At 40.1% G+C, this 1,063,281-nt stretch overlaps 13 protein-coding genes, 3 long non-coding RNA genes, 2 other non-coding genes and 6 pseudogenes across 57 annotated transcripts; 15 read left to right on the forward strand and 9 right to left on the reverse strand.

Annotated features, from left to right (window-relative positions):
- Positions 1-70,140: 70,140 nt before the first annotated feature.
- On the reverse strand, positions 70,141-89,815 carry LOC100430391 (beta-1,3-galactosyl-O-glycosyl-glycoprotein beta-1,6-N-acetylglucosaminyltransferase-like; annotated as a pseudogene).
- Positions 89,816-112,755: 22,940 nt separating this feature from the next.
- LOC114677265 (small nucleolar RNA U13) lies at positions 112,756-112,861 on the forward strand. Its single transcript, XR_003728552.1, has one exon. It is a non-coding gene; the product is annotated as a small nucleolar RNA U13 (small nucleolar RNA).
- Positions 112,862-120,361: 7,500 nt separating this feature from the next.
- GSAP (gamma-secretase activating protein) lies at positions 120,362-225,452 on the forward strand. Of its 6 annotated transcripts, none has more exons than XM_001083448.5 (31): positions 120,362-120,707; positions 130,787-130,863; positions 132,288-132,344; positions 139,441-139,510; positions 139,819-139,872; positions 148,439-148,527; positions 153,998-154,067; positions 155,275-155,324; positions 159,875-159,979; positions 160,396-160,455; positions 162,531-162,574; positions 163,476-163,561; positions 175,687-175,764; positions 177,418-177,495; positions 183,185-183,277; positions 183,404-183,621; positions 185,503-185,572; positions 186,116-186,198; positions 189,232-189,285; positions 206,127-206,255; positions 207,097-207,155; positions 207,858-207,889; positions 210,218-210,279; positions 212,737-212,832; positions 215,074-215,144; positions 215,659-215,753; positions 221,787-221,906; positions 222,722-222,783; positions 223,973-224,074; positions 224,235-224,334; positions 224,764-225,452. In XM_001083448.5, exons 1-31 carry the CDS (start codon positions 120,599-120,601, stop codon positions 224,853-224,855), a joined length of 2,565 nt encoding a protein of 854 aa, XP_001083448.1. In that variant the 5' UTR covers positions 120,362-120,598; the 3' UTR covers positions 224,856-225,452. The 6 variants fall into 6 exon arrangements, with proteins under 6 accessions (XP_001083448.1, XP_028701974.1, XP_077853251.1 ...); XM_077997127.1 differs by having other exon boundaries at positions 120,679-121,415; XM_028846141.2 differs by lacking the exon at positions 175,687-175,764.
- LOC144339902 (small ribosomal subunit protein uS5 pseudogene) lies at positions 173,274-174,267 on the forward strand (annotated as a pseudogene).
- CCDC146 (coiled-coil domain containing 146) lies at positions 184,275-436,041 on the reverse strand. 14 transcript variants are annotated; one of them, XM_015134198.3, is made up of 19 exons: positions 435,941-436,041; positions 393,882-394,048; positions 298,321-298,403; positions 293,863-294,072; positions 280,056-280,113; positions 278,116-278,292; positions 275,574-275,647; positions 274,435-274,662; positions 272,665-272,851; positions 261,467-261,562; positions 260,600-260,770; positions 256,586-256,674; positions 256,330-256,494; positions 254,793-255,017; positions 252,678-252,906; positions 247,935-248,063; positions 247,283-247,420; positions 242,407-242,655; positions 184,275-184,442 (listed from the first exon to the last, which is right to left on the reverse strand). In XM_015134198.3, exons 2-19 carry the CDS (start codon positions 394,035-394,037, stop codon positions 184,347-184,349), a joined length of 2,760 nt encoding a protein of 919 aa, XP_014989684.1. In that variant the 5' UTR covers positions 394,038-394,048; positions 435,941-436,041; the 3' UTR covers positions 184,275-184,346. The 14 variants fall into 14 exon arrangements, with proteins under 14 accessions (XP_014989684.1, XP_077853245.1, XP_077853248.1 ...); XM_015134196.3 differs by lacking the exon at positions 184,275-184,442 and adding an exon at positions 240,494-241,046; XM_077997115.1 differs by lacking the exons at positions 184,275-184,442; positions 435,941-436,041 and adding exons at positions 240,494-241,046; positions 401,535-401,629.
- On the forward strand, positions 351,670-355,604 carry FGL2 (fibrinogen like 2). Its single transcript, NM_001260674.2, is given in 2 exon segments — positions 351,670-352,306; positions 354,485-355,604. Coding segments are annotated over 2 exon segments (1,320 nt in total). The 5' UTR covers positions 351,670-351,693; the 3' UTR covers positions 355,192-355,604.
- Positions 436,042-436,331: 290 nt separating the features above from the next.
- Positions 436,332-502,003, forward strand: FAM185A (family with sequence similarity 185 member A). 5 transcript variants are annotated; one of them, XM_028846143.2, is made up of 9 exons: positions 436,332-436,998; positions 439,038-439,147; positions 446,423-446,515; positions 449,824-449,962; positions 462,280-462,321; positions 467,549-467,644; positions 477,554-477,688; positions 500,932-500,993; positions 501,097-502,003. In XM_028846143.2, the coding sequence occupies exons 1-9, from the start codon at positions 436,548-436,550 to the stop codon at positions 501,358-501,360; spliced, it is 1,392 nt and encodes a 463-aa protein (XP_028701976.1). In that variant the 5' UTR covers positions 436,332-436,547; the 3' UTR covers positions 501,361-502,003. The 5 variants fall into 5 exon arrangements, with proteins under 5 accessions (XP_028701976.1, XP_001084177.2, XP_077853263.1 ...); XM_001084177.5 differs by lacking the exon at positions 501,097-502,003 and having other exon boundaries at positions 500,932-501,090; XM_077997137.1 differs by lacking the exons at positions 500,932-500,993; positions 501,097-502,003 and adding an exon at positions 478,212-479,329.
- Positions 502,004-503,942: 1,939 nt separating this feature from the next.
- Positions 503,943-776,521, reverse strand: FBXL13 (F-box and leucine rich repeat protein 13). The gene is made up of 21 exons (XM_015134552.3): positions 776,384-776,521; positions 755,929-756,032; positions 755,378-755,468; positions 730,728-730,795; positions 729,975-730,123; positions 728,811-728,920; positions 726,440-726,607; positions 670,880-670,975; positions 664,731-664,863; positions 625,816-625,868; positions 620,171-620,271; positions 606,967-607,096; positions 578,222-578,320; positions 577,576-577,693; positions 577,312-577,474; positions 567,930-568,049; positions 567,066-567,192; positions 543,952-544,035; positions 524,669-524,803; positions 514,827-514,990; positions 503,943-506,286 (listed from the first exon to the last, which is right to left on the reverse strand). Exons 1-21 carry the CDS (start codon positions 776,456-776,458, stop codon positions 506,097-506,099), a joined length of 2,478 nt encoding a protein of 825 aa, XP_014990038.3. The 5' UTR covers positions 776,459-776,521; the 3' UTR covers positions 503,943-506,096.
- LOC114677171 (U6 spliceosomal RNA) lies at positions 526,678-526,783 on the forward strand. The gene has a single exon (XR_003728475.1). It is a non-coding gene; the product is annotated as a U6 spliceosomal RNA (small nuclear RNA).
- LRRC17 (leucine rich repeat containing 17) lies at positions 606,872-663,965 on the forward strand. Of its 3 annotated transcripts, XM_015134565.3 has the most exons (5): positions 606,872-607,026; positions 628,691-629,597; positions 634,239-634,394; positions 647,833-647,910; positions 662,555-663,965. In XM_015134565.3, the coding sequence occupies exons 2-4, from the start codon at positions 628,826-628,828 to the stop codon at positions 647,883-647,885; spliced, it is 981 nt and encodes a 326-aa protein (XP_014990051.3). In that variant the 5' UTR covers positions 606,872-607,026; positions 628,691-628,825; the 3' UTR covers positions 647,886-647,910; positions 662,555-663,965. The 3 variants fall into 3 exon arrangements, with proteins under 3 accessions (XP_014990051.3, XP_077853266.1, XP_014990050.1); XM_077997140.1 differs by lacking the exon at positions 647,833-647,910; XM_015134564.3 differs by lacking the exons at positions 647,833-647,910; positions 662,555-663,965 and adding an exon at positions 639,092-639,832.
- LOC144340114 (transcription factor NF-E4-like) lies at positions 671,705-679,036 on the forward strand. Its single transcript, XM_077997896.1, is given in 5 exon segments — positions 671,705-671,794; positions 676,314-676,371; positions 676,374-676,557; positions 676,813-676,822; positions 678,722-679,036. Coding segments are annotated over 5 exon segments (657 nt in total).
- A 310-nt stretch (positions 776,522-776,831) lies between the features above and the next one.
- ARMC10 (armadillo repeat containing 10) lies at positions 776,832-801,472 on the forward strand. The gene is made up of 6 exons (XM_001086049.5): positions 776,832-777,094; positions 786,024-786,172; positions 788,963-789,097; positions 794,573-794,749; positions 798,937-799,008; positions 799,969-801,472. The coding sequence occupies exons 1-6, from the start codon at positions 776,956-776,958 to the stop codon at positions 800,221-800,223; spliced, it is 927 nt and encodes a 308-aa protein (XP_001086049.4). The 5' UTR covers positions 776,832-776,955; the 3' UTR covers positions 800,224-801,472.
- Positions 790,862-791,989, reverse strand: LOC100430574 (quinone oxidoreductase pseudogene; annotated as a pseudogene).
- Positions 801,473-801,476: 4 nt separating the features above from the next.
- NAPEPLD (N-acyl phosphatidylethanolamine phospholipase D) lies at positions 801,477-850,645 on the reverse strand. 12 transcript variants are annotated; one of them, XM_015134572.3, is made up of 6 exons: positions 850,602-850,645; positions 843,950-844,055; positions 828,974-829,283; positions 820,116-820,762; positions 815,617-815,731; positions 803,267-805,571 (listed from the first exon to the last, which is right to left on the reverse strand). In XM_015134572.3, the coding sequence occupies exons 3-6, from the start codon at positions 829,265-829,267 to the stop codon at positions 805,446-805,448; spliced, it is 1,182 nt and encodes a 393-aa protein (XP_014990058.1). In that variant the 5' UTR covers positions 829,268-829,283; positions 843,950-844,055; positions 850,602-850,645; the 3' UTR covers positions 803,267-805,445. The 12 variants fall into 12 exon arrangements, with proteins under 12 accessions (XP_014990056.1, XP_014990058.1, XP_001086505.4 ...); XM_077997133.1 differs by lacking the exon at positions 803,267-805,571 and adding an exon at positions 813,157-813,486; XM_015134570.3 differs by lacking the exon at positions 843,950-844,055 and having other exon boundaries at positions 801,477-805,571; positions 850,134-850,645.
- Positions 825,208-851,539, forward strand: LOC144339906 (uncharacterized). The gene is made up of 2 exons (XR_013415479.1): positions 825,208-825,347; positions 849,683-851,539. It is a non-coding gene; the product is annotated as an uncharacterized LOC144339906 (long non-coding RNA).
- On the forward strand, positions 841,647-842,041 carry LOC144339905 (uncharacterized). The gene is made up of 2 exons (XR_013415478.1): positions 841,647-841,783; positions 841,913-842,041. It is a non-coding gene; the product is annotated as an uncharacterized LOC144339905 (long non-coding RNA).
- On the reverse strand, positions 842,099-842,886 carry LOC144339903 (large ribosomal subunit protein eL19 pseudogene; annotated as a pseudogene).
- Positions 851,540-853,235: 1,696 nt separating the features above from the next.
- Positions 853,236-853,963, reverse strand: LOC695773 (large ribosomal subunit protein uL23 pseudogene; annotated as a pseudogene).
- Positions 853,964-897,839: 43,876 nt separating this feature from the next.
- On the forward strand, positions 897,840-913,443 carry PMPCB (peptidase, mitochondrial processing subunit beta). 2 transcript variants are annotated; one of them, XM_028846146.2, is made up of 13 exons: positions 897,840-897,963; positions 899,011-899,151; positions 899,886-899,972; positions 901,026-901,155; positions 904,707-904,905; positions 905,295-905,374; positions 908,521-908,633; positions 909,839-909,982; positions 911,184-911,344; positions 912,497-912,582; positions 912,663-912,751; positions 912,908-912,983; positions 913,061-913,443. In XM_028846146.2, exons 1-13 carry the CDS (start codon positions 897,865-897,867, stop codon positions 913,123-913,125), a joined length of 1,470 nt encoding a protein of 489 aa, XP_028701979.1. In that variant the 5' UTR covers positions 897,840-897,864; the 3' UTR covers positions 913,126-913,443. The 2 variants fall into 2 exon arrangements, with proteins under 2 accessions (XP_028701979.1, XP_014990062.2); XM_015134576.3 differs by having other exon boundaries at positions 912,908-913,080.
- Positions 913,235-947,142, reverse strand: DNAJC2 (DnaJ heat shock protein family (Hsp40) member C2). Of its 4 annotated transcripts, none has more exons than XM_077994662.1 (18): positions 946,864-947,071; positions 944,369-944,470; positions 940,357-940,432; positions 931,818-931,916; positions 931,494-931,540; positions 930,705-930,846; positions 928,627-928,707; positions 927,739-927,804; positions 927,020-927,111; positions 926,820-926,941; positions 925,746-925,895; positions 920,656-920,744; positions 920,495-920,564; positions 917,715-917,899; positions 916,879-916,979; positions 916,653-916,760; positions 913,824-913,978; positions 913,399-913,531 (listed from the first exon to the last, which is right to left on the reverse strand). In XM_077994662.1, exons 6-18 carry the CDS (start codon positions 930,836-930,838, stop codon positions 913,457-913,459), a joined length of 1,428 nt encoding a protein of 475 aa, XP_077850788.1. In that variant the 5' UTR covers positions 930,839-930,846; positions 931,494-931,540; positions 931,818-931,916; positions 940,357-940,432; positions 944,369-944,470; positions 946,864-947,071; the 3' UTR covers positions 913,399-913,456. The 4 variants fall into 4 exon arrangements, with proteins under 4 accessions (NP_001247727.1, XP_077850788.1, XP_028700644.1 ...); XM_028844811.2 differs by having other exon boundaries at positions 944,369-944,559; NM_001260798.1 differs by lacking the exon at positions 931,494-931,540 and having other exon boundaries at positions 913,235-913,531; positions 944,369-944,559; positions 946,864-947,142.
- LOC144339907 (uncharacterized) lies at positions 928,021-931,791 on the forward strand. The gene is made up of 2 exons (XR_013415480.1): positions 928,021-928,152; positions 930,161-931,791. It is a non-coding gene; the product is annotated as an uncharacterized LOC144339907 (long non-coding RNA).
- A 3,422-nt stretch (positions 947,143-950,564) lies between the features above and the next one.
- On the forward strand, positions 950,565-972,152 carry PSMC2 (proteasome 26S subunit, ATPase 2). Its single transcript, XM_015134575.3, has 12 exons — positions 950,565-950,703; positions 956,863-956,900; positions 957,789-957,870; positions 958,607-958,706; positions 965,832-965,963; positions 966,738-966,810; positions 967,403-967,498; positions 968,197-968,361; positions 970,117-970,204; positions 971,411-971,613; positions 971,712-971,808; positions 971,896-972,152. The coding sequence occupies exons 1-12, from the start codon at positions 950,634-950,636 to the stop codon at positions 972,051-972,053; spliced, it is 1,302 nt and encodes a 433-aa protein (XP_014990061.1). The 5' UTR covers positions 950,565-950,633; the 3' UTR covers positions 972,054-972,152.
- Positions 951,498-951,817, forward strand: LOC144339908 (small ribosomal subunit protein uS14 pseudogene; annotated as a pseudogene).
- A 4,071-nt stretch (positions 972,153-976,223) lies between the features above and the next one.
- Positions 976,224-1,046,585, reverse strand: SLC26A5 (solute carrier family 26 member 5). The gene is made up of 20 exons (XM_015134577.3): positions 1,045,408-1,046,585; positions 1,043,294-1,043,422; positions 1,023,923-1,024,127; positions 1,023,298-1,023,437; positions 1,015,865-1,015,975; positions 1,014,263-1,014,429; positions 1,013,223-1,013,387; positions 1,010,368-1,010,520; positions 1,000,100-1,000,182; positions 995,195-995,342; positions 994,191-994,304; positions 992,698-992,775; positions 991,288-991,383; positions 990,966-991,072; positions 984,433-984,502; positions 983,193-983,285; positions 982,420-982,527; positions 981,568-981,768; positions 980,760-980,814; positions 976,224-978,602 (listed from the first exon to the last, which is right to left on the reverse strand). The coding sequence occupies exons 3-20, from the start codon at positions 1,024,072-1,024,074 to the stop codon at positions 978,409-978,411; spliced, it is 2,235 nt and encodes a 744-aa protein (XP_014990063.2). The 5' UTR covers positions 1,024,075-1,024,127; positions 1,043,294-1,043,422; positions 1,045,408-1,046,585; the 3' UTR covers positions 976,224-978,408.
- Between the last annotated feature and the right edge of the window lie 16,696 nt (positions 1,046,586-1,063,281).

The raw sequence follows: 1,063,281 nt of genomic DNA on the forward strand, positions 1-1,063,281 counted from the left end.
TTCCGAAAGCGTTGGGATTCTAGGCGTGAGCCACCGTGCCTGGCCTATAAATCTTTATTCATCTTTGTAAACTTCTATCAGAGAATTTATTCTGGTCTAACTCATCATTTTACAAATAAAGCGACTTCCTGACATCCCCCAGAGTATTCTTAGCAGAGCCGTAACTAGAACACAAGTTATTTTACTTTCACAACAGTGGCCTCTCACAATGTGACAGAACTGAAGGATTTGATCCGTGAACTGAATTTCATCATTTATACCCACAAACGTTTTTGTACAGAGCAGGGAATTTGGTTATAATAGGAAATATCAGTGGTAGAATACTTTATTAGATGAAAGTTAGGAGCACTATGGAATTTAGTGAAAAACTCATAGAAGAAAACAGGTGTAGGCCGGGCGTGGTGGCTCATGCCTGTAATTCCATCACTTTGGGAGGCCGAGATGGGAAGATCACCAGGAGGCGGAGGTTGCAGTGTGCCGTGATCACACCACTGCACACCAACCTGGGCGACGAGACTGAGGCCCTGTCTCATAAAAAAAGAAAAAGAAAGAAAATAGGTGTAACAGGATACAGTTTATTTACTTCTTCAAAAAAAGGAAAATATTTCTCTTAAAATAATCCAACTAATATATCCACCCCAGAAATAGGCACGTCAGACCGGGTGCAGTGGCTCACGCCTGTAATCCTAGCACTTTGGGAGGCCGAGGTGGGCGGATCACTTGAGGTCAGGAGCTCCAGACCAACCTGGCGGATATGGTGAAACTCTGTCTCTACTAAAAATACAAAGCCGGGTGTGGTGATGCACGCCTGCAGTCCTAGGTACTCCAGAGGCTGAGGCAGGAGAATCGCTTGAACCTGGGAGGTGGAGGTTGCAGTGAGCCGAGATCGTGCCACCACACTGCAGCCTGGGTGAAAGAGCGAGACTCCGTCTCGGGGAGGGAGGAGGGGAAAGCCAGGCGCGATGGCTCATGCCTGTAATCCCAACACTGGGAGGCCGAGGTGGGAGGATCACCTGAGGTCAAGAGTTCGAGACCAGCCTGGCCAACATGCTGAAACCCCGTTTTTACTAAAAATACAAAAAAATTAGCCGGGCGTGGTGACGCATGCCTGTAATCCCAGCTAGTCAGGAGGCTGAGGCAGGAGAATCGCTTGAACCCGGGAGGGGGAGGTTGCATTGAACGAGATCGCACCATTGCACTCCAGCCTGGGCAACAAGATCGAAACTCCGTCTCCAAAAAAAAAAAAAAAGAAAAGAAAAGAAAAAAAATGCACTTCAAGTTATGCCCTTCCAAATTTTTTCCTATGCATTTATATACGTGTGTGCATGCAAAGAGATACAGTTGTGCTCTGTATTTCAAAAATTCACTTAGAGGAATAATTTAATTTCTAAGGTAAACTTTATTTGATAAAAGGGCCTGCAGTATTTTACTTTAACCAGTTACTGAGACTCAGTTTCACCAGATGTGAGGAAATGCCAGAATCACGGCTTGATCATGCTCACTGTAAATGGCCCTTTCCCCCTCAGAAATGGGAGAGAAATTCGACTGTAAGCAGAGAAATGGAAAGATGATCAGGAGTACCTCCGCTTTTGATGGTTCAAAACAATGTACCAACCAGACAGTGATCGGTAAAGATGATATGCTGGACAAGTTGTGTAACAGTCTACTACCGTGTGGTATAGTGTTGGGTAAGAAGTGTTACTTGTTTAAGGTATTGAGTCCCATTTTGGCTGGTGTTTTTAGTCTTTTTAAACATGTTTCCTCTTACTGGCAAGCTTCTCTCTCTTTCTTGCAACACTTGAGAGTTTCTTCAGTTCTCAGCGGCTACTTTTGGCATCTACTGCTAGGTTTGGGAAAATTTGTGTAAACTATCTCCAAGGATTTCAATTCTTTTTTTTTTTTTTTTTTTTTTTTTTTGAGACGGAGTCTCCTTTAGTCGCCCAGGCTGGAGTGTAGTGGTGCGATCTTGGCTCACTGCAACCTCCGCCTCCTGGGTTCAAGCGATTCTCCTGCCTCAGCCTCCCAGTAGCTGGGATTACAGGCGCCTGCCACCACGCCCGGGTAATTTTTTTGAATTTTTAGTAGAGATGGTCGGGCTGGGCTTGAACTCCTGACCTCAAATGATTAACCCGCCTCGGCCTCCCAAAGTGCTGGGATTACAGGCGTGAGCCACCAAGCCCAGCCAGGATTGCAGTTCTTTGGAAAGGCCTTAGCAGTCTCGCTCTGTCGCCCAGGCTGGAGTGCAGTGGCGCAATCTCAGCTCACTCCAAGCTCCGCCTCCCGGGTTCCACTTCATTCTCCTGCCTCAGCCTCCCGAATAGCTGGGACTACAGGCGCCCGCCACCATGCCCGACTAATTTTTTTGTATTTTTAGTAGAGACAGGGTTTAACCGTGTTTGCCAGGATGGTCTCTATCTCCTGACCTCGTGATCCACCCGCCCCGCCTTCTCAAAGTGGCTTTTTTTCTTTTTAATACATTTAGGTCTTGTTTCAATCTACATATGGCTTTTTAACATATCAACATATGAGGGTTTATGCCGTGTGTGTCAGATACAAAAATGTCTTAGAGACGGCTCCTACTCCTAAGGAATGAACATCTTAGTTCAGGAGACAGGAAAAACAATAAACTCTTAGTTACTTTAAGTTAATAAATGTGAAAGAGTGATACAGATAATGAGTGGTTTAACAGTTCCAAGGAGAGAGAATTGTGGACCGGGCTGTCAGGATGAGGTGGTCACAGAGGTAGACCTTGAAGGGTAAGTTAAATTAGGTTTGAACAGGAAGTAGAACGCCCAGGCAAGAGAAGTGATAAGCATGAAGACGGCAAAGCAGAAGTTTGAAGGAGAACGTTTGTATAGATGTGAAAGCTCCAAAGTAGACTAGGCTCTGGAGAATGTTGATACTGTAGGCATGGGAGCCACAAGAGGTTTCTGAGGATAGAAGCAAAATTATGGAAATGAGGAAAATAGTAATCTGGTACTTTTTTTGATAAATTGTGAATGAGAGAGAAGGGAATGAGAGATATTAGGAGCCAATACATGAAGCAACAAAAATAAAAGTAAGCAGTGGCCGGGCGCGGTGGCTCACGCCTGTAATCCCAGCACTTTGGGAGGCCAAGGCGGGCAGATCACGAGGTCAGCAGATCAAGACCATCCTGGCTAACATGGTGGAACCCCGTCTCCACTTAAAAAAAAAAAAAAAAAAAAAAAAAAAGCCAGGTGTGGTGGCGGCCGTCTGTAGTCCCAGCTACTCAGGAGGCTGAGGCAGGAGAATGGCATGAACCCAGGAGGCGGAGCTTGCAGTGAGCCGAGATCGTGCCACTGCACTCCAGCCTGGGTGACAGAGCAAGACTCCGTATCAAAAAAAAAAAAAAAAAAGAAAAAGTAAGAAGTGCAGGCTGGGTGCCCTGGTTCACGCCTGTAATCCCAACACTTTGGGAGGCCGAGGCAGGCAGATCACTTGAGGTCAGGAGTTCGAGACCAGCCTGGTCAACATGGTGAAACCCCATCTCTACTAAAAATACGAAAATTACCCGGGCGTGGTGATGGGTGCCTGTAATCCCAGCTACTTGGGAGGCTGAGGCAGGAGAGTCACTTGAACCTAGGAGGCAGAGGTTGCAGTGAGCATAGATTGTGCCACTGCACTCCAGCCTGGGCATCAGAGCGAGACACTATGTCAAAAAAAAAAAAAAAGTAACAAGTGCAAAATACAAAGACACAGATGGAGGTGAGAGAGACTTTAAAGAACTCATAGAACTGGGGGGTGACTGATTTACAGAACAGGAAAGAAGGTTGAAGTCCCAACACCGTGGCTCACACCTGTAAACCCAACACTTTGGGAGGTTGAGGCAGGAGGACCACCTTGAACCCAGGAGTTTAAGACCAGCCTGGGCAACACAGTGAGACCTCATCTCTACAAAAATGAAAAATTAGCCAGGCATGGTGGCATGTGCCTGTGGTCCCAGCTGCTTGGGAGGTTGGGGTGGTAGGATCACTTGAGCCCAGGAGGTCAAGGCTGCAATGACCCATGATCGCACCACTACATTTCAGCCTGGATGACAGAGGGAGACCTTGTCTCAAAAAAAACAAAAAACAAAAAGGCAGTGGTTAAAAAACAAAATTACATATATGCAATGAAGTTCTATGAAGCCATTAAAAAAAAGAAGGAAAAATCTATATGTGCTAACATGGACTAGGACCGAAGATATGCTTATTGTAAATGAGAAAAGCAAGGCACACATTGTGTTTATAGTATTCTTCCAGTTATATAATATTTAAATTGAACATATATAGACTTTTTCTGAAGAATACTTTAAAAACTGTTAGCTATGGTTGCCTCTAGGAGGATCTTGAGAATCTTTGGTAGAAAGGAAACAATTTCCAACCTGTATACTGATTTATATTATGAATATTTTACCATGTGCATGCATTACTTTTCCAACAAAATTAAGTCTATTGAATTTTAAAATTCTTTTAGAATTTCAACCCCAGATTGTGGGAAGAATGGCAATATCTTTAATAGAAACAGGCAAATCAAAGGAAAAGGAGGCTGGGTGCAGTGGCTCTTACCTGTAATCCCAGCACTTTCAAGAGGCCAAGGCTGGAGAATTACTTGAGCCTGGGAGTTCAAGACCAGACTGGGCAACATAGGGAGACCCTGTCACTATGAAATAAAATAATTAGCCAGGTGTGATGGGATGCACCTATAGTCCCAGCTACTCAGGAGGCTGAGGCAGGAGGATTGCTTAAGCCCAGGAGTTCCAAGCTGCAGTGAGCCATGATTGTACCACTGCACTGTAGCTTGGGCAACAGAGCAAGACCCTATCTCAGGAAAAAAAGCTGGTTGGAAGGAGGCAGATCTTGTTTGGGAGATTTTTAAAAATGGCACATGGTAGGTCCAGCTTTAGAAAGCTCACCTACCTACACTATAGTCTCAAGGAAATTTACTGCTCTGTCTATCCTCCGTCACAGCTAAGTGGGCACTTGAGAAGTTAATCAGCCCATAGAGACTGGCCAGCAACTATGTCCTGGTATAAGAAGATGGTCTGGGCCAATCAGTTCTCACTCTTAGGAATCTGAATTTGGAAACCTAGAGTCAGTCATTATGCAGCAAGGGCAGAAGATGAATGTATGCCATGGAGTAGAATTAGCGATCTGAAGCTTTGAGAGAGAGTAGAAAGTATAAAGAATCTGATTAAGACAAGAACATTGGGACGCACTCAGTGGCTGACACCTGTAAGCCCAGCACTTCCGGAGGCCGAGACAGGTGGATCACTTGAGGCCAGGAGTTCAAGACCAGCCTGGCCAACATGGCGAAACCCCATATCTATAAAATTAAAAAAAGAAAAATTAAAGGAAAGAACATTAAGCAGACATGCAGCAATATGTGGGTATGTCACAACATAACCCATATGGCCATGGGGGAGTTGGGGAGAATCTCCAGAGTAATCTGACTTCCAATAAACTTTCAGGGGAAGTTCAGTTGACATTTATTCCATAAGTAAATTTTGCTTTTCTTGAAACAGAGTAGGGCCGTAATAAAGAGCATGGGCTCTGAGGTCAGAGAAATGAAGGTTCAAAAACCTGTTCCATTTCTTGTTCAGGGTAAGTCGCTTAACCTGTCTAAGCATCAGTTTCCTCTTCTAGGAAAGCCACCTGGTGCTGGCTTAATGAGATAATGTTTCAGCGGTGGTGTACTATATACTTACTCATAGAAAACACAAAATAGGCCAGGCGCGATGGCTCACACCTGCAATCCCAGCACTGTGGGAGGCTGAGACAGGAGAATTGCTTGAGCCCAGGAGTTTGAGAACAACCTGGGCAACACAGTGAGACCCAATCTCTACAAAAAAAATTTAAAAATTACCCAGGCATGGTGGTGCATACCTGTAGTCCCAGCTACTCGGGAGGCTTGCTTGAACCTGGAAGGTTGAGGCTGCAGTGAGCTCTGATCCCACTGCATTCCACCCTGGGCAACAAAGCAAGACTGTCTCAAAAAGAAAAGGAAAACAAAACTCAAAATAAGAACTGGTTAAAGACAGTTAATGATTTCTGGGTTTTGTGCTTTTTTACCTCCTGCGTCATCTCTTTAGGCACTTTTCCTACTCAGTAGCTACATCACTCTGGGTAAATACAGGAGGAATGAGAAGAAAGCTAAATTTCATATTTTTAAAAAAATCTCTCTTCTTATTACTTTTGTGAAGGTCTGAGTGGGAAGGAATTTAAAACTAATAATCCAAAAGAGGTTTCAGGATGATCTACTTGTCTAATGTTCATAGTACCTTTTTTTCCCGTTAGCTCAGGTAAAATTAATGCTGTAAATGTGTGGAAATTTTAACTTTTGGGGTGTTTTCACATCTATACTCATAAAAGCTACCTTTGTTATGGCTTTCACAGCATTTTATAGCTCTTTGTGAGTTCTGTTCTTTTTTTTTTTTTTTTTTTTACAACCCTGGGAAGTAATTTCATATCATTTTCTTCATTAATAGATAAAAGCTAAATGAAGCACAGTGAGTGAACATGATTAGCTCACTTGTGGAAAACAAATGTCAGACACATGGCCAAAGCTTACAGGTCCTGAGTTTCCTGATTGTTGCGTAAACCACTGAGTCACAATGATTCTATACCTGGTGTGATTTAAGTGAAACTGCAGGTGAAGGTTGAAACCATTCCTGAGAGTCTCCCATAGTGGCACTTCTAATATTAACCTGTGATTTCATTCTACATTCCTCAGTCCTCTCCATACTCTGAAACTGTATTTAAGATGGACTTTTGGGTGGGAGGTTATGAAAGAGTGAATGAGAAGCTAGGGAAATTCTTGTTTATCCTGGTATCCTTTTTATTCCTTCTTCCTAGCCATAGTCCCAGCAAATGTTGACCATTTTTTAATCTAAGTTTTTTGTTGAAATGTGTCATCTAATAAATAGGAAACTGGCAGTAAGGGAGCATAACTTTTTAGTTTCCTACGGTAACATAAAATTTTCAGAAGAAAGACACATAAAAATGGAGAGAAGTTTAGAAGGGATGAAATTTCTCTAATATTTAATATATATTTCAAAGCTTAATATTTCAGAGCTTTTTCATGTATCACATCCTGTTTATCCTTATGACTCTACCCTCAAGTGGGTAGGTCAGGTATTATTGTATTCTTTTTTTTTTTTTTGAGAAGGAGTCTGTCTTTTTCCCCAGGCTGGAGTGCAGTGGTATAATCTTGGCTCACTGCAACCTCCACCTCTGGGGTTCAAGTGATTCTCCAGCCTCAGCCTCCTGAGTAGCTGAGATTACAGGTGTGCACTGCCATGCCTGGCTCTTTTTTTTTTTTTTTTTTTTTGTAGAGATGGGGTTTCACCATGTTGGCCAGGCTGGTCTCTAACTCCTCACCTTAGGTGATCCACCCACCTCAGCCTCCCAAAGTGTTGGGATTACAGGCATGAGCCACGGCACCCAACCCTATATTCTTTTTATGCATTAGAAAACTAGTAAGGATAATAATGCATAACTTTAGAGAAATTAAATTATTTGCCCAAGATCACATAGATGGCAGAACTAGAACTAAAACCCAGGTAATTCTCCACTCAATGAAAACTTAAGAGTGTTACACAACAAAGGCTACATACAGTAATAATTAATGCTAACTGCAAGAGAATACAGTCATTAAATCCACCCTGTTCTCTAACCTTTCTATTTCATACTTCTTGTGCTGTTTCATTTAACATTCAAAGAAAAATTAAAATTTTATAAATAACTTCGAAGTCAAATACTATCTGACCATCTAATTAGTGGTTTTTCAACATGATGACATTTGGTTTCTGTATTCAGGAATGGATCATTAACAAAGCTTATGAAATATAATTGTGCCATATAAAATTCATTCACTTTATTGATTGAGGTCGAGCCAAACTGCCAGCAAAACAAAACAAGCAAAAAATCCCTTTTCTTCAGTGACCGCTAATATTTTAGATTTAAAAAATGTGCTTCCACTTATTTGAGGTATCTAAAGTAGTTAAATTCATAGAAACAAAATAGAATGGTAGTTACCAGGGGTTGGGGGCAGAAGGGAAAAGGGGAGTTTAATGGGTATAGATTTTCAGATTTACAAGATAAAAACGTTCTGGAGATCTGTTCACAACAATGTGAATACAGGTATACTTAACACTAGTAAACTATACACATAAAAATGGTTAATATGGCAAATCTATGTGTTTTTCACCACAATATAAATAAATAAAATATATAGTTTGAGATGATAAAAAAAATGGTTAGTGGTGATAGTTGCACAACAATGTGAATGTACTTAATGTTACTGAGCTATACGCTTAAAAATGGTTAAAATGATAAATTTTATGTTAGATATATTGTACTGCAGTTAAAAAATTGTATTTAAAGTTCCAATATGATTTTATATTTTTATCATATTCACTATTCTGTGAAAATCTTGCACTTGATGTTTCTGTGTTGCCAACTAGAAAGAAGAGATTTCTTTCAACTCTGTTATTTAGCCTATAGTCAAACAAATAATTGGTGTTGTTAGCAGCTATGCAAGTCTAAACTAAAATCTATAGAGGGAAATTTCATTTCCAAGATTCACTATAATATTATGCAAAAATCTTCTAATGCCCATAGAATTCTACAAGGCACCTAATGTGCATATTATATTTCATCATTTGATGGTTACCTTACCTTGTCAGTGAATATCATATTTCAAGAGGCCCATTTTTTAGTCATGTTCACATTCATTCAATAGTTGAAACTTTGGTTTTTGTTTTGTTTTAAGACAGGGTCTCCCTGTCACCCAGGTTGAAATGCAGTGGCACAGTCATGGCTCACTGCAACCTTGACCTCTGGGACTCAACTGATCCACCCACCTCAGCCTCCCAAGTAGCCAAGACCAAAGGCGCATGCCACCACACCCAGCTAATTTTTGTATTTTTTGTAGAGTTTCACCATGTTGCCCAGGCTGGTTTCAAACTCCTGAGCTCAAGCAATCTGTCTGCCTTGGCCTCCCAAAGTGCTGGGATTACGGGCATGAGCCACTGCACCTGGCTCAGTAGTTGAAAATTTGTTAAAAGGTATTCACCGTTAATAGCTAGTTATGATTAATCTCAGTTTTCAATTAGCAAAGCATTTTATGGTTTAAAAATTATTTTAAATTTCCATTTAATATGCTCTACCAGTTGCTTTTTAAAAGTATACTTTTAAAATAGTTTATTTTAAACTTTAGGGTGTATCCTTTTTTTTTTTTTTCCCCAAAGAAATTAGCTATGTAGGCTGGGCGCAGTGGCTCACGCCAGTAATCCCAGCACTTTGGGAGGTCAAGACGGTGGATCACGAGGTCAGGAGATCGAGACCATCCTGGCCAATACGGTGAAACCCCGTCTCTACTAAAAATACAAAAAAAATTAGTCGGGCATAGTGGCGGGCGCCTGTAGTCCCAACTACTCAGGAGGCTGAGGCAGGAGAATGGTGTGAACCCGGGAGGCGGAGCTTGCAGTGAGCTGAGATCAGCCACTGCACTCCAGCCTGGGTGACAGAGCGAGACTCCATCTCGAAAAAAAAAAAAAAAGGAAATTAGCTGTGTAATTTATCAAGGCAATCATTAACTGCCCTTTCCTTGTCAATTTTTAAATAATTCAATTATTTCAAAATTCTGGTGAAATATTTACTTATATCTTTCTTCAGTAGTAAGTTGTCTCCTAGAGATTTTTTCATTTCTTTTTCTAGCTGAATGTTTGGTATTTAATATTTCTTCAGTAGATTCCAATTTGCTCTCTTTCCGTAGTTCTCACTGAGTGATCTTTCTATTATGTGTTACATGAATACTATTTTTAAGTATATTCATAATATTTCACAAATCCAGTATCATGTGTCATACAGCTGAGTCTAAGCAGTGGTTTTATTTTTAATGAGCAATTTGTGAGACATACTATTAATCATGCAATGCCTTTAACAGTTGAACTTTTTAATTGTGGGTTTGTGTGTGCAAGGGAGATATTTATGATTTCCACTAAAGCCCTCAAAGCTGCTCAGACAGCCCTTTTATCCATTTTTGGTCAGCTCCCATGGCTTTATCACTCTCTTCAAGCCCTACACCCTGCTTCTTCATTCTTAGAAAAAATAAGAGTTATTAAGTTTTAACTCATTTTCTCCTTTCCAAGTGAAATTGGAAAATCACACAAATTTATCCCTATAATTTACTCGTTTCCCTCCACTATTAGGATTCTGTTGATCCTCTCTACCCTTTTATGTCTCTTCCTACTCTTGCTGTAGAAATATCTCCTCTCCTTTATCGTCAGTCTTTTTCCCTTCAGTGACTCTCCTTATCCTACAAAATGCTGAGGACTCCCACAAACTGCTGCCCATCTCATGCAACCCGCAACAGTCTGACTACTGGCACATTTCTCCTAAAGGACTTCCTACTTGCCAAATCTCATGACCTCTTAGTGTACATCCTTCTTAACTCTTGTGCAGCATTTGACCCTTTTCAGTGAATACCATTCCTCCTTGAAATTCTCCCTTTCCTTATTTTTTTAATTGAAGCGAAATTTATATAATATGTAATTAACCATTTTAAAGTTAACAATTTAGTGCCATTTAGTACATTCACAATATTGTGCAACTACCACATCTATCTAGTTCTAAGACATTTTCATGTCCCCAAAAGGAAGCCCTATTCCCAGTAAACAGTTACTCCCTACTCCTTCCTCCGCCTAACATCCTGGCAATCACCAATCTGCATTCTGTCTATATGGATTTACCTATTCTGTATATTTCATATAAATGGAATCATATATAATAGTATGTGACCGCTTGTGTCTGGCTTCTTTCACTTGCATAATGTTTTGTTTCAAATCTTAATATTTGCATATTTGCCTCAGATGTTCAGTAAGAAAACAGTATGGATAGAGTTGAGATGCCTATAGAGTTCTTCCCTTCTCTCCCCAGAAATAACCATTATCTTGTATTTAGAATTTTTATTGTTCCAGTGCATGTATAACCTTATGTTAAGCAGTATCTTGCCTTTAAAAAATTCTGGTAAAATCACATGACAAAATTTACTATCTTAACCATTTTTAAGTGTTCATTAGGGTTAAATATATTTGCATTGTTGTGCAACAGATCTCTGGAACCTTTTCATCTTGCAAAACTGAACATTTATACTCATTAAACAATGTTCTTCGATTTCCCTCTCCTTTTAGCTCCCAGTAACTACCATTCTACTTTGTTTCTATGACTATAACTATTTTAGATACCTCATATAGGTGGACTCACACTTTGTTGTCTTTTTGTGACCAATTTCATTTAGTGTAATGTCTTGAAGTTTCATCCATGTTATAGCTTATGAAAGGATTTTCTGCCTTTTTAAAGCTGAATAATATTGCATTATATGTATATACTACATTTTGTTTATCCTTTCATCCATCGATGGACTTTTGGGCAGTGTTCACTTTTGGGGAGTTGTGAATAGTGTTCCTATGATCATGGTTTTCTGTAGAGAACCAAACTATTTTCTACAGAAGCTGCATTTTACATTCTCACCAGAAATTGTACAAGGGTTCTAATTTATTCTCATCCTTACCAACACTTGTTATTTTCCTTTAAAAATTTTTTAGCCATCCTACTGGATGCGAAGTGGTACCTCATTATGGTTTTGATATGCATTTCCCTAATGATTAATGATGTTGAACATCTTTTGATGTGCTTCTTGGCTATTTGTATATCTTTGGAGGAATGTCTACTCAGCCCTTTGCCTATTTCTGTCTTTCTTTGCTCCTGTAACACTTCATACATTTAACACAATATTTTAGCCCTTACATTGCCTTATAATGGTTTGTTTATATATCTAGGTTGTGAGCTCCTTAATGTAGAGATCTATCCTTGTAGCTAATAAATCTCTCCCAAGTTCATAGTAAATGTCTGGTACATGGTAGTTTCTCAAAAAATACTAAATCTCAGACCTTGCATTTAATTTTTTTTTTTTTTTTTTTTTTTTTTTTTTTTTTTTTTGAGACAGGGTCACACTCTGCCACCCAGGCTGGAGTGCAGTAATGCGATCTTGGCTCACTTCAGCCTCAACCTCCCAAACTCAGACAATCCTCCAGTCTCAGCCTCCCAAGTAGTTGAGACCATAGGCACATGCCACCAAGCCCAGCTAATTTTTTGTGTATTTTTGTAGAGACAGGGTTTCATCATGTTGCCCAGGCTGGCCTCGAACTCCTAGACTCAAGCAATCCAACTGCCTGGGCCTCCCAAAGTGCTGGGATTATAAGTGTAAGCCACTGTGCCTGGCCACAATTTCTACATATATTTGTGATGAACAAAATAACTAAAGTAAAATACACTAACTATAAAACAAAACAAAACAAAAAACAAAAAAACTTTTAAAGAATGTGAAGACGAGGCATGGTGGCTCATGCCTGTAATTTCAGCACTTTGGGAGTCTGAGGCATGTGGATCGCTTGAGTCTAGGAGTTCGAGACCAGCCTGGGCAACATGGTGAAACCCCATCTCTACAAAAAATTAGCTGGGCTTGGTAGCATGCGCCCATAGTCCAGCTACTTGGGAGGCTGAGGTAGGAGGATCGCCTGAGCCTGGGGAGGTTGAGGCTGTAGTGAGCCTTGATCACGCCACTGCACACCAGCCTGGGCAACAGAGTAAGACCCTGTCTCAAAAACAACAACAATAACAACAAAACAACACTTTTTATTGTGGAAAATATCAAATGTGTAAAAGTAAAGAGGATCGTAAAATTAACACCCTTTGATAATTATTGATCCAGCATCAGTCTGGTTTCATCTAAATCCCTTCTACTTTCTCCCCACTGGATTATTTTAAAGCAAACCTCAGAAATCATTTTATTCATACATAAATACTTTTGACATTTTTAAAGGAAAGATTTGAAGCACTAAACATAGAACTTTAGTTCACCTGAGGTTAACTAACTGGAACCCTCAATTAACTATCCTCCAATTTTAAGAGAACAGGACAAATTGGAAGAAATTATCTGCCATCTCAGAGCTTAAAAAAATTCTACGTAATAGGTTCTAGTCTTAAAACAAATCCAACATAATTTTCTGAACTTCTACATTTTGAAAAACTCAAATGATGAACTGATATCATTACACTGAACTCAAGGTATTACAAGAGCTAAATTATCACAGAAATAGCCAAGATAAAGTATTTCATCAGAACCTTCCTATGTTGCAGCCCTGCTTATTAAGTTTGAATTTAAGTGTGGAAAGTATATTTTTCCATGGTAACTTTTTATTTTTGTTTTATTTTATTTTATTTTTTGAGACGGAATTTCACTATTGTCACCCAAGCTGGAGTGCAGTGGTGCGATCTCGGCTCACTGCAACATCCACCTCCAGGGTTAAAGTGATTCTCCTGCCTCAGCCTCCCAAGTAGCTGGGATTACAGGCACTCACCACCATGCCCAGCTAATTTTTGTATGTTCAGTAGAGATGGGGTTTCACCATATTGGCCAGGCTGGTCTCAAACTCCTAACCTCAGGCAGTTCACCCGCCTCAGCCTTCCAAAGTGCTGGGATTACAGGCATGAGCCATCGCGCCCGGCCAATTTCTGTTGTATTCTTTTCTTCATTAAGAGAATCGATAGCTGTAACCCAGTGTTATTTATAAGCCATACCCATAAGTCACACTGATATGTCTCCTACATATGGTATAATAGCCTAAATTATAACATTATTTATCAATCATATTGCCCCCAGGTATTAGGGGCAATATATGATATATTTCTTTTTTTCTTTTTTTTTTTTTTTGAGACGGAGTCTGGCTCTGTCGCCCGGGCTAGAGTGCAGTGGCCGGATCTCAGCTCACTGCAAGCTCCGCCCCCCGGGTTTACGCCATTCTCCTGCCTCAGCCTCCCGAGTAGCTAGGACTACAGGCGCCCGCCGCCTCGCCCGGCTAGTTTTTTGTATTTTTTTAGTAGAGACGGGGTTTCACCGTGTTCGCCAGGATGGTCTCGATCTCCTGACCTCGTGATCCGCCCGTCTCGGCCTCCCAAAGTGCTGGGATTACAGGCTTGAGCCACCGCGCCCGGCCAGATATATTTCTTAAGAATAAAACTGGGGAAACATTGTTAATACAAATATATGTCATTGATTTGAACTCCTACCTTTTCAAAAATTGAGTTAATTTGCTTGAACTGAGCTAAAATATTTACCCTTGTGTAATCCCTGAGTAAAAGCAGATCAGTGATATAGTATAAACATGATTACAGAAAAATGATCAACCTACTTAAGACAATAACTGACTTGCAAGTAATCATTTGAAGTAATCCTTAATTCATTCAGGCAATATCTATTAAGCAGCTATATGCACTAAACATGGATCTAGAAATATAAGGATATATAAGGGATAGCCACTACTTTTAAGGAAGTTGCATTCTAATAGGTATACAAACAAGTAACAAGTAGATACAATGATATGTTATAGTCGCCAGGATAGCAGTCTTACAGGGGACGAGGGTGGTGGGGAGATGGATGTGGGAGCGTAATGGTCATTTTACCTATGGGATTGGGAATGAGGTAGAAAAGTCTTTAAAGAGAAAGTAACACTTGAACCGAATATCTGAAGTTAAGATGGTGGTTGTGTGGGCCAAGTGGGTGGTAGGTAGCATTAAGATATTTTTTTAAGGCATAAAGAGCAACATGATTTGGAGGTTTGAAATAATCCACCTGGCTAGCAGAATTGTTTGGCAGGGGTAAAGCATAGACTACCTACTGTGGGAGTGAAGTGAGATAAGGCTGGAGTGGTGGGCAGGGGTCAGGGCATGGATGGCCTGGTACCATGTACTAGAGGAATTTGAACTTTATCGTGTAGGTAGTAGAGAACCAGTGAAGGCCTTCAGGCAGGATAATAACATCACTTCATTTTACTGGTTTATCAGCAATGGATTAGTGATGGAGTTAGAGGTAGACTGTTACATGCTGCATATAAGCAAAGTCAAGATCCTGAACTAAGAATGTAGCAATCAAGATGAAGAGGAGGAAGACAGATTAGAGAAGTGCTAGAATCTGTAGGGCTTCCTAACCAATTGTAGAGGGAGGTATGGTGAGAGGTATGAGTAAGGAGAGAAGTCACAATCTCAGATATATTCAACAGCCAGGCAAACGTATATAAATGAATGAAAGGAGCTTCAGCATCCTTTGTGGTCACTATGAAGACTATGTGAACCACGAGCTCATCTGCTACTCATCTCTAGCCAGTTGTTCCATGCAGGCAGGGTGTAGTGTAGTGTTGCCTCATCATCTTCTGTTTTTTAAAGAGAAGCCTAAATCTGTATTCTTCTGTGAAATCTCCCAAATCTTAAATGTTGGCCTGAAGTTTTTTAAAGTACTTCCTGGACCAAATAAAAACAAGTTTAGTCAATAAGCAGGCGTTGCAGCCTCTGTTCTGGGTGATTCCTGGTTTCTACCTTAAATGATTAGAAGCATGGTGCCTGCTAAGAGAGTAGATCTCTCCATGGATCTATGGATATTAACATATCTGTGGAATTTAATTAGCTTGATTGTGGAAATCATTTCACAATGTATACATATATCAAAACATCACATTGTACACTTTGAATATACACAATTTTTGTCAATTATATCTCTATAAAGCTAGGGGGGAAAACAAAGCAAATAAAACCATCAGGTTAAAAAATAAGAAGTATTGTGCTATTTAGTAAGATATGAATTAAAGGAGGAGAAGCATGTCAAGAGGTGGTGTGGAGAACCTGGAGGAGCATTCAGGGTTTGAGGTAACTTAATTAACAGGAAGCTACAAATGCAGGTCTGGAACACAAGAAAAGTATTGACTGGAAAATAAAGATCTGGGAGTTTCAGTAAATAGATGGTAGATGGAACTGCTGGGAGTGAGTTTTGCCCATGGAAAACAATATAGAATGGGATCAAAAGAGAATAAGGAACAGAATCTTAGGGAACACTATCATTTAAGAGGCAGGTAGAGAAAGAGAAGCTAGCAAAAGACAATAAGAAGTTGTCAGAGAAATAGGGAAAGAACTAGAGATAGGTCTTGTAGGTCCAGGGAAATAAATATATTTTAAGTGTCAGATGCCTTAAAGAAGTCAAGTAAGAATACAATAAAAGAGGGGGAGGCATGGAGGTGTGTGTGTGTGAGACAGAAAGAGAGAGAGATTATGAGATTATAGTTGATGCACAAGGCTTAAGTGTTGACTAGTTGCTGAAGATGATAGGGACAAAAGGCAGAGTTGCTTTATGTTAGAGAATACAATGCCAACTGAGATGCCCTTGGTTCTGTTTTATTTGTTTATTTTTAGCAAAGTTTAGCTTTTGCTCCGCTCTCTCAAGTAGAATGTTACTGACAAGTGTTTCTAGTGTTTATGAAGAAAACAATCCCAGACAGTTGTAGTGAGAATGAGCCAGCTTCCTATATGGCGAGCTCCTGATAGAATCATAGATGTTTGAAGTAGCAAGAAGGTCTTGAATTTGCATAAGGCATTGGATCCCAATCTTGGTTACATATTAGAATCACCCATGGGGCTTAAAAAAATACTGATGCCCAGGCCCTGCTCCAAATTAGTTAAATCGGAAGCTCCATGGCTCTGCTCCAAATCAATTAAATCAGAAGCTATTCCCAGTTGATTCTACTATATTTGCAAGATTGAGAATTACTGACCTAGTGGAACTGGTGTCACCCTGAACCACTTGGGAAAAATGATGCAAAAATACAGTTACTCCTTCATTTATTATAATAATGATAATTGCTACCATTATTCATAAACTTAAATGTGCAAGAAACAAGACATTACTTTCTCTAATTGTTTAGATTCTGTTTTGTGCCTATAATCCCACCAGACTGACAAAAAAAGAGCAATCCTTTACGCCTTCTCTCTTCCCCTAGTTATTCTAGGTTCTGGTCCCTTACACATGGCCAAGTTGTCAGGTATTATTGTGGCATCTTGTTCAGCTAATTAAGCAGTAGAACTGAGACAATTGCCACCCCATTTGTCATGTGTGGTGCCTTCCAAGATAGCCCCAATGATTCTTACCTCCTGATATTCACGCCCTTGTGTTGTCTCCTGCCATGTCATACCAATGTTGGTCTTTGTGATAAAATTCAGGGAAGTGGCCGGGCGCGGTGGCTCAAGCCTGTAATCCCAGCACTTTGGGAGGCCGAGACGGGCGGATCACGAGGTCAGGAGATCGAAACCATCCTGGCTGACAGGTGAAATCCCGTCTCTACTAAAAAATACAAAAAACTAGCCGGGCAAGGTGGCGGGCGCGTGTAGTCCCAGCTACTCAGGAGGCTGAGGCAGGAGAATGGTGTAAACCCAGGAGGCGGAGCTTGCAGTGAGCTGAGATCCGGCCACTGCACTCTAGCCTGGGCGACAGAGCGAGACTCCATCTCAAAAAAAAAAAAAAAAATTCAGGGAAGTGATGGTGTGTGACTTGTGACACTAGATCCGAAAAGACATGGTGATGTCTGACTTGTTCTCTTGGATGTCTCTCAGTGGGTGAACCCAGCTACCTTTCATGAGGATACTCAAGGATTCCTATGAGAAAATGAAGCCTCTTACCAAGAGCCAGCACCAACTTGCCAGCCACATGAATGTGCCATCTTAGAAGTGGGCTCCCGAGCCCCAGTCAAGCCTTCATATGACTGCAGCCAGGGCTGATATTTTGACTACAACCTCATGAGAGACTCTGAGCCAGAACAACCTAGCTAAGACGCTCCTGAATTCCCTACCCACAGAAAGCATGTGAGATGTTTCTTGTTTTAACTAAGTTTTCAAGTGGTAATTTGTTATACAGAATATATAACTAATAAAGCATGGCTCCATTAGGTCTAAACATTGTCTTTTGCTTACATAGTACCCCAGAAGCACAGGAATCCTGCTGTTTCATGAGGCACTTGAGTATGGAAATTCTTGTGAGGTTGCTTCTGTCCCTGTTTGCCCCAACATACCATGTAGCTATTCCTTCACTGGGCTTGCACCTTTCCACTAGTCTCTGCTCAGGAAGCAAAGCCTAACTTTCCTCTTTTCCTAGAAATACAGACCTATTTGTCGACCTCCTATCCTTCATCTTCAGCCTGCGGATATTTTGTTTTTGTCTTGGGGAAATTCTCCTCATTTTTGGCCATGATACTTTGTACTTGAATCTTCTCAACCTCTCCAGGACTTTCAGAAATAAAAGGCAGAAAACTTACAAGCTTGTCTTCTTTCTACCATATTGTAATGCCTCCCCTGAGACAGTGAACAAATGACTAGCTCTTTGAATTTTGTGAGATGTAGAAAGAAAGGGGAAAATGAAGGGAGAAAAAAATGTGAATATCTCAAAATACTATCCTACCAGAATTATCAATATGTGTCGAGTGCTTACTATGTGCCAGATACTATACCAAATGCTTTACATATTTTCTCTCATTTAATCCTTATAATAACCTATGAAGTAAGTACTATTATCATGCTTATTTTATAAACAAGATGATCAGATTTAGAGAGATTAAGTAACTTGCCTGAAATTTCACTGTTTTTAGATGGTAATGCTGAAATTCTACTGGGAATCTGTGACTCCCAGCTCCAACTTTTGACCATTAGCATGCAAGTTCTTTCCATGTGGCTGGGGAAGGAAGAAGGTTGGTCTAAGGGTGCTTTCCTTTGGCTTCATTTGTTCACATAAATGAGTATGCCAATCACACCTAAGACTTGTCTGTCATTAATACATTTCTGACAGTGGCTTCCACTTGGCAACACTTTGTCGGTGGGTGGACCTACTCTGTACACTTGAAATGTTGAAAACTGCACTTCTTCTAAAATACTGTTTGGATCAGTCATTTCATTTAGTTAAGCAGGCCATCTGTCTATCCAGCATGTTTTCCAAGTGCCTGTGCGTAGGTACTATGTAAAATGCTGGGGACACCAAGATGAATGCAACACTCACCATGAGCTATGTGTGTGGTGTTTAGATGAAACAGACATAAAAGCTAATTATAGCAGTGAGATAAGTTGTATATCTAAACAGCATATGAATATGTGTTCTGGAATGCAGAAGACAAATACTAATCTCAGCTTAGGTATATCAAATAAAACTTCTCAGAAGTAAGAAGCCTTCAAGGATGAGTAGAAATTCACCAGTAGGACATTCTGGACAGAGGAAGTGGCATGGGCAAAAATGCTTGGCAATTTTGGAGAGCAGCACACCGTTGACAATAATTGGAGGGGATGATGTATGTTTATAGGAGCCAGATAATGAAGATACTTGTTCTACCATGCTAACAAGTTAAAATAATTGAAACTCTCACCCCACAGGAGGAATCTTGCCCACAAATATTCTTTGTTTGGTGTCGGTTTTTCTTCTTGAATTTGAATGTCTTTAAAAAGATATACATTCTCTAGTCTTCTGTCTCCTCAGGCTCACCCCTCCATATTTAGGTTACCTAGCTATCCCTGCAGACATTTGAGCTTACTCCCGCTACTGCAGCAATGGGAAGTCACGGAAGATTATCTTAAGGCAGAGATAACACAAATGTATTTGCTCTTTCAGAGACCATTCCGGCTTACTGTGGAGGATAAATGGTGAGGCCAATTGGGAAGGGATGGTACAAGATATAGAAATGTCTTAGCTCAGGCTGCTATAACAAAATACCATAGACTGAGTGGCTTAAACACAGATATTTATTTCTCATTATTCTGGAGGCTGGTAAGTCCAAGATCAAGGTACAAGAAGATTCAATTCTTGGTGAGGACTTTCTTCCTGGCTTGTAGATGGCCACCTTCTTATTGTATCCTTAACGAGAGAGACGGAGCTCTGATTTTCCTTCCTCTTCTTATAAGGGCACTAATCCTATCATGGGGCCTCCACCCTAATGACTTCATCTAAACCTAATTTCTTGCCAAAGGCCCCACCTCCTAATACCATCACAATGGGGGTTGGAGCTTCAGCATATGAATTTTGAGGGGAATACAAACATTCAATCCATAATAAGCGACTTACTGGGTGAAGAGGCTGAGAGGGAGGACTCATGATTCTCAGTTTCCCACTGAATGAATGGTGGTTCCATTAACCCCAAATAGATAGCACAAGAGATTTTATTCTATACATTTATATGAAGTTGTAAAATTTCTTAGGAAGGGTTGTGGATCAATTGCTAAAGTCCACTTAATGTCTCTTGGAAGTACCTGGATGAAGTTCACCAGGAGACTTTTCAAAAGTGTCTTAAATGTTCCTATAAATATTGTGACATATTTATGTCATAAATCAGGATACATGGTAGGACATGTTGGGCACTAAAAACAGACATAATATTTAAAATGGGAACTGTTATGAAAAATCAGGAGTGTATAGTCACCGGATATAAAAATTACTTTGTTGTCTCATCTAGGTTCTCTTTTATCAAAGGTCTCTCTGAATAAAAATACTATCATTAGAATGTACATGTTTAAATAAACATGTCTCAGGTACAGCTAATCAGTCTATGGGTATTTCCTCATTTTCATCTTCAATAATAATTTCAAACTCCCTACTATACTTTTCTACAGAGCTATTAATAGGAAGCCTCCATCAGCTGACTTGAGTTTCCTCTCATTTTCCCAGTTGACATTCACTGGAGGTATTAATTGGAAATATAATGTCTAAAAGACATACGTAGTCTTCAAATTGAATACTCAGGCATTGAATAATCTTAACTTCCTGAAAATCAGCCCTGCAATCTGTAAAGTATCTAGCACACTCAAAATGTAGAGTACATACAGGAAGGAAAACCATAGCATGGCAATATCTTCCTGTTATTCCATACATGTTAGTGTGTTCTATTTTTTACAATGCTTGCTAAACTGGTTTTATGCTTGAAATAATTGTCACAAAGTTTCACAAAACTTTGGAAACACAATTAACCTAACAATATTGAGTGGGATACTATGGAGAATGCAAAGATGTATAAGACATGATTTCCTTCAGGCATTTAATACTGATTAGAGGAAATAAGGCACATTCATGAAAAAGATAATAACATAAGCTACTATGTGATGTCAAACAATAGTTCTTTTTTTCATGTCTATGAATTCATTAGAGACAAGAAAAAAAGAAAAAATTTCACAAAAAATTGGCATTTTCTATGTAATGAAAGAAACTTTACCTCTAAAATACAAGCACAGAAAACAAAAAATATAAGTAAATGAAATATTTCAAGACTTACAATGTAAGAGTAAATTTTTTTTTTCAAACTTTTCTTTCAGATGCCGGGGGTACACGTGCAGGTTTGTTACATGGGTAAATTGTGTGTCACTGGGGTTTAGGGTACAAATGATTTCATAACCCACGTGGTGAGCATAGTACCTGACAGTTTTTCACTTCTCACCCTCCTCCCATACTTCACCCTCAAGTAAAACCCAGTGCCTTGTTTTTCCCCTCTGTGTCCATGTGTACTCATTGTTAACTCCCACTTATAAGTTAGAACATTTGGGGTTTGGTTTTCTGTTCCTGCATTTATTTGCTTAGGACAATGGCCTCCAGTTGCATCCATGCTGCAAAGAACATGATTTCATTCTTTTTTATGGCTCTGTAATATTCCTTGGTGTATATGTACCACATTTTTTTAATCCAGTCCACTGTTGATGGACATAGGTTGATTCCATGTCTTTGCTATTGTGAAAATTGCTCGTTTGAATGGTCGTTCTGTTTTAAGTTCTTTGAGAAATCTCCAAACTATTTTCCACAGTGGCAGAACTAATTTACATTCCCACTAGCAGTGTATAAGCATTCTCTTTTCTTAACAACCTCACCAACATGTTATTTTTTTACTTTTTAAAAATAGCCATTTTGACTGGTGTGAGATGGTATCTCACCATGGTTTTGATTTTGATTTGCATTTCTCTATTAACTAGTGATACTGAGTGTTTTTCATATGCTTGTTGGCCACATGTGTGTATTCTTTTGAGAAGTCTCAGTTCATGTCCTTTGACCATTTTTTAATGGGTTGTTTTTTTTTGTTTGTTTGTTTTTTTGAGACGGAGTCTGGCTCTGTCTCCCAGGCTGGAGTGCAGTGGCCCTATCTCGGCTAATTGCAAGCTCCGCCTCCCAGGTTCACGCCATTCTCCTGCCTCAGCCTCCTGAGTAACTGCGACTATAGGAGCCTGCCACTACGCCCAGATAATTTTTTGTATTTTTAGTAGAATCGGGGTTTCACCATGTTAACCAGGGGTCTCAATCTCCTGACCTCGTGATTCGCCCGCCTCCGCCTCCCAAAGTGCTGGGATTACAGCCGTGAGCCACTGCTCCTGGCTGGGGTTGTTTGGTTTTTGCTTGTTGATTTAAGTTCCTTGTAGATTCTGGATGTCAGGCCTTTGTTGCATGCATAGTTTGTAAATATTTTCTACCATTTTGTAGGTTGTCTGTTTACTCTGGCGAATAGTTCTAATGATAAGTATATACTTATACGCATAGTATGACAAATAGTACCAATAATAAGGAAGTAATATTTTTTCCATCAATGGGGTCAAAACGGCATTTGTTAATAAAATGGACTAAGAGTATTTACAGTATTTTTGTTCCTTTTTTTTTTTTTTTTTTGATACAGGGTCTCACTGTGTGGTGGAGGCTGGAATTCAGTGGCATGATCATGGCCTCACTGCAGTCTCAACCTCCTGGCTCAAGCCATTCTCCCCAATAGGTAGGACTGTAAGCATGCCCCACCACACCCTGCTAGCATTATAGCTTTTATAATAACTTGATTATTTTCTTATTCAAAAAGTAATACATGTATGTACTTGCAGAAAATTTAGAAAAAACAAATAAGCAAAAAATAATGAGTTTTAGTATTATAAAGTAAATATTTTGACTGATAATGGTAGGCCAAGTTATCTGAACCAATCTTCCTACTAAAAGTAATTAGAAATGCTGGAAAAAATATAAAGAAGTAGTTTAAAAACATTGAAGACCTGGGAAAACTGGAACTCCGAGAAGTTGGTGAGGACAGAAGCCATTTGCTAAAGGCATGTGCTGATCCCTAGTAAATTTGAACTATCATTTTGATAGCCTTGTGGGACCAGGGACAGAGAAATCAAAGTGCCTGGCGAACAGAACAGGCACTTTAATCGGCAATTTAGACTCACATAGTAAATTGAGATTCAAAAAAATACCCTTTTTTGGGCAAGGTAAACCAGAGATAAACCACTGCTCCGTACACCAGTTAGGTTTACATCAAATGGAATCTCAGGCCTTGAACTTGAATTAAGATGGTCTCCAATCGGCAGGAGCCTTAGGCCCTACCAGAAATAAACAGAAATCCTCTCTAGAGGAAGATACCTTTGTCCTTGGCCTCAAATTATTACTTTAAATATTTTTTTTCAGGGAGCGTTCATTCTGGTTTTTGTTTTGTTTTGCTTTGTTTTTAGATGGAGTCTTGTGCTGTCACCCAGGTTGGAGTGCAGTGGTGTGATCTCAGCTCACTGTAACCTCCAACTCCCGTGTTCAAGCAATTCTCCTGCCTCAGGCTGCTGAGTAGCTGGCAAGTGCCACCACACCCGGCTAATTTTTTGTATTTTTAGTAGTGATGGGGTTTCACCATGTTAGCCAGGATGGTCTCGATCTTCTGACCTCGTGGTCCGCCCGCCTTAGCCTCCCAAAGTGCTGGGATTACAGGTGTGAGCCACTGTGCCCGGCAGGGGTTGGTTTTTTGTTTTTGTTTTTTTTGTTTGAGATGGAGTCTTGCTTTTGTCGCCCAGGCTGGAGTGCAGTGGTGTGATCTCTGTTCACTGCAACCTCCGCCTCCTGGGTTCAAGTGATTCTCCTGCCTCAGCCTTCAGAGTAGCTGGGATTATAGGTGCCTGCCACCATGCCTGGCTAATTTTTGTATTTTTAGTAGAGATGGAGTTTCACCATGTTGGCCAGGCTAGTCTCAAACTTCTGACCTCAGGTAGTTTGCCCCTCTTGGCCTTTTCATTCTGTTTTGTAGAATGGAGCCTAACCCCCACAAAATAAAAATAAAACAAATTTTCAAGTACAATGAGCAATGCACAAAGATATTCAGGCACATAAGGAAATCTGGTCCTGTGAGCAAGATTCAAAGGAAACAGCAGATATTAGAAACAGATCCACAGACTATAAAACAACTATGTATGTCTGTAATTAAAAAAATAAAAAGACAACTTGAAAATATCTTCAGGTAACAGAAAACTATCAAGGGATATAGCAGATTTAAAACAGACATTTTGACCAAATTGAGTAAATTTAACTAGTTTGTTTTTTCTCATATTTAAACTTATTAATTAAATTAATTTTTTTAGTCTTTTTAGTGTCATGTTTTAAAACCTAAATCAATATACTATGGCCAAAAGTGTTAGTCTCAACCGCCATGGAGAATAAAAGTGGCATTACTGTTATTATCATTACATATTAGAAAAGTCACAGTATCTCAGCAAATAGTCATCATCAAGTCATAGTATTTTAACTTACAATGATACAGATTTATGACGTCCTTCCATTTGTACAAAGGTAATTAGTTCTGACACTTAAGTCAGTTATCTGACAATCTATCCAGCTTAAAGATACGAAACCAACCTTAAACCCACTGAAAAAAGAACTTACCACTAGATCCCTGTATCAGTCAGGAATAGCTTCAGCTGTGAGTAAAAAAGCCGAAATAACAATGGCTTAGTCTAGAGCTGAGGTGGCCCAGGACTCTTGTAGCTTCCATTCCCAAAGTCACCTCATGTTTCAACTGGACTACTCCAGTCATCACAACCACATTCCAGTCTGTCTGAAGGAAAAAAAGGATAATCAGGGGCAAAGGACCCATCAGCTGTCTTATAAAGAAGGTTTCCATGAACTGCCATACTCTGCTTACCTGTAAGAAAGAGAAAAGCATGGCCAGGCATGGTGGCTCACCATGCTCATCCCAGCACTTTGGGAGGCCAAGGTGAGCAGATCACTTGAACCCAGGAGTTCAAGGCCAGCCTGGGTAACATAGTGAAACCTTGTCTCTACAAAAAATACAAAAATTAGCTCGGTGTAGTGGCACATACCTGTAGTCCCAGCTACTGGGGAGGCTGAAATATGAGGATCACTTGAGCCCAGAAGATCGAGGCTGCAGTGAGCTATGAGTGTGCCACTGCACTCCAGGCTGGGTGACAGAGCGAGACCCTGTCTCAAAAAATGAATGAGGAAACAGCATCTGACATCTAAGAGCTGCCCGAGCAGTCACAGTAAAACTTGGTGTTTTCCTATTAAATATATGCAACTGCAAAGAATACCAACATTTGACAAAGCCATTCTGTGATCATGATGGATCAATATAAACACAAAACTACACCATAATTATACCTGAATACAGACAAAAACATGAACATTGTCCAAACTGCAAAGTGACCAAATATCTCCCTGTTCTGCCTAATATGGTTTGTTACCAATTATAGCTCTAACTATGTTTCATTTCATATCAAATGTTTTAACATACCCAATCATAGAATTGCCTTTGCTTCCTGATGGCATCCAATCCAGAGTAAAGCTCTGGTTCCTTCAGCCCTTCCTAAAATCGTCTAAAGCAAGGCAAATCTTATTTAAAGCCTTTCTAATACCCTCTTTACTGAGACACCCATAGTTCCCCATGGTGTGTGTTCTCTCTTATAACAACAAGCAGTAAACCCACCTTATTCAACCACTAGCATAGTCCTGTGGTTTTTGGGTGGAGGGCATTGACACACATCTATCATTGGCAATAAATTAGTTATAGGGTCATACTCATTTGCAGGAGTTGCTGAGAAATGTAGTCTTTTCCTTGGGTCATCATGTGCTCACTGAAAATTGGGGTTTCTATTGTCATATAAAGGAGGGAGTGTAAGAGTCAACTAACCATCTCTTCCTCAATTTCCAAACTAAAGAAAGCCAAGAGGCTTTTAAAAATGTCACCATCAGGCCAGGCGTGGTGGCTCACACTTGTAATCCCAGCACTTTGGGAGGCTGAAGTGGGTGGGTTGCCTGAGCCCAGGAATTTGAGAACAGCCTGGGCAACAAAATGAAACCCATCTCTACAAAAAAATAAAAAATAAAAAATTAGCCAGGCATGGTGGCATATGCCTGTAGTCCTAGCTACTCAAGGAGGCTGAGGTGGGAAGACTGCTTAAGCCCAGGAGGCCGGGGCTGCAGTGAGCTGCAACACCAGTGCATTCCAGCTTGGGCAACACAACAAGACCCTGTCTCAAAAAAAAAAAAAAGTCACCATCTAAAGTAAATGTGTGCTAAGAAGCCAGAAGAGCAAGAAGAGTTGAAAATGAATAAATAAGCCGTGTAATTGACAGAGTCAAGAAGCCAAATTGTAGGTTCAATCTCTTTCAAAATAGGGAAAGATGTCCCAAATGAGAAAAGCATAGACTCTACAAAGGAGGGCAGGCCAAGCACAAAACAGAAATTAGTTGGGCCAAAACTAAACACAAAGAATATGCTGCAGAATAAGACCTTTGTAAGCTCCATCCCAACAGGAGAAAACAAACAAACAAGGAAATGATTGTTGGTGTTAAGTGCTGTATAAATAAACACTGCTAATTCTGAGTTACCATTTAAGCAAAAATGGAGGGAAGGACTGGTTCTTTCTGGGAAATGGAAGAAATGTTGGTGCCAGTCTCGCAGGGGAGATATTATCTTAGTTATGCTTTGAAAAATGGGTAGGAATCTACTAACATAATATAGGTTGTAAAAAGAGAATAATAAATGAATGGATTATTCTACATTTGGTGTACAGAAAGGTTATCATTTTTGAAAAAGAATGCTGCCAATATGATGAGGTTTTTAAATTAATTAGAGTGAGGCCAGGAGCAGTGGTTCACACCTGTGCTCCCAGCATTTTGGGAGGCCAAGACAGGTGGATTGCCTGAGTCCAGGAGTTTGAGACCAGCCTGGCCAAAGTGGTGAGACCCCGTTTCTGTAAAAAAATTTTTTTTAATTAGCTGAGTGTGTGGTGCTTGCCTGTAGTCCCAGCTACTGGGGAGGGTGAGGTGGGAGAATCATCCGAGCCTGGGAGGCAGAGAATGCAGTGAGCCTAAATTGCACCACTATACTCCAGCCTGGGCAACAGTGAGACCCTGTCTCAATAATAATAATAATAATAACAGTGATTTTTGTCTAGATTTTCCTGTTGAGAAGTTGCCTTCGATGGCCTTGGGTCAGCTCTTTGTGTTTCTATTTGCTACAGGTAAGCTCATTAGACTTTTTAAAAAGGCAGCAAAACAGATATTCCTGGGTTCATCACTTAACAAAAAAAGTCATTGTTATAAACTTAGTTTCATGAGTGTTTCTTCAAGGATGCTTGTTAAAGTCCCATCAAAGAAAGGATCCCATGGCCTAATGAAGATGTACCTCCACCTTGGGATGGCCTAATGAAGATGTACCTCCACCTTGGGATATTTTGCAGACCAAAATAAGGCAGGAGTGATGAAGAAGTAGAAAGAGAACAATGTTCTCTTGTATGTTGGTCTGCCACTAAATGCAATATTAGATGATTGATTTCTATAGCTAATGAATGGTAACAGTAGCTAACATTTTTGATCATTTATATGCATTATTTCATTTGAATTAATACATTTAACAATTCTATGAATTAGTTATCATTCATCCTAATTTACAGATATCCAAGGTCACATAGTATGCAAGTGGCAGATTTGACGTTTGGACACAGGCATTTAAATTTTAGAATTTGCACTGTTAATCATAAAGCCTATGATACTTTCGATTTACAACATATACCAAACAATATACCAGTATATTATTTGTAAGTGAAGAGTCGAGTAAATATTGTGTTTAAGGACAAAAAAAAAAAGAAAGAAATCAGCTGTTTTGAGCAAACATTATATGCCAAACACTGTACTGTGTGCTTTCCTTATATTATCTCATTTATTTATTTATTATTTGAGGCAGAGTCTTGCTCTGTTGCCCAGGTTGGAGTGAAGTGGTGAGATCTCAGCTCTCTGTAGCCTCCGCCTCCCAAGTTCAAGTGATTCTCCTGCCTCAGCCTCCCAAGTAGCTGGGACTACAGGTGTGTGCCACTGTGCCTGGCTAATTTTTGTATTTTTGGTAGGACAGGGTTTCACCATGTTGGCCAGGCTGGTCTCCAACTCCCAAACCTCAGATGATCTGCCCACCTCGGCCTCTCAAAGTGCTGAGGTTACAGTGGTGAGCCACTGCACCCAGCCTTATAATTTAATTTAATTTAATTTTCAAATCACCTGTTACAAATCACCTCCTACAAACAGGTATAATTTTTCAGTCCCCTTTTACAGAAATGGCAACTAAAATCCAAACAGCTTAGATAACTTACATGAGGTAACTTCAGGTCTGTCTGACAGTAGCATTGATGCTGTTAATCACCATGAAGCGCTACCTATATATTCACAGTGGTGTTTCAACACTGAACAAGGTATTTGCAATTTTTGGTAATAACATTTCTAGGTTAAGTCAACTTTTAACTTTCTACATTTTTTTCTTTTATTCAAAAACATTTACAGGTTTATCATATTGCCTACAAATGTCACTTAGAGAATGGAGAATCATTTTAATATTAAAATAAAATACAACAAAAATTATTATATTTGCTCAGAAATTATCTGATACTTTAAGATATTCTAAAGCTAACCGTAAATGACTTTTAAATTATGCTATTCTGGATGATTCACAATACTATTCCCTTCTGTTAATGGAAATGTAAAATTAATAGCATCTTTAAAATTCAGAATTTATGTAAAGTGCATTCACAAATCACAATTAATACTCATGCCCCTCTAACTAATGTTTTCCTCATTTAAGTTTTGGATGTCGCAAAATACCAGAATTACAGAATCTGAAAGCAGGGCGAAACTTCTTAAAATTATGTAGTCCAACATCATTTTACAGATGAGGAAACTGAGGCTTCAAGAGATTAAAATAATTTGTCCGATGTGATGAAACAGGTAGTGCCAAGGAGGGGCTGGAGGAGGCCTTCCTACTGCCAGCCCTCACCCGGCCGTATTAAACATAATACCGTCTAAATAAGTAAACACACGATCTAAATAGAAATGAACTTGCTATGTAATAAAACTTGAAGACCCTAAAATCTATTAGAAGCCCCCCAAATCACTTTAGATTTACTTAGATAAAAACAGTGTGTTTGTGTGCAGTCGTAGATCATATTGCGCTTTTTTTTTTTTTTTTTTTTTAGACGAAGTCTCGCTGTCGCCCAGGCTGGAGCGCAGTGGGGTGATCTCAGTTCACTGCAACCTCCACCTCCTGGATTCAAGCAATTCTCCTGTCTCAGCCTCCTGAGTAGCTGGGACTACAGTTGCACACCACCACACCCGGCTCAGATCATGCCAGTGGTCATTCACTTTCTACATATATTTTCAATGAACAAAATAAAGTAAAATACACTCAATATAAATAGTTTTTTAAATAATGTAAAGACTGAGCATGGTGTCTAGTGCCTGTAATCCAAACACTTTGGGAAGTTGAGGAAGGAGCCCAGGAATTTGAAAACAACCTGGGCAAAATAGGGAAACCCCGCCTATAAAATTTTTTTTTTTTTTTTAAGTAGCCAGGCACAGTGGTGCACACCTGTAGTCCCAGCTACTTGAGAGGCTGAGCTGGGAGTATCCCTTGAGTCCAGAGGTCGAGGCTGCAGCGAGCTGTGGTTGGGCTACTGCACTCCAGCCTGGGTGGCAGAGCGAGACTCTGTCTCAAAAATAAATAAATAAAATTAAAACAACGTAAAATACATAGTGAACATCTCTCTTAACCTCCCCTTCAATTCTGCTTTAATATGATTTTTCCAGACACTATTTAATCTGTTTTCAAAACATTTATAAATGTTATATGTATGTCTTTCTGTACATATATATGTATGTGTATTTATCTATACACGCACACATATGTATATATATGTAAACACACATTTATGTAAATATAGGGAAATCATACAGGTTTTAAAAATGTTTCAGCACATATAAATCTACATCTTTTCAAAATAATAGACCATACAGTATTTCACAATACGAATGTACCATAACTTATTATTATTATTTTTTTTTTTTTTTTTGAGATGGAGTCTTGCTCTGTTGCCCGGGCTGGAGTGCAATGGCCGGATCTCAGCTCACTGCAACCTCTGCCTCCCGGGTTTACGCCATTCTCCTGCCTCAGCCTCCTAAGTGACTGGGACTACAGGCGCCTGCCACCACGCCCGGCTAATTTTTTGTATTTTTTAGTAGAGACAGGGTTTCACCGTGTTAGCCAGGTTGGTCTCGATCTCCTGACCTCGTGATCCGCCCGTCTCGGCCTCCCAAAGTGCTGGGATTACAGGCTTGAGCCACCGCGCCCGGCCCATAACTTATTAAACCATACTCTTATTGAAAGACATTTAAATCTTTTCATTTCGGTGAATATCCTTACTTACAGATGTTTGAATAAATGTAAAAGTGTTTCTATAGAATAAATTTCTATAATTTATGTTAAATAATATCTATAAAAATTCTTTTAAATACTACCAAATTGCCTTCCACAAAAGCCATATCAACTTACCCTGAAATTCACTTTTGATTATAGTTGCTCACATGTAAACATTCTAACATCCCAGAACTAAGCAAAAATCCCTCTATGCCATATCCTGTTCATGAAACAGTGGAAACAAAAGAATATATAAGCCGTTTCCAAAGCATAATGACAATTCCATCTTTAGCCTATAAACAGGAAGTGACACCAGGATAAAAGCATGACTTCCTTTATTTTCTCAATGAGAAAAGCGTAGCAGACACCCTCACCTCACACTCCTGTTCCTTTTCCACCCAAAAAAAGTCAAGCAACTGAATAACCAGGCTGCCACCAATGGATAACCACATTTGCAAGTGAAATCAAGGTTGACATTTTAACCAAATGAAAACAAGAGAGCTGGTAGAAACTCACAATGTCTTATAAACTACTGCTCAGACATTTTGTGTATCATGTCTGCTCACACTCCATTGGCCAATGCATGACATATGGTCACACTCTACATAATCCTCTTTTAGGAAACCTGTACTTGGGAACACTCACTGCAGCCTACTGTAGGTGACTGTTCTTTTTATGTTGTGGATGTGATGAGGAGGTAAGAAGAAAGGAATTGCCACAGTTGAGATCTTACTCTTCTGATAGGACAAATGCTTTAAAGATAATTAGATATCAGCACAGAAGAGTAGAGAAAAAAAGACAGATGACAATGCAGTGATACTGCAATCAAATTGCAGTGCTGGGCTACTAGTGAGCATGGGGTTTCTGGGTTGATGAAAATGTTCTAAAATTAGATTGTGGTGACGGTTGCCTAACTCTGTAAATACTAAAAACCACTGGAGATACATTTGAAAAGGGTGCATTTTTCATGGTATGTGAATTACAGTTCGACAAAACTGTTATTAAAAAATTGCATTCTGGGGCCGGGCATGGTGGCTCATGCCTGTAAGCCCAGCACTTGGGGAAGCCGAGGCGGGTGAATCGCGAGGTCAGGAGATCGAGACTATCCTGGCTAACACGGTGAAACCTGGTCTCTACTAAAAATACAAAAAATTAGCCGGGTGCGGTTGCGGGGGCCTGGAGTCTCCGCTACTCGGGGGGCTGAGGCGGGAGAATGGCGTGAACTCAGGAGGCGGAGCTTGCAGTGAGCCAAGATGGTGCCACTGCACTCCAGCCAGGGCAAGAGTGAGGCGCCGTCTCAAAAAATAAATAAATAAATAAATTGCTTTCTGGATTGTAAACTAGTACCTTCTATAACTTGAAAATTTTTTTTCTTGGATACTGTGAAAAATATACATTCAGAGAAGTTATAGGTGATATTTTAAGAACTCTATTTTATCACATTTCAAATAAATGTAATATACCTATGAAGTTTTTAAGCTTTCTATTGTGGAAGATTTCAAACACATACTCTGCTAGAACAGTATAATAAAGCCCATATATGTATTGTTCTGCTTCAACAATTATCAACTAATTTTGTTTTCTCTGTACTTCAGATTATTTGAAGTCCTAAGTAGCATATTTTATCTGAAAATATTTAGTACATTTATCTAAAAGATAAGGACTCCACCACTGAAACATAATCATAGTGCCATTTTGCACATCCAAAAAACAAGTTACTTTTTAGTATTATCAAATATTCTTATTTTCCTAATTGTCCTATAAATAATATTTTTGTGAAATCTTTTTTCACTTGAAAGAAAATCTGGTAATGTGAATTATAAAATAATTACAATATTCAGAGCAAGAAAATAGCATTCCTAAAAATAGACCTAAACTATTTCCCATAAAAGGCTAAACATTTGAAAGGGAACTTCTTTTGCTCCCTTGATGATATATCTATACTTTGATATGTAAATAGAAGTGTGTGTGTGTGTGTGTGTGTGTGTGTCTGCAGGTGGTTACCTTTGAGAAAGAGGAACAGAGGGGAGGGGGAAGATTTTTAATTTATTCTCTATACTATTTGAATCTTCTAACTATTGCTATGTATTACTTTTCTTTAAAAACTAAACAGTAAAATGAATTCTCTAGGTTTTTCATTTTTTGCTGTCTTTTTAATTTCCTCTATTAAAATATGATGTTGCTTTTTAAATACAGTGAGAGAAAAGACTGAAGTGAAGAACAAGAGTTGGTTGGTATAAGATGCAGCCAAGAGTTCACATATACCATTGAGCCCTATATACTTGCTAAGAATAGGCTGCAAATTAGCATCTAGACTTTCTAGCAATCTGTAAGAAGAGACTAAGCTGATGAGATACGCAAGATACACATTTTATGAGAGAAAAGCAAACAAATTGCTCTGGACAAGCGTAACTAGTACTCTTAATAAAGCCAGAAGAAAATTTCTCCTAAAGGTTCTCACAGAAGATACTGCTTAGTAAAGAACATGCAGTCTACACTAACTATAGCTGAATACAGAGGTTTTAAGGTTGTCTTCTAACATCCCTAAATATAGGCTGATGAAAACCACCAGAGTGAAACTGGTAAAAATAATACACAAACGGCAGCAGCATGATGTGAGCCTGGCATGCAGTTCTCTGCTGATCTGACTGACTAGGATATTTATAGGAATCACAAATGCCGATGACTACACGAGCCAGGTAGGTAATTTAGTGAGTAAAGCCTGCTGCCTATGAGATGATGGTGTGCATGTGTGTGCACGTGTGTGTGTGCGCGCACGCGTATGTGGACTGTGACCACTGAAAAACCCTGGCCCTAACTAAATGGAGCAGCAGCCATTTTTTAGCTCCAGCAGATGTTGCCATGTGGGGATACCATTATATTGTTGCCAGATCTTCTATATCTGACACCTCAATTTTTCAGTGTTGGCTAAATTATTTTTAAATATTGTGTGGGTCAAACAAAATAATTCCATGGGCTATATTGATCCGAGTTTGTGACTGCTTATCTAAAGGAATGAATTGATATCATATCTTTCAGGTATTCCTCACCAGCATACTTCTCTCAGCACATATATGTGTTTTAATTATTTTCTAAGTCAGGGGTATGATTGACTTTCTTTTGCAAGAATAGAGTTGCTTAAGTAACATGGGTTCCTGAATAGAAAATCAAAAAGAAAATGAAGGTAATTTATTGTATTTATTTATTTATTTATTTATTTTTGTATTTTTGGAGATGGAGTCTCGCTCTGTCACCTAGGCTGGAGTGCAGTGGCGCGATCTCGGTTCACTGCAAGCTCCGCCTCCTGGGTTCACGCCATTCTCCTGCCTCAGTCTCCGGAGTAGCTGGGACTACAGGCACCCGCCACAACGCTCAGCTGATTTTTTGTATTTTTTTGTAGAGACGGGTTACACCATGTTAGCCAGGATGGTCTTGATCTTCTGACCTCGTGATCTGCCTGCCTTGGCCTCCCAAAGTGCTGGGATTACAGGAGTGAGCCACCGCGTCCTGCCCATTTATTTTCAATCACTTGATGATTCAATTTTTATGAAATGATTAAATGATTAGCAGAGTATTAATTTTAGAACTGGCCTTCTTTCATGGTGCTCTTGGAACTGACCCCGAAGAGGCTTAGCTTATTTAAGAGAGGCCAAAAATGATCTAGTGTCAGCACTCAGAGGGCACTTTCTTCTCATTTTTGTTCTTGCATTTATACTTCCCACCAGTGATATTAATGCTGATATTCTCTTATTCATATGTAGCCAGTTCAGAGTTCACAGATGATGTGATTGGAAGATTTGACTTCTAATTTTATTACAACCAACCAGTATCATAGAAATGTCTATGTGTGACTGCACAGGTGCTCTAGTTCTTACACAGTGGCTTCTGTACCTAAAGCCCTTCTGATGCATGCATGTCACTAAGGCTGAGTCGAGGAAAATGCTCCAATAAAGTGATCATTAGGGTGTTCCTGAGGACAACAAAAATTTACATAGCTCTTGGACCGACAAGGATCATATTTCAAGATGGCTTCAAATATTCAGTTAATCAAAATCAACCTCACAAGACTACATCCAGATAAAAACTTCAGAGACCATGCCCAGAAATATGTCAGATTTATTTTTTTCTACTATAAATCCAGGGAAGATTTAAGATTTTTAAAAATTTTGCTGTAAAATAAAATGATTTATAGTAATAACTAAAGAAATTTTCTAGAGTATGTGGAATACGTGGCATCGCGTTAATGGTGTACATATTTCCATTTAGAGCTGTTTGATATGTTTGAAGTTAACAACCATTATACTGTCACTACAGTATGGCAGTAAATTACTAAATAAACACACATTCCCAGCATTTACCTCTTCTGTTAGAGTATTGTTTATCAAGAGTTTTCTTCAAATTTAAGCTTTAACATTATGTACCCAGACATAATTTTAGCTTTTATTATAAGAATTGCTAAATTAAGAAGATTTTAATTTGGATTAAGTTTCACAATGTATAATTATTTATCTGTATTCATTCTAAAAAGATTTGAAGTAGTTTATAATAAAGTATAGAGGCATATATTTTTTTAAAAACACACGAGAAAAAGAACAACATTCAGTTTAGGAATAGAGTGGTAGGACTGGAAGGCGTAGGGATAGTGAATTATTAACCTGAAAACTTAAGCATGAATAGCTGCTAAAATTTAGTAGAAAACCTTGGGAGGCTGAGGCAGGCAGATCACCTGAGGTCAGGAGTTCAAGACCAGCCTGGCCAACATGGCAAAACCCTGTCTCTACTAAAAATACAAAAATTAGCTGGGCATGGTGGCAGGTGCCTGTAATCCCAGCTACTTCGGAGACTGAGGCAGGGAGAATTGCTTGAACCCGGGAGGCAGAGATTGCAGTGAGCCGAGGTCGTGCCATTGCACTCCAGCCTAGGCGACAGAGCAAGATTCTGTCTCAAAAAAAAAAAAAAAAGAAGAAGAAGAAATAAATATTGCCTAGCATTCAACTCTACGAATTTACCTCACGGATCTTGTTAAGGACATTGAAGAAACACAATTATCATCAAATTACAATTTTATAAAAAATACCAAAACATCCCTCATGTGGTCATTTCCACATAGGCTTTTGGCAAAAGTTTAAGAACATAATGTTAAATAGATTTCTGTGAAAGCTGAAGAAATGCAGATTGACTGTCATTTTGGGGTAATGGTAATGTGAACGGTAATAGACTTAGTAATTTCTATGCCTCTTGGAGTATCCCATGTAGTAAACAACAACAACGATATTGAATACAACACATTTTTAAGACTCACAAACCTTCTGAGATCTCTTATTTTCATTTATTCAGGCAGTACTTACTGATGTTATGACATATATGCCTGTTCTGTACAGGCCTTAGAATTTTCATGAACATATCTCATCTTTAGATGGTCCTTAAGTATTTATATATAACATGCACATTCACCTGGCCTAAGGAAGGGTTATACTTACTATTAATTCTCTCTCTGATATGTATACACATTAAATTCTATATTCAACTAAAATTTTCATGAAATCTATAGATAATTTTTACCTATAGCAAGGTGAAGATATGCACTTACAAAGTAAAAAGCTTCAACAAAACTACATGAGTCATAAATCCCACCACCATCCAGTCATCCAATTCAGTCGTGCTTAATTCTTCCATTTCCTGTAGACTTCCTTACTCCCAGCAAATCAGTGATTAGAATATCTTTATTTCCTCACTTCCTGTATCATTCAGGATCCAGAGAGTAGAACTACGAGGAGAGATACATACATACATACATATAATATGTATTATATATATACACATAAATATTCCCTCTCCCTCCCCATCTTCTATTCCTGTCCCCCCTACACTCCTCTCTCCCTCTTCTATTTATTAAGAAAGGGATATATTAAAGGGATCTGACCTGTAATTGTGGGAGCTGGTTGAATATTCTCTATAAGGCTGTTTGCTGTCTTTGCCTCAGATGCTAAAGATTGAAGTCCACTGCCTGCTACCTCCACTGCCACTCCCAGCTCCAAATCTTCATCACCTCTTGATTATACCATTTTTTGCTTGATCTTCTTGTTCCTGCCTTTGCTTCAGTACTATTATCCACAGAGCATACAGCGATCCTTTTATAAGTCAGATCATTTCATTTCTCTACTTGAACCCTCTAATGCTTCCTCTTTCACTCACATTAAAAATCAAAGTATGTTCATTTGAATGATGCAGGAGGCTCTACACAGCACTCTTAATCATTATGATAGGCTGCTGTATTAATCTGTTTTCATGCTGCTGATAAAGACATACCCAAGACTGGGCAATTTACAAAATAAAGAGGTTAATTGGACTTACAGTTCCACATGGCTTTGGATACCTCACAATCATGGCAGAAGGCAAGGAGGAGCAAGTCATATCTTATGTGGATGGTGGCAGGCAAAGAGAGAGCTTATGCAGGCAAACTCCCATTTTTAAAGTTATTAGATCTCATGAGACTTATTCACTATCACAAGAACAGCATGGGAAAGACTTGCCCCTGTGATTCAATTACCTCCCAAAAGGTTCCTCACACAACACATTGGAATTGTGGGAGTTGCCATTCAAGATGAGGTTTGGGTGGTGACACAGCCAAACCATACCATTCTGCCCCTGGCCCCTTCCAAATCTCATGTCCTCACATTTCAAAACCAATCATGGGGTCCCAACAGTCCTCCAAAGTCTAAGCTCATTTCATCATTACCTCAAAAGTCCACAGTTCAAAGTCTCATCTGAGACAAGACAAGTCCCTTCTGCCTATGAGCCCGTAAAAAATCAAAAGCAAGTTAGTTACTTCCTAGATACAATGGAGGTGCAGTCATTGGGTAAATGCAGCCATTCCAAATGGGAGAAATTGGCCAAAACAAAGGAACTACTGGCCCCACGCAAGTCCATAGTCCAGTGGGGCAGTCATATCTTAAAGTTCCAAAATGGTACCCTTTGACTCCATGTCTCACATCCAGGTCATGTTAATGCAAGACATGGGTTTCCATGGCGTTGGGCAGCTCCGCCCCTGTGGCTTTGCAGGGTACAGTCTCCCTCTTGGCTGCTTTCATGGACTGGTGTTGAGTATCTGCTGCTTTTCCAGGTGCACAGTGCAATCTATCAGTAGATCTACCATTCTAGGGTCTGGAGGATGGTGGCCCCAGTAGGGACTCTGTGCAGGGGCTCTGACCCTGCATTTCCCTTCCGCACTGCCCTAGCAGAGGTCCTCCATGAGGGCCCCACCCCTGCAGCAAACTTCTGCATGGACAGCCAGGCATTTCCATACATCTTCTGAAATCTAGTTGGAGGTTCCCAAGCCCCAGTTCTTGGCTTCTCTGCACTTGTAAGCTAAACACCACATGGAAGCTGCCAAGGCTTGGGGCTTGCACCCTCTGAAGCCATGACCTGAGCTCTACATTGGTCCCTTTCAGCCATGGCTGGAGCAGCTGGGACACAGGGCACAAAGTCCCCAGGCTGCACACAGCCCAGCCTATGAAACCACTTTTTCCTCCTAGATCTCCAGGCCTGTGATGGGAGAGACTGCCATGAAGACCTCTGACATGCCCTGGAGACATTTTCCCCATTGTCTTGGGGAATAACATTCGGCTCCTTGTTACTTATGCAAATTTCTGCAGCTGGCTTGAATTTCTCCTCAGAAAATGGGATTTTATTTTCTGTCGTATTTTCAGGCTGCAAATTTTCTGAACTTTTATGCTCTGCTTCCCTTATAAAACTGAATGCCTTTAAAGCACTCAAGTCACCTCTTGAATGCTTTGCTGCTCAGAAATTTCTTCTGCCAGATACCCTAAATCATCTCTCTCAAGTTCAAAGTTCCACAAATCTCTAGGGCAGGGGCAAAATGCTGCCAGTCTCTTTGCCAAAACATAACAAGAGTCACCTTTGCTCCAGGACCCAACAAGTTCCTCATCTCCATCTGAGACCACCTCAGCCTGGATTTCATTGTCCATATGATTATCAGCATTTTGGTCAAAGCCATTCAACAAGTCTCTAGGGAGTTCCAAATTTTCCCACATTTTCCTGTCTTCTTCTGAGCCCTCCAAACTGTTCCAGCCTCTGCCTATTACCCAGTTCCAAAGTTGCTTCCACATTTTCAGGTATCTTTTCAGCAGCACCCCACTCTACTGGTACCAATTTACCTTATTAGTCTGTTTTCATGCTACTGATAAAGACATACCCGAGACTGGGCAATTTACAAAAGAAAGAGGTTTATTGGACTTAGAGTTCCACACGGCTGGGGATGCCTCACAATCATGGTGGAAGGCAAGGAGGAGCAAGTCACATCTTACGTGGATGGCAGCAGGCAAAGAGAGAACTTGTGCAGGCAAAGTCCCGTTTTTACAGCCATCAGATCTTGTGAGACTTATTCACTATCACAAGAATAGCATGGGAAAGACCTGCCCCCATGATTCAATTACTTCCCACCAGGTTCCTCCTGCAACACATTGGAATTGTGGGAGTTACAATACAAGATGAGATTTGGGTCAGGGCACAGCCAAACCATATCAGCTGCCATATGTATTATGACAGCTGTGGTAAATTTTATGGAGAAAATTAAAACATGGTAGTGAAAGTGAGAATTTTGTGGGATAGCTTAGGTTACCATTTCAGTAGAATAACTCTTCCTGCAGAGATTCTAATAGAGAACTTGAGAGCTCTACGAAGTCTCTTCTTTACTTTGCCTCTTTGTTTTAGCACTTTAAAACATTATTATTTTGTTTTGAAAACATAATTAACTTTGGGGCAGATTTTTTTTTTTTTTACTATATATTCAGATATCTATTAAGAAAGTTTTTTTTGTGAAGTGTAGTACTCACTTGTATGTTTTCTAAATTATTATTTAAAATTATTTCTGTAACTAGCATGGAGTGAATGCATGTTTGGCTAGTATCCATCCATGCTTTTCAGATAGAGAACTGCACAGCATTCATTGTAAGATGCAACATGAATAAATGCAGTTTGTAAAGTTATAGGGATGAATTAGTCACATTTTCCGTAACTGCTCATCTCAGAATTATTCACACATATGTTATTCCTTTAAACACACATCCTAATTCCAAAATAATTGGTCACAATAATTGGTCACAAAATGACCTTTCCTTTTTTTTGCATGCTCGTTCATAATGAGGTCTTCAAAGGGAAATAACCATGTGCATCTTTGTTTTCATTGTTTTCATATTATAGTTATTTAATAAATATTTGTTGTCTAAATAAAAAAAAGAAAATTATGTAAGTCTAGTTTGGGAAGAACATTTTATATTGCTAAGAATACAAACAATTAAAATAATAATAGGCAAGGGATTTAAAATATCCAGAAAAAGGCTGGGCACAGCAGCTCATGCCTGTATTCCCAGCACTTTGAGAGGCCGAGGAAGGCTGATCACAAGGTTAGGAGATCAAGACAATCCTGGCCAATATGGTGTAACCCTGTCTCTACTAAAAATACAAAAATTAGTTGGGTGTGGTGGTGTGTGCTTGTAATCCCAGCTACTCGGGAGGCTGAGGCAGGAGAATCACTTAAACCAGGGGGTTGGAGGTTGCAGTGAGCTGAGATCGCACCACTGCATTCCAGTCTGGTGACACAGCAAGACTCCATCTCAAAAAAAAAAAAAAAAAAAAAAAATTTCAGGAAAAGTTTCAGACTCTCATAAAATGTATCTGGCTATTTAAACCAGCCATTTGTATTTCTGATAAAAGCAGGTGATTCTGGTCAAGTTCATATGTATTTATTTTGAACATTGGCTTTGGGAATTCAGACAGCTAACTCCATAGTCCATAGTTTTATACATGCCAGGTAGTCCATATGGATCTAACTCCATAGTCCATAGTTTTATACATGCCAGGTAGTTTTGATCATAATGGGTAATAAAAGATGAAAAATAAAATGTTGAAATGCAAGACCTATATTTAACTCCAAAGCATAGACCCAACAATTTTCTCAACTCCTGTCCCTTGCTTTTGTGGTAAATTTTGTGTGATGTTACTTTGAAATAGATGAGGAGCCTCTCCAAAGACAGTCAGCAAAAAGGATGATATTAACTTTTTTTTTTTTTTTTTTTGAGACGGAGTCTCGCTCTGTCACCCAGGCTGGAGTACAGTGGCCGGATCTCAGCTCACTGCAAGCTCCGCCTCCCGGGTTTACGCCATTCTCCTGCCTCAGCCTCCCGAGTAGCTGGGACTACAGGCGCCCGCCACCACGCCCGGCTAATTTTTTGTATTTTTTTAGTAGAGACGGGGTTTCACCGTGTTAGCCCGGATGGTCTTGATCTCCTGACCTCGTGATCCGCCCGTCTCGGCCTCCCAAAGTGCTGGGATTACAGGCTTGAGCCACCGCGCCCGGCCGATATTAACTTTATTGAGTCTCTCCTACAAGAGACTTGTATGAGGCATTATGGTGGACATTTTTAATTTTTTTTTTTTGTTTTTTTGTTTTTTTGAGACAGAATTTCACTCTGTCTTCAAGACTAGAGTGCAGTGGCATGATCTCGGCTGACTGCAACCTCTGCCTCCCGGGTTCAAGTGATTCTCCTGCCTCAGCCTCCCGAGTAGCTGGGATTACAGGTGCCCACCCCCACGCCCTCTTAATTTTTATATTTTTAGTAGAGACGGGGTTTCACCATGTTGGCCAGGCTGGTCTTGAACTCCTGACCTCAGGTGATCCGCCTGCCTCAGCCTCCCAACATTTTTGATAGATTTTACATGTTGAATATCCCTTATCCAAAATGCTTAGGACCGGAAGTGTTTCAGATTTTGTATTTTTTCAGATTTTTGAATACTTGCATATACATAATTGGGATATTTTGGGGATGGACCCAAGTTTAAACGCGAAATTCATTTATGTTTCATAAACACCTTATATATATATATAGCCTTAAGGTACTTTTGCACAATATTTTAAATAGTTTTGTGCATGAACAAAGTTTGTATACATTAAACAATGTGAAAGCAAAGGTGTCACCGTCTCAGCCACTCATGTGGAAATACATGGTTGTTTGGCATCACTATTGTTCCTCTGAATTTATATGCTACCAAAAACCCATCATTTTCTTATACTTATTCACATATAAATATTAACAGTCAAATAAAATGACCTACCATTAATACAGTGAAAAATAATGTGTTCAGGATAACTAAGCAGCACAGTAGCATCACCAGAATACCTGCACTGGCTGCTAAATGACAGCAACTACAAACAACAGCAGGCTTGCTGTCTCCACCTATGACGCTGTGTTTTGATTAAAAGGTCACTGTAGGCTGGGCGCAGTGGCTCACGCCTGTAATCCCAGCACTTTGGGAGGCCGAGGCGGGCAGATCTCGAGGTCAGGAGATTGAGACCATCCTGGCCAACATGGTGAAACCCTGTCTCTATAAAAAATACAAAAATTAGCAGGGTGTGGTGGTGTGCACCTGTAGTCCCAGCTACTCAGGAGGCTGAGGCAGGAGAATCGCTTGAACCCAGGAGGCAGAGGCTGCAGTGAGCCAAGATCATGCCACTGCACTCCAGCATGAGCGAGACTCTGTCTCAAAACAAAAAACAAAACAAACAAACAAAAAGTGACTGTACACTGTATTTTATTTTATTTTTTTTTAGGTGAGAAGAAACATCAGAAGCACTTGAAGGACCAGGGAGGTGGGTGCTCCAGAGATGGGGAGGCAATCTGCTAAATGGCTTTTTAGAAAATTTCCTCCAGAGTTATCTGTCTCATTAATAATGGTTTTTGTCTTAGAATTTTCTCTTTCATTTTATAAACTGACATGATTTCTTGTTCAATTATGAATGTACACTGATCTAGTCCTTCAATAATTCATCACACATTTTAACCATGTCTTCTATAGGCGCCTTTTCTTTGGTGTTAATGACTTCATCTTCATCGTCACTATCTGGATCATCTTGATTCAGAACCATTTCAGCTATTTCAGCTATTTCACCATTGGTCAATGAATGAACAACTGGAGGCTCATTATCAATGTTAAAAGCTTCTTTGATATCTACTTCTTGCAGCTTACTGATGCATTCTGAAGGTATATTATTTTGCATATATAAAGAGGTCAGACATTCATGTTTTCCTCACTTGACATATGTAATCCTTCAAAGCCATTACTTTGCTCATCATCATCACTGCACATAGTCACAGGTTAGAGGTTGCAGGCATGAAAACTGTATCTTCAGTCACTGTCTTCCAAGCATTGGCAACAGCATGTATGGCATCTTTCATGCTAAATTTGCAAACCTTCCACACCCACACCTCTCGTCACTACTGCTAGCATGCTGTTCAGGAAAGTGCTTTTATATTTACTCTTCATTGATCTAAGGATACCCTGGCCACATGGCTGAATTAATAAAGTTACATGTTGGGGAAAGTAGATGGCATAAACATTTTTTAATGAGAATTTCAGCAGGAAGATGAAAAAAACAGTTATCATGTATAACAAAATCTTGCAGTCATCATCCAGTTCAGCTTCCCTGCAGTGAGCATGAACTTCTGGTACAAAATATCTGGAACACCAATCAGAAAATATGTCCCTGGTGATCTGTGAACTTTTGTTAGCATAATAATGGTCTGGTAAGAAATCCACTCCTTTAAAATAGTGAGGACATAAGCTTTTGCCTGCCACAGTATCTTCCTGGGGCAGTAATGCAAAACAGTGATGTTTTATAAGCATTATAGACTTGTTCTGGTGTCAGATTCTCATCAGCGATAACTTGGGCACGCCCGTCAATCATTGCTGCTTTATGATCAGCAGATGCTTTATCACCTCGAATTGTAAAAAAATTAGTGTTGTGTCTTTTCTTCAATGTATGCAGCCAGATATATTGAATATTCACAGTTCCCTCCAATTTCCAGTTCATCATGATAAGTCTTTGCTCATTTCATTATCAGCATGACATTAAGTGGCAAGTGTTCACTGCATCCTGACTGATCCAATTTTTCAATACATGATCAAGATCATTATTTTTAGTTTTGTGCAGTGTTTTTCTGTTTTTACTAATTTTTACTCATCATTTTTAGCATAGAACTCCAACTGTTTATCCTGACATATATGGTAGTCATTCTGACACCATACTCTTCTATTAAGATGTTTCACATTTGCACCACTGTCCAGTTTCTCCAACAGCTTGATTTTCTGTGGTATCCTATAAACATAAATGCTTCCTCTTTTTTTGGTAACTGCAGGCCTTTTGAACATTTTTTCAACAATATCTTTACACCACAGAGCAGAAAATAAACAAGAAAACACAAGGAGTAATGCATGTAGGTCTTTACCACATGTAGGGCATTTTGGGGAACCTGCTGTTGGCACATCTGGCCTGCACATGTGCCATTTTATTACATTTTATGGGTGTGCTTTCATGGAGGAATATGGTCATGCACAGAAAATATATATTGCAGCCGAAGTGGGGTGGAAGGTTCTTTTTCCCCTTGGAGATGTTGAATAAACTCTGTGTTGTATGCCTGCATTTTTACTGTGATCCATCTCTTGGGGTCAGGTGTATCAGACTTTGGAGAATTTTGGATTTCAAGTTAGGGATGCTCAACCTTTATGTGTTCTTTCTTTTTTTTTTTTTTTGAGATGGAGTCTGGCTCTGTTGCCCTGGCTGGAGTGCAGTGGCACGATCTTGGCTCACTGCAAGCTCTGCCTCCCTGGTTCACGCCATTCTCCTGCCTCAGCTTCCTGAGTAGCTGGGACTACAGGCACCTGCCACCATGCCTGGCTAATTTTTTTTTGTATTTTTAGTAGAGATGGGGTTTCACTGTGTTAGCCAGGATGGTCTTGATCTCCTGACCTTGTGATCCGCCCGCCTCCTCCTCCCAAAGTGCTGGGATTACAGGCGTGAGCCACCGCGCCGGGCCAACCTTTATGTGTTCTTAATCCCATCCACAGCATCTCGTATATGAGGAAACAGACTCAAGTTAAGTAACTTGGCCAACAAAGTGCACCACATGAGTGTGATAATGATAGCAATGACATGAGGAAGCTGTTTCCAAAGGGGATTAGGCAACTTCCCCAAAGTCGCTCACTAAGAAAGTGGCAGGGCCAGATCTAACTCGATAGTCCAAAAGCAGCACTGTCAGCCTGGAGAGACTACAGAAACTTATGATCTTGGCTAGGCGTGGTGGCTCACGCCTGTAATCCCAGCACTTTCGGAGGCCAAGGCGGGTGGATCATGAGGTCAGGAGTTCACGATCAGCATGGCCAAGATGGTGAAACCCCCTCTCTACTAAAAATACAAAAATTACCTGGGCGAGGTGGTGGGCGCTTGTAATCCCAGCTACTTGGGAGGCTGTGGCAGAGAACTGCTTGAACCCGCAAGGCATAGGCTGCAGTGAGCCGAGATCGTGCCACTGCACTCCAGCCTGGGCGACAGAGCGAGACTCTGTCTCAAAGAAAAAAGAAAAAGAAATTTATAATCTTAGAATTGAAAGAGACTTCACAGATCATCTAGTTTGTTCAAACTCCTCCAGCACACCAATTTTACATATGTAGAAACTGAAATACAATATATTAATGTGCTTTCAAATGAGAATAAGATGTGAAATTATTTGTTCAATTGAATTCTTTGCTGAGTGTGTTGTAGGTATTCACATTTTAGTAAGTAAAGAAGAGGATGCTGTGATAATACCTGGAGAGAAGGATGTTGCTGGCAGTGGGCTAATCATCAGTGAATGAAGTGAACAAGATCCAGGTGTTTGTGCTTTACTGGGCTCCCCACCCACATCTCTCGTAGTTCCCCTATTTTCCTGTCACATGCTTATAAACTGTTGAGGGCAACATGGGAGTTTAGAGAAATCATAAAGGTATATTTTAGGAGTATGAAGTTCCCCCAAAGTAGCCTGTTCTTTATCAGTTTCCATTGGAAGTACCTTTGTTATCGAAAACAATTACAAGAACTTGCCCATTAAAAGGAAATATTAGCAGATCTGTAGGCCTGAACTGTAAGGTTCTCTGGATAGTCTGTTTACTAGATCTCTTGCAGAATAAAAATCATGTGTAATGTGATAGGGTCTTTTTTTGCTTTGGACAGAAATGAATACTCATGGTATTTCATTTTTAACAACTCCTGGCCTGGCGCAGTGGCTCACGCCTGTAATCCCAACACTTTGAGAGGCTGAGGCGGGCAGATCACCTGAGGTCGGGAGTTTGAGACCACCCTGACCAACATGGAGAAACCGTCTCTACTAAAAATACAAAATTAGCTGGGCGTGGTGGTGCATGCCTGTAATCCCAGCCACTCAGGAGGCTGAGACAGGAGAATCACTTGAATCCAGGAGGTGGAAGTTGCGGTGAGCCGAGGTCGCGCCATTGCACTCTAGCCTGGGCAACAAGAGCAAAACTCCGTCTCAAAAAAAAAAAAAAAAAAAAAGGCAACTCCTTTGCTTCTCATTCAAAGCAAAGGTCATCCTCCCCTACTATCTTCGGTCATGTCCAGTTAAGTGTACACACTCCACAAAGCTGCCTTCTATCAAATAACTTTTTCCTATGAGAGAGCCACTTCTTCTAGGATGCAGATTCTACAAGCTCTCTCTCTCTAAGGAGCTGGTTCCAGTGTTTCTCATCCTTATAATCAGGAAGTTCATCTTTGCATTTACCATATACAATCCACCACATTTCTCCTGGCTCTGCTTGCTGTGCCACTGGGACAAGCTACACAAAATTCGGTCACGAGGGAGCCTTACCGAGCTCTCAAGGGAATGGCTACCGCCATGTGAAGTACTAGAACAAATTGTAATGTGCTCACCATGCTCTTTAAGTGACAGTAATCCCACTCTGATGCCCAGCTCAGCCTGGTCACTCCTGGAAATTTTAGTACTCCCAATTTATTCTATCCCTCTTCTTCACATTCCCCATCAAAACAACTACTTTTGAGCTATTAAGAGTGGAGAAAAGTGATTATCGAATTAAATATTTTTCATTTAAGTATGAATAATTTTAAAAAGACTTTTTTCTCCTCAAGTATTTACTTTTTAGAGTAAGCACCTATTGATTAAGGAATAAAATGCTTCTTACTGAATAATATTAGCAGTTGGGGCTAGTATTATCTCCTTTCAGGCCTGCTTAGAAGTAAGTTTAGAATAAGCACAATCAGAAACGACAAAGGTGCCATTACAACTGATCCCAAAGAAATACAAAAGATCCTCATCTCTACACATATAAACTAGAAAACCTAGAAGAAATAGATAAATTTTTGGAAACGCACAACCTCCCAAGATTGAATCAGGAAGAAATTGAAACCCCAAACAGATCAATATTGAGTTCCAATATTGAAACAGTAACACAAAAGTCTACCAATCAAAAAAGCCCAGGACCACATGTATTCACAGCTGAATTCTCCAGATGTACAAAGAAGGGCTGGTATCAATTCTACTGAAACTATTCCAAAACATTGAGGAAGAGGGACTCCCTCCTAACACATTCTATGAAGCCAGCACCACCCTGATACCAAAACCTGGCAAAGACACAAGGAAACAAGACAACTACAGGCCAGTATTCCTAATGAATACAGATGCAAAAATCCTCAACAAAATATGAGCAAACCGAATCCAATAGCACATCAAAAAGTTAATTCACCATGATCAAGTAGGCTTCATTCCTGTGATGCAATGTTAGCTCAACATACACAAATCAATAAATGTGATTCACCACATAAACAGAATTGAAAACAAAAACCATATGATCATCTCATTAGACATGGAAAAAGCTTTTGATAAAATCTAACATCGTTTCATGATTTAAAAAACCCTCAACAGGCTAGAGCCATCAAAGGAACATACGTTAAAGTAATGAGCCATCTCTGAGAAACCCACAGCCAACATCACGCTGAACAGGCAAAAACTGGAAGCATACCCCTTGAGAACTGGAACAAGACAAGGATACCCACTCTCACCAAGGATACCCACTCTCACCACTCCTATTCAACTTAGTACTGGAAATACTAGCCAGAGCAGTCAGGCAAGAGAAAGAAAGACAGACATTCAGATAGGAAAAGAAAAAGCCAAACTATCTCTCTTTACAGATGATGTGATTCTATACCTAGAAAACTCTAAAGACTCTGCTAAAAGACTCCTGGAACTGAAAAATGGCTTTAGTAAAGTTTCAGGATATAAGATTAAATGTACAAAAATCAGTAGCATTTCTATATAACAATTATTTTAAAAATTAGAGCCAACTCAAGAATACAATCCCATTTACAATATCCACAAAAGGATAAAATACCTGGGAATACGTCCAAGGAGGTGAAAGATCTCTACAGGGAGAACTACAAAACACTGCTATAAGAAATCGCAGGGCCGGGAGCCATGGCTCATGCCTGTACTCCCAGCACTTTGGGAGGCCAAGGCGGGTGGATCAGCTGAGGTCAGGAGTTCCAGACCATGCTGGCCAACACCGTGAAACCCTGTCTCTACTAAAAAATATACAAAAAAATTAGCCAGGCGTGGTGGCGTGAGCCTGTAGTCCCAGCTATTCAGGAGGCTGAGGCAGGAGAATAGCTTGAACCCGGGAGGTGGAGGTTGCAGTGAGCCGAGATCGCGCCATTGAACACTCCAGGCTGGGCGACAGAGCAAGACTTAGTCTTAAAAAAAAAAAAAAAAAAAAAAAAAAAGCCGGGCGCGGTGGCTCACGCCTGAAATCCCAGCAATTTGGGAGGCCGAGACGGGCGGATCACGAGGTCAGGAGATTGAGACCATCCTGGCTAACACGGTGAAACCCCGTCTCTACTAAAAATAAAAAATAAATTAGCCGGGCGTGGAGGCGGGCGCCTGTAGTCCCAGCTACTCGGGAGACAGAAGCAGGAGAATGACCAGAACCCAGGAGGCAGAGGTTGCAGTGAGCCGAGACTGCACCACTGCGCTCCAGCCTGGGTGACAGAACGAGACTCCCTCTCAAAAAAAAAAAAAAAAAAAAAGTAATAATAAAGTGTTTAGCAGATTACATTCATAAAGCAAATAATATCTATTATTACTATTAGATACTATAGTCCAAATTATCTTTGATTCCATAAATGATATTTGCATGGCTTCATCTGAAATGCTTTCTGTTTCATTACAGTTCATGCTAACAGTTCTGAAATGCAGAGTAGAGAAGTAAGCTCAGTTTTAAAAATTTGTTCTTATAGGTCTGATTATATGTCCTTTAAACATTTTGGTTGCTTTTCCTGGAATCTCCAATTAATCTGTACCGTATCCATAAGCATTTATTTTTCTTATATTTCTGTAAAATGTGTACATTTTTTAATGTGAAAAGTCAAAGCAGAAACATTGCTATAACTAAGCCCTAACCAACACTGAGAACCAAGGAAGGATAACCTCATGATTAGTAAATTTTATATTATTTCTACATAACACTATTAGACTCATTTTTAAATGTGCTACTTTCCAGACTCTTCTCTCTTTTCTTTTCTTTTCAATGGAGTCTCACTGTCTCCCAGGCTGGAGTGCAGCGGCATGATCTCGGCTTACTCTGAGATTCTGGTTCTGGCGGTTCTCCTGCCTCAGCCTCCCGAGTGGCTGGGACTATGGACGTGAGTCACCACGCCCAGCTAATTTTCGTATTTTCAGTAGAGAAGGGGTTTCACTGGCAGGGCACGGTGGCTCAGCCTGTAATCCCAGCACTTTAGGAGGCTAAGGCAGGCATATCACCTGAGGTCAGGAGTTTGAGACTAGCCTGGCCAACATGGTGAAACCCCGTCTCTACTAAAAAAAAAAAGATACAGAAAAACTAGCCGGGCGAGGTGGCGGGCGCCTGTAGTCCTAGCTACTCGGGAGGCTGAGGCAGGAGAATGGCGTGAACCCGGGAGGCGGAGCTTGCAGTGAGCTGAGATCCGGCCGCTGCACTCCAGCTTGGGCGACAGAGCGAGACTCCGTCTCAAAAAAAACCAAAAAAAACAAAAAACAAAAAATTAGCCGGGCGTGGTGGCCGGCGCCTGTAATCCCAGCTATTTGGGAGCCATAGGCAGGAGAATCGCTTGACCTCGGGAGGCGGAAGTTGCAGTAAGCTGAGACCACGCCTTTGCATTCCAGCCTGGGCAACAAGAATGAAACTCTGTCTCAAAAAAATTAAAAAATTAGCTGGGTGTGGTGGCATCTGCATGTAGTTCCAGCTACTTGGAAGGCTGAGGTGGAAGGATTGCTTGAGCCTGGGAGATTGAGGCTGCAGTGAGCTGTGATCATGCCACTGCACTCCAGCGTGTGCGAAAGAGCAAGAGACCCTTCTCCAAAAGAGAAAAAAAGGTAAAAGGGGGCCTTGAATGTTTCACTTTTACTCTCTTTATTAGGAATGTGATATTTTTTATATGTGATAATTAAAATATGCTATTTTTTACAACAAAATAAAATGGTACTGTTACTTGTTGCATCACTTCTATGTTCTCAACTTCGTGTGCATGCATTCATTTTTTTTTTTTTTTTTTTTTTTTTTTTGAGACGAGTCTCGCTCTGTCGCCCAGGCTGGAGTGCAGTGGCTGGATCTCAGCTCACTGCAAGCTCCGCCTCCCGGGTTCACGCCATTCTCCTGCCTCAGCCTCCCGAGTAGCTGGGACTACAGGCGCCCGCCACCTCGCCCGGCTAGTTTTTCTGTATCTTTTTTTTTTTAGTAGAGACGGGGTTTCACCGTGTTAGCCAGGATGGTCTCGATCTCCTGACCTCATGATCCGCCCGTCTCGGCTTCCCAAAGTGCTGGGATTACAGGCTTGAGCCACCGCGCCCGCCTGCATGCATTCATTTTAAGCTATGATTTTGGATTCTGTTTTTATTTTTAAAAAACCAATAAATTTTCTTTATGAAACTATCAAAAAGCAAGTGCTAATTTATTTAATATATTCTCCAGTTGAGAAATGGTCACAGGATCCAAGAGGCCACGTGTCATGAAATCAGAGAAATCATTCTTATGTTGTGGAGGCTGAACTGCTTTTGTAAGTACCTGGGTGGTCCGGCCGGATTTCCGGGTTGAATTATAACAATCTTTTGTGTTATGGGATGCCTTGCCCAGGTTGTGCAATGTAACCATGAGAACCAAGCAAACCTGTTGCTCAACTAATTCAATTCTGTTTCTTGTATATACAAATCAGGTTATTTCCGTACAAACACGGTTTAATAGAATATTTACCACCTGACAAGAAGAATTGTAAAAATTTCTGTGGATTCAGTGATTAAAAAAAAAAACAACAAACTAGTTTGAAAATATGTTGTGAGCCAGCTAGGGCTCAGAGGACTTTATGGTCTTGATAAAATTCAGGTTCAGCCAAGAACGGGTGACTTCAGATGCAATTGTTCTTTACAGGTGGCTCTTTCTATCTCCTTTCTACCCACATGGGCTACCCACAAACTTCTTCCTCATCCTAAGACTATGCTGCAGGTGTGTTAGGTGCGGCACATACCACTGATACAACCCCGGAAGAGACGCTTTTACTTCCTACTAAGGCCAAAGGCCAGGTTGGTCATTTGATTCGGAATCAATGGGTTTGTTCTCGATCTGGGGCAGAAGGTGGGAGAGAAAGAGGAGTATATGAATGGTCCTGACAAGAGAGCATATTAAGTGTTAGTTTGAACTGTATCAAATTTCTGCAGTTTTCACACAATGACTGATAGTCATCTATTTCCTCTGAAGTAGATGATTTATTTATTTATTTATTTTTATTTATTTTTTTGAGATGGAGTTTTGCTCTTTGTCACCCAGGCTGGAGTGCAGTGGCATGATCTCCGCTCACTGCAACCTCCACCTCCCCGGTTCAAGCGATTCTCCTGTCTCAGTCTCCCAAGTAGCTGGGATTACAGGTGCCTGCCACCAAGCCCGGCTAATTTTTGTATGTGTAATAGAGATGGGGTTTCACCATGTTGACCAGGCTGGTCTCGAACTCCTGACTTCAGGCAATCCTCCCGCCTTGGCCTCCCAAAGTGCTGGGATTACAGGCATGAGTCACCACACTCGGCCAGATGATTTATTTTTATGCTTTGTGTTCTGCCTTCTAAATCTATTTTGAGAAAAATGTGAATCAACTAAGTTTGAACTCAATTTCAATTTGTACTTAATTCAATAACTTTCCTTTTTTTTTTTTTTTTTTTTTTGAGATGGAGTCTTGTTCTTGTCACCCAGGCTGGAGTGCAATGGCACAATCTCGGCTCACTTCAACCTGCGCCCCCCAGGTTCAAGTGATTCTCCTGCCTCAGCCTCCCCAGTACCTGGGATTACAGGTGCCCGCCACCATGCCTGGCTAATTTTTGTATTTTTAGTAGAGATGGGATTTCGCCATGTTGTCCAGGCTGGTCTGGAACTCCTGACCTCGTGATCCACCCACCTTGGCCTCCCAAAGTGCTGAGATTTCAGGTGTGAGCCACCACACCCGGCCTTAATTCACTAACTTTTCAAACATTAATCCCTCAAAGAAAAATAAAATAAGTCTAATCTCAAAAAACGGGTTTGGAAAATGTGTTTTTAAAAAGAGAGGGAAAGGGCCAGGCGTGATGGCTCATGCTTGTAATTCCAGCACTTTAGGAGGCCGAGGTAGGAAGATCACGAAGTCAGGAGTTCTGGACCAGCCTGACCAGCACAGTGAAACCCTGTCTCTACTAAAAATACAAAAATTATCTGGGCGTGGTGGCAGGTACCTGTAATCCCAGCTACTTGGGAGGCTGAGGCAGGAGAATTGCTCGAACCCGGGAGGTGGAGGTTGCAGTGAGCCGAGATCATGCCACTACACTACAGCCTGGGCGACAGAGCTAGACTCCATCACAAAAAAAAAAAAAAAAAAAAAAAAAGAAAGGGAATGAAATTTCCAGCATATCTTTGGGCAGTTCTGTGCTGTAATTTTCCACCGTGAAGATCTGAAACTTCTAGGGATTCTGTTGCAAAAACTGCTCTTACATAAGGTTTTTCTTCTTTACCTTGTTCTATGATGTTTAGAGCCCACAATTGCTTTGTTATATTATGAGGATATTTCAGGGTCTAACCCATATAAAGATATGCAGATTATTAATCATATCTATGTAATAAATGATTACTGAAGCTCCACTATGTGCCAGTCCCTGTCTATATGCCAAAGATACAAAAATGAAACTCCCAGTCTTATTGGGGGACTATATACGTATCTGAATAATACGAAACAGTCACAGAGATGTTAAAAGAGCCACCTACAAAGTACAACTGGGCCAGAAAGTAGAACAACTCACTGCACCAGAGAGAGTCAAATAATGTGATAATAATTTGATCAAGATCTTAAAGGATGACTAAAGATTCATCCAGTGGGTCCACCCAGTAGGAGTAGGCATTCCAATCACAGGGAACATTGTTTGCAAAAGGAAGGAGGCCTGAAATGCAAGATAAACCCAGAAAGGGGCCTGGAATCATTGGAATTTAGGGTACAAAGATAAAGCATAACTCCCTCTTGCCAGTTGGCTGGTTCTCTCAGCTGCCTCTCACATTCTCCTCTTATGATCCACTCCTGCCTCAGCTCCTGATGCAATAGAGTTCCTCTTTCTCTAGTCTAGCATCTCTGGTCATCCAGTAGGTAATTTTTGAGCTAGTTTACAAGCATCAGACTCCTTTCATGAAATGGACACACCTCGTGCCTCTGTGTGTATTACTCTAACAAAACCAGTTTGATTACTCCAACCGCTCATTAGGGTTTATTCCTAAAGACTTTTCAGCTATTTTCAAGTCAAATCTATCCTTGAAGAGTGAAGATTTGTCACCATTCGGGATACTTAAAAGAATATATTGCTAGTCCTGAAAGTAATCCTGAGAGGTATCCAAAAATGTTTTGAGAAATTATAGCCTTTTAAGATGATTCTTTGAAGAGAACCCTCCTTTGGATGTGCAAGCTCTAGGGTATTTTAAAATAGTCACATATTGTTAATGTTTTAGGTATGATAATGTTGTGGTTATGTTTTTTAGAAAGTCACTTTTTGGAGATATATACTAAAATAATAAGGATTAAAATGATGATGTGAGATTTGCTTTAATATAATCCAGTGAGGGGAGGAGAGGGCAATGCGGGGAGTACAGATGAAATAATATTAGGCATATATAGACTTTCCAGCATATAACTAGAAATGCTGGATAAAATATAACAAACAAAAATGTATACACAGCTGAATTTGGAAAAAAAAAAAAGAAAGAAAGAAAGAAAAAAAGAAAGAAAGAAAGAAAGAAAGAAAGAAAGAAAGAAAGAAAGAAAGAAAGAAAGAAAAAATCCCCAGCGTCAGAAGTAAATTAAGGATTGAAAACCAGAACAGTTTCAAAAAGTACTAGTATATTTTTGCATATGTTTGGAATGTTTAAGAACAAAATGTTTTTAAAAAAATCACCTAGGCTGGGTGCAGTGGCTCACGCATATAATCCCAACACTTTGGGAGGTCTAGGTGGAAGAATCGCTTGAGCGCAGAAGTTCGAGACCAGCTTGGGCAACATAGTGGGACGCCCAAATTAGCTGGGCATGGTGACACATGCCTGTAGTCCCTGCTACTCAGGAGGCTGAGGCCTGAGGGTTGCTTGAGTTCAGGAGACTGAAGCTGCAGTGAACTGTGATCATGCCACTGCACTCTAGCCTGGACAACAAAGAAAGACCCCACCTCTAAAAAACAAAACAAAACACAATAATCAGTTTATTATCCACTCCATAGGTTAGGGGAATTTGAATGTTTATAAAGACCTTATACCTTTCCTGTAAAAAAAATTTTAATATATATTTATATGTAGATAAATAATATTTTAGTAATTCTAAAGGTAAGTACACAATTGAACACATACTACAAATCTAATAAGTGAATGTTTACCAGAAATTCTTTTACGCCAAATAGTTCATCACTTCTTATTTCAGCCTGTTGCTGTTTTTCATTTTACAGCACAACTATAGTACGAACACTAGTGAATAAATACTACCAAATGTGGCTGGGCCCAGTGGCTGACGCCTGTAATCCCAGCACTTTGGGAGGCCGAGGCAGGTGGATTACCTGGGGTCAGGAGTTCAAGACCAGCCTGGTCAACATGGTGAAACCCCGTCTCTACTAAAATACAAAAATTAGCTGAGCATGCTGGTGAATGCCTGTAATCCCAGTTACTTGGGAGGCTGAGGCAGGAGAATTGCTTGAACCCGGGAGGCGGAGGTTGCAGTGAGCCGAGATCGTACCACTGCACTCCAGCCTGGGTGACAGAGCAAGACTCCGTTCCCCTGCCCCACCAAAAAACCCAAAACGATAGATACTAACAAATGTAAATGTAGAGATATTTTTCTCTCTGTTACAGTGTGTCACTTTATATTGATTTATCTTCTTTATAGCACCCCCACTCCACCTGTTTAAAAAAAAATTTTTTTTAAAGAACTCCAGGCATTCTTGGACAGTAAAGATCTTGCTAAAACCAGGTTCCTCTTTAATCAAATTGTTTAGCCTGTAAAGTAGCTTATATAGTGTGATGTCTTTAGCCCTGCTTTCGTATATAAAATGTTTTGTTACAAGAATGGTAAGGCAACTCAGTGGGTCCTCTTTTTCCCCGGGAGAGCACACAGACTCAAGGGTGTAGCGTGAGCTCACCTTTGGACCTCAGAGATCCCTTGGAGATGAATTAATTACCATAGGCAAGGTTGTGCTGTTTAAATCGACACTGAATTCATATATATGCATTTTGTAGTGGTTCTCCTTGCCCCAAATCCAGCTTAATTAACACACCCTAGTTGTTAATATTTTCGTTTTATAAATCACCTCTGCAAGTTTCAACTTATATATTTTCCAGGATACTTCCCCTTTAGGTGAATGTTTCCCAAAGTAGAACCTAAGGACCACCTGCATCTGAATCAGTTGGAGTGCTTGTTAAAACTGTAGATTCCTTGAGATACTGTCATTTGCAACAACATGGATGGAACTGGAGGTCATTATGTTAAGTGAAATAAGCCAGGCACAGAAAGACAAACTTTGCATGGTCTCATTCAATTGTGGGAGCTAAAAAATTAAAACAATTGAACTCATGGAGATAGAGAGCAGAATGATGGTTACCAGAGGCTGAGAAGGGTAGTGGGGGCCGCAGAGGTTGGGGAAATGGAGATGGTTAATGGCTACAAAAATATAGTTAGAATGAATAATATCTGGTACTTGATAGTGCAACAGGGTGACCACAGTCAACAATAATTTAATGTACATTTAAAAATAACTAAAAGAGTGTAATTGGAATGTTTGTAACACAAAGAAAGGATAAAGCTTGAAGTGATGGATACCTCATTACCCTGTTGGTTATTACCAGTAGGTAATAACCCTTATCCTCGTCCCACCCTCCCACCTTTGGTAGTCTCCAATGCCTATTGTTCCACTCCATATGTCCATGTGTACCCAGTGTTTAGCTCGCACTTATAACTGAGAACATGAATATTTAACTTTCTGTTTCTGAGTTATTTCACTTAGGATAATTGCTTCCAATTCCATCTATGTTTGGTGTCACATTAATAAATGCATAACAAATTCTTTTGCAATGATGGTTTCCTAGTTTGCTATTAATAAGCAATTTATAGAACTTTGTAGGAAGGTCTGCAATTGAGTTGCCACCTAATAGATAATTAAAAAATAATTTTTGATGCTAGATTGCCCCAAGATTTTTGACATGATTCTGACAGAGTGCAAAGAATTAAGAGCATTGTTTCTATTCCTACCTACTTATTTATGCAAACAAATTTTCTCAGTATTTACATTAATAATAAAACAGAAAAAGGTGGGGGAATGAAACAGATTGTCTCAATATAGTAAGTAATTTTTATCTAAGATACCTGACCCAATTTTAGCAAAACCATCCAGGCTCCATCTAGCTAGTTAAGAGATAGATTTAAATTAAAATTTACTTTTCTGTTTAATAATTACTTATCAACAGTTGTAATATATTCATGTTGTTTCGTCAGTAGTATTATAATAATAATTGAGATGATATCTCAATCCAGGATAATTCTTTAACATAGCTTCATGGTCACAGGAAGTAATTTCAACATATATACTTTTATTGTGATAAGATAATTGATAAAAAGACTTTTAGGAATAAAAACGTTATACTAGGATACAATTTTTTGGTGGAAGCAGAATAGAAATATGAGTTCAAGGAGAAAAAGGAAAGATACAACATTTCTGATTATTAAAGAACAGCTTGTTCATGTATTTTTAAAAAAGGGATGATGTGGTATTTAGATTATATTAGATATATTTTTTAAAGTGCTATAATATTTTTATTTTAAAATGACAATATTTACAGAACATTGGAAGTTACATCCTTTGCAACTATTTTAACATGGAATGAAGAATTTTAGATGTCAGCTTAAAAATGTGCAAGAGGACACAAGCTTTACAAAATTCTTTTAGAGGTGTTTGCAAGTAAAATGTTGGAAGACCATGTTTTAGGAAACCCCGTCCAGAGATTGGTGTGTGGAATGGACTAGAATGGGGACGAATGGGGATAAATTGGGCAAGGTACCAGTTAGGAGACAATTGATGTTTTCCAGACTTAAGGAATTTCAACTGTGTTAAGTTCACCAGCATGGAAATGAAGAGAAACAGACTAAAAGCAAACACTACTAGGAAATAAGAATTATTAGTGTCCGTTGCTGCTTCATTTCATTTTAGGTTTTAAATACCATCAAAACTGAGTTTCCTGTTTTCTGCCTGTAGACTCTGCCCTGACCTAATCTTGAACTTCTTTCCTTCCTTGCTTCCTTCTTTCCTTCTCCACCCCCACAACACTTCAACTATTCATCAGACATTCTGTGAAGTACTGGGGCCCCTAAAATGGTAAACAATAGGTCCCTGGTTTCTGATAACTTTCATTCTAGTGGAGAAGCTTATAGCTGACTAGATGCCTAGAGAGATATCACATATGGCCTATACAGCTCTACCCCTCTTTCCTTTGTAGTGTGCTACAGGACAGAGAGTTGCAGCCTTCATTTCTCAGACTCTGTCAGATTCCATATGTGACCCAGCCTCTGCCAAACAGATGTATGAATGTGGTATTTGGACAAGAGAAGTGGTACAAAGGTGACATTGTCAGAGTTGTTTGAACCAGAGTGACTCCATCTTGAAGAGATGCTGGGTAAAATAAGACTGAGACCTACAGGGCTGCATTCCCAGGAGGTTAGGCATTTTTTTGTTTTTGTTTTTGTTTTTGTTTTGAGACGAGTCTTGCTCTTGTTGCCAGGCTGGAGTGATTTCTGATCAGTCCTCAGTTTTCTGAGGATGGCACAGGAAATAGCTACCTTGGTAGGCACTTCTGGCAATCATTCTTGGAAGCTCAGCCTGGGCCTGTTTCCCCAGCCTTTCCAGTAATTTTGAAAGCTCCTAGTTCATTATATTAAATCTCTATAAGTTTAAAATAGCTAAAATGGTTTCTTTTATTGGCAACCAAATCCTGGCTGATACAGATGAAACCCTCAATGATTCCTTCTAGCCCCCTGCCTCCTGTATTGTTCCCTAAGTCTCTTTCTTGTCAAAGGGAGCTGGGATCCAACCAGCCAGTGATAACCCTGGAATGCCACATTGTTACCTGAGTTGCTACTATTCCTCCCCTGTGTGCTTCAATGCTTAGAACTAGGCTCTGGCATGACTTGTTCTGATTGGTCCAACTTTTGGGGAACTAGAATCTCTCCTGCCCTACCCTGGTGAAGGCTATTCACAAACAGATGTAAATGTGAGCTTAGAAGTACTGACCCTGGCCCCAGGCGTGGTGGCTCATGCCTGTAATCCCAGCATTTAGGGAGGCTGAGGCGGGCAGGATCACCTGAGGGCAGGAGTTCGAGACCAGCCTGGCCAACATGGTGAAACTCTGTCTCTACAAAAAAATAAAAAATTAGCCAGGTGTGGTGGCACATGCCTGTAGTCCCAGCTACTTAGGAGGTTGAGGAAGGAGAATCACTTGAACCCGGGAGGCGAAGGTTGCAGTGAGCTGAGATCCTGCTACTGCACTCCAGCCTGGGTGACAGAGAAAAAAAAAAAAGAAAAAAGGGCTGACCCCTTACCTACCAATTTTCTGCTTCTATGTTTCATCCACCTGCTTAGGACTCGAGGGCTTCCCCTTGAATCTTTATTGTGCCCTTTGGACAGGGTGCCTTGTTGACCTTGCTGCTCTTCCACGTGTGTCTCTCTATAACTGGGTCATTTCCTCTAGAGCACTGATTCTCTCGAGTTGGCCTTAAAAGTTTCCTGGGAATCTAATTTAAAATATCAATTCCACAACCCAACCTTGATTGAGTAGGTTTGAGGTATGGTGGGAAGTCTGCATTTTTAACAAGAGCCACAGGGCATTCTGGCCCACAAGGACCTTGGTCTACACCTTGACAACTCTCTGATGTCAGTGTCTGGCCCATGTTAGTGGGTAGAACAGACAGCAGGTCGTAATTCCTTCCCTCTTCCTGTACTGTGAGAATGAGAAAAGAGAGAGGTTAAAGATAGCCCTAGGTTGTAAGCTTGCCTGACTGGGATTATGACTGTAGCACTAGCTCACACAGGGAAATTAAGAAGTGAAACCAGTCTGTGGAGTAAGATAATGAGTTCCCTTTGAGACATGTTGGGTTTGATATCCAAGTGAAGATGTTATATTGTTGGTAGCTAGTAATGGATCTGATGACTCAGGTCTGGAAGTTGATTAGTAATAGATTCTCTGTCGAGACTTCAGAGAATCACTGCTGTAGCTAAATTATTTCATTAATGTGATTCAAACCACGGTCGTCCTGAAGATGACATAAATACTAGTATCATGGCTAGGCGCGGTGGCTCACGCCTGTAATCCCAGCACTTTGGGAGGCCAAGGTGGGCTGATCACGAGGTCAGGAGTTCCAGACCAGCCTGTCCAACATGGTGAAACCCTGTCTCTACTAAAAATACAAAAATTAGCAAGGCGTGATGGCACGTGCCTGTAATCCCAGCTACTGGGGAGGCTGAGGCAGGAGAGTTGCTTGAACCTGGGAGGTGGAGGTTGCAGTGAGCCAAGATCGTGCCGTTGCACTCCAGCCTGGGTGACAGAGCGAGACTCGGTTAAAAACAACAACAACAAACAAATCTAGTATCATTTCCAATATGACATGGAGTCAAATATACTTATATTTCTTACTGGGTTGTAAAGCAGAAAAGTGAAAAGATTTGTGGCAGACAAATCTGTGTTATAAGTTGCGTAGGAGATGCTTGTGGCCCAGCTCTTTCCCTTAGGGCTCTCCTTCCCCCTCCCTTAATCCTTCTCCTCCTTTCCTCCAGCCCACTGAGAAATTTATCTTGGTTGTGTAAATTGGAGAAGGAAAGATTATGTGGGATAAGGGCAATAGAGAAGAATAAAAACCAAGACTAGGAGTATTATTGTAAATGTTTCAGCTGGTCACAAACCAGCTCAGGTAAGATAATGATGCTCCTGCAGGTGTCTCACAGGTCTTTGTGTAAAGGAGAACTCTAGATTCTTCTTCCAACTTTATTGTAAAAGTCCTGTTTCTGCTTTCTCTAGGAGTTAAAGCCACTGTTTAAAGTAGCTTTCAAGCTCTGTTTTCAAGTGAAATCTTATGCAGAAATAGTATTTCATTACTGTAACGCTACTTGATCAAGTTCAAATATATACCATTTGTTTATTCTAAAGTTGTTGCCTGAATTCCATGAGAACAATGAGACTGTTCTGATAGAGATGAAAATGTAAAACTAGGGTATATGGGCAATGGTTATATGTAAGCAAACAGGTTTATTCCTGATTTGTATTGTTTGCATAATATTGTTAAAATTCTGATCCATTCAGGATAATTTGCATTTGCAACTTTTTTTAAACAACATATTTTGCAATCTTAGGATACTGCAGATAAGCAGATATGGTGTGAGAACCCTAATTCTGAAATCTAAACAAAAATAATTTAACCTTGGTGTCAGTCATAGATACTGAACACAGTATGTTTTAGACACTGAGATTATTTTAGAGAACAAAACAGACACGTGGAATTTATAGCTTAAGTTCCATGAGACATAGGCAGATAGACATTAAACAAATAATTGTAAGTAATAATAAGTACATAAATTAAAGGTTGAAAGAAATTCTAAGTATGCTGGGAATGTTTGACAGGGGACCTCATCTTATATAAATGTGGTCGAAGATGTTCTTCCTAAGGAAATGATATTTAGATGAAGACGTGGAGAGTGAACAGGCAGAGGTAAGGGGAAAAAAAGTCTTCCAGGTAGATGGGTCAGTATGTGTGAAGGCCAAAAGGTGGCAGAGAGCACAGTCTATTCAAGGAACTAAAAGTCCACATGGCTTTCCCCCAACAAAGCCGAAGAGAGTGGTGAGCTATACATAGAGGTCAAATAGTATAGGACATTTTAGCCAATGCATTAAGGTAATTTGCAGAGTACTAACTGACGGGTTTTTTTAGAGTCAGAGTCTCAATCTATTGCCCAGGCTAAAGTGCAGTGGCTCACTGCATAGCTCATTGCAGCCTCAGACTTCTAGGCTCAAGCAATCCGCTCACCTCAGCCTCTCGCGTAGCTCAGACTATAGGCTGCCACCATGGCCAGCTAATTTTTTTTTAACTTTTTTTTTTTAACAACTTTTATTTTAGATTCAAGGGGTACATGTGCAGGTTTGTCACAAGAGTATATTGCATGTTGCTGACGTTTGGGGTATGATTGAATCTGTCACCTAGGTAGTGAGCACAGTACCGAACAGGTAGTTTTTCAGCCCTTGCCACCCTTCCTCCCCACTCTTGTCATCCCCAGTGTCTGTTGTTTCTGTCTTTATGTCCATAGACACCCGATGTTTAGTTCTCACGTATGAGTGAGAACATAGGGTATTTAGTTTTCTGTTTCTGCATTAATTTGCTTAGGATAATGGCCTCCAACTGAATCCATGTTGTTGCAAAGAACATGATTTTGTTCCTTTTTTTTTTCTTTTGAGACAGAGTCTCGCTCTGTCACCTAGGCTGAAGTGCAGTGGCACGATCTTGCTTCACTGCAACCTCTGCCTCCCGGGTTCAAGTGATTCTTCTGCCTCAGTCTCCCAAGTAGCTGAGATTACAGGCATGTACCACTATGCCAGGCTAATTTTTGTGTTTTTAGTAGAGATGGGGTTTCACCATGTTGACCAGGCTGGTCTTGAACTCCTGATCTCAAGTGATCCACCTGCCTCGGCCTCTCAAAGTGCTGGGATTACAGGTGTAATACACCACACCCAGCCAATTTGTGTGTGTGTGTGTGTGTGTGTGTGTGTTTGTATGGCTGTGTAGTACTCCACAGTATACATGTACCATTTTTTTAATCCTACCCACTATGGATGGGTACCAAGGTTGATTCCCTGTCTTTGCTACTATGAATAGTTAATTTTTAAATTTTTTGTAGATATAGAGTCTTGTTATGTTGCTGGCTTCAAGTGATCCTCCTGCCTCAGCCTCCCAAAGCACTGGTATTACAGGCATGAGTCACTGTGCCCAGCCCTAATTGATGTCTTTTTAATCCTAGAACTTTGTCAACCTTAAACCCTCCGCCACTTGGGCTGTAAGCCAAGGAGTATTTTTCCCTAGGAGACAAAGGAAGTATCCCAAAGAAAGTCAAGAACAGAAACTTAAAAGTTTTGGCTTTTAAGTTTAAAACAAAAAATTAACAAGCTAGGCATTAGAAAAATTTGGACAGCATACTCACTGAGTAAGAGTATATTACAGGGCCTGCATGGGGTGCCTGAGAGTTGGACCTGAGCACAGTCTCACAGATAAAGATGATTCCAAGTGGGCTGGGGAGAGGAGTCATGTATTTTCCAACTTAGAGCAGGCTGACCAGGATGGTGGTGGTGAAATGATGCAAATACCAAGGGCAGCAAGTGTTTAGAGGAAGAGACAGAAGGGATCAGTGTACTAGAATGGGGTTGGGGACCACCACTTAATATTTCTTACAGCATCCTGACATATCTATGTCAAGTATTTGGGCCATATTTAAAAGACAGTGGAAAGCCACTGGAGGATTTTAAACAGAAACCTGACTTGACGATATCCCTCTAGCTGGGTATAGAGAATGATTTGAAGAGTGTGAGACTGATCTAGAGGGAAACTGTGGAGTTTCCATCTATAGGATGGTAGCAGCAGAGATGAACAGAAATGGACAGCTTATAGATATTTGTCTTAGTCTTCTTAGGTTGCCATAATAAATACCATAGACTGGTGGCAAAACTATAGAAATTTGTTTTCTCCTAGTCTGGAAGTCCCAGATTAACATCTGGCAGGGTCAGTCTTTGATGAGGGCTCTCTTCTTGGCTTTCAGATATCTTCTTGCTGTGGCCACGTATGGCAGGGAGAAAGCAAAACAGACAGAGAAATCTCTTCGTCTTCTTATAAGGTCACAGTCCTATGGGATTAGGGCCCCACCCTTTGACCTAATTATATAATGTCCTAAAGACCCCCAACAGAGTTATATTAGGGGTTAGGGCTTCAATATATGAATTTGGGAAGAACACAATTCAATGCATAGTAATATCTTAACCTTTAGGAGACTGTGCTTGATTGGATTTAGGGATGAGGTGGAAGAAAGGGAGAGGAGTCAAGGATAAACTGAGGTTTCTGACTTGGGCAGAATTGATAGTGCCATTTGTGGAGAATGGGATCATTGGAGGTAGAGAAGATTTTAGGGAGAAATATCTGAACTTAATGTTAAAAATGTTTATTTTGAAATATTTATGACATATCAAATAGAAATATCAAGTGGGTAGTTGGTTATTTGGGCCTGGAATTCAGAAAAAATATGTGGTATACAGACGTTGATTTAGGATCCATTAGCCTAGAGATGGTATCTTAGTCTGTTCATGCTGCCATAAGAGAATACCATAGACTGGCTGGCTTATGATCAACAGAAATCTATTTCTTGCAGTTCTGGACACTGGGAAGTCCAAGATCAAGGCACCAGCAGATTTGGTGTCTAGTGAGAGCCTGCCTTTTGGTTCATAGACTGTGCCCTCTCACTGTAATCTCACATCATGGAAGGGATACGGGAGCTCTCTGAGGTTCCTTTTATAAGAGATTAGTGATATGAGGGCTCCACCATGATGACCTAATCACCTCCCTAAGTCCCCACATCTAAATAACATCACATTGGGGATTAGGTTTCAATATATAAATTTTGGGGGAACATAAACATTCAATCTATAGCAGATAGCCATTAAGCCATGGGACTGGGTGAGAGTCCCTAGGGCAGTGGTTCTCAAACCTAAGTGTGCATAAAAATCGCTTGGATAGTTTGTTAAAACACAGGTTGCTTGGACCCACCCCAGAGTTTCTAATACCGTTGTACTTTCAGAGGCAGTATGAACATTTTAAGGCTTTTGAAATGCACTGGTAAATTTCCTTCCGGAGAGCTCATAGAATTTATATTTTTACCAGTTGAGTATAAGGAAGTCTATCCTCATCGTACCCTTTCCTGCATTGAATACTGTAAATTTTTAAATATTAGAAGCAAAAAAAATCTCATTCCAATTTTGTTTTGCCCATCTTTTTTATTATTATTTTTTTTTTATCAGTGTGATGGTGAACATTTTTTTCCCCATGTAAAAATGCTGTTTGCGCGTCCTTTGGTTTTTGGTAGAAACTTCTCAGTTTTTACATATTTATATTTTAACACATTTATTGGAAGACCCTTTAATACATCACTGTATTTCATAACAGGCTTATTTTGCAGATAATTCCCACTGGTAAAATGTACCTAATGTGTATGAATCTTCACAATTAGACAGGTCTGTGATATTTACCTTTGTGACTATGATGAAAAAATACCCTGCTACTGTTATTCCAAGTTTAGTAATATAAAAATGTGGCCTATGAGCTAGGAGTGGTGACTCATGCCTGTAATCCCAGCACTTTGGGAGGCCGAGGTGGGTGGATCACCTGAGGTCAGGAGTTCGAAACCAGCCTGACCAACATGGTGAAACCCCGTTTCTGCTAAAAATACAAAATTAGCCAGGCATGGTGGTGGGCACCTGTAATCCCAGCTACTCGGGAGGTTGAGGCAGGAGAATCGCTTGAACCTGGGAGGCAGAGGTTGCAGTGAGCCGAGTTCACGCCATTGCACTCCAGCCTGGGCGACAAGAGCAAAATTCCGTCTCAAAAAAAAAAAAAAAAGGGGGGCCTATGTAGTGCCAGAGACGTTTCCTGGTGTATGTGGGGTAAACAAAAACAAGACACTGTCATTCTAATTGACCCAAGGCTGGCTGTTCTGTGGTCTTTTAAGGGGGTGGGGGCCCAGAGATTCTTCCTCTTTTTCTAAAAGTAGAACACACTTGACTGGCTCTAGTAAACTGGACATGACCTAATGTTCCATCTTACACGATCCCATTGCATGGGAAAGCCAGCCTAAACGCTTAGCCAGACAGCAGTGAAGCTACTGATGATAAAGCCAGATACTGCTGGGAGCTCAGCTGTCTTGTCTCTGTGGCTCTTTACTTTCTGACAGCCTTTTTTAGTCAACAAGGTCAGAGGACTTGAACGTATGCCTCAAACACTTACAACTCTTTCTTGGCCTGTATCATCCCTTGTTAATTTGTTATAACATCTGTGTTGGCCCCTTATTGTCACTACTTTTGGCATCTGACAATCTCAATACAATGAAACTGGGATTAGGTCTGGTTGGATGGCTGTGAAACAAATGTTCCCAGCATCATCAAATTGCGTGTCTTTTCTTTTTTTTTCTCTTTCTTTTCTTTACTTTTTTTGAGACGAAGTCTTGCTGTGCTGCCCAGGCTGGAGTGCAGTGGTGGGATCTGGGCTCACTGCAACCTCTGCCTCCCAAGTTCAAGCAATTCTGCTGCCTCAGCCTCCTGAGTAACTGGGATTACAGGCATGTGCCATCACACCCAGCTAATTTTTGTATTTTTAGTAGAGATGGGGTTTCACCATGTTGGTCAGGCTGGTCTTGAACTTGTGGCCTTGTGATCCACCTGCCTCAGCCTCCCAAACTGCTAGGATTACAAGCGTGAGCCACCGCACCCAGCAATTAAATTGCATTTCTTAAGCACCTACCCTAGAGTTACTTAATCATAGCTGGAGATATTTTCTGGCTCTTTGAAGTCAGGATAGCCAGCAGATTTTGCAGATAAAATGCACAGGGCATAATATGGCATCATAGCAAGGCCAACTGTCTTCATACCCAAAGGATATGGGATTTTACAATATATTTTCACTCTGAATGAAGGTTTTGGGATCCTCTGGCTCTTCTTATATCAGGTAAAGAGCAGAGCATGGTGGAAAGGACTTTAACTCTGAGTTTAGACAGATCAATCTTCTGATTTGGAGTTCAGACAGATCAGTCTTCTGAAAGTGACCTGGAGTCACTTTCTTCCTTTCTTAGAATTTGTTCCTTCATTTGCGAAGTGGGGTAATGCATGTCTGACAGAGCTATTGTGAAAATGAGGAAATATGCAAAACATACTGCAGGTGCACAAATGTCAGTTCCCTTCTGTTATTGACAAGGAGTTGCCTCCACTTTAATGAAAAGGATTTTTAGTGTGACTAAGATTCAGAAGGTAAGTTTTTCTTTAATGAATAGCCTGATTCTTGAACGATAATGACTCAGCCACAAAGGCTTGAGTAATTGTTTTATGGCTTAGACTTCCCTTGGCATGAGGACCCCACCCAGCCCATATGAAAATGAATACCATTAAGCAGCCAAATGTTTCTCCATTTTAATTGAATATTGTGTGTGGAGACCAAGACTCTCAATAAGTCCAAGGACTCTTGTACGTCATGTCCTTAGCATGATCATCTCCCCTCTTCTTTTTACAGTCCATGATGGTGGAAGAAGATGAGACAAGGAATGTTCCTGTTTGGGGCTCCACTGAAAGCCTCTGGTGCAATTTCCTGTAAGGCCTCCACTTTCCGTTTGCTGGAAATTTTTAATAATTGAAGTAATACCATAATTAGAACTTCCAAAATCACATATTAGAAGTGGCTGGGCTTTAGACCCCCTTGAGTCAGGATGAGATAGAACAACTCAGTTTAGACATCTGATTGATTACCCATTACCCCCATTCAGTTATTAAAATGGGATCTCTAAGTCTATGAGCCACAAGACATGGTCAGCTTAGTCTCATTGATATTTCCAAAAAAAAAAAAAAAAACTTCCAAATTATTTTTAGTTTAGCTCTTTTGATCAACTCAGGTTATGTCCTCACACAACCTCCAAACCCTTTTAATTCAAACTTGATGGATGAATTGCTTGAATAAATTTTCCCATGGGTATACTAAATAGAGGTATTATTGTCAGAATTTATAGGAAATGTAGTATAATTTTTATACTTTTTAATAGTATAATTTTATAAAGTTAGTATGATTACTAACTTTATTTAAAAAAAGTATTTCTTCTCTAGGAGGAATTCTCTGGCTTAGCTAAGTTGGTTATAAGATCATGGAAAAGAAGGCAGGGAGGTTTGGGAAGACTTCTGTCCCAGATTCTAGGGCAGTTACCAATAAGTTTTGTCACACTGGTTGCATCAGAAAATTCTCTAGTCTTCACTTCCTCAATATCAGGGAGTTAAGCAAAATAATCTCCAGGAGTTCTCCTATAAATTCAAATTACAGGAACTCATCTATTATATAACCCAAGGCCCAAATTTCTGTCTTGGAAATTCTGAATCTCTCCTTATGAAGTTGTTAGTGGAGTGGGGAATTTTCAAAACTCTATTTCTCATCATTTCTTAGTTTAACCATTAAGTGCCACTGGTAATAGACTTACAGATATTTATTAGGACAACAGTAATTTAGCATTACATTCAAGGCATATGGAGAAAACAAAAGGTTCAAGTTAAAAGCATGCCTAAATATGTCTCATTTAACGAACTTAATAGACTTGCAGAAGCTTCCCACTAATGCAGTATTGTTTACAACTTATCTCCATAAAGTCTATTGAGTTGTGCTTTTCCCATTTGATTCAAACTTACGCAAATTAACATTTGTGAGTACATTTTACTTCAAATCACACCTATCATAGTACAGAACTCAAGTCCTAAATTTGAATTAATATTGGGTTAAAATTCCTTGCCTTCTTCTGATATGCTTAAGAAGGTGGATGATACGACGTAATTACATTTTTGGACACTTAGGATAACTCTTACTATTTAAAAACAAAACTGAGAACTGAAATTCTACTAACCATAAGAATTGACTGTAAAAGTGACTCACCCAATTTGGTGGTCACCCTAGTTTTTAAAAATGAGGTTTGAATGGAAAATTGTAAAAGCAAAAGACTATTAATAATGGCAGAAGGTGGGTGTATGAACAGGTGTAGTACATTGTGGTGCAGATATGTGAAATTGCTGTAATTTTAAAGAACCACATCCCCATTTTTTTGTTACCTTCTTAACAAATGGTGATTTTATAATTCAGAAAAAGAGGTACTAAATGTTGAGATGAGACTATTAGAATCTTTTGCTTTCAAGAGAGTGGGAAGAGTTCAACTTAAAATGTTAGGACTCAAAAATAAGAATGAGTATTATTTGTTTTAATCTGAATTTTACCCCAGTGAAGGAGATTAAACATTTTCACAAGCATTTACAATGACCATGACCAGAAAGACCTAGCCATTGTGATTTCTTACCTGAGTTTCTGCACCAGCTTGCTAATTGGTTTCCCTGTTTCCAATATTGATTCTCTATTCTGCCAACAAATTGACCTTCTAAAACACAAATCTGATCATGACCTTCTTCTTTTAAAACACCTTTAGTGAATTCCCATTGCCTTCAGAACAAAATTCAAATCTTTAGCATGACATAAAAGGTTCTTCATTATCTGACATCTGCCCTTCTGTTCAGCCTTATCTGCCAGCATGCTTCCTTGCTCCAATATAACCGCTTTTTTTTGTTTTTGTTTTTGTTGAGACAGAGTCTCACTCTGTCACCCAGGCTGGAGTGCAGTGGCGTGATCTCAGCTCCCTGCAACTTCCTGGGTTCAAGCGAGTCTTGTGCCTTAGCCTCCCGAGTAGCTGAGACTACAGGCGTTCACCACCATGCCTGGCTAAATTTTGTATTTTTAGTAGAGACAAGGTTTCACTATGTTGCCAGGCTGGTCTCAAACTTCTGATCTCAGGTGATCCGCCTGCCTTGGCCTCCCAAAGTTCTGGGATTACAGGCGTGGGCCACTGTGCCGGCCCAATATAACTTCTTGGTCATGCTGAACCAATTTTACTTCCCTAAACTCACCTCACTTTGTCATCACACTTTCCTAACTCTGCAGATACTGCACCTCTTTCTTGAACTGACTTTCCTCACTTCTTCATGTGGGAAACTCTTATTCGTCCTTTACTCAGCAACCATCTCCTTTCTTGATTTGTACCCACTCCTCCAGTTTGGTGTTAAGCCTTTGTGCCTGTTGCATATTCTGATGCATACACCATTGCATACTTCATCTTACTCTAAATCTTACTTCATCACTCCTCTACAATGCAATTGTCTGTCTTTCTCTAGACTGAGACCTTCCAGAGGAAAGATCTGTGTCTTCTTTATCTTTTTCCCTCAGCACTTACTATAACGCCTGGCACATAGTAGGCATTCTGTAAATGTATGCTAAAATAATCAATGCGTAAATAATCCAGAAAAGTTCAACATGGACTGACTTTAAAATGAGATTAATTGTGACAATTGTTAGTTCAGATTTTTTTAATTAAAAAATTCTTTACCTTTAAATCTAGCCAATTTTAAGCCAATGTTATAGCAGAAAAGAAATTATTTACAAGGATCATTTAGAGTAAAATCAAGTCTCTATTTTAATAAATATATGAGATAAATTGTATCTTTATGATAATTTGTTGCTGTAAATGTATTCATACCAGGACAATTGTCACATTTAAAATTCTCTAAATAATTTTGGCACAGGTGAAATCTTCTAACTTTGTTAAGTCCCTAAGCTCTTTTTCTTTCTTTCTTTTTTTTTTTTTGAGACAGAGTCTTTGCTCTTTTTGCCCAGGCTGGAGTGCAATGGCGCAATTTCAGCTCACCGCAACCTCTGCCTCCTGGGTTCAAGCGATTCTCTTGTCTCAGCCTCCTGAGTAGCTGGAATTACAGACATGCGCCTCCACGCCCAGCTAATTTTGTATTTTTAGTAGAGATGGGGTTTCTCCATGTTGGTCAGGCTGGTTTCGAACTCCCGAGCTCAGGTGATCTGCCTGCCTCAGCCTGCCAAAGTGCTAGGATTACAGGTGTGAGCCACCACGCCTGGCCTTTTCTTTTTATTAGACAGGGTTTCTGTCACCCAGGCTGGAGTGCCATGGCATGATCACTGCTCACTGGGGGCTCAACCTGCTGGGCTCAAGCAATTCTCCCCTCTCAGCCTCCTGAGTAGCTGGGACTACAGGCACAGCAACTAGAACTCCTGGGCTCAAGCAATCTTCCTGCTTCAGCCTCCCAAAATTCTGGGATTACAAGGGTGAGCCACTGCATCCAGCCCCTGAGCTCTTTCAACAGGCTGATTGTTTTGTGTCAGCCTCTTCTCCAGCCGCCTCAGCCCATTCTCTTCAGAAGAGAATGTGAAGACCTGTGAAGCCCTGGCTTCACGGCTACTTTTATGATACTTCCCCCTCACGTTAACTCCAGATGAACACTTAATGCTCCAACCTTTCTAGCCAATTGTGCTCTGCAAAAACTAGGCAGCTTCTCTGACACGATGACTTAGAGTCCTTGCTCCAAAGAGGGCCCTATACAATTTTCCTGGTGCTTATTGACAAAGAAGAGGAAACAGATAGTGTCAATTTTGTGCATTCTTCTTCTTATTCCTAAAATTGCCTATAGTGGCCAGTGTTTTAAAGTCTTCAAAGCTTTATATCTCAGATGCTCATCTAAACACTGGATGGCAAAGAGGTCACCGTCCGTGTCAAGCTTATTGGCAAACAAATGGTGCTTGCGTAGCATCCAGTTCAAGGTGCCAGCTCTGAAAATCACACTGAGTGCACATGGACCCTACTGCAGGTGGGTGAGGAGGGCCTCAAAGTGCCGCCACTTGGCAAACCTACAAGCTGCGTGCATATCAGACAAGTCATAATTATAGCTTAAGGAGAGTGAGCTGGGGACTTCAGGAATCCTTTGGACAGTGGCCTAGAGATACTTGCTGTATGTGTCTTGGGCCTACTCCATAAACTTTAAAATTTTTTTCATTCTCTAGCATATACCCCACATCCTCCCTACTGACCACAAAATAGGCACTGCCTGAAAAAAGAGATGTTTCGAGTGGAGGACACATTTTGACAGTCCCCATGTTTGTCAGCTTTCCATTAATAACTGCATACCCCCTTTTCCACCTTTCTTCCTTACTGACTAGCATCCTCTCAGTTCCCAGGTTGTTTCTACCCATTAATGACTTGAGCTTCCTGCAAATTTCCAGGTTGGTTTGAATAGCAAAATCCACACCACAAAGATTTGTCAAGTACCCTAGTCTGTACTCATTGTGTAGAGGTCCTTCATGCAGTTGCAATCAGCCTGAACCACTCCACAGAGATGCAAAAACCTCACCCTCCGCCCCTCAAGGCTCTGTCTGGCAGAAGTAGCACAGTAGGGCACCTTCTTGCACCTCCAGGGCCAGACTTTCACTCCAGCACTTTCTCTCCATGCAGAGTAAAGCACAGGTACCACAATGGGTGCCGGATGTCGCCTGGAATCAGAGCACTAAATGATCCAGACTTTCCTTGATTCTAAATGTGCTGTTCTTTATTTTAATATATCTTGGCACTTCCGATAAATGCAAACTGACAACCTTCAAGGCCATGAAGGAGGGAAAATCTGTTGGTGCTTGAAGCCTAGAAGACCACCCTTAACAAAAAAAAGTCCCTGATCATTGTTTGAAATGCTGAGGAAGTTGCTGTGGAGGAGACTTTGTTTCTTTTTTCTTTTTTTCCTTTTTTTTTTTTGAGAAGAAGTCTCACTCTGTCGCCCAGGTTGGAGGGCAGTGGTGTGATCTTGGCTCACTGCAACCTTTGCCTCTCAGGTTCAAGCACCATGCTTGGCTAATTTTTGTGTTTTTCGTAGAGACGGTGTTTCACCATGTTGGCCAGGCTGTTCTCGAACTCCTGACCTCAGGTGATCTATTTGCCTCAACCTCCCCAAATGTTGGGATTACAGGTGTGAGCCACCACGCCCGGCCAGGATCGATTCTATTTTCTAAGCTCTGGAGCATTTGATATGCCTTTAGAGAAGTTCACACCAATTCCAAACAAGTTAAAAATGTTATACGAAGTTAGTGCATGTAATGAGTTCTAAATAAATTTAAGTGTTATATAAGGTTCAATATATGTAATATTGTATTGAACAATACAATTAGAAGTAGATGATTTTTATTTATAGGAAATCATTTTACTGCATTGATTATTCTAGGTTTATCTAGAAGAATGTTGGCAAAGGTCACATTAGTAACTGAAATCCAGAAAGACTCCAAAGCCTAAATTAAGATAATGACATAAGTTTTCTTATTGCAACTTTTTGATCAAACCGGTTACACATGCTTCTCTTCCTGTTCTTCCTGCCCTCTGGTGGAGGTGCTAACGAGCAGGCCAGGAGATAAGCAAGAACCATAAAGGAGAATAGTGAAAAAGATCAAGGTAAGCCTAAATGGCAAACCACTCCTGAATAATTGAAGAGCCACTGTTCACCTAGAACAAACCTCTGCTCCTTGTTTTTTTTCCAGCATTAAATGGGGACAACAGTATTTACCATAAGACTATTATTCCCAAGCTGGTACCTTTCCATAGGTACTGCTTTCTACCTTTAGTCTTGCAGATCTGGCTAATTCCCACACAAAGAAAACCATTCTCCTACTGTGGCCTCTTCTATACCTGGAAAAGAATGCAGGTTGGTACAGTATAAAAAGCAGTGGACTCCAGCGTGTTGGGTGTTTGGGTCACCATTCCATCACTTTACTCTTCAGAGTCCTTTCGATCCTATTCCTTAGATTGACAATGTACTTTTAGTTTGCGACAAATCCTTCCTAAGCTGGAACTTGGCATAGGAAGCTTTGTTTCATTTGAAGGAGATAATGACTTTGAAAGAATACTATAATTTTACTGGGTTTGTATATGATTTAATGCATTCATGACATTTGTTTTATTTATGTTGTTAATTGCTAAATAATAGCAATCTTAAATACTTCTGAAATGCCTTTTATCTTGATCCTGAAAGACCGTTGCTATAGCATTAAAACACACTTACTGAAGAAAAAAGAAAAAACAGTGGACTAGGAAGTGAGGGTTCTGTTTCCAGCTCTGGCCCTTGCTAGTGACTTGGATGCCCTTGGGTAAGTCTCTTAACCTCCCTGAGACTAGTTTTCTTAATCTGTAAGTTAAGAATTATGATATTAATGGGTCTATTGTGAGGTTCAAATGAAATAATGGTAGTTAAAGTGCTTTGTAAACAATAAAGCACCCTACAGAACTAGGGTAATGTTAATGTAGTGTTGACAACTCTTCTCTGAATCAACATTTAACTTGACTTGGTTGTCTGTGTACTTTAAAATGATAAATAATGGTTTATCCTTTTAATCTTTAGCAAATAAATGAAGCCTTTGGTCTTGGATCCATAGAAGAAACAAATTCTGTGTCCTGATGTAATCCAAGTCTGTGTGTGGACTCTCTAGATTCTGCTTCATTTTTGTTTTAATTATAGCATTGAAAGAGTGGAAGGTTTAAAATTATACCTTTCAGAACTACTCATTATTTAGTGACTCTACATTTCAAATATATTGCTCATGTCTTTAAAATAAATGATCAGGTTCTTTTATTGTTACCTTGGCCTAACTATACATTTATTGACATAGTGATAATAATGGTTTTTAGTTTTTGTTTTTAACATTTCCTTGAAGCTGTAATAATTTAGAAGATTTAAATATTTAGACATATTAAATGTTTAAGTTGCTTACACATTTTATTCTGTGGCTGAGGATGATTGTGAAATACATAGAAATTATGTAACTAGAAGAGTTGAGAGTTCTGCACTTCTTTCTCTGCTACACACACAGTCTCTCATCCCTCTTCCCATCCCACTTTCTTAGGATATACTAGAAGAAAAACAAAAATGGTACCTATCTGAAAAACACAAAACTGTCAAAGGTACCTGGTCCAAGTCACCATTATTCTTGGCTAGGTATTTACAATAGCCTCCTATCTGGTTTTCCTACTTCAATCTGTTCTTAAAATAGCAACCAGTGGGCACAGTGGCTCACACCTGAAATCCCAGCACTTTGGGAGGCTGAGGTGGGAGGATTGCTTGAGCCTGGGACGTTGAGGCTGCAGTGAGCCAAGATTACCCCACTGCACTCAGCCTGGGCAAAAGAGTAAGACCCTGTCTCAAAAAAAATGCATCTATATCTATATAAATACAGGTATAGATATATCATTCATAGATAGACAGACAGACAGATAGATAGATAGATAGATAGATGAATAGATTCAGCCAGAATGATAAAATCCGTGTCAGATAATGTCATTTACCTGCTCAAAAACCTCTGAAGGCCTTTACTCCTCTGTCCTCTTTTCCTGCCCACTCCTCGCTCCCTCAGTCCAGCCACATTGGCCTCCTTGACCACACCAGGGCCACATCAGCCTCAGAGCCTTGCTGTGCAATACTCTTTCCTCAGACACTTGAATAAGTGGCTTCTTCACCTCCTTCAGGTCTATTCATCTCCCCAGTGGTCTTCTCTGTCCCATCTTTTAAAATGGCAGCTCTTATCCCACCTTTTATCCCTTTCTCTATAGTGCTTATCACCATCTGACCCACAATATGTTAACTTATTTCTTTTGTTTATTGCCTGTCTGTCCCTCTAGAATGTAAGCCCATGATGGCAAGGGGACTTGTCTGTTTTGTTAACTGCTGTATCCTCAACACCCCAAAGACTGCCTGGTTCATAGCAAGTACGCGATAAATGTCAGCTGAATGAATGAATGAAACAAAGATAAGTCATGGTCTTATTTGATTTGCAACACTATAAAAACTGTGAAATTTTCATCAAAACAAAGTAAAAGCTATGAAATTTTTGATATCTTCCAATGACGAGAACTAGTATAACATCCAAGGCATTAGTGTCCTTCTCTTCCATATCCTCCCCCTCCCAAGTATTTTGGCCATTCTGTGTTTCTAGAATTGAGATCTCTTTTAATCCATTACTGTCCTTTTAAGTGTAAGTATAATTGTGTAAACCACTCATAATTTGTCATGAAAGGAGGAAAGAATTGAATAATAATGAAATACTTGTCCTTTGTTTTCTTTGATACTTTAATCTCTTGATGATGTTAGTTTTGGCCATTCATTTTCTGACTTCTCTTTCTCCCTGTCTCCAAAATTTACATATTACCGAAGGATCTTGCTTGGATTTCTTATCTTGCTTTGCATGTTCTCCGTTAGAAGTTATATCCACTGTTACGGCTTCTGTTATCTCCTTGTCTTAGATTACGCTCATTTTTATAAGCCTAATTTTGACATTTCTTTTTGGCCCTAATTTTATGTTTCCCTCACTGGGCCATCTTTTGAGTTCTCAATGTCTAAACCAACTGGGCACAGTGGTTCACGCCTGTAATCCCAGGGCTTTGGAAGTATCATTTGAGCTCAGGAGTTTGAGACCAGCCTGGGCAATATAGGGAGACCCGGTCTTTACAAAAAATTGAAAAATTAGCTGGGCATTGTGGTGCGTGCCTGTGTTCTCAGCTACTTGGGAGGCTGAGGTGGGAGGGTCACTTGAGCCCAGGAGGTCGAGGATGCAGTGAGCTGTGATCGTGTCATGACACTCCAGAGTGGGAGACAGACTGAGACCTTGTCATAAAAACACAACAAAAAATTGGCTCTTGTTCCAGTAATTCGTCTCTGTTAATGACCCTGCCTACTTCTAAATTTGGAAATGTTTTTAAGGCTTGTAATCTTTTATGAGTTTCTTCACATTGTCAAGTCTTGTTGCTTATACTTCTCGAATATCTGCTGATTCATTTCCTTCTTTGCTTTCATTAGATTTGGGATGGGGCCTGAGATTCTGCATTTCTAATATGTTTCTGTGTCAAGCTAATGTTTCTGGTCCATCGACTATACTTGGAGTAGCAAGGTCCTGCTCTGAGATAACAATGTCCATCTGAATCTAGTCTTCCACTTTCTAGTCCATAGCTATATCTAAGAAAGACTCAATTCTCTTTCAAAAATAGAGATCTGATATTGCTCAGTCTTGTTTTTTTTCTATGTCACAAAAGATTTGGAAAGTTACAGACAGAAGATGAAACATTCAAATCAGCCATAATGGTCAATTCAGGATTAATCATGAACAGTTTGATGTGTATCCTTTTACTCCTTTCTTTATTTGCATGAAAATACACATTCCAGTTATATCTGTATTTTTAAAACCAAAAAAGATCATTTATCTTTTTTTATTACCTAAAGTATAAATTTGCTTTCTAAGTTTGTTGACTCCCCCATGTCATAAAGAAAAATCCCTTCTTTCTTTCTTTCTTTCTTTCTTTCTTTCTTTCTTTCTTTCTTTCTTTCTTTCTTTCTTTCTTTCTTTCTTTCTCTCTCTCTTTCTTTCCTTTCTTTCTTTCCTTTCCTTTCTTTTTCTTTCTTTCTCTCTCTCTCTCTCTCTTTTCTCTCTTTCTTTTTCTTTCTCTTTTTTTATTTTATCTCGCTTTGATTCCCAGCCTGGTGTACAATGCTGCAATCATGGTTCATTGCAGTCTCAATCTCCCAGGCTCAAGCAATCCCCCGACTTCAGCCCCCTGAGTAGCTGGGACTACATGTGTGTACCACCACACCCGGCTGATTTTTTTTTTATTTATTTATTTTTTAATTTTTTTTTGAGACCAACTCTTGTACTGTCGCCCGTGCTGGAGTGAAGTGGTGTGATCTTGGCTCACTGCAACCTCCACCTCCTGGATTCAAGCGATTCTCTTGCCTCAGCCTCCCGAGTAGCTGGGATTACAGGCACACACCACCATGCCCAGCTAATTTTTGTATTTTTAGTAGAGACGGGGTTTCACCATGTTGGCCAGGATGGTCTCAATCTCTTGACCTCGTGATCCGCCTGCCTTGGCCTCCCAAGTGGTGGGATTACAGGCATGAGCCACTGCGTCCAGCCAATTTTTGTATTTTTTAGAGATGGAGTTGCACCATGTTTCCTAGGCTGTCTTGAATTCCTCAGCTCAAACCTGCCTCAGCTTCCCAGTGTGCTAGGATTTCAGGCATGAACCTGTATGCCCAGCCAGAAGTTGCCTTTTCTATAGAATAAAAACGCCCAATTCTGTTTTTTCTCAACTTCTTTGGCTGCTTTTGGGGACTTGGTGCAGTCAAGCAGATGAATCCTCTGTTGACTTTGGTTCAGGGGCTGGTGACTCAAAGCAGCAGGGATGATGCAGAATCCGCTCTGGCCAGGGCCACAGCAGCAACAGCAGCTGCATCCGGTTTCCAGTGGCAGCAGACACAGCTGTTCTGAGGCAATATGCAGTGTCCAGCTCCCAAAGACTTGGCAGTGCAAGCTATGGGGTCAGTGCTTGGCAGCTGGAGTGGTGACTTCATGGACCAGCTCTGCAGAATGCTTTGGGTATGGTTCTTGCCTTGATGGTTCTGTTCCCACCTTTGCTTCTTAAATTAGCTTCAAAGTTGACTTAATATACAGGTAACAAATATTAATGATATTAATAATAACTGACTCTTAGGTAGTGCTTAATATGTGCCAGGCAAATTTCTAAGGACTTTATGTGTATTAACTCATTTAATCATTTACAAAACTCCAATGAGTTATGGACTGATGTTATCCCCATTTTAGAGATAAAACTGAGTTACAGGGAGATTAGGTTACTTGTCCAAGGTCCTGTGACTATAAATGGTAGCTCTGAAACTCAAACCTAGTCAGTCTGATCTATTTCTTAAGAGCCTTGACTGATACACATACTGTTTCATAACCTAATTTTTTCATGTAACAAAATTTCATGTCATTAAATATTTATTTAAGCATTTAAAGTAGCTGTATAATGTTCAATTATAAGGATGATTCATGTTTTATTTACACAACTCTCTACTTTAGAACATCAAGGAAATCCTGGTGGCTGAACTTCCTTTTCTTTTTTTTTGAGACAGAGTCTTGCTCTGTCGCTCAGGCTGGAGTGCAATGGTGTGATTTCAGCTCACTGCAACCTCTGCCTCCCGGATTCAAGCAAGTCTTCTGCCACAGCCTCCCAAGTAGCTGAGACTACAGGTACACGCCACCACACCCGGCTAACTTTTGTATTTTTAGTAGCGATAGGGTTTTGCCATTTGGGGCAGGCTGGTCTTGAACTCCTGGCCTCAAACGATCCACCCACCTTGGCCTCCAAGTTGTTTTGTTTGTTAGTTTTTAATATCCATGACTTTTTCTTTGGGATAAAGTCTTCAAAGTGGAATGCTAGGTCACGGTGTATTCAGATCGCCTTCCTGAAAGTTTATTCTAATTTACACACCCAGCCATAGAAGGAAACATCCTGTTTTCTTGAGTCCTTATTGACATTGAATGTTAACATTAGATTGTTTTCCTTCGTGGCACTGAAAATCATACATAGTTTTCTTTAAACTTGAAATTATTTAAACATTTAAACATACATTTATTGGCTATTTGTTCAAAGTTATTTTGTGAATTGCCTTCTCCATCACCTATAGAATAAAGGTGAAACTACTTCAGTTCAAAGCTCTTCCAACTCTGACTCAAACTACTTTTCTAACTAATTCTCCTACAGGTTTTAACATTCACTTGGCATACTCAAGGGGATTATTTTGTTTTGGATTGAACCATATGAATATGTATTTTTGTAGGCCAAAAAATTGTTGACTATTGATAGTTTCATATGGTGAAAACTTATAAATCTCCAAAACCTTTGCTGTGACACTACAATATGTTACACAAATGCCTGTTGCCCATCTCTGCTTGGTGAAATCCTGCTAGTTCTTTACAAGATGGAGTTCATGAATCAGGCCCTCTCCCTCCAATTCCCTTGCCACCCCTCTCCAGGTTCTCCTCTCACCCCCAGCTTAGGTAACTGTAGATCGTTTCTTTTCACAATTTCAACTCTCATTCTTTCCTATCATAGCTGTAGAATGATCTCAGGGAATTGCAGCTGAATAACAAGTTTTCATTTGCCTGGCAGAGGGTGAGCCCTCTGTTGCTCTTCTCTGGCAGAGGCTGTCTTATTTATTTTGGCAGCCTTAGAGACAAGCAAAGTTCCCGGCTTATAGTGGGTGCACAAAAAATGTCTGTTTAATTGAAAAACTGGTAACTTTAGGCCCCAGGAAGTGCCTTATTAGTGCAATACTACTTGCAGTTTCCTTCCATGTTAAATAAGGAAGAGCATGTGTAACACCTTCTAGTATCTTCTGATTTGGTTGCTTGGTATTTTGTTTGGAATTGGTCCTCCTTATTTTGAATCCTCCATCTTTCTAATTCATCTTTTCCTATATTTTCAGATGTTTTAATTATATTGCAGTTCAACAAAATTATTTTATTCCATGGTACAATTCCCAAGAGCAAAACAGCACAATTCTCTAGCTGGCTAAATAACAAATCAGCGTACTTTCCAAGGACTATATTCTGTATTTTTTTCCTTTTAATCAAATCCATCTTTTCTGTCAGTTGGACTTTCAGGAGCTTTTAGTGACTTTTGGGAAATACCAGTGCTATAGACAGTGTAGCTTCAGGAAACATTAAAAGTAAAAATATTTTTAAAAATGCATTAAAAACATTTAAAAGGAATCTTATTGAGACAGTCTTCTGTTCATATAAGGGATACACTGCACAATTAACTTAAGGTATACTTACCGGAAGAAAATGATGAAATTATAGAACTTTAAAGGTAGAAGAGACCCCCAAAGGGTTCCAGTATGTGCTCTTTGGTGAAAAAATACCAAATAGGAGTTGGGGAGAGAATAGTTTGAGCCCAACTTTGGCTCCATATTTCCTCTCCAGTTAATTTGAGTGATGTTCCAACTCTTGCTCATCTTTTCTTACCTACATATCCTGCCCTAGCCATTCCTGGAATGAGTTCAGGTAGAAGCAGCTGCAATGCCAGGCCTCTTTTGTGTTTATATTCAGAGGAGACTGGGCATTGCTTTATGTATTCTTCATCCCCCCTTTTCCCCTAGACATTTTGCCAGCTCTGGCCTTTTCTTTCCTGCTTGACCATTAGGCAAGAATGTGCTCAGTATTTTGCCTTTTTTAAGTGGGTTTCTCTAACCAGGAAATTAGTTCAATGAACAGGTCCAAAGAGCCAGAAGAACTGCATAAGATTTTGTAAAAGGTGGATGGGGTATTATAATTTAAAAGACAGATTATAACAAGTGTTGATGAGAATATGGAGAAACTGGAACCCTCATACACTGCTGGTGGGGTAAAAAATGGTGCAGCCACTTTGGGAAACAGTCTGGCAGTTCTTTAAATAGTTAAGCATAGAGTTGCCGTATGATCAAGCAATTCTCCTCTTAGATACACTCACGAGAAATTAAAACATATGTCCAGGCCAGGCATGGTGGCTTATGCCTGTAATCCCAGCACTTTGGGAGGCTGAGGCGGGCAGATCACGAGGTCAAGAGATCGAGACCATCCTGGCTAACATGGTGAAACCCCGTCTCTACTAAAAATACAAAAAAAATTAGCTAGGCATGGTGGCATATGCCTGTAGTCCCAGCTATTCAGGAAGCTGAGGTAGGAGAATCGCTTGAACCCGGGAGGCAGAGGTTGCAGTGAGCCAAGATCGCGCCATTGCACTCCAGCCTGGCGACAGAGCGAGACTCTGTCTCAAAACAAAAACAACAACAACAGCAACAACAACAACAACAATAATCATATGTCCAAATAAGAGTTTGTACATGAATGCCCACAGTAGTGATATTCGTAATAGTCAAAGAGTAGAAGTGACATAAATTTCCATCAACTGATGGATGGATGTTGTATGTCCATAAAATAGAATACTATTCATGAATTAAAAGAAATGAAATGCTGATACATGCTACAATATGGATGAACCTTGAAAACAAGCTAAGTAAAAGAAACTAGTCACAAAGGACCATATGTTGTGTGATTCTGTTTATACGAAATGCCCAGATAGGTAACTCTATACAGACAGAAAACAGATTAGCAGTTGCCTGCAATGATGGTGGGGGGAGCGGAGCTTCTTTTTGGGGTAATGAAAATGTCCTAAAATTGATTGTGGTGATAGATGTATAAATCTATGAATATACTAAAAACCATCAGATTTTACACTTTAAGTGGGTGAATCGTACAGTCTGTGAATTATATCGCAATAAAGCTATAAAAAACAAAAGGATGGATTTTTTTTTATATGTAATTTTGTCTCCTGGTACTTTTCTGGCTAGCTGGAGATTCCCATGCCAAATTTCAAACTTACTTTGTTCTTTGATTCTACTTGAAGTCCAGCCAATAGCTCATTAGCTATTAGTAGGGTGGGAATTTGACTCATAATGCAACTTAGACATGAAGATAAAATATAAGTTCTTTATTTAGTTTATAACCAATCTGGCTTTCCTCCTGAGTCCTTAACTGTGGATAGTGGGAAAAATAAATGGCATATGTTGTTCCCAATGTCTGGGAAGACCACTATGATGGAAGGAATGGCTGGGACTAATTTATCTGCAGCTAACACACACTATTCTTGCTGCAGCTATATTCACTCAAATGACTAATGGACAGGACAGTCAGTGTGGGGCTTCATATGTATGGTTCTGAATTCTTGTCTTTTTTTTTTTTTTTTTTGTGATGGAGTCTCCCACTGTCACCTGGGCTGGAATGCAGTGGCGCGATCTCGGCTCACTGCAACCTCCAGCTGTTCAAGCAATTCTCCTGCCTCAGCATCCTGAAGAGCTGGGATTACAGGCACCTGCCACCACGTCCAGCTAATTTTTTGTATTATTAGTAGGGACGGGGTTTCACCACGTTGGCCAGGCTGGCCTCGAACTCCTGACCTTGTGATTCACCCGTCTCGGCCTCCCAAAGTGCTGGGATTACAGGCGTGAGCCACTGCGCCTGGCCCTTCTTGTCTTGATTCTATGCTTTGTTTTGGCCTTCGTTATCCATGTGATTCAAGACTCGCTTTGAATTCCTGGATATGTGTGATCCATAACTCATGAAGGCTCTTTTGATTTCTAACTACTGGCTCTGTCTTGAGCACTGGTTTCCCGGCAATGTCAGTGTCTCTGGGTTTGTTGTATTCCTGTAACTGGTCACAAAGGTTCATTGTTTTGGTCTCTATCATGGCATCTGATCCCATCTCTATGATCAGTAGCTGGCTAGGGTGATAAAATAATTGTTTTGTGGGTTCCTGAAGCATTAGAGCTTAGCAGAATACATACGCTTATTTCCTTCTTCTGAAACAATATTTAAAAGCACTCTAAAATGTTTGAAATAAAATTTGCCTTGTTTTCATAATTTTGTATTGATGATGCTATGAGTACTTGTTTTACTTTTTAAGCTGCATTTGTTCGTACGTTTGTTCTTTTGGAAAGAGCACTGTCTGGCTATTGGTGCTTTGAATGGAGGGAGTTACAAAATCATATTACATTGTTGGCTGAAGGATGAGATAAATTGAGACATGTATTTGTTCCTCCAATTGTTTTATTCTTGGTCTAACTAAATCAGTGATGTGACAGTTCAGAAAGGAATTCAGAGCACTTACTGGTGACTTATATTCTGAAGGACTGTGACTTCTACAGTGAAAAATATTTCAAAATTGGCATTCATTCAGGAATGAATCTTAGCATTCATATAGTGTCTGATATAGTCCCAATGTCTAGGAGTTAATTTTTATTACAAAGAATACTTTATTTTGGAAAAAATAGAAATGTTAAGAATATTTAACATAATCTGAATGCATATTGAGTTTACAAAGGAACCAACTTGATTAAAACATATTTGACTATTAAATGCGTAAGAATGTGAGCCTGTATCTATTATATAAGATTTTTTATTCAATAAAAATCATCTGTGTCTATTATATACATATGTATACAAATATAAAATTTCAGGGATACACACACACACATACACAAATGTATTTATTTATTTATTCTTAGGTATGTTGGTCCAAGATTCTACTGGATATAATTTTTGCATTATTACCTTAATCAAATCCATACCTGTTAATTCATAAATGTTAACCTTAGAAGTGAAAGGTTGATAATGAAAATCTTTTAAAAGTGTACTATTTTGGCTGGGCACGGTGACTCATGCCTGTAATTCCAGCACTTTGGGAGGCCGAGGTGGACAGACCACGAGGTCAGGAGATCGAGACCATCTTGGCTAACACGGTGAAACCCCGTCTCTACTAAAAATACAAAAAATTAGCCAGGCGTGGCGGCGGGCACCTGTAGTCCCAGCTACTTGGGAGGCTGAGGCACGAGAATGGCGTGAACCTGGGAGGCGGAGCTTGTAGTGAGCCGAGATTGCGCCACTGCACTCCAGCCTGGGCAACAGAGCGAGACTCCATCTCAAAAAAAAAAAAAAAAGGTACTATTTTGATTATTTATTGACTTATTCTGATATTTCAAAGTATTAACAGCTGTAAAAAAATGTGTAAGTTATTTGTAACGACTCTTAAGGCAGTTGTAGAAGAAATGCTACTAAAACATGAGGTAAAATTACACAGATCACTAGACTCAAGAAAATGCAATGATGATAGACAAACAATAGTCAAGAAAGAAAAGGAAGAATAATTGGAAATGAGAAGAAAAGTGAAACATCAAAGGACTAATCTAGCCGAAGCCCTGGAGAGATCACTGACCATCAGTGAATAAGAGTATGATTTAGGAAGGTCAGGTGCGGCAGTCACACCTGTAATCCCAGTACCTTGGGAGGTCAAGGCGGGCAGATCACCTGAGGTCAGGAGTTTGAGACCATCCTGGCTGACATGGTAAAACCCTGTCTCCACCAAAAATACAAAAATTAGCCGGGTGTGGTGGTGCATGCCTGTAATCCCAGCTACTCAGGAGGATGAGGCAGGAATATCGCTTCAACCCGGGAGGCGGAGGCTGCAGTGAGCTGAGCTTGTGCCACTGCACTCCAGCCTGGGTGACAGAGTGAGAGTCCGTCTCAAAAAAATAAAAGAGTATAACATAGGGAAAGGATGTTATAATTGTAAGCACTGCAATGACTTCATGCATTAGTCTCACATCACTTATGCCTCTCATTCCATTTGACCTGACTGACATACAGATTAGACTGCTGTATCAAATGGGCCCAACATACAATGACAAACAAGTAAAAGTCCAAGGTCTGTAAGGTGGCTTGGCAGTGTCTAGACCCAAGGCTTGTTCCACATCTAACTTGTGGTGTTACCATTTGGAAGGTGTTGTCTTCATCATCCACACTGCTGAAGATGGCTCACTACCATGTCAACTGGGTTTATCGGAGGCATTTGAACTGGAGCAACTCCATCTTGAGTAGGAACTGTGTAAAATAAGGCTGAAACCTACTGGGCTGCATTTCCAGACGGTCAGGCATTCTAAGTCATAGGATGAGATAGGAGGTCAGCACAAGATACAGGTCATAAAGACCTTCCTGATAAAACAGGTTGCAGTAAAGGAGCAGGCCAAAACCCACCAAAACCAAGATGGTGACGAGAGGGACCTCTGGTCATCCTCACTGCTACACTCCCACCAGCACCATGACAGTTCACAAATGCCATGGCAACGTCAGGAAGTTACCCTATATGGTCTAAAAAGGGGAGGCATAAACAATCCACCCCTTGTTTAGCATATAATCAAGAAATAACCATAAAAATGGACAACCAGCAGCCCTGAGGGCTGCTCTGTCTTGGAATACCCATTCTTTTATTCCTTTATCTTCTTAATAAACTTGTCTTCACTTTACTCTATGGACTTGCCCTGAACTACTTTTTGCGCAAGATCCAAGAACCCTCTCTTGGGGTCTGGATTCGAACCTCTTTCCTGTAACAGGTTCACATTGCAGTCTGTGAGAAAGGGAAGAGGCAATCAGGAGGCCTTATGAAACCTGACACGGGGAATGAAGGATAAAGAAACTTGACCAGCTGTCCAATGTTTTAAGAGTTGTTAGATTTTGGGACTGAAACAGTCTCCTAGGGAATGCTGTGTCTTTCTAGGAAAAAAATGGTCAATCTCTGAGATGCCCTCATCCATCCTGTTTCTGTCCTTAAGAAGATGCCCTGGTGTAAAGGGAAGAGGGTTGTGGTTTATGTCCCCACTGATGTGGGATGAGTTGGGGAGATTTGGCTGCTCAGCAGGTTTGAGCATGGGTCAGTTGTAGAGATGATCTCTTTCCTGAGCATTACATGAAAATCAAGGGGGGGAAAAAATAAAAAAAATCAAGGACAAGAGAATCCTTTAACCTTGGCATTATTTGGATTTCTTCAACACAGTGGTTCTCAAAGCATAGTCCGTGGGTCAGCAGCATTAGCAATATCTGGGAACTTGTGACAAATGCAAGTCCTACTTCAGATGTAATGAATCAATAATTCTGGAGGGGGGTTCGGACAACTGTGTTTTAAAAAGCACTCTCGGTGATTTGAGGCCCATTGAAGTTTGAGAACCACAGATTTAATCCAATTCACTGAGAGGGGAACTCAGAATATGTGTCTGACTAACTCTTCTTTTCTTTTGCTCTCTTGCTACTTCTTTTTCTTTCTTTTTCTTTTTTTTTTTTTTGAGACGGAGTCTTGCTCTGTCGCCCGGGCTGGAGTGCAGTGGCCGGATCTCAGCTCACTGCAACCTCCGCCTCCCAGGTTTACGCCATTCTCCTGCCTCAGCCTCCCAAGTAGCTGGGACTACAGGCGCCCGCCACCTCGCCCGGCTAGTTTTTTGTATTTTTTAGTAGAGACGGGGTTTCGCTGTGTTAGCCAGGATGGTCTAGATCTCCTGACCTCGTGATCCGCCCGTCTCGGCCTCCCAAAGTGCTGGGATTACAGGCTTGAGCCACTGCGCCCGGCCGCTACTTCTTTTTCTTCTTTTCACAATTTCCTGGGACTCGAGGGGAGCAAACTTTTCCTTTGCTTCCCCTAAAGTAGCATCCTACTTCCATAAAGGGTGAACCCTCATATCAACATGTAAAACAAGTCAACAAACAAAAAGGTGCTGAGAATGAGCCTTGTGGGTTTGGTCAGGAAGAGGGGAGGAAATTAGGAATTTGGAAGATAACTTAGATTGTTACATGATCCTATTTTGAATGCAAGAAGCTGAGTATTTCTTTTGTCTTTGTATTTCTTAAGATATGCTTCTATTCTGCCCTCTGCCCTGAAAAAAATAGCATGAAATAGCATGTTGAGGAGCTTGTTCTCAGAGCAGTAAGAGAACTCCATAATATTTTCAAAGTATTGGAGGCCGGGTGTGGTGGCTCATGCCTGTAATTCCAGCTCTTAGGGAGGCAGAAATGGGAGGATAGCTTAAGTCCAGGAGTTCAAGACCTGCCTGGGCAATATAGCAATACCCTGTTCTCCGCAAAAAGGGGAAAAAAAGTATTGTATCACCCAGTTACACACTTACTCACTTTTGCCAGGAGCCTACATTCAAATTTGATGAGAATGATGAAAAGGACTCGCTGCTGCTCTTATGTGTTCCACAGGAGGAAGTGGTACTGGGCAACAAAAACAGAATAAAGTCAAGAATGCAGAACATCTATTTCTGGCTGTTTCTGTCCCAGCATCTTCAATGAAATGCAGAGTTTCCTCTGATTATAAAATAGAGATAATATTCTGAACGCAATAGCACATAAAAGGCATTTATTTTTACCTCTTCCTCTGCCTTGAATGGTAACTTACCTTCATTCTCAATGTATATTAGAATTTATATTGCCCAAATAGAAAGTACTTCAGTTTTCACTCATTTAGTGGTAGTATATTTCCTTGGGAGAGAGTTGCCTAGTAAGCAAAAAATGTGTGGGAGGTTAAACTTTTATAATTATTTAAAAGAAATAACTTTAAGTATACTACATTAACATGGCTGTAAATTGGAAGTTGTCATTTTTCGAAATGGGGAGCTTACAGAGAAAGAGACATGACTCTTACCTCCATTTAATCCATTCTCCACATCCGGCCTTTTGAAAGATGGTTTTAAGAATGTAAATGGTATCACTCCCTCTTTTTGGGCTCCCCATTGCATTTATTAGAACCTGCAGTTTCCTTAACATGTTCTCCAAAGTTCTGTAGAGTCTGCCCCTGCCTTTTCCGCCAACATCATCTTGGGCTTCTCCTCTTTGCTCAGATTGGCTTTCTTTCAACTCTTTTTTTTTTTTTTTTTTGAGATGGAGTTTGGCTCTTGTTGCCCAGGCTGGAGTGCAATGGCGCGATCTCCACTCACTGCACCTCTGCCTCCTGGGTTCAAGAGATTCTCCTGCCTCAGCCTCCCGACTAGCTGGGATTACAGGCATGCGCTACCACGCCCAGCTAATTTTTGTATTTTTAGTAGATACAAGGTTTCTCCATGTTGGTCAGGCTGGTCTTGAACTCCCGACCTCAGGTTATCCACCTGCCTTGGCCTCCTAAAGTGCTGGGATTACAGGCATGAGCCACCATGCCCAGCCTTTCTTTCGACTCTTGAACGAATGACATGCTTTCCTGCTGCAAGGCTTTGGGAAACATTCCTTTGTCAGGAACGTCTTTTTCCTAACCCTTCCTGAGGTTAATTCTCACTTACTCTTAATTTCTCAGCTAAATGTCTTCTCAGAAAAGCCTGCTATGATTTTAGGAGTCCCTCTTATTGACCATTTCCCCTCATTATCAGTTGTCATAATTTCTAATTATGTATTAATTTGGTGCTTATTTTATCTAGATTAGATAATAAATCCTATAACATTAGAGATCATGTCCATTTTGTTTACTTCCCTATACGTAGTGCCTAGCATAGTGCTTGACACATAGTAAATGCTCAACAAACATTTAATGATTAGATTACCAAATATCATACAGCAAAATGGACACTGGTTTGAAATATAAGTGATAATCTTTCCTGTAATTTTAACATTACAATTTATCGAATTAGAGTGTTCACAGATGGGTTGTATTCCAAAATATGCAAGCTGGTTATTTGACAATCAGATTATATTTCTCCACAGAAAAGCTGTTGTTGTTGGTTCAGGCCTGCACCTGCTAAATGTAACAATTTATAGATCTTGTGCAAGCTCACCTCCATCCAAATATTGGCCACATGAGACCTTAGTTTCCAGATCAGGATTCCTAGTTTTCAGCCTCCACATAATTTTTAAGGCTTTTGTTTGTGTGAGTTTAAGATAGAAATAATGTATTAAAAAGGTGATTTTTAGTTTTCTTCTCTTTCAATGTCCTTTTGATTATCGGACTTGTATGTGGAGAGAGAAATACTGCTGTAAAGTTGTTCTCCTCATCAGGGGTAGCGTTCAGTAGCTGGGAAAAGGGACAGCTTTCAATTGCAGTATGGAAGGAGATCTTTCAGCACACACTGAGATCTCAGCAGACAGCAGCAGCTCCCAGTGTACAGATGTGTTTGTGTTTATGTGTACTGGAGGTTGGTTGGGGGGTGTCTGCTTGGAGGAGGGGGAATGACCCTGAAATTGCTCCCTTGTACGTTGGAGTGTTCTCTGCTGTTTAGTCACAGTGGCAGCTGCACAGCCCTAACTCCATTGGAATGCTGCCTCTCAAAGACCTCATCAACAGGCACAGAAGTGGACACTCACAAACGCAGGCATATTTTTAAAGAGCCCAGTGTTAGCTGGGCATCATAAGAACGATTATTCATTGCAGCTCTCTCTCCATGAGGTCACTTCAAATCAAATTAAATTTTGCTTTCAAGTCCCTCCCAGACCTAGAGAAGCCTATTAGGCTTGGAAAGGCCTACGTGGCTAACAATTTCCTGATCAGAACAGGAATTTCCTCTACAACACCCCTGACAGGTGTTCCTCCAGCTTTTGTTTACTCACCTCCTTAACAGACGGCCCACTTCATACTTGGACAGGTCTCATTGTTACATTTTTCACTTTATACTACAATGAAATCTGCCTCCCTGGACTTTCACCCCATTTGTCTTTTGCTCTCTGCAGCTATGCAGAATATGTCTAATCCTTCTTCAACATGACAGTTTTTCAAATATTTAAAGACAGCTGTCATATCCTCTCCCCTAATTTTTCTTTTTCCAGGTAATATAGCCTCAGATATTTCAATTGTACCTTTTGAAGATAGTATATTCATGTGGAAAACATGAGCAACAGCCCTAGGCAAACCTGGGTTCTGTTAATTTGTTTATTCAATTATTTATTCTTCTTGATTTATTCCCACTAATAAATAGAATAATACAGTCATGATACATGCTACAAAGGAGAGGTACATGGTTCAATGAGTGTATACACTAGGCAGGGATTTCACCCAGAGAAGAGAAGTCAGCTAAAGCTCTCTTAGCAGGTCAAAGTTGAATTGAGAGCTGATGGATAGGCAGTAGTTAATAAGGTGAAGAGGAGGGGAAGCGCTTTCAAGGCAGAAGGAGCAAATGTCTAAAAGCCTCGTTCTGGGAGGGACATGTGATGGAGGTATCACTTATCATCTTAGATCTTTAATTTCTGCATATGCAAATAGGCATTATAATACCTTTTCTCTTATTAAAAGGATTATTCTGGTCACCCATGAGATGGATAGGAATGGGCTTTAAGTTCTGTGGTGTTACTCATCATAGAATAAATCCAATAACCCAGTCAGGTCTGTTCTCTTACTGTTCCACCAAGAAGCATTCCTGCTTTTGTCCTTTTGCTTCTGCTCTTCCCTTCCTAGAAAGCTCTCCCCTTTGCTGGGTGTTTAGCCAATCTTTACTACTTTTACTACCCATCCTAAGTTCTAATCCCTCTGGGACGTTTTCCTAGGCATTCAGGCTCAAGTCCATTTCTGTAGTGTAAAGGCTAAATGCAGGGCTTTGTGGTCTTGAGTTTGAGTTCAGGTTCCGCTACTGACTTCCTGGTGGTCTTAGGCAAATTACTTAGTTTCTCTAACATTCAACTTCCTTATCTGTGCAAAAGGGGTAATAAAAGTAACTACTTCGTAAAGTGGTTGTGACTATTGAGATGAATGTGTACATAAAACAGTGCCCTTCCTAATAGCTGTTTTCTCAGTCTGCTGGTCCTGCACCTCCTCTGTGACTTGAGGCCTCTGACCTCTCACCCCTTGCCTGCCCCCAACCCCTTTACTAGGAAAAAAAACATTCTTTGTGCAGCTGTCACTGAAGCCCGAGTGACCAGGTAAAGCCAGACCAACGCCACTGGTAACTGAAAGATATGCTTTCATTCGGTTTGGAAATATCGTCTTCCTTCCTACACCCACTCCCTGATACCAAGTGGCTCAGTAATTCTTTCCAATGCATACTCTAAGGGTAGAGGGGTGGCGAGAAAGCCATCCACTGTTGCCTGAGATGTTTGAAGCCTCTGAACCCCGCTCGCAGCTGCATATCCCGCGGAAGCCACTGAGCAGTCAGCCCGCAAGCGCATGTGCACGCGATCAGGGCCTCTGAGCCACCCACAGGCAAGCCCGGTTACCTTCCAGCTGCCCAGGCCGGCTCCAGGTCCGCGTCACCGTGAAGGGCCAGTCCAGCCCAGGGAGAGTGCAGAAGGCAAGTTATATTCATGTTTTAGGTGGCAAGTAAAATCACTTTTCAGATCCTCATGTCCGACGCTTTTCTAAATTAAAAAAAAATTTTTTTTTAATTCTGTTCCATATTTTGACAATTTTGTATATGTGTGTGTGAAGAGTCTCGCTTTTTCACCCAGGCTGGAGTGCAGCGGCACGATCTCAGCTCACTGCAACCCCTGCCTCCCAGGTTCAAGTGATTTTCCTGCCTCACCCTCCCGAGTGGCTGGGATTACAGGCGCTTGCCACCATACCCTGCTAATTTTTGTATTTTTAGTAGAGACGGAGCTTCACCACGTTGGTCAGGCTGGTTTTGAACTCCTGACTTCAAGTGATCCGCCCGCTTTGGCCTCCCAAAGTGCTGGGATTACAGGCGTGAGCCAACACACCCGAATGACAATTTTTAATAACATGAACAATTAATTCAGCAATTAAAAAATTTAAATACTTACATTCAAAATGAGGTTAACTAGGTGAAATTCTAGCATTGCCTTTTAAAAGATTGCAGCCTATATGTCAAGACTGCAGTCAAATAATTGTAGCAGTGGGATATTGAGTTTCCATCTTGAAAAAGGAATGGAAATGTACTGAATTGATTAAGTCCTTTGATTTAAGATTCCTTATGTTTACAGACTGCAGACAATTGTGGTTCAAATATATTGCAAGCCATTTTCTTTGTAGAATTAATAGAATCTGCAAAATAGAAACTAAACCAATCTTGCACTTGTGATTTAAACCCCTTACCAGCGGCACTCTGCATTTATTTCGTACTTCAGATACTTCTCATGCTCTGGTAGGTCAGGGGCAATAAAAGACATATTAATACATGTCTAGTTCTGCAATCAATAAAACTAATTTAAATTATCCTCTAACAGGTGAGAGAAAAGATTAGTATTTAGGTCTGAGATTAACTAGTAAAAATAGGCCATTCTGTGATATCCTAAGGGACATAGCATAGTTCAGGGTTTAAGGCTCAAAGAAAATCTCTTCTGAGAAATGTATGAGACAAATACATCATTATGGACAGGTGTATATTTCACTAATGATTATATCTTTATTCTTAGTCTTCCAGGCATCATTCCTCTCTATTAAGCTTTAACACTTTTTTTCTCCACCAACCTCAATCCTATCAATTGATTTTTAAAAAATTTCCTCCCCTTTGGTCTGCAATTACATTCACCTTGCTTACTGTTTCAACAGATACTAAAAATGAAAATCAGTGTACTTATTTGTCTGTTGCAACCATTTTGATTAGAAGTATTCAAATAGTACATCTCAGGCCTGGCGTGATGGTTCAGGCCTGTAATCCCAGCACTTTGGGAGGCTGAGGTGGGAAGATTGCTTTGAGGCCAGGAGTTCAAGCCAAATAGTACAGGTCACTGAAACACTTAATTAGGAACCAAAAATGTGTGTACAAAAACACCACTCCCATGATTCTATGAAGTTCAAAATTGGCCATTCTGCTTTCTTAAGAAATTGGTCAAAATGAAAATGTACATTTTGTTCTTTTTCTCCATTCCCTTTAATTCAGTTTTATTTCCTTTGTTCTTTTTTGTAGTTTTCTCCACCTGCCCCCACACTGACTTTCTTTTGACAAATCCCTTGAATGGTGGATATCTGACATCAGTGTCCACATTTTAACACCTTCATTAAATTTAATATTTTTCACAAAAAGCCAGTGGCACCTTAGGGAATCAGGAGCTTAATAAATGTCAGCTAACCCCATTTTATGTCCAAATCCCTCTTTTCCTGTTGTTCTAACATTTATTTTATTAATTGTTATCTTCTGATCAAGCATCATAAGAAATACAACTGAAGATATCCCATTTTTTCCTTACACTCCTCAATATTTTATTTTTGATAGATTTCAAACATACAGAAAGGTCAAAATAATTGTACAATGAATATCCACATACCCACCCATACATATTCTACAATGAGCATTTTGCTATATTTGTTTTATTGCCCAACTATTTATTTATCCATCCTTCAATCCATTTTAATTTTTTGATGCAATAAGTTGCAGATAGTAGTATAATCTCCAAAGGCTTCAGTATGTGTATTAACTAGATTTTTTTTTTTTTTTTTTTTGAGACAGAGTCTTTCTCTGTCACCCAGGCTGGAGTGCAGTGGTACGATCTCAGCTCACTGCAACCTCTGCCTCCCGGGTTCAAATGATTCTCCTGCCTCAGCCTCCTTAGTAGCTGGGATTACACGTGCGTGCCACCACGCCTGGCAAATTTCTGTATTTTAGTACAGACAAGGTTTCACCATGTTGGCCAGGCTGGTCTTAAACTCCTAACCTCAAGCAATCTGCCCGCCTCAGCTTCCCAAAGTGCTGGGATTATAGGTGTGAGCCACCGCGCCCAGCCTTTAAGTAGATTTTTGTATTGCTCTTTTTCTTCTTCAAGTAATATGATCTCTTAGCCTCCCCTAGCCCCAGGCAAACAGTGTTGTAATTTTTTCCCATGATAGATTAGCTGTGCCTGTTCTAGAACTTCATGTAAAGTGTGCCTGTTCTAGAACTTCATGTAAAGTCATAAAGTGTGCACTTTTATGGGTAAGACTATTCATTCAGCACAATGTTTTTGCAATTCATCCATGTTTTTGTGTGCATCAATAGTTCCTTTTTGTCATTGAGTAATATTCTGTTATCTGACTATATCACAGTTGGTTTATCCGTCTTCCTATTGGTGAACACCTGAGTGGTTCCTGGATTTCGGCTGTGATGAATAAAGCTTCTGAGAACATTACCATACAAGTATTTGTGTGGACATTATGTTTTAATTTCTCTTGAATATTTAGGAGTGAAATTGCTGGGTCATAGAATGTGTGTGTGCTTAGTATTATAAGAAGCTACCAGGCCTGTCTCCAAAATGAATATGCCACTTTACACTTCTGCCAGCAATGTCTGAACATTCTGGTTGCTTCACATTCTTGCCAACATTTGGTGCTGTCAGTCTTGAATTTTCGCTGTTTTGGTGGATGCATAATGGTGTCTCATTGTGGTAGTAACTGGCATTTCCTGATGACAAACGATGTTCAGTACTTTTTATATGCTTATCAACCATTCTTTGTGAAGTGTCTGTTCAAAATATTTGCCCACTTTTTAGTGGATGTTTTACGTTTTTGTTATTGAGTTATAGAAGTTCTTTATATACCCCAGATACCAGTCTCTTGTCTGATATATGTTTGTGAACCTATTTCTCCTTTGATTTCATCCATGTTGATCTTCATTCTGTAGTATAATTGAACCCGTGTCTAACACTGTCTATATAGCTTGTCTAAAGATCCTTATAAGTTTGTGAAATACATACCGGCTAGGTGGTATCTTTCTTAGATACATGGCAAGGCAATGGTGGAGTACTAGAAAACTATTGAGTGTCAGAGACTGTACTTTCTATTTGCCCTTAGTAGTAGTTATTTTCAGGATGGAAAGTAGTGCTCACTTTCTTAGTTTACTTTTAAAAACAGTTTCATCTAGGGGTCTGTTTATAAAGTAATACAAAATGAAACAAGCCTAAGAGTAATTGTAAAAAAGAAAACTAAAACTTTTTTTTGTTTTGAGACGGGGTCTTGCTGTCACCCAGGCTGAAGTGCAGTGGTGTGATCTTAGACCACTGCAGCCTCAACCTCCTGGGGTCAAGCGATCCTCCCACTTCAGTCTTCTGAGTAGCTGGGACTACAGGTGCATGTCACCATGCTTGGCTAATTTGTGCATTTTTTTTTTTTTTTTTTTTGTGGAGACAGAATTTTGATATGTTGCACAGGCTGGTCTCAAACTCCTGGGCTCAAGCCATCCACTTGCCTCGGCCTCCAAAAGTGCTGGGATTATAGGAATGAGCCACTGTGCCCACCCTAAAACACATTTTAAAGCTACTTTATACATAGTTATCTAGGGAAAAAAGTAGCTAGTGTTATCTGTGCTTGATGGTAATAACAAAGTTGATGTTAATACTTTATATTTGCAAAGTCTTCATTTTTCCCCCAAATACTTTCACATTTTTAAATCTTTATAATTAGGAAATAAACTTTAGTTATCTTCATCTCTAAGAGGGGAGGGAATTAATACTGCATCTAGTGTAACTGTTGTGGCAAGTTATCATATTCAGGATTTAGTTTTTAGTTTTAGTTTTAATTTTTGTTTTGAGACAGGGTCTCACTCTGTCACCCACAGATCACAGTTCACTGCAGCCTTGACCTCCCAGGCTCAGGTGATCCTCCCATCTCAGCCTGCAGGGTACCTGGGGCTACAGGCACATGACACAATGCCTGGCCAATTTTTTGTATTTTTTGTACAGATGGGGTCTCATTGTATTAACCAGGCTGGCCTCTAACTCCTGGGCTCAAGCAATCTTCCCACCTTGGTCTCCCAAAGTACTGGGATTACACGTGTGAGCCACCTTGCCCAGCTCATGATGTAGTTCTTAAAACCAAGGTGTAATTGAAAATCTAGGAAAGTTAAAGTACTTTTGTTTGTAATACAAAAGCTTGGTAACAATTCAAACATCCAGTATAGAGGACCAGTTCCAGTTCAAATAAACTATGTTTCAATCATACATTGGTATACTCCCCCTTCTTTGCCTCCTACTACTGAATATGTCATTTACTCTTTTTTTTTTTTTTTTTTTTTTTCAACTCATGACTTTATAGCCATAGGCTTTTACAGGTGAAAAGAACTTTCGGGTCATTTGGTTCTTTCCTCTCATTTGACAGAAGACACAAACTCAACGAGATTAAATAATACCCAAAATAATAGAACTCACAATTTTGGGCGTTAGAACTAGACACACTTCTGGTTTAATAAATGTTAGAGTTCGTGTTTTTTTCTCTGTTGTCAATCCCTGTGGATTTGTTCTTTAAGATGATGATCACATTCACCCTTCCTTTCTACTGAGTTTGCCAATGTGGTCTCTAATTATATCAAAACTGGATTGTTGCAACATCCTCTTAGCTAGTCATGTAGCCTAATCTTTTTTTCTCTCAGGTCCATCTCCTTTATTTTGTCTCACGGATGTTGCTAATATAGGCCTTTCATAAATCATCCTTTTACTCCAAAAGCTTCATCCTTTTAATTCAGAAGTGGTTGTCACTGAATCAGATCCTGAATTCCTAAGAATCTCCATGCTCTTGATTCCATCCTGCCTCTTCATCCTTACTTCCCTTGTTCCCCAACTGCACCTACTCATCAAGATGGTCTCACTCTCCTCTAGCTGCATGTGAATTACTGCCGTGGTTCCTATGTTGGTTCCTTATCCTGGTACCTGCCCACTCTCCGTCCTCTCCATTTAGTCACTTTCAACTCATTGTTCGAAATCCAGCTCAAGGCCAGGTGTGCCAGCTCATGCCTGTAATCCCAGCACTTTGGGAGGCCGAGGTGGGCGGATCACTTGAGGTCTGGAGTTTGAGACTGGCCTGGGCAACATGGTGAAACCCCATCTCTACTAAAAATACAAAACTTAGTTGAGCATGGTGGTGCATGCCTGTAGTCTCAGCTACTCAGGAGACTGAGATGTGAGAATCACTTGAACCTGGGAGGCAGAGGCTGCAGTGAGCTGAGCTGAGTTCGCACCACTGCACTCCAGCCTAGGCTACAGAGCAAGACCCTGTCTCAAAAAAAAAAAAAAAAAAAAAAGGAAAAGAAAAAAAAAAAAATTCCGGCTCAAGCTCCACCTTCCCCATGAAACATTTTGTGATTACAGTGATTTCTTAATCTCCGAATATACACTGTAACATCCCACTTGGCAACTGACACATGAACTAACCTCTATAAGAGATAAAAACCCAAAATCTCAGTGGCTTAACACCGTAGAAGTTATACTTGCTATTCACAGGTGAGAGTGTATAATTAATGGTGCATCAGGGGCAGGGATGGGGAAAAGGAGCACTGTGCTTTTTGCAGCCGTTTGGAGACTCAGGGTGATGGAGGCTTTACCATCTTCAACACAAAACTCCCAGAGTTGCCCCAGGCATTGGTATTTGCTGAAAGTTGGAAAGGACAGTCTATCTGCTTCTTTGCCACCTCAGTCCAGAAGTGGCATAACACTTCTGCTGGTGAGAACCAGGCACAGGGCTCCACCTTGTGCTGGGAAATGTACCCCCTGGCTGGGTGTCTGTATCCCTGGAACTACTTTTCTCTATGGAAGAGAAGCACAAATCTGGGGAGTAGCTAGCTGTCTTTGTTACAGTATTGTCCTGTTCTGATTTCTAATTGCTTTGTGGGTGTTGTCTTGGCATCTCCAGCTGGATTTCACACAGTAACTAAAATTCATCAAATGTATACAGTAAGACAAGAGTCTGGCATTTAGTGTGTGCTCAGGGAATATCTTTGTTAAATAATAGATTTATGTAGACTTTTTAAAAAAAAATTCCTGATTCCTAAATTAAACAAAGAAAGGGAAACAAAATTGACAAATCCCTAATGGTTCTGTCTTTTTTTAAAGAGTACTTTGCAATGCAATTTCTCACTTCACCTACAGAAAGTGAAATTTAGCTGCAGTATCTTCAATTTCAAAATAATAATATTCTTTTCTGCTTCTATGGACTATTTTTAACCATTTCATCTTGTCTTTATATTCTAGTCTTTTTATTATAGAAAAATTAACATATATATGAAAATGGACAGGGTATTATAATGAAATCTCATGCACATATTACCTAGCTTTAACAATAATTAACTCATGCCCAGTCTTTTAAAATCTATGTATTCACTTCCTTCCCACACTAAATTTCTTGAAGCTAAACATAAATACATTATTTTGTATGTAAATATGTCTGTTTGTAACACCAATAGGTAAGGCCTTGCCCAAAAATACCCCACAATACTATATATCATTTTAAAATAACAATAATTCCTTAGTATCACTAAATAATCCAGTTAGTACTTACATTTCCCATAGTTTTTTAAATAATTGGTTTGTTCAAATCAAGATCCAAACAAGGTCTAAGTGTTTTTATCTCTCTCACACACACACACACACACACACACACACTCACACACTCTAAATAAATAAATAAGGAAGGCAGGAGGAAACTTGGAGGTGATGGATATGTGTATGGCATAGGTTGTGCTGATGGTTTCACAGATATATACTTATCTCCAGGCTCATCAAGTTGTATGCATTAATTATGTACAGTATTTTGTATGCCAATCATACCCCCAATAAAGTGATTTACAACATTCAGAAAACACCATTAAGAAACTTAAAAATGAAAAGATCCAAAGAAGGGCTACACACAATACATTTTAGACATGCCTCTCAAATATTTTTAAAACAACAAGTCTTTTCTCCCCTCCTTCCCCCTCCCCGGAATTTATTTGTTGAAGAAACAAGGACATTTGTCCTATAATGATTCTCATATTCTGGATTTGGCTGATTCTTTTCTCTAGTTTGTACAACAGTTTCGTGTACTTTTGTCCCCAGTATTTCCTAGGATCTTGATCAGATTCAGGTTTTAGTTTTTCACCAAAGGGTGCAGTTGCGTATCTCCCTCAGAAGGCATCATGTCTGGTTATCTCTCTTTTTGATGTTAACATTTATTAGTGGGTTTAAGAGTTTTCGCCAGATACATTCATCATGAAGTTTGCCTTTGGCTTTTCGCCTAGTTATCTTGGCTGCCATTGATGATCATTGCCTAGTCTATTATTTCATTAGGCATGTCTTGTCTCTTTTTGCAATGAGATTTTCCAATGTTTTAAAAATATTTTACTATTTTTTCATCTTATATTATTAAACATATGTAAAACATTTAAACTTCCGCCTAATTCTAATAATGGTAATTAACACCTGTTTGGCATTTAAAATGTTTGTCACTTTACAAAGCTTTTTTTTTTTTTTAAGGGACATGGTCTTGCTATGTTGCCTCGGCTGGATTGCAGTGGTTATTCACAGATTCGATCATAGCTCATGATGGCCTCAACCTCCTGGCCTCAAGTGATCCTCCTGCCTTAGCCTCCCAGGTAGCTGGGACTACAGGCACGTGCTATCACGTCCAGCTTACAAAGCATTTTCATATACACTACTTCACAAATATTACCTGATACTCACAGAACACCCTACAGGTAAACTGACTCTATAACTTTGGGCAAGGGTCCTCACTTTAGAGATGAAGACAATAATAATAACCGCTCCTAAGATCATTATGAAAATTAAACAAGTCAAATGTATGCAAACTGCTTAAAATAGTGCCTACTATATTACAGCAAGAGTGAAATAAAAATTTGCTACCACAATTATTAATATTGTTAATGCTGCTATCATCATTTCTTTCAGTTTTAACCATTATGTTGTTGGTTTATTTTAAAAAATGTTTCCTTGACTTTTTTCTAGTGTTTATGGAGATTAATAAGAATAATTTAATTTCTATGTTCCCATATAATTTCACAGTCTTGAAATCCTAGTCATAACCCTGATTAACTTACAGTGTGATATGAACTGAACTTTTACTGTCATTTGTGGTTAAATATTATTTATTCTGTTTATTTATAGAAGACTAAGAATCACTTTCTACCAAAATAAAAACAAAAATGAATATATTTAACTTATGCTCTTCAGGCTATCTATCTATATATACACCATGTTCTTCTTTATGAGCAAAAAAGCAATGTATTTTATATGATAAGCTTTTATAATATTCTGTAATAAAATTTAATGAATCATGGAGTACTGGAGCCTAAAGGACCTTGGAGAGCAGGCTCAACACTTCATTTACAGGTAAAGAAACTGAGAACTAACCAAGTTAAAGGAGCTGTTCAACTTGCACCTTCACATGACCGACCAATGGCTGAGCCAGGACTAATAACAGATATTAAACCAGCTCTAGTCCCTAACATCCTTCTAGTATACTGCATAATGCTAAACTACTTTAAATGTTCCATCACCAGTTCTCCCAATACCACCCCAAAAGCAGACAACATCACCATTTGGAGTTAAAAGTGAGAAACATGAACTACATGCTTGAAGACACACAAATATGGAAGCAGTAAAGCGGAACCCGGGAACCTAGGTCCGTTGAATGACACTGGACTGATGACAGGCAGTAAGTGTATGTAAGACTAAATATATATGTGTGTATATATTAATACATAGTCATAAAGAAAAATGACAACTATTTTCCACTGACACAACGTGCCTAGTGGTACTTGTCTATTCACATGGTCATGTATGAAGAGGAGAATTACAAGGCAGATTTTAGTTTTGGCTTTTATGTTTTTAAATTTTTAATTGTGGTGGATTTTAAATACACAGAAAAGTAGATAGAATAGCATAATTAATTCCTATGTAGCCACCACTCAGCCCAATATCCATCAACCTGAGGCCAATCCTCTCCTATCCATCTCCTCATCCACTCTGTCATTGGTATTATTTTGATGCAACTTACAGACATCATAACATTTCATGTTTACATATTTGAAGCATATTCTCTCTCTCTCTCTCTCTCTCTCTTTTTTTTTTTTTTTCGAGACACAGTCTCGCTCTGTCGCCCAGGCTGGAGTGCAGTGACCTGATCTCGGCCGATCTCCGCTCACTGCAACCTCCGCCTCCCAGGTTCAAGCGATTCTCTTGCTTCAGCTTCCTGAGTACCTAGGATTACAGGCACCCGCCACAGTGAAGGCTAATATTTGTAATTTTTTTTTTTTTTGAGACGGTGTCTCACTCTGTTGCCCAGGCTGGAGTGCAATGGTGTGATCTCAGCTCACTGCAACCTCCGTCTCCTGGGTTCAAGTGATCTTCCTGCTTCAGCCTCCCAAGTAGCTGGGACTACAGGTGCACGCTGCCACGCCTGGCTAATTTTTTATATTTTAGTAGAGATAGGGTTTCACTGTTGTTGCCCAGGCTGGTCTCAAACTCCTGCACTCAGGCAATCTGCCCACCTCGGCCTCCCAAAGTGCTAGGATTATAGGCGTGAGCCACCACGCCCGGCCTAATATTTGTATTTTTAGAAGAGATGGCCTAATATTTGTATTTTTAGTTTCACCATGTTGGCCAGGCTGGTCTCAAACTCCTGAGCTCGAGCAATCTGCCCACCCTGGCCTCTCAAAGTGCTGGGATTACAGGCGTGAGCCACTGTGCCTGGTCGTTGAAGCATATTTCTCTAGAAGATTAAAAAACTTTCAGAAAAACATAACCACAAGATTAATTATCATACCCAAAATTGTAACACAAATTCCATACAATCATCAAATAGGCCATCAGTATTCAATTTTCCCATTGTTTTAAAAACAGCAACCTTTAAAGTTACTTTAAAGAAAATCAGGCTCCAGTGCCACACACTGTGATGATTTCTCTTTGATCTGCATGTTACTTCTCTCTCTCTATTCTCCTTGTAATTTATTTGTTGAAGAAAACAGATATTTGAGCTGTAGCTTTACTTGCAGTCTGGATTTTGCTGCTTTCATGCCCATGGTGTAGTTACAAGCCAGCTTGAAACATTAAAGGAAATGTTCATGCATATTATTATCAGATTTCACTTAATTTTGCTGGTTAATTTTGGACACTAGTGATAGCAACTGGAAGTCGGAGAAACCAGCATTTCTGGTGGATCCCAGCTGCCTGTGGGCGCTGTGACTGGGTTAGCTGCTATCAGGCTGAGAAAGTTTGTCTCTCTTGTGCCAGTCCCTTCCTGTTCTCTAATCTAAATTGGACCTCTTGCTGTATCTTTTCAGAATACCCTCTACTTTTCCTTCCCAGAAATTGTCAGGATGAAACTGTAGCAGACTTTGACATTTTTATAGTTAGAAAAGTCAGGAGTGCATGAATGTAACTTTGAGCACAAGGGAGTTCTTTTTTGTTTGTTTGTTTTGTTTTTGTTTTTGAGACGGAGTCTCACTCTCTCGCCCAGGCTGGAGTGCAGTGTCTGGATCTCGGCTCACTGCAAGCTCCGCCTCCTGAGTTCATGCCATTCTCCTGCCTCAGCCTCCCCAGTAGCTGGGACTACAGGCACCCGCCACCACGCCCAGCTAATTTTTTGTATTTTTTTTTTTTTTTTTAGTAGAAACGGGGTTTCACCGTGTTAGCCAGGATGGTCTCGATCTCCTGACCTCATGATCTGCCTGCCTCGGCTTCCCAAAGTGCTGGGATTACAGGTGTGAGTCACTGTGCCTGGCCAGGAGTTCTGTGTAACACCACAAGCATGGTTTCCAGCTAGGAATAGGAAAATATACATTTGATAATTTGTGATATTCATTTCTAGATGGGAACTTTTTCTCTTGTGACTAAGCACCAAGTCAAATTCAATTCTTCCTTCCCCTTTTCTCCTCCCCTGGGAAGAAGAACTAGGTTCCTGGGCCAAGGTTATCCCATATGTATGCCATTCTTTACTTGATTCTCACCCTTAACTGAGGTTTGGGCTATTTCTTCATTTCATAGGCTTGTCGTATTAACAGTGTGGTCAGTCCTCCAAATAGACAGGAAGAAGAGATTCAGAAGAGGTGAGAGTATAGATGCTAGTAGATACTGAAGAGAAGCCCCTGGCACCCTGTTTCCTGTTGGGGCAAAACCAAGGGAGGTAACTATAATAACTGCACTTATTTAGGAGCATCTCAAGTTTGAAATGCAGATGGGCCAAGGACAGCGTTACAGAACCCTGCACATTCCAGGATAGTGTGGGGAAATTGTTGAAAGGGTCTGAGTTCTGAGGGATTTGAGGGTAGTGGAAAAATGTCAGGGTGTCCATGGAACCAGGAAAGACGGCATGTGTGAACTTTGGGACTGGAAGCAATGGCAGGGAGCATGAACACCAGCAATGAACGCCAGATACCACTTTTGATAAAGAGCACCTCAGCGGATGCATGTATGTGACCCAGCAAGGGCCATGTGGACAACCACACCACAGAAGCCCCCCGTGCCCTGATGCTGGAGGATAGTTAAGGCTTTCTGGAGGAAATTGGGCCATCCTCATGAAAAAGAAACAGAAGAAGGAAGAGGAGAACTTTGAATACTGACTAATTTTATACTGAAAGAGGCTAAGTTATCTTCAAATGACAAGATTGAGTTAATTTTCCTTTCATTAGCAGAAAGGGGATGCAAGAGTTAAGTTGAACGCCATCAGAAAAGTTAAAAGTATATTCCAGCACATCTGGGATATGGCTACCCATTTTAAACCCGCCACACAACTCACATTTATGTGTTTTAGTTATTTTTATTTTTATTGCCGCTTGAGATCTCCTATGTGTTTATTTTAAATGTCTGTCTTCCCTAGATTGTAAGTTTCATGAAGGCACAGACCATCCCTTTCTTGTTCTGTATTCTTAGTACCTAATCCAGTGCTTAGCACCTGATAGATCCTTGAGAAGAATTCGTGGAATGAATATCAGACCCATACATCAGAGTACCTTCCACAGTACTTGACATAGAACAAGTACATAATAAAGAATATTTTCTTCCTTCCTAGGGGAATGTATATTTCTTTGGGGACAGTCCATCTTGCTTTTTTGATAACCAATTATGTCTTACGTGGCTCTGAAAATAAGTCTGCTTTGGTTGTTTTTAGGGAAGGAACTTAAGAAACTGAAGACATGGTGTTTGTCTTCTCTAACCCTATTCTGTATCCAAAGGGTATGCTGGATAAATGACAGTCGTCACGACTTCAGAGTGTATATTCTGTGGAAGGTGGTGAATACCTAGGGGTGATTGCACCACCACCACCAACACATTCTTAGCCCCTTCCTTAATTTTGACATGTTTTATCCCTTTCCCTCTCAGATGCCTGGGATCCAATCTGTTTTTATTCTCCTATCCTTTTTTCTGTGCCACCGTTCTGGCCTGCTCTTCCGAGTCATGCCCCCAGCCCCACACCCCCTTGCTCAGGATTGACTGTCTCCCCTACTAGTATCCAGCTGCCCTGGGGAGTTCTGAGCATTGACCCCTGCTGCTTCAGAACTCGTGGCTAGAAAGGGGCCATACATTCAAGATGGTTCTCATTTCAGGTAGAGCCATCTTTTTTCTTTCTTTCTTTCTTTCTCTTTCTTTCTTTCTTCCTTCCTTCCTTCCTTCCTTCCTTCCTTCCTTCCTTCCTTCCTTCCTTCCTTCCTTCCTTCCTTTCTTTCTTTCTTTCTTTCTTTCTTTCTTTCTTTCTTTCTTTCTTTCTTTCTTTCTTTCTTTCTTTCTTTCTTTCTTTCTTTCTTTCTTTCTTTCTTTCTTTCTTTCTTTCTTTCTTTCTTTCTTTCTTTCTTTCTTTCTTTCTTTCTTTCTTTCTTTCTTTCTTTCTTTCCTTCTTTCCTTCTTTCCTTCTTTCCTTCTTTCCTTCTTTCCTTCTTTCTTTCTTTCTTTCTGATGGAGTCTCGCTCTGTCGCCCAGGCTGGAGTGCAGTGGCGCAATCTCTGCTCACTGCAAGCTCTGCCTCCCGGGCTCTCGCCATCTCCTGCCTCAGCCTCCCGAGTAGCTGGGACTACAGGCTCCCACTGCCACGCCCGGCTAATTGTTTGTATTTTTAGTAGAGACGGGGTTTCACTGTGTTAGCCAGGATGGTCTTGATCTCCTGACCTTGCGATCTGCCCGTCTCGGCCTCCCAAAGTGCTGGGATTACAGGCGTGAGCCACCACACCCAGCTGCCATCTTCTGGGGGGAATAAAAAATTTTATAAAATATGCCAAAATGCAATTTAATATCTATCATTTTAAACCATGTATTTGTATTCCATCTCATTTATAAAAGTATTTGAGGTAAGTATATCTCAGGAGATCGTTTTGTAAATAAGTTCACTAACCAGTTAAAAAAAAATCCATGAGCTCTGATTTTGACTTGGAAAATATGGACCCTATAATAGCGTATTGCCCAAACTCACTTAATAAGAATTACCTGTGCTGCTTGTTAAATATACAGATTCTAAGCCTTTCTCTCGGAGATTCTGATTTAGCTAATTGAAGGGCCCTGAAAGTTTTTTGTTTGTTTTTCCTCGGAGTGCAGTGGCACGATCTCGGCTCACCACAACCTCCACCTCCCGGATTCAAGCGATTCTTCTGCCTCAGCCTGCCATGTAGCTAGGACTACAGGCGCGCGCCACCATGCCCATCTGATTTTTGTATTTTTAGTAGAGACGGGGTTTCATCATATTGGCCAGGCTGGTCTCGAACTCTTCACCTCATGATCTGCCCACCCCGGCCTCCCAAAATGTTGGGATTACAGGCGTGAGCCACCACGCCCAGCCTGTTTTTTATTTGGATGATTTTTTTTGACCTGACAACTTTAAGAAAAATTGCTAACGTACATAGTGAGAGCTGGCACAATGAAGACACACGAGGCACATGGACAGAAGTTGTGGGGGAAGAACAAGGAAATCTCTGGGTGAAAAGAAATTGGATCCAGTCCTGTTTTTCCCCACCCCCCAGTGTGAATATATCTGTGTGAATGATGATAATCAAAAAAATTTATGGTATTATAGAAAGCTGGTAATATTGATTGATGGACTAATAATATTGCTGGTGTAAAGATTCTCAACTATCAAGGTAACAACAACAACAAAACTCCTGAAAAAACCTAAAGCAGTGTAAAATAGCCCTAATTCCAGTCATTTCTGTGATCTCCTTACTGCTCTTATTACCATGTAACACAAACAACTAAGTATAACATCAGATGTGTCTGATTAAGCTGTAAGTTTTATTTTATTAGAACAGTGACCCCTCCCTCTAAATACCTATTTGTATCTTTACATACTCAGTCTTCGTGGGTAGTTGTGTATGTATTATGTTACCTTATCCACCTCAAAATATTAGAAGGAACTGCATAAATAAGACCCTTCCTTTATTTTTATTGTTTGAATTTTAAGGCTAATACTTTTTATAATTTTTTATTTATTTATTTATTTTTTTGAGACAGAGTCTTGCTCTGTCGCCCAGGCTGGAGAGGAGTGGCGTGATCTGGGCTCACTGCCACCTTGGTCTCCCAGGCTCAAGCGATCCTCCCACCTCAGCCTCCCGAGTAGCTGGGACTACAGGTGCGCACCACCCCGCTGGGCTCATTTATTGTAGTTTTGTAGAGATGGGTTTCACCATATTGCCCAGGCTGGTCTCAAACTCCTGGACTCAAGTGATCTACCCACCTCGGCCTCCCAAAGTGTTGGGATTACAGTCATGAGCCACCATGCCTGGACCCTAATACCTTTTAGAATAATAGTTTACCCATATTATAATCTCTGGCTCTCTCAAGAATTTTGTGTATTTCTGTCCTATCCTTGAATTGAATTCTGCATTTCAAAATGTACTCCACTTGGTAAAGAACAGTATTATAGAAAAGGAAAACCCCAAACCATTGTATTTTGAGGCCTCTCCCTGCTGCAGCCTTTCATTTCCTGCAGTCTCACGATCTCTGGGATGGAGGCATCTGGGCAGGGGAGTTTTCATGGAGGTCACTGGCCTTGAGGAAGTTACTGTGTCTGAGGGACAGGAACAATGAGGTCTCTGGTAAGTTGGGGCTTTTGCTGCCAGACGACCTCAGATGCTGGGGTATGTGGAGGCGCCTGGCGGAAGGCAGCAGTGTGTAGACTCTTCCAGGCCTTCTGGTTGATGATCCTGTCAATGTGTCCATTGCTTAAAAGGTGAGATCATTAAAACTTATAATTCCTAAACGACCCTGTTTTTGTAGTATGAATTTCTTCTTAACAAAATAGCGTCATACGAAACAGGGTTAGTAGTGCCAGTTTTGGGGCTGCTGTTATTCTCCCCTTACTGGGGTCTGTGGCTCTGCTGTTTTGTGTCGGCAATCTGGCTTCTGGCCAGAGACAGCAGATTTCTAAGCCTGTTGCACTGAAAACTATTGTCATTGAAAAAATTTCCAGTTGCTCAGTACTTCCCAAATGTTGAATTGTTTTAGAGGTTTGCAGCCATACGATAATGTCTATTAGTTTAATATTACCCCTTCTCTGCCTGCTTTTATGTAAATAACAGCATGCTGCTGGCTGATCAGATGCTGATGGAATCCAGCCTTGAAGGACCTTGATCATATTATCCAGCAAAATTAAATTTGGTTTTTATAGACTTGCCCTGCTGCCACCCATATTTACCAGTCCCATCCCTTGCTCTCTTTAGATGGTCATACAGAGTTTTGTTTCTTACATCACTGAAGAATACAAAAACAATGCCTTCAGAGTTTCCCACAACACAGATTTTCATGCATCAAAGGAAAGCAGCACTGAGAAGACAGGCAGATTGTATTAGAATTATTTGGGTCCTTAGCTTGATTCCCTTCCTGGCTGATTCAGTCCATTCCTTTGTGTCTGCCTGTCCATCTGTGAAGAGAAGATAATTACACCGGTTCCTCATTTACCTCAGAGGGATGTTACAGACATTCATTTTGAAAGCCTATAAAGCTTTTTGAGCATGGAGAAGTATAGTTGCAAGAATATATATTGTCGTTGCAGTGATCCTTGCAAATCTTAATTCCAGTTATCGATATGTTGATGAATATGCATTATTCAGTTTCATTAAATAAAAGCTGGCTTTGCCAGGCGCGGTGGCTTAGGCCTGTAATCCCAGCACTTTGGGAGGCCGAGGCGGGCGGATCACTTGAAGCCAGGAGTTTGAGATCAGCCTGGCCAACATGGCAAAACCCCATCTCTACTAAAAATACAAAAATTAGCCAGGCGTGGTGGGGTGCGCCTATAATCCCAGCTACTGGGGAGACTGAGGCACAAGAATCATTTGAACCTGAGAGGTGGATGTTGCCGTGAGCTGAGATCCCGCCACTGCACTGCACTCCAGCCTGGGTGACAGATCAGAGCAAGACTGTCTCCAAAAAAAAAAAAAAAAAAAAAAAAAGAAAGAAAGAGCTGGCTCTTCATGCTCTGTGAGGTTTTCCCAAAGTGTGTATGTCTAAGAGGAAGAAGAAGAGAGTTTGGTGAATGGAAAATGAGCCACAAATGTAGGTTTTAAGTAATCCATTTCCATTTAACTCATTTGTGTTCAGCCTTGAAGCTAAAGGAGATGGGCTGAAGAAATGGCATGAAGTAAGCAGCAATCCTAAACTCCACATTGCCCCAATATTTTTCTGACTTATGATCAAAAGTGATCACTTCAGTCAGAAAAAAAAAATTCAGGTCAGAAATGTATGTTTCTGACCAAAAAAAAGTTTTTGTGTAAAGCTTGGCAAGTTACTTAGACCTCTTTAATTGATAAGTCTTCCTAAAGATTTAAAAGAAAATCAAGTCAATTTACATAATCCCTACAATGTCTACTGTCAATTATGTAAGAGGCAAGGCTGTCCCAGATATATAAGGTACATCAGTTTCTTCCAAAATATCATTTTACCTATTATTAAGTTTTCATTGTCTTTCAAGGTGGAAAGAAACAGCTGTTCCCTGAAAATAGCTAAAATTGCATGAGCAGTATGGGAAACAGGAAACATACAACAAATACTTATAAACTCAGAGATCCAGAATGAGATGATTCCTATTTTCTTCCGTTCCACAGCACTCATCCTTGACTTCCCATTGTGAAGATGAACAACAAATGTTTGTTAAATGCCTATTATGTGCTGGGCTAGTGGTTCTCAAGTGTGGTTCCCCAGACCAGCAACATCAGCATCACGTGGGAACTTGTTAGAGACGCAAATCAGAAGCTGTGGGGTCGAGCCCATTAATCAGTGTTTTAACAAGCCCTCCATACAGGTGCCTTTTAGAATTGGCATTCCCCAGGGTGATAGCAAGGTTGGGATGGGCTGGCCAGCCTATGGGCTGTATGGGGAGTGGCTGATCACAAAGAGCACAAAGCTTATCCCACCAACTCATTAGAGGGTGCTCCTCTTTCTGAGCCAGTTCAGGACTTGTATTTTGGAGGAGAAACTCCTCCTCTGGGATTCAGAGCTCATTCCAGATAAAATGCTCAAACAGGAGATATTCTAACTTGTGATTCATATTTTGTGCCAGTCATGAAAACAAAGCTTCTCTCTGTTGCTCTTGTAGCCCTCAATTTTGGAGCTTGAGCTTTTGTCCAAGATGGAAAAACAAGGGACAGGAGGCCTAAAAAGGATTTGATCCCTATCATTACCCTCTCTCATCTCACCTACCCTTCCCACTACTTTCCCCCCTTTGCCTCTTGACCTCCCTGTGCCCAGAATGCTCACTCATGAACTTGGGAGAGGTGAACAAGGGAGGGTGAGAAATGTGCTAGAGATGGTTGAGAGACAAGATGCTCCAGGGCAGTCCCCAACATTCCCCATTAACCTGTGTGCTTCCCATTCCAAGGGATGAGCTGCACCTTAGCCACCCTTAACTACACCCCAATCACTCCCTCTCCTCAGATAAAAAGCAATTCCAGGAAATAGAAGTTGGCTTTCTCTTAAACAGGATGTGACTATGATGTATGTTTCAATTTCAGCTGGTGGTGACCTGGCTTCTAATTGGAACCCACATCCCCCAGTCCTTGGCGGAGAATGCCTGACAGTGTGGCCAGCTTCCTGAGGTTTATGACCTTGTGACCCACAGAGCATTTTAGTCCTCTTCACTCAGCCTAGCAGGCAGATTTGGGGACTAATCATACTTGGAGTCACTATTTCCTGCAAGAAACCTTCCCTTAGGAAGCTTTGTAACATTTCTTTGCAATATCAAAGAGAGACTGGGAGAGAGCAGGCTTTAATTTTCACCCGTGACTTAAAATTAATATGTAAATATAGGAAGGAGAAGGAGGAAACTGCGTGGATGGGACAACCTGAGACATCTGGGTCTTTATTCATTCCAATATTATTTTATGAGATTACTATTCAGCTACATACATGAAAGAGACTTCTGAATGGCAGACAGGGTGGAAGGCTTGGCTTACCTAGATTGCATATAATCAGTATGTAAGGAGTTCGGATTTTTCTGACAGTAAAAGCAATCTTGACTAAGATGTTTGAAGCAAAAGTTAACACGAGCTGAATCTTAGATCGAATAGAAGAGTTTACCCCAGAGAACTATCAAGCATTTTTTCCAGTGATCTGTGGGGAAACCTACAATTTGATTTTTGAGGGTGAGTTGGGGAGTAGAAGAGAGTTTCTGAAAACTCTCCCTACTATTTCTTTTGTTTTTCCTTTTCTTTTTCTCTTTTTTTTTTTTTTGAGACGGAGTCTTGTTTTGTCACCAGGCTGGAGTGCAGTAGTACAATCTTGGCTCACGGCAACCTCTACCTCCTGGGTTCAAGCAATTCTCCTGCCTCAGCCTCCCAAGTAGCTGGGATTACAGGCACCCGCCAACACACCCAGCTAATTTTTGTGTTTTTAGTAGAGATATGGTTTCACCTTGTTGGCCAGGATGGTCTCGATCTCTTGACCTCCTGTCTCAGCCTTCCAAAGTGCTGGGATTACAGACGTGAGCCACCGCGCCCGGCCTATTTCTTAATCCTTAATTCTATTTTCCTGGTTTACTTTGTAGAGTTTGCTACACAGGATGTCTTTCACTGTTAAAATTTTCATGTTTCCTTGGTTACTAGGTTGCAGTTTTCTCCTAAGCCCGTTTCTGTCTCCGCATATGAACTTGGTGACAGGGATTGGGAAGTGAATTTGATGATCTTATTGCTACTATAGTTAAGAATCAGCACTGTTGATAAGCAAAAGGGGCCTTGGGGATCATAGTTCAACTTCTTTTATTTTACAAACGAGAAAACCAAGTTCAGAGAAGTTAAGCAACTTGCCTAAAGTCTTGGAGCCTGTTCATGCCCGGGGCCGCCTGGAGAATCCAGGCCTCTTAACTCTGAGTCAAGTACTAAATACATGACTCTATTGCTGGCCTTTTTTCTTTTCTTCCTTTTTTTTTTTTTTAATGCCTGAAATTCTTTACCCTCTTGAGACTTAGCTGAGCATTTGGCCAACCTGGTGTAAATATCAGGCTTTTTCTTAAGTGACAAAGTTTTGATACTATCAAAGAACACCCTGACGGGAAACTGTACTATCTGCTCCCGGGGGTGGACACAGATTAGATGGACATTTGGAAAGCTGGAGGCCCTGAGGAGAAAGGTGACACATTATGGGGTTCAAGTTGCGATTAATACTAAGCATTCTGATGGCATGCTGCTTCCACGCAGGGGACAGAGGTATCGCTTTCCCATGGGCTCTAATTTGTCTTCATAGTCTCTCTTCCAGCAGACCCAGAGATGGATCTTGACTAAAAAGATAAACATGCTGATTGTCTTTTTAAAGAAAAATTCTGTGGTGGAGGAGGTAGTCTCTTTTAAAATCTGGTAAAGATATAGATTTTTGAGAATGAAGACAGTTTAAATTAAACATAGTTCAAAAAATTAAACATAAGAGGGAAACGAATGGAATCCTTCATAAAATGTTTAAAAGATTACCTACGAATCTCAATACTTCTGCAGATTATTTTCAGAAAACAACGGGTTTTAAGAGGGCTGAGCTGTGGCCGTTTTGGTGATGAATTGCTTGGATCCCCTTTCGAACAGGCTGGGCTAGTTTCAATTTCTCTAAAGTTGTCTGTATTATTAGCATTCATGTAAAGAAAGATTCAGAGGTTTACTTTGTTTTTTTTTTTTTTTTTTGCGCAGTAAAATCTTTTTCAAAACAATTTTCTATGATATGGTAATTCTTTTATACCCCATGTTAAGTCAGGTTTCTTTTGTATATTGTGATTCATGCTAAGATAAATAAAAAATAAACCACGATTGAAATTTTAAAGAAGAAGCTGCTTAACGAAGATCTTTAAGTAGCTAATGAGTCAGTGTGTATTCACAGAACTTTGATCAATGCTAGCAGGGACTATTTTGTGCTGGGAACAAAGACACCAAAGAGATAGCCACTGGGAGGAGACCGGAGGGAGGGAAGAGGCTCCCGTGGAGCACTGGAATCAGGAAAAATTTCCCAGCCCTCATTATCAAAGCCGGCTGGAGGGAACAGCAGTGAAAAAAACAACATGCAGAGCCACAAACAGGTGAAAAATGCAGAAAGATGTAACGTTCTTAGCAAGGAGACACATCCTTCATTTATGATCACCTACAGCATATTTTCAAAGTAAAATCCTATCAAAGAAAATAAGCTCTTGTGATTCAACAGCCATAGGACAGCTGGCATTTCCCTCCTCCCCCAACAACTGACACTCTCCAGAGGGACACCAGAATCCCCTGAATTTGAGCATTACATCTTACAACAAAATATTTAATTTTAATCAAATTTATTTTCCTAGGGGGCATTCAAAAGAGCACACTAACCCATCACTTTCGAAATGATAATTTATTTACTTAGTTCTTGCTTATTCAGGACTCTCGATTGGCTGACTTGGTTCCTCCAGGAATTGCCTCTTCAGAGGTGGTGACAGTAGGTCTTCTGTGGAGTGAATTGCTGGGACACGGTTCAGCTTCATTAAAGGGAGCTTTCAGGGAAAGCGGGAGCTGGGGTCTGGCTGCCAAGATTTTAATGAATTGCTTCAGATATTCTTTTTGGTGGCTTCCACTGTGTTTAGAAATTTGAGAAAAAAAATCTATGTACAGAACACATGGCAGTTGGAAATTAAAAATCTGCCACACACACAAATATCTGTCATACATTTCTTTTAAAATGGCTAAGTGCTACTCATGAAATTCACAAAGGATTTCAGGAAGTCAATGTGTATATTTCAATGAAAATATTTCTGTAATAGATATTATTTATTACTTGTCATCAATTTCCCTGTGCAATTAAGTCATATGATTATTTTGCAAAAAAAGTTTGATTTTAGTAATTTTTTTCCTGAGACCAGTTAATGGAAGTTTCTTATTATAGAGGAAAGGACAGTCATTTAAAAGGTAAACATAACACTTTTCATTAAGCTTCTCCTGTTATTTGACTATGGCTTATTTCAGCCAGTTTTGGAGAATTCATACAACACAAGGCCAATAAATGGGGTTAATTTCATTAGGGGTTTGCAGTACAGTGGGGGGAAATGCAATCTAATGTAAAGCCCTTGCATCTTTTAATTCAGTGTTTTAAATCAAACTTACCCATGTCACTAAAGTTTGCCTACAGCACGATAGGAGATGATAGTTCCTTATGCGGGGGAAAAAGAAAAAAACTTCATGAGACTTCAGAAATACCAGTCCTTCTGATAACATTTATGATTTTTAAAAATATTTTTTGGCCGCGCGGTAGCTCACGCCTGTAATCCCAGCACTTTGGGAGGTTGAGGCGGGGGAATTGCGAGGTCAGGAGATCGAGATCATCTTGGCTAACACGGTGAAACTCTGTCTCTACTAAAAATACAAAAAATTAACCAGACACGGTGGCACGTGCCTGTAGTCCCAGCTACTCAGGAGGCTAAGGCAGGAGAATTGCTTGAACCTGGGAGGCGGAGGTTGCAGTGAGCCAAGATTGCGCCACTGCACTCCAGCCTGGACAACAAGAGCGAAACACTGTCTCAAAAAAAAAAAAAAAGTATATATATATTTATTTCAGGGAAGGCATGGTGGCTTTTGCCTGTAATTCCAACACTTTGTGAGGACCTGGTGGGAGGATCAGTTGAGCTCAGGAGTTCAAGACTAGCTTGCCAAGATAGTGAGACCCTGTCTCTACAAAAAAATTAAAAAATCATCCGAGTATGATGGTACACACCTGTAGTCCTAACTACTCTGGAGGCTGAGGTGGGAAAATTGCTTGAGCCCAGGAGGTGGAGGTTGCAGTTAGCTGTGATCATGTCACTGCACTCCAGCCTGGCTGACAGACAGAGACACTGTCTCAAAAAAAAAATTTTTGTTTTTCCATTTTGAAACAATCACAAACTTACAGAAAAGTTGGGAGTTCAATATAGGAAACATTTTTTTTCTGAACTATTTTAGAGTAACTGCTGATCTGATGTCCCATTACTCCCAGATAATTTAGGATGTATTTTGTACAAACAGGAATATTCTCTGATCCTTTCGTAGTTCATAAGCATGATGATTGGGTGTTCACATGCTCACATGTGACATGTGCCACCCTCGAATCTTGGTACAGTGTTGGGACATTACCCATCTGACATAAAAAAACTATTTTTTTTAAAAAAGAACATTCTCCTATGTCCCGTCCCGCGGGATCGTCAATGTAGGCCCTAGAAGAGGGAGTGGGAACTCGGGGGGACAAGAGACACGAGAAATGGAGACAAGACAGTATCCTGATCAAGTCTCGTTTATTGGTGGCAGTGTAATGCATTATATAGACCGGCAGGGGCGGAGGTTGGGCCAGGGCGATGATGGTGGCCCTGCGGTGGGCGTGGACAGGTAGGCCTCGGTTTCTTCGGTCGGACGTCATGTTGCGCCTGCGCCGTCGGTTGGTAATTTTCCCGGGCGCGGGATGGCGCCTGCGCTGTAAGTTGATCATTTTTCCCGGCGCGGGAAAATGGGTTATGAAGAACCAGGAAGAGCGCCATTTTGTACCGGCGTATGAGACAGCAGAACAGGGAAGAAAGTAAATCTAGGGAGGAGGCATAAAGTGGAAATGTATAGAGCTCAGGCGTCAGTCGTCAGTTATAATCGCTATGGCCGGGCCACGCAGCTCCGGACACTCCTATATAACCACAGGCAAGAAGGGGGTATGTTTTGGGAAAAGGCTGTTATCATCTTTGTTTCAAAGTTAAAGTTCCTCCCAAAGTTAGTTTGGCCTACATCCAGGAATGAACAACGACAGCTTGCAGGTTGGAAGCAAGATGGAGTCGATTAGGTCAGATCTCTTTCACTGTCATAATTTTCTCACTGTTACAATTTTTGCAACAGGGGTTTCATTCACTCTGGCTCCTGTGTCCTTCTGACATATCCTCATGGTTCTTTCAGCATGTTCTTGCTTTCTGGCACTAGAAGGTGTTCCAGGTTCATCTTTCTTTGTGCCAGGTGTGTCGATTGATATAGGGGCATTGCTGCTCCCCCATGTTCAGAGGACAGAACTAGAGAATATATGCGTGTATGTGCATATATGCATAGGCATATTTATTATGATATCTACCCCTCTATCTCCCTATCATCATCTATGTATTAAAAACTATGTTGGCTGGGCATGGTGGCTCACGCCTGTAATCCCAGCACTTTGGGAGGCCGAGGTGGGCGGATCATGAGGTCAAGAGATCGAGACCATCCTGGCCAACATGGTGAAACCCTGTCTCTACTAAAAATACAAAAATTAGCCAGGTGTGGTGGCGCGTGCCTGTAGTCCCCACTACTCAGGAGGCTGAGGCAGGAGAATCGCTTGAACCCGGGAGGTAGAGGTTGTAGTGCACCGAGATCACGCCACTGCACTACAGCCTGGTGACAGAGCGAGACTCCGTCTAAAAAATAAATAAATAAATAATAAATAAATAAAAACTATGTTTACCCAATACTTATAATTCCAATCCAACCCTACAGCTTTTTTTTTTTCTTTTTTGTGACTCTTTTGCCTGCCAGTGAGAAACATGGGTCACATTATTCTTAATATATTCTCTTAAATCATTCAACCTCATCTTAGCTACCACTCCCCTCCTTGGCAGATGCCCTAAGCCACGTGAAATTTGATACTCCAGGCTGAAAAACCACTCCTTGCCCACTCATCCAGCCACATGGCCCACATGGACACCCTTCTCACTCTACTTAGACTCTGACATCTCATGCTGGGTGACCATTCCCTAGTCCCCACACCATCCCCCAAGGATAACCTCTTCTCCCTGCTTGAGTTCTGACATTCAAATTTTGGTCAACACCTTGCTCCAAACCCCTGTGCAGAGGCTTGCTTTTCTTTGTCTACTCTGGTAGTTTTAGGATGGAATTGTTTAGAAGGGGCAGGGGAAGGAATAAACGGTGAAAAGTAGGAAGGAAAAGGAGGAAAGGGGAAGAACATTTGTGTGGAAATCACAAGATTAAGTTTCTGTTTGAAAATGATACAGTTTCAATAAGAGAAGAATCAAGCCACTTAAAATGGAGTGTTTTCTGACTGATACAGAATATAATATCCTTTCCTTCTTGGCCATTACAAATGATACTAAAATCCATGTATTCATTTATTCTATGAAATGAGTTATCATAGATGGGAACATAAATTTCATATTATATATTTCTCAGATGATCTCTTCATATTTTGTACATTCCATTGTTCTATTTGAGATATAGTAATTCCATACAGTTAATATTTGTTCATCAACAAAACTTTAAAAGGAACTTGGTGAAGCATTCTTGCCCTCAGAAGTGTTTAGTACTCTATTGTCACCTCAATTCTGCCCTGTCCTTTGATTAAATCAGATATAGTTCCTTTAGAATATTTGAACTGTCGTCTAGCCCATCTTGTTAAATGGCAGTTCTTTATTTCCTGCCAAGTCATAGGGCTATCATTCCATAGAACATTTCCTTAAAAAAAATCTGTGTCAGTCTTCTTTTCAACATATTTCAGGATGAGTGCTAACATCATAAATAATAGCCAAGCAGATTTAAAGAGTTATTCTATTAATCATTGCTAAACTCAGTGTCAGCTTTCTAAGAAAACAAAAACAATATACGAGTTTGTGACCAGCCTGACCAACATGGCGAAACCCTGTCTCTACTAAAAATACAAAAATTAATTGGGTGTGGTGGTGCGTGCTCATAATCCCAGCTACTCAGGTGGCTGAGGCAGGAGAATCGCTTGAACCCGGGAGGCGGGAGGTTACAGTGAGCTGAGGTCGCATCAGTGCACTCCAGCCTGGGCAACTGAGTGAGATCCTGTCTCAAAAAAAAAAAAAAAAAAACAAAGAAAAACCACAACAAACAATATATGATGGCCCTGAGCATGTAGCCATCTATGCAACTACACAGGACAAAAATGAGCACAAGTTGTCAGGAAGATGATCCCTTAAAGGCTGAACAATAATTTTATAGTCAAAATCAGAGTGAAGATACATTTTTAAAAATTAAGCTAGTTTTTAAAATTGAAAAGCTAACATGTGCCTAAGGGTAAAACAAAAACAAAAACAAACAAACAAACAAAAAAACAACCTTCACTGAGTTACATTCCCCACAGAAAACTATTGTTAACAGGAGTTGGGATAGTCCTTGGAATTCCATTTGTAACTCTTAAGAAATGGGACTATATCTTCTATTTTAAAACATATCTAAACAAAACTGTTAGATGAAAAAAATATGTAGGGTGCCAATGTGCTTCATTTTTAGGACAGAATTAAAAACTGCTATGAAATGACTGCAAAGACATCTGTATTATAACAGCACTTGGAATTGGCGATTCGGGAATTATTCATCTTGAACATCTTATGTAGTTTTAAAAATTCTCTAGAAAAACCACATCTGTTTTCATCTTCTCTTGTGCAAATCTTTAATACTGTTCTTGAAATTATACTAAGGAGAACACTGAAAAGTTAGCGAACGTATGTAAAGTAGATCACCTTGCTTTAGGATGCCCATTTATTTTATTAGGATCGCTATGTTGTGCTGTGCACAGAGTAAGTATGTTTTGGAGGACTCATATTCCTCTACCCCCTTGCCTACTGCATCTTGGTGAGGTCTCTGCTCTGCAACAAATCAACACAGGTTTAAAACTCAGTAATCCAGTCACAAAGAGAAAGAAAGAAAACAACCCCCATTTAAAGCGCCAGTGCTTCCCAAACTTCAGTGTGCACAAGAATCATCACCTTGAAGATTCTGATTCACTGCACTGCTTCACCTCTTTTCCTGCCTTGTGCTTGCATATCTACTATAGTGTAAGCACCTTTATCTCCTCCCTTTAGCTTACTGATTCTCTGTGGCTTGCCACTAGAACTTGTGACCCATGACATGGTTCAAACTTCTGGAATCAGTATTTACCTCCATTTTAGATTTCTCCCCAGATACAGACCTTTAGCTCTGGTGTATCTTCAAAGCTAGCCCTTCCATGCACATCCTCACCTGGCCCTCTCTATGGTGGACAGTAAGGCAGCAATACCGAGGTGGAAAGATCCTCACATTAAGTAGCAGAATGTTGCTATTCAAAATGTCATCTGTGGACCAGCAGCTTTGGCATGACCTGGAAACTTGTTAAAATGTAGACTCTTTGGCACCACCTCACCCTGCTGAATCAGAATCTACCTTTTATCAAGATCCTTAGGTGTGGCCGGGCGCGGTGGCTCACGCCTGTAATCCCAGCACTTTGGGAGGCCGAGGCGGGCGGATCACAAGGTCAGGAGATCGAGACCACGGTGAAACCCTGTCTCTACTAAAAATACCCTGTCTCTACTAAAGCTACTCAGGAGGCTGAGGCAGGAGAATGGCGTGAACCTGGGAGGCGGAGCTTGCAGTGAGCCGAGATCGCGCCGCTGCACTCCAGCCTGGGCGACAGAGGGAGACTCTGTCTCAAAAAAAAAAAAAAAAAAAAAAAGATCCTTACGTGATTTGAATGCTCATTAAAGTTTGAAAATCCCTGATTTAAGATGCTTTTGGCACAAGTAACAGAAAACTCAACTCAAACTGGCTTACATAATACATAGAATGACTTTCAGGTGATCTAATCCAGAGGCCCTTAGGTTATCAGGGTTTTACAACAAACTCTTTTTGCTTATCTGAGCTTTTTCCTGTAAGCCTACTCCCTCAGCATAACTTCACTTTATGTTAATAAAACAATACAAAATATAGAATGACTCTAATAAGTGTTCAAGCAAAAACCTGTTATTATAGTGCTCTTTGGCCTGTGTCCTAAAGTTTGAAATGATCACTCCTTAAAATAGAAACCCTTGGTTGCAAGTAAAAATCTGACTCAATATCATTTAAATAATAGGAAATTCATCATCTCTAATATCAGAAAGGGCAGAGGATGGCTCCAAAAATAATATACCAAGGTTTCTCTTCTCTGTAGTTCTCTGGAGTCTTCTGACTCCAATGACTCCATTTTCAGTGTGCTAGGTATCGGAAATTCCAGCAATCATATCCAGACCCCAAAATATCTAAAGACTGAAAGGGACCATCTTTTCCCATGTCTCTTGTTTTAAGAATAGAGAGATCTGTCATAGCAGAGGTTTCCTTACAACTCAGTGGCCAGAATTGGGCATCATACTCTGACAGAGATCTCTAATTGCTTCTGAACATTTACTTTCCCCACCTTCTTTAGTAACACTGTCCTGAGTTTTATCTGGGCACATCACTGGCCAGGTATATTTCCTTGCCTCCCTTGAAAGCCACATTTGGCCATGTGACTAAATTCTGGTGAGTGAAACATATATAGAAATGTTGTGTAGACCTTCTGGGAAGTATACTTAAAAGAGAGGTAGCATCCTCTTTTTATTCCTCTTCTCCCATTGTGATTTCTGGAATGCAGACATGAAGGCTGAAGCTTCTGCAACCCTCTTGGATCATGAGGACAAGGGTACACTCAAGATCAGGTGGAGCAAAGAACTGGAAGGAGCCTGGGTCCCTGATAAATTCAGGAACCTGTCCTAAGAGCTTTATTCTGCCTACCTCCAGATAGGTGACAGAATAAAACTTGTGTGTTTAATTTACTGTTAATCTGAGTTCTTATTAACTTCTGGAGAATCTAATCCTAACTGATACACGTGCCTTCATATAGCACCCTCATGACTTTGGTCACATCTTTCTTTTTTTATTTTTATTTTTATTTTATTTTTTTATTTTTTGAGACGGAGTCTCGCTCTGTCGCCCAGGCTGGAGTGCAGTGGCGCGATCTAGGCTCACTGCAAGCTCCGCCTCCCGGGTTCACGCCATTCTCCTGCCTCAGCCTCCCGAGTAGCTGGGACTACAGGCGCCCACAACCGCGCCCGGCTAATATTTTTTTGGATTTTTAGTAGAGACGGGGTTTCACCGTGGTCTCGATCTCCTGACCTTGTGATCCGCCCGCCTCGGCCTCCCAAAGTGCTGGGATTACAGGCGTGAGCCACCGCGCCCGGCCACATCTTTCTTTTATTATCTTATTATTTCTCACCTTCTTTACATTGGCTTTTTCACTTAATTTGAAGAGAATTTTTTATATCATCATTGCTTGACTATAAAATATAAAATATAAAGTTAACTGCAAAAATAAAAACAATGGAAATGTATTGAATTTAAAAAATTGGCAAACAATATTCCTGTATGACAAAGGCAACAAGCTTATTTGATATGAAATAGTAGTTGCATTAGCTCCTCAGGGGCTCCAGTGGTCTTCCTTTTATTCACTGACAATATTAGTAGCTTCATTAGGCATTTATCTTAACATGTCTCTAGGGGGTAAAAAATTCAAGACTTTTACATTTAGTTGGAGTAGTTTTCAAACTTAGCCTAAGAATCACCTGAGGCTCTGGGTAAAATGCACATTTCTGGGTCTTGCCTAGGTGTAGACTCGAGACCAGGAGTCTGCATTGTAAAACAGTGCCCCAGATGACGTCAATACAAGTAGTTTTCAGACCTTAACTTCGGGAAACATGTGAAAAAGCATTCTTTATTACTGTATTCACTCATTCTTCAGTAATTGTCGAGCACCTTCTAGAGTGCTCTGTTAGCCCCTGGTGGGAGGCAAAGGGCAGAGGGTTTGCATGGAGACTTAAGATTCAGTTTTCATGTTTCAAGGGAGTACTGTATCAAATGAGATGCACTAGCAACGTTACCCTAGGAGGTTAGGGTTGGAGAGGTCCCTGTGGGCTGCTGTTGGGAGGAGAAGGCTCTGTGGCCAGGCTGGAAGGACCTGGAGGTTTTTCTGTAAGGAAGGAGGCTGGAGTCAGAAGTTCCTTAAGCCAAGTGAGCCTGGACTTGAGCTTCTAAATGAAAAGGAGTGAAGGCTCTGGTAAAGAGAAGACACATTATCTCGGGGCAGTGAGCTGTTACTCAAGGTCTTCTGCATAGAGATAGGAGGAAGCCCGGTTTGGAGGAGAGTAATAACCTGGCATCGATGTTCAGGATGAATGGGATGTAGCAGTAACCCAACCAATGAGTGTACCAGTGGTGTGCACCTGAACGAAGAGAACGCTGAGGAGTGGTGAGATTATGAAAACACTGAACTTATTTGTAGGGAGTAGGAAGGAGGTGAGAAGGCACCCAAGATGACATGTGCCCCTGTAAGAATGAGAGCACTTTTTAAAGATATCTCCGCAGGGGGAATCCTAGGTAATTCAGCTTCCTCGAACCAATGCAGGGAGTTAAAAGACAAAAAGGACACTGTTTGTATCAAGCGGATTAACCCTTTTTAGCGTTTCTCTTACAATGGGATCACCTTCGTCACCTGCTCCCAGTTGCTACTCATTACCTTAATAACACTAATAAAGCACCACCACCTCGAAGCTGGGGCGAATAGGCCTAAGAGACGGCCTACTTCTGTGGTGACCCTGAACTGCTCCAGGGGACCCAGCTCTCTGAAGCCAAGTGGTTTCCACACTTTGCTGCACAGTGGTCACTCGGGGAATAAAGAAAATAGGCCTACCCTCCAGCTTTGGAAGCCACTGGGCTAGCGGCCTCGCCAGGGCCCTGAAGCGCCCACGTCCTTGCGCCCTCTATCCTCGGCCCCCAGGGTGCGCGCGGAGGCCTCCCGCCCCGGCGGGCCTGGTCCTGGCGCCCGGTCCTCCCCGCTCCACCCCTACCCGCCATGCCCGGCTCAGGGGCAGGTGCGGGCCGCCAGCGGCTGAGGGCCTCGGGCCAGGAGGAGGTGGTGCCGGGGCTTCTCAGGCCAGGGCGCCGCGGAACCGAAAGCAGCGGGGGGCGGGGGAGAGGAAGGAGGGGGCGGGCGCGGGGACGCTAGGGCGAGGCGGCCACGCGGGGCCGGGAATGCCCGCGGCGCGGGGCCCCAGAGCCGCCCGGTGGCCGTGTCCGGGCGATGGCTCTCCGCCTCGTCGCCGACTTCGACCTCGGGAAGGACGTGCTCCCGTGGCTGCGGGCGCAGCGGGCGGTGTCCGAGGCCAGCGAGGCCGGAAGCGGCGGCGCAGGTGCTGGAGGCGCGCGTCGGGGCGGGGTGGGGGCGGGGAGTGGGAGTCCCTCATAGCCTCCGGGCTCCGACCCGGCGGGGAGCAACTCGGAGCCCTGCCGCCCTGTGGAGGCTGGTGCGAGGGCGCCGCTCCCCTCCTCAGAGGGCTGTTTTGGCTTTGCCACCCTCACCCGGCCACAGCGGAAGGTCTGGGGGCAGAGCCCGGGCCAGGTGGCGGCGGGGCCTGAGGCGCCTGGCTCGCTGCCGGCCCGCGGCAATTCTCCGTTGGCCGAGGGGCCGGGACGCTGGCGGTTCCCTCAGCATCACCTCACGGCGAGGGCAGAGGGTCGTGCTCAGCCCAGCGGTCGCATCCCACCTCCCGCGGGGTTCATCGGCCGCGCAGGGGCTTTGCCGAGACAGGGGTGCTCCTGGAAGCTTCACGTTTTGAGAAAGAATCCGTGACCACCAAGGAAACCACCCTATATCCAACAGTGGAACAGTTTGTCCCCACATTTGCGAGACGTGTTTCTGCCTCTGTTGAACCGTGTCCGTGGCTCAGGGGACACGGGGCTCGGCGCTAGAGGCGCGAGAGGGCAGGGGCCGCCTCCGGGCTGCGGGCTGCGGAGCGAGAGCCCCCAGGCGCCCCCGAGCTCCGCACCTGTGCAGGCTGGGGCTGCGCGCGAGATGCTCGGCTCCCGGTCCAGCCACCTCGGGGCTTTTTGATGATTCGGTAAGGGAGTGAAAGTGACTTTTGAGCCTTCCCAGCACTGATCTACTTTAAAGAAGGAGAACGTTGTGATTTCTCACAAAGTTTTTAAAGTCTTCTGTAAATGTTGGAGCTTCAGAGCTTACATGCAGCTTCAAAGCAGCGATGCCTGTGGGTCTCACCTTGCGTGTAGGGCGTTGTCCACTTCGGTAAATTTGGAAGTGGGTTTTTCGGAAGTGGTTATTAAATGACCCACATATACAACTCCTTTCCCTAAACGCTGGTGAAATTTTTATTGATGTAAGTTACATATCCAACGTTGCTATCTTGTATCTTCACACTCTCCTGTGACTATAGCGGAATTATTTGTAGGTTTCCTTGGCTTGGAATATTATTAGTTCCAAATAAGGAGTTACATGTTTGTGTAGCGTATGCGTTGAGTTTGCATTAGTGTCATGATTAGTAAGGTTTACTTTTTTTCGAGGTGGGGAGGGTGGTCAAAGAAGAATTTTATACAAAAATTAGCTGGGCGTGGTGGCACGCGCCTGTAATCCCGGCTACTCGGGAGGGCTGAGGCGGAAGAATCGCTTGAACCTGAGAGGCAGAGGTTACAGTGAGCCGAGATCGCGCCACTGCACTCCAGCCTGGGCAACAGTTAAGTCTCCATCTCAAAAAAAAAAAAAAAAAAAAAAAAAGTCGCCCAAATGTCTGAAAAGTTTTTGAAGGCTTAACTTTTTGAAATACAACAGGCAGCTCTGTCTTTTACCACGAAGTACTCCTTTTTCTGGACTCCCACTTTATTTTGCTAAATGGCAGGTGTCTGCAAATGAGAAGTTAGATGAAGTGTGAAATGCCAGTCTTACGTTTCAGTAATGTGTGTTGTGCTTGAAAAGCTGTGTGTGATCCACTTGGACCTGGCTTCCTTGTATCTTTCGCTCATCTCTGAAGAAATATAAACTTGTGTATTGACCTTCCACTAAACAACAGATAGCTCTAGGTCCTCAGAAGGTACTTTCTGAAAATACTAGCTTTTCTGATACTGGTAGTATTTTGCTCTTTCAGAGCAAATATCTTGGCAAGATATTAGCCCTGTTATACTAAGATAATTATCACCTCTGATAATCACCAGTGGGTGGTAGCTCAAAAATACCCCCACACAAATTAATTCCTGTTCTGTAATTTATAGCAGTGGCAGGGAAATCTGAGATTCTGTCTCATTTCTAGCACAGCAGTTACTACATACATTTGTGCAAATCATTATCCTTTCAAAGTTCCAGCTTTTCAAATGTAAATTATGAATAATTGTACCATTGTAATGCCTCCTCTATGCACACTTGCTTTCTAAATTTGAAGCCTTAATATTTTTACATCAACAAATACAATTGAAGTTTTCTTAGAGATGCTAAGTAATTCTCATGAAATATGTATGACATATTCCTGACAAAACAGAGAGCTGGGCTAAGTCAGCCATGGAAATTCTGTGCCTATAAGATAGCATTTTGGTCAAAAAGGGGTCAAGGAGGAAAGAGACCAGATTTGGTTACTGCATTTGCTCCTGGTTCTGGGTTGAACTTTTGAGAAAATGGTTTCTCCTGTTAAAAATCAAAACAGCTGCATAAAAGAATATTTTAACATGTAGCTGTAAATAATAAAAAACCAAAGCAAAACCATGTACCCACTACCCAGCTTAAAAATACAGCAATGTCAAGATTCTTGAAGGCTCTTATGTGCTCCTTTCTGATTCTCTTTCTTTCTCTCATCCCCACCTCCTAGGTTAGCAACCATTTAAATTTTTATATTTTAACATTACTTTGACTTTGTAGTTTAGCCCATATGTATATCTCCCTCGGCAAAATATTTCATTTTGCTTGCCTGTGAACTTTAAAGCATACTGTATGTATTCCTTTTGCTTATTTTCCTTCTCAATATTGTGAGATGTACTCATATTGACTGGGTAGCTGCAAGTTATTAATTTGTATTATTTAATGCCATATAGTGTTCCATCGTGTGAATTCAACATGATGGTGGACATGGAGATGCACCCCTTAGATTTTCCTTTCAAAGAAGAGTTTGTCCCAGATGCTGTGAGTATGGTCAGCAGGCGGTCTTCAACTGTCAGCCCCTTCAGGGATTGCCTGGCAAGAGGGCTGCCCTACCCAACTTCACTTCCTTTTGGGTATGGACCACATGAGATTGAGTGGGCTTTAAAGGCCTGGCCATTTTGATTGAACATGGGACAACTCCATTTCGGTTCTGAAGCTTCCTCTGTGGTAGGCCCAAGGTCACCTGAGGATATTGGGCCTGCATTGCTGCTGGACTTCTCACCCTACCAGGACTTGCTTCCTTCTCCTTCCTCTTACGGGTGTTAATCCCACTTTCCTGAGCACTCCCTGATGAATATACTGGGTAGTAAACTCTGTCTCAGAGTGCCACCTAGGAAACCCAACTTATTTTTCCAGTGGGTGGCTTTTGGGGGGTTTCTGGGGTTTGCTATATGGTCAGTACTCTTACCACCTGGTGCACACAGGCGTAGGTTTCTCTAGAATGTATATCTAAAAGCGGAGTTGCTGAGTTATAGGCTGTGCACATCTTCATCTTTCCTGGGCAGTGCCAAATTGTTTTCCAAAGTGTTGTACTTATTAACACTCCAATTTGTGGTGTGGAAATGTTTCTGATACTCACTATCCTCACAAGCCCTTGACAGTTCAGGATTAAAAAAATTTTTTTTTGTCAAACTGGTAGGACTAATTGTTTCATTGTGCTCCGTGGTTGAGCATCTCTATGTATTTACCGGCTATTTGAATTTCCCCGCCTGTGAAATGTCTATTCATCCTTTTGTCCACTTTCCTATTTTTTTTAATTGGTTGTTTTTAGGAGTTATGTTTTTGGGATTCTAGTTCTTTGTTTATCACATATGTTGCAGATATTTTTCTCTCAATCTATCACTTTTGTTTCAGTTTGTGATGGTGCCTTTGATAAACAGGAGTTCTTAATTTTAATGTAGTCTAAATTAGGAGTTTTTCTTTATAGTTTGTACCTTTTAGGATCTCTTAAGTCCTCCCTGTTTTGAAGTCGTGAAGACATTTTTAATATTAACTTTTAGAAGCTTTATGACTTTTTTACATTTTGATTTTAATCCACCTAGAATTTATTTTTATGTGATATGTAGGAGTCCAATTAAAAAAAATATTAATAGCTAATTGTTTCAATATTATCAACCAAATAGTCCTTTTAGTTCTCACAACAAAGCCTCTTCTGTCACATCAAGCTGCCTTATGTAGGTCTCCTTTTCTGAGTTTATTTTGTTCCATTATCTCAACTTGATAACTTTTTTTTTTTTTTTTTTTTGAGAGTCTGGCTCTGTCGCCAAGCTGGAGTACAGTGGCACGATCTCAGCTCACTGCAACCTCCGCCTCCCAGGTTCAAGCAATTCTCCTGCCTCAACCTCCCAAGTAGCTGGGATTACAGGCATGCGCTGCCACTCCCAGCAAATTTTTGTATTTTTGGTAGAGACAGAGTTTCACCATATTGGTCAGGCTGATCTTAAACTCCTGACCTCAAGTGATCTGCCCGCCTCGGCCTCCCAAAGTGCTGGGATTACAGGCGTAAGCCACCATGCCAGGCCATGACAGCATCTTAATAACTATGCTATATGATAAGTATTGAGAACTGGTAGGGTAACTCCCCTCACCTTAGTATTCTTCATGTCTTAGCTGTTGTATGCCCTTTGCTTTTTCATATATATTTTTTTGAATCTGCCTGTCAGATTTCACAAAAGAGTTGATTTGGATTTCCTTTAGTCACATTGCCTCTATAGATCAGCTTGGGGAGAATTGGCATCTTTACGATATTGGATCTTCCTAACTATGAATAAAGTATAGCTCATTATTTATTTAGATCTTTTTAAATGACTCTTAATAAGTCTTAGAATTTTCTCCATGAAGGTTCTGCACATGTTTTGCTAGATTTCATCCTAGGTTATTTTTTGTTGCTCTCATAACTAGCACACTTAAAAACATGGCATGTTGTAACTATTGCTGGTATACAGCACTGTAACAGATCTTACATGTTGATTTTTGCATCCAGTGCTCAATCCTTTGTTGGGATTGATCACATCTTCAAGAAAATAAGATCCACAATATGTAAGTTTTCTAACATTTAAATGTCAATATTGAAGACTGGAAAGGATGTAGATTTTCTTGCCTGCTTTTATTAGTCTTGGATTTATGAAACACCAGATTGACTTGTCTTTCAAATATTGTAATCTTTGCCAGGGAAGTGGTATATTTTACCAAGTGACTGATTCAAGAATAGTACTTTTTTTATGTTGCCTCCTATATATTCCTAGATTGATTTGGGGGCCAGAAGGTTACCTTAGTCACATTGTTTTCACTTTTTTTTTTTTTTAAACTATTTTCTTGCCACTATCTGTCCTTTTTACTTTTATTTCTGCTAATTCTTTCCTGGTCTCCTTTTCTAATTCTCATTTCTCTCTTAACTTCATTTTACTCAGAATATGAAATATAAATCACATGATGTTTACTGCATAGGTTTAGGAATTGTAATAACTGGTCATCTTGAGCCTGAGGATTTATATGAATTATTTACAGAATAATAATGTTATAGGCATAATCATATTTGATCACCTCTTGATGTATGTATTAGGAACTAGTTCAAAATTTTGTATGAGGCTGCATGACATTTTTTTCCTTAAGTATGGTTACTGGAAAGACAAATACTTTGATTTTTGTCTCATAGCAGTTTGGGATAAAACGTACACATTTGACAAACCCTCTTCCTGTAAAGTGAAATCACTTTTGTTTGACAAAGAATAGATTGAAACTAATGAGAATATCTGGCCAACCAGCTTTTGTTTTACAAGAGCTATGCCTTGCCAATACCTTCAATATCTAGGTACTCTCCTTTCTTTTATAGGTTTACCTATGCAAGTATCTATCAAAATGCTACATTGTTTTCTTCATGAGCACTGAGTACACTAAACTGTGAAAATAAACCACATTTCCTCATTTGAAATTGCAAAACTTCTTCCTCTGGACTTTCCAGTGATGTACTACTGGGAGAAGAGTCAGAATGAATAAGCAAAGAGGTTACTGAATACTTCTTTTAAAAGGGTGTGTTAAGACATGGGCAACTAGTCCAGGGAGGAAGAGCTGATGGCTTAATAGTATGTGGTGAGACATTGGTCTCTGGATTTGCAACATTACCAAATTTGTCTATTTCAAATGTCCTTGAAATGTGAACCATGTACTTAACTGCAGGGTTATTCAGCCCTGCAGTTATTACCTAATGCTCCCATGACAACATTATTTTTATTTCTTTCAACTCTCTGTCTGTCATGGTTATAAGATGGTCCAAGTTATGCCCTCTAACGAATACTGCTTAATATGTAATGTACATTTGTAGTTCAGTGGTTCTTAACCCTGGCTGCCCGTTAGAATCACCCAGGGAACCTAAAACAAACACATACATATACATCAGAGAGTGGGCTCCACACCAGCTCAATAAAATCAGACTGTCCTGGGTATGGCTTGGGGCATCAGTGTTCTTTTAAAAGCTCCCCAATGATTTTAAGACAGCCAGAGTTGAGAACCACTAGTTTAATGGGATAAGCATGTGTCATTTATTGTAATCTGCGTTTGTTGGAGAATTTTTTCCTCTTAATGTTATAGTAATCTGAAAATAGATATGCCTTTGCAAGTAAATTGGATTTAGCAAGATTTCTTGTAAAGAAGTTTCTTATCTTAGCTGAAACCTTTTAAGTGTACTTTTGAGACGGTCTCTCCCAGCATACTTATAATCTTGAAAGAAAAAAAATACTTCTCAAAATATTGACACATTGCATTCCAGAAGTTTGGAGTCATGTACAGGATGAAAAAGAACTCACTGAAGTTCTCTTTAGATGTCTACAGTATCTACCTTTCAAAGGACTTTTGAGTAATTACCCATTTTCTCATTGTAAGCTTGATAGAACACTCAGCTCATTGTTCTGTTTACCTTTTTCTAGGTTTGAGTTCAGTCTATGCCACCTTTTCACTGTATATGGGTCAAGTATTATCTCATTGAAAAGTGTAGTAGGCCTGGAATACCTTGTACAGTGCAGATGAGATAGAAATGAGAACTCTCTAAATTGTGAAGGGCTACTTAGCCATAAGCATTATTATTATTATTAAGAGACGGGGTTTTGCTATGTTGCCCAGGTTGGTCTTGAACTCCTGAGCTCAAGCCATCCTCCCACCTTGGCCTCCCAAAGTGCTGAGATTACAAGCATGAGTCATCATGCTCGGCCCATAAACTGATTATTTAAATCCTAGTCCCCTAAGAGACCAAATTATTATCCTTATTATCCTTCGGTGTGAAGTGAGTCTGACATCTCAATATACATGTCAATATACTGACAAACGTTTATACCCATGTGTAGAAAACACTTTGCCCTATCCTTTTGCCCTGCCCCTAGGAGATGCACAAAGCTGCTGCTTGTGAGGGGAAGGGAAGAGAGATCTCAGGATGATGTCTAAGTTCTCAGTGAAACCTGCTCTTCCTCTCTCTAAATGTTTCCCACGTCCAGCTCCAGTGCCGGTATCCAGCTCACCAATATCCAGCTCACCAATTATCCTTATTTTTTATCTTGTCTTTTCCTTTTAGGAATATAGATAGAAATTTGCTGAGTTACAGATATTTTGCATATGTTTTGTCTTAATATTAGAATTTGTCATAATTAATGTAAAAACGAGTCAAATTTAAGCAATTTTATTTATTTATTTATGTATTTATGTGTTTATTTATTTATTTATTGAGACAGAGTCTTGCTCTGAAGTGCAATGGCTCGATCCCAGCTCATTGCAACCTCCACCTTCTGGGTTCAGGTGATTCTCCTGTCTCAGCCTCCTGAGTAGCTGGGATTAAGGTGTGCACCACCATGCCCAGCTAATTTTTTGTATTTTTTAGTAGAGATTGGATTTCACCACGTTGACTAGGCTGGTCTTGAATTCCTGGCCTCAAGTGATCCGTCTGCTTCAGCCTTCCAAAGTGCTGGCATTACAGGCATGAGCCACTGTGCCTGGCCATAATTTTGGATAACTTTTGAGGAAATTGGAAAAATACACACTTCTGCCCAATTAGTGATAATTACAATGCTGAATCTACCAATGTTTAAATCCTTTAACTGTAGAATTAGGAGAAATATCCTAAAATTTTAGAAGAAAGATGGTCAGTTAACTTATAAGTTAAATGTTTTGTGTAAAGAGTCTGTATGTCCTTCTGCAAAATATGGCTTTCATATAGAGAAGGACACAAGTTATAAGTTCACAGCTTAGTTAATTTTCACAAAGTGAAGCACACTCATGCAACTAGGGCTCAGAACAGCAAGGAAAACATTAACAGAACCTCAGAAGTCCTTCATGGTCCTTTCTAGTAGTCACTTACCTAACACTGTAGATTAGTTGTGCCTATTATCGAAAACTTGTGTATGAATTGAAACATACAATTTGTACCTTCTTTTGGTGGTGGGGAAGGTTCTTTTGCTCAGTTTTATATGTATTATTGCAGAATGTTAATTCATTGTTTTGTGCTATTGTTTGGATATAACACAATTTATTCATTCTTCACTTAATGGATAGTTTGGGTTTCTGGTTTGGGCAATAATGTACCACAGTACTATAGACATTCTTATGGGTCCCTTGCTAAATATATGTATGTATTTCTTTTGAGGATATATGTACAAGTGTAGTTGCTGAGTCATGTGTTCGGATTCACTAGGTACTGCCAGTTTTCCAATTTATACTCCTATTAACAATGTATGAGAGTTTCAGTTGCTTCAGATTTTTTTTTGCATCACGTAATACTAAAACATAAGTCAAGGATGCATGTTATAACTTTTAGTATAACTAATAAAAGAATAGCAAAAACATGTAACTGACAAGTTAATAGGTAATAGAATGAAATCATAAACTTAGTCCAGAAGAGTAGTACAACAGGTGAGACACATAGAAAACAAATAGTAATATGACAAATATCAACCCAATATGTTAGTAATTACATTAGATGTAAATGGACTACATACCCCAATTAAAAGATTAAGAACGTCAGATTGGAGGAAAAAATCCCAAGTAGATACTGCTTATAAAACATATCTTCAATATAAGGACACAGGAATATTAATAACAGAAAGTTATGCAAGCACTAACCAAGCTGATGTAGTTATATTAATATCAGACAAAGTAGACCTTAAAGTAAAAATAATTATTAGAAATAAAGGACGTTGTATAATGAATAAAGGGTTGCTAATCCAGCTCCTATTTTAAAAATTTATGTGTAATTTTTCAGACCCAACCATGTGTAGTTACAAAGACTTTATCTGACAGGCCTTACGGGAGAAAGCTGCCCTCCTCAAATCCGACTCGGTGTGTGGCCAATGCACCGTAGTCCCTGAAATGAGTTATGGGTGTGATTCAGGCCCTGCTGGCCAGCCATACTGTTACAGATAGCTGCATTCCTAGCCCAGGTTCTTCATTTAGAGGCCTCTTTATCAGAGGCCTTTAGCAGAGAACTTTCTCAGGTGCCTCTAAACCACTAAAACCACCTTAGCAGGTGGAAGAGGGAAGCTTTGAAGACTGCTTTTTCTCTACTCCAGTGAAATATTTTTCCACTCCTAGCTCTTCTCCCTCTCCCTACCCTTGGCACCTGGATCCATGATACTGCAGGAACCTTTTTGGGAGGGTCCCTCGATAGTGAAGAGAGCTCCATATCTGTGTTGATTCACTTGACCCTTGGCTAACGGCACCATTCCATGGGGAGAAAATAGACCAGGGACATTAGCACTTTCTCTTGTTGAGCCTCTTGCTTTATAGCATCACAGTAAGTGATTAAAAGCTTGACTGTTAAAAAGTTAATATTAACTTTTTAATCTTGTTTTAATTGAGTACTCAGACAGCTGGCACTCAGCTTAGAGCCTAACAGTGGTTAATCCACCAGGAGGCTATAACAATTCTAAATTTGTATGCCCTTAATGATGTATCCTCAAAATGCATAAAGCAAAAACTAACAGATACTTGAAATTTATTGTATAACATTCACACAGAAAAGAGCATACAGCTCAGTGAGTTATCATAGAGTATATCAGTATACCCAAGACATTTAACATTACCAACACCTAACAAGGCTCACTTGAGATACCTCTCAATGACTATGGCTTTCTCCTTCCTTAAAGGTCACTACTGTTTGTACTTCTAATAAAAGAGATTCGTTTCGCCTGTTTTTAAGTTTTATATAATAGAATTATTAGTATATATTTATATTTGGTTTCCTTTACTAATATATTGGTTAGATATGTTTCTAACCATCTTCTGCTGAGTATTAACCTGCTATTATCATTTCAGATGTTTTAGAAAATGATTATGAGAGCTTACGTGTATTAAATGTTGAAAGAAATGGAAATATTATTTATACATATAAGGTATGTCTATATTATTTTTTATTGTGGTAAGATGTAAAATATACTGTTTTTAATCATTTATATTCTCTTTTTACAGAATTCTATACTGTATCTTATTGAGGGGTAATGGATAAACTTGTTGGCATTTAATCTTAACTTATGGCTTTGTGTGTGTGAGATTGAATAAAGTGATTGAAATTTAGTAGTATAAGGTTGGGCATGGTGGCTCACATTGTAATTCTAGCACTTTGGAAGGCTGTGGCGGGCAGATCACTTGAGGTCACGAGTTTGAGACCAGCCTTGCCAACATGGCAAAACCCTGTTTCTACCAAAAAAATACAAAAATGAGCTGGGCGTGGTGGCGCACACCTGTAGTTTCAGTTACTCAGGAGGCTGAGGCAGGAGAATCACTTGAACCCAGGAGGTGGAGGTTGCAGTCAGCTGAGATTGTGCCATTGCACTCCAGCCTGGGTGACAGAGCGAGATCCTGTCTCAAAAAAAAAAAAAAAAAAAATTAGTATTAAATGTTTCTTCATTTTAAAATAAAACTAAATGGGCATATCTGACATAATAACTCAAATTTTGAATCAATGAACAATTTCATTTTCTAGACAAAAAATGCCAAGTAAAAATGTTTAAACCTAATTAATATGTTAACATTTTATTATTGGAGAAAATATTAAATATGATTAGTCTCTTCAGACGTAGATATGTTAGGACTTGCCTTTTGAAGCATTGTTATTATTTTGTTTTTAGAAACAGGGTCTTACCCTGTCACCCAGGCTGGGGTGTAGTGGCATAATCATAGCTCACTGCAGCCTCAAACTCATGGGCTCAAGTAGGTTCCTTGAGCTCCTGCCTCAACCTCCCCAGTAGCTAGGACTACAGGCATGTGCAGCATTGTTATTTAACAATGTGTTTTCAATGTCAAGTGTTCTAAGGAAAATTTAGCTTTACTATAATAAGCACACATGAATAATTCAAGTGGCCAGTTTGCTTTGCACAGTTACATCACTGTACTTTTATTTAAGTAAAAATAATTATTGTAAGTTGTGTCTTAGAATGGTACCTTTAAGGAATTGTGTGATTCACAATGTTTTACTTATAAGAATGCTATGGACTTGTCCTAGGCATCCCTATTATCTATCATATGTGTATATTTTCAAAGACATAAGTGGAAGTATAAAAAGATTTACTCCTTCACCATGCTCAGTCCTACTAGACAGTTCCCCAAATTCACTGAGCTCTACACTATTGATGCATTTCATTCTTTGAGCCCAAATGACTAGCTAAACTGGATTCAGTGCCCCTCTGACAGGCACAGAAAGCTTCTTTTAAAGTACTTACTGCTAAGATTGAGCTATTGCAGGTTGGTTTTAAAACTAGTAACATTCTAACTTCCTAAACAATGACATTTAATAAACATCTGTTTAATTTTTTTTTAGGATGATAAGGGAAATGTCATCTTTGGATTATATGATTGTCAAACCAGACAAAATGAGGTAAAAATCACCATAAATCATAGATTACTCGTTGGTTACTTTACTGCCTTTAGAGTTTTCTTCTTTGTCTCCTCCTTTTTCTAGACATAAATTCCAACTTTATTTTCTTTTTTCTCTAAACATTTTATTTGAAAAAACAGAATTGCAATTTAAGACATGCACACAGGCCAGGGTGGTCTTTGGTATGTCCAAAGAACTAAGAAAGTTTGGGGGTTTTTATCAGAAAGAGCAATGTTACATATGGCTTTGAAAGAAAACTCACTGGCAATAGGAAAGTTTCTAGGACCTGGCAAGATCTCACTGGTGTGTGAAAGCAGTAGGTAAAACTAGTTTCAGAGCCATGGCAGTTTGTTTCAGTAGCTACTAGGTGAAGCTATTCTTAAGTTTATGGCATTTGGTCATTTTGGCACCTGGCTTGCAAGACACCTGGCCAGGCACTTGTGCCCCGTGTGCTTCTCTTTTCCTCTCCTGATCTCTTGATTTAACTCAATTGAGTATGACAGAATAACACCAATTCATGCAATCAATTATCACAGTATATGCAACAGTTTTATTCTTTTATTTGTTGATGGGCACCTGTTTCTAACATTTATCTGTTATGAACACTATTGTATACGTGGCTATTTTAAAATTCTTTTGTATGCATATCTAAGAGTGGGAATACCAACTTTATTTTCTAAAAATTTGTATTTCTTTGCTTTCCTTCTCTTATCCCTTAATGATCTCTTGGTCCTATTATCTTAAACAAAAAACACAAGGACTATTGAACCAAATAGTAAGGTGAAGTCTCTTAGACCTTTGAGATTTAAGTAAAATTGGCTCAAACAAATTATTCAGTATCCTGTAAGAAAGTAGGAGGTCCAGTGTCCTCCTTGAGATTTGTGTACTTCCACATCATCGTATAATGACCTCTGACTCTTTCTGCTTCTGCTTAACCTTCACGTGTCTTGTTTCTCATTATTTCTTAATGATTCAGACAAGGAACCCCTTTCCTTATTTTTTCCCCCAGATTACTCACATAAGGCATTGGTTGATGTGACCGGCGACTTTGTCTAATTCTGGGAGCAAATGAGAGGGAGTAATTTTGTGCCTATGTAAAAACAATTTAGAATTGAGTATTGGACATTTTTTAACTTAAATGTCCTTTATCCGTTAGAAATTTCTTACAGGTCGCCTTACTCTTCAGGGTTCTAATATGCTGCTTGGTTAATTCTCTCTTCCTTCTTCCACCCCTTTCACATTCATTCATTCATTCATTCACTCACTCATTCACTGATCCGACAAATAAACATTGAGTGTTTTCCCTGTCAGGTGCTGGAGACACAGTGATAATCAACGTAAAGTCTTTCACAATACACAGTCTAGGGAAAGAGAATAAAATATCAAGTTTTCAGTGCAATTGTTGCTTAATTTCTGTGTGGCATGTATTCTAAAAAAATGGATTGAGAGGAGACACCATAGTCTGTCTTCTCCCAATCCAGTTGTGGTGACTGCTGTTATCTTTTGTGGTCATATTCTGCTCACATTTCCCAAGACTGTGAGCACTGACAGTAGGAGCACTTTGCATACCAATGTGTTTCATCCCGGTTACCTTTAGCTTACTGCCTGTGAGTGGTAGGAGTGCAGTGAATATTTTTCAATGGATTGATAGTAATAGGTTCCCTCCAGAGTGGCTGTTTTTCAAAAATTTTCCGGTGACAAAGCTGCTTTGAATTCCAAAATGTGAAAATTAGTCCAGAAAATAAATTGGCCAAAGGATACATTAATAGGAAATTTAAACTAGCTTTGTAAACAGGCAAATTTTGCTTCTGAACCATAGTTGCTAAACAAACCCTCCCGTTCTCCCATCTCTTCTCCACATAAGCACAACCCTTACAGCCCATATGTGTTTTTGACTGACCTTTCGATGGTTTTGTTGAAGGAATGGATTTGTATGCCAAATCTAGATGGGCTTTAAAATTCTTTTTTTTTTTTTTTTTTTTTTTTTTTTGAGATGGAGTCTCTGTTGCCAGGCTGGAGTGCAGTAGTGCCATCTCAGCTTACTGTAACCTCCGCCTCCGGGGTTCAAGCAATTTTCCTGCCTCAGACTCCCAAGTAGCTGGAACTACAGGTGTGTGCCACCACGCCCAGCTAATTTTTGTTGTTGTTGTTGTTGTTTTAGTAGAGATAGGGTTTCACCATGTTGGCCAGTGATCTGCCTGCCTCAGCCTCCAAAGTGCTGAGCTCGTGATCTGCCTGCCTCAGCCTCCAAAGTGCTGAGATTACTGTGTGAGCCACCACACCCAGCCTAAAATTCTTTTCAAGCACTATATTTTTCCTTGCAAAGGTGCCACCGTGAGAAAGATGGTGCCATCAAGAGGAAAAAAAAGTCTTGGTGATTAAGCTTCAGGATGGGATAATGGTTTCTCAGTCTTAATGCTTACCCATCCTTCTCTAAAAGTTTTTAGTTTTTAAATTTGAAAAACAAGTACAGCAATGTCCTGTGTACTCTTCACTCAGTTTCTCTCAATTGTTACATCTTGTGTAACTATAGGATAATATATTAAAACCAATAAATTAATGTCAGCAGAATGTGTGCATATAGTTCTATGCCATTTCATCACTTGTGTAGATTCCTGTAATTATCACTGCAATCAAGAAAGAGTTATTCCGTCACCACCAGATCTATTGGTGTTGAAATTTTACCAGTTCAAATGAAGTGTAGAACTCTTATCTCCTTTTAAGTCTCTTTGCCTTCCCGTGTTTTTGTCTTTGATATTTCCTATACATTCTTTAAGATCCACATCAGGCAATGTTATACTTTTTGCCCCGATTGTCGAACATAATTTAGAAAACACAAGAGGAGAAGGAAAGTCTATTGTGTTTACCTGTATATTTGCTCTTTCCATGGTTCTTTCTGATGTTCTAACATTCCTTTTATCATTTCTTTTCTCTTTCAAGAACTTTTTTTAGCTATTTTTTTTAGGGTAAGTATGCTGATGACAAGTTCTCATAGTTTTCTTCATCTGAGAATGTCTTTTTTTCCCTTTCATTACTGAAGGATAATTTTGCCAAGTATAGAATTCAGGATTCATAGTTCTTTTTGTTCCTCTCTTGAAAAACGTGCCATTTCCTTCTGGGTTCTCTGGTTTCTCATGAGAAATCTGCTGTCTTTTGAATTTTTTCCCCCCATTAGATGTCACTTTTTTCTTTGCCGTTTTTGAAAAAAATTTTTTCTTTCTCCTTAGTTTTCTGAAGTTTGATTATGCTGTGTCTTAGTATGGATTTGTTTGGATTTTCCCTGTTTGAGGTTCACTCCACTTATTGAATCTGTAGTTTCTTGCCAAATTTGGGACATTTTTAGTCATTAGCCAATATTTCTTCAAATATTTTTTCTTAATGTTCCAATCTGTTTCTCTTCGCTTTTTGTGGACTCTGATTACAAGAATGGTAGATCTTTTGTTATAGTCTCACGGATCTCTGAGGTTCTGTTTCTTTTATTTTTCGGTTTTCTGTCTATCATTTAAATTAGGTAACTTCTGTTGTTTTCAAGTTCACTGATTCTTATGTCCTCTCCACTATGTTGTTGAGCCTAAAAAAAAAAATTGGTAATTGTATTTTTCAGCTGTGAAATTTCCATTTGTATTTTTCTTTACATATTCCATTTCTTGCTGAGACTTTTTTCATTTGTTTCGCGCATACTTGTTATTACTTATTGAAGCATTTTTATGACCATTTTTAAAATCTTTGTCAGAAAATCCCAATATCTTTGTTATCTCAGTGCTTGTGCCTATTGTTTTCTCATTCAGTTTGAGATTTTCCTGGTTCTTGGTATGACATGAGATTTTCTATTGTATGCTAAACATTTCGAGGACTACATTATGGAACTCTGGATCTTATTTAAGTCTTCTCTTTAGCATGCCACCTCTGATAATTTACCTGTTGGGGAATTAGTGGGGTTGGTGGTACAACCTACTACTGCTAGGTTGTGCCAGGTGAAGGTCCAGGTTCCCCACTTGGCCTACTTGGATACCCTAGTGGAGAGAAGTGTCTTGTTATGGCCAGACAGAAATGGGATTTCAGTCTCCCCACTTGGCCTCCACTGATACCACTGCAGAGGAGCAGGATGGGGGAAAGGTAGGTGAAGGCCTCATTATCACTGGGTGGTAGTGAAAGTTCTGGCTTCCCATTCAGCCACCTCAGACACCATCCCAGTGAGGAGGTAGAAAGGGACTTCTTTACTACTGGAGTCTGGGTGGGAGTCCAGGATCCATGTGGCTTTTCTGGCACTTTTAGTGGGGGAAGGCTTATTTAACACTGGGAATGGATGAAAGTTCTGATTTCCTTTTTGGTCTTCTTTGATACTCATCTTGCAGAAGGGGGAAGGGTGCCTTGTTATAGCTGGGCAAAGGTGGGAGTCTAAGCTCCCCATGCAGACTTTGCTGATAGAGATGGGAGTGGGGTTTCATTTACTTTCGTGGTGTTTAGCTGCAGTTAGGGTGGTTATAGTAAAAAGTTTCTCTCTTGCTATGTTTCCCCTTTCCAGTTCCTTTGGCTAGAGAGCATGGATGTGTGTGTGTTTTCGTCTGCTCCCATCAGTATTTCTGTTGTTTTCACCCCTTTAGCTCCGAGTCTAGGCTGTATGACACAAAAGGAAAACCCAGGGAACTCGCCACTATGTCATTCATCAGGATCTGGGGTCCCTAAAGAGTCTGCTGCCTTCTCTCTGCATTTCAGAGTCGTCTTTGAAACTTAAAAAAATATATGTCCAGGGTTTTAAAACTGTACTTGGTGGGAGCAATAGGGATAAGTGGGTTGACTCCACTTTGCCCCGCCCCACCTCTAGTTTTGAGTTAATGGTCTTACCCTGGAATCGGCAAAAGAGAAGCAATGTATTACTTATGCTTCCCATTAGCATAAGTAATGGGATAAGCATAAGCACAGTGCCAATAGCTTTCCTTCCTCACCCTCTTCCACCTCTTTCTCCTACCTTCTGTCATGTAGGACTTCCCTGGTAGTGCATACAAGAGTGAACATGACCTAAACTGGTTGGATAAAAGAGAATACTTTGCTGGGAATTTGGGACATGGATTCTTCTCTTTTCCATTGGATTTGGTGATAAGTGAATTCACTGGGTTGGAATTGCTGTGACTTTGGGGAATAGAACTTGGAGCTCTATTGTGTGGAGACTGACAAATGTATTGAACCCAGAAAGCTAGGAGAATGGGTATTTCCAGCTCTAGATCAAGCCAATACTGAAGTAACACCCCATTCTGTTCAATTTCATGAGCCACTAATTGTCTTTTTGCCTAAGCTAGATTGGGGAAGATTTTTTGATGCTTGGAGTTAAAGACTTCTGATACTTGCACACCTATTGACCTAGAAATTCCACTTTGAGGTTTTGATTCTACAGAAATATCTGCACAGATTCACACAGGTTTATGTAAAAGGTTCATTGGATTATTATATTACCTAAATGTAGGAGGCATACTAAATGCCCATCAGTAAGTTTTGGAAATTGATACAGCTATTAAAGGATTAAGACTTCTGTACTGGTACAGAAGGCTCTCCAAAACATGTTGTTACATGAAAAAAGCAAGTTGTCAGAATAATACATTTAATACATTCCATTTATGTTTTTTAAAAACTTGCAATGTAACTGTGTAACATAAGTGCATAAATATAGACAATTTATAAACGTGCTTCCTTTTGGAAGAGAGTTGGGATTGGCTGAGTATGAAGGACTGCTATTTCTTTTGACCTTTTATTTTTGTTTGAGACAGGGTCTCCCTCTGTCACTTGGGCTGGAGTGCAGTGACACAATCATGGCTCATAGCAGTCTTGACCTCCTGGGCTGAAGTGATCCTCCTATCTCAGCCTCCCAAGTAGCTAGGACTACAGGCATACCACCATGCCTGACATATTTTTAAAAAAACTTTTTTAGAGATAGGATTTTGTCATGTTGTCCAGGCTGGCTTTGACTTTTTATTTGATAGCGTTTCCATCTTTTAAACATTGAGACTATACTTATGTTATCTTTGTAATTAAAAGATAACACATTAAAAATTATGTGTATGTACCCATTCTTCTTAGTAATAATTTAGAATTAGATTCTTCTTAGTAATAATTTAGAATTCCTCAGTTAGAGCAAGAGTCAAAGGAAACCAAAAATTCTCACATGAATTCAGTACCTGATTAACTGGAAGTTCACTTTCCGTAATCAGTTGTCCCCTAGCATTGCTAGCTTTTCCCATCGACTTCTAGCTATAGCGGTCTTGTGTGTTCTCGATACTTTTTTAGGGTGCAGGTACTAGTAACCTTCTTAATACTTATACTATTTACTGTTTCTCTTAGGCTGTTGTCTTCTGAGATCTAAGACTGTCTCTTTCCCTTATCCTCTGGGTGTTCTTTAAGACAGCCTGCCTAATAGAACTGGTGTTCTCTAGTTCCTCAATCTCCACATCACGTCCTCCTACATGGGCATTTTCATTTTCTTTAATATTCAAGAAAATGGAATCTTGCAACATTTGGAACATTTTAAACAACAACAAGGAAAAAAATTAAAGAAGACTACCTTCCCGGTCCTCTAAATATGAAAGGCCTATGGGAGATGCACTTGTGACAGTGGCTAAGAAAACTAATGATTATTTTGTAATTAATTACCTCAGTAATTACAATAGCTAACATTTGAGTGTTTATTGCACTAAGTGCTTCATAGAGATTATCTCACTTGATCCTCCTAACAATCCTAGAGTAGATGTGTTTTACTGATGGCGGGATAGAGAAGCTGAATAATTTATCCAAGGTCATACAGCTAGCAAGTGACAGAGTCAGGATTTGAACCTGGTTCTTGCTGGGCTCCAACGTCTATGCTCTTAACCACTATACTTGGTTGTCTCATGGCTAAATATCAGTGCCAAACATGGCTTACAATAGCAAACTTTTTTTTTGGTAAAGAGTAGTCTGGAATGTGTCAGCATAGCTAAATTAGTTTCATTCTTTACTGAAATATTTTGCCCCAGTAATACTTAGCACAGAGCTCAATGGGAATTTATGTTCATATAATTGTTGTTTAATGTATGAAACTTCAAACTAAAAAATACTTTTGTTTTAATAGCTTCTGTATACCTTTGAGAAAGACTTGCAAGTTTTCAGTTGCTCTGTCAACAGTGAAAGAACTTTGCTTGGTAAGTTGAGCTCTTACTGCTACATGTCAAGAACTGAACTACATCTTTTAAGAGTTTCAAAGTATTAGATTTTTTCAGTATTATTCTATAACAATGATTTTCTGAGAAAGAAATGTTCTTGACAAGTTAAGTTTGAAATAAAGAATATGGAGGGTATACCTACAAAAAAGAATGCTTTGTGTTCTGCCCTTATCTTCCGTTGACATATCTCTTTGAGCCCTCATCTATTTGAGGTATAAAATGGTAAGCTTTAACAAGCCACCATATGGATCAATTGCTAATGGAATTTTTTTTTCTTTTTCCATTAGCTGCAAGTTTAGTTCAGTCTACTAAAGAACGAAAAAGGAACGAACTTCAACCAGGTAATGAAATTACACTTTTTAGTACCTATGGGTAGATGAAGGTTATTGGTAGATGATTTATTATACTACTAAATAAGATTTCAAGCATCTTTAGAAATAGCCTTATTGTATCTCAGAATAAAAGACAAAGGTCATGTCAAGCATGAACAAGACTTCTAAAAAATATATATTTTTTTCAAGCAAACAGAAAAGTACAGACAATGATCTAACAGTGATTTAACAGAAGTATTAAGATGGTAATTATTACCTGCAGGCTAAATAAATGCTGAAGTAGAAACCTATGGTCAGATGTTGGTGTAAAAGATTGGGAAAGTCAAGAATGCATCTTTTCTTATATCTGGTTAAGTATCGATTAGTACCTAACACATTGTAAGTAGTATACCAATACTGAAGATCAATTCTGCTCATTTGCCAAGGCCCACTTTATAGTTTTGTAGCTGTGTGATGCTCCCTGGCCCCTCCCCACCACCTTTTAAAAAGTGCTGTAAGTCATCCCTCTGTCTATAACTCAACAGTATTGAGTGCCTGCTGTGGGTCAGACACTATGCATGGTGCTGGGGATACAATGGTGTGTAAGAGAGGTATAGCATCTACTCTCATGGGGCTTTCAGTCTGGTCTAGGGTTTCAACTGCAAATGCATACATTGGCCAGAGAGACCATGTAAATATGTGAAGTAGATTGAATGTAAGAAAAAAAATCAAGTGACCAGCAGAATGTCTTTGTGTTTTTTTGTTTTTGTTTTTTTTCCCATTTTTAACATAGAAACCAAGAAATATTTTTTTTTATTTAATGGAAAAAAAAAAGTTCAAGAGCTATAGGGTCTAGTAGTGGGGTGGGGATGCCCCGTGGGGGACTTTCAAGAGGGGGAGCCACTACTCAGCTCTAGCTTTTTGTTGTCACTAGCAAGTCCAGTGGAACTGGCTTTTCAATTTATCAATGGAAGTCTGGAGCTTTTTGTAAAGATCGAATTTGTAAATGTTGGCTTGAATATATTTAAAAATGCTACTTGGGACAATAGTAACCACCTGTGGGCTGGAGCCAGCCTGTGACTACCATTGGTCAACAGCTGGCCTAGTGGGTCTCCTATCAATCTCATACTATTCTGCTCCCAGGTGCTTTCCATCTGTTCTGTTTATTTGACGCTTAAATTCCTTCTTAAATTACTTCTTTTGTTAGCATAGTTACCACTCAGATGGATTTTCCTGTCATTGCATGTGATGGAAAAACCCTTTGTACTTACTTTCCACATGAGGCTTGTGAGGCACTCCTGGGCTTCTTATGACACACATTTCCCCAGAGCTGAGTCTGGGTGGGACTTCTTGGGGGCCTCAGTAAAATTGTTTTATTTGGTGGGCGGGAGGCTCACCTGAAATCTCATAATTTGTATTGCTCATCCTTACCCTCCTCTTGCCATGATATACTGAGAACAACAACCCCTTCCTTCTTCAGTGCCATGTCCTCCTTTTCCCAGTACTGTCAGCACTCTCTGCTCCTTTTAGAATTAAGCACAGGGCTTGCTTCAGAGGAGACGGAACTGGAATGGGTTAAGTAAAATATGATCTGGCACATTGGTGTGCTGACCCTTAAAACAAGGGTATGGGCAGAACCCCAGGATATGGCCCTGACCTTTGGGCTAATAGACCCCTTTCTCCAAGAAGAGGAGAGGCCTAGCTGCTGTGTTCCTGGAGGTGGTGAGGGTGGGTCTCTGTATAGAACCTTGGGTTGTCTTCTGTGCCTCCCAGTTCTTCTTGAGCCTTATTTTTTTGGCCTTAAAAATTCTTTATTATGTTGGGAAACTGAGTAGTAACTATATTTTTACATCTATCTATTGTGCACCATATATGCCTGACTGTCACACAGAACAGTGGTCATTTATGATTATGTAGAATATAAAATTTACTTTCAGGCCAATTTTAAACTTTACTTGATTACAACATTAAAGTCTATTCAGGGATGCTTGCTCAGTCTTGTAAATTTGATGCACTTATAGTGAGATTATCTGCTTGCATCTTTAAAAACAGTGCAATGAACATTATTAGTTGTTGTATTGGATACCTCAAAACTTTACCATGTTGGCCAGCTCTGCCTAGGTGTAGTCTGACAGTGCCTCGCCTCAGCTGCCCTACCTGTGTCTTGCTTTCTGCCCAGGGCGCTTGGGAAAATCTATTTACTGCCTACACATGTACAGCTTGGAAGTATGGTTGGGCATGATGCCCAGGAGAATAATCCATGACCAATGGTGGCAAGGAGCTGAAAGATAAATGATCTTCCTTTCTGTCTCCAAAGTGGGTAATTGTGAGGTGCACTCTAAGCAGCTTAAAATCCAAGGTGGTCACTAATTTGATAATGCCCCATTTACTGGTATACTTTTCTTCCCTGTTTCATTCTTCCCAGTCCCTTATGCCAACTCTGGCTAGAGTGATCCTAGAGTTATATTGCTGCCTGAGATAAGTTCTTATCTGAGTGTGAATTTCCCCATACACTGTGTCTGAAGCAGAGATTTGAGTGCAATTAATTTATTTGGGGAAGGATACTAGGAAAGGCCATTAGGGGAGTGTTTAAACAGAGACCTGAAGGTGGGGAGGGAACAAGCATGAGGCTATGGGGAAAGCACATTTCTGGAAGATTAAACAGTCATCACAGACTATACTTAGTAGACTCACTGTTCAAGGATAGTGAGGAGGTCAGTGAGACAAGTGGAGTGAACAAGGGGCAGAGTGATAGGAACTGAGGGCAAAGGAAAAAGGAGGTGAGGTGCAGACAGATCACATAGACCCAAGGAGGCCATTGTAAAGATTGTGGCCCTCATTCATAGTAAAATGGGAAGCGATATGCATATTGAGCAGGGGCGTGATCTAACTTGCTTCATAAAAGGATTGCTGTAGCTGCTGTGTGGAAGATGGACTGCAGCAGGGCAAGGGGAGAACTATTATAATCTAATGGCTTGGACTGGTGAAATGGAGCAAGGGCTAAGTGACTGTGTTTGGATGTATTCTCAACTTTTCAAGATTGGCTGCTTGGCCAGGCACAGTGGCTCACGCCTGTAATCCTAGCACTTTGGGAGGCTGAGGCAGGTGGATCACCTGAGGTCAGGAGTTTGAGACCAGCCTGGCCAACATGGTGAAACCCTGTCTCTACTAAAAATACAAAAATTAGCCAGGTGTGGTGGCACATACCTGTAATCCCAGCTACTAGGGAAGCTGAGGCAGGATAATTGCTTGATCCCAGGAAATAAAGGTTGCAGTGAGCAGAGATCACACCACTGTACTCCAGCCTGGGTGATGGAGTAAGACTCCATCTCAAAAAAAATATATATATATATATCTATATATATATATATGTATGTATATATATGTATACACGCACACACACACACATATGCATGCTGCCGGATTTGATGGGAATATGAGAAAAAGAGACAAGTCAAGGGTGACTCACTGTAAGGTTTTTTGGCTAGAACAGGTAGAAGGGCATGTGGGTGTGTATGTATGCATGGGAGGGGCAGGAAAGAAGAGTTTCATTTGGACGTGCTCGGTTTGACATGCCTAATAGGCATCCCAGTGGAGCTGTGAGGTGGAGTTTGGAGATGAGTCAGAAGGCCAGGTAAGAGGTCGGGGCTGGAGAGACACATTTAGGAGTCATCAGTATATGATAGATATTGCTCATCATGGGAAGATTTCATTTTGTTCAGTAAAGATTTCAGATGATGTAATCAGAAAGCACTATAGGATTTATTAGAATATTTTATTTGAATGAATATTTGGAAAGGTTATTTTGTCTGTCCATCAAATGGCCTTACAAGCCATTAGATTATAAGATGTGGTTTGTCTCAGGTGGGGTTTAACACTGTTGCTTAAAATGAGATTTTTCCACAGTAGATGAGACAAATTGCACCATCTTTTATGTAAACAGGCTTCTTTGATCCACATACTTTACAGTGCAGTTTTTTTTTCTTTTTTTAAATCAGTAGTGCTCCTTTTCTTGGCTGTAGAGATGGCAGAGTTAATATTTTACTGAGAAAATAGTCTTCCATAGCAAACCAGGTTCTGGCTGTCCCCTTCATCCTCCCCTGTGGAGTTGCATTTGCTACAAGTCACAGCAGATCCTCACTGGGCAGCAATTGGGGTGACCACATGGGTCAGGGGCCCCATTGCTACTGAGATTTTCCAGAGCTCCCTCTCACCATCATAGACAGTCAAGTGTCACAGATGCTCTGTGAAGCTGTGATTTGGTTCAAGAGCTTGAATAACCAGAGCTCCTTCAGAACCAGGCCATACTGAACTCTTCCATCTTTGTCACCATTTCACAGCGTGTGCCTGGATCACACCACGGTCTTTGGCTCACCTCCGTTCTCCTCATGTCATGTCTATCCCTCTGCCTGATCCTGTTGTCTCTCCTTGTGGTATCCAGACATTGCCTGGTCCTGTCTTCCCCTTCAGTGATGGTCTCCCAGTCTCCACTGATAATCTTTTTTTTTTTTTTTTTTTTTTTTGAGACAGTGCCTTGCTCTGTCACCCAGGCTGGAGTGCAGTGTCATGATCTCGGCTCACTGCAACCTCCGCCTCCTGTGTTCAAATGATACTCCCGCCTCAGTCTCCTGAATAGCTGGGATTACAAGTGTGCACCACCATGCCTGGCTAATTTTTTGTGTTTTCAGCAGAGAGGGGATGGACAGGCTGGTCTTGAACTCCTGAGCTCAGGCAATCTGCCCACTTCAGCCACCCAACATGTTAGGATTACAGGTGTGAGCCACTGTGTCCAGTCTCCACTGATATCTTGATTCTCAAAATTCTTTTTTTTTTTTTTTTTCTGAGATGGAGTCTTGCTCTATTGCCCAGGCTGGAGTGCAATGGTGCGATCTAGGCTCGCTGCAACCTCTGCCTCCCAGGTTCAAGCAATTCTCCTGCCTCAGCCTCCTGAGTAGCCGGCACCACAGGCATCCACCACCATGCCTGGCTAATTTTTGTATTTTTAGTAGAGACAGGGTTTCCCTGTGTTGGCCAGGCTAGTCTTGAACTCCTGACCTCAGGTGATCCACCTGCCTCGGCCTCCCAAAGTGCTGGGATTACAGGTGTGAGCCACCTCTCCCGGCCATCAAAATTCTTAATTTAGCACCTCATAGAATAATGGGATTTTATGGCTGAAAGGGATTGTAGAAGTAATCTGGTTCTTTGGTCTTTCATTTTATTCTGATTATTATTTTTGAGACAGGGTCTTGCCCTGTTGCCCAGGCTGGGGTGCACTGACACTCTTATGGCTCACTGCAGCCTCGAACTCCCTGGCCCAAGTGATCTTTCTACCTCAACATTCTGAGTAGCTGGGGCTACAGGCACACACCACCATGCCCAGCTAGTTCTTAATATTTTTTTCATTTTTTTGTAGAGATGGGGTTTCACTATGTTGCCCAGGTGGGTCTCAAACTCCTGGCCTCAAGTGATCCTCCTGCCTTGGCCTCCAAAAGTGTTGGAATTACAGGTATGAGCACCTTGCCCCACATGTTTTATTATGTTTAATAATGAGGCATTGAGGCCTAGGAAAGCTTGGTGATTTGCTGTGAAGTAAATACCAGGATAATGCAGAACTGAAACTAGAACTGATGTCTCTAGAATCTTAATTCACAATGCTTCCTTTCTCACTGTGAAAGCACATGGTATGTTATCGAGAGCACAAGGTATGTTGCAAACCTATCTACAAAGGTTTACTCTTATTAGGCTAGTAATATTAGTCAAATGTCTAGGTTGTACTCCAGAAGGGAAAAATTAGTGTAGAAAGATTTTTTTTGCCTTGAAAGATCTTCCCATTTTAAAGATAAGAAAATCTAGCTGATAGCTGGCTATCTCATTTGGGTACAAATTCCTGCTTAAAAAAAAAAAAAGACCAAATATATGGTGATTCTTTTTCTTTTTTTTCTTTTCTTTTTTTTGAGATGGAGCCTTGTCTGTTGCCCAGGCTGGAGTGCAGTGGCGCAATCTCAGCTCACTGCAACCTGCGCTTCCTGGGTTCAAGTGATTCTCCTGCCTCAGCCTCCCGAGTAGCTACAGATGCGTGCCACCACGCCCAGCTAATTTTTTTGTTTGTTTAGATGGAGTCTCGCTCTGTCACCAGGCTGGAGTGAAGTGGCGCAACCTTGGCTTACTGCAACTTCCGCCTCCTGGTTTCAAGAGATTCTCCTGCCTTAGCCTCCCGAGTAGCTGGGACTACAGGCGTGTGCCACCATGCCCAGCTAATTTTTTTTTTTTTTTGGTATTTTTAGTAGAGATGGCGTTTCACTGTGTTAGCCAGGATGGTCTCAATATTCTAACCTCATGATCTGCCTGCCTCAGCCTCCCAAATTGCTGGGATTTCAGGTGTGAGCCACTATGCCCGGCTGTGATTATTTTTCTAATGAGAAAATTTCCTCTTTCTCCCCCAAAAGGTTCCCCCTCCCCCCGCCCAGTTAAAATACATAAAGTTTTGGCCTGGTGCGGTGGCTTACAACTGTAATCTCAGCACTTTGGGAGGCTGAGGCAGACGGATCACGAGGTCAGGAGTTCGAGACCAGCCTGGCCAACATGGTGAAACCACATCTCTACTAAAAATACAAAAAAATTAGCCAAGTGTGGTGGCGGATGCCTATAATCCTAGCTACTCAGGAGGCTGAGGCAGGAGGATTGCTTGAACCCAGGAGGCGAAGGTTGCAGTGAGCCGAGATCATGCCACTGCACTCCAGCCTGGGTGACAGAGTGAGACTCAATCTCATTTAAAAAAAAATTATATATATATATATTTATATATACACATACATACATACACATACACACACACACACTTTTAGGTCAAAAAATGTCAGCTTGTACTATTTAATATGCTAATTTAGTCATATACATTTAAAATAACAATAAGAGAAATTCATTTTCCCCCCCCTCATACTCACCGCTCAACAGAGCATTTCTATTCTATTTTTCTTCACAAATATCTTTGACACCAATGTCTTTCTTATTCCTGGAGCCATTTTTTGAGTCATGAAGCAGATTCCCAAAGTAACTCATCCATACCTTTGGTTGTAAGATCTGTCACTAGGATTTTCATCCTAAGCCACAAGCATCCATTTACCAAACACTGGATTTTCATTTGTTCTGTAGTGTGTATATTATGTGATTCAATGTAATAACTCACTGTCTTGCTTTTTCAAGTAATATTTAAAAGGCATGTTTATAGATAGATCCAGACCTTCCAATTGTTAGGACATAGCGCAGAAATTGTTTTACATTCTTGGTTTTTTTCAAAAAATAAAGCAGTGCTCTCAGGTTGCTTTCTTAAATATTGAAAACTAACACTGATTAAATTCCACGCTTCTGTGCCCTCCCCAAATTGTATGTTATTTTTCACAGTGAAGTCACTGAGAGACACTGGATCATATGAGAATCTCAATAAAAGCTCAAATATAAGGCCAGTCCTTCTTTTCTACAGTTTAATCTTGGGGGAGGGAGAACCTTGACCTAAATTTAGATATCTTTGGTAACTCCATGTGGGGAAGCCCGTGTCCATGGACTTCCTCCTGATTGCTGTCTTTTATGGCATTTGCTAGATGTGACAGTGAAGAAATAAGTGGGTCATTATCAGTGCTGTACCACTGTCCCCGAGGGAAACCCAGCCTATGTCCTACTGATAGATACTGTCGGCCTTAACATGTTCATGTATCAGAAATCATTTTATTTTCCTACACAAACAATATTTGCCATTGTGCTGCCGAATTGGAGTGACACAGAATCACACTGTGTTTATTTAGACTTAAAAGCCTAGAGGGCTTGTGGAGCTATGCTAAAAATGGCATGGAATGAGCGCAAACAACTTCTTCACTCCGTGTATATTGATTTCTCCCTTGAGATCTTTTCTGTGTCCCTCTTGGATTTGTAGAAGTGTCAAACTTTAAAGTCAAACTTTAAGAAAATTACCTTTTATTTTCCCCCGGTAGAATAGTTAATACAATAGTTAACATATTTATATTTTTGGAAAGTTCAGATATGTCTGCTTTTGCAAATCATAGAATTGTGATAATTGGGAAAAATGATATCCATTAGAAACCTGTTTGTTAGGCCCTTTTACACGTTGCTGGTGAGAGTGCAAAGTAATATACAGTGATCTTTGATTTCAGAGGCCGCTTGTGTTTTAATTGTGATGCTTTTCTGTAAATGCAAAATTATTATAACCTGAAATTTGTCTCCCTTGTATCTACTGTTGTTTCCAGGGCTGTTCAAAGACTTCCCTTTTCACATTTGCATTTCTTGAGTATCTTGTGGTTTTCATAATAAAAAGCAGCTTCTTCAGGGCTCCTGAGGATGTGGAAGGCAGGTCCTTTGCTGGGCTGATTGCTCTTTTGGGGTCCTGGAGCTACCACACATCCTAGAGAGTAAAACTAGGAACAGGTGTACAGTTTCATTCTCCTCACAGGACTTTAGGATGATAGAATGGTTTAATAGTTTATAGTCACCGTAGTAGGATTTATCAGAAATTGCTCTTCCTTCTTGCTTTGGAAAAAATAATGTGTGATAATCTTTGTTACTAAAACCCTTCTTTTCTCTGTAGGATCAAAGTGCTTGACTTTGTTGGTTGAAATCCACCCTGTTAACAATGTGAAGGTTCTGAAAGCTGTGGATAGCTATATTTGGGTTCAGGTAAGTAAGCATGCTATTCATCACTTACCTCATTAATCAAAAGGTATGCAGCCTGGAAGAATTGGGGTTTACAAAGTACTTTCACTCTATCATTATCATATTTACTCCTCAGAACAGTCTTGTAGACTACTGCGGCTGGAAGTATCCGCTCTTTCTTTGCAAGCATGGAAATTAAGAACTCGAAGCTAGCTCCACCAACTCTGTCATACTATCATTTGTTTCATAGTAATGTAATATTTTCTCATGATAAAATATCAAATATTGAATATTTTCTCATAAAATATCAAATATTAAATATAATTAATATTTTCTCATGGTAAAATATCAAATATTATAAATTATTAAACACATTTAAGGGAAGCTTTAAAATGGTCTATGTAATGTATTTACATGGTTGACAGATTAAATATCTATGATTAAATGGCTTAATCCCTGAATTTATCAACTTCATGGGTTGATGCAGAAACTGCATGTATAGTGTAGATGGCATAGATATAGTCAGTCCTCATTATTTGGAGATTCCATATTTGCAAATTCTACTATTCCTAAAATTTATTTGGAATGCCTAAATTAAACACTCATAGTACTTGGCCAGTTATTTGCAGATATATGCTGAATGGTGAAAGAATTTGTCACCCAACATGCACATTCGCAATTGAGGTTGAACATGGCGATGCCCTGCCTTTTTTGTTTTAGCTCTCATACTAAAATGACGGTTGTTTTCATGGCCTAGTTCCATCTTTTGTGCTTTTTCCTGGCGATTTCACTGTTTAAACGGCTTCCAGGCATAGTGCTGAGGCACTGTCTAGTGTTCCTAAGTGCAAGAAGACTGTCAGATGCCTTAGGGAGAAAATATGTGTTTCAGATAAGCTTCATTCAGGCATGAGTTACTGTGCTGTTGGCCATGAGGTTAAGGAGTGTCTTTAAATAGAAACACACAAAACAAAGTTATATACTGATCTATTGACAAACATATTGTGACTAGAGGCTTCCAAGAATTTATCCTTGTTTGGGTTTGGATCATAATCCCAAAAGACAATCCTGAACAACATAATCCTAAATGTTGAAATCCTGAAAGGTGAAAATCCCTGATGTCTAAAGTCCCAAAAGTCATGATCACAGGATAGTTAGGATACACGAGTGTCTATACCTTCAAAACTGTGTATGTTATTATTGCCTATTTTATTGTATACAGTGGACTATGAAGTGTTCTTTTGTGTTTTGCTTCTCAGATAATTCTTCTTTTAAAAAAGTCAGTACATCTTTTTTTTTTTTTTTTTTTTTTTTGAGATGGAGTCTCGCTCTGTCTCCCAGGCTGGAGTGCAGTGGCACGATCTCCACTCACTGCAAGCTCCACCTCCCAGGTTCACGCCATTCTCCTGTCTCAGCCTCCCGTGTAGCTGGGGCTACAGGTGCCTGCCACCGTGCCTGGCTAATTTTTGTATTTTTAGTAGAGACGGGGTTTTGCAGTGTTAGCCAGGATGATCTCAATCTCCTGACCTCGTGATCCGCCCGTCTCGGCCTCCGAAAGTGCTGGGATTACAGGCGTGAGCCACCGCACCTGGCCATCAGTACATCTTTTAAATAATTTTTAAAATTATTATCTTCCAGAATTATATTTTTGGGATTTTGATCTTTTGGGATTTCAATATTTAGAATATGGCATTTGGGACTGTGTCTTTCAGAATTGTGATCAATTCCCTTTGTATTTTCCGTAGAAACAATGGTTCAGTATTCAGTATACAGCATTTGTGGTGATGTTACAGAACATAACTACTACAAATAATTTGAATCAACTGTATGTGTTCATGCGGTGCTACAGCATAATTTCCTTTCGCCTAATTTCACGTTTTGTTACAGGGTCAAAATATCATTTCTTTTGGTCTAGCTGGAGTCAATCTGCACCACTCAAAGTGTCTGCCTTTCTGTCCCCCAAGCTACTACCAGCCTCCAGCCTATGGGCCTCCCTATTCCAGTGGGTTAGGGGAGAGGGTTGTCTCTGTCTGCCCAGGGTCCTCCCCTGTCAGCCAGTCCTTTCAGCTGCACATTTCCCAGCCACTCCTGACAGCACTGTGGGTCACTCCTCAATTCCAGACATGGCCTAGCCTGAAGCTCCCAAGCTGCATTCCCCTACCCTCAGGAAGCTACTCTGTCTACACTGTCAGTGTGGGGCGGCTGGGGGACAGAGCACACTTCCCTTTTCTGGTCTGTTCTTTGGCTTCCTCAGCATCTTCTTAGGGCCATATAGATGGTGGAGACATGACTGAAGGATTGGGGTAACTAAAGGGAATTGGAACATAGAAAGGGGAAAAGTTTTTAAAAGCAAGTGGTTGTATACATTGCAAATATATTAAAAACTACCAGAAATTGTATATACTAAAGTGGTTAAAATGGTAAATTTTATGTTATGTGAACTCAGTTTAAAAAAAAAAAGTGGCTGGGTGCGGCGGCTCATGCCTGTGATCCTAGCACTTTGGGAGGCTAAGGAGGGCGGATTGCCGGAGCTCAGGAGTTTGAGACCAGCCTGGCCAACATGGCGAAACCCCATCTCTACTAAAAATATAAAAATTAGCCAGGCATTGTGGTGCACTACTGTAATCCCATCTACTCAGAAGGCTGAGGTGGGAGAATTGCTTGAACCTGGGAGGCGGAGGTTGCAGTGAGCCAAGATTGTGTGCCATTGCACTCCAGCCTGGGCAACAGAGCAAAACTCCATCTCAAAAAAAAAAAAAAAACCAAAACAAAAAAGTTAAAAGTACGTGGAACGGGACAGCATCTGTAGGGCCAAAGGAAAGGTCCCCACCCAAATAAAGTAAAACTTGTACTCATTCTGTGGACCCATCTCAGTCCCTAGCCCTGCCTCCTGCCCCTGTGTCTATGCCTTTGGAGAGAGAAGCTCCTCCAAACCCCAGTGGCAAATCCCCACCTTCTCCCTCCTGCCTCTAGAGAAATGACATCTACTGTCCATTGAGTTGGTCTTGCCCTGGGATCAATTTCCTTTTTCTTATAAAAACATCCATGGTGATTTCCAGTAGCACATTTCCCTAACTCTGCATGCGTAGTCTTGACCACCTACACAGAGGAGGACAGTGGCAGGTGGGCTTGGATCCCAATCCGGGACCCTTTGAGTGTTCCCTTTCAGCACGAGGTGTGTCTTCAAGATAGTTCCAGTGGGTAATTCCACACCCTCTACACACCTAGACTACAGACCTCCAAAGACCAATATTCATTCTAAGTCTAGCTCCTTATTTGTGAAGGTAAATTTTCCTAAGTAAATATAATCTGCTGATTCCCGAAGTAACTCATCCATACTCTTGGTTGTAAGATCCTGTCACTAGGATTTTCATCCTAAGCCACAAGCATCCATTTACCAAACACTGGATTTTCATTTGTTCTGTAGTGTGTATATTATGTGATTCAATATAATAACTCACTGTCTTGCTTTTTCAAGTAATATTTAAAAGGCATGTTTATAGATAGATCCAGACCTTCCAATTGTTAGGACATAGCCCAGAAATTGTTTTACGTTCTTGGCTTTTTTCAAAAAATAAAGCAGTGCTCTCAGGTTGCTTTCTTAAATATTGAAAACTAACACTGATTAAATTCCATGCTTCTGTGCCCTCCCCGAATTGTATGTTATCACCTTGAGTGCTTTTGTAGAGCTGTGTCTGAAGCCTGTCTGCTTTTGGTTTCCAGGCCTTACTCTAGGAACACCTTATAATAGAAAGAAAAACACCACCTACCTAAATGAGACTTTAAAAATAACATTCTCCCTGATTGTCACAGGAAACCCAGGCAGAGGTTTAGAGGTTGGCAGTTACACCTCTTCAGCACCTCAGTCCATGTCACGTTCCTAAGCAGGCATGCCCTGGCCACCTCTGTAGAGCTGGAGGCAATACCATCTTCTGTAGGAGCAGATATCTCCATATTTTGAGGCACTGAACATTTGTTCTCCTATCCTGTATGTGGTGTCATTCATCTCTGCTTTTCCTCAACTCCGGTATACAAAGTATCTTGTTTGATGTGAGACATTTTCCAAATTATGAGACAGTTAGTTCTGTATTATTTTTGTAGCTGAATTTTGCATTGCTATTTTATAAATTTGACTTTATTGCTCTGAAGCATATGTTTTGCTTTTCATTTCCAAAAGGGAACTCAACTATAAATGTTCCAAAAATTGACTAGTACTATTTTTAATCTGATATTATGCAAAGTTAGGGCACTAGGAAATAACAAAAAATTGTCCTAAGTTTAGTCTGACTAATGACTGAGAGATTGGGACATAAAAGTTATGCCCTTTTATATTATTTTCAAGTTTTGGGTGAGGAAAAGAACAAAATTCACGGGTCTTTCATGCCGCAAAATAAAACGACTGGTTTACAGTTGCCCTTTTGAGTCATCCTGTGACCAGTTTTTCCTCATTATCACAGCTGACGGGGTCAGGACTTGTGTTGCTGGCAGCCTGCTTTGTCCTGCAAACAGACACATAGTGGTGGGCTCATATGGGAGAGCACAGAGGAAGAGGAATGGGGTGTACTTAAGCCTTTTCTTCCTGTTGACAGTCGTTCTGTGCTTTCAGGCTTGTAAATCCTCAACTCGTGTGACACCATGACTCACTGTTCTTTCTTGACAAGTTCTGGTTATGTTGTGCTTTGTCTCTCGGATGTGGGACTTTGGAAGTTGTCGTGGGGAATATGTTTACTTGGCTCTCAAATTATATACTAGGTTTAGTTGCACAAAGACTATGTTGATGTGTGTGTGTGTGTGTGTGTATGTGTGTGTGTGTGTGTGTGAAATAGAACATTCTGTATAAATGTTGTTTGCATTATTTCTGATTGGTTTCAGAATCAGATATTCCAGATAGGAAGCACCATCCCTAGAAATAGCTTCAACTTTAACATTTACTGTTTATTTTACTTTATTTTTAGCAGAGTCTTGCTCTCTTATCACCCAGGCTAGAGTATAGTGGCATGATCTTGGCTCACTCCAACTTCCACCTCCTGGGTTCAAGTGATCCTCACACCTCAATCTCCTGAGTGGCTGGGACTACAGGCACATGCCACCACACTTGGCTAATCTTTTGTATTTTTTGTAGAGATGGGGTCTTGCCATGTTGCCCAGGCTGGTCTTGAACTCCTGAGGTCAAGTGATCTGCCTGTCTTGGCTTTCTAAAGTGCTGGGGATACAGGTGTGAGCCACTGTGCCCAGCCAGAAGCCTTACTGTTTAAATAAGTGAAGATAGTGTTGTATTTGAGATCAATTCCCCTCTCGAAAGCTGAGGTCCTGACAGTGTTCTGTTTTCTTGCTTGCTTTGACCTGCAATGTGTGTGTGCAGGTGATTTCCCTAAATTCTTCTGTGATTCCCAGTTTCTTCAATGGTCTTTAATAGTACAGTCATCAAGCACAACCTTGGAAATACTTGTTCAAGCAAGATAGTTGCTTACAATTATGATTAATTTCTTTTTTACAGTTTCTCTACCCACATGTTGAAAGTCATCCTCTTCCAGAGAACCATCTGTTACTGATTTCAGAAGAGAAATGTAAGTGTATCTTTAGGTGGAATATAGGAATTTCATGAATGACATATCGTCTCCTAGTGTGGGACATGATTGAATCTTCTAGATATCCACCTGCCATTGCCGAGGGTCCACTGAACTTTGATGTCCATATGAGACCTGAAATTCCTTGGGAAGGGCTTTTCCTTTGGCCCCCAAGTGTTGTTCCCTTTGGCTCTGTTCAGCTTTCTCATCCTGGGAATGATGGGCTCTTGCATACATGGATTTGAAATTTTGTCCCATGGTAGAATGTTTGTAGAACAGGTCATTTTTGTCATTTTTAGTTCATCTGTCTTTTGGGTGTCTGTCACAGTGGATAACTATAATATGGAGATGCTTGGATGGAGAGAGGGGAAGTTTATGGTAGCTAGAAGAATCCCATGTCAGAACTTGAGAAGACCTACTAACTTAGACAAATTCAGGTAGAGGCAAATAAGTTTAGGACATAAAAGGTTATGTCCTTCCATGATGATTTCAAGTTAGGAGAGGGAGAGGAAGGACAAAATTTACTAGTGGAGCTTGTAAGCTGTCTTTCGCATTACAAGATGAAACTGCTAGTTTATAGTTGGAAGGACAGGCTTGAGGGGTAAGGCTTTGTTCAGTGTCTAAGCTCGTGTTCAGTTTTGTAACTAGGACCAGCAGAAGGTAAATATGGCTGAATTCAAATTGTTACCAATAGAAAGGGACCATCTACACAGACTGTCTTTAGTGTTCAGGGTTTTGTTCAAGTGAAATTGACCTCTATTAAAATGCTTCCCCAAAATGTCTCGTATAATGAGTTTTTTATCTGGTATGTTCATAAAAACAACTGTTTGGTATTTGGGAATTGGAGATAAACTCTGCTAAGTAAGCCCTTGTTAGCCCTAGACAACACTGATGGTATAGGGGAGCCAAGTACTTGCTGAGGGAACCCAGGGAAGCAGGTGGGCTAAATGCTTCATGTATTGTTGATATTGAGGAGCAGAATAAATGCAGGACTTGAAATTAACTGTAAAGGGAGGATGGAGAAAAATGGGTTTTAAAAAGTTTTTGAACCTCTATTGTGAGATTACAGTTTGTGATAATGTTGTTTTTATGACCAGTTGTTTAATCTGCATTGCTTTTATAACAATGTTTTTACAAGTGTTAGGCAAAAATAGTACTCATATGTTTCCTTAATGTTAAATTATCTTTCTCTGTTTTTCTTTTAAAGATATTGAGCAATTACGTATCCATGTTGCCCAAGAAGATGGAAATAGAGTGGTAAAGATTTGAAATTCTTTTCGCCTCATAGTTTTTGATCCACAAAGAACTACATTACTAGACTGCTAAAGAAAATTAATGTTATTGATATATGATGTTTTCTTTATTTGATAACTTTTGAAGTATAGACTTGCTGTTCTAATGTATGAAATGATACAAATATATATGAAGTTAATTATCCCATTTTTCTCTATCTCAACCCTCAATCTCAGTATCCTGAAGAAGCTGATAACAGCCTGTGTATCTTTCCACAGCTTTTACCTTGCTCGTGCAAACCTGTGTAAGGTTGTATGTGGGGATTTAATTGTTTTTACCAAAGTAGAATCATAATACATAAATTTACCTGCTGCTTTTGTGTTTGCTTTTGCTTAGCAGGTAAAAAGATCAGGAGTATCCCTATGGGTTACTAAAATAGAGATGTAACTAATTGGTTATTTACTCTAGTTTTTGTATGTACATATATGCATATCATGGGATCATACCACATATTTATACCATATATACAATCATACTGTATATCATACCATATATGGGTTTCATAGAGTGTAATTTTTTTGCTTGTTTTCCACATGTACCTTTTTTTTTTTAATCTCTTTTGTTCACAACATGGTATGTATCATACTTTTCTCCATACTAATACTAATCTCCTACCCCCACCTCTGACCCACCCAGGGGTTTATTATCCATTTCTTACTCATTCAGCTTTGTGGAATTACCTGCAAGTAAACTAGAATAGCTCCAATTCATTCTCTTTAGAAGCAGATAATGGTCTCTGCTATGGATAGACATTCACTAAATTGCCAGTTTTTTGTTTTTGCTTTTGAGTTATAAATCATCTTAAACTTTTTTTTCCTATAGCCTTATGTATTGGTACATATGTTTATTTGAGCTAAATCCTCAGGGATGGAGTGTTTGATGGGTACATCCATTTAATAAATTCCAACAGATTTTTCCAGGTTGCTTTCCAAAAAAATTCTAACAATTGACAATGTTTGAAGCAAAATTTAAGAGTACGTTTTCCCTCAATTCATATCACGAAAAGGTATACTTACCTTTTAAAAAATTTCCAATTTGATGAGTTTAGGTTGATATCTCAGTCTGTATCTCCCTTAATATTGATGCATTTCACCATCTTTTCCTCAGCGTACTGGCTATTTGATTTGCTTTTTTGAAAATTGTTTAGTTGTATCCTTATCTATTTTTCTACTGGGCTTTTTCTTGATAATTTATATAGGATCTTAATATGTTACTGATATTAAAAATGATTTTCTTCAATATTTAGTCTGCATCAAAATTGTCTCTGAAAATTTTAATGTTTCTCTGAAGATTTTAAAGTTAAATGAACAAATTGAAACAGAAAATGGCACTTACAAATTGTGTATCAGCTATTGAAAGCCTTGAATCAAGAAGCCTGGCTGGAAAATTGCCAGGAGAAAGTGTGTCACTGAAGCTCTGGGCTACCATTGTCCTGCAGGGGCTAAGTGGATGGGAGCACAAGGACAGACAGGGCCAGGGGTCAGAAGAGGGTCAAGCCCAGGAGGAAAGATCAAGGCCGAATCCCAAAGCCAGTGATGAGAATTTAGAAGAGAAATAAATAAGCAAGTTGGGGTCAGGAACTGGGAATGAGCATAGACAGGGGACTGACTGGTTAGAAGAGGGCTTGAGAGCAGAGAGAGAGAGGCGGACAGACACATACTGGAAAGAGTGATGGAGGGGACACCTGTCAGCAGCCCAGAAAAGATTCTGCTATTCAGGATGGTACAGCTTTAGCATTCCTTAATTCACATGTGTTCTTCCAAGAAGTACTTCTGCCCTCATTTTTAAAGGCTTAGATGACAGCTTCATACAGCGTAAGTATAAGACCATCTCTATCATGCAGGGATGTTGCAAAGAATATGCAATTCCACATATTCTTCGCAACATCCCTACATGATAGAGATGGTATTAGGCTTATCTCTGTTTTTACAGAGAAGACAGCAGCCAAGACTCACAGAGATGAGGTGACTCTAGAGAGAAACAACATTGAGATTTGAACCTGGGTATGCCACAATCTGACATTCATGTTCTTGTTAGTACATACCTTTACCTGGAACGGTTCTCAAATCTACTCCAGCTCAACAAATTTCAGAAAAATGATTGCCCAAAGTTTAGAGACAGACAGGTCCTCTTGGATCTTTTCTCTGGCATCACTTTCCTCTTGTCTAAATGTAATGGACAGGGTAAGCAGGAAATAGTGGTTTACAACTCTTTATGCCACATGGTTCCCCTCAAGTTCCAAGTTACCATGGGTGGAGAAATCCCTGTGAGGATTAGGGAGGGTTTAGGCATGAACATGGACCAGTCTGGTGTTTCTTTTTTCTTCATTTCTTCTACCCCAACCTGTCTTTATTCTTTACTCATCTATCTCAATGTAGGTTACTTTTGCTTAATAAGCATTTTGAGGAAAGTTAATTCTTAACTGCTTCTGTTAAATTATTTTGAGGTCAGCTGATGCACTGAAAGGGCACTGGGAGGATTCCAGGACATAGATTCCAGACCTTGCTGAACTAACTATGCGGCCTAATCTAAGTGCTGAGAGCCTCAGTTTTCTTACCTGTTAAGGGATTGAATTGGATGGTTTCTAGAATCTCCTGATTTTAAAGTTCCATAGTTCTGACTTTGTTACTTAGTAAACAAATATTTTATACTTATAATATCTTTGGCAATTTACTCTTGTACACCTTATTTCATTTTCTGCCTTTTGTGTTTTTGTTTTGTTTTTTTTTTTAATATTATACTTCATGTTCTAGGGTACATGTGCACAACGTGCAGGTTTGTTACATATGTATACATGTGCCATGTTGGTGTGCTGCACCCATTAACTCGTCATTTACATTAGGTATATCTCCTAATGCTATCCTTCCCCTCTCCCTCCACCCCACATCAGACCCTGGTGTGTGATGTTCCCCTTCCTGTGTCCAAGTGTTCTCATTGTTCATTTCCCACCTATGAGTGAGAACATGTGGCATTTGGTTTTCTGTTCTTGCGATAGTTTGCTGAGAATGATGGTTTCCAGCTGCATCCATGTCCCTACAAAGGACATGAACTCATCCTTTTTTATGGCTGCATAGTATTCCATGAAGGCATAAAAAAGGATTTTTTTCTTTTTTTGAGATGGAGTCTTGCTCTGTCACCCAGGCTGGAATGCAGTGGTATAATCTCGGCTCACTGTAACCTCCATCTCTTGGGTTCAAGTGATTCTCTGGCCTCAGCCTCCCGGTTAGCTGGGATTACAGGTGTGCACCCCCATGCCTGGCTAATATTTGTATTTTTTTAGTAGAGATGGGGTTTCACCATGTTGACCAAGCTGGTCTCGAACTCCTGACCTCAGGTGATCCACCTACCTCAGCCTCCCAAAGTATTGGGATTACAGACGTGAGCCACTGTGCCCGGCCCATTTTCCGCCTTCTGAACAAACATTCCTTGAGCACTGTTACATGCTAGAAACAATCAATGCATTGGTAATAGAAAGGTGTTGTAGAGGCCGGGCGCGGTGGCTCAAGCCTGTAATCCCAGCACTTTGGGAGGCCGAGATGGGCAGATCACGAGGTCAGGAGGTCGAGACCATCCTGGTTAACACAGTGAAACCCCTTCTCTACTAAAAAATACAAAAAAATAGCTGGGCGAGGTGGCGGGCGCCTGTAGTCCCAGCTACTCGGGAGGCTGAGGCAGGAGAATGGCGCAAACCTGGGAGGCGGAGCTTGCAGTGAGCTGAGATCAGGCCACTGCACTCCAGCCTGGGCGACAGTGCGAGACTCCCTCTAAAAAAAAAAAAAGAAAAGAAACGTGTTGTAGAAGAGTGTGTACTCATTGCGGGAGGCTTATAGCATTAATTAAAATGTAATTGTCATAGAAGCATGCCAATGCACCATGGGAAAACAGGTGAGGATTATATTACATCTTGGGGATGTGAGGGAAGGCTTTGTGTAGGACACAATGTGTAAGTCAGGCCTTGAAGAATGAGTAGTTAGGTATTGCTGAGAGATGGGCAATATCATCGTACTCATCATGGGAGACATAAAGGTGAGAGGCATGCCCAAAGCTGCATGGTTGGTTTATGGCCAAACTGGGGTCATTGTCTACTACTTTCCACTGCCAGGCCTGAGTTTTTCCTTGGCATCACAGCCTTTGTCTTTGGTAGTGGAGGGTTCTTGTCTGCAGAGGCTTGACTTGAGAGAGTTAGGTACAGAACAGTAAGTTCTGAATCTTCTATTAATGCAGCTATTGATTTGTGGGAGGTGTGGTGTTGTCTTCAACAGCCTCAGCCTGTCTGCTAAACTAAGAGCAATAATACAATCATATATTATAAGTGGGAAGAAGAGGAGGCAATGAAATGATGTCTTAAAACATTTCTGGAAAGACTGTGTGTGCTAGGGGTGGGGAGCTTCTAACAGTGAACTGTGGAAATATTTACATGTATCGTAAAGATAGACATGGAAAATAATTATGAATTCCAGATATGTTCTCCTTAAAAGTTATTCATACCTTTTTTTTTTTTTTTTCATTTTTAGGTGATTAAAAATTCTGGCCATCTCCCGAGAGACAGAATAGCTGAGGATTTCGTTTGGGCTCAGTGGGATATGTCAGAACAGAGATTATACTACATTGACCTGAAGGTAAAAAAACTAGTGCATGGGCACTCCTTTTTTTTTTTTTTTAACAAAAATATTAATTTTTTTAGAGACAGGGTCTTGCTCTCTTGCTGAGGCTGGAGTGCAGTGGTGTGATCATAGCTCACTGCAGCCTTGAACTCCAGGGCTCAAGTGATCCTCCCGCCTCAGGCTCCTAAAACATGGATTACAGGCATGAGCCATAGTGCTTGGCCCCAGCACTTTTTTTTATAAGAACAATTTGATTTTGACATTATTACTGCAGTTCACTAATTACTACATTTTCATTGATGTGAAATAGTCAGTGAAGTTTTATTAAACATAATGATGAAAAGATTTTCATAATTGTTTGCTTCTTGACTGCTTCCTTTTCTTTTTTTCCTAGTTTTTAAATAAATATGCCATTCTGTTTTCTCTTTTAGAAATCAAGGAGTATCTTAAAATGTATCCAGTTTTATGCTGATGAGAGCTATAACTTAATGGTAAGTCCAGAAAATGATCACACTACAGGAAAGTTTATGATACATTACTCTTTTTTTTTTTTTTTTTTTTTTTTTTTGAGATGGAGTCTTGCTCTGTCCCCCAGGCTGGAGTGCAGTGGTATGATCTTGGCTCACTGCAAGCTCCACCTCCTGGGTTCACGCCATTCTTCCGCCTCAGCCTCCCGAGTAGCTGGGACTACAGGCGCCCGCCACCCTGCCTGGCTAATTTTTTTGTATTTTTAGTAGAGATGGGGTTTCGCCGTAATATCCAGGATTGTCTGGATCTCCTGACCTCGTGATCCGCCTGCCTTGGCCTCCTAAAGTGCTGGGATTACAGGCGTGAGCCACCGCCGATACATTACCCTCTTTTAAGAGAATTGTTGGCCGGGCGCGGTGGCTCAAGCCTGTAATCCCAGCACTTTGGGAGGCCGAGACGGGCGGATCACGAGGTCAGGAGATCGAGACCATCCTGGCGAACACGGTGAAACCCCGTCTCTACTAAAAAAATACAAAAAACTAGCCGGGCGAGGTGGCGGGCGCCTGTAGTCCCAGCTACACAGGAGGCTGAGGCAGGAGAATGGCGTAAACCCGGGAGGCGGAGCTTGCAGTGAGCTGAGATCCGGCCACTGCGCTCCAGCCCCGGCGACAGAGCGAGACTCCGTCTCAAAAAAAAAAAAAAAAAAAAAAAAAAGAGAATTGTTATTATGAGCAGCGCTTTAGCATTCCTGATGTTTGTGTTAGTCACTTGTATGAGCAAGTAAAATTAGTTCTTGCCATCTCCAGGCTTCCACTCCATAACAAATCCAGTTCATTAGGTCACTAGAAGAACACACACCAGAAATGTCCGCTAACTGAATGCTTCATATCAAAGAAACACGTGTAAGTGAGGATTAGTAGAAGGTATTAGGTTGACGCAAAAGTAATTGCGGTTTCTAATCATTTAAAAGTAATGGCAAGAACTGCAGTTACTTTTACACCAACCTAATAATTTTTGGGGTCTGTAAGAGATAGCTTTAAGGGGTTACAAGTTATTTGACCCAAAAGGACTTGTGAGGATGGTGGATTTGAGAATAAAGAGACAAGTCAATCAGAGGGTATAGTTTAACCAAAATCTAGCATTACCCCTGAAAAAGCTATTTGGAACGTTAGCATTTGTTGCATCAATGGAAAAAAAAGAAAAAACTTCTAAAAATAGGAAAATGTGAATTTAAGAATTTGAATTTTTTAAAAGATTTTTAAAAAGTTAGCATTGTGGTGAAGAGTCTTTAATATCTTTGTGATGGGCAATACAGTGTTGTTTTTTTTGTTTTGTTTTTTTGTTTTTTTCTTTTTTAGACAGAGTCTCACTCTGTTGCCTTGACTGGAGTGCCGTGGCATGATCTCTTCTCACTGCACCCTCTGCCTCCTGGATTCAATCAATTATCCTGTCTCAGCCTCCCTAGTACCTGGGATTACAGGCACCTGTCACCATGACCAGCTAATTTTTGTATTTTAGTAGGGATGGGATTTTACTATGTTGGCCAGGCTGGTATTGAACTCCTGACCTCAAGCAATCCACTTGCCTTGGCCTCCCAAGGTTCTGGAATTACAGGTGTGAGCCACCGTGCTGGCCTATTCTTGAGTAGGACTAGTGTTGCTGTCTAATACACATTGTTATGCCATTGCAAGAATTACACTTACCCATCCTGCGCTTCTGTTGGCTCATCTACTCTCCTTTTAAAGACACCCAGTCCTTCCTTTCTTACTCAGTCATCTATGTCTTGTAAAAGATGGTTGCTTCCAATTGGTCTATTGTACAACCTGTTTTTGATATTCAAATCTAAGACAAAGTTTGTCAAGCATTAACCCTTTAAGAAATAAATAAACATCAAGCTCATGATTGTATGTAAACTCCAGAGTATTTTCAATGGACTTTCTATGCAATGGATTTGGAGTACAACCTCTGAAGATAATGATGGTTACATTTCATTATTAGGCAAGCACAATATTTTTCTGGTTTACTTGGGCTTGCTCTGGTTTTCAGAACTGTCATCACTTTCATTGTGGGTTCATTTCCTTCTGATTTTTTTTGACAGTTTGAAGTACCCTTGGACGTATCATTAAGCAACTCAGGATTTAAGTAAGTTATTCATAGGTCGTTACTAATTTTTATAGATACTTGTGGGCAAAATGATTATATTTATTCCTACTTTATGCTATGCAGATAAAAAGAGAGTTTGATATACTGTGTCCATCTTTTTTTGTATTCCCATTCTCCATAGCAAATATAAACAACTTTATCAAACATGAACCCAGGATTTTACATATAAAGTCAATTGTATTGATTTCCTTAGCCATTTATTTCTGTAGTGCATCTCCATTTATTTTGATATATGGATATACCCTTCTCCCTGTGATTAAATAGAAGGATTCGATGGGTCAGAGAGCTACATTGGGAATCAAACATCGAAACCCTTTTTATTGCCATCAAAGAGGATGTCACAGGTCAATCCACTTGTAGCTCAGCTGAGTTTATTGTTTTTTTTTTTTCTGTTTTCCTTTTTACACAAAAGACAAGGTTTTTTCCTTTTTCCACTCTATTTTACATGTGGCGGAAACATGAGCTGCTTCTGAAAAAATAAGCATAAGGCCATCAATATGTAGAAGACATGAAAATCTTTCTAAATTGGAGTAATGATAATCCTGAACTGTTAAGTATTTCACTAGCTTTATTTCGTCATGTATGAACATTTAGCTTTGCTTACTTTGAAACTAGTGTGTGCATTACTCTATATCAGAAAAGTTATAAAAATGTAAGATGAAAGTAATATTTTTTCCTTATTATTAGGCTAATGCCATTTATATACCGTGTATTTTGAAAAAACTACATAATTTATTAACCAAAAAAAAGTTATCTACTTAAATTTCTCAGGAATGTGTTTCTATTTCTGTGGGTATATTATTTAGTGGTTACTCACATCCTTTATGAAGGGATGTATTTTTAAATGCATACAATAATTTCTCATTCTTTGTGTTCTTAGACTTGTCAACTTTGGATGTGATTACCATCAAGACCGAGAAAAATTATCCAAACACCTGACTCTGTGTGTTTTTACCAACCGTACAGGTAAACTAGAGTTATATTTATCAGTTTATTCAACTGTACTTGAGTTCTAGACAAAATTTACTCATCCTTTAGCTATATGGAGTCTGAATATAGAACAGAGCTACATTTTTATGTTGGTGATCATATGGATTGTCATATATCAAATCATCTTCATTAATTTTAAATATACACTGTCTGTATTGAGGAAGCCACAGTTATTCTTAACAGCAGAATTTTTCTTCTAGTAGTTATTATTTGTATGGTTCTAACAGAGAAGATGGATTTGTATTTAACCAATCTACGTTTTCTCACCTGCTTCATCTTTTAACAAATGGCAAACAGCGATAGCTGTGCTTTCTGGGTCAGGCTTACTGATGTGTTTGGTTCTAAACTTGTGTACCTGGCTTTAAGAGCCATGCTGCAGCCTACTGATGTTAACAATCAGAGCTTGACATAAAGTTATTAATGTGAAATATTTTGTTTCTTAATACCAGTTTTTATAGATAGAAAAAAAGCAGAGGGAAAAGAAGAATACCTAAAGATGAGAGAAGATGAATATGATTACATTCAATAAATCTGGTGAAAAACTGCTCATTAACCTTAATAATCATCTAAATCATCAGCTCTGATAACTACATGTAGTAGCCATTTTTAATATCTCAACTTTAATGGACATTTACTACTTGAGTTAAGTAGCATTTGACTAAAATTGTATTCCTTTGAAGTCAAATTATTGTGGGATATTCACCCATTAGGCCAACATTTATTGAGCACTTACTGTTTGCTAGGTGTTGGGGATATGATAAGTAAAACTGCCCTAATCTTTATTAGCGTAAAGGTTACTATTTGGCGCAGATTTTAGACATTACACAAGTGTACACTTAGTATTTAAATAAAATCATATTATGAATGAGTGTTATAGAAAGTCATGAAAACTTATGATGGAGGTTTAATAGAAGATACTAGTATCTTCAGCCATGTTCTAGTTCAGCCAGTCCATCTTTGTTTCTGCCTCCTTCCAAGTTATTCCATCCCATTCCATTCTTAGTCCTGAAAATTGCCCCCTTTACCACTTCATTCCTGCATAATCCATTCCCCCTTTTCCTGTCCACCTCAGGTATCCCTCAGCTGTACTCATCCCTTCATACACCAGTCCTAGAGAGCTCAAGGAGGTGGTATTTCAGTGGAGACTTGAAGGTTATGTATGAACTAAGACCATGTCACTGAAGTAGAGTGAGTGAGAGAGAGAAAGCTGGAGAGGTAGGCAGGGGCCAGGCCATATGGGACCTTGTGGATCATGGGAGGATTTTAGACTTTATCCTAAGAATGATGAGAAGTCATTGAAGGGTATGTTTTGTTACTATACAATTTATTTTGAGAATGCACAAGCTCACTGTAAAGTTCAAAAATATAATGAACATCCATGTACCTTTTACTTATACAATCATATTTATAGTATTTGCTTTATCATTCTCACTATATATAGGTATCGTTTTATTTTTTGACCAAGTCCATTCAAAAGGAGGTTGCAGACATCGTAACACCTAACCACTAGATAATTTAGCACACACCTCCTTTGATTAAGGACACTTCTACATTATCTCTGTTCCCTTATTACTGAAATAAATTATCACATTAGTCAATAAACTTTATTTTCTATTCAAATTTTCATAATTTCTTCAAAAATGTCATGTGCATATATATGTGTGTATATATAAATAAATATGTATGTATATAACTTTTAAAGTCAGGATTCCATCAAGATTCATGCATTACATTTGGCTGTTTAAATCTTCATAGTCTGTTAATGTACAACAATTCTTACATCGTACTCCCTGCCTTTCTTTTCATTGACATATTGAAGAGTCCAGCCCATTTGTCTTGTGGAATGATCCACATTCTGGATTTATCCAATTGTTTACTTACATAGGCATTTAACTTTTTCCTCTATACATTTCCTGTAAATTGGAAGCTCCGCACAACTGAGTAAAGGCACAGTTAGACATAAGTTAAGCATTTTTAGTGAGAATACTTCATAGGTGATGTTGTGAACTTTGCTTTTATCAGATCAGGAGGCCTATAATGTCAAGATGTCCTACTGTTAGTGATGCTAAGTCTGGTCATTTGGTTAAGTGGTAACCACTGTATGTCTCCCTTATGAAGGCACATTTTAACCTCTGAATTAGTAATTTGTAGGAGGGTACTTTGTCACCATGTGACTATTCTATTCTCAGCCTTTCACCTGTCAGTTTTAGGATTCACTGATACTCCTTCACCAAAGCATCTGTGCAGGCAATGACATGATTAGATACATATTTTCAAAAGATCACTGTGGCTGCTGTATGGAGGATGGATTGGGTCGGGTACGGTGGCTTATGCCTGTAATCCCAGCACTTTGGGAGGCCAAGGCAGGTGGATCACCTGAGGTCAGGAGTTTGAGAGCAGCCTGGCCAACATGGCGAAACCCCATCTGTAGTAAAAATACAAAAAATTAGCTGGGTGTGGTGGTTCATGCCTGTAGTCCCAGCTACTCAGAGGCTGAGGCAGGAGAATCACTTGAACCCAAGAGGCAGAGGTTGCAATAAGCTGAGGTCATACCACTGCACTCCAGCATGGGCAATAGAGTGAGACTCCGTCAAAAAAAAAAAAAAAAAAAATGACAAAAGATGGAGGATGGGTTGGAGGAGGCAAGAGAAAAAGTGGGAAGATAAGCAGTTAAGTCTAGTCCTACATTTGAAATAAGGATGAACTAGGATGGGCAGGATGGGCAGTACAGGTGAAAAGAACTAGATGGGATTGGGATGCATTTTAGAGATGAAATTAAGATAATTTGCTATAAATTACACGGAAGAGGAATGGTTCTCAGGTTTCTGGCATCGGTAAATGAGTGAACAGTAGTGTAGTTTACTGAGGTATAGGGGTTTTGATGGAGCTTAGGAAGATTGTGAGTTTTGTTTTGGACATGTTGACTAAAAGATCTGGAGCTTAGAAGAGGGGTCAGGACTGGCAATGAATAAATGTGGAAACTGTTAGAATATAGCTGGCATTTGAAGCCATGGGGGGAGTATTTGGTCAGGAGGGAAGACACTTATGAATAAGATCTGGGAACATAAATATATAAAGGTTAGGTGGAACATCCAAAGGAAAAGGAAAAAAGAATGGAGAGAGAGAAAGCAAAAACCAAAACAAGTGTGGTATTGTAGTAGCTGAAGGCACAGGGTAGTTTCACAAAGAAATGACTGAATAGGTAGTGAGAGGTGGAGTCCACTGTGTCTAGTAGCATGAAGATTACTGTGAGCTGTTTGTGTTGTGGAATTGAGGTGAAATCTTGACTATGCTGGGTTAAGTGGCATATGAGAATTGAAAAAAGTCATAGCAGTATGTGTAGACATAAGAGAGGCAGCAGCTGGACAGGGAAATAGGATTTAGGGAATATTTTAAGACAGTAGAGACTCTAGGATGTTTGAATGCTTACAGCATATATTGAGTGGAGAGGAAACAGGACAATACATAGCAGAGAGGAATAACTGGTACAATGAATTTGCTTAGAAGGTGGAATGGGATCCAGAGCTCACATGGAGGGATCAGGGTGGGTTCTTCCCTGGTACTTTGCTTTATTTATTTATGAATGAGGCGGAGTCTTGTTCTGCTCTGTTGCCCAGGCTGGAGTGCAATGGAGCAATCTCAGCTTACTGCAACCTCCGCCTCCTGGGTTCAAGTGATTCTCTTGCCTCAGCCTTCTGAGTAGCTGGGATTACAGGCACACACCACCATGACGGGCTAATTTTTTATATTTTTTTAGTGGAGACAGGGTTTCGCCATGTTGGCCACGCTGGTCTCGAACTCCTGACCTCAGATGATCCGCCCACCGCAGCCTCCCAAAGTGCTGGGATTACAGGCGTGAGCCACCACGCCCGGCCCCTGGTACTTTACTTTAAATCTGTTGGTTATGAACGATCATTTTAGGCTTTACTCCTGTGTGGCTTTTTATTCCTTTTTATATTTCCACAGGCATTTCTCATGACCATTACCAGCTGTAAGTTATAAATGGGGCTAATTATGACGTATTTAATAAAATGTTAGGTTTATCTGACATAAAATGTGGAAGAGTCTGTTTTTTCCCCTTCTCAGCAGTGTGTGGAAGGGTAGAAAACAAACTTCACTCTTCACAATCAGCTTTGAAAAAATTTTAAAAAAAAGCCTGTTTCAAATGAGATGCTTCCAGATTTAAGATGAAACAAGCCAGAGAAGCAACCTTTTGTTTTTTGACTAATAAATTGTTCATGTGTTTCCCATATTACTCTTCAAAAGTGGTTTTTTTTTGTTTTTTTGGTTTTTTTTTTTAAACCTTTGTTGTTAAACAAAATCTATTCCAGCAAAATAGTATTGGAGAAGGAAGCAAAGAGTCTAAGCTATATGTGACTCCCTCTATAGTAGAAAGCTGAATTCTCCAGTGCCATGGAGGCCAGAAACTGTGGTTCAGGAGAGGAATGCTGATAAACTTAGGCCCTTATACAAACTTACTTCAACTATTTACATTAATGATGATGATATAATAATATTTGACATTTTGCTGTCACATTTTGGTCATCAGAAGCTATTTTGTCCTTTCAGCATTACTTTTTATATTCTTGAAAACATTTGTCCTGAATTTCCCAGCACTAAGAAATAAAGACGGCTGTCTTCCAAGGAACCTAGAGGTTACGATCTGGGTGATGGGCGTGCCCATGAGATTGGTGGTGGGCAAAAGTGCTGCTGCCACTGCTGCTGTCAGGCCACTTGTGTATTATTTAACATGAGTTTATATAGATTTTTCGAATAAAAAGGATAAATCAGACTTTCTAAGCATTGAAAGCATATCTTACTATTTCCCTGTCTAATAGTCAGCTCTGAAGCTGTAGTGCTCTTGTGTGTTCTAAGTCAGTGGCTATAATTCTTTCTCGTGCACCACGTATTGGGAGGGTAGTGAGTAGGGAAGTGTGTAAATTCTCCTTCCTATTCATATAACTGCAAGAGTTGCTCTTCACAAGTTCCCATATTAGGCCTATGTTTTAGCATTTTATAGAGCCTTTTAATAATTGCTCCAATGAGATAATTTCCCTTGGAAAACTTTGTCCATGATAGTTTTCATTGTCCAAATGATTTCCCCAAGGCTAGCCAACGTTGAGATGTTATCTTCATCATTGATGAATTTCATTAAAAATCTTTGGATACACCCTTAAGAGCATGCTTTATTTTTTTCAAACTGTGACTTCCTCCAGCTTGTAAATAGCAGCAAGACTGTTATGGAATAATAATACCAGCTAACCTTTATAGCCAGATATAACTTCTTTGCAACTAACAATCTAACAATAACAATCTCTTTATACACAATATCTTATTTAATTATCTCACAAGAACCCTATGAAATAAGTTCTATATTTTCTTTATTTACAGATGAGGAAACTGAGGCTTAGATAATTTAATTAACTTGCCTGAGGCAATAGACTTAGTAAACCAAAAGCAGGATTCACATCCAAATCTGCTGATTTCAAAAGTGGTTCTCAACCTGGGTTCGCGTTAGAATCATTTAGTGAGCTTTAAAAAATACAAATACCTGAGTCTCACACCCCCAGAGATTCTGACTTAATTCTTCTGAGGTGGAACCTGGGCATCTGTGATCCCGAGTAAGTTTAATGTGCTGTCAGGGTTAAGAACCAGTGCTCTAGAGCTGTGTTGTCCAGTATGGCAGCCACTAGCCACATACGGCTATTTAAATTTACATTAATTAAAATTAAAGAAAAAAATCCTGGACTGACTAGAAGCAGCTAATGTGAGCCACTGTCACAAGGAAGAACAAAAGGGGGGAGTAAATGCAGGACCTTCAACTGAATCATCCAGATGTTCACATTGGGACTAATCAAGGAAACAGCTTGACCCATGGAGAATGGCGAAAAGCAAGGCAGGATGACAGCCCACCTAGGAGTGACACAGGGCCAGGGGAACCTCTGCCACTCAGGGAAGTGGTGAGTAAATGTACAACTCCAGGAACCCATGCTAGACTAAGAAGATGAGAGAAGATCCGAATAAACACAATTAGAAATGACGAATAGGATGTTACCACTGACCCCTCAGAAATAAAAATAATCAGAAACTACTAAGAATACCTCTATACACACAAACTAGAAAACCTAGAAGAGACAGATAAATTCCTGGACACATACAGCCTCCCAAGTCTGAACCAGGAAGAAATTGATTCCCTGAACAGACCAATAGTAAGCTCCCAAATTGAATCAGTAATACATAGCCTACCAACCGAAAAAAGCTCAGGACCTGATGGATTCACAACTGAATTCTACCAGATGTACAAAGAAAAGCTGGTACCATTCCTACTGAAACCCTTTCAAAAAATTGAGGAAGATGGACTCTTCCCCAGTTCATTCTATGAGGCCAGCATCATCCTGATACCAAAAACCTGTCAGAGACATAAGAACAAAAGAAAACTTCAGGCCAATATCCTTGATGAGTGCTGATGCAAAAATCAACAAAATACATGGAAACTGAATCCAATAACATGTCAAAAAGTTAATCTACCACAATCAAGTAGATTTCATCCCTGGGAGGCAAGGTTGGTTCAACATATACAATTCAATAAATGTGATTCATCACATAAACAGAATTAAAGACAAAAACCACATGTTTATCTCAATAGATGCAGAAAAGGCTTTTGATAAAACACAATACCCCTTCATGTTAAAAACTCTCAGTAAACTAGGTATTGAAGGAAAACCTCAAAATAATAGCCATCTACGACAAACCCATAGCCAGCATCATACTGAATGGGCCAAAACTGGTAGCATTTCCCTTGAAAACTGGCACAAGACAAGGATGCCCCCTCTCACCACTCCTATCCAACATAGTATTGGGAGTCCTAGCCAGAGCAATCAGGCAAGTGAGCATCCTAAATAGGAAGAGAGGAAGTCAGGCTATCCCTGTTTGCAGATGGCATGATGCTACAGAAAACCCCATAGTCTCAGCCCAAAAGCTCCTTCAACTGATGAACAACATCAACAAACTTTCAGGATACAAAATCAATGTACAGAAATCTGTAGCATTTCTTTACACCAACAAAAGTGAAGTCAAGAGCCAAATCAGAAAGGCAATCCCATTCACAATTGCCACAGAAAGAATAAAATACCTAGGAATACAGCTAACCGGCGAGGGGAATTTAAAGCGGTCTACAATGAGAATTACAAAATACTGCTCAAAGAAATCAGAAGTTACAAATGGAAAAACATGCTCATGGATAGGAAGAATCAATATCATTAAAATGGCCATACTGCCCAAAGCAATGTACAGATTCAATGCTATTCCTATCAAACTACCAACAACATTCTTCACAGAACTAGAAAAAACTATCTTAAGATTCATATGGAACCAAAAAAGCCTGAATAGCCAAGGCACACTTAAGCAAAAAGAACAAAGCTGGAGGTATCACATTACCCAACTGTAAACTATACTACAGGGCTACAGTAACCAAAACAGTTTGGTACTGGTACCAAAACAGGCATATAGACCAATAGAACAGAATAGCAAAACCAGAAATAAGGCTGCACACCTATGACTACCTGATCTTCCACAAAGCTGACAAAAGCAATGGGGAAAAGACTCCCTACTCAATAAATGGTGGTGGGATAACTGGCTAGCCATATATAGAAAATTGAAACTGGAACCCTTCCTTACAACATATACAAATATCAAATCAAGATCGATTAAAGACTTAAATGTAAAACCCCAAGTTCATAAAAATCCTGAAAGAAAACCTACGCAATACCATCCTAGACATAGGAATGGGCAAATATTTCATAACAAAGACATCAAAAGCAATCACAGAAGAAACAAAAATTGACAAATGGGATCTAATTAAACTTAAGAGCTTCTGCACAGCAAAAGAAACTGATGGAGTAAACCAAACGACCTACAGAATTGGGAGAAAATATTTGCAAACTATGCATCTGACAAAGGCCTAGTATCCAGCATCTACAAGGTACTTAAATTTATAAGACAAAAACAACTCCATTAAAACGTGGGCAAAGGACATGAACAGATACTTTACAGAAGAAGACAGGTGGCCAGCAAGCATATGAAAAAATATTACTGAGGATTAGAGAAATGCAAATACATATTACAATGAGATACCATCTCATACCAGTCGGAATGGCTATTAAAAAGTAAAACAAATAAACAAAAAACAGATGCTGGCAAGGTTTCAGAGAAAAGGGAAGACTTATACACTGTTGATGAGAGTGTGAATTAGTTCTGCCATTGTGGAAAGCAGTATGGCGATTCCTCAAAGGTTAACAGCAGAACTACCATTGGACCCAGCAATCTGACTACTGGGTATATGCCTAGAGGAATAAAAATCATTCTACCATAAAGACATATGTATGCAAATGTTAACTGCAGTGTTTTTCACAATGGCAAAGACATGGAATCAACCTAAATGCCCATCAATGACAGATTGGATAAAGAATATGTGGTGCATATATACCATGAATTACTGTGCAGCTATAAAAAAGAATGAGATCATGTCTTTTGTGGGAACGTGGATAGAGATGGATGGAGGCTGTTATCCTTAGCAAACTAATGCAGGAACGGTAAAATGAAATACCTCATGTTCTTACTTACAGGTAGGAGCTAAATGATGAGAACTCATGAACACGGGAACAACAGACACTGGTGTCTTCTTGAAGGTGGAGGGTGGGAGGAGGGAGTGGAGCAGAAAAAATAACTATTGAGTGCCAGGCTTAATAGCTGGGTGATGAAATTATCTGTAAAAATAAACCCCTATGATAGGAGTTTATCTATATAACAAACCTTCACATGTACCCCTGAATCTAAAATAGAATTTAAAAAAAAATCCTGAAATCCCAGCTCTTTGGGAGGCCAACGTAGGAAGATCACATGAGCCTGGGAGTTCAAGACCACCCTGGACAACCTAGACTCCATCTCTTAAAAAAAAATTAGCCAGGCATGGTGACACACGCCTGTAGTCCCAGCTATTTGGAAGGCTGAGGTGGGAGGATTGCTTGAGCCCGGGAGGTCAGTGCTGCAGTGAGCCATGTTTGTGTCACTGCACTCTAGCCCGGGCAACAGAGTGAGACTTCGTCTCAAATAAATAGTGCATCAGTTGTACTATCCACATTTTGAGTGTTCAATGACTACATGTGGCTAGTTGCCACCATATTGGACTATACGGGTATATAACGTTTCCATTGTCAAAGAAAGTTCTGTTGGATAGCTTCACAGAGCCTGAGTACATACCATTTCACCTTGCTGTGTCTGTTTTTCCCTTTGGGATTGGGTGGGGCAAGTAAGCATGGCCTAACAATTTGGAAATATTTGCTTGTAAGTTCTGGATATGGTTCTTAGAATATATAATTAGGTACATTTATTCTACATCTCACTTTTTTTTCCAAATGAGAAAAAACAACTTTCATTCTCTAAAGGATGGAGTGCAGATAATTTCTTAGAGTGGAGGTTATGATCTATGTTGTCATGTTCATTTCCCAGGATAGAATCCTAAAAGAACTACTAGGTGAATGCAAGGTATGAATATATTTAATCCTCTGTGAAACAATTTTTCTGAGATATTGTATTAGTTCACTCATTCACTACTATTTGAGAATTGTGTAAGAAGCACATACTCCCTTGACAGTATTCATTATCATTTAAAAAACTACTTCTGCTTCTCCGAGAGAACACCAAATGGCGGATGACGCCGGTGCAGCGGGGGGGCGGGGCCCGGAGGCCCTGGTGGCCCTGGGGTGGGGAACCGCGGTGGCTTCTGCGGAGGTTTCGGCAGTGGCATCCGGGGCGGGGTCGCGGCCGTGGACGGGGCCGGGGCCGAGGCCGCAGAGCTCGCGGAGGCAAGGCCAAGGATAAGGAGTGGATGCTCGTCACCAAGCTGGGCCGCTTGGTCAAGGACATGAAGATCAAGTCCCTGGAGGAGATCTACCTCTTCTCCCTGCCCATTAAGGAATCTGAGATCATTGACTTTTTCTTGGGGCCCTCTCTCAAAGACGAGGTTTTGAAGATTATGCCGGTGCAGAAGCAGACCTGTGCTGGCCAGCACACCAGGTTCAAGGCGTTTGTTGCTATGGGGGACTACAATGGCCACGTCGGCCTGGGTGTTAAGTGCTCCAAGGAGGTGGCCACTGCCATCCGTGGGGCCATCATCCTGGCCAAACTCTCCATTGTCCCGGTGCGCAGAGGCTACTGGGGGAACAAGATCAGCAAGCCCCACACCGTCCCTTGCAAGGTGACAGGCCGCTGGGCTCTGTGCTGGTGCGCCTCATCCCTGCACCCAGGGGCACTGGCATCGTCTCAGCGCCTGTGCCCAAGAAGCTGCTCATGACGGCTGGTATCGATGACTGCTACACCTCAGCCCGGGCTGCACTGCCACCCTGGGCAACTTCGCCAAGGCCACCTTTGATGCCATCTCTAAGACCTACAGCTACCTGACCCCTGACCTCTGGAAGGAGACTGTGTTTACCAAGTCTCCCTATCAGGAATTCACTGACCACCTTGTCAAGACCCACACCAGAGTCTCTGCGCAGCGGACCCAGGCTCCAGCTGTGGCTACAACATACGGTTTTTATACAAGAAAAATAAAGTGAATTAAGCCTGTTACTAAAAAACAACAACAACAAAAAAACTACTTCTAAAGGAAAATTATGGTGCCTTGTTTTAATTTTTATTTATTACTAGAGAGTCTATAGTCTGTCTTTTTAAAAGCAATTTCATGTTCCTTGTGATTATAGTATATAAAACAATGGATAAACCAGTAGTTTTTTGCTGATAATGTTTACTGTATGAAAGCAGTCCAAGTGGTATATGAGACTTTTGTAACTCTCATAATTATTATTTTGTTTATACTTTAGTGATAGATTACTTTTATTCTCAGTGAGTTGGCTGTAATTGTAAAGAAAAGTTGTTATTGTGTGCTCAGTAAGGTAACGGTCATTTTACATCTAATAGAATTGTTACCATGTTATCTGATGAAGTAATTATTTTTTGCTATTTTGTGTTTAAGATCATTGCAATAAAATGTACTACTGACAATACTGTGCAGTGTTAAATGTCATTAAAAAGTCACAATTGACAAATATTATAACAGAATGCTTATAAACGTCCTTAAATAGCCCTCTTAGAGGAAATTGACTTTTTTTCTACCATGATTCTTTGATAAAGAAACTAATGGAGTAAAGTAGAGGAAATACTGAAATCCACTGAAGTAGAGTAGCGATTGAGTTCACACAGCTAGTTAACATTAGCTCTGGGGCTAGAACTCAGGTTTCCTGACTCCTTTTCGAGTTACTTTCTACCTGTCAATCTCCTATTTCAGTTAATCAAATAAACACATTAGAATAGACATATGTGTTTAAGCATATTGTCCTCATTTGTATGTCGGTCACTGATGGACATTAGTCCATACAGCAGCAGCTGCTAGAGATAATGTACAGTTTCACACATTGAGAGAGGTGGGGAAAGCTGAGGGTGTTCTGGAGTGATGGGGTAAGTGAAGGGGGTCAAGACTTACCTGGAAAGGCCGTTCTATACTAAGAGCTCTCCTTTGGCCTTGGGCCAATGCCTTCAGTGACTCAATTATGGATGGATATGGACTCATATGCCACATTTGTTTTTACTGACCCATAAGATAGATCACACTTTTCCTTTCAATCAAGATAAACGAGAGACTGGAAACTTTCTGTGAAATGAACACAGTTTTTGATAAACTGGTGTTCATAGCTGTTAGTAATAATTAGAAGGTGACAAACTAGATAAGGAAGGACAATGCATGCATATTAGGAGAATCTCATGAGGCTTTGGAAACTGTCTAGAACCCCATGATTTCATATGCAGGAGTATATCTGTGTTCATTTTCCTATCCTTCAATAGCCTGCCACAATACATTGCTTATAGTGTGCGCTAAAAAATTACTGCTTTGAAATTTCTTAGCAACTTGTTAATAGACCACTTCTAGGACTTGGGAATAATCTGTGAGGTAAGATGAGGCAGGACATCTAAAGGAATAGAAGTAAGTTTAAGTGGTTTAGGAAACTTTATTTATGACATAGATTAAACTCTACTATACTTTCTTCTAGGAAGTTTGTGTGTATGTTACAGCCCGAAGTGTGCCTCTTGGGAACAAATCACATATTCAGTGTTTTACATTCATAAAGGTACTTTTCATGTCTTCTTTGTTACTTTTACATGATAACTTTTTCCAAATAGTAGCAAATTAGATAGCTCTTAACAGTGTTATTAGTAATTTTTTGGAGACAGGGTCTCCCTTTGTCACATGTGGTGGCATGAATACTGCTCACTGCAGCTTCAACCTCATGGTCTCAGGTGATCCTTCCTCCTCAGCCCACCAAGTAGCTGGGACTACAGGCGTGTTCCATCATGCCTAGCTAATTTGTGTATTTTTTTAGAGATGGGGTTTCACCATGTTGCCCAGGGTAGTCTTGAACTTCTGAGCTCAAGCGATCCACCCGCCTCAGCTTCCCAAAGTGTGGGAATTATAGGTGTGAGCTACCATGCCCGGCTGAGATTACCATTGAATCAATTTTTATTAGTTCATTCTATATCTGTATACTTACAGGATATATATTTCCTGAAGAAAGTTGCCAATGGTGAATATCAAGTTAGCTAGTTATTTTTATATATTGTATATTTTTATCCTGGCCTATATATTTTTCTAAGCTTGTGGACCAATCCTGAGGGAGGTATTTACCCAAAGTGTGTTTATTTGCTTTTTAGTTATTGCTAATTGGAAAGTATCTATAGATTTAACTTACAGAGTTACATAGGGTTTTAGTTAAAAGCATCCATGATCTCAGACCTCAACAGGTTTTAGATCTAAGATACATTTATTCCATTGCACACATCTATGGCCCAAGATATTGATAAACAGTCTAGGGAGCAGCAGTCAAATGCCTGTTTTCTCCTGGTTCTGTAGTTGATCACAGTGTGCCCTGTAATAGTTTTTAGTTTGAACTAAGGAGTAATTGTTTTGCTTGTTTAGTTCCTTAAAATGAGTATTTGTGCAGTATATAGTATGGGTGTATTTAAAGTTTTTTAAAGATGAAAATTTTTCCAATATTTAAAAAAATTATGCCAAGCCACACCAGAGCTGCTTATTCTATAGATGGACCTAATATTACCTCCTTAGGTTAGAGATCAGGGTAAAAAAGTTTAAGAACTTAATGGAAAAACTAAAGTAACTTCAGAACTAGACATATATACTATTCATACTTAAGTCGTATAAGTTTGAGATTTTTGTGGAAAATTTTCATGCATTTTTCTAATCGTTAATCTATTGATCAAAGCCAGTAAATAAAACTTTTCTGAAGATTAAGAGTTAGAAAGTAGAGAGGAAAGGCCAATATACTGAGGTTGTTAGCTCGACTAATTCCCTTCCTACCTAAAAGTGGGATTTGTAAGTGATTTGGAGAAGTCTCAGAGGGTCTTAATGACTGCATGTGTGTGGCAGTGAGCCTTGAGGAATGAGGGCCAATGAGCCATGTGGTCATCTCTATCTCTTGGATCTTTAAGTAAATTCCTTCAGATCCTCCCCTCCCTGAACAATCCACCTGTCATGGTCTAAGATTATAATAAGCCTAGAACAACTACTGGAGTGTGACTGCCCTCAGATTATCCGCCTTCAGTGCTGGGTTTTGGAGAATGAGGAGAACCATGAAATCTAGAAGTCTGAAGATGCCCACTTACCAGTTTCAGGTCACTGAAAATTTAGTGTGTTACATAGTCACTGCCTTGGGTGGAGTTCCAGTTCTTTGTTTAACATTCTCTGGCTTCTTGTTCTCTCTTTGCAGGACACAGCAAGACCTTCACTACTTCTCTTGAGAATGTTGGCTCACACGTGACAAAGGGCATTACTTTTCTCAACCTTGGTGAGTGATGGAGAGATCACACCCCCTGCTCTGAACACTTCTTCCTGGGCATGATATACCTCGGCCTTCTATACTATCCCATTTCTCATGCGTCTTTGAGACTTGGATTGTGATGACAGTCAATGACCCACTTGAAGTCTGACAAGAGAAGATTTTCTCTGGAACACACCCCTCCCTCTCAACTCCTTAGCCTTTGGCTTGAAAGGGTTGGGGGATGTATCTTCCCTTTTTAGAGAACCTAGGCTGTGAGCTTTCTTATGTTTTTTGGTAGCAGCCTAAAAAGCCATTTGTTAGCATAAAAATGATGACTTGTATGAGATATTCCCAAATAGCCCATGAGAAATAATGCATCATATTATCCCTTGATTATAGAGAGGACAGGGGCCCCTGGGAAATTGTCTATTTCCTGTTGCTAATCTTGAAAAGCTTCCAAGTCCCATTAATGATTTATGGATCAGCTTGAGTTGTTTTCACTGAGTAAATATGGTGAAGGGAACCTGAGTATAATGAAGAAAATAAAGAAAGGGTTTGTTGTACCTCCCGCCTGAAAGCTGCTTTTCCATGCCAGTTGGGATGTGGGGCACAAAGTTTAGCACAAGACTAAGTAATGCTTTACTTGCTTGCATATGGAACATGGCATATGGAACATTTCCTTTAAAAAAGGAGCTTCAGGTTTAGAGCATGTAATTCTTTGATATCTTTTTCCATCCCTATTCCACAGTCCATCTACTGTCATGACGCATGTTTGGGAGAGTGCAATGTGAGGAAACTGAGCAAAGTGATTTTTATTTTGAATGCTACTATTGATGAGGTTGGATACTTACGCTGAGTGGGCCAGTATGGGCAAATTTTAAACATGATGTCTGAATTTGTGGGAAATTGCCTTAGGGAAGCCTGGTTCTACTGCTTTCTGTGATGAGAGAGATAAATATTATAGAAGGTTTCCTGGGTCTGGGACTTGATTCTTATCAGCAATGCTTTATCAGCATCCCATCTCAAGAGTGATGTGGGAAACTTTCCACTAAGAAAACAGCACTTTGGGAGGGCAAAGGTATCCTTCCTTTTTTCACCCCTGGGAATGACTTGCAAAGGGCAGGCAAGATTTAATCTGTGGTCTTCAGCATGTGGAGAGGCCAGAAATACAAGCTTGTAAAAATAGGCTATTTTTCACATGTTGTCTTTCCTTCTTAAGCACGTTTTATAGGCACAAAATCATAGCCCAGTTTAAAACTGCTCTACAGGTAATTTTTATGACAACAATATTGTTTTTTTTGAGTAATATATTTTTGGCTACTAACTACATGCAATTTCCCTGGACTGTCACCCTATTAAAATGGGCTAATATTGATGAAAATATTAAAGAATAACTTTTTGAAATTTTCCATGAACCCCAAACACTTCTATATAAGAAAGATATATTTATAAGTAAGGAGCTACTATTTATTTAATGAGTACTATATGTTAAGTATTTTAGTTGTTATCTTGTTCCCTACAGCAATTCTGATTGGTGATATTATCCCCATTTTACAGATAACGAAACTGAGGCTCAGAAGGAGTGAGCTCTGTGCTCAGGCTTACTTCAGTGTCTTTTATCAGGGACCCTAGATTATTCTTAGTTTTTTTTTTTTTTGAGATGGAGTCTTGTTCTGTCGCCCAGGGTGGGGTGCAGTGGCGCGATTTCGGCTCACTGCAACCTCTGCCTCCCGGGTTCAAGCAATTCTCTGCCTCAGCTTCCCAAGTAGCTGGGATTACAGGTGTGCGCCACCATGCCTGGCTAATTATTTTGTATTTTTAGTAGAGACAGGCTGGTCTTGAACTCCTGACCTCGTGATCCACCAGCCTTGGCCTCCCAAAGTGCTGGGATTACAGGTGTGAGCCAGTGCGCTTGGCCTATTAATAGTTTCTTTAAACATTTTGTTATTTTGTTTTCTTAGCATTTTATTTCAACTAAAACTTTATCAAGTATTTTGTTTAGAGGTGTTGTTTTAGTATTTTTCTCTAATGCAATCCAGAATAAACTGAGAGAAAATGAAGTGAAATGATCCCATCAGTCACCCACATGGTATGCAACATAACTGCCCAAACTAGAAAAGATAATTAGTGTTGTCAGTGTTACAATCCTAGAGTACTTAATTTAAACATATTTATTCATAGAATTTGATTTTTATCTTATAGCATTTTTGATATATTTTTAAAAATGTAAAACTTTAGTCTAAATGTTTTCAAACATTAAAGTTTTAACTAAATATAGGTGATTAAATTATTTTCTTGAAATTATAAGAATTAAAGTGTCCATTTTACATGTGGCGTATGAGTGTACATATAGCTTCTGCTTATGTGTGGTACATTTTCTTCTCCATATAAGATCTTTATTAGAAAAGTCAGCAAATAAAATATAATAAATTGATACAGAGTTCTTTCATCAAATCTTCCTAGCAAACTTTTTGTTTGTTTGTTTGAGACAGGATCTTGCTGTGTTTCCCAGGCTGGAGTACAGTGGTATGATCTTGGCTCACTTCAACCTCTGGCTTCTGGGCTCAAACTATCCTCCCTCCTCAGCCTCCTGAGTAGCTGGGATTACAGGCACATGCCGCCATGCCCAGCTAATTTTTTGTATTTTTCCTAGAGATGGGGTTTTGCCAGGCTATCCAGGCTGGTCTTGAACTCCTGACCTCAAGTAATCCACCTGCCTCAGCCTCCCAAAGTGCTGGGATTACAGGCATGAGCCACCGTGCCCAGCCAATAAAAATAATACCCTACCTTATTTTGTTTTTAACTGACAAATAGTAATTGTATATATTTATGGAGTACAATGTGGTGTTTTGATACCTGTATACATTGTGGAATGATCAAATCGGGCTAGTTAGCATATCCTGTATTCGTTTATTGTTGCTGTAACAAATTTTTTATTTTTTATTTTTTATTTTTTATTTTATTTTATTTTTTTTGAGACGGAGTCTCGCTCTGTCGCCCAGGCTGGAGTGCAGTGGCCGGATCTCCGCTCACTGCAAGCTCCACCTCCTGGGTTCGCGCAATTCTCCTGCCTCAGCCTCCTGAGCAGCTGGGACTACAGGCGCCTGCCACCTCGCCCGGCTTATTTTTTTTGTATTTTTAGTAGAGACGGGGTTTCACCGTGTTAGCCAGGATGGTCTCGATCTCCTGACCTCGTGATCCGCCCGTCTCAGCCTCCCAAAGTGCTGGGATTACAGGCTTGAGAGTTTCAGACACCACAGACGTTCTCTTAAAGTTCTGTAAAGTTGGAAGTTTGAAATGAGTCTTGAAGGGGCTAAACCAAAGTGTGGGCAGGACTGGTGCCTTCTGGAGGCTCCAGGGAAGAATTTGTTCCTTGCGTCTTCCCTCCAGCCTCTAGTGCAAGCTTGTCCAACCCTTGGTCCATGGGCTGCACATAACCCAGTATGGCTTGAATGTGGCCCAACACAGATCTGTAAACTTTCTTAAAACATTGTTTTTGAGATTTTAATTTTTAAATTTTTTTAGCTTATCAGTTGTCAGTGTATTTTATGTGTGACCCAAGGCAGTTCTTCTCCCCAGTGTGGCCCAGGGAAGTCAAAAGTTTGGACACCCCTGACTAGAGGCTAGTATTTCTTGGCTTGTGGCCCCTTCATTCCAACTACTTTCCTCATCGTATGGTCGTCTTCTCTTCTCTAGTCAAATCTCCATCTCATAAGGATTTTTGTGCCTACCTGTGTCTACCTGGATATTCCAGGATAGTCTCCCCATCTCGAGATCCTAGTCACATCTGCAAGGTCTCTTTTACCCTATTCACAGGTTCTGGGGATTAGCACGTGCATATCTTCAGGAGCCATCATTCAGCCTACCACAGATACTACTGACCCTTTTGGTGAGACAATAATTCCCTGATCATTGAGGGACTGAACATCCATCACTGGAGCCCACTCACCAAATGCCAAATAGGAATCTCCCTCTCCCTGCCTCAGTGATGTGGCAACCCAAATCAGGGTCATATATTTTCAAATGCCACCTCCCCACGGATATAGTGCCATCCTAATTAACTAGTTAAGTGGTACAGCTGGGAGGTAACTAGGTCATTTGATGCCGATACCTTTTCATTATGTCCCACTATATTCTTGTTTGTGTTTTTGCTGGTAAAGTGTTGCCATAATAAGATGATTGCCACCATTCGTGCTAGGCGCTTTAGCATCATTTAATCCACGTTGACTGAAAGGACACTTCTAAGTCAACTGGTTTGAGTTCTGTATCCTCTTTCCTTTCCACAGAACGCCTTCTATGCAAATGATTAGCATGTGTTCCTTCACTTCTCAGGAAAAGGAGTCTAGCTGGCTCACTTATAATCTAAATGTTCCATCTATATAAAATTACTACTGTGTGAATTTCTGTTTTTTAAGATCCTAGAAAAAGTATTGGCAAGGGCTACTTCCACCCTTCCATTCTCCAGAAACCTGTTTTTTTATACCTTGTCTCCATCTGAGTACAAATGTTCTTGGTACAAAAATATCTAGTGCAGGGATCGAAGGTGTGAATTCTAGTCAGCTTGATATGCGAGGAAATAAATTAGTACTTCACAAAGTGTCAGTGTGTCTGCAGAGATTGTTCTGATGAATATTGATTTAAAGGTTTTCTAAACAAAATGCTCCTGCTGCTGCTGCTGATGATGATGATCAGTGGACGAACATGGGCAACAAAATTTTAGAGCTTCCCCAAACTGGCAGAAATTATGAAGAAAATTCCCAATATAAGCTATTTCCAGCCTACCAGATTAAGGAATAATTCATGTTGCTTGATATTTTTTATTCTAATTTGCTCTGAGGTCATTTAGATTCACATAAAGCCACAAATCACTTAGAAACAAAACTGCAGGTATAAATTAAGATAACCATGGCTAAATATCTGAAGAAAATTAGCCGAAGATAGAAATAAATGAGGTTTACCTAGTAAGAGAAATGTGGCTGGTCGTGGTAGCTCATGCCTGTAATCCCAGCACTCTGGGAGGCTGAAGCAGGAGGGTTGCTTGAGCCCAGGATCAAGACCAGCCTGGGCAATATGGTGAGACTCCATCTCTATAAAAATAGAAAATATTAGTGGGGTGTTGGGGGCACAGGCCTGTAGTCCCAGCTACTTGGGAGGCTGAGGTGGGGAGGATCACTTGAGCCCAGGAGTTTGAGGCTGCAGTGGGCCGACATCACGCCACCGCAACTCCAGCCTGGGTGACAGAGTGAGACTCTGTCTCAAAAAAAATAAAAAATAAAAAGGCCGGGCGCGGTGGCTCAAGCCTGTAATCCCAGCACTTTGGGAGGCTGAGACGGGTGGATCACGAGGTCAGGAGATCAAGACCATCCTGGCTAACACGGTGAAACCCCGTCTCTAAAAAAAAAATACAAAAATAGTCCCAGCTACTTGGGAGGCTGAGGCAGGAGAATGGCATAAACCCAGGAGGCGGAACTTGCAATGAGCCGAGATCCGGTCACTGCACTCCAGCCTGGGCGACACAGCGAGACTCTGCCTCAAAAAAAAAAAAAAAAAAAAAAAAAAAAAAAAAAAAAAAAAAAAGGACTGTCATTAGATAGCTTATTAAATTGGTAAAACTTTTGCCTTTTGAAATATTCAGAGAAAGGCAGGGATAATGTGACGTTCTGTACCTGTGCAGCTCTTACCACATGTAGATGATGTAAATCTTTCTCTTCTATAGACTATTATGTGGCTGTTTACTTACCTGGTCATTTCTTCCACCTACTTAATGTTCAACATCCAGACCTGATCTGCCACAGTCTTTTTCTGACAGGTACGGTTATAGTTTTTCTCTTGTAGAGATGGCCTATTTGAGTTTGTTTTGACTTTAATAATTTATGTTTGGGTGAAAGGAGGTTCTTTTGTTTGCTGATCTACTTTTTTTTTTTTTTTTGGCCAGGAAATAATGAAATGATTGATATGCTACCTCATTGCCCTTTACAGTCATTGTCAGGGTCCCTGGTACTGGATTGTTGTTCTGGAAAGCTCTATAGAGCACTGCTCAGCCAGTCATCTTTATTACAGCTTCTGCAGAACACCCGCTTAGACTGTGAGAAGATGGCCGCGTTGCACTGTGCGCTCTACTGCGGTCAAGGCACGCGGTTCCTGGAAGGCCAGGTGAGAAGATAGCTCATGTTTTAAAATGTACAGATAGACGACACTGAACCTATTTATTTTGTGGTTGAAAATGGTCACCGGGCGCAGTGTCTCATGCCTGTAATCCCAGCACTTTGGGAGGCTGAGGCGGGCGGATCACCTGAGGTCAGGAGTTCGAGACCAGCCTCAACATGGAGAAACCCTCTCTCTACTAAAAATACAAAATTAGCCAGGCATGGTGGTGCATGCCTGTAATCCCAGCTACTTGGGAGGCTGAGGCAGGAGAATTGCTTGAACCTGGGAGGTGGAGGTTGCAGTGAGCCGAGATCGCGCCATTGCACTCCAGCCTGGGCGACAAGAACGAAACTCTGTCTCAAAAAAAAAAAAAGAAAGAAAATGGTCAGGAGTTATTTTTATTTAGTTACAATTAATTGAGGTGTATGGCCTTTCTGCTGACATCATCGTCTTTTGTGTTGCTTTTTTATGGATCCCTACCAGGTCTCAGACTCAGGGTGTTTCTGTTCTTTTGGGTACTCCCTTTTCCATATTGGGAATAAATGTTTAGCTGTGTCAGTAACATTTCAATGAAGAGCTCCATAAATAATGCGCTTCTTAAATATCTACTTTTTTTCTTGGTCTGTATTTGATCTATAATTATCAAAAGGACTAAAATCTGTGGCAGATTATTTATTACATTTATAATAAAAATAGCTTACATTTGTATTTCACATTAGAGTTTATTAAGTTTATCCACACACTTTCTGTGTTATTTTACAGCTATCCTGTGAAGTCAGAGAAATCTCCTTATCAGATGTAGTTAAGATCAATGAGTGGCTGGTTAACTACAAAAAAAAAAAAAAAAAGAGAGACATTAGACATTTTATTTTAACCTAAAACATTAAAATGTACATTATTCACCTATGCTTTGACTCAAGCCTTTCTTCGTGCATCTGCTAATTGAAGTGCAACATCATTTTTCTTGCATAAAAGCACTAGTAATGAGTTACCTCTAACTTCTTGTTACTTTTTAAAAATTTTTATGTCTAAGGATATAGTGATTTAAAGACCCTTACAAAGCAATCTGTGTATACCAGGCATTTTTTAACCCAATCTTTTTAGTTGTTTCCCCTGAACCTAGTTTTCTAGTGTTTTAGAGACATGCCTTTGACTCTTTCCAAAACATTCAACTTTTACTGCCCCAATGACACTCTCTGCATCCACATTTTACTTGTCTGTAGTAATATTGTATTACCTAATTTTGAAAATAAGTACAATAGCATAAACAGGTTTTGAATAAAACAGCTTACTGGTAGGAGCAGAAGTGCAAGTGTGCACCATAGCTAGGTGTGTCTTATATTATCTGTCAGTGCTGAGATGGCAAACATTCCTCCAGCAGGTGAGGATGATTATGGAGATGAGAGAGTTGATGGTAGAGCAAGAATTATCCCTCCTCGGAAGACAGTACAGTGATGCTCACAAAGGTTAACTGGTATGTCCGTATTCACACTGAGGACCCAGCTGGAATTCACACCCAGCTCTGCTGCCTCCAAGCCTAGTGGTTTTGTTTTGCTTTTTTTCCTGGATCCCACAGCTCTTTCCACTGGTGCTTTGCTATAACATAACCTATTCTTGCGCAAACGTTAGGTTGAAGAACGTTTATTTGGTTCCCAGCCAAGGAGATTTATTTAAAAGATGTATGAAAAGGATCTCACTTATAATATGCTGTTTTACCTACCCAGAATTGCATTATGTATCTTGAAGATAGTGTAGAAGTGAGTATATTCTTAGGCAATTCTAAAATAGGTATAGAATGCAAAAGCTTCATGTATATTTGTACTTCTTTGGTAGTGGAGGCAGAGAGCAGATTTAAATACCAACAGAGTTTTGTCTGACTTTTTAAAGATTATTCAATGGATTTCTGAGAATGTCTCTGCCTGCCATTCATTTGACCTCATTCAGGAATTTATAATTGGTAAGTGTTGCTGATATTGCACCTTAAGTTGAATACTTGACCTTTTTGCTTGAGGGAAAGCAGTAAGTTGATAATGAATGCCTCAACCTGTCCAAATGCTGCTTAGGAGCACATTAAAAAAAAAGAAAAAAACTCTATCGGAGTCAGCAGCTAATTAAATTTCATTCTCTTGTGGTTTTCTAAGAAGCTATGGCTGTACAGAGATTGATGAGATACAAGATAGGATCTTGATTCTATAACCTTATTAGTGATTTTTTTTTCCAGTAAGATGTAACTTTCTTAGCCCAGTTTTTTGTTGGCTGGTTTCGTATGAAGTGACATAATGTCATTTGGGTAGATATAGTACTAAGTTATTGTTCTCATTGTAAAAAGCAGAACCTGAAAATTTTAGTCAGTAGATAAAATCATAATGGTTACCATTTTGAGGATGAGGGATAAGACAATGAAAACTTTGTTGGTTTGCTTGTTTTGGTTGAATTACAATGCTGTCATCATCTTATTAAACCACATCTTTTTTCCCCCATTTAAAAAAAATCTACTCAGCTTCTTCATATTGGAGTGTATATTCAGAGACAAGTAACATGGACAAACTATTGCCACATTCCTCAGTGCTCACTTGGAATACAGTAAGTTAACACTGTGTATGCTGTGTGCAAATAAAATCAACTCCCAGTTGTGGGTCAGTTGTTGGACACCCCTCTTATAGTCATCAGGGTCGTGATTTCACTACTGTTTTGACTGATAAAGAACCGAGTTGTTTTTTTTTTTCTTTTTTTGGCAGAAAAGTAATAGCCAATCCCTGCTATTGGCCAAAAGTATTTGTATAAAAACAGTAAAACCGAAGGAGCAGGTAAACAGGGTATTTATTATTCTTCCTGTTACCAGGCAGAACTAAACCTCTATCATGGTATTTTTATTTTCTAAGTGACTAGAGTGGATTACGATATGTACTAGGTTTATGTAAGTGAGGAATGGGTGCATTGCTGCTATTATACTTGGTAGATAAGGACCTTCATGACCTCTTTTTCCTGCCCCATTAAAAAATCTGTAATAACTCTAGAGCTTCAGGATCAGTAAAAGTCAGCAATCTTAGGCACACTCACCCCAATTGACTTTTTCTCCCTGTCGGTTCAGACTCCCTCCTTTTAAATTAGGATGTGTTGAGCTAAAACACTGCTCATTTTCTCTTGAATATGGTACAGTAGACAGAGCTTTGCTGGCCCAGCAAGTGAAAACCATGCATAGGCTGTGCCTGAAAAAGTTCTGCCTCTTGTTTCTTATTTAGATATTAGAACTACATGTTTGCTTTTGAGGCAGAAGTTTATATCAAAAAGGTATTTAGAAAAATAAGTCAAATTTAACACAGTCATAGGAAAAGATGTACTAGGATAAATGGTGACACTTTATGTTTAGACCCTGTCTAAGTATAGTCCTTAAAAAAGATGTATCAAGTGTGTTTGATTACTTTCCAAAGTTTTGGTATGCACAGTGGCAGTACTTTCCTAAAGGCCTTTTCTTTGTCTTTTACTGTCATAGTTATTAGATTTTTATGCCTCACCTTAGAATTTAAGGGAAAGGCCTGAGCTTGTTCCCGCTCTAGGTGCCCACTTTTTTCTTTCGGAACACATGTGAATAGACATGCAGACCCTGTGGTCATACGACAGGAAGTCTGCAGGTTACACCACCCTGGAGTCAGGAAATGCACATCTCCGCTCCCTCCCTTACCAACCCCCCACTGTTATGTCCTGTGTTCAAAGTGTCCAGGAGGCAGTTGGGACCACTGGTTCCCAGGGTTGTGTTAAAAGACTGAGCCACATGTTAACTGGATGTGGTGTGAGAATATCACCTTGAGGGTAACGCTTCTCTTTTGCACTTCTCAAGATTGTGTAGGGCGGAGCAGCTATTGTGGACACGCACAGGGTGACATCAGTAAGTCCCACAAGAAGAGCGATATAAAGAAACCTGTGGTTATAACCTCCCTGTACTGAACTAATCTTGGAGTTTGCCATGTTGCTTTAAACTTCTTGTGATTGGACTAGGTTACCTTAAAGATCTCTTCTAATCTTGAAAAATCTATGAGTCTATGCTTATCATTAGCTATGATGTAAATCATTTATTTTTCTCTAATCTGCAAATGTTCTTAATGCTACAACCTTAATAAAAAGCTGCCACAGGAGAAAACATGGACTTCACACTTTTGTAGGAGACAACTGACTTGGATTTTTTAAGATAATAGAAAATATGATGCCCTTACAAATAGATAATCCTGAATTATGTTTTGCAAACAACTATACCTCTTTTAAAATGCCATTTATAACCTAAAACCATAATGAAATTTTAATGTTTTTTTTTGAGGTATCCTCTGTAGTGATAAATGAAGCTCACAATAGATTCTTATCACAGCTTTCAACTGTCACAATGAAGAACTTAGTTGTTTGCATGTTCTGAAAATGTATTTCTCTGTCACTGTGATACCTTTTTTTACAGGGATATTCTGTATCAGTAAAATCTCGATCATTTAAATTCTAGACAAATATCAACTTTTATTTCTACATTACATCTCGTAAAATATTTTCTTATATACTTACCTACTTTTTTTAAGGAAATGGAAGCTGATTTGACCAGATGAGAGGCTACTTACATAATTAACATACAGATACACTTTTCAAAGTAATAGTGAATAAAGGGCAATCTTGAAAGTTTATCATTTCATTAAATTTCTGTTTTAACGCTCACTAGTTAGCAGAATGCTATCATTTGCCCTTCTTGAAATGAATTGTTCACTTTTCAGATTTGCCATGATGATAGCGCTGCACAAACTTTTTTTTTTCTTTAGAGATGGAGTCTTGCTCTGTCATCCAGGCTGGAGTGCAATGGCACAATCTCAGCTCATTGCAACCTCCACCTCCCAGGCTCAAGTGATTCTCCTGCCTCAGCCTCCTGAGTTGCTGGAAATACAGGCACCCGCCACCATGCCTGGCTAATTTTTTTGTTTTTTAGTAGAGACGGGGTTTCACCATGTTGGCCAGGCTGGTCTCCAACTCCTGATCTAAAGTGATCTGCCAGCCTTGGCCTCCCAAAGTTCTGGGATTACAGGTGCGAGCCACTGCACCTGGCTGCTGCAAAAACTTTTTTATGGGGAGCTCTTACCTCTGAAATTACAGAGGACAGTGAGGTACAGAACAATTATCCAGCCAAGTCATGCAAGAATTCCGTTAGTCTTGGTTCCTTCTAGTGAGGTAGGGGCCAACTATAATACATTTAAGTGAAAGAAGAGAGGAAGGAGTATTGATAATGAAACATTTCCTCTTTATCATTACATTTGGTGCAAACATAATTTGCCTCATTTGTTCTTTAATAGAAATGTATAAAAATACCCTATTTGCTCTCTATTTCTTTGTAATTGTCTTTTCCTTTCGTTTAGAGACCCTGTCAACTATTACAATTGTGACTTTAAAGAATACGTTCCTTCTGGAGGCAAGAGATAGGCTAGGCTATATTCACTGTTATTTATGTGCTCCAAGGTTTATTTAAAGTAGAGGTTAGAAACTGGAAGCTGCCCTTAGCTTCTTTCTGTGCAGAAAACACTCCCTGAAAGCTTGAGCTAGTGGTACCTCATACACTGAGCAGTGGTGTGTGTGTTTTTTTCCCCACTATAGGAAATTCCTGGAATAACTCTTGTGACAGAAGACATTGCATTGCCTTTTATGAAGGTAGGTCCCTTAGAGCAAGAAACGAAAGTACAGACACATGATTAAAGCTCTGCTGCCTGAGTATTATGGTGGTTCCAAAAGGGATTGCAAATTGGCTGGGGCGGGGAGGGCGAGGCACTAGGGTGGGTTTTCTGGAGAATCCTTCCTACATGGGTGAGTGATCACTGAGTATGATAGTATGGCAATTCTCAGGAATGCTCTTTGAAGAAGGAAGTTTCCTGAAGATAGAAGAGAATTACGGTGCTCAACTTAAACCTTCCAAAACTGTGCCTCAGGCCAGGCTGTACTAGGGAGGTCTGGTAGATGATCTTTAGAGAGGCTGGTAGCTGCTTTTACTTTATTTGCACAACTATTACTCCCTCAAAATGAGTGCGTGCGCGCGCGCGCACACACACACACACACACACACACACACACACACACACACACAGAATTTCCAGTCTTAAAACCATTAAGTAATGTGGGCTAGGATTATCTAATTTCCTTCTGGTTCTAAAAACAGCTTTTTTGTTTCTCAAGAGTGATCTGTATTGGCCCACTACGTGGTCTCCATCAACCTCTGAACATTAAGCTGTAGCTGTTAGTGTCTTTCTGCAACCTGGTGGCTTCAGAATAGTTTCGGAGTACCATATGAGAATGGGGTGCAGTGAGTAGAAAATAATATGTATGTCGTTAAAACTAGGGGGAGTATTTTAGTGCAGTTTCCTTGAAGCTCCTTTGTTGTTTTTGGCATTTGGCATTGCCTCCTGTTAATCATAGCTTGATGTAGACTGGGAAATCTCAACTTCTGGCAGCAGGGAGCTCCGGGTGCTGATGCCTTTTATTTCCATTTGATTCTTTTGTATCTGTGAAGGGCAAGCTAGGCCTGGGCAGCTGGGGGAAGGCTGTGGCATTTGAGGTCACAGTGATTCACTGCGGGCGAGAGAGCGCAGATCGGGGCCCAGGTTAGTGGTTCTAGGTTTTGGTCTTAAGAAGAATCCCTTAAAAATAGACTGATGATCTGTGTTTCCAGGCAAAAGCATGGGACTGCTGTGAAGTCCTACTAACACGTGAAGATGAAGAGAAAAGAAAGGTTTTGTTAATAGTTTAAAAGGTGTTTTAAAAGATTCCACCCTTTCATTTTATTTATTGTTTATTGTTTCTGCCCTTTCCACTAGTCTTACCAAATCCATAATGTGTTTTTATTTTATTTTTAGAGATGGGGTCTCCTTTTGTTGCCCAGGCTGGAGTGCAGTGGCATGATCATAGCTCACTAAAATCTCTAATTCCTGGGCTCAAGCAATCCTTCCATCTCAGCCTCCTGAGTAGTTGGACTATAGTCATGAGTCACCACACCCATCCAGTTTCTTATTTTTTCTTATTTTTTTGGTAGAGATGGGATCTTGCTATGTTGCCAGGCTGATCTCAATCTACTGGCCTCAAGTCATCCTCCTGCCTTAGCCTCTCAGAGTGCTAGGATTATAGGTGTGAACCACCATGCCAGACCATAATTTTTTTAATGGACAACAAACCAGTGAAGAAAAATTTTGAAAGAAATATCATCCACAATTCTATAGTGCCTAATGTACCAACTGTCTCTTCTCCCCCATTTCCTCTTGGCTTTTGTTATAGGTATGCATATTTTACCCAGTAGTAATTGTGATCTAGAGATATTAGATAAATTTTAGAAATTATGTTATTGTAAACATTTTTTCATGTTGCTATGTAAACTTATTATAATTTCTAATGACTGTATGGGATTCCACTGGATGGCAGTGTCTTTTTATTTTTATTATTTTAAATTAATAAGTGTGTGAGGAAAAACTCTGTCCAAACTGTGTTTTCTCTCTCTCGCACTGCAACAATAATCAACACAGAAAAACACTTCTGTTACCAAATGTGTGGGAATTCTTTCCTCACGCACCAAGCAGCAGACAGCAGCTGGGTGTCCTCTAATTCAGTTCTGACGCTACCTACCCAGAGACAGTGTCAGATCCCACAGGTTGGGGGGCATAGTCCCCAAGACTACCTTCCATACCCTCAGATACCAGGTGCAAGTCCAGGCCTCTGGAACTTCTGACCAACTGTCTTCAAGTTGGGGTTCCCACGAAACCTCTTTAGGTTTGGTTAATTAGCTGGGGTGGCTCACAGAACTCAGGGAAACATGTTTAGTGGCCTATTATAAAGGATATTGCAAAGGATACAGATGAAGAGATGCATAGAGTAAGGTCTGGAGGAAGGGGCGTGGAGCTTCCAGGCCCTCGTTGGACTCACCACCCTCCAGGAACCTCCACCTGTTCAGCTATGGGGAAACTTCCCCAACCCAGTCCTCTGGGATTTTTATGGAAGCATTCCTTTCCTCCAGGGTATAAGGTGGGGCCCTCTTAGGGGAGGGTCTTAAGATCCACAATCAGAAAGGTAGGGGGGTGGGGCAGGGGTGGTGGTGGGGAGTGGTGGTGGGGGGAGAGTCCTGCCTTAGGGCAGGTGAAAGGAAAGCAGGAGAGAGAGTTTCCTGAGACTAGTCCTGGTTCCGAAGCCTAAAACACCCAATATTATAACAGTAGGCTGTAACAAAGGCTATGGGCATTATGAACCAGGGGTGGGTGGATGAAAATTAATACATACAAAACACCACAATAAGTATGTCATATTTTATTTTGAGGTAGGGTCTCACTCTGTTACCCAGGCTAGAGTGCAGTGACACAGTCATAGCTCACTGCAACCTTGAACTCCTGGGCTCAAGCAGTCCTCCTCCTTCAGCCTCCTGAGTAGCTAGAACTACATGTGCATGTCATCATGTCTGGTTAATTAAAACTTTTTTTTTTTTTGTAGAGACAGGGAATTACTATGTTGTCCAAGCTAGTTTCGAACTCCTAGGCTAAAGCCATCCTCCCAACTCGGCCTCCCAAAGTGTTGGTATTACAGGTATGAGCCACCATGCCCTGCTGGGTTGCAGTGCCTTAACTCAATTGTTCTTCTGTTTTGTTCTACTCAGTCTCCTGAGTAGCTGAGATTACAGGCGTGCACCACCATGCCCAGATAATTTTTGTATTTTTAGTAGAGGTGGGGTTTCACCATGTTGGTCAGGCTGGTCTTGAACTCCTGACCTCAGGTGATCTGCCCACCTTGGCCTCCCAAAGTGAATATTTTTATACATACAGTTTTTCTTTTGATCTATTCCCCTAAGGTTAAGAGCCCAGAAGTAATATTGGGTGAAAGGCTATGACGATTTTTATAGCATTTGATTCTTATGATAAATTGATATTCAGTGAAAGGGATGTCACACGGGTCCGTGTGAAGAGACCACCAAACGGGCTTTGTGTGAACAATAAAGCTTTTTAATCACCTGGGTGCAGGTGGGCTGAGTCTGAAAAGAGAGTCAGCAAAGGGAGATAGGGGTGGGGCCATTTTATAGGATTTGGGTGGGTAGTGGAAAATTACAGTCAAAGGGGGTTGTTCTCTTTCGGGCAGGGGTCAAAAGGTGCTCAGCTGGGGAGCTACTGAGCCAGAAGAAGGAATTTCACAAGGTTAATCACTCAGTTAAGGTGGGGAAGAAACATATCACAATGGTGGAATGTCATCAGTTAAGGCAGGAACCAGCCATTTTCACTTCTTTTGTGATTCTTCACTTGCTTCAGGCCATCTGGATGTGTACGTGCAGGTCACAGGGGATATGATGGCTTAGCTTGGGTTCAGAGGCCTGATATTCAGAGGCCTGAGCAGGATTAGGGGAGGCATGGGAATCTAGAGTGGGAGAGATTAAGCTGAAGGAAGATTTTGTGGTAAGGGGTGATATTGTGGGGTTGTTAGAAGGAGCATTTGTTGTATAGAATGATTGGTGATGGCCTGGATATGGTTTTGGATGAATTGAGAAACTAAACACAAGGTCCGAATAAGAGAATGAGAAAAACAGATACTAAAGGACTAAATTGGGAGGACATCCAATTAGAGAGGACCCAAGGGGGTTCAATGTAATTACTTGCTTGGTTGGCAAGTTTAGGCTCTATCCTTGAGTTTTTTTATGTTGTCATATACCAGGCCAGATTGATTTAGGTAAAAACAACACTTTTCATTTAAAAATATAGAGTCTTTTTTTTTTTTTTTTTTTTGCAGTGAGTAAGTTGAGGCCTCAGAGATTTTGGAGGAAAGAGAAATGCAAAGCCAGCAATTATTTGTTAAAGATGGATTAGAAATGGCTAGGAGAGAGTGAGTGAGATTGGTAGTGTGGTGGACATAGCTGGGGGGAGGAAGAGGGTGGCATAAGAACAGGAACAAGAATAAGAATGAATATAAAGGTAAAGAATAGGACTTCATCAGAGTGAAAGTATTGGAGTGTACCCTGTCAGCAAAGATCATCTATCCACTCTAAAAGGGAGTTAAGAGTGGTGGTTTGGGGATAGCATGAGGAGATATTAGCTGTGATGACTTGGAGAAATAGTGTAAACCGGCAGTGTAAACAAGAGCAGGACATTTATGAGTAGTAGAGAACAGTGAATAGGAGTATGACTAGACAGAACATAGTAGGGATGACAAGTTTTTGGGGTGCAGTTCAAGTTGGGCTGGTGTCTGGAATGAGACTGGGCCCTAATAAAACAGAGCATCCATACAGGAGCTCAAATGGGCTGTACCCCGTAGCATCCCGAGGACAGGCCTGAATTCTGAGAAGGGCAAGTGGGAAAAGTATTGTTCAGTCCTTTTTAAGTTGGTGGCTGAACTTGGTAAGGTGTGTTTTTTTTAAGACCATTGGTCCATTTTACCTTTCCTGCAGATTGAGAATGATAGGGGTCTGAAGGTTCCACTGAATACCAAGAGCCTGAGAAACTGCTTGGGTGATTTGACTAGTAAAGGCCTGTCCATTATTGGACTGTATAGAGGTGGGAAGGCCAAACTGAGGAATTATGTCTGACAGAAGGGAAGAAATGACTGTGGTGGCCTTCTTAGACCCTGTGGGAAAGGCCTCTACCCATCCAGTGAATGTGTCTACCCAGACCAAGAGGTATTTAAGTTTCCTGACTTGGGGCATGTGAGTAAAATTGATTTTCCAGTCCTGGGCAGGGGCAAATCCCTGAGCTTGAATGTATAGGGAAGGGAGGGGGCCTGAACAATCCCTGAGGAGTAGTAGAATAGCAGATGGAACACTGAGAAGTGATTTCCTTGAGAATAGATTTCCATGATGGAAAGGAAATGAGAGGTTCTAAGAGATGGGCTAGTGGCTTGTAACCTACATGGAAGAGGTTATGAAATGACGACAGAATAGAATGGGCCTGTGAGGCTGGAAGGAGATATTTTCCTTGGTCTAAGAACCATTTGCCTTGTGTGGGAAGAGATTGATAGGTGGAAGTTTCAGTGGGGAAGTAGGTGGAAGTGACCGATGAGAAGGAGGAAAACTGGCAGTGAGGGACAGAAGTTGGAACACTAGCTGCTGCTTTAGCTACCTTATCAGCATAAGCGTTGCCTTGAGTGATGGGATCTGACACATTTTGATGGCCTTTGCAGGGAATGACTCCAGCTTCCTTTGGAAGTAAAGTGGCCTTGAGAAGAGTTTTTATTAAAGAGGCATTAATGATGGAGGACCCTTGCATAGTGAGGAAACCTCTTTTTGCCCATATAACAGCATGGTGGTGAGGATATGGAAGGCATATTTAGAGTCGTATAAATATTGACATGTAATCCTTTTGCAAGAGTGAGGGCTGGAGTTAAGGCAATGAGTTTGGCTTGCTGAGAGGTAGTGGAAGGGGGGCAGAAAGTATATGCATCAGATGTGAGGAAGAAAATAGATTTTGGAAGTTATGAGAATTGTAGAGAGTGAGTTGAGCACATAGTTTGTGATTTTGAGGGCCTCTAAAAGTATTAAAGCAGCGGCAGCTGCCGCATGCAGACATGAAGGCTAGGCTAAAATAGTAAGATCAAGTCGTTTGGACAGAAAAGCTACAGGGTGCTGTCCTGGCTCTTGTGTAAGAACTCCTACCACACAGCCCTGCACTTCAGCTGTGTGTAATGAAAAGGGAGTGATGAGTTAGGGAGAGCTAGTGTGGGAGCTGTTTTTTAAGGTAATGGAAAGGGAAGTGGGGAAAGGATTTAGGATCTATGGGGTCAACTAGGTTTATTTAGAATAGAATAATGGGTTGTGGAGAGAGGTATTGAGGATAGGAGAGTATATGGGTTTGGCACCATGGGGTGGATAGGCAAAACAATTTGGTTGATAGGTGCAGATCCTGAACTAACCTATAAGGCTTGTCTGTTTTTGGGACAGGCAAAATGGGGGAATTGTAAGGAGAGTTTATAGGCTTTAAAAGGCCATGCTGTAACAGGTGAGTGATAACAGGCTTTAATCCTTTTAAAGTGTGCTGAGGAATGGGATATTGGCATTGAGCAGGGTAAGGGTAATTAGGTTTTAATAGGATGGTAAGGGGTGCGTGATCTGTCACCAAGGAGGTAGTAGAGGTATCCTATACTTGTGGATTGAGGTGGGGAGATATAAGGAGAGAATGTGAAGGAGGCTTTGAACTGGGGAAAAGGCGGCAATGAGGTGTGACTATAGCCTAGGAATAGTCAGGGAAGCGGATAATTTAGTTAAAATGTCTTGACCTAATCAGGGAACTGGGCAGGTGGGGATAACTAAAAAGGAGTGCATACAAGAATACTGTCCAAGTTGGCACCAGAGTCGGGGAGTTTTAAGGGGTTTTGAAGCCTGGCCGTCAATACCCACAACAGTTATGGAGGCAAGGGAAATATGCCCTTGGAAAGAAGGTAATGTGGAGTGAGTAGCCTCTGTATTGATTAAGAAGGGGACAGGCTTACCTTCCACTGTAAGAGTTACTGAAAGCATCTGTGATGGTCCAGGAAGCTTCTGAGGCAATCGGGCAGCATCAGTCTTCAGCTGCTAAGCTGAGAAGATCTGGGAATGAGTCAGCCTTGGGTCAGAGTTCCAGGGGCTCCGGGAGTGGCTGCCAGGCGAGTTGGACAGTCTGATTTCCAGTGGGGTCCCGCACAGATGGGACACAGCTTAGGAGGAATCCTGGGCTGTGGGCATTCCTTGGCCCAGTGGCCAGATTTCCGGCACTGAAGTAAGATCCTAGGGGAGGAGGTCCTGAAGTAATGCTTGACCGCTGCGGCTTAGGCATTTTGAAGTTCTTGTGTGCTGGAGATGTGGCTGGGGTTTCTCTCACAGTGGAGGCAAGGAATTGCAACTCAGAAATATGTTGCTACTTGGCTGCCTCTACTCTATTATTGTACACTTTGAAGGTGAGGTTAATTAAGTCCTGTTGTGGGGTTTGAGGGCTGGAATCTGATTTTTGGAGCTTTATGTAATGTCAGGAGCGGATTGGGTAATAAAATGCATATTGAAAATAAGACAGCCTTCTGGCCCTTCTGGGTCTAGGGCGGTAAAGCGTCTAAGGGTTGTTGCCAAATGGACCATGAACTGGGCTGGGTTTTTATATTTGATGAAAAAGAGCCTAAATGCTAACTGATTTGGGAGAGGTTGGATAAATAAAAAGGAGCATTAACCTTGACTGTGCCTTTAGCTCCAGCCACCTCTTTAAGAGGAAATTGTTGGGCAGGTAGGGGAGGGCTAGTCGCGGAAGGAAACTGTAAGCCAGACCAGGTGTGAGGAGGGGAGGTGATAAAAGGATTATAGGGTGGGGGAGTAGAGGCTGAAGAAGAATTGGGACCTGGCTTGGCCTCACGAGGAGCAGCCTGGGGAGGAGGGGAGAGGTCAGATGGGTCTGCAGAAAAGGAGGATTCAGAGGACTCAGAGCTTGGGGTGGAGACTGAAGGAACAGACAAGAGAGAAAGAAGACAGATTTGGAATGAGTCGCATGGGAGCAGAGACTAGGGAGGGACCAATGTGTAAAAGAATGCCTGGACGTCAGGTACCTCAGACCCAAATTTGCCCATTTTTCGACAAAAATCATCCAGGTCTTGTAAAATGGAGAAATCAAAAGTGCTGTTTTCTGGCTATTTAGAACCATTATTGAGTTTGTACTGGGGCCAAGCAGTGTTGCAGAAGAAAATAAGGTGCTTAGGTTTTAGGTCAGGTGAGAGTTGAAGAGGTTTTAAGTCTTTGAGAACACAGGCTGAGGGAGAAGAAGAGGGAATGGAGGGTGAAAGGTTGCTATAGTGAAGGAGGCAAGCCCAGATAAAAGAGAGGGTAGAGACACAGAGAGAAGTGGGGTGTAGTGAGCAGCCCTGGGCTGCAATGTGGGTGAGCAGCCAAAGCAAGTGTCCCTGTAATTGACTTGCCACCAAGGGAATGTGGGTGAATGACCCCAGGACCACAGGCACATGCCACCAAGCCTGGGTGAATGTGGGCAGGTGTCCCCATGGTGATCAGACACCAATGGAGTGTGAGTGAATAATCAGGCAGGCCTCCCTGCAGTGATTAAAACACCAAGGGAAGACTGTCTTCCAGAGTCTGTGACTGACACCGGAGTTTTGGGTCCACAGATAATATGTGTCTCCTTTGTCTCTACTTCAGAGGAAAAAGAACTGGAATTGGAAGGACAGGGAGATTGAAGGGTAGCAAGAGAGGCTGGAGAAGAGAGTGAAAAGACCGCCCACCCGATTTGAAAGTGGTGAGATGTTCCTTGGGCTGGTCGGTCTGAGGACCTGAGGTCATAGGTGGATCTCCTCACGGAAGTGAGGGCGAGGACAGGGGACCGGTCTCCCGAAGGAGTCCTCCTGTTCCAGGTCTTTGGTACCAAATGTCACTTGCGTCTGTGTGAAGAGACCACCAAACAGGCTTTGTGTGAGCAATAAAGCTTTTTAATCACCTGGGTGAAGGTGGGCTGAGTCCGAAGAGAGTCTGCGAAGGGAGGTAGGGGTGGGGCCATTTTATAGGATTTGGGTGGGTAGTGGAAAATTACAGTCAAAGGGGGTTCTCTTTCAGGTAGGGGCAGGGGTCACAAGGTGCTCAGTAGGGGAGCTTCTGAGCCAGGAGAAGGAATTTCACAAGGTTAATCGCTCAGTTAAGGTGGGGTAGGAACAAATCACAATGGTAGAATGTCATCAGTTCAGGCAGGAACTGGCCATTTTCACTTCTTTTGTGATTCTTCACTTCCTTTAGGCCATCTGGATGTATACTGTAGGTCACAGGGGATATGATGGCTTAGCTTGGGCTCAGAGGCCTGACAAGGGCTAATTTACATTTACAAGGGATTTATGAGTTTACCAGTTTTACTACAACCTTATCAACATTGTGCCTTTGGGAGGTCATTAGTTCATGAGGGCAGAGCCCTGGCGATTGCAATTAGTACCCTCATAGAAGAGACCCTACAGAGCCAACTTGCCCTCCCACCACATGAGGTTACAGTGAACACATGGAGGTCTAGGAAGTGGGCCCTTATCAGACACCACATCTGACCACAACCTGATTTTGGGCACTCCAGTCTGAAGAACTGTGAGAAATAAATTTGCTGATAAGCCATCTGGTTTATAGTATTTTGGTGTAGCTGCTGTAACAGACTAAGACCTATATGAACATCTTGGGCAGGATAAACCAGTTAAATCAGAAAATCTTCCTTAGAGAGACAAAGGACTTCCTCATCTTATAAATAGTTCTCAAAGTCATTTTAAAAATGACTGGTGTCATTTAAAAACACTAAACAGGAAATATATTGAAACAAGGTGCTTGCCTTAAAAGGAATGTCATTAACAGTGTCCTTCCTAAGAATGATTTTATCCCTTTGTAAACTATGGATTGCTCTAGGGAAACGGCAACTTTCATAAAAGGCTAAAAATTGCCCTTGATTTTATTTTTATTTTTTAAAAATTTTGATTGATTGATTGATTGATTGATTGAGATAGGGTCTCCGTCTGTCACCCAGGCTGGAGTGCAGTGGTGCCATAGTGGCTCACTGCAGCCTTGACTTCCTGGGCGTAAGCAGTCCTCCCACATCAGACTCCCAAGTAGTTGGGACCACAGGCACACGCCACCAAGCCTGGCTAATTTTTTTTTTTTTTTTTCCTGTGGAGACAGGGTCTTAGTATGTTGCTGGGGCTGATCTCAAATTCCTGGCCTCGAGGGATCATCCCACCTCAGCCTCACAAAGTGCTGGGATTACACACATGAGCCACCACACTTGGCCTGCCCTTCATTTTATGAGAAGAAAAACCATTAAAACTATTCAACCACAGGAAGCATGTATGAGTTTTTAAAACTGGAAAATAAATATAAGTATAAAGATGAGCATGATACAAATGGAGAAATGGGATATTTTTACCACAGTCTTTAAGTTGGACATCTGTATTTAGTCACTTGTTAGAGATTGTTGATTACCTGACTCGGAGACTGGGAAGGACAAAAACTTACTGCTCCTTTCTACTTATGGCCACTCAGATGTGAGGGTGTTACTGCCAATGTCTATCAGTCATCTGATGTCCCTGAGCAACTGGGAGAAGAGTAGTTTATACCTGGGCTGCTCTTCATTCAGAGACTTATCTGCTTTTTCACTGGTGTTAAACTGTTTTAGGCTGAGTGCGCTGGCTCACACCTGTAATCCCAGCACTTTGGGAGGCCGAGGTGGGTGGATCACTTGAGGCCAGGAGTTCGAGACCAGCCTGGCCAACATGGTGAAACCCTGTCTCTATAGAAAATATAAAAATTAGCAGAGTATGGTGGTGCACGCCTGTAACCCCCAGTACTTGGGAGGCTGAGGCAAGAGAATTCCTTGAACCTGGGAGGTGGAGGTTGCAGTGAGCCAAGATCACGCCACTGCACTCCAGCCTGGGTGACAGAGCAAGACTCCACCTCACAAACAAAACACGAAGTTTTAATTGGGCAGAGCGTGAGTGTAATTAATTGCTTAGTGAAGCACAAAAGACACAAAAGCATAAAAGACTTGACCCCCACAATACAGACAACCATGATCACTTAAATAAAAAGATTTTTAGTGGTCTGAAGTATTGGTATAATTACAATGTAATAGTTTACAATTTTTAAAAATTGTTGCTTTGACAAAGATGTAGCATCAATAGCCGTGTTAGTTGGTTATGTGGGAAATACTGATTTCCCAAAGTTCAGTTTGCACATATTTTCTGGAACAGTTAATTATAGTGAGGCCAGTGGATACCATAAACCTTAATTTTATGATGCAACAAAAAAATACTAATTAGAGGTAGATTAGCATAGATTAAAAAAATAAGATGATACTGGCTGGGCACGGTGGCTCATGCCTATAATCCCATCATTTTGGGAGGCCTAGGCGGGTGGATCACCTGAGGTCAGCAGTTCGAGACTGGCTTGGCCAACATGGTGAAACCCCTGTCTCTACTAAAAATGCAAAAATTAGCTGGGCATGGTGGTGGGCGCCTGTAGTCCCAGCTACCCGGGAAGCTGAGGCAGGAGAATTGCTTGAACCTGGGAGGTGGAGGTTGCAGTGAGCCAAGATTGTGCCATTGCACTCCAGCCTGGGCGACAGAGGGAGACTGCATCTCAAAAAAACAAAAACAAAAAGAAGAGCTTGAGGCTAGTGATTTCATTCCTGTTGTTTCTGTACCAATGGGGGTGTCTTCAGGCTACTTCCTAGATGATGAAATTGAGGAACAGACCCAGGATGGAGGATTCTTGTTTTTGTTCCTCTTCTACCAGCTACTACACTGTGCTGGTCTTATTCATAGTTTTGGTTGGGGACAAGTGTTTTTAATTCTCAAGACTGAGAGGAGGGAAAGAGCTAAGCATTGACTTTCTCAGGGCATAAACTGATTGTGAGATGGAATAGTTTAGAGCCATATTTAGTGATTTCATTTTTAGAAAAAAATTCAACCCATTGAAAATAATAGAAACTACCCAGATGGGCAAGTAAGTGGAAATTTTTGCGAGATAAGGAGCGAGTCCATTTATATTCAGGAGACCTTGAAATTGCAGAATGCATTTCCCTAAGTGGGCAGCCTTAGGAGTTCTGGTCACTTACCCTGTGAATGAGTGTTCCTGTTTAGAGCATCTTAGTTTAGTGCCTTCCTAGCTTTATGTATACACAAACATTTTCTATTTATTCTGTCAGTGCTTAGAGGTAGTGGGTCACTGTGTTTCTCTGGGCTGTAAGTAAAAGCTGATACTGAGATGGGATCCACTGAAGAGCCAAATTGGATGATGCTTTAGCTGTGCTAGTTGAGTCCTGGCACACAGAGGAAATGGTTCTCTTTGAGCTGGCCGACTCCTCTGTAAGAAGATGCTGGTTAATCAGCAGAAGTAGGACCAAAGCCAGAGGGCCTTTTAGAAATGAAAGACAGATTTTTTTTTTTTTTTTTTTCTGGCAGTAATTTGCAGATGAACCAGTACCACAGAGTTTTTTTGTTTGTTTGTTTTTTGATTAATCAGCAATCCAAATAATAAATGGGAAACAATTCCTTAATGTAACCCACTGGTTCTTTTGTTCAGTGAATAGTTGTGATGGGCTGTGTTTGGCAATTATTTCAGGTCATCCTACGAGAAAAAACTCCCCTTTATGTAGGAAAATGCTTCTAGGTCATTCCTTGAGGATCTGATTGCTTCTAACATTGTCTCTAATTCAGGGGTATTTTTCTTTGCTTTGGTTTTTTTTTTAAGACAGTCTCATTCTGTCATCCAGGCTGGAATGCAGTGGCATGATCTTGGCTCACTGCAACCTCTGCCTCCCCAGGTTCAGGTGATCCTCCCATCTCAGCCTTCCAAGTAGCTGGGACTACAAGTACACGCCACCATGCCCAGCTAATTTTTTGCATTTTTAGTAGAGCCAGGTTTTCACCATGTTGCCCAGGTCTCGAACTCCTGAGCTCAAGTAATCCACCCATCTTGGCCTCCCAAAGTGCTGGAATTGCAGGTGTGAGCCACTGCACCTGGCATGGGTATGTTTCTTATACAGCATTTTTGTGTTTTATTTTTAAAGCTTTATTAGCTCTTTTCAAGTAGCTGGTGATGGGCTTTTTGGGCGGTTGTGGCTTTCATTTTGTGGTGCTGTTGTTCCTGATGAGTACAGTATTTGCTTTGTTGGATAAGTGCTAGCTGATTGACAGTGATTTCCTGTGCTCCCAGGTTCATCCTTTTTTTTTTTTTTTTTTTTAATTTTAAGTTCCAGGATACATGTGCAGGACATGCAGGTTTGTTACATAGGTAAATGTATGCCACGGTGGTTTGCTGCACCTATCAACCCATCACCTAGGTATTAAGCCCAGCATGCATTAGCTATTTACTCTGATGCTTTCCTTCCCCCAAACCCCCAAGAGGCCCGAGTGTGTGTTGTTCCCCTCCCTGTGTCCATGTGTTCTCATTGTTCAGCTCCCACTTATAAGTGAGAACAAGTGGCATTCGGTTTTCTCTCCCTGTGTTAGTTTGCTGAGGATAATGGCTTCCAGCTCCATCTGTGTCCCTGCAAAGGACATGATCTTGTTCCTTTTTGTGGCTGCATAGTATTCCATGGTGTATATGTACCACATTTTCTTTATCCAGTCTATCATTAATGGGCATTTGGATTGATTCCATTTCTTCACTATTGTGAATAGTGCTGCAGTGAACATACATGTGCATGTAGCTTTATAATAGAAGGATTTGTATCCCTTTGGGTATATACCCAGCAATGGGATTGCTGGGTCAAATGGTATAATACTTCTGGTTCTAGGTCTTTGAGAAATCGCCATACTGTCCTCCACAATGGTTGAACTAGTTTACATTCCCACCAACAGTGTAAAAGCATTTCTATTTCTCCACAGTCTCACCAGCATCTGTTGTTTCTTGACCAGGCTCAGCCTAGAGCATAGGTGGTGCAATGGTGTGTCTTGGCTCTTAGGATGGGATTGTGCAGATTCAAATCTCCCTTCCCCTCCCCTCCATTCTGGGTTACAGCATCTAAAATGTTATGTGGGAGATCCTTTTATTCTCTGGGATAATGAGCATGCTGGCGTCACCTTGGCATTTAGAATCCCTCAAAGATTTGGCCCTAACTACCTCTTCAACTATATCTCCTATTTTAAAACCACACAATAAGCTAGAAGTGTATAGATTGAATTAAGTGTTTGAGGGTGGGGTGCCCAGGATTACTTGAACATGCTCACTGTTCTCAGTCGTGGCTGAATGTTAGGATCACTTGGGGGAACTTGTAAAACTCATAAGGCTCAGGCACACCCCAGGCCAATTAAATCAAATTGGGGATGGGACCCAGGTGGTTCCAATGGGCAGCTGAGGCTGGGAGTTGCCCATGCTGGAGGGTATTGTCTTCACCATAGAGAATGAAGTGCTGTTGGCTCTAATGCTCTGGCTCAGATCTGAGCCCCGAATCCAGGTTATAGTCTCTGTCTTTGCTCACACCTAAGAGTCTCACCTGGAACATCCTTTCCTTGTCCTTCACTGTCTCAAATAGACTTTCCAACTTACAATGATCTCTGTGCATTTCTTTTTTTTGGAGACAGAGTCTCGCTCTGTCGCCAGGCTGGAGTGCAGTGGTGCCATCTTGGCTCACTGCAACCTCCGCCTCCCGGGTTCAAGTGATTCTTCTGCCTCAGCCTCCCAAGTAGCTGGGACTACAGGTGCATGCAAGCACACCCAGCTAATTTTTGTATTTTTAGTAGAGATGGGGTTTCATCATGTTGGCCAGGGTGGTCTTGATCTCTTGACCTTGTGATCTGCCTGCCTCTGCCTCCCAAAGTGCTGGGATTACAGGCATGACCCATCGCACCAGGCTGCATTTCTTAACTGAGAAAAATTATCACTTCTCTAGTGGATACCAAATAGTGACATAGTTTTTTTTTCTGTATCATCTTAATATCTGTAAGATATTATAGATATTCTAATATCTATATTAGGTCAGTGACCTCTCTGAAAACGATGTAAGTTCATGTGAAAATATTTTTGGGATGTTTGGCTAACAGTATTTCTTACTTAAATGTAAGTTTTAATTTTTGTTTTATTTTAAATTCAGATCCTTTTCCTTCTAACTCTAGTCTATTTTAGGCCATGGATTTCTTTGAAAATCTGGTGCAAGCTATAGACTGTCTCCCCAGAAGAGCACTCATACAAACACATGCTCTGTTTTACATTTAGGCAGTGGGTGCTGGAGCCCCTCAAAAGCCTGTCCACGGACATGTGGCGAGCTCTGTTTGATCTGTTTCTTCTTAGCAGACAGATGGCTATGCTAATTAGCCTGATTTGATAATTCCACAATGTATGCATGTATTGAAACACCACATTGCAACCCATAAATGTATACAATTATTTGTTAATTTAAAATAAAACAAAACTACGAAAAATGTGCCTACCTCCCCAAAAGGTTATGAGGAAAGGGATTTTTAAAAATGGAGTAAGAAGGAAGGTAATTTGGGCGAGATCTTTTCTTAGGAGCTGCAGGGAGTGGGGACTTCTAACAACAGGATAGCATTTGACTTGAGGGGATGGGGCCAGATGACAGGTAGAGGGCACCTGACTTTCTCCCCTTCCATATCCTGTCCTGGGCAACATCTGGGTGAACTGCGTGGGTGGTGGGACTCCTGTGGCCAAGCAGGAGGAGTTAATAGCTCAACAGAACGCTAGATGTCACCACAACACCAATTAGTGTTCTGGCTTTTGGCACTCCTGTGCCTGAGCCCAGATTAGGACAGCAAGAAATCTTTAGAGACTTCCAGTCAGGGACCTAATTCTGTCAAACGTCTACAGGATTTGTCTTGTCTTTTTTTTTTTTTTTTTTTTCTTAAATACAAAGAAGAACCAAAGGGTGGATAAGTGTACATTCATTATAACTAAATGGAAAGGGAAAGAAAAGATGAGTGAGGTGAGTCAAGTGAGGAGTGGGATCTGATTCATGTTTTCCCCTGGAAATGAGACTTTCTTGGCAAGAGTTTTTTCTGTCTCTGGGAGGAGGGATGTTGGCTGGATGGGCATTTCAGGCTTCTGAAACAGCAAGTTTTAATGTTATGTTATTCACTTTACTGATACTCCAAAATACATTTCAAACCAATTATGACTGTCTTTTGAATAAAAATGGTAATAATGTGCTATAATTTAACATGAGGGCATTTTTCTTGATCGAGGTTTGTTTTTGTTTTTGTTTTTTGTTTTTTGTTTTTTAAGTTTTCTTATTTTTCTTGCAGTTCAGCCAAGTCTGTCACCTTGGCAGGCAATAGCTCACTTAGTTTTATGACCACACATTACATCTCTGGCCCCAATCAAATCATTTGTAAATGCACATATTTTGGCAAAAAGTATCATAAGTCTACCTTTTTTGGTTTGTGTCAGAATATCCTTCAACACTAAGAATGTATTAACATTGCATTTTATTATTTAAAAATGAATATAATGGATACATTCTTGCTTCAGGGTAGTACAATTATATCAATAATTCAAAGATCTAGATAGAATGCTGACTAATTCTGTTTTGGTGTATGTGACAATGTAAAATTAGTTCATTTTATCTGTTTTTGATTCCTAGGTTTTGAAAAATGTCCTTGGGAGTAAATAAGTTTAGCAGGAAAGTACGCCTACTCTACTTATCCAAATGTTAATGAACTTTGTCTTAGTGAATATGGCACTGTTGACACCACCTAAGTCATAAAAACAGGGCTCTAGGGAGGAAATGACTCAATGTGTTTAATACAGGTTTCCCTGCTAAGCCTCAACCCAGGGAAGTCCTGTTGGTTTTGAGAAGTGAGCAGCAATTCTCTATGTGGTTAAAAAAAAAAAAAAAAACCAAAAAGATAGAAAATGAAGTGGGGAAACAAGATCCTTTAAGTCTATTTGAGAATCCCTATTGGGTCTAGAATGCCATCCTCTGTGGAATGTATTCACTCAGAAACGTGGGCCATGAGAGCTGGGGAAATAAGGCGTGCGTGATACTCGCTGGGTGGTTTGGGCCACTGGGCCTGCCTCTGAAGGCCACTGATGTTTTTGTCTCCTACAGGTGCTCAACTTTAAGGGCTACTGGGAAAAACTGAACTCCAACCTAGAATATGTTAAGTATGCCAAGCCACACTTCCACTATAACAACATTGTGGTCAGGAGAGAGTGGCACAACCTGATCTCTGAAGAGGTATGAGTGGGTCAGTGAGAACAAAGCCAGCTGCCAGGCATAGTGGACTGGATCCAGGCGATGCCTTTAAATCATAAGGCTGGCTTCCATGTGCAGCACTGTTCTCAATTGCCAGGCACTCGAACGTTGTCATTACTGATCTCAGTAGGCAGAGATGCTTCTATGATCTCTGTTCTCCTGGGGAGGAAACTGAAGAGCAGAAAGTTTAAGGGACACACAGCACATTCATAGTAGAGTACGATTAATATCCACGTCTCAGATGTGTTCTCAGGTTACTTACGTAGTTAAAAATTGATTTTAAAAAATCTAGGTGTTCCCAAATTAGTGGTCATTAGGGGTTGGGGTAGTTGGAGGGAGAATAGTGGATGTGACTCACTGTCCAGGGGCGACCTAGGGAAATCTTTAGGGGTGATCGAAGAGTTCTCTATCTTGATTGTGGTGGTATCTTGTGGGACATGAATCTAAACATGATAAGATGACATAGAATGACACACATTGTACCAATGTCAATTTTTGATTTTGATATTGTGCTCTAGTTATGTAAGATATAAGCACTGAGGAGACTGGGTGGAGGGTACATTGGATCTCTCTCTAGTATCGCTGCACATAGATTAGTGTTGTTGTATGTAGTATATAGTTGACTTGCAGTTTCCTGTGAATCTGTAATTGTTTCAGAATAAAATGTTTCTTAAAACTTTTTGAAAAATCTAGGTGTTCTGATTACCTGGAAAATATATTTCTTCTATCTGATGCTCTTAACTGTATTGCATTATGTCCTTGATGTGAAAAGTCACCAATAAAACCTTTACCTTCCATACTCCTGATGTGTTCTCACTCCTAGAAAACAGGAAAAAGAAGGTCCACGGCATACGTGAGGACTATTCTTGATAATGCAATAAAGTAAGTGAAATTAGAGGTTATCGTATCTGTAAGATGGTTAACATTTACAATTACTTTGTTTTGTTGGCTACCTTTTATAGAAGTAGTTTACTTTTGTTGCATATCCCCAGCAAAATGATATTGTCAGCTTCACAAATGCATCCACTTGGACCCTAGTCTGGAATTTGTTGCTGGAATTTCTAGTGGGAAAAGCTTATATGTTGAACCTTATAGACTTGTAACCTGTGGATAGATGTTTACAATGGATAAGTGGTAAAGAAATTTCCTATTAGTGAGCATTTTAGGAGAAAAAGGCAAATACTCGTTTGATTTTTTTTTTTTTTTAAGTGTCAATGGGCTAGTGAGCTTGCTTTTATTTTGAAAGCCTATTTTCTGGATATATGAGTCATCTCAGAGTACTAAAAGTATAGGCCCCATTCCAACCTCTGTTCTATTTTCTGTCCCCATTATTTTCAATAACTGAGAGCTACAATTGTTTTAAATTATTGCCGTTGTTGGCACTAAAGGGTTTTGAGATTTTATAATTGCCTAATGTGGCTTTCACTACATTGATCAAATGTAGTGAAATGATTTTCAGCAGCCTAAGAATAGTTTCTACAGTGGTTTTTATGCATTTTTAAAGGAGGATATCTTTGTATAATGTGGCTTTAAATTTTTTAAAAGCAATGCTGTCTATGAATAACATGGCTAATTTCTTCGTAGGGTGATTTCTAACCTAGAAGCAAGAAATTTGGGTAAGAAAAGATCTGTAATAAAGCCTTCTGGGTTTCAGTCAGTGTTTTGTTTGTAGCACTGTTCTTCCTACCACTGTGGGTTGGCAAGAAAATCACTTCCAGTAGTGTGGTGCAGGCAGCACCTTTTAATATCTTGTTGTTAGAGTGGCTGCACAGCTCTTCCCATGTCTGTCTAGGCACCAGGACCTCTGGGGACAGCTGCTGAATGTGCTTTTGCTGTGGGAGTCCCTGGGTGATGCATTAACTTGCGGTTCTCCTTATTTCCTGTCATACAGAGCTGCCCTCTGGCTGTGCCCACAAGGATGCATTTTGGCAATTCCCTTGGCTTGGCGCTGCTTGCTTTCTAGCTATCTGATCCTACCAGGTCTTGCCTTGTATGTGCCTCTCATTTTGGTTAAAAATTGGGCACAGAGGTCCTAGAGGTATAAAGATGAGGAGCTTCCAGGTAAGCAGTGTGGAAAGAGCATAGGCTTGAGAGCTAGACAGAGCTGGACTTATATTCCAGCATGGCCTCATGTGAACCAAGTGCTCCTGGGCAAGTCACTTAACCATTTGTGCACTGTCCTCCTCAGGGGAATGAGGAGAAAATGAGACTAACTGGGGTAATGCAGATAGCACCTAGCATAGTGCTTAGCGCATGTGGGTACCTGAGGTGGCTCCTTTATCCTTAGTGTGTAAGGAAGAAATGTTAACGTGTGGCTTCTAAACCAAATGACAGGTATTATGTAATCTGTAGGTGTAGGGAGTGAGAGGATAGGTCAGGAGCGGGGATGGCTGGAGAGGGAGGGAGGTTGGAAGAGGCTCCCCAAAGGGCTGACATGTGAGTTAAGTCTTGATAAACAAAGGGGACTTGGCCAGGTGAAACGAGGGGAGGGGAATGCTGAGCATATTCAGCCATAGGCTTGTTTGTAGTTGCCAGAAGAACACTTCCATGCCTCATGAAGGTCAGCGTTCATTAAATAAGCTTTTGTTTTTATATCCCAATCCTGTTTTATGGGCTTGGATGTTGGGTGACTCTAATGGAAACTATTTTATACTGTGCATTGCTGCACCTCCTGCAACTGTGCACACAGCACAGTGAACTGTGACAGTGCACTTGTCATCCAGCTTAGGCTGACAGAGCCTGGGCTCACTGACCAGACCAGGAGGAACCAGCCCCTGCCTTACCAGGCCATCAATGCCTGAAGCCAGGGGATCTGCCCTGCCAGACAGGGGCATGCGTGTGTGTGTTTCAGGCATACCATCCTTGCATTGCTGGGGGTTTTGCAACGGGGAATGTTGCTAGTCTGGTCGAGGTTTCTGTCATGCCACCCCTCCTGCCCTGCTTATGGAGCTACTCTATGTGTCAAGGCCGTTTGCATCCTGCTACTAGTCAGTCTCTCTTAATGCACTTTAGGAAACTCTTCCCTTTCCTCGCATATGCTTTGCATATACTAGTTCCCCATAAAGAATGTCACTGCCTGAAACAGAACATTCTGTGAAATGCAGGGCTGTTGGATCCACATGTTAAATTGTTTCATATCAATCAGAAGGGTTGTGTGGGATCCAGGGAAGATTTATCCCAGGGGGTCAAGAGATATCTATGCCCTCCCAGAAGGAGTTGCCAGCCCACTGAGCAGGGTGGTTCTACCCTCTTGCCTGGCACTGGATCTCAAGTATTTAAGAAGAAAAGAATGGAATACAAAGATGTTAGAAGTGCTTTGGGGCAGATTTTCCAGCAAAACTGGGTTTGTCTGCCCCTAGGGCTACTACACTGTAGTGTGCATTGCAAATCACGGTGGAGAAAGTACCATTTCATTTAACATATCACCTTTCCACCTTTTCCTAGCTACCTTTGTAGTCTGATAACTTGTGCCAGTTAGTAGTATTTGCTGCAGTAATTGACTGGCCCCCTCAGCTCAGTAACTCCCAAGGCTACTGAACTACAGGGTTCAGAAAGTAGAAAGGAGCCATGCAGTCCTTCCACTGAGCCCTGTTCCCTCAGTTTATGATCCCAGAAGGGTTAAGAGAAGGCCCAAGTCCCTCTGTTTTCAGTGGAGCAGAGGTTCTTAGCAGTGAGTTTTAGTGTTAAACAAAAATCAAAGCTAGAGCCTGCTGGGGTTGAGGAATGTGTTTTCTTCCTTTCTTGGTCATTCCCTGTTTCACATGGCTCTGATAAGTTCACCTTGTAGGAGTAGGTCACACTTAGGTGATGAAAAATTTTCATCCTGTCAGGGAAGTGTTATGTTTTCCCAATGACTCAGAACGGAAACCCAGGCTGATTCTTCTTCCTCTAACCCATCTCATGAAAACTGCTCAGAGCCTAACTATTGCTCTATTTCATTTCAGGGCCAAGATTAACACCCCTCTTGCAGGAGGAAGACAGCCACCAGCGGCTGCTCATGGGGCTGGTAAGTGGTATGTGGGTTCTTTAGGGACTGACCCTAAGACAAGGGGAAAGGGTTACAGTGGGCTTCTCATTCTGATCTTATTCTTTATTCTTTACACAAGTATGTTTTGCCAGCATTACGGACCCTGTGTGTCCAGTGGTAAGCAACCCATATGATTTCTGCCCTCTTGGAATATGTACTCAGGAGGGAAGACACACATGAATCACACCAATACATATGTAATTTACAACATGATAAGGAGTGTATAGTGTTGAGAGTGCTTTAAAAAAGGAAAGAGCTGCATCTTTGTGGCATTTGTATTTGGGATTTCAAATACAACATAACAGGCTGGGCACAGTGGCTCATGCCTCTAATCCTAGCACTTTGGGAGGCCAAGGCGGGCGAATCACCTGAGGTCAGGAGTTTGAGACCAGCCTGGCCAACATGGTGAAACCCTGTCTGTACTAAAAATACAAAAATTAGCTGGGCATGATGGTGCATACCTGTAATCTCAGCTACTCAGGAGACTGAGGCAGGAGAATCGCTGGAACCCAGGAAGTGGAGGTTGCAGTGAGCCAAGATTTGCACCACTGCACTCCATCCTGGGCGACAGAGGGAGACTGTCTCAAAAAACAAAACAAAACAACAACAAAAAAACAACAGAACAAAGTACTTTTTCTCAAGAAGTCATAATACTAGGATGACCAAAGAAATATAAATCAAAATAAATTAATTGAAAAGCAGAATTTGTAAATAAATCCAAAACCTTTAAAAAGCTGATTAAAGAGACATCTGGACAGCCTAATAACATATTTTTAATACCATATGGACTTAAGAATGGGATAATCTATTTATTAGTTTAGGTTTAATTTTCAACTTTTCTGCCTTTATTGCAGTCATTAGTGTTGTTTCTACATAATATATTTGAATTTCTATAGTAAGGTTTGAGTTTCATAGTTTTTAATATATTAGGAGAGGTTAGTTTAGATATGGCAACAATAGTAAAAGAAAAATCTCACATATACAAGAAGGAAATAATTATGGTACTTTTATAAAATTAAATATTGCGCAGCCATTAAAATAGTATGGCAAACATGGCTGGGCACTGTAGCTCACGCCTATTATCCCAGCACTTTGGGAGGCCGAGGTAGGTGGATCACCTGAGGTCAGGAGTTCGAGACCAGCCTGGCCAACATGGCGAAATCCTGTCTCTACTAAAAATACAAAAATTAGCTGGACATGGTAGCACACACCTGTAATCTCAGCTACTGGGAGGCCTGAGACATGAGAATCGTTTGAACCTGGGAGGTGGAGATTGCAGTGAGCTGAGATCGCACCACTGCACTCCAGCCTGGGTGACAGAGCAAAAAAAAAAAAAAAAAAAAAAAAAAGTATGGCAAACAATGTTTATACGACAAACATGCAACATTAGAATGGGTGTGCACACCAGGGAAAAGAAAAAAATAACCCTCAATTATTAATGTGGGTGTTAGGATTATGGGCGATTTTAATTTTTATCTTCATGGAAAAATTGAAAAGCACAAAGAAGTATGCACTATGTATTACACAGAAAACATCTTTTATTTAAAGCCAAATTAATTGGCACATGCATGAGACTGAATTGAAATAATATACCACTATGTCTTGGCCTGGAAGGTTGTCGACTCGGTTTTACTCAGGGTATTGTAATGTGAATCTGCTAAAATAGAAGATGTGTGCATGGGTGATATAAGCTGTACAACTCCCTTGTGCTGTTTATTGGCACAAACATGGCCCTGGCATCCTGCTCTTGCTGAGCGTGTTGTCTAGGCAAAAGGCAGAGGAGGAAGGAGGAGAAAAGCAAAAGGTGGGGAGGGCTGCAATGTTAATGGTTGGGGGAGTGGGGAGGCCCAAGGATGATCAGACAAAGTGAGTTTAGAAACAAACCTATTTGGAGGCACCAGAATGAATATTTCATTACCTTTGCATGTCAAGGGGCTGTGTTGAGTGTCTGTGGCCACTGTGGAGAGGGAAGTACTTGATTATTTCCCGTTTATTCCTGCCTCTCTCCTTCCAAAACACCCAAAGCTGTTGTCCCCATTGGCTCAGTCATTCTATGTATAGAGTTGTTCCTGTTAATCCCCCAGGACTCTAGGAGCAGTAGACTTCCATCGTTTGGTAGATCCCAAAGCCTGTGACTTCTAAGTTGGTGACTTTCACTGTCTTCTTTGGAGGATTCTCATCAGAGTTAGAGCCTTACTCACAGTCGCTCACTGGGCTTTGGGTGAATCATAAGTAATTCATTTTGAGGCAAATGTTGGGGACCCCTTATTTATGCGCACCAGAGAAATATTGACAGTTATGCATTTCCGTTGATGGGACCTTCAGATCCAATATTTTTTATATTGATGAGGAATGTTAATAAGTGGATCTAATTCAAACCAGTTGCAGGTATGTGTGGGTAGGCTGTGACTTATCTAATGCATATCCTGTTTTCAGATGGTGTCTGAGCTAAAAGACCATTTTTTGAGACACCTACAGGGTGTAGAAAAGAAGAAAATTGAACAGATGGTTCTGGACTACATTTCAAAACTGGTTGGTCTTGCTTTTTATTCTCCTCATATCCCCCTTCACCCCACTCCCCATATAGTTCTGAAAATGTGGTTCAGTGAACCCATTTATGTGTGTTTCAAATTAGATTTTTGGAGATCTCCCGTTCTTAAACCAGCACTTGGTGCTATAGATTGAGAAAAGGGAAACAAGGACCATAAACAAAAGAGCATTTGGTGTGGAAAGTGGGTTCTTGCCCTCCCTTCAAATACTGATTATACACCCATGGAAGCATAGGACAGTGAATTTAGTATGCTTGCCAAATGTTGATATCTCGTCTTGGCAACTTCCAGCTCCTTATTAAACAGTAAGGAATGACTTCTCTACATGGAGGTTTATGCAGACATGAGAGAACTTGAACTTCAAATCTTAATTAGTTCCAGTGGCCTAACTAGGCCAGATTCTAGCTCACTTGTATGAATACTGCCATGTGAGACTGAGATTGGCAGTTCCTTACCTGGTAGCCACTTACTGAAATTTTGTGATCCAGATTTGTAACACCACTCTATGTGTGAATAGTAGTGATATGACTAGATGGAATTTTAAGGTTGTCTTGAGTCTTTCAAAAAGCATATAGAGTTGAGGCCTGATCTTGCTTAGAATCTAGAAATAATGTTGGACAAATTCAAAAAAACATATTTGCACAGAAAGAGAAAACACTCCATTATTTCTCCAAATTTGTATAAGATCAGTATGCAAATAAGTCAGTGTGTGAACATATATTTTTCCACTGAACTCTGGAAGATTTATTAAATTTATTAGACATAATCCTCATTTAATCATTTCATGTTTAATTTTCAAGTTTTCTGCCTTTATTGCAGTCATTAGTGTTGTTTCTTCATAATATATCTGAATTTCTATAGTAAGGTTTGAGTTTTATAGTTTTTAATATATTTGGAGAAGTTAGTATTCTCATGTAGTGATATTTATAATCAGAGATTTGAATATTTCTTAAGTCTTCCTCTCAATAGAACTGTACCAAGGAACTCACTTTATGAATGTGTTACTGATCCTCCCCATGTTGACATTAACTTGCTTTTTTTAAAAACTCACAACACACAGTAATTTAACACATCCACCTATCACCTTTATTTCTGTTGACTTGAAATCTTTTCTCCCAAAGTGCTAAGAAGGTTTTCCATTCAATCGTCATTTTTCTCCATAGTTAATAACATAAGTTTTAACACCAGTTTGTGTTAACAGCCTGTAGAACCAACAGACCCAGAAACGATACATATGAAGTCTCAGAAAACTCAAGGTCCCTGACATTGATTCAGCAGTCACTGATTGAGGCCACATCTCCCTGCCCCTGCCCAGCAGCCACTAGTCATGCCTTCTGCTCCCCTCTAAGGAGAGTGGCGGGCATCCTTTCTAAAACATATCCAAGAAAGTTGCTGCAGAACCTGATTATATTGGTTACAACTTACTTGATTTCAGCCAAAGAGAAACTGAGGATCTGTATCACTGAGGATAGCGTTTGCCTGTGAGTCTATGGAGATCCTTCTGCTTTGCCCCCTGTTTTTAACCCACACAATGTGTGGATTCATGGCCGATAACAGCTCCATAGGGACTGCTTTTCTGCTGGCAAACTCATTGCAGAGTTAGAATGGGTTTCTGGATAGAGCTCTAAGACAAAGAAGGCTACCTACTTTGGTTGATTAGTTCCAGTCAGTGTGCTAACCAATTCTTACAACAACCCTATGAAATATTTCCCCTTACTTTACAGATGAGGACACTGCAATCTGGAGAGGGTGGGTAACCTCTATAGGGTTCCACAACTAGTAATGTTAGAATCTGGACTTGATACCAGTCTTACTCCACAGCTCATGATCATGACCTCCATTCTGTGTCTCTTTTCTTCTGACTGACCACTGTTCACTCTTGCATTGTGACAGGCCTAGAGCAAACCCTGTAGCACTTTACCTTCACCGATGGATGAGGGTCTGGAAGTGTGAGTGGTGGGGCCAGTTAGCTGGGCTGGGGAGGCTGAGCTGGGGCACCACTCGCACAGACAGAGGATGCTCTGTTAGATTCTGGTGCACATTTTCAGTCTTTCCATTTTGGGTTCAGTGCATTAGAATTGACCTCAGAAAAGCTAGTTCTGTGTCTGGGTGCAGCCTGAATGCCAGCTGCCCTGAAATGCTTATCTGAGTTATGGAGGCCTAGCTGTGGAGCCCTTGAGGGAAGGAATGGAGCAATGGTTAATGGACTGTCTTCACCCTCCAGCTGGATCTCATTTGCCACATCCTAGAAACCAGTTGGAGGAAACATAATCTTCATTCCTGCATTCTCCACTTGTACGCAAGTATTTCTCACTTTTATCATGGTGTACAAAGAGTGGAAACAACTCTGTTTTAGCAGAACCCTTTTGAAATGTACTAGTTCAAATCAGTTCTCACCAGCTCCAACACCATCTAGCTTAATTCTATACTCAGCATTTAAAGTTATGCCCCCCTGCATGTGTACCCTTTAATATATAATAAAAGCTAAAATTTAAAAAAATGTTATGCCCCTGTTACTTTACCCATCCTCTTTCCCTGGCACATGGTTGGTGACAGGGGAGGGACAAATAAGCCCAGTACTGCCAAGAAGGGGAATTTTACTTAATACAATGTGTAACATATGTGCCTACTCTGATTAAATTCTAGGCATTAGGATGACGGTCACAGTCATATTTATGGGGCTTTCTACAAGGCACAGCATTTCATGATTAGCATGAACCCTTGTGTAGTACTCAAAGCCCCTGCTTAGGACAAATGGGGTGTCACAGATGAGCTCCTTGGCTAACATGCTTTGTTTTTTTTAACCCAGCAACAGTCGTGGCAGTGCTGCTGAATTTGCAGTTTTTCACATCATGACCAGGATTCTCGAAGCTACAAAGAGTTTGTTTTTACCTCTGCCTCCTGGTAAGTGTTGGCTCTTTTGTCCTTTGGTGTAATAAATTTATTTCTTCTTCATATGGGCCCTTGCCTTTGGTACTTTGTAAGTTTGATGATGAGACTTGTGTATGAGAAATTGTGTGTCTGGTGTCACTGTGAGTGATGGGCCCTTAGGTTGGTCTCTGCTGACCAGAGCTCCTCTGACTACTAAACTATGCTGTAGCTTATTACTAACTTTAGGGAACCTAGGCTTACCCCATGCAGCTTTCTAGGGTAATTTGAACCAGTGGAGCTAATTCAGGGAGCTCTGTCTCTGATGTCGCCAGGCCTAGTTTATCTGATTGAGATGTCTGAAGAGTAACACTGGGAAGTGGGTCTGGCTTAGTGCCAAGAATTGAACTGATTCTTATGCTCTTGGAGGCTAAAAAATTCCCTTCGAATTTTTAAATAGGATCAAGTCAGGCCACAAAACATCCTTGAGAGATGTATATGCAGTCATTCATTTAATTGATCATTTGTTCATTTAGTCAACAGACATTTGTTGAGTAACTATGACATGACAGGTAATGTGCTAGAAATTAGAGCAGTGACAAAGATTAGTAAGAGTCTAGTTGGGAAGATGTACATAGACATCAGTATCTATTATGAGAAATAAGCCCCTGTTAGCTACAAACTCTCTTGTGCTCATTACATATCAGTTCATTTTTTTATTGTGTAAGAACACTTAGCATGAGACCTACCCTCTTAACAAATTTTTAAATGCACAATACAGTATTGTTAAATATAGGTACAATGTTGGATAGCAGGTCTCTAGAACTTACTCATCTTTCATAGCTGAAACTTTATACCTGGTGAACAGCAATTACCCATCCCCTCCTCCCCAGTTCCTGGCAAGCACCGTTCTACCTTCTGTAGTTTCTATGAGTTTGACTACTTTAGATACTGCATGTAAGTGGAATCATGCAGTATCTGTCCTTCTGTGACTGGCTTGTTTCACTTAGCATAATGACCTGAAGTTTCATCCATGTTGTCACATGGAACAGGATTTCATTTTTTAAGGCTGAGTAATCCTCCACTGTACATTCTACACTTTCTTCATCTGTCAATGGACATTTAGGTCGTTTCTCTATCTTGGCTATTGTGAATATGTTACGATAAACATGGGAGTATATACATATCTCTTCAAGATCCTGATTTCAATTCTTATGAATGTTTATCCAGAAATGAGATTACTGGATCATATATTGATTCTTTTTTTGAATTTTTTGAGGAACCTCCATACTGTTTGCCACAGTGGCTGTACCACTTTACATTCCCACCAACAGTGTATAAGGATTCCAATTTCTCCACATTCTTGGCAACACTTAGATTGTGGTTTTTTGAGAGTAGCCAACCTGAGAGATGTGAGGTGATATCTCATTGTGGTTTTGATGTACATTTCCCTGATGATTAGTGATATCGAGCATATTTTCATATAAGTGTTGGCCATTTGTCTGTAATCTTTGGAGAAATGTCTGTTCAAGTCCCTTGCCCATTTTTCAATCTGGTTGTTTTCTTGGTATTGAGGTTTGAATTCCTTATATGTTCTAGATACTAACTCTTTATTAGATATATGGTTTGCAAACACTTTTTGTCATCCTGTTGGTTTTGCCTTTACTCTTTGGATTGTTTCCTTTGCTGTGCAGAAGCTTTTTTGTTCGGTGTAGTCCCACTTACATATTTTTGTTTTCATTGTTTGTGCTTTGGATGTCATATTCAAGGAATCATTGCCAAGACCAATGTTGAGAAGCTTTCCCTCTATGTTTCTTCTAGGGTTTTTTTCAGTTTCAGGTTTTACGTTTAACTTTCTAATGCATTTTGAGTTGACTTTTGTTTATGGTAAAGATAAGGGTCCCATTTCATTCCTTTGCCTGTGGACAGTTTTTCCAACGCCACTTATCAGAGATACACAATCCTTTCCCCATTGTGTGTTCTTGGTGCTTTTGAAGATTAGTTGCCTGTATATGAATGGGTTTATTATTGCATATAAGTTCTAATGAGTGTTAAACTTTATGATTGCTGTAACTGCATATCAGCTGATTTTTAGTTACTTCATTCATATATATTCATCCATTCATCATTTGTTCATTTCTTCATTTTAGGTCAACATATATATGATACCCATTTTGTGCCAGGTACCGTTGAAAGTACACACAAATTAGTACACTTAATTTTCATAAAATTTGTAACTGGTAGAAACTTAAATTGGACCACATTAAATTGTCAGTGTCCAACCATTTTTTGGCCAACAAAAATGGCACTTTCATGTGGTTCCACTTAATATTATTCCCATTTTATAGATGGTGAAACTGAGGCCATAAAGGTTAAGTAATTTGCCTAAAGTTACATAGCTATTAAGTGACAGAGCCAATATTCAAATCCAGGCAGTCTGGCTCCAAAATCCATGCTGCTGCTTGAATTTTATATTCCAGTTGAATTAGTTGATATTGAAACATGGGCTATTTATGGGCCTAAAGAATCCCTACAGCGTGTGCTTCTCTGAATTTATGAAACATCTGATACGGTTTGGAATCCTTCATTCTTCATCCACCTTATTTAATGTCTGTCTGTAGAGGCAGTACAAAAGGAGTTGAAAGTGACCATTCATGAGGGGAATGGATGGTTTAAAATTATCCCAGTGGAATATGAGTTACGAGGTACACCTTAGAAAGAGTGAAGGATTTCAGGAAAACTACCTTTGTGACTTAAATTCTTAATTGTTTGTTGTTAACACAAAAAATTTGGTAGGGAAATGGATTGACAGTTTCAGGTTGGTTCATTACAGATATTCAAGCTTCTTTTGAAAATAAATGAAACTTATGGGGGACATTGTTATGCCTGGAGATGATAAAAATCCACTTTCTACCCAACTCACATTCCTTCACAGGGATAAGGGAAAACATAGAAAAATGTTATCCATAGCGGTCGAGAATTATAAGTAGACATATGGCTTGTGTCTGGGTCAGGTAAGGAAAAGGTGTTTCTCCTTTTTTTTAAAATTATAAAGTTCTAGGGTACATGTGCACAATGTGCAGGTTTGTAACATAGGTATACATGTGCCATGTTGGTTTGCTGCACCTATTAACTTGTCATTTACATTAGGTATATCTCCTAATGCTATCCCTCCCCCAGCTCCCCATCCCACAACAGGCCCCAGTGTGTGATGTTCCCCCACCCCTTGTCCAAGTGTTCTCATTGTTCAGTTCCCACCTATGAGTGAGAACATGTGGTGTTTGGTTTTCTGTCCTTGAGATAGTTTGCTGAGAATGATGGTTTCCAGCTTCACCCATGTCCCTGCAAAGGACATGAACTCATCCTTTCTTATGGCTGCATAGTATTCCATGCTCTCTCCTTTTCTCTTAAATGTTTATTTCCATCATGTGACATGGAAATAGATGGGCGGGAAGTGACACTGGATCATGTGTGTGTGTGTACACGTGCATGCTTGTATGAATTCAGGGTGTTTCTACATGCACATGTGTAAGTGCTTGCTTTCCAGGCCTACTGGACTAATGAGGACTATTTGAGTTAAACAATTGTCAGAAACTTGTAACATGAATTGGTTAAAGTTCAGAAGGGAATAATGGGGACCACAAGAAGGAAGTCAGGGTTTAGAGCTAGGGCATTTGCTTTTAAAAAAAGGAACTATATTGCACTTGCTGGCCAGAGGCGGCCAGGAGCCCTGGAAGATGAAGACTAAAGTTGGGTGGAGCTGATGACTAATTATAGCCAATTTGCTCTGTTGCTCAGAGCTGATGTACAGAGGCCAAGAACAGGTCCCTGAACTTGGGACTGTGCCCTGGGGATAGAGGATGAAGGGTCATCAGGGATCTTTAGGATATGAACACAGGGCTGGAGAGGGAAATTTGAATCCAGAAAATCAATAGGATCAATAATGTAGTGTAAACTTTTCTTCAGAAATAATTTTGTAACTTTTTTTTTTTTTTACTAATAGTTTTGTGAAGAATTTCCAAATCCATTTGAAAAACTTTGTTGTTAATTAGTAAAATAGTGGAGTTTTTTTGGACTCAAGGAAGCTAGTGGACTTATCCTGTTAGCCCATTAACACATGCTTGTGGGCAGAGCCTGTACTTCATCTGACCCTTGATGTTACAAGGACTTAGGACTGTGCCCCATGGCTTGTGATTCATGTTTAGAGAGAGAAAATCCCATGATTTCTCTGAATCTAAGCCCTGCTCATTGGACATCATCCTTTTGCCAGGTACCTTCCCAAGAGCAGGCTATGATTCTTCTGTCATTCCCACATTCAATCAGTTGCGAAGCCTGTGCCTGTTACCGTGCCTCTCTGATTCAGTGCCTCCATTACCTCTGATCCATGTTCAGGCAATAGCTTCTCTATAGGTCTTCATAACTTCTGTAGCAAACTGTTACTCCAACTCATTCTTTCCTGTTGCCATATTAATATCCCAATGGTAAATCTTCTTTCTGTCCCTCTTAAAAACTTTCATTGCCTCCTCAGTCTCTCAAATTAATACATCTCTGTCATTCAGCATTCAACCTCTGTCACCTGCACTCACAAGCATAGAACTGGTCACATTTTTTTAAATGTCTGTTTTTTGTAATTGTCTCCCCCACCAGACTGTAAGGTGTATGGGAGCAGCAATTGTGTCTGTTTTGCTTATTTTTGTACTTTTAGCCCCTTGCCAGGTGTGTGGAAGGGAAGTGCTGAATAAATTAGCTTTTCCAACCTTACCTCTTAATCATTCTCCTAATATGATTCCAACCCACCTGGACCATTTACTATTTTCTGAATATGCCCTATGCTTTCTCATCTTCCCTCTGTTCATGTTCTATTAACACAGCTGCCAGTTATTGAGTAACAGTGATATTATGGTTGAAAGCCTACACTACACTCACACAGTTGATGCAATTTCAACTTACACATTATTATTTATAGGATCCTGGGCAAGTTTCCTAGCTCCTGTGAATCTTGCCTTTTGGCTTTTCCACTTATGAAGTGGGAATCTAGTAATTCCCACCCCATAGTTTTGTATGAGGATCAGATGAGCCAGTACACAGTTTGAAAGCCTTGGTACATGCCCAGTATGGGTTGCGATTGTTATATTGCATGCTAGGCTCTTCATAGACCTGGCTGTAGTTCTCAAAGCAGCCTGTGGGAAAGGTACTGGTGGTTTCATTTTAGAGATGAAGAAATGGAGGCTCAGAAAGGCTTAGTTGCCTGCAGCTGGTGAGTAATAGAGCAGGATTCTGGCCTAGGGCTGCTCATGCCAAACCTGGCTTTTTCTACTGTCCCCACTCATTTCCACTCATAGGAATTGCATCTATCCTTTGAAGCTCCCCACAAATGCCATCACTTCCAAGAGAGCTGTTTTGATTCTCTCCTGGTCTGATACCTTCTCCCATGCATGATGTTCTTATCTTTGTCAATAGTAGCATACTTAGAGATCTGGGTTTTTGTGGGTAGCTCTACCCATGAGACAGGCTTGAGAATGCCTGCCTCTCCACTGAATTCCTATAAATTTGCTATCTGGCCATATTGTTTTAATTCTTTCTTTACTATTCTTTAGTCCAAGTAGACTCTAAAAGCCTTTCTCTGGGGCATACCCAGAGATCAGCCATATAAACTATTCTCTTCTGGTCCAAATTTGTTTCCCTTCAGCAAAAAGGTCCTCATCCCAACAACCTTTTAGTCTGGACGTATGAAGTCTGAAGTGCTTCTGTACGCTTTCGCTACCTTACTGTAGAATCACAAACATATCAAACTGTGAAACCATTGAGCAGGCCTTGCTCTCTTTTTGCATAGGAATGGACCCAAGGAGCAGGGAATGTATAGTTACCAGAAACTTAGTATAGACCCAGCATGATATTTAGTTATGAATAATACAGAGAAGGAAACTTGGACCTTGTTTTCAAGAAATTTAGTTGGTTCCAGGCACCAAGCACTGAACTAAGTGCTTTATTAACATGATCTAATCCATTCCCTGGGGGCTGCTGGAGCTGTTGGCTGACTGCGTTTACCCTCCGGATCTCTCATCCTAGGTTTTCATACTCTGCACACCATCCTCGGGGTCCACTGTCTCCCTTTGCATAACCTGCTGCATTGCATTGACAGTGGAGTGTTGCTTCTCACTGAAACAGCTGTCGTAAGGCTCATGAAAGGTAAGAGGCCCTGAGTTTGCCAGAGTGCTAGTTCCAGTCAGAGCACCGCCAAGGCTAGCTTCTTGGGCGTGCAACCTGTGCAGTCACAAAGAGCCTGGCTGCACTAAGAGTCCCCTTTTCAGTTTAATGCTGCATTACATCTTGAAATTCTTAGTAATATTTGAACAAGGGCTTGCTCATGTTCATTTTATGCTGAGCCCCACAAATTATACAGCTGGTCCTGTGAGCACAATCCATTCCCTGTAATCATCTTTTGGGCCCATTTAAAGTGTCTTAGCCCTTCAAGAGGTCCTAAGGGACTTTACAATCCACATACAACTATTAGATTCCTTTTCTGTGCAAGAGGGCACTTGAGGCTAGGAGCCTCTGCAGGCTCGTTTCTCAAGAAAATGTCACGAAATGGCTTACTTTCAGCTATTAACGCTGTCGTTTCAAAGTTAGACTAGAAATGCAAGGAAAATTATTGAAAGGGGCAATGCTTATATGGATTTGAACTTTAAATTCTGTAGTATAATCACTCAATTCAATTGTATTTTAAGATGATTTTTGTTTATATGAAAGCATTTGTCATTCCTCAAGGTACCTTCTGTTTTAAGTTAGTCAATAAAATTGCTTTGTATCTGGCAGCCTGTTACAGAAAAATCCCTTTTTATTCAGAGAGTCAGAGTAAAATTTCCAAAATGCTGTTAGATTAGCTTCAGACTACACAGTTGGGATATGTCTTATCAAGATGAACCACTCAAGTATTAATATTAACTTGCTGAAGTATCAAAACAGGTATTTGTTTCATTTGCCAATCTCTAACTTTTTTGTAGATCTGGACAATACAGAGAAAAATGAAAAACTGAAATTCAGTATCATTTTGCGGCTTCCTCCGGTAATCCTGAGTTACATTTTATTTTCTCCCTAAGTTTTGGCATGACCCTCCTTCAATTTCTTCTTGCAAGAAGAGCATTTACTTGCTTTGGGTTAAAGTCAATTGAATCGTTTCACTTTTCAATGCTTCCAAGAAATCCCACCCGTCCCCAGCCCTCTGTCAGCTGTTTCCCACTGGGCCTACAAAGCACTTGCTCCTCTGGCTCTGCACTGCCTTGGCACAGTCCAGTGAGAACATTAAGCCATTTTCGCCTCTTAGGAAACCACACTAATATTTACATCTGAGTCTGAGAGGGAGGGAGAGGGGAAACGTGCTTTTGCATTTAAACAGATTTAAATTGGATACATTTGAACACAGGTGAGGACAGAAGGTTCTAGAACGGTATTTCCCCTTACTGCATTTCTACCATGGTAGGAAGACATTCCCGGGTGAAAGGAAGAATGAGAAACACAAGGGAATATCAACACTCAGAGTCAGAGATACTATGAAAATATGAAATTCCACAGCAGGGTCTTTTGAGCCTCTAACTCTGCAAACTTCCTGACCTGAAGCCAGCTCCATCTGCTGTGTACACACCTTGCACACTTGCACCTCTGGCACTGTCCTCTCACGAACGGCTGTCTGTTGTCTTTCTGGACCTAATCGCCCTTCTCTGTAGTAGCCCTTCCCCCTCACTCACAGGCTTACTGAAGCAAAGGCAAGAATAGAAAACAAAGCATATTTTCCATAGCTAGATCTCTCTGGGGAACATTGCTGAATATTTAGTTTGGTCTCCAAATCTGTTTATTTCCCCAGTACTCTTAGGGAATTAAAATTTTCTAGGTGAGACAATGGCAGAGAAGTTGATATAAACATGCGTACACCCCTTAGTTTCCTGTCAAAACATCAGAGTTGGCATGCCCGTCTCTGGTTTTGAAGAGCAGCGGATAAACTCCATTTCAGTAAAAGGGTTTGGCAACATCAGTGTATAAACCACTTTCCTCAATGTAGCATTTGAGAGAGTATTTACTCCCTCATTGAAACTTCATAGGAACATGGCATTTCTCCAAGGGTCCTTATCATCAAGGGCCTGTCTTAGGCTAACCAGCTACTTTGGAATAATGCTTTTATAATTATGAATAGATATAAGGTATGTTTACTTAATATAGTGTGCTGTATATTCTCTACTTTTTTTCAATTTGCATAATAGCTTATTGGTCAGAAGATTTGTAGACTTTGGGATCATCCTATGAGTTCTAACATCATTTCACGGAACCACGTGACGCGACTGCTTCAGAACTATAAGAAACAGGTGAGTTTCTCTGAAAGCACAGCCAACTAAATGTTTTTAGGATCCTGTTTGCCCGTGACAACATATCTATATGGACAGCAATTATAGTTCTTATCACTTTATTTTAAAATTGTGCTTATTGTGGAGAACCAACTTACACCTGAAGTGGTTTCCCTTTTAGCCTCGGAATTCTATGATTGACAAGTCATCGTTCAGTGTAGAATTTCTGCCTCTGAACTACTTCATTGAAATTCTGACAGATATAGAGTCCTCCAATCAAGGTAATTTACTCCCTGTTCTCAGGGTCTTTCCACTTTTCCCTTGACACATCAGTCCTTCCCTATTCACTTCTGTGAACTGACACATCAGTCCTTCCCTATTCACTTCTGTGAACTGTTTTCTTTCCAAAATCCTTTTACATACAAGTAGGCCCTTATAGCAGTTGGTTTACATTAGCAGTACACAATTTACTACCTAAATTACCAAATAATCACCTCTGAAGTTTTAAAAGAGTCAAGAGGTTTAAAGTCCATTTGGTTGATGCAAATGTTCTTGGTGCTGAAGTTTAATAAAATTTAAAAACACATTCTCAAAAAAATCATTTTACTAAAATATAATTATGATTTTAATGAGCTGTGAGCACAAAGTTATAAATGTTTCATGGCCCCATAGTAACTCTTTTTCCCTGCCCCCTCCCCATGTTTTTCCAGCCCTGTATCCTTTTGAAGGACATGACAATGTGGATGCAGAATTTGTAGAGGAAGCAGCTCTGAAACACACCACAATGCTTTTAGGCTTATGAAAAAGAAAACGCAATTGGATCTGCTGCTGCCATTTTAATCTTGCTCATTAACCTTACTCCTGTTGAGAATCCTTTAGCAATATTTAAAATTGGTAACAAAACTAAGAAATTGTTCAGCCATTTGAGTTTCAGGTTGGTACACGTTCAGACAGAACTATAACTGCTGTATCACATTCCAATTTTGAATAGTCATTGAGCAACCAAGTGTAGAGAAATGATAAATGGTCTAAGAAGGCATACAGTGGCATAAACTATGCTCTTCCTAGTAGCTTAATAGGCCACAAGCTAGTTGCACTCTGAAATAAAATATGCTTTAAAAATGTAGGGAACAGTGCTTAGAAAAGCAAAAACGAGGTGTGTCATTGAAATAAGAAGAAGAAAATTAAATGTTATGTAAGAACACTATTTGGAAAGAGATTCCTTTTAAAAACTGAGTTTGTACTAAATCAGATTTGCCATGTCCAGCACAGAATAATTTGTACTTAGTATTTACAGCAGGGTTTGTCTTTGTGAATTCAGATGAAATGTATTTAATTTTTTTATATTTATAAAACGTTGATTTAGGAATATTTTGTCATTAAAAAACCTGAAAACAAAGTTTTGGCCTGACTTTCCCTGTTGTTTGAATGTAGCCTTTTTATTGAAGCCAAGAATCATGAGTCTATGAACTTTTTTTTTTTCAAAGGCCACCATGTGACACCTAACTCATTCTACCATTTCCTTTTTTCACTTTTCTATAGTGATTTCATTCTAACCCACAAATACAGTTGCAGCCCAAGGTCAGCCCACAACCCTTTGCTTTTCTGTCTTCAGACTGAACTTGAGATTTTAATGATTATAAATATCATTAGCTGGTATGATCATTCAACTTCCTGTCTAAAATAATTTTGTTCTAAAAATTGTCCTCTCTTATAGAATTACCCTTTTTGGTCAAATACTTCATGGTCACCAATGACTAGGCTCAAAATCTTGGAGCCTAGTCAATGCAATGCTGATTCTTTCTCTTGATAAGGTCATTATCTTTCAATCCCTGCTTTCATTCATTTCTTTGCATACCTGGATTGTTCTAGCTGCTCCCTAAGGTCTAAATTTATCTTAAATATATTTGAGAAAAACACTAGTTTGATCTGGTCACTCTGCTCATAATCTTTTAATAACTTGCCATTCATTATAGGATAAAATTCAAACTCCTTGACATGCAAAGTATCCCAAATTCCTGCCTTATACAATATGAACATTTTCTTCCAGCCAGGTCAGTTCATTGGGCCTTGAACACAATTCTTGTCTTAGTTCCAAGCCTTGCTTTAGGTTATTTCGCACACCTGGATTCCCTTCTCGTCTGTTAAAATCTTATTCATGCTTACGAGTCAGATAAACAGTTCTGTGATCCAGGCCATTCTAGCACCTGGTGGCATCTTCCTTCTGAGCCAGTATCATGCATTGTAATATTTAAGTATCCCTCCCTTTGTGATGTTATTTTTCTATTCTTAGGTTGCTCAAACTTCCTATGTGTGTATTTTTGAATCCCTAATGAGGTTACTAATTCCTACAATACAGGAACTATGTTTAAATATGCAGTATTTCTTATTTTCAAAGGCAATTCCAAGTAATTGCTTTATGACTCACCAAGCAGGTTAGATTTAGGCTGAGAGAGATTAAATTTCTTTTAAATCTGGCAGGATTAGGACCTTGTACAGATGAATTTAGTAAAATAAAGGGATGGAATATTTCTCACTCCCAGAGTTGCAAAATAAAATTCATAACGCTACCAGTATGAAATAAAGATACTTTCACCCCCTTCCCTCCAGAAACACCGCTGGCCCAGCTAAACAGTCATGCAGCCATGTCATGGGCTTGAGAAACAGCCCTGTGCCCACCCCTGGCAGACATACCCCCCAAGCCTGCTGAGCAGCTGTGTGCCCATGAACTGGACCTGAGAAATGGCCCCATGGGCTACCCCTAATAGACATGATCCCAGGCTAGCTGAGCAGCCTTGCACCCACATACTGGGCTTGAGAAGCAGCTCCATGGGCTGCTCCCAGGCTGGCTGAGCACCTATGTGCCTGTGTCCTGAGCCAGAGAAACAGTCCTGTGGACCACCCTCAGCAGACACATACCCAGGCTAGCTGAGATGCTGTATGACCATGTCCCAGGCCTGAGAAACAGCCCTGTGAGGTGTCCCTACCAAACATGCCTCCAGGCCAGCTGACCAGCTGTGCGTCTGCATACCAGGCCTGAAAAACAGCCCCATAGGATGCTCCTTATAGGCACATGTTCTGGCCTGCCAAGCAGACTTGCACCTGTGCCCTAGGCCTGATGATAAACAGCCCTGTGGGCCACTATCAGCAAATGTGCCCCTAGGCCAGCCATGCAGCCTTGTGCCTGCATTCTGGGCGTGAGAAACAGCACCATGGGCTGCCCTTGGCAGACACGTCCCTAGGCTGAGCAACCACATGCCCATGTTCCTAGCCAAAGTAAAAGCTCCGTGGCTCCAACTCCAGCAAGCCAGACTCCAAGCTGACTGATCCACCATGTGCAGGCATCTGCCCTCAACTTGAAAAATAGCCTGGTGAGCCCACCCCAGTTGCCACATACTTTCTCAATCTAGGCCACTGAGAAACATCACTAGTGTGGATTGCAGCTGAAGAAACTTTAAAGATAGCACACTAGTCTCCTTCCAGCTAGAATGAAGGCCAATGCACTCCACTGAACTGACACCCCACAACTCATTTATACAAATAAGTCTTTCCCTATGAAACCTCCATAAAATTGGAAGAGCTGACTTTTCCACCAGATGCGTAGAAATCAATGTAAGGACATATCAAACATGAAAAAGTAAAGAAACATGACACCTTCAAAGGAAAACAATAATTCTCCAGTAACAGACCCCAATTATAACAAAATATAGGAAATGCCAAAAAATCAAAATAATAATCCTAAGGAAACTCAGATTCAAGAGAATACAGATACATAATTCAACAAAATCAGGAAAACAGTTCATGATTTGAATGAGAAATCCAACAAAGAACCAAACAAATCCTACAGTTGAAGGATTCAATGAATGAAAAACACAATTGAGGGCTGCAACAAGACTAAACCAAGCAGAAGAAAGAATCTCTAAACTTCAAGTATTTTGAAATAATATAGGCAGACAAAGTAAAAAGAATAAAAAGGAATGAAGAAAGCCTATAGGATTTATGGAAAACTATTAAGTGAACAAGTAATCATATTATGGGCATTCCAAAAGGAGAAGAGAAGGGAAAAGATGAGGGAAACATATGTAATGAATAGAAAACTTCACAAGTCATGAGGGAGGGGTGGACATCCAGGTCCAGGAAGCTAAAAGAACCACAAATAGATTCAAGCCAAACAAGTCATCTCCAAGGCACATTGTAGTCAAATTATCAAAAGGCAACAATAAAGAATGCTAAAAGCAGCAAGAAAAAAATGTCAAGTCACATATAAGGTAAACCCCATTAGATTAATAGCAGATTGCTCAGCATAAAACTTACAGACTAGGAGAGAATGGGTTGATATCATCAAAGTACTGAAAGGAAAAAAAAAAGCCAACAATATTATATCTAGAAAAGCTATCCTCCACAAATGAAGGAGAAATAAAATATTTCACAGACAAACTAAAACTAAGGACATCTATCACCACTAGACAGCCCTTACATGAAATCCCATAAGAAATACTCAAGGGAGTCTTACATCTGGAAGTGAAAAGACAATCACCATCCTCATGAAAATATGTGAAACTGGCTGGACATGGTTGCTCACACCTGTAATCTTAGCACTTTGAAAGCCTGAGGTGGGGAGGATCGCTTGAAGCCACAAGTTCAAGGCTGGCCTGCAAAACATAGTGAGACTCTGTCTCTACAGAAAAAAAAAAAAAAATTAAAAACATGCAAAACTGGCAAACTCATCCGTAGAGCCAATACACAAAAATAAAGGACTCAAACCTTATTACTACAGAAAACCATCTACCCACAAAAGTAAATAAGAGGAAGGGACAAAGAATAAATAAAACAACCAGAAAACAATCAATAAAATGACAGGAGTAAGTCCTCACCTGTCAATAATAACCTAAAATGTAAATGGATTAAATCCCCCATTTAAAATATGTAGACTCAGTGGGTGGATCATGGCAGATGGGATGCAGGACTAGATTGCAGCTCCAGAAGAGAAGCATGCAGAGGCTTGCATTATGAATATTAGCTTCAGATCGACTACAAGAACAGACCATCAATCCTGAGAGGACCCACAGATCCTCTGAAGGAAGCAGACTGCTCCTGCAGGACCTGGGAGACACCCCAAATACTGTGAGTGCCCCAATCGTGGAAGTGGGAAACGGAGACCCTCCTCTCCCAGACACACACCCCCATGGAGAAGCTGAATGTCTGTTTGTGGGAGAAGTTCCCGACCTTACCTGGAACTGAGACAAGTTAGAGTCGCGCTGAGTGAAATACAGGGGTAGAGGAAGTAGCAGAAAGGCACTGGGAGCTCGCTGGATCCCCAAGCAGCCCATTCCTGCCTGGCACCACAGGGATCCATCAGGAGGGCGGCCAGAGGAGCAGGGGGTAAGACTCCACAGGGAGAAGGACTTCTCTAGCTGAACTTTGTAACAATTTGAACGGGGCCAGAAGCCTCCTGGCCAGAATTTGGGGAGAGTGCGAAACCGGCTTGCAGACTTCACAGGCGGGGAAAGAACTAAAGCCCTTTTCTTTTGCAGCTGGGAGGCGGAAAGCCTTGGGCAAGTTTTCAAGCCCAACTTGCCCTCCGCCTGGAAACAGACTTTGGGCTATTGTGGGTGGCACCGTGGGAGTGAGACTAGCCTTTCAGTTTGTATGGGAGCTGGGTGAGGCCTGTGACTGCTGGCTTTCCTTCACTTCCCTGACAACCTGCATGACTCAGCAGAGGCAGCCGTAATCCTCCTAGGTACGCAAATCCAGTGACCTGGGAATCTCAACCCCCTCCACCACAGCAGCTGCAGCAAGACCTGCCCAAGGAGAGTCTGAGCTTAGACACACCTAGCCCCATCCCCATCTGATAGTCCTTCCCTACCCACCCTGGTAGTGGAAGGCAAAGGACATATAATCTTGGGAGTTCTAGGGCCACAGCCACCTCTGGTTCCTCTCCACACTACTATAGCTAATGCTTTCTGGAAAGTGCTATCTCTTTCTGGTGGGAGGAGGCCAACCAGCACAAAAATAGAGCATTAAGCCACCAAAGCTAAGGACCCCCATAGAGTCCACTGCACCCTATGCCACCTCCACCAGAACAGGCACTGGTAACCATGGCTAAGAGACCCATAGATGGTTCACATCACAGGACTCTGTAGACAACCCTCAGTACCAGCCTGGAGCCAGGTAGATTAGCTGGGTGGCTAGACCCAAGAGAGAGACAACAGTCACTGTGGTTCGGCTCACAGGAAGCCACATCCACAGGAAAAGGCAGAGAGTACTACATCAAGGGAACACCCTGTGGGACAAAAAAAATTTGAACAATAGCCTTCAGCCTTAGACCTTCTCTCTGACAGAGCCTACCCAAATGAGAAGGAACCAGAAAACCAACCCTAGTAATATGACAAAACAAGACTGGTCAACACCCCCCCAAAATCACATTAGTTCACCAGCAATGGATCCAGACCAAGAAGAAATACCTGATTTACCTGAAAAAGAATTCAGGAGGTTAGTTATTAAGCTAATCAGGGAAGGATCAGAGAAAGGTGAAGTCCAATGCAAGGAAATCCAAAAAATGATACAAGAAGTGAAGGGAGAAATATTCAAAGAAATAGACAGCTTAAAGAAAAAACAAAATTCAGGAAACTTTGGACACACTTTCAGAAATGCAAAATGCTTTGGAAAGTCTCAGCAATAGAATTGAACAAGTAGAAGAAAGAAATTCAGAGCTCAAAGACAAGGTTTTCAAATTAACCCAATCCAATGAAGACAAAAAAATAAAATATGAACAAAGCCTCCAAGAAGTCTGGAATGATGTTAAACAACCAAACTTAAGAATGATCAGTGTTCCTGAGAAAGAAGACAATTCTAAAAGCTTGGAAAACGTATTTGGGGGAATAATCGAGGAAAATTTCCCTGACCTTGCTAGAGACCTAGACAGGCAAACACAAGAAGCACAACGAACACCTGGGAATACATCACAAAAAGATCTTTGCCTAGGCACATTGTCATCAGGTTATCCAAAGTTAAGACAAAGGAAAGAATCTTAAGAGCTGTGAGAGAGAAGCACCAGGTAACCTAGAAAGGAAAACCTATCAGATTTAACAGCAGACTTCTCAGCAGAAACCCCACAAGCTAGAAGGGATTGGGGGTCTTGTCTTCAACCTCCTCAAGCAAAACAAATGTCAGCCAAGAATTTGGTATCCAGCAAACCTAAGCATCACATATGAAGGAAAGATATTTTCAGACAAACAAATGCTGATCAAATTCACCATTACCAAGCCACCACTACCAGAACTGCTAAAAGGAGCTCTAAATCTTGAAACAAATCCTAGAAACACATCAAAACACAATCTCATTAAAGCATAAATCCCACAAGACTTATAAAACAAAAATACAAGTTAAAAAAAATAACAAAAAAATTCCAAAAGTACACAGGCAACAAAGAGCATGATACCTCACATGGTACCTCACATTTCAATACTAACATTGAATCTAAATGGCCTAAATGCTCCACTTCCTAAACATATATGCACCTAACACTGGAGCTCCCAAATTTATAAAACAATTACTAATAGGCCTAAGAAATGAGATAGACAGAAACACCATAATAGTGGGGGACTTGCAAAACTCCACTGACAGCACTTAGGGAGGTCAACAAGACAGAAGGTCAACAAAGTAACAATGCGTTTTAACTATACCCTGGAACAAATGGACTTAACAGATACATACAGAACATTTCGTCTAACAGCCACAGAATACACATTCTATTCAATAGTGCATGGAACTTTCTCCAAGATAGACCATATGATAGGCCATAAAACAAGCCTCAATACATTTAAGAAAATTTAAGTTATATCAAGCACTCTCTTAGACCACAGTGAAATAAAACTGGAAATCAGTTCCAAAAGGAACCTTCAAAACCATGCAAATACATGGAAATTAAATAACCTGCTCCTGAATGAGCATTGGGTCAAAAACAATCAACATGGAAAATAAAAAATTCTTCGAACTGAATGACAATAAATGACACAACCTATCAAAACCTCTGGAATACACCTAAGGTATAGTAAGAGGAAAGTTCATAGCCCTAAACGCCTATATCAGAAAGTCTGAAAGAGCACAGACAATCTAAGTTCACACTTCAAAGATCTAGAGAAACAAGAACAAGCCAAACCCAAATCCAGCAGAAGAAAGGAAATAACCAAGATCAGAGCAGAACTAAACAAATTGAAACAAACAAAAATACAAAAGATAAATGAAACAAAAAGTTGTTTCTTTGAAAAGGTAAATAAAATTGATAGGCCATTAGCAAGATTAACCAAGAAAAGAAGAGAGAAAATCCAAATAACCTCACACTGAGAAACGAAAAGGAGATATTACAACTTACACCACTGAAGTACAAAAGATCGTTCAAGGCTAATATGAACGCCTTTATGCACATAAACTAGAAAACATAGAAGAGATGGATAAATTCTTGGAAAAATACAACCTTCTTAGCTTAAATCAGGAAGAATTAGACACCCTGAACAGACCAATAACAAGCAGCAAGATTGAAACGGTAGTTTAAACATTACCAACAAAAGGCCGGGCGCGGTGGCTCATGCCTGTAATCCCAGCACTTTGGGAGGCCGAGGTGGGTGGATCACTTGAGGTCAGGAGTTTGAGACCAGCCTGGCCAATGTGGCAAAACTCTGTCTCTACTAAATACACAAACATTAACCAAGTGTGGTGGTGCATGCCTGTAGTCCCAGCTACTCTGGAGGCTCAGGCAGGAGAATCACTTGAACCCAGGAGGCGGAAGTTGCAGTGAGCTGAGATCACACCACTGCACTCCAGCCTGGACAAGAGTGAAACTCTGTCAAAAAAATTACCCCCACAAAAAAGTCCAGTACCAGATGGATTCACAGCAGAATTCTACCAGACATTCAGAGAAGAATTGGTACCAATCCTTTTGACACTATTCCATAGGCTAGAGAAAGAAGGAACCCTCCCTAATCCATTCTATGAAGCCAACATCGCCCTAATACCAAAACCAGGAAAAGACACAACCAAAACAGAAAACTACAGACCAATATCCTTGATGAACATAGATGCTAAAATCCTTAACAAAATACTAGCTAACTGAATCCACAAGATATCAAAAAGAGAATCCACCATAATCAAGTAGGTTTCATACCAGGGTTGCAGGGATGGTTTAACATACGCAAGCCAGTAAATGTGATAAACCACATAAACAGAATTAAAAACAAAAATTACATGATCATCTCAATAGGTGCAGAAAAAGCATTTGACAAAATCCAACATCGCTTTATGATTAATATCCTTAGCAAAATCGGCATACAAGGGACATACCTTAATGTAATAAAAGCCATCTATGACAAACCCACAACCAACATAATACTGAATGGGGAAAAGTTGAAAGCATTCCCTCTGAGAACTGGAACAAGACAAGGATGCCCACTCTCACCACTCCTCTTCAACACAGTACTGGAAGTCCTAGCCAGAGCAATCAGGCAAAAGAAATAAAGGATATCCAAATCGATAAAGAGGTAGTCAAATTGTCCCTGTTTGCTGACAATATGATTGTTTACCTTGAAAACCCTAAAGACTCCTCCAGAAAGCTCCTAGAACTGATAAAAGAATTCAGCAAAGTTTCCAGATACAAGATTAATGTACACAAATCAGTAACTCTTCTATACACCAATGGTGACCCAGCTGAGAATCAAATTGAGAACTCAATCCCTTTTATAATAGCTGCAAAAAAAAAACAAAAAACAAAAACGTAGGAATATACCTAACAAAGGAGTCGAAAGACTTCTACAAGGAAAACTGCAAAACACTGCTGAAAGAGATCATAGACAATACAAACAAATGGAAACACATCCCATGCTCATGGATGGGTAGAATCAATATTGTGAAAATGACCATACTGCCAAAAGCAATCCACAAATTCAATGCAATCCCCATCAAAAAACTACCATCATTGTTCACAGACTTAGAAAAGACAATTCTAAAATTCATCTAGAACCAAAAAAGAGCCTGCATAGCCAAAGCAAGACTAAGCAAAAAGAGCAAATCTGAAGGCATCATATTACCTGATTTCAAACTATATTATAAGGCCATAGTCACCAAAACACCATGGTACTGGCATAAAAATAGGCACATAGACCAATAGAACAGAACAGAGAACACAGAAATAAACCCAAATACTTACAGCTAACTGATCTTTGATAAAGCAAACAAAAACATAAAGTGGGGAAAGGACACCCTTTTCAACAAATAGTGCTGGAATAATTGGCTAGCCACATGTAGGAGAATAAAAGTGGATCTTCATTTCTCACCTTATACAAAAATCAACTCAAAGTGGATTAAGGACTTAAGACCTGAAACTATAAAAATTCTAAAACATAACATTGGAAAAACACTTCTAGACATTGGCTTAGGCAAGGATTTCATGACCAAAACCCCAAAAGAAAATGCAATAAAATCAAAGATAAATAACTGGGACCTAATTAAACTAAAGAGCTTTTGCACAGCAAAAGGAACAGTCAGCAGAGTAAACAGACAACCCACAGAGTGGGAGAAAATCTTCATAATCTATACATCTGACAAAGGACTAATAACTAGAATCTACAACAAACTCAAACAAATCAGTAAGAAAAAAAAATCCCATCAAAAAGCAGGCTAAGGACATGAACAGACAATTCTCAAAAGAAGATATACAAATGGCCAACAAACATATGAAAAAATGCTCAACATCACTAATAATGAGAGAAATCCAAATCAAAACCACAATGCGATACCACCTTACTGCTGAAAGAATGGCCATAATCAAAAAAAGAAAAAAACAGTAGACGCTGGCATGGATTCGGCAATCAGGGAATCCCACTTACACTGCTGGTGGGAATGTAAACTAGTACAACCACTATGGAAAACAGTGTGGAGATTCCTTAAAGAATTAAAAGCAGAACTACCATTTGATCCAACAATCCCACTACTGGGTATCTATGTAGAGGAAACAAAGTCATTATTCAAAAAGATACTTGCACATGCATTTTTATAGCAGCACAATTCACAATGGCAAAATCATGGAACCAACCCAAATGCCCATCAATCAATGAGTGGATAAAGAAACTGTGATACATATATATAGACACACACACACACACACACACACACACACACACACGGAATACTACTCAGTCATAAAAGGGAATGAATTAACAGCATTTGCAATGACCTGGATGAGACTTGAGACTATTATTCTAAGTGAAGTTACTCAGGAATGGAAAACCAAACATCATATGTTCTCAATGATATGTGGGAACTAAGCTATGAGGACACAAAGGCATAAGAATGATACAATGGACTTAGGTGACTTCGGGGGGGAGTGGGAGGGGGCAAGGAATAAAAGTCAACATATATGGTGCAGTGTATACTGCTTGGGTGATGGGTGCACCAGGATCTCACAAATCACCACTAAAGAACTTATTCCTATAACCAAATACCATTTGTAACCCAATAACTTATGGAAAAATTAAATAAAATTATACTTAAAAAATAAATTATATCAAGTGGCTGATTGGATTAAAGAAAACTAAGACCTAACTGTATGCTGCCTACAAGAAACTCACCTCACTTGTAAAGTCACACATAGACTGAAAGTGAAGGGATAGAAAAAGATATTTCAAGCACATGAAAACCAAAAGTGAGCAGGAGTAGCTATATTTATATGAGACAAGACAAACTTCAAGTCAAAAGCTCTAAAAAGAGACAGAGAAGACCATTATATACTAATAAAGGGATCAACTCAGCAATAAAACAATTATAAATATATATGCACCCAACACCAGAGCACTCAGATATATAAAGCAAATATTAGAGCTAAAGGGAGTGATAGACCTCAGTGCAAAAATAGTTGCAGATTTCAACACCTCATTCTCAGCACTAAACAAATAATCTATATAGAAAATCAACAAAGAAAAATTGGATTTAAACCATACCATGCACCAAATGGACCTAACAGACATTTACAGAACATTTCACCCAACAGGTGAAATGCAGGATACATGTTCTTTTCATCAGCACATGAAACATTCTTCAGGACTGACCATAGGTTAGAAATAAAACAAGTCTCAAAAAAAAATTTTTTTTTTTTCAGATGGAGTCTCACTCTGTTGCCCAGGCTGGAGTGCAATAGTGCAATCTTGGCTCACTGCAACCTTTGCCACCTGGGTTCAAGCCATTCTCCTGCCTCAGCCTCCCAAGTAGCTGAAACTACAGGCATGTGCCACCATGGCCAGCAAATTTTTATATTTTTAGTAGAGACAGGGTTTCACCATGTTGGCCAGGCTGGTCTCAAACTCTTGACCTCAAGTGATCCGCCCGCCTCGGCCTCCCAAAGTGCTGGGATTACAGGCATGAGTCACTGCGCTCGGCCTCCAAATTTATTTTTTAAATCAAAATCTATCAAATATCTGACCATAATGGAATAAAATTAGAAATAAATAATGAGAACATTTGAAACTATACAAATACATGGAAATTAAACAACATGCTCCTGAATGACCAAAATGAATAAGAAATTAAGGAAGAAATTAAAAAATTCCTTGGAACAAATGAAAATGGAAACACAACATGCCAAAACGTATGGGACACAGCAAAAGCAGTAGTGAGAGGCAAGTTTATAGCAACAAATGCTTACATGAAAAAACTAGATTTCAGATAACCTAATGATATACCTCAAGCAATTAGAAAATCAAGAACAAATCAAAGTCAAAATTGTAGGAGACACAAATAATAAAGATTACAGCAGAAATAAATGAAATTGAGAGTAAAAAAATACAAAAGATCAACAAAACAAAAAGTGGGTTTTCTGAAAAAAAAAATAAACACATTCAACAAACCATTAACTAGACTAAGGAAAAAAGAGAGAAGACCCAAATAAATGAAATCAAGAGCAAAAAAGGGGATGTCCCAACAGATACAAAAAATAATTCCAGGGTACTTTGAATTACTATATGTCAAGTTAGAAAACCTAGAGGAAGTGAATAAACTCTTTGACATATACAATCTGCCAAGGTTGAATAGGGAAGAACTAGAAAACCTGAACAGATCAATACAAAGCAATTAGATTAAATCAGTAATAAAACGTCTTCCACACCTGTAATCCAGCACCTTGGGAGGCCAAGGCAGGTGGATCATTCAGGGCCAGGAGTTTGAGAACAGCCTGGCAAAACCCCGTCTCTACTAAAAATTCCAAAAATTAGCCAGGCATGGTAGTGCATGCTTATAATCCCAGCTACTTGGGAGGCTGAGGCAGGAGAATCACTTGAACCTGGGAGGCAGAGGTTACAGTGAGCCAAGATTTGGCCACTGCACTACAGTCTAGGTGACAGAGCAAGACTCTGTCTCAAAACAATAAAATAAAATAAAATATATAAAATAAAATGTAAAATAAAATAAAGTAGTCTTCCAACAAAGAAAAATCCAGATGGTATCATTGCTGAATTCTACTGAACCTTTAAAGAAGATTTTTTTCTTACATGGGTAAATCATGTAATGCTGAAGTTTGAGGTACAAATGATCCTGTCATCCAGGTAGTGGGCATAGTACCCAACAGGTAGTTTTTCAACTCTCCCCACCTCCCTCCCTCTTCTCCCTAATAGTCTGTTGCTTCCACCTTTATATCCATGTGTACTCATTGTTTAGCTGCCACTTTTAAGTGAGAACATATAGTATTTGGTTTTCTGCTCCTGTGTCAATTTGCTTAGGTCAGTGGCCTCCAATTGTATCCATGTTGCTGCAAAGAATGTGATTTTATTCCTTTTTTATGGCTGTATTCTATGGTGTATATGTATCACATTTTCTTTATCCAGTCCAGTGTTAATGGGCATCTAGGTTGATTCCATGTCTTTGCTATTGTGAATAGTGCTTTGATGAATGTACAAGTGCACATGTGCTTTTAGTAGAACAATTTATTTTCCTTGGGTATATACCCAGTAATGGGATTGCTGGGTTAAATGGTAGTTCTGTTTTTAATTCTTTCCGAAGTGGCTGAACTAATTTGACATTCCCACCAGCAGTGTTAAGCATTCCCTTTTTCCTGCAACCTTACCAACATCTTTTTTGTGTGTGTGACTTTTTAATAATAGCCATTCTGGCTTGGTGTGGTGGCTCATACTTATAATCCTAGCACATTTTGGAGGCTGAGGCAGGAGGATTGCGTGAGGCCAGGAGTTTGAAAGCAGCCTAGGTCATACAGTGAGACTCCATCTCTACAACAAATAAAAGTATTAGCTGGGTGTGGTGGTGTGCACCTGTAGTCCCAGCTACTCAGGAGGCTGAGGTGGGAGGATCACTTGAGCCCTGGAGGTGGAGGCTGTAGTGAGCCAAGATCATGTCACTGCACTCCAGCCTGGGTGATAGAGTGAGACTCTGTCTCCCAAAATAAATAAAATAAAATAAAACAAAACAACAATACTACCCAAAGCAATCAACAGATAGATTGCAGTCACTATCAAAAAACTAATGGCATTCTTCAAATAAGAAAAACAATCCTAAAATTTGTATATAACCCCAAAAGACCCCAAATCGCCAAAGCAATCCTGAACAAAATGAACAAAGCTGGAGGTATCACACTACCACATTTCAAATATACTACAAAGCTCTAGTAACCAAAACAGCATGACACTGGGATAAAAACAGATACATAGACCAATGGAACAAAATAGAGAATCAAGAAATTCATCCACATATCTATAGACAACTGATTTTTGACAAAGGTGCCAAGAATACTCATTGGGAAAAGGACAGTGTCTACAATAAATGGTACTGGGGAAACTGGAGGTCCTTATACAGAAGAATGAAACTAGTCCCCTACCTCTGACCCTATTTAAAAATCAACTCAAAATTATCAAAGACCTAAATATAGGACCCAAAACCATAAAACTACTGGAAGAAAGAATAGGAGAAATGCTTCAGGACATTGGCCTGGGAAAATATTTTATGAATAAGACCTCAAAACACAGGCAACAAAAGCAAAACTAAACAAATGAGATTACATCAAACTTTAACCTTCTGCACAGCAAAGGAAACAACAGAGTGAAGACAACCTACAGAATCAGAGAAAATAGTTGCACACTAATCATCCAATAGGGGATTCATATCCAGAATAAATAAGGAACTCAAATATCTTAACACCAAAAAAACACTACAAAAACAACAATCTGATTTAAAAATGGGTAAATGACCTGAACAGACATTTCTCAAAAGACATACAGATGGCCAACAGGTATATGAAGAAATGCTCAACATCACTAATCATCAGGGAAATCAGGGAAATAGAAATAAAAAAAAAATGAGGTATCATCTCACCCCAACTATGATAGCTATTACCAAAAAGTTAAAAAATAACAAATGCTGGTAAAGATACAGAGAAAAGGAGCTCTTATATACACTGTTGGTAAGAATGTAAACTAGAGAAGTCACTATGAAGAATGATATGGAAGTTCCTCAGAAAACTACAAATAGAACTAACATATGATCCAGCAATCTCCCTACTGGAAATTTATCCAAAGGAAAGAAAATCAGAATACTGAAGAGACATCTGCACCCCCATATTTACTGCAGTGCTATTCACAATAGGCAAGATATGAAATCAACCTAGGTGTCCAACAACAGATAAACACATAAAAGAAAATGGGAGTTACACACACACACACATACATATCATATACATAATGGAATACTATTCAGCCACAAAAAAGAACAAAATCCTGTAATTCGTGGCATCGTGAAAGGAACTGGAGGATATTATGTTCATTGAAATAAGCCAGGTACAGAAAGTTAAACACCACATGTTCTCACTCATTTGTGTAAGCAAAAAACTGTTCTCACTCATGTGGAAGCTAAAAGTAGAACAGCGGATACAAGAGGCTGGGAAGGTTAGGGGAAAGGATGAGGAAAGGAAGGAATGGGGTAGATTTGTTAATAGACACAAAATTACAGTGAAATAGGTGGAATAAGTCCTATGTTCTATACCACTGTAGGATGACTATAGGTAACAATAATATATAGTTTCAAACAGCTAGGAGGATACTGAATATTCCCAACACAAAGAAATGATAAAGTTTGAATGTATACGCTAATTACCCTGATCTGATCACTATACATTATATGTACTGAAACTTCACTATGTACCCCATGAGTAGGTACAATTATTATTAGTCAAAAAAGTAAAATGAAAAAAAATGCAAACAGCCATGACAAGTTTCACTACTTTACATAATTTAGATTTACCAAGATTAAGTGCTACTTCTTATTCGACAAAGTGAGTTATGCCTTTGCAATACTTGAGATATTTTCCTTTTCAAATAGCCATTGTTTCTTTTTAAAGTGTGTAGATTGAACGGTATTTGTTTTTTCTTTAATAAACAAAGACTACTCTGCCAATTTCTGTACTTCATTGAAAAGAGATTTATTTTTAGTGCATTTTTATAGCACCTTGCCAACTACAAATTTCTGGAATGTACTCAACATAAAGAGTGAAAAAGAAAATATAAGCAATTCAAATATATACTTTGACATATAAATGTAGGACAGTTCTGTGTCCTATTCAATGTCATGAAAGGTATAGTAGTTGGTAGGTAAAAAGAAACCATGTTGTACTCTGTTGTTGACTAATTGTGGTTACCTTACTTATCAATAAAATTGCAAGTATTATGCTCACATTTTTCACCTGTGGGTACAAGGAAGCCTGGTTGAAGTCCTCTCCTTGAGAGGCCTGGATTTGTTCACCTACTCAGATTTCAATTGGCTTTATAATAGGTTTCCTTATGTGCCTCATATTGGCTCCAGGTTCACTGGGTTTAAAAGGAGCCAAAGCACCATAAGGTTTTGGCAAAGGAAGAGTGGCCTCTGCTTCTGGGATGTAGGCATTTGGACGCTGCTCTGCAGTCGTGTAAACACCATTGGGCATCTGGCGATTATCTGCTTCCAAGAACTCCTGCAAAGAATGATTTTTCCTTTTCAGTTCTCTGAAAACTCTGGTGAAGTCACTTTATCCTTAGGTCCCAAAAGACGCAGCTGGCCTGGACAGTCTTTGACTGTGCTAGCTGATACTCCCCAAAGGGATGGGAGGAGTAGGAGGGTGGAATCACACCACACACACACACACACACACACACACACACACACACCCACCCCTCATTGGAATGGGCTGTATTGCTTCAGCATCACATTATTCCTGGAGTTTAGGGTTTTTCAAAGACTGCTTCGTGGGTCCTAACTATGTTTCCACCTCAATATCTGTCATCAAGCACTAATTATTTCCCTGTTTTTGACAAAGGCAGAGCAACATATTTCCTTTGGTAAGTCATTGGTGAGCAAATATTACAATGGAAGAGATAGAGGAGTAAAGTGCAACCAGAGGAGGAAAACGGTCACCAGCTTGCTCTGAGCCGCAACGTTTTCGAGATTTTGCCTGTGCCTCTGGAAAACAGAGTAATCACTTACTGCACTAAAAAGCCCTCTGATAAATGACAGTGGGACACCACAGGTAAAATCTGAATGCCCTAAAAGGAACAGTCCCAAGTGGTGCGGAAATTATAAATCATGTAATTTATACCTGTGCTCAGGCATTCCTAGTGTGTTTTGAATGCAGTTTTGTCTTGGGTTCAGGAGCAAATAGGGACCCTTTTGGTGACATCCACTGGACAGTTTGAGTGAGTTGTACATCTGGAGGATGTAGACTCCTTGGAAAGAGATGCCTAATTCCAGTCTGAGAATACTGACAGGTCATGGGGGTAGGCAGAAGATCTGGTATCTAACTTGCAGGGGGAGTCAGTGATAGACCTAGCCTTAGGCCAGAGGACTAAGGTGGGAAAATAAAGGGGGGCCGCTGAGGCCTATGATGTACATCGAGCATCTGCAGAAGGCATGGCAACTATAATGTGGGTGGAGGCCTCACTGTATGCTGTGGAGGCCACAGCAGATGAACATGGAACAGTCAGGTGTGGTCTGAGCAGAGGTGCCAAGACAGAGATTGGAGACTTAGAGACAAGACCGATGCCAGCCTGGTCGTCACTATGCTGGTGGAAGGCCATGATGTTCAGCCTCGGCAGCCCAGGATGTAAGGCTGTGGGGTGGGACCTGTGCTTGCTAAGTGTTCTTCATTGAGTATTGTGGCACTCTGGATTACTGCACTTTGACTTATCTATAGAATATCTTTAAACACACTTCTGATGACTGTTGGGACTGTGTGTGGTAGAGTGGGGAAATTTTTCTTATACTGTGGGATGAATGACCCCCTGAAAGCAGCCCCTGCTGGCACCCTTTAGAAAAGCAATACAGGAGCCAAAGCCTACCTGAGACTTTTCAGCGAGGGCCAAGGCATGCATTTCTTCATCTCGAAGGACCTTCAACCATTCTTTCTCAATTTCCTTATTGAGTGGCAGACCTTTTTCTATCCTGGAATTGCAAGTGAAGATGAAGTCTTCTTTCTCCCTGACTTCCTTTTGGAGTTCAATGGTTAGGGCTTGTTTCATGGACAGCTCAGCAACAACAGCCATCATTTTCTCAGTGGCATTTTTTATCCTTCTTTGATAGCCATTCATCTAGAATTAAAGAGCCCAAGGCTTAGTCTATGTATGCGGTCCACGAAGACTTAAAATGGCAGGCTGCTGGCCGTCTATAATGGTGGGGTGCATTTTTGCCTGAAGGAAGGAGGGTCTAACTTGGAATTCACAGAAATTAAGAACTGGAAGAGACTGCAGAGATTGAGCCGAACGCCCTGGTTGTGTAAGGACAAGGAGAGAACAAGAAAAGGATTTGTTTATCTAGTTACTAGATTTCAAGGTGGATAACATTAAGGAGAATAGGTTAGTGCCCATTTTTAAGCATTTTTAAGAGGTGAGAAGGAGAGGTGGAAGGATGTGTTTTTTTGTTTGTTTTTGAGACGGAGTCTCGCTCTGTCGCCGGGGCTGGAGTGCGGTGGCGTGATCTTGGCTCACTGCAAGTTCTGCCTCCTGGGTTCACGCCATTCTCCTGCCTCAGCCTCCCGAGTAGCTGGGACTACAAGCGCCCAACACTACACCTGGCTTTTTTTATTTTTAGTAGAGATGGCGTTTCACCATGTTAGCCAGGATGGTCTCGATCTCCTGACCTTGTGATCCATCTGCCTTGGCCTCCCAAAGTGCTGGGATTACATGCGGGAGCCACTGCGCCCAGCCAGGGATGTTCTTTTTTTTTTAAATTAAAATAAAGACAAGGTCTTGTTCTGTTGCTCACACTGGAGTATAGTAGTGTGATCACAGCTTACTGCATCCTGGAACTCCTGGACTCAACCGCTTCTCCTGCCTCAGCCTCCTAAGTAGATAGGACTATAGCCATGCACCACCACACTTGGCTAATTTATTATTTTTGTAGCCATGGGGACTTGCTGTGCTGACAAGGCTGGTTTTTAACTCCTGGGCTCAAGCAGTCTTCCTGCCTTGGCCTCCCAAAGTGCTGGGATTGCACGCATGACCCACTGTGCCCAGCCAAGAGTGTTCTTGATGCCTAAATTCTAGCTTAATTTGACGTTATTAGTTTGTCACTTATCCAGGGGCAAAAATCTGGTAGAACTAACGTTCCTCTTTGCTTATGTAAGATGATCAGCAGAAGTTCTGCATCTGAAATGACTTTTTAAATGAAAACCGTCACACTGACATGTTGGCGTTATTGATAATTCCTGGTGTGCATCATTACTAGGTCAGAAACATGCATGAGCCGAGCTGGGGAAAACTTAGTCAATAACTTAGAATGAGAGCTGTTCCTGGAGTGTTTTGTCTGTTTGTTTTGAGACAGGGTCTCACTCTGTCACTCAGGCTGGAGCACAGTGGTGTGGTATCAGCTCACTACAACCTCTGTCCCTGAGGCTCAAGTGATCCTCCCACTTCAGCCTCCCAAGTAGCTGGGACCACAGGTGTGCACCATCACGCCTGGCTATTTGTTTTTGTATTTTTCATAGAGATGGGGTCTCACTATGTTTCCTAGGCAGGTCTTGAACTCCTGAGCTCATGTGATCTACCCGCCTTGGCCTCCCAAAGTGCTGGGATTACAGGCGTGAGCCACTGCGACCAGATCTTTTTTTTTTTTTAAACTTATTAATATCAGCTATTTAGCATTAATACAGTTAAAAGGTAGCACTAATTGGAAAAAAAAAATCTCAAAAGGCAGGAAAGAAGTAAAACTGGAATTAGGGGTTCCTGTAATCTCTCTGTCTTATAAATGGTAGAATCCTTTAGTGTGATAGCCATAGGGGGCAGTTCAGTGGTGATACCTTCTACCTGGCAACACTCACCAGTTCCGCCTACCTTGCCTTATTTTTTCTTCACATCATGTCTCACTGCTGATATGATACATGTTTTTCTCTATTTGATTAGTCTGTTATCCTGTAAGAATGTACTCTTCATGAGGACAAGGACTATTTGTTTTACTCATCATCATAGTCCCAGTGCTCAGGACAGTGCTTGGAATATAAGAGGCACCCCTGCCCCCAAATTAAAGTTGAATATTTTCTGAATGAAGGAATGAATGAACTCTTAGTCTGTTTCATTCTTTGTTCTTGGACCAGGATAAATTGGGACATGCAAATGAGCTTCCAAATACTACACCTAATGTTGAATACCTTCCTCTCCTAAAGAGCATATCCGGTCACATCTGTACCTCTGCTTAGAGGAATGTTACGGCTAGTGATTTACCTGCCTCTGAAAATGTAATAACTGATTATTATATACAAATTTTGCCTCCTTAATGGTAGGTAATATAAATTTTTATGACTTCTATACTGAACTAAGTTTTAGGAAGCATGTATCGAATAAAAATGACTACCACTAAAAACTTCAATGAGTTATAAGTTTTGCCATTTTTATTTGGCTTTGACAACTTCCACTAACAGACTGATCAGTCCAGCAGCACTGGTGCAATTCACAACTTTAAGTCATAAAATAAGAAATGCTAAGACTTAGATAAGCTAATGCACTTTGAGTGAATTATCATGTCTGATGTGTCTTTAAATGTTGCTGCCTTTCCTTTTTTAAATGAATTTCCTTTTCTTTGGGGGGAGTCATTTTCCACTCAACCACTGCACACTTGAGTGTGTATGTCCGTCTGTGTAACTAGCCAACTTCCCTTCTCTTCCATAAATTAGAAAACAAAGCTTCGTATTATTCTGGGTTGCTCCAAGTCTTAACTGAGATTTCCCACTTTCTGCTCCCACTTCTGTTGGGAAATTTGCAAGAGGAGCCATAAGCTATCTAGGAGGAGTGAGGACTTGATGAGATGTGCAATCTTGTTTAATGTGGCTAGGCCACTTATGTGTTCGACTGTGTAATACTTGCAACAACTTTGGCTATCACACCCATTACACAGATGAGAAAACTGAGTTTTAAGATCATTTGTCCGTCTTTCTCAAGGCCATTTGCTAGTTTTGATAAATCATAGATCTGGAATCTGAATGTCTTTCTACTTTCCAGTTCTGCCTACTATGAGATTATCATTTCAAATGGAGGGGGGCAGTGAAATCTGGGGAGGAGGAAGAAGCCAATGGAGAGCATGGAAGGTAGGGAAAGGAAAGGGGAGAATGATTGTTAGACTAGGACTCAGCTGTGCTGGAGCTTTCCTGGCTATGGAAAGTGGCCGCTATGTACATTTCCCTAGCATTACTGTTGCCTTCCAGGCAACTCTGCCATCAGCTTTGATAAGTCAGGCCTCAGTGAAAATGACTTCCCCCAAGGAAAGGGAAATTCATTTTGCAAAAGGCAGGCAGGCAACATTTATTTAAAGGAATATCAGACATGCTAATTCAGGCAAAGTGCCTGAACTTAACTAAGCCTTAGCATCAGTCCAGTGGCAGACGTGTGACTCACAACTTTACCTTAGTTTATGAGGCAAAGTTGTGATTTGCATACCTGCCACTGGCCTGATCAGTCTATTCATGGAAGTCATCAGAGCAGAAGCATAAGAGTCAAATAAAAATGGCAAAGGTAGTCTAAGATTTACAATCATTTCTTGTTTAGTGTGCCACATGTGCTTCTGAAACAGAACTGGTTATTCATCTTGTAAGTGTTTTTCTAGAGCCTGGTATATGCTAGGCATTGGGGAAATTAAGAACAAGGAACAATTGCTGCCCTCAGGAGCCCACAGTCTCTGGTGTGGGTATTACCATTATCTGTTTTCATCTGTCTCTCCCTACTAGACCCTGTGAGCTTCCTATGGTGTAAACAATGTGTCCCTTCCTCTTTGTTTCTGAACTCATGCCTAGCATAAGTGTAGCACATAGCAGGTGTTCAGTAATTACTGTTGACTGGCTGAACTCTGTACTGGCGGGATGCTCCAGAGGACCCCAGAGGCCAGGTGAGTGGCCAAGCCTCTGATGGCTCTATAGTACGTGTGAAAGGCCTTGCATGAATGGTCTTGTGTAGGGGTAGACTGAGGAAGGAGGGAGTCCCACGCGTGCACAGACATGACGCAGAAATGGAACAGGCACTGGGTGTACAGGCTGATGGGGCAATTCCCCAAATGAATCTTTGTTGGAAGCAGGACTCAGAGCCACAGGAAGCCTGGCGAGACCTGTGGGAGTCTAGGGGGACTTCTAGGAGCTCTGCTGGCTACTCCTTTCAGTGCAGCTTCTAGCAGTCCCACCCCCACCCTGAGGCTTTGGATCTGCCATCCTAGCCTCTTATGCTTATTAAATTAAGGGGTTCTGTGTTCCTGGCCTTTCCTCACCAGTGGTGCCTGGTGGGCACCTCCGTGGTGCAGTTGGTCTGGGTGTTGTGTGACTGCATTTCTCTTAACAGTCCCTTTCTATTTCTGGGTTCTGGCTGAGTTCTGGATTGGAGCAGTCCCTACTAAGATCACTGGATAAGTGAGGCGCTCCGCTTAAAAGGAACTAGAAAGGATTTCACTTTGTGCATGGGATACAAAGATAATAACGGTCATAGTTGGATAGTTGCCCTGCTAAGTGAAACTTGAATACTGTCATTTAAAAGCTTAAGTTTTGCCACTGCGAAGTGAATTCGTTCAGGGAGTAAGATTGAAACATTTTGGACAATTCTGAGTCATCCTTCTGTTTTTCTAAGTTTCCCTAGTCATAAAGCCTAATCTCTCCAGTGCTTCCCTCAATAAATCTATCAGTCTGTGGAAAATAAAAAGTAATAAAGGAGCAGGGGCAGAAGGGAAAAGGCAGGGTCTCAGGCCTACCTTCTTGGCTAAGAGCAGCGTGTCCTGCTTGCAGTCCTGAGTTTTGCTGCAGAGCCTGTCTGTGAGCCGGGAGACCTGTTCATAGATGAAATCCTTCTCCAGCAGCTTCTCCTCCTTCTTGGCCAGTTGTAGTTCCAGCTATGTTTGAAAATAGTTTCAAGAGGAAGAAAAAATGTCATCCAAGACAAAATCCTATTTCCTAATTAGAGCACTATTTCCCCCTACCCCTACAAAATACCTCTGGAAAGTGTTTAGAGCTGGGTTAAGTCAAGACTTCCCCTGCCCCAGCCCCTGTAGATACCTCTGGGAGTTACAGTAGGGCCCCCTCAGCTCTATCTAGCATCCACATCACCATTCTTCTGATGTGTTCCCATCAGGAAGACAAATTAATCCATTTAAGATGCCAGAATTACTCCTTTGGGCCATGAGAGAAAGGTGCCTTCGGAATCTCAAAACCACTGGTTTGGAACTTCTTTTGTCAAGTGTCTAAATCAAGCTTAGAATGTATGACTAGATTACAACGAAAGGACTATATTAGTGACTCGAATAACGAAGGATAGGTCTGTCAGCATAACATGAAACAGTACCGTAGGTATCTGTGAACTACATCAACAAGGGGCTACCAGATGCAATTTTAAGCAAGAATGTTTACCTTGTCTAATTTTTTGATCATTTCCTTTTCGGTCAGATCTTTCCCTGGAAGGAAGCGAGCTCTGTTCTCACCGTCAGGCTTTATGAACTGTTTCTCCAGGTCTTTAATTCTGTCTGTACACTGTGAAAACTATTAAGAAAAAAACATTAACTTTAAAATGAATTCTCTAGCTCAGTAAATTTGAAAATCACATTGCCTAGGGTCTTCAGAGTTTTTCAGGAGGACCAACCCAGACAAGGGTAGAAGAGAACTCTGTTTTCTTAACACCCCATCAGATGGGACCTGCTTAAGTGACGTTTACTGCTCATTTATGGTACTGCAATGATGATGTCTACAATTGACCATACAAGGTGAGGCAGTGCCTTCTGGGTCATAGAAAAAGCTGATTTCACAAGCAACCCTTGATTGCTTCCCATTTGTGTCATGTTCATGGGATGCTGCGTGGTTGCAGGGCTCCAAGTATACAGCCTAATATGGTTGGATGTGCCCCCTCCAAATCCCATGTTGAGTGAAATGTGATCCCCAATGTTGGAGGTGGGGCCTGGTGGGAGGTGTCTGGGTCATGGGGGCAGGGTGGGGCCTTCATGAACGGCTTGGTGCTGTCCTTATGATAATGAGTGAGTTCTCACTCTGTGAGTTCAAGTGACATCTGGTTGTTTAAAAACAGCCTGGCTCAGCCAGGCGCGGTGGCTCAAGCCTGTATTCCCAGCACTTTGGGAGGCTGAAGCAGGCGGATGGTGAGGTCAGGAGATCGAGACCATCCTGGCTAACATGGTGAAACCCCGTCTCTACTAAAAATACAAAAAATTAGCCAGGCGTGGTGGCGGGCGCCTGTAGTCCCAGCTACTCGGGAGGCTGAGGCAGGAGAATGGCGTGAACCCGGGAGGCGGAGCTTGCAGTGAGCCGAGATTGCACCACTGCACTCCAGCCTAGGTAACAGAGGGAGACTCCGTCTCAAAAAACAAAAAGCCTGGCTCCTCGGCTTCTTTCTTTTGCTTCCTCTCGCTACACAACGTGCCTGCTCCCCCTTCACTTTCCACCATGATTGGAAGCTTCCTGAGGCCCTCACCAGATGCAGATGCTGGCACCATGCTTCCTGCACAGCCTGCAGAATCATGAGCCAAAATAAACCTCTTTTCGTTATGTTACCCAGCCTCAGGTATTCCTTTACAGCAATGCAAATGAACTAATACACAACCTTCACCTCTTCATTGCAGGTTGTTACAAAGACCAGGGTAACTAGCATACAACACGCTGGACTTCATTTTGAAACACTTGGTTGGCAATGGGTTTAATGGCTTCCCAAAGAAGGAGAAAAACATTCTTACTCATTGAACCTACCTAATGTATGCTCTGTGAGGAACAGCCTGGGCTATTTGTATTTTTTCTGCTAAATCCCTAATATAGTGTCATATGTATTAACTGTATTTGTTGAATCAGTGAGATTTTGGAGGTGAATGAAGAAACATGGCTACTCCTAAATAGGCAGGGTAGCCACACCTAGTTCTTGTTTTATAGGGAGAGAGAGGTGACAATCAAGAAGCATTATTTTTCAGTTTTCCTACTGAATACCTGTGTAATCTCAGGTAAATCATTTGTCTTCTCTAAACTTTAGTTTCCTCACTTGTCAAATAGGAAGAAAAAGCTCAGTCCCACGGGGTTGATCCATCATGTGAGATAATGTATTTATGGTATTTTACAACATGTCTAAGACTGACACAGGTAGGCCGGGCGCGGTGGCTCACGCCTGTAATCCCAGCACTTTGGGAGGCCGAGGCAGGCGGATCACAAGGTCAGGAGATCGAGACCATCCTGGTGAACATGGTAAAACCCCGTTTCTACTAAAAATACAAAAAATTAGCCGGGCATGGTGGCGGGCGCCTGTAGTCCCAGCTACTTTAGAGGCTGAGGCAGGAGAATGGTGTGAACCTGGGAGGTGGAGGTTGCAGTGAGCTGAGATCGAGCCACTGCACTCCAGCCTGGGCGACAGAGCCAGACTTTGTCTCAAAAAAAAGACGGATACAGGTAGCATTTTTAAAATTTATGCTCCTCCTCCCTACAGAAAGAATTATAAATGGTGATCAATAATTTAACATTGTCCTTTTTCCGGTATCTACATTCCTTAAATGTCCTTAATACAGAATTGAAGTATACATACATATGTAATCAAGCATTTGTTGTATTTATTATTAACAATACTTAATGTTCCCTTTTCTTAATTAGGAAACTAAATAAGAAACAAAAATACAGTGCTTGCTTATAAAGGGGTGTCTCAATTTTAGTTTTCCTTTGGCATTTGAGGAAAAACTGTTCATGCTGTTTATGTAAAATAGTGTCTTCGTGTCCCAAAGTAATTCATGTGACTTCCAAGGTGCCTAAAATTGAGCTATCATTACAGAACCAGGAGAACAGACTCATGATAATCCTTGGATTAGACTGTTGGACAATTAAAAACTGTTTTGGACAACTGAAAAAAATGCAAACCTTAAGAGAATTCTGAAAATGATGCAAAAAAGGGGGAAGACTTAAAAAAAAAAAAAAAAAAAAAGACACTGTGGCTGTAAAAAACAACAGGATATGACCGGGATCTGGCACTGCAGAGCAGGGCACAGAAACGGCTTGCCTGAAGCTAGAAATTTCACAGCACATCCTTCAAGGGTACACATGATTGGTGCTGAGCAGATAATCAGAATTCACTCCGGTAGAGCAGATAACTGATAACTCATAGTCTGCATGTCTCAGGTGATGTGCAATCAAAATGATCAAAGTTCACCATCAGGTAGGGAGTGTAGTGTTATGAAATGTATAATATTTCCTTCTTGGGTAAAAGTGAATTTACATTTCACAGTAGATAATTGGTTTTATATAACAAAATGACATTTTTTTTTCTAAGAACAATTTATCCACTGAATGGAAGTATTGATTTGCAGTGAACACAAAGAATATGCTTATACAATAGAGAGGAAATTATTCTGTTGCAGATTTTATTGAATTTAAAGTTCTTTTATGTTGCTCTGCATCTTGATAGTGTAGGATGGGAAAAGATAGACCTGAAGCTTCATTTTGGGAAAAAGCCGGAGAGAGCCAAATTCTTCTGTAAAATGAAGTGGGGGCAAGTATGGAGTTCCTGGGGGCCGTCTGGGATGATGAGGCTGTGGAGGGAGAGGAGAGGTGAAAGACAAGCCAGTGAAATTGAGCTAGGCAAGGGTGCAGTACAGAGTATTAGCACTCAGGGAAGTGTCTCCAGTGATAGAGTGCCCCCAAGAAGAGCATGGATGTCTGATATCTAATTGAAGGGCTTTGCATTTCTGTAATGTAACCCCACATACCATTGCCCCACATCTTTAATAAAGTCTGTCCACAGAGGTCTCACATGAATGGTCTTGTGTAGGTATAGCCTGAGGAAGGGGTCAGTCCTGTGCCTTTGTGGACATGGCACAGAAGTGGCACAGGCACTATGTATGCAGGCTGATGGGCGATCCCTCAAATGAACCTTTGTTGGAAGCAGAAGTCAGAGCTCCAGGAAGCCTGGGGAGGCCTGTGGGAGTTTAGGGGGACTTTCTGGCCAATTGATCTGAATCTGGCTACACTTACTGAAGAAATGAATGGAAGAACTCATGGCTCAATTAAAAAAAAAAAAAAACACTTGAAATCAGAACATTGGCATATTTGTGCAAACTGAAAGAGGCTATTATCTATACAGCATATGCACATTCAAATGGCATAAAATATGAAAGCAGATCTATCATATAGTCCCATGAAATCCTATGAATCCCCTTGACATGATTAAAAAAAAAAAGAGGGGGGCCCAAAACTGTCCAGGGCATGAGCTAATGAAAACATTTACTTGTATGCCTAGAAAACAAATGAAAGGATTTCTCCCAGATTTCTGATAATTTTAACAGTAATTGTATCTTGGGGGTACAATTTTATTTTCTTCTTTATAATTTTTATACTTTTACAAAATTTCATTCACCACATATCTTAACTTTATTATCAGGAAAAAAAATCCAAATGCAAACCTGACATTTTAGAAAAAATGTTATAGGTTAGAATTTGTTCCTGCTACATTGAGTTAATGGGAACAAGTTTAGGCTACACAGTTTTCAGTTTAATTTTTAAAAGTTTCTATGAAGAATAACCCCCTAGTAACACATGTGAAGAAAGTAGCTTTATATTCATATTTTATTTTGTTTTTTCATGTTTTAGTTTTTTGGATTTATCCACTTTAAAAAAGGCCATGTCAGAGGCCAAGTTACTAAGCTATCATAGAACTACAGTGGTTAATAAAGAGTCAAGTTATATGTGACTGCCAACTACTAATAAGCAACAATCTCCAGACAATCTCTTGCTCTGGGGGCCAGAGTATCAAAAGAGTGCTGGCTCATCCTCAAGATCTATCCAGCAAGCAGCAACGACATGAGTATGCTGAGGGTAGTGAGAGTCTAGATCAGTGAAGTTTGAGCTATGAGGAAACTGAGCTAGAGATAAGTCCTGGGAGACTTTAAATTCTAAGAAAGGCAGAAAATGCCTCATGAGAAAAAAAAAGACAATGTGGAGTCTGGATGCCTGAAGCGCAGATTCCACCCTAGAGCAGCATTCATGTGCATTTTTAAACAAGATGGATTCTTACAGGTCCTAGAAATAGTATGGCTTGGTTTACATGCAAGAACTCATCTACAAACTAATAAAGGTGGAAAAAAATAAATGGTCTGAGGAAGTGTCCTGTGATCACTCACCCACCTGAATCTGGAGCACAGCTAGGTCGGCATCCAGGGACCTCTTGGCTGGCAGTAATTTCTGGGTAACACAAATTTGTCTTTGCTTCTCAGCAATCTTCAGTTTCAGGAATCGGATCTTTTCTTCCAGTAGATGTATTTCAATTTCTCCGTTTAGTTTCATCTTCTCTTGGATATTTATTTTTTCATAAAAAATGCATACTTCTTCTTCCCGCTCTATCAGCTGAACGCCACTGTGGTCAAATTCAGAGGTAGAGGTTAAGCGGGCATTGAGACCACCGTTTTACTAGTCATTGTGATTCCCTCTGGCTTTGGATGCAAGATATACATCAACACAGCATATACTTCCAGAGGATGACAGATAGTCACCAATGGCTTTCTAGTTAAATTACATCCACACTTTGGATTTCTCTAGGGATAGGAGGGTTACTGAGCCTCTCAAGTTTGAGGCCGACCATGTGGTTGGCTAGCCACAGTGTCTCTGAAAGTCCCAAAGGTTTTCCCGGGGTGGGAAAGAATGTCATTCCCAATGCACAAACAAAGTGATCCCATAGTCTGATTTTCTGCAGATCCTTTTCTCGGGTCAAACTTGCCAACTAAGGCCTGGCCAGAAGCACACAGGCAGGGGGCCAGGGAATGTAGTTCTGGTGTGAGTCTGCTCTACATTAAGTTGCTAGGCCCATTAGTTTCTTCTCAAGTTGAATATTTCTGATTGTAATTTCCCCATAAACAGACAAAAATCTATCCTTTGTAATCATGCCAGGAGAAAGACCCCTCCTTGAACGAAGAATATGGGGAGGAAACAAAGTAAGAATGTTCTAACCCTAGCAGCTTTGGTCTGCATGGCTGATCATGCCCCACTGATCTGAGTAGCACCTGGGTGTACACTGTTTGTCCAAAAGCTTTGGTTTGTGCCAGGAGCCAAATAGTATTTTTTTTCTCCCCTGGAGAAAAACCTACCAGCCCTTTGAAAATCTGCTGTTCTTCAAAGGACCCTAAAGGTCTTCCCACACACTATGCATATCTGTTATTTCAGAGTTCCTCCTTTAATTGCTTCTATCTATGACTCCCCTTCCTCAAAACATGCATGCACGTGGTTGTACTTGGCTAATCCCAGCTCTATATTTTGTCTGTTTTCCTTTCAAAGGCTCAGGATCAAGTTCTCTTGATAACCGAAGCCAGGAGCAATGTTGTACCACATTTTTGTACTCTCAAGTTCTAGCACTCTAATGCCTTATACAGAAAAGCACACAATCAAAGTTTGATTAAAAAATTCTGATACCAGATGTCATTATCACAGGGCTCTGCAAATTTCACATTCCTATTTCTCAGAGCATAAGTAACTTGGGGGAACTGCTGAAGTAAACATTGATTAATGATATAATTACAGCCTGGAAGAAATAATGCTACTCCTAAAGGTCTTACTAACTTGCTGAGCAAATGAACTAGGAGAATGGCTGAGTAAATATAATAAGACCAAACCTACCACAAAAATGGGTACAAGTTCCACGCTTATTTATGTCAATTATGTTGAAAGAATCTGATGTTATAAGAGGCGCCCTGAATGACCACCTAGGAAAGGACATTGATCTTCAAGCAAGCAACTTCCCCAAACCCCTCCTCTTTGCCTGTTTATGAGGATGGTATTTCTATTTTTTTTTTTTTTTTTGGAGACAGAGTCTCACTCTGTGGCCCAGGCTGGAGTGTAATGGTGCGAACTCGGCTCACTGCAACCTCTGCCTCCCAGGTTCAAGTGATTCTCATGCCACAGCCTCCCAGTAGCTAGGATTACAGGCACCCGCCACCACACCTGGCTAATTTTTTGTATTTTATTAGTAGGGATAGGGTTTCACCATGTTGCCCAGGCTGGTCTCGAACTCCTGAGCTCAAGTGATCCCCCGCCTCGGCCTCCCAAAGTGCTGGGATCACTCCACTGTGCCCGGCATGAGGACAGCATTTCTTATTTTCAAGGGAAGCAACACACAGTCCCTTCTCTCCAAAGGCTAATGAAACCTGAATATCACATTTCCCTCACTATTCACTGTCAAGTCTAGGTAGAAAAAGAGGTGACATTCCTCAATTGGATCCCTGGTGCTCTGTTCTCACACCTGGTTTTTACCTTTCATTTCGATGCTGAACAGCTTTTTCATATCTTTTGCGAAGCTGCACCATCTCCTCTTCGATCATTGTGATCATATTGGCAAGTCTGTCAATGTTATTTAACTGGGCTTCCTTCTTTTCTTTCATTTCCTGAAGTTTTGATGCAATTTTGCGCACATCGTTTTGCATGCTCTCTCTGATGGTAACATTGTTGGCGTGTTTCAGCATGGAATTTTGTAGCTTTCTTTTAAAATAATAAGACAATGGGTAAGATGATAATTTTCTTTATTTAAAAGGAATGAAGGCTTCTGAAACACAAGCACTATCAAAGCAGACCTTGCTTTAGTGTAGCCCTTGAAATGATGATGCTAGTAATAATGATATTCATCTTATAATACTCTTCAGGAATTTTCATAATCCTTCCAGGTCTCAGATTTTCTCTCCTCCAGATTAGAAAATCTTTACTTTGTGCCCCAGCATTCTGCTGCCCCGCTTTATGAAAGCAAGAGACTGCAGTCATTCATTTATTGTCATTCTCAGGAGACTGCTGTCTTGAGGACAGAGATGGTTATATCCAATAATATCCATTGGACATAAGGTGGTACCTGACTCAGTCTATGGCCACAATAAATGCTGAATGAATGCATGGCCTCCATAAATGTATTTCATTTTCAAGTTGGATGAGAACCTGATTGGGAAATTATATTTTTCTTTTCATCCACCCCCGACCCCTGAAATGAGGCCACTTTATAATCGCTTTGTTGAAGGAAACTGGGCAATAATGGCCACCAGAAAATTAGATTATACCCTGATCGTGTACTGTTTACTAACATAGGTGAAAGAGTCCAGCAGATCTTGGCATAGGGTAAATAATAAATGAAGAAAACAACCATTTGCCAGACATTCTTCTGAGTGGTTTTTATATGGATTAGCTCATTTCATAGTAAAATGTCATATGAAATAAGGACTATTTGTATGGATAAGGAAGGTGAGCTCAGAGAGACAAGGCAGCTTGTCCAAGGTGACACAGGTAGGAAGTGGCAGGGGTGGTATTTGAGTCTGGACACCACCTCTTTCACCAATCTGCTATAATGTATTGCCTCCCACAACACATTAGACGCTTTAAATCTACAACCAGGGGATGTTGGTTAACAAACGATTTGATTGTTTTCTAACTTCCCAATCCCAATTATTAGATTTGTGCTTTTCTTTCTAATTTCTTTTCTTTCTAAAATCATCGTAGTAAGCACAGTTATATGTTACAGTTTTTCATTCGTTAAAAAAATGACTCCCAAACAGTAGAAGCATGATAGATTATCATCTATAAAACAAGATGCTTGAACAAGCACTTTCTCTGGCTTTCTAAAATACTATTATTTTTATTTTTTTATTTTTTTGAGACAGGGTCTTATTCTGTCACCCAGGCTGGAGGGCAGTGGCACCATCTTGGCTCATTGCAGCCTCTGCCTCTTTTCTATTGTATTATCCCCAGGATTTTCAGAGTTCAAATGAACCAGAAAACAGGCCTTTGAAAGGCCAGTAGTTATAACACTTACCTTTCTTGACTAACAGCACTATTTCTCAGAATTTCAAGTTCATTTAATGACATTTTATGCCTTTCTTTTATTTCATTTACTTTCTGATGAGCTTTGTGGAGTAAGTTAACAAATTTGTTTCTTTCATTTCGAATGGTGTCATACAGTTTAGCAAACTCTTTGAGTCTGTAAATACAAAGCGTTTACTGAAACTTATGAAATAAACATCAGGTTTTTTTCTCACCTAAATAGGTAAAACACCATATAATTACTTTACCTCCGATAAATTTCACATTTTTTCTTCTTGTGTATCCTGATTTCAAGATCCTTTGCTTTGATTTCTTTAACAATGTTGGTATATTTTTGCTGAAATGTAAAAAAAAAATGTCAAATAAATAACAACATATGAACACTCCCAGCTCTATTCCATATCATTCCCTTCCATTAAAGACAATTCTCCAGCCTAGGCAACATAGAGAGACCTCATCTCTACAAAAATAAAAAAATTATCTGGGTATGGTGGTATGCACCTGTAGTCCCAGCTACTCAGGAGGCTGAGGTGGGAGGACCACTTGAGCCCAAGAATTTGAGGCTGCAGTGAGCCATCGCATCACTCCGCTTCAGCCTGGGTGATAGAGTAAGACTCTGTCCCTCAAAAGTCTTTCTTGGCTTGCTGGGTTGTATAGATCAGGGTGAAGGTCTGAAAATCCCCTGGCTAGCTGAACTGATTCACATTGGCTAAGACAAACTGTTAACTGTTACCTAAGGAAGACAACAAACAAGAGAAGGGAAAAATCAAAAAGCCTGCATGGGTTGGGTTTGAGGAAAAGTTTGGAGGACTTTTGAGAGAGAGGAAGAGTGATTTTGAACTACACAGCTGGAATGGGTGAGCATAGAGTTTATGGAAGATAGATGAAGAAAGAGGATTCCTAGTAAGATTTGGTGGTATTATAAAGTGAACTCTCTGTGGTGCTTTGTCAGAGACTGAAGAAATGATTTGAAAGTGCTTTGCAGTATTTTGTATGTGGGGTGTTTTCCTACACAATAAAGCATCATATTGAGACCAGCTGTAAGGAGGTGTTACACATAAATATTTTAAAAGAAAGCAGTTACATTTCTAAAATTCTAAAAAATATATCAAGTGCTAAATACATTAGTTATGTTCTTTAAATCTAAAGATACTGGTTCTTGCATCTGGGATAAGAAACGTATTCAAAAATGAAGGACTTGCTGGTAGAAACCAGAGGAAATAGTTTGTCAGCCTTCTCTCAAGGACCGAGAGCAAAGCCCATTTGGTATGAGTGATTCGAAAGAAACTAGCTGTAGAGCCAAGATTGATGTGTAGCATTTTTCTAATGTTGTTCTCCATGAGAATAGGGGTCAGGAAGAAACAAATATTTAAATAACTGTACACATGAATAATAAAACAGATGAGAAAATGTAGTGTCATCTATTCTGTCTTGGGAGTGATAGCGACATTGTTTTTTTTTCTTCACCTTGGTCTTTAGGGATGTGGATGCCATGTGAACGTAAAATAGTAAGACTGACTGCCTTCTTATGAAAATCGCAGCTGAGTACAGGTAATGTTTCATGCACTAATTCCTAAGGCTACAAATACTCAAGGGATAAACATTTGTCCCTTATCAATTTCCATATCTCAAGAAGAATTGTCTTTTGTGGTTTAATATGAATTAACTCATTTAATAATGAGGTTTGCTTTACATAGATTAGTCACACGTAGATAACATGTACATCAGTTTTTGAGATTAATTGAAAATTATCTAATTCGTAAAACAGATCAGTGTTTATTTTAACAAATCAGTATACCTCTAGTGTTTCTATAATTTCTAAAGAGAAAAGGGAGGAAGTTTCTAACTAGGAAAGACTCACTTGAGTGGGATCTTCCCAGCCAACACCAAGTTGTCTTGAAAATGTTATTCTGGACCAGTCCCATCCCAGACCCTGACCTGGTGAAGATGGCTTTCTCCTTCCTTCTTTTCCTTCCTTCCCTTCTTCCCTCTCTTCCTTCCTTCCTTCCTTTTATTTTTCATTTTTGAGATGGCGTCTCATACCGTCACCCAGGCTGGAGTGCAGTGGTGCAATCTCGGCTCACTGCAACCTCCGCCTCCCGGGTTCAAGTGATTCTTCTGCTCCACTTCCTCAGTAGCTGGGATTATAGGTCCGCCAACATGCCAGGATAATTTTTTGTATTTTTAGTAGAGATGGGGTTTCACCATGTTGGCCAGGCTGGTCTCGAACTCCTGACCTCAGGTGATCCACCCGCCTTGGCTTCCCAATGTGCTGGGATTACAGGCATGAGCCACCGCTCCTGGCCCAAGATGGCCTTCTCACATCTCTCCTCTCTCCTCTCCTTGTCCTACTCCTGCATCTTACCCCCTCAACCACCATGTGCTCTCAAGCTGCCTTTCTTTCATCCTGTCCTCCCTGACCATTTCTTTACCTGGTGAAATCCAACTACCCCATGAACTTCACTGTTGCTGCAGCCTTCATGGTGGAGTCTCAACTGTTTAACGTGGATTAAGTAACTTTCATCATCTGACTTCTCCTGCTCTCTGGTCTCACTATTTGACATCTTTTCTCCCCATCTTCCCATGTGCCAGCCATGCTGAACTTTTTAGTTTCTTAAATATTAAAGTGGAAAAATAAACAGTGAAAGGGGGATGTGAAGTGCCTGCAGTGGGCTGTGCAATGTAGATCTTCTCAAGTCTTCTTTGCAAAAATGTACTTCATACCTCATTGCTCACTAATGCTTTGGTGTAAGTGAGCTCTTGCTGCAGAGTGAGAAGAAATGCCATTCCATGTAAATACTTACTTAGAATGAGAACAAAGGGTGTGCTTGGAAACAGACCACATCTGGGTCATGTGATAAACTCCTTCCTTCCTTCCTTCCTTCCTTCCTTCCTTCCTTCCTTCCTTCCTTCCTTCCTCCCTCCCTCCCTCCCTCCCTCCCTCCCTCCCTTCCTTCCTTCCTTCCTTCCTTCCTTCCTTCCTTCCTTCCTTCCCTCCTTCCCTCCTTCCCTCCTTCCCTCCTTCCCTCCTTCCCTCCTTCCCTCCTTCCCTCCTTCCCTCCTTCCTCCCTAGAGGGAGTCTCGCTGTGTCGCCCAGGCTGGAGTGCAGTGGTGCGATTTCGGCTCACTACAACCTCCACCTCCTAGGTTCAAATGATTCTCCTGCCTTAGTCTCCCAAGTAGCTGGGATTACAGGCACCTGCCACCATGCCGGGATAATTTTTGTATTTTAGTAGAGATGGGGTTTCACCATGTTGGTCAGGCTGGTCTCAAACTCCTGACCTCAAGTGATCCACCTGCCTTGGCCTCCCAAAGTGCTGGGATTACAGGCATGAGCCACCACACCTGGCCTGATAAATTCTTCTATTTTAGTAATATGTAATATCCTGTTCATTTTTAACAGGGAGCTTCTGGGCATGATCTGGACATAATCCTTATATGGAATAAATGGTTAATGGTAGAATTTTAGCTGGCGTGACAGGAGGGCTGTTTTACCATTTGTTGTATTGTTGATTTTAGGGGGGAATGTTGCACTGGCACTTTTTTGGAGGCCCAGGAAAATCACAGCGTGATGCAGCAACTAAGGGTATCTGGCATTCGATTAAATGATGCCATCTTGATGAAGTTGGGAGGGACAGCTATCTAATGCTACCACTCTTGAGTTGTTCCTGGACAAATCACAGTGGAGTCTGAGATGGGAGTGAAAACTAAATGATATCTGCAGCCTATGCAGCTGCCAGCCCTGTCCACTGGAGGCACCCATTCTTACTGAAACTGCCATCTGTTCAAATCCTCTGCTCATTGTCAATGATCTCCTTTCCCCCTCTAAATTGTTGACTACTGTGAATTGAATCCTGGGACTATCTTTCAGTGCGTGATGGAATCTCATGTAGGGAAGATTTATAGTCACTGGTACTTGAAGGAGAGGCACAGTTATAGCAATCCCTTGGCATACATAGGGAACTGGTTCCAGGTCCCTTTGAGAATACAAAAATCCAAGCATATTCAAGTCCCAAAGTTGACCCTGTGGAATTCACCGATAAGAAAAGTGAGCCTTCCATATATGCAGGTTTTGTATTCTGAGTACTGTACTTTTGATCTGCATTTGGTTGAAAAAAAATCTGTGTATAAATGGGCCCATGCAGTTCAAATCCATGTTGTTCAAGGGTCAATTGTATAGCTTTCTAATGCACACTGCATTCAAATGAGGCTACCCCGAACTCTTGTAGTTATCAATAAATGGTTTTAAAAAATGCAGTTACCTGAGCTTTCAGGAAATCCTTGGACTTTTGTTCCTTTTCATCAATTTTGATTTGAGTCATGCGGACAAGGTTGAATACCAGCTCTTTCATGTTTTCTTGCTCCTTTAAAAGCTTGTTTTCTTCTGCAAGTTGTTGTTCTACTAACTTAGACTCCATTTCAGATATAATTTTCTTTTGAAAAAAGCACAGATAATATTATAACTTAATTGAAGGAATACAATAAAGCTAGTATCTCAGACTACCTTTTTATTTCCTATACAAAATGTATTTTATTAAAACAAACAGGCCAGGTGTGATGGCTCATGCCTGTAATTCAAGCCTTTGGGAGGTTGAGGCAGGAGGATGACTTGAGGCCAGTAGTTCAAGACCAGCCTGGGAAACATAGCAAGATCCCTCTCAATAAAAAAATAAAAATAAAAAATAAAGTAATGCTGTTTTAGCTTCATTTTTTTCCTTTATTTTGTAATATAATGTAAAAATCAGTGGGTTAACATGATAGAACCTTTTCTTATTCAGACTGTATTTTCAAGTGACTAAGAAAAAGAAGAGACATAAAAACAAAAGAAAATTTGAAATTAGACATTGGTGAAATAAAACATCTGTGACTTACTTTTAATGTAATCAATAACCCATAATTTAAAAATCTCATTCCTTTGAATACTTTTTTCTGGTTCAAACATATTCTTTTTTCTCAAATTTAATGTAGGATTGGAGTGGACTTTGAGTTGAAGAAATATACCCACATTAAGCAGGATCATACTCTCTTTGATGACTCTCTTACTGATAAGGTTTTGTGAAGCACTGTTAAAAACACAACTTTGTACCAACCCTTCTTAGATAGAAGCTTAAATGAATGTTGATATTAACCTGTTGGGCCAAATTCCTCTTAGCTACTTCAACTTCCTTGTGAAGCTCTCGCCTTCTCTCAGATAATGTAGAATCATCTTTAGGGATAGCTTCAATCTGGAAATCAAAATTTAAAAACACGCATTTATGTAAGAAATAAATCTTCGGGATCCTGAGGCAGAGAATTGCTCGAGCCCGGGAGGTGGAGGTTGCAGTGAGCCGAGATCATGCCACTGCACTACAGCCTGGGCGACAGTGCGAGACTGTCTAAAAAAAAATCTTCACTGCCATGTAGTCAACTTCATCACACACTTTTTGAAAATGCTGGGCAAATCATGAGTCTCAATCTTACAGGAACTTCCCTTTATGCCAAATATTCTTTATAAGCCATGGCAAATTAAAATAGAAAGACCTGCCAAAAATCGATAATTTGCCAGCTGCAAATGTTTTATTATTTAGAAATAAATCTTAATAGCTAACATTTATTGAACATAAACTAAGTGTCCAGCAAGGTTCTAAATGCCTATATATATGATCTTACTTCATCCTTACAATACCCCTCACAAAGTGGGGAATATTTTCTCCAATTGTGCAGATGAGGAGAATGAGGCACAAACACATTTAAGTAACTTGCCTCAGTGGTGCAGGTGCAAACCCAGGGAGGTAGACTTGGAACCCATGATCTGCCTACCTCATGACCCAGCACTTTGGAGACATGAATATAGTATGACTATTCAAATTATAGTTACTATAAAATGTGAGTACATTTATGAAATCTTACAGGATAAAGAAAAATATGTGATTTATTAATAATAGTGGGGATAGTTTGCTACTTATATGTAGTCATTTGATTAGTAGCTGGAAATTTCTTACACGAAAGAAAAGCCTCAACTTTTTGGTTGATACCTAAAATTTCACCATTACCTTTCTGTACACGTAGCAGCTGATGGGGAAAGGGTACCATTCAAGGCTACAGGGAGGGTCATCTTGGGGTGCTTACAGCCTACTTGACTTAGAGCAAGTTTAGAGTTGGCTATTTACACTGTGAAGGCACATGACTCCAATCTGATGTGGTTCAGTTCCTACTGTGACAGCACACACTTGTAGGCCCTAAGGTTGAATACTGGCCAAAATTTGACCCAAGAAAGGAATATCACACTGTCTAGTGATTTGAAGGTTACTTAACAGGATCTTTCTGAGGATCATGCTGCTACATTAGAGTCACTAAAGTGTGTCTTTGGATGCCCCATCATCCATGAGCCAGGGTATCTTCAGTAGCACCTTCTGTACCCTCAGTTGTCCATGTCCTGCTTTTCCATCGGGTCTCCTACCCTGGAGCACCAGCTCTTGAGATGCACACACTGGACTTGGGAAAATGAGACATGGTCTTGTGAAACATGTCTAACAATATACAGAGTTTTGTGGGCTTAACAAACATAAAATTGCTACAGCAGATCGGAAAAGGGAGAACTCAGTATAGAATTGAACAATCGGGAAAGCCTTCCTGGAAGAGGTGAGTATTCATCAAAGAAGAGTTGATTTCTCCTTTAGGAAAGTCGAGTTAAGACCTCCCGGATAGAGGAACTCCAGCAAACATCCTGGGTCCCTGTCTGATTCTCTGCTACAGGTGTGCCTGGAGTGGGCTGTCCTCATGCTCTGCTCCCGGCTGTAGGCAGATCTAAATGTGAATGATAACAGGGACCAGGAACCCTTATAAGGTTTTGACAGAAAATATGATGAGAGCACACTCACTAGCTACTACATCAACCAAAGGCAGATTTTTCCGGCTTGAGGTCTCAGACACGTTGGTTATTTCCAGTATTTTGAAACACAAATACTGCAATAAATTGTATTCATTTTTGAACTCGCAACTGCTTCTCTGATACCATTTTCAATTCTCCATAAAGCCCAGCCCTCTAGTTTCAGGCAGGAGTTAGGTAGGCTTGGCTTGTGGAAGAGGTGACATGATAAGCCATTGGTAGCAGAGCGTCCTGCTACCCTCCACCTTGATCTTAGCAACTGTGTTAGTCAGGGTTCTTTATATCTCCTGACATATATCTATATCTATCAATCTATCTACTTTGTGTCTCTCTCTCTGTGTGTGTATGTGTGTGTGTGTGTGTGTGTGTGTGTGTGTATATATATATATGGAGTGGAGTTTATTAAGTATTAACTCACAGGATCACAGGGTCCCGCAATAGGCCATCTGCAAGCTGAGGAGGAAGGAAAGCCAGTCGGAGTCCCAAAACTGAAGAAACTTTGAGTCTGATGTTCAAGGGCAGGAAGGGTCCAGCACAGGACAAAGATGTAGGCTGGGAGGCTACATCAGTCTCTGTTCACATTTTTCTGCCTGCTTATATTCTAGCCACACCGACAGCTGATTAGATTGTGCCCACCCAGATTAAGGGTGGGTCAGCCTTTCCCAGCCCACTGACTCAAATGTTAATCTCCTTTGGCAACACCCTCATAAATACTTTGTATCCTTCAATCCAATCAAATTGGCATTTAGTATTAACCATGACAGCAACAGAATGACATTTTTTTCAGAGTTGCAATGTATCCAGGAGTACTCAGACTTCTTTGCAGCTGGGTGTGCCCATATGAGCTAAGACAAGCCAATGAAATGTAAGTGGAAGTCTGTGAGGAGGGGTCCTGGGAAAGTGGCTGTTTTCCTGTTAAAAGGAACAGCCAAGCCAGCAATCATGCATGTCTTTTGCTCTTTGCCCTTTCTCCTCCTTGTGCGAGTTTATGCTTAAAGGTGAAATAGCCATTTTCTGACTATGGAGAAACAAATGTACACACAAAGGTTGACTGAAGAGCTAAAAGGATCCTAGACTTTTCATTATGTGAAATAACCTGTTGTGCCTACCTGTGTTCTTTTTATTAAGTGAGTAAAGCAACTCCCTATTTAGCAAAATCATTACAGTTGAGTTTCTGTTAACTTGTTGAGGCCAAATTGCAAACCTAACCTAATAGGTGTTTCTTTTGAAAGGAAACCTTCCTAAGGTAATCTGGAAAATAGGCTGGAGTTAGACTGAAGTCTCCAATAATGTGGGAAGAAAATAACTATCAAGTGTCAAAGTTCTAATTACATGGCCTGGAGTTACTTGAGATATTTACCATTTCTTTTGAGCCCCAAATTGCATATATCAAGTTTTATAAGCTTATGTTCGTTCTTTTAGTTTTTATAGTGTAGCATTTCACACTTAAAAATGCATTTATTGTTACCAAACAATAGAAATGTGTAAAGTAAAAAAAAAAAAAAAAAAAAAAACTACTTCCTACCTCTGCTACTTCAAGTACTACTCCCCCAGGAGTCGCTATTAATAGTTTTGGTGTCTGTTCTTCCAGGCATTTTCAATGCATGAATAATCATCGGTAACTTTCATTGAAGTTAAGGAATTAGACATTATTTGTTGTTGTAAATATCCCAATTATTTGATATCAGTGAACCTCAGTTTAACACTTTGATATTTTTCTAAAGCATTCCAACCTTTCGTGAGGCTTGTACCTTGAGTTTCTGGGAGAGTCTCCACGTACAAGTCAAATGCCATAGGAGAATCAAACAACTGTCTCCGGGGGGAAATACATTCTGAAGAATAGCCAGAGCTCTTCATGTTCACCTTTTATCTCTTTTAGTTTTGGATTGCATGCAAGTCTGAAAAAATGTTCACTTGGGCTGGGAGTGCCGGGCCTGACCCACTCCTGTTTTCAAGTGCTGTCAGCTGTGGGCAGTGGCTGGGCTAATTATAAATCACAGGGTCAAAGAGGAAGTTCGTCTCTCACTGAAACTGTACTAGAACAAAAACAGATTTTCCTTAAAATCAACAAAGGAAAAGGATTTTAATACATTTTAATTTCTCTTAGTTTTATATTCTATGGGTGCTATTTTGTGGACTTCATAGCTAGTAGTGTCATAATATAAATAGCTTTTATAATATTTGTTAAAATCTGAACAACTTGTGTGCATTCCACTGCAAACTCCTCTTCGGTCAAAGGCCATGCCTTACATATTTTGTGTCCAGTCAGATTAAACTACAGTGACAAGCCTCACCATCACAGACAGCTTCCAAATAGATTTATAGCATCCCATGCTTAAATATAAGCAGATAGCCAAGAATTACCATATATTGGAGGAAAGTTTCTAATAACAAAGAGACAAAAAACAAACAAAAAAAGAAAAATACAGAAAAAACATGAAGAAAAGTCTTATTTAGGACAAGTATAACAAAAAAGAAACTATCATTAATAGCCTCAATGAGATAAGAGATTAAAGACACTATGAAAAAGAAACATTCAGAGAACAAAGAGAGCACAGGGAAATATAAAATATGATAGCATAATGAAAGAATAGAAGGGTTGAAAGGAACTGAGGAAATTTCTCTTTTAGCAAGTCAAATGACAAAAAAGAATGGAAAATAAAAGAAAAAAGACAAGAAAATTAGAGGACTATTTTAGAAGGTCCAACATCTGCGTAAAAGGAATCCAAGACAGAACAGAGAAAATCAAATGGACAAAATTAAATAATTATAGACAAAGTATCAAAACTTTGGAAGGACATACATTTCCATTGAAAGAGAACCCACTGAGTGCCCCACACAATGGATACAATGGGAACATCATTGTAAAATGTAAAAATTCTGGAGGCAAATAAGTGATCCTACAAATTCCCAGCATGGAAAAAAATGGTTTCAAATAAAGGATCAGTAATTAGAATGACATGAAGAAGACAGTTAATGAATGCCTTCTTCCTGAGGGAAAATGATTTGCAATGTAAAATTCCATATCCAATTAAAGTATTAATTGTCTGTGGCTAGTGTGAGGGTAAAATATTTTTTAGCATGCAAGGTCTTCTGATATATACTTTCCAACACACAAAGTCTTAAACAATTACTTTTTCACTAGCATTTTTCTCATGAAGCTACTGGAAGGCATGTCCCCTCCTCCAAAAGGGGGTAAGCTAAGAGAATAAAATAGATGAGACCCATGAAATAGAGTCCGAAGAGAAGTGAAGGGCATCACCAAGATGACGGCGTAAGGCTCCTATGATGAGAGTAGTGCAGTAAGCACATAGAGAAATGGGACTACTTTGGAACAAGTCAGAAGGCTGAGAAAGAAAAAGGCAGCCCCTGATATCCAGGAACAGAACTGGTACTCATACATAGGCCTTGATATTCTCCTGTTGAACATAAACAATTGCCCAAAACATCAACTTCAGACAAAGCCACTCTGTAATCATGATGGATCAGGACAAAAACAAGGCCACTCCATAACTGTATTTGAACATAGACAAAAACATGAACATGATCCAAGCCACAAAATACCATACATTCTCCATGTACAGCTTTGTTTAACAATCATAGCTTTAGCCTCCATCTAATCTTTTCTTTTTCTAAGTAACATTGAAGATACTTGACCACAGAATTACTCTCATTTCCTGAGAACATCCAAATTCAGGGCAAAGTCCCATTTCTTTAAACCGTTCCTCAAGTCACATGACACAAATCCTGTACGTCCTTTCTAATACCCTCTATTGAGACTCCCTACAATTCTCCATGGCGTGTGTTCTCCCTTGCTGCAATGTGTAATAAACTCAGCTCATTCAACTACTGGTATATTCCTGTTAGTCTTTGGCTAGAGGTCATTGATGAGGCTTAGCAGAGACTTCTTCAAGAAGAGTAAATGAATAGGCCATCAAATGTGTTTTAACATACTGAGAGGAGATTTATATAATTGGAGAAGAATTTGGGATTGAACTAATAAGCACAGCAAAAACTATAAAAGTGTAAAAACAGGGTGTTTATAAATTCCTGGGAACAAAAAATTTTGTAAGGAAGGGTAATTATATAATATCACATGGCTCAGGCATGAATAGCCTTTATATATTCATAATAATGTGAATACTAAATTCTGAACTAATCAAAATTATATGAGGATACTGTGTATACAGAGGGACAAGAAACGTATGTGTGGTGAACAGGGGTCTAAAGAGGGCTGAATCCTCATCTTTTATAGTGATAAGTACAAAGATCAAGTCTACAACTGAAAACTCAAGTAGCAGCATCATAAGCATGTTACTTGGGGTATGAAGATATACCAAAAGAATTGGTTGAAGAAACTGCACTTGATTAGGAAGATGACTTGATTAGGAATGGGAAATACATGGACAATCTTTCTTTCTATGCCTGGGGCAGACATCACCAATCAACTACAGAGCTCCTATCTAACAAGTCAGCACTGGGCCTCAGAATCCTTTGCAATATTGGGCCAGGCACGGTGGCCCACGCCTGTAATCCCAGCACTTTGGGAGGCCAAGGCGGGTGGATCACCTGAGGTCAGGAGTTCGAGACCAGCCTGGCCAACATGGTGAAACCCCATCTCTACTAAAAATATAAAAACTAGCCAGGCGTGGTGGTGGGTGCATGTAATCCCAGCTACTCGGGAGGCTGAGGCAGGAGAATTGCTTGAACCCAGGAGACAGAGGTTGCAGTGAACTGAGACAGTGCCACTGTACTTCAGCCTCGGCGACAGAGTGAGACTCTGTTTCAAAAAAAAAAAAAAAAAAATCCTTTGCAATATCATCACTTAGGGAGCTACCCCCAAATGGAGGGAGCTTGCATTTGAGATGAAACCTATTTGCTTTTATAGTATGATCTTTAAGATTCCTCTTGGTTCCTTCATTCTGTGATTATGTGAATTAAGGATCCATTGAATGTCTTGAGCAGGTGAGTGACACATGAACGTGTCACTTAAGAATATAAATTTGTTAGCAAAATGGAAGAAAAATTGGACATGAAAGGAGCTGGACCTAAGGAAAACAGCTGGTGTACAGGCGCAGTCATTCAGGTAATGTAGAGTGGGTACCGAGAGGCATTTCCGGGGTTCATCAGTAGGGTCTGAGGATGATGCCATCTTCTCCATAGGAATCAAATAGCCATATTCACAGTCTCATCCTGACTATCATTTACTTTAGCCTTTCAAAGAGTTCATATGTATAAAGGAAGGATGGCAATATTTACTGAGTATCTTCTCTGTACCACACATTTTCCCATTTGTAATCACTCATTTTTTGCAATAATCCCAGTTCAAAGGTTTGGAAACAACTAACATAGGAAGGAATTCAATGGATCTAGAATCTGAACTTGACTCTGCCTGACTCAAAGGTGAAGCTCTCCTCAGTATAGCATGTTATCATTGCCTTGAACACTGAAATGAGTCATGAAGAGAGAAAAATGCAGAACCACTTTTAAATCAGAGCAAAGGGAGATGAAATTGCTAGAAAACTACAATTAAAGAAAAATTATAGTATATAGAAAGTGTCATCATCACTTGGTAAGATGACTTTGTCATTGTCACCATTTTGGACATGATCTTATGTTTAGAAAGCGAATAACTTTACAGACTCACAATATTTTAACCCCTACAATATGATGGTGAGTGTCAGAGCAAAATCCCAGGAATCATGGTTTTATTTCTTTTCAATGCCAAGTGGAAGTCAATCAGAGCCGTGTTTAAATGCAGAGGTATACTGTAATGTGTGCGATGACATGAGAATATGATGTTTTTGCTGAAGGAATTCCAGTTTGTTATGCCAATGCACATAGTCATTAAAAGCTCTGATGGTTTTGCCTAATCCCAGCAAAGTCTCTCTGCCAATAGCAGGCAAATCTTCCACATGCCCAGGCCTAGACTTGGCAAATGTCTCAGGGAGGCAAAAAGCCACCTGTTTCTGCTCACCAGGAAGTGATGATGCCTTTGTGGAATTTACTTCCTATTTGCATATGTCTCCTAAAAATATATGATTTTCAGTTTATTGATTTTTTTCTGGCTGTCAGCAGAGACCATGGTCCGTCACAATTTTCTATTGTAACTAGAAGTGGAACTAGTAGGATGACATTGTGTATTATGTTTATGTGTCCCTTCTATGGTACTTAATCTAGATTTTCTGGTAGAAGTGAACCTAAGTCTGTTTTGTGTGTGTAGTCTTTTAGAACCAATCTTGTGATTTTTACCAATGTATAACCCTTTTTGAGCTAAGAACTATTAATTTATGAGACGAATTATTTCTTCTATTTAGGTTACCTTACTCTTCAATATTAAAAAGAATGCTTTGATGACTCAGCATTAGAAACATATTGAATGGATTAACTTTACTTACTACCATAACTACCAAAATTGTTATTAAAGGCAATTATACATTTTATCCCATTGTTTAAAGAAATCTTACCAAACAGTTATTTGATCAAAAAACAGGAATTGTTTTATTAGTACAAGCAACACTTGCTGGTTTTAAGAGTTTCCTACTCATCACATTGAAGTTTCCATTAGTACTTTGAATGGACATTATACCTGCTGTCTACTATAAATATTACTATGACTGAGGTGGGGTGGCCACAGGGTCTGTGTTTGTCCAAAGTTCCAATTTAACATCCTAACATGCTATGCTTTGGGCTAAGATGGAGTAGCTTGCAGTAAACCAATGCTTCCAACAAGAATAACTTGGGAAGTTGGAATAAAAATATGTTTGAGGGCATGAGAGTTGCAAAGGTAAGCCAGAGTTAAAATCATCAAAGGTATTAGTGCTGTCTTAGAAGGAGTAAAAATACAAATAATTTATATTGGATTCTAGTAAGTCAAAGATGACTGTTGTAATCTTCAGGGTAACTACCTGAAGAATAGAAACATAATGTAAAACTAACAGAGGCATATCTAAAACAAAGATAGCAGAACAATATGAAATGTTGATTAATCCCAAGGAAGGAAATATGGGAGAGAAAGTGGAACATAAAGCAGATGGGACACAGAGAAAGCAAAAGTAATATCACAGAATAAGGTCAAATATATCCACAATTACATTAAATATTAATTTTTAGACTAAATACAAGAATTGAAAGGCAGAATTTATCAGACTAGATTTTGAAAAGTATGTGCTGTGTATATGAGACACACCAAAATAAGGACACAGAAAGAGTGACAGTAAATAGGGCTGGGCGCGGTGGCTCGCACTTGTAATCCCAGCACTTTGGGGAGGCGAAGGCAGATAGATCACTTGAGGTCAGGAGTTTGAGACCTGCCTGGCCAACATAGTGAAAGCCCGTCTCTACTAAAAATACAAAAATCAGCCGGGTATGGTGGCACATGCCTGTAATCCCAGCTTTCTGGGAGGCTGAGGTATGAGAATTGCTTAAACCCGGGAGGTGGAGGTTGCAGTGAGCTGAGACGGTGCCTGCACTCCAGCCTGGGCAGAAAAGCAAGACTGTCTCCAAAAAGGAAAAACAAAATGAAAGTAAATAATACCATGCAGACTCTAACAGGCCAAAAGATAGTATAACTGATATTATTATACTAAGATCAGACAAACAATCTTTTAAGGCAAAAAGCACTACTACAGTTAAAGAGATTTCAGAGTGATACAAATAAATCTACCTGTTGGAACTGCAATAAAATGATTAAGAAGTATATATATATCATAAATATACTATGTATAACAGTTATATAAAATAATATTTATAAAAACACATATATAGTAGAACATACATGTTTTATTTGTTTTGCAAAAGACTATAAAAGTACATTTTGCCTCACAGATACAGAAAACTTCTTTTTTTTGTTTGAGATGGAATCTGGCTCTGTCATCTAGGCTGCAGTGCAGTGGCACAATCTCAGCTCACTGCAACCTTCGCCTCCCGGGTTCAAGCGATTTTCCCGCCTCAGCCTCCCAAGTAGCTAGGATCATGGGCATGCACCACCACACCCAGCCAATTTTTGTATTTTTAGTAGAGACGGGGTTTCACCATGTTGGCCAGGCTGGTCTTGAACTCCTGACCTCAGTGATCTGCCCACCTCAGCCTCCCAAAATGCTGAGATTACAGGTAGCAGCCACCGCACCCGGCCAGAAAACTTCTTGAAGATTTTAAGTGCCATCTGACAGCAAGACCAAGTCCAAGTCCTAGCTGTTTGTAACACTTATAACCCTAACCAATTTTTTCACACATGTTCCTTAAGGTTGGTCTTTCAGTTAGGACAGGCTAAGTTATGCTACAGAAATAACCCCCAAATATCATGGCTTCGAACTACCAAAGCTGTTTCCTACAAAGCCTGTGGGCAATCAAGAGGACTCTGAGACCACTGTTGGCTCAGCATTCCTGGCTGCTCCCATTTTATAGCACCTCCATGGCGTCATGCACTTCCACAGTTACCACAGGAGAGGGAAAAACAGCTAGAGGGTCTCACACTGGTAACTAGATGTAATAGGCTGGAAGTGATGTGTGTCACTTTTGTCTACAATCCTCTGGCCAGAATGAGTTATGTGACCCTGCTCAACGGCAAAGGGTGCAAGGAAGTATAAACTTTCTATGTGCCCAGGAGGAAAGGAGAACTAGGCGTAGGTTAGGATCAGAGGTGTCTACCACAGCTGGAAACTCCTGTTCACATTTCTGAGGTCGTGACCCTCCATAAGTTTCTGGAGCATGACAGTCCTGAAGAGAATCAGAAAGGTTTCTATATACCTAGCTGCTTCATCTCAGAGGCTGACCCCTTTTTCGCTCAAGGAAGGCTCTAGCACAAGGCTGCAGCCCTCTCAAGCATCCTCTGCCCTTTCAGTGGTGCTTGGTCATTTACCACAGGGAGTGCCCTCTGAGAGAGGAGACAACCAGGGGCAACAGGACCCCTCACTTGGGAACACAGAGGCAGGTAACAGTTGTCTTGAGCATTTTCTGACTGGAACACCTCCGACTCTGCACAGAAATAGCCAGGAGCCTGGCACTGGGTTCTGGATTGCCCTTGGCTAGTTGGAAGTGCAGGCTGCTGATCATCTATATCCACATAATTTGACCTAGTCCTTCACTGTTATAGTCTGCCATGACACCATGCTGGATCTGACTCTTTCAACTGGTGAAAATAATGATCCACTTGGCCCCACTCTGCAGTGAACCCTCTAGCTCTTCTAGAATTGGATGACCCAGTCACTTCCCCAGGTCAGGCTGATGAACAACTGATCCAAACAAGACATTTCCCTAATCTTGGGTTAGCAAAATGAGATTACAAAACATTATAGGACTATAGATTTCATAATAGGCTTGATGCATTTGAAAATTACCTTTTCTCTGTTACTTGTATTTCCTTCTTCTCTATTGGCAGCAAAAACGGCTTCCTAAAATATTTTTACTTCAAAAGTTAGCACCGAGCTTAAAAATCAGATGATAGTTTACAGCCCTCACCTCTAATAGAAGCCTTTGATGCATTGCTTGAGTTTGCGTAAGCGCATCCCAGGACACTTTCAAGAGCAGTTCCATCTTTCTTAAATTGCGAAAATCCCGTTCTTTCTCTCTTTGCTTACGAGAAAGTTCATCATGGTAGTTCTGCTTGTCAATGAGACTGTTGCGTAAATTCAGATCCAATATCCCTCTGTTCCAGGTAAAGGAAGAATATGAAAGTGATTTGTTATCAGCTGTCCTAAATGTATTTCAAAACTTATCAAGACAGCATGTTGAATATTGGCTCCCAATCTCTTCTGGCAAAGACCTAAAAACAGAACTACCATTCGACCCAGTAATCCTATTACTGGGTATATACTCAAAGGAATATAAACTGTTCTATCATAAAGACACATGCACACGTTTGCTCATCACAGTGCTATTCACAATAGCAAAGAGATAGAACCAACCTAAATGTCCATCAATGGTAGACCAGTTAAAGAAAATGTGGTACATATGTCATGGACTATTATGCAGCCATAAAAAAGAATGAGATCATATCCTTTGCAGGAATGTAGATGGAGTTGGAGGTCATTATCCTTAGCAAACCAGTGCAGGGACAGAAAACCAAATATTACATGTTCTCACTTATAAGTGGTAGCAAAATGATGAGGATACATGGACACATAGAGAGGAACATGCACTGGAGCCTTTCGAAGGGTGGAGGGTGGGAGGAGGGAGGGAAAGAATCAGGAAAAATAGCTAATAGGTACTAGGCTTAATACCTGGATGACAAAATAATCTGTACGACAACCCCCCATGACACAAGTTTACCTGTAACAAACCTGTATGTGTAACCTTGAATTTAAAATAAAAGTTTAATAAAAGACAGCATGCTCAGTATATACATACACAACTATTCTGATATTGGAATCATAAATTGTAAATAATGCCAAAGGCAACTAGGTTTGTGAGTTGGTATCATTTAGAACTGCAGTCTTATAACCCTCACTCCCCCAAAAATAACAGATTAGCAGAGATAGAAGCCTCCAGTGTCCTTGAAATTCTACTTAAAAGCAGGACATAGGCTGGGTGCAGTGGCTCACGTCTGTAATCCCAGCACTTTGGGAGGCCAAAGTGGGAAATCATGAGGTCAAGAGATCGAGACCACCTGGCCAACATGGTGAAACCCTGTCTCTACTTAAAAAAAAAAAAAAAAAATTAGCCCAGCATGGTGGTGTGCACCTGTAGTCCCAACTACCTGGGAGGCCGAGGCAGGAGAATCACTTGAACTCAGGAGGTGGAGCTTGCAATGAGCTGAGATCGCACCACTGCATTTCAGCCTGGGCAAGACTCCATCTCAAAAATAAAATAAAATAAAATAAAAAAGCAGGACATAAAACTCTCCTAGAGAATTACACCATGAAATTACTTCTATTAGAAAAAAGTCAAGATGGCCTAAGAAATATCATTGATTTGTTGGCAAAATCCCTGAACTAAACATAACATACTCCAGTCACATAATTTTCCAAAGGCACATTCAGAAACATACAACATATAGCAGATTTTGTCCTGAAAATTTGGTAACAGAAAATTGAGAAAAATGTATGAGTAAAATATCAAAAAATACTTCAAAGTGCTTTATCTGATAATATATTAATGGTGAAAGTTGACTTAAAATCATTTAAAAATATTAATGACTCAACACCAAAGTAAGATTATGTTTTGAATTCTCAAGTATAAATTGAAGAAAAATTTAGATGACAGAACATAACATACATAAATATAACTAACCTTTCAGTTAATGAAGTTGCTTCATTCTCTCTGGCTAATTCCAATAGCTTGACCAATTGGTTATGTTCTCGTTCTTTGATTTCAAGTAAGGCTCGTTTGCCTTCAACTTCCTTTATTACATTTTCCTTCTCTTCCACTATAGCACTAACCTTGTTTTCAACTTTCTTTAGGGAGTCATTTAGGTTTTTGACTTCTTGTTCCAAGAGAATTTTTTTCTTTTCCATTTCTCTGTAGGGGATACACACACACACACACACACGTTTGCCTTATTTTGAGGCCATGCTGGCCTTACCTATTCTTGCTTTCTAACCAGGCAGCAGAAGAGATAATCATAAATTCAATGATCTCAGCAGTGGGTAAAGACCACAGATGGATGGGACTTAGACGGCATCTCCACTGAGTGCCACGGAAGGCAGGAATTTGCCCAGCCTCCCTACTTTCTCTGCAGATCCCAATTTGCTACCATCTCCTGTGATTCAGCCCCCATCCTGACCAGCCTCCTGGAATTGATCTGAGTTTCTCAACTTTGGTGTTGGTGAGCTTAGTTTTTAGAACAGTTACTAGTGCCTGCCTAATTTTTCCCTTTCCTCTTAAGATTAGTCACCAGAGTAATCATATTGTTTTCCCAGAATTTTTGCATCTTCACTTAAAATCTTTTATCTTTTTTGGTTCCTCTAAACACTGAGAATTTCCTCAATGACCTCTGCCTCCAAATCTACTCTGAACATCTGAGGGATGTTACACACATGAATGGGTGGCAAAGTGGGGAGTTACTATTATTTGGTCTTTGGGCTGCTGCCTGGCTGATATACTTCTAGACCATGAAATTCTAACCAGTTCACATAATCTATCCCATGTACAGCCCTGTTAAAGTCAATTGAATTTCTCCATAAAAATATGATTTATAAATTGGCAACAGAATCTTGACCCGTAATTAAGCCATAAATATTATGAATGATAGTAATTTGGTGCATTACTTTCTTTTAAAGAACTTGATATAAACAACCTAGACACGGCCAAAAGCAGACATTTCTAAAATTATCATAGTAATTTAACATGTCAGTTGTTAGTACTCTCGTTTCAGTGTGCACACATAACTTGGACTGGGAGGGATTCAAAGTAAAAATATTGAATCATACACTTTTTTGCGTGTTATTTTTTCTATCTCTTTTCCAATTTGTACTGGAATGGTTTGATGGTGGGCCACTTCATCCTAGCAAAGAAATGAAATCATGTTAAATTATGTGGTCTTCGAGTAGAAGCAATTAAGACAAGAAAATTAAATATGAGGGAGAAAGGAACTACGATATGTAGATACTTACCATCTGCCCTGTGTGCTTTAATTATCCCATTTAATACTCACAATGACCTTGTAAGATAGCTGTATTTGTTATCCTTTTGAAGAGGAGGTAGCTGAGTGTAGCAAATACTGTTGGTCTTCTGCCCAGATTCCCTTTACGGAGGTACAGATGGTCCTCCACATTCATGCAGTTACATCCCAATAAACCCATTGTAAGTTGAAACTATGTTAAGTCGAAAATGTATTTAATACACCTAACCTACTGAAATCATAGCTTAGCCTAGCCTACATTCTCAGGACACTTTTATTAGTCTATAATCCACCTAACACAAAGCTTATTATATAATAAAGTGTTGAGTGCCACGCAGTAAATACACATAACTTATTGAATACTGTATAATAAATGTAATTTATTCAATACTGAAAGTGAAAAATGGAATGGTTGCATGGCTACTTGAAGCATGGTTTCTACTAAATGCATACTGCTTTCACACCACTGTAAAGTAGAAAAATCATAAGCTGAACCATCATTAAGCCAGGGCCCATCTGCCCGCCCACCCACCCCCCAGATGCTGCAGGGATGACTGCTAATGGTTCATGCTTAATTTCCTCTCCATCAGATTGTCACTGGCTGAGCAGAGCTGCCTTGTGAAGGAATGGGAGCCAGGGGGTGGAGGGAGGAGGGGAGCAAGCTGCAACCAATGACTAACTGATGCGGTGATCTAATAGACACCCCCCACCCCCACCTCTGGGTGCAACAGCCTCCATGATGTAACTTATGACTTCGTGAGTTCTCCATGGGATCAGGCTGAGACTAGAGTTCTCCTGAAGCAGCTGTATTCTGGCCCATCTTCTTCCCCAGCTCTATCCTGCTTTCCTCCATCTCCTATAGGATTCTCCTTAGAACTCTCCTTCCATTAGTAGTTGTCTTAGGCTCTGTTTCTGGGGAGCCCTGCCTAAGACTCATGCTACAAGAACTTAAATAAGTTTCCCGAAGTCACACAGCTAGTAAGTGGCAAGGCCGAGCTCAGAAGCTAAGTTCGTCTAACACCACACCTCCCACTATGCTCTGTGGATTCACGGGAGGTTCAGTTGAAGTCTCAAGAGTCTTACGTACATGGCAAGGGTTATAGACAAGCACCTTCCTGCCCAAGGATGTCATTGGACTTTGGAGCCGGGGTAACACACATGCAGGGAGGTTGAATCCGTCACTGCAGTGTGGTGGGCGAGACATTTCTCTGTGGGATCTTGCTCAGTCCTGGGGCAGATCACATTTTGTGGGGCTGAAACTTGTACCATCTGGAGGGCCCTCGTTAAGAAAAAGAGTAAAAATTACAAATGCTAACTTAGGTACAGCATCTCGGAAGAGGTTCATGCAAGTGAGGGGCCTGAAGCTTAAGCTTCACTGGGTTCCTGTTAAATCCATCTCTGCTAGGGTCCTGTGCTCTGTTCAGCAGCTGGGTACATCTTGGCTGACTGCTCTAGGACTGTTACAGAAAAATAGGTCAAAGTGTATCACCATGATCCCCTAGGCCAATGAGTTTCAGATGTTGTTTTTAAAACAGCTCTAGGTTAAACTGTTTTGAGAGTTATTTATACATCTTTCAAAGTAAAATGAATTTTAATTCATTATCTCCTAAAACATAAATACAGGCCTCTCATCCCTTTTATAGTGAGAGGAAGTGGAATGCAATCAAACAGACAAGGATAAGGTAATACAAATATATGTGAGAGGTTAGGACAATTTGATTGTGTGTGTGTGTGTGTGTGTGTGTGTGTGTGTGTTGTTGTTGTTGTTTTTGAGACAGAGTCTCACTCTATCACCTAGGCTGGGGTGCAGTGGTGCGATCTCAGCTCACTGCAATCTCCACCTCCCGGGTTCAAGCAATTCTCCTGCCTCAGCCTCCCGAGTAGCTGGGATTACAGGCGTCCATCATCACACACCCGGCTAATTTTTGTATTTTTAGTAGAGATGGGTTTCACCATGTTCGCCAGGCTGGTCTCAAACTCCTCACCTCAGGTGATCCACCCGCCTTGGCCTCACAAAGTGCTGGGATTATAGGTGTGAGCCACTGCACCTGGCCATGGTTGTTCTTCAAGGAAACAATTGTTTGTGACACTCGTTTCTAACGTCCAAAAATGTCTGGTGAGGTCAGGAGAGACCTTTTCACAGGGTGAGGCTCCAAATTAGAGTGATACTCCCAAATACCCAAGGTCTTTTGTGAATTCCCAGAGCCTAGATTTAGTTTGATAGGATCAATCGCAATACAGACATTTCAGTTTGTGAGACAGTAATTCAACCTGCTGGTTACTCTTAATACCCACACACTTTTATATCCATGCAAGGCACAATGTTTAAGTATTAACGGCAAGTAGCACACCTTTAAGACGACCTGATGTTCCAACAATTCTTCTAGTTCCTTCTGCTCCTTTAGTAACTGCTTTTGTTTAGATGCCAAATCTTCTCGTAAATTTTTAATTTCTAATTTCTTCTGCATTATTTCTTTACGTAATTCTTCAGTGCTTTCTCTCAATATTTTCATCTTCTTCTCCATTTCCTTTAAAAGTCATGAGATGATTAGGTTATATAGTCTGAACAAACATTTATCTACCTAAAAACTGAATTAAAACTAATTTCACTCACCATTTTGATTATATTTGTTTTGAGGTTCATGAATGATTTCTCACAAAGTTAAATGATTTCTCACAAAGCTAAATGCAACTTGTGATTGCCAACATCTTTAACAAAGGCATGATAATGATACTGCATGTATAATTAAACACGTTAGATTTGAATTCTTTTTTTATTAGTGCTCTTTTCTATTCTCCTACTTTAAAAATGCTTCATTTTTCGTGTTAATTTTTATTTCATACCAAGGACGTGAAAAAAAATGTACAGTCTGTTTTCTAGTAGCTTTGTGATCTGACAAAATCAGATGCAAATAATCTTTGAATATCTGACTTATGGTTAACCTGAGTCACATGGGAACTAAAGATAAAGGTGTTCATATTTGGATACCCAACACTTTGCACTCCTTAATCCCCCACTTTCTTATTGATATTACTTCTCTAGCTCATGCACATTCTCCCCAAATACCATCTACCCTAGAATCATCGAAGATCTTTGTCTCATGTCTGATTACCTGTGGAGTGTTTGACTTATCGGAGAGAAGCCTTCTCACACTGAGAAGGTCTACAGTTACTGTTACTGATGACTCAGTGCTGGGTCTATTTAGCCTGCCCTGGGCTTTCTGTATAGCTCCCTCCTCCCACTGCTGCTGGGTGAGAGCATCACTGGTGATCCTAGGATCTGAATGAAATTTCAAAATGTTTTTCCCATAAAATCTGTGTTGTAAATGATGGTTTGGCATACTTATTTAGAATTAATAGTATTTTACTCTATGCTAAACAGGTTTTTGGTGAGCTGGCCTTGGAATTAAACCACCACCAACACACTTTTGGATTATCAGAAGGTGGAAGGAGTGCAAAGTATGGTGATCATTCTATTTACTTTCTATAATAGATTGTAAAAAGTGGCCACAAATTCCTCCTATCTCCGGGGTATGCATGTCCCTTTGCATTTACTTGATCATTCTTCCCATTAAGAGGTACGGCCAACTTGATTCTAGACTTGGTCATGTTATAATACTTGCATTGGCCAATGGGATATCACGAAAAATGATTTTAGCAGAGACCCAAAAAGGTCTTACATATTGGAGTTTGCTCCTTCTTGAGGCTGGAAACCCTTCCATCATCATGTGACCAACTAGTGACATGTGACCTTAGACCAAATAGCCTGCCAAATGGCTGGTATATGAATGGAGCTATCCTAGTTTACCCAGCCCCAATTTGGCCAGCTAAGACCAGAAGAATTCAGAACTGTGAAAAATACGAAATGGTGGTTGTTTTAAGCCACTAAGTTCTGGGATGGTTTGTTAGGCAGGAATAGACAAGTGATACATTTTCTTTGTAAAAATGTATTGTAATAACTTGAGATGTTCAGAGAACTATGACCGTAATAGCTACAGCAAAATAATACTTTTAGTGTCAACCACAGAATCTTTTTTTCTTCTGGAAACAAAGCAGACATTGTCCAACTAAATACAGCCTAAATTAGATGCCAAGTTGCTAAGGTCTATAATAGGCATCACTTATATTTACTCCAGAAGTTATGTAGCTAGTCTTTTCAGCATCATTCACAGTTAAGACTTTAGAATCTTTAAATTGTTTCAGGATATGGTTGTTGTGATAAACAATATTTATAAAAAGGGATGATTGAATCCAGCTGTATTTAAGAAACTCTATATCATCTAAGACTTACTCCTGGCTTTGGTATCTTCTCAAATTCTTTCATTATGATGATTTTTTCTTCCTTTAAGCTACAAAAAAAAAAAAAAATCAAGTTTGAAAAAGTACAAAGAAATAAGTTCTTTCTGTAAAAGGTACAAAGAAATAAATTCTTTCTGTAATAACAACTTTCTATCTTCTCATCCCAGAATGCCATTCCCATGCTTGTCTGCCAGGCAACCTGGTGTCCATTCTTTATGATGGTTTTCCTGAATCACAGGTGCATTGGGGTGCTCCCTCCTCCCCAGGACTCCCATAACTTTGTGAACACACACTCACTTAGAGGAATTACCTCAGCACATTATAAATGTTGGGGACCATGGGCCTACCCCTGGGACACAGGGTCCTTCCTGGCAAGCTCTGGGCTTTTTCTTCTTTATGTCACTTGGACTGGGCTAGTGCCTGCCTGGATTCCTACTACAGCCTCCCAATTGATCTCCTACTTTGCCTGCCTCCACCTTTGCCCATTAAAGTCAATTCTCCACCCACACCACAGTGATTTTTTGACATGTAAATAGATCACCTCGTTTCCCTGTTTGGTAAATTCCCATCACACCTGGACCAAAATTTGAACTCCTTTCCCACACCTACATGGCCCTGCCTCATCTGCCTCTGTAGTCTCATGGCCTGCCACTCTCTGGCACCAGTCACACTGGCTTTCTTGCCAAGCTTGTTTCTACCTCAGGGCCTTTGCCCTATCTCATCCCTCCAGCGGGTATGCTCTCGCCACAGATCTTTGCATAGCTCACTTCTTGCTTCATGCAGACCTGTACCGATATCACCTTCTCATAGAGGTGCCTGGCCATCTAAAACAGTACCAACAGTCCTCAAACTCTTTCCTCGTTTTGCTTTACTTTTCTATATAGTATTCATCATGACCTGACATTGTGTTACACATTTCCCCACTAGAAAACCTAGCTCCCAATTTACCACTGCATCATCGTCTTAACAAGTGCTTGCATATAGTTGCCATCCAGTAAAAATTAATATGAATAAATGGAACTGAAATTAGTTTTGTTCCCATCTTCATTATTTAAAATGATGTATGTGCTGAATGAGATACGGGCATGCATATGCAAATAGATCATCACTCAGAATGACCTGTTGCACCACATTCTTCTACATCCAGATTGCAGAAAACCCTCACAGAAATCACAGAAGGGAAGAGTCCACAGTTGTTCAAAGGTGTGAAGAAGGGTTATTTGAAGAGCTCAGTTTCAGTTGTGTGTGACAATTGCATTCCTGAGGTATAACGAATGCTAGAGCCAGAGGAAACTTCAGAGATCCAGATGCGATAGGGACATGGATACACAAGAGACTGAATGAGTATTTCAGGTGAAGGGCAGATTTAGACCAGGAGCCAAGTCTAAGTGGTTATTAGATATGGGTATTTGAGGACAACTATTTTTACTTTTGTTTCCACTACAAGCTATTAAAACTGTGACATGAACTCATAAGCAGTCCAGGTGGGCACACCTTGTCTACACTTCTATCCTGTCACTTCTATCCTGACCCATTGCCATGTGTTTGCTGCACCATTTTCCCTTCCTGGACACACAGGGTGACTATATTTCACAGTCTCCCTTGCATTTGGATTGGGGCCATTGGACTAATTTGCCCAAGGAAGGTGAGTGGAAGTAACAAATGTCTTCCCCAGCCATGTTGAACTTGGAAGGCACATGCTCCAGCTGGCAAAGCTTAGGATCGAGGTGGCTGCATGACTTGCACTGGACTGTGCTATGAGCCAGAAACAAAATTTCATTCAGTTCTTCCGCTGAGATTTTAAGATTTGTTCTTACTGCATAGCCTAGTTGAAGCCTAACTTCTCCTTTTCTTATTCTGTATACCGTTTCCACAGTGCCAGTTACAGTGATGAGTTAAACATCCTTATTTCCAGTTCAGAATTTCCCTGGAGCTCCAAATTTTTATGTTCAGTTTCTTACTGGGCAATTCCAGTTGTGTATATCAAAGGGCCCTCAAATTAAACCTCATTATCTTCCCACCTGAAACCTACTGTTTTTCTATTCCTTCTTTTGGTAATGGCATTTCAATTCACTTAATTTTCAAAATTATAAATATGAGCATCATTCTTGAAACCTGTTTCTTGCTTCTTTCAAGATTTTTTCTTCATTTTTCAGTTTCGAGTTTTACTGTGATGCATTTGGAACACATTTCTTTGAGTTTACCCTGTTTGGGGCTCATTGAGCTTTTTGAATCTATGGGCTTTTCTTTCACCAAACTTGGGGAGTTTTCAGCCATTGCTACTTCAAATTTTTTTCATAATCATATACCTTCTCTTTCTGCAACTCCAGTGACATGAATGAGATGTTTTGCTGTTGTCTCATGGATGCCTATAGATCTGTTGTTGTTATTGCTTGTTTGTTTGAGATGGAGTCTCGCTCTGTCGCCCAGGCTGGAGTGCAGTGCAGTGGCGTGATCTTGGCTCGCTGCAACCTCCACCCTCATGGGTTCCAGCAATTCTCCTGCCTCAGCCTCCCGGGTAGCTGGGACTATAGGCGCGTGCCACCATGCCCGGCTAATATTTGTATTTTTAGTAAAGACGGGGTTTCTCCATGTTAGCTAGCCTTGTTTCAATCTCCTGACCTCAGGTGATCTGCCTGCCTCGGCCTCTCAAAGTGCTGGGATTACAGGTGTGAGCCACCGCACCTGGCCATGGATCTGTTCATTTTTATTCAATTTTTTTTCTCTGTTCAGATTGGACAATTTTTATTTATCTTCAAATTTACTGACATCTGTATGAGAGAAAGAGCACAAGAGCAAGCAAGCAAAAGGACTTTTTAATTCTCTTGAGAATCACAGCTCCAAAGGTTCCCTTCCCCAGTATTTTGGCTCCTGTGGGCTCCCATCACATATGACTCTGCCACTGCTGCCTCAGTGTTGCTTGGAAGCTGAGGTATGAGAGAGTGGAGAGGAATTAAAAGCTAAACAGGGGTCTGGACTCTCTCTGAGCATCATGAGTTCCTTGCTTGTTCCTTGAGCCAGAATTAAAGGGCTTTTCCTGGAGCTCTCTCTCTCCAGGTCAGTGTTCGTCTCTGGATTTCATGCAGGTTAGCATTCAGGTTAGGGGATACCAGAGGGGAAAACATAATAACTTAACCACAGCTCAATGCTACTTTTAATCCTGACCTTCTTCCCCAACCTGCCTGTACGTGATTTACTTTTCAGGGTCCTCAAATAGACGCTCATGCATTCCACTCGATTTTATAGCTGTGTTTAGTGAGAGAGACAGGATGAAGTGGGCTTACTCCATCTTACCTGGAATCACAGCCCATGAGATGATGTTTAAGATCATAGGACTGGATGGGATGGATCACTTTGGGATAAATTGTAGATAGAAACAGGAAGAGAACTAAGGACTGATTTCTGGGATTTCAAAATTTAGAAATCCAGAAAATGAGAGACTAGTAAAGGAAAAGCAAAATATTTCTGGTTTCCATTCCTGTATGTAAGGAGCTTAAAGGCTCCACTCTACCTTAACAGGTAAAAAACTGAACAAACTGAAAAATCAACAGCTCTTCTCATATCCATAAGAGAAGTGAGGTCACACACAGGGCAAACTACTCTCCCCAAAATTGGAGACACAGAAAGTGAATACAGAGAATCACAACTTATTGGAGTAGACACCCATAAGCAGAAACTTGGGCAGGAACCAGTGCTGGGTAGAAAAATCTAAATTGTAATTGATGAATTGCTGGAGGTTTGGCGTGGACATGTCTGAGAGTAAAAATCCCCAGTGGGACACAGTTTTGTGAGTTTTACCTCCAGGAGCTTAACCAAGTCTTCTCAGTGAGTATCAGAAAAATCTCCTTGTGTTCCAGCAGGGGAGGGAAACAGAAGTACTTTGACATGCCAGAGTATTCTGCTCTTTTTAACAGGCCCGCCCTGAGCAACTATAATTAACCTGCTGGGGTTTGATCGGAGTCTAACTGACCTAGGGAAGTGAAACACCCAACTCCAGCTGGCTGTAGCCTTCCACAGGGAGAAAGGGTTCCACTGATTCCAGCCCACTCTAGCCATCCTGTCTTTCCTAAGGGGGTTTGGAGGGTGGTGGGAAGTATTGATGAAGTTCACAGTTCAGAGTCACAGACTCACTAGAAGACTGAGACCTAATCATAGCACCGTGGAATGCTCCCCTCCCTCCACACCTCACCACCATGTTCCTGCAGTCCTCTTTAAAGCAGTTCCTTTTATCCAGTACATCATGTCTGGCTATCAAGAAAAAAACTGCAAGGCACACTAAAAGGCAAAAAACACAGTCTGAAGAGACAGAGCAAGCATCAGAACCAGATATGGCAAGGATGTGTGAATTACCAGGAATTTAAAACAACTATGACTCATATGCTAAGAACGCTAACAGATAAACTTAATCACAAAATGGGCAGCGTAAGTAGAGAGATGGAAATTCTAAGAAATAACAAAGAAATACTCAGCCAGGAGTGGTGGTTCATGCCTGTAATCCCAGCACTTTGGGAGGCCCAGGCGGGCAGATAACTTGAGGTCAGGAGTTCAAGACCAGCCTGGCCAATATGGTGAAATAATCCCATCTACAAAAAATACAAAAATTATCTGGGCACGTTGGCGGCCGCCTGTAATCCCAGCTACTCAGGAGGCTGATGCAGGAGAATCTCTTGAACCCGGGAGGCAGAGGTTGCAGTGAGCTGAGATTGTGCCACTGAACTCCAGCCTGGGCGATGGAGTGAGACTCTGTCTCAAAAACAAACAACAACAACAACAACAACAAAAAGAAAAGAATAAAAGAAAAGAACTACTAGAGATCAAAAGCACTTATCAGAAATGAAGAATGCTTGTAACAGGCTTACTAACAGAATGAACTTGGGTGAGGAAGGAATCTCTTAGCTTGAAGATATCTTACTAGACACTACCCAAACTAAAAAGAAAAAAAAAAAAAAAGACTAGGAAAAAACCAGAATATTCAAGAACTCTGGGACAACTAACTATAAAAGGCATACATACTCATAACAAGAATACCAGGAGAAGAAAGAAAGGAATACAAGAAATTCCTTCAAATTAATGCAGGAAAATAAACTACAGATCCAGGAAGCTCAAAGAACATCTAGGCATATCATATGTAAATTACAGAAAGTCAACGATAATGAAAATTCCTGAGAGAAGTTAGAGGAAAACCACACTTACCTATGGAGGAACAAAGAATTACATCCGATTTCTCCTCAGAAGCCATACATGCAAGAAGAGAGTAGAGTGAAATATTTAAAGTATTGAGAGAAAAAACTACCAACCTAAAGCTCTGTACCTCGTGATATTATTCTCCAAAGTAAGGAGAAATAAAGACTTTCTCAGATAAAAATTGAGGACATTTGTTTGTCAATAGACTGCTTTGCAAGAAATGTTAAAGGAAGCTCTTTAGAGGGAAGGAAAATTACGTAGGTCACAAACTCAGTTCTGCACAAATGAAGCGCATTAGAGATGGAATCAGTGAAGGGAAAAGAAAAGCTTTTGTCTTATTCTTGAGATAACAGATAACACTGTTCAAATTTATAACAGCAGCAATGTATTCAATTATATATGCATATATATTTATGTATGTCCATGTGTAAGTGAAATAACAGCAATGATACAAGGGATAGGAAGGAAGAATAGGACTATTTTGTTAAAAAGTACTTGAAGTGGTATAGTGTTATTTGAAAATGGTCTTAGATTAGTAAATGTATACTGCAAACTCCATGGCAACCACTTGAAGTAAAAAAAAGATGTACAACTGATATACTAAGAAAGGACAGAAAATTGAATTACATTAAATGCTTAGTTAAAACCACAAAAGGCATAAAAAGAGGGAACAAAAACAGGAATGAAGAACAAGCACAATAAATACAGAACAGTAAAAATACGGTAGAAGATACTAACCCAACTACAACAGTAATCATGTTAAATGTCAGTTAAAAGATTGTCACAATGGATCCAAAAAGAAAAAAAAAAAAAAAGACCCAAATTATATGCTGTGTCTGCTAATAATCCAGTTTAAATATAAAGACCCATATATATTAAAAGTAAATGGATAAAGATATGCCACACTAACATTAAAAAATGATGAGTCACTAAATTAATTTCAGACAGAACAGACTTCAGAATAAGAAAAGTTATCAGAGACAAAGAGAGGCTTTATATAATGATAAAAGAGTCAATTCTTCAAGACGACTTAATTTTTTTTGGTTCGTTTGTTTGTTTTTTTTTAGCAGAGTCTTGCTCTGTCACCAAGCTGGAGTGCAGTGGTACAATCTCGACTCACTGCAACCTCTGCCTCCTGGGTTCAAGCGAATCTCCTGCCTCAGCCTCCTGAGTAGTTGGGACTACAGGTGTGCACCACCACACCCAGCCAATTTTTTTGTATTTTTAGTAGAGACGGGGTTTTACCATGTTGGCCAGGATGGTCTCGATCTGTTGACCTTGTGATCTGCCTGCTTTGGCCTTTCAAAGTGCTGGGATTACAGGTGAGAGCCACAGCGCCCGGCCAATGAATTCTTAATGTATATGCACCTAACAACAGAACATCAAAATACATGAGGCAAAACTGATAGAAGTGCAAGGAGAAGTAGATGAATCCACTCTCACAATTGGAGACTTCAACATCCCTCTATCAAAAGTGCACAGATGCAGAAGTCAGAAGATCAGTTAAGGACATAGTCAAACTCAATAATCCCATCAATCAATTGGATATACTTGGCATCCTAGAAAGAAATGTCAGTTTTTCTAAAAGCCAGTCATCATTATAAATTGAGATTAACAAACAAAATAAAAACATTAGAAAGTACAGACAATGAATGGGAACATATGGTTTTGTTCACTTGTTCATGAGAAAATACAAAAAAGTTCATAATTTTAACTAATAAGATGACATGATGCTAGAATGACATTTTAGAAACTGCTTCAAATAGCTTGAATGTTCTAAACAAAATGAGTTTGATATAATTGCATATTTCTTCCAATAACTGTATTTTGAACTGTTTTATCAACTAGATTTCCTGAAGAAGTCTAAGAGAAATATTTTTCATTTTTCTTGCTAGTCTGCATTTAATGGCTATTAAGTGCCAAAGAAGTCATATGATTTTCCAATATAGAAAGATTTTGAAGTTTGTATTGATCACACTTGAAAAATCATATGAAATAATAGAATACACAGACAATTATGTTCACTGGTTATAGCAAATAAGCAGATCCCACTAGCCCGTAGATCTAGGAAAATGAGCTAAAAGCACATGCACCCCAGGTTTTCTCATTTGTATGCATTTAAAGGATACAAATGCAGTTTTGTTACATGGATATATTGCAGTATGGTGAAGTCAGGGCTTTTGGTACAACCATCACTTAAATTATATACATGTATACCCATTAAGTAATTTCTCACCTTCACCCTCCTTCTGTCCTCCCGTCCTTCTAAGACTCCAGTATCTACTACTCCACACTCTATGTCCACGTGTACACATTACTTAGCTCCCACTTATGAGAATGTGTGCTATTTGGCTGTTTGTGAGTTTTGTTTCACTTAATGGCCTTGGTTCCATCCATGTTACTACAAAAGAAATAATTTCATTTTTTTATGACTGAATAGTATTCCATTGTATATATATGTCACATTTTCTTTATCCAGTCTCTTGACAGACACTCAGGTTGACTCCATATCTTTGCTATTGTGAATAGAGTTGCAATAAACATCTGAGTGCAGGTATCTTTTGGATATGATTTCTTTTTCTTGGGTATATAGCCAGTAGTAGGATTGCCCGATGGACTAGCAGTACTATTTTTAGTTATTTGAGAAATATCCATACTGTTTTCCATAGAGCTTCTAGCAATCACATTCCTAGCAACAATATATAAGTATTCCCCTTACTCAGCACTCCGCCAACATCTTATTATTGTTTTTTTTAATCATAGCCATTCTGACTGGTTTAAAATGATATATCATGGTGGTTTTAGTTTGTATTTCTTTGATTAGTGATGAACATTTTTTCATTTGCTTCTTAGCCATTTGTCTTCTTTTGAAAAATGTCTATTCATGTCCTTTGCCCACTTTTTAATGGGATTATGTTATTTTTATGACATTTTATTTGCAATAATGTAGATGAATTTTGTAATAAATGTGTCACATTGAATTTAATGTAGGTTAGTTGTCTAGACCACAAATTGAGTTTTTTAGATCTTTAAATAGTTATGCCTTTGCTTTTAGAGTTTGCATATATACATTAGTGATATTTTACTTCCCAGGTATTGATCCTACACCTTGGGCATGCTGCCACCAGGGGGTGGTAGTGTGCTACTATCGTTTGGTTACAAAGGCAACCTGAGTATTTCTGAGTTTCAAAATGGTTGACAGCAAGCTCTTTCACAAGATGTGACTTATGGTCTTTTCTTTAAATATATTTTTATGTTTAAACAAACATAAAATGACTAATTCTTTAGGACATTTAAAACTTACATTTCTATCATACATTTTTCTTTTTTTAATTAAGAAATACTGACTTATTTCCTCTAAAAGGAATGTACTTTTCTACTTTTAAAGATTATAATCCTACTCCATCACACATGGTTGATCATTTTTATTTTCCCTGTTATCTTTGAATAAACTTATTTTAAATGTATATGTGTGGTTGAATCCATTTTTACCTAACATTTAATTAAAATATTTTCCCAAGTTGCTAAACACACTTTATAATAATAGCTATTTTCAAGGCTTTCTACTGGGTGGATGTACCATAATAAAATAATCTTAAATATTATTTATCATATACTAAGCATACTGTGTGCCAGGTGTTTTAAATGCATAACATCTAAAATTCACAACCTTGCTAAGTAGGAATTGTTATTTTTGTTGCACAAATGAAGAAACTGAGGAGTTAAGCAACTTTTCCAAAGTCACACAGTCAAAGCTAAACTGACACACAAATACAGCTCTGACTACAGAGGTTCAGTATCAAGAATGCATTTCTGGAATGCATTATTTTAAATATTCCACACTTTTTTAGAATTCAGATTGCTTCCAATATTTCACTTTCATAAATATCAATATCTTTATGCATTATATCTTTTTCTCTCCTTTTGGATTATCACTTTTGCATGGGATTACTGGAGCAAAAACATGTTTTTGTTTCTGTGCCTCCTGGTATGTATTAACTCCTAACCTTTCAAACTTGCGTTAAAACTTAAATCTGACATTTTTAGTCAGCTTTCCTGACTAAGGGGTGCTTTGACATCAAAGCTCCTTAGGATTTACTTCCTTTCTAAAGCAAGGTCAAAAGGCTTTTGGTTTTAAGGATCTATGGGTGAAGAGATAATGCAGGAAGCCTGATATGCTGACATGTGTGAGAGGCATTACTCACCACAGGAGTAGAACCAGCATGGATGGGTGAAAGTTGCAAGAAGGTAGGTTTATAAACAAATCCAACAACCATTTAAGTGCAGGAGCATTTCCAAAGTTGGTATGAGCCTCCGTGGGGGGCTGAGAGCTTCCTGTCACTGGAAGTGTTTACGCGTAGACTGAATGATCACCGAGAGGAGACTCAGGTGACTGACCTGCAGTCAGGGCTGAGAACCACCTTTGGAACGCATGGTCCTCTAACTGTAATGTGAGTCAGAGTCACATAAGCAAATGTCACTTTGGGTGGCGGCGGTGGGCTTGGGCAAAAATCATAATCATTACTTTTTGGATGGGATCTACCTTTCAAACAAGTGTCTCAGGTGCTTCTCTTTGAGTTATGAGAAACACATTCGGAGAAATCTGTTCTAAGCTAGTTCTTTTAAGATAGTTGTTGCCACAGAAGAGCAAAGATTTTTTTTTTTTTAAGTTAAGGTAAAATCTGTTCTAGCTATGAGTTTTTCCTTGTGACTACTCCTAAGTACCTACATGCCTGTCACATTCTAATTTTCTGGAATTCCAGATGCATTGCTAAGATCATTCCTCCTTTCCTTTCTTACCAGATCTGTTTTTTCTTGTTTCCAACTTTGCTATCATCACTGGACCAAGAACGGAAAACAACTAATAAACCCTGAATGTGCAACAAGGACCACAGGAACCAGCCACAGGAGAGTCAACAGTCACTAAAGTCAGGGTCACGTCAGGACAACCCTGCACGTGTGTGGCCTGAGTGTTCTCACTCTTCGTGTTCACAGCGCAATGGACAGTGCCAGCTCACCACAGCCTTGTTTCCCCCAGCTGACCAAGACTGGTCAGAATGCGTCAGATGTAGCACGAAAGACGCAATGTATTTGCTGTTCAAAGTTTAGGAATTACTAGAAAACAGGGAAGCTCCAAAAGGTAACACAGTCAAGGCAAGGAAAAGGTTGAACAGAGTACTGAAAAATCTTTTCAAACTGTTCAGAAAGGTAAGTACTCCTGTTTTGTTTCAAAAAATAAGTTCAGCAGCATTTCATTACTTTATTATTATTTATAATGTATTAATTTAACTTTAAATAGACTACATATTATTTCCTGAACTGCATGCTTATCAAGTCATAAATATTAATGCAGAACCAGAAACTACTGCAACATAGATTTAATTATTAACCAACCAACCACATAATTAGATTTATTAACATTTATTAAAAGGTTTATGTTATGTGAACATACACAAAAAAATCGACAAAATTACACAGCAAAATCCTTTCTCTAGAGTATTGGAACAATATGTTGTTCTTAGTAGTTGCCAGTGATTCAGAAGTTCCTGAAGATATTGGGTGGAGGAGTGCTAGTTTTTTGGCTTCTATTATCTAGACACTCAATGAGAGTCTGTTGTGCTGTTCTGACAAATGTCATCTGTACATGTAGATGAATAGTTTTCTCTCATTAGCTTCATCTCTTTATTTTTATGTGGGGATGGAAATATCTACTTTTTCCAGGGGGACGGAGGTCAGTGGGAGGGTGTTGAGGGAACTGGTTTCTGTATCATGTGCAGTCATGTGTCGCTTAACGAAGGGAATATATTCTGAGAGATGCGTCATTAGGCAGCTTCATCACTGTGTGAACACATGGAGCGCACTTACACAAACCTACATGGTGTGGCCGGCTACACATCTAGGCTGTGTGGTAAAGCCTGTCGCACCTAGGCTATAGACCTGCATAGCAGGTTACCGGACTGAGTACTGTAGGCAATTGTAATACAATAAGTATTTGTGTATCTAAACAAAGAACACACACAGTAAAAATATGACATAAAAGATAAAAAATGGTACACCTGTCTAGGGCACTTACCATAAATGGAGGCTGCAGGACTGGAAGTTGCTCAGGGTGAGTCAGTGGCTGGGTGAGTGAGTGGTGAGTGAATGTGAAGACCTAGGACGTTATTTACACTCCTGTGGACTTTATAAACACTGTACACTTAGGCTACACTACATTTATAAAACATATTATTCTTTGATAATAAATGTACTGTAACTTTTTTACTTTACAAAATTTACTTTTTTTTAGCTTTTGACTCATAACACAGCTTAAAATACACATTGTAGAGCTGTGTAAAAATATATTCTTCCTTTGTATTCTTATTCTACAAGGTTTTTAATTAAATTTTTTACTTTTACAACATTTTTTGTTAAAAACAAAGACATACACGAGTTCAAGACCACCCTGACCAAGATGGTGAAATACCATCTCTACTAAAAATACAAAAATTAGTCGGGCGTGGTGATGGGTGCCTGTAATCCCAGCTACTCGGGAGGCTGAGGCAGAGAATTGCTTGAACCCGGGAAGCAGAGGTTGCAGTGAGCCGAAATCATGCCACTGCTCTCCAGCCTGGGCGACAGAGCACAACTCTGTCTCAAAACAAACAAACAAACAACAAAACAGACATAAACACACACATTAGCCTAGGCCTACACAGCGTCAGCATCAAAGCCGTTGTTTTCTGCCCCCACATCTTGTCCCACTGGAAGGTATTTAGGAGCTGTTATCTCCTATAACAATGCCTTTTCCTGGAATACTTCCTGAAGGACCTGCCTGAGGCTGTTTTACAGTTAATATATATTTTTTAAGAAGTAGAAAGAGTACACTCCAAAATAAAATGTATCAAATAGTAAATACTAGGCAAAAGTACATTTGCAGCTTCATTGCAATCTTATGGGACCATCATCATATAGACAGTCCATTGTTGACTGAAACACCATTATGAGGTGCATGACTGTGATACTAAATATGGTAAGGCAATGAAATGCAGAGCCTATCATTCTTTACTGCTATTTCTTTTAGCATCACCATTATTTTTAGGAAAATAAGCTTGTTAGTTCTTGAGCCGTTAATATTTGAGAATGCAAGGGAATCTTCTCAAGCTTAAGAATGATACATTATAAATTCAAAAAGAATACATACTAAACATTTCTGCAAATGTGCATTTTGAATGTTCTTATTCACCGCAGGTCACTAGGCATTGTCTCCTTCCCATCTCAGTGAATAATCTGCCTGTCTATACCTAAAGGGCAACAGTTCTGGTTTTTGTTTTTGTTTTTTTTTCTCTTGGCAGGAATAGTTGGAAATTCTAAACAATTTAAATATCAACTGACTTATGTTCTTCTTACTCTTTCACGGAAATGTCAAGCATTCACATTTTCAATACTAATGAACAACCACCAATTGTTTTAATTTCAGTATTTTCTCAACTGAAAGAGCGCTTACAGAGCACAGAAATAGCTGGGCTTTCTTTTTATAGATGTCACTGGAAAGCCTGAAACAAGTTTAGATTGAAAGACAAAAAACCTCCCATTTCCCCCCCGAATAGGATGTCTTGATTAAACTGACCTTCTTTATTCACACCCCACCCACACCCACCACCAGTGAAAAAATAGGCCCCAAAGAGAAGATTTTAAACCCAGGGCTTCTAAGGTCTTCGAGAGGTTGCTCAAGTCATTTGCTTATCTCTAGGAAGGACTGAATTATATTTGCACTGTCAGAAGTCCACCTCTTAAAAATAGCCAGAGAAAGTTCTGCCACCTTAAATGGTAACAAACTCTAGGAGAAATGGTTTTGCTTTCTCCCCTGTACCCAGGCACAGCACACAGCACACCACAGCAGAAAACTTGAATTGCCATCATTTTCAAATTCAATCTAAATAGTATGACTTGCTGAACAAACCCTTCCACTGACTTGCTACTCCCTGGGAGGAAAGTTAGAAGAGATTTTGAAAATAACACTTCCCCTTTTAGCACTTAATGTCTGCTTTAGTTCACTAAATGACGTCCTCTAAATTTGGATAAGTAAATGTGTCTTCCAAAAGGATATACCTTTTCTCCTTGATCCTGAGGAATAGCCTAGTAGTAGGAGATGAAGTTTGCGTATGTGGTCCTGTTGCTGTTCTCTTAGAAGAATAGAGTGGGCCAGATGAGATGTGAACCTCAGCTCACGGAGGCTTGTTTGGAAAACGCATGTGGGGAGAAGCGCCCACCATGCAGATGCGTGCTCTGGTACTGCACGCATGAGGGGCCACTGCCAGGGCAGGGGGAGGGCAAGGGAGCGCTAAGAACTTGTTTGATGGAGTGTGTTCTTTGGCTGCAGCTGTCAATGAGATGGCTTTCCTGACATGAAAAACACAGCAGGCATCTCTGTCACCTGAGCTTTTATTCGAGAAGTGTAATTTTCTTGTTCAGGGACTTCTCATTCCATTCTGAGGATTCAAGAGAACTAGGCTTGCAATCATCATCATATTGCTGTCTCCTACTCCTTCAGTTACCTCCAACTTCATCTCATTTTTTTTTTCTATTTATGAGGAAATGACTTTTCAGTGTGCTGGAGAGCATTGTTCACTTACCTATTTAATCTGTACTGATTATGGAACTCTCTTTCCTTCACTGCATTATATTCATTTTGATACTTGAGAAGTTGTTCTCTCATTTTGGAGACCTCCGTGGAGAATGCTTCTGGAAAATTATCAGCTTGCTGCAGGTGAAACTGCTGCTGTTGTACTTGCTCAGTGAAACGTTTGGCATTCTGTAGCAGTTGGACCTCTGACTCTTGTGTGCTGAGTTACATGAAAAACAGAGACTCATGTAATGAGACATGTACACCCTCGGTTCCCTTTGTGGCTCCTGTGGGGGTCTAGTGAGGATAGCTGCTCCCCACTCCTGGGCTCAGCTCAACTCTGACATTTTTGTGCCAAGTCAGTTGACCCTTCATGTCCGTGGGTCCACATCTGTGGATTCAATCAACTACAAGGGAAAATTTTTGTTAAAAAATCGAGTCTGCTTCACCTTTGTGGTATTCTCCTCCAAAACACCTAACTCTGGTCTAAATATGAGAAAAATCCCAAACTGAGAAACATTCTATAGAATACCCGACTAGCACTCTTAAAACTGTCAACGTGATTTTAAAAAAACAAGGAAACACTGAGAAATTGTCACAGAGATCAAGCAGACATGAGGACTAAATATAGTGGGGTATACTGCATTGGGTCCTGGAACAGAAAAAGAACATTAGTGGAAAAACTGTTGAGAATCTGGAGTTCAATTAATAGTCATATACAAATGTTAACTTCCTAGTTTTGACCGACCATGGTTATGTAAGATGCTCCCAGCCGGGCGCGGTGGCTCAAGCCTGTAATCCCAGCACTTTGGGAGGCTGAGACAGGTGGATCACGAGGTCAGGAGATCGAGACCATCCTGGCTAATATGGTGAAACCCTGTCTCTACTAAAAAATACAAAAAACTAGCCGGGCGAGGTGGCAGGCGCCTGTAGTCCCAGCTACTCGGGAGGCTGAGGCAGGAGAATGGCGTAAACCCAGGAGGTGGAGCTTGCAGTGAGCTGAGATCCGGCCACTGTACTCCAGGCTGGGCGACAGAGTGAGACTCTGTCTCAAAAAAAAAAAAAAAAAAAAAAAAAAAAATGCTCCCATTAGAGGAAAATGGGTGAAGGATATATGGGAACTTCATATATTATTTTTGCAACTTTTCTATGAATCTAAAATTATTCCAAAATAAAATGTTTACTTAAAAATTGTTTCTTTACTGAACATGTACAGACTTTTGTTGTCATGATTCCCTAAACAATACAGCATAACCACCATTTACATAGCATTTACATTGTATTAGTATCGCAAGTAATCTAGAAATGATTTAAAGTATACAGGAGGATGTGATTAGGTTACATGCAAATACTATACCATTTTATATCAGGGACTTGAGTATCCATGGATTTTGGTATCTGCGGGAGCTCCTGGAATCAATCCCCCATGGATACCAAGAGATGACTGTACTAGGCTAGGTGCAAGAGGTGAATAAGGCTTAGCTCCTAGCTTCAAGAATCTTACAATCTGGCAGATAGGGAGGAATACCAGATGACAAGTACTACTGCTGGTGTCCAGATCACAACAGCAGGAGACAACAGAAAAAGGATCACTCAATGGGAATGTGACATTTGCACTTGACTTTGAAGAATGATTATGACTTACTAGAAGGGGATAATTGATAGGGAAAGAGGAGATTTCCCCTTGGACTCCCCAAACAACCCTAGCTCCCTTGAATTCTTGTAACGTAATTGTAGGAAAATCTCTCCCCACTTAGTGAAATAAGACAGAAACTTTTCTAAAGACACTTTATTAGGAAACTAGAAAGAGAAATTCCTATACACAATTATGAATATAAATAAATTTATAGATTTCTGATTCTAAGATGGACACTGGTTAGAGCTGGACTTGAAGGTCACAGTAGAGGGAGATTCCTACAATCCCAGTTATGTTCTATGGCCTTGGCCCTATGTAGGGAAAAGGACTAAACATCTGTCAGAGGATGTAGAAAAAGGACATGGTGTAATCTCCAGTATCTTGTAGAACTCCTCTATGCTGCAAGCTAGCATCAGCTAGCAACAGCCCCAACCTTACCAGTAGATAGGATTCGTATATCCCAGAAACCCTTATATTAGCTACCTCTCCTATTTGAAGTAAGCCCTCACCACTTCCTGTTTTAGAACCAGAGCTCTCTTTTGATGTGTGCTCCCCACCAACTGTCCTCACCAAGAGAAATCTTCAAGTTCCAGCTCATTTGCAGAGACGCCCAATGACTTGATCAAGCCAGTCTCAACTGAAGTTACCTTGTGCCTGCCTCACCTTTGTGATATTCTCAATTCAGTACAGATACATCCATTGTCCCAGGTTTTACAATGTTATTTGCTCAACAGTATCTAGCAAAACATTTACTGAGACATAACACGTTCCAGGCATGATGTTAGGTACCAAACAGCAATAACAATAGCTACAATGAAACCTCAAATAATTTTCACTAATGAAAGCTGCAATTATTCTCCTATAATTCAATTTCCATGTATACTAATAAACTTTGCAAATCTAAAGTTATCTGATCTCCTTAATAAGTCAGGCTTCAGCTAGTGAAATTGTAAGCTGTTGGCCCAGGCTACAGTGCCTGTTTCTCCACAGAAAGGACAGGATGGTAGGGTTCCAGCCAGAACACAAATGGCAACTTACCCACATGTACTTAAAACATGACACCAGTAGAAGAGACTTTAACAACTCTTATAACACGGTTTCTATGGAAGACTCCTTCAGTTTCAGTTCAATATTTCCAGGCTATATCTGCCCAGCTGCAGTCCTAGCAGCACGAATGTTAACGTCTGCTTCATATCTTTCCCACCCACCAGGCATTGGGAGTAGGAGAGAATGGTGAGTGTTTGCAATGGCAATAGAGGGAACTAAGTGGTCAAGAGGTAAAATGTGGGTAGCAGAAGGGAAGTTAACTGTTTTGCAACACAACCTGGAAGAGGAAGAAATAACGCCATAGCTGAGGTCCTGTATTGCTACTTGTCACTAGGGGCCAGGGAGCTGAGTTGCGGGCCAGGGGAGGAGGAAGTTAAGTCAAAGCACCCTGCAAATCTCCACTGGGCTCTAGAGAAGAGCTATCCAGAGGGCAGGAAACACTGATATTCCTTGTGTTTGCAAAGAGGATTGGAGGGATGCCCAGAGAACTGCATGGCATTTCCTCTCAGTTAAGCAGTGTGAAGTATGCTGTAAAAGGTGACTCCAGACTTTCCACTTAAAGTCTCAAAATTCCTGAGTATTGAGGACTCTGAGAACACACTGGCAGGCGTGACCAGCTATAGGGGAATGGAACCTCCATTAGGTGTGAGGGTGAGGACTTGGCTTGGGCTTGAGGACAAGGAACGAAGGCTGGGGGCTCTGGAGGGGTGTGAGGAACCTGGGTGCACCTGAAGTTTGCATAGGAATGCAGTTCTCCTCTTCTCAAAGTTGTTCACTCTTCCCTCATGCTTTCACCCTCAAAGTAGCCAAATATCTCTGGGCAAGATAAGAAGGAGGGGCAGTGATTAGGAATTGCGGGGAGAGGACGGCTGGGGAGTGGCAGCATGGAGTTTCTATCTGCTGCTGTTGCTCCTTGGCTTTTGATGAAGACACCATGCAAGGCCATGAGACAAGACGGGGGAAAAGGAAAGAAAGAGGCTTTGGAGTGGTAAAGAATCACAGCACATTAGGGTTTTTCTTCACTCCCCTGCCCTCTTAATTCCCAGTGGCTAATAGCCAGTGCTCACTCTTCTGCGATAGCCTGTTCTTCTGACCTGTTGCTGACTGGGACTTGCAAGGTAAGTAGCTTGTGATTTGGGGAGGAGGTGAGAAGTAAAGACAGGGTCTCAGCAGACTTAGGCTGGGGTTGTTGGAGAATCTACACCTCTGAGTGATGAACAGACATGGGAGAAGGGTCCTGCAGGTGTGGCCTATGCAGAGACTGTCAGTGTCCCACCAGAATCCTCTTGCCCACTGGCAGCTTTGGTGGACAGTTGCCATATGTCAGCAGCACCTGTGTCCCTCTGCCTGAGAGCTGTCTCTGGCCATCAAAGTTTGCTTCGTTTGTCAAAGGGCAAGCTAGAAGTGTCAAGAGCTAATCTCCCTGGGAGTAATTTGTAATAAAATGAATGGTGGAAACTGGTGGGCAAATATTCCAGTTTCTTCACTCTTCAGGGGGAGAGTGCTGAGGTGAGCCACTCAGAGGCTCCTCTGTGAGGCTGAGCCCCAGTAGCCCATCATATAAACTCGCAGATGAACATGGCCCGTTCAAGGCTGGATTCCTTCCTTCCCAGTTGCACTTCGCCACTTGCTCATGATGCTTTCTCGTATCACTTCTCAAACTATCTGAACGCAAATCCTTGCCTCAGGGTCTGCTTATGGGGGAATGCAAATGAAGACAGGTCTCATCACCAGTAAGAAATTTAAAGATGATTAATCATGTCTCCATACTGGTAAACTGCGTACCTCATCACGGCGTCATGCAGCAAGGTATACTTGGCTTTTAACTCTGCCATTCTGGTTCCAGGAAGTTTTCCCATAGCATGTAACTAGCAAAGAGAACAAAGGGTCACTATTAATCACCACCCTCTTTAGTCTCTTAAGCAGGCGATGGAATGGATATACGGATATCTTATAAAATCCTCCATTCAACATTAGAGGAGACGCATGAGGCAATGTAGTGTACTGGAAACATGCCAGGTGTTTGGAGAAAATAGTGCTGGTTCTATTCTGCCCCCAGTACATTCTGTGTCCTCAGGCAAGTCTCTTCATCTCCCTAGGCTGTTATTTCTTTGTCTGGAAATTAAGAGAATTGAGTTAAATTCTTGTAATTCTAAAAAAAAATTCAAGGTTTAACAAATAATCTGAATAGTGTAGATTATAGGAAAGGCTATTTGTAAATTGAGAAAATGAATGGTTATTGAACAGCTATTAGAGTATGTGTTGCCCATCAGTTATTTCATTCTTAAAAATATTGTGAAATAAAGATTATCTTCTCCATTTGAAACTAAAGTTTAGAAAAATGATTTGTTCAAAATTGTAGAGCTGGTTGAGCTCCAAAAACCCACAATCACTCCCTTGTACCATGATGCCTTTGCCTCTGCTGTCAAAGAAGCATGGAAAGTTTTCCAATGCATAAAGAGGTACTAATTATTCCCATTTTATTTCTAGTTAAAATGACTTTTGATCTGTTCTCTGAGTTAGGTGATAATTAGTTAACAGACATCATAAAACATCGTCAAACACTAAAGTTTTACCATCCTAAAATCGTAATGCAATGAGCATTTGTATTAGGTTTGACTTCAACTGCTAGCGACAGTATCAAAATAGAACTAAAGAGAATATTTGTGTTTTTCAACCCAGTTGTTCTTACGTTCATTTATTTATTTATTATGGAGTCTCACTCTGTTGCCCAGGTCGGAGTGCAATGGTGCAATCTCGGCTCACTGTAACCTCTGCCTCCTGGGTTTAAGCGATTCTCATACCTCAGCCTCCCGAGTAGCTGGGACCACAAGGGTGCACCACCATGCCCAGCTAATTTTTTGTATTTTTTTGTAGGGATGGGGGTTCACCATGTTAGCCAGGCTGGTCTTGAACTCCTGACCTCAGGTGATCCACCTGCCTTGGCCTCCCAAAGTGCTGAAATTACAGGCGTGAACCACTGCGCCTGGCCCTTACCTCTAAAGTATTTATTGAATCCATCCACTTTCCTCTCCCTTCCCCGATCTCACTGGCCCAAGTCTCATCATCTTTCAGTTGGACGATTACAAAACCTCCTAATTGCCCTTCTGCCAGGGAGATTTTTCAGGGAGATCTTTTTAAAAATCAGTCAAGGTTATGTTATGCTGGGTGCTCAAAACACTTCAAATGGAATAAAATTCAAGACCCTTGGTATTCAAGACCTTGAGGTCCTGCCTGACTCCAACACCCCCACAGCCTCCTTACACAAAACCCTCTTCAGGCTCCCAGTGCTTCAGTGCTTCTGCCACACTGGCTGCCTTTGATTTCCACAAGTGTGTGAGTCTCTCTTTTTCTCCAGGGCCTCTGATTAGTCATTCCTCACTCCCTCCGCTTCACTCCAACTCTTTCTTCATGCCTCAGCTTAAATATCAGTTCATAAGAAGGCCTTCTCTAACTTACAAATCTAAGGAAGATTACCACATGTACTTACTCCTTCCCCTAAAGAACGCTGTGCTTCATAACATTACAATCTGCAAGAATAAATTTACTTACATTATTAAAAACATTTTTATACTTCCCCAGCTAGTATATAAGATCTATGAGGAAAGGGCCCAGATTACCTTGTCCTTCACTGTATCCTCAGCCAAAGTATTACTAGAATCCCAGGCACAGTATAGGTGCTAGGTAAATTGCTTATATTTGTTAGCAAATGAATGAATGAAGCTATCAAAATGCAAAAGTCTGAGTGTATACAGTGGGGTTTCACGGTCTTTCTACCCACATCAGGGTAGAAAATGTTAAATACATTATGAAACCCTCTCTTCTTTGTGAAAGTGTTGGGGATCTTTCCTGAGGGCCATATTAGCTGGTACCAGGCCTGGCTTCCAATCCCTACAGTCCTCATTTTTTTCTTTAATCTATGGGTGAAATATGGTGAACAAGATCTTTAAGACCTTTGAGGATACTCTACCTATATCAAATATCTTAAAATCTACTCATATGCCACCTTAAATATAATTTATTTATAACTTTTTTTTTCCCCCAGAGATGGATTCTCACTCTGTTGCCCAGGCTGGAGTACGGTGGTGCAATCTCGGCTCACTGCAACCTCTGCCTCCCGGGTTCTGGCAATTCTCCTGCCTCAGCCTCCCAAGTAGGTGGGACTACAGGCGCATGCCACCACGCCCGGCTAATTTTTTGTATTTTAGTAGAGATGGGGTTTCACCATGTTGCCCAGGCTAGTCTCGAACTCCTGAGCTCAGGCAACCCACCCACCTTGGCCTCCCGAAGTGCTAGGATTACAGGTGTGAGCCACTGCGCCCGGCCTATTTGTAACTTTTTAACTGTTGAATTGCTGTTGGTAAGTAGACTTAATGTCACATTTTACAGACATTTATTTTGGTTCTGCAGTATTTTTTAGCCAATATAGAATTTATTTCATGTTTCAAATATTTTCATTGGTTTCCCAAAGTGTACAGACCATAGTTACTATGCCTTTAAAATCTAATAAGTTAAAAAAAAAAAAAAAAGCCTTTACAAGTAGACACACTTAAAGGAGAAAAGTTGCTGGGAAAAGATTATGAAAAGGTAAATATGTGAGTGTGTGTTTGTATGTATATGTGTACAATGAAGACCAACTAGGGGCTAGCCTAGTAACTAGCTAATCACTCAGCTTCTGAAGGTAAACTACTGGGTAAAGTAATTGTGGATTCATATATTCAAAAAACAGATAGTATTTAGCTTTTTTCTTAAGCTGAAAAGACCATTACTTCCTACTTAATGCTCCCTGCATAATACAAACAGAAATGAATGTAACATAGGCCCTGCCTTAAAGTAGGCCAAAGTTTGAAGAGATAGATACAAAAGAAATGACAGAATACTGAAACTATATTCTGTAGTTTTATTTTAAGTAAATGATTGTATCTGGCATTTTGCAATGTTTTAATATTGCAAGTTAAAGCAGGGGTTCCCAGGCCCTGGGCTTTAGGAACTAGGCTGCACAGCAGGAGATGAGCAGTGGGTAAGTGAGCATTACCACCTGAGCTCTGCATCTGACTGATCAGTGGTGGCATTCGATTCTCACAGGAGCATAAACCCCACTGCGAAATGCGCATGTGAGGGATCTAGGTTGTGCGCTCCTTATGAGAATGTAACGCCTGATGATCTATGGTAGAACAGTTTCATCCCAAAAGCGTTCCTTCCACTCCATGGAAAAATTGTCTTCCAAGAAACTGATCCCTGGTGTCAAAAAAGTTGGGGACTCCTGATTTAAAGCAAATAAGTAAAATTATAAATTACAGACCAATCCAGGGGGTGGGTGGGACTTCCAAAATGGTGCAATGAAGAGCTTGATGAATTCTCTCCCTCAAAGAAACATTGATTTGGCCAGGCGCAGTGGCTTATGCCTGTAATCCCAGAACTTTGGGAGGCCGAGGCAGGCAGATCATCTGAGGTCAAGAGTTCGAGACCAGCCTGGTCAACATGATGAAACCCCATTTCTACTAAAAACACAAAAAATTAGCCGGGCGTGGTGGCACATGCCTGTACTACCAGCTACTCGGGAGGCTGAGGCAGGAGAATCGCTTGAACCACAGAGGCAGAGGTTGCAGTGAGCTGAGATCACTCCACTGCACTCCAGCCTGGGTGACAGCATGAGATTCTGTCTCAAAAAAAGAAAAGAGAAGAAAAGAAACACTGATTTAACTGGTCAAAATAATCTAAGACTACCATTTAAAATATCTGGAAATTGACCTAAGGGTATATAATAAATTGAGAAACACTTATTCAATAAAATCTACTGAAGCTCAGCAAGAAACTGCCATTTGAACCATGGGCTGCATCCATCCCTCTAGCTCCAGGTTTCAGAACTATTCTGGGCAGGCTTGCAGCCAGTGAGGTGCCCATGTACCCCACTTTCCTATTGCTGAAGATCAAGATCTATCCCAGATGAAGATCTAGGAAACGGTAGCACTCAGCACTCATCCTCCCCTTCTTCCGCATGGGCAGCTGTCGCTGTTTGGTAGTGCCAGTACTCACACCCTAATGTCCTGCTCTACAGGCAGACCCTTGGCAGGGCAAACAAAACAGAGTTTCCCATATCCCCAGCTCCTGCTCAGTAACACAGAGGCCCTAACCAGGCTGGGGGCTGAGCAAGCTGTGAGGACTTGCAGCTCTGCAGCCCTGCCTTTGACTTTATTTGGAACAGAGTGTAGTACATTCATGTCCCAGAGCAATGCAAAAAATAATAGACATAGAAAAATAGATATCATAAGGGCTAACAGAGTAGGCCAATAGCTCTGTGATACTAATAGATGCAGACCAGCAGAAGTTTAACAGATAAATTGGGATGAGGGACAGTAAAAAAATTCACACTTGATACTGGTGGTCCAGGAGACTGTGGAAAAGCCCACGGCTGTGGCCACCCAAGATCAACTAGACAGGGTACTTCCAAGCTGTCAGTCCCTGAGTTGAAAGTGGCAGGTATATAAACTCCTTGAACTTCAAAAGTTGCTCCCAAGTCACACACAGACCCAATGGAAAAGGATGAAAACCTTACTGGCCCAGGGGGCTTAAGCGTGACCTCTGACCAATCAGTGACTGACCCAGGGCAACCCCTAGGAACTCAAATTTAAAAACAAAAAAACAAGGGACAACTATCTAAGCAGAGACATCAGAGGCTGCCTACTGTGGGGGAAAAATATACTTCATAGTATTAGTCCAGCCAAGTCACTAAACAAATAAATAAATGAACAACAAGAACAAGAACAAAACAGCATCCATAAGCCTGGGAAGGATCAGAATCCAGAGTTGTTACAATATATGACCTAAAATGTCCAATTTTCAATGAAAAATTGTGAGACATGCAAGGAAACAAGAAAGTGTGACCCCCATCCCACATAGTGAGATCCCTAGCCCTTTTTTACACAGGAAAAAAAACCAAAAAAAACAAAAAACAGGCAGAAACTTTCTTGGGGAGGATGCAGATGTTAGATTTAACAAAGACTTCAAAGAAGATATTATAAATATGTTTGAAGAATGAAGGAAACCATGTTTAGAAAATTAAAGGAGAGTATGATGACAATGCATCAAATAGAGATTGTCAATAAGAAGAAATTTTTAAGGAGCTACACTGAAATTCCTAAGTAGAAAATCATAATTGAAAAATTCACTGGAGGAATTCAACAGTAGATTTGAGCAAGCAGAAGAATCAGTAAACGTGTAGATAAGTTGAGAAGGCAGACGTGCCCACTTATTCATGTGGGATGTGCTTCAAGACCCCAAAAGGATCCCTGAATGGATAGTACCTAACCAATATATGCTAGGCACAAATTTATTTTCCCTTCTTCACAATTCACAGATAAGATGTATTCTTACTGTAGATCTTAGCAACCTCAGCAAACTTTTTTTTTCTTTCCTTAGTAAGTTGAGAACTTTCACTTTTTCACTTAAGGAAGCACTTTATGGCTTCTCTTTGGCATATCCAAATTGCCACTAACACTGTTCTTGTGCTTTTGGGCCATTATTAAGTAAAATAAGGGTTACTTGACACAAGCACAGCAATCCTGCAACAGTGGACCTGATAACTAAGACAGCCACTAAGTGACCAATGGGTGGGTAGTATACATAGTGTGTACATGCTGGACAAAGGGATGATTCACATTCCAGGTGGGATGGAGTGAGACCATGAGATATTTTATCACACTACTCAGAATAGCATGCAATTAACACTTATGAATTGTTTACTTCTGGAATTTTCCACTTAATATTTTTGGACCATAGTTGACCACGGATACCCGAAATGGCAGAACATAAAATTGCAGATGGGGTGGTGGGGACTACTGTATATAATTTGAAGAACAGAGAGAAAAAGTATGAAGACACACGAACAGATTGTCACAGAAATGGAGGACATTAAGTCCACTAAATTACATGTAATAGGAGAACCAGAGGAAAAAAGAACAGAAAAAATACTTGAAGAAATAAAAACTTTGCAAATGGGATAAAAACATATTCAAGAGCTCAAAGAATCCCTGGTAGAATCAACAACAAGATATTCACAGGGGGGCACCCAACATGGCCGAATAGGAACAGCTCCAGCCTCCAGCTCCCAGTGTGAGCGACAAAGAAGATGGGTGATTTCTGCATTTTCAACTGAGGTACCAGGTTCATCTCACTGGGGCGTGTTGGACAGTCGGTACTGGTCAGTGGGTACAGCCCAACCAGCGAGAGCTGAAGCAGAGCTGTGAAGCACAAGGGGGAAGGGAATTCCTTTTGCTAGCCAAGGGAAACAGACACACAACACCTGGAAAATCAGGTAACTCCCACCCTAATACTGCACTTTACCAAGGGTCTTAGCAAATGGCACACCAGGAAATTACATCCCGCACCTGGCCCAGAGGGTCCCACACCCACAAGCCTCCCTCATTGCTAGCACAGCAGTCTGAGATCTAACTGCAAGGCAGCAGCAAGGCTGGGGGAGGGGCGCCCACCATTGTGGAGGCTTAAGTAGGTAAACAAAGCCACCAGGAAGCTCAAATTGGGTGGAGCCCAACACAGCTCAAGGAGGCCTGCCTGCCTCTGTGGACTCCAACTCTGGGGACAGGGCATAGCTAAAGAAAAAGCAGCAGAAACCTCTGCAGATGTAAATGTCCCTGTCTGACAGCTTTGAAGAGAGCAGTGGTTCTCCCAGCACAGAGGGTTGAGATCTGAGAATGGACAGACTGCCTGCTCAAGTGGATCACTGATACCTGAGTAGCCTAACTGGGAGACATGCCCCACTGGGTGCAGACCGACACCTCACACCTCACATGGCTGGGTACACCCCCTGAGATGAAGCTTCCAGAGCAAGAATCAGACAGAAACACTCGCTGTTCAGCAATATTCTATCTTCTGCAGCCTCCGCTGCTGATACCCAGGCAAACAGGGTCTGGAGTGGACCTCCAGCAAACTCCAACAGACCTGCAGCTGAGGGTCCTGACTGTTAGAAGGAAAACTAACAAACAGAAAGGACACCCACACCAAAACCCCATCAGTATATCACCATCAAAGACCAAAGACAAAACCACAAAGATGGGGAAAAAGTAGTGCAAAAAAGCTGGAAATTCAAAAAATCAGAGCACACCTCCCCCTCCAAAGGAATGCAGCTCATCGCCAGCAATGGAACAAAGCTGGATGGAGAATGACTTTGACAAGTTGAGAGAAGAAGGCTTCAGTCAATCAAATTTCTCAGAGCTAAAGGAGGAACTACGTACCCAGTGCAAAGAAACTAAAAACCTTGAAAAAACAATGGATGAATGGATAACTAGAATAATCAATGCAGAGAAGACCATAAAAGAACTGATAGAGATGAAAACCATGACACGAAAACTACGTGACAAATGCACAAGCTTCAGTAACTGACTTGATCAACTGGAAGAAAGAGTATCAGTGACTGAAGATCAAATGAATGAAATGAAGTGAGAACAGAGGTGTAGAGAAAAAAGAGTAAAAATAAATTAACAAAGCCTCCAAGAACTATGGGACTATGTGAAAAGACCAAATCTACGTCTGATTGGTGTGCCTCAAAGTGACGGGGCAAATGGAACGAAGTTGGAAAACACTCTGCAGGATATCATCCAGGAGAACTTCCCCAACCTAGTAAGGCAGGCCAACATTCAAATTCAGGAAATACAGAGAATGCCACCAAGATAATCCTCGAAAAGAGCAACTCGAAGACACATAATTGTCAGATTCACCAAAGTTTAAATGAAGGAAAAAATGTTAAGGGCAGCCAGAGAGAAAGGTCGGGTTACCCACAAAGGGAAGCCCATCAGACTAACAGAAGATCTCTCGGCAGAAACTCTCCAAGCCAGAAGAAAGTGGGGGCCAATATTCAGCATTCTTAAAGGAAAGAATTTTCAACCCAGAATTTCATATCCAGCCAAACTAAGTTTCATAAGTGAAGGAGAAATAAAATCCTTTACAGACAAGCAAATGCTTAGAGATTCTGTCACCACCAGCCCTGCCCTACAAGAGATCCTGAAGGAAGCACTAAACATAGAAAGGAACAACAGGTACCAGCCATTGCAAAAACATACCAAAATGTAAAGTCCATCGATGCTAGGAAGAAACCGCAACTAACGAGCAAAATAACCAGCTAATATCATAATGACAGGATCAAGTTCACACATAACAATATTAACCTTAAATGTAAATGGACTAAATGGTCCAATTAAAAGACACAGACTGGTAAATTGGATAAAGAGTCAAGACCCATCAATTTGCTGTATTCAGGAGACCCATCTCACATGCAGAGACACACATACACTCAAAATAAAGGGATGGAGGAACATCTACCAAGCAAATGGAAAACAAAAAAAAAAAAAGCAGGGGTTGCAATCCTAGTCTATGATAAAACAGACTTTAAACTATCAAAGATCAAAAGAGACAAATAAGGCCATTACATAATGGTAAAGGAATCAATTCATCAGGAAGAGCTATCCTAAATATATATGCACCCAATACAGGAGCACCCAGATTCTTTTTTTTTTTTTTTTTCTTTGAGACGGAGTCTCGCTCTGTCGCCCAGGCTGGAGTGCAGTGGCCAGATCTCAGTTCACTGCAAGCTCCGCCTCCCGGGTTCCCGCCATTCTCCTGCCTCAGCCTCCCGAGTAGCTGGGACCACAGACGCCCACCACCTCGCCCGGCTAGTTTTTTGTATCTTTTTTTTTTAGTAGAGACGGGGTTTCACCATGTTAGCCAGGATGGTCTCGATCTCCTGACCTCGTGATCCGCCCGTCTCGGCCTCCCAAAGTGCTGGGATTACAGGCTTGAGCCACCGCGCCCGGCCGAGCACCCAGATTCTTAAAGCAAGTCCTTAAAGACTTACAAAGAGACTTAGACTCCCATACAATAATAATGGGAGACTTCAACACCCCACTGTCAACATTTGACAGATCAATGAGACAGAAAGTTAACAAGGATATCTAGGAATTGAACTCAACTCTGCACCAAGCAGACCTAATAGACATCTACAGAACTCTCCACCCCAAATCAACAGAATATACATTCTTCTCAGCACCACATCGCACATATTCTAAAATTGACCACAGAATTGGAAGTAAAGTACTCCTCAGCAAATGTAAAAGAACAAAAATCACAACAAACTGCCTCTCAGACCACAGTGCAATCAAATTAGAACTCAAGATTAAGAAACTCACTCAAAACTGCACAACTACATGGAAACTGAACAACTTGCTCCTGAATGACTACTGGGAAAATAACGAAATGAAGCCAGAAATAAACATGTTCTTTGAAACCAATGAGAACAAAGATACAACATACCAGAATCTCTGGGACACATTTAAAGCAGTGTGTAGAGGGAAATTTATAGCACTAAATGCCCACAAGAGAAAGCAGAAAAGATCTAAAATTGATACCCTAACATCACAATTAAAAGAACTAGAGAAGCAAGAGCAAACACATTCAAAAGCTAGCAGAAGGCAAGAAAAAACTAAGATCAGAGCAGAACTGAAAGAGATAGAGACACAAAAAACCCTTCAAAAAATCAATGAATCCAGGAGTTGGTTTTTTGAAAAGATCAACAAAATTGATAGACCGCTAGCAAGACTAATAAAGAAGAGAGAAGAATCAAAGAGATGCAATAAAAAATGATAAAGGGGATATCACCACCAACCCCACAGAAATACAAACTACCATCAGAGAATACTATAAACACCTCAATGCAAATAAACTAGAAATCCTAGAAGAAATGGATAATTTCCTGGACACTTTCACTCTCCCAAGACTAAACCAGGAAGAAGTTGAATCCCTGAATAGACCAATAGCAGGCTCTGAAATTGAGGCAATAATTAATAGCCTATCAAACAAAAAAAGTTCAGGACCAGACAGATTCACAGCCAAATTCTACCAGAGGTACAAGAAGGAGCTGGTACCATTCCTTCTGAAACTATTTCAATCAATAGAAAAAGAGAGAATCCTCCCTAACTCATTTTATGAGGCCAGCATCATCCTGATACCAAAACCTGGCAGAGACACAACAAAAAAAGAGAATTTTAGACCAGTATCCCTGATGAACATCGATGCAAAAATCCTCAATAAAATACTGGCAAACCAAATCCAGGAGCACATCAAAAAGCTTATGCATCATGATCAAGTGGGCTTCATCCCTGGGGTGCAAGGCTGGTTGAACATACGCAAATCAATAAACATAATCCAGCCTATCAACAGAACCAAAGACAAAAACCACGTAATTACCTCAATAGATGCAGAAAAGGCCTTTGACAAAATTCAACAGCCCTTCATGCTAAAAACTCTCAATAAATTTGGTATTCATGGAACATATCTCAAAATAATAAGAGCTATTTATGACAAACCCACAGCCAATATCATACTGAATGGGCAAAAACTGGAAGTATTCCCTTTGAAAACTGGCACAAGACAGGGATGCCCTCTCTCACCATTCCTATTCAACAAGTGTTGGAAGTTCTGGCTAGGGCAATTAGGCAAGAGAAAGAAAGAAAGGGTATACAGTTAGGAAAAGAAGAAGTCAAATTGTCCCTGTTTGCAGATGACATGATTGTATATTTAGAAAACCCCATTGTCTCAGCCCAAAATCTCCTTAAGCTGATAAACAACTTCAGCAAAGTCTCAGTATACAAAATTAATGTGCAAAAATCACAAGCATTCTTATACACCAATAACAGACAAACAGAGAGCCAAATCATGAATGAACTCCCATTCACGATAGCTTCAAAGAGAACAAAATACATAGGAATCCAACTTACAAGGGATGTAAAGGATCTCTTCAAGGAGAACTACAAACTACTGCTCAGTGAAATAAAAGAGGACACAAACAAATGGAAGAACATACCATGCTCATGGATAGGAAGAATCAATATTGTGAAAATGGCCATACTGCCCAAGGTAATTTATAGATTCAATGCCATCCCCATTAAGCTACCAAAGACTTTCTTCATAGAATTTGAAAAAACTGCTTTAAAGTTCATATGGAACCCAAAAAGACCCCCACATTGCCAAGAAAATCCTAAGTCAAAAGAACAAAGCTGGAGGCATCACGCTACCTGACTTCAAACTATACTACAAGGCTACAGTAACCAAAACAGCATGGTACTGGTACCAAAACAGAGATATAGACCAATGGAACAGAACAGAGTCCTCAGAAATAATACCACACATCTACAACCATTTGATCTTTGACAAACCTGAGAGAAACAAGAAATGGGGAAAGGATTCCCTATTTAATAAATGGTGCTGGGAAAATTGGCTAGCCATAAGTAGAAAGCTGAAACTGGATCCTTTCCTTACTCCTTATACGAACATTAATTCAAGATGGATTAGAGACTTAAATGTTAGACCTAAAACTATAAAAACCCTAGAAGAAAACCTAGGTAATACCATTTAGGACATAGGCTTGGGCAAGGACTTCATGTCTAAAACACCAAAAGCAATGGCAACAAAAGCCAAAATTGACAACTGGGATCTAATTAAACTAAACAGCTTCTGCACAGCAAAAGAAACTACCATCAGAGTGAACAGGCAACCTACAGAATGGGAGAAAATTTCTGCAATCTACTCATCTGACAAAGGGCTAATATCCAGAACCTACAAAGAACTCAAACAAATTTACAAGAAAAAAACAAACAACCCCATCAAAAAGTTGGCAAAGGGTATGAACAGACACTTCTCAAAAGAAGACATTTATACAGCCAACAGACACATGAAAAAATGCTCATCATTGCTTGCCATCAGAGACATGCAAACCAAAATCACAATGAGATATCATCTCACACCAGTTAGAATAGCAATCATGAAAAAATTAGGAAACAACAGGTACTGGAGAGGATGTGGAGAAATAGGAATACTTTTACACTGTTGGTGGGCCTGTCAACTAGTTCAACCATTGTGGAAAACACTGTGGTGATTCCTCAAGGATCTAGAACTAGAAATACCATTTGACCCAGCCATCCCATTACTGGGTATATACTCAAAGGATTATAAACCATGCTGCTATAAAGACACATGCACACGTATGTTTATTGCGGCACTATTCACAATAGCAAAGACTTGGCATCGACCCAAATGTCCATCAGTGACAGACTGAATTAAGAAAATGTGGCACACATACACCATGGAATACTATGCACCCATAAAAAAGGATGAGTTCATGTTCTTTGTAGGGACATGGATGCAGCTGGAAACCATCGTTCTCAGTAAACTATCGCAAGAACAGAAAACCAAACACTGCATGTTCTCACTTATAGGTGGGAACTGAACAATGAGATCACTTCGACACGGTAAGGGGAACACCACACACCGGGGCCTGTTGTGCAGAGCAGGGAGTGGGGAGGGATAGCACTAGGAGATATACCTAATGTAAATGATGAGTTAATGGGTACAGCACACCAACATGGCACATATATACATATGTAACAAACCTGCACGTTGTGCACACGTACCCTAGAACTTAAAGTATAATAATAATAAAAAAAAGATATTCACATTTGGATACATCACAAACTGCTGAAAGCTAAAGATAAAGATAAATCTCTAAAGTGGCCAAAAACCAAAAACAAACAAAAAAACCCCCAGCTTATTATGTACAAGGGAATCACAGTAAGAGTGACTCGTCATCTAAAATAATGGAGGACAGAAGGCAGTGACTTGACACATTCAAAGTGAAGAAAACACACACACACACACACACACACACACACCTGTCAGCCAAGAATCCTATATCCATCAAAAACATCTTTCAAATAGGAAGGGAAAATAAAGACATTCCAATATAAACCAAACTAGAGAAAATCATTGCTGGCACACCTGCCTTATAAGAAATAATAAAATAAGTTCTTCATGCTGGAAAGAAGGGACAATAACTCAAATCCACATGAAAAAACAAAGAGTGTACTCAAGTTGAAAACATGCTCATATAAAAGCTTGGACACGAACGTTTATAGCAGCATCCTTCATAATAGTAAAAAAAAGAAAAAACCTTCATGTCCATCAATTGACAAATGGACAAACAAAATATATATCCATAGGATGGAATATTCAGCCATAAAAAGGAATGGAGTTTTCACGCCTACTATAACATGGGTGAACTTTGAAATCTATATGCTAAGTGAAAGAGGCCAGATACCAAAGGCCACATATTGTGTTATTCATTTATATGAAATATCCAGAGTGGGCAGATCTTTGGAGACAGAAAGTCGATTTAGTGGTTTCCTACATGTAAGGCAACTGGTGGGAGGGGAATGACTTTTAATGGGCACAAGGTTTCTTTGGTGTCATGAAAATATTCTACAATTAGGCCATGACTATAACACTCTGTGTATACACTAAAGGCCATTAAAAACACTTTAAAAGAGTGAATTTTATGGTAGAACTCAAGAAAAGTTAATTTTAATGTAAATTATATTAGAAATCAATTTTCTGTGTAAAAGAGATACAACTGTAAAATCAAATTAGTGAAAACACTACAAAATTAAAATTAAATTGCAAATACCAAGGATGAACTCATGCTTAAAATTTTTTTTCCTAGCTTTGTCCATTAAATAGCCTAGACTGCACACCTACAACTATCTGATCTTTGACCAACCTGACAAAAACAAGCAATAGGGAAAGGACTACCTATATTCAATAAATGGTGCTGGGATAACCGGATAACCATATGCAGAAGATTGAAACTGGACCCCTTCCTTACACCATACATAAAAATTAACTCAAGATGGATTAAAGACTTAAATGTAAAACCTACAACTATAATAACCCTGGAAGACAGCCTAGGCAATACCATTCAGGACACAGACATAGGCAAAGATTTAATGATGAGGACACCAAAAGCAATTGCAACAAAAACAAAAATTGGCAAACGGGATCTAATTAAACTAAAGAGTTTCTGCACAGCAAAAGAAACTATCAACAGAGTAAACAATCTACAGGATGTAAAAAATTTTTGCAAACTATGTATCCAACAAAGGCCTAATATCCAGCATCTATGAGGAATGTAAATTTATAAGAAAAAGCCAAACAACCCTACTAAAAAGTGAGCAAAGGACATGAACACTTTTCAAAAGAAGACATACATGTGGCCAATGCCAACAATTTTATGAAAAAAAGCTCAACATCACTGACCATTAGAGAAATGCAAATCAAAACCACACTGAGACACCATCTCACACCAGTCAGAATGACTACTATTAGTTGGCGGAGGGAGAGCTTTAGGAAAAATAGCTAATGTATGCTGGGCTTAACACCTAGGTGATGGGTTGACAGGTGCAGCAAACCACCATGGCACACATTTACCTATGTAACAAACCTGCATATCCTGCACATGTGCCCCAGAACTAAAAATAAAAATTTTTTAAAAAGTCAAAAAATAACAGATGTTGGTGAGGTTGTGGAGAAAAAGGAACGCTTATACACTGTTGGTGGGAATGTAAATATTTCAGCCATTGTGGAAGACAGTAGTGATTCCTCAAATATCTAAAGACAGAAATACCATTCGATCCAGCAACCCCATTAATGGGTATATACCCAAAGGAATATAAATTATTCTATTATAAAGAGACATCCATGCATATGTTCATTGCAGCACTATTCACAATAGCAAAGACATGGAATCAACCTAAATGGCCATCAATGATAGACTGGATGAAGAAAATATGGTACACATACACCATGGAATACTATGCAGCCATAAAAAAGAATGAGATCATGTCCTTTGCAGGGACATGGATGGAACTGGAGGCCATTATCCTTAGCAAACTAACACAGGGACAGAAAACCAAATACTACATGTTCTCACTTATAAGTCGGAGCTAAATGATGAAAACACATGGACACATAGAGGGAAACAACACACACTGGGGCCTGTCACAGGGTGGACGGGAGGAGAAGGGAGAGGATCAAGAAAAACTACTAATAGGTACTAGGCTTAATACTTGGGTGATGAAATAATCTGTACAACAAACCCCCATGACACAAGTTTACCTATGTAACAAACCTGCACTTGTACCACTAAACTTAAAGGTTAAAAAATATATAATGGTCTAGAAACAATGCCACATTAACAACGAGTACCCCGCTAATACGTTTTGGTCTTTAATCTTATTTCCCACTAAAAGCAAGCAGCAAGGGTTAGAAATGGTTGATTACAGGTCTGGTATAGGGAAGACACAAAGTGAAGCTGAGACACCTTGTTAAGCCAGAAAGCAAGAACCATCCATAGAAGATGATCTTATTTTACATATGAGTATGTAAATATAGAGAGATCCAGAAGGATAAGAACTAAGATGTTAAAATGATATGCTCTGGGTAGTAAGAATGTGCTGCTTTTATGTTTTTATTTTTGCCTGCCTGTGTTTTCTAATTTTTCCAATATGTATTACTTTTAATAGCAAAAGGCTATTAAAAATGTGCTTGCAGACTATTGCTGTAAACAAGAGGGAATTAGAACAGAATTTTAAGCTAGAGAGTACTGTGATCAGGTCCTAGTGGCAGATAAAGCCAGATTCTAGCTCTGACTCAGTGAATGCTCAACTGTATTTTCCCTAAGTTGAGTCCCATATTTAACAGCAATGGTTTGAAGCCTAATTGTAGGTGGGCCAAGGATGCATGTTGGCTAGTTTTAGGGGCACAGAAAAGCAGGAATATTACAGAGGTTTCTTTTCCTGTTTTCTGTCTCTATCATTCTGCTGACCTTTGGTGCCTTACGAACCAGAAAAAAGAAAGCTGACAGGGTACAACACGTGATATGTCCTTGCAGTTTCTACATAAATTGGAGAAGGTCAAGTCATAGATGTTCAGAATGTTAGGTGATAAACTTTGTTATATTGGTCTCCTCTAAAAAAACAAGTATCTCTTAAAAAGACTAAAGTGTGGAGAATAGATTTTAGCCACCTTAAACATAAAAAATCATAATCTAGATGTCAACATCCATCAAAAAGAGACTTTTCTGTGAAATTATGAACTTTTTAAGCAGGTCGATCCCTGGTTAGAAACTTCACACTAAGTTTTAGCGGATAAAAATGCTTCACTCATAAACAGTATCAGACATGGAAAATGGTTGCATTTTCACATTGCATGATACAAATGGGTACAGAACTCAAGTTTGTCATGTTTCAAAAATGCAGAATCTAAGAAATACAGCACAAAGGTCAATCTTAAATTGTCAAAGAGTATACACAATGAAAGGTTAGCTATAATGTCATAAGTTCACAAATATGATTTCACAATAGATTCTGTGTTACTGAATTGCCCTGCTGGCAATTATGCGACTGGAAGGAAACATTTACTCTAGAGATAAAGTTTAAAAAGAGTTCATGATTCACGGATGACATGTAATAATATGGAAAAAATTTCAAAAATTGAAATTCTAGGACATTCCAAGGAAAGTAATAGCTCAGTAAGAGCTTTTACCAAGTGAGTTTATCTGGAAGGGGGTCAGCATGAGGAAACAATTAGGTGTTTGCGTGGGTGTGTGCAGGGAACCTGGATTTGTCCAAGGTGGTCATAGCTATTTGCCTACCCTGTTCTTGTGACTTTGACATTACCTAGCGGGTTGGCTTCATTCTGGGGAATGGCTGGCATGCTTTGGAAGGTAATATAAATGCGAAAGTATAAATGGTTACCACTCTCATCTCCCTTTCGCCTGCTCCCCTCTCACTGCTGGAAATAAACAACATAGCCATTTGAAGTTGTTTCCAAATGCAGCTGAGCTCTCAGCACTGCTTCCTTTGACTTTTCCCATAGGTTGTTATCTCAAGCTTTAGCTTTCTCACACGTCTAACTCGTTCACAGAAAATATTAGGCCACATATTCCTTTCCTTCTCCACCTGTGCTTTCAAATATATGCTCTCCTACCTTTTCCTAGGCATTGAGTCATCAGTGATAGCTTCTCTCCTTTTAATCTCTACTTCTTCCTCTTTTTTTTTTTTTTTTTGAGATGAAGTTTCACTCTTGTTGGCTAGGCCAGAGCGCAATGGCGCGATCTCAGCTCACTGCAACCTCCACCTCCCGGGTTCAAGCAATTCTCCTGCCTCAGCCTTCCCGAGTAGCTGGGATTACAGGTGCCCGCCACCATGCCCAGCTAATTTTTGTATATTAATAGAGACGGGGTTTCACCATGCTGAACAGGCTGGTCTTGAGCTTCTGACTTCAGATGATCCACCCACCTTGGCCTCCCGAAGTATTGGGATTACAGGTATAAGCCACTGCACCCGGCCCTACTTCTTCTTTACTGGCTAGCATAGTCTAGTAGTCAAGTACATCATTGCTTCAGACCCTTCAAAGGATCTTACCACAAGTGATCCACATCACTTGTGGATCTTATTTTGAATTATAGCTCTGCAAGGTTTTTTTTTTTTTTTTGGCAAGATCTTGCTCTGTTGCCCAGGCTGGGGTACAGTGGTGTAATCATAACTCACTGCAGCCTCGAACTCCTCTGGCTCAAGCGATACTCCTGCCTCAGCCTCCCAAGTAGTTAGGACTACAAGTGTGCATCACCATGCCCCGCTAGGTTTTCTTAAAATGTTTTGTAGAGATGGAGTCTTGCTATGTCGCCCAGGCTGATCTCGAACTTCTGGTCTCAGGTAATCCTTCTGCTTTGGTCTCCCCAAAAGTGATGGGATTACAGGTGTGAGCCACCATGCCTGGCCAGCTTTGCTGTTTTTTTAAATTATGCAACTTGAAGTGATATTTCTAGTCCTTGCCTTGGTTTCTTCAGTTGTAAGAGACAAAAAATGAATCAATGTACACATGTAGTTTAGTATCTTAGTGCACAAATAAAGTCTTAATCAGTGTTAGCTAGTTTATTATAATCATTATTATCTTAAACCTATAAATTTGCTCATCTCTCTCATTTCAAAAACCAACAAGACAAAATCCACCTCGGGCGTTGTGCTCCCATTTAATTACCTTCTTTCTCTCCTTGACTTTTCACTTCAATTCTTCTCAAAAGAGTAGTCTCTGCTCTGTCCCTTCATTCCCTCCCCTTTCATCACTTACCAACCTGTAGTAACCAGACTCCCAGTACACTATCAAATTAGTAAACTGACTGAGGACTTCCTCACTTGTCCTCCTTGCGTCTGTCCTGTATGCTGCCAGCAGACTGCTCCATCGAAACACAATTCTCACCTTGCTTCAGACCCTTCAAAGGATCTTACCACCTTCAGAATTAAGTCTAGGCTCCTTAACATGGTGTACAAAGGTCTTCATTATCTGGTAGCTGCCGCCTTCTCCAAACCTGTCTCCTCCTTCTATCTCCTATGATGATTTCAGTTCTGTAATAGCAACTACAGTTCCTATGGTAGGTAGAACAATCCCCCGCATTCCCCAGGATGTGCATGTCCTAATCCACGGAACCTGTGGATGGCTCTCTTTACATGACAAAAGAGACTTTGCAAATTTGATTAAGAATGGCCCCTTGAGATGGGGAGATTATTGTGGATTAACCAGGTGAGCCCAATCCAATCATGTGAGTACTTCAAAGCAGAGAATCATTCCTGGCTGGATTTCAGACATGAAATGAAAGGAGGAGGAGGAAAGATCTGAAATATGAGAAGGACTTGACCCACTGTTGCTGACTATGAAGGAAGGTGGTCATGAGTCAAGGAACATAGGTGGCTTCCAGAAGCTGGAAAAGGCAAGGAACTAAATGCTTCCCTGGAGCCTCCAGAAATGAATGTAGCCATGGTTATACCTTGATTTTAGCCAACTGAGGCTCAGCTTGGACTTCTGATCTACAGAATTATTAGATGATAAATTTGTGTTTAAGCCACTAAGTTTGTGGTAATTTGTTATGGCAGCACAGAAAACTAATACAATTCCTAAACAACACCACGTTTTGTTTTGTTTGTTTTTTTAATTATACTTTAAGTTCTAGGGTCCATGTGCACAGCATGCAGGTTTGTTACATATGTATACATGTGCCATGATGGTGTGCTGCACCCATTAACTTGTCATTTACATTAGGTATATCTCCTAATGCTATCCCTCCCCCCTCCCCCCACCCACAACAGGCCCCAGTGTGTGATGTTCCCCTTCCTGTATCCAAGTGTTCTCATCATTCAATTCCCACCTATGAGTGTGAACATGTGGTGTTTGGTTTTCTGTTCTTGTGATAGTTTGCTGAGAATGATGATTTCCAGCTGCATCCATGTCCCTACAAAGGACATGAACTCATCCTTTTTTATGGCTGCATAGTATTCCATGGTGTATATGTGCCACATTTTCTTTATCAGTCTATCATTGATGGGCATTTGGGTTGATTCCAAGTCTTTGCTATTGTGAATAGTGCCACAATAAACATACGTGTGCATGTGTCTTTATAGCAGCATGATTTATAATCCTTTGAGAATATACCCAGTAATGGGATGGCTGGGTCAAATGGTATTTCTAGTTCTAGATCCTTGAGGAATCGCCACACTGTTTTCCACAATGGTTGAAGTAGTTGACAGTCCCACCAATGGTGTAAAAGTTTCACAGCCTGTTATTGGTCTATTCAGGGATTCAACTTCTTCCTGGTTTAGTCTTGGGACAGTGTATGTGTCCAGGAATTTATCCATTTTTTTTCTAGGCTTTCTAGTTTATTTGTGTAGAGGTGTTTATAGTATTCTATGATGATAGTTTGTATTTCTGTGGGATCGGTGGTGATATCCCCTTTTTCATTTTTTATTGCATCTCCTTGATTCTTCTCTCTTTTCTTCTTTATTAGTCTTGCTAGTGGACTGTCAATTTTGTTGATCTTTTCAAAAAACCAGCTCCTGGATTCACTGATTTTTTGGAGGGTTTTTCATGTCTCTATCTCCTTCAGTTCTGCTCTTAGTTATTTCTTGCCTTCCGCTAGCTTTTGAATGTGTTTGCTCTGGCTTCTGTAGTTCTTTTGTGATGTTAGGGTGTCAATTCTAGATCTTTCCTGCTTTCTCTTGTGGGCATTTGTGCTATAAATTTCCCTCTACACACTGCTTTAAATGTGTCCCAGAGATTCTGGTATGTTGTATCTTTGTTCTCATTGATTTCAAAGAACATGTTTATTTCTGCCTTCATTTTGTTATGTACCCAGTAGTCATTCAGGAGCAGGTTGTTCAGTTTCCATGTAGTTGAGTTGTTTTGAGTGGGTTTCTTAATGCTGAGTTCTAGTTTGATTGCACTGTGGTCTGAGAGACAGTTTGTTATAATTTCTGTTCTTTTACATTTGCTGAGGAGTGCTTTACTTCCAACTGTGTGGTCAGTTTTGGAATATGTGTGATGTGGTGCTGAGAAGAATGGGTATTCTGTTGATTTGGGGTGGAGAGTTCTATTGGTGTCTATTAGGTCTGCTTGGTGCAGAGATGAGTTCAAGTCCTGGATATCCTTGTTAACTTTCTGTCTTATTGATCTGTCAAATGTTGACAGTGGGGTGTTAGAGTCTCCTATTATTATTGTGTGGGACTCTAAGTCTCTTCGTAAATCTCTAAGGACTTGCTTTATGAATCTGGGTGCTCCTGTATTGGGTGCATATATATTTAGGATAGTTAGCTCTTCTTGTCGAATTGATCCCTTTACCATTATGTAATGGCCTTCTTTGTCTCTTTTGATCTTTGTTGGTTTAAAGTCTGTTTTATCAGAGACTAGGGTTGCAACCACTGCCTTTTTTTGTTTTCCATTTGTTTGGTAGATGTTCCTCCATTCCTTCATTTTGAGCCTGTGTGTGTCACTGCACTTGAGATGGGTCTCCTGAATACAGCACACTGATGGGTCTTGACTCTTTATCCAATTTGCCAGTCTGTCTTTTAATTGGACCATTTAGTCCATTTACATTTAAGGTTAATATTGTTATGTGTGAACTTGATCCTGTCATTATGATATTAGCTGGTTATTTTGCTCGTTAGTTGATGCGGTTTCTTCCTAGCATCGATGGACTTTACATTTTGGTATGTTTTTGCAATGGCTGGTACCTGTTGTTCCTTTCTATGTTTAGTGCTTCCTTCAGGATCTCTTGTAGGGCAGGCCTGGTGGTGACAAAATCTCTCAGCATTTGCTTGTCTGTAAAGGATTTTATTTCTCCTTCACTTATGAAACTTAGTTTGGCTGGATATGAAATTCTGGGTTGAATATTCTTTTAAGAATGTTGAATATTGGCCCCCCACTCTTTTCTGGCTTGTAGAATTTCTGCCGAGAGATCTTCTGTTAGTCTGATGGGCTTCCCTTTGTGGGTAACCCGATCTTTCTCTCTGGCTGCCCTTAACATTTTTTCCTTCATTTAAACTTTGGTGAATCTGACAATTGTGTGTCTTGGACTTGGTCTTCTCGAGGATTATCTTGGTGGCGTTCTCTGTATTTCCTGAATTTGAATGTTGGCCTGCCTTGCTAGGTTGGGTAAGTTCTCCTGGATAATATCCTGCAGAGTGTTTTCCATCTTGCTTCCATTCTCCCCGTCACTTTCAGGTACACCAATGAGACATAGATTTGGTCTTTTCACATAGTCCCATATTTCTTGGAGGCTTTATTCATTTATTTTTACTCTTTTCTCTCTAAGCTTCTGTTCTCACTTCATTTCATTCAGTTGATTTTCTATCACTGATACCCTTTCTTCCAGTTGATCAAATCGGTTACTGAAGCTTATGCATTCATCACGTAGTTCTCATGCCATGGTTTTCAGTTCCATCAGGTCATTTAAGGACTTCTCCACATTAGTTATTATAGTTAGCCGTTTGTCAAATCTTTTTTCAAGATTTTTAGCTTCTTTGCGATGGGTTTTTACCTCCTCTTTTAGCTAGGAGAAGTTTGATCGCCTGAAGCCTTCTTCTCTCAACTCGTCAAAGTCATTCTCTGTCCAGCTTTGTTCCGTTGCTGGCGAGGAGCTGCATTCCTTTGGAGTGGGAGAGGCATTCTGATTTTTAGAATTTTCAGCTCTTCTGCTGTTTTTTTTTCCCCATCTTTGTGGTTTTATTTACCTTTGGTCTTTGATGATGGTGACGTACAGATGGGGTTTTAGTGTGGATGTCCTTTCTGTTTGTTAGTTTTCCTTCTAACAGTCAGGACCCTCAGCTGCAGGTCCGTTGGAGTTTGCTGGAGGTTCACTCCAGACCCTGTTTGCCTGGGTATCAGCAGCGGAGGCTGCAGAAGAGTGAATATTGCTGAACAGCAAATGTTACTGCCTGATCGTTCCTCTGGCTGCTTCGTCTCAGAGGGGTACCCGGCCATGTGAGGTGTCAGTCTGCCCCTACTGGGGGGTGCCTCCTAGTTAGGCTACTTGGGGGTCAGGGACCCACTTAAGGAGGCAGTCTGTCCGTTCTCAGATCTCAAACTCCGTGCTGGGAGAACCACTACTCTCTTCAAAGCTGTCAGACAGAGACATTTACATCTGCAGAGGTTTCTGCTGCCTTTTGTTTGGCTATACCCTGACCCCAGAGGTGGAGTCTACAGAGGCAGGCTGGCCTCCTTGAGCTGCAGTGGGCTCCACCCAGCTCGAGCTTCCAGGCTGCTTTGTTTACCTACTCAAGCCTCAGCAATGGTGGGCGCCCCTCCCCCAGCCTCGCTGCCACCTTGCAGTTAGATCTCAGACTGCTGTGCTAGCAATGAGGGAGGCTCCATGGTCGTGGGACCCTCTAAGCCAGGTGCAGGATATAATCTTCTGGTGTGCCATTTGCTAAGATCCTTGGAAAAGGGCAGTATTAGGGTGGGAGTGTCCCAATTTTCCAGGTGCTGTCTATCACGGTTTCCTTGGGCTAGGAAAGGGAATTTCCTGACCCCTTCCGCTTCCCAGGTGAGGCGATGCCTTGCCTTGCTTCGGCTCTTGCTCGGTGGGCTGCACCCACTGTCCTGCACCCACTCTCTGACACACCCTAGTGAGATGAACCTGGTACGTCAGTTGGAAATGCAGAAATCACCCGTCTTCTGTGTCGCTCACGCTGGGAGCTGTAGACTGGAGCTTTTCCTATTCGGCCATCTACCATACCATGTTTTTACATGTTATTTCTACCTATCTGCAATTTCTTTTCTCTCTTATCTACTCAAAACACTCCAATTACCCCTATTCTTCCTTTAAAGCAACTCAGTGGTCACCACCTGTGGCTCCTTCAAGTGACACCTCCAGGCAGAATCGATTAGTTCTCCCTACTGCTGCTGTATTTTCAGATGCCTCTATTATTGCACACATTGTACACTGTGGTCAACATGTTTAAACATCTACCCCCCCATTAGACTGTGCACTCCTTGATGACAGGAACCCTGCTCTGTTAATCCTTGAGGCCTCACACATAATTTGACATCTTGTAAGTGCTTAATAATTTCCATTAAACTGTTGTTGATCTAAGCTTATCTTAAAACCAACAACGCAGTTAAAAGAATTCATGTTTATTCACCACTTCCACTGCAACTTATCTGTCACAGAAGGCAAATGTAAGAGATGGAGCATAGCAAGGTAATTTGGCCTGTCCATAGGCCTGGAAGAGCAAAGTGTGCCTTACAAAACTAGCTGCCTTGCTCACAACTCTTCTCCCTTCTGTGTGGTTGGCAAGGTTCACAGGATGAGCAGAGAATTCTGGGACTGTTCTCTCACAGCTGTTTGTTCCTTCTTTGGTGGCCACCACAGGAATGTGAGGGGGAGGTCAAAGAGGGCAAACAGGGCCTCCCAAGAGTTAAGACAGCAAATGCGGTGGGCATGGTGGGTGAGTAATGCAGGTGCTTAGCCACATGTATGACTTCAAAGTTGCAATAATTTTAAGATAAACATATGGTCAAATAAATTAAAAGCATGCCTAAACACATCCATGCCAATAAGTGTCATTCCCTTTAAAGCACCCACATTTATCCTAGTGAAACTGCAGTTGCTTAGACCTTTAATAATCATTTAACCCATGTTTAAAATTATTTCCTCTCTACCTCCAAGGATCCTGGGGGGAGATGGTAGCAGGTTGGAGTGGCTGTGAGCCCGAGAGGCAGGAAATGAGCCAGACTGAAACCCATATGCCTCTGTCAGAACTTCAAAGACTGCACCAATGGTAAGAGGAAAGAACCTAACAGGGCCAAAGCCGTGAAGCATATTCACTTAAGGATCAGAACACAGTCGGAGTCAGGAAACAGAGCCAGGATAAAACCACTAGAATAAAGTCACAAAACATTAACCAGAAGAGGCAGGGAGTGACCTGGCTACCAGAAGGAATTCTGTTGCAGGATATGACAGACTAATCAGTGTTTAATCCTTCCTAGGCAGAGGCTCCACCACTAGTGCACCTTTAAAGGCCTGGAGTGGGCTCAGGCAGTGAGAAACTAGAAATGGAGCCTGGGCCTTTAGAGATCAGAGCATCTCTCATACAAGGGCTACACATGTATGAAGAACATGTCCATAGCTGGTCATTTGTTACCTCACTTTGTTGATCACAGACAAAAACCACTTCCCTGACCTTGTCCTATGTGTTGTCATTGTAAATGTGGGTGAGCCCAGAGAACAGTGGGCTGAATCTCTGGGTTTGGCTGCTTTCTATGCTGCCAAGTAGTAGTGGACACCCACCTTTCAAGCCCCCTTTTATGTGCTGAGAGCACCTCCCTTCTTAGCTGTCTGTCAGTCAGTATACCCCAGCTCTAGGCTGCAAGGCTTCAGTGTGGGGACAGAGGTGCTCTCCCACAACAAAGTCTGGGACCTCTGGTGCCCCACCTTCAAGTTTTGAAGATGCTGTTTCACCCAGTGTTCTTTCTGGTATTCGTCAATAATAGTGCATTTAGCATGGAGGCATCCCCAAGTGCCCTTCACTTCCCCTTCTGCCAGGCAGATTGTGATGAACAGTGAAGTCTTTCACAGCTACTCACAGAAGTAGTCTTTAAAAAAAGAACAAAAACTCAAAATTGCAACTTGAACTTCCCCATTAATACCATAAAATGGAACTTGGGAGCAGAATATAAGGATGTTTGAGTTCTACTCTTGCTAATTCACTGGTAAGGGGGCTTGAAATCCTGGCCACATATTTAGGCAAGTCTACTCTTTGTTAAATCATTTCCCAAGTAAGTTATTCTTTTTGATTCTGTTGAAAATGAAATTTTCCCCTCACTTTCATTTTTTGGCTCATTTATTGCTAGTGTATAGAAGCCATTCAGTTTTGTTCACTAAAATTCTCATTTGTCATGTAAATACAGAGCAAACCTCAGAACTCAGGTATGAGCCCTTTTATGTTTTCTGCAAGTGTTGTGTTTTGGGCAGAATATCTTTGTCTCTTTTGTTCACTTGATAGATCCTGAGCATTTAGAACACTCCCTGACACGCAGGTACTCGAAAATGTTGAACGAATCAGGCCACCATCTCTCATGCATTCCTCCATGAGAGCACTTATCTTTATGTGTTGAAATCATGTGCACATGTCTGTCCATCAGATGAGAAGTACTCTGAAACCAGGGATCATTCTAGTGTCCTAGGAACCCTGCATGGTACATGTCACACACCGGGTGCTCAGCACATGCCTGAAGACTCTATGGCTATGTATCAGGGTGGGGTTGCAGCATGAAGGGTTGCACATATCACCAAAGGAAATCACAATGTGTGGTGCTCCCTTTCCATATCCACATGTGATTTGGACCAGTCATAGAACTAACACCAGCAAATTAAACAGTGTGTATATGTGCATGCCTGTGTATGAAGGAAGAAGAACATAAATTTGATATTTGTCATGAATGACATGACAAATACTGTATGTTGACTGTATGTAGAATACACACTCACTATACAGTTTGGAATGGATATTAAAAGCCTTTGAATCGAAAACCTGTCACACATTTCCTCCTGACACTGCTATCCAGGCAAAGTCAGTGATGTGGTTTGGATCTGTGTCCCTATAAAAAAATCTCATGTTGAATTGTAATACCCAGTGTTGGAGGTGGAGTCTGATGGGAGGTGACTGGATCATGGGGGTGGATCCTTTATGAATGGTATAGCACTATCCCCTTGGTGCTGTGTCATTATAGAGTTCTCATGAGATCTGGTTGCTTTAAACTGTGCAGCACCTCCCTCTCCTCTCTCTCGCTCATGCTCCTGCCTTGTAAGATGTCTGTTCCTGCTTTGCCTTCCACCATGAGTAAAAGCTCCCTGAGGCTTTCCCAGAAGCAGATGCCTCCATGCTTCCTGTACAGCCTGTGGAACCACGAGCCAATTAAACCACTTTTCTTTGTAAGTTAGCCAGTCTCACATATTTCCTTATAGCAATGGAGACTGGATTAACACAGTCTTCAACTCAATGTGATCTGCCTCCAACAACACACAACTCAGCCTATAGCTACTCAATGGAAATCACTTCAGTAGATTGGTGGGCCAAATTTAAATATCAAAGAGATTCAAATCCCTGAGTAAAGCAGAAAATTCAACATCTGAGTATTTGAATCCTAACACTTTTTGGTGAGCAAAAGAACGGAAGTTTAAAAATAACTAAATGGGTATTATCAAGTGTTGTGGGAAGTCAGGGACCCCGAACGGAGGGACCAGATGAAGCCACGACAGAAGAATATAAATTGTGAAGATTTCACGGACGTTTATCACTTCCCCAATCAATACTCTTATAATTTCCTATGCCTGTCTTTACTTTAATCTCTTAAACCCATCATCTTTGTAAACTGAGGATGTATGTCGCCTCAGGACCCTGTGATAATTGCGTTATCTGTACAAATTGTTTGTAAAACATGTGTGTTTGAACAATATGAAATATGGGCATCCTAAAAGAACAGGATAACAGCAATTTCCAGGGAACAAGGGAGATAATCATAAGGCCTGACTGCCTGCAGGGCCGGGCAGAACAGAGTCATATTTCTCTTCTTGCAAAAATGAATGGGAGAATTATCACTGAATTCTTTTTCTCAGCAAAGAACAGTCCTGGGAAAATAATGCATTCCCAGGGGAGGCCTCTAAAATGGCTGCTCTGGGAGTGTCTGTCTTATGCAGTTGTAGATAAGTTAAGAAATACGCTCTGGTCTCCTGCAGCACCCCCAGGCTTGCTAGGGTTAGGAAATTCCAGCCTGGCAAATTCTAGTCAGACCGGTTGTCTGCTCTTGAACACTGTTTCCTGTTAAGATGTTTATCAGTGACAATGTGTGCCCAGCAGGACATGGACCTTCATCAGTAATTCTAGTTTCACCCTGGCCTTGTGATCTCACTCTGCCTCTCTGCCCTTGTGATATTTTATTGCCTTTGAAGCATGTGATCTCTGTGACCCACACCTTATTCATACACTCCCTCCCCTTTTGAAATCCATAATAAAAACTTGCTGGTTTTGCAGCTCAGGGGGCATCACAGAGCCTGCCAACGTGTGATGTCACCCCCCGGAGACCTAGCTGTAAAATTTCTTTTGTACTCTTTCTCTTTATTTCTCAGACTAGCTGACACTTAGGGAAAATAGAAAAGAACCTATGTTTAAATATTGGGGGCTGGCTCTCCCAATAATAAAGTGTTACATTTAAAAGTTCTAAAGTTAGAGCCTCAGAATCTTTTAGTTTATGTACTAATGTGAACCAGTTAGCTACCAAATAAATTTCTTCAAATGCTATAATTGACTTGTAACAGAAAATAGCTATTTCCCATCATAATTTCATAACAGATTATCCTGGAATTTCCTTGGAAAAGGGTGGAATATTCAGAAATTAACAGTCTTCCAAGAAATCTGTTTTGTATTATATTTAGAGACACAGTTCTTCAGTTTATCTTAGTTTTTTAAAAAGCCAATAGAACCATACATAAGTATAATTTGAACTTTTTTCATTTGATACCAAACTTTGATACCTAAACAAAGTAGAAAGGAAACTTTAAGTTTAAAAAATAGATTCTAACAAACATTTCACCAAACACAGCTGTTTCTAGTTCACAAAATTGACCATTACAAAATATTTTAATGTGTTTTCTGGCAAACAAATTGCCTCATTTCATGGAAAGGCCACATTTCCAGTTATTACTGATAGTTTATAAGAGTTTAAGGATATATAAACAATTTCTATGATTTCTATATCAGAAAAAGAAGGTAAGATAGTATTTAAATCTCTTAAAATATGTAAGATAGACCTTACTCATGTCATGGTAGTGTATTTCACGCCACAGATTGCAAATTAACAACCAACAGTATAACTACACTCTGCAGGTGTTTTTAGTGTGCACAAGTTTTTTTTAAAAAAATAGAGAATTCATTGGCAACACTTAAAAATTGGGGCCAGTCATGGTGGCTGATGCCTATAATGCTAGCTCTTTGGGAGGCTGAGGAGGCAGGATCACTTGAGCCCAACAGTGAAGGACCAGCCTAGGCAACATAGTGAGACCCCATCTCTACCAAAAAAAAAAAAAAAAAAAAAAAAAAAAAAGCAGTTATTCAGAAGGCTGATATGGGAGGATTGCTTGAGCCTGGGAGATGGAGGCTGCAGTGAGTTGTGATTATGCCACTGGACTCCAACCTGGGTGACAGGGTGAGACCCTAATAAAAAAAAGAGAGAGAAGGAGAGAATTGGTAGGTTTTACCATAAAAATCAGAATTTTTCACTTTTCTTCAAAAATTATTACACTTGATGACACTGGATTCATATTCCACTGGATTCACTGTTGCAAATGCAGCAATCAAGTGGCATTTAGCAGAGACTGGCTTTCAGAGCTACCATAAGAGTACACTTTTAAAAAGGGGCACAGTCTGACCCATTCATTCAATGTGTGCACACATACCAAGACAACTATTTGACTCACTCATGATAGATTTATGGGCCTTGTGGGCATTTGAGATTGGTATCTTGCTTTATAATTTATATATACATACATATGTATCTATTACATATAATATTTAATACATAAAATTTATATATAAATTATAACCTTATAAATTACAAAGGTTATAATTTATATATAGGTATATAAATATACACACATATGTACATACAGTCATGTTCTGCAAAATGACATTTCAGTCAATGATGGACCACATATGCAATGGTGGTTCCATAAAATTATAATGGAGCTGAAAAATTCCTATTGCTTACTGACACTGTAGTTGTCCTGACATTGTAGCATAACACATTAGTCATGTGGTTGTGGCCATGTTGGTGTAAACAAACTTATTACACTGTCAGTTACATAAAACTATAGCACAGTACAGTGATGTCCTAGGCCTTCACATTCACTCACCACTCACTGACTTACCCCAAGCAACTTCCAGTCCTGCAAGCTCCATTCACAGTAAGTGCCCTATACAGGTATGTCTTTTTCTTTTATACCATATTTTTACTGTACCTTTTCTATGTTTAGATACATTTAGATACTTAAATACTTACCATTGTATCACAGTTGCCTATAATATCAGCACAGTAACATTCTGTACAGACTTGTATCCTAGGAGCTATAGACTACACCATATAACCTAACGGTGTAGTAGGCTATACCACCTAGGTTTGTGTAAGGTACCCTCTATGATGTTTGCACAATGATTAAATAGCCTAACAATGTTTTTCTCAGAACATATCCCTCTTAAGTGACACATGACAACACCCATATAGAACTATATATTTATATAACTCTCTCTCTATATATATGTGTGTGTGTGTGTGTGTATATAGTTAACAAGGATATATATGTAGAAAATATTTTGAACTTGTAGTTGACTTTTTCCACAAATATGTATATATTTTCATATATATTTATAATGCCATGGCTCTTTGTTTCTAAAACAAATGAGTATGTAGCTGAATTTCTATTTTATATATGCATACATGTATATATATACACACATGTGTATACACACACATGTATATGTGTATGTACATACACACATATACATGTATATACATATGTATACATATACGTATATACATATGCATGCACATATACACATACGTATATATGTATACATATATGTATACATACATATATACATATGTATACATATGTGTATACGTGTGTGTGTGTGTGTAGAAAATGTCATTCACTTGGTTGAAAGAATGGCTCCCTGGTTCTAAAACTGTTGCACAAACTTTTTGGAATGTCTTATTCCTTGGGATTGTGTCTGTCTCTCTTGCCTATCTCTGTACCTATCTGAGTATAAGGCTATATGACTGTATCATTTGATGTTTAGAACTTAATACTTTAAAATTCTAGAGATTTTCTTACTGTTTCCCTATTAACCTTTGATAATTTAATGAAAAGATCATATAAATGTGTCCGGAGCTGCACGCCTCGGCCATAGCGAATAATAATTAAAGATTAAACGCCTGAGCTGTTTTCATTTCCACCCCACACCTTCTCCCTAGATTTACCTTCTTCCCTGTATTAATACCGCCATTAAAAGATGGCGCTCTTCCTGCTTCTTCATTCATTTTTCCCGCGCCCGTGAAAAGACTACCTGACTGCGCAGGCGCAACATGACGTCCGACCGGAGAAACCGAAGCCTATCTGGCCACGCCTTCCACAATGAGGTCATTTCCGCCTTAGCCCAACCCCTTCCCCTCCAAATGTATATAAGGCATTGCATTACCGCCATTAAATGAGACTTGATCAGAGCACTGAGCACTGTCTTGTCTCCATTTCTCGTGTCTCTTGTTCCCCAAATTCCCACTCCCTCCTCCAGGGCCTACACTGACTATCCCGCGGGCCGGGATACGTGGCGCCCGAACAGGGACCTGGAAACGAGGGACTCCGTGAGGAAGAGGACGCCAAAGGACGGTCGACCGCTAACGAAGACAAAAGGAGTCAAACTCTTCCGATCACCGCTGGAACCTGCCGCGTCAGAATCGAAGGTAAGTGACGTGTCCGAAATGGGACAAGAATTAAGCCAACATCAAATATATGTAGGACAATTAAAAGAGGCTTTAAAGATACGAGGAGTAAAGGTTAAAGGTAATGATTTGTTTAAATTTTTTGATTTTGTAAAAGACACTTGCCCTTGGTTCCCACAGGAAGGAACTATTGATATTAAAAGATGGCGTAGAGTAGGGGATTGTTTTCAGGACTATTATAATACTTTTGGGCCAGAAAAAATTCCTGTAACCGCCTTCTCTCATTGGAACCTCATTAAAGATTTAATAGATAAGAAGGAGGCCAATCCGCAAGTCATGGCTGCGGTCGCTCAGACAGAGCATATTTTAAAGGTTAGCTCCCGCTCTAACCTCACAAAGCCTCCGCAAGATACGGAGGAAGATCTCATTTCCCTCGAAAGTGATCATGAGGAAATCAAGTCTCCTTCTGTAACAGATAAAGAAATACCACACGAAAACAAACCAAAAAAATACCCAATTTTACAGATGCTTCAAAAGGAGGAGGAAATTAATAAGCCTAATCAATTGGATATAAATTGGGATGATTTAGAGGAAGAGGCGGCTAAATATCACAACCCTGATTTGCCTCCCTGTTCTTCATACCCACCCCCATATAATAAGACACATAATGAGGCTTCTGTGCCCATTGTTATGGCAGCAATAGATCCCAAAGAAGAATTAAAGCAAAAAATTGCTCAACTAGAAGAACAGATTAAACTTGAAGAGTTACATCAATCATTGATAATTAGGCTCCAAAAGCTAAAAACAGGAAATGAAAAAATACCTAACTCAGACGCTATGGAGGGTTCCTTGCACCCACTTCAGCGGCCTGGACAACATGTTCCAAGAGGGGGGTTAGTTGCTAGCCGACATAAAGAAGACTCCTCCCCCAAAGACGTTTTTCCGGTCACTGAAACCATAGATGAACAGGGACAGGCTTGGAGGCATCATACTGGATTTGATTTTACTATTATAAAAGAGTTAAAGACTGCTGCCTCTCAGTATGGGGCTACTGCTCCATATACTCTTGCTATAGTGGAATCTGTAGCTGAGAATTGGCTCACTCCTACAGACTGGAATACCTTAGTTAGGGCAGTTCTTTCTGGGGGAGACCACTTGATTTGGAAGTCAGAGTTCTTTGAAAATTGTAGAGATACAGCTAAAAGAAATCAACAGGCAGGAAACGGTTGGGATTTTGATATGTTAACTGGTTCAGGTAATTATGCAGACACTCAGGCCCAAATGCAACATGACCCTGGACTGTTCTCACAAATCCAGGCTGCTGCTACAAAAGCCTGGAGAAAACTTCCCGTTAAAGGAGATCCAGGGGCCTCACTCACAGCGGTTAAACAAGGACCCGATGAGCCATTTTCAGACTTTGTGCATAGACTTATGACCACGGCAGGTAGAATCTTTGGAAATGCAGAAACGGGTGTAGATTATGTTAAACAGTTAGCTTATGAAAATGCTAACCCCGCCTGCCAAGCGGCAATCAGACCTTATCGAAAGAAAACAGATTTAACAGGATACATTCGCCTTTGTTCAGATATTGGGCCCTCATATCAACAAGGCCTAGTAATGGCCGCCGCTTTTAGCGGCCAAACAGTAAGAGATTTCCTCATTAACAAAGGTAAAGATAAAGGGGGATGTTTTAGATGCGGTAAAAGGGGACACTTTGCAAAGGATTGCTGTGAAAACCAAAATAAGAGTCCAGAAGCAAAAATCCCAGGCCTTTGCCCAAGGTGTAAAAGAGGAAGGCACTGGGCAAACGAATGTAAATCTAAAACTGACTGTCAAGGAAATCCTTTACCCCCCAGGCAGGGAAACAGGATGAGGGGCCAGCCTCAGGCCCCGAAACAAGCATATGGGGCAGTCAGCTTTGTTCCAGCCAGCAACAGCAATTCATTTCAAAACTTAGTAGAGCAACCCCAGGAAGTGCAGGATTGGACCTCAGTTCCACCTCCCACACAATACTAACACCTGAAATGGGACCGCAAACCTTAAATACCGGAATATATGGACCCTTACCACCTAACACTTTTGGGCTACTTTTAGGAAGAAGTAGTGTCACCATGAGAGGCTTACAAGTCCTCCCTGGAGTTATCGATAATGATTATGAGAAATTAAAATTATGGCCAGAGCTATTGATAGTATTATTACTGTCCCTCAAGGAGTTAGAATAGCTCAGTTACTCCTGCTACCTTTGGTTAAAACAGATAATAATATCCAATACTCTAATAGAAATATAAAAGGTTTCGGATCATCAGATATATATTGGGTGCAACCAATTACAAATCAAAAACCCTCTCTAACCTTATGGTTAGACGGGAAGGCATTCACTGGACTAATAGACACAGGGGCTGATGTAACTATCATTAAACAGGAAGATTGGCCCTCTCATTGGTCTACCACAGAAACTTTAACTCACTTGAGAGGAATTGGACAAAGCAGTAATCCTAAACAAAGTTCTAAATACCTAACATGGACAGATAAAGAAAACAATTCAGGCCTCATTAAGCCATTTGTCATCCCTTACCTACCTGTTAACCTTTGGGGGCGAGATCTACTCTCTCAAATGAAAATTATAATGTGTAGTCCAAATGATATAGTTACTGCACAAATGTTAACTCAAGGATACACCCCTGGTAAAGGTCTTGGAAAAGGAGAGAATGGTATCCCCCACACCCTATACTGGTTTCAGGACAACTTGATAAAAAGGGGTTTGGAAATTTTTAGCTCAGGCCACTGACATACCTGCACCCCAAAGGTGCGCTGACCCCATTACTTGGAAGTCAGATGAGCCCGTTTGGGTTGATCAGTGGCCTTTACTCAATGATAAACTAAGTGCTGCCCAACAGTTAGTGCAGGAACAACTAGCAGCAGGACATATTGAGGAAAGTAATTCCCCTTGGAATACACCTATTTTTGTTATTAAAAATAAGTCTGGTAAATGGAGACTCTTACAAGATTTAAGAGCAGTAAATATCACTATGGTCCTTATGGGTGCCTTACAACCAGGATTGCCTTCACCGGTTGCAATTCATCAAAAATATTTTAAAATCATTATTGACCTTAAAGATTGCTTTTTTACAATTCCCCTTCACCCTGCTGACCAGAAAAGATTTGCCTTTAGTCTTCCATCTACAAATTTTAAACAACCAATGAAGCGCTATCAATGGAAAGTCTTACCTCAGGGTATGGCCAATAGTCCTACCTTGTGTCAAAAATATGTAGCTGCCGCTATAGAGCCAGTCAGAAAAACATGGGCACAAATGTATATTATACATTATATGGATGATATTTTAATAGCAGGAGAAATTGGCGAACAAGTCTTACAGTGCTTCGCCCAACTCAAACAAGAGTTAACAGCACCGGACTACAAATAGCCCCAGAAAAAGTACAATTACAAGATCCATACACTTATCTTGGTTTCCAGATTAATGGACCCAAAATCATTAATCAAAAGGCCGTTATACGTCGTGATCATTTAAAAACTTTAAATGATTTCCAAAAATTACTGGGAGACATAAACTGGCTTCGACCGTACTTAAAGCTCACCACAGGAGAGTTAAAACCTCTTTTCGATATATTAAAAGGAGACTCTAATCCAAAATCCCCCAGGTCCATTACTAAAGAAGCATTAATAACACTCCAACAGGTAGAACATGCCATTGCAACACAATTTGTTACCAGTATTGATTATTCTCAGCCATTAATATTCCTTATTTTTAACACAACTATAACCCCTACTGGCCTATTTTGGCAGAACAATCCCATTATGTGGGTACACCTGCCCTCCTCCCCTAAAAAGGTTTTGTTGCCTTATTATGATGCCATAGCTGATCTAATTATCTTGGGAAGAGAAAACAGTAGAAAATACTTTGGAATAGAACCCTCTACCATTATACAGCCCTACACTCAATCACGCATCCATTGGCTGTTACAAAATACGGAAGCCTGGCCCACGATTGTTGGCTTTGTCTTAAAATGGGCCCCCCTATTCCTCTAGCCATACCTAAACTTTCATTGCCCTATGTCAATTACTCAAATGAATCCTTAGTAAATAATTCCTGTCCTATTACCCCCCCCCTTAGTTCAACCGATGACGTTTTCTAATTCCTCTTGCCTCTTTTCACCATCATATAATAACACTAAAGAAATTGATTTAGGCTATGTTGTGTTTGGCAACTGTACTTCCATAATCAATGCCACCAACCCTTTGTGTGCTATAAATGGCTCGGTTTTCGTTTGTGGAAACAACATGGCATATACGTATCTACCTACAAATTGGACAGGGCTTTGTGTTCTGGCCACTCTTCTCCCCGACATTGATATCATCCCTGGAGATGAACCTATCCCCATCCCCGCTATTGAACATTTTATTTATAGGCCGAAACGAGCCATACAATTTATTCCCTTGTTGGCTGGACTAGGAATCACCACTGCTTTTACTATAGGAGCCACAGGCCTAGGAGTTTCACTAACCCAATATACCAAATTATCCAATCAATTAATTTCCGACCTACAAACCTTATCTAGTACTATACAGGATCTACAAGATCAAGTAGACTCGTTAGCTGAAGTAGTTCTCCAGAATAGAAGAGGTCTAGATTTGTTAACGGCAGAACAGGGAGGGATATGTTTGGCTTTACAGGAAAAGTGCTGTTTTTACGCCAACAAATCCGGAATCGTCAGAGATAAGATAAAAACTTTGCAAGAAGAACTAGAAAAGCGCAGAAAAGGCCTGGCTGCCAATCCACTATGGACTGGACTCGATGGACTTCTCCCCTATCTCCTGCCATTTCTTGGTCCTTTACTCACTCTTCTACTCTTCCTCACTCTCGGGCCTATAATCCTTAATAAGCTTATGGCATTTGTCAGACAACAAATTGAGGCCTTCCAGGCCAAACCTATACAGGTCCATTATCATCGCCTTGAGATGACTGAAAATGGTGAGTCTTATTTACCTTAATAAGACCACCTCCCCTGTGTGCTGAACTGGACAGTCAATGACGGGTAAGAGGACACTATCTCCATCGGAGCCTAAGACAGGAGGGCCGCCCTTGCTGCTGCCTTATCCCATGACGGGCCTAGAAGGTGGGGGTGAGTTGACCCAACCTAAGACAGGCGCAGTTCCCGAGGGGTTTTCTTATCATAAAAATATAAAAAGGGGGACCTGTCCGGAGCTGCATGCCCCAGCCATAGCGAATAATAATTAAAGATTAAACGCCTGAGCTGTTTTCATTTCCACCCCACACCTTCTCCCTAGATTTACCTTCTTCCCTGTATTAATACCGCCATTAAAAGATGGCGCTCTTCCTGCTTCTTCTTCATTCATTTTTCCCGTGCCCGCGAAAAGACTACCTGACTGCGCAGGCGCAACATGACGTCCGACCGGAGAAACCGAAGCCTATCTGGCCACGCCTTCCACAATGAGGTCATTTCCACCTTAGCCCAACCCCTTCCCCTCCAAATGTATATAAGGCATTGCATTACCGCCATTAAATGAGACTTTATCAGAGCACTGTCTTGTCTCCATTTCTCGTGTCTCTTGTTCCCCAAATTCCCACTCCCTCCTCCAGGGCCTACACTGACTATCCCGCGGGCCGGGATATAAATGTGAATTTGATCCTTTGTTCACTAATCAAAATATTTTAAAATTATAGTAAAAGATTTTGCTACTTGGATATTAATGTGTACTTTCAATACAACAAAACATACATCATAGAACAAAAAATGGTTAAAAAGATTATGAAGACACTGTGAGAAAATGTGTTGGTCAGCTAAATGTTGTTAGGGCTGAAAAACAGGAAACATTCAATTAACATGAAAACCTTTCTCTTATCTGTTATCCTTGCAGTTAATGATCCCTTTGGCACCGTACTTTATGAGCTTTGACAAAAAAGCAAATTATAATTTGTGAGGGAAATGCAGACAAATTCTGAAAAACTTGCCCCAGCAGTTATTTTAGCAAAGGTTTGAGCCAAATAGGAAGTAAACATCCAGTAATGTAGGCAAATGAGAAAATTATTTCCAGGGAAGTTAAGCACCAGCAGACTAGGGATTCTAAGAGAAGAGTTATCCAGACAAAAATAAACTTGAGAAATTGCATAATTTCTAGCTTCCAGTGAGATAAAAGACTGACAATTCCATTAAGAGGGGTCCATTTCCATCTTTTTTTCACCAGTATATTCCCAAACTCAAGATGGTTGAGAAACTTGAGCAAGGTCACAAAGCTGGCCTGAGGCTTTGTAGGGACTTGATCCTATAACTGATTCACTTACTAGTTTTTATAAATGAATAACATAATCTTGCTGATGGCATAGAGACAGTGTGAAGCACATTTAGAAAACTTTAGGTAGCCCAGTTTGGCAGGCATAAAAGACCATCTGGAGGTGGACACTATCCAAAGAAGAATACTATGTCAAATTAATGCTGTGAGGAATGGAGGGTGACGAAGCTAATTGCACTATAACTTATTGTATAAAAGTAAGAGATAATGGTCAAAATTACAAAAAAAGAGGGGACAAAGTCATTATATAATGGTATGAATATAAAAATAACCATTATAACAAAAGCACAAATCTTCCTAAATTACAGAAGCTATACTATGAATTCAAAAATGACATTTACAAATATAATGAAAGGATAAACCTTAAAATGAGTTATTATAGGAAGAAGGAGGAAACAGGGTGGGGGGGTGGTTAGGGATACAAGCTGGAATTCTTTAAATATACTTTGTTTTGTAGATATGATCTAGAACAATGTAGTACTTTATTAAATTAAGAAGCAATTATTAGAATTTGAAAAAATAAACCAATTGAATATAACTATGTATCAAAGTATAACTTCATGGAAAGGAACCATTCCGATTTGAATAGGAATCCTAAGTAGACTTTACCCTAAGGACAAAAAGACCTGCAACTATTTTTTTATAATCACATTGTTGGTAGTAGTATTATTCTGAAACAGTTATGTGTACACTGTGTGATAAAGTCAATGAATAATTACATAATGTCATTGAAAACTAGTATTTTGATGTGGAGAAAAGAGACATCTGTAAGACTGAAGAGGTAAAATAAATTCCCTGTGTAATTATTGACTTTGAATTGGCAATATTATGATGTATTTTATATATACATTATCTTTCCTAGTTCTGTCATTAAAAAGGCATAGAAACAGAGATTAACCTAGCAGTAATGAGTGCCTCTTATTCCGAGATTCTAGTCTCTAAATACCATTTCCCACTTAAAGAAAAAGGGGAGGCTCCTTTGGAGAAATGACTGATTCCAAGTTTTCAGCATGGAAACAAATAAGCCTCCAATGCTTCTATCACATCAGAAAGCAAGAAATCTACCCAAGACTACTAGAATCATGTCAAAGCGATTTGGAGTCATGTCAAAAGGCTCCTACTACCCCAAAAATGGGCCAGGAGGACTGGCAATGAGCTAACAATTACAAAGGATGGGAATAACTATGTTTAAGTAAATGAGTTCACAGTAATACTTAAAAAAAAACTCCAAAAAAACAAAAACACCCCCCAACACCTCTCACCTTTGAAGGATACTGGGGAATCAATTAATCATTCTGAAAACTTGAAAATCAAGCATTTATCATGCCTCTACAACAGGGTAACCAAATAACTGAGTGGAAGTTTCTCTTTTTAGAAGGATTCTAATTAATAAATGAAGAGAAAATAATAGTATTCTAATATTGTCATTTAAAATCCCTAATGAATTAATAGACCCAGGCAAGGATTATCAATAGCAGGTAACATCACTAAAAGGGAGACAACCAATATCATGTGCCTCCTGATGAAAGTTCATGTAACCAAGAGGCATCACATTTTCTGAATTCGAACTATACTACAAGGCTATAGTAACCAAAATAGCATGGTACTGATGCAAAAATGACACACAGATCAATGAAACAGAACAGAGAACTCAGAAATAAAGCCATATACTACAACCAACTGATCTCCAACAAAGCTGACAAAAAGAAAGAATTGGGAAAGGACATCCTACTCAAAAAATGGTACTGGAAAAAGTGGCTAGCCATATGAAGAAGAATGAAACTGTACCCCTAGCTCTCACCATATATAAAAATTAACTCAAGAGAGATTAAAGACTTAAATGTAAGACCTCAAACTATATAAATCCTAAAAGAAAACTCTTAAACATTAGACTAGAAAAAAAATTTATGACTAAGACCTCAAAGGCAAATGCAACAAAAACAAAAACTGACAAATGAAATTTAATTAAACTAAAGAGCTTCAGCACAGCAAAGAAACAATCAATGGAGCAGACAGACAATCTACAGAACGGGAAAAAATATTTGCAAACTATCAGGCTGACAAAGGACAAATATCCAGAATCTGCAAGGAACTTAAATCAACAAGCAAAACACAAAAAAACTCATTAAAAAGTGGGCAAAGGACGTGAACAGACGCTTCCCAAAAGAAGACATATGAGTGACCAATCATATGAAAAAATGCTTGTCATCATTAGATAAATGCAAATGAAAGCCACAATGGGATACCATCTCACACCAATCAGAATGGCTATTATTAAAAAGTCAAAATATAGTATGCTGGCAAGGATGTGGAAAAAAAGGAATCCTTATATACTGTTGGTTGGAATTAGTTCAGTCCCTATGGAAAACAGCATGGAAATTTTTCAAAGAACTAAAAATAGAACCACCATTTGACCCAGCACTCCTACTACTGGGATTCTCAAAGGAAAAGAAATCATTCTATCAAAAAGACACCTGCACTGCTATATTTATTGCAGCACTATTCACCATAGCAGTCATGGAATCAATCTAAGTGTCCATCAATTAAGACTGACTAAAGAAAATATGGTACATATACACCATGGAATACTATGCAGTCATAAAAAAGAATGAAATCATGTCCTTTGCAGCAACATGAATGCAGCTGGAGGCCATTGTCCTAGGTGAATTAATGCAGAAACACAATCAAAGTCTGCATTTTCTAACTTATAAGTGGGAGCTAAACAATGGGTACACATGGACATAAAGATGGAAACAATAGACACTGGGGACTTCAGAATGGGAGGGAGGGCAGCGACGGTCTAAAAACTGCCTACTGGGTACTATATTCACTATTTAGGTGATGGGTCCAATAGAAGGCTAAACCCAGCATTATGCTATATCAATATACCTGTGTAACAAACCTGTACATATAGCCTCTGAATTTAAAATAATTAAAAAGAAATGATAAATGTTTGAGATGACAGCTATGCTAATTAACCTGATCTGATTACTATACATTATATGTATCAAAATATCACTATGGGTAGGGCAAGGTGGCTCATGTCTGTAATCCCAGTAATTTGGGAGGCTGAGGTGGGAGAATTGATTGAAACCAGGAGTTGAAGACCAGCCTGGGAAAAGTGGTGAGACCTTGATTCTACTAAAGGTTTAAAAAAAAATTAGTTAAGCATAGTGGTGCACACCTGTGGACTCAGCTACTTGGGAGGCTGAGGTGGAAGGATGCTTGAGCCCAGGAAGTCAAGGCTGCAGTGAGCTCTGATTGTGCCACTGCACTCTAGCCTGGGTAACCAAGTGAGATCTTGCCTCAAACCACCACCACCAGCACCACCACCACACAAAAAGCCATCACTATGTAAACCATAAATGTGTACATGTGACAACAAAATTTAATAAAAGCCTGAACAACAACAACAAAGTTCATGGCACCACCTAGAAAGCAGCCTTGGCAAAAAAAAAAAAAAAAAGAAAAAAATGTAAATGTGACCTGGATAAAACATTTATGCACTAAGGCTCTATGAATATAATGGAAATACAGGCTTACTAATAAGCAAAATCCAGATTATGGAAAAATTTATGGGACAAATGGTCCAGCTTCTTAAACACAATTTTCTATTACATTGCCACATTACCTTACCTCTCGCCCTGTAGGCTAGAATCTGCTAATGACACTTACAGGCTTAGCCAATAACCATGGAGAATTTACTCTTTTTTTCTTTTTTGTTTATTATTGTTTGTTTACTTATTTGAGACATATCACTGTGAATGCGATTTTTTCTTCAATATGTTTTTTAACTTGTTATTATTAAATAGGAAAGCTATATATTTGTATATTTATATTGTAACTGGTCATCTTATTGTACTACAATATTATTTTGTATTTTTATGTAGGCATTTTGTCAGCTACAGATAATGGTCATTTGTTCTTTCCCATATGTATGCATCATTTTCTAAGTGCCTTGGTAAACATTTTCTGAATTATATGCAATGATCATGCTCATATCAGGCACCCTTTCCTTATTTCTGATTTTAATGGGAACACTCCTGGAGTTTCACAATTAAGCATGACATTGGCTATTTGTTTGAAGTGAGTGTTTAAAAGAGTAAATAGGCTGGGCACGGCAGCTCACATCTGTAATCTCAGCACTTTGGGAGGCTGGGGCAGGCAGATCACTTGAGGTCAGGAGTTCAATACCAGCCTGGCCAACATGGTGAAACCCATCTTTACTAAAGATACAAAAATTAGCCAGGCGTGAAAAAGCATGCCTGTAGTCCCAGCTACTGGGGAGGCTGAGGCAGGAGAATCACTTGAATCCGGGAGGTGGAGGTTGCAGTGAGCCGAGATCATGCCACTGTACTCCAGCCTGGGTGACACCCAGGCTGTCTCAAAATAAATAAATAAAAATAAAAAAATAAAGTAGAAGCAGCACAAACCTTGTAACAAAGCAATTCCATTCCTTGGTGAATAACCCTTCAAGGTGCATGTACAAGTATATGGAGAGACATGTACAAGAATGCTCAAGTAGCATTATGTGTAACAGTTGAAAACTGGAAACAATCCTAATGTCAATTAGAGATACAACAGATAGAGGACTAAACATACAATAGAAAAATACATGCAATAATATTGATGGCTCTCACAAATATAACATTGAGTTAAATAATCCAGACACAAAAAAATATATTTTGTATGATTCTATTTACACCAAGTTTAAAAAACAGGCACAGCAAAAGGAGGGTGTTTAGAAATTCATGCTTAGATGGTAAAACTGAGGAGTCACAAGAAAAAAATGATAATAAAAGTTAGGATAGTTGCTATGTTAGAGTGGGTGAGGGGGCATAAGAGGAATTACTGAGAGCTAATGTTTCATTTTTTGTCCTGGGTGGTGGTTACTTGGGTATTTGATCTGAATTATACACTTATAGATACCTTAATGTATATCTAATATATTTCACAATTTTAAAAGATTAAAAACTATTACAAGATTGATATAGTTTAGTTTTGTGTCCCTGACAAAATCTCATGCTGAATTGTAATCCCCACTGTTGGGAGAGGGACCTGGTGGAAGCTGATCATGGGGGCAGATTTCCCCCTTGCTGTTCTCAAGATAGTGAGTTCTCATGAGATCTGGTTGTTTGGAATTGTGTAGCACTTCCCCTTTCGTACTCTCTCCCTCCTGCCCCAGCCATATAGGACATGCTGGCTTCCCCTTTGCTTCGGTCATAATTGTAAGTTTCCTGAGGCCTCCCTACCCATGCTTCCTGTACAGCCTATGGAACTGTGAGCCAAATAAACCTCTTTTCTTTATAAATTACCCAGTCTCAAGTAGTTCTTCACAGCAATGTGAGAATGGACTAATACAGAAAATTGGTACCAGAGAAGTGGGGCATTTCTATAATGATACCTAAAAATGTGGAAGCAGCTTTGGAACTGGGTAATGGACAGAGGTTGGAACAGTTTGGAGGGTTTAGAAGAAGACAGGAAGATGAGGAAAATTTTGGAACTTCCTAGAGACATGTTGAATGGTTGTGACCAAAATGCTGATAGTGATACGGACAGTGAAGTCCAGGCTGAGGAGGTCTCAGATGGAGATGAGAAACTTATTGGGAACTGGAGTAAAGGTCACTCTGGCTATGGTTTAGCAAAGAGACTGGTGGTATTGTGCCCCTGCTCTAGGGATCTGTGGAACTTTGAACTTGAGAGAGATGATTTAGGGTATCTGGTGGAAGAAACTTTTAAGCACCAAAACATGTAAGATGTGCCCTGGCTGCTTCTAACAGCATGCACTCATATGTGTACACAAAGAGATTATCTGAAACTGGAACTTATATTTAAAAGGGAAGCAGTACATAAAGGTTTAGAAAATTTGCAACCTGACCATGTGGTAGAAAAGAACTTCCAGTTTATGGGGAGAGATTAAAAGTCAGCTGTGGGAATTTGCATAAAAGGAGCTGAATGTTAATGGTCAGGACAATGAAGAAAATGTCTCCAGGGCATTTTACAGACCTTCACAGCAGCCCCTCTCATCACAGGCCTGGAGGCATAGGAGGGAAAAATGGTTTTGTGGGCCAGGCCCAGGGTCCCACTGCTCTGTGCAGCCTTGAGACATGGCACCCTGTGTCCCAGTTGCTCCAGCTCCAGCCATGGCTAAAAGGGGCCAAGGTACAGCATGGGCTGTTGTTTCAGAGGGTACAAGCCCCAAGCCTTGATGGCTTCCATATGATGTTGAGCCTGTGGGTATGCAGAGGGCAAGAGTTGAGGTTTTGGAGCCTCTGGCTAGCTTTCAAGGGATGTATGGAAAAGCCCGAATGTCCAGGCAGAAGTCTGATGCAAGGGTGGAGCCCTTATGGAGAACCTCTACTAGGGCAGTTCAGTGCGAAAATGTGGGGTTGGAACCTCCACACAGAGTCCCCACTGGGCACTGCCTAGTGGAGCTGTGAGAAGAGGGTCATTGTCCTCCAGGCCCCAGAATGGTAGATCCACCAACAGCTTGCACTGTGCACCTGGAAAAGCCACAGGCACTCAATGCTAGCCCATGAAAGCAGGTGCAGGGGCTGTACTCTGCAGAGCCACAGGGGTGGTGCTATCCAAGGCCTTGGGAACCCACCCCTGTGTCAGTGTAGCTTGGGTGTGAGACATGAAGTCAAAGGAGATTTTTTTGGAGCTTTAAGATGTAATGACTGCCCTGCTGGGTTTTGGATTTGCATGGGGCCTGTACCTACTTTGTTTTGGCTGATTTCTCCTTCTTGGAATGGGTGTGTTTATTCAATGTCTGTACTCCCATGTATCTTGGAAGTAACTACCTTGTTCTTTATTTCACAGGGTCATAGGTGGAAGGAACTTGCCTTGTCTCAGATGGGTCTTTGAATTTGAACTTTTGAGTTAATGCTGGAATGAGTTAAGGACTTTGGGGAACTGTTGGGGAGGCATAATTTTGTTTTGAAATGTGAGAAAGACATGAGATTTGGGAGTGGCCAGAGGTGAAATGATGTGGTTTGGCTTTGTGTCCCTGCCCAGATATCATGCCTGTAATCCTAGCACTTTGGGAGGTAAGGCAGGAGGATTCCTTTGGCCCAAGAGTTGTAGACTAGCCTGGGCAACATAGTGAGACCCCATCTCTTAAAAAGATTAGCTGGGCATGCTGGCATATGCCTGCAGTGCCAGCTACTTGGGCAGCTGAGGTGGGAGGACTGTTTGAGCCCAAGAGGTTAAGGCCACAGGGAGCTGCTGTGATCATGGCACTGCACTCCAGCCTGGGTGACAGAGTGAGACCCTTCATTTCTCTGATTTGTAAATGAGAGATTTTGGAGTGGCAGTAGTTAGGGAAGTATGTTAAAAGACAAAGAGAAACAGAATGAAGGACAGAAAGAGGAAGCTATCTTCTCTGTCCAGGCAGCATATATCTACAATAGCAGTAGTTATAGTCATGTGCTGCAGAAAGATGTTTTAGTCAACAGTGAACCACATATAGGATAGTGGTGCCATAAGATTATATTTTTACTGTACCTTTTCTGTTTAGATACACAAATACCATTGTGTTACACTTGTATACAGTATTCAGTATAATAACATGCTGTACAGATTTGCAGCCTGGGAGCAACAGGCTATACCACATAGCCTATGTGTGTAGTAGGCTATACCATCTAGGTTTAAGTGCACTCTGTGATATTAGCACAACAAAGAAATTGCCTAACACTGCATTTCTCAGAACACATTCCTGTCATTAGCAGACTCATGACCGTAGATACTGTGCCAACTTTGTGGTCTAATTTGGAATTAATGACTCTAAAAATGTCCATTTTGGAGTTAGCAAAAGGAGAACCTAATGATGTGACAAAGTGAAAGGGAACTGAGGGGTTCAGAAAAGGTGTCCTTACTGAACCCCACATAAGGTGTTGCCTGTGCCCAAGGCTGGGTCTGGCTTGAAATGCCTTCATCTGCAACTTAAAGCACCACAAAGTCAGGGATGTGTCTGTTTTTCACCCTTATTATTCTCAGGGCTAGTATACAGCCTAGTCCAATAAATGCAAAATAAGTGTTTGTTGAATGGATGAGTAGCTAAAAAGAAGTAGATCTGTACATTTTCTAGTGGAATTAATGATTTAAAGTACAGTATGAATTTATATCTTGATGATCTGCTTTGCTATATTGCTTCTAATTAATAACATTTAGAATCATAAAATGTTACACCTGAAAAGGACCTTATAGATCTCTAATCAGACCATCTCATATTACAGATAAGAAACTTAAGGCCTAGCTTGTTAAGGCTTAGTTCAGTGGCAAGAAAGTTACTGGAAGGCTTTTCACTAAGAACATATATTCAATGACTATCACCCTAAGGCTCTTTTTTTCTATTATATCTTTCTATTTTTTGAGATGATCACAGTAATAAATGATTTATTTTAAATCTCTATTTGTATATGACTGACACAATTTATGTGTCTATTTTGCTGTTTTCTTGTGCAATAGCAATTGTTACAGCTGAACTTTGTATCAATTGTCAAAATACTGCCTACAAATAAACACTATCAAAATAATTTTGTGTTAAATACACAAGCAGAAAAAGTTGTGTCAAATAATGGTGGGTAGTTTCATATAAAATAAGGGTCAAGCAATTTTACACCTGTTGATAATAATCATGAAGTAGTTTTTCTACCCTGAAAAGTTTTCACTGCAAATAACAGAAAATGACTTAAATCATACAAAATATCAAACTAGAAGTAGAACAAGAAAAAATAAATAAGATAATGCTATACCTCAGAATGCTATACTTTAAATCATGTTTTAAAAGACTTCCTTAGAAGAACTTAGATGAGGAGATACCCATGTATTCCAATGTTTACTGTTAAAACTACAACATTTACTCCATTTAATAAATTTTCTTTAGTTATCAGCACAGTGGAAATGGCCTTTCAATTAACATTTATTGAGAGTTCACATGATGACATCTATGTCTCATAAGATAAACTTAAGAATCTTTAAAAAAAAGAATTTCAAAGAATGCAATGACCAGCATTTAAAAGACATGCATTGGCATGAAATTATTTAGTTAGCGGGAAATTCGTAGTTTAATATTTTCACTTTGCCACAGTAGTTTAATTGTTTCAGCAACACTATTATTTATGAATAAACTGAAATATTAAATTTCTAAGCTATATTTTATGACTAAACTTATATTTAATGGATTATATAACATATCTCACAATGTTATATATGGCATGACATTATATAACACACAATACATAAATATGTAATAGGTTATATATTATATAAATTCATGTTTATATATGTATGTTTCTTTTTTGGAGATGGAGTTTCACTTTGTCACCCAGGCTGGAGTGCAGTGGTGCAATCTCAGCTCACTGCAACCTCCGCCTCCTGGGTTCAAGCAATTCTCCTGCCTCAGCCTCCCATGTAGCTGGGATTACAGGCACACACCACACTGCCTGACTAATTTTTATGTTTTTAGTAGAGATGGGGTTTCACCACATTGGCCTGGCTGGTTGAACTCCTTACCTCAAGTGATCTGCCTGTCTTGGCCTCCCAAAATGTTGGAATTACGGGTGTGAGCCAGTGCCCCTGGCTATATATTATTTCAAAATGCCAAAGAAAGACAAATAAACAAAACCCCCAAAAAACACAAGTGATAAGCAGGTAAAATCAAATTAAGCATCTTAGAATAAATATATAGACAGTTTCAAGAATTTAAAGCCCTGGATTTTGTAACAATATATGGTCAATCGTTATTATTCATGGATCTTGTCTTTGTGATTTGCCTACTGTCTAAAATTTATTTGTAACCCTAGAATTAATACTTGTGGGACCTCTGGATCATCTATGGGCATGCACAGGGTGGCAAATATGTTGATCTGCCAAATACATATATACCCAGCTGAAGTCAAAGAAGGCAACTTTCTGCCTTCTTTTAGATCTCATACTGCAAACTGGTATCCACTATGCAGTCTATTTAATTAGTGTCATGTTTTTCACATTCTTGTGCTTTTTGTTGGTGATTTCACTGTTTAAAATGGCCTCTGACTTATCTGGAGAATGTGGCTGAAATAAAAGACATTTTAAGAAATAATAAAACAAAACGGCCCCTGAGTGTAGTGTTGAAGTACTGCCTAGAGGGGTTTTTGTTGTTGTTGTTTGTTTGTTTGTTTTTGGGACAAGGTCTCACTGTATTGCTCAGGCTGGAGTACAGTGGCATGATCTTAGCTCATGCAACCTGTGCCTCCTGGGCTCAAGTGATCTTCCTGCTTCAGCCTGCCAAGTAGCTGGGATCATAGGTGTGCACCACCATGCCTGGCTAATTTTTTGTGTTTTTGGTAGAGATGGGGTTTCACCATGTTGCTCAGACAGGTCTCAAGCTCCTGAGCTCAAGTGATTCACCCACCTCAGCCTTCCAAAGTGTTGGAATTACAGGCATGAACCAGCATGCCCAAGTTCTTAAGCTCAAGATGGCTGTGATGTGTCTGATGGAAAAAACACATATGTTAGATTAACTTCTTTCAGGTTTGAATTATAGTTCTGCTGGCCATGAGTTAGTTATACATTAATGAATAACATATATTAAATAGGGTGTCTTTAAACAGAAACGCACTTAAAATAAGGTTATATATTGATTGGTTAACAAAAATAAACCTAACGTTAGGAGCAATGGTTCAGTATTTGCTAATTCAGTATTCACAATGACTTTATAGGAAACAACTACCATGAATATGAGAAATGAAGGCAAGATATAGAAAGCCACATTGGATTCTCCTAATTTCTTTACTTTGATTTTATTATTTGTTTTGTTTTGGGAATATAAGCAGCAGCTTAAGATCAATCTCCAATACAAGAAATAAAAATTCCTGGGCTCAAGCGATCTTTCTCCTTAGCCTCCTGAGCAGCTGGGACTACAGGTGCACGCCAGCATGCCTGTCTAATTTTTAATTTTTTTGTAGAGACAGGGTCTCACTATGTTGCCCAAGCTGGTCTTGAATTTTTGGCCTCAAGTGGTTCTCCTACCTCAGCTTCCCAAAGTGCTAGGATTACAGGTGTGAGCTACGGCACCTGGCTGGTTATACGAAACTTCCTAAGTCTCTGGAAATTTAGGGAAATTACAGTAAATTAGATGTCATATCTCATGAACCTTTTGGATCCTTCATGATCCCTGGCTTGGTGTGGAGTACGTAAGAATTGATTTTGTTGATAAGTATTGACTAATGAACTTTCCAAGACTCTTGTGGAATATTCCAGTTCCATAAAATTTCAATCTGAGAGGCCCTGGATACTCCCACTTAAGACCTGTGCCATCAGCATATTGGATAACTATGTTCTGTAGTTTCATTAATAGTGGATATCTGTATGTTTCTGCCCTATACTTCAGTTGATCCAGAAATCTGAAGGATTCCCATAATAGATATTTCATTGTAGGTCCATACTGGAAGATTTCTAGTCTGAATCTCTCATCTATGCCAGAATGAAGTACCTGCAAGTCATACACAGAGCCTACCAACTATTATTCTAGCTTTAACCAAAATCAGGCAATTCTTGTTCTGTGGGTTGTGGAAATCATTTTTTAAAATTATTTTCACGAAATTTATAATGAACAAGGACTAAGACCTCTAAGGAATATTAAAATAAATATTTACTGTTGACATTTCAAATTAAGTAGTTTAAAAAGTGAATGTTTTAATTTTCTTATCAGAAAAGCACATATTCTTTAAAGAGCAATTAAAGGTTTCTGAGTTTAATAAATCAGAAACTACAAATGTTAAATTAATAAGCTTAATATCAATGAAAGGCTCTCAATACTATAAACATGACTATCATTAAATTTACTTTCTTCTTTTGGTACAAGTAGAAACACAAAGGGTTTCCTTCAAAAAAAAAAAAAAAAAACTATATTAGGGGAAACAAAAATTTACTTTAGGAATCTGATCCAGGTATAGAAAATGCAGATCCTCTCTTAAATATACTTTGTGAAAGCAAAAAGGAAGTCTAAACATGTGAATATAGGCTAATGAAAGTAAAATTTCATATGTGGCTTATAGAAATAAATCTTGCTACTTTAAAATCCCACCATGTGTTGGTGTTAAATAATTTGTTTAAATCTAAAAAACAAGTCTATAAGTGAGTATGTGTCAGTGCTGGGTCAAGGATGGATTCGGGGTAGAAAGGAAGATTCTGACACTGCCATGAGGAACAAACAGCCGACACTAGGAGTCAGGGTAGGCTCAGCATGAGAGAATCCAGAAGGGCTTTCAGCAAGAGGGAGGAGGCAGAAGGTCAAGTCACAGGGTGGTAACTCCTAGTAGTGAAGGACAAGTCAGCTCTTCAGGTTTCGATTTTCTGATGGCCTAGTCCTGCTTGAAACCCTCTCTTTTCCTGGTATTCATGATGCTCCTGTACTGTCCTGGTTCTCATCCTATTTCTTTGGCCATCCTTTTGATTCCTGTGATTTCAAATTGACATCCACATCTATTCTGTGTCAATATTCATACCTAGATGTCCACTCTTTGCTTGATATTTCCATTTGGTGGCTTGTCAATACTTAAAACCCAATGTACTGAAAAGAGAAATACTACTACAATCTCTCCAACTTACTGCTACCTCTGTCATTAGAATGCTATCATTTAACTGCAATCAGAGGCAAATTTCAGAGTTCTCCCTCTCCGTCTAGTTCTCACCACTTATCAGATCCCATGGCTTCTATCACGCCTTGGCAATAATGCCTCCATCTCCTTTCCTACCCCTCCTGCCTCCACACTGGTTCACCTCTTATCTAGTGCCTGCTACCACACTACTAGCTCTCACCTAAAATGCCATTTGCCACTGATTTCTAGCAGAAGATTCATTCCCAAAAGTAATCCTAGGGGTGGGGGAAAGGTTTTATTTTCCTTGCTCAAAAACCTTCAGTGGCTCCCCATTATCCAAGCATTGCTTTAAGCACAGGCTTTCCACGTAGTTCTAACATACCCTCCCCATGTTATCTTTCCTCCTACGTGGCAATGTGGCAAAGAGAAAAGATATGAACTTTGAATCGCATACAAGTTCAAATTCCAGCTGTCTCTTAAAAACTCTAAAACCAGAACTGAAAACTGTAAAATGACCAGGCAAGTCATTTATTGCTTTGAGCCCTTTCTTTGCTCATCTGCAAGTGCAGGTAGGAACTGTCGAGGCAGCACAACACCCTGCCACCATGAGCTATACACTTATTAGGGGAGTCGAGCCTCTTTCACGTGGTAGTCACTTAGCATCTGCCTTCCAGTCAGTGGCCAAATGACTTTCTAAACCGAGAACCTAGCAGATCACCTATCAGTGTCAATGAAACTGGTCAATAGAGCAGTTCTGTACCCATATGTCGGGGAATTTTTATGGATCCTGAAGGGACAGAAGCCAGTTCTGAAAGCGCATCCAAGCTTTTTAGGTGGAACTGTGCCATTGGCCCTTGGTTAACTGGGGTGTGACTAGCCAAAAACCAGCAGCAGTGCTTGACATGCAAATTTCTGATTCAAACAGATGAACCAAAAGCCCACTACAAGAGTCCAAAAGCTATACTTCTGTTAGGTTTAGAAACTTTAAAAAGTACTTAAGATTTCATTTGAAAGTCCAACGTGAAGAAAATACCAGGTCCTTAATGCCCCTTTTTAAGAAGGAAAAAGGGATTTTTGTCTGATTTGTTCACCAGCGTGGACCAAGTGCCTGGAATAGTGGCTTTGCATGCAGAGGGCGCAGAGTTAATTTATAATGAATAAATATGTAGGATATCAATATATGTATGAGGAATGAATGAGTGAATGAAAGTGCCTATGGCATGCATCTTATATATGCTCTAGCATAGTGCTGAGTACACAGAAGATCCTTAATAAATACTTTACTAACTCAATGTAGGGATTTATACTCTAGTCAGTGAAGGACATTTAACAATGCCCTTAAGGACTAGAAACTAAATATCTTTCCTATATATTTCTACTTGACAAAATGTTTTTTTAAACCTATGTTGTCACCATTTCTCCTTTTTTAAATTATCTATTGTTTCATTTCTTACTTCCCAAAAGGGAAGTGTCACAGCTTGAAAATAGGTGAGGAGAGAGAAATGAGGTTAGGTGTTAGGGGATTAAATAGATATTTTTAGCTAAAAAGTTTTTGTCTAAAATTGAATATATTGAATGGAATGAAGATAAAAACAATTTTTGAAAGAGCTGTATGAAGATGGAAGAAAATAAGTCATAAGGTGTGTAGAACATGTTTGACCAATTTGTTTGGGAAGAATGTTACATTTATACACTGCATTTTTTTTTCTTAAGTGCTCCAAGTTTTTTTTTTTTTTCTTTTTTGGGGGGTGGGGTGGGGGTGGGGGGATGGAGTTTCACTCTTATTGTCCAGGCTGGAGTGCAGTGCTATGATCTAGGCTCACTGCAACCTCTACCTCCTGGGTTCAAGCAATTCTCCTGCCTCAGCCTCCTGAGTAGCTGGGATTACAGGCACACGCCACCACACCCAGCTAACTTTTTTTTTTTTTTTTTTTAATAGAGATGGGGTTTCACCATGTTGGTCAGGTTCGTCTCGAACTCCTGATCTCAGGTTATCCACCTGCCTCGGCCTCCCAATGTGCTGGGATTACAGGCGTGAACCACCACGCCCAGCCAAGTGCTCCAAGTTTGCGTAACTATCATTCCTGTACGAGGGAAGACATAGCTAAATTCCTCCGCCACAGCTACAGGAACAAAGGCTCAGTAACGTTGATGATCTGTTTATACCATCAGGGGTAGATCTAGGGTTGGAAGCCAGGTCTCCTGAGTATGCGAGAATAAATACAGTCACGGAAGTGTAAAGAGAGTCTGCCAACATTTTGAGAACGTGAATAGGATTTGGCTAAAATTAAGAGGATATATAGAAAAGTCACAGGAAATCAGGTTAAAGAAACAAATATGATGTAGGCTACAGAGTGTTTTAAGTAATACAATAAAACATTTAGATTTTTGCCCATGTCAGTCATTTTGTCAGTCATTTTGAAATTATTTTTGAAGCAAAAAAACCCTTTTTAAACAAGAAATCTTATGAGATGTCAACATGCAAAACAAATTAAAAGGAGGTGGTTTCTCTAATTGAAGCTGTTCCTCTTTCCTGACTTCAGCCTCTGAAGAGAAAGTTACAAAATGATTATCATTAGTACTGCATGTTTTGAACAAGCTGATATACCAAGTGGCCCAGAGAGCAGATGGAGGAACCAGCGTGGAGACAGAAGCAAGAGGCCGGCCTGCCAGGGCTACCTGCAGAAAGAAAGGGCAAAGATGTTATAGGCAAGAGAAGTTCAGGACGGAGACTGGCACAGCTCAAAGATTCACATTTGAGCAGCTGTGGAAGATGACAGTACAATTACCAAAATGTCCAAGGGCAAAGGAGGCAGCTATTGGTTTTGATGAAAGACAATGATGTCCTTTTAAATGGGTCTTAGGCACTTAAGACATTTATATACACTATGCTACAAAGGAATAGAAAGTAGCACTTTTTTCTCTACCAGTTTTCTTCTCTTTTTCAAGTAGATGAAGCAAAAGTCAATTACAATAGTCAGAAAGCTGTACTTTGTTATACTTAGAAACTTCTAAAGGTGCTTAAGGTGTCACCTGAAAATCCAACATGAAGAAAATACAGGCTCTCCCATGCCCCATTCTAAGAAGAAAAAAGGACCATTTTCATTTTAGTAACGTTTCTGTTCTGCAGACAGTTTGGATAACTAGCTCTTACTTCTTATCTTTAAAAACTGTTTTTCCAGTGAAGTATAATTATTTACTTCAAGCGTAAGTATACCAAATTATTTTAGAAATGTAAGACTTTTCTTATGCTTGATAAAATATAGTATGAAAGTGATTCTTGTTGACTATGTACATTTGACTATAATAATTTCAATGCATGTTATTTCTATTGAGAGTAAGTTACAGTTTTTGGCAAACTGCCTTTGATGAGGGCTATCTCCTCTTCCTGTGCGTTTCTAAAACTTGTGATGCAAACGCTCCCACCCTTTTCTGGGAACACAGAAAGCCTGACTCAGGCAGCTGCCGCTATTAAAGCAGCTCCAGTCCTGCACACTCCCTGCTGGGGTGAGCAGCACTGTGAAGATGAAGCTGGCTAACTGGTACTGGCTGAGCTCAGCTGTTCTTGCCACTTACAGTTTTTTGGTTGTGGCAAACAATGAAACAGAAGAAATTCAAGATGAAAGAGCAAAGGACATCTGCCCAGTGAGACTAGAAAGCAGAGGGAAATGCGAAGAGGCAGGGGAGTGCCCCTACCAGGTAAGCCTGCCCCCCTTGACTATTCAGCTCCCGAAGCAATTCAGCAGGATCGAGGAGGTGTTCAAAGAAGTCCAGAACCTCAAGGAAATCGTAAACAGTCTAAAGAAATCTTGCCAAGACTGCAAGCTGCAGGCTGATGACAACGGAGACCCAGGCAGAAATGGACTGCTGTTACCCAGTACAGGAGCCCCGGGAGAGGTTGGTGATAACAGAGTTAGAGAATTAGAGAGTGAGGTTAACAAGCTGTCCTCTGAGCTAAAGAATGCCAAAGAGGAGATCAATGTACTTCATGGTCGCCTAGAGAAGCTGAATCTTGTAAATATGAACAACATAGAAAATTATGTTGACAGCAAAGTGGCAAATCTAACATTTGTTGTCAATAGTTTGGATGGCAAATGTTCAAAGTGTCCCAGCCAAGAACAAATACAGTCACGTCCAGGTATGTATAATAATGTTTTCTTATCATATGTTCATAAATGTTATATAGAGAGTATCTATAAACATTAATCTAAGTTAAATAGATGACAGATTAAGTCTTTTATTTATCAAGGTGCACAGGAAAAGTAATTATCTTCTCAAATATGACCACATAAATAATATATGACCTAATTATAAAAATCATAGTTTTGTATCCACTAGAAGTCACTTTCAATTTTAAGATCTTATTTGCTAATGCCAGACCTACATGCAAGCGGAAGTACAGAGAATTTCTTGATGTTTTAGTGCATTTAACTTGTCTCTTCAATGAGGTGTTTGAAAACAATAAAGATAAGATTCACAATTGTGCCTTGTTTGTTGGAAATCAGTTTTTCTTGTGATTGGCTCACTGCCACTTCTCATGGCTAAAGAGGTCTTTGAAAGATTTTAGCAATTAATCTGTAGTTCTTAATCCCAACTATCTGGAGAAAATGGGAGAGTTTACAGATGGAATAAAAGCAGTTTCATACATGTGCAAACATTTTTGCTTTGAGACCTACTGGCACAAAAAATGTTTTAAGGGGAGAGTTTTGGCATGCCACTAAGGGAAGGAATATATTCTTATTTCTTTCTCTTTTACCTGAAGTTAGAATTCAAGCAGATAAAAGTAGAACCCATCCTCATCATCCAAATTACTTGAATTAACTTTAATAAACACATGCGAAATTCCACAGACTTAATCGCCTACTCCACCCATGAACTAACAGTGGCATTGGCTCCCCAAACCTTGGCTTTTCACCTGAGTCACTGGGACCACTGTTGCTGTCTCCTTATACTTGGGAAAGCCATCTCTGCATTTGGAGCTCTACTTACCGTGAATGTGAGGTTGAAGGGACAGGGCGGAGATCACTTTCATTTAGAGACAGTATCTCAGGCATGCTCCATCCCCAGGGCATCTGCCAGTGAAGGAGGGAAGGGTCATATTTTCAAGGACCTCTGTTGCTAATACTCCTGGCAACCTGCATCTGAATGTATGTGGCACACTGCGAATCTGAGGTTCACCTCTTAGGTGACATCTGTGGGTATACATTAGATTAGATGCTGCATGGCAACTTGTCATGATATGAACAAGACTCTATTGTCTATTTTTCTTCTAAATGTTTTGGGGGAAATAACTGAATATTCTGAGCTCTAAATATACAGGGATAGATTTGTATGCCTTAGGGTATCTCATATTAAATTTACCTTATTTGTCACACATTTTAACAAAAACTATCTAGGAGTAAATATGTCTTTGATTCATACAGAACTTTGTTACTGATTATTATGCTTATCCTCAAAATAGTCACCTGTTGTTTCTTTCTAGAAACCCAACATGTGAAATAGTGGCTACTTTCCTAGATAATACAGAATAAGAATATTGGTATATTATTGAAAAAGATATTTCTTTTTCACTTGAGCTTCTTTATATAGCTGTCAAGTAAAATAAACATGAATTTATGATCAACGCTATCCATTAGGATTTTAACACATCATTTGGAATATATCCTATAAAACCTTCTGACAGTAGAGGCTATCAGCCCCTTTAGGTGAAAGACAATAGAAGCCTATGCTTCCTCTGTATGCATGGAATACAGTTCTGGGAGAGTAGGAATCATCTGATTTTTAGGACCAAGGAATGCAATGATTTTGAACAAAGCTTTGCTGCCAGCCAGATCTGAGTTAGTGTCCTGGCTTTGCCACTTAAAGCTTGTGTGAAGTTGGGCAAGCCACTGACCTTTATGCCTAAATATCCTCACATACAGACTGGCAGTAATGCCTACATCATAAGGTCAATGTTCAGATTCAGTATGAAAATGTTATCCAGTCTGGCAGCATGCCTAGAACATATAGGTAGGCCTCACTAAATAACATTAAATTATTAAAACTGTAATTTATTATTTTCTTATTGTTGTTTGCTATTGATGCTGTCATTATTACTACCAACCAAGAGTATATTAGAGGTCCTTTCTGCTTCATAACATCAGGTTCTTTTTCTGAGGCCTTAACAAGCATTTGCTAAACAGGTTCAAGTAAGTTTAGTAAAGTTTCATTACTGCCATTGATTGAATTATCAAACTGCTTTTGTACATATAAAGAATTCTTCAGATGCATGGTTTCTATTAACAAGATCCAATGCCTTCCTTTTCTTCCTCTTCAGTTCAACATCTAATATATAAAGATTGCTCTGACTACTATGCAATAGGCAAAAGAAGCAGTGAGACCTACAGAGTTACACCTGATCCCAAAAATCGTAGCTTTGAAGTTTACTGTGACATGGAGACCATGGGGGGAGGCTGGACAGTGCTGCAGGCACGTCTCGATGGGAGCACCAACTTCACCAGAACATGGCAAGACTACAAAGCAGGCTTTGGAAACCTCAGAAGGGAATTTTGGCTGGGGAACGATAAAATTCATCTTCTGACCAAGAGTAAGGAAATGATTCTGAGAATAGATCTTGAAGACTTTAATGGTGTCAAACTATATGCCTTGTATGATCAGTTTTACGTGGCCAATGAGTTTCTCAAATACCGTTTACACGTTGGTAACTATAATGGCACAGCTGGAGATGCGTTACGTTTCAACAAACATTACAACCATGATCTGAAGTTTTTCACCACCCCGGATAAAGACAATGATCGATATCCTTCTGGGAACTGTGGGCTGTACTACAGTTCAGGCTGGTGGTTTGACGCATGTCTTTCTGCAAACTTAAATGGCAAATATTATCACCAAAAATACAGAGGTGTCCGTAATGGGATTTTCTGGGGCACCTGGCCTGGTGTAAGTGAGGCACACCCTGGTGGCTACAAGTCCTCCTTCAAAGAGGCTAAGATGATGATCAGACCCAAGCACTTTAAGCCATAAATCACTCTGTTCATTCCTCCAGGTATTCGTTATCTAACAGGACAATTAATTCCTTCAGCATTTTAGAATATGCCTTGTTTCATATTTTTCATAGCTAAAAAATGATGTCTGACTGCTAGGTTCTTATGCTACACAGCATTTGAAATAAAGCTGAAAAACAATGCATTTTAAAGGGGTCCTTTGTTGTTATGCTGTTATCCACTGGACACTTGCAAGCAATTAGGAATATTGAGAATTATACATTAGATTTATTTATAATTCTCTTAATTTCTATTAATTGAAACATTTTCTATTGCTTGTATTACTTGCTATATTTAAAAAATAATTGTTGGCTGGGTGTGGTAGCTCACGCCTGTAATCCCAGCACTTTGGAATGTCAAGGCGGGCAGATCAGTTGAGGTCAGGAGTTTGAGGCCAGCCTGGCCAACATGTGAAACGCTGTCTCTATTAAAAATACAAAAATTAGCTGGGCATGGTGGTACATGCCTGTAATCCTAGCTATTCGGGAGGCTGAGGCAGGATAATCACTTGAACCTGAGAGGAAGAGGTTGCAGTGAGCCAAGACTGAGCCACTGCACTCCAGTCTGGGTGACAGAGCGAAACTCTGTCTCAAACAAAAAAATAATAAATTTTATTCAGTAGGCTAGATTCTACACTAAGTTATCTTTATTTGGGCCATGATTTAAGCTCATCTGAAGGTATATCACCCTTTTCAGGCTATAATTATTTGGGTAATCTTCATTCTGAGATAAACTTTATTTAGCATTTACTTTGCAACAGAACAACCCTACAGCATTTTAGTTCGCAGACTAAGGGAACTAATACATATATAATTAAACTTGTTCATCTATCATTCATGAAATGTAAAATAATTATCATTTAAACCGTTTAAAAATGTGGTAGCATAATGTCACATTATGCTACATTCAGAAAGCAATGTAACTGTGAAGACCAGGTTTAAAGGTAATTCATTTACAGTTTAGAACTCCTTAGATGTTTGATGTTGAAAACTGCTTTAACATGAAAATTGTCTTCCTCTGCTCTGTGTAAACAATAGCTTTTAATTTAAGATTGCTCACTACTGTACTAGACTACTGGTAGGTTTTTTTTGTTTGTTTTTTGTTTTTTTCTGGCAGGTTAGGGGTATGTGGGGAATGAAGCATTTACTTATAGGCTATAATACTCTGAGGCCAATTTTATATCCAAAGCAATATCATTAAGTGATTCACTTCATAGAAGGCTAAGTTTTCCTAGGACAAATAGAAAACATGAATTTTGAAATATATAGAACAGTAGTTCAAATACTATATATTTCAACCCTGACTGGTAGATTGCTTATTTTACTATTAGAAATTAAGAGAGAGATTTTTATCCAAACAGAAATATCTGTAATTTTTATAATTCATTCAGTAATTCTGGAATGCTATATATAATATTTAAAAGACTTTTTAAATGTGTTTAATTTCATCATTGTAAAAAAGGGATCATCTCAGAGAGAACAGCAATATTCTTCATATTTTAAAAAATGCTCTAGAGTAACATTTGAAGTAATTCGCTGTAGTGTATGCCAGTCCTAGAAATAAATTTTTAAGTTTCTGATGTCTGTTTCTAATACACTAACCAAGTTTTCAAAATATATTTACAAAGATGCATCTTTACCCATTATTTTAAAATGATTAGGGAGGATAATTGCTTCAGGTAACAAGTTAATTTTTCAAATATTAGGCCCTTACAGAACTATTTAGTCAAAAAGAGATATTCCTTTAAAATACATAACCCAAAGCTTTCAGTTAAACATGATATATCACAAATGCTATTAAAATGTTAAAGCAAGAGGAATGCAAATAGCATTAAATGATGACCAAAATGTAAAATATTGTAGATTTCAAAAGCTGTGTATCTATTAGGTGGGATACCAAATGTAAATGATGTAACTAATGTTGTTTTTTCACTTTTTGCTTTTTAAAAAAGACTAAAAACGTTTTGATATTATACAATGTATTTGTTTCAGATAAGGTCGTTTTCATTTAGTATATATAATTAATGTGTGTATAAGTTTAAGTAAATTCCTGTAAGTAAAAATGGATTTATCACAAAATACAGTTCTAAAGAAAGGTATATATGCTCATATCCAGAGTGTCCACTGATTTAATGGGAACTAGGTATAACTTCAGGAGAATTTTGCACCTAATTCACTAATCTATGTAAATATCCAAAAGCTTGTCCTATCTTTCCGCATTATTTCAAGGGATCATTTTATTTTTCATTCTACTTTCACAGCACTTTTCTAGTAAATTCTGTAACACAGAAATTCCGTCTTGGAATCATTTCATGTTACCAATAATTCTAGACTTTTATAACATTTAACATGTTGATGGAAATAGCTATCTGCTAGAGTCTTTTGCCTTAACTGTTCACTAACATATGCTAATGTTCACAAATATGGATTGACTATTTACAAACATTAGAATCTTGTCTTGGTTCCATTTTGATGGCTAATATTTGTTATTTTAATTAAGACTGTATTTCTGATGTTATCATTCCTTGAAAATATTGACTAAAACTGGGTCCTTAGAAATTCCAGGTGGAGCTGATTTACCGATGACTGAGGGAAAAAATCAAATTTTACTAATAGTAATGCTCCAAATCAATTAATGACACATCTGTTCAATAAATAAAGAGCTTAAATATACAAAACATAAGAAATATCTGAGCAACAAAATTTGCGGTCTTTACTTTTGAATAGCTACTCAAGAAAAGGTTTTAAAGGTAAAAGTTATGAGTAATATCATCACAATAAGCTCTTGTTTAAAATTCTTTTATGTATAATTAGGTTTATGTTTCATGTCTTTTTAAAACTTTATAAAAGATTTAATTATCACATCTATTCTTCAATTTGGAAACATTAAATATTTTTGGTTGTAAAATAATATTTATGTACTTGTGTCTGAAAAGTTGTAAAATGCTTACCTAAGCTAAACAATATCTGTGACTCCCAAGACTTTAATGAGTACTATTTCATTAACAAGAAGTCAGAGGCAAATAGAGGAACACCATTATCTTACTTCTCTCTAGAATACTGTTGAAACATTTGAAATACAAAAGTTTCGGTTTCATTTTGTGGCATTCAACTTCCTCTCCTCTTTTTCCGTTATTAGTGTTGCTGCTCTGGTTAGCCCTCATCATATCCTCAGGACAACACAAACACATCTGAATAGTCTGCACCTCTGGTTTCAGTCTATTCCAGTCCAACTTTCATCCCTACCAGGGGGATTGTTCAAAAGTACAATTCTGATCATGTTATCGTCCCACTTAAAACTTTCAACAATGCCTTATTTTCCATAAGATAAAATCTGGCAAATAAGTCCCTTCATGAACTGATTTTTACTACTTATACTTCTGCCATACTAAATGCCTTGTTGTACTCAAACAAACCATGTTTTCTAATGTTTTCACTGCCTTTAGTATACTGTTTCCTTGGTCTAGATAAAATGCCATCCTCTTTCTTCACTGGGTTTTGTCTTATCACCCATGATTAACAGCAGGAACTCAGGAGCTGGCCTTCCTGGTTTGAATTTCAGTTCCACTATTTGCAAGCTGTATGATCCTGGGCAAGTCACTTAATGTTCTTTGGTTCCTTCAATTATAAAATAGGACTAGTAATAGAATCTGCCTGTTAGAGTTACTGAGAGGATTAAACAATATATATAAAGCACCTAGAACACATATAAATATATTTTAAAAATCATCATCACCAGCTGGGTGTAGTGGCGCATGCCTGTAATCCCAGCACTTTGGGAGGTCGAGGTGGGCGGATCATGTGAGGTCAGGAATTCAAGATCAGCCTGGCCAACATGGTGAAACCCCATCTCTACTAAAAATACAAAAATTAGCGAAGTGTGGTGGCTCACGCCTGTAGTCCTAGCTACTCAGGAAACTGAGGCTGGAGAATTGCTTGAACCTGGGAGACAGAGGTTGCAGTGAGCCAAGATTGTGCCACTGCACTCCAACCTGGGTGACAGATACAAAAAATCATCCTCAATTTTTTTTTTTTTTTTTTTTTTTTGAGACGGAGTCTCGCTCTGTTTCACCGTGTTAGCCAGGATGGTCTCGATCTCCTGACCTCGTGATCTGCCCGCCTCGGCCTCCCAAAGTGCTGGGATTACAGGCGTGAGCCACCGCGCCCGGCCCTAAATAGTTATCTCTTATTGGCAGAGTTCTCTGATGACAGTAGGTGGGGTCCTGGCACCTCGCCTTGATCCTATGCCAGCCTATATATTCCTTATTATCTATTATTCAATATTGTCTAAGTTCTATCCTGAAATCAATCTGTTTGAATAGGAGTAAAGGAAATTTGAGATATGAGTATTGTTATTCAAAGTGATTAATAATATGTTGCCACAGAGAAGGAGTTGTAGTCTAAAGAGGCCACAGTTATGACTGGGGAAGTAATGGGTAGGGTCAAATCTGAGGATCTGAGAGATTGTGAACATAGGTGAGAAGCAATCACAGCCAGGGAGAATATGGCAAGACAGGATCAAATACAGTAAGTCTTCACTTCATGCTGTTGATAGGTTCTCAGAAACAGTGACGTTAAAACAAAATACCATGTAAGAAAACCAATTTTACCATAAGCTAACTGACATAAACAAGAATGAAGTTCCTATGGCATACAATATGTTGTTTTTGCTTAAAGTTGCTGTTTCCAAGAACCTATCCATGATGTTAAGTGAGGACTTACTGTATACCATGGGACTGGGAACATAACAGTGGCAAATTTTTAGAAGGGGTCCTAGGAACATGCCTGTGGGGACATGTCACACAGAGCCATATTGCTGTGCCTGCCCAATAGTGATTGTTCCAGCCTACTGAATTCCTGAAGAAAAAAGCACTATTTTTCATACTACTTATACTACAATTTTGAAATTAATTTTAATATAAAATGCATGAATCCTTTAATTTTTTAAGAAGCTACAGATTAAAATAAAGACTCCTTCACAAACCACTTCAATTTCAATCCTGTCCCTCTCCCCAGAGGTAACAAGCCGAGGTGGCCAATTCCCAACTTCAATTTCATTCTGTGCATTTCCAGATCACAATGTCTACGAAGTCTTAATTTTGCCAGGTCTCTTTTGTTGATTGACTGGAAAGAGGTGGAAATGAGAGGAAATGGGTATACTTTGAAAACCTGGAATATCCCGAGTTCCCAAACATGACTGGGCCCTCCTTGCTTTTTGAAGTAGTCCCTCCCCTGACATTGATAAAGATGTCCTCTTGCAGGAGGGCACTGCTGCTTTCTTTCCTGGGGGAACACTCCAAATTCTCCCTTAGGCTCCTTCATCCCACTCATCAGCATCTCCAGATGTGCCATCAGGACATGCCCCAATATCAATCCTAAAGTCTAATGGAAAGAGAAGGCTTTGCACAACTTTGCTAACTTATATCAGCAGAAGGCCGGACAAGACATGTAGAGAGAGACTGAGGTTGCTAAGAAGAAACAATTTTAGATGTGACTGAATTTACTGGTATAGGTATATTTACCAGAAATTATAGATTAAATAGGCTATCTTGAGAAGACATGTTTGAGTCTGTTTGCTTGCTTAGTTAATACAAACCTACATTCAATAGCAGCTCATGGTTAGTCAAATTGAGAAGCCAGAAATGTTTTAGAACTCAGACTTATGGAGATGGAAATGCTGGGGTAAAGTTAGCCTTAGTTCATTCATCGAGTGCACACCACGTGTCAGTCTTCTAGGAGGCTGCAGATTCATCAGTGACCAACATAGATAAAAAATCTTATACTCGTGCAGTGGGTAGTAGAGACAAATATATGGTAAATATTTATCAGAGGAGACAAATACATGATAAATACCATCATACATTAATAAGGGAGTGCTAGAAAAGGGGGTGCTGTTTCATATAGGGCAGTCAGAAGAGGCCTGTCTGTGGAGGTGAAATCTGAACTCATAAAGATATGAGTGCGCAAGCCAGGCAGATGTCAGGGATAAGTGTGTTTCAAACAAAGGGAATATTAGGTGCAAAAGCCCCAAGTCTGGGAGAGTGGATACCATGTTTGAAGGTCAGCAAAGGCTCTGGGGTGGTGAGGAGATGAGATCAGAGACAGCTTGGGTGGTTGGGGATGAACAAGGGATGGGAGTGGTATACCGGATCACCTAGGCCTTTAAGCCATGGTAAGGACTGTGCCTTTTATTCTGAGTAGATAAGAGCCATTTAGGGTTTTGAGCAGAGGAAAGACATGATCTCAACCAGTTTTAAAGGAGTCACTTTTGTAGCCAAGTAGTAATAGTCTGTAGGGAAACAAGGATTGAAGCAAGGACATCAGTTTGATAATGTTTGCAATATTCTTGGTAAGTGATGATGAAAGCATGATGAAAGGTTGCAGTGAGATACATCTATTTTGAAGGTAGAGGTGACAAAATTTGGTGATCAAAGGTCAGTCAGTGGTAGATAATAACAATTAGAGGCATTACAGAAAACTACAAGATTTTAGTCTGAGCAACTGTGAAGGATGGAGCTGCCATGAACAGAAATGGGGAAATCTGCAGGGGAAGCCTGTCTGAAAAGTGTGTGAGGAGTGGAATGGAGTGGGGTGGGAGGCTGGAATCCGAAGTTTTGAATATTGTAAGTTCAAAGATATCCAAGTGGATATAGGCATTTGAATATTACTCTGAAGATCAGGAAAGACATCTAGGGCTCAGAAACACATTTGAGAAATGCTGGAATGCAGATGGTAATGAATCCATGGGATTAGATAACCTAGTAAATAAGTTTATGTGCAGCAGACTTTTACAGAAACAGCCCTGGCACAAGCTGGCCTTGTAGAAGTTGGAGATGAAGCGGCAGCCCAGTTGCATCCCACCCATCCACCCTGTAATGATGTCATTTGAGAGGTACCAGTGACACTTTATGGAGAAGGCAGATATTCATTCCCATTGCAATAGACACTTATTTTAGATTATGTTAGATATAGATTTGCTTTTCCTTGCTTCTGCCAGCAACAGTATTTTTGTTGAGTTACTAGATGTCTTAAAAAATCATCATGGTATTACACAATGGTATTCTACAAAATTTTTCTTTTGACTTAGGAAGACACTTGACAGCGAAATGAGGGGGTGATGACTGATTGAAGCCTCAAATACTGCATCTTCTTGGAGATACCACCTTATGAGAGTGGGGTGTTGTGATGTAACTACAGTGCGTGTGTACGTACTTGTGCATATGTAGATACACATATGCATATAGCAAAAGAAAATGAACTAGGCCACAGATCAAAAAACTTTTCATTTGTTAGCAGTGTGCTGCCCAAGTTTGAGGAATCATTTGTGGTCATTTAAATTCATTAGAGTACTAGTTTGCTAGGATTATAAACCTTTAGTTGGGCAGAGACTAGTTTTACTCCCCTTTTCCTTATTTTAGAGACACTAATGATCTTTTTAAAAATTGTGGGTACATAGTAGGTGTACATATTTATGGGCTACATGAGATTTTGATAGAGGCATGCAATGCATAATAATCACACCAGGGTAACTGGGGTGATAAAAGAAAAACTTCATCTGAATTAAATTTAAAGCAGTTTAATTGAGCAATGAACAATTTGCGAATCAGGCAGCCCCCAGAATCACAGCAGATTCACAGAGACTCCAGGGGTACCTCGTGGTCAGAACAAATTTATAGACAAAAAAGGTAAAGTGATGTACAGAAATCGGAAGTGAGGTACAGAAACTAGTACTCTAAGACTAGTTACAGCTCGGCATTTGCCTTATTTTGAACGCAGTTTGAACACTCAGCATCTATGAGTGGTTGAAGTATGGCCACTGGGATTGGCCAACACTCAGCTATTGTTACGGGTCCATACTATCGTTAGGTATACATCAAATGTAGATTATAAAAATTCAGTTCTAGAGGATTCATTAAAAGGCCATTTAGTCAAGCAAGTAGATTCTTCCTCTAGCTCATTTTTTAATTTACTTTTTTATGGTTTGGTTTATGGGGACCCTGAGTAAGAAGCATAGTCTAAACTCTTGGCATTATCCTCCCAATAGTCATAGTAATAGTCTCCCTGGTGTGCTGTATTCTCTCAAAGGTTTTAAATGCTTGCATGCAGCCATCTCTAGAATGTCAAATGGTCTGTCTTCAACTGGAATGACAGATGCTGAAAAATGGGTGACCATGAGAGCGCCGTAACCTATGAATGACATGCTGAGACCAGAAACCCAAAATGATGGTAACTGAGAATGGTGCTAAGGCCCTAAGTTTTGGTCACACTCTCACCTAAGTGAGAACCTGGCCAAAAAGGGGGAATTTTTTAAAACAAAATGGAAGGCCATTATTTTGGACTGAGCTTATATACTAGGCCCCAACAAACCAAACCAAACTAAAATGGAGTCATTTGTGCCAAATGTGACATAATCAAACTAAGGCTTTAAGAAAACACATAGATCCTAGAACAGACCAGGTTTTGTTTCTTCTCCTGTAAACAGGATGTTCCAGCATAAGGAGGTACCCTCTACTCAGTCCTTATTCCCTCCTTGCAAAACCTACTGTTCTGTTTCCCAGTGGGTTTCAAAACTATGTAAGTACATTTATGATAGTCATAGCAACATCTATGACTAAGGTTTTGGTCAATCTCTCAAAAGTGAGAAAATGACCAAAAGGGGGGAATTGTTAAAGCAAACTAAATATGGCCTGAGAAGGACTCCATACTTCTACATTTGAGTCCTTGTGGATAAACACTAACCTAGCTTAACAGACAAAACTGAAAACCTAACTTAATAGCATGCACCTGTAACAATAGCCGAGTGTTGGCCAATCCCAACAGCCATACTTCAACCACTCAGACTGCTGAGTGTTCAAATTGCATTCAAATAAGACAAACAGTGAGCTGTAACCAATCTTGCTGTTTATGTTACCTCACTTCCAATTCCTATACATCACTTTATCTTTTTTGTCTATAAATTTGTTCTGATCCCACAAGGCACCCCTGGAGTCTCCGTGAATCTGCTCTGATTTTGGGGGCTGCCCAATTCGTGAGTTGTTCATTGCTCAATTAAACTCCTTTAAATTTAATTCAGATGAAGTATTTATCAGGCACATTCATCCCCTCAAGCATTTATCCTTTGTGTTACAAACAATCCAATTATACTATTTTAGTTATTTTAAGGTGTACAATTAAATTATTTTTGACTGTAGTCCCCATTGTAGGTCTCATTATTTTTATTTTGTACTCATTAACCATCCTTACTTACCCCCTGCCCTCCCCACTACCCTCTCCAGCCTCTTGTAAACATCCTTCTACTTGCTATGTCCATGATTTCAATTATTTTAATTTTTATCTCCCATAAATAAGTGAGAACATGCAAAGTTTGTCTTTCTATGCTTGGCTTATTTCACTTAACATAATGACCTCCAGTTCCATCCATGTTGTTGCAAATGATGGGATCTCATTCTTTTTTATGGCTGTATAGTACTCCATAGTGTATATGTACTACATTTTCTTTATTCATTCATCTGTTGGATGCTTAGGTTGTATCCAAACCTGGGCTATTGTGAATAGTGCTACAATAAACATGGGAGTGCAGATATATCTTTGATATACTGATTTCCTTTCTTTTGGGTATATACCCAGCAGTGGAATTGCTTGGTCATATGGTAGCTCTAGCTTTAGTTTCTTGAGGAACCTGGAAACTGTTCTCCATAGTGGTTATACCAATTTACATTCCCACCAACAGGGTATGAGGCTTCCCTTTTCTTCATATCCTCACAGCATTTGTTATTACCTGTTGTTTGGATAAAAGCCATTTAAACCCAGGATGAGATGATATCTCATTGGAGTTTTGACTTGCACATCTCTCATCAATAGATTCTTAATTATTTCAATCTCTCTGTTAAATTTATCTGATAGAATTCCAAGTTCCATCTCTGTGTCATCTTGAATTTCCTTAAAACAGCTATTCTGAATTGTCTCTCTGAAAGGTTACATGTCTCTGTTTCTTTAGGATTGGTCCCTGGTACTTTATTTAGTTCATTTGGTGAGGTCATGTTTTCCTGGATGGTCTTGACACTTGTGGATGTCTGTCTGTAACTAGACATTGAAGAGTTAGGCATTTATTGTAGTCTTTGCAGTCTGGGCTTGTTTGTACCTGTCCTTCTTGGGAAGGTTTTCCAGATATTTGAAACAGAACTTGGGTATTGTGATCTAAGCCATATCTGCTTTAGGGGCACCTCAAGAACAGAAACACTGTGGTTCTTGCAGACTCACTGAGATACTACCTTGATTGTCTTGGATAAGATCTGGAAGAATTCTCAGGATTATGAGGAAGAAATTATTGTTTTCTTCTTTTACTTTCTCCCAAACAAATAAAGTATCTTTCTATATTCTGAGACACCTAGAACAGAACACAAGGGTGTTCACAAGCATCCCTGTGGCTAACACCACTGGGAATGCACTGGGTCTTACCCAAAGCCCACTGTGACCACTACCTGACTACCACCTATGTTCTGTCAAGGCCCTAGGTCTCTACAAACAGAAGATGGTAAAACCAGCCAGGTTTGTGTTCTTCCTTCAGGGCAGTGAGTTCCCCAGGCCCTGGGTGGGTGGGTCCAGGGGTACTGTCCAGGAGCCAGGGACTACAGTCAAAAACCTTAGAAGTCTACCTGGTGTTCTTCTCTACAGAGGCTGAGCTGGCATGCAAATCATGAGATGCTGTCCTTCCTACTCTTCCCTTCCCTTTCCATAGGCAGAGGAGCCTCACCCCATGGCCACCACCATCACAGGTCCGTGAGGAGTACTGTCAGGCTACCACGGATGTTCCCTGAAGGCCCCAAATCTCTTCAGTCAGCTTGTGCTCAATGCTGCCTGGCTTGGGAGTCACCTTTCATGGCAGGCGGCTCCTCTCTGGCCCAGGACAGGTCCAGAAATGCCACCCAAGAACCAAGGCCTGGAATTGGGGACCCCAAGAGCCTGCTTGTTGCTCTCCTCACCTGTGGCCAAGCTGGTACCTGAAGCCAGCAAGTCTCAGAGTCTCACTGAAGGTCCATGGTGTACTACCTGGGTATCACTGCTGGTTATTCAAGGCCCAGAGGCTCTTTAGTCAGCAGGCAAGGTCCTGCCAAGTCTCAGTCCTTCCCTTCAAGGCAGCAGTTTCTCTTCTGGCCCAGGGTATGTCTAGAAATGTCATCCAGGAGCTAGGGCCTGGAAAGAGGGCCATGCCACTCTGACTGCTGCCCCATCCTACTGTGGCTGAGCTGGTATCTAAGATGCAAGACTAAGTCCTCTTTGTTCTTCCCTCTCATCTCCTCAAGTGGAAGGAAAGGGTCTCTTCTGGAGCCACAAGCCATGCAGCCTGGGCTTGAGGGAGGAGTGGTGCAAGCACTCCCTTAGCCACCCTGGCTGGTGTCTCAGTAGGTCACATGCCCCACAAGTCCCCTGGCTCTGAGCCCAGTTCAGCACTAGGACTCACCCAAGGGTTGCAGTCCTTGTGGCCTAGACTGCCTTTCAAGTTTCTGTACGGCCCCAGAGCACTTTAGCCTGTGGTGGCAAGGCTTGCTGGAGCTCAAGTTCCAACCACTGGGATGTGTAACTCCCCTCTGGCTAGGGCTGCTTTAAATACTCCCTTCTTGGGCAGGTGTCAGCTGAGTTCAGCCTGGTTTTGCTTTCTGTTGTGACAGACTGAGTTCAATCCAGTGTCTCACCATCCCTGTAATCTCCCCCTCTTTCAAGTGTACAGACTCTCTCTCTGTGCCACGTGGCCGCTGCTCAGGGGTTGGGGAGGGGTGGTATTGGTGATTCAAGACTGTCTTTCCTATTCTCTCAGTGCCTCTTTCAGCAATATGAAGTTAAAACCAGGTACTGCGAGAACTCATCTGATTGGGGTAATTATGAAGGTTTCCTTTTCGTAGATAGTTGTTACATTGACATCCCTGTCGGGGAAACTATTGGTGGAGCCTTCTATTTGGCAATCTTGTTCCACCCTTCAACATTAATGATCTTAAAACTTAGTCTTTCATAAATGTTTTCAAAAAGTTATCCAAGTTAGAAGTAACCTATATCTCATATTTTTAATAGCTTTCAAAGTCTTAACATGGAATGGCTACAAATGAATCTGGCAATTTTCACTAAATGTTAGGTCCAGCTGCAGATTGAAGTGAATGTAACTCTCTGTATACGGGTAGGTTTCCCTTGTGGATGAGGCACATACATGCTTACACATGTTATTTCATGTTATTTCATGTTATTTATAACATAATTGCTATAATATGTAACATATAACGTGTGCCCACCAAAAGAAAGTAGATATGCAGCTCTTACATGTAGTCAAAAGTCAGTACAGGCCAGGTGCGGTGGCTCATGCCTGTAACCTCAGCACTTTAGGAGGCCGAGGTGTGCGGAACACCTGAGGTCAGGAGTTCGCGACCAGCCTGGCCAATATGGTGAAACCCTGTCTCTACTAAAAATACAAAAATTAGCTGGGTGTGGTGGCATGCACCTGTAGTCCCAGCTACTCATGAGGCTGAGGCAAGAGAATTGCTTGAACCTGGGAGGCAGAGGTTGCAGTGAGCTGAAATTGCACCACTGTACTGCAGCCTGGCGACAGAGCGAGACTCTGTCTCAAAAAAAAAAAAAAAAGTCAGGTCAGTACAACAAAAATCGCTATGGGCCAATAACTAGCTAGTTTTAAGCAATGTTATATAAAATAACTTGCCGTAATAAAATTTTAATTTAATTCCCCTACAACAAATTCTGTTATCAGTGCTGCTGTTATTCCTTTAATTGTTCCTTCTTTACTGCCTTTCTTCTTTTCCACACTCTCACAGAATGGTTCCTCTTCACCTATTCAGACTTTGCTCTTTCTACTTCTTGACAAATTCTCTATCAGGTCAGCAGCCAGCCTGCTGTCCCCATGCCCATATCCAATCCTGCCTCTGCATCTTTACTCATCTCAACTCTCAGAGGTAAATAAATTAAAATCATACTCTGGCTAACTGTTGCTCTGCATCTTCTTAGACATAGCATGGTCTCTCAAGATCGGTATTATCTTATTAGTCATGTCACAAAGAAATCTACACTAATCTCTGAGAATAGATACTCTTTTTGTTATTGTTGTTGTTTGGTTTTGAGACAGGGTCTCACTTTGTTGCCCAGGCTGGGGTGCAGTGGTATGAACACAGCTCACTGCAGCCTTGACCTCCTAGATTCAAGCGATATTCCTGCCTCAGCCTCCTGAGTAGCTGGGACTACAGCCATGTGCCACCATGGTCGACTAATTTTTTATAGAGATGGGGTCTCCCTGTATTGCCCAGGCTGATCTCGAACTCCTAGGCTTAAGCAATTTGCTCATGTTGGCCTCCTAATGTATTGGGATTATAGGCATGAGCCACTGCGCCTGGCCTATACTCTCCTTTTAAAATGAAATAATCACATTTCAAAATACACACGCAAGACTTTGTCTTACCTCCTCAAAATAACTGATATTACTATTGGAATCCAATTAATATTTACCAGTTGCTTACTCTGTGCATGAATAGCATGGTGCTATATGCATAGTATTTTGAGTAAGATTTTTTCAAAGTAATAACTTTCTAAGCTCGCAATCTGAGAGTTTCATCTCTGGTTTTCAACATTTTCTCTGAGTAATTAAGGGGAATGATACTGTTTATGATGAATTGCTTCTCTATTACAAAAGACCCCCTTTATACAAAGTGCAGCATACCTGTGAACACATAAGATCTGCTTGGTTTTTATCTCTGAAAATTGGCTTGCTTTAGGTATTAGTCTGTTCTCACGCTACTAATACATATCAGAGACTGGGTAATTTATAAAGGAAAGAGGTTTAACTGACTCACAGTTCCACATGGCTGGGGAGACCTCACAATCATGGAAGATGAAAGAAGAGCAAAGGGACTTCTTACATGGCGGCAGGCAAGAGAGCGCTTGTGCAGGGGACTCCCATTTATAAAACCATCAGATCTTATGGGACTGATTCACTGCCACGAGAACAGCAGGGGAAAGACCACCCCCCACCCCGACCACCACCAGATTCAATTACCTCCCACCCGGTTCCTCCTGCAACATGTGGGAATTATGGGAGCCACAGCTGAAGATGAGATTTGGGTGGGGTCACAGCCAAACCCTACCACTTTCCCATTTGCTACAAGAGGCAAGCAATCTGTGCTCATGTTTAAAAGTTTATCAAAGGGTCCACAAAATTATTTGCTTATATTTCTGTCCCATTCGGTAATGTAATATCATATTTTTTTCCAGTGACTCTAACCTGTTTTAATTTTATTTAGAGATTCTTGTTTCTGCATACTAATAATGATAAACAGCTGTCACTTGCTGAGCGCCAACTATGTGCTGGACACTTCCCTAGGAGCATTTCCAGTGTCATCTCTGTTTGCTATGATTAATGCTGGAATAAGGAGGCAATGCTTTATGCTCACTAAAAGTCTTCCCTGGGGGAGCGGGGGGAAGCCTCTGTTATCTACAAACTGTTTATCACTTGTAGATAATTATCCATTTTCAGCTGTCCTGACCTTCTTGGTCAGGAAGTGGACTAATTTTCCATGGGTAATAGATACATATAGTAAACTTCAGTTTCATCCCCCCTAGACTTTCTGTGTGAATCCAGGAAGTGGAAAATGATTCCAGTTGTATCTCTTCTTAAGGTGAAACATCTCTTTCTGTATTTTATCAAAACAACTATACAATATTTTGCTAACAGGAGATATTTCAAAAATTAATATATCTCCAAGTGTGTTAATGTCCCTACTTAACCTAGTGGTTAAAAATTATTTTCTTCCTGCAGCTAAGTCAAAATTTACAACAACCCTGACAGAAAGGGCAAACAAGTTTCTATGCTCTCCAAACACTATTTTACTCCCATGGTTACATGGCAGAATTTGCTGAACAAATTCTGCTTAAGTACAAAGACTTTGTGAGTTCTTTGGAAGCCAAAGACTTTTTGTGTAAACAGCAAAGTCCTTATTTTCATTTGTTAGATAAAATAATTCTTTCAGAATGTGTCATTTACAAGTAAATTGTGTTGGTGATGGTGACTTTTAAATTTCTGTCCTATATGGAATAAATTTATTCAACCTGATCAAGCCAACTATTAGAAACCTGGAAAGGCCCTGATATCATGGATAACTATGAAAGTTGGATAGGAAAGACCCAATACTTTCATGATGAAAGCAGGGTTGGTATTTAACATTCTGAGTTGCTAGAGTCGAGACCCTACTGTGTCCCCAGAGGCCCTAAGCTCCTGCAGACATATTTTCAAAACACTGAAGAAAGGGATTGGGAAAGAAGCCAGCAGAATGTATAATGTGTGAAACACTATTTAGCTGGAACAGTTCTGCTTTTATTCCGTATCATGAGGTTTCATTTCTAATTTCACTTGAAGCAAAGTATTTTTTATCTTTCAAAAAATATTTGAAAATCATTGCCTCCCTATCACATATCCCTTTGAGGGCTCAGCTGGAAAAATAAAACTGGAAGAGATGTATGATGGTTCTAAACATTTAAATCACGAGAACTTAGGTTGGCTTGATATAGGAAACACATTCAGAAATCCAGAATAAATTTCTTAAGTTTGCTTTAAAATAGTGATGCAGTAATGTGATTATTTTAGCAAGGGGCTTTACTAATTACTAGGTATATTTGCTCTTTTGAAAAATCTTAGCATAACTATATGCAAAACAGTGAGCTAAGAGTTCACAAGGAGCATCAAAAAGAATACTATGTGCTTCCTGCTCTCAGTGTTCCTAAAGCTACTACAGATTAGCTTGAAAAACAAGAAAGAAAATAAGTGACATGAAGTCAGAGCAAGCACTATGCGGAGAGGATGCAGAAGCAGAAGTGATCACATTTTGTCAGGAAGGGAGATGCTTCGGGAGAAAAGATGAGATCTCAGCTATCCTTGAAAGATAGGTAGAATTCTGAAGCACAGACACGGGAAAGCAAGCACTCCTGGCCTGGGTGCAGGATGAGCAAAGACATCAGCAGGGTGGAAAACCAGGCGCTAGTTAAGAAAACAATAATACGTCTAATTTGGCTGGAGCATGGGAGAAAAATGATGGATCAGATTGTAGAGGGATTTGACTATGAGGTCAAGATGGTGACACTTAATCCTTATAATAAGGCAGAGAAAAAGTCAAGAGTATCTACAGTCTCCCTCTGCCACCTATTAATTGCTCAGTTCTGTGTCTGTACTTATGAGGTGATGATGGGATACTGGGTGGGAAGAAAAAGTAGAAGGAACTCTGAAGACTGCTTTCCAAAATAATGAAATGGCCAAAGAGATCAAGGAGAAGATGGACAAAAATACAGAGAAGAAATACATAGCCTGAGGGTGGGAAGGCCTGTTTCTGAGGAGATTTTAAAAGAGAGAAGAAAGAGGTGTGGGAGAGGTTGCTGTGATGAGGAATTTGGGGAGGTTTTGCTGCTTGATATGCTGTGGAAGTCATGCCTCCATTTCCTGAAGGAGACTTCAGCACAGCCATATTGCTTTCCAAGGCTCGTTTCCTTTAGGCTGTGTTGAGATGGGTTTTAAGGTTGGAGGGAGAAGGTTCGGTTTTATTCAGTTCACGAATTATCTGTACAGAGCAGGGGTTTCTCCGGTGGTTCCTTAAGGTGGGGGGCCTGGGAGTGGTGGGGTTGGTGGCGATGATAGGGTGAAGGGGAGAACAAGGAGCCTTCACTTTACATCCCTCACCTCTATATCCACCACATCCGAATTTTTTCTACTTTGAGACAGGGTCTGGCCTTGCCACCCAGGCTAGAGTGCAGAGGTCTGATCTCAGCTCATGCAATCTCTGCCTCCCAGGCTCAAGTCATCCCACCTCGGCCTCCCTAGTATCTGAGACTACAGGTGTGCACCACACCATGCCATCTGTAGTCTTTTTACTTTTTTTTTTGGTAGTTTTTTGTTTGTTTGTTTTGGGTAGAGATGGAGTCTCACTGTGCTGCCCAGGCTGGTCTCAAACTCCTGAGCTCAAGCCATCCACCTGCCTTGGCCTCCCAAAGTGCTGGGATTACAAGCCTGAGCCACCACGTCCGGCCTCAAATCTATTTTATGTATAGTGCTTCTGTGTAAGACTGCCACGGGGAAAAAGTGATAAAAGCAATTTTAAAAGATGTAAAACAATCATGGTAGGCAGTGAGGTATCCCTGAAGTATTATAAGCTGAAAAATGTTTTACTAGTATAAAGTGAGGTTCAGAGAACTTAAATGACTTGAAGTTTGCACAGCTAGAACATACAAAGCTAGACCTAAGACCCATTTTTACTCAATCACTCTCCCACCCCTCAGGGATCAGGGTTTTTTTCTTTCCAAACCATTAAGATTTAAGATATTTTGAGCCTGTCCATTCTTAGTTGTAGCCTTTATAGATAGTAAAATTCCTATCTTCCTAATCTGAGGTTTAATGTCAGGTAATTCTTGTGCCTCTCTATTTTGTATTTTGCTACTCAGATGTATCTGTTTGCCTCCACCTGGATTGTACAGGCTGAAAAGAGGTAAAGAAATTTTGCCTCAGAAGGTAATAACTTGGCATTAGGTTCTAACCTTGTTGCTTGTATCTCCTTTTTGTTTCCCCGGCACCAACATACTACCTTCAACAAAGGTGAAACTATGATTACATAAACCATCAAGATACTAGGAAAAAACACAGGAAACATATTTATAACCTCAGAAAAACAAGTCTTTAAGGTATGTCACAAAATCCTGAAGCTGCAAAGGAAAAGGTCAATACATTCAAGCACATAAAAAAATTAATTTCCACATGGGGGAAAAACTATCATAAGCAAACTCAAAATACAATAAGCTCACGGGAAGATTTTTGCAGTGTGTGTTGTACACAAAGGCCTACTGTATTCAAATGTATAACGAGTTCCTATGAATGTATGAGAAAAAACTAAATTTCTCAATGGAAAAAATGGAAAAAAAATGTGAGCAGAATTCACACAAAAAATAATTACAAGTGGGTCTTTGTACTAAAACCCTACATGTACTAAGGCTCTACATTTCTTGCTTCAGCATAGTTGCTGCTTTAACATTTGCCCTACATACGTCACCTGCATACACCTTGTTCTGGAAAACCTGATATTATATTATGTCTGAGTCACCTGCCTTCACCTCCTCCTCCCTCCTGAGGGCACACTTTTCAAATGCCAACTGACTAATCCAGAACCTACACCCCCACTGACCTTTATCACCCCAGTGCCAGGTTTCAGACAACTAGGAACAGCCCTTATGAATGGGCCCAAAGCCCAATGAAAGTATTCAAACTAGCCAATCCTAGGCCTGCTTACCCCCACCTCATCTCTTCCTTATCTTGAAAACCACAGTAAAAGCTCTTGCCCACAATTCAGCCCCCTCCCTATGTCTTGTGACCAACCGCACTTTCGCATGTGACACCCTACTCACCACTGTGACATGATGTGTCCCTTCCTTCAGGAACTGTGAGTAATAAACTATCATTTCAATGACAATTATCCCCTGATCTGTGTGCCTTCCTATATCTCAAATTTCCTATTAATATACATTTTAAACAGTAAACATATGAAAAACTCCATTCCACTTATTTTAATAAAAATATTTTAAAAGACTATGATGAAATAACATTTTTTTTTCCTTATCAGAGTGACAATGGTCAGAAAGTCAGATGGCACACAGTGCTGGTATGAGGAAAGAGACACTCATTTATTACTGGTAGGAACACAAATTGCTATAACCTCTATGAAGAGTACCTTGGCAATAAAAACAAAATTTTTAAATACACAAACCCATAACCCATCATTCAGCCATTCCACTTATAGGTATATATCCAAAAATTTTTAAAGCAGGATTTTTTTTTTTTTTTTTTTTTTTTTTTTGAGACAAGGTCTCACTTTCACCCAGGCTGGAGTGCAATGGAATGATCTTTGCTCACTGCAACCGCTGCCTCCTAGGCTCAAGCCATCTTCTGACCTCAGCCTCCCAAGTAGCTGGGACCACAGGCATGAGCCATTACATCCAGCTAATTTTTGTATTTTTGTAAAAGCTGCGGTCTCACTTTGTTTCCCAAACTGGTCATGAACTCCTGAGATCAAGCAATCCACCCGCCTCACCCTCCCAAAGTGTTGGGATTACAGGTGTGAGCCACCATACCTCATCTTAAAGCAAGATCTTAAAGACTTATTTGCGATAGTGAATGCGAAGATGGCCGAATAGGAACAGCTCCAGTCTCCAACTCCCAGCGCGAGCGACACAGAAGACCGGTGATTTCTGCATTTTCAACTGAGGTACTGGGTTCATCTCACTGGGGAGTGCCGGACGATCGATGCTGGTCAGCTGCTGCAGCCCGACCAGAGAGAGCTGAAGCAGGGCGAGGCATTGCCTCACCTGGGAAGCGCAAGGGGGAAGGGAATCCCTTTTCCTAGCCAGGGGAACTGAGACACACAACACCTGGAAAATCGGGTAACTCCCACCCCAATACTGCGCTTTAAGCAAACAGGCTCACCAGGAGATCATATCCCACACCTGGCCGGGAGGGTCCCACACCCACGGAGCCTCCCTCATTGCTAGCACAGCAGTCTGTGATCTACCGGCAAGGCAGCAGCGAGGCTCGGGGAGGGGCGCCCGCCATTGCTGAGGCTTAAGTAGGTAAACAAAGCCGCTGGGAAGCTCGAACTGGGTGGAGCTCACAGCAGCTCAAGGAAACCTGCCTGTCTCTGTAGACTCCACCTCTGGGGACAGGGCAATAACAAACACAGCCGAAACCTCTGCAGACGCAAACGACTCTGTCTGACAGCTTTGAAGAGAGCAGTGGATCTCCCAACACGGAGGTTGAGATCTGAGAAGGGACAGACTCCCTGCTCAAGTGGGTCCCTGACCCCTGAGTAGCCTAACTGGGAGACATCCCCCACTAGGGGCAGTCTGACACCCCACACCTCACAGGGTGGAGTACACCCCTGAGAGGAAGCTTCCAAAGCAAGAATCAGACAGGTACACTCGCTGTTCAGAAATATTCTATCTTCTGCAGCCTCTGCTGCTGATACCCAGGCAAACAGGGTCTGGAGTGGACCTCAAGCAATCTCCAACAGACCTACAGCTGAGGGTCCTGACTGTTAGAAGGAAAACTATCAAACAGGAAGGACACCTACACCAAAACCCCATCAGTACATCACCATCATCAAAGACCAGAGGCAGATAAAACCACAAAGATGGGGAAAAAGCAGGGCAGAAAAGCTGGAAATTCAAAAAATAAGAGCGCATCTCCTCCGGCAAAGGAGCGCAGCTCATCGCCAGCAACGGATCAAAGCTGGACAGAGAATGTCTTTGACGAGATGAGAGAAGAAGGCTTCAGTCCATCAAATTTCTCAGAGCTAAAGGAGGAATTACGTACCCAGCGCAAAGAAACTAAAAATCTTGAAAAAAAAGTGGAAGAATTGATGGCTAGAGTAATTAATGCAGAGAAGGTCATAAACGAAATGAAAGAGATGAAAACCATGACACGAGAAATACGTGACAAATGCACAAGCTTCAGTAACCGACTCGATCAACTGGAAGAAAGAGTATCTGCGATTGAGGATCAAATGAATGAAATGAAGCGAGAAGAGAAACCAAAAGAAAAAAGAAGAAAAAGAAATGAACAAAGCCTGCAAGAAGTATGGGATTATGTAAAAAGACCAAATCTACGTCTGATTGGGGTGCCTGAAAGTGAGGGGGAAAATGGAACCAAGTTGGAAAACACTCTGCAGGATATCATCCAGGAGAACTTCCCCAACCTAGTAGGGCAGGCCAACATTCAAATCCAGGAAATACAGAGAACGCCACAAAGATACTCCTCGAGAAGAGCAACTCCAAGACACATAATTGCCAGATTCACCAAAGTTGAAATGAAGGAAAAAATCTTAAGGGCAGCCAGAGAGAAAGGTCGGGTTACCCACAAAGGGAAGCCCATCAGACTAACAGCAGATCTCTCGGCAGAAACTCTCCAAGCCAGAAGAGAGTGGGGGCCAATATTCAACATTCTTAAAGAATTTTAAACCCAGAATTTCATATCCAGCCAAACTAAGTTTCATAAGTGAAGGAGAAATAAAATCCTTTACAGATAAGCAAATGCTTAGAGATTTTGTCACCACTAGGCCTGCCTTACAAGAGACCCTGAAGGAAGCACTAAACATGGAAAGGAACAACCGGTACCAGCCATTGCAAAAACATGCCAAAATGTAAAGACCATCAAGGCTAGGAAGAAACTGCATCAACTAACGAGCAAAATAACCAGTTAATATCATAATGGCAGGATCAAGTTCACACATAACAATCTTAACCTTAAATGTAAATGGACTAAATGCTCCAATTAAAAGACACAGACTGGCAAACTGGATAAAGAGTCAAGACCCATCAGTCTGCTGTATTCAGGAGACCCATCTCACACGCAGAGACATACATAGGCTCAAAATAAAGGGATGGAGGAAGATTTACCAAGCAAATGGAGAACAAAAAAAGCGGGGGTTGCAATACTAGTCTCTGATAAAACAGACTTTAAACCATCAAAGATCAAAAGAGACAAAGAAGGCCATTACATAATGGTAAAGGGATCAATTCAACAGGAAGAGCTAACTATCCTAAATATATATGCACCCAATACAGGAGCACCCAGATTCATAAACCAGACTTAGAGACTTACAAAGAGACTTAGACTCCCATACAATAATAATGGGAGACTTCAACACTCCACTGTCAACATTAGACAGATCAACGAGACAGAAAGTTAACAAGGATATCCAGGAATTGAACTCATCTCTGCAGCAAGCAGACCTAATAGACATCTGTAGAACACTCCACCCCAAATCAACAGAATATACATTCTTCTCAGCACCACATCGTACTTACTCCAAAATCGACCACGTAATTGGAAGTAAAGCACTCCTCAGCAAATGTACAAGAACAGAAATTATAACAAACTGTCTCTCAGACCACAGTGCAATCAAACTAGAACTCAGGACTAAGAAACTCAATCAAAACCGCTCAACTACATGGAAACTGAACAACCTGCTCCTGAATGACTACTGGGTACATAACGAAATGAAGGCAGAAATAAAGATGTTCTTTGAAACCAATGAGAACAAAGATACAACATACCAGAATCTCTGGGACACATTTAAAGCAGTGTGTAGAGGGAAATTTATAGCACTAAATGCCCACAAGAGAAAGCAGGAAAGATCTAAAATTGACACTCTAACATCGCAATTAAAAGAACTAGAGAAGCAAGAGCAAACACATTCGAAAGCTAGCAGAAGGCAAGAAATAACTAAGATCAGAGCAGAACTGAAGGAGATAGAGACACAAAAAACTCTCCAAAAAATCAATGAATCCAGGAGTTGGTTTTTTGAAAAGATCAACAAAATTGACAGACCACTAACAAGACTAATAAAGAAGAAAAGAGAGAAGAATCAAATCGACGCAATTAAAAATGAAAAAGGGGATATCACCACCGACCCCACAGAAATACAAACTACCATCAGAGAATACTATAAACACCTCTACGCAAATAAACTGGAAAATCTAGAAGAAATGGATAATTTCCTGGACACTTACACTCTTCCAAGACTAAACCAGGAAGAAGTTGAATCCCTGAATAGACCAATAGCAGGCTCTGAAATTGAGGCAATTATTAATAGCCTACCAACCAAAAAAAGTCCAGGACCAGATGGATTCACAGCTGAATTCTACCAGAGGTACAAGGAGGAGTTGGTACCATTCCTTCTGAAACTATTCCAATCAATAGAAAAAGAGGGAATCCTCCCTAACTCATTTTATGAGGCCAACATCATCCTGATACCAAAGCCTGGCAGAGACACAACAAAAAAAGAGAATTTTAGACCAATATCCCTGATGAACATCGATGCAAAAATCCTCAATAAAATACTGGCAAACCGGATTCAGCAACACATCAAAAAGCTTATCCACCATGATCAAGTGGGCTTCATCCCTGGGATGCAAGGCTGGTTCAACATTCGCAAATCAATAAACATAATCCAGCATATAAACAGAACCAAAGACAAGAACCACATGATTATCTCAATAGATGCAGAAAAGGCTTTTGACAAAATTCAACAGCCCTTCATGCTAAAAACGCTCAATAAATTCGGTATTGATGGAACGTACCTCAAAATAATAAGAGCTATTTATGACAAACCCACAGCCAATATCATACTGAATGGGCAAAAACTGGAAAAATTCCCTTTGAAAACTGGCACAAGACAGGGATGCCCTCTCTCACCACTCCTATTCAACATAGTGTTGGAAGTTCTGGCTAGGGCAATTAGGCAAGAGAAAGAAAGAAAGTGTATTCAGTTAGGAAAAGAAGAAGTCAAACTGTCCCTGTTTGCAGATGACATGATTGTATATTTAGAAAACCCCATTGTCTCAGCCTAAAATCTCCTTAAGCTGATAAGCAACTTCAGCAAAGTCTCAGGATACAAAATTAATGTGCAAAAATCACAAGCATTCTTATACACCAGTAACAGACAAACAGAGAGCCAAATCAGGAATGAACTTCCATTCACAATTGCTTCAAAGAGAATAAAATACCTAGGAATCCAACTTACAAGGGATGTAAAGGACCTCTTCAAGGAGAACTACAAACCACTGCTCAGTGAAATAAAAGAGGATACAAACAAATGGAAGAACATACCATGCTCATGGATAGGAAGAATCAATATTGTGAAAATGGCCATACTGCCCAAGGTAATTTATAGATTCAATGCCATCCCCATCAAGCTACCAATGAGTTTCTTCACAGAATTGGAAAAAACTGCTTTAAAGTTCATATGGAACCAAAAAAGAGCCCGCATCTCCAAGACAATCCTAAGTCAAAAGAACAAAGCTGGAGGCATCACACTACCTGACTTCAAACTATACTACAAGGCTACAGTAACCAAAACAGCATGGTACTGGTACCAAAACAGAGATATAGACCAATGGAACAGAACAGAGTCCTCAGAAATAATACCACACATCTACAGCCATCTGATCTTTGACAAACCTGAGAGAAACAAGAAATGGGGAAAGGATTCCCTATTTAATAAATGGTGCTGGGAAAATTGGCTAGCCAGAAATAGAAAGCTGAAACTGGATCCTTTCCTTACTCCTTATACGAAAATTAATTCAAGATGGATTAGAGACTTAAATGTTAGACCTAATACCATAAAAATCCTAGAGGAAAACCTAGGTAGTACCATTCAGGACATAGGCATGGGCAAAGACTTCATGTCTAAAACACCTAAAGCAACGGCAGCAAAAGTCAAAATTGACTAATGGGATCTCATTAAACTAAAGAGCTTCTGCACAGCAAAAGAAACTACCATCAGAGTCAACAGGCAACCTACAGAATGGGAGAAAATTTTTGCAATCTACTCATCTGACAAAGGGCTAATATCCAGAACCTACAAAGAACTCAAACAAATTTACAAGAAAAAAACAAACAACCCCATCAAAAAGTGGGCAAAGGATATGAACAGACATTTCTCAAAAGAAGACATTCATACAGCCAACAGACACATGAAAAAATGCTCATCATCACTGGCCATCAGAGAAATGCAAATCAAAACCACAATGAGATACCATCTCACACCAGTTAGAATGGCGATCATTAAAAAGTCAGGAAACAACAGGTGCTGGAGAGGATGTGGAGAAATAGGAACAGTTTTACACTGTTGGTGGGATTGTAAACTAGTTCAACCATTATGGAAAACAGTATGGCGATTCCTCAAGGATCTAGAACTAGATGTACCATATGACCCAGCCATCCCATTACTGGGTATATACCCAAAGGATTATAAATTATGCTGCTATAAAGACACATGCACTCGTATGTTTATTGCAGCACTATTCACAATAGCAAAGACTTGGAATCAACCCAAATGTCCATCAGTGACAGATTGGATTAAGAAAATGTGGCACATATACACCATGGAATACTAAGCAGCCATCAAAAAGGATGAGTTTGTGTCCTTTGTAGGGACATGGATGCAGCTGGAAACCATCATTCTTAGCAATCTATCACAAGAACAGAAAACCAAACACCGCATGTTCTCACTCATAGGTGGGAACTGAACAATGAGATCACTTGGACTCAGGAAGGGGAACATCACACACAGGGGCCTGTCATGGGGAGGGGGGAGGGGGGAGGGATTGCATTGGGAGTTATACCTGATGTAAATGACAAGTTGATGGGTGCAGCACAGCAACATGGCACAAGTATACATATGTAACAAACCTGCACGTTATGCACATGTACCCTACAACTTAAAGTATAATAATAATAAATTTAAAAAAAAAGACTTATTTGCATGCCTATCATAATAGCAGCACTATTCACAATAGCCAAGAGGTAGAAGCAACCCAAGTGTCCATCAGTGGATGAATGGATAAACAAAATATGGGGGGGGGGTTGTCTGTGTATGGTGGTACATATTTATGGTACATATATATGGGTGCATATATATTGTATATTGTATCTATATGGTATGTGTATATATATGTATACACACACAATGAATTATTATTCCATCTTAGGAGAGGAATTCTGACACAGGCTACAACATGAATGAACCTTGATGACATTATGCTAAGTGAAATAACCCATTCATAAAAAAACAAATACTGTATGATTCTCCTTACAGGAGGTTTATCTAAAGTAGACACATTCATGGAAACAAAGTAGGAGAAAAGGGGAACTGGGGAGTTGTTTAATTATTATTCCATCTTAGGAGAGGAATTCTGACACAGGCTACAACATGAATGAACCTTGATGACATTATGCTAAGTGAAATAACCCATTCATAAAAAAACAAATACTGTATGATTCTCCTTACAGGAGGTATATCTAAAGTAGACACATTCATGGAAACAAAGTAGGAGAAAAGGGGAACTGGGGAGTTGTTTAATGGGTGTAGAATTTCAGTTTTGCATATGAAAAAGTTCTAGAGATTAGCTGAACAACAATGTGAATATACTTAACACAAATGGTACACTTAAAAACAGTTAAAATAGTATAATTTTATCACAAAGGTTTTTTTGAATGAGCAAATCCACTGACCCAGCAATCCCACTATTAGGAATTTGACCTTTTAACATGATTGCTCCAGTATAAAATGATGCATGTATAAAGTTAGTCACTCTATCATTATCTGTAATAGCAGACGATTGGAAATGACCTAAATGTCTCATAAGGAACTAGTTTTAAAAAGTATGTTCCATTCATGCCTTGAAATACTAGGCAATGAAAAAAAATAAAAATTGTATATATAGGTGAAAAAAAGTGTGTATATTATACTACCACTTCTTTATGCATAGATGTTCTATAAGGCTATATAAAAGATTGCTAATTATGGTTGCCTTTTGGGAGGGGCAGTTTAGATCGTAGAATGGGGTGGAAGGCTGACTTTTCACTGTTTACTATTCTGCACCTTCTGGATTTTGTACTATGTATATATTTTATATATTAAAATAGCTTTATATAAATAAAACTAGCCCCATGGCTGAACAAATTTTATTACAATTTTATTATGATTCCCTGATACTCTGTTCCTTAACTTCCCAGTCTGGCTTGCATCTCACTGCTTGACCATTGAGAACCTAATCTTGCTTGCCTAATGAACACTTTAGTAATTGCCTTGTCTTAGCTAACTTTTCTGGGTTGACTACTGCTAACTCATTTAACTGATTTACCTGTAAGTCTGGTTACCAGATGGACAAATTCCCAGTCCTACTCCCTTCTGTTGATTTGCCAAGGAATCTACCCAACAGACAACAGTACCCTCTCTCTGTCTACCTATATATTAATACTTCTTTTTGTTGAAAAAGGTATTTTATTTTAATCCTTAAGCTTCCATCTTTAGTCCCCAATGTATTAAAATAGTGATTGCATTACTAAAGGCACTGTTTTGCAAGATGCACATTCACTACTAAGAGCCACGAGCTTTCCGAAGCCAACCTTCTCTCAAAGGAAAAAATACTATTATTTCTCCTAATATTTATTTTGAAGAGCAACATCTGGTCAGTGACTATTTAAAAAGCCAGTATCAAAGTTTAGATTATTATTTTTTAATATTTAATCAAGTTGCTACAACAGTGGTAAACAATGAAAAATAAAGAGGTGATTAAAACTGTATTAACTATATAATTAAACAAACATGCACATACACATACAAACTAGGATCTCATTATGTCAGTAAAGAACTAGAAAAGGATAAAGGAAATGAGAGGCAAATAAACCACACAAACAGAGGGACAGATGGGCCACTGAGGGTAGGGCCAGTGCTGCGTTTTCCTCCCATTCCTAGCTTTGGGTCAGGCATATTGTAGACGCTCAGGAAAGATTTTTCAGAATGAGTAAAGGAAGATAATCTCACAGATTGTTTGTGAGGAGGTAAAGGACCAATTTTTCTTTATCTTTCTTCTTCTCTGTGCCCGATTTTCAGCACCCTTCTGACTCCCTCTTACCGCTAAGCACAGCTTGTTCAAATAGAGTTGTTCTGACAATACCCCAGATTCCTGGCCAAAATCAATCTCCACGTTTATCATTTTAAAGGTGCCAAGAGGAGGACACCCTAACACAGTGCCTTCTTTCCTCTTACCCTGACTGCTTCTGCAGTGTGCAATTTAACTGAATTGAGGGGTATTAGTCTACTTAGGAAAATGGAATATGGCCTGTATTCTTATAATCTTAGCATCAATATTAAATCTTTGTAAATGGATTTAAGGTATGTTGGTATCTCAAATATTTAAGTGCATTACAAGGTCTTCTTCCATACTGGAAAGATTTTTAAATTTCCACCCCACTGTCAGAGTAAAAACAATAATAACAAAAATATGGGAACAATAGAACTTATCTGTACTGTTCAATAAACTATCCGTCTCTTTAAAGATTCTTGACAGCCAAAGAAAATCTTGAAAAATTATTCTTGCAAGGGTGCCTGGATGTCTGAAGGAAAAGTGAAAACATGCCAATAATAGCAAGATTTGCAGGAAGGTTTATAAAATAAACTTAGTCATTTTTTAAAGCACAGCCTATAAGTACAGCTGTTAGTGAGGGGTGATAACTAAGGAGAGGATGGGAAACATACTAGAAATATTTAAACAGAGTGTTACATATTTATCTTTGTTTTCATACACAGTCTACTTTAAAAGTCAAATTGTAAAGCCTAAAATAGCAGTGTTTAAATGTGTGAATGTCAAGTGAACAATGTCAAGTGAAATGTGTGCTAAAGCAGGAAATGGAAGATTGGGTTCCAAATTCCAACCAGATGTGTAACCCAGGGCAGTCTCAATCTTCCAGAATCTTTAAGATGGAAATAGCAATATCTCAAAACTCCTATTACAAAATCATTCTGAAAAGTAAATTTACATACTTGAAACTACTTCGTAAGCTCCTTGAGGGTGGGGTTCTTATCTTTTCATCTTTGTAACCAGTTAAATAAGGTATAAAAAAATAGAAAATATTTAATTCCTTAAAAAATTTTTGAAATATCATTAGGCATTATCTCAAGAAGCTCATTAGTAACTCTATAGAAAGTCCAACCTACAAAATAAATTAAGCTTTTATTAATTTATCAGCAGAGCACCAATACTTTCAGTAATTAAAATTTTAGGCCAGGTGCAGGGGTTCACACCTGTAATCCCAGCATTTTGAGAGGCCAAGGTGGGTAGATCACTTGAGCCTAGGAGTTTGAGACCAGCCTGGACAACATGGTGAAACCCTATCTCTACATAAAATATGAAAATTAGCCAGGCCTGGTGTTATGTGCCTGTGGTACCAGCTACTCCAGAGGCTGAGGTGGGAGGATTGCTTGAGCACAGAAGGTAGAGGTTGCAGTGAGCTGAGATTCTGTCACTGCACTTCAGTCTGGGCAACACAGACAGACCTTATCTCAAAAACAATTATTTAAAAAATCCAGCATTTATTTACCTAGTACCAGCCTTAAGAGAACAAAATATATAGAAAATAAAGCATCTTTTGAAAATGTGAATATCCTTGTAAAAAAGATAATTTTACAAGTATGAAATTAGGTAAACAATGGCAGCATCTTTTTTTAAATACAGTAGTAGACTGTGTTGTTAAATATACATAGGTATCAAGCTGCAAGTCTTTCAGAACGCATTCTGAATACTATATCAAGAACCTACTGTGTCTACACCTGTAGCCAGAGACGTGCCCCATAAGCTCAGATCCACGTACTGGACATTCCCTTCAGACCTGTTGCTTCTTCTGAACTCTCATGTATGGTGCCATAATTTGGCTGATTTCCTAAATCAGAATGCCAAGCATCAATTTAGATTCTTTTTCTCACCCATTCCATCCACTCAGACACTAAGTATATAGACACTAAGTCTATATCAGTCTAAAAGACACTAAGTCTTTTTTACTTCCCTAATATCTCTCCTAAATGTATTCACTCCTTTTTCCTCATTGCCACTGCCACTGTGCAGTCTCTCTTCACATCTTCATCACGAAATGGCATTCTAACTGGTGAGGTGGTAGGAATGGAGAAACACAAATTCAAGAGATATTAACAGAGAACCAACTGACAGAACCGAGGAGCAGAGTTAGGTTTGGGAGAAGGATAATGGATTTAGTTGTGAGTATGTTTAGTTTGAGGTACTTTGGGGTCATCTACATGAAGATATTCCAAGTATGTGCATATATGGGTATGGACAAAAAAAAACCAGATTCATAGTGGACCCTGTGTATGTGGATAAAATATCCCCTTTCATGTCTTACTGCCCTAAAAATCTTTCTAGACCATCTCATCCCACAGCGATCAAGCTTCTGGTAACACTACTTGTATCTTCTGGGTCCACAATCATATGTCTTTTGTTGACATTTAATATTTCAATCTTCTTGTTCACAAATAATGCTTCTAAAGAATAGGAACCTTTTTATGCTTTATGTCCATAAATTCTCATGGTATCTAACACAATCCAGCACACAGGAGGTGCTCAAAACCAAGGAGGAGTTGAAGGGATGAATTTAATTTCAGTAGCTTTAGCAATAATAATTATAAACATCTAGCACAGTGCCTGGCACATAGTGAATGCTGTATCTTTTATCTTTTAAATAGATTGACTTAATGTCCAAAATTATTGTTCACAAGGTTCTTGACATCTTAATACTCATCAAATCTGATATGCAACTGAAACTTGGACACAAATGCTGCCATTACATATTTTGTAAGAAGTACAACAGTTCATAGTTTTATATATAACATGTTTTCGTGAAAAGGTTATATATCAACAAACTTAATCCATCTTCGTCACTGCCCATGATGATCTGTATACCTCCACACTCTACTTTTAGTTTCGTATTCTATTTTGATTCATAGTTTTACTTTCTTGGTGTTTCCCTACAATGTTGGCTCTCCCTTTTATGCCTCCCAAATGCAATGCTCCTATGCCTCCTTTTCTCCACCCCTTGGCTAAGTCAGGTCAAAGACTTACTTAACAATGATTGGCACAAGAATTATTTTCAGGAAATGAAGGGAGGAAATGCCTGGTTCTTGGTAAAAAGCAAAGAGCCAATTATTTCGCTTAGGCGAAATAATATAATGTTTTGATTTTGACTCATAGCATTAAGACAAAAATGATTTTACAGACTCCAAGTCTTGGAAAAGTTCAACATCAGACACACTGACCCATGACAACTGAGGTCACATTTACGTAAGCACACACAGATAGAAGTAGACATCCTAACTAGAGAATACCATGAAAGCTATCACTTATATTAACCCTGGACGTGTGAGAGCATCTAACAAAATACCCATCCGAGTGTATGCTGGTTCAGCCTCTTTGGAAAAACTGATTGAAGGTCTTTACTAAAGTTGCATAACCTAAACTATGACAGAGTAACCCCACTCCTGTGTATACACCCAAGACAAGTTCATTCTTAAGTACAAGGCCTGCATAAGAATGATCACAGAATCTTATTCATAATCTTCAAAACAGGAATACTTTTGTAAACAAAATAGAATGAATCAACAAATTAGGGTATATTTACATAGTAGTGAGGTAGGAGGCAGAACTCGACTTCGGAGGCGGGGCTTGGACCTCACACCAAATTGAGGACTAGCTAAAACAGGTCTGAGGCAGAAGCACCTCCCCCATTAGACACATTCACCAGTGTGCCATGTCGGTTTACCATTGCCATGGTAACACCGGGAAGTTACTGCCCCTTTCCATGGCATCAACTCGACAACCTGCAAATTACCACCCTCATTCTAGAGATTTCTGCATAAACCAGTCCTTCATTTGCATCTAATTAAAAGTGGATTATAAATATGAGTGCAGAACTGCCTCTGAGCTGCTATTCCAGATACACTGCCTATGGGGTAGCCCTGCTCCACAAGGATCAGAACCTCTCTGCTGCAGTTCACTGCCACTTCAATAAAAGCTGCTGTTTAACACCACCAGCTTGCCCTTGAATTCTACATGGTTGAAGCCAAGAACCAACAATCCTCCCAAGCTAAGCCTCAATTTGGGGGCTTGACTGTCCTATATCATCAGGACACTAAGAAGCAATAAAAAAAAGAATGGAATTACTGCCTCACATAATGCTATTAATGAATCTCACAACTATAAAAGTGAGCAAAAACAGCCAGACACAAAGAAAAACATACTATATGACTCCATTTATATGATGTTCAAGAAGAGGCAAACTAATATATAAGCCAATATAGTGGTTATCTTGGGTGGGAGCAAAGACCGGGAAGGTCTCAAAGGAGACCTCAGGTTCCTGAAAGTAGATCCTGATCAGACTGAGAATATGGTGGGAGAAGAGTTAAATCAATGAGATACATATTTAAAGGAGATATTTAACTCTCAAACTGACAAAGAACATAGATGATTGGGAGAAGAATGATAAATTCAGTTATGGACATGTTGGTTATAGGCAAATGTGAAAAATCTGATCTGGCCAGGCGCCATGGCTCACGCCTGTAATCCCAGCACTTTGGGAGGCCGAGGCGGGCGGATTACGAGGTCAGGAGACTGAGACCATCCTGGCTGACACAGTGAAACCCCGTCTCTACTAAAAATACAAAAAATTAGCCGGGCGTGGAGGCGGGCGCCTGTAGTCCCAGCTACTCGGGAGGCTGAGGCAGGAGAATGGCGTGAACCCGGAAGGCGGAGTTTGCAGTGAGCCGAGATAGCGCCACTGCGCTCCAGTCTGGGCAACAGAGCAAGCCTCCGTCTCAAAAAATAAAAATAAAAATAAAAAATAAACCTGGCCTGTACACTTAATATTTGTGAGGTTTACTCTATATGTTATACCGTAACAAAAAAATTAACAATATAAAGAAAATGGGACAGGATTAAATACTCAGTAGGACAAAAAACGTCTGGAGTACCAGCCCTCATAGTTAGGCAGCACTGGCCAATTTGGGAAGCAGGTGTCCCACATTAACCCACACAGATGGGAGTTGTGTGGCTTGGTTTCCAAGCATCACTTAATCACCCTTTTTTTTTTTTTGAGACATAGTTTCACTCTTGTTGTCTAGGCTGGAGTGCAATGATGTGATCCCGGCTCACTGCAACCTCCGCCTCCCAGGTTCAAGCAATTCTCCTGCCTCAGCCTCCTGAGTAGCTGGGATTACAGGCATGCACCACCACACCTGGTTAATTTTTGTATTTGTAGTAGAGACGGGGTTTCGCCAATGTTGGCCAGGCTGGTCTGGAACTCCTGACCTCAGGTGATTTGCTCACCTCGGCCTCCCAAAGTGCTGGATTACAGGCATGAGCCACTGCGCCCAGTCCCAAGCATCACTTTGAACATTCATCCCAAGGAGTGAATTAACACAGTGTAGTTCCTGCCCTGTTAGGTCTTACTGCTTAATGTGATCATAATGTCAGTGGGGAACTCTAAAATTTTCTTTTTCTTCTTAAAAATAAAGGGATACGTGTGCAGAACATGCAGGTTTGTTCCATAGGTCTATGTGTGCCATGGTGGTTTGCTGCACTTATTGACCTACCCTCTAATTTCCCTCCCCTAAGCCCCCAACCCTCCAACAGGCCCTGGTGTGTGTTGTTCCCCTCTCTGTGTCCATGTATTCTCAATGGGACTCTACATTTTCTATGCAAAATATTTTATGACGATTAGTCAATAAATATCTGTTAATAACTAAGCCCCAAGTGATGTGGGAAGAGTTGAGAGGTTGGAGAAACCCCTGTGAGCTGGCTACTCAGGCAGTTCCTTGAAGGACATGAGATTTGAGCCAGGATCTCAAAGGTTAGGAACAGACTCGGGGGTTGCAAAGTGCAGTCTATGCAAGCATTTTGTTTGGTGTTTTAGTATGAATGGCATAGCTTTAAAAGCAATGGAGGCAATGTGACTAGGCAGATTGGTGGATAGCCATGATCTTCCATCATGTATTTTGAATTTATGCCAGTTTCCTTAGACATCTGAAGTTATTCTTTCTAAATGTGGGAAAGTCCCTGATAAGGGGAACAACAAAGAGTAGATCCCGAGAATCTAAGTGAATGACTACATTGTAAAAGTAGTTTGGGTATAAATTGCAGAGGCCTGTGACTGTCTTACTGAACACATTCTTCAGGCAATATGAGACGAGAGCATGACACCCATGCATGGCAACTTGGCAGGCCTGGGCCAACTGTGCAAATAGCATTAGTAACGAATGCTGTAAGCAGCTTCTGCGTTTTCCAATGTTATGCCAAGCACCTGGACCCTTGGAAGTGGATTTCTGACTGCTTTCCTTCAGTCGTCATCTGCATTTTTGCCATTTTTGCAGATACAGTTTCTGTTTAGACAACCGAAGGAAGACAAAGTAGGTTAGAGGACAAAGACAACTGAAGGAAGACAAAGTAGGTTACACACAGTAGGTTAAAAACTTGTGAGACCCATGGATTTTCGAAGAATCCTAAAAGGATTATAAAGCTACAGATGCCAATTAAGAACAATATCTTAGTGGTGGTGTTATGGAAATAAAGTTTTCTGAAGCCAATAATTCTGAATATTCCCAAAGTTTGCAATTTATCGCTTGTTTGAGGAGTTCTCAGGCAGTAAAATTGCTGATATTAATACTACCCAAAAGGGTAGGTAGCACAGTTGTTTGAAACTATTATTGAAAGCTCTTGGATATAATTATCAGAGGCCTGTTATACCCAGCAATTAATAACTATAATTTGTGCATCCATGTATATTGAGAGATTCTTGAAATATTTATTAAATTGTTAGATTGAGGATCAATATGCATGAGAAGTTATCCTAAGTTAATTTTGCAAAACAAACCTTTATCTTTAGCTTAGAAAACCTTGAAGATAATTTTTACTATTAGCATAACTTTTGCTACAAATAAACTCAAGTTGTTGTGATTTTTACTGTTATGGCTTTATAAATTGGTCTTAAGGTCTCTCTGTGAAGAGTGGCCATAAGCCAAGATAGCTGCTCTTTAGAAGAGCCCTGATGGACAGGGCGTCAGGTTCCTGTGTGTCAGTCATGTGAGACACAATGACAACAATGAAAAGGTGAAATCAAACGCATGAAACAGAAGAAATTTTTTACTTACAGATCTGACAGCTTAGGGGTGCTGATGGGGAGCGCAGATAAGTCTGGAGGTGGCAGGGAGCTCAGCAGTGGGTGGGGAGTGAGAGAGCAGCTGTGGAAACTCACCTTTATTAAGGTATATGGGTATTATCACTCTGGTCTTCTCACAGGAGTTGTGGATTGGCTGATTTAAGGAAAACACGCCAGAAGGGGGAAACTTATTTATATGACTCTGGTGTTGACCATTAAGTTTATTATGGTTAGCAGCTGTGGGGTGTTTTGGGTTTGGGATTAGCAGGATGAGAAACAAGTGGGCTATATCTCAACCACGTGGGGATGAGTTATTTTAACTAGTACAAAGATTGGGTATGATTGGGTTTCAAACAACTTATGTCAGACCTAAGAATGCATGAGTTTATATCATAAGTGTATGTTGATTCAATGTCTTTGGTAGCTACTGCTGTATCAAACAAATTTATGACACAAGTTTAGCCTTATTTTTGATTTGATTATTAAAGGTAGTGGTGAAGTAGAAATCCTAATGCAAAGTTGGACATATGATGGATTTTAACAGAAATGTGAACCCTTCACTTGAAATATTAAGATTAGAGGAAGGAAATCATGGTTTTAAAAATATAAAGATAAGCATTTCTTTTTCTCCATAGCCTTGCCAGCATCCGTTGTTTTTGACTTTTTAATAATAGCCATTTTGACCGGTGTGAGATAATATCTCATTGTGGTTTTGACTTGTGTTCCTCTGATAGTGATGCTGAGCATTTTTTCCTACTTTTGTTGGCCACATGTATGTCTTCTTTTAAGAAATGTCTATCCATGTCCTTTGTCCTTTTTTTAAATGGGGTTATTTGTTTTTTGCTTGTTGATTTGTCTAAGTTCCTTATAGATTCCAGATATCAGACCTTTGTCAGATGCATAGTTTGCAAATATTTTCTCCCATTCTATAGTCTGTTTACTCTGTTGATAGTTTCTTTTACTGTGAAGAGGCTCTTTAGTTTAGTTCAGCCACTGTGGAAAGCAGTTTGGAGATTTCTCAAATAACTTAGAGCTACCATTCAACCCAGCAATCCCATTACTGGGTATAAAACCAAAGGAAAATAGATCGTTATACCAAAAAGACACATGCACTCATACATTCATTCATCACCACACTATTAATAACAAAGATGTGGAATTAATCTAGCTGCCCATCAGTGGTGGATTGGATAAAGAAAGTGTGTTTTTTATATATATATATACACCACAGAATACTATGCAACCATATAGGAGGATGAAATCATGTCCTTCACAGAGACATAGAAGGAGCTGGAGACCATAATCCTGAGTGAATTAATGCAGGAAAAGAAAACCAGACACTGCATATTCTCATTTATAAGTAGGAGCTATACATTGAGCACACATGGATATAAACATGAGAATAACAGACACTGCAGACTACTAGAGAGTGGAGGGAGGAAGGGGAGTATGGGTTGAAAAACTACCTACCGGGTACTATGCTTACCACCTGAATGCAATATGCCCATGTACCAAACCTGCACATGTATGCCCTGTATCTCAAATAAAAGATTTAAAAATATATAAAGATAGATGTAGAAATGGATTTAAATTTGTGTGGATATAAATATTCATAAATCTATTTTCTAGCTCTGTCCACTGACAGGGGCTAGAAGCTATGACATTCTAGGAGCAATGACCATACTCAGCATTAATATCTTAGTTTCCAAATATCATTCTCCAGTAAAAGGAACTAGGGATCCTCGAAGAAATGACTGGAGCAAAGAAAATACAAGATGAGCCCAGAACACATTCTTGTGCCAGAAAGGAAGTGCAGAAGGAATCACAGGAGCATATCAGAAGGACAAGTAAGCCTACCTGAAGGGTGTACACTGGCCAAATGTGGGACAATCAGAGCATGAAAAGGAATGACAGTGAGAAACCATAAGTCCACACTGATAAACAGATGAAAAAATAAGGAAAGAAGAGAAAGTTCTTCCTCATAGTAGAAAGCCACCTAACAAATATAGAAGAAATGATGGAATTAGAAAATCACCATTTGACAACCATCATAACAAAAGTTGATTTGGGTAAGTATCACCAATAAATCCCAAGCTAGTAGGTGAAAATGTTAAGAGGAGTAAGACAACTACATAGTCTCAGAGTATCTCTTCTTGAGGTGCTTATTAATTTCAAACAGAAAAATAAATAAATAAAAGAGAAATCTGGAAGTCACCACCATAACCAAGTGATCAAGATGAACAAGTCTAGCAGTGGGACAAGGCACATCATGTGTTCCCGGTAGAAGATACTTGAGAAGAATACAACATTGTGTCTTTATATTTTCACCAAAAATACATAACTTGAATCTAATAATGAGAAAATGGGAAAAATCCAAATTGAAAAAAAAATCACAAAATAAACAACCTCTTCTCTTCAAAGTATCAATATCATGAAAACTAAAGAAATCTTGAAGAATTGTTTCAGATTAAAGGAGACTAAAGAGATGACTACTGAATGCAATACATAATCTGGAATTTTCTTTTGCTATAAAGAACATTATTGGGACAACTGGCAAGACCTGAATAAGGTATGTAGATTAGAAAATGGTATTATATCAGTGTTAATTTCCTGATATTATTGTACTATGATTAAGAGAATGAATATATTTTTAGGAAACACAGTCATGCATTTAGATGTAAAGGGGCATCGTGTCTTCAGAGAGAGAGAAAGAGAGAGGTTGAGAGAACAAGAAGATAGAAAGAAAAGGATAAAGCAAATGTGGTAAGATGTTAACATCTGAGAAATCTGGGTTTAAGTTCCAAAGTAACTATGGAAATTCTTTGCACTATTCTTGCAACGGTCCTGTATATCTGAAATTATGTCAAAATAAAAGAAAAAGTCAAAACTGTAGAAAAAGTGAACACTTTAGCAATTTAGATCCTGTACACACATATATAACACAATTTTTTTTTTTTTTTTTTTTTTTTTTTTTGAGATGGAGTCTTGTTCTGTCACTCAGGCTGGAGTGCAGTGGTGCTATTTCGGCTCACTGCAAGCTCTGCCTTCCAGGTTCATGCCATTCTCCTGCCTCAGCCTACTAAGTAGCTGGGATTACAGGTGCCAGCCACCCAGCCCACACATTTTTTGTATTTTTACTAGAGACGGGGTTTCACTGTGTTAGCCAGAATGGTCTCGATCTGACCTCGTGATCCACCCGCCTCAGGGTCCCAAAGTGCTGGGATTACAGCACTATTATTTTAAAATAATAAATAGTGGGATTATTTTAAAATAATAGTGTTATGGATTACGGGCCATAACACTATTATTTTAAAAATTACTTTTTTATTGCATTCTGTTCCAATTTGGTTTTGCTTCTCGGTTTTGAATAGATTCTGTTTTTGCTTTAAGACTTTTTAAACTTATTTTTTACTATGATTATCAAATTTCTTAGAATGATTCAGTTATATAAAGTTTGTCATCTGAAATTCCAATGTCCTTTAAATCATTTTCTAAAGTATAGCTGTCAGGCATGACCAGGTAACAGTTGAATATGTAGTCAGCCATTACTTAAAAAAAAAAACAAAAAAAACCCTCCCCATATATGGGTATTTTCTAAACGTTCATCTTGCTTTTTAAAGTTCACATAATGAGAATATATAATTCATCATATTCCCCTTTTTGCTTATTTGCTGATAGAAAACAGCAGATTTCAGTGCTCCATTGCAGTAACTATAGTTAGTTAGGTAAATATATATTCTTTCTATCATATGACAAGATCTTTTCATTGTATGGAAGTAAATGTAGTATATGCAATAATAAAAGAAATCTTCGTTTCAGGTACCAACCCAAGAAATGTATGTAACTGACTGAATATATATGCTAATACTTACGCTATGAAAGTATCAGAACCTACACTACTGCATTGGCTCAGAATTACATGATAAATTTTTGGAAGAAAAGGCAGGGACGATTTTGTTTTAGTGTATCAAGTTGTAAATATCACCTACAGGATATATGTAATAAAGAATTTTGATAATGATATTGGCTTCATTTGAATTTTTAAGTACATGTTGAGTTGGGTTTTACTGCAGTAACGTATAAAGAAAAATATACCTCATGCAGAAAAATGAAAGCTGGAGTTTCAGATAAATCAACAAACCGCTCATCTTGAATGTTAATTGTGGGCACTATGGCATAAATGGGCTCTTGATCCTTTTCATCTTTCTCCTCTTCCTCTTCTTTTTCTGTGTCTGTGCTACTGTCTTCCATTTTTCACGATTCTAAAATAAAATTAATCCATATGTGGCTATTTAGGAGTGTCTTCACTTATAAAGTAAAATTAATGGAAAATAATAAAAATAAGCAAAAAACTGGAATAAGCTATTCTTCAATGAAACTACAAATCAGGAAACTATAATCTCATTGTAAAAGACTGCTTTTTTGCAAAGATACTCTCTACTGTTGCATTCAAATCAATCATTCTTATTTTTAAAAGTATGCTACTGTTGCAATAATTGGAAAATAAAATATATACGAATTATAATGAGAATGCAAGTCAATATCAGCCTAGACATTTATGCAACAAGAAGTCAGAAACCTCTCCAGCTATCCTATTATCAGAAAGCAAAGTGTGCTTTCTGATACCTCTATAATCTATACCTTGTACATATTTCTGTAGAAAAGTGCTTAAAATACTGTATTGTAATTTACTATTTTTCATATTGTCTACCTTATTGGACTTCTTAGAACAGAAATTATATTCTTATTTACCCATTTACCTTCAACACCTCACAAATAACATACTTAGAATGTGTGCTAAAAATAATTGCCAATGGGACAAACAAGTTCTGCTCTTCTTCTAATGTTCAAAGAATATTACAATTGCAAAAGTTTACTTGAATTTTCAGAAATAAAATGCTTAATACTAAATCAACGCAGTAACAATAATTCATTCACTCCTTATTGGAAAGTTAGTTTGTCCAAAACCGAAGTCCCACAGGAGCAAAACTGAGGTTCTTCTGTAATTGCTGTGGGCAACTGCTAACACCAGCTTCAGAAATTTTTCTTCCTCAAATCATATTGGCAGGGTGACCTACATAATTTGCAGGACCCAGTACAAAAAAACAAATGTGGGATTCCTTGTCAAAATGTCAGAAAAATGTCCTCTGAAAGTTACTAATACATAAAAAGTCTTCCCTTTAAAAATATTTTATTACTTATAAAATGTGATGGGGTAATAGCAATACACGAATAGCAACAAAAACTAAGTGAATAGCAATGAATCCTAAGAAAACATTTTTGATGTCACAATTTTATATAATAAAATAACAATAATATCTTGATTGATCATAAGATTTTTCTGGCTCACTTTTCTGCAAATTAATTTACGAGATCATCAAAATTTATACTCATTGTAATTTCATTTTTAATTGATCAAACTGAAAGTGATGTGAGTTGCTCTTGGGAAATGCAAGATCATACATAATTTTTGGCAATTTTTAATTTGAGAAGAATCTTCCTGCTCATGTATCTTTCACTGAAGTTTATAAGAATATTTATAGGCTGTGATAACATTTAGATAAATTTCTGATAAATCATTTCAAAATATAACCGTTTGAGCTGATGATTCTTATAGAACAAGTTTCTAAAAAGATTTAACTCTTTCTAAAAACCAGCTTCCTCTGTGAATTTAATTTTAAATGTAAATTTATTCAACATTCATTTTTTTAAAAATTTATTTATTATTATTATACTTTAAGTTGTAGGGTACATGTGCATAACGTGCAGGTTTGTTACATATGTATACTTGTGCCATGTTGGTGTGCTGCACCCATCAACTCGTCATTTACATCAGGTATAACTCCCAATGCAATCCCTCCCCCCGCCCCCCTCCCCATGATAGGCCCCGGTGTGTGATGTTCCCCTTCCTGAGTCCAAGTGATCTCATTGTTCAGTTCCCACCTATGAGTGAGAACATGTGGTGTTTGGTTTTCTGTTCTTGTGATAGTTTGCTAAGAATGATGGTTTCCAGCTGCATCCATGTCCCTACAAAGGACACAAACTCATCCTTTTTGATGGCTGCATAGTATTCCATGGTATATATGTGCCACATTTTCTTAATCCAATCTGTCACTGATGGACATTTGGGTTGATTCCAAGTCTTTGCTATTGTGAATAGTGCTGCAATAAACATACGTGTGCATGTGTCTTTATAGCAGCATAATTTATAATCCTTTGGGTATATACCCAATAATGGGATGGCTGGGTCATATGGTACATCTAGTTCTAGATCCTTGAGGAATCGCCATACTGTTTTCCATAATGGTTGAACTAGTTTACAATCCCACCAACAGTGTAAAAGTGTTCCTATTTCTCCACATCCTCTCCAGCACCTGTTGTTTCCTGACTTTTTAATGATCGCCATTCTAACTGGTGTGAGATGGTATCTCATTGTGGTTTTGATTTGATTTTCTCTGATGGCCAGTGATGATGAGCATTTTTTCATGTGTCTGTTGGCTATATAAATGTCTTCTTTTGAGAAATGTCTGTTCATATCCTTTGCCCACTTTTTGATGGGGTTGTTTGTTTTTTTCTTGTAAATTTGTTTGAGTTCTTTGTAGGTTCTGGATATTAGCCCTTTGTCAGATGAGTAGATTGCAAAAATTTTCTCCCATTCTGTAGGTTGCCTGTTCACTCTGATGGTAGTTTCTTTTGCTGTGCAGAAGCTCTTTAGTTTAATGAGATCCCATTTGTCAATTTTGGCTTTTGCTGCCGTTGCTTTAGGTGTTTTAGACATGAAGTCTTTGCCCATGCCTATGTCCTGAATGGTACTACCTAGGTTTTCCTCTAGGATTTTTATGGTATTAGGTCTAACATTTAAGTCTCTAATCCATCTTGAATTAATTTTCGTATAAGGAGTAAGGAAAGGATCCAGTTTCAGCTTTCTACTTATGGCTAGCCAATTTTCGCAGCACCATTTATTAAATAGGGAATCCTTTCCCCATTTCTTGTTTCTCTCAGGTTTGTCAAAGATCAGATGGCTGTAGATGTGTGGTATTATTTCTGAGGACTCTGTTCTGTTCCATTGGTCTATATCTCTGTTTTGGTACCAGTACCATGCTGTTTTGGTTACTGTAGCCTTGTAGTATAGTTTGAAGTCAGGTAGCGTGATGCCTCCAGCTTTGTTCTTTTGACTTAGGATTATCTTGGAGATGCGGGCTCTTTTTTGGTTCCATATGAACTTTAAAGCAGTTTTTTCCAATTCTGTGAAGAAACTCATTGGTAGCTTGATGGGGATGGCATTGAATCTATAAATTACCTTGGGCAGTATGGCCATTTTCACTATATTGATTCTTCCTATCCATGAGCATGGTATGTTCTTCCATTTGTTTGTGTCCTCTTTTATTTCACTGAGCAGTGGTTTGTAGTTCTCCTTGAAGAGGTCCTTTACATCCCTTGTAAGTTGGATTCCTAGGTATTTTATTCTCTTTGAAGCAATTGTGAATGGAAGTTCATTCCTGATTTGGCTCTCTGTTTGTCTGTTACTGGTGTATAAGAATGCTTGTGATTTTTGCACATTAATTTTGTATCCTGAGACTTTGCTGAAGTTGCTTATCAGCTTAAGGAGATTTTGGGCTGAGACAATGGGGTTTTCTAAATATACAATCATGTCATCTGCAAACAGGGACAGTTTGACTTCTTCTTTTCCTAACTGAATACACTTTCTTTCTTTCTCTTGCCTAATTGCCCTAGCCAGAACTTCCAACACTATGTTGAATAAGAGTGGTGAGAGAGGGCATCCCTGTCTTGTGCCAGTTTTCAAAGGGAATTTTTCCAGTTTTTGCCCATTCAGTATGATATTGGCTGTGGGTTTGTCATAAATAGCTCTTATTATTTTGAAGTACGTTCCATCAATACTGAATTTATTGAGCGTTTTTAGCATGAAGGGCTGTTGAATTTTGTCAAAAGCCTTTTCTGCATCTATTGAGATAATCATGTGGTTCTTGTCTTTGGTTCTGTTTATATGCTGGATTATGTTTATTGATTTGCGAATGTTGAACGAGCCTTGCATCCCAGGAATGAAGCCCACTTGATCATGGTGGATAAGCTTTTTGATGTGTTGCTGAATCCGGTTTGCCAGTATTTTATTGAGGATTTTTGCATCGATGTTCATCAGGGATATTGGTCCAAAATTCTCTTTTTTTGTTGTGTCTCTGCCAGGCTTTGGTATCAGGATGATGTTGGCCTCATAAAATGAGTTAGGGAGGATTCCCTCTTTTTCTATTGATTGGAATAGTTTCAGAAGGAATGGTACCAACTCCTCCTTGTACCTCTGGTAGAATTTGGCTGTGAATCCATCTGGTCCTGGACTTTTTTTGGTTGGTAGGCTATTAATTATTGCCTCAATTTCAGAGCCTGCTATTGGTCTATTCAGGGATTCAACTTCTTCCTGGTTTAGTCTTGGAAGAGTGTAAGTGTCCAGGAAATTATCCATTTCTTCTAGATTTTCCAGTTTATTTGCATAGAGGTGTTTATAGTATTCTCTGATGGTAGTTTGTATTTCTGTGGGGTCGGTGGTGATATCCCCTTTTTCATTTTTAATTGCGTCGATTTGATTCTTCTCCCTTTTCTTCTTTATTAGTCTTGCTAGTGGTCTGTCAATTTTGTTGATCTTTTCAAAAAACCAACTCCTGGATTCATTGATTTTTTGGAGAGTTTTTTGTGTCTCTATCTCCTTCAGTTCTGCTCTGATCTTAGTTATTTCTAGCCTTCTGCTAGCTTTCGAATGTGTTTGCTCTTGCTTCTCTAGTTCTTTTAATTGCGATGTTAGAGTGTCAATTTTAGATCTTTCCTGCTTTCTCTTGTGGGCATTTAGTGCTATAAATTTCCCTCTACACACTGCTTTAAATGTGTCCCAGAGATTCTGGTATGTTGTATCTTTGTTCTCATTGGTTTCAAAGAACATCTTTATTTCTGCCTTCATTTCGTTATGTACCCAGTAGTCATTCAGGAGCAGGTTTCCATGTAGTTGAGCGGTTTTGATTGAGTTTCTTAGTCCTGAGTTCTAGTTTGATTGCACTGTGGTCTGAGAGACAGTTTGTTATAATATCTGTTCTTGTACATTTGCTGAGGAGTGCTTTACTTCCAATTACGTGGTCGATTTTGGAGTAAGTACGATGTGGTGCTGAGAAGAATGTATATTCTGTTGATTTGGGGTGGAGAGTTCTACAGATGTCTATTAGGTCTGCTTGCTGCAGAGATGAGTTCAATTCCTGGATATCCTTGTTAACTTTCTGTCTCGTTGATCTGTCTAATGTTGACAGTGGAGTGTTGAAGTCTCCCACTATTATTGTATGGGAGTCTAAGTCTCTTTGTAAGTCTCTAAGGACTTGGTTTATGAATCTGGGTGCTCCTGTATTGGGTGCATATATATTTAGGATAGTTAGCTCTTCCTGTTGAATTGATCCCTTTACCATTATGTAATGGCCTTCTTTGTCTCTTTTGATCTTTGATGGTTTAAAGTCTGTTTTATCAGAGACTAGTATTGCAACCCCCGCTTTTTTTGTTCTCCATTTGCTTGGTAAATCTTCCTCCATCCCTTTATTTTGAGCCTATGTATGTCTCTGCGTGTGAGATGGGTCTCCTGAATACAGCAGACTGATGGGTCTTGACTCTTTATCCAGTTTGCCAGTCTGTGTCTTTTAATTGGAGCATTTAGTCCATTTACATTTAAGGTTAAGATTGTTATGTGTGAACTTGATCCTGCCATTATGATATTAACTGGTTATTTTGCTCGTTAGTTGATGCAGTTTCTTCCTAGCCTTGATGGTCTTTACATTTTGGCATGTTTTTGCAATGGCTGGTACCGGTTGTTCCTTTCCATGTTTAGTGCTTCCTTCAGGGTCTCTTGTAAGGCAGGCCTAGTGGTGACAAAATCTCTAAGCATTTGCTTATCTGTAAAGGATTTTATTTCTCCTTCACTTATGAAACTTAGTTTGGCTGGATATGAAATTCTGGGTTCAAAAATTCTTTTCTTTAAGAATGTTGAATATTGGCCCCCACTCTCTTCTGGCTTGGAGAGTTTCTGCCGAGAGATCTGCTGTTAGTCTGATGGGCTTCCCTTTGTGGGTAACCCGACCTTTCTCTCTGGCTGCCCTTAAGATTTTTTCCTTCATTTCAACTTTGGTGAATCTGGCAATTATGTGTCTTGGAGTTGCTCTTCTCGAGGAGTATCTTTGTGGCGTTCTCTGTATTTCCTGGATTTGAATGTTGGCCTGCCCTACTAGGTTGGGGAAGTTCTCCTGGATGATATCCTGAAGAGTGTTTTCCAACTTGGTTCCATTTTCCCCCTCACTTTCAGGCACCCCAATCAGACGTAGATTTGGTCTTTTTACATAATCCCATACTTCTTGCAGGCTTTGTTCATTTCTTTTTCTTCTTTTTTCTTTTGGTTTCTCTTCTCGCTTCATTTCATTCATTTGATCCTCAATCGCAGATACTCTGTCTTCCAGTTGATCGAGTCGGTTACTGAAGCTTGTGCATTTGTCACGTATTTCTCGTGTCATGGTTTTCATCTCTTTCATTTTGTTTATGACCTTCTCTGCATTAATTAGCCATCAATTCTTCCACTTTTTTTTCAAGATTTTTAGTTTCTTTGCGCTGGGTACGTAATTCCTCCTTTAGCTCTGAGAAATTTGATGGACTGAAGCCTTCTTCTCTCATCTCGTCAAAGTCATTCTCTGTCCAGCTTTGATCCGTTGCTGGTTATGAGCTGCGCTCCTTTGCCGGGGGAGATGCGCTCTTATTTTTTGAATTTCCAGCTTTTCTGCCCTGCTTTTTCCCCATCTTTGTGGGTTTATCTGCCTCTGGTCTTTGATGATGGTGATGTACTGATGGGGTTTTGGTGTAGGTGTCCTTCCTGTTTGATAGTTTTCCTTCTAACAGTCAGGACCTTCAGCTGTAGGTCTGTTGGAGATTGCTTGAGGTCCACTCCAGACCCTGTTTGCCTGGGTATCAGCAGCAGAGGCTGCAGAAGATAGAATATTTCTGAACAGCGAGTGTACCTGTCTGATTCTTGCTTTGGAAGCTTCCTCTCAGGGGTGTACTCCACCCTGTGAGGTGTGGGGTGTCAGACTGCCCCTAGTGGGGGATGTCTCCCAGTTAGGCTACTCAGGGGTCAGGGACCCACTTGAGCAGGGAGTCTGTCCCTTCTCAGATCTCAACCTCCGTGTTGGGAGATCCACTGCTCTCTTCAAAGCTGTCAGACAGAGTCGTTTGCGTCTGCAGAGGTTTCGGCTGCGTTTGTTATTGCCCTGTCCCCAGAGGTGGAGTCTACAGAGACAGGCAGGTTTCCTTGAGCTGCTGTGAGCTCCACCCAGTTCGAGCTTCCCAGCGGCTTTGTTTACCTACTTAAGCCTCAGCAATGGCGGGCGCCCCTCCCCCAGCCTCGCTGCTGCCTTGCCAGTAGATCACAGACTGCTGTGCTAGCAATGAGGGAGGCTCCGTGGGTGTGGGACCCTCCCGGCCAGGTGTGGGATATGATCTTCTGGTGTGCCTGTTTGCTTAAAGCGCAGTATTGGGGTGGGAGTTACCCGCTTTTCCAGGTGTTGTGTGTCTCAGTTCCCCTGGCTAGGAAAAGGGATTCCCTTCCCCCTTGCGCTTCCCAGGTGAGGCAATGCCTCGCCCTGCTTCAGCTCTCACTGGTCGGGCTGCAGCAGCTGACCAGCACCGATCGTCCGGCACCCCCCAATAAGATGAACCCAGTACCTCAGTTGAAAATGCAGATCACCAGTCTTCTGTGTTGCTCGCGCTGGGAGTTGGAGACTGGAGCTGTTCCTATTCGGCCATCTTGCTCCGCCCCCCTCAACATTCATTTTAATGTGTCCTCTAACAATTTTGGTAACTTCTGGAGGTTGTGCAATAATCCAAAAGTGGCTTTATATTTTGTATAAAACACTTGCTTATATGCATTCTATTGTTGTATGTTCCATTACAAAGAAAAAATAAAATTAAAAATGGTCTTTCTTGTTCATACTTCATTTATTCAAAGCTTTATAAGCTTTATTCAAACTTAGAAAAGTATTATTTTCTGTCACATGCAATCATCTTTAATTTCAATTCCTAAACTTATGGATATTTGATTTGCAATATTATAGCAGTTTTCAAAACTGGAGATTTTAAACTCTCTGAATAATTCTAATAACTCCTTGACATGTTTTATTGCAATGTCTGTGTGTTTGCTTTTATTTTGTAATATTTTACTAAAAAAGTTTTCTGCATGAGTGCCAATAGTTTCTTTCCTTATTATATGTGCAAATACCACAGGGACAGGTGCTGGGGACCAGCCTCCCATGGTAGGTTCTAGAACTGTCCCCATGCAGAGCCTCTTCTTTCTCCTGAGGCCATCACTGATGTAGCTGTCCCTATTACTTTTGCCGTCATGTTGCTTCTGCTGCTATTGCTGCCATTGCTTTTGCCAACGTGCACTCAAGTGCTGGCCTGGCTGCCTTGAGACTCTGTGATACCTCAGATTGCTCTGATGCGTGCTTTTGAGCACCAGGCCACAGGCCTATTTGCTTGGCACCCACACCCTCTGCTGCAGCCACTGATTCAGGCCTGTGCGTGTGCACACTGCTTCCTGGCCTATCTGTGCTGCTCATGTGAATGTGTGATTGTCCCAACAGACTTTATTTACAAAACTCAAGCTCAAAAATAAAATTTTAAGTATTTAAAAATGGTGACAGCAGAACATTAAAACAAGTGCAGGGCTCTTCTGAGAGCAGATCTTTGTGTGACTATGTAGGTCATACATCTATGAAGCTGAAGCCGGCCCTGTATATTAGCCATTGATTTGGCCATGTATTCAAGTAGATCCACAGAAGTTTCTAAAAGAACTCTGTCTTAGTCAGCAAGGCCTCCATTGGCCCACTTTGGTGACATTGGGATGACTGCCCTTCTGGAGAGAGAGCGGGTAAAATGCCTCCATTGTATAAGAGAATGCCAATATCATCAGCAGCTCTTTTTGATCTCAGAAATACATGAATCTTCACTAAATCAACAGAATATTATACTTACACTCTTCTCTTGCCAGAGAAGATAACTGCAATTGTAAGATGCTTTTGAAAGATGCATGAACTGCTTTGAAAGATGCTTTTAAGGTCTGAATCTTCTGCTGAATATGTATCCTTTCTCATGTCTATCTTATTGGATTGGCTCTTTCTTGATGACATTGAGCCTCACTCTATAACATGGAAAGCATGTTCTATCATATGAAGCCAGAAGGCTTGGTAGGTTCTGGGTTCTTGAATGTGTTAGTCAGGTGGTCACAGACATATCATTTATTCATTAAATTTACTCCTCTCTAAAATGGGGTAAAATTAGTAAAACAAAACAACAACTAATTTTTATGTTTCAAAAAGATGTGCAGATTAAACATGATAATGCCTCTGGACGTGAGCTTCTACTCTGCTGTCTCTAATTTTCTGCCACAGCCGTAAATTATACATGTACTTGTTTTCCTCTTCCTGCTGCTACAACAATACTTCATAGGTGGTAACATACACTTCCATCAGGAGGCTCCAAATATCTGATTGTCTGTTGTTATGTGATGTTAATAGCCAGTGGTATCATCTGACTTCCCTTCCTTTAACACACGTTCGCTTTTTTCAGTGCCTATAGTGTTTTTTTTAAATAACTATTATTATTATGACATTACAATACTTTATATTTGCTAAGTAATCACAGTTTATTGCTTAAATCTTCAAGCAGCTAAAAATGGTTTGGCTATATATTTAAATTTGTTTTGTGAATAAACTAAAATATGTATACTCAATCCTTTCGTGGATATTAAACGTGAATGAATATCCCAGAAAAATATTTCCTTCAGAACATTAGGCTATATCTTATTTTTAACCTTTTTATTAAGAAGTGTTTCAAAGGCCGGGCATGGTGACTCATGCCTGTAATCTCAGCACTTTGGGAGACGGAGGCAGGTGGATTACCTGAGGTCAGGAGTTCAAGACTAGCCTGGCCAACATGGTGAAACCCCATCTCTACTAAAAATACCCCAAAAATTAGCCAGGCATGGTGGTGTGCGCCTGTAATCCCAGCTACTTGGGAGGCTGAGGCAGGAGAATCACTTGAACCCCGTGGGTGGTGGTTGCAGTGAGCTGAGATCACATCATTGTACTCCAGCCTGGGAGACACAGCGAGACTCTGTCTCAAAAAAAAAAAAAAAAAAAAAAAAAAAGAAAGAAAGAAAGAAAAGAAAAGTGTTTCAAATATAAACAAAAGTAGTAGATTAGTACAATGAATCCTCACGTACGCATTAATCAGCTTCAACAAATATCAATTCATGAGCAATTTTATCTATAACCCTTCCACTTCCCCTCTTAACTCTCTAGATTATTTTGAAACAAAACTTAGACATTTAGACTTAATAATATATCCTAAAGAACTTTAGAGGAATATACAGAGATAGATCTCATTCCTTTTCATAGCTGCATAGCACTCCTTTGCATAGATGCACCATAGGTTACTCAATTTCCTATTTATAAACATACAGAATGTTTCCAATTTTCTGCTATTTTGAAAGGGTTGCAAAGTATAGTACAGTACATCTATTTATTTTAAAAATATGTATATATGTGTATTTTTTTTTGAGACAGAATCTTGCTCTGTCTCCCAGGCTGGAGTGCAGTGGTGCATTATCCACTCACAATAACCTCTGCCTCCCAGGTTCAAGTGATTCTCCTGCCTCAGCTCCCGAGTAGCTGGGATTACAGGCGTGTGCCACCACAGCTGGCTAATTTTTGTATTTTTAGGAGAGACGGGGTTTCACCATGTTGGCCAGGCTGGTCTCAAACTCCTGACCTCAGGTGATCCACCTGCCTTGGCCTCCCAAAGTGCCAGGATTACGGGCACGAGCCACCACTCCTGGCCTTGAAATCTTTATAATAAAGATGGTATTAACTTTGAAAACTTAGGTTCAGACAATTTCTCAGAGCACTGCACCTTTAAATATGATACAGCTTCCCTGGGCAACAAATGATAAGTACCATGCTGAATTTGTACAAATTCCTCAGTTTGCTAAAGTTTTCAATCTCTATTATTCTGAAAACATTCTAAATATTTTAGAGCAAGTAAAGTATTTACATAGGGAAGCAACTAAAAGATACTACAAGAGAGTTCTGATCGAGATCATCAGAAAAACTTTAACCTTTAGAATAAAAATACTTAGGCATACATTTAACCAAGGACATGAAAGATCTGTACACTGGAAAATACAGAACTCCAGTGAAAGAAATTAGACGTAAATAAATGGAAAGGTATCCCATGTTATGGTTTAGAAGAATTAATATTGTTAAAATGGTTTTACTACACAAAGCAATCTACAGGTTCAACCTGCAATCTCTATAAAATTCCAAAGGCATTTTTTCACAGGAATAGAAAAAAATCCTAAAATTTATATGGAACCATAAAGGACCCCAAATAGCCAAACCAACTTTGAGCAAGAACAACAATGCTAGAAAAAAATCGCATATTCTGATTTCTAATTGTAGACACAGTTATAGTAATCAAAACAGTATGGTGCTGGCATTAAAAAAAAAAGACCAATGGAACAAAATAGAGAGCCCAGAAATGAACCAATGCATATATAGTCAAGTAATTTTGGGCATGGATGTCAAGAATGCACAACATAGATTCTTCAATACAGGGTGTTAGGGAAACTGGATATCCACATGCCAAAGAATGAAATCAGGCCCTTGTTTTACATCACACACAAAAATTAACTCAAACTAGATTAAAGAATTAAACATGAGATCTGAAAGCATAAAACTCCTAGAAGAAAATATAGGAAAAAGGTCCTTGACATTGGTTTTAGTGATGATATTTTGGGTATGACACCAAAAGCACAGACAACAAAAGGAAAAATAAAGTGAGATGACATCCAACTAAAAAACTTCTGCACGGCAAAAGAAACAATCAACAAAATGAAAAGGCAACCTATGGAATGGGAGGAAATATTTGCAAACTATATATGTGATAAGTGGTTAACATCCAAAATGCACAAGGAACTTATACAACTGAATAGCAACAACTCAAATAATCCCATTAAAAATGGGTAATGGAGCTGAATAGACATTTTCCCAAAGAAAACATAGAAATGGCCAACAAGTACATAAAAAGGTGATCAACATTACCAACCATTGGGGAAATGCAAATCAAAACCACAATAAGATATTGCCTCACACCTGTTAGGATGGCTATAATTGAAAAAACAAAAGATAGTAATTGTTGATGAGTATGTGAAGAAAAAGAAACCCTTGTACACTGTTAGTGGGAATATAAGTTGGTAAAACCATTATAGAAAACAGTATGAAGTTTCCTCAAAAAATTAAAAATAAACCTTCCTTATTATCCAGTAGTTCTTCTGGTTATATATCCAAATGAATTGAAATCAGGATCTCAAAGTGATATTGGCACTCCCACATTCATTTCATCACTATTTACAAAAGCCAAGATATGGAATAAACATAAATTTCCATGGACATATGAATGCACAAAGAAATTGTGATATATGTATACAATGGAACATTTTACAGCCATAGAAAAAGGAAATTCTGCCATTTGCAACATCGTGGATAGAAAATGAAATATTTAGGCAGACAGAGAAATACAAATACTGTATGATCTCACTTATATATGGAACTTAAAGTAGTCAAACTCATAGAAGCAGAGTGGGATGGTGGCTGCCAGGGACTTGGGGTAGGAGAAATTGGGGAGTAATGGTTAAAGAGTACAAAATTTTAGCTATGCAAGATAAATAAGTTTTGAAGATCTACTAGACGGCATAGCGCCTGTAGCTAACAATACTCTTTTGTATACATAAAATTACTAAGAGAGTAGATCTTATGATAAAACAACAACAAAAATAATAACACAGGGGTGGATAAAACTTTGGGAGGTGATAGATATGTTTATGAGATTGATGATGGTTGATGGTTTCATGGGTGTATACTTATCCCCAACCTCATTGAGATGTATACAATAAATATGTACAGTATTTTATACATCAACCATACCTCAATAATGTGTTTTTTTAAAAAGGAAAAGATGAAGAGTGAGTAGTGACAGAAAACACAACAAAGGAAAATATTAAAAAGCCTGTGTGAATTAAAACAAAAAAAACCACTAATTAATCTAATTAAATAGGCAAGAAAGGACTTAACCAGGTAACAAAGTTTAATGGATAAAACAATAAACATATGGCCAGGCATGGTGGCTTACTCCTGTAATCTCAGTACTTCGGGAGGCCGAGGCGGGCAGATCACAGGGTCAGAAGTTAGAGACCAGCCTGGCCAACATGGTGAAACCCCGTCTCTACTAAAAACACAAAAATTAGCCAGGCATGGTGGCAGGCGCCTGTAATCCCAGCTACTCAGGAGGCTGAGGCGGGAGAATTGCTTGAACCCGGAAGGCAGAGGTTGCAGTGAGTCAAGACAGTGCTACTCCACTGTAGCCTGGGCAACAGAGTGAAACTCTGTCTCAAAAAAAAACAAAAACAAAAAACAAAAAACAATAAATATCCAAAGACAGTTAATATAGGATTGCAAAGCTCATTGTATTAACATTACTATATTGCAGGCAATATGATTGAGAGCTATAAAGAAAATAATAGAATAAAATATATTCTCAGGCTACAGTGGTATAAACAGAGAATGTTTAATATAACACCTTAAATTCCTGGCATAGGAAGAACTACATAGCTGTCAGGTATGGTAATTCTAGAGACTTATATCTCCAGAACGCCTAAATCAATTAAGTAAATATTTATTGAGTTTTCCTATAAAGACTTTACAAATATGCAAACAATGTATAATCTGAAGAGAAAGGAAGGCAGGGAAAGAACTAGTTCTCTGTCACATAAGCTGAGGTAAAATAAGCACAAATAAAAAGCAACGTTCTTAGGAAAGTACATAAGGCTGAAAAAGCAACTGGTAGCCTGGAATTTGGGACTTCAACTCTGGGCATTAGGAGCTATGGCGGAGTTGTAAAGATATTGCTGACAATGAGAAGAATGGCTTGGAAAAGGTGTGAATTTAGAGGCAAGGAAACAATCTGGAGGCTAGGACCCAGCCACTGTGTTATCGGTAGGAGATAGTGTTGAGCAAGACCAGACAAGGTTCCTGACCTGAGGGGACCCACAGACCGGCAGCAAGACAAGTTAATGAAAAATCACAGACACAGGCCGGATGCGGTGGCTCACGCCTGTAATCCCAGCACTTTGGGAGGCCGAGGCGGGCGGATCATGAGGTAAGGAGATAGAGACCATCCTGGCTAACACGGTGAAACCCCGTCTCTACTAAAAATACAAAAATTAGCGGGGGCACGGTGGCAGGCACCTGTAGCCCCAGCTACTCGGGAGGCTGAGGCAGGAGGATGGCGTGAACCCGGAAGGAAGAGCTTGCAGTGAGCCGAGATCGCTCCACTGCACTCCAGCCTGGGTGACAGAGCGAGAGACTCTGTTTAAAAAAAAAAAAAAAAAAAAAATCACAGACATAAAATTCTAAAAGTTTTAACTGAAATTGGTGCTATGATAACTTGAACCACAAAAACAGGGTGGCCACACACTGCACACTTATAGGGAGCACCACCGGCATAGCAAGTTCTGTAGAGAAGCGGCCCCCACTGGAAGGAGGCAAGGCAGTACCACGCGATGCTGTAGGAGTCTGAAGAGAAGAGGATGTGGTCTTAAGGGGATTTTAAGAGAGCAGAGGACATGAATAAGCCAAAATAGGAAGCTTCACAAAGAATAATTAAGCAATAAACATTGCAGGGTACCCCTTGTTTTGTAATACACATCAGTAATTCCTCTTCTTCAAACGAAACATTGGTGATCATCGTTTTGATTTTGAATTCTTAAGGAAAAATTTCTAGATAGATACAAGGAGCATGTGTAAAAATCAAATACTGCATGCTCCAGAGAATGGGGCAGGATGCACAAACAATGTGACTTTTGGACAATAAAATGGAAATGCTTCAAGAAAGCTGCAGCAGAAAATCACACTGTCTTTCGATATTACTCATCGCTGAACAAGCACAGGTTTTGCTCATTTTAGAAACAGCAGGGTGTAATGTAAAGTCGAATATGATTTCTTTCTCTCCTAGCCCCACATAGAACCTGCGTGTTCTTTTTTTGTGACTTGGCTCTTCTGACTGCCCTGAAGATAAGATTGGGTGCTCCTTCCCCCAGCAGCCCATTGCTCTACAAGGTTAATTACAAGATGTTTCTACAAGGTTAATTACAAGATGTTTCTACAGGAACTCAGAGCTGACCCCTTGAAGGAAGGGAGAACTCTGGGGCACTTCCAATGTTTTGTTTTGTTTTGTTTTGTTTTAGTTTCCTAACATGTTAAAAAAAAAAAAAAAACAGAATAGTCAAAACTGGGTTACAAAAATTCTGGTATAAAGTTGTATGACAAGTGCCTTCAATTCTGTCAGTGTATCTCTGGTAATTACATGTATATTATCTTTTGGAGATAACATCGAAAGTCTATAAAATCTAAGGCTCATCCTACGGGGCCTCTGGTCCACTATATGACAGGCTCAGAATATTGGGCAGCCAATCTGACATGAGGCATTCCTCAGATCCGTTTAATGGACAACAGCAACAATGTCAGATAGAACTAACTTAATAGTCCTAAATGCCACAGATAAAATTATTGCAGTTATTCCTGCCTATATTTTATATTCTATGTACAATTATACTATGCACATTTTTACCATACAAAGACAAAGTTAGGCTTGAAACATTTTTTAAGATGTAGATACATATTTTATTTTTTTTATTTTTATTTCTGTGGGTACATAGTAGGTATATATATTTATGGAGATGCTTTTTTTAAGAAAGAAAGTAAAAATGTTGTTATTCAAAGACCCAACAAATCAAACCACAACATTTTTTTTTTCCTGAAAGAAATGATACAGAGGACTTTTGAAAAAAGAATCCTGAAAAGAAAAGAATCCTACAGGAAAAACAAAAAGAATCTTAAAGGAAAGGAAAAATGAAAACTCTTGCAGTAAATATGTACAGATAAAAATTGCCTCATAATTGAAGTGTTAAAGTAACAGTGGGGTTGGAACTACCTTCAATTAAAACCACACAAACACACAAATAGCAAACCTCTGAAAGAAAGCTTCAAGGGCATATCTGGCCTTTAAAGTTAATGTTCAGACGTGTTAAACAGTTACATCTTAGATTATGTGCATGTGTAATCCATGAGGAATCTGTTAATTGCAACATGATGGTGGAGAACCCAAGGCTCTATGATAGAATCAGCACCCCTCCCGAGGATGGAAGAGTGCTGAGAGAGCTCTACGCCTTCTCCTTCATTTCACCATCCCCTTGCCTTTCTTTGCCCACTCCTACCATAACCCAAGCACAGACCCAAGAAAAGTTCCTCACTCTCTCTTTAAAGCATCTTATACATTTATTCCCTTTCTTCTCGGAAACCTACATAATCAAAACAAGCTCTGTATTACTTATTTCTGAGTAGGTATAACATGTGGGCTTATCACGGGGCAGCACCTTACATGAGGCAGAACTGCCATAGAAACAGACAGGATGTGTTTCCAACACACCCTCCTGGTTGCCCTTGTCAGCATGCAAGCACTCTTGTTCAGTGCGCCTAATAATAATATTTATATAACCCTTTACAATTTAAACAAAACTTTCCCTTGTATTACTTCATTTGTCCTAACAACCACATACCATAAGAATTACCTCCATTTTGTACAGGAGGAAATTGACAGAGAGTATAAATGATGTGCCCAAGATCACACAGCAAGGATTGGCAGTATTTATTTAAACCCATGTCACCTGGCTCCAAATCCCTCACTCTTTCCTATTATACCATGCAAGACTCTCTCTGTGGTCTTAGCAAAGCCCTTCCCTCTTGGCCTTCAATAGCCAAAAGCAGGATCAACAATACAGGCGGGCTGACACAATTTGACTTCTGTCACTGCAACAGTGTTAAGGCTAGGACTCTTTTAGAAAAAGCAAGCCAACACAGTGTAAATCAGTTAAAGACAAATTATTGTTGAGCAGCAATTATTAGGCAGTCCATGAGGTGGCAAGGCTGAGCTGAGCAAAACAGTGGGCTATAGAACTTGTTGCTATAGTTACAAACAAAAGGACAACCTTCGAATATACACAGTGTGGCGAGAAACACTGTTCTTACATCTGTAATAATTTACAGTCATTCTGCAAGTTCAGGCAGGCCTCAGAAATTCAAAAGGTGCCTGAAAGGCGCTATCAGTTCCCTTAATTAGTTTCCAAATAATTTAGCAGTGAGCAGAGTCTAAGAGTTCCACATCTTGTAAGAGATTTGAAATGCCCGGGTAGGTCTAAAGCTGACGGTCTTCCAGAAGGTCTGTAAAGCAGAAATTCTGCCTGTTTGGATGCAATCTAGAATGCTCACACTGGAGGTCACTCCTCTTGCTTGCTATGAAAATGTACACATTAGAAAAGTCCCACTGTCCTCCTTACTTGAATTTTTAAAGACGATACCAAAAAGGATGTGTATAACATCACAATACTGGTCTATATATCTTATCTAATGCCTTGCAAACCTGCTTTTTCATTTACCCCTTTCCTCTTTCTCACACCCTGGTTAATAGGAACTGTGGACCTAGATGGATCTGTTTGCTTAGCAAAGACCTCCATGAAATATGGACTATCACTGCTTCCCACCACTGGTTTCTATTAGCCAGGTTCCTTCCTTCTTCCACCTGCTCCTCCACCTTGCTGCTTCTTTTATCTGAAACTGAGACTATTGGTTTTGACTTAGTCTACCAGGATGGCAGCATGGGGTCATGGAAAGAACTACTTTGAAGTTCATCAATTTAGGCTTGAATCTCATTCCTCTCCTTCCTGGGTGACTTTGGGCAAAATATGCAACCTCTTAGTAGCTGTTTCCTAAACTGCAAGATGATTTCAATGTTATCGTGAGGATTAAATTGGACAATGCATGTGTCTCAGCCCAGATCTCAGCATGTTGGCCTCGATAAATGTCAACTCCCTCCCACCAGCGCCTTGTTCATTTTATTTCATACATAATGTACCTTACATTATTTTGACACGGAACAAATAAAAACAGGTCATCCTGGAGCTGGACCAAATATTTCAGTTATCTATAGGCTGGAAAAGATGGTCTGGGTCCTCTTTGGCATGAATTTGTCCCAGAGCACTCCTTTAGGCTTTGGTGTGAGAGCCTTAAAAGACCTTATCTTCAGTTCTCACTATGAAACATTTAAATCTGGGATAAGAAAGGGTGTATAGGACATAGGCTATTAGATCAGGGGAAAGGGAGCAACACCATTAAAGAAAAGACTTTAAAAGAATACAAGTCAGCTCTAAGTCAGGGGAAGAGCCACCTTAGATAACAAGTGAAGTAGGCAAAGTTCCCTCTCCCATGTCTACAAATTTCATAGCCTCCTCTTTTTGTTGCGTAAGTATTTCCTGTTCTGAGGCTTTCACTGGCCCTTGGCAGATCTCCACTTTAGTCTTTCTCTCTCCTTGGGCAGCATCCCTTACTCAATTTATTTTCTTCCTTTGAAGGTAATGGCTCTGACATTAATTATAGAGTTAGAATAATATTTCCCAAGCCAATTTTCCTACCTTTTCATTGGAAGAATAAATTAAAAGTAAAAATAAATAAATAGATCTCTCTGATTTGGAGAACAAAGAGAGTTGGTGAGAAAAACAAATTAGTGTAAGCCTCTGAGGTACCTCATCTACCCAGGACAAGTCTTAGGAAAGGAAATGGTGGAACCTGAACATTCAAGAATATCAAGGGGGTAATGTGCCTCCTTTCCCAGGTGGTACTTGGAAAAAGTGGCAAGGTTCCAGAGCCATCACCATCTTCATTTCTTTATGTGATGAAGCACAGATGACTAGGCAGAGAGGGCACAAGAGAGGTCACAGAGTGGCACGGGAGAGGTGCAGAGGCTGGTTGGGAGCACTACCCCACAAAAGTCCTTGAAACTGGGATGAAAGGACACTGCTCCAGAAAGCTTTGTGGACCAGACAACTGCGAGCCAAGTGGGGATACAGAACTCTCAGAAGACGCCAGCATTAAGACCCACATCTGAGACCCAGGTGGATGCACATCTCAGGAGGAGCCTGCATGGTCAGACACCAGCCGTTGGCCGGACAACCAGCCTGAAACCACAGCGCTATCTAACGTCCCTGAACACAGGCCTCATGTCCAGGAGGAGGAGAGGAAAGGGAATCATGAATAAAGGGTTTTTTTTTTTAAATTTAAATTAGCTTTTTTGAGGTATAATTCATATGCAATAAAACTCACAAGTTTAAGTGTACAATTTGATGAGATTTTACAAATGTTGACAGCTGTGTGATCACTACCACAAAAGTTTCTCTCACTCTTAAAAAGTTCTTTCTATCTGAGGCACTTTCTAAACACATAAATAAATAAATAAATAAATAAATAAATAAATAAAGTGTTAAAAATTTCTTCATGCCCCTTTACAATCAGTCCCTCACCCTATCCCCTCCCATTCCCATCCGCTCACTCACTGGCACATGATAACCACTAGTAGTTTTGCCTCTTCTAGAATTTCATGTAAAGAGAATCTGTTGTGTACAGAATGTTTACGTCCCTCGCCCCAATATTCATATGTTAAAATTTAACCCCAATGTGATGGTAGTTGGAATGGAACCTGTGGAAGCGCCTTTGTAATAAGAGGCCGCACAGTTCGCTTGCTTTCTGCCATGTGAGGCTACAATGAGAAGCTGGCAGTCTGCGACCTGGAAGAGGGCCTGCACCTGAAGTTGACTGTGTTGGCACCCTGATCTCTGACTTCCAGTCTCCAGAACTGTGAGAAATAACATTTGTGTTGTTTATAAGCCACACAGTCTACAGTACTTTTTCATAGCAGATCAAACTAAAACAGAATTATAGATGTGTCTGGCTTGTATCATCTAGTGTAAGGTTTTTGAGATTCTTCTACATTGTTGTGGGTATCAGTATTTCCTTCCTTTTATTGCTGAGTTCAATTCCATTGCATAAATAAACCACATTTTATTTGCCATTCACCAATTGATAGACATTTGATTTGTTTCCACTTTTTAGCTACTATGAATCAAGTTGCTATGAACATTTGAGTACAAGTCTTCATGTAACTACAAGTTTCCATTTCTCTTGGGTAATACCAAGAGTGGAATTTCTGGGTCATAATCTAAACATATATTTAATTTTATAGGAAACAGCCAAATTGGTTCCCAAAGTGGCTGTACCTTTGTATATTCCCACCAACAATGCACTAGGGTTCCCGCTGCTCCACATCCTTGTTAACACATGGTATTGTCAGTATCTCAAATTTTTGACATCCTAGTGAAATTGTACTAGTATCTGAAGGTTTTAATTTGCATTTCCAAAATGGCATTATTATGTTGAATATCTTTTCATATGCTTTTTTTTGCCATTTATATATATTCTTAAGTAGAGTATCTGTTCAGATATTTTTATCCATTAAAAATAATTGGTTGTCTTCCCATTATTAAGTTGTGAGAGTTCCTTGTATATGCTGGATATAAATCCTTTACCAGATATGTTTGGCAAATATTTTTCCTCAATGTCTCCTAGCCTTTTCATTTTCTTAGCAGTGTCTTTTGAATTTTGGTGAAATCTAATTTATTGGTTTTTTTTTCTTCTGTGGTTCACACTTATTATATTCTATAAAAGAAATCTTACAGATTATCCTGAATTAAAAAAAAAATCTTTGCCAAACCCAACATCACAAGATTTTCTCCTATATTTCCTTTTAGAAATTTTATAGTTTTTACTCTTATAGTTAGATCTTTAATCTATTCCAAATTAATTTTTTGTGTATGGTAAGTGTTGATGTTCACTTTTTTGCATATATATACAATTGTTCCTGCCATTTGTTGAAAAAAAATCTTCTTCCCATTGAATTATCAGGGCACCTTTTAAAATACCAATTGACCAAATATATGTAGGTCTATTTTTATACTCTATTCTGTTCCATATGTGTCTATTCTTATACTAGTAAAATATAGTATTTATTATTGTAGCTTTATACTAAGTCTCTCTCTCTCTCTCTTTCTTTCTTTTTTTTTTTTTTTGAGACAGAATCTTGCTCTGCTCTGTCACAGGCTGGAGTGCAGTGATACGATCTCAGGGCTCACTGCAACCTCCACCTCCCAGGTTCAAGTGATTCTCGTCCTCAGCCTCCAGAGTAGCTGGGATTACAGGTGCCCGCCACCATGCCCAGCTAATTTTTGCATTTTTAGTAGAGACGGGGTTTCATCATGTTGAATAAGCTGATCTGGCACTCCTGACCTCAAGTCATCTGCCCACCTCAGCTTCCCAAAGTGCTGAGATTACAGGCATGAGCCACTGCACCCAGTCTATAATAAGTCTTAAAATTAGGTGTTATAAGTCCTCAAACTTAATTCTTTTCCAAAATTGTTTTGTCTATACTAGATACTTTGCATTTCCAAATTGAGAAGCCAGCAGCTTGTCAATTTCTATTTTGAAAGAGCTTGATGGTCTTTAATCCATCTTGAGTTAATTTTTGTATAAGGTGTAAGGAAGGGATCCAGTTTCAGTTTTCTGCATATGGATAGTCAATTTTCCCAATACCATGTCTTGAATAGGGAATCCATTCCCCATTGCTTATTTTTTGTCAAGTTTCTCAAAGATCAGATGGTTGTAGATATGTGACGTTATTTCTGAGGCCTCTGTTCTGTCCCATTGATCTATATATCTGTTTTGGTACCAGTACCATGTTGTTTTGGTTACTGTAGCTTTATAGTATAGTTTGAAGTCAGGTAGCATGATGCCTCCAGCTTTGTTCTTTTTGCTTAGGGTTGTCTTGGCTATATGGGCTCTTTTTTGGTTCCATATTAAATTTAAAGTAGTTTTTTCTAATTCTTTGAAGAACATCAGTGGTAGCTTGATGGATGGGGATAGCATTGAATCTATAAAGTATTTCAAGCAGTATGGTCATTTTCATGGTATTGATTCTTCTTATCCATGAGCATGGAATGTTTTTCCATTTATTTGTGTCCTTTCTTGTTTCCTTGAGCAGTGGTTTATAGTTCTCCTTGAAGAGGTCCTTCATATCCCTTGTAAGTTATATTCCTAGGTATTATATTCTCTTTGTAGCAATTGTGAATGGGAGTTCACTCATGATTTGGCTCTCTGTTTGTCTATTTTTGGTGTATAGAAGTGCTTGTGATTTTTGCACATTGATTTTGTATCCTGAGACTTTGCTGAAGTTGCTCATCAGCTTAAGGAGATTTGGGGCTGAGACGATGGGGTTTTCTAAATGTACAACCATGTCATCTGCAAACAGGGACAATTTGACTTCCTCTCTGCCTCTTTGAATACCCTTTATTTCTTTCTCTTGCCTGATTGCCCTGACCAGAACTTCCAATACTATGTAGAATACGAGTAGTGAGAGAGGGCATCCTTGTCTTGTGCCAGTTTTCAAAGGGAATGCTTCCAGCTTTTGCCCATTCAGTATGATATTGGCTGTGAGTTTGTCATAAATAGCTCTTATTATTTTGAGATACATTCCATCAATACCTAAAACCATAAAAACCCTAGAAGAAAACCTAGGCAATACCATTCAGGACATAGGCATGGGCAAAGACTTCATGACTAAAACACCAAAAGCAATGGCAACAAAAGCCAAAATTGACAAATGGGATCTAATTAAATTAAGGAGCTTCTGCACAGAAAAAGAAACTATCATCAGAGTGAACAGGCACCTACAGAATGGGAGAAAATTTCTGCAATCTATCCATCTGACAAAGGGCTAATATTCAGAATCTACAAGGAACTTAAACAAATTTGCAAGAAAAAAAAACGCCATCAAAAAATGAGCAAAGGATATGAACAGAGACTTCTCAAAATAAGACATTTATGTGGCCAAGAAACATATGAAAAAAAAGCTCACCATCACTGGTCATTAGAGAAATGCAAATCAAAACTACAACAAGATACCATCTCACATCAGTTAGAATGGCGATCATTAAAAAGGAAACAACAGATGCTGGAGAGGATAGGGAGAAATAGGAATGCTTTTACCATGTTGGTAGGAGTGTAAATTAGTTCAACCACTGTGGCAGACAGTGTGGTGATTCCCCAAGGATTGAGAACCAGAAATACCATTTGAACCAGCAATACCATTACTGGGTATATACCCAAAGGATTATAAGTCATTCTACTATAAAGACACATGCACATGTATGTTTATTGCAGCACTGTTAATAATAGCAAAGATTTGGAACCAACCCAAATGCCCATCAGTGATAGACTGGATCAAGAAAATGTGGAACGTATACAATATGGAATACTATGTAGCCATAAAAAAGGATGAGTTCTTGTCCTTTGCAGGGACATGGATGAAGCTGGAAACCATCATTCTCAGCAAACTAATACAGGAATAGAAAACCAAACACCACATGTTCTCACTCATAAGTGGGAGCTGAACAATGAGAACACATGGACACAGGGAGGGGAACATCACACACTGAGGCCTGTCAGGGGGTGCAGGGCTAGAGGAGGGAGAGCATTAGGAGAAATACCTAATGTAGATGACAGGTTGATGGGTTCAGCAAACCACCATGGCACGGGTATACTTACGTAACAAACCTGCACATTCTGCACATGTATCCCAGAACTTAAAGTATTAAAAAAAAAAAAAAAAGGCTAATGGAATTTTGACTGGGATGGTGATGAATCAATATATCAATATATATCAATCAACATATCATTGTGATATCAAAATACCAATATTGATATCAATATGTCAATCAACGTCTCTACTAAAAATAATGTGGGGAGATTTGACATCTTATATTGAATTAGATTTCCCTTAAATATGGTATTTTCCCCTACTTATTTAACTCTGCTTTAATTTCTCTCAGTAATGTTATATAGTTTTCAGAGAACGGGTGCTATGGACTGAATGCGTCCTTCAGAAGTTCATAATCTCCAATGTGATGATATTTCCAGATGGGGCCTGTGGGAGGTAATTAGGTCACAGTAATCCCCCCAAATTATATTGGCCTTAAAAGAAGATGCACAAAACAGCTTCCTTCCTCTCTATCTCCACCATGTGAGGAACAACAAGAAGGCTGTTGTCTGCAAACCAGGAAGAAAGCCTCATCAGAACTGACCATGCCAGCATGATCAGTATCACCAGCAATACTGTGATCTCAGAATGCCCAGCTTCCAGAACTGTAAGAAGTAAATTTCTGTTGTTTAAGCCACCTGGTTTATAGTACTTTTGTTATAGCTGCTTGAACTAAGACAACAGAACCTGAATATATTTGTTGTTTATCTCTAATTATTACATATTCTGTATATTATTGTAAGTGACTTTAAGATTTCAGTTTCCAAATGCTGTTATTAGTTCTTAGAAATACAATTGATTGGCTGGGAACGGTGGCTCAGCCTGTAATCCCAGCACTTTGGGAGGCCGAGGCAGGCAGATCATCTGAGGTCAGGAGTTTGAGACCAGCCTGGCCAACATGGTGAAACCCTGTTTCTGCTAAAAATACAAAAATTAGCTAGGTGTGGTGGTGCATGCCTGTAATCCCAGCTACTGGGGAGGCTGAGGCAGGAGAATGGCTTGAACCCAGGAGGCAGAGGTTGCAGTGAGCCGAGATTGTACCACTCCCAGCCTGGGTGACAAGGAAGACTCCGTCAAAAAAAAAAAAAAGAGAGAGAGAGAGAGAGAAAGAAAGAAAGAAAGAAAGAAAGAAAGAAAGAAAGAAAGAAAGAAAGAAAGAAAGAAAGAAAGAAAGAAGGAAAGAAAGAAAAGAAAGAAAATGATTTTTGTTTTTGACCTTGTATCCTATAACTTTATAAAGTTTCGTTTTAGTTCTAGTAGCTTTTTAATAGATTTCTTACAGTTTTCTACTTACACAGTCATGTTGTCTGTGAATAAAGACAATTTTACTTCTTTTCTAAAGTGATTTTTTTAAGACTTATTTTTTGGGGGGTGGGGATAGTTTTAGATTCATAGCAACATTGAGAGAAATGTACAGAGATTTCCGGCATACTCCTTGTTCCCATAGGTGCATAACTTCCCCTATCATCAACATCCCCCACCAGAGTGGCACATTTGTTACAACTGATGAAACTACATTGACACATCATAATCACCCAGAGTCCATCGTTTACATTAGAGTTCACTCTTAGTGTTGTACATTCTAGGTATCTGAACAAATGTGTAATGACAGGTATCCATCATTATAGTATCATACAGAACATTTTCACTGCCCTAAAAATCCTCTATGCTCTGCCTATGCATCTCTCCCCACCCACCCCAAACTCCCTGGCAATCACTATCTTTTTTTACTGTCTCCACAGTTTTGCCTTTTCCAGAATGTCATATAGCTGAAGTCATGCAGTGTGTAGACTTTTCAGATGGGTTTCTTTCACTTAGTAATATGCACTTAAGTTTCACCCATGTCTTTTTATGGCTTGACAGCTCATCTCTTTTTATTACAGAATAATATTGCATCATCTGGATGTGTCAAAGTTTATTTATTCATTCACCTACTGAAGGACATCTGGGTTGCTTCCTAGTTTTGGCAATCATAAACAAAACTGCTGTAAACATCTATGTGCAGATTTTTATAGGGACATAAGTTTTCATCTCCTTTGGATAAATACTAAGGAGCATGATTGCTAGATATATGTTAAGAGTATATTTAGTTTTGTAAGAAGCTACCTATCTTCCAAAGTGACTATAGCATTTTGCTTTTTCACAGCAATACATGAAAGTTCCTGTTGCTCCACATTCTTGTCAGCTTTTAGTGTTGTCAGTGTGCTGGAGTTTGGCCATTCTAATAGGTGTGTGATAGTATCTTACTATGTTTTAACTTGCATTTCCCTGCAATGTGAAGCATGTATTCATGTGCTTCTTTGCCATTTGTATGTCTTCTTTGCTAAGATTTTTGTTAAGGTCTTTGTCCCATTTTTACATCTTTTTGTTGCTGTTTTTGAATTTTTAAGAGTTCTCTGTATTTTTTGGATAATAGTCCTTTATCAATGTGCCTTTTGCAAATATTTTCTCCCAGCCTGTGGGTTTTCTCATTTTTTGACATTGTCTTTCACAGTGCAGAACTTTTAAATTTCAGTGAAGTTCAGCTTATCAATGATTTCTTTAATGGATTATGCCTTTGGAGTTGTATCTAAAAAGTATTCACCAAACCCAAGGTCATCTAGGTTTTCTCCTATGTTATCTTCTAGAAGTTTCATAGTTTTGCATTTTACATTTAGGTCAAAATCCATTTGAGTTCATTTTTGTTAAGAGTGTAAGATCTGTGTTTAGATTCTTTTTTTTTTTTTTTTTTGCATGTACATGTCCAGTTCTTCTAATACCTGTTTTTTTTTTTTTTTTTGCAAGTGCCCACCTCCAGCACCATTTGTTGAAAATACTATCTTTTACTCCATCGTATTGCCTTTATTCCTTTGTCAAAATTCAGCAGACTATATTTATGTGGGCCTATTTCTGAACCCTCTATTCTGTTCTATTGACCTATTTGTCCACTCTTTTGCCAGTACCACACTGTCTTGATTACTGTAGCTATATAGCTTCCTTCCTCTCTATCTCCACCATATGAGGAATAACAAGGAGACTGTTGTCTGCAAACCAGGAAGAAGGCCTCATCAGAACTGACCATGCCAGCATGGTCAGTATCACCAGCAATACTGTGATCTCAGAATGCCCACCTTCCAGAACTGTGAGAAATAAATTTCTGTTATTTAAGCCACCTCGTCTATAGCATTTTTGTTACAGCTGCCTGAACTAAGACACAGAACCTACATATATTTGAGTTATATGTAAGCATTGAAGTTGGGTAGTTTCAGTCCTCCAATTTTGCTCTTCTTCAATATTGGGTTGGCTATCCTGGGTGTTTTGCCTCTTAAAATAAACTTTGGGATAACTTTGTTGATATCCACAAAATTAGCTGCTGAGATTTTGATTGGGATTGCATTGAATCTACAGGTCAATTTGGGAAGAACTGCTAACATCTTGAAAATACTGTCTTTCTCTCCATGAACATGAAGTATCTCTCCATTTCTTAGGTTCTTTGATTTCTTTCATCAGAATTTTTTAGTTTTCCTTATATATCTTTATTTCATTAGATTTATACCTAAGTATTTCACTTTAAGGAGTTCTAATGGAAATATTTTGTTTTTGATTTCACATTCCACTTGTTCATTGCTGCTTTGTAGGAAAGTGATTGATGTTTGCAAAACAAACTTACATCCTACAACTCTGCTATAAACGCTAATTAGTCTCAGGAATTTTTTGTTGTTGTTGATACTTTTTCTACATGGACAATCATGTTATCTGCAAATAAAGCCAGTTTTATTTTTTTTCTTCCCAATCTATATCTTTTACCTACTTTTCTTGTCTTACTGCATTCAGCTATAACTTCCAGCAGAGGATTGAAAAGGAGTGGTGAGAGGGGACATCTTTGCCTTGTTTTTTGATCTTAGTGGAAAAGCTTCTAGTTTCTCACCTTTAAGTATGATGTTAGCTACAGGTTTTATATAGATATTCTTTAGCAAGTTGAGGAAGCTCCCTTCTAGTCCTAACTTACTGAGAGTTTTTGTTTTTTGTCACGAATGGGCTTTGCATTTTGTCAAATAATTTTTCTACATCTATTGATATGGTCATACGATTTTTCTTTTTTAGCCTGTTGATGTGGTGGATTACATCTATTGATTTTTTAGTGTTGAACCAGCCTTGCATATTTGAAATAAATCCCACTTGGTGGTGGTATATAATTATTTTTATACATTGTTGATTCAATTTTGTTGAGGATTTTTGCACTTGGTGTTTATGGGAGACATTGGTCCATAATTTTGTTTTCTTTAATGTCTTTGTCTAGATTTGGCATTAGAATAATGCTGGCCTCCGAGTGATTCAGAAGTATTCTTCTATCTACCAAAAGAAATTATAGTGAATTAGTATAATTTTTTCCTTAAAGGTTTGATAGAATTCACCAGTAAACCCATTTGAGCTTTGTGCTTTCTATTTGGGAAGGTTATTAATTATTTATTCAATTTATTTAACAGATATAGGCCTATTCAGAGAGTCTATTTCTTCCTATATGGATTTTGGCATGTTACATCTTTCAAATAATTGGTCCATTTTTTCTAAGTTACCAAATTTGCAGATACAGAGCTGTTCATAGTATTCCTTTTTAAAATCTTTTTAATGTTCATGGGTTCTGTAGTGATGTCCCCCCTTTCATTCTGATGTTAGTAATTTGTGTCTTCTCTCTTTTTTCTTAATCAGACTCACTAGAGGCTTATCAATTTTATTGATCTTTTCAAAGAACCAGCTTTTCATTTCATTTTATTTTCTTTATTGATTCCCTGTTTTCAATTTCATTGATTTCTGCTCTAATTCTTATTATTTATTTTCTTCAGCTTACTTTGGATTTAACTTGCTCTTCTTTTTCTAGTATTCTAAGATGGAAACAGTTTTAGATCTTTCTTCTTTTCTAAAATATGCATTCAATACTACATAATTTCCGTCTAAACACTGCTTTCACTGCATTCCACAAATGTTGATATGTTGTTTTCACTTTCATCGAATTGAAAGGGTTTCAGTGGTTGTTGTTGCTGTTGTTTTTGAGACAGGTGATGGCACAATCATAGCTCACTGTGACTTCAATCTCCTGGGCTTAAGCAATACTCTTGCCTTGGCCTCCCAAAGTGCTGGGATTATAAGCATGAGCCACCATGCCTAGCCTCAAAATATTTTTTAATTTGTCTTGAAATTCCTTCTTTGACCCATGTATTATTTGGAAATGTGTTGTTTAATGTCTGTATATTTTGGGATTTTCCGGTTATATTTCTGTTGTTGCTTTCTAATTTAATTCCTTTGTAGACAGAGAGCAGACACTGAGTGATTTCTAGTCTTCTAAATTTGTTAAGTGCTGTTTTATGGCCCAGAATGTGTCTTAGAGAATGTTCCATGTGAGCTTGAAAAGAGTGTGTTTTCTGTGGTTGTTGGATAAAGTAGTCTACAGATGTCCATTATATCCAGCTGATTGATGGTGCTGTTGAATTCATCTGTGTCTTTACTGGTTTTCTACCTGCTGAATCTGTCCCTTTCTGATAGGGGGATGTGGAAGTCTCTAATTATAATAGTGGATTTAAATATGTCTTCTTGCAGCTCTATCAGTTTGGTCTCACCTAGTTCGATGCTCTTGTTAAGTGCACATGTGTTAGGAATTATTAGATCTTCTTGGACAATTGACTCCTTTATCATTATATAATGCCTTTATCACTGATAACTTTCCTTTTTTGAAGTCAACTGTGTTTGAAATTAATATAGCTATTTCTGCTTTCTTTTGATTAGTGTTAACAGGGTATAATTTTCTCCATCCATTTACTTTTAATGTATATGTCTTATATTTAAAGTAGATTTCTTGTAGACATCCTATGGTTGGGTCTTGTTTTTTTTATCCACTTTGACAATCTCTGTCTTTTAATTGGTGCATTTATCGTTGCTGTTCAAAGTGATTACTGATATATATTAAGTCCTCACTTAATGTTGTTGACAGGCTCTCAGAAACTGAGACTTTAAGCAAGACAATGCATAACAAAACCAGTATTACTATAGGCTATCTGATATAAACAAGTCCTTATGGAAAAACATTACCAACCTTCTTTTTTCTCTTTTCTCTTCTTCTTCCTCTTTCTTTTTCTTTCTTTCTTTCTTTTTTTTTTTTTTGCCCTCTCTTTTTCTTTCTTTCTCCCTTTTTATGTTTTCAGGGCCTCACTCTGTTGCTGCAGCCTCAATCCTCTGGGCTCAAATAGTCTTCCCATCTCAGCCTCCTGAATAGCTGGAACTACAGACGCATACCACCATATCTGGCTAATTTTTGTATTTTTTGTAGAGATGGGGTTTCACCATGTTGCCCAAGCTGGTCTCAAACTCCTGGGCTTAAACAACCCACCCACCATGGCCTCCCAAAGTGCTGGGATTAAAGGTGTGAGCCACTGCACCTGACCCGAACTTCTAAACAAAGACTCAAAACACTTCTAACATTAAAAATTGAAATAAATGCGGGCTATACATATATTTAAGAAAGATTAAGAAAAACAAGATAATTCTTTACTCAATTTTTGGTGAACCAGTGAACAATGGTGGTTGTAGTTGTGATGGGTTAAATCAAGGAATAAATATTTGCAAAGAAAACATTGTGAGAAGCACCTTCTACCACTATGCAGTTCAAAAACAAACAACAACAAATATGGTGGGCTTACTGAGTGCTTTCATAGTGCATTTATTGTTGTGCATTTGTATAATTATCACATTTTATGAATTTTTATTTTGCAATAATTTGTATCTGTTTATGTCTTCATTTTCCAATTCACTTATTGTAGTTCTGTGTCTCAGCTAGCTGGAACCTATCCCAGCAGCTCAGGTACCAACCCTGGACAGGATGCCATTCCATTGCAGGACACACATACACACCCCCAACCCACACTCACTTAGACAGGGACAATTTGGAGTCTCCAACTAATGTAACATGCACATCTTCGGGATGTGGTAGGAAACCAGAGTACGCAGAGAAAACCCAGGCAGATGTGGGGAGAACATGCACGCTCCATAGACACACACCCACACACAGCGGCCTTAGCCAGAAATTTATTTTTTTAGTCAATATTACTATAAAACAATGTTGAACAAAACAACATTATTTGAAGATCTGCTGTAGTTGGATTACTATCCACCATATTTGTTACTATTTTTTATTGATTGCCCTTGTTTGTTCTTATTTTTGTCTTCCACTCTTTTTCTGTTTGGTGGTTCTAACTGAGCATTTTATATGATTCAATTTTCTCTCCTTTTCAGCATTTGATTTATAATTCTTTCTTTTAGTGGTAGCCCTAAATTTGCAGTATTAATTTCCAACTAATCCTAGTCCACTTTCAAATGACACTACATTTGGCTCTAGCAAAATATGTGTTTGAACAGCATGGGTCCACTTTTACAAGAATTTTTTTCAATAAATCCAGTCAATCCTCCCTCTTATAGAATTCTGCATCCACAGCCAAATGCAGATTGTAGGATGCAAAATCCCCCAAGACAGAGGGCCAACTTTTGTCTTACACAGGGTATGCAGAGGGACTTGAGTATGTGTGGATTTTGGTATCCACAGGGGTCTTAGAATGAATGCTCCACAGATACCAAGGGACAATTGTGTACTGCTTCACCTTATAATAACAAAATAATCACAATTACTCCCTCCTGCCAATTATACCATTGCTGTCATTAATTTTACTTATATAGAAGCATGTATGTGTGTGTGTGTGTGTGTGTGTGTGTGTGTGTGTGTGTACCTAAGCATATGTAATTGATTTTTCAGTCTGTTCAGCTTTTTATTTGTTAGGATGGAGTAGCACCAAGTTCCTTACATGAAGAATCCCAAACCAGAAGCTCTTTTATTTCCTTTTATTGTCCAATTGCATTGTATGGGACCTCCAGTACAATGCTGAATAAAAGTGGTAAAGAAAAAAGTTGTTCCAGGCCAGGCGCGGTGGCTCATGCCTGTAATCCCAGAACTTTGGGAGGCCGAGGCAAGCGGATCACCTGAGTTCGAGACCAGCCTGGCCAACATGGCAAAACAACGTCTCCACTAAAAAATACAAAAATTAGCCAGGTGTGGTGGCGCACACCTGCAGTCCCAGCTACTAAGTGGGGATGAGGCAAGAGAATTGCTTGAACCCAGGAGGCAAAGGTTGCAGTGAGCCAAGATCACCACTGCATTCCAGCCTGGGCAACAAAGCGAGACTGCGTCTCAAAACAACAACAACAACAACAACAAAAGTTGCTCCAGATCTCAAAGGGAAAGCATTCAGTCTTTCATTATTAAAGTGTGGCACTAAGTATAAATTTTTCATAGATGGCTGCTGTTGGAGGAGGTTCTCTTCTCTTTCAAGTTAGTGGAGAGATTTTATCGGGAATGACACTGAGTTTTGCCAAAAAAAATTTTTTTTTTTGAGACGGAGTCTTGCTGTGTCACTGAGGCTGGAGTGCAGTGGTGTGATCTCGGCTTACCACAACCTCTGCCTCCTAGGTTCAAGTGATTCTCCTGCCTCAGCCTCCCCAGTAGCTGGGATTACAGGCATGCACCACCATGCCCGGCTAATTTTATATTTTTAGTGGAGATGGGGTATTGCCACGTTGGCCAGACTGGTCTCGAACTCCTGACCTCAGGTGATCCACCCACCTTGGGCTCCCAAAGTGCTGGGATTACAGGCGTGAGCCACCATGCCCAGCCTATCAAACACTTTTTTTAAAAATCTATTGAGATAATCACATTTTCCCTTTTTTAAGTTTGTGACTGGTGAATTACACTGCTTAATTTTATTTATTTATTTATTTGAGACAGGGTCTCACTTTGTCACCCAGGTTGGAGTGTGATGGTACAATCACAGCTCACTGCAGCCTTGACATCCTGGGCTCAACTGATTCTCCTGCCTCAGTGTCCTGGGTAGTTGGGACTACATGTGTGTGCCATCATGACTGGCTAATTTTTTTCTTTTCTTTCTTTTTTTTTTTTTTTTGTACACACCGAGACTCACTATATTGCCCAGGCTGATCTTGAACTCCTGGATTCAAACAATCCTCCCACACTGGTTTTCCAAACTGCTGGGATTACAGGCACGAGCCACCACACCTGGTCCACTGCTTGATTTTTGGTCATAAAATTAATCTTGCATTTGAGAGATAAACCCCCACTTGGCCATGATGCATTATCCTTTTCCCATATTATTCATTTTGATTTGCTCATGTAATGTTAAGGATTTTGCTTTTGTGTTCATGAGAGATTATTTTCTAGTTCTTTTCTGGCAATATTTTTATCTAATTTTGTTATCAAGACGATACTGGCCTCATTAAGTGAGTTGGGAAGAGTTCTCTCCTTTCTAATTTTTGAGACAGTTTATGTAAAACTGGTAGTATTTCCCTTAAAATATTTGGTAGAATTCACTTGTAAGGTCATCTGCTTCACAGATGGTGTTTTCTTTTTATGCATGATTTTTTGAAATTCACTTTTAAATTTATACAGAGTAAAAATTACTCTTTTTGTTGACAGTTCTGTGCATTCTATCAAATGCTTGTACGCATGTTACCATGACTACAATCAAGATGCAGAACAGTTCTTTCCCTTCCCCTGGACCAAAGTAAATTCTTTCATGCAGTACCCCTTTGTAGTCAAACTTTACCTCCACATGTATCTCCTGGCAACAACTGATCTGCTCCCCATCGTTTTTATTTAGCCTTTTCCAGAATATCATAAAAGTGGAATCACGTAGTATGTAATCTTTCGAGTATAGCTTCTTTCACTTTGTAAAATGTTCTTGAGTTTGTTTTTTTTCTTTTACATGGAGTCTCGCTCTGTTGCCCAGGTTTAAGTGCAGTGGCATGATCTTGGTTCACTGCAACCTCTTCCTCCCAGGTTCAAGGGATTCTCCTGCCTCAGCCATTCAAGTAGCTGAGACTACAGGCACCCACCACCATGCCTGGCTAATCTTTGTATTTTTAGTGGAGACGTGGTTTTGCCATGTTGGCCAGGCTGGTCTCGAAATTCTGACCTCAAGTAATCAGCCCACCTCGGCCTCCCAAAGTGCTGAGATTACAGGCGTGAACCACTGCACCTGGCCTGTTCTTGAAATTTTTATCTATTTTGTTGTGTGTACCAATTGTCACTTTTTATTACTGAGCAGCATTCCATTATGTGGATATACTACAGTTTGTTTTTCCACTCACATCTGAGAGAACTTTGGGTTGTTTCAAGGTTTCTGGCGATTGTAAATAGTCTTTGATAATTTGGGGGTGGTATCTTTTCCTTTGAAAATTTTGGCCAGATTTTCCTGTTACTGATATGTTGAGTAATTTGGGATTTAAGATGGACAATTTGACTATTATCCTGTTCATGCCTGCAATCCCAGCCTTGGGAAGCCAAGGTGGGAGAATCACTTGAGGTCAGGAGTTTGAGACCGTCTGGCCAACATGGTGAAACCCCATCTCTATAAAAATTGGCCAGGTGTGGTGGCAAGCATCAGTACTCCCAGCTAGTTGGGAGCCTGAGGTGGGAGAATCGCTTGAACTTGGGAGGCAGAGGTTGCAGTGAGCCGAGATTGCGCCACTGCACTCCAGCCTGGACGACAGAGTGAGACTCCATAAAAAAAAAAAAAAAGAAAAGGATATGATGCTGGCTGTGAAGCTCTGGGTCCTGTTAAAATCTTCTAAGCTCTGAGTCCTGCTAAAATCTTCTAAAGATATTGATTTTTGTTTGTTTGTTTTAGTAAGCAATCAATCTGGTCAGGCTCAGATCACAAGTTCTGTCATGCCTTCAGGGACAGTAATTCCAATATTTAGCTTACAAAGCCTTTGCTATGCTCTTTGGGTCTGTACATTACATGCAACACTCACGAGTTGTTCTGAGACCTTTGTGGTATTTTTATCATAGCTCATTTCTCAAAGCCTTAACTATGCTTTCTTGAGTAGTCCTCCCCTTATCTGCATGGGATGCATTTATAAGAACCCCCCCCAGTGGATGCCTCAAACTGTGGATCGTACCCTATATATCCTATACAAGCACTGTGGCTATAACTTTTGCAGTTTGAGATGTGACAGCAAAACTAGTACAAAATTGTCTTCTCCACAATTTCACAAATAGAAGATTTGTCCTTATCATAGATTTTAGCAATCTCAGCATATGATTTTTTTATTTCCTTATTAAGTCAAAAACTTTCACCTTTTCACTTAAAGGAAGCACTTTATGGCTTCTCTTTGGTATATCCAAGTAGTCAGCATCACTACTCTCGTACTTTGGGGCCCTTATGAAGTAACATAGGGTTAGTTGAATGCAAGCCCTGAGATACATCAACAGTTGATCTGATAACTGAGATGGCTACTAAGTGACTAGTGGGCAGGTGTCTGATTTAACAGTGACTTCAAAGCAGATGTTATAAATATGTTTGAAGAATGAAAGGAAACCATGTTTAAAGAATTAAAGAAGAGTACGATGTAATTCATCAGAGAATATCAGTAAGTAGAAATTTTTAAGAAACCAAATTGAAATTCCTAAGTAGAAAATTATAATAATTGAAAAATTCGCTGGGGGAGTTCAATGGTAGATTTGAGCAAGGAGAAGGATCAGCGAACTTGTAGACAGATCAGTAGAGATTACAGTAGTATCTCCTTATCCATGGGGGATATGTTCCAAGATCCCCAGTGGATGACTGAAACCAGGATTAGTACCAAACTACATATACTATGCACTAATTTATTTTTCATTCTTCACAATTTCACAGGCAGAAGATTCATTCTAACCTTGGATCTTGGCAATTTCAGCATATAGCTTTTTTTCTTTCCTTATTAAATCGAGAATTTTCACCTTTTCACTCACAGGAAACACTTTATGGCTTCTCTTTGGTATCTCCTAATTGCCAGCATTACTACTCTTGTGCTTTGGAGTGATTATTAAGTAAAATAAGGGTTACTTGAATACGAGCACTGAGATATCACAACAGCAAATCTGATAACCAAAACAGCTAAGCTACTGAGTGACAATTGGGTGGGTGGGATAGACAGTGTGGGTATGCTGCACAAAGGATGGAGTGAGACAGTGCAAGATTTCATCATGCTTCTCAGCAGTGTGTGCAATTTAAAATTTATGAGTTATTTCCAGAATTTTCCATTTAATATTTTCAGACTGTAGTTGACCATGGGAAACGGAAACCTCAGAAAGCAAAGCCAAAGAGGTGCCTACTGTACTCCACGTTCGTGCAGGAGTAGGGCTGACCCTGTTACTTACGTAGTTTCAAACACAGAATTAGGATCACCAGTTCTCTCCTACATGGGATTTCTACTACACTTTATGGTTTTTGTGGGCCCCCTTTGTTATGGCCAGAAGGATCAGGCTGTCTTAAAGATTTGCCTTATGCTGCCATTCACTTCCAAGTAGTTGGGGCTGCCCTTGAGGTAAAATATCAAGAAAAAAAGAGAAATAGTATGAGGATTCCCCCACACACTTTCTTTCCAGTTCCTCTATTCAGAGAGACAGTGTTCTCTTTTATTCCTAGGAATCTTCACAGCTTGGCAGTGGCAGTGCAAATCCGTGTTTGGAGCTGGCCTTGGGGCACGGCCAGCAGACCAAAAAGAAAAGAAAAAAAAATCGGGATTTCCCTACACTTTCTGTGTGGCAGGAGCCCCTTTTCTTCTACACAGTTCTCAATTCAGCCTGCTTTTAAGTGAAAGCCAGAAGATAAAGGAGGAAAAAAGAAAAAACGAAACCCAAACTTATTGGTATGTCTTATTTCTTAAACTGGGTGTTAGGCATAAAGATGTTCTTTTTACTATTATTCTTTAGACTTTATTCATACTTTATTCTTTTGTATGAATGAGTTACTTTGCAGAAGGAAATGAAGCAAAAACAAAAGAAAATAAAAATAAAAAACCTGGCCCATGACCATGGAAATTGGTCAAGTTCTGACTGAAGCACGTCCAAAATTGTTCTAGAGGGAACAAGAAAATTTTTATTATAATCTAGAATGTAAGGGATTTTCAGAAAAGAGAACTCCTGCTGAAGATGAGCTATAAATAAAAATTTATAAGCCATGACAGGAAATAAACCACCATGAGACAGAGTTTGTTTATGTAGCAAGAGAGAAACAGCAACCTAAAAACAGAACAGACAAGAATAATTTCGCATAAGTATGTTTAAAATAATTAAAGAGGCAAGAGAAGGTAAAGAAACCACAGTAAAATGAACAGGGCAGTTTAAAATAAGAGAAAACAGATTTTTTAAAGAACCAAAGAAATATTCTAGAAATGATAATATAGTCATTGGGATGAAAAATTCAATGCAGATATTAAACAATGGATTAGCAAAGACTGGGAAAGAATTAATGAATTGGAACATAGATTTGAGGAAATCATCCAGAATGAAACACAAAAAGATGAAGAGGCATAAATCTTGTAAACACAGTTAAGAGATATGGATGACAGAATGAGAAATTAAAATATATGTCTAAATGAGAGCTCCAAAAGTAAAAAATAGAAAGAGCAAGGAAAGTCGGAAGATCTATAAATTGGAGACTTTAGACAAAGAAAGCATATTGACTTCTGAGCAGGATAAATAAAGCTAAACCATATTAACAGTTTTCTAACAATCTTCCATAAAATAAAAGAGGCAACACTTGCCCTTCTAATTTTACCCTAATATCAAAACCAGAAAAAGACATGAAAGAATACTTTGGACCAATATCCTTCATGAAAATAATACGTAAAAATCCTCACAAATTTAGCAAGTTGAATCTAGCAATTTATAGAAAAGATAATGATGGCAGTGGCTGGTGCCGTCACGCTGGCTGCAGCAGGGAGGCAAGGCTGGGACTGCAGACCCAGGCCTCCCACTCCACGGAGCAGCCAGGAGCCCACCCTCCTGGGCGGGGCTACAGCCGCCCAAACCGCAGCTGTAGATCGGAGCATCCCTGTGCTCTTGACGCAGGGCTGGGAGCAGGCAAGATCTGCTCTCTTCGGTGCAGCTGCAGCCGCCCGACCAGCAGCTGCAGACCTGGGCCTCCCACTACACGGAGTAGGCAGGAACTGGGGAGTCCCGCCCCTTCCGAGTTGGCGTGCAGGAGCTCCCTGGGTGCAGCCGCCACTGCCCTCTCACCCACAGGACCCAGGCATCTCTGTAGCCTGCACCCTCTGGGGCCTGGGAAGGCCCCCCAATCCCTGCAGGCTTGGGGTGTCTGCTCCTGCTGCCTGACCTCTCTCCTTTCCTGGAGCTGGCTCAGATCTTGGAGTGAGGTTGGGGTTGAGCCCTGGGGCCATGAATGGCAGCAGGAGGCAGGCAGATTCTTGGGCGGAAGGGGGCAGGTCCCCAGAAAGGCCCTACCTTCAGTCCAGGGAGGGCCTGAAGGCTGGGGGCCAGCTGCCCATCCTGCAGACCAGTGTGGAGACTCATGGGGCCTCTTCCAGCAGCCCATGGCTACCCACGGACCAATCAGCATGTACTTCCTCTCCTCTGAGGTCCATAAAAGCCCTAGGCTCAGCCAGAGCAGGGCAGAAGCTGGCCAGAGGATGAAGAGGGTGGAGGCGTTATGTAAGGACCAGCTGCAGAAAGGAGCTACCCTCTCTGCTGAGAGCTTCAGAGACAACCTGCAGGCAGAGAGGAACTACCTTATCCAGGGCCTGCTCTCCACTGAGAGCTGCAAACAACCGGACAACCAGTAGCAGAGAGGGGCTACCCTCTTCAGGGCCTCCTCTCTAATGAGAACTGAACACTGGACAGATGATCTTCCTACAGAGAGGAGCTACCCACTGTGGGTCTCCTCTGAGCTCTTGTAACACTTAATAAAGCTCATCTTCGTCTTGTTCACCCTTCACTTGTCTGCGTACCTTATTCTTCCTGGATGCAGAACAAGAATTTGGGCAAAGGTGCTGTGGTCACAAAGGTTTCTGGCCAGGAAATTGACATCCCAAAGCTCCCTGACAATAACATGATCAAATGTAGTTTATTGAGGGAATGAAACACTTGAAGAACAATCACTGTAATACACCACATCAATAAATTAGAAGAAAAACCATATGCTCATCTTCATAGATATAGAAAAAGCATTTGACAAAATGCAGCACTCACTCATGATAAAAAGTCTAAGCAAATTAGAAATTAAACTTCCTTAACTTGCTAAAGGGCATCTTTTAAAAATCTACAGCTAACTTCCTAATTGTTGTTGAAATACCCAATGTTTTCCCTCATAAATAGGAAATAAATAAAGGATTTCTGCTTTTGCCACTCCAACTCAATATTGTAGTGGCGGTCTTAGCCAGTGCAATAACACTAGAACAGAAAAGCCATACAGATTAGAAAGGAAGAAATAAAACTGTGTCTATTTGCAGTTTCACATAGAGATTTCAAATAGAATTAGTACCTATATATATTCATTAAATACTTCTCAATGTTGATAGTTATTAGTTAAGATTGTTGAGTTTATTAATATTTCACAAGAATAATAGAAGTCATAAGATATATTTTTAAAATAGTTTATAAATCAGAAAGTTAACAAATTCTTATGACTTTTCTCTGAATTCTTTGTTTTGGTTACCTTTTCTTCTGAAAACTCTCGACCTCTGCTGTCCATTTTTTGAACATAAATCATTTAATAAAATATTAATTGACATTTACATCTAGATGGTAAGAAATCCTCTGCCCATCTGATTATTTGAGCCAGTTTTAGGAAACAATATATGCGAAGAAATGCTTTAAAATTGTTTTCTTATATAAATGTAATATATTTTCACTATTGATAACACACAAAAAATTGCAGTAACCACTTATCATATCACTGCTTAAAGATAACCACTGTTATCAAGTAGTATATATCCCTCTGGAATTGTTTCTGTAAAGTATAATTCTATGTTAAATTTATTATTATTATTACACAATTGGGATCATACTGTACATGCAATTTTGTATCGATTCTTGTCACTTTATATATGGAATATTTCCCATATCAAGATATAATGTTTAAATTGTTGCATAATATATCAGATATATAATAATTCATGTAATACTCTCTTATTTGGGAGCATTTAACTTTTTTTTTTTGAGACAGTTTCACTCTTGCTGCCCAGGTTGGAGTGCAGTGGTGTGATCGTGGCTCACTGCAACCTCCACCTCCTGCGTTCAAGCAATTCTCCTGTCTCAGTCTCCTGAGTAGCCGGGATTACAGGCATCCGTCACCATGCCCAGCAAATTTTTTAAATTTTTAGTAGAGACAGAGTTTCACCATGTTGGCCAGGCTGGTCTCGAACTCCTGACCTCAGGTGATCCACCCATCTCAGCCTCCCAAAGTGCTGAAATTACAGGTATGAGCCACTGCACCTGGCCAGGGAGCATTTAAATTGATGCAATTATTTTCTTTTACAAGTAACCCTATAAAATGTAATTTCTTGAGTATCCCTAATTTTATGCTTACATCCCCAAAAGTACAATTTCTGAGTCATGGAAAAAGTTTTTCATGCTTATTGCTGAATTGAACTCTAAAAATTTTGTACTAACTTAACACTCCTACCAGAAGTATATGTTCATGACCACAGAAATGACTTTTTAAAACTAAGATGTGAAAATATCTTAGAAACAAACTCTAAATAAGGAGAAAAAAGTTGTATATAATTTTCTACTTATGAGGTGAATAATTTCATTTTTTCTTCAAAGGTGTCAGGAAAATAGAAGGACATTTTGGTAGAGTGATAAAAGGGCCAGATCTTCTAATTGCTTAATCTTAATGTTTCTGAATCTGTTTCCTCATCTATAGTATGAGGAGAATAATTTCCCACTTAATTAGCGAGGATGCAGTGAGATGATGCATGTGAACATGGTTTGACAACTATGTCATATAGATGGAAGATATAACTTTTATTAATCACTGTTTATATGTGGACAGATTTGATACTCATTATACTGTTTTTAAATGTCCATAACTTTAAATATTTTATATCAATCTTAATAATAATTTTCTCCATTTTCAACCTCATGTGATCAGAAAAGTCAATTTTCAATCAATTCTATTTGTTTTTTGAAAAAGTAAAATAATGATTATGCTACATAGAAAATTATAGTTCAGTTGCCAATTCCATTAACTTAGTTTGTCTCAGAAAAGGAAAAATTACTATATAAACAGAATTATCTATTAAGAATTAATATTTAATCTAAAAATGTCTAGTGCCTCTACAGAAAATTTGAGTACATTCTCAACTTCCTTAAACCAGTGCCTTTTTCAAATTTCTTTTCAAAGTTACACCTGTCAGTTTTCACTAAAAAATAGTTTGAAGATTATTTTGAATAATTATAACCAATGAAACACAAAGGCAAGAATAGAACTATTGCAGTGGGCCCTTGCTGAACCTGAGCTAGCACCTATAATGAGTCAGTCCTCACTGAAGGAGGAATGAGGAGGGAAGAAGGACTAGAAAGACAGAAAAGAGGCAATCATAACTTAAGAAAACACTGAATTTTTAAAAAGATAGTGGCTGGCAGAGTACCTTAGACTTGTACCCAGGAGGGCGTTAGCCCAGTCTGTCTATCACGATTGCCCCAGGAATTCTAGTCATTGTACTTGGGCAAGAGCTTCAATTTTTTAAGGCACTTGCATTTTATGAAACGTTAGTGTTTGCAGGTGTCTTGGCTAAATAATTTAGGGAATAAATTTTAGGAGGAAGTAGCGGCACAGAAGGGGAGAGAGAAACCAGGCAGGAAAGAAGAAAATAAGTCTTTCTGTTCCCATTACTTTACTTCCCATAGAATTATACAAGGTAAACACACACACACACACACACACACACACACACACACACACACACACCCCTTGTAGGGTCATTGAGAACCATCTTTCTTCATTTTAAAACTAAAGAAACAGGTCTAGGTGACACAGATGAAGCAGTGGCAGAGCCAGGAAAATAATCTGACCCTTGTCCCTGTTCTTTCCACCGCACCATGGTAACTCCCTTTTTTGTGTCTTTTTTTTGTTTTGTTTTTAAACACTCTAAAACTGAGGATCATTTGTAGTCAAAGAGATCAATGCTATTCTCAAAACAAGTTCTGATCTCTCATAATTTTCTTGGTAACTCAGAATCAATGTTAAGTACGTTGAAATAAAAATGCAGTACTTTACACGGTAATTTTGTAGACTGTGCACCACGTTCCCATCCATTTTCTTACTTGATCCTTACAAAAACCCTTTGAGGCAAGGCAAGGCAAGTATTATTATCTTCATTTTTAAAGTGAGCAAATTAAAACCCAAAGAGTAAGGTCACTTAGGGTCAGGAAGGAGCCAGTACTCTATTCCTATATTTGAAATATAGGAGGGAATACACTTCCAAAGAGGCAATTCCCTCAAAAAGCACCAAGAGTAAAGGCTCTTTACTCTCTTGCCAAGGCATTCTCTATCCCCTGGAGACGCCTGCACTAGGTTAGTGAAGCATGGGTCTTGACACCCACAGAGGTTACTCCTAGTTTGCACCTAGTTGTCATCTTAAAAAGCGCAGTTTCTTACCCCTTCCCTTGGTCCTGATCCTTATTTTAGGCTTTTTGGGATTTGGCCTCCTGGGTCTCACTTCGAAGCTCCACCCTCGCCAAACAAGAAGTCGCGTCCTTGGTATCCAAGGTGACCGCGCAGCTTTACCCACGTTGCCCCTTTCGTGCTTTCCATTGGCCAGTTGGACTCCTATGTACCGCCCCTCCAATAGCCAATGGTCTTGAGGCAAAGGGCGCCCGCCTTTCCCAGGGAGTCTAACACATGCCCTTTTACCCGGGCTCCCCTGCGCATTGCCTCCTGGGATATGTGGTTTCTAAGATGCCAGAGCTCTGCGATGTTCCACCCCTTTACAACTACCTATCCCGTCCGCCTTAGCGAAAGGGGCGGGCGTAGGCTAGGAGTCCGGGTCAGAGTTTAGAGCTTTCAAATTGCAACTTGCCTCTGGGGCTTGCGTGGCTGATGTTTAAATTGCCTAGTCAAGCGAACCGGCTCCCTCTTGCTTCAGCAAACCCTGACAGACGTCTCCTATTTGACTTGAGGCGGCATAGTGGCCAAGTCGATTGGCCGTGGCAAGTGACCCTCCCTGTAGCTGAAGTGTTCTAAGGACTGGAGAGAGGGGCGCGCCATGCTTGCCCCCTGCTCAGGTTGGGAGCTTGGCTGCCTCCGTCTCTGTCTCCGTCAGGTCCGATTGTGGGCTGGCACTGGGCGCTGGGCTTCCTGGGCTTGCCAAGCCAGGCCGTACGGCTCAGGTCGGGGCAAGCCCTGGCCCGGATCGGAGGCTGAGGTCCCTCCGCCTGGCCCGGCGCGCCGGACTCTAAAGGAGTGGACGCTGCAGGTGAGCCCGTTCGGTCGGCTGCGGGCGCGGCTCCCGTGCCACCTGGCCGTGAGGCCCTTGGACCCCCTCACCTACCCGGATGGCGACCGCGTGCTGGTCGCGGTGTGTGGCGTGGAGGGCAGCGCGCGGGGCCTGGACGGCCTGCAGGTGAAGTACGACGAGGCTCTGGAGGAGATGGCCATTTTGTCTGACACTATCGACCCCCAGGCGTTCGTGGAGGTGAACGCGCCCCTGAAGTTTGGCAAGTGAAATGAAGTGAAAACGGGTTTGGGTCCCAGGGCACGCACAGTGAACTTACTAAATTTGGTCGACTTGCACTTTTAATTGGTCCTGGCTTTCTAAACCTAATTTACAGTTGGCACCTTCGGAAATGCACCTTTTCCTCTGTTCTATTCTTGAGTATCCGAGTAGTATTTAAAAATTAGGTTGCCTAACTAAAAATTTGTTATAGAAATTTTATACATCGAATGGAAACATGATTTGGTATAATCCAGGTCAAATTATATTTCTGGAGCCGCTTGTGTTCTCCTTTATCCCGTTGTCATTAGCAAACTGGCTTATTTTTCAAGGTTGAAGTTTCTTGACAATTCATTCAATGGTATGGCAGTCCATCTACATTTCCCCTTACTCACAGCCTGGGGGTGTGTCCCAAAACAGCCCTGTCAATAGGATGTTCCGTTTATCACCTGGTTTGAGTATTTGGTTTGAGACAGGCGCCCAGCTTCTTACTGTTATGTTTCCATTCTTTTTGGCCTAAGTTTTCCATGAGTAGCAAGCTTTGAAGAAAAACACATAGTAAGCCTGCCTAGGAAACTTCAATAATAATGCCTGCAAAATAACCTTTCCTAGGTTTTTGGGTTCTGCGTTATTTCCTAAATGGCAAGCCACTGTGTACACACACTTTTCTAGGAAGGGCTCCCCAGACTGTCATTCTTCCTGCAACTGAAGGAAGATATTGATGATGATGATAATAATAATAGCATTTAGCATTTTTAAGATCATCTTTTATAATGCTTACAGTTGCACCAAATAGCAGATACTGTAGTCCTCCCTTATCCACCATTTGGCTTTCTCAGTTTGTTACCTGCCTCAACTGTTGTAGGAAAATATTAAGATATTTTGGCAGATCACAGTAATATAACTTATTACAGTATATTGTTATAATTGCTCTATTATTGTTGTTCATCTCTTACTATGCCTAGTTTATAAATTAAACTTGGTCATTGATATGTATATAGGAAAAAACATAGAATATATAGGATTTGGTACTATCTGTGGTTTCAGGAATCCAGTGGGGTGGGGTGGGTCTTGTCTACTTTAAGAGAAATCATCAATATTTATGTTAATTCCAAATTAAATATCAGTGTTTTTAATTTTTAAAATTTGTATACAGAGATGCCTGCAGTTACATCTTAAATAGACAGCCAAGGATGGCATTTGTGATTCCTTATTTTCCAAACTTTCTTCATATACCACTTCCATTTGTCCACAATCTTGTGGGGGTTTGTTTTTGAGACTGCATCTCACTCACTCTTTCACGCAGGCTGGAGTACAGGGGCACAATCATGGCCCACTGCAGTCTCGACTTCACGGTTTTAAGTGACCTTCTCACCTCCGCCTCCTGAGTAGCTGGGACTACGGTGTATGCTACCATGCCCAGCTAATATTTTTATTTTTTGGTAGAAATGGAGTTTTGCCACATTGCCCAGGCTGGTCTTGAACTCCTGGGCTTCAGGTAATCTTCCTTCCTTGGCCTCCCAAAGTGCTAGTATTACAGGCATGAACCACTGCTCATGGCCTGATCTTGTAGTTTTAATAGTATATATTAGGTTTTTCAAAGTTGTTCCCATTTTTAAAAAATTACTTCAAATACCTTGTGATATAGCTGCATGATAATATTTTCATTTTCTAGGTATGAAAGGTTAGACATAGGATTTGAAAACCTAAGTCATGATCATATATACTGGGGAAGAGGCTTCTACAGTCTTTCACAGGAGTACTTACCAGAATTGCAGTCTCCTTTACTTCCCATCTATGTTAGTTCTCTTTAGATGATTTAGGCCAGTAGAAATAACTGCTCTGTTTCTAAAAACTGTCAGAAAGGCTATTGTATTTGGTCCCGTTGCCATGATAGAAGACCCCTTACCTTTAGAGTATGCCCTTTCCAGGATTTGGCAATATTATGGACATAACTGAGGAGTTGGATTTCTGGGGGTACTAAAATGCTTTGGAGCTTATAAATTGCAGTACTAACGTGCTTTCTTCTTTTTTTACTTCTAGGTTTAGATATCAAGTCATCAGGGTCTGGCTGTGTAAAAGTTCAAAGTATTGAGTGTGATAATTGCAAAATTGAAACAGAGCATGGGACTAGCGTCTTGCAGTCTGTTAAGGTATAGCATTTTTCTAATTTTATTTCACTGTTATTTTTTTAAAACCCTTAAGCTATGAATCGTACTATCAAACTCAAGAGATTCTTCTATTTTTCAGAACATTGTCATTTATTCATCTCTCAGAAAGTCCTTGGCAAACATTTTGTCTTGAAATCAGTTCTAGTAAAGTACAGAGGTTATAGCAGTTTTGAGGTTTTGCCTCAAATTTCTTTTTCATTTAATTTCAAAGTGTACAGTGATACTAATAGTATTTTCCTAGTATTCTGAAATCTTACTAAAGAAATTTTAGTTTCCATGAATGATTTTCTTCTATTTTATTAAAGAGTAAGGCAGAATCTTTATGCACTGTAAATGTGCTTAAATATTAGATTACTTTAATCACATTTTTAATGTACTAGGTAGCTCATTACTTAAGGATTAAGTAGTTATTTGTGCAAAGTAACATATGATTCATCTTGTTTTGTAATTAACTTTTTTTTTTTTTTTTTTGAGATGGAGTCTTACTCCATTGCCAGGCTGGAGTGCAGTGGTGCAATCTTGGCTCACTGCAACCTCTGACTCCCTGGTACAAGCAATTCTCCTGCCTCAGCCTCCTGAGTAGCTGGGATTACAGGCATGTGCCACCATACTCAGTTAAGTTTTGTATATTTAGTAGAGATGGGGTTTCACCATGTTGGCCAGGATGGTCTTGATCTCCTGACCTTGTGATCCGCCCGCCTCAGCCTCTCAAAGTGCTGGGATTACAGGCATGAGCCACTGCGTCTGGCTGTAATTAATTTTTTTTATTTTTTAATTTTTTTTGAGACAGGGTCTCACTCTGTCACCCAGGCTGGAATGCAGTGTGTGATCTTGGCTCACTGTAACCTCAACCCCCTAGGCTCAAGCGATCTTCCCACCTCAGCCTCCCAGGTAGCTGAGACCACAGGTGGGCGCCACTATGCCTGCCTAATTTTTTTTAAATGTTTTTTTGTAGAGACAGGCTCTCACTGTATTGCCCAGGCTGGTCTTGAACTCATGGACTCAAGTGATCCTCCTGCCCTGGGCTCATAAAGTGCTGGGATTACAGGTGTTAGTCACCATGCCTGACCTATATTTAATTTTTTAAAAATTAGACTGGTGTCAGTTGTAAATAGTTTGAAATACCTCTCTGATAGGTACTAGCTTATCGTTACTCTTAGTGCTTCTTGCATTTGCATAGTCAAAACTTGATACTTTTGTGAACTTTGAAAGCATGCAGTTTTGTTGAAGTCAGTCATCTTTGCTTCATAATTGCAAAATATTTTCATTTTTAGATTTCTAAACACTAGTTAGAATTAATAATTTGATGCATTTTTAATTTTTACATTTTTTTCTTTCATCCACCTTTATTTGCGTATCTGCTATCAGCATCTGTCCACATGTGAATCATTTCAAATAAATTTAGTGGCACAAATATCATAAAAGATTCACATTACCATCACAAGTCCTTTTAGCACAATGAGTTGGTTCAGATTCTTGTTGTAAAACATTGTGCAATAAGGTCTTCATGTTGAATGACTAACTGGGTGAGGATATCATAATTCTTTTTTGTCCTTAGAAATATTTTGTTCAGTCGTTGATACTTAAGTTTCAGAAAACTAATCTAGACTTGTCCTCTGAAGACTCAAGAGTTTGAGATTTCCAATTTCACGATCAAAATTAGAATCTAGTATACTGCTGTCTCTGCATTTATGTTTTGATTAATCTGATAGTTCTGAAAGATCTTTCTCTGTTGATTTTCTTCTTTTATGCCATTGTAGGCATAAAATTAGAAATGGTTTCTTAGCCTTGGCACTATAAACCTTTTCAGCCAGGTAATTCTTTGTTGTGGGGGCCTGTCCTGTGCAGTATAGGATGTTTAGCATCATCTTTGGCCTCTACCTTTTAGATGCCAGTAGCATGCTCCTCAGTTGTGACAAGGGAAAATGTCTCCAGACATTGCCAAATGTCTTCTGGAGATAAAATCATCTCCAGTTGAGAATGATTGCTTTATGCAAGTCCATCATTCTTCTGTTTTCTTATTATTTTAGTGTTTTTAAAAAACATATTTGGGAATAATTTATGAATAATGATGAAATAACTCCTAGGATGATGAATTAGCAAAAAAATAAAATAAATGAAATAAAAAATAAGAACACTATTATCCCATAATGTATTTTAGATTTATAAGAGTCCAGTGGACCGATAATGGTAATTACAGGTTAGAATGAGTTTTGTTCTATTTTTTTAAAAGTAAGTACATTTTCTATTTGTTCTTGAAAGACCTCCCAAGAAATAACAGAAATCATAAAATATCAGTTCTTACAAATAAAATAGCTCAAAACAAGAAATTCATGAAAAATTAGGCTTGTGGATACTAATGATATACCAAGGGTTAAGAGAATTATCATTGAGATCATAGGATTTAACTAACTTCAATTCACAAATGAGAACACTTTGGTAAAATATCTGGTTTAAGTTTTAAGTATCATACAATATCATTACCTTGAATTAGTGATCACCTGTTAATATGTTTCTCTTTCATTAACTTAAGGACTTGAAATATAGTTGATCTACCTAATAAAAAAAATTTTTTTTTTGAGATAGAGTCTCCCTCTGTTGCCCAGACTGGAGTGCAATGGCACGATCTCAGCTCACTGCAACCTCCTCCTCCTGGGTTCCAGCGATTATCCCAGCCACAGCCTCCCGAGTGGCTGGGATTACAGGCACCTGCCATCATGCTCGGCTAATTTTGACCAGGCATGTTGGCCAGGGTTAGTCTTGAACTCCTGTCCTCACATGATCTGCCCACCTTGGCCTCCCAAAGTTCTAGGATTACGGGTGTGAGCCACCATGCCCGGCCCTACATAATAAAATTTTTATAGCAATAATAATAACTACTGTTAATAAGTCCTTATTATGTACCAGGAATCTTAGCTAAATCTTCATTTAATGGTTGAATTTTCTCCATTTTATGAAGGAAGAAACTAGAAGGCACCAAGAGATTGAGGAACTCACTTGCGTTCACATAGATAAAAAAATTGAGCTGGGATTTGACCTTGGGTCGTTCTGATTCCAAGCTCATGCTCTTTCCGCCTTTCTTTATTGTCCAGGCAAAACATATGGTAAGACCACATTTGTGCAGCATCCTTAAGAATAAGATAAGTGCCGGGCGCGGTGGCTCACGCCTGTAATCCCAGCACTTTGGGAGGCCGAGGCGGGTGGATCACAAGGTCAGAAGATCGAGACCATGGTGAAACCCCATCTCTACTAAAAATAGAAAAAATTAGCCGGGCGCGGTGGCGGGCGCCTGTAGTCCCAGCTACTCAGGAGGCTGAGGCAGGAGAATGGCGTGAACCCGGGAGGCGGAGCTTGCAGTGAGCCGAGATTGCGCCACTGCACTCCAGCCTGGGCGACAGACCGAGACTCTGTCTCAAAAAAAAAAAAAAAAAAAAAAAAAAAAGAAGATAAGTGAACTTTTTTTTTTTTTTTTTGAGACGGAGTCTTGCTCTGTAGCCCGGGCTGGAGTGCAGTGGCCGGATCTCAGCTCACTGCAAGCTCCGCCTCCCGGGTTTGCGCCATTCTCCTGCCTCAGCCTCCGGAGTAGCTGGGACTACAGGCGCCCGCCACCTCGCCCGGCTAGTTTTTTGTATTTTTAGTAGAGACGGGGTTTCACCGTGTTAGCCAGGATGGTCTCGATCTCCTGACCTCGTGATCCGCCCGTCTCGGCCTCCCAAAGTGCTGGGATTACAGGCTTGAGCCACGGCGCCCGGCCGATAAGTGAACTTTTTAGGCAACAGACCCTTAACTAATTGAATGTCACACATTTGTAGTTTTTAAATGCAGTGTAATTTGTTTTCTAAATAATTTCTGATTTATTTAAACATTTAACTATTTGGTTTTATGTTTTTAAAAATTTTATAATCAATTTCACATTTTTTTGGGAATTACATGAGCTTTAAATTATAACAGTAGCTCTTATTATTTTTGAACCTTAGACCTCTTAGAAAATCTAATAATTATCTCCTTAAGAAAAAAATGCACATATCTATGAAGTTTTGCTTATAATTTTGTAAGTTCATGTGAGCTTGGTTAAGAGTTCTTGACTTAAAACAACAAGTGTGCTCCTCCTGTCGCCCAAGATGCCGAAAGGAAAGAAGGCCAAGGGGAAGAAGTTGGCTCTGGCCCCTGCTTTTGTGAAGAAGCAGGAGGCCAAGAAATCAGTGAATCCCCTGTTTGAGCAAAGGCCTAAGAATTTTGGCATTGGACAGGACATCCAGCCCAAAAGATACCTCACCTGCTTTGTGAAATGGCCTCGCTATATCAGGTTGCAGCGGCAGAGATCCATCCTCTATAAGCAGATGAAAGTGCCTCCTGCGATTAACCAGTTCACCTAGGCCCTAGACGGCCAAACAGCTACTCAGCTGCTTAAGCTGGCCCACAAATACAGACCAGATACAAAGCAAGAGAAGAAGCAGAGGCTGTTGGCCAGGGCCAAGAAGAAAGTTGCGGCCAAAGGGACCTCCCCAGTGAGAGACCACCTGTCTTTCCAGCAGGAGTTAACACCGTCACCACATTGGTGGATAACAAGAAAGCTCAGCTGGTGGTGATTGCGCACAACATGGATCCCATCGAGCTGATTGTTTTCCTGCCCGTCCTATGTCATAAAATGGGGGCCCCTTGCTGCATTATCAAGGGGAAGGCAATACTGGGATGTCTAGTTCACAGGAAGACCTATACCATTGTTGACTTCACACAGGTTAACTCGGAAGACAAAGGAGCTTTGGCTAAGCTGGTGGAAGCTATTGGGATGAATTACAATGACAAATACAACGAGGTCCACCGTCACTGGAGCGGCAATGTCCTGGGTCCCAAGTCTGTGGCTCACATTGCCAAGCTGGAAAAGACAAAGGCTAAAGAACTTGCTACTAAACTGGGTTAAGTGTACACTGTTGAGTTTTCTGTACATAAAAGTAATTAAAAAATAAAAACAACAAGTGCTTTGGGGATAGTCTTTTCAAAGGCTTATCACATATTTGATAAGGAGTATATTAAATATAATTTGACTTCAGACTCATGTCTTTGGACATAACATAGTTAACTGTGCTATAATACAGACCTTTTTTTTTTTTTTTTTTTTTTTTTTTTTTTTTTTTTTTTTTTTTTTTTTTTTAAGAGACAGGGTCTTCATGTGTTGCCCAGGCCAGAGTGCAGTAGCACGATCCTAGCTCACTGAATCCTCAAACATCTGGGCTCAAGTGATCCTCCCAAATAGCTGGGAAATACAAGCATGTGCCACCATGCCTGGCTTTTTTTTTCTTATTTTTTTTTTTTTAAAGAGAAAGGTTCTTGTTATATTGCCCAGGCTGGTCTCAAACTCCTGGCCTGAAGTGATCCTCCCACTTTAGTGTCTCAAAATTCTGAGATTACAGGTATGAACCACTGCACCCCAGCCAAGATCTTTTTAAGAATGAGTAATTTTGCCCTCTTCACTAAATTTTCTGAAATTTACTCCTGGGCTATTTTACCTAAGGTTTTACTATTTTTCCTCCTAAGTAAAGCAACTAGAAGCCATATAGTTGTTTTGAGTTTTTGTCTCCCTGCTTTTTAGATATTTCTCTGCAGTTGCTGATGATAGTGGTGAGTTTCCTTTGCTATTTTTTTCCCTCTGCAGCTTCTGCTATTTACCTATTATCTCTTTATAACTGTAACAAAACTAAAGACATATATAATGATTAAGGGAAAATAAACTACTCTAACAAAAAAAAAAAACAGGCTAGGCCGGGTGCAGTGGCTCATGCCTGTAATCCCAGCACTTTGGGAGACCGAGGTGGGAGGATCACAAGGTCAGGAGATCGAGACCATCCTGGCCAACATGGTGAAACCCCATCTCTACTAAAAATACAAAAAATTAGCCGGACATGGTGGTAGGTGCCTGTAGTCCCAGCTACATGGGAGGCTGAGGCAGGAGAATCGCTTGAACCCGTGAGGCGGAGCTTGCAGTGAGCTGAGATCACGCCACTGCACTCCAATCCGGGCAACAGAGCGAGACTCCATCTCAAAACAAAAACAAAAAACAACAACAGACCAAACATCTAATGGCTCATATATAATACGAGTTTATTTCTTACTTGTGTCCAGGTGTGTGGGTGGGTCTTTTTCATTCAGTGATTCCAGGTTCCTTCCATCTTCCGGCTCTGCCATCTTTTAGAGCCTTGTTATTCTCTGGACCCACTTGGTGGAATGAGAAGAGCACAGAGAAGGCACAACTTGTTCTAAAAGCACCAACCTGGAAATGGCATATAGCATTTCCACTTACATTCCCTTAGTAAGAGCTTAACAACACATAAGAGGTAAAGGAAGCTGGAAAATGTGGTCTTGCCATGGGTCAAGCTATACTGTTTTACTTTGGAAAAAAATGGATTTTGGTGAGCCAATAGTAGTGTTTGCCATAGTTTCCATGTCCAAAACCAAGTCACTGACACACACATACTTTTGTCTTCTGTCTTGCAGAATAGGCTAACTGGCTTGTGACTGCTGTTTTGTGCTCGGAGGCACTTTTACTTAGTTTCTGGGATGTGTTGCGCTAGAAGGTTTAAGTGGGCTGTTACCCTAAGTGTATTCTGTCCTTCAGACCACTCCAGCCTTAAGCATGTTGGCTTTGGAATCATACAGAGCTTGATTCTAATTGTTACTTTCGGTTTTGGGTTTTTTTTCTGTGTCACCCTGATAAAGTGATTTACCTTTCTGAATCTTGGTATTCTTCCTCTGTAAAATGGGGAAAATGTAATACTTCTCTCTCTGGTTTGTCATGAGGATTAAATGATAGTTCATGTGAAGTAGCTAACATGGTATCTGGTGCAGAGAAAATGCCAAGTAAGTGATAACTATTATTGTTATTAATGATGAACAGTAACAATGATTATTATTCTCATCTTCATCACTGTGGATATTTAGTTAGTTGGTCACAGTGATTTATTTAGTTAGCTGGTCACAGTGATTTTTGATTCCCAAGTCCTTCTTCAGTGAAGCTACCAGAATACCCAAGTATCTCTTGTTTTTCCCTTTGAGTCCAGGTGGCTTATTTAACCCCTTTAATAGCAGTGGACATTTTTTTCCAGTTGATGTCATTATTCGAAGCAGTGAGTTTCTATATCATTCCTTATTCTTCTTTTGTTGCTTTGTCAGTATTAATACAGAAATGTTGAAAATATTTCACTAGTGTAAGTCAAACTTACTCTCTTTTTCACTATATGTATTTTTTAATTTGTCTTTCAGGGTCAAAAATTGCATGTTCAAACAAAAGGAGGCAAAGTGATCTGTCTGGGAACAGTTTATGGAAATATAGATATTCATGCATCAGATAAAAGTGTAAGATTGCAACTTTCTTTTTTTTTTTTTTTTTACTAATTGCAACTTTGCTTCCATTTGGCTCACCAAGTGGGTAGGTTCTACAAAGTTCGTAGCATAACATTCCCTTTTTAATGCATTTTAGTTCATAAGTAAATTCAAATTTGAAATTGAAGTGATTAAATAATATACAACTTAAGTTTTAGTTTGTGGTTTAATACTTTTGACAGTTACTTAGTTCCTAATCAATAAAAACTTAAATGCTTACTATTTAACTCTAGTTCTGAAAAGACTTTTATTTTTATGATCATAGATTAAAATAGATCATTAAGTAATATCACCAGTAACTGGATTGGATTTTTCTTGTGTTAGGTTTATTTGAGTATTTTCTAAGACCTTTTTACTTCGCTCTTAGGCAAGTTGAGGGGTGTTTCAAAACTCAGCTTTCTTCGGTATTTTCCACAAGGTGGCACCATTAGATAGCTTTACTGCTCTCTCAGAGCTTTTTTGTTTTTAGCAGCTATTGGGATTTTAGTTGTTATAGAAAGATAGTTTGTATTTTTTAATCAACTCCTTTTGTAGCCTTTGGTCATTTAGCATAGTATTAAGAGTAAAGGTATAATTTTGGCATTATAAATTGTCATTTAAAATATGTGATTGATAATATATCTTTGAGAAAAAGTTTCCTTTTATTTTACATTTACACAATTTGCAAGAGTCTTTTTGTTTCCTATAAATTTGCTAAATTCTATAGTCAGCTTTATTTTCAGATAATTGGTGGAGAAGAGTTGTGAGCATATTGTATATGTAGATTATTGTTGGCATAATTAAACAAGATAGATTATAACAGTAATTGTTTCTGTTGTTTTATCTTCCTTCACCTTCCTACAAATTTGCTAAATTCCATAGTCAGCTTTATTTTCAGATAATTGGTGGGGAGGAGTTATGAGCATATTTTATATGTAGATTATTATTGGCATAATTAAACAAGGTAGATTATAACAGTAATTGTTTCTGTTGTTTTATCTTCCATCACCTTTCTCTCAGACCCCGTGGGAGGTTGTTCAAACCTAAACATTTAAAAATACTCTGTAAATTAAACTAGGAAAGTGTTGAAAGACACTGTGTGGCCTTATACTGCAGCTTTTTTGAGATGGCATTTAGTTTTACTTTTTAGATTGCTGTGGTCTTGGAGGTGCAAGAGGGAAATTAGACAAGTTTACAGCCCCTTCAAACTCAGTAAATGATGGCTAATGTTATTGAAATAAGTTACTAGAATATTGTAACATTTATAATAAAATATAAGTATTAAAGAATTTAAAATCTTAATCATTTGCTACTTTGAATATCTTGGCTACTGTTTCCTCTCAGTTATTTATTTGTTCCAATGTTTATGGCTTATTGAATATTCATGTATTTTACTTGCTATTATACAATTTTATTTCTTGATTGAGTTTTGTTATGTACTAAAGAATCAGTCTAGGTGTTTTTTTCTATTTTTATTATGTATAGTATTGATTTTTAATGTATAATTCTAAGTTTGTAGTTTTTATAAAACATAAAATACTTGTGAAATCTATTAACTTTTAATATACAACTTTCATAGAAATGTGATTTGGATATTTGAGAGACAAACATAGTGAATTGGTTAAGAGCACAGAATACATTGAGAGCCAAACCACCTGTGTTTGAATTCTGGCTCCACCATTCACTAAGCTCTATAACTGGACAAATTACTTAACCTTTGTGTGTCTCAGTTTTTTGGAAAATTGGATAATAGTAATAGAACGAACTCAAAAAATCTTCTATTAAGAGGATTAAATGAGTTAATACAGGTAACGTACTTAAAACAACATCTGGCCCATAGCTAAGTCTAATGTAATGCTTACCACGATGATGATGACAAAGGTAAAGGAATCACAGGAAAGATAACTTGACCAGTTCTAGACCTACCAGTTAGCTTCCCTGAGACTGTTTCATTATTCAGCAAACAGGATGGTCATATTTGCTTTGTCCACTTAACAAGATTGTGAGAATCAAATGAGCACTATAAATAATAGCATCATTATTCTACATGGCTGTTTTTAAATTGTATTAATTTTAGTGTCTAAGTTTAGTTTTATAACTTAACAAAGAACACAGAAACCCATTTTGTCTGACTATTTGGTGAATCGATGACATAGTTGTCAGTTTTCCTCTCAGTCTGGGCTACAAAGCCCCAGTACTTCCTTAAAACTTGATTTTCATTATTTGTAAGAACTACGTATGTGTATTTATGTATATTCATAATAACTAAATGAAAAATTTTTCTTTTCATGTAGAAAAGAAAATTTATAGCAATACCTCTGTCAGGAAGGTACTGATTTTTAAATCTACTTTTTGTTCTGTCATTAAATAGGTAAATTTAAATTCCTTCCGTTTAGTTTGGTGGAAAGCTACTGCCTTATTAGAGGTCAAGTGGAAAAGTTCTAGAAATAATAGAATATTCACTACATTAATGTACTAACAGAGAGAAATCATGATAAATCAATAGAATCAGATAAAGTATGTGCTAAAATTCAAAACCTATTCATGATTTAAATAGCAAAAACAATAAAACAAAGTTGAAATAGAAGGGAATGTCCTTAATCTGATAAAAATCATTTTAAAAATATCTATAGCAAACATCATGCTTAATGGTGAAATGTTGTAAACTTTTCTTTTGAGAACAGGAATAAGACAAGGATGCCTGCTATCCCATTGCTTCTGCTAGCTGCTATTCACTGTTGAATTGGGGGCCTGAGACAGATGGTTAAGGCAAGAAAAAGAAGGAAAAAGCAGGAAAAAAAGTATTAATATAAGGATTGGAAGGGAGGAAATGAAGCCATCACTTGTAGACAGTATAGTAACACATATATAATTTTTTAAAGTACAGATAAATTATTAGGATTAGTGAGTTTAGTCAAGTTGTTGGATTAAGATCAAATACAAAGTTAATTAGGATAAAATGAAATTTTAAAAGATACCTTGTACAATAGCACTTAAAAATATGTAAAAGGAATAAATCTAATAAAAGATTAAGAATTTTATATAGGACATATAAAACATTATTAAGAGAAATTAAAGGAGACGTAAGTCAATGGGGGAATATATTGGATCTATTCCATATTCTACAGAGAATGCACTATTGCTCAGAATCTCGTAATTAGAGGTAGGGAATCACAGTCAATAAAGTGATTGTGTACTAGGTAGTAACATTTTATGTAGTTACCCGCTAATTCCACAGGTAACATTTTGGCTTTTTACCAGTCTTTGTTTTATAATGAACTGATTAGTATTTCTCTTACTAGGCTGTTACCATAGATAAACTGCAGGGAAGTTCTGTTACTATATCTACTGAAGATGGTTTGCTGAAAGCCAAGTATCTTTATACAGAATCATCATTTCTGTCTTCTGCTGCTGGGGATATTACATTAGGAAGTGTTCATGGTAAGCTGACAAAGGCATGATACATCTCAGACTTTCCACATAGCATAAATTTTAAGAGATGACTCTCTGTAGTTGAAAAAGGATCAGGAAACTGGCCTTTTAAATAATGAAATGCAGACTAACCATCTTTTTAAAAAAATGTAAAAATAAAATGACTCATAAAGCTAATTTAATTTTATTTGGGCAAGAGATTAAAGATTATGCTGTTATATATGGAACTAATAGTAATTCTAATTTTTAATGCATTTCTTTTTTCTTTTTTTTTTTTTTTGAGACAGAGTCTTGCTCTGTTGCCTAGGCTGGAGTGCAGTGGCATGATACTGGCTCACTGCAACCTCCACCTTTCAAGTTCAGGTGATTCTCCCACCCTAGCCTCCCGAGAAGCTGGGACTACAGGTGTGCGCCACCATGTCCAGCTACATTTTGTATTTTTAGTGGAGATGGGGTTTTGTCATGTTGCCCATGCTGGTCTCAAACTCCTGGGCTCAAGTGATCCACCCCCTTGGACTCCCAAAGTGCTGGGATTACAGGTGTGAGCCACACTGCATCCAGCCTGTGTTTTCTTACAATAGGAAACAAATAGCAAGAAATATATGCAGGAGATGAAGTAAAAGCAGTGTTAGGTAAAGATGGGTACTGAGTGATTGCTTTTATGTTAACATAAGAAAGCTGAGGGTTAAATTAATGAAACATTTGGTGGAATGTAATTATAGCAACGCTGATACTAATTTTGTTTTAAATGTTTTGTGTGCATTTGTACTGGCACCAGGTTTTCTCAGCACCCTGTTGTTTCCATTTTCTTTGATAAGTATCCTCTTGTGATTTCTAAATCCTGTCTCTGCAAGAACTATTACATAGTTAATGTTTGTATTATTGAAGGAAAATAAGAAGAGTATAATGATGAGGTAATATGGCAAAGGGCATGCGTGTGTTCAGTGTCACTCAGCCTGCTTCTTGAATTTCCACAGAGCAGATGATTCAAATCCAAGTATGTTTTCTGAAATATATACAGATAGAATTAATAATCACTAATCCAGTATAAAACATCTGCTAAATGCCTTTTGGGCCATATTCCAGGAAGTACAGATTCAGACTTTTTCCATATATGGTCCACTCATTTCACCTCTATAGTAAAGCTTGATATTGGTATCTGTATACTCTGGCAAAACCCTCAGATTTTAGTTGTGAGCAAGAGTTACAGAGTGGCATTAGAAAGCATGGTTAGTGCTAATCATGCTATGTAGCAATTTGGCAAGTAGTCTTCTAAAAAAATATTTTTAAAAAGCATACTTATATGCTTGAAATAGTTCTTGAGCCTCAATTTAATGGTTAAACCTCAAGCATTCTTACAAGGTTAAGGTAATATTTGAACCCAAAATAGTTTAAGTACATATGGAGCTGTATCCAGATGAAGCAAATGGTGTTGTTACTTATTCATTTATTTCTTTTTTATTCAGTTGTACATTAAGTAGATCTGGTCATTTGTAACTCTTCATATTTTAAAAGTGACTTTTATATAAGCATTGCATTTCTAACTATCTTAATCATAATGAAAAGTACAGTGCTTAATGTATTTAGTAGCTTTTAGTGGAGAAACAATTCCTTATCAAGTCAGACGTAGATTAACATCCCCAGGAAAAGCAGCTCTGTTCTCTGCAATGCTTTACACCATGTTAACACTAAATTCATAATGTTTCTTTCTTTGCATTCTTTTAAGTTAGATAAATTGAATTTGGTACGGTTTATCATTAATTGCCTACATGGTAGTAAAACAGGTGGTCTTTTTTGAAGCAGTCCTCAAAGTACTCTAGGTCTGTTGATTACTTAAAGTAGCTAAAATGGAAATACATTGCTAGAAAACAAAGTTAATTCCTTAGCCTTAATAAAGCCTTTTTATATTTACTGACCTTTAATATGAAATCAGATACCTTTCCTTAGTTGGTTTAAATCTAGATCCTCTTTTGGACTATTGTTTCAGGTTGAATTTCCCTGAAAGCAGACACTCTGAAATGGAAATTTGAGCACAGCAGATTTACTAGGCAGGCCTCTTGGGACCAATGCCATGTAAAGGAAGAAAGCCAGATTTCCATGGGAGAAGCTGGACTGTGATACAGTTTCAGTAACCCACACGGAGAGCTCTGAAGCTGGGATGGTCCCTCAGAGTTGTCTCAAGTGGGGTGAGAGGAGCTGGACATTTATATCCCCAATCATTAGATGCAAGCTGCCCCGGGAAGGAGTATGATTTTGGGCCGAAATGGCTCCTATTCCCTAGGTAATTCCCAAAGAGGGCTGACAGCTGAGGGCTGTCTGCCAGCAGTACTCCCAATAGCTAGGAAAATAAGCCCTCAGTTATGATGGGGGATCTGGATGAGGAATACAGCATCCACTACAGTTATATTTATTCATTCATTTGACACATTTATTGACCACCTACTGTGTGCCATATTTCCAGGCACCAAGGGTGCAAAGTTGGGCAGGAAATGAAACCTGTCGTTAAAGAACTCAGAGTAGAAGGATTAAATATACTTTCTTATTTTCTCAGTCACTACCATCGCCTTTGGGATGTGACTTCCCACCTCATTTCCAGTGGTCCATTATCACCCTGCCTCAATGCAATGAACTCTTTTAGTTGTTTCTCACAGCTTCTTTTGTAATACTAGTACAGCAATGAGAAGGAGTAGGGGAAGGGAATGTTTAATCCAATTTCAAATTATGGTTACTTTCACAGAAGTAGCTGTAGAAAAACTTCCATGATCAGCCTTGCTTTCTCCACCTAGTCCTTGACCCTCACTCTGCTTTGTTTTTTCAGCATATACAAGAGAGAAATAAGACAGGAAACCCCTCTTCATTCCACGGACACACCCCAGTGCATCGACTTTTAAAAAATCACTCTTCAGGCACATCTAAGTTTCTTGCCTTCCTCTCCTCTGTCACCTCTATTTCCATCCTTGTCCTAAGGGATTATTGCATGAACATGCGTTTGGAGTTTGTAGTTTGGGGTTTGGGATGGGAGCGGTACAGGAAAGTAGGCAGTGTTTTAGTGTCACGTCCTGGTGGGTGAAATTAGTCATGGCTGGTGAAAGTAAGTCCCAGTTTTCTAGCTCCTGGAATTTTTGTGGGAGTTATTTCTCCCAAGATCTTCCCAACCTAGAACTCTGGATATATATTTCAATGAATTCTTTGTTCTAAATGCTGATGGTTATATAACACAAATTAGGTATATATTTTGGCTATATTTAAATAAACTGGCTTGAGAATCTTAAAACTTGTTTTTACGGGAAAATATATTGCTATTTCTAAACATCTGACTTACAGAAAACAAACTGAGAATATATGCATTCTTGTCCAGGATTTATTTACTTTAGCTTCTTTTTTCTTATAAGCAAGGCTTAAACTAATTTTTTTCCAGATAGAGCAGGAAAAAAACCCCAACATATAGATGTTGTAAAAACCATGTATACACAAATATAATGCAGTAACTTTCTTTTTGGTAGATTTTAGAATTTGTGCCTACAAACTCTACTTGTAGAGTAGTGGGTGGGTGGGAGGTTGAAAGCAAACATGTATTGAGTGCCTAAATTGGCCAGCCCCTTTTACTTAATCAACGATTGGCTGTTTACAGATGAGGAAAACTAGACTTAGAAATGTCTAATTGTTTACTCTCAACTCCACAAGTTAATTAGTGGAATAGCAAGGATTTGATCCTCGTTTCTTGGCTTTCTAGGAGAGGTTTTTAAACAGTGAACTTGATTGCAACCCCAAATTCCATCATCACTTTGAGGGCTTCCTGGCTCACTCTAGAGATGTTTCCTCCAGGAAGACAGTACTATAACACAGATGCACTGCTTCAGCTATGTTCTACATTATAACTTCCTTGAGTTTCAGGACATTTATTGTGCTTTATGACCGAAAATGTAGATGTTCCATACAGTGTTTAGGCTTAGCTCCATGGTGGCATTCAGGAATTGGACTCCTTTCATAAAAGTGATGGTGCTGTCTTAAGTGTGTGGCTTCTAAGTCTTCCATGAAATGAAGCAAGAGCATGAAATTTATTTTTTGTCTGCATTTTCAATTTTTTTATATACCCTGATGACAAGGCAACATCTAACATACTAGTGCATAACATACTAGTGCCGAGTACTTAGAGCATGCCCGTTAATGAGGAAAAGAGTAATGAAAAGAGCAATATATCTTTCCTGGCCTTGTAAGTTGATTCCTATATTTAGAGAAGAAAATAATTTATCCTAAGTGTTTTTTCAAGTGAAATTTTTAAGTATAGCTAACTATATTTTATATGTAAGATTTTATATATTTTATATGTCAGATTTTATATGTAAGATTACATATTTTACATGTAAGCTAACTATATTTTATATGTAAGAAACTGAGTAAGCTAATTGACTAGTCATATTTCCTATTTGTACATCTGGTTGAATCACATCTATTAAGTGTGTATGCCTTCTACAGAATAAACCAGTTTATTCATTGACTTATTAAATATTCACTTTCTGGCGATGGGAATCTAGTGGGAGAATAGGTCCTTGGATAGCTTGTGTTTAGATGTAAAATTTTATGACAGTTTACTATCTTGATTTCCTTCTAAATCAAAAATTAAATTTGGTTTTATATGAATAATATTTTATTAAATTCTGATACTTGAATATTGATACTTTTTAAAGAATACTATGCATGTATAATACATGCATGTACTTATATGTACTCTACAAAATACATTTTTAAATATAAATATGGTATCCTGACTCTATTGGAGACAATGAAAAACTTCGTTGAAATGGTTTGCTAGGATTGGTTTTATTTATAACCTATAATTTAAACAAATTGATTTGATTAAGATATAAGAGTGTTCATGTTACTTGTTTTCATGCATTTTAAAAACCTATGTTATGATTTGGAATAGTGATTAATGAATAAAACTCTGTTTTAAATATTTAGATTTTCTATGTAACTTAGGCTCTATTTTAAGTTCTTTGGAAACATATCTTGCTAGATAAATTGCTGAGTATTAGTTCTCTCATTTTCTCTGCACTTCAAAAGTCCTTTGTTCTTCAAAGATTTGGCATACATGCATAAACTTTTCCTTTAGTAACTACTTTTTTATTTTTGAAATTTTCAAGAAGTACAATTTATATGAACTGTACAAAACACAGGTGATAACTTTTGATAGCACTCAAAATTTCAGAAGAAATGTCCCAATCTGCTTTAAGAAGGACTTGTAGTCACTGATAAACTTATAAATCTGCTTTGTAAACTTAGAGAGTCAGAAATAATATACAATTTTAAAACACGGAAGCTTTTATTGGATTAAATAGATGTTTTCATGATGTTCATGAAAATACTTTATTGAAATTCTAGTATTTATTCCTAGCCTAGGTCATTATGAAGTTTTAATTTAATTATCATTTTGATACTTAATTTCAAATCTGGACACATACAACTTTTTTTTTTTTTTGAGAGAAGTCTCACTCTTGTCCCCTAGGCTTGAGTGCAATAGCTCAATCTCGGCTCACTACAACCTGCGCCACCCAGGTTCAAACAATTCTCCTGCCTCTGCCTCCCAAGTAGCTGGGATTAAGGTGCCTGCCACCACACCCAGCTAATTTTTGTATTTTTAAATAGAGACAGGGTTTCACCATGTTGGCCAGGCTGGTCTCGAACTCCTGACCTCAGGTGATCTGCCCGCCTCAGCCTCCCAAAGTGCTGGGATTACAGATCTGAGCCACCGCGCCTGGCCACAACTTTTTTATATGAAATACTAGAAAGGAATTACAGCTTTTTTGTGTGTGGTGCAAACCATGTAGGTTTTTCAGGGTTTAGACCTCTGACCCAAAATATTGATATTTCCTACAGTGTCTGTCCTAAGTGCAGCTCCTTAGAGACATTCAGAGACTTGACTTTTCCTGTAAACGTGATGCTACCATCCTGTTTGTGACTTCGAAGTCTTCCTTAAAGAATGAGAAAGCCTAGAGGATCATGGAAGAAGTTTCAGAAACCAGGCCTAGAAGTGCATATATTACTTCTGCCCATAGATCTTTGGACAGAATATTTTAAAATGGCTTTATCTAACTGCAAAGGCTGAGATACGTAGTTTAGCAGTACTCTTAGGGAAGAAGAGAGGCACACAAATACTAATGGGCACTGGCAGTCTCTATCATATATTTATAATTGCTCTTTCACAAATGTCTATATATTCCTTCTCTTTTCACCTCTGTGATAATTGGTATTCTCCAGGATTTCATCCTTGTCCTATTGTTCTTTCTCTACATATTTTCCTTGGGCATCTTGTATACTTTTGAGTCTGAACTACCCTTACAAGGGTGTTTCAAATCTGATTATTCAAATCTATGTCTCTAGCCCCGACTAATTTATACCTCCATCTGGCAGGTAGACATAGCCATTTGGATCAACATTTCTAGCTTTTTCTCCTTCTTTCCCAGTCAGTGAACGTCATCTGTAATGTGTCCTCTTTCCTTATTTTCATTTGCTGTTTCTGATCTTGCCATCTTCCCAATTCCCATGCTATAAACCTGGCAGTGGTCTTAACTTCCTGTTTCTTTCTCATCTCCTACATCTAATCAACTACCAAGTTTAGGCACGTTTCATCTCCTAAATAGTTCTTCAGTCTATCTCACCTTTTTCCTGCTAATTTCTACACTTCTGTTTTAGACCCTTGTGACCTCTTGCCTTGATATTAGCAATAACTTTGCCTCCAGCTTTGCCTTCTTCAGATTCCATTTCTCCTCACTGCAGCTAAAGTAGTTTATTAGTGATGCACATTGAACATGTCATTCTCTTACTCAGACCGTTTTCTACTGCCTTAGTGACGTGCCCAACTACCCTTTTCCCTCTTCTTTGTCCCCTCCATGCTTTGTCTCCAGAGTTACAGTCTTTTTTCCTATACACATTTTTACCTGTTTTATAACTCTGAGTTCTTGATCAGAGCCTTTGATCATACTGATCACACTGTTTATATTCTGCCTGAAATGCTTTTCCTAGCTTTTTAAAAATCTTCTTGACTTTTTAAATCTTTCAGTCCTCAGCTAAAGCATCTTGCCTTATCTCTGGTTTTCTACAAATCCTTGCCTAATCATAAACTCCTCAAGAGCAACGATTATGTTTTATTCATCTCTATATTCTTAACATTTAGCACTGTGGCTTGCAAATACAAGTGTCTGCCTTTCCACCTCCCCACCCCTACCCACCAAAAAACACAAAATGACTTAATCTCTAAGGAGACTTGATTACTCTGTTTGGATTATAAGAGTTATATGTGCTTTAACCATAATCACATTTCTTTTGGTGAAGAAAAATAAACCAATGTTTATCTTTAAATTGATTACATATTTTTTTCCTCTGACCATGCTAGAATGAAAGGTTACAAGCTAAGAAAAACTATCTATTCTCTCAAATACTGGGATTTGTGGAAAAGTTATATAACTTGAGAGTAGGGTAAGCACACATAGTTATTACAGACCATCTGGTGTCTGCTTTATTGGAAAGAAACTTTTACTAAGATTTACTCCTCTCAAATAATTAATTTATTATTTTCAGTGATATGAAGTAGGTGAAACCAAAATATAGAAAATTTTGCTAATAATGCCCATTTTGTTGCTTTGTATACTTTTAAATATAATACTTTATTCCACTATGCATTTGAGGCAAGGCATCCATTTTGTGTTTTCTAATGACTTTAGAATATTTCTGTTTAAGGTAGAGATTTTCTAAATATTTTGATATGAGTTGAAAATAAGTTTTTGTTTACTGTTTTATTTAGAATTGACAAAAATATTTTGAAGTGTATAACTATATAGTATATGACTATACAGTATTTGAAATGATTCCTTAATTCCTTGGGTTTTTGTTGTTGTTGCTCCATTATGCTTTTAGTATACAGTAGGACTCTAACATTCATGAAGAATGTTATCTGAGACTCTATAGGTCCCACTATAATCAACTAACCCTCATTTCGTATCGATCTAAAACTTCTATTTTCTGGTTCAAAGAATCATTATTTTCTCAAGACCTCCTCACTTTTGTGACAAGCACTAATGATTGGCCTTTTAAAAAAGACCATACTTTTATTTAAAAAAATAGTAAATTTTTACTGCATTATTAAAGACTCTAGTGTAAAACAGTAAAGCTCCATTGCCTTGATGAGTGGGTGACTGGATTCACTAGCTAAATGACTGTAAAACTTTATCATAGTTCTTTATTAATAAAGTTACAAATATCAGGGACCTGTCTGCTTCATCTTTTATTGTTCAGGAGTTAGAGCAGTGTCTTAGTCTGTTTTCTGTTGCTATAACAGAATACCTGAGACTGAGTGATTTTTAAAGTTTATATATTACAGTTCTGGAGGCTGAGAAGTCTGAGGTCTAGGAGCTGCATCTAGTGAGAGCCTTCTTGCTGATAGGGGCTCTGCAGAGTCATGAAATGGCTCAGGCTTCACATGGAGAGAGGCTGCATGAGAGACACCCACACTGGCTCTTATAACAGACCCACTCTTGTGATAGCTAACCTACTCCCTCCATGACCCATTAATCCATTGATTCATGAATGGGTTAATTCATTCATGAGGGCAGAGCCCTTATGACTCAATTAACTTCCAAAGGTCCCACCTCACAGTATTGATGCATTGGGGACCAAGTTTCCAACACATGAACTTTTGGGGGAACATTCAAACCACAACAAGCAGTAAAGAGAATGCTGAGTATGGAAACACCCACTGTCTCACACTAGGGGAATCTCCTTAAAGCATGGTTTTCTTATATTTTTATCCATCTTGAAATTGTTCACTGACATTTTTGGTGTAGGATAGTCAGTAGACTTAGCACTCTGTGGTTCTACCACACGTTGCTCTTTGCCTACTTTTCCAAACTTTTTATTTGTTCACAAAATAATTGTGTTTACTATGTACTATGCACTGTGCTAAGTTTCCAGATATGAAGCTAAATAAGAAAGATGTGATTCCTGTCCTCATAGACTTGCCTCATTGCTCCAGCCTATCTGATCTGCATTATTTAAACATAGTATGTATAGCTCTGCTTTTTTACATTTGCTTATATGATTTATTTTCCCAGGAAATGTTTTTTTTCTCAGCATATTAACATTTTACTCACATTTCAAATTTCAGCTCAAGTGATACCTTCTATATGACTAAACCTCCCTGTCCAAGCTAGGTCATTTTAGTCTCTTTCCTGTAAGTGCTGTGGCACCTGAGTCATGCTGTCCACTTAGGATATTAAAATTATTAATATATACTGATTTTTAACTTTTCATGTGTGCATCTTTCCAGATATTCTATGAGGTTTTGGATAGCCACTGTGTCCTCTGGCCCTCCAATGATTCATGTCCTTCCTACATGCAAAATATACTCTCTTCCTCCCAAGGTTCCCAAAAGTATCATCCCATCATGCATCAGCTGAAAGACCAGAATCTCTGCATCAAAATCAGCTCCAGGTGAAAATGAAGCTCCTCAGGTGCGAATCTGAAGACTGATGAACTAAAGAGACAAATTGTCTACCCACCCCCTAAACATACACACACACACACACACACACACACACACACACACACACACATCACCTACACACCAAACAGAGTGGACAGGCATTGGATAATGACTGTGGACTTTCTTGTTGAAATGGGAGGCACAAAGGAGTCACTGATCCATAGTGATTTTTTCAGGTGGGCAAATGTTAGAGGTTCTTTTATTAGATCTCAAGGCCTGGGAATAATTCTTCATGGTTCTAGGTTTCGACCACTGAGCTCTTGGTTCCACCCTCTAAGTCATTCATCCTTTTTTATGAAATGTAGCACATCTTTACAGTTGAGTAGTTTTCTCAGTCTGCTTCCTGCTAGTAGAATTCTGAGGGTCCAGTGGTCTCATTTCACTTTGTACTGTCACTGTCCCCTTCAGTCCAAGTTGGCAATATTTACTGATATAATTGTCTCAAAAACTTTGTCAGTCTTCTGTGAATCTCACTGGCTTTCATTCCATTGGACAAAAGCCACATCCAAAAATCTTTTCAAAATATGGGTTTCTGCAGCAATATTGAGGTTAATGCCCTCCAGCTTTCTAGGTCTATTTGATTGAGAGGATCTGTGAGGTCTTAATCTTTTTAAATTTTTTTTTTTTTTGGTGTAACTGATTAATACCATGAGGTACCACCATCTTTCTGGGGTCTTAACAAAAGGTTTTAGAGTCACCCCTTCAGATTCATTTATAGGCCATGTTCAAGCAAGTGGGATCTAATTAAATGAAAAAGCTTCTGCACTGCAAAATAAATTATCGACAGAGTAAATGGACAACCTACAGAATGGGAGAAAATATTTGCAAACTCTGCATCTGACAAAGGTTTAATATCCTTTGTTCCTTTGAATCTTCAAGGAAGTTAAATCAATAAGCAAAAAACTAATAACCCTATTAAAAATGAGCAAAAAACAGGAACAGATACTTCTCAAGAGAAGACATACAAGAAACCAACAAACATGAAAATCTGCTCCAAATCACTAGTCATCAGAGAAATGCAAATCAATACCACAATGAGATATCATCTCACACCAGTCAGAATAGCTATTATTAAAAATAAGTCAAAAAACAACAGACACTGGCGAGGCTGTGGAGAAAGGGGAAAACTCATACACTGTTGGTGGGAATGTAAATTAGTTCAGCCACTGTGCAAAGCAGTTTGAAGATTTCTCAAAGAACTTAAAACAGAACTACCATTCAACCCAGCAATCCCATTATTGGATATATATCCAAAAGAAAATAAATCATTCTTCCAAAAAGACACATGCACTCAACATGTTCACTGCAGCTCTATTCACAATAGCAAAGACATGTAATCAACCTATGTGCCCATCAGTGGTAGACTGGATAAAGAAAATGGGGTACATATACACCATGGAATATTATGTGGCCATAAAGAAGAATGAAATTATATCCTTTGCAGCAGCATGGATGCAGTTGGAGGCCATTATCCTAAGTGAATTAACACAGGAATAGAAAACCAAATACCACAAGATCTTACTTATAAGTGGGGGGTAAATATTGGATAATCATGGACATAAGGATGGCAACAATAGAAACTGGAGTCTACTAGATGGGGGATGGAGGGATGGGGCAAGGGTTGAAAATCTATTGGGTACTATGCTTAGTACGTGGGTGATGGGACCATTTGTACCCCAGACTTCAGCATCACACAATATACCCAGGTAAAAAACATGTATGTGTATCCCCGAATCTAAAATATGAAAAAAAAAATAGTAATCCTATAAGCTTCAGTACACAAACCAAGTTTTTATTCATACACAAATATACTCCTTGTTCATATACTCACAGGAAATATGATGGTATATTAGACCTTTAGATGGATTTTTGCAATCAGGTGCATCTGGCTGTTGAGTAAATGAATCCAGTGCCTTTTTTGCTTTTTCCCAGATACTGATATAAGTCGGTATTCATAAGGTATGTGAAATGAGATAAAATGAATTTACTGAAGATTAATTCTGAAGCCAAAGTTATTCCTTTACTTTTTAGTGTAGTTTTGGAATTATTTTAGAAGAGATAACATTATTGCTTATATTTTCAGTAGAATAAATATGAGTTCCTGATTTTAGGAATACTTATACATACAAACACACATATGAAGAATAATCCTACTACTTTTGGTATTAGGGGAAAGGGGCTGGGAAGAATGGTTGCAATATTCCATACCTATCATGGGAAACATATTTTCACTAAGACGGAAACCTTTGAAGCTTCTTTTCTGTTTTGTTAGTCATACCTCCATGTATTCATTATTTGTATCTCAAACCACTTTAATTCTTGGCCCAGAAACTACTTTAATAGACATGGCAAGTGGCCTGAAAAATAAACGTAATTCTTTTTTTCCATACCATATTTTAGTGTTACTTGGTTGAAAACTTGGCTTTGTGTGATCTGATAAATACATTGATATTTAGGTTGAAAATGTATAGTGATTATGTTTCAGTAATTTTTTTTCACTTATGGGTTTTAGAAGTATTGTTTTTCCTCTGTGCCAGTAGGTATGGTGATTTGTAATTATGCTATAAAAGCTTAAGGTTTGGTAGTAGAGAAAGAAGGTTTGCAGAGGTACCTAAGGCTAGTTATTTCAGAACTACAGCTAAATCTTTGACTGGATTTGTGATATTGGGAAAAATTGCCCACAAAAATAACATTGTAGATATTCATCCATGTTTTAGCATTGCTATGTATCACAGTTCCTTTCTAGATTGTCTCTAGTACATGAAAGTATCTTTTTCTTTTTTTGCAGGTAATATAACATTACAAAGCAAGATGGGTAACATCACAGTAGGTACGTGCTAAGCTACTAGTTCATGTACTTTGCCCACTTTTAAAAATAGGTATATTTGTGATGACTTTATTAGAATAAATGAAGTCTACAGTTTAACTGATGAACTTGACAGGCTCACAAGTCAAATATAGGCAGAACTAATGTACTAATTATGTCCACTCGAAAAAAATTGCCTGAGCTAGTATTAAGAAATGTCTTATATTTCTTGCTAAACTTCTCTGAAAAAAAAGAAAGATCTTATAAATTTCTTGAATTCTTCAAATATCTAAATTAAGTCTTTGAAAGAAAGATATAAATAATGTCACTGTTTATTGGTCTCCAAATGTGTTAACATTTGAAGACAACCTTGTGAATACCAATAACTAGTTAGTCAACATATATTTACTGAGTATCTGCCATGTATTAAGAATTCTTTTAGGTACTAGGGAACATGTTGGTCAACAGGACATAGTTTTTGTGTTCAGAGACCTCACTTCTCTGAGCCCTGGGAAGAAAGACAACAAGCATATAAATAACAAAAGGTAATTTTAGTTTGTGGTAAGTACAATGAAGAAATAAGAAAGGGTAACTGAATAGAGATTGGGGAAAAGAAAGCTACATCAGTTAGGCAATTGGGGGTGGTCTGGAGAGGGTACATTTAAACTAAAGCCAGACTAATGACAAAGAGTTATGTAAAATTCTGGATACAGGGCTCCCGAGATAGAGGAACAGCAAGTGCAGGCCTTGAAAATGGAAGTTTATTATTTTCAGGGGATAGAAAAGTGGTGGCTGGCTTATGGGGAAAGTGGTAGGATATGAGGTAAGTAAGACTAGATCTTAGGACCTTGGAGACAGGGCAAGAGTTCAGACTTTATTCCAACTATAACAGGATGTTAGGGAAGTGATATATAATTTATATTTTAAAAGAACAACCTAGCTGTTATTTCATAATGTACCAGAAGGGTTCAGAAGTGAAAGCAGGCTATTAGAAGGCTTAATTTGTTCATTCTACTGTTGATGGACACCTGGGCTATTTCTAATTTTTTGGCAACTGTAAATAAAGCTGCTATGAATATACTAATGTAAGTCATTTTAGGGATTTATATATTTTTTTCCTCTTGGGTAAATACTTAGGTGTGGAATTGCTGAGTTGACTAGGTAGGTTCTGTGTTTAACTTTATGATAAACTACCAGACCTTTTTCCCAAAGTTCCACTTTATACTCTCATCAACAATGTATGAGAATTTGAGTTGCTCCACATCCTCATCAACATTTATTATTGTCAGTTAAAAAAATTTTTTATATCACCATTTGTTGAAAAAACTTCCTTTCTCTGATGGATTACTTTAGTATCCTTGTCTAAAATCAAATGACCATATAAGTGTGGCTCAATGTCTGATCTCTTGCTCCTAATTCATTGATTTGTTTGTTGAGCCGTATACCAGTGCCACAATATCATGATTACTGTAACATTGGTAAGTCTGTAAATCAGGTATTGAAGTCTTCCAAATTTGTTCCTTTTAAAGATTGCTTTGGATATAATAGGTCCTTTGATTTTCCAGTCAATTTCTACCAAAAAGTACAGTTGTGATTATGTTTGGGATTGCACTGAATCACATTGAATCTTCCAATTAATGAACATGGTAGGTAGCTATTTCTATTTATTTAGATCTTCCTTAATTTTTCTCAGCATTGCTTTGTAATTTTCAACGTAGAAGTCTGGCACTTAGTTAAATTCATTTGTGTTTTTAACACTGTTATAAATGAGACAGGTTTTAAGACTTTGCTTCTAATTGTCTACTGCTGATATATGTAAATACAAATGTTTTTTGTTTTTTTTTTTTTTTTTTTTTTGAGACGGGAATGTCACTCTGTCTCCCAGGCTGAAGTGCAGTGGCGGGATCTCGGCTCACTGCAAGCTCCGCCTCCCGGGTTCATGCCATTCTCCTGCCTCAGCCTCTCCAGTAGCTGGGACTACAGGCGCCCGCCACTACACCCGACTAATTTTTTTTTTTTGTATTTTTAGTAGAGACAGGGTTTCACCGTGTTAGCTAGGATGGTCTCGATCTGCTGACCTCGTGATCCGCCCGCCTCAGCCTCCCAAAGTGCTGGGATTACAGGCGTGAGCCACCGCGCCCGGCCCATATATAAATAATTCTTATATATGGATCTTGTATTTTGTGACTTTGCTAAATTTATTCTTTCTAATAGTGGTTTTCTCGAATCTAGAATCCTTTCCTAGCTGAGTAGACATTTTCATCTGTACATATAGTTTTACCTCTTTCTTTCCTATCTTTATTACTTTAATTTTTTTCTTGCCTTATCCGACTAGCTATGAACTTCAGTATAACGTTGAGTTGTAGTGATGAGAGTGTGGTTCCCTGCACTTGATCCCTATCCTCGTCCCCACTATTAGGGGGAAGGCACTCACTATTTTACCATTAAGTGTGATGTTACCTATAGATTTTTAACAGATGCCTTTTATCAGATTGGGAGAGTTACCTTTTATTCCTTGTTTGCTTAAATTAAGTTTCTCTTTTTTTACTTTCTTTGGTTGTGACTTGAGTGTTGAATTTTGTCAAATACATTTCCTCAATTTATTGAAATGATCATTTTTCCTTTAGTTTATTAATATGGCCAACTATACTGACTGATTTTTCTTTTAAATTTTATTTACTTATTTATTATTTAAAAAAATAGAGACAAGGTCTCACTTTGTTGCCCATACTGGTCGCAAATGCCTGGCTTCAAGCAGTTCTCCTGCCTCGGCCTCCCAAAGTGCTGGAATTACAGGCATAAGCCACCACACCTGGCCCTTTCTTTAAAATATCTATCATTTACTCAGTGCCCATGTTCAAAGCACTGAGCTAAACACATTACAATGTAGATTTATTTTGGTTTCTTTTGTGTTTTTTGTTTTTTGTTTTGTTTGGTTTTTTTTTTTTTTTTCTTTTTTGCTTTTACTGTCTTTATTGAGACATAATTGACAAAACCATATATATTTAAGGTGTACATGCAATATGATGATTTGATATACATATATATTGTGAAATGATTTCCACAGTCAGTTTAGTTAACATATCTGTCACTTCACCTCATTACCATTTTATGTGTATGATGAAAATTTGTTTAAGATTTACTCTTTTAGCAGATTTCAAGTTTACAGTACAGTATTGTTAATTACAGTCACCATGCTGTACATTAGATCTACAGGACTTTCTCCCAGATCTATAGAATTTCTCCATTATGTAAACTCCAAAAGAATGAAATTCTGTGGATGAAGTCTTAATTTTACTCTTGATAATTAATTTTGGTTGTGATAATTTGTGTTAAACAAAAAAATAGGGCTTGTTTTGCTACATAGTTTTAAAGTATCACCGTTGCCTTCTTTTTCGAAAACATCTTGAGTTTTCATTTTTTTATTTTTTGACAGCCTCCAAAGGATAAGCCATTATTAGAGATCAGTACAAATAACATGAGAATATAATTACTTTGTGGCTTAGGATATAATTATTTAGCTGTCATTTATTTCTCATTTGGAGGGAAAAATAAATGAAACTATTGTTTATGAGCCACATAAAAATTCCGTGTTTTTTTTTCCCCTCCTTGAGAAAGCGAGAAATCAAACTAATGTTTCAGCTATTTTACTTTGTTCAAACTGGAATAATACACACCTTGTGTATTGCACTTTTCTTTTTTTTAGCATAATGTAATTTTTACTTGGCTTCTTTTAGGATGCAGTAAGAGGTTTAAAAAGGAGTTCTGTTGGTACATAAGCAGTGAAATGTTCATTTTGTCCAGCTATTCTGTGTCATTTATTTCTAGTGGTTTCATTTCCCAACGTCAGTGTTTACTTTTGACACTTGAAAACTAAATAAATTGAATCTGATAAAGGGCATTTTCCATTATAGATTGGAAATAAATTATTATAAATGATATGGGAGCCAGATTTTACACAGTTTATTCCAAATTTATTGTCTTTGTTTGAAGTCAGTTAATATTTTTTTAAAAGAAAAATGTTGGCTCCTTTCTCTCTCTCTCTCTCTCTCTCTCTCTCTCTCTCTCTCTATATATATATATATATATATATATATACACACACACACACATACACACACACACACACACAAATGTTTTCTTTCTCTGTTTTGTAGAAAGTATATTTTTGGCATAGTTTTCACCACACTCCCTACTTTGTTTCCACTTTGAAGTAATAAAACCTCCTGATAAAATATGCTTTTTAAGAGGCTTCTCTAAAAAGAATATGCTTTGGCCTTCTCCAGGCAGTCAGACAGAATACTAAATTAAAGATTCAATTGCCATGGGAGAAAGAGAAGAAGGAAAAACCACTTAGTACTGACTCTTCAAGTTCATTTTCTTACTTCCTTATTTCTGACTGTTTTCACTTGAACTTGAAATACTGGTTGATTGAAAAGTGGAGTCATCAACAACATAGGGAAATTTGAATGTCAAATCAGGGTTACCTTTATTATTTTCTTATCCACACTTAACGATACCTGTTCAATTCCAGAAACTTGAAAAGAATTATTAGATATAAACAAGCTATTCTTCAAATTATTCCCTGTCCTTCTGCCCCCTAAAGAAATGCAGCAAGCCAGGAACAGTGATTTGTGTCTGTAATCCCAGGAGTATCACTTGATCCCAGGAGTCAGAGACCAGCCTGGGCAACATAGCGAGACCCTGTCTCTACAGAAAAAAAGAAATTCAACAACTTTATGTAGAGTAATCTTTTACTATTAGGAGTACTTCTTAGTATTAGCAAATTTGCTACAAGGAGAAATTATAAGAGGTTTTGATTTTTGTTAGCCTTGCTACTGCTTGTATGTGACTATACATGAGGTAGAATTCTTTGGTAATTATTGAAAGTTTACTAAATGTGTCAACATGATAAAAAACTAAAAATATCCATGGTGCTTAGTGGTTTCAGGATCCATTACTTGCAGACTCTCCTTCCTATTCATTAAGTTTTAGAGTAAATGTTTAGAGATAAGTTATTCAGGTTAATGTAGATACAGATTTTTTAATTAGTTGTCTAGTTTAATAGATTTCTAGATTTCTGATACTGTTTACGTTTAAGTGCAAACAATGGCATTGTTATGAGGAAATACTAAACCTTGCAAGATTCTTAGCCCCTTATCCTAGTGCTAAAGCAGAGCCTTTTGTTTCAAGTTTATAATTCCATTCATCAAGTAAGAATGATTTTACTTATGGTTTTTCTTCTTCCTAGATTCATCTTCTGGATGTCTAAAAGCCTCAGCTCATCAGGGTGCTATAGATATTTATGTCAGTCAACTGGGGACAGTGGAATTGAAATCCCATAAAGGTTAGTGAAGGTTAGTGAACTGGAATGTTTTATTTTGACATATGATGTAAGGAAGGTTTATGTAACACTCAGGAAACAGATGGTCAAATTATCTATACTGACATAGTGATTTCAAGAAAATATCTTCAGATAGAACCTGATTTAAAGGCACTGGTCTGCTGGCTCTCTAGACCAATGATCTTTACAACTTTTGGGATAGATAGCCATGCAGACTATCTTTCTCTTTGTAGTACAAACAAAAATGAGTATTTTGACTGTTGTTACGGAATTTTAAAATGTTACTCTGTGAATTTTTTAGTTTAATCTATTCTGAAATAGAATAATCTTTGAAGGAAAAACGCTGCCATACACTCTTTTGGGAGCTTTTCTGCCAGCCTGTAAAAGGAACTTCTCAGGCAATCAGTATAGAGTAACAGTTTTCAAAGTGTGATCCTTAAATAAAAGTATCACACAGGAAGGTCCTCTAAAGTGATTATTTAGTCTCTTAAAGTATCAAGACTTAGGATATGTCTCTATCATTTAACTTCTGACACAACTTATTCTGAGTCCAACTCTTTCATTTAAAATGGTATACTTTTCATCTGAAAGCTAAATATGAATTTGTCTGTTCTTCTGCACACATGGATGTACACATACGTGTTGACAAGTGACTTGGGTGAAGTAGGCTGGCCATAGGGGCTGAAGTGGCTTGGCTGCAGAAAGTTAAGAACTGTAGCTCTGTATAAAAAAATTTTTAAAATAGTCTAGAAGCTCTTGCATGTTGGCCAGATGTTTAACAAGGAAAATATTTCCTCACAGAGACTGATTGTTCCTGCTATTAGTAGTTTCTTTACCATATTGATTTAATAGTTTTTTTTTTAATCCATCTCTAGAATTTGTCAGTGTGAAAACTGCAAAACACAGAGGTCTGAAACCTCAGTTATTGCTGATACACTGGTGTGATTTCTCAATATCATATTTTCTCCCTTTAAAATAGGATAAACTTATGTCCTCACTAAATCTAAGAGCTTTAGGTAATACTCTTCAGGGTAAATTATAAATGGCATGTAAGTTATATAATTGTACTCCGTTATTACAAAGATCCAAGGAGAAAAGGGATATATTGTTAATATAACTAGTAACAGAGTAAGAACAAAGTTTTGAATAAGCAGCTCTTACATAAAAGTAATTTAATGTTTTGCATGGTAGGCAAAATAAAACAAACAGGAAACTGTAAAACTTTTGAAGATTGTTAGTCTTTATTCACTTAAAATATTTTTTAGTATTATTTGAAATAGTATTTGAAACTATTGAAATAGTATTTGATGTTGCAAATTTTGATTAACATTACAGTTTTATGTTTTCTTCTACTGGGACCATGTTACTGGCAGAAGCTTAAAGACAACTGAAAACAAAGATTTCTGTCTTACTTCAGATCTCCGAATTCTCAATACACTTGGGAACAGTAACTTTTTAGAGTAATGGAACGTTATTCAGTAACTCTTTCTTAATGGTTAGCAAAGACATCTGGAATCCATTCCAACTCTGCCACTGTCTTGCTGTAGGGTTCAGAGCCAGCCACTGGAGTCTCTTAGGTCTTCACCATTTTGTGATGTGGAAAAATATATAATGCTTGTTTTCTTTCACCTTATGAAAATTAATATAGTGACCTTCTTAATTCATTCAGAAAGGCTATGCTTGGGCCTGGGAGTCACACCTGAATCTGAGTACTGACTTTTCCACTTAACATTTTGTCCTTGGGATAAATCACTAATTTTAAAATAATATGCCTTCAATAAATGGTGCTGTTAGTTCACATTTGAATTTTTAAGAGGATAATACTGATGTCAACCATGAAGAACTTTATGAAGTGAAAAGAGGTTAAAGAACACAACAAGAGCTCTCCTTTCTAAAAAAGTTAGTGTTAAAGACTGGATATTAGGAAGGTTTTCAAGTCATGAAAATTCTTCATTCACAAACAGTAATGGAGTTTTGGTAGTGGTGATTTTTGGTTTTTAAAGATGTGGAGGGAGATGGGGTAGAAATCTTTGTGTTGCTTAACATTTTTAAAGATCTCAAAAATCTAAGATCATGTTATGCATTTAAGAACAGAGACAAGTGTTCATAAAGTTAGTACACTTGAAACTTCATACATTTAGAGATATCAAGCGCTACAAAAAAAGTTTTTTAAATCCATGATTTTCTACTTTTGAAAGTATGTTTGGTAGAAAAACATATCTTCTATTTATCCTGAAATCTTCCAGGGTTGTTTTTGTTTTGTTTTTTCCTAAAGCCCTCATATGTTGTTATGGGAATCTCCTGTCTGTAGTTTACATTTGAACCCTGGAAAGCAATTTGGTTTTTTGCTTTTGGTTTTAAGACAGGGTCTCACTCTGTCACCCAGGCTGGAGTGCAGCAGCAAGATCATGGCTCCCCGCAGCCTCATCAGGATCACCTAAGCTTGGGAGGTCAGCCTTCCAGGTAGATGAGACTGCAGTTGTGCACCACCACACCCAGTTTCTTTTTTTTTTTTTTTGGTAGAGACAGGGTTTCGCCATGTTGTCCAGGCTGGTCTCGAACTCTTGAGCTCAAGCAATCCACCTACCGTGGCCTCCCAGAGTGCTGCAATTATAGCCATGAGCCACCGTGCCTGGCTGCAATTTATTTCTTAATAAAATAAACTAGTTGTAGTGATGTGCGTTGTTCCCTAATTTTTTTTTAGAACAGAACAGTTCATCATGCTTATCTCAAACTTCTAGATCCAGTTAGGAAGACTAAGAAATGACTTAAGGAAGCTTAAGCTGATGTTAGCCAGATTGGAAGGAAAACCGTCACCCATAAGTAAATGCATCCTAAACCCCATCCTGACCATCTTAGTCCACAGAGATGGGTTAATGCTTTATGGCAGGGGCCTTTTGCCTACTTTATTTAATGAAAAACAGAAAGAAAAACTTCTGAAATAGGAGTGTGTTGGTGAATTTACATTGCAACCCTCATAATTGTTTTGAAAAATGATTCCATACCTAACAGAGTACTTTTCCTGATTTACTCCTTTAGAAGCTTGAATTACAGCCAGGTTGTATGGAAATTCAGGTTGAGTGTCTTATCTTATCCAAAAGCCTGTAATATACTCAAAAGAAATATTAGTGAGTTGGAATTCAAATAATCCTTTTCTATTGTTATTTTTTGTTACACACAAGACATATCTGAAAGCACAAGAGCTCAGTGTTCTAGTTGTGTTATAATGATGAGGTCACAAGTCCTGTACTATGATGGGATAGCAATGTGTGAAATACCATGGTGGTTAAAAGCATGGGCTTTGTAATAATTGAGCTGAGTCTAGGTTCCAGCACTAGCACTAGTGAGAACTTGAGCAAGTTCTTATCTGTAAAATTGAGGTGATAATAATACCTCATGGGGGTACGCCCAAGATGGCTGAATAGGAACAGCTCCAGCCTCCAGCTCCTAGCATGAGTGACACAGAAGACAGGTGATTTCTGCATTTTCAACTGAGGTACCGGGTTCATCTCACTGGGGCATGTCGGACAGTTGGCACTGGTCTGCGGGTGCAGCCCAACCAGCGAGAGCTGAAACAGGGCGAGGCATCGCCTCACCTGGGAAGCGCAAGGGGGAAGGGAATTCCTTTTCCTAGCCAAAGGAAATTGAGACACACAACACCTGGAAAATCGGGTAACTCCCACCTTAATACTGTACTTTACCAAGGGTCTTAGCAAACGGCACACAGGGGGTTATATCCCACACCTGGCTCAGAGGGTCCCACACCCACGGAGCCTCCCTCATTGCTAGCACTAACTGCAAGGTGGCAGCGAGCCTGGGGGAGGGGCACCTGCCATTGCTGAGGCTTAAGTAGGTAAACAAACCACTTGGGAAGATTGAATTGGGTGGAGCCCACCACAGCTCAAGGAGGCCTGCCTACCTTGGTAGACTCCACCTCTGGGGACAGGGCATAGCTAAACAAAAAGCAGCAGAAACCTCGGCAGAGGTAAATGTCCCTGTCTAACAGCTTTGAAGAGAGCAGTGGATCTCCCAGCATGGAGGTTGATATCTGAGAATGGACAGACTGCCTGCTTAAGTGGGTCCCTGAGCCCTGAGTAGCCTAACTGGGAGACATCCCCCACTAGGTGCAGACCGACACCTCACACCTCACACGGCTGGGTACACCCCTGAGACGAAGCTTCCAGAGCAAGAATCAGACAGCAACACTCGCTGTTCAGCAATATTCTACCTTCTACAGCCTCTGCTGCTGATACCCAGGCAAACAGAGCCTGGAGTGGACCTCCAGCAAACTCCAACAGACCTGCAGCTGAGGGTCCTGACTGTTAGAAGGAAAACTAACAAACAGAAAGGACACCCACACCAAAACCCCATCAGTATATCACCATCATCAAAGACCAAAGGCAGATAAAACCACAAAGATGGGGGAAAAGCAGTGCAGAAAAGCTGGAAATTCAAAAAATCAGAGTGCATCTCCTCCCTCCAAAGGAACGCAGCTCATCGCCAGCAATGGAACAAAGCTGGATGGAGAATGACTTTGACGAGTTGAGAGAAGAAGGCTTCAATCGATCAAACTTCTCAGAGCTAAAGGAGGAACGACATAACCAGCACAAATAAACTAAAAACCTTGAAAAAAGATTTGACGAATGGCTAACTGGAATAACCAATGTAGAGAAGTCCTTAAAAGAACGATAGAGATGAAAACCATAACACGAGAACTACGTGACAAATGCACAAGCTTCAGTAACCGACTCGATCAACTGGAAGAAAGAGTATCAGTGATTGAAGATCAAATGAATGAAATGAAGCAAGAAGAGAAGTGTAGAGAAAAAAGAGTAAAAAGAAATGAACAAAGCCTCCAAGAAATAAGGGATTATGTGAAAAGACCAAATCTATGTCTGATTGGTGTGCCTGACAGTGACGGGGAAAATAGAAAGAAGTTGGAAAACACTCTGCAGGATATCAGCCAGGAGAACTTCCCCAACCTAGTAAGGCAGGCCAACATTCAAATTCAGGAAATACACAGAACACCACAAAGATACTCCTCGAAAAGAGCAACTCCAAGACACATAACTGTCAGATTCACCAAAGTTGAAATGAAGGAAAAAAATGTTAAGGGCAGCCAGAGAGAAAGGCCGGGTTACCCACAAGGGAAACCCATCAGACTAACAGTAGATCTCTCGGCAGAAACTCTCCAAGCCAGAAGAGAGTCGGGGCCAATATTCAGCATTCTTAAAGAAAAGAATTTTCAACCCAGAATTTCATATCCAGCCAAACTAAGTTTCATAAGTGAAGGAGAAATAAAATCCTTTACAGATAAGCAAATGCTTAGAGATTTTGTCACCACTAGGCCTGCCTTACAAGAGACCCTGAAGGAAGCACTAAACATGGAAAGGAACAACAGGTACCAGCCATTGCAAAAACATGCCAAAATGTAAAGTCCATCGATGCAAGGAAGAAACTGCATCAACTAACGAGCAAAATAACCAGCTAATATCATAATGACAGGATCAAGTTCACACATAACAATATTAACCTTAAATGTAAATGGACTAAATGGTCCAATTAAAAGACACAGACTGGCAAATTGGATAGAATCAAGACCCATCAGTTTGCTGTATTCAGGAGACCCATCTCACATGCAGAGACACACATAGGCTCAAAATAAAGGGATGGAGGAACATCTACCAAGCAAATGGAAAACAAAAAAAAGCAGGGGTTGCAATCCTAGTCTCTGATAAAACAGACTTTAAACCATCAAAGATCAAAAGAGACAAAGAAGCCCATTACATAATGGTAAAGGGATCAATTCATCTCAGGAAGAGCTAACCTAAATATGTATGCATCCAATACTGGAGCACCCAGATTCATAAAGCATGTCCTTAGAGACTTACAAAGAGACTTAGACTCCCATACAATAATAATGGGAGACTAACACCCCACTGTCAACATTAGACAGATCAATGAGACAGAAAATTAACAAGGATATCCAGGAATTGAACTCAACTCTGCAACAAGCAGACCTAACAGACATCTACAGAACTCTCCACCCCAAATCAACAGAATATACATTCTTCTCAGCACCACATCTCACTTATTCCAAAATTGACCACATAGTTGGAAGTAAAGCACTCCTCAGCAAATGTACAAGAACAGAAATTATAACAAACTGTCTCTCAGACCACAGTGCAATCAAACTAGAACTCAGGACTAAGAAACTCAATCAAAACCGCTCAACTACATGGAAACTCAACAACCTGCTCCTGAATGACTACTGGATACATAACGAAATGAAGGCAGAAATAAAGATGTTCTTTGAAACCAATGAGAACAAAGATACAACATACCAGAATCTCTGGGACACATTTAAAGCAGTGTGTAGAGGGAAATTTATAGCACTAAATGCCCACAAGAGAAAGCAGGAAAGATCTAAAGTTGACACCCTAACGTCACAATTAAAAGAACTAGAGAAGCAAGAGCAAACACATTCGAAAGCTAGCAGAAGGCACGAAATAACTAAGATCAGAGCAGAACTGAAGGAGAGAGAGAGACACAAAAAACCCTCCAAAAAATCAATGAATCCAGGAACTGGTTTTTTGAAAAGATCAACAATATTGATAGACCGCTAGCAAGACTAATAAAGAAAGAGAGAAGAATCAAATAGATGCAATAAAAAATGACAAAGGGGATATCACCACCGACCCCACAGAAATACAAACTACCATCAGAGAATACTATAAACACCACTATGCAAACAAACTAGAAAACCTAGAAGAAATGGATAATTTCCTGGACACTCACACTCTCCCAAGACTAAACCAGGAAGAAGTTGAATCCCTGAATAGACCAATAGCAGGCTCTGAAATTAAGGCAATAATTAATAGCCTACCAACCAAAAAAAGTCCGGGACCAGATGGATTCACAGCCAAATTCTACCAGAGGTACAAGGAAGGTTTGGTACCATTCCTTCTGAAACTATTCCAATCAATAGAAAAAGAGGGAATCCTCCCTAACTCATTTTACGAGGCCAACATCATCCTGATACGAAAGCCTGACAGAGATACAACAAAAAAAGAGAATTTTAGACCAATATGGCTGATGAACATCGATGCAAAAATCCTCAATTAAAATACTGGCAAACTGAATCCAGCAGCACATCAAAAAGCTTATCCACCATGATCAAGTGGGCTTCATCCCTGGGATACAAGGCTGGTTCAACATATACAAATCAATAAACGTAATCCAGCCTATCAACAGAACCAAAGACAAAAACCACATGATTATCTCAATAGATGCAGAAAAGGCCTTTGACAAAATTCAACAGCCCTTCATGCTAAAAACTCTCAATAAATTCGGTATTGATGGAACGTATCTCAAAATAATAAGAGCTATTTATGACAAACCCACAGCCAATATCATACTGAATGGGCAAAAACTGGAAGCATTCCCTTTGAAAACTGGCACAAGACAGGGATGCCCTCTCTCACCACTCCTATTCAACATAGTGTTGGAAGTTCTGGCTAGGGCAATCAGGCAAAAGAAAGAAATAAAGGGTATTCAGTTAGGAAAAGAAGAAGTCAAATTGTCCCTGTTTGCAGATGACATGATTGTATATTAAGAAAACCCCATCGTCACAGCCCCAAATCTCCTTAAGCTGATAAGCAACTTCAGCAAAGTCTCAGGATACAAAATCAATGCGCAAAAATCACAAGCATTCTTATACACCAGTAACAGACAAACAGAGAGCCAAATCATGAGTGAACTCCCATTCACAATTGCTTCAAAGAGAATAAAATACCTAGGAATCCAACTTACAAGGGATGTGAAGGACCTCTTCAGGGAGAACTACAAACCACGGCTCAGTGAAATAGAAGAGGACACAAACAAATGGAAGAACATAGCATGCTCATGGATAGGAAGAATCAATATAGTGAAAATGGCCATACTGCCCAAGGTAATTTATAGATTCAATGCCATCCCCATCAAGCTACCAATGACTTTCTTCACAGGATTGGAAAAAACTGCTTTAAAGTTCATATGGAACCAAAAAAGAGCCCTCATTGCCAAGACAGTCCTAAGCTGAAAGAACAAAGCTGGAGGCATCACGCTACCTGACTTAAAACTATAGTACAAGGCTACAGTAACCAAAACAGCATGGTACTGGTACCAAAACAGAGATATAGATCAATAGAACAGAACAGAGCCCTCAGAAATAATACCACACATCTACAGCCATCTGATCTTTGACAAACCTGACAAAAACAAGAAATGGGGAAAGGATTCTCTATTTAATAAATGGTACTGGGAAAATTGGCTAGCCATAAGTAGAAAGCTGAAACTGGATCCTTTCCTTACTCCTTATATGAGAATTAATTCAAAATGGATTAGAGACTTAAATGTTAGACCTAATACCATAAAAACCCTAGAAGAAAACCTAGGTGATACCATTCAGGACAGAGGCATGGGCAAGGACTGCATGTCTAAAACACCAAAAGCAACGGCAACAAAAGCCAAAATTGACAAATGGGATCTAATTAAACTAAACAGCTTCTGCACAGCAAAAGAAACTACCATCAGAGTGAACAGGCAACCTACAGAATGGGAGAAAATTTCTGCAATCTACTCATCTGACAAAGGGCTAATATCCGGAACCTATAGAGAACTCAATCAAATTTCCAAGAAAACCCCATCAAAAAGTGGGCAAAGGGTATGAACAGACACTTCTCAAAAGAAGACATGCATACAGCCAACAGACACATGAAAAAATGTTCATCATCACTCGCCATCAGAGAAATGCAAATCAAAACCACAATGAGATGCCATCTCACACCAGTTAGAATGGCAATCATTAAAAAGTCAGGAAACAACAGGTGCTGGAGAGGATGTGGAGAAATAGGAACACTTTTACACTGTTGGTGGAACTGTCAACTAGTTCAACCATTGTGGAAAACAGTGTGGCGATTCCTCAAGGATCTAGAACTAGAAATACCATTTGACCCAGCTGTCCTATTACTGGGCATATACCCAAAGGATTATAAGTCATGTTGTATAAAGACACATGCATATGTATGTTTATTGCGGCACTATTCACAATAGCAAAGACTTGGAATCAACCCAAATGTCCATCAGTGACAGACTGGATTAAGAAAATGTGGCACATATACACCATGGAATACTATGCAGCCATAAAAAAGGATGAGTTCGTGTCCTTTGTAGGGACATGGATACAGCTGGAAACCATCATTCTCAGTAAACTATCGCAAGAACAGAAAACCAAATACCACATGTTCTCACTCACAGGTGGGAATTGAACAATGAGATCACTTGGACACAGGAAGGGGAACATCACATACCGCGTTCTATTGTGGGGAGGGGGTAGGAGACGGATATCATTTGGAGATATACCTAATGTAAATGACGAGTTAATGGGTGCAGCACACCAACATGGCACATGTATACATATGTAACAAACCTGCATGCTGTGCACATGTACCCTAGAACTTAAAGTATAATTAAAAAAAACTCATAAAGTTAATATGGGGATTAAAACATAATGTAATTAGGGGTCTGGCTCATATTAAATGCTCAAGGGTAAATCCTATCTATAAGCTACATGTGTAATAAATTACTCACTTTCTGGTGTTGGATGAGCTGGGTAGTTCTACTGGCAAAAGAAGAACTAGTAGTTAATAATGTGCTAATAACCCATATTCTTGACGGAAGTTACCATGAATGCCTTGAGAGTAAGAGAACTTTGAGCACCTGGGAATAAGGAAAAGGTTTAAATAAATACTGTATGCTGAGGAGTAAAAACAGTGTCCCAGGAGCAATGCTACCCTTTCAGTCAAATTTAAAATAGACTCTGGTACTTTTGATTTCTTTATATTACTAAACTCTCCTTTACATTTATTACAGGTTCTATTATTGTCAAGGTTCCATCTTCACTTGAAGCTCATTTACAGTTATCAGGGAAAGAGGTTGATGTGAACTCAGAAGTCCATATTCAGGAAATGACTGAAGCTCATAAAGATGATGTTGTAACAGTGACTGGTAAGGAGGCTGCATTTTGCTATGTCAGATGAATAGCCATTCTCCATACAAAAGTAGAAATGTGGTACACTTAACGGAAATTTTAGCTTTTTTATACTTTTCCATTATTACGTTCTCATGTTTGACATCTTTTTTTCTTCTAGTTGCTTATCATTAATATGATACAGACATTTTGTTTAAAAAGACTTCATTAAATCATTTAGGAACACTCATTAGTCCTGTCACTGGGTAAAATTGATTTTTAAATTTTCTAGAAGAGCTGCTTTCTAATTCTTGAACTTAAAAATAAACTGAATACATATATTATAATGCAAAATTTAAAACTAACTTCGTATGACTGGAGTAAATAGGAATTTTGTTTGGTATGTACATTTTAAGTGTACTCTTTTAGAACAACAAATTCTCAGTCCCACAAATGTGAATAGCTTTTGTACATTTTTCATTATATCTGGCTACACTGGTGGCTGATACTATTTTTTTAAGATTTGTCATTGGTTGAGGTTTTTTTTGTTTTTTTTGACAGAGTCTTGCTCTATTGTCCATACTGGAGTGCAGTGGCGTGACCTCGGCTCACTGCAACCTCTGCCTCTCGGGTTCAAACGATTCTCCTGCCTCAGCCTCCTGAGTAGCTGGGCCTACAGGCATGCACAGCACGCCTGGCTAATTTTTTTTGTATTTTTAATACAGACAGGATTTTGCCATGTTGGCCAGGCTGCTCTCGAATTCCTGACCTCAGGTGATTGGCCCGCCTCGGCCTCCCAAAGTGCAGGGATTACAAGTGTGAGCCACTGCGCCTGGCCAAGGTTTGTTGTTTTAATCAATAAAAAAATTAATGCTGGTGAAGTTTTCCTTTAAATTTTACCAGAATGGCATCAAGGAGGACACTGCAATTAGACCGTGTATAGGGATGAATGCTACAAGCTAAAGGCACAAGATGCCAACTAGAAAAAGGAAGAATAGGGGAGTAGGAGAGGGTGGTCTTCGTAAGATCAAATTTCAGTGTTAGATATTCATTTTATATGTCATGAAAATTAAGAAAGTTCTGTTAAAATTCATAGAATATTAACAAAAAACATAACGGGAATAAAAATAATACCTATACACTCCCAGATCTAACTGCATGCTGCCTAATGGGCAGACTCATAGTTATGTGGTGAAAATTTGATGAAAATCTAAGGACAGTCATGTATCACTTAATGACAGAGATACATTCTGAGAAATGTGTTATTAGGCAATTTTGTTGTCATGTGAGCATTATAGAGTGAACTTATACAAACCTAGATGGTAGAGCCTACTACACACTGAGGCTGTTTGGTAGCCTATGGCTCCTAGGCTACACCTGTACAGCAGGCTACTGTACTGAAAACTGTAGGTAATTGTAACACAATGGAATTTGTATATCTAAACACAGAAAAGGTACAGTAAAAATATGGTATAAAAGATAAAACATGGTACACCTGTATAGGGCACTTACCATGAACGGAGCTTGAAGGACTGGAAGTTGCTCTGACTGAGTCAGTGTGATGAGTGGTGAGTGCATGTGAAGGCCTAGGACATTACTACTATAGACTTTATAAACACTGTATAGTTAGGCTACACTAAATTTATTTTTTTCTTCAATAATAAATTAGCCTTAGTTAACTGTAACTTTATTACTTTATTTATTCTAGAGATAGCTGCTTTCTCTGTTGTGTAGACTGGAGTGCAATTATAGCTCACTATAAACTCGAACTCTGGGGTCAAGTGATCCTTCTGCCTCAGCCTCCCTAGTAGTTGGGATTACAGGTGTGTACTATGATGCCCAGCTAATTTTTAAAAAAATTTTTAGTAGAGATGAGGCCTTGCTATGTTTCCTAGGCTTGTCTTCAGCTCCTGGCCTTAAGTGATCCTCCCGCCTCAACTTCCCAAAGAACATTTTTACTTTATAAACTTAAATTTTTAAGAACTTTTTTAGTTCATGTGTCGTGGCTCACGCCTGTAACCCCAGCACTTTGGGAGGCCGAAGCGGGTGGATCGTTTGAGGTCAGGAGTTTGAGACCAACCTGACCAACATGGTGAAATCCCCATCTCTACTAAAATACAAAAATTAGGCAGGCATGGTGGTGGGAGCCTGTAATCTCAGCTACTTGGTAGGCTGAGGAGAAAGAATCCCTTGAGGATGTGAGGGACCTCTTCAAGGAGAATTACAAACCACTGCTCAACAAAATAAAAGAGGACACAAACAAATAGAAGAACATTCCATGCTCATGGATAGGAAGAATCAATATCATGAAAATGGCCATACTGCCCAAGGTAATTTATAGATTCAATGCCATCCCCATCAAGCCAGCAATGACTTTCTTCACAGGATTGGAAAAAACTACTTTAAAGTTCATATGGAACCTAAAAAAGCCTGCATTGCCAAGACAATCCTCAGCCAAAAGAACAAAGCTGGAGGTATTATACTACCTGACTTCAAACTATACTACAAGGATACAGTAACCAAAACAGCATGGTACTGGTACCAAAATAGAGATATAGACCAATGGAACAGAACAGAGCCCTCAGAAATAATACCACACATCTACAACCATTTGATCTTTGATAAACCTGACAAAAACAAGAAATGAGGAAAGGATTCCCTATTTAATAAGTGGTGCTGGGAAAACTGGCTAGCCATATGTAGAAAGCTGAAACTGGATCCCTTCCTTACACCTTATACAAAAATTAACTCAAGATGGATTAAAGACTTAAATGTCTGACCTAAAACCATAAAAACCCTAGAAGAAAACCTAGGCAATACCATTCAGGACATAGGAATGGGCAGGGACTTCATGTCTAAAATACCAAAAGCAACGGCAACAAAAGCCAAAATTGACAAATGGGATCTAATTAAACTAAAGAGCTTCTGCACAGCAAAAGAAACTACCATCAGAGTGAACAGGCAACCTACAGAATGGGAGAAAATTTTTGCAATGTACCCATCTGACACAGGGCTAACACCCAGAATCTACAAAGAACTTAAACAAATTTACAAGAAAAAATCAAACAACCCCATCAAAAAGTGGGCAAAGGATACGAACAGACACTTCTCAAAAGAAGACATGCATACAGCCAACAGACACATGAAAAAATGTTCATCATCACTCGCCATCAGAGAAATGCAAATCAAAACCACAATGAGATGCCATCTCACACCAGTTAGAATGGCAATCATTAAAAAGTCAGGAAACAACAGGTGCTGGAGAGGATGTGGAGAAATAGGAACACTTTTACACTGTTGGTGGAACTGTCAACTAGTTCAACCATTGTGGAAGACAGTGTGGTGATTCCTCAAGGATCTAGAACTAGAAATACCATTTGACCCAGCCATCCCATTACTGGGGATATACCCAAAGGATTGTAAGTCATGCTGCTATAAAGACACATGCACATGTATGTTTACTGTGGCACTATTCACAATAGCAAAGACTTGAAACCAACCCAAATGTCCATCAATGACAGACTGGATGAAGAAAATGTGGCACATATACACCATGGAATACTATGCAACCATTAAAAAGGATGAGTTCATGTCCTTTGTAGGGACATGGATGAAGGTGGAAACCATCATTCTGAGCAAACTATTGCAAGGATAGAAAACCAAACACCACATGTTCTTACTCATAGGTGGGAACTGCACAATGAGAACACTTGGACACAGGGTGGGGAACACCACACACCAGGGCCTGTCGTGGGGTGGGGGACGGGGGAGGGATAGCATTAGGAGATATACCTAATGTAAATGACGAGTTAATGGGTGCAGCACACCAACATAGCACATGTATACATCTGTAACAAACCTGCACATTGTGCACATGTACCCTAGAACTTGAAGTATAATAAAAAAAAAAGAAAAAAAAGAATAAACTTTTTTTTTTTAAAAAAGGACAAGCCCTTGAACCCAGGAGGCAGAGGGTGCAGTGAGCCAAGATGGCGCCACTGCACTCCAGCCTGAGCAACACAGCGAGACTCCTTCTCAGAAAAAATAAAATAAAAAACTTTCTGACTGTTCTGTAATAATACTTAGATTGAAACACAAACACATTTTACAGCTGTAGAAATACACTTGTCTATCCTTATTCTGTAAGCTTTTTTCTGTTTTTAAAATTGTTAATTTTTTTAAAATTTTACTTTTTAAACTTTCTTAAAAACTAAGACACAAACACACACATTAGTCTAGGCCTTTACTGGGTCAGGAACATCAGTATCACTTTCATCTCCACATCTTGTCCCACCGAAAGGCCTTCAGGGGCAATAACACACGTGGAGCTGTCATCTCCTGTGATGATAATGCCTTCTTCTGGAATACTTCCTGAAGGACCTGCCTGAGACGCTATTGTATCTTAACATTTTTTTTTTTAAATAAGCAGAAGCTGTACACTCTAAAATACCGACAAAAAGTGTAGTAAATACATAAATCAGTAACATGGTCATTTATTCTCATCTAGTATTATGAACTACACATAATATATGTGCTATACTTTTATATGACAGTGGAGTGGGTTTGTTTACACCAGCATCACCCCAAACACAAGTAGTGTGTTACATTTAAACGACCATTAGGATGGCTACAAAGTCACTAGGTAATAGGAATTTTTTAGCTCTTCTATAATCTTATGGGACAACTGTCATTTCTATAGTTCCTCGTTGACTGAAACATTATGATGCAAAGACTGGATATCAAATATAGTAAGAATCAACTTGTGATCTAATGTCTTGAATTTGATAAGGAGCCAAGAGAATTACCTATTTTTGGTCCCAGTAGTCTAAAACAATAATACACGTTTGTTTAACTGTGCTCTGAGTCACAGCATAACTAAAATTATTAGCATATGTAAGCATGTTTGAATTATAAGCTAAAGGTAATTTGTCATATTTTATTCACTTATTCATAGAATCATATGTCTTTCTAAAATTTAGATTTCGTTTTAAAACTATTCTCATGACTTCAGTCATTATTTCTGTGTATATAACTTCCAAATCAATACCTGCAGACCTGATCTCTATTGTTCTTGCCCATTTCTATTCCACTAAACCAGTGCCACCTCAAACTTAATGTTTAAAAACAAAATTATCTTTCCCTAGCCTATGTCTTCCTTCTCCTGTCTTCTCTATTTTTCTTTATTTGCTCAATTACTCAACAAATGTTTGAGTCAAGCACTGCCAGAAACTAGGGATGCAAGGGTAATATAAAGCATGGTCTCATTGCCTTCTGAGGAGTTTACATTCTAGTGAGGAAAGGCAAATCAGAGAATACAGTACAATGGGATCAATGTTAGCATAAACATATGTACATTGTACTGTGAGAACACAGAGGTGAGAAGTGAGAGAAGTCAAATATGGCCAAAGTATAGAGAGTGAAGGAGAAAGTGGCATAAAAGGAGGCAGGAGAGTTTGGGAGAGGTCAGATCATATGGGACAGTTTGGATTTTATATTAAGAGCATTGGGAAGCCCTTGGGAGTTTTTAATTTGGGGTTCACATAATCAGATTTGTGTGTTAGAAAGATCACTCTGAATGTTGAGTGGGAATAGATGAGAAGGAACAATGGTGGATGAAGGAGAAAAAAACTTTTGCTTTTTAGGAGGTTACTGCAGTAATTCAGGAGAAGGAGTACAGAGGCCTGGACTCCATAGTGAGCTATCTTAAGGTCATCAAATAAATAGGCCTTCAGTAACCTTTGCTTGAAGACAAAGACGAATGAATGCTTTGAGGAAGCTGCATGCTTAACCCATTGGTTATTATGAAGCACCTTAGCCTACTGAGTTCTTTTTGTGTGTTACTTGTTATTATGTCTTACACTCTGGCCCCACCTCCTGAACCAGGAAGGGCCAAATTACAGGATGATGAGTTTATTTCCTGTTCACAGTGGAAGAATCTAGGTACTGATCAAGCATCGTTTTGCAGAGTAGCACAGACTATCATATAAGGTTGGTACCCAGATAGATCTGTAGGTTGTCTCTGATAGCAAATTAAATCCATTAAAGTAATTTATGCAGCAGGACCTCAGGTGAAGAGAGCAGCAGTCTCTGGAGGGAGCTGTGAGTGTGAACAGGTGATTGGGTTTAAGAGAAACTTCCATATTTCATTTTGGTTTTAAAACTATTTGGTGCCCAGTCAGCCACAGGTCTTATGTATCAACTGGATGAAATAATTTAAGAGGCCTAGAAAATCAAGGCAGATTTCTTTTTTTCTGTGGAGATTTCCAGTCTGAAACCAAATTTTGGAAATAATGAGCAGCTTTATATGTGAGCTATTATTATAGGCAGCTGAGCTCAGCTCATCTGGGCCTTCCTCATAGAGCCCATGAGGGATAGAAACAGAAATAACTCTTATTGCTAAGAGCCTGGATTTTATCTGCAGCATGACTTCTGGATAATCTCTGTAAGAAACCATGCCAGTAAAATTTAGTCCCTTAGGTTCTGGCTTCCCACAGGGTTTTGATGTGTCAGCTCTATAATTTTATTTGATTTCCTGCTCCATGGTTTCCTTTGCTATTGCTGTCACTGGTAAATAACTCAGGTGTATAATTCCTACCATGATTTACACGTATTATGTGTTCCTCTGAAGTCAAAAGGAAACCTGAGACTCTCAGGCTGAAATATTTACCTACTAAAAAGCTATACCCAAGTGTGTATTGGGGCTGCATTCTCTAATCTTTATGAGAGTCTTGATTCTAAATTTTGTCCCCTACCCATGTGTGGCAAATTTAACATGTTGTGAGTGGCTTAGGGAAGATACTTCTAATAAGGTGGCTTCTCTATTAGGTTTTAGACTTGGTTCATCAACTTAGATATGAAACTTGACAGTGGTATACATCAAGTCTCCAAGCCCAGGTATGCATGTGGTACAAAGTCCTTTTGTCTTTACAGCTCCATGATTTAGATATTTAAATGTTCAAAGAATATTAGAGGTAAAGTGTGTTGCCAGTGAATGGACTGGTGTTTGTCATTGTCTGGATGGTAGGGAAGCTAGCACTACTGGGTTTACTTCGTTTTAGTAAAACTGGAAATATAAAGCATATAAAAAATAAATTCATTTGGGATCAAAATGAACCACCAAGTCAGAAAAGAGTTCTTAGCTTGTCTAAAGACCAGAGAGTAAACATACAATGGAATCGTTATTTATAACGGAATACTGGTTCATGGGTTGGAAAAGAGGTTGAAATGAGACTAAGCTCATAAAATGCTACTTTAAAAACCTGGAGACACTGTTTTCTCTCCAAATCGGGAAAAATCCAGTCTTTTGATATGACTAACTCTTGGAAATAGCTCTGAGTTTGGAACCCACTGAAGTTTTTGGTCTTTCAAAGCTTATAGCACATGAATTTGTCAGCAATGTATATATATTTCAGGACCACATGGAAGAAATTCAATAACAGAATGAAGAATGCTATAAGGCTTATAGCTGTCTGCTTAAAAATATTTGACAGGGAGTTAATGGAGGAACTGTTTTCAAGTCATGGTGCTTTTATGGTGGTGGTTTTTGTTTTTGTTTTTGTTTTTTGAGATGGAGTCTCTCTCTGTTGCCTAGGCTGGGGTGCAGTGGCGCCATCTCAGCGCACTGCAACCTCTGCCTCCTGGGTTCAAGTGGTTCTTCTGCCTCAACCTCCTGAGTAGCTGGGACTACAGGCACCCATCACCACGGCCAGCTAATTTTTGTATTTTCAAGAGACGGGGTTTCACCATATAGTCTTGCCTCCTGACCTCGTGATCTGCCCACCTCGGCCTCCCAAAGTGCTGGGATTACAAGCGTGAGCCACTGCGCCCATCTGCTTTTATGGTGTTTTTATTTCCCCACCTTTTTGTTAAACTGTAAGATCTTGAGAGTATCATGGGTAATCAGATGTCAGTGTTGCTAATGTTTGCCCCAAAAAAAGATCAGGTTTTCTTTCCATTCATCTGCAAACTTTATCTGTAAACACCATATAGTAAATATGTTAGACTTAACAGATTACATATGGACTCTGTTGCATATTTGTTTTTTTGTTTTTCAGTAACCCTTAAAAAATGTAAAAGCCTGGCCAGGCACAGTGGCTCACACCTGTAATCCCAGCACTTTGGGAGGCTGAAGCGGGCGGATCACCTAAGGTTAGGAGTTAGAGACCAGCCTGGCCAACATGACAAAACCCTGTCTCTACTAAATATACAAAAATTAGCTGGGTGTGGTGGTGGGCACCTGAAATCCCAGCCACTCGGGAGGCTAAGGCAGGGAGAATTGCTTGAACCCAGGAGGCAAAGATTGCAGTGAGCTGAGATCGCGCCACTGAACTCCAGCCTGGGCGACAAAGGGAGACTCCATTCTAAAACAAATAAATAAATAAAAAATAAAGGTAAAAAATAAAAGCCCTTCTTAGCTTTCAGGGTATTTAAAAACAGGCCCCTGGTCAGATTCGGCCTGTGAGCTATAGTTTGCTGATCCCTAGACTAGAGTTCAAAGTGCAGGCCCCAATCTTAGAGCATATGAGCTCTGTTTGTGATGACTGTGGAGTTTTGTTTTATTATTGTTTTTGTATTTATTTTGGTCATTCAAGAAATATTAAACCATAGCCAAATCCTTATCCTAAGTGAACTATCCCCGGTAGTGAAGAAAACATGATTCATGCACATAAAAGTTTAATCTTGTAACATTTAAGAAACAGTGCAACCAATAGAAGATATATGATGGCAAATAAATACACAAAAAGATATTTACCATCACTAGCCATTAGGGAAATGCAAATTAAAACCAGAATAAAATACTACATACTTACTAGAATGGCTAAAATTAAAAATACTGATTATTCAAATGCTGGCAAGTGTGCAGAGAAACCGGATCTCTTCTACATTACTGGTGGGAATGTAAAATGATACAGCTACTCTATAATTCAGTCTGGCAGTTTCTTAAAAACAACAACAACAAAAAAGAAACTACCATTAATCACCTAGCATTTATATTCCTGGGTATTTATCCTGGGGAAATGAAAATTATGTTCACACAAAAACCTGTACACAAATGTTCACAGCTTTATTTGTAATATCCCAAAACTGGAAATGACTGAAATATCCTTCCATGACTGAATGTTCATATGACTCATGGTATGTCCACATAAGGTAATTCACTGATAAAGGGAACAATCTGTTGATGTAAACAACTTGAAGATAATTTAAGGGTATTATTCTGAGTGAAAAAAGCCAATCTCAAAATGTTCCATATTCTATGATTCCATTTATATAACATTCTTGAAATGACAAAATTAAAGATGTGGAGAATAGACAAGTGGTTGCCATAGGTTAGGGAAGGAGAAGGAGAGTATGACTTTAAAGGGACATGACAAAGGACTTCCTTTGTAGTGACAGAACAGTTCCATATCTTGATTAAAATGATGGTTACATGAATCTATATATGTGAGAGATAAAATGTCATGAGTATATACAAAGACATACCCAAAAAATGAATGCATATAAAAACTGGTGAAATCTGAGTAAGGTCTATAGTCCAGTTAATTTGCCAGCTAATTTCCTGGTTTTGATAGTGCAGTATAATTATAGAAGCTGATAGTGCAGTATAATTATAGAAGCTGTCACCATTAGGGGAACTGAGTGATGGGTACACAGTACCTGTTTTTGTAACTTCTTGTAAGTATGAAATTATTTCAAAATAAGAAGTTAAAAAAGAGGGTGGAAAGAAGGCAGGGGGAGAGAAAAAGGGAGAGGGAGAAAAATAATGAAGTCTTCTGGGCAGGATGGAGCTAAAGGGTCTGACTTACCTTCCCACCTGAAACAGTGACAAAAAAAATTTAAAAATTAAGCAAATTTAGGAAACAAATAAGATGAGTCCTGCTTACTGCCTTGAGAGAGTCTCCAGGCTCCAGTACAGGAAAAGGGAATTGCTCTGGAGTCTAGAACACTCCCTGAGTTAGGGAGATCAAGATGAGAGTCCATAAAGATCAAGACCGAGTTCATAGGACAAAGTACCCGAGGGAATAGAACCTGGTGCTCACACAGGTCCAGGAATAATGTCTGTTCTTCCCACCAGTCTGGAAAGAAAATCATAACTTATGGGGCATTGGGTAGAGCATTTAGTAGTGGGAAACAATTAGTCTTAGGCTGAGCACCACTCTATAACTGCCTAACAAATTATAAAAGCAAGAGATGTAAGGCTTAAACTGTTTCCAAGTAACTTAACTGCATCCTTGAACAAAGCTGAAGATCTACAGGAATACAAAAGTATCCAGCACTCAACAAAGTAAAATCACAATGTTGTAACCCACCCAACAGGTTCACCTTGCCCACTGCCTAGAAAGAGCCAACTTACCAAGACAGGGGAATCGCAATAGAGAACAAGAAGTTCACGCAGAGATGGCTATGCAGGAGACCAGTTTTATGATTACTTAAATCAGTTTCCATGAGAATCTGATAATCTGAGTTTTTAAGGATAATTTGATAGGGGGCCAGCGAGTTGAGAATTTTGATTAGTCAATCTGAGATGAAATCATAGGGAGTCAGAGCTGTCCTTTTGTGCTGAGTCAGTTCCTGACTGGGGGCCACAAGATCAGATGAGCCAGTTTATCAATCTGGGTTATGCCAGCTGATCGATTGAGTTTAGGGTCTGCAAAATATCTCAAGCACTGATCTTAGGTTTTACAATGGTGATGTTATCTGCAGGAGCAATTTGGGGAGGTTTAGAATCTTGCAGCTTCCAGCTGCATGACTCCTAAACCACAATTTCTAATCTTCTGGCTAATTTGTTGTCCTGAAAAGGCAGTCTAGTCCCCGGGCAGGAAGGGGGTTTGTTTGGGAAATGGCTGTTATTGTCTTGGTTTAAAAGCTAAACTATAAACTAAGTTCCTCCCAACACTTAGTTCAGCCTGTACCTAGGAATGAACAAGGACAGCTTCGAGATTAGAAGCAAGATGGAGTTGGTTACGTCAGAGCTCTTTCACTGTAATAATTTTCTCAGTTATGATTTTTACAGAGATGGTTTCAATATCTAGCACTGAATCAAAGATTATCAGACATGCAAAGGGCAAAAGAACCCATGAGTTATAATGAAGAGAATAATTGAAACCAACCCAGAACTGACACAGATGACCAAATTAGCAGAGAAGGAAAATAAAAGTTATTATAACTGTATTCCACTTGTTCACTTAAGACATGGAAGATATAAAAAGAATACCAAAATTGAATTTCTATAAATGAAAACTACAGTGACTGAGATGAAAAATACAATGGATGGGATTAGACATTGCAGAAGAAAAGATTTGAGGAAGAAACTATTATGATTATTTTTTGGACAGAATTGTATATTTCCTTGGTATACTCTTGCCTAGAGTACTGTTGATTTTATTATTATTCCAAGTATTTGGGAGAAAATTTAGTGGATAGGCATCATTAAAACTAGCTCAAAAATATTTTTTTTATCTGGAAGATTTCTTGTCAAAGTATCTTGGGCTACACTTTTGTTGAGAGAAGACTGTAAAAAGTTAAAGAACGTTGATGCAGGGCACAGTGGTGCACGCCTGTAATCCCAACACTTTGGGAGGCCAAGGTGGGTGGATCACGAGGTCAGGAGATAGAGACCATCCTGGCTAACATGGTGAAACCCCATCTCTACTAAAAACACAAAAAATTAGCTGGGCGTGGTGGCATGTGGCTGTAGTCCCAGCTACTCGGGAGGCTGAGGCAGGACAATCGCTTGAACCTCGGAGGTGGAGGTTGCAGTAAGCCGAGATCGCACCACTGCACTCCAGCCTGAGTGACACAGTGAGACTCCATCTAAAAAAAAAAAAAGTTGACAAAATTAAAATATTTTGTTATGGAATTGTATGTGGTGTTAAAGGTTTTGTTTGTGAAATGTATGTGTTAAAAATAATAAAATTCCAGAGTAATTACTTTTATGTAGTTTCATAGTGTATGGTTTATTTTCCTAGTGAGTTGGTAAGCTTTGTGAGAGCACTGGTGTGTCTTTTTACATCTTTTGAACCTCCCTAATATACTTAGCATGGCACTTCCTATAGTGGGCAGCCCAAAGTGTTTGTAGTGTAAAAGAGAATCCTCCAACCCTGATGCACTGACTTTTAATCTGCTATTATTAATAATAAGGCAGCACTAGAAGTATCCCTCTGAACCAAATGTACATAAACAAAGACTGTTCCAGGGTTAGAAGTGGGAGTGGGGAGGGAGGTGGGAAAAAGCTCACTTTACCAAGAAGATTGTTAATCCTATTTTTAAACAAGACAATTCCGCAAGTTACTTCCTGGAGCCCTGTCTTTGTTGATAGCTAGTGCAGAATAGATCAGGTACATGTTGGGTTAAATAAAAAGAACATATAGATTCATATATTTGGGTACATTGGGGCAGGAGTTTTGAGAGCAAATTACAGAGTTAAACACATGTCTTAGGAAGCCTTTCCTTGCCCTTAGTAGAACCACACTGCATAGGGATAGAGTAGTCATTTTCCCATTTCTTGGTCAAAGAAACATAGTGTGATTTTAATTGGCAAAGTATGGGGAAAAGAAAGATCAAACTGTTATTGTGTCTATATAGAAAGAAGTAGACATAAGAGACTCCATTTTGTTCTGTATTTGAGATGCTGTTAATCTGTAACCCTACACCCAACCCTGTCCTTGCAAGAGACATGTGCTGTGGTGACTCAAGGTTTAATGGATATGGGGCTGTGCAGGGTGTCCTTTGTTAAACAAATGCCTGAAGGCAGCTTGCTGGTTAAAACTCACCACCATTCTCTTAATCTCAAGTGCCCAGGGACACATACACTGCGGAAGGTTGCAGGGACCTCTGCCTAGGAAAGCTAGGTATTGTCCAAGGTTTCTCCCCATGTGATAGTCTGAAATATGGCCTCGTGGGAAGGGAAAGACCTGATCGTTCCCCAACCTGACACCCATGAAGGGTCTGTGCTGAGGAGGACTAGTATAAGAGGAAAGAAGGCCTCTTGGCATCTTCTGCCTGTCCCTGGGCAATGGAACATCTTGGTGTAAAACCCGATTGTATGTTCTATTTACTGAGAAAGGAGAAAACCGCCTTAGGGCTGAAGGTGGGATGTGCTAGCAGCAATGCTGCTCTTTATGCACTGAAAAGGTTTATGGAGATGTTTACATATGCATATCAAGGCACAGCACTTTTCCTTAAACTTATTCATGTCACAGAGATCTTTATTCATATGTCTTACTGCTGACCTCCCTACTATGATCCTATTATCCTGCCACTTCCCCTTCCCCCTGCAGATGGTAAAGATAATGATCAATAAATACTGAGGGAACTCAGAGACCGGTGCCGGCGCGGGTCCCCTGGGCCCACTTTTTCTTTCTCTATACTTTGTCTCAGTGTCTCATTTCTTTTCTCAAGTCTCTCGTTCCACAGGTGTGGAGGGGCAGGCCACCCCTTCAGCAAAGGGAAGTAAATAAGGAGGAAGGCTTCTGAAACCCCAAATTCCAATATATGTTGAAAAACTTTTGTAGGAAGGAATTTATAAACTTTACAAATTACTAATAGAATAGAGTCTCCACAGATTCAGGTCAAAGTGCAAAGAAGTTTCAGTAAATTATTTATTGGCAAGATAGAAAAAGCTATTTTCAAGCAACCTAAATGGAATTTTATAAACTGTCCTCCCTTTTGAGTATTGTCTCTAAGCTGAAATTGCTTGTGTGTTCTTTTTCTTGAGAGCAGTAACACTGTGCTTGGCCTCTATTGCTGCAAAAGGAAATAGGTTGAAGGCTTTTCACTCCATAAGTAAGAAATGTATTATTGGGGAGGTGATAAATAATACATTAAGGAAGAGATCTCAGATATTTAGAAAAGCCTTACTATTATTGATGCTTTATTATTGGTGCTAAATGGTATAAAAAAAGAAGAAAAAGTTGGAAAAACAAAAATTTCAGGATTTCCAGTTCTTTCCTCCACATTTATTTTATTTTATTTTTTTGAGACAGAGTTTCACTATTGTCGCCCAGGCTGGAGTGCAATGGCACAATCTCGGCTCACTGCAACCTCTGCCTCCCAGGTTCAAGCAATTCTCCTGCCTCAGCCTCCTGAGTAGCTAGGATTACAGGCACCTGCCACCACGCCCAGCTAATTTTTGTATTTTTGGCAGAGATGGGGTTTCACCATGTTGGCCAGCCTAGCCTCAAACTCCTGACATCAGGTGATCTGCCCGCCTTGGCTTCTCAAAATGCTGGGATTACAGGTGTGAGCCACCGCACCCAGCCCAACATTTATTTTAATTACTAGAAAAAGAAACTCTGTATTACAGTAAAGGAACTGGGTGCAAGGTCCCTCAAAATCATGACCTACCTAATGCAGCATGGGCACAGAAAAAGAACAGTTTAATAAAGCTGAACCCCTTATTGATGAAGGTTAGAGTAAACACAGGGATTTACCAATTGGACTAAGATATTTTAACCATCTTATCAAAGCTAATTAAAACGGGGTTGTGATACTGAAAATATAGCGAGAGAATAAGAGGGAAAAACCTTACAGGATGTCGTTGAATACTCAACTGTGTTCTGGGAAAGATGCAATGAGCTCCAGGACATAGACAAGATTATGGCTCGGAGTGAAAAGGAGAGATAAGAATTCAGAGAATAATTTGCATCAGAAAAGCACTTGACAAAAAGATCAGATGGTACAAGCACCTGGCACCTTTTCTTCAGCTGAGAATATCATGGTACTATTATAACAGAGGGAAAAACTGTACTGAGGAAGAGGATCATTCTGTATTTTGTGTGCTTGGATTCGACACGGAAAATATTTATGATGAAATGCAATATGTAATCACAACTCTCCTCAGTTCAGATTTTGTTATTGAACCAAACAGAGGTCCACTCACCCGGCGTAATAAGACTAGGTGTCTAGGCCATATCTAAACCAAGGCTTGTAGCACGAGAAGGGAAAGCGTTTGTTTGTAGGGACCAAGCAAGGAGAATCAGGCAGATTATACTTACCACCCGAACTCTCAGATGGCTTGTAAGTAAGGGTTTTTACAGGTAGAGAGAGCCCAGTGGCCAGGAGTGGCAGGACTAGATTGCAGCTCCGACTCGGACAGACAGAGCAGCATGTAGAGGCTCACATCATGAATTTTAGCTCCAGAACAACCATAGGAATAAATCAGTAAACCCAAGAGGACCCACAGACCCACTGAAGGAAGCAGATTGCTCCTACAGGACCCAAGAGACACCCAAAATACTGTGCTGGTATCCATAGCTGAGAGATCCACAGACGATTCACATCACAGAAAGCTGTGCAGACAACCCCCAGTACCAGTCCAGAGCCTGGTAGACTTGCTGGGTGGCTAGATCCAGAAGAGAGATAACAATCACTAAAGCTCGGCTCTCAGGAAGCCACATCCATAGAAAAAGGGGGAGAGTATTACAGCAAGAGAACACCCCATGGGACAAAAGAATCTGAACAGCCTTCAGCCCTAGCCCTTCCCTCTGACAGAGCCTACACAAATGAGAAAGAACCAAAAAAAAAGTGTTGGTTTTCTGACAAAACAAGGCTCTTTAACAACCCCGCAAAAATCACACTAGCTCAGCAGCAATGGATCCAAACCAAGAAGAAATCCCTGATTTACCTTGAAAAAGAATTCAGGAGGTTAGTTATTAAGCTAATCAGGGAGGGACCAGAGAAAGACGAAGCCCAATACAAGGAAATCCAAAAAATGATACAAGAAGTGAAGGGAGAAATATTATTCAGTGAAATAGATAACGTAAATAAAAAACAATATATAAAAACTTGAGGAAACAGACACACTTATAGACATGCAAAATGCTCTGGAAAGTCTCAGCAATAGAATTGAACAAGTAGAAGACAGAAATTAAGAGCTCAAAGGCAAGGTCTTCGAATTAACCCAATCCAACAAAGAAAAAATAAGAAAATATGAACAAAGCCTCCAAGAGGTCTGGGATTATGTTAAATGACCAAATCTAAGAATAATTGGTGTTCCTGAGGAAGAAGAGAAATATAAAAGCTTGGAAAACATATTTGGGGGAATAATTGAGGAAAACTTCCCTGGCCTTGCTAGAGACCTAGACATCCAAATACAAGAAGCACAAAGAACACCTGGGAAATTCATCGCAAAAAGATCATCGCATAGGCACATTGACATCAGGTTATCCAAAGTTGAGACAAAACAAAGAATCTAAACTGTGAGACAAAAGCACCAGGTAACCTATAAAGGAAAACCTATCAGATTAACAGCAGATTTTCAGTAGAAACCCTAGAAGCTAGAAAGGATTGGGGCCCATCTTCAGCCTCCTCAAACAAAACAATTCTCATCCAAGAATTTTGTTTCCAGCGAAACTAGGCATCGTGTATGAAAGATACAGGCTTTTTCAGATAAACAAATGCTGAGAGAATTCGTCACTACCAAGCCACCACTACAAGAACTGCTAAAAGGAGCTCTAAATCTTAAAACAAATACTGGAAACACATCAAAACAGAACCTCTTTAAGACATAAATCCCACAGGACCTATAAAACAAAAATACAGGCCGGGCGCGGTGGCTCACGCCTGTAATCCCAGCACTTTGGGAGGCCAAGGCGGGCGGATCACAAGGTCAGGAGATCGAGACCACAGTGAAACCCCGTCTCTACTAAAAATACAAAAAATTAGCCGGGTGCGGTGGCGGGCGCCTGTAGTCCCAGCTACTCAGGAGGCTGAGGCAGGAGAATGGCGGGAACCCGGGAGGCGGAGCTTGCAGTGAGCCGAGATCGCGCCACTGCACTCCAGCCTGGGCAACAGCGTGAGACTCCGTCTCAAAAAAAAAAAAAAAAAATACAGTTTAAAAAACAGAAACACAAAAACCAAAGTACACAGGCAACAAATAAAATGATGAATGGAATGCTACCTCATATCTCAATACTAACATTGAATGTAAATGGCCTAAATGCTCCACTTAAAAGATAAGAACTGCAGAATGAATAAGAATTTACTAACCAACTATCTGCTGCTTGAAGAGACTCAGCTAATAAGGACTCACATAAACTTAAGGTCAAGGGGTGGAAAAAGGCATTTCATGCAAGTGGACACCACAAGTGAGCAGGAGTAATTGGGGACTTCATTACTCCACTGACAGCACTGGACAGGCCATCAAGACTGAAAGTCAATGAAGAAAAAATGGATTTAAACTATACCTTGGAACAAATGGACTTAACAGATATATACAGAACATTCCATCCAACAACTGCAGAATACACATTCTATTCAACAGCACATGGAACTTTCTCCAAGATAGACCATATGATAGGCCACAAAATGAGCCTCAATAAATTTAAGAAAGTTGAAATTATATCAAGCACTCTCACAGACCACAGTGGAATAAAACTGGAAATCAACTCCAAAAGGAACCTTCAAAACCATGCAAATATATGGAAATTAAATAATCTGCACCTGAATGATCACTGGGTCAAAAACAAAATCAAGATGGAAATTTAACAATTCTTTGAACTGAAGGACAATAGTGACACAACCTATCAAAACTGCTGGGATACCACAAAGGCCACCTAAGGCTACTTTTCCTCCTAAGAGGAAAGTTCATAGCCCTAAATGCCTACATCAAAAAGACTGAAAGAGCACAAACTGACATTCTAAGGTCACATGTCAAGGAACTAGAGAAACAAGAACAAACCAAACCCAAACCCAGCAGAAGAAAGGAAATAACCAAGATCAGAGAAGAACTAAATGAAATTGAAACAAACAAAAAAATACAGAAGATAAATGAAAAAAATGCTGGTTCCTTGAAAAGATAGATAAAATTGATAGATCATTAGTAAGATTAACCAAGAAAAGAAGAGAGAAAATCCAAATAACCTAAATAAGAAACAAAATGGGAGCAGAAATATGAAAGACCATTCAAGGCTACTATGAACACCTTTATGCACATAAACTAGAAAACCTAGAAGAGATGGATAAATTCCTGGAAAGATACAACCTTCCTGGCTTAAATCAGGAAGAATTAGATACCCTGAGCAGATCAATAACAAGCAGGAGATTGAAGTGGTAATTAAAAATTACCAACCAAAAAAGTCCAGAACCAGATGGATTCACAGCAGAATTCTACCAGACATTCAAAGAAGAATTGGTACCAATCCTATTGACACTATTCCACAAGATAGAGAAAGAAGGAACCCTCCCTAATTCAGTCTATGAAGCCAGCATTACTCTAATACCAATACCAGGAAAGGATACAACCAAAAAAAGAAAACTACAGACTGATATCCCTGATGAACGTAAATGCTAAAATTCCTAACAAAATACTAGCTAACCGAATCCAACAACATATCAAAAAGACAATCCACCATGATCAGGTGGGTTTCATACCAGGAATGCAGGGATGGTTTAACATATGCAAGTCAATAAATGTGATACACCACATAAACAGAATTAAAAACAAAGATCACATTATCATCTCAATAGATACAGAAAAAGCATTTGACAAAATCCAGCATTTCTTTATGATTAAAACTCTCAGCAAAATCGGCATACAAGAGACATACCTCAATGTAATAAAAGCCATCTATGACAAACTCACAGCTAACATAATATTGAATGCGAAAAAGTTGAAAGCATTCCCTCTGAGAAATGAAACAAGACAAGGATGCCCGCTGTCACCACTCCTCTTCAACACAGTACTGGAAGTCCTAGCCAGAGCAGTCAGACAAGAGAAAGAAATAAAGGGTATCCAAATTGGTAAAGAGGAAGTCAAACTGTCACTGTTTGCTGGTGATATGATTATTTACCTCAAAAACCCTAAAGACTCCTCTAGAAAGCTCCTAGAACTGATAAAAGAATTCGGCAAAGTTTCAAGATACAAAATGAATGTACACAAATCAGTAGCTCTTCTAAACACCAACAGCAACCAAGCAGATAATCAAATCAAGAATGCAACCCCTTTTAAAATACAAAAAAATGAAGTACTTAGGAATATACCTAGCCAAGGAGGTGAAAGACCTCTACAAGGAAAGCTACAAAACACTGCTGAAAGACATCATAGATGACACAAACAAATGGAAACACATCCCATGCTCATGGATGGGTAGAATCAATATTGTGAAAATGACCATACTGCCAAAAGCAATCTACAAATTCAACACAATCCCCATCAAAAAACCACCATCATTCTTCACAGAGAGAAAACAATTCTAAAATTCATATTGAACTGAAAAAGAGCCCACATAGCTAAAGCAAGACTAAGCAAAAAGAACAAATCCTGAGGCATCATATTACCAGACTTCAAACTATACTTTAAGGCCATAGTCACCAAAACAGCATGGTACTGGTATAATAATAGGCACACAGACCAATGCAACAGAATAGAGAACTCAGAAATAAACCCAAACACTTACAGCCAACTGATCTTCAAGAAAGCAAACAAAAACACAAAGTGGGGAAAGGACACCCTTTTCAACAAACAGTGCTGGGATAATTGGCTAGTCACATGTAGGAGAATGAAACTGCATCCTCATCTCTCACCTTACACAAAAATCAACTCAAGATGGATTAAAGACTTAAATCTAAGACCTGAAACTAAAAATTCTAGAAGATAACATTAGAAAAACCCTTCTAGACATTGGCTTAGGCAAGGATTTCATGACCGAGAACCCAAAAGAGAATGCAATAAAAACAAAGATAAATAGCTGGGACTTAATTAAACTAAAGAGCTTTTGCACAGCAAAAGGATCAGTCAGCAGAGTAAACAGACAACCCACAGAGTGGGAGAAAATCTTCACAATCTATACATCTGACAAAGGACTAATATCCACAATTTACAACGAACTCAAACAAATCAGTAAGAAAAAAACAATCCCATCAAAAATTGGGCTAAGGACATGACTGGACAATTCTCATAAGAAGATATACAAATGGCCAATGAACATATGAAAAAATGCTCAATATCACTAATGATCAGGGAAATGCAAATCAAAACCACCTTACTCCTGCAAGAATAATCAAAAAATCAAAAAAAAGTAGATGTTGGTGTGGATGTGGTGATCAGGTTACACTTCTACACTGCTGGTGAGAATGTAAACTGGCACAATCACTATGGAAAACAGTGTGGAGACTCCTTAAAGAACTAAAAGTAGAACTACCATCTGATCCAGCAGTCCCACTACTGGATATCTACCCAGAGGAAAAGAAGTCATTGTACGAAAAAGACACTTGCACAGGCATGCTTATAGCAGCACAATTTGCAATTGCAAAATCAAGGAACCAACCCAAATACCCATCAATCAACAAGTGGATAAAGAAACTGTGGAATATATATATATATACACACACACATGATGGAACACCGCTCGGTCATAAAAAGGAATGAATTAACGGCATTCACAGTGACTTGGATGAGATTGGAGACTATTATTCTAAGTGAAGTAACTCAGGAACGGAAAACCAAACATCATAGGCTCCCACTGATATGTGAGAGCTAAGCTATGAGGACGCAAAGGCATAAGAGTGATACAATGGATTTTGGGGACTTGGGGGGAAGGTTGGGATGGGGGTGAGGGATAAAAGACTACAAATGGGATGCAGTGTATACTGCTCAAGTGGTGGGTGCACCAAAATCTCACAAATCACAACTAAAGAAGTTATGCAACCAAACACCACCTGTACATCCATAACCTATGGAAAAATTTAAAAAATAAATTAATTAAAATAAAGGTGGGGAGGCAAAGGTTATAGGCAAAGTCATAAATTGATACATGGGACCTACATATTGGTCTGACCTAAAAAGGCAAGACATCTAGAAGCAGGGGGGCTGCAGGTTATAGGTGGATTTAAAGATTCTTTGATTTCTGATTGGTTAAGGAAGTGAAGCTTTATCTAAAAATTTGGGATCTGCAAAAAAGAATGTTAGTTCTGGCTCATGGGCATGACCTTCTCCAGGCCCCTGAGAAATGTACAATGGTCAGAGTTTAGTCTTGAGCTTCCGCTTATCTGAAGTCCACGTTCCAGCAGATCTGTTTGGTGTGGGGGGTCCAGGTTTTTGAGAAACAACTCAGAGACATATGTTCAGATTTTGTCTTTGGTTCTTACAGAAAAGAAGACATCTATTTTAACCTTTTTGGCTATTGTTTTAAGCTATTATTATGTTGTTGTTGTTGTTATTAAGTTGCTCGTTTGCTTTATTTTTTCCCCCGAGACGTAGTTTCATCCTTGTTGCTCAGGCTGGAGTGCAATGGCACAATCTCGGCTCACTGCAACCACCGCCTCCCTGGTTCAAGCCATTCTCCTACCTCAGCCTCCCAAATTGCTGGGATTATAGGCACCTGTCACCACACTAGGCTAATTTTTGTATTTTTAGTAGAGACAGGGTTTCAACATGTTGGCCAGTCTGGTCTCAAACTCCTGACCTCAGGTGATCCGCCCACCTAGGTCTCCCAAAGTGCTGAGATTACAGGCTTGAGCCACCTCACCTGCCTGCTTATTTGCTTTTTAAGGCTACTTAGGTAGGTGCCTGGAATTGTTTTAACGAACCCAAGATTTTTCTTTTTTCTTTTTTTTTTTTTTTTAATTTTTGTGCTTGAGAAGGGCCCACAGGCCCCTACAAGCAGTCCCTGCTCTATCTCAATTTGACTGGTTTCTTAAATCCAGAACTGCAGTGGAACTCCAGAGGACATATAACACCTTTATAACCTTGATTTGTAAAGAAAACATAGAACTAGAAGAATAGATCTGAGAAACAAACAAGGAGAGCTTTGTGATTGCCACAGCCTATGACCTTGAAAGAGTTTCCAGGCTGCAGGGCAGGGAGAGGTTGCACAGGCAGAGCCCAGCAGACTGCCTGAGTAGAGGAGACTGAGCTTCTGAGCTGAGCTTCTGGAGAGACAGGGCTGCCCAGAGTTCATAAGAGAAAGTTCCGGAGGGGAGCAAGCTGCACAGAGGGGATTGCGGAAGGTGCCATGAACAGTCAGCAAAGTACTAATGAGCAAGCGTTGAGGAAACTACCTATACATGGTCCACTTGAGGATGAACCTCAAAATAATTATGCTGAATTAAAGAAGACGGATTTTTTTTAAAAGTGCATAACTGTATACTCCCATTTATGCCATTTATATAAGATTTTAGAAAAAGCAACAAATCCATAGTGCTACAAAGCTGATCAGTGATTGAAGGGGGTGGGGGTTGGAGGGTGACAGGAAGGGAGGAGCATGAGGGAAAGACTGCACTTGAATACAAATACATTTTTGGGAGTGATGAATATGTTCATTATCTTGATTAAGGAGATATGGTTCACAGATTTTTACCTATGTCAAAACTTACTACATTGTATACTTTAAGTACATGTAGTTTGTCAGTTATACTCCAGTAAAGCACTTTTTTAAGACTGCATTTAAAAATAATATATGCTGAGCATTCCAAATCCAAAATCTGAAATGCTCCAAAACATGAAACAAGGAAATGCTCATTGGAGTAATTTGGATTTCAGATCTCCAGATTAGGGATGCTCAACTAGTATGTCTTCTCCAAATATTACAAAAAAAAAAAAAAAATCTGAAATTTGAAACAATTCTGGTCCCAAGCATTTTAGATAAGGGATACTCATCCTGTACAAATAAAAAACAGAGCTCGGGCGTGGTGGCTCATGCCTGTAATCCCAGTACTTTGGGAGGCTGGGGCTGGTGGATCACGAGGTGAGGAGTTTGAGACTGGCCTGACCAACATGTGAAACCCCGTCTCTACTTAAAAAAAAAAGAAAAAAATACAGGGTAGGCTGGGCATGGTGGCTCATGCCTGTAATCCCAGCACTTTGGAAGGCCAAGGTGGGTGGATCACCTGAGGTGTGGAGTTCAAGACCAGCCTGGCCAACATGGTGAAACCCCGTCTCTACTGAAAATACAAAAAAATTAGCTGGGCATGGTGGCACGTGCCTGTAGTCCCAGCTACTCGGGAGACTGAGGCCAGAGAATCGCTTGAACCCAGGAGGCGGAGGCTGCAGTGGGCCGAGATCGTGCCACTGTACGCCAGCCTGGGCAACAGAGCGAGACTCTGTCTCAAACAAAACAAAACAAAACAAAACACAGAGTAGCCTCCCTCGCAGGGTTGTTCTGAGAAAGTGAATGGAGGGGAGCAAGCCCAGATAACCTCTTTGCAACTCGTTCCCAGTTCAGACTATCTTTACCAAGATTCTTGATGTTCTAAGGTGTTTTTCAGTTTTATAGATGTGTTGCTAGGATCTATGTGGTCAATTAATGCTCTTGATATAACTTTATGCAATTTTGTATTTTAGGACTCATGAATCAAGCAAGCAAACGTGAAAAATGGATTAAGGCTGATGCCCCAAAAGGCACTGTAAGTTTTAGAAGGCAAAGCTGGTTTCAGTCCCTGAAACTGCAGGACTAAGACTGATTTGATTTGGATTTATGATTTTTTTTTTTTTTTTTTTTTTTTTGAGACGGAGTCTCGCTCTGTGGCCCAGGCTGGAGTGCAGTGGCCGGATCTCAGCTCACTACAAGCTCCGCCTCCCGGATTTATGATTTTTAACAATGATTCGCAGATCTGTGACTACAAAAATGTAAATCCCACCGTTCATATAAAGGTTGAAAACAACAAATTGAGAATGAATACTGGTGAACTGTTTTGGGAGGCTTTTTCAAAATGTGTACTTTGCTATTGTTTTCATTTTCTACTGCTGTATAACAAATTACCACAAATTTAGCAGCATAAAATAATACTCATTTACAGCTCACAGTTGTGTAGGCCAAGAGCCCAGTATGTCTAGGTTCTCTGCTCAGGGAATCACATGGCTAGAATCAAGATTTTGGCCAGGCTGAGTTCTCATCTAGAGTCTCTGGGAAGAAATCTACTTCCAACTTCATTCAGATTATTGGGAAAATCCGGTTCCTTGTGACTGGATGACTGAGGTCTCCATTTTCTTGCTGGCTGTCAGCCAGCAATCACTCTAAGCTTCTAGAGGCCACCCACAGGCCTTCTCATGTTGCCCCTCCATCTTCAAGCCAGCAGTGATGCACTGAGTTCTTCTCATGCTTTGAATATCTGACTTCTTCTGCAACCAGCTGGAAGAATATATACTTTTAAAGGGCTCACTCGATTAGGTCAGGCCCACCCAGGATAACATTTGTTTTGCCATATAATGTAACATTCATAGGAGTGATGGCCCATCGCATTCAGTTTCCACTCCCACTCAAGGGAAGGAGATTATACAAAGGCATCCATCATGTGGGGGCAATTAGCTTAGAATTCTTTATAATGTAGCTCTCACATGACAGGTTTTCTACTTAGTACCTCTTATGGCATCAATGTAAATTTAAGCTGTAAATAAAAAACACGTATGTGAAGCAGTTGCTACTGATTGTTAATATCTTTTGTGTAATTTAAGATATAGCTCATTAGGAGGAAAGAAACAGCTATTTTATAGCTTGATGTATGAAGACAGATTTTTATAAAGGTATACTGTATAAAGATATTTTATGAATTTAATTTCTTTCAAACATCTCTATTCCTGGAATATTTAAATTACATAATACTGGCCAGGCACAGTGGCTCATGACTGTAATCCCAGCACTCTGGGAGGCCAAGGTGGATGGATCACTTGAGGTCAGGAGTTCGAGACCAGCCTGGCCAACATGGTGAAACCCCCATCTCTACTAGAAATACAAAAAAAAATTAGCTGGGTATGGTGGTTCATCCCTGTAATGCCAGCTATTCGGGAGGCGGAGGCAGGAGAATTGCTTGAACCTGGGAGGCAGAGGTTGCAGTGAGCCGAGATCACACCACTGCACTCCAGCCTGGGCAACAGAGTGAGACTCCGTCTCGATAAAATTAATTAAAATAAATAAATAAGTTATATAATACTATAAGACCAGACCTATCTTTTGGTGATGTAGTTTGGATATCTGTCCCCCAAAATCTCATGATGAAATGTAATCCCCAGTGTTGGAGGTGGGGCCTGATTGGATCATGTGAGCAGATTTCTCACTGATTGTTACCACCACCTTCTTGGTTCTATCCTCATGATAGTGAGTTCTCACAAGATCTGACTGTTTAAAGGTGTGGGCATCTTCCCCCTCTCTTGCTTCTGCTCTTGCCATGTGATGTACCTGCTCCCACTTTGCCTTCTGCCATGAGGAAAAGCTCCCTAAGGCCTCCCCAGAAGCCAAGCAGGTGCCCATGCAATGCTTTCACAGCCTGCAGAATCAATTAAACCTTGTGAGCCAATTAAACCTCTTTTCTTTATAAATCACCCAGTCTCAGGTATTCCTTATAGCAAAACAAGAATGGCCTAAATCGCTTGGATTATATTTTTTATGATTAAGATGAGTCCATTTTTTTTTCTTTTTTGGGACAGGGTCTCGCTCTGCCACTCAGGCTGGAGTACAGTGGCACAATCTTGGCTCACTGCAACCTCTGCCTCTCAGATTCAAGCAATTCCCATGCCTCAGCCACCAGAGTAGCTAGCATTACAGGTGCACGCCACCATGCCCAGCTAATTTTTGTATTTTTACTAGAGATGGGTTTTACCATGTTGGTCAGGCTGGTCTTGAACTCCTGGCCTCATGTGATCTGCCTGCCTCGGCCTCCCAAAGTGCTGGGATTACAGGTGTGAGTCACTGCACTGGGCCAGGAGAAGTCCATTCTTAAACACTTAATTTTTAACAAACCTTTCCAAATATTATTTATGATTATCTTTTTCTTTTTTTCTGAGGTCTCACTCTGTTGCCCAGGCTGGAGTGCAGTGGCATGATCATAGCTCACTGAAGCCTTAAACTCCTGGCCTCAGGCATTCTCCTGCCTCAGCCTCCTGAGTTGCTGGAATTACAGACAGGCACCACCATGCCTGCTCTAATTTTTTAATTTTTTATAGAGGTGGGTCTTACAAATTCATCAGGTCTCGAACTCCTGGCCTCAAGTTGTCCTTCTGCCTTGGCCTCCCAAAGTGCTGCGATTATAGGCATGAACCACTGTGCCCAGCCTCCTTTTCATTAATATGCCATTTCTTTAGAGTTCTGTTTTTAACTTCTTTATTTATGAAACAAAAGTCAGCTTTGTAGGGTATCTCAAAGTCTCCTTTTAGTTCACCCTTCATGAAATGAGAATGTATACAAGTCTGAAAGATACTTACACATTGGTATATTTGGTATGGTTGGGGTGTGTTATACTATTAAGTAGAGGAAACTGTGTGGCAGTGAGGCAATTTTTATAATCTTTTTTCACCTTCATGCAATTACATAAACATTTTCATGACTAAAAATAAATTAGCCAATCACAGCCAGAAAAGTCATAAGCATAATAGCAGTCAACTATATTTAAACTATTAATGGAATTGTACATATTTGGATCACATTGTTAAGCCCCAGACAAAAAGAAAAAGCTGAAATATTTTACTCTCTTGGACACAGACCTATGAATATGAAATGTTTAAGGGCTAAAGACCTAACTAATATCTTTGATATTTTGAGTACTTTGCACTGAGAACTTAAAAGATTTCTCTACCTGTATACCTTACTTCTTGGTTCCTTTCATAGCTCACTTTTTCTACTCCTTTTTTTCATTTATGTAGCTGTAAAATTTGTCTCCCTGGAATGAATGAATGTGTCTTCTGTTCTTGTTTAAGAGAGGATGTTACTCAAAGAGCTTTGGAGCAAGCTCTGAATGTAAAGCAACCTGCTAGGTTTCTGGAGAATACGTAACAGGGTGTGTTTCTTACCGGGGTCTTCCCAGGGCAGGTGTCATTCCTTTAGAAAGCAATTGCCTCTTTTATAAGTTCCTCCAGTTGTGTGCATGGGCACTTAGGAATCAGATTTTTGAAAACATCTTTAATGCAGCTGCCAGAAATTTCCAAATTTAGGTTAAAACCGTACTCTTATGTCATCTTATGTCTCTTGGCTATGGTTCTAAAACTTCCCATTGAAATGATTCTGTTGCCTGTGTGCCCACTCCTAAGAACCTTTCCACAGCTAAGTAATATTACCTTATTTCAAAAACTTTGCAAATCAACCTCAGTGGGGGAGAATTACTAAAAGCATTTAGCTAATACAGGGTAACCTATAATAATACTTTGTACAATCTTTTTAAAACTTTTCAAAGTAACGATGCTTTAAGTTTTTAATCCTTGTTTGAAACTTGTGGAATACAAAAAGAGAACTCCACGTGAGAGATAAGTAATTGAGGAAATAGGTTAAAAGGCTGATCTGATATTGCTGACATAGCTTGTTTGCAGCAGTCAGAACAGAGTTGTGCTTTCTCTTGGACTGTGTCAACATCAGTGTTACATAATATCAAATAATGGTAAAAACCCACAGATGTGCTGGCTTCAGCAGCACATATACTAAAACCCACAGATTAAAGCTGATTAAAAACTAATATGTAGATATGCAATTAATAACCCATACTTCCTAGCATAAAATTGAGGGAGCATCTTTTTTGGCATAGCATAGTTTAAGAATTCCTCCATTGTGCAAATTTGATTAAAGAAATATCTTTCTGAGACATTGCAGGGACATTCTTTCTATTCAGATAGTTCTAGTTTCTATTTAATTTGCCCCTGACTAAGTCAAATATTGAGATAAGTCCAGAGTTAATTGGTGGCATTTAGTTCTCTTTTGTTGTTAAATGTCTGGAAACCACAGGAAAGCCACATTTCCTTTGAAAATATTAATATATGTCTGTATTCTTTATAAAACTTTATAAAGCACCACAGATCCTTAAAGTTATGGCCCTGGCTCAAACTCTTAGTTTGACATATGGCCATCTCTGCTTTCTTTTTCCTTTCTAGAGAAAAATTTCTTAATTTCTTATAAAAAAAAAATCTCATCTCTCAGGGTTGTTTCATATAACTTTACATTTTATATCTCATCAAAAAACTATTGGTTTGATTAAATTTAGGCAGAAATTTTATGTAGTCAGTACTTGATTTGGCTTCTTTTTTTTGTTTGTTTTTTGTTTTGTTTTTGAGACAGAGTCTTGCTCTTTCGCCCAGGCTGGAGTGTAGTGGCGTGATCTAGGCTCACTGCAACTTCCGCCTCTCAGGTTCAAGCGAGTCCTCTGCCTCAGCCACCCGAGTAGCTGGGATTACAGGCGCTCACCACCACAGCCAGCTAATTTTTGTAGTTTTAGTGGAGATGGAGTTTTACCATGTTGGCCAGGCTGGTCTCGAACTCCTGACCTTATGATCCACCTGCCTCGGCCTCCCAAAGTGCTAGGATTACAGGCATGAGCCACTGCTCCCGGCCTGGCTTCTTTTTTAAATCATGATTATTTAGACAGAAGAACTACTGATGTATTTGGAAATATTTGTAGTTGGAATAAGAATCAGAAGATGGTTTGTTGCTTGTTTACATTGTTATTGAGATTCAGCTAGTGAACATACTTGCAACAAATGGAGAAAACTTGTCAAGTTCTTGATTTGTTGTTTTTCCTGCTTGAGGCTGAAGGTCACGCTGCTTGCTCTTCACTGCTGTATGTTGACTTTTCCACTGTTAATTCTGAGGCTCCTTTAGATGGTGTTACATTGTCAAGCTCTGTAAGAGGGTCTCCTTCCCTATCATAGCCAAACCAACGTGGAGGGTCATTAGAGTTGTATTCCTGCTGCTGAACTTTAGATGACATTCTCTGAGCTGCCTTCCTGTAATAACAGTGCTTAGCATTAGCTAGTTGCAGAAGTAATCCCTAGTGCAGAATTTTCAAACTCAACCAAATTTGGAGTTAGAGAATTCACTGTCACAATTTGAATTCACATCAGACCTCTCTTGCCTTGCTGAGAGTGAGGAGATGGGTAAATGTACAAATAAAGAGGGTCCCAAAGCCTCAGTAGCTCTGATTCAACCACTTCAGAAATTAACAGATACAGTGAATGGGTAAGGAAACTACACATGGCCATGGAAGAGGAACACTGAGGCCTCTATTTATTTACACTGCTTTGAGTAAGCCCCTTCCTTGGTATTTCTAGTTTCTCTGATGAGGGAGTAACCTAACCACCCTACCTGTGAAGGCTGACCATGCACCAGGCCAGGAGCTCTTAACCCAGAGTTCACAGATCCCTTTCACAGATCCCTTTTGACTACATGGATGAACTTCAGGGAGGTCCATGTACTCCCTGAAAGTTCATGCAGTTTTGTCTATAATACACATTTTTATGAGGTTTGTGACTCAAAGGTGTCCATGACCAAAGTGATTAAAAAATACTGTTATAGTCTTTCTTAGGAGGAAATAAGAAAGTAAAGAAGGCATCAGAAAAAAAGTATGTCTAACTTGAAAACAAAGCCATTGTGAGGACAGAAGGAAGAATTTCCTTTCCTAGAAAGTTGGTTTGAATCACGAGATTAGTACTAAAAAGGAGATGAGCAATTGACCACTTCTGTAGGATTAGAAATTAGTAACTGTGATGTTTACCCATGAAGGCACTACCTTCTCCACTCTTGCTGTATGTTACATTGAGTTATTAATTGCAAAAGTCTGGAAACTGAGTCATTGATATGGAGCTGGCATTACCATACACTTTGAGTTAAGTTTGTGCTGAATGGCGATATGAGTTCAGGTAAGGCAATGAAATAGGAAGAAAAAACCCCAACAACACAGAGATAGCAGTTTAAATTGCTGTTACAGTTAAGTTGAACTTTAGATGTATTAAAATAATTGTAACCAAACTCAACAGGGAGATAACCAAAGCATTGCTAATTCTGCCTCTAAGCACATTGCTTTTTAACTGATATATCTGCTCTCACACAAAACTTCTACATACTTAAAGAACAAATTGAGTAAAAGCAATGATCATATACTAATTTCTAGTTTGAAGCCACCAATCCCTATGGACTAAAACTTGGCAAACAAGTTTATTCTCTTCAGAGAAATATTTATTCTCAGTTTTGAAAATGATAAGTTTATTGTCAAAGATAATGTTTTGCATTCTGTTAATTTTTTTATCTTTTTTAAAGGTGCTATCCTGCATTTTAAACCTCTTATGTAATCTTTATATATCCTCATCGTAGAACATTACTATGCAAAAGTAATGGGTTTATATCTTTTGCTTCTCCCATATTATTCTCCTAATGATATTTCTCCCTTTTCAATTCTATAAAGGTGAACTTATCGTATCTTTCAACACACTGTCTGAACATTTCTCCCCCTAAGACTTACTGAAACGTAATACCAAATGTTGAGGCATATAACATTGGCACCATCAGTTTCATGTGAGTAAACAGTGTCCTAAACAGCAAGGCTCCATTGTTACCCTTCACCCACCTCTACCAGCCTAAACATTATCCATTTTTCAAAACTCCAAACCAATCCAGCCTCCTTGGAAATGGCTCAAACCCAATCTTCTCCTCCTCTAAATATCTACAGGAAGTTGATCATAGAATTAATTTCTTTCTATTACATAGCTTCATGGCATTAATTATTTATAATTTTAAACTTTGTCATTTTCCTTTTATTTAAGAAGGCAGTAAGTTACTTAAGAGTTTATTACATTTCTTTGCAACTTTCTGAAACTTATCATGAATAGCTCAAACGAGAGATTTCAGCAGCTTACACCAAGAAGGGAAGTCCTTTAACCCTCTTGGCTTTTGCTGGTTTGCTGGTCTAGAAGGGCATTCTTATGTTCCTATTTCCAACACCCTCCTGCCTCCTGCCTCCCAAACACCAGAGTTCTGGACACACCCTGCAGTTCTCAGTTGTTCATAATCATTCAATGCCACTGATGTTGACTATAGTACAAGAGTAGCACAGTTAGAGGCAACAATGATCTTGACCTGCAGGAAAAGGAAATGCGTGTTTTAGGGAGTAAAAGATTTGCAAATCCTGATTCACTAAGTTACATCTTACCTTTAATGTCAGAAGAGCAACAGTTTTGAGGGTTCTAGATAACTGGTAAGAGGATAAGTACTACTAATGATAAGTCTGGGAATGTGTAAATATTGAGTGTTATGGTTGCTTAGTCAGCTACAAGCCAGGGTAAATTAGATGGTAATTGTGATATAAAACAATTAGCAAGTAGTGGGGGTTTGAAAAAATAAGAAAAAGAAAGGTGAGAATGTTGACTCCTTAATATAAGAAAAACAGCAAGTGAACAGGGAGACAACTCCTTTAATGCAGTGTGATGGGACAGAATCGAAATGAGCTGCATGTTGAACCCCAGCCATGGGTGAAGTGCCCACTGGTATACACATTTCTTTAATGTACTCATTCCTTAATCCCCGTCCCCCTTACCCCAGCTCTGCTCTCCAGTCCACCCACAGACAGCTTTAGTGAAACCAAACATCAGTGGGTCCCCTGACTATTGGAAGTGATCCTTACTGACTGGAGGGGAGCAAAGGATCAGATCTCAGATGCACTCTCCTTCCAGACTCAAGTTCTGGGAGGTTAAGGCTTCCTCCACCTGGTGTGTCTTTAGGGCCTGTTTTAGTCTTAAGTGCTTTCACAACAAGGGTGGTCTTAGGGAAAAACAGAAAATATGAATCTGTCCTGGAGCAAATCTAGGATTATTTTTAGAGAGCTATGGATACTAGTGTAGACTATTCCCTATTCCACTTCTTGCCTGCCCTTCAGAAAAGCCTTAGCCATGACTAGCTGTCCTCATCACCTTTGGCATCCTCACATGGACTGACTATCCTAAGACCCAGGACCTTGCCAAGAGAAGAGATCGGCAAGTGACTGCCAGAAGGTTTTTCTGAGTTCTTTATCATAGCATCCTATGTAGCTGTGTGTTTGCACAAATGTACCTTTGAAAAAAAAAATAGATTCAGGGTGTACATGTGTAGGTTTGTTATGTGGGTGTATTACATAATGCTGGGGTTTGGGCTGGTATTGAACCCATCAGCCAAATAGTGAATATGATGCCCAGTAGGTACTTTGTTAACCCTCACCATCCTCCCTGCCTCCCCACATTTGGAGTTCCCGGTGTTTATTGTTTCCATCTTTATGTCCAAATGGTTAGCTCCCACTTTTAAGTGAGAACATGCAGTATTTGGTTTTCTGTTTCTGTGTTAATTCACTTAGGATAACGGCCTCCAGCTGCATCCATGTTGCTGCAAAGGACGTGATTTCATTATTTTTTATGACTGTGTAGCATCCCATGGTCTGAATGTACCACATTTTCTTTATCCAGTCCACCGCTGACAGGCAGTTAGGTTGATCCAATGACTTTGCTATTGTGAATGATGCCACAATAAACATACAAGTGCAGGTGTCTTTTTGATAGAATTATTTTTTTTCCTTTGGGTAGATACCCAGTAGTGGGATTACTGGGTTAAATGGTAATTCTATTTTAGTTCTTTGAGAAGTTTGTATACTGCTTTCCATTTTTCGCTGACCTAATTTACATTCCCACCACAGTGTATAAGCCTTCCCTTTTTTCCATGTCCTCACCAGTATCTGTTATTTTTTGACTTTTTAATAATAGCCATTCTGATTAGTGTGAGATGATACTTCATTGTGAGTAATTTTGCATTTCTCTGATGATTAGTGATGTTGAGCATTTTTTCATATGTTTGTTGGCCACTTATATGTCTTCTTTTGAGAGGTGTCCATTCATGTCTTTTGCCCACTTTTTAACGGGGTTGTTTGGTTTTTGCTTGTTGATTTAAGTTCTAGATTCTGGATAGTAGACCTTTGTCGGATGCATAATCTGCGAATATTTTTCTCCCATTATGTTTACTCTGTTGATTGTTTCTTTTGCTGTGCAGAAGCTCTTACACATGTATTTTGAATGGTATCAGGAACGTTAAAAATGTAGAAACTACATTTCTGCAAGAAACCTCTCTCTCTCTCTCTTCCCCCCACCCCTCCCCTTTCTGTCTTAATAGCTTGATGCTGCAGTATGATCAGCACATGGGAGCTAGGAAATATTGAAAAGAAAATGTATTCTTAGGAACCACTGTGTGTTCTAAATTTCATAGAGCACATATGGAATCCTTTGACTGCATTCCATTCTGCTTTGGCCTAAGTGACTGTGAGACCCTGTATGAAATGATTTGGGAATTGAACCAATCTGCTGCAGTGGTTAGTCATCATTACTTATTTAACCTGGTGAGAGAGGTTTCTTTGGATCAGTATAGAACAGTGATTCTCAAACATGATATGTCACAGTTGTAATGTTTCACCTTAGGTGGTTAATAACAACACTGTACTGAAGTTTGTTAGTGATTTTTGTTTCTTATAAATTAAAAGGGATTCAGGGTTAGCCCTGTAGTAACATTGTGTGCCCTAGCTCACATTTCCTTCTAATCTCTTCAGTAGGCAAAAAAAGGGAATGTTGGAGCCACCACCAAGGATTGCTCATAATCCATAGCCTGTCTTATAAATGTGCATCAGACATAAATTGGGCACAGCAGAGCACGTGTCTCCCCTTACTGACCACATCTCTTGAATGTCAGAGCTTTCAAAAAGCTTGAGAATGTAAAGGCAAAAAGCAGCACAGTATGACCTAGGTACAAAGTAGGGCTCTCCTTATTTGTGTGGCTGTGGGCACGTTATTTAACCTGTTTAAACTAGTTTCCTTATCCATTTTGATGATAAAGTGTATTTGTGAGGATTCTATAATATCTGTAAAATAGGATTTAGCACAGTACGTGGCAAATAATTGTTAAATAACATTATTTGTTCATACCGATAATAAAAGTCAACAGTTCCACATCAGAAAGGCTTGAACCTTTCCATGAGCTGGAGAGGAGAACTCTGATAAGAGTTTTATGTTTTAGCAACACAGATCTCCTAGAATGCCTGAGAGTAGGAATTGCTCGAGTTTACGCTTCTAGCAACTGCTAAGAAGGCCCTCCAGGAATCTTCATACTGTGATCTGGGGCTCTGAAGGCCACTAAGACTTACTCTACTCGTTCTCTAGAATTGAAGGTTTTGGGCTCCAGATGCAAATACACCAGAAAGTTCCCTTTACTTTTTTCAAAAATTTATTTCCAACTTTTATTTTAGGTTCAGGAGTACATGTACAAGATGTACAGGTTTGTGACATAGGTAAACGTGTGCCATGGTGGTTTGCTGCACAGATCATTCCATCACCCAAGTATTAAGCCCAGTATCCATTAGTTATTCTTCCTAATTCTCTCCCTTTTCCCACCCTCCACCCTCCAACAGGCCCCAGTGTGTCCTGTTCCCATCCATGTGTTCTCATCATTTAGCTCCCACTTATAAGTGCGAACATGCATTATTTGGTTTTCTGTTCTTGAATTAGCCTTTTCGCTAACTATACAATTCTTCAGGTTCTCTGTGGTTCAGACCCTCCTGGGTTGTGGGGGCCATTGTGAAGGTCTTTCTTCCTCTCTCTCACTCCTTCTACCTTGTTGCCTTTCCCCACAGAGGGCCATAAATTGAATGGCTGGCTGTCACAGCTGCTTCAAATACAAACAGCTTGTCATGTTTTCTGATCATAGTTGTTACTTATTCCTCCCTGAAATAAAGGAGCCTTTATCTTGCATCCACATGGCGCTTCTGGGGTCACTTCCTGGAAACCCTTCAGACTCTGGGGTTGGTAGAATGCCAGACATATCTTCTGTGGGAAACTCTCCTGCAAAAGAGCTACAGCCAATTTGCTCATTGACCAAAAGTTTGCTACTCCTCTGGTTCAGAAAGGGTGAGCTGAGCAGACCTCTTTGATTTGCAAAGCTGGCGCAGTAATTTCAAATTCCACTGAGTATGAGGGAATTTATGTATAAAACAGCCTCTTCTGACAGCTGTAATTGGATCTTAAGGGCTGCACCATACATTGTTTTCATGTTCAAAATGGAATCAAGCATGTGGAGAGCATTGCTTTGTGATTCAAAGTCACTGAGCTTCTTCCCAAGCCAGAAAAACCTCTCTTATCCCACCTGCCAAAGGTTCTGTTTCACCCAGACAAGACAAAGCCTCTACAGTTGAGGGAGCCACACTGGCCCTGATTAGAGTGAGCATAGGTAAGGAATTAGAGATCATCAAGGGCTTGAGTTTTGAAGGGTCTACATACACTGTGCATTTCCAACTCCACCAAAGGATTTAAATGCAAAATAGAGCCCCCAGAGCTGATCCCAAAAAGCTGCCTGCAACTAGGCCTCCTTACCACTTCTCTAATCAAAAAATTTGAGGCCAGGGTATTTCAGGAGCCCCCTAACTGACAAGTAGCACCCTCTCCTAGATGTTGGACATAAAGACAGATGTTTCTGGAGCCTTACTAGTCCAAACACTGGGACTCTCCAAGCTACTCTGCAGTGAGGACTGTCTTTCTCCATCGCTAGACAAAGATGGAATCAAGGGATTCTAGGCCTCTTTCCTGCTAGAGCTAAGCAAAGGTGGAGCTTTCAGGGAGACTAAAGGGTAGTGGTGTGGCCTCTTTAGACAACGAAGTGCACACACAAAACCAGCCCCTTTCTAAGCATTAGGGCCAAGTCTCTGCCTGCTTCTTGTGGATAGGGACAGCCAAGTTTGATTGCAGAAGACAAAATAGGCCTTTGGCTGTCACGGCTTAGACAATGGAATTTTTCATAGCTATAGCTGGTTAATTAGAGTTCTGCATTGGGGTTTTGGGACAAAGCCCAGCTAGTAGCCAAGTCTTACTATGCCTTGTTTTATTTTTTTTGCACGTATATTTATTAAATCTAGGGACCCAGCAAGAAGACTGAGCAGTTAAAGGCAGGATTCGGATGTTACTGGATATCCTGGGTCTTCTTGACCAGTCACTATATTAATCATACTTCAGTGTCCTATATGTCTTGGTCCATTTTGTGTTGCTATAACAGAATACTACAGACTGGGTAATTTATAAAGAAAAGAAATTTATTTCTTATAGTTATAGAGGCTGGGAAGTCCAATATCAGGTGCCAGCAACTGGCAAGGGGCCTTCTTGTATCATCCCATAGCAGGAGAGAAGGAGCCCTAACTCATCCTTTTATCAGGAACCCACTCCCGTGATAACTCACTCACTTCCACGATAATAGCATTTGTCTATTCATGAGGGCAGAGCCCTCATCACCTAATCACCTCTGAAAAGGTCACACCTCTCAATAATGTTGCATTGAGGATTAATTTTCAACACATGAACTTGGGGGAACACATTCAAACCATAGCATCACACCATGATTAGGTTCAAAGAGCCCCTTGCCAGAAAATCTCCATTCATTCTAGAATCTTACTTATTAGAAGTTCAGTAATATTACCTCTTATAAATAGTGAATGGCAAAATACAATCAAAAGATTAGAAGCTAAACTCCTTTGAGTAACACATTATTCATTCACTGTCATCTTGCCCAAAGTTGTCTGTTAATAATCTAACAAGTTTGGCAGAGACTCCTAGGACCCTATTTCATTGTATGTTCTTTAAATGAGGTTAATAGTATTCATATCAGAGTTATCTCCAGACCTATCATGAAGGGTTGAGTCTCCACCCCTCCTCAAAAATTTTCAAGGACCTACCCCCTTCTCTCTGATCTAGCTCCAGCTGGCTGCCCTCCCGCTGCAGGCCTGGGCCCAGTGGGAATGGCTGTTTTACAAGTAATTTTTCTTTCTTTTTTCCATTTCATTTTAACTCACACTTCCTTGGATAAGAAACCATTTTCTTCCTCAGGCCTCAAGTAACCAGAGCTCATGGTTCAGCTCATGCCATAACTACTTAATTAAGAAAGTTCCTCTGTGAAATCTACATGCGTGGGCCACATTGTGCACTTTATACTTTGATAATATTAATTCTTGGTATTAATTTTTCACACCTGCCCAATAGAACCTTATCTTCTATTTCAGGGAATGGTCAAGGATTCTCATTTTAAGCATTTCATATGTTACTTTATCAGGTCAGTTAAAATACTTGCACATTTTTGCCCTCAGTCAAGAGGCAAAAACTTGTGAGCTTGTTTAATCAGATGATTCTCGTAATCCTCTAGGGGAGATTAACTGAATGGACTGTATTTTAAGAAATGAGCAGAGAAAGAGCTAGAGTTAAAGCTTTGGACACCTGCTTAGTCAAGGAAGGGAAGATGCTTAAAGTAAAAGGCCTACTGGAAAAGGGATAGGAAACCACAAAGGCCATTTTAGAACAGCTCACAATGTTAGCTTCAATTAGGCAAAAAATAAAATGAAATGAAACTTCCTAACACTGAAAGCTGCTATGTATTATGAACCTTACAGCCATATACTATGTTTTCTCAGAAAGTAGTTCTCAAAGTTTGTCATAGTCAGGTACATACTTACTTGGAAATATTTGTGCAGTATTGCATCTTAAGGATCCGGAGCTGTTTGCAGCCTATCTGAAGGTCCTCAAGGATTTGGTCAGTAAGCAGGACACAACCAGAGATATCCAAAATGTGCAGGTAATGGCATTTTGCCGATAACATCTCCATCGCTGAGTCAGTAATCTGAACACAGAGCCAAAGTAAGTACTGGCTATTCAAACACTATCTCAGGGAAGAACAGTGCCTTAGTCACTTTGGGCGACTATAATAAACTACCACAGACTGTGTAGCTTAAACATCAAACATTTATTTCTCACAGTTCTAGAGGCTGGGAAGTCCAAGATCAAGATAAAGATAGAGGTACCTGCAATTGGTATCTTGGGAAGTCCCTCCTTATTTGCAGATGCTTCCATTCTTGCTATCTTCTAACATGGCAGAGAGAGAGAGAGAGCTCTAGTCTTTCTCTTCTTATATGGCCATAATCCCATCATGAGAGCTCTACCCTTATGATCTCTTCTAAACCTGTTTACTTCCAAAGGCCCCACTTTCTATTACTGTCACAGTGGGAGTTAGGGTTTCAACATAAGAATTTTTGAAGGACAAACATTCAATTCATAACAAATAGAGTAACAAAATCAGACACTTGCAAATTCTTTTTCCCCCAGCTTGTCACATAATGGGCCTACAATTCAAGTGAGTTGTTTAGCTGTTTCCAAATAAGGTCAGAACAGTAAAATATCTGCCTCAAGTAGCACCAATAGAAATTATGATCTTAGCAAGGCACGGTGGCTCATGCCTATAATCCCAGCACTTTGGTAGGCTGAGGCAGGCAGATTGCTAGAGCCCAGTTCGAGACCAGCCTGGGCCACATGGTGAAACTCCCAATACAAAATACAAAAATTAGCTGGGCATGGTGACATGTGCCTGTAGTCCCAGCTACTTGGGAGGCTGAGGTGGGAGGATTGTTTGAGCCTGGGAGGTCAGTGATGCAGTGAGTCAAGATCACGCCACTGCACTGGGTGACACAGCCTCAGTGACAGAGCGGGACCCTGTGCCCCACACACCCCCCCCAACACACACACACACAAAGTTGTGATCTTGCTGTTATTTTCATTTAAGAGTCCTCTGGTTTGGATGGGAAACTTCATCAAAATTTTTTAGTAATACCTGTTACACCAATATGAGCAACTTATGAAATGCTATAGAGATGGGATTTGGCTTTAAGTTTAAAATCCTAAGGCATCATCAATGTGAAAATATATGTTTAATAACATTACATGTTACAAAACTACAAAATATATATCCTCCGAAGTTAATCTGCAGACAGGCTCATATTACTATGAGAAGGGACCTGGACATCACTGTTGGTTTAGATGTAAAAAAGATGGAGTAACCTAGTTCTGGAAAGGGACAAGTAGGCCAGACAGATGTTTGGAAGCAAGGGGAGAATGAGAAGCAGAAGCCACAGATACTACCCAAATCCCACTCTGAAATATCCTGCCAAGGGTTCCAACATCTCACAGTTTTGCCCAGATGTCCTACAGAGGTAATTCAACTATACTACTTAGATTATTTCACTCACTCCAGGACTAGCTTTCAAATTTATAGCTAAACTGAGCCTTGCTGCAGAATCAACTAGATTTATCTCTCCGAAGGAATTTTTTTCCAACTGCATTCAATTTCTTATTTTAAATGTTTGAATATTCTAAAAAACATAGGCCATGAGGCTTGGCTCTTGTTTTAACATAAAGTTAAAAGAATTATCCAAAAAAAAAAAAAAAAAGAATTATCCAGAAAAACACTTCAGTTTGAAATATATACTTTTTAACTTTGGAAAAAGAGATGCTGTCATTGTCTAAACATGCTTTGTTTCCAGAACACGCTCAGGACCAAGGTTAAACATTACAACTGACTCCACAAAAGTGTCTCAGACATTCCTGCCATAATAGGTTGATCTCTGAGGATCTGATGTCATTGATAAAAGGAAAAAAAAAAAAAAGCCCTCAGAATTGTAGAAAAAAGGAGGGACAACAAAGTGATGGAAAAGTCCAGGGAAGGTGGAGTTCAGAGTAGCAGCTTTGGTTTGATACTAGGAGAGCTGAAAAAGAGCCTGACAGTTCCTGCAGATCAGTAGCTCAAGTTGTTCAATGACTGACGTGATGTCGTTGGGATTTATGGATTAAGGGCTGGAAACTGGAGATGGAAATAACTTTGCTACATTTTTAACTCCCAGATATAAGGGCCTGGTCTCAGCCTCATTGGGCAGATTGTGTTACTTCCAACACAACTACTTTTGATTCCTTGAAAAAATGTTTTGGTTTATTTTTTAATGAAATTATTTTATATTTTAGAAATAATATAAGCACATTGCCAAAAAATAGCAATAATAGCAAAAGAAAACAATTACAAATTTATCACCTTAACATAACTACTTTTAGTGTTCTGGAATATTTCTTGCTAGTTCCCCATTCCTATCCCCATTAACAGATTTGTAAATATAGTAATTACATTTATTTTGCATCCTCCCTTTTTTTTTTTTCCTCTGTTGCCCAAGCTGGAGTACAGTGGCACGAGTTCGGCTCACTGCAACCTCCGCCTCCCAGGTTCAAGCAATTCTCCCACCTCAGCCTCCTGTGTAGCTGAGATTACAGGCGCCCACCACCACGCCCAACTAATTTTTGTGTGTTTAGTAATGTTGGTCAGGCTGGTCTCAAACTGATGACCTCAAGTGATCCGCCCACCTTGGCCTCCTAAAGTGCTGGGATTACAGGCATGAGCCACCGTGCCTGGCCTTTTTTTTTTTTTCTTTTTCAAGTTGGGTTTCACCATGTTTCCCAGGCTGGCCTGGAACACCTGGGCTCAAGCTGTCTTCTTGTCGTAGCCTGCCAAGGGGCTGGAAACATAGCTGCACACCACCAAACCTTGCTTTCATCTTGCTTTTTTGTTTTTCCTAGTGCATTCTCATACTACTGCACAGTCTTCATATTCACAATCTTTAATTATTATAAAATGTTTTATTTAGTAGATGTAGTTTAGTTTATCATTCACATATTTCTGGTCATTTCCATTGTTCTTAAGTTTTTACTATTTAAATAACATTTTGATGACTGTTCATAAATATAGTCTTTTCCAAGTTTTGGACTGTTTACCTTAGGATAGATTCAGAAAGTGGATTTGTATGCTATAGTTTGAATGTTTGTTCCCTCCAAAACTCATGTTGAAACTTAATCCAAGATGTGGCAGTATTGAGAGGTAGGGCCCTTAAGAGGTGATCGGGTCATGAAGGCTCTGCTCTCATCAGTGGATTAATGTGTTATCATGGGAGTGGGACTGGTGACTTTATAAGAAGAAGAAAGATCTGAACTAGCCTGTTAACATGCTCAGCTCCCTTGCCATGTGATGCCCTGCATTGCCTTAGAACTCTGCAGAGAGTCCTTGCCAGCAAGAAGGTTCTCCACCAAATGCTCCACCTTGACCTTGCCTCCAGAAATGTAATATTACTAAATAAATTTTGTTCTTATAAATTACCCAGTTTCAGGTATTCTGTTATACACAACAGAAACTGGGCAAAGACCAGGTATGACCGCTTTTGTGGCTCTTGTTTACGTATTTTCATATTGCTTCACAAAAGGATTAAACCCATCTATAATGCTATCTACAATATAAGGACCAGTTTCACTGACCCCCTGCCAACCACTGGGCATTACCATTAAAAAATGTGCAATTTGGTAGGTAATAAATGATACTTCAAATAATAATGTTTTAAGTTGGATTTCTTTCTTATGTTGGATCTTTTTCTACATCGTTTACTCGTAGTATTTTCTCTGATTTGAATCCCCCGGCTCTGGCACTCTTCAGTTGTGACCATAGGTATAAGTTGCTTAAATTCTCTGAGCCTCAGTTTCCCCATTTGTAGAATGGTTACCCAAGATTGCCAAAGAACTAAAGGAGAACATGTATGTGACCAGTGACTAGCATAAAGAAAGCACTCAATAAATGGTAGCTATAATTTTGATTATTCATTTCCTTTGCCATTAATATATGGGATAGGTTTTTGTTTTTGTTTTTGTTTTTAGTAGAACCTCTTTATACAAAAGAGAACTTGACTGTTGGCTTTCAGTTTGCTGAATTATACTTTTGTTTCTCCTCCCCTTTGCCCCCTCCCCTCCAAGTCCTGTTTTGATTGTGTTGGAAGTCAGGTAATTTTACTAGCACTTCTGGTGATCATCCCAAGAAAAAACTGCCTTGAAGATGGATGGCAAGAAAGGGGCTGAATAGTCCACAAAATGAACTTTTAGGTTAATGACAGTTGGTTTCATGAGATATTAACTAATGAAAATCTAATGCAGTAAGAAATAACGTGTTTTAAAGGTCAGGCCAAAAAAGAGAGTCCAAGTTTTTGCTCTAGCTTTTTGTTAAGCCCCTGAACTGTGGGAGGGCTTTTAAATATAATAAAAATATTTTTAATATAAGCTGGGCATGGTGGCTCATGCCTGTAATCCCAGCACTTTGGGAGGCTGAGGCAGGAGGATCACTTGAGCCCAGAAGTTTGAAATCAGCCTGGGCAACATGGTGAAACCCCATATCTACAAAAAATCCAAAAATTAGCTGGGCATGCCTGTAGTCCAGCTACTCAGGAGGCTGAGGTGGGAGGATCACTTGAGCCTGGGAGGTTAAGGCTGCAGTGAGCTGTGATTGCACCATTACACTACAGCCTGGGAGACAGAGTGAGACCCTGTCTCATATATATATATATAAAATATATATCTAATAAATATATCTAATATATAATAAATATATCTAACATATAATATATAAGATATATTTCTAAGAGAGGGAGAGGCTCTTAGGAAATTATCTTCTTGCATATTATGTTATATTATGCTATATTTGGCTATTTCCTAAGAGCTCTATTGTATTATTTTCATTTATTTGTGAGAATGTAGCTGTGGTAGATTAAAAATGGCCACAAATGCTTTGCAGCTACTCTCAGGAAGAAGTAGAGTCTGTTTCCTCACCTCTTGAATCTATAACCTTGTCACTTGCTTTGACCAAAGGAATGGAGCAGAAGTCATATTCTTCTGAGCCAGGCCTGAAGATGCCTTGCAGCTTCTGCCTTTAGCCCTTAGCCTCTTGGAGTGTATTACTGCCCTTGAAGCAGCTCAGCTAGCTTGTTGGAGGATGAGACCACATGAAGCAGGAGGAAGCTGTCCCAGCTGGGTCCCCTAGGCCAACCAGCTCTAAGGGGAGTCAAGAGATGATTGCTGCTGCTTGGGCAACCCTGGGGCCAACCACTATCAGAAGAACCACGCAGCCGAAACCAGCCCAAATTCCTGGCCCATAAGATTGTGAGAAAATAAAATGTAGTTGTCTTAAGCCACCGAGTTTGAGAGTGACTGGTTACATAGCAATAGATCAGCCAATACCATGTGTCAGAAATCTCACCCTTTGTAATATATAGTAAAATATGACCCATTGATCATTTCTTTAACTTATGACCATTTTGAAACCTCTAATTGATTTTCCTTATGGTCATTTTAAAACCTCGAAGCTGAAAGAATTTCCAAACATGTTAGCCAGCTGCACTAAGAAAATAAAGGTTGAAAAGGGTAGGGTTGTCATGGGGAATCCCAGAAGTAGCAAATCTCTTACTCCTCTCCCATTACATTACAAGTCTGTGGAACTGGGATAAAGTTACCTCACTAAATCCTATTTGCTCAATACTCTATACCTTTCCACTCCTAATTTCCCCATCTGTAAAATGAGGGTAATTTAAAACAGACAAAAAATAGTATTTACTCTCATCTCCCAGTGTTTCAGTGGTCTGGAGACATTTCTCCAAATAATAAACTTTTTGGGTAAAATGTTTTACCATATTAGTATAAGAGAAATTCTGTGCATGCCCTGGGGATTTCTCCCAGCTCACAAGTTTGTGTAGCTTTAACTGAGCCCGGGGCCTTAGGGAAGAGCAGCCGGGCTTTGTGACCTGGCTCAATCACCTTCTCAGATGTATTTCACCTGCAGGACAGTTCAAGTAACCTTGGGCACACCCCTTCTCTCCCTTTTGTAGATCGTCATTCTCACGCATAACTATAGAATGTGCTGGGATGTAACATCCTGAGACTGAGGATAGGGGGTACTGACTGGAACAGCCAGGCTCTGTTCCAATTCCCCCGAGAAACAGGACATCTTTGTGCTTCAGCCCAGTGGGTCAAGTGAACCCCAGGTTATAAAACCCAAGGTGGTCCACCTTCCAGACTCCTTCAGCTGTGGTGCAAGTGGAACATTTACAGTTGAGATTTCATCCATCTTGAGCAGCTTTCCTGAGCCTTGGGAAACAGGCTCTCCAGGAATCCTGTCTCACTAGACTCAGACAAGTTGGTAACCAGTGCACAGTGGACCTGCTTCACGTCACCTACGCTTTTAGGACAGAAATGCAGTTCTAAAGCACTGGCCTGTTTTCACTTACCTTATCCCTCTCAGAGGTGTATTGCAGAGACATTTTGTTCAGGGCTTCGCTTTAATTTTTCTCATTTCCCACCCCCTTTTCTTTCTAATCATTACTAACTCCTACTTCACATCAGTCATGAGGGTCAAAAGTGACAGTGTTAATCACAGGGCCTAGTGCACTGCTGAGTGCTTTGAACTGGCCCCAGAACAACCAGCTTTTCCTCTGATTTGCAGCTATCTTTGTTTTCCTTGGCATTTTAGTGTCGAGTAGGATGAGGTCACAGTACTACTGACTGACCTTGAAGGTGAGGTAGTTGCAAGGAAAAGCTGGCCTTTCTGGGGATGGATAAGATGACCATTCAAAATTCACCTGTGGACTTTTGGGAAACCTGGCACAGAATGATGAACCAGATACCAACATGTTTTACGGCTCATCAAAATTGACATAAGTGGAATATGTTAGGCTGGACCACAGGCTTATGAATTCAGGGTGAGTTGAGGAGTATTCAGATTGGTCCAGATGATGGGCCCCACATCTGAATCAGGATGCTCATCTGACTCACAGTGTGACCAGAATTAATTCAGATGGTAAAGCTAAACCTTTCTACTCCTTTATATCCGAGTTCTAAAATAATCGACTCCACTTTCTTCCTCTTTCTCCCTCTAAACTTTTGATATAGAGTGATGCATTTCATGCATATTTGTTTAACATCCCCCTTAGCTTCTGGGCTGCAAGACAATATCCATGCACAGTTTACAGAAGGAATTCCCTCAACCTTCATAACAAAAAACAAAAAACCAAAGCAAGCAAACAAACAAAATCCTCTGCCCTGTTTTCTGTTTGCACTGGAGCCTCTTCTTTTCTCATTCTCCTACTTTCTGCTTTAGAGCCACTAAGAAACCCAGTCTCCATCTGTGCCTGCTTCACAGCCAGAGCAGTTCTCATTTCTCACTAAACCATGTGTTGCCCATATGTCTGTGTGCTATGAACGCAAGAATCCTGGTGAACTATCACTGTTTAAGCTGCAGAGAGTCAGTTGGTCAGTGCTGCTAGTGTTCTGGGTCCCTTGACTCAGCTCACTGATAGAACCAGATGATGCTGACCAGAAAACCATCTGGTTCCCATAGTTCTAAACAAGTATATTATTAAACAAAAATAATTTTTGCTGTGAACTTTTTGGCTTAGTTTTGTCATGGTTTACCACATCTTTTTCCCTGCCGCCTCCTCCTTTTTATTGCAGTACAATTAGCTAACCATACAAACCAAACAACACAGAAGCTGAACTTCTAGATTAAATAAAGCATAGGGCATCTTGAGGGTTGATGTGGATGCTCTAGTAAACAAAAACCTTCAGTGTGCACAATAGAATAGAACAAGATTGTTAATAACCTTGTAATTTCTGAGGATTTTCAAAAAGATTTCTTAGTTTTCTTCGTTCTTCATATTTTGCTAACTCCAAGTTTTTCCTGTTAATTTGTGTTGATCAGTATCTTCCACTTTAGAGACCTTCCTCTTATGTCTGGTAATCCTTTTGTTCATGATTAAGAGTGGAGGACTAAAAACTAATCGGAAGGTCTGAGTACATGCATCTCTATTGTAAGCTTCAATGAAGGATGATCTAGGTGGGTTATTTGTTGGGAACCCCCCACCCAGCCGTCAGTTATTTTAGGTCTTTCATCTTGGGCTAGTCAGGGTTCCCAGAGAAGAGGCTACCAATCTCCCACCTGGAGAAAAAGATCTGGCCACCAAGTTCTTGATGCTCAGTTGGAAAAAGTGCTTGAATATCTCTGCACTCAGCATTCAGTCACTTAGTTAGCCTAGCAACCCTCTGTTTTACTATCTCTAGAGTAGTGGGCAATTAAAGAACAATTTTGGCCCTCGCCTCCACCAGAGAACATTTGGTAAGGTCTGGAGGGATGGGATCTTACGTGCTACTGACATATAGTGAGTAGAGGGCAGGCATGCTATTAAACATGTACAGTGCACAGGATACACACACACACCCCACTACAAAGCATTATCTTGTCCAAAATATCCATAGTGTCAGGGATGAAGAAACAGAATTTAGGAAATAAATCTCCAAGCTTCTGTTTAGGGTGGGGAGAGACAGTTGCCCAGATTTATGGAGCAGAAGCTGGAATATAGAGATCTATCTACTTCTTAAGAATCTCTAACTCAGTCATCATTATTTTCATCACCACTCTTAAGCCAGTTCCAAAGGTACACGGTGCTCCCAAGCTTGAAGATTGTGGTGTAAATCAGATTTTTTTTTCCAGCTTTCTCTACTGTTGGCTTAGGATTCAAAGCAGTTTCTGGTCTGCTAAATTAGTCCATCTATTTTCAAGCTTCCAAATTTTTGTTGCTCTTATCTCCTCTCCTGTTTTCCTTATCCATGTAGGCCCTCACTCTTCATGTCTAGTTTTGGTAGGGTTTCAAGAGGAACAAAATTATATGTGTATATGCAGTCTACTATTATTAATCCAGAACCCGAGATCTCTAGTTTTTTACATGGAGATATGCCCATAGTATATTAAAAAGTAGGTTACAATGTATTTTGGAAAGTATGATTCTATTTTTTTTTTAAAAAGGCAAAACACAAACTTTCTATAACTATTTCTAATCTCTTTGTGCACAGAAAAAAAAATCTAGAAGAATAAAATACCAGCAATGGTTATGTCCAGGTGATGATAGGACAATGGATATTTACTTTCTTCTTTAAGCTTTTATATGTAGATCAAATTTTTCATAATGAGTACTTCATTTATATACAGAGGTTCAGAAAAATTATAAAACGCTTGAAAATAACACAAAAGATGATGGTATGTCCTTGGAGTGTCAACCTAGAACACTGTTTAACAGGCCTACCTGGAGAATTCTGTAGGAAATCATGCCTTTGTTTGACATACTATTTACTGTTCACTAAGGCCCCAGCTCAATGAAGTTACATGTTAATTGTTATATTTTTGTCCAGGAAAGATGCAAATTATTTGTACCTCGTAGAAACTGTAACCCCAAGGTTATAGATTTAATAACTTGTAAGACATTTTTAGATCTAACCTAACACTCTTAATCCAACATTCTTTCATCAGTTCCTATAAATACTAAGTTCATTCAAATGCTCTACGTACTGGCTTTGTCATTTTGTTGGTCCTCTGATTAGTGAATTAAAGAAATCTTTGACACATGTTTATATTTGTATGAAAATTATATTTTTAACTTTTGGAAAATTCGACTTTGACACCAATGGAATCATAAGCTATTTCCAATCTGAGGATAGAAAAAAAAAATCCAATGAATACCTCAACCATGGCAAAGAAAACACATTCTGAGTCCAGCCCTGACTGCTGTCCTGCCTTGTCCCATGGCAGTGCTTAAATTGAACATGTTTGAGCCCTGACTCCTGCACATACCTTTGGACAGCCAGCAACGCTGAGAGACGTGAGGTTAATGCAGTAAATGGCCAGTGCTTTGATAATCATATCTGACAGCTGGGAGCAATAAGAGACATCCAAATGTTCCAAGATCAGTGAGCTTTTGCAGAATGCCTGCAAGAAATTCCAAGGTCAATTTTTTCTTTTCTTTAGTCATCTAGAGCTATCCTACTAATAGCAGCTTATTAAATGTACATTTCAGTCCCTGAAATACAGATGTTAGATCTTGATGCCCCCAAAAAATAATTTTTAAAAAACCCATGTTACATCCAACATCTCTTTATAGCAAAAGATATTCACAAAGCAGCTTAACAGCTTAGTGATATTCAAATGCTTGCTAACAAAATTTGGTTTTCTTGAAGTTAGGTCTAATGAAATTTGACTCACATGGTCAGTAATTATTAATTACATTCAGCCAAATGAGTGGAAGAAAAGAAATCTGAGGGTAAGATTAGATGGCAGACGCTCCAAGATTGACAGTGGAATGTAATGGAAAGAACAAATTCTTTGGAATCAGACAGATCCGAGTTTTACTTTCATTTCTATCACTTACTACCTCTGAAATCTTAGCAAGCTGTTACCTTTCTGAGCCCCAGTTTCCTTTTTTTTTTTTTTTTTTTGAGAGTCTTGCTCTGTTGCACAGGCTGGAGTGCAATGGTGTGATCTTGGCTCACTGCAACCTCCGTCTGCCAGGTTCAAGTGAATCTTGTGCCTCTTGCGCCTATTGGGATTTCAGGCGTGCACCACCATGCCCGGCTATTTTTTTTTTTTTTTTTTTTTTAGTAGAGATGGGGTTTCTCTAGGTTGCCCAGGCTGGTCTTGAACTCCTGACCTCAAGTGAGCCACCGTCCTCACCTCCCAAAGTGCTGGGATTACAGGCATGAGCCACCGTGCCGAGCTCCTCTTTTTTAACTTAGGGAAAATAATATCTACTCTCTAGCATTGTTTCGAAATGCTGAAATGTTCACCTGAAACATCTAGGGCTAGAAAAAGGCCTGGAAATCATTCCTTTATATCAATACTTCTTAATTTTCATTCCTACTTTTCAGTTAAAAAATAACTCAGTGATAAGAATCCATGAGGAAATAACACTTAAAAGTTCACAACTCAGCAGTTATACAAGAACAAAATGATCCACAAAAGTAAACCTGTCATTGCAAAAATATATTTAAAAAGCAATAGGAGTGGAAATTGGAAACCATGATAGAAAGAAAGAGAGAGAGAGAGAAAGAAAGAAAGAGAGAGAAGTAAGGAAAAAGAAAGAGAGGGAGGAAATTTCCTCCCCAAAATGTGAGATTATAATAACTACATGTGCTCAATCACTCTTAAGGATTCTGCCTCATTATGAAGCAGCTCCTCTTAGAATACAAAGTTAGAGACCTCAATAAATGATAGTTTACCATTAATTTCAGTTGTAAGTACTAGTCCACTTCTTATTTATATGTAAAAATAGATGTCCATTGGACTACATGTGATTTTCCTCTCAGGAATAAGAGAAGGGTCAGTGCCTGGGCATCAGAATGACAGTTTACAGGTAAAACCACCAGTGGGCCTCTCTCCCACTGCTTATGCCAATTTTCTCTTGTTTTAGCCCTAAGGAAGTTTGGAAAGAACTAGTTAGCCAGCTATTTTCTTTAGCAAGTTAACAGAATAGGGAAGATTTCCAGGAGAGGCAGTGTAGCCTAACAGTTAAAACTAGGACTGTGGCATCACACAGAGTGGGGTGAGAAGCCTGGCTCTGCTACTGTGGGTTACTGAACCTCTCAGAGCCCCAGTGTCTCCTTGGGCAAAATGGTAATAATAATACCCATATCAAAGAGTGGTTGTGTAGATTATATGAAATAATATATATATACCTGATGTGGCTCTTAGCACAAAATAGATTCTCTAGCTATCTCTAAGATTTTATATACTGTGTTATAGTTGAGAGGCAGTATGCACATTGGCTAGTGCTTGGCACATAGTGAAGACCCCATAAAAGTTAACTAGTGCTTACTTCAGCAGCACAGATACTAAAATTGAAAAAAAATACAGAGATTAGCCTGGCCCCTGAACAAGGATGACACAGATTTGTGAAACATTTAATTTTTTTTTTCAGTTAGGAGGAGAAAGTTCAAGAGATCTATTGTATATGATGACTATAGTTAATAATAATGTATTGTATACTTGAAATTTGCTAATGGATTTTGAATGTTCTCACCATAAAAAGTATCATAAGTATGTAAGGTGATGAATGTTAATTAGCCTGATTTAACCATTCCACAGTGTGTGTGTGTGTGTGTGTGTGTGTGTGTGTACAGCATGTTGTACTTCATAAATATATACGATTTTTATTTGTCAGTTAGAAATTTTAAAGCCATTAAAAAGAATAAGATAAATGTTAACTACTGTCAGGATTTGCACATGACACCAATAATAATAAAGATGCACACATGTATTGTACTTTGAGAAAAACTGAAAGATATTGGTTATTTAACCCTAAGTCATCATCTTTTCCTGACCACAAAGCCAACAGTGATTCATTCTTTGATCTCATGCAGAACTTGTCTTTTTCAACTGATTCAGCACTTAGGGTATTTGACTAATTCCTGTATTGCATGAAAATCTGTCTTGTCTGGCAACTACGTGATGGCAAAAATTAGAAGGGGCAGCTTGTCAGGAGATAGCTTGGGACCTGTCGCTGCAGATAATCAACATAGTGGGGCACACCCAAGGAGGTACAGAAAGAAATCTACCTTTAAATTATTGCAATCAGTGGCCTTGAATCTCAGTTTGGAGATTCAATAAGAATGCAGTAAGTCTCTTGTACTGCCTGGAAATCTGCTTTCATAGCCCTTTCCCAAACATCATATTAGAACACAGTAAGTGTTCAATAAATACTAGTTGGTTCATTGATCCTTTATGTATTCAAGAAAATTAAGAAGTCTCTTTTAATAATACAAGAATTTTTATGTTGCAAGGAGTAAAGTGACATTGTTTTCCCTTGTTAGAGACATTAACATTGTTAGAGAGAATGGACAGAGTTAAAGGAACCAGAGAAAAATTAAAGCAAGAAAGAATATTTAAACTATAAGAATAATTTATTGAAGGACGAAACAAGCTTTAAAGGTAGATTCAAGGCTCTTTGTGTCTGCAAATCCTCTTCAGTAGCATCTGCCAATGTCTTGGACTGCTCAAATCAATTCTGCCTTATGCCTTTTTAAAAGCTCTAATATTCTTTAAAGCCAAATGTTCTCAGAGATTTTAAATTTTAAAATAATTTAAAAATGATTACAAGGTCTATGATACATTCATGGTACCATTCTCATCCATGGAAAACCTGAGGCACAAAAATTGGTCTAAGGCTTTATGCTAAATCAGTGGCAGATTGGCGAACTAAAGTCAGAACTTTTCCCCTCTTATAATCTGTGTTTTCCTTTAAACACATATAAGTCATATTAAGTACTTAAATCTGCAAGCATGTTTCAACATAATCACTCATGAAATTCCATTTCCCCCTACAGATAAGATTACAGTATACACTTCTGGCTCCAGTGCTGCAGAATCATACTTCTATCCATGCTGCCGATTTTCTTTTCTTGGAAAATACAACACTAAGTTTCTTCCAAGTCAAAATCTTTTACAGTAAAGACAGAGATAAAATGCTAACATTATAAAGTTTGGCTCCTCTCCCGTGTATCAGCCAATTTTGCTGTGGGTTAACAATCTGGAAGAAAACTTCCATATCTCTTAGCGAGTTAGATCATTCCTTCTTGTGTCTTCTGAGCTGAGTCACAGTGTAGGGGCTTAATGACTACATTCCTAAATAGGGGATATAGAGGAGACTGAATTTCACTCACATTGATTGACTGTCACAATAATGTGCTTCTGCCAAAATCCTGATTTAAACCACTTTGACAGGTGGCAGCTTCTAGCCTTAGAAAAGCTCACTTTGTGCTGCAGACCCGTAACACCATCTCTTGACTATTCGCCTCATTAGGTCCCAATTAATTCTACTGCAAAGTTGGGGAGTTTTTCCTTGTTTGTTGGTAATTCTGGGGAAAAAATGTGCTGGCAAGAACCATTTTCTATAATGAAGACATTTTTGGCTGCCCCAAAGGCTAAAATGCAACTTCCACAATTTTAAGAGATCAACTAAATACAAAAACTTCAGTTTCTTGGGCCTCGTATTTGAGGCCCAAAATATCTACGTCGCATATCCCATGAGATGCAGAACTACACTCCACCAACAATGGCCTTGTTCCCACTGGGCATCAGAGCAAGTGTGACTGGTCATGGCCTGGCACCACAACTAAACTCTGCAGAGCCTGAAGCTGCCCCTCCCGGAGATGCCACTCTTGCATTCCCACCCTCCCTGCCAGGGAAACCAGGCTGAGCAAGGCTTAGCGAAGGCCCAGCCTCAGAGGAGCTCACTGTTTTAAAACATGGAGAGGACTCTGAAAGGGAAAGGGGGACAAGGCCAAGGACCAAAACAAGTATTTCCAAAGACACTTTCATGATGAAAGTTGTTACAAAATTAGATGGTGATTTGAGGGATAAACTTTGGCTTCATACCAGCTCAAATGTGGTTTATTCTACAGTCTTCCCCAATTCTTCCCTGTGGAAGAAATGCGCTCTCAAATTCTTATAAGCTTTTCTTTCTTTTTTGACAGGGTCCTGCTCTGTTGCCCAGGCTGGAGCATAGTGGCATGATCATAGCTCACTGTAGCCTCGAATTCCTGGGCTTGAATGATCCTTCTACCTCAGTCTTCCACATATGTGCATGCTACTGTGCCTGGCTAATTTTTTAATTTTTATAGAGCCAGGGTCTTGCTATGTTGCCTAGGTTGATCTCGAACTCCTGGCCTCAAGTGATCCTTCTTCCTTGGCTTCCCAAAATGTTGGGATTACAGGCATGAGCCACCACGCCCAGGCAACTTTCTCACTTTCTACTTGTATTATAGTTATTCATACAAGTGTCTTATCTTCTGCATTGACTGTAGCTTCTTGAGGGTAGAATCCATGTCTAATTTATCTTTGCCAACACCTGGCCTGCAGAATTAGTTCAAGATGAGAGAGTATCCAAAATGAATGAAGAATGCTTCTCAGCACAGGAGTGAGGAGAATGAGCTTCCTTAGATGAACCTCAGAATACTAAGCCCTGTCCTTCTTCTCACTTGGCTCAGTAACTGCCAGAAGCAGCATACAGGGTTGGTTAAGAGCACAGTCTGGGGGCCCACTGGCTTGAGTTCAAATCCTGCCATGAGATGTTTTGTGTCTATGGATAAGTTACTCAACCTCTCTTACCCCTCAGTATTCTCATCTGTGGCGTGGGAATAACATAGGAGTCACTTAATATGAGGAGTAGCACCTACTTCATTGAGTTGTTGGGGAGCTTAAATGAGTTAATATGAATAAAGGAGTTGAACAGTACCTTGCACATAGTTAGCAGTCAGTAGATAGTAGCTAGTAGTATTATTTGTATGCACTGCTTCTCTGTGGCTGATTGCCAAATTTTAAAAATCATGAACACCATAGTAAAAAAAATTTTTTTTTTTTTTTTTTTTTTTTTTGAGACAGAGTGTCACTGTGTCACCCAGGCTGGAGTGCAGTGGCATGATCTCGGCTCATTGCAACCTCCACCTCCCGAGTTCAAGAGATTCTCGTGCCTCAGCCTCTAGCTTAGATTACAGGTGTCTGCCACCACGCCCAGCTAATTTTTGTATGTTTAAGTAGAGATGGGGTTTCACCATGTTGGCAGGCTGGTCTTGAATTCCTGATCTCAGAGATCTGCCCACCTCGGCCTCCCAAAGTGCTGGGATTACACATGTGAGCCACTGTGCCTGGCCTAGTAAAATTATATTTTGAGCATACGCTTTCAATAAATGTATATTAATGTACTTTGTAAATTATATAGGCATATAACTATTCAAATATATATCATATATTTAAACATATAAAATAAAATGTATGAGATAAAAAATAAATCTAACATTTCTAGGACTTTTCATATTTTCTCATCACATCAAAAAAATTGTGTTATTCATTTGCTGGAGTACGTACTTTCTCTGGAGACGCCTACCCAACAGCACACCTTTGGTTGCCAGTAAATCTTGATGGCTTACTGGCTGCACAGATCCTGAGCATTTTGTAAAAATAAGGGCATCATTTTTAACATATAAAATATCACAGATGCATAAAAAGAAGGCAAATTGGAAGAAATTAAAGAACAGAAAGGGTAAGCAGTGAAAGAGAATGTATATTGGGAAAACCAAAAGGAAAGATGACCAGGAAAAGACCAAAACAAAATATCTTTGAATTGTATTTGGTAACTAGAATTTGTTGAGAAAAATTTTAGAACAGCTTCAGGTTTTAGATTTTCTCTCCAAAATAAAAATGAACCAGGGTTGGACTACCCAAAAGGCAATCAGATATTTTTCTTGTTGCCTGTGGCATAACCCACACTTTTTCCATTTATTTAAGTTTATTTTAAAAAAGGGTGCCTAGTGGCCCAATCACCTGGCACCAGTCCAGGGTCCTCTGTGGGACAAGAAAGGTGGGGGAATTCCTTAAGCTAAAATAATCAGCCTGAAAGAGTTGATGGGTGTCTATTTGCACAGCCAGACACCTCACCTTTTGTTCTTAGTGTTTCCCAAGAAAATGACAACTCAAAATGTTTACTGTAAGGACAGTCACACCATCCTATGACCTCCTCCATTTAAGGATCTCTAAGAAATAATGAGTTCATGAACTATTATCAGTACTGCTTTCACCTCCCATTTGTGGACATAATAGAATAAGAGGTGATCTAATCAAGGGAGGCTACCAGTCTAATGGAAAAAAACAGAGCCTGGAATCTGAAATTGTATCTATGTGACCATGAACAAGTCATTTAACCTCAAGTTTCTTCATATATAAGAGGAGAATGAAAATAACTGTCTACCTATCTCACCGGCCTATTAGAAGATGAAAAGAAAATGTGTATTCTAAAAGCTCTTGGAAGACATGGACCCTGGGTTTTGTCTGTGAACCAGAGAGATCCTGGAACGATCCTATCTGTGATGTATGTGATGAGGGCTTTAGGATGAGGAAATATAATAAACAAAATTTAACTGGAACTGATAGGGAGGGTTATTACAAATTATAACAAGGAGAAATCATAGCTCCTGTGAAACATGCCACAGGCATTTGTTTATGTCAGGCGAGGCACAACGAGCAAAGCCTAGGTGTGTCACATAGAAGAGGGATCAAAAACATATCAAAAACCTAAACAGAGGTTTAAGAAACAAAAGAAGCAAACATTCTGATGTTTATTTTCCCTGTTTTTTTATGTTTGCCTTCAGACAATCTGACAGTTTTTTTTTTTAACTTTTGGCAAGTTTCATCTTACATAGGATAAACTAATGTTCCAGGGGCGGCTTAAAGAGTGGGAGAGGGCTCCTATTGATTATCCTCCTTTTAACACATTCTCTTTTAGTTCTGTTCTGTGGATCCTCAACATGAAAAGAACAGATGTGCACATTCATTTAGCAAGTTCAGCATTGCTTCAGTTGTCTGAGAGTGGTTCTTCCCCAATGGGAGTGGGCAAGAAGCCAGGACTGGTGTGGGGTGTTCTCAGCTTCAGCTGTTTTTCAGCCAAGAAAACATAGTACCCATGACTCCAGTATCCCTTGGAACCTTACAGACAATGGGAAACTGACGAACTGTCAAATCCCACATCCTTTGAAGTCTAGCAAACTTCTAATTCTTTTGAACTGCCTCCACAATTAGAAACACACTAGTGTCAGGAGCCACAGAGAATACTGTTTATTTCTTTTGCTCATGGGCTTTGAAGAAATAATGCCTGGGTATCTTGGCAAGAGTTTATCTGTGACTTCCAGTTGATTCCAGGTGTCTTGGGTCTCCAGGGGTATGTTGTTCTATTATAAAGTTTAGGAAACTATCCTTGGCATGGATAGCCATGCGGCACAGATTTACACAGTAAAACTCATAATTATTCCAGGTTTTGTGGGGGGTTGCTTTCTCCACAAGCTACCAGATATCCCCACTACCCTTCATTCTACCAGAGGAATTCCTTAGTTTCCTCTCCCAATAACCTGTAAAACACTTCAAAACCAGAGGCCCTCTGGAATCTCCATCATAGATAGTTTAGTCAATTATTTCCTAATCATAACTTGGAGTATTGGATGAGAAGAGAGACTTTGCCAAGCAATATGGTAAGAGATAAAAGATCCAAATATCTGGACGTTCCACCTCCCCATACAAGAGATTTCAGAGCTTCTGCTGCAACAAAGGCCAATAATGAAAGTCATTTTGGAAAGGAGTCCTCCGTTGCTTCTGTTGCGAACCATAAACACAACTTGTAACCCTAGAGAAGAGGTGGAGTTATTGAAATCTCATGCTTTGATAATTACTAAATGACTTAATCTTGGAAAACAAATAGAAATCAATGTTGAGTTCTTTAAAACAAATTGTTGCTACATGGAGCCAATACATCTAATCCATCTTTGGCATTACAAGTCAGTATGTGTCAAAGGCTACCATAATCAACTTTGGTTGAGCACCAGGGGCTGGAGTCTATCAACTGATGAGAATGATTGATGAGAATCTTGCGCAAACAACATTTATAACTAGTTACAAAGCTTAATGATTCAAAGTAAGTATTTGAGATCAGAAAAGAGTCACTGGAGAGTAATCCAGTTCTTGCTGTTAGGGCACATGAACTCAACCCTTCTTACACTCTAGAGAGGAACGTCCAGAACACGCTGGTCATAGGCCATTGTGGGGGAGGAAGATTTTGACTGGACTGTTGCTGAATGAGGTAGGTACTCCTGGGCCTTTCTGACCTGAGTATCCATGTAGACAGATGTTCCATACAAATTCTAGGGGTTTCAGTTCCGTAGCACAGATAGTCCAGAGTACAAGACTCAGAACTCTGAACCCTCAGTTTCCACTTGAACTATGCCTGGAGCCCCTCAACTTACTGAACATTCCTGGGTCAGACCAAAAGTCAAATGAACAGCAATGACTCTTGCTCTGTTGTTCTCCCAACTATGAAGTAGCTTATGATTGTGCCACATGGTTGCCGCCCTTCCCAGTCCCTCATTCCAAATCCCTCCTCCTCTACCTCCTTTTCTATTTGTAAATCAAGATAACTGTTACCAAAGGGCAAATTTTAAAAACCAAAAGTTTATAATCTAAGAGAATATATCATAAAAGTTTATGAAGATTAAGGGAGAGAAGAAGCATGTTACTTCAAGTGGTAGGCCAGGCGTGGTGGCTCAGGCCTGTAATCCCAGCACTTTGGGAGGCTGAGGCAGGCGGATCACCTGAGGTCAGGAGTTCAAGACCAGCCTGGCCAACATGGTGAAACCCCGTCTCTACTAAAAATACAAAATTCCCCGGGCGTGGTGGCGCATGCCTGTAATCCCAGTTACTTGGGAAGCTGAAGCAGGAGAATCACTTGAACCTAGGAGGCAGAGGTTGCAGTGAGCCAAGATCATGCCATTCCAGACTGGGCAAAAACAGCAAAACTCCATCTCAAAAACAAAAACAAAAAACACCAAAAAACCTGCAACTGCTTTTAAAGAAAGGCTGGGTATGGTGGCTCACATCTGCAATCCTAGCACTTCAGGAGGCCAAGGCAGGTGGATCACTTGAGGTCAGGAGTTTGAGACCAGCCCGGCCAACATGGTGAAACCCCATTGCTACTAAAAATACAAAAAATTAGCCAGATATGGTGGTGGGCACCTGTAATCCCAGCCACTCCAGAGGTTGAGACAGAATTGCTTGAACCCAGGCAGCGGAGGTGGCAGTAAGCCAAGATTGTGCCACTGCACTCTAGCCTAGGCGACAAAGCGAGACTCCATCTTAATAAAAATACTAATAATAAAAATTAAAAAATCCAGTGTGAAGCAGCTAGAGCAAGATTGAGGGTCTCAAAAAAGATGGGGCCTGAAGAGGACAATGAGAGAAGTGGAGGTTCTAGTATCTCTACTGCTGTTTATGCCCCACAAGCCAAAGTCAGATACCTAAGTGATCATCAGACAACAGGGCGCTGACCTAGGTGACACCCTTAAAATTCATCGATGGTGCCATCTGTAAGGTATTACTAAACCAGCTCATGAAGAGTATCAGCCAGAAACCAGGCAGAAAAGACAAGAGAGCAGATGAGGCTGAACCACTACCACAGACTTCCTTCCTTGGTGTAATTATAAATACTACACACTGCATTCTGGTTTCAGGGCTTTAAAAAGCAGATGAACTGTCTCTGTTAGAGATACTTTTTCATAATTAATTTCAGAGTCATTTATTAATTATCTTTTATAGTTAATAAAAGATAAGAGGGAGCAATGTTTGGGTTTGGAAAACAATGATGATTATCTAAGTCTGAATCTTCACCTCCCCTCCAAACCAGAAAATATAAAGAGAAAAGAAATAAAACTGCAACAGTACCCATATATTCATCATTACTAGAATTAAGAGAACAATACAACCTTCAAATTACTTATAAGTAGAGTAAAAACAAATTCAAACAGAGCTCCTTTAGCCTGCCTGCAGCTGCCACAAACCTAGAGATAGAGTGGGAGGGAGAATGCCTAAAAGACTCTGTCCTAAGAGTGGAAGGGCAAAGAGAGCTTAGAGGAAACACAGACAAAATCATGCCATACACAATGGGGAAAAAAATGTTTTTTTCTCTATAGTCACACCACTCTCAATACTTCCAGAACACTTCACTTCTGATAGCAGATGTGTGGGTTTTTCCACACACTGACCAATTCTGTGACACCAACTGGATGTTCTATAATTTAATTCAATTCTGACATTAACTGGAGTTAGCACAGACCCCACGTGTTCAGAGCTCAATCCCAGTAGATTTCAGATGCCAATTGCAAGTCCCAGGTTGTCATTTGGACTTCTAATGAACCACCTATATATTAGGGTTCCCATAACTACCTCCTTGGGCTTGATAATTTGCTAGGACAACTCAAAGAATTCAGGGAAACATGTTAACCAGTTTATTATATAATAAAGGATACCAATGAACTGCCAGACGAAAAGGTACATAGGGCTAGGTATAGAGGTCCTGAGTGCAGGAACTTGTGTCCCCACAGAGTTGGGGTGCACCCCTCTCCTGGCATATGGATGTGTTCACCAACCTGGAAGTACTCTAAACCCTGTAGTTCAGGGATTTTTATGGGGGCTTCGTCATGTAGACACCATCAATTATTAGCTCAATCTCCAGCCCCTCTCACCTTCCCAAAGGATGGGGAATAGAGCAGAAAGTTCCAAGATTCTAATCATGGCCTGGCCTTTCTCATGACCAGCCCCCAACCAAGAACTCACCAAGAGTCACCTCATTAGAACAGAAGATACACCCAGGAAACTCCAAGGAATTAGGAGTTCTGCATCAGGAACCATGGTCAAACACCAAATATTAGAACAAAAGATACCTATTACCCCTATTGCTCAGAAAGTTATAAGCCCTTTAAGGAGCTCTGGGCCAGGACTGTGGACAAAGACCAAAATATACATATCTCCTATAAATCACACACTCAGAAGAAGAGATATTTTGGCAACAGTAAGTGCCAAAATACTGAATCAATCTTGGTAGTTCATAGGGCTTGAAAGTGGGGATACCACCAATATTCCTGGCAGAGAAGTCAGATGCATGGACATCGTCTTTAACCACATCTTCACACTCATCCCTCATCTGAACTATCGACAGTTTCATGGATTTTGCTATCTAAATGTTCTCTAATCCATTTCCCTATCCCCAGCCTCCCTGTTACTTCCCGTGTTCAGGTTGCTATCCTCTCACCCCTGGACTGTAACAAAAACCTCTTATATTCCTACCTTCACTGTTGGTAGGTCTCCTTTTCCCCTTCTGCTCTTCAATCTAACTTCCACATTCCTTGTTAAAGCGATTTTTCTAACAGATAAACTTCCCTGGCATTCCCATGCTGGATTAGGTACCTCACCCAAATCCTCCCATAGCCTCCTACATGCCTTTATCACAGCATTATGACTAAAAGCATCCTTTTGGAATTAGACATTTTATACACTAGCTCATGTGCTTACTTGTTTTATGACTTGGGAGTGGTTTTTTAACCTCTTGGAACCTCCAGTTTGTAAAATAGAATTAAAAGTATTGCCTACCTCATAAAGTAGGAAATTAATACATGGGAAATACAACAGTGCCTGGCAGTAGTAAGTGCTAAATTGATATTAGCTGACAACCACCACATAGTATTGAATTTTTCTGCTTATATCTGCCTAACCCCACTAGACCTAGCCTCATCATTAAAAAAAAAAAATTATAATGATTTCTGTTTTCAAAAAACAAACAGATTATCCATGTCCTCTACATGGAAAGTCTAATCCAAAATGTTTTGTGTTCAATCACTGAACAAGATGTCACATTTTCACAAAATAAATTAATCTGAGGCTGGACATGGTGGGTGACGCCTGTAATACTGGCACTTTGGGAGGCTGAGGCGGGCAGATCACCTGAGGTCAGGAGTTCAAGACCAGCCTTGGCCAACATGGTGAAACACCATCTCTACTAAAAATACAAAAATTAGCTGGGGATGATGGCACATGCCTGTAATCCCAGCTACTTGGAAGGCTGAGGTGGGAGAATGGTCTGAGCCCGGGAGGAGGAGGTTGCAGTGAGCCAAGATCATGCCACTGCATACAAGCCTGGGCAACAGAGCAAGACTCCATCTCAAAAAAAAAAAAAAAAAAAAACTGAAATGAGATGATTTGAGCATGATCTTACATGCAGGTATGGAGTAGCCTAATTAATCATCTAAGCTCTTTCCAACTTGCTAATTGCAAATAATATCCCAGTGTTGTTGTAAGGAAGCTTAAGAATCGTTCACAAGCGTAATGGACATGACCAAAGTGCCTGAACTTTGGGACAGCCACAGGCCCCACCTATGCAAGCACAGCCAGCCCACCAGGCTGCAGGGTAGAGAGCACAAAAAGCATTTGCTTATGACAGCCACAGACTCAATGCTCACTGACAGTGGCTGTCCACCTTCTCAGCTAACCTGTAGCTCTTCTGTATGGCCTACACTCTCAGAATGGTGTTTATATATTTTAAATGGTAGACAAAAAAGCAAAAGAATAATAATATTTCATGATATGTGAAAATGATATGAAATACAAATTTTCAGTGTCCATAAAGTTTTATTGGAATACAGCAACTCTCATTTATTTACATATTGTCTATGGCTGTTTCTATGCTCTATGCTCATTGGCAAAGCTGGGAAGTTGCGACAGAGACTGTATGGCCTGCAAAGCCTAAAACAGAAACTACCTGACGCTTCAAAACTTGACAGAAAAAAAAAAGCCTACCCCTGCTCCAGTGTGCAAGCTCCTGTCTGATTCATAATTGTAGTCACTATAGGGGAATGAATTGTTGTGGGCTAAGTGAATTGCTTAAGAAAACGTGGCCATGTAAGAGGCAGAATTGGAATAAAAATTAGGACTCTTGACAGCTAGTCCCACATTCCCTAAATTATATTATTACTTTTGCTATCAGAGAACTAATCCACACACTTCCACAAGAAAAAGAGCTTTGTCATTTAAATGGATGATTAATTTTTTAAATAAAATATAGATAAAAAGGTAATTCTTTAACACCCATTTTTTTTTCTTTTTTTTCTTTTTTTGAGATGCAGTTTCTCTCTGTCACCCAGCTGGAGTGCAGTGGTGCAATCTCGGCTCACTGCAACCTCCGCCTCCCGGGTTCAAGCGATTCTCCTGTCTCAGCCTCCGGAGTAGCTGGGGCTAGAGGTGTGCGCCACTATGCCTGGCTAATTTTTTTGTATTTTTAGTAGAGACGGGGTTTCACCATGTTGGGCAGGCTAGTCTTGAACTCCTGGCCTCAGGTAATCCACCTGCCTTGGCCTCCCAAAGTGCTGCAATTACAGGTGTGAGCCCTGCACCTGACCAATAAACCAATTTTTATTACTTGCTTTGAATACTGACCATCATCTATTGGTTTTAGCCTAGAAATGTATAATCATATAGCATGTCTCTATACATAATTTGGGTGTAATACATATACACATTGACATATATATGATGTAATATATACCAAGGTGTATACATATATTTAATTTACCTACATATACTAGACATAGATGTACATTTACATATATTTGCATGTAAACACACATATATGCACACTTTCACTGTATACACACCTGCCAGTCCTTTTGGTGCATCCTAATGAAACCTGATTTTCTCCCACTAATGACATTTCTTAATCAACTACCTCAACCTACTAACACTGAAATAATTAGAAATTTTTGTCTAGCTGCAAGATTTTCATTCAAAGATAATCTGCATAAAAAATACACATTTATGTGTATGGATATTATATAAATGTGTTTATATTATGCTTCATTCTAGGAAAGGGGAATGAGAAATGCAAACTAGATTAAGAGTATGAAAAGCAACCAGAGGCCAGGCACAGTGCCTCACCCCTGTAATTCCAGCAGTTTGGGAGGCTGAGGCAGGTGGATCACCTGAGGTCAGGAGTTCGAGATCAGCCTGGCCAACATGATGAAACCCATTTCTATTAAAAATACAAAAAATTAGCCAGGCGTGGTGGTGCGCGCCTGTAATCCCAGCTACTCAGAAGGCTGAAGCAGGAGAATCACTTGAACCCAGGAGGCAGAGGTTGCAGTGAATTGAGATCGTGTCATTGCACTCCAGCTTGGGCAACAAAAGTGAAACTCCGTCTCAGAAAAAAAGTAACCAGAGTAAATAATTGGATTTATTCCATTGGTTCTATCAAAACAACTTAGTAAGATGGAACTTCTAATATTTCTGTACTGTAACACTGCATTTAAGCCAATTCCTTTGCCATACTTGGCCATCTGTTATTTAACTGACCTCATCAAATCCTCAAGAAAACGATTTCTTAAGAAATGCTCAGTTACAGCTGCATCAAACATCTTCTCCAAAATGCCTTTCAAGAGCACCAAATAATTTTAGTGTAACATAATCATTGAATGTCTGTTGTTCTCAGAAAAGAACTAAAGTTGGAGAAAGTAATTAAAGCCAGATCCTAAAAGTCAATACATCTGAGGCTCCAGACAATGACTCTGTATGTGCTGTGGTTTCCACTAAACACTAAAATGAGGTAATTTTTTATTCTTATTATGTTCACAACTCTTGCAAAACCCAACCAGGGTAAAAGATTTATTCATTTTTCTCATTAAGTGAATTATGTAGTGTATAAGTAATCTCTCCTATAGTTACCTTTTCTAAGTAATGAGAGAGCATTCTTGATAAAGTGTGGATAATCTGAACATCTCAATTTACTCATCTTATTTTATTCTCTTTCCCTCTCTTTCTAAATCCAGGTAAGGAATTGTGAAATTCGTTTGTATGTCACTTTCTCCTCCCCCTGCTTTGTCTGTTCCCTTTTGGGACTTAATAATTGGGCTAGAGGAGGCAAGGGGAAAGATTACCACAGGCCAGAAGTATGAACCTTGGAAGAGGTAAAACTGGTTAAAAGCCACAACACAGACACACAGACACACACATACCAAAAGCAGGGAGGGGAAAAAGAGGGATGAGAAATGATGAAAAAGAAAAATTTCAGGGTTGAGGGTGAGGGGAGGGAACTCAGAGGACAGGCCAACAGGTGCAGCAAACCACCATGGCACATGCATACCTATGGAACAAACCTGCATGTTCTGCACATGTATCTTGTTTTGTTTTGTTTAGAAAAAAATTAAGGAAAATAAAAGAAAAATTTCTTGTTCATGAACTCAAGAGTAGAACCACTAATCTTTTAGATTACTGAAAATAAATACATGTCAGTTTGTAAAAGATTACATTGTTTTAAAGATATGCCAGAAGTCAGCTGTATGGTCATATAGTTAGCAAATGGGTAAATGCTTTCGTCTACAATCTCAGAGCACCTAAACATAGTACAATTTTTAGGCTCCAAAGAGTGAAAAGAAAAATGTCTGGACCCCACAGAATCAAAAAGAAATGACAGAAAACACTGGTCTCCTGATACTTAACATCAAACTTTGGTCAATACTCCTTCATCCCAAGGATGAGAGGAGCATCTAAAAATTAATCAATGATGCATATTAAGAGACTATGTCATCACCATGGTAGGTTTCAATACTCCTAAATGATTTCTAGTTATTGGTCAAATATAATTGATATGAGAAATATAACCCAGTATTAAAAATGTTAATATTTTAAACGGTTTTTTCTAGTCTATCACCTTGTCAAAGATCTTTTGAAAGCCTGACTATATCATATTCATAGATAAAGCTTTGTATAAATGTATGTTTAACCCTTAAATTAATTGCAGCAGGTAAATCATGGCTTAACTTTAGAGGAATCTTTCAGCTTTTTCTCTTAGTAGGTTACATACATCTAAATGATTTGTAATCCTTTTTGTTATGAAAGAGTTACAATCTTTCCAATACGGAATTTTCTAGTCCTCTCTGGGATATGTGTTTTGTGTTCGTTTATTTAACTCTACAGTACTGAATATACTACCAGGCAGATTTCTTAGGGACTTCTTAGGACATCAGTACCCTTGGTCTAAAATTGGGAGAAATTGACATTATGTGACACTAAGGCTCCTTAAAGTAGATTCCCTCAAGTATGATTACATTGTTCAGACCCAGTGAGAAACAGCAAAAATAATTTGAAAACATTTTTTCTCACTAAACTGTCAATCAACCATTCAGAACAGCAGTTCTCCATTTCCACCTTTCATTTCCGTAAAACTGTTACTGAATTAGTTTGCTGAGAAGGCATAAGACTTTGAGCCAGTCATTTAAGCCCTCTTGGCCTTTGATGTAATTTTTTATTCCTACTGCCTTAACATTAGGGAGTTGCTTTAGATGTTTCTAAGATTCTTCCAGCTCCAGAAGTTTAGAATTCAATGCTAGAGGTCTAGAGCATCTTTTGAGCTGGAATCCTCTACAGCCCACCAGTTGAGATGGTATTGTAACACTCCTATTAGTCATGTTAAAACTTCTTGGAAAGTCTACTTCAAATTGACAGAGATAACTTCAGGTTTGCCATGCTCTGGGGACTTCTCAGCTTTTATTGCATTATCTTCCTACTTGTGGGATAAACCCTTTTATAGGTTTTTCTTTCTCTCTTTCTTCCCTCCCTCCCTCCCTCCTTCCCTCCTTCCCTTCCTTTCTTCCCTTTCCTTCCCCTCCTTCTCCTCCTCTTCTTCTTCTTCCTCCTCCTCCCCTCCTCTTCCTTCTCCTTCTCCTCTTCCTTCTTCTTCTTTCTTTCTCTCTCTCCCTCTCTGTCTCTTTCTCTTTCTCTCTCTCTTTCTATTTCTACTTTAGCTTCAGGCTTTTATGAGTGGTTGGGGTTTTAAACTCTCAAGGCACATTTATCTAGAACTTCCAATGTGTTTCAGTGCTTGCATTCCTAGGTTACTGCTTCCCTTCTTGTTCAATACATGTATGACAAATAACTTTGGGGTTTTTTCTAACAGCACATTGATATGCTTAAAGTGATGGAAAAATTACACTGTGGCTTGCTCACAGTATGTACTTTATGACTTCCTGCACATCACTGAAGAGTAGGTCTAGGAATTTTACTTTTCTTGCAAGCTCTTGAAGAATCAATTGAGCATGTAATCATTTATCCTAGCCAATTACTTATCTCATGCTTCCCATTCCCATAAAGGATGCTAGCAAGTATGTTTGAGTAACTTAAGTTCCTAACTGTTGAGTGTCTGGCATAATTTTTCAAACTCCCCCAACTTTCAATGATTAGATTCTATAACATTTCTATCTACAGAATACTTTGTTTATATGAGAAGACTTTTACCACATTGCAGTTCATCACTCTCCATGTAAAATATCCCTGTTTGTTTTGAATCTGACATGAGGAAGGGAGAGAGTAGACAGGGAAAAATGGGAAAATAAATCTCAATCACTTTGGCTGTGGAGACCTAACTAAGAGCCTGGAGTTGAACTTGGTTCAACTAGGATCACATATGTGTTGTTACATTTCCAATCCATTTCTTTTTTTTCTACTATGACCCACAAAATTTATTCAATTTGTACTTAATTAAACTAAAAAGTTTCTGCACAGCAAAAGAAACAGCAGAGTAAATAGACAATGAACAGAGCGTGAGAAAATCTTCACAATCTATACATCTGACAAAGGACTGAGATCCAAAATCTACAATGAACTCAAACAAATTAGCAAGAAAAAACCAAACAATCCCATCAAAAAGTGAGCTAAGGACATGAACAGATAATTCTCAAAAGAAGATGTACAAATGTCTAATAAACATGGAAAAAAATGCTCAACATCACAAATGATCAGGGAAATGCAAATCAAAACCACAATGTGAAACCATCTTACTCCTGCAAGACTGGTCATAATCAAAAAATCAAAAAATAATAAAAGTTGGCAGGGATGCAGTGAAAAGGGAACACTTCTGCACTGCTCGTAGGAATGTAAACTAGTACAGCCACTATAAAAAACAGTGTGGAGACTCCTTAAAGAGCTAAAAGTAGAACTACCATTTGATCCAGCAATCCCACTACTGGGTATCTACCCAGAAGAAAAAAAGTCATTGTATGAAAAAGATACTTGCAGAAGCATGCTTATAGCAGGACAATTCGCAATTGCAAAATTGGGGAACCAACCCAAATGTCCATCAATCAATGAGTGGATAAAGAATTGTGATTATATATATACACACACACACACACACATATATACACATATATACACACACACACATATATATATTCCATGTACACATTCCATACACACACACACACACACACACATATATATATATATGTGTGTGTATGGAATGTGTACATGGAATACTCTTCAGCCATAAAAATGAAATAATGGCATTTGCAGTAACCTGGATGGAATTGGAGACCATTATTCTAAGTGAAGTAACTCAGGAATGGAAAACCAAACACTGTATATTCTCACTCATAATTGGGAGCTAAGCTATGAGAATGCAAAGGTATATGAACGATGCAATGCATTTTGGGGACTTGGGGGAAAGGGTGGGAAATGAGTGAGGAATAAAAGACTACAAATTGGGTACAGTGTATACTGCTTAGGTGATGGGTGCACCAAAATCTCACAAATTACCACTAAAAAAATGTACTCATGTAACCAAACACCACCCATTCCCCAAAAACCTATGGAAATAAGAAATAAAGTGAATTAATCAATTTTTTGAAAAATTTCAATCTTAATTCTCTAACAGATGATCTTAATGATCTTACCTGAATTCCAACATCAGTGATTCCATAACACTCGGATACAGAAAGTTCCTTCAATTTTTTATGTTTGGAAAGTACATTCAAACCCTAAAAATATTTAATATAAAGATAATTTGTGATTATCATTTAGTATGGAATATATAGTTCCAATAACCATTTATACAAACTGACAATATAAAAAATCATTTATGAAAACTAAAAAATTTTAGCTGCTGTCATATTTCTTTATACTTAACAAATGATAAGACCACTTAGGTTAGGCAATGCCATTAAGTAAAATTTTCAGGTTGTCTCTAATGTTTTACAAAAGCTTTTATGGAATCCCAGAGTCAGAAAACTCCCTTAGGAGGTTATTATCTTGCCACTTGTTTCCAGATACATGTTATCTGAATCAATATAAACAAATCCAACTTACTAATTTATTTTGAAGACACTTCATGTGGATAAAGAACCTATTTGTTAATATATTTTTATTTATGCCTAACCAAAACATCTTAAAATCTTTAGCTCATTTTATAATGATTAATCCCTTGAAGAGGAAGAGAATAGATCTTTATATAAAGGCCTAGAGACAGATAATCATTCAGTAATAAACCACTTCTTTTTCAGATTAAAAGCCTTGGATTTTTTTAATTAAAAAAAAGAGATTGCACTTCCAGCCTTAATTTTTTTATGTGTGATTGTGTTGTCCCATTTCTCAGTATTTTTTCCCCAAATTTACTGGCACAACACTCAGATAAGGAACTGACGAATGTGGCTTATTAATGCCATCGTTCTGTTTTTTAATCAGGATCACATTACTTTTATGTAATCCCATAACTTTTATGTAATCCCATACAATGTGCTTCCTAAACTACATGGACAAGAGAAGGGTTGTTCCCACCCCCGCCATTCTGTGATTCCACGGCTGGCTGGCAGGGAAAATACCAGAAATGACACATAGATTTGTCCTTTTTATATTTTATTTGCAGGATTGGTTTATATTTTATTGATCTTAAATACAACATTTGGACCACAGTTGAAAATGGGCTATGCAAATATTATATCTTGGTTTTTTTCTGTTTTTTTTGTTTTTGTTTTTGTTTTTTTTGTTTGTTTGTTTTTTTGTTTTGTTTTGTTTTTTTAAATTCCCAATGCACAGATTGGGCCTTCTCATTAAAAAAAAAAAAAAAAAAAAAAAAAAAGTCTGGATTAAGAAAAATGTGTTTTATTTAAGCCTCTGCTTAAACTATGATTTCTAATTTCTTTTAATGGTATTGCATACCACTCCAAAATAAAATCTGTGAATTCGTTTAACTTTTTAAAAACTTTTATTTGCATTTATTTTATGCTGAATTTATTCCTGTGCCATAAATTTTCATTTGTTTGTTCGGTTTCTTCAGGAATATATTTTTCTTCTATGCAACCTCATCCTTTCAATTTTATTGTTGACTGTGGATCTTTTGCTAGGAACCCATTATGTTTTCTGCCTCCCTGTTTCAAAACAAAGTCTGACCAAACCCTGCAGAGCCATCACATGTAGTCTGGGTTCCAGATGTGGATGCTATTTTATTCATGTTAAAAGAATTGGAAGAGTTTAGATATTCCCCAATAGAATCCAAATGGTTTGAACACAAATATCAAGTAAAAGATGCAAAGTTTGTCTCTTTACCCTATACTTGATAATAGCTAAGTATGTTTTAGTATCCTATAGAAAATTTGTCCTATGAAACTATCTCTGAAGTTTTCACTTAGATTTCACTTTTATGTAGTCAAGTTAGAATTTTTTAAGATGAGCCACAAATGAAGTGCATTTGCTAAATATGACATATAACAGCATATATGCTCCTTATTACTTTATTCAAAATCATTAAAAATTAAAATATTAAGATGGAATGCCTTGTCTCATCACTGTAATTGTTCATTAAGACATATGGCCTAAAAATTGAATGGATCAACATTATTAGCCATTAGATAAATGCATAATGACATACCACAACATACTTACTAGGATGGCTATAATTTAAAATACAGATAATAAAATGCGTTGATGAGGATGTGGACAAATTGGATATACTGCTAGTGGAAATGTAAAATGAGCCAGCCACTTTGGAAAACAGTCTGGCATTTCCTCAAAAATTAAACATAGAGTTATACTATGACCCAGCAATTCTACTCCTAGGTTTATACCCAAAAGCAATGAAAACATATGTTTACAAAGACTTGTACATGAATGTTTATAGCAGCACTATTTATAATAAAATCCATGCATTCTTCAATAAATGGTGCTGGGAGAACCTGATATCTGTATATAGAAGAATGAAACTAGACTCCTGTATCTCCATATACAAAAATAAACTCAAAATAGATTAAAGACTTAAACATAAGACCTGAAACTATAAAGCTATTAGAAGAAAACATAGGGGGAATGCTTCAGGGCACTGATCTTGGCAAAGATTTTATATAGCTAAGACTTCAAAACCACAGGTAACAAAAACAAAAATAGACAAATGGGATGATATCAAACTAAAAAGATTATACACAACACAGGAAACGATCAACAAAGTAAAGAGACAACCTACAGAATGGGAGAAGACATGTGTGAACTAGTCATACAACAAAGGACTAATATCCAGAATATACAAGGAACTCAAACAACTCAACAGCAAATAAACAAATGATCTGATTAAAAAGTGGACAAAGGAACTAAGCAGACATTTCTCAAAAGAAGACATATGTGAGGGCGATGTGGCTGTGATATCTGTCACCCCACTGATCGCCAGGGTTGATTCGGCTGATCTGGCTGGCTAGGCAGGTGTCCCCCTCTTCCCTCACTCTTCCATGTGTGTCCCTCCCCAAAGCTGCATGCTCAGTCAAAGAGGATAGCCAACCCTGATGGAGGAGGATATGGGTTATTGGTCTAGGGTATACAAGTAGCTGCACTTACCTGCCTGAACCTCCAAACAACCTCTTAAGAAGACATACAAATAGTCAACAAATATATGAAAAATCATCATCAGGGAAACATACATCAAAACCACAATGAGATGTCATCTCACCCCAGTTAGAATGGCTATTTTCAAAAAGACAACAAATAACAGTGCTGGTGAGGATGCAGAGAAAAGAAAACTCCTATATAGTGTTGGTGAGAATATAAATTAATACAGCGATTATGGAAAACAGCATAGAGATTTCTCTAAAAACAGAACTATCATATGATCCGGCAATCTCACTACTGGGTGTTTACCCAAAGGAAAGGAACTCAGTGTATCAAAGGGATATCTGCACTCCCATGTTTGCTGCAGCACTACTCACAATAGCTAAGATATAGAATCAACCCAAATGTTAATCAACAGACAACTGGATAAAGAAAATGTAGTATATATATACAATGGAATACTATTCAGCCACAAAAAAAAGAATGAAATCCTGTCATTTGCAGCAACATGGATAAGCCTGGAGGACATGATGTTAAGCAAAATAAAGTAAGCACAGAAAGATAAATACCACATGTCCTCACTTGTGGGAGCTAAGAAAAAGTAGAGTACAATTGTGGGAATTAGAGGATGGGAAGAGTGGCAGGGAGGGAGGATGGAGATTGGTTGGTTAACAATTTCAAAATTATAGTTTAATAGGAGGAATGAGTTCAGGTATTCTGCAGCACTGTGGGGTGAATATAGTTAACCATAATTTATTGTATATTTTCAAAAAACTAGAAGAGAGGATCTTTAATGCTCACAACACAAAGAAATGATAAATATTTGAGGTGATGGATGCTAATTACCATGATTAGATCATTACATAAGGAAATAACACTCTGCATTCCACAAATTATACAATTATTATGTGTCAACTAAAAAGAAAAGAAAAAAGTGGAAACAACCCAAACATCAATCTATCAGTTGATGAAAGAATAAATATAATATGTTATATCCATACAACAGAAATGTCATCCTAAGTAAAAGAAGACAGACCCAAAAGGCCACCTATTGTTTGATTCCATCTGTATGAAGAAGAGTCCAGAACAGGCAAATATATAGAAACAGAAAGTAGATTAGCAGTTGCCTAGAGCGGGCTCAGGGGTGGGACAGGCATAAGGAGTGACTGCTAATGGGAAGGGCTTTTCTTTTGGGGAGTGAAGAAAACGTTCTGGAATTAGATTTTAGTGGTGGTTCCACCACAAACATACTAAAAACCACTGAATTGTATACTTTAAATTGGTGAGTTTTATGGTACGTGAATTATGTCTCAATAAAAAGTGTTCAAAAAAAGATTGATGTAATAATTGTATAAGTAAATAAAACTCAGAAAATATTCCTACAGCATCCTTCAGTCCAAGATGAATATAGATATTACCCACTTTTAATATATTTTTGTTAGCAACTTCAGACCCTGATGACCAAAATATTAGCCAAACAGGGAGCAAGAGATGTCACCATGCTCATGTGTTAGACAAGTAACTTGAAGCCCTTTCTCCTGGAAGTAAACACATCTTTGTAACTGAGCAGCAACAAATTGAGCCGGCAGAGATGAGGTCTCCACTAAAAATTGCCTCATGCTAGTTACAGGAGACCAGTGAATTTCACTGCTGAATAAGTGAAATACACTATTTCAGGCAACAGGATTCACTTTTAATTTTTTTTTCTTTTTTACTCAGAAGCTTTTTAGTTTAGTGACCTAAAGAATGTCAGAGCCAAAAAGGTAAATATTCTATTTGGCACTGTGAGGTTCATAAACGCTCCAAATTAGGAGGTGTTCTCTGAAACAAGTGACATTTACATTTTACAGATTTCTGGTGCCAAGGTTTTAGCTCTGGGAGGGACAGGAAGAGTGGAGTGGGAAGAGTACAGTGGGAAGACAAGCCAAAAATGAGGAGGCAAGAGGTAACAGCAAGATAGACTGACTCAGCCTCAGTGGGGCAAAAGGCAGATTGATGCTTACCTTTCAGGAAAACCGTGGCATCATTGCAATGGAAATCGTCCTTGGTCTCCCTCATAAGTCAGCCAAACTCATGAATGCTTTTACTGGAGAGAGGTTTTGCTCTTATTTTCCCAAGGCATAAAAAGGGACTACATTTCATGGTCAGGTGAAGTGCAGAGGAAAGCAGCTGGAGTGGTGGCCTGGAGAAGTCACCAGCATTACAGGTTGCATGAGAATGCGAGGCACCAGAAATTCACAGGAATCCTGGGGAATACTTTGCTCCTCCATCGCTAATGGAATTAAGGTGCCTAAATCTTAGGGACCCAGGAATTCCGAGTGGAAAATTGGCTTCATTATATCTCCAGTATCAGGTTCATTGAGGGGCATATCAAGACATAAGGCTCAAAAGGAAGCAGGCACCAAGTCACAAGAACCTTGTACATTATTCTAAGGAATCTGGACTTCATCCTATGCAACAGAGTTAAACAGAACTTTCTCTCTCTGGGGAATATGAGCTGGTACATAAGTCACTATAATGAGGTTCCTTATGTACCAACTCATTCTCTACAGAAGGAATAAAGTATGTGTTTCAAGAGAGCTATAGGGACCACACAGCAGGGAATGAATGCTTCCAGTTGGAAGAAACAGGTGGCAGTCTAGAAAAGAGTTTCACAGAGGAAGGAGATTTTGAATCAAGCCTTAAAGATTAAGTATCATTTTGACGAGTGAAACAATGAGAACAGTGTTTCAGGCTGAGGAAACAGCCTGAACAGAGATTTCATGTGGAAAGTGTGAGTTGTTGGGAAGTAGTTCAGTCTGGGGTCACTGGGAGTAGTGGGAGAGAAGATGGAACACTGCCAGGAACAGACACATGCACACAGACATTTGAAAGCAGACAAATCCTTGAACACTACACTTTCCCCACACTTTTTCATCTGGAATTGTTTAGCTGATGTACATAGACAACAGCAATGAACTAGTTACCAAATATTGGAATGCTCTGTGTGTGTGTGTGTGTGTGTGTGTGTGTGTGCGCGCGCGTGTGTGTGGGTGTTATGTACTTACTATACGGCTGAGTCATACTACATCTGGCTTAGACTATCACCAACATAAATAGAAAACATGCTTCCCCAACTCTCTATTTTGAAAATATTCAAATGTACAGAAATGTTTAAAGAATAGTTACAAAGAATACCGACATACCCTTTACATAAATTCACCAATTATTAACATTTTGCCGCATTTATTTAGTTAAGTGTATATATGAACATACATATTTTATTTATATATATGTATGAACAAAGTTTTTATACATATGCATAGTTTATATATATAGTTATATATAGACACACACATGTATATATACACAAATATACATAAATTTCTCTGAACTACTTGAAAATAAGTTTCAGATATCATGATGCTTTATCCCTGAATATTTCATGTGCATCTCCTTAGGAATAAGGACATTTTCCTATGTAACTATATAGTATTATTATGTATATATAGTATAGACATATATAGCATTATGACACCCAAGAAAATTAACAGTAATACCATAGTATCTAGTACAAAGTCAACATGCACATTTTTTTGTATCCAAGACCCAATTTGTGCATTGGATTTGGTTATCATGTCTTTTTAGTCTTTTTTTATTTTTATTTTTTATTTTTATTTTAAGATATTGACTTTTTTTAAGGATTTAGGCCAGTTATTATGTAGAGCGTCTCACATTCTGTATTTGTCTAATTGTTCCTTATGATTAGATTCAAGGTAAACTTTTTTTGCAAAAATACTCCTGAATTATTATAGCATCCCATTGGGAGGCACATATGTCCAGTTGTTCCACAATTGGTGATGCTGTTGGGCCACTTGGTTCAGAAGATGACTACCATAGATCTCTTCATTAGAAGAGGTACCCCTTTTTATTTAAAAAGTAATTTGTTGAGATGTCATAGTACACACAGAATATTCTGCAAACATGAGAAGTGTTTGTTATAAAGAATATATAGTAACATACTTAGGTTCAAAAAGCAGTATACAAAATTACATCTGCAGGCTGGGCACGGTGGCTCATGCCTGTAATCCCAGTACTTTGGGAGGCCAAGGTAGATGAATCACCTGAGGTCAAGACCAGCCTGGCCAACATGGCAAAACCCCATCTCTACTAAAAATACAAAAATTATCTGGGCATGGTGGCAGGTGCCTGTAATCCCAGCTACTCAGGAGGATGAGGCAGGAGAACCGCTTGAACCTGGGAGGCAGAAGTTGTAGTGAGCCAAGATCATGCTACTGCACTCCAGCCTGGATGACAGAGTGAGACTCTCCAAAAAAAAGGAAAAGATCACATCTTCATATGTGTGTGTATAGTGTATGCATATGTGTATTAAAAGAAATGGACGTTTTGGGCAGGGCGCAGTGGCTTACACCTGTAATCCCAGCACTTTGGGAGGCCAAGGCGAGTTGATCATGAGGTCAGGAGTCCGAGACCAGCCTGGCCAATATGGTGAAACCCCATCTCTACTAAGAATACAAAAATTAGCCAGGTGTGGTGGTCCGCACCTGTAGTCCCAGCTACTTGGGAGACTGAGGCAGAAGAATCGCTTGAACCCCAGAGGCGGAGGTTGCAGTGAGCAGAGATTACGCCACTGCACTCCAGTCTGGGCGACAGAGGGAGATTCCGTCTCAAAAAAAAAAAAAAGAAAAAAGAAAAAAAAAGAAATGGATGTTTTGGAGGGTGGGCAATGATACGTTTTTTCATTATCCATATTTCTTTTAGTATTATTAATGTTTATGAAAATAGCATAATTTGGAGGAGAAAAACCCAATATATAAGTCTCTTATTGAATATTTTTGTATATCAACAAAGAAGTATATAAAATATTAACACTAGGCTTTATTTCTTTATACAAAGCCACACAGTTCTGGTTAGTTTACTTTCTATTCTAAACAAACTATCAGCACAAATGCACTAATATTGAAGCAAAGTACTCAGCTATGAATGTTAACATGTACAAGTATTATATACATAGATGAACAGTTTTACTTTACAAATGATGGATACTGCTCTATCTTCATATTACTTGACCCGGCTTTGAAGCTTGACTCTGCTGACCATCGCCTGCTTTTTGAAATAGCATCTTCCTTGTTTCTCATGATATTACTCTGACCTCTTTCTCCACCTACTTCTCTGGATGTTCGTTTTCAGTTTCCTTTGTAGGTTCATCTTTCATATCTATCCAATACATACTGATGTTCCCTGGAGCTTGGAACTTGATCTTCTCTTCTCTTTCTATCTCTCAACCATGGGTTTGACCACTTCAGCCATCTCTAGATCTAGCCCAGATCTCTCTCCTGAGCTACAGATCTTGTTCGCTAACTGATAACTAGACATCTGAATGTGTCATAGGCCCCTCTAACTCAACACTGTTACTTTCAGAGGACTAGAATTCAAACTGGAAGCCATGAGATTTCACTGAGCTCTTCCTATTCTTTCTGCTAGCTTCAGTCAGGAGTCTGGTGAAAGATGAATGCTTGTGATGGACTTTCCTTTGATTTAAGTACATTGCTCCTTCCTCTGCATTTTGTACCTTTATGACCCTCTTTATAGGGCTCCAATTTCTCTATATGGGAAATCTATATAACCTAGGGTATTTGATATTTGAATTCAGCATATTGGAAAATGCACTCTATGAAATAAGATGGAATGGGGCACCCAGCACTCCAGGATGTAGTTATTGGGGGTATAGATCATGGGAAATCTAAAAAGGCCCCTGACAGTCAGTAAACATAAGAAGGCTTCTTTCATGCCTTTTTTGTTTGTTTTTAAGGATAAAACAGGGTATAAGTTTTTTCTGTGATAGAGGGTATAAAACCGGAGGGGGATGGTATTGAAAATCCTGTGTAAGTTTTCTTTCAGAAATGCTTGAATTTGAACACACTGAATTCCTATGGTTCCAGGTATCCTGAGGAAAACAAAGTAAAACAAAACAAAAACAAAGATTCCAAAAGTCAGATGGGTGTTTGTCTTCTCTGTCACCCAGAATCAAAGGGGCCCATAGTAAAGAGAGATGTGCTAGTACTAGTATTAAAATTGTCCAAAATGGAATTCAGCATCTTGTCTCCATACCCTAATTACTCTCCTAGGTTCTTTTCCTGGTTCATGGCACCACCATATTCACAATTGACCAAATAAAAACCTGAGCATTGTGTATGTCTCCTCTCTGCCTCCCTGTTCCCCATATTCAGACAATCACTAAGCCCTACCAAAGCTACCTCCTAAATATCTCTCAAATCTGCCGCCACCATCAAAACCTCACTATTTCTGGCTGTCATTGCAATTGCTCATCCCTTCTTCAATAGATCATCCACACTGCCACCAGAGTTATGTTTCTTGTGCACAAATCTGTCCTATTCTTCTACTCAGAGTTCTTCAATGGCTCCTACTACATACTGCATGTAGCCTGAACTGCTGTGCAGGGCACTCCAGGCCACCCAAATTCTGCCCTCCATCTCTTTCTCCAGCCCCATCTCCCACCACATCCCCTCTCTTCTCCGGCCATACTCTGACAGAACTGAGTCATCTGTGGATCCCAACACATAACCCTCCTCATGCCTCCAGGCCTTCTCACCTGCTTCTTCCTCCAGCTTTCAGCTGCACCTCAAAAACTGAAAAGCTTCCCTTGACTCCTCCACAGAGACAATAGAGACAAGTGTTCTTTTTTTTTTTTTTAAGATGGAGTCTTGCTCTTGTCGCCCAGGCTGGAGTGCAATGGCGTGATTTCAGCTCACTGCAACCTCCACCTCCTGGGTTCAAGCGATTTTCCTGCCTCAGCCTCCCAAGTAGCTGCAACTACAGGTGCCCGCCACCATGCCCAGCTAATTTTTGTATTTTTAGTAGAGATGGGCTTTCACCATGTTGGCTAGGCTGGTCTCGAACTCCTGACGTCAGGTAATCCACCCGCCTCGACCTCCCAAAGTGCTGGGATTACAGGTGTGAGCCACCACGCCCAATCAAGTGTTCATTTTCTAACTTATCCATGCTGTTGTGGTGCAATGCCTCCATCTCCTTTTCAGCAAATAAATCTCATTATGTCATAATTCAAATAAATAATCACTAAGATGCATTGAGTGCTTGCCATGTGCCAGTTTACATGCACTGCCTTACTTAATCCTCATAACAACACTGTGAGGTAGGTAATATTATAATCACCATTTTAAAGAGAAGGAAATGGAGGCACAGAGAAATTGAGTAACTTGCCTGCGGTCTCAAAGTGCCGTGGCACCAGCCAAGATATGAACCCATACTCTGAACTCATACTTTTAGTAACTTTTAACTATACAGTGGTGTTGCTTTTCTTGTTGTTGTTATTTTGCCATTAGACTATACCTTGAGACCAGTACTCTGTCTTTCAGTTTGGTACTCCCAGAACTTAACAATGTGTAGGATATATAGCTGACAATTAGTAAATATTTGTTGAGTGAATCAGTCTACTTATAAAATTATTTATTTATATGGACTCAATTTTCTCTTATCTTGCTGGCATATTCTCAGAATTTTTGGATGAAAAGTATTTCCATTTGGAATTGTTTGAATCAGGACTTACATTTCACATGCTTCTTTCTGAAAGATTTGCTCTGTTTGGTATTGCATACCACATTTCTTTCAGAAATAAAGAACAAAAGTTATACTTGGAAATATGTATTATCTCAATGAGCACATCCTCCTTCTAAATTCACTGATAATACTGTCATGTACAATGTTCTTGAAAATTTATCTTCATCTCCCAAGCAATCTTCCCTTTTCTTCTCTAGTTAGTAATTAGGATTTTATAAATATAATGTACCTTTTCTTCTCAATTATTTTATTTATTTTTGTTTGTTTTTGTTTGAGATGGAGTTTCGCTCTATAGCCAGGCTGGAGTGTAGTGGCGCGATCTTGGCTCACTGCAACCTCTGCCTCCCAGGTTCAAGCAATCCTCCTGCCTTAGCCTCCCGAGTAGCTGGGACTACAGGCACGTGCCACCACACCTGGCTAATTTTTGTGGGTTTTTTTAGTAGAGACGGGGTTTCACCATGTTGGGCAGGATGGTCTCGATCTCTTGACCTTGTGATTTGCCCGCCTTGGCTTCCCAAATACTCCCTGGGATTACAGGGTACGCCACTGCTCCCGGCTGATTTTATTTTAATTTTTAAGAGACAGTGTCTCGCTGTATCACCCAGGCTGATCTCAAACTGCTGGGCTTAAGGGATCCTCCAGCTTCAGCTTCCTCGGTAGCTGGAACTACCAGTCTTCTCAATTATTTTTGTTTATTTCTACTTAATCAATTGTTAGTATGAATTTTGTAATCACATTTCTTTTGAAAATGTATCAACCTCTCTGACCTAATTTATTGACCTACAAGTCTAAAGGAAAGCCAGCTTTGATCACCACACAGAAATAGATTCTGTATTGTGATGCTCATAGAAGGAAGGAAAATTGGCATCTCTGTTACCTGGAAGTAGATCACCTGGCCTTGAGACTGCTTGCCTCCTACCTGATGGAGGTAGAGAGGACAGTCATGCTGCCAAAGATCCACCTTGAGGGAAGTGACAGGCTCAAGTTGGTCACTTTTGTTTGCAGTGTTTTTAGTAGGCACTTTGCTAGAAACAGGAGACAATGGACCATAACCTCTGTGAGAAGGAACCACTATCACTGCGCGATGGGACCAGCAGATTCACATAAGGCCACTGGCTGGAGAGAAGGGCCTGAGGAGGACTAGGAGAGGTCCAGCTCCATACGAAAAAAACCAAAAGCCCATAATTGGGCAGACTTCTTGTTATGTACTTTTTGAAAATCCATGGCAAATCCATTTGTCTCTGAACTACCCTGCTTCCTTTCAACTCTCATTCTTCCTATTTCTTGAATCCCAAGTGATTTCATGTGTTTCCTGCTTTAGAGATTTTGCTTCCCTGGATTCAGGCTTTATTTGTGTGTGTGTTCCATGCAGATGGGTGGTCTCTTTCAAGTGTATCATCAGATTTAAGACACGCAGCTGTAAGTGCTTTCACTCCAGCTCAGACCATATCTGAGACAATGTGGAATTTAAAGAAGCCTTAAATGTTTTGTTAAGAGGAAGGAACTCATGCCAGATTCATTCATTCACTCACTGATCAAACATTTTGTGTGCCTCCTACGAACTAGGCATCTTGCTAGGCATCCCAAAGACGGGATGATCCAGCCTCTTCCCTTGGGAAGCTTACAGTGCTATAGGGAGACAGGCATGGAACAGATACTAGAATATAACGAGCTGATTGCTTCAGTAGAGACATATAGAAAGTGCAGTGGAAACACAAAGTAGGAGATCCTAAGCCTGCCCAGAAATTCTAGGAAAGCTTCCCCACAGCTGAAACTTAAGAGATAAGCAAGGCCAAGCATGACAGCTGACGCCTATCGTCCCAACACTTTAGAAGGCCGAGGCAAGAGGATCACTTGAGTCCAGGAGTTTCAGCCCAGTCTGGGGAACATAGCAAAACCCAATCTCTACAAAATAAAAATGGAAAAATCAGCCAGTCATGATGGTGTGTGCCTATAGTCCCAGCTACTCGGGAGGCTAAGGCAGGAGGATCGCTTGAGCCCAGGAGGTTGAGGCTGCAGTGAGCTATGATGATGCCACTGCACTCTGGACTAAGTGACACAGAAAGACTCTGTATCCAAAAAAAAAAACCCAAACAAACAAACAAACAAAAAGAAGAAGAATTTACTAGGCGGACAAGTAGGGGAGAGGGTGTTTCAGACAGAGGGAATAACTTGTAGAGATGGGGAAACAAGAACACAGCATGTTTGAGGAGCTGTAGGAGAGTCAGTTCTGTGTCTCTGGAGCTGAGGATGAGAGGCAGGAGTCAGCTGGAAGTAGGGCTGCAGGGGTGGGCAAGGGCCACCTCAGGAAGAGCTTGCTCTACCAGCCCATTGATACTGTAAGCAGTGTGGAGTCCCCAAGGAAATCTGAGCCAGGGAGTGATAGGCTCAGATAGATAGATAGATAGATAGATAGATAGATAGATAGATAGATAGATAGATAGATAGATAGATAGATAGATAGATAGATAGATAGATAGATAGATAGATAGGCAGCAGACAGACAGATATAATTTTTTTTTTTTTTTTTTTTTTTTTGAGACGGAGTCTTGCTCTGTCACCCAGGCTGGAGTGCACTAGTGCGATCCCAGCTCACTGCAAGCTCCACCTCCCAGGTTTACGCCACTCTCCTGCCTCAGCCTCCTGTAGCTGGTACTACAGGCGCCTGCCACCACACCTGGCTAATTTTTTTTTTGTATTTTTAGTAGAGATGGGGTTTCACCGTGTTAGTCAGGATGGTCTCAATCTCCTGATCTCATGATCCGCCTGCCTCGGCCTCCCAAAGTGCTGTGAGTACAGGCGTAAGCCACCATGCCCAGACAGATATTTTTTAAGTTTTGCTTTTTACTGACACAAAATAATTGTACCTATTTATGGGATACAGTGTGATGTTTCGACACATGTGGACATTGTGTAATGATCAAATCAGAGTAATTAGCATATCTATCACCTCATTGATCATTTATTTCTTTGTGGTGAGCGCATTTAGAATCCTTTCTTCTAGCTACTTTGAAATATACAATAATACATTATTGTTAACTACAGTCACCCTACCGTGCGATAGAACACCAGAACTTATTCCTCCTATCTCACTGTAACTTTGTACCTATTGACCAACCTCTCCTCATCTCCCCCTCACTGTCAGGCCTCTGAGCCCAAGCTAAGCCATCATATCCCCAGTGACCTGCACGTATACATCCAGATGGCCTGAAGCAACTGAAGATCCACAAAAAAAGTGAAAATAGTTTAACTGATGACCATTGTGATTTGTTTCTGCTCCACCTTAACTGATCAATGTACTTTGTAATCTCCCCTGCCCTTAAGAAGTTTCTTTGTAATTCTCCCCACCCTTGAGAATGTACTTGGTGAGCTTCATCCCCTGCCCCTAAAACATTGCTCTTAACTTTATCGCCTATCCTAAAACCTATAAGAACCAGTGATAATCCCACCACCCTTTGCTGACTCCTTTTACAGACTCAGCCCGCCTGCACCCAGGTGAAATAAACAGCCATGTTGCTCACACAAAGCCTGTTGGTGATCTCTTCACACGGACACGTGAGACACTCACCACTCCCTCCCCAGCCTCTGGTAACCACTATTCTCCTCTTTACTTCTATGAGATCCCCTTTTTTAGATTCCGCATGTGAGTGAGATCATGAGATATCTGTCTTTCTGTGCTTGGATCTTTCTGTGCTTGGATTATTTCATTTAACACAATGTCCTTTAGGCTCATCCATGTTGTCATAAATGAAAAGATTTCACGCTTTTCGGGCTGAATAGTATTCTATTGTGCATATATATATCACATTTTTTAATCCATTCATCCATTGATGGACACTTAGGCTGATTGTATATATTGGTTGCAGTGCACATGGGAGTGCATATATATCTTTGACATACTGATTTAAATTCCTTTGTGGGTTTTTTGTTGTTGTTGTTTTGTTTTGTTTTATTTTTGAGATAGTCTCACTCTGTCACTCAGGCTGGAGTGCAGTGCTTCAGTGGCTCACTGCAACCTCTACCTCCTGGGTTCAGGCAGTTCTCGTGCTTCAGCCTCCCAAGTAGCTGGGATCACAGGTATGCACCACCATGTCCAGCTAATTTTTGTATTTTTAGTAAAGACAAGGTTTCGCCATGTTGGCCAGGCTAGTCTTGAACTCCTGGCCTCAAGTGATCTGCCTGCCTCGGCCTCCCAAAGTGCTGGCATTGCAGGCATGAGCCTCTGTGCCTGGCTTGATTTCATTTCCTCTGGATATATACCACGTAGTGGGATTGCCGGATCATATGATAGTTCTATTATTAATTTTTTGAGGGACCTCAATAATGTTTCCACAATGGCTATACTAATTGTAATTTCGATCAACAGTCTATAAGAGTTCCCCTTTCTGCATATCCTCGCCTGCATTTGTTACTTTTTGCTTTTTGATAATAGCCATTCTAACTGGCGTGAGGCGACAGCTCATTGCAGTTTTGATTTGCAGTTCCCTGGTGTTAATGATGTTGAGTTTGTCTTCATGTACCTGTTGGCCGTACACATGTATGTCTTCTTTTGATAAATGCCTATTCGGGTCTTTTGCCCATCGGATTATTTGTTTTTCTGCTATTGAGTTGTTTGAGTTCCTTGTATATTCTGGATATTGAACCCTTGTCAGATAAGCATAGTTTGTAAACATTTTCTCCCATTCCACAGGTGGTCTCTTCACTCTGCTCACTGTTTCCTTTGCCGTACAGAAACTCTTTAGGTTGATATAATACCATTCTTCTATTTTTTTTCTTTTGTTGCCTGCGTTTTTGAGGTACCATCCAAAAAAATCTTTGCCCAAACCAATGTCCTGAAGTGTTTCGTCTATTCTTTATTCAAATAGTTTCATATTTCTGGCTCTTACATTTAAGTCCTTAATCCATTTTGAGTTGATTTTTGTATATGGTGAGAGATGGGAATCTAGTTCCATTCTTCTGCATGTAGCTATCCAGGTTTTCCAGCACCATTTATTAAAGAGAATGTTCTTTCCCCAATGTGTGTTCTTGGTGCCTTTTTCAAAACTCAGCTCGCTATAAATGTGTGGGCTTACTTCTGGTTTCTCTATTCTGTTCCACTGGTCTGTGTGTCTGTTTTTATAGACGGACTGAGATTTGCATGCTGGAAGCTAACCCTGCAGCAAAGGTGAGTATGAGAAATAGTGCTTGAACTAAGCCAGGGGCAGTGGGGATGGAGAGGAGGCAGATGGGCAGTTATAAGAAATGATTAGACTCTACCAATGACTATTAAAGTTCTCACATTGGCTTCTTTCTATTTTAGTATAGTATTTAGTAATAGATTTTTTGGCTAGAAATAGCTGAAACTAGATAGCCTTATAATACATACAATTAAAACTAACATGGAAACAGCATGCCAATATTCAATTAGAGTTCTTCTTTTTGCAATTCAATTTGAAAATAATCTGTATGCTGTCAGTAATTTAAGACCCATTATTACTGTGATAATAGTAATAGTAACACTCCCCTAGGGAACTATGCTGTAATGTGGCAGAGATAATATACAACACATTAGGAACTAAACGACACTTATTTTTTAAAAATCTAGAGACATTAACATCACCATATGATTTATGTTTTCTTAAAGAATGAATCCGTAATACAAAGCCATTGATATTGCCTTGAAATGATCTAGATTGAGAAGTGTGATTTTCTGATAATTATGGACAACATGACCAATATTTATAAGAGAAAAAATAATGTCATAAATGTAAAAACTGGCACTATTAACATATGTCAAGATGCTTTGTTGTCATTATCATCAGTGATTACTTGCTTAGCATCTGCCCCTACCCAGGCACATGAAGAACGGAAGGAGTTGCAGACCCAGGCAGGAGGTGTAACATACAGAAAGGTCCTGAGGTAGGAAGGGATTTGGCTTGAGGAGCTAAATGAGAGCAGTGGGGCTGAGGGAAAGGAAATGAGCTGAGCAGGGGCATGAGGTGGTCCTGGAGTGGTAGACAGAGGTTTCTTTAATTAATAGTAAATGTTCCTTCAAATTTTGGTCATAGCTGGGTGTGCTGGCACTTGCCGATAGTTCTAGCTACTCAGGAGGCTGAAGCAGGACTATTGCTTCAGCCTAGGAGGTCGAGGCTGCAGTAAGCTTTGATGGTGCCACTGCATTCTAGCCTGGGGGACAGAGTGAGGCTCTGTCTCTAAAAAAAATTTTTCTTTAATTTTTGTCTTTCCGATTTAATTTCTTGGTTTTATTAGACACTGTTGTTATTCCCATTACACTCCACACTTGACTACATCACCTGGTCCTCTTACAATCTTTTTGACCTTCTTTCTTTAGTCTCCTTCATGGATTTATCTTCTTCTTTCCACTCCCTAAGCACTGGTGTTCTGCTACATTCTTCCTGGGAGTACATTTCTCCTCATGCCCCTACGCTGTCCTTGAGGATCTTGGCCATATTCACACCTCCATGAGAGTGACTCCCCCATCTGCAGGTCTGGTAATCATTTCTCTCCCAATCCTTTGGCCTGAATATCCCACAGATTCTAACTCAGTCTGATAAAACTAAAACCATCTTTCCCTCAAAACCTGTTACTTCTCTTATATTACCTCTTTTTAGAGGTAGGACCTCCATCCACCCAAAGCCAGATTTAAAAAATTTTTTTTAATTTTTTTTTTTTAAGACAGGGTCTCACTTTGTCACCCAGGCTGGAGTACAGTGGTACAATCTCAGCTCGCTGTAGCTTTGACCTCTTGGACTCAAGTGATCCTCCCACCTCAGACCTCCAGGTAGCTGGCACCACAGGAGCCTGCCACCATGCCTGTCTAATTTTTTTTTTTTCTGTATTTTTGTAGAGATGGGGTTTTGTCATGTTGGCCAAGCTGGTCTTGAATTCTTGAGATCAAGTGATCTGCCCACCTCAGCCTCCCAAAATGCTAGGATTACAGGTGTGAGCTACCACACCTGGCCAATTCTTAAATTTTTTATTCCAAAGCCAGAACTTTTAAGTCAATTCTTATCTTCCCATCCCTCCACCCAGGTCCTCATTTTCCACAATAATCAATCACCAAGTTATTTCAGTTTTAGCTACTAAACATGCTTTAATATGTCCTTTCCATGCTTGTTCAAGCCTCTGACCTAGTTCAAGAACTCCTCATCTCTTCCTTTAACTACTAAAATGCCTCCTACTTGCCTCCCTGCCCCCAGTCCTTCTCCTCTTCAGTCTGTCCCCCAGAGAACAACCCAAATAATCTACCTAAAATGGAAGGCTGACTATGACTATGACTCCCCTACACATCACCCATTAGTGCAAGTCCAATCTCCTTGACAGAGCATGAAATTCCCTCCATGATATCTTTTTATATAGTGTATTCTAGCAGGACTAAGCTAAATCAAGTTCCTTGAACAAGGATACATTCACATGCTTCTGTGTTGGGCAGGCTGAATTAAGAGATGCTTTCCTCTTCTCACCTCTATCACTATGCCTGCCCCATCACATCTAAATTGCCCACACCCACCCTTCCAAACTGGGCTGCAGAAAATAGGTCTTACTCACATTTGTTAATCCTAGAGCCTAGCATTTTTTTCCTTCATTCAATGAGTATTGATCAAGTGTCTACTACTTCCCAGGGTTCTGGGAAAACAGCAGTAAACAAAACAAAGTTTCAGTCTTCATGGATCTGATATTCTAGTGAGGGAACTGCAGGAGATTGCCTACATAACAGGCACTGAAGATCTTGTACTCATAATAAAAATTTTTGAAAATCAAGCAAATAAAAGAGTGTTCTTAAACCACTGTCTAAGCACACTGTCTGGGAGACTGCTCTGACTCACTTTTCCTTTAAACAACAAATATGGTGGTGACTAAGGCAACTTAAGTAACAGACTGAACTGCCCTCACCATGGATCCTGTGGTCTTTAGTAAATGATAATCTGATTAAGTAGCAGAAAATATTTTCCCACATACATGGAGATATAACCTCATATTCAAATAATCCTCTGGAGCAGGAAGGGAATGAATAATAGCCCATTTAAGTGAATATTTTGAAAAGCTGTAGGAGATTAAAAGATTTCTAAAGATACCTTAAGATATTATCACATTAGTAAGCTATTTCTCCCACTTAGAACCCTATCCTGTTTATATAAGAAGAGGCAAATTGACATATTTCCTCTTTCCCTAATATGTACTTGGTAGGTAACTTCCTAAACAACTTTTATTCATGGATGATACAATAAATGATTCACTATTTTCCACAAAAGGAATAACTGAGGATAATAAGATTGTTATAAGAAACATATAAATCTTGAAATAACTGTGTTCTCCTCTTTGCTTCCCCCATTTAAGTTAGTTCTCTCCAATAAACATCTTTCTGGATTTCTAAATGTCTGGATTTTTGCCTTTGCTGATCCACTTCTTCTTGAGTTTTCATGATTGTTCAGAACACAATGTCCCTTTAGCCTCTCCAACCCCAAAAAGCTCTTCTACTTTTGAGGTGTGAATTTCAATTGGTTTCCTGAGCTACATCTCTATAAAGCTGTCCTGCAAGTGAATCAAACTAAACATGTTCATTTTCCCAACCTGCAGCAAACCTGCTCCCTGATTGTGTAAGAGACACAGCTGAGGAAGGCACACCATCCTTTATGCAGATGCTCAAGCTAAAACTCTGGTGCCATCCTTGATTTGCTCCCTCTCTTCCTTATCCTCACATTCAGTTGAGCTCTATCTCATTGTTTCTTCTTCCTCAGTGTCTCCCAACTGTGCTAACTTTGTTACATGCTTACTGCCCTCTCCCTAACACAGGCGTTCATAACTTTTCACCTGGATGACTGCTTTATAATTGGTCACTATGCATCTATGATTCCCATATCTGTCTAGCAGATAGAAGTGACCTTTTCAGAATAAAAAAAATCTGACCATATTACTGTTCTGACGATACTGAATGTCCTTCCACGGCCCAAAGAGCAGAGATCAAATTCCTTAATGTGGCCTCTGGACCCTCAATGACCTGATCCCTGTCTACCTCTTAAACATCATCTCTCACCATACTTCTCAGGCCATACCCAAATGTGAGAGTTTCTTGATGTCTCACAGTTTTAAACCTCTATGCCTTTGTGCAGGCTGCTTCTCTGGCTCACAGAACATCCTTTCTTCTCTGGGAAAAGAAGTCCTCTGAGCCAGGTTAGGTTTCCCCTCTGTTTCCCACACTCATCATACTGTGTAACCACTTGCCCCACTCCTGTCTTCCCACTAGAATGTAAGTACTAGGAGGAGGAATCATGGCTGTTTTGTTCATTCCAGTATTCTCAGCACTGAGCACAATGTAGTCAGAGTAAATACTTGTTAACTAAATGAGTAGTGTGATTCTAACTGAAAATTCACCATTAAGAATTGAGAATGAACACAATTATTAGAAAATATGGGAAATTTTCCCCCAAATGGCACAACTGGTCACATTTGATCTTTGCTGGGTATCTGCAACATTCCAGTTTAAATCCTGAATGTTATGTCTGTAGTCAAATTTGCACTTACTCAGACCTATAATCAATCAGGCTGGTGTTTAGCTGCCCAAGTTGACATCCGGGATGACTCATTTTAATTTGACTGTTTGAGGTTAGCTTCCTCAGCTGTTGTAGCACTGTAATTGTCAATCATTTGCTTTTTAGATCAGAGTTTAACTGACTTGGAGGAAGAAAACAACAGAAGACTTATTTTTCAATCTTGTAGCAGAAAACAATTAGTATAATTCCCCATAGATATCCATTTACAATTCTCTTAAATTACATATATGCTTCGGAAGAAAATAAAAACAGAGACTAGAACTCAAGGCTATACTCCGAAGTTTTTTGTTTTTTGTTTTCTTGAGACAGGATCTTACTCTGTTGCCCAGGTTTCCCAGGCTAGAGTGCAGTGGTACAATCACAGCTCGCTAGCCTCGACCTCCCGGGCTCAAGCCATACTCCCACCTCTCAGCCTCCTGAGTACCTGGGTCTGTAGGTGCGCATCATCACACCTGGCTAATTTTTGTATGTTTTGTAGAGATGGGGTTTCATCATGTTACCCAGGCTGGTCTCAAACTCTTGGGTTCAAGTGACCTGCCTGCCTCAGTCTCCCAAAGTGCTGGGATTACAGGCATGAGCCATTGTGCCTGGCCTATATTCCTAAGTTTTTAACTTGTCCTCTGTAGATAAAATTTTAATATACAGTCTTTAAAAATAAAACCTGAGCTTTCCCCAAATGCTAAAAACTAAATAAGCATTTTAACCTTTACTCCATTCAGTCAACAAATATTCCCCAGGCACTTCAGCCTTGAGGTAAGTGCTGTGGGGGAATCATATTTTGATGTGTTTTATAATGTGCTTTGATTCTCTACTTCTCGTCACTCTGTGACCCTTCAGACAACAGCTGGCCATTCTACTCCTATGTGTCAGGAAAAGGTTCTTACAGAAGAACACAGGAGAAAAATCCTGGGCCTTTAAGCTTCAAAAGCCCAAGCCCTGAAAGACTTGGAGCATAACATTTTTCAAAACCATGTAATCGGTTGGAACATTCTTTTCCACCCTCAGATTAGGAAAATAATCTATGTCAAAAGGAGAGGAGCAAATATGAGAAGAGGGGAGAGAGGAGGTGGAGGGGAAGAAGATGAGAAGGGAGAGGAGGAAAGGAGAGGACAGGGGAAAAGAGGAGGGGAGGGGAGAGCCAGAGGGAAGCAAATGCTGAGAAATTCACCATATGGGGCTCTGTTCTAGACCTTCTCAGTCTCTACCCAGCTAGAGAAAAAGTTGGAACCCCCAGGTAGGCTTGGGGACCTAAGTAGATGGGAACCCATTCCACCTTTCCCAGGAGGGTTGATAAAAGCAGTAAGACAGAGTGTTCCTGTGCTCGTCATTGCATCAGTTAAGAGTCAATGGGAAAAGGAGAAACAACCCTGAGCATTCAAAACTGAGATTTAATTTTAATGGGGGAGTGGCTACATAGGTGGTAGAGAAACTGAGAAGCCAATGGGACAGTGACAAAATCTAGAACTTAGCAGCAGTAGGAAGCCACTACTGTCCCTATGCTGGAAGGACAATGGGAAGATACGATGTTATAGAAGCCCAGAGGTCAAGGTCATTCAGGGAAGCTAGAACCACAGCAGGCCTGTGGTTCAGAGGGGAGTATACCACTAAAGAAATGCAGCTGATGATGATGATGCAAAGAAAGGTAGAGGAAAACCCTGGAATATCCCTTCTGCTGGCCCTTTAATCACTCACAAATGTCTCACAAGCACCAACCCTACTCTGGAATCCAGCTGACTTGTGTGAGTCACTGTGTAGCGGAGCAAGGGGAGGGTGAGTCATGGGTTTGGGGGCAAAAACATCCATGATGCGGGAGCAAGAAAATGTCTCCAGCAGGTGTCTAGGACTGTGGACCTAAGACAGCCTCACAGGATCTCCATGACGCAGAAAAACCCAGAGGAGCCCCGAGCAAGGCAGACATGACAGGGAAGCCTGAAGACTTGAAGGGGCCTTGGAGTTGGAACAAGGAAGAGACATCCGGGATCCACCTGGACAGGAAACTAAACACCAAATGGGCCCTCGTACATCTCAGTGAATTCCAGCTTAGACAGAAGACAACATTGAGAAGACCAGACACTGACCCTGCCATAATGAGTTGACTCCATGATACTGCTCCCTACCCATAATCTCCTATCACTCATGGATGATATGGAAGGGAAGAGGAGATCATCTAGCAGAAAGGAGGCTGAATCCAAGTTCATTCATAGATAAAGAAAGGAAAGAACCTAGACCAATGAACAGATCTACTCCTTCATTTAAAAGACTCCACTGAATGTTGACGAAGGATGAACACATAACACAGATGTCTGCAATGCAGTGAGAAGCGGAGAGAAACAGTTCATGTTAAAGGATGCACTGGGGCTATCCCTCCTATATAGGAAGGATATAGGATATAAGATATTGTCTTCCTATATCCCTCCAAATGCATGATTTTCAAGAGAAGTCCATATATTCCTTAATATAACTATAGCCCATTTAGTTCTTTCAGAAACATGACAAATCTCTCAGGGTTATCCTCCTTTTGATTAGTAAATGGGGCAGTCCCAGAGGGATAAGATGGATATGGCCTGAGTCTCAACCCTGATGAATACAATCAGCAGCTTGCAGGAAATGAATTCCTTAAAATATATCCTTTTGTAGATTTGTTGAGGCCATTTCTAGACTTATAGTCTTGAACTAAAGACTTAGATCTCAAGGCATTCAGGCAGTCTTATAAAATGTGCAATCTGTAAGAAACATATAGTTAAGCCATCTAACATATATTATCTCCAAAACTTCTATAATGAAACAAATCTCAAATTATCATGACATACTCTGATCTGTCATGACTTTCCTCCAAATACAATATTTTGCTATTTTTTTAAACAGAGAAACATGACTGTTGATTCACAAAGAAACTTTTTTATCACCCTTCTAGAAACAATATCCCTAAACTTCACTTTCATAATAGGATAAGAAATAAAACATATTGTTGTTCTCTCCATTGTTTACAAAATAGCAAATAATTGTATTATAGAAAACAAAAGTCATTGTACTGTTTTGAATTTTTTTACCTCATTAGAGATGTCTGTTCCAGAGAGATCTATTGATACCAAGGAAAAGATGTTCACAATATATCCAATTCCTTGGGCTGTCAAATGGTCACAATTTCGTAAACTCAAGTAGTTTAAATTAGGGCAGCTAAAAGAAAGTAGCATGAATTAATTTTAGCTGTCAATCATATTGTCAGTAAACAATTTCTTCATATAAAAACTCTCTTGGGAAAACAAATGGTATTGAAGCAAGGATTTTCCTTTACTCAACATAAAAGTAAGACTAAAAGTAAAAAGTAATTTGACATTACAAAGCTGGATGAAAGGGCAGTAGATTATTATATGACTTTCTGTAATTTAGTTTCATATTGCGACTTCTACAAGGAAAAAATATATCACATACATATAAAAACTATCATGTAAGTACCACAATGAATGACCTCTAAAAGTGCAAGTTAAGATCCCTACTTATCCCTTACAAGTGTGCTACAGGAATTGTACAAGACCTCTGACAAGAGGGGAGTCAAGAATAAAGTAACCAGCCAGAATACCCCTTGGAAAATGCTGGAGTAAAGATAATCTCCTTGAAAAAGTAGATTAGAGATAATCTCCTTGAAAAAGTACACCCACTCATATCTAGATATTCATTATTTCAGGAATGACTCCATCTCAGATGTAATTTAAATATAATAATATAATTTAAAAATTGGTCCAATCTGTGACTTCATATGTCTTTCACATGGTTTCACTGAATATTTAACCAGCTTCTGGGCATCTCTGATGTTCCCCCCAATGTCATGAAATCTTTGCTTTTAGGTGTCTCATTTCTCCTATTATCAAATATACAATTACTAATGATATGATGTAAAAGACTGTTTATCATACCGCTCAGATAGTTTCATAACAGAGACATCGCTTAGCCGCACGCAGTTGCTTAAATTTAGCTCTCTTATCCTTATGCTTGCAGGACCATCAAGAAATTGCCTTAGCCCCATATCACCAATTCTGTAGGAAAGAGTGAGAAAAACTTTACATGTGATTCTATATATAAACATATAGAATAGTATTAAAGTAATAGCTACCATACCCAACATAGTTCCAAAATACCAAGGTAATATCTATACACTGGTATTTTGTCAATATTTTAAAACTAAATTTGATTATATAGATTTTAATGTAAGAAAAAAGTAGAAATGAGAGGAATGGGAGAAGTATTAATTAAAATGTTATTTCTGTTCCTTTGTTCATAATTTTTAATAAGACAGATGGCCCTCAAGATCTTTTTCTCTTGGGTTAAAATGTGATCAAGTTAAGTAGTCCCTGATACCATTTCCTGCAAAAGAAAAAGATCAAAACTTAGAAGAGTGAGAACCAAGATTAACAGTCAAACTACTGCCAGGATTTTGGAGAAATTTTCACTAAACACAAGGTCAATTTGCTAGACAGGAAACCCAACATGAGCCCTTTGGCTTCTTTCCTTCTGAATCAGAGAAAACCTGATGCTGGAAGAAGACCTTGACCTCAGCCTTCCCACACTATCCTAATCAGAAACTTCTGTGTGTCAGTGCCATACCCCTACCATGTTGATCTTGCTTTATAAATGGCTGGATGTTCGTTTGGCCCATCAGTTCCCTGTCTTCCATTGGAATCTTCATTTCTAATTCCTTTTGAGAACCACCAGATCCTTCTAGGAAGCATTTCAGGAAATAAAGCAGGACAGGAGTTTCCACCAATGCAATCCTAAGAGGCAGTTTCACAACAGCTCTACAGGTGGGCATACAGATGGTAAGAACATTGGGAGCAAAACATGCTGATTGCTGACATCCGTTACATCCCCTGTTGGTTCAGATTTGCAAAGAACTGAGCAGTAAAGACAAAAGATATCCTGTTTCAGCTGAATGAGCCATAGTAAGTGGATGCCTGCTGTGCCTATCAACCCACCTTCCACCTGTAAGAGGGGGAGTGTGCCAGCACCTAGGAAAGCAGTTAAGGGTGTGTGTGTGTAGAAATTCATATTATAGTCAAGAAAGGATTAAAAGTCAATGGAAAAGATTATTGAGGTAATGATCCAAATTAATTGGTTAATGCAGTTAGGGCCAAACCTAGGTGTGTATCAAAAGTATCCATGCTGGGGTTTTTTTTTTTTTTTTGTATTTTTCTTTTTGTAAATACACAAGCTGGGGTTTCAACCCTAAAGATTCAGACTCAATAGCTCTGATGTGGGGCTTGGGAAACTACAGTTTTTGTTTGTTTTTTGTTTGTTTTGGAGACCAAGTCTCACTCTGTCACCCAGGCTGGAGTGCAGTGGTGCGATCTCGGCTCACTACAAGCTCTGCCTCCCGGGTTCATGCCATTCTCCTGCCTCAGCCTCCTGAGTAGCTGGGACTACAGGCGCCCGCCACCATGCCCGGCTAATTTTTTGTATTTTTAGTAGAGACGGGGTTTCACCATGTTGGCCAGAATGGTCTCGATCTCCTGACCTCGTGATCCGCCCGCCTGAGCTTCCCAAAGTGCTAGGACTACAGGCGTGAGCCACTGTGCCCGGTGGGCGTCTATAGTTTTATTCAGCTCCTCAGGTGATTCTGACACGTTAGGATTTTTACTTTTAAATTCTTTTAAATATGTATTTTTAATTTATCTTTTTGTTGCTGATTCCTGAGTTAATTGCTTTGTAGTGAGAGAGTATCATTTGTTGATAAAAATAGTTTGAAAGTTGCTGGAACTTGCTTTTAAACTTTGTTGATGGTTGATTTTTTAAAGGATTTATGTGTGTTTGAGAAAAACATATATTGTTTTAACTCTCCAACTTACTATCTTAGATCTAACTCTTATATATACATTTTAAAACCTTAAAACTCTGATACTTGTTAGGCAGGAATCTAGACCCAACATGGCGGCGTTACCCGGCGTAGCAGGCCTTTCGTTAAAGACTCCCTTCACCCTTGTACACACCCGCAGACTTACATGCATCAGAGTTCCGGCTGGGCAACCACACTCCCCCATGACCTGCAGCTCACCTGCATTCCACAAGTTCGTAAATAGCAGTTTCAGTTAACAGTTTCCAAAGACCCCTTCCTCATGACCCTTACTCAACTCCTGCCCTAGTAGTTTCAAGACCCCCCCAGGCCCTGTTTCCACAACCAGTTTCCCTACCTCTCAGGCTATAAAAAGCCCCTATCCTCCTCCCTCAGCGCGACTTCCTTGGCCCACGCCTTTGGACCGAGGAACCTCGCCCACGAGTCCTAATAAAAGCTATTCTCACTGCTGTTTGCCTTGTGTCTTTGTTCCCGGTTCGGCTCCAGCCTCAGTTTACCTTTACATTTGGTGCCAAAACCCGGGAGGAGACCCCTCCCCGGACTCCTGCTAGGTCGGGCAGGCTGTCCTCTCCCCGAGCCAGGATCCCCTCCTCAAGCCTGGAGGACTCAATTCGATCACTGCTGGGTAAGTTATCCCCCCGTTCTGAAGGTTCCCTCCAGGAGTCCCTGTCCGAAACGCGTGGCTGCGTCAGGGGCTCTCTCTGGTCAGCTGTGACCTTGGCACCGGGGACTAGGAGATATCCAACCTCCCTGAAAGCCACCATACCCCGCACTCCACGTGGCAGTGAGAGGACGCTCCCATTGCCTCCGGACTGCCCGCCTTGAGACCATAGGAACTACCCAGTCCAAACCAAACTGAAAATCTCCTCTGGGGTGCCTCTTGGTGAATCTCCAGACTTTAAGTCTCAGCCAAGACATAAAACGAAAGCGGCTCATTTTCTTCTGCACAATAGCATGGCCGCAATATAAATTGGATAATCAGTCTCAGTGGCCTGCAGAAGGCACTCTAGACTTTAACATTCTCACAGATCTGACCAACTTCTGTAAGAGACTAGGCAAATAGTCCGAGATACCCTATTTCAGGCCTTCTAGGACTTGCGTTCTCGCCCAGACCTCTGTGCCTGATGTTCGTTGGCCCAGGTCCTGCTCGCGAAATCTACTCCCTCAGCCAAGGAGAAGGACAACTCTTCCTCCTTCTCTGAGCCTCCTGACACTCTTTCCCTGCCTCCTCTTTGGCCCCCCACTCAACGCCCTCCGTACCCTAACCCCTCGTTGTCCCCATCCTCATCGGCACCACCCCTTCCCTCTACCCCTTCTGTGTCCCCACCAAACCTGACAGATCCTGCCTCTCCTACCTCCACCTCCTCCCCTTCCTCACCTGTCTCAGCCCATACTCGGTCCAGGACCGACCTCCTGTGTCCCTCATGAGAGGTGGCAGGCGCCGAAGGAGTAGTCCGGGTCCATGTGCCGTTTTCATTGGCAGACTTGTCTAAGGTTGAGGAGCGTGCAGGCTCCTTTTCGGCCAATCCTACTCGTTATATCAAAGAGTTCAGGTATCTATGCCAGGCATATGATCTCACCTGGCACGACCTCCATGTCGTTATGACCTCAACCCTGTCTCCTGAGGAGCAGGAACGCATCCTAGCGGCAGCCAGGCAGCACGCTAACCAGGTTCATTTAACTGACCCTGCCATGCCAGTTGGCACTGAGGCAATGCCCTCGGCTGAGCCCGACTGGGACTACCAAGTAGGGCAGGCAGGCCACCGCCACCGAGACATGATGGTTCAGTGCCTTCTTGCTGGCATGCAGGCAGCCTCTAACAAATCAGTCAACTTTAACAAATTAAAGGAGGTAGTCCAAGGCGAAGATGAAAATCCAGCCGTTTTTCTTAATCAGCTGACTGAGGCACTTATTCAGTACACCCGCCTTGACCCTGCCTCCCCAGCAGGAGGAACCATCTTGGCCTCATATTTCATTTGTCAGTCGGCCCCTGATATCCAAAAAAATTTAAAAAGGCGGAGGAAGGCCTTCAAACTCCCATCCAGGATTTAGTCAAACTGGCCTTCAAGGTCTACAACTCCAGGGAGGAAGCAGCCAAGGCCCAATGACAGCCCAGGCTAAAACAGAAGGTACAACTCCAAACCCAGGCCTTGGTAGCAGCCCTGAGGCCAGGTGGCTCCAGGAGCTCCCAGAAAGGAGGTACTCCCCGAGCGCCATCTGGTGCCTGCTTCAAGTGTGGCAACGACGGCCACTGGACCAGGCAGTGCCCTAACCCAAAGGAGCCAACTCGCCCCTGTCCGAACTGTCGGCGGATGGACCACTGGAGGTCAGACTGCCCCAACCTAAGGACGGTTGCTGCACCTCCACATGACGACCCTCCTCCAGGTATTGGAGGCGCCTTCCAGCTCCTCGACACTGACGAAGATTCGGGAACCCAGACTCGGGAACCCCTCTCACTCTCGCCGAGCCCAGGGTCATGCTCCAGGTAGCAGGTAAGTCCATATCCTTCCTTATGGACACGGGGGCTACCTACTTTGTTTCGCCTTCCTTCAGTGGCCCCAGCCACCCCTCCACTGTCACAGTCATGGGAATTGAAGGCACTCCCTACACCTACCACCAGACTCCTCCTCTGTCTTGCCACCTGGATGGCTCCCTCTTCTTGCACTCATTTCTTATCATTCCTTCGTGCCCAGTTCCCTTGTTAGGATGAGACCTCCTCTCCAAGCTAGGGGCCTCAGTTCACTTCCGACCCAACCCCTCCCCACACCTCACGTTCCTCTTCCCCCTTCTCTCACCTGACAAACCCCGCCAGGCTGACCCCCCACTCCCGTTTCCAGTCCCCATTAACTCTAAGGTGTGGGACACCTCCACCCCGATCATTGCCCAGCACCATACTCCGGTCCGCATCCGGCTAAAAGACTCTTCCAAGTTTCCCTCTAGACCCCAGTTCCCTATCTCCCTTGAACATCGACAGGGATTAAAACCTATCATTACACGCCTGCTCCGACAGCACATTCTAGTTCCCACCAACTCACCATGCAATACTCCTATCCTGCCTGTACGGAAAAGCTCTGGGGCCTATCGTCTCATGCAGGACCTACGCCTCATCAATGAGGCAGTAGTCCCTACCTTTCCAGTTGTTCCTAATCCATGTACACTCCTCTTGCGCATTCCCCCGACACCACCCATTTCACTGTCCTTGACCTGAAGGATGCCTTCTTTACCATCCCTCTACACCCAGACTGCCACTTTCTGTTTGCTTTTACATTGGAAGATCCAGACACTCATATTTCTTCCCAGCTGACTTGGACTGTTTTGCCTCAAAGGTTCCGTGATAGCCCCCATTTTTTCGGACAGGCACTGCAATGGATGTTGTCCTCTGTCCCCTGACCCACAGCACACTATTGCAGTATGTTGATGACTTATTACTATGTAGTCCTTCCTAGGAGTGCTCCCTTGCAGATACTGCTACACTTTTAAATTTTCTAGGTGACTGAGGTTATCAGGTTACCCTGGCTAAGGCTCAACTTTGCAGCCCTTCTGTCACCTACCTAGGCATACTCCTCACACTCACTACAAAAAGCCTCACAGCAGATAGAATAAGCCCCCACTGGTTGCGGTACCCTTACCCAGCCCTTTTAACTCCTCTAACCTAACCCCCTCCTTTCCCCTTCCCAGCCGAACACTACATCAATGAGTCAGGACTAGTAGAAACCAATCTCCTCACTCTGGAAAAGATTCAGGAAAGACTCCACCAGAAAAACCTCAGATCAAGGCCCTCACTTACGTGGTGGCAGTCGTCTGTGGCCGGTTAAGTCCTACCCTTTCTAAGCCCCTTACTAATCATTGGCTTCTTGCTACTCATAGCTCCCTGTGTCCTCCGCTTCATCCAGGACCGCATGAAAGAAGTCTCCCAGGTCACTTTCAATCAGATGCTGCTCCACCCCTATACCCAAGTTCCGACCTCCGAAGAACCCCACGACGACCCATACCAGCAGAAAGCAGCCAGATGAACACGTCGCCCCATTTTCTTATTAGAAAGAGGTCAGAATGTTAGGCAGGAATCTAGACCCAACATGGTGGCATTACCCGGCGTAGCAGGCCTTTCGTTAAAGACTCCCTTCACCCTTGTACACACCCACAGACTTACATGCGTCAGAGTTGCGGCTGGGCAACCACACTCCCCCATGACCTGCAGCTCACCTGCATTCCACAAGTTCATAAATACCAGTTTCAGTTAACAGTTTCCAAAGACCCCTTCCTCATGACCCTTACTCAACTCCTGCCCTAGTAGTTTCAAGACCCCCCAGGCCCTGTTTGCACAACCAGCTTCCCTACCTCTCAGGCTATAAAAAGCCCCTATCCTCCTCCCTCAGCGCGACTTCCTTGGCCCGCACCTTTGGACTGAGAAACCTCGCCTGCGAGTCCTAATAAAGGCTATTCTCACTGCCATTTGCCTTGTGTCTTCGTTCCCAGTTCAGCTCCAGCCTCAGTTTACCTTTACAATACTAAGCTTTATCTTTTTACCCTATATATTTTTTCATCCTCCCTCTGTTGTCATTTCTTCAGAATGATCTTCCAGCTCTATACTTCTCTCCTCTGTGAGTTCTAATCTGCTGATCAGCAATCCATTGTTTATTTCAATAACTATATTACATCATTTGTTTCTAAAAGTTAGGTTTTTTTCCCAGATAAATCTAATTGTTTTATCCTGTTTGGTTGTCTGCTCATATTTCTGATTCCATTTTTTATTTCTTCGAACATTTCATACATGGCTACTTAATTGTCTGACAATTCCTATATCTGAATTACCTGAAGGTCAAATGTATTTTGCTGTTTCTGTGACTCTTTTTCATGGTGATTTGTATCTTTGTGCATTTTGGCAATCTTTGACTTTGAGTACCTATTTATTTGATCTTAATCTCTAGCCTGAGAAGCTTTGTGCTAACTTCTTCCAGGAGCTCAGGAACTACCTACCTGAGACCACTCTGTCCCCCTTAAAGAGGTACAAACTCTGCAGAAGTCTCAGGTTCTGCTTCCCTACTTTGAGTCTTGCTCAGAGCTGATTCTCTCAAAGGCAACTGTTGTCATAACATTTGTGTTCAGAGCTGCTCAACCTTTTATGTTTGCTGGTTATTCACTATTCATCTCAGTGAATTTGTTCATTGAGAGAGTAGAAAAGAACCAGGGGATTCAGGGCTACTGGATATTTCTCTTACTCTTTGTGAGCTCAGCAATATATTGAAAATATATTTAATCAAGGATCTGAACTATTTTTGGCAGAGCCCCTTGAAGTGTCTTGTCACCTCTACTTCTGGAGGCAGAAAACTTCCATTTAAGATTAATTAGGCAAGGCACAGTGGCTCACACCCGTAATCCCAGCACTTTAGGAGGCCAAGGCAGGTGGGTCACCTGAGGTCAGGAGTTCAAGACCAGCCTGGCCAACATGGTGAAACCCTGTCTCTACAAAAATACAAAAATTAGCCAGGGATGATGGTGGGTGCCTGTCTACTTGGGAGGCTGAGGCAGGAGAATCGCTTGAACCCAGGAGGCAGAGGTTGCAGTGAGCCAAGATTGTGCCACTGCACTCCAGCCTGGGTGACAGAGTGAGACTCCATCTCAAAAAAAAAAAAACCTGCAGAAGCCTGTGTGAAATACAAGAATGAAATTCAGTTGTATTTCACATATTCATACAGATAGAATTAGTTGATACACACACTTATGTAGTGTGTGTGTGTCTGTGTCTGCATCTCACCGTTATTATTAAATGTAACAAATTGATCCAAACTTTGTGGCTTAAATGGCAAATATTTATTATCTCCCCGTTTCTGGATCTGAGGGATTTGGAAGTGAACTAGAGTAGTTCTAGCTCAGGGTCTCTCATGAGTGTGCAGTCAAGATGCCAGCTGGAGCTTCAGTCATCTGAAGGTTTGACTGGGGCTGTAGGGTCTGCTTTCAGGCTCACTCACATGGCTGTTGGCAGGAGTCTTTAATTCTTCACTGGCCCTTGGCTGGAGCCCTCATTTCCTAATCCAGGTTTTTTCCATTCCAAACCCTTATATCTCCTCCAGCTCCCAATGACCCATGCTGCCTTCCCATTTTAATAATAGGCAACATAGGTTGAGATTCTATGTAGTGGGCCAGTGCAGTGGCTCATGCCTATAATCCCAGCATTTTGGGAGGCCAAGGTGGAAAGATCACTTGAAGCCAGGAGTTTAAGACCTGCCTGGGCATAGTGAGACCCTGTCTCTAGAAAAATTTAAAAATTAGCTGGATATGATGAAGTGTGCCTTGTAGTTCTAGCTACATGGGAGGCTGAGGCAGGAGGATCACTTGAGCCCAGGAGTTCAAGGTTACAGTAACTGTGCAACTGTACTTCAGCCTGGGCAACAGAGCAAGACCCTGTCTTTAAAAAATAAAAATGAATAAATAAAAGATTCTGTGTAGCTTAGATTATTATGCTGACTTGTGCTTTCCCAAATATTAGCCAACTTCAATGTGGCTCAAGTATAATTTTGTGGATCAAATGCTATTTTGTTTTTATCTGGTCCTATAAGATTATAAGAATCCTACATAGGTAAGAGGCTGAGCTACCCACTGGGGAAGGGGTTTCAGCAAGAACCCTCTTGATCCTTGGCTGGGTGTGGTGGCTCACACCTGTATTCCCAGCACTTTGGTAGCCTGAGGCAGGTGGATCGCTTGAAGTCAGGAATTCCAGACGAGCCTGGCCAAAATGGTAAAACCTTCTCTCTACTAAAAATATAAAAATTAGTCAGGTGGGGTGGCACACACCTATAATCGCAGCTACTCAAGAGGCTGAGGCTGGAGAATCACTTCAGCACAGGAGGCAGAGGTTACAGTGAGCTGAGATCATGCCACTGCCCTCCAGCCTGGGCAACAGAGTGAGACTCTGTCTCAAATAAATAAATAAATAAATAAATAAAAACAGAATTTGCTCCCGAGAATACCAGGAGAGTAGTCCAATAGTGGACCAGCTAAAGAAAGAATTTCAATAAGAACCCACCCTCTGTCCATTTGTCAGAAATTCTACACAGACGAAAAATCTAACCAGTACCCAAGAGGAAAAACCTTCGGTGAGATTGGTTCTTCATAAGCAAGTCAGAAAGTCCATATGGGAAAAGATCATGTTAACTGAACTAGCTATGGAAACCCTCATTAGGAAAGGTAGCCTGTAAGTATTCCTGTGAGTTTGCTTAATTTTACAAGGGTCCATAATTCCTCATATCCTGAGCTCTCCCTACACCCCATATAATCAATCTGGGTTGGGAGGCCTCTTTCTTATAACCACAGAACTCTGCACTTACCTCTACTTTAACACTTGGACTCCTGACTTTCATGTTTACCCCACGAACCATAAGTTCCGTAGGAGAGGACCTGGCACATACTAGATAATCAACATTTCTTGAGTATATTACTGAATGACTCATTACCTTACACAATTTGCCAAATTCAACACAGTCAGTTGCCTCAAAGGTGAAAGGGATCTGAGGCTGCTGTCTGTTATTCCCTTGCAGTCAGCCATATAAATGTGACTGAGATTTGGATAATTCTTGTCTATATATTTGAAGGATGCATCAGTAACCCTTTTATTTCCTGTTTGTAAAAAAACAGAAGAAAAGACAAGTATTGTATTTATAATGCCACAAGAGTAAAAGTAAATGATAATGCTGAACCACATTTTTAATATAACAGACCTTCGAATCGGATCTTTCTGAGTTTACAAGTAGAAAGAGCTTTGAAAGTACGATCGGAGATATGCGGTGCACCAGTGAAAACCAGCGATGTAATACGAGAGCACTTTTCAACTAAAGCCTTCAGAAGAAAAAAATGATTAAATTAATCAAGGGTACAGAACAGGTTTAGCAAACTAATGAAGTCATTTTTTCCTTCAATATATTAGAGACAGACATGTTAACTATTAATTTTCCTAATTTCAAAGAAAACTGGATTTTTCAATACATTTTAACACACTTACATTTCAGTAATGTGGAAGAATCAGAATTAAATCATGTACTAAGAGTATGGGAAAACATGAGAAATGGACTACTGAAAAAAATTACTACATTTGGCAGCTTAGCATGGAGAACTGAACTCAAAGTTTATGCTTAGGCTATAACATCACTAAAAAAAATCCTAACTGTGAAACAAGGTTTCTTAGGATATTTAAGGATTCAAATGTTTTCAAGGGTATGTGTATGTGTGGAAACTTTTAAATGATTTTATTACTATTAAAAAATAACTAAAATGAAAAGTCCATTCATATTTTTCAGTAATTCAAGCCATTAGAACATATATCTATCTTATGGGACAGAAAAGAAAAGGTACTTTCCAATTACCTACTTTTACACAGTTGTCCGTCAGAGTTGGCATGTCGTTAATGGTAAGATGCGTAATTCCAGTGCAGCTGTTTGCAATGTACCTGAAGCCTTGGACTGAAATCTGAATTGTACAAAGTAGAAAATAATGGGAGAATGCATTAGCATGATAAAAACCCAAGGGAGTAATAACCAAAGATACATTATAATTTTGTTACTATGTTTTAAAATTAACCATAAAATATGGCAGACACAAGAGGGAAAGAAAGAATCTAATCTTGATTTTTTTTTATTATTTAATTTTTTATTGAGGTGAAATAATTAAAAAAAAATTTTTTTAACTAAAAAAAATTAACCACTTACATAAGTTATTTAATCATTCATAATGTTGTGCAACCAGCACCTATATGTAGTTCCAAAACATTTTCATCACCCAAAAGGAAACCCTGTACCCATTAAGCAATTGCTGCCTATACTCCTTGCCTCCTGGCCCTGGCATCATTAATCGCTGTTCTGTTTCTATAAATTTACCTATTCTGAATATTTCATATAAATGGAATTATACAATATGTGGCCTTTTGTTCCTGGCTTCTTTCACTTAGTGTAATGTTTTTGATGTTCATGCACATTGTAGCATGCATGAACATCTCAATCCTTTTTATGACTGAATAATACCCTATTCAATGGGAAAACTACATTTTAAAAATCCATTAATCTGTTAATGGGTATTTGGATTGTTTCCATCTTTTGGATATTTTGAATATCTACATGCATGTACATCTATTTGTTTGAATATCAGGTTTCAATTCTTTTGGGTATATATTTAGGACGAGAATTGCTGGGTCATACGGTAATTCTATGCTTAATTTTTAAGGAACCAGCAAAATGTTTTCTATAGGGGCTGCACCATTTTACCTACCCACCAGAAATCTGTAAGTGCTCCAATTTCTCCACATCACCAACACTTATTTCCCACTAAAATAAATTTCCTTGTAGGCTTGATGTGGTACCCCACTGTGATTTTCATTTGCATCCCCTTAATGAGTAATGAGATGAGTATCTTTTCATGTACTTGCTAGCCATTTGTATATCTTCTTTGGGAAAAAGGTCTGTTCAAGTTATCTGCCAATTTTTTTTTTTTTTAGTTGGGTTGTTTGTCTTTTTGTTGTTGAGTTGTAATAATTCTTCATATATTCTGGATACCAAGTCCTTATTAGATGTATGATTTGAAATTATCTTCCATTTTGTAGGTTGTCTTCTCATTTTTAAAATCATGTACTTTGATGCATAAACACTTTTAAGTTTGATGAAGTTCAGTTTATCTATTTTTTCTTTTGTTGTTCACGCTTTTGGTGTCATATTTAAGAACGTATTGCTAATTCCAAGGTCATGAAGATTTACCTCCTATTTTTTATTCAAAAGGGTTTATTATTTTTACTCCTATATTTAGGTTATTGGCCATTTTGTATTAATTTTTATATATAGTGTGAGGTAGGGGTCCAACTTCACTTTTTTTTTCATGTGGATATACAGTTGCCCCAACACCAGTTGCTGAAGAAAGTATTCTTTTCCCCATTGAATGGTCTCAGCACCCTTTTCAAAAATCAATTGACCATAAATGTATAGATTTATTTCTGGACTGTCAATTCTACTCCATTGTTCTATATGTCTATCCTTATGCCAGTGCCACACTGTTTTGATTACTGTAGCTTTGTAGTACCGATTTCTTTCTTTTCAACTATCATTACCCACATTAATAGAAAGAGCAGTGGCAGAAAGTGTCTGAAATAATGACTGATTCAAAGATCAAAATATTTGCCTATGATGAATTACCTTAAGATAACTTCTTATTTAGACTGTATTTCCTGTAACAGATGGGAAATCAGATTGTGTTCAGATTCAGTAAAGGGAAATTGAGATGCTGCCCAGAAGCAGACATAAGGGGAACTCCCCTGAAGTGTCATCTCCAGAAGAGTATGACAGGGAGAATGAGGAGCAGCAACTACAATGGACCTCTAGGGAGACCTTTGGAGACCTTTGGAGACTTCATGTGTGCCACCTCTCACTAAAGGTGACTTCCAAGGTTCTGTCATCAAAGCCTCCACCTATTCAGAAAGGACTAGCCAAAAGTTAAGGAACTGAGTGGTATATCCCCAGGACAACCAGAGCTCAACTCAAATGTCACTTCCTTAGGAAGTGTTCCTGACCCTTAGATTAGAGCAGTTTCTTGTTATATACTTACATCACCATGTAATTATCATAACTGCAATTACATTCATTTTATGATTGGTTATTAAATGAATCCCCTGTATACAGCTCCCAGCATGGTGCTTATAACATCAACTGATGAGATAATTGAGTAATATTATTACATGAATAAATGGAGGAATGTATGAATGGCTTCTGAGAACCATGTGTATTCAGTAGGTTCCCCTTCGCAGCAGACAATAATAATATAAGCACCCAGACAAAAGCCAAGGGAATTTTTATAGCTATTGAAATAAAAAGAAAAGAAAAAAAAAAAAACAAAAAACAAACAAACAAACAAACAAAACACTAAGGGAAGCCCTTGAAGCCAGGGGCTGAGCATGCAGGCTTGATTTGCTACAGAAGCCAGGCCTTTGGGTTGGATTATATTTGGACAATTTTTCTACATTTCTAGTATTTTTCTATTGTGCTACAGAAGTCAGGCCTTTGGGTGAGATTATACTCAGACAATTTTTCTAAACAGCCTTTGGGAAATGTGTTTCTAAAGCCTGAACAAATTTATGGCAACTCGTATGATGGAGTGCAATACAGTTACAAGTTAATGTTTTAGGAGAATAACTGAGCTCATGACATTATTTAAAAGAAAAAGTTGATTATATAAGGCCTTGCTACACAAAATGTGGTCCATAGAGCAGCAGCATAAGCATTACCTGGGAGCTTGTCCAAAACACAGAATCTTAGCCCACCACCACTGACTTAGAGGCTGCACTTGAACAAGACAGGTGATTTACACACAGACATGACAGTTTGAAAAGTGTTAATCGAGAGGAAATGAAGAGCAAAAAGAAAGTATATCAGTCATGGTTCTCCAGAGAAACAGAACCAATAGGATATACTTACATCCAAGTATATATACATACATACATATATATACACACACATACACACACACAAACATCCGTGTGTGTGTGTGTGTGTTTGTGTAGAGAGAAAGAGACAGAGTTAGAGATGTATTTTAAGGAATTGGCCCTGTGATTGTGGGGGCTGGCAAATCTGAAATCAGTATACCAGACTCGTAGGCTAGAAACTCAGAATTTCTACATTGCAAGTCTTGCAGCAGAATTGCCTCCTCTTCAGGAAACCTCAGTCTTGGAGACCTGTCTTTATTCTTAACATCTTCAACTGAATGAAGTTCACCCACATTATAGAGGGTAGTCCACTTTACTCAAAGTCTACTGATTAAAATATTTATCACATCTTAAAAATAAAAACAAAACAAACCTTTGCAATGACATTTACACTGGTGCTTGACCAAACAACTGGGCACTATAGCCTAGCCAAGGTGACATAAAATTAACCACCACAGAAGGAAATACACCAAATACTAAGAGTGATTATCTCTGAAGAGTAGATAGTTTTCAAATTTTCTACAGTGACCATGTATAGTCCGAAAAAAAGAGAAACAGAAAAAGGCATCTTTGGGGAAAAGATAGCATAAGAAAGCCCTTGGACAGTTTTTGAATCATCTCCTACCATAGACCTCTCCTTGCAGGGAAACACCAACTAATAAATGGCCCATGACTCTTTATAACTCTTCCTGCAATCTGTGTGTGCCTTATTTTCCTTCAAAGCAGTGGGGGTGCTGGTCTTGGCTGACGTGGCAGGATCACTCTTGGGATGAATAAGAAAAGTTGAGGAGGTAAGGAAGGAGGGAAGGCTAGCAGAAAACCGGTAAGGCAAGAATGAGGTAGGTTTTTTGTTTATTTTCTTTTCTTTTTCTTTTTATATTCGTACTGCCATGAATTCTTGAGTAAATTTTTTATAAGTATCCCAGAGCGAAGTCCAGGGGAGATTAATGAGCTTTTCAAAACATGAACAGAGTAGGAGAGAAAAATGCTGAGTTTGGAGTTAGCTAAGCTGGTTTTGAGTCTGGCTCTACCTCTTTCTTGCTTATAACAAAAAGCAGCTCAACCTCTCAACTCTTAGTTTCCTCACCCGGAAAATGAGCATAATAATACCTATTTTAGAAAATTCTTGAGAAAACAAAATGAGGCAATGTATATAAAAGTGATTAGCTAGCATAATGTCTGGCATGTAATATTGATATCACTTTTCCTGTTATTGTTTTTCTGGGCACATTTTGCTCCCACGTGAAAGAATCAAGAAGCAGGGGTAGGGGGTCTTGAGAGCTCATTGTAGTGCAGCCCTCACATTGCAAACAAAGAAATGGGATTCGGAGAAGTTGTGTGATTGGAGAACAGGTTCTTTATCTATTCCTCACAACGTGGCCCCAGTGCTGAACATAGCATCTGACACAGAATGGCTGCTCCAGAAATGTTGAATGAATGAATGAATGGATTATCTTGAGTCACATAGCAGTGGCAGAGCCAAGGCTAGAGGCCACCTCTTCCCATTATGACACACAACCCAAGGTTTGAGAACTGTTTTCTGTTTGTTTTTATTTTTTTATTATTATTATACTTTAAGTTCTAGAGTACATGTGCACAACGTGCAGGTTTGTTACATAGGTATACATGTGCCATGTTGGTTCGCTGCACCCATCAACTCATCATTTACATTAGGTATTTCTCCTAATGCTATCCCTCCCCCAATGCCCCACCCCCGACAGGCCCCAGTGTGTGATGTTCCCCGCCCTGTGTCCAAGGGTTCTCATTGTTCAATTCCCACCTATGAGTAACAACATGCAGTGTCACTCATTGTGTTAGTTTGCTGAGAATGATGGTTTCCAGCTTCATCCATGTCCCTGCAAAGGACATGAGCTCATCCTTTGTTGTTTTTGATGACAACTCTAAATTCCCCCCTTATCCCAGACCTTAGTTCATAACCCTAACACTAGTATCTCTAATAAAGTTTTCCATAAAACAAACAATCTTTTCTCTCTTGCTTTCTTTGTAACACGTTCATGTCAAGATTTCCTGAACAAGAGCGAAAATGATAGCAAAAAACAGCCACAACTGGGTGATTCCTTACAATACAGCCCAGAACTTGGTGCTGTCAACCAATAAGATTAGTATCCAGAAAGTGGGGGGTAGGGGGTAGGGCTCTGAGAAGGGCTCTTTAGCTTTGTCCTGGCATGAAGTACTTAGTTTTCCACATAGTTTATATTAGAATATCCAAAAAGATATTTGGCTAATATTTTATGACTCACATATTCCTCCCAGAATCTTTTAGGCCAAGCAACCATTAGTTGTCCTTTCTCTTCCTAAAATAATGGAGATATAAGACTGAAGTTAAAAATTCCTCTCTAAAGGCAAAAGCAAAATATTTTATCAAGTTAAAATTCCAGGTGTCATCACAGGCTGATATCTGTGTGTTTTCTGCGTAGGATTTTTACACCTGAAATCCGATTCCTGTTTGGTTGTAAAGTGATTTTGGCTTCCATTTTGACACCAACTGGAGCCCTGCCACCCTGTCCTTTGCTGGTTAAGCCCCCACTGATTGGGAAGTTGAGGAACTTGGTCTCACCAGTGGTGTTCCAACCACAAGTCCCAGCAGACAGCTACTGCTGCTGATGAGGGCAGAGGAGCTTTGGTGATCAGTTAAATTCTCTCCAGCTGCCTCTGGGTGTGTCTCAACCCATCATCATGAGAAGACAGACCTGTCCGTAAAGGAAATGAGTTGTCAGTGAGCCACGTACTCACTAAAGACCAAGTGCAAAGCACAAAGGACTAGCTCAGATCCCTCTTTGCCACTCTAAGGTAGTAAAAAGGAAGAGATTTAGCAAACAGATGATAACATCATACGAAGCTTCCACTGCCCACACCTCCTTTACAACAGTGCCTGTGAGTCGGCTAGCTCAGCAGCACAGAAAAGACATATATGCAGAGCTAGACCCTCTAAGGCAGCTGGAAATATCCATCTGAGATAGACATGGCCATGCTGTGGTCCTGTACCACCTCCAGCTGTTTCTCACATTCTCACAGCATTGCATCCAATGACTAATAGGTAGTGTGATGACTTTATTCATATCCATATATTCTTCATGTCCTCTTAGTGACCTCAAAGGAGCCTGACTTAGCAAGCAGAATGAACTGTTGGAGAGAAAAACAAAGCTTTCCTTCAAAACTATTATGGAACATAGTTTTATTGCATTCAAATGCACCACAAGCATCTTTAATAGCAACACTTCCCAGGGACTGTGCTACAAGGGTTTGACAGACTCTCAAATACCATGTCCTCTATAGGGACAGGAAGAAGGGTCTGGTAATTGTCTTTCTTGAGGTCCTGCCAACCCCTCTTTGGATGATCCTGTATTGTCCAGGTCTATATATGGTTCACAGTCATCCCCATCTCTATGGTCTGAAATCCTATCCATTCACTATGCACTTCTTCCTGGTAGCCCTCCCTGATCACCTCAGGTAGACATGTTTCGAACCTACATCTGAGCACCAAAGCCTGTAGTCTACACTCTGCATTTTATATCCTCTGCCTTATATGACAGTTACCTGCACACATGTCTAGTATCCTTGCCAAGAAGCATAGACGGCATCTTAGCCATCACTGTATCCTTTACAGTACAGCACAGTGCCTGGTGCAGAGTGTTTGTTAATAGACCAAGTAGTTGTTGAATGAATTATTTGTAGAATATAAATGAGAATTAGTAGTTTCAAAGGGATGGCAGTCAATATGGTCAGTTGTTACACATTGCCATATTTACATAAAAACACTGGACAATCAAATATTTAAAAAAATTAATTTTCCAGTGTGAATGAGGAACCAGGACACAAGCTGAGTGAAGCCTACAGATGCCAGGAAGGCTTGCATGCTTGCCAACTCTGTGTGCATTTACTGCACAATGACTCAGAGCTGGGATCTGTCAGAAGCAGGCTGATCCATCCTAAACTTCACCATTCTTGTCTAGAATACACTAATTGGTTCTTCTCCTCAACCAGTGGCCAAATTGCTCATAGTTTCCCTTGTATTACTGAGAGAATCACAACCATAATACTTTCTTTTTACAACACAATGATCCACAGAGCTACTTGGTTTGTCTAGATTTATTGAACTAGATGGTGGCTTTACAGCTACAGTTCTAACCACATGCTTCACCCAGGTCCAAGACCAAAATAGAGTTTTGTGAACATTTCATGAAATTCTGTGTCACTTCACAAGATAGGGAGAATAGAAGAAACCAAAATAAGTATGTTTCCAGAAAGAATAAAATTTTTTTCAAACCTTTTTTTCAGGAATAGGAAACATGATCTTAGTCCCCTGAGACTCATCATTTTGTCATCTCATTCTTCAAGATGTAAAAATTGTTGCCAGATGTTTCATTTTTACCACTTAATATAGTAAACATCCTTATACATTTTGCCTACAAAGAGATTATATTAACCTGTGGATGTTAAACAATAGGTGTTTGTTATTTTAATTTTTAATTTTCACTATGAACATAACTCTACGTTATGTTCCAACGAATAATTTTAACAACCATTTAAATTTATGTAAGTCCTATTTATAAGACATATAAAAATGTTTTCATAAATTCTACAATTTTTTTTCAACACAGGTTGAAGTCTGGTTCAGAAAGGACACAAAGCATTCCTCTAACAGGGAAACTGAAACACAATAACTGACCCAGAAAAGCAGGAATTGCACTGTGAGTTTTTTGACTCATGACTACTTTTCCACTAGAACTCCTCCTTATTAAATGATACTTAAAACCACGTATTTTTTCAAATACAAAATGCAACAGTTTTTTTTACTATATGCAGTATAGTACTTTATAGTTTCACAAATTATATTCTTATATTAAAAACCAAGGTTGTACATACTCAATATGTATCACTTCCTCATTATTTTACCACACTAGCATTATCTATGTTCTTGATGATATTAATGTCTATCGTTTCCCTAGAATATTACATAATAATGTGCTACTGCATATGTCTTCTCAACTTCCTGTTCAGTGACCTCCTGTTGGTAGCTTAAAATAGGCCATGGTGAGAGTATTTACACCATAGAATTCAGCCAACACTAAAAAGTCAGGCTTTTCCTGCCCTTTATTATTCCATAGAAAAAAGGAAAATGGAATCAGCCAAATATAAGTGCATTACAATTTTGAATTTAACTGTTTCCAATTCATTTTGATACATAATTTGTTCATTCACAACTGGTTTAGCTGTTCACAAAACTCTTGTTGTTCCAATTAACACTTACTGACAGACTTCCAAATCTATACCTTCACTCCCAGCTCTCTTTCAAGGACCAGACTTCTACTTCCAATTTATTCTTGTCATTTACACCCAGATGTATCACAGGAACCTGAAATTTGGCCCTTCCAAAATGAGATTCATTATTCTTTTACCCCCACTCTTGCTCCTTTTTTGGTTATCTTGTCTAGTTACCGTACAGAAATACAAAATCCTAAAGCTGAAAAAGACCTCAGAGATTATTTCGCCCAGCCTAGCCATTCGACAGGTGAAGGAATTGAGGCAGAAAAACCAAGTAACTCCAAGGTTGCATAACTGGTCAGTGGCATAACAAGAAATAGATCCCAGGTCTCCTAACTTCAAGAAAGGAGAGGGTGGGCGCGGTGGCTAGTGCCTGTAATCCCAGCACTTTGGGAGGCCGAGGCAGGCGGATCCCAAGGTCAGGAGATTGAGACCATCCTGGCTAACACAGTGAAACCCCGTCTCTACTGAAAATACAAAAAAATTAGCCGGGCGTGGCAGCGGGTGCCTGTAGTACCAGCTGCTGGTAGGAGAATGAGGCAGGAGAATGGTGTAAACCCGGGAGACGGAGCTTGCAGTGAGCCCAGATTGCGCCACTGCACTCCAGCCTGGGCAACAGAGCAAGACTCCGTCTCAAAAAAAAAAAAAAAAGAGAAAGATGAGGGGGGAATGGGGGAGGGGGAGAAGAAGGGGAGGGGAAAGGGGAAGGGAGAGAAGAGAGGAAGAAAGAAAAAGAAAGGAAGGAAGGAAGAAAGGGAGGGAGGGAGGGGAAAGAGAAAGAAAGAAAGAAAAAGAAAGAAAGAGAGACAGAGAAAGAGAAAGAGAGGGAGGGAGAGAGAGAGAGACAGAGAGAGACAGGAAGAAAGAAAGAAAGAAAAAGGAAGGAAGGAAGGAAGGAAGGAAGGAAGGAAGGAAGGAAGGAAGGAAGGAAGGAAGGAAAGAAAGAGGAAAGAAAAGAAAAGAAAGAGACAAAGAAATTCCTCCCCTGACTCTTGCTTTGCTTATGCAATCTCCATTCAATTTGGCTAGTACATTCATCCCTGGACATGCCTGTGTGGCTTTCTCCAACCTCCAACACAAATCCCAGGGGTGAACAAGTAAGACCTTCCATGATCTCTGCTTCTCTGAAAGGGGAAGGTTGGAATTTATGTAACCCAGAGAGAACTGAAATGACCTTGGAATCTTCAGTTTGCAGTTTGTACAGCCTACCTTTAAGTTTTGTGGGCTCTAGAGAGATTTAACAGTACAAGAACTGATAAGCCATTATTATTGCACTGATTATTATAATCATTCAAACATTCCTAGAATACTGTCCCTTTTCATTTTTTGTTGATTTGTGCATAGTGATTAAAATATAATTGGTGAAAAAATAGAGTGCACATGTGATTCATCCCTGTAATCCTGGCACTTTGGGAGGCTGAGGTGGGAGGATCGCTTGAGCCCAGGAGTTTGAGACCAGCCTGGACAACATATCAAGACCCATTTCTAGAAAAAAAAAATTTGAAAAGAATTAACCAGGCTTAGTAGCATGCGCCTGTAATCCCAACTACTTGGGAGGCTTGAGGCAGGAGGATCCATTGAGCTCAGGAGTTTGAGGCTACAGTGAGCTATGATAACACCACAGTACTACAGCCTGGGTCACAGAGAAAGACTTTGTCTCTTAAAAAATAAAAAGACAGAGAGAGAGAGACAGAAAATACTTTCACTTTATATTTCATAGCTTCCTAGGCACTTTTCTTCCTATAAATTTAAAGAAATATCAGACTCGACCTTACCAAGAAAAGAGATCATCAAGCCTTGCTCTAGCAAGTTACCAACTTCTCCACTACGTAACAGGCATCTCTGAAACACACCCTGGGGAGGCACGCCCTGACCCTGGCCACAGTCTCATTCATTCGTCAAGCTTATCAAAGTCCTACTATGAGCCAGGTATTGTATTATTTGCTAAGGATACAGATACACAATTATATAAGGCACCATCCCTGTTTTCAAAGAACTCACCTTGGGGAGGAGAGCAGACAAGCAAGCAGATAATTGAATATGTAGAGAATGCTTAATGAAAAGTACAATGATAAAAGTATACACAAGAGGGATACTAACCCAGCTTGGAGTAGGGCAAGGAATGGCTTAGCGAGGCCCTTCTAGAGAAGGCTGTGATTGAACAGAACCTTGAAGGATAAGTGCAAGTTAATGCGGTGAATGGAGGAAAGGGACAGTAGCAGGATGTCCAGGCAGAGGGCAAAAAGTGAGCCTAGTGAAACAACTGAGGCTGGAAATGAAGAATGGGGAGGCACCAAAGCAGAAACCCCTATGGCAAGCTCCCCTACTGTCTGGTTTCACTATCCTAAATGTAAACATATAAATCTGAAACATGGTCCAAACTCCTCACTTTTCATCCAGCTTCTTCTCCAACTCCACATTCAAGAGTTGTTGGCTTCTAGGCATTTGGGTTTGAGCCTGAGTTTTGCTGGACCCCAGCCTTGCTTCCCAGCATGTCTGTGGTTGTTCCATGCTTGGCTTCCTGCAGAGGGCCATAACCCACCATTGCACACAGTTGAAGACACATGAATCTGTAGGGAAAGTGGCTACCCCATGATAATGTCAATGGGAGAATCTTTGGAGTTACACATAAACAGAGCAGAGGATAAAGGGAAAGTAAAACCAGGAATCATCACCCTCCCAATTGGCACCTTCTCATGTACAAGTAGGATGGCTTTGTTCTCTCCATTAAAACTCTTACTCCTACTCATATTTTCCATTCTGAGACTCTGAGAGAAACATGGACATATTTTAAAGAGCTCTGAAATGAACTGGGAACTAATGTGAATCTCCTTGGAGCATTTTAGCTAACACATTTTATCCATTCATTCATGGGAATATTTAAGGAAAGACTTAGAGGAAGTTAACCATATAGATATCTGTAGAAAGATTCCAGACAGGGGGAACAGTCAGTGTGAAACCCTGCAGCATGAGCCTGCTTATGTTTCTGAAGAAGAGAAAAGAAGCCGGTGTAGCTGCAGCAGAGTGGGCAAGAAGGAGAACAGGAAGTGCTGTCAAAGGGGCAACTGGAAGATGAGGCAGATTTCTCAGGGCCTTGTAGGTCCTTCCAAGGCTTTTCTTTTATTAAATGAATAAGAAGGCTTGCCAGGTATTTAAGCAGAGGAAGGACATTGACTTGGGTTTTTAAAGGATGCCTCTAGACACTGTGTTGAAAGCAGACTTGCAGGAGGCAGGGGTGAAAGCAGGAAGGCCAATTAGGAGGCTATTGCAATAACCAGCCAAGAGATCATGGTGACTTGGACTGGAGTGGTGGCTGTGGAGATGGTTAGATCCTGATTAGATTATGCAGGAATAGTCAACTGCACTTCCTAACAGAGTGGATGTGGCGTGAGAGAAAACAGTCAAAGGTAATATCTTAGTTTGCTAGATTGGCTGTAATAAAGTACCACAAACTGGATGGCTTCAACAACAGAAATGTATTCTCTGGTTCTGGAGGCACAAATTCTGAGATCAAGAATTTGGTAAAGTTGGTTCCCTCTGAGGGCTGTGAGGAAGGATTTGTTCCAAGTCCCTCTCCTTGGCTTACAGATGGCCATTTCAGGTTCACAAAGCATTCTCCCTGTATGCTTGTGTCTGTGTCCAAATTTCCTTCTTGCATAAGAACAGCCATCATACTGGATTAGGGCCCACCTTTAATGACCTCATCTTAATTAATTACATCTGTAATTACCCTATTTCCAAATAAGGTCATGTTCTGAGGTACTATTGGGTGTTAGGACTTCAACATATAAATGTTGTTCATTTCATCAATGAACAATGGATTCCACCAATCCATAGTAGATGGTGCCAAGATTTTTGGCCTAAGCAACTATAAAGATGGAGCTGCCATTAACTGAGATGGGGAGGACTGTAGGCGGAGCAAGGAGCAGGAATTTTTTTTTTTTTTTAAGATACAAGAGTCTAAATTTTGAGAGAAACATCTGGGTTGGAGATACATAAGTCATATATATGAGATATATATACTTTTAAATACATATATTACATATATGTATATGTGTGTATCTATATGAGCAAATATGGTATATGTGTGTATATATATGATTTTATATATATATGAGTGCTCATTATTGTAGGTGATATAAAGCCATGAGACAAGATGAGATCATCAAGGGAGTAGATATAACCAGAGAAGGGAAATGGATCAAGGACTGAACCCTGGGGCCCTCTGTGCTTAAAGGATTGAGAGATGAGGAGGTAACTTAAAGAGGCACTTTAAGAAATACTATTAAAAGTAGGAAAAGAGAAAGATCTATAGCACAATATAATTTATGAGAACATAAGAATGCATAGAGATTTAAGGAAACATATAAAACAAATTAGAGGGGTTGCTTGTGTAGGGGGAGGGGAATAGAAATGGGAAATATGAACAAAAGGAAATAAAAATAAACGAGAGGGGCCTTGCACAGACTGATTATGGAAGTTTGCCATGAACTGAGAGTATAATTAAATCTGCTCTTGGTATCTGAGTTCCAAAATAAACAAAATAAATCCAATGTGAAATAAAATATAAATCCCTGGTTATGTTTTTTTCCCTTGGGTTCTTTTTCTTCCCTGCACAATATTGCAGAGGAAACACAGCATTTTTAAACTTATTAACTTATTTTAGTGAGAATAGTCACCATAGAAACTCCTTATAGAGTTCTGACACTTTGATCAAAAAATATTTGAAAAAAAGGGGAATTGAGTGAAACCTAGTTACTGTGGAAGTGAATATAAGATGACTTAAATACTTATTGCTAGTTTCTGAGAAGGAATGAATACTTATCAGCATAAAAATCCACTCCAAGTTTGAATGCTGTTCTCCCACTCCTTTTGTAATATGCTTATAGCATTGCTATAAAAATTAATTACATGGGTAAAAATAGGAAGTAAGTATGGGGAGCCACAGCATCAGCTTTCCTGTAGAAACCACATCTCTAAGTTTTCTAAATCATAAAAGTGTCATTAGGAATGGCACAACCAATTTTGAAAACTAACAATATCAACTAAAGCCAAACACACACACCTGCAACCCAGCCACTGGACTCCTATATACACGTATATATCCACCCATGTATATATATATATAGTGTGTATATATATCCATGTATATATAAACACACACACATATATATATCCAACAAAAATGTCTGCTACGGGGAGGCCAAGACAGGTGGATCACGAGATCAGGAGATCGAGACCATCCTGGCTAACAGGGTGAAACCCCGTCTCTACTAAAAAAATACAAAAAACTAGCCGGGCGAGGTGGCGGGTGCCTGTAGTCCCAGCTACTCGGGAGGCTGAGGCAGAAGAATGGTGTAAACCCGGGAAGCGGAGCTTGCAGTGAGATCCAGCCACTGCACTCCAGCCTGGGCGACAGAGCGAGACTCCATCTCCAAAAAAAAAAAAAAAAAAAAAAATGTCTGCTACATTCACCAAAAGCAACATACATGAATGTTCATTGCACTTTATATACTTTTCTTCTCTCTTTTTGAGATAGGATCTTGCTCTGTTACCCAGGCTGCAGTGCAGTGGCGCGATCTGCAGCCTCAGACTACAGGCACGTGCCCCCATGCCCAGCTAACTTTTTTTATTATTTGTAGAGAAATGGTCTCCCTATGTTGCTCAGGCTGGTCTCGAACTCCTGGGTCTCGATCCTCCCACCTCAGTCTCCCAAAGTGTGGGGATTACAAGCATGAGCCACTGTGCCTGGTCACTTTCCTATATTATATTTTGGCCAAACTTACCCCAAAAAAGTCATTAGGGAAGTTTCTTTGTTCATTAGGTCCCAACTGTCAGTGCCAGCAAAGTGGGAAGTAGATTTCACCTGGCATCTTGGATGTTAAGGATTACTCTGTGGTCAATCACACGCATGTTGAAAGCAACAAATTCAGATATATCGTTCAAATATGAGCATGTGAATAATGGTGAGAAACCTTCACAACTTTCTCTCTTGCACTTCAGTTATTTTCTCGAGTAAGACTCTCCCTAAAGCACATCTGGAAGTATTTTTTAATTTTTATTTATTTAATTTAATTTAATTAATTATTTATTTTGAAACAGAGTCTCACTCTGTCGCCCAGGCTGAAATGCAGTGGCATAATCTCGGCTCACTGCAGCCTCTATCTTCCAGGTTCAAGCAATTCTCCTGCCTCAGCCTCCTGGGTAGCTGGGATTATAGGCGTGCACCACCATACTTGGCTAATTTTTGTAATTTTAGTAGAGACAGGGTTTCACCATTTTGGCCAGGCTGGTCTCGAACTCCTGACTTCAAGTGATCTGTCCACCTTGGCTTCCCAAAGTGCTGAAATTATAGGCGTAAGCCACCATGCCCAGTCTGGAATTATTCTTTTAAACCTCAAATGAAAGCTAAATAGAAATTACAGACTCACCAGAGTTGTACCAGTTTCTTTCAGTTGCAATGATGGAGACCCAACATAAGCTAGCTTAGCTAGAATGGGAATGAATGATGTCTTTACTCGCAAGTCCAGTTAAACAACATATCATCTCTCTTCAAACACATCATCTCTCCCTCTTGCTAGGCTTCTTTGTGAAGATTTCATTCTCTCTCCCACAGCAAACAAATTTCCTCTGTGCTGCTGGAGAAGAGAACCACAAAGTGGCCTAGACCTATATGCTCCAGGCCCTGCAACCTCAAGGAGCACAGAATTTATATTTCCCAATGTTAAGTATCCGGAAGATTCTGAATTGTTTTGTTAGGGTTACACGCCCTTCCTGGACAAATCTTAACCCCTGGAGATGGAATTTATGATTGGCCAGGCCTGGATCAAATGACTAGTAGTCATGGGAAAATACTAATACCAGTACATGTAAGTACAATTGCAAGGTATGATATTCATTAGAAAATCAGTCACATTAATTACAGAACCTACAGTGTGTATCTAATCCCCAAAGAGGCTGGGCATGGTGACTCATGCCTGTAATCCCAGCACTTTGGGAGGACGAGATGGGCAACCTGAGGTCGGGTGTTCGAGACCAGCCTGGCCAATAAAATACAAAAATTAGCTGGGCATGGTGGCGCACACCTGTAATCCCAGTTACTCAGGAGGCTGAGGCAGGAGAATCGCTTGAACCCAGGAGGTGGAGGCTGCAGTGAGCCAAGATCACACCACAGCACTCCAGCCTGGGTGACAGAGTGAGACTCCATCCCAAAAAAAATAAAATAAAATAATAAAATAATCCCAAAAGAATGCAGAATACTTCTAAAACATAGGTAATTGATTTTCACTTTTTATTGCAGCTCTCCATCATCGTTTATTTTTTCTAAGAAGTATAGTTAAAGTTCTTTCACAATATCATATGAATACATTTTTCCTGTTTTTGGACAACATCAGCTGGCATTAAAGTTTAGTCCATGACATATTTTGTTTATGTTAATTCAGAGCTCCTAAAGGACAGGGAGGCTGTTTTATTCGTCACAGTGCCCAGTATGCATCAGGCACTCAACAAACGCCTGCAAAAAGCATTTAGGTGTAAGCTCCCATTCTCAAGGCTTTTTGTTTTATTGAGACCTTTTTTCTTGGTCACATATATTAACATATAACTTCCTAATACAACATTCCAAATTTATAAAAAGAAAATAGATTCTAATTTCCAAGAGAGAACCTCTTCAAGGTGAAAACCTTAAAAATCTATGAATTATCGATTTTCCTTCTATGAATCCATTTTTGTACTACACCCAGAGCTGAAGAGGTAGATAGAGCCTCCTCAAAAGACTTAATAAGTCACTCAGAAGCAGTAACATTCAAACTTCACCGGTTCTTCATGAAGCTACAGCAGCAACAATTACTAAGATACCTGTGCTTCACGACAAACCCATTCTTACTCTCACTGGGCCTAAAGGGGCTCAGTATCAAACTCCACAATTTCTAGTGCCTGAAACAGTGCCTGACACTTAGAGGTAAATACTACTGAATTATTAAATGAACAGATGGAAATGAAAAAGAGATGAAAGAAACTAACATTGTTTTGCATAATGATGTGAAATGCTAACTTCATTGTGTTTTGAGGCTTACAAATTAAGACGTAATTAGGAAAGGAATTCAATTCTTTACACATTTAGAAACTCAAATACTTACTGAGGCCAGGCAGGCAATGCGATTAAGTGGTAGCAGTACAGGTGTGAATGCTTGTGCTGACCTTACTGAGTGGAGGAGAGGCTGGCAAACAGTGGTCCATCTCGAGGGAGGGAGTGAGGCTGACTTAGCTCCAGCCCATTGTGGCCATATGGAAATGCAGGTCCAATTCGGCTAGTTCTTCCCATTTTTAAAGAGAATCTTGAACTCTAGAATGTTTTGTGAAAACTCCAAAATTTTACATATTGGCTCGAAATTTAAAGACAGATTTTGTGTGTTTTGCAGTATTTATTTTGTTTTTAATATTTGTGGGTACATAGTAGGTGTATATATTTATGGGGTACATGAAATGTTTTGATACAGGCATGCAATGTGAAATAAGCACACTATGGAGAATGTGGTATCCATCCCCTTAAAATTTATACATTGAGTTACAAACAACCCAATTACACTCAAGTTCTTTTAAAATGTACAATTAAGTTATTACTGACTATAGTCACCTTGTTATGCTATCAAATAGTAGATCTTATTCTATTTTTTTTAATAACCCATTAATCATTTCCACCTCACCCTCAAAGCCCATTATCCTTCCCAGCCTCTGGTAATCATCCTTCTACTCTCTATGCCCATGAGTTCAATTGTTTTGATTTTTATTAGATCCCACAAATAAGTGAGAATATGCATTTTTTTTTTTTTTTTTTTTTGAGACGGAGTCTTGCTCTGTCGCCCAGGCTGGAGTGCAGTGGCCGAATCTCTGCTCACTGCAAGCTCCGCCTCCCGGGTTCACGCCATTCTCCTGCCTCAGCCTCCCGAGTAGCTGGGACTACAGGCACCCGCCACCTCGCCCGGCTAGTTTTTTTTTGTATTTTTTAGTAGAGACGGGGTTTCACCGTGTTAGCCAGGATGGTCTCGATCTCCTGACCTCGTGATCCGCCCGTCTCGGCCTCCCAAAGTGCTGGGATTACAGGCTTGAGCCACCGTGCCCGGCCGCAATTTTTTTTAATACATCTCACAAATAAGTGAGAATATGGGATGTTTTTCTTTCTGTGCCTGACATAATGATCTCCAGTTCCATCCCTGTTACTGCAAATGACTAGATCTCATTCATCTGCTGATAGACACTCAGGTTGCTTGCAAATCTTAGCTGTTGTGAACAGTGCAACAGACATAGGGGTGCAGATTTCTCTTTGATATACCGATTTCCTTTCTTTTGGGTATATACCCAGCAGTGGAATTGCTGTATCATATGATAGCTCAATTTTTAGTTTCTCGAGGAACCTCCAAACTGTTCTCCATAGTGGTTGTACTAATTTACATTCCCACCACCAGCGTACTTTGGTTCTCTCTTCTCCACATCCTCACTAGCATTTGTTATTACTTAACTTTTGGAGAAAAGCCATTTTAACAGGGGTAAGATGACATCTCATTGTAGTTTTGATTTGCATTTCTGTGATGATCAATAATGTTGAGCACAATTTCATATGCCTGTTTGCCATTTGTATGTTTTCTTTGAGAAATGTCTATTACATCTTTTGCCCATTTTTTGATAGAACTATTAGAATTTTTCCTGTAGAGTTGTTTGAGCTCCTTATATATTTTGGTTTTTAATTCCTTGTCAGATGGGTAGTTTGCAAATATTTTCTCCCATTCTGTGGGTTGTCTCTTCACTTTGTTGATTGTATCCTTTGCTGTGCAGAAGCTTTTCAACTTGATGTGATCTCAGTTGTCCATGTTTGCTTTGGTTACCTGTGCTTGTGGGGTATTGCTCAAGAAATCTTTGCCCAGACCAATGTCCTGGAGATTTTCTCCAGTGTTCTCTTGTAGTAGTTTCAAAGTCTGAGGTCTTAGATTTAAGTATTTAATCCATTTTTATTTGATTTTTGCATACATTATGTATATAGTGTTATTCTTCTGCATATGGATATCCAGTTTTCCTAGCACCATTTATTGAAGAGACTGTCTTTTCCTCAGTGTGTGTCCTTGGCACCTTTGCTGAAAATGAGTCCACTGCTGGTGTATAGATTTGTTTCTGGGTTCTCTATTCTGTTCTATTGGTCTATGTGTCTGTTTTTGTGTCAGTGCCATGTTGTTGTGGTTACTTTACCTCAGTTAATTTGAAGTCAGGTAACGTGATTCTTCTAGTTTTGTTCTTTTTGCTTAGGGTAGCTTTGGCTATGCTGGGTCTTTTGTGGTTCCATATAAATTTTAGGATTGTTTTTTCTATTTCTGTGAAGAATGTCACTGGTATTTTGATAGGGATTTCATTGAATCTATAGATTGCTTTGGGTAGTATGGACATTTTAACAATATCAATTCTTCCAATCCATGAACACAGAATGTTTTTCCAATTTTTGGTGTCCTCTTCAATTTATTTCATCAGTGTTTCATAGTTTTCATTATAGACTTCTTTTCCTTTTTTCGTTAATTCCTATTTAACTTAATGTATGGTTATTGTAAATGGGTTTACATTTTTATTTTTCACATTGTTCGCTATTGGCATATAGAAATGCTACTAATTTTTGTATGTTAATTTTTTATCCTGTGACTTTACTTAATTTATCAATTCTAATAGTTTTCTTGTGGAGACCTTAGAATTTGCCAAATATAAGATCATATCATCTGCAAACAAGGATAATTTGACCTCTTCTTTCCAATTTGGATGCTCTTCATATCTTTTTCTTGTCTGATTGCTCTAGCTAGGACTTTCAGTACTATGTTGAATAACAGTAGTGACAGCAGGCATCCTTATCATGTTCCAGATCTTAAGAAGAAAGGCTTTCAGTTTTTCCCTATTCAGTATGATACTAGCTGTGGGCCTGTCATACATTGTTTTTATTATGTTGAGGTATGTTTCTTCTATCCCTAGTTTTTTGAGGGTCTTTCTTATGAAAGGATATTGAATGTTTTAAAATTTTTTTCTCTCCTGCTCCATAATGCTACATTCAGATGCTGAATTTGATCAAATGCTTTCCAGCATCAACTGAAATGATTATATGGTTTTTATCCTGCATTCTGTTGATGCTATGTGTCACACTGATTGATTTGCATATGTTGAACCATCCTTGCATCCCAGGGATAAATCCCACTTGGTCATGTTGAATGCTCTTTCTAATGTATTGTTGAATTTGGTCTGCTAGTATATTTTTGAGGATATTTGCATCAATATTCATCAGAGATATTGCCTTCAGTTTTCTTTTATTTATTTATTTATTTATTTATTTATTATTTTTTATTTTTTGCTGTATCTTTGTCTGGTTTTGGTATCAGGGTGATACTGGCCTCAGAGAATTACTTTGGAAGTACTCTTTCTTCCTCTACTTTTCAGAATAGTTTAAGTAGGATTGGTATTAGTTCTTCCTTAAAGGTTTGGTAGAATTCAGCAGTGAAACCATCAGGTCCCAAGCTTTTCTTTACTGGGAGACTTTTTATTACAGCTTCAATCTCATTACTTATTATTGGTCTGTTCAGATTTTGGACTTCTTCTCAGTTTACTCTTGGTAGCTTGTATGTGTCTAGGAATTTGTTCCTTTCTTCCAGATTTTCAAATTTGTTAGCATATAGTTGGTCATAGTAGCCACTAATGATCCTTTGAATTCTGAAGTATCAGTTGTAATGTCTCAGTTTTCATTCTGATTTTATTTATTTGGATCTTCTCTCTTTTTTTCTTAATCTTGCTAAACGTTTGTCGATTTTGTTCAACTTTTCAAAAACCCACTTTTTGTTTCATTGATCTTTTTTTTGTCAGTTCATTGATCTTTTTGTATTTTTTTTTCATTTCAGTTTCATTTACTTCTCCTCTGATCTTTATTTCTTTTCTTCTAATAATTTTGGGTTTAGTTTGTTCTTGCTTTTCTAGTTCTTTAAGATGCATCATTAGATTGTTATTTATAGTTTTTCCTCTTTTTTGATGTAGGCACTTATAGCTATAAACTTCCTTGAGTATTGCTTTTGCTGTATCCCATAGATTTTGGTATGTTGTGTTTCCATTATCATTTGTTTCAAGAAATTTTTCAATTTCCTTCTTAATTTCTTCATTGGCCCATTGGTCATTCAGGAGCATATTGTTTAACTTCCACGTATTTGTATAGTTTTCAAAATTCTACTTGCTATTAATTTCTAGTTTTATTCCATTTAGTCAGAGAGGATGCTTGATATTATTTCAGATTTTTTTGAATGTTTTAAGATTTGTTTTGTGAACTAACATATGATCTATGCTTGAGAATGATCCATATGCTGAGGAAAAGAATGTGTATTCTGCAGCTCTTGGATGAAGTGTTCTATAAGTATCTCTCAGATCCATTTTGTCTATATTTCAGAGTAAGTCTGATGTTTCTTTGTTGCTTTTTCTGTCTGGAAGATCTGTCCAACGCTGAAAGTGGGGTGTTGACGTTTCCAGCTACTATTGTATTGGGGTCCATCTCTCTCCAGCACTAATATTTGCTTTATATATCTGGGTGCTCCAGTGTTGGGTACATATATATTTAAAATTGTTATATCTTCTTGCTGAATTGGCTCCTTTATCATTACATAGTGACCTTCTTTGTCTCTTCTTATAGTTTCGGTCTTAAAACCTATTTTGTCTGATATAAGTATAGTGACTCCCATTCTTTTTTGGTTTTCATTGGCATGGTATATCTTTTTCTATTCTTTTATTTTCAGTCCATGTGTGTCTTTATAGATGAAGTCTGTTTCTCGTAGGCAAGAGATCAATGTATCTTGTTTTTTCATCCATTCAGCCAATCTATATCTTTTCACTGGAGAGTTTAGTCCATTTACATTCAATATTATTATTGATAAGTAAGGACTTACTTATTCCTGCTATATTGTTATCTGTCTTCTGGTTGTTTTGTGGTCTTTTCCTTCTTTCTCTCCTTTGTGTCTTCTTCAACTGAAGGCAATTTTCTCTGGTGATATTATTTAATTTCTTGCTTTTTACTTTTTTGTGTATCTACTGTATGATTTTTAGCTTGAGGTTACCATAAGGCTTGCAAATACTAGCCTATAAACCCATTGTTTTAACCTGATAACAACTTAACACTGTTTGCATAAACAAACAAATAAACATACCAAAACTAATAAAAATTATATGTGTATTAGTCCGTTTTCACACTGCTGATAAAGACATACTTGAAACTGGGAAGAAAAAGAGGTTTAATTGGACTTACAGTTCCAAATGGCTGGGGAGGCCTCAGAATCATAGCGGGAGGCAAAAGGCACTTCTTACAGCAAGAAAAAAATTATAAAGATGCAAAAGCGGAAGCCCCTGATACAACCATCAGATCTTGTGAGACTTACTCATTATCATGAGAACAGCATGGGAAAGACCTGCCCCCATGATTCAATTACCTCCCACAACACATGGGAATTCAAGATGAGATTTGGGCCAGGACACAGCCAAACCATATCACTATGCTTTAACTTTGTCCCCCTGCCCCACTTTTTAACTTTTTGATGTTTCTATTTATATCTCATGGTACTGATTATGTCTTGAAAAGTTGTTGTAGTTATTTTTAATTGGTTAATCATTTAGTCTTCCTACTTAGGATAAGAGTAGCTTACACACCACAGTTATAGTGTTACAATACAATTCTGTGCTTTTCTGTGTACTTACTATTACTGGTGAGTTTTGCAACTTCAGGTGGTTATTTATTCCTTGCTTTTCTTTCTGATTGAAGTACTCTCTTTAGCATTTCTTGTAGGACAGGACAGTTGATGAAGTCCCTCAGCTTTTGTCTGGGGAAGTCTTTATTTCTCCTTCATGTTTGAAGGATATTTTTACCAGATATACTATTCTAGGGTAAAAGTTTTTTCCTTCAGCATTTTAAATATGTCACGCCATTCTCTTCTGGCATGTAAGGTTTACACTGAAAAGTTTGCTGCCAAATGTATTGGAGCTCCATTGTACATTATTTGTTTCTTTTCTCTTGGTGCCTTTAGGATCCTTTCTTTGTCCTTAACCTTTGGGAGCTTCATTATTAAATGCCTTGAAGTAGTCTTCTTTGGGTTAGATATAGTTGATTTCTGTAACCTTCTTGTACTTTGATATTGATACCTTTCTCTAGGTTTCTGGAGGTTCTCTGGTATTATCTCGTTGGTTTTTGTTTGTTTGCTTGTTTTTTGAGGCGGAGTCTCACTCTGTTGCCCAGCCTGGAGTGCAGTGGCACAACCTTGGCTCACTGCAACCTCCACCTCCTGGGTTCAAGCAATTCTCTTGCCTTTGCCTCCCGAGTAGCTGGGATTACAGGCACCCACCACCACATCTGGCTAATTTTTATATTTTTAGTAGAGACAGCATTTCACTATGTTGGCCAGGCTGTGTTATTTCCCTTTGAATAAACTTTCTACCTCTATCTCTTTGTCTACCTCCTCCTTAAGGCCAATAATTCTTAGATTTGCCATTTTGAAGCTATTTTCTAGATCCTGTAGGTGTTCTTCCTTGTTTTTCATTCTTTTTTAAAATTATTATTATTATACTTTAAGTTCTAGGGTACATGTGCACAATGTGCAGGTTTGTTACATATGTATACATGTGCCATGTTGGTGTGCTGCACCCGTTAACTTGTCATTCACATTAGGTATATCTCCTAATGCTATCCTTCCCCCCTCCCCCAACCACATGACAGGCCCTGGTGTGTGATGTTCCCCACCCTGAGTCCAAGTGTTCTCATTGTTCAGTTCCCACCTATGAGGGAGAACATGTGGTGTTTGATTTTCTGTCCTTGAGATAGTTTGCTGAGAATGATGGTTTCCAGCTTCATCCATGTCCCTACAAAGGACATGAACTCATCCTTTTTTATGGCTGCATAGTATTCCATGGTGTATATGTGCCACGTTTTCTTAATCCAGTCTGTCATTGATGGACATTTGGGTTGGTTCCAAGTCTTTGCTATTGTAAATAGTGCTGCAATAAACAAGACATTTATGCAGCCAACAGACACATGAAAAAATGCTCATTATCACTGGCCATCAGATAAATGCAAATCAAAACCACAATGAGATACCATCTCACACTAGTTAGAATGGCAATCATTAAAAAGTCAGGAAACAACAGGTGCTGGAGAGGATGTGGAGAAACAGGAACACTTTTATACTGTTGGTGGGACTGTAAACTAGTTCAACCATTGTGAAAGACAGTGTGGCAATTCCTCAAGGATCTGGAACTAGAAATACCATTTGACCCAGCCATCCCATTACTGGGTATATACCCAAATGATTATAAATCATGCTGCTATAAAGATTCATTCTTTTTTCTTTTGTCTCCTCTGACTGCATATTTTCAAATAGTCTTTAAGCTCACTAATTCTTCCTTCTGTTTGATCAATTCTGCTATTGAAGGACTCTGATGCATTATTCAATACACCAATTGCATTTTTCAGCTCCAGAATTTCTTTTTAATTATTTCAATCTCTTTGTTAAATTTATCCGATAGAATTCTGAATTTCTTCTCTGTGTTATCTTGAATTCATTGAGTTTTCTCAACATAGCTATTTTGAATTCTCTGTCTGAAAGATTACATATCTCTGTTTCTCCAGGATTGCCCCTTGGTGCCTTATTTAGTTCATTTGGTAAGGTCATGTTTTCCTGGATGGTATTAATGCCAGTGTTCTTCGGCGTCTGGGCATTAAAGAGTTAGGTATTTACTGTAGTCTTCACTGCCTGGGCTTATTTGTAGCCATCCTTCTTGGGAAGGCTTTCCAGATATTTGAAAGGACTTGAGTGTTGTAATCTAAGCTGTACCTGCTTTAGGGGGCACCCCAAGCCCAGTAATGCTGTGGTTCTTGCACACTTGTCAAGGTACCACCTTGATGGTCTGAGACAAGATCTGGAAGAATTCTCTGGATTACCAGGCAGAGGCTCTTGTTCTCTTCCCTTCTGTTTCCCAAACAGAGTCTCTCTCTCTGTTCTCAGCCACCCAAAGCTGGTAGTAGAGTGAAACAAGCACCCCTGTGGCCTCCACCACTATGACTGCACTGTGTCAGACCTGAAGCTATCACAGCACTGGGTCTTGCCCAAGGCCTGCTGTAACCACTTCCCGGCTACTGCCATTGTTTGCTCAAGGCCCTGGGGCTCTACAATCAGCAGGTGGCAAGGCCAGCCAGGCCTATGTCCTTCTCTTCAGGGTGGTGAGGTCCCCCAGACCTCAGGTGAGTCCTTAGGTGCCCTCTGGGAATCAGGGACTAGAGTCAAAAACCTTAGAAGTCTACTTGGTGTTCTACTGCACTGCAGCTGAGCTGGCATACAAACTATAGGATGCAGTCCTTCCCACTCTTCCTCCCCTTTCCAAAGGCAGAGGAGCCTTACCCTGTAGCCACCACCACCCCAGGCCATGAAGAGTATTGCCAAGCTACCAATAATGTTCTCTTATGGCCCAAAGGCTCTTAAGTCAGCTTGTGGTGAATGCTGCCTCGCCTGGGACTCATCCTTCAGGGCAGCGGGCTCTCCTCTGGCCCAGGGCAGGTCCAGAATTATCATACCAGAGTCAAGTCCTGGAATCGGGGACCCCAAGAACCTGCCTTAGTGCTCCACCCTCCTGTGGCCGTGCTGGTATCTAAGGTGCAAGACAATGTCCCCACTGCTTTTAAGCAGAAGGAGTTTTGCCCCATAGCTACCCTAGCTGGTAATATGCTGAGTCTCACCTGAAGCCTGCAAGTCATAGAGGCTCACCCAAGACCCTCAATGTAGTAGCTGGGTATTGCTGCTAATTATTCAGGGCCCAAGGGCTCTTCAGTTAGCAGGTGATGAATGCTGCCAGGACTGGGTCCCTTCCTTCAAGGCAGCAGGTTCCCTTCTGGCCCAGGGTGTGTCTAGAAATGTCACTTGGGAGCTAGAACCCAGAACGAGGGCCTTATGACTCTGACTTGTGCCCTATCCTGCCATGGCTGAGCTGGTATCCAAAATGCAAGAGAAAGTCCTCCCCACTCTTCCGTCTCCTCTCCTCTCCTCTCCTCAAGGGAAAGGAAGGGGTCTCTTTTGGAGCGATGAACTGTGAGGCTTGGAGCTGGTTGAGGGGTGATGCCAGTACTCCCTTGGCTGCTGCAGTTGGTGTCTCAGTATGTCATGTATCCCTCAGTCCACTGTCTCTGGGCCTAGTTGAGCACTAGGATTTGCCTAAGAGTTACAGTCCTTATGGCCTAGACTGCCTTTCAAGTTTACCCGGAGGCATAGCGCACTGTAGCACTCCGTGGTGAGGTTTGCAGAACTCAAGTTCTGACTGCTGGGACTGGCAATTCCCGTGTCTAGGCCTGGGTTAAATGCTCCCTCCGTGGGTGGGCATCAGCTGAGTTTGGTCCAGTTTTCCTCTCTGATCCAACAGGACAGCACTGAGTTCAATGCCTCACAATTGCTGTATTTTCCCTTCCCCAGCGCCCGGAGAGGCTCTCTACACCATGCTGGAGGGGTGGCACTGGCAATTCAGGATTACTGTTTCTATCTCTTCAGTGACTCAGCCATATGAAGTTAAAACCAAGTACAACAAGTGCTCATCTGATTTTTGGTTCTTATGAAGGTGTTTTTTCTTTTTCTTTTTTTTTTTTCCTTTGTGCATTGTGGGGAGGGGGGGTCTTTATTCACATGGAGTGCTGTATGTGATGCCCAGGAAAAGCTCTCAGCGTGGTGTGTGCTTCAGGGTGGCTCGGGCTCCAATCTCTGCTTTCCAGTTTGTCACGGGCTCTCAACTGTACATAGCCTGTGCCCTGCTGGATTCCACCTTCTTAGACACCACGTGCATCCCCATGCACTGCTCCCCTTGCCCCTTACCACCACCAAGCAGCTATTAGACACCTGAGGTCTCTGTCCTGTTAGTACCATGGGGCGGAAAGGTACGATACCTTTTTTCACCCATAAGGGTGACAGCCAACACTCCTAACAAAATACAGGTGTGCAAGACAAAAGCATTAACACATTTACTTAATTATTTGAGGCAAGGTCTCACTCTGTCTCCCAGGCTGGAACGCAGTGGTGGGATCACAGCTCACTGCAGCCTCAACCTCCCAAGCTCAGTCAATCCTCCCACCTCAGCCTCCCGGGCAGCTGGAACCACAGGCATACACCACCATGCCTGGCCAAGTTTTTGCATTTCTGGTAGAGACATGGGTCCCACTGTGTTGCCCAGGCTGGTCTTGAACTCCTGGCCTTAAGTGATCCTTCCACCTCAGCCTCCCAAAATGCCAGGACTACAGGCATGAGCCACCGTGCCCAGCCTAAAACGTTATGAAGGTGTTTTTTCCCTGTAGATAGTTGTTAACTTGGTGTCCTTGGGTGGGGAACAATGGGTGGAGCCTTCTGTTCCACCATCTTGCTCCACCTCCTCCAATTATGTGTGTTTTGTATGCATATCTGGGCAGTAGGTAATAGATTTGAAGCCTCTCATTTAAACTTTACTGTGTCTGAGAATATTTATCCTTAGGACACTTGTGTGTACATTTGTGCATTGTTGCTACAATAATTGCCTCATGGTAATTGAGAGACTGAGAAGAACAAGGAGGTAAGTCATACCATGAGGAGGGTTTAAGCACAAGGGCAAGTTAGAAAAGTACTGAAGGATTTATATTTAAGGGGGAGGCTTATCAGTGGGATATGTCAAGCACATTAAGTTGTTCCTGAGTTTGCAAATATTATTCTCTGGGATTAGGCCATCGGCATTTGCTAATTGGTGCCCATCAAAGTTAGGCTTCTACCCACCCACAGGAACTGAGAGATATCTTCTTTGATGATTATATATCAAAGGGATAGATCCCAGGTCCTTGAGGAAGACTTTCCTGAGTTGTAAAACTGTCAAGAAGCTTTTATTAAAAAGAAATGTCAAAGGAGGCAGAGAAAGAACTTATAATTCCAAGTTTTCTAAAACAAATGTTCTAAGAAACAAGAAAACAAGAAGTCAGGGCCTAGAGTCAGTAAGAAGCCAGTCTAAAATTCAGTCATGCTAAGGAGAACGTCAGTGCCATCTCAGTCATAAAGTTATGGTAGATGTTGATGTTTAAAAAGCTACACATCAGCAGATTAGTTTTAAACAAATATGAATGTTAGATGTTTACAGCCCTAACTTAGAATCCTCCCGTCCTTGCCCCCCACTCCCTCTAGACCACCCAGTGCATCAGGATACCACAAGATGTCAGTGGTGGTGACTAGGTAAGAATTCTATCCATTCAAGAATCCTGGGGGGGAGACCTGTGCTGCCCTTGTATTTCCCGCTCTCCCAGGGGACTCTGCCTGCCCCAGTATCTACCAACAGATGCTTAAAACTGTATTAGTACCATGTGCTTTCATCAGCTGTGCAAACTTGGACAACTTACTCAACCACCATGAGCCTTGGTTGCTTCATTTGTAAATAAGCATAGTAAATACATACCACACAGCATTGTATCAGGAGTAAATCTGATCTGTGTATAGCACTTAACACAATGCTTGGCATACGGTAATGACCCAAGAAATGATAACTATCAGTATTTCAGTCAGTTTTCACCTGTGCTATTATATTATTCTCGGAGAATAATGAACATACTATGACACCAAATTAATAAAATACACAGAAAAGCAGAAGAAAATAAGTTAAAAGAATTATGGCTTAAATCTATTGAAATTAAAGCAGAAGAAACTATCAATGAGGCAGTAGCTACTTCCAAAGTGCCATGCCCTATCCTCCGCAACTTTACCCAATTTTCTGCCCAACTTGCCAAGTCCTGTTCCCTCAAACTTAAAATATTTTCCCACACAGATCTCAAATCTTCATGTTATTCAGCCCAAGGGTGTAATGCAATTTTTAAAATTACAAGTTTTTGTTGTATTTTCTTTTCCTATTTATCACTTGCAGCATTTTACCCCCCCCCCCAAAAAAAAAAAAACCCATGTGGGAGTTAATTGACTTTTCAGGAATCCCGTGCAAAATTCTCCCTCAAAACACTCTCCTTTGTTTGTGTCTTGGAAGCAACTCCAGAGTTTTCAGGACTTGGATTCTGCTTTAGAATTGTGCTCAGACTGTCTCCATAAGAGTGGTCCGTTTCCTCATCCAATGAGCTCTGCCTGTTTGTCTGTGTGACACTCCAGTGGAAGGAAGCCAAGAGCCTATAGTAGAGATCCTGGGGAAAATTTCAGCAGCTGGGGCCATGTAATTTAAAACCTCTGAAAAGTGTGCTGCAGTCCGTGCACAGCATTAGTATAACGTGAGGGCTGAATGCAGCCCGTTCTCTGGAGAACTTCCTCACACACCGCAGCAAAGAGAAGACTAAAAGACAAACCTGGGTGCAGCCGGAGAGGTCCAGATAGATGAGCTTGTGGCATCCATTCCCCAAGTTCAGGTACTGTAAGCCTTTATCTGTGAACCCTCTGCAATAAGCCAAACTAAGATTCTGTAAGTTGTGGAAGTGCCTGAAAAGGCAAGGCAAGAAAGAGAGCAAGGAAAGTATTATACTTCAGTTGTTCTCTCAAATCTTTCTTAAGCCACTATGACAAAGAAAACTGTAAATTCAACTCTTCTTCTTGCAGATGTTCAACGTTTAACTTTACTGTTAACTCTCTACTTGTTAATTAAAGGAGACTACAGTAACACATAATTGTAATACATTTCAAGTGAAAGTACTAATAATGCAATAATCTTTGCCTAGATTTTTAAGAAAGTTGACTGGGATAAAGCTTTTTTGGTGTGTGTGAGGTGGGGGAGGCAATCACATTGTTTGGAAGTGAAACCAAATTTGCAGAGTTTATTGTTGCTTTTAGGTTTTATCTCTGGAGTACCAAAATAATGTGCAAAATATATAGAAGGACAAGTCCTTGGTAAACATTTAAATGGAGACTGTTACAGGAGAGTGAGGATTTGGGACAGAAGGCAAAATTGAATATAACCATGCTCTTAAAATAGATCTGATAAGCAAATGATTTTTAAAAATAGGTTTAAATATGCATGATTTTGTAACAGTTTCATTATTATAGTTAAAGAAAGACTAATTGATATGCAGAGTTTAAGCATGGATTAAGAAGACCAGTTTGCAAATAAGTGGGCAACACATGAGAAGAGTTAAAAGCAACATCAGAGACTATAAATCTCGCTGGAGTTGAAATAGATTAAATATGGTATTACCACAATGACCAAAATGAGAGCTTCCAGAAAAAAGGAGGGTAGTTAGGATGAGCCTGTACTACCATGCGAGGGCTCGCAGTTTGAGGACACTCTGTGGACAATTTTCCAAGCCCTCCGAAGCCTGGCACTTTTTTTTTTTTGTTTTTGAGACGGAGTTTCACTCTTGTTGCCCAGGCTGGAGTGCAATGGTGAGATCTCGGCTCACTGGAACCTCCTCCCTGCTTTCCCCAACCCCCCGGTTCAAGCGGCTCTCCTGCCTCAGCCTCCCAAGTAGCTGTGATTACAGGTGCGTGCCAACATGTCTGGCTAATTTTTGTATTTTTAGTAGAGACGGGGTTTCGCCATGTTGGCCAGGCTGGCCTCGAACTCCTGACCTCAGGTGATCCACCCACCTCAGCCTCCCAAAGTGCTAGGATTACAGGCGTAAGCCACCGTGCCTGGAAAGCCTGGTACTTTTTAAGAGGTCAAGGACTCCCACTACTGCCTGGTCTTCTAATAGAATTAGCAATCATGCTCTTAGTTTGTGATCTGCAACAGCTTAATAGCAAATTACAAAGCAAAAAGAATGAAAAGTGAGGAGAAAATGCTTCTCTGCCTCTCAAAATCACACAGGTGAATAAAGTTTACCTTCCCATAAATGGGAACTAAGATATACAAGCACTGACCATTAATCAGATTTTGGAAAGCACATCTATACGATATAATGATTTGCATTCCATAGCAAATTACTTGATTCAGAACACAAGTCCCGATCTGGGAATGGCTGTGTACCTGAGATTCGACAGAGCGAGGGGGAAGGTTTCGGATTCACCAGTGACTAGGTGGGCAGGGCCTGAAGGAGAAAGCAGTGCTAATATCCCAAAGACACGCCCCCTCTCTTGGGGCTGTGGAGTGGACTGAGCTGTGCTAAAGTTTTGGAAATGCGTTATCTTCCTCTCCCTTGAGTACACCCTGTGATTCAACTGAGTACAATTTTCTTGGGGTAGGGAGAGGCGCACCAGGGTGTCATTTCTAGCAATCCTTCAGCTCCATAATCTGTAGAAAGGAGTTGTGAGGCAGGCAGCATGACACAATGCAAAATACACAAGGTTTCTGAATCCAGCCAAACGAGATGTAAATCCAAGCCCTGAAACTTAACTGCAACCTCCCTAACCTCTCAGAGATTGTTTTCTCATTTGTTAAGTGGAGATTAAAATACTATCTTTTTTTTTTTTTTTTTTTTTTTTTTTTTTTTTACGCTGATCAACTGTGGGGCCTCCAGCTTTCCTGAACCTCAGTTTTCCCATCTGGAACATGGATGTAATCTGATCTGCTTGTTCCCTTTAAAGGTGTGATGATTAAATGAGAACACAGAAATAACAGTATTATCTTCAGGGTGATTTTAACAATCAAAATCGGCAGGGACATAGTAGAAGATTTAAAACTATATGTAATATTATTGCTACTACTATGTGAAATGACAGTAACACATTAACTATTTTTATGGAGTTTGTATTATTCTTCCATTTAATGAAATGGATACTTACCTCCAAGAGTGGTGCACACAATAATTCCAAGAGTTTGAGGGATTTCACATTGAATCTATATGCCGATCTACACCTATATTCAATTTCTTTAAATCCATGTGATCAGTCAACAAATATCAAAAATGAGAATTGAGCTAGGAGCTCTTAACTTTTAATGTCACAGACACCTTTGGCTTTTGGCAGTCAGCTGAGGTCTCTGTTTTGTTTTTTTTTTTTTTTTGAGACGGAGTCTGGCTCTGTCACCCAGGCTGGAGTGCAGTGGCGCGATCTCGGCTCACTGCAAGCTCCGCCTCCCGGGTTTACGCCATTCTCCTGCCTCAGCCTCCCGAGTAGCTGGGACTACAGGCGCCCGCCACCTCGCCCGGCTAGTTTTTTGTATTTTTTTAGTAGAGACGGGGTTTCACCGTGTTAGCCAGGATGGTCTCGATCTCCTGACCTCGTGATCCGCCCGTCTCGGCCTCTCAAAGTGCTGGGATTACAGGCTTGAGCCACCGCGCCCGGCCAGCTGAGGTCTCTGGACCCCTTTCTTGGCTTAATGTTTTTAAATGCACAAAATAAAATATATAAGATTACAAAAACAGTCAATTATATTGAAATATATAATTTTCAAATTAAAAAATGAGTGGAATAGTAATATATGTGCTTCTTTATTAACATATTAAATAAGATTTTGTGGCAGTTCTAACTGCTGTGATTGTGAAGTATCAGTGATATTTTGAAATATTTATAACAACTGAAATGTGGTAAGAATATATTTTTGATTTATATGAATAAAAATGTCCCAGAGACTGCTAACACTTCTGTAGTTTTTACCTACATTTCAATTACAGCTTAATGAAAGTAGAGATGAGTTTCTTCTTCTTTTTTTTTTTTTTTTTTTTTTTTTTTTTTTTTTTTTTTTTGAGATGGAGTCTCACTCTGTTACCCAGGCTGGAGTGCAATGGCGTGATCTTGGCTCACTGCAACCTCCACCTCCCAGACACAGTGATTCTCCTGCCTCAGCCTCCCGAGTAGCTGGGATTACAGGTACCCGCCACCATGCCTAGCTAATTTTTTTTGTATTTTTATTAGAGACAGGGTTTCACCATGTTGGCCAGACTGGTCTCAAACTCCTGACCTCAGGTGATCCGCCCACCTCAGCCTCCCAAAGTGCTGGGATTACAGACGTGAGCCACTGTGCCTAGCCGAGATGAGTTTTTTTATATCCCCCATTAAAATTCATGGAGTTCCTGAATTCTATCCCTGATCCTCTTGGGGGAATCCACTGCTCCCCAGCTAAGAACCTCTGGTTTAGATAAAAGAGGCTGTTCATTAGACTAAGTGCCTCCTGGACTGAAAGTCCCTGGATAGCTCTTTTCACAGTGGAACCTCATGGGAACCGTCAGTTTGAAGACAAAGCTCAGGAATCTTGAGTGGCCCTGTAGGCCTTTCTAGGGATTTACAGTTCTGCAGACTTAAAGCTGCTAGGGACGGGAAAAGTGTCAGTTGACAGCAAAATCACAGGTGGCAAATTTTGTGCAATACTGATACTCTTTATTCTGAATTTTGGCAAAGACGCGTGTCCCCTGCATGAGTAAGATCTGATTCATCATTTTCCCAGCCCACAGAACACTTGGTAATTCTAATTCTGCTTTGAGGCAATGTTTACAGCTTGTTTTTATCTTTTTCTAATTATATGATAACTGTTTCTTATTGGGGGCTGTGAGTTCTCTCTTTGTGATTTATTTTTCTGCTATTACTATAATCTTTAGAGAAATTACAATTATTATAGAAACTACAAATGTTTTTTTCTCCTTTCTTTTGGCTTTTTTCCATCAAAGAATTGAAGTCATTTGTGTTAAATTTCTAACACCTGAAGGACTTACTACTAAGATGAATGGAAAATTACATACTTAAATAAAAATTTCTCTAAAAAAATCACCAAGACAAGGCCTAGTCTGTAAAAGAGGGAATTTGCATGTGGATTCTTTTGAGTTGAGTGTTGGGTTCTTTGTTTTCACAGAGGCATTTCAAGTAATAGAATTCTGCAGAAAACCTAAATGGAGTGATCTGGCCTTCTATTTACAGGGTAGACCTTGAAGTTGTCCAGTCAAGACAACAGCTTACTCTGTCTGCCCCACTTTGATGGGCACTGGTGAGACTATAGATCATGATAGTCCCTGACAATAAGAAATTTCCAAACCAACTGAAAGATCAGTTCATCTATATAAAAAACAATTGGATACTACTCCACTATAGCATTTAAGACTCAAAGAGCAGAGATCATAATAGCTTTTCTCAGTACTGTATGCCCAGAACACCTTGCACATACGAGTTGATCAATACATGATGAACAAGTGAATGAATGTTGTTATTAGAATTCAGGCAAAGGAAAAATCACTGGATTTCTGGTAGATGGCGAGACTTAAGGTGTGAAGGCTGTGGATTAGCCATGAGAAGGAGAAAGGCACTGCAGCTATAGGGAATGTGAAGCATGCAGCAATCAGATGACTGGAGTTAAGGGCTTCTCTTGGGAAACCTAGGCAGAGAAGTTTGATTGGACAATGTTAACAGAGAGTGAGGGATGAACCTAGACCTTAAGCATGTCAAAGACATGATAAGAAGATTGTTCCAGGATGACACTTCTTGTAGCATGAGACACAGCAGACTGAAGGGAGAAGAGACCAGAGGCAGCACCACCAGGATACTGTGCCAGATGAGGTGCTGAGAGTGCCACCTAGGTTGTGACACTAGGAATAAATAGAAAGTGTTTAATTCTGGAAACATTTAGAGGCAACAAATTTCCTGGAATGGGCATGAGCTTTAGGCAGCCCTCATTTTCAACTTTAGAGAACTGAGCAAGTCCCCAAAGAAGTGAGAAAAAAATATTCAAAAAGCTGGCAAATCACTGTTGCCAAGGACAAACAAATTACATTTTTCTTTTGGCAAGTACTTTTTTTGGAAAGAAATACTAAAAGCAATGAAGAGAGAACGACAGCAGAAACAACCAACATTTCTCTGGTTATATGCAGTTTCAAGAACATTTTTGCGTATCCAAGCCTATTTGAAACAATGGAAAACAGAGCAAAAACAGAATCATTATGAAATATATTTTTATCGTAGATAAGTTAGTATACTTTTTTACATGACAAAAAAATCAGTATCAAGTAGTATCTATTCTGAATATTCTCTCAATGGCAAGAACTAGAAGGAAAAGCCAAACAAAATTCTTATTTTGGGTCCTACTTTTCTATCTATTGCCTACTAAAGGTATAACTTCATTTGTAAAATGAATGTCCCTAAAAATATATGCATAGCTGTCATATTACCTTCAAATCTAAGGAGGAAAAAAAAGCTATTTCAATGTATGATTGAAAATAAGTATGTTTTAAGTTAAAAATAATTTGTAATATGATATAAACACACCCCGGGTCAGGCAGAGTGGGTCATGCCTATAACCCCAGCACTTTGGGAAGCTGAGGCAAGAGGACTGCTTGAGGCCATGAGTTTGAGACCAGCCTGGGGAACACAGTGAGATCTTGTCTCTACACAAATTTTTTAAAATTTAGCTGGATGTGCCCAGAAGTTTGAGGCTGCAGTGAGCTATCATCATACTATATTGTAGCCTGAGTGAAAGAACAAGGCCCTGTCTATAAACAAAATGAAACAAAATAAAGGCTCCCAAATCATCTACTTTGTAAGTTCAGATTTTCACCTATGATTTATGGATTGTATAATACTCTTTTTCTATGTTTATGCACATACATACATGTACATATATTCATATATATACACACACATATACACATACTTACGTATCACAGTACAGAATGCCTAAAGAAAGTACTGAGTGGTATTCAATGTTACAGGACTGGAGGACATTAAGGAATTCCTGAAACAGTGTTAGAGAAACCTCAGGGTCACTGGAGTCAGCTTGCGCCAGCTCATGGGAGTCAATTGTCAGCATCTTTTCCCAACTCCACATTTAGTGACATTGTGTTGATAGCTTAAAATCAGCCATGGTGGAATTATTTACACCACAGAAATCAGTAAACACTAGGAATTTTTGATTCTACTCACCCTTGCCACCAGCCAGTTGTTAAGCATTTACAAGAATGCCGCTGTTCCTAAAATATATTTCAAGAATTACTGCTATAGAGAAGACACGATGCTAATGGAAAGGCATATAGAGATAAAAATGATGAAAGAGACAACTTTGAAGCAAAGGAATAAAATCAGATCTAAAAATAAAAGGAGATTCTTATGATAAACTCTGAACAAATGGATAGAAGCATTAAGAAGAAAAATGCCAGGCCGGGCGCGGTGGCTCAAGCCTGTAATCCCAGCACTTTGGGAGGCCGAGACGGGCGGATCACGAGGTCAGGAGATCGAGACCATCCTGGCTAACACGGTGAAACCCCGTCTCTACTAAAAAATACAAAAAAAAAAAACTAGCCAGGCGAGGTGGCGGGCGCCTGTAGTCCCGGCTACTCGGGAGGCTGAGGCAGGAGAATGGCGGGAACCCGGGAGGCGGAGCTTGCAGTGAGCTGAGATCCGGCCACAGCACTCCAGCCTGGGTGACAGAGCGAGACTCCGTCTCAAAAAAAAAAAAAAAAAAAAAAAGAAGAAGAAAAATGCCTTCCCTAGCTGAGAAAAAATATGTTTTAGTGTTCAAAAGGTTTAAAATGTACCAGGAAAAATTAATTGAAGGAACACAATTAAGGTTGGGAATGTCCTCAGTTTCTCAGAGAAAAGGAAAGTCTTGCAAGCATCTTAGCAGGAAAAAATAGGTTACCAACAAAGGTTACCAATGAAGGAACAAAAAACATGCTAGCTTCAGACTTTCTATAAACTGAAATATCAAAGTTTATTGACCAATATCTAAAATATTAGGGTTTTAAAGATAAAATACAGAACATGATTCAAGAACTATACATGAAGAGAAGTTTCTGTTCATCCTCCAAGATAATAGTCATTTTCAGAGATCAATGGCTAAAATATCTGACTCTCATGCATCTTTACTGAAGAAAGATTTTTAAAATTATATTTCCAGTTATCATCAGATAAATCAAAATCAAGGCTAAAGAATAAGTAAGTGGTGAGAAAAAAGACCATCAATGCATGGCCTAGAGTTAAGACTACATACTCATTATAAATATAATTACAATATTGAGTGCAAAAACTACAATTCAATATTAAAAAGATAGTTAAATGATTAGCAAAAACCACAAATAACATGTGTGTTCATACGGGGGAGTAGGTGTGAAGGGGTGTCAAGTTCAAGGGAGAAGTAGAGGGACAATTGAAATGTATTAGATCACTGTGTAACACAGGAGGAGTTAAAAGTTATTGTTTCATCTTGACTTTGGTAATTAGATAAATACCTGTTAAAGTATGTTTTTAAAAATATGCCAATAGCCGCCAATTAGAACACACAACAGAATGTGAATGTACCTTTTGAATACCTTCAGATATACAAGTAAACATAGTTCACAGAGCAAAAGACAGAAACACTGTGTACAGTGCAGTAACATAAAAATCAAAACATAAAACAAGATGATAAAAATAAAACAATACACTCAATTTTTTTTTCTTGAGATAGGGTCTTACTCTGTCACAGCACAATCACGACTCACTGCAGCCTCAACCTCCATGTTCAAGTGATCCTCCCACCTCAGCCTCCTGAGTAGCTGCGACTACAGTTGAATGCCACCATACCCCGCTAATGTTTGTATTTTTTTGTAGAGATGGGGTTTTACCATGTTTCCCAGGCTGGTCTCAAACTCCTGAGTTCAAGCAGTCTGCCCACTTCAGCCTCCCAAACTACTGGGGTTAGAGCAAACCACCACGCATGGCCCATACACTCAATTTTGACAATAAACATTGATCTTTTAAACTGCTGTCTTAAAAAGGCAAAGAGAATGAATTTAAAAATAGAAGTTAGCTACGTGCTACATATAAAAGATAAACCTAAAATCCCGCATCACAAAGGTTAAAAATACAGAGAAATGTAGTTATTCCACAAAAAGAACAAGCAAAAGAAAACAAAGGTAACTATGTTGATAGCAGTTAAAAACTTCAGGCCGGGCATGGTGGCTCACACCTGTAATCCCAGCACTTTGGGAGGCTGAGGCGGGCAGATCACGAGGTCAGGGGTTCAAGACTGGCCTGGCCAACATGGTGAAACCCTGTTGCTACTAAAAATACAAAAATTAGCCTGGAGTGGTGGCAGGCACCTGTAATCCCAGCTACTCGGGAGGCTGAGGCAGGAGAATCGTTTGAACCCAGAGGCAGAGGTTGCAGTAAGCTGAGATCACTTCATTGCACTCCAGCCTGGGTGACAGGGCGAGACTCCGTCTCAAAACAAAACAAAACAAAATGAATTCAAGGCAAAGAAACATCAACCAGCATAAAGAATATCACTTCATGTGAATAAATGCTATAATCTGTAATGAAACATGATGCTTATTAACCTTTGTTAATAAAGTTGTAAAATAACATCAAAATAAAGAGAAGCTTGATCGTAATAGGCAACTAATATATCACTATTATAATGACATATCAAGAATTTATATGTATATACACCCAGAAATTTTGTTCTCTATAAGAAACTCTGGGCCGGGCACAGTGGCTCCTGCCTATAATCCCAGCACTTTGGGAGGCTGAAGTGGGTGGATCACCTGAGGTCAGGAGTTTGAGACCAGCCTGGCCAATGCGATGAAACCCTGTCTCTACTAAAAAATACAAAAATTAGCCCGGTGTTGTGGTACGTGCCTGTAGTCCCAGCTACTTGGGAGGCTGAGGCAGGAAAATCGCTTGAACCCAGGAGGCGGAGGCTACAGTGAACTGAGATAGTACCACTGCACTCCAGCCTGGGTGACAGAGCAAGATTCCATCTCAAAAAAAATAAAAATAAAAAATAAAAGAAGCTCTGTTTTAAGTATCCATGGATGACTTTTGGAAATTAATTATAAACTAGTATACCAAGAAATCTCAATAAATTCCAAAAAGTAGAAATAATTCAGTCCACATTTCTTGACCAGAGTGCCTAATTAAAAGCAGAAGCTCAACTGAAGAAACTTCAACTACTTAGAACCAAAAATTTTGCTCTAAATAATACTGGGTGAAGGCCAGGCATGGTGGCTCCCGCCTGTAATCCCAGCACTTTGGGAGGCCAAGGCGGGTGGATCACTTGAGGTCAAGAGTTTGAGACCAGCCTGGCCAACATGATGAAACTTTGTCTCTACTAAAATTCAAAAATTAGCGGGGTGTGGTGGCACATGCCTGTAATCCCAGTTACTTGGGAGGCTGAGGCAGGAGACCTGCTTGAGCCCGCAAGGCAGAGGTTGCAGTGAGCTGAGGACGTGCTGCTGCATTCCAGCCTGGGCTATAGAGGAAGACTCTGTCTCAAAAAAAAAAATTTTTTTTAATAAATAAATAAATAAATAAACATTACTGAGTGAAAGAGGAAAGCAAATATAGAATAATTGGTTTAGAAAGCTAAAATAATACTTATCAAATTACACAAACTTTTCCCAAATTCTTATTTAGAAGTCATTTCATGACCGTATTTTTTTTTTACTTTTAAAAGGAGAGAAATCAAATCATGCAAATGCAAAAATATAAATTAGCTCCTAGTTTAATTATTGGTTTACTGATAAGTATCTAACAACTGGCTTTCCAAAAAAAGTATGCATATAAATGTATGTGCATTAAATTTTATATTTTACTATTTTGCTTATATAAAGGATGTGTAGCATGCAACTTACAAATGATAAAATATACAATATTCTTTACTGTTAATTCCACTTAGTCAATCAATTCTCACACAATGTTTTCATTGACTTTTGTCAATGAAACTCTTATAAATGTAGCCAGCCAACCAATGGTTGAACTTGAAGAATGATTACAGTTCCAATATGAATTATGCTATTAACATTAATAAGACACAAGTGATATATGTCAAAGAGGTATGTCCAAAATCTGCTTGTTAATGATGTGAGTGCCTTCTTTGCTAAATCAAAGAATAGTTTTCAAGTATTGAGAGAATATTTCCTCAACATTTTGTGCTATTTCACAATGTTGTGGCTACAGACATGACCTACTTTTAAATTTAATTTGCTTCATTAATTGTGTTCTCTATCACTTTAAGTCTAAACAATCAACTGAACAATAAATCAAGCCCTGATTTGTAGTGTTTGATGTTTTCCATGGTATAGAATACTTCCATATTGGCCAATTCCAAGCTATCAGTGAGAGGTCACCAAACACGGAGTTGGGAAGAAATGTGCAGTAGCACTCCATTCTGTAGTATTTTCACCGTAGAGATACAATGGACATAAATAACTACAAGAACACAGGTAAAGTAACATGCAGAAAAATATTAGAAAGTAATGAGTTTTAAGTATTTCTTGCCTGTATAACAATTTTAGGGCTGGACGCAGTGGCTCATCCCTGTAATCCCAGCACTTTGGGAGGCTGAGGTAGGTGGATCATGAGGTCAGGAGTTCAAGACCAGCCTGACCAATATAGTGAAACCCCGTCTCTACTAAAAATACAAAAAAATTAGCCAGCCGTGGTGGTGGGCGCCTGTAATCCCAGCTACTCGGGAGGCTGAGGCAGGAGAATCTCTTTGAACCTGGGAGGCAGAGGTTGCAGTGAGCCAAGATTGTGCCACTATACTCCAGTCTGGGCAACAGAGCAAGACTCCATCTCAAAAAGAATAAATAAATAGAAAGAATTTTAGATATGTAAGAAAGAATCACATATCACTTAATGAAAATTTTATTCAATAAATGATGCTGAAATAATTGGTTACTTATTTAACAACATTTAAAATGTAAAACTAGGCTGGGCGCAGTGGCTCATGCCTGTTAATTCCAGCACGTTGGGAGGCTGAGGAGGGCGGATCACCTGACGTCAGGAGTTTGAGGCCAGCCTGACCAACATAGAGAAACCCCTCTCTACTAAAAATACAAAATTAGCCGCATATGGTGGCACGTGCCTGTAATCCTAGCTACTTGGGAGGCTGAGGCAGGAGAATCGCTTGAACCCGGGAGGCAAATGTTGTGGTGAGCTGAGATCGCGCCATTGCACTCCAGCCTGGGCAACAAGAGCAAAACTCCGTCTCAAAAAAAAAAAAGTAAAACTATGCTTAGCTTATATACTGCAAAAAACTAGGCCTTGGGCCACATGGGTTGTAGTTTGCTGACCCCTGATTTAGATAATCGCTTCATTCATCTACCAAGATTAATTACAGATTGATTATATATTTAAGTAAAAATACATGAACACAGAAAAATAAGCAAATGTATATTAAATGCCTGACAGGAGGAAGACTCTCTATGTTTAAGAGCGTCAGAAGAAATTTCAAAGGGAAAGCTTTATAGATTTGACTAAAAAACTGTGGCAGCTTAATTAGTGGGATAAATAGAAAATATGGTGCCACTCCTTAAGCTGGCACATTTGCAGAAAATGGTTAGAGTCAGAAGATAAAGAAAATTATCACCCAGAATTTTCTGTGTAAGCTTTTCTAAATGTCTCATCACTGTTATTTTTCAAAGGAACTTTAAAAAGCTATGTTCTCAAAAATAGTTCATTCTTTCACAATAGTTTGAGAAATGTTTTCCCAAAGTCAAATCTGAATCTCTCCTAGTGTGATCATATACCCTTCCTGACTGGCCTTATTATAATGAAAATAAAGAATAATTGGGCCAGGCATGGCGGCTCATGCCAGCACTTTGGGAGGCCCAAGTGGGCAGATCACTTGAGCCCAGGAGTTTGAGACCAGCCTGGGCAACATGGTGAAACCCCATCTCTACAGAAAAATACAAAAACTAGATGGGCATGGTGGCATGCTCCTGTAGTCCCAGCTATTCAGGAGGCTGAGGTTGGAGAATTGTTTGAACCCAGGAGACTGAGGCTGCCGTGAGCCATGATTGTGCCACTGCACTGCAGCCTGGGTGACAGAGTAAGACCCTGTTTGAAAACAAACTAAAAAGAAAAATTTTTGATGAATTTGAATATTCTGTCAACTTTTTAGTTATTCTGTCCCTTCTCCTCCAAAAAAGAGAAGCAATATTCATGTCCAATGTTGTCAACACTCCATAAACAGTAAAAAACAACCAGTGTCAAGCTCCTTGGAGGTGGTGGGAATCTCAACAGGTAGCCAGAGCATGGGAACAGGGATCTGGGACAAATGTGTTCAAAGTTTGGTAATCAGGATGTTGGCATTCTATTATAAAGAGGTCCGCTGGGTGCGGGGGCTCACGCCTGTAATTCCAGCACTTTGGGAGGCCCAGGCGGGGGATCACCTGAAGTCAGGAGTTTGAGACCAGCCTGACCAACATGGAGAAACCCCGCCTCTACTAAAAATACAAAAATGAGCCAGGCGTGGTGGTGGGCACCTGTAATCCCAACTACTTGGGAGGCTGAGGCAGCAGAATTGCTTGAACCCGGGAGGCGGAGGTTGCCATGAGCTGAGATCATGCCACTGCACTCCAGCCTGGGCGACAGAGCAAGACTCTGTCTCAAAAAAAAAAAAAAAGGTCCCAGACACCAGACTGGAATGTAAGGGTCAGAGAGCTCAAATGCCCAGGATGGGGGACCAGAAAGAAACAGGCAAGGTGTAACTCAAGCTACTGGGCACACTGCTGTAAGAGTGACAAAAATGCTAGTCAAGGCAGACCAGTTTAGGCACTAGCTTAGGGACTTGAAAGCAGCACTCCCCTTATAAGAATAGCAGTGCCACAGTGGTGGGGTGTTGATAAAGGGAGCACTGCCTTTGCAGAATGCTAGAGCAAGCCAGAGACTTTGGGAGCATAATTATTTTCAGTGTCATACAAATAACACCAACATTACCTCGGCAGGAGTCGCATCGTCCTGTTGGTGATAGTTGTGTTAGACAGATTGAGATACAGGACCCCCGGGCAGCCCTCAGAAATGTGTCTCATTGATTCATCCTGCATGAAAAACAGAGGGGAGACGCTTATCAAATTATATCAGGCTTTGCAATTTCCCTATTATCTTTCTATTATCCCTCTTCCTGTTCCAGAAAAAAATACATGCAAGAGTTGCTTTCTTCATATTCTTTATCGGCTATTAGGTTGAAATGAAATTAAATAGAAGCCAATGCTTTTGCTCAAAGCATCATTACTCCCTCCTTTTCCCTTTCCTTGGAAATCAAGTCTCATTCCATCACAATGACACTTCATTAAAATGTGAACCCATGCAAGTTCAACTCTGTCACAAGAAATTTGAGCTCAAATGTCAAAGTGTCAAACACTTCTGACTCTTCCTATGCAGGAAAGCAATTAAAAACTCATCCATTTTAAACTTATTAAAATTATTCTGAAAGACAGGAATAGTAAACACTCTCAACAGTGGAACTTAAACAGTCCATATTTATACACATATACATTTATACATAGATGTGTGTGTGTAATTAAGCTTCTGTGGTTGTGTTAATTAAATATTTTAAATAGCTGAACAGATTTTCAACAGATTTATGGTAAGTTTGAGACGGCTAAAATAAAATATAGGCTACATACCAGTTGGGCAGGAGATTCAATGTTGGGGTTAGGGTGGGGGAGGATCTCAAAGATTCAAGCACCCTTCCCCCAGAAAGCTGAAAACTGAAGTAAGAGAGTAAGTACTGTGACCATGAAATAAGAGAGAGAGAAAAACAGAGGTTTCAATCACAGATCCTACAATGAAATTTACAAGACCAGATGAATTTCAAGCATTGATTGCAACAAGCTGCTTTTTGTACAGGTAACACTATAGAAAATACAATGAGTAGCAACAGGTTTCTATTTAATGATTGATGAATCTCCCCAGGAACATCAACAGGGCACCCAGTTTAAGTATTAGTGGTGTATGCAATGTTTGACACTACCTCAGTCCCGAAAAGAATAGACTGTTGCATCTATCTATCTGGAAGAGATTTAAATCATCACTAGGCTAGAAGATGTGGTTCTGAGAAGAATTCTGTATCAGAAATATGGCCACTCCTAACACCACTAAAGATAGTAAAGGTTTATTTTCAGCAGGATCATTGAGGTTTAACATTCCATTCATTACTATTTCCAGTAGTCATGGATTTTTAAAATAATAAAATCCTGCAGGTCAGAGCATCCATCATACTCAGATAGGAATTGGTTGATTTACAGGGGCAGCAAACCATGCCTTAAAGAGAACACAAGATTCTATTTGAAAGCTGTAAATCTATGTGATTCTGCTATAGGAAAGGTTCTATGCACCCATGCTGCATGAGAGGCCAGTGCAGAGCTTTTGATAAACACTAGTCTTAACTATAGTATTCAAGCTGTCAGCATTTTTTCTAGATGCCTCATCACCAAAATGAAGGATTTGAATAGGTGTGGATACACAAAATGTGTACAGTACAATTTTTTCCAAAAAGAATCGAGAGAATAACCATAATGTGTGGCACTGTATTTTAATATAAAGAAAATCTGTCTTTGGAAACGTTCGGCATGCCAATCAAGTATCAAAGTGATTATACACATGTTGAAAGACCTTGGCAAAATGCAAATGAGATGAGGCAAGGAGAGGAGAAAGAGCTGGCTTAAACACCCTCAGAGAGGCAGCCCCAAAGAAGATGAAAATGTGGGGATCAGGAAGAGGAAGATGGAGTAGCTTTATGTACCACAAAGAAATCTGACTTTCTGTTTGAGATGAGGCGGCAATCCATTCTCTACATTTTCTTGTCTAAAGAAGCTTGGACATCCAAACAAAATTAGACCACTCCCATTCTCAGATTGAGATGAGGAGGTAATGCATTCTCTATATTTTCCTGTCTGAAAAAGCTTGAACATCCAAACAAATTTAGACCACTCCCATTCTTAGTACTTAAAAGAACTCAGGATTTAATCCCCAAATGTTTGAACACATAAATGCAAAAACTGAGTACCTACATTGCAGAATGGCTTATGAATTTGTCCTCAATGTACTCAAATCCTTCTGAATGTAATATATTTCATAAGACAAGCTTAGAAATCAAAGCTCTTTGAATGAATGTTACCCAACTCCGTAAATGTAAGCCTGTGTCCCAGTCTACGTCTCAAAGGGAAAAACAATAGTAAAATGTAGCTGGATAAAATTATCGGCCCTGTATAATATTAGACTCCAAAATTGGACAAGACTTTGATGTTCACAAATTAAATGCAGATGGCATTGTTTTAACTTCCCTATTAGAGGGCCAAACTCAAAGAATCTGATATTTTACTCAAGTACAGAACTGAAGCTCCCTGAGGACAAGAACTGAAAAATGATTCATTTTTTAATTCCCTCCAACACCTAGCAGAACATATTTAACATAGTAGGTGCTAAAACATCCACAGAAAGAGTAAATCCATTTGACAAACAACTTCATTATAACCACAGGCAGACATCTAGAGAATGTAGTAGTCAAGATTTAAAATCTTTCTTCATGAAGGAGCCCACGTTCACTTTGCTAGTGGAAAAAGAGTGCAACCAGAGAAAGTAGAACATTTTTTCTCTGATATGATCTTTGACATGTCTGTCTATGCCTCCATTTCTTGTGGATGACCCTCAAGGGCACTTTTGAACATAAAGAAACAGCTTATTTGTATTAAAGTACAAGCCACTGAGAAGATGCTTTGTTTCTTTATGGGTGGTTCTTTATGTTCTGCTGGTCAGGGATTAAACAACTAATTTAAATGCTGAATCTGTGTATTGAGGCAAGGAGTGGAGGAGTTCTGAGGGTCTTAACATTTTTCTGTACACATTCTATTTGTGTATAATGCCTTCCATGTTTTGAAAAGATGTTTTACTGTGGAAATTAGGGGGATGGATTTCATGGGGAAAAATTACTAAAGGAGGATTTTCAAAGTGCTCAGTTCTAAAACAGGAGACATATATGTAAACGTAAGTGTTATACACAGTGTGAAGTATCTGTGTTGAAGTACTGAGACCATATGTAGCTCAGGAGAGAGAGAAATTAATTCTGTCAGCTGGGCGCAGTGTCTCACGCCTGTAATCCCAGCACTTTGGGAGGCCGAGGCGGGTGGATCACTTGAGCTCAGGAGTTCGACACCAGCCTGGCCAACATGGTGAAACCCCATCTCTACAAAAAAAAAAAAAAAATACAAAAATTAGCCAGGTGCAGTGGCACGTGCCTGGAATCCCATCTACTTGGGTGGCTGAGACAGGAGAATCACTTGAACCCGGGAGGCGGTGGTTGTAGTGAGCCAAGATGGCGCCACCGCACTCCAGCCTGGACTACAGAGCAAGACTCCATCTCAAAATAATAATAATAATAATAATTAAATTATATTAGAAATTAACTGTCAAAAAGTGAATAGAACTGCATAGGGCTGGGGGTTGAGAGAAAATGAAGGGTGACTGTTAATGGGCATGAGTTCTTTTAGGGGTGAGGGAAATGTTCTGAAGTTGGTTGTGGTGATGGTCACACAACTCTGTAAAAATACAAAACCATGAAATTGTACACTTTAAGTGGGTAAATTTAATCTCAATATAAATATAAATTTATTATATCTCAATAAAGCTGCTTTTTAAAGGTCAATAAAAAAAGAGAATGGGAAGACTCAGTAGAGTTGAAGAGTGTGTTAAAGAATGAACAGGTGTTAGCCAGGTTGGGATAGGGGTGGTGGGGAAGGAAGGGTAGTCATTTAGGCAGATGGAAAAACACGTTCAAGGACACAATGAAATAGCATGACATGAACAGGGAACTTCCAAGTGGTTCAGTATTGAAACAGAGTAGAAATGTGAAAGAAAAAACTAGAAAGATGAGGCTGTAAAAGTGAGGCTGAGAGGTAGCAGGAAGGGGCCAATTCATGCAGTCTTTTCACCAGTGAGGAGGGCTTGGCCTTCATGATGGAGCTGGTGCCTCGTGACTGGCATTCCACAGCCAGGCGTTTCCTCCTATTACTTCCTGTCTCCTTAGGGACTTGCTCCATGAGTTGCTTCAGCTGACTCTCCATCATCCTCTATAAACCTGTTTCCATTTCCCTGTCCCTGTTCTCCTTCTACCACTCTCTAAGACACTTTTCTGGAAAGATCAGTTTATGCCTAATGCCTCACCTTCTCACCTCTTGTCCACTTCACAATTCATTGCAAGTAGATTTCTGCTCCAATATCCCAATGAAACTGTTGTAGCAAAAATTGGCAGTCCCTTCTGATTCTCAAATCTACAATGCATTATTCAGTCCTTTTCTTACCTGTTCACTTTGGTTCTTTCTGAAACTCTTTACTCACTTTCATTGTGTGATACCTCTTCATTGTCAACCTACTTCTCTTACTATTCCTTCTGAATATCCTCCATCTGCTCCTAAAAGTCAGCATTCCGTAAGGCTCAACTTTAAGTCTTCTCCTCTTCTCATACCTTCTAAATTGATCTTATTCACTCTTATGATGTTAATTATGACTTATACATAGATGTCAACCCAAGGTGGGATCTCAATTCTAGTCAATGTTGTCCATTGCCTACTTGGTATCTCCAGATGGTTGCATTCACTAAATATTATTGAATATGATATGCCAAAGTTTGTGCTGTTGTGCCATGACTACCACAAATAATAAGACACATCTCCTGCCCTTGGGGTCTCTTAGGCTAGTGGAAGAAGCTAAAACCCTACGGTTAAGGATACTTATCATAGGAACCTAGAGCAACAGCAGTGACCCCAGTCCTGGGAACCAGTGATGTCTTGGTAGAAGAGGTGGTAATAAGCCTTAAAGCCTGATAAAGAGGAAAGCACCACTTGGGGACAAAGGGAAAGGGCATTCTAAGCAAACAGCAAATGCACAACTGCAAGGAGCAACTTGGAGCGTGCAGCAGAGGAAACTCAGTGGCTGTAGGCACTGCAAATTAGTGTGTACACAGAAACTGAAGCAAGTGAGGCTGGAAAGGGAGGCAGAGGCAAAACCACAGAGGGTCTTCAAGATAGAGTAATATTAAGGGCATTGGCTTTATCCAGTTGTGTAGATGATGGGAGTGTGTATAGCTGATGAATGATGAGAGTGAAGTAGTCATATCCACCTTTTACAAAGAGTATAAAGTGCTCACAGAATGGAAGACAGGTTGGGGACAGAGGGAAAGACTGGAGACAGGAACCAGGAAGAAAGCAACTAGGGATACATATTCATTTCCATCTTCTTTGGTACAGCTGTTGATAGGCATGAAGATAAAATGAGCCTATCATGTCTACTGGGGCCCAATTTTTTTCTGTCTCATACACACATACCATTAAATATAAATACAGTTCATTTTGGGTAGTCATTGAAAAATTTCTACTTTCCAGAGGCTCCAACACTGAGCATACATCTACATGATTAACATTAGCATTGTACAGATGGAGTAAAATTTCTTGTCAATGTTTAACATAGTTTGCTGTTTTCCACATTGAATCCCAAATAAGCACACAAGCATCTATTCTGCATATTGGCACTCCAATGTAGCAAGTCAATCTATATAAACAGCAGTAAAAATGGTTGCTTATACTCACTGTGAATGTTGGGCAGTCAGAGACATTCAGCTCTTGCAAGTTCCTACAGTGGCCTGAAGGAAATAAGTTATACATCACTAAACTACATATTGCAAATGTTTAAACAGAGTTTTTCTATCCTACATTGAATGCAGTGTATTCATTAGAAAACAAACAAAAACCTTGGCAAGTAACATGTTCGAAGTATATGGTTTCTTTTCCCAGAAAAATGACTTTTTTGGGCTTCAGAATTAAAATATATAGACATGTTTATTATTGTTTGAGGATTATAGGAGTAAGGGGAAAAGAGAAAAATATTACTGTGGGAAAAACACTATATACTCAGAGCTTTTAGCTTGAAAGCACTTGAAGAAAACCAATCTGGTTTTTTGTGCCTGCTTTTTTATTTTTTTGTTTTCATTTAACATTTTATTATGAAAATTTTCAAACATATACAAAAGTGGAAAGAATTGTACAATAAATAATCTATATAGCCACTGCTTGGATTCTATTTTTTACTGTATTTGCTTTATCATATATCCACCCACTCATTCATCTCTCTATACATCCCTTAATCATCTTATTTTTGTATGCATTTCAAAGTAAGTTGCAGACACTAGTACACTTACCCCAAATACTTCAACATGTATATCATAAATAATTCAGCATATATAATAATAAACAGAATAGTTGACATGATTTTGTTTAGGTCAGACTTATATAAAATTTATAATGAATTGTAAATAGACAAGTGGAATGTCAGAAAGTCTAACTGACTAGCTCTGGGACCAGAGGCCAGTGCACAGCTTATAATCTCTCGGGGAAAAATGAGACATGTATACAAACAGTTAGATGGCAAAGTGCTTCACAACCAGTGCCCTGCATCTCAGTGGACAGTAAGTAAAACTCCAAATCTGAGACAGAAGAGAAGCAGCTAGGGAGGCTACACAAACCAGTGACTGGGAGGAATGCTTGAAGCAAAGAAAAGGGAAGGCATTCTAGGTGGAGACCCCATGAAGCAGGAAAACTCCAGGCAAGAGGGCGATTCTGGTGTTCAAACTGTCACAACGAATAGAAAACACATTTGCTGCTCATAACCACACAGCCCCATGCTAGTAACAACAGACATGTTAGTAGTTATAAATCCATTTTGAACATTTCTTCCTTTGCCAAGAATGGACTGCATCCTAAGTGATATATGCAAACCAGAAATACTTTCAGAATTTTAAAAAGTGAAAACAATTGTTAAAAATCTGCACATCCTGGAAGTCCTCAATAATATTTAATAAGGAGAAAATAGATTTCCCAAGCAATATAAGTTTACAAAATAAATGTTCTTACAGAATACAGTAGTTATTCTGTTTGTTTGTTTCATTTTTTTGAGACAGGATCTCACTCTGTCACCCACACGAGAGTGCAAGTGGCACCATGTTGGCTCACTGCAGCCTCAACCTCCCAGGCTCAGGCGATCCTTCTACTTCAGCAACCCCCACTCCCATCCCCAAGTAGCTGACACTGCAGGTGCATACCACCATGCCTGGCTAATTTTTGTATTTTTTGTAGAGACGGGGTTTCCCCATGCTGCTCAGACTGGTCTCCTGGGCTCAAGAGATCTGCCTGCCTCAGCCTCCCAAAGTGCTGGGATTGCAGGCATGAGCCACCGCACCCGGCCAGAATAGTTATTTGAGAGTAATTCATCAGTTCAACAAATACTTAACAAGGAAATATAGCAGTTAACAAAATAGACAAAAATATTTTCCCTTAAGGAGTTTACTTTCTAGTGGGGAGAGACTAACAGTAAACAAAAGAAGTTAAATACCGTATCTACTTTGACAGATGGTGATAAGTGCTATGGAGAAGAAATAAAACAAGAAAAGGGATTGGGAGCACCCAACAAGTGGGAGGAAGTGTGATTTAAAATAGGGCTGAACAGGAAGTTTTCACTGCAAAGGTAACATTTGAGCCAAGACGTGCAGGAGATAACAAGGACAGTGCCATTTACTCCAAGCATCTCTGGAGCCCACACCCAACATGGTTGGTGACTGGGAGACAGAAAAGGATAGGAGAAAAAAAAAAAAAAAAAAAAAAAAAGCTCAGGAAGACAACCATTCAAGTCCTACCCTTGTGTGTGCATCTCAAGGCTGTGTTCTTTTAAAAGAAGGAGAATTCTTTTTTTTTTTTTTTTTTTTGAGGCGGAGTCTTGCTCTGTCGCCCAGGCTGGAGTGCAGTGGCGCGATCTCGGCTCACTGCAAGCTCCGCCTCCCGGGTTCCCGCCATTCTCCTGCCTTCAGCCTCCCGAGTAGCTGGGACTACAGGCGCCGCCACCACGCCCGGCTAATTTTTTTGTATTTTTAGTGGAGACGGGGTTTCATTGTGTTAGCCAGGATGGTCTCGATCTCCTGACCTCGTGATCCGCCCGCCTCGGCCTCCCAAAGTGCTGGGATTACAGGCTTGAGCCACCGCGCCCGGCCAGAAGGAGAATTCTTTTAATTTCTTAAATCCGATGTGATGATGAACCACAGGCTTCAGTTTCAATCATGCTGAGTCCTAACATTTGTGACTACTTCCGCCGGGGTGGCCACTGTGAAGCATCTTTTGCACATGAGCCTATTTTATCCTCCCAACAATATTAGGAGGTACCCTTGGTCCCGTTTTACAGATGCTGAAGATGACCTGGGTTGATATACTTAAGCAGGTAAGAGAGCCTTGATTCAAACTCAGGGCATAAACATTCAGCCTCTAACCCAGACAACTAAGAGGGGAAGAAGCTTTCTATGTCACTGTTCTGTGGAACTAGAAGGCCTTTGCCTTAAAAAGTCTGTTCTTATCTGTCAGTAATACAGTGCTTGCAATGGGCCTTAACTTTTAATATATATTTTTTTCTCTTTCAACCTAGGGACTCCACATACCCCAGCTGGGTCTCATTGTTCCAGAACTGCATTAGTTAAGATTACCCAAACTTGGATTTCAAAGGAATACTTTCATTGTTCCGTCTGTAACACGAAGTAATTGGGGCCAGCTGGATGTCAGGATGCGTGTGGTTACCATTGTAATCTTGCTCTGCTTTTGCAAAGCTGCTGAGCTGCGCAAAGCAAGCTCAAGCACTGTGAGAAGCCGAGTGAATCATGGCCGGGCGGGTGGAGGCCGGAGAGGCTCCAACCCGGTCAAACGCTATGCACCAAGCCTCCCGTGTGACGTGTACACATATCTCCATGAGAAATACTTAGATTGTCAAGAAAGAAAATTAGTTTATGTGCTGCCTGGTTGGCCTCAGGATTTGCTGCACATGCTGCTAGCAAGAAACAAGATCCGCATATTGAAGAACAACATGTTTTCCAAGTTTAAAAAGCTGAAAAGCCTGGATCTGCAGCAGAATGAGATCTCTAAAATTGAGAGTGAGGCGTTCTTTGGTTTAAACAAACTCACCACCCTCTTACTGCAGCACAACCAGATCAAAGTCTTGACGGAGGAAGTGTTCATTTATACACCTCTCTTGAGCTACCTGCGTCTTTATGACAACCCCTGGCACTGTACTTGTGAGATAGAAACGCTTATTTCAATGTTGCAGATTCCCAGGAACCGGAATTTGGGGAACTACGCCAAGTGTGAAAGTCCACAAGAACAAAAAAATAAAAAACTACGGCAGATAAAATCTGAACAGTTGTGTAATGAAGAAGAAAAGGAACAATTGGACCCGAAACCCCAAGTGTCAGGGAGACCCCCAGTCATCAAGCCTGAGGTGGACTCGACTTTTTGCCACAATTACGTATTTCCCATACAAACACTGGACTGCAAAAGGAAAGGTTTGTACTTTTCTTACTTCTTCATTTTCATGAATAACTTGAAATGCTCTTTGAATCTTATAATCCTCCCTACACCCCACCATGTCTTGGAATTCTCGATGTCACTTCCACCAGAAACCTTTCCCCATTGGCAATGGAATTTACCCCAAGTTTTCTTGGGGTCCAGACTCAAGGCAGTTGGTAATTAAAGGACAATGACAAGAGGGAAGGAGGTATCCTCAGTAGGGCAGCCATTTGGGTTCTACTCATTTGCACATCGCAAGCTGTCACTGTAAGGAGTTCCTTTCATCTTAAATCCAATTTAACTTAGGTAGGTAAACCAAGGGGTATGAAAATAAGTACAAATGCCATCTATATAACCTGACTTACACTGATTAAAGTCAAAACATGGTGTGCATCTGTAAGAAGATAACCTCAAAGAGAAAACATTTGCAGAACAGGACTGTGAGAGCACTCTGAAACAGAGTGAAAGTGATGGCGCTTCTGTATTTCTTATCATTTAGTCCCAAGGTTTTAATAAATGCTCCTTTTTTTTTGAGATGGACTGTCGCTCTGTTGCCCGGGCTGGAGTGCAGTGGCACGATCTTGGCTCACTGCAACCTCCACCTCCCGGGTTCAGGCACTTCTCCTACCTCAGCCTCTCAAGTAGCTGATTTTAATAAATGCCTCTTAACATCCTATATCTTAATTATTTCCAAATTACCCAGAATAAAACAATAAAAATTTAAAGAACTAAATTTAAAATATTTAACCTAACTATGAGACTAAGGAAATCTTTCTAGAATATTACCTACTTCCTGCAAATCATTACTGGGTTTTGCAACCGATGCAATCTTGTGCTAGTATTATGCAGGATTTGCACATGCAAGATAAAGTCATGAGCTAAGAAAACAGATGGGAGATTTCAGTAATGCTCTTGACATGTTAGTGAAGACTGATGTTCTCAAAGTGTGGTCTGGGAACTGCTAATCTACCCTACAATAACGAACCATATAACAATGTCTATATGTTTCATTTCTGGCATGGTTTAATAACTTATTTGTAATATTAAATTAAAGCCAGATGTCATTAAGTGAGGTTCATATACAGCATGGTATCATTTCTTCCACTTATTTTGGGAAATTTTGCTATGTTTTGTTTCTTTAAGGGCAAGAGAAAGGGAAAGTTCAGAGAGGAGGTCCTGGCTCCTCTCAAGAGAATGTTAGGCAGGAATTTATTAACATTGTCAGGCAACCTGAACCAGAAGAAAATTTGTCCACTTACCAGCAAAGTCATGCTCAAGCCTTGCCCCACCGCCCCACTCCCCCGCCCCCCACCCCAACTGTAAAGATGGCACCTGGTTAGATCCCACAGCAGCCATGTGGCACAGGGAGGTTTGCATACCAAGACACCCTGTGAACGGTATATAATTCAGTCCCATAGGAGAGCAGTTACATACAGCGTCATAACCTGGGACATGCCATTCTAGGCTCCAGGTACCCACACACATGCTGTTTACAACTTCCAGGAAGACAGTAACATTCCCATTTACAGATGAGGAAAATGAGGCTCAAAGAGGTTCAGTCACTTGACCATGGGTCTCACAGGTAAATAGCAAAGCTAAGAAGTGAATCTTGGTCTACCTGAGTCAGAGCCTATGTGCGCTCTACTTCACCCTGCAATCTTCCAGAATTAATCTGTGCATATTCAAACAATCAGCTGCCTCAACAATGCAAGCATTAGGGAATTTCGAAAAGTAAGTAAATGTAGTTTTTCTGTAGCCAGAATGGGTAGAATTTCCCGGATATTGTTATGCTGAGTCCTTAGTGCTGCATGCTGAAGAGCATGTTTATTAGAATTTCCTTTGTGGTGCTTAGATTGAAAACTGGAATTACATATTTTTAATACTAATACAAAGCTACTCTCCTAGATTTTAGTTAGAATACTTGATATTGCTGAGGATCTAACCTCAAGCTACAGTGAATTTGCACTTGTTGTATCAGGTGTAAATGACAAAAGTAAATAGTATTAAGTTTATTAATTATCTGAGAAAAATACCATCTACACAAGATTTAAAACTTCTACAACGAGACTACACTGTGTTCTAAGAAGAGATAACATGTGAGGAAATATCTCTTTTTCACTGCTTTTATGCTCTTGGGCCATTCCCTCCCCCAATGAGCCTATTTCTGCTTTTGTGTTTTTTCCTTTTTTCCCATAATATTTTTATCTTGAAAAACATCAGCTTATAAAAATATAAGTACATTTTTATTGCTTTCTTTCTTCAACTTATTGTTGTCTAAACACAACCTTCCAGAAATGCCCCATAAATTCATACCCCCTGCTTTAAAAATACACATCATTTACTGAAACACAATATAAATAAGGTTTCATGACATATACACTTAGCATATATAATATTGGGTCATCAAAGAACAACTTAAGTTTCTCCAAGTGTTAATGACTATGTAATTTAGAGCCTATTATTTTAGATTATAAGACGAAGGGTAGGCCAGGTGCGGTGGCTCATGCCTGTAATCCCAGCACTTGGGGAGGCTGAGACAGGCGGGTCACTTGAGGTCAGGAGTTCGAAACCAGCCTGGCCAACAAGTTGAAACCCCATCTCTACTAAAAATACAAAAAAAACAAAAACAAAAAAAATAGCCAGACATTGTAGCGGGCACCTGTAATCCCAGCTACTTGGGAGGCTGGGGCCTGAGAATCGCTTGAACTCGGGAGGCAGAGGTTGCAGTGAGTTGAGATTACGCCACCGCACTCCAGCCTGGGTGACAGAGCAAGCCTCTGTCTCAAAGGAAAAAAAAAAAAAAAATGAAGGGTAGCTTTGTCTTTTAATACTATCAATACAAATGGTTTTCACTATGGTTTATATAAATCTAGTGATTCATTTCATGATTTTTTGTTATATTGCTGATTTCCATAAATTCAAAGGGAAAAGTCTTGTTTATTAAATTCCCTTTGGTAGTGGCTGCCACAGAGCCATGTGCCTTAGATTGATGATGATAACTGGACTGCAACCTTTGAAAGTGAAAATACACAGAAGTTAAAAATCATGGCTAGAATTCAAGTGTGACAACCTGAGGTTCTGTACAAGTATACCACATACACATGGTCACAAATAGAGAACCTGCATACAGATTCCCCAACTCGGAGTTGAGCCTTGCCCAGCTGACTTGTAATGAGTCAGATGGTGTGTGTAGGGGACCTAATATGTGCCAGTTCAACCACACAGACCTCAATAATCACTATGGATTTTTCCCTTAAATATCTAATGGCAAGAAAAATAAATAATAGCTTTATTCACTGAGAAACAGGTACTTTGCCAAGAAATCCTAGTTTTTCAAAGGGAATAAATGTGAGACTAATTGAAAGGCATATTTATGCCATATTGAGGTAAATGGATTTGCCAAGAATATGTGAAAGTCAGAGTTTTTAAACTGCTGTTACTTTCACATTGACCAGAATAGTTTACCATTTTTAAGGAGTTATTTTCCTTCTAACATCAGATGGGGGAGAGTTATGCAGGTATATTACCCTTAGCTGCCTCCCAAGTTAAGGGCACAATTTTACTACAGCTTGAACAATAGTTAAGAATTTTGTATATGCAATAAACAGGGCCATTTATGTCTCTTTTCTTACTATTACAAGCTTTCAGAGTACTTCTGAGGTGGCTGACAACCAAGAGAGCCTGCTAAATGGGGAAACTACCTGGAGAAATTTCCTAATTTCCTCCTCAAAATCAACAAGGTTTGGCTGGAGGAGGAGCAAGCTTGTAAGGGGTAATAATCAAGTAAATATGGTATTTGTTGAGGCATTTACCAAGAATTTGGGGTAGCAGTATATATGAAATGTGCATACCACATAGTACCTGAACTAGAAATAAGGGAATTGATCAAATTCTCCTTCTGGTCTGGGGAAATGTATATTTATATACTCTTCATCAAAAGCAAACACTGTGCATCAGTATTTGCAATTCTCATTCAAGTTCTAAGGTAAAAGAAGTAAAGAATTTTTCTATTCATCAACACAGCAGATGAGATTTTCCTGTGTTTTTCTAAGCCACACTAGGAAAGCCTTTGCTTTGCATTTCCTGGTATTACTTGTGGATGCTATTTTTACCCTGGACTGCTGCTGACAATCCCAAAATGGATTCTGCAGTTTATATTCTTTTTCCAGCACCCACAGATCTGCCACATTGCCTAGGCCGAGTGTCAGAGTGTTCTCATAAACTTTTTTTTCTACCCATTTATTTGTGGTTAACCCACTTTAGCTTGCCCTACAATGGTTGCTCTGTCATCCACCCTCATGTCCAGCCCAGCAGATGTGGGTTCAGTAAGCAAGTCCTGATAAACAGGCTGCTTTCTAGAACCTAGGAGGTGCTGACTCTGGTGACAAGGATGACCTACAGGTCTTAATGGCTTTATAGGGCCTTAGTGAGGACTCTGGCTTTCATCACAATGAGATGGGAAGTCACTGGAAGATTTAGCACATGCTAAGGCTTGTTTCATACCAACATTCTTTGGCTTTAGATATTCCTTACCCCTTTTCTTTAAGAGCTGATTCTTCAATCACACAGATATAATGGTGACCGAGAAAATGGGGGCAAAAAGAGCATAATAACCTAAATATTATTAAATTTTCCAGAGTTGAAAAAAGTGCCAAACAACATCCCTCCAGATATTGTTAAACTTGACTTATCATACAATAAAATCAACCAACTTCGACCCAAGGAATTTGAAGATGTTCATGAGCTGAAGAAATTAAACCTCAGCAGCAATGGCATTGAATTCATCGATCCCAGTAAGTTCCCCTGTATAGCCCCTTCAATGGGTGGCAAGTGTTCTGTGATTTTTTTTTCTATGGCAACACTTATATGCAGTAAATTTAGTTTAAAAATAACTGAACTAAACTAAATAATAAAGCACCAGTTTTAATTAAACATGACACTTATATTAGGAGTTGTTTGGCACTCAGAGAAATACTTGCCAAACTGCTGCTTTATGAAGTATGTAACACCACATATTACTACCATTTATTGTTAGCCCAAATAGTGTGTTATAGAATAGATTTTTAAAGTAATATATGGCAAATGGTCAGTAGTGTGCTAAAATGTAGTGATTTTTTTTTTTTTTTTTTTGAGATGGAGTCTCGCTTTTGTTGCCCAGGCCAGAATGCAATGGTGTGATCTCAGCTCACTGCAAACCTCTGCCTCCTGGGTTCAAGCAATTCTCCTGCCTCAGCCTCCCAAGTAGCTGGGATTACTTACAGGCATGTGCCACCGTGCCTAGCTAATTTTGTATTTTTAGTAAAGATGGGGTTTCATCATGTTGGTCAGGCCGGTCTCGAACTCCTGACCTCAGGTGATTTGCCCACCTTGGCTTCTCAAAGTGCTGGGATTACAGGCATGAGCCACCGCACCTGGCCAAATGTAGTGATTTTTATTTATTTATTTATTTATTTTTTGAGAAGAAGTCTCTCTCTGTCGCCCAGGCTGGAGTGCAATGGTGCAATCTAGGCTCACTGCAAGCTCCGCCTCCCGGCTTCATTCTCCTGCCTCAGCCTCCCAAGTAGCTGGGACTACAGGCACCCACCACCACGACCAGCTAATTTTTTTGGATTTTTAGTAGAGACGGGGTTTCACTGTGTTAGCCAGGATGGTCTCGATCTCCTGACCTCATGATCTGCCTGCCTCGGCCTCCCGAAGTGCTAAGATTACAGGCATGAGCCACCATGCCCGGACTAAATGTAGTGATTTTTAAAGGGAAATTCAAATTTGGAATTTTCTTTGCTATTCATTAAGCCCCATCTTGTTTAGAATAAATTAGAAACAAACTTCTAAGCACTAAGCTCATAAATTAGGATAAAATATGCTCAAACCAGAGCCAGACATATTATATCTAGTTCTAGATCAAGACCAATTCTCTTTCCCGTCCTTCAAATCTCTTCTCCATTTGCTAAGCAAAGCCACTGGCGAAAATGAGCTTGGTAAATTAAGTAAACACATCGGATTTGGAAAGAACTGAGAATTACTGCAATATTGACCAGATTTATAACATATATCACACAAGTGCTTTCACTAGGCTACTTCAATTTGAAAAGTTCTAACCATGAAAATGATTATTAAAATTATTAATAATGTAATGTAATGTTATAAACATTTTGAGTACAATTGTTTTCCCTGCTTTTCTTTGTGATAATCTAATAGCATTCATAGATCATTAGAATTTTAACACAATAAAAGTGAAAAATTAGAATGAACATTCTGGAGCCACAAGGGCATATTTTAGAATTAACATCTTTTTAAAAATTAGAAAATCACAATTTTTTAAAATTTCCCAAGGGACAGCAGTATGCTACACTTACACCTTAGCCTGTTACAGATGATGCTAACTTGGGAGTATGTTTGAACTGTGAAGTCAAAAGCAATTTTCATTTCTCAGTAAATGAGAATACTACAGACACCCTTCCCCCAAATGAAGTAAGCATTATATTAGTGTGCAAGTCAGTCACTGGTAGCCAGTGCTGTGTCCACAAAGCCAGGGCACAGCGTAAAGAATCTGGAAGTGGAGACGCTTTCTTGCAAGAAAAACTCATTTCGACCCCCTATGATTCCATCTCCAACCTGACCAATCACCACTCCCCACTTCCCAAGCACCCACCTAGCAAATTATCTATAAAAACTCTGATGCCCGAATGCTCGGGGAGACTGATTTGAGTAATAATAAAACTCTGGTCTCCCACACAGCCAGCTCTGCGTGAATTACTCTTTCTCCACTGCAATTCCCGTCTTGATAAATCGACTCTGTCTAGGCAGCGGGCAAGGTGATCCCATTGGGTGGTTACAAACTAAAGAATCGCAGGACAAACAAAAGCTATTCCAAAGGTCCTTGGGCAAGTGTCTGATTTCCTTCTGCTGTCATCTACAAGCAAAGCCGTAGTTTACCAACTATCAATGCAAACCAAGTTTTAAAGCTGTCTCAAAAAAAAAAAAAAAAAGAGACATTATAATAGTTATATGTCCTAAGTTAAATGTATTAAAGTAATGAGTAACAGTTACAACAAAACTAGTATATAAATAAAACTTGAGAAAAATGACAAGACAATGCAAAGAGATAGATAATAGTGCAAAATGGACTTGCCTTGCTTCTACTGATGTTTTTCACATGTTTTCCATAACTGATACTTTTCATCAGTTGTGGAATTCCCATAATTGCAGGGATTCCTTTTCTGTCCTTAGGATCCCCTGAAGGTCTTTTAATCTTGTTCACCAAATGTGTGCTCCTTGCTGACACAAAATGGTCTCTATCATCAGTGGTGGTACTCTCTTTTCCCTCTTTGTTCAATTCAATCTCAGGAACATATTTTCTACATTAATAAATATTTATTAAGCACCTACCAAATGCCAAGCACTTTCCTGGAACAAAAAGTTCTTTTGAAACAAAAAAGTATCTCAGCAGTTAAGGCAAAATAACCTAAAGAAGTTTTAAAATGAAAGGTCTCCTATATTTCAGGGTCTTTGGGATGAAACCCTACAAGTAGCCTTACTTGAATGATTTTTGCTGGTAAGTATACAAATGCAGTGGGAGTCGCCAGACTTTAAAAGACGTGAATAACAATCATATAAAATGCCAGATATTGTTGTGGAAAAGAGAAAGAAGATACCCTACTAGGGGTTTTTTACCTCCTTTAAGAAACAGACGAAAACTAGTTTTCCCAAGTGCCTGAATATATATGGTTTAAGTAACAATATACAACACTTTCAAAATAAAATGTAGGAATGTTTACATATGCTTTTAATCTCAAAGTCTAATGTCTTGAGAAAAGTAAATCTGTGAGATCACTCACTCACAGAATTTTAGCAAATAGAAAAAAATCCAGTATCTTCAGAACACAAGGGCTGATCTTTTGTCCCCTACCCCCAAGACATTGCTTGGTACCAAAATAGAAAGTTATTTTTTTAAGGGGGAACTATGGGTTTTTTCTGAGAACAGATAATATGAAAATAGTTAATAGTAATGGTATGACCACATATTTTCCTAATTCAAAATAAGGACGCTATGCTCTACAAGGGTATTTTAAAACAATAATGAGATAATGTTTGAAATAGAAACAAAATATTTGTATTTCTGGAGTATCTGGCTGGTCCATATCAACTGGAATACAGATGACCCAAGTGTAGACTTCTTTGCTCTTAGAGGGGGAAAAAAGCTTTTTTTTTGTTTTATTTTCAGTTATATTTTGTATTGGTTTTAATTATCCAACCTCCAGCAAAATTACATACATATGGATTCAAAGCTGATAGCTACCATAGTTTGCCAAAATACAACCAGATGTTTTCAAAATGTTGGAAAAAATTGTTTGTTTTGGGATTCTACAGGAATAGAACCCTTCCCCCAACACTGGGAAAAGTTTGTTTTCTAGGCATTTTCAGGGTTACTGATATCCTAGGGAACTGTCAAATCACCACACAGCACATTTTTCATTTTTATCTGCATTTGTCTTACATGTGAAATATTTTATTAATTCATTTCTCTTTTTTGTAGCATCTTTTTTTCCCCAAGTATCAAAAAAAAAAAAAAAAACATACATGGGCCCAAAATACATTTTTAAAAGCTAACTTAAAACTGAATATTGTATTCTAGTAAAACTAATCAAGGGAAAAGCTTTGAGTAACAATATATTTCACAATTTTGCAGTCAGACACGTTTACAATGGAGAAATATAATTAAAAACAAAACCTTCCTTCAATCCAGAAACTCTCTCCATAAAGGTGGTAATGAAAGAAAACACTTTCATTATTGACTAAGCATTAAACTAGAATGTGATGCATATCACAGGCAATCCACTAAGAGACTGCAAAGACTCTTGCCCCTATGGAACCAGGCAGATACCACCCATTACAGGAATCTCGCGCCTATGTAGCCAAGCAGATACCACCCATTACATACACGTTTTCAGGACAAACAATAATGAGTCCGTAAGGAAGATCTGACAACACCTTTTGTCACACAAAATTCATCCTAACTTTACCTGATAAATGGGGTGACCATCTGTGTTAGCTTATTGGCCTTATTCAGAGAAAAATAAATTTCTGTCTGCATGACAGGAGGTAGTTTTGCAACCGGAAGCAAGTTCTCGCCAAAGTTAGGACCCCACCCTCCCACCAGAGCTGGGAGATGGCGGTACCATCTTCCTTGATGTTTACATTTCAAAGAGATAGCTCCCAGGTCCTTGAAAAAGGCATTCTTGCATCATAAAGGTGACAAAAAGCCTATCTGGTCTTCAAAAGGATTTAAAGACATTTCAAAGGGAGGAGAAAGTACTTATAGTTAAAAGTTTTCTAGAGTAAAAGCTCTGGGAAAAAGAAGGGAAGAGAAATCTCTTTATTTTCAAAGGGGAAAATTAAGCCTCTTTTTAAAACTTGTATTTGTCCTTTTGCTATACCATACAGTGATTAACTCAATTACTCAGGCTCAATAAATATTTTCTGTTTCCAGCTGCTTTTTTAGGGCTCACACATTTAGAAGAATTAGATTTATCAAACAACAGTCTGCAAAACTTTGACTATGGTGTATTAGAAGACTTGTATTTTTTGAAACTCTTGTGGCTCAGAGATAACCCTTGGAGATGTGACTACAACATTCACTACCTCTACTACTGGTTAAAGCACCACTACAATGTCCATTTTAATGGCCTGGAATGCAAAACGCCTGAAGAATACAAAGGGTGGTCTGTGGGAAAATATATTAGAAGTTACTATGAAGAATGCCCCAAAGACAAGTTACCAGCATATCCTGAGTCATTTGACCAGGACACAGAAGATGATGAATGGGAAAAAAAACATAGAGATCACACCGCAAAGAAGCAAAGCGTAATAATTACTATAGTGGGATAAGGTAGAAATTGTTCTCATTGCAATTAGTTTTGTATTTTCTATACTGGTGTTAGAAAACATATGTTTACATTTTGATTAACTGTGTTGCCTATTTATGCAGGGTAATCCAGCTAAAGGAAGCTTTCTTTAATTATGCTAAGTATTATTGTGACTATTATAGCAATCAAGGGAATTGTCATCCTGTTTGCCTGTCCATTTGTGGAACAGCATCTGGTGATATGCAATTCCACACTGGTAACCTGCAGCAGCTGGGTCCTAATGATGGCATTAAACTTTCATAATGTCCTGTATAAATGTTTTTACTGCTTTTTGAAAATAAAGAAAAAAAAACTTGGTTCATTTTTACATGCCTTTCAATAGCTGTTTGTGCATACCTATGTAGCAGGACGAGCCACAGACAAAACTCCTCAGACACCAAGTTAAAGAAGGAAGGGATTTATTCGGCCAGGGGCATCAGCAAGACTCCTGTCTCAAGAGCCAAGCTCCCCAAGTGAGCAATTCCTGTCCCTTTTAAGGGCTTACAACTCTAAGGGGGTGCGTGTGAGAGGACTGTGATTGACTGAGCAAGCAGGGGGTACATGACTGGGGGCTGCATGCACCAGTAATTAGATCCAAACAAAACAAGATAGAGATTTTCACAGTGCATTTCTATACAATGTCTGTAATCTATAGATAACATAACTGATTAGGTCAGGGGTCGATCTTTAACTACCAGGCCCAGGGTGCAGCACGAGGCTGTCTGCCTGTGGATTTCATTTCTGCCTTTTAGTTTTTACTTCTTTCTTTGGAGGCAGAAACTGGGTATAAGATGATATGAGGGGTGGTCTCCTTCCTTATTCCCCCCTTTTGAGACTTTCACTCATTTTATTAGTGGGAGTTCTCACTTTCATTTTCACTACCCATGTCTTCTTGCAAGACAGATCAATAGTGATTCACATAGTACACTTGTGCTGAAGCATTTTGGTGAACTAAGGTAGCAATGAAGCTTTTTATCATTTGAAGAAGTACAGGTAGCAAACAAGGGAGCAGTAGGCAGGTTCCTATTATTATTATAACTCCTATTATAAGAGTTTTAAATCCTCCTAGCGCTGGGAACCATTTTCCAAACATGGCCCCAGGATCAAATTCATGCCACACTTGCACGGGCACATGTGCCAGTTTTGTCATATCTCTAACTATGTCTTCAACTACTTGCCCTCAATTATCTATGTGTAGGCAGCAATTAGTAAGGTTAAATGTCCTACAGACCTCTCCTTCAGCTGCTAGCAAGTAGTCAAGAGCTAATCTATTTTGATAGAATTTTTCATCGAGTTTCTTGCCAGGACAGAATAGTCAAGGCTCTGCCGGTTTTATTAGTGATTATTTTTAATACAGCTTGTAACCGTATGATTCAGTTGATCATGTAAATGGGGGTCTGGTATCCCCATGAGCCGTCTTGTGCCTAAGTAGCAGGCCCAAAATATTGTATGATTCTCTCAGAGGGTCACTTATTATTTTTTCAATTTCCTATAGCTATGCTTCTCTTTTTGCAGGGAGCATAGACAGGGAAGCCCAAGAGTTCGCCTGTTTTTATGGGCAGTAGGAAGAACGATGGTTTAATAGTGCCAATAACACAACTACTTGTCCGCTGGTCAGGCAGCTTAGCATAGATTCTATGTCCACATATCCAGCATAGCCCATTGGGGGCCGTCCAGTCCTGGGATTCTGGGTGGGCCTAAACGGTCTGCAACTATGGAAATTTACTGAATGGATTTTTCTCTGTGTGGTTTGAACTCCACCATGTAGTCTTTCTACAGGAAGGGTGAAGTCCTTCTCCACTCTTGCTATACAGTATTGTCTAATGATTGAGGCTTTTAGGACCTAGAAGTGATCAGGGTGATTCTTTTGGGCCAGAAAATTCATCAGGAACTGGGTCCGTAGGTACTAATTCTTGGGCTTCCTATCTCCTATTACAGTTCCTCCACTTATATAACATGAAGTGACATTGAGAGACTGGGCTATGTGCTCGGCTAATTGCAAAAACAAATTTCTTGTTTTGCATGGAATTTCTGGTACTGGCACTTTTAGTTTATCATAAAAGCTTTGAAATACTGGCTCAGGAGAGTGTTTATAAACTTTTATTCAAACCACGATGTTTACTCGAGGATCCAGTCCAGCCCCATTGATTGCTAAGGTCACACGGTCCTCTTTTTTCCAATGAGGATCTAGGGGATTGGTTATTACTAGCTCTAAGGGTTACATTGTCCCTTAGTACAGGAAGGGCCATTTTTTCCTTTCTGAAGGTGGACTGGATCCTTTTCATTTTTTTATCCAAGTGGCCTAAATGACACAAGACCAGTATTTACATTTATTTCCACATAGTCCTAATTTATGACAGATGTACTTATTTTCTATCAGATAGCCTCTTTTCTAATTAAGAAAACTACACCTTATATCTAACTTATTACTATTAATGACAGCACAGGCATCAAATTTTAAGGTGACTTGTTTGGGCACCCTTTTTCTTTTTCTGTTTTGGCTAGCACTTTACTCGTATCGCTTATGAGCCCCTACCAGTCTTCAGTTCTTAATCTTATTTTAAAAACTGTGGTCATGGGAGGCTCAGATGGGTCATAATACACATCAGGTTGGTCATTTCCTGGGCTACATACCTTGTATAGAATAACATTATACAAACAAGTTCTTTTTAGAGTTCCAGTACACTTATAATAACCATAAACTAATAGGACCGTAGCAACCTTTTGTCCTACTTGATGTATACACTGGGAACAGCTCTCAGTCTGAGGAAGGTCAGTTGAAATCCTTACTGTACAAGTCCAAACTTTAAGGAAAATGAGTCCCACGATGAATGTCCTCATGCTTTGGCTGTGCATGGACCAGTCGGTTTCCGGGTGTGACTGGGGTAGGGCTTGTCGTCTTCTTCAGAGTCACTTTGCAGGGGTTGGCGAAGCTGCTCCCATCCACGTACTGCTCACAGTCTACTGATGTTTAAGGAGGTCTCGGAGGTCGGGCCTGCTAGAATAAACTGAGTCTAACACCTCTACACAGTTATGTTCAACTGGGCTCTCTGATACCGGGAGCAAAGTGGTGGGGTTTAGGGTGTTGCAAACTTCAATGGTTATGTGGGGATTTTCACATAGCACACTTTGGTGCTTGGTTAATCTAGCATTTGTTAACCAATGATGTCCTTTGGTATTTGTTAAAGTTACCACAGCATGGGGGGTCTTTATATTCAGGTTTTGCCTAAGGGTTAGTTTATCTGCTTCTTGTGCTAACAGGGCCGTTGCTGCTAGGGCCCTTAGACCAGGGCGCCAGACTTTGGAAACCCTGTCTAGTTGTTTTGAGAGATAGGCCACTGGCCTTGGCCAGGACCCCACATTCTGGGTTAAAAGTCCAACTGCCATTTTTTCCCTTTCTGACATATAGAGTGTAAAGAGTTTTGTTAGGTCAGGCAGCCTCAGGGCTGGGGCCGACATGAGTTTTTCTTTTAACGCATGAAAAGCTCATTGCTGTTGGTTGTAATAGATGTAGTTTATCTAATCTACATTTTTACTAACTGTCACCCACCAAAATATTGACTCAAATCCTGCAGCTATTTGATTTTAAGCTTTAAATTGATCTGGTATTCCTAGTGGGACTCCAATTGCGTCTAAATAGACATGAGAGTCGGAAGACCCATAAGGGACTTCTCTCACTTTACGATGTCTTATTTTTTTCCCTTCTGGTTGATGAAATGCCAGGGTGAAAGGGATAGCCAACTGTATTAAAGTACAAGTACCACTCCAGTTATTCAGCAGAGTGCCTGTAAAGGTCCACCACCATACCACCACACATCCACTCAGGGATGAACAAAGGCTGACTGATTGATAAGCTCCTGAAAATTCTTAAGCTCACTGCATCCTTTCAGGTCTCCAAAGAAGGCTAAGTTTCCTCCCTGTCGTGAGAGACATGAAGTGAACGTAGTGCTGGGAGACAGGCTGGATGGCCCTCGGGGGCTGACCCGCAGGGTGCCAGACTTTGGGATATAACAGAGAGAGCTTCGCAGGACTTATTACTCCAGGCTGTAGAATCCGGGAAAAGAGCTACTATGCAGCCCACACCTGGTCGACTGGAGGACCACCTTAGTGGAAAGGGGACAATCTGGGCCTCTGGCCTGCCATGTGCACATGCATAACAATTGCTTTTGTTTAACATGCAGATGGAATATTTGATACATTTTAACCAGGCATCTGCATCTTGGTATCCTGTCTTAATTGCTAAAGTTTGTTTTAAGACTTTAACTTCTATGCTCCTCTAGTAAAATGAATGTATGGTTTTAGGAAATAACAAAAACTGGTTGGGGCAGTCCATCCTTGCTCTTTAGTGGTCCACAAAACGTTGGACCAACTATGGCATGAAAGCTCTACATCGGGGGGCAAGACTCCTGGTTGGCACTAGGGTCTTTATCGAAATCTCCCCAGATTAAATAGTCCTTGTTTACTAATGCCCAGTCTGAGGACAGCAGGAGGGACAGAAGTACTTTTCTGAAGTAGAGAGCTGTCTTTGACTTGGCAAGTCCCCACAGGGTATAACAAGGCAAGCATTAAATGCAATAGTTTGAGGAAAAAATCAACTTGGTTATGTTAATAACCAGATGGTCAGCAATAGAACGAGGAAAGAAGAAAAAGTGATAGAATAGATGAAAAGAGTTAAATTTTTCTTAGCTTTAGTTTGGTAGGGTTTTCCCCTGGGACTATGGCCCACAACTCTGGAGGAGGTGGTGCTTTCTTGACTCGGGTGTGATGAATCCATCCTCCTTTTTTTTTTTTTTTTTTTTTTTTTTTGCTGTACGAACGGCAGTCTTGGTGATTAGCAGCACAAGGTAGGGTCCTTCCCAGGCTGGCTCGAGTTTTTCTTCTTTCCACCTTTCAATGAGAACGTGATCTTCAGGCTGGTGCTGGTTTACCGGAAATTCTAGGGGTGGTACATGTGCTAAAAGACTTTTAGTTTTTTGCTTTTTTTTTTTTGCGAGAAAAGAAAGTGGAAGATAAACTAAGTATATAATTTTTAAGAAACTGACCTTTTGTTTTAAATGTGGGGACCTTGGCAGTGGACTTTATACTCCTTAGTGCCTTTTTAGTGAGAAATTTCCTTTAGCACCTATTTTTATTAGTTTTTAAACCAAAGAAAGCCAAATACCATTTTACATCTAACAATGCTTCTCGTATGATTTTTATACCAGATAAGCTAAATTTTATCTTTATATTAGTGTGTTATTAATGTTAAACCTAATTTTAATAAAATCTTGCAGACATATTTATCTAATTTTTAACGTTTGACCATAAGGTAAGATTTCATAGACTCTTTTTAACCTTCTATGATTTTTGCTAAAGAGCAGGTTGGTGCTTTAAGAAAAACCTGTTATGCTTTTACTTTAATGTCCAGTTCACAGAAAAACTGGATGATATTTCTTTAACTTTAGCTAATATGTTTACACACAGAATTTTCTTTACAATTAATGTTTTAAAACTTGCTTAAACCTTCAAAACAATAATTTTTTTTTTTTTTTTTTTTTGAGACGGAGTCTCGCTCTGCCGCCCAGGCTGGAGTGCAGTGGCCGGATCTCAGCTCACTGCAAGCTCCACCTCCCGGGTTCACGCCATTCTCCTGCCTCAGCCTCCCGAGTAGTTGGGACTACAGGCGCCCACCACCTCGCCCGGCTAGTTTTTTTTTTTGTATTTTTAGTAGAGACGGGGTTTCACCGGGTTAGCCAGGATGGTCTCGATCCCCTGACTTCGTGATCCGCCCGTCTCGGCCTCCCAAAGTGCTGGGATTACAGGCTTGAGCCACCGCGCCCGGCCCAAAACAATAATTTTTTAAAACTTTTTAATGTAGGCAAAAATGTACATTCTTATGCCTCTTTATAATTCTTTTACCAAAAGTATATTTTACTTTTCTTATACACCTTGCACATAAACTGTTTTTTTTTTTTTTCCAATAGTTTTACATTCAGGAGGCCTAGTTACTTTTAAATTATACAACATTTTTTTCATACATTTTTTAAACACACATTTTTTATAACCTTTTTTTTTCTTTCATGACTTTTACAGGCAATTTTTCGACGTGCCTCAACTTTCTGACTTATTACAAATATTTCTTTTTTTAAACAACTAGTTAATTTATTTCAGGACAAAAATTTACCATGTAATACTCTTTCTATATAAATTCCGCCCCCCTCCTTTTTTTTTCCTTTTTTTTTTTTTTTCCTTAGGCTACTTCTGAACTGGTGAGGTGTGCTCACAATGAGGTTTCCTCTAAAAGTTATTTATTTATTTTTACCTTTTTTTTTTTGTTAGCAAAGCAGTTGCCGCTACAGATTGAATGCATTTGGGCCATCCGTGGGTTTTTGGGTAAAGGATTTTTGATAGGAAGGTCTCAGTGCTTTCGGATACGCCCTTGTTTACACTGACAACAAAGTGGTACTGGAGTTTTATAGGGTTACGAGAATACCTTCAATTATCAATTATAGGTTTTAAATTTACCTTGGCTTTTAAAGAAATAGGGTGCACTTTTTTTCCTTCTCTCTCTTTCTCTCTTTCTTTCTCTCTTTGACTTTGTCTCTCTCTGATTTTCCTTTTGCCTCTGTCTCTTCTCTCTCTCTGCCTCTCTCTTTCTCTGTCTCCCTCTCTTCTCTCTCTCTCCTTGACTCACTCTTTGTCTGTTTCTTCCTCTCTGTCTCTTCCTCTCTCTTTGCCTCTTGTCCTCTCTGTATCTTTCCTTTCTCTCTCTCTGCTGGTCTTTCCTTGCCTCTGCCTGCCGCTTATGCTGCTGTTCTCTCAACCACTGTGTGTTGGGGGCGGGGGGTCTAAAACCAGTTGGTCTGGGTTCTCTGGCTTACAGGTTACCTTGTGCCATACCTTTGAAACAAGGGGCCTGTCCAGGCTTCCTTCTAATGGCCAACCTACCTCTAATGCTGGCCAGTCTATCTTACACAAAGTTTTAAGTTTTCCTGGTGTCATAGTACTACATAGTCTCCCTTAAATCCTTTTTTTGAAATTTTTCAACATAGTTCCTAGTAGGGTGGGCTTATTTGTGCCTAACCTATGCTTCTTTGAGACAAAACACCACGCTCACACCACACGCACACCACAAAACAAAGAACGGGTAAAAAGGGCACACACACAGTTTTGCAGTTTGCACCAAACCAAAATCAAAACCAAAATCAGAGTATCCAGAAATCCAAGCCAGGTCAAAACCAAAGTATCAAGCAATCCAAGTCAAGTCAAAAACAAAAACCAAAGTGCCCAGTATAGGCACACCGTGGGTGATCAGGCTACGCTTCCACTCAAATGGAGTAGGCAAGTTCCCAAGACCAATCCTGTCAAGCAATTCAAACCAAGTCAAAACCAAAACCAAAACCAAAGTGCCGATAAAGGCATGCCCTGGGTGATCAGGCCACGCTTCCACTCAAACGGAGTGGGCAAGTTTCAAAGACTAGTCTTACCAAGTTTTAGATGTCCAGACTCCAAGTGCTCATTCCTTTCCGGCGTTCAGCCACTGTGTTGATCCTCCACCAGGGCCTGCCACACACTGTTCTGGCAAGGCGTCCCACCAGGGAAAATCCCTACCTGGGAGCGCTCTCAGGATCGCATAGCTCGGGCTGGTTAGAGTCCCCCGCAGGGATGTTCCACAGGGCAGGCTTAAGCCGCCTAATGAGCTGCCTCAACCATCCGCCATTCACCTTGCTTCCTGGTCAGGGAACCAAGAAATGTAGCAGGACGAGCCACAGACAAAACTCCTCAGACACCGAGTTAAAGAGGAAGGGGTTTATTCACCAGGGGCATCAGCAAGACTCCTGTCTCAAGAGCCGAGCTCCCCAAGTGAGCAATTTCTGTCCCTTTTAAGGGCTTATAACTCTAAGGGGGTGCATGTGAGAGGGTCACGATTGATTGAGCAAGCAGGGGGTACGTGACTGGGGGCTGCATGCACCGGTAATTAGATCAGAACAAAACAAGATAGGGATTTTCACAGTGCATTTCTATACAATGTCTGTAATCTATAGATAACATAACCGATTAGGTCAGGGGTCGATCTTTAACTACCAGGCCCAGGGTGCAGCGCCAGGCTGTCTGCCTGTGGATTTCATTTCTGCCTTTTAGTTTTTACTTCTTTCTTTGGAGGCAGAAATTGGGCATAAGATGATATGAGGAGTGGTCTCCTCCCTTACCTAAAGATGATCAAAATGATTTTATACAAATGCTGCTATAATAAAATGTCATTCCCCACCCCTCTACTTTTTTTCAGTAAGTCATCTTATACATTAAATAAATTTCCATTTCTGATTTATGTGCATTCCAAAATCAGGTCCTGATACATCCAAATTCTTCACTGATCCTCGCAAAACACTGTCAAGCTAGACCCGAAAGAGAACTGTCACAAACAGTAAGTAGAGAATGCGAGAATTATGTTGGAAGCTGGTTGGAAGCTAGGACCCTGATTAACAGCTGTAGATGGTGTGAAGCACGAGCCCTGAAGAGGTATAAACACTGGTGAATGTGGAAACACCATTTTTGTTTCTTTTTGTTTTTGTTTTGAGTGGGGTTCACACTGGGAATCCACCTGTCCATGAGAAAGGGCCCTTCCTGCTAAGCTAGTATGTCAAGGACCATAAAATAAAGAATGAAATTAGGATTTGGGTGTAGTATTTGGGATGAAGCCAGAATAAAATATAGGAAATAATATGAGGCCACTGAGGGAGGAGGTGGTGCCCAAAAGAAGCCCCGTGATTTGGGTTTGCAGGTTAAAATGAGCTCACCTAGAGAACTAGATCACCAGCAAAAGAGGAAATCAGTGGAGGATTTTAGACCCTGATCCCATCAGTTTGCATTTAGATAGTCATATTCTACAAAGAGAAAAATAAAGTGAAAAGAAATATACACACGTCCTTAGTGAGATACTACTTTTTCCTCTTAATATACCATTTCCTTTCATGCTGAGTTGAATATGTTTTCATTTCTTCTATCAAAGTTTAGCAAATAACCACCTTATTTGATATTTGCACAAACTCCCAAAGCATGGAAGATGGTATATAACAAATAATATTAGGCACTTTTTTTTTCTGAGATGGGAGTCTTGCTCTGTTGTCCAGGCTGGAGTGTAGTGGTCCAATCTCAGCTAGCTGCAACCTATGTCTCCCAGGTTCAAGCAATTCTCCTGCCTCAACCTCCCGAGTAGCTGGCATTACAGGTGCTCACCACCATGCCTGGCTAATTTTTGTATTTTTAGTAGAGACAAGGTTTCACCATGTTGGTCAGGCTGGTCTTGAACTCCTGACTTCAAGTGATCCACCCACCTCACCCTCCCAAAGTGCTGGGATTACAGGCGTAAGCCCCACACTCAGCCACATATTTTTAAAGCACATGCTACATGCCAGACACTGTGCTAAGAGCTTCACATATTCCACTTCTAATTCTCACAAAATCCCTCTGAGGTAGGTAATACTGTCTGCCTTTTATAGATGAGGAATCAAGGTGGAGAGCTGCGGTAACTTGGACAAAATCACACAGCTGGAAAGTGGCAGGGCCAGGATTGAGATCTGCCTAAGCCCTTTCTGCTATGCAGGGCTGCACAGCATTGTAAAAGTTACCCTTGTCTGTGGCTGTCTGGCACCAGAACTTCCAGAACTAAACCCCAAAGAGGAGCAGGTACCAGGAAAGTGGGGGAGCACTCATGAGGGCAGTTGGCAGGAGAAAGTCTTTTGTCCAAGACATTTAGATCTGTATTTATATAAGAAAACAAAGAGAATGGGAAGCCGGAAGAACTGCCAGAGCTAATGCTTCAGTAAATAACTCTGGATTGTGAGGTTCTATTTTTATTTTATTTATTTTATTTATTTATTTATTTATTTTTGAGACAGAGTTTCGCTCTGTCATCCAGTCTGGAATGCAGTGGTGCAATCTTGGCTCACTGTAGCCTTCGCCCCCCCGGGTTCAAGCGATTCTCCTGCCTCAGCCTCCCAAGTAGCTGGGATTACGGGCGCCCGCTACCACACCCAGATAATGTTTGTATTTTTAGTAGAGATGGGGGTTTTGCCATGTTGGCCAGGCTGGTCTCGAACTCTTGACTTCAGGTGTTCTGCTCACCTCAGCCTTCCAAAGTTCTGGGATTATAGGCGTAAGCCACTGAGCCTGGACTGGATTGTGAGGTTCTAACCACTCTGCCCAGTGGTTTGGGTCAGAGGTGGGGACTTAGAGACATTACTTCTTCATGCAAATCCCTACATTGTTCACTATGAGGCATGAAAGCCAGCTATTACATTTCAAACGTTACCAGAGAGATGTAACAAGTTCATTTATTTACAAATTCATTTATTATTGTTCATGAGCATCAGAGTGGAATTTTAAGGACATAGGAGCTGAAAGAGCCAAGATTTGATGATGGAAAAAGCCTGGTGTGACAAGAGAATCATATTGGAGGCAAGAGGATTCTGGAATGAAATGAGATGAAACCTGATTCAGAGAAAGGGCCCAAGTTGTTCCTGGTATAATTTTTAGAGGCTAGTTAGGGATTTTATTGGTTGATTTTTATATTCAATTTAATCCCCAGGGATGTATTTGGAAATAAAGCTCCTGAACACATCAAAACAGAAATTAATCCAGGACATCCAAAAGTAAGTCAGTAGGCATTCCTAACATCTCTCAGGGTCAAGACCAAAGTGGATTTTCAAACCTTAAGATTTGCCCCCTTTTCTACATCGGAGTTAAACTTTTTCAGGGAAGTGTAGTTGATTCATGATGGAATGAACAATTAGACACTTCCTCTTCCACCAATTTCTTACTTGACAGTTACTCTAGTAACTTGTCTTTGGATGTCTCTTTTTTACGACAGACAATACAAGTTCATAAGGTTACAAAAATCATTATATTTTATGGTAGTAAAAATTACTACTGTCCTGAGATATACATATTTGAATGTATGTATCACTTGGGTATTTGGATAAAATAAGTTAAAAACAAAACAAAACAACCTTTCCTAGTCGTAAGATTCTCTGATTTTTCTGAAGTAAACAAGATTTACTATAAACAGAGTCCTCCTGAGTCGTGAGTTGGCTGTGACCTAATGCCTAGTTACCTGAAAAAGATATTCAACTTTAAGCAGCACTGCTTTTCATTCATTCACCATTCCATCCTCTGGAGCCTATACCCTGGATCAATTCATGTCTGTTTCTGAGAAATCTTGAGTCTCCTGCTCCGGCAAATTGGCAAATCGAAGGAATTCAGTAATGAGGATCTGTTTTTTTTATGAGTCGGAGTCTCCCTGTCACCCAGGCAGGAGTGCAATGGCACCATCTTGGCTCACCACAACCTCTGCCTCCCGGGTTCAAGTGATTCTCCTGCCTCAGTCTCCCCGGTAGCTGGGATTACAGGCACCCGCCAACACGCCCGGCTAAATTTTATATTTTTAGTAGAGACAGAGTTTCACCATGTTGGCCAAGCTGGTCTCAAACTCCTGACCTCAAATGATCCGCCCACCTCAGCTTCCCAAAGTGCTGGGATTATAGGACCACCATGCCTGGCCAATAATGAGGATCTACTTGTCTAAATTCTGTAAGTCTGTGCCCTCATCTGCCTTTTAAGGATTTCTTTTTTTTTGACACGGAGTCTCACACTGTCGCCCAGGCTGGAGTGCAGTGGCGCTATCTCGGCTCACTACAACCTCTACCTCCCGGGTTCAAGCAATTCTCCTGCCTCAGTTTCCGGAGTAGCTGGGACTATAGGCACCCGCCACCACGCACAGCTAATTTTTTGTATTTTTAGTAGAGACAGGGTTTCACCGTGTTAGCCAGGATGGTCTCCATCTCTTGACCTCGTGATCCGCCTGCCTCGGCCTCCCAAAGTGCTGGGATTACAGGTATGAGCCACCACGCCCAGCCTTTTTTTTTTTTTTTTTTTGACACAGTCTTGCTGTGTCACCCAAGCTGAAATGCGGTGGCATGATCTTGGCACACTGTAACCTCCACCTCACGGGTTCAAGCAATTCTCATGTCTCAGCCGCCCAAGTAGCTGGAACCACAGTCGCACGTCACCACACCTGGCTAATTTTTGTATTTTTAGTAAAGACAAGTTTTCGTCATGTTGGCCAGGCTGGGCTCAAACTCCTGGCCTCAAGTGATCCACGTGCCTTGGCACCGTGCCCTGCCTTAAATATTTTAAGATAACATTCTACATTTAATTTTCTAAAATTTTACTGGTATAAGGATTACAACTGTTGTGTTCAGTCAGCCAAACAGCCCAAAAGAGCAGCCAATATTTATCTTCAATCCAACTGTCAGAAAACCAATCTTCCCAGAAATGTGTGTAATTCTCCACACACCAATAGATGAACTGATCTTAGCTGGGGTAGGGGGTGGGGGTGGGGCAGGAGAAACAACAGAAAAACTAAAACATCTCTGAAAAAAAAATTCTTTTATTTCAGTTTCAAGGGTACATGTATTAGGCTTGTTATATAGGTAAACTCATGTCACGGGGGTTTGTTGTATAGATTATTTAGTCACCCAGGTATTAAGCCTAGTATGTGTTAGTTATTTTTGCTGATCCTCCCCCTCCTCCACCCTCCACCCTCCAGTAAGCCCCAGTGTCCATCATTCCCCTCTATGTGTCCATGTGTTAAGAATGGTTTTTATCTTTGATACACTCAAGTTTGCTGGAATTAAAATGGGTTTGATTAAACAATTTTCAGTAAATAATTTTCAGTAAATTAAAAATATTACCAAGTTAAGACAGACATTACCTTTGCTTCCTTAAAAAAGATCAAGGTCTACTCAGCCTTGAATGCTCAGTTGTTTCTGTGATGAAGATAATGGTACTAAGAAGTACACTTCCAGATAAATACTATGTGAAATATATTTTAGACACAAAATATTAAAAATTTAAACAAAGAAAATGTTTACAGGCTATCTTGACCTCAGATACATATATCAACATATATATCTTATGTATGGTGGTTAAAACCTCACAATCCAGGCTGGGCATGGTGGCTCACACCTGTAATCCCACCACTTCAGAAGGCTGAGGCAGGCAAATCACTTGACGTCAGGAGTTCAAGACCAGCCTGGCCAACATGGCGAAATCCCATCTCTACTAAAAGTCCAAAAATTAGCCAGGCATGCTGGTGCATACCTGTAATCCCAGCTACTCAGGAGATTGAGGCATGAGAATTGCTTGAACTGGGGAGGTGTGGTTGCAGTGAGCCAAGATTGCACCACAGTACTCCAGTCTGGGCGAACAAGCAAGTCTCTGCCTCAAAACAAAAACAAAAACAAAACAATAAGAAAACAACCTGGTTAAAAATGGGCCAAAGTCCTTAACAGACACCTCACCAGAAAGATAGAAGCATATGAGAAGATGCTCCATAACAAATGTCATCAGGGAAATGTAAGTTAAAACAGTAATGAGATACCCCCACACGCCTATTAGGATGGCCAAAATCCAGAACAGTGACAGCACCAAATGCTGATGAGGATATAGAGCAACAGGAATTCCCATTCATTGCTGATGAGAATGTGGAGCAACAGGAACACTCATTCATTGCTGATGAGAATGCAAAATGGTACAGCCAACTTTGGAAGACAGTTTGGCACTTTCTTACAAAACAGCACATACCCTTACCATACAATCCAGCAATCATGTTCCTTGGTATCTACCCAAAGGAGCTGAAAGCTTCTGTCTATACAAAAACCTGCACACAAATGTTTATAACAACTTTATTCATATTTGCTCAAACTTGGAAACAACCAAGATGTCTTTCAATAGGTGAGTTAATAAATTGGTGATACATTCAGACAATGGAATATTATTCAGCACTAAAAAAATGATCTATCAAGCCGTGAAAAGATATAAAAGAAATTTAAGGGCACACTAATAAGTGAAGGAAGCCCATCTGAAAAGGCTACATACTGTATGATTCCAACTATATGACATTCCAGAAAAGGCAAAACTATATAGACAATAAAAAGATTGGTGGTTGTCAGGAACTAGCAGGGTGAGGGGGGATGACCAGGCAGAGCACAGAGGATTCCTAAAGGAATGAAACTACTCAGCACAATATTATAATGGCGAACACAAATATCACTGTAAATTTGTCCAAAGTCATACCATATACAACACTAAGAGTGAACCCTATATAAAGTATGGACTTTGGGTGATAATGATGTGTAAATATAGCTTCACCAATTGTAACAAGTGTGTCATTCTTGTTGGTAATGTTGATAGTGGGGAGGCAATGTATGTGTCGGGGAAGGAGGTATATGGGAAATCTCTATACCTTTTGCTCAATTTTGCTGAGAACCTGAAATTTCTCTTAAGAATAAAGTTTATGGCTGGGCACAGTGGCTCACACATGTAATCCTAGCAGTTTAAGAGGCCAAGGCAGGTAGATCACCTGAGGTCAGGAGATCGAGAGCAGCCTGGCCAACATGGTGAAACCCCGTCTCTACTAGCAGAGGTCGCAGTGAGCCAAGATCAAGCCACTGCACTCCAGCCTGGGCAACAGAGCAAGACTCCATCTCTAAATAAATAAATAAATAAATAAATAAATAAATGTTAATTTAAAAAAAAAGAAGAAAAGAAAAGAAAGTTCTTAAGTCAATAACCTAACTTTTAACCTGAAGAAACTAGCAAAGAAGAGCAAACAAAACCCAAGTCAACCAGAATAATAAAGACTGAAGTGGACTGGATGCAGTGGCTCACACCTGTAATCCTAGCATTTTGGAAGGCTGAGGCAGGAGGATCTCTTGAGTTCAGGAGTTCAAGACCAGCCTGGGTAACACAGTCAGATCCCGTCTCTACAAAATTTTTTTTTTAATTAGCCAGGTGTGGCCACCTGTAGTCCTAGCTACTTAGGTGGGAGGTGAAAGGATCACTTAAGCCCAATAGGTTGAGGCTTCAGTAAGCTGTGATCATGCCAGTGTACTCCAGCCTGGGAAACAGAGTGAGACCCTCTCACCAAAAAAAAAAAAAAAAAATTGGAGTGGAGATAAGCAAAACAGAAAATAGAAAATAGAGAATTAACAAAAATAAGGTTTTTTTGAATATCCATATTTATAGTAGTATTATTTGTAATGCCTAAATGATTGAAGCAACTTTAGTGTCTATTATTGGAAGAATGGATAAACAAAATGTGGTATATACATAAAATGAAATATTATTTACCCTTAAAAAGGAAATTCTGACACATGCTAAAAGGAGTAAACCCTGATGATACTGTGCTAAGTGAAGTAAGCTAGGCACAAAAGAACAATTATTGTTTGATTCCACTTATATGAGGCACCTAGAGTCATCAAATCCATAGAGATGGAAAGTAGAATGGTGATTGCCAGGACTTAGGAGGAGGGAGAAAAGAGGATTTAGTACTTAATGGGTACAAACTATCAGTTTTGTGAGCTGAAAAAGTTCTGGAGATGCATCAGTGATGATGGTTGCACAAGAACGTGAATATACTTAATGCTACAGAACTGTACACATAAAAGTGGTTAAAATGGTAATTTTTATGTTATCTATTTTTTACAACAATGGAAAAAGAACCAAACAGTTGGTTGAAACAATCAACAAAATTTGCAAACCTTTACCTAGACTGACCAGGAAAACAAAAAGAAAGACTAATATTACTAAAATTAGAAATGAAAGTGGGTACATTAGTACTGACTTTACAGAAGTAAAAAGGATCATAAGAGAATATTATGAACTGTTGTACCCCAACAAATTAGATAAACTACATAGAACTGACAAATTCCTAGAAACACATGAACCACCAAAATTGACTCGAGAAGAAACAGAAAATCTAAATAGCACTATAATAAGTAAAAATACTAAATCAGCAATCAAAAAACCTCCAACAAGGCCAGGCTCATGCCTGTAATCTCAGCACTTTAGAAGACTGAGACAGGTGGATCACTTAAGGTCAGCAGTTCAAGACCAACCTGGCCAATGTGGCAAAACCCTGTCTCTACTCAAAATACAAAAATTAGCCAGGCATGATGGCACTTACCTGTAATCTCAGCTACTCAGGAGGTTGAGGCAGAAGAATCGCTTGAACCCGGAAGGCAGAGGTTCCAGTGAGCCAAGATTGCACCACTGCACTCCAGCCTGGGTGACAGAGCGAGAATCCATCTCAAAACAAACAAACAAACAAAAAACCTCCAAGAGAGAGCCTAGGGCCAGATGGCTTCATGGGCAAATTTTACCAAACATTTAATCCTCAAATCTTAAACCAAACATCAATCCTCAAACTCTTTCCAAAAAAATACCTCCTACCTCATTCGATGAAGCCAATATTATCCCGATAAGGAAGCCAAAGACACCACAAGAAGGAAAAACTACAGAGTAATATTCCTTTTAAATATAGATGCAAATATCCTTTTAAAAATATTAGCGGCCAGGCACAGTGGCTCAAGCCTGTAATCCCAGCACTTTAGGAGGCTGAGACAGGCGGATCACGAGGTCAGGAGATCAAGACCAACCTGGCTAACCTAGTGAAACCCCATCTCTACTAAAAAATACAAAAAAAAAAAACTAGCTGGGTGAGGTGGCGGGCGCCTTTAGTCCCAGCTACTCGGGAGGCTGAGGCAGGAGAATGGCATGAACCCAGGAGGCGGAGCTTGCAGTGAGCTGAGATCCGGCCACTGCACTCCAGCCTGGGCGACAGAGAGAGACTCCATCTCAAAAAAAAAAAATATATTAGCAAACAGAGTCCAGCAGCGTATTAAAAGGATTATACACCATGATGTACGAACAAACGAGACTGATCTCAGGAATTCAAGGGTGGTTCAACAGACAAAAAAAATCAATCAATGTGATATACATGATATTAATAGAAGGAAGGAGGGGAAAACCATTTCAGTTGACTCAGAAAAGGCATTTGACAAAATCCCATTACCCCTTTATAAGAACACTCAGCAAAGTAGGAATATATAGGAGCTTCCTCAATGAGCAATTGTGTAAGAAAAGAAACAAAAGGCAGAATGGGTATGAGCCTTCTCTTTGGGCTGATGAAAATGGTCTAGAATTAAATAGTGATGGTTGCTCAACATTGTTAATATAATAAAAACCACTGAGTTGTACTCTTTAAAATGGTTAAAAAGGTGAATTTTATGTTACATAAAATGTACCTCAATAAACAAAAGCTTCCAGATAAGCATGCCTTGCTATTTCTCAGAAACTCATTCCACTATTCAACTACCATTGCTATCATGAAAATCTTAGGTCAAACTGAAACCCTGAATGTTGCATCTTGAGTCCATTTCCTTCCTTCAGAAAATCTAGATTTATTTAATAGTATATTTTCTATGTATATTTCATATGTGTATATATGTGTGTATACACATATAGGGAAAGAGGGACAGACAAACAGAGAGACAAGGCGCGTTCCAAGATGGCCGAATAGGAACAGCTCTGGTCTGCAGCTCCCAATGTGATCAACACAGAGGACGGGTGATTTCTGCATTTCCAGCTGAGGTACCTGGTTCATCTCACTGGGACTGGTTGGTCAGTGGGTGCAGCCCACACAGGGCGAGCCAAAGCAGGGCAGGGCGTTGCCTCACCTGGGAAGTGCAACGGGTCGGGGGATTTCCCTTTCCTAGCCAAGGGAAGCTGTGACAGACTACCTGGAAAAACGGGGCACTCCTGCCCAAATACTGCACTTTAATATTCTTAAAATAATTTTCAACCCAGAATTTCATATCCAGCCAAACTAAGCTTCATAAGTGAAGGAGAAATAAGATCCTTTACAGACAAGCAAATGCTGAGAGATTTTGTCACCACCAAGCCTGCCTTACAAGAGCTCCTGAAGGAAGCACTAAACATGGAAAGAAACAACTGGTACCAGCCACTGCAAAAATATGCCAAATTGTAAAGACCGTCACTGAGATGAAGAAACTGCACCAATTAACAGGCAAAATAACCAGCAAATATCATAATGACAGGATCAAATTCACACATAACAATATTAACTTTAAATATAAATGGGCTAAATACCCCATTTAAAAAATACAGACTGGCAAATTGGATAAAGAGTCAAGACCCATCAGTGTGCTGTATTCAGGAGACCCATCTCACGTGAAAAGACGCACACAGGGTCAAAATAAAGGGATGGAGGAAAATCTACCAAGCAAATGGAAAGCAAAAAAAGCAGGGGTTGCAATCCTAGTCTCTGATAAAACAGACTTTAAACCAACAAAGATCAAAAGAGACAAAGAAGGCCATTACATAATGGTAAAGGGATCAATTCAACAAGAAGAGCTAACTATACTAAATATATATGCACCCAATACAGGAGCACCCAGACTCATAAAGCAAGTCCTTAGAGACCTACAAAGAGACTTAGACTCCCACACAATAATAATAGGAGACTTTAACACCCCACTGTCAATATTAGATAGATCAATGAGAGAGAAGGTTAACAAGGACATCCAGGACCTGAACTCAGCTGTGCAACAAGCAGACCTAATAGACAACTACAGAACTCTCCATCCTAAATCAACAGAATATACATTCTTCTCAGCACCACATCACACTTATTCTAAAATTGACCACATAATTGGAAGTAAAGCACTCCTCAGCAAATGTAAAAGAATAGAAATCACAAATTGTCTCTCAGACCACAGTAAAATCAAATTAGATCTCAGGATGAAGAAACTCACTCAAAATTGCACAACTACATGAAAACTGAACAACTTGTTCCTGAATGACTACTGGGTACATAACGAAATTAAGGCAGAAATAAACATGTTCTTTGAAACCAATGAGAACAAAGACACAGTGTACCAGAATCTCTGGGACACATTTAAAACAGTGTGTAGAAGGAAATTTATAGCACTAAATGCCCACAAAAGAAAGCTGGAAAGATCTAAAATTGACACCATAACATCACAATTAAAAGAACCAGAGAAGCAAGTGCAAACAAATTCAAATCCTAGCAGAAGGCAAGAAATAACTAAGATCAGAGCAGAACTGAAAGAGATAGACACACAAAAAACCCTTCAAAATGGAGTCTTGCTCTGTTGCCCAAGCTGGAGCACAGTGGTGCAATCTCAGCTCACTGCAAGCTCTGCCTCCTGGGTTCACATCATTCTCCTGCCTCAGCCTCCCAAGTAGCTGGGACTACAGGCGCCCGCCACCATGCCCAACTAATTTTTTTGTATTTTCAGTAGAAATGGGGTTTCATCGTGTTAGCCAGAATGGTCTTGATCTCCTGACCTTGTGATCCACCCACCTTGGCCTCCCAAAGTGCTGGGATTACAGGCATGAGCCACGACGCCCAGCCGGAGTTTGTTTTTTAAAAAGATCAACAGAATTGATAGACCGATAGCAAGACTAATAAAGAAGAAAAGAGAGAAGAATCAAATATACTCAATAAAAAATGATAAAGATGATATCACCAACTGATCCCACAGAAATACAAACTATCATCGGAGAATACTATAAACACCTCTATGCAAATAAACTAGAAAATCTAGAAGAAATCGATAAATTCCTGGACACATACACCCTCCCAAGACTAAACCAGGAAGAAGTTGAATCTCTGAATAGACCAATAACAGGATCTGAAATTGAGGCAATAATGAATAGCCTAACAACCAAAAAAAGTCCAGGACCAGGCAGATTCACAGCTGAATTCTACCAGAAGTACAAACAGGAGCTGGTACCATTCCTCCTGAAACTATTCCAATCAACAGAAAAAGAGAGAATCCTCCCCAACTCATTTTATGAGGCCAACATCATCCTGATACCAAACCTGGCAGAGACACAACAAAAAAAGAGAATTTTAGACCAATATCCCTGATGAACATCGATGCAAAAATCCTCAATAAAATAATGGCAAATCGAATCCAGCAGCACATCAAAATGCTTATCCACCATGATCAAGTTGGCTTCATCCATGGAATGCAAGGCTGGTTCAACATACGCAAATCAATAAACATAATCCATCACATAAACACAAGGCAAGGATGCCCTCTCTCACCACTCCTATTCAACAAGTATTGGAAGTTCTGGCCAGGGCAATCAGGCAAGAGAAAAAAAATAAAGGGTATTCAATGAGGAAAACAGGAAGTCAAATTGTCTCTGTTTGCAGATGACAAGATTGTATATTTAAAAAAAACCCATCATTGAAGCCCAAAGTCTCCTTAAGCTGATAAGCAACTTCAGCAGTCTCAGGATACAAAATCAATGTGCAAAAATCACAAGAATTTCTATACACCATTTACAAACAGAGAGCCAAATCATGAGTGAACTCCCATTCACAATTGCTGCAAAAGAGAATAAAATACCTCGGAATACAATTTACAAGAGATGTGAAGGACCTCTTCAATGAGAACTACAAACCACTGCTCAATGAAATAAGACGATGCAAACAAATGGAAGAACATTCCATGCTCATCGATAGGAAGAATCAATATCACAAAAATGCCCATACCGCCCAAGGTAATTTATAGATTCAATGCCATCCCCATCAAGCTACCAATGACTTTCTTCACAGAAGAAAAAACTACTTTAAAGTTCATATGGAACAAAAAAAGAGCCTGCATTGCCAAGACAATCCTAAACAAAAAGAACAAAGCTGGAGGCATCACACTACCTGACTTCAAACTATGCTACAAGGCTACAGTAACCAAAACAGCATGGTATTGGTACCAAAACAGATATATAGACCAATGGAACAGAACAGAGGCCTCAGAAATAACACCAGACATCTGCAAGCATCTGATCTTTGACAAACCTGACAAAAACAAGAAATGGGGAAAGGACTATTTAATAAATAATGTTGGGAAAACTGGCTAGCCATATGCAGAAAGCTGGAACTGGATCCCTTCCCTACACCTTATACAAAAATTAATTCAAGATGGATTAAAGACTTAAATGTCTAACCTAAAACCATAAAAACCCTAGAAGAAAACCTAGGCAATACCATTCAGGACACAGGCACAGGCAAGGACTTCATGACTAAAACACCAAAAGCAATGGCCACAAAAGCCAAAACAGAAACATGGACTCTAATTAAACTAAAGAGCTTCTGCACGGAAAAAGAAACTACCATCAGAGTGAACAGGCAACCTACAGAATGGAAGAAAAATTTTACAATTTACCCATCTGACAAAGGGCTAATATCCAGAATCTACAACGAACTCAAACAAATTTACAAGAAAACAACAACCCCATCAAAAAGTGGGCAAAGGATATGAACAGACACTTCTCAAAAGAAGACATCTATGCAGCCAACAGACACAAGAAAAAAAGTTCATCATCACTGGTCATCAGAGAAATGCAAATCAAAATGACAATGAGATACCATCTCATGCCAGTTAGAAAGGCAATCATTAAAAAGTCAGGAAACAACAGATGCTGGAGAAGATGTGGAGAAATAGGCATGCTTTTACTGTTGGTGGGAGTGTAAATTAGTTCAACCATTGTGGAAGACAGTGTGGTAATTCCTCAAGGATCTAGAACTAGAATTACCATTTGAACTCATTACTGGGTTTATAAATCATGCTACTATAAAGACACATGCACACGTATGTTTACTGCAGCACTATTCACAATAGCAAAGACTTGGAACCAATCCAAATGTCCATCAATGATAGACTGGATCAAGAAAATGTGGCACATAACACCATGGAATACTATGTAGCCATAAAAAGGATGAGTTCATGTGCTTTGCAGGGACATGGATGAAGCTGGAAACCATCATTCTCAGCAACCTATCACAAGGACAGAAAACCAAACACCACATGTTCTCACTCATAGGTGGGAACTGAACAATGAGATCACTTGGACTCAGGGCGGGGAACATCACACACCAGGGCCTGTCAGGGGATAGGGGGCTGAGGGAGGGATAGCATTAGGAGAAATACCTAATGTAAATGACGAGTTGATGGGTGCAGCAAACCAACATGATACATGTATACCTATGTATCAAACCTGCATGTTGTGTACATGTACCCTAGAACTTAAAGTATAATAATAATAATAAAACAGGGACAGAGAGAGCAAGTTTGGGTGGCTAACACTTTAAGGTTTATAATTATTTTATTAACTTTTTATTACTACAAACATAATAAATTGGTTACAAATGACAGACTAAGAACACATTCAGCTTCTCTCTCCTGCCCAAAATCCAAGAATGAATTTTTTTTTCAAAAATGTATAACATGCATGGAAGCCAAAGCAAGAATGGCCTTGGTGGATCAGAAACGAATAGTTCCTAAAAATCCAAAGGCAGATGTAACCAGACGGAATGAGGAACATGCAGGACACAGTTGCTATAAAGGTGAAAACGGCATTATATCCCCATATAGGATGTATCCCAGAAATTAAAAGATGTATTAACATTATTTTCATGAAAAATATGAAAAAGGAGCCATGAACAAGACTCCTGCATATCCCTGCTACTTTTCAACATTGCAAAAAAGGTCCTAAGCAATGTAATAAAATGAGAAAAAGAGAAAAGAGATAAGAATAGGCATGAATGAAAATAAAACTGTCCCAGATACGACAGTCTACCTAGAAAATTCAAGAGAATCAATTGACAAACTATTAAAACCAAGAAGAAAGCTTAACACATGGTCAGATACAATAACATCATACAAAAAACTACAGCTTTGTGTAGCACCAGCAATAAGCAATCAGAACTATTCCATTTTGCATAACTTCTTTTTTCAATTAAAAACGTACAGACACAGTTGAAACTCCTTGTGCACTTCTTCCCCTTTCCATTAAACTCTCTCTGTCCAGTTTTACAATCACTGTCTTGCATTTGGAGTTTTTCTTTCTCATGCATGCTTTTTATATGTCACCATATGTGTGTGTACTTAAAAATCTATAGTAATGTATATTGTTTGAAATTATTTCAAAATAAAAGGTAAAAATATACATAATTTTGCAAATTGAAAAGTTATATACAAATGGTATTAGCTTTTATATACAATATATGGCTTTCTCATGCAACTTCATTTTACCCTTTAATATCTTTAGACTTATTCAACTGGTATTTGTACATGTATATTGACATTCTTTCTCATTATCTGGTGTTGCAGAAAGTCAAGGACCCCAAACGGAGGGACTGGCTGAAGCCACGGCAGAAGAACATAAATTGTGAAGATTTCATGGACATTTATTAGTTCCCCAAATTAATACTTTTATAATTTCTTACGACTGTCTTTACTGTAATCTCTGAACATAAATTGTGAAGATTTCACGGACACTTATCACTTCCCCAATCAATACCCTTGTGTTTTTCTATGCCTTTCTTTAATCTCTTAATCCCATCATTTTCTTCGTCAGGTGAGGAGGATGAATGTCACCTCAGGACCCTGTGATTGTGTCAACTGCACAAATTGTTTGTAGAGCATGTGTGTTTGAACAATATGAAATCTGGGCATCTTTAAAAAAGAACAGGGTAACAGCGATGTTCAGGGAACAAGAGAGGTAACTTTGAACTGGCCGCCAGTGAGCAGGATGGAACAGAGCTATATTTCTCCTCTTTCATAAGCAAATAGGAGAAATATCGCTGAATTCTTTTTCTCAGCAAGGAACATCCCTGAGAAAGAGAATGCGCCCAGAGGGTAGGCCTATGAACGGCCCCCTTTAGAAGTGTGCCGTCTTTTATGGTCGAAGCCGAAGGGATGAAATAAGCCCCGGTCTCCTGTAGCGCTCCCAGGCTTATTAGGAGGAGGAAAATTCCACCTAATAAATTCTGGTCAGACAGGTTGTCTGCTCTCAAACCCTGTTTCCTGATAAGATGTTATCAATGACAATGCGTGCCCAAAACTTCATTAGCAATTTTAATTTCACCCCATCTGGTGGTCCTGTGATCTCGCCCTGCCTCCATTTGCTTTGTGATATTTTATTACCTTGTGATGGTGATCTCTGTGACCCACACCCTATTCATGCACTCCCTCCCCTTTTGAAAATCGCTAATAAAAACTTGTCCGTTTTACGGTTCGGGGAACATCACGGATCCAGCCGACATGTGATGTCTCCCCTGGACACCCAGCTTTAAATTTCTCTCTCTTGTGCTCTTTCCCTTATTTCTCAACCCAGCCAAGACACACAGGAAATAGAAAAAGAACCTTGTTAAACATTGGGAGCGGGTTCTCCCGATAATCTGGAGTCAATATGAATGTCTACTTTTTTTTGAAATATACTGTTTCTTTCATTTCCAGAAATACTTATATGATAGATAGAAAATGCATCTCAAAGAATATATAGGTTAAAGGATATATAGGTTAAAGACAAATATCACAATGGAAGTACAAAGCAGTCAGTTTGGAAAAAATTGTAAATAATCTCAATGTCCATCAAAAGGAAGAAGGTTAAATAAAGCATGCTACATCTACAACATAGAAAATAATTTTACAGTATTTAAAAAGAATGTAGTGAATCTAAATGTACTGACATGGAGAGATTTTCAGGACATAAAAGAAAATATAAAACAATATGACTCCTTTCATGTTGTAAAGTTGTGTATTTTTAATCACATATATAGAAATGTATTTTAGAAAAACAGAAAACTAATAACATCAGATGCCTTTGACTAAGTGAATAGGTTTGAGGGAGGTGAAAAAAGATGGTTTTACTGTCTATTGTTAGATTTTTAAAAGTAAGAATATGTTTTCTAATTGTTAGTAGAAAAAATTGATGATCCATAGATATACAAATACTAGACCCCAAAAGAGTAGTCAAGAATAGACAAAGAACCGGCCGGGCACAGTGGCTCACCCCTGTTATCCCAGCACTTTTGAAGGCCGAGGCGGGTGGATCACTTGAGGTCAGGAGTTTGAGACCAGACTGGCCAACATGGTGAAACTCCGTCTCTACTAAAAATACCAAAAAAATTAGCCGGGCGTGGTGGCACATGCCTGTAGTCCCAGCTACTCGGCAGGCTGAGGCACGAGAATCATTTGAACCCAGGAGCCGGCGGTTGCAGTGATCCAAGATCGTGCCACTGCACTCCAGCCTGGGAGACAGAGTAAGACTCTGTCTCAAAAAAAAAAAAAAAAAAAAAAAACCAGAATAGACAAAGAACCAACTCCCAGGGCACACAATACAGTAAAAGCTGTACTATATTATACACTTTTTAAATGGTTATAATTGGTATCCTTATGACCTAAAACTGTCACTGAAGTTTTCTTTCTAATCTATGCTTTTCTGTATATTTGTTTAATTGTGATACAGGAAAGCAAGACAAATAGTTGTAATGAACATACTTACTGACAGATCTGAAAGTTTTGGGTCGGAGAAGACAACCATGAAAATTCAAACGCAGCACATTTAAACGCCACCTTTGCAAAGTAGACAGTATATATTTATCTGGAATCACATTTTTCACTGTGGAAAAATCAATCTAAAAAGAATAAACAAAATGCATTAAGAAATGAGAAAGTCCCCAAAAACAATTGCAACAAAAAAAATAATAGACAAATGTGACCTAACTAAAGAACTTCTGTACAGCAAAAGAAACTATCAATGAAGCAGACAGACAACCTACAGAATGAGAGAGAATATTTGCAAACTATACATCCAACAAAGGCCTAATATCCAGAATCTATAGGGAACTTAAATCAACAAGCAAAAACAACCCCATAAAAATAGGCAAAGAACATGAACAGACACTTCTCAAAAGAAGAAATACAAGTGGCCAAGAAACAGATGAGAAAATGCTCCGCATCATTATCAGATAAATGCAAATTGAAATCACAATGAGATCGGGCACAGTGGCTCATGCCTGTAATCCCAGCACTTTGGGAGTCCAAAGTGCTGGATCACTTGAGTCCATGAGTTCAAGATGAGCCTAGCCAACATGGCAAAACCCCATCTTTACTAGAAATACAAAAATTAGCCAGGGGTGCTGGTGCATGCCTGTAGTCCCAGCTACTCGGGAGGCCAAGGCATGAGAATTGCCTGAACCTGACAAGTGGAGGTTGCAGTGAGCTGAGATTAGACCAATGCACTCCTGCCTGGATGACAGAGCAAGACTCTGCCACGAAAAAAAAAAGATACTGTCTCATACCAGTCAGAATGACTTTTTTTTTTTTTTTTTTTGAGACAGAGTCTTGCTCTGTCGCCAGACTGGAGTGCAGTGGCATGATCTTGGCTCAGCTCACTGCAACCTCTGCCTCCCAGGCTCAAGCGATTCTCCTGCCTCAGTCTCCTGAGTAGCTGGGACTATAGGCACATGCCACCACGCCCAGCTACTTTTTGTATTTTTAGTAGAGACAGGGTTTCACCAGGTTGGTCAGGATGGTCTTGATCTCTTGACCTCATGATCTGCCCGCCTTGGCCTCCCAAAGTGCTGGGATTACAGGTGTGAGCCACCATGCCCGGCTCAGAATGGTTATTATTAAAAAGTCACACAACAACAGATTCTGGCAAAGTTGTGGAGAAAAGAGAACACTTATACACCATTGGTGGGAATGTAAATTAATCTAACCACTGTGGGAAGCAGTCCAGAGATTTCTCAAAGAACTTAAAACAGAGCTACCATTCAACCCAGTAATCCCATTACTGGGTAAATATCCAAAGAAAAATAAATCATTCTACCAAAAAGACACATGCACTCATATGTTCATCTCTGTGTTACTCACAATAGCAAAGATGTGGAATCAACCACATATTCAATCAATAGTACATCGAATAAAGAAAAAGTGGTAGATATACACAACGGAATACTGCATAGCCATAAAGAAGAATGAAATCATGTCCTTTGCAGCAACACAGATGGAGCTAGAGGCCATCATCCCAAGCAAATTAATGCAGAAGCAGAATACTAAATACTGCATGTTCTTACTTATAAGTGGAAGCTAAACATTGAGCATACACGAACATAAATATGGGAGCACATCTGCCTATTTATGTGGACTACTGGAAGGTGGGGGCTGGTTTAGAAAAACTACCTATTGGGTACTACGTTCACTATCTGGATAATGGAATCTGTACCCCAAACCTTAGCATCACATGATATTCCCAGGTAACAAACCTGAGCATGTACCCCTTATATCTAAAACAAAAGTTGAAATTATTTGAAAAGAAATAAGATCTGTTTCATGTAAAAATTTAAAATATTTTAAAGCGTCTAGTACTAAAAGCTCTTCATCACATCATTTCCAGACAGAAAAAAAGACTGAAATGTTAGTTTGAATGTTCTATTTAGTACAGTATGGAAATTTCAACACATACACACATACATTTTTGCTTGTTCCCAAAAATGATTTGAGTTGGCTGATAAAAATATAGTAAATTAGAATAAAAAACGTAAATGCAAAATGGTTTCCTGACATATAATGTTCAGTCTCTCTTGTGAGTTGAGATACATAAATTAAAATAACAATGTGATATCAGATATAAAAAAAAGTATAGGCCTGTCATGGTGGCTCACACCTATAATCCTAGGACTTTGGAAGGCCAAGGAGGGCGGATCACCTGAGGTCAGGAGTTTGAGACCAGCCTGACCAACATGGTGAAACCCTGTCTCTACTGAAAATACAAAAATTAGCCAGGTGTGGTGGCGTGCACCTGTAATCCCAGCTACTCAGGAGGCTAAGGCAGGAGAATTGCTTGAACCCAGGAGGCTGAGGTTGCAGTGAGCTGAGATCGTGCCACTGCATTCCAGTGTAGGTGATAGAGCAAAACTCCATCTCAAAAAAAAAAAAAAAAAAAAATAGAGTTAAGGAAATTTGGGGGCAAAAAGTACTCCATAACTCCACACAATTTCGTGACTTTACACACACACACACACACACACACACACATATATATAATTTTTTAGGGGGGACAGAGTCTCGCTCTGTTGTCCAGGCTGCAGTGCAGAGGCATGATCTTGGCTCACTGCAACCACTGCCTCCTGGGTTCAAGTGATTCTCCTGCCTCAGCCTCCCGAGTAGCTGGGATTACAGACACCTGCCACCACGCCCGGCTAATTTTTGTATTTTTAGTAGAGATGGGGTTTCACCATGTTGGCCAGGCTGGTCTCGAACTCCTGACCTCAAATGATCCACCTGCTTCAGTCTCCCAAAGTGCTGGGGTTAGAGGCATGAGCCACCATGCCTGGCCAATTTTGTGATTATAAATGAATCCAACCTTTGCCTTAACAATTCTACTTCTAAGAATTTATCCTGCCAATATAATCATACATGTATACAACGAAACACTGAGAAACAGGATATTCACCACAGGATTTTATTAACAAAAGATAGTAAGCAACCTAAATGTCTTTCGATAGAAGACAGATTAAATAAATTGAGTGACTTCCATATAACAAACCACTGGACAAAAGCTGAATTCAGGGCAAAAAAGCACAACTCAGAAAGAGAAAATCTAAAGCAATAGAGTCCAAGTGTGCTGCTCTCTGGTTGGCTGATTCAATTCAGGGACAAAATGCACAGTATCTAGAGGACTTACTTGACCCGAACGCTTCATGAATATTACTCATTAATGCCAAGCATTTTATGAAAGTTGGGTCTCAGAGCTCAAGGTTATATCATTGTTAAAGAACCTTAAGAGGAGAAATTCTATGCTGCCAGTTAGGGGAAAGGCAAATGGCAGACCTGGCATTCCCTTATAAATAGTTGATAATTAAGAACACATACTTTCTAGTTAGACAGATCAGAATGTGAATCCCATCCTAGCCATTTAACCATGTTGGCTATGACTTAACTAAGGCTTAGTTTTTTTCCATCTGTAAAATGGGAAAAATAATAGTGCCTAACTCAGGAGGCTGAAGAGACAAACTGAGAAAATGCAAATAAAATACTTAGTGTAGCATCTGGCATATAAGAAAGCATTCAATAAATATTAGCTACTATTATTACTTCAAAAAGACATGACAAAGCACACAAAATATGGAGTACATAAATTTTAAAAAGCATGGAATAGGACTAAAATAAACAACACAATATTTGACATTCTTAGTGTGTCTGCATGCATGCAGAAACACATACACTCTGTCATTTTCTAATATGAACTCCTAGGCTGGCACTTATGTACTATTCTTGCCACAGAACTATTTTTTAACTTGAAACATGTTTGTGTTTCTCATTCCAAAGAGACATTGAGGAGAGGACTCAGCCAACAATAAAAAATAAGCAAATAAGCACACATCCCCCAACAACTTCTCTTGTCTGTTTCTTGTAAGATACTTTAATATCAACAAACATGGTCATTTACACCATCAACCAATGTTCAGTGGCAACATTTTCCCTGTTGTCTAAAGTCCAGTCAATAGCTGACTTCACAACCCCTCCTTAGTGCTAATGATTGAAGCACTGATGATATCACGTGCTCAGACTGACCTATGAATAGGGGGCCTGGCGCCATTTTGTAGAAGCTCTAAAACTTAACTCAAAGAAATTAAAAGGAGTTGAGAAGGTGTCAGGGGCTCTAGCTTCATAAGTTAACTCAACATCTTTACATCGCATCTGGACACCATCCCATTCTCGGTTGCACTACTCTCGCTCTGTGCAACAATGGCAAGAAAAGAACTGATTTCATCTTACCAAACCTATCTTAGCTAACAAATTAGGTGTTCCTGTCTTAATTTTATTTTTAGTTTAACGTGGTGATTCTCGAACATTAGCGTGCATCAGAATCATCTAGGGGGTTGTTAAAACAGATTACTGTTTGCTACCCTAAGAGTTTCTGACTCAGTAGGTCTGGGATGGGGCCTAAGAATTTGCATTTCCAACAAGGTATTGGGTGATGCTGATACTACTGGTCCCAGGACCACACTTTGAGAACCACTGGCTTAAAGTGATAAATCTCTAAATTACATTACAGATATTTGGGGATGCTGCTTTTTCCTTCGGAAAACCTATAAAGAAGAAAAAAATGCATCCAAATGGTCTAAAGGAGAAAGAATATATACAATATTTCGATCATGACATGTCTTGAGGAAGCTGGCAGGAGTTAGAAAAAGCCAACGCTTCTGCCCAGAGACCTCACTGGATAAAGATGGAGAGCATTATAAGCACATGGCAGTGAGGAATGAAGCCAGGGTAGGAAGTTAGTGCTTTATGTTCAGCAAATTTCTCTTTCCACAATTGTATGTTGCTCCATCCTCCTATTTCTGCTTTTATTTGTGAGTGTTCAAATGTGGCACAATTATAATCAGCATTTTTAGTACAAACAGTAACTTTATTCAGAAGGCAATGAGAAGTTGCCTGTTCACAGGCAATTGGATGTTCACAAACGTAAATTTTCAGCAGACAATATTAGCAATACTGTGATATCAATGTTATTGTTTATCAATCAGCCCTGGCCACTCCAAAAACCTCTGCCCTTATCAGTTTTGCATACCATCACCCAGGTACACTAAGGTCATCCTTGTAATCCTCTCTTTTTTTTTTTTTTTTTTTGAGACAGAGTCTCGCTCTGTCGCCAAGCTGTAATGCAGTGGTGTGATCTTGGCTCATTGCAACCTCTGCCTCCTGGGTTCAAGCAATTCTCCCGCCTCAGCCTCCCAAGTAGCTGGGACTACAGGTGCACACCACCATGCCCAGCTAATTTTTAGAGACAAGGTTGGCCAGGATGGTCTCAATCTCTTGATCTCGTGATCCGCCTGCCTCGGCCTCCCAAAATGCTTGGATTATAGGCGTGAGCCACAGCGCTCAGCCAATCCTTTCTTTTCTTTTTTTTTTGAATGATACAGAGTCTTGCTCTGTTGCCCAGGCTGGAATGCAGTGGCACAGTCTCGGCTCACTGCAACCTCCACCTCCCAGGCTCAAGCAATTCTCCTGCCTCAGCCTCCTGAGTAGCTGGGATTACAGGCAACTGCCACCGTGCCTGGCTAATTTTTGCATTTTTAGTAGAGACAGGGTTTCACCATGTTGGGCTGGTCTCAAACTCCTGACCTCAGGTGATCCACCTGCCTTGGCCTTCCAAAGTGCGAGGATTACAGGCGTGAGCCACTGTGCCCAGCATAATCCTCTCTTTTTAATGGAAATAACCCTTCCAAAAATTATGAGTTAAGAAAAAGCTATTGCACACCTCACACTCTAAACATCTTTCCCATAGTCATGGACTCAACATATAGTCTATGCTCATGAAAAGGAAGTAGGCACACAGTAATAAAACCAGAATGGAGTACAAACTATCCAATAAAATGGAGCTTTGTTTTAATCCAAAAATGATATTCATTTATATCTACCATTTACATTTTAAAATACTAATGATGTATCTCTTAAAATGGCATTATTATCTTTTTTATCTCTTCCCCCAGGCTTGTGCCTGGACAAAAGAAAACCAAATTCACTTGCTGCTGGTGACCACAGAGCAGGGAAGAAGGTGTCCCACAACAGTTGGCTTCACAGCAGTCCATTCTCCTTTTAAGAATTAGTGTGAAGACAGTTCAGTTAGTATCTACTTACAGCATTCCACAGTGAGTTCAGCTGTGTCATCAACATCCAGGCACGATTAACTTGGCCACATATTATCACATCTTTTAAACTGAGGTAGAAGAAAATCTAAACACAAAGAAAAATACACAACTTTGAAAAATATGTGAACTTTGATGTAACTTGTCCACTTACCTTCTGTGTGTGTGTGTGTGTACACGTGTGCACATGGGTGCACACATGCATTAGTAATGATAATGTAATCCATACTTTGCAAATAGCAAGAGTTTAAGTGCTAGAATTTTATCTCAAGACAGGAGTTTTATCTAAAGTACTGGAACCTATCTGCTGACTCTTTTTATATAATATAATCCTTGTGATTGATAGTTGCAGAAGGATGGTGAGAAAGATAAGCATATTTGTTTTATTTTTTGAATGAAGATAGAATTCTGCTAGAAAACTAATGATTTCCATAAATAGTCATTGGTACATAGAAGGCAATCAATACCGTCTGCTGAACTGAACTGCATTCCTTCTAAAGATGTAGGATTCCTCAGAGAAGAAAAAAAAAGGATTCCTGGGAAAGAGCAATAAACACATTTTGGCTTCTACTTCTGGAAATGTGGTAGACCAAAAAACCAGGAAATCCTTCTGGTACAAAACATCAATAAATGCTAAAAGAAACATTTCTTAAAAGCATAATTCAGTTGTCAAGAAAGTAAAACAAATATGCAAGGACCCAATCCTTGTAAACCCAGACTGATAATAAGGTGCTTCACGCTATAGTTACTTGGGAGGGAGGAACAATAAAGATGGTTGCTACTTTTCATAATAAAATGGGTTCAGATTTTACTGGCCATGCAGAGACACAAGACAGTCATCAGGCCTGTACAAAGCTGGTACAGCCATGCTCTGGATAATGATGTTTCAGTCAATGATGGGCTGCATGTATGACAGTGGTCCCCCATAAGATTATAATGGAGCTGAAAATTTTCTATTGTCTAGAGTCATCATAGCCATTGTAATATCATAGCACAATTACTTAATTTTTAAATAAATCTAGTGTAACCTAAGTGTACACTGTTTATAAAGTGTAGTACTCTATCTGTAGTTGTGTACAGTAATATCCTAGGCCTTCACATTCACTCAACACTCACTCATTGACTCACTTAAAACAACTTCTAGTCCTCCATTGATAAGTGCCCTATATAGGTGTGCAGTTTTAATGTTTTTTACCATATTTTTACCATACATTTTATATGTTTAAATACATACTTACCATTGTGCTACAATTGCCTACAATATTTAGTACAGTAACATGCTGTACAGGCCTGTAGTCTAGGAGCAATAGGCTATACCATACAGCCCAGGTGTATACTGGATTATACCATCTAGGTTTGTGTAGCACACTCTATGATGTTCACACAATGACAAAATCACCTAATAACACACTTCTCAAAAGGTATCCCCATCATTAAGCAATGTGTGACTGTAACTGTAACCGAGTCAGAAAAAAAAAAGAAAAAAGAAAAGAGAGAGAGAGAAAAATCCAGGATTACTAAACAGTTAGAAAGAAATCACGCCTGTAATCCTAGCACTTTAGGTGGCCGAGGCAGGAGGATTGCTTGAGGTCAGGAGTTCAAGACCAGCCTGGCCAACATGGTAAAACCCTGTCTCTACTAAAAATACAAAAATTAGTAGGGCATGGTTACACATGTCTGTAATCCCAGCTACTTGGGAGGCTGAGGCAGGAGAACTGCTTGAACCCAGGAGGTGGAGGTTGCAGGGAGCCAAGATTATACCACTGCACTCCAGCCTGGCGACAGAGCGAGACTGTCAGAAAAGGGGAACAGGAGGGGAGGGGAGGGGAGGGGAGGGGAAAGAAATCTACCTATTGGCAAAACAAAAACTAAGGTATCTAGCTTGGTATGAAAAAGATCTCCAGCTAGGCACAGTGGCTCACACCTGTAATTCCAGCACTTTAGGAGGCCGAGGTGCGAGGCTTGCTTGAGCCCAGGAGTTTAAGACCAGGCTGGGCAACATAGTGAAACCCCATTTCAACTAAAAATTTTAAAAAGTAGTCCCTAGTCCCAGCTACTCTAGAGGTTGAGATGGGAGAACTGTTTGAGCCTGGGAGACTGCAGCTGCAGTAAGCCATCATCACGCGACTACACTCCAGCCTGGGCAATAGAGTAAGATGCTATTTCAAATAAAATAAAATAAAATAAAATCTCTCAAAGAATTTGTAACCATATTGACCATTTTTGGTTTGGGTTAAACAGAAATAATAATAAATATTTTTTTTAAATGGATGAAAAAAAGAAAAAAAAGAGTTTATAACCAAAGGCCAGTGATGATGTGTGTTGGGATTTAAATTTTATCATGCCTGGGATCCAATTTGAATTTATTACCTTTGTAACTGGATTTGATATATTAATGTGCAAAGAGGTTCCACTGGTAATAACTCTGGGACATTTGGCAGAAATAAATATTCTCTCTAAAGAGACACAGACACATTCCAGCCAAGCCTTACAGGATACCCACAGATTAAGCCCTCCAAAAACAAGCTCCCAATCAAAAACTGCAAAACATACGAGGAAAAGAAACTCCAACAAGATTCAAAAGAAACCTTTAAAGTGATGAAGACATAAAAAGCAAATAAAACTCTTGAGACAAATGTCAAACAGGACTGGGAAGATCTGTAAAATAACCAAATAAAATTCATGAAAATTAAAAATATAATTATTGAAATTTAAAACTCAGTGGGTGAGTTAAATAGCAGATGCAACTCAGCTGAGAATAGAATCAACAAATGAATATGTACCTGAAGAAATTACACGGGATAAGATATAGGGAGATAAAGAGATGAAAAATATAAAGGATGTTAAGAGACACATTACATAACACGAAAAGGTCCAACATACATCTTTACAGAATTTCCATCTTTACAGAATTTCCAGAAGAGAATAAGGAGAATAAAATCAAAGCAAAATTTAAAAATACCACAGACTAAAATGTTCTAGAACTGATGAAAAGCAATAATTTTCAGATTCAAAAAGCACAAGAAGTTCCAAGCAGGAAAGTGAAAATATACCAATGGCATTATAGAGAAACTGCAAGAGGCACAGGAAAATTTTTCAGGCAGTTGGACAGATTACTTACAAAAGATTGTCACGTAGACAGAACAACATAAGGTGGAAGTCAGCAGAAACTATCAATCTGAGATATCATATGCAAGTAAATTACAACTCAAAAATGAGTATTAAGACATTTTTGGCCAGGCACAGTGGCTCACGCCTGTAATCCCAGCACTTTGGGGAGGCTGAGGCGGGCAGATCACCCGAGGTCGGGAGTTCAAGACCAGCCTGACCAAGATGAAGAAACCCCATCTCTACTAAAAATACAAAATTAGACGGGCGTGGTGGCACATGCCTGTAATCCCATCTACTCGGGAGGCTGAGGCAGGAGAATCGCTTGAACCCAGGAGGCGGAGGTTGCGGTTAGCTGAGATCGCACCATTGCACTCTAGCCTAGGCAGTAAGAGTAAAACTCCGTCTCAAAAAAAAAAAAAAAAACACCACACACTTTTTTGCCAGGCATGTAGTACACCTGTAGTCCCAGCTACTTGAGAGGCTGAGGCAAGAAGATTACTTAAGCCCAAGAATTGAAGGCCAGCCTGGGTAACATAGCAACACTCTGTCTCTAAAAAATTTAAGGCCAGGTATGGTGGCTGATGCCCGTAATCCCAACACTTTGGAAGGCCAAGGTGGGCGGATCACCTGAGGTCAGAAGTTCGAGACCAGCCTGGCCAACATGGCGAAACCACATCTCTACTAAAAACACAAAAATTATCTGGGTGTGGTGGTAGGCACCTGTAATCCCAGCTACTTGGGAGGCTGAGGCAGGAAAATCGCTTGAAACAGGGAGGCGGAGGTTGCAGTGAGCCAAGATGGTGCCACTGCACTCCAGCCTGGGAGACAGAGTGAGACTCCATCTCAAAAAAAAAAGAAAAAAAAAATTTAAAGACACTTTGAGACACACACTGAGAGTCTGCTTCCAAAGGACCCTTCACAAAGGAATTTCTAAAGAACACTGAAATCAGAAGAAAGGCATGAAATGCAAATAATAACAATGGGCAAAAAATCTAATAAGTATATGGGTAAAACCATTAACTTTATAAAACAGTATCATGATGACTAATGTGGGGGTAGAAAAATAAGATGGAACAAAAACAATAGATAATAATAACACTCTAACACCAGAGAGAGTAATCAAGAGTTAGTGTTCTAAATTTCAATTATTATTCAAGAAGAAACTATAAATATTAATTTACTTTAGGCCTTAATAATAAATGTACACATTAAAAATATTTGAGTAACCAGTAAAATAGTAGAAATAGAATGTTTACCTTCTACAATATGTTAAAAATATTTAAGAGCAACCAGTAAAATTGTAGAAATAGAATGTATACCATCTAAAACATGAAAGTAGAAAAAAGGGGATAGATTTAAATACTCAATGAATAGTACACTACTTGGAAATGGGTGCACTAAAATCTGACTTCACCACTATACCATTCATCAATGTAACCAAAAACCACATCTATCCCAGAAGCTATTGAAATTTCTTTAAATGTTTTTATTTTTTAAAAGTCAACAAATAAAGTCAGGAAAGGGGAAAAATAAAACATATAAAAAAGATAATAAATAGTATAAAATGAAAGGATAAAAATGAATCCAAGTATATCAATAATCGTAACAAATTTAACAAAATGCATTGGTTAGAAGACAGAAATATTTTATTCCTAAAAATGCTTTTTGCTTTAATGTTTTTCCCCCAATATTAATGTAGCTATCTATTTTCTTTTATTAGTTTTATTTTTAATTGACAAATAATAATTAAAATGTATTTATGGGTAAAATGTGATGTTTTGATTTACGTTTATAGTGTGGAATGAGTAAATCAGGTCAATAATTAACAAATCACCACTTCACATAATTATCATTTTTGTGTGTGAAGAAAACATTTAAAATCTGCTCTTCCAGGCACGGAAAGACAAATTCTGCATGATTTCACTTATATGTGACATTTTAAAATGTTGGACTTACGGAAGTAGGGAGTAAAATGATGGTTATCAGTCTTCCTTTCATTTGTGTTCATTTTATTTTTGAAAGATTCTCCCCAGGGCCCAAAAGTTTGAAGGAATGAGTGACTCCTCCCTTCTCAGGCCCAGTCCCAAGGCGCAAGGTCACTTGTGCCAGCAGCGTGAGTCAGCAAGATAGCAGAAGGAGGAAGAGAGCCGGCCAGAAGACACCTACACCCAAAGATGGAGAAAGAGGCCATCTGGGTACCACATAGCAGTTAAGTTAGACTGGGACACTTCCTGTTTACAGAAGACTGTAAAACCCCTGCCCTGTATTCATTTTGGTGCTAACACCATTTTAGGCCTCAGCCCACCTGCACCCAGGTGCTCATTAAAACAACATGTTGCTCCACACCGCCTCCTGTTGTCTGTTGGCATGCTCTCAGAGTCTGAATGGATACAAGAACCTTTTATCTGGTGCTGAAACCCGGGAGCGGCGCCAGTTCACGTCCCCAGGGGACCTACCCCTCCACCCCAGAAAGCAGGCCACAGCAGCCGGACAAAGGATGCTCCTCAGCCTCCAGTCGCTTCTCTGTGCATGCACATCGGTCACTGATCTCATCTACCGGTAAGTTTCCCGGGAGCCCGGTTAACAGGGAAAAATCCACATGGCCTCTCTTGGTTTCTCCAGTCCAAAAATCCAGCGTTGGTCCAAGAAGGCTCCGATGTGTGCCAGGCACTCGCTTATCATCTGGTCTTAGGGTGACGCCTCTAAGCCATTTTATCCCTTTCCGGGAATGAAAAAGGCAGTGGTGACGATCACTCCTTTTATCGTCTCCCTCCAGCCGTCCAGGATGGTCTCCTTTTTCCCTGTTCTCCAGAGCCTACCCTCCGTTATGGGAAACTCCCCATCCTCCATTCCAAAAAACAGCCTTCTAGGCTGCCTCATAAAATACCTGTGTAAAAAAAAAAAAAAAAAAAAAAAAAAAAAAAAAAAAAAAAAAAAAAAAAAAAAACCTGTGAACCTGGCCAGGTGTGGTGGTTCATGCCTGTAATCCCAGCACTTTGGTAGGCTGAGGTGGGCAGATCACGAGGTCAGGAGATCAAGACCATCCTGGCTAACAGTGAAACCCCATCTCTACTAAAAATGCCAAAAATTAGCCGGGCATGGTGGCAGGCACCTGTAGTCCCAGCTACTCGGGAGGCTGAGGCAGGAGAATGGCGTGAACCAGGGAGGCGGAGCTTGCAGTGAGCCAAGATCACGTCACTGCACTCCAGCCTGGGTGACAGGGTGACAGTTCGTTTGAAAAAAAAAAAAAACCCTGCAAACCTTAGGCCTCAGGCAAGATATCCACCCTAAGCGCCTTGTCTTTTTTTGCAATTCAGACTGGCCACTAATATGAATTGGATAATGGGTCCAAATTGCCCGCAAATGGAACATTTGACTTTACAATTTTAACTGACTTAAGCAATTATTGCTGACGACTGGAGAAATGGGGAATAATTCCTTTTGTCCAACCCTTTTTGCACTCAGATCACAACCCGACCTCTGTAATTCTTGCTCACCTATTCAAATCCTCCATTCTCGCCACCCAGATCGCCTTTCTCCTCTCAACCCTACCTCTTTCTCCTCATTAGATCCAGCAGACTGCTGTCCACCCCTCCCAGCCCCTACCTCTCCCTCTCAACTGTCTTCTTTAATCCCCCAAGCCTCCTCTTTATCTTCTCAGCCGCAATCTTCTCAGCCCTCATCTTCCCAGATGCCATCTTCCCAGTCAGCAGTATCACCACTTCTTTTCCTACACCGTCCTCTCCTCAGGACAACTCTACCATGGCCTGTACTCATTCTCCTTCCTCACTGCCTTCTCCTGAAGCTTGTAAACCCATCCTGCCACCTTATGCTCCTATCTATCCTCCACTGCCTATCAGCTTAATCCCCCTTCCCCCTTCAAACCCTCAGCAGGAACCACTTCCAGGTTCTTCCTTCTCTCCCACCCACACTAGCTCAGGCGCCATCTTTGGCCCATGCCCCACCCTTACTTCAGCACCTGTGCTAGAGTGCCCCCTTCAGGAATTAGCAGGAACTGAAGGTATTGTTAAAGTTTATGTTCCCTTCTCCCTCAGTGATCTCACTCAAATTAACAAAAGGGTTCATTTCCAGAAGACCCTCTCTCTTATATTAGAGTTTCAGTACCTCACCCAGTCTTATGAACTAACTTGGCATGACCTCTAAATTATCCTCTCTTCCACCCTCACCCCAGAAGACTGGGGCTATATCTGGACCCTAGCTCAGGCACACGCTGATACAATTCATCACCAAGCTCCTGCCCAGCCTACTGGCACAAAGGCAGTCCCCAACCAGGATCCCCACTGTGATTATCAAGACAGGGCCTCTGGACGCTGCTGTTGAGACCACATGATTGTGTGCCTCCTTGCAGGACTCAAAAAGGCTGCCCATAAAGTGGTAAACTATGAAAAACTTTCAGAAATCACCCAAGGTCCTGATGAAAACCCAGCCCTCTTTCTCTCTCATTTAACTGAAGCCATGAGAAAACATACCAGCCTAGACCTAGTCAGCCCAGAAGGAACCTCTATTTTAAACCTTCAGTTCATCTCCCAATCCATTCCCAATATTCGGCGCAAGCTTCAGAAACTTGACGACGGCCCTCAAACCCCACAACGAGACCTTCTTAATTTAGCCTTCAAAGTCTTTAACAATCCTGATGAGGAAAGTAAAAGGCAAAAACAGGCAGGGTTCCAAATGCTTGCCTCCGCCATTAGGGGCTCTGCAGGCTCATGGGGCCGCAGCTCCACAGAGAAGCCTCCTAGCAATCCATCTCCACCTGACGCCTGTTTCAAGTGTGGCAATGAAGGCCAGTGGCCCACACAATGCCCAAACCCAGGTAAGCCCACCAGGCCATGCCCCCTCTGTGGAGGACCCCGCTGGAAGTTGGACTGTGAGCGGTCCCTGCAAAGACTGCCCCCATCCCTTCCTGAGCCAGCCAAAACCTCCCACTCAGATCTCATCAGCCTTGCCGCTGAAGACTGACGGTGCCTTGGAATGGACGCCCCAGCAACTACCATCACTTCATCCGAGTCAAGGGTAACCCCGATGGTGGCAGGTAGGCCAGTATGTTTTTCAAATTAATAATTAATACTGGGGCAACCTAATTTTTCAGGACCCACCCAGTCCTCCCAAGTCTCTCTTGTAGGAATTGATGAACAAGCCTCCAAACCGTGAGCAAGCCCCTCCACTTTTCTGCTCCCTGCACACCTTTTCCTTCACTCACCCTTTCTTAGTCCTACCCTCATGCCCAACTCTGCTCCAAGGCATCCTTTAAAAACTCCATACTGCTCTCCACTTACGTTCCTCATAGTACCCAATGCCATCAATCCAGACCCCTCCGGGGCTTCTTTCTTCTATTCCAACCTCCCACCTGTTCTAGACCTAAAGCATGCTTTTTTCACAATTCCTTTACACTCTGATTCCCAAAACCTCTTTGCCTTTATGTGGGAAAACCCCAACACCCACGGAGTCCCTGCGTATGATCACTTAAACAGAGAAAAACGATCCTTAAAGGTAGGAGGAAGCCAAAGATGGCAAGAGCACGAGTGGCCTCCACAATGGATCATCAAATATTATGGTCCTGCCACTTGGGAGGAGGATGGTTCATGGGGTTATCACACTCCCATATATATGCTAAATAGAATAATTAGACTACAGGCTGTTCTAAAGATAATCACTAACCAAACCGTCTCAACCCTGGAAATGCTTGCACAACAACAAAAACAAATGTGCGTGGCAATTTATCAAAACAGGCTAACACTAGACTACTTATTAGCAGAAGAGGGTGGGGTCTGTGGTAACTTTAATATCTCCAATTGTTGTCTTAACATAGACGATAACACAAAAGCAGTTCTAGAAATTGCTTCAAACATCAGAAAAGTAGCCCATGTACCAGTCCAAACCTGGAAAGGATGGGATCCAGCAAACCTTCTAGGAGAGTGGTTCTCTAATTTAGAAGGATTTAAAATGCTGGTAAGGACAGTAATCTTCATCACCGGGCTCCTCCTGTTTCTTCCCTGTGTTATCCCACTGATAATAAAAGCCATTACAACTCTTGTTGAAACTACAGTTGACTGCCAGAAAATCCAGACAATGCTCCTGCTACAATTACAAGATGGATACCACCCCGTCTCTCAAGAATACCCAGAAAATTAAGGTTTTCTTTTTCCAAGGTGACCAGGCCACCCCCTATGTCATGCCTGAAGTAGTTATGGAGAAAGTCATCCCTTTTCCCTTTTTTCTATAACCAAATAGAAAGGAATGAAGGACTCTCCCCAGAGCCTGAAAACTTGAAGGAATGAATAACTCCTTCCTTCTCAGGCCCAGTCTCAAGGCACAAGGCCACTTGTGCCAGCAGCGTGAGTCAGCAAGATAGCAGAAGCAGGAAGACAGCCAGCCAGAAGACACCTACCCTGGCCAGAAGACACATACCCCTGAAGATTGAGAAAGAAGCCATCCGGGTACCACATAGCAGTTACATCAGACTGGGACACTTCCTGTTTACAGAAGACTATAAAACCCCTGCCCCGTACTCATTTGGTGCTGACGCCATTTTAGGCCTCAGCCTGCCTGTACCCAGGCGCTCATTAAAACAGCATGTTGCTCCACACCGCCTCATGTTGTCTGTTGGCACACTCTTGGGGTTTGAACCGATACAAGAACCCTTCAGTTTTGTATTATATTTTAGTTGGATTTTTAAAGTTTATCTCACAAAGAGGGTGACAACATAATAATTAAAGGTAGCAATTCACTAGAGATTATAGCAATCCTAACTACGCAGGCAGCTAACAACAAAGCTACAAAGTGATAAGGAGAATCCGACAAATCCACAATTATAATGAAAGATAATATTAAAACTATCTCAATACTTGATAGATCAATGCAAGGAAATAAATCTTGGATTTCTCAGTGCACCTGTAAAAAGCACTAGCCTCCAGAGGCATGGAACTCTACATGATATAAATATAGGTAATTTTACCCTTCACTTACTTTACAAACATTTTACTTTCTGCATACTATTGAAATTAAATCTGTAGTTATTTGTAGACAAACAGTTATTTGTCTGACAAAAAGTTAATTGCTCTGATCCAAAAGAATAACAAAATTCTCTTACCTCCCCAAGAACGTCAAATGGTCACAGCCTGGATTAGTCAAGATCCCAAGGTGTCAGGAAGATCCCTAATTTACATTTCAAGAAGAAATGGGTCCCAGGGCCTTGGAGACACGTCTAGGTCATAAAAGCTGGAGATGCTAGGGCTTACCTGGCCCTTGGAGAGATGCATTCTAAGAAATATTGCCTCTCTCTTTACTTATAAATATCTCTGTGATTGTATTAGGTCTACCCAGGTGATCCAGGATAATCTCCTCATTTCAAAATTCTTGACTTAATCAAATCTGAGAAGACTCTTTTGTCATGTAAGGTAACATACTCACAGGTTCTGAGGACTGGGATGTGGACATCTTTGTAGGGGGTGGGGTAATGTTCTACCTATCATATTATATGAAGGAATAATAAATACTAAATTTAAGACAGCAATTACCTCTGAGGGAGAAAAGAGAATGCAGTCATGGAGGCTTTAATTGTATGTTACATTTTATTTCTTAAGCTGGGTGGTGAGTGTACAGTTGCTCATTAAATTTCTTTGCATGCCTGAAATATTTTATTGAATAATCTCACTTTTTAATAAAAAACCTAGGAATAAATTTAACTAATTTAACTAGAGAGATGAAAGACTAGTATACTGAAAATTACAAAACATTGCTGTAAAAAAGTTTTTAAAAGCCTAAATAAATGGAAAGACATCCCATGTTCATGGATAGGAAGACATAACAATGATAACAGAAATTGAATTAGAATTTAAAATCTGCCTCTGAATAAACACCAAACAGACATGGGCCAAGAGTTTTTGAGTATTCTATCAAATATCCAAAGAACAGACCCTACAAACAATAAAAATACTAAAGATGTCAATACTATCTAAAGTGATCTATAGATTCAATGTAATCCCTATAAAAATGTCAAAGGCTCTTTTTGCAAAAATGAAAAAACTGACCCTCAAATTCACAGTAAGGGCAAGGAGTCCCAAGTAACCAAAACAATTTTGAAAAAGAACAAAGTTGGAGGACTCACATTTCCTGATTTGAAAACTTACTACAAATCTATAGTGAGCAAATTATCAAGGTACAGGATAGACATACAGACCAATGGAATAGGGCTGACAGACCAGAAATAAATCCATACATCATGGCCAACTGATTTTCAATAAGGGTGGTAAAACATTCAATGGGGGAAAGAAAAGTCTTTTAAATAAATGGGACTGGGACAACTGGATATCCAAATGTAAAAGAATGAATTTGGACCCTCTACCTCACACCACATAGCAAAATGAACTCAAAATGAGATCAATGACCTAACTATAAGAGCTAAAACCGGCTGGGCCTGGTGGCTCACGCCTATAATCCCAGCACTTTGCAAGGCCAAGGCGGGCGGATCACAAGGTCAGGAGATTGAGTCCATCCTGGCTAACACGGTGAAAACCCATCTCTACTAAAAATACAAAAAATTAGCCGGGCGTGGTGGCGGGGGCCTGTAGTCCCAGCTACTTGGGAGGGTGAGGCAGGAGAATGGCATGAACCCAGGAGGCGGAGCTTGCAGTGAGCCTAGATCGTGCCACTGCACTCCAGCCTGGATGACAGAGCAAGATTCCATCTCAAAAAAAAAAGCTAAAACCATAAACTCTTAGGAAAAAAATAGGGATAAATAAATCTTCATGACCCTGGGTTTAACAAAGAATATGACACCAAAAGCTTGAGCAACAAAGGAAAAAATTAATAAGAGTTCATCAAAATGAAAACCTTTTGTGTGTCAAAGAACATGATAAAGAAAGTAAAGACTTCAGTTTTTGCCTGTATGTACTGGGGAGGGCAAGAAAAATGCCAGCAATTAAATCAGTTGTTGAAATGGCCAACAAGCCTTGGAAAGGTATTATGGTGGATCAGGTGGCCTGAAAGCTATACTTGTAGTTTTGTACCTGTACTGTACTTGTAGTATATTTTTGAAGAGAGAGGAAGTATTATAATTAGTCCTACGTTCAGAGACGTAAAAGCAACTAGAAAAGAGAAGTGGCAGCACAGAAAAGCAGTAGAAATATAGAACCAATTTTCTGAGCATACAGAGAAAGAACAAATGGCTTGTTTAAAAAGGTCCATTTTAATATTCTTCCTTTTTATACTGGTAGATATTTCGAGTTCAAAAAATCTGGCTCCGAATTTCCTAAAATTTTTACTTATTTGATCTGTTCCCCTGTATGTACCCATATTCCACTGCCTGCACACCTTTCCTGTGCAAATTCCCCCCTTACCCACCTCTTTTTCTGACCTTCCACACAGGCCAGTCTCTCATCCCACAGGCCAGGAGTCCGAAACTTCTTCTCAAAGAAAACATACTTTCTCTAGAAGATAGTATTCTAAAGAGCATTCCCCTATTGTCTTAGTCCATTTGAGCTGCTAAAATTGAATACTACAGACTGAGTAACTTATAAACGAGAGGATTTTATTTCTCACAGTTCTAGTGGCTGGAGGCCTAAGATAAAGTCTCCAGCAGATTCAGTGTCTGGTGAGAGCCCACTTCCTGGTTTATATACAGTCATGTCACTGTGTCCACACATGGCAGTAGGACCAAGGAGAATTTGGGATCTCTTTTATAAGGGCACTAATCCCATTCATGAGAGTTTTGCCCTCATGGCTTAATCAATTCCAAAGACATCACCTGCAAATACCATCACACTGGGGATTAGGTTCAACGTCTGAGTTTTGGAGTACATAAACATTCACTCTATAGCAACTATGTTTCCCAAATTCCATTAAAAACCAAAATATTATTTTGACTATACAGGTCCATATGGGTCCAACCCATGGTAGTTACAGCCCAGCATTCAAACACTGGATCCCAGGCACATCTAGACACACTCTTCTTTTCCTCCACTGTGGAGTAGCAGTCCCACTTCTCCTTGATAGTCAGGGTCAGTTACTCCACCCAACACAGTAATTTCCTTCTTTGCCTGTTGATTCAGGGGCATGAGGAGTTCAAAGTGGTTGGGTAGCAGTCTTAACTTTTAGTTCAATAACTATCATTGTGTCCTGGTGTAAACATTCCTCCTTTTTGAGCCAAAACCTCTAGGCTAGCAGCATAAGCTTATGGAAACAGAAAGCAAAAGTTTTGCTAGTGGGTTACTAGGTGTAATAGTGAGTGTGCCATTCCCATTTCCAACCTTTGATTCCTAGACCCAAGAATCTTGACTATGGGAGGGAAAGTATCATATATTGGACTGTGATTCAGAGTATATACAGATTCCTGGAGAACTTTGCCCCAGCCTTGCAAGGTACTCCTCCATCGTTGGGACTGGAATTGAGTCTTCCAAAGGCCACTTCACCATCCTATCAAACCAGCTACTTTAGAGTAGTGGTAAAAACTACAGTGTATGGCTGGGCGTGGTGGCTCAAGCCTGTAATCCCAGCACTTTGGGAGGCCGAGGCAGGCAGATCACAAGGTCAGGAGATCAAGACCATCCTGGCTAACACGGTGAAACCCCGTCTCCACTAAAACTACAAAAATTAGCCGGGCGTGGTGGCGGGCGCCTGTAGTCCAGCTACTTGGGAGGCTGAGGCAGGAGAATGGTGTGAACCCAGGAGGCGGAGTGCAGTGAGCCAAGACCATGTCACTGCACTCCAGCCTGGGCAACAGAGCGAGACTCCGTCTCAAAAAAAAAACAAAAAACAAGAAACAAAGCTACAGTGTAACTGTGTTCACTGTAAAAGCAGTGAATTCCAGGAGTATGGACCCATTGAGGCATTTCTTTTGCTGTGAAGTTTTATAAATGGGAGTTCCTCTGCACAAGCTCTCTTGCCTACCACCATGTAAGATGTCCCTTTGCTATTCCTTCATTTGCAACCACGATTGTGAGGCCTCCCCAGCCATGTGTAATTGTGAGTCCATTAAACCTCTTTCCTTTATAAATTACCCATCCAGTCTCAGGTATGTCTTTATTAGCAGCATGAGAACAGACTAATACAAGCTTTAAAGCCCTTTCTAACTCCTTGTGCCAAAATATAAATGCAGAATCTCTGTTTAGAGAACTCATATGAATAAACTCAGCCTCTTCCAACTTTATCTTCTTTCTACCATTATCCCATACCCTCATTATCTATTTCCACATATTTTTCAGATTTCTGTCTCTATAATTAGAAAACTCAAGTAGTTGTTTTGGAGTGTAATGCACTTTCTCATGGGTCACATATTGTCCCACATCTTCAAGGGCCTGCTGGGACTTGAGTCTAATTATGAGACTAGAAGCAAAGAGGGGTGGTAGGGGTGAGTTCTCAGAAAAATCAATATTGTGTTGCTTGGCAATTGCCTCAGTGGAGTACATTACAATTTCCTCATGCAATGTAGCATTAACCACCTTCTGAGGTGGAGAAGCCACTAGCACTGGGAGTGGGGAGGCCACTTTCACTAGGAGTAAGATTGCATCTTCCACTAGCAAAGAAGACTCACCAGAACTTAGAGGCTCGATGTCCCCAGTTTCATTAAGGTCTTCCCACAAGTCCCCATTCCAACTTACAGAAAACCATTTTGGTTTTTTTTGGGGGGGACGGGGGGTGGGGTTTCATTCTGTCACCCAGGCTGGAGTGCAGTGGTGTGATATCAGCTCACAGAAACCCCCACTTCCCAGGTTCAAGCAATTCTCTTGCCTCAGCCTCCCGAGTAGCTGGGATTGTAAGTGCCCACCACAATGCCCAGCTAATTTTTGTATTTTTAGTAGAGATGGGGTTTCACCATGTTGGCCAGGGCTGGTCTTAAACTCCTGACCTCAAGTGATCTGCGTGCCTTGGCCTGCCAAAGTGCTAGGATTACAGGTGGGAATCACCACACCCAGTCAGAAACCCATTCTTTCCCAGTCAATGCCTTCACTTTAACAGAGTATAAAAGTGGGTCACAGGATGAGACAAGATAACTGTAAAACTGGGTCACAGGATGAGATTCTGCATTTGATTTTCAGGACTCTCAGCCCTGTGGCTAAAGGAGATAAGACTCTCCCTCAGGGCACATGTGGAAGCTTTCAGGTCATTTATGCAGTACTTGAGATGGAAATTTGCATTCCTGAGTATTGAAAAGAACTTTCAATACTTTGTTCGTGACATTAGGAGCAACAAGCCAACCTAATTATATTCATTTGATTTCCAGAAATGTTTGAGAGTATCATATGCACAATTACCAGCTCCTTGCTTCTTATAAGTGGTTGATTGGGAACATCCAATGGAGATATGTGGCATATCTCTATTGCCAGATAACACCATGAAACATCAGTGCACTTTTTAGCACTGAAAAAAGAGTCATTTGCATCTTTAAATCTGATAACATTAGAAAGCCAATTCTAGGAACCCAAAAACCAATTCTAAAAACTCATCCTTAAAATTCTGTTCCTATAGACCCACCCTTGGTACCAAAATCTGTATTAGTCTGGGTTCTCCAGAGAAAAAGAACCAAGAAGATATATATAACTATCTATGTATCTATCTATCTATCTATCTACCTATCTATTTATCTACATATCTATTCATCCATCCATTAGATATATATTGAGAGAGAAAGATAATTACTTTAAGGAATTGGCTCATACAAGAATGAAGGCCAAGAAGTCCAATACCTTCTGCTGGCACACTGAAGACCCCAGAGAGCTGGTGGTATAGTTCCAGTACAAATCTGAGTCCAAAGGCAAGAGAAGATTGATGTTGCAGATCAAAGGCAGTTCATTCATTCTTGGGGCTTATGAGACATTTTATTTATTACAACTACTTAATTGATTTTTTTTCAATGCTCTACTTTCAATAAGAAGGGAAAGAAGATTACAATTGTATGGAGATAGAAAGGGGATTGACATTTGTTGTGCACTTCTGTGTGTTAGGCATTTTATTTTAATTCTTAGAATAACCCCGCTATGTGCCAATTATTATCTTAATTTAAAGATGGGGGAATCTAACTGCATACCATTTTCTAGTTCTATCTGGGCTAGGGTTGACACATTAAATACAGGATGCCCAATTAAATTTGTATTTCTGATAAAGAACAAATAAATTTTTTGTATTAGTATATGCCACATATTGCACAGGACATACTTGCACTAAAAAAATAACAACTTTAACTTAAATTCAAATTTAACTGGGCATCCTTTCTTTTTATTTGCTAATTCTGGCAACCCTACCCTTGACTGAGGTCCTGCATTGCTTGTGCTCATCTCTCTCTCCTTTATCCCTGCAGACAGACCTTCACTCCTGACACCTGATCACCCAGTCTCTGATCACCTGCCTGGCACTAAGATGTGTTGACGGCTTCATATACACGCCACTGTGTTCTACCTATCTGCAGGATTCCCACCAGTTTAGAATTATTTTATGCTCACCACCTGGCTGGCATGCATCTGGGGTGGAACTTCTAAACTATAGTCAAATTCTCTGTAGACCATGCCCTAGCACATCCAGCTATGTGAAAGTCTGCACTTCACACTATCCAGAACCCACACCACCCTGGTGGCTATGCTCCTGAGCAAGCTTCTAACCAGCAAACAAACCACTCCACATTCCACACAATATAAGATATTGTGGGAAGGTACAAACTGTGGATAGATAACTAACCAACAACCCACAGAGGCATGTTACAACTCAGGGGCAGCAGGAAGATTCCCCAAAAGGGAGAATAGATGGGATTTGTGTTCAACATTTTTTTCTACATAGATAAAGCTATATTCATGTTTATGAAATCAGTGAATTCCATAAAGCTGGAAGACATAGCTAACTCACTGAATATTGGAATCAGAACCAAAATCAACAAGATGAAATTGAACAGGAATAACAGAAACGGTTATGCTAGAGTTGAGATTAGCAGTGACACAAGGCAGAACATCCAGTCAGCAGTTCAGATAAAGACCTCAGAGTTTTTGTTCAACACAAACTCAAGGACGGGCATTATCATGTACCGGGGGAAAAAAAACAACATTTATATTCAAACAAACCCAATCTCAAATGCCAATTTCACCACTAAATTGCTATGACCCAAGCCTTTGTCTCATAAAATGGGCATATTCACTCATAAAATGGATGAGTGTGAACAAGATAACACACGTTGAGCATGTGTGAACAGTGCCTAGAATGCATGGGAGATACTCAGTAATCCACACCCCACATCCCTGGAACCTGGCACAATGCCCCCCTGCCATCAATACATTTAGTAGGAGACATCATAGCACTTTGCAAATAATCTATTGAAATATTCATTTTTGCCTATTCTCTTTACTTTAGGATGCCAGAAGAAATGGGAAGACATTAAGGTTTATGTGCCAATATTTGAGTCCTTTCATGGCATTTACATGGCAGAGCCAAAAGCAGAAGTTGCCAACCATCAGAAGCCAAACCAGCCCCACAAAATACCTAGCCTTCAAGAGAGAAATTGGGCCAATCTATGAAAAATGTTGCTGGTGTGTGGGGATGGGGAGGTTGGAAAGTTGCTGAGACTTAGGGAAGGAATGGAGGCTCATGACAGATACTTGTGCCACATTCCCATGTAGACCTTCCTAAAATGTGGCAGGCCATCTAATGGGCACCATCAGAAAGTCATGGCAACTGATGATCAAAAGATCTGCCTTGAGGGCCATGGTCCCTGTGCCCAAGCTGGGCTCAGAAACCATGGTGTCTCCCGCCTACAACAGACTGTGTCGATTTAGGCAGTGAGCATAGCCACGGCTGCCCATGTGGATGTGGACTCCAGTCCAGCTCTCTTCATGGGTGCTTTGGCTGTAAGACACCTCTAAGACTCCTGCACAACCAAGCAGCAGGGGCACAAGGATATTAGAACTGAATGTGATGATTGAGATTGAATTTACTGGTTAAATCGGTGGGGACATGCAGCAGATGGGCCTATTGTAAAGGAATAAATATAACATTTATTTTCATCCAAATACTAGGGAGTATTTTTTTTTTTGTATGCTTTGTCAGAGATCAGTTGGTTGTAACTATTTGGCTTCATTTCTGTTTATCACACCATAATTCACAACTGCAAAGATATCAACCAAATTAGGTGCCCATCAATTAATGAGTAAAGAAAATGTGATATATATGTATGTGTGTGTGTGTGTGTGTGTGTGTGTGTGTGTGTGTGTGTATCCATATATATCTAAATGTGATCAACACACACACACACATACATACACACCATGGAATACAACTAAGTCATAAAAAATAATGTCTTTTGCAGCAATTTGGATGGAACTGGAGGCCATTATTCTAAGTGAAATAACTCAGGAAGGGAAAACCAAATACTGTATGTTCTCACTTATAAGTGGGAGCTAAGCTATGGGTATTCAAAGGCATACAGAGTGGTATAATGGACACTGGAGACTCTGAAAGGGAGAAGGCAAGAGAGGGGTGAGGAATAAAAAAATGTACTGTATACTGTGTACAATGTATAGTATTCAGGTGACAGTTACCCTAAAATTACAGATTTCACCAGTATATAATTCATCCATATAACCAAAAACCACTTGTACCCCTAAAGGTATTGAAATTTAAAAATTGTAAATAAAAATCCCACATACATTAGGGAGTATAATTCACACTCTCTATGAAGTAAAAAGGGCTTATACAGTAGGCCAAATTCAACGATACCACTGTGATTTAACCTAATTCCCCAAGCATCATTTATTTCATTTGCAAAATAGAAGAAAAAAAAAAAACCTACCTCACAAAGATATGGGGAGGATTACATGAGATAACTAATAGCAAAAATCCAAGCATAGTTCTCAGGGTAGTGTGGATGCATTTTATACAAATTTGAATTTGGTGAATTTAAAATAGTGAAATAGAAACATAAGCCTTACTCTGTGGCAAAACTGGAAATAATGTGAAATCCCATTTTATATTTATTCCTAAATGAAAATGCATCTTGAGTGGGTATCATACACTAATCACTAATGGGATGCGGATAACTTTTTTTTTTTTTTTTTTTTTTTGAGACGGAGTCTCGCTCTGTCGCCCAGGCTGGAGTGCAGTGGCCGGATCTCGGCTCACTGCAAGCTCCGCCTCCCGGGTTTACGCCATTCTCCTGCCTCAGCCTCCCGAGTAGCTGGGACTACAGGCGCCCGCTACCTCGCCCGGCTAGTTTTTTGTATTTTTTAGTAGAGACGGGGTTTCACTGTGTTAGCCAGGATGATCTCGATCTCCTGACCTCCTGATCCGCCCGTCTCGGCCTCCCAAAGTGCTGGGATTACAGGCTTGAGCCACCACGCCCGGCCCGTGGATAACTTTTTTAAAAGGAGAAGTCTAGGATGATTCCCACAATTCTAATTTGGATGACAAGTGATGACACCATTTACCAAGAAAGCAATACAGAAATACAGAGGGGTGGGGAGTAGTCCCACAAGAGAGGTGGCGAATTGATGGCTTCAAGCTGAACATGCTAGGAGCTAGGTGCTGTGAAATATTCCAGTGGAGTTACCCAGCAGGCATTGTTAAATGACCTGGGTCTTAGAAGAGAGAGATGGCTAGAGATACACAGATTTGGCAATCCTGAGTAAACAGCATATAACTATAATCTAAAGCATGTATTTGCAATCACCCAGGAAGTGAAGACGGAATGAGAAGAACAGAGAAACAATGACAGAGTCCTTACAAACACTATCATACAAGAAGGCAATGAGGATACGTTATCCTAAAAGAATCCTAAAATAAGTGATCAAAAAGGTGGACAGAAAACCAAGTGGGAGTACTGTCACTGAGGATGAGTTTCCAGAGAGAATTAATGCTGAAGAGGCTATTGCAGGTCAGTGGTGAGTCTAGCTAGCACTGCTTCAATAAGGGGTAAAGATAGGCTCAGGAACGTCCACTTTAATGTGTGGGGATGATACCTGCACTGAATGCTGCACTAATCAGACCACACTTGTAATATTTTTTCTACCTGCAGATACTGCTGAGTATGAAGAACTAATTGGAGAAGGAAGCCACTGTATAGGAGATGCAGAGCAGCAGCAAAAATGGTAATGAAAATAGAAGATAAATTAGAAAATTTGGAAAAACCCAAACAGATCAGCCATATTGAAGGGAAAAAGAAAAACAAAACAAAGCGGGAGAGGGCAGAAATGCAGAATGGTGTACATTCTTTTAACCCCAAGAATGAATGTAGCCAAGAACACAGTGGGGACTTCGGAGTCTCAGCAGAGAGCATTCTCTGCTCCCTACTGCTCGGACAAAGGACTCCTTCATGATGCAGAACCATAACTGGTGTAGAGTCTTAAATGACCTGGGTATCTCTACGTGGGAGAAAGTGTTTTCCATGTAAAAGGATTAACTTGAACCTGGGTGTTCAAGGGACATCCTAGGCTGCTTGTTCCACTGATTCTGATCTGACTGTGTTAAGTAATAAATCATGTGGTTACATATTCACATTATCCTGTGTAGTTTTCTCTCACATTGCTTAAAGAGAAACCCCAGACACAATAATGAGGGAGCTCAGTATCAGGGTATAAAGAGATCCAGGCAAGCTATAATCTGGAGAGCTCCTTGCCCTTCAGAAGGTGGGACCACTCAGAATCAGGGAGAAAACATGACCCAGCCCACTTTATGAGGAAGCTAGAAACAGAGAATTCTTAGAAGGCAGCAGCCAAGAGAGTGGCAGGGATGGGGACAGGGAAGGCTGAGACTAGAAACTCACAGAGGAACAAACAATTGAGTAAACTGGAAACAAGTACTCACAAAAGCACTAGAAAATAAAATGAAAGCTATGCATGAATAACTGACAAATTTGATCTTCCTTGTGAATGCAGAAGAAGGAATAGAAACAAAAGATGATGGGGAGGCCGCTTTCTCTGCTTTGATCTGAAGGACAACTTTCTAATTATCTAATCTTTCCCAAGACAGACCAGAAAGAGTCGCAAAGTCAACAGACTCTCCAGCACAGAAAGTACTAGACCAAATGCTGGATAAACATTACTGTTAATAGAGATGTTTCATTGCCTTGGCCTCACATCTCTACCTAGAAACACCTTAGAAACACTCTGGGCCTCTCTCTCTCTACCCCTCATATCTTCCCAGGAAAAAAGGAGGAGTGTTTGGGAGAAAGAACTAGGCTTACAATTCAGCTCCTGCTCCACCCTGCCTTGACCTGAATGCAAGATGCATGCATCCTGGTCTGCTCTCAGCAGCACAGGGAGGCCTGCAGTTGTTCAGCTGTGCAGTGACTGAGGGGCGAGTCTATCTGATTCAGGAAAGAAGGAATGAAGTAGTATACTTTGTCACTGAGCTTAAGTCATAGTCTCCTATCAGCTGTGTCAAATAATATGTCCATTTCCATCTGTCTATTTCTCAATTGGTTCCAAACTCAGATACGGAAGAGGGTGCCCTCTAAAACCTCAAGAACATCTGTGAGGAATATTTTCCTGGAAAAGAGTTTGGATCATATCACTCTAAAATTGCTGTATATGTAGAATTGCTGTATATGTAGAAAGTGACTCTTACTTTTCAGATACTTCTAGGACCTTCTAACTTAATGCCTCATTGACATTTCAAATTCGGTGAATCTAAAATTAAGTTTCTCTTTCCCCAAAACCAGTTCATTCTCCCAACATTACTGCACATCATAAGTAGCACTGGCTTCACATTCATCAAGATTTAAAAGGTTAAAGTTGTCAAATAATAGGTAAATTGGAAATGTCCTTATCATTATTCCAAATCAATGCCAACACCAGAGAGTAGTGGGTGAAAGCCTAGCTGTGACTGCCATGACCTAGTGAGAATGTAGGGCAAAGAGAGAGAGCCAAAGTCAACATCTGGAGGTACAGACTAGGGCCAACATCTGGATGTGAGGAAAGAGCAAGAAACCTATCCTGAGGATAGAGAAATAATTCCCAGAGAAAAGAAACAGGAAATGTCATGCCACAGAAGCCCAGAATCAAATGCTACTGAAAAAGCAAGACAAGAAGGGATCATAGGCAATCAGATTTGATGATTAAGAAATTCTTGGGACCTTGATGAGACCAAGTTTGTAATAGTGGAGCTGAAAAGAAAACATCATTTTTCATTCGATCATTCAACCAACATTTATTGAGCATCTAGAAAGTGTGAATTCAAAGCAGGTAAGTCACTGTCCCTGTCCTCAAGGCACATATAGTCCAAGAAGAAAACACAAAATAGGCCATTATAAGAGAGTAAAAAGTATCTAGGGAGGGACTCTGGGAACAGAGAGGAAGGGTAACTAACGAAGACAGAGAGAGGACAGAGGATCAAGGGTAGCCTTTCTGGAAGAGATGACATCTGAACTCAGCCTAAGCAGGACTGAGTAGGACAAGGAAGAAGAGAAGAGAGCCTACAAAGAGAGCAAGTGATGGGTGAAGGCATATGGCCAGAGAGGATGCCTTGCAGTTGGGTAACAGAGAGTGACTCCACGTGGCTACAGCCAAGGGCTCCTCTGGAGCAATGATGTAGAATGAAGCTGAGATGTACTGGGGGTTAGAACCGGAAATACCTCATGCAGCATGTTAAAGCCAACAGAGTTCAAGAGAGATTTTAACTAGGAAGTGACACGAATAAATGTGATCTGAGAAAGACAACTCTGGTGGACAAATGAAAAATAAGTCAGGTGGTCAAAGTCAAGAGTCAAGAGTAGATGCTAGAAGACAAATTCAGAAGCTTTGAATTCGATAGTAATGTCTCTAATAGACAATGAGTGCCAGAGAGAATGGAGAGAAGAAAGAAAGTGAAATTACATGCTAAAAAGAAAAAAAATGCAGTAGGGGGTAAAAGAGAGAAGTCAAAGATATTTCCAAATTCTGGCCAAGTCAACTGAGTAGATGATGTTGCCATTCACTGAGAAACAGGATACAAGAGAGAGGGTTGGACAGGATATAGGGAAAAAGGAAGGTTGGAGGAAGAAAATGATGAGTTCTGTTTTGGTAATGATGAATTGGCTTGTGCCTTTGGAATACCCAGGTAGGGACTGTTTAAAACAGTTTTTGAGTGTCGCAGTGGGCAGGTGGGAGGTAGTGTCAAGAAGTCTGCCAACACATAACAGGAGAAAAACAGAATACTTAAGAGAGAAGCAGCATTGAGAAATGATTTATAGGAAAGGAGTGAGTCAAACACATTTTTATATATGAAGGAATAAATCAATAGAAAAAAAGAAATTTAAGATAATAGGGCCAGGGAAGGCATGGGAAAGAGCAAGCTGGCAGTTCTCTCCTGTTTAATGTTACCTCGTAGTGCAATAAAAGGAGGGTTGTCTTCGGAACATAAAACACGGACTCTTGAGTTAATTGATAAATGGCTTCAGTGCAAATCACGAGCCACCTGAAACAGATGGTAAACTGCTAAAATAAATTAGGCTCCACCAACCATTCCAATGGAACATTGTATGGTATGGAAAGAAAAATACTTAGCAAGACAGGAAGCATGAGTCAGGAATAAGTGGCGGGCAGTGTGAGTCATGCCTGTGAGATCAATAAAGAAGCTGGCTCTGCTCCTGACTGCATTATTTCTGAGCCTCCTACCCTCCAGTCACCCAGTCTCAATGCTGCCCTATCAGCCTCCTCACTCACTCTTTCACTCCACATACTGTGGGTCCCAGAATTCTGTTAATGCTTTGGTTCTCACATAGGTCCTTTCTTTTTATTTCCCACTGATAACATCCCAGTGCTCTTACAGAAATCCGTCTACCTCCAGACTTCATCCAACCCCCTTGACCCACCCAGGGAAGGGGGAGGGTGAAGGAAGAACAGCAAAGGGGGAAAAAGAACAGCTTTTTAAGTCTGCCATCATGTTACTGGCTTGCATGGTCCCTCATTGCCTACTGGTTAAAACCCATCTCCTAAGTGGATACTCAAGGCCTCAACAACACAGACACAACCCACCTTTCCAAAAACATCTTGTTACTCCCAATTTAAATTCTCTATCATCTCCTTTTTACAAATGAGACAATTTAGAAACAAAAAGATTAAGCAGCATGCCCAGCCACAGCTGTCACACAGCTAATGACAGAAGTGACTACCCAGACTCCAGGGCACATTCTCTCCATTTCCATGTGGCTGCCTCTTACTGTGGTGTAGTTTCTGGTCTTTCATATGCTAGATCATTTTTCAAGGGTGGTCCTGCTAAAATTAATAGAACTGCTTCTGCAATTTAAAAGTCATGAAAACTTTAGATCAAAATCACTTGTAAACTTTTTTCCCTTTTTGGGAGGGGGATGGGGTCTCACTCTGTCACTCAGGCTGGAGTACAGTGGCACGGTCACAGCTCACTGCAGCCTCAACCTCCCAAGACTTAAGCAATCCTCCCACCTCAGCCTCTTGAGTAGCTGGGACTACAAGACATATGTCACCACGTCTGGTTAATTTTTGTATTTTTCATAGAGACAGGGTTTTGTCATGTTGCCAGGTTTGTCTCGAACTTCTGGACCCAAGCGATCCACCTGCCTCCGCCTCCCAAAGTGTTGGGATTACAGGCATGAGCCACCACGCCCAGCCTGTAAACACTTTAACAGAGACAGCGATGAAGACTAAAGTGATGAAAGTGAGGTCTATGGGTAGAGCATGTTCCACCAAAAATAAACTGTTCCCAAAGTGACTTCTAGATGTTTTGTTTCATTTGCTTTTTCACCCACACCACAACTTGAGCCAACATCTGCATAGTTCCTTGATAGAGCAATGTGGTTGTGGAACCTTTCCTTATCTGAAGTTCACACAGTACATAGCTATGAAACCTGGAACCACTGTCTGCATTGGTGAAATAAGGTCAGACTGACCCCTGAGGTTATCAAAACACAGATCTGAAAAGTCACTGAAAATATTCTTTTGTTTTACAAGTAATTCCAAGTAATTTAATCAAACAGGCCTGAACCATCTGGCTCTTTTACAACATGGTACTAGTTTTAATAGCTATCCAGGTTTCTTTTCTTCCCCAAGTGAGAAAATGAGTCATCAACACAGTAAAATCTGAAGGTGATTTTATAACCGTTTGCAAGTCCACATGACACATATCTTTTACAAACAAGAAGTCATAGTTGTTTAAAATGAAGACAACCCTAAAGCAATACTTACATTATTAAGACAACTGCATTACTTAACTATATTATTTAGAGTTTCCAAATTCATCAGCATAAGGCTTTTCTCTGTGTTGCTTGCCAAACTACACAGAAGGAAAAAAAAAAAAAAAAAAACTTGTACTTTCACGGAAAGCAGTCTTTGCCAACCCTCCCACTAGCTCTAAGTTTGGCCAACAGTTTGACTGATAGTGTATGAGCCCTACCATCTGCTAACTAAGCAGCATTTCCTAACGGGTAAATGATACTAAGAAAAATGGTTGCAAAACAGAACCTGCCTTGTTTTCATGAGTTGATGTAACTGAACCTAAAATGCAAGACTACAGTTTGTTATGTGTATTCCAAGTAAGTTCAAATTGTATCCCAATCCAAATTGCTGGTTTCAATTATGCCTTCAAAACATTAAACAGCCTGTATATAAAAAAAACCCTCAATTTATTTAAAAAACGCTTCTAAACATTTTAAATAAGGTTCAGACCAAATTCACATTACATTTTTGTTTTCACACCTTTCCTTCTCAAGTCCCTGAGAGTTAGTGAACCAGAGATTAAATGCCATTTAAAAAGTATGATTTAAAAAATTAACTTTGCAAATCTATTATACACTAATAAGCCTAACAAACCCAACCATTCAAGATATTAGTCTTAGAATAATTAACTTCTATGTTTATATGCTATTATATAAATCTCTTATTGTGCATTTTTAATGAACATTCTGCACATTATTTGGGGAAATTTTGAGGAGAATACCTATAAAAATAATACTGGATTTTTTTCTGTCATATCAAGATTTAGTAACTTTAAAAAAGTTATCATTGTCTTTTTAAGGACAGGACAACTAAACAGATGTATAATATTCTTAATTATTGCTTTCTGTCTCACGAATGAAATATTAATATATATTCTATTTCTTTAGAATTTTCCGAGGGGAAAAAAATAGAAAGATATAGAGGCTATAAGCTTAGCCAAAGACACAGAAAAACCAGGTCCTGCCCCAGTTTTGTAATTGTCTGACTTTGGGGATATGAAAAAAGTTATCTGAAAACGAATTTATAGAAGAGAGACTTTATTCCAGTGAACAGTTTGCAAACAGGGAAGACACAGCCTTCAGTGGAAACAGAAGATACATTCCAGAAAACAAAAGGAGGGTTTCACTTTTATAGTGAAAGTTCCCACCCAGTTTTCCACTCAGGTTCTCTTACGCAAATACACAATTCAAATTGGCTTAGTTCTGATTGGTTGACACTTGCTGAGTTCTGATTAGTCAATGCTGCTGACTTCTGATTGGTCAGGGCAGGCTACACTCTATTGGTTGGTTCAGGCCATGTGGACAGAAACTGTTAGCTCTGACAACCCAAAGTTAAGCAGATGTGTACGTTTTCTGGGAACTCAGAGTATGTGTGTGAGCTCTAGTCAGCAAATGGCCACTTGACTGCTGAATTTCAGCCCAGTTAGGTACTCAAAATTCATCTTGAGAGCTTGGCTCTTTCAGATTCGTACATAAAATTTATCAGATTCACAGCTGTCCCTCTTGTAAAAGGGAAAAGCTTAGCACAAACATCTCTAAGCTCTCTTCTAGCTTGATCATGCTATGGTTTGAGCACTCTGCTAGACTTTATAAATCTGGGCCCCAAAGGGCTCTATTTTACTTCCCATGAGCATGGGGGAAGCAGGGGTGAAAGAAGGCATTAAAAGCATAGTCAGCTGGGCACGGTGGCTCATGTCCATAATCCCAGCACTTTGGGAGCCCAAGGTGGGCAGATCAAGAGGTCAGGAGATCAAGACCATTCTGGCTAACATGGAGAAACCCTGTCTCTACTAAAAATACAAAAAATTAGCCGAGTGTGGAGGCAAGTGCCTGTAGTCCCAGCTACTCAGGAGGCTGAGGGCAGGAGAATGGTGTGAACCCGGGAGGCAGAGCTTGCAGTAAGCTGAGATTACACCACTGCACTCCAACCTGGGCGACAGAGTGAGACTCCACCTCAAAAATAAAAATAAAAATAAAATAAGCTGGGCACAGTGGCTGACGCCTGTAATCCCAGCACTCTGGGAGGCTGAGGCAGGCAGATCACAAGGTCAAGAGATCAAGACCAGCCTGGCGCCAACATGGTGAAACGCTGTCTCTACTAAAAATACAAAAATTAGCCAGGCATGGTGGCGTGCTCCTGTAGTTCCAGCTACTCAGGAGGCTGAGGCAGGAGAATCACTTGATCCCAGGATGCGGAGGTTGCAGTGAGTCGAGATGGTGCACTACACTCCAGCCTGGCAACAGAGGGAGACTCTGTCTCTAAATAAATAAATAAATAAATAAATAAAAGCATAGTCATAATCCATAACACCATAGCAGAAAGTAATCTTTAAAATGCAAAAACTGTCAACTAACGAGCAAAATAACCAGTTAATATCATAATGGCAGGATCAAGTTCACACATAACAATATTAACCTTAAATGTAAATGGACTAAATGCTCCAATTAAAAGACACAGACTGGCAAACTGGATAAAGAGTCAAGACCCATCAGTCTGCTGTATTCAGGAGACCCATCTCACATGCAGAGACATACATGGGCTCAAAATAAAGGGATGGAGGAAGATTTACCAAGCAAATGGAGAACAAAAAAAAGAAGGGGTTGCAATACTAGTCTCTGATAAAATAGACTTTAAACCATCAAAGATCAAAAGAGACAAAGAAGGCCATTACATAATGGTAAAGGGATCAATTCAACAGGAAGAGATAACTATCCTAAATGTATATGCACCCAATACAGGAGCACCCAGATTCATAAAGCAAGTCCTTAGAGACTTACAAAGAGACTTAGACTCCCATACAATAATAATGGGAGACTTCAACACTCCACTGTCAACATTAGACAGATCAACAAGACAGAAAGTTAACAAAGATATCCAGGAATTGAACTCATCTCTGCACCAAGCAGACCTAATAGACATCTATAGAACTCTCCACCCCAAATCAACAGAATATACATTCTTCTCAGCACCACATCACACTTATTCCAAAATTGACCACATAATTGGAAGTAAAGCACTCCTCAGCAAATGTACAAGAACAGAAATTATAACAAACTGTCTCTCAGACCACAGTGTAATCAAACTAGAACTCAGGACTAAGAAACTCAATCAAAACCGCTCAACTACATGGAAACTGAACAACTTGCTCCTGAATGACTACTGGGTACATAATGAAATGGAGGCAGAAATAAAGATGTTCTTTGAAACCAATGAGAACAAAGATACAACATACCAGAATCTCTGGGACACATTTAAAGCAGTGTGTAGAGGGAAATTTATAGCACTAAACGCCCACAAGAGAAAGCAGGAAAGATCTAAAATTGACACTCTAACATCACAATTAAAAGAACTAGAGAAGCAAGAGCAAACATATTCGATAGCTAGCAGAAGGCAAGAAATAACTAAGATCAGAGCAGAACTGAAGGAGATAGAGACACAAAAAACCCTCCAAAAAATCAATGAATCCAGGAGTTGGTTTTTTGAAAAGATCAACAAAATTGACAGACCACTAGCAAGACTAATAAAGAAGAAAAGAGAGAAGAATCAAATCGACGCAATTAAAAATGATAAAGGGGATATCACCACCGACCCCACAGAAATACAAACTACCATCAGAGAATACTATAAACACCTCTATGCAAATAAACTGGAAAATCTACAAGAAATGGATAATTTTCTGGACGCTTACACTCTTCCAAGACTAAACCAGGAAGAAGTTGAATCCCTGAATAGACCAATAGCAGGCTCTGAAATTGAGGCAATAATTAATAGCCTACCAACCAAAAAAAGTCCAGGACCAGATGGATTCACAGCTGAATTCTACCAGAGGTACAAGAAGGAGCTGGTACCATTCCTTCTGAAACTATTTCAATCAATAGAAAAAGAGGGAATCCTCCCTAACTCATTTTATGAGGCCAACATCATCCTGATACCAAAGCCTGGCAGAGACACAACAAAAAAAGAGAATTTTAGACCAATATCCCTGATGAACATCGATGCAAAAATCCTCAATAAAATACTGGCAAACCGGATTCAGCAGCACATCAAAAAGCTTATCCACCATGATCAAGTGGGCTTCATCCCTGGGATGCAAGGCTGGTTCAACATTCGCAAATCAATAAACATAATCCAGCATATAAACAGAACCAAAGACAAGAACCACATGATTATCTCAATAGATGCAGAAAAGGCCTTTGACAAAATTCAACAGCCCTTCATGCTAAAAACGCTCAATAAATTCGGTATTGATGGAACGTACCTCAAAATAATAAGAGCTATTTATGACAAACCCACAGCCAATATCATACTGAATGGGCAAAAACTGGAAAAATTCCCTTTGAAAACTGGCACAAGACAGGGATGCCCTCTCTCACCACTCCTATTCAACATAGTGTTGGAAGTTCTGGCTAGGGCAATTAGGCAAGAGAAAGAAAGAAAGGGTATTCAGTTAGGAAAAGAAGAAGTCAAACTGTCCCTGTTTGCAGATGACATGATTGTATATTTAGAAAACCCCATTGTCTCAGCCCAAAATCTCCTTAAGCTGATAAGCAACTTCAGCAAAGTCTCAGGATACAAAATTAATGTGCAAAAATCACAAGCATTCTTATACACCAGTAACATACAGAGAGCCAAATCATGAAGAACTTCCATTCACAATTGCTTCAAAGAGAATAAAATACCTAGGAATCCAACTTACAAGCGATGTAAAGGACTTCTTCAAGGAGAACTACAAACCACTGCTCAGTGAAATCAAAGAGGACACAAACAAATGGAAGAACATACCATGCTCATAGATAGGAAGAATCAGTATCGTGAAAATGGCCATACTGCCCAAGGTTATTCATAGATTCAATGCCATCCCCATCAAGCTACCAATGAGTTTCTTCACAGAATTGGAAAAAACTGCTTTAAAGTTCATATGGAACCAAAAAAGAGCCCGCATCTCCAAGACAATCCTAAGTCAAAAGAACAAAGCTGGAGGCATCATGCTACCTGACTTCAAACTATACTACAAGGCTACAGTAACCAAAACAGCATGGTACTGGTACCAAAACAGAGATATAGACCAATGGAACAGAACAGAGTCCTCAGAAATAATACCACACATCTACAGCCATCTGATCTTTGACAAACCTGAGAGAAACAAGAAATGGGGAAAGGATTCCCTATTTAATAAATGGTGCTGGGAAAATTGGCTAGCCATAAGCAGAAAGCTGAAACTGGATCCTTTCCTTACTCCTTACACGAAAATTAATTCAAGATGGAGTAGAGACTTAAATGTTAGACCTAATACCATAAAAATCCTAGAAGAAAACCTAGGTAGTACCATTCAGGACATAGGCATGGGCAAAGACTTCATGTCTAAAACACCAAAAGCAACGGCAGCAAAAGCCAAAATTGACAAATGGGATCTCATTAAACTAAAGAGCTTCTGCACAGCAAAAGAAACTACCATCAGAGTCAACAGGCAACCTACAGAATGGGAGAAAATTTTTGCAATCTACTCATCTGACAAAGGGCTAATATCCAGAACCTACAAAGACCTCAAACAAATTTACAAGAAAAAAACAAGCAACCCCATCAAAAAGTGGGCAAAGGATATGAACAGACATTTCTCAAAAGAAGATATTCATACAGCCAACAGACACATGAAAAAATGCTCATCATCACTGGCCATCAGAGAAATGCAAATCAAAACCACAATGAGATACCATCTCACACCAGTTAGAATGGCAATCATTAAAAAGTCAGGAAACAACAGGTGCTGGAGAGGATGTGGAGAAATAGGAACACTTTTACACTGTTGGTGGGATTGTAAACTAGTTCAACCATTATGGAAAACAGTATGGCGATTCCTCAAAGATCTAGAACTAGATGTACCATATGACCCAGCCATCCCATTACTGGGTATATACCCAAAGGATTATAAATCATGCTGCTATAAAGACACATGCACACGTATGTTTATTGCGGCACTATTCACAATAGCAAAGACTTGGAATCAACCCAAATGTCCATCAGTGACAGACTGGATTAAGAAAATGTGCCGGGCTCGGTGGCTCAAGCCTGTAATCCCAGCACTTTGGGAGGCCGAGACGGGTGGATCATGAGGTCAGGAGATCGAGACCTCTTGGCTAACATGGTGAAACCCCGTCTCTACTAAAAAAATATATAAAAAACTAGCTGGGCGAGGTGGCAGGCGCCTGTAGTCCCAGCTACTTGGGAGGCTGAGGCAGGAGAATGGCGTGAACCCGGGAGGCGGAGCTTGCAGTGAGCTGAGATTCGGCCACTGCACTCCAGCTTGGGCAACAGAGCGAGACTCTGTCTCAAAAAAAAAAAAAGAAAAGAAAATGTGGCACATATACACCATGGAATACTATGGAGCCATAAAAAAGGATGAGTTTGTGTCCTTTGTAGGGACATGGATGCAGCTGGAAACCATCATTCTTAGCAAACTATCACAAGAACAGAAAACCAAACACCGCATGTTCTCACTCATAGGTGGGAACTGAACAATGAGATCACTTGGACTCGGGAAGGGGAACATCACACACCGGGGCCTATCATGGGGAGGGGGGAGGGGGGAGGGATTGCATTGGGAGTTTTACCTGATGTAAATGACGAGTTGATGGGTGCTGACAAGTTGATGGGTGCAGCACACCAACATGGCACAAGTACACATATGTAACAAACCTGCATGTTATGCACATGTACCCTAGAATTTAAAGTATAATAAAAATAAAATAAAATAAAATATATATATATATAAAATGCAAAAACTGGCAATGATTTCCACTGTCTTGAGCAACATTCCCCAGCAATTCTACACATTTCCCGTATTCTGAAATGGTTTTCCCAAAGTGAACCTAAAACTTAACATTAATCCAAACTCTTTATTAGTTTAGGGTTTGGTAGGAAAATGGGGGTGAGGTAGTTTTAAAGATCAAAGGCCAAGAGGGCTGAAATTGCCCAAGGTCATCTTGCTAGTAAATAGTTGAGACTGGATATAAACCCAGTTGTCTCTGAGTCGTGAGCCTGGACTTTTAATCAATATATTGTCAAACTAAAAGATTGCTGAAAATATGTAAGTTCATAGTTTGTCACAATGGTTGCTGTTTCCACATACAAGCTTTTCTAGGCCCTGGATCCCATTATGAAATGATTTGCTGACTGTGGGTGCTGTGGTTCTTCAGTAGTTGGCTTTTTTGGTCTCTGAATTATTCACCACAGGGGTCTGGGATAGGAAAGAGCATTAGACCAGAGTTCCTTTGCAGCACTGATATAATGACTTATCAAACACTTGCTTACTTCTTATCTGCTGTGATTGTTCCTTTGTTGTTGTTTTGCCTTTTTACTGCAACCCAAACAACATCTTTTCTGGCAAGGAAAAATTCCCTTTTAAATACTGATGACAGGCAGTTCAAATCCACATTCAGTGAGACAGACTATACCGATTACCTCATTCAAACTCCACCCAAAGTCCTCTCCTCCCTAGCAGTTTAACATGGCCTTGTGACAAAGTTCTAACCTAAAACACATCAATGAAATTCTCAACTGTGGGAATTTGGGGAAACTTTGGATTTCCTCATAAACAAATCAACAAACATCTTGCCTTTACCACTGTGCTTTTTCCCCTCTCTGGCTTCGTAAATGAACATGAGGCGGGAGGTGGAGTAGACTTACTGCAATCATAAGACAAGCAAGAATATCCTAAGGACTGTGGACTAACAAGACTTCATTTTTATTGGTTGTGGATGACCAGCCTTGGACTGCCTTTCTCTGCACATTGTGTAATATGAAACAAATAGCCCTTATTTCTTTAAGTCTTACCATTGGTTATATTTTCTTACATTGGTAGTTGAAGACAGTGCTCACTGATATATTTGAGAATAACTCATGAAAGAGTTCCATGAAAAGAAAGATCCATGAAAAGAGAGATCCATGAAAAGAAAGATGATGCGTTCATAAAAAACATGAAGCCTTAAGATTTTCCAAAACCTTATCCCTTTATTCTTCTGTCCAACCAGCACTAGAATATTTTTATAGTCATTGAAAGCTTGCCATTTTTGTCTATTCATCAATAACTGCTTAGAGATTTGACTTTCAGATACAAAATGAATGGCCTGAGGAAAACATTCACGCTTTTATTATAGATTTGCACCATCTTTCTTAACATTGGATTAGAACACCAGGAAGTAATTTCTTTTTTAAAATTGATACATAATAGTTGTACATATTTTGAGGGTACATGTGATATTTTAATACATGCATACAATGTGTAATGATCAAATCAGGGTAACTGGGATATTAATCACCTCCAACATTTATCTTTTTATGGGAAGACTCCAATTCTTCTCTTCTAGCTATTTTTTTTTTTTTTTTTTGGAGACAGAGTCTTGCTCTGTCGGAGTGCAGTGGCGCGATCTCGGCTCACTGCAAGCTCCGCCTCCCGGGTTCACGCCATTCTCCTGCCTCAGCCTCCTGAGTAGCTGGGACTACAGGCGCCCGCCACCGCGCCCGGCTAATTTTTTCTATTTTTAGTAGAGACGGGGTTTCACCGTGGTCTCGATCTCCTGACCTTGTGATCCGCCCGCCTCGGCCTCCCAAAGTGCTGGGATTACAGGCGTGAGCCACCGCACCCAGGCTCTTCTAGCTATTTTAAAATATACAATAAATTATTAACTATAGTCACCCAACTTTACTATCAAACACTAATTCTTATTCTTTCTATCTAACTGTATTTTTGTTCCCATTAACTAACCACTCTCTATCCCCCCATACTCCCTACCTTTCCCAGACTCTGGTAACCACCAATATATCCACCACCTCCATGAGATCCACTTTTTTAGCTCCCACAATGAGTGATAACATGTGATATTTGTCTTTCTGTGCCTGGCTTATTTCACTTAACATGACCTTCAGTTCCATCCATATTGCTGCAAATGACAGAATTTCCTTCTTCTTTTTATGCCTAATCATATTCCACTGTGTACATATACCACATTTTCTTTATCCATTCATCTACTGATGAACACTTAGGGTGACAGATACTCTTGGTCATTGTAAATAGTGCTGCAATAAACATGGGAGTGAGATATCTTTGGTATGCTGATTTTCTTTCTTTTGGATTTATACTCAGCAGTGAGATTGCTGGATCATATGGTAGTTCTATTTTCAGTTTTGTTAGGAACCTCCACATTGTCTTCCATATCACTGTACTAATTTACACTCCCACCAACAGTGTATGAATGTTCCCCTTTCTCTGCATCCTAATAAGCATGTTATTTTTTGTATTTTTGATAACAGATGATATCTCATTGTGCTTTTGGTATGCATTTCCCTGATGATTCGTGATGTTGAACATGTTTTCATATACTTTTTGGCCATTTGTATGTCATTTTTTGAGAAATGTCTATTCAGATCTTTTGCCTATTTCAAAATAAAATTATTTGTTCTCTTTGCTAATAAGTTCCTTATATATTTGAGTTACTAATCTCTTTTCAGATGGGCAGTTTGCAAATATTTTCTCCTATTCCGTTGGTGGCCTCTTCACTTTGTTGATTGTTTTCTAATCCATGAGCATGGGCTATCTTTCCATTTTTTGTGTGTTCTCTTCAACTTCTTTCATCAGTGTTTCAGTCTTCCTTCTAGTGATCTTTCACTTCTTTGGTTAAATTTATTCGTAGATATTTTATATTTTTTGCAACTATTGTAAATGGGATTGCTTTCTTGATTTCTTTTCAAAATTACTTGCCGTTGGCATATATAAATGCTACTGATTTTAATATGCTGATTTTTTTATCCTGCAACTTTACTGAATTTGATTATCAGTTCTAACAGTTTTTTGGTGGAGTCTTTATGTTTTTCTAAATACAATATTAGGTTGGGCGCAGTGGTTCCTGCCTGTAATCCCAGCATTTTGGAAGGCTGAGGCAGGAGAATTGTTTGAGCCCAAGAGTTCGAGAACAGCTTGGGCGACATGACAAAACTCCATCTCTACAAAGAAAATAATAATAATAATAATTAAAATTAAAAATATAATATCATGTCCTCTATGAACAAGAATAATTTGACTTCCTCGTTCCCAATGTGGATACCCTTTCTTTCTTTCGTGTAGTTGCTCTGGCTAGGACTCTGGCTACTATGTTGAATAAAGGTGGTGAAAGTGAGCATCCTTGCCTTATTGCTTATCTTAGAGGAAAGGCTTTCAATTTTTCTTCATTCAGTATGATGTTGGTTGTGGGTTCACCATATACAGTCTTTATTTTTTCAGGTTTATTCCTTCTATACCCACTTTTTTTTTTTTTCTGAGATGGAGTCTCGCTCTGTCGCCCAGGCTGGAGTGCAGTGGTACAATCTCAGCTCACTGCAAACTCCGCCTCATGGGTTCACGCCATTCTCCTGCCTCAGCCTCCCAAGTAGCTGGGACTACAGGTGCCTGCCACCACGACCAGCTAATTTTTTGTAATTTTAGTGGAGACGGGGTTTCACCATGTTAGCCAGGATGGTCTCAATCTCCTGACCTCGTGATCCACCCGCCTTGGCCTCCCAAAGTGCTGGGATTACAGGCATGAGCCATCACGCCTGGCCCCTTTTATACTCACTTTGTTGAGGGTTTTTTTTTTTTTAAATCATAAAAGCATGTTGAATTTTATTAAATGCTTTTTCAGCATCTATTGAAATGATGATACGGTTGTCTTTGATTTTGTTAACGAGATGTATCATGTTTATTTATTTGTGTATGTTGAACCATCTTTGCATCCCTGGGATGAATTCCACTTGATCATGGAGAATGATAATTTTTGCCATGTTGTTGTATTCCATTTGCTGGTATTTTGTTGAAGATTTTTGCATCTATGCTAATCAGGGATATTAGCCTGTGGTTTTCTTCTTATGTTGTGTCCTTGTCTGGTTCTGGTATCAGGATAATGCTGGCCTCATAGAGTAAGTTTGAAAATATTCCCTTCTCTTCAATTTCTTGGAATAGTTTCAATAGAATTGGTATTAACTATTCTTTAAATATTTGGTAGAAGTCAGCAGTGAAGCCATCAGATCTGGCTTTCCTTTAATGGGTCACTTTATATTACTGCTTTAATCTCATTACTTGCTATGGGTCTGTTTGGGCTTTCTATTTCTTCATGGTTCAATCTTGATAGGCTGCATGTATCTAGGAATGTAACCATTTCTTCTATGTTTTGCAATTTGTTTGCACAGATGTTCACAATAGTCTCTAATTATCCTTGGTATTTCTATGGTATCAGTTGCAATGTTTCATGTTTTGTCTCTGATTTTGAGTCTTCTTTTTTTCTTAGTCTAACTAAAGTTTTGTCCATTTTACCTTTTCAAAAAAACAACTTTCTGTTGTGTTGATCATTTGCATTTTTTCAGTCTTAATTTATTTCTGCCCTGATCTTTATTATTTCCTGTCTTTTACTAATTTGGGGTTTGGTTTGTTCTTCTTTTCTAGTTTCTTGAGGTACATCATTATTTAAAATGCTTCTTTTTTTTTTTTTTTTTTTTTGAGACGGAGTCTCGCTCTGTCGCCCAGGCTGGAGTGCAGTGGCGCAATCTCGGCTCACTGCAAGCTCCGCCTCCCGGGTTCACGCCATTCTCCGGCCTCAGCCTCCCGAGTAGCTGGGACTACAGGCGCCCGCCACTGCGCCCGGCTAATTTTTTCTATTTTTAGTAGAGACGGGGTTTCACCATGGTCTCGATCTGCTGACCTTGTGATCCGCCCGCCTCGGCCTTCCAAAGTGCTGGGATTACAGGCGTGAGCCACCGCGCCCGGCTAAAATGCTTCTTTTTTTGATATAGGCATTTATTGCTATAAACTTTCCTCTTAGTTCCGATTTTGCTGTATCCCATAGATTTTGGTATGTTGTTTTGGTGTGTTTTTATTTTCATTTTTTAACTTAAGATATTTAAAAATTCTCATCTTAATTTCTTCACTGACCTATTAATTACTCAGGAGTATGTTATTAATATCCATGTGTTTGTATAGTTCCCAAAGTCATGTTTAGGCTGGGCATGGCGGCTCACACCTGTAATCCAATCCCAACACTTTGAAAGGCCAAAGCAGGAGGATTGCTAACACTAAAAATAAAGAGCAATGAATTAAAACATTACCACCAGAGAAAAGTAAGTATTCAGAAAAAGCACGAAGGAAGACAGTAAAAAAGGAAGAAAGGAGAGGAATTTCAAAACAACCAGAAGACAAGTAACAGAATGGCAGTAGTCAGTCCTTACCTATTGTATTAGTTAGGGTTCTCCAGTGGGACAGAACCAATAGAATATATGGATATATAAAAGGGAGTTTATTAGGGAGAATTGGCTCTCATGATTACAAAGTGAAGTCCCACAATAGGCTATCTGCAAGCTGGGGAAAGAGAGAAGCTAATAGTGGCTCAGTTCAAGTCCATAAGCCTCAAAACTAGGGGATCTGACATTACAGCCTTCAGTCTGTGGCCAAAAGCCCAAGAGCCCCCAGGAAGCCACTGGTGAAAGTCCAAAGGCCAAAGAACCTGGAGTCTGATGTCCAAGGGCAGGAAGAGAGGAAGCAAGTGTCCAGCAGGGAAGAAAAAAGAGAACCACAAGATGCAGCAAGCAAATTTATCCCACCTCCTTCTGCCTGCTTTGTTCTAGCTGTGCTGGCAGCCAACAGGATGGGGCCCACAATGAGGGTGGGTCTTCCTCACCTAGTTCACTGAATCAAAAATCAATCTCCCCTGACAACACCCTCACAAACACAATTAGAAACAATAGTTTACCAGTCATCTAGGCATCCCTCAATCCAGTCAAGTTGACACCTAATATTAACCATCACACCTATCAATAATAACATTTAATATAAATGGACTAAATTCTCCAATTAAAAGACAATGAGTGGCAAATAGATTTTTGTTTTAAAGACCCAGATATATACTGCCTATAAGAAACCCATTTCACATATAGGCACATATAGACTGAAGGTGAAGTGATAGGAAAAGATATTCCAGTCCAGGCATTGTGGCTCAAGCCTGTAACCCTAGCACTTTGGGATGCTGAGGCAGGTGGATCACTTGAACCTGGGAGTTTGAGACCAGCCTGGGCAACATGGTGAAACCTTGTCTCTACAAAAAAAAAAAATACCAAAAAAAAACCAAAAAAAAGTAACTGGGTGTGGTGGGATGTGCCTATAGTCCCAGCTGCTCAGGAGGTTGACGTGGGAGGATTGCTTTATCCCAGGAGGTTGAGGCTTCAGTGAGCCATGATCGTGCCACTGCACTCCAGCCTGGGTAACAGAGTGAGACCCTGTCCAAAAACAACAGCAACAACGAAACAATATTTCAAGTAATTGGAAACCAAAAAAGAGCAGGAGTAGCTATGCTTATATCAGATATAATAGATTCAAGTCAAAGACTGTAAAAAGTGACAAAGAAGGTTACTCTATAATGATAAAGGAATCAACTCAGTAAGAAGATATAACAATTGTAAATATATATGCACCCAATATTGGAACACTCAAATATGTAAAGCAAACATTAATAGATCAGTAATGGACAAATCATGCAGACAGAAAATCCAACAAAGCAACATTGGAGTGATATTACCCCCTAGACCAATGGACCTAACTGACATTTACAGAACATTTTATCTCACTACTGGAGAATATACAATGTTTTCTTTAGCATGTGAAGCATTCTCCAGGATAGACCATAAATTAGGACATAAATCAAGTCTCAACAAATTCAAAAAGCTGACATTATATCAAGTATCTTTTCTGATCACAATGGAATAAAACTAGAAATAAACAACAAAAGCAACTTTGGTTTTTTATTTTTTTTTTAATTCATTCAACTTTTTTTAATTGAAAAAATAAGAGTCAGAGTCTTACTCTGTTGGCCAAACTGGTCTCTCCTTTCTTCCTTTTTTAGTGTATCTATTTATTTATTTTTAGTGTATCTATTATAGGTTTTAGTTTTGTAGTTACAATGAGAATTACCAAAAACATCTTATAGAAATAGCAAGTTATTTTAAACAGATTACAACTCTGAACTTTGATCACAAACAAAGGAAAAACTTTAAAACCCTACACCTTAACTCAATCTACCACATATTTTGACTTTTTATTGTCTGAATTCACGTATTTTTATGTTGTCTATATCTTAACAAGTTGCTATAGTTATTATTTTCAATAGATTTTTTAGGCTTCATACTAGAGATGAGTGGATTACACACCATGACACAATATTAGAAGATTTTGAATTTGTCTGAATACTCACTTTTGCCAGTGAGTTCTATACCTTCAACTGTTTTCTTTTTGCACATTCGTGTCCTTTTCTTTCAGATTGAAGAACTTCCTTTAGCATTTCCTGTTAAGAAGCCTTTGGTGTCAATGCTCTAAGCTTTTGTTTGGGAAAGACTATCTCTCCTACAGGTTTGAAAGAAAGCTTTTGTTGAATGCAGTATTCTCATTTAGCAGTTTTTTCCTTCAGCAATTTGAATATGTTGTGCCACTCCCTCCTGGTCTACAAGGTTTCCACTGTTTGCTGTTTCCAGACAAATCAGACCTCCTTTATGTGTTATTTCCTTCTTTTTTCTTGCTGCTTTTAGAATCCTCTTTGACCTTGACCTTTATGAGTTTATTACATGCCTTGGGGTAGTCTTAATTGGGTAATTGGGTTGAATCTATTTGGTGATCTCTGACCTTCCTCACTTGGATATTTATATCTTCCTCTAGGTTTGAAAAGTTTTCTGTTATGATTTCTTTAAATAATCTTTCTAACCGTTGCTCTTTCTCAACTCCCTTTGAATGCCAACCGCTCTTAGATTTGCTCTTTAAAAGTTATTCTCTATATCTTGTAGGCATTCTTCATTCCTTTTCATTCTTTTTCTTTTTTCTCCTTTGCATATTTTCACATTGCCTGTCTTTGAAATCACTGATTCTTTTCTCTGCTTGATCCATTCTGCTATTGAGAGCTTCTAATGAAGTTTTTAGTGCAGCAAATGCATTTCGCAGTTCCAGGATTTCTGTTTAAGTGTAGTTGTTGTTGTTGTTGTTGTTGTTTTAGGGTTTTTTATTTTTGAGATGGAGTCTCACTCTGTTGCCCAGGCTGGAGTGCAGTGGTGTGATCTTGGCTCACTGCAACCTCTGCCTCCTGGATTCAAGCAATTCTCCTGCCTCAGCCTCCTGACTAGCTGGGATTAAAGGTGCACACCACCATACCTGGCTAATTTTTATATTTTTAGTAGAGACAGGGTTTCACCATGTTGGTGAGGCTGGTCTCAAACTCTTGACCTTGTGATCCACCCGCCTCGGCCTCCCAAAGTGCTGGGATTACAGGCATAAGTCCCTGCATCTGGCCATTTTTGTTTGTTTTGAGACAGTCTCACTCTGTGGCCCAGACTGGAATGCAGTGGCACAATCTCGGCTCACTGCAACCTCCACCTCCTGGGTCCAAGTGATTCTTGTACCTCAGCCTCCTAAGTAGCTGGGATTACAGGCGTGTGTAACACCTGGCTATTTTTTTTATTTAGTAGAGATGGGGTTTTACCATGTTGGCCAGGCTGGTCTCAAACTTCTGACCTAAGGTAATCCAACCACCTTGGCCTCCTAAAGTGCTGGGATTACAGGCCTGAGCCACCATGCCCATCTCTTCTGTTTGAGTTTTTAAAACACTAAAAAATTTTTAATATCCTTGTTAAATTTATCTGATAAATTTATAAACTGCTTTTGTGTGTTATCTTGGAGGTCACTGAGTTTTCTTAGAACTGTTATTCTGAATTCTCAGTGTGAAAACTCACACATTACCATCTTATTAATATTAATCACTAGCTCCCTGCTTTGTCTGTTTGGGAAGATCATGGTTCTCTGTTTGCTGTTTTTATGAATGTGTATCTGTGGCTTGGCACTGAAGAATTAGTAATTTATTTCAGTCTTTGCTGTCTAGCTTGTTTTGCTTTTTCTAAGATATGCTTGCTTGGAGGTTCTTTGCAGTTTGCCTGTTGAGTTCCATTAATGCTAGATTGCTACCTGCTTTTCAGCACTAGATAGTGCTGTAAGTCCATCCAGGTTTGCCTCAGTTCTCACAAACGTTCAGAGTGTTGCCCATCATAGGTTGGTGGAGGAGGCCCCAGAGGGAACACTCCAACTGTGTGAGAAGAACACTGGCTAGAGGTTTGTGCCCAGAGGACCCATGCAGTGTGCCTCTTAGAGCATGGTGCTGCTGAACAGCCACTCTGATTTAGTGTCTCCTTTGGCTAAGATAAAGAGCAGAATTTCAAGGGCTGAGGTTGCTCTTTGTCTCTAACTGCTCTCAGGGGTTTTTCTCCCTACAGGCACTCACTATGCTTCTTGTTCCTTCACAAGAACAGTTTTCCTGCAAAGAAACTCAAGATAGTGGGGAGGCTGGCTGGCTACCTCAATTTCACTTTTTCCAGTGTGGAAATTGAGTTGCGGAGGAATTTTCTGCATGGTCCCTGGTAAATCAGAGGAGTGCATCACAGAGAAGTCCATTTCTCTTACTGTCTGCTGAGAGTTTTTCATTTCTTTGTATACCCAGGGATCAACTCAGCCTCAGACTTGAGTTCTGGGATACTAATGGTGATAATCCTGATGCTCATTTTCTGAGGGGCAGAATGAAGCCAGATTGGTTCTACTCTGCCAGTTTGGAGACGTTACTCCTTCAAATAACTTGCTAACTTCTTAAATCTTACGATATATTCACTTAATTGCTAAATATTTTACATAGGCCTGTAAATCAAGGAACATAGTCCTAGACCTCCAGGTATGATTCGGTATGGGTCGACAATTGAGTACCTTGCTTAAGAGGCAACAAAAATTATATTGACAAATAATCTTGTATTTAAAGTTAATTATACAGCTTTCTGTCAACCACAATTCATTTACTCAGAACTGATATTAATAATGGCCCAAAAGTAAATAATATCTCTACCTATGGCAGAAATTAAATAAAAGCATCTGATATAAATACCACACATTATATAGGCAAAATTTCTTGAGAACAGAAAAGGAAGCAAAAGTAGGTACAGATGAAAGTACATCTGAAAACAGGGTAGAGAGATCAGAAAAACAGGATTGAGGAAGGAGGTAAGAAAGCAAGCTGAAGGAGTTCCTACCTGATGGCATATATTTTCTCAGTGAAGAAGGATGGAAAGTAAAGGCAAAGAGCAGTGAAGTGGGGGATTTAGCATGATGAAAATTAAAGAGTTGTTTTAGTCTGCTTAGGCTGCCATTAAAAAAAAAAAAAAAAACACAAACTGGATTGCTTAATCAAAAGAAATATATCTCGCAGTTCTGGAAGCTATGAAGTCCAAAATAAAGAAACTGGTCAATTCATTTCTTGCTGTGGGCCCTCTTCTTGATTTGCAGAAAGCCACCTTCTCATTGCATCCTCATATGGCGCAGAGAGAGCTCTGGTGTCTCTCTTCTTAAAAAGGCACCAGTTCTATTGGATTAGAGACCCACCCTTTTAACCTCATTGAATTTTTTATCAACTCTCCACAGGCCCTGTCTTCAAATATAAGACAATGAGGACTAGGAATTCAACATGTGAATTTTGAAGGGACACAACATTCAGTTCAGAATAAGAGTTTAGACAAACTCTGTAAGAAACTGGAAAAAAAAAAAGAAGAAACCCATAGAAGGACAATCAGAAACCATTATGGCTGAAGTTGGCTACCATGCAAGTTCAGAAAACTATAGACAGTCACCTACAAGGTAACTGGTACTAGGCTATCTTTCCCAACATAAAAATATAAAAAATGGAAAAAACATATGAAACAACTGCTTTTAGATGTTGGATAACAAGGCAGCACAGTATTGTGATCTCCAAAAGAAGGGGAAAAAAATGACACAAGATCCATGATAGCCCAGGTTTACTACTTGGGGACGTATATTAGCTACTTATGGTAGAAAGGATGCCAGATGTGCACATGTACCCTAGAACTTAAAGTATAATTTTAAAAAAAAAAAGAAAGAAAGAAAGGATGCCAGATAGTCTCACTAAGCCAAGAAGACAGATCTCGGAGTTCAAGTTTGTTGAGGCGGCTGGAATGAATTTTAGGGCAGAAAAGTGGGAGCTACACAGAATGAGAGCTTGAGAAATACGCATATGGATCTTCTTGAGTCTTTGACTGTATTCGAAGCTGTGTATGCACCGAGTGAGATACCATGAAGCTGAACAAAAAATATCTACCAGGGACAAAACATATACCAGGGACCTGTAAGCTGAGTCACTAGTACAGTTCATACAGGATTGAGAAATTCATAAGTTAAAACAAACCAAACTGGAGATGTGTCATTGAATACTTGGGACATTCAATAAAGACCCAGAAATGTCACATGATAGAAATAGAGATAAACTAGCCTTAGTGTGAAAGTTACTCTAGATTTTCACTTAAAATGCTTAAATATAAATGGAAAAGATTAAACTTATCTTCAAGTAAATTGACTATCAGAACAAAATTCAACTCTCTTCAAAGAAAGACAACATTTAGACACTCAACAATATAACCTATAAGATTATCCAACATATAATAAAAAAATACTAGATTTGTAAAGAAGCAGGAAAACACGACACATAACTAAGAGAGAAACCAAAAATAGAAACACAGAGAAGTTGCAAGGATAACAGAACTAGTAAACAGATTCTTTAAAACACCTATTATAAAAATGTTCAAGGATATAAAGAAAAAAAAATGAACTTAAAAAGAAGGGAAGTGGGATTTTAAAAATGAACCAAAGGAAACTTCTAGAGATGAATGCAATATCTGTAATTTAAAAGTTCACTGGAAGAGTCTAATAGTGTATCAGACACTTGCATTAAAAAATTACTAAACTTAAAGAAATAGCAATAACCACTATTCAAAATGAAGCACAGAAAGAAAAACAAGGCTAACAAAAAATGAATAGAAACTCAATGACCTATGGGACAATACTAAGTTATCTAAGTTATGTAATATTTGTATAACTGGAGTCCCAAAAAAGAGGAAGGAGACAGAAAAATAGCTGAAGAAATAATGGCTGAAAACTTTCTAAATTTGCTAAAAATATGAACCCACAGATCCAAGAAGCTCAATGAACTCCAAATAGGACAAGCATAAAGAAAATCACATAAAGGCACATCATAATCAAACTGCTGAAAACTCAATGATAAAGACAGAAATCTTAAAAGCAACAAGAAGAAAAGACACATTACTTACAAAAGCAGAAAAAAAATTTAGCCCCTAACCAATTTAAAGCAATGCTAGTCAGAGGATGATGGAATTGTATCTTAAAATAGAATGAATAAAAAAAACCTGTCAGCCTAGAATTCTATAAATAAAGGCAAAATGCTTTTTCAGAAAAATGAAACTGAGAAAACTTAGCAATAACAGACTTGAGCTTCAAGAAATATTAAAGGAGGTTCTTTATGTTGAAGAAAAATAGCTCCAGATGAAAACTCAGATCTAAAGAAAAAGAAAGAGTACCAAAAATGAACAATTTGTGGAGAAATATAAAATATGTTTTTCTGGGGTTTTAATTTCACTAAAAAATAATTGAATCCCTTCTGTTACCCTTTTCCTTTCTCCTTCCCATACAGTTCAATCCTAAAGTCATTAGGTTGGGCCAAGCAGAGTAGGCATCCATGCCAGATGAAGGGTATGGGAGGAGCTAAAGTGGCCCAGGGCAGGTATATCAGAACAAGTGTGGAAAGGAGGGTATCCAATCAGTGGGCCATCCTGGCTCAGAGTTTGGAGCTCAAGAAAAGTGAGGAGGGTGTCTCCAAGGAGGAATGGCCTAGAGTGAAATATCAGAGCCCAAGTGGGAAAACGAAGGCAAATTGAGGAGGCATGGTTTATTGTGGGGTATTGGAGCCCAAGGCAGGTGATAGATGGAGCCCAAGAAGAAGTGAACAGCCCAAATCCAAGTCCTGTGCCACTGAGATGATGTCATGAGACCATGTCTATGATCTTTCTAACAAAAACACCTAACAGTAGTCTACTCATGCAGATATTATACATAAAACAAGTCCAAATTGAGAGACATTCTACAATAAAACATCCCTAATCTTTATGTCAAGGTTAGGAAAATTAAAGAAAGATTGGGGAACTATTCCAAACTGAAGGAGGCCAAGGAGACATGACAACCAAATGCAACATATGAACTGGACAGGGTCCTTTTGCTAGAACATTTTGGGACAACTGAAGAAACCTGAATTGGGAGGATTTTGATTGTCAACTGTAAAAGCATGCCCTGTTTATAGGAAATACATGAATAATATTCATGGTTGATGAGGCATCATGTCGGCAACTTACTCTCAAATTATTCAGGAAAAAATGTTCTTTGTACTGTGTTTGCAACTTTCCTACAAGTTTGAGATTGCTAAAAACAGAAAAATGTATGCTGGATAAAATGTAATTGACTATTTTTTTTTCTTTTGTGAGATGGAGACTCACTCTGTAATCCAGGCTAGAGTGCAGTGGTGCGATCTCGGCTCACTGCAACCTCCGCCTCCAGGGTTCAAGAGATTCTCTTGCCTGAGCCTCCCAAGTAGCCAGGACTATAGGTACACACCAACACGCCCGGCTAATTTTTGTATTTTTAGTAGAGACAGGGTTTCACCATGTTGGGCAGGCTGGTCTCAAACTCCTGACCTCAGGTGATCTGCCCGCCTCAGCCTCCCAAAGTGCTGGGATTACAGGTGTGAGCCACCGCGCCTGGCCTATAATTGACTATTTAAAGCAAAAATAAATTATATTGTAGAGTTTATAAATCTATAAAAGCAAAATAAATGACAATAATAGCACAACGCACAGGAGGGAGAAAATAAAAGCATAATCTTGTTAGGTCCTTTAATGTAAAGTGGCATAACATTATTTGAAGATAGTCCATGCTATCTAAAATGCATATCGTAAATCCTAGAGCAGCCACTGATTAAAAAAGGAACATTAGCAGTCAGAGGCACAGGAGTTCACAGGAAAAAAAAAAAAAAAAAGATAGCTGCGTGAGTGTAGGAAGGAGTGTGACATGGCTTAGAAAAACAACTAAGAATGACATACTAATATGACATTTAAAAAGACAAATAGGTGAGGGGCCAAGATGGCAAATTAGAAACAGCTCATGTACACCAATCTCACAGAAAACAAAAGGGCTAGTGAACACTGACCCTGCAGGCCAACCATCTGAGAAACAACATTCGATCCATCAAGGCAGCAGGGGAACACAGATTGCAGAGAGGAATGAAGCTGGGGACCAGCCTGTCTGGGCTCAGCATGGAGTCATGAGAACCACTACAACATGAGAAAGGGTGAGTGGGTGAGAGCCCCCAGGGGGATTCACACTGTTTACAAGCACTTGTGCAAGACTGGGAATGGGAGAATCCCCCCGACTTCCCCCAACACCCTGCTACCACACTTTAGACTGAGGCAGAAAGCCAGTCAGACATTTTTGAGGGGCAACTCCTTAGTGCAAGGGGACCTCTACAAGGTTTGGGCCCTGGAGCAGACCAGCACCAGCACTACAGCCCCAACAGAGGCTGCGGTTGCAGTACCTGGAAGCAGTAAAATTGTTCCACCCCTCCTTGCTGGACAGGGCTAGGCACCAGTTTCCAGCCCAGCAGTCCTGCTTCAGCCCTTACTCAGCCAGCCACTCAACCCACCTCTGCCACTTGGAGCCCGGTGGGCAACACTTGCTAGAGCTTGCAACCCAGTGGTCCCACTTTTGTGTGAACTCAGCTGGGGGGTGCAGTCTCCTGTTGTCCTAGGAAACACCTGGACAGTAGGGCAGGTGTCCCCACCTGCCCCCACCACTGGTAGCCAGGCTGGCAATACCTACTAGAGCTTGCAGCCCAGCAGCCCCACGTCTGTGTGAACTAAACCAGATGGCATAGCTTCCTGTTGGTCCAGGAAACACCTGGATGGCAGGCAGAGCCCATGACCCCACCCACCCCACTACTGGTAACCAGGTGCCAGAGCTTCCAGCTCAGCGGCCCTGCTTCTATATGAACTCGAATGCAGGGCACAGCTTCCTGCTGTCCCGGGAAATACCTGGATGGCAGAGTGTGCAACCCTACCCACTCCCGCCACTGGTAACCAGGCAGACAATGCCTGCTAGATGTTTTGGACCCATGTTCCCACTCCTATGTGAACTCAGCTAGAGGGCAGAGCTTCCTGTTGTCCCAGGAAATACCCAGATGGCAAGGTGAGCGTCCCCAGCCACCACCACCACCAGCAGACAGGTAAGCCATGCCTGCTACAGCCTAGAGACCAGCAATCCTACTTCTGCTTGAATTTGCTGATAAGTGCAGCCTCCTATTGCCCTGGAAAGACCTGGATGGCAGGGTGGCCAACTCCACCCACCCCTGCCTCTCATAGCCAGATGGGCCACACCCACTAGAGCTTCCAACCCAGCAGTACCACTTCTGCCTGAATTCTACCTCAGTCTATAGTGCGGTAGGGAGGTTTAGGGGGAAACCAAGGGGATTCTGCCATTCCCAGTTTTGCACAGGTCCCTGTGGAGAGTATGAATCCCCCTGGGGGCGCTCACCCACTCGCTCTTTCCCATGTTGCAGTGGTTCTCTTGGTTCCATGCTGAGCCCAGACAGGCTGGTCCCCAGCTTCATTCCTCTCTACAATCTGTGTTCCCCGGCAATCTCATGTTTTCCCAGGAAGCATACAGACAGAAGACAAGGGTTGATCTGGCAAGGATATGGCTTGTATGCCAACTGCAGCCCCTGCCTGACTGAGCCCTGTGGAACAGAACACCCAACAAAAGAAACATGGGCATGGAGATAGTAATCAGAGGTGGGGGGTCCTCCAACGTCCAGGAGTATACTAGAATCAAGGCCAGTCAAAAGACCACCTTATTCTATAATCAAACCCCAAGGGCATCAAAGAAGAAAAAAGCAAACAAATCCATCCAACGGACAGCAGTTTCAAAGATTAAAGAGATATGGGCCCACACAAATAAGAAAGAACCAGTGTAAGAACTCTGGCAACTCAAAAAGCCAGTGTCTTCTTACCTCCAAACAATTGCCCTAGTTCCCTAGCAATGATTCTTAACCACGCTGAAATGGGTGAGATGTCAGATGTAGAATACAGAATAAGGACAGGAATGAAGATCATCAATATACAGGAGATAGTTAAAACCCAATCGAAGAAGTCTAAGGAGTATAATGAAACAATACAGGAGGTGGTAGACCAAATGGCCATTGTAAGAAAGAAACAGGCCAGGCGTGGCGGCTCACATCTGTAATCTCAGCACTTTGGGAGGCCGAGGTGGGTTGATCACCTGAGGTCAGGAGTTTGAGACCAGCCTGGTCAATATAGCAAAACCCCATCTCTACTAAATACAAAAAATTAGCCGGGTTTGGTGGCACATGCCTGTAATAGCAGCTACTCAGGAGGCTGAGGTGGGAGAATCGCTTGAACCCAGGAGGTGGAGGCTACAGTAAGCCGAGATTGCACTACTGCATTCCAGCCTGGGAGACAGAGTGAGACTCTGTCTCAAAAAAAAAAAAAAAAAAAAGAAAGAAAAGAAAAGAAAGAAAGAAATTGATCTGATAGAGCTGAAAAACACAATAATGTACTTGTAAGTACTAACAGCAGAATCAACCAGGCTGAGGAAAGAATCTCAGAGCTTGAAAACTGGCTCTCCTAAATAATTCAGTCAGATGAAAATAAAGAAAAAAACAATAAAGAATAATGAACAAAACCGCCAAGAAATATGGGATTATGTAAACAGACCAAATCTATGACTCACTGGTGTCCTTGAAAGAGAAAAGAGAGGGAGAGAAACCGAGGAACTTGGAAAACATTATTTCAGGATATCGTCCATGAAAATTTCCCCAATCTTGCCAGAGAGGCCAACATTCAAATTCAGGAAATGCAGAGAACCCCTGAAAAATGCTACAAAAGAAGGCCATCCCAAGACACATAATCATCAGATTCTCCAAGGTCAAAATGAAAAGAAAAAAGGTAGCTAGGCCCGGACGCAGTGGCTCATGCCTGTAATCCCAGCACTTTGGGAGGCCAAGGCTGGTGGATCACCTGAGGTCAGGAGTTCGAGACCAGCCTGACCAACATGGAGAAATTCCATCGCTACTAAAACTACAAAATTAGCTGGGCGTGGTGGCACGTGCCTGTAATCCCAGCTACTCAGGAGGCTAAGGCGGGAGAATCACTTGAACCTGGGAGGTGGAGGTTGCAGTGAGCCAAGGTTGTGCCACTACACTCCAGCCTGGGTGACAGAGCGAAACTCCAACTCAAAAAAAAAAAAAAAGGCAACTAGAAAGAAAGGGCAGGTCATCTGCTAAGGGAACCCCATCAGGCTAACAGCAGACCCGTCAGCAGAAACCCTACGAGCCAGAAGAGATTGGGGGGCCTATATCCAGCATTCTTAAAAAACATAATTTTCAACCAAGAATTTCATATCCAGCCAAGCTGTTTCCTAAACAAAGGAGAAATAAGATACTTTTCAGACAAGCAAATGCTAAGGGAATTCGTTACCAACAGACATGCCTTACAAGAGGTCCTGAAGAAAGCACTGAATATGGAAAGGAAAGACCATTACCAGCCACTATAAAAACACACTTAAGTACATAGACCAGTGATACTCTAAAGCAGCCACACAAACAAGTCTGCATAATAACCAGCTAACAACATGATGACGGGATCAAATCCACATGGATCAATACTAATCTTGAATGTAAATAGGCTAAATGCCCCCAATTAAAAGGCGCAGAGTAGAAAGCAAAACCCAATGGTATACTGTCTTAAAGAGACCCATGCAGTGACACCTATAGGCTTAAAGTAACGGGATGGAGAAAAATTTACCAAGCAAACAGAAAACATAAAAAGGCAGGGGCTGCTATTTTAATTTCATGCAAAACAGACTTCAAACCAACAAAGATCAAGAAAAGATAAAGAAGGGCATTAAATAATGGTAAAGGACTCAATTCAACAAGAAGACCTATCTATCCTAAATATATATGTGCCCAACCCAGATTCATAAAGCCAGTTCCTAGAGACCTACAAAGAGACTTAGATAACTACACAATAATAGTGGGACCTTTGAATACCCCCAATGACAGTATTGAACAGATCATCAAAGCAGAAAAATAACATAAATATTCAGGACCTGAACTCAACGCTTGACCAAATGGACCTAATATAAATCTACAGAACTTTCCATCCGAAAATAACAGAACATACATTTTTCACATCTGCACATGGTCCATACTCTAAAATCAACTGCACATACTGGGCATAAAACAGTCCTCACCATATTCCCCAAAACCAAAATCATACCAACCAAGCTCTCAGACAATGCAATAAATATAGAAATTAATGCTAAGACTATCAATCAAAAGCATACAATTACATGGAAATTAAAAACCTGCTCCTAAATGGCTTTTGGATAAATAATGAAATTAAGGCAGAAATCAAGAAATTCTTTTAAACTAATGAGAAACAAGATACAAGATATCAGAATTTCTGGGACACAGCCAAAGCAGTGTTAAGAGGGAAGTTTATAGCACTAAACACCCACATCAAAAAGTTAGAAAGATCTCAAATTAACAACCTAATATCACAACTAGAGGAACTAGAGAAACAAGAACAACCCCAAGACTAGCAGAAGACAAAAAATAACTAAAGTCAGAGATGAACTAAAGGAAATTAAGAGGCAAAAAACCATACGAAAATCAATAAATCCAGGAGCTTTTTCTTTGAAAGAATTAATAATACAAGGTAGACTGGTAGATAAACTAATTTAAAAAAAAAAAAAAAAGAGAAGATCCAAATAAACACTATCAAAAATGGCAAAGGGTACATTACCACTGATCCCCCCAGAAATACAAAAAACCCTCAGAGATTATTATGAACACTTCTACACCTAAAACAAATGGATAAATTCCTGGAAACATACAACCTCCAAAGAGTGAACCAGGAAGATTAAATCCCTGTAAAGACTAATATTGAGTTCCAAAATCAAATCAGTAAGCCATGACAGTAAGATTGTAAAAAGGCCAGGCATAGTGGCCTTTCTATACCAGAAAAATACAAAAATTAGCCAGGCATAGTGGCACATGCCTGTAGTTCCAGCTACTTGGAGGCTGAGGTGGGAGGACTGCTTGAGTCTGGGAGGTTGAGGCTGCAGTGAGCCATGATCACACTACTGCACTCTAGCCTGGGTGACAGAGCAAGACCCTGTCTCAAACAAAAAAATCTAATCAGTAATAAAAGCCTACCAAACAGAAAAAGCCCATGACCAGATGGATTCACAGCTGAATTCTATCAGATGTATAATGAAGAGCTGGTACCATTCTCATTGAAATTATTCTAAAAACTGAGGAGGAGGAATGCCTCCCTAACTCATTCTATGAGGCCATCATTATCCTGATACCAAAACCCAGCAGAGATACAACAAAAAAAGAAAACTTCGGGTCAATATGCTTGATGAATATGGATGCAAAAATCCTCAAGAAAATACTAGCAAACCGAATCCAGCAGCACATCAAAAAGCTTCTCCACCATGATCAAGTAGGCATCATCCCTAAGATGCAAGGTTGGTTCAACATACACAAATCAATAAATGTGATACACCACATAAAGAGAACTAAAAACAACCACACAATCATCTCAATAGATTTAGAAAAGGTTTTCAATAAAATTCAACATCCCTTCATGTTAAAAACCCTCAACAAACTAGGCACTGAAGGAACATACCTCAAATAATAAGAGCCATTTATGAAAAACCCACAGCCAACATCCAACTGAACAGGCAAAAGCTGAAGGCATTTCCCTTGAAAACCAGAACAAGACAAGGATGCCCTCTCTCACCACTCCTATTCAACATAGTACTGGACGTCCTAGCTAGAGAAATCAGGCAATAGAAAGAAATAAAAGACACTCAAAGGAAGACAGAAAGTCAAACTCCCTGTTTGCAGACAATATGATTCTATGCTTAGAAAACCCCATAATCTCTGCCCAAAAGATACTTAATCTGACAAACAACTTCAACAAAGTTTTGGGATACGAAATCACTGTACTAGCTGTGCACAGTGACTCATGCCAGTAATCCCAGCACTTTGGGAGGCTGAGGCAGGTAGATCACTTGAGGCCAGGAGTTCAGACCAGCCTGGCCAACATAGCTAAATCCTGTCTCTACTAAAAATACAAAAACTAGCTGGGTTTGGTGGCCCATGCCTGTAATTCCAGCTATTTGGGTGGATGAGGCATGAGAATCGCTTGAACCCAGGAAGCAGAGGTTGCAGGAAGCCAAAGTTACACCACTGCACTCCAGCCTGGGTGACAGAGTGAGACTCTGTATCCACACTGAGAGCCAAATTAAGAATTCAATTTCTTTTTTTTTTGAGACGGAGTCTCGCTCTGTCGCCCAGGCTGGAGTGCAGTGGCGCAATCTCGGCTCACTGCAAGCTCCGCCTCCCAGGTTCACGCCATTCTCCTGCCTCAGCCTCCCGAGTAGCTGGGACTACAGGCGCCCGCCCCTGCGCCCGGCTAATTTTTTGTATTTTTAGTAGAGACGGGGTTTCACCATGGTCTCGATCTCCTGACCTTGTGATCCGCCCACCTCGGCCTCCCAAAGTGCTGGGATTACAGGCGTGAGCCACCACGCCCGGCCAAGAATTCAATTTCATTCACAGCAGCCACAAAAAAAGGATAAAATAAATAGGAATACAGCTATAACCAGCCATAACCAAGGAGGTGAAAGACGTCTACAACAAGATTTAAAAAACACTGAAAGAAAGAAAACACAGATGACACAAACAAATGGATAAACAACCCATGCTCATGGATAGGAAGAATCAATATTGTTAAAATGGCCATACTGCCCAAAGCAATTTACAGATTCAATGCTATTCCTATCAAACTACCAATGACGTTTTTCACAGAATTAGAAAAAAACTATTTTAAAATTCATATGGAACCACAAAAGGGCCCAAATAGCCAAGGTAATCCTAAGTGAAAAGAACAATGCTGGAGACATCACATTACCCAACTTCAAACTATACTATAAGGCTATGGTAACCAAAACAACATGGTTCTGTTACAAAAACAGAAATATAGACAAATGGAACAGACAAACAGAGCCCAGAAATAATAGACAAACAGAGCCCAGAAATAATGCCGCACATCTACACAATCAAGAAAAACAAGCAACAGGGAAATAACTCTTCATTCAATAAATGATACTGGGATAACTGGCTAGCCATATGCGGAATATTGAAACTGGACCCCCTCCTTACACCACATACAAAAATCAACTCAATATAGATTCAAGACTTAATGTAAAACTTAAAACTATAACAACCCTGGAAGATAACCTAGGAAATACCATTCTGGACATAGAACTTGGCAAAAATTTCATAATGAAGATGCCAAAAGCAATTGCAACAAAAACAAAAATTAACAAATGGGACCTAATTAAACAAAAGAGCTTCTACCAGCAAAAGAAACTATCAACAGAATAAACAGACAACCTACAGAATGGGATAAAAAATTTGTGAACTACACACCAACCGAAGTCTAATATCCAGAATCTATAAGGATCTTAAATTTACAAGAAAAAAACAACACCATTAAAAGAGTGGGCAAAGTACACAAACACTTCTCAAAAGAAGACATGTGCGCAACCAATGAGCATATGAAAAAATGCTCAACATCACTAATCATTAGAGAAATGTAAATCTCACACCAGTTAGAACGGCTATTATTAAAAAATCAGAAAATAACAGATACTGGCAAGGTTACAGAGAAAGGCAATGCTTACACACTGCTGGTGGGAATGTAAATTAGCTCAGCCATTGTGCAAAGCAGTTTGGTGATTTCTCAAAGAACATAAAACACAATTGCCATTCAACCCAACAATCCCATTATTGGGTATATGCCCAAAGGAATATAAATCATTCTACCATAAAGACACATTCATGCATATGGACAACACAGCACTCTTCACAATAGCAAAGATATGAAATCAACCTAAATATCCATCAACAGTAGACTGGATTTTTTTAAATGTGGTGTGTATATATATATATACATTGAAATACTATGCAGCCATAAAAAAGAATGAGATCATGTCCTTTGCAGCAACATGGATGGAGCTGGAGACCATTATCCTAAGCAAACTAACACAGGGACAGAAAACCAAATATTGCACATTCTCACTTACAAGTGGAAGCCAAACTTCTGAGTACATACGGACACAAAGAAAGGAACAGACACCAGGATCTACTTGACGGTAGAGAGTGGGAGGATGGTGAGGATCAGAAAAGTATCTATTGAATACCAGGCTTATAACCTGGGAGACAAAATAAATCTGTACACCAAACTCTTATGACACGCGATTTACCTACATATAACAAACCTTTCCGTGTACTCCCTGAACCTAAAATAAAAGTTAAAAAGAGACAGAGAGAGAAATAATTAGGGCAAGGATGACAGACTTTATTACACAAAGATTTAACATTTCTGTCATCAGCCGGGCGTGGTAGTTCATGCCTGTAATCCCAGCACGTTGGGAGGCCAAGGTGTGTGGATCACCTGAGGTCAGAAGTTCGAGACCAGCCTGGTCAATATGGTGAAACTCAATCTCTACTAAAAATAGAAAAAATTTTAGCTGGGCGTAGTGGTGGGCACCTGTAATCCCAGCTACACTGGAGGCTGAGGCAGGAGAATCGCTTGAACCCAGGAGGCGGAGGTTGCAGTGAGCCAAGATTGCGCCATTGCACTCCAGCCTGGGCAACAAGAGTGAAACTTCATCTCAAAAAAAAAAAAAAAAAAAAAATTCTGTCACCAAAAGACTCCACAAGCAAAACTGAAAGCAAACATCAAGTGTAGGGGAAAAAATCTCCAAATATATTCCAAAGGGCTAATATTGCCAATATAAAGAGCTATTACAAACCAGTAAGAAAATTATAGGAATTACAATGTAAAAACAGACAAGATAGGAACAGGTAATTTGTAAAGGAAGAAATAATGGGCAAAAATAACCTTATTCTAACTGAATGCAATATATCAACAGTAGGATTATATGTATACATATATATATATATATATATATATATATATATATTTTTTTTTTTTTTTTTGGAGATTGAGTTTTGCTATTGTCGCCCAGGCTGGAGTGCAATGGCACCATCTCAGCTCACTGCAACCTCTGCCTCCTGGGTTCAAGCAATTCTCCTGTCCCAGCCTCCCAAGTAGCTGGGATTACAGGCACATGCCACCACACCTGGCAGATTATAGTATATAATGTATAGTGTATTCATACAAACCTGCAATATCGCTCTTTCAGGTAACAGTGAAATGTCACATTTTAGAGTCTCATCTACAAGAGAGCCTTCAGAAGAACTTTGTTCAGGAAAATTGGATTCTTCTGCAGTAGCTCTTTTGAGTATTAACCTATTTTTCCATTTTTTCAATTGAAGTTCATGTTTTAGTATCTGCAATGAAAATAATTTTAAAATTCCATGCAATTGCTGTAACGATCAAGAGAGATGACAGACATAAAGCACAGTGCTTGACACAAGAATAGAACAAATTAAACATTATTTATGATTGTCATCATTACTACACAACTATAATTTTTCATAAGCATGTTTAACGTTCCCTGAACCACCAAAGTATTACAGATCATTTCCATTAGTTGTCATAAAACACTGGCACAGGCAGCCACCTTGAAAGGCTGATCTAGTCCCCTCTTTCACAGATGAGGAAGTGAGGACCACAAAGTCAAGGCTCTGGCAATGATAAAACTGGTAATTGGTGCATGGAGTGAAGGTGATTAACATACGGATAACAAAAAAGGGAAGTCAGAAGTAATGTATTTGGGAAATTGCCAAATTTATCATCACAGGAAGTCCCCATTTTAACTCTTGATACACTTCTGAAAACTGTGTAATAAACAAAGGTAGTAAGTATTTCAGTCATAAACATATACACACAATATTGGGGTAATATATATTAATGTAATATATATGTGTGTATGTATGTGTGTGTGTGTATATACACACACATATTAGAGCCTGAGGAAGAACACATGTGGAGCGCTTGACACACAGGTGTTCCCTGCCTCTGCTCCCAGCATACCCCTGCCAGCCTCACTCCATTTAAGGGAATGTAGAATGATTGTTAGGTCAATAAATCATGTATCTAGAAAAAATGTTCTCTAAACACACAATTAACTATATAATACACATATATCTTAACAATATTATAGTATATACAATATACATTATATATATTAATATATATCAACTGTGTGCAAAACATCATGCTCAGCATTCAGAGACTACTAAGAGAACAACACTGCCTGCTCTCAGGGATTTTCGGTTTATTCGTTTTTTGAGAAGGAGTTTCGCTTTTGTTGCCCAGGCTGGAGTGCAGTGGCGTGATCTCGGCTCACTGCAACCTCCACCACCTCCAGGGTTCAAGAGATTCTCCTGACTCAGCCTCCCAAGTAGCTGGGATTACACGGGCCTGCCACCATGCCTGGCTAATTTTTATGTTCAGGGATGTTTAGCTGAAGCAGGTGTACAGGGGTGGACTGGTCATGTACTGTTACCTATTTCACTATTAGACAATCAGTGATCAGGCATAGAGGGCAGTGATCAAAACACTAGCTTAATAATACAGAGTGGTGGAAAGCACTGAATGAGCAGACTAATATAGTGTTAGGTACCCAAAGTACAGCTGTTTCACTGGTAACACTGAAAAGGTAGTGTGCAAAAGGCAAAGCCTACAGGACAGCATACAAGACCATCAGCTCAAAACCTACACATTATAAACTTCTGGAGAGCATCTCAAGTAACCTCTGAGATGCTTAAAACTCAGCACAGGCTCTAGCACTGTCTTAAGCATACATAAGTAATAAATCTCCTCATACTCTTTTGCTGCGTGTGTGCTATTGTTGGTCTCAACATCTGAACCAAATTCAGGCGAGTGGGGGCATTGATCCATGGGGCAACCACAAAAGAAGGGAATTTAACTTCACCCCACATTCTCTTTCCTATTTACCCTTACTTTGTATTTCAAAGAATATTAATAAAATATCTCCTACTAAATAATGTAACTACAGAAAAAAAATCCAGCATGTTTCTATGTCTGATCATAGTGTTACTTTGAACATACTAAACCAATATTAAGAAATGATATACTAATAGCTGAAGTAAATTTTAAATTATTAAGTTAAAGAACAAGAATCCCAGCCAGACGCAGTGGCTCACGCCTGTAATCCCAGCACTTTGGGAGGCCGAGGCGGGCAGATCACCTGAGGTCAGGAGTTCAAGACCAGCCTGGCCAACATGGTGAAACCCCGTCTCTACTAAAAACACAAAAAAATTAGCTGGGTGTGGTGGCAGGCGCCTGTAACCCCAGCTACCTGGGAGGCTGAGACAGGAGAATCGCTTGAACCTGGGAGGCAGAGGTTGCAGTGAGTCGAGATCACGCCATTGCACTCCAGCCTGGACAACAAGAGCAAAACTCTGTCTCAAAAAAATAAAAATAAAAAAAAAAAAACAAGAATCCCTTCAAAAGTAGATAATATTCAGGATTTTAGTATTTTCCACACACAGCATTATTATTTGAGGCAACATGAATATAACTGAAAAATCCAGATTCTTAAAAAATTGTTTCAATATACAATACCAGCTCATCTTCTTTCTTTTTACTCTTAAGTCTTGCTCTATTCCGCCATTTTGTTAGGATAATGGACAGCTTGTGACAGTAGATGATCTGTTGTATCCGCAATAGTGTATCTGAAGGAAATTTACTAGATTACTGTATATATTAATAGTTATAGCTGTTTCCAAAAAACACAAAGTGATTTAATATTCTATCATGTTTATAATATGAGCCAATGTCACATCTGATCATTTTTGTTTGGTTTTATTTACACTTGAAATTAATTACTTTTGATAGCATTAGTACTCTCGAGACTTTATCAACCTGGAAACATCACCTGTGCCCTCAGAAATTAAGATGTAATAGCTGCAATAGAAATCTCAAGACATGTATCATTTCTTTTTTTTTAAACAAGGTTGTTATTTGTAAAACCAGAACTTCTAAACTTTTTCATAAGAAATACAGTCATAACGTAGCATTTAGATCCAATGCCTTTGAATTTAATTTTATGTCCTATGATTAAACATTCCTAACCCTTCATTACACTAATATTAAAATCTTCAGCGGGTCCACTCTAACTGAGATACCAACCACAGCCAGTCAAAAAGAAATGATTCTCTGGTTTGCAACAGCCATAAACAAGTTATTATCAGGAGAGCTGCAAAAAAATCTAACCGGAAGACAAGAGCTCTCAGAGGTTATACTGAGTGGGCATGGATCACATTAATGTACCTCCCACTCACTCAGTATAACCCCCAAGGTCTTAAGAGAAAATAATTTTTATTTTTAAGTTTCATCATATATACATTAAATGTAATATTTGTAAAAAGCATAAACCTCTTTACAAAAATAGTCAGTTTTGGTACCTGTCCATATTATTTGGAACCCACCCAGGTCTCTATTACATAAAAAAGCTCATAGTAGATTCTATTTATATTCATGTATACATACACACAAATGCACACAAGATGTGATTTTAAATATGTCTGTTTTCTATTAAAATAAAATCCTTTGAGACAAATTTCATTAAATATTTTTAAATTAGCAGCTCTACCTTCATTTCATGACAATTGTCTAGACATAAAAAAGACAGGTTCTCTAAGTATACAAAGTATGCTTAACTGTTAGTTTTTTTTATTATTTCAATAAATTGATACAAAAAGTAATTGCTACTAAGAAAGAATTTACTTTTAAGTTTTTCTTTCTGGTCTTCCATATAAGAGTGCCAGTGATGAAATACAGATTTCTGAAGTCTGAAATTGTAGCATGTCACTGCTCTGTTCATTTTTTCAGCCAGGGCGACATTTTCATTTGTACGAGCTATGTCTCTCCAAGTGCTGCAGGCAGAAGACATTTTCTTAAAAATAATATTCTGATATTAGGGCAATATATCAGTCAACAAATTAAGGGGAACAAAGAACGACATCTCCTTTATGATCTCAAAAGCCACAGCATAGAAAGAAACTTCTACAACTTGGGTATGACCTGAAGAATTCCTAACAGTAATAGAGAAAAATGGAGATTATATGAGTCATATATCTTTTTGGATAAAATAAAGAAATCATGGGATGAAATCATGTTGTCATAATTTCAATTTACCAAAAGAACCACCTAATGATGTCTTTTTTTTAAAAGGAGTCTAAATTCCAAAACATATTTGGCTCCAACGGTTTCAGATAAGTTGACTGTGAAACTGTATTTTTAATTTTAAAGTTTTATTTTTTAAGAAAAGATAGTTATACCTTAAAGAAGTAAAATACATATTTTAACTAAGTAAAAGCTGATTAAATATAACAGAAATATATAATACAAAATGGTAGAAACATGATTAAATAGATAAAATCAGCACAACTGGCCCAAAGTGAATTTTTCTTTGTACGGAGGATATCAAGAATAAAAACACAAAGAGGAAGAAATTGTTTATAAAAATCACATTCTTACCAAAAATGAGTCTTTACTAAATGTCCAGTATAAAAGCTACAGGCTTTTATCATCAATTCTGGAGTCATCTAAAGTAAATAAATAATTGAAATACCCAATATTAGAAATAAAGGGAATGCACGGACTACCTCGGCAAGATACTCAAGAAAAAGAGAGCAATGGATGCCAAGACAGAAGGGAATTGGGCAGTTGGAGACAGGAATAGGCTGAAAGAATTATATACCATTTATGTTTTGGAATTTTGTGTATGTCTATAAGCTATTTTTTTAAGTTAAAACCACAGCTTAATATATTTTCCCATTATATCTCACTTAGTTTGAAACATTTTGAGTTAAGCAACATGGCATTGTTATGATAATCTATATTTACAATAGTATAGAATTGCAGTTCTGCTGTTCACTATTAAAACAGAATGATTTTCTGAATCATTCTGAATCAAACAGAATGATTTTCTCAAGGATACAAACTGAGATTCTCTTTTCAACATAGAGGAATTCCTCATTTACCAAACAGGAATAGGAAAACCACATAAATTTAAAGTCTGAAGTGTGGACTATGCTTATAGAGATGCAAATTTATCACTTACAAACTATTCACAACAACATGTGGCAAGAGCTAACTGAAATCATCTACACCTTCTGTGCATTCTTTAATAAGTAAAGATATTATTATATTAAGATATTTATTATATGCACATGGCTACTGTTAGGTGTTAATGGTGTTAAGTTTTCCTCTTATTTTATTGCCACTTTGCTTACTATATAGAAATACAAACATATGAATCACAACTATTTGGTGTATAGGTAAGTTTAGTCCAAATCTATAGCAAAAGCCAGGAATTCTGAATTCCACTTTTCTAAGGCAAATGTTTTCTCCTTTGCACATTGCTGTAAATACTTTGTTAAATTAACAGATATGGCATATATATGTACAAGAAAGGCCCACAGGACCCCTGACATGTGAAAATCCTCACTTTTGATGGAGATTAAATGCAAATTATGCCTACAGTGAGGGAAAACATAAATGATTCAAGTCATTCTTCACTAAATTCAGATTTTTATAGAAGAAAGGAATCCAGATAAGTAAAGAAGGAGTATTGAGGATATTATAGCAGACAGGATAAAAACCAAGAAGGGGATGAGGTGGCAGAGGCAAACAAATTTCATTAACATTATACTTTTTCAGTACTATTGTAGGTCCCTAAATTTCATGAGCCTGATTCTTTTTAGACGATATTACCTGAAAAGTCCTAAATAACTAACTACAGTAAATGATATGTCATAAAATATGAGTATATTATACGATCAAATGAATGTAGTTCAAAACATTATAGTAATAATGACTTTGAAAAGAATTATTAAAATTCAGCAAGCACCATTTGAACTCAAGTTTTCTTTTCTGATGATCAATTCTTTAAAAGAGCATAGAGGTATTTTCTATTCTATTATTGAAAGAAGTAGTTTAAATCCTCATTAATTCACGATTTATAATATGCGAGAATTTTTGCTATTCTAATATTCATTTTTTAAGAGTTTCTCTTCATAAATTTTTACTTTAACTTTACATTTATTGTTCTCCCAGTTTGGAAGGAAGGAAGGGAGGGAGGGAGGGAGGGAGGGAGGGAGGGAGGAAGGGAGGGAAGGGAAAAGAAGGAAGAAGAGAAACAATTAAAATCATGATTTTTTCCTTATTATTACTATTGGTATACTCTTGTTTTCTTCACAGGGAAAAGCAACTTTAAGAGAGCATCTCCAAGGGACTAATATGCAAGAGGACTACAGCCCAGTAATGCCCCATTCCCCACTTGGGGGTGGGCATGTGTTGACTTCACTGCAGCTCCAAGGAATCTCTGGCCAATCCAACCATTGGGCACATGCCTGGACCACTTAGTCACATGGCTTCACTTCCTCCATTCACGTTTCCACCACCCACACTCCAGCCAATGGCTTCCCACCCTTCATAGTCGTTGCATATTGTTTAACTGCTTCTGATTGGAAAACACTCTTCCTCTCACCTTTTAATTCCAGCTAGCAGTGTTTTGCACAGAGTAGGAGTTCAACAAATATGTATGTATTGATCGATCAACAGAATTAGAAAACTGCTTAGGTGCAAGCCAATTCTCTGCCATCTGACTACCACAAATGGAGGGCAAAGAATTCTGGTAACAACTTTGTGGGGAAGTCAGTGGATAAACAGCAAGTTAGTGTTGGCTACAGATGGCCTCAGAGTGCCCTCACATAACACTCACACCACAAGTGCTGCTGTCCCCAGACACCTGTCGTTATAAATAAAGTGAGGGAGGAATGGACAGTGCACCACAATATGATTTCTGAGAGTCCAGGTACACTGTAAGGTTAATTTCTAGTCTGGAAATAAAAGAAAAAAATTCTACCATAAGAGATGATTTTTAAAGTTAAAGAGTGGGAATGTGTAAATAAACAATGAATTAGTTGTGAAAGATTTTTCATAATATTTAGTTAGGGTTTGACACTCCTTTTTTAGGCCAGTGGCCGACAGGAAGCCAGCTGGAATTACCTGTGAAACTTCTTGTAAACTACCCAGGTTCACTTCCCAAGATTTCTTAGCCCTCCACTCTTACCTGCTCTAAGGAATTACTGCGGTGATTAGTCACTATTATGACCGAGAGTATGTCTTATTCCTCATGTACACTAGGGACAGAAGAGTGTTAAGGCCCAATTTTTAAGCTGAGTTCCAGCAGCATACAATAGCACACACACTAGTTTCAAGGAAACATATTTGTATAGATTAGGAGAGAAAAATAAGTGAAATATAAAACTGATTTCTTTTTGAAAAGATATTATATGTAGCATGATTACAACCCAGTCCTGCAAAAATAGCTTATAAAAAAATTTCATTCCTCTGCCAGGGTTGGAGAAAAAAAGATTTAAAATTTCAAACTTACAGAGAAATAAAATAAACACCTAATACCCATAGTCATGTTTAACATTGTCAACATTCTGCCATACTTGCTTTTTCTATTTTAAAGTATATAAATTAAGACATGACATTTCATCCCCCAAATCTTATAATGTCCATCTCTTAAAAAATGAGTACATTTTCTTTGCAACCACAATTCCATTATCCTGCCTTAGACACTTAACAGTAATTGCTTAATATCATTGTACCCATGCCATAGCCAACTCTCTGGAATTGGCCTCCAAATGTCTTATACGGTTTGTTCAAACTAGAATCCAGACAAGGACCATATATTTGCACTGCAAACTCTATGTGAGGATTTCAATAGCTACAGAAAAAAAGTTTTAGTTTTTCCTTCTCCTTTTCTATATTTTCAACATTTAATGAGTTGTGGAGGTGGGTTAACACTGGCCTAAATCTAATGGATTCTGTTACCTGGGTCTGTCTAATATTACATTCTAAAAGTCAGCCAGGCATGGTGGCTCACACTTGCAATCCTAAAACTTTGGATGCCTGAGGTGGGAGGATCCCTCAAGCTCAGGACTTAAAGAGTAGCCTGGACAACATAGTGAGACCTTGTCTCTACTAAAAATAAAAAATCAGCTGGGTACGGTAGCATGCACCCATAGTACCAGCAACTTGGGAGGCTGAGGTTGGAGAATCACTGGAGCTCAGATAGAGGCTGCAGTGAGCAAGCTATGATTGTGCCACTGCACTCCAGCCTGGGCAACAGAGTGAGACCCTCTCTCTCTCTCTGCTGTCTCTCTCTCTCTCTCTCTGTCTCTGTCTCTCTCTCTCTCCCTCCGCCCCCAATACACACACAAGCACGCACGCGCAATGCGCGCGCGCACACACACACACACACATAGAGTTCTAAAAGTCAATTTAAATATTTTTGTTTTGACAGACAGGAGACTAAGAAAGGCTTTTTTTGTTTGTTTTTTGTTTTTGTTTCTTTTTTCTTTTCCTATCCTCTGAAAGAAAAACAAGAATGGGGATAGGGGTGGGGAGTCACATGGCATCTGTCTCTGCCACCTGAATTGGGGGTCTGACTCTTAGGGAAGAAAGAACTGCAGGCAGAATCCAAAAGAATTGCTCCCATGAGGCACACAGCACTATTTGTGCAATACAAAGTGAAGGAAAGGCATGTTCCCCACTACTGTACAGCACACATAGCACAAAGCCATCAAATTTCATGTGACTTTAAATTTTGCAAACTTAAACTAATGTGATACAAAAAATATTACAAGAGTCTTACATTATGCCAAATTTTGAAATAATACAATCCTTCAAATTAAAATTTTACTGAGGGGTATTTCCTTTCGAAGCTGGTGGGAAAACAAAAGTTTAAGTTCTTGCCACAAAGTGGTACTATTTCAGCAGGTAAACGAATGTGGCTTTAGTCTTGAAGTATGAGTTTGAGTTATTAGCAGTCTTCAGAAAAATATGGCATCTTGTGAAAAGTGTGACCAACCAGCGTGGTCTGAGTAAAGCCGGCAGGCCAAGGGAAAGGAAGAGTATTTGGCACTTCAGGATTTGCAGGTGTACAGCCTGGAGCACCAGCTCAGGCAGACATTGGGGCTCTTAGGAAGACCAGGGTGGCAGTTCTAGGGTTCCCTTTCAGATGGCCTCACTGGTTCCAGACAGACACTAGGAAGAATTCCTGAATTCACATGGGATAGCTTTGGGATTCCCAGACACAAATGGGTAGAACTGGAGGGGAAACTGACCTCCTGTGTTATGAAGACAGGAGCTAGAGGCAGCGAAATTTGGGATACTCCTATTAACACTGCTATAGTTGTACCCCAGGCTGGTGAGACCTGGGAAAGTATTGTACTAAATGAAAAAATAATGAAATCCTATTATAAATCATTACTGTTGACTTAACAGATACCAAATTTATGGCTCGTTAATATAAGTAGTAATTGGTCCCATTAATTTTTAATTTTGTAAGATATTATTCATTTACTATATGTAAAAAAATGCATTTAAACAACAGCTATAGAAAAAAAAAGTTTCAGTTCTATAAAATAAAGTACCTAGTAAAGTATTAAGAATCTGGCAAGAATCAAATGTAAAATAAATGTAAATCATTAACTTTATATTATAATTTTTAGCTTTCAGCATACTGTAATATTATTTTTCTTCTAGCAAGCAATTCCCTTTTTTGCTCAGTTAACCTGTGAATCAAAAGATTATATACAAAACTGTCTTAACATAATTCACCATATTATAAAGTACCATGCCTTTACTTCATTAATGACCTTTATTTACATCCCACATAGTATCATTCTAGAATAGGGGTCTCCAACCTCCAGGCCACAGACTGTTACAGGTCCATGGCCTGTCAGGAACCAGGCCACACAGCAGGAGGTGAGCAGCAGGCAAGCGAGCATTACCTCCTGAGCTCCATCTCAGCAGCCGCAGCATTAGATTCTCACAGGAGCACGATCCCCACTGTGAAGGGTGCACGCAAAGGATCTAGGTTGCGTATTCCTTATGAGAATCTAACTAATGCCTAATGATCTGAGGTGCAACAGTTTCATCTTTAAATCACCCCCACCACCCCACCACAGTCCATGGAAAAAATTTCTTCCATGAAACTGATCTCTGGTACCAAAAAGGCTGGTGACTGCTGTTCTAGAATAATAGTAGCAAAATAGAATGGGGATTATAAATATGTGTTGAATGGATATGTCTAATTTAAATCCCTACCAACTCTGATTTTTTTTATTTTTCAAAAGCCCTAAAAGTTAATAACAATAGTAAAAAGAAGCCATGTCTTTAATACAGAGAGAACATATCTTTATATATAGCAGCACGGCATGCATGGTATAAAGTGTTGAATTTTTCATGATAAGTCATTTTTCTTATTTCTTGATATCCTGAAAATTATTTATTTATATATTTATTTATTTATTTATTTTTTATTTATTTTTGAGACAAAGTCTCTATCTGTCACCCAGGCTGGAGCACAATCTTGGCTCACTGCAACCTCCACTCCCCGGTTCAAGTGATTCTCATGCCTCAGCCTCCCCAGTAGCTGGGATTACAGGTGTACACCACCACACCCAGCTAATTTTTATATTTTTAGTAGAGACGGGATTTCACCATGTTGCCCAGGCTGCCCTGGAACTCCTGGCCTCAACTGATCTGCCCACTTTGGCCTCCCAAAATGCTGGAGTTACAGGCACGAGTCACAGTACCTGGCCCCAAAGAGTCTTTAATGCCTAAAGGGCTTTTGTGCCTGGACAGAAATGCTCACTAACATTTGTACTTCAATGCTTTTTATCAATAAACACATATTTAAATAAGTACAATTTTGGAAACTCAATGTTTCTTAAACATGTAATGTTTGTTACCAACTTCATTAAGTAAAGTCCCTGAAATAATTTAAACTACAATTACAATTTACAAACCCATTCCTTAGAACACCTAAAATGCCATACATAGCAGACAGAATATACAAAAATATCATTATTATATGTTACACTTAAACTTATCCTAAACAACATGAATCTAATTCACATCTTCATTATTTCCACATTTCACTATTTTTTACTCCTTCCAGATTACAGTAATGTTTATTTTGATGCCCTATCAGATAACAGTAATGTACCCAGTTTCAAAAGAAATGAAATATCTTTGCAAAGCCAACAAGGATACAGGATCAACCAACTGATTATCAACCAACTGATTTTTGTTTGGGGCACAGGCACTGTCTGCCTCTCCCAAATGATTAAAACTCCAGCCCCTAAGGGTCCTAAGATTAACTTTCCTTTCCATAGTTAAACTTTGTTTATCAGTAAGACTTTTCAAATCCACATCTTTCATTTACATTTTAGGGTTTTTTTTACATGGTGCTCCTCTGTGACAGCATTATTTTAAAATATTTTATATTTTATTATTTTGAAAGGCACAGTGGGTCATGCCTGTAATCCTAGCACTTTGGGAGGCTGAGGTAGGAAGATCACTTGAGGCCAGGAGTTTGAGACCAGCCAGGGCAACACAGCGAGACCCTGTCTGTACCAAAGGAAAAAAAAATTAGCCAGGTATAGTAGTTCACACCTAGTAGCCGCAGCTACTCAGGAGGCAGAGGCAGGAGGATTGTTTGAGCTCAGGAATTCAAGGTTACAGTGAACAATGATCATGCCACTGTACTCCAGCAAGAGTGACAGAGTGAGACCCTGTCTGTAAAAGAATATTTTTGGGCATGCTTCCAAGACGGTCAAGTAGAAACAGCTCCAGTCTGCAGCTCCCAGTGAGATCGACACAGAAGATGGGTGCATTTCCAACTGAGGTATCCGGTTCTTCTCATTGGGACTGGTTGGACAGTGGGTGCAGCCCACAGAGGGTGAGCTGAAGCAGGGTAGGGCGTTGCCTCACCCAGGAAGCACAAGGGGTCAGGGAGTTTCCCTTTCCTAGCCAAGGGAAGCTGTGACAGACTGTACCTGGAGAAACGGGGCACTCCTGACCAAATACTGTGCTTTTCCCATAATCTTAGCAACCTGCAGACCAGGAGATACCCTCCCATGCGTGGCTTGGTGAGTCCCACACCCACAGAGCCTTACTCATTGCTAGCGCAGCAGTCTGAGATCTACCGGCGACACTGCAGATTGGCAGGGGGGAGGGGCATCCGCCATTGCTGAGGCTTGAGTAGCTCACAGTGTAAACAAAAAGGCCAGGAAGCACAAACTGGGTGGAGACCACCACAGCTCAGCAAGGCCTACTGCCTCTATAGATTCCACCTCTGGGGACAGGGCACAGTAGAACAAAAGGCAGCAGACAGCTTCTGCAGACTTAAACATCCCTGTCGGACATCTCCAAAGACCGCAGTGGCTCTCTCAGCATGGCGTTTGAGCTCCGAGAACTGACAAGACTGCCTCCTCAAGCGGGTCCATCACCCCCATATAGCCTGACTGGGAAACATCTCCCAGTAGGGGCCGAAAGACACCTGAAACAGGTGGGTGCCCCTCTGGGATGAAGCTTCCAGAGGAAGGATCAGGCAGCAATATTTGCTGTTCTGCAGCCTCCGCTGGCGATACACAGGCAAACAGGGTCTGGAGTGGACCTCCAGCAAACTCCAACAGACCTGAGGCTGAGGGGTCTGACTGGTAAAAGGAAAGGAAAACTAACAAACAGAAAGGAATATCATCAACATCAACAAAAATGACATCCACACCAAAACCCCATCTGTAGGTCACCAACATCAAAGACCAAAGGTAGATAAAATCACAAAGATGGGGAGAAACCAGAGCAGAAAACCTGAAAATTCCAAAAACACAGACTGCTTCTTCTCCTCCAAAGGATCGCAGCTCCTCGCCAGCAACGGAACAAAACTGGATGGAGAATGAGTTTGACAAATTGACAGAAGGAAGCTTCAGAAGGTGGGTAATAACAAACTTCTCCAAGCTAAAGGAACATGTTCTAACCCATCGCAAGGAAGCTAAAAACCTTGAAAAAAAATTAGACAAATGGCTAACTAGAACGAACAGTGTAGAGAAGACCTTAAATGACCTGATGGAGCCAAAAACCACGACACGAGAACTTCATGACGCCTGTACAAACTTCAATAGCCAATTCGATCAAGTGGAAGAAAGGATATCGGTGATTGCAGATCAAATTAATGAAATAAAGCGAGAAGGCAAGATTAGAGAAAAAAAAGTGAAAAGAAACGAACAAAGTCTCCAAGAAATATGGGACTAAGTGAAAAGACCAAATATACGTTTGATTGGTGTACCGGAAAGTGACGGGGAGAATGGAACCAAGTTAGAAAACACTGCTCAGGATATTATCCAGGAAAACTTCCCTAACCTAGCAAGGCAGGCCAACATTCATATTCAGGAGATACAGACAACACCACAAAGATACTCCTCGAGAAGAGCAACCCCAAGACACATAATTGCCAGATTTACTAAGGTTGAAATGAGGGAAAAAATGTTAAGGGCAGCCAGAGAGAAAGGTCAGGTTACCCACAAAGGGAAGCCCATCAGACTAACAGCAAATCTCTCGGCAGAAACCCTACAAGCCAGAAGAGAGTGGAAGCCAACATTCAACATTCTTAAAGAAAATAAGTTTCAACCCAGAATCCCCTATCAAGTCAAACTAAGTTTCATAAGTGAATGAGAAATAAAATCCTTTACAGACAAGTAAATGCTGAGATATTTTGTAACCACCAGGCTTGCCTTACAAGAGCTCCTGAAGAAAATACTAAACATGGGAAGGAACAACCAGTACCAGTCACTGCAAAAACATCCTAAATGGTAAAGACCATCGATGCTATGAAGAAACTGCATCAATTAACAGGCAAAATAACCAGCTAACATCATAATGACAGGATCAAATTCAAACATAACAATATTAACTTTAAATGTAAATGGGCTAAATGCCCCAAAAAAAGACACAAACCAACAAACTAGATAAAGAGTCAAGACCCATCAAGTGTGTTGTATTCAGGAGACCCATCTCATGTGCAAAGATGCACACAGGCTCAAAATAAAGGGATGGAGGAAGATCTACCAAGCAAATGAAAAGCAAAAAAAAAAAAAAAAGCAGAGGTCGCAATCCTAGTCTGATAAAACAGACTTTAAACCAACAAAGATCAAAAAGAGACAAAGAAGGCCATTACATATTGGTAAAGGGATCAATTCAACAAGAAGAGCTAACTATCCTAAATATATATGCATCCAATACAGGAGCATCCAGACTCATAAAGCAAGTCCTTAGAGACCTACAAAGAGACTTAGAATCCCACACAATAATAATGGGAGATTTTAACACCCCACTGTCAATATTAGACAGATCAACGAGACAGAAGGTTAACAAGGATATTCAGGACTTGAACTCAGCTCTGGACCAAGCAGACCTAAGAGACATCTACAGAACTTTACACCCCAAGTCAACAGAAAATACATTCTTCTCAGCACCACATCATAGTTATTCTAAAATTGACCACATAATTGGTAGTAAAATAATCCTCAGCAAATGTAAAAGAACAGAGATCACAAAAAACTGTCTCTCAGACCACAGTGCAATCAAATTAGAACTCAGGATTAAGAAATTCACTCAAAACTGCACAACTACATGGAAACTGAACAACCAGCTCCTGAATGACTACTGGCTAAATAACAAAATTAAGGCAAAAATAAACATGTTCTTTGAAACCAATGAGAACAAAGATACAATGTACCAGAATCTCTGGGACACATTTAAAGCAGTGTGTAGAGGGAAATTTATAGCACTAAATACCCACAACAGACAGTGGGAAAGATCTAAAATCGACACCCTAACATCACAATTAAAAGAACTAGAGAAGCAAGAGCAAACAAATTCAAAAGCTAGCAGAAGGCAAGAAATAACTAAGATCAGAGCAGAACTGATAAGAAGGAGATAGAGACACAAAAAACCCTTCAAAAAATCAATGAATCCAGGAGCTGGTTTTTTGAAAAGATCAACAAAATTTATAAACTGATAGCAAGACTAATAAAGAAGAGAGAAGAATCAAATAGATGCAATAAAAAATGATGAAGGAGATATCACCACCGATCCCACAGAAATACAAACTACCATCAGAGAATACTATCAACACCTCTACACAAATAAACTAGGAAATCTAGAAGAAATCGATAAATTCCTGGACACATACACCCTCCCAAGACTAAACCAGGGAGAAGTTGAATCTCTGAACAGACCAATAACAGGTTCTGAAATTGAGGCAATAATAGCCTACCAACCAAAAAAAGTCCAGGACCAAACGGATTCACAGCCAAATTCTACCAGAAGTACAAGCTGGTACCATTCCTTCTGAAACTATTTCAATCAATAGAAAAAGACAGAATCCTCCCTAACTCTTTTTATGAGGCTAGCATCATCCTGATACAAAAGCCTGGTAGAAACAAAACAAAAAAAAGAGAATTTTAGACCAATATCCCCGATGAACATCAATGCAAAAATCCTCAATAAAATACTGGCAAACTAAATCCAGCAGCACATCAAAAAGCTTATCCATCACGACCAAGGTGGCTTCATCCCTGGGATGCAAGGCTGGTTCAACATATGCAAATCAGTAAACATAATCCATCACATAAACAGAACCAATGACAAAAACCACATGACTATCTCAATAGAAGCAGAAAAGGCCTTTGACAAAATTCAAAAGCCCTCCATGCTAAAAACTCTCAATAAACTAGGTATCAATGGAACATATCTCAAAATAATAAGAGCTATTTATGACAAACCCACAGCCAATATCCTACCAAATGCGCAAAAACTGGAAGCATTCCTTCTGAAAATCAGCACAAGACAAGGATGCCCTCTCTCACCACTGCTATTCAACAAGTTTTGGAAGTTCTTCTGGCTAGGGCAATCAGGCAAGAGAAAGACATAAAGGGTATCCAATTAGGAAAAGAGGAAGTCAAATTGTCTCTGTTTGCAGATGACATGATTGTACATTTAGAAAAACCTATCGTCTTAGCCCAAAATCTCCTTAAGCTGATAAGCAACTTCAGCGAAGTCTCAGGATACAAAATCAATTTGCAAAAATCACAAGAATTCCTATACACCAATAAGAGACAAACAGAGAGCCAAATCATGAATGAACTCCCATTCACAGTTACCACAAAGAGAATAAAATACCTAGGAATACAACTTGCAAGGGATGTGAAGGACCTCTTCAAGAAGAACTACAAACCACTGCTCAACACAATAAAAGAGTACATAAACAAATGGAAAAACATTCCATGCTCATTCACAGGAAGAATCAATATCGTGAAAATGACCACACTACCCATGGTAATTTACAGATGCAAGGCTATCCCCATCAAGCTACCACTGACTTTCATTACAGAATTGGAAAAAACTACTTTAAATTTCATATGGAACCAAAAAAGAGCCCACATAGCCAAGACAATCTTGAGCAAAAAGAACAAAGCTGGAGGCATCACACTATCTGACTTCAAACTATACTACAAGGCTATAGTAACCAAAACAGCATGGTACTGGTACCAAAACAGACATATAGACCAAAAGAACAGAACAGAGCCCTCAGAAATATTACCACACATCTACAACCATCTGATCTTTGACAAACCTGACAAAAACAAGAAATGGGGAAAGGGTTCTCTATTTAATAAATTGTGCTGAAAAAACTGGCTAGCCAATTGTAGAAAGCTGAAACTGGATCCCTTCCTTACACCTTATACAAAAATTAACTCAAGATGGATTAAAGACTTAAATGTAATACCTAAAACCATAAAAACCCTAGAAGAAAACCTAGGCAATACCATTCAGGACATAGGCATGGGCAAAGACTTCATGACTAAAAGACCAAAAGCAATGGCAACAAAAGCCAAAATAGACACATGGGATCTAATTGAACTAAAGAGCTTCTGCAGAGCAAAAGAAACCATCATCAGAGTGAACAGGCAACCTATAGAATGGGAGAAAATCTTTGCAATCTACCCATCTGACAAAGGACTAATATCCAGAATCTACAAAGAACTTAAACAAATGTACAAGAAAAAAACAACCCTACCAGAAAGTGGGCAAAGGATATGAACAGACACTTCTCAAAAGAAGACATTTATGCAGCCAAAAAACATATGAAAAAAGCTCATCTTGGCCGGGCGCGGTGGCTCACGCCTGTAATCCCAGCACTTTGGAAGGCCGAGGCGGGCGGATCACAAGGTCAGGAGATGGAGACCACGGTGAAACCCCGCCTCTACTAAAAATACAAAAAATTAGCCAGGCGTGGTGGCAGGCGCCTGTAGCCCCAGCTACTCAGGAGGCTGAGGTGGAAGAATGGCATGATCCTGGGAGGCGGAGCTTGCAGTGAGCCCAGATCGTGCCACTGCACTCCAGCCAGGGGGACAGAGCCAGACTCCGTCTCAAAAAAAAAAAAAAAAAAAAGCTCATCATCACTGGTCATCAGAGAAATGCAAATCAAAACCACAATGAGATACCATCTCATGCCCCTTAGAATGGGGATCTTTAAAAAGTCAGGAAACAACAGATGCTGGAGGGGATGTGGAGAAATAGAAATGCTTTTACAGTGTTGGTGGGAGTGCAAATTCGTTCAACCATTATGGAAGACAGTGTGGCGATTCCTCAAGGATCTAGAACTAGAAATACCATTTGACCCAGCAATCCCATTACTGGGTATATACCCAAAGGATTATAAATCATGCTGCTATAAAGACACATGCACACATATGTTTATTATGGCACCTCTGTCGCCCAGGCCAGAGTCCAGTGGTGTGATCTCAGCTCACTGCAACCTCTGCCTTCCAGGTTCAGGCAATTCTCCTGCCTCAGTCTCCCATGTAGCTGGGATTACAGGTGTGTGCCACCACACCCAGCTAATTTTTTTGCATTTTTAGTAAAGACGGGGTTTCACCATGTTGGCCAGGCTGGTCTTGAACTCTTGACCTCAGGTGATCCACCTGCCTTGGCCTCCCAAAGTGCTAGGATTACAGGTGTGAGCCACCACACCAAAGCTGAATATACCATCTCAAAAGCAAAAAGAACTGCATAATCTTCTTAAACTGCATTCACTAGTCTTTTTGTTAGTGGTTCTGTGGTAATGTTATTCAGAAATCATTATATGCGCATGGTAGGATACAAATAATAAGGAATTATATTAAGATCTCTAAGAGTCAAAATTCATTAAAAGTGGTTGAACCAGATCATGTGTGCTCCCTGATGTGATGCACTAGGAAAAACACAACAGCTCTATACAATATTCTTGTCACCAAAAAAGTTGGTAGTGGGTAACCTGAATGAAATCAAACATCTAGATTTAAATACCAGCTTGCAGGAAATACAGGAAACAGAGCAAGTAAAACGACGCTAGAGGAAGCAGTGAGAATGTGGGACATTTTACAAGGCAAATTATCTGTTTCCTTCAATAAATAAGTCACATGGGGAAAAAATAAGACAAGGAGAATTCCTGTCCATTACAAGAGACGTTAGATAAATAACAACCAAGGGCAATATGCAGACTCTGTATGGATTCTGATTTGAACAGAGCCACATGTAAAAAGGCATTTTTGAGACACTCTGGGAAACTCAAATATAGAATATGCATCTGAATATAATCAGGACTAGATGACATTTAGGAATTATTGTTATTCATTCATAAGACAGTAGCACTGTGTTTCTATTTTCTAAAAATATAGTATCTTATTAGAGATGCACACTACAATATAATATAATTTCTGGGATCTGCTTTCTAATACTCTGGCAAAAATGAAGGAAGAGAGAAGAAATTAACAAGATTGGCAAAATGCTGATTATTGTTCAAGTTAGATGATGAGTGATCATTATGGTATTCCTTCTACTTTTGTGTTGTATTAAAATGTTTCCATAATAAAAAGATTTTTAAAATTTTATATATGCTTTCTCTTGTAGTTAGAAGGCCCATCTGGAGATTTCATTTCCTAAGAAATGAGAACCAAGTCTGTGAAGCTCATTTCCTCCTTACAATGGTTGATTCTTTCATCTTGGAACAGTCGAAACAATGAAATTGTCTTTCCTTCTACTGTTATGAGAGCAGTTCCTACTTTTTCTTTACTATTTGGCTTACTCACAGTTTGCTGTATTCACTCTTCTTTAAGTAAAGAGACATATTTATCCTTTATAAATAGGCACTGATAAAAAAAAATTCAGCCGAATTAAATGTAAAGGAATTTAATTGAGCAATGAACAATTCATGAATTGGGCAGCCCCCAGAATCACAGCAGATTCACAGAGACTCCAGTGCAGCCACATGGTGGAACAAGATTAATAGACAAAAAAAAGGGAAATGACATGCTGAAATCGGAAGTGAGGTACAGAACAGCTGGACTGGTTACAGATTGGTGTTTGCCTTATTTGAACACAGTTTGAACACTCAGCAGTGTATGAATGGTTGCTGGGATTGGCCAAGACTCAGCTATTGATACAGGTGCATACTCCTAGTTAGGTTTTCAGTCTTGTCTACCTATTAAGCTAGGCTGTAGTTCATCCACAAAAACTCAAATATAGAAGCAGGGAATCCTTCTCAGGCCACATTTAGTTCACTTTAACAACTCCCTGCTTTTGGTCAGTTTCTCAATTTTGAGAGATTGACCAAAACTTTAATTATCAATGTCACTATCATCATTGTAAAAGTAGTTATTTGGTCTTGAAACACACTGGGAAACAGTGTGTTTTGTAGAGCACTGAGTTTTGCAAAGGTAAAAACAAGTATGAGTAGAGGTACCCTTTATGGGTATCTCTTTATGCTAGAATGTCCTATTTACTGGAGAAAAACAAAACCTGGTCTGTTCTAGGATCTATGTGTTTCCGTAAAGTCTTAATTTGATTATGTCACATTTAGCATGAGTGACCCCATTTTAGTTTGGTTTGGCCTGTTGGGGGCCTAGTGAATGAGCTTAGTCCAAAACAATGGCCTCCTATAACTTTGTTTAAAAAAGATTCCCCCTTTTTGGTCAGGCTCTCACTTACGTAAAAGTGTGACCACAATTGAGGGCCTTAGTGCCACTCTCAGTTACCATCATTTTGGGTTTCCAGTCTCACCACATCATTCATAGGTTATAGTATCCTCAGGGTCACACATTTCTTTCAGCTCATGTCTTTCCATTTGAAGAGAGACCATTTGACATTCTAGAGATGGCTGCATACAAGCATTTAAAACCTTCAAGAGAATACAGTGCACCAGGGAGACTATTATTATGACTCTCGGGAGGATAATACCAAGAGTTTAGAGTATGCTTCTCACCCAGGGTACCCATAAACCAAACCACCTAAAATTAAATAGATTAAAGAATGAGCTGGATAAAGAGTCTACTTGCTTTAAGTGGTCTTTTCATTAATTCTCTACAACTGAATTTTTATAATCTACATTTGATGTATTTCTCCACAGGCCACAAGCGTCAGAATCTGTTTACCCAATTCTATTATTTAGCATAACTTTCACAAGAGAATTTAAAGTCTGTTGTGTAACAATAGACTTTACATTAGAATCTGCTATACAGCCTATCATGAGGGATACATTTCTAATTATTGCCTCTTTTATTCTAAACCACGGAAAACGGACCTAACAAATGATGTCCTTCTAGAAGAGCGAAGGCCTCCTGGCAATGTTCTATTTAACCCATGATGTGGGTTAAGAGGAGTTTTGACTAATTACGAGGCGATATATGTACCATTAAAGTTTCTCACCTATGTTGGGCCTTCATCTTTTATCCATCAAAGTATAAAGTCATTCATGTATAAGGCTGGCTGCAAAATCCTTCACGAATGAAAGTATACCCTATAAGTGCACATAATAGACCCCCTCTTCATTTCTATTGGCTATAGAGGCATAAATAAGGAAAAAATATTCAAAGATAAGAGTCTCATAGTAGTAGATGTCTTGATCCGTGATCTCGGGAAAAGCTGTTTACATCAAGGATGTCTTCTTCTTCTGGGGAGAAACTTTCTTGGTTAGTTTTACCTTAAGGGTTCCAATGGGTGTACAGTTCCAAGAGTGTGGAGGGACCCTTCTCAGTTGTGAGATTATGCACTCAAGGTTCAAGGTTCCAAAGTTTTGTTGCAGTGTGGATGGCAAGCACAGTGTTTCTCTGATGTTCTCAAAAGATCCAATCTTCAGGTTCTAGATTGTGAAGCAGTTGATTGTCCTCATTGAACCATAAAAACTTTCTTTACCTGGTGAAAATATACTGTGGCATAATAATTACTGTAACATAAAACATGCATTGAAAATGACAATTGAATGAACTCCCTTTATAAATGTTTAAATGACCCATCGGATAGCCAAACGTACCTGAAGGTTTGATTATCTTCCCAGGATTATGGAACCAAACACTGGTTTTAAACTATTTTTGAAATTTATAAGTCATTATATCAATATATTCAATTTTGGTGATTTTATTTTTTCCATGATGAGTCATGGAATGCAGAGCCTTTAATAACAAAAGCTTTAAGGGCTCAGGAAGGACAGGATAGCCTTCCTGGTCTTCCATGAGTCTATGTTTAATATTGGACTTATGTCCTCTTGAATACCAGTTGTTTTTCCAATTTAAATTCATAGCAGTGATAACTAATGGTTATCATAGGCAATTAGACTTAGACTATGGAGTTCAAATTGTATATCTAATCAATTTCAGTATCAGCTGGTTTAACATGAAAATCTTGGCAAAGTATTTTCTTGGTATTTAATTAATTTTTTGTTTTACTTGGGTTAGCAGTTTTATACAAGGAAATTTGGTTATTTCTGTGGTAGACAATAACTTAACATAATAACCATAATTATGGTTGATAGTATATACTCAGACATATTAGAATTTTAGAAATCTTATACATTTTTTTTTTTTTGAGATGGAGTCTTGCTCTGTCACCCAGGCTGGAGTGCAGAGGCAAGATCTTGCCTCACTGCAACCTCCGCCTCCTGGGTTCAAGTGATCTTCTGCCTCAGCCTCCCAAGTAGCTGGGATTACAGGTGCTCACCACCATGCCTAATTTTTTGTACCTTTAATAGAGACGGGGTTTCACCATGTTGGCCAGGCTGGTCTCAAACTCCTAGCTTCAGGTGATCTGCCTTCCTCGGTCTCCCAAAGTGTTGGGATTACAGGCATAAGCCACCATGCCTGGCCCCATACAATTTTAGAACATACATTAATATCATTCACTAAAATATAACCTGAAGATTAAACATTATTTTTATTTTGACAACGCTTCCCATGTAACTTAACATGTTAAATAATTCTGTTTACCTCTCTTTTGGATGCTTCAGGGGCCCTCTGTAGCATTCCAAAGTTAGAGGTCAGAAAAGACCATTTTAAAGCTGAATTTTGGGAAGCCTATTAAATACTGGGAAGCCTATTAAATATGTTAAAGTTGTAAAACACTTGATATTATGAACTAGAATTCCACGTCTAGTTGGCTAAGTCATTCATTTAGCCAAAATGATGACTCGAAAATTTTTTAAAAGGCAAAAACCTTTACTCATTGATAGAGGGAAGACTTAACTTTCCAAACAATCTGTCTTTTGTCTTTCTTTTTTTTTTTTTTTTTTTTTGGTAGCGTATTTAAAAGGCAAACAAAACAAAAATTTTTCATTATCTTCTAACATTACATGAAAATCTTGTTCAAAAGAGAAAGTCAAATTTCATTAGTGGACTTGCATTAGTGGACTATTAATGTCAACCCCAATTTTTAATAAAACCTCACAGACAAATCTATCCAATCTTAATCAGTTTGACCATAAGGTGAGACTTTCATAAACCTTTTATAACACTGTACCAATTTTTGTTAAAGAGCAGATTAGTGCTTTAAGAAAAACCTGTTGTGCTTTTATTTCAATATTCAATTTACAGAAAAACTGAACAATACACCTTTAAATTTAGTCAATATTTTCACACATAGAATTTCTTTTACAAAGTTAATTTTTACAAACCTTCCACAACTTGTTCAAACCTTTAGCTTTATTCTATTTAATTTAAAACAGTCTAAACTAGGTAACCCTCTAAACTAGGTAAAAATTTACATTCTCATGCATTCTTACAATCTCTTACCAAAAACACGTTTCATTCTCCTCACACACCTTGCACGTAAACCTAGTTTTTCAGTAGTCTCAGTTACATGTTATAATGGTAATTCTTAGCAACTTTCACTTTGGGTACATAAATTTTCTTTTATGAATCCTTTCATGACTTACATAGACCATCTACAATGTGCTTGGTCTTTCTGACTTGTCCTAAACATCCCTCTTTTTAAACAACCAGTCATTTTACCTTAGGACAAGAATTTACTATACAAGATCCTTCCTTACATAAAATCTCTTTTCTTTATAACCTTCTTTTCGTATCTAGGTGGCATGGCTAATTCCACATATCCCCAGGCCTTATTTAAAATTTAATGTCTCCAAAATAAATTGAGCAATTTTCAAGGGTCAAAGCAGTTTATGGCCTTAAAAATCTTAAGCAAATCTAATACCTGGCCTGCATAATTTAGACTAAATGTATTTATTTATCAATAATCTTTAGAGCTGTTTTTATTTCCCAAAGATGACTAAAATTACATGAACTAAAAGGCATTAAAGTTTTTATTTTTCTGTCAAAATATTTAAGCACTTTTTTTGTTTAAACCAATTAGAGTTCTTTTATACAAACACTACACACACAACACATATATAACTACACAGACAGACCAAAGAAGATTACTACAGTAGTTGTAATATTCTCCATTTGCCAGTTTTTAAGTTTCTTAATTAGATTACTGGCTTTAGGGTAGAGTTCTTGGAAGAACAGGGCCAAGAAAGGGTCTCTGGTGCCTCATGTTTTTCCCAAGGAGTCCCAGGCTCTGAGAGCTTGAATATCCACTTTTAATTAAGCTGACTTTTAACCACAGCACTCTTTAATAAAGTCCTTTTAAAATTTCTTATTACCCAACTTTACGCAGGCCAAAGAGCTGATATTTCTGGCTTTTAAACTTTACCCAAGGTAACCTCACAGGTGCTCTGAGAAAGGAAAATTCAAAACAGTTCGTGGAGGGGAAGAGAATCAAAAAATGGCAAAGGTCACCCAAATATCATTCAGAAAGGCTCATCCCCTAAGCTAGGGATTGAATTCTGAACCTGGGCCACCATTGTGAAAAGAGAAAGCATGGCCACGTGGCTATAAGATCAAGCTCCTAAACACGTAACTGACCAGTTTGCTGGGTCATCTTGAACAACAGGCTTATGAGGTTTTGGGCACACATTTTATCCTAAGGTACCCCTCTTTATGACAAAACAATACAGAAAGACACACAAAGCACATCAGATTCACTAGAGCTTAAGACAAGCCTCAGAATTCTTTTTTGTATGAATCAAAACTTTACATAGGAGATAACAGTGATTTTTACCATTCATTTAAACATTTTGCACAAAGAAAAAGAGGGAAAAAGCCAGAAATCTGACTGGTAAGAAATTCTTACCCTTTTACTGGCATGCTAGGCTTCTGGGCTCTCTTTCCCTTTCCCTGAGCAGCTCTAGTGACCCAGCTTGCCACACCATCGCCCTGGGGGCCAAGCTGCATCATAAAAGAAAATGATCTTTTTTCGTTTTGGCCAGAACAAAACACATATGATAAAACACAGACATTAGCCACTCTGTTTAGCACCCAATATCAAACTGGTTAGGCTTAAATTTGCCCTCCGATGGCCCCTGTCATCTTCAATCCAACCTCCAACTAGGAGTTTCAGCACATGGTCTCTGGGCAAGATGGCTGCCCTGAGTAACAGAAAAGATACGAAAGGAAAGGAAGAGAAAGAGAAGTATTGCCTGTGGCAAGATGGGGAAAGTGAAGAGCTCAGGGAGGCGAGAGCAAGACCCATTCATTGCAGTGACACTGAAAAGTTCAGGAGGCCACTTGTCAGTAGTGAAGGGATCTTTTCCAGCAATCCCATCAGCTCTCAAGATTCCCCTTTTGGAGAGGAAAAAGCTTCCCATGTCCCATGGTCCTGTACATGTCTAATACTGTCACCTATAGCAGTCAGCAAAAAGTATAAGACAGATTAATCAAAAGAGAATAGCAGTTAACATCCCATAGCGCCAAACTTGTTCTTAACTGAAAGAGACTTTACTGAGAGCCCTTATTTTTAAACATACTTAATTGCATTGTTGTACATTTGCAACATTCCACTGTAAGTTATCTTTAGTAAGATTTTGCCATTTCTGTAAGACTATGCTGCCTCCCAGGCCTAATGTAAGCTGGAAGGAACTTAGTTTTCCGGAAATTAAGGATCTCATTTTTACTTAAAATATTGGCTTGACTCTCAGGGTCTCTTGATTAACTGAGCCAATGATTTTTCCTACCTAAGCATGCAAGAAAAATGAAACAAAGGGGTAGAACATAAAAATCCCTGTGAATTTTCAAAAGTCAAGTTTTATAATCCTGCAATATTACTGCTTACTATCAGTTCCTTTCTGAACCAGTCAGGTGTAAGAGACCTCTAACTGGATCCAAGCCAATTAGTTCCCAGATCAAATCCATTCCTGGACCCAGCTCAGTTTCTGTCATGACTTCCAAACCCTGTTTGGATCAGAAATTGGCTCAAAGAAACTTGGAGAGCTAAAAACACAAATCTGTGGAGCTCTGAAATCCAAGAGAGAGCTTATCCACAAGCCCCAGCTGCTCTGAGAGATCAGTGAACACAAGTGGGTCCTGCAGGTACCTTGCTTGTTCAGTTCACTCAGCACTCCTGGGGGTTGCCAGAAGCTCTACTTCAGATCCCACTTCTGACACTATCTGATTAAAGAAAAACTTTAGCCAAATAAAATTTAATGGAGTTTAATTGAACAACGAAAAATTCACAAGTCAGGTAGTCCCCAGAATCACAGCAGATTCACAGAGACTCCAGCACAGCCACCTCGTGGAAGATTTATAGACCAAAAAGGAGAAATGATGTACAGAAATCGGAAGTAAGGTACAGAACAGCTAGATTGGTTACAGACTGATGTTTGCCTTGTTTGAACACAGTTTGAACACTCAGTGGTGTATGAATGGTTTAAGTATGGTTGCTGGGATTGGCCAAGTCTCAGCTATAGTTATAGGTACATACTCCTAGTTAGGTTTTCAATCTTGTCTACCTATTAAGCTAGGTTGCAGTTCTTCCACAAGAACTCAAATATAGAAGTACAGAGTCCTTCTCAGGACATATTTAGATCACTTTAACAAGCACATATAGGCAGTCCTCACTGTGCAGAACTGTGCAGTGTAAGACTGAAAAACCCTGCAATTAAGCAATCAGTAATTAATGGGAAAAATTATAGTTATTCATGACCTTTGAAGTTTTCTGTTAAAACATTAAAAATCATTTTACTGCCAGTTATAATGGTATGGAAAACTACATAGGAAAGGCATATGAAAAAAAAGTAAAACCAATATTCATTTAGTATACTATACATTTTCTTTAAGAGATGAGGTCTCACTATGTTGCCCAGGTTGGTTTCAAACTCCTGGCCTCAAGCAATTATCCTACCTCAGCCTCCTAAGTACATGGGGGTACAAGTGCATGCCACTGTGCCTGGCTTTAGAGTATATACTTTAAAATATCAAAAACATTGAGGATGAAAGTGTTTTGCTTCTTTGTAGAAAAAAACTTTTCATTTTTCTCTAAGGGTGGAGGAGAAATGAATTAATCTAGATCCAACCTAGGTTGAGCCCTCTAACAAGCAACCCTAGGACACCTGGAGATTCACATTTTCATGTCTAACCTTAACAAATATTTCCCTCATTGCTTTTGCAAAGTCCTATCTCATTTCTATTATTTCCAACTTATTACATGAAGTGGGCACCTTTTCTATGCCTTGGCAAACTGTCATAACTCTAAGTTTGGATCAGCTTTTAATATTTTAACTTCTGCATTTTCAACACCATGAAATAGATCTAACAATTCCCTTTTGTTTTTGTTTTTTTTTTTGAGACGGAGTTTCATTCTTGTCACCCAGGCTGGAGTGCAGTGGCACGATCTCAGCTCACTGCAACCTTTTCCTCCTGGGTTCAAGTGATTCTCCTGGCTCACCCTCCCGAGTAGCTGGGATTACAGGTGCCCGCCATCATGCCCAGCTAGTTTTTGTATTTTTGGTAGAGACAGGATTTCACCACGTTGGCCAGGCTGGTCTCGAGCTCCTGACCTCAGGTGATCCGCCTGCCTCAGCTTCCCAAAGTGGGATTACAGGCATGAACCAACACACCCAGCCAACAATTCCTTTTCTAATAAAACTTTAGGTTTGAAGTAGCTATGATGTCTCTTGACATTCTCTGCAGTTTTTGTTTGTTTGTTTTCTGAGATGGAGTATTGCTCTTGTCGCCCAGGCTGGAGCGCAGTGGTGCAATCTTGGCTCATTGCAACCTCCACCTCCTAGGTTCAAGTGATTCTCCTGCCTCAGCCTCCTGAGTAGCTGGGATTACAGGTGCCCACCACCATGCACAGCTAATTTTTGTACTTTTAGTAGACACGGCGTTTCGCCATGTTGGCCAGGCTGGTCTCAAACTCCTGACCTCAGGTGATCCACCCGCCTCGGCCTCCCAAAGTGCTGCAATTAGAGGTGTGAGCCACCACACCCGGCCAGAATTATCTGCAGTTTTTAAATGATTCCCTATGGGCTTCTAGCTGGACACTGGACACTGGACAGCTGGCCTGACTTTATATAAGGTCCTTGTCATAATACTGAAGATAGGGTTTACCACTCTAAATCAGTGGCTTTCAAAAACTAGTATATTTTAGCAATGGCTGTCAAGCTTTTTTCAAGCAAAATCATACTGAAACCAAAACTATTTTGGAGTACAGGGGTAGGCATACAGGACCCAGAATCCTGTCCCCTAGGCCTCTCCCTCAGCTCCTGAGGTTGTCCCCAAACAGTTCCAAAAACATAGTAATTTGCAGATATCTGCACTCCATAGTAGATTGAAAGTCTGTGGTTAATAAAGTGCAGTAAAAACACCCACACACCATGATGCAGATCAACTAGGATGGGACACATGGGATCTGCTCAATGTACTGGTGCCTCAGAATCATCTCAGCCCTCTAATTGTTTCTCTGTTGTTTCCAGTGTTACTCACCACCCATCCTTCTAAACAGATACCTCAAATTGTTTCTGACTCTCAGCCCCCACCTTGAACATGGCTTTGATTCCATTTTTCAACATCCAACTTCAATAGCAACTCCCAAGACCCACCTGGGCCTACCAAACTACAGCCCTGTAATCAAGAGGTATCACGCACGGGCCAAGCGCAGTGGCTCACACCTGTAATCCTAGCACTTTGGGAGGCTGAGGCAGGTGGATTGCCTGAGGTCAGGAGTTTGAGACCAGCCTGGGCAACATGGTGAAACCCTGTTTCTACTAAAATACAAAAAAATTATATTTTAGTGGCGAGGCAGCATGCATCTGTAATCCCAGCTACTCGGAAGGCTGAGACAGGAGAACCGCTTGAACCCGGGAGGCAGAGGTTGCAGTGAGCCGGGATCGCGCCATTGCACTCCAGCCCAGGCATTCAGAGCAAGACTCCGTCTGGGGGGAAAAAAAAAGAGGTATCACACATGGTTCCACACATATCTAATGTGTGCTAGTATTTCTCTCTTCACGTTCCTTTTGCTCTGTTAGCCTCCCTTAAATGAGCTTTGTTCTAAAGTCTTCATGTTCTGAATTACTTCCTTGCCCTCTTTACAAGATCAAAACCAGTTGCTGGCACTAGTTTTCAGTAACAATGAGATCTGGCTTTTAAGTTGAATGTCATTAATGTTTTGGTCATGTCGTCATGAGCATGATTCCCTATAACCTAATCTGAGAAGACAGACAGCAGAGAGAATGGGCGGTGGAATGGAACACAGAAGGAAGCAGATTAGAAAGGAAAGAAAACATCCTCTTGTAAAGCTTTCCATAATGCTATTTTTATCTTTATAAAGATGCATGGGAGAAGGAGAAAGAGGAAAGGGGGAAAACTTAATGGAAAGATTGTATCAGAAAGAGAAGGAACAAATGCCTTTGTAAATACTTTCTGGAAATTTGGGAAGGTTACTATGGGTGTGGTTTTGCATGCGTTTGTGTATGTGTGTGGCTATTCCTTCACTTTTCTCGGTGCCCCCAATACCAAAAACAGTCTGACCTCACACCTCCCATAAAATACATTTGGAAAATTCCATCAAAGTTTAAAATATATATTTGCATATTCTTGGTTAGTAATAATTACCAGCTGATCATCCAATTCAAAAAGTTGTTCCAGGTAAGTTTCAGACAATCTTCGAATGTTTGGTTTCATTGATGGAGCAATGCACATATCCCTTTAATAACATCATAAAACACAGTCAAAATTAATTTCATTAATTAGTTCCATAATTAAATCAGTGATTCTTGTAGGTGGAATGAAAGAGAGGAGAAAGAAAACACATTTCCCCTTAGGAGAAGCAGATCAGAATCACCTGGAGGACTTTTTCAAACTACTCTCACAAGATTTTGCTGTGTTCCCCAAAGGAGGATATGCCTCCCTTTCCTCATTCCCAACTTGAAATAAACTGGCCCTATGAACACGTTACTGATGAGAATACACGATATTTCTCAAGTTGAGAACCACTGGGCAAATTATTCAGGTTTGTGTCTTTGGAACTGAAAAGCCTGTGGAAGGATTCCTTAACAATCTTAAGATTGGAAGCATTCATTGGCAAGACCTTATTTTGTTACCGTACAATAAAAGTTTTCCTTCACAAAAAAAATGTCCCTATCACGAATCAAAACAATACTTACCAAAGAAGATTCTGAAGACCACTTTTGATTATAACCATGATCATTCCCTCTAAATATCTCAGTGGATCCTCAGGACATGTAACAAGTATACCACATAACAGTGCCTGGGGAAAAAAAGGGAAATGGCATCAACGTGTCTGAATTTTCATGTTTTTACTAAGCAGCAGATAACTTTTTATTGCTCAGTTTGTTTTGGGCTTTTTTGTTTTTTAATTATTTATTTCCATAGGTTTGTGGGGAACAGGTGGTATTTGGTTTCATGAGTAAGTTCTTCAGTGGTGATTTTTTTTTTGTGAGATTCTGGTGCACCTATCACCTGAGCAGTATACACTGAACCCAATTTGTAGTCTTTTATCCCTCAACCCCCTCCCACCCTTTCCCCTGAGTCCCCAAAGTCCATTGTATCATTCTATGTCTTTGCATCCTCATAGTTTAGCTCCCATTTATGAGTGAGAACATACAATGTTTGGTTTTCCATTCCTGAGTTACTTCACTTAGAATAATGGTCTCCAGTTCCATCCAGGTTCCATCCAGGTCCAATGTTTGGTTTTCCATTCCTGAGTTACTTCACTTAGAATAATAGTCTCCAGTTCCATCACAGGTTGCTGCGAATGCCATTAATTCATTCCTTTTTATGGCTGACTCGTATTGCATCATATATATATGATGTAATATATATCTCACTCTCACAATTTCTTTATCCAATCATTGATTGATGGGCATTTGGGCTGTTTTCATATTTTTGCAATTGTGAATTGTGCTGTTATAAACGTATGTGCAAGTATCTTTTTCGTATAATAACTTCTTTTCCTCTGGGTAGATACTCAGTCGTGGGATTGCTATCCCACTACTGATCAAATGGTAGTTCTACTTTTAGTTCTTTAAAGTTGTTTAAGGACTCTCTACACTGTTTTCCATAATGGTTGTACTAGTTTACTTTTTTTTTTTTTTCCGAGCAGAGTCTCACTGTTGTCGCCCAGGTTGGAGTGCGATGGGGTGATCTTGGTTCACTGCAACCTCTGCCTTCCAGGTTCAAGTGACTCTCCTGTCTCAGCCTGCTGAGGAGCTGGGATTACAGGCGCCCGCCACCACACCCGGCTGGCTATTTTTTCTATTTTTAGTAGAGACAGGGTTTCACCATGTTGGCCAAACTGGTCTTGAACTCCTGACCTCATGTGATTCGCTTGCCTCAGCCTCTGAAAGTGCTGGGATTACAGGCGTGATCCACCATGCCCAGCCCACTTTACATTTGCTTTTTTTCTTTTTTTCTTTTTTTTTTTTTTTGAGACGGAGTCTTGCTCTGTGCCCCAGGCTGGAGTGCAGTGGCGCGATCTCGGCTCACTGCAAGCTCCGCCCCCCGGGTTCATGCCATTCTCCTGCCTCAGCCTCCCAAGTAGCTGGGACTACAGGCGCCCGCCACCACGCCCGGCTAGTTTTTTGTACTTTTTTAGTAGAGACGGGGTTTCACCGTGTTAGCCAGGATGGTCTCCATCTCCTGACCTTGTGATCCATCCGCCTCGGCCTCCCAAAGTGCTGGGATTACAGGCTTGAGCCACCGCGCCCGGCCATACATTTTCACCAGCAGTGTAGAAGTGTTCCCTTTTCACTGCATTCACATCAACATCTGTTGGGTTTTTTTGTTTTGTTTTTTGATTATGGCCATTCTTGCAGGTGTAAGGTGGTATTACATTGTAGTTTTGATTTGCATTTCTCTGATCATTAGTGATGCTGAGCATTTTTTCATGTTTGCTGGCCATCTGTATATCTCCTTTTGAGAACTGTCTATTAATGTCCTTAGCCCACTTTTTGAAGGGATTGTTTGTTTTTTTCTTGCTAATTTGCTTGAGTTCCTTGCAGATTCTGGATATTGGTCCTTTGTTGGATGTACAGATTTTCACCTACTCTGTGGGTTGTCTGCTTACTCTAGCAGCAGCAAACTTTTTCTTATACAGTTAAAAAGTCAAATAATGTGACAGTTTTAAAGTAAATGTGTTTTTACATACCACTCTGTATTCAGTGTTAATATTCTGCTAAAGTAAAACAAAAATGCAGTTTATCTTGCCTCTGTCTAAAAATCCATCATAAACAACACAATAAAGTCACTGTACCATGAGGGTTTGCATTACGTGAGGAGTAAGTTCTTTACAGCCAATCTGAAGACATAACTATGATGCTTTACTTCAGGGGTTTCTAGCCTTTTAAAGTATGAGAAACTCATTGTGGTTTTTTGGGGGTTTGTTTTTTTGGACAAAAAGTTCCTTAGACCCAACCATAAAAGAGATTGAGAAAATCCACCATTAAAATGTGTGAATTTAAGAACTTTTTTTTTTTTTTTTTGAGACGGAGTTTGGTTCTGTCGCCCAGGCTGGAGTGCAGTGGCGCGATCTTGGCTCATTGCAAGCTCCGCCTCCCGGGTTCACGCCATTCTCCTGCCTCAGCCTGTTGAGTAGCTGGGACTACAGGCGCTGCCACCACGCCTGGTTAATTTTGTTTTTGTGTTTTTAGTAGAGACGGGGTTTCAACGTGTTAGACAGGATGGTCTTGATCTCCTGACCTCGTGATCCACCCACCTCGGCCTCCCAAAGTGCTGGGATTGCTGGCGTGAGCCACCGCGCCCGGCCAAGAACTCTTAAAAATACATTTGTATTTTATCATTCACAGCATCTACAGAGTATACACATTTGAAAAACTGTAGCTCAGTACACGTAGGTGGGAAACAATGGACTTGCTGGATCTAAGATACTGTTTAAAGCACATATATAGAACTCGTAAAGTTGCTGCTGTCTCATTTTCCTTACGAGGCCCCCCCAAAAGAAGAAACTTCTTGTTAAAAGTGTTGGCAAGATATACAGAATTACTGATGTTTTCTCCATTTGAGACAGATGAAAAGGTCTGCAGCACACTTCCCACAGAAACCACCTGGAATTCTTCATTTCCCTTCGTGGTTCACTGCTTTCTGATGGGGTCTAGTGTGCATGCTGCAGGTAGTCGGGATGCTTTGGACCCACTCCTGCTGTCTTTTTCTCTTGATCCTCTATTTCCAGAACAAAATAACTCCATCACTGGAGTTACACAGAGCAGTCCTTCCTACCTCCATAGGCCAAGTGTCAGCAGATCTAGGCCTGGGGTCTTGTCTTAGACTCTCAGCAATTCTCATAGTGTTCCTCCAAAACTAGAAAGGGTAATTTCTCCTAATTGGACCCTGCATAATAACAATCTCCCCCTTTGCAATAGCTCTATGCTCCTCTTCTTAGCATACAGCCTGCAAGCAGGAAGCTCAGCCCTTTAGAGAACGGCAGAATGGTAAGATTTAGATCCCTCTCCCTCTCCAGCTCTGCCTTCAAACCGAGCCCATACTAACTGCTTATAAGCGCTCAGTCACCTGCAGACTGACTTCCTTTTCCCCCAAACCAAGAGACAGTTACACAGGAGATTAGTGGTCTCACCACAGTTGCAACCTGAATTTGAACAGTCATCTATTACCTAAAGAGCCAGCAAGAGTGAGTCCTACAGGGACCTAACAAAAAGTGCTGAAGCCTTATATTACCTGGAGGCCAATCAGACTTCCCACAGCTCCCTCAATATCCTTGGTGAAAAGCCCATCTGCTCTCTAGCACTTCTATGCCTGGGTCTCCAGACTACTGAGTTTTTGTACTCCCCACTCTACATTATTTTCTCCATCTTATTCTGGCACCCTGAAGACATCTATATCAGAATCACCTGGAGAATGAATTTGTCTCTGAGAATAGGGCCTAGAAACCTGCATTTTACTAAGCTCCCCAGGTGATTCCTATGCATACTGATGTCTGAGAATAAGTACCTAAATGAAGTTCAGCTTTATGGTACATTTTTAAGAAAGTTGAGATCTGGTTAATGTATGTCAGAAATTGATTATATATATATTTCCAAGCTCCACTTACAATAAACTACTTTTCCTGAAAAGCTATCCTGCAGAAGTCAGGTTGACAGGATAAGTCTCTGAAATGCTAATAAAGGCATATGGAACTAGCAGAGTTGAAATGCACACTTTTCACATAAGAAATCTCACTGTTGGCCAGGTATGGTGGTTCATGCCTATAATCCCACCACTTTATGAGACCGAGGTGGGAGGTTTTCTTGAAGACAGGAGTTCAGGACTACCCTGGGCAATACAGTGAGACCCCATCTCTAAAAAATACAAAAATCGTTTTAAAAATTAGCTGAGTATGGTGGCGTGCACCTGTAGCCCTAGCTACTTGGGAGGCTGAGGTGGGAGGATTGCTTGAGCCCAGGAGTTCAAGGCTGCAGTGAGTTATTATCACAACACTGTACTGCAGCCTGGGTGACAGAGAAAGACCCTGTCTCAAAATATAATAATAAAGAAATCTCACTGTTTGTCTTTTTCCCTTGGACAAAATAGCATAACATGATATTTTATGTATTGAGTGAACAGTGCATAGCTACATGCCAATAAGACAGCACAGTTAATGAATCAATAGCTCTTTCCCTGCCCAATGAATATAAAAATCACAAAACCATTAACTTAGTCTTTATTGTAAGCAGAGGCAAAATAAGCAAACATTCCCACAAGATTAATGTTTGACTCTTGAAAACATTAATCATATTATTAATAATATTCTCAGTAAAAACTTGCACAATCAAGGACAAAAAAGTACATGAATTAATTATTGGATTGACTCTCTCAAGCTTGTAAATTCACAAAGCAATTACGTAATCCTCACTTTCTTTGGTTCTACTTCCCTAAACTCAGTTCCCAATATTTCTCATCTATTCTGAAGGATGTTCTGGGTCCTGAGGACAAACGTGGGTTTATCCAGGACTGTTGCTTCCACTCCTTTCCCCTACTACCTATCTTTCAAAGAGCAAGAAAATGCAAAGAGTGGAATCCAGTTGGTTTAAATCTGGGATGTGCAATCTTCTACCATTCAATCGTTGACAAATTACATCTCTGTTTTTGTTTCCTTAAAAAAGTGGGATAATAAAGGTTCATATGCCATAGGGCTATCACGAAAATTAAAAACTGCTTTGAATAGTGTCCGGCACAAAATAGGCACTCAACAGATAATGATAGCAAGCTATTATATATGTATATACACACACATACATACATATACACACACATACATATATGTGTGTGTGTGTGTGTGTGTATTTTTTTTTTTTTTTTTTTTTTTTTTTTTGAGACAAGGTCTTGCTTTGTAACCCAGGCTGGAGTGCAGTGGCACAATCAACCCAGTGTAACCTCAAGCTCTTGAGCTCAGGCAATTCTCCCACCTCAGCCTCCCAAGAGGTAGGACTACAGGCATGTGCCACCAAACTCACTTAATTCTTTTGTTGAAATGGAGTCTCAATCTGTTGCCCAGGCTAGTCCTGAACTCCTGGGCTTAAGTGATCCTCCTTCCTCTCAGTCTCCCAAAGTGCTGGGATTACAGGCATGAGCCACTGTGCCCGGTCCATCACTATTTTTAACCATTCCACTGCTAATTATCATCTTCATTAGAGGAAAACACTTAGATATAGAGAAAAGAAATTGAAAATATTCCCTTATACTACTCAAAGTCCAGTGTGACGACTCAGAGAGAAAGAGAGAGACTGACTCTGACTTAAACCACACCTAATGGAAGATGTTAGCACAAAAGCATTTAGTGGAAAATGGCTAGGAGAAAACTCTATAGACCAACAGTTCAAATATAAATAGCAAGATAGTAACTATTATCACCCTGGGTGGACACACAAAAACAAATGTAAGACACTTAAGAGAGCAAGTCTTGTTTAGCTTTTCAGATACTCAGATAAACATAGTGAAATATGCTGAGGGCTGAAATAGTAATATTGTAATATAAAAAATAATTACTCCAAAAGTGCAGAGATAAAAGTGATTATCAAATTCTTGGGGAGCCCTCAGCAGGTGAAGAAACAGAAAAGGATGTTCTGGTACCCCAATCTCTGAAACATATCTAAAGCAGTATCTCACAAATGATCGCCATCCCCGTGTGGGATGGAGATGGAGGTAGCACGCTGTTGTTTTGGGAGATACCTTACTTTGTATTTATGGAAGTTATAAGTTCCTTCCACTTCCCTATCCCCTACCCCAACCTCTGAAACATATCTAAAGCAGTATCTCACAAATGATCGCCATCCCCGTGTGAGATGGAGATGGAGGTAGCACGCTGTTGTTTTGGGAGATACCTTACTTTGTATTTACGGAAGTTATAAGTTCCTTCCACTTCCCTATCCCCTACCCCAACCTCTGAAACATATCTAAAGCAGTATCTCACAAATGATCGCCATCCCCGTGTGAGATGGAGATGGAGGTAGCATGCTGTTGTTTTGAGAGATATCTTAATTTGTATTTACGGAAGTTAGTAAGTTACAACTTTGAAAATAAAGGGGCTTTTATGTCTTTTTAACATTGAAATAGATGGTGTCAAAATTTTATTTTAGAAACTCTATAAATGAATATTCTGGAAGATTACTCAAAGAGGCCAACTGGCTTCAATGTTCAGATGAGACCCCAGAAAGAGGAAGATGCCCCTCGGGACCAGACTTGAAGGCTTTTGTTGTTTTTTCCTTTTTTTTTTTTTTTTTTTTTTTGTTAGACTTGAAGGTTTTTAAAGCAGACTGGACGGGACAGGTGAAGAGCAGCAGGCTCTATGAGGTGAGAGTGAGACAAAGGACTCTGATACCTGCCAGACTGGGTCTGTCCCAGTGGGGAAGCAGTCCCAGCCGTCTCATCCCCTCTAAGAAAATTGTAAATGGAAAAATAATAAATCATACCCTTTGTTTAGTGTCCTGTGGATTTATCTCAGGAACTACATATGTAAACTGCCTGGCTGGGCTGAGGGAATTTAGCCAAGATAACTGTCCTCTGGAGAAGCCACAACCTTCCTGCCCAAGGTCCAGCAAAATGAGTTAGTGTATCCAGCTCCTGCTCTCCTAAATGGGCAGGGCAGTCCCTTGCTCAATAATCAGCAATTCCTGATTCTTGCATCTCTGACAAATACGTGCAGCAATTAGTCTCAAAAAAAATACCTGCCCGGCATGGTGGCTCACGCCTGTAATCCCAGCACTTGGGAGGCCGAGACAGGCAGATTACGAGGTCAGGAGATCGAGACCATCTTGGCTAACACGGTGAAACCCTATCTCTACTAAAAATACAAAAAACTAGCCAGGCGTGGTGGCGGGCGCCTGTAGTCCCAGCTACTCGGGAGGCTGAGGCAGGAGAATGGCAGGAACCCAGGAGGTGGAGCTTGCAGTGAGCAGAGATCACACCACTGCACTCTAGCCTGGGCGACAGAGCCAGACTCTGTCTCAAAAAAAAAAAAACCTGATTGGCAGCTTAATCTTGAAAGAAACATAAAACATAAAAACTTCTCACAAAATCATCATTACAAAAAAAAAAAAACAAACTTTGCTTTAAAAATCATGATTTGTAGATTAAGTACCCCCTCTGCTGAACAGATCTGGTTTTGCAAACTCTTTACATCTTCCCTATACTAAGCTGAAATTGGAGCTCACCATTTGAAAAGTGCTTTCTTCCTCTCAGATACAAACACTAGGTATATCTGCTTAATATTTTTGTACACCATAATATCTAGCTCATCTTTGGTCCCTGTGGGGCAGTCCTTGTTTGTCTGTAAACAATGTACTGACTTCTACCTAGTAGAAAACTGAGGGAGAAACTAGGATTTCTACGTTATCTCTGGATGACCCACTGTCTGAAGGTCTACCAGTAAGGCTTTATTATGCGAGCTCCTATCTTAATAATCTCTTTGAAAACACAAATGCCTTTGGGAAGGAGTATATCCAAAAATAGAGGGCACATTGAGCTAATTCCCGCAGTGGTAGAAAGAGTATCTCAGAGCTCTGAGAGACAGAAATGAAGAATATAGGGAGTGTGAGGGATCAGAAGGCAATACTTAGTTTTCCTAGAAAACTAGGTTCAGGCTCTGAGTATCTTCATGTGGCTCAAAAAAAAAAAAAAATTTGAATTTCTAAAATATATTTTTCCTGAATCTTAATGATGAAATGTAAATATCTTCATCTCTATTTCTCCAAGATAGATTTCTATGAAAATATAGAATCAAAAGGTATATATTAAAGATCTTCATACATATTTCAAAACTGTTTTCCTAAAAAGTATTATCAATGTATAATCTCATCCCAAATGGATAAATGCTCAGAGAGCTCAGGAGACAAGCTTGGGCTAGAGACAGCCTGAGAGTCACAGCTCCAAGTGGTTGAAGTCATTGAGGTGTTTTCAATTGTACGTGGTAGAGGCCCAGCAAATATTTGCTGACAGAATGTCCTAGCGTACCCCCCTCAGCTGACCACTCTTGTTGTTTCCCAAGAAAAAAGGCTGGCTGGTGTCAAGAGCCTCATCTGTTCAAAAAATTAAGTTACTTGTTTAACTTGAATTGAACGTAGAATCCAGCAGTCTTTAAGCTGGACGTGTGAATCTCGAAGAGCCCACAAAGACTTTCAAAGGATTACACCGGTACGAATAGTATAAAGGTGTCCACTTTCAGATCCTCACCATTCCTACGCAAGTTGGCCCTCCATATCCATGGCTCCTGCATCCACAGATTCAAATCAACCACAGATCAAAAACATTTGGAAAAAAGTTTCATCTGCACGAAACACATACAGAATGTTTCTTCTTGTCATTATTCCCTAAATGATACAGTATACCATCTACTTACATAGTGTTTACATTGTATTAGATATAAGTAATCTAAAGATTATTTAAAGTATACAAGAGGATGTGTATAGGTTCTATACAAATGCTATGCCACTTTTTATCAAGAATTTGAAAATTCTTGAATGTCAGTCTCCAAGGAAGGTCTTGGAACCAATGCCTCATGGATACTGAGAGATTTTTTTTTTGAGATGGAGTCTCGCTCTGTCGCCCACGCTGGAGTGCAGTGGCGCAATCTCAGCTCACTGCAAGCTCCGCTTCCCAGGTTCCCGCCATCCTCCTGCCTCAGCCTCCTGAGTAGCTGCGACTACAGGTGCCTGCCACCATGCCCAGCTAAATTTTTTTTGTATTTTTAGAGACAGGGCTTTGCCATGTTAGCCAAGATGGTCTCGATATCCTGACCTCATGATCCGCCCCCCTCGGCCTCCCAAAGTGCTGGGATTACAGGTGTGAATCACCGCGCCCGGCCAGGATTACTGTATTCTTTACTAAAATTGATCTGCCTGAGGACACAGTTTGCTATTTTCTTTTCCTACTTTTCTCTTTCACAATGGCTCTTTCTCCCACTCTAGAAAATAAAGCCCTCTATCACATCCATCTGGAATCTTACTATAAAGAAAACCGAAGCAGAGAGATTTGAAAATGTTCTCAGTCACCCAGTTAACAATTGGTGAAGCCTAGGCAATCTTTTTTATTTTTATTTATTTATTTATTTTTTCCTGTAGAGACAGTCTCTCACTATGTTGCCCAGGCTAGTTTCAAACTCCTGGCCTCAAGCAATCCTCCTGCCTCAGACTGCCAAAATGCTGGAATTACAGTCATAAGCCATCACGCGGGGCCCAGGAAATTCTTACAAATACAAAATAATCCCTGCATCTTGCTTTAGGTTTCAAGTAACAAACTCAACTTAATATGTACTTTATTAGCTCCTACAAGAAATTCAAAGGTAGATGAGGCCTGAGTGTAGGTTTAATCCAGTGGCTTACTAATGTCACTAGGGCCTGGTTTCTTTCCATTTCCTCAATTGGCCTTTTGTGGAATCCACTTCATGCTAAAATTCTCTCTCCTTGTGGCCACACAGGTAATTGCCAATGTTCCCAGGACTAAGTGCTTCCCCATTAACATCCAGAGAGGGTATATCCAACCAGCATCCTGATCTAAATCAGCTTGGATTATATATTGCCCTCCCCCATGACCCTATACCTTCCACCTTCCTGTGGTCACAAACATCATGGCCAGGGAAACTAAATGCACTAGTTGTTGTGAGACAGTCGGGGTCCAACCCCAGAAACGGGGATAGACAGTTTTCTTGAAGCAAATGGGCTAGGTGAGGGAAGAGACAGCGTATAGAATAAGAATGGAGGAAATACTAGGAAAAGGGAAGTAGATGCTGCGTAGGTAACTTGTAAATGCTCAGTAGATATCTGCTCCTGGACAACATGGGAAAGGAAGAAGAAAAGGGGGTAGTTACAGAAGGGTTGAGATCCACTTACTGAGTGATGCTGTTGTGATCTACATCTTTTCAAAGACTGCTTTGAGATCCAACTTCATCTGACTCCCCTTATATGAACAAGCCAAGTATGGCAGATTATATTTTCCACAATGGCCATGACAGTATCTCCCATCCTCCATGCTCTTTTTGCAATGTGACTTTGTTATGCCTCCCATCATGAAATGGGTTCCATGTTCTCTCTCCTTGAATCTAAGTGAAATAATGTTGACTTCCAAACCTAGATCATAAATAATGATATAACTTCTATCTGGTTCTCTCTGGGGACATTTGGTCTTAGAAATCAGCTACCATACTGTGAGGAAGTCTAAGCAGCCCATGGGCAGGTCCAGATGAAGAGGAACCAAGCCTACTGGTTCACAGACCTGGCTGAACTCCCAGCCAACAGCTAGCACCAACTTGCTAGGCACGCAAAAGAAGATATCATCTTAAAAGTGGATCTTCCACCCCCTGCAAAACCTTGTCAAAATTTCAAATTTTTAAGCAAACTAAGTGATTCCTGTTGTTGTAAGCCATTAAGTGCTTTAAGTGGTTGTATGTCACATGGCAATAGATAACTGATACACCAAACAAACAGAAAATGACTATACAGCCAAATCAAAGGTGTCATTCCATCCATCCCTAGCTACATACATTCTGAGAAAAAAACACCCAGCCATGACTTTCACTGTAGATTTTTAAATTTCAAACATGTATAAACAATAGTATAGGGAACACCTACGTACCTATCACCCAGTTTCAACAATTATTATTCTGTGATTTTTGTATCATCTATATATCTACCCATTTCCCCCACCTATTCTCAATTATAATTTAAGGTAAAATTTACATGATTTCAAATGCATAAATCTTATTGGTATAATTTTGATAATGAAAATACCCACACCCCAGGTGTGGTTTCTTTCCAACTCTCCAGAAAGTTCTCATGTCCCTGTCCAGTTAATCCTCCTGTAGCACTCAGAGTCCAGTCGAGAGACAGAAATCACACCTGTATTTTGAATAAAGAACACTTATTCTATCTCATAAATACATTCTAATAAAGAAAGCAATTCAAAGAATTACTAGCTAGTAAAAAGTGAATAACTACTAAGAGAGAGCAAAGAAAACACTAAAGGACATGTTGTGGCACAGACAGAGTACCCAAAGATGAAATAACCTTGGAAGGAGGGCAGCCACCTCCCCAAGGCTGAGATTCAGAGAATGTAGAGTGTGGCTGAGGTGTAGTGGGAAAGTCCATTAGGTTGTCTTGAGACAGAGACAGTTCTCAGCCATGACGGGCCAAGGTTTGGTGAACAGGAGTCCAGCAGCTCACACTAGTGAGCAGACACCCCCTGCTGGGGTGCAATGGGCTGAGGCTGGTGAGCAAAACTTGCTGAAGAGTGGGCACCACTGGGTGCACCACACACATGCTCTTGGCAGCTGTGTCACGTGAACAAGAAGAGAGGAAGCACATAGGAATCAGGAAGTGAAGCCCCATCTCCCTCCAGGGTCCCTTCAGCACCGACAAGCCTTAACATAATGCTAGTCCAAAGCAATGCCAAGGTCTAGATCATGGCACTGGTCCAGCTTCTAGGTGTCAAGGGCTACTTTTCTCCTCCTCAATATTTTTGCAGTATTATAATCAGCTGTCTAGTTTTATGGGGAAAAAAATTTTAGACTTTAACTAAAATTGCACTGAATGTATAGATTTTCTGGGAAGACATTACATGCTGTTATTTTCCCATTCATAAACATGGCAGAGCACTTCATTTCTTTAGGTCACCTTAAACATCTTTTGATAAAATTTTATAAATTCCTCCCAAAAGGTCTTTCACATCTTGGCCTAAGAAACCTTTTATTTTTTGTGGCTATTAAGAATGTAATTTTTAAAAGCTACTATTAAAAACTTTGGTTCTAGTGAATTGAAATGCAATTGATTTTTTAATATTCAGTGGAAGAATTCTGTGAGGTTTTTTGTTTTTTTTTTTTTTTTTTTGAGATGGAGTTTCGCTCTCGTTGCCCAGGCTGGAGTGCAATGGCGCCATCTTGGCTCACCGCAACCTCCACCTCCTGGGTTCAAGAGATTCCTCTGCTCAGCGACCCGAGTAGCTGGGATTACAGACATGCACCACCACACCCGGCTAATTTTGTATTTTTAGTAGAGATGAAGTTTCTCCATGTTGGGCAGGCTAGTCTTGAACTCCCAACCTCAGGTGATCTGCCAACCGTGGCCTCCCAAGGATTTTTTTTTTTTTTTTGGTCTACTCTTTCACTGTGGATGTAATGGGATAGTCAGAAACTGAAAATACTAGCGGCCGGGCGCGGTGGCTCAAGCCTGTAATCCCAGCACTTTGGGAGGCTAAGTCGGGCGGATCACGAGGTCAGGAGATCGAGAACATCCTGGCTAACACGGTGAAACCCCGTCTCTACTAAAAATACAAAAAAAAAACTAGCCGGGCGAGGTGGCGGGCGCCTGTAGTCCCAGCTACTCGGCAGGCTGAGGCAGGAGAATGGCGTAAACCCGGGGGACGGAGCTTGCAGTGAGCTGAGATCCGGCCACTGCACTCCAGCCTGGGCGACAGAGCGAGACTCCGTCTCAAAAAAAAAAAAAAAAAAGAAACTGAAAATACTAGGAAATGTAGGACTGTTTATATTGAGAGCCCATTTGACAACTGAGGATTGAATCTAAAGTGACACAAGTCAGTTTAATTGTGTGTTCTTCCTTTAAATAATGTTCATTTCTCAGGGGTAAGCACGGATTGCTGGATATTTGAGTTTTACTAGGGGTAGGTGTTTGTCACATCAACAGGACAAGGGAGAAACAAGGGAGAAATCGTATTTGAAAGTGATCATAATGATGGTGACATTTTAAAAACATGTCTACAAATGATATTTCTTACATAAAGAGGTGGGGTTTAATTCTTCTCCTCTTGAATATGGGTTAGTCTTAATAATCCACTTGTAATAAAGAGAATACAGGGAAAGTGATGTCGAGTAACTTCCAGGGCTAGGTTATAAAAGGAGATTTTACTTGGCTTTGTCTCTTGGACACCTGTTTTGGGACCCAGCCTCCACGCTGTGAGGAAGCTCAGGCCACACGGAAAGGTTACACATAGATGTTCTAGCTGCCAGCCTCAGGAGAGGTCCTCATCAACAGCCAGCATCAACTGCCAGGCATGTAAGTAAGGAAGCCTTCAAGATGATTTTAACTTCAGCCACTCTGACATGTAAGTGCATGAGAGATCTCAAGCAATAACATTCTGTCAACTCCCATAACTGTGGGAGGCAATAATAAAATGAATACTGTTACTTTAAATCACTAAATGTTTAGGTAATAGACATCTACAACAATGATGAACCAAGGAATCTAAGATGGGTAAAGAGAGAAATGAGGACATGAGAGTAATATTTGATAGTGCAAAGAATGAAATGGTGGTTTGAGTCAGTTGAAGAAGTGCTAGTGTAGAAGCTCCAATGTGAGTGTGCTAGAAAATGAGGAGACAAATGGATGAAGACATGGAGATTTCGAAGATGGTACAGCAATTTAGGATAAAATGGTTAAGAGTATGATCATAGAAGTAAATGACTGAGGAATGGTGAAAGCAAAGATAACTGGAAGAAAGGTCAAGGATGTGAATGGAACATCCCTGTGAATACTGAGGCCACAAGAACAATGACAGGAGTAGAGGGAAAGGAAGATGGTGAGCCAGATGCTAATGCTACCAACAAAACACAGAGATTGGTACATAATGAAGAGAGTGAGTGCTAAATCCGACGTTATGAACTACAAAGAAGCTGAGACTTTAGAAAAAGGAGGGAAGATATGTACTTTGGAAGTGGAAATGGGGTGCCAAGGAAGACATCTAACCTATCTCTAGATCTGAGGTTAACTGAGGAGTGAAACAAGACAGTCTCCATAGGATTGCATTTCTGAGTAGGATGTGGAAAGTCACCATGGTCCAATGACCCTGCTATAACAACTAGAAAAAAACGGATACATTACAAAAATCACATTTAAAAAAGATATTGGAGAGCCATGGAATTCCAGAGGAAGGAAAATTTTCTGAAGTGAGCTGACAATGCACAGCTGTTTATTTTCCCTGAGGACATGTGCAGTTCTGGGTAGGAAAGAGGACAGGGCTGGGCCCAGACAGAGGAAGTCTACAAATGGGAAGAGAAATCAATAGGCTTAAGGTGGTGGCACGGGGCTAACACGAGATTAGAAACTTGAGGCGCCCCAAGTGTGGCCACTGTCTCCCATAAGGCAGTGAGTTATGGGAGTGTTCACACAGGAGGCTGAGGAGCTAGAACATCAACTCCTACAAGGCAGACAGAGCCCTTCATAATCTCAGGGAAGGAAGAGGAAGCCTGCCTCAAACATACAGCCAGCATAACCTTCAATGTACTTGCCAGATTTTAAAGTTGAGGGCTGCTCCATCTGGGAAGTGAGGAGGGCCTCTGCCCAGCAGCCGCACCGTCTGAGAAGTGAGGAGCGCCCCTGCCCAGCTGCTCCACCATCTGAGAAGTGAGGAGGGCCTCTGACCGGTGGCCGCATGGTCTGGGACGTGAGGAACGCCTTTGCCGGCCACCCCACCTTCTGAGAAATGAGGAGCGCCTCTCCCTGGCTGCCCCACCACCTGGGAAGTGAGGAGCGCCTCTGCCCTGCCGCCTCTCTGGGAAATGAGGCGCGCCTCTCCCTGGCCGCCCCACCCTCTGGGCAGTGAGGAGGCCTCTGCCAGGCCGCCCCACTATCTGGGAAATGGCACCGTCTGGGAAGTGAGGAGCGCCTCTGCCCAGCTGCTGGACTGTCTGGGAAGTGAGGAGCACCTTTGCCCAGCCGCTGTGCAACCCTCCAAGTGTGAAGTGGCGGGCTTGTGTGTGATTTTCATGCCTTCCTCAAGTTTGCATTTTAAATTAAAAGTTTTAAATTGGGGAATATATATACAGAATATGTAGAATATTTTATATAAATATATATTCTATGTAGAATATATATTATATATAGAATATATATTAAATAGAACATATCTTATATATTATATATTTATATAAATTATATACAATTATATACATATATAATTATATACATAATATATAATTATATATTATATAAACATATATAATATATAATTATAAAATTTATATAATATATAATTATATATTATATAAACATATATTTACATAATTATAAAATTTATATAATTATATAATATATAATATAAATATAATTATGTATATAATTATATAATATATAAGTTGTATAATATATATTCTATATTATATTCCCCAATTGTTACATATATTATATATAATATATAATACAGAATATATATTATATACATATTATATATAATTATATATAACATATATAATAAAGTTGAGGGCCTAGAAGGAAAACTAAAGAGCTAAGCTCAAATACCTCTGAAGAGCAAAACCAAATCTCACAATCTGTCAGTCTGAGGAGACAGAGACTAGCTAGCTTCTCAATCAAAAGCCCAGAAGAGCTATGTCTGAGGAACAGGGATGAACCAGATGTAAACTGAATCCAAATAAATCCATAGTCCAACCTCAACAGAGCTCAATCCCTTCCTGGACTGAGGTCATGAGCTCTGCACCCTATAGAGAGGAAAGGATGAACCTTTGCTAGCAAAAGAGTATATCATCTGGAGCTTCTATTGTTCTTTTCTCACACAATGTCCAATAAAAATAAGAAATTACTAGATATGTACAAAGGCAGGAAAATGTCTTGAATTACCAACAGAAGAAAATAAGCAATAGAAGCAGACCCACAAATGATCTGGATGTTCAAGTTAACAAACAATGATTTCACTTTATGTATTTATCTTATTTATTTTTTTTAGAGACACAGTCTCACTCCATCACCCAGGCTGGAGTATAATGGTGTGATCCCAGCTTACTGCAACCTCTGCCTCCTGGTTTCAAGCGATTCTCATGCCTCAGCCTCCTGAATGGCTGGAATTACAGGCATGCACCACCACACCTGGCAAATTATTGTATTTTTAGTAGAGACAGGGTTTCAGCAGGTCTCGAACTCCTGGCCTCAAGTGATCCACCCACCTTGGCCTCCAAAAGTGCTAGAATTACAGACATGAGCAACAAACAATACTTTTAAAATAACAACCATCAACATGTGTGTTAATCCATTTTGCACTGCTATAAAGAAATACCTGAGGCTGGGTAATTTATAAGAAAAGAGTTGTATGTGGCTCAGGGTTCTGCAGGGTGTACAAGAAGCATGGTGCCAGCATCTGCTCGGCTTCTGGTGAAGGCCTCAGGATGCTTTTACTCATTGCAGAAGGCAAAGGAAGCCTGCATGTCACATGGCAAGAGAAGGAGTAAGAGAAACAGCTGGAGGGAGGCTCTTTTAAACAACCAGCTCTTGGGTGAACTAATAGAGGGAGAACTCACTCATTATCACAGGGGAGAGCACAAAGCCATTCTTGAGAGATCTGCCCACCTGACTCAAATACCTCCCACTGGGCCCCACCTCCAACACTGGGGATCAAATTTCAACAGATTTGGAGGGAACAAATAAAGAAAACAGAAAAAGGCAAAATGAATGAAAAGATGCATAATTCTAATAATCAGAATTTATTTAAAAATCAAATTGTCATTCTAGAACTGAAAAACATGTCTAAAATTAAGATTTCATTTGATGTATTTAAGAGTAGACTGGACACAGCATAAAACAAAATTAGCAAACTTGAAAACCACCAATGAAAAAGATCCAAACTTGAGCTCAAAAAGAAGAAAAGAATGGGGAAAAAGCAGAAATCAAAAGAGGCGTGTAGAACAAGGTAAAAAAAAAAATAAAAGCTAACATATTTACGGTTGGAGTTCCAAAAGGAAAAGAGAGAACTGAATAGAAGCACTATTTGAAAAGAACCAAGAATTTTCTAAAACGGATGAAAAATATCTATCAACAGATTCAGTAAGCCCAGGGAACCAAGCAGGATTGTTTAAAATTTTTTTTAATTTTTTATTTTTTTAGAGATAGGGTCTTGCTCCATCACTCAGGCTGGAATGCAGTGGTGCAATCGTAGTTCACTGTAGCCTCAAATTCCTGGGCTCAAGCGATCCTCTTATCTCAGCCTCATAAGTGGTGGGGACTACAGGTGTGAGCCACTATGATCAGCTAGCTTTTTTTTTTTTTTTTTAATTTTTGTACACACAGGGTCTCACTATGTCACCAAGGCTTGTCTTGAACTCCTGGCCTCAAGAAATCCATCTGCCTTCGGTTCTCACAGTGCTGGCATTACAGGCATGAGCCACCAAGCCAGGCCTGAATTTTTTAAAAATCAGTCTCTATTCAAGAGATTTGCAGGAAAATGATGTTGTAGGTAGACAATCAGGTTTTGTTTAGGACAGGCAGATGAAATTCAGAAGAGGTTAAATATACAGGGAAAATTTTAATGAAAGGTTATTTATGTATTCCAAAGCTTGCAGAAGATGAGTTTTTAGAAAAGTATAAAACCTGCCAGGCATGGTGGGTCACACCTGTAATCCCAGCACTTTGGGAGGCTGAGCCAGGTGGATCACCTGAGGTTAGGAGTTCGAGACCAGCCTGACCAACATGGTGAAACCCTATCTCGACCAAAAACACAAAAATTAGCTGAGCATGATGACAGGTGCCTGTAGTCCCAGCTACTTGGAAGGCTGAAGCAGGAGAATCGCTTGAACCCAGGAGGTGGATGTTGCAGTGAGCCGAGATGGCGCCACTGCACTCTAGCCTGGACGACAGAGCAAGACTCCATCTCAAAAAAGAAAAAAAAAAAAAAGTATAAAACCCATCTGGGAAATTGAGTCAGATGAATAAATGTACAGACAGAATAGATATGAGGCAGAATGGAATTCATCTTGATAGTCTCTTAGGAGAAATAGGTAATGAGTTTAAGGTGGGTGTGTGGGGCCCAGAAGACTGCTCCCTTGTTCTTGCTGCTAGTGTGGTAGCAGAGGTGAGTGAAGGACTTCTCAGGAGAATATGATCTTAGACAATGGGGAATGCATATAAGGGCCTCCTCTCTGGGTGCAGAACAATGTGGCAAGCCAGGAGCGCTCTCACCCAGAGGGGGAACTGGGGACTGCCTCATTGCAGCTTTGTGATGTTATAGTAACTGGCAGGCTAGATGAGAAGAGGCCACCATTTCCTTGATGTACCCTCAACTCAAGTCTGTTTCTTCCACCTGCTGCACCGCCATATCACAGACTGAATCACCACTCAGAATGGCCGCACCCTGAATTGTAAATATAAACATTCCACTTTCTGACCCCCACCTCCTATGTTTCCAGCTCCCTCATTTAATTACTCCCTCTACTTCTCTTCACTCACCTCTTAGGAGTCTCCATTTTCTGTACATATATCAGTATCATATCCTTTTCTCATTTCCCACTGAGTCCTTAGAGTCCTTGGCCCATCACTTCAGATACTCAGGAGCTTAGCTCCCTAACCTACTGCCTTTCTATTCTATTAACATATGCCTGGCAAATTCCTATCCCAGACGAAGTCAACTTGGTTATCTCTGTACCTACATCTGGTTTACTGACTGCTACTTGACAAAAATCACACAACCGGGAAGATGGGTACCATTCTCCCTACATATTTTCAAGCACAATTGTATAGAGGTACAACATGAAACTCACTATAATAAATTAAAACAATACAGCTATGGGTAGAGCAAAAAGTTAGAATTCCCCGTTTCCTCCCCCAAAACCATTCCACAAGACATCTGTTATTAACAATTTGGCATAGGTTCTATGCATGCACTATTGTCTTAAAGATAGATACACACACATATATGTACACATAAACACATATACAACATACATGAAATCAGATAGCTAGAGCAGAATGGACAGTTGCTAAGCAACTTGCACTTTTTCTTTTTTACTTAATAATATGTGTTGGGAGCCAGCCATATGGTGTATGCCTGTAGTCCTAGCTACTTGGGAGGCTGAGGTGGGAGGATGGCTTGAGCCCAGGAGTTTGAGGCTGCAGCGAGCTAGGATGGAGCCACTACACTCTAGCCTGGGTGGCAGACCAACACCCCGTGTCTCGATAATAATAATATGTCTTGGAGGGCATTTCTTCTTAGTAGGTACAGATATACTTTATTCTACATAATACCTCATTCGCTTAGTCACTCTAGGTCATTTACTACTTCTACTATGAAACAAAGTTATAATGAACATCCTTGTACATCCTTCTGAACACATGTGCAAGTATTTCTCTAAAGTAGATCCCTAGAAGTGGAAATGCTTGGTTAAAGGGTACATGTATTTAACATTTTAATAAATATTTCTCAATTGCCATCCAAAAAGGAGACGGGGGTCTCTACCAAATTGCCCTCCCAACCGCCTAGGATCGTTACTACCCTCAGCTGGGACCTCCTTTTTCCTTCCCTAGACATCTCTCTTCCTCATTCCCCGCATAGCGTATCTTTGCTCGAACCTCCTACTGCACCAACAGCCCCATCCCCACTCAAACACGCACATTCTTGGAAAATATCTCATCAACTATTTGTAGAGAAAAAAAGAGGTCAACAAAGGCAAACGTTCTCAGCTTCCAACCCCCAAAAACCTACAAAACCTAGTATCTATCCCTTCCTGTCTTCCTTCCCTCCTATTACAATGGGGGTGGAAGGGTAGCCCTTCCTGTTGTCTAAAGGCAATCCCGGTTGAGAGGGTCCTTACCTTCACAAAGGGCTGACTACACTGACCAAAGGTATCAGCTTCCACTCTCCCCTCAGCTAACCTCCATCTATTTTCTGCACTCACGGCTCCATGGAAACCTCAGGCTCACCTTGGGCAGAATCCAGGTCCTTATCTTAGGTGACTAGAGCCTACTCCCTACTTCTGACAACACTCTTCATAATGACAGTCTGCTGATTTTCCTCCTCAGCCTCTCTGGCATTTCTTTCTCACTCCTCCACTCCTCAGGCACTTCTTGTTCAAACCTTAAAAGCTGAGTTTGGGGTTTCCGATCTGGGCCTTGTGCTCATTTCCCCTGGGAGATGTGACCCATTCCCCACTTGCAGCTACCATCACCCTCTGTCTTCTCTCTGATCAGCATCTTCAGCCCAGATCGCCTACAAGTCCGAGTTTGACTTCACTTTCTCGCATTCCGCCCCGCCTTCTCCCTCCTCCCTCAACTCCTAAACCTAGTCCCTCCTCCGAGACGTCTTCCCTGACTCCTCCCCCTTCTAATTCCCCACCGTCGGTCCGTGTCCGCCGCCACGCGTGTCCAGTACCTCGCAGACCTGAGGAATATAGTTCTCCTTGAAGTAGTTCTTCAGCCTCGGGTTGGCATTGCGTAGGGAGGCCATGGCCCAAGGCCTGACGGAGAAGCTGCGCTGGTACCCTCCCCGCGCTGGGACTAGGAGCCGGGTGCGTGCGGGCGTTGTCCTGGCAACCAGGGGGCGGGGCTGGACGCGGCACCGCCCCTCGCTCCGCTGCCCGGGGCAGGAGGGAGGGAGGCTTGCTTCATGCCACAGGAGAAGCGACGGGAAGCTCGGCTCCGGGTTCAGGGCCCCGGCGTCTCCGCGTGGGGCGCACCGTCCTAGCCTCCCCTCCTGGCGTCCAGCGCCCCGCCCCGCCTCGCCTGGGAGAAGCCGCCGGGAGGCGCCGCGCTGGAGTGGGCGGTTATAGGCTTTGAGCTGAGCCGTTTCCGGGAGGCGGAGCTCAGACCCCATTTCCTTTCTCCACATCCAGGTCGCGCGCGGTTTGTTGTGGCGGCTAGGCCCGCGTGATCTGGAGACCTCCGCGCTGGCCCCCAGGAGCCTCCTGCCCTGGCCCAGCGCGGCGGCTCTGCCGCGGCTGCAGAATGGGTGGCCCCCGGGGCGCGGGCTGGGTGGCGGCGGGCCTGCTCCTCGGCGCCGGCGCCTGCTACTGCATTTACAGACTGACCCGGGGTCGGCGGCGGGGCGACCGCGAGCTCGGGATGCGCCCTTCCAAGTCTGCAGGTGAGACCGCGGGGTGCCCGGCAGGTGGGCGGGGACTGGGCAGGGGGGCTTCCCGGGCTTGGGTGGTGGCTTGCGTGTCCTCGGGGTAAGATGAGGAGCCGAGCTAGAGGGAGAGGCAGTACTTGTGTGGGTGCATGGTGCTGCGCCGCCCCCGCCGCCCATTCTTTGTTCACTATCCTGATATGAAAACTTGTCCTGGCTTTCCTGCCTGAGCTTTGCGCCACAGTGGAGGATTAGGTTTCTTAAAAGCCTGTTGATGGCCTCTCACTTTAAAGCTTGTTCCGGGCCTTTGTGTAATTAAAGGGATTCTGCCGATTGTGGAAGGGCTGTTGAGGGGCCCGGAGCCATAAGTGAAGCTCTGCTTGCAAGTGTCCTGGAAGAAGGGACGTCAAAGGGGCAGTTGTGCGGGCGCTCGGCCCGGCCTCAGAGGGGAGGTACCTGGGAGTCACAGTGGTCCAAGACCTCCCAGCCTGGTGTGTGTTTTGGAAATGGGAACAGTTGTCTGCGCGAGACACACCCTCCCAGCGGACAAATGCCAGATTCGGTTTCTGTCCAAAAGTTGATCGGTACGGTAAAACCCTCCAGAGGCATGTTTCACATCATGGAAGCCGTTAGGGAAATAATTTAAAATAACATATCTGCCATCCAAGAAACTCCTGTCCACAATTGTAGAAGAGAACTAAACAGCGTCATTGTTGAGTAAGCACAAACTAGATTGTCTCAAGCATCACGGGCAATTTGCTAATGGGATAGCAAGAAGAATTCTAATTCCTTTAAGTGTAGCTGGACAGATAGAACCGATTTCGTATTACGTACGTGTTCTCAAGATAAAAACTAATTTGTCCTTAAGTAAGATGACTTGACAGTACCATTCACTACGTGTAGTTTATCCTAAATTTACTGGTAATTGGGGTGGTTGTTATCTAATTGCCTTTATCCAGAGGAAAAGTAAAAATGTCTTTATGATGTGGAACCAGGTGCCCAGGCTAAAAACTCACAGAGCTGGGGAGATTGGGGCTCTATCTTCCTGGAAGAGTAGGTTTCAAAGAGTAGGCTTTCTCCAAACAGTAGGCTCCAAAGCTTTTAAGAAAGACTTTCTTGGGCTGTAAAACTGGCCAAATGCTTATTTCGCTTTTAAAAAGATTTACATTTGTATCAAAGAAACAGGAAAAGGAGTTTAGTTTTGTTCTCAGACAGGGACTCAGTCTGTCACCCAGGCTCGGTGCAGTGGCGCAATCACAGCCTCCACCTCCCTGGGCTCCTCCCACCTCAGCCCCCTAAGTAACTAGGACTACAGGCGCACACCACCACACCTGGCTAATTTTTGTATTTTTTTAAAGAGACAGGTGTTCACCGTGTTGTTGCCCACGCTGGTTTGAACTTGGCTCAAGCAGTCCTCCTGCCTAAGCATCCCGAAGTGCTGTAATTACAGGATGGAGCCTCCTCACCTGGCCAACAAAGGATTTGTAATTACAAGTTTGCATGAGGGAATGCTTTAAGGAAAAGGGAGTGGAAGGGGAAGGTCTCTTTCACTTTTGGCACTAGGTATAATTCAGCTTTTTTTTTTTTTTTTTTTTTAAGATTTGTATTTACTCTTACTGTATTAGTCCATTTTCTGTTGCTTATAATAGAATACCTGAAACTGGGTAATTTATTAAGAAAGGAATTTATTTCTTAGAGTTATGGAAGCTGAAAAGTCCAAGATTGAGAGGCCGTAGCTGGTATGGACCTTCTTGTTGTGACATAGGGCATCCCAAGGCCAGAGGGGCAAGTGTGTTAACATGCTGACTCAGGTCTCTTGTTCTTATAAAGCCACCAGTCCTGCTCATTAATCCATGATTATGATTATTAATCCATAATTAATGGATTAATTCATTCATGAGGACAGACCCCTCATGATGCAATCACCTCTTAAAGGCCTTACCTCTCAATATTGCCACATTGGGAATTAAGTTTCAACATGAGTTTTGCAAGAGACATTCAAATCATAGCATTTACAAAGCCTAATTTGTTTTCTTTCCCATGTCAGAAATATTTTTGTATAAGTACATTGGGAAGGTGTCCTAGACTCAGATATCTTCTCAGTTTTACTGACTCAACCTGACGAATGTGGACAAAGTCTTTTAAACTTAAATTTACCAGTTCCCATAATCATCATTATCTTAGGTAAGGCAGCTTAAAAAATAATTTGCTCACAGTCCCTTCTTCCTGAAGCTACACCTTTATCACTGAAATGCTCATTTCGTCATCGATATGGTTTGGATTTGTGTCCCCACCCAAATCTTTTTTTTTTTTTGAGAAAGAGTCCCACTCTGTCACCCAGGCTGGAGTGCAGTGGTATGATCTCAGCTCACTGCAACCGCTGCCTCCCGGGTTCAAGCAATTCTCTTGCCTCAGCCTCCGGAGTAGCTGAGATTACAGGTACACACCACGTGCCTGGCTAATTTTTTTTGTATTTTTGGTAGAGACGCGTTTTCACCATGTTGGCAAAGTGATATGCCTGCCTTAGCCTCCCAAAGTGCTGGAATTACAGGCATCAGCCACCGTGCCCAGCTCAAAGCTTATCTTGAATTGTAATCCCATAATCCCTACATCGTGGGAGGGACCCAGTGGGAGGTAATTGAATCACAGGGGCAGTTCCCCCGCCCCATGCTGTTCTCATGATAGTGAGTTCTCAGGATATCTGATGGTTTTATGTGGGCCTTCCCCCTTTGCTCCGCACTCCTCTTTCCTGCTGCCTATGAAGAAGGAAGTGTTTGCTTCCCCTTGCACCATAATTGTAAGTTTCCTGAGGCCTCCCCACCCATGTGGAACAGTGAATCAATTAAACTTCTTTCCTTTATAAATTACCCAGTCTTGGGCAGTTCTTCATAGCAGCATGAGAATGGACTAATACAGTCATCACGCTTAGATTTCAGAAGATGATCTTTTGTTTGTTTTTGAGGCAGAGTCTCGCTCTGCCCAGGTTGGAGTGCAGTGGCAATCTTGTCTTTGTTTTAAACTCACACCTCTAATCCCTTTGGGAGGCTGAAGTGGAAGGATCACTTGAGCCCAGAGTTCAAAACCAGCCTGGACAACATAGTGAAACCCCTAATTTTTTTTTTTTTTTTTTTTGGAGACGGAGTCTCGCTCTGTGGCCCAGGCTGGAGTGCAGTGGCGCGATCTCGGCTCACTGCAAGCTCCGCCTCCCGGGTTCACGCCATTCTCCTGCCTCAGCCTCCTGAGTAGCTGGGACTACAGGCGCCCGCCACCGCGCCCGGCTAATTTTTTGTATTTTTAGTAGAGACGGGGTTTCACCGTGGTCTCAATCTCCTGACCTTGTGATCCGCCCGCCTCGGCCTCCTAAAGTGCTGGGATTACAGGCGTGAGCCACCGCGCCCGGCTGAAACCCCTAATTTAATACAAAAATTAGCCAGGCATGGTAGTGTGCACCTGAAATCCCAGCTGCTCAGGAGGCTGTTGTGGGAGAATCCCTTGAGCCCAGGAGGTCAAGGCTGCAGTGAACTGTGATTGTGCCACTGCTCTCCAGCTTGAGCAAAAGAGCAAGACTCTATCTTAAAAAATAAAATAGAATAAAGGCCGGGCGCGGTGGCTCAAGCCTGTAATCCCAGCACTTTGGGAGGCCGAGACAGGCGGATCACGAGGTCAGGAGATGGAGACCATCCTGGCTAACACGGTGAAACCCCTTCTCTACTAAAAAAGTACAAAAAACTAGCCTGGCGAGGTGGCGGGCGCCTGTAGTCCCAGCTACTTGGGAGCCTGAGGCAGGAGAATGGCGTAAACCCGGGAGGCGGAGCTTAAAGTGAGCTGAGATCCGGCCACTGCACTCCAGCCTGGGCGACAGAGCGAGACTCCTTTTCAAAAATATATATATAAATAAAATAAAATAAAAATAATTTTTGTACTAACATGGTTTGAGAGCATTGAAAAAGATGGAAACAGTCCCAATTCATCCAACAGTCTAATGCCAAAACTTGACAAAGATAGTATGAAAAAGTATAAATCTGTCTCAACTACGAATAAAGATATAAAATCTTAAAATATTAGCAAATCAAATCTATCAGGGGATTAAAGTAATAATATACCAAGGCCAAATGGACATGGAAGGAGGAGTCATATTAGAAAAAGGAAAAGCCACATGATGACCTCATAGTAAAAAGGCATTAAAATATTATTTCTTTCCATAGCCGAAGACTCTGAACAAAAAAAAGAAAAAAAATTGTATCATTTCCGATAAAAACTTGCAGCAAGTTAGGAATAAATAGAAAGAAATGTTCTTAAGTTAATGAAGTGCATCCATCAAAACCCGAAAGCAAATATTATATTTAATAGACACACTGTTATCCTTATTAAAGACATCCTTATTAAACTCAAGACAACAGTGTCTGCTATCACAGCTATTATTCAACCTTCTGGAGTCATAACTTGATAAGAAAAAAGCAACATGTGTAAACATTAGAAAGGAGGCAGAATTATAATTGTAGGAGGCATAATGATTTACTTGGAAAAATCCAAGAGAATTAACTAACTACTAGAAGCAATGAGTTTATAGAATATCTTGAGTACAAGTCAATATACCCAGACCAATAACTTCTTGTATACATGCAGTAACAACTTAAAACTTTAGTTGAAAAGATTTTAACAGAATGAGACCCTGTTTCAAAAAATATATATCATTCATGATAGCTGTAAACACTTTAAAAATTAGGAATTCACTTTAAAAAGTAGGAGTTCTGTAGTGAGAAGATAATTTTACTGAAGGGCCTAAGACTACATAAACAGACATATTGTGTTCACAGTTGGAAAGATTCTGAACCATGACAGTTATCTTGAAATTTGTCTTGCTGTGTTATAATGTGGTAGTTACTTTTCATTCCCTTTGAGAATTGTAATTTCTCCTTGATTTACTGGAGGAGACAACGAACCACTGAGCCTTTCTTTCACAATCTTGTTGGCACAAAGCTAGATGGGAAGTAGAACACATGGTGTTTGACTGCCTCACCTGTGTAATAGTAGTCCAAAAACTCACCAGTAGAAGAGCTGAGTATTTGATGATCGCCCTCCTGTAAAATGTATTTGGAGTTTTAAGTTTTACATTTCTTTACTAAAAAGTAATACATGGTTTTTGTTTTGTTTTATTTTTTTGTTTTGAGATGGAGTCTTCCTCTGTCGCCCAGGCTGGAGTACAGTGGTGCGATCTCGTCTCACTGCAACCTCTGCCTCCCAGGTTCAAGCAATGCTCCTGCCTCAGCCACCTGAGTAGCTGGGACAGCAGGCATGTGCCACCACTCCTGGCTAATTTTGTACTTTTAGTAGAGATGGGGCTTCACCATGTTGGCCAGGCTGGTCTCGAACTCCTGGCTTCAGGTTATCTGCCTGCCTTGGCCTCCCAAAATGCTGGGATTACAGGTGTAAGCCACCGTGCCAGGCCAATATATGGTTTTTATTAGAAATTCAAACAGAATTTACAAAGTTAAAATATAGGCTCATTATTAGTATTATTATTATCATTATTATTCTATATTTTTTGAGATGGAGTCTTGCTCTGTGGCCCAGGCTGGAGTACAGTGACGCGATCTCGGCTCACTGCAACCTCTGCCACCTGGGTTCAAGCAATTCTCCTACCTCAGTCTCCCGAGTAGCTGAGATTACAGGCACGTGCCACCATGTCTGGCTAATTTTTGTATTTTTAGTAGAGACAGGGTTTCAGCATCTTGGCCAGGCTGGTCTTGAACTCCTGATCTCGTGATTCACCCATCTCAGACTCCCAAAGTGCTGGGATTACAGGCGTGAGCCACTGCACCTGGCTAGGCTCATTTTTTTTAATATACTAGGAGGAATAATGGTTGGGGGGAATAAGTAATGTAGGAGTAAAAAGATCTGGATTCTAAAGCCACTTTTGCTATTAATCGGCTCTGTGTCCCATTAATGAAAATAATAAATATACTAGGCCCTTTAAATATTCTAGGTACAAAAGTGCTTTGAGGTAGGCACTATTAACTCCTATTTAGCAGATGAGTAAACTGAAGCTAAGAGAGCCTAAGTCTCTTACCTGGTGAGTAGCTTATTTGGGAATTTGAACTAAACAACCTGGCTCCACAGCCTTGCCTTACTTTTAACTACCACACTGTGCCTCTTCCCACCAAGTGAAAATTCTATGATATAACACCATGAAATTTTACTTTCAGTGATTTAATCCCTAGAGAAATTTTAAATGGCTATTTATAAAGAATTATACATCTACAAGCTTTTTCCTTTTTTTTTCTTTCTTTTTTTTAAAAACAAAAACAAAAACAAAAAACAACAGGGTTTCACTTCTGTCACGCAAGCTGGAGTGCAGTGGTGCAATCTCGGCTTACTGCAACCTTCGCCTCCCAGGCTCAAGCAGTTTTCCTGCCTTGGCCTCCCAAGTACCTGGGATTACAAGGCATCCTCCACCATGCCTGGCTAATTTTTTTCTATTTTTAGTGGAGATGGGGTTTCACCATCTCTGAGGCCAGGCTGGTCTCAAACTCCTAAGTTCGAGTGATCCGCCCGCCTGAGCCTCCCAACGTGCTGGGATCACAGGCATGAGCCACCGCACCCAGTCTGTAAGCTTTTTAAAAATGACTTTATGAGATAACATGTAACAAATTAATATGATTTTGAAATATCTCAAATATGGATGAGTTAAATTTATCACACTTCTGCCATGCATGTGCACGTGTATGTATGTGTGTGTATATGAAATCATACAACTTCAGGGCTATGTAGGAAACTCTGGAGCCAGTTACAGTATTAAGCAAACCCTTTTATTTACAGATGAGAAAACTGAGACCCCAAAAAATAGTAAGTGACTTACTTGTAACTTTGATTTTTCATTTCTCTGGTTTCTGCTTCTAGCTACTGCTGTGATTTTAGGCAGATCCTTGAACAATCCTGGCTTCAGTTTCTTCCTGTGTAAAATGAGAGGTTTGAATGAACCCCAAATTCTTTCCATTCTGAAAAGCTGTGTTTTTATCATTCTTTCCTTTATCTTTTCAAGTATTCTTGGGGCGAAACCCTGTTTTATAAGGTGTTAATGAGGCCGACAGTGGATTCAAAAGTAAAAGGTCTCAATTAAGACTTGGTAGTGAGAATATTCTGGCTTCGTAGCTGTGACATTTTCTTAACATTTCTTATTTGACTTCCTCAGGGCATCACATATTATATATCACATATCACATATTGTTTCCCATACATAATCTATACTTGTCCCTTTATTTTGTTTATTTATTTTTTGCATGTGATTCTTCTTTAAGCAATATACTTAGTTATTTTATGTTACATGTTTATTGGAATAATACATGTTTATTGGAAAAAAAAAACAGTACTGTTGAGTACAGGGTAGAAAATAAAAGTCCTTCATAATCCCACTACCCAAAGATAACCACTTTTAACATTTTTATTTACTTTTTTTTTTTTTTTTAAATAGAGACAGGGTCTCATTATGTTGTACAGACTGGTCTCGAACCACTGGCCTCAAGTGATTCTCCTGCCTCCCAAAGTGCTGGGATACAGAGAGGAGCTACTATGCCCAGCCTAACAATTTCGTATGTTTTTTCTTAAAGAAAAAAACACAGATTTGAGATCATGTAGCACCTATTGTTGTGTAACCTCCTCCTCACCCTACCCTTTCCCCTCCCCCCAACCACCCCAGTAAGAGTGTTATAAAATGGTTTCTGTTATTTCTGTGGTGATTTCTGTAAAGAGGACTTTTTTTAAGGTACAGCCATAAGTTCTGAACATCATTGAGCAGATCCAGCATTTGGCTATCCTAGCTCTTCCTCAAAATGTCAGCTTTTCTTTTGTCATCACCACCAGCAGGACTATTCTAGTATCCTAGTCAACATGCCTTGTTGTATAAATCAAACAAAAATGCCACACTAGCAAAAAGATTGGTTTACTCCCATAGCTTTCCTTCTATCTGATGTGCTCAGAAAAGATCTCCTTAACGCAAATCATATTTCCTAATTAATCTGTTTAGAGGGAAGTGTTCCATTGGATGGGTGTACCTGGTTTTTAAAAGGAGAAACAGAAAATGTTATCAGCATTTGAGGTATATAGTGTTTGCATGAAGTGTCTTACTAACAGCCATATGCCAAGTGACCATTGGCTAATTTCTTGGTATCTATAAGCCTACATTTCCCAGCTGTAAATTGAGAGTAGTACAGTATCTTCTTCCTAAGGATGTAAAGTGCTTGATACTGTGCCTGCCATACAAGTAGGTATTCGATATTGTTTTTAAAATTTAAAAAAACAGACTGGGCACAGTGGCTCATACTGTTATCCCACCACTTTGGGAGGCCAAGGCAGGAGGACTGCTTGAGGTTAGAAGTTTGAGACCAGCCTGGGCAACATAGTGAGACCCCATCTGTACAAAAAATTTTAGACATTAACCAGACGTGGTGCATGTGCTAGGACCACAGGTCCTACCTACTTGGGAAGCTGAGGCGGGAAGACCACTTGAGCCCAGGAGATCAAGGTTGTAGTGAGCCATGATCGTGCCACCGCACTCCAGCCTGGGTGACAGAGTGAGAGCCTGTCTCAAAAATAATCTCGGGGCCGGGCACGGTGGCTCAAGCCTGTAATCCCAGCACTTTGGGAGGCCGAGACGGGTGGATCACGAGGTCAGGAGATCAAGACCATCCTGGCTAACACAGTGAAACCCCATCTCTACTAAAAAATACAAAAAACTAGCCGGGCGAGGTGGCGGGCGCCTGTAGTCCCAGCTACTTGGGAGGCTGAGGCAGGAGAATGGCGTAAACCCGGGAGGCGGAGCTTGCAGTGAGCTGAGATCCGGCCACTGCACTCCAGCCTGGGTGACAGAGCGGGACTCTGTCTCAAAAAAAAAAAAAAAAAATCTCATACTGATTTTAGATTAACTTCAAATAACTTTCTTCTTATGCAGAAGACTTAACTGATGGTTCATATGATGATGTTCTAAATGCTGCACAACTTCAGAAACTCCTTTACCTGCTGGAGTCGACTGAGGATCCTGTAATTATTGAAAGAGCTTTGATTACTTTGGGTAACAATGCAGCCTTTTCAGTTAACCAAGTAAGTACCTCAACTCAGCAAGCAGGCTCTTTCCATTCTTACACACTAGCAGTAATTGTGACCCTGAATAAATTACTTAACCTCTCAGAGCTTCAATTTTCTCATCTGTGCAATGTGGCTACTTATACTTAAAACATAATGTTTACTTCTGAAAAACACAGCCTAATAGTAATATGATTATTAATGTGATTGTAGATCCCTATGAAGTTGGTCACTGGCATCACATTCGTAAGTATATCTAATGAACGTTTAGCATTTCATGGCCTTCTAAATTATTTAAAATTCAGCAGTGCTTCAGTAAAACAATAAATGCATCTAACATTTAAGTACATACTTTAAATTGTACATAGGTCTGAGTATGATTCCGATGCAGGTGGTCCCTGGACCACACTCTGATAACCACTAATCAATGTAAATGGCTCCTGCAAATGGAGACTTAAAACTAAGACTAAAGAGCTTAATTTGAACATGTCCTTCTTCCTACTCTTTCTGACAACCGTCCAGCATGAGAAAATAGTTAAAAAAAAATTGTAATTGTTTTCAGCTAATGCCCTTTGTTAACATTGTCATAAGTACAAAATTATTTTGAATTTATTGTATTTTTAGCCCAGCTTTCTCCAGAATGGCAAGGTTTACTGTAAAGCTCTATAGATGTATAGAGAGATAGAGAATCTTTGTGTATTACCTACTCTTTCAGTTATAAATGACAGAATTCACCTTAAATTATTTTAAGCTTTAAAGGGAAAATATTGAGCTCAGCTAACTTAGACAGCAAAGAATAGCAGATTTCAGACACAACTGAGTCCAGTTCAAGGTCGCAGAAAGAGTTACCAGAGTTTTCTCTTTCTCTACCTCTTGGCTTTGCTTATGGCCACTCAATTTTATGTATTGGTCTTTATCTTTCTGGCCACAAAGTGGTTTTCTTCACAAGGGTTGAAAGAAAGCCACTAGCCTCTCTAAGCCTTCATCTCTGTAGCTCGTGATCCAAAAGGTACAGTTGTTCTTCTAGGATCCAGTGCTCTTTGGATCAGTCTCTGGGGCAATCTCTGGATCAATCAAGGGACCATCGCCCATGTTTAGGAAACCTGGTTCACATGAGCAGCCTACAGCTAAGTAGCAGGGATGGCTGTGAATACAAGTGAACAACAATCCCAGGAGGGATTGTGTGGAACAGAGGAGATGCCACCATCTGCCCCCGTGGAAAGAGGGCCACTAGACAAGCAAAAACAATAGCTAGTGATTAATGTGTTAGCCTACCTTTAAAGGAGTATTTCTGATGGCATAATTTTGTATTCCTCTAAAATAAGTTGCAGTCAGAGTAGGCCAGTACCCACTGGAGAAGAAGTACTTTCTTGAGGAGCGGGGGTCAGTGCCCTCACCATCAATTGTAGTACCTTAATCTGCTTTAACAGTACAGTTAAAAAAAAAAAAAAAAAAAAAAAACTTTTCTAGTAACTGCAAGTCCTTTAAAAGAACTTGAAATTGTAAAGGGAAAGTTTATTTCTCTTTTAATGCTAAGATCACCCTTAACGGTAAAATGGAGTATTGAGCTATTTGTAAAAAGTAGATAGATGATGGCAATCTTTTTCTTTTTTCCTGCTAGAATAGCATGTCTTGACTTGACAAGAATCATTTTTAGCATGTTTTTCTTACAAGAATTAAAGCAGTTTATTTCTTTCAATGTTTAGGCAAAGGTACATGGTAACATATTATTGCAACTACCTATAAGAACTCCCAGATTATTTTTCCTCTGAATATTTGGGTGCCATTTCTCTTCTTTTTTTTTTTTCTTTTTTTTTTGTGGCAGTGTCTCACTCTGTTGCCTGGGCTAGATTGCAGTGGCGCAGTCTTGGCTCACTGTAACCTCCTCCCAGGTTCAAACGATTCTCCTGCCTTAACCACCCCAGTAGTGGGATTACAGGCACCAGCCACCACGCCTGGCTAATTTTTGTATCTCTAGTGGAGATGGGATTTCACCATGTTGGCCAGGCTGGTGTCGACCTCCTGACCTCAAGTGATCCGCTCACCTCGGCCTCCCAGAGTGCTGGGATTACAGGTGTAAGCCACCGCGCCTGGCCCTGGGTACCATTTTTCAAACTGTGTGGAATCTGATTCTGCAAGATATCAGTGTGTTCCCACCATTTCCACTGCTGAAAAATGACCCTCTTTTTGTGTATAGTTCATAGACATACTATCATCAACACACACCTCTTCAAGATTCCCAATGCACATGAACATATTAAAGAAACATGCTTACTCTTGTTATACTTAGATTTTCCTAAACTTATATAACCATGGGAAACCCCCCCCCCTTATTTTTATGGAACATCTCTTAACATTTTGAGGGATTAGTGTTTCAAATAATACATGTTAGCAAAACACTACTGTAGTATTCTAAATTAAAACACTTACTTTAGTATTCTAAATAGTAACACTTTTCCAGTTTTGCCTATAATGGAGAAGTCATATAACTCATCTCAAAGAAAAATAATTTTATTTGTAAGTTGCTTCAAGATCGCTATAGTACCTCTGTAAATTTTTATTGTATTTCTCAACACTGTAGTTTAAGTAATTCTATATCTTAATTTTGTTTTCAATGGATTTTCTTTACCTATAAAAGTATAGGTAGTGAGATTTTTTAAAAATCTGAATTAAATATTTGTATATGGGAAAGATATTTCCAAAAAGCCATTAATTTTTAATTGTATTTGTGGATGCAAAGAATTCAGTGAACGGAGATGCGTACTGAAGTCCCAGTCCTGTTTTGTTTTGATTTTTTTCCCCTCATAGGCTATTATTCGTGAATTGGGTGGTATTCCAATTGTTGGAAACAAAATCAACCATTCCAACCAGAGTATTAAAGAGAAAGCTTTAAATGCACTAAATAACCTGAGTGTGAATGTTGAAAATCAAATCAAGATAAAGGTAAGTTGACTGAAAATCCCAAATATATAAGGTTTTCTATAAATAAAAGAAAAAATAACAAAAAGATGAGTAATGAAACTTCAGTAGACTATCCTTTGTAATTTTACAGCCAAGGATTACCTTTAGAGGAATGGAGAATAAGACAAAAGAGGGAGGGACCTGAACTGGCCAATAAGAGGTACAATAAAACTTTTGTTTCAGTAAAATAATGCTTGTTTATTCTACAGGTTATCCTCTACTTTACATCAGGAACAGGCACTGGTGACAGTAATAGCCTTAAAGCTATAGGCACCAACCAAATAGTGAATGTAGTTGGCTGAAAGTTGGGACAAGACTTTGTGCCAACTAGAACTAGAACTAGTATTACAAGACATTCATTCAGAGAGCATATGCAGTGCTACATATTCATAAATATGGTTGTTAATGCATATAGTTTGGCTAGTTTTGCCTTTGAAATTAAGTGTACTATATGAGTGTATTGGAAAACGTTAAGTCACTATATGCTTTAGCTCTTTCAGTGGATGAGGCAAATGTGCAAATAGATTAAACTGACTTTTACAGAATAACTGTTCCTTTATGTCATTGTATGGGGAGAAATCCTTCATTTTAGGATTCACATGCTAACCTGTGTTACTGACATTGCTTTAATGCTTTTTTCAAAAATGTTATTTATAAGGCAGTTAACCTGTTAAAAAAAATAGTTAATTTGGTAAATGCTAACAGTTAAAACACTTCAGCCATGGCATATATAGCCAGAACCCAGTGATACCCCTCAGTCATAGAAAAGAGCAGTTTTCTGTTCATTACTGAAACAGGACTCCCACGTTCAAACCAGAAATTGTCATTCAACAGAACAAATCAGGTCAAGACAATCACAAAACAAGAGACAGGAGGATGTGCTCATATGAAGAAAAAAACAACAAATAACCAAACTTTATTTCCTTGGACATAATATTGATGGCAAGATTTGTAAGAGTTAATCTCTGTATTTAGTTTAGATAAAAACTTCCAGCCCAGAACACTGTTAGGCAGTAACTGTTAGGAGCTATGCAGAAGTGATGAGAGGCAAGTACTATATAGACTAGAAAATTTAATTTTCTACAGAATTACAGATTACTATGCTATGAAGCAAAAGCAGACCATTCTTAATGTGTCAAATTGGTAAGCTTATTAATTTCAATAAAAATATATGACCCCCATCACACACAGGTAACTCTAAATCTACTTTGAAAATCTGATCAGTCAAGAAGTATTACCAGTTTGGAGACTATGTACCAAGTGTCATACGAAAGATAAGGTTGCTGTCCTCACAGAATATATGGTGTCATTGACAATCAATTAGAATATCCAATGAAGTGGATATTCTAATATTTGGGAAAATATTGGAAAACTAGCAAAGTGCCCTGGAAATTATATATTCTTGCCCTTCCACAAGACTTAAAGATCCAGATGAGATTAGTTTGGAATAGGGGTTTTTTTTTAGTCCAGAAAATCTTTAGAGTCCAATACAGTTATGGCTAATCAGATACAAAAGAACCTTTATAAAGCTAAGTAGGATTGGACGTCCTTGGAAACTGAGAACCTTATTTTGAATTATTATGTTTTAATCAAAGGTATAGAATTAATCAAGTATCAGTTAAGAATTTCTGGAATGCACCCCAATGCCAAAAAACCACTAGCGTGCTCTTTTGTACTATGAAGATTTCTTGATTTGAAATAGAAGGTAAAAAATATATTGCCAGCCATAAAATAAATTTTATTGTACTTCCTCAGTTCTCCAAAGGAAAATCTTACTTTTTTCACATAAGAAACTCACTGGATCAAATGAATGTTAATTAAACAAAAGATTGTGTAAGTAAAACTGGGCAAAAGACAACCTCTGAAATCCATGAAAGAATTAATCATCAAAAGAGAAGAATCATTTTTACAGTAGCCCCGTTGCCGTAAGAGAGATTTTTGTGAGCCTGGGCGGCCTCTCCAACATATAGTGAGAACCTATTACAAGTTTCAGCCAACCAATTTCCATTCCAGCTTGATAGGCTGCTGCAAATTGCTGAGATTCCTCCTTGGTTGGGGAAAAATAGAGTAACGACAATTTTACTAGACTTTTTTGCCATAGTGTCCCATGGGTTTATTTCAATAGCACCACTGTTGCCAACACCTATTACTCATCTTCCATATGACAAACAATTCACAGCTTTACTAAGATTTATATTAGCTATTATTTCAATAATCACATCAGTTCCTTTCTTACCACACATTTCTTAATTTTGTCAACATAATTAACTTCTTCGTAATTAAACACTTTGTGGGCTCCATTTTGCAAAAGCATTTTGTCCCTCTCGATACCAACTGGGCCCCAAACCTTTAAGGCATAAACTCTAACCATTTGGCATGTTGCTACTCCAGCAACTCCACTAGCCCCATGAACCAGAACCCAGTCTCCAGATTTCATACAGACACTGTGAATCAGAGCTCTATATGCAGTAACATATGGGATACCAATGGCAGCATTTTGTTTAAAAGTCCAGTTTTTCAGGCAGTTTGTAAACAGTGTGATCTGCTACAGGAGCATACTCCACATGGCTCCGAGAGATTGTGCCGGTAGTGAAAACTGTCACTTTTCTTGAAAGTAGATGCATTCCCTCCAACAGCTTCCATTACCCCAGTTGCATCTGAGCCAGCAGTATAGAATAAGGTGGTTTTCTATTATAAATGCCATAATAAATGTATGTCTCCACAGGGTTGACACCACATGCATGAACCTTGATTACACCTAATGGTCTTTTGGAATTGGTACTGCAACATCTGACTGAGTTTCAGGACTTCTGGTCTACCAAATTCAAACACTCTAACAGCTCTCATCAGCTTCTGTTCAGTTGCCGTGGTCATCTAGATAAAAGCTCTAGAGTGGGAATCAAAATCTGCAAGGGCTTCTTCATATGCCACTGAAGGAGGGTGGCCAGGCTGCTTCTAACTTTTGCAGCCAGCAAGACTTTTGGAGTTGGGGTTCAGTTTAATCTAAGGGTGCTAAAGGAACCAGGTCAGGGTCAGATAATGTCAGCAGAAAAATGCAATATTAGGAAATTATGTTATTTCAATTCAATATTTATCAAACTCCTGCTTTGTGGTGCAAATGAGCATGACGCAACTCTTGTTCTAAGAAAGGTGGAAGGAAGGATAAGGCAAGTTCTTAAATAATTGTAAGTCAAGGCAGAACATAATGAAGTCCTTTAAGGAAAAATGTAAGTAAAACATTATTGAGTACATAGAAAGGAGAGATTTGATCCAAAAGTTTCTGTAAGAGGTGGAGTCTGACCTGGCTCTTGAGAATGTTACTCTACAGGTAGAATTGGGGAAGGAGAGAATTCCAAGAGAACAGAACAAGATGAGGTGGACACAGCTACAGGAATAACTAAGCTGTCCCTTTGGTAAACTTGTTATTAGAATTGAAATGGTCAGAAGATTCAGATATAATAAGGTTGTAAACAGTCCACACATTTTAGGAAATGCTTTGAAAGACATCAGCTTCTTACAGAAATATATGATTTATAAAGAGCTAAATAAATGCCCTGTTTTTAAAGGATGGATGTATAATTAAATTGTAACCCAAGAGAACCAGTTGACTTTCACATGTAAATGACAGCCAGGTGTGGTGGCTCACACCTGTAATCCCAACACTTTGGGAGCCAAAACAGGAGATTGCTGGAGGCCAGGAGTTCAAGACCAGTCTGGGCAACATAGACCCCATTTATTTGTTTTGGGAGTCTCGCTCATGTTGCCCATGCTGGAGTGCAGTGGTGCAGCCTCAGCTCACTACAACCCCTGCTTCCTGGGTTCAAGCAACATGCCTCAGCCTTCTGAGTAGCTGGGATTACAGGTGCCCACCACCATGCCTGTAATTTTTTGTATTTTTAATAGATACGGGGTTTCACCATGTTGGCCAGGCTAGGTGAGACCCTATTTCTAAAAAAAAAAAAAAAAATTTATTATCTGGGCATAGTGGCATGCACCTGTAGTCCCAGCTACTCAGGAGACTGAGACAGGGGAATTTGAGGCTGCAGTGAGCTGTTATCATGCCACTGCACTTCAGCCTGGGTGACAGAGTGAGATCCTGTCTCTAAAAATAAATGTAATTTAGATCTTGAAACCAGATTAAAAGTTTAATCTCTCTTTGCTTTACTGCCATTTAGTTTCTATGGTAACATGGATACATTTGGGGTTTTTAAAAAATTAATAATTGTTTATGGGACAATTGGTAACTTCTTACCACTTCAAATTAGGAAATTTTCTTAGCAGTTAGAACTTTTGGTGGAGTTCAGATTTGCTTACGTGAATAGCAGTTATCTGTAAAACATCATTTTTCTAAGCTAGAAATCTCATGGCCAGGCTAGACATGGTGGTGCACACCTGTAATCCCAGCACTTTGGGAGGCTGAGGCAGGCGGATTGCTTGAGCTCAACAGTTTGAGACCAGCCTGGGCAACATGGTGAAACCCTGTATCTACAAAGAATACAAAAATTAGCTGGACATGGTGGCTCACGCCTGTAGTCCCAGCTACTCTGGAGACTGAGGCAGGAGGATCACTTGAGCCTGGGAGGTCAAGGCTGTAGTGAGCAGAGTTTGTGCCACTCTAGCCTGTGCGGCAGTGAGACCCTGTCCCCCCGAAAAAAAGAAAGCTCATGGCCAGACACAGAAAATAGAGTTTCAGAAAAGTTTCCATCACACTGAGTTTAGTTCTGTGATATATGATACAGAGTACTACAGCATTGCATTACTTTTTACCAGTGATAGTTAACAATATTATGAAGGGGTGAATTACATATATATATACACACACCTAGGTAAATAAGAACCTTAGGCCAAGTATAATTTTGTTCTGCTTACTTTTGATAGGATTAATTCTAGGGAAAGATTCTGTTTCACATTATCCTCCCATTCTTTACTTCAGAAATGATGTAGCTCTCTAGACACTACTGCTGAGGTACTTACCGTGACACAAAATGGCCTCTCATCTTCCCTGATCCTACTGTGCACAGACCAGTTGAAACAGAAAGGTGGACTAAGCTGGGAGGCCTCCAGCCAGGGAGAAGCCACTGCTGTTAAGAGCATGATCTCTGGGCTTGGCTATTGCATCCCCACCTGCTGTCTGACATTGCGCAGGGGACTCGAGCTCCTCAAAGACTTAAAAGTCCTTGTCTGCAAGAAAGCTGTAATGGTGTAACACCCACCTCATTAGAGTTGTCTTCAGGATTAAGTGAGGAGTATTTGTAAGATGCTAAGCACTGTGCCTGGAATTACCAAAGGAAGCTTTTAAAAAGTCAACAACATTTGAGGGTCAGATGGAAATGTCATATTTTTTGAGGAGTCAGTTCCATCCTGAGCAGTAGCCTTACTCCACTGTGCAGAAAAGTGACTGTTCAGTAGAAAAATTTTGGAGATTCTAAGATGCTCATATTCCTCCCCTGCTTTCAGATATACATCAATCAAGTCTGTGAGGATGTCTTCTCTGGTCCTCTGAACTCTGCTGTGCAGCTGGCCGGACTGAGATTGTTGACAAACATGACTGTTACCAATGACCACCAGCACATGCTTCACAATTACATTACAGACCTGTTCCAGGTATTACTTACTGGAAATGGAAACACGAAGGTATGAAGAGCTGTTGTGTCAAGCTTATTAACATTGAAATCGTATTTGCAGGCCACCTATCTTAAGTTAATGTGCCTCAAAGAAGAGGAAGATTTATTAAAAACTCACATGGGCCCAAGAAAGTATATTTAGTCCCAAATACTCCATTGCAAAATTAACTTGTGAAGATCATCTGTTGTTTCACTTATCAGCAGATTCATGTTCATTTGGTTTTCTCAGAAGCTAGCTTTCCCCCCACCAAATATAGGAACATTGTGATTAAAAGGAGTCTTTGAATAATAATAGTGGTTAGTTGAATATTTTACTTACCTTGGGGTTAACAAATCATTTTTTTGATTCAGTTATTTGTTGAAAAATATTTCTAAAACAACTTTTAAGTTGTAGTAAATGAAGTGAATTGAATGAATGAAAGATGTCTCAGTGCTTCACTCTGTCCAGTTAGGTTGATATAAGAGGCAACAGATATTGAGCTGAATTAATTAGGACCTTAGGAGATGCCCTATAAAAAGGTTCTTGAGTAAATCTCTCATATTAGCGTGCATTCTTATCAATTGCCATTTTTCAAGAAAAAGTAGCATAAAAATAGATTGTAGGCTAATTAAAAGTTCTGATAAGTTGGGTTGATTGTTCATCAAGGCTTTTTACCATGTTGCTCTGTGTTCTCTGGAACAGTTGAGAGACAAATGCATAAGCATTTTAGAAAGACCAAATGTGAAGCCATACTCCAAATATTCAACATCACTGCAGTTATTTTTGAGGTTATCAAGATGTGACTACAGCAGAGTTTTACTGTAGTCTTGCTTTTATGTTTCCAAGGTGTTTGTACGTGGACTTTTCTCTTTTCCAATAGCCAAACTTGTTTGGATCTGGTCCAAGATGTACCAAAGGTATTGAAAATTAAATGTAAGAGTCTTACAGCAATATTGCACCATTCCCGGGCAGTTTCCAACATGCATCAACATCTCTGTCTCCAGTGGAGCAAGATAACTTACAGCCCCTGAACCCCTGTGGAAACTCCTTCCCTTTTTACTCTTATGTTGTTGCCTCTGTAGGAGAAATCTCTCCTCTGCCTGACTCTGGAGGAACTCTGAGTTCAGAGTCAGGCTGAGTTCAGCCAGGCGAGTCTGGCCTTGGGGCTGTATATATCTGTCTCAGACATCGTCTGCATTTTCATGTATTTTTTGACTTTTTAAAAGATGACCCACACCACGATAGTATGTTCTATTTTTGTTTTGTTGTGTTGTGTTTTTCCATTACATTGCTAGTTCAGTATTTCTAGGATAGAAAATTTGCTTTCTTGGTCTGCCTTGGAACATAGCCACCAATTACAACATTGATTTTCCATAAAAATTGAGTTTAAAGTTCTAACTTGCAAATAAACTTTTGGATAGTCATCCATTTGTTAGTGGGAAAGTATGTCTGATTTAGGTATTTTCTTACTAAATAACCACTAAAATGAATTTTAAAATATCTTACTTTGCTTAAGTCAGGGATCTCACTGTACTATGATAACCTTTTGGGTACACCACTGATTGATAACCAAATGCAGATAGCGGAGGATTAACATAAATAAACTGTGTGCTTGTTACATCCGCAATGAAAACGAAACTAATGGTTTAAAATGTCCTAGTGTCACCACAAGATGGTGCATGTGATGAGGAAAAAAAAAAACATGTCAATATGGTTTCAAATCAAAATCCATATATTTGTTTAATCTGTAGTTGTACTCTGTGTGTGTATGTGTGTGTGTATATATATATATGTATATATATATTTCTCATATTTAACTCCTTTCTACAAAGAGTAGCAACATCAGATTTTAATACAGGGTACCAAATAGCTATTGCTGTTGCTATTCCCTGGTTGTATACCTGCCTTCATGACTATTAGTGGGTGTCAGATTTTGACTTCATCCAGGCTTATGTCATAAGTTCAGAACCATCCTATTTCATACCTCTTCTTCCTATTTTTCTAATTGAAACTTCATTGACATTGGAACCAGGTGTTTTGTTTTTTTTTTTTTCTAACACTTATTCCTAGTGTTGCTGACAGCGAGTCAGGCCAGATGAGATCTGATAGTGACCTCCACGGAGTGCACTAAAGAAGGGTCAAAAGTCTCCTTTACTCTTTCACTCCCAGAGACCTTAATTTATTAAGAGCATCTGTTTGAAAAAGACAATCTCTGCATATTCAAGAAATGTTACCAGTGGTCACTGCTGAGGATTGGAAGGGGCCAATAGCATGGTGGCTTTTGTTTTCACCTTGTTCTCTTTTACATTACTTAAAATTTTTGTTATGACCAAGTAGTAATTTTCTAAAAATAAAGAAATATTTGATAAAAACAGTAAAATTAAGCAAAGTATTATGTTATCCTCAAATAAATTAGTATCTACAACATGATCAAAGGAATTGTGAGTACACAGGATATACGCATAAAGATCAAAAAGAAAATACCAAAACTTTTCTCTTTTTTGACACAGAATCTCACTCTATTGCCCAGGCTAGATTGCAGTGGCATGATCTCTGCTCACTGCGGCCTTGAGCTCCCAGGCTCAAGCAATCCTCCTACCTCAGCCTCCCGAATAACTGGGACTTCAGTCACATGCTACCACGCCTGGCTGATTTTTGTATTTTTTGTAGAGAGGAGGTTTTGCCGTGTTGCCCACATTGCTCTTGAACTCCTGAGCTCAAGTTATCTGCCCACCTTGGCCTCCCAAAGTGCTGGGAATGCAAGCATGCACCACCACACCTGGCCAAAAATACCAAAACTTAACCGTGATCATTTCTAGTTATGTAAATATGGGTAAATTTTCTTTTTCTTTGTGCTTTTCTATTTTTTTTTAAAGTGCTATGGTAAACATCTATTGCCTTTGTAATAAAAAATTTTTGCAAAATAATATCCAGGTTCCTTCCCAGCTCTAGTGAAGAGCACATTTGTCACATTTCCCTGAGTTAGTACCCCTGCTCTATGCTCCTTGTTTTAGTTCCAGGTATCTTGTGGAAAGTATGGTTTCACATGGCCTTTGTTTTTAAAAAGAGGCGTTCTATTTGAGTCTTTTTATTACTGACTTTTCAGTTATAAGTGATAAGAATGCTGATATTTTAGCTAGTCAGCCATTAAATAACATTTATTTGCTTATTATTTATATCATTGCTGGGCATGGTGGCTCATGCCTATAATCCTAGTTACTTTGGGAGACCAAAGTGAGAGGATTCCTTGAGGCCAGAAGTTCAAGACCAGCCTCAGCAATATAGGGAGACCCCATCTCAATCAATCAACCCATCAATCAGTTTTTATCACTGTGCTTTTTTATATGATTGTAAAACACTTTCACATTAAAAGATAGCCTCAAAGATTCATAGTAGCTTACTAAAAGGGGCCATATTGTTATGTATTTAGTCTTGGTAACCAAACATTTCCAGAATTTTTATACTTTAAGTAGAAATGAGCTTTGAGAGGTTTTTTGTTGTTATTTTAAAGATTATATTTCTTTCTTTCTTTTTTGTGGGGGGTGAAGATGGGGTCTCAGGGTCTCACTATGTTGCCCAGGCTGGAGTGCAGTGGCTGTTCACAGGCACAATCATAGCTTGAATTTGAACATCCTTGAACTTGAACATCATTAAGGTGGGAAAGCTCAAGCGATCCTCCCACCTGAGCTTCCCAAGTACCTAGGACTACAGGCCGTGTCGACACCACCATGCCTGGCCATACTTCACTTAACAGTAATCATAATAAAGATCGTGTATTTAACAGATGTTAAGCTTACCATCTGTTCGGATGTGCATGTGAGTTGGGGGTAGATTGTGAAGACATTTGCAATATTCTGTCTCCCTAACATTATAATTGGGAAAAAATAGGTTTAAATAACACTGTGATAGAAAACCTCTATCTCTGATAGGTTCTCTAAGAGTAGTGCAGGACATTTGCAGTATACTCTGTATCTCCCTAACGGTGTAATTGGAAAAGTGAGGTTTAAATAACACTGCTCTGTGATAGGTTCTCTTAAGAGTGGTGCCAAGTGTTATAAGAGTTCACAGTGAGATGTTTAAAGTAGAATGAATAGAGAAGGTTTCCTGGAGTAAAGAGAATTTGAGCCAGGCCTGGAAGACATGGTGAGAGAAAGCATGCCTGAGAGAGAAAATTCATGCTTGCCACTCTGAGATAAGCCAGTATCATCTTCTTTCAGGTGCAAGTTTTGAAACTGCTTTTGAATTTGTCTGAAAATCCAGCCATGACAGAAGGACTTCTTCATGCCCAAGTAAATAGCTTATATGTTTATTTTGTAAATATATACATATATAAATTTGAGCAGACAGATCTGGAAAGATTTAACCTAAAATGTTAACAGGGATTCTTTCTGAGGAGCAGTATTAAAGAATTTTTTAAATTCGTTTTGTATATATGAATTTCCTAAATTTTTTGCAATGAGTCTATTTTACTTACTTTTGAAAAACATTTTTAAAAATTCACCCTAGCAACAATAAATTATAACTTTTTTCTCTACCCAATTTTGGGTACAATTGTGCCATTCCATCTTTTATACTGGACCTGTTTGTGTTTACATGTATCTTAGTATCCACTGAAACAGCAGTACTGAGTCCCCAGCATATGCTAGACTCTAGATGAGACACACCAGTGAGCACAGCATGACATGGTACATGTCCTCATGAAGCTTACAGTCGTGTGGAGAAACAAAAATATATAACAAGTGAACAAGGTAATTAAAAGCTGTGATAAGTGGTCTGAATGCTGGGATAGAATGGAGCTTAACTCCTGTAGAAAAGGAACCATCATATTCATCTGCTCATCCCTGTTCCCCACCCAGCTCTGCGCCCTCTAGTGTATGGGCACTAAATGTTTGATGAAATAATGAGTTCCCATGAAACCATATGACAGATCTTAAAAAAGAAAAATGGTTGTTTTTCCCAAATAACCACACTCTAAAATTACAAGGAAATTGTATTTTTCCAGCTAAAACACTCCCTTTTTTCCATTAGTATACAGCATGGGGATACATAAGGTTTTATACATCTAAGTTATGCAATTTTGGGTTAATTTTCTATGACAAAATTTTTAAAATGTGAGATATTCACATTTTAAATGTGAATTTTAAAATTTTTAAATGTTATTCAATGCAATTTTAAGATGTTAAAATATACGTGAAAAATGTTTTCATATATTATTAATACAAAATAATACTCATTGTTTCCTATTTCAGGTGGATTCATCATTCCTTTCCCTTTATGACAGCCACGTAGCAAAGGAGATTCTTCTTCGAGTACTTACACTATTTCAGAATATAAATAACTGCCTCAAAATAGAAGGCCATTTAGCTGTGCAGCCTACTTTCACTGAAGGTTCACTGTTTTTCCTGTTACATGGAGAAGAATGTGCCCAGAAAATAAAAGCTTTAGTTGACCACCATGATGCAGAGGTGAAGGAAAAGGTTTTAACAATAATACCGAAAATCTGATTGGTCATATTTTTCCAAAGAGTAATGCAGTCTGGATGTAAACGTATTTTCTATTTTCCTTGTAAGGGGATTCTTCCAGCTGCTGAATTTAAACAGTAAATATCGCATTTCATCATTAACACAGCTATAACTTGCCATGCTTCTAGATTTATTTTGGACTGTTTTGATACCAAGTGAGTATAAGAGCTTGTACTGAAACCGTTTCTTTCTTTTTATTTTGCTATTTGCAAATACTTGTTATTTTCCCTACATGAAGTGGCAGTAACCTTTTTCACATTTAAGCTACCCTTCTACTTTTTGAAGTGATTTGCAGTTACTCATCTGAGACAGCATCAGTATTTGACTAAATCGTTGCTTCAGAACTATCATAGCTTGTTCTTTTAGTAGCAATGAAATCCTAAGTTCTTGAGGCCACTCACCTGCCAACCTGACCATACTGCTTTCAAAAGTCTTTTCTCGTTAGTATAATCTATTTTGGTCACTTCTAGTCAGTGAAAAATGTAAACTTTTAGGAGAGAATGTTTCCTAGGACTCACCCACTCCCCTTCAATGTTCAATATGTAAAGAAAGTTATATATAAAATAGTGGGATCAATCACAATGTCCATCTTTAGACAGTTGGTTAAATAAATTTTCTGGTCTTGGAAAAGAATGATGGAAGCCAGGCACAGTGGCTCATGCCTGTAATCCCAGCACTTTGGGAGGCTGAGGCGGGCAGATCACCTGAGGTCAGGAGTTTGGGACTAGCCTGACCAATACGCAGAAACTCCATCTCTACTAAGAATACAAAATTAGCTGGGTATGGTGGCGCATGCCTGTTAATCCCAGCTACTTGGGAGGCTGAGGCAGGAGAATCACTTGAATCCAGGAGGCAGAGGTTGCAGTGAGCTGAGATCGCACCATTGCACTCCAGCCTGGGCAACAAGAGCAAAACAGTGTCTCAAAAAAAAAGAATGATGGAACTTTGAATGTGCTTAAGTGGAAAGCTATCTATGAAATATGGTGGTTTTTTTTAAAAAACACAAATTATAGAAGAATATGGGATCGTGTGTGTGTGTGTGTGTGTGTGTGTGTAAATGAAAAATGCTTATGTATTGACAAAACACTTCTAGAATGATACCCAAACTCTTGTAGTGGGAGTGGGGAATGCCTTCTACATACACACTGTTCTACTGTTTGAATTTTTTACTATGAGCCCAAATTATAAAATCTTTTTTTAATAAAGAGGAAAAAAATCACTCACAAGGTTATACATACTGTTTCCCTTGACAGTACTTTATTAATTTTCATCCATATTTTATTTGACTAAAAATACAATGTATGAAAAGTTATCTTTAATAGTATTTTTATTCCATAAGCTACTATAACAATTTATTGATATATCTGGGATTCAGCCAGGTCTTATAATATTTAAATTTATAACCCCTGCCATGCGTAGCATTAAGTAAATCAGTATGCAAGCAGTATTTAAGGCAAAAGCTTTAAGAATACTTTAAATTGGCCGGGCGCGGTGGCTCAAGCCTGTAATCCCAGCACTTTGGGAGGCCGAGACGGGCGGATCACGAGGTCAGGAGATCGAGACCATCCTGGCGAACACGGTGAAACCCCGTCTCTACTAAAAGATACAAAAAACTAGCCGGGCGAGGTGGTGGGCGTCTGTGGTCCCAGCTACTCGGGAGGCTGAGGCAGGAGAATGGCGGGAACCCGGGAGGCGGAGCTTGCAGTGAGCTGAGATCTGGCCACTGCACTACAGCCTGGGCGACAGAGCGAGACTCCGTCTCAAAGAAAAAAAAAAAAAAAAGAATACTTTAAATTTCATTTGTAAATACATAGATACAAGACTGTTTCCATAGGAAGTCACAAATCCTCAAACAGAAATATGTGTGTTCTCAAGGTTATCCTGATACAGAAATCAAACTTTGAAGGAATATTTTTACATTAGAAAAAGGGGTCAGTATAAGGTGAAAACTGAAAATTCCCAGTGGGCTAGACATGAACAAAAGTATGCATTCCCCAAAAGGCACATTTCTTTGTAACAGTTTTTTCAAATTTACCTCCCTATTTAATGAACGCATATTAATTAAATATGAAAATGTGCATACATTGAAAACCAGGATTTGTTTTTAATGTGCTTTAGCAGCAGTGGATTCTAAAACTGTCTTGTCCTCTCTCATTAGTTTGAATAATCACGCTCCCTAGAGATCAGACCATTGAGTCTGAAATGTCAAAATGCTAGAGAAAAGAGGGAGTAATTTTTAACTACCCAGAAAGAAGATGCACAAATACCTCTTTTCCTATGTAGGTCACGGCATATGTTGGCTTTTATAATTTGGGATTTCTCGTAATTGATGACCCACCCTATTGGGCAGTGAGGCATAGCAAAGTGTTCCTAGGTTATCGCAGGAAACTTCAATAAAATCTTACATATTGGTATGGGTACTCACTAATCAAAGAGGAAAATAAATAAAGTTGACTTAGAGGATAAGACTGATTAAACGACACTACAATGCATATTAGACTGAATTGAAAAAGAGAATGGATTTGTCTTATTTTTCAAAATTTGTTTTCACTTTGCACATAAGCCCTTCAAAATGTAGATAACAAATGAAAAAGTGGAACCCACTCAGTAAGGTGAGATTTCTGTAAGTAGGGATGAAGCTTGACATTCTTAATGAATAGTGTCAGTGTAGAAAGAACATGAGTGGTAATAAAAAATTACAGCTTATGAAAGGGCTTAGAAAAATGAGGCAGGCCAGATGAGTGGAAATAACACAACAGTTTAAAGTGCTTTGAGGCCCTCAGTTAAACAGTACATATGAATACAAAATAATGTTAAGGCCATTCATGGAGAAGAAATATTTAAGCAAGACATACCTGGCTTGCTTCATAGAGGAGAGGTAAGAGATGGATTTTCAATTCGGTGTGCAGCAGCAAGGAATATGGCTACAAAGTTGGCTAGTATTAGGGCGACACACCTCAAAACTAACCATAAACCTAACATCTTGATTCACATCTGCTTGGAGTGAAAAAGTTTATGATCAGTCTTTTCAGGAAGGTTTATTTTATGGGGGATTTTTTTGTGCTTTAGTACCCCAAAATCGCATACATTATATATACACACATTGCATACACATTTCCCCTTGACTGATTCGCATCTTTGTAGATAAACACTAAATTTTGATAAAGATTATTTACACTTATTTAGGCTATTACTCCAATTTACAAAATCAGTGAAATAAAGTTGTTTTCAGTGTTTAGTCTCCTAATATATGATGCTTAAATTTGCAACAGGAACAATACATTATCAAAAGCATTAACCTATATTCAGCTTTCAAATATACCTATCTATATTAGGCAGTGATATCTTAAGAAATGATTTTCTCCCTTATATTTCTAAAGTGCTTTAAAAACTCATTTATTCTACACATTTTTCAGAGGTAGGTCGGAATTATCCTCTTGTTGCAAATGAGGAAACAGGCACAGTGAGCATTGGTGACTTGTTTCAGGTTACACAAAAAATCCATGATGAAAGCAGGGTAAAAGTTCAGATTTAGTGGCTAACGTGTGGCACTACACATACACATGTGTAAATTATAGAGCACTGCCTGGGTAGCATTTGGTGTAGAAAACCTATTTTGATTATTTTGTATGAATAAAGTGCTGAGACTGGATTAGGAATACAGAATGGGCCTCCAGCAGTATCTAATCCAACTCCCTCCCTTAGGAAGGGTCAGAATAATCAAGTGAATACAGAGCCCTTATTAGGACTAAATCTTACGTCAACTGACTTTTTTTTTTTTTTTGTAACCACTGGTGTTCATACTGGCTTACCAAAAGAATCATGCTTAAGGTTCATTTAATATAAAAATATAAGACATCTGAATCATGTAAAAAAATTATAAATCTGATTGATATATTTAGAGCTAAGAGACCCCGGAAAAAAAATGTGTAGAGAAATTTAAAAACATAAAATTTAATTCAAAGTATATGGTCTATTAACATTTATTAACATTTTATCTGCAAAATACTTCATTGTAGCTATATTTGTGCTTAGAAGATCTTCTAGATTTAAAAAAAGAAAATGGCATAAATCATATTCTCATAGCCACACCCCTTCCGTTCTCTGCTCAGCTAAGAAGAGGGCTTTCTTTCGAGACAGGGTCTCATTTTGTCACCCAGGCTGGAGTGCAGTGGTATAATCACAGCTCACTGCAGCCTCTACCTCCTGGGCTCAAGTGATCCTCCCACCTCAGCCTCCCAAGTACCTGTGACTACAGGTACACACCACCTCACCCGGCTAATTTCCTCCCCCCCCCCCCAAGAGACGAAGTCACCATGTTGCCCAGGCTGATGTCAACTTCCTGGGTTCAAGTGATCCACCCACCTTGGCCTCCCAAAGTAAGAGGTCTTTTGGGAATTGTAGATGTGCAACAGAATACACTGTTTCCTCTCATCTGAAGGCTCTAGGAAAAAAAAATATACTGTTCCCTCTTTCAAAAACTTAAGTGAATGTTGGTCATGGATGCATTAATGCGAAAGAACTGTACACTTAAAAATGGGTAAAATGGTAAATGTTTAAAATAGCAAATACGTATTTATATATTTTTACCACAACAGAAAAAATCAAGTCTTTAAAAATGATAGCCCCTATGTTTTTATGCTTACTGAAATAAGCCATATTTAATATTTGGCATATAAGCTAATCTTGATAGAGCAAGAATTGCTGTTTATAATAAGCATGTTGGACTGAATTTCATCATTTATTATAATGTGCATATAAGAAAGATACTTGTATTTGTAGGCCTCTGAAAAAAATCTAGGTGGGTAGACAGGCTTGACTCACCTTGCAGAAGGTCCTGAAGAATGGAAAAAACAAAATGAGTCTTCAATATCAGTTTTTCACAATCTCAGGAAATTCTACTACCACAAAAGTGTAATGCTTTAGTAAAAACATTTCCATTGCAGTGCTTATATCATGATAGGAGATTTAAAATTCACATTAGCCAATTCATTATTTAAATGACCCACCCCTGAACCCTCTCATAGTGTATATGAGCTGATCATATTAGGAAGCAAGTTATTACACAAAACATAAAACATAAACTTGCAGAAGTTGTTTCCAAATGTAAAAGAATCACAATATTCATGAATTTCTAAGTCTTTTCATTTGTTTTTAAACTCAGATGATGCCTTTTTCATTAAAAGTGCCTGTGCTCACATTTATTAAAAGTTTTCATCATCAGTATTTAGGTATCTTGATTCTCCATGCTTCAAGACAAAAAAATCTTCAGCATTAAGTCCGTATCTCTCTAGAGCTTCATTCAGCTTCACTGGAGGCTCTAAGTAATGCTGGCCAAAGGTAGAAAGAAGAAAAACAGGAAAAGATTATACACATATTTGGGAGATTATTCAAATAACAGTTCAAACTAAAATAATTGAAGCATTAGCAAATGGGTCTATCACATTTTCTAATACAGTTTTGAGTCATGAAATAAGTCAACAGAAAGGTAGTTGGTTGGATAGAAATCACGCCAACACCATGTATGTCAAATATGGTGCCATCTTACTTTGAACATCACTGGATTGCATGAAATCTTATCACGGTTTCACCATATGAAATTCCAATCTAAACGGAATCAGTGCCAAAGATGATGGTATTAGAGAATTACATGTTACCAACATTTTTGAAAAATATAGAAATCTTGAGATTGTAGTGGGTGGGTGGGTATGTGTGTGTGTAGCCAAATACTACAGCAAATTGTTTTGGCTGAAGAAGGGTTGTTATTCTCAAAAAGTCTAGTCACATACAGAAACCAGTCTACAGAATGAAAGAGGATCCCAGAGAATATAATCTGAAGGTTTACCTGTGTGTGGCAAAGAGGAGTCAAGATTTTGCCCTGAGTAATTGCCAAATGGGAGTCGCCCTGAGATGTTTGAAAAGTAAGCTGGAGGGAAGATGAGGAAGTTGAATTTCAGACTTTACTTCTAGGTACCTAATGGATATCCAAGTGGAGATGTGAAGGAGACAGTTGGATATATAAATGTGGATTATAGAGGAAAAATAGCTAGAGAGGAACAGCAGATAGGTGGTATTTGAAGCCATAAGACTGGATGCGATTCCCAAGGGATAAACCAACTGTAGAAGAGAAGAGGTCCATAGACTGACTCCTACGGCACGCACTGTTCAGAACAAGCGGAGAGGAGGAACTAGCAACAGAGAATAAGAAAGGACAGCCAATGATGTACAAGGAAAACCAGGTAAGTTTCCTGAGCCCTTAAATGCACAGGTTTGGTAACAGTGGCCACACACAGGTCATCCTTTTCCCCCTTGCTCAGTTCCAGGTTTTATGGCTATGTTTAAAGATCGGCAGGGCACGGTGGCTCACACCTGTAGTTCCCAGCACTTTGGGAGGCCGAGGTGGGCAGACCACGAGGTCAGGAGATCAAGACCATCCTGGCTAACAAGGTGAAACCCTGTCTCTACTAAAAATACAAAAATTAGCCAGGCGTGGTGGTGGGTGCCTGCAGTCCCAGCTACTCGGGAGGCTGAGGCAGGAGAATGGCATGAACCTGGGAGGCGGAGCTTGCAGTGAGCTGAGATTGCACCACTGTACTCCAGCCTGGGCAACAGAGCGAGACTCCATCTCAAAGAAAAAAAAAAAGATCAAGGATACCTTTCGACTGACTACTGAGTATATTCAGTTTTAACTATGTGTTAGTTATCCAATATTCCTAGAACTAACCCCTTACTAATGGATAGTTGATAACAGGAATTTACTTTTAATCTGTTTTATATATAAAGGAAAAAGATCACTAATTATATTATCAATAAAATTTAACTTTATACCTTAAGTCAAGAAATTTCCCCTAAAATAATTTCCTAAATTATTTTAAGAGATTTCAAAATGATGAACTTTTTTCCCATTGAAAAATAACTTCTTTTGTTAAATTCTCTTTCTCCCATGCTCTACAAGTCTCGGCCAACAAGACACACTCACACAGTCACCCTACATTGGTAACTTACTTGTTAAGCCATTAACTTTAGTGTGGAGTGCGATGTGTGGATTTAGTGAGAATTTTGATATGTTAGAGTTGGCAGTAGACCCTCTGTCTTTAATCTGCCTAGATTTAGCAGTATCTTTCTGAGTTTCTTCATAGATCAATTCTTCACTGTTTCAACCATCTAGAAAACCTTGGAGGTAGGTCTGAAAGGCTTCTGAGTGACTGAGAGCTCATAGTCCAAGCTCTTTCATCCACAAGGGAGATAAAAATGCCATACCATGGGACAAAACAACTATGTATAAAGCAAAGTATATCAGAGATCAATATGAGTAAGTGGGAAAAGCAGAAAACTCCCAGCACTCCAGATCCATTAGGGTCTAAGCAGCTAGCCACACACAACTTGTAAATTCCTACAGGGGTCAGTTTCATGATATACTACAATAGAATATATTCAAAGACCCTGATCACTTGAAAGGCAATGTACATATTATGTAATGCTTGAAATTCGTTTCCATCAAAACTAGTAATTTAAGTTTTAGGGCTTAAATATATGTAGGAAATCCACTCATCATTCCCTAGACAAATTAGATGTTGCTATATATGCAATTTTAGAGTATTGCCAAGTTAAGGACATCCTTAATCTGCTTATATTACAGGAGGCAGTTACTATAACAGCATATATGCAAAGAATCTGACATAACCATCAGATTCACCAAGGGTGAAATGAAGGAAAAAATGTGAAGGGGAGCCAGAGAGAAACGTCAGGTTACCAAGAAAGGGAAGCCCCTCAGACTAACACCGGATTTCTGAGCAGAAACTCTACAAACCCAGAAGAAAGGAGGGGCCGATATTCAACATTCTTTTTTTTTTTTTTTTTTTTTTTTTTTTTTTTGAGACAGAGTCTCGCTCTGTTGCCCAGACTGGAGTGCAGTGGCACAATCTCGGCTCACTGCAACCTCCACCTCCTGGGTTCAAGCAGTTCTCCTGCCTCAGCCTCCTGAGTAGCTGGGATCACAGGCATGTGCCACAACACCTGGTTAATTTTTGCATTTTTATTAGAGACCGGGTTTCACCACGTTAGTCAGGCTGGTCTCGAACTCCTGACCTCGTGATCTCCCCGCCTCAGCCTCCCAAAGTGCTGGGATTACAGGCATGAGCCACCACACCCAGCTCAACATTCTTAGAATTTTCAACCCGGAATTTCATATCCAACCAAACTAAGCTTCATAAGCGAAGGAGAAATAAAATCCTTTACAGACAAGCAAATGCTGAGAGATTTTTGTCACCACCAGGCCTGCCTTACAAGAGCTCCTGAAAGAAGCACTAAACATGGACAGAAACAACTGGTATAAGCCACTGCAAAAACATACCAAATTGCAAAGACCATCAACACTATGAATAAACTGCATTAACTAACAAGCAAAATAACCAGCTAGCATCATAATGACAGGATCAAATTCACACATAACAATATTAACCTTAAATGTAATTGGGTTAATGCCCCAATTAAAAGACAAAGATTGGCAAATTGGATAAAGAGTCAAGACCCATCAGTGTGCTGTATTCAGGAGACCCATCTCATGTGCAAAGACACACATAGGCTCAAAATAAAGGGATGGAGGAATACTTACCAAGCAAATGGAAAGCAGGGGTTGCAATCCTAGTCTCTGATAAAACAGACTTTAAACCAACAAAGATCAAAAGATACAAAGAAGGCCATTACATAACGGTAAAGGGATCAATTCATCAGGAAGAGCTAACTATCCTCAATATATATGCACCCAATACAGGAGCACCCAGATTCATAAAGCAAGTTCTTTGAGACCTACAAAGAGACTTAGACTCCCACACACAATAATAGTAGAAGACTTTACCACCACACTGTCAATATTAGATAGATCTACGAGACAGAAAATTAACAAGGATATCCAGGAATTAAACTCAGCTCTGAACCAAGCAGACCTAACAGACATCTACAGAACTCTCCACCCCAAATCAACAGAATATACATTCTTCTCGGAACCACATTGCACTTATTCTAAAATTGACCACATAATTGGAAGTAAAACACTCCTCAACAAATGCAAAAGAAAGGAAATCATAATAGTCTCTCAGACCACAGTGCAATCAAATTAGAACTCAAGATTAAGAAATTCACTCAAAACCACACAACTGCATGGAAACTGAAAAAACTGCTCCTGAACAACTATGGGTAAATAATGAAATTAAGGCAGAAATAAAGAAATAAGGCAAAATGTTCTCTTTGAAACCAATGAGAACAAAGACACAATGTACCAGAATCTCTGGGACACATTTAAAGCAGTGTATAGAGGGAAATTTATAGCATTAAATGCCCACAAGAGAAAGTGGGAAAGATCTAAAATCGACACCCTAAAATCACAACTAAACTAGAGAAGCAAGAGCAAACAAACTCAAAAGCGAGAAGACAAGAAATAACTAAGATCAGAGCAGAACTGAAGGAGATAGAGACACGAAAAATCCTTTAAAAAAATCAATGAATCCAGAAGTTGGTTTTTTGAAAAGATCAACATAATAGACCATTCACCAGACTAATAAAGAAGAAAAGAGAGAAGAATCAAACAGACGCAATAAAAAATGATAAAGGAGATATCACCACCAATCCCACAGAAATACAAACTACCATCAGAGAATACTATCAACACCTCTACGCAAATAAAGTAGAAAATCTAGAAGAAATAGATAAATTCCGGCCGGGCGCGGTGGCTCACGCCTGTAATCCCAGCACTTTGGGAGGCCGAGACGGGCGGATCACGAGGTCAGGAGATCGAGACCATCCTGGCTAACACGGTGAAACCCCGTCTCTACTAAAAAAATACAAAAAACTAGCCGGGCGAGGTGGCGGGCGCCTGTAGTCCCAGCTACTCGGGAGGCTGAGGCAGGAGAATGGCGTGAACCCGGGAGGCGGAGCTTGCAGTGAGCTGAGATCCGGCCACCACACTCCAGCCTGGGTGACAGAGCGAGACTCCGTCTCAAAAAAAAAAAAAAAAAAAAGAAATAGATAAATTCCTGGACACATACACTATCCTAAGACTAAACTAGGAAGAAGTCAAATTCCTGAATGGACCAATAACAAGTTCTGAAATTGAGGCAGAAATTAATAGCCTACCAATCAAAAAAATCCAGGACCAGACAGATTCACAGCCAAAATCTACCAGAGGTACAAAGAGGAGCTGGTACATTCCTTCTAAAACTATTCCAAACAATAGAAAAAGAGGGAATCTTCCCTAACTCATTTTATGAGACCAGCATCATCCTGATACCACATCCTGATACCAAAACCTGGCAGAGATACCAATACCTGGCAGAGACACAACAACAAAAAAAAAAAGAAAATTTCAAGCCAATATCCCTGATGAACATCGATGAGAAAATCCTCAATAATGGCAAACCGAATCCAGCAGCACATCAAAAAGCTTATCCACCACGATCAAGTCAGCTTCATCCCTGGGATGCAAGGCTGGTTCAACATATGCAAATCAATAAACGTAATCCATCACATAAACAGAACCAATGACAAAAACCACAGGATTGTCTCAATAGAAGCAGAAAAGACCTTTGACAAAAGTCAACAGCCCTTCAAGCTAAAAACTCTCGATAAACTAGGTATTAATGGAACATATCTCAAAATAGTAAGAGCTGTTTATGACAAACCCACAGCCAACATCATACTGAATGGGCAAAAACTGGAAGCATTCCCTTTGAAAACCGGCACAAGACAAGGATGCCCTCACTCACCACTCCTATTAAACATAGTATTGGAAGTTCTGGCCAGAGCAGTCATGCAAGAGAAAGAAATAACGTATTCAATTAGGAAAAGAGGAAGTCAAATTGTCTCTGTTTGCAGATGACACAATTGTATATTGAGAAATACCCATTGCCTCAGCCCAAAATCTCCTTAAGCTGATAAGCAACTTCAGCAAAGTCTCAGGATACAAAAATCAATATATCACAAGCATTCCTATACAGAATCAAAAATCACAAGCATTCCTATACACCAATAACAGACAGTCAAATCATGAGTGAACTCCCATTCTCAATTGCTACAAAGAGAATAAAATATCTAGAAATACAACTTACAAGGGATGTGAAGGACTTCGAGAAAAACTACAAACCACTGCTCAAGGAAATAAGAGAGGATACAAACAAATGGAAAAACATTCCATGCTCATGGATAGGAAGAATCAATATTGTGAAAATGGCCATACTGCCCAAAGTAATTTATAGATTCAACGCTACCCCCATCAAGCTACCATTGACTTTCTTCACAGAACCGGAAAAAACTACTTTAAATTTCATATGGAACCAAAAAAGAGCCCACATAGCCAAGACAATCCTAAGCAAAAAGAACAAAGCTGGAGGCATCATGCTACCTGACTTCAAACTATACTACAAGGCTACAGTAACCAAAACAGCATGGTACTGGTACCAAAATAGATATACAGACCAATAGAACAGAACAGAGGCCTCAGAAATAACACCACACATATACAACCATCTGATCTTTGACAAACCATCTGATCTTTGACAAGAAATGGGGAAAGGATTCCCTATTTAATAAATGGTGCTGGAAAAACTGGCTAGCCATATGCAGAAAGCTGGAACTGGATCCCTTCCTTACACCTTATACAAAAATTAACTCAAGATGGATTAAAGACTTAAATGTAAGACCTAAAACCATAAAAACCCTAGAAGAAAACCTAGGCAATACCATTCAGGATATGGGCATGGGCAAAGACTTCATGACTAAAATACCAAAAGCAATGACAACAAAAGCCAAAATAGACAAATGGGATCTAATTAAACTAAAGAGCTTCTGCACAGCAAAAGAAACTATCAGCAGAATGAACAGGCAACCTACAGACGGGAGAAAATTTTTGCGATCTATCCATCTGACAAAGTGCTAATATCCAAAATCTACAATGAACTTAAATTTACAAGAAAAAAACAACCCCATCAAAAAGTGGGCAAAGGATATGAACAGATACTTCTCAAAAGAAGACATTTATGCAGCCAACAAACATATGAAAAAAGGCTCATCATCACTGGTCATTAGAGAAATGCAAATCAAAACCATATTGAGATACCATCTCACTCCAGTTAGAATTGTGATCATTAAAAAGTCAGGAAACCACAGATGTTGAAGTGGATGTGGAGAAATAGGAATGCTTTTACACTATTGGTGGGAGTGTAAATTAGTTCAACCATTACAGACAGTGTGGTGATTCCTCAAGGATCTAGAACCAGAAATACCATTTGACCCAGGAATCCCATTACTGGGTATATACCCAAAGGATTATAAATCATTCTACTATAAAGACTCATGCACATGTATGTTTATTAAGGCACTGTTCACAATAGCAAAGACTTGGAACCAACCCAAATGCCCATCAATGATAGACTGGATAAAGAAAATGTGGCACATATACACCATGGAACACTATGCAGCCATAAAAACTGATGAGTTCATGTCCTTTGCAGGGACCTGGATGAGGCTGGAAACCATCATTCTCAGCAAACTAACACGGGAACAGAAAACCAAACACCGCATGTTCTCATTCATAAGTGGGAGGTGAACAATGAGAACACATGGACACAAGGAGGGGAACATCACACACTGGGGCCTGTCAGGGGGTGAGGGGCTAGGGAAGGGATAGCATTAGGAGAAATACCTAATGTAGATGACGGGTTGATGGGTGCAGCAAACCACCATGGCACTTGTATACCTATGTAACAAACCTGTACGTTCTGCACAAGTACCCTAGAACTTAAAGTATGACAAAAAAAAAAAAAGTAATGGGTAACAGATCCTCTCTGAAGATTATATCTACTTTATAATTCAACTAACTCATGAGGTTTATTCAACATCAAAACATGAACAAATTCCAAATTGCTAAAAGCTAAATGAGTTTTTATTACATTCTCATTAAGAAACAAAGATGGGCCGGGCGTGGTGGCTCACGCCTGTAATCCCAGCACTTTGGGAGGCCAAGGCGGGCAGATCTCGAGGTCAGGAGATTGAGACCATCCTGGCTAACATGGTGAAACCCCGTCTCTACTAAAAAAAATACAAAAAATTAGCCGGGAGTGGTGGCGGGCTCCTGTAGTCCCAGCTACTCCGGAGGTTGAGACAGGAAAATGGCGTGAACCTGGGAGGCAGATCTTGCAGTGAGCCGAGATCACACCACTGCACTCCAGCCTTTGCGACAGAGCAAGAGTCAGTCTCAAAAAAAAAAAAAAAGAAAGATGGAGGTTAGGTTTATAACAGGAATAATTCTTGAGGGCTGAATAATACAATAATTCTCAAAGACAGGTTTTTTAATCCTCTCCACATCTTCCCCATCTCAGTAAAGAGCACAACTGTCTAACCAGCTATTTAAGCTAAAAATCTAGGAGTCAACCTTGATTCCTTTCTTTGCATAGCTTTAATAAAATACCATTACTTCATCTGAGTCACATATATATGGAATATACATATGGAATATGTGCATACACGCACACATATACAGATGGAATAAGAAATTGTCACTAAATATAGTGGTATGGCACTGGAAACCAGTCTCAAACTTCTCCCTTCTCCAAATACACACCCACACACCCACATTTATATTCTCATTTATCCTCCCCACAACCCCATGGTTAGTCATTATTCTATTCCTTCTCCCAACAGTGGCTAAGAATTGCTGCATTGTGGCTCAGGATTGCTGCCTCATGGCACAGGAATTTTGATTAGGGAGTGGGGGAATGGGCAGGCAGTGTACTAGGTAATTTTGGAACACACTGTATCTTTGGGAGAGAGCGGGCCATAAATGAGACAGAGGAGTACTTAAAACCACAAGAAAACACTGGGTTCCTGCAGAGAGGCTCTGGGATGGAAGATAGCACAGAAAGTAAAGAAGCCAAGTACTAACCACACTTTTTGGGTTTTTTTGTTTGTTTGTTTGTTTTCGAGACAGAGTTTCACTCTTTCACCCAGGCTGGAGGGAAGTGCCGTGATCTCGGCTCACTGCAACCTCTGTCCCCCAGGTTCAAGTTATTCTCCTGCCTCAGCCTCCCAAGTAGCTGGGATTATAGGTGACTGCCACCATGCCTGGCTAATTTTAGTAGACGGAGTTTACTCATGTTGGCCAGGCTGGTCTCGAACTCCTGACCTCAGGTGATCCACCTGCCTCAGACTCCCAAAGTGCTGGGATTACAGGTGTAAGCCACAGGTGCCCAGCCAAATCTCACTCTTTTGCACAGGCTGGAGTGCAGTGGCACAATCTCGACTTACTCTCACCTCCACTTCCCGGGTTCAAGCAATTCTCCTGCCTCAGCCTCCCGAGTAGCTGGGATTACAGGCACACACCACCACACCTGGCTAATTTTTTTGTATTTTTAGTACAGACGGTTTCACCATGTTGGCCAGGCTGGTCTTGAACTCCTGACCTTAAGTGATCCACCTGCCTCAGCCTCCCAAATTGCTGGGATTACAGGTGTGAGCCACCACACCTGGCCTAACCATACATTTCTAAGTTTTGTTTAGAGAAGACCTTGGATCCAGGAAAGGAGAGAAAGCTTTATATTATCCTCTGCTTGCTCCCAGAACCCAGGCTAGTAGCAAAGTTCTAGGGTCCATCTGCCTTAAGGAAAAATTAGCTCTTGTGTTTTAATCTAGGAATAAAATCACATTTATCCCTATGCCTGGCACATAGCAGACACCGAGTCAATGTTTACTGAACATATTTCTTGAAAGTTCCACACTAGCCTTACTTCTCCCTGTTGCCCTCCACTCTCCTGCTGAACTGATTCAAGTATTCCCCATACTAGCTGCCTCCGAGCCTATGCTCTGCCCTTTCCTCCTCTGAAAATGCCTTCCTCCCTCCCCTCTCAGAGCCAAGTTCAACTGTCACTTATTCCATCAAGCTCCCTCTGATCCCTGCCATCAGCAAACGTCCTGATTCTGAGACCATGTCATCTGTTCCACATTACAGCACTTTCCCCTTCTAACACCTGTATCACATACATGACTTCTGTCTTCTGCTAGCATGAGAGCCTGCTTGAGGGGTGAGACATGATGGCTTGCTTTTCTATTCTCCAGATCACATACAGATTTTTGGTTATACAAACACAAGCTTTACTAACTTCAGAAATAAGCCAAAAGAAAACACAATGAGCTTGTTTTTTTTTTCTGACTGTATATGTGTGTATTGTTCTACTAATTAGTATGATTTACCACCCTAATTCATGCAGTGACTGTGATGAGTATGCAGTATCTGATTCCAGAGTCTTGGGTCTGAAAACTAGGGAAGAGTGATGCCTGAATCCTATCATTGGTCAAACACACAGTTATTTTTATCGCAATCAAACTTACCTCATTTGCTAAGGCAAAAGTTCCCCAGTGAATTGCCATAGATTTCTTTGTTTGGACATCAATGTGAATCCTTACAGCTTCTTCTGGGTCTACATGCTGGTATTTCATAAACCACCTGATGAAACAAGGCAATTTCTTAATTCTGACCTTTGAGATATACACTAAATTCTAAAATCTGTTTCATTTAATCAAACTTTAAGATTCTGTGCAGGACTATGGATGTTGAGAATTAAGAACCACTCACTGGGATAAAGCATGCAATTTTGGGGAGGATGAGCTAGAAACCAAGTCTGAAGGTCAGGTCAAGGCTAGATTGTAAAAACAAAACAAAACAAATTCTGCACAGGAGTAAGTCACAGGAGCAAAACCATCTCCCTTTAATACACTTTCTGCTGAAAAATAAAACAAGCAAAAGTCTTTTTTGTACAAATTGCTATAAAATAAGTAAGTCTCAAGCAAACTCCCCTCTGAATAGTGAGATTTTTGTTTCATGTATACTTTGATTTTACTGGATCTATCTGAAGACACAATTTACTGATGATGCAGGGGAGGCAAGCCCCAAAACTGGGGCTTAGCCCAGGAGGGTTTTTGGCCTCACAAAGGAAAGAATTCAAGGGCAAGCCAGTGGTGTTGGCCAGCAATTTTTATTAAATGATACTGCTCCTTGCGGAGCAGGGCTAAGTTATAGGCAGTAAGTGCACTCAGAGTTGGCAACATATGAGGGGTTGGCAACTGTATTTATACTCACTTATGCCCACTTTTAATTATATGTAAATTAGGGAATGGGTTAATGCAAATTGAAGGGCAGATTACTTAGAACTTTCTAGGAATGGGGTGGTAATTTCTGGATCATTGCCATGGAAAGGGGCAGTAATTTATTTCTAGGTTGTTGCCATGGCATTTGTAAACTGTCATGGTGATGGTGGGAGTGTCTTAGGCTAATGAGCAATGAGGGCAGCTAGGGATCACTTTTGTCACCATCTGCTGGTTTTTGCCAGTTTTTTCTTTTTTTTTTTTTCTGAGACTGAGTCTCACTCTGTCGCCCAGGCTAGAGTGCAGTGCCATGATCCCAGCTCACTGCAACCTCCACCTCCTGGGTTCAAGTGATTCTCCTGCCTCAGCCTCCCGAGTAGGTGGGACTACAGGCACGTGCCACCACACCCAGCTAATGTTTTGTATTTTTAGTAGAGATGGGGTTTCACCATGTTAGCCAGGATGGTCTTGATCTCCTGACCTTGTGATCTGCCTACCTCCGCGTCCCAAAGTGCTGGGATTACAGACGTGAGCCAGTGTGCCCAGCTGCCAGTTTTTTTACTTTATCCATTGAGACTGGGAAATAAGTCCTGACTCACTGTTACTTTTAAAAGTAGATATTTTACAGTCCTGGATATGAATCAAAGAAACTGAATAGTTGGTAAAGAAATAAAAACCAAAACTCCAATTACAAAAGAATTTGTATGTCCTGCTGATACAAATTTGTAAAAACTTGCTAAAGCAAAAATAAACAAAAACTAGTACATAAAATTTAAAGACCAGGAGCCAAAATATCCAATTACTATTCAAGAAATTTTATTTAACCATAAAACTGAACAATGAGGTGTTCGGTTTGGCAAGAACATCAGACTAATGGGTAAATGATTAAGGAAATAATGAAAGGCTGCCTAATGCCTTGGGAAGAGCAAGGGCTCAGGAGGCAGAAGGCTTGGGTGTGAATCCCAGCTCCTGCAGTTCTTAGAATGCCTTTGGAAAGTCTGTTCAAATTCTCTGAGCTTCTATTTCTTTGTCCATGAAATATAAATTTACCCCATTATGTGAGGATTAAACAAGACAAGGCTTAGGAAGGCATAGAGAACATCATCTACTTTCATAGAATTCTCCCAAGAGTAAACAAAACCAATACTTGCAGAAGAAAGAAGTATTATTCCTGATACAAAGGAGAAAGTGTACTGTCTACAAGCAAATCCTTTGCCTTCCAAGCCATCAGTTTCAAGGAGGAAAAACAACACTGTGTTCACATTATTTACATCCTAGTCTGCCAGTGACAACTAACACTACAGTGAAGACCAACAGACATGGATTCAGCACAGGAGCTTCCACACTTTACAGAAGGCATCATGGAGAAGTTTATCCATCTGCAACAGATATTTACTGTTAGGAGCTGCTGGGTCCTACAGAAGCCTGAAAACAAAGCCACTGTGTTCTCAACAGCAAATGAGAGCAGCACTGTTCTGCCATATCTCCTGACTCTTGGAATTCAGGGAAAGATGAAAATGGTTTTTGCTGTTTCTCTCTTGATTTTTTTTAAATCCTAGTGCAAATCAAAGAGATAGATACATTCCTTTCCACCTGAAATAGATTTAAAATTTTTATTCTGATATAACAATTAAAATAAAAACTTAAAATCTTAACTGACTCGGATAGAATACCTGGTGACAGGAGATTCCCTAAAGAAAGAATGAAACATTCCAAGCATCTTATTGAAATTTGTTTTCGTTGTAAACATCTTAAATTTATACAGCACTCTCAAGCTGTATTCGATGTCTTATTTCTAAAGCCGTTAATAGTAACCAAAGAAACAGATTACACATTACAGGCTCTCACAATTTAACTCTCTTGGGGCAAATAATAGCCTCCTTGTCTTTTTCCCATCTTAGTTGTTTCCTGTTTGCCTGCAACGCAAGCAGGAAAGGGGATTATGTGAGTAAATTTGGTTGTACACATTCTGTCATCACAAATATATGTGACAAATTTATATATTACTACATATGAAAACTTATTTTCATAACAACAAATAAAAGATGTTCTAATCTATTAAGAACATACATCAGGCTGGGTACGGTGGTTCACGCCTGTAATCCTACCACTTTGGGAGGCCCAGGCAGGCAGATCACTTGAGGTCAGGAGTTCAAAACCAGTCTAGCCAACATGGTGAAACCCTGTCTCTACTAAAAACACACACACAAAAACTAGCCGGACATGGTGGCAGGCACCTGTAGTCCCAGATACTTGGGAGGCTGAGGCAGAAGAATCACTTGGACCCAGGGGCAGAGGTTGCAGTGAGCCAAGATCACGCCACTGCATTCCAACCTGGGCAAGAGAGTAAGACTCCATCTCAAACAAACAAACAAAAAAGGAACATACATCGAGTAAAGACCAATTTTATGTTACAAATATAAAACTGATTTGTAACAGTTCTAAAAATATACAAGTTGACAGGTTTTGAGAGGTTTCGTTAGAATTATAACTAATTAGAAAAGTAAAATTGAAGCGCCAATATTGATTTGTAATCATTTTAACCATTATCAAGAACCAAAAAAGGGTAAAAATACCTAGCCCCTCCAAATAAGGAAACTAGCAAAAAACAAAAAAGGGATAAATAAGCATTAATAAATAAAAATAGGGACAAAATGGTTTTAGTGAATGTAAAAATTTAGCAAATAACAAAATCGGATGAAAACAAAAGATTAGATTCATTCAATTCATCTATGTATTAGAGAAACACTTGTTCTTCTGCTTATGGAATTACCTAAACAAAATGTTTTTGTATGTATCTGTCCATGCACTATAGAATAAAATATTTTTTTAATTATCCATTGCTTTGTTACTATCAGTGTTTTGTTTTCTCTTTATTTGCACATATAAACCAGAGTTGACTGAAATCTAATTTAATTCTTTGAAATCACTTCTCTTTTCCCTAAACAGAGAATATTAAGGAAACGAAGACAGTGGATGAGTCTCCTTGGTGTCCAATGAGAGTGTGACCTTTCACTGCTCTGAAACAGGTCATTAGTATGTCAAGGTTGGAGGATGAGTGATGAGTAGCACAACAACACCATAACCAGATTAACTTCAGTGCTGACTGAAATAAAACAATCAGCAAGGACTAATGCTATAGGCCAATTCCCTGCTTTTTCTCTTTGCTAAATGTAGGAGAGCTATAGGACAGGGGATTGGGGCACTCAAGTTATGGAGCAAAAAGTGGTTATATAAAGAAAGTATTCTCCATGTAAAAGAACAAGAGTAGGTTTTATTACTGGCTGACCAGTGTAGTTGAACGGTATGTGAACTTCTGGCTAGATATAGTAATTCTTTAAACCTTGATCCTTTTTTTATGATAACATCATCCCTGATTTTGAGTAATTTTTTTAACTGATACAACTATAATTAAAATATTTTAATTCTCACCACAAAAACATAAGTATGTGAGATAATGCACATGTAAAACAGTTTGATTTAGTCATTCCATAATGCATACATATATCAAAACATCATGTTGCACACCGTATACACAATTTTTACTTGCCAATTTAAAAAATATTTAATTTAAAATATTTAAAAATAAAATCTAACTGAATCTGACCCACCGACCCCCAATCATGTATAACAAAGTCCACCATTAAAATCATAAATTACAGTGTCACAAAAATCATAATTGCTTTACTTTTAAATTCAGTTAACTTACCACAGAGCAGGAGTGTTTTCTTTGGAAGTCTACATACCTTGGTTCATAAGCTCCGATGGGAATAGCTGCAAGGTCAAAAGGTCCAAATCTTTTTCCTATCTCTTCAAAAGCAGGGCAATAACCAGTATCTCCTGCAAAAAAAAATCGATTCCAAGGCCCCAAGACAGACCAGCTGCCCCACAGCACCTTGTTGTCATCCATTAGAGTCCTTTTACACCAGTGCTGGGAAGGTGTAAAGACAAAGGTGACCTTATCATGTCCGGGGACACAATTCTCCTCCCACCAGTCCAACTCAATCACATTCTCACAGCCACATTTTTGCATCCAGTCAAGAAGACCCAAAGGCACAAACCATCTCAACTCGTTACCAAATCGCTCATTCAAAGCAATGACAGAATTGTAGTCCAGATGGTCATAGTGGTTGTGACTGATAAGGACTGCATCTATTGGAGGGAGTTCACTTATTGTGCACGGGGAACGACGAAATCGCTTTGGACCCATGTACTGCGATGGTGAAGCACGAGAGCTAAAGATGGGATCCGTGAGAAATATGAGCTCATCCATTTCCACCATTACAGTGGCATGTCCCAGCCATGTGACTCTTAAGCCAGCTTCCCTCACTCCAGCTTCTTCAGGGTTAGTGATAAAATATGGCTTAAGCACTGGGAGTTCTTTGTCAAGTTCCTTTGTGTATAAAGAAAGCAAGACAAAAGAGTAGTTAGAAAAAAAAGTATTATATCATCATAGTCCACATTTTGACCTAAATAACAGCAAGAAGAGCTATTTTCAGAGAACTAAAGTTATTCAATAAACTTGCTACACTTTTGCTTTTTTCTTGAAAATGCATACTTCTTTCTGAATCTGACTTAATAATCATGATAATATGGTAATCATCTTCATCCCAAATGCAAAAGGGAAAATTAAATTTAAAACTCTGAGTGCTGCTAAATGTATTAATTTTTTAAAGGCTCTCTTCAGTAGTGCCAGAAGTAGACTGGCCTAGATGCAGTCATTTTTTTATTGCCATTCTACTCAGCTGATGTATTTGCTGCTAAAAACTGCCTTAAAAGCAGGTCAGTCCCTGGAAATAGTAAAGAAAGCTTATGACCATTTATTTGTAGCTCTTGGATCTCAGACATGAATCATGAATCTGATATTTTTCTTTTTTGTTTGTTTGTTTGAGACAGGCTCTCACTGTGTTACCCAGGCCGGAGTGCAGTGGCATAATCAGAGCTCTCTACAGCCACAACCTCCCAGGGTCAAGTGATCATCCCACCTCAACCTCTCAGCTGGGATCACAGGCACGCAGCACCACCATATCCAGCTAATTTTTTATTTTTTGTAGAGATAGGGTCTCATTATGTTGCCCAGATTGGTCTTGAACTCCTGGGCCCAAGCAACCGTCCTGGCCTGCCCTCCCAAAGTGCTGGTATTATAGGCATGAGCCACTGTGCCTGGCCTGAGTCTCACTTTCTGAGTTTCAAAATGGAGCGCTGTGATGATTCCTGGACAAATCACAGTCATAAATTGTTTTCCTCATTCCTTACCTTTCTGATTTTCTACCATTGATCAAACCAACGTGAATATGATCCCTTCCTGTGAGAAGCTGATCACTGAGGTAAGGGGGGTGGTAAATGGGTATAAAACAATAACTATAACAAAGTGTGAAGAGTATTTTTCCTTGCTTATTCTACATTTTATACTTGGATTAAGCTAGGCCAAAACGTTGTGGGTTGCAGCGTCACAGTCTTGGCTTTTATAAAGCTCTTTTACTGAATTGTGCTCTGGTACCATGCTATATAGCTGCATGGAGGTCTCTCATAGGAAGCCACCTCATGAAACTTGCCATGCATGTGTTCAGGCTGCAGACTTGGTACCACCTCCACCTTCCTACTTACCCCAGAAACATTTCTCTCCCATCTCGTAACAGGAAAAACTCTCCTTCTCCAGAGCACCTGGCTTTGTCATTTCTGTCACTGGGAAAACTCTTAAGATTTCATGCTACTTCTCTCTTTAACTAGGAAGTTCAGAGGAAAAGCTGAGGCCACCTGCAGCAATGTGCAGCACATGATGGAACATATTTCTGTATTAACTTTATTCTTGGCTTTATTTTATTTCTCTAGTCTAATAGTCCATTTTGCTCCTAGACTGGCTAGGTATAGTAATTCTATACCTCATCCATTTCTTGTTTTACTGCTTTATGTATGTTTGTAAGTTGCCACTAAATCAACTTTGAAAGGGTGTGGTATTGGATAAGTAGTTAAAATACAGGTCATGTTATAGCCTGATAAGGAGGAATGAAGAGCCCAGTTGCCAAAGACATCACAGACACAGTGACTTGTGTGAGTTCCTGAAGAATGATGAGAAATTCATGATGCAGAAAAAAGGAAGAAGGGCATTTCAGGTAGAGAAACTACCCAAGCAAAGGTACAGAGCCAAACAGGAATGTGGTGTTTGAGGGGGACAAACTAAATCTATAAAGATGGAAACACAATAAGCCTTGAGTGTCACACTTCACTCTAAGACAATGAGGAAGCATCTTTTTTTTTTTTTTGTAGAGACAGGGTGGGTTTTTCCATGTTGCCCAGGCTGGTGTCAAACTCCTGGGCTGAAGCAATCTGCTTCCCAAAGTGCTAGGATTACAGGTGTGAGCCACCACACCCAGCCTAGGAAGTATCTTCTTGCCCTCACACGTACACACACACGTACACATGCATGCGCGCACACACACACACACACACACACAAAGACATGACCCAATTATGTTTAGATAAAACAATTCTAGAGTCCAAATGATGGCATGGAGAGTGTCACAACAGTTGCCAGGATATGAAGAGATGAGGACCTGAGCAAAGGAGACAGCGGTAGACAGAGACAAGAGAGGACAGATGGGGAGATACTGGTGAAGGGAAACTGAGAGGTCAGTGGGAGAGTCTGAATGGGAAGAAGGCCTGGACAGGAAGAGAAGGAGCAGCACAGGTGGAGGACAAAAACGTTTCTCTTAGCCACTCTAACCTTTAGTTTCCTCATCTGAAAAACGGGTATAATAATTGTACCTACGCTTCATTCCTGTGAGGATAGAATTAGGAGTGGTTGGGACATAATAAGCACTCTACAAGTATTTCAAAAGAAGAAGCAAGCAAGTTCCAACCCTGACAACCAACCAGGCACCAATCCTACCAATCTTTTGCATTTCTGTGGAGCTAGTAACCTAGTTAAGATGCTAAGAAATATTCAGACATTCAAAGCTCTCCAGAATGCTCAACTATCTGCCTGTCAACTCAATCCATGCACAAGAGCCACCTCAAAAACAGCCAATTTAAGGTATAACTTAAGTCTCCTCTGCTGCAAAATCTCCACTGGCTCTCTACTGCCTGACAAAGTCTGTCTCACCTCCTCAGCCCAGCAGTGAGCTGCCCAGGGACTGCCCCAATTCTCTCGGGTTGTTTCATGCTCCTCTTTCAAATGTGCTGTGCCCCATCTACATGGAGACTGCTTCCCACTCCTAGACTGAGCTCAAGAACCCTGCACAGTATTCATCCCATTTCTCAGGTTAAATTATCTTCCCCCTTATCCCTTCGGGCCATCTCTTGAGTCCCACAGCTGGAAGCACTCACTCCTGCCTCTCAACTTCCGTATCTCCCTATTCACACATCTCCTCTGGATATTCTGGTTATAGGTACACAGAATTTATCCTATGTCTTATGAAAGGTAGAATCATTCAGTGCTCAGTTTGATTAATGAAACACAGCATGTGCTCAACAAAATTTGTTGAATGGATGAGTAAATGAATGAATGTCAACTTTCAATCAGTTCTTAAAATTGGTAGTTAGGGTTAGTGAACAATGATATATGCCAAGTGGTATATACAGAATTAACGAGGAAAGGGAGAGGGAATGAATATAAACTGAGTACCTACTATGTACTCATACTTGGCATCGTATTGGGCACATAATGATGATGAACTACCTAATGTATCAAGTACTTTAGCATAACACAAAACAAAATACTATTAACAATAGCTACCGTTTATGAAGTGCTTATGTGCTAGACACTGTACTAACTGCTACTGGCTACTGACCACAACACTGGAAGTAGGTCCTATAAACCAGCTCCATTCTACAGGTAAGAAAACCATGAATTAGGGAAGTTACAGCACTCAGGCAAGGTCACCCAGCCAGACCCACTGTAGTAAAACATACTTCTTCTCATTAAATCTCATTTAATAACATGTTTTCTTAAAAAGTAACAGCCTGGGGTCCAGGTTGGGAGAATAAGGGGGTATGAATTTCAAAAGAACACAAGGAAACTTTAGGGGATAATATATATGTTCATTATCTTGATTGTGGTGATCTTTTCAAGGGTATATACATATGTCAAAACTCATTAAGTTGTGCATTTTAAATATGTGAAGCCTATATTATGTTAAAACTATTTTTAAAATTTTAAGGCTGGTGCTGTGGTACATGCCTGTAATCCCAACACTTCAGGAGGCCTAGGCCAGAAAACTGCTTGAGGCCAGTAGTTCAAGACCAGCAGGGCAACATAGTGAGATCCTGCCTCTATTAAAAGTAATAATAAATAATAATTTAAAAATAATAATAGACCAGGCACAGTGGCTCACGCCTATAATCCCAGCACTTTGGGAGGCCGAGGTGGGTGGCTCACCTGAGGTCGGGAGTTCAAGACCAGTCTCACCAATATGGAGAAACCGTGTCTCTACTAAAAATACAAAATAAGCCAGGTGTGGTGGTGCATGCCTGTAATTCCAGCTACTCGGGAGGCTGAGGCAGGAGAATCACTTGAACCCAGGAGGCAAAGGTTGCAGTGAGCCGAGATCATGCCACTGCACTCCAGCCTGGGCAACAAGAGCAAAACTCCGTCTTAAAAAAAAAAGAAAGAAAGAAAGAAAGAAAAAGCATATAGAAAAAGGGGTAGGGAGAGGATGGATTCTTGTTTACTTGGTGAAACCAATCACTCACGTGGCATTTTCATGGCTAGATCAAGACTTTCTTGGCTGGTCTTCCTTTTTGAAAGCTGCAAAATGGAAAATCCCAAGACTCATAATTAACCACTATACTAGTTAATGTTTTACTTTTCTTGGGAAAAGGGAACAAATCCTAACATTTGTTCAATAGCTACTCTTTGCAAGGTGCTTTAGGTACACTGTGTCATCTACATTTGTGAAGCAAATATTACTGCCATTTTACAGATGACCAGACCAAGGCAGACTGGGGTCACTAAGAAACTTGCCAAAGTCATACAAGAGGTAAGTACCCAATCAGGAGTGAAATCTAGGTCTTCCTGACTCAAAAGACCTCTCTTTCACTAAGCCATGCTCCTTCAATGGCATACATATTAACTTACATTAAAATTAAACAATGAAACTCATATCTTCTTAATATACTTACTACTTTAAGAGTATGTGTTTGTGTGTATTAATGAGACAAAAAAGAAAGATGTGACTCAAATCCTTTTAAACCATGTTTTTAAAATATCACTTTTAAAGAAGACAAGGTAATACTTTCCTTCCAACTGAAGGTACATTTTCACCATCTTAGAACACTTTACTACCTATACTGTAATTTGCAACTCAGATTTTTAAATTAAAAAATAACATGTTTCTTTTTCATATTTATAAGATATATGTGAACACTGAATAAAGATACATGTGTTACCAAAATAACTCCAATTCAATTAAGTATTGATGCTAATGTTTGACATTTTTGCCATGTGTATTAAGAGTATAAGATCTATCAAAATGGCTTAGTATTTTTAAACTCCTTGATTATAAGAGAAAATGCTCTTAATATTTGGAAAATGCAGAAAAATATAAATAGTTGCCATCATTATACCAACATGCAAAGATTATAACCACTGTTAACATTATGATCTGTACTTGTAGTTCTATTTTATGAATGGTTGTGATCAGAGTATTCATATTTTCTAGTTTTATAAAAAATTGTATATGGTGACATTTTCAGTCATCCCTACGACTCTATGAGACACAAGATTTAAAAATGAAACAAACAGGGCCAGGCACAGTGGCTCACGCCTATAATCCCAGCGCTTTGGGAAGCCAAGGCAGGTGGATCACCTGAGGTCAGCAGTTCGAGACCAGCCTGGCCAAACACAGTGAAACCCCGTCTCTACTAAAAATACAAAAAAAAATTAGCCAGGCGTGGTGGTAGGCGCCTATAGTCCCAGCTACTCGCAAGGCTGAGGCAGGAGAATCGCCTGAAGTCAGGAGGCAGAGGTTGCAGTGAGCCGAGACTGTGCCAGTGCACTCCAGCCTGGGCAAAAAGAATGAGACTCCATCTCAAAAATAATAATAATAAATAAAAATGAAACAAATTATTGAGGAAATTGTTCAGAATATAAATTTGTTTTGAATTGCCAAAATTTATTAAAATTGAAAGACATTGTTTAATTAATCTTCTCTGCCATGAAACTCCATCAGGCTGTCTACAAAAACCACTGGGAGGCTGAGGGTCACTAGAGCCCGGGTGTTTGAGGCTGTAGTGATGAGTCTCAAAGCTCTACTGCACTCCAGCTTGGGTGACAGAGTGAGACCCTATCAAGGGGTAAGCTGCATGCTTGCTTGCTATCTGTGGTCATTAAAATCCTAGACGTCTCTAGGAAATCAGGTCTGCCTGCACTTCTCGGAGACAAGCATGAATTTTTAGTTCTTTGCTTCTTTAAAACTTGCTGCATGTGCACTGTTGTCAAGCCGATTCTCTATACCTTTAAAAGGTCTCCAAAAATCTGCACTCAATCAATGGATAAAAACATTACCAATAATAAAACCATAAAGCTAGTCTAGACAAGTGAGATTCTATCATTTCAACTTCCAAGTTTCCATTTAATGCCTGTGTGCCAATGGCTGGAGTTAGGCTTGCTCTTTAGGACCTCAGCAGTTATTCTCATCCCTCCTTTGGGACACAACTGTCCATAAGGCACCATCAAAAGCCACACTGCATCTGCACCTAGCATCATTCCTCCCAGGGGTCGACTCCTCAGAATGTAATTTTTTTTTTTTTTTTGAGACAGGGTCTTGCTCTGTCACCCAGGCTGGAGTGTAGTGGCGTGATCTCGGCTCACTGCAACTTTTGCCTCCCAGGCTCAGGTGATTCTCCTGCCTCAGCCTCCCAAGTAGCTGGGATTACAGGCACATTCTATTGCGCCTGGCTAAATTTTTGGGTTTTTGTTGTTGTTGTTGTTGTTGTTTTTGGTAGAGATGGCATTTTGCTATGTTGCCCCGGTTGGTCTCGAACTCCTCAGCTCAAGCAATCCACCTGCCTCGGCCTCCTAAAGTGTGGGTATTACAGGCATGAGCCACTGCACCTGGCCATGTAATATTTTTAAAAAGATAAACACACAAGAAATTTTCTTAAATTACAGAGAATTGATCCAGGAGGTCCAAAATAGAACTACTATAACTAATAGTCATTTTAGAATAAGCAGATGTAGGGAAGGACATTTTCAAAGATATAGACGAAATTTTCTAGAAGTGAAGGAAATGGATTTTCAGACTGAAAGGGCCCACCACACACAGAGCATAATGAATAAATAAAGAACTACACATCATGGCAATTTTCAGAACACTAGTACCAAAGAGAGGATTCTCAAAGTCTCTAGAGAGAAAACAAAGGGTCTGTTCAAAGGATCAAGAGTAAGGATGGCACTGAGCTTCCCCACAGCCACACTAGAAATAAAATTATGGAGGCAATACTCTCAAATTCTGAGAGAAAACTGTTTCCAAACAAAACTTCTATACCCAAACTATCAATTATGAGTGAGAATAAAGACATTTCAGACAAGCAAGTTTTCAAAAAACTTACTTTCCATATACCCTTTCTCAGGAAGTTCACTGAAAATATGCTCCACCAAAATGAGAAAATGACACAGAAGGAGGAACAAGTGGGATGCAGAAAATAAGGGCTACCATAGAAGACACAGGGGAGCCCAGGAGGCTGGTGAAGGGTACCCTAGAACAGAAGCCGGCAGAGACCCTGGGAAGGCATCAGCTCAGACTACAGCCCAGTGCTGAACGACCACCTGAGAGTCTTTCCCTCAGGAAAATGGCACTGAGAGGCCAGGGGAGGCAGGAAAATAATCGTCATAAATACACAGAAAGTCAAGCAAATGAAAGAGATGTTATTAACACGGCAGAGGGAGAGGTATATAAGGAAAGGAGACACAGCCATAGTATTTACTTGGTTCACCAATGAAAAATATTGATATACTCAATGTAAACCATGAAATCAACTTAACCCAAAACCATGATCTATCTATTCTAACAGAATAGCAGAAGGCCAAGTAGAATCATCTTAAGTAAAACTAGTATGTTTAAAGGCTAGGAACCCAGAGTCAACTTTTCAAGGTCTGGAAAGGTCATCTGAAGCTCCCTTTCACAGTGTTGGCAGCTTTATCCAAGGGTTAAAAGCCAAGCACTCTAGGCCATGCCTTCACCCTCATAATCCATATTCCACACACATACCAGGCTACTACCTTCCAGAGCATGTAATACACTTTCTCACCTTCATGACCTTGTTCATGCCATCATCTACCTGGAAAATCACTGTCAAAATACTTTTTAGTTGGCTAGGCCCAGCTGAAATACTCATCTCCTCTGTGAAGACCTCCAGCTGCCTGTCAGCATCACGTTCCTTCCTGTACCTCTAAAGCACTCTGTTCCTACCTCTAGTTGCCACCAGATCAGGTCTGGTTATTCCTATATGCACTCTGTTACTGAATGATGAACTTTAGGGCCTAGGTTACACCTGTCCACTTTATCTCCTCAGACTAATTCTATGCCTTATGATATATAAGGGCTCAAATAATTAGTCATATATTAAGAGCAAATATAAAGCATTCAAAAAAGCCAAGCGCCACCTCTTTAGAACTTGGAACACCGCTGTGATCTTTCTCCATTATCAGCCATCTGAGAACATTTGGAATAGAGAGGTTTTTCCACGTTGGCCACGGATTCACAAATCTCCCATCTTTTCCTTTCTTGGATTTAGTTACATCTTCTTCTAGTCTATAATCTAGTTTGAAGCTTTTCCTGGAAAACCTAGAAGAATCACTTCCTCTGGAATTCCGTGCTGAATTTTGACGTTTTCTTACTGCTTCTTTAGGATATTGGCTGCTTGTCATCAGGGACTGGTTGCTTTCATTTTCATCCATGTCCTTTGGTGAAGAACTGAAAAAAAGGGGGAAAAATACTGAGTTGAACATAAAGGTAGTCAAACATAACACAAGGTACCATTTGTTAGCCAATAAAAATTTCTCCAAACTTATAAAAATATTATGTCTGTATTAGCTGAAACTTTCTTCCTGCAAAGCACAATTTTAGAATACAGTATTACTTCTTGCTAAATAAGAAAGATGTGCCAGGCGCAGTGGCTCACACCTGTAATCCCAGCACTTTGGAAGGCCAAGGCAGACGGATCACCTCAGGTCGGGAGTTCGAGACCAGCCTGACCAACGTGGAGAAAGCCCATCTCTACTAAAAATACAAAATTAGCCAGGTATGGTGGCACATGCCTGTAATCCCAGCTACTCAGGAGACTAAGGCAGGAGAATTGCTTGAACCCTGGAGGCGGAGGTTGTGGTGAGCTGAGATCACGCACGCCATTGCACTCCAGTCTGGGCAACAAGAGCAAAACTCCGTCTCAAAAAAAAGAAAGAAAGAAAGAAAGAAGTTTACCTATTAGCATAACTGCCAAAAAGCCCTTAAAAAATCCTTTATCTCCTGCAATCCAAAACAACGTATTTCCCCAGTTAGCATGTAAGCATATTAAATTTTCCATTTCAATGATGTTTTGTAGAATAAATTAATGTACCTTCATGAATCTATAATATTTTCATACATGTATTTAAAAAACATTATTGTTAACAATGCATAGTAAGGACTGCTTCAGTTCCTTGAGAGAATTTAGTAATTCAAGCAAGTCATATATATACCCCACTAGGCCTAGCCATAGTTACACTGAAGATATTCTGTAACCAATGCCCCCAGAAAGTACAACCAGTCCAAATCCCTAGAAAGGGGATAACACATTAACTGAGAAACATTTCAATAATGTATTTAACTGATCAATAAAATACATTTAAATTAATTCAGAACTGCCAAGTCAGTGACTATGTATCCTAGCTATACGACCTTGAGCCAGTTTCCCACCCTCTCTGTATCCTGATTTCCTCATCTATAAAATGGAGAGAAGGTTACTTGCCTCCTAGGGTTATTGAGAAGACCTGTAATACAAATAAAGCACTTGGAAACATAGTAACACACATATAAACCCACCATCACAGCTCAATCAATGTTAGCTGTTGCTGCTGACCTTGTTTTACTGCTACTACTGCTACTGCTTAACTCAAGGCATTAAAATCCCTGATTTTGAACTATACAGAACTCCAGATACACAAAAGTGGTAAATAACATATCTGCCATGAATTTCATTTCTTTCTTATTCTGTTAAACAAACATTTGCTTTCTGTTTCATTAGTTAAATACAATGCACACACATAGCACATTTTATAAGTGGAAATAAGGAAATGAGCACAGTAACTGAAAGCCAAATATTATTTTTATGGCTACAATGGTGTTTAAATAGAAATACTGCCCCAGAGAGAAAGGGAAAAAACACAAACCCTAGGATGAACACGTACACAGAACCAAAACTTTTTTCCAAATTGTCTAGAGTAAATAGTCTGTAATCTAAAGAATCACTGTGAAGAAAAGAAACCCCAGCTGAGACTAAAGCTAAAGCACACGCTGTTGCTCAGCCATCACTGTGTGTGGGAGAGTCCAAGAGTTAAGAGAGAGTCTAACAAGATTTATACTTTGGGCAAATAACTTACTCTTTTTCATACTCCATTTTCTCCCTGTAAACGATCTACCTACCTGTGGAGGTTTCTTTCAAAGGATCAAATGACACAGGTACATAACGTACTTGGCACTCACAAATGCTCATTCTTCTTTTCCCTAATCTTGTTAACTGGCCATATATCTAAATTGTTTTTTTTCTTTTTTCTTTTTTTTTTTTTTTTTTTTTTTGAGACAGGGTCTCACTCTGTCACCCAGGCTGGAATACAGTGGCTCAATCACAGCTCATTGCAGCTTCAACCTCCCCAGGCTCAGGCTATTCTCCCACCTTAGCCCCCCAAGTAGCTGGAACCACAGGTGTGCTCCACCATGCCTGGCTAATTTTTTCATTTTTTAGTAGAGATGGGGTTTCACTGTGTTGCCCAGGCTGACCTGGAACTCCTGGGCTCAAGCAATCTGCTTGCCTCCTCGAACTCACAAAGTGCTAGGATTATAGCTAAACTCTTTAAGTTATTCTAGAACTTAAAGTGGTCTCAGAGAGTAAGCTCTCATAGAATCACTTTTTCTGGGTTATAATTAAGTTCAGGCCAAGGACTTTACAAAGAGCAGAAACAATGACCATCCATCTGAACCTCACTTCATTTAACAGATGAAAATGCACAAGTTTAAATAGTTTAAGTTACTTCTCAACCAGATAATATGTCCAATAGGTGGGAGAGCTGACCTCTTGCTACCCCTTGTCATGATAAAACAGCTTATGAGATCCCTATATTTGTCATATACATATACATGTAGATATACGCACATATATATCACAATTCTACCAAATATGTTAATAAATGTTTGGCTCATTGTTTTAAACAATCAAGGGATAAGGGAGAAAGGAAAAAAGGACTCTTTGATTCAAAGACCACAAAGACAACGTCAAAATAGGATTTTGAACAACATCTAGTGGTCTAATGTAGCTAGGACATAAAAAGCAAGGAAGGGTCAGGTGCAGTGGCTCATGCCTATAATCCCAGCACTTTGGGAGGCCAAGGCAGATGACTCACCTCAGATCAGGAGTTCAAGACTGGCCTGGCCAACATGGTGAAACCCTGTCTCTACTAAAAATACAAAAATTACCCTGGTGTGGTGGCATGTGCCTGTAATCCCAGCGACTCGGGGGTCTGAGGGACCCTTGAACCCTAGAGGCAGAGGTTGCAGTGAGCCGAGATTATGCCGCTGCACTCCAGCCTGGGCGACACAGTGAGACTCTGTCTCGAGGGGAAAAAAAAAAAAAGCAAGGAAGGTTTGTGACAGTCAAGACTATAAAGGGTTAAAAGATTGGACAGTAAAGATGGGACTAGATTGTGAGCCTGGACTCCCTCTAAGGAGGATGGGCTACACTGCAAGCAATGGGGAAACACTGAACACACTTAAAAGGCAGTGTACTTAAGGGCTGGGTGCAGTGGCTCACGCATGTAATCCCAGCAATTTGGGAGGCCAAGGAGAGCAGATCATGAGGTCAGGAGTTTGAGACTAGCCTGGTCAACATGTTGAAAGCCTGCCTCTACTAAAAATACAAAAATTAGTTGGGCGTGGTGGCATGCACCTGTAGTCATAGCTACTTGGGAGCCTGAGGCAGGAGAATCGCTTGGAGGCAGGAAAATCGCTTGAACCCAGGAGGCGGAGGTTGCGGAGACTCCTTTAAAAAAAAAAAAAAAGCAGTGTACTTAGGGAAGACAACTCCGGTAGCAGGATAAAGAAGAAAGGAAGTGGCCAAAAACTGGAGCTTGGGAGATGGATTGAGCGAAAACAGAAGAAGCCCAGAACACCCAATAACACTGAACCACCATGCCACATGTTTCACATATTTCATTTAAATTCATGTTCCTAGCTAACCCTCAAGGTAGGTATTATAATCCCCATTTTTTAATAGTGAATAGCAGCCCAGTCAAAAGATGAGGAGGCAGTGCAATGAGAAGAGAAAAAGCAAAATAAATCCAAGAGACAATAAAGAAAATGAATCAGTAAGACTTGAGAGTATTTGGATAGTCACAAATTTTGGACTTTGTAGGGCTGGTTGGTCGGGAGGAGAGTGGGAAGAGTCAAAAATGGCAGCACCACTAATCAAGGTGGATTGTGACCTAGTGAGTTTGAGAAGGGTTTGAGGTCATGAGAAAGCAAGAACCCAAGAGAAAGTCCTCATTAACACCCAAAGGAAATGGATTCAGGCTGCTTTGGGGGTTAAAAAAAAAAAAAAAAAAAAAACCACCCCACTGTGGTGGTGCAAGCCTGTAGTCCCCGCTACTCAGGAGGCTGACAGGGAGGATCACATGAGCCCAGGAAGTTGAGGCTGCAGTGAGCTGTTATCACGCCACTGCACTCCAGCCTAGGCCACAGAGCGAGACTCCATCCGGAAAAACAAAAAACAAAAAACAAAACACACACACACACACACACACAGAAAAAAGAAAAAAAGAGAGAAGAAAAAATTGGGTCAGTGATCTTTTCTTGTCTCTAAACAATAAGCTTTTTCAAAGTTGTCTATTCACACGACCTCCATTTTCTCACCTCCCATCCACTCAGTCTTTCACCCCAATCAATCTATGGGAACAGGTCTCATTACCAAATAGCCATCCTCTCCTAACAAATCCCCTCCCCTAACACACACAAAGTCCAGTTTTCAGGAATGCTCTTTAAAAAACAAAAACAAAAAAAAATCTGATACAAACCAAACAAAACGAAAAAAGCTCCAAAGGGTTTTTTGAGGGCAAAGGTCAGCAGGTGGTTCACAGGGTCTGTGTTTCTAACCCTACCCACACTCTCCTCTGCTCCATAAACACGGCCTGAAACTATTTCCTCAGATGTATCATGTACCCACGTCAGGGCAACCAACTGCCACGTTTTAATATCTTTGGGGTATGGGGAAATGGATAGTCACAGGATTATGTATTGCCATCCACAACAGATGTTAAAGCAACACAAAATGATGAAACTATGAAGCACCATTTCACACAATGCACCGTTGAAAGGGCAAGAAGGGGCAGAAGCACATAAAACCTGAGCCTTGAAAATCTGTGGACTGGTTTTTCTGGAGGAAAAATATTCGAAGCCCATTTGGTGAATGTGCAAAATGACAAGCTCTGCCAACAAGTGCCCCAGTGACAAAGGAGCCTCGGCCCGAGAGCGGGTCACACAAGAACGCTCCTCATCCCCAGTGTCTTCTGGGCACTCAGTAGAGGACACAGCAACAATCCCGCAACAGTCATCCTCAAACACCACAGACAAAATGACAGAAAAACTAGGAATGAGGAAGAGTAGGTTGTCTCTGTGGTCCTGTTAAAATTAACTAGGTTTGAGCTCTTCAAGCTTGACAAATCCCTTAACATCTAGCTGGAGTTTCTCTAATTAAATGTGGCAAATTTCCAACTATTTCTTGTTATGTAACTGTTTCCAAAATTGACAAAGTAAATGAAAATAATCCACCCTTGATTTCAGGCCAACACCAACTGAAAGTAGATGTGTACATGAGTACACATAAATTGTAAACAACCCGTGTTTCAAAAAGTGCTTTAAAACTTGATAAAGATCTTTCCATTGTACTGATTTTGATTCAATTAAAGATACCCTGAATCTGAAAGAGCAATCTAAACAAATAATAAATAAATAAAAATACCACAAATTGTCAGGCACCCTGATGTGTCATCTGCCACTAAGGAAGTAAAAATGTTATCAATTATAGTTAGGTCACACGTTATACACGACACATACTGATATCAGTGGTGTTAAAATGTGAATAAAATGTCTATCTCAAAATGGATGAAATATAGCATCTTGTGTTTGAAAATAAATATGTTGGGACAGGAGTGAAAACATTGCTCTTGGTAATTAAATATAATCAGAAGCATAATTAATTTGCTCATCCTCTTTCCCTCTGTGAACAACAGCTAGTTACAAACATACCAAATAGCTAAATTTGTTCTAGGAAACTAGAATCCAGAAGCAAATTTAAAGGTAACAAATCCCTGTGACAAGTGAAAAATATAAAATACAAATGTTCTAGCCAGGCACAGTGGCTCATGCCTGTAATCCCAGCACTTTGGGAGGCCAAGGCAGGTGGATCACCTCAGGTCAGGAGTTCAAGACCAGCCTGGCCAACATGGTGAAACCCCATCTCTACTAAAAATACAAAAATTAGCTAGGCATGGTGGTGCGTGCCTGTAGTCCCAGCTATTCAGGAGGCTGAGGCAGAAGAATCGCTTGAACCCGGGAGGCAGAGGTTGCAGTGAGCCAAGATTCCAGCCTGAGCGACAGAGACTGTCTCAAAATAAATAAATAAATAAATAAATAAATAAATAAATAAATAAAATAAAAGTTCTTTTTTAAAGAACAACTTATTACAAAAAGGACAACATAAATTCCATCTAGTAATTATCAAGGACATTCTCTACATTTTTTAAAGATTAATTGCCTATTTAATAGCAGAAGGACTTATCCCTATGTCTCCAACCAAAGAGAGGTCTGAGCTGTGACATTTGGTGAAGACAAGTCAGCCAAGTACAAATATTTTCTCTCAATAACTGCACACATGGGTAAAATGCTTTCAAAAAATAAGAATTTTCTATTTCAAAAGCAAATGTTTCATGCTTTGTTTTTTCTACATTTAAGATTTGCTAACTGCCTAGAATTGAATGCATTGCTTTATCATGTAAAAAGTTAAAGAAAAAAATCAGAGTAGTACAACATATTTTTGGGATTTCAACATACTGGACAACAACAATTCCAACAATTATGAAGTGGTAAATCATCATTCCCAGAGTAGACATTTAATAAATACTAATTGAGTTCCTGTCCATTACATAACAACAAAGATGCTGACGTTAAATCTGGAAAGTATTCAGAACTGTATTTTCAGATATCTCTGACTAAATAACATTAAACTTACAATTCTGTATTTGCTCTCCTTATCCTTATTGAAGAGAAAGGGCCCTTTTGATACAATGCTAGATAACATGGCTAAAGAAACTACATCAATTCACTGAAACGTCTGCAAAGGGCTTCAGTGGGGGTAAAATTGAACAGTTCACATCCTTCGCATTCAAAAAGATTCCAGGCAATACTGGTATTACTCCCAGAGGCATTTAGGGGACCAGTGGGAGGGCAGATACGTCCAAGCACAGGAGTACACTGGATAATAAGAGGGAGAATGTTCTGTGGGAGGTATGTACACAACATTCATCAACCAAAAAGTACTGCACTGTTATCACTGAACTTCATTCTTACCACACTTTATTGACTTAGCAAAACAACCAGTTTTGCTAACAACCAGTTTTGCTAAGAAGCTAAAAGAAAACAAAGCAAACAGAAGTTTAATATACAGTACCTGAGAGTATGACATTTAATAACAATTATTGCATCAAAAATAGAATGTACATGCATAATATACATTTGGATATATGTACATATAAATCTATATATCTCACCAAACAATTTACCTTCACAAGAATAGAAAGAGCACTAGTGAGGAGTCAGAAAAACTGGACTCCAGTTCTACTATTAACTAGAGATGTTAGCTTGCAGGGAGTAACTCAGCCTCTCTAAACTTGGGCTTATTCATCTGCTCAGTAAAGACAGTAACTCCTAAACGTCTCTTTAAATGACTGTTAGTCATTCAAGGAGACCATGAGTTAGTACTATACATATGGAAGAGCTATACATATGGAAATTGCTGGCTAGTTGTAGTGGCTCACACCTGTAATCCCAACACTTTGGGAGGCCGAGGTCAAGAATTCGAGACCAGCCTGGCCAACATGGCGAAACCCTCTACTAAAAATACAAAAAAAAAAAAAAAATTAGCCAGGAGTGGTGGTGCGTGCCTGTAATCGCAGCTACTCAGAGGCTCACGCAGGAGAATCACCTGAACCCAGGAGGCGGAGGTTGCAGTGCGCTGAGATCACACCACTGCACTCCAGCCTAGGTGACAGAGCGAGACCCCACCTCAAAAAAAAAAAAAATAAATGCAAATTGTTGAGGCTGGGAGCAGTAGCTCACACCTGTAATCCTAACACTTTGGGAGGACAAAGTGGGGGGATTGCCTGAGGTCAGGAGTTCGAGAACAGCCTGGCTAACATGGTGAAACCCTGTCTCTACTAAAAAAAAAAAAAAAAAAAAAAAAAAAATACAAAATTATCTGGGCATGGCAGCCCAAACCTGTAGTCCCAGCTACTTGGAACAGCCTGGCTAACATGGTGAAACCCTGTCTCTACTAAAAAAAAAAAAAAAAAAAAAAAAAAATACAAAAAGAAATTATCTGGGCATGGCAGCCCAAACCTGTAGTCCCAGCTACTTGGGAGGCTGAGGCAGGAGAATCACTTGAACCCAGGAGGTAGAGGTTGTAGTGAGCCAAGATCGCACCACTGCCATCCAACCTGGGCGACAGAGTAAGACTCTGTCTTACACACACACACACACACACACACACACACACACACACACACGCAAATTGAAGAGTAAAGAATATATGATAAATAGGACTTTTTGATCTAATTGAGTTGTTTTTCAGGTGAAGGATAAAACATTCTAGAATTCCATATAGCTTTAAAAACCTAAGTTGCTCAATGTTTTTCATTTTTCTTTCCTTAATTTTATGTAACAAGTCTATAAAAGTACATAAGTTTTGTTATCCTTTAAAAAAACATGTATTTTCTTTTGTTAAAAAAAACTTTAAATTGGTCACAAAGCCTTCATCCAATTACAGACAAAAAATTATTTTGACAAATAATTCACAAAGAAATGCCAACCAACCAAAAGCATTTAAGAGTCCAAATAAATAGTTTGTTTGGTTTTTTCTTTTTTGTTTTTTTTGAGACGGAGTTTTGCTCTTATTGTCCAGGCCGGAGTGCAGTGGCACAATCTCGGCTCACTGCAACCTCCACCTCCTAGGTTCAGGTGATTCTCCTGCCTCAGCCTCCCAAGTAGCTGGGATTACAGTCGCCCGCCACTATGCCCGTCTAATTTTTGTATTTTTAGTAGAGACGGAGTTTCACCATGTTGGCCAGGCTGGTCTCGAACTCCTGACCTTACTCCTGACCTCGTGATCTGCCCACGTTGGCCTCCCAAAGTGCTGAGATTATAGGCGTGAGCCACTGCGTCTGGCCCCAAATAAATACTTTTGAGAGGAAAGAATGCAAACTGCAATCTGAATCTTTGGGATACAGTCTATTAACAGACTTTAAGTCACCAAAATATAAAAACACTCTAGAAGCTTTCTCTATAATAAGAGGTTTCCCCATATGTAAGAAAGCAAAGCTTTCATTAGAATCAAAAACAATAAAACAAGAGAAACAGCTGGCTTAAGAACAAAGCCCATTTACAAATACCTTTTACGACTGGAATCCTTAGGGTGATCAAATTAAAATGTCATGTTATGGCAAATTTGGAAAACATGCATAAAATATTTATTGAAATAACATAGGTATCATCTCTTTAATACCTTAAAAAATAATACCAAGCACAAAGTGCAGGTTCATTTCCGGTATAATCAATTATACCTAAATGATATACAGAAGTATTTAATTGAAAAGGTCAGGCCAGGTGTGGTGGTGCGTACCTGTAGTCCCAGCTACTCAGGAGGCTGAGCTGGGAGGACTGCTTGAGCCCAAGAGGTCAAGGCCGCAGTGAACTGTAATTGAGCCACTGTACTCCAGTCTGGGCGACAGAGCAAGACCCTGTCTCAAAAAAAAAAAAAAAAAAAAGAAAAGAAAAGAAAAAAGAAAAGGTTGGGGGAGGACAAGGCAGGAGGAACAGTAAGTTGATGCCTGTGGAACTTGCATCCTAAATATGTCAGATGATCTTTCCTTTTTTTTTGAGATGCAGTCTCGTTCTGTTACCCAGGCTGGAGTGCAATGGTGCGATCTCAGGTCACCGCAACCTCTATCTCACAGGTTCAACTGATTCTCATACCTCAGCCTCCCGAGTGGCTGGGATTACAGGCATGTGTCACTACGCCTGGTTAATTGTTGTATTTTTAGTAGAGATGGGGTTTCACCATGTTGGCCAGGCAGGTAGATGATCTTAAAATGTTCATTTACTGTTCCTGAGCCAAGATTTTAACAAAAAAAAATGCTTCCAAAATGGGACTACCTTCTCTCTACTGTCTCCATCTCATAATTAAGTATACAAAAAGAAAAACTTCCAAATTTAAAGCATAACCTGTAAAGAAACGCAAAGGAGGCCGGGCGCGTGGCTCAAGCCTGTAATCCCAGCACTTTGGGAGGCCGAGAAGGGCGGATCACGAGGTCAGGAGTTCGAGACCATCCTGGCTAACACGGTGAAACCCCGTCTCTACTAAAAAATACAAAAAACTAGCCGGGCGAGGTGGTGGGCACCTGTAGTCCCGGCTACTCGGGAGGCTGAGGCAGGAAAATGGCGTAAAAACCCAGGAGGCAGAGCTTGCAGTGAGCTGAGATCCGGCCACTGCACTCCACCCTGGGCGACATAGCGAGACTCCGTCTCAAAAAAAAAAAAAAAAGAAACGCAAAGGAGAAACATGTCTTCATAGCTCCTGGATAGGACAGAGAAAGAAGGGAAAAAAGCACACTTTTCACTTCTTTCTGACTTCAGTCCAGTTCCAACTTTGACCCTACTGAATACTATAGCCTTTTTTTTTTTCTGAGTCTGAGTTTTGCTTTTGTTGCCCAGGCTGGAGTGCAGTGGCGCGATCTCGGCTCACTGCAACCTCCACCTCCTGGGTTCAAATGATTCTCCTGCCTCAGCCTTCTGAGTAGCTGGGATTACAGGTGCACGCCACCACACCCAGCCAATTTTTTGTATTTTTAGTAGAGACAGGGTTTCATCATGTTGGCCAGGCGGGTCTTGAACTCCCAACCTCAGGTGATCCACCCACCTCAGCATCCCAAAGTGCTGGGATTACAGGCGTGAGCCACCACACCCAGCCTTCTGCAGCCTTTAAAAAGTCACTTAACATCATCGGACTCTCTTTCATTCATCTGTAAAATAAGAGAACTGGGCTGTACCTCTAAAGTCTCGCCACCTCTAAAATTCTAACAATCTTCGGCTGCACCAAAGAGCCAGCTCAGGCCACTAAAGAACTGTGCCCTCTAACGCAGCCTTGGCCAACCCCTCCTATTTCCACTCCCTCAAATAAAATTCCCAGCTCAGGTCCAGCCACCTTCCCTAGGCTGGACTGGCAAGGGATAAGCAAAGTATTTCACCTGAGAACAGCAAAGTTATCTACTGGAAGAAAGTGCAATTTCACAGGTTTATCAGGTAGACTAGGAGGTTATTAAGAGCCGGGACATATAAATCTGATACAAATAGCCATTTTCAAACTTAAAAAGATTCCAGATATTACTTGTAAGGGCTTCTACTTAAAGCATTTTAAAAGTCATGTTTAAGAAACATTGTTAGAACGTCTACCTTATCTAAATCCTAGCTCTCCAGTTTGCTGTGGAGAATATGAAGCCCTGACCTCCAGGGAGTCAAAATCCATTAGGGAAAAAAATCACAAACCATACAGATTTTTGGCTCAGTATCACATTTACAGAAGTGTCAGCTCTGTTTAATGAAAATGGTATAGACTTCAGAATAAGGCATTTCCAAAACACACTGGCCAAATTCTCAAGATGGTGATGAATACTTTTCCTTAGGCTGAGCCGTTCACACTGACAGCAACAGTCCTGTGATCCAGCAGGTCAGAGACGCTGAAAAGCTCAGAACTTTCTGAATTCAGCCAACAAGTTAAAGGGCCCTGATGGCAACAGAGAGGGTGATGGAAAGAAACAAAGTCACTAGAGAGGTTACTTGAACCCCTGATTCACTTACAAATGAATTTGGCAAAGGGCAGACATGTTATTCTGCCCGCAATGTCATGCATGGTCCATCCTCTGTGAGAAAAAGGTAACTGACAAAAAATAAACGAACAGTGAGACTTTTACAGGGAAACAAGGCCCAGGACACGACTACACCAGACTCTGTTCAGCCATCTCCTGAGTCTTCAGTACACTGTAAATAACAGGGTCAGAGTGAGGCTAGAGATATCCCCAAAAGGTTAATAGAATCTTGAGGTTCAAAGGGACTTTAAGATCCCTGAGTTCAATTCAGTAGCCTCTGTTTAAGAATAGCAGAAAGTATATAGCAAATTATAAAAGTGTATTAAAAATGAATATAATTAAAATATACTGGAATGGGTTATCAGGAAAAAGCACATTATCAGAAAATGGGGCAAAATAAATTAAAAACATCTTAAAATAAATGCTTCCCAACTTTGCCCCTTATCATACTAAGCCTCAGTTTCATAATTCTTAGCCCAGTCTCTGGCACACAGTACATAGTAAGCCCTCAATAACTAAGCCACTGTTTTACTATGCTGTAAACACTGTTTTAAATAGATAGTAGGATATACATTAATATACAAAAAAGTATACCATTTTTGCATTTCTACACTAATGAGATAAGGGAGCTGAGGGAAATGGCATGAATAAACTGAAACAGAATAAACTCTGGAATGTGTTTTTTTTCTATTTGAGTAACAGAAGGCCTGATATTGGAATTCACAGAACTCTTAACACAAAACAGGATTCCTACCCAACCTCATAGTTCCTTGTGGCCTAACTAACCCTCCTGGAATCACCAGAAGGCTCTCATTAGCTCAGAAGACTCACTGATAGTCTCCTGGTTCTAAAAATAATAATCAACCTGACTTCCCTTTATCTCCCTTCACTGGCCCCAGGAGCAGAAGCTGAAAACTCGTGATACTAACAGTGGCCACATGCAGACTCAGCACTTTTCCCAGAGCTTGAAGCCCCAGTTAAACAGATTCTTTTGCTCAAAGGAAAAATTTCCCACAATAGGAGCTGGCAAAATAGGTAAGCAAGGCCACTTCTACCTAAATCACGAGTAACTAAGTTTCCCCTAAAGCATTTCAGTATTCTTGCCTCTCTTACCCAAATGACTCGACTATCATATTGTTTCCCCCATCTGCTTTTTCCATGCAGGTTTTCAAGAAAGGATTTGATCTCCAGTATGTGACAGATAAGGAACAAAATGTACATCCTCCCTAGATCATTTCCAGTCCACACGGTTACAAGCCCCTAAACCTCAAATGTACATCAGAATTACCTGTGTTTTTTTTTTGTTTTGTTTTTGATTTTGTTGTTCTTTTGCAAGCAGATAAAGGCTTGTTTTATTTTAATGGCGGATCTATGCAATCACAGAGGCCAGTATGTACAGACAAGGGGGGTGGCTTTTATTTCTTGGTTTCTTCTTCCTTGGACAAAGTCTTGATGATCTCCTCCTTCTTGGTGTGTAGGTGCTTCACAGCGCTTGCGTGCTTCCTTGGTCTTAGACCTGTGGGCCTCAGCCTGGTCAGCCAGGAGTTTCTCGCAGGCCTTGTCTGCCTTCAGCTTGTGGACGTGTTGCATGAGAATCCGCTTGTTTTTGAACACATTCCCCTTCACCCTCAGGTACAGTGATACAAGTGGCGATCAATCTTCTTAGATTCACGGTATCTTCTGAGCAGCTGGCACAGAATCCTCATTCTCCTCAGCCACGTGACCTCATCTGGCATTCGGGCACTGGCTGTACCCTTCTGCTTACCTATGCCCATATGCCTGCACTTCCGGTGGGACAAGGTGTTTTTCCGGCATGGAGCCTGGGAATGACCATCACGGGCTTGCGGATGATCAGCCCATCTTTGATCAGCTTCCGATCCTCTAACGGGAGTTGGCATTGGCAATTTCATTGGTCTCATTGGGGTCTAACCAGACCTCCTTCTTGCCACAGCGGAGGACACTAGAGGTGAGCCTCTTCTGAAGCCTGAGTATACTCATGGCTGTGGCCACAGCAGCGAAAGCAAAGAGCTCCCCTGTGGAGCTTTTTAAACTACACCTGAGGCTACTGAATCAAAATTTCAGGTGGGGCAGTTTCTCTAGGTAATTTTTCAAAGTTCTGTGGGTGTTTCTGATATACAAGCAGGGTTGAGAACCACTGCTTTAAATCCCACTCTTACTTCCTGTTCAGCACTCCAAGTTAGAGAGGCAGCATCATCCTGAAACTGTTATACAGTGGGATGGGAAGACTAACTACGTTGCTAGGTAGAAAGTTTAACAGGGACCAGGCATGGTGGCTCACATCTGTAATCCCAGCATTTTGGGAGGCCGAGGCAGGTGTATCATTTGAGGTCAGGAGTTCGAGATCAGACTGGCCAACATGGTGAAACCCCATCTCTACTAAAAATACAAAAATTAGCCGGGCATAGTGGCAGGAGGCTGCAAGAAATGGGAGAATCACTTGAACCAGGGAGGCAGAGGTTGCAGTGAGCCAAGATCGCGCCACTGCACTGCAGCCTGGGCAACAGAGAAAAAGAAAGTTTGATAGGGCAAGGCTTGTACTCAAGCCAACTCAAGTCACAAATTTGACTCTGTGCCCCCAGGAAGCCAAGTCAATAAAAGGGAAATGTAATCAGTAATGATTCACATTGTCTATAATAACACAAAGCAGCCTGTACACAATGAGTGCACAATATTTATGGAATAAATAAATGAAAAAACCAGAGCTTAAACTCCTAATCACTCTTCATTGGGATATAGTTAATTGTTTTTTTTAAAAGATCTCCTGCTAGAAGTCAAATAATAGAAGCAAAAGTGACCAGAAGACAGAGAGACAAAAATCAACAGTGGGGATCCCCACCAACTCTGCTAACAAAAATTAAAACTGGCCAGGTACAGGGACTCACACCTCTAATCCCTACACATTGGGAGGCCAAGGCAGGTAGATCACTTGAGCCCAGGAGTTCAAGACCACCCTGGGCAACACAGTAAGACTCTGTTCCTACAAAAAAAAAAAAAAAAAAACAGAAAGGCCAGGTGCAGTGGCTCACACCTGTAATCCCAGCACTTTAGGAGGCTGAGGTGGGTAAATCACGAGGTCAGGAGATCAAGACCATCCTGGCTAACACCGTGAAACCTGTGTCTACTAAAAATACAAAAAAAAATTAGCCGGACATGGTGGCGGGCACCTGTAATCCCACCTACTTGGGAGGCTGAGGCAGGAGAATGGCTTGAATCCAGGAGGCAGAGCTTTCAGTGAGTGAAGATGGTGCCACTGCATTCCAGCCTGGGTAACAGAGGGAGACTCCGTCTTAAAAAAAAAAAAAAAAGAAAAGAAAAAACACAAAAATTAGCCAGGTGTGGTGGGATGAGGTAGGAGGATTTCTTGAGCCCAGGAAGTCAAGACTGTAGTGAGCCATGACCAAGCTACTGCACTCCAGCCTGGGTGACAGAGCAAAAGCTTGTCTAAGAATAAATAAATAAATAAATAAACAAACAAACAAACATAAAATAAATAAATAAAAATGGAAAAGTCTTGGGGAATAAATGAGTAGTTAAAATTCTATAGTGCTAAAGTGGTAGCACAGTGGTAAAGACGAAAAGATGCCTACCATAAAATCTAGTCTTCTTTAATCTGTCATGTGTTTAAAAAAAAAAAAAAAAACTTCTCTTCCTTTTTTTGTCAGTAACAGAACCCGTTTTACTTAGGCTAACTATGCACCACCTAAATGATGACATTTCCCAGCCTTCTAGCTAGGGATGGCCAGGTTGGTAGTACTTTGAACAATGTGATACAAGCCTTTTATGGTGCTTCCATAAGTCTCCTTAAGGGAGAGAGGCATTCTTCTTGATTTGTCCTGCATCTGGCTACCTGGAGCTATCTTGAGCCAGGAGGGTGCCACATCCTAAGAATGGCGTTGAAGAGAGCTACAAGGACTTCAGGGCCCACCATACCAAGCCTGAACTGTCCAACTTTGGATTTCTTTCATGTGTAGGAAAAACATATTTGAGCAATCTTTCAAATCACAGCAAACTAATCCTAACTGATACGATTACCATAACTGGGAGGTTTAGGTTTAGGGGAGCTATATCCATATGTGGGTGCCTTGATCAACACACTGTAGCCTTGAACTCAAGCAATCCTCCTGCCTTGACCTCCTAAAGTGCTGGGATTACAGACGTGAGCCACGGCACCTGGTCCATTTATCATTTACTAAGCACTTACTATGTACCAAGCACTTTAGATCATTATTATCCTCATGCTATAGGTGATGTAAAAGAGGCTCACGGAGTTTAATAGCTTGCACAAAGCAATAAAGTTGGTAACAGTTTGATCTAGGGATGAAACCCAAGTTGACCAGATGCCAAAGCCCATGCTCTTTCCACTAATCATGTTGAATCTACGAGGAAAATTCAATAAATTCATCTTGAGTAGATACCTAGGTTCTAAAGTTAGTAGCATTTAGCAAACAGTTACAGTCTCACTGACAACGCTCGCCTTTTGTTTTGTTTTGTGTTTTTGGCTTTCAACAAAATTTTATCTCCTTTTTCAAACTAAAAGGTACTTGGGGCTGGGCGCAGTGGCTCACGCCTGTAATCCCAGCACTTTGGGAGGCCAAGACGGGCGGATCACAAGGTCAGGAGATCGAGACCATCTTGGCTAACACGGTGAAACCCCGTCTCCACTAAAAATACAAAAAAAAATTAGTCGGGCGTGATGGCGGGCGCCTGTAGTCCCAGCTGCTCGGGAGGCTGAGGCAGGAGAAGGGCGTGAACCCTGGAGGCGGAGCTTGCAGTGAGCCGAGATCACGCCACTGCACTCCAGCCTGGGCGACAGAGCAAGCCTCCGTCTCCTAAAAAAAAAAAAAAAAAAAAAAAGGTACTTGGGAGATGCTCAGTAAATACTAGTTCTCTTATAAATATAATTGCCCCTTTAATTTTACATGAAGAAGGTTTCAAATGCTGTAACTTTTATTGCTCAATTTTTCTAATTTACAGTTACATTGAAAAGAACCATCAACAAATAATTGGTCCCATATTTTAGTCACATAAACAGAAAATACACATGGTACCTTGAAGACATTTCCCTTGCTTTCAAAAGGTGTCTGAGTTTATCCAGCATAAAACCATCTAACATGTTATCTTTCAAGCTGGGGAGAACGGCTAGTCAAGTCCCATAAAGAGACACTGTCAGGTAGGAGGACCAACATATCTGGTTTGCCTGAGGACTTCCCGGTGTTAACACTTAAAGTCCTGCATCTTAGGCCAGGTGTGGTGGCTCACACCCGTAATCCCAGCACTTTCAGAGGCTGAAGCGGGCAGATATTTGAGGCCAGGAGTTCGAGACCAGCTTGGCCAACATGGCAAAACCCTGTCTCTACTAAAAATACAAAAATTAGCCAGGCGTGGTAGTGCACACCTGTAGTCCCAGCTACTTAGGAGGCTGAGGCACAAGAATTGCTTGAACCTGAAGGTGGAGGTTGCAGTAGGCTGAGCTTGCGCCACCACACTCCAGCCTGGGCGACAGAGTGAGACTCTGTCTCAAAAAAAAAAAAAAACCTTCCTACATCTTGGGAACTCCCTCGGTTCTGGAAAAACCTGGAGGGCTGATCATTCTATGCCTCAGGTGACCATATAAGTGCATAGTCATATCTTCAACAAAATTTATAAATATGTGGGCAGTTTAAACTAAATTGAAGATGAAGATTATAAAGTAAGATGTAAAGGTATTCGGGTGGCTAAGCAAAAGAAAAAAAATTATAATGCTCTACATAATCAGGCTTAACTAAGACAGTGTTGCTAAGAATACCAAAAATGTTTATTAGATCAAATTCTTCATTCTGATGAATTCGATATGTACACCAGTATTACCGTTCACCCAGCTAAAAAACAGGCTCCAAACAGCACATGTACATTTACATACAATGGGCATTTAGTCTACATACAAAAGTGAGACACTATATGAGGAAAGATTGAGAAAGGAATCAACTTTCAGGCAAGAATTGTGAAGTATCTCATACCTGTGAAATGGTGGAAAAGCCTAATTTTGATGTTTCAATTTTGAGGTAATCATGACAGGCTAAACTCCCATGAAGGCAGAAATTAAAAATCTGCACATTAAAGAGATTGAACCAGGTACATTCCCTCTAAGGTCCCTTCCAACTTGAATATTCCATGACAGAAGTCATCACTTGTGTGACCCTTTTACCTAAGAGGTAAAGCAAGTCAGGCCGCAGAGTTACATGACATTCCAAGGATCTAGCTCTGGCTGATGATGGAACCCGGACTATCTATCGGCCATGCTGTCACCTTAATTATGCTTAAAAACACTTGGAACCGAAAGAGCATACAATCAGCATAGGAAGATAAATGACACATTTTACTTTATATGGGGTATTTTACTTAGTTTGGCTTCAAGTTTAAAAAAAAAAGAATTTGAGTCCAGAAACTCTTTAAGTTTTCATTGGCTACTTTAACCATAAAGCACCACAACATTCTGGAAAACACACACACACACACACACACACACACACACACACACATGTTCAGAATATACAGACAGCTTAGTTTACAGAGCTTTTCATGAGCTCTCTAAACAAACCAAAGGAACAAACACAGTAACTTGAACAGGGAACATCTTTGTAATCGAAGGACCTTCAAAATACAGAAAATAACTTTCAAAACAAATGACTGCTGTCATCGGAGTGTCCTATTAAGATGTGACCAGTTTTAGCTGGGCATGGTGGCACACGCCTGTAATCCCAACTACTTAGGAGGCTGAGGCGTGAGAATCGCTTGAACACAGGAGGCAGAGGTGGCAGTGAGCTGAGACTGCCCCGCCACACTCCAGCTTGGGTGACAGAGCGAGACTCCGTCTCAAAAAAAAAAAAAAAAAGATGTGACCAGTTTAGTTTAAGAGTGCTAGTAACAATGAGAAAGCTTGGTGTTTCTTTATTCATTCTTGTAACTGAGAGAGATTACAAAATCACACATAAGTCTACAGGCATTCATTATTTATTGTTCAATCAATATATTACTGTCCCTTAATCTGGGAAGGTGCCCAAATTAGATAAAACACAAGAGTCTGCGCCTTCAAGAGGAAAAATGGATTGTTCCAGGTAGCAGGTACAAACTGAGTTGTTTTTCAATCAAGATTTTGAATTATGCTGATCCATCTATATGCCAGACCTGTGCCTCCATAGCCAACAGCACTGACCATTCACGACCTGATACCCAAAGGCAGGGGTGCAATCTATGAGTGTGTTGCTGACCAACGCTTGCTGATCCACACTCCTCCACTTTCGCTTCATTGGAACCCCGGTGTAACATGAGTCTGCAGTGTATATATTCTGCTGAAGCCTGGGGCTGCTGAGCTAAGGGACCTTGGCCAAATCACCAGACTCTCCCAGGCTCTCGGCGTCCTCTTTTCCTCATCTGTGGAACAAGGCTAATAATTTCATATTTTATGTCTATAAAATCAAACTCTCTCGATATATACATATATTTAAAATACTTGAAAGAGCTTTGTAAATGATAAAGTTATAATACACTTTTTAACCAGCTGAGGTGGCAGAAGACTGTATCTCTAACATAAAACTGCCCCTGGGGATATATGAGTTCATATGTAATCTGTCTCCAAAGTCTGTTAGCAAAATACTTAAATACACAATAAATGGTTAATAAATTCAAAAGGCAAATCAAGCAAAGCACTATAAATTGTAGACAGAATTCTTCAGCAGTTTAGGCGTTCGAATGATATATTACTTGAACCTTATGCTAGAAATCACGAGTGATATTTTAATGACAGTTTTATGCATGCCCTCACAGGCCTCCAGAATAAAAGTGCTCTTTAAAGATTAATTATACACACAGTTCATTTCCCTAATAATACTTCAATGAAAACACTTACGTGTATGCATTTCAACCTAAAAAGCCCAGATTAACGGTCCTCCAGCTATAGCTATACTCTTATTTAGAAAGCGTAGAAAGCAATGGAAAAACTCACTATATCCACAGCTATCCATCACTACAAAGAAAAAGCAGAATAAAACTACAAAATTAAAGGCAAATACTGCTGCTTTTCCAAACACAGACTAAATGTTCATAAAAATCCCCTCAGTTTTCCAAACTCACCAACACTCAAAGTAACATAATACCCCTTTCAAACAAACACAAGGATGATTGTATCAACTAAAGCATAACCAAAATCCTGCGATGGAATGCTTATGCTAAAATGTTCTTCATATAGTTATAACTGGACTAATTTTAAAATTAGAATTTTGCAATATAGGATTTCTAAAATATAATTTGGAATTATGAGTGAAAATAAGGGTATGAGAAACACACTAAGAATTTTTGTCTCTTGGAGACTTACTATAATTCTTGTAGCAGGAAAGCCTGCAGAACGTTAACAAAATAAAATCTCTGAAAATCCTGACTATATTTTCAGTTGACTTAAAAAATTGTAACCCCTCAATCTCTCTCTTAAATTATTATTTTAAATAAGTACTTTTACCCTAAATTTCTTCTTTAACAGACCTAGTATTTTCTTGCAACAAAAATCACACTATTGTGGGATATAGGTAATCTTTTCTTTTTAAAGATTACATAACTTCTTTCTAAACGAAGTCCATGTCTGCGGCTAATTCATAACCAATGTAACTGAAAATAGAAATGGAAATGTTATAGAGATTTCCATTTTTTAACAAACATGGAAATTATTTCTCAATTTGAAGAACTGCATCTCAGGAATGACTTCCTTGACAAATTAATCAGAATTATCAAGTAGCAAACATTTCATGCTAAGCCAAAGCCAACTAGGTGAGTCATTCATATTATAACATGTATATATAACCACGTACACTAAAGGCAAAGACAAGAACGAAATGACTTTTTAAAAGGTCGATAAACTTTACTCACTCCCTTAATATTTTCCAGGTTTAACTGAGGTATAACGATGCATGTGATCCCGGAACCCCATGGAAGAGTATCTACCTCAACTACCAGGACCATATCGAGTTCTAGCTTGGAAAAAAAAAAAGCAAAAAACAAACAACAAAAAAAAAAAAACAAAAACCTATCTGAATACGTGTTCTGAAAAGCCCGCAATAATTCCCAATTTATAAGAAGCAAGCAACCACAGAACAGAAAACTCAAGAAAGCACAGCCTTCCACCACCGCTCCCCAGCTAGCCCCCCCCCTTTTTTTTTTTTTTGCTCTTCATTTCCATTCCATAGTTAAATAAGTACACTTATTCCAAAATAAAAGGGGAGAAACCTGTTGGAACGGATTTTTAGAAGATAAATACTCTAGATGAAGCAACAATAAGTTGCTAGGAGGAAGTTGTAGACCCATTCATTTACATACAACCGAAAGAAGATAAACCCACATGTATTCCTATCAGTGAAGATGGAACCTGGTAATTTGCAGGGAAGATGGAATCTCAATCAAATCCCAGACAGCTACTCTCCCAAAGAGAAAAAAAAATAATGCTGTGGCTCTTCACCCAGGCAGCTTCTGAGATGCAGGCTCCGTAACTCGCGAGGTGCGAAAATTCAAATGAAGCCCTGTCGCTCACAAGTGCGGCATCTCCGGGATGAGGGAGGGCTCGGGGACCGGGAAACCCACTCAGACCGCTCCACTTCGCCGAAGAATCCCAAACCACCCCAGGCTCGGGAGTGTGGACTACTCTGCCCAGAGACCCTGGATGAGGCAGCAGAGAGGCCACACAGCAGGCGGGAGAAAACCGCCTCCCGCGAGGTCCCACAGAAACCACCGGGCTGCGGGGTACTCGGGATCCCGGGCCGCGGGCGCGCGGCCAGAGAGGCGGGGTGAGAGCGCGGGGGCGCGGACTCACCTTGCAATGGGGATGGCTGGGCGCGCGCGCCGCCTCTGTTTCTCGGCTTCCGGCCACAGAGTCCCCTTGCAAAGCTTCCCCGCGTAGCGGGAGGGGCCTCGGCGGCCGGTGGCAGGGTTCTTCCGACCCCCCGCCCGCCTCGCCGGCTCCGCCGAGGGTGCCAGCAGCTGCAGGCAGCGCTTCAGCGCTCGCCGCCTCGCCATCCTTGGGGCGAGTCGTCGCCGGGTCACTCCCTTATTATGACCTTCGAATCTCACAGCAGGGCCAGCAGCGGCCTCCCTCATCCTGCCTCTCCAACCCTTACCAAGATGGCCGCCCCTGTGGGCCGGGGCGTCGAAGCCATCTTGGTAAAGGAAGCGCCTGGGGGCATGCAGCCTTCTCCCGGCCTGCCCCGCCCCGCCTTGCGACTCAAACACTCTGCAGGGACCCTCCTAAGACCAAATTGGTTCCCCCCAGCTGTCCTAAGGCAGAGGCTTACTTTCAGATCGCATGAACACATTCCTGGACACCAGCCACAGTTGCTAAAACTAAATGGGATCCTGCAGACCCTTTGATGGACTCTCATAGCCAACTCAATCACAGTCGAGAAGCACTGGAATGCTTCCAGCCTATGTCGCTAGGATCCTGGTAGCGAAGAAACTAAACTGTAATTTGAAGTGTTGTGCAGTAGGTATTGAATATTAGTGGCAGCACTGCATTGTTCACTGTGTGCTCGTTTACTTTTAAAATGATATCACAGCCCCCTGGTACACACGGTTCTCTTCTAAATTTGCATCTTTTTTAACGCTAGGATAACTACGAAAGAGCCTACAGTTGTGATTCTGAGTTTCTTACTGGATTTGCTTTTTAAACTGCAGAATGAAATTAGTTGTTTCAAGAAGTAAAGTTAAGTACAGTCAGATCGAAGTAAAATTCAGCATTGGGTGGTTGGGCAAAAAGATTACAAAAGTCCTCCTGGGGTGTGCCAGGGGTCAAAAAAAAAAAAAGTTCGTCTCTGGGGTTATCTTGGCAAAAAAGAAACCACCACCACAGGTTCTAAATGGAGATAAAACTGGCAGAAAAATGCAAACCAAACTATTCTGCGTTTTGAAAGTGAATGTGCCTGTGTGACATTGCAGGAATGTAAAGAACTATATCAAGTGTGGACTTTATCTCCTCAGGCTAGTTTAGAGTGGCTGCTGAACTTAAGCGTGACTAAGAGCTGCTTGCGCCCGGGTGGAGCTGAAACTGCACAAGGTAAATAATACCTTTGTACAACAGAAGAAAAAAAAACTAACAGCATACATGCAAACCCAAAGGGTAAGCTGAAGTTACTACTCAAAAGTTCTTCATAGTGTTCTTGACTAAGCAACGAAGAAGTAATCCTGGCATTTTGGGAGGGCAAGGCGGGAGAATCCTTTGAGCCCAGGAGTTGGAGACCAGCCTGGGCAACATAGCGAGACTTCATCTCTACAAATAATAATTTAAAAAAAAAAAAAAATTAGACCACCTTGATGGCCCGCACTTGTGATCCCAGCTACTCCAGAGGCTGATGTGGGAGGATCGATTGAGCCTGGGAGATCAAGATCAAGGCCACAGTGAGCTGTGATTACGCCACTACACTCCAGTCTGGGCAACAGAGAAGACCCCATTTCCAAAAAAAAAAAAGAAAGGCTGGGCGCGGTGGCTCACACCTGTAATCCCAGCACTTTGGGAGACCAAGGCGGGAGTATCACCTGACATCAGGAGTTCGAGACCAGCCTGGCCAACATGGCGAAACCCCATCTCAAGTAAAAATACAAAAATTAGCTAGGCATAGTGGAGCGCACCTGTAATCCCAGCTACTAGGGGGGCTGAGGCGGGAGAACTGCTTGAACCCCAGAGATGGAGGTTGCAGTGAGCCGAGATGGGACTCGGCTGGTGGACAGAGCAACACTCTGTATTTAAAAAAAAAAAAAAGCCCTTTGTTCCCCTCACTCCCACTCTTTTTTTTTTTTTTTTTTTTTTTTTAATTCTTGTCCTTTATTGGATAAGGGCTGAGAGAAGCAGACAGACCAGTTGGACATAGTAGATGGGTGTGCGAGGTCAAAGTGCTACCTGAAAGCCAACCAACCCACACTCCTCTGAAATGAATGCTAATCCCCTTCAAACTGTGGGCATCGGATTCACACACAGCCTCTTCCAGGGATAAAAGAAGGGGTTCTTGTAAAGCCTCTTCTTTTCTTTTTTCTTTTTCTTTCTTTCTTTTTTTTTTTTTTTTTTTGAGACAGAGTCTTGCTCTGTCACCCAGGCTGGAGTTCAGTGGCCGGATCTCGGTTTACTGCAACCTTCGCCTCCCAGATTCTCCTGCCTCAGCCTCCTGAGTAGCTGGGACTACAGGTGCCCACCACCACGCCCGGCTAATTTTTGTATTTTTAGTGGAGATGGGGTTTCACCACGTTAGCCAGGCTGGTCTCGAACTCCTGGCCTCAACTAATTTGCCCACCTGGACCTCCCAAAGTGATGGTGGGCGTGAGCCACTGCCACCCGGCAGCTTCTTGTTTTCTTCCCTCTAGTATGGAGACAAGTTCTGGTTTTCCTAGGACAACTAGCTCTAGTCACAAAGATCTCTTCAGTAATCAAGCATGGTGGAGTGGCAGTGAGTGTTCCGAAAGGATAAGAAGAACAGGAGTCTTTCCCAGGCCCCATTACAACCTCAGTACCTGTGAGTGGCATCCCCAGCCCAACCAGAAGTTGACAAAGAGGCATGTACCTGTGAAAAGATACATATATTTAGAACTAGCCAGCTGGACTCAGTTTAGATGACCCCAATTTTGTTGGCAATATCCCAGTTTTGTTGGGTCAGCAACAAAGGTGATCCCAATTTTGTTGGCAATATCCAAAGCATTGTAATCAGGAGCCAGTGGAGCTTATGCCTTCTTCCTCCATCAGGCCTAATCAGGGTATTGACCTTGGCCACATCAATGTCATAGAGCTTCTTCACAGCCTGTTTGATCTGGTGCTTGATGGCTTTAACATCCACAGTGAACGCAAGTGTTTTGTTGTCTTCTGTCTTCTTCATGGCAGACTCAGTGGGCAGAGGAAACTTGGTGATAGCATAGTGGTCAAGCTTGTTTCTCCTGGGGACGGTCTTCCGAGGATATTTGGGCTGTCTCCTGAGTCGCAGTGTCTTGGGCTGTGGGAAGGTGGTGACATACAGACCTTTTTCTTTGTGGCTGTGGACACCTTGCAACACTGCCTTCTTGGCCTTCAAAGCCTTCGCTTTGGCTTTGGCTTTAGGAGGGGCAGGAGCTTCCTTCTTATCTTTTTGTGCCATCTTGTGGAAAGGGCACTCCCATTCTTTATTGTGAAAAAAATCCAAATATACAGGTAATAGATATGCCTTTTCGTAATACTATTTGAGTAAGTTGCAGACATCAAAATGCTTCACCCTAAATAATTCAGCATATCTCTCCTAAGAATGAGGACATTTGCTTCATAACCACAGTATCATTCCACCTATGAAAGCATCAATTCCCCAATATCACTTAATAATCTGTTTTCAAGTTTCCATGATGTACAATCATGGAATGTCTATAACAGCTGTTTTTTTCTGAGCTAGGATACTACCTACGCTAGTGTGTTGCATTTATGTATTATATTTAAATAAGAAGCAATCTAAAGTATTCACTCACTATTTTCTATGCATATCATACAGATATTATAAAGAGACAGATGTTTACAGGATGTTTTTCATTGAGAGCTGGTGCTTTAGAAAAGCATATTTCTGTGTACACCAGAAAAGTCTAGGAGGAATGTCTTTTAATACAACATTGACAGTATAATTGAAGCTGTATTAATTAAACAGTAACATTTGTACTTTGTTAACTCCTGGAATACTACATCAACTTTATGGATTATGTTGGAATCTCTGCTCAACGTGACTTCTAAAGTGTAATTGGTTGGGTTTTTTCTAGATAATGGAAAGAAGCTGTTTAGTATAATAATTTATATCACTCCAGGCAAAACCTCTAGCTTGCCTTGCTTCACTTTACAAAACAAAATGAACATTGCACCCTAAGCATTTTACTCATGGTTTAATTTTAGATCCTGGCCTGCTGAACTGGGCTTTATGTGTCCTTCCCTTTTATGCCACCCCTAGGAAGTCAGACATTCAGAAAATAATAACTATTTGTCTTCTAAGTTGTTACTTAATGTTTACATAAGAAGCAATTTAAAATATTCCCTTGCTAATTTTTGTACATCTCATTGACTTTCTTCCTTACCTGTATTGTTCATTAATTCTGTCAAGAAGAGGGACAGATTTACACAATTCCCTAAAAGTGACTAGTGGCCAATGTAATTTTTTTCTTGGAGACTAGTACTGTATTAAATAGGATTATTTTAACATTTCATAAAGTATCAGGTGCTACTTAAATTACTTCTGGGAAACCACATTTAAAACAATTTTAGCATTGTTTTAAGGTAAGTTCTGTAATCAGTACCATCGTTTTTTCTTCTAGCTCTAGTTTTAAAAGCACAGAGGACTAGAGGACTCATTACTAGAGTATTTTTAATTCAGTGTATATTTATAGTGGCACCTGTGGAATTCAGTTGTGATATTAAGTAATTTGAAATCTAAGCTGTTGGAACTCCAAATTATTTTGAGCCTTAAAAGAATGTGATTATGGGGCCTGAAAAGCAGCTATATCCTAGGCAGCTGTAACCAGGCAGCTGTAAACTTTGTTTCTCTGATTATAGACCTTCTTTCTTATCTGTATTGGTTTGTAAAATGTTGTAAATGACTGAAGAGTGTCAGGGAAAACCTCTTCCCTCTCCATTGTTAATCTTCATTATAGATTAGCCTCCCTCTTACCTTTCTCAGGCAAAGACATAATGACTATCTCATTATCTTAAGATGAAATGTTAAATACACTCTTTTAAATTGGAAACAAAATGAAAATCCTCTATAAAGAAAACAAGCTGTATGGAAAAGAAAACAAATGAATTAATGTGTTGTAATTCTCAAACCAGCCTTGTATAGAAAAATGTTGTAATACTGTTAAATTTCTTTGTCTTCTTCCTATAAAAGCAAGAACTTAATTTTAACTTCAGAGCACTGACCCCATTTCTCTGGAGTCTGCGTGAGCTGGAATGGCTATTAACCAGCTTTTCACTTGAATAAACTCTTTAGAACACGATTCTGACCCTTTTCATTATTTCAGGTTGACACATCTAAATGCTGCATTCACTCCCCGTCAAATCAAAAATTGTTTTCCTGATCATTAAGAATCTATAGATAACTACAAACAGCAGTAGATCTTGGGCAGCTAAATTCTTTTTTTTTTTTCCTTGAGATGGAGTCTCTCTGCTCTCAGTCACTCTGTCACCCAGGCTGGAGTGCAGTGGTGCGATCTCAGCTCACTGCAACCTCCACCTCCCTGGTTCAAACAATTCCCCTGCCTCAGCCTCCCAAGTAGCTGGGATTACAGGCGCACGCCACCACGCCCGGCTATTTTTTTTTTTTTTTTTTTTTTTTTGGCATTCTTAGTAGAGACGGGGTTTCACCATTTTGGCCAGACTGGTCTTGAACTCCCGACCTCAGGCAATCTACCCGCCTTGGCCTCCCAAAGTGCTGGGATTTTACAGGCATGAGCCACTGCACTTGGCCTGGACAGTAATTTAACTGCTCTGCTGTTTACTACCTCTCCCACCTTGGAAAATACCCCTCCCAATTCCCCAGTCCCCATACCCTTACACCCCAAAATGACCCTAAGTCTGTATGTCTACTTGCAGTTGTAACATTCTGTTACTCTATAAAAAGGTTTTGAGGAAAAATATATGAAGGAACAGTGCAGGTTACAGGGGTTGTAGGAGTATGTTAGACCATGGGTCAGCAAACTAGGAGGGCCAAATCTGATCTGCTGCCTGTTTGTTTAATTCAAACTATTTATTTTTCAGAACATAAAGTCCTCAACATTCATATTATAGCAATGCTTTTTTTTATTGTGGCAAAAAACACATAAAATTTACTATCTTAACCATTTCTAAATGTACAGTTCAGTAGTGTTAAGTATATTCATGTTGTTGTGAAACAATTTGAATCTCTGGACCTTTTTCATCTTGCAAATCTGAAATTCTGCACCCATTAAACAACGACCTCCCCTTCCCCACCAGCCCCTCAGCCTCTGGTATCTACCATTCATCTTTCTGTTTCTATGAATTTGATTACTTCAGAGACCTCATATAAGTGCAATCATACCATATTTGCCTTTTTGTGACTGGCTTATTTTGCTTAGCATAATGTCCTCAAGGTTCATCCATGTTGTAGCATGTGACCGGATTTCCTTCCCTTTTAAGGCTGAATAATATTCCATTGTATGTTATTTTAACACATTTTGTTTATCCGTTCATTCATCAATGGATATTTGGGTTGCCTCCATCAGAAAAAAAAAAAAAATTGGAGACCAGTATAGTTAATTGACTCAATTCAGCATGGCTGAGGAGGCCTCAGGAAACTTACAATCATGGCAGAAGGAAAAGCAAACATGTCCTTCTTCACATGGTAGCAGGGAGAAGAAGAATGAGTGAAAGGGGGAAAAGCCCCTTGTAAAACCATCAGATCTCGTGAGAACTCACTATCTTGAGAACAGCATGGAGGTAACCACCCCCATGATTCAATTACCTCCCACTGGGTCCCTCCCATGACACGTGGGGATTATGGAAACTACAAGATGAGATTTGGGTGGGGATACAGTCAAACCGTATCAATAATATATAAAGAATCAAGCCCTCCATAAATAATAGTTATTAGTAGTACTATTATTGTTGCAGGTCCCATCCTCCAGGGAAACCTTCTTTGATTGCTCTCATTGATCTCTCTCCTCTGAATTCCAGGAAAAGCCATTGTGCTGATCGCTTGGCTTTATTATACACTGCTTTGTATTATTGATATTGTGAGTTTGAATCTCAGTGCACAAACTTATACATGCCCAAAATATCTAATTTCTTCACATTCTAGATATCAAATTAATTTCAACCTTTAGTCTCTATCCCACCAAAATGGCTGTCAATTCAACTTAGGGGACTTCCCTGAATTGTGCCATTCTGTGACTCCTGCAGTGATATGGCATTAGAGGAGCCTCCTAATCTACTGTCCATCCAGGTTACCACTTAATGTCCCAGCCCTCATCACCTTGATTCGTGGCTGTGCTTCATAGCCTGCCATGCCTAGGGAATCTTTGAGTTGGGAGAATAAGGTTAAGGATGCAGCATCTCTGGGGTCTGACATGGCCATTCACCCTGGAGTCCAGCCACATCGCTGGTGTTTTTTCATCTGAAAAATAGTATAATAATAATAATAAGAGTTATTAAGAGAATAGTATTCGCAACTGTGGGAGACAGCTGACACAAGAAAATAACTAAAAATTAAACTCCTTTGCTGCTTAAGAGTAGTTTCACATACTGTCATTGTGACACCACACTTTGAATTTCATCTAGAATTTATCAGAAACTGGAAAATACAGGCTAGGCAGATAATATAGTATTTCCATTGTGAGAAAAGTAATATTTATCTTACTAATAATTGGCCAATTTCTTTCTTTTCCTTTTTCTATTTTTTTAAATCTAAAAGACTCAGAATATGATCTTCAAAATGTAAACTCGGCCGGGCGCGGTGGCTCACGCCTGTAATCCCAGCACTTTGGGAGGCCGAGGCGGGCGGATCACAAGGTCAGGAGATCGAGACCACGGTGAAACCCCGTCTCTACTAAAAATACAAAAAATTAGCCGGGCGCGGTTGTGGGCGCCTGTAGTCCCAGCTACTCGGGAGGCTGAGGCAGGAGAATGGCGTGAACCCGGGAGGCGGAGCTTGCAGTGAGCCGAGATCGCGCCACTGCACTCCAGCCTGGGCGACAAAGCGAGACTCCGTCTCAAAAAAAAAAAAAAAAAAAAAAAAAAAAAAAAAAAAAAAAAACAAAATGTAAACTCTAAGCCCCGGGTAGTTAAACTTGATAACTAATGCTGATTAGTTTGGTGATTTAAAAAATATAAATTATAGCTTTTTAGAAATGCTATTTTCCATATGGATTAATATCCACAAAAATACAGGGGAGAGCTTCAAAAATGAAGGGATTAGTCCACCATCATTATCATCTATTCCACCTTGAAAAATTCTGTGCCTTCAAGAACATGTAAGTACCCAGCACTAAGATAATACAAGTGAGTGTGCTACTTTTCATCACAACAATGAATGTTTAGATGTATTTTTAAAATAAAAAAAGACAAGAAATTAGTAAAAGAGGAACTACAGTAGCCAATACATATTTTATGATTAAGAATTATTAGACTTTCAGGCTGGATGTGGTGGCTTACACCTGTAATCGAACCCTTTGGGAGGCCAAGAAAGGAGGATAGCTTGAGGCCAGAGTTTGAGACCAGCCTGAGCAACATAGCAAGACCCTGTCTCTAAAACAAAAACAAAACAACACAAAACCATTAGCCAGGTGTGGTAGTGCACACCAGCTACTCGGAAGGCTGAAGCAGGAGAGTCACTTGAGCCCAGGAGTTCGAGGTTACAGTGAGCTCTGATCATGCCATAGCACTCCAGCCTGAGCAACAGAATGAGACCCTGTCTCTGAAATAAATAAATAAATGATTAGACTTCAGTTTTAATCTTTGTTAATTAGCTTATCCAGAGAAATTCATTGCTAAATCAACCGGGAGAATTTTGAGAAAACCCACCCTGGTTTTCTCCATTGAAAAAGGATCCCACCTATACCTAAGTCATTCAAAAATATGAATCTTTGTGTGAATCTTCATGGAAGGATGCCACTTAGGAAAAATCACTCATTGTTTTGTTCTCTTAGATTTTTTCTCGCATTCCCATGTCGCTGAATTACATAGTTATCGTATGATTGGAACTTAGAAAAAAGAACCAGACATTTTTCAAAATCTAAACACTGAAGACTGACTGTTAATGTTGAAGGCATTAAATCTTGTTTATCCTCCTCACCCCAGCTAAGCAAATAAACTATTTCATGAATGTTGAGGCCCTCAGATAGCTATTGCTGTCCTCATGATTTGAGAGATTAATTGGTCTTCTTTTTAGATTCAGCCTACTGCCCAAAGAACCTCAACTCAATTCCTTCCCATTATGGTGATTTGCTTGTGCTGCTTGGTTGGATGTGGCCACCTCTGACAATTGTTGCTATTTGTGGCAGTGAGTGTAGCTCTGGCCAGGCTTGCCACTCGCATGTACAGGACCCAGGGTAAGAGTACTGAGCCCACATGCCCCATGTCTAGTTATTTAAAGGGAATAAAGCAGGCTGAACAACTGTTAAGTGCAAGATATTTGGTCCTCCTACCTTGACAGATACACCTTCATAAGGATAGACTGAGTTCTCAGACTCTTCAGAATTTGTGTCTTCAAGGCTTTGTCCTGTTCAGTGGCAGCCTGGAACTTATCCATGCAGACCCTTCCCATTGTCTAAGTTCAGCCTGTCTCTGTCTGTTCAGGTTGCTACAACAAAATACAATAAACTGGATGGTTTACCAACAATGGGGATTTTTTTCCTTCACAGTTCTGGAGGCTGGGAAGTCCAAGATCAAGGCACTAACTGGCTGGTTCAGTGTCTGGAGAAGGGTCGCTTTCTGGTTCATAGATGAATACTTCTCACTGTATCCTCACATGGTAGAAGGCACAAGGGAGCTTTTTGCAGGCTGTTTTTATAAGGGCATTAATCCCCAGTCACCTTTCAAAGACCCTACCTCCTGATACCATCCTCTGTTAGGTTAAGATTTCAACATATGAATTTGGGGGACACAAACATTCAGACCATAGCACCATTTATCCCCAACAAAGAGCTGTCCCTTGGCCATCCCTAGGCCTAGGGGTACATACAGCAGTGTTGCCTCCTGACCTTAGTAGGATGGACCTGGGAAACATTTTGGTACAGGCCCTGGAAGCAGACTTGGAACCTTCTGAACAAGACCCCAAATTCCTGGATACCTGAAGAGTGGTTGGGGAAGGAGCTTGGACTCCAAGTGCGCATGTCCCCTTGGCACACGTGGGGAGAGGCACAGCCAAAGGAGGCCAGAGTAGGTTCTCAAGGGCAGGCCTTGGAGCAGGGGTCCTCTTACCTGGCTCTAAAGGAGTTCTGCTCTGAGACTTTAGCATGTTCTGAATTGTACACACAGCCAATCCAGAGTCAGAAACTGAACCTCATGTGTTTATACATCAAAAAAGTTCACTTCCAATGCTCAATCATGTGACTCTGCCATCGGTGATCAGTTAACACAAATTTTAGAAGGAGGCCAGGCACTGTGGCTCAAACCTGTAATCCCAGCACTTTGGGAGGCCGAGGTAGCTGTTTCGCTTGAGTCCAGGAGTTTGAGACCAGCCTGGGCAACGTGGCAAAACCCTGTCTCTACAAAAAATACAAAAATTAACCGGGGATGGTAGTGTGCACCTGTAGTCCCTGCAACTCAAGAGGCTGATTTGGGAGGATCATTAGAGCCTGGGAGGTGGAGGTTGCAGTGAGCTGAGATCGTACAACTGTACTGCAACCTGGACAACAGGAGACGCTGGCTCAAAAAAAAAAAAAAAAGGAAAAAGAAAGAAGAAAACAATAAATTTTAGAAGGAGCCCTCCAACTCATGTAAAATTGCCAAATACATTTCCAGCACAGTGTTAATTCAACTACAATGGCATTTATTATGAACAGAGGAAGAATAGACTATTACTTTCTTCCCTACAAAGAATGGACCAAACCCCTCAGGTATATCTGAATCTCCACAGATTGAGTAATTAATGAGGGCTACTTGTCCCAGCACTTACCATTTACAATTGAATTCCCAAGTCCCCAACCACAAACAGGTGTATATCTGCTACCTGCTTCCAATGTGGGGACCGTGATACTATTTTATTATAGGCATGGCTGTCAAATGTAATTGGACAAAAAAGAATGATCATAGACTAAGTGGGGAGAACCAGCAAATCCTCTCTGTTTAGATTCTTCCGAGCTCTTCTTCTGCCCAGCATTCTGTGTGTACACACACACACACACACACGGAGTTCTTGGCTCATAACTCCCATAGCCCTTGTTATCATGTTGGGGTGCTTTAGGCCTCAGAGAACAGAATCTCTCTCTCTGATCTCCTCCTACCCTCCTTTCACCTAACCAAGGCAGGACTTCAATCTGATTGTAGGTCAGAAGACCCTCATTTCGGAAACGGTCCTGCCTGATACCCTGGAGGAAGGAATGCCACGCAGAAGAGCCCAGAAGAACCTAAACAGACAGGATTTGCTGAGTTTCCCCACCCAGTCTATGAATATTAGATCATTCCTTTTTTTTTTTTTTTTTTTTTTTGAGATGGAGTTTTGCTCTTGTTGCCCAGGTTAGAGTGCAATGGTGTGATCTCAGCTCACCACAACTTCTGCCTCCCGGGTTCAAGCAATTCTCCTGCCTCAGCCACCCAAGCAGCTGGGACTACAGGCATGTGCCACGCACCTGGCTAATTTTGTATTTTTAGTAGAGATGGGGTTTCTCCATGTTGGTCAGGCTGGTCTCGAACTCCTGACCTCAGGTGATCCGCCCATCTCAGCTTCCCAAAGTGCTAGGATTACAGGCATGAGCCACCGCACCTGGCCTGGATCTTTCCTTTTTTTGTCCAATTACATTTGACAATCATGCCTATCCACCGAAGTCTCCATAGAAGGCCTAAGAGGACAGGGTTTGGAGAGCTTCTGGATAACTGAACACATGGAGGTCCCTGGAGGGTGATGAGTCCAGGGAGTTCATGGAAGCTCCACGCCTCTTCTCTCATACTTCACCCTGTGCATCTCTTCATCTGTGTCCTTTGTAATATCCTTTATAATAAACCAGTAAATGTGTTTTCCTGAGTTCTGTGAGCCACTGTAGTAAACTAATCAAACCCAAAGAGTGGGTCGTAGGAACCCCAACTTGAAGCTGGTTGGTCAGACATTCTGCACACCTGGACTTGTGACTGGTGTCTGAAGTTGGTGGGCAGTCTTGGGGACTGAGCTTTCAATCTGTGGGATCTGACTCTATTTCCAGGTAGACATAATCCAGAATTGGATTGCAGCTGATGTCTGTATAGAATTGATTGCTTGCTAGCTGGTGGAGAGAATTCTTCACATACTTTGGGGTCACAGAAGTCTTCTGTGTTGATTGTTGCTGTTGTTGAGAGAAAAAAATAGGAAAAAAGCACTCTGCATGAGTGTGGTTTTTTTCATTAACAGAGACTGAGAATATTGTTCTCTGTAGCAAACCGAATAATCCCCATCACCACCAGCAACCAAATATCCACTTCCTAATCCCCAGAATCTGTGAATGCTGCCTTATATTGCAAAAGAGATTTTGCAGAGTGATTAAAAACCTTGAGATGGAGAGATTAGCCTGGATTATCCAGATGGATCTGGGACCTAAATGTAATCACAAGGTTCTTAAAAGAGGGAGGCAAGAGGGTCAAAGGGGGAAAGGGGCAATGTGACAACAGCACAGAGATCGGAGCCAATGCATGCGAGCAGCCTCTAGAAGCTGAAACAGGCAAGGAACAGATCCTTCCTGAGAGCCTCTAGAAGGAACCAGTCCTGCTGACTACCTTGACTGTAGCCCAGTGAAACAGATTTCAGATTTTGGTCTGCAATCAGAACTGTTGTGTTGTTTCAAATCACCAAGTTTTGGTAATTTGTTTCAGCAGCAATAGAAAGCTAACACAGTTTCCTTTAAGCAATCTTTGAAGTCTGATAATGATACATAAAATATTTGTCAAATTAATATAACATTAATAAGTAGGCACAGGACTATAGATCTCAACTCCATACCGTGATCTCTAGATTGAGCTAGAACTGTGGCAAAACATTTTACCTTTGAATTTCATGTTTACATGTTATTGCTGTCACAGTCTCTCCTCAGCCTCCCTGTTCACCGTGAAGCCTATATGTCAACTGCATGCACATCTGAGCTTATGTACATGTTTTTTCTTCTGATTGGGTTTTATTCCTGGCCTTTACATCCCTCAACACTCAAATCAAGAATTACCACCTTTGAGAAGCTGTCCCACTTTCCCAAAGCAGAATGGTCATCTCTGCCTTAGTGCTTTTGTAGAATTGTAAAGTAGTTGTTGTCACATGCATCCATGTGAAGAGACCACCAAACAGGCTTTGTGTGAGCAACAAGGCTGTTTATTTCACCTGGGTACAGGCGGGCTGAGTCCGAAAAGAGAGTCAGCAAAGGGTGGTGGGATTATCATTAGTTCTTAAAGGTTTTGGGATAGGCGGTGGAGTTAGGACCAATGCTTTGTGGACAGGGGGTGGATCTCACAAAGGACATTCTCAAGGGTGGGGAGAATTACAAAGAACCATCTTAAGGGTAGGGGAGATTACAAAGTACATTGATCAGTTATGGTGGGGCAGAAACAAATCACAATGGTGGAATGTCATCAGTTAAGGATGACATTGTGGATTTTTTTTTCTTTTTTTATGAGACAGAGTCTCACTCTGTTGCCCGGGCTGGAGTGCAGTGGCAAGATCTCGGCTCACTGCAAGCTCCATCCCCTGGGTTCACGCCATTCTCCTGCCTCAGCCTCCCGAGTAGCTGGGTCTACAGGCACCTGCCACCACGCCCGGCTAATTTTTTGTGTTTTTAGTAGAGACAAGGTTTCACCGTGTTAGCCAGGATGGTCTCAATCTCCTGACCTTATGATCCGCCCGCCTCAGCCTCCCTAAGTGCTGGGATTACAGGTGTGAGCCACCGCTCTCAGCTCTTTTGTGAATCTTCAGTTGCTTCAGGCCATATGCATGTATACATGCAGGTCACAGGGGATATGATGGCTTAACTTGGGCTCAGAAGCCTGACAGTTATCAAATTACATTGTGACTATTTGTTTCCATTTCTGTTTCCCAAATCAGAATGTGAATGCAAATATGCATATGCAAATACTCTATGATCCATATTTATACAACTAGTACCTACTTCTCTGCTTGGCACAGACACTCCTATCTATGAACTGAATAAAGAGATGAATGACTATTCCCTGAATTCTGAAGAGCTTACCTGGAGGTGGGCAGGGATGGGAAGTGGGGAGGGATAGAGGTAAAGGACAAGGCAACAGGAAATTCATGGTTCAGCAAGACATTCAGAGTCTTGGAGAAAAAGATGGGGCTGATTTGTGTGATGATTCAATTTGAGGCTATCCTCAGATGCTCATTACACATGCAATTTAGCATCTCTCTTGACCTTGCTTCAAAGTCAGTTTCTAAGTGGAGTTAACAGTATGTGCTACCTCACACAGCAATCTGCTGATTAGAAGCTCTTAACTGGGGTAGATGGCAAGCAGCCACACACGATTTGTCAGCTCTGCATCCTTGCATGGCTCTAGGCAGAGGCTGAGAACTTTAGGATTTAATAGTAGCTGTTTGACAACTCTGTCCTTTTAGACCATTCAGAGTAACAGCTCATAAAAGTATCTACATTTAGTTTTCCTTCTTAGGCATAAAAGTACCCTCCCTCTACCCCTCAAGTACTCCAGATATATCGTCCCTTTATCTTGATCCAAAGTACAAAGGACAAACCTACGCTGAAAACCCTCTTTCAGTGGAAATGAGGCTGTCAATTTCACACACCTAGAAAACCTATGAAATCATACTTTTTGCAATACATAGACTGATGTTAATTTACGGTGTGTCTTTGATCATGCATCACTCCTCATGATGTAGTTAACTCTGTGTGCTCCTTTCCTGTTTTATACTATATATCTGTGTTGGTTTAGAATTTTACATTTGAGATACAGCTTATTTTTTAAGGTACCACTTACTGTATATTTTCCATGTGCCAGACACTATGCTAAGTGCTTTACAATTCTCATTGAATCCTCATAACAAATTCAGGCACTAAGCATTATTACACCCTTTTTATAGATGGGGAAGCTGAGATTTACGGAGGTAATTAGCTTTTTCCTTAAGGTTACTGGGATGTGGAGGTAGGACTCGGGTTTATGCCTATTGGATGGAGAGATTCGATCTTCTTTCTTGCTTTCCACAAGTCTAATGTGACATTAAATTGCCAAAGAAATGCCACTGAGCAATTAACAATAGCCTGTGGGGAGAAATTTTTAAATGTAACCCTTACTTCCAAAGTCAAAATTTCCCTTGGAAACCAAGTGCAGTGCTGTGGACTGAATTATGTTCCCCTCAATTCCTATGTTAAAGCTCTATCCCCCAATGTGACTATATTTGGAGAAAGAGTCTTCAGGAGATAACTAAGGTTAAATGAGGTCATAAGTGTGGGGCTTTAATCCCATAGGACTGTGGCCTTATAAAAGAGAGAAAGAGTCTGGGCACGGTGGCTCACACCTGTAATCCCAGCACTTTGGGAGGCCGAGGCGGGTGGATTACCTGAGGTCAGGAGTTCGAGACCAGCCTGGTCAACGTGGTAAAACCCAGTCTCTACTAAAAATACAAAAATTAGCCAGCACGGTGGCAGGCATCTGTAGTCTCAACAATTCTGGAGGCTAAGGCTGGAGAATCACTTGAACCTGGGAGGCGGAGGTTGCAGTGAGCTGAGATCATGTCACTGCACTCCAGCCTGGGCAACAGAGCAAGACTCTGTCTCAAAAAAAAAAAAGAGAAAAAGATACAGAGAGAGAGATTCCCCCACTCTAACTCTCCCTGCCTGGCATGTGAGGACAGTGGGAAGTCAGCAGTCTCAGAGCAAGGAAGAGAGTCATCACCAGAAACTGACCATGCTAGCACCCTGACCTCTAGAACTATGAGAAAATAAATGACTGTGGTTTATGCCGTACAGTTTGCGGATTTTTATTACTGCAGCTTTAGCAGACTAATGCACAAAGGACCACCATCTTGGTGGTCCAAGGTAACATATATTTACATCTTAGTGGACGGAGTTGTGTATTACGTGTGTTCAAAGTTTCTTCAGCCTCAAGGACTGGTGGTTAAATCACTTATAAAACAAATTAGTCTCTATTTTATTTATTTATTCATTTATTTATTTATTTATTTTTGAGATGGAGTCTTACTCTGTCGCTCGGCTGGAGAGCAGTGTTGCAATCATAGCCCGCTGCAGCCTCAAACTCCTGGGCCCACAGGTCCTCCTGCATCAGCCTGCCAAGTAGCTGGGACTACAGGCATGTACCACCATGCCCAGCTAATTTTAAAATATTTCATAGAGTTTTTAAATTTTTAAAAAATGTTTGTAGGCTGGGCAAGGTGACTCACGCCTGTAATCCCAGCACTTTAGGAGGCCAAGGTGGGCGAATCACGAGGTCAGGAGATCGAGACCATCCTGGCTAACACCATGAAAGCCCATCTCTACTAAAAATACAAAAAATTAGCTGGGTATGGTGGCAGGCGCCTGTAGTCCCAGCTACTGGGGAGGCTGAGGCAGGAGAATGGCGTGAACCCAGGAGGCGGAGCTTGCAGTGAGCCGAGATTGCTCCACTGCACTCCAACCTGGGTGACAGAGCGAAACTCCGTCTCAAAAAAAAAAAAAAAAAAATATTTGTAGAGTCTTGCTATCTTGCTATGTTTCCCAGGCTGGTATCAAATTCCTAGCCTCAAGCCATCCCCCTGCCTTGGCTTCCCGAAGAGCTGGGATTACAGGCGTGAGCCACTGGGCCTGGCCTCTATTTTAGTTCTTGAAGTTAGAGAGAGAGCAAAGCTAGAGGCCTAAGGACTCCCTATATCCAACTGAGCCAAAAGTGAAATATAGGCTTATAATGTACATGTAAATGTACATTAGGGGAAAATTAGCAGAAATGATAATGTTCTGTAGAAATTCAAATTAACCTATGACCCCTACTCATGTTCTGTGCCATCATTAAGATGAAATTTTGTGGATTCAGTTTTATTTATTCCTTATTTTGCTTTATTAGGGGTATATGGTATCCTGCAACCTGATGTTTCTATGGAAGTATAAAGATTTGTGAAAGGTTTTCCAAGGCAACCACAGTGAACTTACAGAATGTCTCAGATTCTCAAGGATTGTTCTGAGATTCCCTCTTCAGTTGGTCTTGGTTCCTACAAGAAGCTGCTCAACTTTCCAAAGAGCAAAAATCATAGACTTCAATGGTTTCTGCAGATGTCTATGGGTAAGCCCATCTGGTTGCATAAAAATTACTTGAGAAGTTTGCTCAAAATACAGACAGATGGGCCTAAGTTCAGAGGAGGTCTCAGTAATAACAACAATAATAACAGCTAATACTTACATAGTATTGACTATCGGCCCAACTCTGTTCTAAGCACTTTACGAACGTTTACTCATTTAACCTGCCCAGAAATCCTGTGAGGTAAATATGATTATCGTCATCATCATCATCTATCAATAAGGCAACTGAGGCACAGATAGATTAAGGAACTCACCCAAGGTCACATCACCAGTCAGGGCAGGTCCAGGCTTGAACATAAGCTATCTGACTCCAGTCTGCACTTTAACCTCTATGCTGTGCTCTTCATATCTGTATTGTAGTAAGTTTTCCAGGTAATTCTGATGTGCAGCAAGGTTTGGAATGCTGAAAATTCTCATCTGATGTATGAATCTTCTTCTTTTGCAACTTCTTACCTGGCAGTCTCTCAGCTAGGATTGGAAGCCAGCCACCTCAGGATAGCCTATTCTTTTTTTTTTTTGAAATGGAGTTCCACTTTGTTGCCCAGGCTGGAGTGAAGTGGCACGACCTTGGCTGACGGCAATCTCCACCCCCCAGCGATTCTCCTGCCTCAGCCTCATGAGTAGCTGGGACTACAGGTGTGTGCCACCATGCGTGGCTAATTTTTGTATTTTTAGTAGAGATGGAGTTTCATCATGTTGGCCAGGCCAGTCTTGAACTCCAGACCTCAAGTGATCCACCCGCCTCAGCCTCTCAGAGTGCTGGGATTACAGGTGTGAACCACCATGCCCGGCCCTATTCTATTTTTTATATAATCCTAGGCGTTAACTATTGCATCCTCTGCTCTATGGAGACTAAGTCTGAGCCTGAGAAGAAATGTGATGGGATGGAGAGTATGGACTTGGGGGTCAGTAAGGCAGTATATTGGAGTTGGCTCATACTGACTTGGAAGAGCTGTTTATGTGCATCTCTTCCTAGCACTGTGTTTAATGATGCCACGTTGGGAGCTTGAAACCAACCTTAATAAAAGTATTTACACCACAGAAATCAGCAAACACTACAAACCAGGGCTTCTTTTTCCCCAGACAGCTGGTAGCTAAACATGTAGCAGCATGTGGCTAAATGTATGGCACAATTCCCATCTCAGCCACCTATTGTCTACATTACATCAGCCACATTCTTCAAACTCTCCAAGCCTCAGTTTTCTCATTTATAAAAATGAAAGGAATGGCCTGGCACGGTGGCTCATGCCTGTAATCCCAGCACTTTGGGAGGCCGAGGCGGGCGGATTGCCTGAGCTCAGGAGTTCACAACCAGCCTGGGCTACATGGTGAAACTCTGTCTCTATTAAAAAATACAAAAAATCAGCCAGGCGTGGTGGCACATGCCTGTAGCCCCAGCTACTCGGGAGGCTGAGGCAGGAGAATTGCGTGAACCTGGGAGGCAGAGGTTGCAGTTAGCCAAGATCGTGCCACCGTACTCCAGCCTGGGCGACAGAGCAAGACTCCATCCAAAATACATAAATAAATACATAAATAAATAAATAAATAAAAATTTAAAAATGGAAGGAATTACATCTATGGGAATCAAATGAGATAAGAAATGTGGAAGCCTTTGGCTTAGTGTTGAACAAATGAATGAAGACCAGGCACTTTACAAATGTTCTTTCCACTTTTTCTTTCCACTTCCCAATTATTCCCAAACAGTTTAACTGTTTAGTTGACATCTCTCATATTTTTTCTTGTTTTCTGTTTTCCAAGCTCAATTGTCTTTGAATTACTATTCATTTGCTGGTGTTTTCAGACCCTTTTTTGTATTTCTGGATATGTCAGAGTTCATCACAATCTGCAAGGGAAGCTCTCAGTGCTCCCAGTGTGGGCAGCTGGCCTCTTGTTCCAGCTCTGCCTGTCAGCATCACCACTCCCTGCAGCTCTGTGGCCTGCATCAGACACTTCTGCTGCCTCTGGGTACCATTACTGATGCACCAGAGCCCAAGATGGGTCAGAGTTCTGTGGCAAAGCCGGAAAACCACTCGTATTCCCACATGGTTAATTATTTTCTACAAGTACCAAGGACATGTTGCTTAGAAACCCCAAGGCCCCCAGAGTCCTGAAGAGTTTTGGCGAAATTGCTGTTTTAGTAGTTTTACTTACAACCTCTAAGAATCAGGTGTAAATTTGTGCGTGGAGTGTGGGTGTTGGGGTGGGGGATTGTTGTCTTAGTCAAGAGATAAATTTCAGTGACAAGCAAAACATATGCCCAGATAACCCCTTCCGTCAACAATTAAGGCTTTGTAACTGGGCCACGTTTAGCTGCCTATTCTTTTCCACTTTCTCTCCCATGAGGCTCATTTGTCTGTCAGCCAGCTAGACACATACATATCTATCTGAATTCCAGAGGTGAAACAAACAGACTCAGCCTGGGGCCTTGCCCATAAAATTTCTCTGAAAGAGCTGAATACCATTTCATGTGCAGCTGGATGTGCAGAATGGACAGGGAGGATGTCTTTTCCCAGATAGGACACTATAGTTTTACAAAAGTCACCTAAGATTGACTTACTTTTTTTAGTCATCGTACTATTGATTTGCTTATATAAACTGAACTTGCAATTATGGGGAAAAAAATTGCTTTTAGGTTGTTTAGTCCTATCTTCTACTAATCTCATATTGGTACAGTTGATTATTTAAACATAAATGGAGAGCTTTCATACCTATGAAATCTTAATGTAATACATTAGGTCCATCATCCTAGCCTCTTTTTTTTTTTTTTGAGACAGAGCCTTGTTCTGTCACCCAGGCTGGAGTGCAGTGGCGCAATCTCAGCTCACTGAAACCTCCACCTCCTGTGTTCAAGCAATTCTCCTGCCTCAGCCTCCAGGGCAGCTGGGATTACAGGCATGCGCCAGGAGGCCAGCCAATTTTTGTATTTTCAGTAAAGACGGTGTGTCACCACGTTGGCCAGGCTGGTCTCAAACTCCTGACCTTAGGTGATCCACCGGCCTCGGCCTCCCGAAGTGCTGGGATTGCAGGCGTGAGCCACCGCGCCTGGCCATCCTAGCCTTTTGAGGGCATTTTAGGTACCATTTTTTTCTCCATAAGGTATTCATTCATATGGGAACAAAAAAATCTGTTTTTACTGAAAGATATAAAAGGGAAGGACCTCACAGAAAACTGGACAAATGTTTAGCAGTTGGGATACAGATATAGCTCTAAACATCTTTGGTAATCCCAAACTGGCCCAAACATCTTTAGTAACTGAGAGCTAGTTCAAATACCGGCAACACCCCCATTTTTTAGGTCCTACATTTGTATTTGTTCCCCTCTCTATCTGCTTTTCCATTAACCCTGCTTCTATTGCTCCCTGTGCAGCTGTTTACTTCTACTGCCTTCCCTCTATATTTTAGATTCAAAATGCCCTTAATATGAATTTGATTAATACAAATGTGATAGTTACAATCTGTAGCACACTGTTGGGCAGATTTTTCATGCAGACCACTCCAAGGCTACTTCTCTGCCATGACTAGCCTAATAGATGATTTGGATAGAATAGCAATTCCTGGTCCCCTTGGATGTGGCCAACATAATAGGGTCACTTGACAAAAATATATTCATTCATTAATTCAACAGATGTGAATTGAGCACCTGTTGTGTGCCAGATGTTGTTATAGTGCTGGTGATACAGACTCTGACCCTCTGTTCAGAGATTACTTATTCTAATGGGAAGGAAAGACAATAAACAAGTTTTGTTTTGTTTTGTTTTGTTTTTGTTTTTGTTTTTGTTTTGAGACAGAGTCTCGCTCTGTCACCCAGGCTGGAGTGCAGTGGCGAGATCTCGGCTCACTGCAAGCTCCACCTCCCGGGTTCATGCCATTCTCTAGCCTCAGCCTCCCAAGTAGCTGGGACTACAGGCACCCGCCACCACGCCCGGCTAATTTTTTGTATTTTTAGTAGAGATGGGGTTTCACCGTGTTTGCCAGGATGGACTCGATCTCCTGACCTCATGATCTGCCCGCCTCGGCCTCCCAAAGTGCTGGGATTACAGGCGTGAGCCACCACGCCTGGCCAATAAACAGGTTTAAAAATAAGGCCGGGCACCGTGGCTCATGCCTGTAATCCCAGCACTCTGGGAGGCCAAGGCAGGCAGACCACGAGGTCAGGAGTTCAAGACTAGCGTGACCAACGTTGTGAAACCCCATCTCTACTAACAATACAAAAATTAGCCAGGCGTGGTGGCACATGCCTGTAATCCCAGCTACTGGGGAGGCTGAGTCAGGAGAATCACTTGAACCCAGGAGGAGGAGCTTGCAGTGAGCTGAGATTGCGCCACTGCACTCCAGCCTGGGTGACAGAGCGAGACTCTGTCTCAAAAAAAAAAAAAAAGTAATAATAATAACAATAATAATTCAGTGATAAATGCCATTAGGTAAAAAATAAGGCAAGAGATGGAGAGACCAGGCTGGAGAGAAGAGAACTAATAGGGTTGACAGGAAAGGTCTCTTTGAAAACATAAAATTTAAACTGGGACTCACAGTATGAACAAAGGAGTTACTCTGGTCAAAATCTTTGTACCCGCATTCCAGCACATTCTGGCAAAAACTTGGGTGCAGGAATGAGGTCGGTGTTAGGAAACAGAAAAGCCAGAGTGGTGGACCTCATGAGGAATGGGGAGAGTAGCAGAAACCAGTTGGAGAGGTAGGCAGGGCCCAGTCATCAGGAAGTTTGGCTTTTATTTGCAGTGCACTAGAAGGCTGGTTGAGTTTTAAACGTGGGAGATGTGTTGGAGGTGGGAGAGACCATCTGGTTTTAACAGAGGTGGGAATACAGTAGCATCAGAAGGCACTGGCTGGAGCTCTTTTCTTCAAGGCGCTTGGGCCTGGTGGGAACTTAGGTTTCACAAATTGTCCAGTCATCTGGAAGGTTCTATCCCTCCACCTTTTTGTCATTTGTAAGCATACTTTCAGTGTTCTCATTGGGGTTATGACACAAACATTGCTTCAGAGGGTGGGGCTAAAGCTGCCAAAGATGATGATAGGAAGATAGGGATTTCACAGCCAGTCAGAGTGCCCCCTGGAGGACAAAAGGCAATCTCCCAGCTTTCCTCCTCAGATGACCTCACCCCTTCGGTTTCCAAAACTGAAAGATGAAAAATCAGCTTGAACGGAAGAACAAGGCAGCCATGCTGTGAGTCAGTCTGGGAAGAAGAGGACAAAGAAAGATAAAGCCAGCCACAAAGCTATCAGGAAGCGTTGTCTGTCCCAGGGTCTTGCAGCAGCTGTAAAATGCCATAATGTCCCCCTCTTTGAGTGACTATTACTTTCTTTCCAGTGATGCTTCTAATCCATGTTATAATTCCCATCTTTCACTGGGGATCCTAAATGCTAGGCTACCCTCACCTCATGGCAGCACCCAGCCCCTGGACTACCCCCACTTCTCATAAACCCGCTGTAGAAACAGCACCCACTGCCCAGGCGTGGAGGCTTACGCCTGTAATACCAGCACTTTGGGAGGCCAAGTCTGGCAAATCACGAGGTCAGGAGTTACGGACCAGCCTGGTCAATATGGTGAAACCCCATCTCTACTAAAAGTACAAAAAAAAAAAAAAAATAGCTGGGTGTGGTGGTGCACACCTGTAATCCCAGCTACTCAGGAGGCTGAGGCAGGAGAATTGATTGAACCTGAGAGGCAGAGGCTGCAGTGAGCTGAGATCGCGTGACTGCACTCCAGCCCGGTTGACAGTGCAAGACTCCATCACACACACACACACACACAAAAAGAAATAGCACCCACTGCACAGCTGATCCCCACTTCCCTTCTGGCATCCTCAGCATCCTTCAGAGGGGACCCAAAGATGCCCCCTTTCTCTCCTCTGTTGGAGTCAGTAAATCTGGTTTCATCGGACCACAGATGCGCACCTGCTGGTCTCAATCCCTTCGGCTCAGTCTGTTCCCTCCCTGCTTCATTTCTCTCATCACATTGAATAGGGTCATGGTGAGATAGTCATATAGTTTTGAAACCAAGATCCTGGAATTTGGGATTGCAAATGGTAAAGACACTTCCCCTCGCATGTCTGTATTTTGTACTTTTTGACTAGGGAAGTTGGCAATGACACTGCTGGTTTTGCTTGGGAAGAATGGGGCTGTGTCCCAGGGTGCTTCTTAGAAGCCCATGATCTCACACCCTCCCACCAGGATTCCTGTGCCTGTTGACAATTTGCCTCAACGTACAATATTTAGTCTTTGTTTTAAAACGACTCTAATTTTGTATAATAAAGCTACCAGCTGATGTTAACTTGTAAGATCTCTACAGAGTTAGCAAAATGGCCAGCAAGAATGTCAAAGCTCCTACCAGTCCCTGTCACTTCAGGAATGTTTATGCCTTTTTCTTTTCGTTTATTTTATTTTATTTTTTGGAGACACAGTCTCATTCTGTCACCCAGGCTGGAGTGCAGTGGCACAATCTCAGCTCACTGCAACTCTGCCTCCTGAGTTCAAGCAATTCTTCTGCCTCAGCCTCCTGAGTAGCTGGGATTACAGGCATGTGCCACCATGTCTGGCTAATTTTTGTATTTTTAGTAGAGATGGGGTTTCTTTATGTTGACTAGGCTGGTCTCGAACTCCTGGCCTCAAGCAATCTACTTACCTCAGCCTCCCAAAGTGCTGGGATTATGGGCATGAGCCACCATACCCGGCTAGGATTGTTTACACCTTCTTAAAGTAATGACAGACTTCCCTGTTACCTGCAGTATGGAATTACAGATATATGTTATTGATACTACCAGCTTGAGGCTTGAGCTTAATTTTCCATGAATAAAGTGTTACCGTTTTAACATGAATTATATGTTACTTACATGGCATTCCCTCTAAGAGCAAAAACATTTGGAATCCACTGGGCTTATATACAATAAGGAGTAAATATGTTCATGGAGTAGTAGAAAGATCACGAGTTTAGAGTCAGGTGGACCTCAGCTTGTCTCTTCTGAACTCTATGACCTGAGCTATTATTTATCCTCTCTGAGTCCCAGTTTCCTCATTTATAAAATGGAAATGATAATACCTACTGTATTAGTCCATTTTCACACTGCTATGAAGACATATCCAAGACTAGGTAATTCATAAAGAAAAGAGGTTTAATTGACTCACAGTTCGGCATGACTGGGGAAGCCTCAGGAAACTTACAATCCAAGGGTAAGTCGGCACGTCTTACATGACGGCAAGCGAGAGAGAGCCAGCAAGAGCAGGGAAAACTGCCTTATAAAACCATCAGATCTCTTGAGAACTCATTTTCACAAGAACAACATGAGTGAAACTGCCCCCATGATCCAATCACCTCCCACCAGGAACCTCCCTCGACACCTGGGGATTACAATTCAATATGAGTGGGAACACAGAGCCAAACTATATCACTTACCTTGTAGGGGTTTTGTAAGTTTAGTGACGATGAATGCAACATTCTAACTCACTTTATTCTAACACATAGTAGGTGCTCAGTGAGCAGTTGCTATTTTTATCAATGTCAGATTCTATCTAGTCTCCAACTACTTAATTCTTCATCCCTGCCAAGTCTGATGCCACCTTACACCCACTCCAGGCCCCACTCTCCACCAGATGGCTCAGCCCTGGGCCAGTGTTTAGGCCTGCTGACCTCATGTCCACTCATGCAGGTTGCTGGTTTTCCTGCCCACCTGCTTCTGCTTTGAGAACTGGAACTCTGCCCTGTATCCATGGGCCTGCGTGTTGGTGCTTGCACAATACTGAGTCTCTCTCTTTGCAACCCTCTTGTCAAACTTCCCAACCCCTACACAAAAGATGAAGGACAACAGTCCTGCTCATTAGGTCAGCCCATTACTGCTGTCCTGCCACCTGCTAACAAGCCTCTCTGGTTGCACTGCCTGGATTTTCAAGGATCTCCTGCTCTGGATTTCCAGGTCTTGTCCTCCACCAGTTGGGATATCCTAGTTACTTTGAGTTAGATCTTCCCTCACCTGGTTTGAATAGTGTATTCTGTCTCTCTGACTGCACCTTTCTCCCAGTACTGCCTTCTGAATACCTGTATCAACCCAATTTCAGGTCTAATTCCTGAATGCTATTTATTCCTCCTGCCTATTTATATTGGAAGTAGTATCAGGGTAATAAAACTACTCTCTGAAGCCTTTAATTGAGGGTCACACGGAAGTGTATAAAATGGTTAAACTTTGATCTGGGGACCTTGTAAATGGTAATGGAGGCTGCAAATGACAGTGTTAAAGTGCTGTGGGTTGCAGGCGAGTCATTGCTTTAAATTAATCTGGAATGTTCATATATTAAAGAGCTGGAGAGTTCAGCTGCTCTTAGCATTTAACAGTTCGCTAAAGACAAAGTTTCAATTTAGGTTGTAGATTAGTGTTGTAATATTGCCAATTCTCAAAAACACACACACACACACACACACACACACACACACACACACAGCTGCCAGCTTGTTGTTGACTATGTTTGGGAACTAAAAAGTAATAAGAAGTAGGCATCATTGGTACTGTTTTGTCAACATTGTGCTGGAGGTAAGCCCAACTCAGATCCAGTAAGTCACTCGGCTCAGCCATCCTTTCTTCCTGACAGGGTGTCTGGGGAAATTTTCAGCACCATGTGTTGTTGTTTTCTAACTCTTCCACCTGCCTGGTGACAGTCATCCAAATTAGGAAGAAGACACTTAAAAAGAACATTTTATATGGTAAAATAATGCATGTTTACTCTGGAAGCTTACAAAAATACATTGCAGTATAAAGAAGCAGTAAAATTACCACCTATTGCCCAGGCTGGAGTGCAGTGGCATGATCACGGCTCACTGCAGCCTCGACCTCCAGGGCTTAAGCGATTCTTCTGCCTCAGCCTCCTGAGTAACTAGAACTACAGGCATGTACTAACATGCCTGGCAATTTTTTTTTTTTTTTGAAACGGAGTCTAGCACTGTCGCCAGGGCTGGAGTGCGATGGTGCAATCTCGGCTCACTGCAACCTCCGCCTCCCAGGTTCAAGCGATTCTCCTGCCTCAGCCTCCTGAGTAACTAGGACTACAGGCTCCTGCCGCTATGCCTGGCTAATGTTTGTATTTTTAGTAGAGACAGGGTTCACGATGTTGGCCAGGCTGGTCTTGAACTCCTGACCTTGTGATCCACCCACCTCGGGCTTCCAAAGTGCTGGGATCAGGCATGAGCCACCACGCCTGCCCTGCTTGGCAATTTTATTTTTTATTGTTTGTAGACATGAGGTCTCACTGTGTTGCTCAGGCTGGTCTCAAACTCCTGTGCTCAAGTGATTTTCCCACCTCAGCCCCAAAGTGCTGGGATTACAGGCGCAAGCCAGCACGCCCAACCACTGCTAACATTTTAATACCGATCATGCTTTTAGTTGAAAAATAATTTTGTTTGCATATAATAGTAATATTTTTATTAGAAAACAAAAAGTAATAAAAATAATGATGACCACTTACTGGGTATTTTGTGTGCCAGCTACTGTACTAAGTGCTACAATATGTATGAACCTATTTAATTTTCCCAACAGCCCTGCCAGGTAAGCTGGTAAGGAAAAAGCAGATTCAAGCCAGGCAGCCTGTTTAGAGCATGTGCTCTTACCCAACACAGTCTTCTTTGTGCACAAAGAAGGAAACAGTGGTCACTTGGAATCCCATGACTTAGAGGGCCACTGTTAGCATGTTACATTTAAGACATTAATTTCAAAAACGTCAGTACAAAAATTAGCCAGGTGTGGTGGTGCATGCCTGTAGTTCCAGCTACTCAGGAGGCTGAGGCAGGAGAATCGCTTGAGCCCAGGAAGTGGAGGTTGCAGAAAGCTGAGATCGTGCCACTGCACTCCAGCCTGGGCGACAGAGCAAGACTGTCTCAAAAACAAAAGACAACAACAAAAAAATGTATTAGTTATTTGCATATGGCGCTGCTCCAAAGTGTAACATTTTCTCTCACAAGCAGAGTGCTGGTACAATGACCAATCTTTTGTTCATTCCTTTATTCCTTAATGCATTCAACCTATTTTTATAGCAGGCCCTGCTGTGGGTGACACTGAGCAACAGTGACTAAGCGAAAAAGTCTGAATGAAGAGAGAAATAATGAAAGGGCCAGGTGCGGTGACAGGCACCTACAGATCCCAGCTATTCAGGCAGCTGAGGCAGGACGATTATTTGAGCCTGGGAGTTCAAGACCAGCCTGGGTAACATAGTGAGACCCTCCATCTCTAAAAAGAAAAAAAAAAAAAGCCCAGGCGCAGTGGCTCACGACTGTAATCCCAACACATTGGGAGGTTGAGGCAGGCCGATCATCTGAGGTCAGGAGTTCGAGACCAGCCTAACCAACATGGAGAAACCCCGTCGCTACTAAAAATACAAAATTAGCCGTTGTGGCGGCTCATGCCTATGTACTTGGGAGGCTGAGGCAGAAGAATCACTTGAACCTGGGAGGCAGAGGTTGAGGTGAGCCGAGATGGTGCCATTGCACTCCAGCCTGGGCAACAAGAGCAAAACTCTGTAAAAAAAAAAAAAAAAGAAGAAGAAGAAGAAAGGAAGGAAACAGCAGTGACTAGAAAATAAGCTGTAGTGGAAGACAGCTCTGAGACAAACTTTCTAACACTACAGTTTAAAATCAGCATCTTCTGGACTAGATTATGCTTCTACAGACTATTGCAGTCATTATCTCACTAGTCTACCAGCACTTACTCTGGCATCCTTCCATCCTTCATCTACGTACAACAGCCAGAGTCCCCGTGTACAACACAATTTGGGTCTGTCACCTCTTAAGATGATGACTAAGCTCCTTATCTGGCCCACCAAACCCTGTCGGCCCCATTTCCGGTTGCACCCACTGGCTTCCATGACTTCATCCTCCTCCTCCTCCTGACAGTCTCTGCTGCACCCTCTGCCTACATTGCTGCCTACAATAATTCTCCTTTCTTGGCTCAGAGGACATTTTCTCAGAGGAGCCTTTCCTGACCTCCCTGAATAGGCCAAATTCCTATCTGCCTCCCTGACTAGAGTATGAGCTCGTGACAACAGGCTCCATGTCAACATTCTGGACACCTAAGGTCTGGCATGGCTCCTGGCACAAGGCAGGCACCCAAAAGGGAAGTGAGTAAATGGATGACTAAATCAGCCTTTTTTTTTTTTTTTTTTTTTTTAATTTTTCCATGAGACAAGAATCTCACTCTGTCACCCAGGCTGGACTGTAGTGGTATGATCTCAGCTCACTGAAACCTCTGCCTCCCAGGTTCAAGCGATTCTCCTGCCTCAGCCTCCCGAGTAGGTGGGACTACAGGTGCCCATCACCATGCCTGGCTAATTTTTATATATTTTTTTAGTGGAGACGGGGTTTCACCATGTTGGCCAGGCTGATCTCAAACTCCTAACCTCAAGTGATCCACCTGCCTTGGCCTCCCAAAGTGCTGGTTTTACAGGCATGAGCCACCAGGCCTGGCCAACTAAATCAGTCTTTACTAGGAAGTGCACTAGCTGCTATTTTAAAAAATAAGTCATCCATTTGAATTACTATGTGATCATAAGAATAAGAATAACATTAAGAGAAAACACAGTCTCTGAGACAGAGTGAGCACTGAGCTGACTTCACTGTCCAACAGAGAATAGGATGTTGATCTAACAGAGAAGGGTTCAACCCTGGGATGGAGCCTCAGGGAATAGAGATGATACAGGCTCTTAGAGCCAAATCCACAAATGGTCCATAATGTAATAGGTTTCCTGATTGGCTGAATCTAGATAATACAGTTGAATCACAGACTGCAGACAGCGACCATTTTACCATCAAGGTGTATTTCTGCTGGTTCTAGCAAGTATTTGGAGAAAAATTGTCCCTATTCTTTCTTATGTGGGGGTGGGAGATCCTTACTGCTTGTTATCTTGAAATTTTTCTTACCCTCCAAAGCTCAGAGTTCTGCAGATTCCCACTTTGAGGGTTCATCCATAAAGACAATGCTTTCTTATTTTTACTTGGCTGAGGCATTGGTTTGCGTTCATCTGTAAAATGGGGCCAATAATATCTTCCTCAAAGAATTCTTAAGAGGATTATTCAGCTAATTCAATAAAGGAAGATAGAAGTGTATAGTCTACCTAATAAAGACCACTTAAATGTTACTGAAAATGATGCTGGGTGCAGTGGCTCATGCCTATAATCCCAGCACTTTGGGAGGCCGAGGCAGGTGGATCACCTGAGGTCAGGAGTTCAAGACCAGGCTGGCCAACATCGTGAAACCCTGTCTCTACTAAAAATACAAAAAATTAGCCGGGCATGGTGGTGCATGCCTGTAATGCCGTCTACTTGGGAGGCTGAGGCAGGAGAATTGCTTGAACCCGGGAGGCGGAGGTTGCAGTGAGCCAAGATCATGCCATTGCACCCCAGTCTGGGCAACAAGAGTGAAACTCTGTTTCAAAGAAAAAAAAAAAATACTGAAAATGGTGTTAGTTATTCAAATGGTAATATTCTTTTTTTAAGGACCAGAATGCCAGGCCCCACTAAGTGGTGCTATGCCAGTACAGACTTCACCTACTTCTATATTGATTCTTTAAGATGGAACAAGAATGATATCTTGTGGATAGTCTTCCTGAACACATTTTTCCTCATTGTGTTAAATGAACTCATGCCTTTGGTATCACCAGATTCAAGGCCAAATTTGTGGGAATGAAATTCCTTAGGCAGTCATCTTGTGAGATAATGTCTTAGGATAGTGGAGTCAATAAAACACAGAATTTGGTCAGAGCCCTAGGTTCTTTTCAGCATCTCACCTTGATTTCTTTCTTTTTTTTTTTTCCTAAAAGACAGAGTCTCCCTCTGTCACCCAGGCTGAAGTGCAATGGTACCATCTCAGCTCATTTCAACCTCTACCTCCCAGACTCAGGTGATCCTCCCACCTCAGCCTCCTGGGTAGCTGGGATTATAGGCGCACACCACCACGCATAGCTAATTTTTGTATTTTTAGTAGAGATGGGTTTCCCCATGTTGCCCAGGTTGATCTCAAACTCCTGGGCCCAAGTGATTCTCCTGCCTTGGATTCCCAAAGTAGTGAGATTATAGGCATGAGCCACCATGCTGGGACACACCTTGATTTCTTACAAGCTATGTGATCTTAGGAGGTTTATTAACTTCTCAGAGCCTCAATTTCCTCATCTGTAAGACAGCAGTGATAATATTAGCTTTTTAGACTAATTATAAGGACTAGGATAGAAAGGTTTCATCAAAACTGTAAACTCCTGTATAAACTGAGTAATGATGCTATGGACTGAATGTTTGTGTCATTCACATGCTGTAGTCCTAATTCCTAATGTGATGGTGTTTGAAGAAGGGGCCTTTGAGAGGTAATTAGGTTTAGATGAGGTTGTGAGAGTAGAGCCCTTATCACGGGATTAGCACTGTTTTAAGAAGACACAGGAGAAAGCTAGCTTCCATCCTCGTTGTGTGGATACAACACAAAGAGCTGTCTACAAACCAGTAAGTGGGCCCTCACCAGACACTGGATCTGCCAACACCTTGATCTTGGATTTCCCAGCCTCCAGAACTGTGGGAAAGAAATGTTGTTTAAGACAGTGGCACCCAACTTTTTTGGCACCAAGGACCAGTTTTGTGGAAGACAGTTTTTTTCATGGAATATGGCGGGGAAGGGGGAATGGTTTGGAATGAAACTTTCACCTTGCATCATCAGGCGTCGGTTAGATTCCCATAAGAGACACTCAACCTAGATCCCTTGTGCAGTTCACAATAGGGTTCATGCTCCTATGAGAATCTAATGCTGCTGCTGATGTCTCAGGAGGCGAAGCTCAGGCAGTAATGCTCACTTGCCTGCCACTCACCTCCTGCCGTGTGACCCGGCTCCTAACAGGCCATGGACCAGGGTTTAAGTCATCCAATATATGGTAATTTTGGTATAGCAGCCAAAACTAAGATAAATTATTGTTGCATATACAATAATAACATCAGTTTGATATACAATAATGATAATAAATTGGGCCTAGCTTTCCATAGAAACACAGTCATATTATCCTACCTCTTTGCAGTAAGTTGATCATACGCACTTTGATGGAGCTCAACATAGTAAGGTGTTATGGGAATCAAAACACAAATGTAAAAAAATGAGCAAATGACCATTATGAGGTTTAAAACCATAACATGGCTGAGCATGGTAGCTCATGCCTATAATCCCAAAACTTTGGGAGGCCGAGGCTGGAGGATGACTTGTGCTCAGGAGTTCAAGACCAGCCTGGGCAACATAGCAAGACCTTGCCTCCACTAAAAATAAAAAAAATTAGTTGCACGTGGTGGCACATGCCTGTAGTCCCAGCTACTTGGGAGCCTGAGGTAAGAGCATTGCTTGAGCCAGAGAGGCCAAAGCTGCAATGAGCCATGATTGTGCCATTGTACTCCACTCTGTCTAATCTGGGCAAAAGACCAAGACCCTATCTCAAAATAATAATAATAATACAACCATAACAATTGGCATATTTTTGATATTGTCATCTCTCTAATCAACCAGATTATATTAATCAATGTAAGAGTACATTAATCAAATGCGTGAATGCAGCATCCCTACTTAGTTAAAACTAAAGGCATTCTGTTACTGCTATGTCAATGCCATTCTAAATGAAATATTTTTAGGCTGGGCACGGTGACTCACACCTGTAGTCCCAGCACTTTGGCAGGCCAAGGCAGGTGGATCACCTGAGCTCAGGAGTTCAAGATCAGCCTGGCCAAGATGGCAAAACCCTGTCTGTACTAAAAATACAAAAATTAGCCAGGCGTGGTGATAGGCACCTATAATCCCAGCTACTCAGGAGGCTGAGGTTGGGAGGCCTGCCTCGACCTCCCAAAGTGCTGGGAGGCAGAGGTTGCCATAAGCCAAGATTGCACCACTGCACTCCAGTCTGGGTGACAGAGCGAGACTCCATCTCAAAAAAAAGAAAAAAAGAAATATTTTAAAAGAGAAATACAGATACATACATAAGATTTTATGTGAGGTAAGCCCAAGTAAATTATCTAAAAACAAGTAAAATAAACATGTTATTAAATTTAATACCTTATGAATACTGGTTTTAAAGAAAGATTTCTAGGTAGAGTTGTAGATGAGAAAGCATTTACTTTCCCTGTATGTATATGTATGTGTGTGCATATACACATATGTACGTGTATATGGCATATATTTCCCAAAGGAATTTCTATTTATTTGCTGCTAATTAAAGAAACATTTTGCTTTGTCATTCCCCTCATCTCTTTATTTTTAATGTGGAGAAAGAATTTCATGAATCATTCAAACTCTCTTTTTATGCCTGAGAAAGGTTCTGCTTATGTTAGAAGCTGAATGATTTGAGACAAAGTGACAGGCCTACTTTTTGTATGTCTTTTAATATTCTTGGTGGTTAATGTCTAGAAGCAAAAACTGTGTGCACAGACATTGCAGCCTGATCCTCCCTGAAGGAAAATCCTAATCACCAACTTCAAAAGCAGCTTTACTAATGACGGGAACAACTTGCAATCTGCAGCCATTATGTTTTACTTGAAACCAGATTTCCTTACAACTCACAAGTACAAAGAATCAATCTCAATGCCCTGAAGACTCTTCAGGCTGTTACTCAGTGATTAATCATCGGGAGGGAAAAAACACGATTTTCAACTTAATCGGTTGGAGGGTAACCTATAGACATTAAAAAAAAAAAATTTACAGCCCACTAATGAACAGCTATGCAAGAAATGCACACATTGAAAACACTATATACTCTATAAGGAATGTATAATGCAGAACACTGCTTAATTCCCACAAAACCTTTCTGGTCTTACTTGTTTGTTCTATCTTTTCAGTTTCTATCTGCTGCCTCAATGAGGTAAAGAACCTCTAGGCAAAAGCTATTGAAATACTTTCTAAACCTTGTGCCGCATTTTTCAGGCTGAATCATAAATACTGGTGCTGGCAAAGTGGTTACCATGGAACAAGGAGGATTTTTAGGTTGTCTTTCCACACCTTTTATTAGTATTGTTATAAAGCTTTGGGGGATCGTTATAGTTTGTCTGTGTCACTAGCTTTTATTATATTTCAAAATGCAATTGAGAAACTCTCTCCTTACCAATACTTAAATAGAATCTCTGGTTAAGAGGCTATTGTTTTTTATATATATAATATATATATATATTTTTTGAGACGGAGTCTTGCACTGTCACCTGGGCTGGTGTGCAGTGGTACGATCTCGGCTCACTGCAACCTCTGCCTCCCAGGTTCAAGCGATTCTCCTGCCTCAGCCTCCTTAGTAGCTAGGATTACAGGCATCTGCCACCACACTCAGCTAATTTTTTTTTTTTTTTTTTTTTTTTTTTTGTATTTTTTGGTAGAGACGGGGTTTCACTATGTTGGCCAGGCTGGTCTTGAACTCCTGAACTCGTGATTCACCTGCCTCGGCCTCCCAAAGTGCTGGGATTACAGGTGTGAGCCACTGCACCACATTCCTGTATCTATGAGGGTCCTGGCAGAAAACAGAATCGCATACGAAGAGTTTAACTGGAGCTGACGAGATCATTTACAGGGATGTGGGCATGGTAAGGCATATTCATAAGGGGTTAAGGAAACACCCAGGATTAACAGGGTGGCTGTCACTATCCTGGCCCTGAAGGCAAGGGCAGGAAACAGTATTGTGAGCCCTGTGAGAGCTGGAGCTGAGAGAACTGTCGTCCTATGCAGAGGAAGACATAGCCCCTGAGGCAGGGAAGAAACAGGAAGAAGTACCTCAGTCTCTGGCTTCTGCCCTCCATCCCCTGTGAGTGCCTCCTACTGGATAAACCCCAAGGGAAGCTGGAGGCAGGGAACCCAGACTACACTGTCAGTAAGGCTCAGCTCCCATCCGGAGCACAGATCAGGTTACAGAGGGACCGGGAATGAGTTGGGGGAGCAGGAAGGCAAATAGAATAATCAGAACAAACTTTTAAAGGGCCACATGTCTAGTGATTCTCAGACCTGTTCGGGTGGCAAAGCACGTGAAGATCAGCTGATTCCTACACAACACCTTCAGTCTAACCAACTTTAACTGCCTGCCTACTACATGCTAGGCCCTCCTAGAGGCAAGTGAATTGGGAGATGCATAAAGCATCATTTCTTGTCTCAGGGGAACCAATAGCCTAAGCCAAGAGATAGTCTAGTAAGAAGATCATTTCAATATAATGTGGCATGTACAAACTGATGCATGTGTGTGGCCATCTATTGTAGCGTTGCCTTTGATAGCAAGAAATTAGAAATAAACTAATTGCCCATCAATTGGGGATTCGTTACACAAAGAATGGGGCATCAATTCAGTGGAATCCTATATAATTGTATATTTAAAATGAAGAAGATCTTTATGATTGTCCCATGTTATGGAATTCTCTCTGAGATATATTGTTTTAAAAAACAAGAGCTGCATGTTTTTTAATGGTATGATACCGTTCGTGTAAAAGGAAGGAAGGAAAAAAGGAAAGGAAGGAAGGAAGGAAAGAAGGAAGGAAAGAAGGAAGGAAGGAAGGAAGGAAGGAAGGAAGGAAGGAAGGAAGGAAGGCAGGCAGGCAAGCCAAAGAATTTTAGGATGTACACATAAATTTGTGAGATATTCTGGTCAATCTCTGGAAGGATTCTTACGTAAGTGGTAATGTTGGTTGCCTCTGTGTAAGGGGAAAAGCTGGCCAGGGGACAGGGTAAAAAGAAAGTATATTATCATTTACTCTCTTGAGCCTTTTTAATTTTGAACCACATGAATGTATTATGAATTAAAAATAAACGAATGAAAATTTAAAAATCAAAACAATATGGTAACGGCACAGGGCATATGGGAGCCCACAGGAGGGATCTGTAGTTTGGCGTTGGGGTCAGCCTAGCCCTTCTGGTGAATGTGCTGCCGAAACTGAATCTCAAAGGAAGAGCAGAGCTTGGCAAGAAAAGAGCCCTGAGCTAGCAGAGATGGTTTGAGCAAAGGCAAAGAGGCTGAAGCTGTGGAGGGGTGTACCTTGGAGTATAAGAGGCTGTGCACGACTAGAACCCCCCAAAAAAGCCAAATGGACAGTGACCAGAGAAGGGGCAGGAAGCTGGCAAGGCCAGGTTATGGAAACCTGATGGACCCTGATAGAGAATTTGAGTTTTGACTGGACACAGTGGCTCATGCCTGTAATCCCAGCTACTTTGAAAGCTAAGGCAGGTGAATTGCTTGAACTTGGGGGGTGGAGGTTGCAATGAGCTGTGATCGTGCCACTACACTCCAGCCTGAGCAACAGAGCAAGACTGTCTCAAAAAAAAAAAAAAAAAAAAGAGTTTTAGTTTTATCCTGAAGAGAATGAAAAGTTACTGTAAACTCTTGGGATCAGGATGGGTTTAAGGATGTGAGACTGGAGACACCAATATATTTAATTGCATCAGATGAACCGGGAACAATTGGTCCAGCAGGAAATCCAATTGATACAAATTGACAACAAACAAAAGATGGTTTCCTAATAACATTTGGTAATGTTTTAAAATATTAAACTACCAAGACTTGCTTACTCTGGGTTCATGCATTTTGACATGGTTCAGAATAGAGTTCCTGGAGAAACATTTTATCCATTAGCTTAATATCTGGATTGGGAAACAGACCTCGGGGCAGGGCACATTGTTAACACAACATTACTTTTCCGAGGGGCACAAGATGAGATCCACAGATCTCGTCCAACTCACACCCCCTGGCCACCAGACCAGACTCTGACTCAGAAGTGGTTGGAGTGGGGAACGTCTCATCCCTGAACAAACCCCCTGTCCTCTAGGACTTATAGCTTTTCCTCCAACTGAAAGAGAGTGGATAGTGAAGCATCGTTGGATTTAGAGACACAACTTTAGTTTCTCGTCTTAGATTTCTCCCTTACTAATTATATAAACTTGGGCAAGCACTTAGAGCTCTGATTTCCATATCTACAAAATGGAGATGTTGATACCTGTTTTTTCTATCTCACGAATACATAGATATATAAAGAAACCTAGATAATATATGTGAATGTGCTTTAAGAACAATAAAGCATAAAATAAACTTGACATTTTAAAAGTAAATAAATAACTAATAATGACTCTTTCCCAGACACAAAACAGACTGTCGAGTCTGGGCGTGGTGGCTCACGCCTATAATCCCAGCACTTTGGGAGGCCAAGGCAGGAGGATCGCTTGAGCCCTGGATTTCCAGACCAGCCTGGGCAGCATCATGAGACCTAGCCTCTACAAAACAAACAAACAAACAAACAAACAAGACAGATGATTAAACTTATAAGCCCTGACTTATTAAGTCATCAAGTAACAACCAAAACCAGAAAAACACAAAAACAAAACAAAATATCATCTCCAATGAACTTCCTTTATTCACGGCGAGATTCATGTTCAACACATTATATATTCAGTAGAATACCATAGACTAACAATGTTTCATATAGACCAACAGAACTTTAAGGTTTATGTCTAGTTATGACATTTATTCAAGCACAGGAGCTTAGGTATTAAAACTTACTTATAAATATTTAGCCCATATTTAGTATAAATACTTACTCAAGTAAGAGTAGTAGTAGTAGCTTAAGGGAGTAAAACATAATGGGAGAAAAGAAATGGGTTTTAGAGTCAGAAAGTCCTCGATTAGGTTCACAGCTCAAACTTTTACTTATTTTATGCGTTGGGCGAGCGGCCTGATGCCCCTGAACTTCGGTTTTCTCATCACTATAAGGTGAATAGACAAATACCACCACTGGGCCATAACTGTGTTCTCCTCCCTTCTGTATCTACTTAGGGAGAAAGAGTAAGCTCATGAAACCTTGTTTTCTAAGTGCCTCCACTTAGAAATGCATAAAGGAATATAGTGTACTTACTATATTATTATCCTGTGACTATATATTGTGTTATAATGCAGCATTGAACTCAAATTACTTGTAGTGAAAGAGGCTTTTCCTGCCCCCTCTGTCTAACAGAGTGTCTGCATCCTTTATTCTTCTTTACTTTTCCTCATAGCACTCATCATTACCTGTTATGTTTGCTTCTTTGTCAGTGACTGCCCCTCCCTAGTAGATGCTGAGTTTCATGACAGTAGGGGTCCTGTCTGCTGTACAGTGTTATAGCAATAGCAAGTAAAACAGTGCCTGTACCTAGTAGGGGTTATATAGATCTCAATACGAATGAACAAAGAGGCAAAAGGGCTCATACTATTGTAAAATCTCTATAGAATACAGGTGTACGAATTGATGAGAATCACAGAAATCATGATTGTTAGTGCAGAATGTATTTCTTGCTTTCTGGGAGAAGAGACTCCTAGCTTGGTCCCAGTGAATAGGAGCCACAGGGATGCAGGGAGTACTATTAGAAGACTAAACCTTGGCCGGGCTTTTTTATTTATTTATTTATTTATTTATTTATTTATTTATTTATTTATTTCAAGACAGAGTCTCGCTCTGTTGCCTAGGCTGGAGTGCAGTGGCGTGATCTTGGCTAACTGCAACCTCCATCTCCTGGGTTCAAGCAATTCTCCTGCCTCAGCCTCCCGAGTAGCTGGGACTACAGGTGCATGCCACCACGCCTGGCTAATTTTTTGTATTTTTTAGTAGAGACGGGGTTTGACCATGTTGGCCAGGCTGGTCTTGAACTCCTGACCTCAAGTGATTTGCTCACCTTGGCCTCCCAAAGTGCTGAGATTACAGGCATGAGCCACCGTGCCCCAGCTGGCCGGGCCTTTGAGACCTATCTAAACTCCATGCAAGCCATACTCGTCTTGAAGAAAGACACCAAACTCACACATTCATTCACCCGTTCAATGACTTCTGAGCTCCCCGCTGATACTGGGCACACAAGGGAAGATGAAACAGGTGTGGTCTCTACCTTCACAGAACTCACAGCTCATCAACCTCATGGCTAATAGGCAGACAGTAAAAATGAATAAATCCACAAACAGATATAAAATTGCTATTTTTGAAAAGTACAATAAAGGAAAAGAGGGCGTATGAGGGCGTATATGAGACAATAATGAGGAATATCTTTTTTTTTTTTTGAGACAGAGTCTCATTCTGTCACCCAGGCTGGAGTGCAGTGGCACAGTCTTGGCTCACTGCAACCTCTGCCTCCCAGATTCAAGCGATTCTCCTGCCTCATTCTCCTGAGTAGCAGGGACTATGGACGCCTGCCACCACACCCAGCTAATTTTTTTTTTTTTTTTTTTTGTATTTTTAGTAGAGACAGGATTTCACCGTGTTAACCAGGATGGTCTCAATCTCCTGACCTTGTGATCCGCCTGCCTTGGCCTTTCAAAGGGCTGGGATTACAGGCGTGAGCCACCGCGCCAGGCCGAAGGATGTCATTTCTACTGGGGATGTCGTAAGGTAGGTTTTCTAGAAGCAGAATCTGAGGTGGGCATTTTCATGCAGTGATTCATGAAGGGCATGCTGTCCGGAGAAACTTGAAAGGGAGTGAGGGCAGCAGGATAGGGCAGGAGAAGAACGTGAGCAATGTTGTGGTTTCAAGAGAACTCTAGACTCAGCCTGACCCCACAGGGAGTTCTGGAGCAGGAATTGCAGGGCCAAGTCTATCCACTCAGACACAAGGGGCCTGAATGGTTTTACCCCACATCTGTCGATAATTGGCTCAGAAGAGCCACCTTAGAAGAAACTTCCAGGAATCTTTCAGCAAGGCAGTTCCCATCAATCAAAGTCTCCGCTCTGAAGAAAACTGCAAGTGTGCAAGTGTCAGTGGCTCACAGCAGCCACACCTGCCCTGCTTGAGGGGCACTAATGGGGTACACATAGTGTAGATGGGCTATTCGGAGTATCTGCTACAGAGTATGTGCAGAGGCTTCTCTGTAGAAGTTATTTTGAGCTAAGATTTGAAGGATGAGTAGGGGGTAGGCAAAGAGGAGTATTCCAGGCTCAGAGAACAACATGTGCACAGATGAAGAAAAACAAACAAAAAAAATCAGCAAGGCTAAAAAATCATGAGATATGGGAAAAACAGGTCAAGATTATTTTGAGGCCAGGTGCGGTGGCTCATGCCTATAATCCTAGCACTTTGGGAGGCTGAGGCGGGCAGATCACGAGGTCAGGAGATGTCTTAGATGGGAAAAAACTTTTATTTTTGGCAGGAAATAGTAAGGATTTCTATTTATACTCCTTTGATATGCACAATATAGACTTAGAACCTGATATTGAGTGTTTTTTTTTTTTTTTTCTTTTCTGTCTATCCCTGTGTAGTTGGTAGGGCATATTGAAAGAGACTGACAATGAAAGCAAGGTAACAGAACAGCCACTCTGCAACAGCCTGCCACATTTCCGGGCTTTTTTTTTTTTTGAGATGGAGTCTTGCACTGTTGCCCAGGCTGGAGTGCAGTGGTGTGATCTCAGCTCACTGCAACTTCTGTCTCCTGGGTTCAAGTGATTCTCATGCCTCAGCCTCCCGAGTGGCTAGGATTACGGGTGCGTGCCACCACATCCGGCTAATTTTTTTGTATTTTTAGTAGAGATGGGGTTTCACCATGTTGACCAGGCTGGTCTTGAACTCCTGGCCTTAAGTGATCCGCCCCCCTCAGGTTCCCAAAGTGCTGGGATTGCAGGCATGAGCCACTGCACCCAGCCACTTTTGGAGATTAAATGGGATGTTTATCTATATTGCTGCATTATAAATTAACATGAGCCTAGTGGCTTACAGCAATACTTTCATTATTGCACAGTTTTCATGGGTCAAGAGTCCGAGAATGGGTCCTTTGCTCAGGGTCTCACAAAGCTGCAATCAATGCATCAGCCAGGGCTGGGGTCTTATCTAAGGTTTGGGTTCCTCTTCAAGGTTCACAAAGCTGTTGGAAGAATTCATTTCCTGGCAGCTATAGAACTCTTGGTGGCTTGCTTCTTTAAGGCCAGCAGGGAGCATCTCTTACCTCTAGCTGTTCTAACAAAGGTTCACCTAATTAGGTAAAGTCCACCCAGGATAACCTCCTAGTTGATTAAATTAAAGTCAATTGATTAGGAGCTTTGCTGACATCTGAAAAATCCCTTCACCTTTGCCATATAGTGTAACCTAATCATAGGAATGAGATTCCATAGGGAGGGGATTATAAAGGGGCTTGGATTATTGGGGGGACATCTTAGAATTCTGCCTATCACAAACTAAAACTAAAAAGAGATCAATAATAGAAGAGTTTCATGCCACCCTATAGATTTGGTGGGAATTAAAAAAAAAATACTTTTACCATTAAATTTCTACCACAAGATAAGAGCTCTCCACCCAAAACTGGTGAAATCAGTCAGGAGTGAAAGGGGGAGGATGCATAAAGGTGATCTAGGCAGATAGATAATAGAACTGAGTAGACTAGCTTTTCTCCCTGGAAGTCAATACTAAAACAATGCTCTAGGTTACTTAATTGGAAAATCACCATCCCTGCATTTTCTGAATCTCCTATTATTTTTTCAGATACCAGACAACTGAGCAGATGTTGGAAATAAGTTCAGTTTACTTCTGTTAAGAATCTTATATTCATCTCAATAATAGCATTTTGGGACCCAAGCAATTTGGTATTCTTGAAAATTTGTGTTGAGATCTTTATTAAAGCTTTCCCTCATGCAATTAGAATCCGGACTCTGTTCCCTTTCCCCCACTTCCACCTTACCAAGCCTCTTGCTAAAGGTACCCCTGGAGACATCTAGAGCAAGACATTTGTCTAGAAGGTCCTTCTGGTCACCACAACAGATACACAGACTCTCCAGGAAGGTTTGTGGAGTGAATGGAAGTCGGGGCAGAAACTCTCAGTACACATCAACCCAGTGTCAATCTAGGAGCATGAAAGAGATGAATTCTGGAGAACAAAATGGGGAAGCAATTCATGATTCAACCATGCCAGAAAGACCAGTGAGCACAGAAAGAGCCTCACAATTTGGAATCATCATAGACCATGGAGAAATGAAGTTGACGAAGATAAAAAATCAGGTTTCACTGGTATCATACAGGCTGGGCTTAGTTTCCTATAAAGAGATATAGTGGCTTGCATGGGGATAAGTGGGAGTTTTAAAGAATTCCTTGATTATATAATAGTTGGTTCCTAATAGGCACAAAGCAGAAGCTTGAAGGATGTGAAGTTGTTTGCACAAAGTGCTCATATTTTCTTCTGCTTCTGTCCTCAGGGACAAATCGGCTAGCCAATAACGCATATACACACGCGGGGAGGGGCATATACACTCACTCAAACTCAGAAACATTCAGAACATTAAAAAGTGCACAAGAAGGTCAGGTGCAGTGTCTCACACCTGTAATCCCAGCACTTTGGGAGGCTGAGGCATGTGGATCGGTTGAGTCCAGAAGTTTGAGACCAGCCTGCACAACATGGCAAAACCCTGTTTCTACAAAAAATACAAAAGATCAACCAGGTGTGGTGGTGCACACCTGCAATCCCAGCTACTGAGGTGGGAGGATCGCTTGAACCTGGGAGGCGGAGGTTGCAGTGAGCTGTGATCATGCCACTGCACTCCAGCCTGGGTAACAGAGTGAGACCCCATCTCAAAAAAAAAAAAAAAAGAAAAAAAAAAAGAAAAAAACAGTGCACAAGAAGGATTTTGACAAAAGGCATATGGGGGCCATAGGCCACATTCCCAGGGATTAACTGTAGTCTCAGTTCCCATGGTGATTATACATTCAACTCAGGGACTGCTTCCTACTCAGTGTAACCTCCATTAAGAGGCAGGAGACAAAAAGGAATAAAGCTGAAGCACTTCAATGACACCAGACTGTGCACAAAGGCTGCCAGCACCACAGCGAGACTCAGGGAGCCACTCAAACTGTCACATTACACATCTCATAGCACACTAATCGCTCCCTCATCACCAGCAACCATTGTGGAAAAGGCTGGATCAGAAACGCTTTATGAAACATGCAAAGATTTTTTTTGCTCCAATTCATCTGAAGTTCCCTTTATTATGTTATTAGTTATGGCCAGATGAACAATTCTGAGATTCTTTCCTATTTCAACTTGTGTAAGAGCCCTTGTGATGTGTGTGTGTGTGTGTGTGTGTGTACTTGAATGCATGACTATAATACATAATGGTCAACAGATAGAAAGCAGTATTCTTCTCCCACTGTCCCCTTCCCATAAAAAGAAAAAGGTTTTGGAAATGTAACCTCGTTTTTTTCTTTTAATTAAATTTTTTGTTTTGAGATAATTGTAGGTCCACCTGCAGTTGTAAGAAATAATCCAGAGAGATCTCATATGCTTTTCATCCAGTTTGCCCCAGTGATAACATCTTGCATGAATAGAAACAATATTACAACCAGGAAACTGATGTTGATACAACACACTGAACTTATTCATATTTTACCAGTTTTATGTGCGTTCATTTGTGTGTATTTAACGCCATGCAATTTTATCATGTGTACATTCGTGTAACCAGAAGCACAGTTGAGATAGAGAATGCTCCCATCGCTTCAAGAACCTCTTATGCCACCCTTTCATAGCCATACTCATCTCCCTCTTGTCCCTGCCCTTCTCCCCTCCCCAGTCCAACCCTTGGGGATCACTAGTCTATTCTCCATCTCTATAATTCTGTCATTTCAGGAATGTTATAGAAATGGAATCATATAGTATATAACCTTTTGGTATTGTCATAATTCCCTTAAGGCCCATTCAAGTTGTCACATTTATCAGTAGTTCATTCCTTTTGAGAGCTGAGTAGTATTCCATGGTAAGAATGTACCACAGTTTGTTTAACCATTCACCTGTTGAAGGATATTTGCATTATTTCCAACTTTTGGCTATCACGAGTAAAGCTGTTATGAATATACATGTAGATGTTTTTGTGTGAACTTCAGTTTTCATCTTTCTGGGATAAATGGCCAGGAGTTCAATTACTGGGTTGTATAGTAAGTGGCTGTACTACTCTAGAATTTTATATTCCCACTAGTAATGTATGAGTGATCTTGTTTTTCTACATCCTTGCCAGCATGTGGTGTTATTGCTGTTTTTCACTTGAGCCATTCTGCTATGTGTGTAGTGATATCTCATCATTTAAATTTGCATTTTGTAATGATTGATGATATTGGACATCTTTTCATGTGCTTATCTGCCATCTGTATTTCTTCTCCAGTGAAATGTCTGTTCATGTCTTTTGCCCATTTTTTTTTCACTGTTTTTGAGAGTTTTTTTTTGGCATAATTTAGACACAGGTCCTTTGTTGAATATGTGGTTTGCAAATATTTTCTCCCAGTCTGTAGTTTGTCTTTTCATCCTCTTAACAGCATCTTTTTTAGAGCGAAAGCTTTTAATCTGGTTTTTTTGAGATGGAGTCTTGCTCTGTTACCAGGTTGGAGTGCAGTGGCATGATCTTGGCTCACTGCAACCTCCGCCTCCCAGGTTCAAGCGATTCTTTTGCCTCAGCCTCTCGAGTAGCTGGGACTACAGGCATGTGCCACCATGCCCAGCTAATTTTTGTATTTTTAGTAGAGACGGGGTTTCACCATGTTGGCCAGGATGGTCTCGATCTCTTGACCTCAGGTGATCTGCCCACCTTGGCCTCCCAAAGTGCTGGGATTACAGGTGTAAGCCACTGCGCCTGGCCTTAATCTTGTTTTAAGGATTATATTTTTGATATCAGGTCTAAAAACTCCTTGTCTATCCCGATATCACAAATATTTTATCCTATGTGTTTTTCTAAAAGTATTACAGTTTTATGTCACATATTTGCATCCATGATTCATTTTGAGTTAATTTTTGTATGAAGTGTGAGGTTCAGGTTCACTGGGGAGCGGGGAGTGGTGGATATGAACATCTAAGTGTTCTAGCAGCATTTGTTGAAAGGCTATTCTTTCAAAGCAACCTATTGAATTGCTTCTGCACCTTTGCCAAAAATTAGTAGGGCATGTTTGTGTAGGCCTACTTCTGTCTTGAGATAATCACAAAAAAAGTAGAGGAAAATGACAAAGCCTTACGCAGTTAGAGAGATGCTAATAAATATGAAGGACAGATAAAGTCATTCAGCATAAGAAGAGCTGCAGTCCTTGAAAAGAGAACATACTGAATGGAATGCCAGAAGATGTATTCAAAGAGACTTTCTCTAAAATGAAGGAAGAAGTGAACATGCAGAATGAAAACATATTATGTTTTTGAAAATTGTGATAAAAATCATGACACAAAAATTACTCAACATTAAGATATAGCCTAGTTGTTATTGAACTTCAAGAATAAAATAATTTTTTAGGTTTTTAGGCAGATGAAACAGGTCACATTTAAGGGTGGTAAAAAAAGAAAAAAATCTGGCTAGCCTCAGACTTCTCTAAAACATTTAATTCAAGAACATAATGGAGTAATGTTTATAAAATTCTGAGAAAATGAAACTGTGACCCAGCAATATTAAGTCCAGACAAAAATGTTATTCAAGTATAAAGATAAAAGCAGACATCCTCAAACATGAAAGAATTAAAGGAATATGACATCTGTGATGAAAATTTCCAAACAACAAAATAACAACGGCTCTTTGCCAATAAAATCCAGTCAGTTAAGAAATTATTTAAAATAGGCCAGGCACAGTGGCTCACGCCTGTAATCCCAGCACTTTGGGAGGCTGAGGTGGGTGGATCACTTGAGGTCAGGAGTTCAAGACCAGCCTGGTCAACTTGGTGAAACCCCGTCTCTACTAAAAATACAAAAATTAGCTGGGTGTGGTGGTGGGCGCCTGTAATGCCAGCTACTCAGGTGGCTGAGGCAGGGTAATTGCTAGAACCCTGGAGGCACAGGTTGCAGTGAGCTGAGATTGCACCATTTCACTCCAGCCTGGGCAACAAGAGTGAAACTCCGTCTCAAAAAAAAAAAAAAAAAGAAATGGACACTGTTGTGGGTGTAGGGCTATTTTGTCAGTAGTCAGAATACTTTGATTTCTGGCTCTACTCTGGTGCACTTAATTTCCGTAGGCTTTATGTTCTAAGATATTGACTATAAATAATGACTAATAAATTAATACAATGTATATTAGAATTGAATACAAGTTCTTGCTAAAACTTCCTAGGTGTTTCTTGTGATTATACCTAAATGTTTTTGTATATATGTATGCATGTTTGTATTTATTTACAGTTAACACACGTTTGTTTTAGAAACATGAAGGAATAACCTTGGTCGTCCTTTATTACATTACATCATGAGTCTCGTGGGCTGAAACTGTGAATCATAGCAGCCGGGTAGGTGGAGGGAGATGAGTCTGAAAAGATAAATGGGAGTCAGATCATGAAGGGCCCCACCTGCCATGCTAAAGACCCTTTACTTTATTGTGACCAAGGGCCCCCTGGTGGATTCTTCACAATGGGACTGCTGTAATAGTTGCATTTCTAAAAGATCCCATAGGTAGTAATGTGAAAAAACTGACAATGGACCCGGAGTAGATTGAAGGGGCAGGAAAGGGGTGTATCAGTTGAACGTGGAAGATGGAAAAAGAGAGGTGCTTCCGGGTGGTTTGGATTTTTGGGTGAATGGAGGTATGATTGGCTGTTTAGCATTGCAAATATGGGAAGAGATTCAGGGGCCACAGTGAATTCCCTTTTGGACAAGTTAATATTGAGGTTCCAATGGGATATTCAAGTGTAGTTTCCTAGTAGTTGATGGTTAAGTGGGCCTGGAGCTCAAGAGAAAGGCCTGGGTTGGGCAGACAGGTCCTGAAGTGGAGGGAAAAGCCCAGAGGGAGACTGTTCAGTAGAAGAGGACTCGAGTCCTGGCAAACGCCAACTTTTAGGGCAAAATGTAGTGTTTCACAGCACAGTCTTTGGAGTTTACCTATTACTAGCAGGGTAACCTGGGGCAAGTTATTTATTTGACTTCAGTGTCTTAATTGCAAAATGAGCACAACAGCACCTACCTGAGTTAGAAAAACATTTGCAATTTTTAGTTCCTTGAGAGATCTGTGGGCTGGAAGCAGTGGCTCACGCCTGTAATCCTAGCACTTCAGGAGGCTGAGGTGGGCAGATCACCTGAGGTTGGGAGTTCGAAACCAACCTGACGAATATGGTGAAACCCCATCTCTACTAAAAATACAAAATTAGCCAGGCGTGGTGGCACACATCTGTAATCCCAGCTACTTGGGAGGCTGGGGCAGGAGAATTGCTTGAACCCGGGAGGCACAGGTTGCAGTGAGCCGAGATTGCACCATTGCACTCCAGCCTGGGCATCAAGAGTGAAACTCCCTCTCAAAAAAAAAAAAAAAAAAAAATATATATATATATATATATATGAATAAGGAGGAGTCCAAGAAAGTGCAGAGGGAACTACGAGGAGGTGGAGCTCTAGAATATATTGAGAAAAGAGAATTTCAAAGAAGCCAACGATGCAAAATCCTCCAACAGGACTGTAACATAAGTCTGTAAAGTGTCCAACTTTTAGCAGTTAGTGACCTTACCAAGGGCAATTTCTATGGAATGGGATGAGCCATACTGTAGAGGTTCGAAGAGTGAATAGGGGTCAACATGGATACATCTTTTCCTCCCCTCACCGCATCTGTCTTTCCCAGTAGACTTTTCCTTTAAAGGCAGTGACTTGTGGATATTATTCCACTGTTTTCTTTTTTTTTTTTTTTTTTTTTTTGAGACGGAGTCTCGCTGTGTCTCCCAGGCTGGAGTGCAGTGGCGTGATCTCGGCTCACTGCAAGCTCCGCCTCCCGGGTTCACGCCATTCTCCCGCCTCAGCCTCCCAAGTAGCTGAGACTACAGGCGCCCGCCACCATGCCCGGCTAGTTTTTTGTATTTTTAGTAGAGACGGGGTTTCACCATGTTAGCCAGGATGGTCTCGATCTCCTGACCTCGTGATCCACCCGCCTCGGCCTCCCAAAGTGCTGGGATTACAGGCTTGAGCCACCGCGCCCAGCCTATTCCACTGTTTTCAATCAATTCCATCCACCAGTGAGATAGATTATCTTTCACTCCACCGCATTTGTGCCTTGCAGTTAGTAGGCCATCAACAAAATAACTGATGATACAGGGGCTTCTACAGACTCCCCAATTCATTTGGTAAAGACCGCTCAGCATCATGGTCGAGCCCTCATTCCTTTCACGACAGCTTCGAGGAGTGTCATTCCCATCACGGCCACAAGGTGGAGGCCGCCTTCCTGCTCTGGGACCTCAGGTCGCGACCCCGGAAGCACATCCTCCATCCTCCGCCTTCTTTCCAGCAGAAATGGCGGCTGCGGCGGCTCGAGTTATGTTGTTACCCGCGGCGCGGCGGCGGCTCTGGGGTTTCAGCGAGAGTCTCCTGATCCGCGGCGCTGCGGGACGGGTGAGCTTCCCTCTGTTTGTCTGGGCGCTGCCTGGGGCCAGACCCAGTCGGGCGGGCTCTGGCCTCTCTCGCGGCACCCGGCGCAGCGCACCTGAGAGTCGGCGCTACAGATCCGAACAGCGGGGTCGGGGAGGGCCTCCTCGACCTGGACCCGCTGGGCGCCAGGCGGCCTGGGGCTGCTGAACTGGCCGGGGTGGCTGGCTTGTGGCTACCCGCCAGGAGACCTGCTAGTGACGTGTGGGATGACCCTGGTTTTCGGCTCCTCCCGCCAGCTACTGAGGAGTGCATGTTTGACCACTAAAAACGTAGTGCTGGCAAATTGGGGGAAACTAAAAAGTGAAATATGGTTACCGCTCCAGAGTTCTGTTTTAGCCTATGACTGAACTTCGTCCTCAGCTGGGTTTCCCGCTAACCTGGACATCGCTGAAGTAAAATTTTGTATGTATTTGCATTTTTCTCATGAGCGAGCCTCTGACTTTCAGCAAAGAGATGTGAGACTTTTGTATAAGGGCAAATAAAAACTGCTGGAAGACGAATAGTTCCTGGCCGACAAGCCAGTCAGGTGCATTTTGAATCCGGCCCATCTTCCTATCCTCTTTTTTTTTTTTTTTTTTTTAAAAACCATTTCCAAACCCTGTTGCTTTTCTTGAACAATGAAAACCCGAGTGTCAGTTCTGTCTTGTGTGTAGGTAGTTTTACATCTTTTCTCTCCTTTTTTTTTTTTTCCCTGCTTGTTTTCTGCATAATGAATATAAAACATTTCTAGGAGAGGTAGTGAAATAAAGTCAGTTTCTCTCTGGGTAATGATAATAACTGCTCATCTTCCCTGAGGAAAGGGCATGTTTATAATCACGTTGCTGGCTCTAGGACAGTGGCTGGTGACACGTTTCTAGGCCAGGCAGAGATCCCAGTGGAACCAAAATTCAAGAAGAAAGATTCTTTTATAGAGAGAGCCTGTTTAACATAGATTTGGTTTTAAAGTCAACATTTAATATCAGATTGATAATGCGTTTTGCTTTGTCTCTTCCACTTCCTACCCCCAACCAGTCATTATATTTTGGAGAGAACAGATTACGAAGTACACAGGCTGCTACCCAAGTTGTTCTGAATGTTCCTGAAACAAGAGTAACATGTTTAGAAAGCGGACTCAGAGTGGCTTCGGAAGACTCTGGGCTCTCAACATGCACAGTAAGTGACTCAGGCAACCTTCTCTAAGTGACCCTTCATTTAGTGTAGCAAATTGTTGATTTTAGTCTTTAGTTTCTTTGTTGGCTGGTGGTTCAAAAAGGGTGGCAGTTATTTTGCCTTGACAGATTTCCATGAGTTGTGAACCTTTTGTTCCAGTGATACTTAGTTACAGGGTGCATATGGATCCTGTTGCCTTGTCTGCATCTTGTTCTTGTAGCTTATTATGGATTATTTATTGTTAGTAGTATTGATAATAATGAAAGAGGTATATTTGCAGGGCTACTCTGCCAGGTGTTTTTACTGATGTCTTATTTGCTAAAAAGCAATTCTTTGTAGTGGGCGTCCTCACACCTGTTTTATAGTTAAGGAAGTGGGAGAAGTTAAATGGTTTTGTTCAGGTTGCTTAGCTAATACGTGACAGAGCCAGGATTTCAACCAAAGTTTTCTGACAGTTTCTGATGTTCTTGATACTACGGTTATTAATTGGCTGGGTTAATGAGTTGGGCAAAGAATCCTCAGTGAAGGTGGCAGGTAGATACTTGTAGCACCCAGCAGTATCCTGATCAAAATTTTTAAATCTCATGGTTCATAGGAATGAACTATTAATTCACTCAGATCAAGAAAATCTTAGTGTTAAGACCAGAAAGCACTTGTCAGAAAAAGGAAGGAGACTGTTCCCTGCAACCTCAAATAAATAAAATGGATTTATTTAATTGTTCGTTGATTGCATTAAGGTTGGACTCTGGATTGATGCTGGAAGTAGATATGAAAATGAGAAGAATAATGGAACAGCACACTTTCTGGAGCATATGGCTTTCAAGGCAAGTTGTAAAACTTTACAAAAATGCACTCTCTTTAAGAGATAGTAAGCACTAAGTCTCATTCTTTAGAGGCAGGGAGAGCTCTTTCAGTAGTATAACATGTTTTATGTTTTTTTTTTCCAGGACAGTATCTAAAATAAGTACTGATGATTGCTTTGTAAAGTTGAAATGAAAACTTTCTCTTGGGATGCAGGAGTCATCTGAATGTATACCATTTCTGAAGCCTGATGTACCTTATTTTTTTTTAATTTAATTTATTTGGAGATAGGATCTGGCTCTGTTGCCTAGGTTGGAGTGCAGTGACACAACCTGCTTACTGCAACCTCCACCTCCTAGGCTCAAGTCATCCTCCCACATCTACTTCTGGAGTAGCTGGGACTGTAGGTGCATGCCACCACACCCGGATAATTTATTTATATGTGTGTGTGTGTGTGTGTGTGTGTGTGTGTGTGTGTGTGTATATGTATTTTATTTTATTTTATTTTTTGGTAGAGATGGAGTTTCGCCATGTTTTGGCCAGGTTGGTCTCAATCTCCTGGGCTCAGTCAGCCTGCCTCAGCTTCCCAAAGTGCTGGGGTGACAGGTGTGAGCCATCGTACCCTACCTGATGTACTTTAGAAACCAAATTTGACTCTGCATGAAACTAACTTTTTTTTTTTTTTTTTTTTTTTGAGACGGAGTCTCGCTCTGTCACCCAGGCTGGAGTGCAGTGGCCGGATCTCAGCTCACTGCAAGCTCCGCCTCCCGGGTTCACGCCATTCTCCTGCCTCAGCCTCCCGAGTAGCTGGGACTACAGGCGCCTGCCACCTTGCCCGGCTAAGTTTTTGTATTTTTAGTAGAGATGGGGTTTCACTGTGTTCGCCAGGATGGTCTCGATCTCCTGACCTCGTGATCCGCCCGTCTCGGCCTCCCAAAGTGCTGGGATTACAGGCTTCAGCCACCGCGCCCGGCTGAAACTAACTTATTGTCCTCCGTATTCATTATCTGAAGTGTTTAGAATAGATGAAGGATAAAGGGAGGTTGCATAATTTATTTTTCCTCTTTTATTTCAAGGGCACCAAAAAGAGATCCCAGTTAGATCTGGAACTTGAGATTGAAAATATGGGTGCTCATCTCAATGCCTATACCTCCAGAGAGCAGACTGTATACTATGCCAAAGCTTTCTCTAAAGACTTGCCAAGAGGTATTGTTATTATTTATACAGCAGATAATATAATTTTCATGAGAATCAGAAATTATTGAGTACTTTTTATTATGTCTGTTGTAAAAGAGTAAGTCCCAGAAATGTGAAAAAACGAAACTGAATTCTGGGTGAGGGTACGGCTGATCTTATTTTTTTTCTAAATATGACAGATAGTAAGATTATGGATGATTGTTTTTATTAATATGTAGCAATAAAATAGAGATTATTTGGTGGAAATAAAATATTTTGAGAGGACAGCAGTTTGTTACCATATTTGTAGACTATTTTGACTCTTTTAAAAGTTATTACACAAAACATTTTCCTAGTGGAAGAAATAACAACAAAATTTAGCAGTTTTAGAGCTAATTGGTAAAATTATTATTTTTGTTTTTAGAGAGAGAGTCTCGCTCTGTCACCCAGGCTGGAGTGCAGTGGTGTGATCTGGACTCACTGCAACCTCTGCCTCCTGGGTTCTGGGTTCAAGTGATTCTCCTGCCTCAGCCTCCTGAGTAGCTGGGATTATAGGCTCCTGCCACCATGGCCGGCTAGTTTTTGTATTTTCAGTAGAGATGGGTTTTGCCATGTTGGCCAGGCTGGTCTTAAAGTCCTGACCTCAAGTGACCCAGCGCCTCGGCCTCCCAAAGTGCTGGGATTATAGGTGTGAGCCACTGTGCACGGCCATTAGTGAAATTATTAACCTTTAAGGTCTTTCTGTAGTTGTAGTTACTACTTTGCAGTTTTGGATTCCTAATAGGCTGCCATTAATAATGTTTAAATGGCACTTTACACAAGTACTTTTGTGTATATATTATCCATTTGATCTGCATAGGTGTTTCTACCTTGCAGTTGTGGAAACCGAAACCCAGACTCTGACTTGCCCAAGATTGCATAGCTATCAGGTGGCTTACTGTGGACTCAAGTACATGTCTTCTTACCAGATTCATTTGCTTTGTCAATACAATAAAATAAGAAACCTATCACCTGTAAATAACTAAAATACTTAATATGATATCCTAACTTTTGCATTAAAACAAAAATGACAGCAACTATGGAGGGTGTGTTGGTTTGAATAACAAAACCAATGAGACAATTTTTGTCCCAGGACTAATTAGGGACCAAGAACATAGGGCTAGGCCAAGCTTCTAAGAGTTGTTCATTCCAGCCTAGTTCCTTCCTTTATTTACACAGAACAGGGAAGGCAAAAAGGAGAAACAGAAAAAGTAAGGGTGAAGTTAAAAGACTTTTTTCCCTTTTCTCGGCATCTAGCTGGGAAGGGTAGAGCCTCTGCTAGTGGGAGTGGAGAAGCAGAGGGGCTCTCCCTGAGGAATACAAAATGGAAGTGCTCTCTGAAGCAGCTCCCACTTTGGGGATTTACTTGGGGTTTTTATGCCCTCACCCTGGGTAAAGCAGCTCCAACTTTGGGGATTTACTTGGGGTTTTTCACCCTTCACCCTGGGTGAAGCCTGGTATATGAGGTAATAATTAGACATTTAGATAATGGTCTCCAGGTTTTTATGATCACTTATTTTTTTAAATTATTATTATACTTTAAGTTCTAGGGTACATGTGCACATGTGCAAGTTTGTTACATATGTATACATGTGCCATGTTGGTGTGCTGTACCCGTTAACTCATCATTTACATTAGGTATATCTCCTAATGCTATCCCTCCCCGCTCCCACCATCCCACGACAGGCCCTGGTGTGTGATGTTCCCACCCTGTATCCAAGTGGTCTCATTGTTCAATTCCCACCTATGAGTGAGAACATGGGGTGTTTGGTTTTCTGTCCTTGCAATAGTTTGCTCAGAATGATGGTTTCCAGCTTCATCCATGTCCCTACAAATGACATGAACTCATCCTTTTTTATGGCTGCATAGTATTCCATGGTGTATATGTGCCACATTTTCGTAATCCAGTCTGTCATTGATGGACATTTGGGTTGGTTCCAAGTCTTTGCTATTGTGAATAGTGCCGCAATAAACATACGTGTGCATGATGATCACTTATTGTTAAGAAAGTTGATCATATATCCTTGATGTATGTATACTTGTAAGTTAAATACATGTGCTATTATACTAACGTATCTATACATTTAAAAAAAAAGATTCAGATTAAAACAGACTGGGAAATAGGAGCCCCCCTCCCCGCCTTTGGAAACTACCAGTGTAGACCACCCATCCCACATAACGGAGGATTTTCTCACAGAATTCTTGTCCTTCCATTTGTCTATGGGCTCTTTCTCACCCATTTTACTAGACTCTGGTTCTCTCATCTGGACAGATGGGTTTTATTTGGTTTTACACATAATTTTTTCCTTTTGGTCATGATCTCAGCCACAGCTTGCTATAATAGTCTGTTTTGTCATGTTCTTAGTATTTGGACATAATCACTTCTGAGACAGTGCCCCTTAAAGTGAACTGAATTAAAACAAGGGACAAAAGTTTATAGTAGAGTAAGAAATGAAACCTAAATCGGACACGGTAGTGCATGCCTTTAGTCCTGGCTACTTGGAGGAAGCTGAGGCAGGAGGATTGTTTGAGCTCAGGAATTTGAGTCCAGTCTGGGCAGCATAATGAGACCTTGTCTCTTAGGGGAAAAAAAGAAACTTAAGATTTTAAGTTTATTTAATAACATTAATAGTATTAATGAAATTTAGATTTATGATTGCAACTATGTACTAATACTTCAAGAATGAAGTACAGTTTTTTTCTGGAGAGGTATGCACTTTTTCTGATAAAATTGCTTAATGGCCTAATATGACATATTCCACTTCACTTTTCGCTTTTTGCAAGTTCGGGTTTGAGAACACACAATTCTGTGATTCATTTGGGGCATATTTTAGATTATAAGGATTCTTTTCTCTGTTGCCCAGGCGGGAGTGTAGTGGCGCAATCGCAGCTCACTGCACCCTTTGCCTCCCGAGCTCAAGCCATCCTCCCATCTCAGCCTTCTGGGTAGCAGGGACTACAGGCACATGCCACCACGCCCAGCTAATTTTTGTATTTTTTGTAGAGACAGGATTTTGGCATGTTGCCCAGGTTCGTCTCGAACTCCTGGGCTGAAGCCCATCTTAGCCTCCCAAAGTGCTGGGATTATATAGGCGTTAGCCACCGTGCCTGGTCAGTTCTTTGCTTCTTAACATAGCACTCTCATTGCTGTGGGAACTTGCATAGTAAATACTTGGGTGGTTTGAACCCTCAGTATATTCCTAGCTAGGTATTTTCAGACTAATATATATAACTTTGTAATTTTCATATAGAACAGTCTATATTAATATGCAAATTTCCATAGCATTTTTGAAGTAGGTAGAGTCATTCCAAGGTGATGGCAAATTTATAGTTTTTCCCCAAGGAAAATCTTTTGTACTATAGGGGTTTATATGTGAAATTTTAATTTTGTCCTGTTAAGTATTTCTGATGTTTTTCTCCCAGGCTAATCATTTAGTATTGAGTGATGGGTCAGTGTCATGATTTCTGATTTTGGTTTAATAGATTTTAATAGTGAAAGTTAAGATTGCTGGTGCTTTTTCTTATATTTTATTTTCAATTAGCTGTAGAAATTCTTGCTGATATAATACAAAACAGCACATTGGGAGAAGCAGAGATTGAACGTGAGCGTGGAGTAATCCTTAGAGAGATGCAAGAAGTTGAAACCAATTTACAAGAAGTTGTTTTTGATTATCTTCATGCCACGGCTTATCAAAATACTGCACTTGGACGGACAATTTTGGGACCAACAGAAAATATCAAGTAGGTATAACTCTCAGAATTTCTTGGTGGGTAAGGGAATTTATGAATTTTGAAAATTAACATTTACAGACTTTCAAAAAGTATGTTTCAAAAAGTCATTTTCCTCCTGGTAATCTAAGTGAAATTGTAGTTAGCTACATTTTGGTCCCACCTAGCTCCCAAGCATGTGAGTTCATAGGTACTTCGGAGTAAACCAGTAATGGTGTCAAATCTTTTTTCCTTGATGTAAAAAAGTCGAAGTTCTTTGATGTGTTGTCTATATCCTATTTCTGCCTGCATTTTAGGATACAGTTATGGTCCAATTTGATTTCAGGTATATTATGTGAAGATCTGTTTTTTTTTTTTTTTTTTTTTGGTTTCCTTTAAAAATGGTTTTACTTCATTTACAGATCTATAAGTCGTAAGGACTTAGTGGATTATATAACCACACATTATAAGGGACCAAGAATAGTGCTTGCTGCTGCTGGAGGTTAGTCAATTTAAATTTCTACAAATGTTTTAAACACAGTTGTTGGAGTGGTGTGCTTATTAGTTTGATCCTGTTGGGAGATAGCCTAAGAATTTTCATTTACATAGCAAGTAACTGTATTTGATACTGTGTAAGGGGAATGTGGAGCACTGGAACCAGACTTTCTCTCTATTTTTTTTAAAGTAGGTTTCATTTAGGCTGGGCGTGGTGGCTCACTCCTGTAACCCCAGCACTTTGGGAGGCCGAGGCGGGCGGATCACGAGGTCAGGAGTTCAAGACCAGCCTGACTAATACGGTGAAACCCTGTCTATACTAAAAATAGAAAAATTAGCCGGGCATGGTGGCGGGTACCTGTAGTCCCAGCTACTCAGGAGGCTGAGGTAGGAGAATCACTTGAACCCGGGAGGCGGAGGTTACAGTGAGCCAAGATCGCACCACTGCACTCCAGCCTGGGTGACAGAGTAAGACTGTCTCAAAAAAAAAAAAAAAAAAAAAGTAGGTTTTATTTCTAGAAAGACTTAATGAACTGTTTAATACATAAGTGTACATAGTAGAATGTGCAAGAAAAGGGCAAAGGAGTGAACTGGGAGAGAGTCGGAAGATAGCATTCTGTACTTTGAGAATTTCTTGAGATTTTAAATTATTTCTTGAGAACCAACTTCGTCCTTGTTCAAGCATGGAATGGGTATGTTAATTCTTTGATTTGTTCAATTATTCATTTAATAGATCTAATTTTTGGGAAGGAGAAGCACATAGGGAGCCATGAGAATGCTGAATGGGAATCCAAACATGCAGGTGACTTTAGAAGGTTTCCTTGAGGTCATGTTTGAAGCCAATGAATGAAAAAAAAAAAAATTCACAGCAGATATTGCCAGATTTCCTGGCAGTCTGAATCTAGGCAACAGTACATTTTAATTGGTTTCCAGTTTTTTTTCTTTTAAAAATATATTTATAGAAGTAGAGATGGATTCTTAACTATGTTGCCCAGGCTGGTTTCGAACTCTTGAGCTCAAGTGATCCTTCCACCTTGGCCTCCCAAAACTTGGGGATTACAGGCGTGAGCCACTGCATCTGGTCTCCAGTTTTCATTTCTTTGTATTTTTTAATATTAGAGCAAAGTGAAGTGTTGTTTCATGTTGTAAATTTTTCTCTTTTTAGAAATTGTAATTTAAAAATTCTAGTTGCTCTTGATTGATTTCTGAGCTAATTACCTGGGGGGTAATGAAGAAGATGAAAACATTAAATATCAAGCATGTTATTCATTGTAGTGCCTAGCTAAAAATCATGTTACTTTCATTGTACATGGCAGGAAGTACACTCTGAAATTCTCTTGAGTAACACTGTTTCTAAATTGGCTCTTGCAGACTTGGGCTTAAGTGTTTGAAACTGTCTTGGAAATGGGACAAGATACTTGTTAGATGGGTCCTCAACAACAAAGCTTTCTCGAACCTCTCTGCCATTGTTGGTGGCATATGGACAAAATGAGTTTTTTGTTTTACTTTGGTTTATGGGTTCATTTTGACAAAGTTGAGATATCTTTAGTTTAATGCTTATAGATTAATTAGTATTCATTTTAAATACTATATAAGTGATGTGCCTTACAAATGATTGCATCTTAAATTCAATTAAATAGGCCAGTTTTAAGTTTCTGCTGACCTCTGAATTATGTCTTGGCTACCATTTAGCTCTTCTAGGTTAATCTTCAGGATGTATAGCTTTTATTTGCCAAATAGTTTTTTGTATCCTAGCTTCATTTATTATAAAATTATAATTTAACATTTTAATTATACATTAAGTTAAAGAATCTTAATTTGGGTCTCAAGTTCAGATAGTAAGAGATATAGAGTCTTAAGAAATTCCTAAGTTTTTGCATTTGGATACCTATTAATGTATTCAGAAATAATTTAGATGACACTATTTTGTTCCTGAGTTTTTTTTTTTTTGAGACGGAGTTTCGCTCTTGTTGGCCAGGCTGGAGTGCAATGGCGTCATCTTGGCTCACTGCAAACTCTGCCTTCCGGATGCAAGCGATTCTCCTGCTTTAGCCTCCCGAGTAGCTGGGATTACAGGCATGCATCACTACACCCGACTAATTTTGTTTTAGTAGAGATGGGGTTTCTCCATGTTGGTCAGGCTGGTCTATCTCCGACCTTAGGTGATCCGCCTGCCGCGGCTTCCCAAAGCGCTGGGATTATGGGCATGAGCCACCGCGCCGGGCCCTGTTCCTGAGTTCTGATAGGAGAGCGCAGAGAATATAGTATATCTGTGTATCCCGCTTTATTTATTTAATTTTATTTATTTTAGACACAGAGTCTTGCTCTGTCACCCAAGTTGGAGTGCAGTGGTGTGATCTCAGCTCACTGCAACCTCTGTCTCCTGGGTTCAAGCAATTCTCCTGCCTCAGCCTCCTGAATAGCTGGGATTATTACAGGTGCCTGCTACCATGCCCAGCTAGTTTTTATATTTTTAGTAGAGACAGGGTTTTACCATATTGGCCAGGCTGGTCTTGAACTCCTGATCTCAAGTGACCTGCCCACCTTGGCTTCCCAAAGTGCTGGGATTACAGGTGTGAGCCACGGCACCCGGCTTTTAAAATTTATTTTATTGAGACAGGCGTCTTACTATGTTCTTGCTATGTCCAGGCTGGTCTTGAACTCCTGAACTCAAATGATCCTCCCACCTCAGCCTTCTAAAGTACTGGGATTATAGGCATGAGCCACCATGCCCAGCTCCAGCTTTTTAAAAATTAGATAGAGTTCATATTTGTATTTTCCACTAAAAAAATTTTTTTTTTTTTTGCAAATTGGAAAATTGGCATTTTTTTTTTGCTAGTGTGGATCCCAGAAATTTTTATAATAGAACATGATTTTGTAAAAAGTGGAGTTTTCAAGTTGTCTTATTCTTAGCTGTGAAACCATTGGTCTGTTGATGAAAACTGTCATTTGCTCTACAAAATGAGAAAGCTGTGCAACCTCAAGCTTTGCAATGCCAAGGAAATAGGTGTGCTATGTGAGCTTACTCTTAAATAATGGCTTTTAGTGAGTGTAGATACTTCATGTGTAATGTACATCACATTATATCACCTAGGGATTTTTGTAAACTATATTGCTGCTGGATACATGTGAAAATATTTTCTTTTAATTTAGGTGTTTCCCATGATGAACTGCTTGACTTAGCAAAGTTTCATTTTGGTGACTCTTTATGCGCACACAAAGGAGAAATACCAGCTCTGCCTCCCTGCACATTCACAGGAAGTGAGGTAGGGCAAGCCTCCCAGCTAGTATTTAGCCTTTTGGATTCCTTGTGTTGTATTTACACATAAGTAAACAAAGTGTACTATTTCCAGTAGGAATAAAATGGAATAAAAGGCTTACACTGAAATACAGAAAAAGGGAAGAGGATGTACTCATTTGCTTAAGATTCCTTCCTCTTCTGTATTGTTTAACCACCTGTTTTTCTTTCCTAAGGAAGCAAGGCTTTTTTTGTTTTGTTTTTAAATTTCTCCATTCTAGTCTGAAAGGAAGCAGAGTTTTAAGAGCAGTTTATAATTTGGTCTTTTTGTGCTTTTTCTTTCGCACTGTGCAAATTTATATATTGTAATATCTGGAAGTAATCTTTTAAACCCCATATTTTGACTTTCACTTCAGGTTTACTCTTGGCTCAGTTTTGCCCACAGTATGTTTTGGGAGGGGGTAGTAACTGTTAGAGCCAGAACTTGCAGGGAATCTACTAGTTATCAACTAGCTTTAAGCCTCTTTAGGGGCTTAGTTTGCCATGTTAAGAATGATGCTCAACGTAGTATCTGGAAAATGCCCTGATATTGGCAGCTGCCTGGAACTGTAGTACAGAAATAAACCTGTAACGTCAATATGACATTTCGATAGAAAAGTTCAGATTGAGGCTGGGCGTGATGGCTCATGCCTGTAATCCCAGCACTTGGAGGGCTGAGGCAAGTGTGTCACTTGAGGTTAGGATTTTGAGACCAGCCTCACTAACATGGTGAAACTCCGTCTCTACTAAAAATACAACAATTAGCTGGGTGTGGTGGTGGTGCATGCCTGTAATCCAGCTACTCGGGAGGCAGAAGTTGCAGTTAGCCGAGATGGCGCCACTGCACTCCAGCCTGGGCGACAGAGTCTCAAAAAAATAAAAAGAAAAATTCAGATTGACAAACACAAAGGATTAATTTCTACCAGTGAAATGATGCAACCCTTTTTGACCTGGTAAACCACGTGGTGGCCGTCTGTAGTAAAATGCGTTGGGAAAAGTAATTTTTCCTTAACCCATGAAATTTCTTCTAGGCTAAACTATACAATGTAATGAGGCCTGATAGTTAAAAAATCAAGAGAGTCCTGGTGTGCATTTTAACTTTGCAATTAATGGGACTGGTGATTTTTTCTTGTTAATAAGCATGTTATATAATGTTAATCTTAACTAGAGGTCCTCCTGCTTTATCTGAACTAGATTCGTGTGAGGGATGACAAGATGCCTTTGGCGCACCTTGCAATAGCTGTTGAAGCTGTTGGTTGGGCACATCCAGATACAATCTGTCTCATGGTTGCAAACACGCTGATTGGCAACTGGGATCGCTCTTTTGGAGGAGGAATGGTAAGTGATTTTAAAAGAAGTTTTCCGTAACAGATGGAAGATTATCATGTTTTCTTAAATACAAGTTCTTTGTAAGAATCCTTTTTTGAAGTGGCAAAATAGAGCCTTGTACTGTGAATTATATAAACTGATCCTGGTTTGCATGTGGGCCAGAAAAAAACATTTTCTTTTTTTCTTTGCCACAAAGTTTGTTAGTGGCAAAATTTGAATAAGGACAGAAAAATTAGCTAGAAGTACTATATCAATGTTAATATCCTAATTTTAATGGTCACTAGGCCTTCTATATCTGTGGGTTCCATATTCATGGATTCAACCAAGCATAGGTGGAAAATTTGGGGGAACAAATGGATGGTTTCATCTGTACTAAACATGTATGGACTTTTTTTTGGTCACTTCCCATATAGTATAACAACTATGTACATAGCATTTACATGGATTGGGTATTTAGAGATGATTTAAAGTATATAGGACAATCTGCTTATATGCAAATACTATATACACCATAGTACATGAGGGCTCTAGCATCTGTGGATTTTGGTATCCACAGGGATCTGGGAACCAGTTCTCCACAGATACTGAGGAGCTATACCGAGGTGATGTAAGAAAATTAGCTTCCTTGTTTTTCACAAGTACATACTAAAGTACCTGGGGCAAGAAGCATCACATCTAAAACTCAAAACAGTTGAAAAAACTTGTATAAAGAGAATAAAGCAAACATGGTAAAATAACAGGGAATTTGGATAAAGGGAATTCTCTGTACTGTTTTTGCAACTTTTTTGTAAGTTGGAATTATTGCAAAACACAGTGTATAGATTTGTCTTTACTCACAGATTTCTCCAAAATACATTTCATCTAAATATCTTAAGCTTTGTATGCAATATAACTTTGAATCTAAGTGTATGTAACCAAGAGCCCTAAAAATTGGGTTGATAATAGCAGTCTAGTTTTAGAAGTAGGTATAGCTACTACATTAATTATAAGGATTCATTGCTTTTATAACATGAATTTCTCCAGGGGGTGCACTGGATTAATAAGCACAATTGTTAGTCATACTGAATTTTAACTGTACTACTGAGATGTTGAATAAAACTAGGAAATTTGCCTCTAAGGATATTCACTGTTTTCCACACACTCCATTTTCCTTTCTGTATTTTGGACATGTGTACTTAAAATTCTCTTGGAATTTTTTTTTTCCTTACAGAATTTATCTAGCAAGCTGGCCCAGCTCACTTGTCATGGCAATCTTTGCCATAGCTTTCAGTCTTTCAACACTTCCTACACAGATACAGGATTATGGGGACTGTATATGGTTTGTGAACCAGCCACTGTTGCAGACATGCTACATGTTGTTCAGAAAGAATGGTGAGAATTTAAGTAATTTAAATTTTGCCTTTAATTCGTTTTAGACTAGTTTTTTCTGTATACTTCATGGTGATTTATGGTAATTTTACCTTTTAATTAAGAGACCTAGATAAACAGTAGTTGCCATGTTTTTAAAGGTTTCTGATGTTTTTTCCTAAGCCTCAAGATGTGAAGCTGATTTATACTATAGGACTTTTTTTTTTTTTTTTGAGATGGGGTGTTGCTCTGTTGCCAGGCTGTAGTGTAGTTGCACTATCTCAGCTCACTGCAGCCTCTGTGTCCTAGGTTCAAGCAATTCTCCCGCCTGAGTCTCCTGAGTAGCTGGGATTACAGGTGTACCACCATGCCCGGCTAATTTCTTGTATTTTTAGTAGAGACAGGGTTTCACCATGTTGGCCAGGCTGGTCCTGAACTCCTGACCTCAGGTGATCCACCCTCCTCAGCCTCCCAAAGTGCTGGGATTACAGGCGTGAGCCACCATACCCGGCTGAAAGTTTTAATCTTTCAGAAGCAGGTTAACTCAGAAAGATGATCCTAAAAGTTTAAAAGCCAACTAGAAGTTGTTTGGAAAATATCTTTGAAAGTAATCTGGTTGAAAGGAAAGTAAATCTGAAGTTGCCACTGCTAAAAGAAAACAAAGTATATTGAGTCAGTAGATGGGCAGAAAGGCTCACAGCTTCTTGGAAAACATTTAGCTCTGGTTCCTTTCCTCCACTATTCTTAAATTGGCTTACATCTTTCTAAATCTAGTCAACTAGGATGTAATTATTAAGTTAAAAATTAGGTTTAAGTTAAGATTTTCATTGTTTTTAGAAACCAATGAATGACCCACTGACTTAACCCATAGCATATCAGACCCCAAGAGATGGGGACTCATGTAGTCTCAAGATGCTTATAAAGCATTTCTGAAAATGTCATCAGCCCATTTGTATTAAACCTTTGTGTGCTAATGAGTAATTAGACATGTTTATCATTTTTGAGAAATTAATTCTGGGGAAAATAATCATTTTAGCTTTTGCTTAGGTTAGAATTAAATCATAATCACCTGTATGTTAGGTGTAGACTACGGCATCATCATTCTTAGGACATTAACTCATGAAATACAACATTTTCCAACTGCTTAATAATACTGTTTTTCCAAATGTTTTTTAGGATGCGGCTCTGTACAAGTGTCACCGAAAGTGAAGTCGCACGAGCCAAAAATCTCCTGAAAACAAACATGTTGTTGCAGCTTGATGGTAAAAATATAAGACATAGCTTCTATTTTCATATGGTTGATCTATATTCCAATACTTAATTTTTCCTTCTCTTTAAACAGGTTCAACTCCAATTTGTGAAGATATTGGTAGGCAAATGTTATGCTATAATAGAAGGATTCCCATCCCTGAGCTTGAAGCAAGAATTGATGTAAGTAGTCCTGAGTTATTACTGGGTCATGTGTAAAAAGATCCTTGTTACAAAAGCTGAGAATATTTATCTTTCATCTTGCTTTAGTTTTAAAAAGTTCCAGGTATAGACGTCTTTACTACAAAAAGCTGAATGACAGTATCTTCCATATTTCAGGCTGTGAATGCTGAGACAATTCGAGAAGTATGTACCAAATATATTTATAATAGGAGTCCAGCTATTGCTGCTGTTGGTAAGCCTGGCTTCTTTTCTTCTATGCGAAAAGTTGGCCAAGTACTTTTAATTAACTGTCTTCTTTTTAATCCTTAGGTCCCATTGAGCAACTACCAGATTTTAAACAGATTTGCAGTAACATGTGTTGGCTTCGTGGTTAAAATGCTCGTTATCAAGGTTATTTGAACACATGTATTTATAAAACTGAGATCTAGAAAAAAATAAAAATGAACATGTATATACATTTGAATGAAAACATGTATATACATCTGGAAATTTGAATGAAATACTGTATCATACTTTCAAAGGATAAAAAGACTACCCCTCTGAAGGTTGTTTTGTATTAATGGTCAGTCTTTGTTCTCTGAGAAATTATGTTGGAAGCAGCATACTTTCAAATTATTACCATAAGTATAATTTTAAGAATGAAAATGTTTACAGTATTTTCAGTTTTATTATAAAAATGCACATACAACAAAGATTGTCATTAAGTCATTTCTTGGCTCTGCTTGCATTCAGCACTTGTTCTTGAGCAGCTTTCTTTGCTTTTACCATCTCGACAAGTTCCTAGGAAGGGAGAAAGGAAGTTGTCAGAATTTAAAAACAGACATTTTAATCTAGTGTTTGGTATAAAGAATTCAAACAACTAAGACAGTACTAAGTATACCGATTTCACTGCCTGCCAGGGCCTAGAAAGTTTCTAAGGTTGCTCATTTATTCCTAATAATATTGGCCCCATAACTACTGGTGTTGAAATAAGCACTATATTATTAACTACTTAATAGACATAAAATGTGAGCTATATATAACCCACGTTAAATTTAAAATACAACAATCTATAAACTCTTAAGTCTGCAACCTTATATCGTTTCATGCAGTCCTTCTTTGTCCTGCCAGGCACTGCTTCTGCTATTTTTTCCCATCTTTCAGGTGTATTTACTGGGTATGTTTTCAAAGCTTGTTCCAAAAGCTTCTGTTCTTCTGTTGTCCAAGGGGTGAAGTCCGTATATGGACCTGTTTAAGAAAAATTTTTATTTGAAAACTGTCTTGTTCAGAACATGTTCCCAGACATGTCTTGTGGTCCACAAGTGTCCGCTAAGTGCCCATTTCAGTCTGGGATGTGTCATTTTGAAATAAACTTGTAGAGATGAGAGATACATATATCCCTCTGAGTGTTAAGAAGAGAAAAAACTTTAGATGACTCACATCCCAGAAAATAAAATCTCAAAGGCTTTTTAAAACACAAGAGTAAAGATCTGCCTTGTACTGTTTATCTCTTATAAATCAATGTAATATACCCACTAGACTGGAAAAAAGCCATATTTAAATTTATAGTACTGTTGGACTCTCGGGCTCAAAAACACAACCACAATTCATTGAGAGTTCTGATAAATCTACTTCCTTACAGGATAGGTAAAAGAGCTTCCTCACAGTTAAACTTCTGCTGGATAGAAACCCTGGAAACCATTTTTGTTTTACACTGAAGGAAACAAACCTAGCAAAATTAAGCCAAGTGCCCAAGGTACCAGTGCCGAAGAGGCAAGGTGAGATTAGATTGTGTTGTAGTGTGGTGGTCTCTTCACCACATCTGCTAAAATCTTGGGAGCCAATGCTGAACATTTCCAATAACTGCTATTGTGGTTTTTCAACTAAACCTTTAATATTTCAGAAAACATCTAAGATGTGTGTCAGAAACAAATGTATTTCTTAAGGATGTTAAGTATTACACAGTCCACTTGTGTAGGTAAAAGGAGAATGTTAAGTGGCAGAGAGCTGATTTGGTTAAGTCAATGGACTTCTGGCAATTTAGTTATTTCAGACTATGCAGTGACAACACAGACTTAATATTACCAGTACCCTGACTACTACTTGAAACTGCATCCTGTGAGATCTATCACAAAGTTAAGCCTAGAAACCAAAGTTCCTTCCCAATTAAAGAAGGAAAAAAAAAAAACAAACAAAAAACCCCACTACCTATTCAAAACAAAGCAGAGAATTTGTGTAATATTTGAAGGTACCTAAGGTACATAAGAAGCTTTTTTGAAGGTAACTTTTAAGTTCTAGGAAGTCTTGTTGAATTTCCTTATATTGGTTTAAAGCCCTGAATACCATAGATTTTATATCCTCTCTTGGAAAAAAGATGGAAGTGACATGGCAGTATTTCCTGCTGTTTTCCAGTTACTTCACAATACCAAAATAAATTAAATGTACTGTTGCAAAATTCCTATGAGAAATCACTATTCAAAAAATGGTGCCAGGTTGATGTTTAATGGTACAACTGAAGAGGAAGGAGCCTTCCCATTTCCATAAAAGAGGCAAAGATGCTAAAAGACAAAGGACTACTGTCAGTCACTCTTGCCTTCACAGGGTCACCTCTCCTCACAGCAGACTGGACAAGTATCAGGGCCTACTTCCCTCCAACATGGAAACAAGTCCCCTAAGAGCTGAGACTAGTGTGCTAATACCTGTTGTATGGTATTTTGTGGAGATAAAGGCACAGGAGAATAAACCCCTTTAGAAGTGTCCTTCAGGTGTTCTGAAACCCTGCCTTGTTACTTACCTTTATTAAAAGAACTGAAATAATGCCTAACTCAGCCAAACAAGTTACCCCTGATTTTTGCAAACAGTGATCTTCCTCCCCTATATAACACTGAGTCTCATATCTTTTAAGTTGAAATTTTGGGATAATAAACAAGATTAAGAAGATAGGTAAAAGACTGGGACTCTTAGAAGAAACAGCTTATCATGTATAGTCAAGTCTATTAATCCAAAAGCATCTTTCTGCGATTAGTTTAAGAAAGGACTGGTGGCTCACAGAACATCAAGTGAAAGAACTTCTTTCACATAAACTGCTTTCAAACTCATAGCAAGAAAAAAATTTGTATCACATCCCCAGACACAAAGACACACATGAACAAGAGTTTCATTACAGTATACCCACCTATATAATGGGTGTCACACTCACTAATTTTCTATTCAAGACACACTAAATTGACTTCATGACCCAGTGATGGGTCATGATTTGTAATATGAAAAGCACTGGTCTAGGGTAATCAAATTAGAACACCCAATATCAAACCCTAACAGGGTTTTTTTTTTTTTTTTTGAGAGGCTTACTATGTTTCCCAGGCTCGTTTTGAACCCTAACAATTTTTAACTTTATTTTGAAATAATTTTAGAGGAGTAGAAAGAATTGTATACTCTGCCTGCATTCCCCAAATGTGAACATTTTCATGTTTGCTAATTCTTTTTCTCTATATGTACAGACATACTTTGCTCTGAACCATAAGTTACAGACATGATGCCTTTTTATTCCTACTTTGTTTTTCCTTAAACATAAGGACATTTTCTTATATAATTACAGTACATTTCTCAAAATCGAGCAATTATCCCGATAAAATACTATTCTTTTGTCCCAATAATATCCTCTAACACTGATTTGTAAAACCTGGTAAGAAAAACAAACACAGCCCCCTTCTCTAATGGCATCTGAAATGCAAGAACTGTAATTCTCCATTTTTAATGGTGAGGTGAAGTAAATCTTTGCCCTGGAAATGTTTGCTTACAGCTTCCAGTCTGCTAAACATTTTATTTCCCTATCATTCTGAACATAAACACTAAGTCTTGTATATCCAAGCAGCACAGATACATGGCTAGCATTTTCTACTTTTAGAAAAGCAAAATTTACCTTCAAATCGTTCTGAAGGTGCTGCGTTGTCTGCTTGAGGTACCACTCCATGTTCTTTTTTAAACTTATCAAATGCCTTTTTATTTATGTCATCTTTTTGATGAGGGTCTGAGAAATGAAAAACTTTTAATACTTAACAGATCATCTCATTTAATCTTTCATTAAATTGCGTAAGTTATTTTAAAAATAGGTGTTTAAAGTAACAAATGGACTTCTCAAAACTCACCAAGTTTTTGGAGACTCTTTGCTTTGCCAATAACATCTTTGGCAGTTCTTTTGACTCCAGAGGAAGAATGTATGTTCATGTAATTAGCAATAACTTCCCATCTGATAGGATATATTATACCAATAATATAATTTAATAGTATTAAGGAAAAACAAAACAAATACCATTAGATTTTTACTGCAGAAAGGTTATAGTATAGAATGAGCTCAAATTGGTAGTCTAATGATGCTGCTACTATAAATTCCTGTTGCCTGGACTAGGGTTTTTGCTTTTCATATGTTTAAATCAACTATATAATCTTGGTTTTAAGTCCATACATCTTACATATTCTGTGTACAAATCAACATAAATAAAACCACTTATTTGTGTATACTGCCACTTTAACACATTTCTTCAGAAGATCAATCATTCTGAAAACAGCCTCAGTTTCATCTATAGAATTAGGGATGCTGGGTCCCTAGGGCTTTCTTGGGAGTTAAAATCAAGCTCCAGGCTTGAGGTGGGAAGAAACAAACAGCAAGACTGTAAAAGAAAAACTACAGAAAACCTAATCCCCAGCACAAGCCATGACAGAGTAGGCCAACATAAGTCAAGATTTGTCTCATGATCTTCAATTTCCTAAGAAGCTGAAGCATTTTGTCCTATGTGTATGTGCATGTGTACTGGTGTAATGGGTAAGACTGACAGCTTCAAAATGTACCTTTTTCACACTTCTGCTGTGGCACAGAATTTATCTCTGCAAGTTTCTGTGATAACAAGTGCTGCTATTTGGAGTCTGTCTACATTATCTCCAGGCTCCAGTGTGAGTTGAAGAAAAGTTTCATTAAAACCAGTACCTTGAATTTGTTCCAGCAGGGAACAGATTCACAGCTTTAATTAGTAATTGTAAATCATCTTCTGACCAATTTTTACTTCCATTTCCACCTCCACCAGCTGATTTTTCTGTGTTCTTAGATGCTTGTCGCATATGAGCCTCAGCTTCTTCTTTCTCTTTTCTGATTTGCTCATTTATTTCTTCTATCTGCACAAATATCATAAGTCAGGGACTTAAAAGTATATTGCTATTCTACACTCTCTTCCTGGCTAGGGCTTTGTGATCCTCAACTCTTAATGTCATTCTCACTCTGACCCCATACTCCTCTCCAAGGCCAACCCAAAAACAAGTACCAGCTTTTCACTCTGGCTTCTCCTGCTCTGGCTTCCAGTCTGCATAGGTCTGCCTGAGGGACCAAGAACTGCCCACAGCCTGCCTGATCTTCCCAGTACTCACGTCACGTCTTCCATTAGCCTTGGACACTAATTGACAAGTCTGTGGTTCACTGAGTTATTCATCCACAAGGCCATTTCATACCTCTCTTTAAACTCATTCACCCTTTCTGCAGCACCCTTTCTGCAGACAATCTCATTTATTCTCTACAAAAGGTGAAGGCATAGCAAAATGGCCTCTGTTTTATTTTCAAGTTGTACCATTTACATTGTTCCTTCTAGTCTACCTTCAAACATGCACAAGTAAAAAAAGAAAACCTTTATTTGCCTTGTTGCTTCTGTCAGCTGCTATCTTAGAGTCATCTTTGGCTCATTTCTCCCCTTCAATTCCTTAGAACCAGTAAAGTCTCAATAATGCTAACTTTGAAAAGTTTTTTGATTCCCATCATTGCGTTCATAGTGTAGGTTCTTTTTCTTTCTTTTTTTTTTTTTTTTGAGATGGAGTCTCACTCTGTTGCCCAGGCTGGAGTGCAGTGGTGTGATATTGGCTCACTGCAACCTCCGCCTCCCAGGTTCAAGTGATTCTCCTGCCTCAGCCTCCCAAGTAGCTGGGATTACAGGTGCCTGCCACCATGCCCAACTAATTTTTCTATTTTTAGTAGAGATGGGGTTTCCCCACGTTGGCCAGGCTACTCTTGAACTCCTGACCTCAGGGGATCTGCCTGCCTTGGCCTCCCAAAGTGCTGGGATTACAGGCATGAGCTACCATGCCCAGCTCATAATGCAGGTTCTTAAAGTAAGATTCTCACAACTAGTCACATCTATCTGATGCACCTTATCCACAAACGTCAGATTAGTAGTACAATGTTGAATCTTCTGTTAATCAAAGATTTGCAGTAATGGAAACTAGTCAACAAGGTATTAAAAACCTGATAACTGGTTCTACTTTTTCTAACTGATTGTGTTTCCCACTCCTTTTCCCCATAATGTTCTACCTTTTTTCTTTTTTTTTTTTTTTGGTCTGTTTTTTGAGACAAAGTCTCGCTCTGTTGCCCAGGCTGGAGTGCACCAATGTGATCATAGCTCACTGGAGCTGTGGCCTCCCAGGCTCAGGTAATCCTCTAACCTGAGCCTCCTGAGAAGCTGGGACATGACACCATGCCAGTTAATTTTTGTATTTTCAGTAGAGATTTTGTTCATGTTGCCCAGGCTGAACCATACTTTATACTTCTATTTCTATTTGATAGTTTGTGGTATTCTTCTGACCTTCACTTTAACTCTATCCTTCCTTTCAGGCTGGTTCAAACTCTACACCAAGCCTTCCCTGGCCACTAAACTTGTGGCCCTTCCTATCCTACACAACATTTACTATGGGCTCTCCATCTTTTGGTCCTTAAGGTTCTTCTCAGCCTAAGTCCTTTGTGGTGCAATAGCATTAGGCATTTCTCCAAAAGAACCTAGGCACAGTGTTATATATAGTAAGTACTAATACTTGTTGAACTGAATTGAATTTCTGGGCCTGTTTTCTTATCTGTAAAATAAAAGGTATAGACTAGACAGAACAAAGATCTCTTTTGGTTCTAAATGTTATTACCCTATGAAAATACTCAAGGAATAATCAAAACAATTATTTTCTTCTAATGATGATTTTGCAAAAGCTATGATTGTGATAGATACCACAATTCAAACACTAAGCATGGTAAAAACCATACACATTAAATCCAACTTAAATCAACAACAGCACTTACTACATAAAACACAGGCTGGGCGTGGTGGCTCATGCCTATAATCCTTTGGGAGGCCGATGCAGATGAATCACCTGAGGTCAGGAGTTCGAGACCAGCCTGGCCAACACAGCGAAACCCTGTCTCTAGTAAAAATACAAAAATCAGCCGGGCATGGTGGCACACACCTGTAACCCCAGCTGCACTCCAGCCTGGATGACAGAGAGAGACCCCATCTCAAAAACAAAAAACAGGCTGGGCGTGGTGGCTCACACCTGTAATCCCAGCACTTTGAGAGGCTGACACAGGCGGATCATGAAGTCAAGAATTCAAGACCAGCCTGACCAACATGGTGAAACCCCGTCTCTACTAAAAATACAAAAATTAGCCGAGTGTGGTGGTGTGTGCCTGTAATCCCAGCTACTCAGGAGGCTGAGGCAGGAGAATCACTTGAACCCAGGAAGCGGAGGTTGTAGTGAGCTGAGATTGTGCCACTGCTCTCCAGCCTGGGCGACACAGCAAGTCTCAAAACAAAACAAACACACAAAACAACAACAAAAAAACAGTGGGAAACACAGAGAAATCAGATACTGTTTGTACTTGGTGACTTATATATTAGGTAAAGAAACAGGTAAAAGCAGAATTAAATGCTACATATAGGCAGGAGTGATGTGTTCTTCTATTACCTGTTTTTCCAAAGCAGCCTTTCCTACTTCTTTTGTGCATGATGTGAGTGTTTCATTCAAGCACTGTAAGCTAAAGAAAAAAAAAAAAAAAAAAAAAAAGAAGAAATGAAACTTTATCCTAAGCTCAAGTGAAGACTTCAATAGCAGTTCCATAGGTATACCTTGCCAGTTCAAGCCGATCACAAAGTTTTTCCACTTCTTCCATCATTTTAACCCGCTCTGCCTCATTATCAGAAAAATGATTCCAGGTCTAAAAGCACAAACACAAAAATTATATCTACTCACACTCAAAAATACATCCATCAACATAATTACAAAGCATGAGCTCTCAGGAGTTCCTGATGTGAACATACATAATGGCCTTCTGCCCATCCCCAGCTGTACTTCCACGGTACCTCCCAGGGCTCTCCCTGATCACCTAGCAATAAAAGGCATTATATACCAAGTTGGAGGTACATACCAAGGAGAAGCATAACAGAAAAAAGAATGCCTAGGGATGTTATAAAAAGTCAGAATGATTCCTTAGAGAATCACTTAAGGATCAAGAAATTCTTTATGATGACTCAAAATCCCTTTGTTTGGCGGCCTGTTGCAATGTGTGCTGAACTGTAAAATCTGGAAATTTTAAATGTGAAATTAAAAAGATGACTGTGTGTGCTTAGGAACAAGAGGTATTAGCAAAAATTTCAATTAACTAAAGACTGTGCTCGGAATGGAACAGCATGATGCACAAGAAGTAACTGGCGAGTACTTGCCATGCTTTAAGCTGCTGTTGAGACTTATGTCTCCCATTCCTCACTTCTCCTTGCTTCCTTAATCCATGCAATCTGCCTCTCACTAAGGTTCCAGTGCTTCTATTACTATTCACTCTTCCCTAGGCTTCCAAAAGCACTACTGATTTTCTTCCTACCTGCCTGGTCACTCCTTCTCAGGCTGCTTTTCCTCTATCAGTACCTTATGTACTGGTGTTTTGCCAGAGTCCCAGCCTCCACTCTCCTCACTCTATACCCTCTCCCAGGGTGATCTTCTATATCTGCAGAGTTTCTAGTGCTATCAAGATGTGGAAGAGTCTGTGATAATCCTGTTCTTGAACTTACACACTCAATCATGTGCCGAGTTATCTCCATTTGAGTGTCCCAACAAGCTCAACACACCCTAAACTGAAATCATTTTTGCCAAGTCTTTTCCTCCTCCTTTGTTTTCTACTTCCCTGAATGCTACCAGCGTCATCCATCCAGTATTCCGTGCAATAAACCAAGGCATATAAAGATCTCACTCCTCCTGTTACCTCCCACACACAATCAATCCCAACAGGCAATAGCCTAGTCTACTTCCTGAATCTCTCTCCCTTTCATCTACCTTTTTCCATCCCTATCATCTCTGAGTTCAGGCCACAATACTCTCTCACCTGGATTGTGGCAAAAGACTCCTAAATTAGTCTCTCTGCCTCTAGTCTTCTCAGCACCCTGACCAAAACCAACTCAGGATCGGAGTAAGCTCTTTAGCAAGACGTATAAAGCCCTTTAAGACCAGGCTCCTCCTTACCTCCTCAGGTGCCCCTGATTCATTAAATCTCATTTCTCTGGATCTCTGCATTCTCAATACTCCATCTGTCTTATCCTTAATCCTGTGTACATACTGCTTCACCTGGCTAAATCCTACTAGATGCAGAATGCCTTCCTTGACTACCTTTTTGGTACCTTCTCATCCTAATACCTACCTTGAAGTGTTAGAATAGCTTGTTTACTTTTCATCACTAATCAGTAGACTCCTTGAAAGAACTGTGCAATCATTACATTCACATCAATTACAACTGCTTGGTACATAGTAAATGCTCATCAGATATGGATTTACGATAATCTGATGAGTATTTACTCTGAATGAATAAATTATGTGAGAAAGGAGCAAGAAAACAAAGTTTCCAAATGGCAGGACTTTTATTTATGCATAATCTCTAAGAACTATTCAAGCTTTATTTCCTGATTGGCCTTTTAAGGTTCTTGCTGAATGTGCCAAGCACTACATGTGAATTATCTCATTTAATCTTCACAACTCTGTGACTAGGTATCATTTCAACTATAGAAGAGGTGAGGAAAGTGAGGCACAAAAGTGTTGAGGTAATCTCCTGAGGGTCCCACAGCTAGTAAGAGGTAAGCAGAGAATAGCCTCAAACCCAGGTGGCTTGCCCTGAGCCCATGCTCTTTACCACTTTGATAACACTGCATCCTTCTGAAAACAATCTTCTATACAGTGGAATCTGAGAAAAATATATATGTTTTCAAATTTGGATTTTCTTTTTCCTTATTAAAATGCCTAAAGAAACAAGTGCTTATATTTTTATTAAGCCTCTTTCAATGTCAGCTGATGGGGCAAGTTAATTTCAATTGTATTATTATCTGAAGATTTAGGATAGCATATATTAGACCATACATGTCTACAGCCTTCTAGATAGTCACATAAAAGATAATTTTTCTATACATATTACACATTTACATACTTGCTAGATTCAACTACAATGGACAATGGTATAGTACACAATATTCTTTGTGTGGCAATCTCTATTATAGCTTGGAATTCCACCAATTTATTCATTCAATGTTGTTTAGTAAGGAACAGTACTGTCCTGTGACTTTACCAGCTTAAAATATAAGAATTAGCTCTTGGTCAAAATTATACTTAAAAACTTATGGGGTTTTTGGTAAATACTTTCTAGTGGAAACTGTATTTGAATGAAAACTGCCAGTACTCACTCAAATGATACCATTTTAGATAAAATTGAAAGCTTTTAGAACTTTAAAAACAAGTTAAAACTTTTAAAAAAACTTTCTAAGCTAAAAATTAATTTTACACCAATAGGAAGCAACAACCTAAAACCAAATTGTGGCACCTTCTCAGAAAAATGATCTGGTTTCTCCAACAAATCAGTGGCAATGGTGTGAGGTGGGGAGAAGTGGTGATACAGAGGTGTTACAGAACTAGAGGGTCTTAAGAACAACCAGGAGACACAACAACTGAAGTATTTATATTGTATTGACCTTATTTGGGTCCTAATTTGAATACACCAACTATAAAAAGACATTGCTGAGGCTGGGTGTGGTGGATCATGCCTGTAATCCCAGCACTTTGGGAGGTCGAGGTGGGTGGATCATGGGGTCAGGAGTTTTACACCAGCCTGGCCAATACGGTGAAACCCTGTCTTGACTAAAAATACAAAAATTGGCCGGGAATGGTGGCAGGTGCCTGTAGTCTCAGCTACTCAGGAGGCTGAGGCAGAAGAATCGCTTGAACCCGGGAGGCAGAGCTTGCAGTGACCTGAGCTCACGCTATTGCACTCCAGTCTGGGTGACAGAGCAAGACTCCAGCTCAAAAAAAAAAAAAAAAAAAGACATGGCTGAGATAACTGAAGATATGAATATAGACACAGTTTCAGAATATATATATATATTTTTTTTGAGACAGAGTCTTGCTCTGTCGCCCAGGCTGGAGTGCAGTGGCATGATGTCTGCTCACTGCAAGCTCCGCCTCCCGCGTTCACGCCTTTCTCCTGCCTCAGCCTCCCGAGTAGCTGGGACTATAGGTGCCTGCCACCATGCCCAGCTAATTTTTTGGATTTTTAGTACAGACGGGTTTTCACTATGTTAGCCAGGATGGTCTCGATTTCCTGACCTTGTGATCCACTAACCTCGGCCTCCCAAAGTGCTGGGACAGTTTCAGAATATTAACTTTTTTTTTGGTTTGATAATGGTAAGATGATTATGTTTAGAAAAAAACTATCAGGGTTGAAAACTGAAATATGTAAGGTGAAATTTAGAAAAAGTTAAAAACACACTGAGATAAAATTAAACCTGTTTAGTTGTAGTGGTCTGTTCGTTTGTTTTTTTTGAGAAGGAGTCTAACTCTGTCTCCCAGGCGGGAGTGCAGTGGCGCAATCTCGGCTCACTGCAATTTCCGCCTCCAGGTTCAGGCAGTTCTCCTGCCTCAGCCTCCCGAGTAGCTGGGACTACAGGCACATGCCATTGGGCCTGGCTAATTTTTGTATTTTTAGTGGGGATGGGGTTTCACCATGTTGGCCAGACTGGTCTTAAACAACTGACCTCAAGTGATCTGCTCGCCTTGGCCTCCCAAAGTGCTGGGGTTACAGGCATGAGCCACCACGACCAGACTCGTTTAGTTATAATTGCATAGTAAAGAAAAGAAATACATTTATGCTTGGACAAGTGCAGCGGCTCATGCCTATAATCCTAGCATTTTGGGAGTCCAAGGTGGGTGGATCACTTGAGGCCAAGAGTTCGAGACCAGCCTGGCCAACATGACGAAACCCCTCTCTACTAAAAATACAAAAATTAGCTGGGAGTGGTGCTGTGCACCTGTAATCCCAGCTACTTGGGTGGCCAAGGCATGAGAATGGCTTGAACTGGGGAGGTGGAGGTTGCAGTGAGCCGAGATGGCACCACTGCACTCCAGCCTGGGTGACTGAGTGAGACTCTGCCTCAACAACAACAACAACAACAACAACAACAACAACTAACAACAACAACAACTTAATTAAAAATTGTTCTTTTGGCTGGGCGCAGGTGGCTCACGCCTGTAATCCCAACACTTTGGGAGGCTGAGATGGGTGGATCACGAGGTTAGGAGTTCAAGACCAGCCTGGCCAACACAGTGAAACCCCGTCTCAACTGAAAATACAAAAAATTAGCTGGGCATGGTGGCGGGTGCCTGTAATCCCATCTACTCAGGGGGCCGAAGCAGGAGAGTTGCTTGAACCCAGGAGGTGGAGGTTGCAGTGAGCCGAAATCATGCCATTGCACTCCAGCCAGGTGACAGTGCGAGACGCCATCTCAAATAAATAAATAAAAATATATTTTTTTTCAAGAAATATTTTGGTCAGGCGCAGTGGCTCATGCCTGTAGTCCCAGCACTTTGGGAGGCTGAGGTGGGGAGATCACTTGAGGTCAGCAGTACGAGACCAGCTTGGCCAACATAGCGAAACCCTGTCTCTACTAAAAATACAAAAAATTAGCTGGGCGTGGTGGCACACGCCTGTAATCCCAGCTACTTGGAAGCTGAGGTGGGAGAATTGCTGGAACCTTGGAAGGGGAGGTTGCAGTGAGCCAAGATCACGCCACTGCACTCCAGTCTGGGCAACAGAGTAAGACTCGTCTAAAAAAAAAAACGAAAAAGAGAACTGTTTTTTGATTAATCAGCAACTTGATTTACTTGTGCCTAGTGTTTGTTCAGTCTGACATACCTTGCATGAGTTTCGAAGTTTTTGCCTTTCCTTCTTAATGGCTTTTTTCTGGAGATCTTTTTCCTTCTTTGCCAACAATGCTTGCTGTCTAACTTCCTCCTCTTCTTTCTCCTTAGCTAACCGAGCAGCTTCTAATTCAGCTTGCCTTTGCTTTAAAAAAAGGGAGTAAAATCATTTTAATAAAGTAAAATTCCTAAATGCTTTATATTTTTTAAAATTTAAACTTTTAATAAATTATATTAGGGAAAAAGGCAACATAAACTTATTGAAAACTGAAGGATGAACTGGGAAAGGCAGCTGGTAAAGATCCATAGACATTTATTAGAAAATGTAAAATTAACATTAGAAATAAACATAATATTAAAGGAACGTATGACACCCTTTTTTTGCTCAATAAAAATTTGCTGGTAAGGAAGATCTCTCTCAATTATACCAACTTGTCATGATTCATTCACAGTAGCACCCAATTCTCTGCTTTCAAATTATAGTTTTTTAAAAAAATAGATGTGAAGAATAAAGATGTATTTTTTAAATTTTTTATTATACTTTTTAAGTTCTAGGGTACATGTGCACAACATGCAGGTTTGTTACATATGTATACATGTGCCATGTTGGTGTGCTGCACCCATTAACTCGTTATTTACATTAGGTATATCCCCTAATGCTATCCCTTCCCCCTCCACCCACCCGACAGGCCCCAGTGTGTGATGTTCCCCTTCCTGTGTCCAAGTGTTCTCATTGTTCAATTCGCACCTATGAGTAAGAACATGAGGTGTTTGGTTTTCTGTTCTTGTGATAGTTTGCTGAGAATGATGGTTTCCAGCTCCATCCATGTCCCTACAAAGGACATGAACTCATCCTTTTTTATGGCTGCATAGTATTCCATGGTGTGTATGTGCCACATTTTCTTAATCCATTCTATCATTGATGAACATTGGGGTTGGTTCCAAGTCTTTGCTACTGTGAATAGTGCCGCAATAAACATACGTGTGCATGTGTCTTTATAGCAGCATGATTTATAATCTAAAGATTTCATAAACATTTAAAGTCCACCTTCATTAAATGTTGTCTTACTTTTTCTTTAGCTTCTTGCTCCTTCCGTTTAGCTTCTGCTTTTGCTTTCTTTTCTGCTTCTTTCTTGGCTTTTTCTTCTTCCTTGAACTTTTTTATCCTTGGATCACAGCTATATGCATTGTCTACCAAAAGAAAAAGTTGATCTCATTTTGAATTTCTAACATTTGGGGGACTGAAAAAAAAAAATTAATTATACTTACCAACTAATGTTCTTATTCTGTTCATTTCTTCTTTTTTTCTTTGTGCTCTTGTTGCTCTGTTCTGCTTTTCAATCCATCTCCTCTCATCACGACTATAAAACAGAAAATACTGGAAACAAACTACTGCTTATAGATACTGTGACTGGAAAATGTAATATTTTATAAAATATTAATATGTAAATAACATCCTAGAAGGTTAAAATGCTGTGTCATTACTAACATTAAACAATGACTTATATTGGCCAGGCTGGTCTCGAATTCCTGACCTCAGGTGATTCACCTGCCTCAGCCTCCCAAAGTGCTAGGATTACAGGCATGAGCCAGCAGGCCTGGACTAAACATTGGTTCTATTTAATATTAATTCTGGTTATTTTTTGGGCATTCATGTCAAAAGCATTTCTGCACACATACAAAAAACAAACAAACAAACAAACAAAACCTAATAAAACCTAGGTTAAGCAACCAGAAGAAAAAGATTTTGCTGAACTGCGCTGACGTTATATTCCCTGGCAATTTCTTAAGCATATCCTAACCAATTATTGATCTGGGCCCACCTAGTTTAACTTGTGAGAAAGGATTTCAAAATATTAAAAAATTGTTTAAAAAAGATGTACAAAGAGAAAAATTTGAAAGAAAATTTATGTGACATAGTTTTACATCATCACAAATACCAGAGAACCAAATAAACACCTTCCATTATTAATGATTTGCATACATACCATTCCGCTTTTTCTTTTTCTTCTTCATCTAAATAAGAAAATTCTCTCCAAGAATCAAAATTATACCTAATATAGACAGAAATAATTTACAATCAAGAAAGAACAAATGAAAAAAATTCCTTTTAATGCAAATGGATGAATTTGTTTTAATAGATACCTTTCTTCTCTTCTAGTATTAAACTAAGGTCAAATCTTTCTCCTTTTTAAATGACGTTGCATTTGGTATGAAAATCTAAAATGCACGCATCACTCCATAATCAAAACCACACTTCCCTGCTGTCTCTTCTTTGTTAGGTTTTTTGCTTGACCAAGACCTATTTTTAAATTTTCCTTGCCTTTCAGTTTCGCCAGTCTGTCAAGTCTGAAGGTAACCCTAGTAGTGGTTATCTCATCTCCAGTTTGTATCCTCTGAAGGTAAAAGCAATTACAACTGATAGAACTAAATCTTATTATTTTTGTTCTACATGATTTTGTTTTTGTATTTACTAGGCATTTGATGAGAAAATGTAGCGCATATAAAATGGCCACTAACTATTGTGTTTATTAAAAATTAGTGAATTAGTTACAGAGACATATAGCACTGTCTCCTTCCTCATGAACTCAAGTACTTTTAGTATTAACTAAATAAAAATGTACTGATTTTTATTCAAATGACTCCCCAATTTTCCTGTTTTACTACTGTCATGTGCTTGATATCTAGAAATCTCATTAATAGAAAACAGGCTGAAAATCTTAAAAGCCTAAATATCACAAAGGTAACAGAGTGCTTTTGTTCAGTGAAGGTTCTGCAATTTGCCCATCTCAATTAATTTATAAACAATCAAGTACTTATTGAATACTTTTCTTTTTAAAAGATGACAGCATCATACAAACAGTATATTCACTTACCAGAAAGAATAAAATATATCTACATCTTCAAATGATGAATTCATATCACCAAGTTTAGGAACATTTTTTTTATTTGACCATCTGAAATATCAAAGGAAATATTCTTAAAATTCTTCAAAAATTATGTACAAAAGTTCAACAAACAATTTATTAAAAACAACAGTTTTAACTAATCCCTCTGATTTCCCTTCCCTACAAACTCTACAACTCGAAGATGTCGCTGGAAAGTCAGCAGTGGGGTATGAAACAACACAGGCGTGTGAAAAGTGAGGCCAGACATGGACTGGGGAGAGGAGAGAAACATGGGACAGCCTTCTAATCACAGGTTACCTTCAGTTCTATAAAGTACAATGCCATAGCAGCTGCTAGTCAGGCTAGGAAAAATGGCAGCTAGCTCCTTTTGCCAAGCTCCTGTCCCTAAATAGGCAGCACAACAACAGCCTGTAGGCCTAGCCCTTTAAAAGTGTTAATAGTCACAGATGGAAGTAATTTCTACCCCATCACCACCACCACCTTCCCCTTAGAGCCAGATTTCTTGGCGCAGCACTTCATCGATCACTGCTGAAAAGGATCCTGAGGCTGCTACTGATCCACGTTTTCTACTCTGTGAAATCATTACACAGAAAAATATACTACTCCTTTTTACCACCTCAGCACTGTTATAAAACAAATGTGGCCAGGCGCAGTGGCTCGCGCCTGTAATCCCAGCACTTTGGGAGGCTGAGGCCAGCGGATCACCTGAGGTCAGGAGTTTGAGACCAGTCTGGCCAATACGGTGAAACCCTGTCTCTACTAAAAATAGACAAATTAGTGGTGGCAGATTCCTATAATCCCAGCTACTCAGGGGGCTGAGGCAGGAGAATTGCTTGAACCTGGGAGGCAGAGGTTGCGGTAAGCCAAAATCGTGCCACTGCACTCCAGCCTTGGCAACAGAGCAAGACCCTGTCTCAAAATAAACAAGGAAAAAAACAAAAACAAAAACAAAAAATAAACGTGAAATCCAAGGGAGAGAAGATGGCGGAAATACTAGGCGGCGCCAAACTGCTAACCGAAGTGGTTCTCAAATTTGGCTGCACAGTAGAATCACCTGGGAGCCTTAAAAATCCCCACAGGAATTCAAACCAATAAATCAGAATCTTTCCAGGGGGAACGCAGGCATCAGGAGTTCTTCCTGTTCTCCAGGTAATTCCAATGTGCAGCTAAGATGTGCTTTAAGGGAACCTGCCAACGCAGATGGAAAAAAAAGATGTAAAATAATATTGGTACACACTATTTTAAAACAAACTTTAATGAAATATGTATGCTTTAATCATAAATATAAATAATGTTTTGTCAAAGAAGCCTTATGATAATCAGATGATCAAATAAAGAACAAAGGCTTTTCTCAACAATGAGTCAGAGTAGTATACCCATTCATAAAGAGGAAATCAAAGAATAGAAAATTACTGTCACCTAAGTGTAAGAATCACACTATAAAAGTCAGATACTGTTATTTCTCTCAAAGTAAATTTTTTTTTTTTTTTTTTTTTTTGAGATGGAGTCTCACTCAGCCACCCAGGTTGGAGTGTACTGGCACGATCTCGGCTCACTGCAACCACCGTCTCCTGGGTTCAAGCGAAACACCTGTCTCAGCCTCCGAAGGAGCTGGGATTACAGGCATACACCTCCACGGCCGGCTAATTTTTGTATTTTAGTAGAGACGGGGTTTCACCAAGTTGGCCAGGCTGGTCTTGAACTCCTGCTCTCAGGTGATCTGTCTACCTCGGCCTTCCAAAGTGCTGGGATTACACGTATGAGCCACTGTACCCAGCCCAAGTAAATTTAAAAGAGAAACCTCCCATAAATTGAACAGAAATTTTACTATGAAAATGTAGAACTTCTGTTTAGAAAGCAATATAAATGAGAACAATAAGTTCACCAGAAGGGCTCAATATTGCAGAGAAGGAGGAGGAGGAGGAAGAGACAGTGGAAATAATCTATAAATGAAACTATTATCAGAGGGAAAAAAACAGAAACCTGGAAGACTACAAGAAACAAGCCAACAGGGCACTACGATCAAAAGGGATGCCTTAACTCACCTGGAATTCCTTTCAAACACTGGGGAAAACACTTCGAAGAAATTATCCTTTGCTTCACTTTTAGAAGGAACTGAGTTATCAAAAGTAGGATCTACACTGTTAAATGCTCGTCTTTTCACTGGATCAGATAACATTTCATAAGCTGAGAAAAAAATTGTTAAGATCATATCACCATAACTTTACCTATTTTTTTCTTCAAGAAAACAAATATTTCCCTCCTTAAAACATAAAAGTCATTAATTTTCATATTTGAAAATTTTGTTTGCAGGTTGGGGAGGATTTAATTTAGGTAACAACAGCTTTAGCACTACTGGATATAACTGGACTTAACTCTTTCTTTAATTATTTTTCTAGTAGACAAGTGACAAAACAATATCACCCACCCTTCAAGAGAACAGATGACTCTGGGGAAAAAGAAATAGCTAGTAAGTTAACTGTTAGATCCCAAAGTTGTAAAAGATCGAAGGATCTTAGGCTTCTGGAGCACTGTGTAAGAGAGCTGGCAAAGAGTAAATTTGAACGGTGTGCATACAACTGTTTAAAAATTAGCATCAAAATGTAAAATCACATTTAAGGAAACATTTGGAAATGGTGGCAACCTATATTAATTTGCTTAGTGATGTGGTATGTAAATAGCAGTAAGTAACTGTAGGGTCTGTACTAGGATATAATCAACTTCTTGATTTAAACTAGGCTAGCAAAACATCTGAGGAACAGTTTAGTCCCATAAAGCATCTGAAACGAAAAAAAAAAAATCTTAGTATTCTCATCATTAAATAGAACACTTACATGAATTAACTGTAGGATGAGCTTCTGATAAGAATCACCTGGGGATCCTGTTAAAATGCAGATTTTAATCAGTAGGTTTGGGGCAGGGCCTGAGACTGCATTTCTAATAAGCTGCCAGGTGTTGCTGATGCTGCTGGCTGGGGAAACCTCACTTTGTGTAGTGAGGCTCTGGGGTGATGATTAGAAATAACTTGATATAACTGAAATGTTTCAAAATGTCAAAGGATAGTTGAATGAACTACAGTATGCATAAGAAACCCAATCCCAGCAATTAATAAATAACAATTACTAGTAGAAATTCCTGACTCTAAAGCATTTTCTTACCTTTAGTTATGCAAGTGAAGTAGTCATTATCTCCTTCTTTTATTGGTTCACCAGCTGCTTTCCGTTTGTCTGGGTGATGTTTTAAAACCATTGCTTTATCTACAAAATCAGTCGGATTGAGATAATTTGTCACTTTAAGCACCAAAACTAAAGATAAGCTACATGTAGACCATTTCTAAAATCATAAGGCTAATATTAGAATCTTTTCTCCCACAGTAAAATATATGATTATTCAATGTGAAAATTATAAACTGATTTATTATTATTATTTTCTGAGATGGAGTTTTGCTCTTGTTGCCCAGGTTGGAGTATAATGGCGCGATCTCAGCTCACTGCAACCTCCACCTCCCGGGTTCAAGCGATTCTCCTGCCTCAGCCTCCTGAGTAGCTGGGGTTACGGGTACCCCCACCACGCCCAGCTAATTTTTTGTATTTTTAGTAGAAACAAGGTTTCATTATGTTGGCCAGGCTGGTCTTGAACTCCTGACCTCAGGTGATCCAACCACCTCAGCCTCCGAAAGTGCTGGGATTACAGGTGTCAGAAACTGCACCCGGCTTGAAATAATTATTTTAAGAACTAGCCAAAGTGCCCCTAGCCAACGACAGTGACTGTTAACATTTTGGTGTATTTCTGCATGGATATTTTTGTTTTCTTAAGCATATGCTTTTAAAAATTCAGGTGTAGGCTGGGCATGGTGGCTCATGCTTGTAATCCCAGCACTTTGGGAGGCTGAGCTGGGAGGATCACTTGAGGTCAGGGGTTCAAGATCAGCCTGGCCAATATGGCAAAACCTGGTTTCTACTAAAAATACAAAAACTAGATGGGTGTGGTGGTGCATGCCTGTGGTCCCAGCTACTTCGGTGGCTCAGACATAAGAATCGCTTGAACCCACGAGGTGGAGGTTGCAGTGAGCTGAGATGGCGCCACTGCATTCCAACCTGGGTGAGTGAGACTCTGTCTCAAAAAGAAGAAGAAAAAAATTCAGGTGTAATCGTATGTACTAATTTATATTCTGCTTTTTTCAATTTCACATTATAGCATTTGCATTTTCCATGGTTTTTTCCTTGCAAACTCTTCAAATTTTTCTTTCACATGACTGCTTAATACAGTGTTACAAGTAGATTTGTTGTAATTTAGGCATTTCTCTACTGTTGGACACTTGGGCCATTTCCAATTTTGCATTATTATAAATAATGCCAATTTGAATAATTTTAAATATAAGTATTTTTCCTTATTTAGGATTCTTTCTTAGGATATAATCACAGAAGTGAACTTTGTGAGTGGAAATGGAACAAGTTATTTTTCAAAAGGCATACTATTTCATACTCCTATGTGAATATTCTTTCACCACAGCCTCAGCCACAGTAGGTATAATTATTTAAAATTTGTGATTATCACTGGTGGTCAACAATTTTTTTGTTTTTCATTCTTTAACGGGAAAAAGGAGGGGCTGTCTCAGTTTTTCTTCTGACTCTGTGTGTCACTTTACAATAAATAATGGCTAGCTGTTAACATCTATGGAGTAGCTGACATGTGCAAGGCCTGTTTACCAGTTAATCTTCTCCATGATCCTATGAAGAAAGTACTATTACTGTCTCCACTTTATAGATGAGGAAAACGAGGCACAGAGATGTTACGTAGCCACTACCACTGCAACTTGCTCAAATTTCCGGCCAAGTCGGGCTCTAATCCAGACGGCCTGACTCCTCAGCATGTTTGAATGCTGCCTCCTAATTCACTATGTTTATTGCTAATTTTTTCCCAACTGTTTTGTTAACACTTATGTTTTAAAAAAAATTGTCATTTTTATTTACATTTACTGATTATTTCTTTTATAATTTCTTCTAGTACTTATAATAGTTCTAGTTTCATTAATATTTCCTACAGTTAGATTGAAAAAATTTTAAAATCTTTTTGGAATTTTAATATAGCCAAGAAAGTATCTAAACTTGTCATTTTTCAAAATCTTACTGTGATTTAATATAATCCTTCCCTATTCCACTGATTTGTGATACTATCTTTATAATAGTAAATTTTACAAGGGCTTGTTTTGGTTACTTATTGTTGCCCTGCGGTTATCTTTATAATGACCACAGCTTTCTTATATATTTGATGGTAACTTACAAAAACTGTAATTTTTGCTTATTTTTCTTGCATCTAGTCCCTTAACTCTCTTTTGCTTTTCTAGACAGATCCTATATTATCTACAAATGTATTTATTTTCTTCTTTCCAACAGTTGTCTCTTATTTAATAACTTAACTCACTAACCCAAACTCCCAAAATCGCATAAAAAATAAAATGCAGGCTGCTTCACCCCTAGATTTTAGGTAACAGCATTAATGCCACATAGCTAAAAGTTTGCTAGCTGTGGGCCTGAAACAGTTATCAAAGTAGGGAACTAACTACATTTCTTTTCAAAATTCTTATCAAAAAGGAATGGGTGTTAAATTGTGGTATGTGTTTTCACTACCTACTTAGGAAATCACATAGATTTAATATTATCTGAGGTATAATTTTGCTATATTAATACACTTCCTAAGTTGGATACCTGAGAGAAACTGTGTTCATGAACACTATTATTCTTTTAGTATACTGTTAAATTGCATTTGTTATTTTATTTTATTTTGAGCCAGGGTCTCACTCTGTTGCCCAGGCTAGAGCACAGTGACACGATCTTGGCTCACTGCAGCCTTAACCTCCTGGGCTCAGGTGATCCTCCCACCTCAGCCTCCCAAGTGGCTGGGATTACAGGTGCGCTCCACCATGCCTTGCTAACTTTTTTTATTTTTTGTAGGGAAGGGGTTTCGTCATGTTGGCCAGGCTGGTCTTGAACTCCTGGGCTCAAGCGATCCTCCCACCATGGCCTCCCAAAGTGCTAGAATTACAGGCCTGTGCCACCACACCTGGCCACTATTATTTCATAATACAAGCATCTGTACACACTGACGGGGTACATGTGATATTTTGTTCATAATACACGAACAAAATCCATTTTTTTTTTTTTTTTGAGATTGAGTCTCATTCTGTTGGCCAGGCTGGAGCACAATGGTGCAATCTCGGCTCACTGCAACCTCCGCCTCCTGGGTTCAAACGATTCTCCTGTCTCAGCCTCTGAAGTATCTGGGATTACAGGCACCTGCCACCACACTCAGCTAATTTTTGTATTTTTAGTAGAGACGGGGTTTCACCATGTTGGCCAGGCTTGGTCTCGAATTCCTGACCTCATGATCCGCCCGGCTCGGCCTCCCAAAGTGCTGGGATTACAGGCATGAGCCACTGCGCCTGGCCTCATTTTGTGCATAATTCATGATACATGCATAAACCATATAATGATCAAGTCAGGGTATTTGGGTATCCATCAACTTGAGTGTTTATTATTTCTATGTATTATGAACATTTCAAGTTCTCTCTTCTAGCTATTTTGAAATATACAATACATTATTGTTAACTATTGTCACCCTACTCTGCTACAGAACACTGGGACTTATTCCTTCTAACTGTATGTTTGTGTCCATTGACCAACCTCTCTTTATCCCTCTCCCCCCAACACCCTTCCCAGCCTCTGGTATCTATCATTCTATCTACTATCTCCATGAGATCAACTTTTTAAGCTCCCACTGTTCTCAAAAGTGAGAACATGCCAATATTTGCCTTCCTGTGCCTAGTTTATTTCACTCAACATAATGACCTCCAGTTCCATCTATGTTGCTGCAGACATGATTTCATTCTTTTTTATGGCTGAGTGGTATCCTATTGTGTACATATACATTTTCTTTATCCATTAGTCTGCTGATGGACACTTAGGTGGATTCCTTATCTTTGTTATTATAAACAGAGCTGCAATAAAAACATGGGAGTGCAAGTACCCCTTTGACATACTGTTTTCTTTTTCTTTGGATAAATATCCAGTAGTGGGACTGCTGGGCTATATGGTAATTCTATTTTTAATTTTTTGAGAAATCTCCATACTATCTTCTATAGTGGCTATGCTAATTTACATTCCTACCAACAGTGTATAAAAATTCCCTTTTCTTGAATTTGCTATTATTTTAACATTTTAACTGGGTTTTTTTTTTTCATTATATTAATAGGAATTGTTTGTAGGATTTTTTGAGCTCTCTGCTAGGTTTTGCATACTCAGATTACATTAAACTGTACAACTTAACAAAATGAATTATTCCAAAACAGTTTATGATTAACTGATTCTCCAATTACAACATAAAAAATCAAGTTTATATTCAGCATTAGAATTTTTGATTCTTTAACACTTGAAACAATTCACCTGAAAAATGATCTGGGCCTAATAATTGTTTTTAGGAGTAAATCCTTTGGTAACTTTAATGTTTTCATCCTTTTTTTTTGTTTCTTTTTTTGGGGAGGGCAGGGGGACAGGGTCTTACTACTGTCCAGGGTGGAGTGCTGTGGTGTGATCATGGCTCACTGCATGGGCTTCTTCACCTCCTGGGCTCAAGCGCTATCTCAGCCTTCTGAGCAGCATGGGCATGCACCACTATGCCCAGCTAATTTTTGTATTTTTTGTAGAAATGGCATTTTGCCATGTTGCCCAGCCTGGTCTTGAACTACAGAGCTCAAGCAATCCGCCCACCTCAGCCTTCCAAATGCTGGGATCACAGGCATGAGCCACCATGATTAATTCTTTGTGTATTTCACTACGTTGTGAGTATCCTGTCTCTGAAATGCTTGGGACCAAAAGCGTTCGGGATTTCAAATATTTTTAGATTTTGGAATATGTGCATTATACTTACTGGGTGAGCATCCATTCCAAATCTGAAAATCCAAAATCCTCCAGTGAGCATTTCCTTTGAAGCGTCATACTGGCACTCACAATTTGGAGCATTTTGGACTTTGGATTTTTGGATTAGGGACGCTCAACTTGTATTTGTTTATTCTTCTTATAAAACCCATTTTGGGATATTGTCTTATTTATTTTCTTCCTGCATCTTCCTTTGTGCTATACTTTTAAACCTCTGAATTGAATTTCCACCTTATCTTTTCCCTCTTTTGAAAAAAGTAACAGAATAGGTTAAGGCAATGAATTTACTTAAGGTACAGCTCTAGCTGCCAGTCCTTAAGTTTTGGTAAAGCAGTAATCTTACTTTTGTGGAAAAAAAGAAGTCTATTGCATAATTTTTATTTCTGTCTAGGCTCAAAAGAATATATTTAATTTCCCAAGTGACTGGTATTTTTGGTTTGTTTAATCATATCTATCTGATTCAACTGAGATAAAATTTACATAAAATAAATGCCCAGATTTTAAGAATTCATTAAGTTCAGTGAGTTTTGGCAATCATATACACTCCTGTAACTGCTACCCAAAAGAAAACAGAGGCCATTTCCATCATCCAGAAAGTTCCCTTGTACCCTTTTCCACTGGGCTCCCATCCTCTACCAGCTGAGGCAACCATTTTCTGATGCCTGTCACCACTTTTGTATGTTCTTGAGCTTCAAGTAGATGTAACTTACAGTATGTCTGTGTCTGGCTTCTTTTATTCATGGTTTGAAATTCATCCATGTTTTTCTGTGTATTGGCAATTTGTTCTTTTAAAAATTGCTGATTAGTATTACACTGCACCAAAATATATAGCAGTTTGCTTATCTATTTCCATGTTATTAAACATTTGGGTGATTTCCAGTTTCTGGGGTGCAGTGGCATTATCCTGGCTCACTGCAAGCTCCAACTCCTGGGTTCACGCCATTCTCCTGCCTCAGCCTCGCGAGTAGCTGCGACTACAGGCACCCGTCACTACTCCCAGCTAATATTTTTGTATTTTTAGTAGAGACGGGGTTTCGCCATGTTGGCCAGGCTGGTCTCGAACTCCTGACCTCAGGTGATCCACCCGCCTCAGCCTCCCAAAGTGCTAGGATTAGAGGCGTGAGCCAGCACAGCCGGCTCCTACTTCACACTTAATTAATTTTCATTACTGACATTCAAAATATACTCAACAAAAATAACTTTGCTTGTAATATGAAGCAAGCACTCAAAGGCCCTCAAATGGTACCAGACTTCCATTTTCATTAGGTTTGTTTGTGCTGATAATTACAGATTTGCGAACAGTAACTTTGCATTTTAACTTTTAGAAAGATTTTCAGAAAGCAGGGAGTAGCAACTGTGTTTTATAGTGACAGAGGTGCAAGAATGACAGCTTCTTTCTGAATAAAGGCTGATGGAATATTCCGCAAGGGTGGTAGAGAGTAAGTTATAATTACCCTTATTGTTAACAATCTCTGCACTGGTGCTACAAAACTTTTGGCTAGAGAATACATATTCAAAAGCTATATTTCTTTTCTTTTCCTTTTTAATGAGACAGAGTCTCACTCTGTTGCTCAGGTTGGACTACACTAGTACAATTTCAGTTCACTGCAACTTCTGCCTTCCAGGTTCAAGTGATTCTCATGTCTCAGTCTCTCAAGTAGTTGGGCTTACACGCATGCACCACCGCACCTGGCTAATTTTTGTATTTTTAGTAGAGATGGGGTTTCGCCACGTTGGCCAGGCTGGTATTGAACTCCAGCCTCAAGTGATCCGCCTGCCTTGGCCTTCCAAAGTGTTGGGATTACAGGTGTGAGCTACTGTGCCTGGCTAAAAATCTATTTCTACAAGGCCAATAAAAAGAGTGGATGTAGGACGGGTGCTGTGGCTCATGCCTGTAATCCCAGCACTCTGAGAGGCCAACGTGGGTGGATCACCTGAGGTCGGGAGTTCGAGACCAGCCTGACCCACATGGTGAAATCTCATCTCTACAAAAAAATACAAAATTAGCCAGGCGTGGTGGCACATGCCTGTAATCCCAGCTACTCAGGAGGCTGAGGCAGGAGAATCGCTTCAACCCAGGAGATGGAGGTTGCAGAGAGCCGAGATCACCCCATTGCACTCCAGCCTGGGCAACAAGTGCGAAATTCTGTCTCAAAAAAAGAGAGTGAATTTAACAGAAGCAAATGAATGTTTCTTTTGCAATTTATTGCACATTTTTAATCTTTTGAGAAACAAAGAATTATTTCACCTTAAAACACAAACTATTTTCACAGTTATATATCAATTCTAATTAACAAATTTATCTGTATTGAGACATATTTGGTCTTTTTATGCTATTCATTTTTTTTTGGAAACAGTCTCACTCTTGTTGCCCAGGCTGGAGTGCGATGGTGCGACCTCAGCTCACTGCAACCTCCACCTCCTGGGTTCAAGCGATTCTCCTGCCTCAGTCTCACAAGTAGCTGGGATTACAGGTGCCTGCCACCATGCTCAGCTAATTTTTTTGTACTTTTAGTAGAGACAGGGTTTCACCACATTTTCCAGGCTGGTCTCGTACTCCTGACCTCAGGTGATCACCCATCTCGGCCTCCCAAAGTGCTGGGATTATAGCCGTGAGCCACCACGCCTGGCCAACGCTATTCTTTCATATAGTAAAACTTTGCAAACACTTGTATGTGGCAAATGGATTTTTCTGGCATTTATGTATACTGGAATAACTATTCACATGCACTAGCATATGCTTTGTCTAGAGTCATGCCAGCCTTTAAACAAATCTGGTTTAAAATAATCTGATAAATTCCTTCACTTTGTTAAAAAATATTTCCTGTGATTTTCCTAAATGTAAGCAGTAATGGGGACGATTTTGAGTTCATCTACTATACTAAGTATTGACTAATAATTTTTAGCATAGGCGTTCATATTCAGTCATCTTCCTTCAAGTATAATTCCTCCTCTTCTTGACAGGCCCTGACTCCCTACTCCTTTTCCATGTGGCCACAATCTTACCCTCTCTGACCTCAATACCCATTCTCTAGAGTGGAGGGCAGAACATTCCCATTCTCCTAAGATAGAAAACTGATCACCTTCATCTCTTACCTCTTTCACTAAACTTTATTAGTTGAACTGATCATGTGTATAAGAAATTATGTCCACAGGATTGCAAAGCATAGGACATTTAGGAGCATTAAGGGATGGTGTTTTATAAGGCATATGAAGACTGGGGTCCCAACATTACCCTGTCCCATGCCAAATTTTAACCTTGTCAATGAAAACAACAATAAAACATCAGACAACTTTCTTGGACAGAAGACAGGGTGATATCTATAAAGGTGTGACCTAAGATTACAAAATAACCTAAAAAAAAAACAAAGAAAAAGGCAGTATCCACTAAGTACAGCTGGCCATACTTCTAAAGAGAGGCAAAGTATTATTTTTTAAAAGCTTGCCATTGGGAGAATATTCTGTATCCACACACACACACCCATCCTAATTTCTTATCCCTAATGGGAAAGTCTACATGTAAAATGGATTGCTTTCTTCTGATTCTGACGGCAAGGGAGACCATGGTTTTTTGCTTGTTATGACAATATAACGCATGCTGTTAAATGTAGTTACAGCTGCAGACTATGATACCGTGTATCTTTTAAAAAGCATAGGGTGTTCCTATACCAGATATGTGATTATTTCAAAATAACTAAGTACTTAAAGCATAGGGTGTTCCTATAACAGATATGTGATTATTTAAAAATAACTAAGTACTTACGAGCTGCTTTGATCTGTCTCTGTGTAGCCTTGTATCTCACATGGCCAAGTCCAAGAACTGCATAATGATCTTGGTTCTGATAAAAACACAAAAGGGAGTCAAATTTGAAATGGAGCCAATATATTCCATCCCTTGTGTTCTGGTACCTTAATACAGCATTTCCCAAAGTGACATTTCATCAGGTGTCTGGTAAAAGGTTCTGTATAAAACAGGTTCTATGGTCATATAAGGTTGAGAAATGTGGATTAGGCTGGGTGCCATGGTTAAAGCCTGTAATCCTAGCACTTTGGGAGGCCCAGGTGGAGGATAGCTTGAGCCCAGGAATATGATGCCAGCCTGGGCAACAAAGCAAGATTCCTGTCTCCACAAAAAAATTTTTAAAAATTAGCTGGGTGTGGTGGTGTGCACCTGCAGTTCCAGCTACTCAGGAATCAGAAATAGGAGGATTGCTTGAATCTGGTAAGTAGAGGCTGCAGTGAGCTGTGATGATGCCACTGCACTCCAGGATAGGCAACAGAGCAAGACCCTTTTTTTCTTTTTTTTTTTTTTAATGATTTTAAGATTTTACTCTTTTGAGACAGAGTCTTGCTCTGTTGCCCAGGCTGGAGTGCAATGGTGCCATTTTGGCTCACTGCAACCTCCGTCTCCCAGGTTCAAGCAATTCTCCTGCCTCAGCCTCCCAAGTTGCCAGGATTACAGGTGCACACCACCATGCCCGGCTAATTTTTGTATTTTTAGTAGAAACAGGGTTTCACCTTGTTGGTCAGGCTGGTCTCGAACTCCTGACCTCAGGTGATCTACCTGCCTTGGCCTCCCAAAGGGTCAAGGGATTACAGGTGTGAGCCACCGCACCCGGCCAAGACCCTGTCTTTTAAAAAAAAGGCAGGGCGTGCTAGTTCACGCCTGTAATCCCAATGCTTTGGGAGGCTGAGGTGGGCGGATCATGAGGTCAGGAGTTTGAGACCAGCCTGGCTAACATGGTGAAATCCTGTCTCTACCAAAAATACAAAAAAATTAGCCGGGCGTGGTGGCGCCCGCCTGTAATCCCAGCTACTTGGGACGCTGAGGCAGGAGAATTGCTTGAATCTGGGAGGCAGAGGTTACAGTGAGCAGACACCGCGCCACTGCACTCCAGCCTGGGCAACAGAGTGAGACTCTGTATCAAAATAAAATAAAATATAAATTTTAAAAAGGGTAAATGTGGACTATTATATAGCCTCCTTGATGATTTATAGGCACAAAAGCTTAAGAAAGGCTCTGAGAAGTCCTGTAATTAGATTTAAAAAATAAACGGAAACCTGTAAAACCTAGCATTTTCCAAACCTACTTGACCAAAGACCCCTTTTTTCTCTCAGCACCTGCTGATAGCTTATGGTCACCCTATGGCACTTACGGCTACATGTTCTTGTTTTACTTATTGTGTCACTGGAATATAAGCTATGTGGAAGCAGTAATACTGTCTTGTTCAGTACAGTATCCTCAGCACCTAGAACAGTATCTGACATGGTGTTTGATCCATATTTGATGAATGAAAATAAACCGAACAAGCAAATGAACCCTGCTACCTTACTCTGATACAATCTACTTCTTTCTATACCAAAGACCTTCTCCCTCTTATAGATCTCAACACTCCCCAGTTCTTTTCCCAACTCTGCCTTCTTCTCAAGTTATTATCTTCTCTCATTTTCTTTACTACCCAGCTTTGAAAGGGTATTTTACACTTTGGTCCTACTTCATCACTTCCTAATCACTCCTCATCCACTGTAATCTCTTGCCTTCCCAATCATTTTACTCAACCTGCTTTCAATGAGAGCACTGAAGTAGTTTGTCAAATCCAATGTTTTTTGTGGTTTTTTTTGAGATGGAGTTTTGCTCTTGTTGCCCAGGCTGGAGTGCAGTGGCACGATCTCAGCTCACAGCAACCTCCACCTCCCAGGTTCAAGCGATTCTCCTGTTTCAGCCTCCTGAGTAGCTGGGATTACAAGCATGTGTCACTATGTCCCGTACAATGTTTTTTAAAATAAATTTTCATGTTATGTGATTGACCTTTTTCTGAAGCAGTGACACACGTGACTCTTTTTCCCTTTTTATTTTTTGAGACAGAGTTTCGCTCTTGTTGCCCAGGCTGGAGTGCAATTGTGTGATCTTGGCTCATCGCAACCTCCACCTCCTGGGTTGAAGCGATTCTCCTGCCTCAGCCTCCCAAGTAGCTGGGATTACAGGCATGCGCCGCCACGCCTGGCTAATTTTGTATTTTTAGTAGAGACGGGGTTTCACCATGTTGGTCAGACTGGTCTCGAACTCCTGACCTCGGGTGATCTGCCCGACTCAGTCTCCGAAAGTGCTGGGATTATAGGCGTGAGCCACCACACCCTGCCTCTTTTTCCCCCTTGCTCCTCCCTTAGTTTCTGGAAGAATACGGTGCCTGATATTTAGGAAGTCTTTTTTTCAAATAACAAAGTGTCTTTTTCCTTGTTTTCTTTCTACTTCTGTTACCCTTCTTAGTATCTTCTGCTGTTTTTCCTCCTCTTCCTACCCTGGAAATATCCATGCTCCTCAATGTTCAGTCTCTTTCTTTTTTTTTAATGGATGAGGTGGTGGGAGAATCAGCTAACACTTTCTGAGTGCTTACTTTTCCAAGTGTTTTATACATATGCCTTAGCTCATTTAGTCCTCTAAACAACCAATGACATAGGAACTCTTTTTATCCATTATTTGTTTGGCATTTATCATGTGGCAAGTACTAACTTAAGTGCTTTATAAGCATCCTTTTATTAATCCTCAAGATAAACCTCTGAGCTGGTAACAATCTCACTGTAGCAACAAGGGAAACGAAGTACACACATGTCCGGGAACTTTCCCAAGGTCCAAGTGCACCACATGGCAGAACCAGATTTGAATTCAGGCACTCCAATTCCACAGCATACACATTTAACTATTATACAAGTAGCTACTAAAGCATTATCTATTTGTTTATACTTTTGTCCCTTGCTGATGTCATTCAATTCCCCACAGCAACCACCACTATGTGCCAATGACTTCAAAAAGTCTTTGGCTCTAACCTCTTTTTGGAGTCATAGACCAATTTCTAACCAACTACTAGACAGCTTCACCACTATGGTACCAAACCTCAGTCTTCACATAGCCAAACCTGGACACAAACAGCACCTCCCACAAACATTCTTATCCTCATCCCAGCACTGGTTACTGACCTCACACTCTAGCAGGTCACTCAAGCCCTAATGCTGGGGAGGACCTCTGAATATTTCCCTTTCTCTTGTGCCACACAGCCAGGGTCACCAAAGCCTATCAATTCTACCTCCAAAAAAAGGAAATCTGACCCTTCTTCCTCAAAACCCAGCCACACACTAAGTTCAAGGATTCAGTCACAGGTCTGCCTTAGTGCACCAGCCCTGTAACAGTAAACTATTCACTTCCCCTCCAGTCCCTTGCCCCCTTTCAAGCAATTTTCTGTACTGCCAAGGGAATTACTTTTCTAAAATTAGCTAAGAAACTTTTGATGGCATCTTACTGTCCCCAAAATAAATTTTAATTCCTTCCTTAGCATGGTGTAAAAAGGACACAACAGAGTTTGGTCTAGAGTCCAAAAGATTTTAAGGACACTAGATTTCTCACCACCATACTGCATGTACCCTGTACGACTCATCGATCCCTCAAGAGGCACTACATATTCTTTTACTCCTTTGTGTCTTTGTATATCTTACTCCTTCGGCCCAGAATACTTCTTTCATTTCTCTGCTTCACTAACTGCCGCCTGTCCTTTTAAGACCAGTGCAAACATTATCTTTTCTGTGAACTCTTCCTGGATTTCTCCAGCAGAGACAGTATCTCATGGCTAGTGCTAACCCACTCAAGACTTAGTAATAAACAGATGCTAAATTATAGTCATCTTGCTGAACCATCTTAAAACACGGTTTATTAATGGAAAACTCCCAAGAAAACTATGTCTAACAAAGCATCTGACTGAACAAAATATTCAGATATTAAATACCTTCCAGTCTTTGGGATCAAGTGTTTTCAGCATGGCAAACTCTTCCAACTGCAATTCTTCATCTTCTGATTCCTCAGATAACTCTTTCTTATCCTCCAGTTCCTGAAAAGAGGCAGAAGCATTTCTGTTTCTCCTCTTAACAAAAGCTTCAAACCATCTTCCCACAGGTTCAACTCGACAAAGTGTAGAGGCTGTGATTGAAAGTGTTAAGAGAGGCTTCAATGTATTGCATGGAATAAATCTGTTTCAAGGCAATTAACTTTTTCAGGAAATAAAATCAAAACAGTGATACAAGAATATACTTTTAAAACCACCAACTAAGAAAATAATTGCAGTCATCCAGTTTACATGAGGGTTAACAAGAAATTATCCTTTCCTAGTATTAAAGAGTATTTAATCAACCTCTTCCAGTTATCTGACAACATAAACTTAGTAATGTCAACAATAAATCAGTACTTTTCTCGGGATATGAGAGTAAGCTGAGGAACAGGAAGAAATGTTGCAAACTGCTTGACTTTTAGACGAATTATTTTATTTATTTATCTTTTCACTTTTTTTTTTTTTTTGAGATGGAGTTTTGCTCTTACTGCCCAGGCTGGAGTGCAATGGCGAGATCTCAGCTCAATGCAACCTCCACCTCCTGGGTTCAAATGATTCTCGTGCCTCAGCCTCCCGAGTAGCTGGGATTACAGGCATGCACCACCATGCCCCGCTAATTTTGTATTTTTAGTAGAGATGGGGTTTCTCCATGTTGGTCAGGCTGGTCTTGAACTCCCGACCTCAGGTGATCAGCCCGCCTGGGCCTCCCAAAGTGTTTGGATTACAGGTGTGAGCCACTGCGCCCAGACAAATAATTTTAATAAAGTAATAAATAGTGATAAATTGTCACGAAGAGCTAGCCTCACCAAAAATAAAAAATCTAAAAGCAACGCAAACTATCTTTTTTTTTGAGACGGAGTTTTGCTCTTGTTGCCCAGGCTGGAGTGCAATGGCGCAATCTTGGCTCACTGCAACCTCTGCCTCCCGGGTTCAAGAGATTCTTCTGCCTCAGCCTCCCAAATTGCTGGGATTATAGGCGCCCGCCACCATGCCCAGCTACTTTTTTGTATTTTTAGTAGAGACGGGGTTTTGCCATGTTTGCCAGGCTGGTCTCGAACTCCTGACCTCAGGTGATCCACCCACCTCGACCTCCCAAAGTGCTGGGATTATAGGCGTGAGCCACCGTACCCAGCCAACTCAAACCATCTTACTTATTAAAATCTTGAACTATAGCTCTTAAAAATTTTAAGGATTCACTAACAAGAATTTGTACTGAAAACAATTTTCCAAGCAGCAAACGGGGATTTACTAATGCAGCTAAGCTGTAGCGGAACAAGCTCTCAATCTGAAACCAGACACTCTGGGTTTCAGACTAGGTCTGACAGTGGCTGTGTGGCCTGAAATGAATCAGGATGTCTTCACCTATAAAATGGGAACAATACCTATTTATCTCATTCAGTTTCTAGGAAGCTTGAATGAGACCATAAAAACTCTCTGAAATTAAAAACTTGTAGTAAAGATATCATCTATTCCTCGGAAATGGCGGTAAATCACTGTACATGTGTATATTAGCAATTCGAAAAAGGAAAATCCCTGAAAAATTTAGTTTAAGATTTCCTCCACCTTACACAGGAGAGGATTAAAACACTGTCAAAAAGGTACTACCTTGTAGTACGGGGTGTGTGTGGCTTTTAAAAACACTGCCTTTTAAGCCTTTTCCTTTAGTTGTTAAGAGGCACACGGAGACACACAAATGCAACATGTGCCACGGGTAATGTTCAAAATCACATTCAACAAACGCTTATGTACCTGGCTATGGGAATTACTGTAGATGACTGGAACTGGAGACTCTTAAGTTTACAATACTCATGACTGTACTGGGCCATAAATCTAAAACCTACAGCAGCAGGACAAGTTTCACTTGTAATAACTGCCTTTCAAAATCTACGCGGATCTTTTCAGCAGCACAGTCTTTTAACACCGAATATGAGGAGCGGTGTCTGAGTTGTGACATTTAAAAAATAAGGCCGGAACAAACGTAGAGAGGGAGAAAGGTGTTTAAGAGATCGCCAGCAGCAAAGCTTTATACGACCCCAGGCACGTGGGGTGCTGGCTGCGCGTAGTCTTTCCGCCGTAGGCAAAGAGAGGCTTATGTGAATCTTTCTGGGGTACTGGGGGGTTCGGTCCCGAAATGTTCAGTCCAATCCATGAGTCAGCAGCGGCGAAAGGAAGCAGCAACGGTAGGAGCAAAAGGAAGGCACCCCTCACCCTCCTTCCTTCTAATCTAGGGTAGGATTACTTTAAAACACGGAGCAAAAACGCACCTATTACGGCTCCACACGGCCCCAGGGCTAGTCGCCAGGGTCAAAGGTAGAGACAGCCCAGGGTTGCCAAGGCGGAGGACTGAGGCAGGGGCGGCTGAGGTGGGAAGGAGCCGGGGTTGGGTGGGCGCTTACCAGAGGTCAAAGCGTGGGTGATGGCGGTGCCCCGGCCGTCCGCGGGGCTTGGCAAGAGCAGCATGATGGCGCCGGGTCTAGCCCGGTGGGAGCAGCGATTCACGTCCCGGGCGGAGGGCGCTTACGGTCCCCCCAGCTCTACCTCTCAGTCCGAGCCTCGCGCCTTGACTCTACGACGCCCAGGAACCGGCGCATGGAGACGACCAGTAAGCACTTCCGGGATGGATCTTCCGTGGTGCGGAGGCCAGTCTGACACCCTCCTACCCTCGCCAACGTGTGCGGCAACCTAGTTCCACACTGACTGAGATCCGGCTGGAGACCAAGTCGCACGAGAGAATGGTTCCTAGGCGCGTTAATTTTCCTATGAAAACGATTATATTCCACGTCCCTGTGCAATACATAGAACATAACCTTTAAAAGCAGCTCTTTTTATATTATCTTTATTTTTAAGTTCTTACTGCTTTATATGTTAATCTGAACCTAATCAGTGATTTTCTCAGGAACGCTACACTTTTAAGTAAAAAATGAAAATAACTGTATGAACCAGTATCGACGACTAGTATATACATTTGCGGAGAATTACGTACGTGCATTTGTGATACGTTTGTGTTTAACCTGATGATGATAATAGCAGCTAATATTTGTCGTGCTATTACTAATTTACCTGCATTATATATTTTAATACTCACTTGGAGAAGAAACTTCTCTCTGGTGTTAGATTGTATTCCAAGGCCAGCAATATTTTACCCTGTTCTAATGGAATGAAGTTTTCATTCAAGATATCCCCAATCAGAGTTGTTTAATGTGTAATAAAATCAATTGTATTATTACTATAAGCTTCCTTCTAAGACTGTAGTTAAAAGCAAAAACTAGAAAAACAAAAAACAGTGGGTAAAGGCTCACCCCCAACAGCAGTATCTGAAACACGTTCAATAAAATAAACTTCATGTGCCATTCTTCAGCAAGGACCACCAGACATTAGTAAATTATCTTCTAATTTACTAATTTCATTATATTTTCACAATTAAGCAACTTTTAAAATATATATATATAGAGAGAGAGAGAGAGAGAAAGACAGGGTCTCACTATGTTGCCTAAGGTGGTCTTGAACTCCTGGCCTCAAGGGATCGTTCTGCCTCAGTGTCCCAAAACTCTGGGATTAGAGGCGTGAGTCACCGTTCCAGGCCAATTAAATACATTTAATTGACCTGTATATCTGCTGCATTATAAAATCGTCACTTCAAAATTGACATTTCAAAAATTGAACTAAGGGAGGCTGAGGTGGGAAGATCGCTGAAACCGGGAGGTGGAGGTTGCAGTGAGCCGAGATCTCACCATTGCACTCCAGCCTGGGTAACAGTGAGACCCTGTCTTCAAAAAAAAAAAAAAAAAAAAAAAAAAAAAATTGAACTAATCTTGTGCCCTCAAACCTCTTCCTGATCCCTGTTAATGCAACCACTGTTAAAACATGCTCCAAGGTGCAAAGTAACCTGACTCCACTTTCGTCATATTAATATATGTTTTTCCTCACACCTCCTCCCATTGAGTTTTACCATTAACTCTAAGGTCATAAGGTGTTTTGTTTTGTTTTGTTTTCTGAGACGGAGGCTTGCTCTGTCTCCCAGGCTGGAGTGCAGTGGCGCGATCTCGGCTCCCTGCAATCTCCGCTTCCCAGGTTCAAGCGATTCTCTTGCCTCAGCCTCCCGAGTAGCTGGGACTACAGGTGCGTGCCACCACGCCCAGCTAATTTTTGTATTTTTAGTAGAGACGGGGTTTAGCCATGTTGGCCAGGCTGGTCTCCAACTACTGACCTCGTGATCCGCCCGCTTCGACCTCCCAAAGTGCTGGGATTATAGGAGTGAGCCACCGTGCCCGGCTGGGGGTTTTGTTTTTTAAAAAAATTGTTCTAAAATACACATAACATGAAATTTACGATCTTCACCATTTTTAAGTGTACAGTAATGTTAAGTACATCCACATTATTGTGCAACTACCCTACAGAACTATTTTTATCTTACAAAACTGAAACTCTATACCCATTTAATCTTACAAACTGAAACTCTGCCGGGCATGGTGGCTCATGCCTGTAATCCCAGCACTTTGGGAGGCCGAGGTGGGCGGATCACCTGAAGTTGGGAGTCCGAGACCAGCCTGACCAACATGGAGAACCCCTGTCTCTCCTAAAAATACAAAATTAGCTGGGCGTGGTGGCGCATGCCTGTAATCCCAGCTACTCGGGAGGCTGAGGCAGGAGAATTGCTTGAATCCGGGAGGCGGAGGTTGCGGTGAGCCAAGATTTAGCCATTGCTCTCCAGCCTGGGCAACAAGAGCAAAATTCCGTCTCGAAAAACAAACAAACAAACCAAACTGAAACTCTATACCAGTGGAGAAAACTCTCCACTGGAAACCATCCTTCTACTTTGTCTTTAGGAATCTGACACCTCTAGGTACTTCATATTTGTGGAATCATATAGTATTTGTCTTTTTTGTGACTGGCTTATTTTCTTAGCATAATGTTCTCAAGGTGCATCTGTGCTGTAACTTATACTAGAATTCCATTCCTTTTTAAGGCTGAATAATATCTGTGTGTGTGCGCGCGCGCGCGCGTGCATCACGTTTTGTTTGTCCATTCATACGTAGATGGACACTTGGGTTGCTTCCACCTTATGGGTGTCGTGACTGATGCTGCTTATGAACATGGATGCACAAATACCTCTTTGAGATCCTGTTTTCAATTGTTTTGGATACATATCCAGAAGTCGAATTGCCAGATGGCATGGTAATTCTATTTTTAATTTCCCGAGGAATCATCGTACTGTTTCCCACAGCAGTTGCACTATTTTATCATTTTACATTTACATCGACAGTGCACCAGGATTTCATTTTATCCAGCAGCACACGCATGCGTCTGCTGGAACCAAGGGTCACCCTTTCCGACACTCGTTTCCTGTTTTGTTTTTGCTTGTTTTTAATAATAGCTATCTTAATGGGTGTGTGGCGGCATCCAACTGTGGTTTTGATTTGCATTTCCTTAACAGTGATGTTGTCCATTTGTATATCTTCTTTGGAGCAATGTTTTTTTTTTTTTTTTTTTTTGACGCGGAGTCTTGCTCTGTGCCCCAGGCTGGAGTGCAGTGGCGCGATCTCGGCTCACTGCAAGCTCCGCCTCCCGGGTTCACGCCATTCTCCTGCCTCAGCCTCCCGAGTAGCTGGGACTACAGGCGCCCGCCACCTCGCCCGGCTAATTTTCTTGTATTTTTAGTAGAGACGGGGTTTCACCGTGATAGCCAGGATGGTCTCGATCTCCTGACCTCATGATCCGCCCGTCTCGGCCTCCCAAAGTGCTGGGATTACAGGCTTGAGCCACCGCGCCCGGCCTGGAGCAATGTTTATTAAGGTTATTTGCTCATTTAAAAAACTAGGTTGTTTTCTTGGGTGGTAGGATAGGAGTTCTTTAAATATTCTGGATATTAACTCTTTACCAGAAATAGATTACCTTCACTATGTTTGTAGATGTGGCCACTACTTATTGTGTCTAATATGACAGGCGTTTTACAAACACTGTAGTTTCCTTTTCACAGGTAATCAGTCCAAAAACCAGCGTGCCACAGCGTTTCCCCCAGCGCTCTCTCCGGACTCTCTAGCACTGCGTAAAGGGGCCCGCCTGAGCCCAATATACTTCCGGTGGGGAAGGGAAAGGGAAGACACCACCGGAAGCAAGGAAGGTGCTGTGTAATCATTAAGGAGAGGAGGCATTTGGAGCTGCTAAAATGCCGGATTACCTCGGTGCCGATCAGCGGAAGACCAAAGAGGATGAGAAGGACGACAAGCCCATCCGAGGTCAGTTGACATGGGCAGGAGCTCGGAGCTGGGGCGGGACTGGAGCGGAGCTGCCTTGGCACAGGAGAGGAGCTGGATTCCCGCTCCTGGCTCTGTGCCTTGGCCCTTTTGTGCCCCTAGTAATTTAGTCTGCGCCGGCCGGATTAACTTGCCTGCCTTCTCAGTCTCCCTTATCCACTACAAGTTCTGTATTCATCTGCTGATGGACATTTTTATTCATTCTCAGCTCTCGGGTCTTGAAGAAGTCACGCACCCTGGTTGGCCTAACAGGCCTTGAAAAGTTCTGCTTGGCGGTGCTGGGTCACCTGATCCTCTTTCCTCTCCTCCTCCTTCCCCCTGTGACAGCTGGGCGCTACCACTGTGTAGCTATAATTCTGAGACGTAATTTTCTTAAAAAAAATTATTTGACCAGATAATACAGCCACAGGGTTCACAATTCAAGAGGCAGAAAAGATACATTTGGAAAGCCTGGCATCCTTGGCCCCAGCCACCAACTTCTCCACAGAGGCAACTAATGTTGCCATTTTGCATATCTTTCTAGACATACTCTATACATATAGAAGCAAGTCCGCTTATATATTCCTTTTTTTTTTTTTTACAGAAATGTAGCATGCTGTACATACTTCAACATCTCGATTTTAAACAATTTTAATATAAGAGATAATTTCCTATCATGTAGTCACTTTCTCTGCATCTGCATAGTATCCCGTTTTATGGGTATACAATAATGTATTTAACTATTATTGATGAACATTTGGATTTTTCCAATTTGTTGCTGTTTAAAACAATGAATACCTTTTACCTCGTTGCACTCTGAGAGCAAGATGGGTCACCAGCAGCTGTACTGGAGCCACCCGCGAAAATTCGGCCAGGGTTATAGCTCTTGTCGTGTCTGTTCAAACCGGCACGGTCTGATGTGCCTCAATATGTGCCGCCAGTGTTTTCCTCAGTATGCGAAGGATATTGCTTTCATTAAGTTGGACTAAATAATCTTCCTTCAAAGGATTATCCAAGGCATCTACCCAATGAAGAAGCATGATAGTTCTTTGTACTTAAAATAAACATTTAAAAAAATGAATAATCTTGTTTATATAACTTTTACCAAGTGCACAAGTGCAAATTGTAGGATAAATTCTAGAAATGGAGTTCTGATTTTGTAAGTGCCAAATTACTCTCCATGGAGATTGTACCAGTTGATACTTTAACTTACAGTGCATGAGATATGCGCACCATTTTTGGATATAACTTCTTCCCAGTAGTCCCGTTTGTAATCTCATCTTTATGCTGTTTCTCCTTTTGTTCCTTAAGCTAGTTTTAAATGTTCTTTTGGTATTTCTTATGTTTCTTCTTACTTTTCCCTTTCTTCACAACTTCATCTTTTCCTTGCACCCTGTTCCATTTACACCCTCCCCCAAAAGAAAGCATTTCCTTTCTACCTTCATCTCATTCTGCTGTTTCTTTTAAAAATATTTTAGGACACTGAAAATGTCAGAGATACTCAGTATTTATTGGAAAAGTTAGACACAGAGATTTATCATTTGATCTGTGCACAGTGATCTGTGTGTTTCTCTGGGTTTGTTATTCTGTAAAAATATTAACGCATTTATTCCTTGGATACAGTTATGACTAACATGTATATAGGATCTTGTGCGTTTATTCATACATATCCCCCCTGCCTTTTTTTTTTTTTTTTTTTGAGATGGAGTCTTGCTCTTGTTCCCCAGACTGGAGTGCAGAGGTGTGATCTCAGCTCTTCCTCCTGGGTTCAAGTGATTCTTCTGCCTCAGCCTCCCAAGTAGCTGGGATTACAGGCGCCCCCACCACGCCCAGCTAATTTTTGCATTTTTAGCAGAGATGGGGTTTCACCGTGTTGGCCAGGCTGGTCTTGAACTCCTGACCTTAGGTGATCGCCCGCCTTGGCCTCCGAAAGTGCTGGGATTACAGGCATGAGCCACCGCGCCTGGCCTGATTAAGTTACTTTCAATTTAAGCTTTCAGATCTCAACTTGGTCCTAATTGCAGTTAAGTTTTTGTGAATCTCCTGTTGACTCACTTTGTTTGAGTGGTTATTTCAAGCCTTTTACAAGTTTTTCAGGTCCTCAGTTCAGTCTCTTTCTTCATGACTGATGACTTTTTTCTCTCCTGAGAAGATTGAGAATCCACTTAAGAGTTCTCTTAACTTCTCTGACATTTTCCATTTTCTGTTTTAATTCTGCCTTAGAGGAAGTGGTATCACTTTGTTATGTGCAACCTTCCCGTCTCTGTTTTTGATCTTATGCCTTCCTCCTCTGGGACTTTGTTTCTTCAGTCACTACCTCTTCTATTTGTTGTCCTATGGAATTTTTCCCTTTTGTTCTTGTAAACATGCTAATATCCATTTTATCTTAAAAACATAGTTGAGAAAATCTTCCTGCTCTCTGAAGTTACAAGTCATTTTCTTTTTTTTCTTTCACTGCCTAAAAGTGGCAGAAAGGACAGGCTTGGGAGTTAGAAAGACCTAGGTTTGAATTTTGGCTTTGAGTTTTGTCTAATAAATTCTGTGAAACTGTTGTTCCTATCTGTAATATAGAAATAATTGTATTTACTTCACAGGTTTATATAGAATTAGATAATAATATATATCTCTAATCACGGTGTCTCATACAATGATCATCTCGATTTATAGCAGCTATTACTATTCGCCCACAGTACATTTCTTTACTACTTATTTATTTATTTTTAGAGACAAGTCTTGTACTGTCGCTCAGGCTGGAGTGCAGTGGCACAATCATAGTTCACTGCAGGCTGGGAATTCCCGGGCTAAAACCATTCTTCTGCCTCAGCCTCCCTAGTAGTTGGGACAATAGGTGTGCACCACCATGCCATGCTAATTTAAACAATTTTTTCTTTTTTTTTGTAGAGACAGGGTCTTGTTATGTTGCCTAGGCTGGTTTCAAACTCCTGGGCTCAAGTGATCCTCCCACCTTGGCCACCCAAAGTACTGGCATTTCAAGGGTGAGCTACCATGCCAGGCTCTTATTTTATTTTTAAACTTATTGCACTTTAGTTTCTATCTCTATAAATCTGTTGAAACTGATCAATAGTTTCTTAATTCCCAGATCTTTAGTATTTCTCAATCCCAATCCTTGTGTTTTTGACATTGTTGAGCCTTTGAGCCTATCTTGGTTTCTCTTGCTGAACCTTCCCGTTTATCCTCCTGCTTCTTTTCTTTCCTTCATTGTGTCCTCACGTAGTTTCTCTAAAGTTTTGTTTCTGTTAATTTCATCCATTCTGGTCTTGGACTCTATATGCTTCCTTAGTCAATCTTTTTATCCTCAAGCTAGCATCTGACCTCTAAAGCCAGATTTCTCTCCGCCTTTTAGAATGCTGCATCAGGATATGCTGGCGTGTTGGATAGTCTCCACGCCTACTCTCAGGCTCAGGAATATGCTAAGAGCATTCCCAAGACTCAGCATGTAGTCATCCTCATGGCTATGATGTATTTTAGTGAAAGAATACAAAGCAAAATCAGCAAAGAGAAAAGACACATGGGGCCAAGTCCAGGAGAAACCAGGCACAAGCTTCCAAGGGTCCTCTTCCAGTGGAGTCACACAGGATGCGCTTAATTCCCCCAGCAACAGGTAGTGACAATTTGTGTAAAATGTTGCAAACCAGGGTAGCTTGTTAGAGATCTGGCACCAAGGGTTTTATTATGGGGTGGTAATGTAGGCATCTCTGCCTAGCACATACCAAAATTCTAGACTCCCTGAAGGAAGATAAATGTTCTGCATAAACCCTATAGTTTGTATAAACATTTTAAGCACAATGAACCACCTTTTTCAGTTCTGGGAATGGTAGGAACCCTCTGAAATCGTTGTTCTCAGACAAGAGCCAAGAACCAACCTTATAAGCAGGCCTTTCAAAGGATAGCAATTATTCATGCTATGTTAACTCTTTTCTGCTCTGGTAATAGTACCACAAACTTAAGAAAATTAAAACTGAACTTCGTATCTCCCTGCCAACCACTTTCTATTGTGACATCTATTGTGTAGTACCTAGGTCCGAAGCCTGGGCATCAGGTTTGATCCTCTCCCCTCAGCTTCTCACATTTAGTCATTTGCCATGTGCTGTAGATTCTACCTCTGAGGGTTTTTTTTTTTTTAATCCAACCGTTCCTTTCTCTTTTCATTGCTACCATTTTTATTTAGGTTCTTATGACTTCTGAGTGGCCTCACTCCAATCTGTTGTTCATATCTTGGCGAACTATTTCTTTCTAAGACACATTTCCTATAATGTCGACTGTAGTGGCCCTGATTACCTCATTCTGGAATTTATGGTCTAACTCACTAGAGCCCCAAACCTCCATCTACTTAATTTCCTATTACTGCCTAATGTGTATACTGTGTTTCAGCTTACCTGGTCTAGCTGCTATTACCTAAGCATGCTTTTTCCTACCTCTACTCATACCTAGTTTAAAAAAAAAAAAAGGCCTGCCGTTTTTTTCCTTAAAATATGTATGATCGTATGATTGGTTCTTGTTTTTCATGATAGATATGTTCTATACAGTTGCTGTGAACCGTGAATTAGGAAGTACTGAACACTTGCTCCTAGGAGAAATATATATATACATCTCACGTAGATTATAATCCTTTTTTTTTTTTTTTTTTGAGACAGGGTCTCACTTTGTTACCTAGGCAGAAGTGCAGTGGCACGATCTCAGCTTGCTGTAGCTGTCACTTCCTGGGCTCAAGCAATCCTCCTGCCTCAGCCCCCACAGTAGCTGGGACTACATGTACACACCACCATGCCCAGCTAATTTTTGTATTTTTTGTAGGGACACGGTTTTGCCATGTGGCCCAGGCTGGTCTTGAACGCCTGGACTCAAGCAATCTGCCTGCCTCAGCCTGGGATTACAAGTGTGAGCCACAGCATCCGGCTGATTATAATCTTAAATCCTAAAAACAACTCATCCTGGTAGATTCTTTTTTTCTTTATTTCGCAAAAGAGAAAACAAAGTTCAGAAGTGTTAAGTGACTTGGCTGAGGTCACCCCACTAACAGATGCCAGAGCTGGCATTCAAACCCTGTCCACCTGGCCCCAGAGCCTGAACTGCTTGGATTACATTACGTTTCCCCTACCGTCTCCATCTTCTAGTCATCTTTGTAAAGCTGAAACAAGAAGTTAGAGTGACTTGTTCTTAGCTGTGAACTTAAATTTTTTACCACTCTGCCTATTTGCAAATGACCATGAAAGCACATGAGTATTGATTTGGGGATTACAAATAAATTTCAGCAACTAAGCAAATTCAGGAATGCAGAATTCGTGAATAGAAAAGATTAACTGTAAATCACTTGAAATCCCGGATAACCACCGTAGAACACCATTTCAGGTTACTCTCCACATGTGTTTTAAGTGATTTTTATATAAAAACAAAATATATGCACATTATATGGTTTTTTTAAAACCTACCTGATTCACTGAATAGCATTTGTTGGATTGCTTTCTATGCCTGTGTTCTGTTACCATTTTAAATTGCTGCATTGGATCTCCTTTTTCTTTTTGAGACAGAGTGTCTCTTGGTCACCCAGGCTGGATTGCAGTGATGTGATTTGGGCTCACTGCAACGTCCGCCTCCTGGGTTCAAGCAATTCTCCGGCTTCAGCCTCCCGAGTAGCTGGGACTACAGGCATGTGCCACCATGCCAGGCCAATTTTTGTATTTTTGGTAAAGACGGGGTTTCGCCAGGTTGTCCAGGCTGGTGTCAAACTCCTGACCTCAGGTGATATGCCCGCCTCGGCCTCCCAAAGTACTGGGATTACAGGCATGAGCCACCACACCTAGCCTGCGTTGTATTTCATTGTATGAATATGGTATAATTTAACCAAGATCCTTAATGGATGTGTTTTACATAATACTATATAAAATAGGTAATCATGTATATTATGTACTTTTAAAAATCTGTCTTCCTCCCAGTTAGATAAAAATTACTTGAGTCCAGGAACTATTTGATTGGATTTATATCATCATAATCTTGCTTGAGTTTTGGCCCTCAATTAAAACAATTTGAATCGAACAGAAAAGTTGATCAGCTCTAGTTTCTTTTTTTTCTTTTTGTTTCTTTTTTTGAAAATGTTAATTGTAGTTTCTTTTTGAATCTCATGTATTGTCTCTCTTCTTTCAGCTCTGGATGAGGGGGATATTGCCTTGCTAAAAACTTATGTAAGTCCTTTCAGTGTCTACAAACTATAGATGTTTTATGTTGAAATAAAAGCTGTTTTGGTATTGTCCTTCCAAAATAATTAGAAGAAGTTAAGAAACCAAAATTAAAAAACCAAACAAAAAATAAAAAGAAACGAAATACTTAGAATGTTTGGCAGCTCTTTGTAATTTTCACTAAATGAAGTTACCTACCTGAAGTTTATAGATCAGAGTTTTTGGCATGTCTCAGTTTATGTATTATTTTAATCCTATTCATGATTAAAATGTGATACTATATTGAAAGATATTTAAAATAATTTACATGTGTTTACTATGTTTAACAAGTATTACTGAATTAGTTGGAAATGAAGTTTTAATGCATAAAAGTCAGTAGTTTTGCATAATTTCACACAATTTTTTTTTTTTTTTGAGACAGAGTTTCACTCTTGTCACCCAGGCTGGAGTGCAGTGGCGCGATCTTGGCTCACTGCAACCTCCACCCCCCGGGTTCAAGGGATTCTTCTGCCTCAGCCTCCTGAGTAACTGGGATTACGAGCGCCTGCCACTGTGCCTGGCTAATTTTTAGTATTTTTAGTAGAGAGGGGTTTCATCATGTTGGCCAGGCTGGTCTTGAATTCTTGACCTCAGGTTATCCACCTGCCTCAGCCTCCCAAAGTACAGGGATTATAGGCGTGAGCCACCGTGCCTGGCCATGATTTTCATTTGTTATCTTGCATAATAGTGGATTGTGTATTTAGGGGGAAATATTGGCTCAGGAACACCTCTCTACTTCACAAGTTTTGGGATAATGATAGCTATTGAAATTGTAACTTAAAAATAATTTTTGCCTGTAGTTTAATAAATTGTTGATATCCTGATATTCTAACTAAACTGACCTTCATCACCTAGGGTCAGAGCACTTACTCTAGGCAGATCAAGCAAGTTGAAGATGACATTCAGCAACTTCTCAAGAAAATTAATGAGCTCACTGGTATGTATTTTTAAATTCCCATTTCCTTCCTTTAAATGTAATGTGTTAATAATATCAAAAGAGTTTAACTACAGATTTTACTCCTTTATGATTACAGATTTTAAAAAATCGTTATTCTTCCTTTCTGTTAAGAAATTTGATCTCATTTAACCATATCTTTCACTGCTTTTTACAACCAGGTTTAATGCTTATGCAGTTAAGACATAAGAAACAATACCATCTTCTAAGCCAGTAATGTTTCTGTTGGTCAAAACCCAGTTCAGTAAACTTCAGTTAACAAGTCGAAAAACTTTTTTGGATAAAAATAAGATCCACAGCATAGTTTTGCTCGAAGTAATTGGGCTCTTTCCTGGAAGTTGGAAACATTTTTTGGGGGAACTTGAATGATGAAGTTTTACATTTGACCTACACAAAAATATCAAATGTGGCATTATATTTTTGGCTTGACAATTACTTTAGGGCAGGGTAGTAGTTTTCAGCTGGGGTGATTTTGCCACACCCCCCACCCGCTCCCGGAGGACACTGGGCAATGTCTGGAGACATTCTTGATTGTCATGACTTTGAGAGAGGGTGGTGCTGCTGGCATCCAGTGGTGAGAGGCCAGGGATGCTACTAAACAGCCTATAATGCACACAACGAAATTCAGTGCAAAATGTCAGGAGGGCCGAGGTTCAGAAAGCTTATTTTAGGGCGATGCATTACATTTTAGTAAATTTTGTCATCTTTCTTTATGTAGGTATTAAAGAATCTGACACTGGCCTGGCCCCACCAGCACTCTGGGATTTGGCTGCAGATAAGCAGACACTCCAGAGTGAACAGCCTTTACAGGTTGCCAGGTATGCACAGGTGCTCTGTGGCAACTTCCCTTTGTCTGTATTTTCAAGCACTTAATGTTAGAGTCTCGGGGATAATATAATAGTTCATAAAGTATTTTTATTCCAAATTCCAAGTAAATAAAGCTTTCTACAAAACTGGGGTTAAAATTTTATGCCTTAAACAATTATTCAAAAATACATGAAGGTGTATTCATTTAAAAGATTTAAATGATACAAAAAGATGTAGAGCAAGATGTGAAAAACTCCCTTCTCCTACTTGCTTTCCTGTTGCCCTTTCCTCAAACATAAGTACTGAAATAGTTTGGCCCTCCTAATCCTCTTTCTGTGTATCTTCCTGTGTGTATTTGCATGCAAGAAACATATCCTGATTTTTTTTTGTTTTTTAGACATAACTACATGTTTTGGGAATCTGTGTCTTTAATATAGGTACACTTATTTCTTTTTTCTCATGTTTTTAAAAAATTGCATAATGTGTAGATGTTAGGCTATAACAATTTCTGTTATTATACACAGCACTGTAGTGAACATTCATGTTAAATGTTTCTCAGTGTATGTGCATACATTTCTGTAGGCTAGCTTACTACAAGTGGAATTCTAGGGGTCGAAGATATTACAGTTTTAAAATCCTGTGACAATTGCTTTGACCAGTTTATACTTTTACCGAGAGGATTTGAGGCAAATATCCATTTGTCTGATGAATGTAAGATATGCAGTTTTCAATTTTTACACTTTTGTCATTTGAGGGAAAATAATTTTAATTTGTACTGTGCTGATTACTAGTGTGATAGCTACTTCTTGTGTTTACTAAACCTCTGTATTTCTTTGACTACTCATGTTCTTGAGTTGTTTCTTGTTAATTTTAGAAACAGTTCATATATTGTACATATTATCTTTTCTTAAGTAATGCTACAAGTATTTTTCCCTAGTCACTTTTAACTTCTTGGTACCTTTTGTTGTACTAATGTTTTACATTTTTAGGAGATAAAATATACCAGTATTTCCATTATACCTTTTGGGTGTTAATGTTGCTCAGAAAAGCCTAGCCCAATTCAAGGCTATAAACATATTCTCTGTTTATGATCCTTTTAAAAATTTTGTTTTTATTTTTAGTTCCTAAAAGCTAAAGATTATTTTTCTTTCCCATCTACTCACCCTTCCTACCTCCCAATTTCCATCTTTTCTCCCTCTATTTATTTATTTATTTATCCATTTTTTAGTTTTATTATGGTTTTTGAAGGGTTAAATAGTTCAGGCTGGGCACTGCAGCTCATGCCTGTAATCCCAGCACTTTGGGAGGCCCACGCGGGCAGATGACTTGAGGTCAGGAGTTTGAGACCAGCCTGGCCAACATGGTGAGACCCTGTCTCTACTAAAAATACAAAAATTAACTGGGTGTGGTGGGCGCTTGTAATCCCAGCTACTGGAGAGACTGAGGCAGGAGAATTGCTTGAACCTGGGAGGCGGAGGTTGCAGTGAGCCGAGATTGTGCCACTGCACTTCAGCCTGGGCGACAGAGTGAGACTCCATCTCAAAAAAAAAAAAAAAAAAGAGTTAAATAGTTAAATAATAACAACTGTATTTCCCAATTTCTCTTCCCTACAGACACTCATTTTCACCTTTTTTAGCTGATTATTTTGGTTTTCGCCTTCATGGTTCTAATGGATATTGCTATATCTTGTGTATTGTAGATTCCTGCTTCTTGATTTTTTAGTTTTAGGTATTATCTTTTGGCTTCCCACCATGGAAGATGAGGATTTTGTTTTGTTTCCTCTGCCTTCATGTTGAAGGCACACCCTTCCTATCCCAACATCCTTCCGGTGTAATTCTGTTATAATTTTGGTTAGATCAGTATTCAGTGTTCATATGATTATGGCTATGTAAATACTATTCACAAAGAGCCAAGTGGTAAGCTGTGATTGCTTTTCCTTTCTTGTGCCACTTATTTTGGTGGTGGTTGTTTTAATGTCTTGTTTCTTCATTTGCCTGGTTTTCTGTGCATATGTTATAAACTCAACCTCCCACTTTCTCTTGATTGTCTAAGCTGCTCTTCAGATGCATTAGATCTGTTAGTTTTCTCTCAATTATACCTCAGTTGCATCTGGTGTTCTCTCGGTTTCATTTTCCTTAAGTTTTTCCCAGCACTTCCTGAACTGCTTTGGTTTGGACCAGTTGTCCTTTATGCCTGTTTAATGACAATCGTTGTCTGACTTCTCTACTGTGGAGATTTCCCTTTGCCTCCCTCCTGTTGCTTGTGTACTGTTAGTCTTTCTTCCTTGGTTTCCTTACACCTTTATTTAGGTCTAATACATCCTCTGGTAGCTTCCTGGAAAAGGGTCAGTTGGGAGGTAATACTTTGAGACTGCATATGTCTGAAAGTATCTTAGCCGAGTATAAAGTTCTTTTCTCTTCAAAATTTTGAAGGTGTCGTTCTGTTGTCCTTTGCCTCCCAGTGTTACTCTGAAGCCATTCTGATCCTCAGTCCTGTATATGTGGCCTATTTTTTCTCTGAAAATTTTAGAGTCTTCTCTTGTTCTCTTTTTGAAATTTCATGGTGATGTGCCTTGGTGTTGGTCTGTTTTCATCCGTTGTGCTGGGCTCTCTTATCCTTTAGTAAGGCAAATCTTCTTGAAACTATTTGTTAATTTCTTTCCATTTCCTTGGACCTTTACTCCTGAATTCTCTTATTTGGATATGGGGCCTCCAGGATTGCTCCTCTAATATGCTACTCTTTCTTTCCTGGTTTCCTTTGTTTTGCCTTTTTACTTTACTTTCTATGAGCTTTTCTTTATCTTTGAATTCTTCTGTTGAGGTTTTTTTCCTCCCAGTTTTCTTCTCGTAGGTTTTTAATTTCTCAGGTAAAAAACTCAGGTTTTTAATTTCTCAGGTAAAAAAACTCAGGTTTTTTGGCCGGGCGCGGTGGCTCAAGCCTGTAATCCCAGCACTTTGGGAGGCCGAGACGGGTGGATCACGAGGTCAGGAGATCGAGACCATCCTGGCTAACACGGTGAAACCCCGTCTCTACTAAAAAATACAAAAAACTAGCCGGGCGAGGTGGCGGGCGCCTGTAGTCCCAGCTACTCGGGAGGCTGAGGCAGGAGAATGGCGTGAACCCGTGAGGCGGAGCTTGCAGTGAGCTGAGATCCGGCCACTGCACTCCAGCCTGGGTGACAGAGCGAGACTCCGTCTCAAAAAAAAAAAAACAAAACAAAATAAAAACAAAAAAAAAAACCTCAGGTTTTTGATTTCAAGGATCTCATCTTTATTCTTTCATTGGTGTGTGTGTGTTGAATGTTCTGCTCTTAAATCATGGTTGTAATATGTTCTTATCTCTCTATGGGAAAATAAAAAATTTAGGTACGTTTCTCTAGTCCGTATGAGGGGAATTTTTTTTTTCGTAAAGCAGTTAGAGGGAAACTTTTCATATAGATTTTTCATAACAGACAGACTAGCTAAAGAGCCCCACACTCCTGCAAGATCCCAGGCCTTAAAGAATGCAAAGATTGGCCGGGCGCGGTGGCTCAAGCCTGTAATCCCAGCACTTTGGGAGGCCGAGACGGGCGGATCACAAGGTCAGGAGATCGAGACCATCCTGGCTAACACGGTGAAACCTCGTCTCTACTAAAAAATACAAAAAACTAGCCGGATGAGGTGGCGGGCGCCTGTAGTCCCAGCTGCTTGGGAGGCTGAGGCAGGAGAATGGCGTAAACCCGGGAGGCGGAGCTTGCAGTGAGCTGAGATCCGGCCACTGCACTCCAGCCTGGGCGGCAGAGCCAGACTCCGTCTCAAAAAAAAAAAAAAAAAAAAAAAAAAGAAAGCAAAGATTATTTGAAAAAGTTTCCATTGATTTTAGTCTCATACTCTTTGCTTAAAAATCTTGATAAAATTTGTGTATGTGTAATTTTTAGCTTGTGAATTTTTTTTTTTTTTTTTAAAGACAAGGTCTCACTTTGTTACCAAGGCTGGAGTGCAGTAACATGATCTCAGCTCGCTGCACCCTCTGCTTCCTGGGCTCCCACCTCAGCCTCCCAAGTGGCTGGGACCACAGGTGCACACCACCCCATGCCCGGCTGTTTTTTATTTTTATTTTTATTTTTATTTTTATTTTTAGTAGAGACAGGGTCTTGCCATGTTGCCTCGGCTGGTCTTGAACTCCTAGGCTCAAGCCATCTGCCCACCTCAACCTCCCAAAGTGCTGGGATTACAGGTGTGAGCCACCTTGCCTGGCCAGCTTATGAATTTTTAAATAACAATCTTATTGATATAAAATTCACATACCATGAGGTTCACTCTTTTAAAGTGTACAATTTAGTGATTTTTAGAATATCTAGAAAATTGTGCATTTATCATCACTAATTCCAGAATAGAATATTTTTGTTACCCCAAAAACAAACCTGATACCCATTAGAAGTCTTCATTCCCCTCTCTTCCCAGCCCCTGGCAACCATTAATCTACTTTCTGTGTCTATGAATTTGACTATCCTGGACATATCATCTAAATGGAATCATATAGTATATGGCTTCCTTCACTTAGCATATTTCAAGGTTCATCCATATTCAAAAATGGCTGAAAGTTTTTTTTATGGCCAAATAATATTCCAGTCTAATTTCTCTATCTGTATTCACTATTTGGTGAGACATTCTTCTCATCATTCTTATTAACTCTTTAAGTATGGTTTCCTTTAGCTTTTTGAAAATATTTCTTGTACTGATTTAAGGTTTTTGTTTGGGCACAGTGGCTCATGCCTGTAAACCCAGCACTTTGGGAGACTGAGGCAGGTGGATCACTTGAGGTCAGTAGTTCGAGACCAGCCTGGCCAACATGGTGAACCCTGTCTCTACTAAAAGTATAAAAATATTAGCTGGGCATGGTGGCAGGCGCCTGTAATCCCAGACACTTAGGAGGCTGACGCAGGATAATTGCTTGAACCTGGGAGGCGGAAGTTGCAGTGAGACAAGATCGCACCACTGCCCTGCAGCCTGGGCAACAGTGAGACTCCGTCTAAAAAAAAAAAAAAAGTTTTGTTTAATAACACCAACATCGAGGCTTCCTAAGGGACGATTTCTATTGACTGCTTTTTTCCCCCTTAATGTATGAGCCATAATGTCATACATAAGGGAAAATGCATCTCATAATGTTTTGCATCTCATAACTTTTGGTGATAACTAGACATTTAAAATAATGTAATGTGTCACCTCTGGAAATCAGATTCTTCCTCTCCCCGGGGTTTGGTATTATTGCTGTTTGTTGTTCTTGTTACTCCTTTCAGGATTTTTGGTCAGCCTCTTTTTTTTTTTGGTAGAGAATAGGCATAATTCTTCCTCCATAGCAAACGTGGTTGGTAACAGAAAACAGAGTCCTTCAAACAATTATGCTGTCAGGACAAAGCGTTCTTTTTTAGCCTTGACCTGCTGGGCTCAAGTGATGCTCCAGCCTCAGCCTCCCCAGTAGCTGGGACTACAGGTGCATCCCACCACACCTGGCTAAGCCAAAGCATTCTTTACCTTACTTTTAACTCTACCTACGTGTGCACTCCACAGGCTATTTTTATATTTCTCTGTAATTCTTGCATATGTAGCAGCTTTCTAATGTGATTTGTTTTTTGTTTTTGTTTTTCTTTAGTAGATAGATACTATAGAAGGGGAAAGGCAGTTGACTTTTATACTGTGATGTACGTGGCATTATCAATTCATTTTTACCAGGCCATATGGAAATGAATATAATTAAGTTAAAAATAGCTTCTACTGGCTGGGTGCAGTGGCTCATGCCTGTAATCCCAGCACTTTGGGAGGCCGAGGCAGGTGGATCACTTGAGGTCAGGAATTTGAAACCAGCCTGGCCAACATGGTGAAACCCCATATCTACTAAAAATACAAAACAATTAGCTGGGCGTGCTGGTGCGTTCCTGTAATCCCAGCTACTTGGGAGGCTGAGGCAGGAGAACTGCTTGAACCTGGGAGGCTGAGGGTGCAGTGAGCTGAGATCATGCCACTGCACTCCAGCCTAGGCTACAGAGCAAGACTCTGTCTCAAAAAAAAAAAAAAAAAAAAGCTTCTACTGCCTCAGTTAAAAAAAGAAAAAAAAGTAGCAAAAACAATAAAAATGGATTTAAAGCCCGGATACAGTGGCTCACGCCTGTAATCCCAGCACTTTGGGAGGCTGAAGTGGGCAGATCACCTGAGGTTGGGAGTTTGAGACCAGCCTGACCTTGGGAGTTCGAGAGGAACCCCATCTCTACTAAAAAAAAAAAAAAAAAAAAAATTAGCCAGGCATGGTGGTGCATGCCTGTAATCCCAGCTACTCGGGAGGCTGAGGCAGGAGAATTGCTTGAACCAAGGAGGCGGAGGTTGCAGTGAGCCAAGATCACGCCATCGCGCTCCAGCCTGGGCAACAAGAGTGAAATTCGGTCTCGAAAAAGCACTTTGGGAGGCCGAGGCGGGCGGATCACGAGGTCAGGAGATCAAGACCATCCTGGCTAACATGGTGAAACCCCGTCTGTACTAAAAATTAAAAAAAAAATTAGCCAGGCATGGTGGCAGTTGCCTGTAATCCCAGCTACTCAGGAGGCTGAGGCAGGAGAATTGCTTGAACCCAGGAGGCGGAGGTTGCAGTGAGCCAAGATCATGCCATTGTACTCCAGCCTGGGCAACAAGAGTGAAACTCCATCTCAAAAGAAGAAAAAAGAGAGAGAGGGAAAGAAAATAAAAAGAAAACGGATTTAAAGTATAAACTCAGGAAAAGAATGAAAACCCATTTATTACTGAATTTGGTGTAAGACAAGACCATCTTTTTATAGGGAAAATGAAAACGAGAGCAACTTAAGATATACAGGAGCATCACTAATAATAAAGGAATATAAATTATGGAAATCAAGAAATCAGATAACTTCTTAATGATGAGATATTTGGGTTTAATTTTCCAGGAGAATGTATTTGAAAATTTTATGGCTTGGCTAAAGTCGAATGGACCTTCAGAGTTGAGTACAGAAAAGGATCTTTAACAATGTCCCAGTTTCTGTAGTTCCAGTTTATACCTATATTTTGCACACTCAGGATAGAATCTAGTTGGTTGAATTAATTATTAGTGGCTTAGGTTCCTTATTCTAATCAAGCTTTTTGCTGTGTTAGGTGTACAAAGATAATCAATGCTGATTCGGAGGACCCAAAATACATTATCAACGTAAAGCAGTTTGCCAAGTTTGTGGTGGACCTTAGTGATCAAGTGGCACCTACTGACATTGAAGAAGGGATGAGAGTGGGGTAAGATTTCTATTTACAATAAATACTTTTACTAAGGATGCTGTCTCACATTCACATCCTTGGCTTTGTGGTGAATAAATGAACTGAGTTCCTTGGAATACCAAGGGATGATCTAGTAATGTACTATAGTTGAAAATTCTTTCTTCTGCATCTGCTTTCTAACATCCCATCAGCTTCCCTGACTCCCCTACTCCTACTGTTGTTTATTATGAATGGCTTCAAATTTCAGAGTTGAGGTTACCAGTCTATTTACGGTAACATGGTATAGGTTGGGGGACTACTTGCTTTAGGATAGTTATGATGCCAAGTGTGTTAATGTCTATAGAATCCATAACAATTCACTCAGTAAATTAAAAAAAAATCTCCCCTCCCTCCTCAAGGGTTTGGTTGCTGTTAGGACAAAGCGTTCTTTTTTAGCCTTGACCTCCTGGGCTCAAGTGATGCTCCAGCCTCAACCTACCCAGTAGCTGGGACTACAGGTGCATCCCACCACACCTGGCTAAGCCAAAGCATTCTTTACCTTACTTTTAACTCTACCTATGTGCGCACTCCACAGGCTATTTTTGTATTTCTCTGTAATTCTTGTTTGCCATGTTAGACATATAATTTAGTATCCTCAGGTTTCATGCTCTCTTTATTTCTCTTTATATAACCTTAGGGATTCTGTCTCTCTCTTGTTTTCTTAAAGTATGGCTTTGGGGATAAAAGACTAAACATAAAATCACTTTGAAAGCTTAAAGAATGTATTAGTGACTGTCTTTTTTACTTCCTTAGTGTGGACAGAAATAAATATCAAATTCACATTCCATTGCCTCCTAAGATTGACCCAACAGTTACCATGATGCAGGTAAGAAACTATGGGAGGGAAAAGGAAGGCTATGTGTTTTTTTTTGTTGTTGTTGTTTTTTGAGATGGCGTTTCGCTCTTGTCATCTAGGCTGGAGTACAGTCATGTGATCTTGGCCCACTGCAGCCTCTGCCTCCTGGGTTGAAGCGATTCTCCTGCCTCAGCCTCCCGAGTAGCTGGGATTACAGGCGTCCACCACCATGCCTGGCTAATTTTTGTCTTTTAGTAGAGACGGTGTTTCACCACGTTGGCCAGACTGGTTTCGAACTCATGACCTCAAGTTTTCGGCCTGCCTCAGCCTCCCAAAGTGTTGGGATTCTAGGCGTGAGCCACTGAGCCTGGCAGTATTTTTTGTTTTTTTTGAGACAGACTCTCACCTGTCTTTATTTTACTAGTTTGTCTTTCATTCATTAGTGTCATGATAAGTAATACAGCAAGTAGTACCAGGGCACTGGGCAATGTATTCAATTTTTATTAAGATTCTCACTTGTGAGTTTGATTTTTCTTTTAAGGTATTAGGTCTATTCTACTGAATTTGGACAGTATCCAAAAGGCCTGTGACTGTATGTTGTACATTTCTGTCCCTCTCTTAGGTGGAAGAGAAACCTGATGTCACATACAGTGATGTTGGTGGCTGTAAGGAACAGATTGAGAAATTGCGAGAAGTAGTTGAAACCCCATTACTTCATGTAAGTAGCTGAGTGTTGTATTTAAATTTCTTTGTATACATTTTTGTGTATTGAGCACTAAAATTGCTTGTATATTAGATGGCTTTTACTATTTTCCCTAATGAGAATTTTTTTGAGAGGGTGGAGAGAGGAGGTGTGGAGAGTTGGTAAGTTCTAGGGGAGAGCAAGCAAAAAGGATTGAATGGTCAAGTATATTTAAAAAAGAAAGATCTGCTGTTTACAGTGACAGAGGAGGCTCAGTGTAACCTTTAGCAATATGTTAAATATGTTACAGGCTATTATAGAAGAAACTGGTTCTTCAAAAGACATCGAGAAGAAAGGGGCTTAAGTTGAAGCAGGTTAAACTTGGGAGGATAATGGAAAACTAGGATATTGAATACCAGATAATTGTGTTCCTTAAACACCATAATTTTTTAAAATTAGGAAAATATTTTAAGACTGGATAATAGAAGCGCTTTTTAAAAGCCATTCAGTCTTATGTATTGATATGAGTCCAGTTTAGAACTTATGTCTTAGAATAAGTAAAATTTCTTACTTAGTCCAAGTATGTAGATTGTAGACTTAATACTTTTGATTTAAATATTAAAGTATGGTTTTCAGGATAAAAGACTAAACATAAAAGCACTTTGTTGATGTAGAAGTAGTCTGATTTTTGTTATACAGAAGTGGTAAGTGTGAAAATTGTGTCTCTATCACAGCCAGAGAGGTTTGTAAACCTTGGCATTGAGCCTCCCAAGGGCGTGCTGCTCTTTGGTCCACCCGGTACAGGCAAGACACTCTGTGCGCGGGCGGTTGCTAATCGGACTGATGCGTGCTTCATTCGAGTTATTGGATCTGAGCTTGTACAGAAATACGTCGGTGAGGTAAAGTCAATTTATCATAGTCAAAGAATATATAGCCCTGTGAAAGATTTTACAGTATGAATGAAATTAAAAATGGCACTTCTGCATCGAGGGATCCAGACCTGAAATTTCTGTTTTCTTTTTTTGAGACAGTCTCATTGTGTTGCTCAGGCTGGAGTGCAGTGTTGTGATCTCAGCTCACTGCAGCCTCTACCTCTCTGGGCTTAGGCGATCCTCCCATCTCAGCCTCTCAGGTAGTTGAGACCATGGCTACATGCCACCACGCCCAGCTAATTTTTCTATTTTTTGTAGAATGGGGTTTTGCCATGCGGCCCAGGGCTCAAGCAATCCATCTGCGTTGGCCTCCCAGAGTGCTGGGAGTATAGGCATGAGCCACCACACCCGGCCTGAGACCTGAAACTTCTTGATTGTAATTAGTAGTTTAGAAGCTGCCTTTGTGGTCATTTGGAAATAGACAACCACTTAAAATTTTAACCAGTATGCCCCCTCCTCAGAAGGATGACATTTTCTACAGATGTGGCTTTTCTATGGAAATGCCTGGTAAGTGAATTCAAAAGTATACTTTTACTTCAGGGGCAGTGTTTTCAGTCCTAATGAGAAAGTGAGAGCATAGGTTGTCTGTATGTTTGTAGACATCCATATACATATATATATTTAGAGAATAAGTCTAGGGCTATACGTATTGTATCTGAAACCTGTTGATGATTCGTATATTTACAGTAAGAATTAGATACGGAGCTGCATGAGTTGAAGTATCCTTTTATTCCCTAATTAAAACTTACAAGTCAAATTCAATGATCAGGAATTCCAAGTGATAGATCAGATGCTTTTATTTACTCAAGTTTTACTGATTAGAATGGTTCCTTTATTTAACTATTAATTTGACCTCATCAGATCCGAAACCTATTGCTATTTAATAGATACAGAATCATGCAAATGACTTAATATTTTAAGGCTAGCAAGATTAATTTGGTGGACTGGGGAGCAAACTTCAGTCTTTTTAAAAAAAGTTTAGGTAGACTGGGTGCGGTGGCTTACACCTGTAATCCCAGCACTTTGGGAGGCAGAGGCGGGCAGATCACCTAAGGTCAGGATTTCAAAACCAGCCTGACCAACATGGAGAAACCCCATCTCCACTAAAAATAGAAAAAGCTGAGTGTGGTGGCACATGCCTGTAATCCCAGCTCCTCGGGAGGCTGAGGCACGAGAATCGCTTGAACCCAGAAGGCGAAGGTTGCAGTGAGCCAAGATTGTGCCATTGCACACCAGCCTGGGCAACAAGAGCGAAACTCTGTCTCAAAAAATAAACAATAAAATAAAATAAAAACAGCTGGGCGTGGTGGCTCACACCTGTAATCCCAGCACTTTGGGAGGCTGAGACGGGTAGACCATGAGGTCAGGAGTTCAAGACCAGCCTGGCCAAGATGCTGAAACCCCATCTCTACTAAAAATACAAAAATTATCTGGGCTTGGTAGCACATGCCTGTAATCCCAGCTACCCGGGAGGCTGAGGTAGGAGAATCACTTGAACCCAGGCAGAGGATGCAGTGAGCTGAGATCGCACCACTGCACTCCAGCCTGGGCGACAGAGGAAGACTCCATCTCAAAAAAAAACAAAAAAATAAAAAAAGTTTAGGTAATAATGAGTGAGAATACTGTTAAAAATAAATATTGAAAAGTTTGAAGCGTAACTTTATATTTACTTTAAAATATTTTAAAATCAATTTTGAATTAATAAATCATTTTTCTTGTTAGGGGGCTCGAATGGTTCGTGAACTCTTTGAAATGGCCAGAACAAAAAAAGCCTGCCTTATCTTCTTTGATGAAATTGATGCTATTGGAGGTGAGAATGATATGTTAAGAGAACTGCTTTAGGATTCGGTTTCATGAAAACTCTAAAGTGATATGTTAATTCTTATACAGAATTTTAACAATAACTCTTCTATGAGCTCTGAAACACTGGCGCCACAGATCTAATAAGTAGTACTGCTAAACTGTAAAGGGAAGAAGAAACATTATATACCATTGCCATTTTTCAGAGCCTTTATTTTTGTGCAATGGGTTGAATATCCTTTAGCTGAAATGTTTGAGAATTCAGGTATTTTGGCTTTTGGCTTTTGGAGTACTTGCATTATACTGATTGAGTATCCCAAATATGAAAACCTGAAATCTAAAATGCTCCAATGAGTATTGCCTTTGAACATCATGTTGGGGCTCAAGAGTTTCAAATTTTGAAGCATTTTGGATTTTGCATATTTGCAAATATGGGATGCTCAACCTATATGTGATTTCATTCATACAACACCTATTTCCACACTTTAAACAACTCCTAAATTGAGAAGTATCATCTAATGTCATAAGAAAGCACTGGGGCATAATTTAATTGGTGGTGGTTTTTCTTAGTGCACAGGAAATACAGTATTAGCCATGAAATCTAGACAGGTTTTTTTGTTTTTGTTTTTTAAAAGACACAGTCTCACTCTGTCGGTCACGCTGGAGTTCGGTGGCGCAACCTTGGTTCACGGCAACCTCTGCCTCCTGGTTCAAGCCATTCTCATGTCTCAGCCTCCTGAGTAGCTGGGATTACAGATACCTGCCACCATGCCTGGCTAATTTTTGTATTTTTAGTAGAGACGTAGTTTCACCATGTTGGCCAGGCTGGTCTCGAACTCCTGAGGACAAGTTATTTTGACTAATCTCTTAGCCTCAGTTTTCTTACTTTATAAAGGGAATAATTCTTGCCTTGTGTACTTCATGAGGTTTTGAGAGGTTCAAATTAAGTAATAAATGTGGTAGACTTTGAAAACATAAAACTGCCCCATAGGCAGTTTAAAAAATGTTAAGTAAATCTGTGATGAATACTTTTGAAAGCAAAGGTTCACTTTCTAATTAGTTTTGTATAACGCAGGCTGTTCTTACAGGATTTGCTTCAAAGTGGGATATGCACTTATTCCGGAGGGCATAATTTGAACTGAGATTTATGGTACTTTCAGGTCATGCATAGTGCTACTCTGAGTGGACTTGAAGAGCTTATCTTTTGTCTTCTCAGGGGCTCGGTTTGATGATGGTGCTGGAGGTGACAATGAAGTGCAGAGAACAATGTTGGAACTGATCAATCAGCTTGATGGTTTTGATCCTCGAGGCAATATTAAAGTGCTGATGGCCACTAACAGACCTGATACTTTGGATCCAGCACTGATGAGGCCAGGGAGATTGGATAGAAAAATTGAATTTAGCCTGCCCGATCTAGAGGTAAGAAAATCATTTCATTTTAGGAAAGGGATTTTTGAAGTTTTTTCTTCCTGTGATGTTTTTTGCATTTTCATATTTGTCAATTCTCTCATTTTTAGGGTCGGACCCACATATTTAAGATTCACGCTCGTTCGATGAGTGTTGAAAGAGATATCAGATTTGAATTGTTAGCACGACTGTGTCCAAATAGCACTGGTAAGTAGAAAGTTCTTGCTTATATTTGCTGGTCTGTCTGTTCAGGCTGCTTTAATTAAGCCTGTTTATTTTCTTTTTGTTTGAAAGGTGCTGAGATTAGAAGCGTCTGCACAGAAGCTGGTATGTTTGCCATCAGAGCACGGCGAAAAATCGCTACCGAGAAGGATTTCTTGGAAGCTGTAAATAAGGTCATTAAGTCTTATGCCAAATTCAGTGCTACTCCTCGTTACATGACATACAACTGAACCCTGAAGGCTTTCAGGTGAAAACTTTAGATTGGAATCCTAACCTTACATAGACTTGTTAATAACCACTTCATAAACAAATAAATGGCTTCAAAATTGTATGTTTCCATATCTCTTCTTATAATAAAAGGTGATCTCTAATGTTATTAGACAGAAAAGCTTGTTAGAATATATTTTGACTGTTTTTTTGACCCACTCCCATTTAAGGGTTTCACAGCAAACAGAGTGCTTGCTTAGATGGCTTATATCCTGGGCATATGCTGGCTGGGTGCTCTACATAGAAATTCTCATTGTATCCTCCCATCTGTCCATTGAGGAAGATTATCAAATGGATCTTCATCTAATGGATTCATAAACTTTCCTACTTACTTGTAGTGGCAAAGCTGGGTTTCTGGTCCAAGTTTGTCGGCTCCATTACCTATGCTCCTATTATCCTCTTCTGTCCCGCATCAAAGTAGCTCACTTAGGCTTCTGACCACATGCATTATGATAGTTTCCCACCACCATGTTGAATAATAAAAGCTTTGGCCAAATCTTTTTTAAAGTAAGAGAAACATTGGATGTATATGTTTTGCATTGCAATTTGATTTCAAATTAATCAGGAAGAATTAGTGATTTTAATGAGCAGTAAAGTAATACAATAAAGCAGAAAGAAAAATGTTCAGCCAGAGGTGAAAGAGTAGTAAAAAAGACAAAAAAAAAAAAAGATGTGTGTACATATGATCTAATTTAGAAAATCCGGAATTGGCTTCATACAGAAAAGTGATTACTTTCATTTTACAAATTAGTTTAAAATTTTGGTAAAATGTCTGTTAGGCTTCTGGTCTACAGTTAGGTATTTTAAAAATAAAGGTTATATTAGAATCCTCAACAGATCTTTTTAAAATTATCTCCTGTGTAACCACCACCAAATCCTATCTTCTACCACAATTACCCCTTCCCCCAATGCCAAGACCAAAGCACAATAATGAATATTTTTATTGAAGTTCGATATTCATAAATAAGTTGCAAAATAAAGTTGGACACATTTTAAATTTACAATAGAAAAAGTTGACAACCTAGAAAATGCTGTGTTGCACTGAAATATGGAAAATTATGAAAGTTTTCAAGAAATTAAAGCCCTTTATAAAATCCAACCAACATTCTTGATTTTTCATTTTTATGAACTTGATCAGAAAAATTCATCTTTTTAAACCCTGCTCTAGTCTTTCTTGAGGAATTAAATAGACCAAACTATTTTCAGGTTATGCTTACAATAAAATATACTCAAGAAAATGACTGAAGATGTATGTTTTTGAATGTTTTGATTAAATAAATGTATGCATTTAGAACACACTCTCAAGTCTTTCCACTTTGTCATGGCCACATGCTCATATATACCAATTAAAGACAACTCAAATTAGATAGTATTGAGCATACTCTGTTCTAACGATACAGAGTGACTATTGTGATAATTAATTTAGGTCCATAAGGAAAATCTAATTGGCTACACATCAAATATAAAATCAACTATTTGAAAAATTTGGGTGTTTCTGTCAAGGCATATTTATGCAGGTAGCATCAACATTGTCTAGGTCAGCATGTTTGTACCCTACTTAAAAAGATGAAACAGACATTTACCAATAACTTCTTCCACCTAAAATAGATGTGTCTATATACATGTGTGTAGATGCACACACACATATATATATGTGTCAGGGTGCTAAGTTAGAATACGAAGGATTTATGACCTTAGAAATACATATTGTAGAATCCCGTTTAAAAACAACATTAAAATGTGATTAGGTTTATTAAAAAACTCAATTTTCATGATGCTTCTGAGGTTTATCTGTTAGGTAAAGTGAAATGCAATATACCAGTACAATGAAAAGCCTGGTACACCTTTCTCAAAGACCAGGTGGAGTTTTAAGATGCTCAGACTTGATAAAATCCAAGTCACTAAGCAGGCACATTACCTGGTGTGGGGCTAGCTTTTACCATTGTGTTGTTGGGATTGGAGGGGCTTCACAACCATTGCCTGCATTTTGGTTTGAAGAATTCCATAATACTTTCACAGTTCTCAAACTTACGAGCATTCAGAACAGTAAGAATCCAAACATCCTGAATCCTAAAGGCACTCCTGAAGGGTGAGGTGCACTAAAAAGGACCAATAGCATTTTTTGCACTCAGTAAAGCATACAGGCTCACACCGAGGAAGTTCTGTTTGATTTTAGAATTTAAATTGATTTACTATCTTTAAAGGGGCAGACATAATAGAGCCTTCCCCACCACATACTCTTCCCTCCCTCATCCCCACACAAGGGCACACCCCCACCCCCCAACACACACAAAAACACACCCACCCACCCCAGGACAGATTCACTGGGTTTGCTACCCTCTTTTCTTCATCTACACAAGACAGCAGACTCATTTTCTCAAAAAGTGTACACTCAGAGGCTGGTACTGTCTTTCTCTGCTAAACAGGTAAGGACACAGGATCAAACCACACGGAGTGGATGTTTTAGATGTTTCCTGCGAACTACAAAATGAGCTATTCCAGGGCTTGAAGAGGATCCATACCCTTAACAGTTTCTCGGGTTCCACTGCAGATGAGATTGGCAATTGGGATCCCATTATCGGCTGCCATATACTTATACAGAGTCAGTGTCTAAGACATAGATTGGAATTTCCTGGGCCCTGTTTCACAAACGTTTTCAAACATATTCCATTGATTCATGAGACAGAGATCAACCACTGTCATACCGCACAGGATTTGAGAAGGTCAAAGGACTTTTCTTTACGGGACCTTCTTCAAAACAGTGCTTTCCCATATATTGCCATAAAATAAGGCTAGTCCTTAGATTATGTAGATTATACCCATTTTGATAGGACCATATGAACCTGAATTTGAATCAGGGTGGAAAAACATAGAAGATACAGTAGCAGCTATTAAGGCCCAGAAAGAACAGGTGGGCTTACACATTATTTCCTTGAAAGGCAGAGATAAGCCTGTAAGACAAAAAAGGTCAGGAAATTTTCACTGTATGAAATAATTCTAAGTAAAACATTCTGACATATTTACATACAGATGAAATGTATTTTGAAATGCACTCGTTCTCAGATGCTAAGCAAAATGATAAAACAAAAATATATTTCCCTCCTTAAGACTTGGTGCTTTTAATATACATAACAATTCTATTCAAAACAGTTTAAAAGTTTAACAGTAAAGCTAAATACAAATGTGTAACAGACAAATACCTTTTTTTGTACACTACTTTCTTTTTTTTTTTTTTTTTTTTAGATGGAGTCTCGCTCTTGTTGCCCAGGCTGGAGTGCAGTGGCACGATCTCTGCTCACTGCAAGCTCCACCTCCTGGGTTCATGCCATTCTCCCGCCTCAGTCTCTCGAGTAGCTGGGACTACAGGCACCCGCCACCACACCCGGCTAATTTTTTTGTATTTTTAGTAGAGACAGGGTTTCACCGTGTTAGTCAGGATGGTCTCGATCTCCTGACCTCATGATCCGCCCGCCTCGGCCTCCCAAAGTGCTGGATTACAGGTGTGAGCCACCACGCCCAGCCTGTACACTACTTTCAATCTATCAAGCACGGTATCTGCTGGTGCTAAAGAATGTGCAATGAATTTTTTTTTTTTTTTTGAGACGGAGCCTGGCTCTGACACCCAGGCTGGGTTTGCTACCCTCTTTTCTTCATCTACACAAGACAGCAGACTCATTTTCTGCTGATCTCAGCTCACTGCAACCTCCACCTCCCAGGTTCAAGCCATTCTCCTGCCTCAGCCTCCCGAGTAGCTGGGACTACAGGTGTGCACCACCATGCCTAGCTCACTTTTGTATTTTTTAATAGAGACAGGGTTTCACCATGATGGCCAGGCTGGTCTCAAACTCCTGACCTCGTGATCTGCCCGCCTCGACCTCCCAAAGTATTGGGATTACAGGTGTGAGCCACTGCGCCCGGCCAAAGTATTTTAACATAGTTTAAAATCCTTAAATTCTACTTAAATGGCTGAAATGATATGGGCTCTTTTACAAAAGTTTCTAGTGTAAGCTGAAGTTCTACAACTACATGCTCTTTCAGAAGGCAGTCTGTATCAGAATGCAGATGTATCTGATCTCATGTGATGATTGCAAAGGAAATAACTAAGCAAATCTAAATTCCACTCTAGAATTAGCTAAAGTTTTGATTAAAAGGAGGAGTTTATTTTGAATTAAATTAGTAAAGACAGTGAGAAACCTGATAGGAGTTAACATGAACACATACACAGGGTTTGGTTGCAAGTAGGCCATGCTAACAATTCCACTGGGATCTGACTACTTTCTCCTGGCAGTATCTTATTCATGAAAACTATAACAAGATGTCAATAAGACAACATATTAAAGAAAAAACAAACTCACTATCAGCAGGAACTCTTAGCAGAGCAGGCTTTAGACAGGTTGGCTAATACCTATGCTTTGATTTATAGTGAGCTGATAGTTACAAACAACTGAAAGTGACAAATTGGTTTAAAGGTATCCTCCTCCAACCTTTGACATTCCATGTTTCTGTGGAATGAGTATGATGAGCATTATGCTTATTCCTAGGCTGAACATTGAGTTTGATGTGTAATGAACTGATAGTTGTTATGAACTTCTAAGGAAGATTTAAGTTACACCTGGGGGTTAGTTTTCTTAAAAACATGGTCTTTAATGCTACTTCATGTGTAGCAACAATAACAAAGCTTTTAAGGACTTATACTGGCCACAGTCATGACACTTTGAGCATCAAAAAGAACATAATGGATTGAAACCCATTAAAACTTTCAAAATTCACAAGACCACCATCACACCAGAAAAGGGAACTCTAAAAAAACCCCACTAATTTGTCACCATCTAATAAACCAGTTATTTACTTTGAAGTTCATAATTAAATGAAAATAATAAAGCATTCAACCTGCCCTGCTAGTAGAACTATAGGTGGGTAAGGATGACCAACAGCTCAAGTGGAGAAGGGAAAGTTATAGTTCACATAGAACAATCAACTAATAAATGCAGAACAAATGAAAGAACTAGACAACCTACTCACAAACCTTAATAAAGTTAATGATTTAGCAAAGAATTACCACCCAATGTTAAAACTCCTGGTAAATGGCTAGTGGGGGACTGGACATTCATTCAATGCCAAAGGAATACCACACAGATAAGTCTGTAGTCACAAAGGGGAAAATCTAACTGGAGGATCAGACTCATGCTGATCCACTCATCTAGCTTAGATCACTAGATTAGTTAATGGTACATCAATTAGATATTACGTGTTTTCTGAAGTGATGCGATATGAAGCATGTATCTTATCTATGATATAATCTAGCACAAAATGCTCTAATTTGAATCTATAAAGGCTTTAGATATAACTTTCAGATTGCAGGTAGTAAAGGCAATATAAAAATAAGTTAAACAACACCATGAAAAAGCAACTAGGCAAATTCACAAGACAGGATTCTACAGGACAGCTGCCCCAGTCTCTTTAACAAGTCAATGTCATAAAAAAGGAACCGTGCTAGATTAAAATAGACGTAAGGGACTTTAAAGGACATGACCAGTTGCAACGTAAGGTCATAGAATGAATATCAGTTTGCACAAACCAACTGCAAATTTGGGGACAATTGGGGAAATTTAAATATGGTCTAAGGCAAAAAAATGTGCTGGAATGAGAAAGTGGAGATTGTTGATTAAAGAAAAATCGGTTATAAAACACTATAGATGTGGTCTTACTTTGGTTAAAAATGTAAATGTATATGCATGGAAAAAGATCTGGAAGGACATTAAGATGTTAACAGTGGTAATCTCTGGTGGAAATACAATGTTTTATCTTCTTATTTTTGCTTGTCTATTTTTTCAAAAATGTCCTCAATGCATTTATATTGCTTCTATAATAAATAAAAGGTTATTTTAAAACAAGAACTTCTAGAAAATTGCAGTTTCTTTCTTCTGTTACATAACTAGTTATAGACAGTCTGTAGACCAACAAGTACAAAAACAAAGAACCACTAATTATCTGGCGACAGCATATCCTATTCATAGGTTAAAAGTACTTAACTGAAATAAATTTTTCAGTGCTTAGCTTACAAAGATAATACTAAAATGTAGCAGAAATGCCTCTCCATAATAAATGCAGGCAACAGGCCAATTTATCTTTGAAATGTTCAATTAAAAAAACACAAGTATGATACATCTTGCTAGGCGTCATTCACCCTCCAAATCAAGCCTCGACTACTAGTATTTACCCTTAGGAAAAAAAAAAATCTAGTGTCTAGTATTTAAAACGTGTAAATTATGAACTTCACGAGAGGCTTATAACCCCATCCTAGGGTGAGGTCCTCATCTATGCCTCAGGAGTGGCAGGAGTGGCATTGGGCTCCAAGTCCTCCTGGGGAGGGGCAGCCGAGGCTTCCTGTTCAGCAAGTGCCTCTCTACGTTGGCTGCCTAAAACCGCATCATGAATGCTGTGGAACAGCAGCTCCCATAGGGCAGGATTTTCAAAAAATCTATTCCGAGTGAGGTCATTCACAACTTGTGCTATTAAAAGAAGAAAAGAAAATTAGTCCACACTCTGGGTATCAGTCTTCAACAATTAAAAAAAGGTAACACTTCCATATAGTGCTTTTTTTTTGTTACTGAGTCTCACTCTGTCACCCAGGCTGGAGTGCAGTGGCGTAATCTCAGCTCACTGCAACCTCCACCTCCTGGGTTCAAGCACATATAGTTTAAATATTAAAATGCTATAGGAAAAGTTTCACTCCAATTCCTGGCTCCACCCATCATACCCGCAATCCCAGGAAACTACTTTCTTGTGTGTTCTTCCAGGATTTCTCTATGTAAATATAAATAAATGCGTATTATTATTTCTCACTTTTCTTATCCCCAAAACAGCATATTTTATATATTTGGGGATAAGAAAAATGGGAAATATATATATATCCACATACACACATATAAATATAAACATATATAAATATACACATACATACACACACATATATATACACACACATATATAAAAAGCTGTTTTGGGGATAAGAAAAGTGAGAAATAAAAATATATATATTAATGTTATAAATATAACATATATATCTAATTCTGAACCCTTTTTGCTTAATTTTTTATCACTACATCATATTCTATTGTATAGATGTACACAGTTTATTTAACTAGTCCCTTTTGTTTGGTACTTGAGTTTTTTCTTTTGTTTTATAACAATGCTGTGATGATCAACAACATACATGTGTCACTTTGAACATATGCAGCATGTTGCTGGATTTTCTGTGTCGAAAGGTAAATGCACTTATAATTTTGAAAGCTAATATCAGTCTGCCCTCCATAGGGGCTGTTGCATTTTGTGCTACCATCAGTAAAGTCTGAGAAAGCCCGTTTTCCCACCATATGCCTATGGAGCATGTTGTCATTTATTTTTGATTTTTGGTAATCTTACAGGTGAAAACTGGCATCTTTATGCAGATTTCATTTTCAAGCACTTTTTCTATTATTAATTTTTTTTTTCTTTTAAATAAAGATGGGCTCTCACTATGTTGCTCAGGCTGGTCTTGAACTCCTCCTACCTTGGCCTCCCAAAGTGTTGGGATTATAGGCGTGACCACCACACCCAGCCTCAAGCACTGTTTTACTTTTTTTGTTTTTCCTTTTTATGAGACAGCGTCTTACTCCTCACCCAGGCTGGAGGGCAGTGACGTGATCTTGGCTCACTGCAGCCTCCGCCTCCCAGGTTCAAGTGATTCTCCTGCCTCAGTCTTCCAAGTAGCTGGGACTAAAGGCATGTGCCACCAAGCCAGGCTAATAGTTTGTATTTTTAGTAGAGACGGGGTTTCACCATATTAGCCAGGATGGTCTAGATCTTCTGACCTCAGGTGATCCACCTGCCTCAGCCTCCCAAAGTGCCGGGATTACAGGTGTGAGCCACCATGCCTGGCTCCTTTTTAAAAAATTCTTTTTCTTTCTTTTTTTTGGAAACAAGTTCTCATTCCTTTGCCCAGGCTGGAGTGTAGTGGCGTGATGTTGGCTCACTGCAACTTCTGCCTCCCAGACTCAAGACACCCTCCCACCTCAGCCTCCCGAGTAGCTGGGATTACAGGCATGCACCACCATGTCTGGCTAATTTTTGTATTTTTAGTAGACGGGGTTTCGCCATGTTGCCTAGGCTGGTCTTGAACTCCTAGGCTCAGGCAATCTACCTGCCTTGGCCTCCCAAAATGCTGGTATTACAGGTGTGAGCCACCACACCCGGCCTCAAGCACTGTTTTAATCAAAACGTAATATAAAACAAAAATAGCAGGCAAAGTATTCCCAAACCATTGGACAGAGAAACAAGCAACCTGAATGATTATATGTAACTGTTTATGGCAGTCATTAGATAATTGTTACTGTAGTAATGTATATATTATAATTACTATATTTATAGCAGCCATTAATATTAGAATAAACGATGGCTTCTTGGCTCCTTTCCTCCAACTCCAGTTCAGGAGGGTTGTCACAAGTAACTTGTAATATGAATGCCTCCATGTGGCTAATTTCAAAGCTGGCTTTAGAGTGATTTTTCAGAGGAATAATTTTCATTTTTATAAAATAATTAAAATTCAGGACATTTCCAAGTGCAATTGTTTAAATAAGAGAAACAAAACTGAAATATTAAGCTTCACCCCATCTTAGAGGTATACTCACCACTGCATCCTGCTAAGTATACATATATACCAACGTCTCCATATTCTTTTACAATCTGTAATAATGTTGAAATAAAGTTTAGTTTCTCTTTACTCTGTGCCAGATGAAAGTCTCTTTTTACCATTGTTTTTCAGTGATAGAAGACACTCTAATTCATTCACTTGAGCTGCTTTGCTTCAATAATGATGTATTTTGAGCTAATCAATTAAAAATAATTTTGTATTTCTTTTGCTTTTTATATGGGCAGTGATAATAAGGGGTAGCAAAAATACTGTTAAATTTTACTTAAGTATAATAAAACTATTATATTAACTTAAAAATATTATAATTTTAAAACTATAACAATTTTTTTTAAGAGACAGCATCTCACTATTTTACTCATGCTGGTCTTGAACTCCTGAGCTCAGCAATCCTCCTGCTTCAGCCTCCTGAGTAGCCCAGCATATTACAGCAATGTTTTCTAAAACGAATATTCTTGTAGCAATAGATATTAAAATATTTACAGATGATGTTATGACTGGGATGTGTTTCAAAATAAAAGAAGAGAAAGTGGATATCAGCTATAAAGGAAACCAGATTGACCATAAGTTGATAATTGTTGAAGCTGAGTGATAGTTCATGGGGGTTCAATATACTAAAATCTTTACTTCTATATATTTTTGAAATTTTCCATAATCAAAAGGTGATAAACGGCAACAGAAGAGAATTTTAAGAGTTGAGAAGAAAGCCTAGTCCACCTCCCTGATTTTGCTGATAGTATGACATTGGACATAGAGGTGTTAAATGACTCATTCAAGAGGATGCTTACCCCTGCCAGAGTTTTCACTCCAACAGAATCAATAAAATTGACTTGAGTGAAATCCAAAATGACAGTGTGGATGTTATCCCCTGGGGGCATAAATCTTTGCATTTCCTCAGGAAACGTGCTTTTGATCACTACTGGGGGATATTTTACTTCACCATCCTCTTCTTCCCGCTTGGTAGCATCTTCTCCATCTACTTCTGCATCCTGTGTCAAAAATTAAACCAAATCAGAATTCTATGAACAACTCACATTTCTGGTTGTGAGAAAGATTTATAATGGAAAATCTACCCCTTGTATTCTTAAGCTACTGACTCTACCAGACCCCTTGTAAAATATTTGTCATATTCCAGCCTTGTAACTGAACAAAAAAAGGATGTATGTATAACTTTCCATTTTAACTCAATTTATTTTCTCTTTTTCCTTCTCCTCCTCTTTTTTTTCTTGTCCAACAAAATCCACTCTCCTCAGTTATCTATCCATTTGCCGCTAACTTCTAAAATAGTTCCATTAACTTTAGTACGACGGCTCACACATTAGCATGCCTGAACAGCAAAAGCCAGCCTTTGAGCTTTTTAAACTATCAGCTGAATCAATCTACGACAAAGTGCTAATGGTAAAATCTGTTAAAGTACTGCCTAATTTTTATTTTTTCAAATGATGTTTCCTTTCTTTTTTCAGAAACATCCTCATAACTGACCTTATCAGGTGCCTATAAAATATAGAGGATACTTAGGTGGTTTCTAAACCTTCCTCTTTTAGTAACTTCATACTGTGTTTAAACTTCAGTCATGAGTAAAGATGGAGGTCACTGAAGAACAAGACAGAAGGGAATATTTTAATGAAAAGACCACTCACCGCTTTGACAACAGTCGCGTTGGCCATATTTGCATTTCCGACTTCCTTAGCATACTTCCGCATGGCCTTTCTCCTTGCTCCCATGATGACTGCTGGGTTCACTCCAGTCTTTACAGAAGAGCAACATAAGCAAAATCACTTCATGGCGCTCAGAGACCCACCCCAATGCCACTCCCTTTCAAATCTCCCCATTTAACTGCTTTCTGTGTCAGGTTATCACCCCAACCCTTGCACTGCTTTTCCCTCAGAGGCATTAGTAGCCTTTCTTATTCTCAGTCTTTATTCAAGACAACCAGAAGCTAAAGTATTAAAGATAATTTTTAGAGCAGTCTTTATCAGGCTCAGATCTGTTAGGTTGTTATATTTAAGACACTCTGTGGGTTGATAGGGAGGTTTTCCTATATACTGGGTGGTGTAGGGTTGAGTTCTAAATATGACCATAGGAATCTATATGATCCCAGGAGTAAGAAACCTAAACTTATTTTCTCACTTTTTCTTAAATTTTTTTTGGAAAGTTATATATATATATATGATAAGAGAGAATGAACAATGGTGATGGCTGCACAATGTTTATGTACTTAATGCCACCCACTGGACTGTATATTTTGAAAATGCTTAAAATAGTGTATTTTATGTTATGTATCTTTTACTACAATAAAAGGGAGAAACAAAGTGAAAATGAAATAGTATATACAAGGGTATTCTAGTGATCCTTATATCCCTGTCAACCCACAAATCCCACCCTCAGAAATAATCAACTTCTCATGACTCACCTTTCGTTTTAATGCATTGCTATACAAGTCACTATTTGCATAGTAAATTGGTGCATTTATTTGAAATATTTTTATTCCAGGAATTTCTTTCACCTGAAGAGTAAAATATTGCTGAATTTAACACATGGAAATATTTCAGAATGAAAACTGCATAGCCTCCCCACTCCAAATAGAAAATGAATGCAGAAGTTGCTAAGGTCTCCTTTTCAGGGCTTAGCTAAAATAGTGTCACTCTAGCACGCACACACACACACACACACACACAAAGATAAAAAAAGAAGTCACTCTTATCTACTCATGCTCTGAACAGAACTGACAGAGACCTTTTAAACATGCGCATCTTTCCATTTGTTTTAAAAGTCAGTCTTTGTTTTATTTTTACCATTAAACACAAAGAAGAAACTGAAAAATACTCAAAAACAGAAAAGAAAATGGATAGGAGATGGAAGGCTGCTGCCCAGACTGTGAGAGGCAGGCAAATAAAGTGAACAGAGGTTTACACTGGTTTGATTCACAGACACAGGAAGGATCCTAAATGGACACAAGTGAAACTGAGTGAATATTTTATCAAGAACCCTCGTGGAACTCTGGGAGGCAGGCTGGAAACAAGTAATCCTGCATATAATTCTTTGGATCGAGGAAAAAAATAGCAATTCTAACACCTTTACCTTAGAGTGAATTTTGTTTCCTCATTTTCTACTACCTTAGCGTGAGTCTGAGAATTTCTTCCCAAGCATAAGACAAGACAGACAGACAAAACTAGTTTTAAAATATTTTGTAAAAATCTTTGAGATTCCACAGAAGAAAAGAACATTCAAAATCAAGGAAGTCTGAAGCCATAATTTTAACCATTAAAATGAAGTGGGAGAATTCCACAGCCCCACCACCTACATTTTACATGGTTAAAATTATTTTACCACTGGTTTACATTCATCAGAAAAAAACCATGCACACACAAACCATCCTTTCAGTTTCAATACTGTATAAATATATACTTTAATTTCCACAATATATACTTATTCCCATTAAAAAATGAGGAAAAATAAATATTGGAAATTGAGTAGTTAATGCATAGTATAAATTATAAAATTGAATCCATACAGTAGATCAAAGCTCAGACTTTTCACTTTGACCACTATGTCTCCCACCTTACCCCTACTTTTTGTCCTGGGTAAAAATGGTACTTAGCCAAGCACATCACATGCTTACAACCTTTTTAAATGATAGAAAAAGGTCCTACCTCCTCATATGCGTCTATATCAATATACACATCAGTTTCAGGAAGCTGTCCAAGGACTTTGTAGCTCGGACTGAAGACAGAGAGTGTTAAATACCATTGTGTTGAGGCACAGCGTGTGATTTCAACAGGAGGTTGTGTATGTTTGCGTCAGGTTGGGGTTTGCTAGTGCATTTGGGAATGCTTGATCCTTACATATTATGTCCCCAGTGCCATTCCAAGCCTAACACACCCCACACACATCACACCACATACACATCACATGCCACACACACACATACATACCACACATGATACGCACACACCATGTACATCTCATACTACACATATGCATCCCAATACCTACCTCACACACCACACACATACACAATACACACACTTACAATGCATACATACCACACACATATATACACACAATAAACACACACCACACATACAGAATACACAATTACATGATATACTACACATATACACACATGCATACATACCACATGTATAATACACAATACCTCCCACATGCATACACACACATACAATGTACACACACCATACATACATACCTCATATCACACACAATATACACACAATATATTACACATATACACATCATACACACCACAGATATACTACACAATGCACACACCCCACATGCATACACACCATGCATATACATACCACACATGTGCAATACACACATACCACATGCACCTCATACCACACACATACACAATACACACACAATGTATACACACCCCACATACCATACATACACAATACACACATCTATACATAATGCATGTACACCACACACATACATACACACAATGCATACACACCCCACACACATGCACAATACAAATACTTACACATAATGCATACACACCACAAAGACACACAATACACACACACCAGACATACACAATATACACAATCACACCATATACCATGCATACACATCCACACATGCATACAAAACACACACATACTACATGGCACACACAATACCATACACAATACACACATACTATATACCTCACACCACACACACCCCTACATACATATACACACACATGCATACACACCACACATGCAATATATAATACACACACCACACACATACATGTGTACACACCACACACATGCACACACTACACAGGCAATACACATACATGCACACACATGCATACATACCCCCCACACTACATGTCACACAATACCATACACAATACACATACCATATATCCCTCTTACCACACACACACCCCCCCACATACATACACATATACACACCTGCATATACAACCTTCATCCCACATACATACACACACACACCTGCATATACAACCTTCATGCGAGACACAATACACACCACACACATGCATACACACACACAATACACATACATACACATCATGCACTTATACACGTATCACATACACCTCACATATAACATCACACACACACACATCACGTATACCTCATACCACATACACAATGCATATCACACACCCTATACCTCCCCTCCCTGCAACAACATACCACAAATATGATCTGGTCAGGACAAAAGACTCAGGCATTTAGAGGTGGAGGCAACTCTGAATATCGCAGAGTTCAAGTTATGCCAGGGATATATGTAACACAAGTTCTCCTCATGCCACTCAGTAGACAGAACTGTCTTTCTGCTCTAACTCTAAAGTAGGAGAGGGAATTTTTGTTTGTTATTAGCAAGAATCACTGACTCATGGTAGGGGAGTAGTCAATTGAGGGCGTGGGGAGAAAATGAAAATCTCAAATTAGCATAGAAGTTTTCTTAATTTAGTCTGAATGGATTTTAAATATTATTTTTTGAGAGTCCTATTTTTTTTTTTTTTTTTTTTTTGAGGCAGAGTCTTACTCTGTTGCCCAGACTGGAGTGCAGTGGTGCAATCTTGGCTCACTGCAACCTCTGCCTCCCGGGTTCAAGTAATTCTCCTGACTCAGCCTACCAAGTAGTTGGGATTACAGGTGTGCGCCACCACGCCTGGCTAATTTTTGTATTTTTAATAGAGACGGGGTTTCATCATGTTGGCCAGGCTGGTCTCGAACTCCTGACTTCAAGTCATCTACCAACCTCAGCCTCCCAAAGGGTCAGGATTACAGACAGGCATGAGCCACTGTGCCCACTCCTAATTCCTAACTCTTTGTAGGACCATCTGGCTCAAATTAGACACTGTAATAACGACAGATACATCTTGAACACCTGTTATTCTATCCTTTGAACAATGCTACTGGGCACTATTAATAATTAATATTATAATAATAGTTAACATTATTAACAATCCTGCCGTCATGTAAATGAGCAATTGAGGCTCAGTGGGATTAGGTGAGTTGTTCAAGGTGAGAAAGCTTGGCAGAGCCAGAATATGGCTCAAGGTCTTTGATTTGACATTCCACAGTTTTGCTACTATGTCCTGGTGCTTCTTAGCATGAATGTCAAAGTACTTTGTAAATTAGAATATACCACACAAGTGTTAGCTGTTTTGCTGTATAGATTCCCTCCATAAGCATTCAGAGAACACAAATGATGTGCCTGGTACTAGACTCCAGGAACATCACTTTTACAGACAAGACGCTCACAGTCTAGTGATATCTGTGGACAAATATGGTTCTGAGGACTGATACTGTAGATAAGGAGCCAAGGCTCTCAGCTGAGTTTGCGATTATGAGAAAACCTCTAAGAGACTCAAAGTGCCGTCCATGTGTTGCAATCCAGTGCCGCAGGGGAGGCAGAGCAGGGGATAGGCACATGGATCACAAGTACACAACTAGCTGAGATGGACACATGCAAGGTGCTGGGGAAGGATCAGAGCATTGCTGTGGGTACCCAGGGGAAGTTGAGGTCCCTGACTGGGCCTCAAAGGATGAGGATTTCAAATGTAGAAGATGAACAGGCCTTCCTGATGATCTGCAGTGCCCTGGCACACCATTTCTGCAATACTATTGCTCCCAGTGAAGGCCAAGTCCTCACTACTTCCCTAATGACACCAAGAGCAAGAAAGTCTCTTTTAATGAAATCCCATGGGGTTTTATTTGGCATTTCTTATGCTTATCACACTGTACCTTGCTTACACCTGTTGAGGCACTCATAACTGTGTATTCTAAGCTTTAAAAATTTACTTTTGTTTTATTATTTGCTTATTTCTTTTTTAGAGATGGGATCTTGTTCTGTGGCCCACGCTGGAATGCAGTGGCCTGATCATGGCTCACTGTAGCCTTGAACTCCTAGGCTCCAGTGATCCTTGTGCCTCAGCCTCCTGAGTAGCTGGGACTATAGGTGTGCACCGCTACAAACTCGCAAATTAAAAAAAAAATTTTGTAGGTTGGGTGCAAAGTCTGACACCTGTAATCCCAGCACTTTGGGAGGCTGAGGTGGGAGGAACACTTGAACCCAGGAGTTCAAGACTAGCCTCAGCATGATGGTGAGACCCCATCTCTACAAAAAATTTAAAAATTAGCCAGGTGTGATGGTGTGTGCCCATCATGGGAGGCTGAGATGGGAGGATCCCTTGAGCCCAGGAATTCAAGGTCGCAGTGAGCTGTGACCGTGCGACTGCACTGCAGCCCATGTGGCAAAGTAAAACTCTGTCTCTAAAAATAATAACATAAAAAATAATTTTTTTTTTTGGTAGAGGCAGGGTCTCATTATGTTGTCCAGGCGGGTCTCAAACTCCTGGCCCCAAGCAATCCTCCTGCCTTGGCCTCCCAAATTGCTGGGATTAGGGGCATGAGATGAGCCACTGTGTTTGGCCTATATTCTAATTTTTTGAAGATGGATTATGAAATGCTGATTGAGGCCAGGAGCGGTGGCTCACGCCTCTAATCCCAGCACTTTGGGAGGCTGAGGCAGGTGGATCACGAGGTCAGGAGTTCAAGACCAGCCTGGCCAAGATGGTGGAACCCCATCTCTACAAAAATTACAAAAAATTAGCTGGGCATGGTGGCAGTACACCTCCCCAGTACACCTGCCACTGCAACCTCTGCCCCCCAGGCTCAAGTGAGCCTTCCACCTCAGCCCTCCAAGTAGCTGGGACCACAGTGTGCACCACCATGCCTGGTTAATATTTTGTACTTTTGGTATGGATGGGGTTTTACCAGATTGCCCAAACTGGAGTTTTTTTAGTTTTTTTTGAGATGGGCTCTTACTCTTTCATCCAGGCTGGAGTGTAGTGGTGTGATCTTGGCTCACTGCAACCTCAGTCTCTCAGGTTTAAGCTATTCTCCTGCCTCAGCCTCCTCAGTAGCTGGGATTACAGGTGTGCGCCAACACACCTAGCTACTTTTTTTGTATTTTTAGTAGAGACGGGGTTTCACCATGTTGGCTAGGCTGGTTTTGAACACCTGACTTCAAATGATCCACCTGTCTCAGTCTCCCAAAGTGCTTGGATTATAGGTGTGAGCCACTGTGCCCAGCCCAAACTGCAGTGCCCGCCACCACGCCTGGCTGACTTTTGTAATTTTAGTAGAGATGAGGGTTCACCATGTTGCCCAAGCTGGTCTCGAACTCCTGACCTCAACTGATCTGCCTGCCTCAGCCTCCCAAAGTCCTGGGATTACAGGAGTGAGACACCACACTTGGCCAAAAGTTACAGATATTTTAAAACCATAATGTTCACCAGAGTTCTGAGATAAAGAACTCTTATATATACTAATAGTGTTCTTTATAAAAATGGGAAACACTTCTTTTAGATAAATATGGGCAACAGTATTGGAACTTGTTATTAAAAGTAGTTAAATTCTTATCTTGAGTTTAGAATCCCACATATTCTTAACATTTTTCTGTTATGTCATTTGTGATGATGAAAGAGCTCATTTCCCACCCTTGAGGGTAGGGAGCATCCTGACATCCTGCAGATAAGGGGTCAACATCCTCATAAAGTGCCCTTTCAACACACCGCAGTCACAACTTGAAGATTTCATGTGATTTGCAACCACAGGCAAAACACACTAGCTTCATTTTCATTTCCCTGTGTGAAAGCGGGAAGGGCACTGGCATTGGGAGAGTGTGTGGCACTTTTCAGGCACTGTGCTGGCTGTTTGTAGGCCTTGTCATTTAAACCTTATTGTAACTATATGAGGTAGAAAGTATTAGTCCCATTTTATAGATGCAGAAACAGGCTCTGAGAGGTATGCAAAATCACAGAGCTTACAGAGGTACTGCCAGGACCTGACTAAAGTCCAGGCTATTTCTATTTTATTTTTAAACTTTTTTTGAGATGGAGTTTTGCTCTTGTTGCCCAGGATGGAGTACAATGGCACGAACTCGACTCACTGCAACCTCCGCCTTCCGGATTCAAGCAATTCTCCTGCCTCAGCCTCCTGAGTAGCTGAGATTACAGGTGCACGCCCCCACACTCAGCTAATTTTTTGTATTTTTAGTAGAGACGGGGTTTCACCATGTTGGCCAGGCTGGTCTCGAACTGCTGGCCTCAGGATCTGCCCACCTCAGCCTCCCAAAGTGCTGGGATTCAAGGCAAAAGCCACTGCACCTGGCCAGTCCAGGCTATTTCTATGACAATGTTTCCTTTTCACCTTTATGGTGATTTATCATAAAAAGTTTTTGTTTTTGTTTTTTTGATAGAGACAGAGTTTTGCTATGTTGCCCAGGCTGGTCTTGGCTTCAAGTGATCCTCCCACCTCAGACTTCCAAAGTGCTGGAATTGGGATTACAGGTGTGAGCTACCACGCCCAGCCCATAAATATATATATATATTTTTAGATGGAGTCTTGCTCTGTTGCCCAGGCTGGAGTGCAGTGTCTCAATCTCGGCTCACTGCAACCTCCACCTTCTGGGTTCAAGCAATTCTCCTGCCTCAGCCTCCCAAGTAGCTGGGATTTCAGGTGCACGCCACCACACCTGGCTAATTTTTTTTGTATTTTTAGTGGAGATGGGGTTTTACCATGTTTGTCAGGCTGGTTTTGAACTCCTGACCTCAAATGTTCTGCCTGCCTTGGCCTCCAAAAGTGCTGGGATTACAGGCATGAGCCACTGTGCCCAACCATATTTTTTCAAAAGTTATTTTATACTTTCCCTAGTGGGCTCAGCTTCCTACTAGGGAGAAGAGATAACAGGGATAGTGGTTCAGGGTGGAGGAAAGGACAATGGAAGGACTGCAAATGATAACTTGGTGTCAGAGTTTGCTTCATGTCATTGAAACCCATGTCAGTACCTGGTGCCAAAACAAACTGCAAGAGGGTAAATAAACCTGCATAGCACTAGACCGGGAATGGCAGAAACAATGATGGAAATTAGGCTCTTTTAACATAACCATTGATGGGAGCATAAATTGTGACACAGTAGAGCATTTGGCAAAAGTATATGGAATTTTTTAATTGGCATTTTGTTCATTTAGTCTACATGAGTGCTACAACTCCCTCTCATACTAACTAGAAATCATCAAAGGGCTCCACTTTTACCAACTTAAACTTTGGTCTACACTCAAAGTCAACATTGTAATCTCTGCCGGGATACTCACACCCATTCAAATCTGGGCACTCACCTCTGTGTTCTGTAAATCACAGTCAGCAGAGCAATGATCACAGCGGTGATCAAACCATAGTCCAATCCCAGGAACAAGGAGGACACAAAAGTGGTAAGCCAGATGGTCTAAGCAAAAGACAGAAAGCTTGATGAAGAACCATGTTAAACATCCCACAAGAGGCAAACACACAACTAACTGTGCACACACACATGCTACTTTTACCTTGCCTAACTGGATACTGCACATAACAACTGCATTAACTTATCTTTCTCACATTTTTCTTAGCATAATCATATTTGCTCTATGACATATTAACATAGCCATCACCTTTGTTACTTACCAGCTCTATTTTGCTGGTTCTCCAGAAAAAGGGGAGATCTGAGAACTGCATAAACATTCCCTTCAGGTTGACAATCACAATGGCGGACAGCACAGCCTGAAACAGAGCACATCCCCCATGCCTCTCCTCTTGTGTCCACAGAGTACCCTTTGCTGGTTCCTCACTGTCCTCCTGCTGTCCTCCCCATGTCTTCTCCCTACTCACTTCCTATATGGCACTGATGGTAGCTTTGAAGCCATGGACACTTGGATTTTCAGGACCTGGTTAGCTAAAAGGGGCCTTGGAAAATCAGTCTTTTTTCTTTTTTTTGAGATGAAGTCTTGTTCTGTCACCCAGGCTGGAGTGCAGTAGTGCAATCTTTTTTTTTTTTTTTTTTTGAGACGGAGTCTCCCTCAGTGGCCCAGGCTGGAGTGCAGTGGCTGGATCTCAGCTCACTGCAAGCTCCGCCTCCTGGGTTCACGCCATTCTCCTGCCTCAGCTTCCCAAGTAGCTGGGACTACAGGCGCCCGCCACCTCACCCGGCTAGTTTTTTCTATTTTTTAGTAGAGACGGGGTTTCACCGTGTTAGCCAGGATGGTCTCGATCTCCTGACCTCGTGATCCACCCGTCTCGGCCTCCCAAAGTGCTGGGATTACAGGCTTGAGCCACCGCGCCCGGCAGTAGTGCAATCTTGGCTCACTGCAACCTCTGCCTCCCAGGTTCAAACAATTCTCCTGCCTCAGCCTTCTGAGTAGAGTAGCTGAGACAACAAGCACATGCCACCACACTCAGTTAATTTTTGTATTTCTAGTAGAGACAGGGTTTCACCATATTGGCCAGGATGGTCTTGAACTCCTAACTGCAGGTGATCCGCCCGCCTCGGTCTCTCAAAATGCCAATTGCAGGTGTGAACCACCACACCCGGCCGGAAATCAGTCTGATATCCTAATAGCAAACCTGCATGGTGGCCAAGAGGTTCAGAATTAAACTTGGTACTCAAGGAATTATTTCACCTATGGTCTTTCTACATTATGATCGTCTCTACTCTATATGGTTTCTGATCTCTACTAGATTAAATGTATCATCATGTAACTATCTTATGAGTATAGGCCACCTCAGATTTTTTTATGAAAGTATAAGGTCATAGAAGGTCAAAGAGAGAAGGGACGTTCAAGATCAGCCAGTCCAAACTCTGACGCTGCAGATAAGGAAACTGAGACTCAGAGGAGTTAAGATGGCTTTCCCCAGTTCCTGCAGGCAGCTGTCAGTAGGTTACAGAGCAGGATCTTGGTCCTAGCCTTGGCCCTTTCTCATGCCATCCTGTGAGGGTTACAGTAAATAACCCTAATATAGCCATAAAAACATAAACAAATAAAATAGCAAAATCTCTACACATGAAAAAAACTTCACCCAAGTCCACATTATACACACCTGGGGCAATGATTCAAAGAGGAATCCAGTTGCTAATATGACCAGCAGAATCATTAATGAGGCCAAACAACCTGCAAGCTGAATGGGAGAAGACACATGGAGGGGGCTTTTAGGAGACCTGAATAAGAGGACGGGCATAAGTCGGTTTTATTCTTTTGATAATTACTATGGGAAGATCAAGAAAATAAGCATTCAAATAAGTCAACTAAACCACTACATACCTATAGCTCCATCCCACTCCCTCTCTGAAGTTTTGGTTCTTCTTACAGCTTTTAAATGGAAGCTGAAATGCTGAAATATCCTAATTAAAATGCCCTTTCCGGAGGTGGGGAAAAGATGTCTGGTGTCAGTCTGAGACCCACAAAGGCCACCAGAAGAGTTCAGATAAGTGTCTGTTGTCCAATAGTGGAGCCAGTAGCCACATGTGGTCATTTCTTTTTTTTTTTTTGAGACAGAGTATCTGTTGCCAGGGTGGAGTGTAGTGGCACAACCTCGGCTCACTGCAACCTCTGCCTCCCAGGTTCAAGTGATTCTCCTGTCTCAGCCTTCCGAGTAGCTGGGACTACAGGCGCCCGCCATCATGCCCAGCTGATTTTTGTATTTTTAGTAGAGACAGGGTTTCACCATGTTGGCCAGGATGGTCTCGATTTCCTGACCTCGTGATCCGCCCGCCTAGGCCTCCCAAATTGCTGGGATTACATGTGTGAGCCACTGCACCCTGCCAGCCATTTACATTTTTAAAAATTAAGTCAGGTCTTGGTCGAACTAACCACATTTCAAGTGCTCAAGAGCCACATGTTGCTAGTGGCTGCCATATTGGACAGTGTAGATATGGAACATTTCCATCACTGTGGAAAGTTCTACTGGATGGTGCTGGCATACTGCCCACACTCAGTCTCAGGCTTTCATGAACAACATCCCATGTCTGAACTTTGAGGTTGACTGGTAGCCGAGCGTTGCATAACTTTCCAATTTAACTGGAGAATATACCTCTTTCCTATACATTCAGTTCCCTGTGATTCACTTCAACCAACCATGCCTTTCTCTGATTCACTATACAGCTCATTGGAGCATGGATCTGCAGGCAGAGTAGCTTTTTTTTTTTTTTTTTTGGGACGGAGTCTTGCTCTGTCGCCCAGGCTGGAGTGCAGTGGCCGGATCTCAGCTCACTGCAAGCTCCGCCTCCCGGATTCAGGCCATTCTCCTGCCTCAGCGTCCCAAGTAGCTGGGACTACAGGCGCCCCGCCACCTCGCCCGGCTAGTTTTTTTGTATTTTTTAGTAGAGACGCGGTTTCACCATGTTAGCCAGGATGGTCTCGATCTCCTGACCTCATGATCCGCCCGTCTCGGCCTCCCAAAGTGCTGGGATTACAGGCTTGAGCCACCGTGCCCGGCCGGCAGAGTAGCTTTGTTTGGGTTCAGAATATAATCAAAAGATTAAAATTTAATTACCACCCATATCACCAGGTCTTAGAGGCCTGTTATCTACACACCTGTGTCTTCCCACCAGTTCCCTCCTGAACAAGGCTTCGAGACAAGGAGCATGAAATTGAAAAGGTCTGGAAGAGTGAGCCAATGGAATTGCACAGTCCCAGGGCAATGAGCTCCTTTTCCATGTAGAAACAAAACACAAAAGAGATAGGTCATTCTTCAGGAAAAAAAAGCGTAATAGCCCATTTAATACACATTGTCAGCACTACAGTCTATCTCTTCATTTTCCTTTCAGCTGTAAGAATTTGTTTAGCATGAGTTCAAAATAGGAATTATGGCATATTTTACAGTGGGGGGAGGAAACACTTTGAATTTTTATTTCGTCAGAGATACATGCTGAGCTCCCTGCTTAGCCTCCTTCTTTCCAAACACATCCTCTACAAAATCTTCTTAATGCTTAAGAAGAAAACTGCACGAAAAGGGATAAACTATTTTTATTGCCGAAGAGAAAGTTATTGTTGTATAGGACTCTTGGCATCTTTTTAATGCCTGGGCTATTGCTCGTCAATGAATACATGCCAGTGTCTTCCTGGGGCGAGTCCTGCTCTTAGGTTTACTTTGGGTATTTCTAGTTTGACAACTGCATCTCAGATGAATGTGGAGCATCTAGTTTCTCCTTAGAACACATAAGGTATTGAAATAGACATTGTTATGTCAACATTATAGGTCACAGTGTTTGGATTAAACACCTTATCTATGGCTGTGTTATAAAGTAGGTGACAAAGAGAATATTGTGGAGTTAGTGATGAATCATATACCCAACTTCTAATGAACAAAGATAAGCCTTCCTGGGGAGCAAAAACGCCCTGGAAAAACATTTAATTCTAAGCTGTGAGCTTTAAGAATAGGGATAACATTACAGGTTGAATAAATACATGCTTCAGATACAACAATCACCAGTAAAAAAAAGTTTTTCTACCAAGATAGATTAGTTCTTGTGACTTCTACAATCGACGCTGGTGATTGTACTGCTATGAAACATCTGCAGGAAACTGATTATCTTTACCTGATTGCCGTCAACCTGGTAGCCATGTTTATTTGCTAAGGTCTTGGCCATGGAGATGGTCACTGAAAATCCAACGATGGCTATGGCAATGGCATCTACGTACACAAGGTGGAAGAGGCTGGTGTCCGGATTGGCTGGAGGTAGCAGCCTGAAAAGTCAAGCTGACTTTAACTTGTGTTGTGACCACAAGGGAAAAGAAAAAAAACCCTGCGACTGCAGGGAAGCATTTTAGGGGGGTATTATCTGCAAATGAGGTGATCAATGTTTGGGTACTTATTTGCTCTGGTTAGCAAAAAAGGAGGGCCCTCCTTGACACAGAGAGGATCTTTTCAGGCTCAAACTGCAGAGTGCAGCTTTCTACCTGGATGGGTTATCAGAAGACATCAGATGCCGTTTTATTTATAAAAGGAGTAACCTCATACCTCATGGTACCGTAATGGCAAGTGTAAGACACAGAAAGCAGGAAGAAGAGAGGGTCAGCAAAGTGCTCGGATGCCACTAGGCATCTGAACCCAAGTCCTGGGGTGGGGAGGAGCGTAGTCTAAGGGCTACCTTAGAGGAGAATTAATGTCCTGGCAATTCTAGGCACCCCATACTTCTCCCCCTTGTCATCTGATGTAAGGACTCTGAGTCTGCTACCTCTTCCTGTTTTTTTTTTTTTCCCTAACCAATTAGCTGAGTTTGTAACACGGGAAGGGAGCAGCAGAAGACTATACTCCTTGGGTGTCACCTAGGAATCTTTTGAATTTGGAGGAGACAAAAGTATGACTCCTGGAATCCCACAATGGAGAACCCAGCTTTTGTGGTACAGACTTGTAGTCTGGGATTCTTATCCTAAAGAAACAGAATAGGGATTCCCTAGCATGTTATGGGGAGTGGGCAATAGGAATTTTCAGACATTCTGCTCCAATTCAAGGCATTGGGCTAAATAATAATAGCAATAACTTAACTGATACTAATAATTATAATTATTACAATAACAAGCATTCATTACATGCCTTCTCTTTGCCAGGTTCTGTGCTCATTTAATTATTTTCAATGGCCCAGTGAACTAGGCACCATTATAATTTTACAGATGAAGAAAATGAGGCATAGTGGGGTTCAGCAACTTGTACAAGGACAAGCAGCTCATCTACCAAGTACAACAAAACCATGAAGAACCTGCTTGGCTACAGCTATTTCTCTTACTATGTCATAGCGCAGTGACGGAAGGGATGTTTCACGTCATGGAGTAAGGAAAGAGCGGAAGAAAGGGAAAGGAACCTAGTGTCTATTAAGGTGAGTTTACCTGCTACATACTTTACATAAGTCGTCTCATTTTTCCTCACAGCACTCCCATTACATAGGTTCCACTATTATCCCAATTTATAGATGAATAAATGGATTTTGACAGACGTTAAGTGATTTTCCAAAATGGAGCAGGGAGTCAAACCTGGGGGGTCTGACTATAAAATCTGTTGTCCTTCCCTGCTGTTTGCTGCAAAGGCATGAACTAAGAGGGAAGGCCTAGGAGCAGGTTTGGGCCTAAGGGAATAAGAATATAAGAAAAGGACATATTTTGGAATGAGTTAAGGAAAGTAAATAAACAAACAAGAAAACAGGATACAGTGCTATGACTGGGATCTTTAATAGTCAACTGTCACTTTCTGAGCACTGCAAAATGCACTGCTCATCTACCAAGTATGACAAAACCACGAAGAACCTGCTTGTCTATAGTAGATGCATTTATATGTGTATGTATGTGTACATAGAAGCGTGCTAGTTTGCTTCCATTCCTCCCATACGTAATTACATGTGCATGACACTCCCCCAATCTAGATGTGGAATCTGTTTCCCCTCCAGCTATATCTGGGCTGGCCTCATGATTTGCTTTGAGCAACAGCATGTGGTGGAAGTGGTGCTGTATGAGTGCCTTAAAAGGCCTGGTAAATTCTCTGCTTTTCTTTCCTGTTGCTCTGAGCCCCCATGTAAAGAGGTCTGGCAATGCTGCTGAAGATACCACTTGTAGAGAACATGCCAGCCAGCCCTCACCTGTTCCAGTCACTCCAGCTGAAGTGTCAGACATGTGAGTGAAGCCTTCTTGGATCCTCCAACACTAGTCACACCTGCAGACATCTGCAGATGCATAAAAAACCCCAAGTGAGACCTGCCAAAGAACCACCCAACTGAGCCAAACCTAGACTAAATAATTATGCGCAAATTAATGGCGGCTATTTTAAGTCACTGTTTTGGGGTAGTCTGTTATCAGTGGAGCAATAAGACTCACAGGTAACTGAAATGGTATGATTGTATGTAGATAGGTAGGTAGGTATTTGTTACCTACTTGGTTTTGGGCAATGTTCCAGAAAGATAAGGTTTCTGGGTAGCCAATTTCCAGAAATGTAAAGTCTTTTTTTTTTTTTTTAAGTTAAGCTGTCACATATAGAAGGGAAGCAGTATGTTTGAGTACAATGCAATAGGAAAAGGAAGGTATTAAGTAGAAATTATAGTGACAAGTAGAGAGAGAGAGATATATATATATATATATTTTTTTGCGATGGTGTTTCACTCTTATTGCCCAGGCTAGAGTGCCATGGCATGTGTGATCTTGGCTCACTGCAACCTCTGCCTTCCAGTTTCAAGTGATTCTCCTGCTCAGCCTCCCAAGTAGCTAGGAGCGCCTGCCACCGCACCCAGCTAATTTTTGTATTTTTACTAGAGACGGGGTTTCACCCTGTTTGCCAGGCTGGTCTGGAACTCCTGACCTCGTGATTCGCCTGCCTTGGCCTCCTAAAGTGCTGGGATTATAGGTGTCTGCCACCATGCCCGGCCAATAATATGTTTTTAAAATGTACAGTTAGAAAATATAGATGAAGCAAAGAAGTAACATGATTAGAAACTAAAAACTCATTGAAATAACAGTCTTAGAACCCATTACTAATAAGTAATTCACATGACTTGAATGCTGTGTGTTCAGGTGTTCACTCACTGCCTTCCATGCATTATCTCCTGTAGTTCTCACAACTGCCCTTGAGATAAGCACTAATTACCACGCCCATCTGGCAGGCGAGGAAACGAGGCTTTGAGAAGATAAGTGGCCTGCTTAAGGTCACACAGCTAGTACGTGGCAGGCTAGGATTTAGGTTGTTTTGCTCTTAAATCCTATGTCACTCAAGGAGAGATTTTTAAAACTATTAAATTTAGGAAAACAAAAGAAAACAGAAAACCACTTGCCACTATTGGTGGGATTGTAAAATGGTGTAACTGCTATGGGAAACAGTATGAAAGGCTCTCAAGAAAGTAAAAACAGATCCAGCAATCCCACTTACAGGTATATACCCAAAAGAACTGAAAGAAAGGTCTCAAAGACATATTTGCACACCCATATCCACAGCAGGAATATTCACAATAGCCAAGAGGTAAAGGCGACCCACATGCTCATCAATGGATGCATGGAGAAATAAAATACAGTATATATCCACAATGGAATATTATTCAGCCTTAAAAAGGGAAGAAAATACTGTCATATGCTACAATATAGACAAACTCTGAAGACACTATGCTAATTGAAATAAGCCAGTCACAAAAAGACAAATGTTGTATGATTCCACTTACATGAGGTATCTAGAGAAGTCAAATTCATAAAAACAGAAAGATGAATGGTGGTTAGTAGGGGCTGGGGGAAGAAGAAAAGAGGAAGCTCTTGTTTCAGGGGTACAGAGTTGTAGATTTGCAAGGTGAAAAAGTTCTGGAGATCTGTTTTACAATAATGGGAATATATTTAACACTACCGAAATGTACACTTAAAAATGATTAAGATTGGCTGGGCACGGTGGCTCATGCCTATAATCCCAGCACTTTGGGAGGCTGAGCTGAGTGGATCACTTGAGGTCAGGAGTTCGAGACCAGCCTGGCCAACATGGTGAAACCCTGTCTCTATTAAAAATACAAAAATTAGTTGTGTGTGGTGGCACATATCTGTAATTCCAGATACTCAGGAGGCTGAGGCAGGAGAATCACTTGAACCCTGGAGGCAGAGGTTGCAGTGAGCCGAGATTGTGCCATTGCACTCTAGCCTGGGCAAAAGAGTGAGAGTCGGTCTCAAAAAAAAAAAAAAAAAAAAAAAAAAAAAAAAAAAAAAAAAGCCAGGCGCAGTGGCTCACACCTGCAATCCCAGCACTTTGGGAAGCTGAGGTGGGCAGATCATCTGAGGTCAGCAGTTTGAGACCAGCCTGGCCAACATGGAGAAACCCCGTCTCTAATAAAAATACAAAAATTAGCCGGGCGCGGTGGCTCACGCCTGTAATCCCAGCACTTGGGAGGCTGAGGCGGGTGTATCACGAGATCAGGAGATTGAGACCATCCTGGCTAACACGGTGAAAACTCTGTCTCTATTAAAAACACAAAAAATTAGCTGGGCGTGGTGGCGGGAGCCTATAGTCCCAGCTACTTGGGAGGCTGAGGCAGGAGAATGGCATGAACCCAGGAGGTGGAGCTTGCAGCGAACTGAGATCGCGCCACTGCACTCCAGCCTGGGTGACAGAGTGAGACTTTGTCTTAAAAAAAAAAAAAAAAAAAAAAAAAAAAAAAAAAAAAAAAATTAGCCGGGTGTGACAGCACACGCCTGTAATCCCAGCTACTTGGGAAGCTGAGGCAGGAGAATCGCTTCAACCCGGGAGACGGAGGTTGCAGTGAGCTGAGACGGTGCCACTGCACTACAGCCTGGGTGACAGAGCGAGACATCGTCTCAAAAAAAAAAAAAAAAGATTTAGACAAAATTTTGTTATGTGTTTTTTACTACAATAATACTAAAAATAAAATGCACCCAATGATTATTTTTCATTGCAAGGGTACTAAAGTAAGAGTTAGAGGCAATAGATCCATTGATTATTTCAGTCACATGGTTACTTAAAACTACTTTCCTACCCTAGAGGAAGTGTTCCAACGACATCCACATTGTATGATTCTTTCAAGTTAAACCCAGCTGAAATGCCAGTTCCCATTACCACCTAAAAAGACACAAATCCAAATGCACCTTTAGAGATGAATGTTCAAATACTGCAAAAATCAGCTTCAAATATGTTAGTCAAGTCAAATCTATTCTCACTTTTAACATTCAGATTTAAAAAGAATTACCATTAGCTTCAACAATTCTAACTTCTCTTAATGACCCACCCCACATAATTAAAATGAACTCTACAGTTTATGTCCTGGAATTTTCTTCATGCTTTGTCCTTTTCTCCACTGAGGTGTCTGGCTAATTGACTGCAACAGAAAAAGGTCATAAAGCCTTTCAAACGTTGACCTTACCTTTAGGGTGGTGAAATGAGTCTGTGGCCACAACGTTATAAATAAAGGATATTTAACTCTGTACTTTGAGGGTGGTAAAATGACACTGTATGATTACAAAACATACGTCTGGATTTAGACTCCTCCTGGTGATCCTGTTTCCAGGACAGCAGCCCCAAGTGTGGTGATAGGGCCCCAGCAGCAACCCATAGCTGTCTCCTCCCATTTCAGCTACAAAGTAAGGGTAGAACTGTACATCAAACAGAGGGTCACAGTACATAAGGCCATCCTGGATTGGCAGGGCATAGATTTACTTGGGGTGTAAAGTACAATCCCTAATGAGTTACAAGAGAAACATAACAAAAGGTGAGATAGCAATTTGCTCCATGCCCAGGAACTATTGCCTATAGAGTTTTCTGAGAGAGTTATCCAACAGAGAAGAAATCAGAGCTGGCCAGGGAAGGAAGCCAGTCCCTCCTGAGGAGGGCCACTGCAGGAAACAAATAATAAGGTAAGCTTATTATCAGAAACAGCAGCCTGGGAGACCAGGGGCATGGGGGATTCTGGCTCTTTTGATGGAAGGATCCTTTTCTGTTGAAGACAATTATTTTCATCACCCTTAATTGCATTTTTTGTGCATCTCTAACTAGGAGAGTGCCTCGAATATTTAAATCCACACAATATATATGGCTTAAGCTCCTGGAGCTTTACTTTTATACAGTGGTAAGTAATTTAAACCATTGTTTTCTTATCAACACAAATAGATGTATTATAAAATTGAATGTAAAACTCAAAAAATATTTTTATAATAAAAAATAAATTTGACACTTAAAGGGAGTCATAAAGATGCTGTCCCTAAACTTTCTAGAATTCTGGGAAACCATTACCCTGGGAAACATGGAAAAGTCTTTAAAGGGAATCTAGGAAACAGAATTAGTAACCCAAAGCAGGAGAGGCAAGCTGTGTCATTTACTTCATAACTGGGGCTTGCCTGCCTTCTTTCCCTCGCAAGGGTGCTCAGAACCTTTTGCTGTACTCGAAGTCAAAACGGGAACTCTGTGCCTAGCCCCAGTGAGAGAAGAGGTTTTGAAACTGTTAGAGATACATTTTGTTTTGTTTTGCCTGTTAAAAGGTACTAATGCCATATAGACAAGACTGAAAAAAAGAAAAAGTTTGAAGGTATTGGTTTCCTTGTGAGCTACACCAGCCAGTTGTTTTCATAGCTAGAACTTTTTGCTATAATTTGGATCAGACACCTATACTCTTCATTTCTTTTTTAAATTTTTAAATTTTTTATTTTATTATACTTTAAGTTCTGGGATACATGTGCAGAACGTGCAGGTCTGTTACATAGGTATACATGTGCCATGGTGGTTTGCTGCACCCATAAACCCGTCATCTACATTAGGTATTTCTCCTAATGCAATCCCTCCTTGTGCCTCCCACCCATGGACAGGCCCCAGTGTGTGATGTTCCCCTCCTTGTGTCCATGTGTTCTCATTGTTCAACTCCCACTTGTGAGTGAGAACATGCGGTGTTTGGTTTTCTGTTCCTGTGTTAGTTTGCTGAGAATGATGGTTTCCAGCTTCATCCATGTCCCTGCGAAGGACAGGAACTCATCCTTTTTTATGGCTGCATAGTACTCCATGGTATATATGTGCCACATTTTCTTTATTTAGTCTATCATTGATGGGCATTTGAGTTGGTTCCAAGTCTTTGCTATTGTGAATAGTGCTACAATAAACACATGTGGATGTGTCTTTATAGTAGAATGATTTATAATCCTTTGGGTATATACCCAGTAATGGGATTGCTGGGTCAAATGGTAGTTCTGGTTCTAGATCCTTGAGGAATCGCCACACTGTCTTCCACAATGGTTGAACTAATTTACACTCCCACCAACAGTGTAAAAGCATTCCTATTTCTCCACACCCTCTCCAGCATCTGTTGTTTCCTGACTTTTTAATGACCACCATTCTAACTGGCATGAGATGGTATCCCATTATGGTTTTGATGTGCATTTCTCTAATGACCAGTGATGATGAGTTTTTTTTCATATGTTTGTTGCCTGTATAAATGTCTTCTTTTGAAAAGTGTCTATTCATATCCTTTGCCCACTTTTTGATGGGGTTATTTCTTTCTTGTAAATTTGTTTAAGTTCCTTGTAGATTCTGGATATTAGCCCTATGTCAGATGGACAGGTTGCAAAAATTTTCTCCCATTCTGTAGGCTGCCTGTTCACTCTGCTGATAGCTTCTTTTGCTGTGCAGAAGCTCTTTAGTTTAATTAGATTCCATTTGTCAATTTTGGCTTTTGTTGCCATTGCTTTTTTTGTTTTAGTCATGAAGTCTTTGCCCATGCCAGTGTCCTGAATGGTACTGTCTAGGTTTTCTTCCAGGGTTTTTATGGTTGTAGGTCTTAACGTTTAAGTCTTTAATCCATCTTGAGTTAATTTTTGTATAAGGTGTAAAAAAGGGGTTCAGTTTCAGTTTTCTGCATATGGCTAGTCAGTTTTCCCAACACCATTTACTAAATAGGGAATCATTTCCCCATTGCTTGTTTTTGTCAGGTTTGTCAAAGATCAGATGGTTGTAGATGTGTGGCATTATTTCTGAGGCCTCTGTTCTGTTCCACAGGTCTATATATCTGTTTTGGTACCAGTACCATGCTGTTTTGGTTACTGTAGCCTTGCAGTATAGTTTGAAGTCAGGTAGCGTGATGCCTCCAGCTTTGTTCTTTTTGCTTAGGATTGTCTTGGCTATGCGGGCCCTTTTTTGGTCCCATATGAAATTTAAAGTAGTGTTTTCTAATTCTGTGAAGAAAGTCAATAGCAGCTTGATGGGGATAGCATTGAATGTATAAATTACTTTGGGCAGTATGACTATTTTCACGATATTGATTCTTCCTATCCATGAGCATGGAATGTTTTTCCATTTGTTTGTGTCCTCTCTGATTTATAGTTCTCCTTGAAGAGGTCCTTCACATCCCTTGTAAGTTGGATTCCTAGGTATTTTATTCTGTTTGTAGCAATTGTGAATGGGAGTTCACTCATGATTTGGCTGTTTATTTTTGATGTATAGGAATACTTGTGATTTTTGCACATTGATTTTGTATCCCGAGACTTTGCTGAAGTTGCTTATCAGCTTAAGGAGGCTTTGGGCTGAGATGATGGGTTTTTCTAAATATACAATCATGTCACCTGCAAACAGAGACAATTTGACTTCCTCTCTTCCTATTTGAATACCCTTTATTTCTTTCTCTTGCCTGATTGTCCTGGCCAGAAGTTCTAATACTATGTTGAATAGGAGTAGTGAGAGAGGGCATCCTTATCTCATGCTGGTTTTCAAAGGGAATGCTTCCGGTTTTTGTCTATTCAGTGCAATATTGGCTGTGGGTTTGTCATAAATAGTTCTTATTATTTTGATATGTTCCATCAATACCTCATTTGAGAGTTTTTAGCTCGAAGGCTGTTGAATTTTCTCGAAGGCCTTTTCTGCATCTATTGACATAATCATGTGGTTTTTGTCATTGGTTTTGTTTATGTGATGGGCTATGTTTACTGATTTGCGTATGTTGAACAAGCCTTGCATCCCAGGGATGAACCTGACTTGATCATGGTGGATAAGCTTTTTAATGTGCTCCTGGATTCAGTCTGCCAGTATTTTTTTGAGGATTTTTGCATTGATGTTCATCAGGGATGTTGGCCTGAAATTTTCTTTTTTTTGTTGTTGTGTCTCTGCCAGGTGTTGGTATCAGGATGATGTTGGCCTCATAAAATGAGTTAGGGAGGATTCCCTCTTTTTCTATTGTTTGGAATAGTTTCAGAAGGAATGGTACCAGCTCCTCCTTGTACCTCTGGTAGAATTCGGCTGTGAATTCGTCTGGTCCTGGAGTTTTTTTTTTTTGGTTGGTAGGCTATTAATCGCTGCCTCAATTTCAGAATTTGTTATTGGTCTATTCAGGGATTCAACTTCTTTCTGGTTTAGTCTTGGGAGGGTGTATGTGTCCAGGAATTTATCCATTTCTTCTAGATTTTCTAGTTAATTTACATAGAGGTGTTTATAGTATTCTCTGATGGTAGTTTTTGTTGTTGTTGTTATTGAGACGGAGTCTCATTCTCACTCAGTTGCCCGGGCTGGAGTACAGTGGTTTGATCTTGGCTCACTGCAACTTCTGCCTCCCAGGTCAAGCGATTCTTCTGCCTCAACCTTCCTAGTAGCTGGCACTACAGGCGTGGGACACCATGTCCAGCTAATTTTTTTTATTTTTAATACAGAGGGGGTTTCTCCATGTTGGCCAATACGGTCTTGATCTCTTGACCTTGTGATTCACCTGCCTCGGTCTCCCAAAGTGCTGGGATTACAGGCGTGAGCCACCGTGCCCGGCCAGTAGTTTGTATTTCTGTGGGATCAGTGGTGATATCCCCTTTCTCATTTTTTATTGTGTCTATTTGATGCTTCTGTCTTTTCTTCTTTATTAGTCTGGCTAATGGTCTATTTTGTTAATCTTTTCAGAAAACCAGCTCCTGGATTCATTGATTTTTTTGAAGAGTTTTTCTTGTCTCTACCTCCTTCAGTTCTGCTCTGATCTTAGTTATCACTTGTCTTCTGCTAGCTTTTGGATTTGTTTGCTCTTGCTTCTCTAGTTATTTAAATTGTGATGTTAGGGTGTCGATTTTAGATTTTCCCACTTTCTCCTGTGGGGATTTAGTGCTATAAATTTCCCTCTAACCGCTGCATTAGCTGTGCCCCAGAGATTCTGGTATGTTGTGTCTTTGTTCTCATTGGTTTCAAATAACTTATTTATTTCTGCCTTAATACTGTTATTTACCCAGTAGTCATTCAGGAGCAGGCCCCTTTTTTTCAGTTTCCATGTAGTTGTGCAGTTTTGAGTGAGTTTCTTTTTTTTTTTTTTTTTTTTTTTGAGACGGAGTCTCGCTCTGTCCCCGGGCTGGAGTGCAGTGGCCGGATCTCAGCTCACTGCAAGCTCCGCCTCCCGGGTTCACACCATTCTCCTGCCTCAGCCTCCCGAGTAGCTGGGACTACAGGCGCCCGCCACGTCGCCTGGCTAGCTTTTTGTATTTTTTAGTAGAGACGGGGTTTCACCCTGTTAGCCAGGATGGTCTCGATCTCCTGACCTAGTGATCCGCCCGTCTCGGCCTCCCAAAGTGCTGGGATTACAGGCTTGAGCCACCGCGCCCGGCCTTGAGTGAGTTTCTTAATCGTGAGTTCTAATTTGACTGCACTGTGGTCTGAGAGACTGTTTGTTATGATTTCTGTTCTTTTGCATTTGCTGAGGAGTGTTTTACTTCCAATCATGAGGTCAATATTAGAATAAGTGTGATGTGGCGCTGAGAAGAATGTATATTCTGTTGATTTGGGGTGCAGAGTTCTGCAGATGTCTATTACGTTTGCTTGGTCCAGAGCTGAATTGAAGTCCTGAATATGCTTGTTAATTTTCTGTGTCACTGACCTGTCTAATATTGACAGTGGGGTGTTAAAGTCTCCCACTATTATTGTGTGGGAGTCTAAGTCTCTTTGTAGGTCTCTAAGGACTTTGCTTCATGAATCTGGGTGCTCCTGTATTGGGTGCATATATATTTAGGATAGTTAGCTCTTCTTGCTGCATTGGTCTCTTTATCATTATGTAATGCCCTTCTTTGTCTTTTTTTGATCTTTGTTGGTTTAAAGTCTGTTTTATCAGAGACTAGAATTGCAACCCTCTGTTTTTCTTTGTTTTTTTTTTTTGTTTGTTTTTTGCTTTTCATTTGCTTGGTAAATCTTCCACCATCCCTTTATTTTGAGCCTATGTGTGTCTTTGTACATGAGATGAGTCTCCTGAATACAGCACACTGATGGGTTTTGACTCTTTATCCAATTTGCCAGTCTGTGTCTTTCAATTGGGGCATTTAGCCCATTTACATTTAAGGTTAACATTGTTATGTGTGGGCCAGGTGTGGTGACTCATGCCTGCAATCCTAGCACTTTGGGAGGCTGAGGCGGGTGGATCACCTGAGGTCAGGAGTTCGAGACCAGCGTGGCCAACATTGTGAAACTCCATCTCTACTAACAATACAAAAATTAGCCAGGTGTGGTGGCAGGCACCTGTAATCCCAGCTACTTAGGAGGCTGAGGTAGGAGAATTGCTTGAACCCAGGAAGTGGAGGTTGCAGTGAACCAAAATCGTGCCATTGCACTCCACCCTGGGGAACAAGAGCAAGACTTTGTTTAAAAAAAAAAAATTGTTATGTGTGAATTTGATCCTGTCATTATGATGCTAGCTGGTTATTTTGCCCATTAGTTGATGCAGTTTCTTCACAGTATCGATGGTTTTTACATTTTGGTATGTTTTTGCAGTGGCTGGTACCGGTTGTTCCTTTCCATATTTAGTGCTTCCTCAGGAGCTCTTGTAAGGCAGGCCTGGTGGTGACAAAACCTCTCAGCATTTGCTTGTCTGTGAAAGATTTTATTTCTCCTTCGCTTATGAAGCTTAGTTTGGCTGGATATGAAATTCTGGGTTGAAAACTCTTTTCTTTATGAATGTTGAATTTTGGCCTTCACGCTCTTCTAGCTTGTAGGGTTTCTGCAGAGAGATCTGCTGTTAGTCTGATGGGCTTCCCTTTGTGGGTAACCCGACCTTTCTCTCTGGCTGCCCTTAACATTTTTTTCTTCATTTCAACCTTGGTGAATCTGATGATCATGTGTCTTGGGGTTGCTCTTCGTGAGGAGCATCTTTGTGATGTTCTCTGCATTTCCTGAATTTGAATGCTGGCCTGTCTTGCTAGGTTGGGGAAGTTCTCCTGGATAATGTCCTGAAGAGTGTTTTCCAACTTGGTTCCATTCTCCCCGTCACTTTCAGGTACACCAATCAAACGTAGGTTTGGTCTTTTCACATAGTCCCATATTTCTTGGAGGCTTTGTTCATTCCTTTTCATTCTTTTTTTCCCTCAAATTTTGTCTTCAAGCTTTATTTCATTAAGTTGATCTTCAATCTCTGATACCCTTTCTTCTGCTTGATTGATTTGGCTATTGATACTTGTGTATGCTTCACGAAATTCTTGTGCTGTGTTTTTCAGCTCCATTAGGTCATTTATGTTCTTTTCTAAACTGGTTATTCTAGTTAGCAATTCCTGTAACCTTTTTTCAAGGTTCTTAGCTTCCTTCCATTGGGTTAAAATATGTTCCTTTAGCTCGGAGAAGTTTGTTATTACCCACCTTCTGAAGCCTACTTCTATGCATTCATCAAACTCATTCTCCATCCAGTTTTGTTCCCTTGCTGGCGAGGAGTTGTGATCCTTTGAAGAAGAGGCATTCTGGCTTTTGGAATTTTCAGTTTTTTGCACTGGTTGTTCCTCATCTTCATGGATTTATCTACCTTTGGTCTTTGCTGTTGGTGACCTTTAGATGGGGTTTTTGTGTGGACGTCCTTTTTGTTGATGTTGATGCTATTCCTTTCTGTTTGTTAGTTTTCCTTCTGACAGGCTCCTCTGCTGCAGGTGTGCTGGAGTTTGATGAGGTCCACTCCAGACCCTGTTTGCCTGGGTATCACCGGTGAAGGCTCAGAACAGCAAAGATTGCTGCCTATTCCTTCCTCCAAAAGTTTTGTCCCAGAGGGGCACCCGCCAGATGCTAGCCAGAGGTCTCCTGTATGAGGTGTCTTTGGCCCCTACTGGGAGGTATCTCCCAGTTAGGAGTTACGGGGGTCAGGGACCCACTTGAAAAAGCAGTCTGTCCCTTAGCAGAGCTCGAATGCTGTGCTGGGAGATCTGGTGCTCTCTTCAGAGATGGCAGATAGGAATGTTTAAGTTTGCTGAAGCGGTGACCACAGCTGCCCCTTCCCCCAGGTTCTCTGTCCCAGGGAGATGGGAGTTTTACCTATAAGCCCCTGATTGTGGCTGCTGCCTTTCTTTCAGAGATGCCCTGTCCAGAGAGGAGGAACCTAGAGAAGCAGTCTGGCTACAGCAGCTTTGCTGAGCTATGGTGGGATCCACCCAGTTGGACCTTCCAGGTGGCTTTGTTTACACTGTGAGGTGAAAACTGCCTACTCAAGTCAGTAATGGCAGGTGCCCCTCCCCCTACCAAGTTTGAGCATCCCAGGTCGACTTCAGACGGCTGTGCTGGCAGCGAGAATTTCCAGCCAATGGATCTTAGCTTTCTGGGCTCTGTGGGAGTGGGATCCGCTGGAGCTAGACCACTTGGCTCCCTGGCTTTAGCCCCCTTTTCAGGGGAGTGAATGGTTCTGTCTCACTGGTGTTCCAGGCACCAATGGGGTATGAAAAAAACTCCTGTAGCTAGCTCAGTGTCTGCCCAAACAGCTGCCCAGTTTTGTACTTGAAATCCAAGGGAATCTTGGTGGTGTAGGCACCCAGGGGAATCTCCTAGTCTGTGCATTGTGAAGATCATGAGAAAAGCATAGTGTCTGGGCCAGAATGCACTGTTCCTCACAGCACAGTCCCTCACAGCTTCCCTTGGCTAAGGGAGGGAGTTCCCCGACTCCTTGTGCTTCCTGGGTGAGGTGATGCCCCACCCTGCTTCATTTTGCCCTCCGTGGGCTGCACCCATTGTCTAACCAGTCCCAATAAGGTGAACCAGGTACCTCAGTTGGAAATGCAGAAATCACCTGCCTTCTGTGTTGATCTCGCTGGGAACTGCAGACCAGAGTTGTTCCTATTCGGCCATCTTGCCAGTCCGTTTACCCCCAAACATACTCTTCATTTCTTTTGAGACAGAATCTTGCTCTGTCACCCAGGCTGGAGTGCGAGGTGCGATTTTGGCTCACTGCAACCTCTGCCTCCCAGGTTCAAGCAATTCTTATGCCTCAGTCTCCCAAGTAGCTGGGTTTACAAGTGCATTTCACCACACCTGGCTAATTTTTTGTATTTTTAGTAGAGACAGGGTTTCACCATGTTGGCCAGGCTGGCCTCGAACTCCTGGTCTCAAGTGATCTGCCTGCCTTGGCCTCCCAAAGTGCTGGGATTACAGGTGTGGAGCCACCACACCCAGCCTACTCTTCATTTCTTCTCCTTGTAGCTCCCACACATGTGCAAACAAGTCCCAGGATGCCAAGGGCACTCTATGGGACACTTTGGATATTAAAAGGTCCCCAGTGAAACAGTGACATCTATTGGGCACTGTGCAAACTTCTAGTTGGCAGTAGTTCACAGTTTGAATACTGTGTTCCTTTCAATAATGCTGTATCTTTGCAAAGCTGGGTGTTCAGTGGTTGCTGTGATGAAAAAGCAGGAACCACATACATATTCATGTGAACAGGAAATGAGGGTAGCAGTGCCCTTTTTGATTCTGAGATTTGAGGATCTATGCAGTTTCCATCAGGCATATGCATTCCATGATTAAATAATTGTGGTTACTTAACATAATAAAATATTTTTATTCCAATTTATGTGCATATTTTTAAAAACAACTATGAAGTTGTTAATCATAAATATTATTAAAGTGTTTGGAACTAACTACTTAATAAATGGAACTGTGAGGTATTTCTTTTGGCTTAGGACTGTCAAGGGATGGAGAAAGTTTGGGAACCTTTGCTTTGTCAAAACGGAAATGGATTTTTTTTTTGGTTACTAAAGTAATATGTGCTCATTATAAAAGAATTAGCCAACAAAAATTTGAGGAGAAAATCTTCCATAACCCCATCACTTATAATTAATGTTAAAATTTTCATGTATAGTCTTACATATAATTTAAAAAATCATCTGTGTCTATGTTTTAAGGCTTTTTCTTTTTACTTTCTTGTCAATGAATTTGTCAAATTTCTTCGACAAATTGTAACCTTCTTTTGGCAGAATTGAGAGCAAAAAATTTCTTTCATCCACTTCAAAATCCCTTACAGAAATAAGTAAATGCAGTCGTAGAAGCTGAATAGGTCATTGACCCAAGGTGACTTACCGCAAAGAACTCTAAAGGAATAGGCGCCGGCAATTTCTCTTTAAATCTCTCATTAAACTCCTTGCCACCCAACAGCAAACCAAAAACCATCAGCCCGACGCCTAGGGAACACACGTTGAGGTTTTTAACATTCTGCAACACAGCAACTGTACTCTGTAACACAGTGAACGCTGGATGTTTACATCAAGAAATTGCCCCTGAGAGAGACAGAGACTGTCTAGTGCACTAATTCACATCAGCCATTCCACTGGGTATTTCTAGTTAAAAGTTCTCAGGCTGAAATCTCTCTTTGTAGCTTCCACCAATTAGGAGGTATTTTTACCCAGTCTACAACTTTACAGTTGTTACTCTTTTTTTTTTTTAAATAGTTGTTATTCTTTTTTTTTTTTTTGGAGACACAGTCTTGCTCTGCTGCCCAGGCTGGAGTGCAGTGGCATGATTTTGGCTCACTGCAACCTCTGCCTCCCAAGTTCAAGTGATTCTCCTGCCTCAGCCTCCTGAGTAGCTGGGATTATCGGTGCCTGCTGCCACGCCCAGTTAATTTTTGTATTTTTAGTAGACATGGGGTTTCAACATGTTGGTCAGGCTGGTCTCGAACTCCTGACCTCAAGTCATCCGCCCACCTCGGCCTCCCAAAGTGCTGGGATTACAGGTGTGAGCCACTGCACCCAGCCTTATAGTTATTCCTATCAAACAATTATTCTTATCATATGCTGATGTCTCAATGTAACATTATAAAATTCAGAAAAGGAACCCTGAAGCTGAGTCCTGAGCACTTGGAAAGAATTAAGGGTTGATAGCAAAGTACTCCAAAGGTAAATACATAGAAAAGCTTTTAGGAGCTCAAAGAAGGAGAAAGTATTGTTAGCAGGACTTTGAAGTCAAGAGTGCTGATGTCTGGGAAAGGAACCCAGGAGAACTAGAGAAGAAATCCACTTAATTATATCCCAGGGTTACCAACCGGGCACCTCAAATATAGTCAATTCTCATTTGAAACCCAATAAAGTAGACTTCCTGCTCAGCCCAGGCCATGCACCCTTTCCTATCGATGCCTAGAGTACTCAGTATGTTTATTTCCTTTGTGACAAGGCATTTCGAGAAGTCTCAGAGTAAGAAGTACGGTAACAGCTATTATGGGAGACTAAGAATTTTGTTATTTAGAGAATATTCCTAAAGTCTGATTCCATTTTAACCAGTCAATGACTCAATCTTTTTTTTTTTTTTTTTTTTTTGAGACGGAGTCTGGCTCTGTTGCCCAGGCTGGAGTGCAGTGGCTGGATCTCAGCTCACTGCAAGCCCCGCCTCCCGGGTTCACGCCATTCTCCTGCCTCAGCCTCCCGAGTAGCTGGGAGTACAGGCGCCCGCCACCTCGCCCGGCTAATTTTTTTTTGTATTTTAGTAGAGACGGGGTTTCACTGTGTTAGCCAGGATGGTCTCGATCTCCTGAACTCGTGATCTGCCCGTCTCGGCCTCCCAAAGTGCTGGGATTACAGGCTTGAGCCACCGCGCCCGGCCAATGACTCAATCTAAATGTCACTTCCTCAAAGTGCCTTTCCTAGACCCCTAATCTCAAGGTCTCCCTATTTAACTTTCAGAGCAGCTGGTACTTCTCCTTCATAGCACGCAACACAAATTGTAATTGATTACACATGTATGCAATTAAAGGTTTACTATCTTCCCACTGGACTGAAAGTTCCAGAGGGAAAGGCCTGTATCTTCTCAGCTCACAGCTGCATCTTGGCACCCAGTGCCTAGCACATAAATACCTACAAAGACTACAGGCCTCTTTCCAAGGACAGCTTTAACAGCATCTCAGAGGTTTTGATATGTAGTACTTCTATCAATTAATGCTCATTATTTCCTAATTCCCTCTTTATTCATGGGTCATTTAGAAATGTTTTTTGGTTTCTAAATATGTGGGAGTTTTAAAGCTATGTTTAGTTTTTGATTTTTAATTATATTGCACTGTGTGAAAAAACATTGAATTTTTAGAATTGGTGATCAGTTTCACATGATCAATTTCAACATGATCAGTTAGTACCATTGTTCCTTAAGTGCTTGCAAATAATTTATATTTTCTCTGAGTTTGGTAAGGGGTCTATGTAACTAAAAGATTTATGTTAGTTAAATCTTTTACAGCCTTGTTTTTTTTTGCCGGTTTGAATTAGCAGTTGGTTTTTTTTTGAGACGGAGTCTCACTCTGTCGCCCAGGATGGAGTGCAGTGGCACGATCTCGGCTCACTACAAGCTCCGCCTCCTAGGTTCATGCCATTCTCCTGCCTCAGCCTCCTGAGTAGCTGGGACCACAGGCGCCTGCCATAACACCAGCTAATTTTTTTGTATTTTTAGTAGTGATGGGGTTTCACCGTGTTAGCCAGGATGGTCTCGATCTCCTGACCTCGTGATCTGCCCATCTCGGCCTCCCAAAGTGCTGGGATTACAGGCGTGAGCCACCCCGCCCGGCCTGAATTAGCAGTTTTTGAGAGAGAGAAAGATGTTCTCCCCTCATGCCTTTAAATTATTTGTTAGTTTCCAAAAAGACTATGATTTGGTTGTAAGAAAAAGCTCTCTCTTCACCTAATTAGAGTGATGGTGTAGTCACCAAATAAAGACCTAGCGAAAAATTCCTTGTGAAGTGGGCAGTATCACATATTAATAATAGAGATTTTAAGGTTTAGTCCTCTTTGTAACACTCTTTTCAGAAAACCTTAGAATAAATGAATTTTTCCTTTTTTATGGAAATTACTGGAGAAAAAGAAAAATTAGTCTTGAAAGTAAAAAGAGATACAGAAGAGAAGTGGGGGAAATAAAGAAGAAAAAACAAGTACCAGAATGTCTGGGAGTTGCTTACTTACATACACCACTGAAAAGATTCCACTGTACCGCTTTGTTTTAACTCCAAACAGATATTTTAACATGGAGGTGAAGACATGCACAGCTGCTGCAGTGGTAAACCCACGGACCAGAGGCTCTGTGAGATATATGGCCACAAATCCAAACCTACAGACACCTAGGCAAAACTATTTTTTTTTAATGACAAAGAAACAAATGAATCATATGATAGGTCAGGAAGTTAAGACCCACAGCAAATATACAAGTTCTTTCTTGACCATTTTCTTTTTTTTTTTTTTTGAGATGGAGTCTCGCTGTGTCACCCAGGCAGTGGCACGGTCTCGGCTCACTGCAACCTCCGCTTCCCGGGTTCAAGTGATTCTCCTGCCTCAGGCTCCTGAGTAGATGGGACTACAGGTGCATGCCACCACACCCAGCTAATTTTTGTATTTTTAGTAGAGACGGGGTTTCACTATGTTGGCCAGGCTGGTCTTGAACTCCTGACCTTGTGATCCACCTGCCTCAGCCTCTCAAAGTGCTGGGATTAAAGGTGTGAGCCACTGCGCCCAGCCTCTGGACCATTTTCTAATACTGCAAACTTGTACATGAAGTGGGTAAGTAGCTAACAAATCAATCACTGGTTATACAGAAAACAGAGGAAAGTCTGGAGTGGCTTGGTGTCCCACAGTGCACTGGCCACACTAATGCCTTCCCTGTCTCTCATGGAGCTGGGGGCATGCTTCATCATGTAGACTAAAGTGCATGATCATGATCATTGGCTGTTCCCTCCAAGCAGAGAGGAATATCCTCTCCCAGCACTAATCAATCCTGCTGTGTCAAACTTGTCTTGCTTTTGGGATCTTTAAAGCATCCACCTGAAGCTTGCTTGCTGGTCACTCATAGTTGTGAATAAGGCATGCAGTTGGTCTGCAGTTACTCCCGGAGCTTTGGGGTTTCTCCAGCAGACCCCGCCCACCGTGTAGGAAGACCAGCTAAGAGCTCTCAATAGATACCTGTTAGGTTAACAAATGAGACAGTCCATTTCCCCATCTTTGAGCCTTACCTGAATGATTCCTGAAAGTAAGGTCACAGACATGGCGACTTTCACTCTCAAGGCATCTCTGGCCTCTGTGCCATTGGTTGCATTTACTCCTCCTGGAATGACTATATCATCTGGTACTAATCGAACAGCCACACCACCAATCATCAGGCTAATAACAGCAAAAGGACCTGAAATAATGAAGCATGAAGATCCCTGTTCAGGGTTCAAGGACACTATCTAATTCAGAGTATCTGATAGGGTTTTTGCCAGTACACCAAGAGACAAAGTTGAGGTCAAGAAGTCATGCTTGAAAGAAGGCTATGCTCCCTTCTTTAGTGTCCTGCCTCTGGTGTGTGAGCAACCGTGTGTGTGTGCATGCGCATGTGTGTGCATGCAGACTGTATTTTCCAAAAATAGACATAGCAATATCTTCCATCCACCTACTCTTCTTGATATTTCCCCATCAAGAGGTGGAGTCTAATTTCTCCTTGAATCTGGGTTGGCTTTGACTTGTTAGTAAACAAAAGAATGCAGCAGAAGTGAAGCTGTGTGACTTCCGAGGCTTGGTAATAAAAGGGCTGCAACTTCCACCTTCTGCTGAAGCCAAGTCACCATGTGTAAGAAAGCTCCAACTAGGCCAAGTGGAGAATTCCTGGGACTGCATGGAGAAAGGAAGGCAGGGAAGAGGGAAGAGGGGGAGGAAAAAGGGAGAGAGGAAGAATTATCCAGACCAGGCCTTCCCAAGTCCTGACCGGTAGGCACTATGGAAGATACAAACATGATTGTTGTTGTAAAGCTGCTACATTTTGAGGGTATTTGTTACCAAACAGTAGATATCTGGAAAGTGTGTGTGTGCTAGGTGGTAGCCTTATGCAATACCAGAACTATTATGAAATCCATATGCCTCTGATAAACTGAAAATATGTACAATTCAGAGCCCCAAATACGACAAAAATGAAATACGTGAAGAGCGATTAGGAACTTGAAATACTACCATTAGTATAAAAATAAAAACCAGATGCTGGCAAATTACATTATGAAATGAAGCATTTATCTCATTTCACAGATTTCAACAATTGCCCTTTTACACAAGAAAATTGTCTTTTTTATTATTCCAAGATTATAAGAAAGTTGTAAGTTCTAGAAATCTTGGGAGGCGTGTAGTTTTTTTTTTTTTTTTTTTTTTTTGAGACGGAGTCTTGTTCTGTTGCCCAGGCTGGAGTGCAGTGGTGCGATCTCAGCTCACTGCAACCTCTGCCTCCCGGGTTGAAGCAATTCTCCTGCCTCAGCCTCCCGAGCAGCTGGGATTACAGGCACCCGTCACCAAGCCTGGCTAATTTTTATATTTTTACAAAGAGATGGGGTTTCACCATGTTGGTCTGGCTGGTCTCAAACTTCTGACCTCAGGCAATCTGCCCGCCTCGGCCTCCCAGAGTGCAGGGATTACAGGGGTGAGCCACCACACCTGGCCGAGTGTAGGTTTTTAAAGCACCTGTTGTGCATGCAGTAACAAAAGTTATTATTAAGACAATTTTTAATAATGACCATGCTATTTCCTTGGCACATTGCAAAGGCTGGAAATACACAAGGGAAAGTAGTAGAATATCAAGTATAAGCTTTTACCTATTGATATGTGTCTGGAGGTTCCAAAAAAACAATACATGATAACAGGATAAAATGAAGAGTACAGGCCGAATATCGGAGGCACAGCTGCCAGCATTGCAAAGGCTAAGCCTGTGGGATTAAAAACCGAACAGAAATGGGAGATCATTAGAAGACAGAGGGGTTACATGTGTTTTTCTCTTGGTTCTTTATTTCTGATGAACGAGTGAAGCCCATCTTAATTTAAGCTGCAACCTACCCTACCCCAATCCTGCACATCATCTTACCTTGGTGCTGACAGAGTCCAGGTTGAGACAGTTTCCATTGTCATCTCCTTTTTGCCAGTGGGTGATTTTTTTTTTCTGCTTTATTCTTTCACAAATTAGATAAAAGCAGAAAAAAGTCTTATCTTAGTGGGTGCCATCGTAATTTGGTGTTGATGCACAAATGCGAGCTCTTTCTCCAATGGGGTGATTTTGTGGGTTCTCTGGAGACCCCTTTGCAATAAAGGACTCCCAGTTACTATGCCCTAACTATGTAATGCTCCTTCCTCCTGACTCTTAGATATCCTCCCTCCAACTCTTATCAGAAGGTACGGCTTTCCAGGTAATTTCGGCTGGCGTATGCTCATCCTGTAGGCAGTCTTCTTGGGCAGGTACCTATCAAATGAGCCAAGCCTCGTTACCTTTCAGGATGCCCAGTTATCCAATGGGAAAGCTTGGCATTTAACTCCCAAGAAACTTTGGAAGTGCAGGTCACACCCTCTGGAGGACTCTTTCCCTCACTCTGCTGTCCTAGGCAGTTCACATCATCCTTGACACATTTTTTTTAAAAATAGACTTTTTAGAGCAGTTTAGGTTCACAGCAAATTGAGCAAAAGATACAGAGGTTTTCCATATATCCCGTGCCCTTATGTATGCACAGCCTCCCCCACTATCAACATCCCCCTCCAGAGGGGCACATCTGTTACGAGTGATGAACCCACACTGACCTATCATTATCACCCAAAGTCCACAGTTTACATTAGGTTTACTCTTGGTGTGGTACAATCTATGCAAATGTACAATGACAGGTAGCCACCATGATAGTATGATATAAAGTAGTTTCACTGGTTAGAAATTCTCTGTGGCCTATTCATCCTTCCCTCCCCCCATCCCCTGGAAACTAATGATCTTTTTACTGTCTTTTTAAAGACAGTCTTGCTCTGTCACCCAGGCTGGTGTGCGGGGGCATGTTCACGGCTCACTGCAGCCACAACCTCCCAGTCTCAAGCAATCCTCCCACCTCAGCCTCCCTAGTAGTTGAGACTACAGGTGTGCACCATCACACCTGGCTAATTTCTGTAGAGACCGAGTTTCCCCATGTTTTCCAGGCTGGTCTTGAACTCCTAGGCTCAGGCAATGTGCCCACCTCAGCCTCCCAAAGTGCTGGGATTACAGGCATGAGTCACTGTGCCTGGTCAGTTTGGCCTTCTTTAGAATGTCGTTCAATTGGGATCATACAGTATTAAGCTACATCAGGTTGACTTCTTTCACGAAGTAATATGCATTTAAGGTTCCTTTATGTCTTTTCATGGCTTGATAGCTCATTCCTTTTTAACACTGACTATTTCATTGTTTGGATGTACCACAGTTTACCCATTCATCTACTGAAGGCCATCTTGATTGCTTCCAAGGTTTGGCAATTATGAATAAAGCTGCTATAAACATCCACGTGCAGGTTCACTTGAAAGTTTTTTAAAAACTTTATTTTTTAGAGCAGCCGGACTTTTTCATGCAAGAATTAGGCAGCAGTCTCCACAAACTCCAGGGGTGGGGCTCAGCGCTCTGAGTAGCTTTCTTGCAGTCCTTCCTTACTTGACTATAGGTGGAGGGGAAATGGATAGGGTTTTAACCTCTCCCTGGAAAATTCTCATTCCAAGTCAGTCTTCTCGTTCCCTCATATATTCTGTTAAAAGTGACACACTCAAGAGAGCCTGGGTCATTCATTCATAGTTCGGGATAGATTGACTGGCATCCCTCTTCCAAATGTATAGGCAATAAGCACTCTTTGTTCTCAGCTTTGGGGGCTCAGCCAAATTTCTGGGACAACTAAAAAACTCATTTAATGCACTGTTACGCTGTGGAGGAGACAGCTTTAGCAAAACAAGAGTTGGGAAAGCATCCTAACTTCATATATAATAACACGGTCACTTGAATGTTGTTAACAAAATTTATTTCTAGCAAAGAAATGCATGCATACGATTTAAAAAGCCAAGCAGCAAAGGCTCTCTGGAAAAGCCAGCTCTTTTCTGTTTACCCCTCTTCCTCCAGGTTTTGCTCCTCAGAGCCAATGACTTCCAACTCGTGGAGCTGTTTTTCTCTATTTACCTCCATTTTCCTAAATCAGCATTCTCAAAGGAGAGCGCTCCCCCACCCCCACTTCTGGCAGGAGACATTTGGGGATGTCTGGAGACATTTTTGATTATGATGATGGGGGAGGGGGTGAGTATTACTGGCATCTAGTGGGTGAGGGCCAGGGGTACTGCTAAACACCCTACACTGCACAAGACAGGCCCCCAAAAACAAACAGGGTAAATGGCATGAAGTTGAGAAACACTGTTCTAAGTATGTTTGTATCATGATTTCTCAATTTATCCATTTTAGATGCAAACTTAATTTTCCATTATGTTTACTTTTTCAGCTTTTCATTATGTGACTTTTTTTCTTTCTAGTTTGAGATCCTCTATTGATTCCTGGTATTCTATATTTTACTATGGTGTGCCTTGTTTTATTTTTCATTTATTCTGCTGGGTATTTTATGATTCCTCTCAGTCTGAAAACACATGTATTTCAGCCCTGGGGATTACTCTTTGATCATTTCTTCCTTCTGTTTACTCTATTCTTTCTTTCTGGAAGTCCTATTAGATGTATGATGGGACATCAGGCTTGATCCTCTGGTCTTCTTATGTTTTCTCTCTTACTGTCTTTTTCTTCTACTTCCAGATTTCCTCTACTTTGTCTTCCAACCCTGACTAAATATTTATTCCAGCTATCACATTTTTGATTTCTATGAGCTCTTTCTTGTTCTCTGAATGCTCTTTTCAAAATAGCATCCTGTTTTTGTTTCAGAGACTCAATGTGTTTTTGTTAGGATACTATAAAGTTTTTTATTTTGCCCTGTTATTTCTTTTTTTTTTTTTTTTTTTTTGAGACAGAGTCTCGCTTAGTCGCCCAGGCTGGAGTGCAGTGGCGCGATATTTTGCCCTGTTATTTCTGTTCCTTATGAATTCTTTTTTGAATGATTTGGTCTCTTTCTTGAAGCTTCATGTGTATTGGCTCTCTGTTTACTGATGGGCCTTATTGTAGGAAAACTGGGTGGCCAGCCAGCATCTTTACTGGGGGACCTCTATTTGTCACTATGGGTCTTTTATAGGTCACCATCTGCTTTGGGCTATACGATTTTTTGCAGGCACTTTGAAGCAAACAAAGTAGAACAAGGGAACAGACTTTGTTGACTCACAGTTCAGTGTGCAGACTTTTAGGTACCTTTCCTGACATCTCTTGGTATTTTTATCCTACCATCCACTGCATCATGTAGATGTGGGGACCTGAGTGTATTGATGCTACTGATTGCAAAGATTTTGAACTAGTTCCCTTGCTTTTAGCCTTCTGCCTGACTTACAGCTTTCACAATACTTGGAGCCTCCAATTTCCCAGTGTTTTGTAGTGTACGTACCTACGTTTAAGCTTCTCTACTCTAATGATTCAGCTGCCACTTGTCCATCTGCTTGCCATATATACATTTCTCCTGTTCCACTGTGTCTGCTCTCTCATGCTCTTCCTCCTTGCTAGCTTATACCATTTCCCCTTTCATTGTCATTTTAGAGGAATTTTTAAGACAATTCGAGATAAGAGCATACTTTCACTCTGACATGCTTAACACAAAATTTTTTTGGTAATTTAAATTATTTATCAATCACAAGAAATGTATTTACTTCCTTTTAGACCTCTATCTTTGCTATATTGTTTTTCATACTTATCTATCTTCATTAATAATGAGCAGAAAAATACCTTTCCAATGCAAATTTGATTGTGGGATGATCTGTGTATCTCAGCAGTGTTCCACCTACTGAATCATTCCCTGATTTGAAATAATTTTTTCCTTTCTGTAATAATATACACTCCTAGTTTTCCTTTCCAGATACTTTTCTATTTCTTCTGCTGTTTCCTCCTTCTGTATTGGGTCTTTAATGTTGGACAGAGCTTGATCTTAGCTCCCTTCTCTTTTCACTCCACATTCTCTCCCTAGGTGCCGTGGTCTATTGCCATGGTTTAAATGCTTTCTATAGGTCAAAGATTCCACACTTGATATCTCTAGCCCCTCCCTCTCTTTTGGGCTCATCATATATTAAATACAAACATGAAATATCTACTTGTCTATCTCACAAGCATCTCAAATTTAACATAATCAGACTTACTCTTCAATCCTATTCCTGTCATCTTTTTTATTATTTTTTATGTTTTGAGATGGAGTTTTGCCCTTGACACCCAAGCTGGAGTGCACTGGCACAATCTCAGCTCACTGCAACCTCCGTCTCCCAGGTTCAAGCGATTCTCCTGCCTCAGCCTCCCAAGTAGCTGGGACTACAGGTGTGTGCCACTATGCCTGACTTATTTTGTATTTTTAGTAGAGATGGGGTTTCACCATGTTGGTCAGTCTTGAACCCCTGACCTCAGGTTATCCACCCACCTCGGCCTCCCAGTGTTGGGATTACAGGCATGAGCCACCATACCCAGTCCTGTCATCTTTATTATGTCTGCAATTGACACCTCCATCCCTCAGGTGTTTGAAACCGCAACCTGGAAGTCATTCTTGACCATCCCTCTTCTTCACCATCTCCACACATCCAACCCATAAGCCCAGTTGTCTTAAAGTTATTGTTGACACGCCCTCCTCCTTCTTTCTAAGTTAATCCAGCAGCCAGTTTTGCTGATCTCACCTACAAAATATATGTCTTGCCAATTCTTTCCATTCTTACAGCCAGCATTCTAGTTCGAGATGGAAGAAGGTCAGCTGGTTGAAGATAAGTTTGCAGAATGACGGTGAAAATTCAACTAGGCAGAATCCTGAGGAGTTCTTCGAGTGTGAGCTTGCGTGGTTGCCGGCAGACATTCCTGCAGCTCCGTCAGTCCAGCTTGACTGAATGTCAGTTTGACTTCTGCTTCCTGTTTTGGATACTGAGCCCTTATCTGCTTCTCACCCTGCCCTTGCCTCTGCCTTTGAATCTGTCCATTTATCTATTCTTGGGGTGATGGCACCAAAATGATTGTGGGAATCTGTCCCAAATCTGCAAGATTTTGTATAACAGATTTAATAAATATGGTAAATCAGTCACTTGGAAAATTAAAAACAAAGCCAATTGCTCATTAGGGGAAGTGATTTTTTTTGACAATTTTTTGGAAACTGGCTACAAGGGAATTGATTTTTGGACAGCTGACCTAGAGGTGTTCAAGCCATTATCACCTTTGCCTACCATGAGCTGCTGTCACCTCTACCTGGTCTCCTCACATCCATTCTGGTACCCCTCCCACTACCCAAATCCATTCCCCCCACGGCAGTCTTCAGTGACCTCTTACAGAGTGATATGGTTTGGCTGTGTCCCTACCCAAATCTCTTCTTGGATTGTAGCTCCCATAATTCCCATGTGTTGTGAGAGGGACCCAGTGGGAGGTAACTGAATCATGGGGGTGGGTCTTTCCCTTGCCGTTCTCATGATAGTAAGTCTCACGAGACCTGATTATTTTATAAAGGGCAGTTCCCTACACAAGCTCTCTCTTGCCTGCCACCATGTAAGATGTGACTTTGCTCATTTGCCCTCTGCCATGATTGTGAGGCCTCCCCAGCCACATGGAACTGTGAGTTCATTAAACCTCTTTTTCTTTATAAATTGCCAAGTCTCAGGTATGTTTTTATTAGCAGTGTGAGAAGACTTATGCACAAAGAAAACCTAAATAAAAAGTAATGCTGATAGCTTTTCACTGCACTCAGAATGAAACCCAAAAATGGCCTAAGAAGACTCTGCAGGCCTGCCTGTGCCCACCTCACCTGCCACTGCCCCCTGCTCCCTCACACTCCTAGAACAATGCTTTTCCATTCATTCTTTGTCCCACACCCAATTCTTTTCCTGCTCAGTGCCTTCACACATGCTATTCCTTCTGCCTGAAATGCATTTTCTCTTATTCTTGACCTGAGTCAGGTCTCAGCTCAAACCTCATTTCCTGGATCCACTATTCTTTTTTTTTTTCCCAATGGAGTCTTGCTCTGTTGCCCAGGCTGGAGTATAGTAGCACAATCTCAGCTTACTGCAACCTCTACCTCCCAGGTTCAAGCAATTCTCCTGCCTCAGCCTCCTGAGTAGCTGAGACTATAGGCACATGCCACCATGCACAGCTAATTTTTATATTTTTAGTACAGATGGGGTTTCACCATGTTGGCCAGACTGATCTTGAACTCCTTACCTCAGGTGATCCACCCACCTCAGCCTTCCAAAGTGCTGGGATTACAGGCGTGAGCCACCACAGCCAGCCCTAGATCCACTATTTTTATTTCACAATACCTTATCTTTTCCTTCATTGTGCTTATCATTGTAATTAAAATTTTTCTATGTGCTTTTTTCTGCTTAGCATCTCATGCCTTGATTGGATGGTTAGTGAGCTCCATGAGGACAGTGAGCCAGGTAGGTGCCTAATGAACATGTACTATTTAGAATACATGAATAAATTAATGAATAAGTTAATGAATATTTTCTTAAGTTCTTATATGACATATAAAATCACAGGGTTGCTGCAATATACTACAGGAATTTAGCATATCATGGTCCCTTGTAATTAGAATATGGACTCAGAAGCCACAAACCTTCAAAACAACCACAACAACAAAATGTTTCTTGAGTGACTGACTTAGCAAGTGGCAAGATAATGCCCAACCAATGTACTGATCTGCAAAACAGTATCACCATTTTCTACTATTAATATCCCTGGAGCTTTCTTTTGGAGACAGGGTCTCACTCTGTCTCCCAGGCTGGAGTGAAGTAGTATGATCAGAGCTCCTCACAGCCTTGAACTTCAGGGCTCAAATGCTCCTCCTGTGTCAGCCTCTAAAGTAGCTGAGACTACAGGCATGCCCAGCTGTGTTTTTTGTTTTTGTTTGTTTTTTCAAAGGTAGAGACAGTGTCTCACTTTGTTGCCCAGGCTGTTCTCCAACTCCCTGTCTCAAGTGATCCTCCCACCTTGGCCTTCCAAAGTGCTGAGATTATAGGTTTAAGGATTACATGTTTCTGAAGAATACCTTTAGACAGGTAAAGGTTACTAGAAAGATATGATAAAAATTATGAATTTGCAATCATGATGAAATAAACAGAAGGTCAAGCATTTGTTTGAGGACAGCGAGGGGGGAAAGAAAGATCTACTAACCTTGAGGAAGCTGAAGCACCCCTGTGCTTATGCCTGAGACCAAGTCACCCAACACATATTCCTTGAATTTGTATGCTGGCAGCCATTTAGTTATGGGTAGGAACATATAAATGATATTTCTTATTTTTTTAGGAGTACATCTGAAAGGACAAAGACAGACAGAGATAAAGTTATAAATGAGAAACATCTCTGTAGAATTCAAACCAAAGCACTTTCCATTCCTTATTCCCAGGAGCAATCTGGAAAAATTTCCACTTGGTGATTCAGGATGTTGCCAGACAGGGTAGGAGTCAGGGGTGGGGAAAAAAAGAGAGTGGCTGGAATATTCCTGGGACACAAAAGGTATTTTGAAGGTGGGTGGAGAATTAGAAAGCGTGCTGGTTATGTTAACATTTACACAGACAAAAGGCATAGTAGGAATTCAATAAATATGGTGAAATTCATGATGAAGCCTGTGTACAGATATCTAACACTGACTGAACCTCGTGAACAGCTTTGCAAACCATGATGGCTCAGCATTCATTTTTTTCTCCACTTCACCAAACAGATTTTCTTTACACATTTGACCTTGCGCCTCTCATAACTAAATGATACAATAACAGAAACAGGTTAAAATGCAACATACGTGAATGCCTGTTTCAGCTTATCCGCAATGGAATCTGGAACCTTGTCCTTAGTGTGTAGTCTTTCCTGGAGGACCGGATGACTAAAGATAGGCCTTTCCACATAGTACCTCTGGGTTGCTGCAAGGATTTCATTTTCTTCAGCATGATCCATAGTACTCTGAAATCATTCATTAATAGCAGGAGACAAGCATTTCCTGAGTGTTACTAGGGGAAAAAAGAAAAATCCATTTTACATGCCAAAATCCTACTGATGACTTTTCCTAAGCATCTCTTCTTTGTGGTGTTCCAAGCTCTTCTGAGGCTTTCTTTGGACACCCCAGAGGACCTAATGGATTGATCTGTATATAGGAGGCAGTAATTAATGAAATCAAAATCAATAAAAAAAAAAACGTGACTTATTCCCTCCCAGGGCAATAAATGGTTAATGTGTGTACTTTTAACAAAAGCTCATATTAAGTGCAATGGCTAAATACTACAGTCAGTTGCCTCTAGGTCCATATAAGAGGAATTGCAAATCAGGTCAATTTTGACCAGCTATATGTCAAGGAAACAGAAAAAAAGTGTACGATCAGTCCTTAAATTGACTCAATGTTTCTTAAAGCTATATTAGCCTCTCTTCCAATTCTATATTTATGGTTGATTACTCTTTAAATTATTCCATGGTTCAGGGCTGAGGCTTATATGTCTGTTTGAGGGAAGTTGCTGGTGACCTTTGTGAAAGGCAATAAGTTAAAACATCAGCACACTATTCTAATATTGTTTTGAAGTTGATTACATTGTCATGTTTTTGATTATTAGAATGACTGATAGTTTTTTTCATTGCTACATAGTGATACTACTTATATGAGTAAAAGAAATGATTAAAGAATAAAAATACAACATATTTGTGCATATGGAGATGTGTACAAGAATGTTTTCTGCAGCCTTATAACAGTGAAACATTGGAAAAAATCTAAATGTCTACTTGTATGTAGTAAAAAATACATTTTGGTATATTCATAAATTTAATTCTATATAGTAATTAAAAGAAACACACTACATCTATATGTGTCATCAACAAATCTCAGAGACAATGTTCAACAAAAATGTAAGGCACAGATGAATACTGAGAGGATTCAATTATTTAAAGTTTAAAAACAAAATAATAGTATATGTTATTACATATATTTGTAGTAAAAGTATAAAACCACTCTTGACAACAATAAACACTGAGATCAGGTTGGTTTTACCTCTAGAGAGAGGGAAATGAGACTAAGAAGGGATAGTAGAGGACTTCTACTAACTGTATCTGCAATGTTTTAGTTTGTAAAAAAAGAACTGGCACAAAGACAGCAAAATATGAAGATTTTATTATGCTGCTTAGTAAGTAAACTGGTGCTTGTTACATGATTGTTTGTACTTGTCTGTACATTCGAACTACATACCTCATAATAAAATATTAAAAGCACAACAACTAAAGCCAGTGTTCCCAACTGAAGGAAGTTAATGGCAGAGCAGGCAGAGGTTAACGTGAACGCATGGTTAAGTGCTTGTGTGGTGACTGTGGAATTGTGAGGGCTATTAATGTTGGTCAATACAACTCCTTCACAGTGAAAACTCAGGTTTTCATCAAAATAAAATCACATTCAAATTTAAATCAAGGCTGGGTATAGTAGCTCACACCTGTAATCCCAGCCCTTTGGGAGGCCGAGGTGGGTGGATCACCTGAGGTCAGGAGTTCAAGACCAGCCTGGCCAACATGGAGAAAACCTGCCTCTACTGGGAAAAAAAAAAAAAAAAAAAAAAAAAAAAAAAAAAAAAATTAGCTGAGAGTGGTGGCACATGCCTGTAATCCCAGATACCTGAGAGGCTGAGACAGGAAAATCACTTGAACCTGGGAAGCAGAGGTTGCAATGAGCTGAGATTGCACCATTGCACTCCAGCCTGGGTGATGAGAGCGAAACTCCATCTCAAACAAAACAAAACAAATTGAAATCAGGGTTGTGTATGATCTACCACAAAATATTATGCAAAATAAATACCTATGTTGAAAGAGGTTGAAAATTCAAGAGCCTATAAAAAAAATTATGGCAGCAAATGCAACCAATTACTATTAAGGATGATATTAAAATGTTACAGTTTGACTGTTTTTGTCTCTTTCAAATTCAAGTTGAAACTTAACCCCCAATACAACAGTATTATTAGGTGTGGTCCTTAGGAACTGATTGATCATGTGGGCTCCAGAACACTCACAAATGGGATTAAGTTATAAAAAGACTTAGCAGAGGGGGCTCACCCCCTTTCATCCCTTCTGTCCCTTCCGCCATGTGAGGATACAGCGTTCCTCCTCTCCAGAGGATGATGCAATAAGACAACATCTTGGAAGCAGAGACACCTGGCCCTTACCAGCTGGTGCCTTGTTCTTGGACTTCCCAGACTCCAGAACTGTGAGAAATAAATTTCTATTGTTTCGAAATTTCTGTCTGTAGCATTTTGTTATAGCAGCTCATATGAACTAAGAAATGGTAAATCTGGAGAAAGAGAATATTGCAGAACCCGAGAAATAAAGATTATACATTTTTTTGTTTCAGACTAGCAAAGTGGGTTGGCCACCTCTCATCCAGCTCTTTAGGGCCACTCTAGGAACTCATCAAAATACAAGGATGACTGGGATGATGTGTGAGTGGAGTTCGACACATCAAAACCCTACCACTGGCTTCCACCTGCCCTAACTCCTCCAGATCATTACATGACATCATTATAAAACCATTTGTCATCCAGGCAACATACCATGCTGCTTTATGCCTCTGTGCCCATCTAGAGTTTCAATTCATTCTAATAAGAGATGTTGTTTCTTTCCCTTCACTCCTTCCATTTTCCCCACAGCCTGATCATTCTATCTTCCAAACCCTTGTTCTGTCTTCTGCTTCTCTGTGAAGTCTCCCCTCACTTACAATCCTTTATGAAATGGGCCTATGCATGTTACTTTGTATACTCTTCCATTCTTCTATTCTAATAGAATCATTAATCTACTCTTCTAGACTGTAAATTCCTTGAGACAATATCATACTCTGAATTCCCAGGACCTATCTCAGCACTTGTATCCTAGCAGGTGCTGAGTAACTGGGGGGTGAATGAAATCTTTGAATGGGTATGTTATGATTATTGATAATGCATGCCATGCTTCCTGTCTAATCTTTCATCTTATAGATTACATCTGCTTTAAACTTTTATTATTATTCTTTGTAGGCATCATCTTCTTAGTCTTCTTTTGTCCTAGTTCAGAAAGGTAATTTCTTCCTTCATGTGGCCACTCGAAGAGAAAAGGAACTGGTAGACCTGAGGAAGGTTTAATAAGAATCAGACTCTGGTTTTTCTCCTGCTGCAGAAACTCAGTTTTACCATTGATTTTCCTGTTACCCCACAGGAGTTTGCTCAGCTGTCGACTGGGTGAATTATGATGATCATGTCTAGGGATGTTTTATCACCTACAAGGCAGTGGTGACCAAATGTGGCCAATCATCACAGTGGTCTGGGGAGGGCTTGAATTACTGGGTTCAGGGCCTTACCCTGAACCTACACAGTTAGGATTTCCACTGGGTGAGGCCCGAACAATGGGTATTCACTACTTGTGGGTGTAAGCATGTGTCCCTTACCCATGTATGTGGCAATCTTTTCTGGAGATTTCAGGGCAATAGAATGGTTTACACTGAAGCACAGCAAACACTTAAAATAGGAGGCATCTCTATCTTTAGTCTTGAGAGTCCTTTGGCTATCCCCAACATCAGGAATTCCTCATGACACCCATGAATCTGAGAGTATAAAGACAAGAGGGTGGTCACTTACCACTCCCTTATTTCTCCTTCTCCCAGAACCTCAAAATTTCTTCTATTTCATTAAGCAGAGCAATTATATTTATGTATTAAAAGTTCCCCAGGACATGCAGTTGATCAGCTAGATAGGTACTTGACATATTGAAAACACTGACTTTCAACTCTGGCTAAACCCAGAACTTCCTCAGGTACTTAAACACTAATGCTTAGGCTCCACACCCGACCAATTATAGCATGGCCTCCAGGAGGCAGGCTTGGGCATTTCTCTATAGCATCCTAAGATGGTTCTAATATGCCGTTTAAGTTGAGAATCACTGGCTTAGAATCTGAGAGAGCGAGCGAGAGAGAGAGAAATACATATGAAAAATACGTAAGAAAAATCACAAAGAAATATTTGAAAATGAAAGTCAATTATAGATGTTGAAGAAACTAATACTGAATCAGTGACATGATTAAAGCCACATGAAATCATTTTTAAAGTAAGCTTTATGATATTATACATCATATATAGAAGATATAATACAAAATAATAAATGTAATTGCCATAATATGCTGACTGAAAAGTACATGAAATGAGTTTGGAAGAGGATTAAAATAAGGACATAATTTAGTGGTAAAAAGAGCTTTTTCAAATTTGCCATTTTCATTTAGGGCATTGGTTCTCAGCCATGGCTGCACATTGGAGTCACCTGGGCAGTTTTAAATACTGATGCTTGACTCTATTTCCAGGGATTCTGGTTTAATTGGTCTGCAAAGCAGACACGGATTGAGAGCTTAAGAAGCTCTCAGGTGATTCTATTGTACAGCTAAGGCTCAAAACCACTGACTCAGGAGATGGCAAAACAAACATCCTCACCCACCCATCCATGTGCCCACCGCCCAAACAAAAAGAAAAAAAACTAAATAGGGTGTACATAAATTCTGCGCAATGCATCGTAGCACTATCTTTACTTATGTGTGTCTGCAAAATAATACAAATTACAAAACAGTACTATTTGGCTTAGGTTTCTCAAGCAAAGTCTTGTTTCTATGCTTATATTCTCACAACAAAAGAGAGTTGTATGGAGGTGGGTCGTGTAACATCCACTATACTTCAGGCAAATGCAGTCTTAACTGTCACAACCATTTCCTTGTGGGTTTCAATTAGAAGCAAATCTCAAATTAAGATCTCAAAACATTAGATGGATTTTCTAAAGCATTAAGATATGCACTATCTGTAGGGTTGCCAGAGAAAATATAGGAGGCTCAGTTAAATTTGCATGTTAGATAATCAAGAACTAAACTTTTAGTATAAGTGTGTCTCAAATATTGCATGGGATATAATTATATTAAAAATATTCTTTGTTTATCTCAACTTTAACTGGGTATCTTGTATTTTTCTTTGCTAAATCTGGCAACCTTAACTCCCTGTAGGTTAGGAAGAGACGCAGAGACGACCTCTCAAATATTTTTGAGATACTGGCACCCTGGCTATTAATCTATGTCCTTTTTGAGAGAGCTGGTTGGTAGTTCAAGGACGTTTCAACTGGAAAAGGAAAGGAGAAGAAGATATAATGAAAGGCTGTCCTTTTGGGGGAATTTTTATTTGTATCAACAACGATTAAATAATTAAAGCCTCGAAGGCTATCAATAACCATCTTATCAAAGGCAGAGAGGCAAAGTAACCAAGGAACCAATACTAGGAGATCAAATAACCAGACTCTTATACGACAGATAAAGAGTTTCCAGTGTGCTGATTGAAATTATAAATCACCAAATTGTAAAAGTACACAAATCCTTACATGAGAAAAGTCACTTACTAGGATTACCTAAATGGACGCATCTTCTGGCAGGTCCTCAAACACAAAATACTAATGATAGCAAAGCAAACTGACCTAGAGCTTCAAGGTCTATTTCCCCACAGCTATGAAGGGAGGAATTTTAAGGTAATGTAGAACATTTTTCATCATAGTTTTTTATTTTTTTTTGAGACGGAATCTTGCTTAGTCGCCCAGGCTGGAGTGCAGTGGTACTATCTCGGCTCACTGCAACCTCTGCCTCCTGGGTTCAAGCGATTCTTCTGCCTCAGCTTCCCAAGTAGCTGGGATTACAGGCGCCCACCACCATGGCCGGGTAATTTCTGTATTTTTAGTAGAGATGGGGTTTCACCATATTGGCCAGGCTGGTTTCGAACTCTTGACCTCAGGTCATCTGCCCACCTCAGCCTCCCAAAGTGCTGGGATTACAGGCATAAGCCACTATGTCCAGCCCCCTCTAGAGATTCTAATTTAGTAATTCTAGAATCTGTATTTTTTTAAAGCTCATGGAGTGAGACTGATGCACAACCTATTGGGAAAATAGTTGTGAGCCTCATGAAAGGAGAAACGCAATACTACTAATTTCTGTACAGTGATTGGTACTTAGGGCTGAAAAATGCTTGCTGAATTAACATACAAAATTTGCCTCTGAGTCTTAGTTTCCTTATCTTTATTAACTTTTAAACCACTTTGAGATATGACTGACATACAAAAAGCTGTATATACTTAGTGTATACAAATTGATGAGTCTGGAGGAATGTATGCCATAAATATATCCATCACCTCCAAAAGTTTGCTTTTCTCTTTATGTATTATTATTTTGTGATAAGAACACAAGACCTACTGTCAGAATTTTTTAAAAAAATTTTTGAAACAGAGACCTGCTCTGTTGCAGGTCTGTAGTGCAGTGGCACCATCGTGGCTTACTGCAACCTCCACCTCCCAGGTTCAAGCGATTCTCCTGCCTCAGTCTCCTGAGTAGCTGGGACTACAGCTGTACGCCATTATGCCAGGCTGATTTTTGTATAATATTTTTACTAAAGATGGGGTTTCACCATGTTGGCCAGGCTGGTCTCGAACTCTTGACCTCAAGTGATCCATCTGCCTTGGTCTCCCAAAGTACTGGATTACAGGTGTAAACCACTGTGCCCGGCCTGTTAGTGCATTTTTAAGTGTACAGCAGTGGGTGGTCAACTACAGGTACTATGCTATACAGTAGATCTCTAGGATTTCTTCATCTTGCATAATTTTAACTTGATTTCCTTTGATTAATTTCTCCCCATTTTTCTCTCCTCCCAGTCCCTGGAAACAACTATACTATTCTCTGCTTCTATGTTTCCTTATCTTTAAACGTTTCCAGTGACAACATTCTGGGAACAGTATTTGGCAAGTTTCAAAATGCCAATTAAATCTCTTGGTGCTTAAACTAGCTAGAATGGATTCAGTTGTCTGAAACTAAGAGCCATCATCAGTAAAGTAATGCTTTTCTTTAAGTTTTGAAATAGTATTTTTCTCTGTGAACTGGAGGCATCAGAAGAGAGTAAGGACCTTCACCCATCTACTCAAAATAATTTACACATTTATAACTTTAATAATGCATATATTAACTTTTTAATCCCAAATATGCAAGCACATGCCCAAGCTTACTATATCTTTCACATGACTTCTCTGTGGGCCTCAATATAAACAACAAAAATAAATTTTATTATGAATTTTTTCAACACTGCCCTGAATAAGAGGATGTGAACTTTTCTATAATGTAGACAGCAAATAGCAAAAGTCTCATGAATTAGAACCCAGAAAAAACATATTTTCACTTATGACTGTATCAGCCTTTCCTAAAAGGAATTTGAAAAAGCTGCTTTCTATTCTTATTACTTTTTGGACTGTTAGCATAACCAGAATATATTACCTATCTGTTTTCCCTTATTAACTATCATTGATTAATTATAATGGCTCAAAATGTAGAAAGAGCAAAAGGCCCTAAGACCTATGCAAGCTGGTTTTGAATGTAGACTGTAAGCTCGTTAAGGGCAGGACTGTTCTTTCTGAGCATCAAGTACACAGCCTGGCATGCGGCTGTCTCCCAGACATTTGTTGGCTGAATGATCTTGAGTGAGTGGCAGGGGCCAAGGTTGCCATAGCCTGTAGCCTTGTGCTGTGCCCGTACTTTCCCTCTTCTTTTATATTATGTTGGTGCAAAAGTGATTGTGGTTTTCTCCCCTTAAATTCCTCTACCAAAGGGCTCTTACACGTTAATATCCATAGAGGCAACTCCTTATGCATAGCTTAGGGTTCAGGAGGACTGTGTTTGAAGGCTGGAACTGGCACTTTTTTTTTTTGAAATGGAGTTTCACTTTTGTAGCCTAGGCTAAAGTGCAATGGTGCAATCTCGGCTCACTGCAACCTTCGCCTCCTGGATTCAAGTGATTCTCCTGCCTCAGCCTCTCAAGTAGCTGGAACTACAGGCGTGCGCCACCATACCTGGCTAATTTTTTTTAAGTAGAGACGGAGTTTCACCATGTTGGCCAGGCTGGTCTCAAACTCCTGACCTCCGGTAAGCTGCCTGCCTTGGCCTCCCAAAGTGCTAGGATTATAGGCATGAGCCAACGCACCCAGCCAGAACTGGCACTTTAGAGCTGCATGTTTTTTTGCAAGATATACAAGCTTTCTGTATCCTAATTTCCTTATCTGTAAATGGCAGCCGGGAGTACAGGCTGTGGAATCACATAGATCTCAATTCAAGTCCTGGTTCTGCCACTATGGTGGGACATCTGGCGAGTTACTTGATCTAAGTAGGGTGACCACAGGTCCTGGCTTCTGCCTGCTGTTCCAGAGGATGGCTTTGGAGAGGATGCTAAATTTGAAGTGGCTCTCAAATAATGAATAGAAGACAAAAAGGCAGGCACGTGATTTTGCACAGAGATGTGAAAAGGTAAATGCTAATAGGACATGTTCATGGAATACCAAAGGTACTGGTAGAAATCGTGCTTTGGGTGGTTACAGGAAATAAAACTGGAGAGGTCAAGTAGGATTAGATTTTTAAAGTCCATGAAAGGCAGGATGCAGGTTCCAATTTGCAGCCATGGGCTCTTGCTATTTGACTGTATCCCAGTCCTCCTTTGGCCTATACAAAACTGCTCAAAATCACTCTGCCATGGAGAAATTACTCCATACCACTAAATAAGTTGAATCCCTTCCAGCACTAATTTGCTGTGACTCCGTAAGTTAATAAATAGCAAGATTTATTTTCCAGCTAGAAACGCTTGAAAGATCTTTAATGCTCACAAGATATGCCCTTAGAATTTTCTTTGAGGTAAAAAGCTCAGTAATTCAAAGTGGTGCTTAGGTTTGAATGACAGATACTTTAATAGAAAAAAGTTCTCTAGTTTAAGCAAAAATGAAAGGAGAATCTACTGGTTGACTAGTTATTTCTTTTTCTAAAATAATAACCTTTAGCCAAAATAATATACACATGATAAAACTGCAAGTATTATGACAGAACTAATAATGAAAAACAATAGTTTTCCATCCCATTCTTCCCAATGTGAGTTCTATTTCCTGAAGCAACCATTTTCTTTCTCTCTCTTTTCTTTCTTTCTTTCTTTCTTTCTTTCTTTCTTTCTTTCTTTCTTTCTTTCTTTCTTTCTTTCTTTCTTTCTTTCTTTTTCTTTCTTTCTTTTCTTTTTTGTTTCTTTCTTTCTTTTTCTTTCTTTCTCTTTCTTTCTTCTTTCTTTCTTTTTCTTTCTTTCTCGTTCTCTCTCTCTCTCTCTCTCTCTCTCTCTCTCTCTCTCTCCCTCCCTCCCTCTCTCTCTCTCTCTCTGTCTCTCTCTGCCTGTCTCTCTCTCTCTCTCCTCTTTCTTTTTTTTTTTTTTTCCTCAGACAGGTCTCACTCTGTCACCCAGGCTAGAGTGTTGTGGTGTGATCATGGCTCACTGCAGCCTCAACCTCCTGCACTCGAGCTGTTCTCTTGCCTCAGCCTCTTGAGTAACTGGGATCACAAGCATGCACCACCACAGCTGGCTAGTTTTTAAATTTTTCTTCATAGAGAAAGGGTCTCATTATGGTGCCCAGGCAGATCTTGAACTCATGGGCTTCAGTGATCCTCCCACCTTGGCTTCCCAAAGTGCTGGGATTACAGGTGTGAGCCACTGTAGCCAGCCACCATTTTCTTAGAATCATTTTTGATATTAATTCTTCTGGTGAGTTTATTATTAACTCTAAATCAGCAATTCTCAGAAAGGGAAACTGGTATTTCAGGTGGGATTTGTGTGGGATTGTTCTATGCATTTAGCATCTCTGTTCTTGACATTAATTGCTAGTAGCATTCTCCATCCACAGGATACATTTCCCAATCTTTTCTGGAATCGAGAACTACTGCTCTAAGTAATAAAATCATATGGCTGTTCTTTTTACTTATCAAGTTTAGATATTATTCACGAACGCTTACCATGAAAAATTAACTTTTTTTTTGAGACAGGGTCTGGCTCTGTCACCCAGGCTGGAGTGCACTGGCATGAACTCGGTTCTCTGCAACTTCCACTTCCTGGGTTCAATAGATTGCCATGTCTCAACCTCTTGAGTAGCTAAGACTATAGGTGCATGCCACCACACCCGTCTAATTTTTGTATTTTTTGTAGAGACGGGGTTTCACCATGTTACCTAGGCTGGTCTCAAACTCCTGAGCTCAAGTGATCCACCCACTTTGGCCTCCCAAAGTGCCGGGATTACAGGCGTGAACCACTGCACCCAGCTGAAATATTAGCATTTAAGTCTCCTTACTCACTTATATTTTTGCTAAATTATATTACTATTTTTAATTCCTTTACCTATAAAACCAATATATACCAATTTATTCTCCCTTTTCTCTCTCCTTCTGGAATTTCTATTAGACATTTGTTGGAGCTTCTCATGTCATTGTGTGCTTTAACTTCTTACACTTTCCAGCTTTTTATCTCATTGGGTTGATAGTCTTCTCAGATTTAGCTTCCAGTTTAATAATCTACTTTTGGCTCTAATACGTTGTTTAAGTAGGACATTACGTTTTTAAAAAAATTTAATGTCTATATTTTTCATTTCTATACTTTTTGAAATCGGCTTGTTCTAATTTCATAGTGTTCCATTTTTCCTTTTGTTTTCAATTCTCTTTATTCTTTTAATAATTTTTAACACACTTGTGATCTTGTTCATCTATTTCCATTGTTTTAAATTCTTGGGGATCTGATTCTTCTGCTTGTTCTGTTTGCTGACACTCCCTTGCAGTGATTTGTAGGTTTTTAAAATTGTGAGCTCATATTTAATTGTGGAAGGGGAGGAGTGGTTCTGTGGATGTTCCATGTACACTTAAGTTGTGACGTGTCTTTAGAAGCTTTCATGTCTACTCTGCCAGGGTTCTGGCGGTTTTAGTGGGTCCTGGACCTTTTCACTACTGTTGGTGTTTGTTTAATATGGTTTGAGTCTTCTTATTCATAGAGGAAGTATAATTTTGAACCCAATTTCTGAATGAGGCACTGGCCCAGGGTTCTGATTGTTCAAGGGTGACTTTCTTTTTTTAACTTTCACTCAAGGCCTACAAGACTTCCTTGTTTCCCTAAGTAGTGGTTAGACTTTGCCTAATACTCTATTAATGGACTAGACAGGTCTTTAGAGCTCCAGGCTTATCCAGTGTTTCGGTTCCATGGTCCTGGTCTCCTGTGGGCCTGAAGCCAAATTTTCTGCCAAGGTTTGAATGATACAACCTCATCATTCAACACTCCAGGGTCTATATCCCACAGAAAAACTCCCACAGTTCGGGCTGCATGTGAGATTTCTTACTATTACTGTTCTTTCTTAAACATTTTTCTCTGCATCTTTCTGACAGTCTTTATTTCAAGGTTATTTGAACATTTGTTGTGTTTTATCCTTTTTTTGTGTGTGTTTGTCCTGGAGGAAGATCTGAATGAGTCAGCTTAGCCCTCTAGGTTGCTAGAAGTCCCAAAATCATCATCATCATCATCCTCATCATCATTTTTTTAGGCTAGTCAAGTAAAGCAGTGGGAATGTAGAAGGAACAAAGAAATCAGTAACTGGTTGTGATCAATTAGTTGTAAATACCACTGCACTTGGACCAGGAAGAATTCCTATTATTTCTTTTTTTTTTTCTGAGATGGAGTTTTGCTCTGTCGCCCAGACTGGAGTGCAGTGGCTCGATCTTGGCTCACTGCAAACTCCACTTCCCAGGTTCACGCCATTCTCCTGCCTCAGCCTCCCGAGTGGCTGGGACTACAGGCGCCCACCACCACGCCCGGCTAATTTTTTGTATTTTTAGTAGAGACGGGGTTTCACCATGTTAGCCAGGATGGTCTCGATCTCCTGACCTCGTGATCTGCCCACCTCGGCCTCCCAAAGTGCTGGGATTACAGGCGTGATCCACCGCGCCAGGCTGAATTCCTATTATTTCTATAACTATGCAAATATTGTTCGTTGCTACTTCTATCTATAAAAGGAAATTTACTTAATTCTTCTTAAAGTCATTCTTCTTGAGCTCACTATCTGCCCTAATTTGTATTAATTTTTTTCTAAGCCTGGTGAACGTCTGTCAACCTACAATTTATTTCACTGGAATTGTGGATTAGCTCCACTCTTTCTAATTCCACATCTTCCTCCTCCTTGCTTTATACCCTCATTTCTGGAGCATATCCTCAGGCAACTGCTTTAGAAAAGGTACTCAGAAGTAAACGGCCTGAGTCTTTGAATGTCTGAAAATGTCTTCATTTCACTGTCACACTTGGTAAGTTATTGACAATAGGATTCTAAGTTCGAAATCATTTTTCCTTACAAATTTAAAGCCATTGCTCTATTAAAATCCAGTTTCCTCATGAGATGCCTTAAACGACTTCAGGTTTGCTCCCCACTGATAGTTGAAACCCAAACTGCTACGCATCTACCAAAGGAATCACAAACCAATACCACCTACAAGGAAGTAGGTAATGAAAATGACAGAAGTGGACGAGGTGTCCGAGCTAATCTAGAAAGCATGTGCCAACCCCTAAGTGGTCAGTTGCTATCCAGGTATTGCTGAATGTTGCGTAGATCTTCCATTTAAAACTTTCCTTTAGACAGTCTCTTCAATAAATGGTGTTGGGAAAACTGGCTATCCACATGCAGAAGAATGAAATTGGACCCTTTTATCATACTATATGCAAAAACCAACTCAAAATGGATTAAAGACTTAAATGTTAAGACCTAAAACTATAAATCTACTAAAAGAAAATGGGGGAAAGCTCCATAATGCTGGTCTAGGCAATTATTTTCTGGATATGACTCCAAAGGCACAGGCAACAAAAACAAAAACAGACAAACGGGATGGCATCAAACTAAGGTTCTGCACAGCAAAGGAAACAACAAAATGAGGAGACAACCCACTGGATGGGAGTAAATATTTGCAAACGACACATCTGACAAGTGCTTAATATCTAAAATATACAAGGGACTCAAATAACGTGATAGCAAGAAAACAAACAACACAATTAAAAGTGGGCAAAGGACCAGAATAGACATTTCTCAAAAGACACAGAAATGGCCAAGAGGTACATGAAAAAATGTCCAGCATTACCAATATTTAGGAAAATGCACTTTAAAATCACGATGATTTATAACCTCACCTGTTAGAATGGCCTTCATCAAAAAGATGAATGATAACAAGTGTTGGTGAGCATGCAGAGAAAAGGGAACTCCTGTATACTGTTGGTGGGAGTGTATATTAGTACAACCATTATGGAAAATGGTATCACAGTTCCTCAGAAAACTGAAAATAGAACTACCATATGATCCAACAATCCCACTTCTGGGTATATATCCAAAGGAGTTGAAATCAATATGTCAAAGGGATATCTGCATTCCCATGTTCATTATAGCGTTATTCACAATAGCCAAGACATGGAATCAATTTAAGTGTTCATCAATGGATGAATGAATAAAGAAAATGTGGTCTATAGACACAGTAAAATATGATTCAGCCTTTAAAAAGAAGGAAATCGTGTCATTTGTGGTAACACGGATGAATCTGGAGGATATCATGCTACATGAAAAAAGCCAGGTACAGAAAGACAAATACCACATCATTTCACATATAGAATCTAAAAATCTCACCGAAGTAGAGAGTAGAATGGTGTTGACCAGAGGCTAGGTGAGGGGTGGGAGGGAAGGAGTGGGGAATTGTTAATCAAAGGGTACAAAGTTTCAGACAGACAAGAATAGGTTTTGAGAGCGACTACACAGCAGGGGGACTGTGTGTTTTGTTGAGTCTGCACATTGCTTCATGAACATTTGCATTGGTTTCCAACATTTAAAAATTGAGAAAGTTTTTATTAAAATGTAGTTTCAAGTTCTCCTTCCAAACTCATGTTCTATATGAAGTTCTAGAATAGGCAAAACTAATCTATGGTGATAGAAATCATAACCGTGATTTCAGCCCTCTATATCCACAGGAGAGTGGTGCCAGGACCCCACATGGATATGAGAATCTGCAGATGTTCAAGTCCCTAGTTGGCCCTCTCTATCTGCAGAACCTGTGGAGACCAAGGGTCGACTATATATTTTAAAATAACTAAGAGTAAATTTCAAATATCTTATAAAAACCAGGTAAGTAAGCAAGTTGGTGGATATGTTAGCTTGATTTAATAATTCTCCATTTTATACATATATCAAAACATCACATTGTACCCATAAATGTATAAAATTATAATTTGTCAGTTAAAATATTAGTTATAATTTTTAAAAAATTTTCTTTTTTTTTTTTTCGAGATGGAGTCTCACTCTTGACTCACTGCAACCTCTGCCTCCCAGGTTCAAGCAATTCTCCTCCCTCAGCCTCGCAAGTAGCTGGGACTATAGGCATGTGCCACCACACCCTGCTAATTTTTGTAATTTTAGTAGAGACAGGGTTTCACCATGTTGGCCTGGCTGGTCTTGAACTCCTGACTTCAAGCCATCCACCCACTTCAGCCTCCCAAAGTGCTGGGATTACACGTGTGAGTCACCGAGCCCACCTATATTGAGATTTCATGTACACATAGTGAACTATACAGATCAGTGTATGAGTTTACGGTGCATTTCAGACTACTAGAAATAGAATCTTTCATTATCTAGAAATTTCCCTCGTGTCCCTACCCAGTCAATCTCTGACATGTCAGCAACTACAGTTCTGATTTCTATCACCATAGATCAGTTTTGCCTATTCTAGAACTTCATAAAGGACATCAATTTGGAATGAAAACTTGAAAATACATTTTAATAAAAAATTTCTCAATTTTCATTAAACATTGGTTTAAATGTTGGAAACCAATCCACATTTTTGTGAAACAATGTGCAGACCCAACAAAACACACAGGCTCAACTCAGCTCAACAATAACACAACCACTTTGTGTCTGGTCTGTAGTGTAAACAAGGAATATATTTTGCATAAGTTTATTAAGATTTCTTTCATGACTATTGGTTGGGGTGCTACCTGACAGTTTTTATTATTTAGCAACTAGCAGCACATTTCTTAGAACAGGAGGGGCAGGCTTATCTTCAGGGCAACAAGGAGAAAGGGAAACCGAAGCCCTCTCTGCAGCCAGCCTAGGGGGAAAGGAAGCACAAGGGGAGGAATGGGAAGAGATTAATTTGGAGAGGAAAGGAAAGCCGGGGGGACTATCCAGGAGGTATAACAAGGAAGAAAGAGAAGACAGGCTGCTGCTGTTTCAACTAAACAGTAAGAAACCCCATCTTCACATCACTTTACAAGTATCCCACTGAAAATGGGTCCTGTATGATCTTTAGCACCCTCTCAAACTCTTGTCCACTGCTCCTTTCCTTGCTGGGGTCATTTTCTTCGCCTTCCCACCTTGTCACTCTGCTCCAGCCACATGGACTTCCTTGCTGTCTGTTACTTTTGTTTGTTTGTTTGTTCGTTTTGAGACAGAGTCTTGCTCTGTTGCCCAGGGTGGAGTGCAGTGGTGCAATCACAGCTCACTGCAACATCTGCCTCCTGGGCTCAAGTGATTCTGGCACCTCAGCCTCCCGAGTAGCTGGGATTACAGGCATGTGCAACCACGCCCAGCTAATTTTTGTGTTTTTAGTTGAGATGGGATTTCACCTTGTTGGTCAGGCTGGTCTTGAACTCCTGGCCTCAAGCAATCCGCCCGCCTTGGCCTCCCAAAATTGCTGGGATTATAGACATGAGCCACCGCACATGGCCTCCTTGCTGTTTTATGAACATGCCAAGCACATGTCTGGCCAGGATGCTGTACTCCCAGACAGTCTCATGTTTTTATGAGCTGTATGTTTCTCCATAGCACTTAACACTATCTAACCTACATGATGGTTTACTTCTTTATTTTCTGTCTCCCTTCCCTTCTTCATAAGAATGTAACCTACGTGAAGTCAGGGGCATGGGGGAACTCATTAGATATTTGTTGGATAATGAATGACTCTAAGAAGAAAGGAAGGAAACAAAAATGCAAGAAAGGAAGCAATGAAAACCCTTGTTACCTTTGAGGATGTTGTTAAAAGTGTTCAATAAACAGGGACTGGCTAAGAAATTTTACCATTTCTAATTATTTTGCAAAATTGTGTTGCTTTTTGGAAGTAAAGATTTAAAAAGCAAACTAATGAAAATCCTAAGGACTAGCACGACCCTATTCTTATTATCTTAAGAAACTAGATGTATGGGAGGATACATTTTTATTTATAAACACATAAATGGGCCATTGAGTTTAGTAATAATTAAGTTTCCAGTAGAGTTGAAATTATGACAAATCTACCTTTTCCTGGTATATTTCTTCCTACTTTAATTCATTTTAAGAAGTAGGTCAGGAATAAATTATGACATAACAGAACATGTGCCCAATACTACTAAATCTTTGGGAACAACGATCAGCAATGAACATATAAAACGACTCCAATCCTAGAATTTTGTTTTCTTTTGTTTGTTTTTTACTGGCAATGAGTACAACCAGCTCTAGGCAGCTGGAGAGGTGGGGGCTGAGCTGGTTTTGTAGGTCTGCATTGGATTTTTGACATCAGGTAAAGGCCACTCCTCTGAGATACAGAGGTAAAAACTTTACTGCCAATAGCTTTCCACTCCAGGAAAAAATAAAATATGCTCCAACCTAAGCTGTGATTTAGAATTAAGTCAGGCCCTGGGATTGGCCAACGCTGGATTAGACCAAGTGTGTCCAGGCTGCCAGTTCACCCCTGGAGACAGTACTGCATGCACTGTGTATGGAAGGCTGCAGGGAACATGCGGGAATCAAGGGCCAGAAGCCCACATTTGTCAACACGGAGCATGCCGAGACAAGTTCAGTTGGGGAGACCCTAATCCAGCGGCGCTAGAGGAATTAAAGACACACACAGAAATATAGAGGTGTGAAGTGGAAAATCAGGGGTCTCACAGCCTTCAGAGCCGAGAGCCCTGAACAGAGATTTACGCACATATTTATTAAAAGCAAACCAGTCATTAGCATTGTTTCTATAGATATTAAATTAACTAAAAGTATCCCTTATGGGAAATGAAGGGTTGGGTTGAATTAAAGGAATAGGTTGGGCTAGTTAGCCACAGCAGGAACGTGCCCTTAAGACACAGATTGCTCATGCTATTTTTTGTGTCTTAAGAATGCCTTTAAGCGGTTTTCCACCCTGGGCGGGCCAGGTGTTCCTTGCCCTCATTCCCACAACCTTCAAGCTTGGGCGTTAGGGCCATTATGAACATGTCACAGTGCTGCAGAGATTTTGTTTATGGCCAGTTTTGGGGCCAGTTTATGGCCAGATTTTGGGAGGCTTGCTCCCAACAGAGCAGGTGGGATATGGTAATCTGCCTGCATTTCAGCAAGTTGAGAATAGGCTTATAGCAGAGATAAGACTAATCGAGAAAGAAAAGAGAGAAATTAAGTGTAGCTCCTGGTAACCCACGTGCCTCTTACCCTTGTCAGTTTTTCCTCCTTTCCATTTTTGGTCAACTGATGTCTGTCTCTCTTACTGATCTGACAGTCACATATACACACAGTTTTTTGTCTTTGGGATATGAAGAGTATTAGGAGATTAAAAGAAGAGTAGGGTAAACAAATACATTTCATGGATTACAATATAGTAAGTGCTAACTCTAGAAGAATTTTCCAAGTGTGAAAATCTACAGAATTTACAGTGTAATGGCAACATGATTAGGTCCCAAGAAATAATTAAGGTAAACAATGTGCTCTTTTTCTCCTCTCCCTGGTAACTCAATAGTCTTCAACTACTTGAGAAGGTGTGAGGATCATTTTTTATCTCAGTTTGGACATTGAAGCTCACATTTCAGCGACGATCAAGGTGATCATGCTTATCCCCTGCTGACACCTTTCTTCCCCACCTCAACAAGTCACAGATCACTTCAAGGAGAAAATTGCAAGAGGTTATTAAACACTGGCATGGATACCCAGAGCAGAGATGTTATCGTCTCTGGGGACCTTTAGGAACAGCTGATCATCCTGGATAGGCAGAGTTACACCTAATTCAGACTGTCAAAAACTACCGGGTGCTGCAAAGTCAGCAAAGCATTGTGGGAATATCAAAAAGGTGAGCAGGCACAGCAGCTCCCCTGAATAACCTGAAATGGCTTGATCTGGACTGCTTCTGAGAAAGGCATGTTTAGGTTTGGTTACCACTGAGGAGGTGCAATGCTGGGCCAGGTTATGTTTACCAGGGATTTTGTGGGCCTGCTTTTCTCAATCCTGACTGGATATTAGTATTTGCTGGGGGGACTTTTAAAAAATAAAGATGCCTGGGCCTATGTCAGTCCATTATCTTCTCCCCACCTTCATCACTCTTCTTTTTCTCTTTGAGACAGAGTCTCGCTCTTGTTGCCCATGCTGGAGTGTAGTGGCGCAATCTCGGCTCACTGCAACCTCCACCTCCTGGGTTTGATTCTTCTGCCTCAGCCTCCCAGTAGCTGGATTACAGGCATGCGCCACCATGCCTGGCTAATTTTTGTATTTTAAGTAGAGACAGGGTTTTGCTATGTTGGCTAAGCTGGTCTTGAACTCCTGGCCTCAAATGGTACTCCCGCCTCAGCCTCCCAAAGTGCTGGGAGCACAGGTGTGAGCCACTGAGCCTGGCCTACACTTTCACTATTGAAAACATTTGTATTCTGGAGGACTATGAAGGAGGGGACAGGTCTTTTTCAAAATCTAGGGAACACTAAGGACTTTATCCTCAAAATAAATCTGATTAATTAATCAGAATCTCTGTTGGGTATTTTTTTTTCTAAATAAACTCCCAGGCAATGCAAATGCAATGGAATTATACATTAGTTGCTGAGAACCACTGGTGCCATATAGCACCCTCATTTTATACATAGAAAAATTAAGGTCCAAAGAATTTAACTGACATGTGACTTGCCCAAGACCACATGCCTGGTTAGTGGCAGAGCTTGGCTTAAAACCATGATCTCCATTAATTTACAAATCCAATAAGCATCTTTCAAGGACATTCTAGGGTTGTTGGCCCACCACCTAGTTGCCACTCAAGAATACGGTAAGTCAAAGCTGGTTGATAGCTAAGGATATCTTAGGCTGATTCCGATCCAAGTTAAAAGGTAAGTGTAAGGTGTGATGGTTCTGGTATTCTCTCTTATAGTTTTCTTCCAAGTAGTGGTGTGTGATTCAGATCTCTGGAAATTTTGAGGAATCCTTTGATCTGGATAAAATCCATCACTACCTCTGACCCACTCTCCAATTTACTAGTTCAAGGAGGCTGTCTACTTACCCAGATCCAATGTGCAGCACAAAAGTCAGGACAGGGGACAAGATCCCCCACTGGGAGCTCCAGTGAAGTTCACTGAAACCTTGATTACTGGGGCTGAGAGCTAGAGAAGGTAGAGCTCGCTCCTTGGCCCTATATATAGAAGAAGAAAAGTAAGTTAATTCAGCAGTTGCTGGTTTGTGTTTTTGAAAGAAGCTATGTCTAAAATATTTCTTAATGCTGTCCTTTCATTCCTAATATCAACCCACTCCCTTCCAAGGCACAGCTACTGCTATCAGAGTGGCTTACATGGGATAGGCTAATTATATATAATTATATCTTCTTCCTAAGGGTGAACTGCTAGGGTGTGAAAAACATATATTTCAATTTTTGAACTCGACCATTCCCATATGTAGCAATTCATGACTACAAGTTTGCATATGAGAGATTGTGTCCCGAATGGGGCATCATCAGTACTGGGAGCAAATCCTCCTAGAGCACTTGCCTTGAAAAGAGCAAGAAAAGTAGAAAAATGAGAGACTCATAATGTTCAAGATAAGAGTTGACCTTGATCAATTAAAAAATTAGGCCAATCTGTCTTTAGTCTTTTACAAATAATACAATTATTACTTCCCATTCACAGAATACTTACTCAAGGGACCATGTATTTATTCCATTTGAAAGTAAATTAAGTCATATCCACTCAGTTTGTGAATTTACCCACATCTTGCTTCACTTCCCTTTCCCTCCACCTACCTACCCTCTGACTAATTCGCTGACCCGTTCTAAAGCAAGCTCTCACAACCTGGGCACCAGGAATCCTCTGAAAGGTGTACAAGATTTTGAATGGGTGTGCTTTTTTATTTTGGGGGGGATAAAGTCCCTAGTGTTCTCCAGATTTTGAAAGAGACCTGTCCCCTCCTTCATAGTCCTCTAGAATACAATTGTTTTCAAAGGTGAAAGTGGGGAGAAGATAATGATGTTGACAGTTGTTGGTACCTACAATAAAACATTTTATGAAGTTGGTCCTGGAACTAGCCTTCAAAAGGATTAAGAGTTCATGAAATTAGATCTATCCTCCAAAAGAATAGACTTACATAAAACATACTTTGAGGCACAAAATTATTAAATTTATTCATGCTGTGTCTTCTTTTGTGCAAGATTTCACTAGTTTGAAACCAAAAGAAAGGAAAATCATCATCTCATTTTTCTTGATTTTAACTTTATTAATGTAATGGTAATGAGAACACCTGGGAATATGGATGTACTTCTTATTTATCATGATTTCCCTCGAAAACTGTTTCACTTGGGTTACTAAAATGCAGACTACCTGCAACGGTAGAAAAATTAAGATACCAGGGGGCAACACATGATATTTAGAATGAGATGAAAACTCAACTGATTTTGATTGTCAGTTAAATAGGCAGTGCACACCTGCATCTACACCTCACAAGACAATCCACTGATTGTTAGAAACTTCCTTAGTCTTCCATTCTTCTGTTCTTAGCAAAGCGCCTCTACTCGAAAGGCGCTCAAATACTTGTTGGATTGAGTCAATTCTTTTGGTTTCGCTCATAAATTAATGAGGAACGTGTAACTCTGTACAGTTTCAGAGTAGTTAAAGAGAGAGAAAAAAAGAAATGCTACGTAAGAGAATTGGGGCTTCAGGTGTTACCTAATAGACTAGAAAGCTTTCCAACAGTGCACTTAAGATATGAGCTATAGCAACCTTACCTAGGAATTCCTCGCCCTAACTTTCTTTCTAATGCAAATTAGTTTGAATTTCTCTCTCCTCCCTCCTGTCCTCTGTCTGAAAGTCTTCTGATACAAAGCAATACTACAGTAATTAGAAGGAATGCCTGACAAAAACACATTTTAAATTTCATTTTCAAAAAGGTTGATACTTCCTATTGCATACTCCGAATTCCCCTGCATTTCTATGCTGTAGATTCCTACACTTTAGACAATACATTTGTATCTAGTGCACACTGTTCACTTTTCAGATAGGAAAAAGCTAAATCTCAGTCAGTCCCCGCAAAAGGTTGCCATTTTTTTGTTGTTTTAAGAGTCTCCATGAATGTTATTTAAATTCTAGAATCCACAGTACTCATCGAAGCTAGGAAAAGAATTTTGCCCACCTACAGCGTATCGGAGGCTTTTTTCACAGTTAGCAGATCGGATCCTTGCAGCTGTTTCTTCTGTAGGTCTCGGAGCTCATTGAGAACGTCCAGCACGCCTTCCCGGCTGAGCCCGGCGCAGGTGCGCTCTAGATGAGGCAGTTAACCAAGTCAATTGGTTCCTGATCAACTAAATCTCTCGTAAAAATAAACACTGCCGCGAGCTTCGAGAGTCCAGAGTGTCAGAACCTCTATGATGGCAGAGCAGCTGCCGCGATGCCTGATTAGCAGGGAGAAGGATTTCCCGGCAGGGGGCCAATACCAAATTTTAGGGCTGTTAGGCTCTGACCAGTCCCTTCGTGAGCCGAGAAGTAGGAGACCCGGGGTTCGAGCCTTGCCCGGCACTGAGCGGAGGGCCCAGTCTCGGGACCACAGCCTCGCTCCCTGGGAGCTCGGGGCAGCCAAAGCCGGGCAAGCCCGGCCCGGCACAGGAGGAGGCACGGCCGGTCTCCGGAGAGAGGGCCAGAGGCAGAACTGAGGGCCTAGTTTTGGGTAATTCGGTTTGGATACAAATCAGGCCAGACCCAAGGAGTCTGGTGCCGGCCACCTTAGGGCAAGAGGAGGGTGTTTCGGAGCACAGCCAGGGCGCGCGAGAAAAAGATGAAAACCAAACTGGAAACGGCAAAGGGCTGGATTAGCGCCGAAGGGATTCGAGGAGGCAAACGTGAAGTAAAAATGCTGTGTGCAGCTGCAGAGGGCGAGGGGACGGGGATTGCAAAGGAAAGCGCTTCGTGAGACTTTCTCCTTCCCGGCGTAGAGACCAGCAGAGTGCGGGCAGGTCAGCCCTGTCGTCTGTTCATTTAGGGAAAGGGCGCGGCATGGAGCCCGGGAGAGAGGGGCAGAGGCAGAGGCGGTGACAGCGAGGGCCCCTGCTCGGGTGGGTCCGCGGGCCTCAGCTCAGCCCCCTCCCGAGGGACCGCGACCCCCGGCCCCGCGCGCACTCACCAGCCCGGGCTGCCCTGGGCGGAGCCGCCCCGCCGCGCTCCCCAGCCGCTGCCTCTTCGACGGGCGCGCTGCCTCCAGGTGCGGCTCTAGGAGGAGGCGCCGCGGGCAGTGGTGGCTGCGCCCGGTGCCTCCGGGTAACACAAGCCCGCCCCGCCCCACCAAAGCCAGGCCCCGCAGCCACCCTCCGCTGTGGGACGCCGGGGCGCGGGCATCCCTGCCCCCTAGGGGCCTCTTCCCAAGCCCCTAGAACTTTCCAAAGTGTGCTTGGAATTTAACACCTTGTTCTTGACGAGCAAAAGTACCCTGATAAGACCGGCTTTCTTCCTCTACGGCCCAGGAGCTTCTCCAGGTGGCATTCCTGTCGCCTTGAGGTGGAACGTCAGTAGAGGCTCGAGGCTGAAGCAAGCACAATACTTAAGGTATAGCGTTCAAGTGGAAAACATTGCGTTTTATGATTTTAAAATGGAAAAGAACCAAAAGAAAACCCTGACTTATCTTTTCAATTACAGTCATTATAGAGACTCGGATTCGTACAGGAACATTCGAAAACTTAGGAAATCCTTAGGACAATGTAAGTGTGGGATTTTTTGTTTTTGTTTTTTTTCAAAAAGTTTTGATGAACTGCCTTTGGTTAACACTTTGCAAATATTGACTATTTATTGCACAACAAGGCAATGCATGATAGGTTATTTTCCGGGCATTTAAATTAGAATTTACAAAATAACGTTTGCGTTTTATTAAGTAGAATAACGTAACATGTTACCCCAAAGTGGGAGAATCGCTTGAGCCCAGGAGTTTGAGACCAGCCTGGCAACAAAGCGAGACTCTGTCTCTTAAAAAACAAATTAGGAAATAGCTTGTCTTCTAAAAACTGGGATACAAGAGAGCGCCGAAGCCAGAGTGCCGGGATCCAGGAGGGTGAAGTGTAGAAAATGATTTCAAATACACACTTCCCTCTGGCCTTGTCTTAGTAAGGATTATAGTTGGTTCATTAAGAGCATCTGTTTTTTGCTTTGTGCATTTCTGCGCGTGCACACTGTAGTGACACATGTGGTGGACAAGGTCTTTGGTCTTAAAGCTGAAATGCACGCTGCAGACACCAGAGGCTTCTGCCAAGGAGACCCCACCTCCAGAACCCAGGCCAGGCCTTCGGCTTGGAGCGCTGGTGCGGTCCTTCAACCGGGAGGAAGGGCTGGAGATTCCCTCCCTACTCCACACGAGGGCGATCTCTTCAAGGGCACCAGACCACTCTCCACGTCCCTAGCTGAGGAAACCAAATTTGCTTTTCTCCACGCTTTTGAAGATCTCTAAACAAATCTTAACAGGATAAGTTACTAAAGAGGAGTTGAGCTCCTGAGACGTGCATTTCTGGTGTCCTTCATTTGCCACTTGGCCTTTGCCATCCTATGAAATTATTTTGCCACATACATGTCTGTACCCTAGTGCTTCTTACACTATAATGTGCATAGGAATCACCTGCGGATCCCGTTAAAAATGCCGATTCTGATTCAGTAGGTCTGCGGTAAGGGCTGAGATAGGCATTTCTAACAGGCCCCTGGGTGATCCTGGTAGGCTGCTGGAGGACCAAACTTTGAGTAGCAACACTGGAGACAGTTGGATGATAAACTGCCTTTGCTGGTAGTGTAGCAGGACCAGCCGCAGACAAAACTCCTCAGACGCCGGATTAAAGAAGGAAGAGGTTTTTTATTCCGCCGGGAGCCTAGGCAGACTCGCGTCTTAAGAGCCGAGCTCCCTGAGAAAGAAATACTTGGCCTTTTTAAAGGTTTACAACTTTAAGGGGTCCACCTGAAAGGGTCATGATAAATTGAGCAAGCGTGGGAAACGTGACTGGGGACTACATGCATCAGCTAACAGAACAGAAAGTTTTACAATGCTTTTTTCATACAGTGTCTGGAATTTACAGATAACACAAGTAGTTTAGGCCAGGGGTTGATGTTATTATTATTACTTTGTTTAACTCCTAGGGTCGGGTGGTGGTGCCAAGGTTGTCTGGTTATTTATCTTACTTTTGTTTCTTTCTCGCTTTCCTCCTGTGTTGTGAACTAGGCAAGGTGGGAGGAGGAGGGCAGCAGGAGTAGTAGTGGTCTCCTTCCTTAGTAGCACCAGGTACCTAATACACTAACACAATAATAGCAATGTTGTTAATATCTGTTCAGTGTTTACATATAGTAGGCACTGTTCTGAGCACTTTACATGGATTTACTTGTATAGATACTGCTATTATTTCTAATTTAGAGATGACTTTACTTTTAATATGAGTCTTCCCCACCCTCTACCTGCTTCCCATCCTTGCTGGCTTAATTTCATTTCTTTGGTGTTAGAATATTAGGGAGAGCATCAGGAAGAATAGCTAGTGGATGCTGGGCTTAATACCTAGGTGATGGGTTGACCTGTGCAGCAAACCACCATGACACACGTTTACCTGTGTAATAAATCTGCACATGTACTCCAGAACTTAAAAGCTGATAAAAGAAAAAACAAAATTAAAAGATCTGAAAACGTATATTCAGAGAATTGTCTTCCTTCTTTTGTTCCATCCATTCTACCCAATCCTGTGTGAGTAAACAACGTCATTACTTCTCATCTATTCTTCCTGTGTTTTTGTAAAGCCGCACAGATATTTGTTATGTGTTCTTGCCTGCCTTCCTATCTGCCTGCCTGCCTACCTTCCTTCTTTTCCTTCCTTCCATCCTTTTTTCTTTTTTTTTTTTTATATTATACTTTAAGTTCTGGGATACATGTACAGAATGTGCAGGTCTGTTACATAGGTATACACGTGCCATGGTGGTATTGCTGCACCCATAAACCCGTCATCTACATTAGGCGTTTCTCCTAATGTTATCCCTCCCCTAGCACCCACACCCCTGACAGGCCCCGGTGTGTGATGTTCCCCTCCCTGTGTCCGTGTGTTTTCATTGTTCAACTCCCACCTATGAGTGAGAACATGTGGTGTTTGATTTTTCTGTTCCTGTGTTAGTTTGCTGAGAATGATGGTTTCCAGCTTCATCCATGTCCCTGCAAAGGACATGAAGTCATCCTTTTTTGTGGCTGTATAGTATTCCATGGTATATATGTGCCACATTTTCTTTATTCAGTCTATCGTTGATGGGCATTTGGGTTGGTTCCAAGTCTTTGCTATTGTGAGTAGTGCCACAATAAACATACGTGTGCATATGTCTTTATAGTAGAATGATTTATAATCCTTTGGGTGTATACCCAGTAACGGGATTGCTGGGTCAAATGGTATTTCTGGTTCTAGATCCTTGAGGAATCGCCACACTGTCTTCCACAATGGTTGAACTAATTTACACTCCCACCAGCAGTGTAAAAGTGTTCCTATTTCTCCACATCTCCAGCATCTGTTGTTTCCTGAATTTTTAATGATCATCATTCTAACTGGTGTGAGATGGTATCTCATTGTGGTTTTGATTTACATTTCTCTAATGACCAGTGATGATTAACTTTTTTCCATATGTTTGTTGGCTGTATAAATGTCTTCTTTTGAAAAGTGTCTGTTCATATCCTTTGCCCACTTTTTGATGGGGTTGTTCGTTTTCTTGTAAATTTAAGTTCTTTGTAGATTTTGTATATTAACCCTTTGTCAGATGGATAGATTGCAGAAATTTTCTCCCACTGTGTAGGTTGCCTGTTCACTGTGATGATTGTTTCTTTTGCTGTGCAGAAGCTCTTTAATTAGATCCCATTTGTCAATTTTGGCTTTTTTTTTAAAAAATTATACTTTAAGTTCTGGGGTACATGTGCATAACTTGCAGGTTTGTTACCTAGGTATACATGTGCCATGTTGGTTTGCTGCACCCATCAACTTGTTGTTTACATTAGGTATTTCTCGTAATGCTATCCCTCCCCCAGCCCCCCCACCCCCCCACCCACAGACCCCGGTGTGCGATGGTTTCCCCACTGTGTCCATGTGTTCTCATTGTTCAGCTCCCACTTATGAGTGAAAACATGCAGTGTTTGGTTTTCTGTCCTTGTGATAGTTTGCTGAGAATGATGGTTTCCAGCTTCCTCCATGTCCCTGCAAAGGACATGAGGTCATCCTTTTTTATAGCTGCATAGTATTCCATGATGTATATGTGCCACATTTTGTTTAGCCAGTCTATTATTGATGGACATTTGGGTTGGTTCCAAGACTTTGCTATTGTGAATAGTGCCACAGTAAACATATGTATGCATGTGTCTTTATAGTAGCATGATTGATAATCCTTTGGGTATATACCCAGTAAGGGGATTGCTGGGTCAAATGGTATTTCTAGTTTTAGATCCTTGAGTAATTGCCACACTGTCTTCCACAATGGTTGAACTAATTTACACTCCCACCAACAGTGTAAAATTTTTCCTATTTCTCCACATCCTCTCCAGCATCTGTTGTTTCCCGACTTTTTAATGATTGCCATTCTAACTGCCTTGAGACGGTATCTCATTGTGATTTTGATTTGCATTTCTGTAATGACTAGTGATGAGTATTTTTTCATATGTCTGTTGGCTGCATAAATGACTTCTTTTGAAAAGTGTCTGTTCATATTCTTTGCCCACTTTTTGATGGGGTTGTTTGTTTGTTTTTTCTTGTAAATTTAAGTTCTTTGTAGATTCTGGATATTAGCCCTTTGTTAGATAAATAGGTTGTAAAAATTTTCTCCCATTCTGTAGGTTGCCTGTTCACTCCACTGAGATTTTTTTTTTTTTTTTTTTTTTTTTTTTTTTTTTTTTTGCTGTGCAGAAGCTCTTTAGTTAGATCCCATTGGTCTATTTTGGCTTTTGTTGTCATTGCTTTTGGTGTTTTAGTCATGAAGTCTTTAACCATGTCTATGTCTTGAATGGTATTCCCTAGGTTTTCTTCTAGGGTTTTTATGTTTTAGGTATAAGATTTAAGTTTTTAATCCCTGTTTAGTTAATTTTTGTATGAAGTGTGAGGGAAGGATCCAGTTTCAGCTTTCTACATATGGCTGGCCAGTTTTCCCAGCACCATTTATTAAATAGGGAATTCTTTCCCAATTGCTTGTTTTTGTCAGGTTTGTCAAAGATCAGATGGTTGTAGATGTGTGATGTTATTTCTAAGGCCTCTGTTCTGTTCTGCTGGTCTGTATATCTGTTTTGGTACCAGTACCATGCTGTTTTTGTTACTTTAACCTAGTATAGTTTGAAGTCAGGTAGCATGATGCCTGCAGCTTTGTTCTTTTTGCTTAGGATTGTCTTGGCTATGTGGGCTCTTTTTTGGTTCCATATGAAATTTAAAGTAGTTTTTTCTAATTCTGTGAAGAAAGTCAATGGTAGCTTGATGGGGATAGCATTGAGTCTATAAATTACTTTGGGCAGTATGGCCATTTTCTATTGTTTGCAATAGTTTCAGAAGGGATGGTATCAGCTCCTCTTTGTACCTCTGGTAGAATTTGCCTGTGAATTCATCTGGTCCTGGACTGTTTTTGGTTGGTAGGTTATTACTGCCTCAATTTCAGAAACTGTTATTCGCCTATTCAGAGATTCACCTTCTTCTTGGTGTAGTCTTGGTAGGGTGTATATGTCCAGGAATTTATCCATTTTTACTAGATTTTCGAATTTATTTGCATAGAGGTGTTTATAGTATTCTCTGATGGTAGTTTGTATTTCTGTGGGAATCAATGGTTATATCCCCTTTATCATTTTTTATTGTGTCTATTTGATTCTTCTCTCTTTTCTTCTTTATTAGTCTTGCTAGTGGTCTATTTTGTTGATCTTTTTAAAAAACCAGCTCTGGATTCATTGATTTTTTTTTTGAAGGGTTTTTCGTGTCTTTATCTCCTTCAGTTCTGCTCTGATCTTTGTAATTTCTTGTCTTTTGCTAGCTTTTGAATTTGTTTGCTCTTGCTTCTCTAGTTCTTTTAATTGTGATGTTAGGGTGCCGATTTTACATCTTTCCTGCTTTCTCCTGTGGGCATTTAGTGCTATAAATTTCCCTCTACACACTGCTTTAATGTGTCCCAGAGATTCTGGTATGTTGTGTCTTTGTTCTCATTGGTTTCAAAGAACTTATTTAGTTGTGTCTTAATTTCGTTATTTACCCAGTAGTCATTCAGGAGCAGGTTTTTCAGTTTCCATGTAGTTGTGTGGTTTTGAGTGAGTTTCTTTTTTTTTTTTGAGACAGAGTCTCCGCCCCCCGGGTTCACACCATTCTCTTGCCTCAGCCTCCCGCGTAGCTGGGACTACAGTGCCCGCCACCATGCCCAGCCAATTTTTTCGTATTTTTAGTAGAGACGGGGTTTCACAGTGTTCGCCAGGATGGTCTCGATCTCCTGACCTCGTGATACCCCCGCCTCGGCCTCCCAAAGTGTTGGGATTACAGGCATGAGCCACTGTGCCCGGTCTTTGAGTGAGTTTCTTAATCCTGTGTTCTAATTTGAGTGCACTGTGGTCTGAGAGACAGTTTGTAATGATTTTTTTTTTTTACATTTGCTAAGGAGTGTTTTACTTCCAATTATGTGGTCAATTTTAGAATAGGTGTGATGTGGTGCTGAGAAGAATGTATATTCTTTTGATTTGGGGTGGAGAGTTCTATAGATGTCTATTAGGTCTGCTTGGTCCAGAGCTGAGTTCAAGTCCTGGCTATCCTTGATAACTTTCTGTCTTGTTGATCTGTCTAATATTGATAGTGGGGTGTTAAAGTCTCCCATTGTTGTTGTGTGTAGTCTAAGTCTCTTTCTAAGTCTCTAAGAACTTGCTTTATGAATCTGGGTGCTCCTGTATTGGGTACATATATATTTAGGATAGTTAGCTCTTCTTGCTGAATTGATCCCTTTGCCATTATATAATGGCCTTCTTTGTCTCTTTGGATCTTTGTTGGTTTAAAGTCTGTTTTATCAGAGACTAGGATTGCAACCCTGCTTTTTTTTTTTTTTGCTTTCCATTTGCTTGGGGGATCTTCCTCCATCCCTTTATTTTGAGCCTATGTGTGTCTTTGTACGTGAGATGGGTCTCCTGAATATAGCACACTGGTGGATCTTGACTCTTTATCCAATTTGCTAGTCTGTGTCTTTTAATTGGAGCATTTAGCCCCTTTACATTTAGGTTAATATTTTTCTGTGTGAATTTGATCATGTCATTATGATGCTAGCTGGTTGTTTTGCCCGTTAGTTTATGCAGTTTCTTCATAGCGTCAGTGGTCTTCACAATTTGGCATGTTTTTGCAGTGGCTGGTACCGGTTGTTCCTTTCCATGTTTAATGCTTCCTTCAGGAGCTCTTGTAAGGCAGGCCTGGTGGTGACAAAATCTCTCAGCATTTGCTTGTCTGTAAAGGATTTTATTTCTCCTTCATTTATGAAGTGATATGAAATTTGCTGCATTTGAAATTCTGGGTTGAAAAATTTTTAAGAATGTTGAACATTGGCACCCACTCTCTTTGGGCTTGTAGGGTTTCTGCAGAGAGATCCGCTGTTAGTCTGATGGGCTTCCCTTCGTGGATAACCCGACCTTTCTCCCTGGCTGCCCTTAACCTTTTTTCCTTCATTTCAACCTTGGTGAATCTGACGATTATGTGTCTTGGGGTTGCTCTTCTTGAGGAGTATCTTTGTGGTGTTCTCTGTATTTCCTGAATTTGGATGTCGGCCTGTCTTGCTAGGTTGGGGAAGTTCTCCTGGATAATACCCTGCAGAGTGTTTTCTAACTTGGTTCCATTCTTCCAGTCACTTTCAGGTACACCATTCAAACATAGATTTGGTCTTTTCAGTTAGTACCATGTTTCATGGAGGCTTTGTTTCTTTTCACTCTTTTTTCTCTAATCTTGTCTTCTCGCTTTATTTCATTGACTTGAACTTTAATCACTGATATCCTTTCTTCCGCTTGATCCATTTGGCTACTGAAGCTTGTGTATGCTTCATGAAGTTCTCATGCTGTGTTTTTCAGCTCTATCAGGTTATTTTATTCTCTACACTGGTTATTCTAGTTAGCTATTTCTCTCACCTTTTCTCAAGGTTTTTAGCTTCCTTGTGATGGGTTAGAACATGCTCCTTTAGCTTGGAGGAGTTTGTTCTTACCTACCTTCTGAAACCTACTTCTGTCAATTCATCAAACTCATTCTCCATCCAGTTTTGTTCCCTTGCTGGTGAGGAGTTGTGATCCTTTGGAGGAGAAGAGGTGTTCTGGTTTTTAGAATTTTCAGCCTTTCTGCTCTGATTTCTCCCCATCTTTGTGATTTTATCTACCTTGGGTCTTTGATGTTGGTGACCTTCAGATGGGGTTTTGGTGTGGATGTCCTTTTTGTTGATGTTGATGCTATTCCTTTCTGTCTGTTTTCCTTCTAACAGTCAGGTCCCTCAGCTGCAGGTCTGTTGGAGTTTGCTGGAGGTCCACTCCAGACCGTGTTTGCCTGGGTATCACCAGCGGAGTCTATGGAGCAGCAAATATTGCTGCCTGATCCTTCCTCTGGAAGCTTTGTCCCAGAGAGGCACCCACCAGATGGCGGCCAGAGTTCTCCTGTATGAGGTGTGTGTAGGCCCCTACTGGGAGGTGACTCCCAGTTAGGCTGCATGGGGTCAGGGGCCCACTTGAGGAGGCAGTCTGTCCGTTATCAGAGCTCGAACACGGTGCTGGGAGATCTACTGCTCTCTTTAGAGCTGTCAGGCAGGGATGTTTAAGTCTGCTGAAGCTGTGCTGGCAGCTGCCCCTTTCCCCAGGTGCTCTGTCCCAGGGAGATGAAGGTTTTATCTATAAGTCCCTGGTTGGGGCTGCTGCCTTTTATTTAGATATGCCCTGCCCACAGAGGTGGAATCTAGAGAGGTAATCGGCCTTGCTGAGCTGTGGTGAGCTTCGCCCAGTTTGAGCTTCCTGGCAGCTTTGTTTATACTGTGGGCATAAAACCACCTACTCAAGCTTCAGCAGTGGTGGATGCCCTTCCCCCCACCAAGCTCCAGCATCCTAGGTAGATCTCAGACTGCTGTGCTAGCAGCGAGAATTTCAAACCAATGGATCTTAGCTTGTTGGGTTCTGTGGGTGTGGGACTCGCTGAGCTAGGCACTGGAGAGAATCTTCTGGTCTGCCGGTTGCGAAGACCATGGGAAAATCGCAGTATTTGGGGAGGAGTGTAGCATTTTTCTCTCTCACAGCTTCCCTTGGCTAGGAAAGGGAAATCTCTGACCCCTCATGTCTCCTGGGTGAGGCGATGCCCCCGCCTTGCTTCTGCTCTCCCTGCGTGGGCTGCACCCACTGTCTAACCAGTCTCAATGCGATGAACCAGGTACCTCCGTTGGAAATGCAGAAATCACCCGTCCTCTGCGTCGATCTTGCTGGGAGCTGCAGACTGGAGCTGTTCCTATTCGGCCATCTTGGAAGTCCCCTCAATTTTGGCTTTTGTTGCCATTGCTTTTGGTGTTTCAGTCATGAAGTCTTTGCCCATGCCAATGTCATGAATGATATTGCCTAGGTTTTCTTCTAGGGTTTTTATGGTTTTAGGTTTTACGTTTAAGTCTTTAATCCATCTTGAGTTAATTTTTGTATAAGGTGTAAGGAAGGGGTCCAGTTTCAGTTTTCTGCATATGTCTAGCCAGTTTTCCCAACACCATTTGTTAAATAGGGGATCCTTTCCACATTGCTTGTTTTTGTCAGGTTTGTCAAAGATCAGATGGTTGTAGATTGTGGTATTATGTCTGAGGCCTCTGTTGTGTTCCATTGGTCTATATATTTGTTTTGGTACCAGTACCATGCTGTTTTGGTTACTGTAGCCTTGTATAGTTTGAAGTCAGGTGGCATGATGCCTGCAGCTTTTTTTCTTTTGGCTTAGGATTGTCTTGCCTCTATGGTCTCTTTTTTGGTTCTATATGAAGAAAGTTAATGGTAGCTTGATGGGGATAGCATTGAATCTGTAAATTGCTTTGGGTAGTTTGGCCATTTTCACGATAATGATTCTTCCTATCAATGAGCGTGGAATGTTTTTCCATTTGTTTGTGGTCCTCTTATTTCGTTGAGCAGTGGTTTGTAGTTCTCCTTGAAGAGATCCTTCATATTCCTTGTAAGTTGGATTCCTAGGTATTTTATTCTCTTTGTAACAATTGTGAATGGGAATTTGCTCATGATTTGGCTCTCTATTATTGGTGTATAGGAATGCTTGTGATTTTTGCACATTGATTTTGAATCCTGAGACTTTGCTGAAGTTGCTTATCAGCTTAAGGAGATTTTAGGTTGAGATGATGGGGCTTTCTAAATAGACAATCATGTCATCTGCAGACAGACAATTTGACTTCCTCTTTTCCTAATTGAATACCCTTTATTTCTTTCTCCTGCCTGATTGCCCTGGCCAGAACTTCCAATATTATGCTGAATAGGAGTGGTGAGAGAGGGCATCCTTGTCTTGTGCTGGTTTTCAGAGGGAATGCTTCCAGCTTTTGACCATTCAGGATGATATTGGCTGTGGGTTCGTCATAAATAGCTCTGATTATTTTGAGATATGTTCCATCAATACCTAGTTTATTGAGTGTTTTTGGCATGAAGAGCTGTTGAATTTTATTGAAAGTCTTTTCTGCATTTATTGAGATAATTATGTTGTTTTTGTCATTGGTTCTGTTTATGTGATAGATTATATTTATTGATTTGTGTATGTCGAGCCAGCTTTGCATCCCAGGGATGAAGCCGACTTGATCGTGGTGGATAAACTTTTTGATATGTTGCTTGATTTGGTCTGCCAGTATTTTATTGAGGATTTTTGCATTGATGTTCATCAGGGATGTTGGCCTGAACTTTTCTTTTTTTGGTTGTGTCTCTGCCAGGTTTTGGTATCGGGATGATGCTGGCCTCATAAAATAAGTTGGGAGGATTCCCTCTTTTACTGTTGTTTGGAATAGTTTCAGTAGGAATGGTACCAGCTCCTCTTTGTACCTCTGGTAGAATTCAGCTGTGAATCCATCTGGTCCTGGACTTTTTTTGGTTGGTAGGCTATTACTGCCTCAATTTCAGAACTTTTTATTGGTCTATTCAGGGATTCGACTTCTTCCTGGTTTTGTCTTGGGAGGGTGTATGTGTCCAGGAATTTTTCCATTTCTTTTAGATTTTCTAGTTTATTTGCATAGAGGTTTTTATAGTATTCTCTGATGGTAGTTTGTATTTCTTTGGGAATCAGTGGTGATATCCCCTTTATCATTTCTTATTGTGTCTATTTGATTCGTTTCTCTTTTCTTTATTAGTCTGGCTAGCAGTCTATTTTGTTGATCTTTTCAAAAAACCAATTCCTGGATTCATTAATTTTTTTGAAGAGTTTTTTTTGTGTTTGTATCTCCTTCAGTTCTGTTCTGATCATAGTTATTTCTTGCCTTCTGCTAGCTTTTGAATTCAGTTGCTCTTGCTTCCCTAGTTCTTTTAATTGTGATGTTAGGGTGTCGATTTTATATCTTCCGTACTTTCTCTTGTGGGCATTTAGTGCTATAATTTTCCCGCAAAACACTGCTTTAGCTGTGTCCCAGAGATTCTGGTACATTGTGTCTTTGTTCTCATTGGTTTCAAAGAACTTATTTATTCGTGCCTTAATTTCATTATTTACCAGTAGTCATTCAGGAGCAGGTTTTTCAGTTTGCATGTGGTTGTGCAGCTTTGAGTTTCTTAATCCTGGCTTCTAATTTGTGTGCACTGTGGTCTGAGAGTCTGTTTGTAATAATTTCCATTCTTTTGCATTTGCTGAGGAGTGTTTTACTTCCAATTTTGTGGCCAATTTTAGAAGATGTGTGATGTGGTGCTAAAAAGAATGTATATTCTTTTGATTTGGGGTGGAGAGTTCTGTAGATGTCTATTAGGTCAGCTTGGTCCAGAGCTGAGTTCAAGTCCTGGTTATCCTTGTTAATTTTCTGTCTCATTGATATGTCTAATATTGACAGTGGGGTGTTAAAATCTCCCACTATTATTGTGTGGGAGCCTAAGTCTCTTTCTAGGTCTCTAAGAACTTGCTTTATGAATCTGGGTGCTCCTGTATTGGGTGCATATATATTTAGGATAGCTAAGTCTCTTGTTAAATTGATCCCTTTGCCATTATATAATGGCCTTCTTTGTCTCTTTTGATCTTTGTTGATTTAAAGTCTGTTTTATCAGAGCCTAGTATTTCAACCCTTTTTTTTTTTTTTTTTTTTTTGCTTTCCATTTGCTTGGTAAATATTCCTCCATCCCAAAGACACACACAAAACCTGTGTGTGTCTTTGCTGGTGAGATGGGTCTTCTGAATACAGCACACCAAAGGGTCTTGACTCTTAATCCAGTTTGCCAGTCTGTCTTTTAATTGGGGCATTTAGCCAATTTACATTTAAGGTTAATATTGTTATGTGTGAATTTGCTCCTGTCATTATGATGCTCGCTGGTTATTTTGCCTGTTAGTTGATGCAGTTTCTTCATAGTGTCATGGTCTTTACAGTTTGGTATGTTTATGCAGTGGCTGGTACCAGTTTTTCCTTTCCATGTTTAGTGCTTCGTTAAGGAGCTCTTGTAAGGCAGGCCTGGTAGTGATAAACTCTCTCAGCATTTGCTTGTCTAAAGGATTTTATTTCTCCTTCATATGAAGCTTAGTTTGGCTGGATATGAAATTCTGGATTGAAAATTCTTTAAGAATGTTGAACATTGGACCTCACTCTCTTCTGGCTTGTAAGGATTCTGAAGACAGATCCACTGTTAGTCTGATGGGCTTCCCTTTGTGGAAAACCCGACCTTTCTCTCCGGTTACCCTTAACATTTTTTCCTTCATTTCAACCTTGGTGAATCTGACAATTATATATGTTGGGGTTGTTCTTCTTGAGGAGTATCTTTGTGGTGTTCTCTGTATTTCCTGAATTTGAATGTTGGCCTGTCTTGCTAGGGTGGGGAAGTTTTCCTGTGTAATATCCTGAAGAATGTTTTGCAATTTGGTTCTTTTCTCCCCCTCACTTTCAAGTACACTAATCAAATGTAGGTTTGGTCTTTTCTCATATTTCCATATTTTTTTGGAGGCTTTGTTCATTCCTTTTCTTTCTTTTTTCTCTAATCTTGTCTTCACAGTTTATTTCATTAAGTTGATCTTCAACCTCTGATATCCTTTCCTCCGCTTGATCTCTTTGGCTATTGATACTTGTGTATGCTTCACAAAGGTCTCATGCTGCATTTTTCAGCTCCATCAGGTCATTTGTTTGTCTCTAAATGGGTTATTCTAGTTAGCAATCCCTCTAACCTTTTTTAAAGTTCTTAGCTTCCTTGCAGTAGGTTAGAACATGTTCCTTTAGCTTGGGAGGAGTTATCACCCACCTTCTGAAGCCTACTTCTGTCAATTCGTCAAACTCATTCTCCGTCCAGTTTTGTTCCCTTGCTGGTGAGAAGCTGTGATCCTTTGGAAGAGAAGAGGCATTCTGGCTTTTGGAATTTTCAGCCTTTTTGGGTTGTTTTTTTCCTCATCTCCATGGATTTATCTACCTTTGGTCTTTGATGTTGGTGACCTTTTGGATGGGGTCTGTGAGTGGACATCTTTTTTTGTTGATGCTGATGCTATTCCTTTCTGTTTGTTAGTTTTTCTTCTAACAGTCAGGCCCCTCAGCTGCAGGTCTGTTGCAGTTTCCTGGAGGCCCACTCCAGACCATGTTTGCCTGGGTATCACCAGCGGAGGCTTCAGAACAGCAAAGATTGCTGCCTGTTGCTTCCTCTGGAAGCTTCGTCCCAGAGGGGCACCCGCCAGAGGCCAACTGGAGCTCTCCTTTATGAGGTGTCTGTTGACCACTGCTGGGAAGTGTCTCCCAGTCAGGAGGCATGGGTCAGGGACCCACTTGAGGAGGCAGTCTGTCCCTTAGCAGAGCTGGAGTGTTGTGTTGGGAGATTAACTACTCTCTTCAGAGCTGGCAGGCAGGGATGTTTAAGTCTTCTGAAGGTGTGCCCACAGCTGCCCCTTCCCCCAAGTGCTCTGTCCCAGGGAGATGGGGGTTTTATCTATAAGCTCCTGACTGGGGCTGCTGCCTTTTTTTCAGAGATGCCCTGCCCAGATAGGAGGAATCTAGAGAGGCAGTCTGGCTACAGCGGCTTTGCTGAGCTTTGGTGGTCTCTGCCCAGTTCGAAGTTCCTGTTGGCTTTGTTTACACTGTCAGGGGAAAACCATCTACTGAAGCCTCAGTAATGGTGGACGCTCCTCCCCCCACCAACCTTGAGTGTCCCAGTTTGACCTCAGACTGCTGTGCTGGCAGTGAGAATTTCAAGCCAGTAGATCTTAGCTTGCTGGGCTCCGTGGGAGTGGAATCCGCTGAGCTAGACCACTTGGCTCCCTGGCTTCAGCCCCCTTTCCAGGGGAGTGAACGGTTCTGTCTCACATTCCAGTTGCCACTGGGGTATGAAAAAAAACTGCAGCTAGCTTGGTGTCTGCCTAAATGGCCACCCAGTTTTATGCTTGAAACCCAGGGCCCTGGTGGTGTAGGCACCTGAGGGAATCTCTTAGTCTGTGGGTTAAGAAGACTATGGGAAAAGTATAGTATCTGGGCCGGAGTGCACCGTTCCTCACAGCACAGTCCCTCACGGCTTCCCTTGGCTAGGAGCGGGAGTTCCCTGACCCTTTGCCCTTCCAGGGTGAGGCAACACCCCACCCTGCTTTGGCTTACCCTCCATGGGCTACATCCACTATCTAACCAGTCCCAATGAGATGAGCCGGGTGCCTCAGTTGGAAATGCAGAAATCACCTGCCTTTTGCGTTGATATCGCTGGGAGCTACAGACTGGAACTGTTCCTATTTGGCCATCTTGTCAGCCACCTCCTTCCTTTTCTTTTTTTGAGACAGAAGTCTCTGTCATCCAGATTGGAGTGCGGTGGCACAATTATGGCTCACTGCAGCCTTCAATTCCTGGGCTCAAGCGATCCTCCCTCCTCAGCCTCCTAAAGTGCTGGGATTACAGGTGTGAGCCACTGCGCCCGGCCTCCCCTTCTTTCTTACACAAAAGGTGGCATTCTTCATATATTATTTTACACTTAGTTCTTTCCACTGACCAGTATCTATGGAAATCACTCCACATTAAATCACAGAGATCGTCCTCCTTTTTTTTTTTTTTTTAAATAGCTACACAGTAGTACGTTGCATGTAGGTACCATAGTGTGTTGAAGTACTCTGCTATGTTTGGCTAGTTATGTAGCTTACAATATTTTGTGGTTACAAATGATGCTGTAATTAATAACTTTGTACATGTACATTTTCATATTTTTGGAGGTGTATCTTTAGGATAAATTCCTAGAAGTGGGATCAAGTGTTTGGTGGGTCAAAAGGTAAATACATATGTAGTTTTCTTAGCTGTTGCCATAATCCTCTCCTTAGGGCTTATGTCATTTTGCATTCCTACCAGCAAGGTATGAGAAGGCCTATGTTTCACAGCCTTTCCAAGCTTATATTGTCAAGTTTTTGAATTTTGCCAATTTGATGGGTTAGAAGTGGTATCTCAGTGGGGCTTACTTTATACTTCTGTTATAATGAGTGATGCTGTACACCTTTCGTATGTTGAAGGGCCATTTTTTGTATGATTTTCCTGAATTATCTATTCATATCTTTTGCTCATTTTTCAATATAATTTTTGGTCGATGTTTACCTTCAATTTAAAATAGCTTTCTATATTAGGAATATTTGCTCTTTGTCTGTGATATGTTACAAATATACTCTCTCAATTTCTTGTTCGTATTTTGTCTTGAAAGCATTGTTTTTGCTGATAGAACTGCTTATTTTTTAAGAGACTCACATATATTTTTACTTATAATAGTTTTATGAGTGGCTATTATTCCTTTCGTATTACAGACAAACAGACAGGCTAATGTTAACTGACTTGCCAAAGGATGTAAAGCTAATAAATAGCATAATATAAATTTTTTAAAAATACTTATGGATTCATTTATTATTTTAATAACTGTTAATTTTTCAAATACCACGTGGCAGGCATTGAGACTGCATGGGTAAGTTGCTCACATGGAATTTACAGACTAACTGCAGAGGAGAGGCCAGAGTTTGGTTAGATAATCACACTGATAAGACTGTAACTACCAACTTGGATAAATGCTCTAAAGGCAAAAAAAAAAAAAAAAAAAAAATCCAGAAGTATGAGCACATTTAAATGAAAAAACTCAATCCAGATCAGGAAAGGGTGGGATGTCAAACATTAGGAGTCAATTAGATAAAGGGGTGGAGGTAGGATGAGGAGCCAGCACCTGCAAACGCTCTGTAAGTGCAAGTGGCATTGCACATTGGAAAGACAGAAACAAGCCTGAAGAAGGCTCAGGTGGATGGAGCACAAAGAGTAGAGTGGCATAAGATACAGCTGGAGAGCAAGGCAGGGCCAGTTCTCGGCTCACTGCAAACTCTGCCTTCCAGGTTCAAGTGATTCTCCTGCCTCAGCCTCCCGAGTAACTGGGATTACAGGCACCCGCCACCATGCCCAGCTAATTTTTGTATTTTTAGTAGAGACGGGGTTTCACCATATTGGCCAGGCTGGTCTCAAACTCCTGACCTCAGGTGATTTGCCTGCCCCAGCCTCCCAAAGTGCTGAGATTTCAGGTGTGACCCACTGTGCCGGGTCAATGTGAACTCTTTGAAGAGGTTGAACAGGAGATGACATGATTGTACTTACAGTTTGAAAAGATCCACCACATCACTGCTTTCAAAAGGGATTGGAAAGGACCAGAATGGATGCAGCAGGGGACCAAATGTTGGCTACTCTAGTGATTATTATCAACAAGTAGACTGAGAAAATACAAACAAAACAGTAGGCAGAAAACCAGAAGAAGGAAAGGGCAAGGCCATCACTAGAGAATTAGAAAGTGGTGCCTCCTCCAGGGAAGCCAGATTTTAAAAAGTTTCTTTGTGTTTATCCTGATTGAAGTTTGCTGAGCTTTTTAGAGCTGTAGATTTATAGATCCTTACAAATTCAGAAA

Source organism: Macaca mulatta, chromosome 3 (genome assembly GCF_049350105.2).
Source record: "Macaca mulatta isolate MMU2019108-1 chromosome 3, T2T-MMU8v2.0, whole genome shotgun sequence".
Lineage (NCBI taxonomy): Eukaryota > Metazoa > Chordata > Mammalia > Primates > Cercopithecidae > Macaca > Macaca mulatta.

What these genes read in the sequence shown, in the direction of transcription:
- GSAP (XM_001083448.5), top strand. Translation starts at nt 120,599, where the DNA reads ATGGCTCTCCGCCTCGTCGCCGACTTCGACCTCGGGAAGGACGTGCTC. An exon ending in GGCCGGAAGCGGCGGCGCAG is followed by an intron (nt 120,708 to 130,786) that starts GTGCTGGAGGCG and finishes TTATCATTTCAG; the next exon opens with ATGTTTTAGAAAATGATTAT. An exon ending in ACTGATTTCAGAAGAGAAAT is followed by an intron (nt 154,068 to 155,274) that starts GTAAGTGTATCT and finishes TTTCTTTTAAAG; the next exon opens with ATATTGAGCAATTACGTATC.
- CCDC146 (XM_015134196.3), bottom strand. Translation starts at nt 394,037, where the DNA reads ATGGAAGACAGTAGCACAGACACAGAAAAAGAAGAGGAAGAGGAGAAA. An exon ending in ATCAAAGGCTTCTATTAGAG is followed by an intron (nt 261,563 to 272,664) that starts GTGAGGGCTGTA and finishes TTTGATTTCCAG; the next exon opens with ATTGAAGCTATCCCTAAAGA. An exon ending in AGGATTTCCTGAAAGCTCAG is followed by an intron (nt 256,675 to 260,599) that starts GTAACTGCATTT and finishes TTTACATTTCAG; the next exon opens with CAAAAATATACCAACATTGT.
- FAM185A (XM_077997137.1), top strand. Translation starts at nt 436,548, where the DNA reads ATGCTTGCCCCCTGCTCAGGTTGGGAGCTTGGCTGCCTCCGTCTCTGT. An exon ending in GAACGCGCCCCTGAAGTTTG is followed by an intron (nt 436,999 to 439,037) that starts GCAAGTGAAATG and finishes TTTTACTTCTAG; the next exon opens with GTTTAGATATCAAGTCATCA. An exon ending in TACATTAGGAAGTGTTCATG is followed by an intron (nt 449,963 to 462,279) that starts GTAAGCTGACAA and finishes CTTTTTTTGCAG; the next exon opens with GTAATATAACATTACAAAGC.
- LRRC17 (XM_015134564.3), top strand. Translation starts at nt 628,826, where the DNA reads ATGCGTGTGGTTACCATTGTAATCTTGCTCTGCTTTTGCAAAGCTGCT. An exon ending in ACTGGACTGCAAAAGGAAAG is followed by an intron (nt 629,598 to 634,238) that starts GTTTGTACTTTT and finishes TAAATTTTCCAG; the next exon opens with AGTTGAAAAAAGTGCCAAAC. An exon ending in CATTGAATTCATCGATCCCA is followed by an intron (nt 634,395 to 639,091) that starts GTAAGTTCCCCT and finishes TTCTGTTTCCAG; the next exon opens with CTGCTTTTTTAGGGCTCACA.
- FBXL13 (XM_015134552.3), bottom strand. Translation starts at nt 776,458, where the DNA reads ATGGCCTCCCTACGCAATGCCAACCCGAGGCTGAAGAACTACTTCAAG. An exon ending in CAAAACTTTCAGATCTGTCA is followed by an intron (nt 625,869 to 664,730) that starts GTAAGTATGTTC and finishes TATTTCCTTCAG; the next exon opens with GCCACTGTAGGAACTTGCAA. An exon ending in GAACAGACATCTCTAATGAG is followed by an intron (nt 544,036 to 567,065) that starts GTAAAAAAATTC and finishes AAATATTTTTAG; the next exon opens with GGTTTGAATGTACTTTCCAA.
- ARMC10 (XM_001086049.5), top strand. Translation starts at nt 776,956, where the DNA reads ATGGGTGGCCCCCGGGGCGCGGGCTGGGTGGCGGCGGGCCTGCTCCTC. An exon ending in CTGGAAATGGAAACACGAAG is followed by an intron (nt 794,750 to 798,936) that starts GTATGAAGAGCT and finishes ATCTTCTTTCAG; the next exon opens with GTGCAAGTTTTGAAACTGCT. An exon ending in AAGGACTTCTTCATGCCCAA is followed by an intron (nt 799,009 to 799,968) that starts GTAAATAGCTTA and finishes TTCCTATTTCAG; the next exon opens with GTGGATTCATCATTCCTTTC.
- NAPEPLD (XM_077997130.1), bottom strand. Translation starts at nt 829,267, where the DNA reads ATGGATGAAAATGAAAGCAACCAGTCCCTGATGACAAGCAGCCAATAT. An exon ending in GTGTTCCAAGTTCTAAAGAG is followed by an intron (nt 820,763 to 828,973) that starts GTGGCGCTTGGC and finishes TTATACACAAAG; the next exon opens with GAACTTGACAAAGAACTCCC. An exon ending in CTTTTGCCTTAGCAAATGAG is followed by an intron (nt 813,487 to 815,616) that starts GTAAGTTTGATT and finishes TTTTTTTTTGAG; the next exon opens with ACTGACTCTTGCTCTGTCGC.
- PMPCB (XM_015134576.3), top strand. Translation starts at nt 897,865, where the DNA reads ATGGCGGCTGCGGCGGCTCGAGTTATGTTGTTACCCGCGGCGCGGCGG. An exon ending in TGGAGCATATGGCTTTCAAG is followed by an intron (nt 899,973 to 901,025) that starts GCAAGTTGTAAA and finishes TTTTATTTCAAG; the next exon opens with GGCACCAAAAAGAGATCCCA. An exon ending in AGCTTGAAGCAAGAATTGAT is followed by an intron (nt 912,752 to 912,907) that starts GTAAGTAGTCCT and finishes TCCATATTTCAG; the next exon opens with GCTGTGAATGCTGAGACAAT.
- DNAJC2 (NM_001260798.1), bottom strand. Translation starts at nt 946,927, where the DNA reads ATGCTGCTCTTGCCAAGCCCCGCGGACGGCCGGGGCACCGCCATCACC. An exon ending in AGCAAGAAGCTAAAGAAAAA is followed by an intron (nt 925,896 to 926,819) that starts GTAAGACAACAT and finishes CTTTTTTTAAAG; the next exon opens with CAAAGGCAAGCTGAATTAGA. An exon ending in GATCGGCTTGAACTGGCAAG is followed by an intron (nt 920,565 to 920,655) that starts GTATACCTATGG and finishes TTTTTTCTTTAG; the next exon opens with CTTACAGTGCTTGAATGAAA.
- PSMC2 (XM_015134575.3), top strand. Translation starts at nt 950,634, where the DNA reads ATGCCGGATTACCTCGGTGCCGATCAGCGGAAGACCAAAGAGGATGAG. An exon ending in TTGCCTTGCTAAAAACTTAT is followed by an intron (nt 956,901 to 957,788) that starts GTAAGTCCTTTC and finishes TTCATCACCTAG; the next exon opens with GGTCAGAGCACTTACTCTAG. An exon ending in TTGAAACCCCATTACTTCAT is followed by an intron (nt 967,499 to 968,196) that starts GTAAGTAGCTGA and finishes TCTCTATCACAG; the next exon opens with CCAGAGAGGTTTGTAAACCT.
- SLC26A5 (XM_015134577.3), bottom strand. Translation starts at nt 1,024,074, where the DNA reads ATGGATCATGCTGAAGAAAATGAAATCCTTGCAGCAACCCAGAGGTAC. An exon ending in GTGATTTACAGAACACAGAG is followed by an intron (nt 984,503 to 990,965) that starts GTGAGTGCCCAG and finishes CTCTGTCTTCAG; the next exon opens with TCCGAGCTACAAAGTCCTTG. An exon ending in GAGTGAAAACTCTGGCAGGG is followed by an intron (nt 980,815 to 981,567) that starts GTAAGCATCCTC and finishes ACATTATTACAG; the next exon opens with ATTGTAAAAGAATATGGAGA.